Below are 1052497 nucleotides of genomic sequence, written 5' to 3' on the forward strand. Positions count from 1 at the left end.
ATGAAATAAGTAAATATTTGGTATGTCACATAAAATGTGCTATGGAGAAAAATCAAGCAGGAAAGTGAAAAAAGATGAAGGGACAAAGTGAGAGGAGCACTATGTTCCATAGTTGACCAAGACGGACTTCATCCAGGATATTTTTGGAGTTAGATCAAAACAGGATGGTTTAAACCCAGACTGTGGAATGAGGAGTAGAAAAAAAAAGCCTGTTAGATGCAAAAGAGAAGCACGAAGACACAAGAGAGTAGCATAAAAAGAGGACGTGGGTGGAGAGAGAGAACCTGAGAGAGAACTTTTCAGGTTCTGCCTAACATTCCAGTATACTTCTGATAAATCCTTTTTCTAAAATCCTTCTGATACATTTTAAACTGAATCAGTTACTGTCACTCCAAACCAAAGAATCCTAACTCATAGACATATTAAGTAAGATAACTTGTAAATTCAAGGCTTGATCGATGTGGGAGATGTTGGTTACCTCAGAAAATTAGAGCTCGATGCTTCTGACGCCAAGAGTACAGACTTGATAGCAGAGTAGAATTAATTTTTCTGTTTCCTAGCATTCCAGAAATAAAATGTGCAAGAAATTTCAATTTTTCTGGTTTTTTTTCAAGTTTTTATTCATATCTAGTTAGTTAACATATATGGTAAAATTGGTTTCAAGTGTAGAATTTAGTGATTTTTCACTTCCATATGACACCCAGGGCTCTTCCGTTTTCTTTTAATCAAATTAACTCTGATTCTGCACTGGCATTGTGGAAAATTCAAATGGAAGCATTATATTTCACCTCTATTTCTGTTCTCCCACCACTCTCTCCATCCTGGAGTCACAAAAGAATTAGGGAAGCTGTCTAGACCCCTGGGAAAAGGCTCTCTAATCTCCAAGTCGCTATTGTTCAATCCTGCTTTAAACTTTCTCTTAAAGTCCCTGGCTCTCTGCTTCTCGCCAAGAGGAGAGCACAGAAATCTGTGCTGAGGCTAACGGATGCTTTGCTTCGCAGGGTGCAGTCCTCCCTTCTGAAGTTGTGGCACCTTCCTGGAAAAGGAAAAATCTTGAAGCAGGCTCAAGTATCCGCTCAGGTAATCACGGGACTTGCAAATCATTCACTTTCTCTCACTTTATTCTCAGAACAATTCTATTCTCTTCTGGCCTTCAACACACCCCCATGCATAATATTTTTATTTAGCTTAGGCTTTTAGAATAGACTATAACATTAAGTGACTTCCATTTCCAATTCAGCTTTCCACCTTGCAAAAACTCCCCAAAGATTTTTTTGGCTTTTCTTTTTGTAGTATAATATACATAACATAAAATTTTCCATTGTAACCATTTTTAAGTGTACATTTCTCTGGCATTAAGTACATTTACAGTGTTGTGTACCCTAAAGGTTTAATGAGAGTCTGGCGATCTGACTAAAATGGGGAAGGATGAAAATACAGAAATAAATACTATATTTGAAACACTGTTTTTTGGTGTATTTGTTGAATAAATGGGGAAAGTTCCACAATTGGGAATTTTGAGCAGCAGAGAGGCATCATTAGTATAGTAAGCTTTAAGGTGCAAGAGGATGATGAGGAGAAAGGGTGGCTGTAAGGAAACTTGGGGAAACAATGAAGCCAAACTTTATCTGTCCCACAATACTCCTAATACCGTTTAATGTATCTGAAACAGAAGTAAAATGAAGACTTTTTCTCCACTCTGCCTTGTGTCAGGATCAGAACAATGTTCCTGAATTTTGATGGGGGTATAAATAACTTCCAGAGAGAAAGTCTCAAATCGAAAGTAAAGTTTAATTTCATGAATTGCAATGATGCCTTTCGATATGTAAGCAATGGGTTACTAAGGGATGCAACCCACAGAAGAGTTAGTATTAAAAATCTTTTTAAGTATTACAAATCTTAAGACTTATTAAGAATTACAGCGGGGGTAGTAGGGGGTGGCGTGTACAGGAATGCATGAAAATAAGCTCAAGTGATTTAGCATTGGCTGGGCTTAGAAGTTTCTTTTGGGAATTTGAAGAACTCGTATCCGTTTATTCATTCTGAAATATTTAGTTAAACGCCTACTCTGTGTAAGACGCTGGGGATACAGCAGTGAAGAGGGAGTTTCCTTTCTTTAAAGAGCTTACATTTGGGTGTATTGGAATTCTGAATCGTGAATCCAAGGGCACGATAAATCGAATGAAGCAGTGAACTGAGGGAGCCATGATTCTTCACAAACCGCAGCAAAATCAGTATTTTAAGTTTTCTATTTTTGGAAGCTGGGTGCTCTTTAGTTCTGGAAGGGGGGTGGGCAGGTGGGATGTAAAGAGATTGCCCGCCAACTATATACGCAGACTTCGTGTTTGGCTTCAGCAGTTTAGGACTGGAACTCCAAATTACACCTGCAGCATCGAACTAACCCGACCTAGGAGGCAGATAGGATTCCAGGAGAAAAACTACTCCATCAGAACCCTCAGAAGGTACAGCCATCTCAGCCTACAGCAGAAGGCCATGAACTACAATTCCCACACGCCCTTGCGACAGCCCCTCCCGCCAGCTCTACTTCGAAGTATGGGAAAGATGGAGGGACGTCGGGCGCACTCCTGTTGCGTCATTAGAGTGCGACTCCAGATACAAATAGGTCTGGGCTACTAAAGTATGGCAGCTGCTGAGGCGGCGGTGGTATCATCGTCATCTTTGGAAACAGACACAGCCCTGGTCCCTGAAACTGCAGGAACGGCCGCAGCAACGGCCGCCGCCTCACCAGCGACGGCTGCAGTGGCGGCCGTCGCGGCCGCTGCCAGAACCGGATCCGAAGCCAGGGTCTCCAAGGCCGCTTTGGCTACTAAGCTGCTGTCCCTGAGCGGCGTGTTCGCCGTGCACAAGCCCAAAGGGCCCACTTCAGCCGAGCTGCTGAATCGGCTGAAGGAGAAGCTGTTAGCAGGTACTGCAGCCCGGGTGGGGACCAGGCTGAGGCGGTCGCCGCGAGAGCCAATGGGCTTTTTTTGCGCGCTTGTGGCTCGAGAAGCAAAAGGAGGGGAAAGGGAGGATGGCCACTGAATTAGCTCTGAACAGAAATCTGGGGCATCTCGGGCTTGGACTTGCCCTGACGTGAACTCCTGTAGCCTAGTTGGCCGTTGTCGTTCTCAAGGGAAGAACAAAAAACAAAACACAAAATCCCCACACGTACACAAACAAACCTCTTCCCTTGGGCAGACAAACTAATATTCTGTAATCTGATCGCCCAGGAGCCTTTTGTTTGGCTCAGGTTGATAAACCCCTCTTGGAGGAAGCACTGGCTCTCTACCCCCAGAGTTGCATTCTTAAAATAGTTTGGAGATACAGGTGTTACTCATTTAACCAAGACTTTAATGCAGTGATTTTCACATAGTGGACATAAGAATTATTTAGAGTCCCTTGTACACATGCAGATTCCCGACCCCTGCCCTCCCAGAGATTGTGATTTTGAGGTTCTGGGGTATTTTTTAGGAAACCATTTTTAAACTGTTCCTCCACGTGATTCTGGTGTTAAGTGGCCTTTGGACCACATTTTGAGGAACACTAAATATAATTTGAGAGCATTCTTTTTTGTTTGTTTCTTCATGTACACTGGGAGAATATTAGAAAAGCCTGGAGGATCCCTCAGTTCGTCAGCCCAGTAGATTATTTCGGACAGTGGCATCAAGGAACCGTAGATTTATTGGTCACCTACAATAGCCAGATCTAGCCTATAGAGACGGGAAGATGAAAGATCCTGTCTTTTCTCTTAACTGAGCTCATAGCATAGAAATTTCTGCAGACTTTGGTGATAAAACTATTTGCTACATATTCAGGGCTCTCCTGAATTTGGCCCTGGCCTGTCTTTCCATTAAAAAACAGTCCAGGAACTTTTCTTCTCCACCTCCCCCTCCTCCTTCTTCTTTTTAAGATTTATTTATTTTAGGGGCGCCTGGGTGGCTCAGTTCGTTAAGCGACTGCCTTTGGCTCAGGTCATGTTCCTGGAGTCCTGGGATCGAGTCCCACGTCGGGCTCCCTGCTCAGCGGGGAGTCTGCTTCTCCCTCTCACCCTCCCCCCTCTCATGCTCTCTCTCTCTATCTCATTCTCTCTCAAATAAATAAATAAAATCTTTAAAAAAAAAGATTTATTTATTTTAGAGTGAGAGAGAGAGAGAGTACAAGCAGGGGGAAGAGGCAGAAGGAGAGGGAGAGACTCTCAAGCAGACTACCCCCGCTGAGCATGGCTTTCTTCTAGAAGCCTCTCACTCAGATGCAGATATTCTCATTACTCCATTTCTGTGTTGCTTTGACTGGTCTAGTCTATATTTTATGTTAGCTAGACCAGGCTACCTGGGAAGGTTCTAAAAGATACGAATTTCAAGGCAGCACATTCTGATGCCAGCCAGGTTTGACACCCACTGATTTATGCCACTGTTAATGGTCATAGCCTCTATTAACAATTCTGGCCTTTCCCTTTATTGATTCATGCTATACTAAAATCCTTGCTCTTCTTTGTCTATCTGAATCCTCAGGGCCCAAAATATCAGAATTTTATAGCCAGAAAAGACCTTAAGAGATACTCTTCCATAAATGTTACCAATAGGATGAACCAAATTCCAATATAGTAGAGGTGGTATGTCTTCGAACTTGAAAGAGGTAAATTTGGACACAAAGGGAAGAAGCAGGTTTGTGGGCCTTCATACTCCAAGGAGTGTCAAGTTGAAAAATACAGAGTTCTCCAAAAGTTTTCTATAAATTTATAGATGAGAGGTCCATAATGAATTACCAGTGAAGGGTGAAATGTTTGAAGCCTGGGCCTGTCCTTATGGTTGCATTCTTAAAAATAGTTTGGAGAAAGCAGGCCCTTCCACGCACGGTGATATAATCAGAGAGTGGCATGAGGACTGTGTTCCAGACAGATGGTGTTCTGTAATTACGTGGTCAGGCCAGGCAACACAGCACATCCTTTTGGCCATCTATTCTGGCTTCTCCATTATTGCTCTGCTTCCTTTCTCTGTCCTCTCTTTTCATTTCTTTTGCTCTATTTTTAATCTTCTCCGTGTCAGTGGTTATAAGGGAAGTTTGATGGGTTTGGGAGTTGTAGATCAATACAGCTGTTCTTTCCTTTCTCATTTGAAGTTCAGTAGCCAATATTCTGTCAATGTATTGATATATATAACAATAATAATGATAGTAATAACAATAACTTATTGAGTGCCATGTAGTTTCCAAAGCACTTTCAGATAACATTATTTCAATTTATCTTTACAATAGGAAGATGAGATGGCCCAGATTGGCATTTTCTTTTTTTAAATCTAAATGCTTCAGAGTTTAAGAGGCAACTTAACTGTTACCTACTTCCCACATAACCTTTTGTTAAGATTAACTTCTTGAAGGTATTGAGGGTTTTGATTTGGAGAGAAGGGCAACAAAAATAGATAATTTGGGAAATTAGTGTTCTTAGAGGTAGCCTTTTGAAAGGTACGCTGGACATTAGGTAGCTGGGGGTACCAGCAAAGAATACCAGGAAACGAGAGAATTAGAAATGAAATCGAGAACTTTTAAAACTAGTTGCCTATATAAAAACTAACTTCTTTTCATCATTCTCTAACAGCCCACTACTCCTAGGAATTTACTAGGTTTTTCAGGGTTAGCCTGGATATTTGCTCACGTTTAAAAAAATTTTTTTTTCCCCTTAGAAAATGAATTCCACTTTCTACACAACTAATTTTGGAATACTGTTTCTTTGTAATTTAGGGAGTATCTGTATATTTTTAAGTCTGTTCTCTGCTAATAATGTTATCTTAGTCTGTTAAATTTGTACAGTCCTTTTTGTTTTGAGTACTCCATCCACCCTCCCCCCACATTTATGTAGATCTTACTTCATTTGTCTTGCTAATTGCCATTTTTCATCCAATTACTCTCATAGAAGCTGGAATGCCTTCTCCAGAATGGACCAAAAGGAAAAAGCAGACTTTGAAAATTGGACATGGAGGGACGCTAGACAGTGCAGCCCGAGGAGTTCTGGGTAAGAGATATGAATGGAAGTTTGATGTAACTACCACATATTATAGAAAGAAATACTGATTGAGAGCAGATAAAGCCATGCCATTTTCAGTCTTTTGGAGTATTTCAGATCTACTGGATTTATAACGCCATCTTCAAAAGAAGCCCTTAAATGGTACAAGGTATACAAAGCTATTAGAAATAGCCACTTTTTTGTGTGGATGGGGCTTTGAGACAGGATTTGTATCTGTGAAGAAAAGAGTTAACGTAGCAGGCCTGAAATTGCTATGTTTAGAAAGGCCTGCTTGCAAGGCTTGCCCTTGGCAGGTATCTGGGGGAACTTGGATTTGAGAATGTTCCCACCCTTCCATATCTGATAAGGGTGGTTTGCAGTGCCTCGTCTGTTGGTGTGAACAGTGTGGTGTATGCCGAACACCTGCTTTCCTTTTGGAGTCTGGAATTTTGTCCTACCACTTGGGCAGGTGTGTCTGGGTAACCATCCTCACCCCCCCTCCCCCAATTAAGAACTTTGGGCACCGAGTTTCTAATAGGCTTCCCTGAGTAGGAACACTGCACATGCTTTTTACATGTTGGAGAAAGGAGCATGCTCTAGTGTCCCCTGTCCTAGGAGGAAGAGAGAATAAGGAAACCTATGTGTGGTTTTCTCCAGTGTCTTTTTCCCTTTATGATGCTACTATGTAACGTTACTATGTCACTGTAGTGAGTCTTAGCCATGTATGAATCTTCCAACGTGGAGTGTCGTGTTGGGGATTCCTGACAAAGTATTTGGCTCTCTTTTTTTTTGCCTGTCTCAGATTTCATCTCTGAGATCAGCTCTTTTGAGAAAGTGAAGCTTATGGTTCCTGAGAGGAAGTCACACTTTCTCTTGGAGGTACAGTGAGCATTATTGCTTGTGGAGGCGGATTGGTATAATTGACTGACAGGAGAAAAATCACTTATCCCTTTTTATTCTTTTTTTTTTTTTTTTTTAATGCCTCTGGTAGAGGTTCTAAAGTTTACAGACTGCTGAAGTGTGTATCCACATACTTTACAAATGTTTTAGATGTTTAAATTGTTTTACAAACTTTTTGTATAATTCTGTCCATAGTCGCAGAAATACATATGTTGGGATTCGTGTCCCCATATCCTAGAAACATAGTTCTGTAGGACAATACTTACTTTTTTACGTGGTCTGGTGTTTTGTACTTAATTCTGTTTCATTTTTTTTTAAGTGTTGATAATCCACTAATGATTTTGTCATGCATTAATGGGTTGTGGTTCACGGTTTATAAAATACTGTGCTACAGTGTCCAGTCCATTTTATTGGAGCTAAAAAATTAGTTACAAAGAACAAACCTGATCTAAGCTGTCCAAAGGAAATGAATGATTATTTAGAAGAAAAGGATAAAGTTGGTGAAGAAAATTCTGTTTTTCAAGGAAGTTAGAAACAATGTATGATTGTGCACTTCCAAAAATTAGTTTTTAATTCATTTGGAAAAATAGCTTTACTGAGGGTTTAAATAGATTTATTATTATTATTTTTTAAGATTTTTTTTTTTTTTTTTTTTTTTTTATTTGAGAGAGAGAGAGAGCATAAGAGGGGGTAGGGTCAGAGGGAGAAGTAGACTCCCCGCCGAGCAGGGAGCCCGATGCCGGACTCCATCCCGGGACTCCGGGATCATGACCTGAGCTGAAGGCAGTCGCTTAACCAACTGAGCCACCTAGGTGCCGGAGGGTTTAAATAGATTTAAAAAAACACAAGGAAATCCCTTTTCCTGAGTTAGAGAACTTGAATAGGTAAATTCTGACCACTTAAAGTTACTGTTTCTTACCATAACTAATGATAATCATTTAATGAGCAGCGTACTATGTGTAAAGTCTTCAGCTTAGGGCATACATAAATTAAATACTTTAATCCTCTTGTAAACCTATAAGGTAGGTGTTATTATTCCTCATTTTAGAGAAGAAGAAATGAAGACCCCGAGAGAGAGTGCACTGTCATGGTTTGTGGCAGAGTCAGAATTTTGAGCCAGATCTGCTCAGTTCCAGAGCTTCTGCCCTAAGCTGTTATGGCAAATACTTGGGCCTCCTGCCCTCCTGCCACCCCCATTGCAGGGTTACCTAGCAGTTATAGCATTCTTTGTGACTGGTCCTCAAAGTGGCGTCACAGTTTTTATTAGTTCAGTGCTCCTGGAGTTGAAGCCTATTCATTGTAACCATTCTGTTCTACTGTTTTCCACGGCACAGCACCAAGAATATGAGAAGAGATAGGATAAGGTCTGCTGTTTATTTATGAATAGACGAATTGTATTCATTTCTGGTGGTTTTTACTCACTGGTATGCAGAAAATAGTGATATTCAAGGCAGTGAATAAATAAGTTTATTTTTTACCCTACAGCTAAGGGATCTTGTTGAAATTTCCATTTTAGTATTATGAAAGGCTGGCATTTGGCTAAGATTTGTATGAGTGGAAGAAATTGCATTGGAAATAATTTCCTATTTGGAGGCTTAATTTATATTTGATCACCCAGGAACTTTTATGGTGATATAATCTGTGCATATGTCACATTTATTAATTTGTTTTCTAATACCTATAGTTCCCAAGGAGGAATAAGGTAAAAAAAATGTAGGTATTTAGTCACAGAATAAAGGGTATTCATTGTTTAAATTAGTAGTTCTGGAGACTTAGAAGTTGATTTTTGTTGTATGGTGGAATAAACACTGGGTTCTAATCATCATGAGTTTGTGAACCTAGCAGCTTTACTAAGTACACACAGCCTGGGAAAAATCTATACCCTCTCTGAATTTCCATTTGTTTATCTCTTGAAAGGGGTAAGTAACATCTACCATAACTTTCAGTAGATTTATTGAAATATCAGATGAAATATCTATAACCTACAGATGTATGCTCTACTCTGTCAAGTGCTTTATAGAGGTCTTTTTTTTTTTTTTAAACAAAACTGGACCTGTATGAAAAAATATACTTTTACTTTCAACATGTAGACTGTTTTTGCTGGAACTTTTTTCCTTTGTAATATTAATGGTACAGATTTAAGAATTTAGTTGACAATTTAAGGTGTAATCTGAAATTTGGGTTTATAATTCTATTAACCTATATTATATATAATATATATGACATAGAATTCTATAAAGAGGACTTGTAAGATTCTTAAAAATCCTATGGTAAGTAGAATAATGGCCCCCTAAATATGCCTATGTCATAACCTCCAGAATCTATGAAGGTTCTATCACAATCTGTGTTAGGTTCTATCACAAGAAGAAATTAAGGTTGCTAATGAGCTGCCTTTAAGATAAAGAGATTATCTTGGAATATCCAGGTAGACCCAGTGTAATCACAAGGGTCTTTAAAAGTGGAAGAGAGAGATGTGGCATTGGAAGTAGTGGTTGGAGTGTTGTGTTTGCCGGCTTTGAATGAGGGAGTCACTGAGCCAAGGAAGGTCAGCAGCCTCTAGAAGCTAGAAAAGGCAAGGAACCTCCCATAGAAAGACTCTAGAGAGATTCTTCCATAGGGCCTTTAGAAAAGACTGCAGCCATGTAGACACCCTGATCTTTAGCTTAGTAAAACTACTTTCAGACTTCTGATCTCCAGAACTGTAAGATAATGTTTGTTGTTTTAAACTACTAAGTTGGTAATTTGTTGCAGCAGGATTAGGAAACGAATACACCCATTTATTATAAATCACCTGAAATGGAATCTCAGTTTCTGTCACTTCAAAAATTATTATTTTGGGGGGCGCCTGGGTGGCTCAGTAGGTTAAGTGTCTGCCTTCAGCTCAGGTCATGATCCCAGGGTCCTGGGAACAAGTCCCACGGCGGGCTCCTTGCTCAGCAGGGAGCCTGCTTCTCCCTGTGCCTGCCACTCACCCTGCTTGTGCTCTCTCTCTCTCTCTGACAAATAAATAAATAAGATCTTCAAAAAAATTATTTTTTTAACTTTAGAGGTTATAAAATTACTGAAAAATTTTAGAAAATATAAAAAAATAAAGTTAAAAATGATCTATTTTCCACCTTCAGCAATAGTCACTGACATTTTTGCTATATTTTCTCCTAGCTTTATATCTCCGCAAAATTTTTAAAGTAAGCTGTTTTATTGTATGTACATTTGTATTCTTTTTTTTTTTTTTTTACTTAACATCATAACATAATCATTTTTATGTTAAAGAACTCTCGGTAAACATTTTTCTTTTTTTAACTTTATTGAAGAATAATTGACAGATATAATTGTGTATATTTAAAGTATTGAAATCATATCAGGTATATTCTCCACCACAGTAGTATGAAACTAAGAAATCAATTACAGTAGGAAAGCTAGAAAACTCACAAATATGTAGAAGTTAACACACTTTGAACAGCCAATGAGAAAGGGAAAATCAGAGAATGTCTTGAAACAAGTGAAAATAGAAACACAACATACCAAAACTTATGGGATGCAGGAAAAGCAGTTCCAAGAGGGAAATAAACATTATTTTTAAGGGTGACATAATGTTCTGTCCTATCAGTTGTATCAAATACAATTATTTAACCATTTCCCTATTTGAGATCATTGATCTTAGTAGAGTTTTGTTAGTAGGACTGATTTTGTGAGGAACATCTTTATGAATAAAACTCTTTTTGGTTTTGGATTATTAAGATAGATTTCTAGAAGTGGAAAGATACAGGTCTTTTAAGATGGTTGCAAGGGTGTTAGAGAATTAGGTAAATGGCAATAGAAACTTCCAACTGCAAAAGCTTTGGAATTACGTGTGTCATATCCTTGCCTGTTCTGAAGTGGCTTTCATCATTTAAAAAAGTCTATCTTTATGATTTGAGAATAGAATACTGGGACATTTGGATAGGTTTGGAGATAGTGGATTTTTTTACAGGGAGACATTTGAGCACAGAAAATTTGGGAGATGGAGAAAGAAAGTAGTCACTGTGAGAGTGCTTGGCAAACCCTGTTATTCATTCATTCTCCCAATTCTTCCCACTTTTCAAACTGTTGTGTCTCTGTTCATGCCTTTCTTTTCAGACAAACTGCTCATCTCTGTCTTCTTTAGTATTAGAAATCCTACTGACCTTTCCAGATTTGGCTGAAATGCTCTCTCCTACATGGGTAGCCTGTCCACCTTTGCTCTTTTATGTTGCTAGTGTAAAATTTCATTCTATTCTAACATTAACTCACTAAGGGCTGAAACCAGGTCTTACTTATTTCTGTGCCTGTGTAATAAGTACTGAATAAAATGTTCAATGATTGAATGAGAAGAAGCTGAGTAAAAATTCTGTCTAGTAAACTGTCCCTTGAATGAAAAGCCACTGGTTGGTTGGGCCTCAACTCCAGATAATCTTTCTACATACCACTTTTGTAGTAGTCTTCCTAGAATCCTGCTTTCACTGATCACCTAACTTCAGTGGGCCTTGGTTTTCTTGGATATAAAATGAGAAGATTAAGCTGGATAACTTTAAAATGCCTTCTTGTTTCAAATTCTATCATTCTGGATCACTGACCTAGCAGTGAAATCAGTGTTTCAACCATGATAAAGTCAAACATGTCAGCCTCTCTAAGACACCTGCACTCTGGTTGATAAACCCACTGTGCTCATTCTTGCATCTGAGTATTTGTGCAGTTTGTTCCTTTTTTAGAACATGCTTCTCTCTTCTCTGTATGTTCAAATTCTAAACATCCTATCTCAAGCTCTGTTTGAAATGCTTGAATGAGCATTATCTGGCCTCTAGCAATTTAGAGTACTCCCTTCTTTGACCTCCTACAGCAATTATTCTGTGTTCATTTTGACTCTTACCCATATACTATCTTATTGCTATTTAGCATTATTCACTCATTAATTCATGCACCATTTTTTTGAGCACTTGCCATTTCCCTTATCTGTATTTTATTTTCCCCATGAGGTTATAAACTCTTTCAAAGTCAGGAAATGTTCTGTTCATTAAAAGTATTGTTCTTGGGACTGTGTACATAGTAGCTGTTCCAGAAATATTGACTGGGGATTCTTGAATGCAACAAAACTGAGTTGAATCTTTGTTATTATTATATAAAGTTTTTTTTCCTGGACAGTAGCAGCTATCATTTGAAAAGTATGTTGCTCATCCTAGGATACTGAAGGCAGACAGTTGTTTTTATCTTAGTCTTTGAACTAATATGACTCTATCATAGAAGCTTGTGGGGGTTTGGGATGACTTAATGTGGGGGTTGAGATTTTGAGCTGGGTTTCGAAGGATGGATTTTGAACACTAGGGAGTTGGTACTATAGGCATTGGGCCCCTATTGAGGATTGTGGGGCTTTGTAGTGTGCTGTGCAGGTAATCAGAAATGGTTATAAAATGGTATGAATCGAAAGGGAAAGGGATCGAATGTAGAACAGTCAGGTTAGTAGTGGTTTAGGCTAATTTAGGCTTATGGCAGTGGGAAGAAAGCCTAGATGAGTAAGGTGACAGAAGGATAAAAAGGAAGGGGGTCTACTGTTAGACTGGTCTGAATTTTGACTCCACCATATACTAGTTGTTAGATGCTGGGCAAAGTTCTTAGTCTCTGTATGTCTCAGTTTCCTCATCTATAAAATAGGGATAATTATATTATTTTTTAGGGTTGTTATAAGGATTAAATGAGCTAATGAATGGAAAGCATTTAGAGTGGAATTTGATACATGGTAAACTCGATGAATGGTATCTGCTATAAATATTCATGATAATTCTTTTAGCTGGTCAGTCATTTCTTCTTGTTTTTTCTTGTAATTCTGAATTGTGGTGTTTATACTGTGTTCTTTTATGAAATCGTATCCATTGATGAGAAATACTTCAATTCTTATAAAAATTTGCTTTCTGTTAAGTGAAGAAATGATTGTAAACTCTCATTCTCTTCCGGTGAAATGTATTGTCATAAGGATAAAAAATGTTTGAAGTTGAAGAGATAGGCGGGGCATTGTTGTACTTAATATGTGGTCTATGTGAACATACGTTCCCCAAGCTCTCATTTTACCTTGTATTCTTCTTTGTGTTTGGTTGATCTGTTATGCTTCTGTTTTCTTGATTGTATACTGCTGGACACTAATCATTTTTAAATGGTTCATTAGTTATGATGATGGTTTTTGTTTTGTTTGATAATGAACTTTATCAAAAGGCTTTATCATACTGTGGTTAAATTGTACCGTGTATTTTTCACTGATCCATATATAAAATTCCAGTTAGTCCTCTGAGATTGTTCTAGAACTTTTCATTATGTAATTGTCTGGGTTGAGGTTTCTATCATGTTTAACACTTTGAGAGAAAAAAAAAAAAAAACAAGTGTCCCTCCCATCCTCTCTTCAGAATTTCTAAGTTGCATGACAGGTTCAACTGATTGGAGTAATAGGAACCCTCTAGTTATGCTAAATATATGTTCTTTCCAACTTTATGTTACTTGTGCCAGGAAATTTGACCAAAATATATAGATATTTCAAAAATCTAGTTTTCATAATAGAGTGTCATAATATTTCTTTCTTTGATTTATAGTGGTTGGAATTGGAAGGGGAACAAAAATGTTGACCAGTATGTTATCAGGGTCCAAGGTAAGAACACTGGAATACTTCTCTTCTTCTTTTCTCTTGAATGTTTTTCTTAGTGACCTATGTTCTGGATTTTAATCAATTAAAAAATTGTGTACATTGCATTTACAGGTGTTATTCCTGAGTATTAATTGCATTTGTCGTGATAGCTGAGATTCAAAATATTGAGACTATAAATTGGAAATTCTTCAACAAATTGATTTATAGAAGCAAAAACTCTGCAGTGCTTATCATTTTAAAAATTATCTTTTTATATATTTCTTAGATGAACTAGAACTTACAGATCATAAATTCTATTGGCAGATTTTTTTAAACCTTGGAATTTTTATAGAAACAATGCCATTAAAAAAAAAAGAAACAATACCATTTTATAACCCATACACTTTTCAGCAAAAGACCTGCTATGTTCACTGGTTACAAAATGTTTACTAAAGACAAGTGAGGCTTCTTTAGGGATGATAAGTTACGTCATTCATCTGTGAGAGTAACCTTGCCTGAATCAAAAAGCACTTTTTAAGGCACTTGAGGAGAGAGAGGAAGGTTTATGCAGGGGCAGGGAGAGCTGTGGATAGCTTCAGGCAGTCAGTGAGAACCCTCCTGCAAAACAGCAGGGTAGAAGGAGCATTGAAACAGAGGTCAGTGTGTCAAAGGGGTTAACCTCTGTGGGCCTGCCAGTTTTTCCTTAGGAAGAATGATTCGATCCCCTCTAGGATCTCTTGCAGCTCTAAGAGAGACAATCATATCTGAATTCTAATTGGCAGTGAGGTGCTGGTTATAATATTTGTGGCTAGGGACCAGTGAAAATGCCTATGCAGGAGGTAGAGAAGAATTTCAGCAAGTTCCTGGACTAACTTTATTTATTTATTTAATGTTATGTTAATCATCATACATTACATAATTAGTTTTTTTTTTTTTAAAGATTTTATTTATTTATTTGACACAGAGAGACACAGCGAGAGAGGGAACACAAGCAGGGGGAGTGGGAGAAGGAGAAGCAGGCTTCCCACGGAGCAGGGAGCCTGATGCGGGGCTCGATCCCAGGACCCTGGGACCATGACCTGAGCCGAAGGCAGATGCCTAACGACTGAGCCACCCAGGCGCCCCACATCATTAGTTTTTGATGTGGTGTTCCATGATTCATTGTTTGCGTATAACACCCAGTGCTCCATGCAGAACGTGCCCTCTTTAATCCCATCACCAGGCTAACCCATCCCGCCACCCCCCTCCCCTCTAGAACCCTCAGTTTGTTTCTCAGAGTCCATCGTCTCTCATGGTTTGCCTCCCGCTCCGATTTCCCCCCCTTCATTTTACCCTTTCTACTATCTTCTTTTTTTTTTTTTAACATATAATGTCATTTGTTTCATAGGTACAGGTCTGTGATTCAACAGTCTTATACAATTCACAGCACTCACCATAGCACATACCCTCCCCAATGTCTATCACCCAGCCACCCCATCCCTCCCACCCCCCACCACTCCAGCAACCCTCAGTTTGTTTCCTGAGATTGAGAATTCCTTATATCAGTGAGGTCATATGATACATGTTTTTCTCTGATTGACTTATTTCGCTCAGCATAATTAAAACCCTTCCTCTAAGTGGGATATGAATAGTTGGTCAAGTGAACTTGTCTGAATTGTTTCTTAAAATGTATATATGGTCAAAGACCATTTAAAAAAAACTTCCAGCTTATTGCAGACTAATGACTTTTGTAAAATATAATTTAAATGCTATGGCAACATCAGATTGCTAACAAGTTTCTAAACACCCTCATTTTCTGAGCTTATCTCATCACGGGTGCTGGCTCATGGAGCGCACTTTGAGTGGCAATGATCTGAGTACACTTTTCTTAAAATAAAAAGCCCCCGAGAACATACTGTCTTTGACATCCCATTTTAGTTATCAATTGGAATAGAAACCTTTATCTTTCAGTTGGAAAGGATCTTAAAACCTTAGATAAATGGAAAAATTTCAGTGTGTCTTGCTGCGTAATCTTTAAAATGTTGGTGTTGAAAAATCACAGAATACAAGAATTGTGTTAGAATGGCAGGGTTTGACGTGTTTTGCTAAATTTGTACATTGTGCTTAAGTACTTACACATGGAGTTTAGAGTTTTTCTTTGATACAGGGTTTTGCCATTTGCTTAATATTTGTTTCTTCTTAATATTTGTTACTTCTTCCAAAGTATAGACAGTGGTTACATTGATGCAGAATTATGGATGATTTTTATTTTCTTTTTTCACATTATTTAGTATTTTCTAAAATCTTGACAATGAACAAATCACTCTTATAATAATAACCAACAAGATATGTTTGCATTAAGGATTTGTTCTTTTACTCCAAGATAAAAGATGTGACATTCATTGGAATATTCATTATTCACCTCTCCCCTCCTCCCAAAACCACAAATACACCACTCTATTGAAAGGTTTTACATATAAATCCCAGGCATATTTCCAGAAATATGACCGGAAATGTAAATACATCATTGGCTGTAGTTTAAGCTTTATTTATCACGAACCATTTTGGTATTCAGCTCGGAAAGCTGAATGTCATACAGTGAAATCACTGATCCTCGGATGACTGTATCCTAAATAGAAAATCCCAGGTGCATCTTATTACAGAAACCTAGTTCTTGGATGCTTCACATTTCAAAAATAGGCATTTTTATCTTGTTAGCCATTTGTTTTTTTTACACTTTTAATTTTAGATTATCTGTTTAAAAAATTAAGTCATTTAAATTTAACTGGAATATTACATTTTTATCAAAAGTAGTTAAAAATTGTTAATGAATTTTTAAAAATAGATTTTGTCTTTAGCACTGGAAGGAATCTTAGAGATTGCTTCCAAAAATTTTTTGACCAAGACCCCTAGTGAGAAATTAATTTTACATTGTGACCCTATATACACATACACATATAAAAACCAGAAATTTCAGGGGCGCCTGAGTGGTTCAGTTGGTTAAGCTTTCGGCTCAGGTCACGATCTCAGGGTCCTGGGATTGAGCCCTGGGTGGGACTCCCTGCTCAGCGGGGAGCCTGCTTCTCCCTCTCCCTCTGCCCCTCCCCAGTTTGTGCGGGCGCTTGGTCTCTCTCTCTCTCTCTCAAATAAATAAATAAAATCTTAAAAAAAACAAAAAGCAAAAATTTTGTCAAAGAGCCTTAACCCTATGTACAATGTACTCTTGATATTTTTCCTTCTACTTAATGAAAAAAAATTGGTGCCTGCAGCCTCCAAACTAGGCACGGACCTACCAGACCTACCATTGGACCTAATGTTTACTCCTTCTCCACTTTCTACTTTTACAGATGAATTTTATTTACATCACAATGCCACTAGAAAAATTCGTCTTACAGTATGTGTAGGGTAGAGTTACCTCAAGGGTAGAATTATTTTGTTCTTGGATGGCAGATATTCAGTGTTCCCATTACAGCCATATCACAGTGCATCCCTCCCTCACCATCCGGTCCTGATTAGAGACATTGCTAATTGAACATGGCCTAACACTCTTTCCTGCTGAATCAAGAAACATCCTTAGAATTCATTTCAACATAATGCCACTTCATACAGCCACTACCAATTAATGGGTGGAGTGCTGACCTTTTTAATAAAATCTTTATGCCATCAGATGATTTGGTTCCATTCTTTGAAGACCAGAGACCATTTAAACGACCCAACTCCTTTCTTGCATTCCTTCTGATTCAGATCAGTGTGTGATCTAAGAGTCCCGCTCTGTGTTCTTCACCGCTTCTTCTCCTATCTTATAGTACTCTTTGCTTTGCCAGTGATCATGTTTCTTTTGAGCCATTTTTTTTTCACTGCATGTTCTTTTGAGTTACATTTATAATGTGTATAAAAAGCATCTAGGTTTTCTATATAATGCCTTAAGTACAGAAGTTGATCGATAAATCCTATTAAGAATTGACCCTTGAAAAATGCAGAAGTTAAGGGTACTAACCCCCTACACAGTCAAAAATCACCATATAACTTTGGCTCCCTAAAAATTTAACTTACTAATAGCCTGTTGTTTATCGTAAACATTACTGATATCATATATAGTCAATTAACACATACTTTGTATGTTATTTGAATTTTATACTGTATTCTTAAAGTAAGCTAGAGAAAAGAAAGTGGTATTTAAGAAAATCATAAAGAAAACATGCACTTACAGTACTGTACTATAAAAAATTACATATAAGTGGGCCCACACAGTTCAAACCCATGTTATTCAAGTATCAGTAATACTACTATTCCCAAGTGTTTTGTGTATCCCCAGATCTCTCTGCTGAGTTCCAGGCCTATTGGATCTCTCTAACTACATGTTCCATAGACACTGGCATTTATATTATCTAGGCAAGTTCTGTTGGAAACCTTGAGTACAGTTAATTTCATTCCTTTTTCCTATCTATTTTTTCGGTAGCCTAGGCAAAACATGGCACTCATCAGAAACAGGAAGCATCACCTGCCAGTTCTTTAGGGAGAAACAGTTTCTCTGGGCGTTAAAGTGAGAAAGAAATTTCTTAGTGTGAGGGATATTGCATGACAGACAGTGGTTCTCAAAAATAGTTTTATAACAGATATAGAAGTGGATCTATATAAAATATAACTTAGGTAAGATAATTCTGAGAGAAGTTAGGCTAATGTGTCCCTTTGGCCTAACTTGGTCTAAATACCTAGAAGAAGGCAGTGGTTGCATGGTCCCTCTACCAGCTTCCCTAAATTATACTTTCTTTGAGCCAATCACTAAGCAGATGTACTTAGAAGTAACAAACTTTGATGAGATTTTGTAGTACTACCTTTATTAGCCTCCTATATTGCTGATTAAAGTCAGTTACTTATATGTGCTTTAGAAACCACATGAGCAGATGGAAGGGTTGATGTCTTATGAAATCACTGATGCCATATAAAGACTAAGTAGCATTTTCCAAATGTAAGGCCACTCCCCTATCTCTGTGGAGATAAACCGAAGTGGTACCTATAGGCAAAGCCAGCATTTCTTCAGAAAGCAGCTTTGTATCCCTCCAACGATTGACCAAATATTATTGTTGGGGTATCCAAACTTTTCCACCCTGGATGTGTTCAAAAGACAGTAACCTTCCCCCAACTGTACAGTAGCATTTTGAGAGTAACCAGTCAATGGCAACTCTGAAGTGTGACTTGCATATTGCTCCTGTGAAATATAAGCCAACTCTCCAGGACTTGTGCATTTCTGTTGTTTTCTCCAGAGGCTAGGCCAGTTTGTACCTTGTCTTTACGCTCTATTAATATTCATACATTTCATAAGTACTATATTGAAAATTTGAAGGGCTTACACTTATGATCTGTAAAGAGCTATTCCTTTTTTAATGAAGACATTTGAAGTCACATGTTCTTGGTTTGGTAGGTTTTTAAAAAAATGTTCTTCCTCATCGTAAATAATATTCCTTTGTTTGTGAAACTTTGATCACAAGCTTTCAAACCAAACCTCGGAAAAAGCAGTTGCCTAGTTGAGATGGAAATGATTATGTATCCTTTCTGTAATATAAAAATATTTTCCTTTCTCCTGAAGAGCACAGAAGCCAATTTGCTCTTAAAGCTGTCTAGCTAGTATCTTGCTGTGGGGTTCAGGGAACTTGAAGATGAGTCGAGAGTAGAGTGGTACTAGTAGCAGAGAGAAGCCATGAATCCCAAAGAGCACACAGTTCACTGGAAACTTCTTTAAGAATTCCATAGGCCCTCCATTTGTTTTGTTGTAGTCAAATTATTTTGTAATGAATACCTTAATAGAATTCAGAATTACCAAGTGTGCATGCTGTCTCTGTGTAGAATTTAGGGCAGTAAACAGAAATGCTTTAGACCCCATAGGATAAAATGGTGGTGTGTGTATACACATTCCCATGTCTTTTTTCTTCTAACCCATATCTTCCTGGTGGTGAGGTTTTGTTTCTCTTGGAGGCTTACCTCTCTGGGCGGATTTTTCTAAGTAGCTTGTGGACCATTTTTTTTTTAAAGATTTTTATTTATTTATTTGACAGAGAGAGTGAGAGAGGGAACACAAGCAGGGGGAGTGGGAGAGGGAGAAGCAGGCTTTCCGCTGAGCAGGGAGCCCGATGCGGGGCTCAATCCCAGGACCCTCGGATCATGACCTGAGCTGAAGGCAGATGCTCAACGACTGAGCCACCCAGGCACCCCGCCTGTGGACCATTGACTAGAATTAAAAGATTATTATCATTAGATGCCAAGACAAGGGAGAGCTAGAAAACAGCTATGATTTAGATCAGCAATTCACAAAATATGGTCCAGGGACTTCTGAGGCTTTTTCAGGGGTCTGTTGAAGTCAAAACTGTTTTCATAGCTTTGTAGTCTGATGAGCATATTGTGGAGTTTTTCAGAGGTTACCTGATTGATAGCATGGCTTTGATAGTTAATGGAATGTGTGCATGTATATCGGTGTTTTAAACATTTTTGTGTTTTAATTTCTAACACAATAAGTATCAACAGATAGAACTCATATGGAAAAAAAATTGTGCTAAGATTTCTAAATAACTTTCAAGTGTATATAGGGGTTTAAAACCACAATGTTTGAGAATTGCTGATTTAGGTATTATTTCCCTTAAAAAAAAATCCAGCATGTATCCAGATTTCAGCATAAGCACAGAACCTGGAAGGATTTGAAACTTGGCAGATACAATCTGGATGTCCCAAACTATGGTGAAATGCGAAGAATTGCACAGATAAGAACTTCTCCAGCATGTATATAATTCTATCAACTTTTTATTAAGTGGCTACCATGTTTCCATTTAGTAAGAAACACAATAGAACAGCAATGCAAAATCCAAGCTAGCAGTTTGTAATTGGAGAAGATAAGGATCAATATATATCTATCTTTGTATTTCTCACAAGCAGCTAGGAAAATAAGATGCACATTCACAGTCCTTAAGAAACATGATTGAATGAAAGCACACACTAATGAATGAGTGAATACATGATGTGGGTTTGATATAGGCCTTCATTCTTATATAAGAGACTTGTATTGAGCACCTACTCTTAGCTTTGCTGCCAGCTAGGTGATTGGAAGTTGAGATGAATTAATAGGGTGGCTTGGAAAGATGAACAGTGGGTAGGGTTTGATTCTTAGAAAAGAGAGGAAGCTCAAGGCTAGGGAGGTAGCATGTGCAAGAACCCCTGGAGTCCAGAGTGGAGAATGAACATTGCATACTTGGAAAGCATGTTCCAAGATTAAAAGATTCCTGGTTAAAACTTGTTACATAGGATAGTGCAGACATTTTCAAGGCATAGTATATACATGATTGCATGGTTTTTCTCATGCAACAAGATAGATGATTAAGGCAAAAATCAGAGTGTTTTCTTGCTTTACTGTTGCTTATGGGAACTCACTATAACCACTGTTACTGTAAATCATTCTGTATCTTTTTTTTTTTTTAAATAATAATGATGATAGTATTGTTCAGTGTTGCTTACCATGGCCAAGTATTGTTGTTCTCGGCTCTGCCCTCCTGAGGTACTATTATCATCTCCATCTTAAGATAAGGATAACAAGGCTCCAGCAGGAAAGACTGCCTTAACCTACTTTACTCATGTGATGGAGTCAGGATTCAAACCTTTGAGTCCACACTCTTCCCATTCACCCTGCTGTATGTACTTCTCTCCATGGTACGCTTAATCCAGGTGGATTGTTCCAAAATATGCAAGCAGGAGTGGAGCATCTCGGGTGATGAAACTGAATGTTTAGTTACAAGAAACTAATTTTTATCGATACTAATGGAATTTTAATAGTTAACATACAGTGTTTTATTAGTTTTGGATGTACAGTATAGTGATTCAGCAATTCTGTATGTTACTTAGTGCTCATCACAACAAGTGTACTCTTTAAACCCCATCACCCGTTTCCCCCATCCCCCCACCCACCTCCCCTCTGGTTACCTTCAGTTTATTCTCTCTAGTTAAGGGTTTGTTTCTTGGTTTGTCTCTTTTTTCCTTTGTTCATTTGTTTTGTTTTCTTAAATTCCACATATGAGTGAAATCATATGGTATTTGTCTTTCTCTGACAATACTAGTGAAATTTTTAAAAGTTAATTCAAATACATTGGAACATTTCCTCCTGTATTCCATTGTTTTTTTGTTTGTTTGTTTTTTTAAAGATTTTATTTATTTATTTGACACAGAGAGACACAGCGAGAGAGGGAACACAAGCAGGGGGAGTGGGACAGGGAGAAGCAGGCTTCCCAAGGAGCAGGGAGCCCCATGCGGGGCTTGATCCCAGGACCCTGGGATCATGACCTGAGCCGAAGGCAGACGCTTAACGACTGAGCCACCCAGGCGCCCCTGTATTCCATTGTTTTAAAAAATTACTTTGAGGGGCGCCTGGGTGGCTCAGTTGGTTGAGTGTCCAACTCTTAATTTCGGCTGAGGTCATGATTTCAGGGTCCTGAGATCGAGCCCCATGTTGGGCTCTGCGCTCAGTGCGGAACCTGCTGGAGAGTCTCTCCCTCTCCCTTTTTTTCCTCCCCCTGCTCGTTCTCTCTCTAAAAATAAATAAATCATAAAAAAATTATTTTGAGCTATATAATAGAAGATGATTTCATCAGTGGGCACTTAAGCTGGTATAAAATGCTTGTTTATGGGAATATGAAGTTTTAATATTTTCCTCATTTTTGTCTCTGGTTCCTTCACTAGCGTAATAAACTCGTCATTAATAAACTTACATTTCTGCAAAGTACTTTGAGCTTCCTCTTTAAAAAAATGTCCACATAACTACAGATTATTTTCAGTGGGAATTATATTCCTTGCATTTTTCTCACTGCTTCATGTGATGTTCCAAGTAAAACTTGAATTTGACCAAAAGAGAGCAGTGTAAAGAATATGTAATACAGGGGCACCTGGGTGTCTTAGTCAGTTGAGCGTCAGACTCTTGATTTCAGGCTAGGTCATGATCTCAGGGTCCTGAGATTGAGCTCCGCGTCAAGATCTGCACTCAGCAGTGGGGAGTGTGCTTCTCTCTCTCTGCCCCTCTCCCCGCTTGTGTGCTCTCTCTCTCAAAAAAATAAATAAATCTTAAAAAAAAAAAATGCAATATAAGTGTGCCCTGAGGTGAGAAGTAAAATAGTCCTCAGTTAACTATGCATGCTCTAATTCTTCACTTATGAATAAATGATCAGTTCTTAAAAGTGACTTTTCTCCTTTCAGAGAACTCAAGAAGTAGCTATTTCTCTATTAAGAAAACACATGTAATATTAAGTACAGTACCTCCACTTTACTAGTTTGGTCCACTTTCTACATATTTAGCTTTTGTTTAAATATCTAATTAAGTTACTGAGATTAGTCTTAGTATTTCATGTAAGAAGTAGTAAACTGATTTTATTTTTAAATTAATTTTAATTGTATGTGTGGTAAAATTGTTGAGTCTTGTGATTGCCAGGTAGGAATTTATTGTACCATTCTCTCTACTCATATTTGAAATTTTTCCTTCAGAGTCAAAACTGCCTAGTATAAAACTGGTTTTAGAAATATGTTTGTAATAACTGTGTTTATAAGCCATAATTGTCAATAAAATCAGGCTTTTCTTTGTCATGTTGGCTTGTGTGGGAAGTTTGTGAATGCTCCTCAGTTTACACAAGTGCTTCCCACATATCAAAAATTAACAAAACAGCTGCAGTCTCTTATTTTTGCCTTTATTTTGTGTCAAGTTGGTAGCATTAGTGAAATTGTGTATAAAACTTTAAGACATACGTAACAGTTTTTTTCTTTACCTTATGGCCTATTTTTCTCCCTTGCTTCTCTTCCTCTAGAGGTATATTGCCATTGGAGAACTGGGGAAAGCTACTGACACGCTAGATTCTACTGGGAAAGTAACAGAAGAAAAACCTTACGGTATGATGTTCATCTAATGTAGTTGTCTTTTTTAACATGTAGAGAAAGTTTCTGTGAATTCAGAATTTTAAAATAAATCTCTCACTGGATATTACCAGTGATTATTACAGTTCTTAGTACATTTCCTTGGGTTAATAGGATTGAAAGTTGTTAATCACATTTTTACTTATTTGGTATGAGTTTGTTAATAAAGATTTATCAAAATTGCCTCTTTTCCTGTGATCAATTTTTTTAATGTTCAGAGTTCTTCCAGATAATTCTCTTGCCAAAAAAAACATTTATAGCTAAGAATTAGGGATTTTACCTGTGTCTTGTCATTGTTTATTGACTTATTTTTTTACAGCTACTTCTTAGCTTTTGAAATGTAGCGGGTTTAGTGCTTTACACCTAATCATGTTCCTCTGCTTTTGGAGTATGTAAAAAAAATGTGACAGAGGGAAAACTATTTCTCTGGAAGTAAAACAGAACTCACGGGGGCCTACCTTAATTTTTGTACCATTCCTTCTTTTACTACTTTAAGTAAGGATAGATAAGTGAAATGGTTTCCTAGCAATTCTCAGGGTACAGTGCTCTTCCCAATACAGCAGTTGCCATTCTGTACAGTTGGCTCACCTACATATTTATGTCATCAATTGTGAATTGTTTGTAGGCTTTCTGGTTGTTGTTGTTTTGTTGTTGTTGCTTGTTTTGTTTTTGCCTGTGTTTAATGTTACCTCTTTTTATTTTTTAATTTTTTAATTTTTTATTATGTTAATCACCATACATTACATCATTAGTTTTTGATGTAGTGCTCCATGATTCATTGTTTGCGTATAACACCCAGTGCTCCATGCAGAACGTGCCCTCTTTAATACCCATCACCAGGCTAACCCATCCCCCCACCCCCCTCCCCTCTAGAACCCTCAGTTTGTTTTTCAGAGTCCATTGTCTCTCATAATGTTACCTCTTTTTAATTTAGCCAGTCCAGCATCTGGCTTTCCTATGTTTTTGTGTTGAGTGTCCTGAATATATATTACATACCAACCTTCTTCTTGGTCATAGTAGCCTCACTTGTCTTGTTAACATTTATATGTAACATAGTATCTTACTTGATTAATCAAGCAACATAATCAAAAGATAAATCATTGATTTGAGTTTAAAAAAAATAGGTGTTGAATTATCTTTGAAATTATTGTCATTAGGAAATAATGGCAGACCCTCACTTAATAGAAACCCAACTATAATTTTCAGCAGAAAGCTTTTAAGGGATTAAAGAGGCATAGGACAATAGAAGGATGTCAGAGATTTCCAGAGTATGCTAAAGTATATGCCAGCACCTATATAATCAGAAGAATGGTGAGGAAGTAAAATTGATAAGACTGCTCGATGGGATGGGGTGGTGAGGGAGAGGACACTGTCAAACCTGACCCTAGGTTCCTAGGTTTTAAAGTTGGTTACGTGATGGTGCAATTCATTGAGTAGGGGATACTAGAAGAAGACCAAGGTGATGAAAATACAGTTGACCCTTGAACAGCACAAGTTTGTCTTGTGTGGGTCCACTTATACATGGAGTTTTAAAATAAATACAATGGAGTACTGTAAATATGTTTTCCTTATGTTTTTTTTTTTTTAAAGATTTTATTTAGAGAGAGAGTGTGTGCTTGTGAGCAGGGGGAGGAGAGGAAGGAGAGAGAGAATCTCAAGCAGACTCTGTGCTGAGTGCAGAGCCCCACACAGGGCTCAATCTCATGACTCTGAGATCATGACCTGAGGCGAAATCAAGAGTCAGTCGCTTAACCGACCTAGCCTCCCAGGTGCCCCTTCCTTATGATTTTCTTAGTAACATCTTTTTTCTAGCTTACTTTACTCTAAGAATGTAGAGTAATATATGTATAATATATATAACATATATATTATATATATAATGTAGAGTATATATATAATATACAAAATATGTGTTAATCAGCTGTTTATGTTACTGGCAAGGCTTTCGGTCAACAGCAGGCTATTAGTAGTTAAATTTTGGGGGAGTCAAGAGTTATACATGGATTTTTGACTTCATGGGGGTTCCGTGCCCCTTAACCCCTGTGTTGTTCAAGAGTCAACTGTACTTAAGTATTCCCTTCCTTCCTGCCCTTAAGCATCTTGGAATTTTAAAAAACTCTACTTTGCATTGTGCAATTTGTAACATTACTTACTTACTTTAAAGGAAACTTAGTTTGTTAAAATCATCTCATTATATGTTGAAATAAGTCATGGAGAAACCAAGTAACTTTCTTCAGGCCGGAAAGGGAGACTTCCTATAGTTTACTGAATAGTATTTATAGTCCCAGAAAATGAAAGCTCAGAGAATTTTGCTTATTGACATGAGTTTTCTGTGTGATTTTAGTAAATTAGCGGATGTTTGTCATCGATTTAAGCTGCTATAGCAGGTACCAAAGGGAAGATAAATAAGTATGAGACCTAACCTGTGTCCTTAAGGAGCTTCTGTCTAATGAAGAAGTAGGACCTATGTTCTCAACCCTCTGAGACCCAATACTGAGACCTGTAACCAATATTTTATAATGCCTTCCTCACTGTCTTGAACTAAAATTCAGAGATATTCTCCCCTACCTACATGTTAGAAAAAAAGTCAATATAATACAATAAACAGAATATGAAGAATAAATAAAAGTAATTTATAATAAAATAGGTATGTTGCTATGTAAATTCACAGCTGTTACTGCACTAAAAGTTGTAATGAACTAGTCAGATGTTGACACAAATATGAATGCCACAAGTATAAAGGCAGACTGATACAGGTATGTTGTGTTAATGACTCAGTATTGGAAAATTCAGTATATGAAAAACAGTACAAAAAATACTTTGTGTTTCAGTGGAAAATGGACTTAGATTCTAGCCTCAGGTGATTATAAACAGGCTTTCATCCACATGAATATCTGGCAGACATCCAGAAGTTAGGTGGTACACAGAACACTTGATCATGCTGTCCCATCCTGCATATTGTAGGACATCCAGCAACTGGGAAATGCTGCTGATGCTGCTACCCCACCCAGTCACTGTAACAGTAAAAAAATGCAGTTCTCAATTGACCTGTTGTGGACAACTGACATATGGGTAAGGCAGTAAGGCAGGATGCAGTAAATGGCAAATGGATGCTTTTCAGTCATTTTTGTTCTATCTAGACAAACTCTTATTTTTAGCTATTGTTTCAGATACCTGAAAGCTCAGAAGAATAAGAAAATGAGTCTGGCTCAGTAGACTCAAAGCTCAAACCATATTAATAGGACCCTTACTTTTATTCTGTTTCATGGCACCTTCTTTTATTTCTAAATGGCTTTTGACCATTTATAAGTACACATTTGCATGTTAATCCCTAAGCTATGGGGCTGAGACCATGTCGCTTTCGGTCCTCACTATATTCTTGATGTCTAGGACAATGTGTGGCATATAGAATAAAGCATGGCCTGTGAATAAATAAGGCAGGCAATAAATAAGCATGTCAGAGATGACTGCAGCTAAGTCACACAAAAGGCAAAGCATCTTCCTACCTTCTGCTGCTCTTTTCTTGTCCACGTCTAGGTATTAAGTCTCAGGCACAGTTGCTGGCATCTCTGCGGACACTTGGCTTCATTGTGCTCATCTGCTCTTCGCTGAGCTCAGGACATGAGTGCCGTGGCATCCCAGGCTGTCCTAGATGTGGGCCAAGTTTCTGGGAAGGCCTCACTGCTTCTGTGATAAGAATAGGTTCTCTCTTTTTTGTGGCTTTTTTATTGGGAGGCAAGAAATGTAAAAGGAAGGTGGTATCTCGTGCTAATCCTCTTTTCTAAACACTGCAACCCCCCGGTCCCAAGATAAGATGTTACCAAGGTCTTCTCGAGTGAATGTAGCTAATGTATCTAATGGGAGTGGCTCTTTGCGCTTTGGCTGCCCACACTTCCTGGAGGAAGCTGACAAGTTGAATTGGGTCTCGAATTATGACTTAAACAAATAGGGCACACACTCTAGTAGGCCTGCTGTGTACCTGGGTATCAGTCATCTTATGGTGCCTTTCATTTGTATTTAAACCTTTTTATTATAAAGTGTTACACAAATAAAAGTGAGTGAAACTTAAATTTACAGCTCAGTGAACTATCACAAAGCAAACCTCCCTGCAGCTACCAGTCTAGTCAAGAAATAGAAGATTCCTAGAGACATCTCTCAAGCCCCATCCCATATATAACAGTCTTCTGTTGATACACATTTGGGTCGACCCCAGTTTGAGGCTTTATGAATAAAGCTGCTATGTGTATTTTGTACCTGTTTTTTGGTAGACACATGTACTCATTTCTCTTGGATATACCCCCAGGTGGAATTGCTGGGTCATAGGGTAATCCTGCTGTACTGGGAATTGTCAACAGTTTTCAAAGTAATTGTATAACTTTGCATTTTCACCACCAGTAAATGAGTTCCCCTTGTTTGGACAACACATGGTATTAACAATGTTTTTAATGTTGGCCATTCTGATAAGTGTGTAGTGGTATTTCGTTGTGATTTTCATTTGATTACTAATGAAATTCAGCATTTTATCATATGTGCTTTGGCTTCTTAGCCATATTCTTTTTTGTATTGTCCAGGTCTCTTGCCTCTTCTTTTGTTTTAGTTTTTGTTTTTTTTTTTCTTTCTGTATTGAGTTGCCTTTTTCTGGGGGGGGAGGTAGATCAGTGTTTATTAAATATTGCACAATAAGCACAAACTACAAGAAACACTGAAAATTGAAACGTTAATATTTTAAGTCTTTTGTTCATTGGATGTCATTTTTTTTAATTTGGTTGATTTTTATTAATACATTTAATTTTATTTTTTAAAAATTTTATTATGTTATGTTAATCACCATACATTACATCATTAGTTTTTGATGTAGTGTTCCATGATTCATTGTTTGCATATAACACCCAGTGCTCCATTCAGTATGTGCCCTCTTTAATACCCATCACCAGGCTAACCCCTCTCCCCACTCCTCTCCCCTCTAGAACCCTCAGTTTGTTTCTCAGAGTCCATAGTCTGTCATGGTTCATCTCCCCCTCCGATTCCCCTCCCTTCATTTTGCCCTTCCTACTATCTTCTTTTTTTTAACATATAATGTATTATTTGTTTCAGAGGTACAGGTCTGTGATCCAACAGTCTTACACAATTCACAGCGCTCACCATAGCACATACCCTCCCCAGTATCTCTCACCCAGCCACCCCATCCCTCCCACCCCCCACCACTCCAGCATTGAGTTGCCTTTTAAAAAATAGTGACTTGTAAGAGATCTTTGTATACTCTGGATATATGCTCTTTTGTTATATGTCTTATGGATATTTTCTCCTACTCTGTGGCTTATCTTTTACCTCTCTTAATTGTGTCTTGGAAAACAGAAGTTTTTAGTTTTAACTTAGTCCACTTTATCAAGTCATTTCCTTTCTGATTAGCCCAGTCATTTTGGTGCCCAGTTAAAAAAAAAATTCCTACCCCAAAAGTATGAAGATATTTTCCTATATTCCAGAAGTTTTATTGCTTTGCCTTTCACATTACACCTACAATCCACCTCTTTTTTTTTTTTTTCCCCTATATGGATATCCTTTATGGCCCAGCCCTTCTCCCTGCTACATTGCCTCCTTAGTCACATCAAGCACCTTATAGACATGGGTTTGTTTGGAATCTGTTTTGTCACATTGGTCTGTCTGTTCTTGTGGTAACACCAAACTATCTTAGTTCCTATAGTTTTAGAATAGATCTTGATATGTGAAAGAGCAAGCCTTTCTCTTTTTTTAAAAGATTTTTTCTATAGGTTTTTTTATAGCTTTCTTATCAGAGTAAGGAAGTTGCTTTCTGTACCTAATTTACTGTTTTTTGTTTGTTTGCTTGTTTTAAATAAGCTTTATCCTCAACGTGTGGCCTGAACTCATGACCCTGAGATCAAGAGTCGCGTGCTCTACTGACTAAGCCAGCCAGGCACTCCAACTGTTGTATTTTTTAAAAAAAATCATGAGCAGACATTGAATTTCATCAAATACTTTTTCTTTATCTGTTGATTTTTCTCCTTACTCAAATATTAAACTAACTTTTACATTTCTAGAGTAAGCCCAAATTGATCACGGTATGTTATCCTTTATATAAATTGTTGGAATTAGTTTGCCAAGATTTAGTTTAGGATTTTTGCATCTTTGTCTCTGAGTAAAGATTACCTTCTATTTTTCCTTCCTGTTAATGCCCTTGACTGGTTTTGATACCAAAGTTATGTGGACTTCATAAAATGGGTTGGGGACTATTCGCTTTCTTTTTTTTTATTCCCTAGAATTTGCGTAGATTGGCATTATTTCTTTTTTCTAACGTTTAGTAGAATTTATTGGTAGACATCTGGAGTTTTCTTTGTTAGGAAGGTTTTTAATTATGGATTGGCCTTCTTTATTAAATGTCAAACAATGTTTTTTATTTCTTGTGTCATTCCAGATAATTTTTACCCTAGGAATTTGTTCATCTAAACTTATTAGTATAAAGTTGTTTATACTATTCCTTTATGACCTTTCTTTTTATTTTGAAATAATATCAAACCTATTTTTGTAGTTTTAAGTATGTAGATCTTTCACTTCTTTTGTATACGAAATCCCTAAGTCCTTAATATTTTTTGATGCTATTATGAATTGAATTTTAAAAATTTCAGTTTCTGATAATTCATTCTTAGTATAGAGAAATTGAGTTAATTTTTAAGTATTGGTCTTATGTCTTTTAGCCTTGCTAAACTCACTAATTCGAGTCGTTTTTGTGTAGATTCCTTGTTAGGGGGTATCTAAAGGGGACAGTTTTCTAGGTCTACATTAGCCCTACTCCTCAGATGTGGCTTCTCTGAGGTCTCAGTCAAATGCCCTGGGTATTCAGCCAAGTTTCTTCATTCTGGATGGTTGTAAGAGCCCACCTTGTAAGAGCTGTGGTAGTAGTTCTTTGATTAATTTTGTGGCAACTCCCTGTATTATGTGCCTGTTGGAATGTAGCCAGTCTCCAGTGGACCCCTGTAGACATCTCTTTGTCTGTGTGGTTCTCTCAAATTCCAGCTGCTGCTTCTTCCCCAAGCTCTGATTTTTATTCAGTGAAATTGTTACCAGTTGGTGGATTATAAAATACCTTGGCTCTTGTCTTCTTGAAGGAAAGAATTTGAGAGACTTGAGAGAGAATTAAAGCAGCAAAGGTTTTATTTAGCAAAGGGGAAGTACACTCCAGAAATGTTGCAAAACAGGTTGCTCTATGAGAGATGGGGTGGTCTCTGGGTGGAGACTGGGTGGTGCCTGGCAGTTTCCTATCTACCATCCTCCTTTCTCCCCTCCTGCTCATGTCTATCTATCTCCCTACTCTAGCAAGATCATAGTGCTTTTTTGGGATTCCCGTCCTTGCACCATGGTTCAGAAAGCATCTCCAAGTGAAAGCAAGTGATCCTCAGAAAGGCCTTCCCTGTTTCTTTCCCTTCTCTTAGAGATTACAGCCTTTGCTGTCTGTTGTCTTATGTTTGGAAACAGTTGTGTACTATATATTTTTTCCAATTAAACAGCTGCTTATAGTGGTAATGCTTGTCTAGTACCATTTACTCTACCATGGTTGAATATTGCTTTTAACTCCATAGTTCAGTTAAGTACCAGCTATCACGATATAAGTAGAGTCGACAAATTTTAAGCAAATAATAATGTGTGACATGATCTTGAATATATTAATTTTATGAGAATGACTTTTTACAATCAATTTCAAATTAATACTGGCACATTGATGATTTATTAGTCCCTAAACGAAGAATAATTACCCAAGTCCTATGACATTTTTATCATACCCATCTTCTTTTATCAAATTTACTTTTTTTGGATAGTTATTGGCTATAACTGCTTTGGAGATTTTATTCTCCATTTCTTTTTAAATCCTTTGTAGGTAGAGTCTGTATTCTTTTTTTTTTTTTTAAGATTTATTTATTTATTTGAGAGAGAAAACACAAATGGCGGGAGGGCCACAGGGAGAGAGAGGATCTCAAGCAAACTCTGCACTGAGCATGGAGCCTGATATGAGGCTTGATATCACAACTGTGAGATCACGACCTGAGTTGAGACCAAGAGTCGGACACTTAACTGACTGCGCCACCCAGGTGTGCCTTGAGTCTTTATTCTTATTATTAATTATTATTTGGGTTGGACTAATACCACATTTTAGATATAGCCAGCATGCTTCACTACATACTCATGTAGTGAATATAATAATCATATGATAAAAAATAATCATGTTTTATTCTATTCTATTCTATTCACTTTTATTGTAAAACAACTTGCTGCATAGGTTTTCTGTCCAGTGATCCAAACATCAGATTGGCCTAGGTGACTTTTAAATGCCCTTTGACCTTGACATTCTATCATTCCTCAGCTAATTCAGCAGAAATGTCTTGAGTCCCACTGTAATTGTGTATATTACATAAGAACTGCCTTTGTCTTTAAGAAGCTTGGAGTTTCATTGGTAAGATAATATCTGCATACATATAGTAGGTAACAGTTAAAAATTGTGTATGATTAATTGCAGAATGAACAGCACAAACCAGAAATGCCTGAGATGTTAAGTCAGAGAAAGAGACACTGGCAGAAGTAGAATGACAAAGAGCACATCTTGTCATCTTGTGTTGGGGAGTGTCAGGAAAAGAGAGCCACTGAAGCAGGAAAAGGAGTATACATTGTCAGGAATGTTAGTAAAGAGACCAGCCTAGCAGAAGTAGAAAGCCGTTTGGTCTTGTTTTGAAAATGTATTGCTAAGTTATGAAGTATTGCAGTGTTCTCAGCAATGACAGTTCTTTTTTTTTTTCATTTTTAAAAAGTATCAAATTTATAAACTGCTGCTGTGGGACTGAATTACACTGGTCAATATCCCCATGATTTCCTGGCATCCTTTTTTTTTTATTATGTTATGTTAATCACCATACATTACATCATTAGTTTTTGATGTAGTGTTCCATGATTCATTGTTTGCGTATAACACCCAGGGCTCCATGCAGTACCTGCCCTCTTTAATACCCATCACCAGGCTAACCTATCCCCCCACCCCCCTCCCCTCTAGAACCCTCAGTTTGTTTCTCAGAGTCCATAGTCTATCATGGTTCATCTCCCCCTCCGATTTCCCCCCCTTCATTTTTCCCTTCCTGCTATCTTCTTTTTTTTTTTTAACATATAATGTATTATTTGTTTCAGAGATACAGGTCTGTGATTCAACAGTCTTACACAATTCACAGCGCTCACCATAGCACATACCCTCCCCAGTGTCTATCACCCAGTCACCCCATCCCTCCCACCTCCCACCACTCCAGCAACCCTCAGTTTGTTTCCTGGAATTAAGAATTCCTCATATCAGTGAGGTCATATGAGCAATGACATTTCTTTAGCAGTGGTCAGCTTGATGGTAGCATTGGCTGTCTAGATTTGGAAGTTTTGCATCACTAAGGTGCCACCAGTAATTGTTTTAATGTTGCAGTAGAATGAAAATTTTTCATGAAAAATCTCATCATATCATGAGCTATATCTGTTTGAAAAACAGTATGAAGAGAATACCCATCTGAGGTCTGTCTTTATGGACCACTAGATGTTGGAGAAATTCTGAGTCCTGTAGATCTTCTCTGTTTGAGTCTAGTAGATTCTAGTCTTTTGTTTGTGTTTAACTTGAGGATCCAGGTTACACTGAGGTTAAGACTCTTGTGTTGATATTGAAACCTGAATACAGTATTCCATGCTGTCTTTTAATCTCTATTCAAGTGTTACAACAATAATTCAAAGCACATTAGTTTTTTAAAATATTTTTTAATAAAACCAATGTAGCATGTATGTATTAGAATAAAAAGTTAACTAAATTTCCTACAAAGTGAAAAAGAAGCACTATGGGGCATCTGGGTGGCTCAGTCCATTAAGCATCTGCTCTCAGGTCATGATGTCAGGGCACTCTGCTCAGCAGGGAGTCTGCCTCTCCCTCTCCCTCTGATCCTCCTCCCAGCTTGTGCTGTCTGTCTCGAATAAATAAATAAAATCTTAAAAAAAAAAAAAGCACTGTAATTTCTTTCCATTGACTGTGACCTAAACAAGTTAGAGAATATTTCTGTAATTATTGAATATGAAATATATATAGTCATCTATAAATACCCAAATATTGAATTCCAGTGTGTTACAGTTTTCACTTGCTAAAATTATAGAACTATACATTAATATTATAGTAATAATATTTTAGAGTTAATAATATAGTTAATATAGTTAATAATAATCTGTTGGAAAGAGTATTAAACAAAAGCTGAAAACATGACTAACAGACACTGAAAGCTTTATGTCTTCATTCAAATTTTCTAAAATCATTATTTAAAAAATGCTTAGTAATCATGGTATCCTTGCTATGTATATTCCTTTTTTGCACTGGCTTATTTTTAAACTGAGACTCCTGGGAGTGTTTGTTTAAAAGAACAGAGAAATTCTAAGAGCAGTGAAGGGATGGAAGGAGAGAAGTAAATACAACTTTACTTGGGGACAGAATTGAATGTGAATGTGTCAGTTTTATGCCATACCACAGAACAGTTTTGTAATCTAGCAGGTGAAGTTTTTAATGTGCTTAATACTTAATAATCTTTAATACTGCATTAAGTTGTTTATAGTATTTGATGCCTGGAGAAACTTGAGCAACTTACGGATATTTTTCTTTTCTTTTCTTTTCTTTTTTAGATGTTATTTTTAAGTAATCTCTATACCCAAGGTGGGGCTTGAACTCAACCCCAAGATCAAGAGTCACACACTCTACCAACTGAACTAGCCAGGCGCCCCCCTCTTTTAAGAATTTTTTAAATTAAATATTTTAATTGATTTATTTTTTAATTGAAGTATAGTTGACAGTCAATATTACATTAGTTTCAGGTGGATAACAGATATTCAGTGCTTACCATCTGTCACCGTACAAAGTTACCACAATATTACTGACTGTATTCTCCTATGCTGTACTTTTCATTCTCATAATTTATTTATTTTACAGCTGGAAGCTTGTACCTCTTAATCCCCCTCACCTATTTTGCCCATCACCACTTATCATGGTGAGCACTAGGTAATGCATATTGTCAGATCACTATGTTATACACCTGAAACTAATAATAACATTGTATGCCAATTATACTTAAATTTTAAAAAAAAGAACTGGGGCGCCTGAGTGGCTCAGGTCATGATCCCGGGGTCCTGGGATTGAGCCCCGTATCAGGCTCCCTGCTCTGCGGAAAGCCTGCTTCTCCCTCTCCCACTCCCCTGCTTGTGTTCCTGCTCTCGCTACCCCTGTCTCTGTCAAATAAATAAATAAAATCCTAAAAAAAAAGTTAAAAAAAAAAACCCTTATATTTCTCTACTTACTTTCCAATCTCCTCATTTTTGGATACTGCAGTACTATTTCTATAGCTAATGCAACATTTTTCTCAGGTCTTTTAAAGGCTGTAGTAAGAACCAACTGAATGTATATAAGATGACTGGATCAGTTTTGGAGAAAATTTGGAGAAAAATTGAAGCAAAAGAAATTTAGTCTTAGTATTACACAATATAAGACTTTCTCCCCCTTTTATCTCATTAATGTGTATTTTATCATCTCAGCAAGGTAGAATTTGGCATACAAATATGTTTTGTTAGAAAAATTTTTAATTGAATTTTTGGAACTTTCAATGCTGTGAAAACAGCACGTGTACTTCTGTGGTTGTTTTAGTGTTACATTTTTTTAATTCATTTTTGACAGATAAAATAACACAAGAAGATATTGAAGGCATTCTACAGAAATTTACTGGGAATATAATGCAGGTACCTCCCCTGTAAGTTCAATTATTGAATTTGAATAAATGTTTAATTTTTATTTTTAAGTGTTTAACATCACTTTAATGAGAAAAAAAGGGGGCTTCCTTTTATGTATGGTGAAGCACATTTTAATCTGACATAACATATGATCAAGTAAAGGTGAGCCAGATTGAGACAGGTTGCAGAGCTTCCAACAGTCTCTGAGGTAGTGTAATGTGGTTTCCTCTGTCTCTGGATGTTGCCACAGCCTGACATCTATGCTATTCCAGTGTTGATCGGTTTTTCTGATTCCATCTGTTTACCTCAGAGCAGTTCTGGAGTGCAGAGATGTCAGTTGTCCCGGAATTGCTCTGAAGGGACCAGTCCAGGCTAGTATTGGTGTCAGAGCTGTGATTCATAGTCCAGTTGGTACTTTTTTTCAGGGGTGGGGACCATTTTTTTAGGCCTAGAATCTTATGCTTCACAATTCTCTGCAACAAATGAAACAGATGAGAGTTATAAATTATTAAAAGTATAAGAATATTGAGTACCACTTAACCATATTTTTTGGGCACATTACCATTTCAAGCAAATTGCTTTTTATTTAAAAAAATGGCTGAATCGTTACATGTCAGAAGTTACTGACAGTTCTTTTAGAGTTTAGTATTTATTTATTTACTTATTTTAAGTAGGCTCCATGCCCAGCATGGAGCCCAATGTGGGGCTTGAACTTCCGACCCTGAGATCAAGACCTGAGCTGAGATCAAGAGTCGGACACTTAATTGACTGAGCCAGCCAGGCATCCCTAGAATTTAGTATTTATGTTTTACTTTAAAATTTTGATTTTTTTTTTCCAGGAACACTGAAATATCTATAGGGAAATGTGTCTTCATAATTTTGCCTCAAATGAAAGTTTTAAAAAATTTTGCAGGATATGAATAAATGTTATTTTTTGATCATTATTGTTAAAATAAATTACACATTTGTATCCATTTATAAGAGCAGTTTTAGAAATTTTTTCTGTTGATTATTCCAAGGATTTTGTGGTCTAATAAAATTTTATCCCACAAAGCTTAAGATCTGTTAAGTAGATTTGCATTTTAGAAATATTTTGTTAACTTTTATGTGAAAATGAATATTATTGTAATGGAAGTTGTTTCAAGGAAATATAGTGGAGACCACTGTGACCAGAGGCCTTGTGCCCTTAACCCAGAACCAGGACCAGTGAACACATGAATACACTTTAACCATCTCCAGAGGGAAGGTTAAAGTGTAAAATTGACAATATTGTTCACTGGGTAGCAGATTGAGCTTTAGCTTCAAAGGTATTTAGGAACTCCATCCCTGGTACCATCATGGAGTAGATTAGAAGAAAAAAGTAGTTCATGTTTTAGAAAGATTCAATTTAAGGGCTGCTGGTCCTCCTTTCTTTCCATGATGTAATCTGAAGTTATTGTGTCTCATTCTTTCTTAATCTTTTCTCTCTCCTTCACTCCCTCTCTCCCTCTCTTATCTTGCAAGCTATTCTGCATTAAAGAAAGATGGACAGAGACTTTCAACCTTGATGAAGAGAGGTGAAGTGGTAGAAGCAAAACCTGCCAGGCCCGTTACCGTATACAGTCTCTCCCTTCAAAAATTCCAGCCACCATTTTTCACATTAGGTAAGGTGGAAAAATTTGAAATCATTTGTAGTTACATGTACCTTTATTCCGCATTTGGCTACTTTTGGGTAGTTTAATGGATCCCTAGTATATTGGAGATGTTTAAAATTTGAATTTAAGTAAGGTTAGGATTTATTAATACTTTTTTGATAACACATTTAATGAAAATACTGATAGCTACATGGAAGTTCGGAAATACTTTTCTAAATAGACTGAGTTTTTTATATATCATATTATCTTCTAAAGTTGGAAGTAACATACCTTTGATTTCTAATGGCAAAGAGTAGATAAGGGGTATATACTTTCAAAATTTATATTTTGTGTTTTATTATCTTAGGGTTGCTTGTTTTCCCCCTTTTTGGCTAGTACCTGGTAGTTTACATTCAGTTTTAAAATTTAAATTAATTTGTCCTTTTAAAACAAAGTATTTTTAGTCTTTGGACAAGAAATTCTAATAGCAGAGTGATTATTTCTCCCCTTTCTATGTTACCTGCAAGTTACTGCCAAAGATCCTGACAATATGGAAATAATGGGTAAGGCAAAAATGTATTCTTGGACATGCGGTAAATTTTAATTCAGTTTATTAATTTGAATTTATCTACAAATCTATATTTGAAATAAATTTAAAAACTAAAAAGTTTGTGTTTATGGTTTGGAAATTTTATGATCTCCTAGTTGCAGAAAGTAGTAGCTGAAGTCATGAACATATATACGAGCTGTGAAGAATCAAAAACTTAGTTCTTCTAAATTCTCAGGCTTCCTTAAACTGATCCTGCTCTTAATTTCACAGTGCCTACTAGATAGGATTCCCTTTAGAAATAATTTCCTAAAATTTTTTTCCCCTAACTTCTGTTGCTTTGACATACTATTTAATGTATATAAAGCTCCTATAGAATGTGGTTTTTGTACAGTTAAAAAGTGAAGTCACATCTTTCCTTTAGTGTCCTGACTCTAAAATGTTTGATGAATAATGAGAAAAACAAACTAAAAAGTGCTTCATTCCATGAAAATGCAGCAGCTGGGTTGGCACAGTTGATACTATCTATGAAAGGAAGAGAAACTTGAATTATTCCGATTGCATTTAAGTTGTAAATACTTATTTTGTTCACTTGGAGGTTGTAACAGGCCGAAAGAGCTATGTTTTCACCAAAGTCAAATATAGTGCAAGAATGTTAATATACCTGCTTTGATCCCAGTGCTCATTTTTTTATCTCAGCAGTGGCCCCCAGCCTTGAGCTGATGGGGAAAAAAAAAGAATTAAAATCCCCAAGTAGTGAGTTTTGGTTAATTCCCTCAACTTTTTTTTTGTATGATAAGACTATAAACAGCAGGAATGTAGTCCTTTTGTGTTCAGGATATCTTGTGGATGAATAAAAATAATCCAGAGTCTTGCTCTTAACCAATAAACATGTAAGATACTGTGTTAAGATGTTTAGATATGCGTTCACTCTGGAACATTGTGTAATTTTAGTTATTTTATGATTTCTTTAGGAATATTTCCAAGAGAACATTTAAATAGACTGAGCTCTCCATGTAGTATATTTGCCCAAACATAATTACTGTCCCTGATAAGGGGTTTTTGTTTGATGTATTTTTTGAGTGTATAAATCTGAAATCTCTTAAAAATCTACAGCTCCTGATAGCAAAGCTGAGATATCCAACTATTTAAAACCAATTAAGTGAACAAGGTGTACAAATCTGAAAAGATTTTTTAAATGTACAACTCATAATAGCAAAGCTGAGATTTCTAACTATTTAAAACCTATTAAATGAACAAGGCTGAAGTATTAATGTTGGTGTGACTTGCCAGTTAATTTAAAATGTGTTCATGAATTTCTGCTGTTTGCTTTCTCCACACTCTGACTTTTCAATCTCACAAACACATATGCTGTTGGATGAATAATTTATGTTTTAGCGCATAAATATTTTATCACTTGATTGTTTGCATAGTGCATTTTTACATTTGTTTAGGGGCATCATTTCTATGTAAAGTGGATTTCATAGGAGGTTAGCAATTTACCATGTCACTGTTAACATTCCAGATGTTGAATGTGGAGGAGGTTTTTATATAAGAAGCTTGGTCAGTGACATTGGCAAAGGTAAGCATAAAGATGAATTAGGAATTATCATTTAGAGAGTAATATTCTTTTTTGATGGGAAGAGGGAATTTTCTATTTTTCATATCTCTGACTGCTGGCCTTAGGGAACTGTACTCTTGCTGCCTTCAGCTTCAGAAGCATTGAAGGTTTATAGCATACAATAATCAGCATCAGCAGCTGCCGTGAAATGCTTATAACAGGAGAGAAAGAGGAGCAGGAAATGAAGATGGGAATAATCAATGTAAGAACCAACATTATTTCAGATATAAAATATTTTAACTCAAAGGGATAAGATAAAAAGATTTATCCTTCTAAAAGTTACTTTCATTGATATAAGTAAAAAAAATTTTTTTTTAAACTGGAAGCCACAGTCTTACAAACAGCTAGAAAGTTGTTGGCAGCTCTGGCACTGGACAGGTCAGATTACCTCATCTGCAGATGAGAGGAATAGTTACCTCATGGGCTTGCTTCATGGCTAAATAAGAAAAGTATGTGCCGGTTCCTCGTAGACTTTAAAGCAGTTTATGAGGTGAGTTACTAAATATTATTTTGCTTCTTCATCATTTCTTAATCTCAAGGCTCTTGGTTCTTAGATTGGACTATTATAGTTTTACATTTGGGGTAGTTTGGAGAGGTTTGAATCAAGATCTTCTGTCATTTGAACATGATCATGACTATGAAATAATGAATCATTTGTGCTGTGGATTTTCTTTTCCCCTTTTGTTGCTATAGAACTCTCTTCCTGTGCCAATGTCCTAGAACTGACCCGAACCAAACAGGGACCATTTACGCTAGAAGAGCATGCCCTTCCTGAAGACAGATGGACGATTGATGACATTGCACAGTCTCTGGAACATTGCTCATCTCTTCTCCCAGCAGAGTTGGCACTTAAAAAATCCAAACCTGAGGAGTCTAATGAACAAGTTTTGAGCTGTGAATATATAACTCTAAGTGAGACAAAGGGAGAAGATGATGTAATTAAGACATCTTAAGATTGGTTTGGGATTGTCATCATTTCTTGGTTGACATTTGAATCCTGTGTACAGAATGACAAGCTACGTGCAAAAGACAAACAACTATTTCTTTTTTTTTCCGCATGATTTGTGTGTGTGTGTGTGTGTGTGTGTGTGTGTGTGTGAAGAAAAATGTCCATCATTTACAGTTTCTATGGTGTACAATTTATCTGCTCTACATTATAAATAGCCTTGCAGTTAGTTGTTCAGTTCTTTGCCTTACTATGAAATGTTCTTTTAGGATGTTATTATGTTGTTAGATTGGATTCAGGAAAATCAAATCTTCTGATTTTGATCTTTCTTCAAAGTCTTTTCCTTGAAAAAGTTGAACACATTTTCTAATCAAAGAATAAAGAAACACGAGCTACATGTTTCTTTGATGTCACAAATGTGAATGTAAATTAGTATTACTTTGACTTTATTTTGGCTTCCTAGTGGCTCTGTTGTATTGAAATTCTTTATGTTCGAAAAGGCCATTATTTAACTCATGTTTTGAAGTTTACAATTATTAAGAACATTTATTTGATGAGGCTGTACAACTCTGGTGATAGGTATGTTTGTTTAGATCTCGGAAACTAATAAACTTTTATAATAAATATTTGTAAATAAATTACTGCTGCTACCACTAACAGAATGTGAATAGAGGACTGAATATTTAATTAGATTCACCTCCACCATGAGGGCAAAGGACAGCTCTGTGGCTTATATTTTGGCAGCTATGTGAACTTTTCCTGATGATTTCATCAACACAGTCAGCCACCCTGTACCAAGTTATTAAATAGCGTAATTTTTAAAAAGTAAGCTAAAGAATGTATCTTCAATTTAGAATTCCTTCTCTCCATTTTTTAGTATTTGTACCTCTACAGGGCATTAATCCCCATGACATTGTGGGTTTGTTTGTTTTGATTCTGGTTTTTTTTAGTTTACTGTTTCAAATTCTCTTTATAGATGTTGAGATAGCTGCCCTGCGTTTCTAGTTAATCTCTTCTGCTCTAAATATTTTAAAAGTTATTCTCAAACGTTTTCTTTTTTCTTTTTCTTTTTAAAGATCACTTTTATTTATCTGAGAGGGAGAGAGAGAGCACAAGCACAAGACGGGGGAGGCAGAGGGAGAAGCAGACTCCCTGCTGAGCAGGGAGCCCGATGCAGTGTGGGGCTCGATCCCAGGACCCCGGGACCACGACCTGATCCGAAGGTAGAAGCTCAACCAGCTGAGCCACCCAGGCGCCCCTCAAACGTTTTCATTCAAATAGCTTACCGAAAGTTCCAGGTCCCTTTTTAACATTATTTTGAAAATGTAGTCACGTTACAAAATGGCAAATTTCATATATAATGAGTGCTTCATATTTTTATGGGAAAGCAATGTATTATGTGGCCAATCTTTAGAAATGTCCAAATCCTGCTTTACTGATTCAGATCAGTATAGTTTCTAAAGGAAGAATAGTTGAAAATTTCATAAATAGGGGTTTCTAGGTTTTTATGGATTGCTTTTCTTTTAAAAGTAGTTGTCTCAACCTCTAACTCAAAAATTTAAACATGTAAACTAATGTGATTTGGTTTGTAGTTAACCTAATATAAATTCAATATAAAAAGTTATATGCTTCAGTAGAGCATTTTTATCATATTGACAACATATTTATTTATTTATTTTTATTTATTTATTTTTTAAGTAGGCTCCATGCCCAGCATGGAGCCGAACGCGGGGCTTGAACTCACGACCCTGAGATCAAGACCTGAGCTGAGGTCGAGAGTCGGACACTTCACTGACTGAGCCGCCCAGGTACCCCTCAGCAACGTATTTTAAATGAAAATATTAAAACTAATTCTAAGTATGACACACAAAACTATAAGGAAAAGAGTTTGCTATCTTGATACAGTAACATAACATACCAAACACATAAAGTTATAAGTTGAAAGTTTACAATTTTACTTATTCATATCTCGGTTCGTATCAGCCGGAAGTGGCGGTGGCTGTCTCTGTCTCCTGGAACCGCCCGGCTTCTAGTATGTCTTCCTGCACTGCCCGATAAGATCCAAATAGAGGAAAATTCCGGGGCATTTGTGCCCTCTTTCTCAACTTAAAAATTGACATGTATAATTTGCTAATGGAGAAGAGTAGAGATTGTATCTTTTTTTATATTGAAAATAACTGAAGGAAATTTTGCCAAATGGAAAAATGACCCATAATCCTCACCATCCTGATACAGTGACCTCAGAGCTTTAATTGTATGTTCCGGTTTTCCCGCTTTTTTGTTGACATGATTACAGTCTTGACACCTAGATTTTCTAATTGACTGTTTTTTCATTTCATGATGTCAAACTCTATTTTGTATTTAGTTTTGGTAGTTATTTTAATCATATTATTTCATATTCAGTTTATTTAAGCCAATTCCTTATTGCTGAACACTTCAGTTATTTTCAGTTTTATTAGGATCAGTTCCTGGGGGTGGGATTATTAAATGGAATAATAAGAACAGTTTTATGGCTCTTAATATGTTTGCCTTATTACTTTCCCAAAGAGTTACAACATTTTACATTGGCACCATTTGAGTTCATTAAGTTTACAGCTTTGGGTGGGGGTTTTATATGTTGTTGCAATTTAGTAAGTATAAGAGTTCAAAATTGCTCTTATTTGCTTTTGTGTGACTTTTTCGTATACTTTGTTCATTTATAGAAATAAATGTCTTAATGGTTTCTTTATACATTTGTATGAGTTATTTATGTAGTTAGTATTTGGTAGAAGTATTTTCATGGCCTGTTGTGTTTTTAATTTTCATTTCATTTTTGCTACATTTGCAAATTAATTTTAGTAACTATTCCCCTTTTATAGTTGTCAGATTTATGAATATGAATAGTTAAAATTTTTTAACTTTAAAATATTCTTAACTGTCATAAATAGCTGAAACTGATCAGGATGCTCTGAAAGGTTCAAGACTCATCGATAAAACAAATTCGTTTTCTTCCAAGAGTCTAGTATTTAAGTACCAAATGTTTTGTTTTTTTCATTATGTAGTTCTAGGCCTAAAGTTTAATCATATGATAAAGTTGTTTTGCTTGTAAGAAAAAGAACTTCCTGAAAATGTGTCAACCTGGAACATACCAAATTACTTAAGTTTTACCGTTTAGGTTTTTTTATTTCTGAAAAATATTTTTGTCTTAAAAGTCATCAAGAGTGGTCCTAGGATTATTTTACTTATGATTTTAGAATTCACGAGCATTAAAATAATACAGATTTTCTCTCTGCTAATTCAAAATTATAAAATTTGAATAAGGGCTAAACTCACATTTTCCTATACTGACTGGATCTTTTCTTCTTAAATACTTGAATTAATACAGGCTACTAATCCATCATCAGAAATGATTAATTTTGTAAAATAAAATAAAGAATGCTTTATATCAAGTCTTCAGTACATTTTATACTCCTGACCAGTTTGAAATTTGTATCAGACTTACAGTGGGCACTTAGAGGTTCATTTCGATAATGAGTTTTATTTTAAAGGAAGAAAGTAATTTACCTTCTGTCATTATGTATATAATAGAGAAAATGTAATTCAAAAAGCACTCTAAAATGTTGAAAAATTTAAATAGAGGAATATAATAGAAAGTTTATGTATTGAAATCATTATGATGGCCTTGTAGTCAAATCTGTAGAACACTTGTCTTAAAACTATTTCTTTACATTATGTGCGGGCAGCCCTAGTCTGGCCTAATCATTAAGTACCATTTGTTAAACACTTACTATGTGGCGTTTGAATCAGGAATGCCTTCATATTTTCAATTTGAATTAAATTCTATGAACAGGAATATTTCAGATTGCTGTTGTAAATGGTGATACCAGCAGGAAACTTGAGGTCAGAAATAACTATTTTCTTCTTATCCATAACTCTTAAAGTATAATATGTTAAGATCATTTTTGTCTCTACTATTAATCAGCTTTTTGATCCAGGCAAATCACTTCAATCTTTTGGGGCCTCAGTTTTCTTATCTTTGAAACAAAGGGGCGGACTAGTCTAAGAACTTTCCCAGCTCTGAAATAGTAGGCTTCTGAGTACAAAATAAATGTGTATTTATTCTGGTCAGAAACTTATACCTTGTAACCTGAATTTTCATGTTGTTCATCAAATTCTCATCCTTCGTCTCTTTGAATATTGCATCTCTTCCATCCAGTTGTTGTATTAGATTACATCTTATCTTCTCATTTTGTTTTATGTGTCTAATTACTCTTTCATATTTTCTCTCTATCCCTCTGTGCTGTAGCTTGGGGATTTCCTTGAATCTTTTCCAGATAATGAATTCCTTCTGCTATTTTAGTTTACTGTTTACCTATATATTCATTTTAATGCTTATTGTGTTTTTAGAAAAGTTCTAGAATATCACCTTTTTTTCAAAATCCCTCATGTGTGTTGTCTTGTTCTTTCATCAGATTTTAATTTAAATATACATATATATTTAAATATAGTTTCAATATGCATTTTTTTACTTTTACTGGTAATATCTATACAGAAAACTGCATATACCATAAATGTATAGCCTGATGAATTTTCACAAAGCAAACACATATGTAACCAGCAACCAAATCAAGAAACAGGACATTACTAGTCTACCAAAAGCCCTCCAAAGTTCTCTTCCAGTCACTAGCCACTGACCTTCACCCTGCCACCAAGGGTAATCACTTCTAACATAGATTATTAATTTGCTTTCATGCTTTATATAAGTTGAAGTGTGCAATATATACTCTTTGATGTCTGACTTCTTTTGCTCAAAACTACATTTATGAGATTCTGCCACCTTGTAGCCTATGGTTGTAAGTTACTCATTCTCATTATTGTTTAGTATCCCATTGTGTGAATATACCACCCTTTATTGATTCTACTGAATGATGGACACTTGATTAGCTTTCAGCTTTGGGTGTTTTTTTTTTTTTTTTTTTTTTTTAGTATTACATTATATTTCACTCATTCTATCTCATTTTTGGCTTGTTCTAACTCTTTTAAAAATGTCTTAGTGTTTGCTGTAGGATTTATGATATACATCTTCAATTTATTGCAAATTACCTTCATTGTATCACCTCATGTATTATGTAGAAACTTTATAATAGTATATTTCCATTTCCTATCTCCTATCTTTTGTGCTTTTTTCATATAACTTACTTTAACATATGATATAAACCCTATAATATATTGGGCTTTTGTTGTTGTTCTTTGTTTTTACTTTATTACTTTAAACCATGGTTCAGCAAATTTTTCTGTAAAAAACACAATTGTAAATACTTTAGAGTTGGCAGGTATATGGTTTCTCTTGCAGCTACTCACTTTTGCCACTATAACATGAAAGCAACCGTAGACAATACATATAAGTGAATGGATGTGGTTACGTTCCAATAAAATACATTTACCCTCATGCTGTAGCTTGCTGACCCCTGCTTTAGACTGACAGTTATCTTTAAGAGATTAAAAATTGTAACAAAAAAAATCTTTCATATTTCTCTATATCCTAGCGTTCTTCATTTTTCTTATATAAAACCAAATATTTACTGCTATCATACTTCTTCCTCCTGAGTAACTTCCTTTAGTATCTCTTCTATTTTTTTAAAGACTTTATTTATTTATTGAGAGAGAGAGAGCGCCTGAACAGAGGGAGGGGCCAAGGGAGAGGGAGAAAGAATCCCAAGCAGATTCCCCACTGAGTGTGGAGCCCAATGCAAGACTCAATCTCAGGACCCTGAGATCATGACCCTAGCTGAAATCAAGAGTCGGACACTTAAAAGACTGAGCCACCCAGACGCCCCTAATATCTCTTTTAGCACAGGTCTGACAGCAATGAATTCTCTCGGCTTTTGTCTGAAAAATGTTTATTTCACCTGCATTTTTGAAAGCTATTTTTGCTGGATATATAAATCTGGGTTGGTTAACCATTTTTTTTCATTCAGCACTTTAATGATGTCATTTAATTATCTTCTGACTTGTGTAGTTTCTCTGGCTGACTACAAGGTTTTATTCTTTGGTGTTTAGCAGTTTGACTCTGATGTGTCTAGGTGTGTTTTTCTGCGTATTTACCTTTTGGGCCTCTGAATTTCTTGCATTTTCAGTTTGTTTTCTTTCATCAGTTTTTTTTTTTTTTTTAAGATTTTATTTATTTATTTGACACAGAGAGAGAGAGAGAGCACAAGCGGGGGAGTAGCAGGCAGGCAGAGGGAGAGGGAGAAGCAGGCTCTCCACCGAGCAGGGAGCCCAATGCGGGGCTCGATCCCAGGACCCTGGGATCATGACCCGAGCCAAAGGCAGCCGCTTAACCGACTGAGCCACTCAGGCACCCTTCTTTCATCAGTTTTGGAAAATTCTCAGCCATTATCTTTTCAAATATTTATTCTACTCCATGCTCTCTTTTTTTCTCCTGGGACTCAAATTATTATATTCAACCATTTGGTATTGGCACACAGGTATTGGATGCTCTGCTCTTTCTTTAAATTTATATTTCAGTTTGGGTAATTCCTAATGACCTATTTTTAAGTTCACAGATTGTTTCCTCAGTCCAGTGTGCTGATAGACCTGTTAAAGAAATTCTTCATCACTGGTATGTTTTTAATTCTAGCATTTCGATTTAATTCTTTTTTTCTGGTTTTTGTCTGTCTACTGAAATGCCCTATCCGTTCATGTATGTTGTCTACCTTTCCACTAGGTCCATTAACATATTAAAGTTACTTTAGAATCTTTGATAGTTCTAACATCTGGGCCATATCTAGTTCTGTTGATTGCTTTGTCACATAGTCTTTCCTTCCTTGTGTATGTGTGTTTCATATTTCTTGATTGAATGCCAAATATTGTGCATAACACAGACTGAGCCACATAGTATTTATCTCTGGAAATGGGCACACATCTGCTCTCTAGCTGCTAGTGTGGGGCGTTGAGGCACTCTAGTCAGTAGTTGAGATAGGTTTGGGTTTGTTGTTAATCTTACTATCCACATACTAGCCTTCTAATTGCCGCTGCTACTTTGTCTAGTGGATGCGTGGATTATGGAAGGATTTTTCTCAGTTTTTCCCTACAGGCTCACATTTCAACAAGTCCTTCCTACCTATGCTACAGAAGGAAACTGACCCACGCTTTTTCACCGCGCACCCCCCGCAGGGGGAAACTGCTGTTGCTTGTTACTCGGTGGACTTCAAGGAAGTGGTTCTTGGTTTCTCACTCCAGCCTCACAGTCTTAGGCCTTGTGCTCCTGGACTTCGGGGGTGGAGTTTTTCAGCAGTTCTGCCCCTTCACCAGTGGTAGCAGATCTCTGCTTTGTATTAGTGCAGGATCCTGAGCCAAGTTCATTGTTGACCCTTCCTGTAGAGGCAGGCAGCTTTTACTTCTGCCCTCCCCTCAAACGCAATGGATCTTTGTCTGGGCCTCTTCTCTCCCCCCAGAGTTTATGGCTTTTGCTTCACGTGAGGGAAGGGGTCATGTAGGGGGTGGGTTTCATGCCTTTGTGCCACCCACAGGGTCTCTCTCAGGTCTCTGCCCTGCCCCCAGTCTTGCTTATATATGGAGACGCATGGTAAAGAACTAGGAAGTGACTTCCTTTGTGTCAGGGACTCCCTATATTCCTAAGCTGTCACTCTTGGCCTTCAAGAATTTATTACAATTTCAGTTGTTTTTATCCTAACCTGCTTTTTTGATGACTGCCTCTTCTCTACTATGCCAAGAGTGAAGCAATTCATGTTTCCCATCTCTTGTCAGAGGAGCTTGTCACCCATTTGAATTCATTTTACCTCTCAGATGGGTTCAAAAAGTTATCCAGCTTTTTCTCACTCTTAGGGTGGGATTGACATTCTTTTGAAGTTATCTGTGTCCTAAGTGCAAGCAGAACCTTAAATGATGCTTTTATATTTTTCCCAGCATATGTAGTTGCAAGGGTTTTGAGGCTATTTTGTTCCCTGTTTTTGCTAGAAACAGAACTCCCCATATCTAAAGAATAGTGAGGGAAATGTATCTGAGCTGCAATACTCTAACGTTATAGTTAATCTTATATGCTTAGAAAATATTCTGTCGATCCATTGACTCATGGCAAGGCATTTAATAAATTAGCATTCACGTGTAGAGGGTGCTTTGAAATTATTTGACTTTGGATTCTTCCATTGTAGGTGAGAAAATTAGGGCATAGAAAAGTAACTTTTCCCAACTCCAAATTAATGACTTAGTAAGAACAGAACTTAGAGGCCAGATATCTTAATTCATTAATAATCTTTTGGCTCTTGGAATTGGCCATATGATCTAAAGGTGACGAATAGGTATTTTGCTTTATATAATTTAAATACGTCACTTGTCAAATATGAGTACCTTTACATGGGGAAACAGTGTATAGCATACAGAAGAAGTCTTGAAGACATAATCTAGGCCTTTAAAAAGCTTTCACTTAATTACTCTGCTTACTGACTACATACAAAAAGATAAGTATGGTACAAGACAATACATGAGTATCAGTGAGTGGTATTGCCAAAAAGTGCTAGTGATGTTTAATGGAGCAATAATTAATTCTGCAAACATCTGTTAAGCTCCTAATGAGAACAGAGGAGGGAGAACACAGGATGTCCAGTGATCAGGATAGGTGCATAGAGGATGAGAACCTTAAACAATAGATAATTTTCAAAGAGTTAAGAAAGGTGAGGAATTCGGGGAGGAGAGTAGTTCCAGCAAAGGGGGCAGTGTACAAGGCATATGCAGTGAGCAAAGAGTCTGGTGGAGAGGAGCATTTGCGTGAAGATGTGGTTGGCATTACATCGTTTGGAACCTTGAAAGCCAGAAATGAGTAAAGCTTCAGAGGAGGGACTGGTTTATATGGAAGCTTTATTTTAAGGAGATTAATCTGGCCGTGATGTGTGGCAAGAACTGAAGAGGTTGAAACAGGAGGCAGAGAGCCCGATTAGAACTGAGTCTGGTGCACTGATCCAGGAGTGAGATAATAAAAATCTCCAAACCAGAGTATCATCAGATAATGGATATTTGAGTGAACGGTTTAAAGGAAAATTGACATTATTCAATTTATTTATTAGATACTTGAGGGCCAGGGAATTAGAGGGCAAAATGATTAGCAATAGCCATCAAGTAGTTTATCTAAAGGGAATGAATCTGAATTTTTGTATAAGAGTGGTATTTTCTTGGGAGTTGAGTAATTGGTATAATTGCCTATGCTAACAACAACCGTTGTGCCTTGTTCCTTTTTAATCAGCCATGAGCTCCTCTGTGAGCAAACAGCCTCCTGGAAGGAGCCATGCCTTCTCACTTCTCTCCAGTGTCTGGCACGTAGTAGGTTTGTTGAATTTCATCTATAGTTAAGGATTCGCAATAATTATGTGAAATATTTAATCATGCTCATGGTTGCAGGTTTTTCAAACTCTACTGCTTTTCACCAACTCTTAACTTTAGGCAAGTTAATTAGCTTTTCTGAACCCCAGTTTCCTCATCTGTGAAGTGGGGATGTTAATAGCGTCTACTTCATAGAATTGTGAAGTCTAAATTAGGCCATTCAGGTAAAGTGTTTAGCATGATTTAGAACTTAATAAACAGAAACAAATGCCATATACCTGATTTCTATGTAAGAGAAGGATAAACCTGAAATTCTCATGGCTTATGAATTCAAAGTATACATTCCAAAAAATGCTTTGTAAGATACTGTTTTGATAGGAAGAATTGAGCTGAAACAAAGAACTTCCAACAGTACAGATGATTAAATGGTGCAATAGGCTATTGATGCAAGTAGAAAAAGTCTTTGGAGAATGTAGATGTTTACCTTTTGTATATTAAGTGTATATCAAATCTATATATTTACACATACACACACAAACACACGTGCCATTCAAGTTAGTAAACCTTTTGCATTTGTATCATCTTATTGGACCCTCCAGCAATCCTGGGAAGTAGGAAGGATCAGTTTTTACTTGTCATTTAGGTGAAGAACTTGAAGTGGCGCTGAGGGTGAAGTGACTTGCCAAGAGTTGCATACCCAGCGTGGCAGAGCTGGGTCTCTGTACTCTTCTGGTTCCAAAATACTGTTTATATTACATCTGGAGAAAAGTGATCTGAAGCACAGATGTTTAGTGGGAGGAATGAAACACATGCTGTAATGCCAAAAAATAACTGGGCATGAAAGCAGAAAACAAGACATTTGTTTCCGTTATAATGTGACAGAAAATAAGGCTCTTGTGGTTTGGGATTGAGCATTCAGAGAAGAAATGGGGAGCAGTTTGATTTGGGTGACACTGCTCTTGGAGTGCTGCATCTGGTTCTGGGCTACTCATTACCAGGCTTATGGAAACCAGCTGGATGAGGTTCAAAGCAAAGCTCCAAAATGATTAAGAGGTTGATGGCATTGATTAATAAGGAAAGATTAAAAGAATTAAATATGTATAGCTCAGCTAAGTAAAGACTAAGGAAAAACAAGCTAAATGTATACAAATATCTGAAATGTGTAAACATTAAAAAGGAAGATTAATTACTTAGCGTGATACAGGAGTATAATATGCAGTAATAGGATGAAAATTTAAGCTGAGTATAAAGAAAAATTGCTTGATAGTCGATTAAGGCAATCTGTGGCACAGCCTTTCTCTAGAGAAGCAATAGAAATCTCAAGCCTTATGACTTCTGAAACTTTCCTGGAAACTGGGAATTAGATGATGTGAGAATATTATTATTCATTTGGTCAGGTGTAATAATAGTGTTGTGGTTATACAAGAACATGTCGCTTTGTAGAATTATTCTGAAATATAAAGGTAGAATCACATGATGTAAGAGATATGCTTAAAAATACTACAGCAAAGAAAAGAGGAGGGAAGAAAGAACATGAAGGAAGGAAGAGAGGGAGGGGAAAAAAAAGATTAAAGGAAAAGAGTTGAAGCAAGCGTGTCAAAGTGCTGATAGTGTTGAATCTAAAGGAAGGCAACGTGTGAGCTCATTTTACTTTTTTTCTTTGCTTTTATGTATGTTTGAAAACTTTCATAATAAAAAAAAAATTATATTTTCCTGAACAAAACTCAGTAGCATATTAATCCCTGGCCTCCCTGAATAGAAAAGCCTTCCTGCCACACAGGCAGACTTCTGGTTTACCAGGACCTGCAATGTAGGGATAAATGCCTCTATTCACCATCTTGCTCTGGCATTGGAGATTGAGCTGCGCTGAAGGACTCTGCAACTGTAAATAGAAATCCAAGAAAATTATTCTACTTGTAGGTCTCTAGTGGTAACTTCAGGAGGTAGAATTTCTAAGGCACAAGAACAGAGAGTAGGATTGTTGAACCATTAACAACTGACCTCTCTGGTCCCTTGTTCATGGAAAATACTGGCCATTGAGCAGAGGTCTAGGTGCCTTGGAATGGACAAATCTTGTTCTCTTCAGTGAAGAAACCCTTTTCCCTTTTGTTGGTTGAGTTTGAAAAATAAGAAGAGGGGTAATTCAAAAAATGAAAGATTTCAAAACCTAGCAATCATCTATGAAGCTGAAGCATAAAAAAAAAAAAAAATTTTTTTTTAAACCATCTTCTCTCCCGTAGCTTCTCCAGGCAGATCTGAATGTTTAGGGCAGGGAATTTAGGAAGCTCTTGGAATGTATGCCCTCACTCTGCTCTTTTGTTTATAGAGGAATATAAATATTTTATCTGAATTTCACTAGTAGCAATCAAGCATGAACATAGACCTGGCATTTGAGGACCTGTCATGTCTGAATTTTTCCAGAGTGCACAACTAGGCCAGCCCATGGCAGTTGGAATGAGGCTGATCCCAGCTCAGCCTAAAGATGGACTCTGTAACCACTGGGGCTGTCTGAAAATGGTGGACATGTTTGGTTGAGTCCATCCCATGACCAGACATCCTTTCTCTATCCCAGGGTCACTGTCTGGCCCTTATCATGTCTTAACGGGGCCATTGCAGTTGCCATAATTGGACTTCCTTACCTCCAGTCTCTTCCTTACACTTTTATCCTCCACCTTCCTATCCAGAGTGGCTGTTCTGAAACACAGCTGATTGTGTCGCTGCTCTGTTTAAACTCTTAGCACTTATAGGATAAAGTATGACAAGGACCATATTTTAGTTTTTACTATTTGCCTGGTGCTTCACACCTTGCCTGGCATGTAGACATTCTTTAATGAAGATCTGATCCAATGCACGCAACCTCAATGCCTCTCCTCTCCCAGTTGCTTCTCTGTGCCTTTGTACTTAATCTCTGCCCAGAAGGTGGCTATTTCCCTTGTCCACCCAGCAATTTTAAGACTCAACCTAAAGTTTATAATAATGAAGTCTTTTGATGGCCCGGTCAGAATGAATCCATCCTCATCTTGGTTGTCATAGCACCTCATACATACGTTCATTACCATACTTAGCACCCCATTTAATCATACCCACTTTCCCCACCAGAACTGTGGGCCCTTTGAGGGCAAATACTATGTTTTCGTCTCTATTTCCCCACTGCCTGGTACATTCTAGGCTCTCATTATCATCAGATAAACCTTGGGAGCTGTGGTGTTCCAAGGATGGGAAGATGATGGGCACTCAACCAATTTGAGGGACTAAAGTAAGGGGCATTTATTCAGCACATATTTACTGACTGTTTACTTTTTATCCAGGCTGCTTTCCTGTCTGTAGTTCAAGGAGAGCATGATACACAGAACCAGAGATCTAGCTGACCTCTAAGTTAACCTTGAGCCTATTGCTGGTCCTTGAATGAAGAAATATTTCCCCCTCCTCCCCATTTCTGTGTCTTAGGGACAGAAGGATGATTAACGATGAGCAGTGATACATGCTCGAGATATTTATTCCACTACCCTAAGCTGCCTCTCCTCTCAACTTTATGAATTTATGAAAGAAACAAGATGATATGTAAAAGTCCTTATCCTAATTGGTGGTAGCATTGTTTATTTGTTTCCTTTTTAAGGAGGAGGTGGAATTGGATTGTTTGTTTGGTTTATTCCTCAATAAGAGGCATCTTAATAAAACTAGTCTGGACATCTGTCCCATTTTCAAAAATTACAAGTTTTGATCATTGCTAAATTGTACAGATCCCAATCTGTCTGCTCTGCATACATTTGCATTTATAAAAGCAGAAACAGACTAAAAGTCCTTCTAATGCAGTTCCCTAAATGCATGAAGTATTAGATTGTTTGCCCCCATTGGTTCATGCATTGCTAAGGGCTTAAAAGGATCATTGATTTGAATTATTTAATGTGTACAGCAAGTTGAGTTTTTTTTTTTTTTTAAAGAAGCGTTAGGGACATTGCTTTAGTTTTTTAATGTTAAATCTCATTTTTCTTCGAAAATAAGAAGTTAAAGCTGTATTCACATAAGCTCCCAAAGTGCCAGCTTTTCATTGTGTTTTTAAACCATCTAGGAAATGTTTGATTCTAATGAACATTTCTGCTGGAAATTGGACTGAAACTGCTGGGCTGAAAATATAGTTCTAACTCCATGTTATTTTAATGTTGTATTATTTTTCCTTTTCTGGAGCTGATGCAGATGAAATAAAAGAGGGAGAGATCCTGTGTCTAATAAAAAGCTCCCCCTGGATTTTGTTGTTTTAAAATTCTAAGCTGGTTTTGACTTAAATTCAGCCAGCAGAGACCTGCACTTTCAATGCTGAACATTTTTACTGTGTAATTGAAGTTTTAGTTCCTACTGTTTGGGGTGGTTTACTCTTTCCCTGTGGGAAGGCAGTGGTGGTGTCGGCACAACTCGGGATGGTTACATCTGGGGGAAGGGATTTATTTTAGTTTGTGTTACGTTGGGAAAGCTTGCCAGAAATGGAGCCTTGTTTGTGATGTCTAGTGCGGCTCCCTCACAACCAGAGGGTGTTATTTCACCCATCTGTCAGGACATCACACAGATAAGAAAAATGGAAGTCCATCCACGTAAGGCAGTCCGGTGATGTGAAACGTTGAGGTGGAGAGATCAATAGGGTGACCATATAACTTACCATCTAAACCCAGGGAGTGAGAGGGGACCGCTAAATAATTAAGAGACATCACTTGATCTACAGTAGTTTGGAAACTGGGACCATCCAGGGCAAACCCGATGCCACTGTCGCCCGAACTGGGAAGCTTGCCACTCCCATTAAATTAAGGTCTCGTTTACCGTGATATACAGCACATTCTTCTGGGATTTCTGGGGGTTTGGGTAAGTCATTGATGCAGCTCTGCATCAGGGAGTGATTCGGTAGGAATTCTAACACATCAGGCAATACAATACTTCCTGGATTTGTAGCAGGTGAGAGACATGTTAGGGCAGAAGACAAAGCATCTGGGACTTAACAATAGGTGTAAACATAGTCTAATAAACCCGCTACAGCTGATGGTAAATTATTATTGGGTAACCATCTTTCTTAATAAATCAGATGCACTTAGTATGGAGGAGGGCACAGAAATTGACTGCCTCCTGGGAGAGCTGGGATTTGGGTTGCCTATGGCTTTGATTCCAGAATCAGAAACATTAGCCAAGGATGTCAGCAAATGAAATATATTTTCACTGTTATATGCCACGAGATGCAGCCACTGTCCTATTTTCACTTACAGTAATTCCTTCTGAATTCATATACCTTAAAATAGCTGCAGCTCCTCAAATCTGTAAGAATGGTATGTGCTGCTTGCCACAAGTTCCTTTTTCCTGAAGGTTTCTAAGGTCTTTCAAGAACACAATTCAACTCAGCAAATATTCGGGGGACCTAATGTGTGTAAGTCACTGCATAAGGTGCTTCTCAAATGCAAAGGGGAGAATGACCCCTGCCCTCAAGGTACTTTTCTATAATACAAGGAAATAAAGTGAATAAATAAAAGCATGGTACTACATAGCAGGTACCATTAAAAATGAACATACATTAAAGCCAGGTGTAGGAATAAAGATACCTATAACATTAGTCTATAATAATTAACTGCATGTTTGAAATACCTTATAATTTAAAAACATCTTGGGGGTGCCTGGCTGGCTCATTTGGAAGAGCACAGGACTCTTGATCTGGGGCTCATGAGTTTGAGCCCCATGTTGGGTATAGAGACTACTCAAAAAAAAAAAAAAATCTCAAAAGGGATCTATGTCTATATAGTACCATGAAGATTTAGAGAACTGGGAGATCACATCTGGTTACAAGGATCTGTGATGACTTTCCCCTTTCTGCCACTTTCCCTGTAACTTGGCTTTCTTAAAACCTGTCTTACGAAAAGAGACTTCTTTCTCACACACCTATTCAATCATAGGCAGCCAAACACACATTCTTTGGGGCCCCCAGGACATTCCCTGTTGTTTTGTCCTTAACAGCCTTTGATGTCCTCTGCCTTTCTCTCTTAACCTTGCCTGTGTCACGTGCATTGTGTTTTGGCGCTTGGCTCCGGGAGACCTTCCTCCTCACTCCATCACTTGCCAGGAGGATATGGGGATATGCCCACTGCTCATCTTTCCTTTGCACAACTCAGTCCAAGCCACACACGCCTCTTGACTCCTGCAATGGGTTCCTTTCTCTCTCTTGTGCAAATCTGCTCTCCGCACAACTGGCAGAGAGGAGACTGGAGGAGAAACAGGTGTGAAAATGTAGAGGAGCGCAAGACTGTTGTGCATAAGCTGGTTTGAGAAGTGTTAGAAGTGTTAGATATCCATGAGTTGGCAGTCAGATGAGTCTCAAGGGAGTGATGGGGGCTGAAGAGCTGAGATTCTGGTGTATGACAGGTGTTTAAAACCATGGGGTAGGATCAGGTTGTCAGTCTTGGGAGCGCATAGATGGAGAGGCTCAACCGCTTCTGAGTCCTTAGTCATTCCAAGTCAGTCCGATGCAGTAGGAGGAAAGCCCATGGACAATGGAATCCTGAGACTGGAGGGTAAAGTTCTTCAAGGGGGGACTGGTCACCACTGCTGTGGGAACTAGTAAGACCAGACAGAGAGGTGGTTGTTGGACCTGGAGAACTTGAGTTTGTTAGCAATCTTGAAAACCCCTTAAAATTATATGCAAGATTTGTTGGGTGTGTGCAAGAGAGACCAGAAAACCAACAAGTCCTTACTGAGCAGTTCCTACTTGCCTGGCACTGTATTACTCCCATTGAAGTTTCACAGAAACCCTCTGAGTTCAGTACCATCGTCCCCAGCTTACAGATGACGACACTGAGGCCCAGAAATTAAGTAGTTGGCCTAAGGTTACACCAGCTGATTAGTGCAGAGCTGGGATTTGTACCCAGGGAGCCTGACTCCAGAGCCCACGCTCTTAATTACTAGACCGACACAGAAGACAATGGCAGAGTGTACGCATGCCTCTGGACTGGAGAATTAGGATTTGTTCACATGGGAGTAAAAGTGAAAGCTGTCAGAGCAGGTGAAATCAGAAAGTAAGAGTGAGGAAAACACCCCCCCCACCCCAGCAGAAGTAGTGAACTTTTCACTGGCTGGGGGTTAAACCTTAAAATTATATACAAACAGAGACAGGTTTCTTAGACTCTTAAAAACTCACCTCCCCTTTGATGAGCACAAGACTTAATATCCTCCCTTGAATATTATTTATAATCCAAGTCATATTAAAGATTGTGACTGAAATCAAGGAAAGGGGACAAAGTCCTGCTTTGGTTTCAAATTCTATGTCCATTCCCAGATTCTGACATGTATCTATACACAGACTGAAAACACACACACACGAGTGTCTCTGATGTGACCGGTGGGAGGAGAAAGTCAAACAGAATGAGCCATTAAAGAGAGAGGCAATCAGAGATGGAGAGAGACGAATGGGGAACAGGGATAGGACTTTGTCAGCAAAGCACCAGAGGTGAGATGTCTTATCCGAGGAGAGAGTGGCCACACTGTTGGAGGCGGCAGGAGCGATTCCTTTGGGGGCTGCTAAGCCCATGCTCCCCTTACTACCACCACCAGGGCATATGCAGCACTGTCAGGAAAAGAGTATTGTGACAAGCAGAAAACTTGGTGGGGGAAGCACATTTTCCATCCTCTAACGGATGATAGAACAACAACAAACCTCAACCCCCAAATCCATTTTCTTGCTTTCCCGAGAGAACTGATCATTAGAATTGCAGGTAACCTTGAGGAAGGAAGGGAAAAAGCTCCCCTGAAGCCAGGCTCATTTTCAGCTGTCAGCGGAAAGATACAGTTCTGCACTAGGCTCCGCCAAACCTCTCAGGCTTGGCCCGTAGTTGTTTTCCAACTCCTTTCTGTTACCTTTGTAATCCAAACATTTTTCGATCCATGGTTTTCTGCTGTGTCAGCACTGATCAAGCTAAGTGCAAGAGTTTGCACCATCAGGATGCCACAATTACTCACTGTGCCCCTGTCTGTGCAGGTGGGGAATGTGCACGGCTACTGTAGACATTGGACCAGTGGGGGGCTTTTGGAGGGATGTGATAATAGCCGCATTAAGTTGATCTGGCCTTAAACTAATGGGCAAAAAGAGGCATCTGACCCTCTACTTGTAAGGGATAGTAACAATATAATAAATCACCTTTTTTCTGTGTCAGTTTCCCACCTTGCCCTAATTTCATAGATGAAATCACATGTGTAGAGCCGACTTTGCAATTTAGCTCTGAAGTCCAGAGTGGCTACACGGGAGAGCACCATGCCTTTTTATATACTCGTTTCCCTGATGTGTTAAATCACCCAGAAAGCTGGAGGGAAATGCTCCCCTGCCTGAGCAAGTTCAAGAAGGGTGCCATCTGAAGGATATTCCAACATTTTACAGTTGAAAGGATGTGGAAGATCTAGGGGTATTATTAATAATAACTATTACCATCTTTTATTTTTAAGCTCAGATACAGGAAGTTGCATTAATTACACTCCTCAGTTCGTGGCACATTTGTACTGTTATGTTTTCCAGTCCCTGCTCTGCTTTCATATATTTACTCCTCATGCCTGCTCTCTCACTGACTGTTCCCCTTGCTACCCTGTCTCCCCACAGGTAATTGTTCTAATGCACACGTATTTAGTTATTTGCATGCATTCTTACAAACTGTGCCAACCTGTATGATCAATCTATATAATAGCATTGCACTATAGATCTTTCTCTTTCTTTCTTCACTCAGCTAGGTTTTTGAGATTTATCCTTGTTGCTCTGTGTATTTCTAATCTGTTGTTTCTACTTGCTGCAGAATGTTCCATGATTTTTCTTTCTTCACTGGGTGCTTATGACATGCCGGGTTTAGTATGCAGCGCTTTAGGTGCATTATCTCATTTGATCTTACCAACAACCCAGGAGCAGGGGAGCAGGGTACTATAGTTTTGGCAGTAATCCCAAACTGAGTGAAACGAGTCAGAATGACAACAGGGGATTCAACAGAGTGATATACGGATGTGCCAGTAGCCAGGCAGTCTTCGCTCAGCATACTCAGGCTGTGCTGGTGGCTTCTTGCAGGTCTTTAAACACTGCTGATCTCAGCTCAATGGTAGTTCTTTTCTTCCCTCAGGCAGTCATGTTGCTTTGAGTCAAACAGCAAATGATTCTTTGGAATCACCTAGTACCCAAAGACAAAGGAGCTACAAGGCGCTGGGCATCTATGTCCATTCTCTCTGAAGAGACATTTTATGGAAGGCTTCAGTGCCTCTTGAACATTGTATGCTCAGCCCAGGCCCAAGCTTCGTGGTTCCAACAGGACATCAGAGGAACTCTGAGCTTCAGAGCAGGATCCACGTCTTCAGTGGCCTAGGTGGGATGGAGAGACGCTGGGATTGTCAGTGAGCGCTGCCCACCCAAGTCTGCACCAGAGGCTGGAAGCTCTGACTGTGGATCACGACTGTGCAAAACTTGATTCCTCTTCGTGCAGAATATAAACCCCTGTGTGGATATAGCTCAAGCGCTGGACTTTGTGTCTCTATTCCTGCATGAATCTGGTAGAATAAATGTGCTCTTGTTCTTAAAACTTTCTGTCAACAATTGCACTCATAGCACTATATCCGGGGAAACTTCCAAATCATACTGCATGAAAATGCTCCAAAACCCAACATAGGGAGATTTTTTTTTTTCCATGTGTGACAAGAGAGCTTGCTTCAGTGTTGATATTCTTCAGAGAATTATTTGATTATGTTTTCTCAGATCTTATATTTTGTTTCTCAAGCCTTCATTTCTATCTATTCATTTTGGAAGTAGTACATTTAAGTAAGATTTTCAGCAATTGAGTATCTTCAAAATATTCTCTGGTTCCTTTCTTATTCTTGCAAAAATATATTCAGTACAGCTGATACTGTGTTTTTTCAAGTTACTCATTTTTCTAACTTGGAATTTAGAGCCACAGATCTAATTTTTATTGACCAGTCTTCACTTCTTGTCATCAAGCTTCTGGTCTCCTATTACCTTGTAGGTCTATTGGCTATTCTAATAAAGCGCTTCTAACAGTTTCTTTTTCTAATATGTCTTATCTTTTGATGACTTGCCAATTACAACAGACTGTTAACTGTTTTGATCTTCTATAATATTCCACACTGCATGCTGACTACTCCTCTCTTCCTGAAAGTAGTAAAATCATGTAGTACCCAACCAACATGGACATAGCAAAAATTAGGAGGAAAGAGGCCCCACTGGACCTGAGCAATGGATGGAGACTGGACCTAGTCTCCAAAAGGTCCTGAGGTGAAATAGACCGAGTTGTGAGTGTGAAGCATAGAGGAGCAATGGGAAAGACATGGCCTGCTGAAGCTTGAGCCACACTGGGGTGGAGAAGGCTTCCTGTAGGAAGCAGCCTCTGAACTGCTAGCTGATGGAGAAACTCTAGGTCTGCTCTTCTGGCTCTCTGGGGCAGCTTTCCCACATCCATTCATTGACATTGCAGTTTGACCCCCTTCAGGGACCCACAGATGTCAGATCCTCTTTGCAGAGCAGTTATACCAACATGGAAACAGGATCCTAGGAAAGGGCTGTCACCATCACCTACTCAGAGACTGGTTCACTGGAAGGACCCATGGGCCACTCAGTCCATCCTGACCATTTTTATGAGAAGGCCTTCTGACTCCAGGGGCCCATGGATGTTTCCATCTTTGCCAGGTCTACTTTTCTCTTTCCCTTTCTTAGAATCAGAGTTTGGACCACACAGTGTACTAGAAAGTCATCCTATCCTTACAAGGCAAGACACAGGGGCCTTTCCTAGCAGGAGGGAGAGGGAGAGGGCAGATGAAAGTTCATCTTCTTCCTGCAGCAGATAGACTCTCTGACACCTGGAAGGATTTGACACCCCTTCTGGCAACCAGCTTAACAGGAAAGGCATAAATACCTTCCTCATTGCCTCCTCCTGTCCATCTGTCCGTCCGTCCGTCCATCCCTCCCTTCCTTCTCTCCCTTTTTCTGGGCTCTGTACCTTCAGGACCTATTTTAATTATGCTATGATTTCTGTCTCTCCCTCTTCTCTGTTGGAAATGGAAAGACATGGAAATCACTTACCTTTTACTGAGTGAAGTAAAAGCTAAATATTGATCATAAAAATGAAAGCATAAGTTAGGTAGGATACTAGCAGCAATGAAAAGATACTTAAAAACTGACAGGGGGAAAAAGGGAAAAAGAAAAAAGAACAAAACAACCTAGACAACCTATTTTTAGAAAAGCAACATCAGAGAAAATAGATATTGTTTCTACTCATGTATATTTCTATGGAATAAAATTTATAGAGAGATGTTTTATGATCATTTCTGAGTAATCAGAGCTGTGAGTACAATTAAGAGGAGATTCAAAGAAGTGTAAAACCATGGCAGATGCTGAGCCCCCCTGGAGTGGTTGCCCAGCTCCTCCAAACTATGAAGAGTTTTTGGTTCAACTTTAATATAATGAAGATATTATGAAGACAGAATGGGGGGAAGAGCAGGCAAGCAGTTCACTGGCAGAACACTCGTGATTTCTTCCCATTCACTCCCCCAAATCACAACTGTCTTAGATAAAAAAGAACAAAACCACTCTGTTAAAGAGAAGCTTGGTGCTATAAAAAGTTTAAAATGTGCTCCTGAACCATCTCCACCATTCTAAATCCTTCCCAGTGTTGTATAGCAAAAGATCCCAATCCTAAGAAACATTAAATCAAATTTCTGTAATGGAAAATATAAAATATTAAAGTGCATTATGAAGTGACTGACAGTAATTAAATCAAAACTGCTGCAGGAATATGCCAACAGACCAGTGAGGCAGACATCAAGTCCAGGAATAGACTCAAATGCATAAGGTAATTTAATGTAAAATAAAGGTAACATGGCGAACCAGTGGGGGAAAATTGTTCATGCCATAATTGGTATTGAGATAACTGGTTGGTCACTGGGAAAGAAATAAGCTTATGCCCTACCTAAGTGCTTATACTAAATAGAGACGGATATAAGATTTCTATGTATGCTAAATATACTGAAAAATTTTTTTTAGAATATCTGCTGGACCCAACCATGCCACTAATCAAATAAAGATGCAGAACTGTAAAACAGACCCACTTTTCCAAAGCATATTTATTTTTTAAATAATTTTATTTTTAATAAATTCTGCATTGACTCTCTGAAGGAGCATTACCATGGGACTTGGCTTATCAAATGATGAACTCAACCTTCCCACTCAGTGTAGAAGCCTTTTATATTTAAAAAATAAGTGGACTAGTCCTTTTGGCTCCATGAAAACTAAGCCTTACGTAAAGCATCAGGTGGAGGTAGTACTTTGCATAGGGGAACACAGTTAAGGTTGAACGAATTCTGACATCCATTAACACAAAGTAAAATTAGTAGAGTACACCTGTTTAGAGACTTTTATGATTAAACTGTTTACTGAACCAACAAATGTGGTTTATATTGGGAATTTTGATTTTGATAAAGATGAACTATTTTATTCAACAGGCTGGTTTTAGTTTTTTAAAAAAATACGTACACAAACACATTTTCAAATTATATTAAAATTCAGTCCCAAATGTCAGGACACAAAACTATATCCTAACACCAGCCATATGTGTAACATTTGTACTTTCGTGTTTCAAAAATTACTAGTTAGGGGGCACCTGGCTGGCTCAGTTGGTAGAGCATGTGACACCTGATCTCAGGGTTGTGACTTCAAGCCCCATGTTGGGTGTAGAGATTACTTAAAAATAAAATCTTTTAAAAAATTACTAATAATAGTTTGATAATGATTTCTTGGATATGAGACCAAAAGCCCAGGTGACAAAAGAAAAAAGAAGACAGATTGGACTTCGTGAGAATTTAAAAGTTTTGTGCATCAAAGAGACTATCAACAAGTGAAAAAGTCGACTCACAGAGTGAGAGAAGATGTTTGCAAGTCATGTATCCAATAAGGGATTAACAACCAGAATATATAGAGAATTCCTAAAAGTCAACAACAAAAAAACAACCCAATTCAAAGATGAGTAAAGGAGTGAATAGACATTTCTCCAAAGAAGACACACACATGGCCAGTAAGCACAGGAAAAGGGAAAAGCAGATCAAAACTACAATGAGGTACCATCTCATACCCAGTAGGATGGATACTATAAGAAAAAGAAAAAACAGGAAATAACAAGTGTTGGTGAGGATGTGGAGCAATTGGATCTCTTGTTCACTATTGGTGGGAATGTAAAACAGTAGAGCTGCTGTGGAAAAGAATATGGTAGTTTCCAGCAAAATTGAGAATAGAATTACCATATGCATCTGCACACCCACATTCACAGCAGCATTATTCACAATAGCTGAAACGTGGAAGCCATCCAGGGGTCCATCGGCAGATAAGTAGATGAACGAAATGTTGTACATATAACAGAATACTATTTAACCTTAGAAAGTAAGAAAACGCTGACATTTACTACCACATGACTGAAGCTTGAGGACATAAGCCAGTGAAATAAGCCAGTCACAAAAGACAAATACTGTATGATTCTACTTACTTGAGGAACTTAGCATAGTCAAAATCAGAGACAGAAAGTAGAACCGTGGTTGCCAGGGACGGGGAGCAGGAGGGGAGAATGGGGAGTTATTATTTATCAGGTACAGAGTTTCAGTTTTACAGATGAGAGCCTTCTAGAGATGGGTGGTGGTGATGATTGCACAAGATGAATGTACTCATGGCCACTGGAAAGTGGTTAAGTACATTTTATGCAATGTGTATCTTACTACAGTAAAAATAATGGAGAAAATTACTAATAAGAAAAATATCAACAGTTCCACAATCAGTCATCCCAATTACCTGAGGGAAGAATAACATGGTTAAAGACTCAAAGTGGCCTACTGAAATATATACAAAAGGACAGAATAAAGGGAATAGTCAATAAATAAGGACTTTGGGGTACAGGCAAGATGAAGGCTAGGAAATGAATAAAGCAAAGGATAAGACTAACACACAAAAACCCCATAAATTAATAGTTGACATTCACTGAGCTCTTATGAAGCACCTGGCCTAAGCACTTTACATATATTCACTCATTTAATCCTCCCAGCAACCTCTGAGGTAAGCACTATTTTTTTTTTTTTTTTGAGGAGTACAAATTAATTCAGTAGATTAAGCAGAAAAGACTATGCAGAGTGGGAAGAACAAGTATGAAAGCAAAAAAATATATAGCGGAATGTGACCATATAGGAAAAGCTGAATCTTGTTTCCTCTTCTGTTTTTGGCACAGGATGAAGGAAGGGTTCAAGTTGTACTTATTTCTATTCTGTTTTAATTTTCTCTCTTCTTTTTTACCACTGTCCATTCTCTGTTTGCTTATTTGCTCAATCCCAGAATACATGTATAGTGGTATCAGAATGTTAACCTGTATTCTCATGGGAAACAACTTTATTAACTACCGTCCAGTGCTTCTATATAGTTCTTGTAGTCCTTAGTCTTATAGTCTCTACTCATTATCTAAGTTTTGTAGGCGAATTTTCCCCCATTCCCTTTAATGAAATTGTGTCATATATCTGTAACACAGTTTTTTTTTTTTATTTTTAAAAATAACTTTGTACCCCTCTCCCCATTTCTCCTCCTCCCACCCCCAGACCCTATGGTCATCCCATTTTACAGATGAGGAACAGACCCAGAGAGGCTGAGAAACTGGCCCAATTTCATCGCTAACATGTGGTGGAGGTGGGATCTGAACCTAAGCATTGATCTGGAGTCCACGTTCTCCGTCGCTGCCCTAAGTGAATACAGGTGCTGTCAATATTGACAGGTGGGCCACAAATCTGACTCTGTTTTCCAATAGCGAAAGAGAAAGTGTGATCAGACCTTACTTTAAAAAGAAAATCCCAAGGCAGAGAAATAGAGCGTCAGGATGAACATCTCTGCTCGTGTGTATTCATGTATAATAAAACTGGACTCGTTTTCCAGGTGGCCCATGCATTTATGCTCTAATGTCTTACCGAACAAAAATAGCTAGAGTTAAGGTGTGGTTTCTAGGCCCTCCAGTTAGGACAGAGTTTCTTTGCTTTTTTACAGTAAGTTTTCTTTTTTAGAACAGTTTTAGAGCTACAGAAAAATTGAGTAAACAGTACAGAGAGTTCCCATATACCCCACACCAATGTCCGCCATTATTAGCTTCTTACACGAGTGTGGTACGTTTGTTATAATTAATGAACCAATACTGATACATTATTATTAACTAAAGCGCATCCCTTACTCAGGTTTCCTTAGTTTTTACCAACGTCATTTTCTGCTCCAGGAAGCCACAGGACACCACGTTACTTTTGGTTTTCATGTCCCTTCGGCTCCTCTTGGCTAGGACTGGGTTTTAATCTGCTCTCTGCAGAGTCTGAGGACGTTAGCACTTTCCTTGAGGCATTACAGCTCAATATTTTCAAGCGCTTGTACAAACAGCCTAATGTGATGATGGCTCATAACAGTGTTTCAAGGTAGTAAACAGCTCTGTTTTCTGTGCCAACCCAAAGAACTGCTGCTTGCTCTCCTACCAGATGACTAATTGGGTGCACGGGAGCAGTCTTCCAGGTAAAGCATATATCATGGGATTTCTTAAGCTGCAGCCTCATATGCAATAATTGTCCAATTACGAGACTTATGTTCACAGTTCAGCCACTCTGTGTTCACTAACTGTATCTCCAACTTTGAAAAGTAGGGCTTCAATCACTCAGAAAATTTAACATGACTATAATATTTTTCACCATCAATTTCGCCTCCATCAACTCTTTCCTCTTTGCCTATTTGCCTATAAACGTGCTCAGGATTCTCCCAGGCTTTAAAAAGTGAAGAAAACAGTTTCTTACAGTCTAGTTACTGTCTGATTCCCTGATTCCGTTCGCTGCTGGAATTCTCGAAGGTTTGGACTCTGTCATTATTTCTACTTCTTCCTCATCCTTTTATTCCTTAATCCAGGATAATCAGGGCCCGTTCATTGCTATTTAAAACATCTCTCTGAGGGTGGCCAAGTACAGTGACCTTTTCTCAGTTCTTAGGCTTTTGGGGTGTTTGACTGTGTTGGTGATTCCCTCCTTTAAAGTGTCTCTCGGAGCACCTGGGTGGCTCAGTTGGTTAAACGTCTGACTCCTGGTTTCGGCTCAGGTCATGATCTGAGGGTCGTGAGATGGAGCCCTGCATCAGGCTCTGCGCTTAGCGCATGGTGGGGAGGGGAGTCCACTTGAGATTCTCTCTCTTTCTCCCTCAGCCCCTCCCACCACTTGCACGTGCATTCTCTCTCAGGTAAATAAATAAATAAATGAAATCTTAAAAAAAAAAATAAAGTGCTTCTCACTTGGCTTTTATGATATAAAATAATGCTTTCCCTCTCCAACCATTTCATTATCTTTTTAGCTTTCCTCCTTCCTCCCCTCCCCTTAAATGTCATTGTTTCCCAGAATCTGCTTCACCTCTGACTTCTCGAAGCTATCTTGTCTACACTGGTCTCTATTACATTATTATATCTGTGTCAGTCCCTCTGGTCCTTCTCTTAAGCCCCACCCTCCTATTTCCAAATGTCCCTAGACATTTCCCCTTGAATATCTCTCCAATGTGTTTAACCTGCTAAAATCTAATATATAATGTCTCCCATCAAATCGGTTCTTCTTAAGCTCTTCCTGTTTCCTGTTTGTACTACCACACTTCTTCCAGGAGCTCAGACTTGAAACCTTGACGTTTTTCACCACAACTTCTCTCTGGTCCCCCTAATCAATCAGCACATGCTATCAATCATTCCTTCACAATATCATTCTATAGGTCCTTCCTATTATCATTTTATCATTCATTCATTATCATTCATTCATTCATTCAGCAAATGTTTGTCCAATGCTTACTGCATATGCCATTCTACCAGCACAGTTTTGTTTTGTTTTGTTTTCCTGTCTGATCCCTGCCGATTAATTTAAAGGTGAGCCAGGTATATATTCAGAATATTCTATTCCGATTTTGTCATCTCCATGCTTGCAAACATTTATGGCTGCCCTTTGCCTACTGCAAAATACAGGGTACTCTGTAGGGCCCTAAGGGTTCCATGGCGTTCCTTAAAGACACCAAAGTATGTGAGCGTAACGGGAGGAAGCCCTACAGCCCAACGAGCTTGGCTACCATTTCATAATAATTTTTTTTTAAACTAAAACAAGTTTTAAATTTTTAAAAAAATTTTAAAAGCTAAAAACAAGTTTTTAAAAGTACTGTTTCAGGCTTAGCCTTACACTTAATGCCCTCTTCAATCAAACCTTAAATGATTCTCCAGCCTAATATGCTACTAGCCAGCTACAGGGAGTCCACTTTTTAACCAGACTGTCAGAAAGTGGAAATCAAGTACACCAGCTCTCCATGTCTCTGCTCACACCATTACCTCTTTCCGCAAAAGGTAGAATTTTCCCATGGACTCATCTTCTTATGTCGATTTCTATAACCAACTTTTAAAAGCTAGTTCATATTCCAAAAAGAGCTTTCCTGGGCGCCTGGGTGGCTCAGTTGGTTAAGCGACTGCCTTTGGCTCAGGTCATGATCCTGGAGTTCTGGGATCGAGTCCCGCATCGGGCTCCTTGCTTAGCAGGGGGTCTGCTTCTCCCTCTGATCCTCCCCCCTCTCATGTGCTCTCTCTCTCTCATTCTCTCTCTCAAATAAATAAATAAATAAAATCTTTAAAAAAAAAAAAGAGCTTTCCTTTTTCCTGAAAGTCTATGAACTTGGTTGCACGAATCTTTCAGGATCTTATTACAATATTTGCTTGATTTTGTTATTTGTATTCATGCCTTATATGCCCTGAAGGAGTTTTAGACTCCTTGAAGGCAATGAGGATGTTCTAAACAACTTTCCATTTGCCACAGTAGCTAACATAGTACCTTATCTATAGAAAGCAATGGATAGGCATGTGTGGAATAGCTGGGCAAATATGTTTTCCTAGGGTCTTGCCCTGAAAGAGTCTGTATGAGTTCCTGTCAAAAAGAGGAAAAAAAATTGCACAGTTTTTTGTAAATATCCATGTAAAAGGATCAAGAGAAAAAAAAAAGGAGGGGGCGCCTCGGTGGCTCAGTCGTTAAGTGTTTGCCTTCGGCTCAGGTCATGATCCCAGGGTCCTGGGATCGAGCCCTGCATCGGGCTCCCTGTTCAGCGGGAAGCCTGCTTCTCCCTCTCCCACTCCCCCTGCTTGTGTTCCCTCTCTCACTGTGTCTCTCTGTCAAATAAATAAAATCTTTAAAAAAAGAGAGAAAAGAAAAGGAGGAACCAGGAAAAGGAAGGGCAAATAAGAATAATACATAGAAGGACGCTTGTGTGGCTCAGTCTGTTAACTGTCTGACACTTGGCTTCAGCTCAGGTCATGATCTCAGGGTCATGAGATTGGGGCTCAACATGGAGTCTGCTTGAAATTCTCTCTCCTTCTACCTCTGCCCCTCCCGCTCATGTTCTCTCTCTCTGAAATAAATAAATCTTAAAAAAGAAAAAGAAAAAAGAATAATACGTAGACAAAGCATACTTTCTTACTTACTCAGTATGACCCAAGAAGGTAAAAAAGGTAAGTGATAATCTTTCTTCACTTGGCATTTAGTTCACTTTCTTTGCACCTTAGTTTTGATGAAGTCACAAAAGAGACGTGAACTTGTTAACGCTTCTAGTAGCCCTGGAGATAGAAGGGCTGCCATATTCATTGTATAAATGGGGAAATTCAGATCATCAATGACTTAAACAGGATACATGACATAGAAATACAGTATAAACTGTGAGGTGCTAGTTACAGGATTCTGATTCCCGGCTTGTGACTCTTCACGTTTTGTCACTCTCCCCAAACTTACGATCTTTTTTTGTGTATAGGAAGGTCATTTTTATTCCCCACCGTCCTTAGTATTATAATAGCTGCTTTAAAGCCCCCTTTATACACTCAGAAACATCAAGTTAGTGTTCTTTGAGCACTTACTGAGTGTGTATCATTATATACACACACAGCTCCCACTTTAATACAGAAAATCCACTGTGCCAATATTCTCAGCAGATGCCACCAAGAACCCAGCTGAAGCAGGTGGCATGAAGAGCTAAGCACTGTCATGCCAATCTTGAGTCCTCGGGGGATGCAAATGATTCTTTTAATCACTCTTTGCTGGCTTGTCTCTTTTGCTAATGGAGGAGTGACTACTGCATCCGTTTTATATCCATGTAGTGTTGTGCTGTTAACATCACTTGGCTTTTTCCAAGCAGAACTTGTAGCTAATGACAAGCTATTGCTGAGAAAATGAATATTTTTCTGAATTCGGTTCTGCATGGGAACAGCTGACCGATTTCCACTGCTGTAATGTGACTCTCTTGCTCTTGGTTGATTTTGAGTAATCGCTTCCCTTCTGTAGAAAAAAGATTCTATTTGAAGTCCATTGAGAGATTTGGTTCAACAAACTGGACTACAGGTCTCAGAAAAAAGTCTCTTTTGAACCTTCCAATAATAGATTTTCTCTTCTGTTATTTCTGGAACACTTTATCCTTCACAGTCAAGCATGTACATAGTTTTGTTGTTCGCTGTGTTCTGTGTTTGCCATTATGACCCACTTTTTCAACGTGAAGAACAGATAGAATAAAATTCCTTTTTTATTTCTAATTAATTGTTTGAGTTCCACTTTCCCTCATCAGTAGGAAGTCCAGTATCTTCTTGAGAACTTCCTTTTCCCAATCTGGGAGACTGAGTACGTGGTCTGTAAGGTGTCAGTCTTATATCTAAATATCAGGGAGAGAAAGATTGGAACCATGGTCATCTGCATAAGATGTCACTTTCAAAAACTGGTCCTGGGTAGATCTGTGGACCTTGTCAAGCCAGCTTCTTGCTCAGGCTGCAATTATGTCCCATTTAACTTACTCCTTACAGGGGAAGAATGAAGGGGGGGGAATCGGAGGGGGAGACGAACCATGACAGACTATGGACTCTGAAAAACAAACTGAGGGTTCTAGAGGGGAGGGCGGTGGGAGGATGGGTTAGCCTGGTGATGGGTATTGAGGAGGGCACGTTCTGCATGGAGCACTGGGTGTTATGCACAAACACTGAATCATGGAACACTACATTTAAACTAATGATGCAATGTATGGTGATTAACATAACAATAAAAATTTTAAAAATAAATAAATAAATAACTTACTCCTTACAGCAAGTGTGATAGTGAAATATTTAAATATTGGTAAAGCATGGACATCAAACAATTAGTACTAATTCTAGCTATAAACATCTGGTAGACATATAGAGCGTCCCAGCTGACTGTTGGTCCTGGGAAACAATCCTTTTGAGTTTCTGTGCCCATGGTCAGCCCTGTTCCCACAAAGTCCCCGCACAGTGTGGAAGTGGCTGTACTAGAGGAGTTTCCAGCCTAGACCACATGCTTCTCCAGAGCTAGCCCCCCTCCGGAGCTGTGGATTATTGGCTTACATTTCTTTTTTTTTTTTTTTTAAAGATTTTATTTATTTATTAGAGAGAGATAGAGAGAGAGAGCACAAGAGGGGGGAGCGGGAGAGGGAGAAGCAGGGAGCCTGATGCGGGACTCGATCCGAGACTCCAGGATCATGACCTGAGCCGAAGGCAGTCGCTTAACCAACTGAGCCACCCAGGCGCCCTATTGGCTTACATTTCTTGACACCTTCTTTCTTCAGTGGATGTTATTTCAGGGATATTTTTACTTTTATTAACTACAGGGATGATTTAGAATCTTGGGGAGCAGAGGTGGAGTTCCTTTCCTTCCAGAAGTCCCCTGTATTCATTTCCTAGGGCTGCTATAACAAAGTACTACAAACTGGGGGGCTTAAAACAATTGACACGTATTCTCTCACAGTTCTGGAAGCTGGAAGTCCAAAATCAATGTGTTGGCAGGGCCACGCTCTCTCTGAAATCAGTAGAGAGGAATCCTTCCCAGCCTCTTCCTAGCTTCTGGTGGTTGTGGCCAAGCTTGGAAGTCATTGGATTGCAACACTTTGGTCTCAGCCTCCACCATCTCCCCTTCTGTGTCCGTGTCTTTGTGTCTTATAAGGACACCAGTTATATTTGATTGAAGGCCCACCCTACTCCACTCTGACCTCATCTTAACTAATTATATCTGCAATGACCCTATTTCCAGATAAAGTCACATTCTGAGGTCCTGGGAGTTAGGACTTCAATGTATCTTTTGGAGGGACACAGTGTACCCCCAAAACAGCTCCTATACTTGCTTACAAATAAGTACACCTCCCCTTCCCAAAGTTCTGCACAGCTGGAGGCAACTCTTTAACAAGAGGCAAAGTACCATGTTACTAATAGGTCCCCACTTGCCTACATTTTTGTAAGCTACAGAACCACCCAGGAAACTCATTAACAAGACAAAAAAAAAAAAAAAAAGTCTTCTCCAAGGAGACTTTGTGTTACTGCCTATACAGGATTTCTCTTGGGAGAAAACAAACTAAAGCCTATCATATTAGATTTGGTTGACCAAAGAAATTAGCTACATGAAGGCAAGAACTTTGTACTCCCATGTCATATGGGAGCTTTTCTGTTCCAAAAGAATCAAGGGAAATTGTCACAACTCTTGTTTTTAATTAAGAAAATTAAGATTTAGAGAAGTGAAGTGGCTGTCCAGTTTACTCAAATGGTAAGTGACAGAACTGTGATTAAGAATCTTAACATCTACATAGCTCTGACTACCAGACCAAGCTGAATTCCATCCATCTTTCAAGACTCAGCTGTAGACCCACAACTTTGAAGACAGTATTTTTTTCCTTCCACTGATGGACCATTAATCTGGGAAAGTGAGATTAGAATGAGATCATACAAGGCTTGAATGAGAGCCAGAGGAGTTTAAATCTTATTTATCAGGCAGCAAAGACTTTTTTAAAAAGAAAAATGGCACAATCAGGATTGAACTTTTGGAAGATTAATCTGTAAGGTATATTCAAGGATGATAGAGGAGAATTGGGGACCCAGCAGGAAACCAGTAGGAAAGTCCAGGAGAGGATACAGCATGAGACAAGAACATTGGCAGAAGGCAAAGATGGTTCCAAGGTTTGAGCCTTTAGAAGATAGCACTTCTTTAAAAATAGGGGACACAAAAGGGGCTCATCTGGGAGGAAGGGTGAATTCAGCACTAGAAATACAGAGCGTGACACCCTGGTTAGGTGTTCTAAAGATGTCCCATTTATGCTATATGCCTTTTAAAATGAGAGGATTGAGTTTCTAAGTTTGGTCATTCTTTAAAATGCAAAGCTGGTAGCATGTGTCCTATGGCGCATATACTCTTGTCAGATCTCTCTTGTGTTGGGATCTCTCCACTCATTGAGTTCACCAATTTTCAGGAGCTGGGGATTCAGAAATGACTGATAGCATCCTGGGTTTCAAAATAATTATAGACCATCTCCTGGCATGAGGGCAATGACAGATAAAACAGGAAGTGATGGAGATGGAGAGAAGGTGGTGGGACAAGGAGATCCAGAAGGCTTTCAGCGAGGCATCTGTGAACTAGATTGTAAAGGAGGACTCAGAGTTGTGTTGGAGGAGAAATGAGTGAGGGTTTTCCCCAGTCAGGTCACAGCAAGAGCAAAAGCAGAGAGGGAAAGGATATGGATGCCTGGGTAATTGTAAGTGGGCCCACAAGTGTTCAGCACAGGGGATAGGGAGGAGGTGGAAAGGCCATTTCACAATGAGAAAAAAACAAAACAAAACTGCTCTAGTCAGAGTGAGGAAGTGGGAGACCAGGAAGGAGGAGCGGGGATCAAAAATAGAATTTCAATCTTAGAGAATATGAAGTTTTCAGGCTTGTAGGAACCATCAGAGACCATTCTGCACCAGCCACCTCAATTTATGGATAAATAAATAAAGCCCAGAAAGCTTCGATGGCTTGCTCAAGGTCACACAGATAAGCTAGGACTTAAGCTCCCAGATCAATGTCCTGGCTCCTGTCTCCTCAGTGAAGACTCAGAAAGGGAAAGTGGCTGCTCAAACCCAGACACAGCAATGCCAAGGCTTTGGATTCTTACGCCAGCACTCCTTCCTCCACCCCAGAGATCACCGCTGTGGACTCTGCCCCTCCAAACTTCATACATTGACACCAAATCCCCAAAGCGATGGTATTTGGAGGTGGGGCACTCAGGAGGTGATTAGGACCTGGGGGAAGGGCCCTCGTGAGTGGATTAGCACCCTTACCGAGCACTCCTCAAACTCCCTTGCCCCTTCCGTCACATAAGGACACAGGGAGAAGACACTCTTCCATGAACCAGGAAGTAGGCTCTCGTCAGGCGCCGAATTTGCAGGTACCTTGATCTTAAGGCTTTTGAGCCTCCAGAACGGCGAGGAATAAATTTCTTTTGTTTATAAGCCATCTAGTCTAGGTATCATTGTAACAGCTGGAACAGACTAACACAATCACAGAGGTGAGGCGGCTGTGAGAAGCCACGAGAGCCATGCTGTCATCATGGCAGTGATGTGACTGACAGGAGGCCAAGATAAAGGTGGTGAAAAGTGAAGAGTTTGACCCACTGTGAGCCAGGGTGTGGGAAACATGATTAGCAGGGATGCTGGAAGACTTCCAAGGCACCAGCAGCGGAAAAGGCCAGGACCCAGGGTCTAGAATCATCCAAGAGGATGAGGTGTTCCAGAGGCAGAAGAGAGTGGGGGCTGGATGGAACACGCTGACGATGAGGACTCACTCTCCAAGAGCAGTTGTTACTGCAAAACAGAGGTGGAAGCAGAGCCTGAGGGGGTGGCGAAAGTGCGTTCCCCTAGGGTCCCCTCTTCCCCTACAGGGGTTTTGACAAAGTGGTCATGGACAGGAATTAGAAATCACAGTGATGGAAAAAGTGAATTCCTCAGGACATAGAGTATGAGATTAGAAGTTCTACCTAGGGTAGTGTGAGGGAAGGTGCTGTTGAGCCAAAAAGGAAGGAGAATGTGGGTGGCAGGGACAGGAGATGGGGGTTTGAGGGCAGGTTGGTGATTTTCTAATGTACAGTTGAGGGAGCAGAATTTGGGGAGCCCCTGGAGGCCTGTGCTTATGGCCAGTGAGACATGATTAAGCACCTATTATAGGCCAGGCACTGGGCTAAGTGCCTGGGATGCCTGTCTGCCAACCCTTACCCGATCCCTCTGAGGTAAGTAGAGTTGTCCTCATTTTATTTTGTTCTTTTATTTATTTTTATTTTTTATTATCTTTTTTTTTTTAGAGAGAGAGGGTGTGTGTGCACACACGTGCAAGCAGGGTAGGGGGCAGATAGATAGGGACAGAGAGAATCTTAAGCAGGCTCCACACCCAGCACAGAGCCCAACTCGGCTCAGTGTCCCGACCCTGAGAGCATGACCTGAGCCAAAATCAAGAGTCAGATGCTCAACTGACTGAGCCAACTAGGTGCCCCTGTCCTCATTTTATTTTATTTTTATTTTTTAAGTTTTTATTCAAATTCCAGTTAGTTAACACCAAGTGAGTTGTCCTCGTTTTATAGATGAGGAAATTGGGGCACAGAAAGTTAAGTGACATACCCAAGGTCATGTAGCTGATGAGTGGTAAAGGCAGAATTTGAAGTCCATCTGGCTCCAGAGTCCAACTATGCCTTACATCCTCCACAAAAGGGGACAGCAGCATAAGAGGAACTGGGGTAAGGGCCCCTTCCAGCCCTGAAGTTATGGTAGGGTGTGGTTTCTGTAAAACTCATTCTCTTAGAAAAAGGTATCTTGAAAAAGATAATGTGGGTTTGCATCCCGTCTCTGCCACTAGGAGCTTAGTGACTTAGGATAAATTACTTAACCTTACTGAGCTGACCTTTGCTTTTTATAGAGATGCTATAATGAAAGTAATAATCAAGGTACCAATTTTAGCAGAGCATCCAGGGTGTTCCTATTAAAACATAAATCATATCCTGTCATCGCTCGGCTCAAACCCATCCAATAGCTTCTGAATTTATGGTAAAAACTGGTCTTTACAGTGGCCTGCAAGACCCTAGACCATCTGGTCTTTGAACTCACCTGCTGTTCCTGGCTCCGTCCCTCCCTAGCTCCAGTGACAATCAGGTCTCCTGCTGTTCCTTGAAGACACCAGGCACACCTGCACCCCAGATATCTTAGTTCACTCCCTCACTCCCCTAATTTGTTAATCAAAACTCTCCGTGAGGGCTTCTTTCTCCCTTACGTAAAATTGTTCTATTCTGCTTCTCCACTGCCCCAGTTATCTGTTGCTGTGTAACAAATCTCCCCCAAAACTTAGTGGGCTAAAACATCAACAAACATTTTATTTCTCATAGTCCCTGAGGGTCAGGAATTCTGCAAGGGCTCAGCTGGAAGGTTCTGGCTTCTGGATCTCTCTCATCTGGTCATAGTCAGATGGTGGCTAGAACTGGAAGAATGAAGGTTTCAAGAAGCTGGGGCTGGCCGGGTCTCTCTTTCTCTCTTCACAGTCTCAGGTCCCTGCAGGTGAACTCTCCATGTGGGCTCATTTGAACTACCTTACAGCCTGGGGGCCTCAGGGCAGTGGACTGTTAATATGGTGGCTGAGGCTTCACAGGTGAACATTCCAGCAAGTGAGGTGGGAGCTGCATCTCATACAAGCCACATATTCTCTTGGTTGAAGTCACAAAACTATCCCATTTCAAGGGAAGGAAACAAAGAACCCACCTCTTAATTGGAGAAAGGTCAAAGCCAAATTGTAACAAGAGCCCATGGGATGGGAGATATTGTTGCCACCATATACGAGCAATTCAACCTGCCGTACCTCCTTCACTTCTTCCTCACCTCACGTGCCACTCACCTGACATTTCTTTTCTTTTCTTTTCTTTTTTAAGACTTTATTTATTTATTTCTTAGAGAGAGTGCATGCATGAGCAGGGGGAGGGGCAGAGGGGGAGGGACAGAAGGAGGGAGAGGGACAGGTAGACTGTGCTTGAGTGCAGAGCCCGACACAGGGCTGCTTCATCCCATGACCCTGAGATCATAGTCTGAGCTGAAACAAAGAGTTGGACGCTTAACCTACCGAGCCACTGACATTTATTTTCTATGTTGTCTGTCTTCCTGCACTAAAATGTCAGCCTGATTTGTTCACTGCTGTGTTCCTAGGGCCTAGAACAGAGTCTGGCACACGGTATTCAATAAGTACTTGTCAAATGAATGAATTATGTCTTTTAATCCTAACTGTAGGTCTCGAAGTTAGATATTAATATAACCATCTTACAGATGAGGAAAGCGAGGCCCAGGAGGGTTTGGTAACTTATGCGGGATCCTCAGCTGCAGAGTGGAAGAGCTGGGATTTTGATGTGTGTCTTGCCTTTTCCACTATTCCAGGCTGCTCACGATCAGCAGCCCCTCTCTGGACTCCCCTCTGCTCGGTACTTCCAGCCCTGCCCAGAGATACACACTACCCCGCGCAGACCACAGTTCAATTTTGCCCCTAAGCCGAGAGCAAAGCAATTACACTTTAAATCCCCTTACGGCAGATATTTCTGAGCATGTTCAGGGGTAACCAGCACATTTGGCGTTCAGATTTTATTTCTGATTTGCTGGGAAAAGGCAATTAAATGAAAGGTTATGCAGCTTTTTTAAATGGCCAACTCAAACTTTTGGCTTATTTTTTGCCCTGCTGTCTTTATAGGCATTTTACCAATATTTATCACTACCTCCCTCAGGGAGCCCTCAGATCTGTGATATTTGAAATAACAAAGCCTCTCCGTTGTGGGCCCTTTAAAAGGTTCGCGGTAAAACTGCACCATTAACATTCACAGTTCCTCATTTATGAGGCCGGATTGCACTTATTTCCATATTCCTCACTGTTTTGCCAATGAGGATTTCATATGATAGTGTTTGAAGGCTAAAGACTTCAAAGCAAATTCTTTACCATCTTTATCTTGAAAAATATTCAATATTTGTATAATTAAAGTGAAGTCTTCCTAGAGAAAATGACAATTCAAATAATCTTAAATGTACCTCCAAGAAAGAAGCTGTCAAAATGACATTTAGCTGTATGGTCACATTCTCCAAGACGGCTGCTTCTCCTCCTGATTTCTTGTAATCTTTGAAGGTTATGTCACGGCTGACTTCAGATCACTTTTTAAATTATTACGGTCTCCCTTCAGTGTGAGTTCTGAGGGTGAGGGGCTCTGTCTTCCCTTTGCTCCACATTTTTAAATAAATAGCTGTTAAGAGCCACCAGAAAACATTTAAAAATGTTTTAAAACAGAAGCCAAAACAACAAAATCTTCCTTGACCCAGGTTTTGCCCCTAGTTACTATCCTATTACTCTTTTCCCCTGTACCAAAGCTTTTCAGTAAATTCACGTACCTGTCTTCATTTTCTCATCTCCTAAATACATGGCAAGGATTTGACAGTGACCTCCAAGCTCATTAGCAATTAATCTAAGGGAATTTCTAGAGTTCTTTTTTTAATTGACTGCCCCCCTGTCTGCCTCTCGGGTTTTCACTTCACACTCCTCACTTGGCGCCCTACTCAGTGTTCAAGCATCCCTTCATCTATGATGTCTTCAGAGTAGCTCAAGAGTTGGTATCATAATCCATACATCCTTGTGCCTTGGGCTGGCGGGGACATTCAGGAAGAAGAGGAGGAAGCTGGAAGGAGCTCAGGCGAGGGCTGGGGAACTGGATCCATCTTGGGGGGAGGAGTCCCAGCTTTAAACTTGGTGTTCAGAGGGCCTTGGAGAACCTGACCTGGGCCAAAACTAATTCTTGGGGTCCAGTCCAGTGGTCAGTAGGGATTTCCAGACAGTGCCTCTACTCAATGAAAATTCACCAAGTGTCAATTCTGTGTTACGCATTGTGCTAGGCGTGGGAGATGCTAAGGTCCTTAAGTTGCTCGCTGGGGAAGCAGACAGACAGAAAAGTAAACCCACAAGTATGAAAAGAAGAGTATAATTCAGCAATGGTGTTCATATCAATGGTCATAGAAACAAATGTCATTGTCTTTATTTCATCAATGCTCTTTCGAGAGTTTGATATGGGACGTAGTATATTGGAGAAGCATGATAGTGATTGCTTCTCACAATCAGGCACATGAATAAATAAATAAGATGCTTTGGTATTTTTATAAATAGCTGTTAAGAGCCACCAGAAAACCTGGAAACTCTTAAAGCTTTGCCATGCTACTTCCTCTAGAATCTTGCATTTTACACATTCTTTCCCCACGCAAACACCTGTTTTCTTCATTGCTTAGTCTGTTTAAACCTCACATCCCTCCACCATCTCTTATTTAGTCCCATCCATTAATTCTCCTGTCCCAAATGAAACAAAAATGACAGACTGCCTAACCAAGGAGAGTAGATTTTCAACAGGCAGTATTTCACAAGTAGGAGGAAAGAGTCAAGACAGGTATGATAAACAAAATAAGCTAATAATGTTGTAGTGTAACAACTTTCAGCCATACATTCCAAAAAAATTTAAGACCTTAAGAGACATGTCTGCCATGGAAGAAATAAAAACTTTAAGAGACGATGTAGAAAATAACAGGAAGAGTGAATTTTTCAACTTATGGTATGTGGTCAAAGCTTGCTCATTGCCAAATTCATCATCATAAATGCTTTCTATTATTTAAAGCATAGGTTTTAGGTTTAGTTAGACCTGATCCAAATCCCGATGCTGCCACTTGCTGAATGACCTTCAATGACCTTGCCTCTCAGCATCTGTTTTTCTATAGGTAAGGTGGAATACTGATGGCTTGCAGTGAGGAATAAACGTACGGAAAATGTCAAGAATAGCATCTGGTATTGGAGTAGGTACTTGACAAGTCGTAGCTGCAAGTGAAGATTTATTTAAGAGTTCTAGTTTTGTCCTACAACTATTCATTGAATTTTTAAAAAAGGAATACATAGATTTTCTCAGCTATTCAAGAGCTTTGAAATGATAGAAATGTGTCATACCTGTCTTCATCTAAGAAAGTCATCTTTGTTCACTTATTTTGACTTGCTGTGAGTGTTTCGGGCAATTTTTAATTAAGCCCTCACAGATTTTATACCATTAGTTATGTGGTAAGCCAATTATTTGTGAAAATAATATTCTTGCTTCCTTTGGGGGAATTTCCTCCACAGAAATATACAGCATCCAATTTGATGTGCTACAATTTCAGATATTGAAAAAGGACTTTAATTTGAGACGGGGTCCGTTTGGATTATTGAGATTCTACGACCTGAAACTGCTCTGTTAGTTCTGTTTTTCTGGCTTCTGGGAGAGGAGGAGATATGAATTCAATTAGCACCTTGGTGTTTTCTTTATCCCTCATTTCAGTATGGGAGATGCTTCATATGCACAGTGGTGTCAGGTTACATCAAAAGAGGGGGAAACAGTTTCTTGATTTTTAATTTGCTACCAAAAAGGAAAGGCACCCATTTTGTTCCGCTCTAATTAGTATGGGAGCTGGTGCATGACTTTGAGGGCAGGCAGATGCTTCAAAGGCGGTGTAACCAAGATCTTTATTAATTTCCGTGCAGGGTTTTCGCTTCTGCCGCGTCTAGGCCAAAGGTAACAGCCAGGAAGACGAGCAATGCAGAGTGCTAACCAACCTAAAGCAGGTGTTATCAAGAACAAGTCACGGTGGTGAGAAAATGGCATGTTCACAGTCTCCCACTTCCTTCTCCATCAGAAACACAACGTTCATTATTTTATTTAGGGATTCGAAAAATTATTTTAAAGTCAGTAACAAGTCTAATTATAAAGACATTTGCTGTGAAGGTGCTGGGATTAAGGCCAGTTTGCCACGCCCTCTTTCGGAGAAAGCCAGAATGGAATCATGCAGAATGTTCACTCTGCCACCAAGTCCTGCTTTTCTAATGAGGAAACAGAGGCCCATGTGGCAAACTAAGGATTAAACGACTAGTTAGCGCTCTGGTCCTTTCATTAAGCACTGAAATCTTGATCCAGTAATAGATTCGTCCGGTAAAAGGAGCTTCCTTAACTAACTGGTTCTCACTCACGTTCTTCAAAGGGCCTCTGCGGTCCTCTACACACCTCCAGAGGGGACTTCGCCTCCACTGCTGAGAGACCAAAGCCTAACCTGTTACAAGTGACATTCTGCAGCTCATGTCCCAGAAACACTAGCATGCCTGAGCTCCAGCAAGGCTGCCTGGGTGGTCAATCCATTTAATTCAGTGAGCACTTCGTTCTAGTTAGCTGAGCATCTACTTTGTGGCAGGCACTGTGGAGGTTCATAGATGAGAGAAACACTGAGACCCTACCCTAGCCTATAAAAACATCATGTAGGGAAATGTTTAAAATGTAGGTAAGCTCCGGGGCTTCCTTTAGGCTAGATGTCAAACTGAAATGCCTGCAGAGGCCCAGCTGACAACATAAATGAGTGATTTTGGCTGGATGTGAAACAATTTGGGTTTGGGGGGGGTGCAGTGCTGTGGGCTGTTTCCAGCTGGAGAGTGCACTCCTGTTTTAAAGGGACAGCCAATTGTGTTCCCATGCAGAAATGCAGGGCCAGTCTGGCCAATACTGAAGATTTCTCAGGAAAAGCCAGAAAGCTCAGTTTTTGGGTAAAATCCCTCAAAAGGACTGTGCAGGCCAAATGGACCCAGCCCAGTTTGCTGTCTCCCACTTAGCCATGTGCAGAGCGGTCCCAGAGAGCAGGGCGCAGTGCCCTTCAGAATCATTCTTTTTCATCCTCTGCCACAGCTTTCCTCGTCCTTTCTTCTCCCCCAGCCCCCTCTGGCCCAGGCTCGGGTTCAGCAGATGTTCCAGAGGAACACAGGGCATCGGTCATGGGCTCAGTATAAACAACCTTGAGCAACACTACTCTGGGGTAAGCACCTCACTGTAGACTTGCAATTTTTTTAAAAAGGCGATATTTATGATTTTCTTCTTTCAGGGGAGAGCTGTATCCATTTGATAAGCACTTGGAGGCTGACATGGGTTAGCGCTGTATGAAGATACACAGTAGAGAACTCCATTCTGCAGTGAGTGAAAACAGCATCAAATGCCATGTGAAAGTCACTGCCAGAAACATTACATTAGTGTTAAAACTGGGTTAAAAAATTCTAAAGGGACCAGTAGGCCAACCATTAAAAGACCTGCGTGTGACCCCTCTATCTTTCTCTCCTCTCTTTTTTTAAAGATTTTATTTAATTAAGGGTGCTTGGGTGGCTCAGATGGTTAAACATCTGCCTTAGGCTCAGGTGATCTCCTGGTCCTGGGATTGAGCTCCAGGAGCCCCACGTCTGGCTCCTGGCTCAGCAGGGAGCCTGCTTTTCTCTCTCCCTCTGCCCCTCCCCCCGACTCATGCTCACTCTGTCTCAAATGAATAAATAAAATCTTTCTTTTTTTAAAGATTTTATTTATTCATTTGACAGAGAAAGAAAGAGAGCAAAAGTAGGGGGAGCGGCAAGGAGAGGGCAGGGGAGAAGCAGGCTCCCCGCTGAGCAAGGAGCCATGCAGGGCTGGGGCTTGATCCCAGGACTCAAATGACTGAGCCACCCAGGCACCCCTTCTCTCCTTCTCTTAAAGAGATAATGTGAATATCAGAACAATAAATGCAGACAGACAGTGCCTTACCATATTTAAAACACTGCCTATGATGTAGGCGTCAGGAGCTGAAGGTTAAGAATGTCAGCCGAGGGGAGCACATGAGGAGTTAATGAGAGATGGGTAACAGAAGGAATGAATGGGATCCGAGGAGAAGGTTCGAGTTACCCCCAAGGAGAGTCTAGAAAAGGGAAGGAACAGACCATCAGAGGACTGGCATGTGTTTTGGAAGAGATGACCCTGGAATGCAAAATAGGAAAGTCAAAAGTCAATAGGGGATGATGGACAACAATGAGGTGGGAAAGGATCCGGGGTTATGCTATAGATATATGTAAACATGCACAGTGTTATACTGGAAAATGGCTAACCACTGGCCCTCCTGGGGTGGGGGAAAGCCTTGATTTGTAGCATTTGCTTATCATGCGATATAAATACTCCCACAGTGACTAGTTTCAAGCTATCGACGTGAAGGCGTTGAAAGCAGAGCCGGGAAGGGATGTGCACGGTTGGGCCCCCGCAAGGTGGAAGGTAAGGAAGGGGACATAACGAGGTCCAAGGAAACTCAAGATCCAGGGGTGCCTCAGCTATGAGGGGTAGCGACGTCTAAAGAGTGGCTCGAGGAGTGATGGCAGAGGTCCTGAAGCCGGAGAGGTGCACACAGAGATTAGAAGGAGCCCTCCAGCTAGGAGGGCGACTGTGGAGAAGGGGCTGGAGGATAGAGTTTATGATCAAGGTCCTGAAGCCATGGAGGGCAGTGTGACATTGGCTCAAGGTCAGTAATAAAAGTCACGGGATGTTATGCTCCATCGTCCATTGCCAGTTATTGAGCATCTTCTATGGGCATGATGCTGTGTGGACTCTAAAGACAGATAAGACAACATTCCTATCCATTTAGTAGGGAGATGAGGCCTGGACACACGAAATACAGTGTCATGTGACTGGTACATGTGAGGGACGCTATAGATTAAAAGATGAGGCTCTTAATATTAATAATAGATAGCACTTATTTGAGCCCTTACAATGTCCCCAGCATTGTTAGGTACTTTACCTGCATTCCTTTTAATCTTCAGAACAATACATTTAATAGACGAAGAAATGGAATTAGAAATTTTAAATAACTTATCCAAGTTCACACATCTGGCAAGTGGCAGAGTCAGGCTTGAAACCCACATCTTTCTGGTGCCAAAAAGCCTGTCCCCCAACCACTGTGTGTACTAGCCCCCCTCCCCCTTAAAGACAAGGCTCTGATGGAGATGAAGGAGAGTGTAATAGGAGATTTGGAGTTTCTTTTTAAAAAATTACTCAGCTTGCATATTCCTAAAGAGTCAATTCATGTTAAGAAATAATTTCCCTTGTGCTCACATGTGACATGTATTTTTAGGATCTGCTGTTAGCAAGTGTATTTTTGTGTGATTGAGTGGGAGAGTGGGAAAGTTTTGCAGAGCTGTTTAAACCAGAATGCAGGGGGCACAGCAGAGACTTCAAAATCTCTGTCATCTAACGTCTTGGAAAAACCACAAAGAGACGTGTTCTCAATTTATTATTCTATGTACATCCCCAGATGAATGACTAGTTAAAGGTATTGTTAAAGCATTTTAAATGACCCACTTCCAGCAGCGAACAAAATCACTTACTGTGCCAAGCCAACTGGCGTTTCTGAGATTATAAAACCACAAAGTGAGGAAAACGTTAAAACTGCTAAAGAAAAATGATACACAATAATGGAGAAGGATAAAAACTGAGCTTTATTGTCTGCATAGGCAGATGGCTGACCACTAGGTGGGCCTCAGTGTAATGTCCAGGGTAATTGGCTGCTGGGGTTTTTCTGGCGAGGAAGCTTCAGACTTCAGCTTGGTACACAAAATCCTGGCGCATTTCTTTCCTATGCCCTGCTCCCTGCCTTCTCCTCATGACTAGATCTGACAGTTGATCCCAGCAGGCAATTGAAAACAGAAAGTTACCTTTATCTTAAAATGCTATTCTGGAAATAACGACATGAAAGGTAATTAAGGACCGGATTTCCTATCCACCATTCTCTTCTGCATGTACAATTACCCGCAGATATAAAATTGCCTGCTTTGATAATTATACCCTCCAAATGAGGGGCAAGTGGCTAATTATGCCCACATGTGGCCGATTGCACTCTCCATTAGCCAATTATGTGCACGATTATTTGTGCACATAAATAATTGTACTCATGGAAAATAGCCGACCTCCTTTCAAATGCTCCTGCTTTGAGTGGCTGATGGAGCGACTGTCACACTGGAAATGTGTGTGAAAGAGTTGGGAGTGAAAGAGTATCAGATACCAGGAAACGCACAAGGGACCAGAGCTTGCGGGTAACGCTGAAGCAAATGGCAGTGGGAGTCCAGGAGAGCAGGAAGGACCACAGGACGGAAGGGTGAGCCTGTGGGTGAGGAAGGTGCTTCCGACGTTGGCTGAGTGGCTCACGTGTGGTGACCTTGAGCAAGTCATTAACCTTCCCCCCTTCCTACTGGTTCTGCATACACAATGAGGATGATAATAATGCCCAAGTCCCAGCTCTATTGTAGGATGGATCCGACAATTCAAAAGGATTTGCAGTCTACTTCGGATAAAAGCACTACGTAATATGAGGCATTACGATGTGGATCAGCACGTTTCCAGTTGCCAAGGAAAGGTAATGACCCTCCTTAGCAAACCAGGACCTCTGGCTTGGAGGGAAAGGAGGTGTGATAAGGACAGGAAGCTTGATCCCCCAGGGCACTGATGAGACACCAGAGAATGACGTAGTCATACAGAATTCATTCATTCATTCATTCATTCATTCCTTCAACAGACAAGAGTCAGCCTTTCACATGGAGCTGCTCTGATTAGTAAATGAGGGGAACTTTTACTTCACGCCTAGGAAATCTGGCATGGGTTTTCGCAGTTTGATTGGCAGGCAAACTCAATGCCAATGAATGCTGTGAGGTAGGGTCACTTTTAACAACGCAAGAACTGCGGTTTTCATGCCAATACTAACAAGCAGTAGATGTCACAGGGTAAGGCCAAGAAACAAGATAGCAGCTTTGCTACCTGCCTGTGCTCCCATCTTCCCTTTCACACACAGTAGGAGGAAGTATTCTGCCTCATGGGGGGAAGGAAAAAGATTCCCAGAGGCAAAAATGCTAAGTTAGTTTTGAAAGAAGAGGTGTTTGCCAGATAGGTGGGACATAGGGGGATGTGGTCATATTGTAGGAAACCAAGGTATAAAATTGCCTGGTCTAGGGTTAAATGTGTGGACTCTGAAACCAGACTCTGCCTGGGTTTGAATCCTGACTGTGTGATTTGAGCAACTTACTTAACCTCTCTGTGTTTCTGTTCACTCTTATAAGATGGGGATTATAATAGACTATGTCATAAAGTTCTGCAAGGGTCCAATTAATACATATATAAATAGAAGTATTTAGAGCAATGACTAACACAGAAGAAGCACTATCTGGCATCATTTTAATTACTAGACTAAAAATAGACCAAAAAGTCCATCCAAGAAAAGCAATACTAGTGGTTCTCAATCTTTAGTATGTCTAAAAATCACATGCATAACTGAGCAAATAAAGCAAATTCCTGGGTTCCATCCTCAGAGATTCTCACTCACTAGGTTGGGCTAGAACCCAGGATATCTTCACTTCAAACAAACATCTCCCGAATCCCACCCCATGTGATTCTGATGCAGGTGATCTGCAGACCAGGCTTTGAGAAATAGAATCACACAGAAGTGGCTCTGACCACATCCCATTTCTTACCTGGCATATCTAACATGTGAGAAGGAGATTCTAAGGCCTTGTGTTGAAGGTCTTTTTCTGGGATTTCTGCTTACAAGAGCCTCTTCAGGAACAGGCAGTGAGAACCCAGAATGGCAATAACAAGTCTCCTCCAAAGCAGAACTGTGTCTGCGCTGTATGGTCAGATGGGCACACCGGCAGCTTCCTCCTCTAACTCTTCTGTGTTTTCAGGAGACGGGATTTAAAAAAAAAAAATTAGTATTTTTATTATGAGATGAATCTCATGTCTCTAATTCTATAAATAAGGAAACCAAAGCATAAACATCTGCACTTAGGGGCACAAGTTACCAAAGCCAGATTGCTCCCATCTCCGGGTGATTCCCAGCAGTGGGAATGAAGGTGGACTTGCCCACAGTGCAAAATATTGACCTGTGGCTGGAGGCTCTGCATTTGCCAGAAAGAACTCGTTCTGCCTGCGGTGCGTCAATGCTTAAGGTAAGCGGTTCTTCAGAATGCTGGTTTTGAAAGCCTGGCTTCCCTAAATAGGAACATTCTAATGGTAGCAAAAATGAAAACGTCTTCTGAGTTGAAAAGGGACCCGCGGCGAAATGCTTATCACACACTCCTCCCCCTGGGCGATGAGCAGATGGCTGGCTGGCCTCCACCCCCAGAGGCCAAATGCTGAAGCAATCGTAGACAAGATACCAGGCATACGGGACACTTTTCAGAAATATGTTGTTGGCATAAAAAGAAATAATTGATTCATGATAATAAAAATGTTGTACTTATTTTTTTTAAAGAATTTAAAAAAAAATTTTTTTTAAAGATTTTATTTATTTATTTGACAGAGAGAGACACAGCGAGAGAGGGAACACAAGCAGGGGGAGTAGGAGAGGGAGAAGCAGGCTCCCCGCAGAGCAGGGAGCCTGATGCGGGACTCAATCCCAGGACCCCGGGACCATGACCTGAGCCGAAGCCAGTCGCTCAACCAACTGAGCCACCCAGGCGCCCAAAAATGTTGTACTTAAATACTATACCCCAAAAAGAAATTTGCTCTCCCCATATCTACATATTGAATCTTCATGAAGACACGTTCCCCTAAAAACCCACTCGTGCCAGAATGTGTGTTATACTTTGTGATGTATTCACACAGATCTCATAGACCCGGTCAGGAATCACAGATAGTAAAGGTCATCTGCTCCCTGCCTAAAGCCTGAACCCTCTGCATTTCATCCCTAAGAACAGCCTCTCCCCTCTGCTGGAGGGTGGATTTAGCGGCCCGCTGTCCTCAGCCCTGCTCTAGCTGACATTTTCATCCCCGGCTTCCAGATGAAAACATCGGAGGCATGCTTATCTGGAAAGAGCCAGTCAGGCCAGAGGGAGGGACTGAATCTAACAAGATGATATGTGATAAGGATAATCGTGAAGCCGAACTCCAGACAGGAGGAATCGAGTAGCACATTTTTGAGAACAGTGGAGATGAACTCTGGTGGCTGGACACTTCTCTGTCTCTCTGTCTGCCAGAGAAGCCCATTCCATCTGGATGGCTCAAACTGTTGGAAAGTTCTTCTCCACATGGTGCTCATGTACCTTCAATCCATTCCTGCGGTGGTGGGGGGCTTGCTCGCCCCAGCTTCCCCTATCTCTCCCTTATGTGTTCCCCTTCTGCCTTACCCCCCTCCTCCTGACTAACGAGTGCCAGCCACCCCGGGGCCTTTTCTCTGGTCCTTAATGGACCAAACCCATTCCTGCCTCCAAGTCCTTACACCTGCTGTCCCACCTCTTCCAAAGCTGCCTCCTTCCCATCCTTCAGGACTCAGCCCAGATGTCTCCTCGCCCAGGGTCAAGTGAGGCCCCCCCTTCCTCTCACTCTCTGTACCCTGTTAACTCCCTTCTAGCACTCACCAACATTTATATTTGCTTAAAAATGTAGCTATTTGTACACTCTCTCTCCTGTCCCCCTCGTTCACTGCAAGTCTTCATAAGCTGGTAATTTGGGCGCCTGGGTGGCTCAGTTGGTTAAACGACTGCCTTCGGCTCAGGTCATGATCCTGGAGTCCCAGGATCGAGTCCCGCATCGGGCTCCCTGCTCAGCAGGGAGTCTGCTTCTCCCTCTGACCCTCCCCCCTCTCATGTGCTCTCTCTCTCTCTCTTGTTCTCTCTCTCTCAAATAAAAAAAAAAATCTTTAACATAAGCTGGTAATTTAAACTCAGTTCATAGATATCAGACCTGTTACTCTAGATAATTATATATCATTTATGGTCCATCCTGTGTTGATAAGTTTATTTTAATTGTATTAGGTATGAAGAGAGCAAGGGTATTTGTTCACTTGTTCTTACCTAGGGATCTATCTAAAAAAGATTTAAAGTAGACATTTTGAGGGCCAAATATGTGTGATGACAAGGCGATCTTCTGTTCCTAGATATCTAGCCCTTCCAGCTCACTGTCCCGGCCTGGGCATGTCAGGCCTCGGGTCCCCTTCAGACCATGTGGTCTCTGGAGCTGTGGCTCTCCATGGTTGGCAGTGGCACCTGAGTCGGCCACAGGGATGGGATGCTGGTTGCACGGGACCGGGTCAGTCCTGACCTGGTCAGCGGGCCGGAGCTGTCGGGAGCCGAGGAGGTGGGTAGCTGCTGCTGTGAACTCCCTTCTCCCGAGACTGCCAAATGGCCATCAGACAGTGTTAATGACTTTTGATTTAGGTTTGAACAGAGCAGTCCCTTGGGCCATTTACTGTGCTGTATCATCCTTTCTGGAAAGTGCTCTCTAAGTAACTGCCCAGCAGACTGAGGAAATAAAATGCTCACAGAGGGGGAAAGAAAAAAACAAAACACAGAAAGCCTGACTTTTCGTAACACGGTGTTTAGGTCTAGAACTGGATCATGAAAGGGGCTTAAATTTTCTGTAATCATTGCAGAGAACACTCATTTATCCCCTCCCTACCCCTCACACCTGCCTGCCTCTGTCTCTCCATCACACACACACACACACACACACACACACACACACACACACACACAGTCATTGCCAATAGTAATAGAGTTGCTTCTTTACCTCTTGGAAAGAAACCTCATTTTGATGAAGACCGTGCTGACTAGCCTGTCTCGTAATTGTGGAGACAATGCTTTATGCCGATATCTTTGCACAGCTGAAGGGCCTGGTGGAAGCTGTCTTCTAAACAAAATAAGATAGAAAGATTCCTGCCAAGGGTTGGCAAAACTGCAGTCTTCTCTCCTCTCCCCAATGCTCACAGCTTCGGGCGGGGGGCGGGGTGGGGTGGTGACGAGCACGCGTGGGCAGGGTCCCCTGAAGGGAAGATGGGGGAAGAAATATATGTGGAAGTCAGGCTGGCTGACAGAAAGAATCTACCCCCGCTTTGGTAACTGCTCTGAAATAACTTGGCAGAAGTTTATAAAGACCTATTGCAGGGACTAGAGGAAGCCCTTAAGGCTGAGACATTTATCCCTACACAGACTCTTGAGAAGGTACCTTGCACAGTGGTCCGTATTCTTACTCTGACAATGCTAAAGAGAAGGACTGCAGGTCATGTCTCTCCTCCCACGATTATGACAGAAGGTGACATCTTCTGAGGGTTCACCATGTGCCAAGGGCTGATCGAAGCGCTTTACTGTATAATCACATCTAGTCCTCACAGTTATCAGAAGGGAGTGGGTATGGAGCAAAAACCAATAAGGGTGTCCAGGAATTGCTACCCTCTCTGGGCCCCTGTAAACATAGTAATTGTGTTTTCTTCTCCAAATGCTATGCATTGCTTCTATTGCTGAGGTATTCACTGTAGAAAGAAGACATAATAGTAATGATGTAAAAGGGTGCTGGTCAAGACAGCATCCAACTGCGGTGCTCACTGAAGGCTGAACCCAAAACTCCAGCTTCTCGATCATCCCAGGATGAAGATCGCTTGGTTCAAGGACAAGCCAGGTAAATGGCTACTCTTCCTTATGTAAATGAGCAGCCTTCCAGAAAAGTGTGAAGAGATCTTTGTATTTTCTGGGGTTCAAAAATCTGCCTCACTCTTTGGGTAAAGGGTGGTGGGTAAAGGTCACCCAGATAAGGGAGCCCAGTACATCTGGTTCTGTAAGGTAGCAGACACTGAAATGAGATCCACACTTGGAGCCCATATGCCCCTGGCTCTGTGCATGAACTGCAAGAGCTAATCACGAACAGCTGTAACTTTGGAACAAGTGAAACATCCTTGGCTAAGGTTGGCCCCAACAGAGAGGGCTCTCATCCTGTAGAAACCCATTGCATGTGTGCTTTCCTCTAGGCTGGAAAAGGCATGAGCAGACGAGTAAAAAGGCATCATGAAAGGGACTGTGACCTCTTGTGGAAATGGCGGTCTAGGTAGCCTCCGTTTCCATTTGGCATTGGAAGAAAAAGGACCCATCTTTGTGCTCAGGAAAGCCTAAAAGGTCTTGGGAGAAGGAAGCCTTGCAGAGGAATGGACTGCACTTTCTGGGGTGTTGACGAGGGAGAGAGGAAGGGCGAGTGCTGCTTCAGGCAGTCATTCAGGAACCTGGCTGATAGCTCATCTGCCATTTTTAACATTTGGTTTCCAAGGTTATTCCGGTCATTGAAGTCTCTACTCCAGTACACGTGAAAGAGGATGGCTTGGAGGAGCGCAGATGGGAATTTTTATGGGCCAGACATGAAATGTGCATATACCATTTCTGATCATACCTAACTAGAACGGGGGCTGAGAAATAGAGCCCCAGGAAGCAGCTTTTGTGGATAGCTAGCAGTTTCTGCCACCTAAGACAAGGGGGATCCAAAGCAATTAATTAGAAAAATATAATAAAAAATGGTGATGGCTCACATTTATTCAAAACTGACTATATACCAGGTAGCTCTCTAAGTGTTTGCATGGATCAACTCATTTAACCCTGACAACGGCCCCGTGAAGTCAGTGCTGTTATCATCCCCATTTTATAGATAAGGAAACTGAAGTCCGGAGGGGGTTGAGTAGAGAAGTGGTCATAATTGTGCCCTCAGGCTTTGAGCAGTTCCCACAAGTATCACCTGGCATCTGATGTGAGAAATGCTCAAACAAGGTGGGAACAAGGAGCAGAAGGGCACTGAGACTCAGTTGCCCGGTTGGGGATGGATGGATGAATGGGTTGGTCTTGAAGTTTGATAGAGAAGCTGATGCTTGACAACTTTTGTGGAGCCTTGAAGGGTAAGAGGGACATCACTGGAGAAACTGGTGGGTATGGCAGGCAGGAGGCAGAGGAAACCATACCACCCCCACAGAGACATGGGAGATACCATAGCATGTTTAGGGTCTTAAAGGATAATTCTTTTAAAGGTAAAATCATGGCCTCATGCAAATATGAAATGAACACATGTCAAGATTTTTTAAATTTATTAATTAATGAGGGAACCAGTAAGATGTTACAACTAGTTCAAAGGAGAACTCAAAGAACCACACAGGAGGCAATGAGGAATGCCGAAGTGAGCTTACAAGTAGATGCAAAACGGGTTTATCCACAGAGTGAGAATCAGCTATATTCCACTAGACATGATTCCGGTGCATTTCCATGCATCATTATCAATTTTATAAAACAGGCAGAGTTGTAAAAGAGCTCAATGACAATGAGAGGCATGACTAACCCACAGGGTGTGCTAGACAAGATGCCCCCGATTTATTTTTTTTTCTCATTTCAAAGTCTTTCACAGTTTTTTTCTGATAGGGACTATCAGTGATTCCGTGTGGCAGGAGGCGAGACTGTAAAGACAGTGGAGCCCAATTTTAAGGGGTAATAAAAGTCATGCAAAGGCATATGGACACCATCCTGTTGGTCAGTAAGTCTCACACTATTAATAGAGTGGATGAGACACCTGTCGAGCTTGTTCTCATGCAATTCTCAGGCCCAGCTCCTAAAGGGTCTGATACACTAGGTTTCAGGTGAAGCCTGATAATGTACAGGTGTAGAAAAAGCCACCCAGGTGATTCTAATGCACTTTGAGAAACATTCATGGAACTAGTAGAGAGCCATTGAAGGTTTCTAAGCAGGGTAGAAACCTGAAGACATCTATGTTGGAGCAGAGGAAATTTGATTAGGAGGAAGAGAAACTTGATGGTCCTAAAAGACTGCAAAGCAATAGCAAGAACAATTCACATTTGAGTGCTGATGGTGGCGCCTGAATGTATAAGGCACGTGGCATGTTTTAGATATGAGAGCAGACTGAACTAAATCAGTGTCAAGGGGAAGAAAGGAGGGAGCAGAATTAAGAGAGATTTTCACTACAGCCTGACAACTCCACCTCCTCCCAAATTCAGACCCAATGCTGCACCCGTGGATATGCGTCCAGCCTCTTCCTGGGCCCACAGGGACTGGCCTAGGCGCCAGATAGATAGGGAGACTTCCCACCAGTATAAAGTCTGGACTTTAGAACCCTCTGGATGTGATTCATGCTTTCTAATAATAATGGAGATCTGGGCCATAAAAAGAATCCAAGTTCCTCAACTCATATAGCCGCTCATCATTTGGATGGGGTAAAACACTGTCACTATTTTTAGTCATCCGTGAAATGAACATTCTGGGGAAATACAGTGAGTTGATGCACCACCCTTGAGCAGGGGGCAAAATGAATGCTCAGCAGGGATACTTGGTATTTTAAGAGGATGGCAAAGGGAAGAATAGTGGGGGTGGGGCAAAAACTGAAATAGATTTCCCCCAATCATCTATTACAATAGAAGATAATTAAATTATAATCTTAATTGAGTATGCATTCGTGGGTCCCCTATTATTTGAATTGCCTCCCAACTGTTCATGTACAAATATGATACTTTGAACCGAAGCTATTTTAATAAAACATCCATTTTCAGAAGCTGTAATAGGTTCTCCCAGGTCAGATTTGATAAGCTATAAAGAATAAATGCCAACTCATATTTTTCTGTGGTAATGGGAAATAAAGAGAAATGAGTGGTTCAAACCAGTAGTTTAATTTTAGACAAGAGTTTGACTCCTCTCCTGTCCTTTCACCGAAGCTGTTACCAAGTAACCAAGCTGGTTGGCTTGAGTCTCCCTGTTCAGCGTTCACCCTTCCTCCCCCCGACCCTCTGTGCAGACACTTTTCATCTGTTAAATGAAAGAGTGGTTGTATAAGGGGCTATCCTGAGCTAGGATTCCTGAGGCCTACGTTCTGATTCTCTCTTGACTGCTAAATCTGTGAATGACCTTCAGCAAGACGCCTAAGGTCTGTGTAGGACCGCAGGCTTGTCATCTCAAAGGTGGAGTTGATGATCCCGTCTCTTTCTTGAGCTCACACTGAGAAAAAGATTACATGACAGCAGTTATTGGAGAGCCTCATGGAAAGATGTCTTATAAATATTATAATTAATGTTATCATGAAGTATTGCTTTAGTGCAGATCTCCCAAGTATAAATATCAGTGGAGTAAGAAGTCAGTTTTCCCCGAAGCAAAACTGAAATTTGAAAATGCAAGTTAGAGGAGCTTATTTTGCGATGGATGATTCCAGAGGTTCTGCAACACATGTGATTTTTTTCCTACATGGACTATTGATGACAAATTTTGACTTAAAATTTCTTGTTTCTAGGTCTGTCCAGAACCTTAATAATAAAGCCCCATGGGAGGGTTCTAAAATATTTCATATAACAGTTTTCCTGACCACTGCATTTTCCAGAGAGTATCAGTTTATACAAAAGCTCAGCACCACTATGTGTTTGTCAGTTGATTAGAAGAAAATATACATTAATTATTATAAATGAGAACATTAATTTATTATATGTAATAAACATTTACAGATATATACACAGTATCATCCTTCGGCTAGTTTAGAGGTTAGAAGAAACTAGTGCAATGTATTGCAGTGGACAGAGGACAGGACTAGGAGTCAGGACACCTGGGTTCCTAGGAAGCACTTAATAAGGCTGCATGGTACAGCTTAGGGCTATTCCAACAGTGGACCAGCCTGGCATCATGGGTACCTGCCCAAGGAGCTTGTTAGAAATACAAAATCTTGGGTCTGACCCTAAATCTATTGAATCAGAATCCCTGAGTGTGGGCTGTAAAATCTGTATTTTAGCAGGCTCCTGTGGCATTCTGATGTACAGTAGAGTTTGAGAAGTACTGTGTAGTTGATCCTGACTTAGACTTACCAGGGATGTGACCTTGAATAGTTACATAATCTCACTGAGTTCGATTTTTCTCATATTTAAAATCTGCTCAAAAATGTCTACATTATAGGTTTGATTAGAGGATTAAACAAGAGGTTGATGTCTGGTCTAAGGCTGACATTTAATAGATGGTAGTTTCCTTGCTTCTCTGCTCTTCTGTAGACTAGCTGGTTAGGTGTGAGCAAATAATGAAGCTGTTCTCTGTTTAGTTTCTTCATTTGTAAAATGAGGGAGACATCCATTATATTCTGTTCACGAGGTGGTTACAAAAATCATTTGAAATTATGTGTATGACAGCTCTTTGTACACTTTACTTTTTTTTTAAGACTTTATTTATTTATTTGACAGAGAGAGACACAGCGAGAGAGGGAACACAAGCAGGGGGAGTGGGAGAGGGAGAAGCAGGCCTCCCACGGAGCACGGAGCCCGATGTGGGGCTCGATCCCAAGACCCTGGGATCATGACCTGAGCTGAAGGCAGACGCTTAACGACTGAGCCACCCAGGCGCCCCTCTTTGTACACTTTAAAAGGATTAGACACATCTAAGAGATTAATGGGCCTGGGTTGGTGATTTTTAAGCTCAAGAGGGTAATAAGATTGACCCTGTTTTGTGTCCACATAGAAACTCTAAAGAATATGCACATTTGCAACAGAGGTGTCATCCAGGGAAGGTGATCTGTTCATCCAAACTAGTCCCCACAGATTGGGCTTCCAGTGGTATGCTGGAGCTGGCTCATACCAGCTCATGAGGGCCAACTGTTAAACCTTCAGGAATCTTGTAAATTGGTTGTTTAAACCAGTCACTGTTTAAAATTAAGTTATATAAATGAACTTGTAATAATATTAAATAAATTTAAAACAAAGGTAATAATTATTCCACACTCTTCCCTTCATAATTATTTTACCACCTATACCTTGAGTTTATTCACGTTGCTTGTATACATATGCAACAATACTTCATAATGTATGCTATCTCCTCACTCCAGAGAGACTGACACTGGGCCAGTAGCTTGAAATTGGCCATGGTGGAAGTGTATTTGCACCATGGAGATAGGCCAATGCTACAAATCCAGGTTGTTGGTTTTTTCTTTTTTTCTTTTTCTGGAGAGCTGTCAAAAATTTACCAACACACCCACTGGTCTTACCTTTGTTAATTTACCACAGCTCAAGTTCTGACTCCAGCCTTAGAAACTGAGATTTGTCAGCATGCTGAGAATAGAACCATTTCTATGGGAAGGACTCATTACCCAGGCTCAGACTGATGATATATATGCAATCAGAATATCCATTTATTAATTTACAGCAAGGAGAGTTGCCATAGGACATACCCCAGGGAAGGCAAGAAGAGCTAGTTACACATTTTCAATGTTTAATGACTTTAGACCAAGATGCCGTAGAACATCCTTCTCCACAACAGGGACACCGGTTGACTTAAGGGAGGGACAAGCTGAGTCCTTGGGCAGGGTCATTCTCTCCTTTGGACTTTAGATGGATGGGCACTATCCACTTTGCCCAGGGACTCTCCTTCCTTGACATGATTATAGTTGACTTTGCCTTTCTGCCCTTACTGACGAATTCATCCTTTCTTAACACATGGCAATGATTCCAGTCAGATCATAGTCAACACCTGGCAGCTATTTTTCAATCTTCAAGGCACTGTCTTTCAAAGACAAGTCAGGGACCATATGCATCAGGATCATTTGAATGTGTCTTAAAAATGCAGATACTCAGGCCTTCCCTACAGCGGCTACATCAGAATCTCTGCCAGCGGGGCCTAAGAATCTGTACTGTCAACAAGCTACTAGGCGATCTCTATACACACTACAAGTGTGACAACCACTCCTTGAAGTTTCTTTGCACATTTCCACTCAATACATAAAAATGCTAATTTCTGAATTTTACTCCCAAGACACTTGTAGCTTCAAGTTCCTGGGGGCACCACATTGCAGTCCCCCATGCCACTCCTCCCACATCCGTCATGAGAGAGACTGCCCCAGACAGTGTGGCTATATTAATACAAACTCACCCCCATTCAGGAAAACTAAGTTCTAATCCTGACTTCCGGCCAGTAGCCACCTTTCCAGTCCCTTTCATTAAGGCGCACCCATTATTATTACCTCCTGATGGCAGAGTGAGCAGTGCAGGAATGGAATTTGTTCTATGTGAAATCTAAATGGATACAGGTGGAGGTGCATGGGTTTTGCTATCATCTCTAAGAAGCAAAAGGAATAAACTTTGGTGAGTAGCACATGATCAGAATCATTCTAGCTCAGTGGTTCTTAACCAGGAGTGAATTGGACTCCAGGCAACAGTGGCAATGTTTGGAGACACTTTTGGGTGTCACAGCTGGGGTTGGGGGTGGGTGAGGGCCTGCTACTGTCATCTAGTAGGTGGAGACCAGGGATGCTGATAAACATCCTACAAAGCACCGAACGGTCCCCCTAACAAAAAATTATCCAGCCCCGGATGTCAATAGCTCTAAAGTTGAAAAATCCTGCTCAAGCTTCCTTTTCTCTTTTACATTCTAGTCAATTGTTGTCCTTTCAGCTTTAGGATTCATCCAACAGCTTCTTGCCCCTGCAGTTTCTGGAGAAGTTTTAAAGGGCTGAATCATTTTAATGTCACAAGAAAAAAATAAATTCACAGTAAAGGATGGGTCATTTTGTTTAATGCTGTTTTGCCTTTCACCTAGCAGGAGCTCAATAAATATTTTTTTTAATTAAATGGATGAATAAATTAAAACATTACTTTCACATGTGTTTTAATAAATAACAGGAAGATGGCTTCATATACATATATAACTTGTCCTGGTATTTGAGTGCATCATCAAATGCAGGCTACATGCTTTTCCCCTTTGAATGAATCCATAATAATGCTCTTTAAAAAAGAAAGCAAAGTGGCTGTGATTTCCTGAGAGTGTAATGCGATTAAAAGCCAGCCCTGAATCCAACCCCCTAGATCTATTTAAGGAATTCAAAGAATGTCAGAAAGGCATGTGGCTTAAGGTTAATGTGTAAAATTCACAGAAACTTGAAAAATCACTATGACTAAAAAGAAAGGATGAGCACTCTGCATGTCTTTAAATTAGAATGACAGCCAAAGCCAGTTAATTATAAAAACAGCTAATTTAACAAGTTTTTAAATTTCCCTCCTGCCCCACCTCACATTTAATCAATATGCCTTAAAGAGAAATAATGAAGAAAGGGGAGCTCTGAACCAAATTTGCTTGATTGTACACACCCAGGTCAAACACTGGGTTTTCTATCTGCAACTTGGGTGCGTCCGTAGTTCACTTAGTCAGGAAGAAATGCAAAGAGAGGAAGAGCTCTAACCCCAGAGTCAGACTTAGTTACAGAGCCTGACAACAGCAGTGAGTGATCTGGGAACTAGAGCAAGACGGTAAAGGAAGAGCTAAAGGAACCTCATCATTGTCACACTATAAAATCATGGACTCCTGGAAGTTGACAGCCGATGTGATTAGAAATTTAGAAATACAGTTTTTTTAGTTTTCATCTGAAAAAACAGATGGCCAGAGAGGCTAAATAATTTGTTCAAGAACACAGCACACAGACCACCCTAGAATATAAACCCCTTAGCAGAGCATGCCAGGCCTTTGATCTCCCCAGTCAGAATTAACTAGTATTTTCCAGGGTCTCATGCCTGCCTCTCTTTAGCACATTTGCTAGTCTGACTAGTTTGGGAGTTGTTTCAGTATCTATCCCTTCTATTGTACCATCATCTCCCCATTCCTCTTCATTTCACAATGCCTTGGACTCAATATATGTTGGTTAAATCAAACTGAGTTGAGCCCAGCTCTGCTGATCAGTCTGGTGCACCGGGAACTGGGATAGCATGTGATTTGTCTTATTTTTTCTTTCTTTTTTTTTGCTCATTTGCTTTTTCCACATGCAGACTTTCTACAAATGTTATTAAAGTCTGATACAATGCTACATCTGGACTCTTGTGATTAGATTTCTCAAATATAGCTTGGTAATCTCTACACATCAAGTTGTTTTGAATTTTTTTTTCATTCATTAATTTTTAAAGTAATCTCTACACCCACCATGGGGCTTGAACTCATGACCCAAAGATCAAGAGTTGGATGCTCCATGCACTAAGCCAGCCAAGTGTCCCTGTTTTGAATTTTAAAATATAATTGGGTGAAGCTTGGGGGTAGATAAGACCCCCAAATGTATTTTTGTTAATTTTTAATTTTTTTCTTTTGTTCTTTTTAAATAACTTTCTTCTTATTATAATTATAATCCCTGTTCATTATAGAAACCTGAGAAAATAGTAGATAAAGAAAGAAATAAGATAAAAATTACCCATAATTGTACCAGACATTTTTTTTAAGCCCTAGGTAAATGTTAGGAATACAGTATAGCCTCAAAGGTTAAAGTTTGGGGGAGCATAATTGACTTAAGAAATTATCTAGGCTGGACAATTCTTGCTGGGGTAATTTTACAGATGACATTATTGAGAGAATAAGTGACTAGCCCATCTCAGATAGCGAGGACGGGGCTTAGGAGGATATTGGAACTGAGATTTCTAGTTTCCAAGGATAGTCAAAGGGGAAGTGCTAGAAACCTAACAATATCCCTCCGGATGGACATTTATTCTATTACCTCAATAAGCCACATGGTAAGTCATAAGGGGCATTTCATACTTCTAATCTGTCTCTACTGTATTTAGAATCTGATAATACCACTATTAGAATCCATCTCTTTAAGAATAAAAGGAACCGAGGAACTAAAGAGAGGGTTGCAATAATCCATTAATTATATCCGTTAAGCTTCAGTTACAGCTAATAAGGAAGATCACATGATCACGATGCGTGCTTGTTCTGAACAATAAAGAACATGAGGAAAGATACGATTCAGGACAGAAATGTCCTTCAGCGCTATGTAGGTAGTGGCAATCAAAGTCATTAAAATAAATGATTGAGGTATTTTTAGTTAACAAAAGAATTCATTGCTTACCGATCAGGAAGTGTATTATTAAGATAGTGCCGTTCAGCCTGTTGGAAGAAAATGTTTCTTCATGCTTCTCTCTTTAGCCTAATTCTTATCCTGTCACATTTCAGGCAAAAAAAAAAAAAAAGACAAGATTGAAAATGATGGCCCTATTTTATTTGCTTCAAAAGAAACAGGCTGTTGCATTGTGTTTGGAACAGTTTACTCTTGGCCTTGACATGTGAAAGGAAGACCATGTAATTGACTAGGCTGTCTCTGGGGAGGCAGCAAATATAGTGTTAAGACAACAGGCGTGAAAACAATGACTGTTTGATAAAAGTAAATAATTTCTGCAGCGAACATGTTCCCAACATATTTTCTTTGATACTGATTTGCTTAATAGGACAATAACAGAACCGTAAGTAACTTGTGGGCATTGCCTTTCTGATATTTTTCTTTTGCATTCTTGAATTTATAATGACTCACATTTGTATTACCTTTGGGTTATACTGAGGACCTGTAACTTTTATTAAAATCTGGAGCCTCCAATACCTGACATATATCTTTATTTCTTTGAAATCTTAGGATTGAACTAGAACATTCTTGTGAACATTGATAGATTAAAATAGGAGTTTTTGTCAACTGAAGACATGAATGGCAGACCACCATACGGGATTAAAAAACAGGTGTTGGGGGGGTTGGGGAGAGGAGGGGGGAAAAACCCTTAAGTAATTCACCCATGATAAGAGTATATAAGGGTGGAAGTTGGAAATCAGGAAGAGAGCATTTTTGGAGAGGGGTGTTGGTTTGCTATGAATGAACCCTGCCCCTCCCCCAGTGGAGATAGCCTAGGGGAGGTCTGTCTATCCCTTTATGCGTGGTTAGAAAGGGCCCTCCACAAAACCACTTCAAGAACCTGCTATGGGAAAACTGTTGCCTGGGGGGCATAGTCCTCAGGACCCTGACTCTCAGCTAAACGGGGAGAGACAGTTGGGCTGGCTGCTTTGATGGTGGAGTCAAGATTACCCGCACTGGACAGCCTTGTGGGGGTCACCGTAAGTCTTGTCTGAGAGATGCCCCTGGAAGAAAGAACACAGAACTACTGAGAAGATGGGGGTCGCTTTGGAGCTGAAGAGAAGTAACCAACCAATTGGGACCCATTCATCCTGCGGAGAGAATGACACGGCAAGATTCCCAGTGATGGGGGTTGGGCATGTCTCTATAAATGACAACCCTCTGCCCCATAAACACCCCAAAAGCAGTCAGTTTTAAACACATGCTGAGTCTTAGAAAACTCATATACTAAATCACCACCAGGATATCTGGCAAGTAAGAACTTCCCCGCTCCCCTTATCTCTCCTTCCTCCTTGTCCTCTAACCCTGGGGACCCCAGCAAGATGAGCGGGAGAGGAGCAGAACCCCTGGGCGGGAAACCAGACCAGAAGTTTGCCCCCCTTCTGCAATTGCAGGTTCTCCCTTGCCACTGGCCCGAGCTGGGGGATGGAAGGAAATGTTCCTTTTAAATTGAGAATATAATGTTATTTCATTTAAAAGCATTTATATATTGGGACTGGATATTTTAATTATTAAACCAAGACTGTGTTTGGTAGCTTAAAGTGATAAGAAGACTTCTTTTTATTACCTAAGAGCATCCAGAAAAGTCGGGGGCCTGCCTGAGTGTTCATGCAGTGACAGGGGAAGAATGAGGTCCTAGGGCAGATTTTATGAGGGTAACCAGAGCTGTTATGGACTTGTTTAATGTAGTGCTTCCATATGCAGGTTTGTGTACCATTGGTTGTGCAAGGGGGAGAAAAAAGGGCTGTCTTATATTTTTCCCATTCCTTTTTAGAGAGGAGAGCTCTGCAAGGGTAAAAGCCCAATTCAAAACCCGATGGGTTTATTTGCATATTCAAGTCTAAGACAAATCACGTAAGAACTGAATTATGGCATTCATTATTTCAAGTGACAAGCTGTGTTGTTTTTTTTTTTTTTTTCCTTCTAATTTAACAAATTAATTTTCCTTGGAACCTTTTGGTTCACGAAAAGATGACAGCATTGAAGATTAAAGTATGTGGTTCTTCCCAAGATGTTCTCAGCCCCGCAAAGAACTCTGTGCATATTCAGGCTTCCTTCCTCTCCCGTAACCTGTATTTCTTGATATTCTCTTTACATTCTGGAAGATTTTTTTAAAAGAAAAAATCTTCTGTGGCTGAAGGACATTTCAAAGAATAGAGGATACAGTTTTAAATCAAAGGAAGTTTCATGATATGACTTCAGTAGCTCATTTGACTTACAGTGCATCCTTTCCTCATGAAAGTGTTAAATAGTTCTGCACAGTGAGGCTGGTAATCTTTCTGCAAAATACAGGGTTGTTTTCTTTTTTTCCTGCCCTACAGAATGTATATTTCAAAATATGAATATCAACAGTTAGAAAATAGTATGTTATATATATAATATATATATAATATGTATGTATTTTTTTTTACTACTTTTTCAAGGTCCTTGAAAACCTATAGTCATGAATATTTTCTCTCCTCAGTATTTTTCCCCTCCCAGAAATTTTGAAGTTTCTTTGCATGACAAATGTCTTTTTAAAAATTATTATTATTATTATTTTATAGACATGAAAGAGGGTGCTATATCCCCAACCAGGTATAGGAAATTCTGAAGCCCCCTATTTTTTACTTTGTTTTGCAAAGAGGCCCTTCTCTTTAAGAAAAGTAATTTGTTATTCACAGTTTCCTTGTCCTCATATTATCAAGGGAAAAATTGTAGAAATTTTAAAGAAAGCTCTAGGCAATGTTTTCATCCCTGAATCTTTGGGGAGTTATAAAAACAAACAGATTACTGAACCTACAAGAGAAACAATTGTGAAGTCATTACTTTTAAGCATAAGCAAAATCTCCTCCTGGATCATTAAGTTATAGAAGAATAGAGAGATTGCATTTTGAGATTCTGATAAAGCTAGGTAACTTGTAAGTCAAACAAGTAAAATTTTACAATTCAGAAATATTGACAAAAGTTGAGTATAATATACTTCTCACATTCCAAACATAAAGCTTCCTTCACTGAGCTAATAGAGGTACCGCCACAGTAGATATTTAAGAAAAAATAAATAGAATGAGTCAACAATTTAAGACTAAGGTGTTTTTTATTCATTCTCATTCACATAAAATTTTTAAATCATCATAAGAACTTTGAAAGAAGGAGGGGGCAGAGAAATCACCCACTTTCCTTCTCCCCAACTGTCTCCTTCAAATGTTTGCCTTTTCCTCCGATTGAGGCACCCCAAAGAGGGAAGTCTGGGCAGCTCAGTACTGATCAGACCAAAACCACTGATCCTCCAGCTTCCTCAGCTCCAACCTGTTCTCAGCCCTTGACTTTTGGCTTTGTTTTGGTTCAAGTCCTATGACATGATTTGGCTTATCAGACTGAACAGCTTAATGCTCCTCCTTCCCTCGTAATTGGTCTAGCCCTATGGTGGGCCCAGATCATTCAGAAAACATAGCCATTCACAAGGACCTTGGTAAATTTCCTTCCAATGTTTTTCCAATATCTTTTTCTCCTTCATAGAGTAGTACACCCACGCACGTATTTAAATATCTTGTGTTTTTCTTTAAATTACTTTTTAAACATTTTATGTCGTGTCTGTAATTGTCACTTTTAAGAAAATAAAATACTCTCCAATTGATATATAATAATTTATTTGGTCATTCTGCCACAGTAGTAGACATCTGTTTTTCTTCCTGCTCAGCATCATTCTTTTCTTTCAGGAAATGAATGCCACTCGCCCTTTGTGTGGGATCTGGATGAGACTGCTGATCACAGTGTTTTCATTCTGCATTTTATCTCAGCAAGGGGCAAGCAGATGACCCAAGCCAGGCCAGTTAGATATGACCTCCATATCATCTGCTTAGAGAGTCTTAAGCATGGTGTCACCCCGCTCAAAGTTTGGTTGATAAGCAGAAGGTGACTGAAGCTGGGTCATTCTAACACAGTACCCCAAAGAAAGACTATCCATGTGACCATTATATGAAAGTCCCTGGAGTTACCCTGGTTCCCATCCTTCCTGATGTCATTGATTTGAAGAACTACCCAATCTTTCCAGTGTTCTCTTTTGCTAGAGACAGTCAAAATTGCCATCTGTTCTTTGCAACTAAGGAACTCTAAATGATAGACTTGTTGCTAGACATTTTGGTTATTTTTATTGTTTTGGATACTTCTGTGATAAACATCTTTGTGTGCTTGTGTGTGTATAATGGCTTTTTATATATTTTAAATAATTTCCCAGAAGCATAATTACTTAGTCAAAGGATATGAACATTTTTCTGATTCTTAATATAAATTGCTCAAATGTTTTAAAGAGGATTATGTGAATTTACATTTTCTATATTACAGAAGGCATTTATACTAAAAAATACTACAAAAATCTGCCTCTCCGTTCCGAAGGACCTTGTAATAGATGCTGTGTTGAATGTACTTGATATAGGAACAGAGTGCTTTCAGTTTAGCTTTAAAATAATTTCACTGGGCTGTTCATAAGATCTTATGGAGTTACGGCGAAACAGGCATATTAACATAGGTTAATTTGCACCAGACCTAGGCTAGTAAAGAGATTGTGTATTCAACAGTCTTAAATCTGTAATAAAAAGCTGATACTCAGTGGATATTGAATAAACACGTTGCTAGTGTGTTTGCATTATTCCATGAAATCCTCAAAATGACCCTACTGTTATCCCTATCTTATAGGGAAGGAAAAGAAGACTTCGAGAACTTGATTAACTTTCCCAAAGGCTGTACTGGGACTAGAACCCAAATCCACGTGCCCCTTAACCCTCATTGTAAAACTATATCCTAGTCATCTGTTCCTACAGAACTTGGGGTCAGAAAGCCAAGTTGGACTCCTGACTCCACCACATAGTAATTGGATAACCTTGGAAAATCCACTTAATTTCCTTGAAAATTAGTTTTCTAATCTATAAAACTAAAATAATAATACCTACTCTACCTGCCTCATAGGACTTTGTGAAACACGTAGAGATAATGTGGGAAAGTGCTATACAAATGTAAAGTATTAGCATGATGACTTAGAGTTAGTGAACCCCATGGGTAAATACCCCTGACCTCTGTAAGAGGTCATAAAGAACACTGGGGCCTTCGGATACCCATTCCTCTCTTTCTGCCTTGAGTTCTGTCTGAGGCATTTGAGATACACACACAAGCCCAACAGATGAGCATGAAATATATCAGCTGGATTGGGAATGTGGTTTAAGTGTGTGGCCACAATGGGCTTCCTAATACTTCATGACTGAATAAGGAGATCAGAGTTACCCACCCCTCGCTGACCGAGCTGGACCCTTCACGTCTCTCCCATAGGGCAATCTTTTAGTGCCTGACAGTGGAGGAAAAAGTTGGCTGAAGACAGGCTACTCCAAAACACAAGCATGAATGGTGCTGAGCCCACATGGTCAGGGCCTCCTTCCTAAGTAAACAATCACATCATTTGTCCTAGACAGAGGTACTGCGGTGGCATGGAGAAAAGGTCACAAGACTCCCACGGTTTACTTTTCTGAGAATCTTTATGGGAATATGGAAATATGAGGTTCGAGAGAGTAAAGTTTCCCTAAGCAGTGAAGAAGCTCTATTGGTAACAGGAAAACAAGGACCACAGGGAGTCATCCTTCAACTCTACTGCCTCCCACTTGGCTGAACTGAAGGGAGTCATCTGTGGCCGCTACATACAGTTTTGTCAACTTTGTAATTCCACACCCACTCTTTAATTTCTCACCATGTGGCCATAAAACTCCCTCCATATTATTCATTTAAAAAATAAAATGTGTTTCCTCTCCTATAAAATACAGCTCATTGTCAGCACTCTTGCATTGTTTGCTGTCTGATGTAACCCTTTCCCACCACTTGGGCTGCGTGCTCTCTGTGTCTCTGTGGGTTCTCTCCAGGTCCAAGTGTGTGCCAGCCCCATTTGGGCAGCAGAAGCCCCATGGAAGGGCACCGGGAGATGAGAGCTAATTGGAGTTTTGTGATTAGCTGTCCTGGATGCCTGGTCCTGTCAATAGTGCTCAATAAAGCCACAAGACCAAACATTCCCTTCTGCATACTGATTGCTGAGTTGGATTTCTCTGTGCAGAAGCACTTTCCAGGCAATTTTAGAAAATTAGTCTTGGTTCTTAAGTGGTTAAAATCCAAGTCTGGAGAATTATTAATTATGGCTGAGAGTCTGCTATGATATTTTTGTCTTAAAACCTTTCCCCAGTTTCTTAGATCCCCGAACCTTATATCTGATTAACTATCTCGTTCCAGGCTCCAAGAGTGATAAGTGCATATTCTACCAGACTTAGAGGATAGGACTTTTAAATGTCTTTCTCCTTGTCCCCTTTTCCTTATTGCCTCCCTGCTAGTCCAGGCCCTTATTCTTCATCTATGCTATTATGATGACCATGAAGGAGGTTTTCTGGGGCTACCCTAGTTCCTGTCCATCCAGAGTTCTGTTGGTCAGTTCTTTCTTCAGTCCAGTGAACTGCCTTGTCACTATATTTCTATTTTGACATAAGTTGGCCAGAGTCTCCTTGTAACCAAAGGACTAATAAAACACCAGCTTGCAATGATCTGTGTTGGTTTCAAACTTCTCCAGTATTTCCTGTCTAATCCACCTACTGATTTTTAGTAGTTTCTTCCTTTTATTGGGTAATTATCTATTTGCGTGCACATCTTATCTCCTCAAACAGGATGTGGTCTTCTTAAGGGTGTTGGACCATGTTCTCTCCATCTGTAGATGCCTTATAGCACCTAGTGGTGCCTTTCACAAAGAAAGTCCACCATAGATATTGATTGATTAATTACTCCATTTTCTTCTTCTTTATCTCCAGCTCCTCCTTAGTCATATCAATCATCTTCATGGGGGTACCAGAGGAAGCACTTTGCTTTACCTGCAGCTATGGGGTTCTATCCCCACAGTAGCTATAAGAGGACCCAGAGAGGCAAATATAACCCTGCCCTGGTATCACATCCTCGGCCTTCTGGGGCCCATGGCAAATAGCAGAATGTAGGGGCTTACCGCTTGATCAGCTGCTCTCCATGGGGACTAAGTCCCTAAAGTAAAGGGGCCTGATTAGAGAAAATCATTATTTTATTAAATAGTACCAGTATAAATACTGAGTATTCTGGTGTGTGTTTTTGATAAACACATCTTTGTGTGTGAGAAAAAGAAGAGTAAAAACTAGATTATCATTATTATTATTATGTATGAGTTGTAACACATTAATGTATTATTCAGAACTCTTTGATTGCAAATGACGGACACTCAATTCAAACCAACCTGAGTCAAAAAGGAAAGTATATTGGCTTATGTAATCTTATCACAAACGTGTCAGGGTCGGTGGACTCTCAGGGACAAAGGAATGGGATATGAGGATTAATCCAGTGTGAGTCAACTGCCCATCCCAGAGGTGGTAGTGGTGATACGGAGTCTTAGTAGAGGAAGGGTGTGTGTTAGGGAGGGGGGAGTGCTGAGCAGATAAAGATAAGGGCCAAAAACCATTTTAAAAATGGTTTCCTTTGATGTCTTCCTAAATTTTGCAAATGCTTTCAACCAACAGGGGAAAGAACATGGAGACTACACTAGTGGGTGCTCTTCTTGTATCATGAGCCCCATGCCTGCCTTGAAGAGCTTCCTCATGCCTGTACCCGAGGCTGAAGGTGCCCTGTGAAAAGCTTCTACAAGGCTGCTCCCAAGCTGGGCTCCTCAAGTGGTTCTGTTCCTTCCCTGATGCTCCACACCGGTGATCTCCCTCCTCTCCTGACCTCTGGGACTGACGGCTTGTTTGCATGGACTGCCTAGATTTTATTTATTTATTTGAGAGAGTGCACCTGCACACATGAGTGGGGGGAGGGGCAGAGGGAGAAGCAGACTCGCCCCTGAGCAGGGAGCCAGATGTGGGCCTTGATCCCAGGACCCTGAGATCATGACCCAAGCCAAAGGCAGGTGCTTAATGCTTAACTGGGGCTGAGCCACCCAGGTGCCCCGTTGCTTTTGTTTTCATTCTGGATGACAAAGCCTTCAGATTATCCTAAACCTGATAAACTGTAGCCTACTGTAGCCAATTGGAGGAGAGGCCAGTTTCCCCCTCCTCCAACTGGGCCATGCTCCTTCACCCTAGCTTAGGTCAAGCACTCCTGGAAAAAGAAAAGGCATGGTTCACGATAGACTTTCTAGAAATGGGTTGTTTTTGACATGTTGTGAAATTTATTCACACTTTGGAACCAAAGCATTTTCCCACTGAAAGCAACACCAACCAGGCTGCCCCTGGAATGTAAGGAGGCCCAAATATGGGATATTCTGGAGAGCTGTATTTGGGGCATTTAACATATTCTCCAAGAGATTTGCTTAGGGCACAGCGCTGAAATTACCACCACTACGTCTGTCATGTCCATGGAGTTGATCTCACGGAATGCAGCCTCAGAAGAGAAGCCAGCTCTTTGGTGTGGCCAGCCTTCCTTCCCTCAGAAGTCAGCTGTGTTTTCTTTTCTTTTTTTTTTTTTTATTCTTATGTTAATCCCCATACATTACATCATTAGTTTTAGATGAAGTGTTCATGACTCATTGTTTGTGCATAACACCCAGTGCTCCATGCAGAATGTGCCCTCCTCAATACCCACCACCAGGCTAACCCATCCTCCCACCCCCCTCCCCTCTAGAACCCTCAGTTTGTTTTTCAGAATCCATCGTCTCTCATGGTTCGTCTACCCCTCCGATTTCCCCCGCTTCATTCTTCCCCTCCTGCTACCTTCTTCTTCTTCTTCTTCTTCTTTTTTTAAACATATAATGTATTATTTGCTTCAGAGGTACAGGTCTGTGATTCAACAGTCGTACACAATTCACAGCGCTCACCATAGCACATACCCTCCCCAATGTCTATCACCCAGCCACCCCATCCCTCCCACCCACCCCCACTCCAGCAACCCTCAGTTTGTTTCCTGCGATTAAGAATTCCTCATATCAGTGAGATCATATGATACATGTCTTTCTCTGTTTGACTTATTTCATTCAACATAATACCCTCCGGTTCCATCCACGTCGTTGCAAATGGCAAGATCTCATTCCTTTTGATGGCTGCATAATATTCCATTGTATATATATACCACATCTTCTTTATCCATTCGTCTATCGATGGACATCTTGGCGCTTTCCACAGTTTGGCTATTGTGGACATTGCTGCTATAAACATCGGGGTGCACGTTCAGCTGTGTTTTCTGCTGATTCTCCCCAGGAAAGGCAGTGCCTGAATCCTCACACCATCACCAGGCGTAGTAAGTACTCCTGACAGTCCCAGAAAGCATCCAGCGCTGGAGCCCCAAAGCTTGCGATAGATTATGAGAGAGAAATGAGAAAGTGGAGTTCTTCAGGTAAACCTTTCTTTTTACAAGTCCCCTAATTTTACTGCATAATTATTTTGAATCCACGGATAATTTGTACAATTGTCCTATAAGTCATTCACACACAATTCCCTCTCATGCCACACTTGCCTTTGTTAATACATACCTATTAATGAGAGCTGGGCTTCTCAAGTGCAAATGCTTTATAGATCTTACGGCTCTCAGCTTACATATAAAGGGATACTGAGCACTACAGTACCAAGATCTTTTATTTACGTATGTAAAGAATTCACTGGATTGGCTGAAATAAACTCATCTGTCAGTTTCTGTACACACTTGTAACAAAGAAGTCATTAGCTAAGGAAAAAAAAATACAATCCGTGCAATTAAAAAAACAGACCGACTTTGCCCAACACAAAAATAAGACAAAAGAAACTGCGTGAAAGACAGTATTTCTTTAATCAGGTCATTGAGAGTCTATTACAAAGTATTTTTTTCTTTACGGCGAGCACTCTCTTGACTCAAGTGAGCAGTGATGAGCTCTTTGGCCTTTTGTGTCTACATAGGACGGGGGCATTGCCATAAAACTCTCACCTGGCACAAGTACTGAGAAAGCGCTCAGGCTTGCTTCTCAAAGCACTCCAGATTGCGCTTTAGTCCTTCAGTGAACGAAAGGGAGTTAAAAAAAAAAAAAAAAATCCCTCTGTTAGAACACCTCCTCCATTTTAGGGGAAGTCATTCTGCCAGGATTCTATCTGGTAGTTACCTTTTCCAGTTCATTTAAAGCTGTCCAAGACCCCAAAACTGCTAATTTTTCTCTCATTTGTGATCAGTTTAAGCACGGGGAATTACATATCAACTTCTTGCCCTTCGGGAGATACTCAGCCTTATTGCGAAGACATCCTAGGGAAGGAACTTAGATTTTTGCAGAATCTGTATCCTCCCTGCTGTCACTCAAGTCCATTCAATTGTTCATTCTGTCCACAGACTCTGGGAAACTGGCGTGAGGAAGGTGCAGCACCCTCCTCCATTCTCCGTGTGGGAGAAAAAGCATGTGTGGCCAGGCTGACCTTACAAAGGCACATTAACGCTCGATGACAATGAGGACCTTCTCTAGGTCATTCCTCTTAAGACAAACTACACACATGCGCACACACTCACACAACATCACTGCAAAGCAACTGCGATTGCAGTTTGTGTGCTGAAGACTCTGTGCCCCTAGACTGTTTTATCCAACTTCTGCTCCCGACAGTGGATGCGGAAGACTTAGGTTGGAAAAGTGCATTAGCTTTTGATTAAAGGTTGGAGGAGGGCCAGCTAAATTTTTAAATCTGAATGAGCTTGCTGACTCAGACTCCTTAGCAGCGTAATGGACAGACAGTCCTCAAAGCTTTCATTAAAAGGGTTTCTGGTAACTGATGTCTAGAGAAATGAGTTGAAATATAACTCCCTGAACGACTCTGCTTTCATCTGAAACGGAATATGTAATCTCAGAGAATCCAACTGGTCTCTTGAAATTTTCAGGTAAAATTAAATTGCAAGAAGCTCGAGCATAAATATTTTGAAGAAAAGAAACCTCCAGCAGCTTTGGGACTAAATCATTTTATCCTTTAGCATCCTGTATTTAATTCTGTTTATTGCATTTTAAGCACTGCTGTAATCACCAATCTGCTGATAATAAAGTCTGGAATGGTTTGTGGGAGGTTCTCAGGATGTATCAGAGACGGATTTGATTTGAGTTTTATTTTTAATTTTGGGTCCTCTCTGAACTCTGCCTTCTCATTTTTCTCTTTTTCTCCTTAGTGGTAGGAACAAACTGTATCTTTGCAGAAATCTCCCAGGAAGCCTGGCTATAAAAAGGCCACAGAAACTACCCTGACCTCGGAGGCAGTCTCGTTAGGACCAATCACTCTCAACCTTTAGGCTGTGGCCCAAGATATGCCCACTGTCCTTTCGCAACGACCCTAGAGGTGAAGGTGCTCTCTCTCCTGTTTCTCATGAAAGGATGTAAATTATAGATTTTAGTTTCCTTTCCCAGTCCAGTAATACCTTGTGCAACGTATGAGATTGTATGAGCCCCTCCGGAAGGGGGCAGCAACAATAGCTACTTTAAAACAATGGGTGCCGTCTTTGCAGTCAACTCTGGGTCGAATGCTTCATGTGTAACTTGTCTTGCCAATGAGATTGTGAGCTCCTTAAGGCAGGAATTCTATCTTTTATTCCTCCCAGATCTCCCCAGCCATTCCCATGCCACAAGATTCCAACAATCAGTTGCCAAGCCATTTGAATTCTTTTTTTGACATGTGTAGTAGACCCCTTTTAGAGTGTCTGCCTCGTTCTCAAAGACCACTGTCCTCTCTTGAAATCAGCCCCAGCAGCCATATTTGTGCGATATGACTCTTTCAGGGATAGTAGCTGAACAGAATGGTGATAGACAATTGCCACTAGCTGGACCAATCATATTCTCTTTATCTCTTTCTCTACCTCTCTCTCTGGAATTTCAAATTGAGATTCAGAAACAGCCATTTTAGTCTCTGCGTGTGGCTAGAACTGTAATGTATGAATTCAGGCTGTAGGGATGCAATATTCTACCAAGTGAAGAGAGACTCAGAGGAAGCCAGCCTGAACAGAGAATGGAAGAGCAGAGAAAAGCAGACATGAATTTAGAGAAGCCTGACACCTCTCTAGTTAGATTCCAGTCAGTTCAGAGGCCCAGATGCATTCCTATCCAGGAGCATCATGACCCATCTTTTGTAAATCCATAATAAACCCCTTCCTACCCTTTTGCTAGCTTAAGTTCTTTTGCTCTTGAAACCAAAAGAGTTCTAAGTGATATAAAATGGCTGTCATACAGAAAGTAAAATGATGGTTGCCAGAGGCTGTGGGGTGGGGGTCATGGGAGTTGTTTAATGGGTTAGTTTCTGTTTTTCAAGTTGAAAAAGTTTTGGAGATTGGCTTTACACTAATGTGAATGTTCTTAACACTACTGAACTATATGCTTAAATATGCTTAAGATGGTAAAATTGATGTGGTATGTATTTTACCACAATTTTAAAAAGAAAAAAGAAACAAAAAGTATCTGTTACGGTAGACTTCCTATAGTTCCACTGCCCTATTCAGGTTCCATTGCCCCAGGTGTAGACAACTGTAGTTACCAAACTGGTCTTCCCACTTCCATCTCCTTGGAAGTTGGTCCCCAACTACCAAGCAATCTGCCTTGCATACATGGAGCCATTCATATTACTAGCATACAAACCTTTCTGTAGCATACAAACTTTCATGCCACCCACTGAATTCAGGATCAAGTACCACTCCCCAGCCTGGTATACAGAACCTAATAAACCTTTCCAACCTTCTGATCTACTGATTCCCAAAAGGAAGAAGACCCTGAAGAAGACCCTAGCCAGATTGTTCTACCTCATCCCCAGAAGGGTACTTACTAATGCTATTCTCCTACTTTGGATAACTTCCTTTTGCTCACCATATCTCATCTCTCTTTCAAAGTCCAGTTCTAGGTCCACCTCTCCCAAGGAATATTTTCTGACCACTCTAGTTCTCTAGAGACATTTATTATTTGAATTACACTTGTTGATATTTAAATATACACAGTTTCCTATGCAACTCTTTCTTATTTTGCTAGTTTACAAATTGCTTGATGATAGGGACCGGGTCTTATATTCTTTGATTTTTTTTCCCCCTAAATTGCCTACTAAGATACTATACTCTGAGGAGGCTCTTATTAATGCTTGTTGAATGAAATCAGAAACAAGGAGGGGTTGCTTCATCAGCTTGCCTCTTCAAGACAAACCCTTGCGGAGAAGTAACAGAAACATATATTGAACACTTAGTATTTGCCAGCTACCATGCCAAGTGTTTCACATGGACTATATACCTCATTTAATCACCCCAACAGCCCTATTAAGTAGATAGGACTATTACCCTCATTTTACAGATGAGGAAATTCAGGTACATACAGTTAAATAACTGGCCCAAGGTCATCTTGACAACAGGAGGTAGAGTCATAATTTTGAGCTATCTCTATTTGGCTCCCAAACCTTTGTGTTTTCTATTGTTTATCACCACACATTCCCTACTCTATTGATACTGCTGGCTTTCTTGCCTGGTTTTCCTGTGAATTCTAACTTCCCCAAGGGCAGGAATCTTGTCTTAATATGTGGTAGAGGCTCACTAAATATCTATTAAAGAAAGGGAAGACAAGCTGTCTTTCTGTCTCAAAAAGGAAGGAAGGAAAAAAGGAGGGAGGGAGGGTGGGTGGGTGGGAGAGCTAGAAGAGACTTTGGGGCGGAGCTTGTCCCGCTCCAGAGCTTGGCACGGTTCAATCCTGCAGGGGGCTTGGCTAGAAAACACTGGCTCCTCTTTTGGAACCACTTTCCCAATGCCATTGATCCCTTTCCTCTGGGGAGTTATTTAGTCACGTGTTCACTGTGTGGAGGAGAGTTGATGATGAACATTCTCTTGCTCCAGTCTCTTCTGGCCAGTGTTCCTTGGCTCCCAGCCTGCTCCTTGCTTGTTTTGAACAAATAGTACATAACCTTCTTTTCTGTCTGGTAAATGCTGAACTCTGGCCTCTCTTAGCCATTAGGTCTCTAGATAAAAAAAAAAAAATATGGGCCTCCCTGCCCAGCTCTACCTATTTTGTACCCCTGCCTGGTTATGCATGGGGAACTACAGAATATTAGGTGGTGACATAGGTTTAAGGTTGGATAGACAGATAACCCCTAACTACAGTTCTTGAAATTATACTATTGGGGATTATTTCTTTGTGTTAAAGAGTTTCCTCCTTCTCCTTTCCCACTGCCACCCTCCCCACCCCCATATCTCAGTTTCCTACCTATAAAATAGAGATATTAGGGTTGTTGTAGTAAATGAGTTAACACATGTATGTGCTTAGCACAGTACCCAACCCCATGAATAGTAGCTATTGTTGTTGTAATTATTATTAGTAGTAGCAATAGTATTAAGATGGATGATAACCTGGGAAAAGTAGCTCATTAAGCCAGGATTAGTCACGAACTACCTCAAGGGAATTAGTTTACTAGCATTTTTATGCTACTTCCCAAAAGAAAGGTTCATTGAGATGAGAAACATGTAGAGATAACTCCCTACAGATTTGGAGTCTGGAAATGAGGAATGCTGTGTATTCAGGTGCAGTGTGAGAAGATAGGAGGGAACTGGGGCAGGACACGGTAGTGTTTAGTGAAAACTCTTTGGTTTGCCAGGAACAGAAAGCTGACTCAAACTAGTTTAAGCTATAAGAGAACTTCTCAGAAGGGTACTGGGTAACTGCAGGGACCAGGAAGCAGGGTCCCCCGCCCCACCTCCGTTCAGTCCCAATTTTCCTGAATTCTACAAGGCTTTAAATTTTTTTTTTATTTTTTAAAGATTTTCTTTTTATTTATTTGAGAGAGAAGAGCGAGCGAGCACACACACATACACACACACACAAGCAGGGGTGGATGGAGGAGGGGCAGAGGAAGAGGGATAAGCAGACCCTTGGCTGAGCAGGGAGCCTGACAGGGGCTCCATCCCAGGACCTCAATCCCAGGAGCCTGGGATCATGACCTGAGCCAAAGGCAGACACTTAACCAACTGAGCCACCCAGGCGCCCCTGAATTCTACAAGGCTTTATTCTCTCTTTCTACAAACAGATTTTCTCTCCATGGTGGTGATAGTAACTGACATTATCTCTTAGGTCTCTTTTCAGCTCTGTAACCAAAACTGCAAAGCTTCTTCCCCTCCAGCTTCAAATTTTTAAGAGAATCCCAGGGCAGAGCGTGTATTAGCTAGGCCTGGGTTACATGTCTACCCCTGGTCTTCAAGTCGAGAATCAGAAGTAGCATTGGTCTCTGCACAAAACTCACAAGAATGGAGCAAAGTAGAAACTAGTCAAACAGAAAACAACAGATGTCCACTGATTTTATAGTATATGGGTCTGAGAAAATAGACATCCTGAGACTAGATGGCCTGAACATTTTCTTCCAGCTAAAATTTTTCCATTCTCTTTGTGAGGAGTTTCCATGGAGAGGCTAGCTTCATGGGATAGAGTTAGCAAGAGAACAGCCCATGCTGTTTCTCACTGGAGTACATCCTTATTGCTACTTCAGTCCAGTCCTTCCCACGGCTCACACGTTAGTCCATACTCTTGTGGCTTATGGGCTTTTTCTTTTTTCTTTACGTGCTGCTCATATTCCCTTCCCTAAAAGCTACTCTATTAAGAGGGAGATTAGCCAAGTGGGCTGGTTTGATTATGTGCTGATTTAACTCGTAATCAAAGACCTGGAAAAGAAAATGTCAGACACATTTTAATAGCTCAGGATATAAAACACAGAGTACAAAGCAAACTGCAGGCTTTCTCGTCGCTGGAACTGTGATTCTACTGGAGCAGGCAAGGAAAGAACATAGTGAAGAATAATATTTAACATCAATTGTGGCAATGTCCAGTTTTTGTTTGGGAAGACCATGGCAGTGGGGGATGGAAGGGGATGACATTAAGTCTTCAGAACAGTGAATGTATGCTTAGTGCTAAGGTTAAATGATGAGAAAAAACAAATGAAATACAGTTTCATTGGCTATCTGCTTAGGCCTAGCATGAACTGTATCTGTTGCGGTGCTATTAATTTGGAAACATCAGACATTGTTCTTCCCTACTTGGTAAGGACCTGACTGAGATGGAGAGAAACAATCATGCTTTTGCAGTTTACAAAGCACTTTCCTATAAAATATACCATTTTAGGGCGCCTGGGTGGCTCAGTTGGTTAAGTATCTGCCTTCAGCTCAGGTCATGATCCCAGGGTCCTGGGACCGAGTCCTGCATCGGGCTCCCTGCTCAGTGGGGGGCCTGCTTCTCCCTCTCCCTCTGCCTGCCGCTCTGCCTACTTGTGCTCTCTCTCTCTGTCAAATAAATAAATAAATTCTTTTAAAAAAATAAAATAAAATGTACCATTTTAATCCAACTAGGCTGGGGGAAGTAAAGTTATTCCCATTTCACAGAGTGAGAAACTTGGGCTGGAGCCCAGAAACTTGGGCGGGAGCCCAGAAACTTGGCTGATGAGTTTGAAAAGTTGAGCATCAGTGGTTTTTAATTTTAGGGCACAGAAACACCTAGCGAGCTTCTAAAATGCATGTTCCTGGTTCTCTACAGCCAGCATCTGGTTGAGTCAGTTTGAGGAAGGGCCCTGGAAACTGAATTTCTATCACACACCTCAGGGGATTTTGAACTATGTATATTTATGAAACACTGTCCTCCGCCCTATCCAGGGGGCTATGTGAGAAACTAAAGCACACAAACTGTGTGACCACATCATTTATCCTTTCTGAGCCTTGGTTTCCTCATCTGAAAAATGAATGATGATCATAAAAATAGCTAGGAGCCACACCAAGTGGTTTCCATATGCTGCCTCCATGAACCCTTTCGATAAGCCTAGGAGGGTGGTTCTATTGTTGTTCCCATGTTACAGGACTCAGACGCAAACCATTTCTAACCTCTCCATCTTTGCATAACTGCCAGGAAGAACAGAAGCAATAGGAAGTATCTAGCACATACTCCTGACGTCAAATAAACGGCAGCATCTGTTTTTTTTTTTTTTTTAAGATTTTATTTATTCATTTGAGACACAGAGATACAGAGAGAGAGAGAGAAAGCATGAGCAGGGAGAGAGGCAGAGGGAGAGGGAGAAGCAGGCTCCCCGCCGAGCAGGGAGCCTGATGCAGGGCTCGATCCCAGAACCCTGGGATCATGACCTGAGCCGAAGGCAGACGCTTAACCATCTGAGCCACCCAGGCGCCCTAAATGGCAGCATCTGTTATAACTAACTGCTAAGACTGACAATATGGACAATACAGCCACCATCAAGATGCAGGGCCTGAACCAGATCATCTTCAAGGCCCCTTCCAGCTCTACCATGCTGTGATTTCAGCACATCAAGTTTTCTCTACTTAAAGGGGTTCCTACAAAGAGTGTGGCAGTAACTTAACTGAACTATAATGAGTGATCCAATTCTTCCTTTATTGAAATTCATTGATTTTTTTTTTTTTTTAAGAGTGAGCCTATGCAAAGACTAGACAGATTAGGAGAAAAATGAGAAGAACTGTTGTGCTTTGTAGGGTTATGGATGATTTTTTGGCTTAAGCAGTTTACTTTTACATATTTTTTTTAAAAAGATTTTTATTTTTTTATTTCAGAGTGAGAGAGAGAGAGAGAGAGTGAGTGAGAGAGAGAGCACAAGCCAGTGGGGAGAGGGAGAAGCACACTCCTTACTGAGCAGGGAGCCTGATGCAGGGCTCCATCCCAAGACCCTGGGATCATGACCTGAGCTGAAGGCAGATACTTAACCAACTGAGCCACCCAGGCGCCCCTACTTTTACATATGTTAATGTAGTTTCTATAAGAAATAAAAATTTGGAAGAAAAGCAGGATATCCAATTTGTCTTGTGCTGCCAATTTACTGTATATTTCCTAAATGTATTTTTTATCACAGTCAGCAACTGAAAGTTCTCTATTAAAAAATAATCAAAAAAAGAAAGGTATCAAGTATCAGCAAAGAAAGACTTCAGAGCTGATGGACCTAAATCTAGTTTACATGCTCATTAGCCTTGGCTTATCTCAAAATATTAGAAGTAAAATATGATCCAATCTGTATTTCCTGCACAATGTTATGTTCTCTAAATAGAAAGTTCTCGGAACAATATGTATCATCACTGAAACACTTCCTTCAGTTCTTGGGCATTAAATGTAATCTTCTGTTCCTGCCCCATATCATTGAACAGTACTTTCAACTTCATTGCAAAAGCAACTACTAGAGCCTAATGCTGTACTTTTTACATTGGACATAAAGCATAAACATTTACAGTTATGAACCTAAGTTTACCTTGCCTTGGAAATAAGAGTTGTTGATGAAAGAGGAAATCCCTTAGATCCTGTGACCTTACCTGCAAGTATAAGAAAACAATCTATTTCATTTAATGCACTCTTCAGAGAAAGTACTCTGTATTTTCATTTGCTCCTTAATTATCCTTTAGCTTTAACAGAGTGAACTTGTAAATTGATATTTTGAGTTCAGAGAACATGGTCACTGTAGCAATGAGGGCAAGAGTCCATGTCCCAACGTCCTAGATGACACTGGCGTGCACTAGAGAACGTGGGTTTGAAGATGAGGCAGCACAGTGGAGTGGGGAACAGCATGGACCACACGGATTCACTAATCTAGGGGGAGAGATGATGGTGGTTTACACTTGGATGCCAGCAGCAGAGGAGATAAGAGGTGCGTTATGGATATGTCTGGCTGATTCACTCTTATATTCCCTATGCCTAGGTATAGAGCTTGGCACATAGTCGGGCCTCAATAAATATTTCTTGAGTGAATAAATGAGGGGAATTTGGGTAAATTTTCTTTTTTTTTTTTTAAGATTTTATTTATTTATTTTTAAAGATTTTTATTTATTTATTTGACAGAGAGATAGAGGGAGAGCACAAGTAGGCAGAGAGGCAGGCAGAGGGAGAGGGAGAAGCAGGCTCCCCGCTGAGCAGGGAGCTGGACGTGGGGCTCCATCCCAGGACCCTGGGATCATGACCTGAGCCGAAGGCAGACGCTTAACCGACTGAGCCACCCAGGCACCCCTTTTTTAAAGATTTTATTTATCTGACAGAGAGAGACACAGTGAGTGAGAGAGGGAACACAAGCAGGGGGAGTGGGAGAGGGAGAAGCAGGCTTCCCGCCCAGCAGGGAGCCCGATGTGGGGCTCGATCCCAGGACCGGGGGATCACGACCCGAGCCGAAGGCAGACGCTTAACGACTGAGCCACCCAGGTGCCCCAAATTTGGGTAAATTTTCTAAGGCTCGGTTTTCTCTCCTCTGCAATGGGGGTGGGGGGATGGAGATACTGACAGTATCTCTCTCTGAGGGTTATTGGAGGGATTAAATGAGATAATTTCCATAAAGTGCTTAGCACAGTCACGGAAACATAATATAATGGTGAGATGTGTTTATGAAACACATAAATATAAAACGTTTTGCGAAGAGTTTATCTTTGGAGAGATGGGGGGTAGACTTTCACTCTTCACTTTTTTTTTATTTTTTATTTTATTTATTTATTTATTTTTTTAAGATTTTATTTATTTATTTGAGAGAGAGAGAGAGCATGAGAGAGGGGATGTCAGAGGGAGAAGCAGACTCCCTGCCGAGCAGGGAGCCCGATGCGGGATTCGATCCCGGGACTCCAGGATCATGACCTGAGCCGAAGGCAGTCGCCCAACCAACTGAGCCACCCAGGTGCCCCATCTTCACTTTTTTTTTAGAGCGGGGAGGGGCAGAGGCTCCACTCCCAACTTGGAGCCTGACGCAGGGCTCCATCTTACCACCCTGAGATCATGACCTGAGCCGAAATCGAGAGTCAGATGCTTAACCAACTGAGCCACCCAGGTGCCCCTTATTCTTCGTTTTATACTCTAAAAGTAAAGAAAAGAATGTTGGAAGTGTGAGTCATTTTTTTACTTCCTTTTTGTGCTTTTCACTACTTTTTGAAATTTTTCTCTAATGAACTTGCGGAGTGAAGACAGAAATTAAAGGATAAGATCGCTCAGAATTTTAGGATTTTATAAAGCATCGGCAATGTGAGACTTTTTTCTGCTCTTTCAGCATGGCCCATTTCTCTGACTCTATGAATGTGGGTATTATGCTTATCATCCTCCTCTCCCCGTCTCTTTTAGGTTCAGAGTAAAGTGAGCATTGATATTACAAAACAAGAACAACAACCTAGTTCATCCCCGAGGTCCGGAGCCTCTTATTCCTTCAAAAGAATAAACACATCTATTTAGTGGTTAAGAGTCCCTTGAGCTGAAACCATTCATCAGAGTAACTATACTCCATCTGTCTGAGGTATAAAGAAATGGGGCTCCTTGTTGGGATTTACAAATTGTGTATCCAAAGAAGGGATCTGATGCTTTTTAAGTGGGGGCACCAAAAGGTAAAAGATGTGCAGTTGGAAGCATAGGGAAGGGCAGAGGTCACCAGGAGATTTGACTGTTAAGGCTAACCTTAGCGTCACCTCAAGAAATAACTATACTAGGATGAGCTCTAAGATGCCAGCTCTTTAGCATGTCTCCTCCTGCCAAACACGGAGAGGTCCTCCTTCTTCAATTTCTCTGGTTCTGCTAGTCCTCAGCACCTCCTTCGTTTGCCTTTCTAGTGCTGGTGTGCTTTTACCTAAGGTTTGCTCCCTGCTCACATTCAGCTGTTGTTGCTAAGATCAAGCGTTCAGTTGTTCTCAACCCTGGCTATACATTAGGAAACTCCTGGGGAACTTAAAAAAAAAAAAAAAAGGGTGCCTGGGCCCTATTCAAGACCTGTTAATTTTAAATCTCTTCTTGATGGATCCTGGGCATTGCTTTTTTATTTTTATTTTTTCCCTTAAACTTTCCAGGTGATTCTAATGCACAGCCTGCATTGAAAACCACACAGAGAATTAAAGCTCAAGGAGAGACACTTCCCAGGGAAAATTTACTTTTCTTAGAAATCTAGGAGACCAGGAAACTGTTAACGCACAAAGGCATGTAATAACACTATTCGCAATAACAACAATAATAGTAATGATGTTATTAATATTGATAGCTATTATTCATTGAGCTATAAGTGTGTTAATTTAATTCTCAACAACTCTATGAGGTAGTTACTACTATTAATATGTCCATTTTACAGATGAGCAATCCAAGGTGCCAATAATTTGCCAAGCAAGGGAGTGCTCAAGCTGGGATTCAAGCCCAGGCAGTCTAGCTTAGTGCCCACAGTCTTCATGACCACACTCTACTGCCCACTTGCACTGTTGAAATCACAGAGGGGATGGTATTGCAGACACAGTGCTAGCATTCTATCTCCTCCTTCCTAGGTAAATCCATTCATGTTCCAGAGGACTATACTTTAAAAGCAGGATATGGATAATATATGCAACTTCTCTGATATAATTTGAACTAACCAAGAGACTCCATCCTGTTTTTATAGCAATGTAAATTATTAACCAGCCTTCTGTGATTCCATTTGGAATCACAACTGATTGGCATCAGTTACTATCATAAGTTTTCTATAAATTGCTCATCAATCAGTATGTGATATAAGATAAAGCAGTAAGAGTTTTCCTCCAAAGAGTGGTCTTTCTGTTTGTGACAAATTATTCTTGGCAATATAATTAGCCAGTGGGGTTATTGAAACAGATGGGAAATGTTTCTTCCAAAATTTGAGAACTGAAATGATTCTTATTCTATCTTGTGATAAATGCCAATTAAAATAGTTTTCCTTTCACAGGAAAAATTAAGAAAAAAATAGTTTAAGGAAATATTAACACTGATTGCCAGGGGAAATTTGTTTCTGCAGTAAAACAAGCAAAACAAATCAAATCCCTTAAAATTAGGAACAGACTGTCTTCTGAAGTGAAGTTCACATCTGGAGATTTTTATAAAATTCATTGGAAAAGTTCCGGTTATCTCTATTTTTAACATAACAAAAAGATTCTTGTTTGTTGAATTTGATCTAAAATGTTACTTTTAAGGCAAGTCCTGACACAGCTTGTACATGGTTGGAAAATGTTCTCTGTGTGGACAAAGAGGCAAAGATCTTAGCTATTCAGGCCAAAGTGGACTGTTCATCAGCTGGATACTCAAATAGTCTTTCTAAATTATATCTAATGCCTATCACCAGCGGTGTGAGCAACAAGCAAAGAGCGACAGTAAGTAGCAAATTTAAAGAACTGTGTTTATTAATACTCTTCAAATACATGCATTTACAGGATGCTACTTATATTAGGCAGTTTGGCAAAGATGTTGTTTAACTATGGTATAGATTTTTAGAAATACTAGTTAGAATGTATTTAAAAGGACCCTGGTGGGGCTGTTCAGTCAGTGAAGCATCCTACTCTTGGTTTCAGCTCAGGTCATGATCTCATGGGTCATGAGCTCGAGCCCTCCATTGGGCTTTGTACTCAGCATGGTGTCTGCTTGAGATTCTCTCTCTCCCTCTGCCTCTCCCCCCACTAAATAAAATAAATAAATAAAATCTTAAAAAAAAAAAAGAAAGAAAGAAAATGACCCTGGAATGACTAAATACTCACCTGTGTAAATTCAAAGTTCAAAAAATTGAAATGTCATCCTAAGCACAAGATATTTTTTGGTCATATAGGAGTTTTCATGCTAAATTTTGATTTTTTAAAAATCCATGAAAAATCTGTTATTTCACAAGTAAATTGCCTTTTTTCTCTTCATCTTGTTCTCTTTGTTACAGTTGCTATTTATAATTTTTCTTCCTCATAATTTCAACCTTCTCATAAATTGAGCTCTACCTTTTTTGCCCCTTCTCTACCCAGTAGTCTCACTATCTCTTCTGCACAAATTTTCAACTTGAATTACTGCTCTCGATTGCTTAATTCTTTCTATATTTCCTAATTCAAATTCCCAAAAGTGAGAATTTGATTGCCCTAGTTCATTCCTGTTTGATTAGAGCTTTTTGCACCAAGTCACCTTGCAAAATTGTGGTGAGCCTAAGGTTTGGCTGCCCCCAGACTGGCATATGCCTCTGTGCTAATAATCTGTGGCAGAAGAGAGCAGAATCATGTGTACAAAACATGGCTGCCTAAATAGGCTTTATCAGTGGAGGATATGGAAAGGATAATTTTCCTCAGAAGGAGTTACGGGCTTATCTCTCATAATTATGTAGTGCAGATGGTAAAGGGGTAGTGGATTATTCAGAATCCATAATCACAGAAATCTGTAAGTACTTAGACATTTTACTTAGGCATGTAGATGAACATACCAAAGGTAGAAATTTACCTTGAAATTCTATTATTTTATACACAAATAATGAATCATTGAACACTACATCAAAAACTAATGATGTACTATACAGTGGCTAACTGAACATAATGAAAAAATAAATGAAATCAGAATTTTAAAAATCTCAAATAAAATAAAATAGATAACTCCTAAAGACAAAAAAAAAAAAAAGAAATTCTATGATTCTAATGCATCTCAGAAAGAAATAATTTAAACAATATACCGTGGGTATTGAATTAGGTCTAACTCTTTGGAAAATATGTAGACACCATCACAAATAGTTCAAAGAATACAGCTGAAAGAACAGTGGTAATCAATAATAAGAAACTAGCCTGGTTTGTCAAAAATACTGTGATAAATTTTTGTTCGTTTTTACAAAATGCACATTCTAATTTTGAATGGCATGTTCCATGTACCTTCTTCATCTCAAAAATGAGTCAGATAAACAATAATTTAGACAAGGTCAGATAAAATAATTATAGCCAATGGAGCAATCTAAAACCCAGGGGTGAATGAGTTTTTAGTTGGGGTAAAAAGAATAGAAATCTGATAAGAGCTATAAAATAATACACGTTAAAGACAAGGATAATTGGACATTTTAATTTATATTTTCTAATAATTCAGGACTAAAAGGACACGTGATAAAATGAAAAAGCAGAAAAAATTTAAACTAGTAAAAAAGAGTCTTGTCTTTTTAACTTAACAATTAACTTTAGAAACTTAAATCATAGGATAATTGCTACAGATCGTTTAAGATGATTCAGAAAGATTAGGTATTCATATGAATGAGGATAGCAGTTGCAGCAACAGACTTGGAATAAAAATAATGAGCACTAGGAAGTCCTGAGGCTTTAGGGCATATACTGATCATAAGCCAGGGGAAATGTTCCCACCTGATAAAACATTGTAGACCCGCCAGAACTGTTGGGCATCTACAAACCTTGTGAGCATGTAGGAGGTTAGCACTGGCTTCTTTGGTGGTTTCCCTTGAGTTACTGCACCCTCAATGGCATCATACCACAATATTGCTTCTTTGCTGTTTATTCATACATATTTTTGGTGTCTGGCTAGCTCAGAATTGCCCATATTTTTTCCCTTTTAATGAGGTTGATTTTTTTCTTATTTTGAGTGATCATTTCCAGTTTCACCCTTTCCAGTTTTTCTCTAATAAGTTTTCATTTTGACTAGTCTGCATGTTTAAAAGAAGATCAGTTGAGCCAAGAAGCTGTCAGTAATGATATTATTATTTATGAGAAGAGTCTTGGGGTGATCTTAGCGATAGACATTTCCCTAAGCATCCTCCTAGCCATTAAAAATAGTCAGGGCTGTTGCTGATGATTCCTGCCAGACTTGGGTTTGGGGAGGGTGCTTCCTAGTGAAGACCTAACCTTTCATTCTAATTCTCCCCTTAAATTCATTCATCGTGTAGTCAGAGATGCCAAAGTCCCATTGTAGCCCAATCTCCACTTGGAAGTATGTAGCTATCCTCTATAATTGACTTGAGGTACATGTCAAATCTTTCATCCAGGAGCTACTCTGTCTAAAATCTCCCCATCAGTATTTAATTCCTTTGTGTTTGTTCCTTCATTGGCCTTCTTTGAAAAATAAAAACATTTCTTCCGTGGACATTATATTCTACTAAATCACTAAAGGGTGTTAGGACTTCTAAGATTCATTTTCCTTTGAACAGGCCAGGTAGTAGTCAAGGAATATTCATATTAGGTGTGTGCTGTGTGTGTCCTGGGGTGGGGGGCAGGTTGTTGGGGATGGCAATGGAGGTGATATATCTTTATACTTTTCTTACATTCCTCATCGATCAAAACTATTCTCAGGAAATAGGTACAGTCATTCATGTTAAGATGTTAATGACTGGTACAAACTAAGTGTGTTAGCTCTTTAAAAACATTTGCAATATAACAAATCCTTAAATTAAAGGACAAAACCACTGAGTTCCAAGTTTTCCCCAGAGTGCGGTAGTAGTGTGTTTTGTTCTCTGGTCGCCGTGGTCCCCCCACACGTTGGTCACTAACCCCATCTGACATAAGGCAATGGGCTGTGAAGTTGCTGCCACCTGGGAAAAATGTGATGGGCATCAAGATGCAGAGGAATTACTAAGCTTGCTCTGTGGCTCTCTAGGATCACATGGCCCCTCTGGGTCCTACACCAGGGTTCTCCAGGAAGAAATAAAAGCAGGCACCATCAAGTAGAGCTTCACAGTTTTAAAAAATAACTTTAACATTTTACATCATTTGGCATTTTAATCCTCCCAACAGCATTCAAGGAGGGCCAATATTTTTTGCTATTTTACAAATGAAGGAACTGAGGGTGAGTGAGGCATATACTGTTTAGTTGTGGAGATTGGGTCTCCTGGCTGAGTTCTGTTCTCTTGGCACTGTCTTGTGCTACCTTCCTAAACTGAAGGACTATGTCCAGTGAGAAAAAACATGGCCATAAAATATTTAAAAAATGTCTGCTATCAAGTGGTTTAGGTAATTTAATAAACAAAATTCTTGCACATGCTTTCTTGTTGTGAATAAAACATTTTCTCTGTTTTTGGAAGAGCCAGTTTTCCTAGAAAAATAATATGTCCTCTTCATGTGCAAAAAGACTTTCAGACTGCATTCTAATTTAAAAAAATGGAAAACTTGGGGGTCTTGCTTAAAATCAGCAATGTTCATGTTGACTTTTTTTCATTTAATTTAAAATTTCACATCAGCTTTGCAGAGGGACATGGGTGAGGGACTTACAATAAGAAGAATTGTAAGGCTGGTTTTAATTTACTTGTGTACATTTTCAAAATTACTGTGCCTGGAGTCTTCCAAGACTGATGTTTTTAATAAATAGAATGTCGTGTTATCAGAATTTGTGGGGCCTGGCTATCATTTGTCAGATATTTTTCTTTTTCTATATATGTGCTGTTTTGCAGTTCTTCTTTGTCTCTGAGCTCTATTCAGGGAAACCTCGCTGCATCCTGATGCTTCGTTTCTCCTGATTAGAAGGTCCATAATTCTCTTTCATGCTCTTTTCCTTGTAAACATAAACATATTTTCCTGTGTCAGGACCGCAAGCAGCTTTCTAAAAGCTAGTATGTTGTTCTTATGAATTGTTTATTTTGCTCGGGAGCTTTTGTTTTTTAAGTACTTCCTGTTTCTCTTACTGTGCCTGCTTTCTCTTCAAACAGAGGGAACATGAAACAAACCTCAGCTTCACCAAAGGTTTACAGAGATTCTACCTGTTATATCTGTACGTGGGCGATGCCTTAGGAGTGTGATTGTAGCAGCTGGATTTTTTTCACAACTAAAAGAATCCTTTCTGTTACTCAAAATCACAAGTACCTCCCTGTGTTCAATGACACTACTTTCCAGGGTAGGACCCCGTTTAAAGTTGGCTTGTCTGAATGTAAGATGCATGATGCAGCGTAGTGGAGTGATTACTAATATTAGAGTCATCTTGAGAAATTAGAATTACCTATTAAGGAAAAAATTATGACTTCTGAAAATAAAAGAGTGTGATACTTTCTTTTTTGTTATCTGATTCAAATTGGACTTTTGTTCATTTTTATTGATAGAATTGTATTTTTATTGTTTTTAAAGATTTTTATTTATTTATTGAGAGAGAGAGAGAATGATAGAGAGGGAGCATGAGAGGGAGGAGGTCAGAGGGAGAAGCAGACTCCCTGCTGAGCAGGGAGCCCAATGCGGGACTCGATCCTGGGACTCCAGGATCATGACCTGAGCCAAAGGCAGTTGCTTAACCAACTGAGCCACCCAGGCACCGCATCAGAATTGTATTTTTAAAAAGAGTTTTGTTCTTCCTTCTCATGAAGGAAGGTGACAGCAAATGATTGCCTGGGTGTAGAAGAGAGAAAAGGTCTCTCACCTTTTTAATCTTCTGGGTGTCCTCATTCCTTTCAACATTACCCCAGTGAGGAGAGGATAGGGAAGCCTTGTAGGTGTCTTGCAATAGGTTGGAAAGTTCCAAATTTAGGCATCCCTTCTTGACACATTTTGTCAGGCATTGGGCCATGCCTTTTCTTCCTTTATTTTCTTTTTTCTTACATCCTCCTCCTGTTTGGTAAATCAAATTCTTACATCTCCATTTTCAAGAGGAATTTTGCTGCTGGTTTGGCTTGTCTAATTGCATTTTTTTTCGAAGTATGCCTATTTTCTTTTTGGCTTTTCTCTCCATACTCAGGCAGGAAATTTAGTCAAAAAGTTAACGGGTATTAATTGATAATTTTTATGTTGCAGACTCTGAGCTGAGCTTTCAATATATGCCGTTAGCTCTGCCAGTTAACTTGCGCTTGGTTCCAGGTTCCAGGTTTCAGGTTCAAGGTTCATTCTTTGGCTGTCTGTCCTTTGTTCAGTTTAGTTTTGCCTCTGCTGTCACTAACTTGTGTGACATTGGGCAAGTTACTTTGCAGAGCTTTTGAAGGCCTTTCTGGAACTAAGAATGGATGATAAATTAGCCTGAACATGTCTCCCATTAGCCTGAATTATGAGGTATAGGACAAAGAAAACGGCATTGCATTCCAGAAGAGCTAGGATTTTAGACTTAGCTCTGCCACTGTGTGAATTTGGATAAGATACTTCAATTTTCTGGGTCCCAGCATCTCATTTGTAAAATGGACTAGATCCATCTTCAAAATAATGAGACTTTCTTATAGCTCTGACTGTTTCTTTATGTTTTTGTATTTTTTATTTGTGTGTTGTATCAAACTTAAATCTCTTTCAATTCAATTCCATGAATTCAATCCATGGATTAGAATGAATTCTGTTCCTAAGAGTAGTTCTTGATGAACGTTAAATATCAAAGTTTGTATAGTGCTTTACCATTTATTGTGTGCTTTCATATTGTCTGTTTGGACCTTCATGTGAGCTTGGAAATGGACATTGATGGGTAGTTTGATTTTCCCATCTTATAGGTGGGAAAACTGAGGCATAGAGGTTAATGGGTCATGTAAGAGTAATCTATATATAGGAGGCAGAATTAGAAATCAAACCCAAGTTTTTGTCTTAGGCCATATGCCACCTTTTACATTTTTTATGAACCCACATTTTAAATTAATTTATTATTATTTTTTTAGAAGTAAATTTTAATTTTCAATCAAAGAGTACTAAAAGCCTTATAATAAAATGCTGCATCTTCTGCCCCTATTCCCTATTTCCTAAGACAAAGCAGCTTTCAACTCTTCAGTGTAGTATGATTATACTGGTAGTTCTAGATTGATCAGTGTTGGACATGCAATTACTTCTTATTAAGTAATTAAGGATTTAACCCCACCCATCTTTACCCTTCTACCATTTTTAAAATGTAGACATATTATAAATTTTTGGTAAATCAATAGTGTTTATATAGTAAATATTGTTTACTGATAAACCATCTTGTACAAGTTTCCTTTTTTTCTTAGTCAATGATTGCTTCATTTTGTTCATTTACTTGGTTTTCTGTGTGCTTATTCCATTTTCCTCCCAAATACTCCAAGAACTGTCACATATTATTAGTATTTTTCTTTTCCACAAAGCTCAAACAGTTCTAAGCACACATATCTATTATTTTCCTAGTTATACTTCCCTCTCCAGCTCTGTTCCAGGTTGGACTGGTTGCTCTGTTGGTTTGAGGCACAGCTGTCTGTCATTCTAGGATATCTTTTTACAATTCTTTTATGTTTAGTCTCTTCTCTCTTTACCATTCTCCAGGAATTTTCTATAGAAGGGTACCCTACAAGGTAAGTTTTACAAATGTTTGTGTGTCTGAAAATGTCTTTATCCTCATACTTGATCGATAGCTTGGCTGGGTATAAAATTCTAGGTTGACAATAATTTCCCTTCTGTCTCTACTTACTTTAGCCTCTAATTTTGCTGTTGAGAATTTCAATGCTATATATAATTTCAATCTAATACATTCCATTTGCCTTTACCCCCTTTTTTTTCCATTTGTGAATCTTTAAATTCAATGTTTTAGGCTATAGTGGGTCTTTCATATGCAGGCTCAGTTCATTTCTGGGAAATCTTATGTTGAAGTTGATACAAACAAATTTTGTTTTCTCCTACATAGGAGTTGTGCTTTAATGTACTATCACATTAATAAACGTACTATATTATAATTCTTAATTTAAGATAGAGTCTATTATGCATAATCATTAGTGAATCTTTTTTTCCCCTAGTTTTTCCCTCTTTGATAAGAGGAGAAACTTTGTCTTTTTATTCTAATTTCTAGGAGATTTCCTAGACTTTATTTTCTAAACTTTCTTTTCTTGTATTTTAATTTTGGCTACCCTATTTTCATTTTTTATTTTTTGTTCTCTGAATGTCCTTTGTTTATTAAAGAGTATCCAGTTCTTTTTTTTTTTTTTTAAGATTTTATTTATTTATTTGAGATAGAGAGAGGGAGAGAGAGAGAGCATGAGTTGGGGCAGGGGCAGAGGGAAAGGGAGAAGCAGGCTCCCCACTGAGCAGGGGTCGACCCCAGGAACCCCGAGATCATGACCTGAGCCAAAGGCAGATGCCCAATCATCTGAGCCACCTAGGTGCCCCTCAAGGTCTTTTTTTATGATTGCATAAATATTCCCTTGTCACTTGACTGTGTTTCCTCTAATTTCCTTTTCTGTTTTTTTTGGTTTCTTTTATATCTAATGATGAATCCTTACTGTTTGTATTTAAAAGAGAGTCATGAAACAAAAAAGATTGGGTGAGACTTACTGACTCAGCAGGCTTCACTATGGGGTGAGCTGGAGGTTGGCTTACCATTTGGCTTGGAGACCCCCAATTGACAATATATTTTCTCTTGGACTACTCAATTTCTGCAGATAAGTATCCTTCAATTTTCTGCCTGGGGGTTATTCGGTTGGCTGCAGGTATTCTGGGAACAGGTAGGAAAAGGTGGTAGGGAAATCCCCAATTCAATATATAGATTTTTACCTAATTTCCCCATTTTCAGCTGTGTACCTCACTCCCACTCCTTCCTTCCATTATGGCTGGTGCTCTAAGTCTGGAGCCTCTGGGATTCAATTTCTTAAGAGATTTAACCTCCTGTCAAGGTTGGGTCTGGGGTCATCTTTGGCTGATTGGGGTGAGGATGGGGACCATGGGCCCTTATATTTCCCTCAACTATTCTCCCTGTTTTCATCCTTGAGCCCTACCTCTACTTTTTATGGTACCTCTTACCTCTGAGTCCTGGGCTCTTCAGGCTTTTTTCTTACTGTTATTCATCTCTGTAGGCATAAATGCACTGACACTTTCAAGTGCATTGACACCTCTTATCAACTAATTGGTTCTTTTCTCATTTTCTCATTTTCTTTGTTTTTGTGAGTTTATATCTTTAAAATTAATTTTTAATTAAAAATAAAATTTTTAATTTAAAATTAAAAAAAAAATCTTTCCTGTCAAGTTGGTAGAGTTTGGAGCAGAGGTAAATGCTCATACTTAGTCTACTATGTTTAACAGGAAGTCCTAGCCCATATTTTTATTGAATTAAATTTCATGAAAGACAAATTTCTGCAACTGACTACTAGCAATAATGTTTTTTGGGGTAATAAGTCTGAATATTTAGGATGAAAGTTGAAGTATGTTCATTTTATTTCCCAGTTTTAAAAAAATGTAATAGGGCGCGTGGGTGGCTCAGTCGTTAAGTGTCTGCCTTCGGCACAGGTCATGATCCCAGGGTCCTGGGATTGAGCCCCACATTGGGCTCCCTGCTCAGCGGGGAATCTGCTTCTCCCTCTGCCTCTGCCTGCCCCTCTGCCTACTTGTGCATGCTCTATCTCTCTGTCAAATAAATAAAATCTTAAAAAAAAAAAATGTAATAGCCCTGCATTTTGAATTTAGAATCTTTGGAATTATTTCCTTGGATTTACTTATAACAATATGTTTGAAATGTGTTAAGTAGAAAAATTGGCAGGATCAGAGTGTATGTGTGTTTTTGCAAGTGTGACAGCAAGAGAAACTGATAGAATCCAAGAGAAAAGCAGAGTGTTAGGTTTTGGTGGGGAGAAGTTTGGTATTTCAGCACATAGCCACATGAATATTTTTAATACCATCAATAGTTTTTTAATGAGTACCTAAAGTTGATTTTTTCTTTACTGTCTAGTACCACAGACCATCCATGCTCTATCAATGTCTTAAAAAAACTGTCCCAAGGGGCACCTGGGTGGCCCGGTTGTTAAGCATCTGCCTTCGGCTCAGGTCATGGTCCCAGGGTCCTGGGATTGAGTCCCACATCGGACTCCCTGCTCGGCGGGAAGCCTGCTTCTCCCTCTCCCACTCCCCCTGCTTGTGTTCCCTCTCTCGCTGTGTCTCTCTCTGTCAAACAAATAAATAAATCTTTAAAAAAAAAATACTGTCCCAATTATACTAAGGATTCCTTTGAACGAATGCACTTCTGGCTCTTGTGGCCAGGCTATCTGCAGCTCTCATTATCTTGGCTGCTTTCAGAAGCCTCACATGAGCCAAATGGTGAACAATAGAGATCATTCTTCAGTCAAGCAACTGAGAAGGGGCTGCTTTGGTTCATTAGTCCAAATAGGATCTTTAACTTTTTGAGTTGCAATCAAAAGATCAGTGGAACTGTCATTTCTCTTGTTCTTATAAAATCATTTGAATTTCCTTCAATTTGGCAATGTGAAGTCTTAGTTTCTTGCCCATCATTTTATAGTACCATTGTTAGGTGGTATGAATGGAAATGAAACACATTCCCCAAATATCTAAAGGTCCTGATATAAGGCTAATTGTGGAGAAAACAAATACGTTTTTCTTATCTCTTCCCCTTGGAGAAATTGTAATAGGTGATTCCAATCTTAATAGTTTCATCCTACTTCAGTAAAACTGATTTTCCCTCCACTACCTCTTTGGAGTAAATTTTCACCTTTCTGATGGATTTATGACTGCTATTACCAATACTATGAATTATTATAGTGTCGGATAGCACTACTAGGATGCTGACCCTACTTTTTTAGAAAAAAGAGATAACCATGTTGGAGCTTTAAAATTTCTTGATCATAGAAGACACTGAAACATTAGTCCAGATTCTAGGCAAGCTTTATCATTGACTTTTTGTGTGACTGTTGTAAATCACTTAAGTTTTCTGTGTCTACATTTGTAAAATATGTGACCCTTAACTGTATAAGGAACTCCCCATCTACTGAGCCTAATAAGTAATAGATAAGCTTATCCAGGGGTGAACCTCATGTTTTATTCATCTTTGTTTTCTCTTCCTTAAGTTCATTAATAGTTACTCAGTAAATGTTGACTAAAAGAGTATATGAAAGAAAAAAAAATAGGATATAGGGCAAGTGGTAATCCTGTGAGATCCTCATGAGAGTAATTTTATATTGATTTAGCATATTCAGCTTGATTCTAAAGGCAAAGTTGAGAGGAAGACTGTGGGGTTGCATGTTCTTCAGTGTAACGTGAAGTACTGAACTGATTATAGTGGTTACGAGATTAAAAGATACATATTTTTAATGGGCAAATCCTTTGCTCGAATATAGGCTACAGTCAGTATGTGGCTGAGCAGTGATCTTTCTTGTTAGAGGGGCTCCAGTGTACCCTTTGAATTACCTTCACACTCACTGACTGTTTTAAGAGCTTGGCTACCTTCCACATTTCTGAAAGCAACTGTACATTAGATGTGAGAAAGATGTGGCTCACTTTAAACTTTGGCTGGCATGAGAGAAGAATGGAGAAGGCAGTAGAAATTGTTATGTATGGCCACTACTAGAAAGTGTTCTGGATTTTATAGTCATGGAAATTAAAAGGTGTGATCCAGAACATATCGTCTTTTAATTGTACCCCCCCCCCCCCGCCCCGAATGTTCTCTTCCTCTTCTTCCTTCATCCCAAGTAGTCTCTAAGGAACATCCTGATATAGAAAAGACGTGAAAGGAAGAAGGGGCTGTCCTCATTTTCAGGTTTGAGGATGACATTTCTAGTACTGATATTATGAGAAGGCAGCAGAAATTGTTCATGTATGGACAGTACTAGAAAGTGTTCTGGATTTTATAGTTATGGAAATTAAAAGGTGTGATCCAGAACAATATCGTCCTTTTGTTTTTTTTTCCCCCCCCAGAATGTTCTCCTCCTCTTCTTCCTTCATCCCAAGTAGTCTCTAAGGAACATCCTGATATAGAAAAGATGTGAAAGGAAGAAGGGGCTGTCCTCATTTTCAGGTTTGAGGATGACATTTCTAGTACTGATATTATGGGGGAATTGTGATTTGTTTGTTATATTAATGAAAATCATATTTTTCTTTTTTTCCCCTTTTCCTTTCAAAGGAGCCACCTCTTTCTGGACCTTTGTTTTCCCTCCTTAAGTCACTGCTGAGGTATTTGCAAACCAAGCCAACACTTACATTTTATTCAACAAAGTAGAACAAAGCAACTGCTAATAGAAATAGCCTGGTAACTAGTGGAAAAAGACACAGGACTGACGGAAGTCACAGGACTTGTGTTTAAAGTTCTGTTCATTACTTACCCCCAACCTGCCATTGACAAATCTTTCAACATTTGAGTCTCTCTATCCTCATCTGCAAAATGGGGTTAATGGAGGATTTCATGGGCAAAGTGGGGATAAAAGAGATTAAAAGAGATGACGTGGGTACATTATGCCCCAAATAAACATGAGTTGAATCTTAATAATATGACTGTGTGATTACAACTAAAACTTTTTCTCCTTTTGCTGTCAGAAATGCCTTCGGTAGATTTCAAATTCTTTTTCATACTGTCTGCTCTTCTTTGGTGGGGATCCCATTACATTGCTTGTAACTCGAGTATACGTGGCTGCAATTTGTGTTCGGTTTCCTTTCTCAAGGGTTGAAATAGGCTTTTTAGAGAAGGCACAGAAGTACAAAGCAAAAATTTCAGCACATGCCATCAAATCTCGGAAAGTCATCTAAAGGAGGAAAGATTGCAGCTGAGAAAGGAAAACGGCTCTTTTCTGGGCATCATTTCTGCTCTTCTGAAAAAAAGCCCAGATGTTGCAATATTTTTCAAGGCAGAATATTGTCCCAGATGGAGGAGGAAACACTGACAAGCAGAAAAGGGAGAGATACCTGGGGTTCCGAGGCAGCACCGGGAAGGGGTGGCGCGCCCCAGGCTCAGAACCTCGTAGCTCTTTGTTGGGGGCGGCGGAGTCATCATTTCCGCGGAAGAAATGGCTCCCCCTGGAGAAGTCCCTCCTCTGCCACGGCTCCGCGACCCTCGCGGCCCCTAACCCCCGCCCCTCCCAGTTCTTGCGGACCCCACAACGTGTCGGACTGCGGTGCCTTTAAGACTTTTGCCTGCTGCACATGCTCAGCTCTTTGTGTGTTGTTGGAGTTTTTCTAAGAAAAAAAGAAGAAATAGGCAGGAGGACGGGGCGGAGGAAGGGGAAACGCGGGGGGGAAAAGCGCCGCACTTTTGCAGCTGTAGACGGCCGACGGGAAAGGCTTCTTTTTTGCTGAAGCTGCGAGGCCGGCCGGGTCAGCTCTCGTTGGTGGGGCTCAGGGGGCGCGCGGAGCGAGTGGGGCCGCGTCCCCCCCGCGCGCCGAGGGGAAGGGCACCGTGGGTACGCGGGCCACACCTGGGGGGCCAGTCTCCCCTCCGCTCGCGGGCCGGGCCGGGAGGGCGCGCGCGGGGGAGACCCCGGTCCCTGTCAGGGCGGGGCGAGACCACGGCGCTGGGCCTGTGGGGGGGGAGCGTGGGCAACGCGCGAGTGGGGGCAGGCGGCCCAACACACCGCGGGCTCCAGCTGCAGCCCCTGTTGCCCGGCTGACGGCACGGGAGAGAAGATGGCTGCTGGGGGGCCGCCGGCCGCCTGCCGGGCCGTGCGGGGCTGAACCCCGCTTCCCGAATTCCCCTCCCGCGTTGGGCGCGCCCACCTCGGGGCTCCCGCGGGCCCCCGCCCTCCCTGGCGCGCGGGGCTGGAGCCGAGGCAGTTGGCGCGAGCCGCGGGCGAGGCGGGGCCGCGCGCGGGGTCCCCTCCCCCTCCCGCAAGTCCCCTCCGGAGCGCTCCGCGCCGCCCGCGCCGCCCGCTCTCCGCCTCCGGCCCGGCCCGGGGCGCCGCGGCGGGGGGCTCGGCTCGCTGGGGACGAGGTCGAGGGACCGGGAGGCGATGCCCGAGTGCGACTGGAGGGAGCCGAACGGAGGCGACGGCGACCGGGATCTGTCCTTCCTGACCGGGGAGCGGGACTGGGGCAGGCGCCAGTGAGGAGGAGGAGGAGAAGCGGCGGCGGCGGCGAGGTTTTCTCCGGCCGAATACCGCCCCCCCGGAGCATCGCTGTCCGCGCGCGCGAGCGCAGCCCGGCTGGGCAGGGGCGCCGGAGAAGATGGAGCCGGGGGGCCGGGCCCGCATTGGCCCCCCGCAGCCGGCGGCCCGCGGGCTGTGCAGGGCTCGGCCGGCGGGCGGCGGCGGCGGGGGCGGCGGCCGTGGCGCCTCCTCCTGGCTGCTGTACGGGAACAGCTGGCTGCTCTGCTATGGCTTCCTCTACCTGGCCCTCTACGCGCAGGTGTCCCAGTCCAAGCCGTGCGAGAGGACCGGCTCCTGCTTCTCTGGCCGCTGTGTCAACTCCACCTGCCTCTGCGACCCGGGCTGGGTGGGGGACCAGTGCCAGCACTGCCAGGGCAGGTTCAAGTAAGTGTCTTCGCCGGACCGCGCACCTCAGCCCTGCCCCGCACCCGTCGCGCCCCCTCCCATCCTCCGCCCCCCCCCCGCCCTCACCCGCCCTCAACGCGGCCTCGGGTCTCCGGGGCTGGGAGCCGCCCGCAGCGCGCCACCCCCCCGTCCCCCCCCCGCCCTGCAGCCCCGGCGCGGGGAGCACTCGGCCCCGCGCGGAGCCGGGACCGCCGGGCACGCGAAGCCGTCGCGATGGTCCAGGTGTGCGCAGCGGCTTCTGGTCCCCCGCTCTTGAGCATTTCCATACTCAGTTACGGTGCCAAACACCCTTTTTGTTAGGTCATTCTTTTTTAATCAAAAATTATGCAAGTAACTCAGGAAATACTGGAACATCGCAAAACATTCAAACAACGTAGAAGTGTAAAGGTTAAAAGTTACGGTCTACCAGTACCTCCTTCTACTCCCATCCTACGCCTCTCTCTAGAGGTAACCGCTGCGAACATTTTAGTTTATTTAGTATTATAATAGTGATCCTAAAAGTTTATGATGGGTTTACTCTGTGCCAAACCCTGTTAAGCGCCCGGCGTGGATTATCTCATTTGTTCCTCACAACTCTGTGAGTTACTAGGCTTATTACGCTGGATTTACAGAGAGAACTCGAGGCAATGAATTTAAGTCATTTGCCCAAGATTACACAGTACTAAGGGCTGAGTTGTTATTCCAAATCAGCTAGCTTAACTCTAGAATGTTTACTTTTAGCCAATATACTATATTGAATTTCCTAGGACAGTTTTAATTGAGAATACAAGAGTAACTTTGGGTAATGTAAAATGATGAAATATCTGGACTTTTTAATGCGGTGAAGATAATGGATTTTTCGAACTGTTTATTTCACTGTCATTTGTCGTGTGAGAGCATCACTTTGGTTTTTCTCTGAAGCTCAAGGCCCTGAGGAGTTTTCTTTACAACAGTAAATTTTAGATACTCTCCCCCTATTGGCTGATATTTATTACATTCCTGCCTGATATGAGAAGAAATGGGTGAGTTGAGGGGAGCAGCAAGTAAGATAGTTGAGGTAGCCATCTGGCAACTTGCAGGTAACAGTCATTAAGTAAGTCAACTTCTTAGATTTCTAGATAGTTACTGTGAAATTTGCTGGCTGTTTTGTGGCTCTGAAATTACACTACGTAGATTACTGATAGTTATTGTCAGGATGATAGCAAAATCTAAGTGAAACGTCTCAGGCTCTAAGGCAAAGGTAGGAAGTATGGTTCACCTTATTAATGGATTATAGGAAAATGTCTGGGGAGTTTTAAATACAGCATATTTTCCTTTTATTTTTTTTTTAACTGTTGCCAGTTTAAACCATATCCCTTAAAAGTCATTGTGAAACTGGTTTTTTTAAAGGGTACTTTTTTGTTTTAGGTAGATCCTACTATTTAAATTAGTTTACAGCAGGTTTTTGGAAGTGAAATCTTACAATGAAGCTTCATGAAATTCATTTGTAGCAATAGATTGAAATGTTTTCTCGCTTCCTACTGTCACAAATTAGTATAATACTGTAGTTTCTTTGGATACTTTTTTTTTAATTTGAAAGAGGTGCTAATTAAAAGTCTTAAAAACTGTTTCAAGATAAGGAAAGATACCTTACTGAATTGTGCTTGTTAGTAGCCGTTTTTACTTAAGTGTTTTGCAACTTTGGCTATGCCAGTTGCAGCCAGCTTTTTTATCAAGCAAGAATTTTGACCATATAAACTGGCAGCCAACAATGAATAAAGCTGCATCACTTTTTTTTTACATCTTTCTATAAATAGGAAGATAACCCAATATATATGTGATTTAGGGATTTTGGCCTTTTTGTGGGTGGATTTGCTCCATTTATCTAAAGAGGACAGAGATTGCTATGGTCCTGAGAAGCTCCTATCTACATTTTATAGTAGTGGAACTTGTTAATCAGCTACATCAGCAGCCTGTAACCTCACTAGCAGATGTTGTCTCAGTAGGAAAGATCACAGATCAAGTTAAACTAACTTAAATAACATAGGGAGATGGTGTTCATAAGCATAATACATTAGTGAGTAAAAGAGGAATAGCTTTTTTTTTTTTTTAAAGATTTTATTTATTTATTTGACAGAGAGAGAGAGACAGCGAGAGGGAACACAACCAGGGGCAGAGGGCGAAGGAGAAGCAGGCTTCCCACTGAGCAGGGAGCCTGATGTGGGGCTTGATCCCAGGACTCTGGGATCATGACCAGAGCCAAATGCAGACACTTAACGACTGAGCCACCCAGGTGCCCCGAGGAGTAGCTTCTTAAATATAGTTAAAAAACAGTTAATCCTGAATTAATCATTGAATATAAATCATTTACTTGGAAACTGTTATTTCCTATGATTCATTGTACTCTATTGGTAAGTACTTTTTCATTTCACTATGGAATACAAGCTATTAATTGGAGTAAATATAACTGGTACTACTCTGTGTTTTATGTATACTCTAATGGGTAAAACGTGGTATTTAATGTTAAAGGGAAGAATCAATTTAGAAGAAAAGAATTCTTCCTGGTAAAGTATATGCTAAGCTAAAAAAGGTTTATTTGAAGATGGTGGCTTGTTTTATTCAGCAGTTGAAGTAATAACATGGTGGGAAAGACTAACTGGAAATTCTCACTTCATTAATTATCTTGAAAATCTTTTACTAAGCTAAAGAATAGCAACCTAGCAAACAGATATCAAAAATGATCAATCTTGGTAAGCAGGTGTCAAAATTAATTGGCTGGTTCCATGGTAACTTAGTTTTTTTTCTACTGTGGGGATTTCACTAGGGAATAAGAGAATTCTTCAAATGGTTCTTTAGAATGGAAGATTGATGGTGGGCGGGGGGGGAATGCAGAAGCAAATATGGTACCAAAGTGGTACTTTAGTTCTCTTAGCACTGATTCCAGCCTTCAGTTTCTATTTGAAAAGAATAAAACACTTAGAATTATAAACCATTTCTCACATAGGTAAAAATGAATACTTATCTTTGGCTAAAACTAGGCTGAAAGATTTGGGATTGAGAATCAGAAAGGACAGTGCCAATACGAAATATAATAATTAAGGATATAATATATGCTAATTTGAATTCTATTTACTTGCATTAGGCTAGTATAACATTAGGCTAGAAAACATTTTACTACAAACTTTATTTAAATGAATGACATTTTCTTTTAGAAACTAGTTCTTTAGATTATTTCCGTAGAGTAGTTGAGATATATATTTATATGAATTTATATTTTGTGTTCAGACTTGGACATTTTCTTGCTAATGTGACTTAGGAACCTATGACTTCTTATTTGTAAGCAAAATAAACTAAATTAATGCTCTGAGATTGGAAAATATCTCATATTGTGAATAATTTCTAAATGTAAGTTTATTAAGACATTTATTGAATATTTTTCTAAAATCATTTTTACATCTTATTATATGTTTAATGTATATAGATTTTTTTTTTAACTTCTTAGGTTAGTCAAATGTGGGTACCAAAATTCTCACATTTGTAAAAGAAGTATTCTATTTCTGGTGACAGCAAAATGAGGATATAATAATCAGGAATTTTATTGCTATTTTAAACAGAAAGGGGCAGGGTTAAATATGTAAATATGTTTCCTTAGCTACTAGTAAAAAAGCACACATTATTAGGAATCCTTTCTATTAACAGTAGAAAAACTGTCAGTAACTATAAAGTTGCATTGAATCTTCCTGACCTAAAGTCTGTCTTTCTTTGATTTAATTTTTCAATGATTTTACCCATAAGTTTTTTTTTAAGTTTTTATTTAAATTCCAGTTCATTAACATACAGTGTAATATTAGTTTCAGGTATACAATATAGTGATTCAGCACTTCCATACAACACCTCGTGCTCATTGCAATAAGTGCACTGCTTAATCCCCATCACCTATTTAACCCACCCCCTTCTGGTAACAGTCTTCTTTATTTTATTTTAATTAATTTTTTTTTTTTTAGAGAGAGAGAGAGAAAGTACATAGGGGGGCAGAGGGAGAGGGGGAGAGATAATTTTTTTTCGGAAGGTTTTATTTATTTGAGAGAGAGCGAGCATGAATGAGTGGCTATGGGGGTGGGTGGGGAGGGGCAGAGGGAGAGGTTCAAGCAGACTCCCTGCTGAGCAGGGAGCCTGACGCTGGGCTCCATCCTAGGACCCCAGGATCATGACCCAAGCAGAAGGCAGATGCTTAGTCAACTGAGCCACCCAGGCACCCCAAAATAGAGAATCTTAAGCAGGCTCCATGCCCAGTGAGGAGCCCATCTTGGGGCTTGATCTCATGATCCTGAGATCTTGACCTGAGCCGAAATCAAGAGTCTGCTGCTTAACTCACTGAGCCATCCAGGTGCCGCAATCTTCTTTATTTTAAAATAGGATTATAATATGTAATTTATATCCATGGGTTCTTTTTATATTATTAAAACATAATCACACAGTAGAAATTTAAAATTAGAGTATTTCTTTTTTTTTTTTTTAAAGATTTTATTTATTTGTCAGAGAGAGAGAGAGCATGAGTAGGGGGAGTGGCAGGCAGAGGGAGAAGCAGGCTCCCCACTGAGCAGGGAGTCCGATGAGGGGCTCGATCCCAGGACCCTGGGATCATGACCTGAGCCGAAGGCAGGCGCTTAACCAGCTGAGCCGCCCAGGCATCCCCAAATTAGAGTATTTCTAAGATCTTAAATTGATAAAGTAAGTTACTTTTAGTAGCATGGTTTTCAAAGATGTTATTTATTTGAGAGAGAGAGAATGAGCATGAGCAGGGGGAGGGGCAGAGGGAGAGGGAGAGGGACAAGCAGACTCCCCGCTGAGCATGGAGCCCATCCTGGGGCTTGAGATCCTGAGATCATGACCTGAGCTGAAATCAGACACTTAACTGAGCCACCCAAGCGCCCCAGTAGCATGGTTTTCAAGACCACCTATCCTTTAGCAGATTTGACTCTGCTCCTCCTTTTTTTCTGTACTGGTCTTTTAGGTTCTTGAAAGTGTCACATTTCTTTTGATTTTCGGGCATTTCATACATGCTGTACTTCCCTAAACCCTCTTTCCTATCTGGTCTTTTGCCTGACTGATTACTAAACATCTTTCAAATCTTTGCTTATACTAGTACCTAAAGGAGGCTTTTTTGACTTGTCGACTATGTTACCCCTTGTTATGTACTCTTACAGCACTTTTTTCCTTTTTAGTACTTTCAAAAGGAATTACTCAATCATTTTTTTTCATTATTTTTAAGACCTTTATTGAGGTATTGTTGACATGCAATAAACTAAATTTAAAACATTTTATCATACATATACACCTCTGAAACTATCACCACAATCAAGATCATAAAAATATCTATCACACCCAAAAGTTCCATGTGTCCCTTTATAATTCCTCCCTTTCCTTCCTGCTCCTCTTCCTGTCCCTAGGCAAATACGAGCTGCTTTCTGTCACTATAGATTTGTTGGATTTTCTAGAATTTTATTTAAGTGGAATCATATTCTGTGTACTCTTTTTTGTCTGGCTTTATTCACACAGTTTATTCATTTTGAGATTCATTAATGATGTATCATGAGTTTATTCCTTTTAATTACTGCACAGTATCCCTGTGTATGGATATACCACAATTTGTTTTTCACCCAGTGATTGATATTTGGGTTGTTTCCAATTTTTGGCTATTCTTTGTGAAGTTGGTATGAACTTTTATACGGAGGTCTTTATATGGACATATGCTTTTATTTATCTTGGGTAAATATGGAAGAATGGAATGGCTGGATCACATAGCGGATATATGTTTACCTTTTCAACAAACTGACAAACTGTTTTCCACAGTGGTTGTATTATTTACATTTCCACCAGCTGTGTATGAATGTTCTAGTTAATTCACATTCTCACCAACACTTGGTACATTCAGTCTTTAATTTTGGCAGTTCTAAGTGGTATGTAGTAGTATCTTGTGGTTTTAATTTGCATTTCTCTAATGATTAATGATGTTGAGCATCTTGTCATGTGCTTATTTGCCATCTGTTTTTCTTCTTGGTGAGGTATCTGCTCAGAACTTTTGCACATTAAAAAAATTTTTTTTTCTTTCTTGTTATTGGTTTTTATGAGTTCTTTACATGTGTGGATACCAGTTCCTTTTTAGATATATCATTTGCAAATCTTTTTTCCCAGGCTGGGGCTTGTCTTTTCATTCTCTGAACAGTGTTTTCAAAGAACACATGTTTTAAATTTGATGAAATCCAGTTTATCTTTTTTTTTTTTTTATGAATTTTTCTTTTGGTGTTAGATCTAGGAAACCTTGGCCTAAGTCATAATTTCTCTTCAATTTTTTTCTAGAAGTTTTGTAGTTTTAGATTTTACATTTAGGTTTATAGTCCATTTTGAGTTAATTTCTGCATATGTGAGAGGTATGGATCTCAATTCTTTTTCTTTTGCATATAGAAATTCAACTGTTCAGGGCCCTTTTAAAAAGACTATCTATCCTTGGGGTGCCTGGGTGGCTCAGTTGGTTAAGCGTCTGACTCTTGATTTTGGCTCAGGTCATGATCTCCGGGTCCTGGGATTGAGCCCCACACTGGGCTCTACACTCAGCATGGAATCTGCTTGGGATTCTCTCTCTCCCTCTCCCTCTGCTCTTCTCCCTGCTTGCGCACTCTCTAAAATAAATACAATCTTTTTTTTTTTTTTTAAAGATTTTATTATTTGACAGAGAGAGAGATAGCGAGAGCAGGAACACAAGCAGGGGGAGTGGGAGAGGGAGAAGCAGGCTTCCTGCCGAACAGGGAGCCTGATGTGGGACTCGATCCCAGGACCCTGGGATCATGACCTGAGCTGAAGGCAGACGCTTAATGACTGAGCCACCCAGGTGCCCTAAAATAAATAAAATCTTAAAAAAAATAAAATAAAAAGACTGTTCTTTCTCTGAGAAGTCACTTTGTATCTTTGCCAAAACCAGTTGTTCATGTATTTGTGAGTGTATTTCCAAACTCTGTTCTGTTCCATTGATCTCTTTGTCTATTTGTACATCAAGACAATAATGTTTTGATTATTATAGCTTTATAAGTCTTAAAGTCAGCAAGTAGTAATTCCTTTAATTTTGTTCTTTTTAAAATTTTTCTGGCTATTTGAGGTTCTTTGCATTTCCGTATGAATTTCAGAATCAGCTTGCCAATTTCTACAAAAAAGCCTGCTGGCATTTTACTTGGGATTGTGTTGAAGCTATGGATGAATTTGGGGGACAGTTGATGCCTTATTAACACTGAGTTTTCTGACTCATGAACATGATATATCTCCTTTTATTTAGGTCTTTTTTAATCTCTCAGCAGTATTTTAAAATTTTCTGTGAACAGATTTTATAATGCTTGTCAGATTTTTCCTAAATATTTCACATTTTCTGATGCTGTTGTAAATTATATATTTTTAATTTTAATTTCTGATTGTTGCTATTATATGGAAATACAACTGTTTTTATTAATCTTGTGTCTTTCAGTCTTGCTAAACTCATTAGTTGTAGATTTCTGTAAATTTCTTACGATTTCTTTTGAATAGATGATTATGTTGTTTGCAAATAAAAATACCTTTACTCCTTTCTTTGCAATCTGGATGCCTTTTCTTTTTCTTGCCTTATTTCACTGGCTGGAACGTCCATTGTGGTGATCTATACATGTGATGACAGTGGTCAATTATATGCTATTCATGATTTAGGGGATAGTATTTATATATCTTTAAGCCAAAATGATGTTATCTGTAAGTTTTTTGTAAATCCCTTTTATTACAGTGAGGATGCTTCCTTTCTATTCCTAGTTTGGTAGGAGTTTTTATTGGAGATGGATATTGGATTGTGTTTTTGCATGTGTTGAGATCATCATATCATTGTTCTGATTATTCACTGATATGAATTCTGTAGCATAGTTTTTAAATGTTAAACCAACATATTACATTCCTGAGATGAAGACCATCTGAAATGATATATTTTCTTTCTTTATATATTATTTGGATTTGGTTTATTAAAATTTTGCTTAGAATTTTTGTATATATGTTCATGAAGGATATTGGCCTGTACTTTTCATATAATATCTTTGTGCAGTTTTAGAATCAGGGTAAGGCCAGCCTCATAGAATGAGTTGGGACCTTCCTGTTTAGTTTGCTGGAAGAGTTTGTGTAGAATTGGCATTATTTCTTCATTATGTGTTTGGTAGAATTCACCAGTGAAGCCCTTGAGGCCTGGAATTTTCTTTAGCTCCAAGTTCAGTTTATTTAATATAAATTCATTTGATTTAGCATGTTTAACTACAAAAGTTCAATCTATATACTATATATAGAATTTGTTAAAATTTATTGGCCAGAATATTGTCCATCTTGGTAAACATTCCTTGTGCATGTGAAAAGAACGTGTGTGATGGGTGGAATGGTCTATAAATTTCAGTTAGGTCAAGTCGATTCATAGTTTTGTTCGTTTTCTAAAACACTTTCTGATTTGTTCGTTTTCTAAAACCTTTCTGATTTTCTTTGTACTATCAGTTACTGAGAGAGAGGTATTAAAATCTTCAATTATAATTTTGCATTTATCTATTTCTCCCTGCAGTCTTAGCTGTTTTGCTTCATGTATTTTGAAGCTCTGTTATTAGGTGTGTGAAATTTTATATCCTCTTGATAAATTGGCCCCTTTTTTCATTATGAGATGACTATAGAAGATCCTGTTTTCATTCATGTCTTTGTACCTTTGTTGAAAATCAATTGGATATGTCTACCTCTATATTTGTTTCTTGATTCTGTTCTATTCCTTTGATCCATGTGTCCTTTTGAAAGTCTCTTTTTTGACTATTGTAGCTTTGTAGTAAGTCTTGAAATTAGATAGTGAGATTCCTATAACTCTATTTTTATTTTTGAAAATTCATTTAGTTATTCTAATCCATTTGCTTTTCCACATTTTATGATCAATTTGTCAGTTCAAAAAAAAAAAATCCTCGTGGGATTTTGTTGACTAGAGATTGTTTTGGGAAGAACTGACATCTAAACAATACGGACTCCTCCAGTCTATCAACATGTTTTTTTCTTCATTTATTTAGGTTTTCATGGATTTCATGCATAAGTGTTTTGTAGATATATATATGGATCCTACATATATTTTGTTAGATTTATACAAAACTAAATAGTTTATGTTCTTTGATGCTATTGTAATTGATATTATTTCTTTTAATTTCAATTTCTATTTTTTCATCTTTATTTTGTGGAAATACAATTGATTTTTGTATATTGACTTTGTATCCTGCCTGCAATGTTGCTAAACTCACTTAGTTTCAGTAGCTTTTCTTATAGATTCCTTGGGATTTTCTGCATAGACAATTACGTTATCTGTGCATGGAGACAGTTATACTTCTTCTTTTGCAATTATATGACCTTTATTTTTCTTCTTCTTGTATAGTACTGGCTAGGACCTTTAGCTTGATGTTAAATAAGAAAATAAGAGTGGATATCATTGCCTTGTTTCCAATTTTAGCTGGAAACATTCAGTTTTTAAGCATTAAGTATTTTGCTAGCTGCAGGCCTTTTTGGTAAATTCCCTTTATTAGGTTAAGGACATTCCTTACTGTTCCTTATTTTGAGAGTTTATCATGTATGGATGTTAAATTTTGTATCTTTTTTTCTGTATCTGTTGAGAGGACCATTTGGTTTTTCTTTTTTTAGTTTGCTGATATTGGTGAATTAAATTGATTTTCAAATGTTTAATCAGCCTTACATTCATGGGATAAACCCCACTTGGTCATAATATATTATACTTTTTATATATTGGTCTATTTTTTTTGCTATTATTTTGTTGAGGATTTTTGCTTCTGTGTTCTCAAAAGATACTACTTTGTAATTTTCTTTTCTTGTAATGGCTTTGGTTTTCTTATCATTATAACACTAGCCCTATAAAATGAGTTAGAAAGTGCCCCCTCTTCTGTTTTCTGGAAGAATTTATGTAGAATTGGTATTACTTTTTTTCATCAATGTCAGTAAAATTCATCAGTGATGCCAACTGGGCCTGGCATTTTCTTTGTGGAAAGACTTGCAACTATGAATTCAATTTTTAAAGTAGATATAAGGACATTCATTTCCTTGATTTCTTTTTGAGTGTGTTTTGGTAGATTGTCTTAGAGAGATTGGTCCATTTCATTTAAATTTTTAAATTTGTGAGCATAACATTGTGTATAATATTCCCTTATTATCCTTTTAAAGTCTGTGGAGTCTTTTTTTTTTTTTTTTTAAAGAGTTTATTTATTTGACATAGAGACAGCAAGAGAGGGAACACAAGCAGGGGGAGTGGGAAAGGAGAAGCAGGCTTCCTGCTGAGCAGAGAGCCTGATGCGGGGCTCGATCCCAGGACCCTGAGATCATGACCCGAGCTGAAGGCAGTCGCTTAACCAACTGAGCCACCCAGGTGCCCCAAGTCTGTGAAGTCTTAGAAGAATGTAGTAGGAAGGGAAAAATGAAGGGGGGGAATCGGAGGGGGAGACGAACCATGAGAGACTATGGACTTGAGAAACAGACTAAGGGTTCTAGAAGGGAGGGGGTGGGGGATGGGTTAGCCTGGTGTTGGGTATTAGAGAGGGCACGTATTGAATGGAGCACTGGGTGTTATACGCAAACAATGAATCATGGAACACTACATCAAAAACTAATGATGTAATGTATGGTGATTAAAATAACATAATAAAATAAAATAAAAAAAAAAGAACAGTAAAGTCTGTGGAGTCTTTAGTAATATTTCTTCCATTTCTGATATTGGTAGCTTACATTTTCTTCTTTCTTGCTTAGTCTGGCTAGATATTTATTGATGTTATTGATCTTTTCCAAGAATATGTTTGGTTTCATTGATTCCTGCTATTTTTTCTTTTGTTGTTGTTTTCAGTTTCATTGATTGCTGCTTCCTTTGGTTTTAATTTTCTTTTCTTATTCTAATTTCTTAAGATGAAAAGTTCACATCATTAATTTGAGATGTTTCTTTCTAATTAAAGTGTTTTAATGTTATATATGTTCTAAGCACTGCTTTAGCTGCATCTCACATATTGGTATGTACTTTCATTTTTATTCAGTTCAGTATACCTTGTAATTTTCCTTTAGGCATTCTCTTTGGCTTATGTAGAACAATTTTGTTTAACTTTAAAATATTTGGGGATTTACCACAGATTTTTCTGTTATTTATTCCTGAAGTCCATTATGTTCAAAGAATATATCTTGTATGATTTCAGTTCTTATAAATTTGTTAAGACTTGTTTCTGGAAAAAATATGGTGCATTGTAGTGAATATTAGCATTTGCAATTGAAAATTATGTACTTCTGTTGAGTGGAAGGTTATAGAAATCTCAATTAAGTCATGTGGGTTGTTGTAATTGTTCAGATATTCTTTATCCGTACAATATTCTGTCTAGTTGTGTTGATTACTATGAGAGGAATGTTGAAGTCTCTCACTGTAACTATGGATTTGTCCGTCTCCTTCACTTTTTTTTTATTTTTTATTCTTTCTTTCTTTCTTTTTTTCCGTCTCATTCACCTGTCAGTTTTGCTTATGTTTCAAAGGTTTTTTGGTGGGTGCATATACAATTAGAACTGCTATGTTTTTTGGTGAACTGACCCATTCATCTTAATATCATTTCCTTCCTCTTTTTTTTGGTAATTGTTTCTGCTTTAAAGTCTTCCTTGATATTAATAGCTACTCTAATATATATATATATACACACATACACATTCATATATATTTCAATCCAATCTAATCTCTTTTTATTGGTTTATTGAGACTATTTACATTTAATGTATTTGGATATATTTTGGCATTCTATTTTAATTTGCTATTGGCCCTTTGGGTATATTTCTTTTTTTTAAAGTTTAAATTCAATTAGCCAACATATAATACATCATTAGTTTTTGATGTAATTTTCAGTGATTCATTAGTTGCATATAACACCCAGTGTTCATCACATCACGTGCCCTCCTTAATGCTCATCACCCAGGTACCCCATCCCCCCACCCACCTCCCTTTCCACAATCCTGTTTGTTTCCCTGAGTCAAGAGTCTCTCATGGTTTGTCTTCCTGTTCAGTTTTCCCTCCCTTCCCCTGTTGTCCTCTACACTATTCCTTATATTCCACATGAGTGAAACCATATTATAATTCTTTCTCTGATTGAGTTATTTTGGATATATGTCTTTGTATTATTTTTTAGTGGTTATGCTAGTATGCTAGTGATTACAATATGCATACCTAACTTTCTGTAATCTATTCAGTGTTAATATTTTTTTTTTCAGGTAAAATTAAATTTTAGAACTGTATTTGTCCATTTATCCATCTCCACTGACCTTTGCTATAATTGTCATATATATCACATCTACTTGTATGGCAAACCCCATTAGATAAAATTACAAATTTTGCTTTTTTATTTATTTATTTATTTATTTATTTATTTATTTATTTGACACAGAGAGAGGCAGCGAGAGGGAGCACAAGCAGGGGGAATGGGGGAGGGAGAAGCAGGGAGCCCGATGTGGGGCTTGATCCCAGGACCCTGGGATCATGACCTGAGCCAAAGGCAGACGCTTAATGACTGAGCCACCCAGGTGCCCCTAAATTTTGCTTTCAACAATATACATATTTTAAAGAACTTATGAGGAGAAAAATTGTCTTTTATATTTTGTCAGATATGTACTCTTTCTTTTGCTCTTTGCTTATCCCTAGATAGAAATTTCCTTCTAGGGTCATTTCCCTTTAGTGTGAACCCCCCCTTTTTTGGTCCATTTCTTTTCAAATATGACTGTTGCTGATGTATTTTCTTAAAATTTTTTTTGGCCTAACAATACCTTTATTTTGCCTTGTGTAGTGAGGGATATTTTTTACAGGTACAGAATCCTAGGTTTTCAATTCTTTTCTTTCAGCATTTTAAACAGGTTGCTCAATTTTTTTCTGGCCTTTCATGGTTTCTGATGCGAAGTCTACAGTCATTCTAATTGTTTTTCTCCTATATATAATGTCATTTTTCTCTACCTGCTTTCAAGATTTTTCTACATTTTTTGTTTTAAGCAGTTTGAATTATGATGTATCTGGATGTAGGTTTCTTTAAATCTACCATGGGTAGTAGGGTTTGCTGAGCTTTTTGAATTTATATTTATGTCTTTCACCAAAATGGGATTTTTAAAAAAAACATTATTTCTTTTAATATATTTGTCTGCAGTAATCTTTTTTGTTTCTTCTGGGACTTCAGTGACACTAATGTTAGGTTTTTGATTTAGCTCCACAGGTTCTTGAAGTTCTAATCTTTTTTCTTTCTTTTTTTAATCTTTTCTCTTTCTTCAGATTGTATTATTTCTTTTGAACTATCATTAACTTCACTGACTGTTGCCTCTGTCATCTCCATTCTGCTTTTGAACCTATCCATTTTAAAATTTAAGATCTATTTTTCATTCTTAACCTTTCCATTTTGTTCTTTTTGATGATTTTTCTTTCTTTGCTGAGAACTTCTCTCTTCATTTCATTTTATTGTCTTTATCTTTGTCTCATGGAGTCTAGTTTTAATAGTTAATGTCTGTCTGATGATGCAAATTTTTGGATCTTCTTCTTCTTTTTTTTTTTTTTTAAAGATTTTATTTATTTATTTGAGACAGAGAGAGAGAGCACATTCGAGAGGGGGGAGGGTCAGAGGGAGAAGTAGGCTCCCCGCCGAGCAGGGAGCCCGATGCGGGACTCGATCCCGGGACTCCAGGATCATGACCTGAGCCGAAGGCAGTCGCTTAACCAACTGAGCCACTCAGGCGCCCAAATTTTTGGATCTTCTTAGGATTGACATCCATTGATTATCTTTTCTCTTGAGAATTGTGTATATTTTCCTAGTTCTTTGTATGTTGAGTGATTTTTGGATTTATTCTGGACATTATGAAGGTTATCTTGCATAGGTTATGGGTCTTGTTATGTTCTGGGGAATGTTGATTTATTGATCTGTCTATTTGTTTGTTTATTTTTATTTAGTAAGGAACAAACCGGTTAGGTTCAAGTAGCAAATTGAACTCTGTCTGCTTTCTGAGGGCAGTGGTTCTAATCTCAGTTCTGTTTTCAAAGCCTTTGGATCTGAATGCACACATGACACTCCGGGATTATTCTGAGACTTGTGCAGTGTTTTAAGTTTCAGTTAAGTTCTCAAAGGCTTCATTAAGCTGCTTTTGGGTCTGTTCCTCATATTAGCTGCTCAGATTGAGTCTGAGTCTTATGTGGGTTCATACACAGAATTAGGGTATTTCCATCTTCAGCTTTCTGTTACTTGGGACACCTTGCATACTCTGATATGCAGGGAATACTTTTTCCCAGCCATTCTTGCTGGAAAGACAGAATTTTTCCTTTAAGAGTCCATCTGTACATGTATGTGTTGCTGTCATTCTCAAGGTTTGCCATCCTTTTCATTTCTGTGGCCGTTGTTTTAGTAAAGTCCTGAATTTTTCTCTACTGGGTTGTTGCAGTGGCTCTTTATTTCTCTGCTTCTAATTTTCCCCTTGCTATTCTTGTCTTTACTGCTACCAAAATTTTCTTCCTAGAACACAAATTTGATCATCTCTTCTTTGCCTGAGAGCTAGAGTATTTAAAGCAGCAACTCTAAGTTTTCTGATGAATCTATTGTCATTCAAATTCTTGTTCTCTAGCTAATGTGTCATTTTCCTCTGGCTTTCTTTTTTTTCTTTTAAATTTTCAGGAATTTGATAATGATATATATGGGTATGGAATTCTTTGAGTTTATCTTATTTGCTCTGCTTCTTGTTCTGTAGGTTTATATCTTTTTCAGAATTTGTAAATTTTCTGTTATCATTTTTTCAGTTCCACACTCTTCCTTCTTTCCCATGACTCCAAAGAGACAAATGTTAGATCTTTGTTACTGACTTCTATGTCACTAAAGCCCTATTCAGTCTGTTTTCTTTCTATTCAGGTTGGATAACTTTTATTTATCTACCTTTATGTTCACTGATTCTTTCCTCTATTATCTCCATTCTGCCGTTGGGCCCATCTTATGAGTTGATATAAAAAGTTTCATTTATCATATTTTCTGTTTCATTCTTTTTTTTTTTTTTTTTAAAGATTTTATTTATTTATTTGAGACAGAATGAGAGAGAGAGAGCACATGAGAGGGGGGAGGGTCAGAGGGAGAAGCAGGCTCCCCGCCGAGCAGGGAGCCCGATGCGGGACTCGATCCAGGGACTCCAGGATCATGACCTGAGCCGAAAGCAGTCGCTTAACCAACTGAGCCACCCAGGCGCCCTTCTGTTTCATTCTTTATGTCTTCTGTTTCTTTGCTTGAAACTTTTATTTTTATATTTGTTCGGAAAGTATCTGCAGTTGCTTGTTGTACTATTTTTCTGATAGCTGCTTTAAGATTCTTGACAGATAATTCAGCATCTTTACCATATCAGTGATGGTAACTTCTGATTATCTTTTTTCATCTGTGTTGAGATTTTCTTGTTTCTTGGTATGGCAAGTAATTTTGGATTATATCCTGGATATTTTGAGTATTGTGCATGAGATTATGGTTCCTGTTTAAAAATTCTGTTTTAGGAGGTAATCAACTTGTTTTGGTTCAGCATATATGATCTTCACATTTTTTTTTATATAGCAGCTTTATTGAGTTGTAACTTATATACCATAATATTCACCACTTTAAATGGCTTAGTTGTTTTTAGGATATTCAGAGAGTGGTGCAAACATCATCATATCTAATTTTAGAACTTTTTTTTATCACCCCACAAAGAAACCCCATTTCCATCAGCACTCACTCTGTATTTCCCCCACCCAACAATTCCACTGGTCTAGGTAGCCACTAATTTACTTTCTGTCTCTGTGAACTTGCCTCTTGTGGACATGTTATATAAATGGAATCATATAATGATTCCAGTCTTTTGTCATGAGCTTCTTTCACTTAGTATGTTTTCAAGTTTCATTCATGTACCGTGTGTCCATTCCTTTTTATTGCCAAATAATATTCCATTGTATGGATATTCTACATTTTGTTAATTCACTCATCAGTTGTTGGACATTTGAGTTGTTTCTACCCTAGGCTATTATGAATAATGCTGCCATGAATTTTTGTGTACCGGAGTTTTGGGTGGACTTATGTTTTCATTTCTCTTGGTATATACAGAGGAGTGTGCTGGTCCATTTCTGTGCTGAGATTTGAATGCCAGTTTAGTTTCTTTCTTTTTTTTTTTTTAAAGATTTTATTTATTTATTTGACAGAGAGAGGCACAGTGAGAGAGGGAACACAAGCAGGGGGAGTGGGAGAGGGAAAAGCAGGCTTCACGCGGAGCAGGGAGCCCGATGTAGGGCTCGATCCCAGGACCCTGGGATCATGACCTGAGCCAAAGGCAGACATTTAACGACTGAGCCACCCAGGCGCCCCGCCAGTTTAGTTTCCAAAGGCTTGGTTGGACCATTCTGCTCTGCCCTGTTTGCTGCTCAGAGACCATTCTGAAATGCAGATGATATTCCATACCATAGTTAAATTCCAAAACTTTTTGCTTTGTTGATTGAGATCTATTTTACATCTGGGCTGTCTGAGGGTGTACACAGGACTTCATACATGGATTTGAAGGATCTCCTTTTAAATCATCATCTTCTTTGTAATCCATTTCCATTCTCTAGTTAGGAGGATGAGGGGTGCTGACTGTTGTCATTTGCTTAGTGCAGGGCACAGATGGTCCACCCCAGGATCTCTGCATCTGCTGCAACCCCAGTGATGAGGGGCAGGGGTCTTGCCTCCTTGCTGGTATTTATGTAGTACAGGGCAGAGATCACTGAAGGAATCCCACCTCCACTTTCTCTCCCAGTGGGGAGGGGAAGGTATTTATTATTTTTATAGGTAAAATGTAAGCTTTTTTTTTTTAAAAGCGCTGTGTAAATTAGAAACTCTCAAGTTGATTCTGTGTCTCATAAAAGAATAGAAACTGTAAGAGTATTTTCCATGTTTTAATATATTAAGTTTAATGTCAGGCTTCATTTGTACTTTTTTGACAATATAATTATGCTAATGATGAATTTTTTCAAGAAAATAGAATTTATTCTAACTATTTTGTATAAGAATAATATTAATGGCATTTAAATTAGCATTTCAAACTTAAATTATGAGTTTAGAGGAAAAGAAAAGTAGTATAATGTGGTAGAAAACCTTTTAGATATATTGGTTTTTTTATTGCTGATGAAAATGCTAGGAGGCAGATATTGTTATTCTCATTTTATAGTGGTAAGAGAAAATGAAAGACCTAAAGTCATTATTTATGCAAAGTCTCATAGATATTAAGTGGCAGGTGAATTTGCCAAATCATGTCTGTCTGGTTCTTTATTCATATCAAGCCATCTTTTTCTCTTCAGGAAGTTTTTCCTTAATTATAAACTCATAATCTTCTGGATTTCCAGATACCATAGGGGTTACTTAAGATCATGAGTAGTGCCAAATTAATATGTGTTTGAAATCTGGTTCTGCCAATGTGCCATGAACTTTACATGGATTTGTTTTGCTTCTTTACTGAACACTTGATAAATGTTATCTCATTGCATTTTTCAAATCTTATGAAATAAATAGTATTGTTATAACTTTTTACACACAAGGAAGCTGAGGCTGAGGGAGGTTGAGTTACATACCCATTAAGGGACCAAGCTGAGATTCTTGTAGCTTTTCTAAAGTTTTGCCTATTTCCTTCAGTTTCTTGGTCATGTCTTTTTCCTTCTTCAGTGAAAAGAGGCTATGTTATAAGAGTTCTTACTTGTTCTTTATAAGGTTAATATGAATGGGTGCATTTTATAGTAGAGATGCCAAAAGAAAAGTCTAAGCTTTTCAAACAGTTCTCTATGATGTAATGATATTTTATTTGTCTCCAAGTTTCTTGAGTATTTGAATGTATATTATAATAGGAGTTGTAGATGACTGGTTCCCAGATGGGCTGTGAGTGGTTGGTGAATCCTCAAGTTTGTATACAAAATATTATTTATATGAATTTTTATAGGCAGGGGGTGGTTAGCTTTTACAAGATTCTCAAAAGTGATCTCAGACCTCAAAATGGTAAGAATCACTGTATTATAGGAAAGAAAGTCGAATAATGTACCTATACATTGTATAGGTACAGCTTAAAAAGTTATTTTTTCAAGACATGGAATGATCTCAAAAGTAGTTTTTAAATTTATTTTTTAAAAAAGCTTAGGAAGATTATACAACAAAGATAAAAAATTCTTCCTGTTTTTATTTGCTCAAATAATCCAAACATTTACAACTATATTATACATAGAAACATATAGATACAATGTATATTTATAAATGTTTATATACATACATATACCTGACATATTTCTATAAATATATATCAGAGTGATGGGGAGTGTTCCATCTCTATGTATGTATCATCACTTTACATACTTACATTTATTTGCTATTTGTATATTGTCTTTTCTGTCTCTATAACCATGTTGTCCACTCTGGAAGTTACTAGCCACGTATAGCTATTAAAATTAGTTAAAGTTAAATTTTAAAGGTTCAGTTCCTTTGTTGCACTGGCCATATTTCAAGTGCTTGATAGCCACATATGCTAAGTGGCTCCCATATTGAACAGTGAATATATAGAACTTTTCTATCATTGGAGGAACTCCTGGACAGCACTGTCCTGAAATGCAAGGTCCAGGAGGGCAAAGACAGTTTTTTTACTGTGTTTTTTTCCACTTTTTATACTAACAGCTTTATTGAGATATAATTTACATACCATAAATTTCACCAGTTTAAAGTACATGATTTAATGGTTTTAAAAATATAATTACAGTTGTGAAATTATAACCATAATTTTAAAACATTTTGTTATTCCATAAAATAAACTTTGTACCCACCAGCAGTCACTTTCTATTCTCTTCCCTACTCTCCAGCATGAGATTGCCACTAATCTTCTCTCTGGAGACCTTTTAAAGTTCACTGTTCTATCTCCCATGCCAGGAATATTGCCATATTCAATAAATATTTTTGAATCAGTGAATGACTCTGTGTATATATTTTTTCTGTAGTCTACTTAGGGAGAAAGTCAAACTATATAAATAAATTTTTATCTGTGACTTCAATAATTTCTAGGGTATTTTATATAGGGTAGTATAAAATCAAACTAATCTTACACTATAGATATATAAAAATTAACTTTCATAATGATGTTTCTGAGGTTTTTAACCATCCTGAGTTATGAAAGCACATTAACTCATTGTGTTTCCAGAAACTTAGTAATATAGGAGGTGTGGTAAGCATAATTTTTTTTTTTGCATTTTTTTTGTTATATTAATAACCATACATTACATCATTAGTTCTTTTTTTTTTTTTTTAATTTTTATTTATTTATTTGACAGAAAGACAGGGAGGGAACAGAAGCAGGGGGAGTGGGAGAGGGAGAAGCAGGCTCCTGGCCGAGCAGGGAGCCTGATGTGGGGCTCGATCCCAGGACCCTAGGACTGTGACCTGAGCTGAAGGCAGACGTTTAATGACTGAGCCACCTAGGCGCCCCGACATCATTAGTTCTTGATGCAGTGTTCCATGATTCATTGTTTGCGTATAACATCCAGTGCTCCATGCAATATGTGCCCTCTTTAATACCTATCACCAGGCTAACCCATCCCTCCACCCCCCTCCCCTCTAGAACCCTCAGTTTGTTTCTCAGAGTCCATAGTCTCTCATGGTTCTTCTCCCCTCTCCGATTTCCCCCGCTTCATTCTTCCCTTCCTGCTATCTTTTTCTTTTTTCTTTTTTTTAAACATAAAATGTATTATTTGTTTCAGAGATGCAGGTCTGTGATTCAACAGTCTTATGCAATTCACAGCGCTCACCATAACACATACCCTCCCCAATGTCTATCACCCAGCCACCCCATCCCTCCCACCCCGCACCACTCCAGCAACCCTCAGTTTGTTTCCTGGAATTAAGAATTCCTCATATCAGTGAGGTCATATGATACATGTCTTTCTCTGATTGGCTTATTTCGCTCAGCATAACAGCCTCCAGTTCCATCCATGTTGTTGCAAATGGCAAGATTTCATTCCTTTTGATGTCTGCATAATATTCCATTGTATATATATACCACATCTTCTTTATCCATTCATCTGTCGATGGACATCTTGGCTCTTTCCGTAGTTTGGCTATTGTGGACATTGCTGCTATAAACATCGGGGTGCACGTACCTCTTCGGATCCCTACATTTGTATCTTTGGGGTAAATACCCATTAGTGCAATTGCTGGATGGTACGGTAGCTCTATTTTCAACTTTTTGAAGAACCTCCATACTGTTTTGCAGAGTGACTGCATCAGCTTGCATTCCCACCAACAGTGTAGGAGGGTTCCCCTTTCTCCGCATCCCCGCCAACATCTGTCGTTTCCTGATTTGTTAATTTTAGCCATTCTGACTGGTGTGAGGTGGTATCTCATTGAGGTTTTGATTTGGATTTCCCTGATGCCGAGCGATTTTGAGCACTTTTTCATATGTCTTTTGGCCATTTGGATGTCTTCTTTGGAAAAATGTCTGTTCCTGTTTTCTGCCCATTTGTTGATTGGATCATTTGTTCTTTGGGTGTTGAGTTTAGTAAGTTCTTTATAGATTTTGGATACTAGCCCTTTATCTGATATGTCATTTGCAGATATCTTCTCCCTTCCCTTTTGGTTTTGTTGACTGTTTCTTTTGCTGTGCAGAAGCTTTTTATCTTGATGAAGTCCCAATAGTTCATTTTTGGCCTTGCTTCCCTTGCCTTTGGCGATGTTTCTAGGACTAAGTTGCTGCGGCTGAGGTCGAAGAGGTTGCTGCCTGTGTTCTCCTTTAGGATTTTGATGGACTCCTGTGTCACATTGAGGTCATTCAACCATTTTGAGTCTATTTTTGTGTGTGGTGTAAGGAAATGGTCCAGTTTCATTTTTCTGCATGTGGCTGTCCAATTTTCCCAACACCATTTGTTAAAGAGACTGTCTTTTTTCCATTGGACATTCTTTCCTGCTTTGTCAAAGATGAGTTGACCATAGAGTTGAGGGTCCATTTCTGGGCTCTCTAGTCTGTTCCACTGATCTATGTGTCTGTCTTTGTGCCAGTACCATACTGTCTTGTGATGATTACAGCTATGTAACAGAGCTTGAGTTCTGGAATTGTGATGCCACCAGCTTTGCTTTTCTTTTTCAACATTCCTCTGGCTATTCGGGGTCTTTTCTGGTTCCATACAAATTTTAGGATTATTTGTTCCATTTCTTTGAAAAAAGTTGATGGTATTTTGATGGGGATTGCATTGAATGTGTAGATTGCTCTAGGTAGCATTGACATCTTCACAATATTTGTTCTTCCAATCCATGAGCATGGAACGTTTTTCCATTTCTTTGTGTCTTCCTCAGTTTCTTTCATGAGTATTTTATAGTTTTCTGAGTACAGATCCTTTGCCTCTTTGGTTAGATTTATTCCTAGGTATCTTACGGGTTTGGGTGCAATTGTAAATGGGATTGACTCCTTAATTTCTCTTTCTTCTGTCTTGTTGTTGGTCTATAGGAATGCCACTGATTTCTGTGCATTGATTTTATATCCTGCCACTTTACTGAATTCCTGTATGAGTTCTAGCAGTTTTGGGGTGAAGTTTTTGGGTTTTCCACATAAAGTATCATATCACCTGCAAAGAGTGAGAGTTTGACTTCTTCTTTGCCAATTTAGATGCCTTTGATTTCTTTTTGTTGTCTGATTGCTGTGGCTAGGACTTCTAATACTATGTTGAATAGCAGTGGTGATAGTGGACATCCCTGCTGCGTTCCTGACCTTAGGCAGAAAGCTCTCAGTTTTTCCCCATTGAGAATGATATTTGCTGTGGGTTTTTCATAGATGGCTTTTATGATATTGAGGTATGTACCTTCTATCCCTATACTCTGAAGAGTTTTGATCAAGAAAGGATGCTGTACTTTGTCAGATGCTTTTTCTGCATTTATTGAGAGGATCATATGATTCTTGTTCTTTCTTTTGTTAATGTATTGTATCACGTTGATTGATTTGCGGATGTTGAACCAACCTTGCAGCCCAGGGTTAAATCCCACTTGGTCGTGGTGAATAATCCTTTAATGTACTGTTGGATCCTATTGGCTAGTATTTTGGTGAGAATTTTTGCATCCATGTTCATCAGGGATATTGGTCTGTAATTCTCCTTTTTGATGGGGTCTTTGTCTGGTTTTGGGATCAAGGTAATGGTGGCCTCATAAAATGAGTTTGGAAGTTTTCCTTCCATTTCTATTTTTTGCAACAGTTTCAAAAGAATAGGTATTAATTCTTCTTGAATGTTTGGTAGAATTCCCCTGGGAAGGCATCTGGCCCTGGGCTTTTGTTTGTTGGGAGATTTTTGATGACTGCTTCAATTTCCTTAGTGGTTATAGGTCTGTTCAGGTTTTCTATTTCTTCCTGGTTTAGTTTTGGTAGGTTTTTTTTTTTTTTTTAAAGATTTTATTTATTTGAGAGAGAGAATGAGAGAGAGCAAGCACATGAGAGGGGGGAGGGTCAGAGGGAGAAGCAGACTCCCTGCCGAGCAGGGAGCCCGATGCGGAACTCAATCCAGGGACTTCACGATCATGACCTGAGCCAAAGGCAGTCACTTAACCAACTGAGCCACCCAGGCTCCCCAGTTTTGGTAGTTTATACATCTCTAGGAATGCATCCATTTCTTCCAGATTATCTAATTTGCTGGCATATAGTTGCTCATAATATGTTCTTATAACTGTTTTTATTTCTTTGGTGTTGGTTGTGATTTCTCCTCTTTCAGGATTTTCTCTTTGTCTCTGAGACTCGTAAGTTTTACTATTAGATGTCGGGTTGTTGACCTGTTTTTATTTTATTTTTTTGGGTCATTTCTCTTTTGTTTTTGATAAGTCTGGCCAGGGATTTATCAATGTTGTTAAGTCTTTCAAAGAACCAGTTCCTAGTTTCGTTGATCTGTTCTACTGTTCTTTTGGTTTCTATTTCATTGATTTCTGCTCTGATCTTTATTATTTATCTTCTCCTGCTGTGTTTAGGCTTTATTTGCTATTCTTTCTCCAGCTGCTTTATGTGTAGGGTTAGGTTGTGTATTTGAGATCTTTCTTGTTTCTTTTTTTTTTTTTTTTAAAGATTTTTATGTGTATTTTTTGACAGAGAGAGACAGTGAGAGAGGGAACACAAGCTGGGGGAGTGGGAGAAGGAGAAGCAGGCTTCCCCACTGAGCAAGGAGCCCGATGCGGGGCTCGATCCCAGGACCCTGGGATCATGACCTGAGCCGAAGGCAGACGCTAAACGGCTGAGCCACCCAGGCGCCCCTAGACCTTTCTTGTTTCTTGAGAAAGGTTTGTATTGCTATATACTTTCCTCTTAGGACTGCCTTTGCTGCATCCCAAATATTTTGAACAGTTGTGTTTTCATTTTCATTTTGTTTCCACGAGTTTTTTTTAATTATTCTTTAATTTCCTGGTTGACCCATTCATTCTTTAGTAGGATGCTCTTTAGCCTCCATGTATTTGAGTTCTTTCCGACTTTCTTCTTTTGATTGAGTTCTAGTTTCAAAGCATTGTGGTCTGAAAATATGCAGGGAGTGATCCCAGTCTTTTGGTACTGGTTGAGACCTGATTTGTGACCCAGGATGTGATCTGTTCTGGAGAATGTTCCATGGGCACTAGAGAAGAATGTGTATTCTGTTGCTTTGGGATAGAATGTTCTGAATATCTCTGTGAAGTCCATTTGGTCCAGTGTGTCATTTAAAGTATTTATTTCCTTGTTGATCTTTTATTTAGATGATCTGTCCATTTTAGTGAGAGGGCTGTTAAAGTCCCCCACTATTATTGTATTGCTGTTGATGTGTTTCTTTGCTTTTGTTATTAATTGGCTGCTCCCATGTTAGGGGCATAGATTTTTACAATTGTTAGATCTTCTTGTGGGATAGACCCTTTAAGTAGGATATAGTGTCCTTCCTCATCTCTAATTATAGTCTTTGGTTTAAAATCTAATTTGTCTGATATAAGGATTCCCACCCCAGTTTTCTTTTAATGTCCATTAGCATGGTAAATGGTTTTCCACCCTCTCACTTTAAATCTGGAGGTGTCTTTGCATCTAAAATGAGTCTCTTGCAGACAGCATATCGAATTGACTTGTTTTTTTCCAGTCTGATACCCTGTGTCTTTTGATTGGGGCATTTAGCCCATTTACATTCAGGGTAACTGTTGAAAGATATGAATTTAGCGCCATTGTATTGCCTGTAAGGTGACTGTTACTGTATATTGTCTGTGTTCCTTTCTGGTCTATGTTACTTTTAGGCTCTCTCTTTGCTTAGAGGACCCCTTTCAATATTTCTTGTAGGGCTGGTTTCGTGTTTGCAAATTCCTTTAGTTTTTGTTTGTCCTGGAAGCTTTTCATCTCTCCTTCTATTTTCAATGACCGCCTAGCTGGATATAGTATTCTTGGCTGCATATTTTTCTCATTTAGTGCTCTGAAGATATCCTGCCAGTCCTTTCTGGCCTGCCAGGTCTCTGTGGATAGGTCTGTTGCCAATCTAATGTTTCTACCATTGTAGGTTACATATCTCTTCTCCTGAGCTGCTTTCAGGATTTTCTCTGTCTCTGAGACTTGTAAGTTTTACTATTAGATATCGGGTTGTTGACCTATTTTTATTGATTTTGAGAGGGATTCTCTGTGCCTCCTGGATTTTGATGCCTGTTTCCTTCCCCAAATTAGGGAAGTTCTCTCATATAATTTGGTCCAATATACCTTCTGCCCCTCTCTCTCTTTCTTCTTCTTCTGGGATCCCAATTATTCTAATATTGTTTCATTTTATGGTATCACTTATCTTTCAAATTCTGCCCTTGTGATCCAGTAGTTGTTTATCTCTCTTTTTCTTAGCTTCTTTATTTTGCATCATTTGGTCTTCTGTATCACTAAATCTCTCTTCTGCCTCATTTATCCTAGCAGTTAGAGCCTCTCCATTTTTGATTGCACCTCATTAGTAACCTTTTTGATTTCAACTTGGTTAGATTTTAGTTCTTTTATTCTCCAGAAAAGATTTCTCTAATATCTTCCAAGCTTTTTTCAAGCCCAGCTAGTATCTTTAAAATCGTCATTCTGAACTCTAGTTCCGACATCTTACTAATGTCCATATTGATTCGGTCCCTGGTAGTCGGTACTGCCTCTTGTTCTTTTTTTTGAGGTCATTTTTTCCATCTTGTCATTTTATCCAGAGGAGAGTAGATGAATGAGAGAACAAAATGCTAACAGAGTAACAACGTCCCCAGAAAAATATACACTAAACAAATCGGCAGAGACCTGAAACCGGGGGAAAAGAAAGGGATAGAAAGAAAAGAGAGAGAGAAAAAAAGAAAAGATAAAAACAAACAAACAAAAAAACAATATGATCAAATATGATCAGGCTGGTGCATAGATCAGTGCCACACACTAGATTTTGGGCATATTTTGGTCTGTTAGAAGAAAATGCCTCCCAAAATTTTAAAGAAAGAAAAACTTATATATATACAAAAATAAGGGTTAATACGATGAAGGGATGGAATATGACTGTAAAGATGAAAATTATAAAAGATTTTATAAAAGGAATTGATAAGTTGGTTGAAAAAAGAAAGAAGAGGTTTTAAAAAAAAAGGAGAGAATGTGATCAGGCAGGAGACTAGAACAAAGCCATACAGTAGAGATTTAGGGTATATTTTGGTCTGTTAGAAAAAACTGTATTCCAAAATTTTAAGGATAGAACAACTTATATATAAATATGAAAAATAAGGTTAACTACTATGAAGGGATAGAATATAACTCTAAAAATAAAAAAATAAAAATGATTTTATAAAAAAGGGATTGATAAGATGTAGGTTGAAAAAGGGACAAAGAAAAATTAAAAAAAAAAAATTAAAAAAAAATTAAGTTTGAAAGACTAATGAATCATGGGAAAGAAGCCATGAATTCCATGTGCAGTATTCCCCTAGCGCTGGAGTTCTGCCCTTCTCATTGATCGGTAAACTTGGTCTTGGCTGGCTGTTCTTGCTGATCTTCTGGGGTAGGGGCCTGTTGCCGTGGTTCTTAAATGTCTTTGCTGGAGGTGGAATTGGCCCGCCCTTGCTGGGTTCGGGCTGAGTAATCTGCTTGGGTTTGCTCTCCGTAGCTTTTGTTCCTTGCAAGCTTTCCATACAGCTCTGGAGGACAAGAGTGAAATAGCGGCCTCCCAATCTCCACCCCAGAGGAGCCGAGAACTCGAGGCCCCACTTCCCAGAGAAAAGCAGTCAATCACTCCCCATCTCCCTGGTCTCTGGCCGGCACTCCGGGCTCACCCGGCCTGTGACCCAGCGTTTCTATCTCAGGCACACGACCCCGTGTGGAGTCTCCAAACCCAGCAGATCCCTGCAGTGCGCACCTGCGCTGCTCCTCCCGGGGGAGGAAGGTGAGTCTCCCCAGATCTGCCGCTTGTTGGGTCCCTGCTGGAAGAGCAGTGGCCCGACTGTGCCGCGGTTTACAGTTTAGGGCAACCCTGAGCTGAGAGCCCGTGCCTCGGCTCTGTCTCTGTAGCCGGCTTCCCTGCTTTGATACCTGGGAGCTCTGCCGCACTCAGGCACCCCCGGTCTTTCGTTGACCAGGACGGTCCTGAGACCACACTGTCCCGCGGGTTCCACTCCTGCTTAGCCACTGGGTCGACGTCCCTCAGCGGAGCAGACTTCTAAAAGTTCCGATTTTGTGCTCCGCGGTTCTATCACTTGCCAGAAGTGGCAGATGGAGGCCCCCTCCCCCACCGTCTATCTTCTCGAATATCGCCTCGGATTCATTTTTCCGCACGTCCTACCTTCCAGAAAGTGGTCGCTTTTCTGTTCAGAGAGTTGCTGCTATTCTTTTCTTCCATTTCCTGTTGAGTTCGTAGGTGTTCAGAATGGTTTGATCCCTATCTAGTTGAATTCCTGCGACCAGACCTAATTTAGTTCTCCTACTCCTCTGCCATCTTGCTTCTCCTTGGTAAGCCTAATTTTAAGATGATCCTCTTGACCTTTGCCCCCTGGTGTTACTGTCCTAGTTATGTTATGTTATATGGCTAAAGGGAGATTATTTGAATAAGCTTAATCAAGTCACATGAGCCCTTTAAAAGCAATTTTCTCAGGTTGCTAGTAAAAGGGGAAGTCGAAGATTTGAGGCACAAAGAGAATTTGACATACCATTGCTGGTTTGAAGATGAAGGGAACCACGTGGAAAGGACTGGAGAGTGTCCTCTGGAGCTGAGAGCATCCCTTGACCAATAGTGGTCAAGGAAATGGGAATCTCAGTGTTATAACCTCAAGGAACTGAATTCTGTCAACAAGCTGAATGAGTTTAGAAGTGGATTCTTTTCAAAGATTCCAGAGAAGAATCTAGCTTAGCTAATACTCATCTGAGTCCACAGGGACTTCTGACCTATTGAACTGTGAAATAATAAATGTATGTTGTTAAAAGCTTCTAGGTTTGTGGCAATTTTTTAACATAGCAATAAAAAGAAACAAATTCAGGAACATATTTAGCAACATATCATTGAAAAGTATTCTTCTTGAGTTTTAGTTAATCATTTTGTTTAGTTAACCAGAAAATTAAATTAAATTACTTCCTTAAGCATGGTGGTGAATTGAGTTTTGTTATTTTTAACAACTGTAATAATGCAGGATGATTTGTGAGTTTAGTTTTTTATCATGCTTTGTGAACTTCCCTCTCTTTCCTCTCTTTGGTCTACCATGAGTGATGGTAATTAATACTCTGAATGGTTGGCATAAGTTTAGTAATTAATATTTGGGTCCTTGAAAATAAGATGCTCTTAAATTTTAGCTGTCTGATCCATTTGGCCCTATTTGACCCATAGGATAATATTCATACTGTTCATTTCATTCTGAAATACTACTTGAGCCAAAGGTAACTATTTTACCTTTAAGACAGCTGAGCCATATTCCACCAAAAAGTGAATAGGAAAAATACAGACAGCTTAAAGTTTAAAAATGATTAGTAGATGTGAAGTCAGTTTAGCCAGAAGGGAAAAGGTTGTCCTTATCGTTAGATAGTAGATGAATTTGAGAAGAATGATACTGTGTGGAAGAGCCTGTATGACTAAAAAAATGCTTGAGTTGCTTGGGTTGTATAGTCATCTCAGTGACTTAAGGCAGTGCTGAGGAAAAATGCTTAATGGGCTAGAATCCTCAGATTTGGGATTATAATTGTTAGAATTTTAGAGTTCAGAATTAGTTGAGAAATAGGCCTGGAAGTCAGATAGCTAGCTGTTAAAATATCAGGTTTATTGGTGCTAATATGGAGAATATGATTTTTTTTTTTAATTTAAAGATTGATTTATTTGAGAGAGAGCACGTGTGCACATGGCGGGGGAGGGGCAGAGGGAGAGAAAGTCTTAAGCAGACTCTGCACTGAGTGTGAAGCCTGACAGAGGGCTTGATCTCACAATCCTGAGGTCGTGACCTGAGCCAAAACCAAGAGTTGGATGCTTAACTGACTGAGCCACCCAGGCACCCCTGGAGAACATGACTTTCATGTGTGGCCATAATGGGCTATCTAATATTTCACTTCAGAATTAAATTTACGTGCAGGCAGCGGTAAGCAACTGCTGGTCCATATTTCTGGGCAGGGCCCTTATGTTGCATGGAAGAAAGTAGGCATAATGCATTCTCTCAGCCTAGAGTTGGCCCAGCCTTCAGTACCTCAGATTTTTCTCCTTACCTTACCAATCAGAAGCCACCCCTTCTCTACTGAGGAAGAAAGAAGGAGTGAGATATGGGCAGAGAGGCCAAGAGTGTCACTCTAATTAAAATCCCTCCCCATGGAAATATTAGGAGTGAATAATATATTCTGTCTTACAATCAGTAAAAAATGAATGAGTACAACTGAATCAGATCTTTTTAAAATGAAGTATCTTGCCTGGTAACTTAATTTCTTCCTCCTATGTCTGTAGCTTCCTTGCTGAGTATGAAGTCAACTTGACATTAGGCATATTTAACATGGCCAGAAATCTTGAAGTGAATGCCTAATTATAATACGTGGCCAAGAATCTGATGTTCAAATATTTGAGTGGCCAAGAATCTGATGTTCAAATATTTGAGTGAAAGACTTCTGAGTACCCTGCCATCAATTCCAATATAACTTATCCATAGATAAGTTGATACACAGCAGCTAAAAGGTTAAAATGCTCAAACCTTTTTTGATACTGATCTTAGTAACATCCATCCTGAAGGCACTGTTTGGTCTTGGCAATTATTTGAAGCCTGGTTGAGATTCGGAAGGATTTGCAATGGAAATACAGTATTTTAAAGGATCATAGAAAAAGGTTTTATTTGCTGGAGGAGAAATGGTAATAGTCTTCCAGTGGCATTCTACCAGTAGTGAATTATATTTCACCCCAAATCATGCAAAGGGTGTGGTATAAATAGCTCAGTCCTCTTCTACTAGATGTGAGAGCTGACTAAACATACTATTTGTTACCACTGAGGCCAGTCTATAGAGGAATTTTTGTTAGTGTGTGCTGGGGCCAGTCAACTCCTATAGTCAGCTTGGTTAGTGTACGTACATGGGGTAATACCTATTTGGCTAAGATATGACTTGTACAAATCAATGTTCTCTAAAGTGGGATGGTACCCAAGATGACTTACTGGAGTGTGGGAAGAAAATATTAGGACTTCTAGTAGTGTTGTTTTTAATTTTGATTTTAAAAATTTATACTTTATAGTGCACAATATTTAATTTAATTTAAATTTTTTAAGTAGGCTCTATGCCCACCCAGCATGGAGCCTAATGTGCTTGAACTCACGACACTGAGATCAAGAACTGAGCTGAAATCAAGAGCCAGACACTTAACTGACTGAGCCACCCAGGTGCTCCTAGTGCACAATATTTTAAATAGTACATGTTTATTTACGTGTAAATATACACATATTTGAATTATGTAATAAAGACTTTTACTGACAAGGGAGCATGTAATTAAGGTTTAAAGACTACTGCTCTAGCAGGTGAGGTCACCTAAATTTTTATTAGGAGTCAGATGGATGGAGAATGCACACTTAGAAGTGGAGGATGTTGGGCGCCTGGGTGGCTCAGTCGTTAAGCGTCTGCCTTCGGCTCAGGTCATGATCCTGGGGTCCTGGGATCGAGTCCCACATTGGGCTTCCCGCTCTGCGGGGGGCCTGCTTCTCCCTCTCCCACTCCCCCTGCTTGTGTCCCTGCTCTCGCTATGTCTCTCTCTGTTAAATAAATAAAATCTTTAAAAAAAAAAAAAAAAGAAGTGGAGGATGCACAGTGCACTGTGAAGGAAACAAGAAGATATGCAAGCTCAACAGTGTAATACAATAATGTATCACTGTGCAGAAAGGAGAAAGAAAAGTTAATACCAATGAATATAATCTAGAGGTACTCTTTATTTCGTTTAAATGTATGAACTGTTAAATAATATTTTAATTAAAAACACTCTTTTAGGGGCACCTGGGTGTCTCAGTTGGTTAAGTGGCTGCCTTCGGCTCCGGTCATGATCCCGGTGTCCTGGGATCGAGTCCCACATCGGGCTCCCTGCTCGGTGGAGAGCTTGCTTCTCCCTCTCCCTCTGCCTATCGCTCTGCCTACTTGTGCTCTGTCAAATAAATAAATAAAATCTTTAAAAAAAATAAATAAAAACACTCTTCTAAAAAAGACTTGCATATGAGGATGGCTTGCAAGGGTGACTGCATAAAGATCCCCAAGTGGATTCAACTATTCCTTGAGTGGTTATTGTCAGCACTAAAACCATATTTTTTGATGAACAGGATTTATTGTCTCAGAGACTTTGTAGCATTAAAACTACTGATTTTTTCTTTTTCTTTTTTTTTTAAACTACTGATTTTTTCTTATTTTTGTGATGTTTTAATCAAATTTTGTATTCATAGACAGGATAGAGAACTATACTTCAATTGATTTAATTTTAGTTTTGCTTAATGTTTGTGCTGGTTTTCTTGCACTTAATAGTTTGCTGTTCCTGTATTTTAAACAGCCCAGCATGTTTATTTGATCAGGGACTCTAGATTGGGCAGTTTTAGCCAAATAAGACATTTGAAGGCATATGGGCATGTGACAGGCATCTGGACAGGGATTGGCAAACTTTTTCTGTAAAAGGCCAGATAATAGATATTTCAGACTTTGCAGGCCAGATGGTTTCTGTTGCCACTGTTCAACTGTGCTCTTGTAGTGTGTTAGCAATCTTAGACATGTATAAACAAATGGATGTAGTGGAATTCCAGTAAATCTTCATTTACACAAACAGGCAATGGGCCAGTAGTTTGTGGAGCTCTGATCTAGATTAACATGTCAATATGGCGCTCAAATCAAGAACAGGAGTGCCACAATAAAAAATACATTAGTTGTTTGAAACTTAGAATACATTGTAGAAACAACATTAGAAGTGGCACGTTCAGTGTCTGTTTCCATGGGGACAGTTTCTGCTGACCTCTGCAAATGGGCCATACTTTGTTTCTTTGCATGTTTGGTAATTTTTTGTTGATTATTGTAATGTGGTAAGTCTAGAAATTAGAGTCTTCTCTCTCTTCAGAGTTTGTTTTTCTTTTGCATATGTGGGTTATAGTTCATGATTTTTCTAAGCTACTTTTGTAATATCTGTATTCTTTGTTGCAGATGGTCTCTAAAGTCTCTGTTCTTTTAGCTTGTGGTCAGCTAGTGTTTTGACATAGATTTCCTTGAATGCCTGGAGCCAAGGAAAAAATAAATAACTCTCCTAGTCTTTGCAGATTGATTCTTTTGGGACACTCCTTCAGTGCATAGCTAGGTTGTTTATGACTCTGCCTTAGCCTTCATTTCCTTTTTGCTTTCAGTCTAAAAGTTAGCCAGAGGTGAAAATGTAGAGTCTCCTCAGGTCTTTTCTGAGAATGTAGTCTTCCCCTGAGGATGCATGTGGCTTCCCCAATTCCCCTGTATGGGCTCACATACTGGATAGTTTTTTAGTACCCCAATTCTTCAAAGAATCTCTCCCCAGATTTCCTCTCAGGCTCTTGGTATGTCTGTTGTTTGCTTCCACTATAACCTTTTGCCTCATGCAGCAGGGTTGTTTGTATTTGCCTTTCAGAGTTTTTAAGGAATGCCTTCTGTATGACTGCTTTTTTGCTCTGAAGGGGTTTCATGCTAGGCATGGGATGATTTTCATACTATATCAGCAAATGATTTCATGAATTAAATGTAAAAATTTTAGGTAGATTTTAGTTGCTCAAAGGGTTAATGCAGTTAAATTTATGGTTCCTTTCTTGAACCAATCCGAGTAACCATTAAATCTATTTTCTCCAATTCTCATCATTAGACATTCCTCATTGATTCACTGAATGAGTTGTAGTCCCCCAACATAGGAATGCTATTTCATGAGCCTCCAAGTCTTTATACATTACCTCAGTCAGCAATACTGTTACATATATTCCTTTTATAAAGTGCTAGATTAAATTTGATTATATTTTGTTTAGGATTTTCATGTGAAGGATATTTGTGTTTTTCATTTCTTCTGTTGGTTTCATCAAGTTGTACTATTTAAAGAAGTATTCCTTTCATCTAAAATATCAATTTTTTTGATAGGAAGTTGTTCTTAATGTCTTACTCTTTCTGTAGCATCAGTAGTGAGGTTTCTCTTTTCCTTTTTGATAATGGCAATTAATTTTTTTTATTGATAAGTTTTGCTAGAGAAATCTTAATTTTGTTAGTCTTCATTAAGCCAGCTTTTAATTTGTTGATTTCCTTTACTGTATGACTTTTCTATTTAAGAGTTTTCTATTCTTTTTTTTTTTTTAAGATTTATTTATTTGAGAGAGAGAGAGCACATGCACCAGTGTGGGGAGGAGCAGAGGGAAAGGGAGAGAATCCCAGGGAGACTCCTTGCTGAGCACAGAACCCAATGCAGACCTCAATCTCACAACCCTGAGATCATGACCTGAGCTGAAACCAAGAGTGGGATGGTCAACTGACTGAGCCACTGAGGCTTCCCAAGAGATTTCTGTTCTTTATTATTCCCTTCCATATACTTTCTTTTGATTTATCTCACTATTCTTTTTCTAGCTTCTTGAGCTATAACCTTGGATAATTGATTTTCGGTTTTCTAATATACACATCAAGAGCTAAAATTTCTCTCTAAATACTGGCTTAGCAGGGTTCTCAAGTGCATCTACCCAGATGGCACCCTCCTAGGTATTAGGGTTTTACTTCCTTTTAGGGGCACTATCTTTAGCACTGAAGTTTTGTCACGACTGTGAATTAAACTTTTTCTATAATTCTGCTCCTTTCCACAATCTGATCCTGGGCCGTTTTTCAGCTTGATCCTCCCTCTGGATTCAGGAGTAGAAATTCTGTTTAAATGTTATAGAGTCCCTTGACTTTTACACTGTATCTAAAATTGGTCGTTGGTGAACTGGGTCTTACAGGATGTTGGGAAAACCTGCTCATGAGCAGGTATCTCATAGAGGCGCTCTGCTGCAGTTTTCTTCCTTGGTGTATATTGTGACTTTTTATAGCAATGAACTCATTCTACAGTCCTTATAATTACCCTTGCTACTGTACTTCTCAAATATTAGAGCTCTTGCATTAGACTGTTGTCCGTGCATAACCTTCTACTGGAATGCCATCGCAGCTCACAAGTGGAAGTCTTAGTCATTGTGATGCTGTAGCATGTCAGGAGTTATTACCACTCTGTCTACCATCTGCCTGGTGAGTGATCCAACTCTAGAATCCTGTTCCGAAGATACGCTTCCTGCTGGTAAGTGTTAGTTTGGTCATCCTCCCCTCCACCACCCTGAAGCAGAAGTATCTGCTTTCACACTGAGAATTGAGCACATGTAGTATACTTGGGAGATGCAGGGACGCTGACAGAGAAGTACACAGAAGTAGCCAGCAAGAAATATGTTACCAAGTCTGCTACCACAGGGGGCGACCAGAGCTTAATCCCACAAGGAAGTACTGGGCGGAAAATGCACGGCAGTATTATTCCAACAAAGAGATAAGGAAGCTTGGGGTATTTACACTCTTACCAAATCATTCATTGGCTAGGGGCTACCTCTGGGAGGATGTTGATTTATAAGCACTTTCAGCTCATCCCATGCAGAGGAAGTGGAGTTCAACAGCCAGAGGGGAGTCCTCCAGCAGTGATGCAGGTGCTTGCCTGGAGAAGTCAGGCTGAGTGTATGGAAATAGTAAGGCGATCTGAGAGGATATAGGGGTAGGTGGTACAAAAACACCTTTGGCTACTTCAAAAGATATGTCTCTTTTCAACTATGCAACATAATGCCAGATTACTTTATGAAGTTGTACTGATTTATTCCTATGACAACTCTCTTTTCCACATCTTTGCCAGTATTTGATATAATTCTTTTTAATTTTCATCATTTTTTTGTGTGCATAGTGGTGATATGTTATTGTGATTTCATTTTGCATATCCTTGATTATTATTGATCGACTTGGGTCCAGTCAGAAAAGAGAATCACCGTAGTTTTAGCAGGAAAAGTTTAAAGAACTTTTGACTGTAACAGGGATTGGAAGAATGAGAAATTGGCTAGTAAGAAGTAAAGGGCTCTCCAAACAATGTTGAAATAGTGGGTATGAGGAGCAGCCATTACTACCCTTACGGTTGAGATAGAACACTTACGTATAAGCCGCCACCTCCTGGCCTGAAATCCAGACCTTGTTGGGAGGGCATGGCTGTGGCTCACTGAAAGGTACCATTGATGTCATGCTGCACTGGTAGAAATTGCTTGGTATCTGCCCTTTGGCAATGGCCGTGCTCATCTTAGTGAAAGATGGGAAATGCTGTTCATGGGGCGGGGTCTCACTGAAGGCACCATGCTGCAAAATTGCCTGAGGGGAGGTGCTGGGAGAAGCTGGTGGTGGCCGGGTTGCTGGCCATCACATTCCATAGGAGCTAGTCCTGGAGAAGCCAAGCTGCAGGAGATTGCTAAGTACGCTGGAACCAGGAAGCCAAACTCCTCTCCTGTAGTCTCTTTAGTGCACTCTCTTGACAAAGCATGACCGCTTTAACATCATGCCATCTGACAAAGAAAAAATATTTAAAGGGCCCAGATCCATTTTCACAGAGTAGGCAAACTGTGGATTTTGAAGTGACAGGCAATGGATAATTGGCACAGTCTACCTTTTGATTATTCAGCTTTTTTTTTCTTTCTAAACATGTGAATTCCCCAGCAACCAAACAACACTGTATTTCTTTCTAAGAAGATATACATCTTCCTACTGAAGTTCTCACCCTTTGTCCAAAATGAGGAAGTACACAGTTTGAAGAGTCATTATATCTATGATTGGTTGTATTAATTACTCTTCATATTCAGTCATAGTCATACTGAATATGTCATTATCTAAAGTCTAAATTGTAAAGTTAACTTACAACAACTTGTATGTAAAGTAAAAATGAGGAGAAAAGATATAAACATAACAAGCAAATAGAAACTATGCAAAACTGTTATGATCTTTGTTTCTGTAAATGTGTTACAAGATGATAATTGGTATCTAAGGTTTTGTTCTTCCACCCCCTATTTTTATTTCCCCTGCTCTCAGCTAGAATCTCAGGTTGTTGGACTTTCACCTGGTGGAGTGACCCAAATCCAGTGGGCTGAGTTCTCAGTCATCCTACTTTGGTTGGAAAATTTTTATGGGTCTATCTTCTGGATCTCTTATCCTGTTTTAGCTGTGTTTAAATGTGCTGTAAACCTGTGCCTCAAATTCTTAATTTTGATTATGGTAGTTTTCAGTATTAGTATGTCTATTATTTTTTTCAAATATCTCTTTTTACAGTTTTCATTTAACTGCCAAAATTTTAAATCTTGTCTTTTGTGTTTTTGAGCTTAGTAATTTATTTTATAGGACACGTCTGACAATTTATGTAATTGAAGTATCTTCAGGTTTCTTCCTGTTGTCTTTTGGTTCTTACTTTGTTGTCTTGCATCTTCATATGTCTTAGTATCTTTAATCATGTTAGACACTTTACTTGAAAAATTATTGGTAGAAATAATTTGAGGCCTAGAATAATGTTATCTTTCTTTAGAGAGTATTTTTGTATCTTCTGTTAGGAGCTTTGGATACTGGCAGTTCCAGTATCACCTTAAGCCAATTGTAAGTTTTGAGGTTTTCTGCCATCCAGTTGACTCATAGCTAGGCTGCAGTCCACATAGGGATGGTTTACTTCTGGTACCCCCTTACCCTAATAACAGGTCACTGTGTCTGAATTCAGAGGGCCATATTGTTTGAGCCCCTACCTTTCATGGGCCATTGACTTCAACTTTTCTCTCCCTCCCTCTATCAGGCTGCCAAAAGCACTCAGTTTTTTGATATTGTCTTCTTAATAGGCAAGTCTCTCCAGAGCAAAAGCAGCTCTGAATGCCTGCCTCTTAAAGAATTTGCAACTTCTGGGTCTTGGGTTGGTAGATCTTACCATTCTGTTACTTGTAAGATGCTTTTAAGATTTTAAAAATTTTCCTTAGCTTTTTTTTTTTTTAAAGATTTTATTTATTTATTTGACAGAGAGAGACACAGTGAGACTGGGAACACAAGCAGGGGGAGTGGGAGAGGGAGAAGCAGGTTTCCCACGGAGCAGGGAGCCGGATGTGGGGTTCGATCCCAGGACCCTGGGATCATGACCTGAGCCGAAGGCAGACGCTTAACGACTGAGCTACCCAGGCGCCCCTTTCTTTAGCTTTTTAAAGTTGTTTTCAGTGCAGAATTTGTCTAAATTACCTTATCTATTATTGTTGGAAGGGAAAAATCAGGACACGTTATTTAACTTGTTCTTTAAATTGTGCCTCAGTTTTCTCATCTGTAATATGGATTAATAATTACTTACTACTTTGTAAGGTTTTTGAGATTTTTTAAAAAAGATTTTATTTATTTATTTGAGAGAGAGAGGGAGAGAGTGAGCATGATCAGCGAGAACGGCAGAGGGAGAAGCAGATTCTTCACTGAGCAGGGAGCCCTATGTGGGCCTCGATCCCAGCACTCTGGGATCATGACCTGAGCCGAAGGCAGACACCTAACCGACTGCACCACTCAGGTGCCCTGGTTTTTGAGATTTTGAAGTGAGGTAACACATGTGCTTACAGTAGATCCTGATGCATAGAAAATGCTCAATTTATTATTACACTAATTTGAGAGTATTGGAATTTGTCTGTTCTTAAAAAACTTTCCCAAGCATGAATTAGCCTCTCTATTGCCTAAAATAATCTGCAGGGTTTATGAAAAGGCTTATAAATAACATTCTTATTGACTGACATTTCTGTCACCCATGATTTAGATAAATGAAATGCTTTTTTCCTAGAGTGCTTAAGACTAGTCTATACTATAAGGAAAATTTAATTTATCTAGAACAAATAATGACCTTGCGATCTATGTGTGTATGTGTATATTATGTATAATATATGTGTTTGTGTATATGTGAATACATAAAGACTGATAAGCCCTTGCGTGTGTGTGTGTTTGCATGTGTGGACATATATATATATATATATATATATATATATATATATATATATACACACACACACTTATATATATTATATATAAAGGCTAAATGGGAATATATCTTAATTACCTAAAATATGTTTTTTTGTGGCAAAAAACAATTGAGCTGGAGCTAAGGAGAACAAAATGAAGTAGATTTGAGATTTTGTTAAATATTTTTAAATTCTAAAAACTGAAATTTTCTAATTGTCTTTTTTAATGTTTTAAATGGAAGATAATTATAAAACCTTTGATTTATCCTATTTTTAAAATTGATTGAGTTCTTGGACTAGGTATAAAGTAGATAAGAGAAAATGATAATAAAACAGGTAGCCGAACTCAGTCAAATCTGTTGACAGCTACCTCAGCAGTCCTGGTTTGTGAAAAACAAACACAGTGATGTAATGGGACCGATGGGGACTATAGGTGTAGTGAACATAGCATAATGTACATACTTCGTAAATCACCGAGTTGTACACCTGAAACTAATGTAACATTATGTGTTAACTCAAACTAAAATAAGTAAATAGATAATTTATTACTTGAGAATAAATAACATGAGAACTAAAAAAAGCTAAGACCAAACCCAAAAGCAAGTATAGCTAACGCTGTAACTTTGAAAGTGGTATGTACATACATTATTTCTCTATTTCATTGATCTGCATCTTTTAAAGTGCATTTGACCTTCCTTTTGCCTCCATCTTATTTTTGTACAGAGGCAATTTAACTTCATCTATTTTTGCATTAAACATAAAACCCATCAGTACAATGTTCAGTCTTTCTGTGTGATTTTTTCACTGTGCAAAGTGGAACAGTTAAAATATGTCAAGGTTTAGAGAAATCCAAAATAAATTCTTTTGAGATGTAGAGAGATATATGGCAGTTTGAAAACTTTCCTAATTTGTAAATAAATTCTCCCTATTGGAAAATGCTACATTCCATTCCTTTGATTAAATGTCTTTTTATTTTTTATTTTTTAAAGATTTTATTTATTTATTTATTTATTTGAGAGAGAGAATGAGATAGAGCGAGAGCATGAGAGAGGGGAGGGTCAGAGGGAGAAGCAGACTCCCCACCGAGCAGGGAGCCCGATGCGGGACTCGATCCCAGGACTCCAGGATCATGACCTGAGCCGAAGGCAGTCGCTTAACCAACTGAGCCACCCAGGCGCCCTGATTAAATGTCTTTTTAATTTTCTCATGCTACTGTATGTTTTAAAGTTACTTTAAGGTAATTGTTTTCATGATTTTGTTTTCTAGGTTAACAGAACCTTCTGGATATTTAACAGATGGTCCAATTAACTATAAATATAAAACTAAATGCACATGGCTAATTGAAGGCTAGTAAGTATATAATTTGGATTAAATTATTTTATTCTGAAATGATAAAGAAGATGATCATACCAGTGTTAAAGCATTAAAGTATAATTTTAGAGGTATATAGCTTATTCAGTTGCTTATAGTTTATTCAGTTATTATTCATAATATTTTAAAGTGAGATTTACAACTTTTAGATATCACATTTAATGTAAATTATAGTACCCCCTTAACTTGAGATAATTGTTACATATATTTTATTTTTGCATTACGTTAGTGTGGCAGTAAATCAACTAGGCATTTTTGGCTTGCTTTAAACATCTTGTTATGGAATTTGAAAATGCCATAGAAAGTTTAAAAATATTCCATGCTGAATTATGCCATTGGTTCATACTCTTCAGCATTTTAGTTTTAAGGGTGTTATAAAAAGAACATTTTGTAGGAGAGAGTTAATTATCCTTTTAGGAGTATTTTTCAGTAATTAGGGCTTGAGATTGAATTGATCTATTTAAACATACTGTGAATAGATCATAAATGAATTGATATAAGTTATTTTTAAACCATTTTATGATTTTTTTTTTTAAAGATTTTATTTATTTATTTGACAGAGAGAGACACAGCGAGAGAGAGAACACAAGCAGGGGGAGTGGGAGAGGGAGAAGCAGGCTTCCTGCCGAACAGGGAGCCCGATGCGGGGCTCGATCCCAGGACCCTGGGATCATGACCTGAGCCGAAGGCAGACGCTTAACGACTGAGTCACCCAGGCGCCCCCCATTTTATGATTTTTAAAAAGTGTATTTGGAAAATGTTTTTTTTGTGTGGGGGTTATTTAGAAAGTTTTTTAGAACTTAAAAGTTATTAATTCTCTGTACACTTATGGTCTCAATTTGTTTTTTTGTGTGTGTTTATTGTTTTTTAAGTAATCTCTGTGCCCAGTGTGGGGCTTGAACTCATGATCCTGAGCTCCATGCTCCACTGACTGAGCCAGCCAGGCGCCCCCCCCTTTTTTCATTTTGTTTATTTATTAATAATATATACTATTGAGACCTTTTGATTAAAATTTCAAGACCATATTAGGGCCTTTAGTTAATAAACGTTTTGTAGAAATAAGAGTTGTTACTTTTTGAGTTTGAATTTTAAAAATCAGCTTTATTCGAGTATAATATGCATACAATAAAATGCATATTAAGTGTACAGTTCAACATGGCTTTAATAATGTATACAATCTGTGTAATGTCCACCTTAATCAAAACATAGAACATTTACTGCTGACTAAATTTTTAGAAAATGGTGATTTATATATACAGTCTGTTAATAGATTTTGAAGTTGTATGTCGTTTTTACAATTCATTTATTTATTTTTAAAGTTTTATTTATTTAAGTAATCTCTATACCCACATGGGGCTCGAACTCACAACCCTGAGATCAAGAGTCGCATGCTCTTCTGATTGAGCCAGTGAGGCATCCCTCATTTTTACAATTTAGAGAAGACTCTTTATCAGTCTTTTACACTGGTAACTTAAGAATGTATAGAAAATTTTCTATAAATAGGTTTTTAATATAGTGTTCCTAAAATTTTTCAGACTGTGCTTTGAATGTTATATATTAATTTAAACATATTTTAATATTTTTTTCAGTCCAAATGCAGTGTTAAGATTAAGATTCAATCATTTTGCAACAGAATGTAGCTGGGATCATATGTATGTTTATGATGGAGATTCAATATATGCACCTTTAATAGCGGTTCTTAGGTGAGTAATTGCATTTAATTGGTGAACTTACAGTCAGTTGTAGAAGAGTAACTGTGATTTATTATTTTTAAATATATACTGCTCTGTGCTTTAAAATAAATTTAGCAGAGATATTGATTGCTTAATTTCTAAGATGGTTATAATACAATGTTGCATACTGTGACTGTCAACTTTAGTGTATTTATAATAGTGTAAATTTTGATTTAGTAAAGATAAGTAAGTATTCTTTCAAAAAGGTAGATTTCTTGATAAGTATCCTTTCTTTCCGCATATAGTTTATTCTTTTAAAGTGATTTGAATATGTTTTCAGAGCTACCTATTGGATAGATTAATGTGAGTTCTAGGTGACAAGGAAATAATAGACATATGTATATGTCTTTTATAGTTGTCTTTTTATTTTGGTGAAATGATAAAATTTCCAATTCTGTAAAAAAAGGTTACGTTATACTTTATGTAATGGTTTAATAACAAATGTGTTTCTTTCAGTTCTCAAAATTTGGGAGTTTTGGTTGTTTCAAAATATCTACTGTTAGTAGACTTATTTTTAAAATTACAGCATTTTCACTATCAATTTAAAAATCTTTTTTATGTATGTAATGCAAATTATTATAAAATGTTTTATGAATAGGAGAAAATATATCAGACATAGGAAATATTAGGATCATGTAATGTTGATTTTATGTACAATTTAACTAAGATGATTGTTGACCAGAGTTACTGATTAAATTTTCCTTGTATTTCTTATTTCCATAATACTGCTTACATGTTCTGTCATTGTTAAAAATTTGAATAAAGATAAAAGCTTATTGTTACCTTCAAATTTTAAAAATTTTCTTTTTTCTTTTTACTATTTGTGTTGCAAATATTCTGTTTATCAGGGATGTAAACTATTATTTTTTTAGATAGGCATGTAAGGACTTGTATTTCTGAATGAATATTTCACAGTGACTCTTTAGGATCTTAGACACAGTCTATAATATTGCTGTTGCTCTATATAATTCTAGAATTTGATTTTTGAGTTGTTTGAAAATTATTTAAAGGATTGCTACAAATGGCCCTTTATCCAAGGACAATAGAAAATGGAAGAGAGTCTTATGAATAATTATATTGTAAGATAATTCATTGTGATAATTAACTAAGATTCTGAGTTCATACATTAATTTTTAGCAATTTAGATTTTACTCAGCTATCATTATTATATTTTTATGACACTATTGACCATCATTTAGATGTGTGTCTTTCCATTTGTTTTCTTCATAGTTGTAATGACTGCGTTAACAGTGATCCATTAACACTCTTACCAATGCTTTCTTGATATACTAAAGGAAACTTTTGTAAGATAATTAGTAGGATGGGATTTCGTATATGACTGTGAAGCTGGAACCACTGACTTTTCATAAGCAAGTGTTCCTATTAGCTGTCTTGAAGGAGATGGAAAGATGTTTATTGAGTATCAGTTTGATGCTAATCAGTGTACTAGGCAGTTTAAATGTCATCTAATTCTCACAAGGATCTTGTGGAAGAAGTGCTGTTATCCCCATTTTATAGCTGAGAAAATTGAGACTCAGAGAAATTGTTTTACTTCTAATGGATGGTGGAGCCAGGATTAGGAAGTGATAGTCTCCTGACTTAAAAGCCTACAATACTACGAATTCAGAATCTAAGTGTTTGAGTGATTCCAGTTTTATAAATATACATTATTTAACAAACATGTGATAACTTCCTCAGTTCCAGAGACCATCATAAGCCTGGAGGATATAGTAAGGAATAAGATACAGGCATTGCAATGAATTCACACACCAGCTACCTAGAGTTGGGCCAAACTTCATAGGTGGAGTGCACAGCCCTCCATAGGACTGCTCTTAGTTCAGACACCAGCTGCAAGTTCAGAGGTCCTCAGGCCCCACCCACACTTCTACCAGCTGGCTGCAGATTTAGGGGTGCCCATCTCCCCTTCAGGTTCAATAATTCACTAGAATGACTCATAGAACTCAGGCAAGCACTATACTTATGTTTATAGTTTTATGATAAAGGATAAAAATCAGGACCTGCCAAGTGAAGAGACATATAGAATGAGGCCTGGGAGGATCACAAAGAACTTCTTTGTCCTTGGGATGCGTTTCGTTCCCAGCACACCAGTGTGTATCATCATCCAGGAAGCTTACCTGAGCTACAAGTGTCCAGAGTTTTTGTTGGGGTTCCATTATATAGGCATGATTGAATCATTGGCCACAAGGTTGAACTGTCTCTAGTCCTCCTCCTCTCTCTGGAAGTTGGATTGGTTTCTTGTGGCTCAAAGCCTCAACCCTTTAATTGCATGTTGGTCTTTCTGGTGTGGCCAGCTCCCATCCTGAGTCACCTCATTAGCATAAGCAATCAGAGTTCCCCATGAGTAACGGAGACACTCCTGTCACTTGGGAAATTCCAAGGATTTGGAGGCTATATCAGTACACAGCAGTTAGGCACCGGTGGCAGCATCTACACAGATTTTTTTTACCCAGCACAATATTCTAATTAGGTTATGAAAAGAGTGCTGTATGATTTTAGAAGAACTAATTCTTCATGGTGAATTTCAGCATGGGCAGAAGCCTAATAGGCAAAGTATGGGGGCCAGATGGGACATTCTTGATAGAGAAAAACATATGTACAAAGGCATAGACACATTAAAGAACATTATGTTTTGGGCTAATATAAGTACTTACAGGTAATTGGATCATAGGAAATGTGAAGGGATTGGTAGGAGCCAGATTACCCAATAAACAGTAATCAGTACATCTACTGAAGCTTATTATGTGCCAGGCAGTATGCAAGAGTTCTTTATATACATTAACTCATTTAATCTTCACAGTAACCCTTTAGTTAGGGATTATATTATTGCCATGGAGTTTTTAAATTCTCCATTCATAAATGGAGAATTGAGGCACAAAGAGATTCAGTGAGTAGTTCAAAGTTGCCTAGCTAGTAAGTAATATAGTCAGAATAATAACTCTGGTTTTATAATCCCTTAATCATTAGTATTACTTTCTTATATACCACACTAAGGAAATTGGACTTTATTCTATAGGCAAGACTTTAGAATGTGGAGAATGGATTGTAATAGAGAAGTGTTATTTTTTTATTGTGTGCTGGACATCATGTTTGTAAAATCACATGTAGTAATAATTTGAGTCCTAGAAAGATAATATATTCCTATAGAGAGTGCCTGGAAACGCTAACAATCCAGTCAACTGAATTTAGATACTGAGGTGATTCATGTCCAAGCTGCAGTGCAATCTTCTGGAGGGTTGATCTTTTACTAGTTCACTTTTACTCATAGTCTTTGGGGCCCCAGGTCAAAGCAAGTACCCTGGGTTCCACTTTTTGTTTTCCTAGCTCTGTAAAACAACCCAGTTTCTCAGCCCTTCAGACCTCACCTCCAACTTTGAAATCAGCAAATGCCCATAAGGAGAAATAGACCAAGTTCCTGGGCTCACCATCTTCTTAGTTCTCCAGTACCTTCAAACTGATTTTTTTTTTTTTAATGTAATTTGTCATTTTTCTAGTTGACTTCAGTGGAAGGGTTAGTTGGTCCAAATTGCTTGATGTGGAAACCCTCTCTTTTAAAGTTCATTTTTAAAAATAAACATTTTAATTAAATTTCTCTTATTTATTTTTTAAATAAATTATTCTTTTAAAAAAACCTAAAAATAACCAGTAAACATATCTGTTCTTTGTTTCAGAGAGATTAATTATATCTATTATAAAGACCTGGGAATATTATTTTTAACAATGTACTTACTTCAATGTAATCTCACTATAGTGAAAAATATATGTAACTAAGACTGGTATTATAGAATTAGAATTCTTTTGACAGTCCCCTTTTAAAATTTTTTGTTCTTTCACAAACATAGGCTAGTAGATGCAGTAATAATTAGAAAAGCATTAAGGTTCGATTACTTTTTAATTTGTTTGCTTTGAGAATGTTTGTAAAGTAAATTATTTGATTATTATAGTTCATTTTGTTCTGTCAAGTATGGTTTGAGTGAGAGAGTTCAGTTCCTGGTGATGCCTACACATAAATTTAACATTGCCTAAAGGATGGACTATTTCGAGTAATATAATTTGTTGTCAGCAACTTCTTTTCTCATATTGCATGTTTTCACAGATTTGGAGAGGGTAGTATGGTATAAGTAAAGGAAGATATGTAATTTTTCCTCATGCATAAGGAAATTGAAAAAGGGAAAAGTACCAGTTACTAACTGGTTACTGACTCAGAACTCTTGCACATTTATATCTGCCCCCTCCCACCGTTAGTTTTGTGTGAATATGAGCTTAAATGTCTTTTGGAATATTACTATAATTTGTATAAGTGTGCAAAATTTGAAAGAAATAGAAATAGTATATATTTTTAGATGACCTAAAATACCTAGATTAGTGTCCTGGAAGTGTACAGGTTTAACTAGAATTGTCACTGTAGTCACTTTGCTGGTGTGGAGTGTTCTCCTTTTAGCTTCATCAGAATTTGCAACCCGAGGGAGATAGCAAGGGTCTAAGATGGCTTTACGAGATGGTTTACACATGAGTTAGAGACCACCCTATAGTAATTATAACAGGATGGATCACAGGATAAAGGGAGAAATGGACACTGCAGTCCAAACGGTGTGAAGGAAGAAAAGGAGGGTGGTGGCACAAGAATGCACGTTCGCCCATTGGCAGCAGTAGGAGGGCTAATTGGGTGAAAAATGGAGAGGTGCTTGTTTTAGACTTATCCTTCCTCTAGTTGCTTATTCCGTTATAGATATTTAGTGATTCTGACAGGAATATTTTTGAGTAAATTTTAATGTGATTAACAGTCATATACATATTAATATATATTACATTCAATTTTGCTCTCTTACAGTGGTTTGATAGTCCCTGAAATCAGGGGAAATGAAACTGTGCCTGAAGTCGTCACGACGTCTGGCTATGCACTGTTACATTTTTTTAGTGATGCTGCATATAATCTAACTGGTTTCAACATTTTTTATTCGTAAGTATTTTTTTTTTTAAATTTGTATTATAATGATTCTTATAACTTCAAATAATTGTTTTTATAAATGCCTTCTATATGAGGAGCAGGCTAGTGTGTTAAATTTCAAAATTATAGGATCTTTTCCTAGGTGACACAAAATCTTAATCATATGCCTCAAAGTACTGTTTGAGCTTGTATTCAAAGTCTCAGGACATTATGGTAGCAAGTTTAGTTGACAATTAATTATGAAATTTAAAATTGTTGGTAAATGATTAAAGAAACAAGTACAAAGTAGAGAAACTGGTAGCAGCAGGGGTGTGGGATTTGAGGGAGTCTTCATCTGTGTCTGTACTTGAAGGTATTTAACTCCTAATTTGAAGATGGGTATGTGAACTAAGTTTGTACAGTCTCTCTGCTTTCCAGAGACTGAACTGGATGCTCTATGTACGTTATGTTCTTGACTTTCTTTACAATTCTGTCAAATGGGTATTTTTCCCATTTTACATAGGAGGAAATTGAGGCTAAAGGTAAGGTAAGTGGATATACCACTGTCTCCTCTAAAATAAGAAAAATCATTTTAATTAAGGATATATTATGTGTCTGACACTTTATATAAATTTTTATGGCTGGAAGTCTCCCTTCCAGTGAAGTGAAGGAGCCAGAGATGCTTTCAGATGCTTTCGCAGAAATGGCCACAGAGGAACTCGATACACTTCTCTTCTTCCTTTTCTTCAGGAATGTATGATACAACCAGAGAACTTTCCACCATGAATAAAATATTCTAAATATCTTCAGACTATTAGAATTTAAAATCAGCAAGTTGTTACAGGATTTATCTCAAGTATGTATGCAAGGAAGAATAAATATATAGTAGAATATAATTGGTTAAAGGGCTTTAAAATAAAATTTGGTAAACATCCTTTCTCTTCCGTGACAGTGTGTAGGTGATAGCGTGCTATGTAAATATTATTATATGACCAGGTTAAGTCTTGGCTTTTCATGTAGTTTCAGGTCTTCATGAATTTAATTATTTTCTGTAAAATGTACATTCAAAACATTTGAGTACTTAATTCTTTACAAAACATTGTGTTTGGAACTGTATAGATCCTGCAAATGTTGAGTGTGTAGTCCTCAGAAGTTTGGAGCCTTGGTAGCAAAGTAAACTCACTGAATGAATGAAGGTTAATTGCAAATAAATATTAACTGAATTGCATTAGGGATAAAAGGGTACAGAGTAAAGAATTGAAGTCACACTGTGAAATTGTGTTTAACAGAGCGTATCAAACACAACATAAAAGTGATAAAGTTTACAAAATATCAACCAAAATTCTTTTTTAATTACTTTGAATTTGAATCTATATGGATTATATTTTACAGAATCAATTCTTGTCCTAACAATTGCTCTGGTCATGGGAAGTGTACAACTAGTATTTCTGTTCCAAGTCAAGTGTACTGTGAATGTGATAAATACTGGAAGGGTGAAGCTTGTGATATTCCTTACTGTAAAGCCAACTGCGGCAGTCCGGATCATGGTTACTGCGATCTCACCGGAGAAAAATTGTGTGTCTGCAATGACAGTTGGCAAGGTAAGCTTGTGTGGTGTGATGGCTTTTGAAACATCGATTCATATATCTAATGAGATTAAAAGAAATCCTACATCCATTTGTTTTGTTACAGTTTGCACATCCAAATCCCATGTATTTTATTTTTAGAATTTTCAGATGAACGATCAACTTCTTGGTAAGTTTGTTTCTTCCCAACTAGAGTTGGTAAAGATGTTGTCTACACCCTGTTTTGAGAATCGAGTGAAGTTTATATATGGCAGTCTTTTTAAATTGTGGGTTTGTGATCAGTATGATCTTCTGCAATTTTTTGTTGAATCCTGAAAGATTTGATGACTTGACTGAATTTAACGCAGGTTGCTTTCCAATCTGACTTGTAATGGCTAATAGTATACTGCAAAAATGCTGGTCTTCATGGTACTGCAGGATGTTAAACTTATGTCTTAGGAAAGACTGACCTCTTGTGGCTATTTTTAAAAGAACATTTTTTAAAAGTATTTAAAAGAAGATTTCGTTAAGGATTAGTATTAAGGATTTCAGCTGCTTATTGCAAAAGTAAGATTCCTGGGGACGAATTTCTAAACAGTTTTTATAAGTATCTGTGATTAAATATTAATTTTAGACTACATTGAACAGTTTTAGCTTACTTAAATATTTGGCTCTAAAATCATAAATTTTGTCATTGTGGAATTAAATGAAGAGGAACATCTAGTTATCCATATACTTACCTATCCAGCGCTTACTTTGTGCTAATTGTATTTACATGTTGAGAGGTTGCTTTGTGGGCATGCTAGTCCTGTTGACTGAGGTAGCGTTGACTCAAGAAGTAGGTAATCCGAAGTCACACGGTCACATGTTGTTGTACAGGAGATAGCAGCAGTAGATCCTGTCAGACCTAAGTAAAAACCAAAGAGAACGTGCTCCTTATATGGTTGTAGTCATCATTCTTTAGATGACTTTAAAAAAAAAGTCACTAAGTATGCTGAGTACTTGTTTAGAGGAATTATTTTAGGCTTTGTATAAATTATGCCCATCTTAAACCCATGTTATCTCATTAAAAAAATTAGTTACTCTAACACAGAATACCAGTGATTTCTTATTGAACTGAATTTGATTACCTATTATGATTATGACAGAGACAGATTTCTCTGTGTTCTTTAATTATAGGGGCATGTATTTTATCAAGTGGCTATTTTAATAGTTTGTGACCTTTCTTCTCCTAAAAAGTACCTCAATGCACCTTTTTTTTTTTTTCATTTTAGTCCTTAGACTAAAATAATGTTTTTTTCTATGGAGAGAATGGTACATCAGGAATATATTTAAATTTATTTAAATTAAGGCCTGAGAAATAGAAGTATAGCTCACACACACAGTGTTTTTCAAAGTGGTCTTCAACTGCTCTCAGTCTCCATCTCATTTCAACAGTCTTGAAAGCAAAGGAATACATTTGTATGCTATTCTCTATGAACATCTCTGTCCTTTTTTATTCTTTACTTTTTTTTTTTTTTTACTAGTTCTTTAAAATGCTTTATTTTCTGGGAGTTTATAATATCTGACTCAAATATTATCTTTCATTTTTTTAGCTTTTGTTGGCCTTTCACATTTTATTAATCTTGTCAGTAGTGCCTCAAGTCAAAGAAAATTGCTGACTCTTACATATGTCTATAAGCAATTGGAAACGGGGTAGCAAATACTGGGTATGTTCACTTTTAAAGCAAAGTGATAATATGCATAGTTCCATATATATACTCACAGAAACATGTATATATTTTTATACATACCTTTTTTATAAATATAAAATGTTGTATGGAAATCAGACACATTTTTATACCACTATTCTTTTTTTTTTTTAAATTTTATTCTTGTGTTAATCCCCATACATTACATCATTAGTTTTAGATGAAGTGTTCCATGATTCATTGTTTGTGCACAACACCCAGTGCTCCATGCAGAATGTGCCCTTCTCAATACCCACCACCAGGCTAACCCATCCTCCCACCCCCCTCCCCTCTAGAACCCTCAGTTTGTTTTTCAGAGTCTATCGTCTCTCATGGTTCGTCTACCCCTCCGATTTCCCCCGCTTCATTCTTCCCCTCCCACTACCTTCTTCTTCTTCTTTTTTTTTTTTTCTTAACATATATTGCATTATTTGTTTCAGAGGTACAGATCTGAGATTCAACAGTCTTGCACAATTCACAGCACTTACCAGAGCACACACTCTCCCCAGTGTCCATCACCCAGTCACCCCATCCCTCCCACCCCACCCCCCACTCCAACAACACTCAGTTTGTTTCCTGCGATTAAGAATTCCTCATATCAGTGAGATCATATGATACATGTCTTTCTCTGTTTGACTTATTTCACTCAACATAATACCCTCCAATTCCATCCACGTCGTTGCAAATGGCAAGATCTCATTCCTTTTGATGGCTGCATAATATTCCACTGTATATATATACCACATCTTCTTTATCCATTCATCTGTCGATGGACATCTTGGCTCTTTCCACAGTTTGGCTATTGTGGACATTGCTGCTATAAATATCGGGGTGCACGTAGCCCTTCGGATCCCTACTTTTGTATCTTTGGGGTAAATACCCAGTAGTGCAATTGCTGGATCATATGGTAGCTCTATTTTCAACTTTTTGAGGAACCTCCATACAGTTTTCCAGAGTGGCTGCACCAGCTTGCATTCCCACCAACAGTGGAGGAGGGTTCCCCTTTCTCCGCATCCCCGCCAACATCTGTTGTTTCCTGACTTGTTAATTTTAGCCATTCTGACTGGTGTGAGGTGGTATCTCATTGAGGTTTTGATTTGGATTTCCCTGATGCTGAGCGATATTGAGCACTTTTTCATGTGTCTGTTGGCCATTTGGATGTCTTCTTTGGAAAAATATCTGTTCATGTCTTCTGCCCATTTCTTGATTGGATTCTTTGTTCTTTGGGTGTTGAGTTTGATGAGTTCTTTATAGATTTTGGATACTAGCCCTTTATCTGATATGTCATTTGCAAATATCTTCTCCCATTCTGTCGGTTGTCTTTTGGTTTTGTTGACTGTTTCCTTTGCTTTGCAAAAGCTTTTTATCTTGATGAAGTCCCAATAGTTCATTTTTGCCCTTGCTTCCCTTGCCTTTGGCGATGTTTCTAGGAAGAAGTTGCTTCGGCTGAAGTCAAAGAGGTTGCTGCCTGTGTTCTCCTTTAGGATTTGGATGGACTCCTGTCTCACATTGAGGTCTTTCAACCATTTGGAGTCTATTTTTGTGTGTGGTGTAAGGAAATGGTCCAGTTTCATTCTTCTGCATGTGGCTATCCAATTTTCCCAACACCATTTGTTGAAGAGACTGTCTTTGTTCCATTGGACATTCTTTCCTGCTTTGTCGAAGATTAGTTGACCATAGAGTTGAGGGTCCATTTCTGGGCTCTCTATTCTGTTCCATTGATCTATGTGTCTGTTTTTGTGCCAGTACCATGCTGTCTTGATGATGACAGCTTTGTAATAGAGCTTGAAGTCCGGAATTGTGATGCCGCCAGCTTTGCTTTTCTTTTTCAACATCCCTCTGGCTATTCGGGGTCTTTTCTGGTTCCATACAAATTTTAGGATGATTTGTTCCATTTCTTTGAAAAAAGTTGGTGGTATTTTGATGGGGATTGCATTGAATGTGTAGATTGCTCTAGGTAGCATTGACATCTTCACAATGTTTGTTCTTCCAGTCCATGAGCATGGAACATTTTTCCATTTCTTTGTGTCTTCCTCAATTTCTTTCATGAGTATTTTATAGTTTTCTGAGTACAGATCCTTTGTCTCTTTGGTTAGATTTATTCCTAGGTATCTTATGGTTTTGGGTGCAATTGTAAATGGGATCGACTCCTTAATTTCTCTTTCTTCTGTCTTGTTGTTGGTGTATAGGAATGCCACTGACTTCTGTGCATTGATTTTATATCCTGCCACTTTACTGAATTCCTGTATGAGTTCTAGCAGTTTTGGGATGGAGTCTTTTGGGTTTTCCACATAAAGTATCATATCATCTGCAAAGAGTGAGAGTTTGACTTCTTCTTTGCCAATTTTATACCACTATTCTTAATAGTTAAAGAATTGATCTCTGAACTGATGTGAATGTTTTGAGGGTAGAGTGGTTGGTGGAAGTGATATTGTGCTGCTTTCCTGACAGATGGTGTGCAGTTTGGTTTCTTTGAGCTTCAGACCTGATCCTTGATTCTGTATTTAAGGAAGTGTAGCTTAAAGTAGCTGGAGTTATTACCAGAAGTTTTAGGGGGAAAATGATGTTTCTATTTAGATACGTAGAATGGGGAGGGATCATTGAGGGGAAAATGAGAAAGAGAAACTTGTTTCTAGGGCATCTGGGGAATGATCAAAGAACTTGAGATATTTAAAAATGAAAGCCAAGGAGGCAATCTGTGAGATTCAAAATCTGGCAGGTTTTTGTAATGTGTTATTTGGAATTGGATTCTTTGGGTTAAAAATAACAGATTATTGCTCCCTCCATTATATTTTATTCTTTTATGTTGGTTTATTTTACTTACTTTGTTTGGTTCTATGCTAGTATAAAAAAAAAAATAAGTGTTGCTTTCTAGAAACTGAGATTTTATTAAAGAGGACAAATGCGGAGGGGAAGCCCAGCTTTATGTTAAGTTTTGGATTCCCTTCCTAACATTTCTGTAATGCTTGTCCCACCAAGTCTCCATGTCTCCTTTTCTAATTTAGTTTTTTATGGGCACCTCCGAAGACTGTTGCTCACCCATCACCATACTTTTTCCTCCCTTAACTTTCTCTTCTTTCTTCCTTAATCATCTGCTATCATCTTTTTATACTATTTGAGGAATTTTTCCAAATTACACAGGAGTTTGTTTTAATGGTAGATGGTACCATCAATGTCAACTGTCTCCCCTTTTGAAAGCACTTAGAAAACCCAAAAGCTGAAATAGTAAAGAATAAAGAAAATACAAAGTAGCATGTTGAAAAGCACACAAGTTCGTTGTATAATGTGTTATTTTGTCATAATGTATGGTTGTCAAAGATGACATATACATATTAGATTATTTAAAGCATAGGGGCCTCTGTGGGCTCATCTGCTTCTGTGATGATTTTCACTTAATAAAATTATTTAAGTTCTAATAAGTCACAGGAGGGGAAAAGGCAACTTTAAAAAGCAGTTTTCTTTTTAAGATGGCTTCCAAACATTGAGACAGATGAGGAATTTTTAAAAGACATCAAAATCATGATATAACAAATTGAGTTTATGTTCATATGTAGAGACTGCAGTAGAACATTAATTTTCAAAGCAGTCTCCAAGTTGTAGTGTTTCTCCCCTCCCCCCAGGCCATCAATTCCCTAATTAGAGTGGTTCCAGGTTTCTGTCTTTTACATAAATTAAACAAAATCTGAATCACTGGAAGTCTTTGATTATAAGCAGAAACAGTTCTGGCTTACTTGAGCAGAAAGAGCACTTATTGGAAAGTATGGCAGAGACAGTTGTTTCCCAGAGTTCATTCTTCCCTTGTTTTTAGCGCATGGCCTTCCAGCTACGTACCACATTTCTCAGCCTTCCTTGCAGCTAGTATGGCTGTTGTACTAAACTCACGTTCACAGGACATGAGTGGAAGTGCTGTGTGGAACTTTTAGATCATTGAGATCTTTCCAAATGGTGGTAGATGGCAATAACTTTAGTAACCAGTATTACTTGCCCATTTGCCTCTAGAATGTTTCATTAGGGAGAAATTAACTTTCAGCTTATTTAAGCAACTTAGTTTTGATTCTCCTAACCTGTACCCTAACAAAATACAGAAGGATCCCCAGTAGCTCTGAAGAGAGATGAAAGGCTGGGAGAACCTTGGTTGGAAAGGGTCAGGTACAACAGAAAGATAGGTGAGTAGGTTCACAGCTACCTGAAAGCCACAGGAGTGTTTGATTAGGATATTCATGTCACCCCACTGGACGCTGGGATCACACACTGGCATCCATACTGTGCATACTACATGCTTCAGGCATGGCTGGAAAGAATTCTGAATGATTCCTACATCTTTGTATCACTTGTGGGGATTCAAAGTCCTTAGTAGCATCTGTTTGGCTGAGGTCTTACTCATACCTTGCCGCCTAGAGATATATAAATAATTTAACTTTTCTGATTTATGTAGTGGGAAGGGATCCTGTTTCTGAACAGAATTCACACAAGAGAGATTTTCCCAAACAGGAAGGGGGTTGAAATAATTGGAGTCTCTCAAACAAATATAAAATCCCAATAAAATATTTAAAAATATAGATTGTTGCTTTAATGGACAAAGAATGGGCTAAGTAGTTCTCTTATGTCTACTCAGAAAAACTTTGCAATGTAGAATAGATGGTGGGAGTAGACAGGTTAAAAAAATAAACCCGTAGGTTTTAGTGTCTGATTTTTTTTTCTTAATCCATTACACAAGACTTTTTCCCCTATTTTATAGAGACGAAAACTAAGTCACTGTCTTTATATACAAGACCATTACTTAACCATTTAAAAATTGTTCCTGTGATGTTCCTTTCCTATTCCAGAATGTCCTGCCTAATCCTATTGTTTAATCCTTTTAAATGTCTTCAAGATATTCTTTATGTTTTCAGTATTTCAGTTCAGTTCAGACATGATTCTCAAGGATTGGAGTTTGTTGTTCTAAGCCTTTAAATTATTGATTAAAAGATAATATCTAAATATATAAATTGGAGAATTTGATAGTTTTATATAGTAGGCTCTGATTCTTTATTTAAACTCATACTTTATTTGAACTTATTTCAGTTTCTTTCATGCCTCTTTGTCCCTTACTATTTCACGGCCTTTCTTATTTCTGAATAAGAATCCTGGAATACCTTACCCCATTAATATTCTAAGACCAGGTCAGATCCTCTTGTTTTATGCTTTTATAGGACTCTACCTTTTTAATCTATAGCATTTATCACATTTATGTATGTGTGATTTTTAATTTTCTTTCCTACTGGAGTATAAGCTTCATGAAGTGAAGAATGATTATGTTTTGATCATCTTTGTGTCCCCAGTACATATTATAGTGCTTGACATGTAGTAGGCATTCAGGTTTTCTGTTGTTGCTGAATGAATTATTATTATTATTATCTTTAATTTAAATTTTACTTAGTTAACATACAGTGCAGTATTGGTTTCTGGAGTTGAATAAATGAATTAGATGTGTATTAGTTTGCTGGTTTAATGATATATAGACATTCAAGTATATATGTTTTGGAAGATGAGTACTATAGCAAGTTATGTTATATACTTAATTTATAAAAAATAATTTTAAATATTGAGAAAAACAACTGAATTTGAGCATGTGGTTCTTGGATTCTTTGTTTTGTAGTTATTGCAATCCTTTGGTTTTAGATTTTAACATTTGCCAGTAGGTGGCAGTATTGACTACCAGAACATACACTTAACCTCTATGACTTCAAGTTGTAAAAACTTGATAATTTTGTTTGTTTTAGAAAAATATAAAATGTTTTAATTTTTTTTTATTTGTTAAAGATTTTATTTATTTGACAGAGAGAGATACAGCGAGATAGGGAACACAAGCAGCGGGAGCGGGAGAGGGAGAAGCAGGCTCCCCGCTGAGCAGGGAGCCCTATGCGGGGCTCGATCCCAGGACCCTGGGATCACGACCTGAGCCGAAGGCAGACGCTTAACGACTGAGCCACCCAGGTGCCCCTAAAATGTTTTAATTTAAACTCATGAATATTTTATCCTGAAGTGTGTTTTTTTCCCTGGGTTAGTCATATAACATACTAGGACATGCTTAGTTACTTTAGTGTGTAACTGCACATCAGAGTGTAGGTTGCACCTTGAAGAAATTCACTGGATAGACTACATTTTCTCTATCTAACTATAATGACAGGTAATATACTAAATTGAATTCTTTTCTTTTAGTTCATCCTTCCCACTAGTAAAATCAGCAGATCTGACTTTTTGCAAGTCAATAAAATTAAGTTTTTATTCTTAACCTACTTGAATAATTGACTGTTTAAAGGTAGCATTGAAAATGTATATATATATATATATACACACACACACACATACATAAATATAACAAGATTTATTAACGAATTCATTCATGTAACAAAATTTTTTGAGCATCTACCAAGTGCTAGTCACTATTCTATGCCTTTCGGATACATCGTGGAACGAAGAAGTCAAGGATCCTTGTGTAGCTTACTTACATTCAAGCTGGGAGAGACAGGTCATAGACAATAAACATAATATACATGTTATAAGTATAGTATATTAGAAAGGGATAAGTGCTATGGAAAAATAGAGCTGGGAAAGACGGATAGATCTGGGGATGGGAGTTACAATTTAAAATAGAGTGGTCAGCTTAGGCCTTATTGAGAAGGTGACATTTGTGCAAGGACTTGGTACAAATGAGGGAATTAGCTATATAGTAACTTAGGGGAAGAATATTTCAGGCAGTTGGAACAGTCAGTACAAAGGCCCTAAGGTAGAAACATGCCCATTGTGTTTGAGGACCAGCCAAAAGGCCAGTGTGCCTGGAATTGAATTAGTGATGGGAGATTAGTCAGTTATGAGCTCAGAGAAGTTATAGAACAGGGGAGAGGATTGGGGACATGGGGTTAAGGGGTTGTTGGAGCAGTGGAGGTATGTGAAGAATGGAGCCAGATCAGCTAAGCCTTAGCATTGGGGACCATTGTAAGGATTTTTGACTTTTACCCTAAGTGAAATGGGGAGCCATTGAAAAATTTTGAGAAGATTGATATAATCTGACTTAGTTTTAAGGTTCCTGTTGGCTTCTAATTGAGAAGACTGGAAGCATAGTACCAGTGAAGAGGTTACTGCTATAATTTTAATCCAGATGAGAGGTGATAGAGTGTGGGCAGGCAGTGGAGGGGAAAAGAATGGCTTGAGTGATAAATGGAACTTTTAAGCAGGGTTAGTAAGATTTGCTGATGCATCGGATATGGAAGGGGGTGAGATAAAGAAAAGAGTCAAAATGACTTTAAGATATTTTTAGACCACAGAGTAAGATGGAGTTGTTATCAACTGATAAGAAGAAGAGTTTAGGAGGAAAATTAGTTTGATTTTGGTATGTGAAGTTTGAGATGTCTTTTAGACATCTAGGAGGAGATGTTGAAGAGACAGTTGGGGCTTAGTGGAGGAGGTCTGTACTGTAGCTATAAATTTGGGCCTTAAAAATATTAAATTGGAAACTATTGATGGCACTTAAAGCCATGAAATCAGATGAGATCACCAGGAAAGTGAGTGTAGAGAGAAAATAGAACAGACTGAGCTGTGAGTCACAACACAATTCACGGGATATTGTGCTAGACATACAAGTTCCTTCTTTATAGAAGCTTACCTGATGTTGAAATATTTACAAGCACTTATATTAGTGTCTCTGACTTAGATAAGTAGAATAAACAAATCCCGCTCTCAATCCTAGCTAACTCTTAAAATATTGTCAAAACAGCTGTGAACATTTAATTTTAGTATATGTGCTGCCAAAGCAAGCACAGCTGTGAATATTTAAAACACACTAAAATTCATGCCTGGCCTTTGGAGTTTAATGGGCCTAGAAAATGTTTAGAATACTTTGGATACTGAAACAAAATCAGATTTTTCAATGATGTTAGAAGATGACTCTTACACTCTTGTACCTTGTTTTGCCTTTTATTTGGAGAACTTCAGATTCAGTATACATACTAAGTCATAAAATTATTTCTGGAATGATTACAATAAGTCACATACACCTCTCTTAAAATCTCCCTTCTCAGCATATTTCCCCCTTTTCTATTAGCAATCCAACTTCTTTTTGGGAAATTGACTTTCACTTAGTGAGAGTAGTCTTGATGGGATGATAAATCCAGATACCTGCCTATTCTAAACTTGATTTTTTAGCGTCATTTTGAAATTCTCTGAATTTCTCCAATAATTCCCATTTTTTCCTTAAGGTAGCCAAAATTAGTTTCTGTGGCTTACAACCAAAGAAATCTAGCTGATACACTATACCAGAGATACTATTAGAAGGCATGTGTGTGTGTGTGTGTGTATGTGTTATATATTTCTGTTATTAGATTTAATTAAAATACCAAAAATGATATTTACAATATAGGGATATTGACAGAAATTTGGCTTAACAGTCTGCATTTGGTACAGTTGAAAGTTAGCATTTATTTAGTGTTTTTAATTGAGAACTGAAAAAAGAAAATAAATATAATTTGGCCCTTTAAATCTATACCACATTAGGAGTAAAATATTTTTTTCATGATGACTTAGATTAAATATGAATTAAAAGTATGAGCTAAAACTATATCAGGAAGTCCAAAATTCTAGAGAAAGATTAATTTTTCCCCTGGAAATTCCTTACTTGACTGGATAACTTTTTGGTTTCTTTTCTTGCTTTAAATGATACAGAGAGTATCAGAGTATCAGAGGTAGTTCTTGTTTTTAGAAATTAAAGCCTGCTGTTAAGTTATTAATCAGTAAGGAACAATTCATGTCCCTCGTTGTTGGGGGAGATCAGATTTTACTGCTGGGTTTTCCTTTCTGCATCTTTGTACATAGCAATTACAGGTTTTCTAGTAACATGGAAAATTTGTATATAAATCTATTCATAATTTTGGGACCTTTGGGGAATTTCTGTTTCACTCATTGGAAGACTTTAAATTTTTATCTTTCTTTATATGGAAGCAAAGTTATTTTATAAATTTTATTTGTGTAAAACAAATATATATATATATTTTTAAAGATTTTATTTATTTATTTATGAGAGACAGAGAGAGAGACAGAGGCAGAGGGAGAAGCAGGCTCCCCGCGGAGCAGGGAGCCCGATGTGGGACTCGATCCCAGGACCCTGGGATCATGACCTGAGCCGAAGGCAGACGCTTAACCGACTGAGCCACCCAGGCGTCCCAACAAATATATTTTTTAATATTGATTTCCATTATAAAATCAGGGATAGATTCCTTTAGAAAAAGTTTTCCAGTGCAAAATAATTAGAATACTTTGGAAAGGAAGCAATGTAGTTTAGTAGTCTGGAATTACTTTGGAAGAACTTAAAAAAGTTTGCAGTTCTTTCTTTCTTCTAGGTTTTATCTTTGCAGTTTTTTCTCAATTTGATTTCCCTGCGATTAGAGGAACTTTTTTTTGGAGAGAGAGTGGGGTTGAGGTGGGGAGGGCAGAGGGAGAATCTCAAGCAGACTCCCTGCCCGGTGTGGAGCCTGATGCAGGGCTAATCTTGAGACCCTGATTTCATGACCTTAGATCATGGTCTGAGCCAAAATCAAGAGTTGGATGCCTAACCAAGTGAGCCATCCAGGTGCCCCTGGGATTATAGAAATTTTTTACTTGTAATTTTCCTTTTTTCTTTGACATATATATTTGTAATATCTCATGACACTAGGCTTTATTAACATAGATTGGCTCAAGTATACTTAGTTTTCTTATATATGAAATGAGGGGATTGACTCAATAATAAGAATAGGATTACTATAAGGGAGCTTTTGTTTTACTATTGATTATTAAGTATAATTTCATTTTATCTTCTCAGAATCGTGTGCTCTTCTAGGGATAATCTGAAGCTTGAAGAAGTAACTTGTCCAAGGTTTCATATCTAATAAGTCGGAAAGCTAGGCTTACTTCACAGCTCATACTTTTAATCTTTTATAGCTCTAAGGTTATTTCCATTCATTCATTAAGTATATAGTGAGGCCACTCATATAGGGGTTGTATGCCATGTTAGGAATTTTTCATTTTGTTTGAAGTGTGATGGGAAACCATTGAAAGATTTTGAGTAGGAGAATGATAGGAGTGAATTTATATTTTTAATCACTCTGGTTGCGTTGTGGAGAGTTGAATGTGATGAGAAGGGAACCAGAATGGAAATAAGGAAACCAGTTTGGAGACTGTTGTTCCAGATAGTCCAGGTGAGTGCATGGTGGCTTGGACTAGGGTGGTGGTTGTAAAGGAAGGAATTGGTGGTTGGTGTCTAATAGAAAGTGACCAAATTTAAAGATGTTTATAACTGGTAAGGTGCAGACACTCAGACTCCAGCCAGTCAAAGTGGATGCTGGCCTTGGGACTGGAGCAAGATCCTGGGTGGGCCGTGCTGTGCCAGGCATCACCCCTTTAGTTGTTGACTGGAGAGGTTTGGATTATCTCAGGAAGGGGCCAGGGGAACTGGGAGGGAAGGCCAGGTACTTGAGACAGCACCTACTTACATGGAAACCTTTCCATATTTTAATAATCAGAGAGGCTGTATGCTTGCATACCTAATGAATGTCTGTCCAGGATTTGTTGATGGATTGGTTATGGAGTGTGGGGGAGAGATAGAACTCAGGAATAGCCCCATGGTCTGTGCCGTGAGCAGTGAAGTGAATGGAAGTGCCATTTACTGAGATGGTAAACACTGGTGAGGGAGCAGATTTGAAAGGGAAGAGTTAAGATTTTAGTTTTGGACATGTTAAGTTTGAGATGATTATTAGACATCCAAGTGGAGATGTCATGTAGGTAGTTTGTCTTTGAATCTGGAATTCAAGAGGGATTGTGGGGCTGGAGATACACATTTGGGAGGGATCAGAGTATAATTCTACTCTCTGTGATTGTAGAATAGCCTTTTTTCCTCAAAAATCTCTCAGCAGCCTTTACTAATGCCTAAAGTTACAGCATTAGAAATTCATTTATGCTCTTTGGATTATTAAACGACACATAACCTGTGGAAAAGGAAGCATATTAAATCTTTATGAAATCCCCACAGTAATGTGAATTAGTTTATTACATCCTTTTCAAGACAGCTGAGGTCTGCATACCTTGAGGAGTTTCCCATATTGATAGAGAGATGTTATGCAGGGAGAGTTAATGCAGAGATGTTGCGTAAGGGGAATGGAAATGGTAGATAGAGGATTTTTCATGGATATACTTTTTTTATTTTATTTTATTTTTTTTAAATATTTTATTTATTTATTTGAGAGAGAGAATGAGATAGAGAGAGAGAGCATGAGAGGGGGGAGGGTCAGAGGGAGAAGCAGACTCCCCGCAGAGCAGGGAGTGGATATACTTTTATAAAAAGGGAATCTTCGGGTGCCTAGGTGACTCCGTTAGTTAAGGATCTGACTCTTGATTTCAGCTCAGGTCATGATCTCAGGGTCATGAGACTGAGTCCTGCCCAGAGTGCAGCCTGTTTAATTTTCTCTCTCTTCCTCTTCCCCTCCCCCACCCTCAAAAAAAAAAATAAGGGAGTCTTGGAGGGCCTTGAATGTAGATATCAATATTAGATTTTTAATGGATGGTGAAGCCTCCTTAAACTTTTAAGCCATATTCATAAATCAATTTCATTCTATTTATAAACTTACTCATTTAGAACAAAATAAAGACAATCTATAGAGTTTGGCTATAGACCATTCCTTCTAATAATTCTAGAGGTTAGTATAAGATACAGTAGCAACAAAGATAAGAAGAATTTTGACTGCTGTTTTGTGTAGAAAATCAGGTATTTTAGATTACTGAGTAAAATTTAAAAAACCTCTAGAATCCTGTTTTTCTGTATTAATAACAATATGTAAATAAATTAATAGATGTAGTTATAAGTGTTAGTTTCTTGATGTCTTAAAACAATACACATTTATTAATCTTTTTCCATTCTGAGATAAGAAGTGGGAAGTCTGTTTCACTGGGCTAAAATTTCAGGGCTTGCGGGGTCACACTCCTTCTGGAGGCTCTAGGAAAATATCTGTATCCTTGACTTCCAGCTCCTAGAGCTGCAGTTCCTAGGACTTTTCCCTTCCTCCATCTTCAAAGCTTACAGCACAGCTAACTTCAGTGGTCATATTGCTTTCTTCTTCTGTAATCAGATCTCCCTCTCTTGTAAGGACACTTGTAATTATATTTACGGCCTGCCTGGATAATCCAGGATAAACTTCCCAGCTCGATTCCTAATTTAGTCATACCTTCAAAGTTCCTTTTGCCAGATAAGGTAACATTACACAGGTTCCAGTATTTAGGACCTAGATTTCTTGGGGTGGGAGGGCATTATTTAGCCTACCACAAACCTGCTCAATAATAGCTGGGTATTACTTGACTGCTCCTGACTCTGTGCCTTTAGGTGGTAGACTCTTTTTAAGTTTTTATTTAGAAAGTTTTAAATTTATGGAAAAGTTGCAAGAATAAGAATAGTGCAAAGAATATCCAAGTGCCCTTTACCCAGCTTCACCTGTTGTTAACATTTTACCCTATTTGCTTTATTATTCCTGACTTACATGATTTAAAATAAATCTACATTTCCTTTTTAAGAAAACAAGATACAAACATTCATACCAATGGATATATTACTTATATATAACATCCATATGATCTCATTTCTCTTCAGTTTAATTAGAAATTGGTGAACTTTGCAGGCCATATGATCTATGTTGCAAGTATTCAACTCTACTAGTATAAAAGCAGTCAGAGATGATACTTAAATGAATGAACATGCTGTGTTCTAATAAAATTTTGTTTACAAAAACAGATAGTGGGCTGGAGTTTGCTCATGGGTTGTTGTTTGCCAACCTGAATTAAATGAATTCTAAGTGATTTAGAATTGGAATTAAAAAAATTTTTTTGACAACAGTATGTTTAAATTTCTTCAGTTACCAAGGAAAAGTTTTCAGAGTCTTTTCACTCAGAAATAGTAACATTTTCTGTATCTGATTTAAAGATTATGTCATTATCAAAGAAATAATCTAGAATGCTACCTAGTTTGTACCTGAAAAATACACTCATAGCATGTAAGCATTGAAAAGGACTTTGAAGATAAATAAATGAATGCATGGGTGAGTGAACAAATAAATAAATGGAAACTGTATAGGTTAATGTTTCTCACATCGGGGTCTGTTTGGAAGTTTTCAAATTTTGTGATTCAAGATAATCTAAAACTTTTTTTTTTTAAAAAGACATTCTTTAATTTTAATTATGTTATGTTAATCACCATACATTACATCATTAGTTTTTGATGTAGTGTTCCATGATTCATTGTTTGCATATAACACCCAGTGCTCCATTCAATACGTGCCTTCTTTAATACCCATCACCAGGCTAACCCATCTTCCCACCCCTCTCCCCTCTAGAACCCTCAGTTTGTTTCTCAGAGTCCATCGTCTCTCATGGTTCGTCTCCCCCTCTGATTTCCCCCCTTCATTTTTCCCTTCCTACTATCTTTTTTTTTTTTTAACATATAATGTATTATTTGTTTCAGAGGTACAGATCTGAGATTCAACAGTCTTGCACAATTCACAGCGCTCCATAGCACATACCCTCCCCAATGTCTATCACCCAGTCACCCCATCCCTCCCACCCCACCCCCCACTCTAGCAACCCTCAGTTTGTTTCCTGAGATTAAGAATTCCTCATATCAGTGAGGTCATATGATACATGTCTTTCTCTGATTGACTTATTTCGCTCAGCATAATACCTTCCATTTCCATCCACGTCATTGCAAATGGCAAGATTTCATTTCTTTTGATGGCTGCATAATATTCCATTGTATATATATACCACATCTTCTTTATCCATTCATCTGTCGATGGACATCTTGGCTCTTTCCGTAGTTTGGCTATTGTGGACATTGCTGCTATAAACATTGGGGTGCATGTACCCCTTCGGATCCCTACATTTGTATCTTTGGGGTAAATACCCAGTAGTGCAATTGCTGGATTGTACGGTAGCTCTATTTTCAACTTTTTGAAGAACCTCCATACTGTTTTGCAGAGTGGCTGTACCAGCTTGTATTCCCACCAACATCTGTCATTTCCTGACTTGTTAATTTTAGCCATTCTGACTGGTATGAGGTGGTATCTCATTGAGGTTTTGATTTGGATTTCCTTGATGCCGAGCGATGTTGAGCACTTTTTCATGTGTCTGTTGGCCATTTGGATGTCTTCTTCGGAAAAATGTCTGTTCATGTCTTCTGCCCGTTTCTTGATTGGATTATTTGTTCTTTGGGTGTTGAGTTTGATAAGTTCTTTTAGATTTTGGATACTAGCCCTTTATCTGATATGTCATTTGCAAATATCTTCTCTCATTCTGTTGTCTTTTGGTTTTGTTGAATTTTCTTTTGCTGTGCAAAAGCTTATCTTGATGAAGTCCCAATAGTTCATTTTTGCCCTTGCTTCCCTTGCCTTTGGTGATGTGTCTAGGAAGAAGTTGCTGTGGCTGAGGTTGAAGAGGTTGCTGCCTGTGTTCTTTAGGATTTAGGATTTTGGATTTTGGGATTTTGATGGACTCCTGTGTCACATTGAGGTCTTTCAACCATTTTGAGTCTATTTTTGTGTGTGGTGTAAGGAAATGGTCCAGTTTCATTCTTCTGCATGTGGCTGTCCAATTTTCCCAACACCATTTGTTGAAGAGACTCTTCTTTGCATTGGACATTCTTTCCTGCTTTGTCAAAGATTAGTTGACCATAGAGGGAGGGTCCATTTCTGGGCTCTCTATTCTGTTCCATTGATCTATGTGCCTGTTTTTGTGCCAGTACCATACTGTCTTGATGATGACAGCTTTGTAATAGAGCTTGAAGTCTGGAATTGTGATGCTGTCAGCTTTGCTTTTCTTTTTCAACATTCCTCTGGCTATTCGGGGTCTTTTCTGGTTCCATACAAATTTTAGGATGATTTGTTCCATTTCTTTGAAAAAAGTTGGTGGTATTTTGATGGGGATTGCATTGAATGTGTAGATTGCTCTAGGTAGCATTGACATCTTCACAATATTTGTTCTTCCAGTCCATGAGCATGGAACGTTTTTCCATTTCTTTGTGTCTTCCTCAATTTCTTTCATGAATATTTTATAGTTTTCTGAGTACAGATTCTTTGCCTCTTTGGTTAGATTTATTCCTAGGTATCTTATGGTTTTGGGTGCAATTGTAAATGGGATCGACTCCTTAATTTCTCTTTCTTCTGTCTTGTTGTTGGTGTATAGGAATACAACTGATTTCTGTGCATTGATTTTATATCCTGCCACTTTACTGAATTCCTGTATGAGTTCTAGCAGTTTTGGGGTGGAGTTTTTTGGGTTTTCCACGTAAAGTATCATATCATCTGCAAAGAGTGAGAGTTTGACTTCTTCTTTGCTGATTTAGATGCCTTTGATTTCTTTTTGTTGTCTGATTGCTGTGGCTAGGACTTCTAGTACTGTGTTGAATAGCAGTGGTGATAGTGGACATCCCTGCCATGTTCCTGAATTCTTAATCTCAGGAAACAAACTGAGGGTTGCTCGAGTGGTGGGGGGGTGGGAGGGATGTGGTGGCTGGGTGAAAGACATTGGGGAGGGTATGTGCTATGGTGAGCGCTGTGAATTGTGTAAGACTGTTGAATCACAGACCTGTACCTCTGAAACAAATAATACATTATATGTTAAAAAAAAAAAAAGAAGATAGTAAGAAGGGAAAAATGAAGGGGGGAAATCGGAGGGGGAGACGAACCATGAGAGACTATGGACTCTGAGAAACAAACTGAGGGTTCTAGAGGGGAGAGGAATTGGGGGATGGGTTAGCCTGGTGATGGGTATTAAAGAGGGCACGTACTGCATGGAGCACTGGGTGTTATATGCAAACAATGAATCATGGAACACTATGTCAGAAACTAATGATGTAATGTATGGTGATTAACATAACATAATAAAATTAAAAAAAGAAAAAGAAAGAAAGAACAAGAACCATATGATCCTCTCAATAGATGCAGAAAAAGCATTTGACAAAGGATAGTATCCCTTCTTGATCAAAACTCTTCAGAGTATAGGGATAGAGGGTACATACCTCAATATCATAAAAGCCATCTATGAAAAACCCACAGTGAATATCATTCTCAATGGGGAAGAACCGAGAGCTTTCCCCCTAAGGTAAAACTTTTTGATATTAACAAATTTAAGCCGAGTGATTGATCTCATAGTTGAGTCAAATGTCACTTGATTACAATGTCAGCATTCCTGTTGACTATCAATTTGGGACCAAATAATATCGCTTATTATAGGCTAAAAAGAATATTACTGAGGTGTTCTGATGCTTTTGTGACAAGTGAAGTTCAAATGATAATATGGCATATATTATGAATTTAAAACATTTATTAAAGGTAAAGGAGAGAAAAATGATGGGAGAATTATGTCAAGATAATACAGGTATGCTAAAGTTATGTTAAAAAGGTACTATAGTAATAACATTTTCAACTTGGGACCAGTGATTTACTTTGAGCAAAAGAATGTCACCATTATATTAAGTAAACATTAATTTTATTGGTTTTATAAGTTTGTTCATATACAATTTATAAATTTTTGTTCATTTTTTATTTATAAAAGAACTTCAAACATAAGGAATTTATATCTAGTTTTGTTTGAGTGTATTTTAGTTTCCTCAGAATTAAAATAATTTATGAACCTTAAGTTTTGTGAAAATATATTTCCTTTAGGAGCATTCCTTCAATTAGTTAAGTTTGAGAAACCTGATCTAGGCTAGTCTCCTACATTTTACAGGTGAGGAAACCAAGTCTCATGAGCAACATGAATGATGGGTGGGTAAAGGCAGTATTTTAATTTTTTAAATTTTTAAATTTTATTTTTATTTTTAAAGATTTCATTTATTTATTTGACAGAGAGATACACAGCAAGAGAGGGAACACAAGCAGAGGGAGTGGGAGAGGGAGAAGCAGGCTTCCCACTGAGCTGGAAGCCTGATGTGGGGCTCGATCCCAGGACCCTGGGTCCATGACCTGAGCCGAAGGCAGATGTTTAATGACTGAGCCACCCAGGTGCCCCAAGGCAGTGTTTTTAACTTAAAGTTATTAAAGTTATCCTGCACTTATTAATACTTTTTATTTTATTATGCATAATAATTATTTCTGTTTGAGGATAATAAGCCTCCCTATTAATGCCAATTTTGGTTTTTGTTAATAATAATGATACTAAGAAAAATATAATTTTTATTTTTATATTTGTTTAATAGTTTATAAATGCTTTCATTTCCACTGTCTTTTAAAAAATTATAACCTTTAGGGTATCGATTATTATTTCTGTTTTATAGATGAAGGATTGATGACAGGAGAGGTAAACATACTTGCCCAAGGTCCCACTTGTTATCAGTGGCCAAACCAGGATTTGAGTACATTGATTTGCAGTCTAATATTCTAGTAGCATTCTAGTAGCATACTAAAGTAAATATGAAATCTTATATTATTTAAATGATTCTTTCAGGCTGTGGTATTTATGTCTGATTGGGTATATGAATTTTTCCCCCTGTAGGCATTATATTTGCTCTTAGAATTTTTCCTGTAAGTTATATTTCAGACCATTTGTTATGTATATTGCATTTATTAATATCATGAGCATTGAATTCTTAAATTCTCTTAATCCATATATTCTATTTCTAAAATAAGGTCTTTGTTTAATGCATTGTATTTGATTTTTTTTTAATAGGTCCTGATTGTTCTTTGAATGTTCCTTCTACTGAGTCTTACTGGATTCTGCCAAATGTTAAACCCTTCAGTCCTTCTGTAGGTCGGGCTTCCCATAAAGCAGTTTTACATGGGAAATTTATGTGGGTGATTGGTGGATATACTTTTAACTACAGTTCTTTCCAAATGGTCCTGAAGTAAGTTTTTTTTTCAAATGTTCATAATCTATTGGATTATTTTGGTAATAAGACTATATTAAATGTCTTATTTTATTGCTGTCCAAATTTATAAATGGTTATATCAGTGATAGTATCTACTTACTACATGGGACTGATTTGAGAATATATGAACTCAGTATATCCATAGTTAATTTTTGTCATTATGTATCTAGGTTTGATTTGTAGAAATTTTATTACCTCTCTAGAGAGTGCGTTTTGGAAATTCTTAGTATGAAAATACTAACTTCAAAAAAGTAGGGGGCCATGCCTGTATTAGACATAAAAATCCTGCCACCTTTTATTTTTTAGGATGAAGTGTAATTGCTTATATAAAAATACTTTCAGTTTGTTTCGTAAGTTTTAATTTACCTGAGCTTTTACTTTACAAGCTTTTGGGAACACAGGCCAATATTATAAAATAAATCATTCATTTGACGTTGGCACAATAGAGATTATCCTCTGCATGATTGGATGATAGAGAAATCACATGGGTGGCAGCTTTATCTGACTTTTTTTCAGCTGCTGATTGTATTTTATCAACCATCTATTAACAGAATAAAAGAGGAACTAGGAAGAGTAATTTGATTATCAGTGTTGTTTTCAATATAATATAACTGGTATAACTTGGGCTCAACCAATCAGAACTGACCTTGTTAGTATTCATTGTAACATTTTGTATATTGCATGTAGGCTCCTTGCAAAATGCAATATACATATAATTTTTTAAATATATATTTTTGCTTTTCTCCCAAATATTGCATGGGTCATACATACACTAAAAATTTGTTGGTTGCTTATCTGAAATTCAGATTTAACTGAGCATCCTATATTTTAACTGCAACTGAAGATATTAACCTTGTTAATTTGGAGAATATAAAAAAGTCTGTGTTTAAGAGGATAAGCAAAAGAACCAGGTTGCAGACAAAAGTTAAACTGAGTCAAATGAGAAATATGTAAGTTTAAAACTATTTAAGCTTTAAAACTATGATTGAATATGATTGGAATTAAAGTCTAAAATAAATTCTGGAGAGGAAGAAAAGGAAGAGTTATAGGTAAATATTTAAGTGAAGAATTAGAATTATGCATCATAATATATGAAGGATAAAATATTCTAGAAAGAATTGAAGGAGAGTTGGTGGGATTAAATGAGTTTTTATGATATAAAAAGAACCTGAAGAAATAATAAGATTTAAATGTGGAATCAAGAGGGAAATTTACCTCTAGAACTCTCAGACAGAGGTGAGGGGGGTAGGGGGATGGGTTAGCCTGGTGATGGGTATTAAAGAGGGCATGTTCTGCATGGAGCACTGGGTGTTATATGCAAACAATGAATCATGGAACACTACATCAGAAACTAATGATGTAATGTATGGTGATTAACATAACATAATAAAATTTAAAAAAAGAAGCAAATTTACTATGATTAATGAAAAGTCTATGAAAATAAAGTAAAACTTTGAATTAAATTGTGGTATTTGCAAAGTAGAGTTGTGAAGACGGAGTATAGTGTCAGGGAAACATGGGAATTTAAAAAATTTGTGTTCTGTATAAGTTTAATTGCATATTTAAAATTAAGTGGTGAATATCTTGATACTTTCTTAAACTTATATATTTCTCATTTGACTCAGTTTAACTTTTGTCTGCAACCTGGTTCTTTTGCTTATAGTGTTTAGTTTTGTAGTAAGCCTCGAGATGTCAGATTAGAAGTAACCTGGTTGCTGTTTTCACAGGTTAGAGAGTTTTTTTTATTATTCTGAATGTAGTTCAATTGTAGGTAGGTAAGGATATTTACTAGTTTTTAGAAGTGATGTCAGTCATTAGTCAATTTATCTTCTATAGAATTTAATTGAGGTGTAGATGTTACATTTTTTAAATCTTCTGCATCTTTAAGGAAGATTTTATTTATTTGAGAGAGAGAAAGAGAGCACAATCAAGGGGAGGGGCAGAGGGAGAAGCAGACTCCCTGCTGAGCAGGGAGCCCAGTGTGGAACTTGATCCTGGGACTCCGGGATCATGACCTGAGCTGAAGGCAGATGCTTATCCGACTGAGCCACCCGGGTGCCCCCAGATGTTACATTTTTTTTTTTTTTTTTTATAATTTTTTTTTTTTTTTTTTTATTTGAGACAGAGAGAATGAGAGACAGAGAGCATGAGAGGGAGGAGGGTCAGAGGGAGAAGCAGACTCCCCGCCGAACAGGGAGCCCGATGTGGGACTTGATCCCGGGACTCCAGGATCATGACCTGAGCCGAAGGCAGTCGCTTAACCAACTGAGCCACCCAGGCACCCCAGATGTTACATTTTAAGACAAAATTATTCAGTAAGATATAAAAGTTCTGTATTAGTGTATTAAATTAGAATATTTGGCAGAACATGTATATTGACATTAGTGAGAATTAACATGTATTTATGGGCATAGCAAACTGTTTTGAATATTTACTCTATGCTTGATACTTGGGATATATCAGTGGACATAATAAATGTCCCTATCTTTATGGAGTTAGTGAGGAAAGACAGGCAATTAGAAAAGCATAATTACCATAATAAATAAGTACATCATAAGTAAATTATATATATGCACATATATAGAGATAGATGCCAAGATAGGATAAGCAAATCACAGAGTGCAAAGAGGAGAGTTATAAATGTAGTGGTCAACGTAGGCATCACGTAAAAGGTGATAACTGAACAAACTTAAAGGAGATTAAGCATTGGCAGTGCAGTTATCTGGAGGCAGGGAAAAGAGCCAGACAAAAGCCTTAATGTGGGAGCTACTTGGAGAGTTCAGGCAGCAGCAAGGAAGGCCCTGTGACTTTCGTGGAATACATGAGAGGGAAGCATGAAATTGTTGGGATAGTGGTGGAGAGACATCATGTAGGGTGTTGTAGATCTTTTGACAGTCATGGGAATTTTTGAGCGTGCTTTGACTTAAATTTTAAAGGAGTCACTACTTTGTTAAGAATATACTGGGATTGGGAGGAAGAGTAGAAACAGGGCTTGAGTTAGGATGAGATCATCAAGGGAATGAATTCTAGGTGGAGAAGAGGACCAGGAACTGAGCCTGAGGCACCATATCACTAGGAGGTCAGGGGAAAAGATGAGAAACCAGCAGAAGAGGCTGAAAAGGAGTGGCCAGTGAGGTAGGAAAGCCAAGAGTGTGGTGTCTTTAAAGGTAAGGGAAGAGAGTATATGAGGAGGAAGGTTTGATTAGCAGTGTCAAATGCTAATGATTAACCAGGTCAAGGAAAATGAGGACTGAGAAGTGGCCAGGGATTTAGCATGAGGAAGTTGATTTTAACAAAAACAGTTTTGCTGGAGCAGTGTTTTTAAAAGCTTGTTTGGAGTTAGTTGAGAGAGTGGAGAGGTGCAGGGAGGGGCAAGGAAGAAAGAGGGTAGTAAAGAAATGGGGTGATAGCTTGGAGGGGTAGTAGTGAGGTCAAGAGAAATTTTTCTTTTTTCTTTTTTTTTATAAGTGGGGAAAAATAACACCATGTTTTTATGCCGATGGGAATTAATCTAGTAAGACCAGAAAGTGGTGATGTAGGAAAGAGATGGGAGAATTGCTAGAATGTTGTGGGATCTAGTGCACCAGGAACACAACTATAGTTTATTGATAGATGGGAGAACTGCTAGAATGTTGTGGGATCTAGTGCACCAGGAACACAACTATAGTTTATTCTGTCTTACCAACTGCCAAGTAGGGGCCTAGGACCTAGATGCTAAGAATGGTTTTGCATTTTTAATGGGCTGTAGGAAAGAACCGAAGAAGAATATATGAGACCAATGTGGTACACAAAGCCTAAAATATTTACTGTCTGGCCCTTTACAGAAATAGTTTGCTGGGCCCTAATTTATGGTAACTTGGTGGAAAGCAGTGTGTTGGGTGCAGATATGGTAGGTAGATGTAGGTATGATTTTGTGGAAGTTATGTTCTGGTTGATGATATTTCCTCATTTATGTCATACACATGTATTTTATAACTCCAAGGTAGGAAATAACTTAAACACAATACTGTAGACAATTTTTGGTAGCCCTTTCTTTCTCTTTCTCTCTCTCTCTTTTTTTTTTTTGTGAAGGGAGTTCTCTTTCCTTTCTTGATCCCACAACATTACCTTTCTTGAAGAAAGAGAAGAGGGGAAATAATTGATAATGAGCTTCTTAAACAATGTTCTAGCCAATTCTTAGCTGGGTGTTACCCTTTTTATGTTTTGGCACATTGAAGAACTTTGAGTGTAGAGTATGATGGTGGAGTTCTGTTGGATAAGCATTGGAGATTCATAGTTTGGAACTTCTGTTTTCATATATGTATTTTTAGAACAAATACAAATTTTCTTTTTTTATCCTGTAATCCAATATGTACTTATTTTTTTATTATGTTAATCACCATACATTACATCATTAGCTTTTGATGTAGTGTTTCATGATTCATTGTTTGTGTACTTCATTTTTACAGAAGCTTCTGTCTTACTAGATTCATTTTATTTCAAAAAGTGATCTGTGAATGAGTTATATTTGGCATAGGAAATGCATACTTAATTTATATAATGCTAAGCTTAGTCTCTGTAAAAGAATAAAAATAAATGCATAAAGCAAATGGCTGTTGTAAAAATGGAAAGAATTTTCATCTATTTTGAAAAGAAAAAGCTGGCTTTTAAAAAAAATGAAAAATGCAGACTGACTCACTTATTGTTTAGGCTAATCAGTTGGTTGAAATTGTTAAAGGTAATTGCACAAATTAATTCCAGTAATAAATAGCCTAGTCAAGTTAATGTATATTACACATTTAGGTGATTGAATTATAATTTAGAGTAGGTATGTCTTGAATGAGTCTATTAAAAATTTCTAATATGGTACATGAAATTATGAGTTTATTAGTTATAATTGTTTTTGAATTTAATGAATACTTGAATACAAGTGAGGAAAGCATATGCAAATTAAAAAACCAAAAGTGAATCTTAGCTTATAATTATAAGTATTTTTCTTTTATTTTGCTTTTAGTTACAATTTGGAAAGCAGTATATGGAATGTAGGAAGTCTATCAAGAGGTCCTCTCCAGAGATATGGACACTCTCTTGCTTTATATCAGGTATGGATCATGCTTTTTAAATTCTAATCATTGTTTTTTTGTTTGCTTTTGGAGTTTACCTTTGAGAAAAAAAATACTAAATCTCAGTTTTATTTCAAATATTTAATGAGAATAGATCATAGATCACAATTACTTGACATGTCACAAACTCATATAGTATTTTAGTAAAAAAATAGATTTTAGTACAATTCTCCATTGAACATGAGAAGAAATGAAGATTGAATTTTTGACCATGGCTTTATACCTAGTCATCAGGTTAATCACTTTTTTTTAAAGATTTTATTTATTTATTTGAAAGAGAGAGAGTGAGCTAGAGAGCAGGGGGAGGGGTAGAGGGAGAGGGAGAAGCAGACTCCCCTTCTGAGCAGGGAACCCATTGTGGGGCTCGATCCCAGGGATCCTGGGATCATGACAGAGCTGAAGGCAGTCGCTTAACCCACTGAGCCACCCAGGCTTTTAAAAAAATTGTAGTAAAGTACACATAACATAAAATTTACCATTTTAGCCACTTTTTAAATGTAGTTTCAGTGACATTAAGTATATTCAAATTGTACAAACATTACCACCATTATTTCCAGACCTTTTTTCATCTTGCAAAAATGACACTCTATACCCCATTAAACAGTAACTCCCCATCTCCTTCCCCAGCCACTGGCAACCACCATTCTACTTTCTGTCTCTGTAATTTGACTACTCCATGTACCTCATATAAGTGGAATCATATAGTATTTGTCTTTTGACTGGCTTATTTCACTTAGCATAATGCCCTCAAGGTTCATCCATGTAGTATATGCTAGAATATCCTTCCTTTTTAAACCTGAATAATATTCCATTGTATGGACATATTGCATTCTGTTTATCTATTCATCTGTTGATAGACCCTTGGGGTGCTTTCACCTTTTTGACTCTTATGAATGATGCTGTTGTGAACATGGGTGTGAAACTACCTATTTAAGTCCCTGCTTTAAATTTTTTGGGTAGATAGCTAGAAGAGGAGTTGCAGGACTACATCATAATTCTGTTTTTAATTTTTTGAGGAATTGCCATATTGTTTTCCATAGCAGCTACACCATTTTACATTTTCACCAGCAGTGCACAGGGTTCTAATTCCTCCACATCCTTGTCAACACTTGTTATTTTGTTTTTGTTTTTGTTTTTTATAATATTCACCTTGTGTGAAGTGGTATCTCACTGTGGTTTTGATTTGCATTTCTTTAATGTTGAACATCTTTTCAGGTGCTTATTGGCTATTTGTATGCCTCCTCTAAAGAAATGTATATTCAAATCTTTCGCCCATTTTAAAAATCAAGTTGTTTGTTTCTTTGTTGTTGAGTTGTTAGGGTTCTTTATATATTCTGGATATTAACCCCTTATCAGATATGATTTGCAAATATTTTCTCCCATTCTGTGGGCTGTCTTTTCACTCTGTTGATATGTTCTTTGATGCACAAAAGTTTTTAATTTTGGCATAGTCCAGTTTATCTATTTTTTTCTTTTGTTCTGTGGGCTTTTGGTGTCATATCCAAGAAGTCATTGCTAATCCAATGTTATGAAGATTTTTCCCTATGTTTTCTTTTAAAAGTTTTAAAGTTTTAGTTTTGATATTTAGATCTTTAATCCATTTTGAGTTAATTTTTTTGTTTATGGTGTAGGGTAAGTGTTCACTTTCATTTTTTTGCATGTAGCTATTTTGTTTTCCCAGCACCATTTGTTGAAAAGACTGTCTTTTCCTCATTGGATGGTCTTGGTGCCCTTGTTGAAAATCATTTTACCATATGTGTGAGGATTTACATCTGGGCTCTCTATTCTTTTGATCTGTGTCTGTGTACCAGTACCAGGATGACACAATTTCGATTATTGTAGTTTTATAGTAAGTTTTGAAATGAAGTGTGAGACTTCCAGCTTTGATCTTATTTTTCAAGTTTGTTTTGCCTACTCAGGGTCACTTAAGATTCCTTCTGTTTCTCCAGAAATGTCATTGAGATTTTGATAGGGATTGCATTGTACTCAGTTACTCTTGTGTAATTCATGAATTTAGTATGATTGAAATGATAGACTACTTAACTCGTTTTTATTTTGAATCAACAAAGATTCATGTATTTTGTGGTTTGTGACTAGACCCTTCAAATAAAAACTTATGTATTTTCTGTGCTTATTTAAGAAAATTTGGAAAATACAGGAGTGATGTAAAGAATAAACTTCAACTCTTTTTTTTCTATGCAGATGCATGTTTTAAAGATAAAATAAAAACCTCTCTAAGTATATATGTTTGTGTGTATATAAATTCTTTCTTTTAATTTTGGTTTTTAGTTTTAGTGTTTTGATTTATTGTATTTTTTTGGTAACAGCTTTTGAGATGTAATTGATATACCATACAGTTCACTCATCTAGAGTGTGCATTTGGAATGGCTTTTAATTTATTCACAGTTGTGCAACAATCTTTTGCAGATTTGCATAAAATCGCAGAGTTGTATAATCAATTTTAGAACGTTTTCGTTACCTCACAAAGAAACTTGTACCCTTTATTACTCCAAACCTCCTCATCCTCCCAGCTTTAAGCAATCATGAATTTATTTCCTGTCTCTATAGCTTTGTCTGTTCTGGACATTTCATATAAATGAAATTATTTACTATATGGTTTGTGACTAGCATGTTGTAGCATGTATTGATATTTCGTTTTTATGGCTAAATAATATTCTGTTATGGATACATTACATTTGCTTTATCCGTTTATCATTTGATGGGCATTTGGGTTGTTTTCACCTTTTGGCTATTATGATAATGCTGCTGTGAACATTCATGTGTAAGTTTTTGTGTGGACATATGCTTATGTTTCTCTTGGGTATATATATAAGTAGGATTGAAATTGCTGGGTCAAATGGTAACTCTATATTTAAATTTTGAGGAACTGCCAGACTGTTTTCCAGAATGGCTGCATCATTTTCCATTTCTACAGCTATATACGAAGGTCCAGTTATTCTACATCCTTGCCAACACTGGTTATTTGATATCATTTTGATTATAGCCATCCCTAGTGAAGTGGTATCACATTTTGTTTTGATTTGCATTTCCCTGTTGACTAATGATGTGAGTCATCTTTTCATGTGCTTATTCCTATTTGTATTTTCTTTGGAGAAATGTCCATTCTAGTCCTCTTCCCATTTTTAATTTTTTAATTTATTTTTATTTTATTTTATATTTTTTAAAGATTTTATTTATTTGAGAGGGAGAGCACGAGTGGTGGGGAGGGGAGGAGCAGATGGAGAGGAAGAAGCAGACTCCCCGCTGAGCAGAGAGCCTGAGGGGGTTGAGGGGGGCTGGATCCCAGGGTCTTGGGATCGAGACTGAAGGCAGCAGCTTCACTGACTGAACCACCCAGGTACTCCTTCTCATTTTTCAATTGGGTTATTTGTCTTGTTATTATTGAGAAGTAAGAGTTATTTATATATTCTAGATACAAGTCCCTTATCAGATACATGATTTGTAAATATTTTTTCCCATTCTGTGCGCTTTCTTGATAGTATCTTTTGAAGCACAAGTTTTTTAATTTTGATGAAATCCAATTTATTGTTCTTTTTCTTTTGTTGCTTGTGTTTTGGTGTCATATTTAAGACTCCATTGCCAAATCTAGTGTTAGGAAGGTTTACCTCATGTTTCTTTCAAGAGTTTTATAGTTTGGCTCTTACCTTTAGGTCTTTGGTCCATTTTGAGTTAAGTTTTGTACATGGTATGCAGTAACGGTTCAAGTTCATTCTTTTGCATGTTGACTACCTAGTTCTCTTTATACCTTTTGTTGAAGAGGCTATTCTTTCCCCCCTGAGTGGTCCTGGCACTCTTCAGTTGGCCCTAGATGTGTGGATTTATTTCTGGACTCTCAGTTCTATTGATTTATATGCCTGACTTTATGCCTGTAGCATATTGTCTTGATTACTTTTCCTTTATAGTAAGTTTTGAAATCGAATAGTGTGAGTCTTCTAATTATATTCTTTTTCAAGATTGTTTGGATATTCTGGGTCCCTTGCAATTCCATGTAAATCTTGGAACCAACTTGTCAATTTCTACAAAGAAACCCTCCAAGAGATTGCATTGAATCTGTAGATCAATTTGGAGACTGTTGCCATCTTAACTATATTAAGTCCTTTGACCCATGAACATGGGATGTCTTTCTATTCATTTAGATCCTTTAAAATTTCTTTCAACAATGCTTTGTGGCTTTCAGAGTTAAAGTTTGTAATTTCTTTTTGTTAAATTTATTTCTAAGTATTATTTCCTTTTTGATGCTTTTGTGAATGAAATTCTTTACTTAGTTTCATTTTTGGGTTGTTCATTTTAAGTGTATAGAAATATAATAGATTTTTTGTACATCGATTTTGTATTCTGCAATGTTACTGAATTCATTTATCTGCTCTATTTTTTTTTTTTTTTCCTTAGGATTGTCTATGTACAACTTCATATAATCTATGGATAGAAATATATTACTTCTTTTCCAGTCTGGATGCCTTTATTCAGTTTTTGCTTTTTTGCTTTGGCCAAAACCTCCAATACAATGTTGAATATAAGTGGTAAAAGTGGGCATCTTTGTCTTGTTCCTAGTGGGAAAGCATCAAACTTTCACCATTAAGTGTAGTATTAGGTCTGTGTTTTTCTTAGGTGCTCTTTATTTGGTTGATGGAATTCCTTTCTATTCTTAGGGTAGTAATGATGTATGTCATTTATGTATTATTCATTTCAATCATATGTAATTGAAATTATTTGTATAATTTATAAGTGCTATAAAATATCTGCCTATAGCCATGAAAAATGGTAATAAAAATACACTCCACATAGTGTACCAGTGTGGTCTACCTTTTTGGTGGACAGTGCTTGAAGAAAACAGTGAATGAGAATAGCACAAAGCAGTACACATAGATGGTAAAATTTAAGTGTAAGAAGTAGGGACTCAACAACTAAGATAATTAAAAATATAGTCAATTTAACTATATTAATTTGGTGTTTTAAATAAAGTATCTTAATGCAACTTTTTGAAAGCACGAATATTTTCCCCTTGTAAGTAAAAGCATTAATTCCCATTCCCATATAACTTTCTATAAATAAAAACTATGCCTTATGCATGTTGTGAGTGATTACTAAAGTTTAATGTTTAAACTGAGCCTTTATTTTTAATTATATTGCTAAGATACAACTCTTTTGCCTATTAATATGTGTTTTTTAATTTACAGGAAAACATCTTTATGTATGGAGGCAGAATTGAAACAAATGATGGCAATGTCACAGACGAATTATGGGTTTTTAACATACATAGTCAGTCATGGAGTACCAAAACTCCTACTGTTCTTGGACATGGTCAGCAGTATGCTGTGGAGGGACATTCAGCACACATTATGGAGCTGGATAGTAGAGATGTTGTCATGATCATAATATTTGGATATTCTGCAATATATGGTTATACAAGCAGCATACAGGAATACCATATCTGTGAGTTACTTTGAAAATGTAACTATATACTCTTTTATTAGTTGAAAATATCTTTACCTTTAATAAAATCTTCATATGAATTTAGTCAAATGGTGAGTTATTTGAATCAGAATTATGAGCTAAGAATTAATACTTTTTAATATAAACCTTTTGATTTTGTGTTAGGTTTTGTCCTTTAATATTTATCTTCTTAGCTAAAAGTGGGGAAATGTTACATACCAGTTACACATTTTTCAAGAATTGAGAATATTTATAAATATGAGAAATTCCAACAGATGGTGCTATTTCTTTGGATTTTACTTATGAACCAAGAACTAAAACTAACCTAGTCTCTTTACTATGCATTCCATGATTTCAGGATTTTTATTTTTCAGGGTTCTGTTTCTAATCTTACTGTAAGAACTCTATATATGTATGATTCTTTTAAAGTAAGTTTCCTGAAGATAGTCTGTTGGCTTTATAAGAAATTATTATCTGGTGGGTGAAGGTGACTGAGACAATCTACATATGACTTTTTGTACTGTACTCTTCAATACTCTTCTTTGTTTTTCTGGTACTTTATTATTATTTTTTTGAATTCTTTATGATATTTTCAAACACAAGATTTTAAAAAAATTTGTCTACACAAACCATATGGTCCCTATTTAGATTGAAGACCATATTTCATTTCTGGCTCTGGCCAGTATTATGAACTCAAGTTTTTGGCTCCTTTGTGTAGAGATGGCTGTATCCAACTGTTTAGAGTCCTTGTCTGGTCTTAATGAGGAATCTCACTTGCAGAGCAACAAGAGCGTCCTTGATGTGCTCAGAAGACTCCCTTTCTAAAAATACTCCTCTCTTCCCCCTGCAGTCCTTTCAAGTGATCCGTTTTCTTTTCAAAATCCCCACTGCAGCTGAGTGGAAGGTGGGATATGTATCCTTCTTACTTCTTATTGCCATTTTACAGTATTTCCATTCCTTCCTCCTTTAAAGCACTCACCTTTGACTCTTACATCATCAGACTGTGTCATCTGTTACTTCTTCACTCTTCTGTTACTCCTCAGATCACATTACATTACAATACATTACAAAACAATATATTAGCCAAATATTTTTCTGATTTCACTATCCACTTAAATAGTTCTTTTAATACTTGGACTCTCATATTTTTTTTTTTTTAATCTCTCTTCAGGGATCTTGTTTTCCATCCTATTTGAGTCCCTCTCTCCCACTGTCATACTCTTGACTGTGTACCTCAATGAATCCCATAATTTCCATTTTAGATATCTTACTCTTTGAGTGCCACTGATCTTTCCAACTTACTCCTTCTAGGACCCCAACTCTGACAATTCTCCAGCCTTACTAGAGCTGTGAGTCCATTGGGCCTCCTATCCGTTTTTCACTGTCCCTCTCTTATCTGTACTTCTAACCTTACCCAGCTTGAAGCTCATAAGCACCAGTCTTTCCTCCAACTCTCCCAAGTTGACCATTTCATACCCTTTCCTCTCTTCAAACCTCTAGCACTTCCTTCTCCATGATTACTCTCAGCTGATGACCTTACTTCTTATTTTACTAGGAAAGTAGAAAAAATCTAAAGAGAACTCCTGCTGATGGGAACATTTTGGAGTGTAATGGTTAATTAGCCGTGCTGTATTGAATAAACTGCTATGTACACACATTATTGGTGTAACAGACTCATGGTGGCGTTGAAGCAAATGTGGCTGTCATTGCATTTTTTTAGACAGGCCCAAGGTTGTTTAAGCAACAGTTAGAAATGTTCTATGTAGAAAGGTGGTTTTGTTTTTTGATTTTGTTATTAATTTTTGGTTTTATTATGGTGTTCAGGGAATGTTGTAGGTATTATTTCTACTTTTTGTAATTTACTGAGATTTTCTTTGTGGGCCAATTTTCATATTTTATAGACCCTTGGAAAGGAGATGAATCTTGTTATATCAAGGTATGGCATTTGAGATATATATATGTGTGTGTGTGTGTATATATACATATATATATGTATATATACACACATCTAGCAAATCTACTTTGTTGGTTTATTCTTTCCTTTTTTTTTTTGTACTTTATCTGTCATGCTCCGAAAATTGAGTTAAAGTCTAAAAATTTTAGTTTATTTTTGCCTTTTTCTCCTTGTTTATACTTTATGAAAGTTGCTGTTATGGATATTCATAACAGTTGTATCTTTTAATATTATAAATTGCTTTGCTTGCTTAATGTTTTTGACTTGATTTCTACCTTGTCTGATATTTAATATTTTGGCTCTTGCTTTTTGTGGGAAAGGGTTTGGTATTTTCCTGGTATACTTTTGCCCTTCTCTTCATTGTTAACCTTTCAGAATCACTTTGTTTTAAATGTATCTCTTGTGTATAAGAAGGAATTGGATTTTGCTTCATGATTCCATCTGGTTTTTGTACACTTTGTGTCACTCTGTTGTCTTCTTGTTTTTAATTATGGCTCTTCTTATGTTTAGGGAGAGAAGGCCATTTTTTTGTGTGAAGGAGCACGGTAGTTTTTGAGATCTGCTACTGTTAGGCTTCTTCCACACTCCTGTTTCTCATCTTCTTTTCTGCATTCTTGTGGCTTTTTCTATGTGACTCTCTTGGTTTCGCCTGCTTTTTGCATATTCGCACCTTATTTGGAGTTTGTAGTTTTTGAAAAAATTCCTAGTTTCTCTGAATATTTAATTTTCTTTTTCCTTTACATTACCTTCATGTTTTCCTTACTGTTTTATATGTCTTCTCTGAAGAAAATGGGAAGATGCAGAATTAAACTATCACCAAACTTTTAATTGAACCAGAGGTTTTGACTTTCGAAGTTTTTAAAAAAATGAAGTCTAAAGTTAACCAGTACTTTTACTCTGATCAACCTCGAATTTACAGGCTACTGTTTCCCCTGCTTTAATTCATCTTGTTTTGTTTTAAGTACATTTGACCGTCTTATCAATATTTTGTACTAAGCATCACAGTCTTTTCTGTAAAGGGCCAGATAGTAACTATTTTAAGCTTTGTGGGCCATGTGGTCTTTATCATAACTAGTCAACTCTGCTGGTATAGCATGAAAGCAGCCATGGATAATGCACACACAATGAGCATGGCTTTGTTCCAGATTGGGCTCCCTTGGGTCTTAGATTGCCTGCTCTGGAGAGAATGTGTGCTTCTGGGGGCCTAGCAACCTTAGTCTCAAATTAAAATTTTGGTATGTGGTTTTTTGGGACCTTATATGTAGGGTGAATTCATGCCTACAGTGGCATGATGTCTAGTCTTTGACCAAAAGTTTCCAAAGGAAGCACTTTTTTCCTTTCACATAGGGCCAAGGCTGAAATAGACATTTTCTGTCTGCCTCTGCAGAGCAGATTAAAACAAAACAAAACAAAAACAAAAACATTTTTCATTGAGGGTATAACCCTGACTTTATGTAGAAGCTCTCTGATTCAGTGCTTAATGGGCTCAGCTTCAGTATTGGCCATTAAAACCGAATTCCTAGGTTACCTGGTTGGTGCATGTCTTCCCTACTCTGCCTCCCAACTGAATAGAGTTTACAGTTCATAGAATACATTACTCTTTTCATATTTCCCTTTACTGAACAGTAGTTCCATTCAGTTATGAGACATGGTATTGATGATGCTTTCCAGGGATAGCTAGGAAGGCTCATCAGATTTATTCTAATCTGTGAAGGTAAATGTTGATATAGATTGTTAACTGATAAATTCATTGGCTGGTAGGTTTTTGTTTTCATTTCAAATAATTTGATTATATAATTTAAATTGTAGTTTTGGTAAAATTTTAACTATTAGAGTTCTTTTGGTTTATTCTATAACAAAAATACAGTTTATTTATTAAAGACTTTTTAAAAAAGATTTTATTTATTTGACAGAGAGAGACACAGTGAGAGAGGGAACACAAGCAGGGGGAGTGAGAGAGGGAGAATCAGGCTCTGCACTGAGCAGAGAGCCCAATGTGGGGCTCGATCCCAGGACCGGGGGATCATGACCTGAGCCGAAGGCAGACGCTTAATGGCTGAGCCACCCAGGCACCCCCCAAAATACAATTTATAAATAAATTTATCCACAGGGTATTTTTGGTTTTACTTTTGTCTTATTAATTGTACTACTTTTTAGGCCCACTTATGAATGTGGTATAAGATAGATATGGGATGAATACATAGTTTATGAATTTTATAAAAATACTAGATGACTTTTGAGCAGTTTTCAAATTCTGTGAATTAAGTACAAAGTAAAACTCATCAATTTTTCTGTAAAATTATATCATAATAATAATAAAATTAACTTATTACTATTTATTCCTGTGCATTTTGAATTCACTGCTTATTGAAAGTATGTGGTATCAAAAAATAATCAAAGTACTTTTCACTTTGAAAAGTAATTACAAATAAAAGAATACAAAAACAATGGGTAGACATAAAGATGTTAGAATAATTAAGTTCTATATATCATAGAAAAGTGCTTCTTTAGGGGATGATATTATATTAAGTAGGGCTGCTTTGAACATAAGTAATGGGATAATTTATCATCTTAGTTATAAGTGAATACTTATTTCCACAGAGAGAGTATTTATTTATTTATTTATTTAGTCCTATTCTTGGTGGGAATTACTACACTGTGACGTCGGTTTTGCCTCTTTTTTCCTCACTGATTTTAATGGTATCAGGTACCCAAATGTAGGTTGGTTTTACTTTTACCATCCTTACGTGTTTAAAGCTTCTAGACAACTAAGGAAAAAAAAAAGTTTTTGTATTAAAGAAGGGACTATCTCTTTAACCAGCATTGTGGTGAGGGTAACTGAAAAGTAAGCTGACATTAAGCAGAGAAATTAATGAAAACAGGATATTTTGCTAGATAAAAATTTACTCAGAAACATATGCTAAGGATATTGATCTCATCATTATGTAGAAATTTTAAAAACAGAAAAAACTCCCAATTAACATACTTCAAAATGACCCTTATTCAACTTCTAATAATATTGCAAATCATTACAAGGTATTTCTGGTTCTGCATTTAGTACAATGACGCTTTTTTGAGATTTTTGTAATATAATTAAGAACAAAGTGACCATTTAAGTAACTTATCTTTAATTATTTTAATTGGAGAATTATAGATTACCATTAAAAAAATCTAAGATACTAGAGAATATTTTTTAACTGCTGAGATTGTAGATATTGTCATTGCTATTTTATGAGTTTTAGAGTTTTGTTGAGCTAAGAAGTACCTCCAAGCACTGGGTTGACTTTGTAGCTTATATGAGCACATTTTGGTTCTACTTGGTTTCAGACATATGCGGTAATGTATATCAGCAAATGATGAATCAGGTATTTTCCTTTACCTTTGCAGAACTTATTTTGAGCAGGGCGATACAGATAATAAAAAATAAATATAATATGTATGCATGCTATATGATGTGTTAGAAGATAGTAAGTTTTATAAAAATAGAGCCAACATAAGGGGATTGAAGTGCTGAGGGTGGGAGGTGGTTACAAAATAGGAAGGAGAGGGTAGATCTCACTGAAAAGATGAGTTTTGAGCAAAGAGTTGAAGGACATGAAGGAGTTTGCTATGTGGATTTCTGGGGGAAGAGACTTCTCTGAAAGTGGGAGCAACTGTGTCAAGGCAAGAACATGCCGAACATGTTCAAGGAACAGTAAGGAGTCTGGAGAAGAGAGGATGGAAAGTAAAAATGAATAGATGAGGCTAGAGAAGTAATAAGGAAGTAAGATTATTGGGTTTTTGCATGGCTTTTATTTATTTATTTATATTACTGAGTTAAATGGAGAGACATTGCAAAATTTTGAGCAGAGCAATGACATAATTTTTAAATGCATCATTTTGTCTGTGTTGAAAATAAACTCTCGAAAGGAAAGAACAGAAGCAGGGAGGCTAGTTAGGGAGTTGTTACAGTAATCTGGACAGTGAGGTTGGTAATAATTGGGGATGATAAGATTTAGTCAATTTCTCATCAACGTCTATATGTTTTTTTTAAATTTTATTTTATTATGTTATGTTAATCACCATACATTACATCATTAGTTTTTGATGTAGTATTTCATGATTCATTGTTTGCATATAAAACCCAGTGCTCCATTCAATACGTGCCCTCTTTAATACCCATCACCAGGCTAACCCATCCCCCCACCGCCCTTCCCTCTAGAATGTTTTTAAAGTAGAACCAATAGTATTTGCTGAGGGTTTGGATGTAGAATCTGCGATGAAAGAGAGGACTCAAGGATGGATGTAGAATCTGGGATAAAAGAGAGGAGTCAAGGATGATTTCAAGGTTTTTGGTCTGAGCAGTTGGAAAGATGAAGTTGTCATACTGAACGTAGAAGATTCTGAAACAGGTTTGAAGTGAAGGTGGTTTGAAGATCAGGAGTTTAGTTTGGATATCTTATATGTGAGATATCCATTAGACATTAAAGTAGACTGGAGAGATATCTGGGCTGGAGATGTAAATTTGGGAACTCTTAGAATGTGGAAGGCACTTAAAGCCATGAGACTGGATCAGATCGCTAAGGAAATGAGTGTAGATAAAAAGTAAAGTGTTGGGCCCCATGGTATTCCATAAGAAGGAGAAGGAGATGAGCAAGGAAGAGTAGTGTTGTGAACTAGAAGCCAAGTGAAGAAAAATTATTAAATAGAAAAGTAATCAATTGTGTGAAATGCTGCTCTGCTGATGGCTCAAGGCAAATGATTTTTTTAAAAAAATTTTTTTAGAGAGAGAGAGCGAGAGCACACGCACAAATACACATGCACATGAATGGGGGGGATGGGCAGAGGGGGAGGGAATGAGAGAATCTTAAGCAGGCCTCACACCAAGCGTGAGCCTGTCTTGGGGCTCAATCTCACGATCCTGATATCATGACCTGAGCTGAAGTCAAGATGCTTAACTGACTGAGCCACCTCAAGGAAAATAATTTCTAAGGATTGGCCATTGAATTTAGTACTGTGCAGGGGATTGGTGATCTTGGCAAGAACACTTTTTGTGTAGTGGGGTAGGGTGGTAAAAGCCTGACTGGATTGGATTTAGAAGGGAGGGAGAGTGGAATTGGAAACAATGGGCAAGAAAAATTCTTTCAAGAAAGTTTGCTTGTAACGGCAGCAAAGAAGGTAGTTGCAGTTGGCAGGAAATACAGGGTCTTTCTAAACTTGGGTTTTCCCAGAAGCAGACCATTAAACAAGGATTCAGGTGAAAGAATTTTATTTGGGAAAACGCAGGTAATGCTATTCGAGGAGTTGAGAAGTAATGCCAGCATGAGAAGGCGGCCACGAAAAGATCGACTGATAAAAGCCAACGACCACGGGAGTGATGGAGCTTAATGGGCCAGGCTTCAAATTAACACTTCATCTTTGAAATTTCCTTCTTTAACTTTTAATCTTCTTGTGAGTTGATGAATGGTGTGGGCTATGTCTCCAAAATCAATCCATTCTTTAGCTGAAGATATGTTTCATTCATTGTGGCATGATTTATAGGAAAATGTGTATAGATGTATAAGAACAGAATACCTGAGGGGCGCCTGGGTGACTCAGTTGTTTGGTGTCTGCCTTCAGCTCAGGTCATGATCCCAGGGTCCTGGGATTGAGCCCCACGTCGGGCTCCATGCTTGGCGGGAAGCCTGCTTCTCCCTCCCCCACTCCCCCTGCTGTGTTCCCTCTCTCGCTGTGTCTTTCTCTGTCAAAACATAAATAAAAATCTTAAAAAAAAAAAAAAAAAAAGAACAGAATACTTGAGAAAATAGCTTATGTGGGACACACACAGGTAAGTCTGGCAGGGAATTTTTCAAGAGTGTGCCCCAGAGTACAACTTCTACAAGTGCTGTATGGCTGTCAGGTGCTTAGGAGTGACAGTAATCAACGAGCTTCATGTGCAGAATTATTGGAACAATCAGGAAAATGCATAATGAAGAGATCAGCTTGCAGTAAAGGCTCCCTAACCTTTTGTTTAATTAACAAAGTCAAGGTGGCCTTCATAATTGTATAATGGTGAAAAGACTCTTGTTAATCCAGAGCTATATTTGCTGCATTTTTCATTTTTTGGAAGTGGTTTAATTTTCCTCCAAATTCCTTTATCTCTTTGCTTATAAATGAATATGACACATATACTGCTTTATATAGGTATTCTTCTTGTACTTACACGCTTCTAAGAAGTTAATTTTGGAGCAGGAATCCTGCAGTATGCCTCTCTGAATGTGTACTTTCTAGTAAAGTGCTATGTATCAAATGCTTGATAAATACCTGGATGAATGCATAGGGTTTTGAGCACATATTCTTTAAAAGTTGAATCTATGTTTCCTTAGTGTTGTTTATTAAAGTACATTAGACAAGTTTTAAAAATTGTACACTGTACCTATTATTCTCTTTCTAGTGGTGACTCAAAAAGTATTGCACTTGATATTCTCCATGTGTCTCTCCAGATCCACACTTCACCATTTCTGCCTTGTTCCTGTGCCCTCTAGCTTTCATTGGGGGCACCCACAGTAGATCAGAGGGTGGAAAGGAGTGAGGCTGAGGTGTTTTATTTCCCCACTCCCTCCGTGCTGGGTCATCTTGGGTTAGGGTTGTCCTACGGAAGGCTGGACTGCCAGGTGTCTTTATCCATACAGCTACTCTCTAAGAGTTCTGGAAACCATTCCCTCCTCTTTTTTCAGGCTAAAGGATAAGAAAGACTTCCTGCTGTGTTATAGTTCCAGGATATTGCCCTGGTGATAGTTTTATTAATAGTCTTTTTATTAGACTCCTTGTAATTACACATTTTTAGTATATCATCTGTTTCCTCTCAAGACCCAATTGCAGCTACTCTTGGTTCTTTAGAGATTCAAATGTAACTGTTTCTCTAAATGATCCTTTATATGTATTAGGTATTAGGATCCTGGAGGGTGGGAGAAAGAAGTGTTTTATAAGAGGACTTCATCATTTTAGTAGAGAAAAATAAACCTTTTGGAATAGCATGGAGCTAGGTCTTTTGGTCCATTTCTTTTACTGTTATTCTTGAGTTAAAATTTTAATGCTATGTGGTCCTTTGTAGCATTTTATTTTCTCTTAATGTTAAAGGTTGTTATATTTATCTAACATTTTTAAGAGCGTTAGCTATTCTAGTTTTTTCAATAAGCAGCACTCTTATGTGCCTACATATTGCCTTCTATTTATTTTAATTTTTTTTTTAAAGATTATTTGGGAGAGGGAGAGAGCACACGAGTGTGCTAGTGGGGGGAGGGGAGGCGCAGAGGGAGAGGGACAAGCAGACTCTGTACTGAGTGCAGAGCCCGACGAGGGGCTCAATCTCAGGATCCTGAGATCATGATCTGAGCTGAAACCAAGAGTTGGATGCTCAACCGATTGAGCACCCAGGCACCCCAACTTTAAATTTATTTTTTAAAAATAACCACTTGTTGGTTTATTATTATGTCTACTCAATCTCAACTTTATTTGGTTATTATGTCATCAGTGTAGAAGTAATCATGTCTTACTAGCAAAAGCACCCCCAAAAGTATATTTCATAAGAGGATATTTATGAAAAAATGTAACCATTTATTGTAGCCCTTTGAGTTTTCTCTTTATAATCATATTCATTAAAAGAATTGTTGGGGGCGCCTGGGTGCCTCAGTTGTTAAGCGTCTGCCTTCAGCTCAGGTCATGATCCCAGGGTCCTGGGATCAAGCCCCACATTGGGCTTCCTGCTCTGCAGGAAGCTTGCTTCTCCCTCTCCCACTCCTCCTGCTTGTGTTCCCTCTCTCACTGTGTCTCTCTCTGTTAAATAAATAAATAAAATCTTAAAAAAAAAATTGTTGGATTCTTTAAAAAAGTTTTCTGCCTCTCGACAATTCTAAAATCTAGAATTTCTTATGGATTTTTTTTTTTTTAAGATTTTATTTGTTTATTTGACAGAGAGACAGCGAGAGAGGGAACACAGGCAGGGGGAGTGTGAGAGGGAGAAGCAGGCTTCCTGCTGAGCAGGGAGCCCGATGCGGGACTCGATCCCAGGATCCTGGGATCATGACCTGAACTGAAGGCAGACTCTTAATGACTGAGCCACCCAGGCGCCCCATGGATTTGTTTTTTAAAGTAGCTTTTTATACATGTGTGCTTATATTGCATATTTTATTTACTTGGTTTTGAGTTTTATAAAAAAGAAATAATATACAGTTTTCTGAGGTTTTCTTCTATTTCATTCACCACTATATTACTAAGATTCATCTGTGTTATGTATTACTGTACTTAACTCCTTTGTATTACTGTGTTTCATTATATGACTCTACCACAATTCCTTTATCCATTCTCCTGTTCATGAGCCTTTGGGTTGGGTACTTGGTTAAATTCACACAGCAGCAATTTTGAGACATCTTGATAAAAATATGTATATTTATTATATTGCCAAACTGTCCTTCAAGTGTCAAGGTTATAGAAAAAACAGTTTGAACATGGAAAAACTCAGGTAATTCTGTGTATTTGTCCCCTTACCTGAGAAATCTAGTAGAGTAAAAACGTGCAGACTTTTTCGTAGAGGTCTAGATAGTAAATAACTTAGGCTTTGTAGGCCACACAGTCGTATTGTCATTACTCAGTTCTGCTGTTGAGTCTGTACACAAGCAGTGATATAGAATACATAAATGAATGAGTATGGCTGTGTTCCAGTAAAACCTGATTTACAGAAACAGTTGGTGGGCTGGACTTAGCCTGTGGACTGTAATTTGTCAACCCCTCTCCTAGAGAATAAGTGTCATCTAACAGAGATGAATGGGAACGCTTTAGGTAAAAGACTGGTAGAGGACATGTATTTAGTTTTAGAGTAAGACTAAAACAAGGGTAGAGATGTCAGTAGACAACTAGTATGCAGATAGTATGTGTTCCTTCTAAGTAGGAAGAATGCAGCTAAAAATGGGAGAAGGGTGAGAGAAAAAGAAAAGCAGAAAAAGAGCCTGGATTCTTGCATAGGTAATTGATAGGAGTCAAAGGATGCCATTTAACTCTTTATACCGTAAAGGTCAATTGATCCCAATTTTAGTTTTTGAGCAGGCCTAACATTCTGTGAAGACTGTTATTTCGTAAATCTCATTCTTTCTTAGAAGTCTTTCAAAGAACAAAGAGAACATTTTTTTACTTAAAAAATATAGAATAAAATATTCTGTCTGCAATTATAGATGCATCTATTGGATGATTTTATTTTATTTTATTTTATTTTTTTTAAAGATTTTATTTATTTATTTGTGAGAGAGAATGAGAGACAGAGAGCACGAGAGGGAGGAGGGTCAGAGGGAGAAGCAGACTCCCTGCCGAGCAGGGAGCCCGATGCGGGACTCGATCCTGGGACTCCAGGATCATGACCTGAGCCGAAGGCAGTCGCTTAACCGACTGAGCCACCCAGGCGCCCTATTGGATGATTTTAGAAATCTAAGATACACTGTAGGATCTTAGTGTTTTTTTATTATGTTTTAAAACATGTTGCTATTTCATCTTCCTAGAAATTAATTCATTGCTCATCAGTTATTACCAACCAATGCTAAAAAAATTAAAATAACAAGAAAACAAGTTACTTAGGAGGGTGATACCAGAATGAAATATATGGTCACTTTCCATTTTCTTATTGCAGTGCCCAAAGTATTTTATTACATTTAAAGAAGGCGTAGAAGAAGACTGGGGGCACCCTCATTGTAGCCTGCTTTTAGCTTTTATTGAACACAGTAACTGGATTCAATGAGGTAGCAGGGGTTGTGATCCTAATGCCAGAGAAAGTAGAATTCAGGACACTGAAACATTGTACAAGTCAAGAATACCTTATTGTATTAAAAACCACAGTTCACCATGAAGATGATCTAAACAACACAATCAAGCAATGTTAAGAATATATATCAACACAAACCTGGATGGTTTATGGATGAAGTACCTATGGACTTCTTAAGTATGCATGGAAAACTCACAAAAAGTGAGTAGATTATATATATATATATATATATATATATATTTAAAGATTTTATTTATTTATTTGAGAGAGAGAGACAGAGAGAGAGCATGAGAGGGGAGAGGGTCGGGAGGGTCAGAGGGAGAAGCAGACTCCCTGCCAAGCAGGGAGCCCCATGGGGGACTCGATCCAGGGACTCCAGGATCATGACCTGAGCCGAAGGCAGTCGCTTAACCAACTGAGCCACTCAGGCGCCCGTGAGTAGATTATATATTAGGGTATAAAGAAAACATCAGTAGATTCCCCCAAAATGGAGATATTAAATAAAACCTTTAGGGTAGATACAAGCTTAAGTTACAAAATAGCTAAAAAATAATGACAGTAAAAGCAATACATATAAGAATCTATCAGATAAGCTTAAAGCACTTTATCAGAAGAATATAGCATTAAATAACTATATTAATATGAATGAAAATAGATGAACCACATTCCCAACTCAAAAAGCAAGAAATAGAACAAACTACACACACACAGAAGTGCTAGGAAGCAAATAATAAAAATAACATCTGAAATTACTGATGTAAGAACAGAAAGACAATCAACTTAATAGATTATATTTCTGTTTTTTAAAAATATTAAAATAGATAAGCCTCTAGCTAGCTCATTTAATCAAGAAATAAGGGAGGAACTACAAATATACAAAATAAGATGATAAGGGGAGAATAATATTGGGAAAGAGGAAATTTTTTAAAAATGAGACTACTTTGTACATCTATGCAAATAAGTTTGAAAATTTAGAAGAAATGGATAATTTCTTAGAAAATAACAGTTTTCTAAAATTGAACCCAGTAGAGATAGAAAGTTTATATAGATAAGTTTCCATAGAACAAAATAGAGAAAGCACCAGGCCTAGGTGATGTTATAGGTTAACTTTAACAATGCTTGTAAATTCTTTTAGAGAATAAAAATGGAAGGAAAACTTACAAATTTATTTTCGAAAGCAAGTATAACATTGCCACCTACAGTTATCTCAGAAATAGGAGATTATAGACCTGTATGATTCAAAATGAGTTAACATGCTTTCCCTTAAATATCACCACAAAAATCTTAAATAAAATGAACAAACTTCAACACACACCATGATCAAGTAGGATATAACTAGGATTCCAAGGATTGATTCAATATTAAGAAATATATTAATAAAATTCACTATGTTTGTAGGTCTAGGGAAACCATGCTAAAAAGCCCATTCCTAATTAAAACTCTTGAAAAATTGAAATGGATGTTTGAACACAATAAATCTATCTATCTATGTCAATCCAAAAGCCAGCGTCTTATATGGGGAATCAGGCATTTGTGTGAAGCTTAGGATCAAAACAAAGATGCCCACAATCTCCATTACTACTTAACATTTTTCTGAAGGTAGTAGAGGAAACAATTAGAGGAATAGGACTTTGATAAGGGAACTTAAACTATTTGCAGGTGATAGAGAATTCCTGGAAAACCTTACACAATAATAGGGCTAATTGAAACAACAAAACAATAAAAGAACTCAGCAAGGTAACAGGTTGTAAAATTAATATGCAAAAAGGACGCCTGGGTGGTGCAGGTGCAGTTCAACGTCCAACTCTTGGTTTTGGTTCAAGTAGTGATCTCAGTGAGATTGAGCCCCATGTTGGGCTCTGCTCAGCGGGAGTCTGCCTAAAAGACTCTCTGCCCCCCACCCCATAAATCTTTAAAAAATTAACATGCAAAAATCAATATCCTTCCTTTATACACTAGGCAATTAGAAGATAAAAGGAGGAGAAAAACACATTTAGAATAGCTACAGTGAAGCTAAATCACTTAGGTATAAATGGAACAAGAAATGTTCAAATCTTTTTAAAGAAAACTATAAACCATTCCTGAAAGTCACAAATGTAGGGACAAAAAACCCCACCTAAATATATAACAAAAATACATATCAATTCCATTTCAAGGAATTTATGCTTCAGTTTTATTTCCAGAGATATAAAAACACTTTTTTTTTTTTTTGGTATGGACAGAGTTATTCACTGTAACATTATTTAGAAACTACTTCAATTGCAAACATAAGGGAGAGGTGGATAAAGCATGGTATATCCATATTAGTGGAGTACTATGCAGTTGTAGAAAGAGTGAAGAACTCTTTGAAATCACATGGAGTGGTTTCCAGGATATATTAAGTGACCAAGTACAAAATAGCATATATAACATACTACTTTTTGTATAAGAAAGTAGGGGAAATCAGAAAATACTCTTATGTCTGCTTATATGAGCAAAAATGAACACTGGAAGGATAAACTGGAAGATAGTGATGTTGGCTACTTATAAAAGATGGTGGAGAATGGTGTGGAAAGGACAGAAAATGAAAGTGTATTTGCCTTAAGTAGTTTTGACTTTTAGAAGCATATTGATGATCTACGTATAAAATAATCAACAAGGAAAGCAAGAAAACTCTAGAACAATGCAAATGGAAACAAATGAACTCAACCATGTTTCAAATGAATAACACAAATCACACTGAAGAGGAAAAAAATAACCCACATGCTTTTTTAATACAGTATATGGTTACATGTCCTCAGTCTAGGCGTGGATGTGGGGAAGAACTGCAAACAATTTTTTTAAGTTTGTTTTTTGAAGGTTTTGGTGAAGCAATTCTACATTATTTTGGGTGTATTTGCAGATTGGAAAAATGGTAAATGTGTTGTTGGGAGCTAAAATTCTCAACGTGGAAGATGGGAGATGCAAATATGAAATGGGGAAGGCAAGGAAGAACCCTGCCTGATGGATTGGAGTTGGAGGGATCAATGTGAGCTTGTGATTAGGTAGGTAGGTAGTAGGTAGACAGACATAAATAGGCAGGCAAGCCCATAGTTACAAGTGTAGATTCTTCTGAAAGGGCCTAGAAGCTAAGACACCCCAGTAGTAGTGAGCACAATGATCACCCATATTGCCAGATCTAATTTTTAATAACATTCCCAAGAAAAGAAAACAGAGCTCCTTGGAGAAGTGGCTGATTCTAGGGCTATAGCAGGAAAAGTAAGGATGAACCTGGTATATCTTGTTATATCAAATTAAGGAAGTGTTCAAGAAAATGACGGGTTCTGTTAAAAGCACAGAGGAATCAGCTTGAAGGGGGTTCCTTTGGTAAAATCTAGGATACTGTAAGCATCAGAATAATTTAGGAAAGTAATAAATTATAAACTTGCAACAACAGGAATCGTGAGCTTATACTGATAATGGACAGACTGACAGACAAATGGGGGGGGAATTTCTTTCTTTCTTTTATTATGTTGGTCACCATACAGCAGGGAAAACTGCACAGAATGCTGACTGACATTGCTGGAGTTGCGAAAAAAATCATCATTTTGCAATAATTGTAGTAAAAAATGGTTTGGGAACGAATCATCAATAGGTGTTAAATCTACAGGGTGGGAACAAATTTTTGATGAGATGTGCATGGTATTTAAGTGTCTTTCTCACAGATTGTTTATAGGGTGCACAGAAAAATAGTACCTTTTCTGAGTGATCAAAATTCACATCACAAACCATGGGAAATTACATTGTGTGCCTCTGGATATGATAGCTGCTGAGAGAAATATCACTGAGAGCAGGGTTTGGCAAACTGTCTATACAGGTTAAGACAGTAAATATTGTGGGCTTTGTAGATTATACAGTCTCTGTTTCATCTACTCAATTCTGTCATTGAAATGTGAAAGCAAGCCATAGATAATATGTAAATGAATAAATATGCCTATGTACCAATAAATATTTACTTACAAAAATGAGCCACTGGCTAGATTTGGTCTATGGGACACAGGTTTCCTACCCACTATTCTGAGTGGGACTGCAAAGCTAAATCTAATTGTTAAGCAGTATCATACAAACCTCAAATGAGGAACTTTTCGTTCAAGAAGGCCAAGAGCTTTATTCTTCCAAAATGTCAGTGTTGGGGCGCTTGGGTGGCTCAGTCAGTTAAGCCTCCAACTCTTGATTTTGGCCCAGGTCATGATCTCAGAGTCCTGGGATTGAGCCCCATGTGGGGCTCCTCATTGAGTGGGGAGTTGGCTGGAGATTCCCTCTCCCTCCCTGCAGCCCCTCCGCCCCTGTGCCCCTCTCCTTCTCTCTAAAATAAATAAATCTTAAAAAAAAAGTCAATGTCATGGGAAACAAAGACTGAAAAATTGTTTCAGATTAAAGGAATTTTAGAAACTCAGTGAAGGGCTTGACATTTATTATTAAAAGAGTTTCAGGCCATTATTGCTATAGGCTCACAATTCTAGTATCTAAAGACTTAGTTACCTTGTCCTTTTATTGGGTCAGTGGTCATTTAATAAGTTCAACTTTGCCTTCATCCTAGGAATTGACAAAAAATGTTAAGAGTAAACCATTGACAATAGAAAAAAGAGATGGAGAATGGATAGATTAAAAGATATTTGATAGACATGTCAGAATATTGGACAACTGTAATGTATGGATCTCATTTAGATCCTGATGAAACAAACTTAAAAAAAAGCTTATAAAATAATTAGAAATTTGAACACTGACTGGAAACTTCCTGATATTAGATAATTATTAATTGCCTGGTTTGCTCTTGTTTTTGCTTTTTTTTTGAGAATTGCTGTGCAGACCTCTAGGGTTTTGGAGCAAAGCTATAGTCTCTTCTACAGATAACTTTTTGAGAAAGTTCCTGTTTTGCTAGACTTGCTGCCTATTATATGAGTATAATTATTTTTTCCCTTGGCTGGATGACTTTCAGTTGTTAATACTTATCCCAAAAATGTTTGGTAGAAATTGGCAAAACCATCTGGGTTTGGGATTTTCTTTGTGGCAAGGTTTTAAAAGTATGGGTTCAATTAATCTCATAGTTATAAGAGAGTTTTTCTCTCTTCTTGTCAGAGTTGGCATTTGATTATTTTTTCTGAATTTGTCTGTTTTATTTAAATTTTCAAGTGTATTGACCTAAGTTCTTCATAATATGCTGTTAGTGAGGTTTAGAATATTTTATAGCTATGCTCCCCTTAAGTTCCTAATATTGGTTTATTTGGACCTTATTGTCTTGAGCAGATTGTCCAGAAGATTATAAGTATTAATACTTTTCAAAGTACCAACTTTGGAAGTTACTGATTTTTTTGTATGTTCATTTGTCTATTCTTATTTTTATTATTCCCTCCTTTTAATATATTTTGATTTGTTAAGCTTTTTCCCTTTCTTTATGTTGGTATTCATTGTCTTTCCGGTTTTTTAAAAATGTTTTTAAAAAATATATGCATTTCTTCTTTATAGTATCTTTTTAAAAGATATTTTAAATTTGGATAAACTATATAATTTATTAATTTTTATAGTGTGTGGGTTTTGTATTCTGAGAGATCTTTGTCAAGGCCACAAAGGTTTTCTCTTACATTTTCTACTAGCTGTTTTATAGTTTTGGCTCTTATCCTCAGATCTATCATCTATTTGAGTTAATTTTCATATATGGTATGAAGTAAGGGCTGAGGTTTTGTTTGTTTGTTTAATAAATATCCAAATTTTCCAGTAACATTTGTTGAAAAGATTTTCCTTTCCCCATTGAACTACCTTGGTAAATGTGTTGAAATGTCAGTTGACCATATGAGTTAATGTTTGGACTCTATTTTGATCCACTTACGTATATTATGTTTACTCTACAACCACACTTCATTGATTACTGTAGCTTTATAACTGAGGTAGTGTAAGTCCTGTGTTATTTTTTCTATTTTCAAAAAATTTTGGACTATTCTATGTACTTCACATTACCATATAAAATTTAGAATCAGCTGTCGATTTCTTAAAAAAAAAAGCTTGTAGGAATTTTAATTGAGGTCTAATTACATATACAAAAGCGAATATTGAGTCTTTAATATTGATTCTCCTAACTCATGGACATGGTATATTTCAGCATTTATTTAGGTCTTCTTTAAATTTTTCAACAGTGTTTTCTAGTTTCTAGTGTACTGGCATTGCACATAGTTTGCTAAATTTATACCTAAATATTTAAAATTTTTGTTATTGTAAATGGTGTTTTGCAGCTATTTGTGCAGTGTAATGATTGTCATGTTTGCCTGTAAATGGCACTTAATTTCAATTTACAATTGTTGATTACAGTATATAGGAAAGCAATTGATTTTTCATATTGAACTGGTATCCTGCAACTTTGCTAAGCACACTTACTAATTCTTACAGCTTTTTGGTAGAGTCATTATTTTCTACATAGATGATCATGTGTTAAAACCATGATAATAAATTTTGTTTACTTCTTCCTTTTCAATCTGCATGCCTTTGACTTATTTCTTTGTATTATTGCAGTGGCAGTATCTCTGGAACAGTACTGAGTAGGAGTAGTGAAAGCAGCTATTTCTGCTTTTTTTTCCCTGTTTTAGGAGGGAATGTTCCAGTCTTTTAATTATTATGTTAGTGGTACGTTTTCTAGATGCTTCTTATGTGGTCAAGGAAATCCACTTTTATTCCTAGTTTGCCAAGAGTCTTTTTCATCAATGATGTTAAATTTTGTCAAATAATTTTTATGCATCTATTGAGAAGATCATTTGTTCTTTATTTTTTATTTCTTTTTTTTTTTAAAGATTATTTATTTATTTATTTGACCGAGAGAGACAGAGCAAGAGAGGGAACACAAGCAGAGGGAGTGGGAGAGGGAGAAGCAAGCTTCCCGCGGAGCAGGGAGCCCGATGCAGGGCTCAATCCCAGGACCCTGGGATCATGACCTGAGCTGAAGGCAGACGCTTAACAACTGAGCCACCCAGGCACCCCTGTTTTTTTATTTCTTAATGTGATGAATGACATTGATTTTCAGATGTTAAATAACTTTTGCTTTGTTGGGTAAATCCCATTGGTCATAATGTATTTTCTTTTTCATATATTGCTGGAATTGATTTGCTAAAATGTTAAGGATTTTTATGTTTATGTTCATAAGAGATACTGGACTAGAGTTTTCCGTTTTTATAGTCTGTCTGGTTTTGCAATCTGGTAAAGTGATTTGGGGAATGTTTTACTCTATACTATCTTCTGTAAGAATTTGTGTAGAATTGGTATTATTTTTCTCTTAAATTTTTGATGGAGCTCACCAGTGAAACTGTCTGATTCATGAACTTTCTTTGTCAGAAAGATTTTGACTATTGCATTTATTTTCTTTAATAAATGTTAGAGATATTCAAATTACCCATTTCTTTGTAAATGAGCTCTGGTAGTTTGTGTTTGAAGTTTGCCCATATCATTTAAAGGTGTTAAATTTATTGGCAAAGTCATTAATTATATTCTCTTATTTTTTTTAATGTTTGTAAAATGTGTAGTGATATCTCTCTTTTATCTGATATGAATTATTTGTGTCCTGTCTTGTCAGTTTGACTAGAGATTAATAGTTTAAACAAATTTATTGATCTTTTCAAATAACTAGCTTTTGTTTCCCATTTTCTATTTTTATTGATTAGTGCTCTATTTGTCACATTTCTTTCCTTATTTGGGTTTTATTTGCTCTGTTTAATTTCTTAAGGTGGGAGAATAGATCACTGAATTGATTGAAACTGTTTCCTTCTTTTTAAAAATATGTGTTTATTACTATAAATTTCTTTCTAAGCCAGTAGTTCTCAAACTTTAATATACATAAGAATCATCTGGATGGTTGTTAAAATAGATTGCTGTGTCCTAAACCCCTGATTTTCTTATTCATTATGTGAGTATTGATGCCAGGAAACTTCCATTCTTAAAAAGTTTCTAGGTAATGCCATTTGCTACTGTCTAGGAACCATCCTTGAGAATGATTGCTTAAGCTCTGCTTAAGCTGTCCCCTGCATATTTTGAAATGTATTTTTGTTTCCATTTAATTCAAAATATTTTCTAATTTTCTTTGTGATTTTTTTTCGCTGGCTCCTAGGTTGTTTATTAGTATTGAGTTTAATCCAAATAGATGAAGATTTTTCAGATATCTTTCTTGTCATTATTTCTTGTTTCATTTAGTTATTGTCAGAGACTATATTTTGCTATTAAAATTTTTGTGAGTCTTCTGACTGAGAATATAGTCTATCTTGGTGAATGTTAAGTGTCAGTTAAAAAGGATGTGTCTTCTGGTGCAGTTGGTTGGATGCCAAATGCATGATGATGGATGGAGTTGTTCAAGTCTTATATATCCTTACTGGTATTTTGTTTAGTGTTTTCCTTAGTTTCCTTAGTTACTGAAAGACTAATGTAGAAACCTCCATTTATGGTTGTGGATTTAAGTATTTAATTTTTTTGGTTCTATCAGTTTTTGCTTCATACATTTAGATGTTTTGTTATTAGGTATTTATACAATTAGAATTTCCAGGTCCCTGAAATAAATTGTCTGCCTTCATTCCAGGTTATCTTCTGTTACCATTTCTCTTATCATCTGTTTGAACGGCTTCTTTAACATATCTTTTAGAGTAGGTCTGCTGGATATGGATTATCCTGGTTTATCTAAATCCGAGAATCTTTATTTCACAGTCATCCCTGGAGGATGGTTTTGCTTGTCATGGAGTTCTGAGTTAGTTATTTTTTGGCATTTTAAAAAAGTGTTGGGCACTTCTGGCCTTCATGGTTTCTTAGGATGAAAATCACAGTCATTCAAACTTGTAATTTGTTGTTTTTCTCTAACCACTTCTGAGATGTTTTGTTCATCTTTAGTTTTCAGCAGCTTGATTGTGATGTGTTTAGGTGTAGATTTCTTTCCGTTTATCCTGTTTGTGATTTCTTCAGCTTCTTGAATCTGTAGGACCAAATTTGTTAACTATACTTTTTGTTTTATTTTTGTTGAGGTTGCTCTAGGGGTTACAATATACATTTTCAATTTATCAGATTCTACCTTTACATAATGTTCTACCACTTCACATATAGTGTTAGAACCTCTGAACTTCCTACATTTCTCCTCTTTTCCTTTGTGCAAATATTATGTCTCATATGTTATGAACACCATCATAAATTGTTATGATTTTTGTTTTAGAAAGTAAGTTATCATTTTTAGGGAGACAAAAAAGGAGAAATTATGTCTTTTATATTTACCTACATATCAACCTTTCCTGCATCCTCCATTCATCTGTATAAATCCAAGTTCTATCTGGTGTTTACTGTTACTTTCATTCAGCTTGAAGAAATTCTTTGTCATCTCTTGTAGGGCAAATCTGGAGTAGTACATAATCTCTGTTTTATTTATTTATTTATTTATTGTCTGAAAAAGTTTTGTTTCATTATTGGAAAATATTTTGTTGGGTATAGAATTCTACCTTGATAGTTACTCTTTTTTTTTGGTAGAGAATTCTTGGTTGACAGTTTTTTTCCCCCTTCTGAGTAGTTTAAGAATGTGAGACTTTATTGTCTTCTGACTTACATTCTTTCTGATAAGAAGTTAGTTCTAATTCTTATTTTTGTTCTTCAGCTTGTACATCTTTATTACTTCATGTTGTTCCTTGGTGTGGGTTTCTTTTCTTTTCTTTTCTTTCTTTCTTTCTTTCTTTCTTTCTTTCTTTCTTTCTTTCTTTCTTTCTTTCTTTCTTTCTTTCTTTCTTTCCTTTCTTTCCTTCCTTCCTTCCTTCCTTCCTCCTTTCCTCTCCTCTTCTCTCCTCTCCTCTCCTCTCCCCTCCCCTCCCCTCTCCTCCTCTTCTCTTCCTTTCCTTTCCTTTCCTTTCCTTTTTCCTTTCCTTTCCTTTCCTTTCCTTTCCTCTTTCCTTTCCTTTTTCCTTTCCTTTCCTTTCCTTCCCTTCCCTTCCCTTCCCTTCCCTCCTTTCCTTTCCTTTTTCCTTTCCTTTCCTTTCCTTTCCTTTTTCCTTTCCTTTCCTTTTTCCTTTCCTTTCCTTTTTCCTTTCCTTTCCTTTTTCCTTTCCTTTCCTTTCCTTTCCTTTCCTTTTTCCTTTCCTTTCTCCTTTCCTTTTTCCTTTCCTTTTTCCTTTCCTTTTTCCTTTCCTTTTTCCTTTCCTTTCCTTTTTCCTTTCCTTTTTCCTTTCCTTTTTCCTTTCCTTTTTCCTTTCCTTTTTCCTTTCCTTTTTCCTTTCCTTTTTCCTTTCCTTTTTCCTTTCCTTTCCTTTCCTTTCCTTTCCTTTCCTTTCCTTTCCTTTCCTTTCCTTTCCTTTCCTTCCTTTCCTTGCTTGTATTTCATTGATCTTCTTGTTTTTGTGAATTTATACATTTCTGTGAATTTGAGAATTATTTCTTCAAACATTATTTCTGTCCACTTATCACTACATCATTTCTGGAACTGTTATCACACTAGATTAGAGTGCTTTAATATTTTTCTACAGGTCCCAGGTTCATTGTTTTTCAGGACTTTTTGTTTGTTTGTTTGTTTGTGTTGCTTCATTTTGGATAGCTTTTATTTCCATATCTTAAGTTCACTGTTCTTTTCTCCTAAAGTGTCTAAATTGTGTTAATTCTACTCAGTGTATTTTACATTCAGATATTATAGTTTCCATTTCCAGGAGTTCTGTTTGTGTCTTTTTTATCTTTCATTTCTCTCTTATCATGTTCATGTTTTCTTCAACATTATTGAACGTATTTGAACATATTTGTGATAGCTTTTGAGACATTATTTTCAACTACTTTTATCTTCTGTGCTATTTCTGGGTCACCTTCTGTTGACTGATTTTTCTTCTTGTTGTGGGTTATATTTCCTTTGCCCTCTATGTTTGTTAATTTTTTAAAAAAGTATTTATTTATTCATGAGAGACAGAGAGGCAAAAATAATAAAAATATGAGAATGTGAATCATAATTAATTTTACATTTTGAGTTTATCACCTGTATCTGAACAAGATTGTTTCCTTAATTTTTCATCTGAAACTACCATACCACCTGTGGGTTCTTTAATTGAACTGCTAGTGACTAACCCTTGAGAAATACTGCTGTAGTGTTTAAGAATACAGCCTTTGGTGTTAGACCTGTATCGTAGGTCTTATACTTTTAATTTTTTTTTTAATGTTTGATAAGTAGTTAAGTGAAATATTGCATTTCATGATGAACTGCCCATTACTTGTAAGTGAATATATATTTTTAATTGAACTTTTTATTTTGAGATCATGTCGATTCACATACACTTGTAAGAAATAACAGAGTGATCCTGTGTACACTTTATGAAGTTTTCCCAAATGGTATTCTTGCAAAAATATATTACAATATTGCAACCTGGATGTTGACACTGGTGCAATTCACCGATCTTATTCAGGTTTCCTCATTTTCATTTGTATTTGTGTGTGCATGTGCGTGTATTGTGTACTTGTGTATGTGTTTAGTTCTGTGCAGTTTTATTGCATATTGTTTCATGTATCCACCACCACAGTCAAGATATAGAATAGTTATATCACCACACGACTCCTTCACATTGCCCGTTTAAACCACACCTTCCACTCTCACTCCCCTCCCGTCTCTCACCCTTCATAATCATTGATCTGTCCTCCATTTCTAGAATTCTGTTATTTCAAGAATGTTATAAAAGTGAACCATTTACATTTAAGTTAATTTTGATATATTAGTGCCTTGGTCTGTTATTTTATTATTTATTTCTTCTCTGTTTCCTATTTCTTGTGCCTCTTTCTCTCTTTACTTGTTTCTACTGGGTTACTTGGGAACAATTTTTAGAATTCCATCTTGATTTACTTAATAGTATTCTTGAATGTATCTCTGTATAATTTTCTTAGTGGTTGTTCTACATATCGACTGGGGTACCTGGGTGGCTCAGTTGGTTAAGCATCCAACTCTTGATCTCAGCTCAGGGCTTAATCTCAGGGTCATGAGTTCAAGCCCCACATTGGGCTCCACACTGGGCATGTAGTCTACTTAAAAAATGTGTGTGTGTATATATGTATATATATATATATGTATGCATACACATATTTATATTTATGTGTGTGTGACTTATCACAGTCTACTAGTATCAGCATTTTACCACTTCAGGTGAAGTGTGGCAACCTTGCTTTCATTTACATCCCCTTACCTTTTCCACTTTTAAATATCATTGCTTTCAGTATTAGATGATGTTATAATTTTTTCCTTCATCAGATATGATTTATAGACCTCACAGAGGAGAAGGATAGTCTATTGTATGTAATCATATTTCTGCTGTGTTGTTCTTTCCTGAATGTCTGAGATTCCTTCTTCTTCTTTTTTTTTTTTGAGAGAGGTGCATGAGTGGGGGGATGGGAGGGGCTGAGGGAGAGGGAGAGAGAGAATCCCAAGCATGGGGCTCAATCTTATGATCCTGAGATCATGACCTGAGCTGAGATCAAGAGTTAACCAACTGAGCCACCAAGGTGGCCCCTGAGATTCCTTCTTTAATTATTTCATTTCTGTTTAAATATTTTCCTTTAACCATTCTTTAAGGAGAGGGTCACATTTGAAAATTTTTTAGTTTTCTTTCTTTTCATCTAAGAGTCCTTTTTTCCATTTGATTCCTAAGGGATAGTTTTGCTAGAACAGAATTCATGCCTGACAGTTCTTGTTTTTCAGCACTTGAAAAATGTGCTACTTCCTTCAGGCTTTTATAGTTTCAGGTGAGAAATCCACAGTTATTCAGAATGATGTTGCCCTATAACTAATGTGCCATTTCTCTCTGGCTGCTTTCCAGATCTTTTTTTCTTTGTGTTTAGTTAATTATAAGTTTTCTTATGATGTATCATGGTGTGGATTTCTTTGAATTTATCTGATTTGGATTTCTCTAAGGTTCATGAATCCGTAAGTTCGTGTCTTGTACAAATTTGGATGTTTTTAGTCATTGTTTCTTCAAATACTCTTTCATTTCCATTCTCCTTTTCTTCTTTTGGGATTTTAATGATATGAATGTTGAATCAACTGTTATTGTCCCAAAGCTTTCTGAGATTCTGTTGACTTTTTTTTCAGGCTGTTTTCTCTATTATACAGATTGGGCACATTTTATTGATCTGTCCTCAAATTTACTGATTTTGTCTTCTGTCAGCTCCACTCTATTATTGAGTCTGTATATATAGTTTTTGCTTATTATTGCATTTTTCCCCCTAAATTTCTTTGTTTCTTTCTTTTTTTGCTGAGATTTGTTATTTCAAAAGAACTTGCAATTGCTTGTTGAAATGTTTTTATCATGGCTACTTAAAAATGCTTGTCAGGTAGTATCAGCATCTCAGTGTTACTGTCACTTGATTGTTTTTTTTTCATTCAGTTGTGATTTTACTGGTTCTCAGTATGACAAGTGATTTTTTGTTTTTAATTGTAACCTGGACATTTGGCTATTGTATTGGGAGTCTTTGGGTCCCATTTAAATCTGTTTTAGCAGGCAGTCCCTGTTTAGGTTTATTCTTCAAGTCTTGTGGGATCTCTCCTTCCAGTCTCGATCTGGTGAGGAACAGGAACTCTTTCCCTGTCTGCTTATTTTAAACAGTGTTTGCTGGGTCCCTCTTGCTGATGCTGCTAGGATCACCTGGGTTGTCCATAGGACTCCTGTTCAGTTTTGAGGAGGAATAAGGCTACCTGCGTTGCCTTTTCATTGCTTGGTTGAGCAGTTGAGAAATGTTGGGTTTGCACAGCCTTCTTCTGTTGGAGGTTAAGGAGACACCCATTCTCTAGTCCTGGAGTCTGTAACCAGTCTGCCTTTACACTTTTCAGATTTGTCTCTTGCACTATTTCCAGAGTCTGTTGTTGTACTTAGTGGGGAGGAGAGGAAGAAACGAGTCTATACCATTTTGTTCCACTTATCAACTTCTAAACTTTTAATGTGGTACTAACTCTAGTTTTTAGTTTTTCTAACTCTAGATTTCATCAGCTGTAAAGAAGAATATGCAATAGTAAACCTGTCAAAGGGTTATTATTAAATGAAATAATGAGGTGCTTCTTGAGACATAGTATATGTTCTATTAGATAATGATGCTACAGCTTATTGCAAAGTTGTTTATTGCATTATTGTTTTTAGGAACAAATTGAAACCCAAATGAGTCACGATGTAGAGTTATTTAAATAAGTTATGTGTCATTAATAGAATGGAACTTAGGTGTTGAAAAATAATAAGTGGGTCATGGAAGAATGCCCCAGTTGTTTTAAGTGAAAAAATAGCTGTAAAATAACATGATTTTTTGGTACGAGTATTTATAGGTATAGATGCAGATGTTTGTAATTTAAATGTATTTTGTATATGTGTAATAAAATATTTAGAACAATATTCTGAAAATAGTCTGAACATAACAAATTGTGAAAAATACCTCTAGATAGTGGGTTGGGAGAGAAGGTAATATTCACTTTTACATTAAAGACCTCCTTTATTTTTTTGGTAAGAAGCATGTTCATCTTTATTAAAAAGAGAATAAATAAAAATATGAAAACTGTCAATTGGGCTATATGAGTAGAACTTTAATAAGTGGTTAAAGAGTATTAATCAAATTATTTCTGATAAGTTATTATTAATGTCATTTTTTAGAAATTACCTCTAAAATGTAATACTCATTAGTTACAAGTGTGCTTTGAAATTTCTTCACATATGTTTAGTTTTATCAAAATAAAATTGGCTTAGTGACTCCTTTTGATACTTCTATATTTAATGACCATTGAAGTATCACTTTCTTCACTACTTTAGAATTATGTAAAAGTGAACAATTTTTAAGATCACTTTTATTTTCTGTTACTTGACTTGAGTATTTTCAGTTGAGCTGCCTACTATGCTAAAGTTTAGATGACTAGTTAGAGGGAAGATGGAGGTGTGGTTTGGGTGGATACCTAAAGACCAATGACAGATTTCTATATAGTTACTCTTTATAATCTAAATTTTCTAAGGCAAGGATCTGTGTTTTGTTCATCTGCATATTCTTAAAAGCATGTCTTGCATATGATTGATGGTCATATCAATTTGAGTTTGCAGTAAGAAATGAGTCCCTTTTAGATATACCAAGCAGAATGGGATTTAATATAGGGAGTTAGTTACAAGAGTATTAGAGACAACAAAATGAGGGGATCACCCAGAAACCTGGAAGCTGCTACACACTAAGGCTGAAGCCCAAGACCACATTTGTCACTGAGCTACTCTAGGTGCCGCTGCTGTCACTGAGCAGGCACTAACCTGCTGCTGTTGCTGTGTGGTCATCGCTGCTCTTATCCACTGTAGTCCCCTGCATGGTCCTGCTGCTAGAGATGAAGGTAGAACGTCTTCATTACTCTCACCTTCTAATCTCTCACCAGTACTCCCCTTGGTGGAACCTATTAGTTGATATAGCTGTCAAGGAAGTCCTGAAAATTCAGTGTTTAGGTTTTCATTCTTCTCTGTAGAAGGGAAAGTGAGGCTTATAACCAAGAGTTGAAGGACCAGCATGGGCTAAAAATTGCTAAGGATGGGGATCATATCTTTTTTAATCTTTGCTGTATCAGTAACTAATTCAGAGCTTGTCACATAGTAGGCTTTCTTTAAACTATTTGTTAAGTCTTTTTCTCAGGGCTATTTACAAATACAGAAATTTATGTGAGAATAAAGTTTTCCTTTTTCTGTTGCACATCCAAAAATTTGGCATTTTCAATATTTCAGAGTTTAATCGACAGAAAGACCAGTCTTACTCAACTTCAATCTCTAACATCTAACATAGTAACTAGCATGTATTTAATAATTGTTTTTTGATTAAATGAATATTAATTATACTTAATTTACTCATAAAATGTGCTGTTAGAATTTACTTATTGGTAGTTTGGTGATATATTAGTTATATTTTTAAATACTCTTTGAAGTTCATGATTTATCTTCTTTCTCTTACAGCATCAAACACTTGGCTTGTTCCAGAAACTAAAGGAGCTATTGTTCAAGGTGGATATGGCCATACCAGTGTGTATGATGAAATAACAAAGTCCATTTATGTTCATGGAGGCTATAAAGCATTACCAGGCAATAAATATGGATTGGTAGATGATCTTTATAAGTATGAAGTTAACACTAAGACTTGGTGAGTAGATTGGGTAAAAGTATGATGAGAAACTTTGTCACAGTTATATTTTATGTTCGTATAATAGTGGTATTTATTAAATATTTTCAGGGAAGCATTCTTGTCCTTTTCCCCTGTTTATTTCAACTAATTCTCTTGTACAGCAAAGGCACAAAATAACACATTTTCTATGTATTCATTATCACTGTAAGTGATTGACTTTAAAATGTTTTCTGATTACATAGATATACTATTCTGTATGCATTACTTGTAAGTGCTGATCTCATGTTCAATTCAGATGAGCAAATTTGCTTACCAATGTAACTTTGAGCTTTGATATTTTCTGCTCTGTGATTTTTTCTTTGCATTCATATTTTAATGTCATTTGTAAATTTTAAAAGCATTTCTTCAGTTTCATCATCTAATTTCCTATGAAATGCAAAGCTTGTGCATTTAGGTATTTTTTATTTTGTTGATTTTTATTGTTGTTATAAACAGTGTTACATTGTACATCTTGTACTGATTTTCTCATGCAGATATGTGAGAGTTTTTGTAGGGCATATAGTTAAAAGTGAAATTGTTGTGTCTGAGGATATTTGTATCCTCAACTTTACTACGTGTTGCCCAATTGCACTCCAAGTCACTGTGGTAATGTATACTTCCACCAGGTAGATGTGAATGTCCCTGTTTCTTCATATTACCACCAACATTTGGTAATTGTGAGGCTATTTTCCTCTTGTACTTGCAATGGATTTCCTTGGTATCTTAATGATATTTATTGTGCATATCCAGATCACTATTGTGACTAGGCATCTTTTTATGTGTTCATTTGCCACTTGTGTTTCCTATTTAGTAAATTGCCTATTTATAACCATAATGTTCTCTTTTATGTTTGAAATATCATTAATTTTTCACTTATTTTTTTCTATATGTATGCGTTTTAAAATAGAATTTTTTTTAATAGAATTTTTGTTGTACTCAAATATTTACCTTTGTAAAACCTGGGCAATGATTCTGTTGTTGTTTTAAGACATTACACATTCTTTTAAACTCTTATCATGAAATTACTTTATGCATTTGAATAAAATACAGTTTTTCACCAAATTCTGATTTGTTCTACCCCCTTCACTTTCAAACATACATTCTAATTTTTATTTTATTTGAAAAAGAAAGATGGATTAAAAAAATATAAGACATTTCCTTTGGATGATTTGGTAATTTTTATTTTGTCTAATCAATTCATTATTATTCTTTATATTTTTATAAATATTAAAACCAGTATATCACTTTTTTCTTTTATATAATTTATGCATTGCATTTTATTTTCTATTTTAACATTTCTAACTTTTCCTCTTTTTTTGTTCTGATAGCAAGAGGAACTGTGATTTAGTGATTAAGGCACTGTAAATCTGCTTAACATATTTTTGAGATGTGAATGGATAAGAGAACTATGGGTATTATTTGAATGAATTCAAAATAAGAGTTACTTGTTGCTCACCACTTGACTGGGATTTGCTCAGATTTTAACACGTTTCCCTTCCTGAAAATTTCCCATAGTGAACTTTTGCGTAGAAGAATGTAATTATCAATCTTGGCAATTTTAGTATATGTGCAAATAACATTGGATACTTATCCCTTAGAATTTATTAAAATAATTTGCAAATTATTTTTAGTACCTTATTAGAAATATATTATAGATGCATGTGATACTTTACTGTTTTATTGGTTTCTGTGTTTTTAAAAAATATCAGTAAAATTATTAGTGAGTACTAAAATATTTTTCTATTACTCTTAAAGTTTTGATACTTCTTGTTAGCCTAATTTTAAAGTTTGCTATCCTATAGCAATTAAAGTATGTATAAGGTTTATTTGTCAAATGTGATGTAATTTAAAAATGTCACTAATATATATCCATTATACAGATTGATTTTAAGTTTTTACCACCTCAGAACCGGCTTTATTTTTTAGTAGATACAGTTTAGTAGATGGGCTACTTCGTTGAAGATTAGTAAATGTGTGTTTGGAGGAATTTTTTTTCATTGGCATAATGGATTATCTTGGAATATTATTTCCACTGAGAAAAATTAGGAATTACATCTTTTTAGGCATCTGAGAACTACTAAAGCAGTGAGAATCTGTGGGTCAATATCTAGGATAGGTGGAATGTCAAGGAAGGTAAAATTGGCATTTTGTGAAACTATTTTCCTTTAGAGGATAATAAATCCTGAAAGCTGTTTAAGAGCTTTTGTCAATTGGGGCGCCTGTCAGTTGGGGCTCAGTCATTAAGCGTCTGCCTTCGGCTCAGGTCATGATCCCAGGGTCCTGGGATGGAGCCCCACATCCGGCTCCCTGCTCGGTGAGAAGCCTGCTTCTTCTTATCCTGCTCCCCCTGCTTGTGTTCCCTCTCTCGCTGTGTCTCTCTCTGTCATATAAATAAATAAAATCTTAAAAAAAAAAAAAGCTTTTGTCAATTAATACGGAGGACCTAAATTGGATTTCCAAGTGTGCTAACGAAGATAGACTTTGCTACACACTTAAGGATTTGGTTTACTCCCTGAAGTTCTAAGCCTACTAGTGTGGATAAGTCCACTTTGAATCATTGGATTATGGTGATCTGCCCATAGACTAAGTAGCTGGCAGAATAAAAGTAAATACTCTCTTGAGGAAGGTAATATCACATAGAGCCTCAAATTATTTCTTCAGAAAACATATGCAATATCTGATACAAAATAAAACAATGATAAGTCTTAGAAAAAGACAAGGTATGAAAAAGCAGCCATTAGAAGCATAGCTATAGGATAGTGGTGTTTTCAGACAGAAACTTTAAAATAAAAGGTAGAAAATATTAGGAGACAAGTGGAAACTTTTACTAAAGAATCAAATGGAAATTATAGAAATGAACAATACATTAAATGAATTAAGAATTCCTTAGATGGGTTTAACAACCAGTTAGACACAGCTGAGGAGGGATTAATGAAATGGATGATCATACTGTATGGTGACTAACAGCATAATAAACTTAAAAAAAATAAAATGCAAAAAAAAAAAAAAAGAAATATCATGGTAAAACTAATGAAAATCCAAACATGAAGAGAAAAATTTAAAAGCAGCCAAAGGGAAAAAAGTCATACTCTCTTTAAAGGAAAAACATTAAGACTGACAATGATTCTTTTTCTTTTCTTTTCTTTTCTTTTCTTTTCTTTCTTTCTCTTTCTTTTTTTTTTTAAGATTTTATTTATTTGACAGAGACACAGCCGAGAGAGGGAACACAAGCAGGGGGAGTGGGAGAGGGAGAAGCAAGCTCTCTGCTGAGCAGAGAGCCCGATGCAGGGCTAGATCCCAGGATCCCCAGGATCATGACCTGAGCCAAAGGCAGATGCCTAACGACTGAGCCACCCAGGCGCCCTCTCTTTCTTCTTGCTTTTATTTATTTATTTGGGGGAGAGAGAGAGCATGAGCTGGGGAAGGGACAGAGGGAGAGGGAGAAGCAGACTTCCCTGCAGCACCCCGGGATCGTGACCTGAGCCAAAGGCAGATGCTTAACTGACTGAGCTACTAGACTAACAACTGATTTCTTAACTGAAAAAAATGAAATCTAGAAAACAGTGTCTTCAAATTGCTGAAAGGAAATAGTCATCAACCTAAAATTTTGCACTTAGTGAAATATCTTTAAAAAATGAAAGCAAAATAAGGATATTTTTCAGAGAAACAAGAATTAAAAGAATTTGACAAGAGCAGACCTCCAATAAAGGAGATACTAAATAAAGGAAATGCTATTAAAGTAAAAGAAAAATGTTCCCAGATACCGGAAGGAATAGAGAACGTAAGGGTAAATTTAAGTAATTATTTATTATTTTAAACTATAAAAGTAATAGAGGCTTAAATGGATAAAAAACTTGAATGCATGATAATATCAGCTCATAAGTCAAGAAGAAGGGTAAATGATGTTCAAAATACTAAGGTTTTTGTTACATGTGGGAATTAATAAGAGAGCTAATTCATAGTAAACATTAATAACTAAGGATTTAATTGTAATCATTAGGCAACAAAAATAAAAATAGAACTTCGTATCTAACAAGCTAATAGAAAGGAAAATAAGAATACTACGTAATGGATTTGGAAGAAGACAAGAAAAGAATGGAAAAGGACAAAGTCTAGTTGGGATACATATAAAGGAAGTAGGAAATGTATTTAACTCCAGATATGTCAATAATTACTCTAAATGTAAGGGAATAAATATTCTAAATTACACTAAATGTAAGAGACTAAATATTTCAATCAAAAGCTAAGGATTTTTTGGACTTGGTATAAAGCAAAACCATGTGCTGCTTAGAAGAGGTACAAAAGTCTAAAAATATTTGGAAAAACAGAAAGTAAAAGAATGGAAAAAAGATACACAATTGCTAAACAAAAGAAAGTTGGTATAGCTTTACTAATACCAGACATGTAAGAATTTAAGTCAGGTATCTACCTGGAAGATATAACAGTGAATTTATATGTACCTTATAATATGTGTTAAATAAAGCAAAAAAATGACAGAATAAAAGGGGACAAATTATATTGGGATGTTTTTAATCCAATTGTCTTGGGATCTGATAGCATAAGGAGACAAAAAGCAAAAACCAGAAAAGATATGAATGATTTCAGCAGCATAATTAATAATTTTGTGTTCTTTGGTATTTGAGAGCATATTATCTTATGACTGCAGAATATACACTGTTTTCAAGTACATTTGGAACATTTTCCAAAATTTACTATATGCTGTGTTTTAATGCAAGTCTCAACAAATTTTTTTTTTTTTTAGATTTTTTTTATTTAGTTATTTGAGAGAGAGAGAATGAGAGAGAGAGCACGAGAGGGAAGAGGGTCAGAGGGAGAAGCAGACTCCCTGCTCAGCAGGGAGCCTGACGTGGGACTCGATCCCGGGACTCCAGGATCATGACCTGAGCCGAAGGCAGTTGCTTAACCAACTGAGCCACCCAGGCGCCCTCAACAAATTTTTTAAAAAGGTTCAAATTATACAAAATAATTGAGCACAATGAAATGAACATAGAAGTAACTAGAAAAACCCTAAGATGTCTGGAACTAATAAATTTCTTAAAACTAATTGGTCAAAGAAATTATATTAAAAATTAGAAAATATTTTGTACTGAATGATGACAGATCAGAATGTGTATGATGCCACCAAGGGACAGTTATAACTTTAAGTGCATTTATTAGAAAAGATTTTTATTTTTATTTTATTTTATTTTTTTTTAAAGATTTTATTTATTTGACAGAGAGAGACCCAGCGAGAGAGGGAATACAAGCAGGGGGAGTGGGAGAGGGAGAAGCAGGCTTCCCACTGAGCAGGAAGCCAGATGCGGGGCTCGATCCCAGGACCCTGGGATCATGACCTGAGCTGAAGGCAGATGCTTAATGACTGAGCCACCCAGGCGCCCCTAGAAAAGATTTTTAAAAAGCCTGAGAATCAGTGGTATAAACATAACCTCAAGAAATTAGAAAAAGGATAGCAGATTAGTCCCAAAAGTAGAAAATGTAAAGATAGGAAAAAGGAAGAGAATATGAGATAACATAAATTAACAAAATACAAGAGAAACATGATAAAGATGATCCATATAGTTACCAAAAATCAACAAAGTTGGTTGTTTGGAAAACGGTAACTTTTTTAAAAGCAGTACAATTTATGTTACCATAGGAACATTAACACCTATGGAGTAAATGCAATGGCATGTATACAGGAATTTTACACAGAAAATTATAAAACCTTATTTAAGTGAGAAATAAATAAGATAAATGGAAGTTACATTATGATAATTGTAATAAAAATTGAATAGTATATAGATGTCTATTTTTTTTTTAAGATTTTATTTATTTATTTGAGAGAGAGCATGCGTGCGTGCACTTGCATGAGCTGGGGCCGGGCGGGGTGGGGCGGGGATGTGAGGAGCAAAGGGAGAGGGAGAGAGACAAGCAGACTCCTTGCTGAGTGGGGAGCTGGATGCAGGGCTTGATCCCAGGACTCCAAGATCATGATGTGAGCCAAAGGCAGACGCTTAACTGCCTGAGCCACCCAGGCACCCCTGTAGAGATGTCTATTTTGCTCAAATTGATCTGTAAATTTAATGTAATCCCAAACAAAATGATAGCAAGTATTTTTTAAAAGTTAACATGCATATTCCAAAATTTATATGAAAATGCAAATGACAACCATAGCTGAAACAAAGTTTAAGAAGAACAAAGCTAGAGGACTTCTCTACCAGATCTCATGATTTTGAAGCTATCGTAATTAAGTGTTGTTGCAAAGATAGGGAAGTAGACCAATGTGGCAAATAGGAGTTCCATAGGCAGACCTACACATTTGTGGGCATTTAATTTATGACAAAGTTGAACTACAGAACTGTTTTTATGATAAATTATTGTGGGCCAGTAAGATATACAATTGAAAAAAATGAATATTGGGCCCTGCTTCACGCCATACACAAAAATTAGTTTCAGATCAATTGTGGATCCAAATATGGAAGGTAAAATAGTAAGTATTGTACAAGATGACACAGGCAAATATCTTTATATCATTGGTAAAGAAAGACTTCTAAGGTAAATTTAAATACTTTTTTTTTAAGATTTTATTTATTTATTTGACAGAGAGAGCACAAGCAGGGGGAGGTGCAGAGGCAGAGGGAGAAGCAAGCTCCCCACTGAGCAGGGAGCCCGATGCAGGCCTCAATCCCAGGACCCTGGGATCATGACCTGAGTGAAGGCAGCCACTTAACTGACTGAGCCACCCAAGCGCCCCTTAAATACTTATTATTTAAATACTATTAATAAATGAGAAGTGATACACTGAACTATATATGTTTAAAAATATCTAAAAATCAGAAGGTGAAAAGGCAAGCTGCGTTGGGGGAGGTATTTCCAACACAGGAAGCCAACAAAGGTCTCTCTCATCCTGAAAATATAGGGAAGCACTACAAATCAATAAGAAAATGTCAGATAACTCAATAGAAAATGTGTAAGAATCTTGAACAGGTACTTCACAAAAATTGATATTTGGGTGGCCAAAATACATATTAAAATGTGCTCAACTTTATTAGTCCCTAGGACAATTTAAATTAAGACAACATTGACATACCACCACCACACATCCACTGAAATGGCTAAAATTTACCAGACTGCTAATATCAAATGTGTATAAACTGGTTTGAATTACTCTGAAAAAATCTTTTGACAGTTTCTGCTAAATATGAATACACTCGCACTCAGAATGTATGAATCCTTTGAAATAGTTATTCTAGTTATATATCCAACAAATGCATATATTGTGCACTGTAGTCATATAGAATAGTATTCATGACAGCTTATTTATAATAATCAATAATTGGAAACAGGTGAAATATCTGTCATCGGTTCAAATGGATAAGTTATATGTTCTTACAATGGAATGCTATGCAATAATGAAAATGAAAGAATCATCTCTGTATGCATCCATGCAGTTGTATCTCACCAAAATAATGTTGACCAAAAGAAGTCAGACACAAGAATATAGTATGATTCCACTTAAATGAAGTTAACACTAAGAAAAATTAATCTATGGTCTTAGAAGTTGTAACTGGGATTGTCTTAGTCTAAGAAGAATTAAGTAGTGATTGGGATGAGCAACAGGGAAGCTTCTGGAGTGGTTACACATATATGTTCACTTTGTGATAACTCATTGAACTTATACCCTTAAAATATGTATACTTTTTGGTATGTATGTTGCAGGTCATAAAAGTTTATTTAAAAATAGAAATCTGTATTTGATTTGACTTCATAGGTTTAATATTATATGCTTATGGTTTATAATAACTGGAATAATAAAAAAGGGTCAATTTAAAAAAAAAATATTTATTTATTTGTCAGAGAGAGAGAGAGCCCAAGCAGGGGGAATGGCAAGCAGAGGGAGAAGCAGGCTCCCCGCCGAGTAAGGAGCCTGATGTGGGACTTGATCCTAGGGCCCTGGGATCACGACCTGAGTCAAGGCTGACATTTAACCGACTGAGCCACCCAGGAGTCCCGAGAGGGTCAATTTTTAATATATAGTTACCAAAATACATTTTTTTTTTGCCATTGTTAGAAGAGGATTGAGACATAAAAGTTCTGATACACCCAAAACCATGGCTGCTACCCCACTACTTCAGGACTAGTTGAGTCTGCTTTCTTTACATTAAGAATAAAGGAGAACAAACATCCTGTATTTATAGGAATTCTCATTTCTCAGAAATGATTCCTTTTATGTTGTTGGAATGTACTATTCATTGGCATCATCATTTAAAAGATTTAAAACTTTGCTGTAATGATTTTGGGTACTAGGGCCATTGTGGTCTTGATTTCTTAGCCTTGTTAGATACGGTATCTCATAACATTCTTTGCACATACATATTTGTAGAACTTACGGGAGGAGGCTTTTCTGTGGTAGTGGAAACCTCAGATTTTCTAGACATCTTGTTGAGGTCATTTCCTCTACTGCTGTGTTCTTTTAACCTGTGAAAAAGCCCAATAAGTTTTAACACATAAGGAACATATTAAACATTATTATTTACAACTTACAGCTGTAATGATCAACTAAGTAATTTTTTTTTCATTTTTTTCAAGTGGAAGAAAACAGATTTCAGCTATAATTCTAGAAATATTAAAAGGTTACGTATAAGTCTAATGATAATGCTTCTGTGGTACTATATTAATTCTGTACTTTAAAAAAATCTTTGAAATTACGTTTACCTAAAATGTGTTTTTATAGTGATGCTACGTCTGATTGCCTAAAATGAGTTATTTTACATTCTTAAATTTGATATAATGTGAGTTATTTTTACATTGAAGGATTCAAAACTATTTTATTAAATTATTGAGTTTTTGTGATTTCTCTAAAATTTTAGCTGTCAGGTTTTGGAAGGTGATACAGGACAATTTTATAAATGTTATTAGTTAACTTTTAGTGAATATTGATGAACATGACATTCATGGTGTTCATCCTTGCTTATTTCTCTTCATGATGAGTATCTGAAATCTTTTCAACAAAATTGTTGACTCTGTATCAAGTACTGTGTTGGGAATAATTTTAAGATATTCTCAGTAAGGAAGACAGATAGTTTAAAATTTTATGGTTCATGTATATTTGGGAAGTAATAGAAATACACATATATATGTATAAAGAAATAGTATAGCAGATTTATTAAAATGAACAAAATACATAGGCAAAAAGATTTTTGTCTTTATAAACATCATAATATGTTATGGGATTTGGAATTTCCTTTTAAGGTAATTTTGAGATGTGTAGTACTTACTTTTTTCTAGTGCTCTTTTATAAACTGGGAAATATTGCATATGGTATCTGAAAGCATACGTTTATAGTTTTACAATAATAATGAAGTAAATACCTTCTCTACCTGAGCTACGTAAGAGGACATTACAGTACCCCCATCATGTGTGACTCCATGATGGCATTCCCTTCATTATCCCTGAAAGAGATAAGCATTATTCTTAATATTGTGTTAATTATTTCCTTGCTTTCCATTTTTTTTTATATGTATTTGCAAGCAAATCACTCATTTAGTTTGTCTGTTTCTGAATTTTGCATCTATTGTTAAACATTGTATGCTTTCCTTAGAGATCTTTTTTAAAATCAAATTTATGTGTTAGAGATATATTTTAATGGGGGGAGGTAGATAATAAAAATGGAAATAAATAAAATGTATTTAAATGGTAATAAGTTCTATGGAGGAAACAGAAAGAATGGAAAGAGGATGAGTTTTAGGTTGCTGCATTTAAATAGGGTAGTGAGAGAAGACATCACGAGGACCATATGTGAGGAAAGACCTGAAAGAGGTTAGAGAGGGATCCATGCCAGAATCTGAGGGGCAAGTGGAAAGGTAGTGCAAAAACCTTGAAATGGGAATATGCTTATCATTTGGAATAGCAAGGTGGCCAGTATAGCTGGAGTAAAGGGTCTTAGAGTGGGTTGGGTGAAATGGTGGAAAATGACCTTAAAGTGGTATTTGGGAACACTGTCACATAGTCATTGAGCTCAGTATAAGGATTTTGACTTTAATACCAATATGGGAAGCCATTGGAGGGTTTTGAATAGAGATGTGAGATGTTCTGCCTTAGGTTTTTACGGGATCACTTTGGCTGCTGTGTTGTGATTATGATGCAAGAGCAGAAGCAAGAACACCATTTAGGAGGTTATTGTAGTAATCTAAGAAACAGATGATAGCATCTGGGACCAAGGAGGCAATGTGTAAATGATGATAATTGGTTGGATTCTGAATATATTTTGAAGGTAGAGCCAAGAGAGATTGCATAGACTAAGGGATTGGAAATAGATTGGAAGAGAGAACAAGTGAAAGAGGAATTAGGTTTTTGGCCTGAAGACCTGAAAGTATGGAGTCGGCATTAATGGAGATGATGAATTTTGTGAGAGGACTAAGTTCGGTGTAGAGGAAGATTAGAAGCTCAGTGTTAGATATATTTAATTTGAGATAGAGACTACACATCCTAGTGGATATGTTAAACAGGTGGCTAGATATCGGAGTTTGGGCATCTGGACACTAATTTCCTGGCCAGAGAAGTAAGGATAAATAATCAGAAAAGGAGACAGAATGAGCAGTTAATGACTCAGCAGGAAAACCAGGGAAGTATATATATGTTCTAGAAGCCAAGAGTGTGTTGCAAAGGAGGGAGAAAGTTTGTCACCCATCAGAAGCTGCTGATGGGTGAAGAAATATAAGAATTGAGAAATGTGCATGGGATCAGGCAAACTGGAGTTTTTTGGTGATGTAAGTTCCACTGGAGTGGTAGAATGAAATTCTGATTAGCATGGATTCTAGGCAGGATGGAAGAGGATTTGGAGAAAAGTACTGGTAAATTTTCTGCGGAGTTTCATTTAAAGGGAGAGAGAGAAATAGGGTAATGGTGGGTAAAGGAGGTGGGGACAAAAGAGTTTTTTTTTTTTTTTAAGTTTGGAGAAATATTTGTTTTTTGGCTTATAGGGAAGATCAATAAGACATAAAACAAACAAACAAACAAACAAAACAACCCAATTATGCCAGAGGGAAGAATTTGCTAGAGGGAAGTACTTAGAACAAGTAGCTGTGGGATCCAGTGAACACAAATAGTGAGGATAGCTTTTAGGAGCATAGACATTTTATCATAGGAATAGGAGAAAAGGCAGGTTATATGAATATGGTTGCAAGCAAATGGGTAGAGGTGGCGAGAACTTGTGAAGATTTTGATTCTTTTTTATTCTTAATGAAATAGTGAAGATATCAGTTGGGAGAGAATGGGGGATATTTAGGAGGGTGGAGGGATGGGCAAAATGGATGAGGGGAAGTGGGAAATACAGGCTTTCTGTTATGGAGTGTATAAGTCTATGGAAATAAAAAGTACAGCATAGGGAATATAGTCAATGGTATTGTAATAGTGTTGTTCAGTGACAAATGGTAGCTACACTTGTGGTGAGCATAGCATAAGGTATAGAGCTGTTGAATCACTGTGTTACACACCTGAAACGAATGTAATGTTTTGTGTTAATTATACTAAAAAAAAAGAATTGGGGATATTTATTAGAGGTTTGAGGTTTGAGGAGAGAAGATGAAGTATGAAATGATCATTTAGGAGGAAAGTAGGGAAGTATGGTAGAATTGCTGGCAGAGTTGTAGTCTTGTGTGAGAGATATGTAATGTGTGAAAATAGATCATTTTTATATTTTCTTTTCTGTGGATTGTATTTGGAATGTACCAAGTTTTGCTATTATGAACAATTATAGTATATATGTTCTTGTTTAGTCTTCTCTTGTTTCATATACAGGTTTCTCTAAGCTATTTCCTTAGTATTATAAATGCTTGGTCATAGGCAATGTCATGCTCAATTTTACCCAACTATACTTCAACATCATTTTACTAATTTATACTCTTACCAGTCGTGAGTGGGAGTTTCCAGTTCTCTACAATTTCTCCAAAATGTGTTTGAGTTTTAAAATAAATTTTGTCAAAATGATGGGTATGAAATGGTGTCCCCATTTGGTTTTCATTTGCATTTCCCTGATTACTAATGAGGTGGAACATCTTTTCATGTTTATTGTCTGTATATTTCTTCTTCTTGTTTTGTCATATTGGTTTTTTTGTGTATCCTTCTTTTTGATATTAATCCTTTGTTAGTTTTATACTTTGCAAACCTGCTCTCTCCCAGATTGTGGATTTTCATTCTGCTCTTTGTATAATGTTGTTTAATGAACAGAACTTTTTAATTTAAATATAGAAATGATCAATCTTTTATGGGTTATATTTTGTGTTTTGCATAAATAATACTTCCCTACCTCAATATTTTCTATATTTCCTACCATCATTTTATAGTTTTGCCCCTCACATTCGGTTTTAATCCAACTGGGTAGGGATCCATTTTTTTTTTTTTTTTTTGATGTGGATATCTATTTGTCCCAGACCATTCCTTTAATTGTCTGTAATACTAATAAATATTTGTTAGAATTATTGCTAGGTGTTTGGTATTTTTTATACTTTTCTAAATGCTATCTCTATTAGTTTTTGAAGGGTGAGATAACAAATTATCACAAATTTATCCTCTCACAATTCTGTAGGCTAGATGTCAGAATGGAAATCAAGGTGTCAGCTGGGCCATACTTTCTCTAAAGGCTCTGGGGAAAAATCCTCTTACCTTTTCTAGCATCTGGTAACTCTGGGCAATCGTGGGTGTTCTTTGGTTGTAACTGCATTCATCCACTCTAATCTCTGCCTCTGTCTTCCCATTGCCTTCTTCCTGTGTGTGTGTGTGTGTGTGTGTGTTTTCTAATGGCCTTCTTATAAAGACATCAATCACTGGACTTAGGGCCCACTCTAATCTGGTGAGACCTCATTTTACTTAGCTAATTAAGTCTGCAAACACTATTTCCAAATAAGGTCTCATTCTGAGGTCGAGGTAGACACGAGTTTTGGGAGATGCTATTCAACCAGTATATTATCTTTTTATTTCTTTTTGGGCTGATATATGGAGATGCAGTTTTTTATATTACTTTTATGTCTAACAACTTGCTGTATTTTAATAACTTATGTGTAGATATTTTTCAGTTTTTTATAATAGATGATCAGATTATATGCAAATAATGGTAGTTTTGTTTCTTCCTTTCTGGGTCTTACAGCTTTTAATTTTTCTTACCTTATCATTTCAGCAACAACCTCCAGTTCAGTGTTGAATAGAAGTTAACAGGCATCCATTATTAGTTCTGAGCTTTAATGAAATGTTTTTGGTGTTTCTCCAGTAAGAATGATGTTCACTGTGGGTTTTGTAGATGTTGTTAAGAGCCTTTTTTTTCCTGGTTTGCTAAGGGTTTATATCATGAATGAATGGATTTTATCAAAGGTATTTTGGGGGGGATGATTATCTGATTTTTCTACTAAATAATTTACTGTGGGTAATTATTTTAATTATGTTATTATTAACCTAATTTGGGTTGAGTCAAATTTGGTCAATATGTATTATTTTTTGGCTTGCTAACATTTTGATAAGCATTTTTGCACTGATATCAGTAGATTTGCATGTGGTTTTCTTGCATATTCTTGTCAGCTGTCTGGTGGTAAGGTTATGTGGGGTGCATAAAATGGGTTGGGGACTATTCCTTTTCATACTTTGGAACAGTATGTGTAAGACTGGGAGTATTTTTTCCTGAATATTTTATGGTGATAACCTTCAAATCAAGTGTTAGAAAACAACTTTATGTTTAGAATTTAGGTACTAAGTCCAACATATGTAATGGTTATAAACCTATTTAGATGCTGTAATTAATTCTTAAGTTTTGATGAGATATATTTTTAGGAATTTATCCAAGAAATCAATGTCTTCTGTTGAATTGTTATAGAGGTGTTCATTATGTTCACTTAGAATCTTTAATATCAGCAGCATTTGTAGTTATGTTCCCTTTTAATTATTTTTAAGCACTATCTGCAACTATCTACTTAATAACCATCTATTATCTATAATTTATTATTTTTTTCTCAACTAAGAGTGAGTTGTTGACATGATGCCCTTTAAATCTAAATATTTTTATATGTGTTTACTAAAAAACAAGGACATTCTCTCCCATAACCACAATGTAGGTATCAAATTTAGGAAATAACATTAATAGAATTTATAATCTAATCTACACATTTTATTTATCTTTCCCAATGGTCCTATTATCTTTTATTAAAAAGATAACACTTTTTTTATTGCTGAATTTGATTTCTTAATCAATTTTGCATGTATGTTCACATGTGAAATTGCCTGTGGTTTTCCCTTCTTACACTATCCTGCTTAGGTTTTGATATTTTTTTCCTTGCCAGGTTTGGATATCCTTTCCCGATCCAGGATTATATCTAAAATCATACATGCATTTAGTGGTCATGCCTTTTTAGTCTTTTTAAATCTGGGACAACTTCAGTCTTTCTCTTGAAGAGTGTACCCAATCTGGGATGTTTCCTTGTGATTAGATTCAGGTTTTTAATTTTTGGTAGAATACCAAAATGTTTCCTTCTATGTTTTTTTTTAAACAATTTTTATTGACGTAAAATTCATATAACAATATTCTCCATTTTAGCCTTTTTTAAAGTATATAATTCAGTGGTTTTAGTATATTTATGTTTTACAACCATCATTACTAATTCCAGAATATTTCCATCACCCCAAAAGAAATCATATACCTCCCTAAACACTCTTCCTCCATCTCCTAGAAACCACTAATCTACTTTCTGTCTCTAGATTTGCCTATTTTTGATATTCATATAAAAGGAATATACAATATATGGCCTTTTGTGTCTGGTTTCTTTCACTTAGCATAATATTTTCAGACTTCATCCACACTGTGGTATGTTTTAATACTTCATTCTTTTTATAGCTGAATAATATTTCACTGTATGAATATACCACATATTGCTTATCCACTCATGAGTTGATGGGACATTTGGGTTGTTTTCATGTTAGGATATCATGAATGAGGCTGCTATGAACATTCCTGTAGAGGTTAACTTTTATATATTGGTTAAAGTGGTGGTTAAAATGGTTCCAGTTTTCTCAACTGTAAAGACACAGTTTTTCTTTTAAACACCTGTGGAGAGATACTTTTAGACTATGTAAGTATTCTGTTTCTTATTTTTACCTAATAGTTTTTTATTTTTTTTAATTAATTAATTTTTTTTAAAGATTTTATTTATTTATTTGACAGAGTGAGACACAGCAAGAGAAGGAACACAAGCAGGGGGAGGGGGAGAGGGAGAAGGAGGCTTCCCGCTGAGCAGGGAGCCTGATGCGGGGCTCTATTCCCAGGACTCTGAGATCATGACCTGAGCCTAAGGCAGACGCTTAATGACTGAGCCACCCAGGCGCCCCTACCTAATAGTTTTAACATCCACTGATCATTCTTGTGAGAACGTTATTAACGATGGTTACTGAATGGTGATATTTAATTTTATTATTCCTTCTAAATCACCCTGAATTTTTCTTTATTTTGTTAAATGTTTTATAATGAATTACCATTTTTCTTTATTTTGCTGCTCAAAGTGTCCCACATTTGGCCACTGTGAGCTCCTTTCAGCCAGGCTACTGTGTTCTTTAGATGTGTCCTTATTGTCTTTGTGCACTCCTCCACTTTCTGGCACACATACAAAAAAAATTCCTTTCACATCTTGTTCTTTCCCTGCTGGAATAAGTAGTTTTCCCAAGGAACCCACATTCCTTTTAGTGGAGAATAGCGTTTAAAAACCAAGATTAGGGCACTAGGTTTGTTTATTGCTTTTTTGATGTTTACAGATCCTCTCAGAAGATAGAGCCAGAAAATATGCAAACACACATCTATATCTATTTATAGAGACAGGTATATATCTCTGCCTCTATATATCTGTTGGTCGCCTAAACCCTGTCTGTCTAAACTGCATAATGATGCAGTACAACATCACAGGATTTATTCTAGCCTTCCTCTCTTCCACATTTGTAAACGCCTTCTGACAGTGAGAAACCTGGATCAAAAGATATCTTTGATTCTTTCATTGGAGTTTTGTAATTTTTGTTACATAGATCTTATACATATTTTGTTAGATTTATGCCTATTTTATTTTTTGGTGCTAATATAAATGGCGTGTGTCTTTAATTTGAAGTATTCATTATTCATTGCTGGTATATAAGAAAGCAATTGACTTTAGTTTATTTTTTTTCAAGATTTTATTTATTTATTTGAGAGAGAGAATGAGATAGAGAGAGCATGAGAGGGGGGAGGGGCAGAGGGAGAAGCAGACTCCCCGCTGAGCAGGGAGCCCGATGCGGGACTCGATCCCAGGACTCCGGGATCATGACTTGAGCCGAAGGCAGTCGCTTAACCGAGCCACCCAGGCGCCCTGACTTTAGTTTATTAACCTTGTATTCCTCACCTTGCTATAATCACTTAGTTCCAGGGATTTTCTGGTTGATTCTTTGGGATTTTCTCCATAGACAATCATGTCATCTGTGAGCAAATACAGTTTTATTTATTCCTTTCCATTTTGTGCATCTTTTATTTCCTTTCCTTATCTTACTGCATTGGTTAGAACTTCCAGTATAATGTTGAATAGGGGTGGTTAGAGAATGCTTTTTGCCTTATTCTTTTTCTTAGAAAGAAAACATCTAATTTCTAACTGTTATGTCTGATATATGTGTGTGTGTGTGTGTGCGTGTATGTTTTTTTTTTTTTTTTTTTTTTTGGGTAGATTTTCTTTATCCAACTGAGGAAGTTCCCATCTATTCCTAGTTTGCTGAGAGTTTTTATCATGAATAGATGCTGGATTTTATCAAGTGATTTTTCTGTATCTGTTGATATGATCATATGATTATTCTTTATCCTATTGATGTGATAGATTACATCACTTGACCTTCAAATGTTTAATCAGCCTTGCATACTTGGATAAATCTTATCTGCTTAATCATTAGATTAAAAATATTTTTAACTTAAATTTCTCTCTAGTAACTGAATATTTTTTCCTTGATCCATATATTTCCTTTACTATTTACTAGATAGTGTTTATTTTGTAAAAAGAGATCATAGACCACTAGAATTTAAAAGGGAAATGTGCTATATTTTGTTTAAAAACATTCAACTTGATTTCCGCCCCCTTCATTCTTCCTCTCCAATCGGAGGGGGAGACGAACCATGAGAGACGATGGACTCTGAAAAACAAACTGAGGGTTCTAGAGGGGAGGGGGGTGGGAGGATGGGTTAGCCTGGTGATGGGTATTAAAGAGCGCATGTTCTGCATGGAGCATGGGGTGTTATACACAAACAATGAATCATGGAACACTACATCAAAAACTAATGATGTAATGTATGGTGATGAACATAACAATAAAAAATTAAAAAAACCCATTCAACTTGAAAGTGCTCTATATTTGACAGTGATATAATTTTGTATATATGCTGCTGAAGTGAGCACAACAGTTGTATAATTTTGAATCTATAGATTTCTTTTGAAACCAGAAAGGCTTAGGAAAGAATGAGAGTCAAATTTTAGATTAAGCCATCTGTAGTAGTTTATTACAAAAGCCCAATATTCTTTCTTTTACAGCCTTATTGAGATGTAATTCATATACCATAAAATTCACCCATTTAAAGTACACTATTCAATGTTTTTTAGTGTAATTCACTGAATTGTCCAGTCATCACCACAAATTTAGAACCATTTTATTCCCACAAAAGGAAACCCTATACTTATTAGTAGTCACTCCTCATTTCCCCTCAAACCCACAAAGCTCTAGGTAAGCTCTATTCTACTTTCTGTCTCTATAGATTTTTCTTCTGGATTTATAAATGAATGATACAATATGTGTTTTTTTTTTTTTTTAAATAGTGGGCTTCTTTAAGCATAAGTGAGAGCATGATTTCATATTGTAGAATGTATCAGCAGTATATTTCTTTTTTTTGTTAAAATATATTCCATTGTATGGATAAACCACATTTTATTTATCCACTTGTCAGCTGATGGAAATTGGGATGTTTCTACTTTTTAGCTATTGCTAATAATACTTCTATGAACATTTGTGTACACATTTTTGTGTAGAAGTTTGTTTTCATTGCTCTTGGGTATATATCTAGGAGTGAATTTGCCAGCCTAGAGTTACTCTACATTTAAATTTTTAAGGAGGGGCGCCTGGGTGGCTCAGTCGTTAGGCGTCCGCCTTTGGCTCAGGTCATGATCCCAGGGTACTGGGATCGAGCCCCGCATGGAGCCCGCATGGAGCCCCGCATGGAGCCCCGCATGGAGCCCCGCATCGAGCCCCGCATCAGGCTCCCTGCTCCGCGGGAAGCCTGCTTCTCTCTCTGCCACTCCCCCTGCTTGTTTTCCTGTTCTCACTATCTCTCTCTCTGTGTCAAATAAATAAATAAAATCTTTTTTTTTTTTTAAGATTTTATTTATTTATTTGAGACAGAATGAGAGAGAGAGAGCACGCACATGAGAGGGGGGAGGGTCCGAGGGAGAAGCAGACTCCCCGCCGAGCAGGGAGCCCGATGCGGGACTCGATCCCGGGACTCCAGGGTCATGACCTGAGCCGAAGGCAGTCGCTTAACCAACTGAGCCACCCAGGCGCCCATAAATAAAATCTTAAACCAAAAAAAAAATTTTTTTTAAGGAATAGCCGGACTGTTTTCCAAAGTGGCCACACCGTTTTACATTTCCACCAGCAGTGAATGAGGATTCTAATTTCTCCATATCCTTGCCAAGACTTATTATTGTCAAACATTTTGATTACAGCTACCCTAGTGGGTATGAAATGGTATCTTCATTATAGTTTTGATTTGCGTTGTTAAAATGGCTGTTCAGATTAACCATCTTTTCATGTGCTTATTGGCCATTTATATAGCTGCCTTGGAGAAATGTCTATTAGGATCCTTTGCCCATTATTTAATTTGATTTTTGTCTGTTTTTTATTGAGTTAGGAGGTCTTTATATATTCTAGGTGTAAGTCCCTTTATCAATTATATGAGTTGCAAATATTTCTCCCATTATGTTTGTTATTTTTCACTTAGTTTATAGTGTTCTTTGAAGCTCAGAATTTTTAAATTTTGATGACATCCAATTTGTTATATATTTTGTCACTTATGCTTTTGGTGTTAGATAATATCTAAGAATCTGTTGCCTAACCCCATGCCAGGAATATTTACTTCTGTATTTTCTTCTATGAGTTTTATATTTTTAGCTCTTAAATTTAGGCCTTTTATCCATTCTGAGTTAATTTTTATCTATATTGTGAGAGAGGAGTTCTTTTTTCTTTTTTCATGTAGATATCCACTTGTCCTAGAAACTTGTTGGAAAGAGTATTCTTTCCTTTACTTGAATTTATAATTCTTTGAATTGGCTATTATGGTCCCTTGAATTTCCATATGAAGTTTAAGATCAGCCTGTCAATTTCAAAATGAAACAAAACTCCAGGTGGGATTTTTATGGGGAATGAGTTGAATTTATAGATCAAATTATAGAGTATGGCCATCTTTTTTTTTTTTTTAAGATTTTATTTATTTATTTGAGAGAGAGAGAATGAGAGACAGAGAGCACGAGAGGGAAGAGGGCAGAGGGAGAAGCAGACCCCCTGCTGAGCAGGGAGCGCAATGTGGGACTCGATCCCGGGACTCCAGGATCATGACCTGAGCCGAAGGCAGTCGCTTAACCAACTGAGCCACCCAGGTGCCCCGAGTATGGCCATCTTAACAGTATTTTGTTTTCCAATCCATGAAAATGGGCTGTCTTTCCATTTAGTTAGGCCATCTTTAATTTCTTTCCTTAATATTTTTTTAAATTTTTACAGTATAAGTTTTATACTTGCTTTGCTAAATTTATTCCAAAATATTTTATTCTTTTTGATACTATTGTCAATTGATTTTTAAATTATTTTTATCTTAGGATTTTGCATTGGTAGGTATAGAAGTTGGTAGGTATAGAAGCTCAACTGATTTTTCTATATTGTTCTTTTACCCCATAGACTTGCTAAACTCATTATTTTATTTTATTTTTTTAAAATTTTATTATGTTATGTTAGTCACCATACAATACATCATTAGTTTTATTTTTTAAAGATTTTATTTATTTATTTGAGAGAGAGAATGAGAGAGAGCATGAGAGGGAAGAGGGTCAGAGGGAGAAGCAGACTCCCCACTGAGCAGGGAGCCCGATGCGGGACTCGATCCCGGGACTCCAGGATCACGACCTGAGCCGAAGGCAGGCGCTTAACCAACTGAGCCACCCAGGCGCCCTACATCATTAGTTTTTGATGTAGTGATCCATGATCCATTGTTTTCATATAACACCCAGTGTTCCATGCAGTACATGCCCTCCTTAATACCCATCACCGGGCTAACCAATCCCCTCTCCTCCCTCCCCTCTAAAACCCTGTTGGTTTCTCAGGTCCATAGTCTCTCATGGTTCATCTCTCCCTCCAATTACCCCCGCTTATTTTTCCCTTCCTTCTCCTAATGTCCTCCATGTTATTCCTTATGTTGCACAAATAAGTGAAACCATATGATAATTGACTTTCTCTGCTTGACTTATTTCACTTAGCATAATCTCCTCCAGTCCCATCCATGTTGATGTAAAAGTTGGGTATTCATCTTTTCTGATGGCTGAGTAATATTCCATTGTATATATGGACCACATCTTCTTTATCCATTCATCTGTTGAAGGGCATCTCAGCTCTTTCCACAGTTTGGCTATTGCGGACATTGCTGCTATGAACATTGGGGTGCATATGGCCCTTCTTTTCACTACATCTGTGTCTTTGGGGTAAATACCCAGTAGTGCAATTGCTGGGTCATAGGGTAGCTCTATTTGTAAATTTTTGAGGAACCTCCACACTCTTTTCCAAAGTGGCTGTACCAACTTGCATTCCCACCAACAGTGTAAGAGGGTTCCCCTCTCTCCACAACCTCTCCAACATTTGTTGTTTCTTTCCCTGTCCATTTTTGCCATTCTAACTGGTGTAAGGTGGTATCTCAGTATGGTTTTGATTTGGATTTCCCTGATGGCTAATGATGATGAACATTTTTTCATGTGTCTGTTAGCCATTTGTATGTTTTTTTCAGAGAAGTGTCTGTTCATCTCTTCTGCCCACTTTTTGACTTGACTATTTGTCAGATTGGTAGTCATGTGCCTTCTTTCATTCTTGATTTTATTTTTTAAAAGATTTTGTTTATTTATTTGAGATAGAGGAAGCAAGAGAGAGCGAGCAACGAGCTGGCGGGAGGAGCAGGGGGAGTGGGAGAAGCAGACTCCCTGATGAACAGAGAGCCTGACCTGGGCTCAATCCCGGGATCCGAGATCATGACCTGAGCCAAAGGCAGATACTTAGCTGAGCCACCCAGGCACCCCTCATTCTTGATTTTAATAATTTGAGTTTTCTGTCTCCTTTTATTCTTGTTCACTATACCTAAGGGTTTGTCAATTTTTTTTTTTTTTTTTTGTCTTTTAAAAGAAAGAACTTTTGGCTTCATTGATTCTATTGTTTTTCCAGTCTATTTTATATTATATTATTTCCTGTTCTAATCTTTTTTATCTTAAAATTCTTTTTGTTATAGGTTTGGTTTCCCTTTTGTCCAGTCCCTTTTGGTTGAAGTTTAAGTAATTGAATTCTCATTTTTTCTTCAAATACATATGTCTGCAAATGTAGATTTCCCTCTAAAGTATTGCTTTTGGTGTATTCCATGTTTCATTCATCTCAAAGTATTTTCTAAAATGCTTGGATTTTTTTTCTTTTTTCTTTGACCCATTTATTATTTTGGAGTTTTTGTTTCATTTCCACATATATGTGATTTTCTCAAATAACTTCCTTTTTGTTTTAATTATTTTAATTCCAGTATGGTTAACATTCAGTGTTATTCAGGTTACAGTATAGTGATTCAGCAATTCCATACATCACCTGTGCCCATCATGACAAGTGCACTCCTTAATTCCCATCATCTAGTTAATCCATCCCTTCACACCTTCCCCTCTGGTAACCAACAGTTTCTTCTCTATATAGTTAAGAGTCTGTTTCTTGGTTTGTTTCTTTCTCTCTCTCTCTTTCTCTTTTTTTCCTGTGCTTGTTTTGTTTCTTAAATTCCACATATGAGTGGAATCATATGGTATTTGTCTTTCTCTGACTTATTTCACTTAGCATTATACTCTGTAGCTCCATTAATGTCATTGCAAATGGCAAGATTTCATTCTTTTTTATGGCTGAATAATATTCCATTGTGTACATATACCACATCTTTATCTATTCATCTATTGGTAGACACTTGGGCTGCTTCCATAATTTGGCTATTGTATCCTAAATAATTTCTGTTATTTATTTTTAATATAATTCCACTGTGGTCAGAGAGCATACTTTGTATGATTTTAACACTTTTAAATTTACTTAGGCTTATTTTATGACCTAGCATTTGGTCAGTCCTAGAGAATGTTACATGTACACCTGCAAAGAATGTGTATATTGGTGTTGTTGGCTACAGTGTTCTCCATATGTCTGTAAATTCTAGTTGGTTTGTGGTATTATTCAGGTATTCTATTTCTTTGTTTATCATATAGTTCAATCCACTTTTGAAAGTGAACATTGAAGTGTGCTACTATTACTGATTTATCTATTTCTTGTATTCTGTGCATTTTGCCTCATTTTGGGGGGGTTCTGTTGTAAAGTCATATATGTTTATAATTACCATATCTTCTTGATGGACTGATCCTTTTATCACTGTGAAATGTTACTATTGAAGTCTGGGAACATTTTTGTTTTAATGTCTATTTTGTTTGATGTTATTATAGCCATTCCAGCTTTCTTATGTTTATTGTCTGCATAATATCTTTTTAAAAACTCTTTTCTTAATATAGTCGTACCTTTCCATCTAAAATAAGTCTCCTAGAGAGAGCGTATAGTTGGTACCCTTCTTTTTTTTTATCCTGTCTCACAGTCTCTGCCCTTTATTTGTATATTTAATAGCTTTAATTTAATGTTATTTTTGATATAGTTGAATTTGTCTGCCATTTTACTCCTTTTTAAATATCTCATTTGTTATTGTAGATAATGCTTTTTGTTACTCTTTTTTATTGCTTTTTGCATTAAGTAAATATTTTCTAGTGTAACATTTTAATGCTTTAATAGTTTTTAAAAAAATACAGTCATTTTAGTTACTTCTTTAGTGTTGGTTCTAGGGCTTATCATCTATATCTTAACTTACTAGAATATACTTCACTTACCCTAACTTCACTCCAGTGAAATATAAAAATGTTACTCTTATAGAACTCTATTCCCTTTTTCATCTTTTTTTGCACTATTATAATCATATATAATATCTGTATTTGTTGCAAGTTCAAAAATATATTATTATACTAACAATATAATTTTGTCTCTCAAAGAGACAGAGAGAAGAGAAAATATATATTCGTATGTAAATTTGTTATTGAATATTTTTGCGTGCTTCTTTTTCATTTGTTCCTGTTGATTTGCATTACTATTTGGCATCTTACATCAACAGAATTTTGCTTTCATCTGTTACTTTGTGTTGTTATTGTCAAATATATCGCATTTCTATATGTTATCGGTCCAACAATACAATTATATATGTGTTGTTTTATAATAATTGTTTTTCAAATTTATTAGGAAAAGAAAGGAGAAGAAATATGCATTCATACTTTGTTTTATAATTACATAATTGCCTTTTCTAGCACTCTGGTTTGAAATAACTAATCTAAGACTGAAGAACTTCCTTTAATATCTTATAAAGCAGATCTTCCACCAACAAATTTATTAATTTTTATTCATCTGGTAATGTCTTTATCTTGTTTATTTGACATTTTTGACTTGGTTGACATTTTTTTCCAGATTTCTTGAGGTTTAATTGACAGATAAAAATTGTGTATATTTAAGGTATATATGTGATATTTTGATACACATACACATTGGGAAATGATTACCATTGTCAAACTAGTTAACATGTTCATCATCTTATATAGTTCCCATTTTTTTTTGGTGTGTATGGTGAGAATACTTATGATATGCTATCTTAGCAAATTTCAAGTGTAGTAACCATGCTTTACACTAGATCTCCAGAGCTTATTTATCCTGCATAACTGAAATTTTTATGCTTTGACCTACATCTCACCTTTTCGCCCATTCTCAGCCCTTGCAAACCACCATTTTACTTTCTGCTTTTTTGAGTTTGACTTTTTTAGATTCCACATATAAGTGAGATCATGCAGTATTTGTCTTTCTGTGTCTGGCTTATTTCCCTTAGCATAATATTCTCCAGATTCATCTATGTTGTTGTAAATGGCAGGATTTCTTCCTTTTAAAAAGCTGAATAAATGAGATAAATATTTAAATACATAAATATTTATATTGCATTTTCTTTATTCATTCATCTATTGATGGACACTTAAGTTGTTTCCATATCTTGGCTACTATGAATAATGCTTCAGTGAAGGTGAAAGTAAAGATATATTTTTGAGATACTGATTTCATTTCCTTTGGCCATATACCCAGAAGTGGGATTGCTGAATAGTATGATTGCTCTTGGTAGTTCTATTTTTAATTTTTTGAGTAGGCTCTATACTATTTTCCAAATTGATTGTACCAATTTACTTTCCCACCAGTAGTGTACAAGAATTCCTTTTACTCCACATCTTCAGCAACACTTCTTATTTCTTATCTTTTCTATTATAGACATTCTAACAGGTATGAGGTGATATCTCATTTTGTTTTTATTTGCATTTCCCTGATGATTAGGGATGTTGAGCACTTTTTCATTTACCTGATGATAATCTGTGTGTCTTCTTTGGAAAAATATCTATTCATATCATCTGTCCATTGTTTAATTGGATTGTTCCTTTTTTTATTGAGTTTTGCGAGTTTTTATATATTTTGGATATTATATTTTCTCCATTCTGCAAAGCTAGGTCCAGTACTGAGGGCCTCCCATTTTTTCCCCTTGGACAGCGCCTGAAGTGTTCAGGGTTATGCATCTTCTACCAATGCAACAGAGTTGACCCAGCTATCTATGTGTGCTCATGAACCATCTGCAGAAGCTCAAGTGTGCTATGTGGGGGAGGGATTTATGGATTGCTGGGGGCATATTTGTGCTATTTGGGGTATGTCTGCAGGTGATGTATCCTATGAAGTTCATGGGTGGGACTTTTGGTAGAGTTCATGAGATGGTTAGTAGAAATGTTGAGTCTTTGTTGAGTTCTGTGCCCCAGTTGCTGTGAACACCCTTTTTTCTTCCTCTGCCAATCTTATCTTTCTGGGTGGGGTAAGAAAGAAGTGGTCCTCTTGGGCATAATCCTACTTGGCTGTGGAAGCCAGATACGCACTATGTTCTCACTTCCCCCATGGGAGTAATTGTAGGTCGAAGGGGTTTCTCTTGGGATTGAGTGGTGTTGCCTTGGGGGAGAGGTGATGTGGTAATATGATATTGTTCTTCTTACCCTCCTAGAGCCTCCTATTCTTGGAATTTTTGCTTGAAGTGGTCCTGGGACTTCTGGGCTCCCCTAAAAGTACTCTTACCTCTCCATAGTTGATAAAATCTGTTTATGTGGGAGGATGAGGTCAGAAAACTCTTATTCCATCATCATATGTCACTCCCTGTATTTTGACATTTTTTTTTCATTCATCATGTTGTATATGTCATTTCACTGCATTTTGACCTTTATTGTTTCTAATGTGAAGTCAGCTGTTTGTCCTATTGGGGTTCTCTTGTATGCAAAAAAATCTTCCTCTTGCTGCTTTTAAGATTTTCTCTTTCTCCGTGGTCTTCAATGTTTTTACTATTTTATGTCTGAATGTGGTTCTTTCTGTGTTTTTTCCTCCTTGGAGTTCATTGAGCTATTTGGATGTGTATATTAATGTTTTTCTCAAATTCAGGAAGTTGTCAGACATTATTTCTTGAAAATTTTTTACCGCTTTCCCCTCTGCACTAGTATTCTCAGTAAATGTATGTTGTTGCGGTTAGTGGTGTTCTACATTTCTTATGGGCTTTGTTCATTTTCTTCTCTTATTCTTCAGATAGAGGAATCTCTATTTTTCTATCTTCTACTTCATTGATTTTTTTCTTCTGCTTGCTGAAATTTACTATTAGACTTCTGTCATAAACTTAAAAATTTCAACTCTTATACTTTTGAATTCTAGATTTTCTTTTTCTTGGTAATTTCTGTATCTTTTGTTTTATATTTGATAAGACATTGTTATATTTTCCTTTACTTCTTTAAATCTGTTTTCTTTAAGACTGAACATTTATAATAGCTGCTTTGAAGTCTTTTTTGCTTCATCTGTCATCTGGAGTCTCTCTAAGGCAATTCTTTTGCCTGCTTTTTTTCCCCTGTGTATAGGTTACTCTTTCCTGTTTCGTTGCCTGCCATAATTTCCCCTGAGCACTGGACATTTTAGATAACATACTATAGCAACTCTGGATCCCGGTTTTTCCTCCTTTTCTGGAACTGTTGTAATTTTATTTATTTAGTGACTTTGCTGAACTGTTTTAGTGAAGTTGCTCTCTTCCTCCAGTGGATCCTTTGATGTTGTTCCTCAAAGGAAGCAGCCTGGGGATGCACAAAATCGTCCCTGGATGATGGTAATTTTAGCAGGGTTCTCTGACTTTTTCCTCTGACCTCTCTGGTAAGCTATCTGACTCTGCATTACAACCACATGCTAGCCACCACTACTCTGCATTACAATGCTCTGGGGCATAAATTGCTCCTTAGTCTGTTTGAATTCAATTTCAACCCTTTTTCATGGGTAGTCTTTGAGGCCAGTCTTAGAGATTCTGACCCTAGTAGGGCTCTTATTAGCTGTCTTTTTCCCTGCTTTTCTCTGGTGAACTCTGTGTTCTATGTTTTAGCTGATTGTTCTTACGGAGTTGCCACCTTACAACTTAATTGCTTACAATGGAAACCTCCATAGTTTTTGAGAGTGCCCTTAGGCATGAAGTTTCCCACCTTTTGTTACAAATAAACTCAGTTCCCTTGGGAGATCTGTGGTGCTCTCTTTTTCTTAGCCTGCCTCTCCCGTGTGGGGTGGGGTGAGACTCTGTGCCACTACTTTGGAATTGTAGGTGGGGTTAGTAGTCTGTTCCTCCTGGAGTGATACCACTGTGTTCTGTGCAGGCAGTAGATGGGGACGGTGGCCTTTGCTCTTCTCAGCTTGCATAGAACTTCTGTCCTATGACTGATATGGGGTGAAGATTTGTTGGCCCTCAGCCTGCTAGGCCTGAGCGTATAGCTTATACCCTATGAATGGGGGGCTAGGTAGAGGATGAACATTCAGACCTCTCATGCTTTCTCCTGGAATAGAGCTTTTGTCACCCAGAACTGGGGGCCATGAGAAGTATTGGCCGTCTGCTGTTCCTGGTTAGGTGTCAGTGGCCTGGACTAGGAGCTGAGGAATGAAGGAGCTCTCTGTTCTTAGCTTTACCCACCGGGGGCTAAACTTCCTCCATGCTGAACTGGTTGTGTGTGTGTGGTTGGGGAGGATGCTGATATGGGGAAGGATGGGACTAAACAATGTGTTAAATATCATGGACTGCTGCTGTTCTTACTGAAATTCAGTAGACATCCTTGAGTAAATATTTACTTGTTGCTCTCACTAAATTTTTCTGAGAACTTAAATGTCTTTTTTTTTTTTTTTTTGGTAATTTTTACCAATTATAGTTCTCTCCCTATAGAGTTTGTGGAACTCCTTATCTTGCTATTTCGGAAGTCAGCTCCATATTCTTTAAGCATAATTGCTATAGGTTTTTGAGATATATACTATATATACCTTACTCACTATACTATATGTACTGGGTTTACATTCTGATTCTTTTTTAGTAGTAGTGCTTTATTTAGGAATACTTAAGAAGTATTGATTCATATTGATTCATATTGAGTAATGCAGTTTATTATTTATTAGTACATTAAGGTGAAATATAATTGTGAGCATATATTTATAGTACTTTCAGTTAAACTTCAATTAATTAAAAACATTTATATTAATTTGGTGTTTCTCAAAAATGCAGTGTGATTTTACACAATATGGATCTATCTCAAAAATAATCTTGAGCAAAAGAATGTACATACAAATGAATATGATTCTGTTTTATAAAGTACACCGACAACAATACAAATAAAACAAATAATCCTAAAATTGGTATGGAACCACAAAAGAATCAGAACAGTGGTAATCTTTTTAAAAAAAATCTCAGTACTGTTTACTTAGTTGTGTTCATCTTGTGAAAATTTATTGAATTTTAGACTTATGTGCATTTTTATGTATGTTATATTTAAATAAAAACTTAGTGTATTATGAGATCCATATGAATTATTAGTTTTAACTGAATACAATTCAGAGTAAATTTATTATATTCAACTTTCTATTTACTTTTGTATTTAAAACCGATGGTACTTTGGTCCTCTAGTTTTAAGGACACATGTTTCCTACTTATAAAAGTTCAAAATATAAATTATTATAAAACCATGAACAATTATGTTTAATATTGTGCTTCCTCAAAATATTTTAAGATACTGTGAATCTCAAAATATTTTAAAAATACTGAAATTTAGAGGCCATTTATGAGTTGTTAAAAAAAATAAAGCATGTTATTTTCATAGTTCAAAGGAAAATTCTATATGCAAGTTAGACCCTTTATATAATATATATAAAATCAGGGAGGTCTCTTTATCCTTTGTAATACATTTTTAAATTTTATCCTGTAGGACTATTTTGAAAGAAAGTGGGTTTGCCAGATACCTTCATTCAGCTGTTCTTATCAATGGAGCTATGCTTATTTTTGGAGGAAATACCCATAATGACACTTCCTTGAGTAACGGTGCAAAATGTTTTTCTGCCGATTTCCTGGCATATGACATAGGTATGTATCTGTTAGGATTGTACAAAGTAGAGGAAATTATCAGAAATTTGTCATGTAGAGGTTCTCAAATACATTAATTGACAGCATGTGTATATGTCATTTTAGAGATAAATTCAGTGACAGATTATGAATGGAATTTTAATTTCAGCACACTAGTAGTATAGGGCCAGGAGAACGGACATTCTAGGTTCGAGCATCCCTTTTGAAGGCTTTTGTACATTGTATCCGTATGTGAGCACTTTATCAGTCTGTTGTGTTGCCATATTAGTTTTGACATATGGAGCACTGTTAAATTACGTAAATTACAAATAGGAATGCAAGCATTTTAGTATTAGTGGGTATGAGCAAAGATGCATTTAAATTAAACATACAGATATAGTTACTTGGTGTAGGAAGATGATAGAAGTAAAGAAAGGAGTATAGAGACAGTAGAGCTAAAGATGTAAGATGTGGGGACAAAATGGAAACCCAGAACATATCTAGGAATGGAAGTAACTGAATAAGAGTATTTTCCAGAGAACCAGAAATACAGTGCACTTACCCAGTTTGCTTAATTTTAATTACGCTATCTGTAGTCCTACCAATTTCTAAATATTAAATGAATGTATTTTTTGGGAAAAGTTTTCAATTAGCAATAACCGCGCCTCGGATAAACCTCATTGGCTACGATACTGTCACTGCACAAAGCTAAATGAAAGTATTTTTTGAAATACTAAATTTAGCTACCCAGTGGACCTTTATAGTGAAAATATTTCTTCTTTTTTTTTTTTTTTTAAAGATTTTATTTATTTGAGACAGAGAGAATGAGAGAGAGAGAGCACATGAGAGGGGGGAGGGTTAGAGGGAGAAGCAGGCTCCCTGCCGAGCAGGGAGCCCGATGCGGGACTCGATCCAGGGACTCGATCCAGGGACTCCAGGATCACGACCTGAGCCGAAAGCAGTCGCTTAACCAACTGAGCCATCCAGGCGCCCGAAAATATTTCTTCTCTTTGTGTCATTTTATAGATGAAGCCTACTTGATATTTAAAATATATTTAACTGTAGTTGAGAGTACTTTTAATTGATCGTGTAAAGTAATATGCCAATTTTAAGCTATTATGAAACTTCCTGATAAATTAAAAGAAACCAGAGAATAACACATTTAATGGATTTAAGAGGTATACTTTTGCTCTTAAACATCATAAAGGCACATACTTTGAAAAATTATTTCAAGTGGTGGCATATAAAGAAAATTATGCCTATTAATAAGAACTTTGGTTTTTATACTGTTACACATTTGGAAGGAAATTCCTAGTGATAACATTAAGCATACTTTTGGAGTCTAAACTGTGAGTATCTGTCTGTGATTAATCATTAAAAAGAATCCACTGCCTTTAGGATTTTTAGATACTAAATAGTTAAATCTTTGCCTTTTTGGACTAATAATTTGAAGTGATAACTCATTATCAAAATTGGATTGTCTTGGCTTATAAATTAGTGCTGAGATCCTGAAAAATGAGTTAAATGACGTACTGAATCTAGGCTCCTTTTTATGATTGTCATTGCCAGGCTGGGGGCTGTCAACATACTTTTTTGGCTGTGGTGATGAGACAGTAAGCTTACTTCTCTGGAGGTAGAATGAAGGAATTTTGTTTTGTTTTGTTTTTCTTTTATGAATAAAAATCCTAGAAAAGTATAGAATTTGTTGTTATTGTTAAAAATCTATGAAGTGAGATTTTGAACTTTTTCAGAAGATTCTTCAAGGAGTTTCCATCTACTCTCTATACTTTAATGAAGAAGTTAATGTTGAGCTATTTCGTAGCTAACATATTGGGAAATTATTTTTATTCCTTCCATATTGTTCAAGATTATTATATTTTAGAGTTTATGTATCAAAAAAGCTTACCTACATGAAAACTATTAGAGGTATTAGTTTGAGTGAGAGAGAGATCAGATTATCATTATTCTAATTACTATTTGTTAATTGTTTCTAAGGATTAGATAGTATGCTAAGGGCTTTTTACACATATCTTAACCTCTCTAATAGTTTTGTAACAAGGTGTTAATAGACTCGTTTCCAGAATTTTAAGCCCCAAACCATGCAGCATTCCTGGTACATCTAGCTTTTGTGACTCCTAAAACTTGTAGTAGTCTTTCCACTTGAGTACCACATGCTGCTGTTTGGTTGGGTCCATTTTATGTTCTTAATTTTGCAACAAATTATCAGACACTTAGGTTTCATAATGTTTCTTAATGCTGTGGAAAGATAGAAGCAAATATCAGTGTCATTTTTCAAGCAAATTGTTCAGGTGGGAGAAAGAATAACATTTTGAACAGTTTTATACTTTAACATAACATTAACAATTAACAACAAAACATTAACAATATTAACAAAAACGTAAAGCAACCATGTGATTCAACATAGGATAAAAGTATTCTGTTTTATGTCATTTGATTATTTTTGTGCAGTTCCCAATAAAGCTCTCCCCCCAAATCTGTTTTTATTCTCTTGAGTTTGTGGCATCAAATGTTGGAATATTTTCCTGGGAAAAGTATTTTTATATTTCAGAAAATGTCTTCCAAAATAATTGTTTTCCTTATGGAGTATATTTTTTGGGAATAAAATACAACCATTACATAATGAACCAACTGGAAAATAGGTCTGAAAAAAAGGTCATCTTGCTAATTTTTCTCTTTAGTACATTACCCTTGGACTTTTATGGCATATTTAACTTGAGTGCACCTGAGGAGTTAGCTTTGTGTTTTATGATGTTTAAATAAATAGGAATATTTGTGTCAATACTAATTTCTTATTGCTCTAAAAAGTATTTTTAAGTATTTCAATCTTATTGCCATAGTAAATTTTACATAGTAAATATTGTTAATCTTTGAGGATATAACCTTGCCTTCACAGTTCTCATTGTTATATTATAGATGATAGATGTGGAAGGCACATGCCAGTGATTTTTTAACATGGCTGTACCTTGGCAACCTCTTTGAAGGTTGTAGGAAAAAAAACTTAGGTCTTTATAAACTGATTCTCTTAGATTAGGCACTGAGCATCTATATTTTAAAAAAGAAACTCAAGTGCTATTGGTAATAGACCCAGGGCTGGTGAATGAGACTGAATCAACTATAACATATAGAATGATATTACTTAATGCTCTTGTCTGTAAATCTAGCTTGAAATCAGATAACTTTGTTATTTTTTTTTGTTATTGTTAGTGGTATTATTATTGCTTTCAGAAAGTCACCATGACACCTTATTCAAGTTTAAAATGATCTTTGTGGTAAAGATAACCTTCTGCTAAAGATGTAATGGAATAACATGCCTTGTGTTCATCTCATGTTATTACACATTTATACTTTGAAACTATTTGGTTGTGCAAAGTACACATTGTCATAAAAGTTAGTTTTCTAGCGTTAGAAGGAAAAAAGGTATCAGGTTGGTTGTTTTTCATATCTCTAAAGTGTCACTAGGTAGTTTGAGGATTTCAACATTTACAAATGAGAGATTGTCATGAACTGAAACATACCTTAAGATTGAACTGAATTTGGAGACAATATTTCAGAATCATCTAATTAAGAGCTATTATAAGAATTTTTGGTAGGCCTAACATAGAATTATGAGGCTTTTAATTACAAATGGTAGTCGTTATTCTCCAGTAAGAAAATTTGCCCAATGGTTAAGGGGATGTATAGAATTCTGAACAAACTGTTTAGGGGGATGTATAGAATTCCGAACAAGATGAAGGACAACTCGTAGATACAGTGATCATATATTTTTTTCTTCAAAAAGATAGTAGTAACATGAAAATGTGATTTCATGGGTTAGAGTAGGGAGTAGGATTTATATTAGAAATACATCTTGCAGAAAGCAGATATATTGAAACTGAAGCTGAAACTTCAAATCAGATCAAAATAATAATTTTTTAAAATTTTTATTTTTTTTCAAGATTTACTTATTTGAGAGAGAGAGAGTACTCAAGCAGGAGGAAGAGCAAAGGAAGAGAATCTCAAGCAGACCCCCCTCCCCCGAGCGTGGAGCCCCACATGAGGCTCGACCCCAGGACCCAGAGATCATGACCTGAGTCGAAATCAAGAGTTGGATACTTAACCAACTGAGCCACCCAGGCACCCGTATTTTATTTTTTTTAAGTGAGCTCTACCTCCAATGTGGAGTTTGAACTCATAACCCCGAGATCAGGAGGTGTGCTCTACCAAGTGAGCAAGCCAGGTGCTCTAATAATAACAGTTTTTAAAATAAATTTCTTGAACATGACAGTTTTACTTACGATGTTAATTTCTTGGTAGGTGATTATTTAAAAACAAACTCAGTAAACAAAGCTTAAAAGTAATTTCATATTTTGAGAAGTATTATTATTTTATTTATTTTATTTTTTTATTTTTTACTTTTTTTTTATTCTTATGTTAATCCCCATACATTACATCATTGAGAAGTATTATTATTTTAATTGGTAATGTGTAATAATATATATAGTTAACCACACAGTTAAAACACAGTGAAGTCATAGTTCACTATACCATTAAAAAATCACTTGACTAGTTATGAAGCATAGCATGCATGTTTTGTACACCCCCATAGAGTGTGTGTGTGTGTGTGTACAATGGATACAATTTTATAAGGTATGTAATTTCATTAAAAATCATATTTAAATTAAAACATCTAATTATTTAATTTTTTGAACACTCCAGCAAAATTATAAAAATTCCAACCTACTTGCTCTTCATGTTTATAATTATTTTCGTTTTCTGGAGGTTATTTTATTCCTTTCCTTGTTAATCAATATTTCTCTATGCCCTTTGTTAAATTCTTAGGGTTCTTCCCTGGTGAAAGCAGCACCCCTTGTCTGGTCACCTGAAAGAATCTGTTTGTTTCTGTTTGTCATCAGAAAAACTCTTAAAATTATTCACACATTTTTTCACTGCATTTAGCCAGCTACTGTTTCTAGCTTTACTCTATTTTTTGCTCAAGGGGTTCTTTCTATAATATACCATTATATAGAAGAAATAGGAGCTTCTTTTTAAAAAAGAGGCCAATAAGTAAAGGAAAAAGTGACCTTTCATTTTGAGAAAAGAGAGAACTAGCATTTGTCTAATGTTTCCTGTGGTGCTTGGCACTTAACACGTGCTTTGTGATATAATGCCTCATAACCTCTAATAACACCTAACTAGTATGTATTATTACATTCATTTATAGGGAAAGAAACTGATTTAGCATGGTTAAACCCGAAGTCACATAGGTCATAAGATGGTATATTTAAAATTTGAACCCAAGCCTAAGTTCAGATTTTTTTTTTTTGATTCTACCACTATGCTATGATAATGATTTTTTCCCTGATTTAACAGGAGAATACTTGAATGATCTTTAATTGGGGAAAGGGCATATAATATTTGTTAATGTAGCAAGCCACTCAAGAAAATTAGCTTTATTAGTAGATTTAGAGTTAATCAGATTTTTAAGGTATCTTTGAATTTTATTGTGCCTCCCCTCTCCCACAAATTAATCAGAAAATACTGGTCTCAAGATAGAAAATCAAGGAGAAAGAATAATGAACAATAAATCTCTCTTTCTCTTAACAAATCTATGAGCATTTTGAGAGATTGTTTTGAATGCAAAAATTGCTTAATACAGATCTTGTAATAAAATGTAAAACTGAAAGAAAAATTTTCTTTCTTTCTTTCTTTTTTTTAAAGATTGTATTTATTTATTCATGAGAGACAGAAAGAGAGAGAGAGAGGCAGAGGGAGAAGCAGGCTCCCAAGGAGCAGAGAGCCCAATGCAGGACTCGATCCCAGGACCCTGGGATCATGACCTGAGCCGAAGGCAGACGCTTAACCATCTGAGCCACCCAGGCGCCCCAGAAAGAAAAATTTTCAAATGTCTTAACAAAACCCCAGGGGAAGAAGGCAGGGAAAGGCAGTCATAAATATAGAATCAAAAATTTAAAATAAATTGTTAGCAAATAGAACTCGACAGTGTTTCAAAAATATAATAAACTATGACCAAGTAGGAGTTATTCTAGGAACTCATGTATGATTCATTATCAAGGAATCTATAAATATCATTTTTACATCAAGACTATGTACAGAAGCCAACAGGAAATATCATTGTATGTTAAAACTATAAAATCATTTCAATTAAGATTGAGAGTCGAATAGTGAGTGATACACACTTTTCCTGGCAGAGAGTAAGAAACTAAATAAATATTCATTGAGTGAATATCGGGACAAAATCCTGAGTGGAGCTGTGGTTAGATAACCTAGGAAAAGTGTGCACCTTTTTACACTATTAGGAGAAGGTTTGACCTAGTGGGGGATAAACCCAGTGAAGCACCATCACTTAAGGGGCAGGTAGAAAAACATTTTGGCAACATCCAGAAATTTGGTTTTCTTTTACAAAATATACAAATCATTAATAGAAGTTTTTCTTTATATCCATCTAGTTTTGAGTCATATATATACGATCTGTGTGTTCTTTCTAGTAATATGAATACTGACTGACTTTTGAACTTGCATTTCAAGTAGATTATTAAAAGGATCTTTAAAATTTGTCCTTAAAGTTGCACAGATACATATTTTCATGAAAAATATGAATATTTATAGAAAAATTAGCCAATGAGTATGCATTTTCTACCTGCACTATTTTATGCATCATTGATAAAATAAACCAGTCTCTAAATTTCAGCATAAGTTCTTACTGTAATTATGTGGCCCTTCATAGGGAGATAGTTCTGGCAGCACAGTATTCTGACTGTTGAAATTTGGGTTTGGGATAATGGTAACTCTAATTTCTTGATCCTATGTGTATTGAGTGTACGGTTTGTAAATTAATATTTAGTACCTTGCAGTGTAAGTGTTTTTTAAAATGTGTATTTCAGAGAGTATATTTTAGTTTGGTCATTAGTCCTGTGTGGTTTTTCTATTGTCATGGAATGGTATTTTTGTCAGTTTTCTTGATGTCAGTAGGCCATGTGGGTTTTGCTCTCATTTGTGTAGCCTTGAACTGTTTGTTAAGTGATAATGACTTGAGTGCTCTGGAAATACATTGTCTTCTTGGCAAAAAATACAATTATAGATTGTAGTCAGATTAATAATATAACAGACTTTGTAATGTAATAATGGGAATAGACTATATGTAAATAAATTATATTAATTTAATATTGAGCTTTAAGGCATTTGATAACTTCTACGTGTTATAGGAAAACCAATCTGTGTTTTACAATGAATCATGATCAAGAATGTGAAAATTCAGCTACAGAATTTATCTAGCCCAACCTTCTGTTTTATAGTTATTGAAGAAATTGGAAGGGATAAATAGAAAGCCTATTTGTTTTTATTTTTTTTATTTTTTTAAAGATTTTATTTGTTTATTTGAGAGAGAGAGAATGAGAGACAGAGCACAAGAGGGAAGAGGGCAGAGGGAGAAGCAGACCCCCTGCTGAGCAGGGAGCGCAATGTGGGACTCGATCCCGGGATTCCAGGATCATGACCTGAGCCGAAGGCAGTCGCTTAACCAACTGAGCCACCCAGGCGCCCTAGAAAGCCTATTTGTAACAACCACTCTTATCTTTTTCTCTTCTAGTTCTGTTGAAAAATCCTGGCATGTTGGGCAAATATCAGCAAGCATCAAAAAGTGTTTATATCTGCAAAAGTTGCTTACCTCCACAAGCTTTTCATAAGCTTGCAAGTTAAATTCTGTTCTTCCTAAACAATTTTTTTTTTAATTTTATTGATTTATTTGAGAGAGAGAGAGAGCATGAGAGTGGGGAGGGGCAGAGGGAGAAGGAGAGGCAGACTCCCCACTGAGCAGGGAGCCCCACACGGGGCTTAATCCCAGGACCCTGGGATCATGACCTGAGCCAAAGGCAAATGCTTAACCAACTGAGCCACCCAGGCATCCTGTTTTCTAAGCAATTTTATGAATGAAAACAATTTGCCAGCAATTTTAAGAAACTGCAGAGGAAACTCACATTTATTGTACTGTATCAGTCAGTACAGGTTAGATTATACTGTGGCAACAAACAATCCTGCCACAGTCCGAGTTCTCTGGAAAGCAAATTCTGAGACAGAGTTTAGTGTTTGGGGTACAAATTGGGTCATTGGGATTAATAGCTGTGATCAGGAGGTAGAAGAAGCAGGATTGGGCAGAGGGAAAAGTCAAGTAGACTTTAATAGCTGCAGCCAATCCCAAGGGAACTCTAGCTGAAATGTCCATCAGAATTATTCTTTGTTAGGATGAAACAGCCAGGCCTTGATTAGTCATTGTATGAGAGTCACTCCTAGGAGGGTAGGAACTTGGGTGAGGAAGCTCTGTGTATGTAGTTAAAGCAGTCTCCACAGGGGCTGGTAGCTGAACGATGTTAGGTGACAGCAAGCCTAGCAGCAGCGGCAACAGGTTCTTCCTGAAGGTGTATTTAGGCAGTGCATGTCCATGTTCATCACAATTCATTCTTTGAACTACTCAGTCCACTTCAAATACATTTGTCAAGAGCTCCTCTAGGATTCCAGTGACCCATTCTTCCTGGGGAAAACCTAGATTATTCCTTTGGCTTCTACAGCTGGTCTCAGGGCTACAACTGATATTCATTATGTCCCCCCCCCCCCCATTATTCTTTCTAAATATCCCTTACTCTCAGTTGGAACCTCTCCTGATCTCTGTGGTAGCATGACCCAGACCATTACCTGGTAGCATGACCCAGACCCTTACCCTTAGGTATTTGAACCCCTGGTCATCATGTACCTCCTGCTCTGGGTATTGAACTTGCCCATTTACCATTACCCTTGGCAACAGGATACCAAGGGACACCTAAGTGGATCATATGTGTACCAAACATATTCCCCTGCCCTTATTTTGTAACAGCAGTCCTACCTCCCTTTGATGGTCAGGGCCAATTATCCCTGCCAAGATGGTGACTCCTCTTTTGCCTGCTTGCTGGTACCTTGACAGAAGGAGCCTGAAGTGCCTAAGTGGTAGCTATTCCCTACCCTGGGAACTAAGCTAACTCTACGTTATAGTTCAGTGGGACATTGCTATGGCCCGCCAGAGTATTTCCCCTTTGGGGAATAAGATCTCTAATCCTGCAGAGCCCAGATTTCTGGGATAAGAAGCACAAATTACTCAACTGTATCACTGAAAGTGAGGCCACTAAGAGTGGCTTTTATTCCTTGGTACCTGGACTTTTATATTCTTCCTACTGGGGACAGACCACCATTTAAAAGTTGCTAAATTCCAAGGTGTATCCTGCATCCTGGTGTTTCATTTGTGCCTATCGAAAGGTTTATCACATTGTGTGTTACAGGATCCAGTGGATCCCATGGTTATGGGCTCATTCCTGTACTTCATTTGCTGTAGTGTGTCTTCTGATTACATAGGATCCTGTGCTGCTTGATCAAACACTTCATAATTTCTAAGGCAGTCATACTGGTTAAGACCCTGTGGTTGGGAAAATCAAACTGATACTCAGAGTACGTATCTATTCTTGTCCTAATGAATTGTTGGTCAAATTAGAGTGGAAGGGGCCCAGTTGTAGTCAGCTTGCCACTAAGTGTATATTTGGTGGCCTTGGGGGATAGTTTTATCAAGGGACCAGAGTTGATATCTTGCTGACAGGCTGGACAATTGCCAGTAACAGTAGCTAGAGCAGCTTTGTTCAGAGGAGCCCCGCTACTGCATTCGTAGATGACTTCCATCTCTCTATCGTGGCTAGTGTGTTCATATTCTCATTGTGCTAGCACTGGGGTGTCCTTTAATAGAGACTAACTGATATTAGCTGTTTTAGTCATTTGTTTGCTTGTTGTTTACTGTCTCTTCCATGTTAGATGCACTCTGATGCCTTTAATTTGTGTCACAGAGATCTTTATATTTTGTGCTCATTCCAATATATCCATCCACGTGTCTCTACCCCAGGCCCCTTGTTTCTGATCGTCCAATATTTCTGTTTAGCTGTAAGATGACAGATGCTGGTGCAACAGTGTTGGGTAACCTGGGGTCTGAGCTACCTGTTCACGTAGATTGCTTGTGTATTATGTGATCTTGCTCATGCTTGATCTTGGGTGCCACTTCCATTTTATGTTCTTACGATTCTTGGTAACAGAACCAGCTCATGATATAAAACTCTGAACACATGGTCAGTTTTTAATCCAGGGTCTCTCTCTCTGCCAGGGCCCGATAACATGGCAGGAATAGAGTATAAAATTTTCCACTGCAGATGGGATGGCCTTTGACATGTGTATGGGGTCGGCACTGGGATTCTTTCACTGGGACTTTCTGTATATTTCATGTGCTACTTTTTCCCACAGTGCCACCAACAATAGCTATAATTCTACTGGGTCATGCAGCCCTAACTGCAGAGCTGCTTACAAGTGTAACCTGAACCTATAGCAGAGCTATTCCCTACCCTGGCATGTACTCCCAGCTGGCAGCCTTTCATGTTGTTCAGTATGTGGGCTGGAGCAGTATTCCCAGAACTGAAATAAGCTACCTTCAGAATCCAAAGAGACCTACTGGATGGTTTGCCTTCTGCTTTTCATGGGCGTTGCAAGATGTAATAATTGGTCTTTCAATTCAGATGAGCTGTCTGAGAATGTTCTTGACCACTGGATCCCTAAATATTTTACTAGTATGAAATCTGAATCTTTGTAGGTTTTATCTTCCACCCTTTGAACCATATATGTCTTAACAAGACCTCCATCTCATAAGCCATTCTTACTCATCTGGCCACAGTTAGAATGATGGCATTAATGTAGTGGAACAATGTAATGTTCTACAAGATGTCCAATGGGACTAAATGTGTCCTATGTTATGACAAAAGGAGGGAGAGTTAATATGATCCTGAGGCAAAATTGTGAATGTATACTATTTTCTATTCCGTATGAAAGCAAAATGTTTTTGATCCTCTTTTCTGAAAGGGTTAGCAAAAAACACATTTGCCAAAAATGGTCATGTTACTCTGCTTTAACAAAGATAGCATTTTGTATAGTGACTGCAATTTGAGCTACTATTTGGTAGTAGGCTCTTGTCATCCTCCAGGCTTTGTTTAGTTTGCAGGACCCAGACTGGTGATTTAAAAGGAGATTTGATGGGGTCCATCATCCCTGTATTCTTTAGATTCTTTAGGGTAATACTAATTCCTGCCACCCACACCCTCTGGAATGCAACATTTGTTTAAAATTTAATATATTATCCAGGGGGTCGTTGTTTCAGAAGTTTCCACTTCATCTTTTCTACTGTGATAGCCAAGGACCCAATGTCAGTGTTGTGCCATTTGCCAGAAACATCCAGAGCATGACCACTGCATAGGTCTGCCGACCCAGTGGCTCATTTTGAACAGGACGTTGGCCAGGATGTCATTAATTACCTCATTGCCATATATCCCTCCTATAAAGAGAGACCATGATGACACTTTATATCTGTGGGTGTCAGTGCTAACTCAGACCTGTGTCCAACTGTACTTGAAATGTTTTTGCTGCTTTTTCCCCTAGGTTAGAGTTATGCAATTAAATGACCATGGGTGACTTTGATAAAGAAATAGGGGAATTATTACCATGTATACTTACTGTGGTATTGCAGGGTCATTCTTCCAAGGCATCAGAATTTTAAATATATCAAATATGGACTTCAGAAATGGCTCAATTCTAGAAATTGAGCAATAAATTGTGACTTTTTATTGCAGCATCTACCATCAGCCTCCTGATCATCTGTTCTTGATTTCTCCTGATGATGTAAGTTAGGTAGTAGTGCTCTTGTTGGCTGCCTGTTTTGCTTCTAGGTGTGCTGTGGTCTGTTAAACATCTCTATAGTTTTTAATAGGCTAGTCTCCTTGACTGACCCTCCAGGCTTGCTGCATATTCTAAATCTTGCCCACTACTTGGATTGGATTCCGATGGTTAAGTGTCACCAGTTGGGCTGTATTGTCCTGTTGTCTCCATCATTGAGCTCGTTCTGTTACGATTTCTCCTTCCATCAGCTTTGGCCTGTGGAGGAGAGCCAGCACATTCTTATTGATTCTAGTGCCCCTTCTCTATCCCGTTCTTCATGGCTTTGGTAAATGGCATACCCTCTGGCCCTTTTCACAGATATAATGAATGACCTGGTAGGTTTTCTGGTAGTCTAGTATATCCACTCCAGACTGCCCGTATTTCTAGACTTTTTACCCTTGCCTTTATTCTTTGCTATGGCTGTTCTAACATTTTGACTTTACTTAGCATGGAATGTATTTTTATGTTTCTAGGTGTCTTCTTTTTCTTTTTTAGCTTTATTGAGGTATAACTGGCAAATAAAATTATAAGATGTATGACATGTAGGGGTGCCTGGGTGGCTCAGTCATTAAGCATCTGCCTTCGGCTCAGGTCATGATCCCAGGGTCCTGGGATCGAGTCCCACATCGGGCTCCCTGCTCAGCAGGAAGCCTGCTTCTCCCTCTCCCACTCCCCCTGCTTGTGTTCCCTCTCTCACTGGGTCTCTCTCTGTCAAATAAATAAATAAAATCTTAAAAAAAAAAAGATCTATAACATGTACATTGTGATGATTTGGTATATGTATACATTGTGATAGGATTCCCCCAGTATAGTTAATGCATCCATAAGATCACATATATTTCCTTTTTTTAATTTGATGTTCTTTCTAGATTAAGTTCTACTCATTCAGCAAATTTCAGTTATATAATACTGTGTTATCAACTACAGTAACCATGTTATACATTAAATCCTCATACCTGGTTCATTTTATAACTGAAAGTTTGTATCCTTTTGCCAACCTCTCCTTATTTCCCCTATTCTCCGTCCCTGGCAAACATTTTTTTAACTGTTTCTATTGAGCTTGACTTTTTTTTTTTTTTTTAGATTCCACATATAAAGACAAATACTGTGTAGTATTTATCTTTCTTTATCTGACTTACTTCACTTAGTGTAATACCCCCAAGTCCATCCATGTTTTCTTAAATGGCAGGATTTCTTTCTTACGGCTGAATAATATTCCATTGTGTATGTATATGTATACACACACACGTATATATACATATATAAATATATATAATACATATACATATATTTGTATATATGTCACATCTTTATCCATTCATCCATTGACGAATACTTTGTTTCCATATCTTGGCTTCTGTGAATAATGCTGCAGTGAACATGGGAGTGCAGATATCTCTTTGATATCCTGTTTTCATTTTCTTTGGGTATATACCCAGAAGTGGGATTGCTGGATCCTATATGGTAGTTTGCTTTTTAATATTTTGAGGAACCTTCCTGTTTGAGGGACAGTGACTGAACCAATTTACATCCCCACCAACAGTGCACAGGGTTCCCTTTTCTTCATGTCCTTACCAACACATAATATCTCTTTTCTTTTTGATGTTAGCCACATGTGTGAGGTGATAGCTTATTGTGGTTTTGATTTGCTTTTCCCTGATAACTAGTGATATTGAACACCTTTTTTGTTTTATTTATTTATTTATTTATTTATTTGACACAGAGAGAGAGAGAGAGAGAGAGAGAGTGCACAAGGAGGGAGTCCTTGCTAAGCAGAGAGACTAATGCGGGACTTGATCCCAGGACCCTGGGATCATGACCTGAGTTCAAAGCAGACACTTAACCGACTGAGCCTCCCAGGCACCCCTGAATACCTTTTCTTGTACTTGTTGTCCATTTGGATGTCTTCTTCAGAAAAATACCTCTTCATTTCCTCTATCCATTTTTTATTTTTTATTTTTTTTTAAGATTTTTTATTTATTTATTCGAGAGAGAGAATGAGAGAGAGAGAGCACATGAGAGGGGGGAGGGTCAGAGGGAGAAGCAGACCCCCTGCCGAGCAAGGAGCCCGATATGGGACTCGATCCCCAGACTCCAGGATCATGACCTGAGCCAAAGGCAGTCGCTTAACCAACTGAGCCACCCAGGCGCCCTCCTCTATCCATTTTTTAATTGGATTATTTTTTTGTTTTGTTTTTGCTGTTGAGTTGTGTCAATTCTTTACATTTTTGTATATTAAACCCCTATCAGATATATGATTTGCAGATATTTTCTACCATTCTGTAGGTTGCCTTTTCATTTTGTTGATTGTTCCCTTTGCTGTAAATAGGAGTCATTTTAATAGTGAGCTCACACCATCTCCTGGGGTCCTTGTTAGGGCATAAATTCTGCATCTTGGGAGAGTGCTTTTAAGTCATTAAACTCTCCCTAATCCAATATAAGGTTCTGGTGCCACTTGGATCAATCTCCCCTTATTATCTAGTACAATGTGTACTTCCCCAACTTCTGCCAATATTTGCTCTCTAGGTCTTACAGTATCCCAGGACCCTGGAATCATGACTTGAGCTGAAGGCAGATGCTTAACCAACTGAGCCACCCAGGCGCCCTATTTATTTTATTTTTTTAAAAGATCTTACTTATTTGAGAGTGAGAGAGAGAGTGGGGGGAGGGGCAGAGGGTGAGAATTTCAAGCAGACTCCTCGCTGAGTGCAAAGCAGGGCTCGATCCCACAATCCGAAGATCACGGCCTGAGCCGAGATCAAGAGTTGGACACGTAGTCAACTGAGCCACCCAGGCATTCCTCATTATCTTTTTTCTAGAGCTCAGTGGGGTTAAGCAGTAGATATGCAATTCTAGTGTACTGGTAGTTACTATTATCAAACATCTGATACTTCACACCTGCTAGAATAGTCCCTTTCTTTGGCATACATTCCTAATTTACCACTGGTATAAGTTTTAATAGTTGATGACATCTTGTGCCAGGGGCTTTCTTTGTTATACCTACCACCAATGATAGGTTCTTCATTGCTAGCTTAGTAGTATATGATTCAGCTCACAAACTCCATCTTATTTCCTGCTTTTCTTGTATCACTCCTGGTACCAGCTATCATAGTTTGGGTTCTCATGGAAGTAGACTCTGAGATAGAGTTTAGTGTTTATGATGTTCATTGAGAGTACCCTTAAGATCAATGCCTTTGGAAGAGGTAGGGGGAGAAAGCAGGATTTGACAAAAGGAAAAGTTGAGTTGTGATGCTGGGTAGATAACCTTAGTCAACCACACAAGGATCTCTGGAGGTAAAATGGTTGGTATGTTGGGACGAAGTGACAGGACCTTTAAAACCCCACGTTGATCAGCAATTGCATGTGGGTCATCCTTAAAAAGTTGTGGCCTTGGTGAAGTGGCCCAAAGATACTGAGGAACTTGCTGAAGTAGTTTGCAGCTGATGATTGCTCACCGACACCTCTCCCAGCAACAGAGACAAAAGTTCCTTCCTTGAATGAGGTCTGGGCAGCACATATCCATGTCCACTGTAAATCTCCAAGTTTCAGGGGATTAAGACCAATTATGGTTAATTTCTCACTCATGCTACATGTCTAATGTTGGAGGCAAGGCAGATTAGCTTATTGTCATCACTTAGGGACCCAAGATGAATTGAATTGTCTTTCATTGGTAATTCAGTGGTTCCATCTAGAAATAGAAGTGTCACTTTAACTTGCATTTTGTTGGCAGAAACAAGTCATATTGGGGGCGCCTGGGTGGCTCAGATGGTTAAGTGTCTGCTTTCAGCTCAGACATGATCCCAGGTTTCTGGGATCGAGCCCCGCATCAGTCTCCCTGCTTGGCGGGGAGCCTGCTTCTCCCTCTCCCTCTGCTGTTCCCTCTGCTTGTGCTCTCTCGCCCTGTCAAATAAATAAATAAAGTCTTTAAAAAAAAAAAAAAAGAAACAAGTCATATTATCACATCCAACTTCTAGGAAGTGTGGGAGTTTAATTTTACCATGGGCTTGAAGGAAGAGAACTGGAATATCTGTTAAATAACACCAATATATATAACAAATGTTGTTTGTAATTCTTTGTAAACTCTTAGTATAATTGAAGGTAATGTCTTGCAGATAGTAGTAAAGCCTTCACCTCCTACAACCACATATGTTAAAAGGCAACCAGCTTCTACAAGTAGAATTGTGTTGTATTATTATTGGTCTGAATTAATCATTCTCATGTATAATTAAAATATTAATAGTGTACTGTACTGTTTCTCTGCAGGGACTTGTGTACTTTAAAATATATATATACATATATATTTTTACTTTCATGACATTACTGTTTATGTTGAAAAGGGTATTTTGGTAACATAGTGAGGCAGTATAATGTAGTAATTAAGAAGATCTGGTTCTGAATGTGGACTCCACCATTTAATGACCTTAAGGAAGTGATCAAACCTCTAAATACTGTTTCCTTATCTATAACACCGTAACGAAAATATTTACTCCCCAAAGTTGTTTTCAGAATTAAATACTACATAACATTGATAAGCAATTAACATATTGTTTTTACTGGGTAAAAGGTTATGACAACTTATCTTAGGAAATTTTACCCATTTAAAAAGACTGTGAGGCTTTATGTATCCTTCAGTTAATCTTATATAATATAGTAATTTAAAAAAACATTTAACTTTTAGAAGCAACTATGTGCTTTCCTTTTTTTTTGGAGGGAGACTCCCATAGCACTCTTTATATATCTCTCTTAATACTTATCACATTCTATTGTTATTCCTTCAGGGCAGGAATTCAGTCTCATTCAGTTTTATATCCATAATGTTGTTGTGTCATTGGATCTTCATTACATCTAATTTGAATTACTTAAATAGTGATGTCCTTTTTCCTCAGTCTTATCTAAATCTGTTAACCCAAATTTCACATATTTTTTCCTCTTCTTAGTTAAGAGCAGTTGATGAATTCTCAGTCTTCCTTTCTTTAGATTAAAACACCCAAGTTAATTAATGTTTTAGTCTTGGTTCTATTTTTCAAGATTCACTATTATGAAAAAAAAATGTTTTGGAGAACATTCAGAAGACAACTCCCTGATCTTTAGCATTGTTACTAAATTGACATGTTCAGTTTTTATTTTTTTTAAGATTTTATTTATTTATTTGAGAGAGAGAGAGTGTGGGAGCGAGCACAAGCAGAGGGAGCAGCAGAGGGAGATGGAGAAGCAGGTTCCCCACTGAGCAAGGAGCCTGATGCAGGACTCGATCCCAGGACTCTGGGATCATGACCTGATCCAAAGGCAGACACTTAACCGACTGAGCCACCCAGGCGCTCCTGAGATGTTCAGTTTTTAAATGTGCAAACAGCTATTACCTTAATAGGAATAAACTCAATGGATAAATTTGGAAACTCCATGCTTTTGAGTTTATGAGACTTGCTTACTTATGTTAGCTGTGTGATTTGATCAGTAGATATGTGGTCTGATCAGTTAAATCCCACTATTTCACTGTATGGATGACACACTCCCAGTATTCTTTCCATTTCTCTCATGTGCTTTTATTTATTTATTTATTTATTTATTTATTTATTTATTTAGAGTTTTCAAGTATTTCTGAAAATGGGGTGTGCTTGTGGGCCTGAAACAGAAAGTTTGATTAAAAACCTATACAATTAGCTATTAAATCCCTAAATCCCCTTCTTCAACTTGTGCTGGAAGACAGAGGTTTACTCTCTGTGGATGTTGATCCAGGTACCTGAGCATGGTTGAGGGTGTCAGTACAATTTTGGAAACAGTGGGCTTAGGTGAAAGTATACATACTTATGAATGAAACCTCTAGCTTTTTTCTTCTACTTAGGTCCAGAATACTGTTACCCAGGTTTATAGCTTCTAGGCAGGAGATTGGAGGATTTACTTCAAAGAATCTGACCGGCCCAAGAGAAGGAGTGTGCAAAAACTAATATTTGGAGGTCTTCAACTAAAATGGTCCCAACTGATCAAAATCCCCACACTGCCATATAGTATATATGAAAGTTATTAAGAGAATAAATCTTAAGAATTTTTATAACAAGGAAAAAAACCATTTTTTTTTCTTTTTTTCCTTTTGGTGTTAAGTAAACTGTGTTTAATCTTTCACTAAATATATATGTGTGTGTGTGTGTATATACATATATATATATACATATATATGTCAAGTCATGTTGTACACCTTAAACTTATACAGTGTTGTATATCAGTTATATTTCAAAAAACAAAGTATTCCAACAGTCAACAACATGTCTTGGCCAAGCACAGAATTTCTAAAATTTCTAAACAGTTTTGTTGTTCTTCAGTCTTAAATTTGAAAGGGCAGCTAGTTATCATAGACATTCACAAAAAGCCACTAAATCTGATGAAAATATCAAACAAATAGGAAAAAATAAGAAATCAAAGGAAATTGAGGTAATACTGGAAGAAGATTATAACTTCAATCTTTATGGACAGAAGATGTTACATTTATGAAGTAAAAATGTGACTTTTAAAAAATAGATCATTCAGAAAACAAAAAAATGGGGCTTTTGAAATTAAAATTAAGATAACAAATTAATAGATTTTAAGATATAATGAACAATATGTTCCAAAAGTATTATGAACAAAGGACAGATGTAAAATAGGATAAAAGGTATGAAATTTAGATGATTATTCCAGAAAATTTGCTGTCTGAGTAATAGGAGTGGCCAAAAAAAAGAACAGAAAATTTTAGGTGAGGAAGAAATTATCAAATGAATAATTCAAGAAAAATATCTGGGCTTGAAGTATATGAATTTTCAGAATAAAAGATTTCACTAAGCCCCAGAAGAGACTCGTAGCAAAATCCATCATGAAAAGTGGAGATAGAAAGAAGACCCTAAGAGCTTATATGTAGAGAAAAGAAATAGGATAGGACCTTGCAAAAGCAAAACCAGGAGCCAGAAGATTGCAGAGTAATACCTTCAATATCTGAAAATGTTTTCAAAGTTAGAGTTCTAAGCCCAATCAAATAATCATATAAAGTGGAATAGTCACTTTCAGAATTGCAACCTCTCAAAAATCTACTTCTAATGTACACTCTCTCTGGCAGCTGTAGAATTATGTCTCCTACTGATATATTTGATTACATAAACAAATACAAATTGATAAAAATTAAAATCCAAGAAATAGAGTAAATAATAGGAGATGTGCAGAGAATCCTTAGGATGCTGCAGCAGGTCTAGAGACAAGTTTGTATTGAAGAAGAAAGATGGAGTTTTAGTAGGGATGTCTTCAAGAAGTAAATGAAACTGCTGGATATATTGATATGTTAGAAAATACTGCAAAAAGGTGTATACATTTGGTAAAGAGTCAGGGATGAATTAACAGCTGCTCTGTAGAAACCTAAGCAAAAAAAAAAAAAAAATGATTTGCCGGGAAAATAAAAATTTGTTCAAGGATAAAAAGAATTATAATATGCTATGTGGCTCATCTGCATATAGAATAATATATAGTAAATACTGCATATTGGCCTGAACAAAATTATAAGTACATGAGGATGGAAGGAAGGGAAGTTGTGTGTGTATGTCTGCATAAGAGTTAAATCTTCATCTTTTATTATTTATTTATTTATTTTAAAAAAAGGCACCCCAAATCTTCATCTTTTAAAGAGAAAGTCAGAGATATTATCTGAACCTAAGAACTAAGTATGCCATTTAGAATAAGGAGATAAATACAAAAACAAGCTTCTTCTAGTTTTTTATTTTAGAATTCAAAGTGCTTACCTCTGTGATTCAGGAGTAAGCATTGGGATGATAGGGAGCAGGAGAGTTTTTTTGTGATAAATCTTGTGGGATAATTTGACTTCTAAACTTTGCACATACATATCTTTGGTTAAAAACAAGCAAAGTAAGAATATACCAAAGCAGTACAGAAACCAAGTGAGGCACAAATTCGTGGGTCAGGCATAAATATTAAAATAATGGTCCTGGGAAGATTTGTATATGGTAATACACAGAAAGATCTGGGAAATACTATATATGGGAAAAATTAAATTAGATCCCTGGAATAGATGCAAAAATAAGTTCCAAATGGATTGAAGATCAAAATGGTTAAAGCCATCCTTTAGAAGAATATTGGAGATTATCTTTAAAATCTTGAGTTAAGAATAAAAAGAATAAGTCATGAAGAAAATGATAAGTTTGATCAGGTTTCTGTACAAACTTTTGTAAAATAATACTCCATAAACTACATGAAAAGGCAAATCACAGCATAGGAGAATATGTGTTAATGCATATAATTAGCAAAGGATTGATATTTAGGACATTTAATAAAAATTTCTTAAAATTATCAAAAAACTCAAATTCTGGGGGCACCTGGCTGGTTCAGTCAGAAGAGCACTTGGGATTGTAAGTTCGAGCCCCACATTGGGTGTAGTGATTACTTAAAAATAAAATCTTTGGGGCGCCTGGGTGGCTCAGTCCTTAAGCGTCTGCCTTCAGCTCAAGTCATGATCCCAGGGTCCTGGGATCGAGCCCCACATTGGGCTCCTTGCTCAGCGGGAAGCTTGCTTCTCCCTCTCCCACTCCCCCTGCTTGTGTTCCCTCTCTTGCTGTCTCTCTCTCTGTCAAAAAATAAATAAAATCTTTAAAAAAAATAAAATAAAAAAAATAAAATCTTTGTTAAAAAAGACAAAAAACAAAAATCAAAAAATGGGCAAGGTTACCAGTAACTAGAAAAAAACAAAACAAAACAACATTCATCAGATTGGTAAAAATTTAAAAGTCTGAGAGAGCTACATAATGGAGAGGATGCGAAATAAGAGCCGTCATGCATGGCTAGTGTGAATTTAAGTCAGTGCAACTACTTCGGGGAGCAAATTGGTGAAATCTAGTAAAATTGAACTGTGTCTTTCATTAAACCTAGTAATTTTCCTTTTAGAAATCCACCTGGAGAAACTCTCAAAACTTGCAAAAGATGTGTGTAACAGTGAACAAACCAACATGACTTGTGTTAGGAAAAACCTTAAAAAAGTCTAAATGACCTTTAAAAGGATAGATGTGTTTTGGTAAAATCATAATATGGAATGCTGTAACATGATTAAAATGAAAACATAGCACCACATATGTGAATAAGTCTAAATGGGTTGTTTAATAGACATTTCTCCAAAGAAGATACATAAATGGCCAATAAGGACACAAAAAGATGCTCAACATGACAAATCATTTGGAAAATGCAGATCAAAACCACATTGAGATACTACTTCACATCCATTAGGATGGATATTATCAGGAAATAGAAAATAACAAGTGTAAGTAAGGATGTAGAGAAACTGGAACCCTTGTGCACTCCTTGATGGAATCAAGTAAAATGGTACAGCTGTAATGGAAAAGAGTATGGATGTTCCTCAAAAATTTAAACAATACTTAACCATATAATCCAGGAATTCCACTTCGGGTATATACCCAAAAGAATTGAAAGCAGGTACAAGAATAGATATTTGTGTCCCCATGTTCATAGCAGCATTATTCACATTAGCCAAAATTAGAAGCAACCCAGGTGTCCATTGATGGATGAATTAGTAAACAAAATGGGGTATATATGTACAATGGAATATTGTTCAGGCTTAAAAAGGGTGGAATTCTGACACATGGTACAACATGGATGAGCCTTAAAGACTTGGTAAGGGAAATAAGTCAAAGACTAAAGGACTAATAATGTGATTTCATTCATCCGAGGTACTTAAAATAGTCAAATTTATAGACAGAAAAGTAAAATGGTGATTGGCAGGGGCTGGGAGAGAGGGGAATGGGGAATTATTGTTTAACAGGTACAGAATTTCAGTTTTGCAAAATAAGAAAGTGCTGAGATGGATGGTTGTGATGTTTCCAAAACGTGAATGTACTTAATGTCATTGAACTGCACACATAAAAATGGTTAAAATGAAGAGAACAAAAAGCAAAAACTAATGGGTTGAAATTAAACAAGTTTCAGAGGGATCCATATTGTATAATATAATAAACATTTGTATTAATACAAAGCTTTCCCGCCTACAAAAATTACTATATATGTATCATATATATAGAAACATTGATAAGCAAATACAGAATAGTAGTTGCATCCAAAGAAGGAAGAACTAAAGAAGCTTGAATTGGAATGGGAGTACACAGGGAGCCTAAGTTACATCTGTAATAAGTTATTTCTTTAAAAAATCTGTAGTAAACATGGTCAAGTACTAGGTTTGACAGATCTGGTTAGTGGTACATAGGTGTTTGTAATGCCATTTTTGAGGCTGTTCTGTGCGCTGAAAAAATTTCATCATTTACCAAAAGAAATTGGCTTATGGAGTTAGAAAAATCTTCAGGAAGCCAAATTTTTAGTTAATGCTTGTCTTTATTCTTAGCTCTCTTTTTTTCCAACTCCTTAGTTTTTCTGAGCATTTCTATGGTTCTCATTTGGAAAATCTGCTTTCCTTCTGCCTGGTTTGTGTTGGATGCTGGGCCAAATTACTTACCTTTTAGTCCTAGGTTAGCTCAGATTGTTGGGTCACTTTCTTTTCTGGACTCCAGATTGCCCCCAAATGATCTTAAAGATTCTTCTTTGGAGATTTTTGTAACAAATTGTTATCTGGCAGTCTTACTCTTTCATCTGACTTTTTTCTGTTTCATTTCTTTGAAGCATATTCAGGTTTCTAATTCTGTTGTTGGAATACTACAAACAACACAGTTTGTAAATCACTGGCCCTGTGTGTGTGTGTGTTTGTGTGTGTTGGGGTTGGGTGGAATGATTGAAATCTATCTGCCCTAACTTATTTACTGTCTCTAACATTTCCATCTCTTTCTTTTTCAAAGCCTGTGTCTTTTACAGGTCACCCTTTCTCTCCACATGGGAGTAATCTCTCAGAGTCTGCTACACATATACTTTTAAGTATCAAATATTTATAAACATAATTTATAGAAAAACAAAGGTAATCAAATGAGCCCTAAGCAAATTGCTTAACTTCTCCTAGATCTAATTTTTCATTTTCTTTCTTTTTTTTTTTTTTTAAGATTTTACTTATTTATTTGACAGAGAGAGAGGGAGGGAGACAGAGACAGAGAGAGCACAAGCAGGGGGTGCAGCAGAGGGAGAGAGAGAAGCAGGCTCCCCGCTGAGCAGGGAGCCCGATGTGGGGCTCGAACCCAGAACCCTGGGATCATGACCTATGCCAAAGGCAGACACTTAACGACTGAGCCACCAGGTGCCTCTAATTTTTCATTTTCAACATATGGTAATACCTGCTCAATCAACTTCATTGGATTCTTACAAAGACCATTTTAGATTATGTAGATGAATGCACTTTGGAAGCTTTATAGTACTATACACATGTAAACATGTAAAACTGTAACATGTAAAATTGACCAGACTGTTAATCTTATGTATAGCCCTCTTTCATAGTATTTCCCAAAATGTGATATTCAGAGCATTGGCTCTTAGAAATGTTAATGTGAAAAGTATGACATGAAAAGTGCTTCTGCGGATAAAATATTGGGAGCACTGGGTTAGATATAGTTAGGCTTCTATACATCTGTACTCTCTCTTTTGAGAGTATTTAGTAGGCAGATATATTTTGTGAACTAAGGAGAGAGATAGGAATAACCTCTTTTGGGGGGATTTGTGTTCTTTGGAATAGACTTTAGGAGATACAATTCAAGATGTATTTTATTGCTGTTTTCTAATTTCATTTTCTAAACTATGATTTTGGTTTTTGTAATTTCTTTGATCTTCATTAGTAATGATATTGAATTAAAACCAAATTGTTATTTTATTACTATCATTATAATTACATAAATGGGAAAACAGTAATTTATTACAACTTTAACTTGTACAACTAACTGTATTTTAGATTATTTTCTTGTTCCCAAAGGGCTTCTAAACTACCTAAAAATAAAATTTGTTTTTAAAATCTTGTTACTTCCCTGTGTTTTTATTAAATACCACTGCCTTCTTTAGATACGGCATGTTTAAGAAGATGAAATTTAAAACACTGTCCTGAGAATGTCCCTAGTTACTGAAAATTGAATCACTTGTCATCTCAAAATCTATGTTAGTATACGTGTCAATTTCGAGGCTAGGTTATATTGAAATGATACACGGTTTTCTTTTCTTTTCTTATGTTAATCACCATACATTACATCATTAGTTTTTGATGTAGTGTTCCATGATTCGTTGTTTGCGTGTAACACCCAGTGCTCCATTCAATACGTACCCTCTTTAATACCCAGTTTTCTATTACCATTTTTCTTTCCATATTTTTTACATAGCTCATGAATTATTTAGGTTTTTTATTTTTTCTAGATTTTTGCAATTGAAGTCCATTCTCTTTTACATAAAATGAACTCTATTATTTTGAAGTGTCAGATCATTAAAATGATTTAAATATTTTATTTCAGTGATTCTATTTTTAGGCATTATTTCACTGAATATTAAATATTCCATTTAATTTCATAAGCATGCATGTAAAATTTGGTTTAGTAATTTAATTTTCTAACAGGTTTGCCCAGTATTGGCGTTCATGCAATTTACTATATGAGCCTTGATTTATTTAATAAAGATACTTATTTAATAAAAATAATAAAGATATGAGCCTTGATTTATTTAATAAAGATATGTTGGAATTATCCTCCAACATAAACTATACACCTATATATTTTTTTCATTTTCATTATTCTCATATACTTACATTTATTTGTGGGAATTTTATGCAGAAGTTATTTTTATTTTAGGAATGATGCCAGTTGAGGGGCGCCTGGGTGGTTCAGTTGTTAAGCGTCTGCCTTCGGCTCAGGTCATGATCCCAGGGTCCTGGGATCGAGCCCCTCATTGGGCTCTCTGCTCCATGGGGAGCCTGCTTCTCCCTCTCCCACTCCCCCTGCTTGTGTTCCCTCTCTTGCTGTGTCTCTCTCTGTCAAATAAATACATAAAATCTTAAAAAAAAAAAAAGAATGATGCCAGTTGAGTAATGATACTAAATTGTAGGTCATGGCAAGTTAATGAAAGACTTCCTAATTTTAATGTATCTTTAATTTGACCAAAGATGGTTTTATAGTATTTGTCTTAATTTGTTTTATTTCATTTTTTGTTGCTGTTCTCTTTTTTCTAGCTTGTGATGAATGGAAAATATTACCGAAACCAAATCTTCATAGAGATGTCAACAGATTTGGACACTCTGCGGTTGTTATTAATGGGTAAAAAACGTACATTTGTCAGTCATCCTATCCACATATTCTGTTACTCTTTTTGAAAATTATCATTTGTACTTAATGGCATTGGGTATACCTAGTCTACCGTGGAATACATTTTGGTTCGTTAACCATATCCTTCATTCTTTTGTGTTCAAATATATTTAAGAGAAAGAGGAGCAGTCAGAGTGCTGAGATAAAACTAAAATACTTAAAAAAAAATCATTCTTTTCTTTTCTTTTTGTAGAGATCTGCTTTCTTTTCTTTTTGTAGAGATCAGACAATGAATGACTTCTTTAAAAAAGATCAAACTGAAATGATAGATAGGCTAGCCCATATTTCTATCAAGGAGAACAAGGAAAGTGAGAAGAATTAGATTCTCATTTTAGTTCTGTCATTAACCATGTGATTTTTGACAATCCCTTAACCTCTCGACTTTAATATCTTTATATCCCTTGGGATTTTGGATGGAATGATCATTAAGTTACCTTGTTCCTTTAAGTTAGTATCATTTTTCTATTTTTTTTAAAGATTTTATTTATTTATTAAAGAGAGAGAAAGTGAGAGAGAGAGAGATCATGAGAAGGGGGGAGAGGTAGAGGGAGAAGCAGACTCCCCGCTGAGCAGGGAGCCTGAAGTGGGACTCGAACCCAGCACCCTGGGTTCATGACCTGAGCCAAAGGCAGATGCTTAACTGACTGAACCACCCAAGCGCCCTCATTTTTCTATTTCTATAGCAAATTTTGGTAATGTGGCAGGAAACAATAGCTCATTCATTAGCTTTAAATTTATAATTCATAATGACATTTTTATAAGTTTATTTTATCACCACTTTATTCTAATTATGTAAAAATTCTTCAAAGTGATACACAAAGCAGGTAGAAGTTAACCACAATGAAACTGTAATTGATATCAGTTAGCTTTCAAAACAGTATAAATGAAATTCAGAGTTTATACATAAAACCTCTAGGCTTCTTTGTTGCAATACTGTGTTGGTTGACTTTCTCTTTTTAAATAATAAAAGATAATATTGAAACATTTTCTGATCTTTTCCACTTATTAATAATATTGTTAGAAATAAAAACTATGCTCTTTTAGGGCATGTCAGACTTCTTTGGCACTGGTAATTGAATTAATTTAACAAATTTCTGGACTTTTCTTTCCAAATTGAAGTTTTGAAGATATTTTTGATATTTTACTCTTGATTTATTTCATAAGAGGATAGTAAAATACTGAAACACAGACTATCTAATATCTATATTCATTGTCAATATTCAGAAATTGTAATTCTAGATAGCTGTTCTAAAGTGTATCTTCTTATCCATGTACAGGTACTTTCTATTTCTAAAAAATTGTTTACTAACTTGATAAAATGTATTTAAACTTATTTTTAAAGCTAATATGTTAGGCTTTTCTTAATATTGTTTCTTTAAGATTCTTGTTTTTTTTTTTTTTAATAGGTCCATGTATATATTTGGAGGATTTTCTAGTGTGCTCCTTAATGATATCCTTGTTTACAAGCCTCCAAATTGCAAGGCTTTCAGAGATGAAGAACTTTGTAAGAATGCTGGTCCAGGAATAAAATGTATTTGGAATAAAAATCACTGTGAATCTTGGGAATCTGGGCATACTAATAATATCCTTAGAGCAAAGTGCCCTCCTAAAACAGGTAGTTTTTCTTTTTTTCTCCCTCTCTGGCATAAAGCTTCTGTACCTGGCTAGAAGTAGTAATACATTTTGCTTTTAAGATTTACCTTAGTATAGCCTTTAGAAATTAAAAATTCATAATCCTCTAATTAGGAATTCTAATGTTTGAACTTAGCAGTGATTAATAATTTACCATTTTTATTAGCTATTTTTTGTTTTCTCTTTTTAATTCTATATGTAATATTATGCATATTAATATTTTGTGTGTAATATAGTCATATACATATATAGATATATATGAACTATTTTCCTATATAAGAAAAAATGCTTTAAAGTATACTCTAAGAAATACTGTGTTTCTAAGAAATACAATGAAATAATTTATTCTGCATTTGGTAGATTTTTCTTTCTTTAATATTGCCAAGCGAACCTCAGAGTTAAAAGATTTTCTAGAATTTTGATGACTAATGTTTTAGTTTAATACTTATTATGAAGTATTGAGTAAGTAAACCAAACATGAAAAATTGCTAGTAAATATTTATTTATGAGTGAATGATTTGGATAAAAATTCTTCAATTTTCTTTAAATGGGTGGGGGTTTTATGCATTTTTGTACGCTACAATTAACGATGTATTTTCAAGTTTTGCTAGTCTATGATAACTTCAGATGTCTCTAAATATCTTTATGAAGAATGATAACCAATGAGTATTTGTTTTAATGTTTCTTTTAGATGTGCAGTAATGCTTTTTTTTTAGTAAAAAACTATAAGTCTTCCCCCCCCCCCACCATACTGGATAAATTTTAAATGGCAGTAGGTTGCTGGTAGATTGAATAAGTAAAATGAGAGTAGAAGGTGTCTCAAAACCTGCAAACACAATGCCAATTCAATATGAAGTTAACTTCATATTGAAGATGTTGTTTTGATATTGTTTGTCGTATTTATGGTGTAAAAAGTCTCAGTGATTCTTAAACAGATGTTAAAAATGTGTGAACTAAGAAGCGTGACGTTGCCTTTCTCACCCCGACACGTTCATGCCCCCCCCCCCCGCCCCCCGGTACCGCAGCTGCTCCTGATGACGGATGTTACAGATACGCGGACTGTGCCAGCTGTGCTGCCAATAGCAATGGGTGCCAGTGGTGTGATGACAAGAAATGCATCTCCGCAACCAGCAACTGCAGCGTGGTGAGTATCCGTGGGCCATCGGTGCTGTGGTCCGATCATTAGCTTACCATCTCGTGCCCTTGTACAGAGAGCACTTTACACATCGAGACACTTAGAAGATACGGAGGGAGTCCCTCCCTGTGTTGTAAGTTCTCTCCAGTTTCTTGCTCAGCTTCCTCAGTCTAGATTCCAGTAACTTTTACTTCCTCCCATGTCCTTTAAAAATGACTGTAACTGTGAATGTAGTCTTCTGGGCTGATAGACACATTATATAGATAAGCATCAGAATGGTTTCCATGGGGTTCTGGTCAGACATGCACATGCACGGTAGTGGTGTGGCCTGATGTTTTGTTTACATGCTTTGTGTGTAAGTTTAACCTGAGGTTGGCAGTGGCAGTTTCCCTTTATCTCTGTCCATCAGTGGTTCTCAACCAGAGGCAGTTTTGTGCCTCAAGGGACATTTGGCAACGTGTGTCGACCTTTCTGGTCGTCACAACTATGGGGCTGCTCCTGGCATCTAGAAGAGGCCAGGGATGCTGTTAGCATTGCGTAATGCATTAAGGGTCCCACAAAAAACAAGTGTCTGCCTCAAAATGTCAAGTGTTAAGTTTGAGAGACCTTATTCTAGGTAGACAATTAAAAGAAATTACAAATTAATATTTATGGTAGATGAAAATGGATTAAGAGCAGCAAAATTAACCTTTTAAGTGGGTAGTATCAAAATATCCCATGTTTTCAAGATGTCAACAATTTGAAAAAAATTTCAGAAAGCATTAGTAAGTATAGCATTAAAAGGATTAAAAACTGTAGTAGGACCAAACATTCTCTTACTGAGCAATAGCTTAAGCAACTAAATGATGTGCTTACATATTTTCAACTAAATGTAACATACATTATTTCTTTTTTTGAATTTGTATTAATCACCGAAAGTACTTGTTTTTTAAGATTACTATGTGGAGGTAAAAGGTAAAGAAAAGGGAGTTTGAAAACGAAGTAAAAAATTTTTATTGTATCAAAAATTTTCTTCGGTAAACAGTCATATTTCAAAATATTTGTTTTATGGTTCTGCACTAAAATAATACTCAAAACTTAAAATGGAGGAAATTTTTCAGTTATTGACTCATCAGATTGAAACCTTTGCTTTCATACATATTGTGTTGGTATATACTTTCTGGCGATATAAGTTGCTTTAATAACAGATATACTTTAATTTTATATGAGTTTTAACATTAATAGGACATGACTCTGCTTTAAAAATTTGAATTACTTTTTTTATATTTGCATTAATATTTATCTAATGGGGGTTATTTTAATGAATAATGTGGAAATAGGAGTTAAGTAAAATAAAGCATGGGAATAAGGGAGTAAAATGAATAGTGTTATTAAATAACAATTATAAGTAGATTGTGTTTAAAGCTTTGTTGGATAACCCTGAGTTTAGACATTGTGTTTAGACATTTATACTAAATGAAAATATGCGTACCTCAAAAATTGTGTTATGTAAATTGCTATCAAGGATTCATTTTATAAAGTGACCTTATACTCTATATTTTATTTTTTATAATGATGTGTTAATAAGGAAGGCACTGGGTGAGATGGTGTAAGTGAGCAGATGGTACTCACTTGTAATTTAGACTTTGATGTAATGTCTTTTAGATGGTTTCATCAGAATGTCTGGTGATTAAGCTCAACTAAACGCTAATGGTTACAGAAAGGTCTGTGAGATTTTAGTGTAAATGATGTCCATTGATACCCTATTTTGTTATTTAGTCGAATTTACTCCAAGTTGCATATTTTGTGTTCTAACAGCTCAAATAACCTGCTTACTTACCTGGTTCATTAGGCCAAAAAATATCAGCCATGTTTCGGAATAACAGTCAGCTTTCTTTCATCATTGATCCCTGTGTGGGATTGAAATATAATTTCATCTATTGTACTGATTCAGTGTCAATAAACGACTTTACTGTTTGTAATGAAGAGCAGTGGAGTTATTTGGATGGCGACTCTAATGACGTCATTGTTAGTCTAAAGACTGGCATTAAAACTGTTCTTCTTTCTTTTATCCTAACAAGTTGTTTAGCCATTCTCCTGTCATTTTTACGGGTTATTCTATTTATCAGATGATTCAAGTAAATTTATTCCTTTTCAGTTAGCTGACGAATGTTTGGAGTATACTCTATTACATAGAGTAATGCTAAGATTTATATTCTATATGAAGACAGAAAGCTACAAATTAGAAAAAGTAACAATAAGTAAAAATGTTCTGAATGAAAATGTGGTGATTGAATAAGAGTCACAAAGTAATTGAGATTTAAAAAATGTATCTTTTCTGATTTTTTTAGGGTGAATAAAGACAAACATTAGTATCTATCTACTTTTTATCTGTTACCTTATAGTATATGTAAGTTGCTCTAAAGAAATAAACATCTTTGGAATTGAGGTGATTGCAAAGTATTTTATGTGGGAAAGTATAGTAGTTTATAAAAAAATAAAAAATACAGTAGTTTATAAAAAAATATTTAAATTATCTAAGAGGTTAAAAGTTGCTTCAACCATTTTTATATGTGGGATAGGTGTAACTAAATTTTAACTGTTAACTTTATTGACTGAAAACAAATATTTAACTCCCTTAATTAAAGCCTGAGTTAAGCATTTGTATCTATAGAGAAAAAAGAAGATTGAAGTGGGGCTAAGCGTTCAGCATTAAGTTCTTTTTTTTTATCTCAAGAGTCATGGAAAGAATTGAGCCAAAAATTTTTATCATAGATATTGATGACATCATATGAAATATCTGAACCTTGATGTATATAAGGAACTCCCACCAAAGTTCCTATGTTGCCTATTTTTTTCCTTTTTTTTTTTGACCTTTAATCTTTAATCTCTTAAGACTGGAATTTAGTTGGCATATGGTTATGTTGTATGGTAGGATTGATCAAAGTCTGACTTCTGTGGCTTCTTTGCAACCACCATAAAGGAAATGGGACAAATACAGGAGAAATGTCAATTAACCAAAATGATTATTTAGTGTCTGTGGAAATAAAATTAGAGTTATCACGAAAATAATTTATCTTTTTAGATTGTATTTGATTTTGATAAAGTATCTCTTTACTTTTTACTACTTACCATTTCTACTTCATTTCTAGGGGTTTGCAAGATCGTTTTATTAGGACTAGAATTCTTTCATGTGATCATGAAGAGAAATGACTCTACATTGGCTTTATTTGTTGAGTTGGAAGCCTATTATCAGATTCAATAGAAAAGATCTTCATTAGATGGTTTCTGTTTCAAATTGCCGAATTTGTACATTCTTTCCAATAAACACATATTGTAGTTCCAACAACTACAGTTTAAAGAAATGAGTAAAAGAGATTCTGATTCAGTAGAACTGGATTTGGGGTTAGAAATCTGAACTTTAAAATTCATCTGGTGATTTATATATACAATGTAGTTTAAGAATTATTGCTATACAAAGGTAAAAAATAACATGCTTTATCTTTTAACTTTCTAGTCTGTGAAAAACTACACCAAATGTCATGTGAGAAATGAGCAGATTTGTAACAAACTTACCAGCTGTAAAAGCTGTTCACTAAACTTGAATTGCCAGTGGGATCAGCGACAACAAGAATGCCAGGCTTTACCAGGTAAAGATTTCAATTTGGTAAATGAATTTTATAGTCCACAGATGAATACCGTTATAGTAAAGAGCATTTAGTAAGAACATTCCAGTTTATAAAATTAAATCAGTAGCAAATAAACAATAATATTGGAGTAATAATAGCATTGTTTCTATAAGAAAATTTGTATGTTTGCTTCCAATTCTTTTAAGATGTTCAGGATTTCTTGTATTTATTATACTAGTGATTATATCTTAAAAACAGAAAATAATAAGCACTCAGACTAATATCCAGATTTAATGAATGTTAACATTTCAACCTATTTGTTTTGTTTTTAAGTGCCCTTTATCTTTGAAATTCTGGGAACTATTTTTTACTGACTACTTTTTTATTATAAATTACAATCTTTGTAATAAGTTTTATATGATTTAATGAGAATCTAAGTTATGTAAACCAGAGAAAAGCCCATTTTGAAAAGCAATTTCAATTTATTTTTTACATATAATACTCTTCTTAGTAGACTCTAAGTACTCTTCCTTTTAAATATAAAAGGTAAAATCAGAAAATAGAAGAATAATGTAGGTATTTAACCAGTTCCATCTTCTTGTCATACAGGTAAACTGAGTCATACACTGGTAAAGCAACTTGCTCAAAGCTGCATGGCTTGTAAAATGGCAGATGTAACTACTAACTGGGTGTTCAGTTTTTGCCTTTGTCTATCCAGTGGTTTTGTTTGTTTTGTTACATTTTTTCAAAGAAAAGTTTCTGTGCCTGTGTAATTCTAAAAAGTCCTTGGAAATCCCATCAAAGGATTTATGTCATGCTTAGAAGTTCATGTAATAAAATAAAAATTAGAATGCCCTTAAAATACCATTCAGATTTTAGAATATTTAAATTTTGGGTTTTGTTTATATACTGACCTTTAAAAATTTTAAACAGTGATCTGTGCATGTGTGTTAACTTTGAAAAAATTAGAGAATATTAATGCAGTTCTAGATTTTGAGAAGCAATAGTGAGATGACACTAAACTTGAAAGTAATATTGATATCTAAATGTTAAATTCTAAAATCAACATGTAGATCAGTAAAAATACAAAGTTGTTTTAAAAATTTTGGACCAAAGGGCCCCTGGTGGTGCAGTCGGTTAAGTGTCATGATCTCAGGGTCGTGAGATAGAGCCCCATGTAGGCTCAGCTCTGGGCATGGAGCCTGCTTAGGATTCTCTCTCTCCCTCTCCCTCTACCCCTCTTACCCCATGTACACACACACACACTCTCTCTGTCAAATAAATAAATGTTTTTAAAAAAATCTTGGACCAAAATAAGCTTTGACTGAAGGAATATATATATTTAAAGGATGATTGCTACAATAAGAAGGGAATTTGATTGCCAGTGGAAGTTTGGAAAAATAAGTGAAGTCACGTTTGGTAGTACCCATCTACTCATTGCCCAGGAAAGAATGTTAGTTTGGTATGAGGGCTCCACTTGGCCAGGCTATTTTGGAGAATAATAAATACCATACAGTAAATACAATAAAAATTACATTATAAACTAATTCCCCTTGTTCTATGTTCATATTTACTAAGCAGCAATTTGGGTATATGTAGTTTGTTTTCCACTCAGCTTGTCTTGAGGAAGTGAATGCTCCAGATGGAGGACCCTGTCTATCCAGAGTTGTGCTTTTCCATGAACATTTGTGAATTGCATCTTTTCATTGATCTCATATAAACTTGGCAATTTGAATTTATCTCACTAAACTCATTTTAAAAATTTACTGCTCCCCATTTAACTCTGAAGCTTGAGTTGATGGTCAGTATTACAAAGCCTAAACCATCAAAACATTCGGGTCAGTGGTATACTTTAGCCCCAAAGACCCATGCATTTGTTTTCATTTGTGTGATTTGTCAACCAGGTGTTTTTGTCTCATAAAAAAATGAGACAGGCAAAAGTAATCTAAATCCTTCCTTGATTCAGTAAGGTCACAAAAGCCATAATTAAACAAAACTTTCGCCTTGTTTCCTTAAAGTGATTAGGTACTTTGGATTCCAGAAGACAAGGAAGATTGCTATAGGGATAGCCTGAAAAAGAACATAAAGTTGTTTTAAACAATCTTATTAAATGATAATTATACTTTATTGAGGTATTACTATGTTCTAGGTACTATTCATAGTACCCAATTCAGTAGGGCAGCAGTTATTAAAGAACAGGAGTCCCATGCTCATGGACTCTTTCAGAGGGTCCATGAGGTCAAAACTAGTAATACTAAGATATTATTTGCTTTTTAAATTCTGATTCTCTCATGGGTTTACTATGGAGTTTTCCAAAGTCTACATAATATATGATTCCAATAGATTGGAGACATATATGAGACTACAGTTGTCTTATATTAAACCAACATTAAAGAGAGTTGCAAAAATGCAAAATAATGTTACACTTTTCACTATTTTTTTCTGTTTTGAAGACTATAATTCTTTTAAAATAAAATCTGCTTTTAATTTTAAGTTGTAATGTTTTCCCCCAAACATTTTATTATGAAAATTTTCAAATGTACAGAAAACTGGAAAGAATCCTAGAGAGGACACCCACCCAATACCCTCACCCAGATTCTACACTGAACATTTTGCTCTGCTTTATCCCTGATCTATCCATCCCCCTATTCATTCATCAGTCTGTCTTAATTTTTTGATGCCAGTGGCCTGATTTGAATTGTCAGCTTCTCTTTCTCAGGGAGAGAATTTGATGACATGTCTCATTTGGGCCTGTATATAGCATAAAGGGGCAAGACACCCCAAAAGCTAGAAGAGTGTGTTTGTAATGAATTTTTAAATTATAATTTTAAGTGAATAAATAAATATATTTTTAAATGGTCAGTTTTAATTTTTAATATGGTCAAAGCCAATAGATAAAAAATGCATAAAGAAAAGATTTGTGAGGTCCTCAATAATTTTTAAGAAATAAAAAGATCTCAAGACCAAAATGTTTGAGAATTGCAGCTTTAGAACATTTCCAGAAATTTTGCACTACTGCATCTAAAGCCAAAGGTCGGGGCAAAAGGCACCGATACATTTAATGGGTATGGACACTAAAATGTAGTTAGACTTTATAGAACAGTGTATTAATGAAGCACTGCCTTATTAACTAGTACATACTAGAGCATAACTTTATAATGTATTTATAAATGTGTGTTTTAGAAAATAGGCACTTTTTTAAAGATCAACTTGTATTCTAAGGATAAACCACTGTTATTGAATAGTATGCTTAAATGTTAGAAAGACTTGAATACCTGTATAAAAATAAACATTAGAAAGCAAAAATTATAGCTTCTTTATTAAACATAAAAGAAATGAGACTTCTCTCCCCACAGTAATAATTAAAGAATCAAAGAACCCAGCTTATATCAAAATAGTGCACCTGGGCTATGGAAATTAGATACGGAAAGGAGGAATAACTTTGAAATTGCTTTGGTTATGTGCAGGTTATTTTCCTTTTAAGTGATCTTGTATAATATAAATTGGACCCGGAGACATAAATATAGTATTGATTTTATTAGTTGAGATACCATATGCCAAGACACTAGAAAACCTAGCAGATAGTCAATACATTTTAACAGATTTTATAGCCATAGCTTATATTATGCTTAAGAATTAAAGAAAAAATTAGGATCTTCTGTTTTTATTCTTCACCAAACTATTAGATAAATTTTATTTAGTAAATTGTATTGATATCCTTAGAATTTTTATCATTGAAAGTTATTTAAACAAATACAGACATTGTATTTAGAATTCTAAAATAACTGAAAAATACACATGCCTTTTGGTAATCTAAAAATAAGATATAATTTTTTTTTATTAGCTCATCTTTGTGGAGAAGGATGGAATCATATTGGTGATGCTTGTCTTAGAATCAATTCCAGTAGAGAAAGCTATGACAATGCAAAACTTTATTGCTATAATCTCAGTGGAAATCTTGCTTCATTAACAACCTCAAAAGAAGTAGAATTTGTTCTGGATGAAATACAGAAGTATACACAACAGGTAACACCTCTACTTGTTTATATCATGGAAATATGCCGAAAGTCCTATAATCATTAGTAGGGTTCATTCTTTTTGTTTTTAAATAAATTATTTTTACTAAATCTTGGAAGTAAAGTGGAACTGACTTCAAAAGTCAATTGGCACGAATTAATCTGTATATGTATTTGGGAATAAGATTTTCTAAATTACTCATCTTGTGTTTTGCATAGTGAACCACTATATTTCTTACCAAGAAATCATTTCATATGAATAAATACACTTAAAATACATGTGTATAAAATTTAAAAATTTGCTTTTTTTAAAGATTTTATTTATTTATTTGTCAGAGAGAGAGAGAGCATGAGCAGGGAGAGTGACAGGTAGAGCAGGCAGAGGAGAAGCAGGCTCGCCCCTGAGCAAGGAGCCCAATGCGGGACTCGATCCCAGGACTCTGGGATCATGACCTGAGCCGAAGGCAGATGTTTAACAACAGCCACCCAGGTGTCCCAAGAATTTGTTTTGAAGTGTAATGACTTCGTAACTTGAGATGTCCCTTATAATTAAAACACTAGAGGGACAGCTGGTTGGCTCAGTCAGTTGGGCGTCTGACTCTTGGTTTCAGCTCAGGTCATGATCTCATGGGTCCTGGGATCAAGCCTCTCTTGGTCTCTGTGCTGAAGACAGAGCCTGCTTGGGATTCTCTCCCTTTCCCTCTGTTCCTCCCCCTACTCAGGTTCTCTCTTTCTCTCTCTCAAATAAATAAATAATAAAAATAATTAAAACACTAGACCAACACATTGGTTACATTTGCATATATGTGTTTTTTGTGAGTGTGTGTGTCTGTTGTGAGTTGGGTTTTTGAATTATGTTACTTTTTTTAGGTGTAGATTTGCTTGAAATAATATACTAAGGGTTAGCAGAAATAAAACCAATTTTTAAAGTATGTAGAAGCTATTGGAACATACAGCACTTGGAAACTGTTTCACTATTCAGGGGGTTTTATGGAAAGTATTTCCATAAAAAAATGGAATATTTCTTTGAAAACTGGGTGATAGATATTAAGGAGGGCATGTGTGGTGATGAGCATTGGCGGTTACAGGCAACTAATGAATTGTTGAACACTACATCAAAAATAATGATATACTATCTGTTGGCTAATTGAACATAATAAAAAATGAAAGCTATCAAAATATTATTTTATAAGACATTTCTAAGGAATTTACAGTATTTTCTACTGTTGAATTGTTAAAATACAGTCAACTCTTAAGAGTAGATTATGTAAGGAAGTTTGAAAATAATTTACTAAACCTAGTTTTGAAATACTTTATTTAGTTCATGTACTTACTTGAAATGTACTAATATAAACTGTCGTAGCATCATAGCAGATTTTTGTATTTTGTTTCAAAAATAAAATTAGAACTCATATTAGATCAGGTGATAAGACTAAACAATAATAAATGCCTCAAATCTGTAGTTTGTACTAGATTTGGCCTTATGTTTAAGATAAAAACACAACACACACATAGACACCCTATGGTCAATAATGCACAAAGTAGCATAATTTCTATACAAATAATATAGGTGTATCTATAATTCAGCTGTTACTTTGAAAACTCTATTAGGCCAGATCTCAGCGGCTTTATTTTGACTTTCAGTTATGATTTTTATTTGGACAAATAGTGTATTGGTACTTCAAAACTCCACTTCAAAAGAGACAATTTTGGCTTGAAAATATTTTAGAGAAAATATTACCAATTACTTGCTATAGAAATACTTAAGTAATGTTTTCTTGGTATAGCTGATTTTAAAGCATGAGGACTGTATCATCAAAGTGATGGAGAGCATGCAATTGGGCATACTACTTATCTTTAAAACTTAATAGCAAGTTAATCTCTCCAGCTCTATATTCTTCATCTGTAACAGGGATAATAATCATAGCTACCTTGTAGGTTTATTGTGAGAAAAAACAAGATAATGCATATAAAGAATATAATTTTTATTTTTGAGTGTTTACAGTAATTATTATTGTTTACATTTTAAGGTTGTCATTTTTGTATCAGTTTTCTTACTGCTGCTATTACTACTATTTCCAGGAATCATTATTTAGAATTCTTAGGTAACTAGATGAATTTATTTGATGAATAGTTAATACTGATATTAATTGTGGAAAAATATTTGCCCCAGACTACTATTTTAATTTTTCCATGGTGAATGAGAAATCCTCCCTGCTGCTCCCCTCCTCCTGCCCTCCGCTGACTGCCCCGGGTAGTTGTACTAGAACCTTTTATCTCTTAAGATCATTCCTGATTTTTGATGAAGAATAGGATACTGATTTTACTTTTATTACTAACAGAGGAATATGCATCTGGTGTTTAAAAAGTGATATAAGAACAGTTTTTATAAATGTTAAAAAAATTAGGGGGACTTATGCACACTCCCTTTTGAAAATTGTTTTTTTTTCTTAATTAAACTAGTTCTTTTTTAAAATTTTTTTAATTATGTTATGTTAATCACCATACATTACATCATTAGTTTTAGATGAAGTGTTCCATGATTCATTGTTTGCATATAACACCCAGTGCTCCATTCAGTATGTGCCCTCTTTAATACCCATCACCAGGCTAACCCATCCCCCCCACCCCTCTCCCCTCTAGAACCCTCACCTAGCTAACTTTTGTAGGACTTTGAGTTGGCCGGCACATGAAGATATTTGCAGGGAGGCAATAGAAGCATCTATGGTTTTTTTTCTTTGTCTTGTTTGACAGCTACTAGCCTGATGGCTGGAAGGCAAGATGTATGTCATTTCATGTAGGAGAGACACCAATTGATTTTTTCAAAAATATTTTAGAAAAATGTGAGAAGATATATTTGTAAAGTTTTATTTTTAATTACATGGTTATTATAAAACATAAATTAATCTTATATTCTTGTGATGCCAGGGGCTTCATTTCTTCATTTATAAAATTGGGAAACAGTTACCAATGAGCATTTAAAGATTAGTTCTGTTGAATATGTATCACTTATGAAGTATTATTATTGGTAGGTCCACACACTTTGAGCTTTAGGAAGTACTAGTATTTGGCATTACAGCTCTCTTGCTTTTTTCCTTGTTCAAAATATAGTATTTTTAGTTTTTACACTATAATCTTGAAATGTGCTATTTTAGAAGTTGTGTATTTCAAGGTTTCTTGTGTTCCTCATTTTTTCTTGCTTGTTATTATAGATCATAAAGATTGGACTAACAGTTATTTTGGATGTGTGAGGAAATTAGATTTGAGAGTTGGTGGACTAGCATGTCCTAGGAAAGAAAAATGTTTTATTTCATTAGAAAGCTGAGCTTTAGCAAAATTTCAAAGGTAGGAGCTTCTGCAAGGTGACATTCCATTAAGCATACCTTTATGTAAAATGAATTATATCCCAAGTCATTCCAGTTGTATACACTTAAGATAACCCTTCCTTGGCAAATAAAGACAGGCAAATTCAGGCAATTTAAAGAGATATCCTGGGTCAAATAATCATTTACTTATCGGAAATGGCTAATGAAATGTTGTAATGATTTATGGTGTCCTGCAGTAAATTTTCATAATACAGTAATTTGTCTTTGATTTTCAACTGCCTGTCCAGTTCATTTACTGGGTAATAGTTACTTTAAATGTTTTATCAATGGCTTCATTTTTCTGTTTCTCTCCTCTTCCTCTCAGATCCTTATCATGATGAGTTAGGGAGTAATATTTCATTTTAAATGACTTGTCTTTGCTATAGATAGTCGGAAATGTAGGCAGAGTCACTGTAATGTGAAGCAGTCATTGATCTGGAATATCTATGTTGGATTGACTCCTGCTGTTATTATCAAGAACTATAAAAATGTTATAATTTTTTGTTTTCAAAATATCTTTCAGAATAATGTATGAAATATATGGTGATTGCAAGACAAAGCAGCATGTGTATTTTTATTTATTTATTTATTTATTTATTTTTATTTTTTTATTTTATTTTTTTTTTAAAGATTTTATTTATTTATTTGACAGAGACAGAGACAGCGAGAGCAGGAACACAAGCAGGGGCAGAGGGAGAGGGAGAAGCAGGCTTCCTGCTGAGCCGGGAGCCCGATGCGGGACTCGATCCCAGGACCCTGGGATCATGACCTGAGCTGAAGGCAGTCGCTTAACCGACTGAGCCACCCACGCGCCCAGCATGTGTATTTTTATAATTAGAAACATTTATTAAGTACTATCTCTGTCTCAGGAATTGGATGGTGCAAAATAACCATATCTGTTCTAATGAACTTTGGTTCACAAAATTTATTGACTACCTACTATCTGTACAGTATTTTACTAAGTGATATGAGATCTGTCATAATGAATATTCATAGGGTATTTTAATTGTATTTAAGAAATATTTGTTGAATGTTTACTATGAAATTTATTGTAGTTTTACACCTTGCAAATTTCTAGGTCTATAGCTATCTTTAGAAGCTCGGTAGGACTATTTGTATAACATACTTAGAATAAACACTGGATATATCTATCTTATATCTGTATGTTAAACACTCAAATAGAGAGACATATTTTTCTCTCTCCTGATAGTCCACAATGTAAAAAAGGTGATGTGGAGTTTTGAAATCACCTCGCGTTATAATATTATTAACTTAGTAACTTAGAAAATAAATATATTATGTATATTAAGGCAGAAGTGTTTAAGAATCATGTCAGCAAGATGACAGGATGGAAATTTCCAGCTCTTGTTCCCTCACGGAAACATCGGTTTGAACAACCATTCATATACAAAAATATCTTTGCAAGAGCTAGGTAATCTATGTAAGAGATTATAGCACTTGGGAGAAGTGCAAAAATAAGAAAGGACAGTTTTACATTACCTGCATCATCCCTCGCTCAAGCCCATGCAGGGCAGTGAAGCATGGTGAGAGATATCTCTGCAAAGGGGAAGGAGAGTGAAATGAGCACCTGACTTTGCTGTTGACCCCAGCTCCAGGGCTTCTCTAGTGAACCCCGGTGCCCAATTGGTTCCTGCTGACCCAGACACCAGGCATGCTCCAGACTGATGACATGGCCTCACACTCTAGGCTGGCCTCCTGTGGCCCTAGGTTCCAGGAGACCTAAGGTCCATGACCTTCCCAGTATACTCTAGTACTGGTTCCTGTGGACCCAAGACCAGGCTCACCCCTGGAAATTCAAGCTTCAGGCCCTTCCCTGCATACCCAACCTTCAGGCTTACCCCCGTGCTCCCAGGTACCAGGCCCATCCTTCATGGACTCAGAACCAGGCCTGCCTCCATGGATCTGGTCACCAGGCCTACCCTAGAGACCCTGGCACCAGGCTAGCCCCCACAGACTCTGGACCAGGTCCATACCCATGAGTCCAGGTGCCAGGCTCACCCCAGCACTAAGCTGGCATCCATGGATTCAGGATCGAAAATTATCCCAGTGCCAGGTTAACCTCCATGTTTCCTTCAGTCTGTCCCAAGAAATTCAGGCTCCATATTGGCCCTTGTGGACCCAGCTGCAGGCCTGCCACCATGGACGCAGGTTCTAGGCTTGGCCTCATGGACCTAGTTACCATGCCTACTTCAATGGACCCTTGTACCAGGTGGCCCCTGTGCACCCAGGATCCAGGTCTGTACCTACATAAACAGATTCTGGACCCACTCCCACAAATCCAGGCAGTTGGCCTGCTCATGTGGACACAATCTCCAGACCTACTGCAATGGTCCTAAGCTCCAGGCTTGTCCCTGTGAATCCAGGTACCAGGCAGGTCCCTGTGGACCCAGACTCTAGACCTGATCACCCACTGACCTAGCCACCAGGCTAGCCTAGCTGAGTACTCCAGCAGTAAACCCGCCTGTGGATTCTACTACATAGCCCTCTAGAATTTCTGGATAAGCTGAATGATGAAGAGTTTCCTTACTGAAGTCCATCTATAAAGATTGAAAGAAGTAGTTACTTTTTCAAATGAGACACCAATACAAAGCCACAGGGATCACAAAAAATCAGGGAAATATGACACTACCAGAGCAACAGGGTAAAATATCAGTAACTGACCCTAAATAATGGAAAACTAAAAACTGTCTGACAATTCAAAATAATCATCTAAAAGAAGCTTAGTGAGCTAAAAGAGATATAGATAGACAACTAAATTATATTAGGAAAATAATACGTGAACAAAATGAGAAATTTAACAAAGACATAGAAATCATAAAAAAGAACCAAACAGAATTATAGAGCTAAAGAGCACTGTGACTGAACTAAAAAAATTCATACGGCACTTCAATAGCAGACATTGTCAAGCAGAAGAAAAGAATCAATGAGCTCAAAGACAAGTCATTTGAAATTATCCAGTCAGAAGTGGAAAAAGAAAAAAAGAATGAAAAAAAAGTGAAGAAAGTCTATGGGACTTATGATAGACCATCAGATGCATCCATACCTGGATTATGGGACTGCCAGGAGGCATAGAGAAAGCAAAAAGGGGTAGAAAGCTCTTTAAAGAAATAATATCAGGAAACTTCTCAAATCTGAAACTTCTCAAATGAACATCCAGATCCATGAGACCCCAAATAGATTAAAAACATCAAGAGACCTTCACCAAGATTATACATTATAACAGAGAGCCCAGAAACAAATCCATGCTTTTATGGTCAATTGATCATCAACAGAGGTGCCAAGAACACACAATGGGGAAAGGACAGTCTCTTCCGTAAATGGTGCTGGGAAAACTGGATATCTTCATGCAGAAGAATGAAAGTAGACCCTTATCTCATACCATATATAAAATCTGAAAATGGATTAAAGACACAAGTGGAAGAACTGAAACGGTAAAAATTCTAGAAGAAAACATGGAGAAAAGGCTTCTTGACAGTGGTCAGGGCAATGATTTTTTGGAAATGACCCTGAGAGTACAGGCAAGGAGCAAAAATAGACAAATGGCATTGCATCAAGCTAATAAGCTTCTGCACAGCAAAGAAGGCAATCAGCACAGTAAAGAGACAACCTGTGGAGTGGGAGGAAATGTTTATAAACCATACGTCTGGTAATGAGTTAATGTCCAAAATATATAAGAACTCAAATAACTCAATAGCAAAGAAAACCCACTGAAGAAATGGGCAAAGGATACGAATAGACATTTTTCCACAGAGAATATATAGATCGCCAACAGGCATATGGTAAAAAGCTGGACATCACTAATCATCAGGGAAATACAAATCAAAATCAAAGTGACACATCATCTCACACCTGTTAGAATGGCTGTTAACAAAAAGAAAATAGGTAAGTTGGCAAAGATGTGGAGAAAAAGGAACCCTTGTACACTGTTGGTGGGAATGCAAATTGGTATAGTCAATTTGAAAAACAGTATGGGGGTTCCTCAAAAAATTAAAAGTAGAACTACCAAGTGATCCAGCAATCCCATGTCTGGGTATATATCCAAAGGGAATGTAAACAGGGTATCAATGAGATATCTGCACTCCCATATTCATTGCAGCATTATTCACAATAGCCAAAGTATGGAAACAGCCTGTGTTCATCGATGGGCAGATGGATAAAGAAAATGAAATGTGATATGTGATATTATATATATGTATGTGTGATATATATGTGAGATAGATAGATAGATAATGGCATATTACGTAGCCTTACAAAAGTGGAAAATCTTGCCATTTGCAACAACATGTATAAACCTGGAGGACATTATGCTAGGTGAAATAAGCCAGATACAGAAAGACAAATACTGACGATTGTACTTATATGTGAAATCTAAAAAAGTCAAACTCATAAAAGCGGAAAGTAGAATGGTGGTTGCCGGGTGCAGGGGATGAGGGAAATGTAAGGATATAGGTCAAAAGGTACAAAGTTTCAGTTATACAGGATAAATAAGCTCTGGATATTTATAACTTCATTTTGTAGAAGAGGAAACTGAGGTTCACAAGGGCTAAATAACTGACCCCAATTATGTAGGATGAGTGCAAAAATCTATGTTTGAAAAATAGTGTTCTTTTCTACATCATTCTCCAAAATGTACTGGAAATGTTAATTATCCTTAGTACAGGAAGTCATTAGAAAGGCAATTCTATATATCTTTAAATGTAATTTTTAATGATAATGAGCTATTTGCTAAGGAATATGACTTTTTATATCTAACTTTTTTTAATGCTCCGTTTGCTATTGTTTACAGAAAGTATCACCGTGGGTAGGCTTGCGCAAGATCAATATATCCTACTGGGGATGGGAAGACATGTCTCCTTTTACAAACACAACACTGCAGTGGCTTCCTGGTGAACCGAATGATTCTGGGTTCTGTGCATATCTGGAAAAGGCTGCAGTGGCAGGCCTAAAAGCTAATCCTTGTACATCTATGGCAGATGGCCTTGTCTGTGAAAAACCTGTTGGTAAGTAGTAAACTAGTATTTCTTTAAAAATATTATGTTTCCAACTCCTCTTCTTACCACCCCCTTCGCTTGTGACAGTCTGTGTGCCTGAGGTAAGTTTCACCATCTTTTTATGATGTTGATTCCCTGATAATTTTAGTAAGTTTTATCTTTATCCACATTCCCCACTTACTATTAGTGACCTTAGGGTTAACTTGTGAAAATACCAAAATTTTATTATTTTATGCAATCTTTATTTCTTGGTTGAATCTATTCTTAATTTTGTTAACATCTTTTACTTTTATAATAATAGTGTTTGGAAGAAAGATTTGCTTTTAAGATTAACAACTAATTTAGAATCATTTTCATCTTATAGATCTATTTCATTTGGCAAGTAAGAAGAAACTATTCTGTTATATCTTTTTTTTGCCTAATATGTCATTTTGTGGTGATTGACTTTTATTATTTTTTATATTGGCCATAATATTCAAACCCAAAACCTGTACTAATTATGTTGTAATTTTTTTATTTGGTTTTATTAGCCCGTATAAAATGTTAGACATGGACATTGTTTTTTTAAGTTTTTATTTTAATTCCAGTTAATGAACGTACAGTGTAATATTAGTTTCCGGTGTATAGGATAGTGTCTCAACATTTCCATACAACACCCGGTGCTCATCACAACAAGTGCACTCCTTAATCCCCATCATCTATTTCACCCATCCCCCCCAGCCCCTCCCCTCTGGTCACCATCAGTTTGTTCTCTATAGTTGAAAGTCTGGTTTTTCATTTGTCTCTCTCTCTCTTTTGCCTTTGCTCATTTGTTTTGTTTCTTAAATTCCACATATGAGTGAAATCATATGGTATTTGTCTTAAAATGGATTTTTTTAAGTGATAAAGGAATATTGAATTATTTTCTCTTTTTAAACATTTTTATTTTTGTGAAATATACATAATATAAAATTTACCATTTTCACCATTTTTAAATGTGAAGTTCAGTGTTATTAAGTGCATCTACATTATTGTGCATTAATCAACACCATGTATCTCCAGAACTTTCTCATCTTCCCAAACTCTATACCCATTAAACAATAACTCTCCATACCTCCCTCCCCCAATCCCTGACAACCACCTTCTACTTTCTGTGTCTATGAGTTTGACTAATCCAATTACCTCATATAGATGGAATCATAAGGTGTATGAACTTTTATGGCTGGCTTGTTTCCCTTAACATAATGTCTTCAAGGTTCATCCATATTGTAGCATATGTTAGAATTTTCTTCCATTTTTAGCCTGAATAATTTTCCATTGTATGTACATCCAACATTTTGTTTATACATTCATCCATCAATGTACACCTGAGTTGCTTTTACTTATTGGCTGTTGTGAGTAATGATGTTATGAACATGGGTTTGCAAATATCTTTTCCAGTTCCAGTTTCACATCTTCTGGGTATATAGGCAGAAGTGGAATTGCTGTATCATATGGTAATACTATGTTTAATTTTTGAGGAATTGCCATACTGTTTGCCATAGAGGTTGTACCATTTTACATTTCTACCAGCAATGAACAAAGGTTCACATCATTGCTAGCATTTAAAAAAAAATATTTATTTAAAGGGTGTGATATTCTATTTCATGTAAAGATTTTATAGTTATAGTTTTATTTTTATTGTTTGTTTATATCAGAGACATGTTAACTGACAGGGCATTTGTTTTGATAAGGTATGGAATGTTTATGGAAAACATTTTAGTGGGAAAGTAAATAATGATTGTGTAATATTTAGCCAAAGATAGAAAACTAGGTCATGGGCTACATTTCTAAGTTTTTAAATTATGTAACTTTATGTACTTTGTAAAGGATTAAAATTTTCCTAAGAAGTATAATTTTCAAATTTAATAGTAAATTTAAGAAGTGTTAACATCTCATCTTCATTTTCGTTTACCTTATCACGTAGTTTTTGCTATAATTTTTATCCCACACTTGGCTTATTTGAAACATTCCCTAAACCACGAAACAAATGAAACCCGTATATCTGTGTTAAAATACAGTTAACAAATAAAATAATTATATTTGTTGATTTATTCCAGTTAGTCCAAATCAAAACGCAAGGCCATGCAAAAAGCCCTGTTCACTGCGGACATCCTGCTCCAACTGTACCAGCAATGGCATGGAGTGTATGTGGTGCAGTAGTAGGAGACGATGCGTTGACTCGAACGCGTACATAATCTCTTTCCCATATGGACAGTGTCTGGAGTGGCAAACTGCCACTTGCTCTCGTAAGTATTTTCTAGAGTGCCTTTTCATTTAAGGCAACATAAATCAATTTCCTGTGATGGAAGGAGGAATGAAACATTTGAAAATGTTTTTAAAAGATGGGAAAAAGTGTTGCAGCTAGTTTTAAAACCTTTTAATGGTATAAGCCCCAGATTTATACCGTTTTGCCACGTTTTTGCTCTCCCCGACTCTGAGTGTACTTTGCAGATAGTTGAACACTTCACGAAAGTGCTTATTATTGCAAAGATCGCATATTGCTTTGTTGTGCTTCTTTAGTGTCCTTTAATCTAGCACAGTTTCCATGTCTTACACAACGGATATTTTTAAAGAATCAACACCATTTGTTTTGTAAGTGTCCCAATTTGGGTCTAATTCTTTCCTCATGATTAGATTCAAATTAAGCATTTTTTGGCAAGAATATCAGTCGCATCATGGTGGTGTATCTACTGCAAAGGCAGGATGCGGTCTTGGAATCACATGGAGAGTCATGTCAGCAGGGCGGTACTGGGCTTGCTGTGGGTTGTACTTCAGGAGAAGATCTTACTCCTCGCTGGTCTCGTGTTTTGTAAGGACTGGAGGACGAAGATGCACCTGGCTAAGTGTGTGATACTGGGTACCGTGTGGTTATGAGAGTGGACTTTCTTGCAAAGGCAAATTTCATCAGGACGCTCCTGCCAAGGGAATTGCATAACACTGCTGATGGCACCTGGTGTCCTTGTAGGAACGTGAAGCCACATGCAGGGTTTTTCTGCTTGGGAAAATGTAGAAGCTGCTGGCCTCAGCTAGCTTTGTGCTAGCAGAAAATATGGTTTATCATTCCACGATCTACCCTTTGACACTGGGGCTCATCAAAAAATGCCTTTCCAACAGGGACATGAAGTAATTGGTCTGCTCAGATTTATAATAAGAAGGTAGGAACGATTATTTACTTCCATTGCTCCCACCACCTGCTTTTCAGTGTTGAATTGATTCATTCATGCCACACTAATTGGGGCCTCTCCCTCCTGTGACTGATCCAGATTTTACGTCCTTTTCTTTTCTTTTCTTTTCTTTTTAAGTTGAAAATAGAGCTACCAGACTTTACGTCCTTTTTGGGACATATGGGGAGTATACTCTGCATGTGCCCGGGGTCACCATTCCACAACCACAGTTAGCTGCAGAATCACCTTAGATAAGTTGGAGTTCAAGTGTATGTTCATCCAGAAATCCTTTATTTATACAAAGCAAAACATCTATTCACTTGCTAATTCCAAACAGGCACAGATGAAATGAGAGGAATATTTTGTTCCTCTTCAGTTCCCCACTGCCCAACGCCTTTATGTCTAGGAAGCTCACTATGACAGAAGCACCAGGAATCCTTAGGTTTGTTTAGTTTTATTTTTCTTCCCAATACTTTTACCTGCAATAAGCTGGGTTCGCAATGAGCAAATCCAATTAACAGGTGCCAGGTCCGGTCCCAGAGGGACTGAGGTGACAGTGTAGTGAAAGGAGACAAAATAGCAGCCTCTTGAAGTCCCGTCTGGGTTAAGCTCAGGAATGTGTTGTAGTTGAAGAGTGTTCAATGGGATAGGGAAGGGACAGTTTTAATCTTTCTAAGGGAATACTCGTCAGGGGATCTTGTCATCCCAAGTCTAGTTGTTTTCTCCTAACAATTGCTCTAAGTTATACACTATTATGCCTTCTCTCACCTGATCTTTGCAACTCTTGTAGGTCCAGTTCAGATTTTTGCATCAGTCCACTGGCTTTCTCCTGTTCCTTTCCGTCCTGCAAGCAGGCACTTGCAGGTTTCCTGGGAGTTTGGGCCATAACGCAGCTTGTTTCTGCAACTTTTTAAAGTTCCTTCTGGACTTTCTTTCAGCCTGTTGGCTTCCTTACATTCCTTCCCTAGGAGCAGCCACTGACAACATGACTATGATGATGTATGGATAAGTATCCTAGCAGCAACATGCATTGTCTGCCCATCCATTCTTCCTTCCGTCCTTCCTCTGAGCTCTCTTGTTTCTACTCTAAGAGGAAGGAAGAGCTGCTTCTTTTAAGAGGAGCTTCCTAAGTCTGAGATACCTTTTGGTGGTGAACCTACTATTTTGAGGCTTGCCCCTGGGATCTTGTGGCCCACAGACAACATGGCCACCCAGTTATAAGCTCTTCTTGCTCGGATGAGTGATCTCCTCATTTAGAGGTAGCCAGCTGCTTAAGACAGTGCAGGTGGAGACTCACTGGCCTTTCCAGAGCTTACATCACTCCCAAAGATAGCCCAATAGTCTACCAACCCAGCCAAACCTGTATTTGCTCCGGCACCACTGTTGCATGAAGAGCTGAGACAAAACAGTAAGTGCCACAATGTAGGGTAGAACTTCTAGGTTGTGGCTGTTGGATATATTTGTTTCCCCAGGCTCTTGGCATCAAGTGGAGAGGTGTTCCTGGGATGGGCATGGCTGGGTATATTAGGCATTGAGTTCCTTGTTGCTACCCTTTTTTAGGAATTTTGATAGGGAATGGGGATGGACCTCATTCAGTGCATGGCACTGGGGTTGTTGCTGACATAAAATGGTCTTACTCCCACAGAAAACATCTTATTAGGAGTCAGCTGCCCAGAGGAGCTGCATACCAGTGCTGGAGACTTGCGGGGAGCTGAGAGACAGTACTCAGGCTCTCCTGCCTTCATAATCATGTTTGTCTTTCCACAATCATTAATGTTTGGTGAAAGAAACCAGACACAAAAGATTACATACTGTGTGACTCCATTTAGGTAAAGTTCAAAAATAGGCAAAACTAAGCTCTCTTGTTTAGGAATGAATATTTAGGTAAAACTGTAGAGTAAGGCAAAAATTAATGTAAATGACAGATAGTGGGTACTGCTGGGAGAAGATTGGTGTGCTGAGTAGGAGAGGGGTACAAGGGGGGCAGTGTTCCACCTACAGGCTGGGTGCAGGCACAGAGCATTTCTGGACAATAATTTATTAATCTCACATTTTTCTTTATGGACTTCTCTGTGTGTGTTATAGGATAAAAGGGTAAAAGGTAGGGAAAAAGAAGCTTGTAAAGTCTCCAAGCTCTTAGATGCTTAAGAACTTCTTCTTTTTTTCTTTTAAATATTTTATTTATTTATTTGCTAGAGACACAGCGAGAGCAGGAACACAAGCAGGGGGAATGGGAGAGGGAGAAGCAGGCTTCCTGCTGAGCAGGGAGCCCGATGTGGGGCTCGATCCCAGGACCCTGGGATCATGACCTAAGCCGAAGGCAGATGCTCAATGACTGAGCCACCCAGGTGCCCCAAGATTTGCTTAAGAACTTTCTAAAAATTGTTTAGAGTTAAATCTAAGTTGTCTTCACTACTCACAAATCTTTATTGTATTCCGTATCTTCCATCTCATTTATTCACCTTTTGGAGAATAGTCTTCAGTAATTCTTTCAAATAAATCAGTGGATAGTAAACTTTTTGAGTTTTTGTATGTCTAAAGTGTACGGTTTTATGTTCACGTAATTGATAAAGTGGCTGGATGTGGGAGTTCTAAGTTATTCTTTCCTCAGACCCTGTAGTGTTTGGTGTTGTGAGTGAGAATTCTCATGTGAATTTGATTTTCATTCCTCTGTGGGGCATCTTCTTAAAAAAATTCTTTAAGAAGTAAAAGATTTTAAGTTTTTTTTCCTCTTTATCCTTGGCATTCCAAATTCTGTAACTCATTTTAATTCAATTTTCCAGTAATTGAGTTGGATTTTCAAAATGGATTCTCATTGGCTCTTTGAATCTGAAGAGTAGTTTCTTTCTTTACCTGCTAAAAATGGTCTTTAATGCTTAGATTGTTTTCTTCTATTTACTCTTTTTTAGAAATCTTAAAATAGTGGTTGGAATTTCTAAATAAATCTCAGTATGTCATAAATTCACTTGTATTTTCCATCTCTTAGTTAAAATTCAGATGTTTTTTCTTCTTTATGGTTGTTTATTTGGAGATTTTTATCTGTTTTAAATTGATGTTTTTGATAACCTTGTTTTTGCACTATAAAAACTAGCTGCATTTTTTGAGAAGGTATATGAAACATGATTAAACACTGGTATGAAGTGCATCTTCACCACTGATGAACTAAATTATGATACGTGTGGCTGGTAGGGCTGTCTGCTAGGGGTGCGTACATCAGTTGTTAAGTTCTGCCTTTATGTCTTTTGTTTTTAACTCTTCTTTTTTGTTTTCTTGATTTTGATTTCTTGAGAGTTTTGTTTTCTACTTCAACCATTTGTTCTTGAGCATTTAGTCTAGTCTGCTGGATTTTTCTTTTCTGTGGGTCTTTTCTTTGACTGTTTATGTCTGTTGTCATATTTACCTTCTCGGTGGCTATCTATAGCTCATTTGTCCTGATGATGTCCAATAACAGTTATTTTTATTCCACAGCCTTTAAATTATATGCCCTTTGCATTCTAGTGGGAAAGAGGGCCATTGAACTTCTCTTCAAGGAGACCTCGTATTTTCTGGAAGTAGTATTTACCTGGTGGTGATCCACTCCTTGTGAGAAACAAACTCTTTCTCGGTTATGTCATTCTTCCCCGTTTTTAACCAACAGGCTTTTAATGAGCAGTAAGGAAATGCCAGGAAATAAAATAAGGACTGGGAATAAAGGTGGCATCCTTGATCAAAATCCGAGTGCTAAAAGTAGCTGAGTTTTACTGTTTCAAAGATGTCAACTTTTGGGCAATATTTTTGTCATACTTTTGCTTTTAACTATATCATGTTAGCATTAATTATTCATAATGGATTTACATGATCATTTCTACTACATGTATCTGGTCCTTCACTAAACATTTAACAGTAGTAAGTCTTTAAAAACATTCTTAGAGTTATACATAAAACTGTATTAGAAATGGTATACATTTTATGCTGCTTTAAAAAGTTATTTAGTGATCATTTGAGGTTTCCTAGTAAATGGAACTTGAAGGAAACTTTTCTTTGCTAATGAGAAACAAATATGGATTATATAATATTCCCCATTTTTTTAGTTGTAATATTGTGATATTAGTACTTAAAATTTACAAATTGAAGAAAAGAAAAATATCTTAAGACAAATTTTACCTAATATTTTCTGAGAAAGCTTTGTTAGTGACTGCAATTATTAATAATTGACATATTTTTACTTAAAACATTGGTTATTCTCTTTGTGAAAATGGACTTCAAAAGGATAACTTAATGCAATAATAGAAGGTTTAGTTCTTAATATATAAAAGTTCAAATAAAAATGTGATGTAATTAAATTGCTACAGTGAAAATGGAATAATAGGAAATATGAGAATATGGTACGTATCTTACAAATCTACAGGTTTATGTACATGCTTGATTTTTTCTTGGCAATTAGGGAAGGTAATCTTTTTAAAATTGATTAAAATTTATTTTTTAGAGCAGTTTTAGGTTCACAGCAATTTTGAGAGGAAGGTGCAGAGAGTTCTGTATCTCCTCTGCCCCCACAGATGCACAGCTTCCCCCACTGTCAACATCCCACTCCCGACTGGTACATTTGCTACAGTGGATGAACCTACACTGACACATCATCATTGCTCAAAGTCCATAGTTTACATTAGGGTTCACTCCTGGTGTGATACATTCTGTAGGGCTTGACAAATATATAATGGCATGCAGCCATCATTATGGTTTCATTCACACCAGTTTCACTGCCTAAAAATCCTCTGAGCTCCCACTATTCATCCTTCTTTCTTTCCTAACTCCGGGCAATCACTAATATTTTTACTGTCTATACAGTTTTTCCTTTTCCAGAATGTCATGTAGTTGGAATCATATAGTATGTAGCTTCTCAGATTGGCTTCTTTCACGTAGTAATATGCATCTAAGTTTCCTTCATGTCTTTTCACGGCTTGGTAACTTATTTATTTTTAGAGCTGAATAATATCCCATTGTCTTGTACCACAATTTATCTGTTCACCTAATAAAATCTTGTTGCTTTTGGCAAGTTTTGGGAATTATGAATAAAGCTTCAGTAAACATCTGTGTGCGGGTTTTTGTGCGGACAATAAATTTTTAGTTCATTTGGGTAAATATCATGGAATGTTGTTGCTGGAATGTATGGTAAAAGTATGTTTAGTTTTGTAAGAAACCACCAAACTGTCTTTCAGAGTGGCTGTATTTTGCATTCCCACCAGCAATGAATGTTTCTGTTACTTTGCATTCTACACACTCACTGGCATTTGGTGTTGTCATTGTTTGGGATTTTGGCCATTTTAATAGGGGTATCTTATTGTTGTTTTAGTTTGTAGTTCTCTAGTGGTGTGGTGTGGAGCATCTTTTCATACTTGGCTGTGTATATCTTCTTTGGTGAGCTATCTGCTTAGGTCTTTTGCCCATTTTTAAAATTGGGTTGTTTGTTTTCTTATTACTGAGTTTTAAGAGTTTTTTGTGTATTTTAGATAACAGTCCTTTATCAGGTGTGTCTCTTCTAAATATTTTCTTACAGTGTCTTTGCAGAGCAGAAATTTTAAATTTGAATTTAAATTTTAATGAAGTTTAGTTTATCATTTTTTTTTCTTTCATGGGATTGTGCCTTTGGTGTCAGAACTGAAACATCATCACCCCAAACTCAAGGTCATCTAGATCTTATATGCTAACTTCTGGGAGTTTTATAGTTTGCCTACAGTGCTCATCTGTTCATGAACGTTACATTAGAACCTTTAGCACATTAATCATAGTTGTTTTAAATTCCTGGTCTGATAATTCTGATATTGCTGCCATGTCTGATCCGATGCCTGTTCTGTCTTTTCACATTGTGTTTTTTGCCCTTTGGTATGCCTTGTAATTTTTTTCCAGATAGCCAGATATGATTTACAGGTAAAAGAGACTGCAGTTAGTAGGCCTTTAGTAATGTAGTGGTAGGGTGTGGAAGGAGCAGAAGCGTTCTGTAACTAACTGATTAAGTCTCAGTCTTTTAGTGAGCTTGTGCTTCTTGCTGTGAGCTTCACTAGTGCTTCTCAGTGTTTTCCCCCCTCTCGGGTACAGGATGGTACAGGAGGGCCCACTGGATTAGTCTATTTCTTCCCGTGTCCATGGAAGACCAGGGCAGGCTAGGGCTGGGTATTTCCCTTTTACAGGTCAGGTGAGCTCTGATAAAACCTCAGCAGCTTAGGCTCTGTTAAATAGTGTTTCCAGGACTTGTTAAGAAGAATGGAATATTCTGGCATGGTTTTTGTCTTCCCCTGCTGGAAGCAAAAGAAGGTTTTTCTTTGATGTTCACTGTGAAGACCTTGTAGAGCTCCTGGAGGTAAAACAAAAGTGTGGGAGTGCCCCCTGTGACTGGGTCCTTCTGGGAATTTTAACTCTCAGAGTTGTCCACACTGAGCTTCTAGCAATTAATCAGCTCTGGTTCAGGGTCTCTTCCCCAGACACTGGCTCCTGCAGAAGTTTCAAGTTTGGTATATTACGATTCTCCACATACTTCTATCTGTCTCTCCAGTCTCGCAGGCAATGATTTGCTCTGTGACCTCGCTTCTCTGATAGATCTAAGAAGAGTTGTTGACTTTTCATTTTGTGTTGCTTCTTACTTTTTGGTAGGATGGAGTGGTAACTTCTGAATTCCTGACATGCTGGATCAGAAACCAGAAGGCTCTAATAATCATCTGATGACATAATTTCTTACAGATTGATTTTTCAAATTCTTACACATTTCAAAAACCATATTGAATGTTTTACGACTTAATTTTTCAAAAAGCCAAAAATAAAGAAAATATAAATGATTGCTCTAATTACTTGTGATTTATACATAGTCTCTCTGCTATTTATAACTTAGGTAAAATAGCATAGCCTACAAAAGCTTTCCTGTATTATTGTCTAAAAAAACATTAGAATCTGTCAGGTTTTGAATCATTATTAAATACTAAAGGATAAATTTTCTGTTAATCTTTCAGCAATGCCTGTTGCTTTCCACTCTTGAGCAAAAGGAAAACCAACATTACTTTATGTAATAGTTTCATATGTAAAATAAAATCTGAGAATAAGATGTTGCTCTGAACATGACATTTTGTAACTTGTTATTAAAGCCTAAAACCAAATAGATAAATAGAACTAGAAGGTTAATAGTTTGTCATTCTGCCAGTGCAGGAAACCCAGCGTTCTTTCATCTAAAATTTCCTTAGTTGTTTGGAAAGCATTAGCAGGAATGCTGTACTTGAGAATAGTTTAGACTTACTTTGTATGTAATGCTTCTTCAAGACATTTTTTGGTTATATTTCCTTAAAAAGATAGTCCTAAAATAAAATTTACTTTCCTAGGAGATTTCCGTAGACTATAATTATAAAACTAGATTTATTCTGGGTGAGACCTAGTAAAGACCTACTTCAAATCATCACATGATTGTAAATAATTGGAATGTCAAGATAACATACCTAATTTGATATTTTCCATTATTTCCTATTGATTTTGTAGCAACCCTGTACACTTTTGAAGACAGTTAGAATAACCCACTCAACAATACTGTGGGGAAGCTACAATCATATATGTAAGAGAACTGTTTCAAAGCACGAAGGCTAGCTAATAAGGGGTATGGTAATATATGAAATGTTCAGTTGTCTAAGGATCTTTTAATGCTGCTGAAAAAATATAAATTCCAAAAGGAAGTATGTTCATGTCAATGAATTATTTGTCTATGGAAATAACATTAGTCAGTTGTATTCAATGATTCAGAGTGTTCTTCCTTTTTAATTATTATTAAGGAAATATAGGAGACAGTACTCATTTTCCACCTTCTTATATCCAATCTCTGAAATACTCAGCATGCAAAAAATTCTTCATAACAAGTCTTATTGTAATTGATGAATTCTTTAATCCGATGCTCTATTATGCCTGCACAGTTCACTATACTGAGTTCTTGATGTTCACTGAGATTATGCCGTTCTTGTTGGCAGCAATTTGAGGAACATTTCTGTTTCCAGTAATATTGAAACACTAAGTGACAATTAAGTTATTACCACCATAACAATGAAATTTGGTCTGCCAGAAATTACAGTTTCTTCCCCTCTAGGTTTTTACTAGCACCATCTCATTATTGTGCATCCCAACAAGCTAGATCATTCTTGATGTCTCATACCACTGTCACTACCTTCTATGGATAAACAATTTCCAAGACAAAGAGTGCCTTTTCTAGCAAAATATCAGTAAAAGTAATTAAAGAAAATCTCAGTCCAGTATAGGATACTCTGCGAATTAAAAGTTTAAAACATCACATAGCAACTATAGTGAATATAATGCAAACTATAATATGTTCACCCTTGAAAAAGCCATCACAGTATTTATAGGCTTTGTTGAAGCTCATAGATTGTACATCAATTAAACAAAACATTGAGCTTCAGCCTGTGAGTCTTGGAGGGATATTCTGCAGCCCTGAAAGTCAGACAGAGCCTTTGCTGGTTGCCTGGCTGACATCGCTATCTGGTGCCCAGGTTCCCATTCAGTTTGGCTCTTTGGTGAGATTGACTCATCACATGATAGCCAAATGCTCATATCCTGGACCCTTGGGAAGAGCATTGTCAGTGAAAGGCAGCATGCATGGGGCTCAGCTGTCTCAGAATGGGCAGGCAGCAATTACACTGGACATCCACAGGCAGGGGCAGAGTTTTTCTTTACAGGCCCTCACTAGGCACAAGAACAGCTAACATGGCTCTACATCATGGACAAGGGTAAATGTGATCTGTAGGCCCCAGATCAGCTTCCAAAAGGTCCTAAAAACAGGTAAAGTTCTCAGGAACCTTTAAGTGCTGACTTCATTTTTCTCCATGTCATGGTTACCACACCTTTTTTCACCTTTAAGTCAGTCCATTTATCTCCTCTTTGCTCATGATATATGTTTTATTTCCTTTAAGTAATTGCTGTCTGTTAGATATTATTACAAAAACTGTTTACATTAACTACAGACAACTTTTTACAGTCTTTTTTTCAGATCGTATTTATTTTTCCATTAGCTTAGAATTCCATTTAAATTTAAAGTCATATAACATATTTGTTAATGTTCCTGTAATGCAGCTCAAAATTGTTCTGGACTGAGAACCTGTGGACATTGTTTGGAACAACCTGGATGTGGCTGGTGCAATGATCCTAGTAATACGGGAAGAGGACACTGCATTGAAGGATCTTCACGGGGACCAATGAAGCTTGTTGGGATGCACAATAATGAGATGGTTCTTGATGCCAGTCTTTGTCCTAAAGAAAAGAACTATGAATGGTCCTTTATCCAGTGTCCAGGTAATAAAAACATGATGAAAATAATTTCAGTTTGAAAACCGAGAATGAGTTGTTCTTTCTTATAATAAATATTTAGAAAAAAATAATGAGATTAAAATTTCACAGATGAAAAAATATTCTTCCCTATATCCATCTCTATTATGCAGATGGCATTCTGTTTGGAATCATTAAATATAGGCTAACCATATGCATGGTATACAATTATTATATTTGGCTTCTTATGAATTGCTAAGAGGAAAAATACTGGGTTCATGCCAATTTTCTACCTTGTACTATAGTCTTTCATTGTTCATAGTATTATAATACCTTAGAATTCAAGGCAATTCAGAAGATCCAGTCAAACTTCATGCTAAGTGTGGGAATGTTTTAAATGATATTTGTGATGGAATCAGCGGGCCTCATTTTGAATACCATTAAATTTTGAAGGTCAATAGTTTTTAGGGTTTTTTTTTTTTTTTCATAGGCAGTCTGTTCTTATACTGAATAAAACCAATCTCCTGGAAAAATTAACTTATTCAATATATTTTTATTGAGTGCCTACTATGTGCCAAAGAGTGTTTCAAGTGTTAGAGACACAACAATTAACAAATTAGACTAAAATCACTGCATTCATGAAGCCTGTATTCTAACTGAAATTAACAAAATTAATTATATACACATACATATATGAAGTTACATGTTGTTGAATAAAGTGCTGTTAAATAAAGTAAGGAAGGGGGATAAGGCTTGCAATTTAAAAAGGGTAGTGAGAGAAGAGTTCACTGAGAAGTAGCAATAAACAATTTATGTAGATGAGGGAGTGAGTCATAGGGATATCTGGGGGAAGTATTCTAGAACAGAAAACAGTCTGACACAAGGACTTGGGTAAAAGAGTTTATTTTTTTAATCTTTTAATTTTTTTTGAAGATTTTATTTATTTATTTGAGAGAGAAAGAGATTGAGAGAGAGAGAGCCCAAGAAGGGGGGAGGGTCAGAGGGAGAAGCAGACCCTCTGCTGAGCAGGGAGCCTGATGTGGGACTCGATCCCGGGACTCCGGGATCATGACCTGGAAAGAGTTTATTTGGGAGGCGAACCCAGGAGGCACAACTGAAGGAACAGAGAGTTTCAAAGAAGGGAGAAAAACCAATAATATTATTAAGCTCGCTACTGTACTTGGAAATTTGGACTCACACCCACTAGGGACCTATGAAGAACCATGTAAAATGCTTTTCAGAATTGACCCCCTGAGGGACTGGGAGGGTGGGGCACTTATCTGTAGGTTCTCTTTGGTTGAGTGATACCTTTGCAGGTATTGTACTTCTGAGCTGTGCCAGCATGTATGATCAATAGCTTGCCCTGGCACTAGCGAAAATTCTGGGGCTGAAAAGTAGAGACACTGCAGAACTTGCTTTAGGTGAGTCACCGAGAGTGTGCCGTCCTGAAACTGGATGGATCGTGGGAATGTGGCACAGAGTGCAATGATACCTGCTACATAAACTCTGAAATATATGAAAAGTGAAAATGAACAAACTATGGGTTTGTACAACAACATGATTGAATCTTAAATTTTTTCGCTTAGTGAAAGAAACCAGACCCAAAGGCTACATGTTGTATTATTCAGTTTATAAAATGATCTAGAACAGGCAGAGCTGTGGGGATGGAAAACAGATCAGTTATTTGCCAGGAGTAACAAAGGTAGGGATTGATCTCAAGGGAGCCTCACAACGGAATGTTTTGTGTTATGGAACTGTTCTTTATGATACTGTGTTAGGTTGATACATAACTCCATGCATTTGTCAAAACCCATATTGTATATCACAAAGAACCAACTTGCCTGAATGCAAATTAAAAAGAAAAGGCAACTAGAATACCAGGGGATCCCAGGGTGTAAAGTAAGCTGTGACAAGTAAATTTAACTATATTACAAATGCCATAATGTCATAAAAAATAAAAAAAGAAGAGCTGATCTAAGTAGCATTGGAAAACAGTTTGGATACTGTAAAGCTAAGAAAAAAAACTGTATACAAGATTGTATTCTGGTTAGTAAATTTGTTTATCACGTGGTGTAAGTTAACATTTCTAACAATACTTTATGTGTTTACTAGGTTTGGACAAATAAATTGTGTTTAATTTAAGCCAGGTTTTCCACTGTCAGAGAAAGATGCTAAAAATAAGCAAGGACTGAAGACTACAAAGAATCCTGTGGTGTTGGGTTAGGGTCTGAGATAATAGTGTGAATTCATGTTTATTTTAATATATATACCAAGAAGTAAATATAGATATGTGTGTATACATAGGTTAGTACATATACATGAATTTCCTAGTTCTGTTTGTCAAGAGGGTCTAGAAGCCATGACATCCCAGTAGGAATGAGCACATCTAGTGCCTGCATCTTGGTTTCTAAATACTGTTTTCCAGTGAAAGGAACCAGGGTGCCATGGAGAAATGGTTAATTTTAGCGCTGGGACAGGGAGAAAACACAATGAGCCTGGAGCATTGTTTGTTGTAAGAAGGAACTTTTAAAAAAAAGAGGATGGGATCATGATCATGCCAAAGGGACACAGCACCAACCTAAAAGAGTTCTCAATGGATAAAATATGAGCAAAAGATAATGATCATATTGCATTATGACTCAAAACCCTAAATAATATCCTGATTCTATACTGATTAAATGATTTAATAAATAATAAATGGGTGAGAATGAACAAAAATTCCTTACAGAAAAATTCTAAATAATAAATGTAGAATGAATGAGGGAAATAAAAAAAAAATCACTCTTAGAACCCGACCGTAACAATTGCTATAAGAATAATCCACTTAATATTGAAATTGGGGAATGAAACTTTAAGGAAAAGCAGGGTACTTGTGTAGCTTTAAAGCTTCTGGTCAGTAATCATTTCTTTTCTTTTTTTCAATGTTCCAAGTTTTTATTTAAATTCTAGTTAGCTAACATACATTGTAATACTTGTTTTGGGAACAGAATTTAGTGATTCATCATCAACACACAGCACCCAGTGCTCATCACAAGTGCCCTCCTTTATACCAATCACCCATTTAGCCCATTCCCCTGCCCACTTCCCTTCCAGCAACCCTCAGCTTGTTCTCTATAGTTAAGAGTTTCTTTTATGGTTTGCCTCCTTCTCTCTTTTTTTCCCTTCCCATATGTTTATCTGTTTTGTTTCTTAAATTCCACGTATGACTGAAGTCATATGGTATTTGTCTTTCTCTGACAGGCTTATTTCCCTTAGCTTAATACACTCTAGCTCCATCCATGTTGTTGCAAATGGCAAGATTTCATTCTTTTTGATGGCTGAGTAATATTCCTGTGTGTGTGTGTGTGTGTGTGTGTGTGTGTACCACATCTTCTTTAGCCATTCATCAGTTGATGGACATTTGGGCTCTTTCCACAATTTGGCTATTGCTGATAATGCTACTATAAACAACAGAGTGCATGTGCCCCTTCGAATCAGTATTTTTGTATCCTTTGGATAAATACCTAGTAGTGCAATTACTAGGTCATAGGGTAGCTCTATTTTAACTTTTTGAGGAACCTCCATACTGTTTTCCAGAGTGGTTGTATCAGTTTACATTCCCACCAACAGTGTAAGAGGGTTCCCCTTTCTCCTCATCCTCGCCAAAATCTGTTGTTTCCTGTTTTGTTAATTTTGGCCATTCTGACTGGTATGAAGTGGTATCTCATTGTAGTTTTAATTGGTATTTCCCTGATGCTGAGTGATATTGAGCATCTTTTCATATGTCTTCTTTGGAAAAATACCTATTCATGTCTTCTGCCCATTTCTTAACTGGTTTATTTGTTTTTTGGGTTTTGAATTTGATAAGTTCTTTATGAATTTTGGATACTAACACTTTATCAGATGTCATTTGCAAATATCTTTCTCCATTCCAAAGGTTGCCTTTTAGTTTTGTTGATTGTTTTTTTTTGCTGTGCAGAAGCTTTTTATCTTGAAGTCCCAATAGTTCATTTTGCTTTTGTTTCCCTTTCTTGTGGAGACGTGTCTAGTGTGAAGTTGCTATGGCTGATGTCAAATAGATTACTGCCTGTGTTCTCCTCTATGGTTCTGATGGTTTCCTGTCTCACATTTAGGTCTTTCATCCATTTTGAATTTATTTTTGTGTATGCCAAGAGAAAGTGGTCTAGTTTTATTCTTCTGCATGTTGCTGTCTAGTTTTCCCAAAACCATTTGTTGAAGAGGCTGTCTCTTTTCTATTGTATATTCTTCCCAGCTTTGTTGAAGATTAGTTGACCATATAGTTGTGGGTCCATTTCTAGGTTTTCTATTCTGTTCCATTGATCTAAGTGTCTGTTTCTGTGCCAGTACCATACTGTCTTGATCACTATAGCTTTGTAATGTACCTTGAAGTCTGGAACTGTGATGCCTCCAGCTTTGGTTTTCTTTTTCAAGATTGCTTGGGCTATTTGGGGTCTTTTGTAATTCCATACAAATTTTAGTATTGTTCGTTGTAGCTCTGTGAAAAATGCTATTGGTATTTTGATAGAGATTGCATTAAATGTGTAGATTGCTTTGGGAAGTATAGACATTTTAATAATATTTGTTCTGCACCATCTTTCTGTACATTCATTTGGTATCCTGTAATTTTATTGAATTCATGTATCAGTTCTAGCAAATTTTTTTGGTGGGGTCTTTTGGGTTTTCTAAATAGGGTATCATCTTGTCTGTGAATAGTGTGAGTTTGACTTCCTTGCCAATCTGGATGCCTTTTACTTCTTTGTTGTCTGATTGCTGAGGCTAAGACTTCCAGTACTGTGTTAAATAACAATGGTGAGAGTGGAAGTCCCCTGTCTTGTTCCTGACTGTAGAGGAAAAGCTCTCAGTTGTTCCCCATTGAGAACGATATTAGCTGTGGGTCTTTTGTATATGGCCTTTGTGATGTGGACTTCTCTCTTCTGTTTTATCTTGGTGAGCACTTGCTAACCACAAACTCTTACAGTGGGATGGGAGCATATGAGATTGCTTCCATGGTTTCTTTTTTTCTTCTTGTCAGTTTATGATGAAGTTGTACTTTTTGGATAATTTTTTTTCTCTTCTTGTACTTTTTTTGGAGGATGTTTTGGGAGACATAGTCCTAGGCAGCCTTCATTGTTTTCAGTTATCAAAAAGTTCTACAGTGTTTCCTCATGCTGGAACAAATGGGATTTTAAAGACATGATTTTCTAATAATTTGCTATTTTATTATTATTATTTTTTAAAGATTTATTTATGAGAGAGAGAGAGGAGCATGCGTGTATGGAATGGGGGGTGGGGTTGAGGAAGGGGAAGAGAGAATCTTAAGCAGACTCTGTGCTGAGCGTAGAGCCTGACATGGGGCTCAATCCCACAACCCTGGGATCATGACCTGAGCCAAAACCAAGAGTTGGACGCTTAACTGACTGTACCACCCAGATGCCCCTAATTTGCTATTTTACAGAAATACAATTTATTTTCCTATATTATCCCTGTACTATGTGACCTGGTGACATCTTTTGTTCATCCTGGTACTTTTCTTATAGATGCCTTAGGATTTTCTTAAAGTTGCTTTTCAATAAACATAGCATTATTTTTTCCTTTCCAAATCATGCATGTTGTTTTTGTTCTTTCCTTATTGCGCTGTCTAGACCCACAGTGCAACATGGGATTGAATTAGTGAGTGTTAAATGGAAAGTATTTAACCTTTAACCTGTAAGTATAATGTTAACGGTTGATTTTTCATAAATGTCCTTACAGACTGAAGAACTTCCCTTCTTGTTCCTAGTTAGTTGAGGTTGTTTTTTTGTTTGTTTGTTTTAAATCATGACCAGATGTGTAATTCTCCCAAAGACATGCATCTGTTGAGCTGATTGTATAATTATTTTTTGTTTTAGTTAATATCATTAATTCATATTGATTGATTTTCAAATGCCAAACCAATCTTGCATTTTGTGATATACACTTACGGTGTGTTATCCTTTTACTATATTGCTGGGTTCAATTTGTTTAAATCTTGTTAAGTATTTTTTCATTTATATTAATGAGAATTTATGCCTGTAGTTTTCTTAGTGTCTGGTTTGGTATCAGTCTCGAGAGTTGAGAAATACTTTTTCCTCTTCCACTTTCTGGGAGAGTTTATGTAAAACTGGCATTATTTCTTAAATATTTGTTGGAATTTACCTATGAAGACATCTAGCCTGGAGTTTTCTTTGGGAGAGGAATTTTAACTACAAATTTTTTTTTTTTTTTTTTTTTAAGTAGGTATGAGGCTATTCAGGTTCACTAACTTTTCTTGAGGGAGTTTAGCAGTTTGTGTCTTTCGAGGATTTATTTCATTTAAGATTTTTTTTTTTAAAGATTTTATTTATTTATTCATTAGAGACAGAGGGAGAAGCAGGCTCCCAAGGAGCAGGGAGCCTGATGCGGGACTCAATCCCAGGACCCTGAGATCATGACCTGAGCTGAAGGCAGATGCTTAACCATCTGAGCCACCCAGGCGCCCCATTTAAGATGTTATTGACAGAAAGGTGTTCATAATAATTGCTATTATCCTTTTACTCTAAGGATCTTTAGTGATAACCTCTCTTTAATTCTAAATATTGATAATTTGTGTTTTCCCTCTTGATCAGTCTATCCTGAGGTTTGTCAGTTTTCATTGATCCTATAAATAGCTTTTTGTTGTATTGATTTTCCTCTAATGTCCATTTGATATTTCATTAATTTCTGCTCTTAAGTTTTCCTTCTTTTTGCTTGTGTATAGTTTACTTTGTTTTCTTCTAGTTATATAAATTTGAAACTTAAATAATTGAGTTGATAACTTTTTTCTAATATAAGCCTTTGATGTTATTAATTTTCCTCTAGAAACTACTACTCAGTAGTGGTTTTGTGATACTCTCTTTCCATATTTTTACTTTAAGCTACCTATGTTGTATTTAAAGTATGTTTTTTATACACAACACATTGTTAGACTCTTTCTTTTTAATACAATTTGATAGTGTCTGCCATTAAATTAATGTGTTTGGGTCTTTTAAATTAAATGTTTTATCAATATGGTTGACTTAAATTTCCATCTGGTTGCTTGTTTTCTCTTTTTCCCACCTGTTCTTTGTATCTGTTTACCTCTTTTTCTGCCTTCCTTTGAATTAACTGAACATATTTTATACCTCATTTTATTTATTGGTCTGTTGACTATATTACCTTCTTTTTATGCTTGCTCTTAGATTTCTATTCATCTTTAACTTGTCACAATCTACATTTAAGTGATATTATAACTTCACAGTAGTGTAAGAGCCTTATTACTTTTAAATATGTTATAAGTCACATAGTATACTTTTATTACTTTTGCTTTAAATGGTAAGTTATCTTTTAAATAGGTTTTTAAAATAAAAAAAGAAACTTTATCATCAAGCAGAAATGGAATAACCGTGAGTAGGGTGACCAGCTATCCTGGAATGTGTCCAGGACTGAGGGCTTTCTTGAGATGTGGGACTTTCAGTACAAACACCAGGATAGTCCTGGGCAAACTGGGATGACTGGTTACTCTAAAAATGACCCAGTTTAACTGCTTCTACTTGAAACAATTAAGAAATGGGACAAAATGGATGAAGAACACTTCTTAAGACATTGGACAGGCAGCAAAAGTTAATGATCCCTCAGAAATAGGAAAGAAATCAGGTGAGCCTTAGTGCTGAAAGAAAGTTTGCATGGGGGGGGTGGTTAGGGGACACAAATAGAATCTGGTTACCCTGAGTTGGAGAGATGGAACTGGGAATCTGGGGAGGGGAGGCCAAGGTGGCTAGCTGTTCAAAGGAGAGAGACTTGAGCAGAGAGAATTTGTGGAAACTGCAGAGGAGTATCCTCTGAATAGTCAGCTAAAAAATAAGTGCAACACTGTAGAAAATTTGAGTTCTGCAGGAAGGATTACTTGAGTGGAATAAAAGGAATAGTCACCAAAAAAAAAAAAAAAAAAAAAAGTCACCAAATAGCACACAGGACTGGGAATTGCCTGGGCATTATTCACTGGACAACAGGTAGATAGAAGGATTTTATTTTACTTAATATGGCAAATTAGCACTAGACTAAATGCTGTAATGGTCCTGTGTAACATGGCCAGAAGGATCAAACTATCTTCAATTACTTAGCTGAATTCCAGAACAAAGCTAAAGAATGTTTACAGGAATACAAAAAGTTTCCAGCACCCAAAATGTAATATTTGAAATTTACTGTGTCTGGCTTCCAATAAAAAAATATTAGCATGTATGCAGAGAACAGGAAAACCTTGACCTCTACTGAAAAAGAAAAACCAATCAATAGAAACCAACCTAGAAATTAAATAGATGTGAAGAGTAGACAAGGATATTGAAACAATGATTTAAAGGTATTTCATATATTAAAAACTAAACTTTTGAGCATGTTAAGTAGAGTCACAGAAAACAAAACAAAACAAGCAGAATTTATAGAGATGAAAAATATTCTGAGATGAAAAGTGAATGGGATTAATATCAGATTAGACATTGTAAAAGTAAAGATTGGTATACTCAAAGACAAACAATAGGAAGTACCCAAATGAAGCACAGAAGGAAGAATAACTGAAGCAAAATGAGCAGCACATCAACGAGCTGTGGGGCATGAGGCCTGGATAATCTGAATGAGGGGAGAGAGAAAGGGCTTAGAAAAATAGGAAAAAACAATGGCAAAATTTTTCTAAATTTGATAAATCCTGTAAATCCAAAGAGGCAAGAATGTCAATAAATGTTAAGCACAAGAAACATGAGGAAATCTATATCAATGCCCATAATAATAAAATTGCCTAAAGCCAGTGATAAAAAGATAAAAGCAGCCCAGAGAAATAAGACTCAGTATGTACAGAGGAACAAAAATAAGTCTGATACCAGATTTCTCATCAGAAAAAATAAAAGTCAGAAAACAGTGGAGCAACAGAAATGTAGCATCTTTAAAATAGTAAAAGAAAAAAGTTAACTTGGAATACTTTACTTAATGATATAGCTTAAAAAAAATAAGGGTCAAATACTCTTTCAAAGTCACAAAAACTCTAAAATTCATTACCAGTGGACCTGCTGTGTAAGAAGTGTTAAGAAATATTAAGTCCTTCATTCAGAAGGATAAGTTCCAGATGTAAATCTGCTCTATACAAAGGAATGAAGAACAAAAGACATGGTAGCCCTGTGCGTAAAGACTTTTTTCTCTAAAACTTCCATATCTTTAAAAAAGGCAATCAGTGTTTTAAGGCAAAAATGACAACAGTGTATTCGGAGTTTAATTTTTATGTGGAAGCAAACTATGTCAATAATAGCTCAAAGTCCGAGGGAAGAATAATGGAAGTATACTGTTGTAAGATTTTTTTTTTTTTACAATATGTGCAGTGGTATATCACTTGAACTTAGACTTAATTTGTAGATGTATATTCTAAACTCTCAAACAACTACTAAAATAACACAGTCATAGCCAAGAAAGTAGATAAAGTAATCCAAAAGAAGGCAAGGTAAGGGAAAAAGAGCCATACAGAACAGATGGGACAAATAGTTAACTAATGGCAAAATGATAAATTTAACGTCAGCTATTTCAATAATCATGCTAAATGTAAATTATCTAATCACCCCAGTAAAAAGGCTGAGATTTTCATATTAGCTAAAAAAGCAAGAACCAACTATACACTACCTCTAAGAAACCCATTTAAAATACAAAGACACACATATTTTAAAAGTGAAAGCATGGAAGTAGATATACTATGCTAACACAAGTCAAGAGAGAGCTGAATTGGTGACATTAATATCAGATATATAGATTTTAGAGCAAAAAATATTACATAGAATAAAGAGGATCACTTCATGAAGATAATTAGGTGAATTCATCAAGAGGACATAACATTCCTAAACATTTCTACTTAGTAATAGACTTCCAAAATAGGTGAGGGTTCAACAGTGTATGACAAGGCTTCTCTCTTGATTCTAGAGATATTGTAGGTTACTTTCTACTTTGAGAGAAGTAGCTGCCACCACATCAGTTCATTTTTCTCTCACTGCTTTATTTTGGAGAGTGTATTAGTTTTCTTTTTTTTTTTTTTTAAAGATTTTATTTATTTATTTGAGAGAGAGAGAATGAGAGAGAGCACATGCGAGGGGGGAGGGTCAGAGGGAGAAGCAGACTCCCTGCCGAGCAGGGAGCCCGATGCGGGACTCGATCCAGGGGCTCCAGGATCATGACCTGAGCCGAAGGCAGTCGCTTAACCAACTGAGCCACCCAGGCGCCCGAGTGTATTAGTTTTCTATTGCAGCATAACACATTACCACAAACTTAGAGGCCTAAATAATACACAATTATAGCTCATAGTTCTGTATGTCAGATGTTGGATGTGGCCTGGTTGGCTTCAGCTCCTAAAGTATGGTCACATTCTTTCCCACATGTCCCCCTCCATCTCTAAAACTAGCAACATCATCTCAAGGGCTCAAATGGAATCTCTCACTTTGAATTTCTTACTTCCAGTAAAGACCAGTTCCTTTTAAGGGATCTTCTGATTGGGTTCAATCAGGATGAGTTTCCTTTCTTAAAGTCAACTATGCCATGTAATATAACCTAATCACCAGATTAAGGTGATGACTGTTCTATCATATGTACAGGTCCCTACCACACTCAAGAAGAGGCCATTAGTATTTGATTGAAAAACGGAGTACTGTAACTTAGTTTCATTGACATCCAAAGATTAACCACCATACCATACAATTTACCCATTTAAAGTATGTAACTCAATGAGTTTTTAGTATATTCAGGGTTATGCAACCATCAGCACAATAAATTTAAAAGAAATTTTATCATCCCCAGAAGAAACCTTATACTTATTAGCAGTCACTGACTGTTAAGCCTGCACCTACCCTTGTCAGCTGTAGGCAAAGATTAATCTTTATACCTCTATGGATTTACGTATTCTGGACATTTTAAATAAATTGAATCATACAGTTGTAGTCTGTTGAGACTGGTTTCTTTCACAGTCCATAATGTTTTCAAGGTTTATCCATGTTGCAGCGTGTTTTATTTCTTTATATTACCAGGTAATATTCAATTTTATGGATATACCACATTTTGTTTATCCAGTTATCACTTGATGGACATTTGGGTGTTCACAATTTGGGGCCTTTTGAATAATGCTTCTATAAACATTCATGTAAGAATTTATGTGTGGACCTATTTTCATTGCTTTTGGAATGGTGTGTCTTTACTAGATACAATTACTTTGGGTCGAACAGCGATTACATCAGACCTTTTGAAGAACTGCCAAACTGTTTCAGAGCTGCTGCGTTATTTTGCATTCCCATTGACAGTTCACAAGGGGTTCTAATGACTCTAGATCTTTGCCAACACCGCTTAGTTCATGTCATTTTGATTATAATTATCCTGGTGGGTGTGAAGTGGTATCTCATTGCAGTTTTGATATGCAGTTTCTTAGTAGGTATGATGTTGAGCATCTTTTCATATGCCTATTTGCTGTTTCCATTCTTCTTCAGAGAAATGTCCATAATATTCTTTGCCCATTGTTTAATTGGGGTATTTGTCTTTTTATTATTGAACTGTAAGAGTTTTTTATATACTGTAAATACAAGTCCTTTACCAAAGACTGATTTGCAAATATATTTTCCACTCTGTGGATCGTCCTTTCATTTTCTTGATAGTATCCTTTGTTGCACAAAAATTTTAATTTTTGATGATGGCCGTTCTATTTTTTCTTTTTTCTTTTTGCATTTGGTGTCATATCTGGGAAACCATGCATGATATAAGATCCCAAAGATTTATTCCTATGTTTTCTTCTAAAAATTTAATAGTTTTAGCTATTACATTTAGGTTTTTGATCTATTTTGAGTTAATATTTGTGTGTGATATGAGATACGGATCAAACTTAATTCTTGAATATGTGTTTATCCAGGTGTCCTAGCACCATTTGTTGAAAGACTATTTTTTCCCTTTGAATTTATTTTTTATTTTATATATTTTATTTTTCATCTTTTAAAATTGTGTTTTAGTCATTTGTGTATTTTCCATTTCTCTCCTTTTTATGTTCATGTTTTATTCTATATTCTTGAACATATAAAGCTTATTTATTTATTTATAGAGAGAGTAAGAGACTGGGGGTAAGGGCAAAAGGAGAGGGAGAGAGAATCTTAAACAGGCTCCATGCCCAGTGCAGAGCTGATGTGGGGCTTGATCTCAAGGCCCTGAGATCATGACCTGAGCTGAAATGGAAAGTTGGACACTTACCTGACTGAGCTACTCAGGCACCCCAATAAAGCATACTTTTAATAGCTGTTTTAAAAATCATTCTCTGCTCATTCCATCGTGTGCAATGTTTTCTGGTTTGTTTGTTCTGTTGATTTTTTTGTTTGTTTCTTTTACTGATTATGGAGCAGATGTTCCAGCTTGGTTATTTTTTTTGTGGTATTCTAGACATTGTGGATTTTTGCAGTTTTATTATATAATTTTGTTCTGTTTCTTTTAGTGTGTTGTACTTTATTCTGGCATGCAGTTATGTTATTTAGAATCTGTATGATTTCAAGAATTGTTTTTAAGGTTTTTTTTTTTAAGGTCCTGTACATAGCAGTCCTAAGTTCAGTGCTAATTTATTTCCACTGCTAAGTCAGTGTCTTTCTGTGGTCTCTATAGAGTGCTCTTTGTATTATGAGGTCTCTCCACTCTAGTGGGAATACAAAGTATTCCAGTCCTATGTGAGCTACTGGCATTATTTGACTTACTGTTTATGGTGGTATTTTCTCTAGCTTCATGGAGTTTCACACTCTGTGTTCAATCATTATTCAGCCAAAGATTTAAGAAAACTCCTCAGCAGATAGATATGTGTAGTTCTCTTTTCTCTCATGTTTTGCCCCCAAATTCTAGCCACCATGGCCTCCCCAATCTTTGATCTTCGTTTTCTGAACTAAATGAACTCTCTGGCCTTTGTTTGGGTTTGCCTCCCTAGGTTGCTTCCTTAAATCTGTCTCCAGGTAGCAAGCCAGGGGAGTCATAGGCGTATGTTTCCATTTTTCTCATATGCCATTCTTGAGCTGCCTGTTATTTGAAAGTAGTTGTTTCATATATTCTGTTCCATGTTTTTGTTGTTTACAAGTGGAAGTCAGTTCTAAGAGTGGTTAATGCCTCATGGGCAGAAGTGAAAGTCTTCTGTCTGTTTTTATTTACAATAATCAATCTCTTGTAAACAACATATAGGTCTTGCTTTTTTTTTTTTTTTAATCCAGTCTGACAATCTCTGCCTTTTATCAGAGTGTTTAGACAATTTAGATTTAATATAATATTGGTATAATTGAATTTTAGTCCTTCCATCATGGTATTTGTTTTTAAAATTTCCTTTATTTTTTCTTCTGTTGTTGGTCCTTCCTTTTGCCTTTTTTGGATTAATTGAGTGTTTTGAAAGTCCATTTTTATCACTTTTATTGGATTTTTAGCTATACTTCTTTTGTGTTTTTTTTAGTGACTGCTGTAGTGATTGTAATAGTCATCTTTATCTTATCACAGTCTACCTTGAATCAATATTATACTACTTCATGTATAAGGTAAGAATATTACGATAGTGTAATTCCATTTGCTCTTTTTCTGTCCTTTGTGTAAATATTGCCATATATTTTACTTCTGTATATGTTATTAACCACACAATGCATTATTATGCTTTAAACAGATGATTTTCTTATAAAGAAATCATGATTAAAAAAATCCTTTTACTAACCCATGTAGTGTTCATTTCTGTGATCTTCATTTTTTCCTATAGATCTGAATTTACTTCTGCTATATTTCTTTAGCTTGATGACTTTATTTAACATTTATAAATACTGTTTCTCAATTGTGGCTATAAATTATGTTTGCTTTCATATACCTGAAAAATGTTTTTATTGTATAATTGCATGTCTTTATATTTGAAGGATATTTTTATTGGAAATAATATTCTAAGTTGACAGATACACTTTTTTCCCAATAATTTGAAGATGTAATTTCCTTTTCATCTGGCTTCCACTGCTTCTCTTAAGAATTCCTTTATCAGTTTTATTGTTTCTTTTTTGAAAGTAGTATTTTTTTAAATCTCCTTCTGGCTTTTTAAAATAGATTTTCTCTTAGTATTTGAATATCAGCAATTTTAATATGATGTACCTAAGGATCAGTTTTATTTTTTATTGTGATTGTGAATTATATGGTTTATTTACTCTGTAGCTTGATTTTTTTCATCATTTTTGTAAAGTTTTCTGCCATTATCTCTTCAAGTATTGCATCTGTCCCATCATGTCACTCTTATATTTCTAGGAGTTTGCTTTACTTATATTAGGCTTTTTCACTATGTCCATAATTTTTCTTACTGTTCTTTGTATTTTATATTGTAGCATCTCCTTTGATCTGTATTTCAATGCACTGATTCTTTCTCTAGATGTTTCCAGTTTTTTGTTAAACTTTTGTTTAAATTATTTGTTACTATTTAACATAGTACTCCAAGCTCACAGTATTAAAGCAGTTTTATTCATGATTTTGCATCATCTCTTTTCTTGTTGAATTCTGCTAGGCAGTTCTTCTGTCAGTCTCTTTTGGTTTATTTATTTATTTTTAATTTTTTTTTTCATTTTATTTAGCATCATTTCTTTTAAATTTTTTATTGTTATGTTAATCACCATACATTACATCATTAGTTTTAGATGTAGTGTTCCATGATTCATTGTTTGTGCATAACACCCAGTGCTCCATACAGAACGTGCCCTCTTTGATACCCATCACCAGGCTAACCCATCCTCCCACCCCCTCCCCTCTAGAACCCTCAGTTTGTTTTTCAGAGTCCATCGTCTCTCATGGTTCATCTCCCCCTCCGATTTCCCCCTTTCATTCTTCCCCTCCTGCTATCTTCTTCTTCTTCTTTTTTTCCCTTAACATATATTGCATTATTTGTTTCAGAGGTACAGATCTGTGATTCAACAGTCTTGCACAATTCACAGCGCTTACCAGAGCACATACTCTCCCCAGTGTCTATCACCCAGTCACCCCATCCCTCCCACCCCAACCCCACTCCAGCAACCCTCAGTTTGTTTCCTGAGATTAAGAATTCCTCATATCAGTAAGGTCATATGACACATGTCTTTCTCTGTTTGACTTATTTTGCTCAGCATAATACCCTCCAGTTCCATCCACGTCGTTGCAAGTGGCAAGATCTCATTCCTTTTGATGGCTGCATAATATTCCATTGTATATATATACCACTTCTTCTTTATCCATTCATCTGTTGATGGACATCTTGGCTCTTTCCATAGTTTGGCTATTGTGGACATTGCTGCTATAAACATCGGGGTGCACATACCCCTTCGGATCCCTACTTTTGTATCTTTGGGGTAAATACCCAGTAGTGCAATTGCTGGATCGTATGGTAGCTCTATTTTCAACTTTTTGAGGAACCTCCATACAGTTTTCCAGAGTGGCTGCACCAGCTTGCATTCCCACTAACAGTGTAGGAGGCTTCCCCTTTCTCCGCATCCCCGCCAACATCTGTCGTTTCCTGACTTATTAATTTTAGCCATTCTGACTGGTGTGAGGTGGTATCTCATTGAGGTTTTGATTTGGATTTCTCTGATAATTTTTTTTTTTAATTTGACTACAGTTATCTGGCTCCTTGACTTGCTTTGGCTGGTCTCAAAATGTTTCCCTCACATGTATAGTAGTTTGAGCTGGCTGGTTGGTCTAGGGGTCCTCTGCTATGGATGACTTTTTTCTGCTCTCCTATCATCCTCCAGTTTTACAGACTGTGCTCTATACATGATATTCTTAGAATCTAAGAAGAGAGCAGAGTATGTATGCCTCTTGAGGCCTAAGCTTGGAATTTGTATATCATCACTTCTTCGTTCTATTGGTTTGAGAAAGTCTTGATGCCAATCCATGTTCAAAGAGTGGGAAAGATCCCACTTTTTTGGTGAGAGCAAGGATAAAATAATGTTATGAAGTTTGCACATACAGATATGGGAAGAATTTGTGACAATTATTTTTCAGCTCATCTACTTAGTTTTAATTTTTTTGTATGTTTGTTTATTGATATATAACTCATATGGCATAAAATCCACCATGTTAAAGTATACAATTCAATGGTTTGTAGTATAATCAGTAGGTGTGTAACTATCACCAAAATATAGTTCCAGAATCATTTAATTACCCCAAAACAAAACCCCATATCCTTTAATAGTCACTTCCTATTCTTCCTTCTCTTGGAACCCAAAAACCACTAATATACTTTATTTCTCTATGAATTTGTTTATTCTGGACATTTAAATGCAGTCATACAATATGTGGGCTTTTGTGTCTGGATTCTTTCCCTAAGCATAATTTTTTAAGGTTCGTTAATATTGTAGCATATACTGTTGGTCCTTTGCTTCTTTTTATGGCTGAATAATAGTCATGCATACCACATGTTTATACATTCATCAGTTGATGGATCTTTGGCTTATTTCCACGCTTTTGCTATTATGAATAATGCTGGTGTGAACATTTTCACATATACATGTTTTAATTTTTTTGGTATATATGTAGGAGAGGAATTTTTAGTCATATGGTAAATCTGTACTTAAACTTTTAAGGAATTACCAGGCTGTTTTCTAGAGATACTGTACCGTTTTTTTTTTTACAGTACCACCAACAATATTTGAGGGTACTATTTATTCTGTCCTCACCAAAACTAGTTTTTATCCATTATTTTGATTATTACTATCCAAGTGGATATTAAGTGGTAGCTCATTGTGGGTTTGATTTGCATTTCCCTTATGACTAATGATGCCCTTTTCATGTGCTTATTAGCCACTCATAAATCTTCTTTGGAAAATGCCTACTCAAATCCTTTGCCCATTTTCATTTTTTAAATTATAGTAATTTAAGTGTTACTTATGTATTATGGATAATAGATCCTCATCAGAGATATGATTCTTAAATATTTTCTTCTATTCTGTGAGATGTCTTTTCACTTTCTTGATGCTTTTTTTTTTTTTTTTTGAGGAACAGAGGTTTTTTATTTTGATGATGTCCAATATATCTGTTTTTTTTTCTATTGGTTGCTTTTGCTTTTGGTGTCATGTCTAAGAAACTATTGTCTAATTCAAAATCATGAAGGTTTACACTTATATTTTCTTCTAACATTTTTATAATTTAGCTCTTACATTTAGATCTTTGATCCATTTGGAGTTATTTTTTTATATATGGTATGAGGTACAGGTCCAAATTTGATCTTTCACATGTTGATATCAAGTTGTCCCAACACCATTTGTTGAGAAGACTATTCTTTCCCTTTTTAATAGTTTTGGTACCCTTGTTGAAAATCAGTTAACTATAGATGTATGGGATTATTTCTGAACCTAATGCTATTTTATTGATCTGTATGTCTCTCCTTATGCTAATACTACACTGGGTTGATTGTTGTAACTTTGTAGTAGATCTTGAAATTGGGAAGTTTCAGCAATACCCTAACTTTTTCTTTTTTCAGGATTGTTTTGGCTAGTTGGGATTCTTTGTTACTTCTTATGAATTTTAGAATATGCTTCTCTGTTCCTATAAAAAAGTCTTTTGGAATTTAATAGATACTGCATTTAATTCGCAGATCAGTTGGGATGAATTGCTATCTTAAGTCTGAAAATCTGTGAATAGAAGAAGTCTTTCAACTAATTTGTTTCAACAATGTTTTGTAGTTTTCAAAGTACAAGTCTTAACGTTTCTTTGGTTGAATATACTCCCAAATATTTTATTCTTTCTAATGCTATTGTTGATGGAGTTGTTTTCCTTTTTTTTTTTTAATTATGTTCAATTAGTCAACATTTTCTTCATTTTATTTTCAAATTGTTCTTTGTAAGTATATAGAAAGTCAGTGAAACTGATTTCTCTATAATTGATCTTTTATTCTACAATATTATCAAACTCATTTATTAGCTCAAATAATTTTTTTTGTGGATTCCATAGTTTTCTATATGTAAGATCATCATGTCACCTGCAAATTGATTTAGTTTTAAACATTCTTTTAAAAATCTGGATGCCTTTCATTTCTTTTTCTGCCTAATTGCCCTATCCAGAACCTCCAGGACATGTTTGTCTTCTTCCTGATTTTAAAAGGAAAGCTTGCAATCTTTTGCCATTAAATATGATGTTAGTTTTGTATGTTTCATATGCCCTTTATCAGGTAGAGGCAATTCCCTTTTCTTCCTAGTTTGTTGAGTATTTTCCAAGTACTGAGAAGATCATGTTGTTTTTTCCCCCTCTTTCTCTATCTACTTGATTGTTTTATATGTGTTTAAGCAATCTTGAATTCCTGGGATAAATTCTGCTTTGTCACGATATATAATCCTTTTCCTATGCTAGTGGATTCAGTTTGCTACTATTTTTTTGAGGATTTTACACCTATAAACCTAAGTGATATTGGACTGTCATCTTTTTTTCTTTTTTTTAGATTTTATTTATTTATTTGACAGAGAGAGACAGCGAGAGAGGGAACACAAGCAGGGGGAGTCAGAGAGGGAGAAGCAGGCTCCCTGCTGAGCAGAGAACCCGATGCGGGGCTCAATCCCAGGACCCTGGGATCATGACCTGAGCCAAAGTCAGATATTTAACGACTGAGCCACCCAGGTGCCCCAGGACTGTCATCTTTTTTTGTGATGACTTTGTTTTTTGCAGTCTAGAGTTGTGGTCTAACAGAATGAGTTAGGAAATTTTCCCTTTGCTTCTCTATTGTGGAAATCTTCTGAAATAATTAGTGTTGATTATTCCTTAACCATTTCATAGAATTCATGAATAAAGCCAGCTGATCTTGGGCCATATTTTGCTGGTAATTTGTTGATTGTTAACTCTATTTATTTATTTGTTTGTTTGTTTGTTTATATTGAAGTGTAGTTGGCGTACAATGTTACATTAACTTCAAGTGCACAATATCGTGACTTAACAACTCTTGACATTATGCTGTGTTTTCCAGAAGCGTGGCTACCATTTATCACCATACAATGCTGCCGTTGTACCATTGACTATATTTTCTGTGCTGCACCTTTCATCCCCTTGACTTATTCATTCCCTAACTGGAACCCCATACCTCAATCTCTTTATTGTTAGACTTTATTCATATTTCCTGTTTCTTCTTTAGTCAGTTTGATTGTATCATTCCAAGAATTTGTTAATTTTATCTGAGTTATCTAACTTGTTGGGATACAGTTGTTCGTAATGTTTTTTTATAATTCTTCTCTCCTACCTTTTGTCAGTAGTATGTCTCCTCTTCCATTCCCAATTTTAATGCCTTGTGTCTTTTCTCTCTTATTTCTTGGTCAGTCTACCTGAAGTTTTGTCAGTTTTGTTGATCATTACAAGGAACAAACTTTTGGCTTTATTGATTTTCTTTATTGTTGTCTTTTTTTATTGAAGATTTTATTGATTTATTTGAGAGAGAGAGAGAGAGAAAGAGAGAGTGAGCACGAGTTGGGGAAGGGGCAGAGGGAGAAGGTGAGGGAGAAACACACTCCCTGCTGAGCAGGGAGCCTGATGTGGGGCTCCATCCCAGGACCCCGGGATCATGACCTGAGCCAAAAGCAGACACTTAATGGACTGAACCACCTCGGCTCCCCTTTTGTTTTCTTACTCTGTATTTCATTTATTTCCCCTCTAATCTTTATGATTTCCTTTCTTTTGCTTGCTTTGGGTTTAGATTGTGTTTATTTTTTACTTTGTTACGGTGAAAATTTAGGTTGATTTGAGGCTTTTTTTCTTTTTTAAGGTAGGCTTTTATAGCTATAAATTTCTTTTTGAGCAGTGTTTTTGCAGCATCCTTTAGGTTTGGGTATGCTATGTTTTCATTTTCATTCACCTGAAAGTAATTTTTAATTTCCCTATGTTTTGATCTTTGACCCATTGGTTATTTAAGAATGTGTTACTTAATTTCCACATATTCATGATTTTCTTAGACTTTATTCTGTAATTGATTTTCAATTTCATTTTATTGTGTTCAGAGAACATACTTTAAATGACTTCAGTTCTTTTATTATGTTTTATTTTTTTAAAGAATGTATTTATTTATATTAGAGAGAGAAAAGGGGAGGAGAGGCAGAGGGAGAAAGAGAGAATCCCAAGCTGACTCCACACTGAGCATGGAGCCTGACTGGGGGCTTGTTCCTATAAAAAAGTTCCTATAAAAAAGCTGAAACCAGGGGTTGGTCGCTTAACCATCTGAGCCACCCAGGTATCCTGACTACAGTTCTTTTAAATTTTTTGAGGTCTGTTTTATGACCTAGTATGTAGTGTATTGTGGAGAATGTTTTAGATGCTCTTTAGACGAATGTATATTCTGCTGCTGTTGTGTGGATTCTTCTATTTATGTTTGTTTGGTCTAGTTGATTTATACTGTTCAAGTCTTCTCTTCCCTGCTAATCTTCTTTCTAGTTGTTATATTCATTGTTGAAAGTATTAAAGCCTCCAACTATTACTGTTGAATTGTGTATTTTAATTTCTGTCAGTGTTTCTTCATGCATTTTGAGGATCTGTTAGTAGGTGCATGTATATTTACACTTTGTATGTGTTCTTCATGGATTGTCCTTTATTGTTACAAAAGGTCCCTCTTTATCTCTAGTAAAATTTTTAGAAGTCTATCTGAAATTTGTAGAGCTATTGCAACTCTTATGGTTGCTGTTTGTATATCTTTTTTCATTCACTTACTTTCAATATATTTGCATCTTTAGGTGTGTCTCCTATACAAAGTACATAATTAGATCTTAATTTTAATTCAGTCTGTCAATCTCTGCCTTTTGATTGAATTGTTTACTACATTCACATTTAATGTTATTATTTATATAATTGGGTTTATGTGTGCTACTGTATTTTTACCCCTATATGTCTCATGACTTTTTTGTTCCTTTGCTTCTTATTTATTTATTGGTAAGTGAATATTTTCTAATGTAGCATTTAAATTTATTTAATGATTTTCCACTATATTTTTGAGTTATTTCCTTAGTGATTGCTCCAGTGTTTGCCATATACAACTTAGCCTATTAACATGTGCTTCAGATTCATAATAACTTAATTTCAATGAGATAAAATAATGTTACTCATATAGGTCTATTCCTTTTCTTTTTTAGAATTGTTATATTGATTACTTCTATATATGTTGCAAACCCAACAATACATTTTTACAGTTAATACTTTATAATATTTTGTCTTTTAAAGAATCTGAGAGAAGGAAGGAGGGCGAGTATATATTTATAGCTTTCATTGTATTAATTTTTATATTTACCAGTTATGGTTTTTTCATTCATTCCTGTGCATTCAAGTTACCATCTGTTAATACCATGTCATGTCTGTTGCCCAATACGGATTTTGTTCCACCCACTTCCTTGGTGCTGTTATTGGGAAATATATTTTTATGTTATAAGCCCAACAATATCATTATATATATCTTTTAAACTATAATTTAAAAATTAGGTAACAGAAGAAAGGAGAAAAAACATATCCTTTTATTGTTTTTTGTAATGGCATAATTACAGTTACCAGTGCTCTTCATCGTATTGTGTGGAATTGAATTACTATTTGGGGTCATGTAGTTTCCCACTGAAGAACTTCCTATAGTATTCCTTATAAGGTAAATCTTATAGCAACAAATCCTGTCAATTTTTGTTTATCTCTGAATGTCTTTATAAATTCATTTAAACTTTTTGAAAGTAGCTTTTCTGTATATGAAATTTTTGGTTGACAGTTTTTCTTTGACAACTTTAGATATATTATCCAGTGCCTACTGGCCTCCACTGCTCCTGATTAAAGGTCATTTGTTAATCTTATTGGGCTTCTTTGTAAGTGAGAAGTCATATTTTCTCTTGCTGCTTTCAAGATTTTCTCCTTGTTTTTGATTTTTATCTTTTTTATTATACTGTGTCGGTCAATCTCTTCATGTTTTTTGTACTTAAAGTTATGCTTCTTGAATGTGTAGATAACATTTTTATCAAATTAGGGAAGTTTTCAGAATTATTTCTTCAAGTAAATTTTAGCCTCCTCTCTCTCTCTCATCCTTTCAACACTCCCATTACATGTTGGCTTGAGTACTTGATGGTTTCCCACATTTATCTGAGGTTTTGTTCACTTTTCTCCATTCTTTTTTCTCTCTGTATGGACATAGTTTCTATTGACCTATTAATTCTTTCTTCTGCCAGTATTAATCTACTGTTGAGTCCCTCTAGTGTATTTTTTATTTTAGTTATTAAATTATTCTACTCATTAATTTTCATTCACTTTTTAAAAATTTGTTTTTACGATTGTTCTCTATTTGGTCTGATATTGTCATACCTACTTTTACTTCTTTAAGCATAGTTTTATTTTTTCTGTCTTTAATTATTTTTAATATTTTCATTGTCTTCTAATTGTCCTGTGAGTCCAGCTCTTGGTCTATCAATTCTCATTTTTATTATCTCTCTCTTTCTTCTGAGTCTTCTTTTTGATGCTTTGTAAATTTTCTTTTTGAGGTTTAACTCTGTAAGTGTTTTTGTTTGTTTGCTTGCCCCCCACCTTCCTACAAGTCAGAGGTTTGCAAAGCAAGGCCTGAAGGCTGGACCTGGTCCCTTGCCTATATTTGTAGATTAAGTTTTACTGGAATGCGGATATGCTCAACTGTTCATGTATTGTGTATGGTTGCTTTTGCCCTATAATGCACTATAATATAGGCAGAGGTGAATAATTGTGGTAGAAATTATATCATCAGCAAAGCCTAAAATACTTACCATCTAGCCCTTTACAGAAAAAAAATTTTTTTTCTCAGCGTATATTCTGTGTTGTATTTGTATGATCTGAGTTTTTAGAAGTATTTCAAGGGGCCATTTACATCTGATTTTGCAAGGTGTGTGTGAGGTTTTTCTTGATTACAGAACAGATTTTACGTTAATGTTTGATGTTTCTCTACCATGTGGACAATGTGAATTTCACCCAACATATATGTCTGGCATAGGCTATAAGTTCTCACAAGTGACTTTTTTCTTTCATACACCTACCACAGTGTCCTTAAGGTTCTTTTCAGCTACTTTGGGCTTGTGATGTGCTTTAGTACCTTTTTTCTCCCCCACAGGTAGGGGCTGCAATTGAAGGCTTCAGGCATTATAAATATGGTTCAGTTTAGCTCTCTTCCTTGAGGATGCCAGAGATCATATCACCTGGCCATGCTGGGTTTTCAAACCCATGTCTCTTTATTCTTGCTTGTTTATCCTATGTATAGTGAAATTCTGTTACTACCTCAAAATTCTCTTTAACATTCTTGTTTTGAATCCCAGTTCTGATTTTTAGCATCTGATAATCCCTTTTGTTTTAAGATAGGGTATGTGTTAAAAAATGTTTTGAGTAAATTTTCTGTATATACTTTTTTTGAGTTTTATTGAGGAAGTTAAGCAGATATTTTTAAATGTTTTACATCTGTTTTAGAGAGCACATATTTTTCAAAACTATGTACTTTATTTGCATATCAAATGCTAAGTTTTCCATAATGCTTGCTTGCTTTTTCTTTCTTTCTTTCTTTCTTTCTTTCTTTCTTTCTTTCTTTCTTTCTTTCTTTCTTTCTTTCTTTCTTTCTTTCTTTTTTTCTTTCTTTCTCTTTCTTTTCTTTCTTTCTTTCTTTCTTTCTTTCTTTCTTTCTTTCTTTCTTTCTTTCTTTCTTTCTTTCTTTCTTTCTTTCTTCTTTCTTTCCTTTTTTTTTTTTTTTTTTAATCTGTTTGTGTATCCAGAGATAAAGAACCATCTGGGCTGGTTTTAAAATTTAGACAAAACAGTATGGATAGCTTCTCTTTAGCTTTATTCATGTTCCTCAGCCAGGTTGTTATTAGAACCTTTCAAGTAACAATGTATCCTGCAAGAACTGTTAGATGCAAGCTTCTATTAACTCATTGCTCCAGCACCCTGATGCTAGTAGGAATAAAACATAATCATAGGCTTATTGTGTATCCTTTTCTTGTCTGTGTTTGCTACAGCCATTATGCCTGGGTTCCACTTTCTGTAACATACTTTCTCTTTTGCCATTATTACCATGCTAGTTACAAGCTATGACAGTGACCACCCCCCTCTTCTTTTTTCCCTTGGAAATTCTGTCTGCAGTTAGGTCTAAATTGTACCAGCTTTTTGTGTGGTATATTCATTACCCCAAACATTTGAAATTCCTGTATCACACTTTCCATGAGCTGTATGGCATCATGCCAATAATATGCTTCATGATTGCCCTATGGCTCAGAACTGCCTTCTGAACTTCTCATTTTCAGGAAGAGACAGTGAGTGGAATTACACCAGGGATCCTCTTTTAATTTCCAGAGATATTGTAGTTTACTACTTTCTTTAATTTGTGTCATTGTCACCATACCCAAATTCCTGTAGTTGCTGGCAAGTTTCCTTCTTATTTTAGTGGTGAGCTAACGGGAGGATGTTAGATGTGATTGCTTCTTATTCAGAAGTTAAAGCATTTGTTTTTATGATGAAAATATATCGCCAGGAGGTTCATAAAATACATATAGTAACCCATTTGTTATTTTAACTTTTTCAGGTAATGCTTTACATGTAGTGGGCACTCAATAAATTTTGTTTTTACCTGACTGAATTAATTAGTGGTGTCACATAATAAAATTTCTATGAAACAGTAACTTACACTTTTAAACAAGTGTTAAAAAATTAAAGTTCTTAACATTATTATTTCTTATTATGGAAGCAATATGAATTTATTATAGAAAATTGATGATGCAAAAAATCTTACTAAACTAAGATAACCTATATTAACTTTTCCATAGGCATACTTAAACATTTTGTTTTTTTAAACTTTGTTATTTTTATTTTTTATTTAGATTCAATTAATTAACATATAATGTATTATTTGTTTCAGGAGTACAGGTCTGTGATTCATTAGTCTTATATAATACCCAGTGCTCATTACAACACATACCCTCCCCAATGTCCATCACCCAGTAAACCCATCCCCCACGCCCTCCCCTCCAGTAACCCTCAGTTTGTTTCCTAAGATTAAGAGTCTCTTATGGTTTGTCTCCTTATTTTTATTTTTTTAAATTAATTTGTTTATTTTAGAGAGAGAGAGAGAGAGCCCTTGAGAGAGCGAACAGGGGGAGGGGTAAAGGGTGAGGGAGGGAGAGGGAGAGAAGGAGACTCCCGCTGAGCATGGAGCCTGATGCTGGGCTAGATCTCAGGATTTTGAGATCATGTCCTGAGCTGAAATCAAGTCAGTAGGATGTTTAACCAACTGAGCCACCAAGGCATCCCATACTTACACATTTTAAAACAAAATTGTCATTCTAAATGTAATGTTTTGTATCTTGATTTCACTTAAATTATTGTGAACATGTTTCCTTGTTCTAAATTTCCTCATTGTTTCATAATGTAATATAAAATGTGAAAACTATGTTATAATTTTCCTCAGTTTTATAAAGAGGATGATGGAGATTATTTAGCATTTTCCCATGATGACTTTATGTTATTTCTATACTGTCTTACAGTAGAGTTATGGCTCTGAAAATTTCTATAAGGTATAGGTGTTTAGTTTTTACTGTTCTTGCCTGTGTATTTCTTTACCCTTTGATGTTAGCTCTTGTGGATGAACCTATGTTACTCTCTTAGGATTTCCCTCTCACTTTCAAATTTTCTACATACAAGAGGTATGGTATTTAATGTCTGTCTTTTGATTCGTACTTTCTGATTTTGTGTTTGTTTCTGCCATTGATTAGCTGTTTTACTTTGGGTGGTTGCTTAACCCAGGCTTCCTTATCTTAGAAATGGTCCCCGGTGTAGTGCCTTCCATATAGAATCATTGTGAGGATTAAATGATATAATTTAGGTATACCACCTGATATACTATCTGGCAATAGAGTGGTATTTATATATTCTAAGACTGATACAAAATGTACTCTGACCAATCAGAAGAGATGCTGGCCACAAACAATTGAAATTGACTGAATATTGGCTTCCCTGGCTAAAGTAAGAGAAAGCTCAATTAAATGCTATCTTAGTTGTAATAGTGATGAAAATGATTATGAGGGTGGCAATGATGATGGTGTTTGGGCAAGCAGTTATGAAACTAAGTCATTATGCTCCAAATAGGACGAAAGGCATGAGCTTTCATATATGAACTTTATCTCTCATCTGAAATGCTCCTGTAAAATTATTACCAGAACTTATTAAATCTTATATTACACATAAAACACATAAAAAAGTCTCATGCTTTAAATGTGATTCTGTTTAGTTCACATTCAAATAGAATTTTGATTAAGCTTTGAAGCTTTTCTTATCCAAAGAAAATAAGACGATAATTTGCTTTTATGCAAATTAACTTAAAAGTGCTATTTCTGTTAATCATACATGGAGCTTTTTGAAGGACCTGTAGCCACACAGTTTTCTATATTTATTGATCCTTTGTTATTGTGTGTAAATATAATTAAGATGCATTTTAACATTCTTTACCAAAGCTATATTATTCATTCTTGTGTTTGTATAACTTCTAGACATAATATTCACTTGAATCTTTAAGGAACGTGCTAAGTATTACTATTTGGGGCACCAGGGTGGTTCAGTCACTTAAGTGTCTGACTCTTGATTTTATCTCGGGTCATGATGTCAAGGTCGTGAGATGGGGCCCCTTATTGGGCTCCGTGCTGGGCATGGAGCCTGCTTAAGATTCTCTCTTTCCCTCTCCCTCTGCCCCTCACCCCTGCTCATGTGCACTCTCTCTCTCCCACTCCCTCTCAAAAAAAATAAGTATTCCCTTTTTAGCTATAACTGTTATGTTTTACTTTATCTCTTTCCCCTATATTTTATAGAACATATGGCAAAATTTCAACACAATTTATTATATATATTGTCCTGCATTAATATTTTGAGCCACATATATTTTACATAAAAAAATAAAACTTGGGAAATGTCCTTTGGACTTTGCTACCATTCAAATTTGTAAAATAAATTATTTGTCTTGATAGCTATTATACTTGCTATGGTTTTGTAGGTATTTATCATATTTTTTACTCATTTCTTTAGCTTGCCAGTGTAATGGACATAGCACTTGCATCAATAATAACGTGTGTGAACAGTGTAAAAATCTTACCACAGGAAAGCAGTGTCAAGACTGCATGCCAGGTTATTACGGGGATCCAACTAATGGAGGACAGTGCACAGGTAAGTATTTTTTCTTTTACTTTGGTGTATTTTTACCACAGAAAAGAAAATTGAGAAAGATACAACTCTTGTGGAAAATATATTTTATAAAAGAAAATTTTTTCCATTAGGTTTTTTTTTTTAAGATTTTATTTATTTGACAGAGAGAGCATGAGCGGGGAGAGGATCAGAGGGAGAGGGAGAAGCAGGCTCACTGTTGAGCAGGGAGCCTGATGCGGGGCTCGATCCCAGGATCCTGGGATCCTGACCTGAGCTGAAGGCAGATGCTTAACCGACTGAGCCACCCAGGCGTCCTCCATTAAGTTTCAGTATTTTTAGAAGGTAGTATTTATTCATTAGGGGAGATATGAACTATAACAATTCTCTGATATACTTTAAAAAGTTTTTTTCTTATTTCAAAATGAATACATGGAAAATTAGCAAATGCAGATACATTAAAAATCGCCTATAGTCTCACTATTCAAAAAATTCACTGCTGATTGTTTTTTAATAATAATGTTAATTGTTTTGACTTTAGATATAAGAAATAATTAATGGTTTTGTGTATGCCTTACATCAGATAAGCTTTTTTGGGTTTGGAATCAATCCTGGGCTGAAATCCTCCCGCCACTGTTCACGTGTGTGACCATAACCACTCAACTTCTCAGTGCCGCATTGTTCTCATATGTAAAAGGGAGATGATGAAGATCAAATGAGATCATATATATAGGGGCACACATAAGGGAATTGAAGTACATTAAAAGAGCATTTAAAGTGCTATTCTCATCACATTTTTTTGTTCACTAAACTCGACTTTTCTCTATCTTCCTCTCTATCCTCCTGCTTTTTTCTCTTACTTTTTAGAGAATTTTTAGGTTTTCCTTTTTTTATTAATATTTTTTATTATGTTATAAACTTCCTTTTAAATTGTAATTTTATAGTAATCCTTTTTTATCTCTAGGTTGGTCCTTGTCCCTATGTTTTAATCTTCTATTTCTACTTGGAGGTTGCCCATACAGCACCCACAGAAAAGCCTCTATTGTTGGTTAGGAAAAGATGAAGACTATTAAACAGGGAGCTGGCCCAGGGCCTGGCCTATCAAAGAATGTTAACACTGCTTACATAATGTGAATAATGCTGCTGTGAACTTTACTGTACAAATCTTTGTTTGAATACTGGTTTTCAGTTCTTTTGTGCATAAACTAGGAGAGGGATTGTGGTAATTCTACGTTTAACTTTTTGAGGAATTGCCAAATTGTTCAAGTTCTTTTCCATAGTGGCTGCCTCATTCTACATTCCCACCAGAAACGTAGAGGATTCCAATTTCTCCACATCCTTGCCAACACTTGCTATATTCCATTTTTAAAAAATTTTAATCATCCTAGTGGATATGAAATGATATCCCATTGTGGTTTTGATTTGCATTTCCCTAATGACTAGTGATGTTAACTGTCTTTTCATGTGGTTGTTGGCCATTGTATATTTTCTTTGGAAAATATCTGTTGAAGTCCTTTGCCCATTTTAGAACAATTTATTATTTTTTTAATTGTGGTGGTAAAATATACATAACATAAAATTTACTATTTTTACCATGTTTTTGTGTATAGCACAAAGGCATTAAGTACATTTACTTTGTTGTGAAATCATCATTACCATCCATCTCCAGAACTCTTCTCATCTTGCAAAACTGAAACTCTGTACCCATTAAATAATAATTCTCCATTACCCTTACTCCAGCTCCTGACAACCACCGTTTTATTTTCTGTCACTATGAATATGATTTCTCTAGATAGCCTGAAATATGTGGAATTGTACAGTATTTGTCCTTTAATGACTGGCTTATTTCTCTTAGTGTAATTGTCTTCAAGTTTCTTTCATGTTGTAACATGTGTCAGGTCCTTCCTTTTAAAGGCCAAATAATATTTGTTGTATGTGTATGTTATTGTATGTGTATATGCATACACATACATTATCCATTCATCCATTAATGGACCCCTGAGTTGCTTCCAACTATTGGTATTGTGAGTAATGCTGCGATGAACATGGGCGTGCTATATTTGTTCAGGTTCCTGTGTCTTTTCATGTGTTTATTGGCCATTTGTAGATCTTTGGAGAAATGTCTATTAAGTCCTTTGCCCATTTTTTATTTGGGTTGTTTGATGTTGTCATTGAACTGTAAGGGTTCTTTATATATTCCAGATACGAAGCCCTTATCAGATATATATTTTGCAAATATTTTCTCCCATTCTGTAGGTTACCTTTTCACTTTCTTTATAGTGTCCTTTGAAACACAAAAGTTTCCAATTCTGATGAAGTCGTTTATTTATTTATTTTTTTGTTGCTTGTGTTTTTGGTGCATATCTAAGAATCCACTGCCAAATGCAATGTCATGAGGATTACCAAAGTATTAATTTTTTGCCAATATAGTCAAAAGGAACATTTGAATAACTATCTTAGCTACAAAGTGTTTTAAATTAGAATGGTAAGTTTTATCACTCCAATAGGCATAAGTGCTTTTAGAAATATGTTCCCCTTTGGGGATGATACTTCTCTGCTAGGTTTAAAACTAAGTTCAGTTATTCCATATTCATTTTTGTTGCTGACATTACACATCTGGCAAGCTGAGGCATAATGCAATGGAAAATTAAAGGGGATGAAAGATAAATGCTTATCTTATTCACTACTGCACATTCTCTGGTAGTTTATGGAGCTTTAAATAATTCCTTATAGTTTCCTTGTTTCCTAAAGTTGGCAAGATATTATTTTGCTGTCTCTGACTTCTCTATGGTGATGTAATATATGAAAGTCATTTTTATTTCTTTTTTCTTTTTTTTTTTTAAGATTTCATTTATTTATTTATTTGAGAGAGAGAGAGAGAAACAGCATGAGAGGGGAGAGGGTCAGAGGGAGAAGCAGGCTCCCCGCTGAGCCGGGAGCCCGATGTGGGACTCGATCCCAGGACTCCGGGACCATGACCTGAGCCGAAGGCAGTCGCTTAACCAACTGAGCCACCCAGGCGCCCCATTTTTATTTCTTAGGGCCACATTAGCTATCTAACTAAATCAACAGTATGTCACATTTGGTGAATTATTTTTAATGCAGCTGTGGCTAAAATCAATTTATAAAAAATGAGAAGTATAAATTTACTGCTGTTTCTTTATTTTTAGTTCACCTTATTGAGAAAAGTTCATTTTTCATTAGTATATGCATTTATTAAAATTCAAAGTCTGTTGATAGTAAGGGAAAGAAGGAAATAGATTTATATTAGAATGGTGAGGCTTTAGAGGTCCTGCAGATTCAGAGATTATTTTTTAAATTCAGTCTACTAAAGTCAATTTAACATTGTTGCCGATATTAATAAATGTACTTGTAGATTTTCCTCAGATTGTTTTTAGACTATGGCATATTCATAGCTATTCTTTTATTACAATTAACTATTAAAAGTGGGTTATTAGTAACTGTCGGGGGTGCCTGGGTCACTCAGTCAGTTAAGCAACTGACCCTTGATTTCGGCTCAGGTCATGACCTCAGGGTGGTGAGACTGAGCCCTGTGTCGGGCTCTGCACTCATCACGGAGTCTGCTTGAGATTCTCTCTCTCTCCCTCTCCCTCTGACCGTTCCCCTGCTCTCTCTCTCCCTCTCTCTCTCTCAAATAAATAAATAAATAAATACCTGTCAGAATGGCTAAAATTAACAACACACGTAACCACAGATGTTGGCAAGGATGCCAAGAAAGGGGAACTCTCTTACGTTGTTGCTGGGTACGCAAACTGGTGCAGCCACTCTGGAAAACAGCATGTAAGTTCCTCAGAAAGTTAAAAATAGAACTATCCTATGATCCAGCAATGACACTACTAGGTATTTACCCAAAGGATACAAAAATACTGAATTGAGGGGGCACAGGCGCCCTGATGTTTATAGCAACGTTATCAACAATAGCCAAACTATGGAAAGAGCTCAAGTGTCTTCAACTGATGGAAATGGATAAAGATGATGTGATAGATGTATATAGGCAATGGAATATTATTCAGCCATAAAAAAGAATGAAATCTTGCCATATGCAAGGATGTGGATGGAGCTGGATTGTATTATGCTAAGTGAAATAAGTCACCCAGAGAATGACAAATTCCATATGATTTCACTCATATGTGGAATTTAAGAAATGAAACAGATGTACATAGAGAAAAAAAGAAAAGAGAGAGGGAAATTCCCATAAAGAGACTCTTAACTATAGAGAACAAACTGAGGGTTGCTATAGGGGAGATGGGTGGGCGGATAGGTTAAATGGGTGATGGGTATTAAGGAGGGCACTTGTGATGAGCATTGGGTATTATATTTGAGTGATGAATCAATAATTCTACTCCTGAAACTAATATTATACTCTATATTAACTAACTGGAGTTTAAATAAAAACTTGGAACAAAAACTTTTTAAAAAGCGGTTTATTATTAAAATTATTTTATTTCTCATTGATGTCCAAAAAGATTCTTTGATACAAATTTGCCCTGGAGCTGCTATCTATCTATTAATTATCTATCTTTCTATCTATCATCTATCATCTATCAATCATCTTTGTAGCTATGGAAGAATATAACATTGTAAACAGCTTGGGCTTTGGAATCATATTGCTTGGGTCCATATCCAGGCAATGCCACTGTCACCTTGGGTAATTTTTTAACCTCTTATTGTCTCAGTTTCCTCACTTAAAAATTATGTGACTAATTTAATTTATTGTGAGGCTTAAATGAGGTACTTTACATAAGAAACAATATGTGTTTCTGGCAAATGTTAACTCTAGAATGCTATTATTGCCATTATTGCTATTATTTTTATTATTACAATTTGTAACATCAGTAGACTTAAGTATGTTAATAAAAATGTATGATTTAGACTTTGTAACAGTATTGTTTTTGTCATATAATATCCAGTTTGACTTATAAATTTTAGTAAAAGAAAATAAGTGAAACTTTCATTGACTAGAACGTCTCACTCAACAGTCTATACACTGCATTACTTTGCAATGATGGATTATCCTTGAATTCACAAACAATTATTGAGTGCTAACTATATGCAAAAGACTGTGCTAGGGCTTGATTTCTCTACATTGTAAGGGTGCTATAATGGCGTTATGAAGAGGTTGAATGATAGAACCAGGGACAAATAGATTAATCCTGATGGAACGATCTGGGTAGGCCCTTTGGAGTTGAGTTCAATTTATAAGTTACAATTTTATAAGATTATCATTAATTGCATGCTTTATATTATACCTTGTTCTAAATGTAAGACAACTAAGCTATAATGCTATTAATCCCCAAAATGTTCATATTGATTAGTTCAAAAACTGAATTCAGCGACTTTATTATTTAAAAATATTCTCCTTTCACCCCATCTTAGTTAATGATAATACCAGTTAAGCTCCCATGATTCTTCTTCTTAATCTCAGGAAACAAACTGAGGTTTGCTGGAGTGGGGGGGGTGCGAGGGATGGGGTGGCTGGGTGATAGACACTGGGGAGGGTATGTGCTATGGTGAGTGCTGTGAATTGTTTGAGACTGATGAATCACAGACCTGTACCTCTGAAACAAATAATACATTATATGTTAAAAAAAAGAAGAAGAAGAACATAGCAGGAAGGGAAAAATGAAGGGGGGAAAATCGGAGGGGGAGACGAACCATGAGAGACTGTGGACTCTGAGAAACAAACTGAGGGTTCTAGAGGGGAGTGGGGTGGGGGAATGGGAATGGGCTAGCCTGGTGATGGGTATTAAAGAGAGCACGTACTGCGTGGAGCCCTGGGTGTTATACGCAAACAATGAATCATGGAACACTACATCAAAAACTAATGATGTGATATATGGTGATTAACATAATATAATAAAATAAAAAAAAAGCAAAGAAAAAGCTCCCATGATTCTTCTCTTCTTTTGCTGTTGGATGTTACAGGTTAGCTGAAATGGAATAGCTTCTTATTAAATATTTGTTGAATGAATGAATGAATACCCTCCCTACAATCTCTATACCCTCCATACAGTGTCTCCATTTGTTATCTACCTTTTTATTCCCTTTATAGGAAGAGAAATAATTAATGTTTTCTTGAGATATGGAGCTGTTTACTTGACATATTGCTAACAACATCCCTTCTACTCAAAATGGAAAAAACAAAACCCTTAACACATAGGGAAAAAGAGAACACCTCAAAGTTGTTAAACATAATGTTGTTATTGACTTACAAGTCAAAAACATAAACATGTATTTTATTTATTTTTTTAGGTGTATAAATGTTTAATCTTTTCAAAATCGAAAAGGTCTATTTAATTTTTTTTGTTTTGACATAATTTAATACAGAAGAGTTGCAAGTAAATTCACAGAGTTCCTTCAAGTCTCCTCTCTGTCTTGCTGTTTCAGTTAAACATTGCAGACTTGATGGGCCTTTATCCCTTAAATACTTTAGTGATATTTTCTAAAAACTATGAATTTTCTTAATTACATTACAGTTACAGAAATCAGGAAATGAACCTTGGTGCATATTGTTACTAAATATAGACCTTATTTAGATTTTACTAATTGTCCCAGTGTTGTTCTTTAGAGAAAAGAAAATCCAAGATGACTGGTTGCATTCATTTTTATGTCTCTTTAGCCTTCTTGAATCTGGAACATTTCTTGAGTCTTTTTTTTTAATAAGTGACATTGACATTGTTTAGGATTATAGTCCTTTTTTTGTGTGTGTGTATAGCATGTGCTTTGTATGAAATATGTCTTTGTTTGACATTTCTTCATGATTATATTCTGATTGCATACTTTTGGCAGGAATATCACTGAAGTTATGCTAAATTCTTCTCACCATATCATGAGCCACATGCTATCATCCTTCCATTAATGGTAATGTTCAATAGGGGCATTTGGATGAAGTATTGTCTGCCAGATTTCTTCACTCTAAAGTTACTATATTATCCTTTAATGAAAAAAATATCTTTTAGGAGATACTTTGAGACTGTGAGTATTACATTAGTTCTTAAACTTTTACCTACTAATTTTATGATTTTTACCAAATGGTGATTTTCTATCATTCTTTCTATACTAATTATTTTGGCTTTCTTTTACAATGAAAAGCTTTTTCTTCTCTAGTTTGTGTTATCTTATTTATGTATTTATTAATGTATCTGTGTATCTGTCTATTTTTGTATCATCTGTCTTTCCATCCATTTTTCATATATCTACTTATATACTCTTTATCATTCTTTGAGCATTTTCTTGTATTTTTGCCACCATCTTGTACTTTTCCCTGCCCAGACTGGAAGCTGGCATTTCTTAAGCAGCCTTGGTTCCTTTAGTGGGCTCTTTGCTACAAAGACAATTTTATTTCTAGATCATCTCAACAGACAGAACTGGAGAATACAGTGTGCACACATGCTTACTTGTCTACCCATAAACACATATATTCTTATACATGTACATAACTACACACATTGATACACATTTCTACATTTACCTATATTTTACACTAAAATCCATGAGTTTAGGGGCATCTGGGTGGCTCAGTCAGTTACGAGTCCAACTTTTGGTTTCGGCTCAGGTCATGATCTCGGGGTAGTGAAATTAAGCCCCACCTTGGGCTCTGTGCTCAGCTCAGAATCTGCTTGGGATACTTTCCACCTCCCTCTCTCTCCCCCTCTGCTCTTCCCCATGTTTGCACTCTTTCTCCAAAATAAAATAAATAAAATCTTAAAAAAAAAAAACCCCATGAGTTTACACTAATACCTCATTTTCTGTCCCTTACTACAGGGTTCATTCTGTTCTTCCTATTGTCCAAATTTTTAAGCTGACTTTCATTATCCACAATATATATTTTTAAATTTCCTCAATCTTAAAATGCACAGAAAGTAGTTTTGGAATTGCTAAACCATACCTCTGTGAAAAGGAAGTCTACTAATGAGAGTTTAACATTTATTTATTTATTTTGTCTTCAGTATGAGGACATATAGTCTGTAATTGTGTTTCAGAAGTACTTGTGTTCATTCTTTTTCCCTCCTCAGTGTGGTTGTTAGTCATTTGAGTAGGGGCCATTCATTTATTTCTGTGTTTAGTCAGCTTTAGGGCCACCTGCACCCCACCAGTATTGTTGATGTAATTTTCTTTTTTGAATACGTGAAATATTAACACGGTCCTCAAAGTCGTGAATGTACAAAAAGTCAATTTCCCCCTATTCTTTTCATGACATTCTCACTCATGCCCTGTAAGTAACCTATCTCAAACCAGTCTCTGGTTTATTCTCCCTATGTTATTTTTAAAATTAAATATGCAGAAACATGCATATTTTCTCAATTTTTTACACAAAGGCTAACATGTTCTGTTGTACTGTTTTTTTTTGTCATTTAATAATATAACTTGGAAATCATTCCACATTACAGAGATCTTCCTCATTGTTTTTATACCTACCTAGTACTACATTATGAGGATATACTATAGCTTATTCAACTATTCTCCAATGATGAATATTTAGGTGAATTCCAATAATTTCAAATATCAGTAGTGGTGTAGTGGAAACTTTTGTGTGCATATATATATCTGTACTGTAAGGGGTGTATCTTCAAGATAAATTCCAAGAATGGAGCATGTGGGGTTAAGAGATAAACACATACATTGTATTGCTAGTAATGATTGTACCAGTCTGTACTCCTACTAGCAGTGTATGAGAGAGTATCTGTTTCCATATAGCTTTGTGAACAGAAAATATTTTTATACTTTTTAACTTTTGTCTGATAGATGAACATTTTAATTTTTAGTTCTCTTATGTGTGAAATTAATCTTATCTTCATACATTTAAGGAGCATTTTTATGTTTTATGTGAATTGTCTGTTTTTTGCTCAATTTTCTGTTGAGATATTTTTATCCTCTTAATTTAATGAGAGTTCTTTACTTATTAGGATTATTATCCATCTGTTGAACAGTTTTCTCCAATATGTGTCCTTTGGCATTGCTTATGGTGATTTTTTGTTTGTTTGTTTTTGCCATGTTGAAGTCTTTATATTTTAATCTCATCAAAATTATCACTCTCGAGTTAGAGTTAGAATACTTTTTCTTACATCCAAGTTATCCAAGTTACCTATGAAATTCCTCTGTTACTTGTGTGGTTTTACTTTTTTACACTTAGATCACTAAGCTTTTGGAGTTTAATTTTGTGTATGGTGTGAGGTATAGATCTAAATTTACCTTTTTCACCAGTTGTCCTATTGACATTTATTTTAAAATATTCATTTTGATCCCTGATTTAATATACAAGCTTTTTATATTCTAAAGTTTCATATGTATTTGGTTCTATTTATGGATTTTCTGTTCTACTCTACTGATCTGTTTGTCTCTTGATGTGCCAGTATCTCAGTGTTTTTATTGTAGAGGACTTATAAATGTTTTAATGTCTAGTAGGCTGGTTCTTTTTTTTTTTAAGCTTTTCTTTTTTAGTGTTTTCCTGGCTTTTCTTGCATGTTTATCTTTTTATATGATGACTGTTATCAATTTATCAAATCCCATATAAAAGTTGGTATTTTTTTTTTCATTTCTTTGAAATTGTTCCTCTGTCAAATGGGTATAATATGTGTGGCAAAAGATTAAAGAAGTAATGTGCATGAAAATACTTCAGGGCGCCTGGGTGGCTCAGTTGGTTAAATGACTGCCTTCGGCTCAGGTCATAATCCTGGAGTCCCTGGATCGAGTCCCGCATCGTGCTCCCTGCTCAGCAGGGAGTCTGCTTCTCCCTCTGACCCTCCCCCCTCTCATGTGCTCTCTCTCATTCTCTCTCTCTCAAATAAATAAATAAAATCTTTAAAAAAAATACTTCAGAAATAGTACAGTCATATAGATATAAAATATTGTTATTGTTATTATGTTACAAAATATGTTTTATATTTTTAACATAATACTCAACATTTTTTCAGATTCTTTGATTCATCATCTAATATCTATTCAAAGCAATCTTTTAAAGTAACCTCATTGAAAACAATGCAGATTCATTTTGGTACAATAAAAATTCAGTCAGTTGGAATTTAAGAATTTGAACTTGAAGCAAGTAGTAATCTTTGTGAATAGCTTCTAGTAATGTGTCATTCTTAAATGTCTCATTTATAGCCCAGGACCTTAATATTTTGTTCTATTTTTTTAGATGAATGAAAACCAGACTAAATAAAGTATAAGAGGTCAATTTTAAAGGGTTTAAATACTTTTTTAAAGATTTTATTTATTTGAGAGACAGAGAGAGTGAGAGAGAGAGCGCAAGAGGGGGTAGGGTTACAGGGAGAAGCAGACTCCCCGCCGAACAGGGAGCCCGATGTGGGACTCGATCCCGGGACTCCGGGATCATGACCTGAGCCGAAGGCCGTCGCTTAACCAACTGAGCCACCCAGGCACCCTTAAATACTTTTAATGGTAGTTATTAGCAGCAGTCAAGAAATCTACCCAGCTAGAGTAAGAAAATAAAATATGACTAAAGGTTTATTCTTTAATCAAAGATAATGAAACAAGATTAAAATTACTCTTTTATAAAAGTAAACACAGAATATTAAGAATACAATTCTAGAAGTTGAGTTAAAATTTATTTTGGTGAAATTTTTAATATTTGAATGTTTTTGCTTAACCCTGTTCTGTTAGGAAAAAAAAAAACTAACTTGTTTTAAATATGGTTTCAGTTTTTAAAATTAAATCAGAATGGAAAACTGACAAATTATGTGATTCCAGGGTTTGTGATTGTAGATCAGGGATTGGCATGCTTTTTTTCCTTTAAAGGGTTAAATAGTAAATTGTGTTTTTTGTGGGCCACTTATGGTTGCTGCCCCTGCCTCATCTGCCTCCTTCCCTCCTTTATTTCCACCTTTACCTCCTTCTCTTTCTTCACAATCCTTTAAAAATGTAAAAACCATTCTTAGCTTATGGGTTGTACAAAAATAGGAAATGGGCCAGGTTTGGACCCAGGGATATAGTTAGAATAGATGGTTAGAGTTTCTTCTTTCAATTTTTGAATATGTTGGACAGCTTTGGAATATAAAATATAAATATTACAGCCCTCTTGTCACTTTATGACTTTCTAACTTTTACTGAAATCCTTGAAACAGTGCCATTTGCTTGAAGGTTCCAGTTACTTAAGTTCTAGATTCTTATTTGCCACTTTTTTTTTTTAAGATTTATTTATTTATTTGAGAGAGAGAGTACACAAGCAGGGAGAGGCGTGGAGGGGCAGAGGGAGAGGGAGAGAGAATCCTCAAGTAGACTCCCCGCTGAGCACGGAGTCTGTTGAAGGGGCTCCATCCCACGACCCTGAGATCATGACCTGAGTTGAAATCAAGAGTTGGACGCTCAACCGACTGAGCCACCCAGGCGCTCCTTGTTTGCCATCTTAATTACAGTTCTAGAGCAGTGCCTTACACCCCAGACCATTTAGTAAATACTGGATCTATGGCTGAGTAACTGAGTTTTACTAGTCACTCTTTATTTAGGCAAGTACAGGTGTCAAATATCCTGACTAAAAGTAATCTCTGTATGTCCGATTGATGGCCCATTTTTAATTACGAGAACTATCACTTTTTCAGTAGAAAAAAAAATCACAGTCTCTCAACAACAGGTCCATAGCAATAGTTGTAATTTTTGCATTTTTAATGAGAAAATTCAGATTGGTAAGATATTGTTGGTATCAACATTTCATGTTTATATAAAAAAGAAACAGCTGTATTCAGTTTTCCCTTTTCATAAACCACACATTGATGAAAATTTGGGCTTAGAGTTGTAAATAAAAATGTAAGTTTGAAGAATAGAATTTTAGATCAGCTATTTGAACATTTGCCTTTGGTCAGAATTCTTACTCCTTTGAAATATAATGTATAGCAGATCTACTAAATATTAAATATAATATGCTAGAAGTATACAAAGCATATTAAATCGACATGATTTCCTAACCTCCAGAAATTATTGTTATAGGTATTCAACAGATAGCAAGGATGTAGCAATGAAAGGGACTTTGGCACATAAACTGACGTAGAAACAAATGCTACCAATCATGACTACTTTTTGGTTTCATGTTTCTAGGTATATTCTTCATGTACAACTTGTTAGAATAACCCTTATAGCATCTTTTTTTTGTTTCCTATCCTTATTGTTCAGTCTTGGTTATAAGTTGATATTGCAACTTTATACTGTAGGGGAACAGAAATAACATGTGACCACATAGTGTCCCTTTAGTGTATGTCTAGGCTATAAAATCATCATCATATAAAATTTGCCAAACAAGAGGCCACTGTATGATGATTTCATAGGTGCTTATTCAGCATAAAAAGATGACCTCAAATGCTGACAACAGAATAATTTCAACACTGTCATGAAGTATAAATTTTAAACAATTGAATTTAAAATACATTTGTGTCATTTTAGCTTGAAGTATAGAACCACAAGGGAATTCTTTCAAAATGAGCTCACATTAAAAGGTATTTTAACACAATTTTTTTTTGTCTCAGGAATTATTAAAGCTACTATACAATGATAATTCTTTTAAGGAACTCTGCAAACATAACTCTTATTCAGTTCTGTCATAAAGGGTAAATAAAAGGTTTATCTAAGTTTTAAAATATTAATGTGCATCATTATTTTTAGTAAAGTTCTGAATATAAGACAAACTAATATGAACCTCTGCAAGTTAATATTAAGATATCATGGTATATTCATTTACTATTTATGAAATTACATGTTATCAATATATCTTAGGGTCCCATAATTGCTTGCTGTTCATTTATTTTATTCCTTGCAATACTATCCCTTGTCATTCATTTCTGCAATTCTCGCATCGTGGGTTTCTATAGTTAATTCTACAAACTTAAAGGAAAATTATGCTGATTTATTTAAATATTCTTTAGGAAGAAAAAAAGTCATACTTTTATGTGGAAATTTCTTCTAGCCAAAAAACCATGTTGTTAAGAATCTACCTAGTACCAAAACGTACTTCATATGTGTATGTAGGGGTGTGTGTATTTACTTTATATTAATCATCTATATTTTTCAAAGCAAAAAATCATAAACAATTAGCAAGATACTTAGTGTTCTAGAATATTTTATATTTTGATTAAAACCAGTGACTCACTAATTTTTATATATGTATGTAAATCAAGGAAAAGCCACATTGTTTCCTTTATATCAGAGAGTGGTTTAACTAGCTGGAGGCTGCAGGGACACAGTTCTCACTGAAGGTTTTGAAAGGGCTAGCAGCATGGTTGGCCTGGTCTCTTTAGATTGTCTCAGGATTGTAAAATGCATTGTGCCTAGAAATACCGATGGTAGAAAGATCAGATATGTCACTGTGTTAGTAAGAGAAGGTGAATGATGATGCTATGCCACCAATTACAGTGGTTACCACGTGAAAAGGAGGGGTCAGATATAGGAGAGATTGTGCATGCTGAAATAGAACCTACCAATTGTTGGGATGTTGGATACAATAAGTATGGAGTTTGTGTCCCAAATAATTGGAATGCTACTCTTTAACAAGGAGTGCAGAGTAAGAAAATGAAATGAGTTCATCTGAACCAAATTGACTATGTGTAACTATTATGCCCTGGAATGTTTCCGTTAATATTCTGGAATATTAAAACTGAGAATGATCTCAGAAGCCTAATAAGATGATTTGAGGGCATAAAGAGGCATGCTTTTTTACATGATATATAATTATATTTTTATTTTTGTTGGCAGTGTAATAGTAGTAGGAGTAATAGCTGTATTTATTAAGTGCTTGATATGTGTTAGATATTTAAAAATACACGATCTCATTTAATCTTCACGTCAGTACTAAGAGCGAAGTATTATTATTTTTGTTTTTTTTTTTTTTTTTTTTTTTTTTTTTTTTTGCAGATGAATAAACTAAAGCAGAGAAGTTAAATAAATTGCCCAAGGTGGCTGGGTGATTATATATGTACATTTTGAATCTAAGCTGTTTGACTCCAAAACCCTTGTGCTCTTTGAAATCATTTCATTAAATAGATGTACCAAATGAGAAATGGAAAGGAGCCCAAAGAAGAATGCGATAATACTTGGATCCATACTAAACTTCAGGATACCCCAAAGACTTTGAAGAGTTTCACAAAATTTTTAAATAAGTGAATTTACTTCCCTTTAATAAAAAATAACTTATGTGGTAACTCTAGTTTATGGATGGCCAGGGGAAAATACACAGTATAAAAATAAAACCCTGAATGAAATGTGATGTATGTTTGTGATGGAGAATATTCAGTATCATTTTCATTTTGACTTACAGCTTGTACATGCAGTGGCCATGCAAATATTTGTCACATGCACACAGGAAAATGTTTCTGCACAACTAAAGGAATCAAAGGTGATCAATGCCAATTGTAAGTAAAAATGACTTTTTAGAACTTTTGTGGGTTGAACTTTTGCTGTAAACTAATTATTACAGGCTTTGCTTTTTAAGTTTAGTGTTGTGCTAGCTAAGCAACCAATATTATTTTAAACTAGGTTTACTTGCATTTTATCAATTCTCATAAAAAATTAAGCCTTTTAAAAATGGCAGTTTTGTGGAGGCTTTAACAGAACCCATAGAATATGTTTGTCTTTGGCATCTCTCTAAAAAAAGAAACATTCTTAATTTTTTTGGAAAACACATACATTAAATTTTTATTTTATTTTTATGATTATCCTCCATAGCTTGTTAAATAATAAATCATATGTTTCTTGCCCTTCTTTTGAATCTGTCATTATTATTTTATAACTGTAGTTATTTAAGCCTTTCAAGTGGTTTCTTATTTTTCTCTGTTTCACTAGACATGAACCCACTCTTTTTTTTTTTTTTAAAGATTTTATTTATTTATTTGACAGAGAGAGACACAGCGAGAGAGGGAACACAAGCAGGGGGAGTGGGAGAGGGAGAAGCAGGCTCCCCGCAGAGCAGGGAGCCCGATGTGGGACTCGATCTCAGGACCCTGGGATCATGACCTGAGCCGAAGGCAGTCGCTCAACCGACTGAGCCACCAGGCGCCCAGACATGAACCCACTCTTGTTACTCAGCTTTCAATAGTTTTATGATTGATTTTTGTCTTTTTATAATTTGTTATTCTCAAGATTTACCCTCCCCCTCAAAAAAATTAACCCCAAAACGCAGTTGTCTCATGGTATCTAAACATTATTTTTTTCTAATTTATATAGATATATATAATATTATATAATATTAAATATGTAATATTATATAATATTATAATGTAATTATATAATATTACATTAGGTATAAATGTACTGTATTTGATACAAATCCATCAACTCTAACTATAATAACTGTAAAATTATGAAAAATTGATAAAGGATTCTCTAAAACTTTTATTTCCAAATAAGTCTGTTAATCTTGGAAAATGATCATTTTGTTTCTTTTTATTTAAGACAAATATATTATTTGCTGTAGAATTATTTTAAACATTTAAAGTTAGATGATCATGTCTTTGACTAGCCACTGAGGTGTCATAGGTTTATGACTTCAGAGAAGGTGAACAGAACCATTTTTTATTCCTTCTCCAATAGTCTCTAAACTTAAAAAGGAGGTGAAAGGATAAAGATCTTAGGGAAATTCCTATTAATGAAGGCTATTTTGGTCTCAATACCAATGCATTAAAATCAGAGTTCTGTGTTCTAAGACAGAGATACTACTAATATTTTGATGAATACAAAATTCATAAGTAGGGCCACCTTCTTGGGTGTGTGCCTAGAAGGGCATCATGCTTGGTTTAATGCACTGCTATCACCATCTTGAAATTCTTAATAAATTTTTAACAAGAGCCTTACATTTTATTTGTACTGCTTCTTGCCTCCCTCTCCCCTACCACGAATTATGTATCAGGTTCTGGTCATAAACAAGAAATATTTAATTTTTGTTCTAAGATTCCATTATTTCATCAATGAAAACTGACAACTTTAATTTGTACTATATTTTTGCTTAAGTGATATAACCATCTATAATAATTATCTCTAATGTGATGTGGTACTTTTGTGAGATACTTTTATTTCTAGATAAGTGAGAGCAGTATTTTAGTTCATTGAAATCATGCAATTATACACTTAGAAATACAGAGTAACAGGGTTTGGCGTATGTATGAAATAGTAGAAAAATAAATTATATAGTTCTGAATGAGGAAAGTACATTTTGCTGTAGTTCTTATTTATGATTTTTGTAAGCAAGGGAAAAATTGGAATACTAATTTGTACAGTATTTTGTAGATAGCCTTTCTAGATAGAATTGTATTCATTATTTTTTCTTTGTTTTATTTATTTGGCTTTTGAGTGCAGGGCAAGGAAATTAGGATCATCATTCTTAAAGCAATTATTTTCTACAGTGTGCTTATACTGAAAAAAAAACCATTCTTGTTAGGAAGCACAGCTAGTCATTCAAATCACTAAATAATTATTAAGTGAGTACTTGTACTATTTTTTTTATTATTATGTTATGTTAATCACCATACATTACATCATTAGTTTTTGATGTAGAGTTCCATGATTGATTGTTTGTGTATAACACCCAGTCCTCCATGCAGAACGTGCCCTCTTTAATACCCATCACCACGCTAACCCATCCTCCCACCCCCCTCCCCTCTAGAACCCTCAGTTTGTTTTTCAGAGTCCATCGTCTCTCATGGTTCATCTCCCCCTCCGATTTCCCTCCCTTCATTCTTCCCCACCTGCTTTTTCTTTTTTAAATTTTTTTTTTTAACATATAATGTCTTATTTGTTTCAGAGGTACAGATCTGTGATTCAATAGTCTTGCACAATTCAGAGCGCTCACCATAGCACATACCCTCCTCAGTATCTATCACCCAGCCACCCCATCCCTCCCACCGCCCCCACCCCACTCCAGCAACCCTCAGTTTGTTTCCTGAGATTAAGAATTCCTCATATCAGTGAGGTCATATGATACATGTCCTTCTCTGATTGACTTATTTCGCTCAGCATAACACCCTCCAGTTCTGTCCACGTCATTGCAAATGGCAAGATTTCATTCCTTTTGATGGCTACATAATATTCCTGTGTATATATATACCACTTCTTCTTTATCCATTCATCTGTTGATGGACATCTTGGCTCTTTCCACAGTTTGACTATTGTGGACATTGCTGCTATAAACATCGGGGTGCACGTACCCGTTCGGATCCCTACCTTTGTATCTTTGGGGTAAATACCCAGTAGTGTAATTGCTGGATCGTATGGTAGCTCTATTTTCAACTTTTTGAGGAAGCTCCATACTGTTTTGCAGAGTGGCTGCACCAGCTTGCATTCCCACCAACAGTGTAGGAGGGTTCCCCTTTCTCTGCATCCCCGCCAATATCTGTCATTTCCTGACTTGTTAATTTTAGCCATTCTGACTGGTGTGAGGTGATATCTCATTGAGGTTTTGATTTGGATTTCCCTGATGCCGAGCGATATTGAGCACTTTTTCATGTGTCTGTTGGCCATTTGGATGTCTTCTTTGGAAAAATGTCTGTTCATGTCTTCTGCCCATTTCTTGATTGGATCATTTGTTCTTTGGGTGTTGAGTTTAAGAAATTCTTTATAGATTTTGGATACTAGCCCTTTATCTGATATGTCATTTGCAAATACCTTCTCCCATTCTGTCGGTTGTCTTTTGGTTTTGTTGACTGTTTCTTTTGCTGTGCAAAAGCTTTTTATCTCGATGAAGTCCCAATAGTTCATTTTTGCCCTTGCTTCCCTTGCCTTTGGCGATGTTTCTAGGAAGAAGTTGCTGCGGCTGAGGTTGAAGAGGTTGCTGCCTGTGTTCTCCTTTAGGATTTTGATGAACTCCTGTCTCACATTTAGGTCTTTCAACCATTTCGCATCTAGTTTTGTGTGTGGTATTCCCCCAGCGCTGGAGTTCTGCCAGTCTCATTGATCGGTAAACTTGGTCTTGGCTGGCTGTTCTTGCTGATCTTCTGGGGGAGGGGCCTGTTGCATGGTTCTCAGATGTCTTTGCTGGAGGCAATTGCCCCGCCCTTGCCGGGTTGGGCTGTCATCTGCTCAGGTTTGCTCTCAGGAGCTTTTGTTCCCTGCAAGCTTTCGGTACAGCTTTGGAGGACGAGAGTGAAAATGGCGGCCTCCCAGTCTCCGCCCTGGAGGAGCTGAGAACTCGGGGCCCCACTCCTCAGTGAGCCCCCGGAGAAAAGCAGTCAATCACTCCCGTCTCCCCGGTCTCCGGCCGCACTCTGTGCTCACCCGGCCTGTGACCGAGCATTTCTGTCTCTGGCACATGACCCCATGTGGAGTCTCCAAACCCAGCAGATCCCTGCGGTGCGCTCCCGTGCCGCTCCTCTCGGGGGAAGAAGGGGAGTCTCCCTGGATCTGCCGCTTGTTGGGTCCCTGCTGGAAGAGCAGTGGCCCGACTGTGCCATGGATCACAGTTTATGGCAACCCCGAGCTGAGAGCCCGCTCCTCAGCTCCGTCTCTGCAGCCCCCTTTCCCGCTCCGATACCTGGGAGCTCTGCCGCACTCAGGCACCCCTGGTCTTTCTCTGACCCTGAGGGTCCTGTGACCACATGGTCCCAGTGAGGGTTTCACCCCCCACTCAGACACTGGAGCGACGTCCCTCAGTGGAGCCGACTTCTGAAAGTTCCGATTTTGTGCTCCACTGCTCTATCATTTGCCAGAAGTGGCCCATGGAGGCCCCCTCCCCCGCCATCTATCCTCCCAAATATCACCTTGGATTCACTTCTCCACATGTCCTATCTTCCAGAAAGTGGTTGCTTTTCTGTTCAGAAAGTTGTTGCTATTCTTTTCTTTGATCTCCTGTTGAGTTTGTAGGTGTTCAGAATGGTTTGATCCCTATCCAGCTGAATTCCTGGGACCAGATGAAATTTAGGTCTCCTACTCCTCTGCCATCTTGCTCTGAGTGCTTGTACTATTAATGAAAATGAATATCACATAGTTTTTGCTGGAAGTATCTTTCAGGCTAACAGTGGAGACACTAGCCAAAATATAATATACTAATTTCCTGTATCAGTGATTTGAAATGCTTGGGAACCTTTCCGTCTTCACAGGTCAATTTTTGTTTGACTTTAAATATATAGTTGTACATCACATCTTGTGTATTTTTCATAACCTTCTCAAACTAAAATTAGTTCTCTTCCTATATGCTATTTTTTCCTTGCATTATCTGTGCACTCGCCTGTATCCTTTGCTAGAATGAAATTCTTTGGGGACCATGTCATCAGTACCACAATGTAAGTGTTCAATAAGTTTATAATGGTTTCGAATGAAGAAAATATTGACAGAGTACTGAAGAGGGCAGGGTTAATTTACCTTGGAGGGATCAAGAAAGTTTGAGAAGAGGATACTTAAGCTGGAATGTGAAGGAGGAGGTAAAATTTTCTGGGTGGAGAATATAGTAAATAGAAGGAGAAACTGTATCAGTAGAACAAGGGAGTGAAAATGAAAAGGGTTATAGCATTTCAGGCTTTTGCTCAAGGACATAGAGAGCTGGCAAGAGCATTGCTCCCACCTTTACAATGAAAGAAACAAGAGCTGGACAAACTGCAAATCCATGAGTTTTCTGGAAATCATTGGAGAATTGAGATTACAGGGTAAACAAATAGCCAAAAATCTAAAGGGAAACAAGAGCTTTCAGGGAGAGATGAGACAGGAACCCTGGCTTACCTGGAGTGAAACCAACTGGAAACGTGGAAGACTTGAGCGAGGTAGTTGATAGATTTCTGCTCAAGTGTGGACAGTCCATAGAGTGTGGAGCTCCTGGGGGCCCCAGGAATTGGGGGGTCCACACCCTTTCTAGAGTTTTTTTTTTCCCATGCACCCCACCAATTGCCCAAGGAAGAAAATGGAGACCATTTTAAGAATGCATTTCCTGTGGTGTAAGCTGGGAGAGGGGAGGAGCAGACACAGTGAACAGGGCTTCAGTAACAGGGCCAAAATGTTCATTCAAAGGGGTACTGCATTATTTATCTTGCCAGGGTTCTGGCTCTGACCTAAACCACAGCTGGAACTCAGAAATGGTCACTTAAAACATGATTTAATGGAGATATGAACTATACTATAAATATGTAATGAGTGAGGTGGTATTCTCTGTGAAACTTGTTTACTTTTGAGGAGCAACGTGCAAACTTCAAACAAAACACAGTATATTATTTTTGTAAAATTTATCAGTTTTACAATGTGAAGGTAACACATATTTGCATTCTGTGAAATACAGGGTCTCTCACTCCTTTTCAATTTAATAGTGTAAGGAAGGTCGGTAGTTACCTTTTTTTTCTTCAGCCTTCTAACAACCCTTGTGATAGAAACTAGTGTTCTTCAGTGGGAGATAATTTATTTTAATAAAATAAAAATAGGTAAAAGAAGTTTTGATAAAACGTTGTGGCAGATACTTATGATGTATCTTGCTAACTCCCTTGGCTGTCATAGTTTCACTAAAGCTATAGTGGACAGTTTCCTGTACTTTCCAGTATTCCACATGAAGTATGAGAATCTTTGTTCCTCTTTTAGTTCCAGAGGTACATATTTCTGCCCAGTATAACCAGGAAGGGTAAGATAGTTTATGCCAAAGTGGGTCATCCTGAACCAATGAAGGGTGAGAGTTTGTCCTACATTTCCCACTGTGTCACAGTGCTTCCTGAGATAACTACCCTTGTCAAGCACCCCCATCCTATCTTGAAATCTGCTACTGAGGTAATTCCAACTCAGGCAGTTGCTACTGAAAGTGGCTCTTGTTAACAGACCTTCAGCAGGGGATGTTATAGTTAGATGACTTATCAGGTGGCAGTAAACACTATAATGCTAATGGTAAGTGGAATAGTGGTTATCCTGGTGTGCTATAGTATAATTATTGAGAATATTAACTGTGTTTGATAGGATGAAGTATAGGTTGGAGGAGAAGTGCTAGTTTGTGCAGCAGCTTTAGAACTTGAAAGTCGTTGGGGGGGGGTGGTAACTATGATTGTGGACTTGGCTGGTTTTTGTTAACTGCCATAAAGCCTTAAAGAAGGACCTTCCATCGACTCAGGGCATGCTGTGAACATCACATGGTCTTCATGACAGCATTTGAAGACCTTTACCTTCTACAGCTAGAGAGCAGAGTACGTTGAAAATTATGCCCAGGATTTAATCATAAGTTTGGCTGGCTGCAAATGAAACTCAAAGATCAGCTGTGACAGTTCCCCCAGGTCAGAGTCACTGCCTGATGGGAAGGCATGAGAGATTGAGGCATACAGTGGGGACACTTATAAGTGTGATCTCAGAGCCCCGAATCCTAGATTCATTCCCTTGAAGACTCCTGGGTAGAAGTGGTAGTCTTCTGTCATTTGATAGAGTAAAGCAGCTTCCCATCCCCTGGCAACAATGCAAAGATTGCACCTGATGTTCATGTTTCATAAAAAGATGTTTGTCCTCCTCCAGAGTGCACCCTGCCTCCATTTATTGTCTCCATATCCGTAACAAGTGTCAGGTCTCAGTGTAGCATGACTGGGAGGACACAGTCTCTGCTGTAGATAGGTAAGAGATAGCTTATCACTGAAAACGTTGCAGGGTCTGAGAAATACGCTGAGGCAGGAATCAGCAGTGTATATATGAGAGTGGACCTTGAGGGTTTTGGATCAGGGAGCATGAAATCTAAGACTGGAGAAGGGAGAATTTATTGATATGGTATCACTCTCCTATGATCCAGGATTTCATGTCTTAGTGATATACCTGTAGTTGCTGATGACTTTTTAAAATGTGGGCATGCTGATTGCCTCTAGTAAATAGGTGGGGAGATGCTGGAACTGTCTTGAGGAAATTTTGAGCATTGGAGTCAGAAAACTCAGGAAGCTGGATGTATTGGTACACATGTATTACATAATATCCATAGACCATTAATTGATTCTATTTTCTTGGAGGTTTTCCAGAACACTTTCTTCATTAAGACAATAAAGAGTACAATTGTAAGGGGAGCTCTGGAGTCTTTGAAACTCAGTGGTGGCTGTTGTCTATAGGCCATGGTAGACAAGAGAAAATATTACCAGTTAGCTGGGCTCCCTAGTGTCAATGGGTATGTTAGGATTCCAGAATAGTAAAGGACAAGTGGTTGCACCTAACTCTTAATTACTTTAACAGTTAGCAAGACCAGTTGGCTAACAGGGTGTGTTGGTTGGCAGGAATTTGTGGTAATGCCTTAGTGAGTTCTGACAGCCAAGTAAATTATTGTTTGACTTATATTGCCAGCAAAAAATCATGAACCAGTAAGCAGAAGGTTGATGTCAGCTGTCCCAGTGGAAAATTGTGAATCTTCACTCTTATGATTCCAATCTGAATCTCTGGGTCCCAGCACCCATCAAATAAAGTTGAAGAAGCACCCCTACCATCTCATCGATAGACACAATAAATATTCCTCCACTGTTTCTTCAATGGGACCTCAAGTTATTTAGTAGATAATTGGTCATGGGAAAAGGAACACAGATACTTCTGAAGGGCTTTGGATAAGGTATTTGGACTGATATTAATCACCAAAATATCATTAATTTATTTGCTTAAAAAATCTTTTCAATATTGCTACTATGTATCTTAAGAAGTTGTGTTAATATTTCTGAAGACACCATTGACAAATTTTAACTGCAAATGAAGAAAAAAAAGGAAAACAAACAAAAAACATGTTTCCAGATTGGCCCTTATTAGACCTTTTCTAATCTACTTCTAATTACCAGGAAATATCTGAATTCCAACAAGTCAGTAAAGTGTTCTTCTGTCTTGTACACAGTAAATGTGAAGGTCAAAGTATTTTGGTTGGGCAGAAGAAAACATTATTAGGTCAATGATTCTCAATGGGGATGGAATAATGTTCTCTAGAACTTTATGGTTTTTCATCATTAATTATCTTGAAAATTAGGGAGTGCTCCTGGCATTTAGAGATGAAGAGTCATAGCCCCTTTGTAAAAATGGGAACTTATGGGGACTAGGTAATAAATGGAATTTTGGTATAAATCTGTTTAATTGATTATATTGGGTCTGCAGACTCACTCTGTGGTAATTTTCCCTGTCTCTGAGTGCATAATTGGAATGAATATATGTAGTCTCTTGTGGACCCTCATATTAGCTTTTTGACCTGTGAGAAGTGAGCCATTAAGGTAGAAAGGGCCAAGTGGAAGAGGTCTCTGAAACTCCTTTCATTCACTCTGAGCCCAGTCAAGATGGTAAGTCAGAAACTGGAGATCTTATGCCAAGACAAATAACAGGCTGTTGAAATGGAGAAAATGAGGAAGTATTATATTTCAAATATGAGCTGGATCTTTGAGTGGTTAAAATATGGACAGGATTATGATGAAATGTCACAGAAAATATATTTTCTGTCTTGAAGCCCCACCACATGTCAAGGCATTCATTCAGTTTCTGATATTTAAAAAGACTTTGGAAACTATGTCATTTCATAGATTTTAGGAAATAGATGACAGATTGGAAAAAGATACCGTAATATTAGAGCCAATAGAATTGGATTGTAGGCTTCTGGGAGCATGTTAAGAGTCCCATGTTGCAAAACAATAGGCAACCCCCAAGTAAATAATTTTAATATGTAATTTCTACCACAAAGATTTTGTATTGTAGTGCTACAGATTTAAAAAAATTGTATATGGTGTATTTTCAAGTCACATATAGTTGCATTTCTAGAAAGTTCAGTGTTTGTTGTAAACATGCAAAGCTACTCTGTGTTTACACGTAAAATGGAGTTAAGTTCTAGGCTCAAATAATTACGAACAAAAACCTGTTCATTTGCCATGTTGTTCAAAAGTTACGTGGGTTTTGGATCAATTATTTTTGTTGTTTTGTGGAGTTGCCTTGTGCACTCAGGATGTCTACTATCCTTGGCATCCTTTTTAGCCCTTTTAGTAAGTTCCATTAGAAATCCATAATTATTGGGGCACCTGGGTGGCTCAGTAGGTTAAGTGTCTGCTTTCGGCTCAGGTCATGATCCCGGGGTCCTGGGATCGAGTCCCACATCAGGCTCCTTGCTCAGCTGGGAGGCTGCTTCTCCCTCTGCCTGCCACTCCCCCTGCTTGTGTGCTCTCTCTCTCTGTGTCAAGTAAATAAATCTACAAAATCTTAAAGAAATCCATAATTATGGAGATAACTAATTGGTACACTTAACATTTATCTCCATTGAGAACCACTTACCTCATCAGTTTGTGTTTTTCTTTAGCCAAAGAACTTTTGTTGTTTCATTAATTGCACATAAGATCTTAGAGCAATTTACTGACTTCTTGAGAAAGTTATATATATTGATAGTATTGTTAGATATTATGTTGGTAGATTAATAAAAATTGATGGGTTGATCTAGAATCATATTTTACTTTTTTCCCACAATAAATTGAAGATTAAATTTCTCAAAGACATTTGGAATTATAAAATAATTATATGAGATATGGGTCACTAAGCAGGATCTTTTAATTCAGTAAATTCATAATTGAATATCCTTTTCTCTTCCTTATAACCTTTTTTCTTTACTGATTATGGCTTTTTCATAGCTACTTACATTAGGCTCAAGACACTGGTTTTCAAAATTAGTGTGAAAAAAGTCTCTAGAAATATGGTGACTTAAATTCTAGCTTGGGGACCAAAGTTTTTGCTTTCTTACAAGTATTCTAGGTGACTGTGAAATAATAGTCCTTGATGTACTTTGGGAAATACTGCCGTAGGGAGATAGTCTTCCTGAGTATTTTTTTTTCCTCCCCAGTTTACCCTTAGGCCAGCAATATCTAAGATTATTACCCATTTTTCCATTTTTTTCTATTTTGTTGTATCTAGTCTTTTTTTTTTTTTTTTGATGGGAAGGAGGCAGAGGATGATGTCAATGCCTTTTCCATTTTAGGAAGATCAAACTTGTGCCTTCTTTTCTAGACTAGTTTCTGGCACATAGCAGGGGCTTTATAAAACAAATATCTGAGGATTTTTATTTTTCCCAATTTCTATTGTCATTTTTAAAAGTCTTCTATATTGGGAATGAGGAAATATAGTACCTGTTTCATCCCTGTGCCCTAATCTACATTAAGTTATTATACGAAAAATACAAAGGAATCATTTGCTGTACAACCTGTCTTTTTATACTCTATCTAATTTGCATATAGATTATCAGCTTCATAAACACAATTGGATAAACAGCTGGTGAATACAGTCTTCAAATACTAACGCTAAATATTGTTAAAATTTTCTAGCTCATTTTTGTCCACTGTAGTCACAACTACAGATAGTCCTAATGGTTTATTTGTGCTGATGAGCCAAGAAAGAAGGTATTTGAGGAACACCAATGCTTGCTTTATTTCAAAAACATTTATTCAGTGAGATACCATAAAGCCATAAATCTCAACATATCAGTTGAGCAAGCAGGTTACTAATTCACTTTAAGCTTGCCTCATGTGAAAACAAATTTAATACTATCTACCTCCAACTCTCCAGGAAGGTGCTCTCCTGGTAAGAAGTCCAACTTGAGTAAAAAATACCCCCCATGTCAAGAAAATGTGTGGGTTCTTTTGGAGTATGTCTTCCTGCATTTAAAACTTTTGGATTTTTAGGGACATACTTCCAAATCTATTAGCTTTGAAATAAGTCTTTCTAAGCCCCAGAACTGTACTGGATTGTATTTCATTTAGTTATCAATTGTGAAAACTTTCTGAACACAACTAGGCTATGTTTTCCAGTTACTATTGGTTAGGTTGGAGGTCATGTACTTGCGTTCTGACCAGTGAACATTAAGTAATGTCCATCACTCCAGGCCTGGTCCCTAAAAAGCTCTGTGCCTCACATCCTCTTTGCCCCCATTCAGTAGTGCAGTAGAAAGGAGGATGAGGACCTGAAAGATTGTGGAGCTCAGGAACAGCTCAGTCCTGCAAGACTGCATGGAGCAAGACGTCTTCCCCAACTCCACCTCTCTACACTGGACTGTGCCTTAAGCAATAATCAGACATTTATTGTGTAAAAGTACTGAGTTTTAGGTTTTTTTTTTACAGGAGTTAGCATACCCTTCCATGAGTAATTACTCTTCCTTTGGCACCTTGCTTGGCATCCTTAATTAAAGCACTTTCATTTGAATTACCTTAAATGAAAGGTATTGATTAAGTGTGTCTTCTGGTATTAGTTTAGTGAATTGTCTGTGGGGTGTTTGGGTCAATTTGTTCTTTTATCCACATTCATCTCTTAAAGCCTTTGCATACTTTCCATCTCTTTTATTAGAGCTATTCTCATTGGAGGCTGTCTCTTAGGAGACTAGTATAGTCCTTGATCTCCAGTTTGGTTATTACATTGATATAAGGCAATAGCAAAGTTAAGTGGTTTTAATTCTAGATGGTAAGAATAGGTCTCAACACATTGTACAGATGTGCATATTGTACAGAATTGTACAGATGTTAGTATCAAATAAGTGCACAGTAAGGAACAAAGCATCAAATTAATGTGTAGAATATACTAATTATAAGTTGGAAACAATTACAGAAAGAAACAGACTTAAATACCAAAGAAAGAAAATGTACTTTAAACTTTCAATTTGTTAAATTCTTCTATATTTATTATTAAAAATTATCTTAAAATATCAGAGGATGAAATAGTCTAGTATGTTCCAACTTAACCTTCTGTGAAAAAATAAAGTATAGTAAATTTCAACATTTTAATGTAGAACATAGATCTGGTATATGTGTAGATGTTTTATCAAAATATGGACACATTTCAAATGCATGTGCATTTTAAGATGAATTACTGCTATACAGCGCTATGCCAGTTTGATTCATTTCTGGTGGCCCCAGTGCAGCACTCTTACTTCTAGGAAGAAAGATAGATGATTGAAAATATTCCAGTGTAATCTGTTTCTCGAATCATTATCTTTTTGTCTTGCTTTGACATTTGCAGGTGCAAACATAATATCCTCTATTTTTTATGTTTTTACTCTTTTTCATTGCTGTCATTACTGTCATCATCATAGTTAACATATATTGAACTCTACCAAATGCCTATCTCTGGGCTAGGTACTCGTATTTAATTCCTACAATAATTTTGTATAGTAGGTAGTATTATTATCCCCATTTTACTCTTAAGGACATGGAAACTTATAAAAGTTAGTTTGTCCAAGGTCACAGTTTAATTAGTGTTAGAGCAGAACTTCCATCTAAGTTTCTATAAGTAAAAAACCAGTGTTCTTTACTTACTGTGTACCCATCATTTCTTTATTTTTTAAAAAGATGTTATTTATTTATTTTAGAGAGAGAAAGTGCATATGTGCATGCACATGTGTGTTGGGGGAGGGGCAGAGAGCGAGGAGCTCAAGCAGATGCCCTGCTGAGCATGGAGCCCAGCACGGAGTGTGATGCCATGACCCTGAGATCACGACCTTAGCCAAAATCAAGAGTTGGTTGCTTAATCAACTGAGCCACCCAGGCGCCACCCCCCATCTTTTCTTTATTAAGGTTACTTGGCAAATGAGAATTGAGGCACTATTTCTGGATTTGTTGGAAAATATATGAATAGTTTTTGTGAGCTATTAAATCCCAGTTTTAATATAAAATATTTAGTAATTACTAAAATTAAGTATCCTTTAGATACCAAAAATTATTAATACTGTTCTTTTTCCTAGGGTAAGAATTACATAATGTAGAGATTGATATTATTTTTCAGAGACTTGTGCTCTAACTATACTAAGTTTCAGATTAATCACTCTTCAAGTTTATATATTTTTAAAGTGAAATACTTTCTAATTTATCAGTAATTTCAATCTTTATTTTATTTTAATCCATTATTTTTACTTTTTTTCTTAATTTTAAAGATACGGAATTACTATTTTTTAATCTTTTCATTGACTTGTTTTGTCAATCTGGATTTTTTATTTTAATTTTTAAAAAAATTTTTTTATTCTTATGTTAATCCCCATACATTACATCATTAGTTTTAGATGTAGTGTTCCATGATTCATTGTTTGTGCATAACACCCAGTGCTCCATGCAGAATGTGCCCTCCTCAATACCCATCACCAGACTAACCCATCCTCCCACCCCCCTCCCCTCTAGAACCCTCAGTTTGTTTTTCAGAGTCCATCGTCTCTCATGGATCATCTACCCCTCCAATTTCCCCCCCTTCATTCTTCCCCTCCTGCTACCTTTTTCTTCTTCTTTTTTTTTTCTTAACCTATATTGCATTATTTGTTTCAGAGGTACAGATCTGAGATTCAACAGTCTTGCACAATTCACAGCGCTTACCAGACACATACCCTCCCCAGTATCTATTACACAGTCACCCCCTCCCTCCCACCCCACCCCCCACTCCAGCAACCCTCAGTTTGTTTCCTGAGATTAAGAATTCCTCATATCAGTGAGGTCATATGATACATGTCTTTCTCTGTTTGAGTTATTTTGCTCAACATAATACCCTCCAGTTCCATCCACGTCGTTGCAAATGGCAAGATCTCATTCCTTTTGATGGCTGCATAATATTCCATTGTATATATATATACCACATCTTCTTTATCCATTCATCTGTCGATGGACATCTTGGCTCTTTCCACAGTTTGGCTATTGTGGACATTGCTGCTATAAACATCGGGGTGCACGTACCCTTTTGGATCCCTACTTTTGTATCTTTGGGGTAGATACCCAGTAGTGCAATTGCTGGGTTGTAGGGTAGCTCTATTTTCAACTTTTTGAGGAGCCTCCATACTGTTTTCCAGAGTGGCTGCACCAGCTTGCATTCCCACCAACAGTGTAGGAGGGTTACCCTTTCTCTGCATCCCTGCCAACATCTGTCATTTCCTGACTTGTTAATTTTAGCCATTCTGACTGGTGTGAGGTGGTATCTCATTGAGGTTTTGATTTGGATTTCCCTGATGCTGAGCGATGATGAGCACTTTTTCATGTGTCTGTTGGCCATTTGGATGTCTTCTTTGGAAAAATGTCTGTTCATGTCTTCTGCCCACTTCTTGATTGGATCATTTGTTCTTTCGGTGTTGAGTTTGATAAGTTCTTTATAGATTTTGGATACTAGCCCTTTATCTGATATGTCATTTGCAAATATCTTCTCCTATTCTGTCGGTTGTCTTTTGGTTTTGTTGACTGTTTCCTTTGCTTTGCAAAAGCTTTTTATCTTGATGAAGTCCCAATAGTTCATTTTTGCCCTTGCTTCCCTTGCCTTTGGCGATGTTTCTAGGAAGAAGTTGCTTCGGCTGAGGTCAAAGGGGTTGCTGCCTGTGTTCTCCTTTAGGATTTTGATGGACTCCTGTGTCACATTGAGGTCTTTCAACCATTTTGAATCTATTTTTGTGTGTGGTGTAAGGAAATGGTCCAGTTTCATTCTTCTGCATGTGGCTATCCAATTTTCCCAACACCATTTGTTGAAGAGACTGTCTTTGTTCCATTGGACATTCTTTCCTGCTTTGTCAAAGATTAGTTGACCATAGAGTTGAAGGTCCATTTCTGGGTTCTCTATTCTGTTCCATTGATCTATGTGCCTGTTTTTGTGCCAGTACCATACTGTCTTGATGATGACAGCTTTGTAATAGAGCTGGAAGTCCAGAAATGTGATGCCGCCAGCTTTGCTTTTCTTTTTCAACATTTCTCTGGCTATTCGGGGTCTTTTCTGGTTCCATACGAATTTTAGGATGATTTCTTCCATTTCTTTGAAAAAAGTGGATGGTATTTTGATGGGGATTGCATTGAATGTGTAGATTGCTCTAGGTAGCATTGACATCTTCACAATATTTGTTCTTCCAATCCATGAGCATGGAACGTTTTTCCATTTCTTTGTGTCTTCCTCAATTTCTTTCATGAGTATTTGATAGTTTTCTGAGTACAGATCCTTTGTGTCTTTGGTTAGATTTATTCCTAGGTATCTTATGGTTTTGGGTGCAATTGTAAATGGGATTGACTCCTTAATTTCTCTTTCTTCTGTCTTGTTGTTGGTGTATAGGAATGCCACTGACTTCTGTGCATTGATTTTATATCCTGCCACTTTACTGAATTCCTGTATGAGTTCTAGCAGTTTTGGGGTGGAGTCTTTGGGGTTTTCCACATAAAGTATCATATCATCTGCAAAGAGTGAGAGTTTGACTTCTTCTTTGCCAATTTGGATGCCTTTGATTTCTTTTTGTTGTCTGATTGCTGTGGCTAGGACTTCCAATACTATGTTGAATAGCAGTGGTCATAGTGGACATCCCTGCCGTGTTCCTGACCTTAGGGGGAAAGCTCTCAGTTTTTCCCCATTGAGAATGATATTTGCTGTTGGTTTTTCATAGATGGCTTTTATGATATTGAGGTATGTACCCTCTATGCCTATACTCTGAAGAGTTTTGATCAAGAAAGGATGCTGTACTTTGTCAAAAGCTTTTTCTGCATCTCTTGAGAGGATCATATGATTCTTGTTCTTTCTTTTGTTAATGTATTGTATCACGTTGATTGATTTGCAGATGTTGAACCAACCTTGCAGCCCAGGGATATATCTCACTTGGTCGTGATGAATAATCCTTTTAATGTACTGTTGGATCCTATTGGCTAGTATTTTGTTGAGAATTTTTGCATCCATGTTCATCAGGGATATTGGTCTGTAATTCTCCTTTTTGATGGGGTCTTTGTCTGGTTTTGGGATCAAGGTAATGGTGGCCTCATAAAATGAGTTTGGAAGATTTCCTTCCATTTCAATTTTTTGGAACAGTTTCAGAAGAATAGGTATTAATTCTTCTTGAAATGTTTGGTAGAATTCCCCTGGGAAGCCATCTGGCCCTGGGCTTTTGTTTGTTGGGAGATTTTTGATGACTGCTTCAATTTCCTTAGTGGTTATAGGTCTGTTCAGGTTTTCTGTTTCTTCCTGGTTCAGTTTTGGTAGTTGATACAACTCTAGGAATGCATCCATTTCTTCCAGGTTATCTAATTTGCTGGCATAGAGTTGCTCATAATATGTTCTTATAATTGTTTGTATTTCTTTGGTGTTGGTTGTGATCTCTCCTCTTTCATTCATGATTTTGTTGATTTGGGTCATTTTTCTTTTCTTTTTGATGAGTCTGTCCAGGGGTTTATCAATCTAGTTAATTCTTTAAAAGAACCAGCTCCTGGTTTCGTTGATCTGTTCTACTGTTCTTTTAGTTTCTATTTCATTGATTTCTGCTCTGATCTTTATTATTTCTCTTCTCCTGCTGGGTTTAGCTTTATTTGCTGTTCTTTCTCCAGCTCCTTTAGGTGTACGGTTAGGTTGTGTATTTGAGACCTTTCTTATTTCTTGAGAAAGGCTTGTATTGCTATATACTTTCCTCTTGGGACTGCCTTTGCTGCATCCCAAAGATTTTGAACAGTTGTGTTTTCATTTTCATTGGTTTCCATGAATTTTTTTAATTCTTCTTTAATTTCTTCGTTGACCCGTTCATTCTTTAGTAGGATGCTCTTTAGCCTCCATGTATTTGAGTTCTTTCCAACTTTCCTCTTGTAATTGAGTTCTAGTTTCAAAGCATTATGGTCTGAAAATAGGCAGGGAATGATCCCAATCTTTTGATAGTGGTTGAGACCTGATTTGTGACCTAGGATGTGATCTGTTCTGGAGAATGTTCCATGGGCGCTAGAGAAGAATGTGTATTCTGTTGCTTTGGGATGGAATGTTCTGAATATATCTGTGAAGTCCATTTGGTCCAGTGTGTTATTTAAAGTCTTTATTTCCTTGTTGATCTTTTGCTTAGAAGATCTGTCCATTTCAGTGAGGGGGGTGTTAAAGTCCCCCACTATTATTGTATTGTTGTCAATGTGTTCTTTGCTTTTGTTATTTATTGCCTTATATAATTGGCTGCTCCCATGTTAGGGGCATAGATATTTACAATTGTTAGATCTTCTTGTTGGCTAGACCCTTTAAGTATGATATAGTGTCCTTCCTCATCTCTTATTACACTCTTTGGTTTAAAATCTAATTTGTCTGAAATAAGGATTGTCACCCCAGCTTTTTTTGGTGTCCATTAGGATGGTAAATTGTTTTTCACCCCTTCACTTTCAATCTGGGGTGTCTTTGGGTCTACATGAAATAGTTTTACACAATGTGTTCAGTATCTGTCTACAGTTTTTGTATTCTGTATATGGAATTCCATAAGCTGTTTTTCCCTGTGATAGAATATGCTAATTTTCTCCTTTGATTTCTGATAGTAGACCTCCTTTATCTCTCTTCTTTTCATCCTTTAATCCTTTATAATCGCATATCTTTTTAAAACATTTTCATTAGACATATAAAAGATTCTTCTTTCACAGACTTTCAGTATGTCATGACAACCACACGTTCTAGGAAACAACAAATGTTGGTTAGGATGTGGAGAAAGGGGAACCCTCTTACACTGTTGGTAGGAATGCAAGTTGATACAGCCACTCTGGAAAACAGTATGGAGGCTCCTCAGAAGGTTAAAAATAGAGCTACCCTATGACCCAGCAATTGCACTACTGGGTATTTACCCCAAAGATACAGATGTAGTGAAAAGAAGGGGCACATGCACCCCGATGTTTATAGGAGCATTGTCCACAATAGCCAAACTATGGAAGGAGCCTAGATGTTCATCGACAGATGAATGGATAAAGAAGATGTGGTTCATATATACAATGGAATATTATTCAGCCATCAGAAAGGATGAATACCCAACACTTGCATGGACATGGATGGAACTGTAGGGGATTATGCTAAGTGAAATAAGTCAATCATAGAAAGACAATTATCATATGGTTTCACTCATATGTGGAACATAAATAAGAGCACAGAGGAGATTAGGAGAAGGAAGGGAAAACTAAAAGGGTGGGGGGGAATCAGATGGGTAGACGAATCATGAGAGACTACGGACTCCAGGAAACATCTGAGGGTTTCACCTTGGTTTACATTTTTTTTTTCTTTCCAATTTGATTTTCAGACATGACAATGCTAAAATGTTTGTTGTGGTCAGTTTTAATAGATAAGGCCCAAATTCTAAGTATCCATTTCTGTCTTGTGTAAAAAAAAAGTCATGCTATAGAGGAAAATAAAAGCTAAAGTATTTAATAAAAAAAAAATCCTTTCATTCATTTTGGAAAATGGTACCTTTGTTAATCCCCTGTGAGACTATTTATTATATTCTGATTGTGTCTGAATAGTCAAAGAAAGTGTGATTTCTCAGTTTAAATTTATTTTTCCTGGCACAGTTTTTATTCTGTAAGACTTGTACCTTCAGGAAGAGGATGTTGTTTCTCATGGGGAAGGGAAGAGGCTAGTGGACAGAGAAGGGTGAAGGGTGTTATTTCCTTGAATGTAGAGTGGTGTGTAATTTATACTTAAGGACATCTCCTAGAACAGCTAGTTTAGCAGCTTAGTTTTGTTAATTATAGAGAGCATGATGTGTTTTCATCTGGTCCATTCTGTCAAGTCCTATGTATTCCTTAGGGATATGGGGGAATTGGCCCTGGCTTAGGTGAGGTACACAAGTGACATGTGTCATTTCTCTCCTAAGAGGGTAGAGATGACAGGCTTCTTTCAGATAATCACTGTTGAGGGCTGGGGCACAGGAGCCTTTGGTGTTCCCCTCAATTTAGTTGGTGGGTGGCAAATTTGATGGAAAAGCGAGAAGGAACTAGTTTTTTAAAGCTATGATGTAGTCCCTATGTGATTAAGCCTTTGTTGGCCTTTTAAATACAGAAGAAACTTACATTAAGAACCTGGTATCCAGGAGTCTTTGATTTTATGAAGTCTGGAAACATGATGACCAGTTGTCAGTATTTTGGTCATATTCCATGAGTGTCCCCTCAGTCCTCTTGGCAGAGGAGTTTGAACATGACCCCAAAGAAATCGTCCTCTGAGGAGGTAGTAGTCAAGGCTATAACATCCACACCATTTAAAAAAGCATTTGGTAGCAAAAGAGAGCACCCTATTGGGGGTATTTCTTAAACAATGAGATGTTAACTTATGAAAAGTTTTGTTTTTTTGTTTCTGTTTTGTTTACAGTGTCTGTGACTCTGCTACATTGTGTAAATAGTACCCTGTAAAGAATGTGCTTCACAGATAAACTATGCTAGAATCCCCACTGCTGGTGTATTGTCCTTTTCTTGTCCAAATCAGCAAGGTGTTCCTAGACTTGGGCAATAGGGAGTGTCTCAACATCGAACATTTTTAAAACATGCTTCCTAGCATTTGTTTATCTTCTTTGGGGTTCCTTAGTAGCAAATCCCAAGCACTCACCTTTTCCAGTAGTATTAATGTTCTAAGAGGGGCCATACATTATATTAAAATCAGATTGGTTCTCCATGGGAAGGCTGTTTTTTTTATTATTATGTTATGTTAATCACCATACATTACATCATTAGTTTTTGATGTAGTGTTCCATGATTCATTGTTGGCATATAGCACCCAGTGCTCCATGCAGAACATGCCCTTCTTAATACCCGTCACCAGGCTAACCCATCCCCCCACCCCCTTCCCCTCTAGAACCCTCAGTTTGTTTCTCAGAGTCCATAGACTCTCATGGTTTGTCTCCCCTCTGATTTCCCCCCCCTTCATTCTTCCCCTCCTGCTATCTTCTTCTTTTTTTTTTTTAAACATATAATGTATTATTTGTTTCAGAGGTACAGGTCTGAGATTCATCAGTCTTACACAATTCACAGCTCTCACCATAGCACATACCCTCCCCAACGCCTATCACCCAGCCACCCCATCCCTCCCACCCCCCACCACTCCAGCAACCCTCTGTTTGTTTCCTGAGATTAAGAATCCCTCATATCAGTGAGATCATATGATACATGTCTTTCTCTGATTGACTTATTTTGCGTAGCATAATACCCTCTAGTTCCATCCACGTCGTTGCAAACGGCAAGATTTCTTTTTTTTTTTTTTTTTTTTTTTGATGGCTGAGTAATATTCTGTTGTATATATATACACCACATCTTCGTATTCCATTCATCTGTTGATGGACATCTTGGCTCTTTCCATAGTATGGCTATTGTGGACATTGCTGCTATAAACCTTGGGGTGCACGTACCCCTTTGGATCACTACATTTGTATGTTTAGGGTAAATACCCAGTAGTGCAATTGCTGAGTTGTATGGTAGCTCTGTTTTCCACTTTTTGAGGAACCTCCATATTGTTTTCCAGAGTGGCTGCACCAGCTTGCATTCCCACCAACAGTGTAGGAGGGTTCCCGTTTCTCTGCATCCTTGCCAGCATCTGTCATTTCCTGACTTGTTAATTTTAGCCATTCTGACTGGTGTGAGGTGGTATCTCATTGAGGTTTTGATTTGGGTTTCCCTGATGCCAAACGATGTTGAGCACTTTTTCATGTGTCTGTTGGCCATTTGGATGTCTTCTTTGGAAAAATGTCTGTTCATGTCTTCTGCCCATTTCTTGATTGGATTATTCTTTGGGTGTTGAGTTTGATAAGTTCTTTATAACTTTATAGATATAAGTTCTTTATAGCCCTTTATCTGATATGTCATTTGCAAATACCTTCTCCCATTCTGTTGTCTTTTGGTTTTGTTGACTGTTTCTTTTGCTGTGCAAAAGCTTTTTATCTTGATGAAGTCCCGATAGTTCATTTTTGCCCTTGCTTCCCTTGCCTTTGGCAATGTTTCTAGGAAGAAGTTGCTGCCGCTGAGGTCGAAGAGGTTGCTACCTGTGTTCTTCTCTAGGATGCTTATGAGCATCTGGTGTTATTAGTGTTCTGGATTTTGCCTGTTCAAAATTGTGTGTAGTCGTTACACACAAAAGTTGATACACACAAAATTGTGTGTATCTCATTATTTTCGTTTGAATGGCCCTGATGACATATGATGTACAGCATCTTTTTGTGTGCTTATTTGCTATACCTTATTTGTATATATTCTTTGGTGTGGAGTCTTGGCCCATTTTTTAATTGGGTTGTTTGTTTTCTTATTGTTGAGTTTTAACAGTTTTTCATGTATTTCAGATAACAGCCCTTTATCAGATATATCTTTTGCAAATATTTTCTTCTAGTCTGAGGCTATAGTGTTTTGTGTCATGTTTTTCACCCAACATGTTTTGATATTCATCTAAGTTTTTGCATCCATATAGTTGTAATTTGATCCTTTTCAATGATGCAGAGTATTTCGTTGCACTATTATACCCCCCTTCATTTGTTCATTCTCCTATGTCTCATTTGATCTTAGTTTTGTTTTTGTTTTACATGAAATCTAATGCACTTATTGTTATTCTCATGTATATCTCCTGATTCACAACTGTGTACATTTTTGATGGGTATGTATTCAGTATCTATATTTTCAATTTCAGAGGATTAATTGTTTTGTAAAATTGTTACATCAAATTATATTCTTTCCGGGGCTGTAAAAGTTTTCTTAATGTCTATACACTTGGCAATACATGGTATTAAGACATTTTAGTTTTAAGGATTCTGATGTTGCAAGTTGAATTTGGATTTTCTTAAGAACTAAAGTTCTCAAATATCCATTTGTTTAATCTTTAAAAGATTTCATATGTTTAACACCAATTTTTTCTCTTTTATGAAATTGTGCTCTTTCAAATTTCTTGTGATTTTTTTTTCTACTGGATTCTTAATCATTTGTAATAATGTTTTATACATTCTGGATGCATGTCTTTTGTTGGTGATATGTGTGGTAAATACCACTATGTGGTTTGGATTTACACATTGTTTTGTATATCTTTGATGAAGAGAAGTTCTTAATTTAATTTTATTTTTTAAAATTTTTTTTTAAAGATTTTTATTTTTATTTTATTTTTATTTATTTGCGAGAGAGAGAATGAGAGACAGAGAGCATGAGAGGGAGGAGGGTCAGAGGGAGAAGCAGACTCCCTGCCGAGCAGGGAGCCTGATGTGGGACTCGATCCCGGGACTTCAGGATCATGACCTGAGCCGAAGGCAGTCGCTTAACCAACTGAGCCACCCAAGTGCCCCTAAGTCTGTGTCTTGCTAGAAGATTTGATCTAGAGAGTTTCTCCCTTTCTGGCTGCCTTTGAAGAATTAAGTGGAGCTGAAGGCATCCTCTGGGAGCTGAGGGCAGCCTCCAGCCAATAATAAGTAAGAAACCAAGGCCTTTAGTTCTATAGTCACAAAGATATAAATTCTGCCAGCAACCTGAGGGAGCTCAGAAGCAGCCCAACCCCAGTCAAGCCTCTGATGAGAACCCAACCCCAGCTGACACCTTGATTACAGCTATACAGCAGACCCCAGGTCCAGCCAATGCCTTGATTGTATCCTACCTCATCTCAGAATCAGAGAGCCCAACTTTGCCCTATGTTCAGACTCCTGACCCACAAAAACTGTGAGTTAATATATATGTGTTGATTAAAGTTGCTAAGCTTTTGTGATTTGTTACTTAGCAGTAGATAACTAGTGCAAATATATCCAATTGATCTTTTATTTTATTTAGTTGAATTATATATTTGTGTATTAAATATATAATACATACCTTACATGCTTTTAGGGTTTTCAAACTATGAAGGGCATCTCAATCCTTGATAGAAAAAATATACTTTCCTGAATGGGCAAAATAATTTTAACAATGCAAATTAAGGCTTTTCTAAAAACAGACTATTGGGTGCCTGGGTGGCTCAGTTGGTTAAGCAGCTGCCTTCGGCTCAGGTCATAATCCTGGAGTCCTAGGATCGAGTCCCACATCGGGCTCCCTGCTCAGTGGGGGGTCTGCTTCTCCCTCTGACCCTCTTCCCTCTCGTGCTCTCTGTCTCTCATTCTCTCTCTCTCAAATAAATAAATAAAATCTTTAAAAAAATAAATAAAAACAGACTATTTAAAAAGAAATTTTACTTATGTGTTACTTAACACAGTGGTTTGTTACCAAACAAAACAGCTTGGGGCACCCGAGGGTGGTTGAGTTGGTTAAACATCCAACTCTTGATTTCAGCTCAAGTCATGACCTCCGGGTTGTGGGATCGAGCCCTGTGTTGGGTTCCATGCTCAGCACAGAGACTGCCAGCACAGAGGCTCCCTCTGCTCCTCCTCCCACTTGTGCTCTCTGTCTCTCAAATAAATAAATAAATAATCTTTAAAATAATAGAAAGTAAAACATACCTTAAAACATTTTTTCTTAATCTGATTATTTCACATTCGTATATGTACAATTTTAGTAAGAAAGAATTTAGAATTTTCTTTGTAATATTGCTCTCTCCTTTTGTTGAAAATAGTTGTGAGGTAACTCCATTCTGATATTTTAATTTCATTTATGTATGAGGTCTACAATGAAATTGATAGGTTATGATAATCTTGATTCCCAATCACATTATTATATAGGTTACATGAAAATCTATGATGGCTGTGCCAAACATTTCAATATATCAACTGATTATATTTGTAATTTGCATAAATGGTTTTATCAATTGATTTTGATATGTGGGAAATGAGATGGGAAGGTCATTCATTTGCATAGCACAGCATTAGGTATAGGTGATACACTTATACATATATTTATAAAGTTTTACACATATACATTTTTATATTTACTTTAGATTTCATTTATTTCATCCCTTGTAATGAATATATTTTTCCATGGGTGGTGACTCTGCTATTTGAATGCAAGATTTTGGATTTTGATTAGAGATATGATAAGTAGACCTGAATTCTTTCTTTTTTTTCTTCTCTTTTTTCTTTTTTGAGTGAATTAGACATGAGGCAAATTTGTCTTATAGGATATGACATATTTATAAGAAGAAAAGATTTATTATTCTTCTCTGGTCTCTATCTTTACTATGATGATTACCAATTCCCATACTTCCTCTCCATTTACCAGTGAGTTCTTAAAATTGTACTTTTAGTAAGAGCTCTTCCTTCTCCACCATTTATTTATTATTGGTGATAATAAATGAATTCCTGTTTTCTCCAATAATTTATAAATCACTGTTATACTTACTCACTTAGCACTCATCTTGTTCCAGATTTGGCCAGTGGGAGCTACTTAAAGCTCACTTGTATTTTTGTGACATATACCCATCATTTTGTGAATACTTCCTTACTTTCTCATATAAGAAGATGTTCCAGGCTCATCTTATACCTGTCCTGCCTCAGATCAGCCATTTAAAAAATATTTTTAGGGCGCCTGGGTAGCTCAGATGGTTGGGTGTCTGCCTTTGGCTCAGGTTGTGATTCCAGGGTCCTAGGATCGAGTCCTGCGTCGGGAATCCCTGCTCAGCGGGGAGCCTGCTTCTCCGTCTGCCTCTCTCTGTCTGTCTCTTATGAATAAATAAAATCTTTTAAAAAAAATAAAAAAAATATTTTTATAGAACTCTGATTCCTTGTAATGAAGAATTATATTAGAGGCTAATATCTTGGTGCTAACTACGCTCTTTGCTGTCTTAACTTAGTGGACTGTTCAGTGAACAGAACTAGGAAATATTTATATGTACAAATAAGTACATATATACATGTACATGTGTACATATGCATGCATATACACACATATACATATTTTAGAAAACATTACTTCATACCCAGACTTCCAATTCCAGTGTATCCCTCTAAGGTTCTTTTGGACCTTTTCCAGTTTAATATCTGTAATGTCTCTTCTTCCTCAGTGAGAACACTGGCTTCCAATGACTTTAATACATTCTTTATTTGCTCAATTCTGTAATATAAGAAATACTTTCAGAATTGCTTTGTCTATATCACTTTAATAAGCAAACCTAAAAAGATTTCAAAGTTTGACTCCTCCACCTTACTCTGCTCAGGCTTGAGGATATATAGTCAGATACTGCGTTAAGAAGTTATTTGGAATGGTCCCTCTTCTTTTTTCTTTCTTCCCTTCCTCCCTTCCTTCCTTTTCTGTTCCTCCTCACCTCTCCCCTCCTACTCCCCTCCCTCCCTTCCTTCTTTTCCCTTCAGGATGGCTAAATAGTATTCATTTGAAATTCATTAGATTCATTTCTTTTAGTTTTTGTTTTAAGGTTTTTTTTCCCTCTTTCTCATTCTTATTGGTTTAATATGTATATATTTTGGAATATGTTGAACATTGACATTCTTTCAAAAGACAAAAGTACTTAAAAATATACTCAGAGAGATTAGTTCCCATCTCCTCCTTTCTCCTCCAGTAGGTAACTGACTTCATTGTTTTCTTGTTTATCCTTCCTGTGATTCATATCTCTATATATCTATATATATGTTTTATATACATGCATATGTTTCTTACATATATATATACATATATATATACACACACATATACACATACATTCACTCTTTTCCTTCTTACACAAAAGGTAACATATCAGAGATATGTATCTATATTAAGTCATAAAGATCTTCATTATCTTTTTTGTTTGGTTTTATTTACAGATGTATGATATGCCATTGTGTTTATGTACTGTAGTTTATTTAACAAATCTTGTGTGCATGGACATTTAGATAGTTTACAATATTTTGTAATTATAAATGATGCTGCAGTAAATAAACTTGTGCTCATATATTTTCATATTGCTGGTGGTTTACTTCCAAGTTCCTATAAGTGGGATTGTTGGGTTGAAGAATAAATGCTCACGTAGATTTGTTAGATACTGCTAAATTTTCCTCCATAGGGATTTTCTCATTTTGTATTCCCACCAGCTCATAATTGTATAGGAGCACTGTTTGCCCAGTCTCATAAGCAGAGCATATTGCAATAATTTTGAAATTTTGACAATCTGATGAGGGAGAAGTGGCATCTTAGTATAGATTTAGCTCATATTTCCCTGTTTAAAAGTGAAGTTGAACATCTTTTCATATATTTAAGACCACTGTTATATAATTTTTTGTGAATTGTCTATGGCTTTTGCCAGTTTTTCTATGGAATTGTCCTTCCCTTATTATTAAAGAGTTCTTTATAAATTAAGGATTTTAGCCCTTTTAGCTCACATATTTTGTCAGTGTTCTCACAACTTGTCCTATCTTTTGATTTTACTAATGGCATTTCTTTTTACCATGCCTTTCAATATACCCATGTTATCATGCAATTTTTTCTTCTAATTGTTTAAAATTCTATTTTGTATGCTAGGATGTCTGATTCATTTAGAGTTTTTTGTATGTGTATGGTGTGAGGACTGGATCTGATTTTATATTTTTCCAAATGGCTATCCAGTTGTCTGAATACCATTTGTGAAAAAGACTTTACCTTGATCATTTAAAATACCACTTTTATCATATGATATGCTAGATTTTTAGTATATCATAGTTGAGCCTGTTTCTTGAATTGCTCTTCTGTACCTTTGGTCTTTCTATCAAAGCACTGATACTACACTATTTTAATTGTATAGACCTTGAAGATATTTTAATATCTTTTAAGTCTAGTTCCCCTCAAAGCTCTTCCTTTTCATTGTTTTTTTTTTAAATTAAATTTTTAATTTTAATTTCAGTATAGTTAACATACATTGTTATATTAGTTGCAGGTATACAATATAGTGATTCAACAATTCTGTACATTACTTAAGTGCTCATCATGATAAGTGCACTCTTTAATCACCATCACCTATTTCAGCCATCCCCCTACATTCCTCCCCTCTGGTAACCTTCAGTTTGTTCTCTGTAGTTAAAAGAGTTTATTTCTTGGTTTTTCTTTTTCCTTTGCTTGTTTGTTTTGTTTCTTAAATTCCACATCATATGATATTTTTTTTTCTGAGTTATTTCACTTAGCATTATACTTTATAGGTCTATACATGTTGTTGAAAATGGTAAGATATCATTCTTTATGACTGAATAATATTCCATTGTGTATACATACCATATCTTCCTTATACATTCATATATCAATGACTGCTTGGGCTATTATATGTTTACTTCTGCATGTGAACATTAAGATCAACTTTTCTAACTCCTTTAAAGCTTATTGGAATTTTTATTTGGTAAAATTGAAAATTACCTTTCAAATTAACTGCCGTCCTGATGATGTTGAGATGTCCCAATGAAAAATAAGGAATGTATTTGCATATATTTATGCCTACTTTTGTGTTTTGCAGGCTGAGTTTTATGCCTAACGTTTCATTATATTTCCTTTGGAACTATTTATTTCCTTAGTTATTTGCAGGCACTAATGATTTTTTAGATGATAGCTGAAATTAAATTACTAAAAATTGATGTTTAAACTCTGCTCATAACTATACATTTTGAAAATACTTTTAATACATTCAAAATTGTCTCAATACTTATTAATATAAAGATCTTTAGACAACATATTCTAATTTGCTTTTTTGAGTTTGAAAATTTAAAAGAGAATATAATTTTATATTGGACACCTTCAAGAACTCTATAAAGCCTCTCAGCTTAATTCTTTTTTTTTTTTAAGTAAGGTTTTATTTATTTATTTATTTTAGAGAGAGTGAGAGAGTGTGTGCAAGCACTTGAGCACATGAGCAAGGGGAGGTGTGGGGGGGAGGGAGAATCTGAAGCAGACTCCGAGCTGAGCACAGAGCCCGTCATGGGGCTCCATCTCACTACCCCAAGATTATGACCTGAGCTGAAACCAAGAGTCAGCCACTTAACCGCCCAGGTGCCCCTCAGCTTAGTTCTTAACAAGGTGGTATTAATTCCTTATTTCCATTAAATTTCTGGGCTTGAGTAATGAAACGTAGCAAAAATTACTTCCTAAACAAAAGCATATAATTTCATCCTCCTGAGATAATTTGTAGCTTGGAGAAAATAAAATTTTAACCATGGCCTCTTAAAAATTATATTTTGTTGAAGGTAGCATATTACAATAACTTCTATTCCAATATGATATTAAATAATTTGAATAAGCATAATATTATCAACCAGAATAAATACTGTATAACTTCCATATGGGGATATAGGTTTGTATCCAGAGCTCTTAAAGTCAACATATAGATTAATCAAAAAGTACTTGAAATCCTTAACATTTGTCAAAGTCACTTTAGATGGCTATGGTACTTTGAAAGCCATTTATTTAGACAAATATGATATGCAGGGAATATCATGCATAACAAGGTAGGCACTATTATTTTGAATATTTTCCTATTCTAAAAGTAGTACTGAGGGGCACCTGCATGGCTCAATCAGTTAAATATCTGCCTTTAACTCAGGTCATGATCCCAGGGTCCTGAGATTGAGCCCCAGTTTGGACTCCCTGCTTGTGCTCTCTCTCAAATAAATAAATAAACTCTTTAAAAAAAAAAATAAAAGTAGTATTGAGATATCCATTTGGCACAAGTCATATTTTTTGTGACAGAAAAAGGAATTATAATAGTATTGTGAATCAGTCCTTCAGTATATGTATATATTTGGTACAAAGTGATGGGATTTATGGAGGTGAGCTTAAATGAAGGAACAAAATATAGAAATAGTAGAGAACCTGAAGTGCTTAACCTAGCAATAATGAGTATGATCATTTTCTACAGCTAGAAAACTATATATCACACATTTTGAAAGTCCATTTGGGGAAGTTATAGGAAACTAACCCCCAAAGTTTCATTGTTTCACAGAGAATAAAGTTAGTGGTATAATTGAATATTATATTTCAACTTTAATTTTGCAGTTAGTGTGGAAAAAGATTTACTCTTCAACTCATGAATAAAAACACTAGCAATACATGGCTCAAAAATGCATTCAGAATGTAACCTGATTATAGCTTATTATTTTCAACTGTCTGGCCTTTTATTAATTAAAATATATATATATAAATTATTCCTCTGTTCTGATTAATGCTATTAAAACTAAAGACATTTTGGAAGGTCTTTCTCATCTTTTAAACTTTTACATATACTTTAAATATTAAGTCACTTTATGCAGTTAGCCTTGTGTATATCATTTTATAATAATTTATTTTGGAGGGTGTTCCAGTGAAAAAGCATTATGCGAAATCAAGCTGTATCTCTCTTAGGCACTAATTCTCATTTTAATTGAATTCTGGAGACAGATATAAAAATGTGAACTTCAGAAATTTTGAGAACATTTATGATCTTCTCCCAGTGCTATAATTAACCATAATTTTGAAGAATTTAATTTAACTTAGAATTCATGATTTGGAATGCTCTTATGTTCTTCCATTTTTTATAATCTGCTTACATAAATTCAGAGTTTGAGCTACTGAATTTAGAGCTGGACCATTCAGAAAAAACTTTTCTTTATTACACAATTGGGGAGATCTTTTTTAAAATATAAAATCATTGTGTAGAAACTGGGGAAAAATATATTTCAAAGAATACCAGAAGTAAGAAAATGATGTAGATTTATAAATTCCCCAACTTTTCTTCCTTCACCTAGAAGTATCTCTATATCTTTATCAAGACTTTCAATTTCTTTTCATAATATTAAGGAAGAATATATATGACCAAATTCCTAGTCTTACCCCATCTGCCTTGTGACATTCCCCTTTATCATCTTGTGTGTGTGACTGTTTGTCTTCACTGTTTCTTCTCTCTACTCATGCTCAAATATTGGCTTTCTACATTAATTATTTTGAAGATTTGTTTTTAAAAATTTGATTAATGATATAGTTTTTAAGATGTTTTAATGTAGACTTTAATTATTGTTTTGCTTGAAGAAAAAATATGAAGGTTTTGAATTTTGTTGCTCAGTAGTAAATGAGTTTTTTATTTCTACAGATGCGACTCTGAAAATCGCTATGTTGGTAATCCACTTAGAGGAACATGTTATTGTAAGTACTTTTGCTTTTTCATTTTAAATAGTTTATATTTTTAGTCTTAGGTGATTTTGCAGATAATAAAATTCATCTTGCATGCTGATGTTGTCATTCATATGTTACCATTTCTATTTCTTAAATCTTATAATACAATTCCATATATGTTGCTAAGAAAGGCAGTCTTTTGTTGTATTTTAAAAATTATATTTGGTGCATTTTTTTCTACTCTTGAAGAGTGACATAGAAATAGATCTTATTCTGGACATGGAAACAAAAATAGGACTTGAATAATCTCAGCTGGATTTAATATGATCTTTTCATTTTGATTAAATTTTGAATGAATAGAATTTTGTGATAGATTTTTGCAGGGGGCAATTTTGGTCATCACTAAAAAGCTGTGTTGATTTTTTACTGAAAGATACTTTCACTGGGTAGTGATCATACACTAGATGTATGTTTAACCTTTTAAGAGACAATTTTCAAATGGTTATATCATTTTACATTCCCACCAGGAGTGTATGAGTTTCAGTTCTTCAAATCTCTCAGTATTTCATATGGTTAGTCTTTTTAATTTTAGCTGTCCTAATAGGTGTGTAATGGTATCTAATGTTTTTATTTACATTTCTCTAATGAGAAATGATGTTAAATATTTGTTCACATGATTATTTGCTCTCTATTTTTTTTTATTTGATGAAGTGTGTTTAAATCTGTTGTCCACTTTTAAAAATTGGATTGTTTTCATTATTGAGTTTTCAGAGTACTTTATGTATTACAGATACAAATATTTTAGGTGACATATGATTTGTAAATATTTTTTTTTTTAGTTTGTGACTTACCTTTTCACTCTATTAGGAGTATTTTTTTTTGAAGAGGAGTTTTTAATTAAGATGAAGTGCAATTTATCAATCTGTTCTTTTGAGAAATCTTAGCCTAACCTAAGATCACAAAGATTTTCCCATTTTTTTAGAAGTTTTCTATTTTTATGTTTTCTATTTAAGAATGAAGTTGATTTTGAGTTAATATTTGTATATATTTCAAGAGATGGATCAATTTTTTTCTCCATATGGGTATCCAAATGTTCTAGCACAGTTTGTTTAAAGATTTTCTTTTAACCAATGAATTGCTTTTACACCTTTGTTGAAAATCAGTTGCCCATTTATAAGAGTGTAAAGGCTGGGACATCTGGGTGGCTCAGTTGGTTAAGTGCCTGACTCTTGGTTTAGGCTCAGGTCATGATCTCATGGTCGTGAGATTGAGCCCTATATCAGGCTCTGCGCTCAGCGTGGAGTCTGCTTGTCCCTCCCCCACCACCCTCCACTTGTTCTCTCTTTCTCAAATAAATAAAATCTTAAAAAAAAAAAAAGACTGTAAAGGCTATTTCTGGAATCTCTATTATGTTCTGTTAATTAATTTGCCTACTTTTATACCAAAATAGCACTGTTACAACCACTGTAGTTTCATAATAAGTCTTGGAATTATGTAGCATTTATTCTCCAATTTCATTCTTTTACAAACTTGTTTTGGCTTTGGGTTCCATTTCTTTTGTGTTTACATATGAATTTTAGAACCAGCTTGTCAGTTTTTACCAAAACACATTCTCGGATTTGGATTGAGATTGTGTTTAATTTATAGAACAATTTGGGGGGAATTGATATCTTAACCATAGTGAGTCTTCTGACCCATGAATATATATCTCTTTTTTAACTTAATTATTTTAAAATTTATTCTCAACAATATTTGGTATTTTTCACTATGTAGGTCTTTCACAGTTTTTGTCAGATTTATTCCTACATATTTTATATTTTTGTTGCTGGTGTAAATAGTATCTTTTATTATTTAATTTTTAATTGTGTCTGTATAATTTAATTATACATATATATAAATATAATTTAATTGTGTCTGTATAGTAAAACTACAGTTGATTTTTATGTTGATTTTCTATCCTTCAGCTTCATTAAATTTAGTTATTAGTTGCAGTACCTTTTTTTTTTGTAGATTCCATTATATTTTTAATGCAGACAATAATGTGTTTTGCAATTATGGAATTTGATTTTTTTTCTTTCTTCTAATGATGCCTTTTATTTCTTTTTCTTGTCTAATTGCATTGGCTACTACCTCTGGTACCATGTGAAAAGATGTGATAAGCATGGAAATGTTCTACTGTTGTTGTTGATTTTAGAGGGAAAACATTCAGTCTTTCACTATTAAGTATGATGTAGGTTTTTCCTAGATGCCTTTATCAAGTTGAAGAAATTCTCTTCTAGTCCTATTAGAATGGGTGTTTGTGTATGTCATATAGTTTTTCTGTATCAATTAAGATGATCACAAGGTGTTTCTATTTTACTTTTTTAGTATAGCAATTTTAGTTTTTAAATGTAATGAATGCTACAACATGTGGATATACCACTTTTTTTGTTGTTCATCAGTAGATGAACATTTGGATTCTTTCTAGCCTTTGGCTGTTATGAAAAATGCTGATGTGAACATTTGTATGGTCTTTGTATAGACATATGATTCCATTTCCTTTGGGTAGATTCCTAGAAGTAGAATTGCTGGGTCGTATGATAAATGTATGTTGAACTTTTTAAGTAACTGCCAAATGATTTTACAATATGGCTGTGCCATTTTACATTCCTACTAGAAATTTATAGATTTCAATAATTCTACATCCTCACCAACACTTAATATTGTCTGTCTTTTTGATTGTAGCTATTCTAGAGTATGTGTAGTAGTAGCTTGTGGTCTTAATTTGTATTTTTCTTATGAATGATAATGTTGAGCTCAATTTCATGTCCTGCACATGTTTTGTTAGTTATGTAAAATACTAAATTTCCTGATACTTTTGTTGCTATTTAAATAGTATCTTTTTAAATTACATTTTCTACTTATGTTTGATATATAAAAATTAAATTCATTTAAGTACATTAATCTGATATTCATAAACCTTAATGAACTCTCTTATTAGGTCTAATTATTTATAGATATGTTTGGTTTTTAAATACAATTAATTTATATTACATACAAATAAAAACGGTTTTATTCCCTTCTATCCAGTTTTTTTGTTGGGAGTTTTTTGATTACAGATTCAGTTTTTTGCATAATCACTCTGCTCAGATTTTCTATTTCTCCTTGATTCCATTTTGGAAGGTTATGTGTTTCTGGGAATTGATGTCTTCTAGGTTGTCCAATTTGTTTGTATATAATTTTTCTTAATATTCATAATCCTTTGTATTTCTGTGGTATTGATTATTTCTCCTCTTTAATTTCTTTTTTTATTTATGAACCCTCTCTTTTTCTTGATGAGTCTTGCTAAAGGTTTATCAATTTTGTTTATCTTTTCAAAGAACCAGCTCCTAATTTCATTCTTTCCTGTTGTTCTTTTAGTCTTTATTTCATTTGTTTCTGCTCTAATCTTTTTATTTCCTTCCTTCTACTGGCTTTAGCTTTGTTTGTTCTTTTTCTAGCTCCTTTGGTATAAGGTTAGGTCACTTATCTGAGATTTTTCTTGCTTCTTGAGGTAGGCTTGTATTGCTATAAACTTCCCTCTTAGAACAGCTTTTGTTACATCCCAAGGTTTTGGATTATTGTGTTTTTCTTTTCATTTGTCTTCATGTATTTTTTAATTTCCTCTTTGATTTCTTGGTTGACCCACTCATTGTTTAGTAGCATTATTTGGTCTCCATGTATTTCTGTTCTTTCCAGATTTTATCTTGTGATTAATTTCTAGTTTCATACTCTTGTGTTTGGAAAGATGCATGATATGATTTCAATCTTTTTGAGTTTATTGAGACTTGTTTTGTGGTCTAACACGATCTATTCTGGATAATATTCCATGTACATTTGAAAAGAATGTGTATTCTACTGTTGTTGGATGGAATGTTCTGAATATATCTGTTAGGTTGATCTGATCTAATGAATCATTCAAAGCCACTGTTTCCTTACTGATTTTTTGTCTGGATGATCTATCCATTGATGTAAGTTGGGTGTTACAGTCCTCTACTATTATTGTATTATTGTTAATTTCTTCCTTTATATCTGTTAATAGTTGCTTTATATATTTAAATCCTCCCATGTTGGGTACATAGATATTTACAATTGGTATATACTCTTTTTGGATTGTTCTATGATTGTGTAGTGTCCTTCTTTGTCTCTTGTTACAGTCTTTGTTTTAAAGTCTATTTTGTTCAATATAGGTCTGTTCTGTTCAATATAAGTATTGTTACCTCCCCACCACCAAAATTAACCCAAGGAGGTCCACAACAAGATACATAAAATGACAAAAAGATTTAAAAGCAACAGAGAAAAACAGCTACATACAAGGAAGAACCCATAAGGCTATTAGCTGATTTTTCAGCAGTGACTTTAAAGGCCAGAAGGGAGTAGTGTGATATATTCTAAATATTGAAAGGGAAAAAAGCTGCAAACAAGAATGCTTTACCTATCAGGGCTATCATTCAGAATTGAAGGAGAGATAAAGAGTTACCCAAACAAAACACAAAAACAAAAAACCAAAAAAGAGTTTCTCAAAGAAAAGCTAAAGGAGTTCATCACCAGTAAACTAGCCTTACAAAAAAGATTAAAGGAAATTTTTTGAGTGTAAAGAAAAGGCCATAATTTGGAGTAAGAAAATTATGAAAGAAAAAATTTCACAGGTAAATACAAACATATAATAAAAGTAGTAGATCAATAACTTACAATACCAGTATGAATGTTAAAGCACAGAAGCTGAAAAATCAATTATGTTCACAAAAATCAGCCAAGGAATTCATAAAATTAAAAAAAAATGTGAAGTATGACACCATATACATAAAACATGGGGAGGGGAGTAAAAATGTAGCATTTTTAGAATGGGTTCAAACTAAAGTGACCATCAATTTACTATAGACTGCTATATGCACAAGATGTTATATATGAACTTAATGATAACCACAAATCAAAAACCTATAACAGATACACAGGAAATAAAGAGAAAGGAATCCAAGTGTAACACTAAATACACTATCAAATCACAAGGGAAGAGAGTAAGAGAAGAAAGGAATAGAGAAGAACACAAAAACAACTGTAAAACGAGTAACACATTGGCAATAAGTACATTATCTATCAATAATTACTTTAAATAGAAATGGACTAAATGCTCCAATCAAGACATAGGGTGACTAAATGGATAAAAAAGCCAAGCCCATTTATATGTTGCCTATAAGAGACTTCAGACCTAAAGACACATGAAGATTGAATGTAAAGGGATGTAAAAACATTTACTATCAAAATGTAAGCAAAAGAATGCTGGGGTAACAATACTTATATCTTTCTAGTTTTTTTAGCCCCATACTGGGATGGTTGGGATCTCTATTTAAGTACTGAGTCAAAGTGATGGTATTAGACACCACCATCAAGTAGAGAGTTTGCTGTAACTTATAGAATATTTCCTTTATCAAGTTAAAAAATTATTATCTACATTAGTCTGCTACAAAATTTCATCATGAATGACTTTTTCCTTTACCTTGTTAAGTGTGAAGTTGTATTAATAGGTTTTCTAGGGGCGCCTGGGTGGCTCAGTCCTTAAGCGTCTGCCTTTGGCTCAGGTCATGATCTTAGCATCCTCGGATCGAGCCCTGCATCGGGCTCCCTGCTCCCTCTCCCACTCCCCCTGCTTGTGTTCCTCTCTCGCTGTGTCTCTCTCTGTCAAATAAATAAGTAAAATCTTTAAAGAAAAAAAACTTAAAAAAATGGGTTTTCTAATGTTAAGTATCTTTTAATTCTAGGGTAAACCAAACCTGGGCATGGCACATTATTATTTGGGACAGTGCTAACTGTTGCTTGTTTATATTATATTTAGGATTATTTTCAGTATGAATGAATGCAAACTATACTTTTACATTTTTTCTCATGAAATGACCTTTGACTGTAATGTTTTAGTTTTTCTTTTCTACTTTCATACTGCGTAACTATGGTGATGGCTTTTAAAAATAAGTTTGAGAAGATTGAAGACCTCTTTTAAAATAGGAATAGTTAAAAAATAGTAAGTGAACTTCAAAGATTAGCTAAATACAAACAAAATTTTGGGGTCTTGTGCTTTTTTATTGGTAGTTCTCTCTCTCTCTCTCTTTGCCATATTATAACATGGCCTTTGGGTTTATTCATCCTTTCCACTGATTTTGTTTTCTAGTTCATCAATTTTAGGATTTGTCTTTAGTAATTTCTTTCTCTTATATACTTTTAATTGTTATTGTTTCTTATTAACATTATTTTCTACATAGTTCTTAGCAGATACTGATGCTCAATGTTTAGATTATAATTGATTAGGGGTTATAAAACTGTGATATTTTAATTCCTTATTTCTTGACTAGAAAACTTCTGTAAAAATAAATTTCCTCTCATCAGATATTTGGTTACTCATACAGTTTATATAGGAAAGGCATGATAAATGTGATATTAGTTGTTTTTATTTGCCAGATTTCAAAGTAAAGAATTATTTGCTCAATATCTCTCAAACATGACAAGATTTCTTTTTATCATAAACTTATGGACTCATACATATTTATTATGTTTAAATTCTTTTGCAATTATTAACCTTACTGATGCTCAAATTGTCTGTTTTTTATGTCTCATAAATTATCTTTATTCTCTAACTTTCCCACATTAATTTTGTTTTTCTTCTTTTAAACAATCTGGATTTTGGGGGGGGAATATTTTTGTGTGATTTTAAAAATTAGAAATTCCTCTTTGATCCTTTTTTAATCTTTAGCTTTTATTGTGTCCCAAAGGAGTAACTAGTTACAATTATGGGTGTGTCTAAGTTATATTCTACTTTTTAAAAAAAATAAGAAATATACTACTATTTAAATCTTTTATATTTAAGACTAAGATAACTTTCCTTCTAGATCAGTGCTGTCCAATATAAATATAATGTGAACCACATACGTAATTTTAAATTTTCTACTAACTACATTAAAAAACTTAAAGGAAACAGGTAAAATTAATTTTAATAGTCTATTTTATTTTACTCAACATAGCTGAAATTTCAGTTTAATATGTAACAGGATAAAAATCATCAATGAGATATCTTTTTCTTAGTTTTTTTTTTTTTAACTAAGTCCGAAATACAATTTGTATTCTAACCTTGTAGCAATCTCAATTCAAATCAGCCACATTTCAATAGCCACAGGTGTATAGCTGCTACCGTATTGGGAGAGCTCACCTCTAGGTTATATATAGGACTCCCACTCTCTTAAAAATGTGAAAGGAATAGTCGTAAAGCACTAGATGGCAGCCTTGTCGTTTGTTATGAGACCTTTAAAACAATAGCATTTGAAAGCAATGGTGTTTTAAAAACAAAAAGGTCAGTAGTTCTTGTAATAGTGTTAATGGAAACTATTCTGATTTTAAAGATTCAAGTGAAATGCAGGCGCACACTGTAGTTTAAAGCAATTGAGTGCAGTGTGGTGTTAACTTAATTGAAAGTAATATAGCAGCAGTTGTATCCTATAGACCGTCTTCGTAATTTTTTAAAGTTCAGTTTAAAACCAAAACCTTAATGTATTGGAAAGTGGTCATTCCTTAACTGGAACAAAAAATAAAGTTCCTAGCAGTGATTTGTCCTTTGGTCCTTGTAAACATTGAATTTCTCAATTTATTTTGGCAAATATGAAAAATAGTTGTCACAGTAGTATAGTTTCTTTTTTTTCTTAAATGCTTTCTTTTTAATTATAACAGTTATAACAAAGAAAATTTTAAACACAAAATGAAAGACTGGACTATGAAATGTTATATAGATAATATGTTTCAGAGTACAGAAAGTCACTACCTACAGTCATCAACTTTATGCTACTACTGCATTAATTATTTAAGGACATGTAATGTCCAAACTACTAGTTATTATTGTTTTAGTATATTTCCAAGTAATCTAACATATTTTGGCTTATTTTACCTTTTATTCTTGAAAATTACTGTTTTTATTTTGAATTTCTTCTATTGCCATTTAGAGTTCAGGATACAATTTTGTGATGATAATAATACACTGTCTCCTTTAAGAGTAAGGAATTTAATTACTACTTTTATATTCAGTGCTCACTTCTACCAATCATCACATCTTACATTAGTTTATATTACTAAAAAAAAAAAATCCATTCATCCTACTATAAACTCTTTAGTTATTATTGATATATTTAATGTTTATTACTGTTTATGTTTTGGACTGAAAGATTTTTTTATGCATATTATTTAAGGATTTGAATTTTTCTTTTGTTTGATATATGAGATAATATTTCTAATAAATGTTATTATAGCTGTAAGTTACAAAAATCAATCTCAATTTAATTACTTAAAATGTTATGTCATACAAAGCAATGAAAGAAATTAAAATTTAAATTAACCTTGTACTTAGTGTAATTATTCTATGTTTTGTTCTAAAATGGGAATACCCATTTTAAGCTAAGTATACTATATTTTGTTAGTATTTTCTATGACTTTTTAACCATTTAGTATAAATAGCTATTTGAACAGAATCTGGCTGGTCCATCTGCAAATAGAGAAGTGACCCTGATGAACAAAGAGAATCTAAATTCTTTTGTTTCCAAGATTGAAGACATGTTGGATTGAGGATTATCTGACAAAACATAAATTAACCATATGGTTGGCATTTTAGCTTATTCTTTGATTCATCAGTATTTTTCTTAAATTTCCTTAAGCTTATAAACCAGTATTTTTAGATGTTTATTTCAGAATTATTAACATTTTAGCATATTTTAAAATAAAGGGCAATATAGCACAATTATGAAAAAGTTAAAAATAGCTGATAAAAATTACTATTGGGGACACCAGGTTGTCTCAGTCAGTTAAGTGTCTGCCTTCAGGTCAGGTTATCATCCCAGGGTCCTGGGATCGAGTAATGCATCGGACTCCTTGCTCAGCGGGGAGCTGCTTCTCCCTCTGCCTGCTGCTCCCCCTGCTTGTGCTCTCTCTCCCTCTTTCTCTCTTTGACAAATAAATAAATAAAATATTTTTTAAAAATTAAAAAAATTGTTATCAAATTAATCTAGAAGAGAGATGAAAAATTTCTTTGGCAAAATATTTTATAATGAAAGTGTTGTTATTCTGGTTATATAAATAATACATACTCATTGTAAAAATAAATAAGGTAAAGCATAAGGAAGAACTAAAAATGCCTGAAAACCTCCCACCAGGGCTCCCAAGTGGAGTTGTGCCCTCTGCAAAGGTGCCTAGCTGCAGGAGAGAGTGGGCACTGATATCCTGTACTTACTTTTTTTACAAGCCACATAACCTGGTGTGGGGTTGTATGTATCTGTTGTGAGCAAGGGTTAATAATAGTTCCTTATTTGTATAAAGATGAATGGGCAAATGAAGGCACTGCATGCTTTTCTAAATAAATCATGTCCTGAGATGGATTTTACATAAAAACTTATATATAATATTCTCATTGTGAACAACTTTTTTTCTCACTGATATCTAGCTCATTATTAAGCATGATTTATTAAATAAAACATAGTTTTTGTCCAATTTGGAAAACAACCACCTGACTGTAAAATATGGTAATACCAGTTAACATTTTTTGAGCATTTACTGTTCCAGGCTAGTCTAAGCTTTTTATATTTATTAGCTTATTTAATTCTCAAATGAGAAGGGTACACTAATTATCAACATTTTTTGTTTGAGGGAATAGAGGCAGGGAGAGTTTAGTTAATTTTCATAAAATCACATGGCTAGGAAATGACAAAGCCAGTTTCAATCCAGCATTCTGGGTGTATAGCCAGACCCATACTCTTGACTATGGGTAATAAAACTAGAGCAACAAAAATTAGTAATATATTTATCCCAAGTGTTTTTATATGAATAAAATAGAAACATCATGTTGAAAGAAATAAAAAAAGGCTCTAAACATTTAAAAATTCAAACCATTTTCTTAAATAAGTAGTCTTCATATGAAAATATCATATTTAACCAAAACTGATATATAACTTTTATGGAATTCCAATTAGAATTTCATTCAGTTCAGTCTTTTGAAATGTATACATTAGAATAGATTACCTTAAAATTTATTTTAAATAATATACTCTTAGACTATTCAGTAAAATTATGAAAAGGAAAAATAGTGAGAAAAATAGTGAGAAAATAGTGAGAAATTCCCACCTGATAGATTCCAGACATAGTATAACTTTATACTGATTCCCATACTGACATAGGAATCAATGAACAAAGTAGTGTCCTAGTGTCCTAGTAGATTCCTAAATATTTGGTAATTTATATGGCAGTCGTTTTATTTTTGTAAAAGTTCTTAATGACTTTAATCTGTTTCTTTAAAAATATATTAAACTTCACCTTAGATTATGGCTTTTGCACTTACTATATTTCTGCCTTAAATACTATGTCTCTAGCTATTATTCCACTCCCACCTAAAATGGACTCTTTCAGGTATCACAATAATTTTTTCCCCCATCCTAACACCTACATAGTATGAAATTATCTCACTTGTTTATTTGTTTATATAAATGTGGGTTTTCTTTATTCACTAGAGTAAAAGTTTATGAGCCCAGGACCTTCTCTTGTTGGAACCCATACTTAGAAAAGTGTGTGTCTTTTAGGCAGGCTTTAACTAATACATAGTGGTAGTACACATACAAATTATCAACAAATAAGTGAATATGCATATATTGTGGCTGTATGTGGAAGTATTTTTATTGGTGGGTGTTTGATGAAAACTATTTAGAGATCATGTTATACGTAATCAAGTAAAAGTTGCTTTATATTTATTTTTAAATTTATTTTCATTAAGTAGTACAATTCACCATTGGACAACTTTAAGCATCAGCCATTCATTTAAATAAAAATGAGTCTCAAGGTTTGTTTTTTCACTTAGTCTATAGAACATTTGTTTCAAATAAAATCTACGTAGATTCCCATATGTCATTGCAGAGTAATGACATAGTCTAGCTACTTGGAGATACTATGAATTAAAGGAAGGTGGCTTCTGAAGAAGTCATGGCATATTATATGGAGACCCCTAAATTAGAATCAGTGATGTGTAGGCATTGGGAATCATCATCAATCTTCTTTTTTTTTTTTCTCTAAATTAACACATAATGCATTATTTGTTTCAGGGGTACTCTCAATCTTCTTTTATTCATTGATGAAAAAAGTAAGAACCAACGAGTTTAAGTGTATATCCTAGGCCACAGAATCAGTCATTTTCAGAGTTTGATTAATAATTAAATTTCTGTGTTTTTTCTCTGAAATTATATCTAGCAAATGTTCAACTTTCAAATTTTATCTTTGGAATTATTCTAAATGTTCCAAGCTCAATAGAATATTTTAATTAATAATTGTAAGCATGGATAATGCTGTTCAGCAAGCAATGAAAAACTAGTATCTATTGAATATTTATTATGTAGAAAACAATTTAACATTAATTATTTCTTTTAATACTCACAAGAGTGGCAGCTTTTTTCTCCTTAAGTTACTTACTGAAGAGTTACACTGTTAGAGCTTCGAGAGAATGTCAGTTATTGGAATTGACTCACTTTTGTTTATTCATTGAACATGTATTTATTGACTAACTACTTTGTTGGACTCTGGGGATATTACTGTGAACAAAATGGGTTCTGCTCCATTGATGCTTATTAACTAGCAGGGAAAATAGATATTATACCTGTTATATAATTACCTAGATATATAATTGTCATAAGAACTCTGAATGAGAATTATAGATGCCTTGGGAATATATTATAAGAGAAACTGACCTAATCTGTGGGATAGGGAGTAGGAATGGGTCAGGCAAGAGAAGAGGGAGCTTTGATGTGCAGATGACTTGATAGTGGAGTGGTGTGGATGTGAGAATGGAGGGCAATCAGAGGGGCAGAATGCACAAAAGTTGTCTGTGGCTGGAAAGACCATGGCATGTGGGAAACACATAGAACCAGGTGAAGAGAGGCAAGAGATGAGGTGTGTGAGATTTGCAGGATCCAAAGCATGCAGTGCTTTATAGAACATGAGAGGATTTTGGCCTTTATTGTAACAAAATGGGAGCCACTGAAGGGTGTTCTGAGGAGACTAAAATGTTAAATTTTAATTTTAAAATAATCGGTCTGCTTGCAATGTGTCAAACAGCTTGGTGAGGGCAAGAGAACATGAAAGAAAGCATTTTAGTTCATTTTCTGAGACCTATTTCTGGAGCTACATGTAAAAATGTGAAACAGTAAGACTTATATTCACACAAATTCTGTCATTTACTAAACTGATGTCTAAGTTGGCAAACATGTATTTATACAAATGCTATTGTTTAAGACATATTTCGAATCCTTAATATTTTTGTCCATCTATGTGCATCCTTTTCTGACCCCTCAGGATGGCTGAATATATGTGTCTGATATTTTCCTCCTAAACATCTTTGCTCCAAGCATTTTCATCACGTAAACTAATTGGCTGTAAGTCAATTTTGCCGTAAAAGATAAAACCACAAAAAATTAAAGAGGGTCATTCATTAAGAAGGACATAATGAAACATGAAAATGTTTAACAAAATTAAAAATTCTTTATTGTGAAATACAAAATATTTGAATACATTTAAAATGTGTGAGGATTCATGGCAATACTGTACAAATAACTGATTTTATTTTGATGGTTGTACCTAAGAACTTGTTTTCAAAATCTTATATTCATTCTATTATACATTTTTTTCTTGCTTGTTGATTTGTTTCCTCATTTAGCATCATATTTTTTCTTTTTTTGCTAAAATTTTTTCCTTCATTAGGAGGGATATCAGTTTCCAAATACTAGTATGCAACAGGGCTTTGTATTGAGTTGTGAAAGCATTCTGCACTGTTATTTGTTCTTGCCATCTTGTCATGCGTCCATTGATAGATAGACTTTCCAAAGTTCTGCGGGAAATGTGGATTCAGAACTCTGTGCCACTGTGTGGACCATTACGAGGGCTAAGATTTATATAGTATAAAAATGGGAGCACTGTATCAATGGAGAAATCAAACAGGTGATGAAACCAAAAATCTGTCAAACCAAACTCACCAGTTATTTTTTATCTTTTATGGCAAAATTGCCTTATGGCCAATTATTTGTGCAACAAATATGCTTGTGGCAAAGATGATTATAGTGAAACTACATAGAACCAAATATATATGATCATGAACTCATATATTTATTAACAAATATGTAATTGTATATAAATACACATGAGAATCTGTTTGATTTTGAATTTTTTTAGAATTCATTCAGAGCCAATATAGTAAATAAGAAAAGTGAAATAACATTTATTGAATGTCTTTATTTTATGACAGTTTTCTCTAAGCCAAATACACACTGCCACAATTATGTTTAACCCACATAGTAATCCAGTGAGATAGGCAGTTTTATCCCCACTGTGTCATCGAATGTCACTGAGGTTAGTTAACCTATGTAACATAACCCAGTTGGTGAATGGGAGTCTACAATTGTGATCTCCTTAAATATTGTGGGTAATGCTCAATTAAAAGTGAAATACAGTATTAATGGTGAAAAAGCAAATCATAAAGCCTCAGTTCCTTTCTCAAAATATTCAAATTAAAAATTTCTGAGACAATTCAAATTTATATAATAATCATTCTGGTTCCCAAATGAGCTGAAATTTGTATGAACAGTATCATTGATATATCATATACAAATCAAGATCAATTTCATTTGTCATCCTGATGTTTGCCTTCTTGCATCTCAAATATATAGATATTTCCAACATATATTTTGATGATTTTTATCACTGATTATTATTTTCTTAGAAAGTACATTATTGCATGTAGCTTTTGTTGAAAGACTACAACAGATACTCATTATTTGCTTTCATCACCTCGCATATATAATGTCCTCAGAAACTTTCTTTATAGTCCAAGTTCTGTTTCAAAGAGTCTTTTGTTGTAGCATTTACATTTTTAATCATCATTTCCAATTAATCATTAGTTTGGTGTAATATCTGACCTCTTTAAATATTTTGTACATGTTAAAGTCTTCACTTGATATTTTGTTTGCATAAACTTCTTTTATGGTGCTGTGTTTTATTCATTTTATTCAAACTTAATTTTGTATATAACACGTTATTCATTGTAGTAAATAGCAGCCACTTTTTTTCTTCCATGACTGCTAGTCCAGTACTGACCGAACTACCCAAAAAAATCTGCTGCTGCACGTTGCAACTCAACCCTTGGTCTGCTGTAGTCATAGAAGACTAACAAGAGAGACTGATTATTTTACATGTTTTTTTTGGCCTATATCTAAGAAGTAAGTGAATTAGAAATGAGATATGCCATTTTTTTGACAGAAATATAACTATATAAATCTACTTAATGCATAGTGTAAATCATTTGAAAAATGTGTTAAAGATCAAGGATCAAAAGAAAAAAGTCTTCTGAGCACCCCTTTTAAAAATCTTTTTTGACCCAATTATGGAAGTGATGCATGTTCATTCTAGAACAGAGACAAAAAGACAAATTAAAATTGCTGATAATTCTTCTACCTAGGGAAAACTGTTGCTTACATTGTATTAGACATTTCCGCAGTCATTTACTTATGAACCGACACTGTGGTGGGCTGAATAATGCCCTCTTTCCCCCAAAGATGTACACATCCTAATCCCTAAAAGTTGTGAATATATTACCTTAAATGGCAAAAGGGAATTTGCAGATATGATTAAATTGACAGTTTTTGAGATGGGGAGATTGTCCTTGTAGATCCAATATAATCCCAAGTGTTCTTATGAAAGGGGGCCAAGGGAGATTTGACTACAGCAGTGGGAGATGTGATCATGGAAACAAGAGGTCGGAAAGAGGACGAGGCCGTGAGCCCAGGAATGAGCAATCTTTAGAAGCTGGAAAAGGCAAGGAAATGAATTCTCTTTGAGTGCCCCCAGAAGAAACCATACCTAACACCTTCCTTTTACTTTGTAAGGTTCATTTGGACTTCATCAGACTTCCAGAACTGTGAGAATAGATTCATGTTGTTTAAGCCACTGAGTTTGTGGTCAATGGTTACAACAGCAGTAGGAAACTAATATATCACAAAGGAAATATTTCTCAAAATTATTCTTTAATTATTGCTATTATTATTTTTTATTCTTTAATTTATCCTTAATATCTTTATGTATGCCATTATTTTGTTCTCTTGTAACTATCAGTGTACTATAGTTTTAAGATAATTTTATTCATCATTTTTTTCATATTGGCGGTTTTAAAAAATTAAATTAAATTTAGCTCATTTTATTTTTAACATGAAATCTACCCTCTTAAAAATATTTTAGGTGTACAACACCTACCTACTACTGGTAATTTTTATAGGGACTGTGCTGTAGAACAAATCTCTAGAACTTATTTATTTTGCATAATTGACACTTTATGTCTCTTATTTAGTTATCCTCTGCTAACCCCCCACCCCTGTCCCTGGCAACCACCATGCTACTCTCTGATTTATAAGTTTAACTATTTTAGAGACCTTACACAAGTAGAATCATGGACTATTTATCCTTCTGTGACTGGTTTATTTCACTTAAGTCCATCAGTTTTACTTCTGAGTATTTATCCAAAAGAATTAAAATCAGGATCTCAAAGAGATAATAGCATGCCAATGTTCATTGCAGCACTATTCAAAATAGCCAATATGTGAAAACAGCTTAAATGTCCATTGACCGATGAATGGAAATCTTGCAATATGTGTCATGGATGAAACTGGAGGACATATATGCAGCTTTTTAAACAGTTCTTTTAAAATTTTCAGTGTGAAATAATTACAGACTTACATATATTTACAAATATTTCTTTGTGACCTTGACCTTGGAAAGTGTTGGACAGATATTTATAGTATAGCCCCCACTTTGGATTTGTCTGATGTTTTTTCATGGTTAAATTCAGGTTGTACATTTTTAGTAAGAATAGCGCAGAAGTGATGTGTGTCTTTCTCAGTGTATACTATCGGGAAGCATATGATACCAATTTTTTCCACCACTGACGTTATTATCTTTGATCAGCTGTTACTCTGTGGTAGGTGCCACTTTGTTCACTCTAAAGTTACTGTTTCTTTTTTTTTTTTTTTTAAGATTTTATTTATTTGACAGAGAGAGACACAGCGAGAGAGGGAACACAAGCAGGGGAGTGGGAGAGGGAGAAGCAGGCTTCCCGTGGAGCAGGGAGCCCGATGAGGGGCTCGATCCCAGGACCCCGGGATTGTGACCTGAGCCGAAGGCAGACGCTTAACGACTGAGCCACCCAGGCGCCTGTTACTGTTTCTTTTTATATTTAATGAGTATTTTAGAGGAAATTCTTTGAGATTGTGTAAATATCCTATTTATCATTCATACTGTCACCCACTATTTTTAATATACATTGATAATTCTTACCTGAAAGAGTTATTAATGTACTTGCCAAATGGTGATTTTCTATTCTGTTATTTCTTCTGCATTTGTTAACTATAATGAAGAGTTGTTCCTTTCCCCTCATTTATTTGTTTATTCAGTTATTTATATCAGTATTGCCTCATGGGTATATATTTTATAGCTTATAATAAGTTACTATCTTTATCTATTTTATAACTGGAACTGCTCTAGATTTGGCTATTAGGAATACCCTCAAATAGGCTTGTTCTTCTTTTTGGCATGACTCCATCATTTTCTGAGTATTTTCTTATTTTCTTGTACTACAAGATATTTCAGACTTACCTTGTACTTTTCCTGCCTTTGCTCTGGAATCAACCATTATTCCAGGAAGCCATGGTTTCTGATAATTGGAGAATGGTATTTAGAAACCAACATACGGGAGCTAAGTATGCTCATTTGGTTCTGGGGTGTTGTTCTTTCTTTCTTTCCTTTTTTTAAAAAAATATTTTAAAATTAAATCACCAAGTATATTCTTCCTCCTCCTTCTTCCTCGTCTTCTTCTTCCTCCTCCTCATCCCCTTCTTCAACTCTACTATCTTTTTTTTAAATGCTTTTATTTAAATTCCAGTTAGTTAACACACAGTGTACAATATAGTGATTCAACACTTCCATAGAACACCTGGTGTTCATCCCAACAAATGCACTCCTTAATCTCCCATCACCTGTGTAACCCATCCCCCCATCCATCTCCCCTCTGGTAACTATCAGTTTGTTCTCTGTAGTTAAGAGTCTATTTCTTGGTTTGCCTCTCTTTTTTTTTCCCCTTTGGTTGTTTGTTTTGTTTCTTAAATTCCACATATGAGTGAAATCATATGGTATTTTTCTTTCTCTGACTTATTTAGCTTAGCATAATACTCTAGAGTATTATGGAATTTCACTATCTTGTTGTAACTGAAATTTACTGTATCCTGAAACCTAGCTGTCCCCTAAAGGAAGAGTTGACTGTTTTTTCTCTCCTAATGTTGACACCTTAGAATCTAGACATGGGAATAGCATCTGCCTTGGTCCCTTTGACATTGACAAATAATTGCTTTTCTATAACTGTTCAAAAATTTCATCTCCTCTGAAGCATTATTCCACCTTCCTTGTTCTGCCTTTCATGGAAATCCTGTGCACTCCATTTAAAATTTTATCCACTTTCTACTTTTTCACTTGCCTCATTGTCTTTCTGTTATTATCCCTCTTGACATGAGCCTTAGTTTCAATTTCCACACATACTTTAATTATGCATTAATTTTTTGTTTTCAACTTTTAAAAGGACTTATAGGACTCAAATGCTCTATACTCCCAGGACAGCTTTATTATAAGCAAAAAGTATGGATTTAAAAGAGTCTGGAGGGGTGCCTGGGTGGCTCAATGGTTAAGTGTCTACTTTCGGCTCAAGTCATGATCCCATGGTCCTGGGATTGAGCCACATATGGGGTTCCCTGGTCTATGGGGAGCCTATTTCTCCCTCTCCCTCTGCCTTCTGCTTCCTCTGCTTGTGCTCTCTCTCTCTCTCTCTCAGACAAATAAAGAAATAAAATATTTTTAAAAAATCTTAAAAGAGTCTGGGGATTTCAGATATTAGGGCTAACTGTGTAGTTGTTATTAATGCAATGTGGGTTTTTTTTTTTTTTTTTTTGGTGGAGAGATAAGCATAATCACCAAAGGAGTACAGTAGCCCCAAAGTAAGAATTGTAGATGCTTATATATATATTTTTTAAGATTTTACTTTTAAGTAATTTCTATATCCAGTTTGGGGCTTGAACTCACAACCCTGAGATCAGAGAGTTGCATGTGCCACTGACTGAGCCAGCCAGGCACCCTGGTGCTTATATTTTTATATTATATCTGACTATATACTAAACTTGTTTATTATTTTAGTTGTTTTATATTTCTTGGTAAACGATCTGATTTTAGACACAAAAAGATAACTTTGTTTTCTTCTTTTATTCTAAGTTGAAATCTGTCATCTATTCACTGCCAGACCTTTTTTTTAAAATTTTTTTATTATGTTAATCCCCATACATTACATCATTAGTTTTAGATGTAGTGTTCCATGATTCATTGTTTGTGCATAACACCCAGTGCTCCATGCAGAACATGCCCTCCTCAATACCCATCACCAGGCTAACCCATCCTCCCACCCCCCTCCCCTCTAGAACCCTCAGTTTGTTTTTCAGAGTCCATCGTCTCTCATGGTTCGTCTACCCCTCCAATTTCCCCCCTTCAAACTTCCCCTCCCGCTATGTTTTTTTTTTTCTTAACCTATATTGCATTATTTGTTTCAGAGGTACAGAACTGAGATTCAACAGTCATGCACAATTCATAGCGCTCACCGTAGCACATACCATCCCCAATGTCTATCACCCAGCCACCCCATCCCTCCCACCCCACCCCCACTCCAGCAACCCTCAGTTTGTTTCCTGAGATTAAGAATTCCTCATATCAGTGAGGTCATATGATACATGTCTTTCTCTGTTTGACTTATTTCGCTCAGCATAATACCCTCCAGTTCCATCCACGTCGTTGCAAATGGCAAGATCTCATTCCTTCTGATGGCTGCATAGTATTCCATTGTATATATATACAACATCTTCTTTATCCATTCATCTGTTGATGGACATCTTGGCTCTTTCCACAGTTTGGCGATTGTGGACATTGCTGCTATAAACATCGGGGTGCACGTACCCTTTTGGATCCCTACTTTTATATCTTTGGGGTAAATACCCAGTAGTGCAATTGCTGGATTGTAGGGTAGCTCTACTTTCAACTTTTTGAGGAACCTCCATACTGTTTTCCAGAGTGGCTGCACCAACTTGCATTCCCACCAACAGTGTAGGAGGGTTCCCCTTTCTCTGCATCCCTGCCAATATCTGTCATTTCCTGACTTGTTAATTTTAGCCATTCTGACTGGTGTGAAGTGGTATCTCATTGATGTTTTGATTTGGATTTCCCTGATGCTGAGCGATGTTGAGCACTTTTTCATGTGTCTGTTGGCCATTTGGATGTCTTCTTTGGAAAAATGTCTGTTCATGTCTTCTGCCCATTTCTTGATTGGATTCTTTGTTCTTTGGGTGTTGAGTTTGATAAGTTCTTTATAGATTTTGGATACTAGCCCTTTATCTGATATGTCATTTGCAAATATCTTCTCCCATTCTGTCTGTTGTCTTTTGGTTTTGTTGACTGTTTCCTTTGCTTTGCAAAAGCTTTTTATCTTGATGAAGTCCCAATAGTTCATTTTTGCCCTTGCTTCCCTTGCTTTTAGCGATGTTTCTAGGAAGAAGTTGTTGTGGCTGAGGTCGAAGAGGTTGCTGCCTGTGTTCTCCTTTAGGATTTTGATGGACTCCTGTGTCACATTGAGGTCTTTCAACCATTTTGAGTCTATTTTTGTGTGTGGTGTAAGGAAATGGTCCAGTTTCATTCTTCTGCATGTGGCTGTCCAATTTTCCCAACACCATTTGTTGAAGAGACTGTCTTTTTTTCCATTGGACATTCTTTCCTGCTTTGTCAAAGATTAGTTGACCATAGAGTTGAAGGTCCATTTCTGGGCTCTCTATTCTGTTCCATTGATCTATGTGCCTGTGTTTGTGCCAGTACCATACTGTCTTGATGATGACAGCTTTGTAATAGAACTTGAAGTCCGGAATTGTGATGCCGCCGGCTTTGCTTTTCTTTTTCAACATTCCTCTGGCTATTCGGGGTCTTTTCTGGTTCCATACAAATTTTAGGATGATTTGTTCCATTTCTTTGAAAAAGTGGATGGTATTTTGATGGGGATTGCATTGAATGTGTAGATTGCTCTAGGTAGCATTGACATCTTCACAATATTTGTTCTTCCAATCCATGAACATGGAACGTTTTTCCATTTCTTTGTGTCTTCCTCAATTTCTTTCATGAGTATTTGATAGTTTTCTGAGAACAGATCCTTTGTGTCTTTGGTTAGATTTATTCCTAGGTATCTTACGGTTTTGGGTGCAATTGTAAATGGGATTGATTCCCTAATTTCTCTTTCTTCTGTCTTGTTGTTGGTATATAGGAATGCCACTGACTTCTGTGCATTAATTTTATATCCTGCCACTTGACTGAATTCCTGTATTAGTTCTAGCAGTTTTGGGGTGGAGTCTTTTGGGTTTTCCACATAAAGATGATTCATATCATCTGCAAGGAGTGAGAGTTTGACTTCTTCTTTGCCGATTTGGATGCCTTTGATTTCTTTTTGTTGTCTGATTGCTGTGGCTAGGACTTCTAATACTATGTTGAATAACAGTGGTGATAGTGGACATCCCTGCCGCGTTCCTGACCTTAGGGGGAAAGCTCTCAGTTTTTCCCCATTGAGAATGATATTTGCTGTAGGTTTTTCATAGATGGCTTTTATGATATTGAGGTATGTACCCTCTATGCCTATACTCTGAAGAGTTTTGATCAAGAAAGGATGCTGTACTTTGTCAAATGCTTTTTCTGCATCTATTGAGAGAATCATGATTCTTGTTCTTTCTTTTGTTAATATATTGTATCACGTTGATTGATTTGCAGATGTTGAACCAACCTTGCAGCCCAGGGATAAATCCCACTTGGTCATGATGAATAATCCTTTTAATGTACTGTTGGATCCTATTGGCTAGCATTTTGTTGAGAATTTTTGCATCCATGTTCATCAGGGATATTGGTCTGTAATTCTCCTTTTTGATGGGGTCTTTGTCTGGTTTTGGGATCAAGGTAATGGTGGCCTCCTAAAACGAGTTTGGAAGTTTTCCTTCCATTTCTATTTTTTGGAACAGTTTCAGAAGAATAGGTATTAACTCTTCTTTAAATGTTTGGTAGAATTCCCCTGGGAAGGCATCTGGCCCTGGGCTTTTGTTTGTTGGGAGATTTTTGATGACTGCTTCAATTTCCTTAGTGGTTATAGGTCTGTTCAGGTTTTCTGTTTCTTCCTAGTTCAGTTTTGGTAGTTGATACATCTCTAGGAATGCATCCATTTCTTCCAGGTTATCTAATTTGCTGGCATAGAGTTGCTCATATTATGTTCTTATAATTGTTTGTATTTCTGTGGTGTTGGTTGTGATCTCTCCTCTTTCATTCATGATTTTGTTGATTTGGGTCATTTCTCTTTTCTTTTTGATGAGTCTGTCCAGGGGTTTATCAATCTTGTTAATTCTTTCAAGGAACCAGCTCCTAGTTTCATTGATCTGTTCTACTGTTCTTTTAGTTTCTATTTCATTGATTTCTGCTCTGATCTTTTTATTTCTCTTCTCCTGCTGGGTTTAGGCTTTATTTGCTATTCTTTCTCCAGCTCCTTTAGGTAGGGTTAGGTTGTGTATTTGAGACCTTTCTTGTTTCTTGAGAAAGGCTTGTATTGCTATATACTTTCCTCTTAGGACTGCCTTTGCTGCATCCCAAAGATTTTGAACAGTTGTGTTTTCATTTTCATTGGTTTCCCTGAATTTTTTAAATTCTTCTTTAAGTTCCTGGTTGACCCATTCATTCTTTAGTAGGATGCTCTTTAGCCTCCATGTATTTGAGTTCTTTCCGACTTTCCTCTTGTGATTGAGTTCTAGTTTCAAAGCATTGTGGTCTGAAAATAGGCAGGGAATGATCCCAATCTTTTGGTACTGGTTGAGACCTGATTTATGGCCTAGGATGTGATCGATTCTGAAGAATGTTCCATGGGCACTAGAGAAGAATGTGTATTCTGTTACTTTGGGATGGAATGTTCTGAATACGTCTGTGAAGTCCATTTGGTCCAGTGTGTCATTTAAAGTCTTTATTTCCTTGTTGATCCTTTGCTTAGACAATCTGTCCATTTCAGTGAGGGGGGTGTTAAAGTCCCCCACTATTATTGTATTGTTGTCAATGTGTTTCTTCGCTTTTGTTATTAATTGCCTTATATGATTGGCTGCTCCCGTGTTAGGGGCATAGATATTTACAATTGTTAGATCTTCTTGTTGGATAGACCCTTTAGGTAGGATATAGTGTCCATCCTCATCTCTTATTACAGTCTTTGGTTTAAAATCTAATTTGTCTGATATAAGGATTGCCACCCCAGCTTTTTTTGTTGTCCATTAGCATGGTAAATGGTTTTCCACCCCCTCACTTTCAATCTGGGGGTGTCTTTGGGTCTAAAATGAGTCTCTTGCAGACAGCATATCGATGGGTCTTGTTTTTTAATCCAATCTGATAGCCTGTGTCTTTTGATTGGGGTATTTAGCCCTTTTACATTCAGGGTAACTATTGAAAGATAGGAATTTAGTGCCATTGTATTGCCTGTAAGGTGACTGTTTCTGTATATTGTCTGTGTTCCTTTCTGGTGTATGTTGCTTTTAGGGTCTCTCTTTGCTTAGAGGACCCCTTTCATGATTTCTTGTAGGGCTGGTTTCGTGTTTGCAAATTCCTTTAGTTTTTGTTTGTCCTGGAAGCTCTTTATCTCTCCTTCTATTTTCAATGACAGCCTAGCTGGATATAGTATTCTTGGCTGCATATTTTTCTCATTTAGTGCTCTGAATATATCATGCCAGTCCTTTCTACCAGACCTTTTTTTTTTATGCTGTTTCCTTATTTGTATTTTTCTCTTAGTTGTAGAATGTGATGAATAATTTTTTTTCAGCAGAGTATATAGATCATGTCCTTCTAGGACATTTGCTTACCTGAAATTTATCACTATGTTGTTTTTCTGTGTAGACAGCATGGCTGAGTATACATATTCCATAAATATTGCTCCAGTTCCTTTTCTTTTGATATATATTGTTACTTAAGAACAGTCGTCATCTTGCTTCATCTTCCTTTGTAAATAACTCATTTGCCCATGTGAATGTATGTGTGCATGTCCCCACATGCCTGTACACAGGAACATGCTCAGATGTCAGTATATTTTTTAAATAACAGCTTTATTGGGATATAATTCATATACTTCAAATCTCACTCTTTTTAAAGTGTACAATTCAGTGTCTTTTAGTATATCTGGAAAGTTGTGTGACCACCACCATAATCTAATTTTAGAACATTTTCATCACTCCTAAGAGAAACCAGTACATATATAACAGTCAATCCTCATTCTTTCTTCCCCCAAACCCTAACAATCTTCTTTCTGTCTCTATGGATTTGTCTACTCTGATATATATATAAATGATATTGTGGCATGTATGGTCTTTTGTGACTGACTTCTTTTATTTATCATGTTTCAAGAGTCATTCATGTTATACTGAGTATCAGTACTTCATTCCTTTTAATGGCAAAATAATATTCCAATGTGTGGGCATATTGCATTTTTTTTTTACCATTTACCAACTGATGGACATTTGGGTTGTTTTTACTTTTGGGCTATTATGAATAATGATGGATTCTTTTTATTTTTTATACAAGGTATTTCAGTATTTAGGTTTCAGTCTTCAACAGATCTTTTCTATCATATAACATATATGTATATAATATGTATATATCATATGTACTTTTTCAATTTGTTATGATGTCTTCTTTAACAACATTAGTCATGCATATATTGAACATTTCTATGCCTATTACTCCTCTTGAGTGATGTTCATCTCTGTTCTATTCTGGGAAGCTTTTTCAGATTTGACCTACATGGCACTGATTCAGTCTTATATTGTTTTAATTATTTAATTTTCTGATTCTGTTATTATGTTTAATTTTACCATTATTTTATTACATTTTGTTTCTGTATTTTTTTACAATTTTAGTTTATTTAGCTCCTTTTTATTGTGGTCTTCAGTGTTATTATCTCATCTTTCATCTTTAATTTTGTGGCATTTTTTAGATTTTCCTTTTCCTTTGATGCATACCAAATAGATATTTTTAAATGATTAGACAGTTTACTCATGTTAAATTATTATATATACTATATATAATAAGATATATACTCTATGTTCACAAATAGATATTTTTCTTTCTCATTATTCAAGTCAAACTAACAAGATAAAAGTTGTCAACTTTTTTTCTCTTTGTTTTCACTTTTTAAAATCTATACAATTAGGGGCACCTGGGTGGCTCAGTCAGTTAAGTGACTGCCTTCAGCTCAGGTCATGATCCCGGGTTCCTAGGATAGAGTCCTGCATCGGGCTCCCTGCTCAGTGGGGAGCCTGCTTCTCCCTCTGACTACCACTCCCCCTGCTTGTGCTCTCTCTCTCTCTGTCAAATAAATAAATGAAAAATAAATTAATTAACCACATTTCAAGTGCCCAATAGTTAATATGGATAGTGGCTCGTACATTGGATGGACACTGCAGGTCTTTTTTTTTTTTTCTATTTTATTATGTTATGTTAATCACTGTACATTACATCATTAGTTTTTGATGTAGTGTTCCATGATTCATTGTTTGCGTATAACACCCAGTGCTCCATGCAATACATGCCCTCCTTAATACCCATCACCAGGCTAATGCATCCCCCCCACCCCCCTCCCCTCTAGAACCCTCAGTATGTTTCTCAGAGTCCACAGTCTCTCATGGTTCATCTCCCTGTCCGATTTCCCCCCCTTCATTTTTCCCTTCCCACTATCTTCTTCTTCTCTTTTTTAAACATATAATGTATTATTTGTTTCAGAGGTACAGGTCTGTGATTCAACCGTCTTACACAATTCACAGTGCTCTGTGACACTGGGGGTCTTAATGCTTTTAAAAACAATCTATACAATTAGAATTTGCAGCCAGAATTATGAACAGTTTCATATTCAGATTAAGTTCTACCATGTTCATACAAAAAGTGAAAGAACTGTAAAGAAGAGTGACTATTTTTTACATCTGTTTTACCCATATTTGTAGGCTTCATTTTTAGGTACAGTTGTGAAATTAATTGCAAACTTCTAATTTTCCCCGAATTATCAGAGATTGCTGATTGTTAGCCAAAATATTTAAGAGTTGGTTGTATCATTTACAGTTGTTCCAAACTTCAGGGCTCAGTCTGTAAAATCAGAGGATTCATTTATATAGGGTTTATGGTTTCTTCAAGTTGTGACATATATCCCTTTGGTATTTTTCTATTCACAAAGTTTTCAAATAATTGTTTCTAGCCAGTAATATATTTAAACATACAGTGTACAGTTTACACTTTTTAAATTATGAAAATTTAAAATACGCTGAAAAGTATAGTGCATGTACTTTTATATATATTATATATCCTTTTGTAGTATATATAATATCATTTGAAAGTTGTGTATGTTACTGAGGTTTAGTAAAACTTAACACTTTGCTGTATTTCCTGCAGCAGTGCAGTCTCCAACTCTGCCCACCTTAGTGCAAGATGAACATGGTTTACAGGGCTCCACCCAACATAAAGTCTCAGCAGCAGGATTTTCCTAGTACTTTTTTTTTTTTTTTTGGTATGAACTTGTTTCCAGATTGTAGCTGCTCTAGCACTGGGGTGGGGATACATAGGAAGCAAAACAACCAACAAACAAAAACTTCACAAACCTAGGGAATGAACCACTGGGCCATCCCTTCAGTTCCGAGCTCATTGCCTTTTACCTACTCAAGGACGTGCACTGTTGGTGTGACTGCAAACTAGTGTAGCCAATGTGGAAAACAGTATGGAGGTACCTCAAAATATAAAAATTGAACTACCATATGATCCAGTAATTCTGCTTCTGGGTATTTACCCAAAGAATATGAAAGCACTAATTCAAAAAGATATATGCATCCCTATATTTATTGCAGCATTATTTACAATAGCCATCCATTGATAGATGGATGGATAAAACTGTGGTATATGTGCACAATGGCATATTATGTGCACATATACCATAAAAAGGAATGAAATCTTGTCATTTGCAACAACATGGATGGATCTGGAGAGTATCATACTAAGTGAAATAAGTCAGCAAAAGAAAGACAAATACCATATAATTTCACTTGTGTGGAATTTGAGAAATAAAACAAATGAGCAAAGGAAAAATAAAGAGACAAACTAAAAAAAAAAAAAAAGGAGACAAACCAAGAAACAGACTCTTAACTATAGAGAACCAACAGACTGATTGTTACCAGTCGGGGGGTGGTGGGGGTTGGAATAAGTATAATGGATTAAGAGTATGCTTAGCTTGATGAGCACTGAGTCATGTATAGAGCTGTTGAATTACTATATTGTACACCTGAAACTAACACTGTATGTTAAGTATAATGGAATGTAAAAGAAGTAGTTTTCTCACCTCTCTTGATCACACTTATTCCTCCTGCTACTTTGTCGTTACTCCTTAGTTATGGATAATGCAATAAACTGAATTGACTAGTCAAACAGGACTTTCCGTTGTATACCATAAGGAAGTGGTTCATTAAAATAGTACAAATCTTATTTTCAAATTACATATATTTGCATAAACTTGATACTTATTTTACATTTTAATGTTTTATGTCCTGTACTGTATTTACCTAAGAAGTTCGGAGTGAGTTTCAGCATTGAGATACATGTTTTTAGTGCCAGGTAATTATTCATTTGTGACCCTCCTAAAAATATACCAACATGATGTTTGAAACTGGTGTGGGGAGAAATAGATCATATCCAGGTTAAGTGGAAAATTGCACAGTTGGCTTCTGGAGGACTTTGATTCTAAGCAGCTTTAAAAGAAATCATTTTGTTAGGACCACAAACTTTCTTCAGTTTTTAGTAATTAACATTCACTGACAGGTACTCTTATTAGTCACTTGAATTGAGTAATACTCCTAGTAATTCTGTTCCACAGGATTCAGACTTATTTTTTTAGCCCAAGTGACATTAGGATTGGTCATTAGCATATATAATGATACGTTGTGCTGATCTTGTACTTCCAAATCTAATAAATAAAAAGAATAGTAAAATCAAAGTTGAATAACCAGCCAAGAATTTGATGGGACATGATCGTGGCACAGGCCTAGAGTCCGTAAAGGCAGAAGAATGTCTGCAGGCTTGGGGCACTGCGGCCTCTGCTCATAGCTGTGAGGTGTCACAGCTTGTTACCAGTCCTTACCTCCTGGACTTGTTACCAGTCCTTACCTCCTGACTTCTTTTTTTTTTTTTAAAGATTTTATTTATTTATTTGACAGAGAGAGACACAGCGAGAGAGGGAACACAAGCAGGGGGAGTGGGAGAGGGAGAAGCAGGCCTCCCGCGGAGCAGGGAGCCCGATGTGGGGCTCGATCCCAGGACCCTGGGATCATGACCTGAGCCGAAGGCAGACGCTTAACGACTGAGCCACCCAGGCGCCCCAACCTCCTGACTTCTTAATACTTCGTTTCATGCTAGGAAAAAGTAAATAGAATTATGCAGACAGATTCTTGAAACTAGTTTTGAAGTGCTTACATTTCCTCAGTCATATTTTTCCTTAATTTTGAATAGGTACAACCTTTCCTCTGTTTTGCAGTCTTACCTCTGAACCCCTGCCAGCTGGAACTGACCACGGTGATCACTACTCTCTTTTTTAAACAACATATTTACCCAACTCCCATGACACTAAATTCTGGTTTTATTCCTATCTCATAGGTTGCTATCTCCATCTCCTGAGGATCTGATTATTTACATTGGTATGCCTCAGGGCTTATCCCTTGCACCTCTTCTCTGTTTATAGTTGGTGATTTCCTGGCTTCAGGGTTTCAAATCTCATCTAAAATGTTGATGATTTGCAAATTGTTATCTACTAAAGAAGCTCTTAAGCTCCATTCAACGTATCACTTGGAAATTCAATAAGTGACTCAATCTTTGCTTCTTCAAAACTAGGCTCCTAATGTTTCCTCCGATTCCCCCAAAATAAAACCTAGTCTTCTTACTCATCTCAGTTAATGCTGACATTTTGTGTGGTCTTGGGTCAAAAAAGCTTAACCTTTCTTTCTTTCCAATGTTACATCCAGTTATTCAGCTAATCCTGTGTGTTGAATCTACCAAGTATATTCCAAGTATCTGACCTCTTCTCGTAACCTCCACTGTTAGTACCCTCGCCACCATCACCTGGGCCTATTTCTTGCAACATCGTTTTTTACACGATTCATAGTTAAGACTTACTCTTTTTTTGAGAGTTTTATATTTGTTTCTTCTGCCTGGATTACATTTTCTTCAGTAAACTCCATGGCTTATATTCCTACTATCTTTCATCTTTAAATGTTCTGTCTCAAAATTTCAACCACACTCCTACCCTGACAGCAGTTTCCCTCCTTTTCACTGGTTTATTATTCTCCAAAACACTTATTGTCATCTGTTATTCCATATACTTAAGTTATTTATTTATTTCTAATGTCCATCCAGTAGGATATAATGCATGAGGAGAGAAATTTTTATTATTTATTGTTGTGTCTCCAATGCCTAAAACATACTGGCCTATTGATTTAACCTCTGCAGTTTCTGGTAGTCAGATGAAAATCGGAAATATGACCAATTGCATAATTCTCATTATCTCATATAAATTCTGAGAAAGATGAAATGTTGTCTTACACTAAATTATATGAGAAATATAGAAGGTGGATCTTATAAAGTATATGTAGTAAGCAACATAAAGAATGATGCCTTGATAATTTTAACAATAATTTCAGTGCTATTATTCCTATCTTTACTTTTTATTTTAATAGTGTTTAATGGCTGAGGGCATAACATGAAAGGTATGTACCCGAAAAACAGAAGTCATCTCTATTTAAAATAATTTGAAATGTTTTTGTAAAGGTGGCAGTTTAACATTAATGAGTAATTCTTCACTCTTGTATACCATATGAAGCTACTCATGATATATAACACTCAAATGTTTCACCTTGGTTTCAACATTATACATGAACAAAATTAAAAATTATTTACCCTGATTTCTTTTTGTCAGTTGTTAGTGAATTACTTCTGTAGAATGATGTTTATCACAGAGTCATTTTAAAATTGCTAAAGGTAAAAATTACCACAATAATAAAGGAACAAAGAAATGCATTATAGTATGTGATGAAACATTTATATATTTATTAAAGTTCAGGTTTTCAAGGAATTTTGGTTTTTTGAAAGTAGGGTACCAAAATGTCTGCCTGTCTATTTTTCTATCTACAGAATTTTAGCTGGAATCAAATGCACCAAAATGTTGCCTGTATTTTTCTCTAGTTGTGAGGTTATGGATGACTTTTTAGTTTCTTTTTACTTTTGTGTAGTTTCCAGAATATCTATTCTGTTTGTAGAACTTTTGTAATGACAACAGAAGTAATAAGTACAATTTTTAAAGAATTAGGACTTCTTCCATATCTGTATTTTGCTTTTTGTTGCTTGATGAGAAAGATATATATTTTGCCAGTCTTAAATGGGCCACTAATAATTAATTATAATTATTTTTAATACTCATATACAATATGTTTTCACCTAACTTTTGTTTATCAGTTTGTGAAAGTACATATCAGGATTGTATTTTTTTCCCTCCCCACAGACAGCCTTTTGATTGACTATCAGTTTACCTTCAGCTTATTACAGGAAGATGATCGCCATCATACTGCCATAAACTTCATAGCGAACCCAGAACAGGTGAGAAGATAATTTAACTTTTATAATATAATTATATTAATATCATGGGATACAATTTTTTTGTCATTTTTTATTGTAATTTTAACTGCTTCTCAGAATTACCACACTCTAGGGCTTTTGAAGAAAGACTAATCCTGTTAATTTTTTCTTTTCATAAAACTTATGTATCCTTGTGATTCAGGGAGTTTGTGTGTTTGATATTTCCGATTCTGCCAACAGTCCTACAACTTAAATTATGTATTTGAATTATTTTTTCAGTCTCTTGACACTGTTTGTGCTTATAATTATGCTCTCAAACTGGGGGTAGCCTTATTTGAAAATAAAAACCATAAATTCAAAACATGCTATATTAAATATGTTCTTTTTCTTATACATTGTTATACAGTAGTAGATTTTTCACTGTCTTTTTTTAAAACCACTGGTTTATCTAAGTTAGATGCCTGCTGGCTTCTTTTTAAATCATTTTTATTGAGATATAATTGACATATTACATTGTATAAGTTTAAAGTATATATAACAAGTTGCTTTGATACATTTATATATTGCAATATTATTACTATGGTAGCATCAGCCAACACCTCTATTATGTCACATAATTATCATTTCTTTTTTGTGGTGGGAATAATTAAAATCTAGTCTCTTAGCAAATTTGAAGTATATAATACAGAATTGTTGTCTATGGTAACTATGCTGTGCATTTGATCTCTGGGACTTATTTATCTACTCATTGCAAGTTTTTATCCTTAAACAACATCTCCCCAATTCCTTCCAGCCTCCAGCCCCAAGGGCTTTTATGAGTTTGGCTTTTCTAGATTCTACATATAAATGATATCATTACAAGTATTTGTCTTTCTTTGACTTATCTCATTTAGCATCATGGAATACTTGTTTCTTTAAGCAATTTACTGCATCAGTGATATAATTGTAAAACTCTATGAAGTTTAAAATGTATGAAAGATTAATTATAAGTCATCACAGGGAAAGGCTCAAAGTTTCTTTGGAAATAACACACATATATTCCTATCCATCTGAGACTTTATAAAGTTAAAAAGTCAAGGGAATGGAAATACCAACCGTACAGTTTATTTGGGTGGAATTTTAGTTCTATTGAAACTGAAAATAACTCTTTCAAAGTGAAGATGTTAAAAGAAATGAAGATGGTAATGTCTTTTTTGTTTATTGTGGTTAGAACACTTAATATGAGATCTACTCTCTTCACACATAGTTTTTAGGAGTATAATACAGTTTTATGAATTATAGGCACTGTGTTGTACAGAAGTAGACCTGATTCTTCTTGCATAGCTGAACCTTTATATCTTTTGAATAGTACCTCCTCATTACCCCACTCCCACCTCCACCCCCACCTCTGGCAATTACCAGTCTTTTCTCTGTATCTATGAGATCAGGGTTTTGTTTTGTTTAGATTACACAGATAAGTGAAATCATACAATAATTTGTCTTTCTCTGTCTGACCTATTTCACTTAGCATACTGCTCTCAAGATCTCTTCATGTTGTTGCAAGTAGCAAGATTTTCTTCTTTTTTATGGCAGAATACTATTCCATTGTATAAGCATACCACTATTTCTTTGTGTTTCATCCAGTGATGGACACTTATATTGCTTCCATATCTTGGGTATTGTATATTGTAATGAGCATGGAGTACATATATCTTTTTGAGGCAGTATTTTCATTTTCATTGGACAGATACCCAACAGTAGAATTGTTGGATCATATGGGAGTTTTATTTTTAAACTTTTCCTAAATTTCCATATTCTTTTCCACACTGTCTGCACTAATTTACCTTTCCACCAATAGTACATAAGGGTCTCCTTTTTTTCACATCCTCACCAACACTTGTTATTTCTTGTCTTTTGGGCAATAGCCATTCTAACCCATATGAGGTGATATCTCATTATGGTTTTGATTTGCATTTCCTGATGAATAATGATGTTGAGTACCTTTTCTTGGCCATCAGTATGTTTTCATTAGAATAAGTCACAGGAATAAAAGATCCAACAGTACCTTTTCTTGGCCATCAGTATGTTTTCATTAGAATAAGTCACAGGAATAAAAGATCCAACAGAGGGAACATAGTCAGTGATCTTGTAATAGCATTGTACGGTGACAGAGGAAGCTGCACTTGTGAGTACAGTGTATAGAGGTGTTGAATCACTATGTTACACACCTAAAGCTAATGTAACATTGTTTGTCAAACTATACTCAAAATTTTTTTTTAAAGTCTATTCACTCCTTTGTCCATTCCTTATTTTTATTTTTTTTAACTTTTTTCAAGTTTTAATTTAAATTCTGATTAGTTAACAAACAGTATAGTGTTAGTTTCAGGTGTAGAATTTAGTGATTCAGCACTTACATACAACACCCAGTGCTCGTCACAAGTGCCCTCCTAAGTACCCATCACCTATTTACTCCATTCCTCAGCCCACCTCCCCTCTAACAAACCTGTTTGTTCTCTATAGGTGAGTCAATTTTCTGCTTTGCCTCTCTCTCTTCCTGCCCCCACCCCCCAACCACATGTTCATCTGTTCTGTTTCTTAAATTCCACATGTGAGTGAAATCATGTGGTATTTTTCTTTCTCTGACTTATTTCGCTTAATATAATAATCTCTAGCTCCATCCACGTCATGGCAAATGGCAAGATTTCATTCTCTTTTATGGTTGAGTAATAATTCCATTGTGTATATATATGTACCACAACTTTTTTTTAATTTTAATTCTAGTATAGTTAACATCAAACATAACTGTTTTTTTTTATTATGTTATGTTAATCACCATACATTACATCATTAGTTTTTGATGTAGTGTTCTACGATTCATTGTTTGCATATAACACCCAGTGCTCCATGAAGTGCGTGCCCTCTTTAAATTTTTTTTTTTTTTTAAGATTTTATTTATTTGCGAGAGAGAGAATGAGAGACAGAGAGCATGAGAGGGAGGAGGGTCAGAGGGAGAAGCAGACTCCCTGCTGAGCAGGGAGCCCGATGCGGGACTCGATCCCGGGACTCCGGGATCATGACCTGAGCCGAAGGCAGTTGCCTAACCAACTGAGCCACCCAGGTGCCCCTTGCATGCCCTCTTTAATACCCATCACCAGGCTAACCCATCCTCCCACCCCCTCCCCTCTAGAACCCTCAGTTTGTTTCTCAGAGTCCATAGTCTCTCATGGTTTGTCTCCCCCTCCGATTTCCCCCCCTTGTACCACAACTTCTTTGTCATTCATCAATTGATGGACATTTGGGCTCTTTCAATTATTTGGCTGTTGTTGATAATGCTGTTATAAACATTGGGGTGCATGTGCCCCTTCAAATCACTATTTTTGTATCCTTTGGGTAAATACCTGGTAGTGCAATTGCTGGGTTGTAGGGTAGCTCTATTTTTAACTTTCTGAGGCACCTGCATACTGTTTTCCAGAGTGGCTGCACCAATTTCCATTACCGCTAACAGTGTAAAAGTATTTCCTTTCTCCGCATTCTTGCGAACATCTGTTGTTTCCTGTATTGTTAATTTTAGCAATTCTGACAGATATAAGGTGATATCTCTAGTTTTGATTTGTGTTTCACTGATGATGAGTGATACTGAACATCTTTTCATGTGTCTATTAGCTATCTATATGTCTTTTTTGGAAAAATATCTATTCATGTCTTCTCATTTCGTGACTGGATTATTTGCTTTTTGGGTGTTGAGTTTGATAAGTTTGTTATGGATTTTAGATACTAACACTTTATCAGAGATGTCATTTGCAAATGTTTTCTCCCATGCAGTAAGTTGCTTTTAGTTCTGTTGATTGTTTCCTCTGCTATGCAGAAGCTTTTTATCTTTTTTTTTATTAGCAACATTCACTTTTATTTTTTATTTATTAACATATAATGTATTATTTATTTCAGGGGTACAGGTCTGTGATTCATCAGTATTACACAATTCACAGCGCTCACCATAGTACATACCCTCCCCAATGTCCATCACACAGCCACCCCATCCCTCCCACCCCCCTCCACTTCAACAACCCTCAGTTGATTTCCTGAGATTAAAAGTCTCTTATGGTTTGTGTCCCTCTCTGGTTTCATCTTGTTTCATTTTCCCCTCGCTTCCCCTATGACCCTCTCTCTTGTTTCTTGAATTCCTTATATCAGTGAGATCATATGATACTTGTCTTTCTCTGATTGCCTTATTTCCCTTAGCCTAATACCCTCTAGTTCCATCCAAGTCATTGCAAATGGCAAGATTTCATTTTTTTGATGGCTGCATAGTATTCCATTGTATATATATACCACATCTTCTTTATGCATTCATCTGTTGATAGACATCTAGGCTCTTTCCATAGTTTAGCTATTGTGGACATTGCTGCTATAAACACTGGGGTGCACGTACCCCTTCGGATCACTACATTTGTATCTTTAGGGTAAATACCCAGTAGTGCAATTGCTGGGTTGGAGGGTAGCTCTATTTTCAACTTTTTTTTTTAAAGATGTTTATTTATTTGACAGAGAGAGATATAGCGAGAGAGGGAACACAAGCAAGGGGAGTGGAGAGGGAGAAGCAGGCCTCCTGCCGAGCAGGGAGCCCGATGCGGGGCTCGATCCCAGGACCCTGAGATCATGACCTGAGCTGAAGGCTCAGGCCCAATGACTGAGCCACCCAGGCGCCCCTATTTTCAACTTTTTGAGGAACCTCCATACTGTTTTCCAGAGTGGCTGCACCAACTTACATTCCCACCAACAGTGTAGGAGGGTTACCCTTTCTCTGCATACTCACCAACATCTGTCATTTCCTGACTTGTTAATTTTAGCCATTCTGACTGGTGTGAGGTGGTATCTCACTGAGGTTTTGATTTGGATTTCCCTGATGCCGAGTGATGTTGAGCACTTTTTCATGTCTTTTGACCATTTGGATGTTTTCTTTGCAGAAATGTCTGTTCATGTCTTCTGCCCATTTCTTGATTGGATTCTTTGTTCTTTGGGTGTTGAGCTTGATAAGTTCTTTACAGATTTTGGATACTAGCCCTTTATCTGATATGTCACTTGCAAATATCTTCTCCCATTCATCGGGTATCTTTTGGTTTTGTTGACTGTTTCCTTTGCTGTGCAAAAGCTTTTTATCTTGATGAAGTCCCAATAGTTCATTTTGCCCTTGCTTCCCTTGCCCTTGGCGATGTTTCTAGGAAGAAGTTGGGGCAGCTGAGGTCAAAGAGGTTGCTGCCTGTGTTCTCCTCAAGGATTTTGTTGGGTTCCTATCTCACATTTAGGTCATTCGTCCATTTTGAGTCTATTTTTGTGTGTGGTGTAAGGAAATGGTCCAGTTTCATTCTTCTGCATGTGGCTGTCCAATTTTCCCAACACCATTTGTTGAAGAGACTGTCTTTTTTCCATTAGACATTCTTTTCCTGGTTTGTCGAAGATTAGTTGACCATAGTGTTGAGGGTCCATTTCTGGGCTCTCTATTCTGTTCCATTGGTCTAAGGGTCTGTTTTTGTGCCAGTACCATACTGTCTTGATGATGACAGCTTTGTAATAGAGCTATATTAAATATTCAATAATATTTCAATATTCCTCTGGCTATTTGGGGTCTTTTCTGGTTCCATACAATTGTAGGATTATTTGTTCCATTTTGTTGAAAAAACTCAGTATTTTGATAGGGATTGCATTAAATGTGTAGATTGCTCTAGGTAGCATAGACATTTTCACAATATATTTTCTTCTAATCCATGAGCATGGAACATTTTTCCATTTCTTTGTGCCTTCCTGAATTTCTTTCATGAGTATTCTATAGTTTTCTGAGTACAAATTCTTTGCCTCTTTGGTTAAATTTATTCCTAGGTATCTTATAGTTTTGGGTACAATTGTAAATGGGATTGACTCCCTAATTTCTCTTTCTTCTGTCTTACTGTTGGTGTATAGAAATGCCACTGATTTCTGTGTATTGATTTTATCTCCTGCCACGTTACTGAATTCCTGTAGGAGTTCTAACAATTTTCAGGTGGAGTCTTTTGGGTTTTCCACATAAAGTATATCATCTGCAAAAAATGAGAGTTTCACTTCTTCTTTGCTGATTCAGATGTCTTTTATTTCTTTTTGTTGTCCGATTTCTGAGGCTAGGACTTCTAATACTACCTTGAATAGCAGTGGTGATAGTGGACATCCCTGCCGTGTTCCTGACCTTAGGGGGAAAGCTCTCAGTGTTTCCCCATTGAGAATGATATTCACTGTGGGTTTTTCATAGATGGCTTTTATGATATTGAGATATGTACCCTCTATCCCTCTGAAGAATTTTAATCAAGAAAGGATGCTGTACTTTGTCAAATGCTTTTTCTACATCTATTGAGAGGATCATATGGTTCTTGTTCTTTCTTTTATTAATGTATTGTATCACATTGATTGATTTGCTGATGTTAAACCAACCTTGCAGCCCAGGAATAAATCCCACTTGGTCGTGATGAATAATCCTTTTAATGTACTGTTGGATCCTATTGGCTCATATTTTGGTGAGAATTTAGGCATCCATGTTCATTAGGGATATTGGTCTGTAGTTCTCCTTTTTGATGGAGTCTTTGTCTGGTTTTGGGATCAAGGTAATGCTGGCCTCATAAAATGACTTTGGAAGTTTTCCTTCCGTTTCTATTTTTTGGAACAGTTTCAGAAGAATAGGTATTAATTCTTCTTTAAATGTTTGTTAGAATTCCCCTGGGAAGGCATCTGGCCCTGGGCTTTTGTTTATTGGGAGATTTTTGATTACAGCTTCAATTTCCTTGCTGATTATGGGTCTGTTCAGGTTTTCTATTTCTTCCTAGTTCAGTTTTGGTAGTTTATACTTCTCTAGAAATGCATCCATTTCTTCCAGATTGTCTAATTTGCTGGCATATAGTTGCTCATAATATGTTCTTATAAGTGTTTGTATTTCTTTGGTGTTGGTTGAGATCCCTCCTCTTTCATTCATGATCTTATTTATTTGGGTCGCTTCTCTTTTCTTTTTGATAAGTCTGGCCAGGGGTTAAGCAATCTTATTAATTCTTTTAAAGAACGAGCTCCTAGTTTTGTTGATCTGTTCTACTATTCTCTTGGTATCTATTTCACTGATTTCTGCTCTGATCTTTATTATTTCTCTTCTCCTGCTGGGTTTAGGCTTTATTTGCTGTTCTTTCTCAGCTCCTTTAGGTGTAGGGTTAGGTTGTGTATTTGAGACCTTTCTTGTTTCTTGAGAAAGGCTTGTATTGCTATATACTTTCCTCTTAGGACTGCCTTTAGTGCGTCCCAAAGATTTTGAACAGTTGTGTTTTCATTTTCATTGGTTTCCATGAATTTTTTAAAATTCTTCTCTAATTTCCTGGTTTTGACCTATTCATTTTTTAGTAGGATGCTCTTTAGCCTCCATGTATTTGAGTTCTTTCCAACTTTCCTCTTGTGATTGAGCTCTAGTTTCAAAGCATTGTGGTCTGAAAATATGCAGGGAATGATCCCAGTCTTTTGGTACCAGTTGAGACCTGATTTGTGACCCAGGATGTGATCTATTCTGGAGAATGTTCCATGTGCACTAGAGAAGAATGTGTATTTGGTTGCTTTGGGATGGAATGTGCTGAATATATCTGTGAAGTCCATTTGGTCCAGTGTGTCATTTGAAGCCTTTATTTTCCTTTTGATCTTTTGCTTAGATGATCTGTCCATTTCAGTGAGGGGGGTGTTAAAGTCCCGTGCTATTATTATTATTGTTGATGTGTGTCTTTGCTTTTCTTATTAATTGGCTTATATAATTGGCTGCTCCCATATTAGGCGCATAGATATTTACAATTGTTAGATCTTCTTGTAGGATAGACCTTTTATATAGGATGTAATGTCCCTCCTCGTCTCTTATTTTAATCCTTGGTTTAAAATCTAATTTTTCTGGGCGCCTGTTTGGCTCAGTACGTTAAGCATTTGCCTTCAGCTCAGGTCATGATCCCAGGGTCTTGGGATCGAGTCCTGCACTGGGCTCCCTGCTCTGCGGGGAGCCTGCTTTTCCCTATGCCTCTCTCTTTCTTTCTCTCTCATGAATAAATAAAAAATAAAAAAAATAAAATCTAATTTTTCTAATATAAGGATTGCCACCCCAGCTTTCTTTTGATGTCTATTAGCATGGTAAATGGTTTTCCACCCCCTCACTTTAAATCTGGAGGTGTCTTTGGGTCTAAAATGAGTCTCTTGCAGACAGCGTATCGATGGGTCTTATTTTTTTATCCAATCTGATACCCTGTGTCTTTTGATTGGGGCATTTAGCCCATTTATATTCAGGGTAACTATTGAAGGATATGAATTTACTGCCATTGTATTGCCTGTATGTTGACTGTTACTGTATATTGTCTCTGTTCCTTTCTGGTCTATGTTACCTTTAGGCTCTTTCTTTGCTTAGAGGACTCCTTTCAATATTTCTTGTAGGGCTGGCTTGGTGTTTGCAGATTCTTTTAGTTTTTGTTTGTCCTGGAAGCTTTTTATCTCTCCTATTTTCAATGACAGCCTAGCTGCATATAGTATTCTTGGCTGCATATTTTTCTCATTTAGTGCTCTGAATATATCATGCCAGACCTTTCTGGCCTGCCGAAGTCTCTGTGGATAGGTCTGTTGCCAATCTAATGTTTCTACCATTATAGGTTACATATCTCTTGTCCTGAACTGCTTTCAGGATTTTCTCTTTGTCTCTGAGACTTGTGAGTTTTACTATTAGATGTTGGGGTGTTGACCTATTTTTATTGATTTTGAGGGGTGTTCTATGTGTCTCCTGGATTTTGATGCCTGTTTCCTTCCCCAAATTAGGGAAGTTCTCTGGTATAATTCACTCCAATATACCTTCTGCCCCCCTCTCTCTTTCTTCTTCTTTTGGGATTCCAACTATTCTAATGTTTCACTTTATGGTATCACTTATCTCTTGAATTCTGCCCTCATGATCCAGTAATTGTTTATCTCTCTTTCTCTCAGCTTCTTTATTCTCCATCATTTGGTCTTCTATATCACTAATTCTTTCTTCTGTCTCATTTATCCTAGCAGTTAGAGCCTCCATTTTTGATTACACCTCATTAATAGCCTTTTGATTTTGACTTGGTTAGATTTTAGTTCTTTTATTTCTCCAGAAAGGGATTCTCTAGTATCTTCTATGCTTTTTTCAAGCCCAGCTAATATCTTTATAATTGTCATTCTGAACTCTAGTTCTGACATCTTACTGATATCTGTATTGATTAGGTCCCTGGCAGTTGGTACTGCCTCTTGTTCTTTTTTTTTTTTTGAGGTGAGTTTTTCTGTCTTGTCATTTTGTCCAGAGGAGAATAGATGAATGAGAGAACAAAATGCCAAAATGGTGACAATGATCCCAGAAAAATATACACTAAACAAATCAGAAGGGACCCAAAACCAGGGGGAAATGAAAGGGGAAAAAAAAAAAGAATATGATCAGGCTGGTGAATAGAACAGAGCCACACATTGGATTTTGGGTGTATTTTGGTCTGTTAGAAGAAATTGCCTCCCAAAATTAAAAAAAAATATATATATATACACAAAAATAGGGGTAAATATGATGAAGGGATGGAATATGACTGTAAAGATGAAAATTAAAAAAGGATTTCAAAAAAGGAATTGATAAGATGTTGGTTGAAAAAGGAAAGAAGAAAAATTCAACTAAAAAAAAGAAAAAGAAAAAATAAAGAGAATTTAAGAAATTAACTTTGAAAGATTAAAGCATCATGGGAAAAAAGCCATGAATTTTATGTGCTGTACTCCCCTAGCATTGGGGTTTTGCCATTCTCACTGATCGGTAAACTTGATCTTGGTGGGCTGTTCTTGCTGATCTTCTGGGGGAGGGGCCTCTTGCAGTGATTCTCAAGTGTCTTTGCCTGAGGTGGAATTGCACTGCCCTTGCCAGGGGCCAGGCTAAGTAATCTGCTCGGGTTTGCTCTCGGTAGCTTTTGTTCCCTGCAAGTTTCCGTGCAGCTTTAGAGGACAAGAATGAAAATGGCGGCCTCCCAATCTCTGGTCCCATAGGAGTCGAGAGCTCAGGGCACCACTCTTCAGTGAGCCCCACGAGAAAAGCAGTCAGTCACTCCCATCTCCCTGGTCTCCAGCTGCACTCTGTGCTCACCGGGCCTGTGAACACACGTTTCTATCTCTGGCACATGATCCCGTCTGGAGTCTCCAAACCCAGCAGATTCCTGCTGTGCGCTTCTGCTCTGCTCCTCCCGGAGGAGGAAGGGGAGTCTCCCCGGATCTGCCACTTGCTGGGTCCCTGCTCGAGGAGCAGTGGCCCAACTGTGCCACGGATCATGGTTTATGGCAATCCCGAGGTGAGAGCTCACTCCTCATCTCCGTCTTTGCAGCTTTCTTCCCTGCTCTGATGCTTGGGAGTTCTGCCCCCCTCAGGCACCCCTGGTCTTTCTGTGACCCCGAGGGTCCTGCGACTACACTGTCCCAGCAAGGGTTCCCTCAGCAGCCATGAGCAGAGCAGACTTCTGAAAGTTCTGATTTTGTGCTCTGCTGCTCTGTCTTGCTGGTAGACAGCTGATGGAGGCTCCCTCCCCCCGAGGTCTATCTTCCTGAATATCACCTCGGATTCTCTTCTCTGTACATCCTACCCTCCAGGAAGTGGTCGCTTTTCTGTTCATAGAATTGCTGCTATTCTTTTCTTTGATCTCCTGTTGAGTTTGTAGGTGTTCTGAATGGTTTGATAACTATCTAGCTGAATTACAGGGACCAGACGAAATTTAGGTCTCCTACTCTTCTGCCATCTTGCTCCTCTCCTCCAGAAGGTTTTTGTCTTGATAAAGTCCTGATAGTTTATTTTTGCTTTTGTTTCCCTTGCCTTCAGAGATATATCTAGTATGAGGTTGCTATGGTCGATGTCAAATAGGTTACTGCCTGTGTTCTTCTCTAGGATTTCGATGGATTTCTGTCTTACATTTAGGTCTTTCATCCATTTTGAATATATTTTTGTGTTTGGTGTGAGAAAGTGGTCCAGTTTCATTCTTCTGCATATTGCTATGCATTTACCCCAACATCATTTGTTGAAGACTATTTTTTCCATTGGATCTTCTTTCATGCTTTGTTGAAGATTAGTTGACTATTTAGTTGTGGGTCTATTTCTGGGTTTTCTATTCTGTTCCATTGATAAAAGTGTCTGTTTTTTTTTTTAAGATTTTATTTATTTATTTGACACAGAGAGAGAGACACAGCGAGAGAGGGAACAAAAGCAGGGGCAGAGGGGGAGGGAGAAGCAGGCTTCCCGCAGAGGTGGGAGCCCGATGTGGGGCTTGATCCCAGGATCCTGGGATCATGACCTGAGCTGAAGGCAGATGCTTAACCATTTGAGCCACCCTAAGTGTCTGTTTTTGTGCCAGTACCATACTGTTTTGATCATTATACCTTTGTAGTATAGCTTGAAGTCCAGAATTAGGATGCCTCCAGCTTTGCTTTTCTTTTTCAAGATTGCTTTGGCTATTTGAGGGTCTTTTGTGGTTCTGTACAAAATTTAGGATTGTTTGTTGTACCTCTATGAAAAATGCTGTTTGTATTTTGATAAGGATTGCATTAAATGTGTACATTGCTTTGCGTATTTTAACAGTATTTTTTCTTCTAATCAATGAGCATGGGATGTTTTACCAGTTCTTTGTGTCCTCTTAAGTTTCTTTCATAAGTGCTCTGTAGTTTTCAGAGTACAGATCTTTTACCTCTTTCGTTAGGTCTATTCTCAGTATCTTATGATTTTTGTGGTGCAGTAGTCAATGGGATTGATTCCTTGATTCCTTGATTTCTCTTTCATTTTTGATTTTATTTATTTGGGCTCTTTTCTTTTTTTTTTAAAAGATTTTATTTATTTGATTGACAGAGAGAGACACAGCGAGAGAGGGAACACCAGCAGGGGGAGTGGGGGAGGGAGAAGCAGGCCCCCCGCGGAGCAGGGAGCCCGATGTGGGACTCGATCCCAGGACCCTGGGATCATGACCTGAGCCAAAAGCAGACGCTTAACGACTGAGCCACCCAGGCACCCGGGCTCTTTTTCTTTTCTTTTTCTTTTTGATAAATCTCGCTAGGGGTTTATCAACTTTATTAATTTTTTTCAATGAACCAGCTCCTGGTTTCATTGATATGTTCTATTGGTTTTTAGTTTCTTTTTTTAAAATTTTTATTGTTATGTTAATCACCATACATTACATCATTAGTTTTAGATGTAGTGTTCCATGATTCATTGTTTGTGCATAACACCCAGTGCTCCATGCAGAATGTACCCTCTTTAATACCCATCACCAGGCTAACCCATCCTCCCACCCCCCTCCCCTCTAGAACCCTCAGTTTGTTTTTCAGAGTCCATCATCTCTCATGGTTTGTCTCCCCCTGCAATTCCCCCCCTTCATTCTTCCCCTCCTGCTATCTTTTTTTTTCTTAACATACATTGCATTATTTGTTTCAGAGGTACAGATCTGTGATTCAACAGTCATGCACAATTCACAGTGCTTACCAGAGCACATAACCTTCCCAGTGTCTATCACCTAGTCACCCCATCCTCTGACCCCACCCCCCACTCCAGTAACCCTCAGTTTGTTTCCTGAGATTAAGAATTCCTCATATCAGTGAGGTCATATGATACATGTCTTTCTCTGTTTGACTTATTTCGCTCAGCATAATACCCTCCAGTTCCATCCATGTCGTTGCAAATGGCAAGATCTCATTCCTTTTGATGGCTGCATAATATTCCATTGTATATATATACCACATCTTCCTTATCCATTCATCTGTCGATGGACATCTTGGCTCTTTCCACAGTTTGGCGATTGTGGACATTGCTGCTATAAACATTGGGGTGCACGTACCCCTTCGGATCCCTACATTTGTATCTTTGGGGTAAATACCCAGTAGTGCAATTGCTGGATTGTAGAGTAGCTCTATTTTCAACTTTTTGAGGAACCTCCATACTGTTTTGCAGAGTGGCTGCACCAGCTTGCATTCCCACCAACAGTATCGGAGGGTTCCCCTTTCTCCGCATCCCCGCCAACATCCGTCATTTCTTGACTTGTGAATTTTAGCCATTCTGACTGGTGTGAGGTGGTATCTCATTGAGGTTTTGATTTGGATTTCCCTGATGCTGAGTGATGTTGAGCACTTTTTCATGTGTCTGTTGTCCATTTGGATGTCTTCTTTGGAAAAATATCTGTTCATGTCTTCTGCCCATTTCTTGATTGGATTCTTTGTTCTTTGCGTGTTGAGTTTGATAAGTTCTTTATAGATTTTAGACCATTTGCAAATATCTTCTCCCATTCTCTCAGTTGTCTTTTGGTTTTGTTGACTGTTTCTTTTGCTGTGCAAAAGCTTTTTATCTTGATGAAGTCCCAATAGTTCATTTTGCCCTTGCCTCCCTTGCCTTTGGCGATGTGTCTAGGAAGAATTTGCTGTGGCTGAGGTCGAAGAGGTTGCTGCCTGTGTTCTCCTTTAGGATTTGGATGGACTCCTGTATCACATTTAGGTCTTTCAACCATTTTGAGTCTATTTTTGTGTGTGGTGTAAGGAAATGGTCCAGTTTCATTCTTCTGCATGTGGCTGTTCAATTTTCCCAACACCACTTGTTGAAGAGACTGTCTTTGTTCCATTGTGGATTCTTTCCTGCTTTGTTGGAGATTAGTTGGCCATAGAATTGAGGGTCCATTTCTGGGCTCTCTATTCTGTTCCACTGATCTATGTGCCTGTGTTTGTGCCAGTACCATACTGTCTTGATGATGACAGCTTTGTAGTAGAGCTGGAAGTCTGGAATTGTGATGCCACCAGCTTAGCTTTTCTTTTTCAACATTCCTCTGTCTGTTCGGGGTCTTTTTTGGTTTCATACAAATTTAGGATTGTTTGTTCCATTTCTTTGAAAAAAGTGGATGGTATTTTGATGGGGATTGCATTGAATGTGTAGATTGCTCTAGGTAGCATTGATATTTTCACAATATTTGTTCTTCCAATCCATGAGCATGGAACGTTTTTCCATTTCTTTGTGTCTTCCTCAATTTCTGTCATGAGTATTTTATAGTTTTCTGAGTACAGATCCTTTGCCTCTTTGGTTAGATTGATTCCTAGGTATCTTAAGGTTTTGGGTGCAATTGTAAATGGGATTGACTCCTTAATTTCTCTTTCTTCTGTCTTGTTGTTGGTGTATAGGAATACTACTGATTTCTGTGCATTGATTTTATATCCTGCCACTTGACTGAATTCCTGTATGAGTTCTAGCAGTTTTGGGGTGGAGTGTTTTCGGTTTTCCACATAAAGTGTCATATCATCTGCAAGGAGTGAGAGTTTGACTTCTTCTTTGCCAATTTGGATGACTTTGATTTCTTTTTGTTGTCTGATTGCTGTGGCTAGGACTTCTAATACTGTGTCGAATAGCAGTGGTGATAGTGGACATCCCTGCCACGTTCCTGACTGTAGGGGGGAAGCTCTCAGTTTTTGTCCATTGAGAATGATATTCACTGTACGTTTTTCATATATGGCTTTTATGATATTGAAGTATGTACCCTCTATGCCTATACTCTGAAGAGTTTTGATCAAGAAAGGATGCTGTTTTGTCAAATGCTTTTTCTGCATCTATTGTTAGAATCATATGATTCTTGTTCTTTCTTTTGTTAATGCATTGTATCACGTTGATTGATTTGCAGATGTTGAACCAACCTTGCAGCCCAGGGATAAATCCCACTTGGTTGTGGTAAATAATCCTTTTAATGTACTGTTGGATCCTATTGGCTAGTATTTTGGTGAGAATTTTTGAATCCATGTTCATCAGGGATATTGGTCTGTAATTCTCCTTTTTGATGGGGTCTTTGTCTGGTTTTGGGATTAAGGTAATGGTGGCCTCATAAAATGAGTTTGGAAGTTTTCCTCCCATTTCTGTTTTTTGGAACAGTTTCAGAAGAATAGGTATTAATTTTTCTTTAAGTGTTTATTAGAATTCCCCTGGGAAGGCATCTGGCCCTTGGCTTTTGTTTTTTGGGAGATTTTTGATGACTGCTTCAATTTCCTTAGTGGTTATAGGTCTGTTCAGGTTTTCTATTTCTTCCTGGTTCAGTTTTGGCAGTTGATACATCTCTAGGAATGCATCCATTTCTTCCAGGTTATCTAATTTGGTGGCATAGAGTTGCTCATAATACATTCTTATAATTGTCTGTATTTCTGTGGTGTTGGTTGTGATCTCTTCTCTTTCATTCATGATTTTGTTGATTTGGGTCATTTCTCTTTTGTTTTTGATAAGTCTGTCCAGGATTTATCAATGTTGTTAATTCTTTCAAGATACCAGCTCCTAGTTTAGTTGATCTGTTCTACTGTTCTTCTAGTTTCTATTTCATTGATTTCTGCTCTGATCTTTTTATTTCTCTTCTCCTGCTGGGTTTAGGCTTTATTTGCTGTTCTTTCTCCAGCTCCTTTAGGTGTAGGGTTAGGTTGTGTATTTGAGACCTTTCTTGTTTCTTGAGAAAGGCTTGTTTTGCTATATACTTTCCTCTTGGGACTGCCTTTGCTGCATCCCAAAGATTTTGAACAGTTGTGTTTTCATTTTCATTGGTTTCCATGAATTTTTTAAATTCTTCTTTAAGTTCCTGGTTGACCTATTCATTCTTTAGTAGGATGCTCTTTAGCCTCCATGTATTTGAGTTCTTTCCAACTTTCCTCTTGTGATTGAGTTCTACTTTCAAAGAATTGTTGTTTGAAAATAGGCAGGGAATGATCCCAATCTTTTGGTAGTGGTTGAGACCTGATTTGTGACCTAGGATGCGATCGATTCTGGAGAATGTTCCATGGGCACTAGAGAAGAATGTGTATTCCTTTGCTTTGGGATGGAATGTTCTGAATACGTCTGTGAAGTCCATTTGGTCCAGTGTGTCATTTAAAGTCTTTATTTCCTTGTTGATCTTTTGCTTAGACAATCTGTCCATTTCAGTGAGGGGGGGTGTTAAAGTCCCCCAGTATTATTGTATTGTTGTCAATGTGTTTCTTCGCTTTTGTTATTAATTGCCTTATATAATTGGCTGCTCCCATGTTAGGGGCATAGATATTTACATTTGTTACATCTTCTTGTTGGATAGACCCTTTAAGTAGGATATAGTGTCCTTCCTCATCTCTTATTACAGTCTTTGGTTTAAAATCTGATTTGTCTTATATATGGATTGCCACCCCAGGTTTTTTTGGTGTCCATTAGTATGGTAAATGGTTTTCCACCCTCTCACTTTCAATCTGGGGGTGGCTTTGCGTCTAAAATGAGTCTCTTGGGGCTCCTGGGTGGCTCAGTTGGTTAAGCGACTGCCTTCGGCTCAGGTCATGATCCTGGAGTCCCTGGATCGAGTCCCGCATCGGGCTCCCTGCTCGGCAGGAAGCCTGCTTCTCCCTCGACCCTCCCCGCTCTCATGTGCTCTCTGTCTCTCTCATTCTCTCTGTCTCAAATAAATAAATAAAATCTTTAAAAAAATAAAATAAAATAAAATAAAATGAGTCTCTTGCAGACAGCATATCGATGGGTCTTGTTTTTTAATCCAATCTGATAGCCTGTGTCTTTTGATTGGGGCATTTAGCCCATTTACATTCAGGGTAACTATTGAAAGGTAGGAATTTAGTGCCACTGTATTGCCTGTAAGGTGACTGTTACTGTACATTGTCTGTGTTCCTTTCTGGTCTATGTTGCTTTTAAGGTCTCTCTTTGCTTAGAGGACCCCTTTCAAGATTTCTTGTGGGGCTGGTTTCATGGTTGCAAATTCCTCTAGTTTTTGTTTGTCCTGGAAGCTTTTCATCTCTCCTTCTATTTTCAATGGTAGCCTAGCTGGATATAGTATTCTTGGCTGCATATTTTTCTCATTTAGTGCTCTGAAGATATCCTGCCAGTCCTTTCTGGCTTGCCAGGTCTCTGTGGATAGGTCTGTTGCCATTCTAATGTTTCTACCGTTGTAGGTTTCATATCTCTTCTCCCGAGCTGCTTTCAGGATTTTTTCTTTGTCTCTGAGACTCTTAAATTTTACTATTAGATGTCAGGGTGTTGTCCTATTTTTATTGATTTTGAGAGGCGTTCTATTTTTTTAAAAATTTAAATTCAATTAATTCATATATAGTGTATAATTTGTTTTAGAGGTAGAAGTCAGTGATTCATCAGTCTCATATAATATCCAGGGCTCATTACATGCCCTCCTTAATGCCCATAACCCAGTTACCCCATCCCCCACCCCCTTCCACTGTAGCAACCCTCAGTTTGTTTCCCCTGATGAAGAGTCTCTTGGTTTGTCTCCCTCTCTGCTTTTATCTTGTTTTATTTTTCCCTCCCTTCCTCCCATGATCGTCTGTTTTGTTTCTTCAATTCCACATATGAATGAGATAGTATGGTAATTGTCTTTCTCTGATTGATATATTTCACTTAGCATTATATCCTCTAGTTCCATCTTCCTTGTTGCAACTGTCAAGATTTCTTTTTTTTTTTTTGACAGTTGAGTGATGTTCCATTGTGTATATCTATACCATATCTTCTTTATCCATTAATCTGTTGATGGACATCTGGGATCTTTCCATAGTTTGGCTTTTTTGGACATTGCTACTATAAACATTGGGGTGCAGGTGCCCCTTTGGATCACTACATTTGTATCTTTGGGGTAAATACCCAGTAGTGCAATTGCTGGGTTGTAGTGTAGCTCTATTTTCAACTTTTTGAGGAGCCTCCATACTGTTTTCCAGAGTGGCTGCACCAGCTTACATTCCCACCAACAGTGTAAGAGGGTTTCCCTTTCTCTTCATCCTCCCCAACATCTGTCACTTAATGAGTGGTTAACTTTAGCCATTCTGACTGGTGTGTGGTGGTATGTCACTGTGGTTTTGATTTGTATTTCCCTGATGCCAAGTGATGTTGAACATTTTTTCATGTGTGTGTTAGCCATTTGTATGTCTTCTTTGGAGAAATATCTGTTCATGTCTTCTCCCCATTTCTTGATTGGATTATTTGTTCTTTGGGTGTTGAGTTTGATAAATTCTTTATAGATATTAGATACCAGCCCTTTATCGGATATGTCATTTGCAAATATCTTCTCCCATTCTGTCGGTTGTCTTTTGGTTTTGTTGACTGTTTCCTTTGCTTTGCAAAAGCTTTTTATCTTGATGAAATCCAATAGTTCATTTTCATCCAGATATTAGCTAATAGGATCTAATAATACTTTAAAAGGATTATTCACCATGACCGAGTGGGATATATTCCTGAGTTACAAGAGTGATTGAACATCCTCAAATTAATCAATGCGATACTTTACATTAATAAAAGAAAGGACAAGAACCATATGATCTTCTCAATAGATGCATACAAAGTATTTGACAAAGTACGCATCCTTTCTTGATTAAAACTCCTCAAAGTGTAAGGATAGAGGGAACATATCTCAATATCATAAAAGCCATATACAAAGGCTCACAGTGAATATCATTCTCAATGGGGAAAAACTGGGAGCTTTTCCCTTGAGGTCAGGAACGTGAGAGGGATGTCCACTCTCACCACTGTTGTTCAATATAGTACTAGAAGTCCTAGGCTCAGCAGTCAGACAACAGAAAGAAATAAAGTCATCTGAATTGACAAGGAAGAAGTCAAACTCTCACTTTTTGCAGATGACATGGTACTCTATGTGGAAAACCCAAAAGACTCCACCCCAAAATTGCTAGAACTCATAGAGGAATTCAGCAAAGTGGCAGGAGATAAAATCAATGCACAGAAATCAGTTGCATTTCTATACACTAACAACGAGACAGAACAAAGAGAAATTAAGGAGTCGATCCCATTTATAATTGTACCCAAAACCATAAGATACCTAGGAATAAATCTAACCAAAAAGGCAAAGTATCCATACTCTGAAAACTATAGAACATTCATGAAAGAAATTGATAAAGACTCAAAGAAATGGAAAAACGTTCCATGCTCATGGATTGGAAGAACAAATATTGTGAAAATGTCTATGCTACCTAGAGCAATCTATACATTCAATGCAATCCCTATCAAAATACCATCAACTTTTTTAACAGAGCTGTAACAAATAATCTTAAAATTTGTGTGAAACCAGAAAAGACCCCAAATAGCCAAAGGAATGGTGAAAAAGAAAACCAAAGCTGGTGGCATCACAATTCCATATTTCAAGCTCTATTACAAAGCTGTAATTGTCAAGACAGTATGGTACGGGCACAAAAACAGATCCTTAGATTAATGGAACAGAATAGAGAACCCAGAAATGGACCCTCAACACTGTGGTCACTAATCTTTGACAAAACAGGAAAGAATGTCCAATGAAAAAAAGACAGTCTCTTCAACAAATGGTGTTGGGAAAATTGGATAGCCACATGCAGAAGAATGAAACTGGACCATTTCCTTACACCACACACAAAAATAGACTCAAAATGGTTGAAAGACCTTAATGTGACACAGGAGTCCATCAAAATCCTAAAGGAGAACACAGGCAGCAACCTCTTCGACCTCAGCCACAGCAACTTCTTCCTAGACATGTCTCCTACACAGTCTCTTTAATTTACTTAGTGTTCTGTTATATGTTTGCATCCCCCCAGAGTCATAGGTTAAATCCTAATGCTCAGTGTGATGGTATTTAGAGATGGGAGATTTGCAAGATAATTATGTCGTGAGAGTGGAGCCCTCATTAATGGGATTAAAAGAGGCCCTTGAGAGTTCCCTCACCTCCTTTTGCCATGTGAGGACACAGCAAGAAGAGGCTTGTCCATTAAGTAGGAAGTTGACCTCAACAGATACCAACTTTTTCAGCTCCTTTATCTTGGAAATCCCAGCCTCCAATTATGTGAGAAGTAAAATTCTGCTCTTTATAGCCACTCCCCCTGCCCTAGTCTATGGTGTTTTCTTATAGCAGTCCTAGTGGACTAAGAAAATAAGGATCCAATTTCATTCTTTTTATGTAGATATCCAGTTTTCCCAACATCATTTTTTGAAGAGACTATCCTTTCCTCATTGTGTGTTCTTGGCATCCTTATTGAAGATTACTTAACCATATATGTGTGGTTTTATTTCTGGGCTCTCTATTTATTTTGCTGGACCATATGCCTATCTTTATGCAAGTACCCTATTTTTAATTACTATGACTTTGTAATGTATTTTGAAATCAAACAGTGTAATACCTCCAGCTTTGTTCTTTCTCAGGATTGTTTTGGCTTTTTGAGGCCTTATATGATTCTATATGTATTTTAAGATAATTTTTTTTATTTCTGTAAAAAATGCCACTAGGAATTTGATGAGATAATATTGAATTTATAGATTTCTTTAAGTAACATGGACATTTAAACAGTATTAAGTTTCCCAATCTGAGAACACAGGGTATCTTTTCATTATTTGTGTCTTCTTTCTTTTATCATTGTTGTATAATTTTCAATGTATATCTTTCATCTCCTTGGTTAAGTTTATTGGTATTTTCTTCTTTTTGATACTATTATAAATGGGATTGTTTTCTTTTCTTTTCTTTTTTTTTTTTTAAGATTTTTATTTATTTATTAGATAGAGACAGCAAGAGAGGTAATACAAGCAGGGGGAGTGAGAGAGGGAGAAGCAGTCTTCCCGTGGAGCAGGGAGCCCAATGTGGGGCTCGATCCCAGGACCCTGGGATCATGACCTGAGCCGAAGGCAGACGCTTAACGACTGAACCACCCAGGCGCCCCTGGGATTGTTTTCTTAACATTCTTTTAACATAATTTACTGTTAGTGTATAGAAATAAAATTGATTTTTTAATGTTCATTTTGTATCCTGAAGCTTCACTGAATTTATTAGTTCTAACAGGCTTTGTGTGTGTGTGTGTGTGTGTGTGTGTATGTGTGAACACAGTGTTCAGGTTTTTCTACATATAAGATTATGTCATCTGCAAATACATATTAATATACATCTTCCTTTTTGACTTGGATGCCTTTATTTCTCTTACTTTATTGTTTTTGCTACGATCTCCAATACTTTGGTAAATAGAAGTGAGAGTTGGCATCCTTATCTTATTCCTGATCATAGAGGAAAGGCTTTGAATATTTCTATATTGAATATGATGTTTACTTGTCAATTATGGCCCTTAATTTATTGGGGTACATTCCTTTTGTAGCTCATTTGTTGAGAGTTTTTATCGTGAAGGGTGATTAATTTTGCCAAATGCCTTTTCTGTATCGAGATGCTTATGATTTTTATTCTTCATTCTTTAAATGTAGTGTATCATATTAGTTGATTTATGTATGTTGATATCTTTTCATCCCCAGGATAAATCTTACTTTATCATGGTGAATGATCCTTTTAACGTACTGTTGAATTCAATTTGCTAGTATTTGTTGAGGATTTTTGCAACTGTATTCATCAGTGTTATTGGCCTAGAGTTTTTATTTCTTGTACAGTCATTGTCTGGCTTTGGTATCAGATTATTTCTGGCCTCATAGAATGAGTTGGGAAGTATTCCCTTCTCTGTAGTTTTTAGAAAGAATTTGAGAAGGATTGATATTAATTCTTTAAATGCTTGCTAGAATTAACCAGTGAAACCATTTGTTTTTGATTTTTTCTTTGTTGGGAGGTTTCTGATTACTGAAACTCCATGCATGTTATTGGTCTGTTCATATTTTCTATTTCTTCATGATTGTGTCTTGGTAATTTGTATAATTTTAAGAATTATTGATTTCGCTCAACATCGCTCGGCATCAGGGAAATCCAAATCAAAACCTCAATTAGATACCATCTCACACCAGTCAAAATGGCTAAAATTAACAAGTCAGGAAATGACAGATATTGGCGGGGATGCAGAGAAAGGGGAACCCTCCCTACACTGTTGGTAGGAATGCAAGCTGGTGCAGCCACTCTGGAAAAGAGTATGGAGGTTCCTCAAAAAGTTGAAAATAGAGCTACCCTACAATCCAGCAATTGCACTACTGGGTATTTACCCCAAAGATACAAATGTAGTGATCTGAAGGGGTACGTGCACCCCAATGTTTATAGCAGCAATGTCCACAATAGCCAAAGTGTCGAAAGAGCCTTGATGTCCATCAACAGATGAATGGATAAAGAAGATGTGGTATATATATACAATGGAATATTATGCAGCCATCAAAAGGAATGAAATCTTGCCATTTGCAACAACGTGCATGGAACTGGAGGTGTTATGTTGAGCGAAATAAGTCAATCAGAGAAGGACATGTATCATATGACCTCACTGATACGAGGAATTCTTAATCTCAGGAAACAAACTGAGGGTTGCCGGAGTGGTGGGGGGTGGGAGGGATGGGGTGGCTGGGTGATAGACATTGGGGAGGGTATGTGCTGTGGTGAGCACTGTGAATTGTGTAAGACTGTTGAATCACAGACCTGTACCTCTGAAACAAATAATACATTATATGTTAAAAAAAAAAAAGTAGATAGTAGGAAGGGTAAAATGAAGGGGGGAAATCGGAGGGGGAGACGAACCATGAGAGACTATGGACTCTGAGAAACAAACTGAGGGTTCTAGAGGGGAGGGGGTGAGAGGATGGGTTAGCCTGGTGATGGGTATTAAAGCACTGGGTGTTATACACAAACAATGAATCATGGAACACTACATCAAAAACTAATGATGTAATGTATGGTGATTAACATAACATAATAAAATTTAAAAAAAGAATTCCTGATTTTGTTTAAGTTATCCAGTTTGTTCATATATAATTAGTCTTATTAGTCTCTCTCAATCCTTTTTTTTCTGTAGCATAGATTGTAATGTTTCATTTATGATTTTACATTTTAAGTCTTCTCTCTTGTCTTAGTCTTGCTAAAGGTTGTGTTGATTTTGATTACTTTTTAAAAAAACAACTCGTATTTTCTTGAGTTTTCTCATTTTGTACTCTTATTTATCTCTGCATTAATCTTTAATATTTACTTTTTGGTAGCTTCGAACATAGTTTGTTCTGTTTTGAATTGAGGTGTAAAGTGAGGTTGTTTAGTTCAGAACTCTGTTTTTTTTTAAGATTTTATTTATTTATTTTTTTCAGACAGAGAGCATGGCAGGGGGGAAGGAGGAGCAGAGGGAGAGGGAGGAGCATACTGCCTGCTGAGCAGGGAGCCCAACGTGGGGCTGGATCCCTGGACCCTGGGATCATGACCTGAGCAGAAGGCAGACGTTTAACTGACTGAGCCACCCAGGCACCCTTGAGAGCTCTCTTCTTTTTTAATATAGGCATTTGTTAGTTTTAATTTTCTCTTTGTACCGGTTTTGTTGTATCCCATTAGTTTTGGTATATATTTTTTTCTTTTTATTTTGTCTCAAGATATTTTCTGATTTCCCCTTTGATTTCTTTTTTGATCCATTATTTCAGAAATGTGTTGTTAAATTTCTACATATTTTTTAACTTTCAAATTTTCCTCCTGCTATTGATTCCTAGTTTCATTCCATTGTGGTCAGAAAAGATAACTTATATGTTTTCAGTCTTCTTAAATTTGTTAAGACTTGTTTTGTGTCCTAACATATGATATATTTTGGAGTCTATCCCACACACATATGAACAGAATGTGGATTCTGATGCTGTTATGTGGAATTTTGTTTCTATGTGTGTTAAGCACATGTGTTTTGTAGTGTTGTTCAAGTCTGTGTTTTCCTTATTGATTTTCTCTTTGAATATTTTACCCATTGTTGAAAGTGGGGTATTGAAGTCCCTTACTATTATTCTTTTCCTTCTGTTCTTCCCTTCAGTTGTGTCAATGTTTGTTTCTATATTTAGGTGCTCTCATGGTGGGTACATATACATTTATCATGGGTATATCTTCCTGATTAATTGATCCACTTATCATTATATAATGTCCTTGTTTGTCTCTTGTTAAAGATTTTGATTTAAAGACTATTTTGTCTCATATAAGTGTAGCTACCTGTTCCTTCTTTTGTTTCTTATTTTCATGGAATATCTTTTTCAGTACCTTCACTTTTAGTCTAAAGTATCCTTAAATCTGAAATGAGTCTCTTAGATAGGATATTGTTGGGTGTTGTTATTGTTGTTTTCTTAATCCAGTTGTCCACTCTATGTATTTTGATTGGGGGTTTAATGGATTTATATTTAAAGTAATTATTGATAGGAGAGGACTTACTATTGCCATTTTGTTAATTGTTGTCTGTCTTATATTTTTTTTTGTTCCTCTTTTCTCCCTTGCTTTTATTGTGCTTTATTGATTTTTTTGTAGTGATATGCTTTGATTTCTTGCTCTTCTTCTTTTATCTTCTATATGTATTTTCTTTGTAGTTATCATGAGATTTACATACAATATGTTATAGTTACAGCAGTCTTTTTTAAGCTAAGAAAACAACTTCAATGATATACCAAAAGTCTATACTTTTACCTTTGTCTCCCCCTCACTCTGTCATTGATGTAACAGTTTAGCTTTTTTTTTTTTTTTTTTTTTATGTAAAGCAGATCTAGTCGTGATGAGTTTCCTCAGCTTCTGTTTGTCTGGGAAAGTCTTTATGTCTCAATTTTTTAAAGAACAGTTTTACCAGGAATTGTATTCCTGGTCAGTATATTTTTTCTTTCAAAACTTTTAATGTGTCATCTCAGTCTCTTATGACCTTCAAAATTTCTGCTGAGAAATCCACTCCATAACCTTATAGGGCTCACTTGTATGTGATAAGTCACTTTGCTATTGGTGCTTTCAAAATTCTATCTTTGACTTATAACAATTTGATTTGATTTCTTTGGGTTCGTCTTCCTTCTGTTTTCTTCAGCTTCATAAATCTAGATTGCCTATACTTCTCAGATTTGGGACATTTTAGGCCATTATTTCCTTAAATAAGATTTCTGCCCCTTTCTTTCTCTTCTCTTACTGGGACTTTCATTATACACACACACATGCACACACACATATGTTTTTCTTGAAGCATTCCTTAAGTCCCCTAGTCTTTCTTCACTTTTTTCTTTCTCTTTTCTTTTGGCTTTCTTACTGTGTAAATTCAGATGATTTGCCTTTGAGTTCACTGGTTCTTTCTTCTGCTTGGTCAGGTTTGTTGTTGAGACTCTATATTGATTTTTTTTTTTTCACTTGCGTTATTGTATTCTTCTGTGGTTCTTGTTCATATATTGTTTTCTTGATTTCATTTACTTATCTTTCAGTGGTCTCTTATTACTCCCTTACTTCTTTAATATAATTATTTTGAGTTACTTGCCAGGCAATTCTAGAGCTCCATTTATTTAGGGTTAGTTACTGCAGATTTATTTTGTTTCTGTGGTTGTGTCATAGTTCTCTAATCCTTCACTTCCCTTGTAGCTTTGCATTGGTGTCTGTGCATTTGAAGAAACAACTACTTCTCCTAGTCTTTATGGATCAGCTTCAAAGGGAAAGATATTCATCAACCAGCCTCGCTAGAGATACTGGGAGCATCTGAAAATTTTTCTATGAATTATTATGTTCAACTCTTCCTTCCTTCCTAGGTTTGCATGTCTTCTCTGAATTTCAGAGAGTCATTTTGGGTATAGTGAGTTGTCTACATTTTCTCCTTGGGATGTGCACAGAAAATCCAGAGTGTTGAATGCACACCCCATTCTTTCTCCCTTCTGAAGGAGAAGTCTCAGGGTCCCAATGTTTGGGAGCCATGACAGCAGCAGTAAGACACCCACTTATTTTCTTTATTTTTAGCTGTTGTCTGATGTCTGAAGTATGTTTGTTCTGTTAGTGCTCTGGGTGGGTGAAACAGAAACAGATCCTTTGTGCAGTGCAATGAAAGGCCAGGGATGTTGGATATATGCTACACTCTCCCTTTTCCCTGAGGGAGAAGTCATAAGCTGAGATGATCTCTGCAATGCTGAGTGCTGCCCTGGGGCAAGGTCTGAAATGGATAAAGTGAAATTGCACTTTTTACCCATTATAATGTGGCTATTGTTGGTTTTGTATTAATCTTTGGTACTGCAACTTTTTAACTGGATTTTGATTTTCTCATAAAGGTATTTTGGTTCATATAACATTGTTAAAACAGTATTTTTATGGAGGATAAGGTTTGGCACTTCCTATTTCACCATCTTGCTGATGTCACTCCCTTTTGCTCTATTTTTTATTATATATTAATCTACCTTATAATCCATATCATATATTTTAATAGATTGACTACTGAGGTCTAGACAAGAAACATCATGGAAATATCTCCTAGTTCTGAGTTAGGGTGAGGAAAAGGAAACATTTTTAATTTAATTTAATTATGTATATTAGTCCCCATACAGTACATCATTAGTTTTTGTTGTAGTGTTCCATGATTCATTGTTTTAATATAACACCCAGTGCTCCATGCAGTACGGGCCCTCCTTAATACCCATCACCGGGCTAACCCATCTCCCCCCGCCCCCTCCTCTAAAACCCTCAATTTGTTTCTCAGAGTCCATAGTCTCTCATGGTTCATCTCTCCCTCCGATTTCCCCCTTTCATTTTTCCCTTTCTTCTTCTAATGTCCTCCATGCTATTCCTTATGTTCCACAAATAAGTGAAACCATATGATAATTGATTTTCTCTGCTTGACTTATTTCGCTTAGCATAATTTCCTCCAGTCTCATCCATGTTGATGTAAAAGTTGAGTATTCATCCTTTCTGATGGCTGAGTAATATTCCATTGTATATATGGACCATATCTTCTTAACCATTCATCTGTTGAAGGGCATCTCAGTTCTTTCCACAGTTTGCCTATTGCAGACATTGCTGCTATGAACATTGGGGTGCATATGGCCCTTCTTTTCACTATATCTGTGTCTGTGGGGTAAATACCCAATAGTGTAATTGCTGGGTCATAGGGTAGCTCCATTTTTAATTTTTTCAGGCACCTCCACACTGTTTTCCAAAGTGGCTGTACCAACTTGCATTCCCACCAACAGTGTAAGAGGGTTCCCCTTTCTCCACAACCTCTCCAACATTTGTTGTTTCTTGCCTTGTCAATTTTTGCCATTCTTACTGCTGTAACGTGGTATCTCAATGTGGTTTTGATTTGAATTTCCCTGATGGCTAATGATGATGAACATTTTTTCATGTGTCTTTTAGCCATTTGTATGTCTTATTCGAGTAAGTGTCTATTCGTGTCTTCTGCCCATTTTTTGACTTGATTATTTGTTTTTTGGATGTTGAGTTTGAGAAGTTCTTTATAGATCTTGAATACCAGCCCTTTATCTGTAGTGTCATTTGCAAATATCTTCTCCCATTCTGTGGGTTGCGTCTTTGTTTTGTTGACTGTTTCCTTTGCTGTGCAGATGCTTTTTATCTTGATGAAGTCCCAAAAGTTCATTTTTGCTTTTGTTTCACTAGACTTTGGACATGTATCTTGAAAGAAGTTGCTGTGGCTCATGTCAAAGAGGTTACTGCCTATGTTCTTTAAGATTTTGATGGATTCCTTTCTCACATTGAGGTCTTTCATCCATTTTGAGTTTATCTTTGTGTATGGTATTAGAGAATCGTCAAGTTTCATTCTTCTGTATATAGCTGTCCAATTTTCCCAGCACCATTTTTTGAAGAGACTGTCTTTTCTCCATTGCATATTTTTTCCTGCTTTGTTGAAGATTATTTGACCATAGAGTTGAGGGTCCATATCTGGGCTCTCTATTCTGTTCCATTGGTCTATATGTCTGTTTTTGTGCCAGTACCATGCTGTCTTGGTGATCACTGCTTTGTAATATAGCTTGAAATCGGGCAATGTGATACCCCCAGCTTTGTTTTTCTTTCTCAACATTTCCTTGGTGATTCGGGATCTTTTCTGATTCCATACAAATTTTAGGATTGTTTGTTCCAGCACTTTGAAAAATGTTATTGGAATTTTGATCGGGATGGCATTGAAGGTATAGATTGCTCTGGGTAGCATAGACATTTTAACAATGTTTATTCTTCCGATCCATGGGCATGGAATGTTTTTCCATCTTTTTGTGTCTTTTTCAGTTTCTTTCATGAGTGCTCTGTAGTTCCTAGAGTATAGATCCTTTACCTCTTTGGTTAGATTTATTCTGAGGTATCTTATAGTTTTTGGTGCTATTGTAAATGGAATTGATTCTCTAATTTCTGTTTCTACAGTTGCGTTGTTAGTGTATAAAAAAGCAACTGATTTCTCTGCATTGATTTTGTATCCTGCCACATTACTGAATTGCTGTATGAGTTCTAGTAACTTGGGGGTGGAGTCTTTTGGGTTTTCCACATAAAGTATCATGTCATCTGCGAAAAGAGAAAGTGTGACTTTTTCTTTGCCCATTTGAATACCTTTTATTTCTTTTTGTTGTCTGATTGTTGTTGCTAGGACTTCTAGTACTATGTTGAACAATAGTCGTGAGAGTGGGCCTCCTTGGCATGTTCCTGATCTTAAGGGAAAGGCTCTCAGCTTTTCCCCATTGAGGATGATATTCACTGTGGGTTTTTCATAGATGGATTTTATGAACTTGAGGAATGTTCCCTCTATCCTTATACTCTGAAGAGTTTTAATCAGGAAAGGATGCTGTATTTTGTCAAATGCTTTTTCTGCGTCAATTGAGAGAACCATATGGTTCTTCTTTCTCCTCTTATTAATGTGTTCTATCACACTGATTGATTTGTGAATGTTGAACCACCCTTGCATCCCGGGGATAAATCCCACTTGGTCCTGGTGAATGATCCTTTTAATGTATTGTTGGATCCTATTAGCTAGGATTTTGTTGAAGATTTTGGAATCGATATTCATCAGGATATCGGTCTGAAATTCTCCTTTTTGATGGTTTGGGGATTAAGGTAATGCTGGTCTCATAGAATGAGTCTGGAAGCTTTCCTTCTGTTTCTGTTTTTTGAAACAGCTTCAGTAGAATAGGTATTATTTCTTCATTGAATGTTTAGTAGAATTCCCCAGGGAATCCTTCAGGCCCTGGACTCTTGTTTTTTGGGAGCTTTTTGGTCACTGCTTCAATCTCATTACTGGTTATTGGCCTATTCAGGTTGTCAATTTCTTCCTGTTTCAGCCTTGGGAGTTTATAGGTTTCCCGGAAAGCATCCATTTCTTCCAGGTTGCTCAGTTTATTGGCATATAGTTGTTGATAATAATTTCTAATAATTGTTTCTATTTCCTTGGTGGTAGTCATGATCTCTCCCCTTTCATTCATAATTTTATTAATTTGGGTCCTTTCTCTTTTCTTTTGGATAAGTCTGGGAAGTGGTTTATCGATCGTATTAATTCTTTCAAAGAACCAGCTTCTAGTTTCGTTGAATTGATCCACTGTGTTTCTGGTTTCTAATTCATTGATCTCTGCTCTAATCTTAATTACTTCTCTTCTAATGCATGGCTTAGGCATCTTTTGTTGCTTTTTCTGTATTCTCTAAGGTGTAGAGTTAGTCAGTGAATTTGGGACTTTTCTCTTTTTTTGAGTGAGGCTTGGATGGCTATGTATTTCCCCCTTAGGATTGCCTTTGCTGTATCCTATAGGTTTTGGACCGATGTGTTTTCATTCTCGTTGGTTTCCATGAATTGTTTAAGTTCTTCTTTGATTTCCTGGTTGACCCAAACATTCTTGAACAGAATGGTCTTTAACTTCCAACTGTTTGAATTTCTTCCAAATTTTTTCTTGTGATTGAGTTCCAGTTTTAAAGCATTATGGTCTGAGAATATGCAGGGAATAATCTCAGTCTTTTGGTATCAGTTGAGACTTGATCTGTGACCCAGTATTTGGTCTATTCTGGAGAAAGTTCCGTGTGTGTTCGAGAAGAATGAGTATTCTGTTGTTTTAGGGTAGAATGTTCTGTATATATCTATGAGGTCCATCTGGTCCAGTGTGTCATTCAAAGCTCTTGTTTCTTTGTTGATTTTCTGCTTTGATGATCTGTCTATTGCTGAGAATGGAGTATTGAGGTCTCCTACAATTAACGTATTGTTATCAATATGACTCTTTATTTTGGTTAACAGTTGGATTATGTAGATGGCTGCTCCCTTGTTGGGGGTGTAGATATTTACAGTTGTTAGATCTTCTTGTTGGATAGACCCTTTAAGAATGATATAGTGTCCTTCTGTGTCTCTAACTACAGTCTTTAGTTTAAAATCTAATTTGTTTGATATAAGAATTGCTACCCCAGCTTTCTTTTGAGGTCTGCCAGCATGGAAGATGGATCTCCATCCCTTCACTTTCAGTCTGGATGTATCTTTAGGTTCAAAATGAGTCTCTTGTAGGCAGCATATGGATGGGTCCTGTCTTTTTTATCCAATCTGCAACCCTGGGCCGGCTTAGTTGTCACATAGTCTTTCAATTTTTGCCGGTCTTGGAAGCTCTGCATCTCTCCATCCATTCTAAATGACAACCTTGCTGGATAAAGTATTCTTGGCTCTGTGTTCTTCTGGCTTAGTACCTTGAATATGTCTTGCTAGGCCTTTATGGCTTGCCAGGTGTCTGTGGATAGGTCTGGTGTTATTCTGATGTTCCTCCCTCTGTACGTAAGGAATCTCTTCCCCCTAAATCCCCTGAAGATGGTTTCCTTGGTTCTAAGATTTGTGAGTTTTACTATTACATGCTGGGGTGTTGGCCTGTTTTCCTTGATCTTGGGAGGGGTCCTGTCTGCCTCTAGGACTGGAATGTTTGTTTCATTCCCCAGATTAGGGAAATTCTCAGCTACGATTTGCTCAAATATATCTTCTAGTCCTGTCTCTCTCTCCACCCCCCCCCCAGGATTTCCAATATTTCTGTCATTGAAACGTTTCATGGTGTCACTTATTTCTCTGATTCTATTTTCATGGATTCTGAGTTGTTTTTCCCTAGCCTCCTCTTTTCCCTTTTTGCCTATTAATTGGTCTTCGAGGTTACTAATTCATTCTTCTGACTCGCTTACCCTAGCTGTTAGATTATCTAGATTAGATTGGATCTCATTGATAGCATTTTTAAATTCTGCCAATTCAGCTTTCATTTCTGCCCTTAGAGACTCTATGTTGCCATTAATTGATTTCTCCATTCTAGCTATTGTCTTCATAATTGCTAGCCTGAATTCCATCTCCGATATCTTGGTTGTATCTGAATCCATTTGTAAATCTGTGGCAAAAGTCATAGTCTCTGAGTCTTTCCTATTTTGGGGGTTCTTCCTCCTAGTCATTCTGTTGAGGGGTGTTTGAGGGAATGTATAGAGTCCAAATTATTGACCACAAACCAAGCATGATGCACCTGTTTTCTAGGGACCTTAGGATTGCTGGCCTCTTGTTTTCCCATCCTGTCTTCTGGGGGAGGGGCCTGCAGTGCTGTTACTCAGGCAACCCTGTTTGGGCAGAGTTGTCCTGCCCCCTGTGGCGGAGGATGGGCTCAGTGGAAATCGTTTTTTGGGGGCTTTTGTTCTCTGGCGGCTCTCCCTGTCAGAGCCATGTCTCTTCCCAGAGTCAGAGCAGAAGAGACCGTTTCCAACCCTCTGCCTCAGAGCAGAGAGATTGCAGTCTGTTCTTCAGTGAGCTCTCCAGGACACACTATCTCCGTTTCTGTCTGTGGTGCTATAAACAGCAGGGTCCTGGGTTGTGCGCCCGTCAGCAGCGCTCCCAGTCCTCACCTCCAGGTGGGGGCATGTCTCTGCCCTTTATGCTTCTAAAACCTCCAGCTGCCCCCAGTTTGCACGTGCGGCCCTGCCACTCTGGGTTTCCCTCCAGGGGGCTGCCCTAAAGTCCCTTCCCCACCGCTACCGGTCTGTGAGTCTGTGCCAAGTCCCCAGTGCAGGAGGCTGTCACTTGCAGGTGGTGTAGGATCCCCATAGCCAGGCTCCCTCCCGCTGCCATTTATCCTCCCATATCTGCCCATGGAATCACGTCTCCCCGCTTCGTACCTCAAAACCAACCACCTGCAATTTTCTGTTTGTAGAGATCCAGATCTATCTTCTTACATCTCAGGCTGATTTTTGGGTGTTCAGAGTGGTTTGGTAGATATCCAGCTCAATTCTGGGGACCGTTTCAAATAGGGTCGGTAATCCTCTTCCATCTTCCACGGCCACACACACACATTTTCTTTGGAAGTGTAGGATGCTAAACTATCATGAGAGGTGCCACTGAGAATGCTTGTAACAACATTATATCTAGTTATATAAATATAATTTATAACTAAAATAAATTCAACTTGGAACAGTTACTGAAATTAATATAGATTAGTGATCAGGGCTTCCTACTTATCCTACATAAAAAAAATAATAAATAAGTACCTTAATTATTTATACATTTCCTACATTTTGACAGTAGATTTAATTCTAACCCATTTTTACCTGAGAGTTCTAGTTTATGTATCATATATATATATTTTTTCAATACAGATATGTTTGTATAATAATACTATATGCACCTAAGAAGAAATCTTTCAACAAAACAATAATCTCACATTGCTATAAAATTACTTTGGACTAACCTAAACCTGTATCATTTAACTGTTAACTACAGGTAAGCAAAGAGAATCAAAATACAAATAATGAATTACAGCAGCCTCTGGTTTACATACAGAAGGCTGGATTATAGTAGGGAGGATAAATGGGAACTTTAAACCAGCTTTGAATTTATCACCTATATGTTTTCATTAAAAAAATATAACTGACATCTACACCTAGTTGAATATTGACAAAATGTATAGAGTCTGTGAAATATAGCATGGGCATAATTAAAACACAAAACATTATTTAGTGTAATTTGATTTTTTAACCCGAATATTTTCTTTCTTGGTAGTCAAACAAAAATTTGGATATTTCGATTAATGCATCAAACAACTTTAATCTCAACATTACATGGTCAGTTGGTTCAACAGGTAAGAGGATTTTGTTGTCGCGTGTCTTTCACATGTTTGTTTATGGAATGTGTTCTCACATGGCCTTTTATTGTTAATTCAAATATTGAAATTTTAAAAAAATGTCATTGTGCTGATTCAGGTAAAAATAATAAGTAGCATTGTTAATAAAGTTTCATTCCTTTGTCAACTTTGTCCCTTATTCAATTAAAATTAGATGCATAACAAATACTGTACACCACATAATTTTTTAAAATGGTAGTGTTATGTATTGCTATGATTTTAATTAAGATATTACTTCTTTAATGACTAGGGACTGAGATTTCAGTTATTTGATTCACTATTGAAGCTATAAATTTAATTATTAACCTTAATATTGATAGAAAACAATGAAATTTTGTGCATGCTGATAAATTAACATGTTTTCTATTACTTTCAAGCTTAGAAATATACTATTCCCTTTGTCAGCTTCAGTGCTGAGAGAAGGTTGGAAAAAACCCCTATACTTAATATGTCTTCCGTAATAAGGTTTTTAAGTTGAAGTTTTTGACTTTTAAAAAATGTAACCAAGATTAAAGTAAACTATGTTGGATTATGAAAAAGTGTGCTCACATTTTTGTATTTACATCTTAGGAAATTCTGTTGGTTTTTATTTTCTATATCAAAGATATACTTTTGCGTAAAAGTGTTGGAATCTTCTTTAAAGAAAATATGTGGATTCTTAGACATCCATATTTGATTTCTGAAATTCAAGTCATTATGCCATTTTAATATGTAGAATCGGGGACATGTAGAATTCAAGAATGATGAGGTCTTTGCAGTTCTAGAACCTATATTCCATGTGTTAAAAAATGAGAAGTTTGGGCAACTATATAGTTTGTTACTATGGTGCCAAACATATAGTAAAATCTTGGCATTTTGAGCTTCATTAATTAAGAATTCATGATGGAATACTGGGTTGGCTCAGTTGGTAGAATATTTATTTTTTGATCTTAGGGTTGTAAGTTTGATTCCCATGTTGGGTGTAGAGATTACTTAAAAATAAAATCATTTTAAAGAAAGGAATTCATGAAAACTTGTACTATTAATTTGAATTTTACTTTGTCACAATAAATTGACTCTAGAAGATTTTTAAAATTTGTTAACAAAAATAAATAAAACCTTTGTAATTAGTTTAGAATGGTGATTTTTTTTTTAATGGAAGAAATTGCTTGTAACTTTTAGATTCCCATAACCCTAAATCTCAGAAATTTTGATTTATCAGGTTAGGAGATGGGGTCAGGAAGTCTGCCTTTTAAAACAGCATCCCATGTAATTTTGGAATAGGTGATGAGTTAGAAATTAATTCAGTTGCTCAGTGTACTAATTCTAAATATTTTTACTGTTTTTTAAGGTGGAAGGCTTAGTAAGATTGTTGGAAATGTTTTGTTCCAGTTGGTCAATTTCAGTAAATATTTATTGAGTATGCAATATGTGTTTAACTAATTAAACATTTAATTAGTTAAACCTTTCAATTTATTCAAAGTAGTGATGGTTCAATTTGTGGTTAAGACAAATAAATTGATTCCTTTTCCATTTTTTAATTGGATTGAGACATGTGAAATATGTCCTGATTTGTTTTGAGAGGCTCTGTGGAGTAGTAAATAGAAGGAACTCAGTGTTTGGAGCTAATATATACCTGAGTTCCAAAGTGGAATTTACTATTCAGTAGCTATAAACTTAAGGCAAGTGTTTTAATCTTTCTGAGGGTCAGGTTTCAATTTGAAAAATATAGATGGAATACCTCTGGGATAAAACTGTTACTAGAAAAGAATATAAAATCTCTACACCAGTGACTAGTACATAGCACTTAATCAGTGGTATCATTTAAGATTTATTTATTTATTTATTATTTATTTGAGAGAGAGAATGAGAGAGAGAGAGCATGAGAGGGGGGAGGGTCAGAGGGAGAAGCAGGCTTCCCACTGAGCAGGGAGCCCGATGCAGGATTCGATCCTGGGACTCCAGGATCATGACCTGAGCCGAAGGCAGTCGCTTAACCAACTGAGCCATCCAGGCGCCCCGAGTGGTATCATTTAAAAAAAATAATTTTTATACTATTTCCATTAATTTTAATGTGAATTTTATTTCTCCTTTGTTACTCTAAATAGTGAACAAGTTTATTTTGATAATTATGTTTTTATACGTACAGTTCTAAAAATTAAGTAAATATAATATATATTTTTAAGTTCAAAAAGATCCTTTTTTCCTAATAGGAGTTTTAAAAATTTGTTATTATTATTTACATTTTAGCTGGAACAGTATCCGGGGAGGAGACTCCTATAGTTTCCAAAACTAATATAAAGGAATACAGAGATAGTTTTTCCTATGAAAAATTTAACTTTAGAAGCAATCCTAACATCACATTCTATGTGTACGTCAGCAACTTTTCCTGGCCTATTAAAATACAGGTAAGTGTTAATAGTGTTTAACATAATGACCATTGAGTATTTTCTTAACAAAAACCATGCTGTTTTTGTTTGAAGTAATGATATGGATAAGATTTCTATGTTTTGAACAACATGAAACGTATTGATCCTTGATAAAAAGGGTACATTGAATGTCTAATGATGAATGTGTTGTTTATTTTTTGACTGTTCAAAATCTATTGGTTTAATGTTAATTACAGTTTTCTTTTTGGGTAAGAATGGAGTGCCAGAGGGGCAATATTATTTCGCCTAGTTTATACTCTGACTGAGAAGACTAGGAGAACAGAATCCAAGTTCAGAAGGTTTATCTATGTGGTCTTGAAGTTTAAGATCCAGCATAGATAGAAGATAGGTCAAAAGTAGATGGCTTTCTCCTTTGTGATATTAGCTCAAAGGGAGGGCTTTAGCCTGATTAAAGTACAGGTGGTAAGTTTGAGGCCTGGTATCCAGGAAAGGGGTGAAAACTGGTTATTTCTTGGGACTGGGCTTTGCACTGGACAGCAGATCTTCTCAGTCTCTATGCCCAGGTTTTGACTCCTCTCATAGTTATGAGAGCCATGGAAAAATGTGCTTGAGTATTCCCCCGGGACTCCAAAGGATGACACAACCAGATTCCAGGTTTAAAATATCACAGCTGCCCCCTGATCCAGGCAGCATGTTTCTCCCTTTCTCCTTTAATTTTCCTTTTTTCCGGCAAAATCTAGTGGAGGGGGACACACTTGCTGCTTTAACACTTCATTTCCCTATGGCCCAACAGTGAAAACTGTCAGTCACACAGCCAACAGATTATCTGTCCTACATTCAGTTTGTGAAACTCGATTGACTTGTATTTCTAGTTTAGTGGTCCTCGAAGTGTGGTCCCCTGATCACGAGCAGCAATGATAATGAATGTCTTTATTAAAAATGTTCATACTAATGATATTGAATCAATCAAAAAATGTAATTTTTTAATGAAATTATATTCTAAGAAATGCATCAAAACTTCAGATAACCAGATTGTTTGGGTTTTCTGATCAACTGTATACTTCATCTGAGGGTTAGATACTCTGTTCTTACAGCTTTACTTGAAATTATTTGCTTTGTTTAGAATCTCATTTTTCTTTTATTATATATTGAACATAATTTAAACTTCATTAAAAATTTAGGGTAAGCAGTACTTAACAGTTCTTTAAGACCCACTACCTCTCACTGTTGATTTCTTTGTGCTACATATAGATGTTGTATATTTCTTTCCTTTTTTTATTAAAGTATATTTCGTTTTTTATTGTGTTTAGTGATAGGCTGCTAAAGGCTTTAGATTTACTACTAGGAAACATTTAGGATGTTCTTTCTATCTTGAATTAGTCAGGGTTTGTGTTCTTAATTTATGCTTTTATGAAAGAAAAGCCTGTATGTTGTAATGTTGGCATTTGTTCATATATTCATTCTTTTATGACTGATTATTTGATTAGATTGAATTCAAATTAGTTTATGGAAATCTCCTATGTACCAAGCCCTGTGCTAGGTCATTATGTTTTAAAATCTTTAAGGGGTGCCTGGGTGGCTGTCAGTTAAGTGTCTGCCTTCGGCTTGGGTCATGATTTCTGGGTCCTGGGATCGAGCCCCGTGTCAGGCTTCCTTCTCAGTGGGGAGTCTTCTCCCTCTCCCTCCATCTCATTCTCTCTCTCTCTCTCTCTCCTGCTCTCAAATAAATAAATAAAATCTTTAAAAAAAATCTTTAAAAAGTGTACAGATTATTCTTTCCCCTTTCATATTAATGACAGCTTATGATCTATGACTAGAAATTATTTAATTTCTATGTGATTTGTGGGAAGATAGTGATTTTTAAAAATCATATATTTATGGGAAAATTATTTTTATTTGTAAGGCTAATTCAGCATCTAAATTAAGGAAGTTAATTAACTAAGAAATATAATCACTACTCAGTAATGAGAATTATTTTGATATTTTTATTTCTTCATTGTATAGTGATTGATTTAGATGCTATTATGGTCAGAAGATGCTGGAAATATTTTGACCTTGAGGATGTTGGATGCATCATTTTATTTTCTAGGATTTATACAGAAATATGAATCAGATTTCACTTGGTATATTCAAATTATGATTAAAGGCAACAAAAGGGTTCATCTATTGATCATATTAAGTAGTGATTAAAATTGATATAATTGCTACATTTTAAGTTTTTTCATGTCCTTCATGTGTGGTTATCTAATTATTTATTTTTAAGCAAATTACATCATTACTATAGAATGTTAATGAATATTTAATGGTTAAAAATTAAATTTTAAATTGAATTTTCTTTTGAGAACATACTAGCAATATGTTCTAGAAGCCACACCAGAATTTGTGTAATAAAGTTGAAATATTCTACTCTCCCCAAATAATAAAATTTAGAAAGTAACTGATGGTTAAGATAGGTAGAGCCTAATTCCTACTTTTTGATTAAAATAATTATATTAGTTCTGAGAAATATGTTATATTAAAGCACATGAGTATGTGTGTTTGTTTATAGGATTGTAAAATAACTTTACTATTTTAGATTTATTTGCTAATAGAATTGAAATACCCTGATTTTTTAATGCTTTTGAATGCTTAATCAACCTTGTTATACAGGGGTAAGCTCCAGTTGGTCATTTGTATTAGTTTTTTATGTATTGTTGGATTTGATTTGTTAAAATTTTGTTAAGAATTTCTATACCTATGCTTATGAGAGGTATTAGTCTATAGTCTTCTATTTGTTGTAATCTTGTTTGACTTTGTATCATGGTACTGCTGGCCTTATAAAATGAATTGGAAAACATTTCCTTTTAATTTTCTGAAAGATTTGTGTGGAATTGATATTATTTTTTCTTAAATTTGTGGTAGAATTCAACATTGAATGTATTTGGACTTCCAGGTTTCTTTGTGGGAAGGTTTCAACTAAAATTTCAATGTCTTTAATAAGATTTAGAGGTTTGTGTTTTCTATTTCTTCTTGAATGAGTTCTATCAGTTTGTGTTTCACAGTTATATTTCTTCCATTTGATTTAACTTGTAGAATTTACTGGCAAAAGATTATTAATAATATTTACATGTTATCCAGTAGATATCATCACTCTTATTTCTGATATTCATAATTTATTTCTCCTTTCTTTCTCTCTCTTTTTTTCCTTGATCAGCTGGAGAGTTATCAGTTTCATTAATTTTTCTTTGAGAAACAAATGGTTCATTCATTTTCTCTATTTTTTCCATTTCATTAATTTCTTCTCTTTATTCCCTTTCTTTTGCTTACTTCGACATTAATTTGCTCTTCTTTTTCTGGTTTCTTAAGGTGAATACTTTCCAATTTCCTTTTTGATTTCCTCCATTGTCAGTTGAGTATTTAGAAGTGGCATATTTTATTTACAGCGCTTTGGAAAATGTCTAAAAATGTTTCTGTAATGTATTTCTAATTTAACTTTATCGTCACAAAAAATATTTTGAATGATTTAAATTCCTTAAATTTAGTGAGACTTATTTTATGACCCAGTGTGTTTTGCAGAATAATGACTCCACAGAAGTCCTGGTGCCCGTGAATATATTATCTTACATGAAAAAGGGGAGTGTGAACATGTGATTAAGTTTAGGGTGTTAAGATGCTTATCCAGGATTGCTAAGTAGACTCAACCTAATTAGCTGGGTCTTAAAGTAGCGTTTGCTGCCTGAAGTCAGGGTTAGAGAGAGATGTGCATACAGAAGAAGAGTTAGAGAGAAGCAAATTGCTAGCTTTGAATATGGGAGAAAGGGGCATCTAGAAGCTGGAAAAGTGGAGGAAACAGATTCTTCTTTAGAGCCTCTAAAAAAAAAAACAAAAAAAACACAGCCCTGCCAATACCTTGATTTTAGTCCATTGAAACCTCTATCAGACTGCTCACAACAGAACTGTAGGAGTAAATATGTCAGATTTCTAACATACAGAACTGTGATAGTAAATTTGTGTTGTTATTTAAGCCACTAAGGTCATGGTAGTTGGTTGCCACAGCAATAGAAAATGAATAAATCTGGTGTTTTAGTACATTGGGCTATCATAACAAAATAACACTGACTGGGTAGCTTATAAACAATAGAACTTTTTGCTCACCATTGTAGAGGCTGGAAAATCACTATCAAGGCACCAGCATAGTCAGGTATCCTCTTTCTCATTCATAAAGTAGCACCTTCTCACTGTATCCTCACATGGTGGAAGAGGATAGGGAACTCTGTGGGACCTTTTTTGTAGTAGCACTAATCCCTTTCATGAGGGATCCACCCTTGTGACCTATTCACCTCCCAAGGGTTTTGCCTATTAATACCGTTGCCTTTAGGAGTTAGCATTTCAGCATATGAATTTGGGGGCAGGGGCATAAACATTCAGACCATAGCACCCAGTATATGATCTATTTTGGTAAATGTTCCTTGGACACTTGCAAAAAAAGGTACATTTTGCTGTCATTGGGTGGAGTGTTCTACAAATGTGAATTAGGTCAAGTTGGTTGATGGTTTTTTACGTCTTCTAATGTTCTCATTGATATTCTTTCAATTTGAGAAATGAGTGTTGAAATCTATAACTGTAATTGTGAATTAGTTTATTTGTTCTTGTAGTTCTTTCAGTTTTTACTTCATGTATTTTGTAACTCTTTAATTAAATACATAAATGTTTAGGGTTTTTATGTCTTCTTGATGAATTGATGACTTGACTTTATCATTAGGAAATCACTTTCTGTATTCCTGGTAATATTCTTTGCTCTTACTTTTCCAGATATTATTATAGCCTCTCCAGCTTACTGTTTATTATAGCTAGAACACTATATAATTTTTTTATGTTTCAAGTTTTTATTTAAATTCTAGTTAGTAATAGTGTAATATTGGTTTCAGGAGTAGAATTTAATGATTCATCACTTACATATAACACACAGTGCTCATCACAACAAGTGCCCTCCTTAATACCCATCACCCATTTATTTAGACTATCTCCCTAGCCACCTTCCCTCCATCAACTCTGTTCTCTATAGAGTCTTTATGGTTTGCCTCCCTCTCTTTTTTTTCCTTTCCCATATGATAATCTGTTTTGTTTCTTAAATTCCACATATGAGTAATATCATATGGTGTTTGTCTTTCTCTGATTGACTTACTTCGCTTAGCCTAATCCACTCTAACTCCATCCACATCATTGCAAATGGTAAGATTTCATTCTTTTTTAAGACTGAGTGATATTCCATTGCATATATATACACCACATCTTCTTTATCCATTCATCAGTTGATGGACATTTGGGCTCTTTCCATTCTTTGGCTGTTGTTGATAATGCTGCTATAAATGTCTGGATGCATGTGCCCCTTCGAATCAGTATTTTTGTATCCTTTGAGTAAATACCTGGTAGTGCAATTACTGAGTCATAGGGCTGCTCTATTTTTAACTTTCTGAGAAGCATCCATACTATTTTTCAGAGTGGTTGGACCAGTTTGCATTCCCACCAATAGCGTAAGAGGGTTCCCTATTCTCTTCATCCTTGCCAAAATCTGTTGTTTCCTGTATTGCTAATTTTAGCTGTTCTGACAGGTGTGAGGTGGTATCTTATAGTTTTGACTTGTATTTCACTGATGATGAGTGATACTGAGCATATTTTCATGTGCCTGTTAGCCATCTGTATGTCTTTTTTTGAAAAATATCTATTCATGTCTTCTGCTCAATTCTTAACTGGATTATTTGTTTTTTGGGTGTTGAGTTAGATAAGTTCTTTATGGATTTTGGATACTAACCCTTTATCAGAGATGTCATTTGCAAATATCGTCTCCCATGCAGTAGGTTGCCTTTTAGTTTTGTTGATTGTTTCCTTTGCTGTGCAGAAGTTTTTATTTTGATAAAGTCCTGATAGTTTATTTTTGCTTTTGTTTCCCTTGCCTCCAGAGACATATCTAGTAAGAAGTTGCTATGGCTGATGTCAAAGAGGTTACTGCTTGTGTTCTTCTCTAGGATTTTGACAGATTTCTGTCTCACACTTAGGTCTTCCATCCATTTTGAATTTATTTTTGTGTGTGGTGTGAGAAAATGGTCCAGTTGCATTCTTCTGCATGTTGCTATCCAGTTTCCCCAACATCATTTGTTGAAGACTGTCTTTTTTCCATCGGATATTCTTTCCTGCTTTTGAAGATTAGTTGACCATATAGGTATGGGTTCATTTCTGGGTTTTCTCTTCTGTTCCATTGATCTAAGGATCTGTTTTTGTGCCTGTACCATACTGTCTTGATCATTAGAGCTTTGTAGTACAGCTTGAAGTCCGTAATTGTGATGCCTCCAGCTTTGCTTTTTTTTTTTTTTTTAAGATTACTTTGTTTATTTGGGGTCTTTTGTGGTTCTGTACAAATTTTAGGATTGTTTGTTGTAGCTCTGTGAAAAAGGCTGTTCATATTTCATTTTTTTTTTGTTTTTAAGATTATTTATTTATTTGAGACAGAGAGAGAGAGAACAAGCAGAGGGAGTGACAGGCAGAGGGATAGGGAGAAGCAGGAGCCTGATGCAGGGCTCAATCCCAGGACCCTGGGATTCTGACCTGAGCTGAAGGCAGATGCTTAACTGACTGAGCCACCCAGCCACCCAGGCACCCATGCTGTTTGTATTTTGATAGGGGTTGCATTAAATGTGTAGATTGCTTTGGGTAGTATAGACATTTTAACAATATTTGTTCTTCTAGTCCATGAGCATGGAATGTTTTTCCATTTCTTTGTGTCTTATTTAATTTCTTTCATAAGTGTTCTCTAGTTTTCAGAGTACAGATCTTTTACTTCTTTGGTCAGGTTTATTCCTAGGTATCTTATGGTTTTTGTGGTGCAATAGTCAATGGAATCAATTCCTTGATTTCTCTTTCTGCTCTTCATTGTTGGTGTATAGAAATACAACAGATTTCTGTATGTTCATTTTGTATCCTGAGAGTTTACTGAATTCTTGTATCAGTTTTAGCAATTTTTTGGTGGAGTCTTCTGGGTTTTTTACAGAGTATCGTGTCGTCTGTGAATAGTGAAAGTTTGACTTCTTCCTTGCTTATTTGGATGCCTCATTTCTTTTTGTTGTCTGATTGCTGAGGCTAAGACTTACAGTACTATGTTAAATAACAAAGATGAGTTATATAAGACTGATGAATCACAGACCTGTACCCTGGAAACAAATAATACATTATATGTTAATTAATTGAATTTAAATTAAAAAAATAACAATGGTGAGACTGCACAATAAACCTGTCTTGTTCCTGACTGTAGAGGAAAAGCTCTCAGTTATTCCCTATTGAGGATATTAGCTGTAGGTCTGTTGTATATAGCCCCAATGATGTTGAGATATGTTCCCTTTATCCCTACTTTGTTGACAGTTTTTATCAAGAATTGATGTACTTTTTCAAATACTTTCTTTGCATCTATGAGAAGATCATATGGTTTTTATCCTTTCTTTTATTAATGTGTATCACACTGATTGATTTACAGACATTGAACCACACTTGCAGCCCTGGAATAAATCCTACTTGATTGTGTTGTATGATTCTTTTAATGTACTGTTGGATTTGTTTTGCTAGTATTTTGTTGAGAATTTCTGCATCCATGTTCATCAGGGATATTGGCCTGTAATTCTCCTTTTTAAGTAGGGTCTTTGGTTTTGGAATCCAGGTAATGATGGCCTCATAGAATGAGTTTGAAGCTTTTCTTCCATTTCTATTTTTTGGAGCAGTTTGAGAAGAGTAGGTATTAACTCTTATTTAAATATTTGGTAGAATTCCTTTGGGAAGCCATCTGGCCCTGGACTTTTGTTTGTTGGGAGGTTTTTTTTTTTTTTTTTTTATTGATTCAATTTTGTTGCTGGTTATCTGTCAAATTTTCTATTCTTCCTGTTTCAGTTTTGGTAGTTTATATCTCTCTAGGAATTTATGCATTTCTTCCAGATTGCCCAATTTGCTGGCATATAATTTTTCATAATATTCTCTTACAATTGTTTGTATTTCTGTGGTGTTGGTTGTGATCTCTCCTCTCTCATTCATGATTTTATTTATATGGGCCCTTTCTGTCTCTTTTTGAAAGTCTGGCTAGGGTTTTATCAATTTTAGTAATTCATTCAAAGAATGAGCTTTTAGTTTCACTTATCTGTTCTACTGTTTTTTATTGTTTCCATTTTGTTTATTTCTGCTCTGATCTTTATTATTTCCCTTCTTTTGCTGCATTTAAGCTTTATTTGCTGTTCCTTTTTTAGCTTCTTTAGGTGTAAGATTAGGTTATATATTTGAGATTTTTCTTGTTTCTTGAAGTAGGCCTGTATTGCTATATTCTTCCCTCTTAGGACTGCTTTTGCTGCATCCCAGAGGTTTTGGTCCATCATATTTTTATTTTCATTTGTTTCCATGTATTTTTTTAAATTTATTCTTTAATTTCCTGGTTAACCCATTCATTGTTTAGTAGGATGTTCTTTAACCTCCATGTATTTGTGGTCTTTTCAAATTTTTTCTTGTGTTTGACTTCCAAGTTTCAAAGCATTGTGGTCAGAAAATGTGCATGGTATGATCTCAATCTTTTTGTATTTGTTAAGGCCTAATTTGTGACCCAGTATGTGATGTATTCTGGAGAATGTCCATGTGTACTCAAAAAGAATGGGTATTCTGCTGTTTTAGGATGAAATGTTCTGAATATTTCTGTTAAGACCATCTGGTACAGTGTGTCATTCCAAGCCCTTGTTTCCTTGTTGATTTTCTGCTTAAATGATCTGTTCATTGCTGTAAGTGTTAAAGTCCCCTACTATTATTGTATTATGATAAATGAGTTTTTTTGTGTTTGTTTTTAATTGATTTATATATTTGGATGCTCCCAAGTGGGTACATAAATATTTACAATTGTTAGATCTTCTTGTTGGATAGATTCCTTTATTATGATATATTGCTCTTCTTCATCTCTTGTTACAGTCTTTGTTTTAAAATCTAGTTGTCTGATATAAGTATGACTACTCTGGCTTTTTTTAATGTCCATTAGCATGATAAATTGTTCTCCATCCTCTCTCTTTCAATCTGCAGGTGTCTTTAGGTTTAAAATGAGTCTCCTGTAGGCAGCATATAGATGGGTCTTGTTTTTTTCCATTCTGATACCCTATATCTTTTGATTGGAGCATTTAGTCCATTTACATTCAGAGTAATTATTGACAGATACAAATTTGGTGCCCTTGTATTACCTGTTAAGTTGTTGCTTCTGGAGATTTTCTCTGTTCCTTTTTAGTCTTTGTTGATTTTGGCCTTTCTTTCCCACTCAAAGAGTCCCCTTTAATATTTCTTTCAGGGCTAGTTTAGTGGTCATGAACTCTGTTAGTTTTTATTTGTCTGGGAAATTCTTTGTCTTTTCTTCTACTCTGAATGACAGCTTTGCTGGATAAAGTATCCTTGCTTGCATATTTTTCCCATTCAGCACATTGCATATATCATGCCACTCTCTTCTGGCCTGCCAAGTTTCTGTGGAGAGATCTGTTGCTAACTTGCTTTGTCTTCCCTTGTTAAGTGAGGGATTTCTTTTCTTTTCTTTTTTTTTTTTTTAAGATTTTATTTATTTATTTGACAGAGAGAGACACAGAGAGAGAGGGAACACAAGCAGGGGAGTGGGAGAGGGAGAATCAGGCCTCCCACCGAGCAGGGAGCCTGATGCGGGGCTCGGTCCCAGCACCCTGGGATCATGATCTGAGCCCAAGGCAGACACTTAACGACTTAGCCACCCAGGTGCCCCAAAGTGAGGGATTTCTTTTCCCTTGCTGCTTTTGGAATTTTTTTCCTTATCTCTGTTTTGCAAATTTTACTGTGATGTGTCTTGATGTTGGCCTGCTTTTTTTGAGTTTGATGGGCATTGTCTGTGCCTCCTGGATTTAGATGTCTGTTTTTTCCCCCAGATTAGGGATATTTTCAGCTATAATTTGCTCAAATAAACCTTCTGCCCTCTTTTCCCTTTCTTCTTCTTCTGGGACTCCTATGATGCAAATGTAATTACACTTTATGGAGTCTCTCAGTTCCCTAAGTCTACCTTTGTGATCCAATATTTTTCTTTCCCTCTTTTTTTCAGCTTCATTATGTTCCATTTTTATCTTCTTATTTTATCACTTATTTGTTCCTCTGCTTCTTCCACCCTTGTGGTCATTACATCCAGTCATTTTTGCATGTCTGTTATAGCATTTTTTATTTAAGCCTGAACTAGTTTTTAGGTCTTTTATTATCTCTGTGGTAAGAGACTCCCTGGTGTCTTCCATGCTTTTCTCAAGCGCAGCTAGGATCCTTCTGATTGTTGTTAAAATTCTGGATGAGGCATATTACTTACATCTCTTTCAATTAGATCTGTGTGACCTTTTTTTGTTCTTTCTTTTGGGATGAATTCCTCCATCTTGGCATTTGTCTAGGTTTCTGTCTTTTGTTGTAAGAAAAGCCTATGTTGTTTCCTGCTCCCTCTGGGGAGAGTCTCACTGAACTGGGACCGGTGCTGATATGTCTCAGAAGGGCAGTCAGACAAATGCACAGGAGCTAGTAGTTTAGAGTAAAGAGTAGCAAAAGGCCATAATCAGGTTAGCTGCCCTCAGCAGGTGTCTCTACCCCTAGGCTAGTGAATGGGACAGGGTAATGGTGCTTCCTTGTCTCTTTTGTCTCCTGAGAGGCAGTGCCACCTCTCCCAAATGCATTCCAAGAAGGGGAACCGTCTCTCCCAGTCTGATCCAGGTGATCCTCAGACCATGCTTTCTGCTCCCATGTCTTTACCCTCTTTCTCCACCGGGGCTGCACTACACCCACTGGGCTTAACATCACCTACAGCACGGGCTTCTATAACATCTGGTTGTAGAAACTCATGATAATCAGCCCCTTTCATTTTCCTAGTCAATGGTTTTGGGAAAATGTTTTTCTGTGCAATCCCCTGTGTGTTGCTCTCTCTCTCTCCCTCTCTTTACTCTGTCCATGATCAAGGCTCCCTCCCCTCCACAGCAACCCTGATACTTTTCCCCCCAAATCATGTATCTGCACTTCCTTCTTTCCATGATGTGGCCTCTTTTCTCACTCTACTTGTGCAGTGTGTTCTCTCAGTCTTCAGATCAATTTCTTGGGTGTTTAGACTTACTTGATATTTATCTAGCTGTGTTCTAGGGATGAGGCAAGCATAGGGTCCCCCTACTACTCCACCATCATGACTCCCTCTCTAGAAAGCTCTAGAATGCTGTATCATTTTTCATCCTTTTACTTTAATCTATTTTCGCTTTTATATTTAAAGTGGGTTTCTTTTAGGCGGCATGTAGTTTATCCAATCTTAAACCATGTGCAGGTGATACACATATATTTATTTCTTTGGGTTTAAATCTTACTATTTGTTTACTATTTTTTCATTTCTTCCTTTTCTGTCTTTTTTAAATTATTTTTTATGATTTCATTTTATTTTCTCTGTTGGCTTATTAGCTACAATTCCTGTTGTGTTATTTTAGTCATTATTTTATAGTTTATTATATTCCTCTTAAACTTTTTATTGTCTACTTTCAGGTAATATTGCATCACACTTTTTTTTATATCTTAACCCTAAAACAATATACTTTCATTTTCATCCTGCTGGGCATTAAGCCATTGCTGAATATGTTTTACTGCTTCTTATATTAGAAAATCCACACTATACTGTTACTATTTTTGACATAGTCATATTTAAATATATTAAAAAGCAATAATCTATCTTACCTTTGTATTTACTCTTTTCAGTATTCATCTTTCCTTTTTTCTTTTTCTAGGTCCAGATTTCTATCTAGTATCATTTTCTGACTGTGTAAGGAACTTAGGCATTTAACACTCTAGCGTAGATCTGCTGGGAATGAAGTATATCAGTCTGTATTCTGAAAACATTTTTATTTTACTTTTTAGGAGGTTGAAGAATTCTAAATAGTAGCTTTTTTCTTTCTTTAGTTTAAAGATGTTTCTCCATTATCTTTTGGTCTGCAGTGTTCCTAGTGAGAAATCTGCTTTTAATCTTATGGTTTGTATGTAATGGGTCTTTTTCCTCTTTCTGCAATTTAAAATTTTTAACTTTTTCACTAGTTTTGACCAATTTGATTATGGTTATGTAGGTTTGATTTTCTTCCTGTTTCTTGTGCATGGGTTTTACTAATTTATAAAATTATAGTTTTCAACACATTTGGAAAACTTATTTCTCAATTTTTTCCCCCACTCCTTTCTTCTACTTTGGGAATTGCAATTGTACATATATCAGACTGCCTGAAATTGTTCCTTGGCTCACCAATGCTCTGTTTTTTTGTTTTTTATTTAGTCTTTTTTTTTTCTCTTTGTGTTTCATTTTGGATATTTTCTTTTCCTATATCTTTAAATTCACTAATCTTTTTTCTATAGTGTCCAATTTGATATTAATCCCATCTGGTGTATATTTCACTGCAGACATTATATTTTTTAATCTCTAGAATTTTGATAAGGTTTTTTAGAAAATATCTTCCATGTCTTTACTTAACATGCTCATTTTTTTTCTGACTTATTTAATATATGGAATACAGTTATTATAACTATAATCTTCTGTAAATTGTCTACAAATTTGATCATTTGTGTCATTTCTGAATTTCTTTTTTCTTGTTTTATTTTGCTGCTCCTTATGGGTCATATTTTGATTAGATAGCAAACATTCTGAATTTTACCTTTTTGGGTGCTAGGTATTTATCAATTTTAATAAATAAGTTTTAGCTTTATTCTGGGATGGAGTTTTTCTTGGAAAAAAAATTGATCTTTTCAAGGCTTATTTTTGTGTTTTGTTAGGCAGGAACAAAGCAGCATTTAGTCTGGGGCTAATCTTTTCATTGCTGAGGCATTGTTCTGGGTACTGTACTCTATGATGCATGAATTATAAAGTTTTCTACTCTGACTCTTGGGACCATGACATATTCCCAACTCTGTGTGGCTTTTGAGAATTTTTTTCTCTGCTTCTTTCAATTGACTTTTCCCTCCGCCTTGGATAGTTTCTTTACCAGTAAGTAGTATTCACCTGAAGACTCACAGGGACCCTCAGCAAATCTATGTAGCAATCTGGGAAGTCCTCTCTTCTCCAGTATACTGTCTTATAAACTTTAGCCACGTTGGCCTCTACAGATGTCAGTTTCATCTCCTCAACTCCAGAAAATTTCTGTGATACACATGTGTTCACTCTCCTTTTGATACAGCCTCAAAATCACAGTAATCTCTGACATTTAAGTGCTCACCTCATTTTTTTCTCCACTCAGGAACCATTGTCCTACATTGCTTGATATCCAATTTCTGAAAACAAGTGTTTCATTTATTTTATCTGTTTTACTAGTTGTTTTGGCAGGAGAATAAATTTGTTTCCTCCATTTTGGGAGGAAGTAGGGATCCTACATGTAATTTTGAGTCTAAATAGTAAATCGAATAAATATGCTAGCCATAGGTTTGCTCACTAAATGAGTGAACCACATATATAGTTATTATATATTTGTGGTTTTATGTTTTTACTTGTAATATGTTTTATTTAGTAGGTTAGATTTAAGCTTCCAAGTAATTTGTGGGTAAATGGTAGTCAGGTTGTAGACATATGTCTATGTATTTTAGATTTCATAAGCACATACTGTTGTGGATTCCAAGCTGCAAGTTATGAGAGAATTTATAGTCCATAGATGAAATTGTTCATAAATATTTACAAACTACACTCTATGGAAGCAGTTATTTTGAAAAGTGACTGAAATAAAAAAGTACAAAAACCTAATTCCTATTGAAAAATATCCATCAAACCAGGAGATACCAAGAAACATCCAAAAATAAATGTCACTGTTTTCTTTTCACAAAATTTTATCCAGGGTATTTCTAACAAGGAAACATGTTGTTTTTAAGATAAATTAACACTTAACTTTTATGATCATTTTTACCTAATTTATTTTAACACTTGTTTCAGTGGAGTTGCTACACCAGGGAGAAGACATTGTGAATGTAGTTGAAAGAAAGTGCTTCAGGTTACATTAGCCTTTCTATTTGTAATTTAATTCTTTGTATTCTTACATGCTATAGTATAAAAGATGTATAAAGAATTTAATATTTAAATATTTGTTGTTTGCATAACAAAATACCTTTTTATTATGTCCTTTTGGTAAGCCAAACATTTCACATTGATTTTATGTGAATTAATATCAATAGTATTTTCATAATTTTATGTGGTACTTCATTTTTTTCTATCATGATTCTTTTGAGCAATTTCAGTTGTAATGTTTCTATATATATTTGAATAGATTGAACAGATGAATTTAAAAGGTATTATTTGAATGAGGAGAAGATTTCCCAATATGCAGGAAAGCAGAAAAATACTTCATTTGGCTTGATCCAAATTGGGTCTCATCTTGTTATTAATAAGATGAAACTTACTAGCATGATAATAGAACTTTGTACATTTCTACAAATAGTAAACAAAATAAAAAGACATAGTAATAGTTGTTGCTTACTTAGGATCTTCTGTATTTTGTCAAAGACTAATATAAAGTAGTGCTTCTTACAGAAATGGCAGATACTGAACATTTTTATAAAATTTTATCTACACTTTCAAGCAATTATTAAGTTTCAATCATATGCAGGAAATTTTGCTAGCATATAAAATAGAATACAAAGTAGTCTCTATCCTCATGTAGTTCACAAAATATATTAAGCATTTTTTTGTTGTAAATAAAGAAATCCAACTTTAAATTAGGTAGGCTTAGAAAATGGGGCATCCAGAGGAAATGCCTCTGGAGACTTCAAGAACCCAATTACACCTTCTCTGACCATCTTGCCTACAGCTGCATCCCTTAACATCCGTTCATGATAAAAACTCTCAACAAAGGTTTAGAAAGAACATACCTCCACATAATAAAGGCCACATATGAAAAACCCACAGCTAACATCATCCTTAATGGAGAAGAACTGAGAGCTTTTCCCCTAAGGTCAGGAACAAGCAAGAATGTCCACTCTTATCACTTTTAATTCAACATAGTACTGGAAGTCCTAGCCACAGCAATTAGACAACAAAAAGAAATAAAAGGCATTCACATTGGCAAAGAAGAAGTAAAACTTTATGTGCAGATGACATGATACTATATAAAATTTCATCCCTTGAGAATCTTTATACTGTGCTATATAAATAATTATTGAATTAACTGAGTTTCAAAATGTATGTTGACTGTATTGTATTCTATTTAAGTTGCATTTATAGCATCCAAATTTAGCAATCCCAGAGAGAAAAAGGAAAGGACTCTTAATGTCTTTATATAGAGTCTCAGGGACATATTTTGGTTTTGTTTAGGTCATAAAATGTTCTCTGAGCCATTTGCTGTCACTGATACAGATGTGAAAGTTATTTGTGACTTGGAAAGTTCTAGATTATATGTCCATCTCTGTGATTGTTACGGAGGTGATATTGAAGCAAAAATGTTCTTAGAATTATAGTAAAGCAAGATTTTGAAGTATAAGTAGGAGTTCAGCGATGGAACATGATACATGAGGGGGAATTCTAGATAAGAAGAATGGATTTTCAAAGTTATGATTAAATAATTTTCATCAGGGAGGAAACTGATTTTTAATAGTCGGAAAATAGGTTGTATGATAGAAAAGCATAGGGTGCGGGATTATACAAGTGTGGCTGAAAATAGAGAGGAAATGTGGCTGGAACAATTTTCTTGGAACAAAATGATGAAGTATTTGTAGACTTAATAATGAAATATGCATTTTATTTTTTTAGAAGATTGATTTATTTATTATAGAGTGAGAAAGAGAAAGTGCCCACAAGTGGGGGGGAGGGGCACAGGGAGAGAGACTCTCAAGCAGACTCCATACTAAGCACAGAGCCTGATGCAGGACTTGATGTCACCACCCTGAGATTATAACCTGAGCTGAAACCCTGAAACCAAGAGTTGGATGCTTAACCAACTGAGCCATCCAGGGGTCCCTGAAATGTGCATTTTAGAAAGAAAATTCTGGGGGCGCCTGGGTGGCTCAGTCATTAAGCATCTGCCTTCGGCTCAGGTCACGATCCCAAAGTCCTGGGACTGAGCCCCACATCGGTCTCCCTGCTCAGCGGGAAGCCTGCTTCTCCCTCTCCCCCTCCCCCTGCTTGTGTTCCTGCTCTGTCTGTCTGTCAAATAAATAAATAAGATCTAAAAAAAAAAAGGAAAGAAAATTCTGACAATCATGTGGTTGAAGGGTTGGACTAGAGAGAATTTTTCTGAAAATTAAATCTAAGTTGTGTGTGTGTTTTTTTTAATATGACATTTAAAAAAGGAATTTTGTATATTCTGAATTGACAGCCAAAATAATAAGACTATCTCAAGACCAATATTGACATATCCCAAAGGAGGATGTTCCTACTTAAGAAATTTCCTGTTATTTTGCACACAATTTGATAGATCTGTCAAAATAATCAGAAGCATTTCAAAATGTCCAAGCAAAGAGAGGAAATTTTTTTCTAGGAGTATTTCTGAGTTAAAATGTCTGTTTTTCAAAAGAGAATAAAACCAAGAAACAGACTCTTAACTATAGAGAACAAACTGATGTTTATCAGAGGGGAGGTGGGTGGGGGTGGGTGAAATAGGTGATGGGGATTAAGGAGGGCACTTTTTGTGATGAGCACCAGGTGTTGTACAGAAGTGTTGAATCAATAAATTCTACACCTAAAACTAATATTAACACTGTATGTTAACTAACTGGAATCTAAATAAAATTTAAAGTTTAATAAATAATCAAATGTCTCTTTTTCCTTCATTCAAGTCAATAAATGATAATTGTATGCTTAGTATGGTGAGGCACTATACTACATATTAGGAGGAAATATATAATTGCTCTCCACACTGTCAATTTGTAATTTATAATTTATTTCTCATTCTACCTCAGTCTGATTTCTACCCATATTGCTCCTTTGAAACTACTAAAGCATAGGTCATAGACAACTTACACTGACTTTTCAGTTTCTTGCTTCAGTCTTTTTTTTTTTTTTTTAAAGATTTTATTTATTTATTTGAGACAGAGAGAATACACATGAGAGGGGGGAGGGTCAGAGGCAGAAGCAGGCTCCCTGCCGAGCAGGGAGCCCGATGCGGGACTCGATCCCGGGACTCCAGGATCATGACCTGAGCCGAAGGCAGTCGCTTAACGACTGAGCCACCCAGGCGCCCCTACATCATTAGTTTTAGATGTAGTGTTCCATGTTTCATTGTTTGTGCATAACACCCAGTGCTCCATGCAGAATGTGCCCTCCTCAATACCCACCACCAGGCTAACCCATCCTCCCACCCCCCTTCCCTCTAGAACCCTGTTTGTTTTTCAGAGTCCATCGTCTCTCATGGTTCGTCTACCCCTCCGATTTCCCCCACTTCATTCTTCCCCTCCCACTACCTTCTTCTTACTCTTTTTTTTTTTTAAAGATTTTATTTATTTATTTGAGAGAGAGAATGAGATAGAGCATGAGAGGGGGGAGGGTCAGAGGGAGAAGCAGACTCCCTGCTGAGCAGGGAGCCCGATGCGGGACTCGATCCCGGGACTCCAGGATCATGACCTGAGCCAAAGGCAGTCGCTTGACCAACTGAGCCACCCAGGCGCCCTTCTTTTTTTTTTTCTTAACATATATTGCATTATTTGTTTCAGAGGTACAGATCTGAGATTCAACAGTCTTGCACAATTCACAGCACTTACCAGAACACATACCCTCCCCAGTGTCTATCACCCAGTCACCCCATCCCTCCCACCCCACCCCCCACTCCAGCAACCCTCAGTTTGTTTCCTGAGATTAAGAATTCCTCATATCAGTGAGGTCATATGATACATGTCTTTCTCTGTTTGACTTATTTCGCTCAGCATAATACCCTCCAGTTCCATCCACGTCGTTGCAAATGGCAAGATCTCATTCCTTTTGATGGCTGCATAATATTCCATTGTATATATATACCACATCTTCTTTATCCATTCATCTGTTGATGGACATCTTGGCTCTTCTTTGTATTATTTCTTAAAACATGTGAATCTATAATTATGTCAGTAAAATTTTCAATTAAAAATTTTTCTGCATAAAGTGGTAAAAACCATTATCTGTAAATGGTCAAGGAGTTGATGTTTCAAAGAGGGCAAAACTGAAACAAATGTTAAGTATCTATTAGGATTTTGGTCCACTTTTCTATGAATAAGAGTTAGTGGTATTTTATACCACAATTTGCTGTACTTTTTTGCCATGAGTATATATGAGCTGAACATAATTCCATGCCAGAGAAAGGTCTCAGTTACAAATGCATTTACCTGGTATGAAGATCCTATTGTACACTGGAATGTGAATTCTGAAGGGATATGGACAGTATCCAAATAGCAGCTGCTACTCATGGTGCTAGGGAGATGAAAATTGGTTCACAAATCCAATCTTCTTCTTCCCTCCGAGAAGAGACACTGGCAGATGCTCTAAGCTTTCAATTGTATCTCCTTAAAGGCTGTGTCCTATAAGTAAGGTCACAGCAGATAGCCTCAAATTACTTCATTCTCTGATTTGATCAAGGTGATCAGTCCTTCTTTACTTTCCTGAAAAATAGAAGAACCTTTCTGGAAGAAACTAACATCCACTGCATCTGCCATTTTTGATACATGGTGTCAAGTAAAGGATTAAAAATTCCCAGTCATTAGGAGAAATGGGAATAAAGATCAAATCCAAGAGGAAAAAGAAAAGACTACAGAAAAAGATCCCAATAATAAACAAGATTTTATCAGTTTTAAAATATCTGTGATTAATATCTTCAGGAAAAAGTTTAACTAAAATGAAAATTTCATTAAAGAAATATAATCTATAATAAGAATCAAATGGAAAAAAAGGATTAAAAATAAAATCAGCAGAATTAGTTTCTCCATATATGGGTTTTACAAATTAGACCAGAGGAAGAGAGAAATTAGAATGTAGTTGTGGTAGTTTGCGTTATTGTCCAAGATTCTTCACCTTTTCTGGTAATCACACCTTTTTTATTTTGTGTGGTTTTACAGTTTCTTGCATTAAATTTGTAGAGTGTATTTTCTCATCCTTGGCTTTGGGTTTAGACAATTGTCCTGCTTTTGTTAATTAACGAAGCTGAGGTAGGGTATATGAGTTTTAAGCCTAGAACTTAAGATGACTTGCATCATTTCTACTTGCTCTCCTCCCATCTCTGTGAGAAGTTCATGGTTAGACCAGCCTAATTGTCCCAGTGCTCACAGGTGACTTCTCAACAGAAACCATTAGCTAGGAGAAAATGAATGACATCTTAATGCACTGAAGGCAAATATCTGCCAGCAATAAACAACAGAAATATTCTCCAATTCAAGCTCAAAAAAAGGTATTTTCAGTCAAAATCTGAAGGATTTTACTCACAGTAGATTGGTGCCAAAAGAAGTACCACATGGAGGACCTTAGGCCAAAGGAAAATGATCTCAGATATAAGCATATAAAAATGATAGTGAAGAATAGCAGAATAGGCAAATTTAAATGAATACTGAATATAAAAAATAGCTCAGGGCGCCTGGGTGGCTCAGTCAGTTAAGCGGCCGACTCTTGGTTTCAGCTCAGGTCATGATCTCAGGGTCCTGGGATGGAGCTCTGCATCAGGCTCCATGCTCAGTGGGGAGTCTGCTTGAGGATTCTCTCCCTTTCTCTCTCTGCCCCTCCCCCTGCTCTCTCTCTCTTTCAAATAAATAAATCTTTAAAAAAATAAATAAAAAATAGCTCATGAAGTTTAAAATATGTGTAGAACAAAAAATACATGACAACAATAATGTAAAGAGCAATGGAGTAAATAGAGCTAATGTAGTCTTAGTACCAATATCAGTGAAATTGTAAAAGGTAGCAAATCTTAAGAGTCTTTAATTTTTATGATTTCTAAGGTAAATCTGAAGAAGAATAAAGGATAGAATGAACTAACAAGTTGATCAAGGAGTTAAATTGACTAATAAAAATATTTCATGAGCTCACAAGAAAGTATAAAAAAGAAAAAGAGGTACATAACAGAGGTCGTTCAAATAATTGTAAATAGTAAGATCATAAGTCTAAACTCAACTATATTAGTAATCACATTAAATTTCAATGGATAATGTACACCAACTAAACACCTAAAACTGTCATACAGGATTAAAAAAAACTGCTTAAAAGAGACATACTTTAAATATAATGATTCAGAGATGCCTGGGTTGCTCAGTCAGTTAAACGTCTGCCTTCTGCTCGGGTCATGAGCCCAGGGTCCGGGGATCGAGCCCCCATCGGGCTCCCTGCTCATCAGAGAGCCTGCTTCTCCTTCTCCCTCTGCCACTCCCCCCTGCTTGTGCTCGCTCTCTCTTTCTCTGTCAAATAAATAAAATCTTTAAAAAAACTACAATGATTCAAATGGTTGAAAGTAAAAGTATGCCAAAAATATTCTGTATAAACCTAATGAAAAGAAAGCTAAAATTTATAGCAAGATGCATTATTAGAGCTAAAGAGGGATGCTTTGTAATGCTAAAGAGGTAGTAGATCCACTAGATCTGAAGATGACACGATCCTGAATCTGTATGTGTCCAATGCTTAGCTTCACATTACTGTGGAAACAATACTGATCCACAATCCAATGGACTAATAATTACGTAGGACTCCATGAATTGATGAGAAAATTCAAAGTATGGAGTTATTTGTAGGGGAATACTGTGGTATTATTTTTAATATTCTGTTTTCTAATAGATATTTGATGAAGACTTTTTGTTTTTTGATCTACAGAAATTAATTTTCTTGACTTAGTAGTGGCTTAATAACAGTGGGCTTTAGATTTGCTGATGAGCCTACAAGGAGAGTGTATTTATGTTGATTAACAGTTCTTGCTGTGAAAACACCATGAAATCAACTCTTTGGGGACCAAGAATACTTTTTGGAGATTATTTATGATTTGAAAGGAGATGATTGGGGAAGATTCTACAAAACTTGGAAATAGGCAAAAGTGGTTATTGTCTAACTTATCAGTATTATGCTAGGTGTTGTATAGTGGATTCCCGAAGGGGTTATCTGATTCTCTAGAGTGTATAACTTTGATTGATTTGCTATTATTCGGAATAATGTATAGTTTTTAAATGATTGATATTTATACCTCTAAAAGATCCAATAGAGATGTAAATGAGTTTTGTCTTATAATAGCACTGCAAAAGATTTCTTGTCCAACAGTAGTTGAATGAATTTACTCCAATAGAAATACAAAGGATTTCATCCTAGTAGACAATATAGCCCCTACAGTTTTATTGATGTAAGGGTAACACAAATTTCATATTTAAATTAGTATTATATTCAGGTGTTCTTGTAGCCACTATAAATGCTTCTTTCCATTTAATTTTCTCTTAACATGAATACTTCTCTTTCTGCAATTCCACTTCCTGCATTGTTTGGACTATCCTTAATACCTTGCTATTTCTCTCTTTAATGACTTAAAGATGTCTATGAAGTCTACGGCATTTGCCTGTGTGTGTGTGTGTGTGTGTGTGTAGACAAATTCATTGTAGAAATTTTACCCCATTCTTAACTATTATTAGTTAATAGAATAAAAGAAATAAAGTATCTTAGTATCATAACCCTAAGATAAAAGAAGATCTACACAGCACAATAACATAATTGTGTGTGTATGTCTGTGTGTACATATACATGTGAGAGAGAGAACACAGCATATAATGACAGAATTGACATACTTCTGAAGTACATATGGAACGTTTAATACAAACTAATAAAAGGCAATTTCCTGGACCAGTCCTTGGAAGGATTCCTATTTCAAGTAAGATTTAAGTTTGGGTAAATATATAGCAACCTTTTTCTCCCACTGAACACAACCAAAAATATCTGGGCCGAATGTGTGAGTTAGCCATTTGGAGTCTCTGAAAAGTAATTATCAATAGGTAGAGTAAAGAAGAATGTTAGAATTTAAAGACCACTGAACTGGTGAGATTACCATTTCCTGCCCCTCCCTCCCCTCACCCCGGAATTCACTGACCTGAACTCAAGACAACCCAGCCCCGAAAGTGAGCACTGTGGTGCAGAGAAAATGAGTTGCAGAAGAACCCTCTACTTTTGGCCTAAAGTGCAAAAAAGGGAACTTCTAAAGGTCAGGAACAGTAGGGAAAAGCCACCATTTTTTTTCTAATCAAGGGACTGACCTTTTCTTTTCTTTTCTTTTCTTTTTAAAGATTTTATTTATTTATTTGAGACAGAGAGAATGAGAGACAGAGAGCATGAGAGGGAGGAGGGTCAGAGGGAGAAGCAGACTCCCTGCCAAGCAGGGAGCCCGATGCGGGACTCGATCCCGGGACTCCAGGATCATGACCTGAGCCGAAGGCAGTCGCTTAATCAACTGAGCCACCCAGGCGCCCGTCAAGGGACTGACCTTTTCAATCATTTTCAGATTTAAAGGAAGGGATATACAGGGTGTGTACATTAGGGACTGGGAATCTTGTGGGCCATCTTACAGTTCTGCTTAATACACTATCTTTGGGTAGTTTCACAAATTAAAAAGATAATACATGTCATACAAAATGTATAATAAGTGCTTAGTGTTAGCTATAATTAATATTATTTAACTGAAAAGCTCTTGATTGTCATTAAAAGCAATCATCTGAAACTGAAAAGGCCTTCAAATATGAAGAAGTTGTAATTTCTTGCTAGATTATAGACTGTATATTTTATTAATAAGATGTCTACTCAGATTTAAATATTGAAATTAATGCCACATCATTCTGATTCTTATTACTGATTCTTTCTGAAACTTCCTCTCTTCTCTCCCTTAAGAATTTTTTAAAGATTTCATTTATTTAGTTGAGAGAGAGAGAGAGAGAGAGCATGAGTTGGGGGAGAAAAGGAGGGAGAGGGACAGGCAGACTCTGTGCTGAGTGTGGAGCCCAACGCCGGGCTCCATCCTACAACCCTGATCTCATGACCTGAGTGGAAATCAAGAGTCAGATGCCCAACTGACTGAGCCACCCAGGTGCCCCCAAAGTTTTTGTTTTATATTTGATATTCTTTCATTTTACTCTAATGTGTCTAGTTGTGAGATTTTTAGTCATTCATTTTTTTTTTTTAATTCAAGGAAATGTATCTCCATTGTGTTTCAAATACTTCTTCCAGTCCATTTTCCTTTGCCATTATGAGATTCTTGATAATAATGTTAATAATGTTAATATTAATATCAGATCACATTTCTATTTCTCTCTCCCACATTTCTTAGCTTTTCTTTTAAATTTTCTATTTTTTCTCTCTCTGCCTCCTCTATCTGGTCTTCCAGTATGCTAATTTGTTCTACTCATATATCCATCTATTCTACATTTTATTTCATCTATTTTATTTCTAAATGTTATTTATTTACTTATTCATTTATAATTGAAGTATAGTTGACATTCAGTATCATATTAGTTTTAGGTGTACTACATAGTGATTTGACATTTATATACCTTGTGAAATGCTCAGCCTAAGTGGAGTTTTCTCATTCTCTTTTCACATTGCTGATAATTTCTCTTATATGTTTAAAATATACTCTTGAAGATATTTTGAAATTCTTGGGCTAATTTTTGGGCCTAGGACTATTGGCTCTTCTGAAAAGTACTGCATATGGAGGATGGCCAGGGCCAAATGACTCCAGTGGAAGGGATGTTGGAAAATATCTAAGATGGAAATCTTCAGGTCACTAGAAAACTTATTTCTAAATTCATACCTAAACCCAGGCCTTTTTTAGAAATATATATATATATAGTCTATGATCTATTCACAAAAACCTGCTTGATATTATTGTACTATAAGCATATAGAAGATATCAGTTCTGGTTGCCTCATAGTAATAGGAACATTAACAAACTGGGATACATCCAGAAAAGGTAAACTATAGATGGAAATTATATCATATGAAGAAGATTTAATGAATTGTAACTTTTACATGGAATAGAATTTCTATGGAACCCTAGAAAGTAGAACTAAAATCAGTCAGTTAGATGTTATAGAGAACTGTAAAGCAATTTAAGGCAAAATTTCTAATGAATAGAGTTGTCCAAAAGAATGGCTTGCCAGGCTTAATAGTAAGCATTCCACTTCCAAAACTGAGTAAAGGCTTTATTATAGTCATAATATTGTAGAGAAGATATATGTGGCTTTCTGACTATCTCTAATACTGTAAGATTCAATAATCTTATAATTACACTATAAGATTTTACTTTTTTTTTAAAGATTTATTTATTTATTTGAGAGAGAGAGACAGAGAGCACAAGCAGGGGGAGAGGGAGAAGCAGACTCCCCGCTGAGCTGGGAGCCTGACATGGGGCTCGATCCCAGGACCCTGGGATCATGACCTGAGCTGAAGGCAGACACTTAACCATCTGAGCCAGCCAGGTGCCCCAAGATTTTACTTTTAAAATTTTAAATAGATGAGGAAATTTTTATACTACTTAATTATTAGAATGTTTGTAGTAATTGATATATGTTTGATTTATGAAAAGTTTCTTTTTGGGGGATTAAACTTAAATGATAAAAACAGTGAAAATAATTTTAAAATGTTCTCATATGATTAGAAAATGAGATAAGTTAGACTTACATTTCAACTTATCACACAGGGCATTCTTTTCTGACCAAACCATTTTATGTCCTCTTTTCTGGCTGTCATTTCATTCCATTAGTACTTTAGGAACAATGGTGGACAGAACGACGGACGTTATTCTGGAGGTAGCAGTACCTTGTTTGCAAACAAAAAGAGAATTGGATTGTTTTGTTTTGTTTTTTCAGCTTTCTCCTCAACCTTATTGAGATATAATTGACATATAACTGTGTAAATTTAAGGTGTACTATATAATGTTTTGATACATGTATGTATTGAAAAATGTTTACCAAGGGCGCCTGGGTGGCTCAGTTGGTTAAGTGACTGCCTTCGGCTCAGGTCATGATCCCGGAGTCCCGGGATCGAGTCCCGCATCGGGCTCCCTGCTCAGCAGGGAGCCTGCTTCTCCCTCTGACCCTACCCCCTCTCATGTGCTCTCTGTCTCTCTCATTCTCTCTATCTCAAATAAATAAATAAAATCTTAAAAAAAAAAAAAGTTAAAAAAAAAAAAAGAAAAATGTTTACCAAAATAAAGTTAGTTAACACATTCTTTACCTCAGATAATTAACCATTTTATTGTTGTTGTTAAGTGAGAATATTAACTACTCTCATGCAACTTTTACATCTGAAACATTTGTTCAAAACTGAATGCTTTAGCTGACAGCCAGGGCTCCTGCAAATCAAAGAAAAAGCTTCTATACTGCAAAAGAAACCATCAACAAGATAAAGAGGGAACCTACATATTGGGAGAACATATTTGCAAATCATTTATCTGATAAGGAGTTAATAGCCAAAATATATCAAGAACTCATACAACTCAGTAGTAAAAACAAAAAAACATAACCCCAAACCACTAGTTCAGAGGAACTGAATAGATAATTTTCCAAAGAAGACTAACAAATAGCCAATAGGTATATGAAAGGTACTCAGTGCCACTCATCATTAGGGAAATGCAAATCAAAACCATAATGAGATGTCAACTCACACCTGTTAGAATAGCTATTATCAAAAAGATAAGAGAGAACAAATGCTGGCAAGGATGTATTGTTGGTGGGAATGTAAATTAATAAAGCTATCGTGTACAATAGTATGGAAGTTCCTCAGAAATTTAAAATAAAACTATCATATGACTCAGCAGTTTCTTTTCTGAATGTATATCTGAAGAGAGAGCTGCATCGTCATGTTCATTGCAGCATCATTTATAGTAGCCAAAACATGGAAACAACCTAGCGTCCATCAACAGATTAATGGATGAAGAAAATGTGGTATACCTTCAATAATAATGTGTATTTTATTTCAAGTTGTATCAAATGTTTTTGTTTTTTACCTATCTCCTGTCTTTTTCCTCAATAATCCCATTAAATTTCAAAAACTTTAAAAAATTATTTTATTCTATAAAATATTTTAGATGAATTATATGACAAACAAGCAGTCCTTGTGGTGTGAAGACTGCATGTGGGTAAAGATAGTGATAATTGCTAAGTTAAAGGGCAAATTATGACTTCTCATTTTGAAAGCATTGTTACCGCCAAAATCCACTGGCTCGGTGACTTTTTTTTAATGTTTATGAAAGTGTTTGAGGAATGAAACATCTTTGTTTAGTATTTTTATTTTACTTTTTTGTAAGTATTGTACAATTTTTTTCTTTTACTTCCTGTTTCTGAGTTATATGTATTGTAAAAGTTTAATTCTTTCAGCATCATAAATCTTATACTTACTAGTGGAATTCTAGAAATCAAGAAAATGAATATTTCTCCTTCAGATCGTTTACCAGAGTAGGAAATTTTGAGTAGGTGACTGCTTATATACAATTATTCAGACTTTAATTTGGCCATTGAGAGCCTTTGCCTTTTTAATATATTATTTGATCAATTTATATATTTAAGAAGGCTGTTTCAATTTAATGTAAATCATTCTAGTGTTAAATTTTTTTTCATTGTCTTCAAAATTTTATACATCACCAACCACTTTGACATTCAAATATCCTTAAAAATTCTGTAACTTTGATATATATGGCAGCAGTGTTATATGATAAATACGTCAATAATCTATTAATTAAATATGAAAAATTTTTTTTTTTGGAATGCTAGTAATCATGCTACTGAGTTGATTTGCATCAGTTCCTAAAGTGAGATTTTATTTTGGTAACACTTATTCTTTATGACTTTTAATGCCATGCAATTGAATCTTGATAATAAAAAAAGGGAAAAAATTACTACTATAACTGCAATGCTAATAACTTGAAAAACAAAAAGGGTGCATTGAGCTTAAGTACTTTGTATTCTCCTACAATAATACATCACCACTTAAATTAAATTAAATTAAATTGAATCTAAATTACCTGTTTCTAGTAAATGGGATTTGGTAATTTACTATTAAGTCAATCTGCAAACTGATGTCATAATTTAGATTTGATTTTTTTTTTATGAGAATGATGCTAGGAATCATTCGTCAATTTGCAATTCTAATTTCCATAGTAGACTAGGTACATCCCCTCACTAATAATGGTTAACTTACACAGAACAAAACAGAAAAGAACAGAATCCTAATGCTGATGTCTGCAAATTTTTATCACAAGTGTATTAGCAGTTTTGAACACAGAAGATGAGTCATTTGAGCACAAAATAAGGTTGGAAAGCTACTGGATATGTAGATTTTAAAGTAAAAGAGGAAGTTTTATCTTATGTGTGTAGTTTGAAAAGTGTTATCGTACAAATGTGCTGATATAGATTCCCTTATGTAATTTTTTTCTCAGATTATCCCAAAGGATTTATTGTTTTTTTCTCCTCTTTCTGTTATTGTTGTTTTGTTATTGCTGTTTTCCAAATTTTTATAAGCTTGAGAAATTTATCATATATATTTTCAAATGTTTTCCTTTCTATTTTTTTATTTTTTTTAAAGATTTTATTTATTTATTTGAAAGAGAGAGACATAGCGAGAGCAGGAACACAAGCAGGGGGAGTGGAGAGGGAGAAGCAGGCTTCCCACAGAGCAGGGAGCCCGATGTGGGACTCGATCCCAGGACCCTGGGATCATGACCTGAGCCGAAGGCAGACGCTTAACGACTGAGCCACCCAGGCGCCCTATGTTTTCCTTTTTAAAAAGATTTTATTTATTTCTTTGACAGAGACACAGCGAGAGAGGGAACACAAGCAGGGGGAATGGGAGAGGGAGAAGCAGGCTTCCCACAGAGCAGGGAGCCTGATGTGGGGCTTGATCCCAGGACCCCAGGGATCATGACCTGAGCCAAAGGCAGACGCTTAATGACTGTGCCACCCAGGCTCCCCTGTTTTCCTTTTTTTAAAGCTTCAATTCTTTTGTCATTAAACCTAAGTTGGCATAAGTTCAAGAAGTGGTATCGGAAATTGTTAATTTTATTCATTCCTTAACTAATATATCAGTTATTCTAATCAGAAATTATAAATGTGAGGAATATATATAATCATACTTAAGAAACATTCTTATAGAGACAAATGGAAAAATTTATGATAGCTGCAAAATAAGATTGGTTGTGGTAGGTATGGATGTTCTAGAGTTCAAAGAAGGAAGATATATTAAGTTGACCAGAGCTCAATTCTACGACCCTGAGATAGTGACCTGAGCTGAAATCAAGAGTTGACTACTCAACTAACTGAGCCACTCCGGCACCCCTACACACACAATTAAATTTATTCATTTTAAGTGTACAGTTTTATGAATTCTGGCAGTCATACACAATCACATAATCTCCACTACAATCAAGATTAAAAGTTTCATCAACCAAAAAGTTTCTTTGCATACCATTGCTATTAATCATCTCTCACTGACCCCAGGCCCTAGTAGAAAACTGATCTTCTTTCTATCATTATAGATTTGCCTTTCTGTAATTTTTATATAATGGAATTATATAGTATGTATTTGCTTTAAAATATATATTTGAGATTACTCAAGTTGATGTCTCGTAAACATTTGATTCTTTTTTATTATTGAGTATATTCCATGGAATGGATATATAATAATTTGTTTATTCATTCACTAGTTGATGAATTATGTGGCTCTGTCTAGTTTGGGGCAATTTTTAATTAAACCACTCTAAATGTTCACATACAGGTTTTTTTGTGGGTATACTTTCTCATGGTATCTATGTGTAGGACAACTAGGTCATATAGTAATTGATGTTTACTTTTGTAAGAAACTGCCACATTATTTACTGAAATGATTGTACAATTTTGCATTTCCATTAGTAAAGTATTAGCATTCTAGTTGCACTCATCTTCAATGGTACTTGATATTGTCAATTTTGTTGTTTTGATTTTGGCTATTCTAAGATATGTGAATGGTAATTTGTTGTTTTTAATTTGATTTTTTCCCTAAAGAATAATGGTGTTAACCATCTTTTCGTGTGTTTAGTTTGCATTCATATATTTTCTTTGGAGAAGTGTCTGTTCTAATCTTTGCCCAGGATTTTATTGTTTTGAGAGTTCTTTATATATTCTGGATACAAGTCCTTTTAAGATGTGTGTTGCAGTATTTTCTCCCAGATTGTTTCTTGTTTTTTCATTCTGTTAACACTCTTTCAAAGAACAGATGTTTTTAATTTTAATCAAGTCCAATTTATTAGCTTCTCTTTTTTAATGAACCATGTTTTTAATGTTGTATTTAAGAAATCCTGGCCTAAACCAGGTAACAAAGATTTTTTTCTCCTGAGATTTTATAATTTTTAAAATAATTTTATGTTTTACATTAAGGCCTATAAATCAGTTTGAATTTTTTTATATGTTTCAATGTATGAGCTGATAGTTACTCTTTGCATTTGGTTGTGTAATAGTTTCATCACCATTTATTAAACAAGAGCATCCTTTCTTCATTGAATTGACTTCGAACCTTTGTCAAAAATCAGTTGGTTCTGTTTGTTTACATTGGTTTCTAGACTCTCTGTTATGCTCCATTCAGATATGTGTCTATCTTTTCATCAGTTCACATTGCCTTGGTTACAATAGCTTTTTTGTAAGTCTTGAATCAGATAGTGTGACTCAGTTTTGTTCTCTTTTCAAAAATCGTTTGGCTATTCTGTTTTCTTTGCCTTTCCACATAAATACTAGAATCTCCTTTTTAAATTTCTACAAGAAATCCTTCTGGGATTTTGATTACAGTTACATTGAATTTATAGGTCCCAGTCTGTGGAAAATTGTCATCATAATTCTATTAAGCCTTGTAATTCATGACTACAGTGTATCTATTTATCTAGGTCTAATTTGATTTCTGTTGTTAGTGTTTTGTAGTATTCAGCATGTGTTTTGCACATATGTTATCAAACATAATTAATTTCATAGTTTTTTGATACTATTATAAATTGTATTTTTTTCACTTCTGTTTTCAGTCATTTATTGTTAGTATATAGAAATACAATCGAATTTTGTAACTTTGTATTCTGCAACATTACTAAATTCATTTATTATTTATATTAGATTTGGGGATTACAAATCATGCTGTCTGAAAATACAGTTTTATTTCTTCCTTTCCAATTCTTTCTAAATTTTTTCTTGTTTTATTGCACTGGTGTAAGAGCTTCAGTGTGGTATTGAGAAGTTTTGAAAGCAGACATTCTTGCCTTGTTGCCAGTCTTAAAGGGAAAGCATTCCATTCTCCACCATTAATTATTATGTTAGCTAAAGGTTTTTCAAGAAGTTCTTTAGAGAAGTTTTCTTGTATATTATTTTACAGATAGTTTTTTTTTAATCAGTAACTGATATTGAATTCTTTCAGATACTTTTTCTGCATCTGTAGGATGATTTTTTGGTAATTTCACTTTTAGTCTTTAGGTTTGGTAAATTACATTGATTAATTTTGAATGTTGAACCAGTTTTGCATTTCTGGGATAAAACACAGTTAGTATTGATTTATTATCCCTTTTATATATTGCTGGGTTCAATTTGCTAATATTTATTGAGATTTTATTCTGCTTTTATATTAACGAAAGATATGTGTGCCTAGATATTTTTTTTCTTATAATGCCTTTGTCTGGTTTTCTTATCAGGCTAGTGCTGATCTCACAAAATAAGTGTTAATAAAGGTGTTAATTCCTTTTCTGTGTTCTAAAAGAGGATGTGTAGATGTGATACTACTTTTACTTAAATATTTAGAATTCTCCAGTGAAGTCATATGCCTAGAGTTGATTATTTTGTTGTTTTGGTTGTGTTGTTTCAAGGTTTTAAATGAGAAATCTAATGTGCTTGATAGTTATTTAGGTTACCTATTTTTTCTTAAGAGAGCTATATTATGTTGTGTATTGCAGTGAAGTTTTCCCTTTAATCAAGGATGTTGAATTTGTGGGCATTAGTTTATTTGAAAAATTATCTTATTATCCTTTCCATTTCTGTAGGTCTATAGTAATGCCCCCTCTTTCATTCCTGATATTGGTTATTTGTGACTTCTCTCTTTTTTACTTGATCTGACTAGAGACTTACTAACTTCGTTGGTCTTTTAAAAGAATCAGCTTCTAGAAATGTATATTTCTAGATATATAAATATATATTTTTTTCATATATAATATGTAATAGTCCTCTATCTGATGAAAGCCATCTTAAAAACATGTACAAATATCAATATGAACTCATGGTTAGCTTAATATAGATACAAATGATTATATGCATAGAAATATTTATAGATATGTGTTTATGCACAGATTAGTAAACATACATATATTTCCTTGTTCTGTAAGCCCAGAAGGCCTAGAAACAATGACAACATAGTATGAACAAGCAAACCCACTGCCTAGGGTTTGGTTTCTAATACCATTCTCCAGTAAAGAAACTACTTGGAGGAAATGGTTGATTCAAGGACTAGGGTAGCAAATTCCCAAACTGATCCTAGAGTATTTTATAGTGCCAGAAAGTAAGAAAGTGTTAAAACAAAAATCAAAACACAATTATGGGAATATTTCAAAAGGACACAAGAACCAAATGAAGGAACTCCCAATGGCTACACCTGGAACAGTTTCAGCAACAAAGTAAGGTAATACTGGATCATTCTGCAAAGTATAAAATAGGTATACATGATACTGTACTGATATAAATAAATAATTAAATAAATAAATGGGCAAATTTCACGTTTCCAAGTAGTTTATGTAGATAACATGTGCCAAAGAAGATAGCCTATAATTTCCCACCTCTTAAATTTGTATGAGAAGAGCTTCCGAAGAATACAATATGGGAAAGTAGTAAAAAGAGTAATTTTACAGAGAGAAACCAAAACCTTGACAAACACTGTTTCAGCCAGGTCAACAAGGTTAACATCAACAGAAATAAGTCACATTGATAATCTATACCTTTGGTATGAAGTGATAAAAATTGCACTTAATCTCTGTGGTCTTCCTTTCAAAACCCCATAACTTCAGCCTAATCATAAGAAAAACACTTTACAAATGCTGCTTGATGTGCATTTTACCAAATACCTTCCTATTACTCCTCAAAACTGTGAAAATAATATAAAACAAAGAAAGTTTGAGAAATTGTCATAGCCAAGAGGACCTACAGAGACATAATGGCTAAATGTTATTTGGTATCCTGGATGGAATCCTGGAATACAAAAAGGACATCTGAATACATTATGAACTTTGGTTAATCATGATGTATCTGTATTGGTCAGGAGAGTGTAGAATTGTGAAAAGGGGAATTACAGAAACATTTTCAGTTTTAAAAAGAACATTTTGGGGACCCCTGGGTGGCTCAGTCAGTTAAGCGTCTGCCTTCAGCTTAAGTCATGATCCCAGTGTCCTGGGATCGAGTCCCGCATCGGGCTCCTTGCTCAGCGGGGAGCCTGCTTCTCCCTCTGCCTGCCACTCCCCCTGCTTGTGCTTGTTCTCTCTCGCTCTCTCTCTGACAAATAAATAAAAAAATCTTAAGAAAAAAAAAAAAGAACATTTTGTCACCTAGGTGAGCAATGACCAGAGGGTTCTGAGATGAAGACAGGGAAACCAGTTAAGTTTTTGCAGTAAACCCGGAGGAAAGTTATGAGGAAAGTTAAGCAATTTTTTGCTCTAAAAAGAATTAACCCATTAAATTTTTTAAACAATATTCAAGAATTTATAATCAGAAATTTGTGAAATATTTATGCAGAATTGGCTGGTATATTCATTCCACATGTTTTTTACCCAGAAATAGGTTTTATTCTTTTAAAAATCATTCATTTTCCATTTAGCTCTATATTTTAAAATATTTATTTATCAGGAATGATACATGTTACTACATTATTAAGCATCATGTTAATTATCTATAGGAAGTTTCTGCTTATCTGGAATAGATTATCATGGTTGATTTTATCCAGTCATAACTAACTTAAGCCCCAGTTTGCTTTTATTTATTTAAAAAATTGGATAAATAAATCCCCAAGATCTTGAATTGCTTGCCTGAAACATTTCTTGTCTCTGACATATCAATAACTGACTAATGTCCATTATGTAAGTATGCTTTTATGTCATCATTTTGAAAGACTATGATCTAAACAGTGGTTTGAAGAACTTTTCCTTTACTTTCAGTTTGTTAGATGAACTTGATAATTTCAGCACATCCCTTTATATTTTCATTTTGTTTATCTCATATTATATCAGAGTTTATTTATGGCAGGCTGACATTTTGCACAAACACACCAATTTGTCCTTCAAATTAACATTTTTTTCTCTCTTACAAATTCTGACATTTTGTGGTAAATAGCAAGCTATTAATCTACTTCCCTATCCAAAGGCATTTAATGCAGCTTTCTTCATCAAATCATAAACTCAAAATGTTGATCATTGGATTATTAATTATTATTAATTAACAAAAAATATAGATCTTAAATTCAGGTTTTAGATTTTAGATACGTTTTCAATATGAATTTGCATGTAAGATCAAATGGTCAAAATATATTATCACTGTTGCCATGGTTTCAGCTAACTTAATCTTTTAGCATGTCACTTAATTGTTTGGATTTTTAAAAACATGCAGGAAATTAGGATATTATGAAATTTTACCATTTTACCATAATTGGCCTCTTGCTTTTGATTAATTTTCTTTGAATAATTACTGGATAACTTGAATAGCGTCATTATAGAAAAGGGAATTTCAGTGGTGCGTTTATGCTGGCTAAAATTTAAAACTAACTTTAAATGCACCTTGAGTAAACTTCTCATATTTTTCATGGGAAAGACCACAGAACTAAAATGGAATATATTGATTATCTGTAAAGGGCCATGTTCTAGCAATGACATCAGCCAATAGAAATCTTTCCAATTAGACCATTATGGATTTTAGGGTTAGAAATGTTCTATATCCTCAGGAGATATACTCTCAGGGACACTACAAAGTTATGGCGTTGTTGTTGTTATTGATTTGACTCACTGTTTTCTACATAAAATTGGCTAAATGATCATTTTTTTTAAAGCAGTCTCATTTGTTTTTTTTTCAGTGGCTTAGAAAATAATATTTCAGGTAATGCCACCTATTTTAGAGGAGAAGATTGCAGCCGATGCAATTCACCTACTGAAAGAAATTTCTAGAAGCCAATAAGGTTAAAAAGGTTCATTGTTGAAATTAAGAAGCTGAGGTAAAAATACATATTAAGAAATCATTTCTGATATCCTGACTTCAAAATATTGTAGCTAAAATTGTAAATGTAGATCTTATAAAATTTGCTTTGACTAAAAATAAACAAAAACATTTTTTATACAAGGAACACACTTTCTATAACTTCTGAACTCCATAATAAATATAAATTTTATAAGGAAAAATAATATATTATGATCTGTAATTAGCAGATAATTATGGTCTATGATTTATGAAAGAAATTCAAATAAATAAAAAATTTGAAAATGTTTTTCAGAATAACATCTATACCTACTTCCCCTCATGGCTCTTAAGGATATATAAAGTCCTAAGAATACTCTCATGCTAAATTTTACTATTCACTATATTCATTTATTCAGCAAACTTTTATTAAATGCTTACTATGTACCAAATGCTGTTCTAGGTATTGGAACAGTGCTCTGAACAATTTGAACAAGGCTACTGTTCTCGTGAAGCTTACATTTTAGTGGACAAAGACATTTTAACTAATGATCAACCAATAAAATAAGGTAGTTTCAGATTGAAGTATAAAAAAAATATCACATAAGAGTATAGAATAAGGGAGATAGCACCTTACTTTAGAGAGTGTTTTAGAAAAGTGTGTAATTGGAGGTGAGATCTGGATAACAAGGAGTCAGCCAGCCATGTGAAGACCAATGCTCAGCGTCACTGAAAATGGTCCTCCCTCTGTGTATTCTTATTCCCTTCCCTGTGGGCTTTCCAGTTTCATTGGTAAGGGCCTGGAGCTGCTGGATTCTATTCTAAATAGAGAAAAAGTGAGGACAGCCAGATACCTTAACCCTAATGCTATGTTTCATATTTTTCTGCTACCCCTACCTTTCCTCCTGTCTCTTCTCAGCACTTCTGCACTTTTAGACACCAAGGAGTGATTTCTTGTCTTACATATGTTAATATAGAAAATATACTTTTTTTTTTAAAGATTTTATTTATTTATTTGAGAGAGAGAATGAGATAGAGCATGAGAGGGGGGAGGGTCAGAGGGAGAAGCAGACTCCCTGCTGAGCAGGGAGCCCGATGCGGGACTCGATCCCGGGACTCCAGGATCACGACCTGAGCCGAAGGCAGTCGCTTAACCAACTGAGCCACCCAGGCGCCCCGAAAATATAATACTTTTTAAAATTATAGTTGACACACAATGTTACCAAAAAATAGGATAATGGTTTTCCCCCCATTAGCAATTACCAAGTTCTAACACACTGTATAATTTATTATGACTTTTTGTCTGCCATCACCACCACCATTAGGAATTTTGATGTTACTTTTCCCTAATACACCTAAGAACTTGATACGGTATTCAAAATGTAGTAGATATGAAGTGAAATATTTGATGGATGAATAAGTCGGCACTTTATATAAGGGAATTTGCTTGAATTAGTGTCTCCTGGGCCTTGTTCACCAATGATACCGAGTCATCCTTGGATCTGCCTTCCATTTCTAGAATCAGTCCAATCTGATTATTAAGCCTGTGGCTAGAATGAACTGTCTGGCGTTTTCCAGGGCTGTCTCCTGTGGACTTCTTCCAGATGACTATCTACTCAGATGGATAAACATTTTGAAAGATTTTCACAACACTTTGTAGTGCTGACTTTCCTTTTGAACAAACAAAATGGACTGCTTTTCAACTTGAGGCTCAAGCATCCAGATGATATGCTGAGTACGGAGATTGCTTATGCCAAGTCTGCATTTAATCTTGAGCACATTTATACTAACGGATAGTTACTTTAGGGCATTACTTCTATTTTTAAGGCAGTTTGTATTTCAGATATAGTTTCTGACAGACCTCCCCCATCAGTTTTTATCCCATCATTATGCTCCTCATTGTGAAAGGTAGTAGAGTATTCTCTGTAACAAAATTTGGTCAAGGTCTGCAAAGAGTACTTCATGTTCAAGCATCACATTGCAACTTAATTTGTTAAGAACTGCAGCTATCACTGTAACAAATTAGAAAGTGTGTTAATTTAGAAAGTCTAGGTGTCTCATCACCCCGTGGTGGTGGACTCCTAGACTATCCTCTACATACAATCTACAGTCAAAATATCATTCATATCTCTAATGAAAACTTTTTTTCTTTTATAATAATAGGTATAGTTAGATAATATTCTTGAAGTTTTAAAATGTTTTAATGCTTTCGTTCATGGTTATAACTTGCAGACCTTTCTTTTAACTACCACTTTACTTATTCAGATATTCTTTGGGAAAAAGTAGAAAATTGTAGATATTTTCATGTGTCAGTGTTTGCTTACTTGTCTCAAAACATGATTTTTGTTCCAAGGTACTTAGTTATATGGACCCAGAAAGGGCAAGATCTGTTTCTAACATACTCTCATGGATAGTCACTTGGGGAGAAAATTCATTTGTGTTTTCTCCATTTAAAAAGATATTTTTCCTTAAATCTTTTAAGACATTTTCACCTATAACCAATCTCCTACAGCAATTATCTTTCCTCAGTCTCTGTATAAGTGCTTTGTAATTCTTCAAATGGTTAGAAGCTTTTTTGAAATTAATGTCACTATATTTAAGCTATCATGTATATGCCAAAAATTTAACCATCTTCTTACCTGACTATAATTCTTTATTTTATGTAAGAAATACTGATATTTCTTATCTAGAATGTCATTTAAATTCCTTAGTGTTATTTCTTTGCACTGAAAGCTGGATTATTGTAAGGCTCATCTCTTTTGTTTTCCTTTACTCATGGATTTTATCTTCCTCTACATTTTGTCCAGTGTCTAAAATTTTTTTTGTCATATACTTTGTATAGTTTTCTAGCTGTTTAAGGGAGGGGATATCTCTCATCCCTGTTAGTCTACTTGTACTGGAATTGGAAATTCAATTCCATGTTTTTGGATCATTTTTATAAAAGATTATTAAAGGAAAAAGAGATTTCAATACCTTAATGGTTTAACTTCAGCTGTCTGGGAAAATTCACTTATGTTGACCATCTCCTTTATACATGATGTAAAAGTATAATAATATTCATTATATTATACTTATTATATGCCAGGTATTATGGCAGGAATTTTTATTAATTCAGTTGATCTTTCCTCTAGCATTATGAAGTGTAGGTACTTTTATTATTACTTTTCACATATGGGACAACTGAGACACAGATAAGTTAAATAGTTTTCCAAAATATTTACACCTCTTAAATGAAAAGGTGATTTCAAAATCAGAAATTCTCTATTCAGATATTACATTATTGACTAATTTACTACATAGCACTTCCTGAAGAACTGTGTTACAGTATAATCTCTCTGTTAGCAGAAATGTAGAACAACTTTAGCTTATTGACTAGTTTCATCTCTCAAAATTCATTTCTTATTAACATGAAATTGTAAAATGAGATGACTTATTTTTTGAGTAGAGTATAACAAAAAAAATTGTATGCATGCATGCAGCTTCTTTAGACAAAGATATGTAGGAAAAAACAAATCCTCTGTTTAATAGAGTAGAATTTTTTTTTTTGGCTAACAAGCAATTATTAGTTGTATTAATAGAAAATGTGATCATTATTAAATGAAAAACTCATTTACATGTTTTAGTTAGGCACATTTAATGTCATAGGATTGTACATGAAACTTCACATACATTCTTGAAGTAATTTTGTAATAGTCTTTTAAAACCATTTAATGTAATAGCCTATATAAAAGTCATCATTGTTGGTTGTTGACTTTATTGGGTGTTCTAGAGGATGTTTTGATTTCAGGACATATTATTTATAATATAGTGATCCAAATCTTTTGATGATATAAAAATATTGTATTTACAAATGCCATGAAACATCACCACAAATATTGGAAAAGAACATATATTAAGTTTCAAACTTTCCTTTATTTTGATTTTTCAGATTGCATTCTCACAACACAATACAATCATGGATCTTGTGCAGTTTTTTGTCACCTTCTTCAGGTAATTTGCTTTTACTGACTTTGAATTTATTAAACCTATATTCTGATAATGTTCTATCAACCTGTTAGGTAATTTATCAGATCTCTAACCTTAAAATATCAATGATGTGTCTTGAATTGTTTTATATGCTTAAATATATACCACAGAGCAGAGGAAACATACTTGAAATGTACTTGTCAAGATTATTTTGGTATTGTACTATTTAACTGCTAATGGAGTCAGTGGAAAGAAGATGATAACTTTGTGTTCCTGTTACATGAGTAATTAAGGCCTGCTTTAGTTAATGAAATTAGCAGTATATTCACTATATGGATTAGGTATATCTTCTAGAGTTAAATCAGTTCAATTATTTTTTAGGAAATTATCACATTTAGCACAATGTACTAAAAATCTGTAGGGAATGTATTTATTGTCCTCAGGGAGGTTCTAATCTGGAAATACTAAATATGACTTTGAATAGAACACCATTCCCTAGAAAATTAGTTATCTGAGGTATTAATAGTAAGTTAATAAAAAAGTTTCCATAATTAAACAAGTTAGGAAAATAGGGATCTTTTAGTTTGCTTATAACTGATATTATTTCTACTACTGATGTTACAGGAAGGTTTTTTTTTCCCCCTTAGAGTTTTAATGTGCTAATTTTTGATGAATCTTTCTAAAAGAGAGGGTAGAGTTTGTAACATTTCTCAAAACATGAAAACTCTTTTCAGGGAACATCTATTATTATTTCCATGGGATGTAAATAAAGAAACACTGGATTGGGAGAAGAAGTGAGTCAGTGATAGGATATCTGTGTTATGGCGTCTTAGATCATCTGGGTAGGAAGGGATGTTATTTTTGTTTGTTTTTTTTTTGGAATTGCTGAAAAGTTTACTTTGGAGCTTTAAGCTGCACTTTGAAAACAATGATGTGGGCTATGCTGACCTAAGGAGAGACCCAGCTCCCCCCACCAACATACACACACATCCACACCATGGCAGAGCAGGACCAAGCCAGGTCAGGCCAGTTGCCCATGCAGGGTGAGACAGGACCCTGCTTGATGTAACTGCAGAGGCAGCCTTCATCACTGTCTGTAGGGCCAGGCTGCATTGGGGGATAGCACTGGAGCTCCTCCTGACCTCAGAGTTCTGCTCACCCCCCAGTGCAAAGGTACTCTTGTGGGTTGGCTGAGAACACTGGGGGTCACCCACAGCAAGTCATCGCCCTGTGGCAGCCAGTCAGCTCCACTGGTTCTCAACCCTAAGGCCACCCACAACCTCGCTGTCTCCTGCAGAACCTGCCCGGCCAAGCCTACTGGGTGTGACCCTCAGTACACCAGTGACCTTTAGGACAGGCTCCCTCCAAACGTGAGTCCAAGTGCATGCAAGGCCTCAGCTAAGGTTGCCTCTCCCTCACGCTGTGCTGACAACTGCAGACCCAGCTCCAGCCATCAACCCCCACAGTCTGGGAGAGGGCCTGTTGCAGGCATCCTGGCCCCTGCATGCCTAGAGGCTGCTAGGGGTGTGCTCCCCGACCAGCAGATTTTCAGAGTGGATTGAAAACCCCCAGCAGAGAAACAGGCCCTGCAGACAGGCTGGGGGCTCTACCAGGTGCCCCCACCTCTGGGAGGGCATGTCGCTGGGCACCACAAGTGGGTCCTTGGCATTCTGACTCCTTTAGTGGCCTTGCTGAAGTGGCAGAAATGTACAGAAAAGCCAAATCCGTCACCATCTTCCTTAAGAAAATTTCCAGAGGTGGCCCTCAAGAGGCAGGTAGTAGGGGCTCCGGTCCTGAGGGCCAAGGGTCTGACCACGACACCCGTGCCTGCCCAGGGTTGCCCTCGGCTTGGAAACATTCAGAAGACCATCCCAGCAACTCTGCACATCCTGGCACCTGAGACACACAAGGAAAAGAAAAGTTCCCTCCAAGGGCGCATTTGGCCCAACCTGAGCCCCCTCTTGTGGAGGGCTGTGAAGCCCCACGATGTTTCCCCTTCCTCCCCACCCCCCCTGCTGAGCGCCGACAGGCAGACCCGGTCCACAGGGGCTCCCTCGCCTCTCCCCGCCTTGGTGCTCGCCCTCCCACCTGGTCTGGCTGTCCCCTGCCCAACACAGCAGGGTCACAGAGGGGCTGGGGCGGTCGCGCTGCCCAGGGACAGAAGGATGTTATTTTTGTTAATATGATTATTGCATGTACAGGTTGTCCTGGTCCACTGGGTGCCTTCATGCAAATTAGACAAATGTGTATCCTCCTTTTGGCAGATATAGCCCTATATCATGGCACACAGCTTTACAGTATGAATTTTGACCTCCACTCACCAAGTTGGCTGGGTTACTTTATACTAAGTGAAGAAATCTGTACAGCCCAATCCTTGACATAGATGATATGCCAAGCACTTTCTTAAATGTTATCTTGTCCAGACACCCATACAATACTTGAATTCCTATTACCTTCCTCACAGGGGTCAGCACACATTTTCTGTAAAGGGCCATATAGGAAATATTTCAGGATTTGTGGGCTATACCATCTCTGTTGCATGGACACAAACCAGCTGCCATAACGGTAGAGCAGAAAGAGCCAATAAGGAAACATATGGGTGTGGCTCTGTTCCAATAAACCTTTATTACAGAAACAGCTGGTGGGCTGAGTCCTGCCTGTGGACATAATTTGCCCAACCCCTCATCTAGCTTATGCCCGAATGCCTTTAATGACGAAATCGCGCCATCTCCTGAGATAGCATTTTCTATCTTCAGATAACTAATTGTTCTTTGTAATTGAGATGAAATCTGTCTCCCCAAAACATCACTTCTCATTCATCCATATGGTCCAACCCAGAGCAAATCTCATCTCTCATCTCTATTTATAGCCCTTCAGTTTTCTAAATTCTTTTTTCCAATTTACATATTCCCTGTCTCTTTATCCTCTTCTGTTGTTGAAACCTTTGTCATGTTGGTGACTTTGCTCTGAAAACAGTCATGTTTGTCTATGTCCCTTTAAAAGTTGTGATTTCCAGAATTTAATGCTACAATTTATCACTAACATGTGTGCATACTTTAAATTTGTTCCTTAAAAATGAAATGAGGAAACATCTTAAATATATTTAATGTTTTATGACTTTGTATTTCTGAGTATAAAGAGATTTTAGGGCTACATATTAGGTTCCAGTATGTTTTTGGAACGTATTAGAAGTTACAATCTAACAAGAATTATTAAAGCATCAAAATAAAACTGTTTTTCTTGATGGAGAAGGTGTGGATGGAAATATACTGAAAAGTTCAACTCTGCATAAAAATTCACAAAGTTGAATATATATGTAAATTATTAAATGTTTAGGGTTTTATTTTAAGCTTTTGAATTTGTATGCATATTAAAGTTCAGTAGCTTTTTTTATTAAGTAAAAGAAAGCTAGTGTTAATGTGTCCCATGTCTTAGAGATGATCCTATTTATTATGTTGTCATCATGGACAAAGTGAAATAAAATATTCTACCTGTTGTGTGAGATAAAATATATTTGATGTGTTTTTTTGTCATTTAAATTTCTTTCAGTAGTGAAATGTAAATTAGTTTAAAAATTATCTCATTGTTAGAAAAAACATGGTTAGAATATTTTAAAAGTTTTTTTTTTTTTTTTAATAAAGCCACTGCTAAATTTTAAAAGAGAGTTTTAGACAGGTCAGCATTTATGGACATCCTTCAATCAAGCCCCTATTACTGCTATTGCTGTTTCTAACTGAGACACTGATGTAGCAGAGGTGAATGTGTCAGCTTTTCAGTTTAGCCATGATTCCATGGAGGCTGATTCACAAACTCTGGAAGTTTTTACCTCTATATTGGGCATAGTTCTGGGGTAAACATGATTGGGCAAGTATAAGGAAGATCACTTATAGGCATAGCCTGGCTCTGATCTTAGCTTTCTATATATCATAAGTAGCTCATAGTTAGTAGGTGAAAATCTCAGTCCTTTCATTTAAGAATTAAAGGATTTTGTTGTTGTGAGAGTCTGTAGTATAACATAGTAAATGATTAGAAAATTGGAAGGGAATTATTTTAAAAATAAATGTTTTTGTCTGGTATGTAAAATGGAAAAGTAAGTCTAAGTGAATCTGAAAAGTTAAGCCTGGTAAATTAAATGGAGATATAGTAGGGACCACTGTCCTTGCACCTTATAGAATTTTAATGGTGGTATGTATTTTCACTATCCCACTGGGATGACAGTGCTTTTAATTTACCATCTTAACCCGATGGAGGGTAGTTTTAGAGGTTGTCACTTGGTCTTTCCCACTGTGAAAAATCTTACCCCACAGGCCAGGGACACAATGTAGAGGTTACTCTAACCACTTGTACATAAATTCTAATTATATACTTAAGAACTGGGGAAATTATCACTGCTTGGATCTATAGACACAGTTGGTCCACAGTGAGCCAAAATTTAGCAAAAATTTGTTACATGACTCCTGAAGACACCCCAAATCTAACAAGGGGCCATTATGACATTTTAGTCCTTGAGTATCTGTATCATCTCTCATCCAGTGTCTAATATTAATTGAAATATCTACTTATTCCTCTTGTACTGTATATATAACCATGTATATGCCTGTATGTGTGTGTGTGTGGGTGTATATATATATATATATATAGCCCCAAATATACACAAATATGGACAGGGATCATACAAAGGTCCCCTTGAAGATCATTTTACATACTTTTCAAGATGTTTCAAGATGTCCTTTCTTCTGTGGATCCAGCCACCTGTTCAGTCAATGGGGTTCTGGATCTGTAAATTAGCTCATCTGGGAACTGGACAGAGGGTTATGATTTTTCTATTGGGACAAAAATTCTCAGTGTGTTGTTTCCACATTCTTACTTAAAATAAAACCAAATGTTAAATAGTACCATTGTTGGCTGCCCACCTATTTGACCCCTGAGGATGCCATGCATTATTAATCATCTTCACGGCTCTTTGTGGGCAAATACCCTTGTCAGCTCCAACAATCTTATTGTTCATTATGGTAATTGTGGGCCCTGGATTTTGTCAGTTAAGCCCTTACACCTGGCATCTTTTACTTAGGGGTCCCTTACTTAATGTCTTCCCCTATAACTGCCTCTCCTCTTGTCAGCTCTGGTCTGCAGAAGAATGCCACCACTAAACCTCTTAGTGAAGCTGATGCCCCTCTCATCAGCATATTCCTTCTCTAGTGGCCTTGGTGAATGATGTGTCCCATGGGACATAATCTACTGGTATAGTTCTTTTGGCCTTACAAAGTATACCCATTCTAGCACATTCCCTTTGTCGGCTTTAAAAAAAAATTTTTTATCGTTATGTTAATCACCATACATTACATCATTAGTTTTTGATGTAGTGTTCCATGATTCATTGTTTGTGTATAACACCCCATTGTCCATGCAGAACATGCCCTCTTTAATACCCATCACCAGGCTAACCCATCCTCCCACCCACCTCCCCTCTAGAACCCTCAGTTTGTTTTTCAGAGTCCATCATCTCTCATGGTTCGTTTCCCCCTCCGATTTCCCCCCTTCATTTTTCCCCTCCTGCTATCTTCTTTTTTTTTTTTTTCCTTAACATATATTGCATTATTTGTTTCAGAGGTACAGATCTGTGATTCAACAGTCTTGCACAATTCACAGCGCTCACCATAGCACATACCCTCCCCAGTGTCTATCACCCAGCCACCCCATCCCTCCCACCCCACCCCCCACTCCAGCAACCCTCAGTGTGTTTCTTGAGATTAAGAATTCCTCATATCAGTGAGGTCATATGATACATGTCTTTCTCTGATTGACTTATTTCATTCAGCCTAACACCCTCCAGTTCCATCCACGTCATTGCAAATGGCAAGATCTCATTCCTTTTGATGGCTGCATAATATTCCATTGTATATATATACCACATCTTCTTTATCCATTCATCTGTCGATGGACATCTTGGCTATTTCCACACTTTGGCTATTGTGGACATTGCTGCTATAAACATTGGGGTGCACGTACCCCTTCAGATCCCTACATTTGTATCTTTGGGGTAAATACCCAGTAGTATAATTGCTGGATTGTAGGGTAGCTCTATTTTCAACTTTTTGAGGAACCTCCATACTGTTTTCCAGAGTGGCTGCACCAGCTTGCATTCCCACCAACAGTGTAGGAGGGTTCCCCTTTCTCCGCATCCCCACCAACATCTGTCGTTTCCTGATTTGTTAATTTTAGCCATTCTGACTGGTGTGAGGTGGTATCTCATTGAGGTTTTGATTTGGATTTCCCTGATGCCAAACGATGTTGAGCACTTTTTCATGTGTCTGTTGGCCATTTGGATGTCTTCTTTGGAAAAATGTCTGTTCCTGTCTTCTGCCCATTTCTTGATTGGATTCTTTGTTCTTTGCGTGTTGAGTTTGATAAGTTCTTTACAGATTTTGGACCATTTGCAAATATCTTCTCCCATTCTGTCGGTTGTCTTTTGGTTTTGTTGACTGTTTCTTTTGCTGTGCAAAAGCTTTTTATCTTGATGAAGTCCCAATAGTTCATTTTTGCCCTTGCTTCCCTTGCCTTTGGTGATGTGTCTAGGAAGAAGTTGCCGTGGCTGAGGTAAAAGAGGTTGCTGCCTGTGTTCTCCTTTAGGATTTTGATGGACTCCTGTGTCACATTGAGGTCTTTCAACCATTTTGAGTCTATTTTTGTGTGTGGTGTAAGGAAATGGTCCAGTTTCATTCTTCTACATGTGGCTGTCCAGTTTTCCCAACACCATTTGTTGAAGAGACTGTCTTTTTTCCATTGGACATTCTTTCATGCTTTGTCGAAGATTAGTTGACCATAGAGTTGAGGGTCCATTTCTGGGCTCTCTATTCTGTTCCATTGATCTATGTGTCTGTTTTTGTGCCAGTACCATACTGTCTTGATGATGACAGCTTTGTAATAGAGCTGGAGGTCTGGAATTGTGATGCCGCCAGCTTAGCTTTTCTTTTTCAACATTCCTCTGGCTATGCGGGGTCTTTTCTGGTTCCATACAAATTTTAGGATTATTTGTTCCATTTCTTTGAAAAAAGTTGATGGTATTTTGATGGGGATTGGATTGAATGTGTAGATTGCTCTAGGTAGCATTGACATCTTCACAATATTTGTTCTTCCAATCCATGAGCATGGAACGTTTTTCCGTTTCTTTGTGTCTTCCTCAGTTTCTTTCATGAGTATTTTATAGTTTTCTGAGTACAAATCCTTTGCCTCTTTGGTTAGATTGATTCCTAGGTATCTTATGGTTTTGGGTGCAATTGTAAATGGGATTGACTCCTTAATTTCTCTTTCTTCTGTCTTGTTGTTGGTGTATAGGAATGCCACTGATTTCTGTGCATTGATTTTATATCCTGCCACTTAACTGAATTCCTGTATGAGTTCTAGCAGTTTTGGGGTGGAGTCTTTTGGGTTTTCCACATAAAGTATTATATCATCTGCAAAGAGTGAGAGTTTGAGTTCTTCTTTGCCGATTTGGATGCCTTTGATTTCTTTTTGTTGTCTGATTGCTGTGGCTAGGACTTCTAATACTATGTTGAATAGCAATGGTGATAGTGGACATCCCGGCCACGTTCCTGACCTTAGGGAGAAAGCTCTCAGTTTTTCCCCATTGAGAATGATATTTGCTGTTGGTTTTTCATAGATGGCTTTTATGATATTGAGGTATGTGCCCTCTATCCCTATACTCTGAAGAGTTTTGATCAAGAAAGGATGCTGTACTTTGTCAAATGCTTTTTCTACATCTATTGAGAGGATCATATGATTCTTGTTCTTTCTTTTGTTAATGTATTGTATCACGTTGATTGATTTGCGGATGTTGAACCAACCTTGCAGCCCAGGGATAAATCCCACTTGGTCGTGGTGAATAATCCTTTTAATGTACTGTTGGATCCTATTGGCTAGTATTTTGGTGAGAATTTTTGCATCCATGTTCATCAGGGATATTGGTCTGTAATTCTCCTTTTTGATGGGGTCTTTGTCTGGTTTTGGGATCAAGGTAATGGTGGCCTCCTAAAACAAGTTTGGAAGTTTTCCTTCCATTTCTATTTTTTGGAACAATTTCAGAATAGGTATTAATTCTTCTTTAAATGTTTGGTAGAATTCCCCTGGGAAGGCATCTGGCCCTGGGCTTTTGTTTGTTGGGAGATTTTTGATGACTGCTTCAATTTCCTTAGTGGTTATAGGTCTGTTCAGGTTTTCTATTTCTTCCTGGTTCAGTGTTGGTAGTTAATACATCTCTAGGAATGCATCCATTTCTTCCAGGTTATCTAATTTGCTGGCATAGAGTTGCTCATAATATGTTCTTATAATTGTTTGTATTTCTGTGGTGTTGGTTGTGATCTCTCCTCTTTCATTCATGATTTTGTTGATTTGGGTCATTTCTCTTCTCTTTTTGATGAGTCTGGCCAGGGGTTTATGAATGTTGTTAATTCTTTCAAAGAACCAGCTCCTAGTTTCATTGATTTGTTCTACTGTTCTTTTGGTTTCTATTTCATTGATTTCTGCTCTGATCTTTATTATTTCTCTTCTCCTGCTGGGTTTAGGCTTTATTTGCTGTTCTTTCTCCAGCTCCTTTAGGTGTAGGGTTAGGTTGTGTATTTGAGACCTTTCTTGTTTCTTGAGAAAGGCTTGTATTGCTACATACTTTCCTCTTAGGACTGCCTTTGCTTCATCCCAAAGATTTTGAACAGTTCATTTTCATTGGTTTCCATGAATTTTTTAAATTCTTCTTTAATTTCCTGGTTGACCCATTCATTCTTTAGTAGGATGCTCTTTAGCCTCCATGTATTTGAGTTCTTTCCAACTTTCCTCTTGTGATTGAGTTCTAGTTTCAAAGCACTGTGGTCTGAAAATATGCAGGGAATGATCCCAATCTTTTGGTACTGTTTGAGACCTGATTTATGACCTAGGATGTGATCGATTCTGGAGAATGTTTCATGGGCACTAGAGAAAAATGTGTATTCCCTTGCTTTGGGACGGAATGTTCTGAATATGTGAAGTCCATTTGGCCCAGTGTGTCACTTAAAGTCTTTATTTCCTTGTTGATCTTTTGCTTAGATGATCTGTCCATTTCAGTGAGGGGGGTGTTAAAGTCCCCCACTATTATTGTATTGTTGTCAATGTGTTTCTTCGCTTTTGTTATTAATTGCCTTATATGATTGGCTGCTCCCATGTTAGGGGCATAGATATTTACAATTGTTAGATCTTCTTGTTGGCTAGACCCTTTAAGTAGGATATAGTGTCCTTCCTCATCTCTTATTACAGTCTTTGGTTTAAAATCTGATTTGTCTGATATAAGGATTGCCATCCCAGCTTTCTTTTGGTGTCCATTAGCATGGTAAATGGTTTTCCACCCCCTCACTTTCAATCTGGGGGTGTCTTTGGGTCTAAAATGAGTCTCTTGCAGACAGCATATTGATGGGTCTTGTTTTTTAATCCAATCTGATAGCCTGTGTGCATTTAGCCCATTTACATTCAGGGTAACTATTGAAAGATAGGAATTTAGTGCCATTGTATTGCCTGTAAGGTGACTGTTACTGTATATTGTCTGTGCTCCTTTCTGGTCTATGTTGTTTTTAGGCTCTCTCTTTGCTTAGAGGACCCCTGTCAATATTTCTTGTAGGGCTGGTTTCGTGTTTGCAAATTCCTTTAGTTTTTGTTTGTCCTGGAAGCTTTTTATCTCTCCTTCTGTTTTCAATGACAGCTTAGGTGGATATAGTATTCTTGGCTGCATATTTTTCTCATTTAGTGCTCTGAAGATATCCTGCCAGTCCTTTCTGGCCTGCCAGGTCTCTGTGGATAGGTCTGTTGCCAATCTAATGTTTCTACCCTTGTAGGTTACGTATCTCTTCTCCCGAGCTGCTTTCAGGATTTTCTCTTTGTCTCTGATACTCGTAAGTTTTACTATTAGATGTCAGGGTGTTGACCTATTTTACTGATTTTGAGAGGGGTTCTCTGTGCCTCCTGGATTTTGATGCCTGTTTCCTTCCCCAAATTAGGGAAGTTCTCTGCTATAATTTGCTCCAATATACCTTCTGCTCCTCTCTCTCTTTCTTCTTCTTCTGGGATCCCAATTATTCTAATGTTGTTTCATCTTATGGTGTCGTTTATGTCTCGAATTCTGCGCTCGTGATCCAGTAGTTGTTTATCTCTCTTTTTCTCAGTTTCTTTATTTTCCATCATTTGGTCTTCTATATCACTGATTCTCTCTTCTGCCTCATTTATCCTAGCAGTTAGAGCCCCATTTTTTTATTGCACCTCATTAATAGCCTTTTTGATTTCAACTTGGTTAGATTTTAGTTCTTTTATTTCTCCAGAAAGGGTTTCTCTAATAACTTCCATGCTTTTTTCAAGCCCAGCTAGTATCTTTAAAGTGTTGATTCTGAACTCTAGATCTGACATCGTACTAATGTCCGTATTGAGTAGGTCCCTGGCAGTCGGTATTACCTCTTGTTCTTTTTGTTGAGGTGATTTTTTTCTGTCTAATCATTTTGTCCGGAGTAGAATAGATGAATGAGAGAACAAAATGCTAACAGGGTAACAGCATTCCCAGAAAATATACTCTAAACAAATCAGAAAAGACCTGAAACCGGGGAAAAGAAAGGGAAAGAGAGAAAAAAGAAAAAGGAAAAAAAAAAAGAAAAAGATAAAAACAAACAAAAACAGAACAAAACAAAACAAAAAAAAGCAGAATATGATCAAATATGATCAGGCTGGTGCATAGATTAGTGCCACACACTAGATTTTGGGTGTATTTTGGTCTGTTAGAAGAAAGTGCCTCCCAAAATTTTAAAGAAAGAAAAACTTATATATGTACAAAAATAAGGGTTGATATGATGAAGGAATGGAATAAGACTGTAAAGATGAAAATTATAAAAAATTTTATAAAAGGAAGTGATAATAAGTTGTTTGAAAAAAGAGAGAAGAGGATTTAAAAAAAAAAGGGAGAGAATATGATCCAGCAGGAGAGTAGAACAAAACCATACACTAGAGATTTAGGGTATATTTTGATCTGTTAGAAGAAACTATCTCAAAATTTTAAAGAGAGAACAACTGATATATATATGCCAAAATAAGGGTAACTACTATGAAGGGATAGAATATGACTCTAAATATGAAAAATAAAAATGTTCTTTAAAAAAGGGATTGATAAGACGTTGGTTGAAAAAGGGAAAAAGAAAAATTCAAAAAAAATAAAAAAGGACAGTTAAAAAAACATTAACTTTGAAAGACTAAAGAATCATTGTAAAAAAGCCATGGATTCTATGTGCAGTATTCCCCTAGCGCTGGAGTTCTGCTGTTCTCATTGATGGGTAAACTTGGTCTTGGCTGGCTGTTCTCGCTGATCTTCTGGGGGAGGGGACTTTTGCCATGGTTCCCAAATGTCTTTGCCGGAGGCAGAATTGCCCCACCCTTTCCTGGTCCGGGCTAAGTAATCTGCTTGGGTTTGCTCTCGGGAGCTTTTGTTCCCTGCAAGCTTTCTGTTCAGCTTTGGAGGCCGAGAGTGAAAATGGTGGCCTCCCAATCTTGGCTCCAGAGGAGCCGAGAACTCGGGGCCCTGCTTCTCAGTGAGCCCCCAGAGAAAAGCAGTCACTCCCCTCTCCCTGGTCTCCAGCCTCACTCCGTGCTCACCCGGCCTGTGACCAAGCGTTTCTATCTCTGGCACCCGACCCCGTGTGGAGTCTCCAAACCCAGCAGATCCCTGTGGTGTGCTCCCATGCCGCTCTTCCCGGGGGAGGAAGAGGAGTTTCCCCAGATCTGCCTCTTGTTGGGTCCCTGCTGGAGGAGCAGTGGCCCGACTGTTCCGCGGATCACAGTTTATGGCAACCCCGAGTTGAGAGCCTGCTCCTCGGCTCTGTCTCTGCAGCCGGCTTCCCTGCTCCAATACCTGGGAGCTCTGCCGCACTCAGGCACCCCCGGTCTTTCTGTGACGCCGAGGGTCCTGAGACCACACTGTCCCACGAGGGTTCCACCCCCCAATTAGGCACTGGAGCGACGTCCCTCAGTGGAGCAGACTTCTAAAAGTTCCGATTTTGTGCTCCGTTGCTCTATCACTTGCCAGAAGTGGCTGATGGAGGCCCCCTCCCCTGCCGTCTATCCTCCTGAATATCGCCTCAGATTCACTTCTCTGCACGTCCTACCTTCCAGAAAGTGGTCACTTTTCTGTTCAGAGAGTTGTTGCTATTCTTTTCTTCGATCTCTTGTTGAGTTTGTAGGTGTTCTGAATGGTTTGATCCCTATCCAGCTGAATTCCTGAGACCAGACGAAATCCAGGTCTCCTACTCCTCCGCTATCTTGTTCCGCCCCCCCCCCCCCCCGTTGGCTTCTTTATTCCTTTTCCTTCCATCTGCTTGGGCAACTCAGGCATTTCCATTACTCTTTCAATTGGCCATTGCTTTTTCCAGGCTTCTATAAATCACTTCAGCAGCAAGTTTTCCTCATCCCATCCTCAGGAGTCCTCAGTAGGGCATTATCTCTCCTGTGGTCCTGAGAATATGCACCAAAATTCATGAATTCTTGCTTATTCATTCTTACCTGCCATCCTTTTTGATCAGACACCACCAAAATCCAATTCCTGTCGTACTCCCCTGGTTCCTGACAGTACCTTCTAGCTTATTCTTACAGCTCTTTCAAGTATATAATATCTTCCCTTTCTTATGAGGCCAAGATTATGCTGTCATTAAGCCGTAGTTATGGGGTGGCTGGGTGGCTCAGTTGGTTAAGCATCCAACTTTATTTCCGCTCAGGTCATGATCTTAGGGCCGTGAGATCGGGCCCCACTTGGCTTGCTGTGCTCAGCGTGGAGTCTGCTTGTCCCTCTACCTCTGCTCCTCCCTCTACTCATGCACGTTCTGTGTCTCTCTCTCTCTGTCAAATAAATAAATACACAAAATATTAAAAAAGATTCAGGCTCTTTCACTGAACCTGAGATTTCAGTGCACTCCTCAAGCCAAATCACTCATCAGAGCAGTTCTGCATCTCCCAAGATCAGGCCTACTTTGCCATCACTGCCATGCTCAGTCATTGACTAGAAACAACCCTTGGGAAGTGTGGCATTCACATGAACACAGCGATGAATTTCAGAGTGCAGTAGTTGGTGCCCTTGATTAATTGTGCTCTCTGTAGTCAGTGATCAGTGAGGCAGATTTTAATGGTTGGCATAATAGATTTGTCTGTTGCTTGAAGTTTTGATAGAACTGCCCTATAAAACCACATGAAGGCAACCCTCTCAGATGCCCTTCCTCCTTGGGAGCTTTGTACTATCACTTAGCTATCACTCAATAAACCTTGCTCTGCTGCCCACCAAATAAATAAATAAATAAATAAATAAATAAATAAATAAAACCATATGAATTTGGTAAGGCTTTTTAATTTGTTTTTGCATGATTTGATTTTTTTGTGGGTAGATTTTCCAATTTCTCATGAAATTTCATTAATATTTACATCTCAGATTTTCTATTTTTTTCTTGACATAGGTGACAATTTTCTAGGAACTGTCTATCTTATCTTATTTTTAAAATTTATTGCCATATATTTTCCAATATTAATATTCTAGAATTTTCTCTTATATTAAAATTATGTCTCCTTTTTCATCATGAATTTTGCCCCTTTTCCTATTTCATTTTTTTTTTTTGATAAGCTATGTAAGAGCTTTGACAGTATTGGGAGTCCTTTTAAAAACCAGGTTTCATGGCTTCATTCCATTGTTTTATTGTTTTCTAATTCATTATTTTCAGGTTTTACTTTACTTTTTTTGATTTGCTCTATTATTTTCCAAATTTTTGATTAAAAAATATAATCAGGCTTATTAATTTCTCATTATATGGCTCTAATATATGTATTTAGGGCTACCAATTAAAAAAAATTCTTCTTCAGCTGAATTCCCTAGAGTTTAATATTTAGCACTTTATCATCCTGGAAGTCAAAATATTTTCTAATTCCTTTTATGATTTCTCCATGAATTATTTAGAAGTCTATTTTTGAATTTCTAAATGTGTAGGATTTCTTCAATGTGTCTTTTTATTGGCTTTTTTTAGTCAGTAAAAGATCTTTATGATATTTTGGCATTGTTGAATTTTTTTCTGTTTTCAAATATATGATCAACATTTATAAATGTTCCACTTACTTGATAAGAATAGAGTTTCTTAGATCATTGGATTCAGGATTTTATAGATGGCCCGTTAGATAAAACCTGTTAGTTCTTTCTGTATGTTCTTCTTCAGTGTTTATGTTCCATCTACATATTATTGAGTGAGACTTATTACCATGTCACTCTGTTACTTATGCATTTGTCAACTTTGTCTTTTTATTTTTTCATTTAATATTATGGCTTTAAGTGCAAATAAGAATTATTAAATTTTTCTTATGAATTACTGTTTTTCCTTGAACTTTTTTATTATGATAAAACACATAAAACTTGCCATCTTAACCATTTTTAAGTGAACAGTTCAGTGATATTAAGTACATTTGTATTATCATATAACCATCACCACTATCCATCTCCAGAACTTTTTATCTTGCAAAACTGAAACTCTGTGCCATTAAATAATAATTTCCCATCTCCTTTCCCTCAACCCTTGAAAATTACCATTTAGCCTTCTGTCTCTGTAATTTTTTTTTTTTTAAGATTTTTTATTTATTTATTTGAGAGAGAGAATGAGAGACAGAGAGCATGAGAGGGAGGAAGGTCAGAGGGAGAAGCAGACTCCCTGCCGAGCAGAGAGCCCGATGCGGGACTCGATCCCGGGACTCCAGGATCATGACCTGAGCCGAAGGCAGTCGCTTAACCAACTGAGCCACCCAGGCGCCCCCTCTGTAATTTTGAGTACTCTAGTATGTTATATAAATGGTGTCATATAGTATTTTTCCTTTTGTGACTGGCTTATTTCTCTTAGCATGATGTTCTCAAGATTCATCCCTACTCTAACATGTATTAGAATTTCCCTCCTTTCCAAAGCTGAATAATATTCCATTGTATGTAAGTACCACATTTCCTTTATCCATTTATCTGTTGATAGACACTTGAGTTATTTTTATTTATTTATTTATTTATTTATTTATTTATTTATTTATTTATTTATTTATTATTTATTTTGATGTAGTATTCCATGATTCATTGTTTGCATATAACATCCAGTGCTCCATTCAATACGTGCCCTCTTTAATACCCATCACCAGACTAACCCATTCCCCCACCTCCCTCCCCTCTAGAACCCTCAATTTGTTTCTCAGAGTCCACAGTCTCTCATGGTTTGTCTCCCCCTCCAATTTCCCCCCCTTCACTTTTCCCTTCCTACTACCTTCTTTTTTTTTTTTAACGTATAATGTATTATTTGTTTCAGAGGTACAGGTCTGTGATTAATCAGTCTTACACAATTCACAGTGCTCACCATAGCACATACCCTCCCCAATGTCTATCACCCAGCCACCCCATCCCTCCCACCCCTCACCACTCCAGCAAACCTCAGTTTGTTTCCTGAGATTAAGAATTCCTCATCTTTTAGCTGTTGTGAATGATGCTGCTATGAACATGAATGTACAAATATGTATTCAAGACTTCACTTTCTGTTCCTTTCTGTATATACCCAGAAGTGGTATCCTGGGTATATGGCAGTTCTGTTTTTAATTTTTTGAGGAACTTTCATAATATTTTCCACAGCAGTTGTACCATTTTACATTCTCACCAACAGTGCACAGAGGTTCCAGTTTTTCCATATCCTCATCTACATTTGTAGTTTTTTTGTTCTTGATACTAGCCATCCTAATGAGTGTGAGGTAGTATCTTATTGTGGTTTTGACTTATTTTTCCCTAATTAGTGATGTTTAGCATCTTTTCATGTGCTTATTTGCCAATTGCATATCTTCTTTGTAGAAATGTCTATTCAAATCTTTTGCCCAGTTTTGAATCAGGTTCTTCATTTTTTGTTGTTGAGTGGTAAGAGCTCTTTATATATCCTAGATATTAATCCCTGATTTTCAATTATTTTCTCCCACTAAGTATCTTGCTTTCACTCTAATTAATGACAGTGTCCTTTCATGAATAGAAGTTTTTAATTTTTATGAAGTCCATTTTGTCTGTTTTTTCTGTTGTTGCCTGTGCCTTTGGTGTCATATCCAAGAAATCATTGCCAAATCAATGTCTTAAAGCTTTTGGCCTATATTTTCTTCTAAGGGTTCTATCATTTTAGCTATTGTGTTTAGGTTGTGGATCCATTTTTTTGGTATGATATTGGGTAAGTGTCTAACTTTATTCTTTTGCATTTGGATATCCAGTTTTCCCAGCACCATTTGTTGAAAAGACTTTCCCCTCCTTATTGAATGGTATTGGCACCCTTGTCACAAGTCATTTGACTTAATATGTGAAGGTTTATTTCTGGGCTTTTTATTCTATTCCATTGGTTCTATATGTCTGTCTTTATGCCAGTACCACACTGTTTTAATTATTATAGCTTTATACTAAGTTTTGAAATCAGGAAGTATGATTCCTCCAACTTTGTCCTTTTTCAAGATTTTATTTTATTTTATTTTATTTTATTTTATTTTATTTATTTGCTCTTTAGGGTCCTTGAGGTTCTGTATGAATTTTAGGATGAATTTTTCTATTTTTAAAAAAAACCCCAAAACAAAAAAAACCATTATTGGGATTTTGATAGGGTTTGTATTATATGTATAGATTGCTTTGGATAATGTCAACAGTATAATGGTATTAAGTCTGCAAATCCATGAACATGAGATGTCTTTCTATTATTTGTCTTTAATTTATTTTCCTCAATATTTTGTACTTTCTAATGTACAGGTCTTTCAGCTCCTTGGTTAAGTGAATTCCCAAGTATTTTATCCTTTTTGATGCTATTGTTAATGGAGGTATTTAGTTAATTTCTTTTTAGATTGTTTATTGTTAGTATATAGAAATGTAGCTGGTTTTTGTGTTAACTTTGTATCCTGCTACTTTGCTGAATTCGTTTATTAATTCTAAGTTTTTTTGTGTGTGGAGTTTTTAGAGTTTTCTATATATATGTGCATTTCATTTGCAAACAGATATAATTTTACTTCTTTTCCAGTTTGGATGCCTTTTATTTCTTTTTCTTGTCAATTGTTCTACCTAGGACTTTTACTACTGATAGTCTAATATGTGGCTTGATCTCATTACCCTGAGATCATGACCTGAGCTGAAATCAAGAGTCGGATGCTTAACCAACTGAGCCACCCAGGCACCCCTCTTGTTTCTGATTTTATTTTTATTTTTTTTAAATTTTTATTTATTTTTGAGAGAGAGAGAGAGAGAGTGCATAAGCAGAGGGAGGGGCAGAGGAAGAAGCAGACTCCCCACTGAGCAGGGAGCCCAGTGCATGACTCAATCCTAGGACCCTGGGATCATGACCTGAGCCAAAGGCAGATGCTTAACCAACTGAGCCACCCAGGTTCTCCTGTTTCTGATTCTAGATGAAAAGCTTTTAGTCTTTCACCATTGAGTATGATGTAGAAGCTGCAGCAAATTATCCAGAAGATCTAGCTAAGATAATTTAACAAAGGTGGCTACACTAAACAACAGATTTTCAATGTAGGTGAAACAGCCTTATTTGGATGAAGATGCACTCTAGGACCTCCACAACTGGAAAGGAGAAGTCAATCAGTGCCTGGCTTCAAAGATTCAAAAGAAAGGCTGAGTCTCTTGTTAAGGCTAATGCAGCCAATGACTTTAAGTTGAAGCCAGTACTTATTTACCATAGGGCTTCCAGTTCCAGGCAACAATGAGAAAACATACATCTCTTTTTATCTCCCACTGATTTCAACTATGAAACTTGGATAAAATGAGTGGGTAGCTATCTGATAATTCTGAAAAGTAAGTATCAGTAGGGAAATCAGGGAAGACCAAAACTCAAAGTGCCACAGAACCTTTTGGGAATTTACCAATATTTTCCTCTGGTATCCCCTGATTTGAAACTTAATGCAGGCTGTAACCTGAGAATGACTACTGAGGTCTAGACAAGAAACATCATGGAAATATCCCCTAGTTCTGAGTTAGGGCGAGGAAAAGGAAACTTTTTTTAAAAATTTAATTTAATTTTATTATGTTATGTTAGTCCCCATACATTACATCATTAGTTTTTGATGTAGTGTTCCATGATTCATAGTTTTCATATAACAACCCAGTGCTCCATGCAATACGTACCCTCCTTAATACCCATCACCAGGCTAACCCATCCCCCCACCCCCTCCCCTCTAAAACCCTCAGTTTGTTTCTCAAGTTCATAGTCTCTCATGGTTCATCTCCCCCTTTGATTTCCACCCCCTTCATTTTTCCTTTCTTCTCCTAATGTCCTCCATGCTATTCCTTATGTACCACAAATAAATGAAACCATATGATAATTGACTTTCTCTGCTTGACTTATTTCACTTAGCGTAATCTCCTCCAGTCCCATCCATGTTGATGTAAAAGTTGGGTATTCATCCTTTCTGATGGCTGAGTAATATTCCATTGTATATATGGACCACATCTTCTTTATCCATTCATCTGTTGAAGGGCATCTCGGCTCTTTCCACAGTTTGGCTATTGCGGACATTGCTGCTATGAACATTGGGGTGTATATGGCCCTTCAGAAAAGGAAACTCTTAAAGCTGAGAGTGAGCAGTAGAGAGCCTCCCCATTTTTTCTCTCTTTCCCTAATTCACTCACCCCCCAATCCTCAAGCAGTCCTGCAGCAGTAATATGGCTGGAATGAGAAGTTGCAAGAGCCAAATCTCCAAGGGAGGGGAATCTTCCTTTATGTACAGTGGAGCAGTGGTTACAAGAGAGCCAAGACAAACACCATTGCTTTTTCCTTTTCTCTGTCTTCCCAGCACAGAACATGGCACAATCATGGAAGTGGGCAGTTTCTGGCCAGAGGATGAAAAGTGGAGCCCAGGGAACCAGAAAGGATCTGGGAAGTAACAGAGAAAAAGCTATCCCATAAAGTTGTTTATGAACTTCTGGGGTCACTCTTGAGCTGCACAAGTGAGGATCTGATCCTAATTAGCATACCAAAGCATCTGAGACCTGAGCTAATGGTTAGGACTCTGCCCAGACCCCAGCCTGAACCTGAAGGTCAACACTCAAATAGTACTGAAAAAGTTTTGGGTGAATTGTAACCACAGCCTACAGATGGCTAAAACAAAATTTTGGTATGGGGAGTATCAGCATTCTCTATAGAATATAAACAAGACAATGGTCCCTCAGGAAAGTTGATGTAGCAGGAGAGAATTCTGGAGTAAAGGGAGCAGTAGAGAGGGCTGGGATGGAAGTGGACCATTCTTAAGTTTTGTTAGCAAAGTCCACGACTGTCAATGTTTATCGCTTTATGAAAAAACTTTTCATAAAGTTTTGGTGCTGTATCTTTTGACCATGCACATGGGAGAAAAATAACATTTGACTCCTAACTCATGCTAAACATAAAAATAAATTCCAGGAGGAAAGGAAAGACAAGGAAATATCTAGAAGATGATATAGGAATTCTTCTTCATAGCTTTAGAATAGGGAAAATTACACACAAAGCACTACAATAAAATTAAACCACAGTAAACTAAAAATTTTTGTCATCAGAAGATATCCTTAGTATTACAAAAGTCAGGCTACATAGTGGTATAAAATATTTATAACCTGCATAAAGGAGAAAGATCTTATATTCACAATTCATATAAATCAGTGAAAACAGTCTGAAACTGTAACCCTTCCCTGCAAAAATGGCGAGAGACTTGGAAAGGCATGTCACAAAAGAGGAGATCTAAGTGACTAACAAAACATAAAAATGTGCTCAATTTAATTTTTATCAGGGAATGCAAATTAAAACCACAATATAATACAACTTAGCATATATCCATCATAGTGGCTAAAAATTAAAAAAAACAACAAATGTTGGAGAGGATGTGGATGTCTCAAAACTTCTGATAGTCTAGAAACTGGAGTGACAACTTTGAAAACACTTCGACATTATATTCTAAAGTTGAATTGACACATATTCTGTGATCCAACAATTCCATTCCACCAAAAGCCATGTAAAAATAGTTAGAGCAGCATGTTTTATGTAGTGAAAGCCTTAGAATATCCCAAATACTCAAAAATAATGGAATAGAGAATATAGCCATATAATGGAAAAAAAGGGGTAATGAAAAAGAACAAATGAATCCTACAAGAACAATATAGAAGTCACTCACAAACATAGTGTTGAACAAAAGAAGCCAGAAACACAAGACTAAATACTGTAGGGTTTCATTTGTATGAAGTTCAGAAATATGCAGAACCAAACTATGGTGTTAAAAATCAACATGATAGCTACACTTATGAGGAGGAAGGAATGGGTAAATTGCTTTTTCCTTATTGGGGTGTTAGTTACATGGATATATTATCTTTGTGATAATTCATTGAGCTGTATGCTTGTGATTTCTCTGTGTTATGTATTGATGTTCTGGGAAAGGTTTTTAAAAAGCATTTCCTACTTTAAAATATTAAGAAAATTTTATAATTAAAACATTTATTCTAACTACATTTCAAAAAGGTATGCCTTAAATAAAAATTGAGTGTAGAAAGGAGCATCGTATACATTGATCTTTATCATTTTTGTTGCAAATTTGGAAGACTAAGGTATTATCTAGGAGATTATTTATAACAGGAGGAGTTAACCAGGAAGATGTTCCATACTAGATGTTGTTTGTCCTGTTAATATCTTGCCAGGGAGGCTTGAGAGCACTCTACTTTCTGTAAAATATTTCAAGGAAGGATTGAAGAGTTATCAAAGATGCTTTGTAGATTTTTAAATGTGTTAGCAGTTTGGGGGAGGTTTATTTGTTTTTTTTCCTATGAATTTTACATAAATGATACCTGAAATTGGTTTTATGGATTATTTTTAACTCCTTACATATGGCTATACAGTGATTTTATTTGGGTGGAATTGATCCCTCACTAGCTTTAGGAGTGGGTTAAAGCCAGTTAGTCCATAACCTTCAATAGCCAAGTGCTAGGTGAAGAGTGGGCATGTGTGATGGTATGTAATGTGAGTCCTGGAATTCCTGCATCCATTTTGTTCCTAAGAGGAAAACAAGCCTGAGGATAGAGTTGATGCACAGCCGAGTATATGCTTCAGAGAATCAGAGAACAATGTAGCTAGGGCGCTGAGTCCAAACCTGGGAGTTATTCTTCCTTTTGGCTTTGGGGAGTGTCTTAGTCTGCTTGGGCTGTCATTCCACAGACTGAATGGCTTTAACAACAGAAATTTTTTAATCTTACAGTCCTGCAGGCTAGGGAATCCAAGATTTGAGTGCTAACATTGTTGGTTTCTGGTGTGAGAATTCTTGATTTGCAGATGGCTGCCTTTTTGCTGTGTGTTCACATCATCTTTCCTCAGTGCATGTACATGGAGAGAGAGTACAAGCTCTCTGAAGTCTCTTTTTATAAGGACACTAATTCTGTTGGCTCAGGGTTCCACCTTTATGACCTCATTTAACCTTAATTACAACCCTACATCCCAATTTTCAAATATAATTGCATTTGGGCTTAAGGTTTCAACATACAAATTTTGAGGAACATAATTCATCCATTGCATTCTGCCTCTGGCCTCCCATAATCATGTCCTTTTTTCCATGCAATGTGCATTCATTCTATCTCAACAATCTCAAACGCCTTAACTCATTCCAACATCAACGCTAAAGTTTCAAGTCTCATCTAAACACCATCTGGATCAGATATGGGTGAGATTTAGGATACAATTTATCCTGAGGCAACATTTTTCCCTACCTGTGAACTGTGAAACGAGAGGACTTGTATGATTCCAAAATACCATGGTGGTGCAGGCATAGGATAGATATTTTCAATTCATAAGGGGGATATCTGAAGAAGAAAGAGGTAATGTCCCAAGCAAGTCTAAAACCTAGCAAGCAAATTCCATCATATCTTAAAGATTTGAAAATGATCCTCTTTGGTTCAGTGCCCTACCTCCAGGTCCACTGGGGTGGCAGCATCACCACACAGCTCTACAGAGTGACTCTGCCCTTTCAGCATGGCGAGGTGGCCCTGACCTTGCAGCACTGTGCTGCAGCTTTGTCCCCAAAACACTGGGTGATGGCATCTTAGTCCCCCCAAACATAGGTAGAACCAGTCTTGCCCTGATGATCTCTGACTTAACTTCAGGGTCACTCCCTTTTCTTAAAGATAAAGCATGTTCCTAACTGAATAGTTCTATGATCCCATCCCATAGAATCCAAGAAGCCTGATAGCCTTTTTTTTTCATTTTGTCTTGCTTTCTCTGTGCCCTGTAGTTTAAACTCTCAGTGTCTCTGCTGGTATAATCCTGTCTCTATTCCTGGTTCTCTGGAGATGGCTGATTAAGTCGCTGCATCATACCCATGATGTCCTCTTTATAAATCATTGTTCAGCCACACCCTTTGTGTTATCTTCAGAACATGATTTCTCAGCTTTTGCGATATGGTTTGGCTGAGAATTTTCCAAACCTCCAGGTTCTGTTTCCTTTTTTCTAAAAAATTCCTTCTTCAACTCATCTCTCCTCTTGCATTTAACTATAAGCAGGAATGAGGTCCAAAGCTACATCTTCAATACTTTGCTTAGAAATATTCTCGGCTAAATTTACAGTTTTATAGCTTGCAAGTTCTACCTTCCACAAAACACTAGAACACAATTCAGCCAAGTTCTTTGCCATTTTATAACAGGGATAGCCACAGGGCACCTGGGTGGCTCAGTTGGTTGAGTGTCTGACTCTTGATTTTGGCTCAGGTCATGATTTCAAGGTCCTGGGATTCAGCCCCATCTGGGGCTCTGTGCTCAGTGGGGAGTCTGCTGGAGATTCTCTCTCTTTCTCTATCTTCTCTCTCCCTCTACCCGCCCCACCCTGCTCATGTGCATTCTCTTGCACTTTCTCTTTCTCTTAAACAAATAAATCTTAAAAAAAAAACCACAAAAAACAACAGGGATGGCCTTTCTTCCAGTTTCCATTAACCTGTTTCTCATTTCCATCTGAGACTTCATCAGAATGGTTTTTAACATCCATATGTATATCAACATTCTGTTTGTGATTATTTATGCATTATCTAAAAAGATAGAGACTTTCTCTCTAGCTGTTCTCGATTTTTTCTGTGCTCTCACCAGAATTGCCTTTAATATCCCTGTTTCTTCAGTCTCTTCACAGCAATCTAGTCTTTCCTTAGCTCCTCAAAATTCCCCCAGGCTCTACTCATTACTCAGTTCCAAAGCTGTTTCCACATTTATAGGTTTTTGTTACAGCAGCACCTACATCACGGTACTGAAATCTGCCTCTGTTCATGCTGCCATAACAAAATACAACAGACTAGTGGCTTAAACAACAAATTCATTATCTCACTATTCTGGAGGCTGGAAAATCCAAGATCAGGGTGCTGGCATGGTTGGTTTCTGATGTAGGCTCCTGCTTAGCTTGCAGATGGCCGCTTTCTTGCTGGGTGCTCACATGGCCTTTCCTCAGTTTGTGCTCACTGGAAGAAGAGAGGGAGGGAGGGAAGGGAAGAGAGAAAGAATAGGAAAGAAGGAAGGAAGGAAGGAAGGAAAAGAAAGGAAGGAAGGAAGAAGGAAGAAAGAAAGAAAAAGAAAGGAAGGAAGAAAAATAGAGAGCCCTCTGGGATCTCTTCTTCTTTTTTTTTTTTTTTTTTTAAGATTTTATTTATTTATATGACAGAGAGAGACAGCGAGAACAGGAACACAAGCAGGGGGAGTGGGAGAGGGAGAAGCAGGCTTCCCGCGGAGCAGGGAGCCCGATGTGGGACTCGATCCCAGGACCCTGGGATCATGACCTGAGCTGAAGGCAGACGCTCAACGACTGAGCCACCCAGGCGCCCTGGGATCTCTTCTTATAGAACACTAATCCTGTAGGATCAGGGTCCCCCCCTTATGACCTCATTTAACCTGATTACCTCCTAAATTACCTATCTCTAAATATAGTCACATTGGATGTTGGGCTTCTGCATAGGAATTTTGGGGGAATACAATTTATTTCATAGCAGGGAGTATGAAATCCATTTAGCCCCAATATTGTTTATGCCATTTTGTGATAGATTTCTCTCTTGCCTTTGAAATCATTTTAATTGACAGTGCATCCTAAGGTATAGTTAACTCTTGCTTTAACAATCCTCAAAAAAAGTGTACCAATTTATGGCAATGAACATAGTGCTTTTCCACTTTTACCCACTAGGCTTTGTTGATTTTTCATCATTGCCAACCTAATAACTGAAACAAACTTTTTTTTAAATATGCAGTTTTTATTGCATTCTAAGTTGGCAATTTATTTTGTTAATATTTTAGTTGGTAAGAAGAAAGACATCCCTAAGTGTTAGGAAGGTATTTTTAAAACCCTTGAAAGATACAAAAACAATGGATCATGGATCACCACATCAAAAACTAATGTATTGTATGGTGACTAACATAACATAATAAAATTTAAAAGAGTTCAAAAAAAAAAAAAAGATACTTTCTGGGATAGCAATTATTAGGAGGTAAATTACTTTTTAAAATAATACGTTTCTATATTTCAATACAGTTCCCTAGTTTGTAACATTCTTCAGTGAAATAAAATATTAATATGCCCAAACCATCTTTTAAAATATGTATTTAAGCCTTGAATTTTATGATCAATTAACCTCAAATTGCTATAAAATAGTGACAATATTATCTCTTTTTGCATTTGGCCAACTAGATTACCACCAGAGGATATTTCTTTGTCACTAGAAACCTGCTTTACAATATAACCTTATACCACAGTGTGTTACTTTTATTGAATTCTTTTTAATTTTCGCTAAATGAGAATACCTAATGAGTTCCATGGTTTTTCACATTAAGAGTCCTTTCCATAATGACCATTTTATGAAGGTTAAAATCAAATTATTGAAATATCTCTCCCTAAGTTCCTATGCTTTCCTTTTTTTATCCCTGTAGCTCATGTACTTGATTTTTTTTTACATTTATTTTCTGTTCTTTTCTATTTCCATTAGGAGGATTTTACTAAAGGGTGTTGAACCTTTCAGATCTTCTGTCATTATTATACAGCAGACTTTATTAAAAAATTAAAGCCTGATTATTCCTGCATGCCCCCCCACCCATATCTGTACCAATGAGCAATAGGAGCTTTTGTATAATATGATATAAAAAAATGAAAGAAAGCAGTGAAACTAGTTTTTCTCTGACAAAAGTGCCACATAGTGGATTAAAGTATGCTAATGCTTGATGTTGCCTATTAAGACCTTTGACTTAAGAAATATGTTAGGGAAAAGCTTATTAAACAGATAACCCAGAAATCTTAGTCACTTTATTGAATAACAGTTTATTTCTCACTCTACATCCATTGGGCGTAATGGGAACCAGTGGAAAGACAGGGTGGCGTGCAGACACTGCTTTGCAGGATTGTCAGTAGGAACTGGGATTTTCTGATAGTCACAGAAGGATGAGTTTTCAACAGTGCTGGGTAAATTTGTCAGGTGTTTTTAGTTTTTTGCTGTTTAATAAAGCAAGTGTTCTTAATAAACTTGTTTTGTTTTATGTAGACTTTAAAAGAAGAACTGTAACTTTTATTTGCAGTTTGGCTTATTAGAAATCAAAAGCATTTATAAACATTACCTTGATATAAAGATAAAATTGTCAAATAGGACATCTAATGTCAGAAACAATTAATACATTTTTAAATCAGTTAAAGAACCAGTTCCATTCATTTAACAAAGCTTAATGACAACAACTGTATGCCAGGAACTGAGATAATATTTTACTGGGTTTTTAATATTTATTGGAGATTATTAAAATTTTATTAGAAGAATATTTAAACTATTTATTGATTTTGCCTATTTGTTTACATCATCATGGTTTCTCTTTACTTTTACTGATAACCTAATATGAATTAACATAGAGAGCATTTGCTGCAAACCCCTAAAGTATGTATCTCCTCTTCACAAAAAGGTGAAATTATAAACGAAATTTTATACTGGCATTCTGCACCACTATAAAGATGACACTTTTTACTCGAGTCATGAAATTTAGATCACAAAGAATTTAGATTCCTCATGGAGAAATTAAACCAGTCTTCACCATCGTGAACTGAATCGCTATCACATAACTATTTTGGGGGATATACTGTGAATTACAGATTATTAAATAAAAATGTATTTTGGTGCTTAAGCTGTATTTAATTATCAAATGTAAATGAATTTTGATGTGTGTAGTATCGTCTATTATTGCACATACCTGAAAGAAACATTTGGTAAGGTTTGTTGTTGGATTCAGTACAGGGATTTTAAAGTTGAATGTGTTTTTACATTTTACCTGAAAAGTAATGGTAAATCAAAGAAGTTAGGAGAAAGGGAGGACTTGCAATTTAAGACTTTTGTCACTTAAGTGACTTACTGAAATTCTCCATGACTCAGCTCTCTTATCTTTTAAATTAAGTACATAACAGTATACATGGTAAATCATGTGTGATTGTGGTAATTAAATAATGTGGGTAAAACACATAACATAGTGCTGGGTACATATTACTGGATGGATGTTAGGTTTTTTTAATCATTATGAATGTTTTTCATGAGTTCTGATTGGGCACAGTAGATTGGAGGTGATATATCTCTTATGTTAAAATACTTTAGTATATTGATAGGACTGAAATTCAGATAAGTGGATCCTTGGTCTTTATCTGAAGTATTAATTCCTAGTACCATATTTGAACAGTTAAAATTTTAATCTGGAATATAACAAGGGAAGTGTACCCAAGTGATAATAATTCAGACTGGAGCAGGGTTTCAAGCCATGATTGGCATATTGAGCTGGGAAAATCTTTGTTACCCGCAGGGGGCTGGGCTTCTGTATTGAAAGGTATTTACCAGCATCCCACCAGATGTCCACCAAATGGTGAAACCAGACTACCGAATACTTTGGAGCACAAAACTCTCCTGGTTGAGAACCAGTGAACTAGGGGGAATCATGTAAGCTTTTTAAAATATATAAAAAGCTTTAGCATATAGAAGAGGAATTGACTGATTCACTGTAAACCAGAAGACAGAAGGAAGCATTGATTGATAAGTTTAGAAAGAGCTTAATAGAAGAACATTGTTATAGATTGAGCTAGCTAAAAATAGAATGTAGAATGCAGTGACTAGTGAGTCAGCATCTTCTCAGCTTAGACGAGTGATCAGAGGCAGGATCACAGAGTTGTGCTGGATATTTCTTTCCTGGGAGGGTGTCTGAAATCTCTTAGATCACCTTTAATGATAAGATGCTCTCATTTTGGAAGGTATAATGATATAGTTTGGGAAATCATTCCAATTGAGGTTATAGTTGAGGCCATGAGGATAACTGAGCTCATTCTCTCTGAGCGCAAGAGAAGGTAACAGCATGGTGTGAACTGGGTTTTAGGGAAGGTCCATAATTTAAAAGAGGGAACCTGGAATGCAGCGTACCTCATTGACCCTATAGTGTGTCAGGAAGGATGAAGGGAAACCAAGAAAGTCAAGGAATTTCTTTGAAAAAAATTAATAAAATTGATAACCCCCCTAGCGAGTCTTATCAAAAAGAAAAGAGGAAGTAACCAAATAAATAAAATCACAAATGACAGAGGAGAAATAACAACCAACATCACAGATACAAACAATTATGAGAGAATATTATGAAAAACTGTATGCTAACAAACTGAACAACCTGGAAGAAATGGATTATTCCTAGATGATATAAATTTTCAAAACTGAAATAGAAAGAAATAGAAAACTTGAACAGACCAATAACCAGCAAAGAAATTGAATCAGTAATAAAAAATCTTCCAACAATCAAAAGTCCAGGGGCAGATGGCTTCACAGGCAAATTTAACCAGACATTTAAAAAAGAGTTAATACTTAGTCTTCTCAAACTATTCCAAGAAATAGAAAAGGAAAATTTCGATTCATTCTATGAGGCCAGCATTACCCTGATACCAAAACCACCCAAAGACACCACAAAAAAAGAGAACTATAAGCCAGTATCTCTGATGAACATGGATGCCAAAATTCTCAATAAAATACTAACAAACCAAATCCAAAAAGTACATTTAAAGAATCATTCACCATGATCGAGTGGGATTTACTCCTGGGCTGAAGATGTGGTTCAGTACTTGCAAATCAATCAGTGTGATACACCACATTAATAAAAGAAAGGATAAGAACCCTATGATCTTTTCTGGGGCGGCTGGGTGGCTCAGTCGTTAAGCATCTGCCTTCATCTCAGGTCATGATCCCAGGGTCCTGGGATCGAGCCCCGCATCCGGCTCCCTGCTCAGCGGGAAGCCTGCTTCTCCCTCTCCCACTACCCCTGCTTGTGTTCCCTCTCTCGCTGTGTCTCTCTCTGTCAAATAAATAAAATCTTAAAAAAAAAAACCCTTTAAAAAAAAGAGAATAATCCTTTCAATAGATGCAGAAAAAGCATTTGACTAAGTACAGCATCCATTCATGATAAAAACCCTCAACAAAGTAGGGATAGAGGGAACATACCTCGACATCACAAAGGCTGTATCTGAAAAACCCATAGTTAATATCATGCTCAGTGGGAAAAACTGAGAGCTTTGCCTCCACAGTCAGCAACAAAACAAGGATGTTCACTCTCACCATTGTTATTTAATATAGTACTGGAAGTCCTAGCCACAGCAATCAGACAACAAAAAGAAATAAAAAACATCCAAATCAACAAGGAAGAAGTCAGACTTCCACTATTTGCAGATGACATGATATTCTATATAGAAAACCCTAAAGATGCCACCAAAAAACTTCTAGAACTGATATTCAATAAAGTTATAGGATGCAAAAACAACATACAGAAATCTGTTGCATTTCTATACATCAAAATAAAGCACAGAAAGAGAAATCAAGGAATCCATCCCATTGTTCCAAAACTATAAGATACCTAGGAATAAACCTAACCAAAGAGGTAATAAACCTCTACTCTGAAAACTGTAAAACATTTATGAAAGAAATTGAAGATGATACAAAAACGGAAAAACATTCCATGCTCATGGATTGGAAGAACAAATATTGTTAAAGTATCTGTATTACCCAAAGCAATCTACACATTTAATGCAATTCCTATCAAAATACCAACAGCATTTTTCATAGAGCTACAACAAACTGTCCTAAAATTTGCATGGAACCACAAAAGACCTCAAATAGCCAAAGCAACCTTGAAAAAGAAAAGCACAGCTGGAGGCATCACAATTCCAGACTTCAAGTTGTATTGCAAAGTGTAGTATATGGCATAAAAATAAACTCCTGGATCAATAGAATGGAATAGAAAACCCAGAAATGAACCCACCACTATATGGTCAGTTAATCTTTGACAAAACAGGAAAGAATATCCGAAGGAAAAAAGGTCTCTTTCAGTTATATATGGTTTATTTTTTAATATTTAATAAAATTTTCATTTTCTTTTTTTTTTTTTTTAAATTTTTTTATTCTTATGTTAATCCCCTTACATTACAACATTAGTTTTAGATGAAGTGTTCCATGATTCATTGTTTGTGCACAACACCCAGTGCTCCATGCAGAATGTGCCCTCCTAAATACCCACCACCAGGCTAACCCATCCTCCCACCCCCCTCCCCTCTAGAACCCTGTTTGTTTTTCAGAGTCCATCGTCTCTCATGGTTCGTCTACCCCTCCGATTTCCCCCGCTTCATTCTTCCCCTCCTGCTACCTTCTTCTTCTTCTTCTTCTTTTTTTTTTTTCTTAACATATATTGCATTATTTGTTTCAGAGGTACAGATCTGAGATTCAACAGTCTTGCACAATTCACAGCGCTTACCAGAGCACATACACTCCCCAGTGTCTATCACCCAGTCACCCCATCCCTCCCACCCCACCCCCCACTCCAACAACACTCAGTTTGTTTCCTGCGATTAAGAATTCCTCATATCAGTGAGATCATATGATACATGTCTTTCTCTGTTTGACTTATTTCACTCAACATAATACCCTCCAGTTCCATCCACGTTGTTGCAAATGGCAATATCTCATTCCTTTTGATGGCTGCATAATATTCCATTGTATATATATACCACATCTTCTTTATCCATTCATCTGTCGATGGACATCTTGGCTCTTTCCACAGTTTGGCTATTGTGGACATTGCTGCTATAAACATCGGGGTGCACGTACCCCTTCGGATCCCTACTTTTGTATCTTTGGGGTAAATACCCAGTAGTGCAATTGCTGGATCATATGGTAGCTCTATTTTCAACTTTTTGAGGAACCTCCATAAAGTTTTCCAGAGTGGCTGCACCAGTTTGCATTCCCACCAACAGTGTAGGAGGGTTCCCCTTTCTCCGCATCCCCGCCAACATCTGTCGTTTCCTGACTTGTTAATTTTAGCCATTCTGACTGGTGTGAGGTGATACCTCATTGAGGTTTTGATTTGGATTTCCCTGATGCCGAGCGATATTGAGCACTTTTTCATGTGTCTGTTGGCCATTTGGATGTCTTCTTTGGAAAAATGTCTGTTCATGTCTTCTGCCCATTTCTTTTTTTTTTTTTTTTTTTTTTTTTTTTTTTAATTTTTTTATTCTTATGTTAATCCCCTTACATTACAACATTAGTTTTAGATGAAGTGTTCCATGATTCATTGTTTGTGCACAACACCCAGTGCTCCATGCAGAATGTGCCCTCCTAAATACCCACCACCAGGCTAACCCATCCTCCCACCCCCCTCCCCTCTAGAACCCTGTTTGTTTTTCAGAGTCCATCGTCTCTCATGGTTCGTCTACCCCTCCGATTTCCCCCGCTTCATTCTTCCCCTCCTGCTACCTTCTTCTTCTTCTTCTTCTTTTTTTTTTTTCTTAACATATATTGCATTATTTGTTTCAGAGGTACAGATCTGAGATTCAACAGTCTTGCACAATTCACTGCCCATTTCTTAATTGGATTCTTTGTTCTTTGGGTGTTGAGTTTGATGAGTTCTTTATAGATTTTGGATACTAGCCCTTTATCTGATATGTCATTTGCAAATATCTTCTCCCATTCTGTCGGTTGTCTTTTGGTTTTCTTAACTGTTTCCTTTGCTTTGCAAAAGCTTTTTATCTTGATGAAGTCCCAATAGTTCATTTTTGCCCTTGCTTCCCTTGCCTTTGGCGATGTTTCTAGGAAGAAGTTGCTTCGGCTGAGGTCAAAGAGGTTGTTGCCTGTGTTCTCCTTTAGGATTTTGATGGACTCCTGTCTCACATTGAGGTCTTTCAGCCATTTGGAGTCTATTTTTGTGTGTGGTGTAAGGAAGTGGTCCAGTTTCATTCTTCTGCATGTGTCTATCCAATTTTCCCAACACCATTTGTTGAAGAGACTGTCTTTGTTCCATTGGACATTCTTTCCTGCTTTGTCAAAGATTAGTTGACCATAGAGTTGAGGGTCCATTTCTGGGCTCTCTATTCTGTTCCATTGATCTATGTGTCTGTTTTTGTGCCAGTACCATGCTGTCTTGATGATGACAGCTTTGTAATAGAGCTTGAAGTCCGGAATTGTGATGCCACCGGCTTTGCTTTTCTTTTTCAATATTCCTCTGGCTATGCGGGGTCTTTTCTGGTTCCATACAAATTTTAGGATTATTTGTTCCATTTCTTTGAAAAAAGTGGATGGTATTTTGATGGGGATTGCATTGAATGTGTAGATTGCTCTAGGTAGCATTGACATCTTCACAATATTTGTTCTTCCAATCCATGAGCATGGAACGTTTTTCCATTTCTTTGTGTCTTCCTCAATTTCTTTCATGAGTATTTTATAGTTTTCTGAGTAAAGATCCTTTGTCTCTTTGGTTAGATTTATTCCTAGGTATCTTATGGTTTTGGGTGCAATTGTAAATGGGATCGACTCCTTAATTTCTCTTTCTTCTGTCTTGTTGTTGGTGTATAGGAATGCCACTGACTTCTGTGCATTGATTTTATATCCTGCCACTTTACTGAATTCCTGTATGAGTTCTAGCAGTTTTGGGGTGGAGTCTTTTGGGTTTTCCACATAAAGTATCATATCATCTGCAAAGAGTGAGAGTTTGACTTCTTCTTTGCCAATTTGGATGCCTTTGATTTCTTTTTGTTGTCTGATTGCTGTGGCTAGGACTTCCAATACTATGTTGAATAGCAGTGGTGATAGTGGACATCCCTGCCGCGTTCCTGACCTTAGGGGGAAAGCTCTCAGTTTTTCCCCATTGAGAATAATATTTGCTGTAGGTTTTTCATAGATGGCTTTTATGATATTGAGGTATGTACCCTCTATCCCTATACTCTGAAGAGTTTTGATCAAGAAAGGATGCTGTACTTTGTCAAAAGCTTTTTCTGCATCTATTGAGAGGATCATATGATTCTTGTTCTTTCCTTTGTTAATGTACTGTATCACATTGATTGATTTGCGGATGTTGAACCAACCTTGCAGCCCAGGGATAAATCCCACTTGGTCATGGTGAATAATCCTTTTAATGTACTGTTGGATCCTATTGGCTAGTATTTTGGTGAGAATTTTTGCATCCATGTTCATCAGGGATATTGGTCTGTAATTCTCCTTTTTGATGGGGTCTTTGTCTGGTTTGGGGATCAAGGTAATGCTGGCCTCATAAAATGAGTTTCGAAGTTTTCCTTCCGTTTCGATTTTTTGGAACAGTTTCAGAAGAATAGGTATTAATTCTTCTTGAAATGTTTGGTAGAATTCCCCTGGGAAGCCATCTGGCCCTGGGCTTTTGTTTTTTGGGAGATTTTTGATGACTGCTTCAATTTCCTTAGTGGTTATAGGTCTGTTCAGGTTTTCTATTTCATCCTGGTTCAGTTTTGGTAGTTGATACATCTCTAGGAATGCATCCATCTCTTCCAGGTTATCTAATTTGCTGGCATAGAGTTGCTCATAATATGTTCTTATAATTGTTTGTATTTCTTTGGTGTTGGTTGTGATCTCTCCTCTTTCATTCATGATTTTGTTGATTTGGGTCATTTCTCTTCTCTTTTTGATAAGTCTGGCCAGGGGTTTATCAATCTTGTTAATTCTTTCAAAGAACCAGCTCCTAGTTTCGTTGATCTGTTCTACTGTTCTTTTAGTTTCTATTTCATTGATTTCTGCTCTGATCTTTATGATTTCTCTTCTCCTGCTGGGTTTAGGCTTTATTTGCTGTTCTTTCTCCAGCTCCTTTAGGTGTAGGGTTAGGTTGTGTACTTGAGACCTTTCTTGTTTCTTGAGAAAGGCTTGTATTGCTATATACTTTCCTCTTAGGACTGCCTTTGCTGCATCCCAAAGATTTTGAACAGTTGTGTTTTCATTTTCATTGGTTTCCATGTATTTTTTTAATTCTTCTTTAATTTCCTGGTTGACCCATTCATTCTTCAGTAGGATGCTCTTTAGCCTCCATGTATTTGAGTTCTTTCCGACTTTCCTCTTGGGATTGAGTTCTAGTTTCAAAGCATTGTGGTCTGAAAATAGGCAGGGAATGATCCCAATCTTTTGGTACCGGTTGAGACCTGATTTATGACCTAGGATGTGATCGATTCTGGAGAATGTTCCATGGGCACTAGAGAAGAATGTGTATTCCGTTGCTTTGGGGTGGAATGTTCTGAATATGTCTGTGAAGTCCATTTGGTCCAGTGTGTCATTTAAAGTCTTTATTTCCTTGTTGATCTTTTGCTTAGATGATCTGTCCATTTCAGTGAGGGGGATGTTAAAGTCCCCCACTATTATTGTATTGTTGTTGATGTGTTTCTTTGCTTTTGTTATTAATTGCCTTATATAATTGGCTGCTCCCATGTTAGGGGCATAGATATTTACAATTGTTAGATCTTCTTGTTGGATAGATCCTTTAAGTATGATATAGTGTCCTTCCTCATCTCTTATTACAGTCTTTGGTTTAAAATCTAATTTGTCTGATATAAGGATTGCCACCCCAGCTTTCTTTTGGTGTCCATTAGCATGGTAAATGGTTTTCCACCCCCTCACTTTCAATCTGGGGGTGTCTTTGGGTCTAAAATGAGTCTCTTGCAGACAGCATATCGATGGATCTTGTTTTTTAATCCAGTCTGTTAGCCTGTGTCTTTTGATTGGGGCATTTAGCCCATTTACATTCAAGGTAACTATTGAAAGATAGGAATTTAGTGCCATTGTATTGCCTGTAAGGTGACTGTTACCGTATATTGTCTGTGTTCCTTTCTGGTCTATGTTGCTTTTAGGGTCTCTCTTTGCTTAGAGGACCCCTTTCAAGATTTCCTGTAGGGCTGGTTTTGTGTTTGCAAACTCCTTTAGTTTTTGTTTGTCCTGGAAGCTTTTTATCTCTCCTTCAATTTTCAATGACAGCCTAGCTGGATAGAGTATTCTTGGCTGCATATTTTTCTCATTTAGTGCTCTGAATATATCCTGCCAGTCCTTTCTGGCCTGCCAGGTCTCTGTGGATAGGTCTGTTGCCAATCTAATGTTTCTACCATTGTAGGTTACATATCTCTTCTCCCGAGCTGCTTTCAGGATTTTCTCTTTGTCTCTGAGACTCGTAAGTTTTACTATTAGATGTCGGGGAGTTGACCTATTTTTATTGATTTTGAGAGGGGTTCTCTGTGCTTCCTGGATTTTCATGCCTGTTTCTTTCCCCAAATTAGGGAAGTTCTCTGCTATAATTTGCTCCATTATACCTTCTGCCCCTCTCTCTCTTTCTTCTTCTTCTGGGATCCCAATTATTCTAATGTTGTTTCGTCTTATGGTATCGCTTATCTCTCGAATTCTGCCCTCATGATCCAGTAGTTGTTTATCTCTCTTTTTCTCAGCTTCTTTATTTTCCAGCATTTCATCTTCTATATTACTGATTCTCTCTTCTGCCTCATTTATTCTAGCAGTTAGCGCCCCCAATTTTGATTGCACCTCATTAATAGCCTTTTTGATTTCTACTTGGTTGGATTTTAGCTCTTTTACTTCTCCAGAAAGAGTTTCTCTAATAACTTCCATATTTTTTTCAAGCCCAGCTAGTATCTTTAAAGTGATGATTCTGAACTCTAGATCTGACATCGTACTAATGTCCGTATTGAGTAGGTCCCTGGCAGTCGGTACTGCCTCTTGTTCTTTTTGTTGAGGTGATTTTTTCCGTCTCGTCATTTTGTGCAGAGGAGAATAGATTAATGAGAGAACAAAATGCTAGCAGAGTAACCACGTCCCCAGAAAATATACTCTAAACAAATCAGAAAAGACCTGAAGCAGTGGGATAAGAAGGGGAAAGAGAGAAAAAAGAAAAAGAAAAAAAAAGAAAAAGATAAAGATAAAAACAAAAACAAACAAAACAAAACAACAACAACAAAAGAAAAACCAGAATGTGATCAAATATGATCTATATGGTATATAGATCAGTGCCACACACTAGATTTGGGGTGTGTTTTGGTCTTTTAGAAGAAAGTGTCTCCCAAAATTTTAAAGAAAGAAAAAGATATATGTACAAAAATAAGGGTTGATATGATGAAGGGATAGAAAATGACTGTAAAAATGGAAATTATAAAAAATTTTATAAAAGGAATTGATAAGAAGTTGTTTGAAAAAGAAAGAAGAAGATTTAAAAAAAGAAAAAAGAAAAAGAAAAAAAAAGGGAGAGGATGTGATCAGGCAGGGGAATAGAAAAACACCATATACTAGAGATTTAGGGTATATTTTAATCTGTTAGAAGAAACTATCTCAAAATTTTAAAGAGAGAACAACTTATATATATAAGCCAAAAATATGGGTAACTACTATGAAGGGATAGAATATGACTCTAAAAATGAAAAATAAAAATGTTTTTTTTTTAAAAAAAGGGATTGATAAGATGTTGTTTGAAAAAGGGAAAAAGAAAAATTCAAAAAGAAATAAAAAGACAAAAAGACAGTTAAAAAAAAAATTAACTTTAAAAGACTAAGGAATCATGGTAAAAAAGCCGTGAATTCTATGTGCAGTATTCCCCTAGCGCTGGAGTTCTGCCGTTCTCATTGATCGGTAAACTTGGTCTTGGCTGGCTGTTCTCGCTGATCTTCTGGGGAGGGGCCTGTTGCCGTGGTTTTCAAATGTCTCTGCCGGAGGCGGAATTGCCCCGCCCTTGCCCCCTCTCGGCTAAGTCATCTGCTCGGGTTTGCTCTCCGGGGCTTTTGTTCCCTGCGAGCTTTCCGTACAGCTTTGGAGGCGGAGCGTGAAAATGGCGGCCTCCCAATCTCCGCCCCGGAGGAGCCGAGAACTCGGGCCTGCTCCTCAGTGAGCCCCCAGAGAAAAGCCGTCAGTCACTCCCGTCTCCCCGGTCTCCGGCTGCACTCCATGCTCAACCGGCCTGTGACCGCGCGTTTCTATCTCTGGCACCCCACCCGGTCTGGAGTCTCCAAACCCAGCAGATCCCTGCGGTGCCCTCCCGCGCGGCTCCTCCCGGGGGAGGAAGGTGAGTCTCCCCGGATCTGCCGCTTGTTGGGTCCCTGCTGGAGGAGCAGTGGCCCGGCTGTGCCGCGGATCACGGTTTATGGCCACCCCGAGCTGAGAGCCCGCGCCTGGGCTCCGCCTCTGCAGCCGGCTTCCCTGCTCCGATACCTGGGAGCTCGGCCACACTCAGGCACCCCCGGTCCTTCTGTGACCCCGAGGGTCCTGAGACCACACTGTCCCGGAGGGTTCCACCCCCCGCTTAGCCACCAGAGTGACGTCCCTCGGCGGAGCAGACTTTTAAAAGTTCCGATTTTGTGCTCCGCGGCTCTATCACTTGCCAGAAGCGGCCGACGGAGGCCCCTCCCCCGCCGTCTATCCTCCCGAATATCGCCTCGGATTCACTTCTCCGCACGTCCTACCTTCCAGAAAGTGGTCGCTTTTCTGTTCAGAAAGTTGTTGCTCTTCTTTTCTTTGATCTCCTGTTGGGTTTGTAGGTGTTCAGAATGGTTTGATCCCTATCCAGCTGAATTCCTGAGAGGAGACGAAATCCAGGTCTCCTACTCCTCCGCCATCTTGCTCCGCCCCCGGAAAAAAGGTCTCTTTAACAAATGGTGCTGGGAAAAGTGGACAGCAACATGGGGAGGAATGAAACTGAACCACTTTCATACAGAAACACAAAAGTAAATTCAAAATGGAATACAGACCTAAATGTGAGACAGGAAACCATCAAAATCCTAGAGGACAACGCAGGCAGTAACCTCTTTGACATTGGCCATAGCAATTTTTACTAGATATGTCTCCCGAGGCAAGGGAAACAAAAGTAAAAATAAACTACTGGGATTTCATCAAAATAAAAAGCTTCTGCACAGCGAAGGAAATAGTCAAAAACCTACTGCATAGGAGAAGATATTTGCAAATGATATATCTGATAAAGGGCTAGTATCCAAAATATATAAAGATCTAATAAGGTGGCGCCTGGGTGGCTCAGTCGTTAAGCGTCTGCCTTCGGCTCAGGTCACGATCCCAGGGTCCTGGGATCGAGCCCCACATTGGGCGCCCTGCTCGGCGGGAAGCCTGCATCTCCCTCACCCACTCCCCCTGCTTGTGTTCCCTCTCTCACTGTGTCTCTCTCTGTCAAATAAAAAAACCAAAATCTTAAAAAAAAAAAAAAAAGATCTAATACAACTCAACATCCAAACAACAAATAATTGAATTAAAAAATGGGCAGAAGGCGTGAATGGATATTTTTCCAAAGAAGATATACAGGTGGCCAACAGATACATGAAAAGTTACTCAACAGCACTCATCATCAGGGAAATACAAATCAAAACTACAATGAGATATCACCTTACACCAAAGAGATTGGCTAAAATTAACAACACAAGAAACAAGTGTTGGTGAAGGTGTGGAGAAATGGGAACTCTCTTACACTGTTGCTGGGAATGCAAAGTGGTACAAACGCTGTGGAAAACAGTACGGAGGTTCCTCAGAAAGTTAAAAAATAGAACTACCCTATGAACAAGCAATTGCACTACTAGGTATTTACCCAAAGAATATGAAAATATTAATTTGAAGGGGTACATGAACTGATGTTTACAGCAATATTGTCTACAATAGCCAAATTATGGAAAGAGCCCAAATGTCCATTGATTGATGAATGGATAAAGAGGATGTGGTATATGTATGTATAGATACATACATACAAAATATAATGGAATATTACTTAGCAATAAAAAAGAATGAAATCTTGCCATTTGCAATGATGTGGATGGAGCTAGAAAGTATTATGCTAAAGGTAATAATCAGAGAATGACAAATACCATATGATTTCATTCATATGTGGAATTTAAGAAACAAAACAAATAATCATAGGGAAAAAAAGAGAGAGGCAAATCCAAGAACGGACTCTTAACAATAGAGAACAAACTATGGTGACCAGAGGAGAGGTGGGCGGAGGGGGAGAAGGGTTAAATAGGTGATGGGGATTAAGGAGTGCACTTGCTAGGATGAGCACTAGGTGTTGTATATAAGTATTGAATTAATAAATTGTACACCTGAAAGTAATACTACACTATATGTTAACTAACCAAAATTTATTTTTTTTATTTATTTTTTTTAAAGATTTTATTTATTTATTTGAGAGAGAGAATGAGAGAGAGAGAGCACATGAGAGGGGGGAGGGTCAGAGGGAGAAGCAGACTCCCTGCTGAGCAGGGAGCCCGATGCGGGACTCGATCCGGGGACTCCAGGATCATGACCTGAGCCGAAGGCCATCGTTCAACCAACTGAGCCACCCAGGCGCCCCTAACCAGAATTTAAATAAAAATTTTTAAAAAAGGAAATAAAGTATTAAAATTTTAAAGAATGGATGACTAGTATTGTCAATTGAAAAGTGAAAGTCTGTTAATAGAGAAAAGACCAGTTTATTTAATATGTAGAAAGTCAGGGTGAGAAAAGTATCCTCTAAAATGCTGAATGTTTTATAAACATTGATCTTTATTAATACTAACAACTTTATGAGTATATAAGCCAGATGCTACATTGTGAGGAGTTAAATAGGACTAGGTTATGAGGAAATTGACATGAAGTTGCCTGCATTGATTATATGCTTGATAAACTAGAGGGAGGAATAGGGTCAATAAAATAAGGTTGTTGTTTTTATTTTTCAGGAGATATGGGACTTGGGCACTTTTGGAAATCTAAATTAAGATGAAATAAAAAAAAATATTAGGGGGAGATAATTATTAAAAAACAAAAGGCACCTTACTGGTTAAAAAGGTTAGGATCATAGGCTTTCTTGTTTTTTTTATCCACTTTATTTGATACTGGATAACAGATTAGGGAATGCAAATGGAAATACAACTATTGTGAGATTACGTGCAAGATCAGAGTTCCTAACAGTTGGGGAGGAGAGAGTTTGAGGCTTACATCGCTGGAATTGAATTTTGACTCTACCATTTATTCCCTTTGTGACTATCAGCAATTTATTTTGAACTTTTTGAGCATTGGATTTTTCTTTTTTATTCCGTCTGGGAGTGTTCTTATAAAACCAAAACCATGCACCAATGTGAAGGAAGTATTTAGCACATTATCTGAAATGTGTTCAGCACTCATTGGATAGGTGCTAGAATTGCCATTGTCATCATCACCGAAGGATATTCTAAGATCTTCTCTTCTAGTGAGACAAGGAGAAAAAGTATATTAAAGAATCAACAAGAGTAGAAAGTGCTAAAATTTGCACAGCTTATGAGTGAATAGATGAAAGAATACAGGGATTATCAGTTAAGGATGAAGACCAGGTTTTTTGTAGTGACCAGTGACTAATGAATTTGCTCATGTCTGGGTCTTTTCATAGCATAATGTTTGACCACAGAGCAAAGGGAGAGAAAACAGTGATACATGGTTGGAACCAATTAATCGGATTCATGTGATTCTGTTATTTTGAGATTTGTTAGTCTCAAATCACTACTAACAAAGTATCCTGGATTTTTATAGCTTATTGCATATTTTACCTAATATGTATAGACCATATGTATAAACACTGTAACTGAATTATTTCTTAGTGTAAACATGAGTGTATACCAGGTTTTCTCAGCTTCAACATGACTGGTATGTTGGACTGGATAATTCTTTGTCACTGGGGACAGTCCTATGCACTGCAGAATGTTTAGCAGCATCCCTGGCTCTCCTCATCTGATGAAAGTTGCACCCCTATCAATGTTGTGATAATCGCACATGCCTTCAGACATTGCCAAATGTGCCCTGGGGGAGTGGGGAACAAAACTGTCTTCAGTTGAGAACCACTGGAATATTCTCGTATCTAAAATAGTTGCTAATACAGATAAAATGAATAAACCTGTGTGAAATTTAAATTTATAAAATTGCCAGCTTTTATGTCTCAGTAGCAATTCTAAATAGATTTCTGTTGCTGTGTAAGACCAACAGAGCTGTAAGTTTACATTCTTTCTGACAAGGAAAATCTTAAAGATAGGCTATACTGTATAACAAGAATATAAATAATTATTCTACCTGTATACTTTGTTTTTACTTGAGGACATTTTAAACACTGCTAATTTATCCATTTTTGCTTTAATTATTTACCAAGGTGGAGTGGTTAGTTCTATATATTTTAGATTCTATAAATATTCTTGAATATTTCATTACATATTTCCAATGTGTTAAGCAAAAATTGTGTTTTATTTTCCAGTTGTTTTTTATCCTTATTGCTGGTAGCTGCAGTGGTGTGGAAGATCAAACAAACATGCTGGGCTTCTCGGCGGAGAGAGGTATCAGTAATATTACTTAATCTTTTGTTTAAAGATCTGAGTAAACATGAATCTGTATTGCTTAATTAACATGTGCCACTCATGTACAGAGTTTCAAATCAGCTTTACTTATTAAGATTGAACAAATCGATCTAGAATTTTTAAGCTTTAGAGCAAACTTTACTACTGTCATTTTAAGTCAGTATCTGTAGAAACATTGGTTAATTGCAATGTTAATTTGCAAACAGTTACTTTAAATAGTGTTAGAATTCATATTGAATATATGTATTAATACTGTTGATTAAGTGATTTGCAATCTCTTTAGGTAGTTATAAAAACTATTTTTATAAGTATCTCTGTTGTAATTTAAAAGAAAATTCTCACTGATAAATATTTATTTTTGGTTTTTATTGCCTAGATTTTTTTAAGTAATTAAATCTTTACCATTTCATGATTATCTGATAATTCAAGTATGTTTGAAGTGCATCTCAATTTGATACATTTCTGTGTCAGAATTAATCATTTATGTTTCCTCTAATCCTAAAATTGATAAAAACAGTAGTACTCTTGCAGAATAATTAAGGATATAAATAGTTTCTTAACTTTGTAGATATTAGTTAATTGAAAGGAACAAAGCAATATAATAATCTGGGAATAAAAATGTACAATAGATTTATTGTTCTATACTTATATAATAAAAAAGCAAGTTTCTGTTTTTATTAATATTATAGTCTATGAGTATTAATATTAGCATGCTGTTATTAGCATTATTACTCTTCTATTTGCTGATGCATTTCCCAGTATATTTTTATATATATAATTTTGTGCAACAATATAAAGCAGTAGTATAATTGCTTACCATCTTTTTTTCCACATAGAAAATATTATATTTGAAGATTTAAAACTAACCCAGAGTATTCTAAGTTATATAATTAGTGAATGAGAATGAGTTCTTCTTAATTATTCTTCAGTTTTCAAACATTCATTAAAACTCAGTGCTGCCTATAATATGTTTGCAAACTTGACAGCCCTCCCCTAGAAAGAAATAATTCATCTTGATCATCTCTGTCTCTCTGATTTTCAGTATATGGCCAAGGCAATATCAATGAGAATATACTTGGTATGACCCTATGATAAAAGTACTCCGATTAAAAAAAATCTTATTAAATATAAATACATAAATATTTGGCAAGAAGTGGAATTCTATGTGGAGATAAGCAGTCTTCTACACATGTTAAACCATCTGTTAGATGAAATTATGGATTCAGGAAAGTAAAAACAATCAGTAGGCAGGCACTGGGAAGACCTTCCATAATGGCATAGGCCAAATGACAATTTATGCTTCTAATCATTGGAAAAGAAGTTAAGATCAATCAGGGAGCCTGGGTTCTGACCTCAATATGACTAACACTGTTTAAATATCTGGTTTCTAAAGTTTATAAAATGAAACTATGTGGGTGTAGCACTGTGAAAAGATCAGTGTATGACTACGTCATTAACTAATTTCTGAAAATGTGTAAGTGTCCTAATTGAATTTCCTTCCCTCTAAAGAGAAGGGATTTGGGCGCCTGGGTGGCTCAGTTGGTTAAGCGACTGCCTTCGGCTCAGGTCATGATCCTGGAGTCCCGGGATCGAGTCCCGCATCGGGCTCCCTGCTCGGCAGGGAGTCTGCTTCTCCCTCTGACCCTCCCCCCTCTCATGTACTCTCTCTCTCACTCTCTCTCTCTCAAATAAATAAATAAAATCTTTAAAAAAAATAAAGAGAAGGGATTGTACTATATAACTAATTCCTCAAGCTCTAGGAATATTTATATATAATAACTAAAGTTTAGAAATAGTGTTGAATATTTGAGAAAACTAATGTGAATAGTTCATTTACCTATAAAACTTTCATACTTCTCAAGATGAGAAATTGCTTTTGGTTAGGATTATATCAATTCAAGGAAATAATGTTGTTTTGCATATTAGAAGTTCTGACAAGCTGATATTAAACTTTAACTTTTAAAATACAAATTTAATTTATCTTTTTATTGGAAGTCAAAATCTTTCAAAATATGTGTTGCACATGGACAGAACAAGGGAGAAATAGGAAGGGAGAACTAGATTAGGACCACTGGGCCATTTCTAATCTGTGCTCCTAAATATTACCATGTCCTCTTGATATTCCCTCAATACAATGCCCCTCTTTCTAGAGCTCATCTAGGTAGTGAGTCTTATAATAATGATTGAATTTAATTTGCTACCTCTACTGAAGTACAAAATTTATCTTATTGAGAGGTCATATGATGTTTATAATATCATGTTAAAAATATTGTGAGGTGTTTTCTCAAATATAATTTTACTAATCTTTTGGATACAGAATTCTAAATGTTTGGAAACCATTCATATGTGGATGCCCAAGTAAAGATGCCATTTTGATGACTCACAGATCTGTTATTAGATAATAATTTTATATTATTAGAAGATTGTCATTTTGGTCTTAAAGACCCAAAGACTTTTATCTACTATTATATTAGTTGTAGGTAATATAATAACTCCATTTATAGACTTTATTTGGATGGAGGTTAAAATGTGTTTTTATTTGATCCTCCCTTTATTTAGTTTTAACTATTAGGTTAACACAAATATTACCAAAAGGGAAAGATCCCAGTATGTTTTCTTTATGTGATATGTCACTTTCTCTAACATTAAGACATCAACTATTGTAAGCCTCAGAGGACCCCTATGATTAGTACAATGGCAATTTATTTGTAACCTTAAATGAAAATTATTTAAAGGATTCTCCCTTCTTAATATTTTTGTGATTTTGTTAGAGGAATTGTACTATTTGCTTTTCTAAATATTAGGACTGGGTTAAAATGAAAAAAAAATCTTTGGGTTTTTAAAATATATTGTTTAATTCAGCCAGGGATGTTGCTTTTTTAAAAAGAAACTATTTCAAGCTTTGGTTTCTATATTGTTTTTGTGGTATAATTTTAGTAACAGAAGCCTATTATTGATGTAACACTTTTTGAATAACACTCCTGACAATTCAGGGGCTCTTAAAAACACAAAAACACAACTACAAAGGATTTTCATTTTAATATACCTCTTCATATAGGAACTTCACATTCATTTCTATGATAACCCTATTAAGAATATGAACATTTTATTGTGGATGAGGTGCTGTGCTAATGAATGGAAACAATTGATCAGTGAAAATATTTTTAATACACTAGAAGGATGAGTTTTTTTTTAATAGTTTGTGCTTATTACAGAGGTATTAAAACATTTAATTTCAATGTTATATTCAATTTTAGATAAATAGTCATTACATTACAAAAATACTTGTTAGGAGCAAGTATATGTTAAAAGAAGTCTCTTGAAATATTGTCATGCTTAATAATCTTCATTTTTAAACTGAAATTTGAGTTTTTAGTAAGTACCATAAGGCACAAACCCATCAAAATATTTTAATTACTGCTTGCATTGAATATATTTAATCTTATATTTGACTAAGGTAAGTGAAAATATCCTGCATATCTTAATAGTTACAAGAATTTATTTATTTTTTTGGTTGAAAACATTTTTTCCCACATTTTGAGTAGTTTAATTATAGTTTGCCTCAGTGAAAATCCAACATCAGGGGTGCCTTAGTGGCTCAGTTGGTTAAGGATCCAACACTTGAATCTGGCTCAGGTCATGATCTCAGGGTCATGAGATCCAGCCTGGGGTTGAGCCCTGACTTAGGCTCCTCACCGGGTGCAGAGCCTGCTTAAGATTCTCTCTCTCCTTCTCCCTCTGTTTCTCCCTGCCTCAGTACCTCCCACTACTTGTGCAGGAGTGCACATACTTTTCTCTCTCTTTAAAAAAGAAAAGTCTGGGTGGCTCAGTTGGTTAAGCACCCAACTCTTGATTTTGGCTCAGGTTATGATCTCAAGGTCCTGGGATTGAGCCTGTGTTGGGCTCTGTGGTCAACAGGGAGTCTACTTGCCTCCCTCTTTCTGCCCCCCCCATTTGCGTATGCACACATGTGTGCGCACACTTGCGCTTTCTCTCTAAAATAAATAAATCTTTTAAAAAAATCTAACTGCAAAATCCATATAATAATAGATTCCATTGGCAAATGTGAGGTTATTTATTTTTTTAAGAAAATATTTATTTATTTATATATTTGAGAGAGCAATCATGGTCGGGGTGGGGCAGGACGAGCCAAGGGAGAGAGAGAATCTCAAGCAGACTCCCCACTGAGTGCCAAGCTGGAGTGGGGCTCCACCCAGGGCTCAACCTAATGACCCTGATGTCATGACCTGAGCCAAATCCAAGAGTCAGTGGCTTAACTGACTGAGCCACGCAGGGCCCCTAAGGTTATTTCTAATCAACTTCTTGTTACCAGTGGGTTTATGTGTTTGAATGATTATTGCATTTCCTATATCAGCAACTTTTCCTTCTTTAATTCTCTTAAACTTGCAGTCTTTAAAAGTTTAAAAAATATATTAATATGGAGCTTTACCACATTATTTGCTTCTTTCATAATCATGTATGCTTTTCTAATGCTTAAAAATCAATAAAAACAACATTGCCTGAGATAAGACAATGTCCATTGAGCGACTGACCTTGTGTTTATGATCCGCTCCTTTCATGCACATTTCATAATCATACTGCATGAAACCTAAATTTGAATTTAGCGTTATCAGCCTGAAAGTTGAGTTAAAAATAAACTAAAACCCAGAGATAGGATTCTAGTAGCTCTGAGTAGCAAACTCTTCTAGAGGCAAATACATTGCTTTTCCATCTATATTTAATTGTTTTATGGGCATAAAAATAGAAGAAGTAATAATATCATTAAGTTATACTTTACTGAGGTCATGTCATGGGTAAATAATTGATAGAATATTCTCTGAGGATATTCTAAATTTGTGGTAAATGGGTTCTTACTATTAATGCAGTGTCACAGTGTTTTATGAAATGAGTTGCTCTACCTCCTTACACACCCAGCTTATTTAGAGAGAAAGGAGTGAGCACAGTGAAGAGAATAATGAGAAAATGTTATTTTGGGTGGAGAAATTAAACTTAATTATATACTATATATGCAACTTCTTATAGAATTTCTTAGTATTTTAAGAATCTATTTTATATAATGTTTAAACATTTTAATAGCTAGATAAAGATTTCCATAAAACATGTTCTTTTGTCAAAACAAGATTTTTTTAAACCATAAATAATGCACTCAAATCTCTCTCTTTGCATTTAATGGTCTTAGTGTTAATTTATTTTTTCTTATCATTTTCTCTTATTGGATTTCAAAATGTAATGATTCCCTTGCTTTAATTTTTTTCACTTTATCCTGTAAGACTACAAATTACAGATGTTCATCATGCCTATTTATATTATCATAGATTTAAAGATTTTATTTATTTATTTGACAGAGAGACAGAGAGCACAAGCAGGGGGAGCGGCAGGCAGAGGCAGAGGGAGAAGCAGGCTCCCCACTGAGCAGGGAGCCCGACCCGGGGCTTGATCCCAGGACCCCGGGATCATGACCTGAGCCGAAGGCAGACGCTTAACCATCTGAGCCACCCAGGCACCCCTATTATCATAGATTTAAAAATTAGCCTAAATCTACTTAAAAATGACTTGAATTGAGAAGTCAGATATGTATGGGGGCATATGATTTGAAAGTTAACTGATTCTTGCCTTCTATACCTGTTGCCAAAATCTTGTTGTAGATATAGTGCTTTCATTTTGTTCAATTTAGTAAAGATGTATTAATCTCTTGCAATATTCCAGACAGATTGATAAATACTGCAGGTTTAAAGAAAAAGACACAGATCCTTTTTTTTTTTTGGAAATTCATAATTTTAGCAATTTCAATAAGATACACACACATACATGTACACAATCTCTAAGGAACACTTCAATTTACTTTGTTGTGGTGTCATCCATAGGGGGAGATATAGTATATTAAGAAGTTTTCTGGAAGCGGGATTAGTAATGGAAGTAAATGTAAACTGTTGCATAACTGTACATAGAGTTAATTTCTAAAAAAAAATAAGATAAAAACTTTTAGCATTGTTTGTACTATACATTTATTAATACAATTATAAAAATTGCCTAAAATTATAATATTTATTATTTGTTATCTTTAATTTAGACCCAATTTTTATATAGCTTAATAAATGGCCCAGAGTATTGAATTTCTGTCAATAAATTTTAATCCGATTCAACATAATATGTTACATATTTGGTACATACACACATGTATCTCCTTATATATGTCTCCAATGTATATGTGTTTTTATACTAAAAAATTCATTGCTTTAAAATCCCAATTTAACTGAACATCCTGTATTTTCATTTGCTCTGTCTGGCAACCCTGTTTCCAATACAAATGCTCACTCTGGAGCTGAGGGGTAGCTTCAGTGCTACAAAATCCACATGGACTGAGAGAGAGACAAAGGACCAATTCTCCAAAGTTAAATGTTGATTTGTTTTCAAAACAAGGGGGAGTTACACTGGACAAACAAAAAATAGAAAATGTTTGCTTTGCATATTGCTTATTAAAATTAAAAGAAAAACTCTTTGACGTAACAACTATATTTATAGGAATATAAAACATAAGCCTGCCTACTTTTTCAAAATATATTCATACAAAGATACTTATAGAGGGTTTTTTGTAGATCAACAAGTTTATGTCATTCAAAAAGCTTCTTGAAATAAGTATATTTTCTTATAATGGGATATTATGTAACTGGAAACTAAGAATATGGTAGATAGGTATGTGTAAAATGAAACATTATTCCTTCATTCAACAAATATTTAATGAACAATTAGTATTGTTCCAAGCACATTTTTAAAGGAATATAGCAGCAAACAAACAGGAATCATAGTTCTCGAAAACTACAGGTCTTATAAATATGTTATTAACTGGGAAATGCTGATATGTAGTATTATAATGTTTCCATTTGTGTAAATCACACACATAAACACCCACACATGCATTGTATTCATGGAGATTTTGAGAGAATTGCCAAGATTATCTCTGGTTGTGGGATTGGTATTTGGTAAAAAAGAATGATTATGTTATTTCTTTTTTTTTTTTTTTTAAGATTTTATTTATTTATTTGAGAGAGGGAGAATGAGAGACAGCGAGTACATGAGAGGGGGGAGGGTCAGAGGGAGAAGCAGACTCCCCGCTGAGCAGGGAGCCCGATGCGGGACTCGATCAAGGAACTCCAGGATCATGACCTGAGCCAAAGGCAGCCGCTCAACCAACTGAGCCACCCAGGCGCCCGATTATGTTATTTCATAATTGTAACACAAACAACCAAATTTCAGGAAAGTAGAGGGCACAATCTAACATTTTGGAGTTGGGTATTTAACAAAAATAGTATTTCATCCTCACTCTAGAAGGTATATATTATTTCCCTTTTAGCTATATAAGGAATTTGAGGGGAGTTGTGTGCAATGATCAAAGCTCATAAGTAGTAAATGAAAGAGCAATGATTTTTAATTAAGTTTGTCAGATTCCAAAACTCAAGCTCTCTGAACCATACAAAGAACATTAAGATAGCCTGAGTTTGAACAGGTTTGATTTACTGCTTATAGTCATAGTTGACCACTTATAATAGCCTATAAATCTGTTGTGGGGGAATATGCTGTATTTCAGCTAATATTATGGTAACTCAATCATTATTTGATATACTACTTAGAAGGAAAATACAGTGACAATTAAACTATCCCATAGTACTCTCACCACTAAGAATATTTATTTTATACTTACTGAAACAGCTCTTATAGACTTACTTAGATAGAGATTTTATTATATATCATTCACCTAATATACATCAAAAGGAAAGTAGAAGCAGTAAATTGGTAAGATATTGCTAAAACTTATTCACATTCATAGTCCAATTTTTTATAAATCATTTTTGATTCAGGTAAAAATGTTTTGTATCACATAGTATCATTGACCAGAAGAATTTAATTTGTGTCTGTGCAGGGCATGGCATATATATCATAAATGCCCTCTGGGCCAGTTGTGGTTGTGTGATTTCACTGATTATAAGACACATTATGGGAAAACAAGGGACGCCTGGGTGGCTCAGTAGTTAAGTGTCTGCCTTCGTCTCAGGTCATGATCCCAGGGTCCTGGGATCGAGTCCCACATCGGGCTCCTTGCTTGACAGGAAGCCTGCTTCTCCCTCTGCAACTCCCCCTGCTTGTGTTCCCTCTCTCGCTGTCTCTCTCTCTCTCTCTCTCTGTCAAATAAATGAATAAAATCTTTAAAAAAAAAAGATGGGAAAACAAAATGTCTTAGAATCAAAATATGGTAGGGCTTACTTTATAAGGTTTTTAGTACTAAGTGAGTTAATGCACACTAAGTGCTCACCTCTGCCTTTTCCTTACCAGACTTCAACAAATCTTAGCTGTTATTTTTGTTGATATGTAATATAAATAATGATTAACATTATATTATTCGTTAATATTAGTAACAGCAACTCCTGTATATCTTGGATTCTTCTGCTCCATGTATACTCTAACACAGTTGTTTTCAATTCAGTAGACCCTTTAGAATCACCTGTTGATCTTTAAAAAAATTATATTTATATATCCTTGAGCGCCACGCCACTGTTCTACCCCCACCAGACCTATAAATCAGAATTCTGTGAGGTTCAGCTGTATGAGTCTGTTTTTATTTTTTTTAATTTTTTAAAAAGATTTTATTTATTTACTTGACAGAGAGAGAGATAGTGAGGCAGGAACACAAGCAGAGGGAGTGGGAGACGGAGAAGCAGGCTTCCTGCAGAGCAGGGAGCCCGACAAGGGGCTCAATCCCAGGACCCTGGGATCATGACCTGAGCCAAAGGCAGACGTTTAATGACTGAGCCACCCAGGCACCCCATGAGTCTATTTTTAAAGCCCACAATCGATTCTAATGTACACCATTGACATTGAAACTTTATTTTGGCTTTTACTCTTAGAGAGATGGAAAACCACTGAAGGGTTTTCAATAGAGGAGGTAAGTGATTTGAGTTAAAAAAGATATGATTTTTAAACTGATAATTCTGCTGCTGTGTTGAGACTAGACTAAGATAGACAACTGTGGACATAGGGAGACTAGTAAGGAGGTTACTCCTCTAACTGGTGAGAGAGAATGATTGCTCAAATCAAAAGGTGGCAGTGGATATCGGAAGAAATGATCAGATTATAGATATGTTTTGAAGATAACAAAATTGGATGGATGGGGAGGTGTGAGAAAGTATTAAACCAATCATGACTTCAAAAGAGTATAAACCAAGCATGACTTAAGGTTTTGCCTGAATAACTATAAAGATAAAATTGCCATCAACTGAAATGGAGTTGATTGCAAGTAAAATTGGTTTGGGGGAAGGAGTTCAATTTTTACATGTTAAGTTTGAGATATCTATTGGACATCCAATTAGATAAGTCAAAGAAGCAGGAGTTGGCTCTGGGATAAGGAAAAAGATTTGAGCAGGAGAGGTAAATTTGGAGTCTCAATACATCAATGGTATTTAAAGGCATGGGCCTGGTGATATCCCCAAAAGAGGAGGATTAAGCCCTAAGGCATTCATACTTAATATAATGGGTTGAATATGTCCCCTCCCAAAGCCATATGTTGAGGCCCTAAACCCCAATGTTATGGTATCTGGAACTGAGGCCTTTAGGAGGTCTTTAGGCTTATGTGATGTTGATATTCTCATGATGGAATTAGTGCCCTTTACAAAGAGGAACAGGGAAAGAATGCTTTCTCTCTGACAGTACACAAAGAAGAGGTCATGTGAGCACACAATGAGATGGAAGCTGTCTGAAAACCAGGAAGATGGCCGTCTCCAACAACCAAATCTGCCAGCACCTTGATCTTGGACTTCCTAGCCTTTAGAACTGTGAGAAACAAATGTCTCCTATTTAAGTCATTCAGTTTATGGTATTTTGTTATAGGAGCCTAAGCTAAGACATTCAAGATATCAGAGAGAAGACAAAATCAGCAAAGAATACTATGAAGTTGGAGAAATGCTAAGTGAATGTGGACTCCTGGAAGCTGAGGAAACATTGTAGAAGAGAAAAGCATTTTCAACTGTCTCAGAGGCTGCTGATGGGCAAAGCAAAATTGTAACTGAAAATTGATCCTTGGATTTAACCATTTGGAAGTCATTTGTGACCCTGGCAAGAACAATTTTAATGGATCAATAGCTATGAAAGCTCAATTGAAGTGTGATTAAAAGAGACCAGGAGGCAATGACTTCTGGAGTACCAGTAAGAGGAGCTCCACGGACTTACAACCATAGCTGACAAACAATAACTGGTGAAAATTATTTTTAAAACAAATAAACATCCATTTTAAATCTCTGGAATCTGTCTTAAGTGCATACAGTAAATAAAAAACCAATTATTCAAGAAAATCTAAATCTTAGTTAAAAAAAAAAAAAAGGCCTGTGGCATTTGAGCCATGACCTGCTCTCTTCTTCTCCCCTCTCAGTTCAGTATAACCAGCATTTCTTATCTCCCACCCGACCCTTGCCCAGTTATATATTGCAGAGGTTCTATTTCGGTAAAAGCAACTGAGATCTAAGACTCTCTTCCTTCACCAAGCCTTGTCTTGTAGGTCAGAGTTCTTCCTCAGGGAGAATAGGCTGAGAATTCCAGGGTCCCAATTGCCCTCATCACACTTTGCTCAAGGGGTGGAGATTTCATGCCAATAAAGACAATCTGAAAATATAAGAGGCTACCATGCTTGTCTGGGACCTTCCTTATGAAATAAGGGAGTCATTTGAGAGAGATATGGGCCACTCTCTCCATCAGCTCTGGAGCTGTGGCACAGAAATTTTTTCCAGGGGAATAACTTTGTTTAAAACAAACTACAGAGAAGTTCAACCCTAATGGCTTCCTTGAAAAAGATGGACATTGTGGTAGTAAGCAATGCAGAAGAGGCTGATAGCTCCACCATAAATCAGCTAGAGGTTTACCAGAAAGATCCAGTGATAGAGAAAGTTAAGATCTCTCCTGGGTTTATAAAAAATGTCAAACACTGGTCTCAAATATTACCCTACAATGGACCCCAAATTAATTGAATCCGATTAGGAAGCAATTTAAACATCAGAGCATTATCAAAAACAGTAATCAGTTCTCAGTTCACGGAGGCTAACAGCTGGGTGTGATACCAAAGGAGGCAGGGGGCTTAATAGAAAGATCTTGGATAGACAGAAAGAGAGCCCTGATAAAACCAGTTATCCCACACGACCATGCACATGGCCAAAGCTGCACCCTCTGAGGAACAACATCACAGGCTGCACTGCAGAGAAAACAGACTTTACTAAAATAGCCCCACCAAGTCACTAAACAAATAGGCATGTAAAAACAAAACTTGGGGGGGGGGGCGGAAAGAGAATCACTACACAGAATTGTTGTAATCTATTACCTAAAATGTCAGTGTTTTTCAACAAAAAATTATGGGACATGCCAAAAACGGGTATTGTGGCTCATAGGACAAATAGCAGCAGGCAACAGAACATGCTTGTCAGAGGGCTCAGCTGTCAGAATTAACTGACCAAGACTTCAGAGCAGCTGTTGTAAACATGTCCACAGAACTAAAGGAAACCATGATTGAGGTAGGATAGAAATATCTCATAAAACAGATAATATCAATAAAGATAAAATTATAAAAAAGGAGAAGCTAATGGAAAATCAGGAATTGAGAAGTACAAAACCATGATAAAAATTTTACTAGAAAGACTCAATGAGAGATTTGAACTTGCAGAAGAAGGAATTTATGAGCTTGAAAACGGATCAGTAGAGGTTATGAAACAAGAACAGAGAGAAAAAAGAATGAAGGAAAATGAACAAAGCCTAAGAGAAATACAGAATACCAGGAAGTGCACCAATATATGCATAAGAAGAGTACCACAAGGAAAAAAAAAAAAAAAGAGTACCACAAGGAAAGAAGAAAGAGAGGAGCAGAAAAAAATATTTGAAGAAAGGCTGGCTTAAATTTAAAAATACATAGAGATGGATGAAAATGAAAACACAATATACCAGAACTCATGGGATGAAGCTACAGCAGTGCTCAGTGGGAAATAAATAACTGTGCATGCCAGTATTTAAAAGGAAAAATATCTTCAATCAGTAGCCTATTTTTTTACATTTTTATTTAAATTCCAGTTAGTTAACATACAGTGTAATATTAGTTTCAGGTGTACAATATAGTGATTGAACACTAGCATACAACACCTGGTACTCATCACAAGTGTACTCCTTAATCCCCATCACCTATTTCACCCATCCCTCTACCCACTACCACTCTGGTCACCATCAGTGTGTTCTCTAGAGTCAAGAGTCTGTGTCTTGGTTTGCCTCTCTCTCTCTCTTTCTTCCCCTTTGCTTGTTTGTTTTGTTTCTTAAATTCCACATATGAGTGAAATCATATGGTATTTGTCTTTCTCCGACTGTTATTTTGCTTAGCATAATACTCTCTAGTTCCATCCTAACCTTTCACCTTAAGAAACTTGGAAAAGAACAAATTAAATCTACAGGAAACAGAAAAGGAAGGAAATAATAAAGATTAGAGAAGAAATTAATGAAACAGAACAGGAAAACAACAGAGAAAACCAATGAAAATAAAAGTTGGTTCTTTGAAAAGATCAATAAATTAACAAAATAGATTGACCAAGAATAAAAGAGAGAAGACTCAAATTACTAAAATCAATAATAAGAGATGTTATTACTGAAATTCCAGAAATAAGTATTCTAAGGGTACATTATGAACATCAGTATGCCAACAAACCGAAAAATTTAGATGAAATGGAAAATTCCTAGAAAGGCATAAAACTGCAAACACTGATTCAAGAAGAAATAGAAAGTCTGAATAGATCTATAAAAAGCAAAAAGATTACGTTAGAAATTTTAAAACTTCCACTAGATGCATCAACAACCTGTCGGCAACAAGCACAAGTAATTGAATAAATAAATAGATGGAGGAGAATTGATGTTCTCACATGCAGAAACATTCCAAATAATTGGTGTAGATATTTTGCCCTTAGGAAAGTAGAGCATAACTTCATACTCCTTAATGTGAGCTGAACATAGTGACTTCCTTGAGTCGCAGCTGTACTAGAAATAATGCTAAATTGGACTTGACACATACTGTCATTATCTAGAACTTACCTGGCATTCTTGTCACATGGTACATTGTGTTTATTTTTTGAAGTTTTTTTATATCAATATAATCTTAGTTTAATTTGGTTTATTGCCATTTACTGAAATGATTCATATACTTTAACTGTGATATTTAGGTGAACAACTATTGGAGTATGTTGAATGAACATGGTATTAGATTCACTGATGAATCTAATATTGAAATGTTAGTCATTTTAGTGTATTAATTATTCTGAGTCTAAATTCCACTGTTGTATTATAACCAATACTTTGAACAAGGACAGACAATCAAAGGATTTTTTTTTTATTCCCACAGACCATTCAAACTCATTTTGCTCAGCCAATTTGTTCCTGTTCCTTGAGTAGCTAGAGACAGGCATGATTTTTTTTTCCTCCTTTCTTTTCTAGACACATGTTTTTCCATTTCCTGGATAATTTGATATAACAAAATTTTATTCTAATGGTGGAAGAGCTTTTTATTTTTATTTATTTTTTTAAGAGGGGAAGCCCCTCTTTTTTTTTTTTTTTAAAGATTTTATTTATTTATTTGAGAGAGAGAGAATGAGAGAGTGCATGAGAGGGAGGAGGGTCAGAGGGAGAAGCAGACTCCCTGCCGAGCAGGGAGCCCGATGCAGGACTCGATCCTGGGACTCCAGGATCATGACCTGAGCCGAAGGCAGTTGCTTAACCAACTGAGCCACCCAGGTGCCCGGAAGAGCTTTTTAGAAGTCATTCTCTCTATTGGAAGTAAACATGGGCAGATTGCTATCAAATTAAGCATCAATTTTGTTCTTTTTACTTTTTGCATTTTGTCTTAAAATCTACTTTTATAGGTGATATATTTGTGTTTCAGAATTTAAAATGTGCATCCACGTTACCTAGTCACACACTTCTTCCCTCCTCAGAATCAATGTAATCAGGTTTTGTGTGTGTATGTTTGTGTATATTTTTTTGAAGTTATTTGATACATATACCAGTCAATGTGAGCATTCTTTTTCCACATTACTTACTCTAATGGTAGCATGTTATATACACCCTGTTTGGTAGATTTTTACATAACTTTTAAGGTCTAATAAATCCTTGACTTCTAAATTATTACTAACTTAAAAGTAATATTTTTCATCTATTAATGAGCAGTCAAGATGTATAAATTAATACTTTCATGATACATCACATTTTGACTATTTTTTTTTAAAGATTTTATTTATTTATTTGACAAAGAGAGACACAGCGAGAGAGGGAACACAAGCAGGGGGAGTGGGAGAGGGAGAAGCAGGCTTCCCGCTGAGCAGGGAGCCCGATGCGGGGCTCGATTCCAGGACCCTGGGACCATGACCTGAGCTGAAGGCAGCCGCTTAACGACTGAGCCACCCAGGTGCCCCACATTTTGACTATTTTTTAATCTTTTTTTTCCTGTTCTATTTATTTCTACAGTGGAGTCATACACTTAGAATATTCTTTCAAAGAGATTTTTTAAAGAGTTCCAGGATACCAGTCTAGCTATGTAATTCTGAGAAATAATTCTTAAAACTACATTCCAATGGAGTACTTCTCAAAAACTCATGGCTCTTGTTCAAATGTATAATAGTTGTATAAGAAAAATTATTTCAGTAAGAAATTTAAGGCACAGTAAGCTAAATCATAACCTTAGAGAGTTAAATTAAAAAATTGGCCAATTACTTTAGAACTTGTTGTAAATTGTTTGAAATATGAACAAATGGAAAATAATAATAAAATTTGGCTTTTGCCACATTTTCCTTCATTAAATTAAAAGAACCAATTATATATAAATAACCGGTTTTTCTGTTGTATGGAAAGACTTTCTAAGTGTATAGTCGTTACATCATGCAATTATAAATTTGTACCATTATCACCGTGTGAAAGAATGGTACACACTTATTGCACTCAAGTACTGGTCTTCAGTCTAGTACATTTAGAGCAACTTGTGTTTATTTACCTTGGACCAAATTCCTTGCTTAGGAAGTTGACTTACAATGATTTTGAAACCCAAACTCTCCACCTGCTAATAATTTTAAATATATCCAAATTTAAAATCTACACACAGTATTTTCAAGTAAAATATGTAAGATTATAATTAAAAATCCAGAAGTCATCATTTATTTGGACAGTTTCCCTTTCACGATGTGTAATTATTACTGTCTGTCAATTTTTTCTACTGGTATAAAATCATATTTTTCTTAAAAATACCAAGTTATTCAGCATTATTTACAATAGCTAAAATATGGAAGCAAACCAAGTGTCCATTGATAGATGAATGGATATAGATGTGGTGTGTGTGTATGTATGTATGTATATGTATATAAACACACACATAATTTACATATATATTTGTTTATAATGGAGTATTACTCAGCCACAAAAAGGATGAAATCTTGCCATTTGAAACAACATGGATGGAGTTAAAGAGTATAATGCTAAGTGAAATAAGTCAGTCAGAGAAAGGCAAATACCATATGATTTCACTCATATGAGGAATTTAAGAAACAAAACAACCAAAGAAAAAAAGAGACAAATAACCCAGATTCTTAAATATAGAGAACGAACTGATGGTTGCCAAAAATGAGGTGGATGGGGGGAAAGGGTAAAATAGGTGAAGGGGATAAAGAGTGCACTTATCGTGATGAACACAGTCATGTATTGAATTGTTGAATCACTGTATTGTATACCTGAAGCTAATATAACACTATCCTTAATCATACTGGAATTTTAAAAAATAAAACTGAATGCCAAGTTATTTCTGTAAAAGAACATCAATTTCAATAAAGTGTAGGTCAACAAGATCCTACTTAGTCTATTTTGAAGTACCTCACTAAAAATATTAACTTCTTATTTCTTCTTAATACATCCTGAAGTTCTGACATTGTGGACTTCAATGAGGTTTATAATTGGAATACTGACTTTGACTTTCAAAAACCGTTCATAATTGTTTAAACAATTCTATATAAGGCTCATAATTAAATCATAATGAGAGATATACACCGTTCTCAGAAGCTGGTTGCATATTATATCATCGATATAAAACATTTATCTCAAATAGATATAGACAATGTATTATTGCTTTCAGAATAGTTATTTGCCTAACACAAGAACTAACATTAATTAAGCAGTAAATCAGTTTTGCTTCCTTTAGATAATTAGTAATTTACATATAACCTTTGGCTATTCTTTTATCTTAGGGTACTGATACAAATTGCATAAAATTATTTTTTATATAGAAAATGCTTTAAAATGTACCATCTAATTAAAATGCACTATTATTTTCGGGTAGTTGTGTTCTAAATGATACTATAGAGACTACTATGGATATTTAAGGAGTCTGAATGGACTGTATAAGGAAGCTAAATTATAACATTTATGGATGATGCAGGTCATTTTATCAATTAGTGTGAACAAGTGAAAAATGCCAAAGTATTTAGAGTATTGCATTTTTTATATATCCTGTACTAGAAATTATACTATTTTTTACCATAAGAGCCTATTTCATATCAAGGTATACATTAAAAGCATAAGTTCATAAAATACACTAGATAAGTAGGTAAGGCTGATTGTGAATGCAGGAATCCTACCCAGGGGCTCTAACATAGACCTCTGGAGGCTTCCCAAGAAGTGAGGGCATCAATACATTAATAACCAATTATCACACACTAGTTTGTGAACCAAACCCCAGTTATAAATTAAGTGTTGGAGAAGACATGGTAAATGGTGTTTTAAATTGCCTGTCAGATAGGTCATGCAAAATGCATTTGCCCAGAGCACCTTATTTGCTTAACATATTGCTTAGCAACTATCCAGTATTGGGTAAATAATTCTGTTGTCTTTCATTTTAAAACTTTGAAAATTTCATAGGTTTTTATTGAGTGTAGAATCTTGTGGTGGCTAGAAACTTAAGTGGCTGGATGATGATTGTTCAGAATATTAATATCTTGGATCATAGCTTTTTAATCTTAATATTTTACAAATTAAAATTAATAAATGTTTTAGACTGCTCTCCTGTTTTTTCTTTAGTTTGTATGGTAAAGTGGATTACTCTGTTTTAATATATCACTGAGATGTATTGGGGTAATTTTTTTTCCAGAAGAAAACATCTCATTTTGTTTTAGAGATTAATTCATAATTAGGGTTTGCCTAACTAAATTTGTTTTCCATTTAATTTTGATGGATCTGTTTTATCAAGAAAAATATAAACTAACTGAAAGTATATATCAGATGAACCAGTCAGGGATGCCTTACATGCCAGTAACCTATTAAAAGGTCAAAAAATTTTTTTTTTTTTAAAGGTCAAAAATTTTTAAGATTCATTTCACTTTGATGTCTCTGTTGATAGTTTTAGTCTATTTTTAATTTAAAAGTATAATCATATACTGATTCAAATTCTGTGTTAAGATATAACTTTAGATCAATGTAGGAACATATTTTTTCCTTATTTTGTTAAGACTTACTCATTTTTTATATCTCTTAATTAGCAAATTACCTACTTATTAGTGAAAAAACTAGAAGGTATTTTAATAACAGTAAGCTTAATTAGGATGGTGAAAACCAAATGAATTCTCCAGAAAGTTCTTGCAAGGAGAATAATGCATACATAATAAGTAACAATCACAATGTCTATGATTCCTTTTTGTTTAACCTTTATAAAATCTTTATCGTCTTGCTAACTGATGAGTGAAATATTTGGTGGTGGCTTGAGTACTATCATCTTTTATCTAGTTGTTACTCTACTTAATATGCCTCATTATTGTGCCTAGAATTACTTTTTATTTTTCTTAAGATAAATGTTTGATTTCAAATGAAGGTGACTTTGATGCTCAAAGCTGGCAGTTAACGATAACAGTGAAATAACTTTTTATGTGTGTGGTACACAGACTCACGTCTGGCAGAGGTTATTGTCATACATAGTAAGTGGCTGGCATATTTTGTGCAGGCTATTAAATCTTGGTGATATGTGTTATTTCAGCTACAAGAAAAAGGATATTATGGTAAGTCCTTCTCAATATTAAAGTTTATAAGAAATGAAACAAATTCTAATTGGCTTCACCTTTTTTTTTTTTTAATGCCAAAAATTTAATATTGAAAGTGAACTTAATAATCTGAGTACAGGAGCATTAAACAAAATAAACCATATCCATTGAAGGTTGGATATCCAGTTACTAAAGTCATGTTCTAGCTTTTTAATGTATTAAAGATTTTAAATTCCATAAATATCATTTTGGTAACAATATTTTCAGTTAGTATGGACCATAAAGACATATTGATCATATCTACAAGGTATTACCCTAAATTTCTTTGCCAGAATTTAAATCTTAAATATAAAGCCCTCAGCAAGTTCTCAATGTTTGGTCAAAACTCAGATTTTATCTTAGCAAGAATATGATGTGGTGAGTAAAAAGCAAATGTAGGCTCTTTTGAACAATATTTTTAAATTGATTTTATAGTACAAGTTTTTATTTTAATTAAATTTAATTTTGGGATAAGCAATACATTCACATAGTTTAAAAATTAGAACAAAATAGACTTCTGAGGAAGATGGCAGAGTAGGAGGACCCTAACCTCACCTTATCCCATGGGTACAACTAGATAACACTCACATTAGTGCAAATAACCCAGAATACATCTCAAAGACTGGCAGAACAAACTCCACAACGAAATGTACAGAAGAGGCTGCACAGAGGAGGTTATGAAATAGGGCAGAGAGGGGTAGGTAGCTAAACCCCTGTGGTACTCTCCACTGGAGGGAGGGAGCCTCTGGCATGGAGAGGGTTGAGAAACAGACAATCACACTGGGAGCTGGCATGGGAAAGACAAAGACCCATAGCATTTGGCTTTGAAAATCAGAGGGGCTGAATTTCCTGAGTTTTTACAACCAGGGTGCCTTAAAGCCAGGAACTTTAAAACTCAGCAGGCTCAGCTCTGGGAGAGCCCAGAGAGTGATAGGAAGTTGAGTCTTTACCCTAAAGAGACAGCACAACAAACAGCCTGCAGAAATACAGCTTGAAAGGCAGTTTGAAAGGTGCCAGGGACATACTGGGGGGAAAGTTAGTTACAAATCTCAGAATTCCCTGAGCGACTTCTGCAGGAACAAAGGAGCTGGCAGGCACCATTTCCCTCCTCTGCCCCCCAGCATAATCATATAGCCACCTGCTGGAATCAGTGCTTTCACTGCTTAACTTGCTTACACTGGGCTCTGTCCCCTGCAGCCAGGTCAGCCTCAGTCCCAGTGCTGCGGGTACTCTCCCCCAGAAGGCCCCGCAAAACTTCCCAATACTGAGTCTTCTGACCTCTTTCAGAGGACACATGCACCTTGTTAAAACTGCACTACCTACACTTTGTGGAGCAGCCCCAGCTGGACAAATCTGTCTTGAGGGCAGTTGCACGTCCCTTGTGGAAGAGGATCAGTGCCACCTTGTTAAAAGTGTGTCCCCCACCCACTACTTTCAAGAGACATAACTGACTTTCTTAAGACACATAAACAGATGCATGATAGGCAAAATGAGGAGATAGAGGAGTATGTCCCAAATGAAAGAATAGGACAATATTACGGCAAGAGACATAAGCAAAATGGAGACAAGTAGTATGCCTGGCAGAGAATCTAAAGTAATGATCATAAAGATACTCAATGGACTTGAGAAAAGAGTGGAGGACATCAGTGAGACCCTTAACACATAAAAGAACCAATCAGACATGAAGAATACAATAATTGAAATTAAAAATACACTTGGTAGAATAAATAGCAGGCTAGAAGAAGCAGAGGAATGAGTGCATAACCTGAAAGAAAGAGTAATGAAAGCTGAGCAAGTGAGAGAAAAAAATATGCCAAATGAAAACAGACTTAAAGAACTCAGTGACTCCATCAAACACAATAACATTTGCATTATAGGGATCACAGAAGAAGAGAGGGAAAGAGGGGCAGAAAATTAATTTGAAGAAATAATAGCCAAAAACTTTCCTAATCTGGAGGAAGAAGCAGAAATCCAGAAGGTACCAATCCCCCAACAAAATCAACCCAAGGAGCCCCATGCTAAGACACATAGCAATTAAAATGGCAAAAATTAGTGATAAAGAAAAAAGTTTAAAAGGAGCAAGAGAAAAGAAGACAGTTACATAGAATGGAATCCCCATAAGGCTATCAGCCGATTTTTCAGCAGATACTTTGAAGGCCAGAGGGAGTGGCACTATATATTCAAAGCACTGAAAAGGAAAAATCTCCAGCCAAGAATACTCTATTTAGCAAGGCTATCATTCAGAATAGAAAGAGAGATAAAGAGTTTCCCAGACAAATGGAAAATAAAGGAGTTCATGACCACTAAACCAGTCCTACAAGAAATATTAAAGGGGACTCTTTGAGTGGAAAGGAAAGACCATAAATGAGAGTATGAAAAATAGAGAAAACAAAAGCAGTAAAAATAAGTAAATCTGTAAAAATCAGTCAAGGGACTCACAAAATAAAAGGATGTGAAATATGACAGCATATATCTAAAACATGGGGTGGGAGGAAAGGAGTAAAGAATGGATTCAAACTTATGTGACCATCAACTTTATGTAGACTGCTACCTGAAGATGTTATATACTAATCAAATAGTAATCACAAATCAAAAACCAGTAATGGATATGAAAAGAATAAAGAGAAAGGAATCCAAGTATATCACTAAAGAAAGCCAGCAAACCATGAAAGAGAGCAAGAGAAGAAAAGATCAGAGAAAAACTACAAAAATAACCTCAAAACAAATAACAAAATGGTAATAAATATGTATCTCTTAGTAATTACCCTGAATATAAATGAACTAAATGCTGCAATCAAAAGACATTAGGTGACAGAGTGGATAATAAAACAAGACCCATCTATGTGTTGTCTAAAAGAGAGAGACTCATTTCAGATTTCAAAATGCCTGCAGATTGAAAGCAAGAGGATGGAGAAATATTTATCATGCAAATGGATGTCAAAAGAAAGCCAAGGTGGCAATACTTATATTGGACAAAGTAGACTATTTTTTAAAGATTTTATTTATTTATTTGAAAGAGAGAGAGAGCATAAGCATGGGGAGTGGCAGAGGGAGAGGGAGAAGCGGGCTCCCTTCTGAGCAGGGAGCCCAATGTGGGGCTCCATCCCAGGACCATGACTGGAGCTGAAGGCAGACGCTTAACCACCTGAGCCACCCAGCTGCCCTAACAAAGTAGACTTAAAAACAAAAACTGTTGGGGCACCCGGGTGGCTCAGTTGGTTAAGCATCTGACTCTTGATTTCAGCTCAGGTCTTAATCTCAGGGTCATGAATTCAAGCTCCACGTTGGGCTCCACACTGGGCATGGAGCCTACTTAAAAAAACAAAAAAACTGTTACAAGAGATAAAGAAGGACACTATATAATAATAAAGGTGACAATTCATCATAAAGATATAACAATTCTAAATATTTATGAGCCCATCATGGGAGCACCCAAATATATAAAATGATTAATAACAAACATAAAGGAGCTAATTAATAGTGATACAATAATAGTAGGGGATTTTAACACCCCTCTTATATCAATGGATCATCCAACAGATCATCCAAAAAGAAAGTCAACAAGGAAACAATGGCTTTGAATGACACACTGGACCAGATGGACTTAACAGATATATTCAGAACATTCCATCTTAAAACAGTAGAATACACATTCTCTTCAAGTACACATGGAACATTCTTCAGAATGGATCACATAATAGGCCACAAAACAAGTCTCAACAAATTCCAAAAGACCTAAATCATACCATACATCTATTCTGACCATACATTATGAAACTAGAAATCAACCACAAGAAAAAATTTAGAAAGAGCACAAATACATGGAGGTTAAATAACATGCTACTAAAAAATGAATGAGTCAATGAGGAAATCAAAGGAGAAATAAAAAAATACACAGAAACAAATGAAAATGAAAACACAATGGTCCAAAATCTTTGGAATGCAGCAAAAGCAGTTCTAAAATGGAAGTTTGTAGCAATACAGGTCTACCTCAAGATGCAAGAAAAATGTCAAATAAACAACCTAAACTTATATCTAAAGGAACTGGAAAAATAAGAACAAACAAAACCCCAAACCAGCAGAAGGAAGGAATAAGCTTTATTATTATAAAGATTACAGAAATAAATGATACAGAAACTAAAACAAAACAAACAGTAGAACAGATCAATGAAACCAGGAGCTGGTTCTTTGAAAAGATAACAAAATGGATAAAACTCTAGCCAAACTTATCAAAAAAAAAAAAAAAAGGAGAGGACTTAAATAAACAAAATCACAAACGAGAGGAGAAATAACAACCAATACCACAGTAATACAAACAATTGTAAGAGAATATTATGAAAAATTATATGACAACAAATTGGACAACCTAGAAAAAGACAAATTTCTAGAAACATGTAACTTCACAAAATTGAATCAGTATGAAACAGAACATTTGCACACACTGATTACCAAAAATAAAATAGAATCAGTAATAAAAAAAATTTTTTCCAAACAATCAAAGTCCAGAATCATATGGCTTCCCAGGTGAATTTTGCCAATCATTTAAAAAAAAGAGTCAATACCTATTCTTCTCAAAGTACTCCAAAAAGATAGAAAAGGAAGAAAAACTTCCAAATTCATTCTATGAGGCCAGCATTACTCTGATACCAAAACCAGAAAAAGACACCACAAAAAGAGAACTATAGGCCAATATCTCTGATGAACATAGATGCAAAAATCTTCAACAAAATACTAGCAAACTAAATCTAACAATACATTAAAAAAAATCATTCACCATGATCAAGTGGGATTTATTTCTGGGATGCAAGGGGGAGGTTCAGTATTCGAAAATCAATCAACATGATACATCACATCAAAAAGAGAATAAAAACCATATGATCATTTCAATAGATGCAGAAAAAGCATTTGACAAAGTACCATATCCATTCATGATAAAAACCCTCAATAAAGTAGGTGTAAAGGAAACATACCTTAAAAATAAAGACCATATATGAAAAATCCACAGCTAATATCATTCTCAATGGGGACATACTGAGAGCTCTTCCCCTAAGATCAGGAACAAGATAAGGATGTCCACTCTTACCATTTACATAGTACTGGAAGTCCTAGCCACAGCAATCAGATAACAAAAAGAAAAAGCATCCAAATTGGCAAGGAAGTAGTAAAACTTTCACTGTTTGCAGATGACATGATATTCTATATAGAAAACCCTAAAGACTCAAACAAAAAACTACTAGAACTGATAAACTCAGTTAAGTTGCAGGGTACAAAATCATTGCAAATAAAATCTGTTGCATTCCTGTACACTAATATTGAAGCAGCAAAAGAGAAAGTAAGAAAACGATCCCATTTACAATTGCACCAAAAAGAATAAAATACCTAGGAATAAACTTAACCTAGGAGGTTAAAGACCTGTACTCTGAAAACTATAAAACTTTGGTGAAAGAAATTAGAGATAACACAAAGAAACAGAGAGACATTCCTTGCTCATCGATTGGAAGAACAAATATTGTTAAAATGTCTCTTCTACCCAAAGCAATCTACACATTTAATGCAATCCCTATCAAAATACCAACAGCATTTTTCACAGAACTAGAACAAGCAATCCTAAAATTTGTGTGGAACCATAAAAGACCCCGAATAGTTAAGGCAATCTTGAAAGAGAACAACAAAACCAGAGGTATCACGATTCCAGAGTTCAAGTTATATTACAAAGCTGTAGTAATCAAAACAGTACGGTGCTGGCACAAAAGCAGACACATAGATCAAAGGATAGAATAGAAAATCCAGAAATAAACCCACAATTATATGGTCCATTACTCTTCAACAAAGCAGGAAAGACTATCAATGAGGAAAAGACAGTCTCTTTAATAAATGGTGGGAAAGCTGGACAGCAAAATGCCAAAGAATGAAACTAGACCACTTTCTTACACTATACACAAAAATAAAATTCAAAATGGATTAAAGACCCAAATGTGAGACCTGAAACCATAAAAATCCTAGATGAGAGCACAAGCATTAGAATCTCTAACATCAGCTATAGTAACATTATTCTAGATAGGTCTCCTGAGGCAAAGGGAAATAAAAAGCAAATAAATAAATACTGTTGGGACTACATCAAAATAAAAGCTTCTGCTCAATGAAGGAAATAACAAAACTAAAAGACAACCTACTGCATGGGAGAAGATATTTGCAAATGACATACCTGATAAATGATTAGTCTCCAAAATAAACAAAGATCTGATATAACTCAAAACCCAAAAAACAAATAATCCATTTATAAAATGGGCAGAAGTCATAAACAGACATTTCTCCAAAGAAGACATACAGATGGCCAGCAGGCACATGAAAAGATGCTCAGCATCACTGATCATCAGGGAAATGCAAATCGAAACCACAATGAGATACCACTTCACACCTGTCAGAATGGCTAAAAATCAAAAACACAAGAGACAACAAGGATATGGAGAAAATGGAACCCTCATGCACTGTTGGTGGGAAAGCAAACTAGTCCAGCCACTGTGGCAGTTTGGAAATTCCTCAAAAAGTTAAAAATAGAACTACCCTATGGTCCACCAGTTGCACTTCTGGGCATTTACCCCCCAAATATAAAAATACTAATTCAAAGGGATACATGCACCACTGTGTTTATTGCATCATTATTTAAATAGCCAAAGTGTAGAAGCAGCCTAATTGTCCATTGATAAATGAATAGATAAAGAAAATGTGGTATATATATACAATGGAATATTATTCAGCTACAAAAAAAAGAGTGAAATCTTGGCCATTTGCAATAACATGGATGGAACTGAGAAGTATCATGCTAAATGAAATAAGTCAAAGACTAATACCATAAAATTTCAGTCATATGTGGAATTTAAGAAAAAACAGATGAACGAAGGAAAAGAAAGAGAGAGAGAGAAACCAAGAAACAGACTCTTAACTATAGAGAACAAACTGATGGTTAGCAGATGGGAGATGGGTGCGGGGATGGGTGAAAAAGGTGAAGGGGATTGAGTACAGTTACCGGGAGCACTGAATAATGTATAGCATTATTGAATCACTATATTATACACATGAAACTAATATAACACTATATGTTATCTATACTGGAATTAAAAAACTTAAAAAAAAAGTGGAAACTAGTCCTTCAGCACACCAGTAGGGTAGGTTATTACTCAAACATAGGAGCTGCACAAATGTCATTCTTATATCCTAATAGCAAAATTAAAGTCAAGGTTATACATCACTCTTGTCATTTAAGAACATAACTTGAATATCTTTGCATTGCAGGTCTTCTTTATTACCTTTTTTACAGGTACATAATATTTCATAGCATGATTGTAGCCTGGTTTTATTTAACTCCTATAAACGGACACTTGGTATGTTTTTCCTGTCTTTGAAACTTTGTGCATAGGTCATTTTTTATGCATTGCAGGTAAAACTACAATATAAATTCCAAATGAGATTGCTGGCTTAATGGTAATCACATTGGTAATTTTTATAGCTTTTACCAGAAAGTACAGTTTTAGCACTGTGTTTTCCAACCAACTGGATGAAGAGTATGTTGTCAGACTGGATTTTTGCCAATTGAGAATTGAAAAATGGTATTTCAGAATGGTTCTAATTTGTACTTCTTGAATAAGGTCAAGAATATTTTCTCATGTTTAAGGGCCATTTGTTTTTCTTTTTCTGCAAACTGTTCATGTTCTCTGCCCATGTTTCTATTAGATTATTCATTTTTTTATTATTTCTAGAAACTCTTTATACATAAGGAGATTAGCCTTTTTCTCTGGTATGAGTTCGAATTTTTTTCTCAGCTTGTTATTGGTTCTTTACCTACTTTTTTAAAATATGAAGATGGTATTCATATTTAATGTCAAATTTTTCAAACTTCTCTTTTTGGCTTCCAGAATTTGAGTCATAGATTATAAAGGAGTTTTCCCTGTTTTCTTCAAGAAATGTTATGGCTTTTTTTTTTTTTACATTTTGTTTAGACTTGTACTTTGGTAACACCCCAATGACCCATATATCCAGATATTCACACCCTTGTGTAAGCCCTTCGTATACTGACTCTAGACTGGGGCTCTGACTGCTTCAACTATTCAGTTATGTTTGGAGTGGTGCATTGTCAGTTTGACACCTAGTCCTTAATTCAGTGAGCATTTCTTTTATCTTGGAAGCTTACCAATTAAACATTCCTTGGTACCCAACCACCATGTAATAAGGCCGCCCCAGTTGAGAGGCCCATTTCAATGAGAATCGGCACCAGCAGACAGTAGCCTCAACTGAGGTCCCAGTCGGGTCTCCAGATGAGAAAGGGTATCCAGGTGCTGGACCTTTCATCCCACCTGGGTTCTCAGTTGAGCCTCCAGTTGACTGCAGTCATCCCAACACACCAACTGACCAAGCAGGGCAGAACTTTCTACTTAACATACAGAATTGTGAGAGATAATGCATTGTTGCTTTAGGCCAACAAACTGTTTCACCTCAAATCTTAGTGGCTTAACATAACAAAAATCATGTTTGCTTATAATCTGGGCAGGGCTCAGAAAAGAGAGAGAGAGATAGCAGGGAGTTAGCATATCTCTCCCCCAGGTGGCATCAAGGGAGGCAGCTACAAGGTGGGCTGGAGAATCCTCTTGAAAGAAGACTTAATGACAGAATGGCCATTGGCTAAGGACTCAGCGGGGGATATTGGCTAAGGGCTTCATGGCTGCTAGTTTTCCTGATATATGGTAGCTGAGTTTTGAGAGGGAGGAAGTGGCTGCTGCAGTTTCTCTTAAAGGCTAAGCCTATTATTTCCACAGCATCACCTCCACTGTATTATGTGGGCAGAAGCAGTCATAGGATCAGCTCAGATTCAAGGGTATTAAGAAATAGATTGTCCCATCTCTTTGTGGAAGAAGTCATAAAGAATTTTTGAATATCTTTAATCCATCACATATTTAAATATTTGATCCAACTTTATCTTTTCCCTGATGGCTATCAGGTTATCCCATCACCATTTCTTGGTAAATTCTTCTTTCTTTCAGTATTTTGAGATGTTCTCATTACCACATTCTAAATTCTTATAATTTCTGTGCTGTTTGCTTTCATAGGTCTGTCTGTCCATGTACCACTACCACTTGTTATAAATATTATATATTACAAATAATATATTTTCTCTCTGGTACACTGGCTACTTCTCATTTTTGTTTTCATAATTTTATTGTGTATTCTTACAAAATTATCTTTATAAATAAATTTTATAATCAGTTTGTCACATTCGGGAGAAAAAAAGACTATTGGTCTAAATACTGAGATTGAATTAAAATTATAAATTAATTTAGGTAGAACTGGTACCTTTATGATTTTCAGTCTTCCTAATCAAGAATATAGTATGTCTTACCATCTACTTTTGTGTCTTTAAGTAATGTTTTAAATCTTTTTTCAAATAGGTTTTGTATATTTTCCTTTAAGTTTATAAATAGACACATGTATACAGAGACATGCACATAAATAAAGATTTATTTATATTTACTAATTTAACATGCTGTATGCTGTACTGAATTCTCTTATTGTTTGTAATAGTATTTCAGTTCATATTTATGGGTTTTCCAGGAATACAGTCACATTAACTAAAAATAAATTTATTTCTTCTTTTTCTAATATTTATACTTCAGATTTATTTCTTTTGTCTAATTATGCTGGCTAATATCTACAATACAATGTTATTAGTGGTAGTGGTAATGGTGGACATCCTTGTCTTGTTTCTGACTTTGGTGGAAATGTCTTTAGTGATTTCCCATTAAGTAAAATGCTTTGGGGCTTACGGCTTGATTGATTATCTATCCATGAAATCATATTAACTTATATTTTCATTGTATTGAATGTTTTTCCTAAGAGTTTATGTTGAATTTGTATTAAAACCTTTTTATTATCTGTGGAAATACATCATTTTCTTCTTAAATCAAGCAATATATTATATAGTAATAACATATTTTCTAGTATTTAACCATCCCTATAATCTTGTAATAAATACCCATGATCATGATCAATTATTATTTTAATGTGTTGCTGGAATCTGTTTGCTTATTTAATTTAGAACATTGCATCAATATCTAGAGTGAAATTAATCTATAGTGTTCTTTTTGTGTGTGTAATCTTTCTCAGCCTTTAGTATTTATATGCTACTCACTTCACAAATAAGATTTGGAAGTATTCCTTCTAGTTCTCCCCCCTTAAACCATCTAAATATCATTGGAATTTCTGTTACTTAATGGTTTGGTAGGATTCTTTGTGAAAATGACTGGATTGTGCTTTTTGGGGAGCTAACTCTGACAATTTCTTAACTACTTCTGTGGAAATTGTCGGTATAGACTTTTATCTTTGAGAATTATCTAGATTATTAAAATTATTTGCATACTATGATAAATATATAGAAACTCATAAAGAATTTGTTCTTTTACCAAAGTGAAATTAAGCTAGAGCTAAATAGCAGGAATATAAATAGGAATTTCTATATATTTAGAAACTAAGGAATCCGTTCTAAGTAACCCAGGGTCCTAGATAACATTATAATAGAAATAAAGAGTATTTTGGATTGAATGATAAATAAAATGCAAATATTAAAATTTTGTGACATGCAGTAACACAATGCTTACCAAAAAAGTGGTAGTTTTGGGGCGCCTGGGTGGCTCAGTTGGTTAAGCGACTGCCTTCGGCTCAGGTCATGATCCTGGAGTCCCGGGATTGAGTCCCGCATCGGGCTCCCTGCTCGGCAGGGAGTCTGCTTCTCCCTCTGACCCTCCCGACCCTACCCCCCCTCATGCTCTCTCTCTCTCAGTCTCTCTCTCACAAATAAATAAAAATCTAAAAAAAAAAAGTGGTAGTTTTAAATGCTTACATCAGAAAAGATAAAAGCCTGAAATCAGTGATATAACTATCCATATCAAAAGCTAGGAAAAGGACAAAATTAAATCCAAGTAAAGTGGATGGAATGAAATTAAAAAAATAATGGATGTAATGGAATAATAATAAAGAGAAAAGCAGGAATTAATGAAATAGAAAATAAAATATAATAAGGAGATCAATGAATCCCTAAGTAGATTCTTTGAAAAAATTAATCAAATTGATAAACTCCAAGGAAGACCAATCTATGAGTCCTCAGGGTCTTCATATATGTTGTTCTCTCCACCAGAAATGCTGACCTTACTCTGTTTTTTATTTTTTTCATCTGTCAATACTAACTCATTTCTCAGATCATGGTTCAAATGTCACTTTCTTAATGAAGATATACCTCACCCTCCCACATGAATTTAGTGTCCTGTTGAATTCATTCATTTAGTAAATTTGGGTTTCATTTTAAGTAAGCAAGGAAGTTATTAGATTTTATGCAGGAATTACGTTATATGATTTATACTTTTAAAAGATTGCTCTGTACTCCCCAACGTGATCTACAGATTCAATCTATAACAGAATCCCAGCTGACTTGTGGAAGAAATTGGAAAACTGATCTTAAAATTCACATGAAAATGCAAAGGACCCAAAATAGCCAAAGTAGTCTTGAAAAGAACAAGTTTGAGGACACACACTGGCTGATTTCAAAATTTACTGGTAAGCTACGGTAATCAAAATCATGTGGTAATATCATAATGATATAGACCCAGATAGATCAGTGAAATAAAACTGAGAGTTGAGAAATAAACTCTTACATATATGGTCAGTTGGTTTTTGACAAAGGTGCCTAGACAGTTGAGTTGTGGAAAATGTCTTTCAACAAGTTGTGCTGGGACAGCTGGATTTCTAGATGCAAGAGTGTAAATTTGGGTCCTCATAATACAAAAATCTAAAAATGCATCTTAGACATTAATGTAAGGGCTAAAACCATAAAACTCTTTGAAGAAAACATAGGAATGGATTTAATTACCTTGGGTTAGGCAATGATTTTTTAGGTATGTCACCAAAAGCTCAAGCAATAAAAGAAAAAAGTAATAAATTGGACTCCATCAGAATGAAAAATTTTTGTACTTCAAAGGACACTATCAAGAAAGTGAAAAGGCAACCCACAGAATGGAAGAAAATTTTGTAAATCACGTATTTCATCAGAATCTAGTGTCCAGAATATATAAAGAACCTTTACAACTTAATAATAAGACAAATAATTTAGAAATAGGCAAAGTATTTGACTACACATTTCTCCTAAGAATATATATGAATGACCACTGAGCACTTTAAAAGATGCTCACCATCTTTGTCATTAGGGAAATGCAAGTCAAAATCACAATGAGACTGGGAGCAGGGCATGGAATTTATTGCTAAATGGGTATCGGGCCTCTGTTGGGGTGGTGAGACATATTGGAAATAGATAGTGATAAATGTCACACAACATTGTGAATATAATTAATGCCATTAAATTGTATGCTTAAAATAGTTAAGATGGCAAGTTTTGGTGTGTATATATCTTTTCACAATGAAAAAATAGTAAACATACATACTATGAGATACCATTTCATATCCACTGGGATGGTACAATAAAAAAGACAGACAATAATAAGTATTGACAAGGATGTGGAAAAATTGGAGGTCTCATGCATTGTTGATGGGAGTTTAAAGTGGTGGAGCTATTTTGGAAAAAATTTTGTTACTTTCTCAAAATGTTAATCATAGAGTCACCACATGACCCTGCAATTCCATTTCTAGGTATCTGCCCAAGGGAAATGAGAAAAACTGTCCACACAAAGATGTGTGTGTAGTGTTTATAGCAGCATTATTCATAATAGCCAAAAAGATGGAAATGGTCCAATTATCCATCTACTGGTTAAGGAAAAAACAAAATGTAAATGAATGAAGGCAGACACAGAGTATCAATATTGTAAGATTATGTTTACATGAAATGTGCAGAAAAGGCAAATATATAGGACTACCTAGGGCTGGATGGGGGAATGAAGATTGACAGCAAGTAGGCAAAAGATTGCTTTTGGCATGATGGAAATATTCATTAGATGGTGTGATGATGGTTGCACACTTCAAATATACTAAAATTCACTGGACTCTATATTATGGTGAGTTTTATGGTATATATATTATATTGCAGTAAAATTGTTAAAATAAAAGAAAACTAGATAGCTCTGGCTACTGTGTGGATAGTAGAGGTAGGGAGACCAATTTAGAGGCTAGGGTGGTAGTCCCCGAAGAGATGGCAGTGATTTGAACAGTAGATGGTATTGAAGATGGAGAGACAGAGGTAAATTTAGGGTTTGTTTTAGAGGTAGAGTATATAGTACTTGAAGATTGCATATGATGTGTGAAGAAAAGAGAAAGACTGGGTCTCACTATATGACTCCTGGTTTTGTCTTCAATAACTGGGTATATGGTGGTAGCACAACCTGAGACGATAAGAACAAGGACAAAAAAAAGTGCTGGGAGGGGAGTTAGGCAGCAATCCAAAACACTAATTGGTCTTAAGTTTGAGATGTCTATTAGCTGGACATAAAGTCAGTTGGATATACAAGTCTGGATTTCCAGAGAGGTCTAGACTGAATATATAAGTTTGCAAACTCTTGCCATAAAAACCATACTTAAGACCTAAGTCTTAAGTATGAATGTTAAATGTTTGCCAGGAATTGTTTTAAGGGTAGAGGTCACAATGTCTTTGGGGACCTCACAATTCAGTAAGAAAGTATACTCAAAGAAGTGGTTATATGCAAACTGTGCTAAATTTCACCACTAGGAGGGTAGGTGGTTAGAAATAGGCCTAACCACGTGTGATGATGGGCACTTGGGTGTTATATGCAACTGATGAATTGTTGAACACTACATCAAAAACTAATCATGTATTATATGTTGGCTAAATGAACATAAAAAAAAACCCCAAAGAATAAATCCAAAAAATAAAAAATAATAAAATACATGCTATTTAGGCATTGGAAAAAAAAAAAAGAAAGAGAAAAAACTAGGCCTGATCAAATAGGAACCATTTGAGCTATCAAGGAGTACACATTTGTTTAATGGAGAAATTGGTTAGGATGTTATTCAGTGTCAATATGGGTGGAGAAAACACTGTGGGAAAATCTGGAAGATATGAAAGTACCCATTGTTTACAAAATACTGAATAATCCAATGTGGATGTGTAAGTTGAAAGATGAAGCAAAAAAAAGGGGGGGGGCCATTTGTGTCTGATTATAGGAGAAATTATGACAGGCAAGAAAAAAAAATGGAAACAGACAACTGGATAAATTATATAAAGCAGTGTATTCTTTTAGAAGTGGTTATCTCAATTATTCCTTACTAAATCATGATGCCTTTTCTCCTACTTTTGATAAACTATAGCCTCCATATATGTATATAACATCCATATATACATGAAGTATTAGTATACCATGCTTTTACATTTTTCCAAAAAAAGCTTATAGTTGCCAATATTATTCCACTGAAATATTTTTTTTCAAATTTACATTGCCTGTTTTTATGAACTTACATCAAGAGACTGTATTTGGTATATCATTAACTATTAAGAGTATTTCAGTATAAATCTACCTTCTCAATCTTTTATATTTTTTCTGCAACCTATGTTGAACATTTAGCTAAAATTCCTTGCTAAATGCATTATATCATTTTCTTCTATCTCAATTACATTTAAATTCTATGTTCTTTGGACACCAAATATTTTTTTAGTTGATTTTTGTCTGAAGATTCCCAGTAGCCCTAGAAACTCCCTGGCCAATGTGCACATCAAAGCCAGTTGAAGTTTCTCAACCCTGTTCTTGACATAATTTTTCTACTCATAGCAGGATGCTAAAACAAAAATTTCTTTCTCTTTCTTCTTTGCTTATGCATTTTAGACATAGCCTGTTTTCTTTGTAAATACTTAGAAGTATCTCTTAAATAAAATTACTAAGTAAGCAGATATAAATCATTTTGAAATGCTATAACTTGTGGACTTAAGGTAATATTTCAAAACAATATACAGCACTGTAGGTCTGATGCTTAATTTTAAAGACAAAAATTTAGTGTAACTCATAGATACCATTTAAAAATAGAATTTTAGTAAATATTGATACTTTTTTCCTTGAACCTACTAAACTCATTGTTTAAAAGGAAAAATTTTAAATACTCTATCTCAAGAATTTATAAATCATACTATTTTAAAACATCATATTTTGGAGATTTAGGTAGAGTATATAACATATATTCATCTTTTTCCACTTAATGTTGAGTTTTAGAAAATGTATATTATTAATGGGCCATGCACTTTCAAGTCATTTTGTTTACTAAGCTAGAACTGAGATCTGAGCAATTATGTGTGTAGTAGAACCTTTAAAACCAGAATGCATTGCATTAGAGAATGCTCATGTTCATTTGCAGTGAAGTAGAGAATAGTGTAAGTAAGAATTTTGTCCTAACTAGGATTAAGTTGAGAAGCAAACTCTGTGTACATTGTTGCATTTATTATTATAAATAATAATCTGAAGGTTTAACGTTTACATCTGGAGCGTTTTCCAACATGCTTCATAATGTGTTTTACTCTCTTCATTGTTAACCACAGAACCATTTTCAGTTCCTCTTAGTGTTTTTTCAAGTGTTAGAACCTTTTCACTTTTTGCATGTTAATGAAATCTCATTGCCACAACTATATTTTTGCAAACATCCTAGATTTAGAATTCAGGTAGACTTAAAACAATTATAAGTGATTTCCTTACATTTCTAGTACTTTCCATGTAGGGGATTTTTGCAGATGATTAGACCATTAATATTGAGTGCTAAGGAGTTATGACTCTATCATTTCAGCTGATAGTAAAGTGAACAGTAGTAGTCATGGGAAATGACGAAGAAAATAATAAAAAAGTGCATATCTCTATGGGTTGTGATGATGGATACTGGGAAAAATGAATAATTTAAGATAAAATTAGTCCATGACTATAACATAAAAGTAAAATATACTTAAAAATTATCAACACATTTATTATCTATAAAGCATAAACTAAAATCTAATGATGTCAAGGAATTATGTGCAATGATTATTAGTTGTATAAAGCTGGAGGAATATTTAAATGATCTATTTTAAATCAATTACTCTTTTAGCAATAATCTTGGACAAACAGTCCTCACCATCTTTCAAAAGGGCTACCTAGATCATTATGGGGATTATCATATTTATTCACAGTCTTTCATCATTATACCCTTGCTTTGTCATTGGATTCTCATTTGCTTAATGAAGAAAACACTTTGAATTGTCATAGGGACTATATTTCAATATTTGGCCCTTTGAAAGTAATTGTGTAAGAGCTCCAGACCTCACACAGCTGTTCTTAAATTCTTATTTTATAAAGACCACTTTCAAGTGCTTTCAGAAAGACAAATGAAGTTTCCTTTTCCCCTTTATTATTTGAGTGTTTAGGATAAGAGATTTCCTGGACCCAGTTAATCTATACACACTTGTGACTATCTTTTTGGCAATATTTTTTGACAAAGATTTAACAGCTCTCATTAATTTTGATTTTAACTTTGAGTGACATTGTTTTGAATTAAATTTGCTTATGTAACACATAATTCCCCTCCCCCAAAGTCTTTTGAATCAAAAGTGTCAGAGTGGGTATTGATGAAGGATGAGCCTGTTAACCTTCCAGTAGGAAGGTCAGGAGTCCACGGTCAGTAATAGTCAGCCAACATCCATTTGGCAACAGGCCATCTTCTTTGCTGCTTTTATCATTTTCTTTGTGAAGCTAAATTATAGCTGACACAGCTCAGCTTACTCTAGGGCTGTGAAATTCCCAGTATAGAATATACTGTAGCAAAATAAATGAATTCATTGTTGTGCTAGGTAAATTGAAAGTATTGACTCTAGCAGCCTGAAGAATAAATTTGAATTGTAAAGAGTCTGATTGTTAAATGAATACAATCATTTACTGCCATAGGCCACAAAAATTAAAAAGGTCTAAGTGCTTCTTTTAGAGATGCAGAGACTAATTTTACATGAATGTGTATCCTAACAAGATTGGGAGGCTTATTCTGGCACATGAATTGTACTTTTGTTCATTGCGTGCGACACGCTTGCATCTTCAGTTTCACCCTGTTTTTATCATGATCTTAAGTTCTTTGCTTTAGCACTTTGCTTTCTTTGTGTGCTTTAACCTTGTCTTATTATTGTTTCCTTTGGTAGATATTTAGTATTTTGTTTATGCTTTCCATTATTGTGTTCTAAATTCATTGCTTATCTAGTCAGTAAGCAAATAAAAAAGAGAAAGGGGGAGTGGAGTGGGAGAAGAAGAATATTTGTGAACAATAATAAAAATCTACTGCAGTACATTTCCCACACGTACAAACTTCCCTTCTTTTTATTTATGAAATTCACTCACTGCCTAGCTACCTCCTCCAGGAAGAAACTCAGAAGTCCCCTCTAATTGTTTAATAACCTTGAAGTAAAAATGCAAGTTATCTAGCTCTCTCTCCTTCCACATTCAATATTCAGTGGTGAGATGGGACAGGATAACCGGAATAAACCCTTTCACTGGAAAGGACAGAAAGCATACGGCAGTCCCTGAACACAGCATTTCTAAACTGTTATTGGTCAAGTGTGTACCATCCCACTTCCTATGACTAGGATATCTGTGCCTAGGTTTTCTGGGAGCAGTTCCCCAGCTTGTTGTGCACATCTCTTGGCTCTGTGCTCTGGGAAATCCTTGTTTTCATTATTTTGCTTGGTCATATCTAAAGAGAGTATGCAGAATCTACTTTCTTGAGAGTCTGAGTGTTGAATCTGAAACTATGAAGGATTTGAAGTCGCTATACTTGCACAAACATACATATATGTGTGTGTGTATGTCTATGTATATCCCTCCCCACACACGCACACACACACTGATTCAGAGACAGACTGTCACACAGCAGCTATATCATGTCCCTATGCATCATTTTTTCCACAGGGTGACACAGTGAAAACGAGGTATATTCTGCATATGCAGTGGGGTTTGTACCACAAGAGAAATTATGAATCTTGGAGCTTCCACAGAGCAGCTCGCACATGTGACCTTGCCCTCCAGATATGGAGAGAGGGCCCTTTGCTCTGGATTGTAAATGAAGATCTCTGAGGGAGATAATCCTAAATCTTCTTGGAGGTCTCTGTCTTGAACGGATAAGATTCGTTTAGTGTTCAGTCACCCTTTAATCAAGGTTGCCAGTAATATTTTTTTTTTTCCCAAAAGCCTTGACTGTGCAGAAACATGAAAATATTCAAGGAGCACTATCTCCTGACACTGAAAAGTTTTCTCAACTTGTCTCCCTCCTGGAAGGTTGGGATTCCAAAGATAGTCCTCTTTTTCTAACTACTTTCTTTAAATGTAATTCATAAACTATACATTTCACCCATTTAAAGTGTGCAGTTCAGTGGTGTTTATATACTCACAAAATTGTGCAACCATCATTATAATTCTAGCACATTTTTATCACCCCCCAAGACCCCATATTCATTAGCAGTCACTCCCCATTTTTCTCACTCCTTTCTCACACCATGCTCTAGGCAATCACCCGTACCATCTGTCTCTATGGGTTTACCCATTCTGGACATTTCATGTAAATGAAATCATACCTTATGTGGTCCTTGTGATGGGTGTCTTTCACTTGGTGTAGTGTTTTCAGCATTCATCTAGTGGCATGTATCAGTACTTCATTCCTATTTATTGTTGAGTCTTTTGGTCTTTTCATTTCTCCAGCAGTCATAGTCACTTTTTTTTTTAAAGATTTTATTTATTTATTTGAGAGAGAGAATGAGATAGAGAGAGCATGAGAAGGGGGAGGGTCAGAGGGAGAAGCAGACTCCCCGCCGAGCAGGGAGCCCAATGCAGGACTCAATCCCGGGACTCCAGGATCACGACCTGAGCCGAAGGCAGTGGCTTAACCAACTGAGCCACCCAGGCGCCCCCATAGTCACTTTTCATCCAGAATGGTGGTACTTGTGATAGCACAAAGTCCTCAAAAACATTTGTTTTCATTGTTACTACAGTCTGTGTATTTGATTACAGTCATGGGCCTACTCACAATTCTATACAGGAAATACCAGTGTCTGTCAGTCTTTTTTTTTTTTTTTTTTTTAAGTTATTTATAAGAGAGAGAGAGAAAAACGAGCACAGAGGGAGAGGGAGAAGCAGACACCCACTGAGCAAGGAGCCCGATGCAGGACTTGATTCAGGGACCCTGCGATCATGACTTGAGCCGAAGGCAATACTTAACTGACTGAGCCACCCAGGCGCCCCTCTCTCTATCTTTCTATCTATCTAATTACATGTATTTCTTTGAGATTATCAGTCTCCTTTGGTATGTTTTTGATCTGTCTTACCTTAGGCATTTTGTCCAAGTGAATGGATTTACTAAGGACTAACTTATCCAACCAGAGACTGTAATAAAGGCATGCCATGTCACTGAATTTCTGACATTTCTATTCTTTCTTTCATCTCTTCCTGAAAACAAGACAGTTTTTTCCCGAGCTCAATTTTATATTATATTAACTTCTTATTTTTAGCAGTAATAACGAATTCACATTAGTAATATTGTCCTTTGAAAATTGGTTGTCCATGACCACACATTGATTTTACACGAAACAGTTTGTTATCATTAAAAGGTTACAGATTTACCAATTGTTTTCATACTGCATGACAAGGGTTCCTTGTGTCTAGCCTCCAGTAATAAACTCTTACCTACCTCCTACCCTTTAAGTTAGCGCCACATATTTTAGTTTGATGTAACAGTACCCACTTCTATGTACCACTTTTTTTTATTATCTTTTTTTTTTAATAGTAACAACTCTCAAATCATAGTAGCTAACAAAAGCCACTCAATGTTATATGATGACATGGCGGTTAGCTGTGGTCCTACTTCACGCAGCAGATTGAGTGTGAGTCTATCCCACATTCTTCTCATCCTGAGTCTCTGATGGCAGGAGTACCCGCATACGTGAGAGGACATGCTTCCTTGGGCAGATGGTGGTAGTACCAGAGATGTCAAGCCAAACCATGCAAGTGCATTTAAAGCTCTGTCAGGACACTGCATATATCATGGCACCACACATTTCACTGGCCAAAGCAAGCAACATGATCAAGGCCCAAATTAACAGAAGAGGAAGATTACTTCCAGGGCACACGAGGGGAGGAGTGGGTGATGAGTATTTATGATCAAAAATTCTAAGTTCTATAGAAAGAAATAATGATCCTTTTTCCTTTGTGTCAATTAGCAACTCTCAGTTTTTAAGAAAACGAATTAAATGATTAGTGTCCATCAACTGATGAATGGTTAAAGGAGATGTGGTATGTATACACAATGGGATATTACTCAGCCATAAAAAAGAATGGAATCTTTTCCATTTGCAATGACATGGATGGAGCTAAAGAGTATTATACTAGGTGAAATAAGTCAGAGAAAGACAAATACCATATGATTTCACTCATATGTGGAATTTAAGAAACAAAACAAACAAGCAAAGGTTGAGGAGGGGGAAGAGAGGCAAACCGAGAAACAGACAAAACAGACTCTTTTAACTATAGAGAACAAACTGATGGTTACCAGAGGGGAGGTGGCTGGGGCAATGAGTTAAATAGGTAATGGGGTTAAGGAGTACACTTAGTGTGATGAGCACTGGGTGATGTATCTAAATAGCTTTTTCATGGTTTCAGAATATTCTATGTGGTTTATTAATACATTTGATAGTCTTATAAGAAAAATAATTCCTTTTCTATCATGGAATTAAAGGCTTATTTCAAATATGGGCTGATACCTTGATGATTAAACACTGAAAATGACTAGATTATTGGGAATCTGAAAACTCAGTATTGAAATTTTGGCTTCTAAACACAAAATGATTTTATTTTATAAATAGTTTATCCGAATCCCGTAGAAACATTAGCTCAAAATGCCATTTTTAATTAATTAATTAATTAATTTTTTTTTTTTAAGATTTATTTACTTATTTGAGAGAGCGAGAATGAGAGAGAGCATGAGAGGGGTTAGGGTCAGAGGGAGAAGCAGACCCCCCGCTGAGCAGGGAGCCCGATGCGGGACTCGATCCCGGGACTCCAGGATCATGACCTGAGCCAAAGGCAGTTGCTCAACCAACTGAGCCACCCAGGCGCCCTAATTAATTAATTTTTTAAAAAGATTTTATTTATTTATTTGACAGAGAAAGACACAGTGAGAGAGGGAACACAGGCAGGGGGAGTGAGAGAGGGAGAAGCAGGCTTCGCGCAGAGTAAGGAGCCCGATGCGGGGCTCAATCCCAGGACCCTGGGATCATGACCTGAGCCGAAGGCAGACGCTTAACGACTGAGCCACCCAGGCACCCCATTAATTTGTTTATTTAGTAAGATTTTATTTTTTTAACTAATCTCTACACCCAGTGTGGCACTTGAACTCACAACCCTGAGATCGAGAGTTGCATGCTCTACTGACTGAGCCAGCCAGGCAACCAGGTGCCTTTATTTATTTATTTAATTTTATTCATTCATTTATTTCAGTTAGTTAACATACAGTGTAACAGTTCCGGATGTACAATATAGTGATTCAACACTTCCATATAACACCTGGTGCTCATCACTACAAGTGTACTCCTTAATCCCCATCACCTATTTCAGCCATCCATATGCCATTTTAAAATATTACAAATATTTGGATGTGTGCTAGCCCATATATTTCTTTGAGCAAAGAGTTTGATTTGGGGACACAAAATTAATCTGAATTTTATTTTTATTCTAGAAGGCTTCTCATAAAATCAAGTGATTCTAAACTTGATTTCAACAGATTTCTAACATTTATTTTAGTCTCCTATCTGTATGCACTAAGATACTAAACCATGTATCAATTTTCTAATTTTAAAAGTTTTTCCTTTTTATTAAAAAGTGACATATCATTCAAGTAAAATTTGAAAGTAACACAAAACAAATCATCATAATCACATCATCTTATCACAAATGTCCACTTACATACACATCTAATATGTTGTTAGGATCATTGTATATGTGGAAATTTATATTATTTTTTAAATCAACATCATATAATAAACATTTCCAACACATCTGTATTTTAATGATAGAGTTTTCACAATCATATCTAAGATTTACATGGAAACAAAATTAGTGTTGGCACTTTTTAAAATCATTCTGATATTATTGTTAAATGGGTAATTTTGTCCTACAAAAGAAATATTTTGGGGGCGCCTGTGTGGCACATTGGTTAAATATCTGACTCTTGGTTTTGGCTCAGGTCATGATCTCAGGGTTGTGAGACCCCACATTGGGCTCCATGCTCAATGTGGAGTCTGCTTGAGATTATCTCTCCCTCTCCCTCTTCCTCTCCCACTCATGCTCTCTCTCTCTCTCAAATAAATAAATGAATCTTTAAAAAAATTTTTGCTTATACTTATTATTGTTATCTTGTTTTATAGTGAAGATTTAATTGATTGTCTTACCTCTTCTCCATGTATTATGTGATTATTTTGTTTAAAAAATATATATATTTGGGGCACCTGGGTGGCTCAGTCATTAAGCGTCTGCCTTCAGCTCAGGTCATGATCCCACGGTCCTAGGATCGAGCCCCGCATTGGGCTCCCTGCTCAGCGGGAAGCCTGCTTCTCCCTCTCCCACTCCCCCTGCTTGTGTTCCCTCTCTCACTGTCTCTCTCTGTCAAATAAATAAATAAAATCTTTAAAAAATAAAAAAATATATATATATACTTTCCATGCTGCTACAAATGGCAAGATTCATTCTTCTTTAGGGCTGAATAATATCCCATAGTATAAATATAACATATCTTCTTTATCCATTTATCTATTGATGGATCCTTAGGTTACTTCCTTATCTTAGCTACTATAAATAATGCTGTAGTAAACATAGAGGTGCATAGATCTTTTTGAGATAGTGTTTTTTTTCCCCTTTGGAAAAATGTCTATTCAGGTTCTCTGCCCATTTTTTAATTGGATTGTTTGGTTTTTTGGTGTTAAGTTGGTTCTTTATATAATTTGAATATTAACCCCTTATCAGATATATCATTTGCATATATCTTCTCCCATTCACTCTCCCGTGTCTTACATGGATGAACCTGGAGGGTATTATGCTAAGTGAAATAAGTCAGAGAGAAAAAGACAAGTACTATGTGATTTCACTTATACATGGAATCTAAAACAAAAGAAAATAAACAAACCAAAAACCCAGACTCTTAAATACAGTGAACAGACTGGTGGTTGCTGGAGGGGAAGTGAGTGGGGGAGGGAACAGGCAAAGTACATGAAGAAGATTAAGAGGTACAAATTTCCAGTTATAAATAAGTCATGGAGATGAAAGGTATAGCATAAGGAATATAGTCAATAATATTGTAATAACATTGTATGGTGACAGATGGTAACTACACTTACTGTGGTTAACACTGAGTAATGTATAGAATTGTTGAATCAATATGTTGTACACCTGAAACCAATATAACATTGTATGTCAATTATATTTCAATAATGAATTAAAAAAACTGTTAGCAGCCAAATATCACACATAAAATATGGAGTTCTTATAGAGTATTTATAAATAGTTCAAATCAAGGGAATTAATTGCCCTTTATTTGCATAAAATAAAGTACATTTGACTGCTAAAATTTATATATATATATATAAAATTTAATCTATTTAAATGACCCAGGAGAGATGGGGTTTCATACCTTGCTATGAAATAAACTCTAAAAAGTATAATTTAGTCAATAAGATTCCAGATATCTTTGTTTTTAATCTATTTATATCAGCTGTAACATCATTCGTATTTACTTTTACTGGTTCTAAAGGAATAAAACTATACTTTTATATAACTATGAATGATTTATAATTATTTCTGGAAGAGGAAGAATCACTTAACCCATCCTTGATATCTGAAAGCAATAAATGCTTCAAGATTCTAAATACTATTATATATATATCATATATGAATTATATATTATAAATAAGATATTACCTAATATTTCTTATCCCCCTTAAATGTTACATATTATATAATTGATATATTTTTGTTATATACATTTTAAACTGAATTTTACCAGATTTTAGGGTCTTTTTTCCCCCTCTGGGGAAATTTCACCTTTACTTCAATAAACTTGCTTAAGGACTCTGAAGTTTTGAATTAGATGAAGAGGCTTGTGTAATGTGAATCCGTATGGCCTTAATTTACATTTCCTCACCAGGGACTCTAGAATAAGAAAGTAATTCTTCAATAACCCTATTTCCCTGAAATCCTCCAGGTCTTAGAAATTACATGTTATCCTTCTTGGGTCGTCTCCCCTTTTCAAGTCTCCAGTCTTGGGTGCTCAGTAATTCTTTCTTTGATTTTTCTTTTTAACTCTTTTCTTTATTAGTTCTTTATTGGGTCAGCTTTCTGTTTAGGTATAATCTGTATATAAAACAGGAAACAAATTGGAAGCTTATAGCTTGTTCACAGAATGAACACTCCTGTGTAACCACATTCCATCTACAACCATGGAAGGAAATGAAGTGCCACAGAAGGTCCACTCAGCTCCCTCCCAGTCACAGTCTTTTGCAAAACAACTATTCTGATTTTTAAACTAAAACCATCTATGGTTATTCTGGGTGTTTGAAATTTTTTTCCCTTTCTTTCTTTATTCCTTCCATCTTTTTTTTCTTTTTTAACTTTAAAAGGAGTCAAATATGAGATGCTGATAATATAATCTATATAATACTCATTTTTAAGTGGAAAACATCAAGTATAAATGAAATATGTAGTGTTCCATGGTTCATTGTTTGCGTATAACACCCAGTGCTCCATGCAATACGTGCCCTCTTTAATACCCATCACCAGGCTAACCCATCCCCCCACCCCCCTCCCCTCTAGAACCCTCAGTTTGTTTCTCAGAGTCCATAGTCTCTCATGGTTCATCTCCCCCACCGATTCCCCCCTTCATTTCTCCCTTCCTACTATCTTCTTTTTATGGTGATTAACATAACATAATGAAATAAAATTTTAAAAAAAGAAAAAAAATTAAAAAAAAAATCAAGGCCATGAAAGACAAAGGAAAACTGACAAGTAATTCCAGATTAAAAGAAAAAAAAACAACGGCTAAATGCAACATGTCATTCTGAATTGGATCCTAGAGCAGAAAATAACATTCTTTTCTTCTTCTACTGTAAATGACAATAACTAGTAAGACAATTTGAGAAATTTGAATAAGATATATTACTTTTATACTGTATTGATGATCATATAAATGATTATATATAAAATCCATTGATTTTAATAATTTTACAGGGCTTATATGAGATAACGTCCTTGTTTTAGGAAATAAATACTGAAGCATTTAGTGGTGAAGAGACATTATGTCTGCAACTAATTCTCAATTGGTTCATAAAAAGAATAACAAGCATGTGTACAGGTAGAAAAAAAAGTATAAATGAAATATGTTTTTACTTTGTCTGAATATAGACCTCCATGAGATATGTAATATTACATTTTATCTAGTCGAAATAGCTATTAAAAGCTGCTGTACTTTCATTTCGTATTTCATTCATTTTTTAATTTAAATTGTTATTTGGCTAATATGTTAAGAAAATTGTTAAGGCAATAGTTAAGAACTCAATTTTTATGCAAAAAGAAATAAACAGTTTTTTTTCCTTGAGTATTTATATATTACACTCCCACTTATTTTATTACGTAGGTAGAGCTATTTTTTCTTTAAGACTCAAATGATAACATTTGATTCATTTCAATCTTTTTAGACATGAAAATAGCAAATGTTACAATTTGCTCTCATTTTGAAAGGTTATAATTAATTATGATAAAGTACTAAAGATTGATAATTAGAATTTGAAGTCAAAATGTCAGTATATTTATTATAAACCTACTTGAATGGGCTGAGAATTTTACTAATATATGACAATCACCAATCATAAATACCCCAACACAATTCTAAAGATAACACTGTCTTTAAGTTATCTTTCAGTTTTTTCTCTCTGTGATCTTGTAAGTAGAAAACAGGTATGAGTTGTAATAAGTGCAATTAGTAACACTGGAAATATTTTATATGTCTGTTGTGTTTGTATTTGGAAATGAGTCACACCTGAATTGCCTCGTTATTCTTATTTGAGTCAATAGGCATAGATTACCATTTAAATATATGTCCACATACTCTTTTCAACTCATGCTAAACACAATGACATTCATAGATAAATAAAGTTAGTAACGAGTGGAAAGGAAGATCTTTATGCTGGTGGGGTAATATAAAGGAGTAGAAGCAGTAGTCATGTTCAGTGAGTGGGCAGATTTACCTGACTTAAATTGAAGATGTTTTTGCAAGCTGGTTTGGTTGGAATTGGGTAAAAGAGCTAGGACAGTACTGGAGACCTGTGAATGTCAGATGAATTGAGAAACAAAATCGTATGTGAAAAGTTACTTTGTCAAGCTTTAAGGTAATATGAAATTATTAGTTATTAATAACCCATTTTTTAAATAATATCAGTTTAAAATATTATTTCTAATATTTAACATTTGAAATAAAGCTCAGAGATCAATCATTCTTTGTTTATAGGATCACACTATTGGTATCTTAAATTCAAGTTAAATATGTTACACATCATAGCTGATATATAATGTTACATTTATTTTTTATTTATCTATTTAGTTGACAACAAATATGAACCAACAACAGCAAAAATTTTTTAAAAAAGAACCAGTGAGCCACCTGGGTGGCTCAGTCGTTAAGCGTCTGCCTTCGGCTCAGGTCATGATCCCAGGGTCCTGGGATCGAGCCCCGCATCGGGCTCCCTGCTCAGCGGGAAGCTTGCTTCTCCTTCTCCAACTCCCCCTGCTTGTGTTCCCTCTCTCACTGTGTCTCTCTCTGTCAAATAAATAAAAAATCTTAAAAAAATAAAAAAATAAAAAAATAAAGAGCCAGTATCCTTTTCAACCCTAAATCAGTTTAATTTAGCTTACATGATCTATTTAAATTATTTATTTAAGCTAAATTAAATTGTATAATTAAATTGATTTAAGAGTGAAATATTGGGTTAATATGTTAATATATTTATATGATGTGTCTTAGAACTTATGCAATTCACTAGCTTTATTGAGAGCCTTAAGTAATTTTGGTAAAACAAGAAAAATAAGAATTCCATCTTTTCTAAATTGAGGAAAAATTTTCCAGCAAACACGGAGGAAAAATATGGTCTTTTAAAATAATTTAATAATCTGTCCTTTGGGGTAAATGTACTCAAAATGTTTTATTAAAGGATAGATCATTAAATTATTTTAAAAGTAAGATCAGGGACGCTAGGTGGCTCAGTCAGTTAAGTGTCTGACTCTTGATTTCAGCTCGGGTCACGATCTCAGGGTCATGGGATCGAGTCTTGCATTTGGTTCCATGTTGTGTGCAGAGTCTGCTTGAGATTCTCTCCCTCTGCCCCTCCCTTTCCCACTGCATGTGTGCTCCATCCCTCTCTCTTCCTCAAAGAAGGAAGGAAGGAAGGAAGGAAGGAAGGAAGGAAGGAAGGAAGGAAGGAAGGAAGGAAAGAAAAGAAAAGTAAGATCATATTTTTCCTCTATGTTTGCTGGATAATTAAGCTACTGAATCACAGAAGTCTTACAACACAAATATTATTCAAATATAAATTTCAAAATTAGTTAAATAGTAATAAAGCCATAGTTATAAAAATTCCTCTTTGAGTGGTTTAAAAATTAGGTGATGTGATGCAATGTACAGTAATTTTTCTCTTTATGCCCACCTGTCTATTTTATGACATAATTTTGGAAAAAGATATTTTAGTTTTACTAAATACCTACCTATCATGTGAATTAAAATAGTCATTAAATACAAGTGTAGTTTAATTGTTTAAATTTTATAATAAAATATTAAATATTTTGAGAACATGATCTGAAACATTTATGCAAGTTCTTTTTTTAAATTTTTATTTAAATTCCAGTAGTTAACATTTATTATAATATTAATTTCAGGTGTACAATTTAGTGATTCAACAATTATGTAGAACTCCCAGTGCTCATCACAAGCGCAAGTTCTTTAAACAAAAATCAACATTATTGTCCGATTTCTGTATTGGGAAGAAGTGTATTCATATAACTGAACTTGCAGCCTAAGTGGTGTATACATTACATTCAGCCTGTAAACATGTTTTGTTGGCCTAAACAGGGTTTTAAAAATTAAACTTTACATAAAAATTTAAATTTCCAGTTTCTATGACAAAAATGTAATAGCAATAAACTTAATCCAAAATGACAAATTAACTAGAGATGAATAATGCCCATTCTACTTAAACAGACTGCACAGTATTATTGTTCACTCCTGGCCTTGTCCCTTTTAGTATTCACTGGAAATTTAAAAAGATATTTGGAGCTCTTTTTCTTCCTCGCATATGTCCCTCCTCTCTAGAATGGAGTCTTACAGTTGCCAACTATGCTAGACTCAGAACTTAGAGTGTTTACTCCTAAGTCAGCTCTCATTTAGGATGTCCTTTTGCTTCATAGATTACAATATGCTGATAGACAGAAAACCAGGGCAAATGTTGGCATATTTCATTTGTTTCTCTCTCTCTCTTTTTTTTTTTTTAGGAATAACAGTGCTATTCCTACTCTTTCCCAATATCCAGAAGCAATTCTTTCATATATTCTATCCATTTTTTCAAATTGTTTCTGGCAGAAGCATGAATCTGTTCTCTCTTAATCAAAAGCAGATGTGGAAATCTTAATTTATTTATTTTTAAAATGTTTGTATTTCCAATTTGATTTCTAAATGATTCAAAGATATTTCTCCTAAACTGTGAACTTTGTGTAGAAAGAGTCTAGGTAATAAAGAATTCTAAAATTTTGAACTATTATAAAATATGAACATTTTTACATGAAGTAATGTGGATGCTATGTTAGGAGATGGCTAAGTATGCATGAAAACTATTCACCAAATATGATATGTATATTTAGTGCCATTTTATGCAATTTTATAAGCATACATACATTTAAATGTTTATTTACCACAGTTACTATCTCTTTATAATGTCTGGGCTCACAGAGATTGTCTAAGTCCAGCATTGCTATCATGTTTTTTATTCATCAGAAAACATAGCTCTTATCCCTGGAAATAAACAGAGTTGTTGGTTTCTTTCTCCATTTGATGGTAGTATTTGCCTTACTTATAAATAATGTGCTAGGTCTTGATGATGGATTAGGCTTACCTCTACAGGGATATACAAATATAACTACTAATAATAGGAACACTCTGTAGCTGCAGTTAGAGAAAGAATTATTTAATGATACACCTTTATGAAGAATAAAAACATTTATTCTTATCTTTATATTTCAAACAACTTTTATGGTAGAACAGTGAATAATTAAATAAGATGTCCTTTAATATGTATTATATATATATATATATATATATATACATACACTTACACACACATACATAAATACACACACACACAGAAATACACAGGCAAAATATCAGTGGCTCTCACTCATCAAAATATTTAATCCTTTTATATTATGGTAACTATTTCTAAATTAGTTTTATCTTAATTTCTATAGACTATAACTCAGTTTTCTTAAATAAAAATTTGTTATGATTTCTACTATACTAGCTAGCAAGAAATTTACATACATAATGGTTTGAACAAAAAAAGGGAGAAAAAGAAGTTAACTGAGGATATTTTTATCTGAGTTTATCATATGCCCATGTGTTGAAGTCCAAGATTCACTCTTTGACATTGACTGTTCTGGAATAAATTGAAGTGTATTAGAGATGATTTTGATTGTCATTTTGCAAATGTACGATGTTGTATTTTTCAGAAATATTTTTTTGCACAGACCCTTTAATTGAGAGGCAAAAGTTCAGGTAGCAGTTATATAGATTAGGCTTTCATATTTGATTCTAGGAATGTACATTTTCAGCATGGTACTCAGCATTAAATGCACAGCTGCCAAAACTGTTTAATGGGAACTGCATGCTTAATTTAGTACTACACTGAAAACATATCCCTTCCTGTTCAATATATCAATCAAAAAAATTCATTAAGAAGTGTTCTTACCTACTTTTCATTTTCAAGGTACAGCAAAAGACTGTTACATCCCATTAAAAATGAATGTTTAAGTAACGAATTTCAGAAATAAAATATTGACTTTTTGAAGTGCTTTTGGGAAAATTTAATTTATGAAAAAGAAAACTCCTGGAATATGGTTGTAGCATTTCAAGCTTTTTTTTTTCTGTGCTTGCAATTATTATGCAAATATTATTACTGTTTCAAAAGACCTTTGTCATGAATTGCTTTGTAATAGAGCAAAGCTACTGAACACTATTTTTCAAATAGATGTGTCTATGACAGCATTAATACATAAGACCTAAGATAAATTGCTGGTGGTAAGATACTAAACAAATGCACCCACCTTTTTTTTCCCTAAAGTGCCAGAATTAAAGATGTTTATCCAAATATTTTAAATTAATTTATTTTTATATTTTCTAGCTATGCCTGTGGTAGTAAATATGAAACAACGATTGCATTCAGCTTTCTTCTTTATCTGTCACTAAGACGGTGTCATAATGTTTAGAGATAGGCTCTCTGTCAGCATTCGTTACAGTTCAGTGATGCATGACAAAGTGTGAGGGACATTGTCTTCCCACACTGCTAAATGTATTAATACAGTAATGATATTTCCCAGTGACTTCTTACTCAAGGTCAAAATAATGAGATTCATCTGTATTTTGCAACAATTTGTTTATTAATCTATAGGTTTTCCATCTTAGCCTATTTCCTCAAGTTTATTAGGTACTTCCTAAATTTTGAGGCAAATATATGTTACAACTTAAAGAAGGGCTTGTCATTTTTAACCTCTAATTTTGTTTTAAATGATCAACTATGAATTCTCAATTTATCTTTTAAAATAAATAAGCAGCGCTCTCATTTGTTCGTTTTGTTGCTATCTATGAAGAGATAACTTGAGGCAGAATTCTAGATTTCTCTATTGAAATTCTCTTCCTTTTTATGGTTTTAATAAATATAAAAATTATTTTATAAAGTAATAATTGCTGAATTATAGCCAGGTATTCACTCTGTTCATTCAGTAATCCTCCCTTATTCATATAATGCTTTAAAGTTTGCAACTTGTCTTCACAGGTAATATTTATTTTCATCCTGATAGCAATTCTATGTGGTAGATATTTCAGAAAATATTACCCCCATTTTACAGATGAGGAAGTTGAGTTTAAGGATGTTAGAACCCGAAGTTCACGCACTTTAAACTTAAAGTTAGGCTTTTTGACTCCAATTTTACTATCTTTCCTTCTATTCCATTCTTATTTGTTTATATTTATTGAAAATCTGAAGATTGCATTGGTATAAATATTACCATGTGCTTTTATAAAATAACAAAGTTACTACTGCAATTAAATATTCACTGCTTCTGGATTAATCTTTCTTAACCATCACTTTCAGTGATGTCACGTTTTACTTAAAAAAACTTCAGTCGCTCATTGCCAACCCTTTTCCGTCTTCATATATCCATATAACCATTTTCCAAGAGAAACATTTACTCAGGTAAGAGATGTCATTGTTTGTAGATTTTCATTTACTGTAGTTGGTCTCATTTCACTGAGTAGATTACATATTGATTACAAATGTTTGCATGGGATAATTTCATTTTACTGGTTTAATAGGAACCCAGTGTATGCTATTGGCTTATTAGGAGCTATCTTTCCAATTCCAATTTACCTATATGTCATAAATGACTTTTAATTTTTCCCCATAGTATATTTAGACATTTTGAGGACTCAATTTACATTGAAATTTACACTATCCAATGGTATCTTTCAAAGCAGGCTCTGTAAATCTTTTAAATTCTGTATTATTAACAATGTTATATGCGTCAATTAACTTCCATTACTTATAACTACCCTTCTGCAATGAAGAGTTTTAAAGAGTAAAATATATCATTCAGATATCTGAACTCTGCTGTTCAAAAGTATTCAAGATCAGTAGAAGTAGTACCCGCAGGTAATCTGAAAAGCAGATCTGAACTGTAAAGTTCTATGTCAGAATTTTCATTTTGAAAACTCCCTTTAGGTCAAATAATAAGGATCATGAACACTATGTACTCATGTAGATACTTTTGGACAAAAGTTTATTATAATCATATACTGTAGTAGCCCAATATGTGACAATGGATTCACAGTTATTGCTAAAAGCATGCATTCAAATTTTCAGCCATTTTAATTATGATGTATGGACAGTAACTAGATTTTTTTATTAAAGGTCTATAAAGTAAAAATGTATAACATATCAAAATATATATTATAGTTACTAAATAGAATTTCCATTGCTGGAAGTTTGAAGTTATTTTGCTTTTGTGAGAACCTAAGTTCTTAAAAGGATTAGGTTCAGGAAGAATGCCCACAGGTTAAAACTAAACTTACTTTAGTTTTTCTCAGCTTTCACTTTCAAAAGAATATGATTTGAACTTTTTTTTTTTTTTTTTTTTTTTTTTAAAGATTTTATTTATTTATTAAGAGAGAGAGAATGAGACAGAGCACATGAGAGGGGGGAGGGTCAGAGGGAGAAGCAGACTCCCTGCCGAGCAGGGAGCCCGATGTGGGACTCGATCCCGGGACTCCAGGATCATGACCTGAGCCGAAGGCAGTCGCTTAACCAACTGAGCCACCCAGGCGCCCCTGATTTGAACTTTTGATTGGCAGTAATGAGTTCCTCAATAGTTTAAAATCTCAGTAAACAAGATTGAAAAATTGCTTTAAGCTTTTTGGTAAGAGTTACTAGGGATTTAAATTTTTAATTGTTTGGATAATGTAAGTTTACTGATTATGTATAAGTACAAATAAGTACTTCTGTTAATATAAAATACTTTATAGCTAATATATATATATATAGATTCTTTTTTCTTTTTTGTTTTTTTTTTAATTCCAGTATAATTAACATATAGTGTTATATTAGTTTCAGGTGTATGGTATAGTGATTCAATAATTTTATACATTACTCAGTGCTCATCACTATAAGTGTAAGTCCTTTTACCTTTTTGCCCATTACCCCCCCTCCCACTTTCCCTCTGGTAACCAATAGTTTGTTCTCTATATTTAAGAGTCTATTTTTTTTGTCTCTTTTCATTTTTCAATTGTTTGATGAAATCTTGTAGTATTTATCTTTCTCTGACTTATTTCACTTAGCATTATATCCTTTAGGCCCATCCATGTTGTTGCTAATGGCAAGGTTTCATTCTTTTTTATGGCTGAGTAATATTTCATTATATATAAATATATACATATATATGTGTATATATATATACACACCATATCTTTTTTATCCATTCATCTATCAGTGGACACTTGGGCTGCTTCCATATTTTGGCTATTGTAAATAATGTTGCAGTAAACATAAGGGTGCATATATATTTTCAAATTCATATTCTTTGGATGCTCAATAGTGGAATTACTGGATCATATGATAATTCTACTTTTAATTTTTTGAGGACCCTCCATACTGTTTTCAACAGTGGCTGCACCAGTTTGCATTCCCCCCAACAGTGCAAAAGGGGTCCTTTTTTCCCCCATTCTCATCAGCACTTGTTGTTTCTTGTGTTTTTTTATTTTAGCCATTCTGACAGGTGTGAGGTGGTATCTCACAGTTTTGATTTGCATTTCACTAATGATGAGTGATGTTGAGCATCTTTTCATGTGGCTGTTGGCCATTTGTATGTCTTCTTTGGAGAAATGTCTGTTCATGTCTTCTGCCCATTTTTAATTGGATTATTTGTTTTTTGACTGTTGAGTTGTATATATATTTCAGATATTCATCCTTTTTTGGATATATCATTTGCAAATATCTTTTCCCATGAAGCAGGGTGCCTCTTAGTTTTGTTGACTGTTTACTTCACTGTGCAGAGCAGAGCTTTTATTTTGATGTAGTCCCAATAGTTTTTTGTTGTTGTTTTTGCTTTTATTTCCCTTGCCTCAGGAGACATATCTAGAAAAATGTTGCTACAGCTGATGTCAGAAAAATTACTGCCTGTGTTCTCTTCTAGGATTCTTATGGTTTCAGGTCTTACATTTAGATATTTGATCCATTTTGAATTTATTTTTGTATATGGTATAAGAAAGTGGTCCAGTTTCATTCTTTTGCATGTTGGTGTCCAGTTTTCCCAACACCATTTGTTGAAGAGACTGTCTTTTTCTCATTGATATTCTTTCCTGCTTTGTCAAAGATTAATTGACCATATAATTGTAGGTTTTCTTTCTGTTCCCTTGATCAGTGTGTCTATTTTTATGCTAGTACCATACTGTTTTGATTATTGCAGCTTTGTAGTGTATCTTGAAATCTGGAATTGTGATATTTTCGTCTTTGTTCTTCTTTTTCAAGATTGTTTTTTCTATCTGGGGCCTTTCATGATTAGATATATTTAAATATAGAAATTAAGTTAAAATATTATTTTAATGTTATTAAAATAGACTATCAATAATTTATATGTATTATGTTTGGTGAAAATTCTGAATTTTTTTAAAAAGGCATATGATTTTAATAAGATTGTAGAGGCATCACTGTATCAGAATTATATAGTTTTCTCCACAAGCATCACTGCTTCCTTAGTTTCCTTGTACCATGTTGGTATGATGTGGAGCTCAGAGTTTCTGACAGTAGACTAGCCAGAATGTGTCTTGTAGAAAGTGCTGTTTCAGATCACAGTGAAATCCAAAGAAAGAAACTCTTCTCTGACCTGTCGGGAGTTACATCCCCAAGTTATTTTATCCCAACTTCTGAGTTGAGGTAATATAGCTATAATTATAAATTAAGAGTGTTTAATTTAGAGTTTTAGAAAAATGACTGATTAAATCTTTGTGTTGTGAATCACTGTTTTATAATCATCAAAAAAATTGTGTCAGTCCTTTAGGAACTCACATTTTAAAAGAGAGAAGATTATTTCCTATGTTTACAAGTATACACAGATATATTTTATTATGCCTTGTAAGCACAAGAATGATTGTTTTGTTTACTTTCTCCTGTTCATTTTTTGGCACATTGCCTAAAAACAGGGAAATGAGCAATGTGGGGTGGGTTAGGGAAAAAAGCAAGATTCAAAAAAGCAATTTGAATCTCAAATTTTGGCATCTATTATACAAGGCAGAAAGGAACCTATCTGATAGTCATATATTTGGTTACACTGAGCAGAGGTGGATGATGAAAGATCTGGGGCCTATAGTGCCTACAAAAGTGGTTGAAGGAGTATAAGTTCCCCTTAAGAGAACCATGGTTTCCTCTGTCTCTGCTTCTGGGACAAGAGGACATGCATATGCTGATCTTGATGAGGTGTTAGAAGTCTAATCAGGTGGACATAAGATAATTGACGAAAGTAATAAAATTGTTTACCATTTATTATGCTGGGTTCTGTGCTAAGTGCCCTCTAAAAAATCTTTTTCATTTTTTTTTTTTTTTTTTTTTACAACTTGTGAGGTAGACAAAATCATTACCCTCACTTTGTAAATCAAGCTTGTAGAGGTTATGTAACTACCCAAGATGGCACAGCTAGTAGTGGAGAAACCAGAATGCAAACCCAGGGTGTCATTATTCTAGAAAATATGCTCTTAACTACCACTTTCTTGGTGCATTCTGTGGCCTTTCCAAACTTGCAATAAAACCAAATTTGAGTGGTAAGTAGAATAAATTTAATAAACAACTGAAAGCAATTGAATTCTATGAAAATTGTTTTATATTATAGAATCTGTATGACTACAAAAGACTTCCATTTTCTCTTGTTGGCTTTATTTCTATAGAAATGATGATCCAAAACTTCATCAAGAACTGTTCATTTTTTTTCTGAGGACTCCACAAAGTAATAGTTATAACTGTTTATAATTTTTATAAGTAAATTAATTTTGGTTATGATTAATCTTTAATAGACTTTATAGACTTTAATAGAATAACTTGGCTGCTCAAACATCTATGTTCAAATCTTGGTCATGTTATTAAATTTCTGTATGCCTCAGTTTTCTTATCTGTGAGTTAAGGAAAATAACAGTACGTGCATCATGGAATTGTTGTGAACAATAAATAAATTGCTACATGTGAAGTCCTTAGAACAGTTGTTGCCTTGTCTAAGCACTTAGGTTATTTAATTAGCAATTATTATAAAAGAGGATTGCATGTCAAAATTATGGAATTCAAGGTTAATTCTTTTTAACAAAGTTCAACTAAGTATCATTGATTTTTATTATATATGTAAGTAATATTCAAAATGACAGAATGAAAACTATTTCTATTGTCAGATTTTGAGTTAATGAGATTACCATGAAAAGCAAATAACAAATATAATAATTTACCTTTGTTTTACATTTTCAAATATATAGATGATATATTATACAAATGTAGAGTTTCAAGATACAAATCCTCTCCAAACAACACAGTAGTTTTCAAAGGACTTATTTTATTATATACTTCATGATACAATGAAATAATGAAAGAGAGCTTAATACGGTGGAACTGATTGGATTGGACATTTGTATACCTCTGTGGGTATTTTTTAATTGTCCATGAGATTGAGTTGTTAAATAAGCAGATTAATATGAGTAACACATAAAGAAAGAAAATAATAAGAACATTGGAAAAATAACGTTATTTCTAATTATAGGTAGAACTTTTGGGCTTATAAAATATGTTCATTTCATTGGGAGAGAAATTTTTACTTATATCAGGTTATTTAGATTCTATTTCATATACTACTTGTTAGATATTTTCAAGATAAAACATTTACAGTTAAACAGAAGTAGACATATTAGAAAGTATAAACTGATAGATGACTACTATTAGGATTATATAGTTCAATAGATTTAGCTTACATCTTAATAAGTATACTCATGAAGGATTTTAGTCTACTGTCTTTCAAGTGTTTCTCATTATTCTAATGTAAACACTTTTGTAATGGGGCAAGAAGTATATTTATAACATCTTTTTTATTGATTTCAAAAAATACAATTTAAATAGTTAAATAGTGTGAAGTATTTAATTAAATACCATCAGTTATCATCTAATGCATATAGACAGAGTTTTTGGTTAATATTAGCTTGATTAATATTATTTGAATCATATCTTATAATTTAGGATATTTTATAATTTATCCAAAAACTAGGGCCTATGGTATAGGGACTTCCATTCACAAGATAAGTTAATCAGATCAGCCTTTCCACTGGATTTTAAAACACTTGATATAATTTTTACAATTTCCTAAAAGCATCAGTGAGCCCAGTTGAAAAATAGATAGTAATGACAAGACAAAAAACTAGGGGAAAGGAGAATTGAGAAGTAAGAAGAGTATTGCAGAAGTTTTGCTTTGTTGACATTTAGGTTGTTGACCTCAGAGTGTAAGGGAGAACAAGGAAAAGCCCTACCCAGCACTGGGAATTTGATAGAAAATGCTTACCATACTAAAGTGGAACCTCAAAGAGATGCACATTCAGGGTGTGAATTGGATTTCAATCTGCAACACTCCCATTTTGTAGCCACAAGCTGTTCCTTAATTACCTGCAAGATCCAAAAATATCTTGAACCTTTAGTTTAGTTAAAAGTAGCTTCTGGCAGAAGAAGGAAATCTCTGAAGGAGCACATGTTATCCAACTCCAAAGAATTTCCCAACATATTTTTTTTAAAGGCAAATAAACAGTATACAACCAAAAGTTACCAAACACATGGGAAATAAAGTACCATGAGCAAGAACCACAAGAAATGGTACATAAGTAGAACAGACCTGAAGATTTTATTTATTTATTTAGTTAGTTTCAAGTTTTTATTTAAATTCTAGTTAGTTAACATGTAGTGTAATATTGGTTTCAGGAGTAGAAATTAGTGAGTCATCATTTACATATAACACCCAGTGCTCATCACAACAAGTGCCCTCCTTAATACCCATCACCCATTTAGCCCATCCCCCACCCACCTTCCCTCCATCAACCCTCTGTTCTCTATAGTTAAGAGTCTTTTATGGTTTGCCTCCATTTTCCCCCCTTCTCCTGTGTTCATCTGTTGTTTCTTAAATTCCACATATGAGTGAAATCATATGATATTTGTCTTTCTCTGACTTGTTTTACTTAGCATAATACATTCTAGCTCCATTTTGATGATTGAGTAATATTACATTGTGTGTGTGTGTATATATATGACATTTTTCCAAAGACATACTGGCTAACAGACACATAATAGACATGTATATATATCCTACATCTTCTTTATTCATTTCTTTATCCATTCATCAGTTGATGGACATTTGGGCTCTTTCCATAATTTGGTATTGGAGATAATGCTGCTATAAACATCGAGGTGCATGTGTCCCTTCAAATCAGTATTTTTGTATCCTCTGGATAGATATCTAGTAGTGCAATTGCTGAGTCATAAGGTAGTTCTATTTTTAACTTTTTGAGGAACCTCCATACTGTCTTCTGGAGTGACTGCCCCAGTTTGCATTCCCACCAACAGTGTAAGGGATTCTCCTTTCTACATCCTCGCCAACAGCTTTGTTTTCTGTGTTGTTAATTTAACCACTCAGACAAGTGTGAGGTGGTAGCTTGTAGTTTTGATTTGTATTTCCGTGATGATGAGTATCTTTTCATGTGTCTGTTAGCCAGTATGTCTTTGGGAAAATGTATATTCATGTCTTCTGCTCATTTCTTAACTGTATTATTCGTTTTGGGGGTGTTGAATTTGATAAGTTTTTTATAGATTTTGGATACTAACCATTTATCAGATTATGTCATTTGCAAATATCTTCTCCCATTCCATAGTTTGCCTTTTAGTTTTGTTGATTGTTTCCTTTATTGTGCAGAAACTTTTTTTTTTTTTTAAGATTTTGTATTTATTTATTTGACAGAGAGAGAGCACAAGCAGGGGGAGCGGCAGGCAGAGGGAGAGGGAGAAGCAGGCTCCCTGCTGAGCAGAGAACCCGACATGGGGCTTGATCCCAGGACCCTAGGATCATGACCCGAGCCGAAGGCAGATGCCTAACCGACTGAGCCACCCAGGCGCCCCTGTGCAGAAGTTTTTTTATCTTGATGAAGTCCCAATAGTTCATGTTCCCCTTGCCTCAGGAGAAGTATCTAGTAAGAAGTTGCTTCAGCTGATGTCAAAGAGTTTACTGCCTGTGTTCTCCTCTATGATTTTGATGGTTTCCTGTCTCACATTTAGGTCTTTCATCCGTTTTGAATTGATTTTTGTGTACAGTGTAAGAAAGTGGTCCAGTCTACCCAAATGAGAAATTTGTGTTGTTTCTCATTTGGGTAGATTGTAAATAGAGCTCTTATAAACATCTTTGCATAGGTTTTTGTATGAATGTAAGTTTTCATTTCTTTAGTGTAAATGCCTAGAAGTAAGATTACTAGATCATATGGTAAGTGTATGCTTTATATAGTTAGTAGTTGTTGAGATACACCCACATACTACATTTTTAGGCATATTAGACCTTCTCCCTTCTATCCCTTTTATTTTCCCTGATGTTTACAGCCTTTAGAATTTCAATTGATGAATAATCTGTTGGTGTCAAACTCTCTTAGTTCTTAAGGATGTCTACTTTGTTTTTGTTTTATAAAGATATTTTCACTGGGGGTATAGAGTTTTAATTTTAAATTAATTTATTTTTCAGTTTTACAAGATCTATTTGGTTATATTTCAAATCTGCTATGTTATTACTTTTTATAGTTTTCAGTTATTTCTAGATTTTTTTCAAACTCCTTTTTATTTCTTTCAGTATAGTAAGTGTGGATATCTTGTAGTATGTATATAGTATGTAGGGTAGGTTGGAGTGGAGATAACTTTCTGCAGGCTCAATTGTAAGTGGTTATTTTAAAAGGTGCCTTGGAAAAAACAAAGTGGAAGCTCGGGATGGTTATTCTAAGCTCAGGTCCTTGTCTGAGTGTCTAGACTTTAGGTGTGAGCAGGGTTGTTATACTGTAAAATGCCCAGGCAGCTATTAAAAATAGTTGTTTTTCTCATCACCAGATAAATGGAAATGGAAGGAATTCAGTAAGATCATGGGTTTCATGAGATTGATCTATGTGATATTTTAGTTTTAGTGGACATTGCATTTAATGAGAAAAATAGTAATATATTTGAAACAGTACATTTTTGTTCTTCAAGCCAAATGCCTTCTGTAGCCTCATATACTGATGATTTGGAATGTAGCTAGAAGTTGTGTAGATAATTTGAAAATAAAGGAACTGTCAGTGCAAATTTTTGAGCTGAGAGAAATTTGGGATTGCCTGAATTTTTTGTTTTGGCAATTTAAAAAATATATATAATAAATCACAAAGAAACAAATAATCATTCATATTCCCACCACCCTGAATGAAATGAAGCATATTTTCTTGTAGTTTTGTTCCCTTTTTTAAATGAAGAAAAATCACTATTGTTGCTAAAAAAATATTTTACATGTTTATTGAAAATATTCTTAAAAAGAAAAGTGTAAGAATGACAGAAAAAAGAAACCAAAATATCTCTGTCTAGAACTCATCATCCATAACATTTTGGAAATAACTTTCTATATATATATTGAGAGAGAAAAATGCAGGATGAAAGGAAGGAAGGCCAACAGGTAGGAATAAAGATTTATGGTAAATGTAGGTGCCACTTTTATGAAAAGAATTTTATTTCATTTGACTTTAATTCAGTAGAAGAAATGACAACTAAAGTTAAACCAAAATAATTCTTGAATGTCAAAAATTTTATTACCAAAGGAAGTATTAATTCCTAAAATATTCCTCTAGGATTAAAATAAGAAATTGTGAAAAATATTGAGAATTTAGAATCAAGTGGATTTTTAAACTGAATGATTTTAGCTTTAGAGAATTTTTTGATAACATGCTTTGATAAAAGAGAATATTAGTGCTTTCATCTGCATTGTACATCTCCCCTCCCCCACCCTCCCAATTTTGTTAATTGTATATTTCTTAGATTGTCCTAATTTGTAAGATTCACTTTCTGTTCTATGAATTCCTAGGGTTGGTTAGTATTAGTTACATATTTGATGGATATGATACGCACTACCAATTTTTTACCACAGCTAACTCTTATATTTTGATTTATCTCTTCATTGACTGGGTTTTATTGTCAAGTAGTTTTTTTGTTTGATTTTTTATTTTAGGAAACTTTCATGAGAGCTCCATTTTCCAAACATAAAGTTCTAAAATTTTTTGTGTTCCAGCACCTTTAGAGTATCAGTCAGTTAGGCCCAAAGAAGTACCTAACAGTTCTATTTATGAAGTGGTTAGAGTCAAACGGTTCAACAAGTATTTGTAGCCTGATGATTTACTAGTTATTTTAAAAATGCACACAAATTAAGAGAAAAAATAATATTTTATTTCATTCTTAAATAACGTTCATCATCTACTAATAAGATGTAAGACACTACACAGCTTCTCAAATCTTGGAATCAGATTATGCTATAAACATTTACTGTCACATATTTATTTTCATGTGGTTCTTGCTTTTTGTTATAGCAACTGCTGAAAATTCAGTCTCACAAAAATGTGACATTATCTAAAGGAAAGTAGCACATTTTGTTGAAATTGGTGTCTACTTCAAGCAATAATCTATGCAATGTGCCTATAAGTAATATCACTATATATACATTTAGTGTTTGATGAAAGTTTTACCTATTGCATTAATATTATAACAATCATCATTTACTCTATATTTGTGGTATTTTCCTATTTGTGTACCAAAATTGAGCCTGGGAGGATAATTGCTATGTTCCTGACTGAGTTCCCAGGACTCCATTCTTGCTTCTGAGAGCAGCTTAATCAAGGACAATGCTGAAGGAGAGATGGGTGACCCTGTATGTTTATATATTTTCTACCTCAATGAACAATCTCTTTTCTCTCCAGAGGAAACTTCAGCACCCTTAAATCAAAGCCCTCAAGCAACCCCACCTTTCCCCTTTATTAGTATAAATATTATGCTCAACTGTGCATCCTTACTCAACTGATCCCCACACCTTCTCTCTCACCTCCTGAATTTGCCCCAGTCTACCTTGCAGAGCAAATATCGAATTAATTATAATTCTTACCACTTGGTATGTGTCCTCACCATCTGAGGCTGGTACTGACTTAAAACAAGATATCCAGTAGTAATAAACCTTTCTTACATAGGTTGGATATATATCATCATTTATACAGACACATGCACACACATACTAGTTTTGTTAAGAATATGTTAATTATAACTAAAGAAAACTCTTAAACATGATGACATATATAACCTATAAATTGTGGGATGAATAGTTTGTATTCCTGTGTCAATTGTTATAGAGTGGGGAAAAAGGATTAAGAATAATTACATTTTATAAATTGCTCGGTAGCCAAAGCAGCGTAGGTTCATTTGAAACATCAGCTGTCCTGGTAATTATCATACTTAGAGTTAACAGTAATTTGGCTCAAATAATTTATTTTTGGTCTCTATATTGCTTAAGCATCTGTTCATGAATTAGTTTTTGTAATGTTTCATATGTTCTGGTTCATGTTTGGCATTTTTGGTTCTGCTACAAAAATGAGATAAAACCATAGATTTTCTAAGTAGTCCTTGGACAATATTTAATATGTTCTCTTAGACAGGAAGCAAATTAAGTTATTTTAAGTTGTTCTTCATAGATTTTTTTCATCTTATTCATATTGGATATTAGTAATGAACTTGCAAATCAGTTTCTCAGAGTACACAAACTAAATTCATTCTGATATAAAAGAAAAATAAACAATTTGTCCAGAGGAAGGTATTCTATTACTGATTTATGGATAGATAAAATATAAAATATATTTTATCTAAATCAATTTATGACATTGTTTTGGTCTTACATATGAATAAGATGGAATCGATCATCTAACACCTGTGTAAGAGTCATTTCCTCATACAGAAATCATCAGTAAATACGGTATACTCTCGATTAGCCACTCTTAAAAATCTTTGGCATATATGTATTTCCAAATAGTGAGGTTTAACATATTTCTGCCCCCATATAAACTCCATATTTCATGCTTTGATGATAGAAATAAAATTAGGCAGGTAAGTGAGTAAATTTTTTAAAGTATTTTTTGAATGAAGTGAAATTCACAAAACAAAATTAAACATTTTAAAGTAAACAATTCAATGTCATTTAGAGCATTTACAGTGATGTGCAACCACCACCTATATCTAGTTCCAAAACTTTTTCATCACCACAAAATAAAATGCTATATCCATTAAGCAGCTGTCCCCCATACTCCTCTCCCCTTGCTAGATACCTGGCAATGACCAAGCTAAGTTGTCTCTATGGATGTACCTATTATGAATATTTCATATAAATGGGACCACACATTTTTGCATCTGGCTTCTTTGATTTCACACAATATGTTAAAGTTTATTCATGTTATAGCATGTATCATTACTTCATTGTATGTATATACCACAACTTGTTTGTCCATTAATGGATATTTGGACTGTTTCTACCTTTTGGGTATTGTATTGTATCTATCTATAAATCATAGTGCTCCTATGAACATTAGTGTGTGTGTATGTATTTGTTTGAGTACCAGTTTTCAATTATTTGGGGTATATTCCTAGGAGTAGAATTTTGGATTAATATAGTTTATTCTTTGTTTAACTTTTTGAGGAACCACCAACATGTATTCCATAGTCCAAAATGAACCATTTTATATCCCTACCAGCAATGTATAAGGGTTCCAGTTTCTGCACATTTTTGCCATTTGCTATTTTCTACTTTTTAAAAATTATAACTATCCTTGTAGGTGTGAAGTGGTATCTCATTGTGATTTGGATTTGCATCCCTAATGACTAAAATTTTTGAGCATCTTTTGATGAGCATTTTGGCCATTTTTTTGTTGTTGTAATATATTCAGTATAGTAGACCCTTAATATATATATTATATATTATTTGCAAATATTTTCTCCCATATATTGTCTTTTCACTTTCTTGAAAATCTTGTTTGAGGCACAAAAGTTTTAAATTTTGATGAAATCTAATTTGCATGTTTTTTTTTCTTTTGTTGTTTGTGTTTTTGGTGTCATATCTGAGAATTTAGTGCCAAATCCAAGGTTATGACGTTTTACTCCTATGTTTTCTTCTAAGTGTTTTATGGTCTTAGCTCTTACAGTCAAGTCATTGATTCACTTTGAGTTAATTTCTGTATAAAGTGTGAAGTAGGGTTCTGACTTCTTTTTCTTTTTTTTAAATCCAGTTGCCATAGTACCATTTCTTGAAAACATATCTTTTTCCCTCATTGAATGGTTCTGGTCCCCAAATCAATTGGCCATAGACATGTGGGTTTATCTCTGAACTCTCATTTCTATTCCATTGGTTAATATGTTTATCTTTACAAATATTTTAAGGCTAAATAAAATAGGAATTGTGAATTATCCACACATTTAAAAAATTATTTGCTTGTAATTTTTAATTAAGTCACAATTATGTAGATACTGTGTTGTAGGCACTCTGTTAGGCAGAAGGAGCATAAAGTTGAATACACACTACCCCTATTCTCAAGAACGAGTTTAATGTTTAGTGTGGAGCCAACATAAGTAAATCAACAATTTAATTTTAGTCTGGTAAGGACTAGTATTTAGATGGGCACATGATGCTATAGGAATGTAGGGACATAATGAGTATTCACCTACATTCATTCAGCAGGTAATTAGTCTAAATTAATCATAGAACCCTATTCCCCTTGCCAGGGATTTTTCTTTTTCAATGATGGGTTGCTAAGTCGCTTTAAGCTAAGAGATAAGCAGTATGATATATTGGTTAAGAGAGGCCCCAGTAAAGTTTACTAAGGGATTTGTGAAGGGAAATTTTATCACTCTTAAGAGAAAGTCACAAGAAGTTGATCTCTTTCCATTGGAAATTAATGAGGAAAAAATATATTCCCCAAATGTTACCAGCAGTCTTCCATGAAGCCACAGTGGAGACTACAGAGCAGAGAGTCAAAACTGAACTGAGTCCTTGATGGCATGATTGAACCACTGCCTTAACCAACCCTGAAGACTCACCCATCTTTATGTGAATTCATAAATTTTCTTACTATTTATGGCAGTCTGAACATGGAGTTATGTTTCTTGAAGGTGAAATATCCATATATTGGGGAGCATAGTGCCAGAGGTATATATAAGTGTGATTAAGGTTCAGATACAGCTTCCCAAAAACAGTGGTATTTGAATTGAATGTTAAAGACTTAGTAAGTTAGCTAAGCAAAAAAGGAGGATGGTATTGCAAGAAGGAACATGAAATGTGAATTACAAAGTAGAAAACATGAGCCCTGATAATAAATAATTTACAATATAATTAGGATAATAGAATATAGATGTAAAAAGGCAATACATACTCTCATATGTATTATGTTTCTTAGTTTTCACATCAACACTGTTAAGGTAAATGAGTAGGGGCTCCTGGGTGGCTCAGTCGGTTAAGCATCAGACTCTTGTTTTCAGCTCAAATCATGATCTCAGGGTTGTGAGATTGAGCCTTGTGTCCAGCTCCTTGTAGGGTGTGGAGCCTGCTTAAGATTCTTTCTCTCCCTTCTCCCTATGCTCCTCCCCACCCCTGCTCTTGCACGTTCCGTCTCTCTCTTTAAAAAAAAAAAGAAGAAGAAGAAGGTAAATGAGTGTAAAAGAATAGATAGGAGAGACACTCAGGAATGCCAGACCTCAACAGTAGCACAATTAAGTAAACAAATAATTGTTGAGGCCACATTTGCTTATACCACTTACCTGAGGAGTTTTCAAAGCGTAAAAGTTATAATCAGGAGATCATGATATGTTCTAGTTAATGTCTGCCTATAATAGTTTGTTAAATCTGTGACATACAGTGCTGTTACCAAATCCAAGATGGTGATACCTTCTAATATGATCAAGACTGCATTTTGAAGGGAGGAGACCACCTAGTGGACATTTTCAGTGGGGGTTTCTAGGACTGAGCATGGGTAGTGATATCCTGACAAAATGGCAGTCTAGTCTGCTTAGCAAGAGGGAAGAATATCTTCAACTATTTTGTGGGAACTTTGTTAATTCCAATGGAAATGCTTATTTCCCCATGACATTTTCATTGTGATTTAATTTCCCAAAAAGAGTGGGATCAGTGAAAGAATCCCCTGCTGACAAAATTGCTACTTGTGTCTGACATTAATTTTTATTAATATAAATTAATGAAGTTGAATTTTATTTCTTAGGGTTTTTTGAGTCTTGATTCTGATAAAGCAGTATGATATATTGGTTAAGACTGCATACTCTGAGATTAAGAATTCCTCATATCAGTGAGGTCATATGATACATGTCTTTCTCTGACTGACTTATTTCGCTCAGCATAACACTCTCCAGTTCCATCCATGTCATTGCAAATGGCAAGATAGCAGGAGGGGAAGAATGAAGGGGGGGAAATCGGAGGGGGAGATGAACCATGAGAGACAATGGACTCTGAAAAACAAACTGAGGGTTCTAGAGGGAAGTGGGGTGGGAGAATGGGTTAGCCTGGTGATGGGTATTAAGGAGGGCACGTATTGCAATGAGCACTGGGTGTTATACACAAATAATGAATCATGGAACACTACATCAAAAACTAATGATGTAATGTATGGTGATTAACATAACATAATTAAAAAAAAAAGAGTGCATACTCTGGGGGCACCTGGGTGGCTCAGTTGGTTAAGTATCTGCCTTTGGCTCAGGTCATGATTTCAGGGTTCTGGGATGGAGTCCCATGTTGGGCTCCCTGCTCAGCAGGGAGTCTGCTTCTCCCTCTCCCTCTCCTTCTGCCCCTCTCCCCTGCTCGTGCTCTCTCTTTCTCTCTCTCTCTCCAATAAATAAATAAATAAATAAATAAATAAATAAATAAATAAATAAAATCCTTAAAAAAAAAAAAAAAGACTACATACTCTTGAGCCAGACTGACTATTGGGTTCAGATACCAACTTAGTGACATAGTAGCTATATAATCGAGAGTTACTTAAGTTCTCTGCCTGTTTCCTCATCTGTAATGAAGGGATAATAATTATAGAACCTTTCTTATTTAGTTGTTATGAGAATTAAATGTTATCCATGTTTAGTGTACTGGAATAGTATTTGGCATAAAATCGGTAGTCAATAAATTTTATTCTAATAGCTATTTTATTAATGTTCAGTTATTATGGTACTAATTCCTTCTAAGTCATCGATAAAAACAACTTCCCAGGTCTATGAGACTGAGGGCCAGAAGTTGCGCTGTACTGGGGAAGCCAAGTTATCCCTATTAAAGGATACGCTTCAGCAAATAGCCAGTGTCCTTGGGCTACATCATTTTCATCCATGACATGTGTAGTATCATTGTTTCCCATGACAGAATAAATGAGTAGCCATCTGATACTGGCAATGGACCTCTGGAGTGAGAATGATTTTCCCAGTGTCACAGAGCAAGTAATTTTTGGGCTTCTGGCCTGAATCCTAGTCACCTGACTCCATAATCCTGTGATCATTTCATTGTCTAATGAAAATATAAAATTTTCTAGCCCTCCTGCTTCTTTTGTTCTCATATTAATAGGATTTATTTAAGCAAATACAGTTAAATGTTCCCCAAAGTGGTTAAAAGCAACATATTTCCTGCAAAATCATACCCCTTGTTATGTGGCTGCATCTCATTTTAGAGCAAGTTCAGTTAAAAGATAATGCAGCAAGATCTTCTAGAAAATAGCACTTAGGTAATGGTGCATATTTATTCTTTAAACATTAGTTTCCTTAAGAACAAATTTTGATTTCTCTCATTAAAATATGAATCATGCATTATATAATTATTTTTTAAAGATTTATTTATTCTAGAGAGAGAGTGCACATGAGTGGGGGGAGGGGTAGAGGGAGAGAATCTTCAAGCAGACTCCCAACTGAGCATGGAGCCAGATGTGGGGCTTGATCCCATGACCCATGAAATCATGACCTGAGCTGAAACCAAGAGTCAGATGATTGACTGAGCCATCCAGGTGCCCCATGTATTATGTAATTGCATCACAAAACTATGGTAAACACATCTTAATTTTTCATAGGATACACATATAATTTATATGATTTAGATTATTTGCATTTAGAGTGCAGGCTTAGTGCTGCAATGGAGAAATAAACCAAGATGGTCGACAAGTGTTTGTCTACCATAGTATCCCAGGGCTGGGGAGTGGCTCAGGGCAGGCAGGCAACTCTGTTCCACAAGTCCACAAATGAACTGAGGTTCATTTTTATTCTCTGCTGTGCTCTAGGATGTTGTCCTTATTTACATGCCAGAGCTGGCTCTCAAGTACTACATCCTTATATTCCAGCCCATGTGACCATGAGAAATGAGAAATCAGAACTTTTTCAGATTCATTTTTAAAGAGTATGTATGGTAATTGCCTTCATCACTCTGTTCACATTCCACTGTTCAAAATTTAAATTACTAGCTGCAGAAGATTATGGGAAATATGGTCTTTAACTATGTGGCCTTGTACTTGTATAAAATTCACTGTTACCAATGAACAGTGTTAAATAAACCCACATGGATAAGTGACTTTTAGGGAGTAGGTGAAGGTAAGGAGATCATATGGGTGAGTAATCATCCAGTTATATGAATGTGAAGTAATAAATGATCCTATCAGGCTTGTGAGGTTGGAAGTGAGTCAGATTGTGTGAATCCAATACTGTGGAAGAAGCACAATATCTTTATGACTAGGATAGAAAGAAAAGAAAAAGATTAATGCTTGATTATTTTTTATTATCTTCAGGGAATAAGCAAGTTGGCTATAAGTAAGAACTCCTTATCTATTATATTCAAAGTAAAACTAGAGACAGAAGTAGGATGTTTCTTTCTTTAAATAAGTGTTTTATAATTTTTAAAGAATCTATTTGGCTCAGGACATCAACTGTCTCTCTCTTATTTTACTCAGATATGTAGCCAATTTTATTTATCTGAGCAAGCTACCTAATTTTACATGTTGTGATATTTTGGTATTCCTTTAGAGTTCTCAGAAATCATTAATATAAAGAGAATATGCATCTGGTGATGGAATATACTCCATTATTTATTTGTTATTTACCATACTGGAAAATTCTAGTAGGTAGAAAATAGTGAGATTATCACATATACACACAATTTTTTGATAAGCCACAATACATGAATAATATAAAGCCAAGTTTTAAAATCCTCAGTCAATATTATAAATACAAATCCTAAGCCCTTAAGCTAAAATTTCACAAGACAGTCTTCTTGTCCATTATTCATTACAAAAATGCACATATCCCTAATGGGAAAACCACTTCTATCATGAAATACAGAAGATGTGTGAGTCCTGGTTCTGTCTATGCTAATGTAAGTATTTTTATCACTACAGGTTTGTAGGTTTGGTTGTTTTGGGATTCATCTGTGACGGTTTCTTTCTGTGTGTTTGAATTTGATGTATAGATGTATGCTATGAGGACACAAGCTTATTCTTTTCTTTTGTAGGACTTCAGAGTCATTTCAAAGGCATGAGTTGAAATGTTTTAGTAGCATCCCGATAGCCATGGGTTTTAAGATATTTTTTCAAGTTTTTTTTATTATTATGTTAATCACCATACATTACATCATTAGTTTTTGATGTAGAGTTCCATGATTCATTGTTTGTGTATAACACCCAGTGCTCCATGCAGAACGTGCCCTCTTTAGTACCCATCACCAGGCTAACCCATCCCCCACCCCCTCCCCTCTAGAACCCTCAGTTTGTTTTTCAGAGTCCGTCGTCTCTCATGTTCCTCTCCCCCTCCAATTTCCCCCCCTTCATTCTTCCCCTCCTGCTATCTTTTTCTTTCTTTTTTTTTTTTTTAACTTATAATATATTATTTGTTTCAGAGGTACAGATGGGTGATTCAACAGTCTTGCACAATTAACAGTGCTCACCATAGCACATACCCTCCCCAATGTCTGTCACCCAGCCACCCCATCCCTCCCACCCCCACCACTCCAGCAACCCTCAGTTTGTTTCCTGGGATTAAGAATTCCTCATATCAGTGAGGTCATCTGATACATATCTTTCTCTGGTTGACTTATTTCGCTCAGCATAACACCCTCCAGTTCCATCCACGTCATTGCAAACGGCAAGATTTCATTCCTTTTGATGGCTGCATAATATTCCATTGTATATATATACCACATCTTCTTTATCCATTCATCTGTTGGTGAATGTCAATGGCTCTTTCCACAGTTTGGCTATTGTGGACATTGCTGGATAGCCATGGGTTTTAATTCAAAAATAAGTGTAGGCAATAATACTAACACATGCCTACTTGCATTTGTTTCCAATTGTTTCCAAGAAGAATAGAATGAATAGTAGTTTATTAGCACTGACTCCCCATGATACCCTATTGAGTGTGTGACATGTGCATTTTAAAAGTTGTAAATACTGCAAGCATAACCTAATAACGCCTTTTTTTTTTAACTCATTAGCAGTTTCAGCAACAAGTCCTTTATACCTTAGAAATAATCAAAGATAGAGATTCTAAAGTAATTTGACACTACTGAAGCCTTAGAAAGTGGGTCTTTTCAAATTTCCCATGGTAAGTATGAGGAAAGGTCTATATTTGGTATTAGCTGTGAGTAAAGAGTTTTTAATTTATAAAATAAATTTACCTTTATTATCTTTATTTTTTATTATCCTCAAATCTGTCATCATTCCTATAATAGAGAAAAGAGGGAGAAAAGCAAGTGTTATATGTAATATCCTCTAATGAAATATTAATACCACGATCTGAAAATTAAAATTAGTACCTATGAGAAAAGTCAGCTAAACTAATTTTAACCATTAAAACATTTTAAATCACTTCCGATTTTGATATATACAACACACCATGATTATTATGCACTTTTATTATCTTTGGCAGATTATCCTTACCATTTTCTATGTCACTACAATGAAATGGATTTTCCATTTCATGCTACACAGTAGCAATTCATTAGTGTCTATAATGGCACTTGAATTCAATCAACCATATTAAACACTGACCTAGTTTCAGAATGGTTCAAAGAATAGTGATACATATATTTGGATTTTGATAGTCTTAGATTCTGGTAAAAGGTAACATATTTAAGCATTGATAAAATTCATACTGGAACAATGAGTTTAATTGGCCGCCAGACAGTAAGCAAATAAGATGTCAAAAATCTGTGTAATTTAGTAATCCATTAAGCCTAATGTAGCTGCATATGCCAAAGGATTTGACAAAATTGTATTTTAGATAATCATTGTCATCCTTTACTATTTGAATAAAATTTAGAAAAAAATGCTTAATCTGAAAGATTTTAAATTATATATATATTTTTACTACACGGAAGTAAATATGCTCAAGTATTTAAAAAGTAGATGCAATTTATTAGTTCCAGAGGAATAAGCTACAGAGTAGGAATAAATATTTTCAACGCATAAACCTGGCAAATGATTCATACTCATAAAAACCAGTTTTACAAATCAATAAAAGAAGATAGATAAACCAGTAGAAAAAAGGGTAAAGATTTGAACAGACACTCCATAAAAGAAGATATCCAAATACCCAATAAGCATATGTAAAAATTTTCAGTTTCATTAGTCATTAGAAAAATGTAAAATAAAACTACAGTGAGATAACATTATATCACTATCAAATGGCTAAAATGAAAAAGAGCCAATTCTAAGTGTTGTCAAAAATGTGTAGCAATTGAAACTCATTCAATGCCATAAAGAGTGTAAGTTGATACAACTCCTTTAGATAACTGTTTGGCAATGTCTATTAAAGCAAAGCATATGCATACCTTATGACTGATACATTCTGTTCCTAGGTACCTGATAGGAATGCATATATCAGTTCACTAAATCACATGCAAGAATGTTCATAATAGCATTATTAGTAGTAGCCAGAACCTGGTATACTCAAATGCTCATCAACAGATGGAATTTTTTAAAAGTTAATAATGGTATATACCCTCAGTGTCACACATAGGAAAGAAAATGAGTGAACTTCTACAATTGCATGTAACAATATAGATGAATCTCACAAGCATAATGACTACCAAAGGGGAAGAAAAAGACCAGAAACATAAGAATAAATACTGTCTGACTCAGTTTATTTAAAGTTTAAAAACATGCAAAACTAACCAGTATGTTGTTTCAGGTTAGTACTTACCCATGTGATGGGTAGTATTTACTGGGAATAGTATAAGGACACCTTCTAGGGTGCTGCTGATAATAGGATTTCTTATTGTGGATCCTCTTTATACAGATATATCTAATTTTTGAAAGACAATTGAGCTATCAACTTATGATTTATAGACTTATGTGTGTTTTCTACTTCAATAAAATTTTAAAAATATATTTGGTGTCTGAGAACCAAACTGAGGGGTTCTAGAAGGGAGGGGGTTAGGGGCATGGGTTAGCCTGGTGATGGGTATTAAAGAGGGCACGTACTGAATGGAGCACTGGGTGTTATATGCAAACAACGAATCATGGAACACTACATCAAAAACTAATGATGTATGGTGATTAACATAATAAAATATGTATATATATGTGTGTGTGTGTGTGTGTGTGTGTGTATTTGGTGTGGGCAGGTGAATAGCAGAAGGGACCCAATCATAACAAGTAGACCGGTCCTAGAAGCCTCTTTGTCATCTAGGGTCTAAGACTCTCCTCCCTCATGCTAGAGACATGGAGGCAGCCTAGAGACACCAACAGAGGGATCTCACCATGTCCTTATCCCACAGCGGTAGCCTAGGGCAGGCCTGGGAAATCCCTTCTACCTCCTCAGGTAATCCTAGCAGTTACTAGCTAACTGGGAGGCCCAGAAGCACCAAATATATAGACCAAAATAAGCCTGCTAAGACTCTGAAAAACTACTAGTAGAACCACAGCCCACAAAAGTATGCCAAGATCTGAGTACTAAAACTAAACAGAGTTAATGTCTGCTACAATAAGATATTTAATAGAATCCAGAGTCTTCTTTCATAATAGAACAAATGTCTAGCATGCAATAAAAAAAAAACAACACCCTTCTTATCAAGAACCAAGCAAATCACAATGTATATGTGAAAAGATAATCAACTGATGCCAACATAGATGAATGAGATACTGGAATTTTCAAATAAGGATTTTAAAGCAGCCATCATAAAAATTTTCAACAATGAAATACAAATTCTCTTTAAAAATTAAAAGAGTAGGAAAGCTCAGCAAAAAAAAATAGAAATTATAAAAAACCAGTATACCAAAACAATCGTATTTCTGTACACTAAGAATGAATAATCTGTAACTGAAATTAAATGTAATTCCACTTACAAGAGCATAAAATAGAATAAAATGGGAACAAATTTAACAAGTAATTTTAAGACTTGTACACTGGCAACTACAAAATGTAGTTGAAAGAAATTAAAGAAGCCCTAAATAAAGAGAAAGATACCTCATGTTTATGAATTAGAAGACTTTCTATTGTTAAGATGGCAATACTCCCCAGTTGGTATGTAGATTTCATGGAATTCCTATCAAAATCATAGCTGCCTTCCTTGCAGATGTTAAAAACCTGGTCCAAAATTCATATGGAAATGCAAGAGATCCATGATTGCAAAACCACTCTTGAAAAGCACAGAGCTAGAGGACTCACACTTTCTGATTTCAAAATTTATTGTAAAGCTATAGCAATAAAGACAATGTGGTTCTGGCACAAAAGTAGAAATATAGATTAGTGGAATATAATTGAGAATCCAGAATAAACCTTAACATTTATGGCTAATTGGTTTCTGCTAAGGGTGCCAAGACAATTCAGTGTAGGAAAGAATAGTCTTTTTAATAAATGGTGCTGGGATAACTTGCTGCACACATGCAAAATTATGAGGTTGATCACTCTACCTCACACCGTGTACAAAAATTAACTCAAAATAGCTTTGCGCAGTGACAGTATCATAGCCAATGAGGTTTATCCAAGGCGCGATTATTGCTAATTCAAAATAAAGCATACACCTAAATATAAAACTAAAACTATAAAATTCTTAGAAGAAAACATAGGGGTAGATATTCATGACATTGGATTAGGTGGCTCAAAAATCACAACAACAGAAGAAAAATTCTTAAATTGGACCTCATGAAATGAAAAACTTTTATACTTCGAGAGACACCATAAAAAAAGTAAAAAGACAGCCTGCAGAATGGGAGAAAATATTTGCAAATCTGATATTCTGTATCAAGATAGGGACTTGTACTCAAAATATGGAGAATTCATTCAACTTAATATAATAAACAAAATCAATTTAAGTACAGAAAATAAGCAAATAAATTGAACTGATATTTTTTCCAAAGAAAATAAATAAATGGCTAATAAGTACATGAAAAGTTACTTAACATCATTAGTGGTTAGGAAAATGCAAATCAAAACCAGAGTGAGATACCACTTGACATCCACAAGTATACCTTTAATCTGAAAGACAGACAGTAACAAGTGTTGGTGAGGATGTGAAGCAGTTGAACTTCCATACACTGCTGTGGGAATGTAAAATTGGGAAACCTCTTTGGAAAATAGTTTGGCTGCACCTCAAAAGTTAAACATAGAATTACCATGTGACCAAGCAATTTCACTCTTATGTATATACCCAGGAGAAATTTAAAAATAGGCCCATACAAAACTTGTTTGAAATATTCATAGCAATATTATTTGCAATAGCCAAGAAATGGAAACAACCCAAATGTCTATCGACTGATGAATGAAAAACAAAATGTGGTACATACATACAATGGAATACTACTTGGTAATTAAAAAGAATGAAGTATTAATACATGCTATAACATGGATGAACCTTGAAAGCATTATGCTAAGTGAAAGAAGTCAGACACAGAAGGCCACATAATGTATGATTCCGTTTATATGAAATGTCCAAATAGTCAAATCCATAGAGACAGAAAATAGTGGTTTTCAGAGACTAGGGACACAGGAAATGGGGAGTGACTGCTAATCAGTATGGGGCATTTTTTGGAGGTGATGAAAACATTCTGGAATTAGATAGCAATGATAATTGTAAAACTCTGTGAATAAATTAAAAACCACTAATTTTGACTCCTTAAGAGGATGAATGTTTTTTATATGTATTTATATATTAGAAAAACTGTATTTAAGAAAAAAGAAAAAATTATAAAACCTAAAAATTCAGTAACAGAAATTTTTAAAAATCCTTGCTGTATGGACTCCATAGTAGAGTGGAGATGACAGAATAGGATCATTGAACTTGAGGACAGAACAATGGAATTCACTCAGCAGACAAAATGGACTAAAATAATGAACAGAACACCAGGGACCTGTGGGATAAGAACTTTAGAGCCAACATTCCTGTCATCTGAGTCTCAGAAGTGGTGGAGAAAGAGAGTGGGGCTGAAATGGTATTTGAAGAAATAATGGCTAAGAACTTACTAATCTTGGCAAAGGACACAAACCTACAGATCCAGGAAGCTGATTGAACCCCAGCAGGATATACCCAAAATTATTCCCACCAAGAAACATCATAATTAAATTAATAAAATAAAGACAAAGAAAATTGCAATCAGAGAGAGATACTGTGCTACATATACAACACCAGTTTTTATGTCAGTGAATTTCTCTTCTGAAATCATGGAAGCCTGAAAGGAGCAGCACAATATTTTTTAAATGAGGAAAGAAAAGAGCTTTCAACTGTGAGTTCTATATTTGGAGGAACTATCTATCCTTAAGGAATGAAGGGGAAACAAAACATTCTCAGATGAAAGAAAACTGAAAGCATCTATGTCCTACAGACCTACCTTTAAGAGTTATGAAATGGAAATTCTTCAAACTGAAAGGAAATGATAAAGGCAAGAAATTTGGGGCATCAAGAAGAAGGATCAATAAGAAGAATAGAAATATAGGTATGTACCATAGACTATCCTCTTACTCATGAGATTTATAAATCTTTGATGATTGAAAAGAAACATAATGCAGTCTGATACTCAATACAATGATATGTATTTTTTAAAGATTATTTATTTATTTATTTATTTATTTATTTATTTATTTGAGAGATAGAGCAAGAGAGACAGAGCAAGAGAGCACAAGCAGGGGGAGTGGCAGAAGGAGGGGGAGAAGCAGATTCCCTGCAGAGCAGGGAGACCCACAATGGGGCTCTATCCCAGGACCCTGAGATCATGACCTGAGCCAAAGGCAGATGCTTAACTGACTGCACCACCCAAGTATCCCTCAATACAATGATATTTTTTCTTTTCTTTTTTTATTATTATGTTCAATTAGCCAGCATATAGTGCATCATTAGTTTTTGATGTAGTGCTCAACGATTCATTAGTTGCATATAACACCCAGTGCTCATCACCAAAGTGGGGAAGGTAGAGGTCAAAATTGGAAGTGAGGTTCCACATGTCACTGTAAGTGGTAAAATGTAGATTCCAGTGGACTATTTTAAGTCACATGTGCATGTAATAATACCCAGAGCTATCACCATGAAGACTATACAAACAGATATACTCAAAACATGATAAATAAATCAAGCCAGATTCCTTAAATCTGTTCACATAACTTAAAGGAAAGTAAGAAAAGAGAAAGAGAGGAAAGAAAACCAATGAAAACAAAGAAAATAAGTACAAAAATGCAGACTTAAATGCTAACATATTAATAATTAATATAAATAAACTTTGATTAAGGAGAGAGATTAAAGGACAGAGATTGGCAGAGTGGATAAAACAACAAAACTATCTGCTACCTACAAGAAAAACAACTTCAAATTCATCTACATAGGTAGGTTGAAAGTAAAAGGATGGAAATATATATATCATGCAAATATTAAAAACAGTAGTATATTAATATCTGATAAAATAGACTTGAAAGCAAAGAAAATTACTAGAGACAAAGAAGGACATTATATAATGATAAAAGGATCAATCCACCAGGAAGACATAATAATCCTGAGTGTGTATGTACTGAACAACAGATCTTCAAATTACATGAAGCAAAACCTGATAGAACTAAAAGGAAAAATAACAAAATCAATGGTTATACTTGGGTCTTGTACATGCCCCTTACCCCAGGAACTGATAGAGCTACTAGACTAAAAATCACCAAGGGTATAGAAGGTTTGAATAACACCATCAATTTACAAGATGAAGTTAACATGTTAAGAATATTCTACCCAACAACAACAGAATACACATATTTTTCAAGTGCCCATGGGACATTAACTAAGATAGAAATTCTGCTAGGCCATAAAGATAACTTAACAAATTTAAGAGAAAGCATACAGAATGTGTATTCAGACCATAATGAAATCAAATTAGAAATCAATAACAGAAAGAAAACAAGAAAAAATTTTTTAAACATTTGAAATTACACAACAAACTTCTAAATAACCCATTAGTCTCAAAGAAAATTTCTTTTTAAATTTTAGAACTGAAGGAAACTGGAGGAAAACAGAAACACAGCATATCAAAATATTTGGGATGTAGCTAAAGCAGTGCTGAGAGGGAAATTTATAGCACTAAATGCTTATGTTAGAAAGAAGGGTCTCAAATCAATAATCTAAGTTCCTACATAAAGAAACTAGAAAAGAAAGAGTTAAAAATAAACACAAATCAGGCAGAAAGAAGCAAACAATAAAGATTAAAACAGAAATCCAGGAAGCTTGACATAGGAAAACAAGAGAGGATCAGTGAAACTTAAAGCTAGTTCTTAAAAAAATCAGTGGAATTTGTAAATCTCTAGAATTTAATTTGAAAGAGAGAATCTAGGAAAAATAGGGAGAAGACACAAATGGTATCAGATATGAAGTTATTACTACAGATTCTGCAGCTATTTAGGGAATACAATGGACAGCTTTATGCCCATAAATTTAACAACTACGATGAAATGGAACAATTCCTCAAAAATAACAAATTACTGAAACTCAACCAAGATGGAAGAGATAATCCATGGGGCGCCTGGGTGGCTCAGTCATTAAGCGTCTGCCTTTGGCCCAGGTCATGGTCCCAGGGTCCTGGAATTGAGCCCTGCGCTGGGCTCCCTGCTCAGCGGGAAGCCTGCTTCTCCCTCTCTCACTCCCTCTGCTTGTGTTCCTGCTCTCGCTGTCTCTCTCTCTGTCAAATAAATACATAAAATCTTTAAAAAAAGATGAAATAGATAATCCAAATGGTCCTATAACCATTAAAGAAATCAAATTTATAATTTTATTTTACTTTTTAATTTTTTAAAGATGTTATTTATTTTAAAGAGAGAGAGACAGCAGGAGTGTGAGGGGCAGAGGGAGAGGGAGAGAGAGAGAATCTCAAACACATTCCATGCTGAGTAGGGAGCCTGACGAGGGGCTCGATCCCAGAACCCTGGGATCATGAGCTGAAACCAAGAGTCAGATGCTTAACCAACTGCACCACCCAGGCACCCCAAATTTATAATTTTAAATCATTCTTTAAAATTAATTTCTAGGTGCAATTGGTTTCAATGCTGAATTCAAGCAAACATTTAAAGAAGAATTAACAGAACTTTTACATAAATTCTTTTCAAATACAGAAAAGAAAGGAGCACTTCCTAGCTCATTTTAGTTTGTTATTACTCTCATACCTAAAACCAGACAAAGATATTACAAAAAAAAATTACAGTCCCATACCTCTCGTGAACTTAGAAAGAAAAATCTATAATAAAATATTAGAAAACTGAATTCATCAGTATAAAAATAATTATGCACCATGACCAACTGTGATTTATTACAGATCTACAATGCTGGTTCATCATTTGGAAATCAGTGTAATCTGCCATTTGAACCTATAAAGAAAAAATATATATTCATATGATGGAAAAAAGCATTTCACAAAATCCAACACCCATTCATGATTAAAAAAACAAAAACAACTATCAGCAGTTTGGGAATAAAGGGGAATTTCCTGAGCCTAATAAAGAGCGTCTACAAAAAAACAAAAACAAAACCATGGTTAACATCATACTTAGTGGTGAAAGACTGAATGCTTTCCCTGTAAGATCAAGAACAAGGTAAGGATTTCCATTTTCAACACTTTAGGTTTGGTTATTTTCCCATAGACCTTAGAATTTAATTTGAACTACTTTCTTCACTGACTTCCCCTCTGTAGTTTCGGCATTGACATTATTTAAAGCGTACTCACATACAATGAAATATGATGAAATGTGAAAAGTGTGCTTTAGAAGGGTAGAAACAAAATGCAGTTACAGTTGATCCTTGAACAATGCGGAGATTAGGGGCACTGACCCCCTGCACAGTTGAAGATCAGTGTATATCTTTGATGCCCCAAAACTTAACTACTAATCGCCTACTGTTGACTGGAAGCCTTATCAATAACACAAATAGTCAACACGTATTTTGTGTTTTATATATTACACACTCTATTCTTACAAGTAAGCTATAGAAAAGAAAATGTTATTAAGTAAATCATAAGGAAGAGAAAACATATTGGTAGTACAGTACTGTATTTATTGAAAAAAAATCTGCAAATACATGGACCTGCATAAGTCAAACCTGTATTGTTCAAGGGTCAACTGTACTTACAACCACTGTTATTTTACATTGTTCTAGAAGATGTACCAAAGTTACTATATAAGAAACATATGTATTAAAATGCAATAGAATCTACTGAAAAGTTAGCAGAAACAATAAGATAATTCATTATTGTGAATAATTACAAAATGAATATAAAAGCTTTTTTTTTGCCCATGTAAAATTGCCGCCTGTTTTTGAAATCTGATTTTAACTTGATCATATAATCATTTGATGAACTGTGTATTATCTTCTGAGTTGGAATTTAAGAGGCTAGAATTTACTTATTTTGGAAACTTGTCAACTGAATTGAGAGCCCAGAAATAACCCATGTTACATAGGGTCAACTAAGCTTTGACAAGGACACCAAACACTCAATGTGGAAAGAATGGCCTCTCTAATAAATGATGTTGGAAAAATTGATATCCACATGAAAAAGAATGAAATTTGACCCCTATCTTACAACACTCACAAAAATTTGCTCAAAATGAATTTAAGACTTGAATATATAAAACTCCCACGAGCAGGGGTGCCTGGGTGGCTCAGTCATTGGGCGTCTGCCTTTGGCTCATGTCATGATCCCAGGGTCCTCGGATTGAGCCCCGCATTAGGATCCCTGCTCCGTGGGAAGCCTGCTTCTCCCTCTCCCACTCCCCCTGCTTGTGTTCCCTCTCTCACTGTGTCTCTCTCTGTCAAATAAATAAATAAAATCGTAAAACAAAAAAAAGACAACTCCTACAAGTAAACATAAGGGAAAAGCTCCTTGACATTGGTCTTGACAATGAATTTTTTGATATGGCACCTAAAACACAAGCAACAAAATGAAAAGTGAGAGTACATCAAAGTAAAATGTTTCTGCACAGCAAAGGAAACAACAAAATGAAAAGGCAATCTACAGAATAGGAAGAAATATTTTCAAACCATCTCTCTGTTATGGGGTAAATATCTAAGATATATAAGAAAATCTTATAACTCAATACCAAAAAAAAATCTGATTAAAATATGGGCAAAGGTCCTGAATAAATATATTTCAAAAGAAGACATCCAAATAGCCAACAGGTACATGAAAACGTGTCACCATCACTAATCACCAGGAAAATACAAATCCAAACCACAATAAGATACCACCTCACACCTGTTAGGATGGGTAACAGAAAGACAAGTGAAAACAAGTGTTGGCAAGGTGGTGGAGAAATGGAAATCCTTGTATTCTGTTGGTGAGAATGTAGAATGGTGCAGCCACTTTGGAAAACAGTATGGACTTTCCTCAAAAAATTAAAAATAGAACTACCATATGATTCAGCAATCCCATTTCTGGGTATATATCTGAAAGAAATGAAATCTATCTCAAAGAGATATCTGCACCCTCATGTTCATTATAGCATTTTTCACAGTAGCCAAGATACGGAGAAGCCCAATATTCACCAATGGATGAATCATTTAAGAAAACGTGGTATATACATAAAATGAAATATTCAGCTTTAAAAAAAGAAGGAAATCCTGCCATTTGCAACAACACGAATGTAACTAAAGGACATTATGCTAAGTGAAATAAGCCAATTACAGAATGACAAATATTTCGTGATTCCACTTAGATGCGGTATCTAAAATAATCAAACTCTTAGAAGCAAAGAATAGAATGATGGATGCCAGAAGCTTGGAGGAGGAAAAAAGGGTATTGTTTTTCAAAGAGTATAAAATTTCTCTTATGCAAGATAAATAATTTCTAGAGATGTGCTCTACAACATAGTATCTACATTTTTAAATGTGATATTGTACACTTTAAAATATGTTAAGAGGATTGGTCTGGATGGATCTAAAGGTAAGTATTCTTACCAACACACACACACACACACACACACAAGTAAATTACTAGAGATGCTGGATATATTTAACACCTTGGTTGTGGTGATGGTATTGTGGGTATATGCCTATGTCCAAACTCACCAAGATGTATACATTAAATGTGTGTACTTTCTTTGTGTATCAATTATAACTCAATACAACTAAAAACCTAAAAAAATGTAAAAAAGTACATTAATATAATACTAAAAGGTTTCAAAATCAGTGAGTTTTGCAAGGACAAAGGATACAAAGCCAATACATAAAAGCATGGGTATTTCTACATACTGTCAACGAACAGTGAGAAATTGAAATAAATAAGAGTGACATTTACAATATCTCCAAAAAACATGAAATATTTAAGTAAAGTTTTTTTTTTTTTAAAGATTTTATTTATTTATTTGACAGAGAGAGACACAGCGAGAGAGGGAACACAAGCAGGGGGAGCAGGAGAGGGAGAAGCAGACTCCCCACTGAGCAGGGAGCCCGATGCGGGGCTCGATCCCAGGACCCTGGGATCACGACCTGAGCCGAAGGCAGACGCTTAACGACTGAGCCACCCAGGCGCCCCTTTTTAAGTAAAGTTTAACAAAATATGTGCTGAAGACTATGAAACACTGATGAAAGAAATCAAAGAAGACCTAACTAAATGGAGAAATATACTTTTTCTCATGGCTTGGAAAAATCAATATTGTTAAGATTGCAGTAGTCCTCAAATTGATCTATAAATTTAACATAATCCTGATAAAAATTCCAGTATATTTTTAATATAAATCAATAAGCTGATTTTAAAAATTATACGAAATGCAAAGGAATTACAGTTACCTAAACAAATTTGAGAAAGAACCAAGTTGGAGGATTCACAACACTTGGTTTCAAGGCTTATTCTGAAGTGATTTTTCTTTTTTTTTTAAATTTTTTAATTTAAATTCAATTTAGTTACATATAGTGTCTTTATAGTGTATTACTAGTTTCAGGGGTAGAAGTTAGTGATTCATCAGTTGCATATAACCCCCAGTGCTTATTACATCAAGTGCCCTCCTTAATGCACGTTACCCAATTACCCCATTCCCCGCCCACTTCCCCTCTAGCAACCCTCAGTTTCCTATAGTTAAGAGTTTCTTATGGTTTGCCTCCCTCTCTGTTTTTATCTTATTTTATTTTTCCTTCCCTTCCCCTCTGTTCATCTGTCTTTCTTAAATTCCACATATGAGTGAAAGAAGTGATTGTTCTTAACAGGGGACTGTTTTGCTCCCTTGGGAACATTTGGCAATGGTCTGGGGACATTTTGGCTTTCATAACCTGGAGGCTGCTAGTGGCATTGAGTGGATAGAGGCTAGAGATGCTGGTAAATATTTACAATGCACAGTTTACCCCCAAACAAAGAATTATCCAGCCCAAAATATCAATAATGGTAAGGTTGAGAAATCCTCTAAAACTATGTGATGAGCACTGGGTGTTATACGCGTGCAACTGATAAATTATTGAACACTACATCTGAAACTAATGATGTACTATATGTTTGCCAATTGAATTTGAACAAAAAAATTTTTAAAAAAGGGAAAAAACTATAGTAATCAAGACAATGCAGCATTGGTGAGAAGGTAAATGTGTAGATTAATGGAACAAAAGCATACCAACATATATAGTCAATCAGTTTCAGCCAAAATCAAAACGTATTTCAATAGAGAATGTTTAGATCCTTTCTTTATCAAATGCTGTTGGAACAACTGGATATCAATATGCAAAAAAATAAATAAACCTCAACTCATACTTCACATTAATATGCAAAAATTAACTCAAAATAGATTATAAAATCAAATTTAAAACCTAAGATCATTAAATATCTAAAAGAAAACATGGAAAAATCATTGTGATCCTCGTTAGGCAAAGATTTTTTAGATATATCAAAATTGTGACCTATGGAAGGAAACACTGGTAAATTGGACTTACTAAATGAATCTGAAAAACAAACCATAGACTGGGAGAAAATAGTTGCAAAGCTCATATCTGACCAAGAACTTAGTTGTAAAATGTATGAAGAATTCTCAAAACACAACAAAATAAACAATACAATTTTTAAAATATGCAAAAGATTTGAACATACTTTTCAACAAAGAAGAATCATGAATGCCCAATAAGCACTTGAAAAGATTTTCACTCTCATTAGTCTTAGCATAAATTAAAACAGCAATATGGTACTACTCCTACTACTATTACTGTAATACCAGGACTACACACACACACACTAAAAAACAAAAAGAAAACACAGTAGCAGAGAAGGATGCGTAACAACTGAACTCTCAAATACTGTTTTGTCATATAGTCACTTTGGAAAAACAGGCAGATTTTTATATAGTTGAACAGATACACACCATATATCATAACAATCCCATTCCTTCATATTTACCCAAAAGAAATAAGAACTTACGTGCACACAGAAGTCATATATGAACATTTATAATGGCTTTATTAATAAACATGAAAACCTGGAAGTAATTCCAAGGTTTATCACTTGGTAAATGAACAAAGTGTGGTATATCCACATAATGGAATGCTACCTGGCACTGAGAAAAAACAAAATTACTGAGAGAACAACATGGATGAATCTCAAAGGCATTATGCTGAGTGAAAGAAGTGAAACTCAATAAATTCAAAACGTCCTATTTGATTCCATTTGTATGAAATTTAAAAAACACAAAATTATAGGGGGAAAAATGGATCAGTGGTTAACAAGGGCTCATCATAGGAGGAGGAATTAGCTTAAAAAGGGCCAGAAGAGAATATTTTGATATGATGGAGTTGTTTTATTTCTTGATTATAGTGGTTGTCACACAATTTTATAACAAAACTCATAAAACTATAATTTAAAAGGTGAATCTTACATTATGGAAGTTATACTTCAGAACACCTGACTTCAAAATTTTTTAAAAAAAAACTAGATGCAATGTCTTCTGTTTAATAAAAATAAATATATGCTTGCTCCTATTTTCAACTACGTATGTATGTACATATGGATTTTCTTCATGTATTTCAACTCAAACGTGTCATAACAGTGAAAGCAGAAGCATATATGAGAATTTGATCATCCTCTATTAAGCTAGATATTAAAGAGATTTGCAAACATATAAAATAATGCCACTCTTCTCACAAAGTTTTAGTTCTTTTAAATATTTTTCTTTGTAAAAATGCATTGTTGCTGTTCTAAAAATGTGGTAAGTTTTGATAGCAATAATTTACAAAAACAAAAGCTCTTTGGGATCCACAACATCTTTTAAGAGGGAAAAGAGTCTTGACACCAAAAAGTTTGAAAAGACCAATGACTTGCAAGGAAACTGGTGTCTGAATGACCAGGAGGAGCAGAGCTGCTCTGGAAGTTATTGATTAATAACATTAGGGGGGCGCCTGGGTGGCTCAGTTGGTTAGGCGACTGCCTTCGGCTCAGGTCATGACCCTGGAGTCCTGGGATTGAGTCCCACATCAGGCTCCCTGCTCGGCGGGGAGTCTGCTTCTCCCTCTGACCCTCCCCCCTCTCATGTACTCTATCTCTCTCTCATTCTCGCTCTCTCACATAAATAAATAAATAAATCTTTAAAAAAAATTTAAAAAATAACATTAGGATTGTTTTGTGATACAGAAATAAATTCCTTTGTTCTTTATAATCAGTCTGTTGTTGGATTCCTTTGTGACAAAAACCAACCACACCTTAACTAAATATAATAAGAATGAGTCACCCACTACATGAAACACTGCTACATTCTCACATTTAATTTCCACAATAATATTATATATAGGCATTTAATTTATTTTTTAAAAGATTATTTATTTATTTGTTTGTTTGAGAGAGAGAGCTGGGGGAGGAGCAGAGGGAGAGAGACAAGCCCACTCAGCGCTGGGCTTGGAGCCTGTCGTGAGGCTCAGTCCCACAACTCTGAGATCATGACCTGAGCCCAAACCAAGAGTCAGACACTTAATTGACTGAGCCATCCAGGCACCCGATATGCAGGCATTTTATATTCATTTCTACACATGAAGAAAGTGAGTCTCAGAGAGGAACTAACTTCCCCAAGGTCATACAGCTAATAAGTTTCTTATTCAGATCTTATTCCAAAACCTAAATATTTTGATCATATAGTATACAGACATGGAGGCAGACAGAACTGGATTCATATTCTTGTTTAATCATTTACCACTGTTAAGATTTGATAGCTATTAAATGGAAATTTGGATAGTACCTATTTCACAGTGCTGTGAGAATTTTAAAAAATGAGTAAATGTAAAATTTAGTCTGAGATATATACTAAATAAATGTTAACTGTTATTACATCTCAGTGCCTCTCTTCATCTGGTAGCAGGGGGTTTCATGGTGCTTTGAAAACTATATGTAAAGTGCTCAGAGCAACATATTTGGCATGTTATTAACAAAAAGTAAGTGTTAGCTATAATTATTATTCCTGCATTTGTTGTTTGAGGAAAACTCCTTTGTTCTAGTAGGCTTATTCTTAAAATCATTTCAAGTATCTTGTATTTCATATAAAATTTCTGGTGAAGCGCTCACAGCTCTGAACTAGTAATTTACAAGACAGAATCGGATATTACCACTTCTGACATTATTTCTCAGTTGAATTTAGAGAATATATGGTCCGGGACATTATCTGAGATATCAAGACTTTGCCTCATCACTCAAGCCTAATGGACAGGCTGAATAGTTTTTTTCTTTTAAGAGACTGAAATGCACTTAGCAAGATTTTCATCACTTACTGTGTTTTTCTGTGTTGAACAATAGGAGGGTATATATCCAGCTTGTCTAGTCCATACACACTTACATGAGATTTTATAGCATAAATGAAAAACTATGTAGGATACTTCTCTATTTAAACTCATTACTTGCTCATGAGAGAAAAAAAAAAAGACATTCTTTCAATTTAAATACACTGTCCCTCTTGAAGAAAGTCATCAAAAACATAAAACTGAAAATTTTCCTCTCTCCCTTCCTCTTCATCCAATACAGTTCCCACCTCATTCCTAATGGTTTCCACTTTTATTAGTTTCATATGTATCCTTCCAGAGATTTCCCTTTTAAATGCAGATACAAGCACCACAGAATTTGCTAAGAATTTTGGCATTTAACCAAACTGGGTTCTTGCCGTAAACATTAAGATGAAAAGATCTGCGTCATATCATGTGGATCCATAGTATGCCTGCTGGGAGACTTGACAACAGCGGACACTAGAAACATACTCTGAATGTTTATCTAGTGGTTTTATTTCTTCTTTTTGTCTCTGGCAGTGATTTAGGGTGGAATTTGCCTGGAGTTGTTATTGAACTCTTCTTAAAGCCCTACCCATTTCCTGCCACCCCAACCCAATTGTGTTTTAAGTAGAAAGCTGAAACGTGAAGATGGTGAAGATGAACACGGACATGTTTTAGTCCTTGGCATCTCAAGGCAAAATTGGTACTTGAAATCAAATCTCTGCCTTCAGATCCCATAGTCTTTGTCTATACTATGCTCCAGTCCATTCTATCCTTGTTTTTGCAGATTTTTAAAATTTGCATTATATATGCACTTAAGCCGAGGAAATATCAGAAGTTATGGGAGATTTATATAAAAAAGATGATCTTTATTGAAAAGGGCTTAAAGTTATACTGATTTTAAGAAGTAGGTGTAATTCTTGGGGTGCCTGGGTGGTTCAGTCATTAAGCGTCTGCCTTTGGCTCAGGTCGTGATCCTTGGGTCCTGGGATCGAGCCCCGCATCGGGCTACCTACTCAGCGGGAAGCCTGCTTCTCCCTCTCCCACTCCCCCAGCTTGTGTTCCCTCTCTCGCTGTGTCTCTGTCAAATAAATAAAATCTTAAAAAAAAAAAAAAAAAAGAAGTAGCTGTAATTCTTTTCTAATGTTCCTTTATTTTCTTCTCATCTTCCTTTAAAATGATACTTTGGTATTTTGTAATAATGGTTGCTGTTGCATGAAAGTTAGTGTCCATCAGGTCTGTGTTGGATCCTTTATTAGTTGGATAATGTAGTAATGCTAATTTTAGTAACCAAAGGAATTTATTTCTCTCTCATGGGCCAGTTTAATGTATCTATTCCTGCCAATAAGCTACTTTCTCCCGTGGAGTGAGTCAAGGAACCCTTTCCCTTTCATCTGTGGCCCCCTCATTCCCGAGGTATTCCAGTGCACAGAATGGTAAATAGACTGCAGGAGGCACACTTACTTCTTAAAAACCATGGCCTTGAAGTTATACACATACACATCTGATGCATCCCTTTAGGATGAAATTGTAATAAACTACCTTAAAAGAGTAATTTTATCCATTGCCGGATAACAAGTCATCTCTGGCACAGACTCTTTCCGGGTAGTTTATCACTTTAGGTATTGTCTCACTGTGTGGCCTGTAATTTTGTACATGAGCAGCATGTTGTGAAATTTTGTTTTAATTCAGTAAAGTGACAAAATAACAAGCACCACACTTGGTGTCGAGTATTTGTGTATAAGTGCTCACAGTCAGTGCAGAGTATTTCTAGAATGAGGATCAGGTCTGTGTTTGCCTCTAGTCTCTACTTGTCTTTAGGTGTGTGACCTTGGGAAAATCATTTAATCTCTCGGAGCCTGTGTTTCCTCATCCATAAATTGAGGAGGTCTTACGATCTCCAAAGGTCTTTTCAATGTTAAAATTCTGTGAAATTAGAGCTATGTAAATTTTTAAAGTTTGTAGTGTCATTTTTTCCACTTGTTTATTTGTTGCTTACATTTTAATGAAATATAATTTCATCATCATTTTAAGGCAATAGTCCTCACTGAAAGAGTAAAAAATTGTTATTTATATTTATTCATGCCTAGTTAAATTTAACAGCAACATGAAATAAATGATTACCTGTTTGGATATAATTTCATAATAAGGCCTCTGAAGGTCGTTTGAAATACTGCACTAATTAATGTTTTATTTCCAGCCTTCCTTAATTATTCTAGCCAGATGGTCCTTTATTTATGTTATTGCTAGAGGTTTCCAGCTGAGGTTGTTTGATTGTTGAAGAAAAATATGTGATGGCACCATAAGATAACTGTAATTGAATTGTTAGGTATGTTAGAGCATTTGAGCCTTCTGTCCCTGTTTTATCCACATCTGGGAAATAAGTTTGTTAACAAAGCACTTTGACACCTCATCTGATGCTTGAGTGAAATTCTGAACTGTGTGGAAGGAATTCAAATGGGAAAATGACACTGCATTTTATTGTAAAAGGAGACACTTTGCAAATTTCTCTCTGTGCAAAATTCATTTCGTGAATGATTAAAAAAAAACTTTAAAATAAGTATACTTTTAAGGACATGATCTGTTTTCCAATGTCCTAATAACTTCGGGAATAAGCTGTTCTATTAAGGTCAAATTTAAAATTTGTGCAGATTAGCCACTATTTAGGAAGCAGTTAAATGGAATTTTTATGGCATAGAACTTCAAAAGTCTAAATGAATTATCAGCTGAATAGATAGTCCAATAAAAGAAACAGACTTAAAGTGGAAAATAAAAGTGATAAAGTGATAGTAAATTAGAGAATAGAACTAAAAGCTCCATTGTTATGAAGAACAACAGTAGACCTGAATTATCTATGTTTCTTTAGAAAGTATCTCTTCTTCTTTCACTTGTGAGTTTTAGAATTACTAAATAAATTAACAGCATTTGAGCTGGAAGCTTCTATCAGCCAAGTTAGGTAGGAAGCCTTATTAACATGGCCGTTGGCAACTTAACACTGGACAATTTTCTTCCAAGCGAACGTGATTTCATTATTATAGTACTTAAGCTGTGCACATGCAGAATAAATCAGTTCAATGACCTTCTTCCCAATATGTTCAAAGACTTTGAAACCTTAGCATATGCAGAGCTGATGCAACTGGACATTATTGTCCAAACATTTTGTGATTTAGTCTATATGCTCTTTGTTTGTTTCTTAGAGGCTTTGTCTTGTCTTTGCTTATCATGATGTATATGTAAATAAAATTTTATTGATAAGAAGATTATTTTCTTTAAATCATGTTACTGCATGAATGTAATATGCTTAATAGATATTTATTATTAATAATTAAAGAGGTAACAAGTCTGGGAGATAATTTGATACTTAATGAAATGAGCAAAGCAAAACAAATAAGTGACTCCCAACAGAATGTACCTACATACACACACATGTATATTCATTTGAATAGAAAAATTGACCATGTGGATTTAGAAAAAATTTTTAAGGAATCAAAGAGGAAGGTATAAGAGGATTGTATTGTTGTTTTGTCTTCTTTTTATATTTTTCTATCATTTTGCTTGCTTTTGGCAATAAATATTCAACTGCATCCTTAAGTTAGCCATCTTTTTTTTTTTTTTTGACGGGGAGAGAGAGAGAGGGAGAGAGAGAGCACAAGCAGGGGAAGTGGCAGGCAGAGGCAGAGGGAGAAGCAGGCTCTCTGCAGAGCAGGGGAAGCCTGATGCGGAACTCGATCCCAGGACCCCGGGATCATGACCTGAGCCAAAGGCAGTCGTTTAACCAACTGAGCCACCCAGGCGCCCTTAAGTTAGCCATCTTAAAAGCACTGAATGATGCCTCATAAAAGAAATAGCTTAATAGAGTGTTGTTTGTGTGTTTTTCTTTATTAACTTGTCCCCATTTCTGCCATTATTTAATTGACTTTCAATCTGAATAATTTCTCTCTGCAGTAGGCTTTTTGGACCAATTGCTGAAGTAAATCTCTGAATTTATATAGCCCTGAACATATTTTAATTTGATCTTGTGGAACATATACTAAGAACATCCACATGGGCATCATTAAGTGTACTTAGTTCTGGGCAGAATGAGAGTCAGTTCGAGTGTTTTTTGGCTTGCCATGGAAAAACACATAATGATGCCCTTACTTCAGCTATTGGCCACCACCTAGTTTATAAACTAGGGGAAGATCAATGTTCCCAAAGTTGGCATGAATTAAAAGAAAAGTTATGTTTGAAAAGACAACTGAGGTTTTTGTGAAAGTCAAAGAGATTATGAGAAATTAGATGGGAGACCTTTATATAAGTATCTTGCTAGGAATTATTAAATGTGCTTCTATTCAGATTCATAAAATGATTAAATAGTACCTTTGACCAATTTGCTTTGATTATTTGCTTTGAAGTTGACTTTTCTAGTTCTCATCATTTACCAATGGTTGGTTCATGCTGAATTATCCCCCTTTTATATGGCAACAGTATATAAATACTGTATATGGAACTTAACATTGGCCCACGAAATGATATAGTAATACACACTAGAATAAACTCTTTAGTTATCTCCCATTGTAATTATGAAGACTACTGCAGTTTTCTTGTTTAAAGGCTCTATAAAATAAGTTATAGGGGGTGCCTGGGTGGCTCAGTGTTTAAGCATCTGCCTTCAGCTCAGGTCATGATCCCAGAGTCCTGGGATGGAGCCCCGCCTCAGGCTCCCTCGCTGAGGCAATACTAAATATCGTAGTAACTGCCTCTTCCTCTCCTTCTGCCTGCCACTGTATACATTCTCTCTCTCTCTCTCTCTACCAAATAAATAAAATCTTAAAAAAAATAAGTTATAGGAATTTATTTTTTCTATGCACTTAGGGCCATCTTGTTAACAAATGTGGTCGTAGATTTTAATAAATTTATGCAACATAGTAGAATCCTAAATAATTGTTAATAAAGAATTATTCTTTGCAGTTTTAGCCTTTCATATAATTTTGCACATTTTCATAGCTTTAAAGAGCATTTCTCTATCCAGAAGTACCTACCTGATCACTGTTTGTTTGTTTGTTTTACCTTTAGACTAATACAGTCTAAGGGGAGTTGGAACTTTTTCTGTTTTGTATTTTTCTCATACATTTGAGATGGTAAAATCATTCATCATTTTCAATTGCTAGAAAAGAATTCACTGAATGTGATATGAGTGAAAAGCCAGATGCATAGAAAACCCCTTCACTGACCAATAATAATAGGTACTGATATACATTTTGTCTGTAGCACCTCAGTAACATATGCTTTCCTAGTGATTTGTGAAATATACCTGTCCAGTGCAAGTGAACATGGACAGAGGGCTTGCAGAAGAGAGAAAACATTTAGGAGAACCAGAATAATGGAAACATGTATATAGCCATTCCTGTTAATTGATGATAAAATGTCATGGATTTTTTTAAGGACAAAACCTTAATGAAGGAGTATACTCAGACTCAGATAGTCTCAAAGCATCTCAATAGAATCAGAGCATACTATTCTGCATACATCTTATTTTTAAGAGACGTAGGGCACCTAAAGATTACATATTTGCTTGTAATGGTTACATTGTCATATAATAACTGACTATGACATTATGTGGTATTAAGCTTAAAAACCACTAGATAAGAAATTTTTGCTAGTTGTCTAAATTTTATTTTGATAAAGATGGACCTTTTTCTGAGTTTGTCTTATTTTCTAAATCATTATTGGTCATTTATTATAGATGAATTATTGGAAGTCTATAGTGCATGTAGATTTCCTTTCAGTTTAGTAAAGTGGGAAGTCTATTATTACCAATTTAAATATTGTAGTTTCTAGTTAAAAATTAGGCAGAGCTTTTGTATTAGTCACTTTTTAAGTAATAGTTTATATTTGTCACTGCATAAAATAATTATAACACTAAAACTGTAAACACTAAATCAATAGGCAATCTAATAAATGCCAGCAATTGAAAAAACACATTTGGCTCATAAATAAAACCCTTCAGATTTATGACATTGTGTTTAAAAGCTTTCACATGCTTTTATTTTTGAGCTCTGATACGTGCATTTTCAAAAATTTACTGGCTGTTTACAAATATGTTTTTATATATGTGGCTATGCATGTGTAAGTAGCCATCTGAAATTATTGTGTTCATTTATTTTGTCCGTTAGTCCCTCCTCATGTCTTTCAGTATGAAATCCACGCTCATCAACATCAAATAAAAGGCACTGAGTGATGTGATCATAGTTTTCTCCCCCAGGCTTATCTTTCAATATGTCTTTCTGCCCCAGATTCTTACAAAGCCACACTGGCTTTGCCCTGAATCCACCATGATTTTTCTTTTCCAAATCTGTTAGCAATCTTTGACCCCATGTTTAAGATGTTCGCTAACTCCTTCATTACTCAAAACTGTCCACCATTCTCAAACAATAACAGCAATATCCTTCCAATGGACTTTCAGCTGTCAGGTTACCATTGTCCTCTGGAGGGTCTTCCCAGGCAATCAGCCCTCACTCTGAGCTAAGCGTTTCACCTTTGTCCCTTTATAGCAGCCTGCATTTACCCCCATTGTGGGACTTGCCATACTGTCACAGAGTTACCTGCTTACTCATCTCTCCCTCCCAATACTCTAAGCTCCTTATTTGCAGAAATGATGTCTTCTTTAATCTTTATATCTTCAAAACAATACAGCACAATGCCCTGACACATAGCAGGCACTCAATAAATGCTTGTTTATCAAACAAAATCATTCATGAGGTCCACCTATTAATGCAATCTTAAATTGCCTGTGATTACATCTTTTTATATGCAACGTTTCTGGGTTTAGATAATGTATCTTGAATACTAATATTAAATATGATCATTTCTGGTTTCTCTTGTGGGACAATGAAATAGCCCTCCCTAGTTGTCTCTGAAAATGTGTTTATCCTCAGAATTGAATGCAGTGTAAGCAGGCTAATAACGTTCTTTTTAATTATTGACATTTTGGCAAAACAGGGAATGTTTTCCAGTTATTTGCACATGGGAGAGATTGGCATTGCTGTTGTAGATAGAATGAAAATTTGTGAATTTCTAACAAGTCTCTTCTTCCTGCTGTTATTCTCCTTTCTCCTTGACTAGTTTAAAATGTTACCTGGAAAACTGTTTATTTAACTATTTTTACTTGCATTTTCCTTTTTTTTTTTTTGGAATGAAATTTTTAATTCCTTCAAGTAAGAGACTGTTCAATGTATCTCTTAGCATGATGCTTTATGTGTAGTTGGTATTCATTGTTAGCTGAGTATGATAATTACTGACAGGAAATAGAAAAATTTTCGTTATTGCTTCAAACAGATGTGGTAGATTTAAGAAGACTACAAATTCTTTGGTCTCACTCCAAAGAAAGGTGACGTTATATTCCCTTCTCTTGGATCTGGGTGGACTCTATGCTGGCTTCCTCTACTTGTATACTGTGTATGTGACACTATGCTAACACTGCCTTGAAAATTGGCAGCGCTCACTTCTTGTCTCCCAGAACACTTGCTCTAGAATATTTGCTCAGGGTAAGCCAGCAGGTCTGCCTCCTTTGAGACCACCAAGTCGTGAAAAGCTCAAAGCATGTGGATAGAAGAATTGGGAGGGTGGGGAGGAAGAGACAGAGAGAGAGGAAGAGAGGAACGAGGGAAGGGAGGGAGCGAGTTAGAGAGGCACTAAGAAGCATCGAGATACCAGATATGTGACTGAAGAAACCATTTGGAAGTGGACATTCCAGTCCCATTACCCACAGCTGACACATGAATCAGAGATGATCTTCCAAAATTCCTGACTCACAAAATTATGAATCAAGTGTTAGTATAATTTGTTAAGCTACAATGGATTATCAGAACAAAGAGTGATAGCTTTATACAAGACCTAGAAGCTTGACATAGTTTAATCTCTACCTCATGAATAAGTATGAAAGTATATTATCAAGGCCATTATTTTATTTGAAAGCTGTTAAGGGAAATGTCTTTATTATACAACTTAAAGAAGAGTGCATCATGACTTGTACCTTTCTCATTCTTGACAACCACCACATGTTGCCAGGTTTCTTTTTATACTTCTTATTAATGAATAAATTATTTAATTTTTGCTTTTTTCTTTAAATATTGGCACAAAGAAAGTCTGAGGTACTCTAAATAATAGAATTTTAGGGGATAAAGTGTCACCCAAGATGATTATCTCATTCTGTAGTAACTGCCTCTTCTGAATTTTGTAAACACTTTCTTTGATTTGCTTGTTATTATTTTGAGGTTTCATTTTACACCTTTAGGGCAAACCCAACCCACTTAGGTGGCAACAAGTAAAGGGAGAGAAATTAAAGTAGCAAACTGCTGGAAATTGCTAGTAATCCAAATCAACTTGAGCTCTTTCCATATATTAATGCTTAAAACTTCACATGATGATGGACTGTGAATTAATGAAAACACGTTTATTGTCATAGTGATTGTGTCAGTAGAAGGAATAAGAACATTTTGAGCTGTTAGACTTGCTACATTTTCTTTTATTTTTAACTAAAGTCCTTCACCTTATGATTTTATCCTTTGTCTACTGTAAAATTCCTCCCCCAATTCCTCCTTAGACCATTCACTAAGGGGGAAGTAAGCTTGATCATATGTACTGGTACTGCTAAATAGTCCTTATTTGCACATAGGTTTTCTCATTATGATGTTATTAGCATCAGTCGACTTTGTGACCAGAAGAACAGAGAATAGCACCTCCACTGTTTGGTATTAGCCAGGCCTCCTGCTGTACTTGTTGATCTCCAACAGTGCTCTTGGTTCCTCTCACCTTTGTCCTTCCAAGAATTTAATTCAGTGATTTTCAACTCCATGCCATTTTAACAAATATTTTGCAGTGTTCCTTTTATTAACATAGAATGAAACTTATTACCAATATAACTTAAATAAATACATGATTTTAAAAAGGAGTAAGATGTCCTAATGTAAAAGAGGCAAAGGAAAGTGATCTATGAAAACTAATGTATATTTTAATATCCAAATATTTGTATATATTTGTGCTTTAAGATATAATGAAGTAGTCAGATGCTTTCATTAATTCAGAGAATTACCACAAATATGACAGCTACAGACGCTAACAAACAGGTCTGTCATATTGGTGACTCATCCATAAGAGCAGCATAGCAGTGTAGTCCCGTGATTTTTCTGAAAGTGTGAACGACTCATGGTGATGTTAGGAACAAAGCAAAGAATAGTATTCTCTTAAAATACATGATGGTTGCATCCCTTAAACAGACATTGTTAATAAAAACTGTGCAGAACATACTTAGTGTTTATGTAACAATGTAGTTAGGTGTTGGGCTTAAATAGTTACAAACAGATGAATGCCTGATAAGGCTTTTGAACGTCATGCAGGAATCATGACAGTTTGTGATGTGGGAAGTGTCTTGTGCATTGAAGGACCTTTAGAGTCTTTTGCTTCTCCTATTAAATGTTGGCCCAGCCATTTCTCTCATTCAATATAACAGTTCTCGTAACGACACACACTTGGCAGTTTTCTGTAATGCCCCTTCAAGATGGCACTTCCACCAAGTATGAACTTCTGCTTCCAACACTCTCTTTTCTCTTTCATCCTGTGTGTTTATACCCCAGAATCTTGCTGATGGTACATGCCTCCTGAATTCTCTGGGTTAACACATAATAATTTCTCCTGACTAAACATAATATGAAATGTTACCAAACTTACGTGATAATGTAACTTTTTTTATGACATCTCTTACTTAAATAAATTCTATATACATAAATCTTGACATCTAAATTTCATACTTCTAATGCTCTATCGTTTAACTAATGTTACTCATTATAGCCTATACTTCTTAATTTATTTTCTTAGTAGATGCATGTATACATATACACACATGCACACATATATATTCATTTTTGTCATAACCCCATTAGAGCAAGATCATATTTTATGGGAAAGACGAGGATGGGTAAGATGGTTTTGAAGTCTTCAGTATAAGGTGAGTCACTGAAGTGCAGGAGATTAAGATGGAGCAGCCAGGGAAGCAAATTAGGACATCACTGTATCACATGCCAAGGAAAGGACATTGTAGGAATGCTTTGAGAAGACAAAATAAGGACTGAGAAGGGCTCAGAGAAAGAAACGGGCAAGTTGACAAAGCAACCTTGGCTAAGGCAGTTTTGTTGGAGAGGTGGGGATGGAAGCCAGATTAGAGAAGTAAGATGTGAGAAAGTAAAGGGAATAAGTATAGACAAGTATATTTCAAATACTTTTTTTTTCTCTGCAAAGGAGCAGTTATGGCTGTAGTTGGGTAGATATGGTGGTGGCTTGGGGACATGGATTATGTTTTTGTATGTACATGTGTAAGGGCATGTATAAGTTTGTGTGCGTGTGTGTACATTAATGGAGTTATCTTAAAGAGGTTTAAATGCTAGTAGAAATAGGCAATGGAGAGTAGATTAAAGGTTTAGGGAAAGGAGAATAATCAATAGATTTAGATTCATGGGAAGGCAGGAGAGGAACAATATTGTTATCAATTTATATTGTGCTCTCCTACTAGCCCTTAAAAGAAGAAGCTATGGCATTTCTTTGTATGTTCAGCACATAAATTATTACCTAGGGAAACTAGGATCTTCTATATTCTTTCTGAAGAAGAGGAGGAACTGTAGCCTCCTAAAAGTGTTAATTTACCTCAGAACTTGAATTCCAAGATCCTGTACCGATATTTTCATTATACCCCACCTTCAAAAATTGTCAAACTTATGTTCCTTATATATTTTATCTATAGAAACCTTTTAAATGATCTATTTCAGACATTAAATAATGTTTTTAATAATTTTGAATTAGCATTAAGTATATAATTTTAGTGCTCTTCTAGCATGCACTAAATTTTAAAAAGTAATAAATGTGAGAAATGAATTAAATCAATATGGTTAAATTTAATAAAATACAAATTTAAGAACCTACATTATTTCTAGAGTAATATCTGTAAGATAGGTGACAAAGACTTCTTCATATATATACAGGCTCCACTAGTAAGTGGAAGATGATTATGTGCAGACAGCTTTTGTTTTCTTGGTCCTGTAACTCACCTGTTCTTTTTTATTGATTGATCCGATTTCGGGAGACTCAAGTCTGTTTACATTAGATTAGACTGTATACCAGCCACATGGTTTTCTGTCATACTAAAATTTCAAATTCAATAAATGATCAGAAGTAATCTAGATTCTATAATAATAAATCATAATATAGTTCATGGGGCTTGGCTAGGTGGCTCAATTAAAATGAAATTTCACCTAATTATATTGGTGGGAGTGGGATGTTATTTGGTGCAAGTGTCTTGTGTAGTCTTTGATCAGTTGCATGCAGCTTTATTGTGATTCTCTGAAGTGTATTGAATAATTACATACTGTTAGAAATACTTTATATTTTTAGGATTTTCAGTAAAAAATCAGTATTTGGGAATACCTTCTACTTTATGACTTTAGATGCTATCCCTCATAATAGAGTTTCAAAACATCAGAAATAGTTACTTTTTAAATGATAGGAATAGATAAATTCCAACTACCTAATCTTTCCAAGGGTAGAATTATTGACTTGATGGTAAATTGATCCTCATGTATCGTAAAAAAGGATGCTCCAAATAAGATAAATCATTTTACTGAAAATCTTATTTATTTAAGAGAAAAAGAAAACAGTTGATGTATCCCTGACATTAGCTGCTGAAAATCAGATTACTTTGTGTTAACATTTAAAGTAAATAAGGTTAAACATGGGAAATGTTAAGTGAAGTAATATATACTATCTCTTCTGAAAAGTGATTCAAATTTTTATTATAATATAAACTAAAATTTAGTGTAATTTTTTAAACTGGTTGTCTCTTTGTTGCCTTTTAGTATATGTCAGGGTCTGTGCCAAGTGCTTTCCATACATTATCTAATTTAATTTACACAACAACCCTATAAACTATTATTATTTCTATTTTACCAATGAGTAAACAAAGGTTCAGAGAGTTTACATAACTTAATTTGGTCATAAGCTAATAACTAGACAAAACAGGATTTTTTTTTTTTTTTGAGAGAGAGAGAGAGAAAAAGAGAAACAGCATGAGAGGGGATAGGGTCAGAAGGAGAAGCAGGCTCCCCGCCGAGCCAGGAGCCCGATATGGGACTCGATCCCAGGACTCCGGGATCATGACCTGAGCCAAAGGCAGTCGCTTAACCAACTGAGCCACCCAGGCCCCCCAGACAAAATAGGATTTAAATCTGGGTTAGTCTGACTTGGATGCCAATGTTAACCACTCTGATGTGCTGTCTATATAATCTTGGCAATTTGTAACATTTTACTTATACTTTAAGTATAATATTTATATATGCATAATATAATTGGCTATATTTGTTTATATTTTAAATGCATTAAAAGAATATTTATGTAGTACCTATTATTATTTTTTTAAAGATTTTATTTGTTTATTTGACAGAGACACAGGAGAGAGGGAACACAAGCAGGGGGAGTGGGAGAGGGAGAAGCAGGCTTCCCGCGGAGCAGGGAGCCCAATGCGGGGCTCAATCCCAGGACCCTGGGACCATGACCTGAGTCGAAGGCAGACGCTTAACAGTCATTAAGGGCCACCCAGGCGCCCCTATGTAGTACCTATTATTATGCCTAGAACAGCACTAGGCATTATGAGTTTCAAAATGTATAACAAGCTATCTACTCTCAAGGGATATTCAATCTAGCTAGAAAAGGGTGCTACATATAAATAAAGCAGTTAGTGATGGTATAGTTCTAATTGTATTGTATATATTATTATGTAATGGTATAATATGCAAAAAATATTTTTGCTAGAGTTGGTAAGTCCTAAGAGAGTTCAATGTCATATGTCTTCAGGAGAGCTTTTTGGAGGAGGTAAGAACTAAGCATTTAATGGATATAAAATACTTGAATTGATTTGGATACACAAAGTGGACTTGCTGATATACATCTACTTTAGAATTAAGGTTCTTCTTAAACTGAATAAGACCAAGCATTTTCTGGTTCTGAAGGTACTTATAACACAATGGCCCCATATATTTCTCTGATGCAGCCATGGCAGTTTATTTAGAATCCTGGCACATATCTTGGCTAATTGACAATCTCTCTGCTTGGTCCATACCATTTCCCTACCACTCCTGCCTTACCTGAGTTTCATTCTGGAGGATCTGGTCTACCATATTCCCATCTAAAGGCAGCCTTCTTACCATAGCACTCTTCCCTGGTTTCTATTCTCATTGAGCATAACTTCCTGGTCCCTTTACCAACGTTCTCCACTGAAGGGATGACCAGGTACTTGACAGCTCCAGGGTCTAACTGCCCCAGCACTTGCTGACTCCTTATGCTAATCTAGAGCAAGCCTCACAGTCAGTAACATGCTGGTCTCCATGACCAAGAAAAACATCCTGCACTTGTGTTTTAGTAGCAGGGACAATGGCATGGCAAAGAAAACCAGTGAATCATCACACCATTTAAAATCCCAAATATCGGGGCACCTGGGTGGCTCAGTCGGTTAAGTATCTGCCTTCAGCTCAGGTCATTGATCCCGAGGTCCAGGGATCCAGCACTGTATCATTGGGCTCCCTGCTCAGTGAGGAGCCTGCTTCTCCCTCTCCCTCTGCTGCTCCCTCTGCTTATACTCTCTCTTTCTCTCTCAAATAAATAAATAAAATCTTTTTAAAAAAAGCCCAAATGTCATTTTTCTTGCTGTGCCTATATTAGGTATGAGCAATTATAATTTATGAGGCTAGTATGTAGATTTTGGATAATTTCTATTTCTAATTTTCTGCATATATATATATACACACAAATATTTTTGCTCAAGATAGTCATTATTTTGCTTATTAATTTTTTATGTCCTGTCATCATGTATAAATAGCATACAGCTTTGAAACAATTTAATGTTTTCTAGTAAAAAAAATTCAGACATAAAATAGTTGTGCATTTTTCAAGTTAATCTGTTTTTATCTTCAAGGTTTACAATCACTTTCCAATATATGAAAATTACCATATGAATAATTTGACATAAAATTTTGTTCTCTTCACATTTCAGGGTTTATTTCTAGATGTAGAAAAAGATGTGTTTTTTTTTTTCTCCTTTCTACTCCTGGAATTAGAATCCAAACCATTTGCAGATATTTTACTGCTTCTTTTTTTATTTACCTCACTATAATTGTATCCAGTGGTGAAGTCTACAGGATCAAGGTTACCTTGCTCTATGTCAAGCTACTCCACTTCTTCACTGTTTCTGCATTTTAAAATATATACTATTAGATACTAAATTCTGAGTTTTTGTTCATTTAATTTTAAAGTCATGGCTGAATTGGTTCAGTTTAGGAACATTATCCCAGGAATGTTCTGTGTACTTGGTCATCTGACTACTGATTCTGAAGACCAGATGGGAAAACATCTGATGGTTTCTTGTTAGTGCAGAGGATGCAGCGATAGAAACAATACGTTTGTTTTGGTGGCCAGCATTAAAAGAATAGTTATCAAGAAGCTAAAGACTGCTGATGTGGATGGAGGGACAGGAGTTGGGAAGAGGAATTGAGGCATTATTTCTATTAGAAACATATTACAGAGTCATGGGTTATTAAAATTGTGAAGATACTTAAAGATCCTTTAGTAAAATCTAATTTTCCTAGGGGAAACTGAGGCATAGAGAAAATAGGTGACCTGCTCAAAGCACCTAACCAGTTAGTAATTAACCAAGACTAGAACTCCATCTCATTACTCTCAGACAGTACTTTTTGGCCTCAAAAAACACACACACACAAACATACCTTTGTGTTTATATACACCAACTTTTGGGGGAAAATATACAAGAAACTCTTAACATTGTTACCTTTGGAGAAAAAGATGAGTTCATTCTGTACTCTGTTTTTTACAACTTTATATAAAATATATGTGTTTATAATTTTAAATGAATAAATTAAACTTCAGTACATATAACTAGGATTCAACATTTTTAGATTGTTGAATCTTAGATTCAACATTTTTATTTCTCACTTTGAGGTTTGATTGGAAATACTGAATCCAATTCTGTTGCACTATTTGACTATTCTCTGAACGTTAGATACCCTTTGAGGAACTCAAGGAAACAATGTTGTTCTGTAGAGCAGTAATTCATGTCCAGGTAGATTTTCAATGTGAAATTAGCAATATTATTTTGAAAAATAATTATCTGTACTTTGAGTATTACATATAATTATTACATTATTTGTGTATTATATTAAGATTATTATTTGTGTATTAGTATTTATATGTTATAATTATATATAATTATATATGTACTATATAATTATGTATAATACCTTGCCTTTGGTGGTGTCATGTTTCCTTGATTTTTTTATGTTCTTTCCAGTCTTGTGTTGCTTTCTTTGCATTTGCAGAAATAGTCACCTCCTCTGGTCTTTAGTATCTGGTTTCCAGAGAGAAACATCTTTACCAGTCAGTCCAGCCAGGGATTCTGATGCTTTCTCAGGCCCTTCTTATGGATGTCCTCCTTGTACATTTCCTGTTCCCTCTTGGGGGTGGGGCAGAGAAGAATTCTTAAACTTAAGATTGTGTGTTTCCTCTTGATACTACAAAATCAGGTTAGGGGCTGAGAGCCTCCTGTTTGCTTTCCTTAGCGTGGTGCCCTGAAATACTCAAAATGGGTACTTTCTTCTAATCCAGCACAGTTGGGCCACTGTCTATCTGCAAAGATACGAATTTGCTGCCAGTGGGTACACACACAAGGGCTGACCATGTGATGGTGTGTGGGTGAGGCACATGAGCTTCTGGTGGTGTCTATGGGCCAGCGGGGAAGGCCCACAGATGAGGCATGCCTGGTGGCTCATGGGCAGGTTTCCTGATGCAATCTGTGAAATCTTTAGTAGGATCTGCATCCTTTTTATGAATTGTGAGTCCTGGCTGCTGTGTTCCCAGCTCTCTCAGCCCCTCAGTTTTATAGATCACCTCAGCATTTTAAGTATGGTGAGCAAGAAGAAGGCCTCTTAAGTAGCATCCTGTCCAGCTGGAGAAGCTGGGCACTGTCTACATATTCAATGTCATGGTTAATTTATAAAATTTATATTCAATTCACTTTGAACCAAATTTTAATCAGTTTGTTGTTGCTTTTTTGTTGTTTTTACTTTGTATTTGGATTATTCATGGCTTCCTTAAATCTCATTACTCTGGCTTATTGAAAGTTGTGCTGGTTGCTTTGGAAAGCTGTCTTTCTACAATTCCACAACTCTATCATTCTTCGATTAAAATATATCTCAAACTTATTATTTGGAACTACCTTCAAAAATAATTGGTAAATCACATAAAGAACCAACCTCACTGCTTATAGCTATTCTCTATATTTTTCCCTGAAAAGATAAAGATATCTGAGCTATCCAATATGGTAGCCACTAGTCACATATGGCTACTTAATTTATACTTAATTAAAATTAAATAGAATTAAAAATCTAGTTCCTTAGTCACACTAGCCTTATGTCAGGTGCTCAATAGCCACATGTTATTAGAAGCTATTGTATTAAACAGGGCAAATATAGATTATTTCCATCATCATAGCAAGTTCTATTGGATAACACTTAGATTGACCATCTACCTTCCTCTCAGGTCTTGTCACCAGAGCTTTTAAATATCTGCAGTATTCACATCCAGTTTTAAAGGGTAAAAATATTTATCAACACTAAAGATATTGCAGGAATTTTGCTGTAGGCTCTAAAGGAAAGTTCATTGTTCAAAAGTATTTTGAGCAATATCTTAAATACATGCAGCTCAGGGACTATAGATGAATACTTTGAGTGTTTCACTGTGTATATTTTGGTAGGTGTGCTGGCTGTAATCTTTATGCTCCTTCAGGTCCACTCTTCATCCCTTTCTATCCCACTCTCTGCCCAGGAGCTGACCTATATGTACCATGCCAATGGACTCCTTTGCCCCCTTTTTTCCAGTAGGTTTCATGTGAAGTATGAGATCACAGTATTTATGTCACCAGTTCCCACCTTGCAAGGTTCTGTAGGCTGACGTATCCTGCATCCCAAGCCATATCTGCCACCTACTGTTGTATAATAAACAATCCCAAATTCTAATGGCTTAAGACAACAATTTATTTATTTTCCACAATTCTGTGGATTTTCTGGATTCTCTCTGGGGAGTTCCTCTTTTCCATGTTGTGTTGGCTGGGATCACTTATGGGAGGTCATCTAGAGCTGGAACATGTCTGGCATTTCAGCTGGAGTGGCTAGAACAGCTGGGAGTGGTTGGTCTTCTCTTTCAAGCAAGGTAGTCAGGTGCCTTTACATGATGGATTGATGGATCAGACATTCAAGAGGTTGAAAACAGAAGTTTTTAGACCTCTTAAGGCCAAGGCCAGGAACTAGTACAACATTACATCCATTGCATCTTATTAGTCAAAGCAAGTTATGGAATCAGCCCAGTTTCAAGGGACAGAGGGGAAACTCTGGATTGGAGAAGCAGCATAGCATACACAGAGATGGGAAGAGTGTCCACCAGTCATAGACCTTTCAAGGGACTCTTTACAAAGGCTCTCTTTGTTTCCCAATAACCACTTGTTCCCTTTATCCCTCCAAGCCCAGGGGTGTGTGGCTCCTCAGTTCTTACTAATCCCAAGATACTAAATGATACCTTGTGAATTTCTTAAACATGTCCACCTCTTGATCAATATTCCGTTTTATTTTCCCCTAGCTTCCTTTTATAAACTTTACTCAGGTGACCCAATTAGAGAGTTCTTTTTCCTGCATGATCCTGTTTCAGCACATTTATTAAATGTTAGTTATACTACTTACACCTGGATTTGTTTATAACATTCTATTAATTTTATTTTTTAGCAATTAGAGGTATTTAGGAATTTCCTCTACCCAATTTGCTTTACATTTAATTTTTATTATTTTTTATATAAAGATTTAATCTTGAGAATGAATATTAAGTTTAATGAGGTATTCTTCAGACTTCTCACATCTCACAATTTGGTAATATCTACAATCTTTAGTGACAGAACTGACAATTTCTAATTGCATGACTCAGTTCTGTGTTGAGTTTCAATGGCAGTACATTAAAATGTCTACTTTTTTCTAGGATTACATAAATCTTTTACTTTTGTGTCTTAAGCAATTCTAAAGCATTTCACTTTAACCTACTAGATTGTCTGTGTTCTATAGAATTCATTCCCTTCACTATTTCCATCAATATTTCTTTTTTTTTTTTTTAAGATTTTATTTATTTATTTGACAGAGAGAGAGATAGCGAGAGCAGGAGCACAAGCAGGGGGAGTGGGAGAGCGAGAAGCAGGTTTCCTGCCGAGCAGGGAGCCTGATGTGGGACTTGATCCCAGGACCCTGGGATCATGACCTGAGCCGAAGGCAGACGCTTAACGACTGAGCCACCCAGACGCCCTCCATCAATATTTCTTTTGTTTCTGTTCTTACTTAATTGATTTCTGTTTGAACAATTGAAGTTTAAAACAGGTGATCACATGACCACTCAGGCTTTTAAGAATCCAGGAGTTTTAAAACTAAATTTCAATGTTTCCTTCAGACATACTGATTTCTAGGTATTAATTTTGTTAGAGTTTTTTGAACTAGCTTCCTATTCAAAAAGGAAGAAGGCTATCCCCTTCTGAATTTACATAAAAAGGATTTTCAAATGATTACTTTATAAATATTTGATGTCATATTACAGTCCTTTAAAATTTGTTTTTGATTCTGATTAAAGAAAATAAAGTCTTTAGCATCCTTAAATAAATTGGACCACTACCCTGAGACTTAAGGAAGCATTTGCACTAAACTATTTAAAGATATTTATGTCATGTCTTTGAAAGTCTGAATTTTTATTTCTTTTTTGTACTTCTGGTAGAATGTAAGAGTAGTCTGGAGAATATATGATGTTTATAAATGGGGATGTAGCAGATACACACCAGAATTTGAGTGTATCTAGATATAGGAATACTAGATTTCTTTATTGTGATCATATCACTATGGTATTTCATTGCAGCTATAAGAAATTTTTATGACTTACCATAAGGTAAATGCTAACTTTGCAACATGTATCACTTTTGTAACTGACATTTTGTGTTCAGGTTCATTGTGTTCCTGACATATTCCCATCATTTCCTTTCATGAGAGAATCTCTTCCTTGTGAACCACAGTGACTTTTTTATTGACATGATACAAGTGCAGAAGCTTTCCAGTAAAGCATCACTTTATAACAATAGGCCAGACACATTCTGCCAAGCACTAAATCATCTCTGTGGTCACTGGAGCACAAAAATATTTCAGTGATACACCAGGTAAAATTGATATTCGAGTAGGGAAATTTTGATTAAATGCTCTTTCTTCTGCAGCTTTGGTAAAATTTCAGGTATTTAATTTCCATATATAATTATGTTTCCAAACTCCATATATACATTGTTATGCTTTTCAACTGAATTCCCAGCTGAATATAAAAACTGAGAACAAGAAGAGGTGTTATTACTTAGAGGTGTTTTTAACAGTTCTCCAATTTCATAACTTGTCATTTCCTTTTTCTTTAACTTAGAAATATATTATACTCCTGGAAGTTTTCATATTTGCTATATGCAAAAAATAATTTGAGAGGAATTATGCTAATACAGTAGTTAAAACCTCGGATTCTGAAGCCAGACAGCCTGGGTTTTTAATCTCAGTTCTGACCCTTACTTGCTTTCTAACTTTGTGCCTATTACTTTCCCTCTCTATAGTTCAGTTCCTTCATCTTTAAAAATGGGAATAATAGGATAATACCTCATAGGATTGTTATGAGGATTAAGAGTTAATATATGTGAAGTGCTTAAAATTGTGGATGTCATATGGTAAACTTGATGTGTTTGCTACCATTATTGCTATTGAAAAAAGTGAAAACACATTTGCTTCAATCAATGAACATAATTAGTTTTATCCATTGTTGTTAATTTATTTCAATTTCCCTACAGTGAAAAAGAATGCAATGGATTCCTTTGCCATCATTTGATATTTTTAGTTGTATTTTTCATGTTTATATATGAAATGTCCCATGCTGTTTCACAATATGGTAGATATTGGGAATTTAATAATAATTTGTTTGAGTAATGTTTCCACTCACAGAGACTTTACACCATCCTAACCAGGGAAAGCAAATTATTGTCTTAACTAATAATAAGCAAGTAGTCTCTTTAAAATCACCCCATTCTGTGGGTGTCATAGATATATTACTCTTTAAGCATGTTAATAGTTATTTTTCTGTTTCTCATCTTATGAGAGATTAAGTCCTTGCAAAGATATATTTCTTTAAGAGGGAGAGGAAGACAGTGCCCTTGCATTTCTTGAGTGAGGCAAAGAGGTATAGTAAAATGAGCAATGGAGTAGAAGGCAGAACACCCAAGTTTTGGCCCTGGCTCTGCCATTAGCAGCTGTATGATCCTGAGTTGACCTCTTACTTTTGTGACTCATAGTTTCTTTACTAGCTAACTCTGTGATTATTGTAAGAATCAAATATGAGGATTAGTCAAAACATTTTGGATACCAAAAATATCAAATAGCAAGCAATAGAATATTGCAAATAGAAAGCAATATTATTGTGAATTTTTTTTAAAGATTTTATTTATTTATTTGACAGAGAGATAGAAAGAGAACAAGCAGGCAGAGAGGCAGGCAGTGGGTGCTCCCCACCGAGCAGGGAGCCCAATGCAGGGCTCGATCCCAGGACCCTGGGATCATGACCCGAGCCGAAGGCAGCAGCTTAACCGACTGAGCCACCCAGGCGCCCCTATTGTTAACTTTAATTAGAAGCAACTCTACCCTTACCATCATGAAGAGGTTAAGGATTAAACTGATTTTTAATATGCATTATGTAGAAGTGAGGTTAGGGAGGCCTGCAGACCATGCTGATGTTCATGCTTTGGGAGAGGGACAGTAATTATTTCCAGCCAATTCTTAGAGTGGGACAGCAATTCTCAGAACTGTGTAATGGTAAAGCACAGGCTGTATTTGGCAGAAGTGATAGTTTCTTAATCCCCGCTAGAGGGCAAATTAATGGTGTCTAAAAGATGATTTAGAAGCCTTATTTTTGCCCAAAAGCTTTTGAGAAATAGCCTATCAAATGTTTTTCTAAGGATTATTAATACATGACAAAATTAACAGACTTCAATCATTTATCCTTTTCATCCTTATTCATCATGGTAGAGATGTTAATGGCTCTAGATAATAGCCAAAAAGAAAGAAAGAAAAAATAATGGAGAGACTAGGTGTTTATAATATGAAACAGTTACCAACTAGCTGAGTGCTGTATAAGAAAAAGGAAAATATTTACATTATTTTGACAAGTATTTATTGTGCTACACATTTGATAGAGTTACAAAGATGATCCTTGTCCTCAAGAGCTTTCTGGTCTACTTGAGGAGCTAGGTACCAAGAAAAATATCTAAACTACTCCTTCCCAAGCTAACTAAAAGAGAGCCATTGTTTTCCTCATCAGGATGTTGGGTAAAGACAAAGATGAGAGCATGGGTAGGTGAGTGTGGGGAGGGGACAACACAGAAAACCACTGACTCAATTAGGGAGAGAGAGAGCGATTGGGACAGTGGTCCTTTGGAGCAAAAGGTTTAAAGAAAATTGTTTATGAAATTTGTTTTTAAGTAATATAACCCTTTCTTCTTATCCCAAAGAAACTGTCACTGAACTTTTATATTTTACTGTAAGTTTTTTGACTTGGATTTGTGGGTACTTGAAGTTATTTTTGGATGTGATATTATGCTGAGAGTAGCCATAAGGTAAGAGGACAAGATGGCCCAATAAATGTCACATACAGATTTCTTTTAAAAAATACGTAAACAATGCCACCAGATTTTTACATAATGTTAACTTTAACTACAAGTCAATGATTGACAGATTTATAAACAATATAATTGAATGACATATACTGTTCTTATTATGATAAAAACTACTACCATGTATGAGTGTGACGGCCAGGAATTACTCTAGGTGTTTTTATGTCATCTGATGTTAACAGTAACTTGAAACATAGTAAATGTTGATATCCTCATTTTATTTATTTATTTTTTAAATTGGGACTTCATCATGATATCCTCATTTTAAAGATGAGAAAAAGGAGGTGCAGTGGTTAAGTGATATGCCCCAGATCACAACCCAGAAAGTTTCAGAGCTCAAATTTCATGTGAAGTTGACTCCAAAAGCCTATTCTTTTTCCAGCTTACTCTGTTCCTTTGGGAAGAATACAACTTATTTTAGGAATTACTGGTAGAAGCATCTCCCATTAATTCTATATTTGTAATCTCATAAATCAAACCTTAAATTACAGCACTTTAGAATATGGTATATAAAAAAGTGGAACATATTTGGACTGGAACAAAGAAAATGATTAAGAGGATAAAAATAACCCAGAGCAATAATACAATTTAAGCAAACTTAAGCTGAACATTGAGATGTTAAGAATATAAACATCTTAGATTTTCAAAGCAATAACCTTTCTTATTGGAGACTTCATTTTATGTAAGGCCTTGATTACTAAAAAAAAACAAGAACAAAAATAATCATTTGTTATTATTATCCCCAACTTATTGAATTAGTTATTTGGCCAATTTTTGTACTTGTTAAATTATTTTTAATCCAGTGTTCCTATCTCATTTTGTGGTGGGGGCGGGGAGAAGAAAGAAAAAGAGAAGAAATCCCTTTCTAGACCTTCAACGTGTTGAAGTTTTGTGTTCATAGTAAATTAAGTAGTCTTACTTGTTCTGTTTATGATGCTTTAGTATCTTTTTCGACCATTCACACCGCATCTTGTTTCAGCAACTTTGTTTATTGCCAAATCCTGCCACTTCTCACTTTACTTCACTCTCATTTTCAATTGATATTTTATTTTCTGATTTGGAGACAACAGTGACTATGATCTTCTTACTGACTGAAAGGTGCCCCAGACATTTGCATTAACTGTTTCCTAGTGTTGAATAAAGCATATAAATACTGAAATATTATGGGACATTCTAATGGAGTTACCTAGCAGGTATTTGGGATGATACAAGAGAAGTCAGAGTTTAGGATGCTCATTTGAAACAATAGTTTCAAACTTGAGTGATATAACGGACTATCTTTAAAGGAAGTAAAAAAGAAATCTCACCAACCTTGTGGTGGATTTAGATTTATTTTTTATTCTTACTTCTATGGTTATAAACATTAAATTAGATATAATAAATTGCTACCCTTATAAAGTTATGAAAACAAAACTAAAATGTCTTTAAAATTTTAAACAAAATGAATACCCCAAATTAAAAATTCTGATGAAGAAATTGAAAACTTTCTATACTCTTCAGCTCTGTTACTATCTGTCCATTCCTCAGGATTTGAATACAATGCTATCTCTTCCAAGAAGTCTTTCTTTCTTTCTTTTTAATTTAAGTATAGTTGACATACAATATTATATTAGTTTCAGGTACAAGAAGGCTTTCTTAATCATTCTGAATATAATAAGCGATACCACTTCCCTAAGCCCCTATAAAAATCACACATCTTTCTCTTATGGTACTTACCAAATAGCATGTTAATTATACTGCAATAAAAAATTTTTAATAAAATATTTTATTAAAATGTTATTAATGCATAACCTCATTTTATTTTTATATACATTTGTGTAGATTAGTATCTTCTACATAAGTATTTGTTGAATAAATAACTTGAGTTATATTATAAGGCTATGTGTCTGTGTAAGCATTTGTATATATGTTTGTATTGTTTTTATCATTCAGCCAATACTTTTGGAGATCTGATTGGGTCAAATGATGCAGATGATCTACTCTGACTTCAAAATCCAATCAAACTTGGAAATTAAAATATGTTAACATTTGGCATGAACCAAAGACAATGCAATGTTCATAAGTTTCAGACTGAAAGTCTTATTTTGTGTCCTAAGCCTATTATTTATTTGCTTAAGCCAAACAAACTGTTTAAGAGATTCTATCTTGCCTTATGTTCTTGTTCCTCTGGAAATACACAGTAATGAAGGTACTTTTAACAGATGTTCCTCTAGACATATTAACTTCCAATGTTCACTGTTCATTTTATTCACTACAGCTATTTTTATTACAGTAAATGAGAATGGGAAAATGCAGAAGGTCAAAGGATTTCTATTCCAGTACCCACTGTGGTTATACACCTAGCTAGATGTCATTAATAATGCTCTACTAGCTCACACTTATTGATTGCTCACTATGTGCCAGTCAGCCTTGTAAGTGCTTTACATATATTACTCAATTTAATTCTCATAAAAACCTTATGAAATATGTTATTGTTATCACCATCTTATAGATGAAGAAACTCTGGCACAGAGAGGTTAAATAACTTGCCCAAGGTTAAAAAGCTAGCAAGCTGATACAGTGAGTCAGGATCCTGGTATCCTAAGCTATCTGTCTCCAGAGCCAGCACCTCTGGCAATGTTCTAAGCAAGGAAGGAAATTCTAAATCATACGTAGTTGTTCCTAAATAACATGGGTCAAAATTTTGCAAATCAGTCTTTCAGAAAAGAAAATGTAATAGCCATTTCAGTGATTGTTAACCAATAACAACAAGTTCACAGAGCATTTAATTAATTTCCTAAAGATAATTCTTAACTTAGATGAAATTTACTCTGGCATGTGAAGCCATCCACAGTGACAATAAGGGAAGGTTGTTGTGATGTGCTGATATTACAAAAGCTAAAGAAAGCAAGTTTTCCAAGTAATCATGGCTGGAACCCAAAACTGAAAGATATTGTACATTTTGTTAGGGTAGAACACAGTTAATCTATTAAAGAGATAGTAAAAAATATTTCTGTAGAAGTATATATTTATTGAGCAATAGCTTGGCTTAATCATTTATGCAAATTTCAGTAGAATTATTTATCAGTTAACTAACCCTACTTTTTTTTGGTAACTTAACTTTGCAGACAAGGATGATATGGTAGGTTAATTATATATGATCTGGAGTGAGTAATGGAGAGCTCTGTCTCTATCTTTATCTCTATCTCATCTGTATTCATACCTGTTTATAATTCAATAAGCATGAAGATGAGAACACAACCCTGAATGTTCTAACTTACAATGTGCCAGTTTATATCATGTCAAATATATATATATATATTTTTAAAGGTTTTATTTATTTATTTATTTGACAGAGAAAGACACAGAGAGAGAGGGAACACGAGCAGGGGGAGTGGGAGAGGGAGAAGCAGGATTCCTGCTGAGCAGGTAGCCCAATGTGGGGCTCGATCCCAGGACCCTGGGATCATGACCTGAGCCGAAGGCAGATGTTTAATGACTGAGCCACCCAGGCACCCTCAAATATATTTTTAAAAAGAAAGGTGTTATGATGTGTCAATGTTGGTCCATCAGTTGTAACAAATGTACCACTCTGGTAGGGATATTGATAATGGAAGAGGCTATGTATATGTGGGGACTGAGAGTATGTGGGAAATCTCTGTACCATCCCCTCAACTTTTCTATGAACCTTTAGGCTCTAAAATACAAAGTATTCGAAAAAAGGCAAAATAAACCCACGCTTTTATAGTCACTTACTCTATGATAAAGGAAGCAAGAATATATAATGGGAGAAGAGTCTCTTCAACAAATGGTATTGGGAAAACAGGGCAGCTACATGCATAAGAATGAAACTGGACCACTTTCTTACATTATACACAAAAATAAACTAAAAATGTATTAAAGACCTAAATGTGAGACCTGAAACCATAAAATTCCCAGTAGAAAACCAGCAGTAATCTCTTTCACATCAGCCATAGAAGGATTTTTTCTAGGTATCTCCTTTGGCAAGAGAAATAAAAGCAAAATTAAACTCTTGGGGCTATACCAAATAAAAGCTTTTGCACAGTGAAGAAAACCATCAACAAAACAAAAGACAATCTACTGAACGGAAGAAGAAATTCACAAATGAAGTATCTGATAAAGGATTAGTATCCGAAATATATAAAGAACATATACAACTCAACACCAAAAAAACCCAAATAATTGAATTTAAAAATGGGCAGAGGCCAACAGACACATGAAAAGATGCTCAACATCAAAGAAATGCAAATAAAAACCACAATGAGATGTCACCTCACACCTATCAGAATGGCTATAATCAAAAACACAAGAAATAACAAGTGTTGGTGAGGATGTCAAGAAAAAGAAACCCTCAAAAAAAAAAAAAAAGGAAAAGGAACCTTCATGCACTCTTGGTGGGGATGCAAGCTGGCACAGTCACTGTAGAAAACAGTGTGGAGTTTCCTAAAAATTAAAAATAGAAATACCATATGATCTAATTCCACTACTGGATAGTTACTCAAAGAAAATGCAAACGCTAATTCAAAAAGATGTATGTACGCCTATGTTTATTGCAGCATTATTTACAGTATCCAAGGTATGGAAGCCAAGTGTCCAAGCATAGATGAATGGATAGAGAAGAGGTTGTGTACACACAAGCATACACGGGAATATTACTCACCCATAAAAAAGGATGGAATCTTGCCATTTGCAACTACATGGTTGGACCTAGAGGGTATTATGCTAAGTGAATAGGTCAATCAGAGAAAAACAAATACCATATGATTTCACTCATATGTGGAATTTAAGAAAAAAATCAAGGAAGAAAGAGACAAACAAAGAAACAGATTCTTAAATATAGAGAACAAACTGGTGGTTGCCATTGGGGATGTGGGTGGGGGGATGGGTGAAATAGGTACAGAGAATTAAGGGTATATTTATCATGATGAACACTGAATAGTGTTTAGAATTGTTGAATCATTATATTCTATACCTGAAACTAATAGAACATTGTATATTAATTATACTTGAATAAAAATAATACATTTGACCCTGAACAACATGAATTTGAATTGGGTGGGTCCACTTATATGCAGATTTTTTTTTACAGTACAGTACTATAAATGTATTTTCTCTTCCTTATGATTTTTTTTTTAAAGATTTTATTTATTTATTTGACAGAGAGAGAGATAGCGAGAGCAGGAACACAAGCAGGGGGAGTGAGAGAGGGAGAAGCAGGCTTCCTGCTGAGCAGGGAGCCTGATGTGGGACTCGATCCCAGGACCCTGGGATCATGACCCGAGCCAAAGACAGACACTTAATGACTGAGCCACCCAGGCGCCCTCTTCCTTATGATTTTAGTAACAGTTTTCTCTAAATTAGTTCATTGTAAGAATACAGTGTATATACAAAAAAACATACAAAAATATGTATTAATCAACTATTTATGTTATTTATTAGGCTTCCTGTCAGCATCAGTCTTTTAGTTTGTTAGTAGTTGGGGGAGTCAAAAGCTGTGCATGGATTTTTGACTGTGCGGGAGATTGGCACCCCTAATCCCTACGTTGTTCAAGGGTCAACTGTAGTACTCCAGGCAGCCACCACTAACTGATTAGAGATAGCACAGGATAGCAAACCTGTTTGCCATCCCTGACCCAGAATGCAGCTCCATTGGACTCCTTTCCACTCCATGCTGTAACTATGTGGTTGGCTTCTATATTCAATATATATATATATTTTTACATTTTTTAAATTCTATTATGTTATGTTAATCATCATACATTACATCATTAGTTTTTGATGTAGTGTTCCATGATTCATTGTTTTTGTGTAACACCCAGTACTCCATGCTGAACGTGCCCTCTTTAATACCCATCACCAGGCTAACCCATCCTCCCACCCACCTCCCCTCTAGAACCCTCAGTTTGTTTCTCAGAGTCCATAGTCTCTCATGGTTTGTCTTCCCCTCCGATTCCCCCCCTTCATTTTTCCTATATTGTAATCTCTTAGGAAGGAGGGATTTTTTTTTATTACTTATGCTTGGCAGAAAAATGTTGAATAAAATTAAATTAATGGAATCTTTTTTTTTTTAAAGCAAACATAAGTCAAGGGGAAAGGACATACAGAAGAGAGAGAAGGAATTAATATAAGGGACAACCGTGGGGAAATAAGGGGAAAGGAAAAGGGTAGATAAGCCAAGTGGGATATTAAGTAACTTTTACCAACAGCTGAATGGACATACCCACTGACATCCATGTCAGATATATGTAAATACTGAACTCATTTCCAGGTTCCTGTTTTTTCTGGTGGTCTATGACCAATATTTCAGTTACAGAAAGTAGAAACAAAGATAAATGAACCATTTAGTTCCTGTTATGTACCTTTTCTTTGGTACTTATTCCACTGCGGCCCGTTACTTGCTTTTGTATCTGGCTGCCTTACTAGCATATGTAAGCATCCGTGAGAATTGATCATGCTCTATTTATTTTCATTTTCTCAATACCCAGCATAGTGTCTTACATGTAGCAGGCATTTGGATAATATCTGTTGAATAAATACGTGTATGCCTAAGTAGATAAAGGACCACCAATATGCATAATTTAATCTCATGGCATAAATGTTATGAATGTAAGTGTAGGGGATCCCAGGAATTTAGGGGCTGGTCAAGATAAAGACACGATCACAAGGTGGTAGCAGCACACACAGGCTTTATTTGGGTACTACTTTGACAAGTTTGCATGCAGGGAGAAGTCCCTCAAGATAGGAGACTGTCTAAAAACTACCACATGGGGGCCACTACCAGAAGGGGAAGAAGACCAGGAAACTCCCAGGGGATAAGGGGGAAAAAGAGGGAGGCTATATGTCTAGGTGGTATTGCTCAGCAGCACCTAGGGGAGTCTCTGGGTCAGAAAGCTCCAAAGGGCATCAGTGGCTTAGGGTCTTTATGGCCTGGGGTTTATCACTAGCTCGGGGCTAGCAGATGTGTGGCACAGTTTCATGTGGTATACAAAACAGGCAGGCTCCAACTGACTAAAAATCTGCTTGTTTGGGCTATGTTTAAACCAATTGGATGGGTAGGAATTTGAGTTTGGAACTGGTGGGCCTTTGAGCTTATGGGTCTTGGCCTGCTGTGAAGAAATAAACAACCAGGTACTAATATACAGAAAGAGTCTTTGGCTCATTTAGGTAACAATAAGTAGCCATGATATAAAATATAATAAGGGAGGTGGGCAGGGAATGAGTGAAACAGATAAAGGGGATTAAGAGGTACTCCATAATCAATAGATAACAGTAGAAGAGAGACAGGGTAAACAGAGTAAACACTCCCTCCTGCCCAAGAATGGGAGGAATTGAAGCTAAGCAGCTGGTCCACTCTGTAAGCATTCTGAAAACTACAGTGACTGCGAGGGTGAGGAATCCTGGTTGGCTGTTTCTCCCTAGTACCTAGATAGACTCTCAGGAAGGTACCTCCTTCCTGTATACTCCTTGGCTATATCTGAAATAGGGGTTGTAGATTATCCCTTGGGGCTATAAAGGTTTTTCTTCTTACTTCCTGTTCAAAAAAAGTTGGAACCTAACTGTAATTTTAAGGCTTGAACAGTAATATTTTTTTATTACAGGTTTGTGGTTCCTTTGGCAGTACAACTCTCTCAGAAACTCATGGGGCTTCTTCTCTATTTGATTACAGTGAGTTCCATGTACCAGTAACCCTGCCCACAGTTTTTTTTAGAGGATGTAATTCTCAGATCTGCTACATGGCCTTTTTTCTTTCCCTGTGCCTCACTCTTCTGGACTTAATGGGGGTTGCATTGAGACTATCTGACTTTTGTAAAAAGGCAAAGCTTTCCATCTGATATTTGCTCTGAGTTATTTTATCCAGCTGAAATGTTTTAGGGTGCATCACCTCAAGCTAAAATTTGTCTGAGGTATCATAATCAACTCAACAATTTTAAAAATGGGCATAAGACTCTACCTTTAATGTGATCTTTGACGCAAGATTAAATTTTAATGAGCATTTATCACTCAGAGTCCTTCTCAGCTGTATTTTTTACCTTTAAGGTCTATAGCAGTTAGTTTTCCAATATTGCAAGGCCTCAAATTTTTGGACGTTCTATTCCATTTTATGTCTCTTTGCAAACTAATTCTTTCCTGATTAAAGGTGTTTTCTTAATATCTTGCCAAATGCAAGTCAACATATTCTACTAATGCTGTTTTCCAATTTCTTCCTGTAATGCTTAAAGTTTAGTAGGTACATGATTTATTGCCCAAGTTATCAAAGACAGTATTTAACCAAATGTTTTTCCACCAGATACCATGGATTGCTACCTGTTCAACTTCCAATATCAGTTTTCTGATCACCTGACTACTAATCAATGCCACATAGTTTAGGTTTTTGTTACAGCGGTGCCCTACCCCTGCTACCAATTTCTGAATTAATCAAGATAGGCTTTGTAATGCTTTGATAATAAATAAACCTTGAAATCTCGAGCTTTATGTAGCAAAGGCTTATTTCTCAAACCTGTAACATGTCTAAAAGTAATCAGCAAGGGATCTCTCTTCTACATTGTCACTCAGAGACCTAGGCTAACAGATCAACCTCACTGGTCAATCAAAACAGTTGTAACAAGTGTATGGAGAATTTACATCTTTGCTTTGGCCCAGAATAGATGTCAATTGCACTCACAGCTCATAAGGCAGAATTAGTCACATGGCCTGCCTAATTGCAAGATGTCTAGGAAATATAAGGAATCATATGAAATATTTGGTAAGCATTGCCATTTCTCCTACAAAGAAAAATTATTCAATATATAAAATTATGAAAAATATAGATAAATTAAAGGATCCACGTATTTGCCAAATTTGTAGTTTCAGAGCTACTAGGAATTGGTCTCTGTAACCTTGGAATGTATTTTCAGATAAATAAAACTAAGTCTCTTTCAGTGGGTTAATAATACCCTTATTAAGCTCTCTAAGGAATGATATGGGCAAAAATTATAGAGTAGGTCAAGAAAGAGATGTGTTCAAAATAGTAGCTCTGTATATAAAATGTAAATTGTAGGAAACAAGTGGTGTTTGAAGTGTATCCTTCGAAAGGCAGTCATGTAAATGCCATACTCTCCAACAGGCAGATCCTTTGTTGGACTAGAGCGACCACTTGTCTGAGCGAATATAGCACTTTTGTGTGTGTTTCAGAAGAAATGATTTACACTTATAGTATATCCAGATTTGAAGTCAAATGTGGTTCTCTGACTCAGTTTCAGTCTATGAATGATGAGCCTTTGTACATTATAAAAATTTACATTACATACCTCTTTCCAGACATGTAATGAAATTCTACAAGTACTAGGATTATGATGAAGCTACCTTTCTCACATATGAAATTGCAGTATTTAATATATAGCTTTGAATGTCAATTAATAGGATTATTAAAGAAACTAGATTTGTTTGGTCCTTTATGCCATTTGTTAGTTATAGGCTGAGACCTAAAGTTAACATTAAAATGTATACAAAATAAATATTGGAAAAACTATAATATTATGTTATTCATTGAAGTATCATGCTAAGGATTTTTATGTGCATTATCACATTTATTTCTCATAATCTGAGATAGTAAAATGATGGCAATAAGGTTCAGCAACTGATCCAAGGTCACACAAGTAGCAGGACTGATATCCAAACTAAGCAGTCTGACCCAAAGCACCACATTCTCAGTTACTGCTGTACACCGCCCCTCTCTGTGTGGTAGGAGGTACTGCATCATTGAATTGAACCATCTTGAGAGTTTGTGTTGGTAGATTTCAATTCAATGGTTACCATGTCATAGTTGGCTAAGGGGAATTTTTCAGGTTGCATAAATCTTTTTCCTACTCTTTCCACCTACCCTCCTGTCACCCATTCAATATGTTTACTAGGTGAATGTACCTTTAAAAAATACTTTGTTATTTTAACACATCTCTCCAACCACCACCCCTTTGAGAACCATTGCTCTAGTTTGTATTAGTAACTCTTTTTTTCCGTGTAAGGGTAAAGGTGACGTTTAAAAGAAATATAGGTATTTCTAATCTCAGGAAGGCTTACCATAAATTGGTCCTTAGATGTAATATAATAGTTAAGACAAAGTGTGATCAGACAAAGTGTGAACTTTGTATGCAACCTTTCATTGTTGCAATATTTTTTAGAGAGTCTACGACTCTGTGTCTTACACTGGTTCTTACTCCAGCTGTGAGAGTAAAAGTCTCTTGGGCATTGCTTTCTGTTCTCTTTGATAGCTAGATGGATAAATTAAATATAGGACTAGCTGCACAACTTAATCACTGTGTAAATGTAGGCAAGTTACTTTTTGATTCTGTGTCTCTGCTTCTTAATGTGTTAAATAGAAAAATAATAATGTGTGCTTCATATGTTGTTGTAAGAATCAAGAGTTACTTGCAAACTGCTTAGAAATGTACCTATTACATAGTAAGCACTCAATGTATAATAATAGATATAGTGGTGAAAATTATTATTATGTAAGACGAGCTAGCTAATTCACTACCTTTATGTTTTTATGCCTCTGCTAGTGGAAATCTCCCACCAACAGAACAAAACAGTTGGCAGCTTTAAGACTTCTAAGTCACACTGTTTCTTAAAAGAATCTATAAAATAGGAACTCCGTTTTTCTTAAATATCACATCGGAGGCACTATTAGAATAGAGTTTAAAAGTACAGAATCTGGAATGAGATTGCTCAGATTTGAATCCTTACTCTGCCTTTTACTAACTATGTAATCTTTCACAAGTTATATATCCTCTTAGGAGATAATTTCCTCTTCTATAAAATAATGAATGAAGGAGCAATCATAGTTCTTTTCTCCTAGGGTTATAATTAGGTACAGAGGAGCATCACTTAAAGTGTTTATAAAATAAATGAACAAAATTTTAAACATACTTTATGAACACATATATTACTCCATGTTAAAATATTTTTTCTATTGGGGGTGCCTGGGTGGTACAGTTGGTTAAGCATCCAACTTGATTTTGGCTCAGGTTGTGATCTCAGGGTCATGAGATCAAGTGCCACGTGGGGCTCTGCACTCAGCACAGAGTATGCTTGGGATTCTCTCTCCCTCTCCTTCTTCCCCTCCCGCTCGTGTTAATGCTTTCTCTCTCTCTCTCTCTCTGTAAAAATAAATAAATCTGAAGCATATATATTTTTTTCTATTATTTCATGGAATTCTGACCAACAAACAGTGGTGCAAATACTAAACTTTAGATTTGACTCTGAGCTAGAAGACAAAGCAAAAAGAAAGACACTGTCACTTATATAATTATTATTATGAAAAGAATGAAACTTTTCCTTCCCTCAAATTTATTGTCACTTAACCTCTCTGAGACTTAACTTCATTATGTATAAGGAAATTATTATTTCTAACACCTGTACCTACAGTTTCTGGGAAGATCCTCTGACAATGAATATGAATGTGCTTTCTATATTGAAAAGAATCTTACAAGGAAGCAAGATATATGGGAGAAAAATAGAGCTAGCAGTTTTCGCATGCCTAATATATTAAACACTTTTTGGTATATTTACTCATTTAACTTCACAATAACCCCACTAATAAGATCACTTACCAATACAAATACTTGACTAAGATTACGTAATGAATAAGTGATAATGCTACAAAATTCAACTCAGATTTACCTCTAATATCCAGAGAGTACAAATAATTCAAATTCAGATGAATCACAGAGAATTGTATAAACTAGTAACCAAATTCCTAGGTTGAAATTTGATTAAGCAGCAATATTCTGTAAAGACTTACTATAGATTTCAAAAACACTGATAAAACATATAACATAAGAATAGCATATAAATAAGTCCTGTCCAAGAAAATTTTCATTGGACACTCTGTATCTTAACTTAGCCCAATTAGATTCTGAGAGAGTTAAGTGATATTTGATACACACTTTTTGCCTAATAATGTGTTAAAAGCTATTCTAAGAATAATATCAATACACTCCTCATGATAGTTGTTTCCATATTTATATATTATTGCTAATCTATATTAATAATTATACTATAGTTAAACTGAGTGAAAAGTTTTTTTTAGAAACCTAGTAATTGCTGTAAAACATTTTTATTGGTTAAAAAGGGTTTTAATTTAAACTTCCTACTGCTTGGCAATATATTGTTTCTTTAATATATTTTACAAAATATTTATGTACTTAGTAAGATATTTCTAAGAAAATAATTTATCTTGGGCCCTCCAAAATCAGTGCATTTTAAAAGTGTGCTATAATTTGAATATGAAGCATAGCAGGGACTATTTTTCTGTTTTTCTAGTGAGTCACTGTGAGGATTTTGTGTTGTCTATGTGTGTGTATAATGTTACTGCAAGTAAACATTTTTTAAAAATTATAGCTTTTGTTTTCATTTTTCCCAAACAAATTTATATCTCTAAAGTTAATTTTTAATCTTTAGGCCAGAGTATTTATAATAAATAATATCACTTGTCTTCATTCAAATAGAATTGAGTGTTGGTCATAAGAATGAATAATTTAAAATATGAGCCTCTGAGTAAAACTTCCCTAAGAAAAACTCCTCTATGTACTATATCAGTGACCTTCGGTTAATTATCTAACCTCACTGAATCTTCGTTTTCTCATCTATAGAAATGGGAATGTCAGTATGTTCATTCCAGAGTTGTTGGATGAACTGGATACTCTAAGTATCAGTGTCTAGCATGTAATGGCATTTGAATTATAGTCTTCCTCATTTTTTCTCAGTAATTTAATTGATTTGTCACTTCTATTGCAGAGTACTGTATATTCTACAATATTTTTTTACAATAATTTTCAAAACATGAGAAATGGATAGCTATCAATCAATAGGACTAATGACTTGAAATGTGTCAGTGATTTCCAGTCTTGAATTCATGGTGGGTACTGGTTCATGGCTACATTTTCACTCTATAACTAGAAAAATAAGGACAATTTTAAGTTTTTCATAAAGCTAAATGAATCCCATTGAAATCTTACATTCTTTCCAATTGTGTTGTGATTAAGGTATCTTATATTAAATTTTGGTAAAAATAGTGATATTTGGGGGTTTTAAAAAAATATCCTTTATAGCAAAAGAAAGAAGTTGGAACTCTTATATCAGTGACCCAAACTTCTTTTAAACTTTATTTTAAATATCAACTCTGCTGCTCATTACCTATGTGATTTAGGGCAAGCTATTCAACCTCTCTCATGCATTGTTTTCTCATCTGTAGAATAGGAATACCAATAGTAATTATCTCATGGGTCTTTATTAAAATAAAATTAGATAATACATCAAGCCTCGTAGAACAGCACTGGAACATAATAAGCATTCCACAACAAGATAAAGTTACTGTCATTATCACTGGTCTGAATCCAAATTGTGGGGAACCCTGCATTTAGATCATTTGTCTTATGTCAAGATCACTTTTGAAATAAAGAAAGTTTATGTTGGTAGATGATATAATACCTGTAAGTCAGAGATAGTCTTTGTAGACATATGAGATTGTTATTGTAGTGAAAGTATTTTACAAAATATCCCTATTTTCTGCAGTAAATTAAATACCATCATTGAACACCACCCATAATTATTTTATTATTTTTAAAGACCTGTCTTTATTTCTATATTAGATTAGGTTTTGATGCTTTTATTCAGCCCAAGAAAACAATTTTTGGCTGTATTATATTTTGCATTTAATTACCAAATTTTCCTCCCTTGGTTTCTCAACATTTCTTAGAGCAAAGCTTTTCTATATACCAATTGCACAATTCTGAAGGTCTACATAGTTTTATTACAAATAAAAATAAATAATTGTGAAATATGAAGCATAATTTTTCTTTTTTTTCACATTGAGTTACTTTATATAATTTATTTCTTGAAGTTTAGGGAAATTAGGATGGTGTTTGTTATTTACTGTTTCTGTTATTCTTATAAGTCATCACAAGGAGAAAAACAATAATTAGGTAATTTTTTTTTAAAAAAGCTTAGCATTTCCTTTAATTTGCATAGTATTTATTCTGTTTTCTCAGAAGAAAGTGTTACTGTGTTAATTTTGAGTTATTAATGCCATACCACACCATAGGAAAAAAACCTACAACCACATGTTTGAATGGATGAAGTTAAAGAATTTCCTTTTGAGGAAAAATACAGTCCTGCAAATGGTTCCTTTGAAGCAAAGACACTGCTCCCTTACAGGCTTTGTTTTAGAACATCCTGGTCTGACTGTTTCTTGAGATATCTCAATTTAGAACCTCAGTTACATTTTCCTAAAAATGAAAGCTTTGCCCTTTGTCCTTATAAGAGAATGGGAGGGTTTGGGAGGAACTGCAAGCATCCTCATTAATCTGTATTCCTGCAGCAATAACAAAATTCTGTTCCTGGGATGTAAGGTCTAGATGGCAGGGATTCTACCTTTTTTTTTTTTTTAAAGATTTTATTTATTTATTTGACAGAGTGAGAGCAACAGAGAGAGGGTGAGAGAGTGAGCACAAGCAGGGGGAGGGGCAGAGGGAGAGCAGGCCCCCCACTGAGCAGGGAGCCCCACGCGGGGCTGGATCCCAGGACCCTGAGATCATGACCTGAGCTGAAGGCAGACGCTTAACCAACTGAGCCACTCAGGTGCCCCTACCTTTTCTTTTTAATTATTTATTTATTTATTTGAGAGGGAGAGAGAGAGTGTGAGCAGGGGGAAGGGCAGAAGGAGAGAGAGAATTTCAAGGGGATTCCACGCTGAGCACAGAGCCTGATGCGGGGCTCAGTCTCACAACCCTAAGATCATGACCTTGCTGAAACAAGAGTCAGTTGCTCAACCCACTGAGCCACCCTGTCGCCCTGGGACTTTACCTTGTTTACCTTTCATCCCTAATACCTAGTATGATGCTTGCTTGACAGATCAGTAGGTGCTCAGTGAGTATTTATAAAATGAATACATGTTAAGCCAACTGACCAAAGCAGCACATATCAAATATGAGATTAATTGTGAAGTTACTTGCAAGTGAGTCATTTAATACCACATTCACACTCATGGGCTTGATATCCAAATTATCTTCTGGTTTTCACTGGACCTATTACAGAACTGAGAGGAAATCTGACTACTACATTTGGAACAAAACTTGGCCAAGCATCTTAACTGAATGATGAATATAAAATTCTAAACTTCACTAATGAAGCCTTTTTGATTCATGATATTCTGAGACTCTTCCCTAGAGTGGTATAAAATAATATATTTTAAGTTCCTAATTCCTGAACAATTAAAGAAACCACGATTCTCCTCAACTACAGTAAAACCAAGTTTTGGCTATTAACAGTTGGTTGAGGTCTTGTTAATAATATGCGGAGCTGATAGGTGTCTGATGGGACCTCATTGCTTTAGGGATCCCATTGAAACCAGAACTGTTCTTCCATTATGAGACTCCTGAAGCAGAAGTTCAGGAGTAATTGTCAGTAAGCAAGACAGTGCAATAGCTTGTGGAATAAAATGCCATATGGTGTTGGCAGTGTACAAAGTTGCAGTCAAGAGCCATGAACCCTAAGCACATGTTGTACTAGATACGTTACAGGTGAAGGCCATTCTATTACCCTTATGAATCAATGGGTCCTAGAGGGCTTTACTTGACATCAGATGTTAGATTTTTAAAGCACTTTCAAAAAATAGCTTCATAAGAGATTTGTAGAATGGATTTGATAGTTATGAAACAAAATAATAGTTGCAGGAAAGGTGGATATTTTAGAAAATAATATTTGACTCATTGTTCATTCTGTGTATGCCTAATGCTTAGGCCACTGTCATTTGACCATAGATATAATCAATGAGTAAAGCAGAGTCTTTGTTTTTCCATAGCCTCTTTTATATGCAATGTACCTCTTTAAATATAGGCATTATTGCTTCCAAGCTGCCATATCCTTTAAAAGGCACTTAGCGAAACCATTGAAATTTGATACATTTATGTACTGAGGAGTAATTTCTGTGGAAAATTCTTTCCTAACTTAGTTGTATTTTTTTATAAGTAATAAAGTAAAAAGGGAAGGTTTTATTCAAATAAGGGTATATCACCAACCTTTGTTTTTATGAAAGATAGCAATACTTTCGTGACTTATTTAAGTAGCAGAGAGGTAACTTCTTATTTCAAAATGTTTTTACACCTATTTCTTTTTAAATATCCTATTACAGGCAAAAGTGAAACTGGACTTAAATTCAGGTTATTACCAATACTCTAATAGCTATAAATGCATCACTATTTCATGTGAGTGAACATTGGCTGAGATTTAGCAAAGCTGTTGGACTAGAAAAATCTATTTATCCAATGGCTGGTTTATAGCTTTTCAATAGAACATTGAAATACAACATTTTTACATTTTTTATTAACTTCAGTATCCTTTGTCTGAACCAAATTACTCTCAAGTCTAAATGTAAAATAAATACAAGAAAAAATTGCTATTTTTGGTGGGGAGGATGGAAAGAAAGGGCCAGAGCCTTGCCAGCTTTTATACTCCCATTTCCCCAGCCCCATATCTCTGCCACCAAAGTAAAATTCAGAAAAGGATACTTGAATGGAAAATATAACATGTAGATTAGATGACTATCGATATTTCTGATAATCTAACTATAAATCCTAAACTAATCATAATACTGGTTTCTGATCTGCCTCTTTTTTCCACTTGCCATTTTTCTTTCCTAGATAACACTTTCCTATTTCTCACTTCCACCCTGTCATCATCCCCAATCCCACAGTATGCATGCACACGCGTGCGCGTCCACACACACACACACACACACGACACCACTCAGTCATCCTATGGTGGCCAAAGATCAGGTTGAAAGTAAAATTTTAAAGTAGCTGAAGAAGATGCATTTTCTATCACTACTCTATCTTCTCTCAGTAATCTCTCCTTAATTGAACTTGGCCCCTGCTTTTTTTTCTGGATGTGTAGCATTCAGCTCTCCATTGCTCTCCATTGAAGTCAACCTATCCTAAGCTAAGGTTCATTCTCTCAAAGCCCTGATAAATGACATGCATCTGTTAAAAAGATAGCATCTTAATTAGTAATATACAATGAATTTATTTAGTTTCTTCTTCCTCATCATATTTAACACCCTAATAGTTATATTCAGTTGTGTAATACAAAGAATTAAGTTTTATGGAACTCTCATAGTAGGATTGATTAAATATTTTTATGAATATCATACAGTTGAGTGACCACTTAGTAATGATAATGTCTTAGATTTGTATAGTGCTTATAATCTAAATTCTTGAAATATATCAGCTGAGTGTTTCCCAAAATATGGAAACCAGACCACCACTGATGTGGAATATGATTTTAAGTAGTGGCCAACACAGTTTTATGTGATACATAAACACCTGGAATTAAACAATACCGAATTTTATGTTCATTTGTAAGTTACTGTTTTATCTTTTGAAATCCCAAGCAAAAAGCCTCATTTTGGTGCTAGTTTTATTTTGAAATAAATTTGCTTAGTAAAAAGGTGAGCAGATTTAAGTTAAAAGTCTAGGTATGAGAGACTATGGACTCTGAAAAACAAACTGAGGGTTCTAGAGGGGAGGGGGGTGGGAGGATGGGTTAGCCTGGTGATGGGTGTTGAGGAGGGCACGTTCTCCATGGAGCACTGGGTGTTTATACGCAAACAATGAATCATGGAACACTACATCTAAAACTAATGATGTAATGTATGGTGATTAACATAACATAATAAAAAAATATTTTCTAAAAAAAAAAGTCTAGGTAAATAATAGCACAAGTGGTATTAGGGAAAGACAAAATTTATAAAGGCAGTTCTGGAATTATTTGAATTTGGGAAACTCCATTAACTCATTTGCTCTTCATAAAAAACTCCTGGGTGGGTAGTGTAGCTATTCTATATCCATTTTTCAGCTAAAGAAACCAAAGTGGAAAGGTAGGCTTAGTGACTTGCCATGTCCACACAACAGCAAACCTGAACCCTCACTTCTGATAGTGTCAAATGCTGGTTATTCTATAGATCAGAGTATAAAACCAGACTTGTCTTATGATTGGTTATGTTTGTAAACATGTATGCATTTATTATAATAAATTACTTAGAGATATATACATAGATATATACAAAGATCAAAATGTATTATTATGAAGGTTTGTTTTGAATATATAAAATTAATTATATAGAGACTGTGTGTGTTCTAAAATTGTGGAACTAATTTGGATAAAGTTATTAGGGAGGAAATATTAAACAGATACCTTGCTTAAAGTAAAATGCAATAAAAAAGTAAAACCCATTTTTTGTAGTGAGACTCCTTGAAACCTACTCTCTTACCAAATTTCAAGTATACAATATATTATTATTAACTATAGTCACCATAGCTGAGAAGACAAAGCCTCTCTTTGACCATGTCATTGCTACTATCCTGTACTTGTCTGTCCTTTTTGTTGTAAATTAAAACAGATGAAAGCTGTCGAGCCAAGTCAATGATGGAGGCTAATTTAATGTGATATAACTGATGAACTCCAAATTGTCCCACTTTTCCTTTTTGAGACACACGGAGTAGAGCTTAAACTTTCAGACAGAGTATTTTGATTTATGCTCTTTGTCACATTGATGTTGAACAACTCATTGTAGTGAGAGAGAAACAGGAATTAACTCTTTTTATGGATACTTCCATAGTTTCTGTATATTTGGCAGTATAACAGTCAGAGAAATGGACCCAGCTTAAATATACTATCAGAGTAACCCTCAAAAAAAAGCAAAGAAGAGAAGTGTTACCCAAGATAGAAGGGAGGGGGGATGAAGAGGTTACCAACTTAATGCTAAAGCAATTAATTAAATGCTATGAAAACAATCAATTATTGTTAAAGGAAAAAAATGAAGTAAAAAAAAGTCCAAGTAAAATATTGGGCTTGTATCACCATGAATTTCATAAATTTTAGTGAATTTGAATGCCCTTGTAACAGCATACATGCCAAAATTTACAAGAGGAGAAATCTATATAGGCATCTCAGCATGATTAATCTTCCCAGCATATGGCAGGCAGATAGAGTTCAGTAGAATTGGAAAGGTGCTATAGTTGTTTCTAAGTATCCAGAAGAAACATAAGAAGGCAAAAAAGAGCGACTATCCAGAAATTATCATTACAGCAATATTCTGTTCAGTGTTTTTTCCAGGGGTTATGTCAAAAAGACCATCAACAGTGCACATCCACAGAACAGTGCTTTGTGCTTGCACAATCTGTGTAGGATAGCTAACAGAGAGGAACAAGAAAAAAAAATCAAGACTTCTTTAAACAATATCCCCATACCTTTTACTATTTGGCAGCAGTGTTAGGGACTACATTAAGGTTGCTAATCATTAAATTTGGCAGTTCGTGAATTGAGAGAGTGGAGCTTTTCTGTAATCATTGATCAAACAGTGGCAGTCTCATGATAGACTGAGGTACACTAAGAAAGTGACAAGTTAAAAATAAAATTTCAACCAAAAAGCCCAAAGCAGAAACATCACACAGCTGCCCAATGTGAATAGAATTGCAAGTCCAAACCATAGTCTCATTTGTGCAGTATCTGCTTTCTTTTTAATTTTTGTTTGTTTGTATTTTGTTTTTGTTTTCTTTTGTTTTGTCTTGTTAATGAAGAATTATAATGGTCCTAAATCACATGGGCAACAAGAAGAGTTCTTTTGGACCATCCAGTGCTGTTGATGGGCTGAGAAGTACATCTTGTAAGTAGTAGTCAGCTACACCTACTGAAATTTTAGTTTCCTGTTAGTGAAAAATTATTATCAGAAGAAGAGAGCCAAGTCCTTCCTATTAAACTTCTAAGTTATCAGGAGTATAGAAACAGTTTGGTGCCAAGAAAACTAAAGGGCCAATAAAAATAAAGAGAATTATGGAGTAAATTCTTAAGAAATGGAAACCTCTTGCCGAACTCAGTTCAAAAATACTGGTGCATGAACTCTGTCAAGCAGATATATTAAAAATAGTGTTGTTGATACCAGGTCAGGACAATATCAAGAAGAATAAAAAGCACTGTGATCAAGTCAAACAGTCTGTTAAAGGACAGAGACAAAAATCAGGAGCAGAATATTTCTGCTGCATTTGAACACTCTTACTGTTTGGGAGTTTTCCCTTTCTTTAGCACTTGTAACTTCATGCAGTCTTGGTTATTTAATGACCTTTGTGATTAATCCTTCTTATTATTTGTCCACTATCCAACTTCTGAATATTGGTGTTTATTGTATTTATAGAAGAGAGTCATATGGTCATCACAGTAGATACAGAAAATTCAACATCATTCATGACTAAAAGAATAATTTTAGCAAACTAGAAATACAAAGAAATTTTCTTTAACTGATTAAAAATTATAGAAGTCCAACATAGAGCAAACATGGAACTCAGTGGAGAAATGTACAAAGCACACCTTTTAAAATTATAAACAGGGAAAGGATACCCTCCTTCTCCACTTCTATTTAAAATTGTGCTGTTGCCTTTAGCCAGTGCAGTTAGTCAAGAAAAGAGTAAAAATTATACTAAGATCACAAATAAATATACTTTTCATTATTTATAGATTATATAATTATCTACATAGAAAATATAAATGAATACATTAAAAAATTATTGTATATATTAAAAAATTAGCAAGTAACCAGAAGTACATACACTAAATACACAAAAGAAAAATTTATATAAAAAGCAACAAATAGCGATTGTGATTTTTAAAAAATTATTTATAGTAGCAATAAAAATATAAGCTATTTAGGAAGAATTTTAACAGATGTGCAAATTTTTTTATGTAGATAAATGTAAAGTTATAAAATAATGAACTTGTATAAAGCTGTATTGAGAGATTTTAATGAAGATCCAACTAAATGGAGAGAAATTTCTTCATGGATAGGAGGATTCCATGTAGTGAAGTTACCAATTCTACTCACACTGATCTGTAGATTTAATGAAATTTTCATTGAAAATGATTTCTATAGAAGATGAAAGATAATGTTAAAATTTACATAGAAGAGCAAGTATCTATGTCAGTGCAAATCACTGGGGATGAAATAAATTATAGCCTCACACAACAACATGGATGAATGTTAGAAACATAAGCTTACGTGAAAAAAGCAAGTTGTAAAGTATTATTCATAGCTAGAGGACATTTTTATAAACATCAGAAAGAGCCAAAACTATTTATAGTAGTGATTACCTTTAGAGTGGGGAAGCAGGGGAATGAAATAGGAAAAGAGCACATAGGTGGATGAAAGTTTTAGTAATGGTCTAGTTCTTGAGTTGGGTGATGGGCTCATAGGTGTTCATTATATTATGCTTTTAACCTAATGGGGTATGTGTAATGTACACATTAACTTATAAAAATAGGTCAACGCATACTTTAAAATAATTGATATTAAATAAATAAATAAAAGACGGAAGCAGCCCAAGTGTTTATCGACAGATGAATAGACAAGGAAGATTTAGTATATATATACAGTGGAATATTATTCAGCCAAAGAAAAGAATGAACTCTTGCCGTTTGTAACAACACGGATGGGGCTAGAGAGTATAATGCTAAGCGAAATAAGTCAGAGAAAGACAAATATATGATTTCACTCATATGTGGAATTTAAGAAACAAAACAATCAAAGGGGAAAAAAAAGAGCGAGAGAGACAGCCAAGAAACAGACTCTTAACTAAAGAGAACAAACTGTTGGTTACCAGAGGGAAGATGGGTGGGGGGATAGGTGAAATAGGGGATGGCGATTAAAGAGTGCACTTGTCTTGATGAACACTGTGTAATGCACAGAATATTTGAATCACTACATTGTACACCTGAAAGTAATATAACACTGTTAACTATACTGGAGTTAAAATAAAAAATTTAATAAAATTAAGATAAACAAAGAAAGAAAACCAAGATACTCTAGAAAAAAAGATGAAAAAGTTTGAGGGAATTGCCTTTCCAGATACCAAAATTCACTGTGGTGCTTGCTTAAAGGTACGTCACTTACGGAATTGAATAGAAAGTCCAGAAATAGACCCCACATGAATGTATGGAAAAAAAAGTGAATTTGATGTATGGCTTGATTTGCATATTGGTGGGGAAAGAATATAATATTTAATAAATGATGGTGGGACAGTTGATTATCCATATGGAGAAAAGGAAATAGGAGTCCAGTTTGTTCATGTACAAAGATTAATCTCAGATGGGTTAAAGGTAATCAAATTTCATTTAAAGTAAAAAGCCAAAACTTTCATTTGAAAAATTATAGGACAATATTTTAGCAAAGTTGAAGATACATATCATGAATTCGTGGGTGAATATCCTAAAGAAACTTGCACATGTGCACTAGGAGATATGTATAAAATTTTTCTTGGCAGTATTACTTGTGATAGCAAAAACTAGAACTAACAGGTGTCCATTTATAAATAAATTATGCTAGATTCATATATGAGACAGTATGAGTAAAAATGAGAATTACCTACATGGAGAGGCATCAACATCAATAGTCCTCAAAAACATAACACAGGTATCCCCCACTTTTTGAAAGTTCACATTGTGCCACTTTGCTTCTATGGAAGAACTTACAGTAATACCTGTTTTTGCAAACCAAAAGAAATCTGAAGAGGATTTGCACTTTTATGAAAAAAAGGTGAAACTCAAAAATAGCACTCAGTGTTTTGCAGCCATTCCTTGTAGGGTCAGCACACACTCTGAGGCTGGAGAGTAGTCCCGCTTCTTCCCACGGAAGTACATTCAACTCCTTCCCTGGGAACGACGCTCAGCATCTCAGCATCAGGCTGCCGGAGTTCTGAACTGTGTTGGTGAGCATCTGGGCTTTATCTCCATTTATTTTGTGCATCTGTTAGCAAGATGCCTCTTAAGGTATCAGAAAAGCCTTAAGAGAGGTTATTTTGGGGTCTGGGAACACTAAAAATTTTTTTTCCCATTTAAATTAATGGTAATTGCTTCTTTGCTTTAAGGCCATTTTGGCTTATGAAAGGCTTCATAGGAACAGTCTACTTTCAGATAGTGGGGGAACCTGTAGTTTGCAGGAAGAGAAAACTGCAGGCTATGTACAGCATGGAAAGAATGAAAACAGCTATATCTAAGTGTTTTATTATTTAGCAATACACACATATGTGGGAAACTATTTAAAATAAAGAGAATAATTAATTCAATATTCAGGATATGGTATCATCTGAAAGGATAGAGATATCATCTGGAAAGGAACATAGGAGCCTCAAAGATACTGACCATTTTCTTCCTTAAGCAATTTTAAGTACATGGATGATCATTATGGAACTGCTGGTTTTCTAGGGCTGCTTCAGCAAATTACCACAAACTGAATAACTTAAAAACACAAATTTATTGTCTTACAGTTCTAGAGGCTGTAAGTCCAAGATCAAGATATTGGCAGGGCTGCTTCCTTTGAAGGCTGTGAGGGAGAGTCTGTTCATGCCTCTCTCCTGGCTTCTGGTGGTGTGCTGGCTATCTGTGACTTCCCGTGGCTTGCAGACGCATCACGCTGATCTCTGCCTTCATCCTCACACGGCCTTTTCCCTTTGTCTCTGCCTCTTTGCTTTACATACTTTTCTTTTCTTTTTTTTTTTTTTAAGGACACCAGTCATATTGGATTAAGGGCCCAGACTACTCCAGTGTGACCTCATCTTAACCACTTACATCCGGAACCACCCTATTTCCAAATAAGGTCACATTCTGAGGCCCTGAGGGTAGGACTTCAACTTATTTTTTTGGTTGGTGGGGGCTTGATTCAAGCCATAACAATGATTATTCTTCAAGTTATACACATGAGTTATATATACTATTTTAAGAAACATTTCATAATTTAATTTTTAAGAAAAATATTAGCCAGGATAAATTTTTAAGCAATTATAACTTATAAACAATAAAGTTTTTGTGTCTTGCACTAAAAACTTTAAATTAAAAAACAAAAGCTACCATACCTAGATTCCCCATCTCCTATAGAACACTTTGTGATATGGGTTTCAAAGGCTTGCCTACCTGGCTAACTTCATTTCCACTGCTTTCCCATATGTTCTAAGGAAAGCAAAATGTTGACTGTTCCATGGTATTTTATTTTATTTCATTTTATTTTATCATTTTATCTTATTCCTTGCCTTACATTTCTTATTCTAGTCTTTCTGCTTAATATACTCTCATTTTTCTTCTCTCTCTCTTTACCCTCCTTCCTTCTCCCCTTAACCCTCCTCTCTTTGATAACCCTAGTTATCGCCTTCTTTTTCAAAACTCGTCTGGAAGACTTCGTAGCCCACCATTCACTTACTCCTAGTATGAGTTAAATGACCCTTCTCTTTTACTCCCATAGCTGGTATGGATTTCTCTTTCATGGCATATTTAAACTATGTGTTCTGAAGACAGTCATGTCTCTTTTCTCACTGCCTAGCACAATCCCCAGAATCTGGTCTGTAATCAATAAATGCTTGTTGAACTAAACCAATCACCCCTAAATATATGCATTTATGTTTCCCTTGTTCTTCACTATGACCTTGACTATCAGACTATCTGTTTCCCTCTGAATCCTAAGAACTGAAAAACTAAGTCTGTACACTTCTATTTCTCAAGCATAAGTACACTTTATAGTCATTCAAATACTAATAGATATTTTTATTTTTAGTATAACAAGTAGAAATTTTCTTCACTTCCCAGAAAACAGGATTGGTTAAAATCATAAGGTTTTGATAAAAATAATAAAGGGTTGGGCGCCTGGGTGGCTCAGTTGGTTAAGCGACTGCCTTCGGCTCAGGTCATGATCCTGGAGTCCCGGGATCAAGTCCCGCATCGAGTCCCGCATCGGGCTCCCTGCTCAGCGGGGAGTCTGCTTCTCCCTCTGACCCTCCTCCCTCTCATGCTCTCTGTCTCTCATTCTCTCTCTCTCAAATAAAAAAAAATAATAATAAAGGGAAGGAATATGTTACATATTACTTCTCAGACCAGTGCTATCTTTTCATTTTGTTGAATTTATTGAATTTTATCCCAAGCTTTATTTTACTCTAAATCTGTCCTTCACCACAGGCTAGCTCCTTGCTTTGGTTAATATTTAACATTTTAAATATTTTATATCACATTACGTTGGTTAGTGAAATGTGTGCACACTTTAAGATTTCTGTCACACTTTAAGGAAGAGCTTAAAAACACCTGTAGAGTAAAATACATTCACTCTTCTATTCTTGTAAATTACCTAGTCAGGTCACAGGGATTATGACAGAAAAGAGTCTGTGTGTGCATTCTCTTAGATTTCTTTCTGAATAATTTTGACAACTTTTCCCAGGCGGGAAAAAATTAGTTTGAGTAATAATGCAGTTTATTGACAGACATGGTCATACTGAGGATCAATCAGTGCAGAATGTTAACTTTCCACACCTCATCTTAATGTACTTGTATCACTCCAGGCTCAGGCCTTCTGCCACTTAGCTATTGTATTAATTTTCTATGAATACTGTAACAAATTACCACAATTCTACTGAAAACGATACACATTTATCCCCGTACAATTCTGGAGGCCAAAATTCTGAAATCCACTTTACTGTGCCAGAATCAAGGTGTCAGGGCATACCCCCTCCAAGGAATCTGGGAGAAAAGCCCTTTTCTTGCCTTTTCTAGCTTTTAAAGCTACATTCTTTACATTCCTCGGCTCCTGGCCCCTTTCTTCCATCTTCAAAGCCTGCAGTGTCTCCTCTTGCTTTAGAAGTTTCCTTGCCTTCACTTCTATAATCAAACCTTTCTCTGCTTCCCTCTTATAAGAACACTGTGATTAGATTTAGGGTACCAAAATTGTCTTCACATTGTAGGCCCAGTTCAAAATCCTGACATAGAAACATTAAGTGAAGACATCTGATTTGTTTCCCTCCAAAGTTTGTCATAGTATTCCTAATCCTAATCTAATCTAATTTTGAAAGCTGAAGAGTTAAATATGCCAATTTAAAATCAGTCATAGTACCATGCAGTTTTGGATCAATGGAACTTGAATTATCTAGATCATTTCTTTTGAGAATAACTACACACAATCAGATCTTTAAAATTGTCCTCTGAGCTATTTCAGTGGCCTCTGAAATAGATAACTACTTCTCTAATTCCAACACCAACAATTATATTTCCATTTAATGAAAGATTCTTCTAATTCTGTATTTGCTTATGTTCCCAGTAACTCCTTGTAAGTTTCCTAAATTTTATTAAGAGTATATATAGTCCCTGGGCACCTGGGTGGCTGAGTTGGTTGAGCCTCCGACTCTTGATCTCAGCTCAGGTCACGATCTCAGGGTCCTGAGATTGAGGCCTGGCCCAGGCTCTGTGCTGGGCATGGAGCTTGCCTAAGATTCTCTCCCTCTCCTTCTGCCCCTCCCCTCATTCTCTCTCTCTCTCCCTCTCTCTCTCAAAAAAAAAAGTATATATAGTACCAGTTAAGATAAATAATTGACTATTGACTATTATTTATCTTAATTGTAATTATTTACATACAGGATTTCTCCCAGAATTTATTTCATTAGTACTTTTATCTCAGGCAAGTATTAATCCTTGCCACCACTTTTATCCTGTAGTATTGTGTAATATATATTATAAATAATAAGCACAAATACACCAGCTTTTGAAAATACCAAAAGTTGTTACTCTATTACTTTATTGGCTTTGTTTTTCAAATCATACATTCTTACGGTAACAGTTTCAACAATTCAGAGGCTTCAAAAGAATGATGAATATTCTCCTTTCTTTGTTATAGAAACTTCTATAGAAAAGTTGGAAAAAATATAAATTTAAATGAATTAAAATTCATGTTCTGAAAATAAAACTTTCTTGTATTTCCTCCCAGGCATAAAGATATAGGTATAGATGATATAGATGTATAAGTGAGATCATACTTAACAGTGATCTTTTTTCTTTTGTACTTCATGCAAAATATGAGATTAGTTATATTGGTCTTCCCCCATTCCTTCATCCCCAAACCGAAAGGAAGCATTTCAAATCTTATTTTATCATATATAATTTTACATATGATTTTTGTATATTTGTGTATATATATTATTCCTGATTTTTCATGTAATTATATCCTTGACATTTTCCAATCTCATTAAAAATTCTTTGAAAACATAATTTAATGGTCATATAATATTTTACCTTTTTGGTATTCCAGTTTATTTAACCAAATTGTCTCCAATTTTTCATTATTATAAGTTATACGTTGGCAGGAATTTGTAAATGTTGCTCTTTGACAGGAATTTGAAAATCTTGCTCTTGTCTCTGATTATTTCATTAATAGGGAGTCATGAAGTGGAATTACAGAGTCAAAGGATATGTGCACTTTTGATGTTCTTGGTATCTATTAGCAAATAACTTTCCAAAAAAGCCAACCAATTATATTCTTTTAATATAATTACTGAAGTTCTTCATTAATCTTTGTTAGTTAAAAATATTCCTTGATGGTTTCTTGTTATCAATTTTTATCTTATTAATCTCTTCCTTTCAAATTATTTTAGTTTGAATATATATTAAAATTAAGATATATTTTTATTACATTTATATATAATTATATTATGTTATATATAATTATATATATTATAATTATATTATATATTATATTATATATAATAAAATTGGGATCAAATTCATCATTCATCCTGCTGTACTAATATTGGGGAAAGACAAAACATTTGGGAGGATAAATATGATTTCTAAAGATGGCAGGAATTACAGGGTGAAACTGAGAACACTCTACCAATTTGCTGAGGGTTCTCTAGCTTCTAATTTTGTGTAGATCAGAGTTGTCAATACTGCAATAGAGAGACAAAGAGAATAGAAGTATATCTCTTAACTAGACTTGTTTTTGTGCCCTTTTAGCAAATTCTAGATATGCTTTGTGTGACGTACTGTTCCCTAAGGAAATTGGAGCCTGGCATCACAAGGTTCTTGTGATGACACAATTATTTTCAAAGTATAATATTCCTCAAAGGAATTATTGCTTTAATAAAAGGATGTCAATAGATAATAATAAAAATGCATTTGAAAATTCATAAACTCTTTTTCACTTTTTTCAATACTCTTTATCTGAAAGGGTTAAGAGATCTTTTTATAGAAAGAAGACATCATTTCCAGTGACATTATACTCGTTCTTCCTCTCTTTTTGTTTGCACTAAAGAAAATCTTGCCAAATTTGATACGTTATTCTCTGAAGGTATATTTGCATCATTTCCAATTAAATGTTTTAAGTCAGCAGTATATGGTATATTATCATAAATGTTATTGTAAGTTCAAGATGAAATGTTAGGAAGAGAATTGCTAACGGGCAGCATTTAAACTCTTACTGGCTCTGTATTTTCTAATGTCTGTGGTATATATTACTTAGACCCGATGAGTTTACAGTAGCTTCTAACTTGAATTAATATATGGTGTTGGTCTCTCTTTTTTTATTTTGAGGTCGATACATTTAAATTGGAATAACATTTGCTTATTCATCTCACTTTTTTTGAAGCAAGTAGGCAGTGATTTGGGAAAATAAATTATAATTTTTTCCTTGGGATTCTTAGAAAGGAAACATGCATGTGTTTTGTTGAAAACTATGCATTCAGTGGATTGCGTAATAATTTATGCTATGTTTTTTTACTTTTATTACTGATAAAAACTCTTCTCTAGAGGAGTTGTTTGAAAAGTAGCAGAGACCAATTAAATTTTCAGGTGTATTTTAATAGTATTTTTAAAAATTCATTTACTCTCTAATAATCTATATATTTTTTTGACTCTTGACCCACTTGGCCTTCAAACTGTTGATGTATATAAGGTGATTTCTTAATTAACAAAGCCTAAAACATCCAGATCAGTGGTAGAATTCTTTTGACATTTGTTGGCATGTGATACACTTGGATACCATGCTTGTCCAACTACTATATACTGCAGTGTCTGTTGAACAAAGCTTATGTCATGAAATGATTGATGCAAATGTAGTTATGTTTTGCAAATCTTGGTATCACAAACTTTATGTGTGTTTAAAGGGCAAACCAGTGTGTTTAAAGGGCAAAAACTTATTTCCTGTGGTTAAATGTAACTAAAAAGGAATAGAAAAGGCAGGGTGATTTATGGATTTCAGAGTTGACATAGTTTAAGTGATTCCAAGAGAAAGAAAGCAGGAAAGAGAAACATGTATAGTGTTTGACAAATGCAAAGGAATGATATGCAGGAATTTGTAGTATAAAAAAGAGAAATAAAGGGCTCTGTTTATTCTTATAAAACATAATTGTGAAATGAAAGATTTATTCATACCCAGATCATTGTTTAATTCTCCTAATATGGTTCATCCAATTCAGCGATTCCTTTAAGTATCAGCTTTGCCTCACAGACTTCTTGAAGCCTTTCGTACCAGTCCAGTCCATGGAGATACTGTCTTTTTCTGAGATCCTAGCATTTGTTTATGCCACTAACTTAACAAGTGATCACACATTTACATTTCTGATTTGTTTTATCATTAAAATCTTCTATTGTAAGTTAACATTTCATTATTTAAATCTCAATCTCTCAAGGATAATATAAATCTGGAAGACAAGCACTCTGTCCTATTTCTTGCTAGTCTCTAAAACCTTAGCGAAGTATCTTGCATTGTGCAGGACTCTAAGTTTTTTAATGATTGAGTATAATATATACCACTTTTCACCAAAGGAAGTCACTCACCCAGTATTAAGAGAAAAGATAAAATACCACTGAAAGCATTCAAAGACTTGGGTGAAATTTAGAAGCTTTAAAACATGTAGATCATCAGTAAGTTATTTTGGTCATGGTATAGATCTGAGATGGAAGATTGGTGTTTGTGAGCCAAGACAGTATTAATAAAAGGGGGTCGTAAATGGGAAAGGAGTACATGAATGGGATTTTTACATTTTAGAGATGGTGGTTCTAATGAGTACTGAACTTGAATTAATTCCAAAATATATCCCTTGAGCTGAAAGTGTGTGTAGTCATAATTGTCTGGCCTGTGATAAAATGTCTTTGTCCCAAGACAGGTTACGAAACTGGCACTGTATCAAGATAGAGTAATTGTAGGAGAATAGAAACTGTCTGGACATCTGCTAAAAGGCACATTTCACAGAAAGCTGAAGATACGATCAATTCTTGAGTTGTTTTGTTGACAGCTTCAACTCTGAGAAGGGAGACAGAATAGTGAAAGAAGCTACCAACCATGTTGGGGGTGTAGAAGTCCTAAGGAAAAGAAAATTGACCATGTTATTTTAGTATAGCAGTAAGGAAAATGAATATAGGAGGTAGGCATATATGTATTACACATTTTAGCAAGATAGATTTCAAAATGTTTAAAGAAAAGCTATGTTCAATCAAATGGAAAGAGCTGCTAAAATAAGGTCTCCTAATTAACATTTATTTATTCATTTACTTATTAAGTAAAAGCAATGGTGTTAGAAGGTCCAGAGCTGCCAGTCAGTTAAGACTTCAAAACTGAACTGTTTTCCTTTTTTGTTAGGATAACTTGGCTGATACAGCAAGGATAGTCTACAAATAAGATCAGCAAGGGAGTTAATAATGTCAGATGTTCTTTTGTTTTTTGGTTTTTGTGGGTTTTTTTTTAAAGATTTTATTTATTTATTTGACAGAGAGAGACACAGCGAGAGAGAGAACACAAGCAGGGGGAGTGGGAGAGGGAGAAGCAGGCTTCCTGCCGAGCAGGGAGCCCGATGTGGGGCTCGATCCCAGGACACTGGGATCATGACCTGAGCCAAAGGCAGACGCTTCACGACTGAGCCACCCAGGTGCCCCTCAGATGTTCTTTTGAAGAAGATAGAGAAATGAACACTTGGGTAACAATATAGTTATTATTGGTGCTTTCTAGGGGGTAGGGACCAATTATTAGCACTCTCTTCTCTGAATTCTAAGCAAATGTGAGCTGAACAATTAAATGGCTTTGGGTATATAAACCTAATGAGTTTGCAAATTCTGAACCTCAAATTTAGTCACCTGCCATGGATAATACTAGACTAGGGCACGGTTTGCCTCGTGGGGATCTTCCCAGATAAAAAGTTATGAGATGAAGGATCAGAGTATAATTCACATCATCTGTAGGCAGATTAGCCTCTAAGAGGAAGAGAGGCAGACCTAAGTTGAACATACCCTCATTCATCAATAGAATAAGTCACTCCACCTGCAATGGTCAACCTTGGGAGTGGTTATATACCCTGGGAAATAAATCAGCAACTTGTCAGGATAACTCTGTGCCCACCTTCAGGAGGAAAGGTGCCAATTCCAATCACTGCTTCTCTGGGTGTTCTCCTGGCACCCATGGTGGTCAGTTTTGATTTCATAGCCAGAAAGCTCTGAAATGGGTTGGAACAGTACATATATCAAATCAACTTCCATGACACTCATGGAAATTTATCTGCAATCTATTCTCAAATCATGTCTAACTAGTTATATGATCACATTAAATAACTCATTAAATACTAAATGCTAAAATAAATGCTAATTGCATTAAATACTACATATGCATAGAGATACATCAATAATAAAATTTCAACAAGGTAGAAATGCCCTAAATTGAATAGTCACCTGGCTTTATCAAATTTCGGGGAGAAATTATTAAAGTTTAAAAGATTTTATTTGCTTTCAAGTTGAAATCATAATTCCAAAGTAACATTATTTTGCCTTTGTGAGTTAAAAATTCTTCAAATAAATTCCAGAAACTATCCTTCAATATTACTTATTCTATGTAGTCTTTGCCAGAAGCATTCTCCATTCACATGTAGAGGTGGGATTGTCTGTTTCTCACTGGGATGCCTGAAGGTTCTTTCAGTTGTATCAGTTCAGTAGCAAGTCTTTCATAGGCCTTATTTTTAAAGAATACAAATCCTTACTAACACACAGAACATTTTCAAAGCACTGGCCCCACAATTACCAAATTTAGAAAATAGGCCAATCTTTAGCCTCTACTGGAATTACCTCAAGCAAATTGTGTTGCCCAGGGATGCCTGGATGGCTTAGTCGGTTAAGCGTCTGCTTTCAGCTCAGGTCATGATCCTGGGGTCCTGGGATGGAGCCCCACATCAGGCTCCTTGCTCAGTGGGGAGCCTGTTTCTCCCTCTGCCTCTGCTGCTCCCCCTGCTTGTGCTCTCTCTCTCTGTCGAATAAATAAATAAAATCTTTAAAAAATTGTATTGCCCAAACCTAGGACTTAGTGTTGTCAAAAACCATAGCAGAAACTCAGTGGTATCTGAATTAAAAGAGTTTCTGCAAATTGTCCAAAATCCATGACCTCCAAGTTTAAGTATGAGAAATCTCTAAGCAAAATGTTGATTTTGGTCTTATGCATACTTACCCCTTAGACAGTGTTGCCTTCTTGCAAAGTTTAGAAATTTGTAATGGTATCAGCCCCAAGCACCTTATTCAAATGCCTTTTTTCCCCCAGACTGTCTATTCAAAAACCTCTTTGTCTCCATTCACCTCAATACCAAATTGAGAGTGCCAAAGTTTTGGCAGGTAGCACTCACGCTAAGCAGGCACGAACAGGCATGTTCATCCTACTTCACTGTGGCTGTTGCCAGAGCACGTCATTATGGCATTGCTCCTGAGGAAAACCTTTTCTCTCATATGTTATTAGAGACAACCTGAGACCACATGGTGAAGAGTGACCTTGAGCGTGTATTCATACCACATGATTCTAAGATTCATCCATAGGTTCTTCCTTGGTCCTAAATTAATTCTTTAATTCAACAAATATTTAGTGAACATCTGCAAGGTACCAAATACTTTTTGATGCTGAGTTTTGTTTTTGTTTTTGTTTTTTTTAAAGATTTTATTAATTTGACAGAGAGAGACATAGCGAGAGAGGGAACACAAGCAGGGGGAGTGGGAGAGGGAGAAGCAGGCTTCCTGCCAAGCAGGGAGCCGGATGCAGGGCTCGATCCCAGGACCCTGGGATCATGACTTGAGCTGAAGGCAGATGCTTAACAACTGAGCCCCCCAGGTGCCCCTGATGCTGAGATTTTAACATAGATAAAACCTTATTATACTCTCAGTGGGGAGACCCTCTGTAAACAAATAATAAGCAAAGACATAGCATGACAGATGGTAGAGAATGCTATGGAGAAAAAACAAGCCCAGGGGGTAGTGGCTCTATGTGCGTGTGTGCGCGTGTATGTGTGTGCGTGTGTGCGCGTGCGTGCATGCGTGCATGTGCGTGTGTGCGCACGCACGCGTGTGTGTATATGTATGTGCGTGTGTGCGCGTGTATGTGTGTGTGCGTGTGCGTGCATGTGTATGTGCGTGTGCGCGTGCGCGCGTGTGTATATGTATGTGCGTGTGTGTGTGTGTATGTGTGTGTACGTGCATGTGTGTGTGCGTGTACGTGTGTGTGTGTGTGTGTGTGTGTGTGGCAGTGACTGACATTTTAAGTGAAATGGTTAGGAAAGAAGTATAGAACAGAATTCCAGGCAAAGTAACTAGTGCTGGCTCCCTCGGCCTAACACTAACCATTTAAAGCTCACCTAGGTTCAATAGTATGTACATGGGACTTCTTTGTAGTGTAATAACAGCAAATATCCTTCTGCCCACCAATTTCTAAAGGCTTTTCTTGTCCATACAGTTAAATCATTGCCTCAGCTTACCTGCTTAGGAAGAGGCACACTGAATAATTAGTTGCACCTGAAGGCTTTGGCCCTAGCTGAGGCCCAATGATCTGCGTCTTTGTTTCTTAGGTTCTCTCAATACTTCTTCTGCCCTTAAGGAAGCAGAGTGACTTATTTAATTTGTAAAGGAAGGTGAAATAAAGAGCATCATTAATAAAGATATGATGTCCTTTATCTTCACTTTCTATTTTTCAAATTGTTCAGAATCCCAAGTAGGTGAGAAAGGACTACTTTTGGAAACCTTATCAGAGACCCCACCAGCTGAATAGATTCATTCTCAAATGCTAGGTAAGTGTCCACTTTTAGAGAAAGAGCTCCTAAAAAGGTAATAAGGGGGGCGCCTGGGTGGCTCAGTTGGTTAAGCGACCGCCTTCGGCTCCCGGCTGAGCAGGGAGCCCGCTTCTCCCTCTGACCCTCCTCCCTCTCATGCTCTCTGTCTCTCATTCTCTCTCTCGCAAATAAATAGAATCTTAAAAAAAAAAAAAAAAGGTAATAAGGGTTCATTTCTTTTCCCTGATCAATTTAAAATTTTCATCAACCAGGAAATAAATAGCTTGATTATAAAATTGAGAGATTTATGGACAAATTGGTAGAAGGAAATACTGTAGTAGAATAAAGGGAATCTGTATGTTATAGAATATATTTGGTGAGAGTTAAAATATATTTGGTATAGGGAGAACAATTATATGGTTATGTAGACTTCATTGGTAGGAATATACCATAAGCCAATAAATTCAGGAAGACATGTACCAGTTGATAGGTGAAGCAGGTAAGATACACAGGAAGAAATAATCAAGTTCTTGGGAACATTCTTGGACCATAAGATGGTAATTCCAGCCAAGAAAGCTGTTTAGTCATCCTTAATGAGGAACTGGCTAAGACTGAAGTAGGCAAGGACCTATCTCAGTTGCCCCACTTTTGGGACCCATTCCTCATATGATATGTATACAAAGTATGAAAATTAGGATTCAACAACATATGATCCAAAAAGCTGTACTTTAGGGGAAGGTCTAGGGAGGATATGTTTTGGATAAATTTTTACAGTGGGCAGAGGATGATTTCACACAGTTTGAAAATAAAAGAGAGTATATACCAGCTGTGGATATTTGGATATGGCCCATGAAAATAAACCTGATATTTCTAAATCCATACACTTTATCTGTTCTATCTTTTGACATCACTATAAGGAGGAAACCCTACAACATAAAAAGCAAAAGTCATTCTCTTGATGGCTTTTATGATTTACCTTGTGTTACTATCAAGTAAGGCAACTCACTGTTTTGATAGTCCTCTTCATCAAATCTTGCTGACCTGGTCAGAGAGAGTGGAGTAGAGGCTCAACACAGGTGATATTATGGGGATAACTGTTAGTTATGTTAGTTGGAAGTTCAAAATATCAAAGTCAATTCTGCACTCAAGGGAAAATAGGTTAAAAACAATAACAACACTAACACATGAAAAATTAAATACAATGTAAAGTTCTGAATTTAGATTAAAAAGCTCAGTTGTAGAAATGTTAAGTAGGAACACTTATTTTGATCAAAGTTCATGTGAGAAAGACCTGGAATTGTTGATTGGGTCCAACAGCAGAGTAGTTGTAAAAATAAAAAATAAAACTATTTTAAAGTGCATGTGAATGTGGAATACATTAAGAGAAATACTTATACCATATTCTACACTAGTCAGATCACTTCTAAAATATGTGTTCACTTTACATTTTAAGAGGAACATTGAAAAATGAAATGCTGAAAACCATGTTAAATGAGAAACAATTTTGTCCTTTTTATGAAACTATGAGTAAACTCCTTGAGGACAGGACTATATTTCATATCTCTTAAATGGCAGTGTCTGGCCTTTTTCCCAGAGCATTGCCATAAATGTTTGTTGCATGAATAATGAATGCAAAGTTTAAGATATTGGAATTGTTTAATTTGAACATATAAGAAAAGTTTCAAATAATATATATTTAAAGGAATTTTAAGGGGATTAAAAGTATCCTATTTAACTTTAATGATCCAAAAAGATCCCAAGAATTTAAGTTTTTGTTCAGTATAATGAATTCTGTGTTATAAACCTTTTGGGGAAAAAAACTGCCTTGATAAAAAGTGATTCTTTTGTTAGATCTGAGGATGCTAGATGACCATTTGTCAGAAAATTCAGAGCACTGGGGAACATTGGACTAGGTAACCTCTAGGATTCCTTCCAACTCTGAGAATGAGTTATTTCAGTGAGTCTGCTATGACCACTGATTTTTCTTACAATTTGATTTTTATGGTTTAACATACCATTCCAAGTACATAAGAAAGGCAATTTATATCAGTCATGAGAAATCTATGCTGCATCTAACTGCCCTTGACATTTAAAAATTCAAATGATTGAAATTAGTTTTAAAAATATTTATACCCTATCTCCTTTCACAAAAGATTAAAAACAAATAACTGCATATTAATCTATCATACTGATTAGTCCATGAACAATGTAGGTATCTTTCAATAGACTTTAGAAAATTGTAATTAGCAGTTGTCTTATTTCACAAAGAAACATTTTACAGAAAAACCATTTTTACAGTTTCTCAATATTGAACCAAAATGGCTCCATTTGCTAATAGCAAAATAATCACATTTTCCTTAAAGGGAAAAAAATATTTTTATAGTATCGATTAAGAGGAAAATGTCAGTGTTTGAGTCATTTATGTCTCCAGGAAGATTTAAGTACCTCTTCTAGGTCTTTAAAATTATTGTCACAAACTACTTAAATGTTTGACATGAACTTCTTATACACTAAATGTAAAAGCTAACTGGATTATGTTGCATTTAGAATTTCTTAACCTAAAAGCTGGCATATTGTGGTTCAAAAATGAATCTTGAGCTTTGTATTGATTCCCAGAATCAGGGAGAAAAAAAAATACTTCTTTAGTAAATTAATTCTTAAGAGGGGGGAAATGCTACTGAAGGATTGATCTGAGCTTTATTGTAACAAGAGCCTCCAGTCATAAATTATCGGCACACAGGCAGGAGTCGATGTGTCGTTTCTATTGTAATCAGCTGCTTTTATATTTCCACTTGTCAAGGTTGACTTGATCATATTGTGCATGTCTGGTATGTCAAAGGCATTCATTTGCTCTTCTTGAAAGCAGGACAAGTATTTCTCTGACAACTTAGACCCCTAACTTGAGGAAGTAATGTATTCCACAATATGACTGTGAGGGTATTCTATGGCGGGAGCATTTTTTTTCTAGTGCATGTTTCAAAATTTGAAATTATCCAGTTTCCCATTTTCACTCTTTGAGGAGTAATATGTATTAAATATCCATTCTGGGGATCCAGCTTTTAAATGACCTTTTCAGTACTCATCCTTTTGCTCATTTTGATTTGCTCAGATAAATTACAACCACCTGGCCTTTTGTATTAAAGAAGGTTACATACAAAATTGACCTTTTGATACTTACTGGGAGAGCTAGGTTCATTGTATTTGAGATTAACTGCTGTTGCTGTTTTCTTGGTTATGTCTTAAATAACTTTATATGAGGATGGTAAGGCCTATTTTTTTGCCTATTTGTTTTGAGCTACTTCTAACACCATAAGAATGGACTCTGAACAATATAAAAAGAAATTATGTTTTAAAAAATAATAAATATGATTTCCTTAGATCATATGGTGTCTGATGATTTATATATGTTACTGCAATTTCTCTTAACCTTGATAAAGGCAAAATTATCCTTTGACCGTTCAGCTCCTTGCCACGTTGCTTAATAAGACTCAGCCGTCTGTTTCTTGAGTACTTTAAGCTCAGACTTGACTCCAGAACTTTGCAGGTGCTGTTCCCTCTGCCTGAAATGACCTTTTCTGGTTTCCTTTGTTCCATTCACTTAATATTCTACTTCTTCCCCTACATGTTCTTGGCCTCCGCGTAGTTAGGGTGGGCCATGCGACTATTTATGGTCCGTGATGTATGTCACTTGTCTGAGGCACTGTAAAGTCCATACAGGATCTACTAGTCTTTCTGCCTTTACATTCAAGAAATCCTTGGGTTGTGATGCAGAACCTCAAGACTGAAGCAGTCTCTATTACTGGGTTACCAGATGGGAAGTTACCTAGATCTGTAGAAGATTTTGTGTGAAAAAGAAATAGACTTTTCTAAACTACTGAGATTTTGGGTATGCATGCATATCCTGAGTATTCAAGGTTTTAGGTTAAATGATGACATTTCTTAGGACACCTTCTGTAATCACCCTACTTAAAGCACTTTCTCCCTCTGCTTTCCCTTTCTCCCAATCATTATATGTTTTCTGCAGTGATTTTCTGGTAATATTTTATTTAAGTATATGTTGAACAAACAAGACTTCTATATGCTGTTAGTAATGACTTTTAAGTGCCTAGAGTAATCTTTAAAATTGGCTATCAGCATTTTATTTTTGACTTTAGTTTTAATGTCAAGAAGTGCAAACAAACCAAAACAAAATACTGCCTTGCAAAGGTCCATTGTATTTCCTATTGATCACTGGAAAGGATGGTCTGATATCAAGCAATAGCTGAGTTTTTAACTCTTCTACAGAAAACCATTCTGTATGATTTCTTTCATTCAGAAGTGAGGTCATCTTTGGCAAAGTCTAAATCAATGATGCCATCTATGTCACGAAGAATGGATTAAGAATCCAAATTTTAGAATTTCCTGAAGTAACCTTCAAAATTCTGCAATATTTTTACGTATCTTTAAGTTTTTGCCCACTAAGAAATAGGTAAGGCTTTGTTACTTTTAAATCCAGGCTACATAAGTACTTCATCCATAATCAGAATATTACCCAGTTGTCTGCCTCCAGTCTCCTGGTAGATGGTCTAGAAGAGTCCCTGATACGGTTTTTTAATATCATATAAAAGCTTGCTGAATAGAATCAAAAGAGGCACTTTTTATATATCTATTCCTAGAAAAGTGTCTGGTACACAGTAGGAGCTGAGTAAAAATTCTTTTTCAATGAATGAATGATCACAGCCAAAGTTATTCACTAAGTAGATGAGGATATGAATGAACTCTCTATCAAATGGTTCTAAGAATGACCTTTTACAAAGGAAGAAAGGAAGGAAGGAAAGAAGGAAGGAAGGGAGGGAGGGAGGAGGGAAAAGAAAGAAAGGGGAATGGAGGGGAGGGGAAGGGAAGGAAAGAAAAAAAATTCTGATCAGAATTTTAGTTTAAACTCTTTAAGATTCATCTTTTAGAATGCCAAATAAAAAAGAACTTCAGAATCTGCTTTTGTGCCTTAATGAAATTTCTTGACAAGGCAGGAAGACTTTACTGAGAATTATTTTCTTATTGCTGATGCATGAAGAGATGACAGACAGTCATACTTCTTTTTTTTATTTTATTTTATTACATTATGATAATCACCACACATTACATCATTAGTTTTTGATGCAGTGTTCCATGATTCATTTTTGCATATAACACCCAGTGTGCCATTCAATATGTGTCCTCTTTAATACCATCACCAGGCTAACCCATCCCCCCACCCCCATACCCTCTAGAACCCTCAATTTGTTTCCCAGAGTCCATAGTCTCTCATGGTTTGTCTCACCATCCAATTTCCCCCCATTCATTTTTCCCTTCCTACTTTTTTTTTAACATATAATGTATTATTTGTTTCGGAGGTACAGGCCTATGATTCATCAGTCTTACACAATTCACAGTGCTAACCGTAGCACATACCCTCCCCAATGTCTATCACCAAGCCACCCATACCTCCCACCCGCACCACTCCAGCAACCCTCAGTTTGTTTCCTGAGATTAAGAATTCCTCATATCAATGAGATCATATGATACATGTCTTTCTCTGATTGACTTATTTTGCTCAGCATAATACCCTCCAGTTCTATCCATGTTGTTGCAAACGGCAAGATTTTGGAATTTTTGATGGCTGCATAATATTCCATTGTAGATATATACCACGTCTTCTTTATCCATTCATCTGTTGATGGACATCCTGGCTTTTTCCATAGTTTGGCTATTGTGGACATTACTGCTATACATATTGGGGTGCACATACCCCTTCAGATCGCTACATTTGTATCTTTGGGGTAGTGAAATTGCTGGGTTGTATGGTAGCTCTATTTTCAACTTTTTGAGGAACCTCCATACTGTTTTCCAGAATGGCTGCATCAGCTTGCATTCCCACCAGTGGTGTAGGAGGGTTCCCCTTTTTCTGCATCCCCGCCAACATCTGTTGTTTCCTGACTTGTTAATTTTAGCCATTCTGACTGGCATGATGTGATATCTCATTGAGGTTTTGATTTGTATTTCCCTGATGCCGGGCAATGTTGAGCACTTTTTCATATGTCTGTTGGCCATTTGGATGTCTTCTTTGGAAAAATGTCTGTTCATGTCTTCTGCCCATTTCTTGATTGGATTCTTTGTTCCTTGGGTGTTGAGTCTGATAAGTTCTTTATAGATTTTGGATACTAGCCCTTTATCTGATATGTCATTTGCAAATACCTTCTCCCATTCTGTCGGTTCTCTTTTGTTTTTGTTGACTGTTTCCTTTGCTGTGCAAAAGCTTTTTATCTTGATGAAGTCCCAATAGTTCATTTTTGCCCTTACTTCCCTTGCCTATGGCGATGTTCCTAGGAAGAAGTTGCTGTGGCTAAGTTCGAAGAGGTTGCTGCCTGTGTTCTCCTCTAGGATTTTGATGGACTCCTGTCTCACATTTAGGTCTTTCATCCATTTTGAGTCTATTTATGTGTGTGGTGTGAGGAAATGGTCCAGTTTCATTCTTCTGCATGTGGCTGTCCAATTTTCCCAACACCATTTGTTGAAGAGACTGTCTTTTTTCCATTAGATGTTCTTTCCTGACCATAGAATTGAGGGTCCATTTCTGGTCTCTTTTTTCTGTTCCATTGATCTATGTGTCTGTTTTTGTGCCAGTACCATACTGTCTTGATGATTACAGCTTTGTAATAGAGCTTGAAGTCCGGAATTGTGATGCCACCAGCTTTGCTTTTCTTTTTCAACATTCCTCTATCTATTCGGGGTCTTTTCTGGTTCCATACAAATTTTAGGATTATTTCTTCCAATTCTTTGAAAAAAGTGGATGGTATTTTGATAGGGACTGCTTTAAATGTGTAGATTGCTCTAGGTAGCATTGACATCTTCACAATATTTATTCTTCCAATCCATGAGCATAGAACGTTTTTCCATTTCTTTGTGTCTTCCTCAATTTCTTTCATGAGTATTTGATAGTTTTCTGAGTACAGATCCTTTGCCTCTTTGGTTAGATTTATTCCTAGGTATCTTAAGGTTTTGGGTGCAATTGTAAATGGGATTGACTCCCTAATTTCTCTTTCTTCTGTCTTATTGTTGGTGTATAGAAATGCCGCTGATTTCTGTGCATTGATTTTATCTCCTGCCACTTGACTGAATTCCTGTATGAGTTCTAGAAATTTTGAGGTGGAGTCTTTTGGGTTTTTCACATAAAGTATCATATCATCTGCAAAGAGTGAGAGTTTGACTTCTTCTTTGCCGATTTGGATGCCCTTGATTTCTTTTTGTTGTCTGATTGCTGTGGCTAGGACTTCTAATACTATGTTGAATAGCAGTTGTGATAGTGGACATCCCTGCCATGTTCCTGACGTTAGGGGGAAAGCTCTCAGTTTTTCCCCATTGAGAATGATATTCGCTGTGGGTTTTTTATAGATGGCTTTTATGATATTGAGGGATGTACCCTCTATCCCTACACTCTGAAGAGTTTTAATCAAGAAAGGATGCTGTACTTTGTCAAATGCTTTTTCTGCATCTATTGAGAAGATCATATGGTTCTTGTTCTTCTTTTATTAATGTATTGTATCACATTGATTGATTTGCGGATGTTGAACCAACCTTGCAGCCCAGGAATAAATCCCACTTGGTCGTGGTGAATAATCCTTTTAATGTACTGCTGAATCCTATTGGCTAGTATTTTGGTGAGAATTTTTCCATCCATGTTCATCAGAGATATTGGTCCATAATTCTCCTTTTTGATGGGGTCTTTGTCTGGTTTTGGGATCAAGGTAATGCTGGCCTCATAAAATGAGTTTGGAAGTTTTCCTTCCATTTCTATTTTTTGGAACAGTTTCAGAAGAATAGGTTTTAATTCTTCTTTAAATGTTTGGTAGAATTCCCCTGGGAAGCCTTCTGGCCCTGGGCTCTTGCTTGTTGGGAGATTTTTGATGACTGCTTCAATTTCCTTACTGGCTATGGGTCTGTTCAGGTTTTCTAGTTCTTCCTGGTTCAGTTTTGGTAGTTTATACGTCTCTACGAATGCATCCATTTCTTCCAGATTGTCTAATTTGCTGGCATAGAGTTGCTCATAATATGTTCTTAGAATTGTTTGTATTTCTTTGGTGTTGGTTGTGATCTCTCCTCTTTCATTCATGATTTTATTTATTTGGGTCCTTTCTCTTTTCTTTCTGATAAGTCTGGCCAGGGGTTTATCAATCTTGTTAATTCTTTCAAAGAACCAGTACCTAGTTTCGTTGATCTGTTCTACTGTTCTTTTGGTTTCTATTTCATTGATTTCTGCTCTGATCTTTATTATTTCTCTTCTCCTGCTGGGTTTAGGCTTTATTTGCTGTTCTTTCTCCAGCTCCTTTAGGTGTAGGGTTAGGTTGTGTATTTGAGACCTTTCTTGTTTCTTGAGAAAGGCTTGTATTGCTATATACTTGCCTCTTAGGACTGCTTTTGCTGCATCCCAAAGATTTTGAACAGTTGTGTTTTCGTTTTCATTGGTTTCCATGAATTTTTTAAATTCTTCTTTAATTTCCTGCTTGACCCATTCATTCTTTAGTAGGATGCTCTTTAGCCTCCATGTATTTGAGTTCTTTCCAACTTTCCTCTTGTGATTGAGTTCTAGTTCCAAAGCATTGTGGTCTGAAAATAGGCAGGGAATGATCCCAATGTTTTGGTACTGTTTGAGACCTGATTTATGACCCAGAATGTGATCAATTCTGGAGAATGTTCCATGGGCACTAGAGAAGAATGTGTATTCTGTTGCTTTTGGATGGAATATTCTGAATATATCTGTGAAGTCCATCTGGTCCAGTGTGTCATTAAAAGTCTTTATTTCCTTGTTGATCTTTTGCTTAGATGATCTGTCCATTTCAGTGAGGGGGGTGTTAAAGTCCCCCACTATTATTGTATTGTTGTCGATGTGTTTCTTTGCTTTTGTTATTAATTGGCTTATATAATTGGCTGCTCCCATGTTAGGGCCATAGATATTCATAATTGTTAGATCTTCTTGTTGGAAAGGCCCTTTAAATATGATATAGTGCCCTTCCTCATCTCTTATTACAGTCTTTGGTTTAAAATCTAGTTTGTCTGATAAAAGGATTGCCACCCCAGCTTTCTTTTGATGTCCATTAGCATGATAAATGGTTTTCTACCCCCTTACTTTCAATCTGGGGGTGTCTTTGGGTCTAAAATGAGTCTCTTGCAGACAGCATATCGATGGGTCTTGTTTTTTTATCCATTCTGATACCCTGTGTCTTTTGATTGGGGCTTTTAGCCCATTTACATTCAGGGTAACTATTGAAAGATATGAATTTAGTGCCATTATATTGCTTGTAAGGTGACTGTTACTGTATATTGTCTGTGTTCCTTTCTGGTCTATGTTGCATTTAGGCTCTCTCTTTGCTAAGGGACCCCTTTCAATATTTCTTGTAGGGCTGTTTTTGTGTTTGCAAATTCTTTTAGTTTCTGTTTGTCCTGGAAGCTTCTTATCTCTCCTTCTATTTTCAATGACAGCCTAGGTGGATATAGCATTCTTGGCTGCATATTTTTCTCATTTAGTGCTCTGAATATATCATGCCAGTCCTTTCTGGCCTGCCAGGTCTCTGTGGATAGGTCTGTTGCCAATCTAATGTTTCTACCATTGTAGGTTACATATCTCTTGTCCTGAACTGCTTTCAGGATTTTCTCTTTGTCTCTGAGACTTGTAATTTTTACTATTAAATGCCGGGGTGTTGACCTAATTTTATTGATTTTGAGGGGGGTTCTCTGTGCCTCCAGGATTTTTTTTTTTAAAGATTTTTTAAATTTATTTATTTGAGACAGAGAGAATGAGAGAGAGAGAGCACATGAGAGGGGGGAGGGTCAGAGGCAGAAGCGGGCTCCCTGCCGAGCAGGGAGCCTGATGTGGGACTCGATCCAGGGACTCCAGGATCATGACCTGAGCCGAAGGCAGTCGCTTAACCAACTGAGCCACCCAGGCGCCCAATACTTATCTAGCTGAATTCCTGTGACCAGACGGAATTTAGGTCTCCTATTCCTCTGCCATCTTGCCCCTCCCCCCGTGTCATACTTCATTTTTCATTGGTTAATTAAATAAAATATGTCGCTCACTATAAGATAAAAAGAAATATACAAAGGCATATCATCTGCATTATCTAAGTGTTGATTTTCTTTTGATAAAGTGTTGACAAGATAGAATTCTTTATTCATGTAGTCAACAGGCACACACAGTTGATGAAAACCAGGAATTGGCTATGCTGGGACATGTTAGTATTTCACTTAGACTATAGAGAAATGATAAAGCTACCAATTCTATCCTAACTTACTTCAAAATGTTAAAAGAAATGTTAGCAAATATTAGCAGTTTCTGGAGTGGATATGATAATTGGTTAGAAATATTATTTCAGTTTTCTTTGTTTTCTCCACACCAATACCAGCTTGATTTTTCTTAACAGAATGGTTCTCCCAAGATCTATCCAATGATACAAAGCTTAACTGATTTGATGAGCAACCTTGTGGGTGCTTTAAGATATAACTTTTGTAGTAAGGAAAAAAATCAAATTTTGGTAAAGGTCCAACCCTTTTAGGTTAAACCTACTTTCCATGCAGTCTTACAGTGATTGATATATAGAGACTGTTGTCAGGTGCTCTTTCCATTTTCCTGGCTTCAAACTTCAATTGGGAAGAATTGTGCCATGTAAGAAGTACAGTTTTGGCTCCGATGATGTTAAATTAAGAATGCATAACCATGAATACATAAGGGTAAGGAAGATCTGTCATACTGTCTTTTCTTTGACGTTGCCTAAATTAACCTAAACCAAGACAGTCCATACTTAAATGCCCCTACTTGTAAAAGTGAGATATATTTTCTTTAACTCCTGTTAGTAGAGAGCTTTTAAGACCTTATTATATGCAAATGATAGTGATACTATCAGGCCATACAGTTGGGGCCACTGTGCTCTTGATAATATGGACTATTTTTAGAGTTCCATGAGAGTTATACTACATGGAAGCTATCTAAAATCAGTATGTGAGGGGGCACCTGGGTGGCTCAGTCAGTTAAGTGTCCGACTCTTGATTTCAGTGCAGGTCATGATCCCAGGGTTGTGAGATCAAGCCCCGCATTGGGCTCTGTGCTGGGTGCGGAGCCTGCTTAAGATTCTCTCTCTCTGCCCCTCCCCCCTCAAAAAACAAAATAAAATAAAGTAAAATATAGTAAGTATGTAAGGCTGATATGGAGACAAAATCATGCAGTCTAGAATATAAATGATTTTGCGCATACAACCTCATAAACACCAAAGTTTAAGAACCACTAAGCTAGATGAAGAAATAAAAGGAAACTTTAGAAATAGATGTTTGAGCTTTTGAACCCATTCTGCTTTTAAGAAATATATCAAAGTTCTTATCTAACAAATAGGGATGTGCAGAGAATTCTAAAGTAGTCTTGCTTGCTTTCATTATTCTGTTTTATTTTTAAGCATTAATATATGTTGAGAGAGATGTCTGTTGAAAGAATTTAAGAAAATAGTGGAGTTACATTCTGGTTCTGGATGAGGGGCAATTAGCTTCTAAAGAAAGTAGTAAGTTAAATTATTGAATCCATTGAAATTGCAAAGAAAAAACTTTTTTGAAGAAAAGTGTCATCTATTAGTGCATAGATTTTCTGGTACTCACCTGTGTATCGTTTGGAGGTCTGTTGTCTACAGATTGAGGAATTTGTGGCCTAGAGGATCTCTAAGTTCCTTTTCAGGTCTAAGAATCTATGAAGACTATGCCTTAGTCGTACCAGTTATATGCACAGTGTTATCAAAATGACAACAAAGACTTTTATTTGTTGGCATTATTTAATCCTTATCTTGGCCTTTTATGTATGAGTTTTAGCTGTCATTTAAGTGTAAGTTATGACGCATTTACTCTGAATTATCGTAGGTATAATTATGCATATTCACATATACACTTACACGCAGACATCGACATGCATATATATAAACGTGTATATTTATAAGCCAATATAACCTATTAGCATTGTAGAGGAAATATTGAACTTTATATTTGGGAACACTTAGAAACATTTTCCATTTTTGTTCTCTTCTTCCTCTGTCTGGTCACAGGTTTGATGATAGTAAAGGTAGATTTTATTTTTGTCACCTTATTACTCAAACAACTCTGTGTACCTGAACAATCTACCTGAAAAATCTGCTATGGCCACTTGACAACTGAGGACATTTTGCCTAAAATAATGAAGAAAATCTGAGTAAACTTAAGGTTTAGTGGGATCTTCTGAATGATGAAATCCCTTCTGGATGGTCACTGAAGTTTATTTTGCAAGTTAATACAAATTTGCAAAAATACCAATTCAAAAATCACTGGAAATGAACACTTTCAGTAAACTAGGTGAATACCTGTTAAGAAGCTCTTGGAAAATTTTTATTTTTAAATAAACAACTATTTCAAAAGTAACATAGTCCCAATAGGTCAAAGATTGCAGAAGCCTAGAGAAAAGTAATTAAAGTAATCTGAACAAAGATGTTATGCCAGGTCACTCCCATAAAATGCTAATACCAGTTTCAAACCAGAAGACTGGGAAGCCAAAGATTCCCAGCATTCTGAATAAGAGTTTGAGACTTGTGCCTTGCAGATTCAGTTTGATAAAATGCTAGAATATCATACTTTCTTAATTTCAGGATACGAAAAGTTATTTGCCACTTCTTATTACTTTCTTGCACCATTCTAATACCAAAATAACAAAATTGATTGTTCACTTCTATTGCTCTATGTTAACTGTGTTTGTGTCATAACAGAAATACTCTTTTTCATGCAATGTTGCTTAATCTCTAATTCAAACACTTTGTTCATTTTAGTATGTAAGTTCAAGAGTAATGACTAAATCATTTTGATTGTTCCTTTTATGCCTTTCCAAAATCTTAGGAATGTAATACTATTAAAAATACGAATGCATTATGATGAATTTATGGCAGGTTTTTTTTCATAATTTTTGCAGTATTGCAATAAGGTTAATGAAAAGCAACATGAAACCTGACATTGATTTGTTGGGTCCACAAAATTGCCCTATTCTAAAAAAATAAATATCTATTTAGTTTGGAGGATGAAACTTCTAGAATATCAGGGGACACATACTTTTAAAGGTTTAATCTTAATTAAAATTAGTTTTATCATAACTTGCCTTCTCACATTTGGATGATACAGATTTTTATATTTTAAGTCACTCATTAATTGTTCATTCCTCAAATACTACTGACTACCAACTAGCACTGTAGGTAATAAAAAACAAATAAAAATAGATTTTTTTTCCTTAAGGAAGATTTCAGAAAAGCCTGAAGATATAAAGAGATAGTACCATACTAATTAGTAAATAATTCAAAGGTGAGATGATCACTTCAAACTTGGGGTGGGGTAGAAGGACCTTTGGAAGTGGGGGAGAAGGATGGATAGAACCTAGACATAGGAGGAAGGAGACATGAAGACAATTGGGGACAGTTAGTTACTGTTCTGTTCTGTGTATGTGTGTTTAAGGATTATTATCCTAAAATCTATTAGAGAGTTGTATGCTTTTTGCTGGGAAGGTGGTTAGCATGAACTTTGAAGAATGATACAGTATTTGAAGTAGTAGTATTGAGTGGAAAATTATCATATATACATTTGATAGAATCAATGATTATTCCTGGTTGCCATATTTAAACCAGGATTTTCATATTATTTTTAATTTCATGGTTTGTTTTGTAAGGCATTTTGAGTAATAAAATAGTTATTATAGACAACAAACATGACATTAAGAACATCTCTTTTAATTTTTAAATTTTCTTCACAACAGTGTTTATGGCAGCATGATTATAATCTATTGTGTTATGGACAATTTGTTCTTTTGGCTTTATCTTTATGCTGAATAATTGGCAATAGCAGATTAGTTATAAAACAGATCATCTGTTTTATGGCTTCTTATTGCTGTACAAAATGTTAAACTTCATTTTATATAAAAGTCACAATCACAAAATTAATTAAATTTCAAAAGTTCTTAAGAAAGTACTTTGTATTTCCCCCTAATTTGTAGGTTTGAGGTTTTATCATTCTTGTCACAAATAGCAGAAAGCATTTCCAAGTCTAATTTCATTTTACCACAATCATGACATTTTCCAACCATCTCATAAATTTGCAACATTTGTTAAAAGGGAGAGTAGTGGAGCAAAATGTGTCACTAGTGCTGAAGAAAATGGGCCTGTGGTAATTAGTGTGCCACCTTCAAAGACAAAATTAGTGCTTGAAATTTAACATAATAATTGTACCAATGAACAGTTACTGAGTGCTCACCATGCGCCAGTGTCTGTGTTGAGCTGTCCAAGGGCATTATCTCTTCAGCGCCTCATCCCTTATGATATTATTGTTATTCCCATTTTATGGAGAGAAATAATAAGTGTTAGAAAGGTCTGAGTAATTTGATTATGGTCTACGAGTTTGTAGATGGAGTAGCTGGGATTTAAAACGAGTCCTCTGAGGTATAAGTGTAGGTATTAATATCCCAACTATATAAATGAGAAAAATTGAGGCTTAGAGAGGTCTAAATAATTTGGTTAAGCTCAAACAGCTAATAACTGAAAAAACTGGTCCTTTTCATTCCAGCGTCTGGCTATATTGCCTATCAGATAAACTTTGACAAAATTTAACTCACAAGCATGTCATTTACATCTTCTTTGTTCTGACACAGAGGGGACTAAATTCAGGAAGGAATGCATACAGATGTTACCTGGGAAGAGGGGGGACAATTGGTAAGGATATGGCTGAGAGCCAGAAATTAGTAGCAAAGGGAATCTCACTTTATTCCACTTTATTATTTTAGGGCCATCATATTAAAGCAAGAGTGTTTCAGGACGTTTTCTGAGTTTCAGTCAGAATATTTGCATTCATTTTCTAAAGTCAGAAACTCAGTGTGTCAGCCAGAGTCCTCGAACTAGTCCTCTACTAAGTGGCCCGGAGTTAATTTGCTTGGCTAAATCCCTATTTGTATTGTTTACTGTACACTACCTTGTGCCCTAATTATTTTTACATTACCATGTCTCATTTTACGAACTATAGTGTTATGGTCTTGGGCAAGAACAGTGTTTTTCTTCTGATTTGCAAACAGTACTGTGGTAGGCATTCGATTCTTTTTTTTTTTTTTTAAAGATTTTATTTATTTATTTGAGAGAGAGAGAATGAGAGAGAGAGAACACCTGAGAGGGGATAGGGTCAGAGGATGAAGCAGACTCCCTGCCGAGCAGGAAGCCCGATGCGGGACTCGATCCAGGGACTCCAGGATCATGACCTGAGCCGAAGGCAGTTGCTTAACCAACTGAGCCACCCAGGCACCCGGCATTCGATTCTTAAAAAGTGATGGAAATTCAAACCTCAGAAGACAGATTGGAATGTTTAAAAATACCTGTATATTTTTTTAAATGAACAAAAGTATTAGATACTCACTGATTTTTCTTTATTACAAGTGTTGGGTGTCACAATAATACATTATAGTCCAGAGAAATTTATTCTTTATCAATTTGGAATATTTATAGACATATTACAATTTGTGGTATTGAATATTCATGTTTTATATTTTGTAGACCTTTTACTTTTAGATCTAGGGAAAAGGTAAGATAAGGAAACAGAAGCTGTTCTTTTTGTGAAAAATCACTTAACTATAGAGAACAAACTGAGGGTTGCTGGAGGGGGAGGTGCGTGGGGGATGGGCTAAATCGGTGATGGGGCCCTTGTGATGAGCACTGGGTGTTATATGTAAGTGATGAGTCACTAAATTGTACTCCTGAAACCAATACTACACTATATGTTAACTTACTTGAATTTAAATAAAAATGTGGAAGAAAAAAATCTCTTAATTATATGAGATGCCATTTGTAATTTGTGGAGAACTAGTACAAATGAAGAAAAAAAATTTTTTTTTGAGGGAGGGAGAGAGAGAGGGGTGGGGAGGGGCAGAGGGAGAGGGAGAGAGAAAATCTTAAGCAGGCTCCACACCTAGCATGGAGCCCAATGCTGGGCTCGATCTCACAACCCTGAGATCATGACCTGAGCCAAAACCAAGAGTTGGATGCTTAACCAACTGAGCCACCCAGGCTCCCCCAGATGAAGAAACTTTTTAATATAAAAGTTAGAAAATTGTGTTTAAACCCAAACTGGAATTTACAATTTTCTCATGGTAATTTGTAAATTACCATAGAAAAGGTAGTTTGTATATTTGTATGTGTGTGTCTGTGTCTATGTGTGCGTCTGTGTGTATATTTTTATCTGAGAGACAAAGAGCATTGTGTCTTCTACACTTAGTATCCCTTGGCATTTGAAGTAACATTATGTTTGCATTTTGTATAGACAAAATGTTCAGATCTATTGGCCACTCCTAAGAGAGGCACAAACAAGATTCTATTTTCTAGCAGCTCGTAATATAATTTTGAGGTTATATTAAGTGAATAATTTGGGTAGTTTATATCATTTACTTTTTACTTTGAATATATTTTTAGTGTGTCTTCATTGCTTCTAAATATACATATAATTTAAGGACTTAAACTATTACTCAGTAATAATTGTATTATTTCTATCCCATCCATATTGGCATGTGAATGTTCTCTTTTTAATAATGACAAAGCAAGACCTTAAATTATATTTTAGATGCTCATTTCATGAACACTGTCACTGCTGTGTTACAAGTGTTAAAACAAAAATGTTAAATAATAAACTACCATCAGGTATTGGCTTTTGTTCCTTCATCATCTAAGAAGAAATTTTATGAATGATGCATCACAGCGCGACATACATTTACATTCAAATACCAGTTGTTAACGTTTTAAGTTAATGCCAGTGAATCTTTAAAAATCTCTGTGAATAATGAAGCTATTCATTGTGTTCAAGGATTTTGCCTTTTTCAATGATAGGAATTTCTTCTCATTTGAAAGAGTATTTAATTGCATCGCTCATCCACTTTTAATATTTAATAATAATTTTATTAGCTGTGTAGAATGAGAAGGGCAAGATTTGCAATATCTACTGCTGGTCATCAATTTTTTCTTATCATGACTTAATGAATATTATAATTACAAGGGAAGGCAGAAATATAAATTAGATTGGTAGTTGGCTGGGACTTGCTAGTTTATTGCTTTTAGCTTGAGCAAAGCCCAGAGTAGGCACAAGGAAAAAGAAACAAATATCTGGGGGTGCTGTAGAAGCCCTGGCACAAAATTTTTGCAACCTTCTAATCATTCTTCATTTAAAATAATGAACACAGGCGGTTTGAATCAAGTTGCAAACACTGTCAGTAACAATTCCTGCTGTTTCCACAGCAGTTGATGGGATCTTGACGACTTCCAAAACTTAGTCTTGGCAGGTGTATTTTTCTTTAATCTTTATCAATGCATTTTGAGACTTTTAATTATCTTTTCTTTAACAGGCTTACTGGTATTAACTTTCAGCTGCGACAAAAGCTGCATTACTTTGAGTGGGAACACTTGGCATTAACGATCGTCACAGTAGCGCCTTTTACCGAAGTAGCACCTCCCACCTTAGGTTTTCAAGATGCTTTTGAGGATGTTTCATTAGGTCTGTGGATAGAGGTCAGGGGAAAAGTTCTTTGCAGGTACCATGCGTTCAAAGCCTCTGTGGATTTATGACCCAGGCCATGGGGAAAAAACAATTTTCATTTTAGTGATCTAGCTATAGATATGTGTATCCGATGATTCCTAAGTTTTGAGTACCATTTGTTCAAAATGGAACCAGATCTTGATGAATTTCATGTGTTCTTTAAATCTATTTTAAACAAATCATTTTTAACCCCTTCCAGCAACTGCTTCGAGAAAGACAGCAGATGGCCAGCCGTCCGTTTGCTTCTGTTGATGTTGCACTGGAAGTAGGAGCTGAACAAACAGAGTTTCTGCGAGGGCCATTAGAGGTAGGAACTGTGGTGCCGAAAGGACCACTGTGATTTGCATGTTTATATTGCTTTTCTAATCTGCATCTGCTTGTGCAGCCAAATAAAGTCTGATTATGTAGAGTTGACAAGATTCAGCTACATATGTGATGCCACTTCCAAGGCACATAGTTTTAATAGTGTGACATGAGCTGTAACAAAAGCCACTGGAGAATCTATTAGTCGAGGCAAGAGTGACAGACTGCTCACCTGGCAGCCTGGAGCTGACAGATAGGAGCTGAAGGAATTTAAGATACAGGTATGATGGAAAAAACAAAGCACCTGTATTTAGTCCTTGGAGTGCCCAACACCTTTTAGTTAACAATTAACTTTTATCTTTATTAACGAAGTTGACTATAACAGGTGGGTGGAGATGAGTTGCATTTTAATTACATTGTTTCATTTTTGAATGTTGAGAATTATAGAATATTGTGAATATTTTTATTTGTGGTAATGGATATATTAGTATATTTTATTGCACATGCAGAAATAGAGTATGGCGAAGGAGAAATCATTATATGCAAGTAAATGTGGTAATGGATTCCTGAAATAACGCCTGGAATGGTTTCTGAAAATAATAACCCACAGAGAGGAAAAATCCACAGATTGTGATTAACAACTAATCAAAGCATTTTAAGGCATAGTAATTTAGTTGTATGCTTATTATTTTTTATTTCTATTTCATGGATGGTAAGACGTTTAAATAGGAAGATTAAGAAACACTGTAGAGTTGAAAATTGTTTTCCCTTTTTTAAAAAATGCCCTTATGTGACTAATTTCGTGTTGCTATTTTCAAATCTTGCTTTTCTTCAAGGAAAGCAAGGAATATAAAAATAGACTCCTCCGAAAACCTAGGTACAAATAGAATTGATTCTGTCTCTAGCATTTTGGTTATTTTGGAAAAAAAATTAAACAACTGAATCAGGCCTTGTAGATGCTATCCAAAGAGCCAGTTTTTAAAGGACATTTCTCTGAATCTTTGTGTACTTGAATTTTTACTATTCTAGATCACATGTTGCCATGGAAGCTTAGAACATTAGGAAATTTTATGTATAGATTCCATTACTCGGGGAGAAATTAGAAGACAGAATGATTAAATGGAGTTTACAGGAAGTGCTCTGATTTCATGTTGGCCATTTGCCTCACATCACTTTAGTACAAAATCTTTAACAAATAGGAAACCTACAGTATTTGAATGCAAATTCTTTTTCTCCTCATCTGTTAAAATCATCAAAAACTGCGAAAACACAAGTCACAGGAGAGAAATGAATGTAAACGATGCATACATAGTCCACAGGGAAAAGGGACCAATCAAAGAACTAGAAAACTCACAAACGTAAGGAGCGGATGTAACTCACATACATATGCACCTCCACAGTGTGTCAGTTGCTGCTTATTAGTGTTCAAGAATGTATTGTTAGGTGTGTGTGTTCCTAATCATTCCATTTCTTTATTTCTTCCAAATTTTATTTCCTTCTTTATCATTATCATTTTTTAACATTAAATTTTATTTTGTAGAGTTTAAAGATTTCTACCTCTACTTATTTTTGTTCATGTTGGCCTACTAGTCCTTTTATTCCTTTACTTCCAACTTCTCTGTATCCTTTTGTTTTCTACCTATCCCTTGTAGAAATGACTATTCACTTTATTCTCCTATTCTGTAGTCTGTCTTTTGATTAATTGCCTGAATCTATCTACATTGACAATAATTACTGTACTCCCAAGGATTATTTTAGCTACTCCATTGTGTGTGCAGGTGTTTGTGCGTGTGTGTGTGTGTGTGTGTGTGTCTGTGTGTTTGTGTTGTTCTTGTTGTTGTTACTACCCTTCTTTTTGGTTCTTTTTCCCTGTTTCTCTTGGATAAATTGATTTCCTTCTACTAAACAGAGTTACATATTCTATTTCTCTGTTTCTGATGGTTACGCATTACTTACCAAGGTTCATAGTGATGGTTATTTTCTCTATCACTTTCTAAAAACTTATTGATACACATTCCTACCCTGACTGTCTCAAACAAAATTAATATTTTAGTATGCTCTCAACTCCCTCTGTTCCTCTTACCCTATGTTAATACTGCTTGGAAATTTTAATCGAGATATTATGGGTGTACTTTTTTTATTATGGCATATTTAAGTAACAATGAATTATCTTTACCCTTCTTTACTCTTTATATCTAGTTGCTTAATCATGCATTTCTTTCATTTTTCACTATAGTAAGTCCTCCAAGATACTTTTCAAAGAGAAATTTTATGTGGCATGTTCTTTGAGACCTCAAATGCCTATGAATATATTTATTTTGTACTCACATCTAATAACAGTTTAATTAGATAAAAAATTCAAAGTTTTCTTCAAAACTTCAAAGGTTTTAATTACTCCCTTGTCTCAAGTCTGATGTCAGTTTTATTCTTTGTCCTTTGTAAATGATCTCCATTTCGGTTTTATAATCTTTCAGAATGTTCTCATTTCTCAGTGTTCTTAAATTTCTCTCTGATATGTATACATTATCTCATATTTGGCACTCTGTACCCCCTTTAAATCTGCAGCCCTATAACTTTGTATAATTCTGGATAATCTTGGATTACTATTTCTTTTAATATTTCTTACTGTATTCTATCTTGGAATTCCCATTAAATACTCTTGATACTTCTTCTGTCATCTATATTTCTTAACTTGTCTCTCGTTATTTGTACTCTTTCATCTCTTCCTGATGCGTCTGGGAACATTCCTCAACCTGCCATTCCAGTATACTGATTTTTTTCTTAGAGTGTATATCCTTTCTGTTATTTAACCTATTCACTGACTTCATATCAACAATGATATATTTGTTTTCAATAGCTGCAATTGTTTTCATAACTTCTTGTGGGTGCTTCATATTTCAAATACCCTCCCTGATCTTTCTGAAGCCATTCTTATTTATTTATTTATTTATTTATTTATTTATTTATTTAAGATTTTATTTATTTATTTGACAGAGAGACCGCGAGAGCAGGAACACAAGCAGGGGGAGTGGGAGAGCGAGAAGCAGGCTTCCCACTGAGCAGGGAGCCCGATGCGGGGCTCGATCCCAGGACCCTGGGATCATGACCTGAGCTGAAGGCAGACGCTTAGTGACTGAGCCACCCAGGTGCTCTCGAAGCCATTCATATTTAATTTAAATACTGTTATGGGCTTTCCTTTATATTTGACTTCCTCTGGTATAGATCATCCCATTTTTCTACTTCTTTCATGGTGCCTACACTCTTCAGAGGTCTCCCTTCTTTTTTTCTCTGTACACATACTTTATTTCAGTTACTAAGATCCACTTAGGAAGAGAGATAAAACCTTAACTCTTAATTGTACTCTTTCAAGAAATTTAGTGGTTGGGGGGTGAGGAACTTGCCTGTAATGTATAATCTGGGTTCAGTCACCACTGCTCATTTGTCATGGATGTCCCTTTTACTAGCAAAAACTTTAAAGTACTTCCTTCTGAAGTATTTTTCCTATCAGATGGTAGCCTCTCTCTGATGCAATTGGAGGTCCGCAGTTGAGGTGGGGAGAAGTGAATGCTTAGGGGTTGTCTAGGGCCCCGTACATCTGTGGCTCTGGGATTCCACACCCCAGCTGAGCTCTAAGCTACTCTATCATTAGTTTGCAGCCTTGGCCTGACACTGGGCTGTTTCTGCTGTGTTCCCTCCCCCAGCAGGTGGGGTAGGCATCACCCATCCAGACAGTGTGGACTCTGGCCTTCTCCTAATGCAGGCCACCATTTACTTCCTAAAGAGGCCTAACCACTTTCTATCTTTCCAACTGTTTCTTCAAGATTTTGTATGAATTGCTGAGTGTGTTCTGACAATCAGCAACATTCTTATATCTTATATTTTATCGCTATGTTTGAACTCAGGGGAGTAGACAAATAAGTCATTTTGGTTTATCATTTGTTGGCCGCAGGACCATGTGTGCAAGTGCTTTGTATCCTTTAAAGCCTTCTATTAATGTTGGTGGTCTTGTTATTTTTCTCATTTTATTGCTTAGTTGTATAAGTAATTGGGATGCCTCTACTTCTTTTGTACCACTTGTTTTTAGTGAAATGTCAAAGAAGAAAAATATCTACCTGCATACTTTCCTTTAGCAAGCTCTTTTTATGTGAAAATCAAGTTCTACTTATTAATGTATAGTATTATGTGGTTTTTTTGGAAACAGCTTTAAGAAAATGTACCATACAATTCACCCGATTAAATTGTACAGCTTGGTGTGTTTTAGGACATACAGAGTTGTGTAACCATCACCAAAATCAATTTTAGAACATTTTCATCATCCCCAAGACAAACCCCATACCACTTAGCGTTACTTCCCCTCTATCCCCTAGCACTCTTCCTCAGCCCTAGGTATTTAATCTACTTTTTGTCCTTATAGATTTCCCTAATCTATGTTTTCTTTTCATTTCATGTAAATGGACTCATGTAGTATGTGCATTTTCGGACTAGTGTCTTTCCCGTAGCATAATATTTTTAAGGTTCATTCATGTTGTGGCATGTGATCAGTACTTCTTTCCTTCTTATTGCCAAATACTATTCTATTGTATGGATAGAGCACATTTTGTTTATACATTTATCTGTTGATAGATATCTGACTTTTTTCCACATTTTAGATATTCTGAAAAATGCTCTTATGAATGTTTGTGTACAAGTGTCATTTCTTGGCCTTGTAATTAAGAATGGAAATGCTGGGTCATATGATAATTTTTTTATTATTTATTGAAAAGAATTTCTTTCCCCAATGAATGATCTTGGGACCTTTGTAGAAAATCAATTGACCATAGATGTAGGGATTTATTTCTGGACACTCAATACTATTCCATTATTTGATAGGTCTATCATGTGACAGTACCACACTGTCTTGATTATTGTAGTTTGTAGTAAGTTTTGGAATTGGAAAATATGAGTCTTCCAACTTTGTTCTTTTTGAAGATTGTTTTGGTTCTTCTGGGTCTCTTGAATTTCCACATTAATTTTAGGATAAGTTTGTCAATTGTTACAGTGAAGCCCACTAGTATTTCGATAGGACTTGTATTGAATCTGTAGATAATTTGGGGGAATATGTAATATTTTAACATTTACTTTATTAAGGTAGCAATTTCATTAATTGAGTACCTTCATGCTCCATGCCTAAGATCCTAAATTCAAAAATAGATTTCATCCCTCTTGGTAAATAATTATGATTTCTGATATTTGAAATTCCCTATAGCTACATATGTCTAACCATTTCAAATAAATCTGCAACATAGATTTAAAAAAATACAAGCTGAAAATATTGTTGTTTAGTAGATTGTTTTAGAGCTTAAATTGTTTATTTCTTCCTGTAAAATTAAACATCAGAAGTAAATCTGAGCAGCTGCTAGTATCTTCCTTTGACATACTTTAGAAAATAAGAGCAGTAGTAGAATGTTTAAAATTTTATTTTCTTTTCTCCTTTGCTAAGCATTTTGTGATAATTACTATTAAGTGGGAGTTATCTATCTGAAATGTATACACATACATACACATATATATGTGAGATTTGTTTTCCATTTTTACAGTACTGGGAACTGGTCCAAGTCTCTCTTTTTTTAAATGCGTAACAGTACAATGTGGCTTATTGATTTGCTTACACAGTGAATTCCGAAGTTTAGGCTCTGAAATCGCATTAAGGATTTTATTTAAACCTAAAAATCAAAGTAATTTTAAAGTTCCTCTGCTGGGTTTTTCTTAAAATTCAGTGTTTAACTTCAACACAAAGCCATAGGTTAGCTGGCTATTACTGTTCTGTAAATATTTTTTGAGTGTTCATAATGTAGTAAGTTAAGAAATGGATTTCTTTTAAATTAAATTTGACTCATGTGCCACTGAGTTCCACATCTGTACAGTCAGGGGAAAATGTAAGGTACAATATGAAATAATTACTTTTGATACATCTACGGGTAATTGTGTGGTACTAAACACCAAATTGCCTATTCTATGAAGTAGATGTGTTCCTGAAAATTTTTACATATATATTAATTACATTTTTTAACCAGGGAGGAGTGTTGAAACTTTATAGGACCTTTGTGTAAAGCCCTAGGTGTAAAACCATTTGTGACTGAAAACATATATATGTAGTATGAATAATCACACTCTAAATTATCTGTTAGCAAGTATAAATCATTATATTTTGTTATAGTGACAAATTAAAATACATTATTAAAATTTAATAAATGCACTTAGAATGTGAATTTATATACCAACACAATGTATTAGTTAGTTTTAAACTTATCTTAAAAAGAGGATTATTTTTACAGTAATAGTGTGGCCTATAGTATATATGTGTCGTTTTTCTCCCCCCCAGCAATAACATGAAAATTTATGGTAATTGTTCAGTGGATTTTTATGGAATACTTCCCATATGTCGGGCACTGTTCTCAGTACTTGAAAAACATCAGAGAATACAACAAAAAACTCTATCCTCATGTTTATAGTATAGCAGGGGAAAGGAAATTATTTAATATGTTAGGAGGTGGTAAGAGCAATGGAAAAAGAAAAAATAAAGCAAGATAAGGATTTTGGGAATGCTTCGTTGGAAGTGGAGGAGAGTGTGAAGTATTGAATAGGGTGGCAGTCAGGGTGACCTCATTTAGAAGGTGAGATTTGAGTAAGTCTTGAAACAGGGGAAGGAGGTAAGCAGGCAGGAGATTCCCAGGGAAAAAAGTGTTCCAGGCTAAGGGAATAGCTGGAACAGAAGCCCTAAGTTGGGGCATTCCTATCAAGTTCATGGAACAGGAAGCATGGGGTGGGAGTAGGCAGATGATAATAGGGCCTCCTAGACCTTTGTGAAGACTTTGACATTCAATTCTGAGTGAAGAGAAGGGCCAATTACAGGGTTTTACTGGAGGACTGACATAATTTGATGGTTTTTAAAAGGATCATTCTGCCTTTTGATTTGAGAATAGTTTGAAGAGAAATATTTTCATATAGTTCTCTGAGAAATAGACACCGTGAAGGAGAATATGTTCATCTGGGATTGAAGAATATGCTGGTAGCAAAGTAGAGCCATGAAAAAGGAAATGGAAGGCCACCAATACCACCAACACTTAATCTCCTTGGGAATCACACATCAGACTATGGACACCTGAGGCAATAGGGCCAGATCATTTATTCCTCAGCTCCTTTCAGTTACTGGTTGAGGGCTACTTCCTAAGAGGCCAGAGAAAGCCCTCAGGCAAAGAAATGCAGACTCTAGCATTGGCAGTCAGCAGGAAAACGGACATGGTAACTGAGGGATATTGGAAATCAATGGGAGAGAATTGGGAGAGAATAGAAGGAGAAGGACTTGTTAGCAGACTACTGTAGGAATCCAGGTCACAGATAATGGTGGCAAGACCAGCTGAAGTGATAGGAAATGATCACATTCTGGACTATATTTTTAAGGTTCCTATGAGTATAATATTCTCATTTTGAAAGTTTTTCCAGTGACATTGTTTGTAAAGTCTAAATAGAAAGATAAAAAAAAATGATTTTTCAGTTCTACTTCAAGATGGAAATGTAGAAAGATCCTGAACTAACCTCCTCCCACAGACACACTGAATCTACAGCTATATATGGAACAACTTCCTCTAAAAAAAACCCTAAAAATTGGTGGAGCAACCCCTTCACATCAAGTAAATGAGAGGGATACTGCATTGAAGCAGGTAGGAAAAGGTGAGACATTGTCTTGCCATAAACCCCACCCAGCACAGCAACTCACACTCAGGAGGAAACTCAAAACCCAGAGCTTCTCCCTAAGGAATAAAGGGTTTGTACCTCACATCAGGCATACCAACTTTTAAGACCATTACCTGGGAAATGATCCCCCAAAACATCTGACTTTGAAGACCAGTGGGACTGTGCCTGAGGGGCAGGCTTCTGGTTTGGCATACTTAAAAGGGGCCCCAGAGGTGTTCTCAGGTAATGTGGGCTGGTGGACACAATCTTTGCGCTCTCCCTCTTCTTTGCTCCAGCTTGCTGGTATCTTCTGGAATAGAGTTTATACCCTTGTCTGGTACCCTGATTTTTGCAGCTGCTGCCAAGGGACACCTCTTCATTGCTTGGCTCTGGTAACCAGCAGGGCTTATGCTCAGGTCCCACAGGACTGTAACCAAAGGAAAAAGACTTAACTAGCTAGCACCCGCAGGGCACAGAAAGAGTCAACAAACTCAGGAGCTCAATCTTTCTGTGAAAGAGGCCTATTAGTCTTAGCTAATCATAGCTGCAGCCTGAGGGCCAGGCTTTTCTAAAGGCTGACTGCAAATCATATATGTATCTGATAAGGGGTTATTACTCAACATACATATGAAGAACTCATACAATTCATCAACAACAAAGCAATCAGATTAAAAAATGGCAGAGGATCTGAATAGACATTTCTAGAGGTGACACAGTTGACCAATGAAAAAATGCTCAGTTATCAAAAAGACAAGAAATAGTAAGTGTTGGCAAGGATGTGGAGAAACAGGATTTCTTATGCACTGTTGGTGGGAATGTAAATTGGTGTAGCCCTTGTGGAAAACTGTATGGAGTTTCCTTAAAAAAATTAAAAATAGAACTATAATATGATCCAATAATTCTACCTCTGGGTATTTATCCGAAGAAAATGAAAACACTAATTTGAAAAGATATCTGCGCCCCCATATTTATTGCAGAAATAGCCAAGATATGGCAACAACATAAGTGTCCATGGATAGATGAATAGATAAAGAAGATATGATATATATACTGATATGTATGTGTGTACATATATACATACATATACATATATACCCCCTATATATATATACATATATTTCCCATATTTATATACTCTTCAGCTATAAAAAAGAATGAAATCTTGCCATTTGCAACAGTATGGATGGACCTTGACGGCATTATGGTAGATGAAATAAGTCAAACAGAGAAAGACAAATACCATATGATCTCACTTATATGTGGAATCTAAACAAAAAAAAAAAAAAGAAAAAGTGAGCTTATAGACACAGAGAATAGATTGATGATTGCCAGAGGCAAGGGTGGGGGGCTGTGCAAAATGTGTGAAGGGAATCAAAGGTATAAACTTCTAGTTATAAAATAAATAATCATGGGGCTATAATGTACAGTATGGTGACTATGGTTAATAATACTGAATTGTATGTTTGAAAGTTGCTAAGAGAATAAATCTTAAAAGTTCTCATCACAAGAAAAAATTCTATAACTATGTATGGTGACAGATGTTAATTAGACTTATTGTGGTGATCATTTTGCAATATATACAAATATCGAATCATTATGTTGGCTCATTATGTTGTACACTTGAAACGAATATAGTTTTGTTTGTCAATTATACCTCAAAAAATTCAGAAAAAGAAAATTATTTTCTCTTTTTAAATGGCACTATAATAGCTCTAGAACTTCTTTTTTTTTTTTTTTTTTTAGCTCTAGAACTTCTGATGCTGTTGTATTTATTCATTGAGATACATAATAGGTGCATTCTGTCTTAGTATAGTCTCTCAAACAACAAAATATGTGCTTTTCTTCAGTAACTGATAGAAACCATGAGAAATGGAAGCAAAAACATCTATTGCCCCTTAAGTGACTGACTGGGTTTGTTAGATCTGGGGTCACACTATGACCACAGCATACAATTGGATCACAAACAAGTGAATGTATAGGCCTTTGGCTGAAATGATGATGTTAAAAATGTACATTCCCTAATCATGTTTTTTTGTTTTTGTTTTTGTTTTTTTGCTGGGAGTATAAACTTGTATGAATCCTTAAGTATCATTGATGGTTTTTGCTGAGATACTATTCTTTGTTTCTATTTTTATTTCTAATTATTTTTTAACAAATTATTTTTACCATTACTTATAACACTGAACAAAACCACTTACTGTCCAACAGTAAAGGATTTGTTAATTCACTTTATGTTACACAATAGTATATACATTGTGATCTAATTTTGATAAACATGGAAAAGAGTAAATTCTTAATAATAGTTCTATCTAGATGGGTGGTATATAGGGGCTACTCTTCTTGCATAGCTGTACTGTCCTTTCTGTGATGCCATGCACTGCTTTTTTTTTTTTTAACAAATAATTAATAAAAGTATCAATCTAATGGAAGTATAAAATGTTAGCTATTTTTTCCCAATTTCTAGACTCTTATATTCACTCCGCACATATTTGGGTTTGAAATTTTTCCGGTTATTTAAAATGAATATTTCTGGTAATCATTTCTATTTTAGGGGGGAAAAACCTTATTTATATTATACATATTCTGGGCTGCTCTGTTACCTCTTAACCCACTGTAATTTATCTACATTTCAATTTTTGATAATGTAGATGACAATTGGGTATGTTCTACAAGATTAGCACTTAGGTGTTCATCAAGCATGCACTAGAGAGAGCTTTCCAGACAGTAGAAATGAGGATTCATGTGCCAAGGTAAAGAGCCTGAACTTGATTTTCCTAGGTCATGGGAACAACTGAAATGTTTATACTGAGTTTAAGATAGTATTTTTCAACATTCATTTACATACACTATCTCAGCCTCATTTGAGCTTTACATTAATCTTAGAAAAAAGACACAGCAATCTCTTTTGTTCTGTTTTACCACTGAGCAAACTGAGGCTCTGTGAACTTAAGACCTTTGTTCAAGATCACAGATTCATTCACCAGTAAGGCAAGGACCACGGTCTGAATCTCAGATTGGCCCAGAAGTTTCTCGCTTACACTACACCATTCTTTAAACACGCCGATTTTAGTTCAAACTGAGAATACATCTTAGGCACTAACGTATCAGTGGAGTATTTTCTTGTAAAGCTGTCTGTGAACATGGAGTTACTTGAAGTTTATGTAGTATTCTTTGATTCCAGGTGCTCAAATAGACATGAAGAACTGAGACAGTTCAGCCTAGTACTGTGTAGAAACCTCTTGTCCAAGGTGACAGGCACATTGTCCAGGCCAGACAAAATGAGCAGCTGTATGCTAAGAGCTTGCTGGCTTCGTCGCAGGAGTGGCGTGAGCTGCCGGGCACAGCTGTGGCCCCCCAGCACTTCATTCCTGTTTGCCATCTTCATGGACCACAGTTCCTGTGGTTGGTTTCAGTGGCTTATTTACTCTTCCCTGGGTTTCAAATTTTTCAAAGTGTTACAGCCATCTTGTGATATTTGAATTTTAATGATTTTATTAACATTTACCATTAATTTTTTAATTATGTAAATAATAAACCCTTACCATAGAAAAAACAGTGCAGAAATAATCGAAGTTAAAACTAAAAATCTTCCATAATCCCACCACCCATAAATATTCACTGCCAGAACTTTTATTTCCTTCCAGTAACATTTTCCTTTTGCACATACATATTTTTACAAAATTGAAAGTATATTCTATATTTGATTTTACATTCTGTTTTTCTCACTTAGTGTTAATAAGAACATTTTCTTTTACATCTAGGTTTGATTTTAAAATGTCATGTTAATTATTTTGTAGTATAACATAATTTATTTCCCTATTTTATTTTCAATTAGCTTGATTCCAATTTCATACTATTATAAATAAGATATAATTAATTTTTGTATGTAACTTGTGATCCTAATCTATAAAAGATAAACTATTAGATCAAAAATTATAATCTTTTGTGGATCTTGAGATATACTGCTTATTTACTTCCCCAAATACTTCTATTCATACTACCTTTAGTAAAGCATGAGAATTTCGGTTTTCCAGCATCCTTGTCAAAAATGATTTTTTAAAAGATTTATTTATTTATTTATTTGAGAGAGAGCAGAGGGCAGAGGGAGAGGGAGAGAGAAATTTAAGCAGACTATGCCTGAGCATGGGGCCAAGATGAGGCTCAATCTCACCACCCTGAGGTCATGACCTGAGCCGAAGCCAAGAGTCGGACACTTAACGGACTATGCCACCCAGGTGTCCCTCAAAATGATTTTAAAAGCATTTTAAAAACAGTGTTGCTAATTTTGATACATGAAATTTTGTCTCTTCTTAATCAGATTTCTCATTACTAGTGAAACTGAGTATTTTAATATTGTCTTTGACAATGTGTTTCTCCTCATTCATTTCATTGACCACTATTCCCTTGTCCTTTATTTTAATAGCATTTATTATGTAATCTGTTTACACAAGATGTTATACATCAATTAAAGAAAATTTGAAAATATTAGAACAGCTTTCAGTTTTTTCTTCATTTTTGTTTTGGAACATTCTTTGTTTCTTATTTATAAATCAAATATATAAAATGTATATTTTCTGTTATAAATATTTTTCCTTCTGGATATTGCTATTAAATTTTTATATTTTATTTTTTTCTATTAATCAGACTGTCTTAGTAATATTTTCACACATTACCCTTGCTTTCTGTTTACCCTGAATTTTCTATTATTTTCCCCTCTTTGCTGGCCTTCTTTTGAATTGAAGATTTTTTTTAAAAAAAATCAATGTTTCTCAATTTTTCCCTCAAATTCCCTCAATTTTTTTCCTCAATGAATTTGTATATTATACACTCTTGCTCTTCTTCTAGTAATTACTCTTAAAAGTTTACCAAGCATAGTTTAAGTCTGAAATTAGTGAACATTTCTACTTCTTTGCAAACAATGTAAGAACCTAAAACAATTTGAATCTTATAGGACATAGTTCTCTTCTTTATAGCTCTGAGTTGTGCTACTAGTTGAATTAAACATTATTATTGCTGTTGCTTTACATAATCAATATGTGGGTTTTTTTAAGATTTTATTTATTTATTTGAGAGAGACAGAGAGAGCATGAGTCGGGGGGGAGGGGCAAAGGGAGAGGGAGAAGCAGACTCCTGGCTGAGCAGGGAGCCTGACTTGAGCTCTATCCCAGGACCCTGAGATCATGACCTGAGCCAAAGGCAGACACTTAAACCACTGAGCCACCCAGGGACTTCTATCAGTATGTGTTTAAATTTACTTACATATTTACTATTTCTTTTCTCACTGTTTTTCTTTGCATTCAGAGCTTTCTTCCAGAATGTTTCCTTTGTCCCATGACTTATCATTAGAAATTCCTTTACCATATGTCTTTTGATAATAAACTAATTTAGCTTGTTGCTTACAGCTCCCCTTTTCAGTTTTACCAGTGACTTGGAACATCCTTTCATTGCTTACAATCTAGGAAATGTTTTAAAATATACTTTATCAAGCATCTAGTTATTTTGCGAAGGGAGGGACATACTTGCACGCTTCATTTATTTGAAAATTGTTCTCGCATTTGGCTTCTAGTGTCACAACTGAGAAATCTTCTAACAGAATAATTGCTGTTCCTTTGCAGCTAATCTAGTCTTTCTTTCCAATGGCTTCTGTCTCTGGTGTTCTGCAGTTTTACCATGATTTTTCTAAGCATGAATTTGTTTGTATTTATATTGCTTGGCCTATTTTGTGCTTCTATGTCTGAGGATTCAAGTCTTTGTTTACTTCTAAAAATTCGCACTTATTATCCCTTTGATGTTCTTACACCCCATTTTCTCTGTTCTCCTTCTGAGATTCTGATTATATGCATATTGAACCTTCTCATCCTGTCTTCAAAATTTCTTAACCTTTCAGGTATATTTTCTATCACCTTCTCTCTCTGTGTTTCTTCTGACTTATTTCCTCACAGTCTTATTCCAATTCACTAATTTTTGTTGAATAGTATATAATCTGCTTTTTACCCTATTCACTGAATTACTGTCAACACTTTTTTTTTTCATTTTTAAAAGTTCTATTTTGTTCTTTTTCAAATCTGCTTAGCAGTTTTTGAAAGTCTCTTTCCTTGTTGGTTTTTATTATTTCATGTCATTCCAAACATAGCTATTTTTATTTTATATTTGATCATTCCAATATCTGAAATCCTTGGAAATCTAAGTCTATTGCTTATTTCTGTTGGATCTCATTTGTTGTGGCATATATCCTTGTGTATTTGGTGAGCTTTGTGAGCTCCTATTTCTTTGATCTTAATCTGTTGTTTTTCTATTGGCCTAAATAAAGAATGCTTTCCTCCAAAAAGGATTGCTTCTTCCAGAAACCAAGGGCCTGCCATAATTCTTTAACCACTTATTCGAGGGTCCCTGGCATAGTGCAGGAATCTCAAGCTCAGCTTTCTTATCTTTTGGGTTACTTATATTGGCTTTTGTCCTAAGGGCTGTTCTGCTTTATTGTTTGCTTGCTGTTTTCTACTCCCCTCTCCAGTTTTGGCTGGTTGCCTTGGAGCATTCCCTTACTGCCTGTGATGTCAGGATTGCATTAAAAAGCATTAAGAATTTGGTTATTTTAGTGGGAGGATCCTACTGACAATTGCGGTTTGTCTTCCATAGCAGCTCTATTTTACTGGGCAGAGGTTCTTTTGGGACTGCTGTTTCTCTCCCTGGCATTGTCTTGCTAGTTTCATCAACACCATTTCTAGAATCCAGTTCTGGCAACCTCTGATGGGAGAGGTCTCACTACTTGTTTGTGGGCTGGTCGTATAGAAGCAATCAAGCCATCAATCCCTATTGACATTCTTGTACTTCTTTTTTTTTTCCCCCCCAGGGGCCCCTAGTATTTTATTTATTATTTATTTATTTATTTATTTATTTATTTATTTATTTATTTATTTATTATGTTATGTTATGTTATGTTAATCACCATACATTACATCATTAGTTTTTGATGTAGTGATGTTGACCTTCTTGTACTTCTTAAGGCTCAGGAACAGGGAGAACTCTCAGCACCAATTCTGCTTTTTTTTAGCCTCCTGGGGCCAGACAGTCCAAGGATATTCTTTTAGGGACTATATTTACTTTCCTCTTGGTATTTATAGATCTCTCCAGACCAAACCAATGTAAAATCCTTACCTTGATGCTAGTTTCTATGAACTTGCTCAGTCCAAAGAGGTCACCATGAGGCACAAGTTCCCTCAGCCAGAACTTATACAGGACACAAGCCCTATTTGCACATAGCTACCCATAGGCCCCAGGAGACATTTGCCTTAAAGATGGAGATGATTTTCAGTTCGTAATAGAGAGAAGGAAACTGTTAAGGTCACATCTTCTCATATTCCTCATAATAAATGTTTTAGAGAATAAAGAATTTCTTATTTTAAGAAAAATATTTAGAATGAATAGGAGATTTTTATAGGCACACTTTTGGTTCTTGAAGTATGGAAAGATCTGGATTCCCAGTTGCATTTTCAAATTTTCTTTATCTTTATTTTAAAATTATAAAAGACCTTTCATCACCAAGACCACTTAGCAGACAATATTTTCAAAAAATTTTTTAGGAATATAAAATTTGGAATTATAATGGCATATCATAAATTTCATGAATGAATGGAGCATGAATTAAGAATTAAAGCTGATTCCTCAGAATTAACATGATATGAATAGAACCTAGCAACATGGTATGAATATATATGTAAATTATTGGAATCTCCGTGGTCCTAAATTAATGTAATCAGAAGTCATAATACATTTAAGCATGAAAAAAGTCATTTGTTTCTAATTTTTAATAAATAGCTTTTTAATGTCATAGGTAAGCTACATATAAGTAAAATACTGCTAGCATATTTCATACAGAATTCAGTGAGTTCAAAGCTAAATGTATACATTTATATTTCTCATATATTTTCAAAATTAAAATTTTTTAAAAGGAAGTTTTCATTGAGATATTAAAACCTTATGGTTGTCTTACCTCAATCATTTAAAATGATTATTAACTATGACGAGCAGAATATAAAGATAAAAATGAACAACAAAAAGATAAACCCATTTTCACTTCTCATTGGCTGATATGATAAACAGAAAAATGGGCAAATGCAAAGTCTTATAACCCTGACCACCCATATTTATACTGGCTATCATTCAGCAGAACATTACACTACTTAAGGGTATGGTCATATCACAGTTGAAGCAATGCTAGCATAAATTATTTATATAGCAGTCTTACAAGTAAGAAGTGGCTATGTAAAGTAAGGCTGTAATATAATTTATTGGAAAGTTATAAAAGTTCAGTTTAGCAATTCTTGGGGACAGTGTTCCAGCTCTGAGTAAAAAAAAAACTGAATTTGAATTGTGTAGGACTGTTGAATCACAGACCTGTACCTCTGAAAAAAATAATACATTATATGTTAAAAAAAAAAAAGAAGAAGATAGTAGGAAGGGAAAAATGAAGGGGGGAAATCGGAGGGGGAGACGAACCATGAGAGACGATGGACTCTGAAAAACAAACTGAGGGTTCTAGAGGGGAGGGGGGTGGGAGGATGGGTTAGCCTGGTGGTGGGTATTGAGGAGGGCACGTTCTGCATGGAGCACTGGGTGTTATACGCAAACAATGAATCATGGAACACTACATCAAAAATAATGATGTATAGTGATTAACATAACATAATAAAAAAAAAAGCAAACACTGAATTTCCAACCCAATCCCCATCCTTCACCTACTCTCAGATAAAACATAATGTATTGGACCCATCAAAAACAACAACAACAAAAAAACCTGTGCTCATCAGATTGGGCAGATCACACATGCTGCAACCAAGAACATTCCACAAACTGTGGAACACAGTAGGGTGTTTCTGAGTACTGTCAAACATTTTTAATACTCATTTTTATATGCGTGTTAAACTATTCATGTTTGATACATTAACATAAAACTAATATTAATATCTTAATACTGGTTGCTCATAACAACAACAAAAAGCTTATTATAGTGTTTTTGTCTCCCTATTCTAAATTTTTAGATTGCTTTGAAGCACTTTTTGTGTGTCTAGTAGTCTGCAATAGTTATTTTCTGATTATTGTTTAAATATTTTATTAGGATGTAGTTCTCTATGACAGCTGCTATTACATTAAATTTATGTTTCTGTTTAATATATTTTTTGCTTACATTTCATGTAAAATCAGTTACTAATTTAACCTTTATTTCTTCTGCCTTTCCATTGATAGATAATCTGATGAGGTTTATATCCTTAAGGGAATAACTGACTGTAAGAATTCTATAAAATGCTGTTAAATCAGATGGAAATCTTATAAAGTGAAATCTCAGATATTAGAAGTGTAGTGCTAGATATTATTTATGTAGAATCAAAGAAACTAATAATGTTATACTTTGGCTCAGTAAATAATTTTATATTTTGCTTTCTTAAAAAATAAAATAGCAACTAGATAAAAATTTAGGGTATTTAATCTTAAAATTTACCCCATATCTTAATATACATTTTCCTTTTACACAGAGTCATAGTTCTATGCTATTCATACTAAAAGCCTTTGTTCATATTTATACCTTATAATTTCACTCATGTTTATTGTAAGCCCCTTTTAATTTTTGGTTCATGAAGAAAGGCTCTGCATTAACCATTCATGGCATATAAAAATAGGCAGACTAAATATCATATAGGTAAACTGTATGTGCAATTTTTCATGAAGAAAAAGTCATGATTTTTAATGCCTTTCTTATCTCCTACATGTCTTAGAAAACAAAAGCAAAATTAACCCAATTTCATTTATCCATATTTCATAATGGAAAATCTATCTTAAAAAGAAAATCTCTATACTATGAAAAATTGGTTCAACAAATGTTTACCAAACTTACTATGTGCAAAGCAGTTGAGAAGATGGATATAGACATTGTCTCTATCTTCCAGAAACTTGCAGACTAAGAGGAAAGATACGGCACGTAAAAATACCTCTAATAAAAAATGTAGTGTGATTAATGCTAAAAGAAAAACAAACACAAAGAAGAGGGAAAAAAAGAATTTAAAAACTCAGGGTATTGATGAATGTTTTATGAGAGATTATAACAGGAGATGTTGGCCTTTAAAAGTAGATAAAATGTCAAGAGAGCTAGGAGTAGTGTTGGTATGGAAAGAGTAAAGAGACATGCCAAGCTGAAGGAGCAATATGAGCAAAAGGGAGAGACAGAAAAGAGTGGTGTGTGTGTGAAACAGTAAGAAGGCAGGATTGGTGAGCTGGGGAAGGAATTGTGGAAATCAAGATAGAAGATATAGACGATATTATGAAAGTCGATTTTATTGAGATGACAGGATCACATAGAAGATTTTTTGAGCAGAACAATTTTATGATTGACTTTAGACAAATGATACTAGCAGCATTTTGTAGCATCCGTTGTTTTGAAGAACAATTGGGAAGAAGAAACATGGGCAAGTTAAGTCCTGAACTAGTGACTGTCAAAAGGTAAAGAAGTAAATATATTGAAATTGTGAAGAAGCAGAATTTATAGAACTAAATAACGGATTCAATACAGAGATGGAGACTGAGGCAAAAGGGAGGGTCAGAATGCTAGGTATTCTTCATACATACCTGACGTCATAGGAGTGAGAAGGGAAAGGAGAATCAAAGACAGAATTTAGGAAAATTGCTATAATTAAAATGTTGGAGGCACATTGAACAAAAGATATTATGAGCCCACATTGGGCTCCCTGCTCAGCAGGGGGCCTGCTTCTCCCTCTCCCTCTGCCTGCCGCTCCCCCTGCCTGTTCTGCTCTCTCTCCGTCAAATAAATAAATAAAATCTTTTAAAAAAAAAAGAAAGAAAAAAATGGTGAGTAAAGATTAAAGAGAATTTGAGCAGTTTCACCTGATAGGAGTTTACCTTTGATGGTGATCTTTTGTGTGTGTGGCAATATTAGAAGGAAGGTCACCTGCAGAGAGTAAGCTATGAGTATAAGTTTGAGGCTTAAGAATTATTATTATTTTTTTAAAGATTTATTTATTTGAGAGAGAGAATGAGAGAGAGCAGGGTCAGAGGGAGAAGCAGACTCCCTGCTGAGCAGGGAGCCCAATGCGGGACTCGATCCCGGGACTCCAGGATCATGACCTGAGCCGAAGGCAGTCGCTTAACCAACTGAGCCACCCAGGCACCCCCAAGGCTTAATTAAGAATTATAGAAGAGATGTAGAACACTGGTGGGAGAGGCTTGATAACAGGTTAAGACAGAAAACTGGGAGTTATCCAAGATTTCTCCTTCTACTCTGTTCTTCATTTTCTATCATTGAGCAATGCCAGTTGTATAGCCAAAATATGTTTTAAATCCCTCACTTCATCCCACTACTACTGCTATAATTTCAAGCCTTCAAGACCTTTTTCCTGAGTGTACTCTATTACTCTCCTTACTGGTCTCCCTGCCTTTCTCTACCTTCTTCTTCCAGGCTTTTTTCCACATTGCTACCAAAGTGATCTTTCTAGGGTACAAATCTGCTCATATCACCCTGCTCAAAATTCCCCAAGGGTTCCTCATCTCTTACAGTAAAAATTCAAATTTGTCTGCATAATGTACCATAACCTACAGCAATCTAGTCCCTTCCTTCCTATCTGGTCATTTCTTGCTATCTCCCCCTAACAACCTGATCCCCTCCCAACATCCCTTGCCTCTATTCTTGTTTCTGTCATTTCCTCGTCCTGGAAGAACTTGCATATTTGGTAGAATTTGCCTAATCCTTCTAGGATGAAGAAGAAGAAAAGTAGAAGAAGGAAGAGGAGGAGGAGAAGAAGAAAGGAGGAGGAAGAGAAGGAGAAGAAAAGCACAAATAAAGGAAGAATTGAATGAAATACATTATCTTAAGGTGTCTAAAAGGATTGCTGAGCAGCAGGAAAAACCCAAAGGAAATTAGCATGCAGTAAGAATAATGACTTTGTCTTACAATGACCTTAAAGCTAGACTCAGAAGTGAGGAAGGCAGAGAGTAGGGTTTACTCAGGGTTAGATACTGGCAAAGTGAATAAAGATAGAGAATCAAGTTTATGAGAGATTCTGGGATTTTAGTATGAGAAACCCTTTTAAATAAGCTGGAGGTGGGAGTGAAAAGGTTGATGGTGAAGGCAAAAGTCTGTGTCTGGCAATATGGATAGCTCAAGGGATAGAGAATTGAGATTAACTGGTTAATTAATTCATTATTTTTTTGTTAATCTAACCTTTCCTGTGTATCTTCTATATGTCAAGCTTGGAGAATATGGAAATGAATATAGGGGCACGGTCCCTACTCTTGTGAATAACAATTTATTTAGGAAGGTGGGGGGGGAATTCATTGTTTAAGATCTTAAAGAGATTTGAGGTATAAAGTAGTTGGAACTGCCTGATTTTGCCTTAGTCAGTCATTATTCTCAATCAAATAGATCTCCGTTCTGATTACTCAGTTTTGCAACTTCCTTCTTTTACTTTAATGCACAGAAACACACAAATGACATCCCACACTTAAGGGAAAAAAAATCACTTTGTTTAGAAAAGATGGTGATTTTGAGTAAACAGGCAAAATCTTTTGGTAACCACAATGGAAAGTGTTGTCCCACCAGTGTTTTGTATACATACACATATTTTGTATATGCATATTTTTGTCCTGGGGGAAAAGTAAATGTAAATTGTTCTGTACTCTGTGTGAATAAATACTGAGTATTACTAAACCTACATACTTCTAAAAATATGTTTTTTCAAGCAGTTTTAGGTTCACAGCAAAATTCAGAGGAAGGTGCAGAGATTTCCCATATGCCTACCCACTACCCCCACACAGGCTCTGTATAAGTTTTTTGCTTATAGTTTCATGTTATAATATTCACTTCAAAATTATATTATTTTTCAGGTATGTAATATATATGTCACCCTTGAATCTCTCTTTGAAGTGATATGTTATGACTTCTGTGTATATGCTTTGGGGAATTTTTAGAAAGTACATTTACAAAATAGAATAATTTTGTCTTACATAAACTGAATTTCAAGCAGTTCCATGTAACTTTTAATGAAGTACTTTTAATAAAGTACATTAAATTTTGATGGCCTCGTTCAACAAAATAAATAATTTAAATTTGTGAAAATGTACAATGCACAATATGAGGCACTCCAGACATCGGAAAAATGTTTTTGCTACAGTTAGTGCTCTAGAATGTCCTAGAATCTGCTGTGGAGGATGACATGAATTACCTCACTCTTTCGTTATTTAATTACCCCTCCTGCTGCTGCTGTTCCTTCTTCCTCTTTCAGACTGGTTCTCTTACCCCACACTCCCCTGCATCATACTAACTGGTGTGTATAAGATGGCAGACCTGAGGCACCATAAGATCCCAGAACACTGTTGAATCATCAAAGAAAGCTTACTTTTGGTATAATTAGTTGTAAAACTATTTTATTATGGTTACACATTTATACATAATCACTCCCTCCACCATAATATTTGATTAAGTAAATACCTCCAGTCTCCCCCTGTATTGAATGAAGTATGTGTATGTACATAAATGCACATGCACAGTTTTCGTCAACTACTGAGAGAAAATGTGATTGACATATTATTTCATTATTTTCCTATGTATTATTGAATTGTCAAGGCAATATAGTTGTCATAACACCCGTTATTACTTTTTTTTTAAGAGAGGGAGGGAGGGGCACAAGGAGAGGGAGAGAGAATCCGAAGCAAGCTCCACACCCAGTGCAGAGCCCGATGTGGGGTTCCATCTTACAACCCTGAGATCATGACCTCAGCCGAAACCAAGAGTCCAACACCCAACCAAATGAGCCATCCAACCTCCCCTGTTACTACTTTTAAAATAATGTTAGTTTCTTCCTCTGATTAGAAAATTAAAAATTCTAATTTTGGAAACTTTGGAAGATACAGGAAAAGCCTCATCCATACTCCATCAGCTCTAACAAATGTATACAGTCACATAGGGACCACCTCCATCTAGATGTAGAATGTTTCCACCACTGCAGAAAGTTCCCTCATGCCCTTCTGCAGTCAGTCCCATCCATCTACCCCAAAGCCCTGGCAACCTCTCATTTGATTTATGTTGTTGTGGTTTTGTTTTTTCCAGAAAGTCATATAAATGGAAACCTGTACAGTGTAGCCTTTGATATCTGGCTTCTTTCACTTGACATGATGCTTTCCAGATCTATCCATGTCATTATAGGTCTCAGTAGTTTGTCCTATTGCTGAGTAACATTCCATTGTATGGATGCACTACAATTGACTTATCCAATCACCAGGGTATGGATATTTGGATTAGTTCCCATATGGAGCTATTGTGAATAAAGCTGACATTAACATTTGCATACAGATCTATCTATCTGTGGAAATACATTTTTATTTTTCTTGGGCAAATATCTATCAGTAAGATTGCTGGGTCATATGGTAAAAATATGTTTACATTTAATAATTTTCCAAAGTTGCTGTACCATTTGTATTCCTGTCAGCAATATATGAAAGTTCCCATTGTTCTGCATCCTCATCAGCACCAGGTATTGATATTTTGTATTTTGTTTTGGCATTCTAATAGGTGTGTGGTGGTATATCATTGTTGTATTTGGTTTTGAGGAGACCTGAATTTCTTTCAATATAGATGGGGCCTGCCTACCCATTTATAGGTGTGCATACCTTAAATGTTTACTTTTCCATAGACATATGCATAGACATCAACTGAGGGATATTCTGAAATAAAAGGCAGGGAACAGGGAATATCTAATATGTGCCTATAAAACAAGAATTCAGGAAGTAACTTTGAGAAAAATATAAAATAGTTCTAATTTTCTAGCTTCCTACAAGACCCTCTTCAGTGAAATAACTCTATTAACTACAAAATAAAATATTAATATCAAAGATTAATTTTTAACTTTTATAATAAAAAAATTAAGCATACATAGACATAGAAAAATGAATCATATCATCTAGCCTTAGCAAGTGGTGACTCATGGCCAATCTTGTTTCATCTCTATCCCCACTTCCCCCTAACTCCACCAGTGATTATTTTGAAGCCAAATCCCAGGCATCAAAGATTAAATTTTAATTGAACCTCAGAGTTCTTGATTTATCATATTAGCATTTGAAAATAACTATTTAAAAATGTTTAAATTTTTAAAATTAATTTCTAGTATTTATCTCTTAGGTATTACTAGTTTTCTGGTTTGACCTATTTATATGTAAAGTATTTTCTAGGTATATTATTCCAGGCATTTATCCAATAATAATGGGAATTCATCACACCTGAATAGAAATAAAAACTCATTAAGTGAGATTGTTTTGTTTTATTGGTATATCCTATATGTAGTTTCTTTAGTAGCATTGTATAGACATCAAATTAAAACAACTACAAATTTTGCTTATTAAAGGTGTTACTTAAGTTAACAATAGAGGTCATTTGATCTATTTTCTATATATTATATTATATTTTTAAAATTACACATTGAGTATAATATATAGGATACTTTCTTAATTCTTATTACAGTACTGATCTAGTTTTTGTCACTGGGTAGCTCAACTGAAGTACATAACCAGTTTTAATTAAGAATAAAAAAGAAAAAAAAACTTCACATCGTTAGAAATTCTGATTTTTCCCACTCTAACAAAAAAGACCATGAGCAGTGTGAGATTAGTCAGATGTGAGGAATGATAAGCAACCATGTTAGGGACCACCTATGACTAACTACAATAATTGGGGAAGTAACCTTGACATTTTTCAGTCCAAGTATGAGTATCTATAGTTTATTATATCCCAGACAGTATCCATTACCAAATATGTAGGGCTAAATTAACTTTAATGTTGCTCTCTTCACAAGATATTCCATAGCTAGCAATAAAATTAACATAATGCTGTTAAAATAAGAATTTCAATTATAAGGCAGATGAGACTGTGAAAAACATGACAGCCTTAGTGAGCAGTAGGAGTTGGTATTCACTTTGATAAGGAACGTCGTTCTCATAGATAGAAAGGAAAGAAAATACAGCCTACAGCCTGTTCTTATTGTATCATGTCATCCTCTATTGATAACGGCTTTGGGTTCATATTCATTTTTATTCATTTTCCCAGACTGGTACTAGAATTATGATCCTGTGAATCTTTCAGTTGCAGCTAGAATGCCTTCAATTTCTGTAGTGCTTCATCCTTCCAAATAGTTGAAAGCGTTTTCTCTTCTTTGTTCTTAGCACATCTTTGTTAAGAATGGAAGAGAACCCCAAGGTAGTGGTCTCTTCTTGCAGGTGGGAAAACTGGATCAGTAACTCAGTGCTAACATTGGAAATAGATTCAAATTACGTGAAAGATCACCCAGTGCTAATCAGGGGCCTGATTTGAACCAAGACATGTCATGAATATGACTCAAGTACAGTATCATTGTTTGTGTTGTATTACATATACCCTTGTTTTTGACTTTACAGTGGTAGAGAGAGAAGGAACTAGTGCATGTCTCTGGTGGGAATAGTAAAATCAGAAGAGAAAAAGGCTGCCATGATGGCTATTTATTTTATCTGTTTACTGATAGCTGGCCCCTAAGCATGGAACCACTCCTACACTGGCTGTCTTACTAGCTTTGTTGGCCAAACCTGTGAATCATGTACAGTACAGTGTTATCATGGTTCTCCTGGTGTGGTTTAATGCAGAATCCCATGCCTAGGGCAGCTGCGTGGAAGCAGTTATCTATCCTGAAGCTTCAAGGCTGTTTTATACAATTAAGGAAAGCAGGGAATCCTGCTCGTCTGATTTATAATCCATTTGTTTAGTGTTAGTCATCAGCTATACCATTTTTGCCTCTCTGTTGTAAATTGTTAGGGACTGTAGTTTTTCTTGTTCACTTTAAAATTTTCACATTTCATGTGCAAATGCAGATTTTTCTTTGCATAAAGAATAAACCTATATGATAATTTTGGCTATTTTCAGAGGTCTGGAACTCTTTTCTGCTTCTGAAAAAGCCTAAAGACTATTTTGGTTTTAATTCATCCTATATATCACCACTATTTATTCACCACTTATATAATTAATATAAACATTTTTTTCTCAGTTTCCTTATATTTCTTGTGGAGCATTTTCATCCATATTGCTTGCTCTAGAGCATGACCAGTTTTCATAGTCTTTACTACAATATGCTGTAAAATACTCATAATGTTTGTGCTGTCTCCTCTCATATTTACTTAATCTATCATCACAGGGAGTATGGCTGATGCCTTTAAGTGAACCAATCAATTATACAGCATTATGTTTAGCTTCCACAAGCAGAAATTTCATTTTCTCCCCTAAGAACCTTAATTCTGGAAATGAGCATTCCATACAGATTCAGAATGTTCATTTATTAAATGCAAATTTATTTTAGCTTACATAATACATATTTAAATGATAGACTTATAGTGTAACAATAAAATGTATAAGGTGATTTATTAGCATCTATGATGATTTTAAATATAATAAAAAGTGAAACTGATTTGAATTACAAATATTGCAGAAAATTTTTCAAGATGAATCACAGAGCTCAAGTGCAAAGTTGATGTTCTTAAATTAATCAGTTAGTTAATATGTTGTCTAACAAACTAAAATATAACACCATATTAGTGGAGAAACTTTGCTAAACAGATCTTATGCTTTTTAAATATAAGACCATAGTGAATTTCAGCCATATTCTTACAATCATTTCATATGTTTTTTTATCCTATCCATTTTATTTTCTTTCCTCCTTTATCACTAGAAACAATGACCCAACAATTCCAAAGTAAGGAAAACTCACTATTTTTCTTCTTGTTCATTTCTTTTTGTCCTGTTAATTGTACTTAGAAACACCGCATTATCATTTACTGGGTTTCTTTTGTGTATAGCCTTGAGGTAGTATCTGAATCTACAGATTAATATATAAATTTTAAAATTAATAAAAATTAGTCTTCATGGGGTGCCTGGGTGGCTCAGTCGTTAAGCATCTGCCTTCGGCTCAGGTCATGATCCCGGGGTCCTGGGATCGAGCCCCGCATTGGGCTCCCTGCTCAGCGGGAAGCCTGCTTCTCCCTCTCCCACTCCCCCTGCTTGTGGTCCCTCTCTTGCTGTGTCTCTGTCAAATAAATAAATAAAGTCTTGAAAAAAATTTAGTCTTCATACTCTTTGAGTAAAAAAGCAGAGTATAATAACAATGAAAGACATAAACAGTAGCTATGTTGAACAAATAATTATGTTTTTTAGATCTAATATCACCTTTAAACTTGTAATTAATATTATCGCTCTTAGAATATGTTTAAAACTGATATTTTAAAAATGTTATTTCAGCTCTCATGCATTCCTTTTGGTGGTTCATCAAATTATTAATCAGGTTTAGACCTTAGTAATATGTACATCTCTCGGATGAATGTTATTTCAGAATTTCAGAATATTTATTCAGAATGTTATCTCAGAAAGAGAAATAAAGAGGAATGAAATCAAGACCAAAATATAGTCATTTTACCTCTAACATTAAGAACATTAAGTTTGAAGTCAGAAAACTTAATTTCAGTTTTAGTTCTACTTTTTACATATGTGTATGTGACCTTCAGAAAGTAATTTAAACATTTCTGAGCTTCAGGTTCCTCATCTATAAAATAGAGGCTAGAAATACCTTTTATGCCTATCATTTAGCGTTCTTTTGGATCAAATAAGGTTTGTTGCATTTAGATCACATACTCAACATTGCTATCTAAACATACAGTATTCTTGGGGCTCCTGGGTAGCTCAGTTGTTAAGCGTCTGCCTTTGGCTCAGGTCATGATCCCAGGTTCCCGGGATCAAGCCCTGCATCGGGCTACCTGATCAATGGGAAGCCTGCTTCTCCCTCTCCCACTCCCCCTGCTTGTGTTTCCTCTCTCGCTGTGTCTCTCTCTGTCAAATAAATAAATAAAATCTTAAAATAAGTAAATAAATAAATAAACATACAGTGTTCTAGCAGATTTACTGTTCAACATTTTCATTTATACATTTTTAATAATGATTTATTGATTATCCTCAGTGTGCAAGGAACACTGCCAGACACTAGGGAAATAAAAGTGGGTAATATAATACCCAACCACCTGAAATTCTAGTGGGGAAAACATATGAATACATAATAAAATATTTTAATTTCAGTCATTGACTTTAATTGACTTGTTGGTTGAGTGTTTTCCAGGTACAAATAATTATTTTATTGGCAAGAGATATCATAAATGTTTAAAAGAAAGATCAAAAAGGAAATAGAATTATTAATTAATAAAGCTGACCTTATAAGAAATATTAAAAATTTTCCATGGCCTCAAAATTTAAAAGATAAACTGAAAAATGTGAAAATATTTGCAGTTTATATCATGGACAAAGGGTTGATATACTTAGAATATGAAGATCTTTTAAAATTAGAAACAAAAAACCAACAACTCTATAAAAAAATGGACAAGAGTTATAAATGGTTCACAGGAAAAGAAATGCAAAGGACATAGGATATGGGACTATATGTTCAAATTTACTCTTATTAAAAAATGTTATTAAAATGAACTAACATTGCCATTGCTTGTCAATGTGATTGTAAAAAATCTGAAAGCTTGACAACATACTTGTGGTAGGTAGAATATTGACTCCCAAAGGTGTCTATATCCTAATCCCCAGAACTTCACATGGCAAAAGGGACTTTGTAGATATGATTAAATTGAGGATGATGAGATGTGAAGATGATTCTGGATTATCCAGATAGGCTTAATGTAATTACAAAGATCCTTACCTTATCAGTGAAAGAGGAGGCAGGAGAGTCAGTCAGAAGAGACATGATGAGGAAAAGAGAAATCAGAGATGAGATTGCTGGCTTTGAAGACAGAAGGGGGCCACAAGCTGAGGAATATGGGCAAGCCTCTAGAAGATGGAAAAGGCAAGGAAACAGATTCTCCCCTAGAGCCTCTGAAAGGAAGAGTCCTGCTGACATCTTGATTTTAGCCCAGTGAGACCTATTTTTTGACTTCTGATTTCTAGAACCATAAGATAACAAATTTGTATTGTTTAAATCTATTAAATTTGTGGTAAGTTGTTACCATATCAATAGCTAACTAATACCATTCTCTAAGAGGAAGGTTGTGAACAAACGGGCACTTCCGTATCTTGTTGGGAATGAAAATCGTACAGTGAGTGGCGTTGGAGGAGAATTTTACTGTATTTACATATATACTTACCTTAGATCCCACAAACCTTCTCTGCCACTGTCAAAAATCTGAAAGATATGCAGAAGGCTATTGTAGCACTATTTGTAATAACAAAAAGGACTGGTAACAGCCCAAATATCCATCAATAGTGGACTGGTTGAATTAAGTGTGATACAACATTATACTATTCAGTTATTAAAAATAGTATTTCTGTATTTTGCTATGAAATGATCTCAAGCATTCTTGTTAAGTGAAAGTGTCAAGGTGAAACAAAAGTATGTTTGTATCTGACTATTTAGCTAATAAGGGGATAATATAAATATAAATAAATACACATGTTTTCTTTTAAAAATTAAAGGGTGTGTGTGTATTTGGTGGTTATTGATAGGTTATCAGTAGGTTATTGACTCCCTGAAAAGGGAATAGCATGAAGGGAAAAAGGATGGATGGTATACCCAAGTGTACTTTATTTTGTAGATTTAGCCCTGGAACCATACAAATGCCTTAAAATTATAAAACAGAATTAAATAAAATTGAGAAAGAGCACAATCTACCCCCCCATATACCTCTCCCCATTAACCTAAATAGAGATTGAGTGAGCGGCAAAACCAGAGAGAACCTATTTCAAGTGATTTTTTAATACACAGTATTTGACTATATATATCCTTAATGGGATATATCCTTATGACAAAAAAGAACAAAGAAATCAATTTAGGGGTGCTTGGCTGGCTTGGTCAGAAGAGCATAAGACTCTTGGTCTCAGGGTTGTGAGTTCAAGCCCCATGTTGAGTGTAGAGATTACTTAAATAAATAAAACTTAAAAAAAGAAATCAATTTTTATTAATTGTATTTTCAGATAGAATATATAATATATTTAAATTGTACTGTAGCATAAAAGTAATTATCACTATCATTAGGTATCAAGATTTTCAATGTAAGAGAAAAGAGATACAAAAACTCAAAGAAGTTAAGTAAAACAACTTAATTTGAATTGGTAACATCACTGTGAATTTATGGTATATTTTTTCTCTTTAAAAAAATTCTCAGTAGGGAGGGCACATTGATATTTTACACAGATCCCCCTGTAAAGATGTGTTGCCCTGCTTCTGGGCATGCTGTTGGCTATTTTCAGATGTCAGCCTGTTCGGGGATTACCATAACAGAAGAGAGCTGCCTTCCCCAAGATCATGACCATTCCCAGGGCAACCAGTATGTAGTGCCCAACTAGATTACTGAAAGATCATTCTAGCTCCATATCTCTACATGGGTCTGTATCACAGTTTAACCCTTTTCCTTTGTCCAGTGAGGGTTCTTTTCTTTCCCTTCTTTTTTTTTTTTAAGTTCATAAGAACTCCATCTCCCAGGGAGTCTGCTTCTTTGGGAATAAATCTATGATACTGAGCTATGTTACCTAAAATTTCCTAGGACAGTGACCAACCCAGTAGCAGTAAATACCTCTTATGTTTAGAATGAGATCTCTACATACCATTCCCCAGCAGGCATCCTTAGAGAAATATCTGATTACAGATCTGTGACAGGCAAAAACAAGGAAGCCATCAAAGGCTTTTGTGGACATGTTAGAAGAACTCAGGAGCCAATTTGAAGACATTCTCATAGTTCAAAGATAGTACAATTTGAACAATTAACAAAACTCATGTTAACAAAAGTTATTACTACTAATTGAAACACATCAGAAATGTTAAAAGTCATGAATTTGTAAGGATAAAAAATCATCATATATGGAGAATGCTAGTAAATAATTATTCTGAAAAATGATAAATAAAGGGAAATAATCAAGTATTTAGCCTACTTTTCTAATAAAAACTGTATAAAAACTCTTAGTAAACTAAGAATAGAAAGGAACTTCCTTAACTTGATGAAGAATATCTGCAAAAAAACCTATAACTAACATCATGCTTAATAGTGAGAAACTTGAAGCATTCCCACTAAGATCAAGTACAAGGTAAGGATGTCCCCTTATCACCAATCCTTTCAGCATTGTACTGGGAGTTGTAGCTAATGCAGTATGACAAGAAAAGGAAATAAAAGGTATATAGATTAGGAAGGAAGAAATGAAACTCTCTTTATTTACACATGACATGGTTGTCTATGTAGAAAATCCAAAAGAGGGGTGCCTGGGTAGTTCAGTCAGTTGAGCATCCAACTCTGATTTTGGCTCAGGTCATGATCTCAGGGTCATGAGATTGAACCCTATATCAGGCTCCATGCTGGGTGTGTGGAGCCTGCTTGGGATTCCCTCTCTCCCTCTCCTTCTGCCCCTCCTCCACCCTGTTCATGCTCTTCCTCTCTCTCTCTCACACAGAAAAAATAATAAATATATAAAATTAAAAAACAAGAAATCCAAAACAATCAACAAAAATACTTCTGAAATAATACACAATTATAGCAGGATTTAAAGATACAAGGTTAATATGCAAAAATCAGTTGCTTTCCTATATGCCAGCCAAGAACAAGTGGAATCTGAAATTAAAGATACAATAGCATTTATACTACAACCCTCAAAGTGAAATACTTAGGTATAAATCTAACAAAATATGTATAAGATCTACAATGACAAAAACTACAAAACTCTGAGGAACAAAATAAAAAAAGAATTAAATATATGGACGGATATTCTGTGTCCATGGATAAGAAGAATCAATATGTCAAGATGTCAGTTTTCCCCAACCTAATCTATAGATTCAAATCAATCCCAATCAAAATTCTAGGAGGTTATTTTATGGATATTGACAGACTGATTCTGAAGCTTGTGTGGAGAGGCAAAAGACCCGGAATAGCCAACAGAATATTGAAGAATAAAGTTGGAGGCCTGACATTACACAGTTTCAAGACTTACTACAAATCTACAGTAACCAAGACAGTGTGTTTGAGCAAAAGAATAGACAGTTATATCAATAGAATGTAATAGAGTCCAGAAATAGATCCACATGAATATAGTCAATTGATCTTTAACAAAGGAGCAAAGGTAATGCAAAGAAGTGAAGATAGTCTTTTCAATAAATGGTGCTGGAACAACTGGACATCCACATGCAAAAAAAGTGAATCAAGGCATAAAGGATATTTGTGAGAACAATTTAGTGAGAGTGAGCAAAAACCAGTGAGAATCACTGCTTTAAATGTTAGCATAGCAAAGTTCTAATCAGTAAGGTTCTGATTAGTGTGTTTTGTTTCATACTAAAAGTAAAGATAATGATTTTTAAGGTGTTTTATAATATAATCAGTAATATTTGAGTAAATAGAATTTTCTAATTGTGAACATATGAAATCATTCTGATAAAAATTTAAAGAAATAAAAATGTGAATGTTAGTCATAATAAATGTAAATATATATGATATTTTTCCATTTACCCATTACGTATGATTTATTCTATTAATGCTTCTCACAAACACTGCTCCCTACCCTACCCTTTTTACAAAAAAAAAAAAGGCTAAATTTATACTAATTATGTTTGCAGTTTGGTTTTCATTGGTTTTTTTTCAATATTTATTTATTTATTTGAAAGAGAGAAAGCAGGGGGAGGGACAGAGGGAGAAGGAGAAAGAGAATTCTCAAGCAGACTCCCTGCTGAGCATGGAGCCCCATGCAGGGCTCTATCCCAGGACCCTGAGATCATGACCTGAACCAAAATCAAGTCAGACACTTAACCAACTGAGCCACCCAGGCACCCCATATTGGTTTTGATTTTGATTTTACAAATACTCTGAGAAACAAACAGGATTTTAGAGGGGAGGGGGGAGGGGGGATTGTTAGCCCAGTGATGGGTATTAAGGAGGGCACGTACTGCATGGAGCACTGGGTGTTATACGAAAACAATGGATCGTGGATCACCACATCAAAAACTAATAATGTATTGTATGGTGACTAACATAACATAATAAAAAAAAAGCAAAAAGAGCTTCTAGAGTAACTTAACATACCAAAAAAAAAAAAAAAAGTCAATGTTCTGCCATATGATGTCACAAGAGAACTGTGTAGTGGCAACAACATAAAAGTTTATATTTACTAAACAAAAAAACCACACCAAATACTAAATTTTTGGAGGAAAGAAGCTTACTTTTATATTTTGCTCTAGTATATGTAGTATTATCTCATAGATGTTTTTAATTTTTTTTTTAAGATTTTATTTATTTTGAGAGAGAGCGAGCACAGGCAGGGGGAGGGGCAAAGGGAGAAGGAGAAGCAGACTCCCACTGAGCAGGGAGCCTGACGTGGGGCTCGATCCCAGGACCCTAAGACCATGACCTGGGCCAAAGGCAGACACTTAACGACTGAGCCACCCAGGCACCACACATAGATGTTTTTTATAATTACATGACATTTCCTCTTTCTAAAATGCAGTTGAATTTTAAAATAAAATAATTCCAAGCTATTTGTCAACACTCCTAAATAATGTCTAGAAGACTTTAAAATATTGAATAAAAATAATTTGCAATTTAATTATATTACTTTTTAGGGCATATCATTTTCTGTTATCCTATTATCCTTGATTTAAAAAAGATAAATACAAATGTTGTATTATCATTAGTGTAATGAAGACATTGAATTTTAAACACCTTTCTTTTGAAACAAAACATGTATTTAATATATATAACATTACAGTTTCTTATTAGCTATTGATAAAGGAAATGCATGTTTTATATACTAGATAAAAGATAACAAAAACAGAAGATAGCTGAAATTTTTTGCTCTACTTGTCTGAAAAGTTATCAAGTAGTAAGTAATGGCAGTAGAGCATGAAAATGACCAGTATGAGAATAAATTGGACAAGGTATAGTTTGTTGTATTTTTAACTACAGAAGGCTGGTCAATAGCTGTACTCAATTTGCTGTTGTTTCCCCCCTGGAAAGCTCAGTTTGTTAGCTTTAGGATAGGCTCAGTCAATGGATTCTTTTTTACTAAGAGAAATGATCCATGGGAGGTCCCCTAAGGAGTAAAGTCATGAGAAAGCACAGGCAGCCTTTCATGCCATACAGCACAACTAGGGAAGTTAAGACTCTGACCTATTTGAGAGAGAGTTTCAACGACCGGGTGTTTGGAGCTCTTTAAAAAAAAAAAAAAAAAAAAAATCAATTCACATTATCAAAAGAAAGCTGAAAATGATAGCAAAAGGCTGTTTTTATTAGAAAAGCTTTTATTATAATAATACATTATTTGAAGTGCTTGAAATGGACCTCAAATAATACTAAAATACATATTAAAGAAGACAATAATTGCACTTTTTTAGTTTGCCTCTTTGTAGTTACCTTTTGCCGTCTCCTAGTAGAACAATTTGAGGGGTGGGGAAGACACACAGACTTGGGTGAGATAAGCAGAAACATGCATTCATTAATAGTATGTGACTTGACTTAGAAAAAAGGATGCGGCACCTGGTGAGCTTTATCTATCTATATATTTATATATGTGTGTATATTGATAAGACACAAATACCATAAATAATTTATCATGTTAAATACTGCTGACAATTAAATTCTCCATTTGCACAAATAAGACTGAAGAGCAATGTCCTTTTTGAAAGTATTGTTGCTGTTGTTGTTATTATTATTATTATTTTCTCTCCTATTTCCAAAAAAGAATTGAAGTGTCTAAGAATGAAAGGGATAGACAAAATAAAAACAAAGTTGTTGTTGTTGTTGTTGCTGCTCCTGCTTCTGCTGCTGGGTTTTGTTTTTGTAGTTTTTTGGGGTTGATTTGTTTGTTCTTAGAAAAGAGTGGTATAGTATAATAAACTTTGGAGTTAGACAGGCTTGGGTATAAATCCTAGCTTTTTTCTCTTATGTCCGTCTTGGATAGGTTAATTCAGTTCTTTGAACTTTGCTTCCTGAAACTGAAACAGGCACAGTAGTGACTACCTCAGGATTGTTGTGAGGATTAAATGAGCTAAAATTGGTAAAATACCTAGCAGAATATCTGGAACAAAGTGCAGGCTTTGTTAATGAACGTGTCTTTCCTTCTGGTTTTCCCTTCCCTAAGGAGATGGAGATTTCAAGGGAGCTTGCCCAAAAGGGCTCTTTTCTCCCTCTCCCATCAAAGCACTATCTTTTAAGTATGTAAGAACCCAGTAATGAAGGAGTATCCAAGCTTTATATGAAGAAATCAGAAGCACTCATTTATTCATCAAACTGTTTTTGAGCACCTACTCTGTGTAAGAAACCTGGCTGTGAACTGTGGAGGATAGGAGAAGCAGTTGAAGTGCCCCAACCCCAGCAAGAAGGACTTTTGCTTTTCAGAAAACAATTTAAAAACAGGGTGGGGGGTACTGAGTGGCTCAGTTGATTAGGCCTCCGGCTCTTGGTTTCAGCTCAGGCCATGATGTCATGGGTCTTGGGATGGAGCCCTGCATCAGGCTCCATGCTCAGTGGGGAGTTAGCTTGATTCTCTCCATCTGCCCCTCCTGCCACTTGTACTCTCTCTCTCTCTCTCTAATAAATAAATAAATCTTTAAAAAAAAACCCTCAATTTTCTTTTTCTCTCCTGTTTTTTTTTTTTGTTGTTGTTTTTAAAGATTTTATTTTTTAGAGAGCGAGCGAGAGAGAAACAGCATGAGAGGTGAGAGGGTCAGAGGGAGAAGCAGGCTCCCTGCTGAGCCGGGAGCCCAATGTGGGACTCGATCCCGGGACCCTGGGATCATGACCTGAGCCAAAGGCAGACGCTTAACCATCTGAGCCACCCAGGCGCCCTTTCTCTCCTGTTTTAAAAACCCTTAGTAGATATGTCATTAGATCTGAGAGTTGTATTCAACCTGGCTCAGACTGCAGTGATGACTTCTTCAAAAAGCCTGCCTAGTCTTTTGGCAGATTTGCTAGGATTTGTATGACTTCATCCATGAGGATTGAAAATATGTAGATGAGACAGAGTAATTGAATGCAGAAAATCTAGTACTTCCTAAGTAATAATGAAAGTTCAAGATTAAGGATTCATTGATAGAATAGTCAATGTGAAAAAAAATGACATCAATGTGAAAACAAATGACACAGTGGTATAGAACTCAAAATCTGAAAAAAAAAAAAAAGGATTTGTAAGTTTTATTTTTAAGGATCAACTTGGGGGACTGAAACTTACTATTTAATTTCTCTTGATTATAACATGAGTTGGGGAAAGCCTTCAACTCCTGCTCATGTCAAGTTCAAAGATCAGTCCAAGGTGTAAGTCAAGGGTCCTCTCAGGTGTTTTTTGAGCACAGGTCTGACCCTGGGCATGCACATTGCCCTCCAGATTCCCCTGTGAGCTCTGGAGCCTTCACAGCAATCCTCCCGAGAATCTTCCTCAGCCTCCTCATACTCAGGCTTTTGGGTCGGTCTGCTGTTTGCCTCATCCTTTATTCCTTGCTCCAGGAAGCAATGGGTAGCATATATCTTTAAATGTTTCCATCAGATGTCACCCAGAAAGCCACTCCACCTTAAGGGGGCAAAATAAAGGTCGGTCTCTGTGCTAGTCCCTTAGGGAATCATCTGACCAGTTTTTGAGAACAAGGTCTATGTTGCTTTTCCTGGCACCAGGAACACAGGCCATTGTCCACAAGGCTAGGGACTGGGCGATGCTAGGCAGGTAAGCAAAAACCACACAATGCCTCTTACCAAAATTCAGTGGCCTCTTTCTTTATTAAGCACTCCTTGATTGACATGGTTGTTTGATTAGATTCTAGAGTTTCAAAAAAGTTGACTCCGTCAGTTTTTTTTTTTTTTAAAGATTTTATTTATTTATTTGACAGAGAGACATAGTGAGAGCAGGAACACAAGCAGGGGGAGTGGGAGAGGGAGAAGCAGGCTTCCCGCGGAGCAGGGAGCCCGATGTGGGACTCGATCCCAGGACCCTGGGATCATGACCTGAGCCGAAGGCAGACGCTTAACGACTGAGCCACCCAGGCGCCCGACTCCGTCAGTTTTTATCAGCTAATTCTTGCTGGAGAGACCATTTCTTACAAGAGACCAATTCTTGGAGCTCCTTATTATGCTAATTCCATGATGTCATTTCTGTTGCAAGTACTTTGGAGAATAGTAGTAAATCAAAAGACACACAAACCAGCAATTCTACTCCTTGTTATTTACCCTAGAACAGTGATTCTCAACTGGGGCAATTCTGCCTCTTCAGTAACATTTGGGAATGTCTGGAGGCATTTTTGATTTTCACAGCAGTCGGCGTACCCTGGCATCTACTGAGTAAAAGCCATGGATGCTGCTAAACGTCCTGCAGCACACAGAATAGTCCCCTCCCCACCTACATCAAAGAATGATCTAGAAAAATTTACCAAAGGTTGAGAAACCCTAATTTAGAGAAATGAGTACTCATATGCACAACCAGAATGCCCATAACCGCCTTGTTTATAATAGCTCTAAATAGGAAATTATTCAAACAACCTAAATAGCTATCAACAATGGAATAGATACATTCTTAAACATTTGGTAGACTATTTCATAGCAATGAAAATGAATGAACTATAAAAGTTATATAAAGAAAAGCAAGAAAATGTTTTCCCTAGATATTAAGATAGGGGTCACTTGGAAAAGGGGGAGTACTTAAGATTGGGAAAGGACACGAGGTCTGGGATTCTGGCAATGTTCTATTTCTTGAACTGGGTTGTGTTTACACCAGTGTTCAGTTTTTAAAAACTATACATTAATATTTTATCAATTTCATGTATATTTTATTATAAAATAGACAAAAGCTGTCAGTAACTACAATCTTTCTTCTATTACACTCCCTATTCTGATAGATCATGTTATTTTTTCTAATTGAGTTATAACTTATATACAATATTATATTACCTACAGGTATACAACAGAGTGACTTGACATCTGTATACATTGTGAAATGATCACCACAATAAATCTACTTATATCTATCACCATACAAAGTTAATATAATATTATCGACTATATTCCCCAGTTGTACATTATATTTCCATGACTTATTTATTTTATAAATGGAAGTTTGTACTTCTTGATCCCATTCACCCTTTTGCCCCTACAAAACCGCTCCATCTGGCAACCACCAATCTGTTCTCTTTCTTTATGAGTCTGGGTTTTGTTTTATTTTGCTTATTTTGTTTGTTTGTTTTTCAGAGAGAAATATAAGAGAAATCCAGTGGTATTAGTCTTCCTCTGACTTATTTCATAGCATCATACTCTCTAGGTTTAGATCTATCTATGTTGTCACAAATGGCAAGATTTCATTCTTTTTTATGATTGAGTAGTATTCCATCATATATATGTGTGTGTGTGTGTGTGTATACATATATATATGTATATATACAGTTTTTTAAAAACTGAACTTATGTAACACTTATGATGGATATAAATAGAGAGGGGGGGCACCTGGTGGCACTTAAGCATCTGCCTTCGGCTTAGGTCATGATCCCAGGGTCCTGGGATCGAGCCCCATGTGAGCCCCACCTCATAGGGCTCCCTGCCCATCGGGGAGCCTGCTTCTCCTTCTCCCTGCCACTCCTCCTGCTTGTGCTCTCTCTTTCTGTCTCTGTCAAATAAATAAATAAAATCTTTAAAAAAAAATAGAGAGGGGCACCTGGGTGGCTCAGTCGTTAAGCATCTGCCTTCGGCTCAGGTCATGATCCCAGGGTCCTGAGATCGAGCCCTGCATTGGGCTCCCTGTTCCATGGGAGGCCTGCTTCTCCCTCTCCCACTCCCCATGCTTGTGTTCCTGTTCTCTGTGTGTCTCTGTCTGTCAAATAAATAAATAAAATCTTTAAAAAAAAATAAAAAAATAGAGAAGGAGGGAGTGAGAGAGATAATCATTTATTCATTTATCCATCAATGGTCCCTTGAGTTGTTTCCATATCTTGGTTATTGTAAATAATGCTACATTGAGCATGGAGGTACATATATCGTTCTTTGTTTTTTTTTGTTTGTTTGTTTGTTTTTTTGATATAGAGAGAGTAACACACACAGGTGGAGGAGCAGAGGGGGAAGCAGAGGGAGAGGGAGAGACTCTCAAGCAGCTTCCATGCTGAGCTCAGAGCTTGATGCAGGGCCTGACCCCATGATCCTGAGATCATGACCTGAGCCAAAACCAAGAGTCAGATGCTTAACCTACTGAGCCACTCAGGCGCCCCTATATAGATATTTTTGATTTATTATTTTTGTTTTATTCAGATAGATACCCATTAGTAGAATTGCTGGATCATATGGCAGTTCTATTTTAATTTTTTTGAGGAAACTTAATACTGTTTTCCATACTGGCTGCACAAATTTATATTCTCACTAATGGTGCACGATTCCTTTTTTTCCATATTCTCACCAACACTTTTATTTTATTTTGTTCTGTTTGTAATAGCCATTCTGACAGGCATATGGTGATATCTCATTTTGGTTTTGATTCACATTTCCCTGGTGATTAGTGTTGTTGAACATCTGTCCATGTGCCTGTTGGCCAATTGTATATCTGCTTTGGAAAAAAATATCTCTTCAGAGCCTCTGTCCATTTTTAATTTGGATTGTTGGCTTTTTTGTTATTGAGTTGTAGGAGTTCCTTATATATTTTGGATATGAACCCCCATGTTGGATATATGATTTCCATATATGATTTATCTTCTCTCATTCAGTGGATGGCCTTTTCATTTTGTTGATCATTTCCTTCACTGTACAGAAGCTTTTTAGTTTGATGTAGTCCCTATGCTTATTTTTGTTTTTGTTTCCCTTGCCTTTGAAGTCAGATCTAAAAAGAAAACTTTGCTAAGACCATTGTCAAGGAACTTACTACTTATGTTTTCTTCTAGGATTTTCGTGGTTTTAGGCCTTACATTCAAGGCTTCAACCCATTTTGAGTTAATTTTTGTATATAGTGTAAAATGGTGTCCAGTTTCATTCTTTTGTATTTTTTCCAGTTTCCTTCTTTTGTATGTACCTGTCCAGTTTTCCAAACACTATTTATTGAAAATAATGTGTTTTCCTCATTGTATATTCTTGGCCCCTTTGACATAAATTAACTGATGATATATGAGTGGATTTATTTCTGGATTCTTTATTCTGCTCCATTGATCTGTATGTCTGTTTTTATGACAATACCATACTGTTTTGATTACTATAACTTTATAATATAGTTTGAAGCCAGGGAGTGTGATACCTCCAGCTTTGTTCTTTTTTCTCAAGATTGTTTTGGCTGTTCAGGGTCTTTTGTGGTTTTATATAAATTTTAGAATTATTTGTTTTAGTTCTGTGAAAAAAGCCATTGGAATTTTGATAGGGATTTCATTGAATCGGTAGATTGCTTTGGGTAATATGGATATTTTAACAATATTAATTCTTCTAATCCATTAGCATGCAATATCTTTCCATTTATTTGTGTCATCTTCAGTTTCTTTTATTAATGTCATAGTTTTCAGTGTACAGATCTTTCACCTCTTTGGCTAAATTTATTCCTAGGTACTTTTCTCTTGATGTGATTGTAAATCAGATTGTTTTCTTGATTTCTCTTTCTGATAGTTCATTATTAGTGTATATAAACATAACAGATTTTTATATATTAATTTTGTAACCTGAAACTTTACTGAATTTATTAGTTCTCGCGATTTTTTGGTAGAATGTTTATGATTTTGTATTTATAGTATCTTGCCATCTACAAAAAGGGACAGTTTTACTTCTTCTTTTCGAATTTGGATATCTTTTTATTTTTTTCTTGGCTAATTGCTCTGGCTAGGACTTCAGATATTATGTTGGAATAAAAGTGGTGAAAGTGTGCATCCTTGTCTTATTCCTGATCTTAGAGGAAAAGCTTACAGCTTTTCACTGTTGACTATGATATCAGCGTTGGTTTGTCATATATGGTTTTATTATGTTGAGGTACATTCCTTCTATACCCACTTTGTTGTTGTTTTAAATCATAAATGTATGTTGAACTTTGTCAAATGCTTTTTCTGCATCTATTGAGGTGATAATATAATTTTTATATTTCATTTTGTTAACGTGTTGTATAAGGTAGATTGATTTGAAGATGTTGAATTATCCTTGCATCCCTGGAATAAATCCCCTTGACTATGGTGTATAATGTATTGTTGAATTCAGTTACTAATATTTTGTTGAGGATTTTTGCATGTATGTTCATCAAGGATATTAGCCTGTAGTTTGTTTTTTGTTTTGTTTTGTTTTTTATGGTGTCCTTGTCTATTTCTGGCATCAGGGAAATGCTGGCCTTGTAAAATGAGTTTGGAAGCGTTCCCTTCTCTTCAATTTTTTGGAAGGGATTGCAAAGGCTAGGTATTAAATCTTTTTGAATGTCTGATAGAATTCACCAGTGAAGCCATCTGGTCCTGGACTTCCATTTGTTGGGAGGTTTTTGATTACTGATTCAATTTTTTTACTAGTAAGTAATCTGTTCAGATTTTTTTTTTCTTTTCATGATTTAGTCTTGGAAGATTAAAAGTTCCTAGGAATTTATCCATTTTTTTTCTAGGTTGTCCAAATTGTTAGTGTATAAAATTGTTCACAGTATTCTCTTATAATCTTGTATTTTTGTGGTATCAGTTGTAATTTCTCTTTCATTTCTGATTTTATTTGGGCCCTCTTTTTTTTGGTGACACTAGCTAAAGGTTTGTCAATTTTGTTTATCTTCTCAAACAACTTTTAGTTGTTTTAGTTTTAGTTTCACTGATCTTTTATATCATCTTTTTAGTCTCTATTTAATTTGTTTCCACTTGATCTTTATTATTTCCTTTCTTCTACTAACTTTGAGCTTTGTTCTTCTTTTTTCTAGTTCCTTTAGGTGTAAAGTGTTTATTTGATATTTCTCTTGTTTCTTGAGGTAGGCCCAAATTGCTATGAAGCTTGCTCTTAGAACCACATTTGCTGCATTCCATAGATTTTGGTATGTTGTGTTTGTCTTTTCATTTGTCTCTAGGTATTTTTTAATTTTTCCTTTGATTTTTTGTGACCCTAGAGTTGTACAGTAACATGTTATTTGTCATTATTTTGGGGGTTTTTTCTTGTAATTGTTTTCTAGTTTCATCCTGGTGTGGTCAGAAAAGATGTTTGATGTGATTTCAGTCTTCTTAAATTTGTTGAGAATTGTTTTGTAATCTAACATGTGATCTGTCCTGGAGAATGTTTCATGTGTGCTTAAGAAGAATGTGAATTTTCTTTCGGGGCTGGAATGGTCTACACATATCTACTAAGTCCATCTGGTCTAATGTATTACTTAAGGCCAATGTTTTCTTATTGATTTTCTGTCTCGATGATTTATCCATTGATGTGAGGTGTTGAAGTCCCCTACTCTTATTATAGTGCTATTAATGTCTCCCTTTAGGTCTGTTAATATTTTTTGTTGTTGTTGTGGTGGTGGTGGTGGTGGTGGTTTTTAAATATAATTTGGTACTCCTATGTTGGGTGCGTATATATTTATAAATATATCCTTTTGCTGGATTGACCCCATTATCATTACATAGTGCCCCTCTTTTGTCTTTTCTTAAAGTGTTTGTTTTAAACTATATTTTATTGATATGAATATAGTGACACCAGCTTTATTTTTGTTTCCATTTGCATGGAATAGCTTTTTCATCCCTTCACTTTCAGTCTGTGTGTGTTCTTACTTCTGAAGTGAGTCTCTTATATGCAGTAAAAAGATGTGTCTTGTTTTTCTTTTTTTTTTTTTATCCATTCAGCCACTCTGTGTCTTTTGATTGGAGAAATTATACCCTTTACATTTAAGGAAATTATTGATTGGAATATACTTATTGACATTTTGTTGATGGTTTTCTGGCTGTTTCTGTAGTTTCTCTCTGTTTCTTTCTTCTTCTTCTCTCTCTCTTCCGTGTAGTTTGATGGCTTTCTCTATTGTTATGTTTAGATTCCTTAATCATTTTCTTCTGTATTTACTATAAGTTTTTGCTTTGTGTTACATATAACATCCTATGTATATAACAGTCTATTTTAAATTGGTAACAACTTAAATTTGAATCTATTCCAAACCCCCCTCACATTTTGTTTTTGATATCATAATTTACATCTTTTAATTTATGTATTCCTTAACTAATTTTTATAGTTTTAGTAAATTTTAATACTTTTGTCTTTTAACCTTTATAGTGAGTTATAAGTGATCAATCCACTACCTTTACAATAAATTTACCTTTTTCAGTGAGATTTTTACTTTTTGTTTTCCTGTTATTAATTAGTGCCATTTCTTTACAGCTTACAGATATACCTTTACTATTCTTGTAAGATTGGTTTACTAGTGATGAGCTCCTTTAGCTTTTACTTGTCTAGAAAACTCTTTCTTCTCTTTAATTCTGAATGATAACCTTGCTGGGTAGAGTATGCTTGTTTCAAAGTCTTTTCCTTTCAGTACTTTGAATCATGACACTCTGTTCTGGCCTGCAAATTGTCTTCTGAGAAATCTGTTGATAGCCTTATGGGGTTTCCCTTATATATAACGATTTGTTTTCCTTTTGCTGCTTTTAAGATTCTCTAACTTTTGACATTTTAATTATAATGTGTCTTGGTGTGGATCTCTGGGTTCATATTATTTGGAGCTTTCTGGGCTTCCTGGACTTGGATGTCTGTTTCCTTCCCTGGATTGGGAAAATTTTCAGCTATTATTTCTTCAAATAAGCCATCTGCCCCTTTCTCTCTTTTCTCCATCTAGAACCTCTGTAACATGAATGTTATTCTACTTGTTCCATAGGTTCTGTGAGTATCTTCATTTAAAAAAAAAATTTTTTTTTTTGCTGCTTTGTCCAAGTAAGTTCCATTGCTTTGTCTTCCAGCTTGCTGATCTGTTCTTCTTCTTCATCTAGTCTACTGAATATTTTTCACTCCAGTTATTGTATTCTTCAGTTTTGTGACTTCTGTTTCCCATATTTTCTCTCTTTGTTGAAGTTTTTACTATATTCATACATTCTTCTCCTGAGTTCAGTGAGCATCTTTATGACCATGACATTGAATTCTTTATTAGGTAGATTACTTATCTCAATATAATTAAGGTCATCTTGTGAGATTTTATCTTATTCTTTTATTTGGAAAATACTTCTCCATTTCCTCATTTTGCTGGACTCTGAATTTGTTTCTATGTATTAGGTGAAACAGCTACCTCTCAGTCTTGAAGGGGTGGCCTTGTGTAGGTGATGAACCTTGTTGTTCAACCTTCTTCTAGTTCTTGGTTGTCTCTCAAACCTTCATGATTGTCTAAATTGCTTGATTTATTCTTGATATGTCCTCGTTGTCAAGGGTGTACCAAGACTTGTCAGTGTTCCACAGGAAGGAATCTCATTTACGTTCTAGTTTCAGGCTGATTGGAAGCCAGACACTCAAGCAGCAGCTTTTAAAGTATGTAAATATATACAGTCCTGTGGGGCTGCAATTGTAATCCCTGCTGGCCTGCAGACCAGGAGATCTGGGGATGTCTTCTGGGTGACAGTTGCAAAATTCTGGGCTCTAGATGAGTGTATAAGCCCCCTTTTGCTAGGTCTCATCAAGCTGTGGTAAGGCCAGTGGGGTGTTTAAGGCTGGTGTCTCTCTGTTTATGTTCTTTGTGAGCATCTTCTTGGCCTCTAGATGGGTGGGAAACATGAAGCCTGTCCCTCAGGCTGAAGATCCAGGCTAAGTAAATAGGCCTATTTTCACAGGAAGACTGGTTGTGTTTCATCTGTTGTCTGTGCAGTGCCCTGGGGTAGTAGTCTGCCAAGAACTTTCTTTCTAATTGTTACATTCCTGTGAAGCTCAAGAACCCCAGCCCCTTAGCCACCAGGCCCAGGTGATCAAGGGACAACCCCTGTGTGGATTGTGAGCATTCACTGGTTTTAGCTAGGCAGCTGGAATATATAAGGTGTGGGGCCCACTCAGCACTACAGAAAGGCAGCAGGGGAAAATGTCTTGACTCTGGGCATCCATGGGCTTCAATAATGCAGGGGGAGAGTGTCTTGTCATTGTGTGGTGCTAGCTTTAAGCTAGGAATAGGAGGATGCCATGACTGCTCATGCTAGGAGGGAGTGGGGGAATGTCAAAACCATCCACACTAGCCAATTTCATCTAGAAAGCAAGAGAACACTGAGACCATTGGTGCTTGCCAGCCCCAGTGAGGAGTAGGGGAGTGCTGCAGCTGCCTACACTGTCCAGCTTCAGGAAGGCAGTGGGATGGTGCCATGACCTCTCATACCCACATGTCTTAGCAAGGCAGTGAGAGGGTGTCCTGTCTGAGCCTATCCACTATGCTAGCAGGGTAGGCAGAGAGTTATAAAAGGTGTCCTTCACCACTTCCAACTCCAGGGAGAGATTCAACTGTCCCCTGCCTCCCCTGCATATTCTTTTAAATTAGCAAATAAATCTCCTTAGATAGTCTAGGTATTTTGGGGGCTTGCCTCTCCAGTGCAGATCCCAGGGGTTGGGGTCCCTGTTGTGGGGCACCCACCCCTCACTCCTCTGGGAGAAGTAGGGGACTGGCGAGATGCAGAGGAGTGGAAGGAAATGGCGAGATTACGTCTTTGCCTCTCCTACCTGTCCTGATGTGGTTTTTTTTTATCCTTTGTTGTGGAGAAGTCATTCATCTAGTTTCAGATCTTTTTCGGAAGAAATTGATCCATATGTAGCTGAGATTTGGTGTGTCTGTGGGAGGAGGTGCATTCAGGATCTTCCTACCCTGCCATCTTGTAGAAATCTTTATAGGCTCATAATTTTCAAATTGTATTTGAAATATTTTTACCCACTTTTGTTTAAATTATTGAAATAGTCCTCAACTTAAGTAAAAATTAGGTCTGTAGAAACACTAATGCTTAAATTATAAAGGGATTGTATTAAAATTTGCTCTTTACTTCTTTTTATGGCATTTGTATAATATTGGATAACATTTCAGGTAGATAGTGAAAGTTTAAATAACTTATACAGGTTATTACAAAAATTATAATATATAACTTATATATTATAATATATATATTATAAAATTATAATATATAATTTACATATTATAATATATATATTATAAAATTATAATATATAATTTATATAATTTATAACCAATAAATATAATGTATTCAAATTCTTACCAATCAAGGTTTTTTTGGTTTTGTTTTGTGGGTATGTTTTAATCATATTACTGTATGCAGTTTGTATCAAAGGTTAAGATTTATCCATGAATTAATGTATTTATTCATTATTCAAGAATCCTTATTGAACAATTATCATAGACCTGCCATTATGGTAAGGTTGCATATGCAAAGATGAATAAAATTCAGGTTTTACCCTTTAGGCACTCATAGTCTATTGAGAGAGAGACAGACACTTGACTGTGTGACATAACAATGAAGAGAGATGTACATATTCTCCAGGAACAGAGAGAAAGAAGAAACTAATTATGATCATAGGAGAAGTGGAGTAATTGTTCCAATGAGAGCAAGATTATTTCAAAATTGTTTCAATATTTGAGCAAGAGCTTAGGGGAAATAAAGGTAAGAGTTCCCTTGACAAGAGAGGGCATTCCAGGAAGGTAGTAAAGTGGGAGCATGGTATAGTTGGCCTAGCTGCAAAAGGACTCCAAGAAAAATGGTGAGAGGCAGAAAAGGGAGTAGTGGAGGGTCACAAGGAGTCTTACTCCTGTAAGCAGTGGGAAGCTGGAGAAGATATTAAAGCACAATAAATTTGAATTCTCGATAAATCCTTCTGGTGGTATTATGGGGAATAAATTGAAAGAAAAAGACTGAAGGCAGAGAAAGATATTAGGAGTCTATCAGTTGATGAGAAAAGAAATGCAAGTAAAGTAAGGCTATTTATTCATTCCGTCAACAAATATTTGATTTCCAACTATATGCCAGGCACTGTTCTAAGCACTAGTAATTAAGCACTGAAAAAAACAGACAAAATTCCTGTACTTGTGAATTTTATATCCCAGGCAGGAAAGGATTCAGGGACTCTTTTCCCAACCTTACCTAGTTGTTTATCCAGGACAAAGGTGATTTCTAGGTAAACCTTTGATTCATGTTGTATTTTTAATAAATTAAGAAAATGTGTTCATGTGTGTGGAGTATGAGTATACATAGATGGATGGATGGATAGATAATATATGCATGCACACACACACATATATGTAAGTATGTATATTTTTTAAACCTTCCTTAGCATGAAGATACTTTTAGAAAAAATATTGAATTATATAGCATTCATCTTCAAAAATCAAAAGATACAGAAGAGGATATAGTAAAATGAGAATTAAACCATTCTCTCACCTTGATCCCCTACCCACCTATTCATCTTCCTAGAGGTAACCAGTATTTTCAGGATTTTTGTGTTTCTTTACAGAAATATTTCATATCGGTGCTAATATCAATGTTCTTTTCTTTTTTTTTTTTAAAGATTTTATTTATTTATTTGAGAGAGAGAATGAGAGAGAGAGAGAGAGAGCACACGAAAGGGGGAAGGGTCAGAGGGAGAAGCAGACTCCCTGCCGAGCAGGGAGCCCGATGCGGGACTCGATCCTGGGACTCCAGGATCATGACCTGAGCCAAAGGCAGTCGCTTAACCAACTGAGCCACCCAGGTGCTCAATGTTCTTTTCTTTATAGATGCAGTGCTCTTCACTTTGCGAGACAATTACGTATTAGCACTTATGGATAACTACTTTTTAAATGGCTGATAGTGTTCCCAAACTCCATAATTTATTTAACTATTCCCTCATTGATGTACTTTTCCCAACATTTAGCTATTTCAAACCATGTTGCAGTAAATATTCTTGTCAGATCTTCTTATTAACCTTCCTTTGCCCCCTCTCTCTAAAGCTCTTATCCTCTAATATACTATGTATTTTCCTTACTTGTTTCATTTGCAATTCCTACACCCACCCTGCACTAGCATATTAACTCCAAAAGGCAAAGAGTTTTCTCAGGTTTGTTCCCTGATATAATCCTAGCTCCTAGAGTAAATATTCAGTGAATATTTATTGAATGAATGGATTTGCACATGTATAACTATATGTAGGGAAAAAAACAGTAGAAGTAAAATTTCTAGGTCAAGAGGAACATTCATTTATAATTTTGAAAGAGATTGCCAAGTTGGTCTTTATACAGCAGGATATCTCAGCCTCAGCACTGTTGACATTTTGTGCCTGATAATTCTTTCTTTGGAGGACTGTGCATTGTACGCTGTTTAGCAGCATCTCTGGCCTCTAACCACCAGATGCTACTAGATATGACAACCAAAAATTGTTTCCAGACATTGCAAATGTCCTTGGTTAAAAAAATACTGCTGTAGTGTCTTATACTATCTTAGACTCCCACCAACAGTTATGACAATGACTGTTTCTTACAGTCTTGCCAATGCCCTAAACATTTTGCTCTTTGAAATCTGATGGTGAAAACTAGTACCTCATAGTTTAAGCTGCCATATGAATTCACATTTTAATAAAAATTTGATATAATGAATCCCTGGCATTGTGCACTGCAGTGATGAAGGTAAGTTAGACTTTACATTGTAGAAAGAAAGAGAGGGAATATATGAAATCTAGAATCATTTGGGGAAAAATGTTTATGTGCCCTTGTTTCTCTTTATTAAAATATCTAAGTTTTACAAATCCTCTCTTATCTTCAGACTGTTATGACTTCATGGACTGAATCTTGTCTAGAATTATATAAATTGGCCTTAATTAATGAACAAAATTTGTAGTTAAAAGACTTGGATTTGAGTGCAGGTTTCCTAATTACTAGTTGTGTTACCTTGGGGAGGTCACATAAACTCTGAGCTGCAATTTACTCATATGAAAATTGTAGATAATAACATTTGCTCTCTACATCACTGAGTTATTATGAGAATTATTATTATTTTTTAGATTGTGAAGCTTTTCACAATTGCAAGGGCTTAGGATAATTATTATGAAGGCTTTATGACCCACTGCTTTATCTTATGACTCATAGTGTCCCGAGAGTTTATCACTTCTCAGTGCTTCAGTAATCCCTTCTAACTGTTCTCACTCATTTATTTATTAAACACAGACATTTTGTACCTTACCATACCTTTACTCCAGCTCTGTAGTCTTAAATCATTATAGTACAATTTTCCTCATAACTGAGCAAGTCCCAGACAGACTCATCATTCATTGATTCATTCAGTGAACATTAAATAAGCCCCATTATCTCCCCTCCCCCCAGCTGACTTTCCTTTTGAACAGCTCCATTTTTGTCAATGCTGTTATTAATCTAGTCTTAAGGGTAGGAGCTTTGGAGTATTCTACCTTGCTTGTGCTCCTTGTTTTATTGATCCTGCTTGCCATTACCAGACTTATTATGATAGAGTACCACCTTTTTCAGTTCCCTCCCACTGGTTTTTAAGCTTATGAGAGCTGCCTGTTGGCTACCACATCAAATACAAGTTATTTTTTACTAGCACTCGTTATTACTCTCACCCGTTCAATCTCATAACTACTTTCCCTTTCATTGCACCAGGCCCATTCCTGCACCTACACTTTTGTTCATAATCTTCTCCTTTATCTGTTCTTTCACCTACCAACCAGCACTATCTTTCAACGTCTCTATCATTCCCATTACTCCATATTCTTCTTTTCTTGATAGTTCACCCTACTCTGGTCTTTTTATCATTTAATTCTTATTCTTCTTGGCCAGTTTCACTTAGTGTATCATAGAGGATCTCAATCCTGGCTGCACATCAGAATCACTTTATAAGAGTTTTGTTTGTTATCTTGGTACATAATCCCAGGGCCACCCTCCAAAGACTTTAATTATGAGTGGAGCTTAGTCATTGTAGTTTTGACACTAAGTGGCTTGAACATTCTTGTGGATATTGTAATTATTTAATTTTTCTCTTCCCAACCAAGAAGTGTAAGTGGTGGTAAGAGTGCTAAAGGTACATGGTCAATAATTGATTGTTTGATCAGTAGTTTGAATACCAAAATGTTTCTTATTCACTTTCTGCAAAGCCTATGATTTGCCTCCTACCTCTTCCAATTTCTGGCTCTGTGACTTAAATAAATTGCTTGCTTGCTTTTAGCCTCATGTATCTCCATATGTAAAATGACAATAATAACATCTATGTTTCTGAGTGTTATGAGAACATGGTATGTGCATATAAATCATCCATCATAGCTAATAGTTGATAAATAGTGAACACTTTTATTAGTATTAACATTATAGGGCACCTGGGTGGCTCAGTAGGTTAAGCATCGGCCTTCAGCTCGGATCATGATCCGGGGGTTCTGGGGTCAAGCTCCATGTCCGGCTCTCTGCTCAGTGGGGAGTCTGCTTCTCCTCCTCCCTCTTCATTTTGCATTATGCTATAGTGCCAGTAATTAAAAATTTGTATTATAGCTTTAACATTAGGGTTGACTTTTTTTTAAAGATATGTTTACAATAAACTGGAGAACTGTAATGCCCTTTTGTGGAAGGATTTTGAAGTAATAGAATTATTAAAGCTATTAATCGCATTTAAGAAAGAAAGAAAGAAAGAAAGAAAGAAAGAAAGAAAGAAAGAAAGAAAGAAAGAAAGAAAGAAAGAAAGAAAGAAAGAAAGAAAGAAAGAAAGAAAGAAAAAGAAAGAAAGAAAGAAAGAAAGAAAGAAAGGGAAGGAAGGAAGGAGAAAGAAAGGACTCTTTTGTTCAGTTAGTCTTGATTGTCTATGAATTTGAGTTATTCACACCTGGTTTCATATTTCAGATGTATCACCTGATAGTTGGTTGATTTAGTTCATATTACCTAACTTATCTGAGCTCAGTTTCCTCATCAATAAAATAAAAATAAGTAATAGCAGCCTCATAGGGTGGTTTTTAGGATTTAATGCGAACATATATAGAAAGGATTTCCTGTGCCTAGTACATTTTATAAGCACTTTTTAAGTAGTAACTGTTATTACTCTTATTTTTACTACTAAACACAGTGTCTTGGGTTCTAGATTTGTTTGCATGCGTGTCTTAGAACAATATGGAAGAGTCAAACAGCTATTTCCCAGGAATAGATTGACTTGGAAGCTAATGAAGCTTAAGCCTAAAGGCCCTTCATAATGGCCCTTTGACCATAAAGGCCCTTTGCAGGATGCTTGCAAAGACTGTTATTTAATACTGTATTATTAATTTTATATTCTTTGTCTTAATGAGGGTTTCAATAACTCCAAAGCTTTGGGTTCCACAAAACGTGGATCTAGATTGTACTGCCCTGGAAGTTCTTTTTTTTTTTTAACTGAAAAATCAAAGGTAAATCTGTATAAGGAGGTCTAAAAATTTATGCCATCTAATGAACACATTGATAGCAGTATTTGTATTAAATTACTATTTTAAGCCCAAATCCCATCAATTCGTAAAATCTTCAAAATAATGCTGCAGGTAAAAATGGCATATTAGAAGCAATGAAGATCAGAGGTCACTAGAGCATGGCAGTAAAATTCTAAAGATAAGTAATCAATGTATGAAATTGTCTCATTTTTTATCCTCAATATTTTCTAAGCTGTTTTTCATAAAGAAAGGTTTTAGTTTTAACAGATCAGTGAGAAAGTTAACTGATTAAACTTACTTAAAATAAATATCAGTCCTCTTTAAGTTAAAGTATGTCAGAAGCATATTGAGGCATAGATCTTCCAACAAATTAGCAATTAAATGTCTATTACTCACACATACAATAATTGAAGCTGAGAAAATTATGTATTTGAAGTCAATAAAACGAACCCTGGCATTGTAAAAATAAGCTGCAATCTTACAGAAAATAGATTCCTATTTAAAACAGTTAGTTTCCAAAATTTGAGAAAAAAAAATACTTAGAGTTTTTCTGGTGACATTAGTGAGTTTGAATAAAGCATTAATAAAACCACTGAAAACGCCTTGGAATTTATATTGTTAATCTTGGTCTTTTAAAGAATTTATTGATGGATTTTCATAATATACCTACATGCTCAGTAGGTGTGAAATATGAAAAATATAATGTAAAGCAGTTAAGAAAAATATTCTTGATTTACAAGTCAGGTGTTTTAAAAATATGTGCTCTACCTTTAAAAAGTATATATCTACTTCAAGTAAATAAAGTGTATTAAAAATGTTGTACCTAAGAAACAAAAATTAAAAAAAAACATTTTGATCTTATGGAACAAATGATATTAACTTTTTAGGAAGCTAGATCTTACAGGAATTCAAGTACATTTACTAACAGAAAAGATCCATTATTTATCAGATATGTTACTTTAGCACTATGGTAAGAAACATCATCCCCATTTTACAGAGAAAGAAATATAAGAATAACCAGGATTAAATAATTTTCCCAAAGTGATTGATGCAACCAAGACAAGCATTCACAGGCTCCTTGCTTACAGTCTGTCTCTTAATCTTGTTAGCTCACATCATCTCTCAGCATTTTTAGAAAATGCCTTTTTTTGTTGTTATGTTTTCAGCAGACTGTGAATCTAATATACCAGCTTTACTCTTTTCTATGCTTTCTTTTCTTGAGTATATTTTCAGGAGTGAAATCAGTTCTAGTTTCCTGTCTCTTCCAAATAGTTAAAAACATATAAGATCATAGATGTAGTAAATCAGTTTAGAAGCTCGATGACTTGATTGGGATGTTCATTTTTACTGTAATAGCCTAATCTGAAATGTTATCTGAAATGCTTACTCCTTCACAGTTTTTTTCTATGCTACAAAAATTGTTCATAACAAGAACAATCTTGGGGAAAAAATAAGAAGAGATGTTTCAGACAGCTTAATGGGGCTGCCACTGTACTAGATAACCATTGTTTAGAGGAGTCTTGGATTAGCTGAAGGCTAGTATAGACTGAACATATTGAGCAATGTCTTAAGTTGCACTTTAAAAGTCAGGATAGACAGTTCTCAAAAGAAATGAAAGCTCCTTTGACCATTATAGGTGTTCTGTGGCTAAGATGAAGTGCCGTACTAACAGAACAGAGCTTGCAATTTGTAGAATTGGATTCCAAGGTGAAAAAGAAGGTTAACAATTTTTTGTAAAATTTTTCTTTCCTAAGAACAGAAATCCCAAGATTATAGGATACAATATTCACAAAACCATTTTATACTGTGCTTATTAGTAGGAGTTAGAGAAAATACCATATTGCTCAATATTTTGGCAACTAATTTTAAAAGTCTTCCTAACCACGTCTAACTGAATTGCTCTCTTACAAAAATTTGAACCTTATTAAATATCTAACTCATTGATATGGTCCATTTGAAGAAGCAATTTATTAGTCTAATGGTTAACACCTGTTAGTTGAAGCTGAAAAATGAAAAGATTTTAATTGAAAGCAAATGCAGTAAATTCTGGTTCTTTTTTTCTGGTTTCATAAAAGATTCACACACACACACACACACACACACACACAATCCCCTTTCCCCTGGACGATTTTAGTACATTTTCCCTGTGAGTTAAAAGCCATAAGTATCCCCACAGATATTTTTTTGCAAGTGAAATTGCTTTTCATTTGGCAAAAACTAAACCTATGATTCAGAGCAGCTTAGAGCACTCAAGGCCAAAGAGTACATCTTGCTTGCTTTGACTGACATTTTTGCAGGCTAAATCAGACCTGCATGATTCAGCTGCATTGAGATTCATTATGCTGTGAGAGGGGAGGTTTGGGGGTGGTGTAAAAGAGCATAAAGGGAAATCGTTTTGGAAATTATGGCTAGTGACTGAGGTAAAAATCATCCACAACCAATAGGCAGTTTCAATTGGTATTTGATTGGGAAGGCAATGTTTTCCTGCTACCCCCTTTATACAAAGAGCTAACAAAGAACATTGAGGAAGAGTTAGTAAAGAAAATTATTGAGAGGTGCCTGGGTAGCTCAGTTGGTTAAGTGTCTGCCTTTGGCTCAGGTCATGATCCTGGGGTCCTGGGATCGAGCCCCTCATTGGGCTCTCTGCTCAGTGGGGAGTCTGCTTCTCCCTCTCCCTCTGCCCCTCCTCCTATGCTCTCTCTCTCACTCACTTTATCTCTCAAATAAATAAAATCTTTTAAAAAAAGGAAAGAAAATTTTTGAGGGGAAGCAGGAAAAGGGATTATCCTTTGCTATGGGAAATGAATTCAAGGTAAGGAGCAAGAGAGTGGAGTAAATGGCTTTTTTTCTCAGCTCATGCATTAAAAGTAAATCAAGTTCATATTTTGTGTAAAAGGAAAAGTGGAGAGAAATCCATCGTCAGAAACATTTACCCTAAACATCCATCATTAATAATTTATTCCTTTTAGATTTCTTCATTATGTTTGTCCATCAGTTCCTTTTAAATTTCCGATGCCCAGGAGTTAAAATCTTCCTACATCAGGTACTTCCTTATCCAGCCTTAGTAGAAGGAGAACACAAGAAAATTGATTTAGGAAGTTGGGGCATCAGGAGAGAAGAATGTTTACAAAGGATTATTGTAGCCAACACTCCATTTTTGCTTAATATTTGGTTTATCCTCTCTCAGTATTGATATATAACCCAGTCATAACAGATTTTATTCAAGACCAAGTATATAATATATGGTGCAAAATGAATATACAGAGCGTTTTGTTCAAATATTGTCAAGAATTTCAAGATGGAGAATCTCAAGAATTTCAGCACAGTGTTTAACCAAGTGTGGGGCACCGCTAACCACAGGGCCCTGTGCAGCTGCCCAGACCACAAGCCCGTGAACTCAGTCCTCAGTTTATTCATTATAGTAGAAATGGTGAACTCTAAGCTTAGAAACATTTCATTAAAGATATTCAAATACTTTGACTTGTGAATTCTCAACACCAATACCAAAATTTTGAAACCAAATTCTTTTCAAGTTAATGTGGGGGTGTAGAAATCACTAAATTTAACTTTTTAAATTCTATATGAGTGATCAATCTTATCTGCCCATCTATCTTTCCTTATTTGTCTGACCTTCTTTTGGAATGTATAGGATTCATGAGTTCCCACCTTATTATTTCAGGTTTGGACCCTGCGCCCTTACCCTTAAACCTGAGATTCTAAAGCGTGGTCTCCATTTACTCTTCCTAACTCATGAGCCATCCAAGTGCATAAAATCAAGGATTGCTCCCTAGAGTCTCCCCAAATAAGCACTCATCTAGAACAACCAGCCATTTTTCCAGCCCCAGGTTTGAGGTTGGAATGTGTATGGATGATACCTGGCTATGCCAAATCCTGAAGTAGATTAATGAAAGCTAGGGATGATTTAGGGTAAGGTTCTCTAAAATCCCAGATAATAGGGAAATTAGGCCTACAAGAGTCTTGGTCTTGGAAGCCATAAAAAGTACCCTTAGGGAGTGTTTGGCTGGCCCAGTCAGTAGAGCATGCACCTCTTGATCCCGGGGTCATGAGTTCAAGCCCCACTTTGGGTGTAGAAATTACTAAATAAATAAATAAATAGATAGATGTCATCTCTTGGTAGAATAGGTTTCACATTCCTATCCAAATTTGAGTTAACTGCTATCTAAGCCAATATTCCTTTCCTTTCTAGTACGTTTCCAAAAATAGGATGCTTTTTAATTCTTCTATTAAGTTCTGTCTCTTCATCTTTTGTTGACACATCACTATAATTAATATTACATTAATTCCACCACTAACAGAATGCCCCAGGATTTTTATTTTATTTTATTTTTCAAGATCAGGTATCACTGATAACACTTCTGACTTTTTAATCTTTTATTCAATTGTGTTTAGAGTAAATGAGTTCATTCTTTTGATGTGAGGCTTTTTTTTCTTCTCCCAGCCCCATCTCACAGGCATCAACAAAAGTTAAATGAAATAATGGCATTTTTATGATGTTGACTAATAGTCATAAGACATTAGCTGAGAAATGAATAGCATTGAGGTTTTGAATAATCTGTTGTTAATTTTTAATGTTGTAACTTAGAAAATAATTATAAATCCTCTTTTTGATCAGAGTTGACCATTAAAACTCTTTTTTAGTAATATATGTTGAGTAAGTATGTCTAATGCAATTCTAGGTACGTACTTCTAAAATATTTGTCTCTAAATTTTCTCTTCTAAAATATACAACCATAGCTTGTCAATTTATTAGCAAGTGAATGTGAGTAGTTTAGTTAAAAAATGTTGACTCATCTTTGCAATACTTTACTGGGTTTTTAAAAATAGTATGATTATTTTGTCTTTTTAAAAGAAAACGCTTATATAAAATAGTACTCTTTTTTTATTCTATGTATTGTATGCAAAGTGTTCCACTATCAATAGATTACTTTGACTTTAGGAAACAGAATTAACAGTATTTTCTCTTCAGTCAGAAAATGTTTACCCACTAAGTATCATTTTATAGTGTTGGATTATTCTTCTGAAAGGAAGCTTTTAAAGATTTTATAGGCTTCCAGTTATAATCCAATATAACACAATAAACATGAAGCCAAGGCTCTGTAACAAAATATGAAAAGTTATGATGTTTGAACTTAAAAAGACAAATGTAGTATGTAGACTTCAAAATATGTACAAAATCTGGAAGAATCAGTACAATAATTTGTTTGAGGCAGTGTTTAAGAGAGAAGAGAAAGTGAATCTCCAGAAAAGTCAAATACTGTTTTATTGAAGGAACTTTAGTATGCTGGAGGTAACATTTAAACAGTGTTAATAGGCTTTATGCTTTCTTGATGTCATAGCCAATTAGTCTGTGATCTAGTCAGTTACCAAGCTTAATCATGAATGCAAGATAACACATCTTTAAAATAAATGAGATAGTTCAAGAGTAAGTAGTATGTTATCTAGAAAGTAAGTTCAGTACCAAAATCAGATATGAGGACCTTACTTCAAAGTAGATCTTTGCTTCCAATTATATGAGGCGTATGTTAATCCTGACATGGCGTGTCTGTAGCTAGATGTTATATATTACTACACAAGTACCATTTGTCCTCCCTGGAAAAATATGAACTGGTAAAGGGTAAGGAAGCTTTCATAATTATATGCAGTTGCTAAATAATCTTACCTTTTTGATAAAAATATCTTTGAATTCTTTAACAGTCCTTTTGTCAAGGGGTGGGGGTCTGGGTTTCCTCTTCTTGAATCTGGGTATGTTCTGTGACTGTTGGACCAACAGAATATAGGGAAAGTGAAGCTTTCTAGTTTTAAGGTTTATGCTTTAAGAGTCTGGAAGCTTCCACATTCTGTGTCTTGGAATATTCACTCTTGAAACCAAGCTGTCATGCTATAAGGTAGCTTATACATCCCAATGTATGGAAAGGGCCGTGTAGAAAGGTACAAAAGCCTCTGCTGACAGCACATGCTGAGCTGACAGCTAAATGCCAGCACTACGTTGCTAGGCATATGGGTGAGTCATCTTGAAAGAGATCCTTAGAGATAAGCTACCCCCTCCAAGCCCTGCACAAATTACAGATTCGATTGCACCAGGGAATTCTGGGATTGGCTCCTATATTTGCAGCAGTTAAGTATCATAAGAATGCATGAGAAGAAAGAGCCAAGGTATGATAGAGGACTGGAGGAGACAGAGTATGTCTTTGGCTTTCTTTCATCTTTTATTTAGACATTTCCCCCAATATCTCTTTAGATTGGGAAACAGGATAATATCCCTTTTCACAAAGGCAAAAGAAATGTGTTATCCTTAGCCTTTAGAATCTTTGGTGATGTTAAGCTTGTGCACATGCATGTACACTAAGTATTCAAAACAGGTCTTGCCCACATCAAGAACAATGCTAAATCCATAATTATTGGAGTGTGCCAATGGATAGTTAGGATAATTAGGGTACTGTTGTGTTTTTTTTAAATTAGAACAGCTTCTCTAAGTAGAGGTTTCTTTTTTTCAGTTACATATTCCTAAAGATGTGAAACCATTTGTCATGCCATTCAATCATTATCTTTTTTTTTTTCCTAAGAAGATGTAGTCAATGAATACATCAACCTATAATGCTACTTGGTTTGCAACCCAGTTCTTTGACGAATTGAAAAGAGCTTTCCTTTTCTTTTGTTTTTAAGTTTTTATTTAAATTCCAGTTAGTTAACATACAGTATAATAGTATTAATTTCAGGTGTACAATATAGTTATTCAACACTTCATACATCACCTGGTGCTCATCACAAGTGCCCTCCTTAATACCCATCACCTATTTAACCCATTCCCCACTCACATTCAATCATTATCTTAATCCAAACCTCCCAAAGGGCTCATCAGAACCTCCTAGTAAAATTCAAACTCCTTAGTCTGGCATTGCATCTGAAATCAAGTACCATTTACACTTTTCAATCTTGTCTCCCTCTGTGATTCCAGGCCAAACCTCTGTACTTAACCATATTTAAGCTGGATGTGTCTCTCAGCCTTGACTTTTTCTTACTCTCCTGAAAGTCTTACTTACCCCTAAAGACCAACTTCAAACTTTTGTGAAACCACTCTCAGTCAAAGCAGCTGGTATTCCTTTCCCCATCTCCCATACTTCTATGTAGCACTGGTAGAACATATGGACTTCTTTGTTTTATATTTCTTTCTAGCCACATCACACCTCTCTCAAAAGCCTGTGATGTTCTGAAAGGCTGTTAACAAGTCTTAGGCTTCTGTGCAATTTTCTGTGGAGCCTAGCAATACATTGAACAAAGTAGTTGAATTTGTCCATTGATTAAATATTCATTCTTAACGAAGGTACCAGACTAGATGCTGTTTACATTACAGATAAGAAAGGATTACATTACTCCTTTTTCTTTTACCATCAAATAGAAATGACTGTAAGATTCTAGTCCTTTTCATCTCTGATCACTTTTGCCAGAAACTTCTCAGGTGTACCTACCAGAAAAAGCAAAAGCAAAGCAAAACAAAACAAAAAACCCATTATCACAATGCAGAAGAACAACTCTCTAGGAATGTTATAAAAATTAAGTAGGTTTGAAAATGTGGTATGTTTCTCCTATTGAGATCAGAGCACTTGTAGATATGGAGAGAAAATTTACTCCATAGTGTTAAGGTCACGTTTTGCAAACTGGAAATTTTATTAAGAACAAAATTTAAACATTTCCAAACAGCTTAGTTATCCTCTGGATTTTGTTCAAATAAGATTTGACCTGCAGTCATTCAGTTGTCTGTGTTTTTATTACATTATAACTGGAGTTTACCTGTAAGATTTTTCTCTCTAGGAGAAACCTGTTCTAATCAGTGGTTCTCAAATTATAGTTGTTTCACATTCACCAGGGAAAGCCTTGTTAAAAGGAAGATTCTCAGGCCCAGTCCCCTCTGACACTTTGAATTAGCAAATCTCAGTAAGGTCCTGAATTCTTCAGTTTAATAAGCACTCCTATCAGGTCTCTTGAGTCTCTAACCATTGTTAGAGTCTCTAATCACTGAGAACTAATACTCTAAATGACACTTTTTTGTTTTCTGTAACTTTTGCTGAAATGGCAAGAGTATAAAAGAGAAAGATTGGGGATGGTGAATCAACAAGACTCCAAATGTCCTAATCTGAGCTACTCAGTCAATACTGGTGGGATTGTCTTCTGTGACCCATCTTATAAAAAAAGTAATTAAGGATTTGTCCACTGTAACCTTAAGTGAGCAGAGCAACTGGGAAATGCCCTATCCCAGCAGGCGTTAGTGTCAGAGCAGAAACCCCGAAACAGGTAGTTACCTAGGAAACCTAAGGAATAAAACCAACAACAACAGCATTTTAGAAAAGTACCAATCTCTCACAGCTACTTCCACCATTATCTTCACAGTTTGATAGAGACTACCAAAAACCCAGGTCCTGGTAGGAATCAGCACTGAGGAAGAGCTTTATGAATATGTGGATCACTTTTGTTTATGTCAACAGTACCATAAAACTCCAAGACAACTCTCAGGAGACCTTAAGAGGCTAACAGCTTAAATATGACTTCACTCGCAAATATCATTAAGCAAATAACTTACCACAGCAGTATGGAATGGGTACAAGGGGTAATGAGCATATGTGCGTAATAGAGACATAGGAAAACTTTAGAGCACATGAATTGTTTTATTACTTAGGATCTTGAATTATAACTGCCAGAGGAAACATTATAGACATCACTGACCTTTTTTTATTTCATATATATGTATATCAAAGGAACTAGCTAGAGACAACATAAAGGAACTATTATTTTCAGACTTGACCTACCAGCTTAAAATTGACAATGCTTGCCTCATTTAAAGAAATGTGAGAACCAGCACTTTCACATCACATTCCCTATGACACAGATACAGATTTTTGAAAGACATGGTAGAGGAAGTTTGAAGATTTGAATTGCCACATGAAGAAAAATGTTTCTAATGCATTTTCAGAAGTCTATGTGATTAAGAAAATGTCCATTTGATTGAATTAAAACTCAGAACAAATAAGCATGAACATTGATTAATAATACATACTGAAAGTTTTAACAATGAAATCTGTTGATGTCTGCACCTTATTTTGAAATGTTTCAGAAGAAATGGATTGATAAATGGACAAATGGATAGATCCATTTGATAAAGCTGTGATAAAGCAAATAAAGCAAAAAGTTAAGATTTGTAGAATTGGACTGCAAATATATGGTGGTTACTACACAATTCCTCCAACTTTTCTGCATGTTTGAATATTTTCATAATGAATTGTTGGGAAAAGCATTTATCAGTAGAAAAGGGAAACAATCCTTTTTCTTGTGGGAAAGGCAGTCAACCTACCGATTTGAACACAAGATTTATAGTCAGACAGATCAAGAGTAGAATCCCTATTTTTACACATAGTGTCTGTGTGGCCCTGGCCATGTTAAATTAATCACTAAAGTCTCATTTTATCATCTATAACAGGAGTGTAATAATACTTATCATCTACTGTATGTGTAAGAATTAAATATATGCCAAGACAATATATGTGTCTGACAACCAGTAAATAGTCAAAGAGCAGAAGCTACTGTTTTTTTAATTGTTGCTAGTTTTTATATCTGCTATTAACTGTATAACAAAATAATTTATACATCTTAATTTCCTTTAGAACACTTTCTAAATTCAAAAGATTAATTTCAGTATAGGAATTGTGACTTTAATGTTATGTAAAGAAATGTAAAGTTCTTGCTAAGTAAATAATATAATTTCTATAATTCCAAATTCAGCAATAATCCTGTAAGATTAAGGAAAATTAATTGACATTAATTCCATGGCATCTGATGTATTTCAACATTAATTTTACCAAATTTAAATTTAACTCTATTAACAAGAGAGGGGATACCCAGTATAAATTTCTAGCCAATATATTTTCAACAAAACAATTCATTCATTCAAAAAAAAAAAAGTCCTGTGTTAGATGTTGGGGAGGAAAATGGAGCTTAATACAAGGCCCTCATCCAAAAAAGTATTTCGTTATGGTTAGGGAGAAATATCTAGCCCTTGGGGAAAAAGAACAATGCATGAGTTAAAAATATAAGGCATATAACAAAGAAATATGATTAAGAACCAAATGAATAATATAAATAATATGTGCTGAGAGATCAAAAAAGGGAAAAATTCATAATGGCCTTGAAGTAAAAGTTTTGGGGATTCCGTGCCTATTTAAACCCTTTGGAATATGAAAGAAACTTATTGAGAACATGTGGTTTTGATGGGAGGCAAAATGCAATTGAATAGATAGTATTGTTCAGGCAGGCCTTTCCTTGAGAATTATAAACAAGAGGGAAGAACAAGAACAGAATATTTAACAACAATCACAAGATTAGTAACTGAATATTATATACTTCCTCCATTTCAATAAGTATTTATTTAGAATCTAGTTCATGTAAAGAACTGGAATGGTGGCTGGGGGCTCATATGAATGAGATTTAGCCCTAACTCCAAGGAGTTTATAAGTGACAATAAGTAGAAGTATCTATTAAATGCCAAGTGTAGGTCAGGCTAGTTGAAGCTTATAGTCTATAAGAACTAAGAAAAAATAATCTGTGATATATGAAGGATAAAATAGCAAACACCATAAAAGATACCAGATAAAATGCTAGGCTAACTCAGAGAAAAGTTTTCTTAAAATTGACATAGGGAGATACTCATGCAGGAGGTTAACAGTTAGTTGGTCTTTGAAGAGGAACGAATAGAATATAGACAGATGCCGTGAAAGAGTAAGGAAAAGAAGAGGAGTGAACTAAGTCCCAGAAGTAAAGCATATTCATGAAATAAAGTATGTGGTTCTTTCTGGAAACTGTATGGAGAGAAGGGTGGTTGAAAGGGAGGGAGACCGCCAAGGCCTTCAATACCAAGCTAAGTTTTGAACTTTATTTTGTTGGCAATAGGGAGCTATTAAGGGATTATGTGCTGAGGAATGAAATGTTCAGAAATTATTTGTTTTTACTCTGGTAGCTTGTATAAGATGAATTGGAAGAAGAAAAGTCTAAGTGCAAAATGACCATAAGGCAATGAGAGCCTGAATGTAGGGACATAGAAAGAGCTATCTTAGAGGATAAAAGGACATAACTTTATAACTAATTCAACTTTAAGAGCACAGGGACAGCAGAGTGTACCAAAGTGGGATGTGGTGGGAGACTAACATGGTTGCAATTGCCAATAATTGGTCATAATAAAAACCCTATCCATTTTTAGTCAGTTTTATTGTTGTTCTCAATTCTCTACAGACAATGCCCTCTTAATTGTCTGCACCCAGAGCAGATTGCTCCCACTGCCTCCCATCTTTGTATACCACAGCATGGGATGGAAGCAATTAAAGAACTTTCTCAGATCTAAGCTTAACACCTGGGGTTTTGAGGATTCTTTTAATAGAAATAGAAATTAGGAAGATAAAAGAGCACATTTGAGAGTGAGTTTAATTTCATACATGTTAAATATGAGTTACTGGTAGAACAGCCAAATAATTACATCAGCATTGGAAATGCAAAAGTGGATGTAGCTCCACTGAGAAGTTAGGGTAAAGATCTAAGCTGGGGTGTCATCTGCTGAGAGGTATCAACTAAGACTAGTGGAATGCCTAAGCTTAGAGGGCTACAATATTTATAATTGAGTATCTACAATATCAGCTATGTATTTGGTCTCTAAGTCATAAGGATCTTAAGCCAAATAATACTCAGAATATGTACCATCACGGATGTCTGCCAGAAATCTCCATCTTGATTTGTCTTTCTTTAAGCTCCTGCCAATATTACAGTTGAGATTATTGATACTTGAAAGCAAAGTGTAAGAAGAATTTAAACAGATTCCTTTTATTTTTTTAAAAATAATATCACTGCAACTTAATTGTTTATACTAAATAAATTCAAATATCAGAAAATAGTTTAGATTGAGTACATTAGGACTTAACTTCCTAAAGAAATATACTCATGATTTACAGAGTAATGTTCTACTTTGGCATTCCTTCAGGGTTGGTACAATACAGAAAGAAAATGTCAAAGTAGTCATAAAACTAGCATTAAATACATTGTCTTTTATACACACGATAGGTCTTTTTTGTAACTGAGATCCTGGAAAACAGTTATCTTTTTCCCAAGAATTTTTATGCTTTCTTCTGTCTGGCAGTGAAGATCCCTTTTGATCTTGGTTACTAGGAATTTCAGAACTATATTTAACAATCAAGTACATTAACCATCTTACCTTAAAATCTTAGGAGAATGATAGCCCTACTTTACCTATTTGGGTATCGATTTCTCTTTTAGGCTTTATTATTAAATGGTATACCTGTGAGTTTTATCATTAGTTATTTCAAATATATTAGGGAATAAGTCAGGTTATAAATAACATGCAATAATAATTAGTGGTTGAAAGTGTGATGCTAGATGATATTTTAAAAAATTTTTGGTTGTGTAGGTAGCCAAAAAGGAAGAGCCAAAAAGAATAGCACAGTATATTGGAAAAAAAAAAAAAAAAAAAAAAAGAGCACCATCCCTATGATCTGAGTAACAACAACTGCCATTTTTTACACATACATAGTTCTAGGTACTTTATGTAATTATATATAGTAACCATAATAACACCATATTATAGGGAATAAAATTGAGACTCAGAGAGCCACTGATTTTCTCTAGTAGTGAAGCTGGAAACTAAACAAAGATCTCATCAACTTCTAGAGGATGTATTTTGTCCACTCATTAAGGCTCTATCCTTAGAACATATGCCCTAAATATGTCACTTATTAGCTATTTTTTCTTGGCCTATAAAGGACATTTCAAGTCTAATCCTCTATGATTTTAGAATGAAATTGAGATAGTAATGAACACAATATAAAGTATAAAAATTTTACCATTTACAATAACATCAAAACTATTAAATACCTAGGAATAAATATCACACAAGAAGTGTGTAAGGCCTCTACACTGAAAACTAAAAATATTATTGAGAGAACCGAAGATGTCATAGTAAATGGACTGATATACCATATTCAAGAATCAGAAGACTTGGTATTACTATGATGTCATTTCTCCCCAAACTGAAAATAGATTCAGTGTATTTCCAATAAAAATTCCAGAGACATTTTTTTGTAGAAATTGACAAACTGATTCTAAAATATTTATGGAAATCAAAAGGCAAAGAATATCCAAAGAAGAAAACTTTATGCTACCAGATATCAAGACCTATTATAAAGCTGTATTAACTAAGAGAGTTGGAATTGGTGCAAGGATAGACAAAGAGACCAGATAGTGGATAGTGTAGTATGATACATGACAAAAGTGACATTGCATTACAGTAGAAAAAGAATGGTCTTTTCAATATATCATGCTGGATCAATTGGATATCCATATAAGAAAAAAAAATTATTGGAATTCCCATCTCACAAAAATCAAAATCAGATGGACTGCAGATCTACAATGTAAAAATAAAACAGTTTTTAAAGAAAAACAAAATAGCTTCATGACTTGGAGATATTTCATGATTTCTTATACATGCCATAAAAGTAGTAGCCATAATGGAAAATTTGGTATACTAAACTATATTAAGAACCTCTTTCATCCAACGATACTGTTAAGAGAGTGAAAATATAACCCATATAATGGGACAAGGTATTTCCTACAAAAATATCTTTAAAAAGGACTCATTCTTCATTATATATTAAGAACTCCTCCAAATTAATAAGAAAAGATGCTATCAACTCAGTAGAAAAAAAGAGCAAAACATTTGAGCAGGCACTTCATAAGAGGATATCCAAATGGCTAATAAACTTATGTAAAGGTGCTCAACTTCATTAGTCATTGGACAAATGCAAATTAAAACCCCAGTGCAACACCATTACATATCCACACAAATGGCTAGAATTAAACAAAGGCATCACCAAATCTTGGCTAGGATATGAAAACAACCATAACTGTCATACATTTCTTTGGGAGTGTAAATTGGTACAACCATTTGGAAAAATGGGTCATACATTTTAAAGATAAACATATACATATGTTTATGTCAGATACAAGCCCAACAGGACCAAATATAGGTGTTCATAAAAAACACATGTAAAAAATTGTTCATGGCAGTACCATTCATGATAACCAAATGTCTATCAAAATTAAAATAGATAATCTTGACTTTTTAATCATATATTGACCGTATACACGTGGGTTTATTTCTGGGCTCTCCATTGTATTCCATTGCTCTATATGCCTGTTTTTATGCCAATACCATACTGTTTTGATTACTATAGCTTTAAAATACAGTTTGAAGTCAGGAAGTGTGGTGCCTCAACTTTGCCATTTATCAAGATTGTTTTCAGTACTTAAGTAAGATCTTTTGTGATTCCATATGTATTTAAGGATTGTTTTTTTCTGTTTCTGTGAGAAATGCCATTGGAATTTGCATAGGGATTGCATTCCATCTGTAGATTACTTTGGGTAGTATGGACATTTTAATAATATTAATTCTTCTAATCCATGAGCATGGGCTATCTTTCCATTTATTTGTGTCATCTTCAGGATCTATATCTTACTGTTTTCAGTGTGCAGATCATCATAACCCTCCTTGGTTAAACTTATTCCTAAATATTTTATTCTTTTTGACATAATTATAAATGGATTGTTAAAGAATAGTCTTTTCCACAAATAATATTGGAAAAACTGGACAGCCACATGCAAAAGAATGGAACTGGACCCCTATCTTACACCTTACACAAAATCAATTCAAAGTAGACTAAAAACTTGAATATAAGACCTGAGGCCATAAAACTCCTAGAAGAAAACATAGGGGGTAAGCTCCTTAGCATTAGTTTTGGGAATTTTTTTTTTTTATTTGACACCAAAGCAAAGGCAAAAAAGCAAAAATAAACTAAGTGGGACTACATCAAAATAAAAAGCTTCTGCACAGTGAAAGAAACCATCAACAAAATGAAAAGAGCCTATGAAATGGGAGAAAATGTTTGCAAATCATATATCTGATAAGTAAGGTTTTATATATAACTAATATACATAAAGAATTTATATTAAATATATATAAGGAACTCACAGAACTCAACATCAAAATAACCTCCCCTCCTCGCCTCCAAAAAAACTATCTGGTTAAAAATTGGAAAGAGGAACTGAATAAACATCTTTCCAAGGAAGACAGGTGCCAACAGGTACCTGAAAGGGTACTCAACATCACTAATCCTCAGGGAAATGCAAATCAAAACCATAATGAGATATCACCTCACTCCAGTTAACATGGCTATCATCAAAAAGACAAGAGATAAGTCTTGGCAAGGATGTGGACAAAAGGGAATCTTTGTGTACTGGTGGTAGGAATGTAAACTGGTGCAGCCACTTTGGAAAACAGTATGGAGGTTTCTCAAAAAATTAAAAGTACAACTACTATATGATCCAGTAATCCCAATCCTGGATCCAAAGGAAAAGAAAACATTAACTTGAAAAGATATATGCACCACGACCACCATCGCCTCCCCTCCCAGCTCAGTGCAGCATTACTTACAATAGCCGAGATATGGAAATAACTACGTGTCCTTCAATGAATGAATGCATAAAGAAGATGTGAAATATTATATTATATTATGTTATATTATATTATATTATATTATATTATATTATATTATATTATATTATGTTATATGAAATATTTTCAACAATGAGAAAGGAAACCCTGCCATTTGAGACAGCATGATGAACCTTGAGGGTATTATGATAAGTCAGAAAGAGAAAGACAATACTACATGCTATCATTATGTGTGGAATCAAAAAAATAAAATAAAGTAAAATAAAACTCATAGAAACTAAAAAAGTGGTTACCAAGGGCTAGGGGGTAAGGGAAATAGGGAGAAATTGGTAGCAAAGTCCTAACTTTCATCTATAAGATAAATAAGTTCTGAGGACCTAATGTAAAACATGGTGATTATAGTTGATAACACTGTACTCTATAACTGAAACTTGCTAAGTGTTTTGTAGAACTCTCTCTCACACACACAAATATTAGAATAGATAAGTTTTGGTATATTCACAAAATGGAATACCAGCATGAACAAGTCACAACTAGATGCAACCATATGGATGAACCTTACAAACATAATGTTGAGCAAAAGAAGCCAGATACTAAAAGAGTATCACACTTATAAAAGTTCAGTAACAGGCAGAACTCATCTATGACAGTACAAGTCAGCATAATGGTTATCCTTGTGGGGGAAGAAGGCAATGACTGGAAGAGGGAATAAGACAAAATTCTGAGATGCTGGAAATGTTTTGTTTTGTTTTTTATTAGTATGCTTAATCATCACACAAGTCTGTTCACATCATGAAAATTAATCATGGTATATATTTAAGAGTTTTTGTAGTTTTCTATCTGTATGTTACATTTCAGTAACAACACTTTCCCCTCAAAAAAAAGTAAGTCGTTTTCCACTGGTTCAAATCTAGGTTGGGTAGTTATGGTTAGCTGATAGCAACTCTTTTTATCCACATTTTTTTATTCTGTTCCCTTTCTGCCCTAAATGCCAATTCCATGGATCCATGGATATATTTAGATAACATGAAATAATTGTACCAAACAAGGATTCATGAACCCAAAAAAGGGCCAAAGAAAGAGTTAATATCACCATGGTTCTGAAAATGGAAGGGCTGCAAGTGTCTGAGTTTAAGTGCCTTCATACTGATTTAACACATAGAAAGTGGTATATGAGGAAGATATACGCCATAGAGCCTAAATGTAATGTCTCCACTTAATGGCTTATTTAACCAGACTTCTCAGAGAATTTTAGTAGATCCATCAAAGGATGTTTTCAAGCACCCATATTAAATTTTGGATCAAAGGAATAAACCAGGGGAAATTACTACTCCTTTAGTTTCAATTAACATTATTTTACCCCTAATATTGACTATTCTTCCAGTTCAAAGAAGAATGGTGAAAAGAAAAAATGTTGATATATCACATTTTACTATTTTGTTAATTATTGAGGTCACCTGACAGCATCTGATTCTACTCATCTGTTTATTACATCTGATTCCACTTACATGCCTATAGACCATTTGTAAAATGACTGTGCTCATCCTGTAGAATGACCCTTCAGAGCTTGGGAAAGAGCAAAGGGCTGTGAAGTTGAAACCAAGAGTCTTAGTCCTGATTCCATGGGTCACTCTATAGGTCTTTAGGGAAAATCATTTTCCTCTCTGATCTTCATATTTTCATTCTATAATTAAACAATAACCTTGGCAATGAAATATTCTTAAATGGTGACTTTTAACATAACAGTAGTCATAAAAAATATGACTATAACTACATAAAGAGTTTCAAGGATGTTGCTATTGGGGCAAATCTTTTTGTGACACATTAGTTTTAAATTGACAGGCTAGTGATGATAAGTTCTGGAGAGTGCCAGCATGTTAACTGAGCAAATATATTTGTTGGGGTAGTTTTATTAATCAGTATACATGACTTGTCCTTTTATAATAAAAGTTTCCAAATCTTAAATACTGCACTTGAGGATACAAAAAATGCTTTGTGGTTTGCTTGGAATTGTTCATCATGGATTCATATTTCTCCTAACAGTAAAAAGTGAAAGTAATGGCTCTGTAGAGGTGATAGTGAATTGTTCGCCTGTCAGTAATGAATAGGATGGAAAATTAGAGGCCCTGGATTCCTTTTGCCAGTAGGAGACTTAATACACACAAATGCACAGACACACACACACACATGTGCAAGTGTGTGTGGATGGCATGTAATAAAGACAGAGATAAATGCATTTAAAGTTCTAAATTAGAATGATAGAGATATGAAGCTCAGTTGTGATCTAATTAAAAGAGTTCAGATTTAGGGACAGAGGTAGAGGTTCAAGTTCCATAGACTTACTAGCTTAGTACCCATGAACATATTATTTAACCTCTATTCACCTCAGCAGTCTCATTTCAAAAAAATAGGACAATAATTCCTAAGTTTGTTCTGATTATTAAATATAATAATAAATGTTAAAATATGTATAAATTTCAAAGAACCTACAAATGAAAGATATTAAGACAACCTTTGAGTTATCTTTGGGTTTTAACATTCACATACAATTTTATTTCAGCTCATAGAGCAGTTACTCTTCCTCTAGTTATTATAAGTGAATCACTTACAGGTGACAGGTGGTAAGCAGGATTTCCTTAGGTCAGATAGTATCAAGAGAGAAGTATGAAGTGATTTAGAGTCAGAACTGTGTTAAAGACCTAGCTTTGTCACTTATTTGCCTTGTGAGCTAGAGCAAGAAATTAACTTCCCTGAATCTCAGTTTCCTTTTCTGTAAAATCAGAAAAGGATACTTTATGCAGTTGTGTGGAACTTATAGGAGATTATATAATCACACACCACCTATTAGCTATTAGGATTGTTAAGATTTTTATTTGTGCCAGGCATAGTCCTAGATGATGGGGATACAATTAGGGAAAGACGTGAGCCCTGCCTTCAAATCCATAGATCACTGTGGAAGAAATATCATATGAAGAGATTATGTCAACACAGTGTGATAAGTCCTGTGATAAAGGTATGCCCAAGGTTCATGAAACAGTAGAATTAGACAAGACTTCTTACAGGAGATGGTCCTAAACTCAGAACTGACAAATGAGTAAGATATATGTTAGTTGCAAGGTGGGTTCTGGATTAGTTTCCTGTGACTTCCATGACAAATTACCACAAACTGGGTGACTTAAAACAATTGAAATGTATTACCTGCCAGTTCTGGAAGCTTGAAGAATTGGTTCCTTCTGGAGGCTCTGAAAGAGAAACCATTTCATTCCTTTTACCCAGCTTCCAGTGGTTGCCAGGAATCTTTGTGTTCCTGGACTTACAGCTGCATTACTCCAATTTCTGCCGTGGCCTTCACATGGCCTTCTGACAAAGATACCAGTCACTGGATTTAAAAAAAAATTTTTTTTATTAACATATAATGTATTATTTGTTTCAGGGGTACAGGTCTGTGATTCATCAGTCTTATACAATTCACAGTGCTCACCATAGTACATACCCTCCCCAATGTCCATCACCCAGCCATCCCATCCCTCACACCCCCCTCCACTCCAGCATCCCTTAGTTTGTTTATTCTTACTAATTCTTTACCCATTCACCTGTTGATGGACATCTAGGCTCTTTCCGTAGTTTGGCTATTGTGGACATTGCTGCTATAAACATTGGGATGCACATGCCCTTTTAGATCACTATATTTGTATCTTCGGAGTAAATACCCAGTAGTGCAATTGCTGGGTCGTATGGTAGCTCTATTTTCAACTTTTTGAGGAACCTCCATACTGTTTTCCAGAGTGGCTGCACCAGCTTGCATTCCCACCAACAGTGTAGGAGGTTTCCCCTTTCTCCGCATCCTTGCTAACATCCATTGTTTCCTGCCTTGTCAATTTTAGCCATTCTGACTTATGTGAGGTGTTGTCTCATTGAGGTTTTGATTTGTTTTTCCCTGATGCTGGGTGATGTTGAGCACTCTTTCATGTGTCTGTTGTCCATTTGGATGTCTTCTTTGAAAAAATGTCTGTTCATGTCTTCTGCCCATTTCTTGATTGGATTATTTGTTCTCTGGGTGTTGAGTTTGATAAGTTCTTTATAGATTTTGGATACTAGCCCTTTATCTGATATGTCATTTGCAAATAGCTTCTCCCATTCTGTCAGTTGTCTTTTGGTTTTGTTGACTGTTTCCTTTACTGTGCAAAAGCTTTTTATCTTGATGAAGTCCCAATAGTTCATTTTTGCCCTTACTTCCCTTGCCTTTGGCGATGTTTCTAGGAAGAAGTTGCTGCAGCTGAGGTCAAAGAAGTTGCTGCCTGTGTTCTCTAGGATTTTGATGGATTCCTCTCTCACACTTAGGTCTTTCATCCATTTTGAGTCTATTTTTGTGTGGTGTGAGGAAATGGTCCAGTTTCATTCTTCAACATGTGGCTGTCCAATTTTCCCAACACCATTTGTTGAAGAGACTGTCTTTTTTCCATTGGACATTCTTCCCTGCTTTGCCAAAGATTAGTTGACTATAGAGTTGAAGGTCCATTTCTGGGCTCTCTATTCGGTTCCATTGATCTATGTGTCTGTTTTTGTGCCAGTACCATACTGTCTTGATGATGACAGCTTTGTAATAGAGCTGGAAGTCCAGAATTGTGATGCCGCCAGCTTTGCTTTTCTTTTTCAACATTCCTCTGGCTATTCGGGGTCTCTTCTGGTTCCATAGAATTTTTAGGATTATTTGTTCCATTTCTTTGAAAAAACTCGACGGTATTTTGATAGAGATTGCATTAAATGTGTAGATTGCTCTGGGTTGCATAGACATTTTCACGGTATTTGTTCTTCCAATCCATGAGCATGGAAAGTTTTTCCATTTCTTTGTGTCTTCCTCAATTTCTTTCATGAGTATTTGATAGTTTTCTGAGTACAGATCCTTTGCCTCTTTGGTTAGATTGATTCCTAGGTATCTTATGGTTTTGGGTGCAATTGTAAATGGGATCGACTCCTTAATTTCTCTTTCTTCTGTCTTGTTGTTGGTGTATAAGAATAGCACTGATTTCTGTGCATTGATTTTATATCCTGCTACTTTACTGAATTCCTGTATGAGTTCTAGCAGTTTTGGGGTGGAGTGTTTTGGGTTTTCCACATAAAGTGTCTTATCATCTGCAAAGAGTGAGAGTTTGACTTCTTCTTTGCTGATTCAGATGCCTTTGATTTCTTTTTGTTGTCTGCTGTGGCTAGGACTTCTAGTACTATGTTGAATAGCAGTGGTGATGGTGGACATCCCTGCCATGTTCCCACCTTAGGGGGAAAGCTCTCAGTTTTCCCCCATTGAGAATGATATTTGCTGTGGGTTTTTCATAGATGGCTTTTATGATGTTGAGGTATGTACCCTCTATCCCTATGCTCTGAAGCGTTTTGATCAAGAAAGGATGCTGTACTTTGTCAAATGCTTTTTCTGCATCTATTGAGCGGATCATATGGTTCTTATTCTTTCTTTTATTAATGTATTGTATCACATTGATTGATTTGCAGATGTTGAACCAAACTTGCAGCCGAGGAATAAATCCCACTTGGTCATGGTGAATAATCCTTTTAATGTACTGTTGGATCCTATTGGCTAGCATTTTGGTGAGAATTTTTGCATCCATGTTCATGAGGGATATTGGCCTGTAGTTCTCCTTTTTGATAGGGTCTTTGTCTGGTTTTGGGATCAAGGTAATGTTGGCCTCGTAAAATGAGTTTGGACGTTTTCTTTCCATTTCTATTTTTTTGGAACAGTTTCAGAAGAATAGGTATTAATTCTTCTTTAAATGTTTGGTAGAATTCCCCTGGGAAACCATCTGGCCCTGGGCTCTTGCTTGTTGGGAGATTTTTTGATTACTGCTTCAATTTCCTTGCTGGTTATGGGTCTGTTCAGGTTTTCTATTTCTTCCTGGCTCAGTTTTGGTAGTTTATACGTCTCTAGAAATGCATCCATTTCTTCCAGATTGTCTAATTTGCTGGCATAGAGTTGCTCATAATATGTTCTTATAATTGTTTGTATTTCTTTGGTGTTGGTTGTGATCTCTCCTCTTTCATTCATGATTTTATTTATTTGGGTCCTTTCTCTTTTCTTTCTGACAAGTCTGGCCAGGGATTTATCAATCTTGTTAATTCTTTCAAAGAATCAGCTCCTAGTTTCATTGATCTGTTCTACTCTTCTTTTGGTTTCTATTTCATTGATTTCTGCTCTGATCTTTATTATTTCTCTTCTCCTGCTGGGTTTAGGCTTTATTTGCTGTTCTTTCTCCAGCTCCTTTAGGTATAGGGTTAGGTTGTGTATTTGAGACCTTTCTTGTTTCTTGAGAAAGGCTTGTATTGCTATATACTTTTCTCTTAGGACCGCCTTTGCTGCGTCTGAAAGATTTTAAACAGTTGTGTTTTCATTTTCGTTTGTTTCCATGAATTTCTTAAATTCTTCTTTAATTTCCTGATTGACCCATTCATTCTTTAGTAGGATGCTCTTTAGCCTTCATGTATTCGAGTTCTTTCTGACTTTCCTCTTGTGATTGAGTTCTAGTTTCAAAGCGTTGTGGTCCAAAAATATGCAGGGAATGATCCCAATCTTTTGGTACCAGTTAAGACCTGATTGGTGACCCAGGATGTGATCTCTTCTGTTGAATGTTCCATGGACACTAGAGAAGAATGTATATTCTGTTGCTTTGGGATGGAATGTTCTGAATATATCTGTGAAGTCCATCTGGTCCAGTGTGTCATTTAAAGTCTTTATTTCCTTGTTGATCTTTTGCTTAGATGATCTGTCCATTTCAGTGAGGGGGGGTGTTAAAGTCCCCTACTATTATTGTATTGTTGTCAGTGTGTTTCTTTGCTTTTGTTATTAATTGGCTTATAGAATTGGCTGCTCCCATGTTAGGGACATAGATATTCACAATTGTTAGATCTTCTTGTTGGATAGACCCTTTAAGTAGGATATAGTATCCCTCCTCATCTCTTATTATAGTCTTTGGTTTATAATCTAATTTGTATGATATAAGGATTCCCACCCCAGTTTTCTTTTAGTGTCCATTAGCATGGTAAGTGGTTTTCCACCCTCTCACTTTAAATCTGGAGGTGTCTTGGGCAGATTTGTACCCTAGAAAGATCACTTTGGTAGCAATGTGGAAAAAAGCCTGGAAGAAGAAGGTAGAGAAAGGCAGGGAGACCAGTAAGGAGAGTAATAGAGTACACTCAGGAAAAAGGTCTTGAAGGCTTGAAATTATAGCAGTAGTAGTGGGATGAAGTGAGGGATTTAAAACATATTTTGGCTATACAACTGGCATTGCTCAATGATAGAAAATGAAGAACAGAGTAGAAGGAGAAATCTTGGATAACTCCCAGTTTTCTGTCTTAACCTGTTATCAAGCCTCTCCCACCAGTGTTCTACATCTCTTCTATAATTCTTAAGCCTTGGGGGTGCCTGGGTGGCTCAGTTGGTTAAGCGACTGCCTTCGGCTCAGGTCATGATCCTGGAGTCTCTGGATCGAGTCCCGCATCGGGCTCCCTGCTCGGCAGGGAGTCTGCTTCTCCCTCTGATCCTCCCTCCTCTCATGTGCTCTCTCTCATTCTCTCTCTCTCAAATAAATAAATAAAATCTTTAAAAATAAATAAATAAATAAATAAATAAATAAATAAATAAATAAATCTGGAGGTGTCTTTGCATCTAAAATGAGTCTCTCGCAGACAGCATATTGAATTGACTTGTTTTTTTTTTTTATCTAGTCTGATACCCTGTGTCTTTTGATTGGGGCATTTAGCCCATTTACATTCAGGGTAACTATTTAAAGGTATGAATTTAGTGCCATTGTATTGCCTGTAAGTGACTGTTACTGTATATTGTCTGTGTTCCTTCCTGGTCTATGTTGTTTTTAGGCTCTCTCTTTGCTTAGAGGACCCCTTTCAATATTTCTTGTAGGGCTGGTTTCGTGTTTGCAAATTCTTTTAGTTTTTGTTTGTCCTGGAAGCTTTTGATCTCTCCTTCTATTTTCAATGACAGCCTAGCTGGATATAGCATTCTTGGCTGCATATTTTTCTTGTTTAGTGCTCTGAATATATCATTCCAGTCCTTTCTGGCCTGCCAGGTCTCTGTGGATAGGTCTGCTGCCAATCTAATGTTTCTACCATTGTAGGTTACATACTTCTTGTCCTAAGCTGCTTTTAGGATTTTCTGTTTGTTTCTGAGACTTATGAGTTTTATTATTAGATGTCAGGGTGTTGACCTATTTTTATTGATTTTGAGAGTTGTTCTCCATGCCTCCTGGATTTTGATGCCTGTTTCCTTCCTCAAATTAGGGAAGTTCTCTGCTATAATTTCCTCCAATATACCTTCTGCCCCCCTCTCTCTTTCTTCTCCTTCTAGGATCCCAATTATTCTAATATTGTTTCATTTTATGGTATCACCTATCTCTCAAATTCTGCCATCTAGATCCAGTAGTTGTTTATCTCTCTTTTTCTCAGCTTCTTTATTCTCCATCATTTGGTCTTCTATATCACTAATTCTCTCTTCTGTCTCATTTATCCTAGCAGTTAGTGCCTCCATTTTTGATTGCACCTCATTAATAGACTTTTTGATTTTGACTTGGTTAGATTTTAATTCTTTTATTTCTCCAGAAAGGGATTCTCTAGTATATTCTATGCTTTTTTCAAGCCCAGCTAGTATCTTTATAATCGTCTTTCTGAACTCTAGTTCTGACATCTTACTGATGTCTGTATTGATTAGGTCCCTGGTAGTTGGTACTGCCTCTTGTTCTTTATTTTTTTGAGGTGAGTTTTTCTGTCTTGTCATTTTATCCAGAGGAGAATAGATGAATGAGAGAACAAAATGCTAAAAGGGTCACAACAACCCTAGAAAAATATACACTAAACAAATCAGAAGAGACCTGAAACTGGAGGGAAAAGAAAGGAAAAAAAAAAAAAAAAAAAGAATATGATCAGGCTGGTGAATAGAACAGAGCCACACACTAGATTTGGGTTGTATTTTGGTCTGTTAGAAGAAATGCCTTCCAAAATTTTAAAGAAAGAAAAACTTATATATATAAGGGTAAATACAATGAAGGGACGGAATATGACTGTACAGATGAAAATTAAAAAAGATTTTAAAAAAGGAATTGATAAGAAGTTGGTTGAAAAGGAATGAAAAAAATAAAAATAAATTTAAAAAAGAGAGAAGGTGATCAGGTGGGAGACTAGGACAAAGTCATACACTAGATTTAGGGTATATTTTGGTCAGTTAGAAGAAACTGTATCCCAAAATTTTAATGAAAGAAAAAAAATATATGTATATATATATACACACACACACACACACAATAAGGTTAAATACAATGAAGGGATAGAATATGACTGTAAAAATGAAAATAAAATAAGATTTTAAATATTTTTATTTATTTATTTGACAGAGAGAGACACAGCGAGTGAGGGAACACAAGCAGGGGGAGTGGGAGAGGGAGAAGCCAGCTTCCTGCTGAGCAGGGAGCTAGATACCAGGCTCGATCCCAGGATCCTGGGATTATGACCTGAGCTGAAGGCAGATACTTAACCAACTGAGCCACCCAGGCGCCCCTAAAAAATATTTTAAAAAAGGAATTGATAAGATGTTGGTTGAAAAAGGAAAGAAGAGATATTCAACTAAAAAGATAGAAAAAAAATAAAGAAAATTAAAAAAATTAACTTTGAAAGACTAAAGAATCATGGGGAAAAAGCCATGAATTCTATGTGCTGTATTTCCCCAGCACTGGAGTTTTGCCTTTCTCATTGATCGGTAAACTTGGTCTTGGCTGAATGTTCTTGCTGATCTTCTGAAGGAGGGGTCTGTTGCAGTGATTATCAAATGTCTTTGCCTGAGGTGGAATTGCACTATCCTTGCCGGGGGCCAGGCTAAGTAATCTGCTTGGGTTTGCTCTCAGTAGCTTTTGTTCCCTAAAAGCTTTTCGTACAGCTTTGGAGGACGAAAGTGAAAATGGCGACCTTCCAACCTCTGGTCCTGGAGGAGCAGAGAACTTGGAGACCGACTCCTCAGTGAGCCCCCAGAGAAAAGCCGTCACTCATTCCTGTCTCCCTGGTCTTCGGCTGCACTTCGTGCTCACCTGGCCTGTGACTGAGCTTTTCCATCTCTGGCACATGTCCCCATTTGGAGTCTCCAAACCCAGCAGATTCCTGTGGCAGACTCCCACGCCATTCCTCCTGGGGGAGAAAGGGGAATCTCCCCGATCTGCCACTTGTTGGGTTCCTGCTGGAAGAGCAGTGGCCTGACCATGCTGTGGATCATGGTTTATGGCAACCCTGAGCTGAGAGCCCACTCCTCGGCTCGTCTTTGCAGCTGGCTTTCCGTCTCCAATACCTGGGAGCTTTGCCACCCTCAGGCACCCCCAGTCTTTATATGACCCCTAGGGTCCTGAGATGACACTGTTTCAGCGAGGGTTCCACCCCCTGCTTAGCCACTGGAGTGATGTCCCTCAGTGGAGCAGGCTTTACTTGCTGGTAGCCGCTGATGGAGGCTCCTTCCCCCCAGGTCTATCTTCCCAAATATCGCCTCAGATTCACTTCTCCACACGTCCTACCTTCCAGAAAGTGGTTGCTTTTCTGTTCAGAGTTGCTATTCTTTTTTTTTTTTTTTTTTTTTTTTGATCTCCTGTTGAGTTTGTAGGTGTTCTGAATGGTTTGATTGATCTAGCTGAATTCCTGGGACCAGACGAAATTTAGGTCTCCTACTGCTCTGCCATCTTGCTTCTCCTCCCAGTCATTGGATTTAATAAGGCCCACATCTTAATCCAGTATATCTCCTCTTAACTAATTATATCTGTAAAGACCCTCTTTCCAAGAAAGGTCACATTCTGAGTTTTTGGGAGGACATGAATTTGGTGGGACACTATTCAACCCAGTACAATTACCCTATGGTCCCCTGAAATTCACATCATCCTGTGTGAAAAATACATTCACCCCATCTCAACATCCCCAAAAGTCTTAACTCATTCCAGCATTAACTTTAAATCCAAGTTCTTATCTAAATATCAACTTGAAAAGTTTCAAATCTCAGCATGTAAATCAGGTATAGGTGGGCATGATCTATCTTAGAGCAAAATTCCTCTATCTGTGGATTTGTGAAACTGGAAAACAGGTTATCTAATTCCAGAATACAATGGTGGGACAGGGATAAGATAGATATTCCCATTCTGAAAGGAAGAAAATGGAAAGAATAAATGGATCATTGGTCCAAGCAAATCTAAAACCCAGAAAAGCAAGTTCTATTAGATTTTAAGGCCTGAGAATAATCACTGGCTCACTGCTCTATCATGGGGATCCATGGTGGCCCCTTCTGGCTTCTGCATCTGTGGCTCTGCCCTCAGAGTCATTCTTCATTTCCTCCCACCTCAGTACATTTCCATCCAACCTGTGGCAGTGTTTCTGTTGGTACAAATTTCTCAAAAATCTTGTTGGTCTCATGTACAATATAAGGAGTTCACCCCCTCACACAAGAGGGTCTCCACACATCTTTCTTAGATTACCCCATCAATCCCATCTCTGGTGGCTTCTGCTGAGGTTGGTTGATTGGCTCCACAAGTCGGATATCTAATTTCTTCAACAAAATGTGGTCTAGCTGTAACATTTGTGCTTTCTACATAGTCTGGTTCCTCTTTGTTTATCACAGTTTTTGCCCTAATCTATTTCTTTCTTCTCACTCTTTACTATAAGCAGCATGAAGAAAACAGGCATAACTTCTACACTTTGCCTTTCTTCCATTTTTTTAATTTTCCCTATTTTCATCTGAGACCTCACTAGAAACACCTTTAGCGTTAAGATTTTTTTTATTATGTTCAGTTAGCCAACATATAGTACATCATTAGTTTTTGATGTAGTGTTCAATGATTCATTAGATGTGTATAACACCCAGTGCTCAACACAACATGTGCCCTCCTTAATACCCATCACCCTGTTACCCCATCCCCCACCCCTCTCCCTTCTGTAACCCTCAGTTTGTTTCCCAGAGTCCAGAGTCTCTCATGGTTTGTCTCCCTCTCTGATTTCTTCCCATTCAGTTTTCCCTCCCTTCCCCTAGGGTCCTCTGCATGATTCCTTATGTTCCACATATGAGTGAAACCATACGATAATTGTCTTTCTCTGCGTGACTTATTTCACTTAGCATAATCCCCTCCAGTTCTATCCATGTCGATGCAAATGGTAGGTATTCATCCTTTCTGATGGCTGAGTAATATTCCATTGTATATATGAACCACATCTTCTTTATCCATTCATCTGTTGAAGGACATCTTGGCTCCTTCCACAGTTTGGCTATTATGGACATGTAGCAACATTCTGTTAAGGACAATATATGTTATTCTCTAAGGCAATAGAAGTTTCCTCTACAGCTCCCTTCAGTTCTTTCTGAGCTCTCATGGGAATCACTTTTAGTACCCATCTTTCTACCAACAGTCTTTTCAAGGAAATCTAGTCTCTATCAAGTGCCTCAAAATTCTTCCAACTTCTACCCATTACCCAGTACCAAAATCATTTGCAGATTTTTAGGTGTATGTTACAGAAGCACTTCACTTCCTGGTGCCAAAATCTGTATCGGTTTCCTAGGGCTGCCATTAACAAATTACCATAGACTGGATGGTTTAAAACAAAAGAAATTTAACCTCTCTTTATCACAGTTCTGGAAGCCAGAAGTCCAAAATTAAGGTGCTGGCAGGACCGGGCTCACTGTCAAGGCTCTAGAGAAGGATCCTTCCCTGCTTCTCTCCTAGCTTCTGGTGGTTTCCAATAATCCTCACCATTTCTTGATTTGTAGCTTTATCAATCCCATCTCTGCCTTTGCCATCACATGAATTTCTTTCTTTCCTGTGTGTCTTCATATGGCCTTTAAGGACACTGTTCATTGGATTTAGAGCCCATCCTAATCCATTATGAACTCATTTTAACTAATTGCATCTGCAAAGACCCTCTTCCCAAATAAGGTCACATTCTGAGGTTCTTGGTGGACATGAATTTTGGAGAGACACTATTCATCTCATTACAGGTTCTTATAGATCCCTGAGTCTCCTTCAGCTCTCTTATGGTTGACCATGCTAATATTAAGTTGCTATGGTGACAGTTTATTCATCTGACCTACTGTCTGCATCCTAATCCCCTGTTTCTTTTCCAACTGTGTTTCTTAAATGTTAAACCTTTAAACTAACAGATGCACTGATGGCAGTATCTTGAGAAATCTGAACGTTATGTTTATCTGGAGGTGGGAATTTTGCCAAGGTGAGGTCAGGAACAGTGAAACATTGTTTTTAATTCATTGGATTAATATGTCTGCTACTTACTGTGGTTAAGTAATAATCTTTGTTTTTGTTCATAATTAATTACTTGTTCAAGTTGAAAATATCAAGGGTTTTTTAACTGATTCTATGAATTGATATTTAAAACATGATCTGCCATGGCTACCCAGCCTAGAATTTGTTACTTTAACATATCAATCAATGGCAAAGTCAATGTGTAAGCTGCTAGTGATTTTGAAAGTGTCTTTGTATTCAGTAGTCTTGTACCTTGTTTGTAATTGAAGGTCATTCTTTAAGAAAATAATGATATCTAAGACTATGAATTCATTGTACTTCCTAAGCTCTTGAGAGTAGAGATTTACAGCATCAATATATAGTGAGCTTTACCCATTCAGGCTACCAAGACTGATGCTTATAGCTTTAATTATTTTCACATGATGCAGCTAATTCCAAGAATGTTATTCTTTACTTACTTGGCTCTTAGAAAACATATGTCTATTTTATCATTTGATGCCTATTTAACAATACCCTTCTTTTTGTTTTAGGGAAGCCCCTTTTTTCACCAAAACACTTGTTAGGTTTTTGTCTTATCTTCATAGCAATCCATGTACTAGGGATATTATATTAGAAATTATATCTCATACTAGTTATAAACTGGAATGTTGTTTCTTGAAGTTCGTGATGAACATGTGCTCCAATCACCTGTTTTATAGGGGTATTGTAGGCTAAAGCCATTCCCCACCACCTCCAAATATTTGCATCCTAATCCCAGAAACCCGTGAATGTGATTTTATTTGGGAAAAGAGCCTTTCACACGTGATTAGGTTCAGGATCTTGGGAGGGGAGATTATCCAGGGTTATCCTTGTGGACTCTGAATGTGATCTCCAGTGTCTGAATAGAAAAGAAGGAAAGAAAAGGGAGATTTGACACCAGAAGAGGAAAAAACAATGAGACCCTAAAGGCAGAAATTGGAGAAAGGCAGACACAAACTGAGGGATGTCAGAAGCTGAAAGAGGCAAGGAGTGTATTTGCCTGTAACGTCCCTAGCCTTGCCCACACCTTGACTTCAGCCCAGGAAAACTGATTTTGGACTTCCGGTCTCCATAACTGTGAGAGAATAAATTTCTGTTGTGTTAAGTCATCAAATTTGGGTAATTTGTTACAGCCACCTCAGGAAACTAATACAGGTATATAACATTTTCCCTTGGGAGATACGAGATACACCATACCCCATCAAAAACAGGATTACTTACTAGATTTATTTATAGTAATTATGTTTCTTAGTAGTTCTATGGAGTAAGCTCATCTTGTGAGTTGATACTGAATTTTGAGTAACGTATCTTCCTTTGACTTTAGGTGTAATACCTGATCTAGCTGTCAGAATCAACTCTGAACTTTCCTATAGAATTGTTTCTTAAACTGGGAGACTATTTCAGTGATGTCTTCTAAAAAGAGGCACATCTTTCCCTACCTGAATAGTATGTTTCAGATTTCCTCCTTCTGTAAACATTCATATTCCTTTATAAAGTCTCAAGTTCTGTTCAGTTTTCATTTCACACTATAATTACAAATTAAACCAAAGCTTCCTTCCTTTATGGGTGCAAAATTGATGGTACAACTAATTGTTCTCTCAAATGGCTAATTATATTTCTAGTTGCCTACTTGAAGGTCTAATTAGCCAACTGCATCTGCTTATGTGGGGGCAAGAAGATAATTGGCATTCTCAAGCAGGTAATTAGAAAAGCAATTAGTATTGCCCACAACTAATACAAGAATGAAAACTGTACCCACCAAGATGGTACCAGTGTCTACTGGGCAGAAAACCAGTCTCCGGAAAGTGATAGGAGACTTTCTACATCTGGCAATATCTTAACGAGAAGCAGTAAAACCAACCAGGAACTGGCTCTTCCTGATCTATAAGCCACCTTGACCCAGGGCTGCCAGAGTCTTTCCTCCTCTGGCAAAGGGCTGCCTTTGGGGCAATTTTCCTATTGCCAATAATAACTTGTCAAAAACAACTTGCACCTGCACTTCTAAGCACATCAGGAGCACTATGATCTTCAAAGTTCTTTGATTTGTGGAACTAATATATTGTGAAATCAATCTGGGGTAGTGATTTTTGATGATGTTGTGTTATCAGCATCTTCTTTTCACGTGTTGTAATATAAAGGGTCCTATGAGGAACATCATTTGGTTTTGGTTGTTTTTCCACTGTACCTGACCAGCTCTTGACTTAACAGAACTTCAGTCAAAAGTTTCAGCAAATTCACCTTGAGCAGAAAGCTTCCTGTGGTTAACAGGTTTTATTGTTGAAATCCCTGCAGGTTTTATGCCCCATTAAGCTTCTGATTGTGCTCTTTGTTCTTTGTTAACCAAATGTAAACTCCTGATTCCATGTTAATGAGAAGGGGTAGAAATAGGGAAATTTGTTTTCTCTGACAGCAAAGTCAAAAATTTAGTTCTCAGGTAACAAGAAAATAAAACTTGAGAGTTTGGTGCTCTAAATACCTGAAAATATTAAATCTGCTGTCAAGAAAAATGAAGAATGAAAAAGCCTGAGTCACTACCCGTCCTGACACATTTCAAAATGGGTGTACTCAGCACAAATTATAGCGCGCTCGCTGGTGATCACAGTGCTTCGGAGCTGCTCCCACAGCACCCAGCAAGGGTACTTGAAAGCGCCCAGTGGTGTGGGTTGTGGCCTGGAAGAGCTAAGGAGGTTAAGGTCAAGGTTATTCCAAAAATAGAACAAGTATGCCGGAAAAACTAATGATTTAACTGTGAAAAATGCCCTTGTCTTTTTTTCTTTTTCCTATTTTTAAAGTTATTTGCCCTACCCTCTATTTTCCCGTCACTCCTCTTGTCGGTCTCAGCCATTTACTTTAGTCAGGACCTCCTGCCTAGTGCACCAGGGCAAAATGTCTAGGACTGGGGAAAAAATTTACCTTGAAGTAAAAGTCAAAACAAATGGAAATCTGCTATTACGGTTGAACAATTTAAACACTGCAGCACAGGTGAGTATTAAAATCTGGAAAAGAATATCCAAAATAAATACACAACCAGGAGGTTATTTTTTAAATCAGCAATGATGGAGGGGTAATACAGAAGAGAGGTTAGAGGCATTAATTACACAACAGATAAAGAAGAAGCAGACCTTGCTTAAAATGTAGTGTAAGACAGTCTTGTTAACTATCTGTTCTTAAACAGTGGCAAAACAATAGCTCAATTAAACGTATATTCAGCCAGAGATACGTTATTTCAAATTGGCGCCAGGGTGGAAAGAGGGAGGGAAAATGAAATATTCTGCCTCATTTAGCTGTAAAAACTTGTAACTTGACTTTTTTTAACTGAATATGTTGCTTCAGAGAGACCTAACCTGGATATGTATTTTGAAGTTCTGTGCTTAAGGTAGTATTTCATTTACTTTTCTAGCTATAGTCTCTTTCTCCTATCTTCTACATTATTTTAATAAGCTTAAAGTGGAAAAAAATTAAAAGACACCTATTTTCTTTACTCTGTTTCTCACCTCATATATATTTCAGGCATCGTGTAGAAACTTCATTAGTATTAAAGGAAGGAATGTTCAGGGGTTTTCAAATGGACACATTTTCTCTTACTCTGGCCATCCCCCAACAGAACACAGTCTCAGCATGATTTATGTGAAGCAACCCAAAGGAGTCAAAGACATCAGTGAAAGCTAAGAATCTGTTAGGTAATTACTAGTAACCATGGTAATTTTAGGGAAGCTGAAGTGTGACATGTTCCTGTCTGAGTGCCTTTACACTTCCTGTTGCCTCTTCCTGGAAATCCTTCCCCACCCCCAAAGATCCACACAGTACACTCCTTCACCTGCTTCAAATTTTGCTCAGTTGTCACCTTTTCAGTGAGGCCTTGCCAAGTCTGCCTACTTAAAATTGTATTTTCCCTTTCTTTAAGCCCACACACTCCTAGTCACCTACCCTCCCTGCTTTAATTTTCTCTATAACACTCATCATCATCTTCCATGTGCTTTTTTCTCATTTCATTTGTGAAAGATATCATTTATACAGGAGAGTGTTTAAAACATATGTAAGTTTAGAGAAAACACCTGGATAAACAAACACCTATGTATCTACCATCCAGGTTAAGAAATAAGAAGCTCCCACGTGTTCTCCCTGGAGGTAGCCACTCTCCTGACTTTTTTTGATAATCATTCCCTTGAATTTCTTCATTATATGTATGCATACAGTACTAATAATACATAATTTACTTATTAGTTATAGTTAAAACAATAGATTAAGATACCTGGCATTCTTTGTACAGATGAATTTTTAGACCTATTCCAGAGCATCCCCAGGGCCATCCTTAGCCCAACCAACTTAGCTCTTTCTTCACCACTTTTCTTGGTTTTATGTATTTCACCCCAACTTTCCACCCCCTCCCAGATTTTATTCCCTAGTTTAGTGTTCATTTCAACCTCTGATATTTACCCTTGCTAGATTTTCACATTCTTTCCCAATTCCCTTAACAGGACAGTGTTCGCTTTTGACTTAAGTCAGAATCAACTGACCAAAATAATGTAATTTTACTGAAAATAAAAAATTCACCCCTCAGATATTGGGCACATGACATGTAATTTCTTTCATTTCTTTCATGCCTGAAACAAACTTAAATGGTTATAGAGTTTCTGATATCTGTTACCCATTCTAATAGCAGGAAAGCTCAGGCTTGTCTTGATCGCCAAACTTCTCTTTGTTCTCTGGCCCGATCTTCAGAGTGACTTTGCTCTGTTTAGGCGTATCGCATGTACAAACCACAATTTCCATTCTGATTGATCCCAAGGATTCTAGCAAACATCCTCCTTCACAGATGATCTCATTTTGTTTTGATAATGTGCCCAATCATTTCGTATACAATCAAAATGTGTAATCAGAGGTGATGCAAATGAAACTTTATCATTATTGGGACCTCTGCCTGTTTGCAAGTGTCCTTCCTCTTCATCTGGTTGAAGTTAGCCATTATTCTCTTCATAGTGTTTTCAGTTGAACAATGTCCACCTTTCTATTGTACACTCTAGAGTCTAGAGAACAGTGCTCACTTTCTTTTAATGTTGTTAGAATTAGGTATACCATTCATCCATAATCTGGGTTCTACAATAGCAGCAATCACTGTGTCACTGTCCCCTGAAACGAATTCGTAGATTCTGCAATCACTACACTATCAACATAAATTAGGTGTAGCATCTAAATCTTTGATGGAGAATATTGCCATTTTACTTATCCAAAGCAGTCTGCAGTAAGTGTAACAGTTTATATCTAAATTTACTTTGCTTGAGGCATTTATCAGTGTTCTGCCTTCTCGCTCCATTGGCTGCATTTTACTGGAAACAAAAGTTGTGGAGCAATAGATTATCCATACATAGTCTAGGAGTTCCCTTGGTAAAGGAGAAATATGGAAAATTCTATAAGAAAAAAATGTAATGTTTTCATTTAGTTTTCTTCTTTATTAGCTTCAGTATTTTTTGCATTTCTTTCTACATTTAAGAAACAGATTTTTAAGTGATGGTTGAGATTATTTTACCCTCTGCTCGATAAATTGAAGTTTAAATAGACTAAAACACACACAGAACAGTACTTCAAAAAATATAACTGAAGTATCTTTTTTCAGTTTGAGAAACTTACTTTATATGAAAATCATTCTTTCTAGAGATAGTATCTATTTTCTGTAGCAGATTAATCCAGTTCTTTGAAAGATTTATTACTGTCAAACATTTACAAATAAGAAGAATGCAATTATATAAATGATTGTATCCATATAAATACTAAAATTTTAAGGAGATACTTTAAAGTAGAGGCTTAAACACTTTTTCACCATTACCACAAAATAATAATTTGACCATTTTCAAGGGTTCTGCATTGATTTGTTCATGAAAAGGAGGTCTTGGTGAGTCTTCAATGAAAATAAAATGTAGTTTATAAAAAGAACAATTCTATGGTTATGTATAATCTGTACTCCACTACTTTTTTGTCATAAGGTTATGTTGGAGGAAATATCTTCTTTTATATGTTTGTCTCTAGTTCAGTCATGTAATAAAGTTATCCTGCATTTGAAGAGTTTTATTTAGTCTATCATCATAGAAATTTATGGTAGGTTGCCAATTTGGCAAAGATTGTAAGTTCAAGTATGCTGATTATTTGTATCTATGTTAAAGTGACCTCAACACTTTCAAACACATATTGATATAATAGTAGCTCATTATCTATATTCTGTTAGACCACAATAAAGATAATACTACTACCATTGATTTTATAAAATAACTTTGAATAAGCTGAAAGCTTAATTTATTTTAGTACAAGATGCTTCAGGACTACTTTTTAAAATTAAATATGGAAAATAGCAAATGGGAGATAACTATAAAGATGCCAATCATAAATAGATCAATCAGTTATTGGAAATTCATTCATCAAATATTTATTCACTACCTACTACGTGCCACTATGTCCTGCACCAGTAGAAAGTGAAATAAGTTTTAAAAATAAAATTAGCAATGGTGGAAATGAGGAATGACTGCTAACAGGTATGTGTTTTGGGAGGGACATGGTAAAAAAGTCCTAAATTTAGATTGTAATGATGAGTGCACAACTTTGAATATACTAAAAACCACTGAACTGTGCACATGCACTTTAAAAGAGTGGATTTTATGATATGTGAATTATATCTCAATAAAGCTATTTAGGAAAAAAAAGCTTTATTGATGGAAGACAAGACAAAATCGTAATGAGATTCATTATAATACTGGCTTAGGGCCAGAGTTGACCAACTAGGCAAGTGCATACAGTTTATGAGGCAGTCCTGCAGAAGGTGGGCCACTTGAATTTGGTAGTAGTGTTCGCTCTCCCCTGGATGTGCAAGAAAACTCAGGCCCTGTGGCACTTTATGCTTAAAAAAAAAAAAAAAGAACAATAAAAATTCACATAAAGTTTACACGTCAGAACTTTTTTTCTTGCGCCATTTGAGAGTAAGTTGCCACCTAAAATCCCTCCAATACTTCAGTGTCTATTTCCTGAAAATAAGAACATTTTCCTGCACAACTACAGTGTAGGTGTCAGTACAGGGGAACTCCCATCACCACATTAGCGCCATCCAGCCCTCTGAACCCATTCAGGTTTCGTCAGTTGTCTCAGTCCCGTATAGCAAAATTATTGCAAGAGAATCGAGTCTAGAATCATGCGTTGTGTCTGGTCTTTATCAGTCTAAAATAGTTTCTCAGTCTTTCCTTGACTTTTATGAGCTTGACACTTTTGAAGAATTATTTTATAGTGGATTTTCAGATGTCCCTCAATTGGGATTTTCTCACGTTTCCTCATGATTACATTCAGGTAGTGTAATCTTTAGCAGCGATATTACAGAAGGGATCCTGTGTTCTTCTCATTGCATCCTATCAAGATGTGCACAATTTCAATTTGTTCCATTACTGATGATGTTCACTTTAATTATTAAGGTGGTATCTCCCGGGCTTCTCCAATATACCATTATTCTTTTCCTTTTTATAATTAATAAGTATTTTATGGAAAGTACTCTGAAACTCTGTACATTTCACATTATCCATCAGACCGTCTATTTGTTATTTAATTATTTTTGTAACACAGTTTCCTATTTCATTCCTTAATAATAATCCATTACTACTATGATGTTGATGCTCAAATTGCCTGAGATCTGGGCATTCAGAGACTCTTTAGGATGGCTTCTGTGTCCTTCTGATGAGTCTCCATATTCTTTGAGGACTCCCTTGCTTTCTGGCACAAGCTGTTCTGGTCTCATCTTATTCTTTCTCTGCCCCAGTCATTGCTCCATGAAGTCCTCATGCCTTGTGGTAGAGAATGGTATGTGGAAGTTAAGATCTGGCATTAGACATGCCTTGCTGTGGAGGTGTTGCTGCTATCAGACCTCTGGGTGGACAGAGCTAGAAAATATATGTACATGTATATACATTTACAGGTATCTTCTTTTCTCTCTATATTGAAAACCATGAGTTTGTACTAATAGCTATAATTCCAATTCAGTATCATAGGGTTTAATTCTCTTTACATATTTATAACTCCTTTCTCTAACCAGGTGAAGAACTTGTCTTCCATTATCCTTAATATATTTACTTTTTAAAAAATAACAATCCATTTTATATAACCAGCTTTCCATCTTAGTGGCTGTTCCCTCCCCGGTGCATAATCCCTTGTCCCCCAGATCAGACCCTAGCACCCCATGCCGGGCTGGTCCCTGCCCCGCATGGATGCCTTCTTCACCCTGCTAAGGCTCTCATTGTATTCTGACCACTCTTAAATCTGGATTCCCTCCTCACTCTGTCTGTGTACCAGGACTCCAAGTCCATGACCTCCCTCCCTGCCCACCCCCCCATGCATACACTTCTCAACCCACTCAGCACCTAAATCCCCATGCTTGGCCATACCCTCCCCTCCCTTCTGGGGTACTGACATCACATAGCTAGGCTGTCTCTCTGTGGAGATGCCTGCATCACTCTGCTTGGGACAGCTCAGGCCATGCTGACTTGTGGATAGCTGCCTCACCACACTCAGGTTCCCACTCCACATCTGCCCTCCTTCACAGGTGCCTCCTCACCACAGGGACTCTGACAGCCTGTTCTAGCACACTGTGACTTCCCTTTTCCCCCTGGTATGGGCACTTCCCATTCTCTACCCCACCTAACGGCTTTAGGACTGAATTGTTCAGAAAGGACTGAATTGCTCACATTATATTTTTAACTTGACATGTCTTTCTTACCTGTTAGACTGAGTCTGTAGGGGAAGGGACCACACTTTTTACATCTTTTAATTCTCTGCTCTTAACAAAGTATCTGACACATAGAGGTAGGAACTCAATAAATGCTTGTTAAATCAACCTTATCCAAGTTGAAAGCTGAGAATTTATATAATTCCAGGTTTTAGCTATTATCAGTGATCTTGGCAAAATCTTCTGACCATTATTATAGAGAGGAAGGTGAGTCTTAAACAGCTTTGCCAGTTGTCCTTCAAAGGGTATTTCTGGAAAAGTACAACAAAATGAACTTGTTTTTTTTCACAAGGGTTGAAACTTCTATGTACAATTTGCTGATAACATGAACCAAATCTATTGATTTATTTTGAAATCATACATTTAATAACAAGAATGTTAATTAGATACACAACTTTGTTCTTATTTCATAGGAAAAAAGTTATCAGTGGTCAAAATTATGCCTATTTCTTTCATTTTCATAATACAGATAAGTGGATTAGCTTCTATATATGCTCAATCTTATAGCTAATCCAAAAACATAGCACACTGAAAGAAAATTGAAATAAATGACATAAGAATAATAAAAACTGACATTTTATTCTTTTAGTCTTATTTCAATATTGACTTCTAGTTTCCTGTTATTAGCAGGAACAAGCTTTTATTTGTATCATTCCTGAGAAATTTGTTCATTCATTCATTTATTCTCACAAAAATGTAACACTTTTCCCTTTCTTCTGTGATCTCTCTTTTGACCTGTTGTACACTTGGAATACTTATCAGGCAAGTGTGGCTCTTTATAGGCTCCAGGAGGCTCACGGGGGCAGGAGGTGGGGGTGGTGGGGATGCAGACACACTTGGCCACTATGTGCCTTGCCAGTTGCTAGTCTGACACTGAGGACAGTAGAGTGAACAAAACAAGCAAAACGTCCCTGCATCATGAAACTTACATTCTAGCAGAAGACACATTAAAAAATGAGTGTGAATGTGTATGTGTGTATGCAATATCAGTTAGAGAGTGATAAGTCTTATAGACAATAAATTAATAAAACAAAAGAGTGGGGTTTGGAGTATTCATTGTAGGATAGGAAGATGGGTTGCAACTTAAAATGGGGAAGTTCAGAAAGCTCTATTAAGATGGCACTCAAGCAAAGACCTGGCCGTGAGGGAGCCAGCCTTGTGAGTAGTCTGGGGTGACATTGTTGCAGGCAGAAGAAAGAGCAAATGCCAATTCTCTTCAGTCAATGCTACAAATATTTCCATTTATAAAGTCAATTTTTCCAGGTCATCATCCACTTCTCCGCCTCATTCTCTGCCTTCCTCCACATCACCAACCTTGTTTCTGGAATCCGTTCCATCTCCTTTCCCAGTTTAGTTATTCCCGTTGATATTCCTGCCATCTCTCACTGATCACAAGGGATGTCTAACTCTTGGCTTGAGATCTCTCTGCCTCCCACCTTTTGCTGCCCATCTTCCTTACACAGCTGACTGTGTTCTCTCACTCAGAAGCCCAGCCATGTGGTTTTCACTCATCATACCAAAATATGGACGTGTACGACCATATGTTATCTCTAAAATACCGTAAGAGGATCTGATTATCTTCTGGAATGGAACACCAGCAGCACATTGACACCTCCCAGCTTTTACTCATTCTGGAATATGTTCTTCCAGTTTCACACTGTTGAAAACTCACTCATAATTAAAACCTCAGTTCCAGTGCCACCCTCTTCCTGAAATGTTTCCCGACTTACCCGGTGGGGATGAAGTTCAGGCATACCTCGTTTTCCTGTGCTTTGCAGATACTGCGTTTCTTACAAAGTAAAGTTTTGTGGCGTCAAAATCTACAGGCACCATTTTTCCAACGGCATTTGCTCATTTGTGTCTCTGTCACATTGTGATAATTCTCACAATATTTCAAACTTTTTCATTGTATGATGGTCATCTATGATCCATGATATTTGATGTTACCATTATCATTGTATTGAGGTGCCTTGAACTGCATGCAAATAAGATGGTGAACTTGATAAACATGTGTTCTGACTGCTCCATCGACTGGCTGCTCCCCATCTCTCTCCCTCTCCCTGGACATCTCTGTTCCCTGAGACACAACAATACTGAAAGCAGGCCAATTAATAACCCTACAGTGGCCTCTAAGTGTTCAAGTAAAAGGAAGAGTACATGTCTGTCACTTTAAATCAAAAGCAAGAAATGATTAAGCCTAGTAAAGAAAGCCTGTCAAAAGAGATGGGCCAAAAGCAAGGCCTCTTGTGTGAAACAGTTAGCGAAGTTGTGAATGAAAAGGAAAAGTTCTTGTAGGAAATTAAAAGTGCTGCTCCAGTGAACACATAAATAATGAGAAAAACAACCTTATTGCTGATACTATGGAAGTGTTAGTGGTCTGGATAGAAGATCAAACCAGCCCCAACATTCTGTTAAGCCAAAGTTGAGTTGAAAGCAAGGCCCTAACACTCTCCAATTTTATGAAGGCTCGGAGAGGTAAGGAAGCTGTAGAAGAAAAGTTTGAAGCTAGCAGAGGTTGGTTCATGTGGCTCAAGGAAAGAAGCTATCTCCGTAACATAATAATGCAAGGTGAAGCACCAAGTGCTGATGTAGAAGCTGCAGCAAGTTCTCCAGAAGATCTAGCTAAGATAATGAATGAAGGTGGCTACACTAAACAACAGCTTTTCTATGTAGATGAAATAGCCTTATATTGGAAGAAGATGCCATAGAGGAGAAGTCAATGCCTGGCCTCAAGCTTCAAAAGACAGGTTGACTTTCTTGTTAGGAGCTAACAGCGCTGGTGACTTTAAGTTAAGATTAATGCTCATTTACCATTTTGAAAATCCTAGAGCCCTTAAGAATTAGGCTAAATGTACTCTGTGCTCTATAAATGGAACAACAAAGCCCATATCTGTTTACAACATGGTTTACTGAGTTTTTGTTTTATTTTTTTTGTTTGTTTGTTTGTTTACTAAGTATTTTAAACCTACTGTTGAAACCTACTGCTCAGGAAAAAAGATACCTTCAAAATATTATGTTCATTGGGGCACCTGGGTGGCTCAGTCAGTTAAGCATCTGCCTTTGGCTCAGGTCATGGTCCCAGGGTCCTGGAATTGAGCCCCACTTGGGGCTCCCTGCTCAGCAGGGAGTCGCTTCTGCCCCTCTCTCTGCCTCACACCCCGCCCCCGCTTGTGTTCTCTCACACGTGTGCTCTCTATCTCAAATAAATAAAATCTTAAAAAATATATATATATATTATTGTTCATTGACAGTGTACCTGGTCACCCAAGAGCTCTGATGGAGATGTACAATGAGATTAATGTTGTTTTCATGTCTACTAACACAACATCCGGTGGTATTAGCCCATGGATAAAGGAATAGTTTTGACTTTCAAGTTTTATTATTTAAGAAATACATTTTGTAAGGCTATAGCTGCCATAGATAGCCACTCTTCTGATAAATCTGGGCAAAGTCGATTGAGAACCTTCTGGAAAGGATTCACCATTCTAGATGCCATTAAGAACATTTGTGATTCATGGGAAGAGGTCAAAATATCAACATTAATAAATGTTTAGAAAAAGTTGATTCAAACCGTCATGGATGACGTTAAGGGGTTGAAAACTTCAGTGGAGGAAGTAACCGCAGATGTAGCAGAAATAGAAAGAGAACTAGAATTAGAAGTGGAGCATGAAAATGGGACTGAATTGCTGCAATCTCATGATAAAACTTTAATGGATGAGGAGTTGTTTCTTAGGGATGAGCAAAGAAAGTGGTTTCTTGAGATAGAATCTACCCCTGATGAAGATACTGTGAAGATTGTTGAAATGACAACAAAAGATTTAGAATATTACATAAACTTAGTTGATAAAGCAGCTGCAGGGTTTGAGAGGATTGACTCCAATTTTGAAACAAGTTCTATACTGTGAGTAAAATGCTATCAACCAGCATCACAAAGTACAGAGAAATCCTTCTTGAAAGTACAGAGCCAATCAATGTGGCAAACTTCAGTCTTATTTTAAGAAATTACCACAGACATCCCAACCTTCAATAACCACGACATACCATCTACATCAAGGCCAGACCCTCGACCAGCAAAGAGATTATGACTTGCTGAAGACTCAGATGATGGTTAGCATTTTTTAGTAATAATTAGTATTTTTAATTAATATATGTACCTTATTTTATAGGTATAATGCTATTGCATACTTAATAGGTTTCAATATACTACAAACATAACTTTATATGTGCTGGAAAAAATTTATTTGATTCACTTTAGTATGATACTCACTTTTTTTTTTTTTTTTTTGCCATATTCACTTTAGTATGATGATCTGGAAATAAACCCACAATATCCCTGAGGTATGCCTGTACTTACCTGGCTTCAATTTTATTTAAATATCTCTCTACCCACTGGATATTAAGCTTTCTTTAAGTTAGAGATTCTGTCTTATCCATCTTTACATTCATACTACCTATCTGTTGGCTTTGCACAAAACATGTGATTAATACATATTTGTTGAATTTAATATCAATACAATTGATATCACTTGTAAAGCAGTAATCCTGCTATAATGCATCTAGCAATAATACGAATTAGAATAACTTGAATTCAAACATCAAATGATTGGCAAGTGACTATTGTCCTCTATCTGATCCCTTTACTCAAAGTTCCCCGGGAAGGAGAGTGGGAACACGGAATCTAAGATGATGCTACACAGGGAAAATTTAGGATAATCCTATCTCAGGAAGCAGGGAGGTGGGGAGTAGGTCCTCAGTACTCTGCCAATCCAGTCTCTCTGCATCAGGCCAATAAAATGTGTATCAACTAACCAGGAGCTTTCTGGAATCACTGCTGCTATCCTGGAAGTCCCAATGTCCCCATCAATTTTTTTAGCTAGCGCTATTACCACTAGGTGGCACCAAACTTCATCCCAGAGTAGGAGGAGTTTGGATCTAATAGACACTGAATTTCCTGTTGCACAAGCTCATCTCTGTCACTTAATCAGTTAGTCATTTAAATCTTGTAACAACACAACCTCATATTGTACACAGCTCAGTTTTTTGAACACTGTCTTGGTCCATTTGAGCAGCTATAACAGAATACCACAGACTGGGCGGCTTATCAACAACAGAAATTTATTTCTTACAGTTTTGATATCTGGTGAGTCCAAGATCAAGGCACAGGTTGATTCCACCTGTGGCGAGGGCCCACTTCCTGGTTCATAGACAGTCATTTACTCACATGGCAGAAGGGGCAAGAGAGATCTCTGGGGTCTCTTTTATAAAGTCATTAATCCTCTTCATGAGGGCTCCACCCCTCACCTCCTAAAACTTAATATCACTTTGGGAGTTAGGATTTCAACATATGAATTTGGAGGGGGACACATACATTCAAACTATAGCAGACATGCCTGATTGCATTAGGCAAGGTTCTACTGTACCATTTTTTAAGATCAGATACCGTACCAGCCAGGTTACATGCTTTATCTCTAATCCTTATAGTAACCTATAAGGTTAGGTACTGATATTTTTATTCTGTTGTTAAAGAATCAGATGCTAAGAGAAGAAAAGTCCCTGTCCTAAGATTGTACAGCTAAGTACGTGCTTTTAGACCTAAGTAAGAATTAAAGACTGTCCGACTCCCCTGCCATACTCTTCATAATTTCACTGGTAAAGGAAGGAAGGAAATTGGGGGAGGTAGGGGGAAAAGTGGAGAGAGAAAGAGAAGGGAGAGAAAGACATTTTTGAAACAAAGAAGAAAAATAATGATAAATGTTGCCATCTCTGTTTCCTTAGCCCCAGAGGTCTGATTCTGCCCAGGAAAGAGAAGCTTCCAACTTTGTCCTTTATCTCTGTTCCTTCCCTGCTCACCTCTCACACCAAAGACTCCCGCTATGGCTCTCAAGGACTGAATGTATTTCTCGAGTGTTGAAGCCCTAACTCCTTGTGTGATGGTATTAGTAGATGTGACCTTTGGGGGTTAATTAGGTTCAGATGAGGTCATGAGGTTGAAGTCCTCATGGTGGGATTATTGCCTGTAGAAGAAGAAATCAGAGATCAGAGAGCCCCAGCCCTCTCTACCCCTCCATGTAGGACATTGCAAGAAGGCAGCCTCCTAGAAGCCAGGAAGAGAGTTCTCACCAGAGCCCAACTATGCTGGCATGCTGATCTCAGACTTCCCAACCTCCAGAGCTGTGATAAATAAATGTCTGTTGTTTGAACCATCTAATCTGTGGTATTTTGTTATAGCAGCTGAACTAAGACAATGACTTTTTAGTTTTCTTTAATTATGAAAGTGAAAGGCCTTTTGCTGACCCATACTTGCCTCAGAGGCAAGTTCACATCCCCATTTTCCAGCTCTTGATCAAGATGGCAGACTTTTTGTCTTTCTGGTCATTGTCTGCACCCAAACCTGAGGATTTCCCATCTATCTAGTCTTACTCTAGTCTTTCTTTCTAGTAAGGAAGGGTAAGCCCTTTCTCTCTTGTTTTAATGCTCTGAGTTTTCCATTAGTTAATGGCTCAGACTTCTGGTAATGGTGGTCTAGTTAATTCTTGTCTGACTTTAAATGATTGCCTGTTTTGACCTTGAGGAAATACATATCCTTTAGGGACTACAGTCTTTATGGCAACTTAGAAAACCTTAAGATGAGGTAGAGTGCTTTGCCATGGAGAGAACAAATGAGGGAGAACAAGAATAAAGGCCAGTAAGAGAAAGAGAGAATAAAACTTGGATGCAGAAGGTTCTGAAATTTCAGTGAATTATTATATGTCCAATTGTGTTTAATAAATCATTCTGCCCTTTATTTGCAATAAGAGTATTGGAATAGTATTATATTTGAAATGCAAATTATGTAGTTAACCATTGTTCACTTTCTAAACTCTTAAATTATTTTATTTGTGGATGGAGGATCTTCTTCTTGGACTATATTAGTTAAGAACCAAGATGACCTCTACCCACATAGCTCTGAGTTTACATCAATGTGACCACTTTTCAGTTGCCTTCATTAATATGACTTTATTCTGAAGACATGACTTTACCATTCCAAGAAGCTCTTGCCCAGAAAGATAAAATTGGCGAATAATATTCTTGTTCCTTTCAGGAACTTTTTGAAAATCCATTTAAAGGAATATTAAACTACTCAACTTTCAATAAATAGCATCAGATGATTGCTTAATCTCCAAGATTCACTTTGAACCCTTCCCCCGTGTGTCCACCAATTCTAAATTATTATATAGTAATCCTTAGGCAACCCCAGTCAAACCTCCCCTGGAGGACCTGCCTGAAACCAGAACTTCCACCTTCAATTCCACCCTAAGGAAACCTCTTAAATACCCCACCTTGCTCTCCCTGTTCTGGGAGGTTTCTAAAAGTGTGTTAAGGAAGTGGTCTCTCTTGTGGTGGTAAGCAGTGAACTCAACTTTGTCTTATGAACAGGCTTTTAAAAAGCCAATTTTGTCGCTATTTTAGGGGAGTCGCCATTCGACATGGAAGTGATAGAAGCCATTCCTCTCAGGCTTATGAAATGAAACTAAAAGTCTAATTCTGTCCAGGAAAGAGAAGTCTCTCATCCTTATCCTATAGAATCTATAAATACATCATACTTTTCCTTGAAAAAAATATACTAATTGTCAAAAGTTTATAATAGTAGGCACAGGAAGAAAAAAAAGAATTAATCATGATTGTTAGAGAAAACTTAGTGGAAAAAAATACAAAATCATTATAAAAACAATTCATATGAAGTTATATTTTGAGATTATATTATTTTCTCTCTGGCATTCATACACCTGAAATTCATTTTAAAGTATGTTGGTGAACAATTCTCATTCTCCAGAAGTACATTTTTAAAAAAAGCAGTATTTCATAATAGCAGTATAAAATGAAAATAATTGACTATCTCTTGCCTTGTGGGACTTGGCTTTTAATCTAAACAGAGATGAAAATAATGACATTCATCTATATGAGACATTGGTAGACTTAAGAGAAACTAAGTCACAAGCCTATAAGACTAGTTCATAGATCAACAAATCAGAAAATTGGTAAAACTTTTCTAAAGCTCTATCCAGGGACTCCTTACCCCTTTGCAATTTGTTACCTGTTTATGCATCTTTTTAGGAAGGGCTCATCTCTCATTAAATGTTTGGCAAAAAGAATGTATAAAATTAGAATTTACAAGAGCTTACAACTATTTTGTCATTTTTGATTTAACAATTTTTTTAAGACTTGTGCAAAAATTACTCCTGATTTTAGTTTTTGTTGTAGTTCTCTAAAATGCTACTGCTCTCAGGACATAAATGCCATACAGCCAGTGGTAGAAATGCTGTCATGTAACCATTAAGACTGCACTAAAAGGCAAAATGTTGCAGCTAAAAGTATTTTTAATGACTTGAAATTGCTTGGAGTGCTTTCTAGAAGTAAAAAGATGCTGATTTATTTACCTAGTATACTTACCTAAATTAATTTGGCAGGATTACTTGGGTCCTAATCCTCTTACAATGAAATTTATATGTTAATATTTTTAAATGGTGCATCATTTTTCCCCCGAAGGATCCAATATATTGCAATGACATGAATCTACCAACAGTTATTAAAGAAAGAAGTAAATTAACCCATTGTTGAAATATGAGCAAGGACTACATTTTTTACACAGATTACATTTATGGTTTTCTGTGATCTTGCAGATAAAACATCACTATATAAACTGTTAATAAGAATAAATAGAATTACATTCTATTTTTAGATTCCCCTCATGTATAATTTCCACTTAGAAATATGGAAGGGGCTTTACTCTGGCATGATTTCTTTTTGCCACAGGTTTTTCTTTCTTTTTTTAAATTTTAAGTGAATGGCTTTTTTATATATCTTTTTGATTAAGCACAATCTTTACTACAGATTGAATCCCAAGAAGATTTCTGTATAGACCATTTTTTCCATGTATTTTTCCTCTTCTATGGAAATAATAACCATAATTATTTACATATAAATAGACTCTTCCAAAAGTAAAGTCAGAACAGGTATACTTTGTTATATACATATTCACTTATTCCTTTTACATTTTATCTTGTATTTTTCTTTAGTTATGGACATCCCCTTGGTACTTAGGGTTGTGGCCTTGCCAATAGGTACAAATATAATGAGTGTATGAACTAGGAAATACATTTTTTATATAATTAACAATTGATGTGCATTTTAATTGAATGTGTCAGGTTTGTATAGCTGAAATTCAGTTTGTTTTTACTACATGCCAGGTACTGTGGTGAGCATGTACTATGGACTGAACATTTGTGCCCACCCTCATCCATTCATATGTTGGAGCCCTAATCCCTGTTTGTGATGATATTTGAAGGTGGGGCCTTTGGGAGGTAATTAGGTCATGAGGGTGGAGTGTCCTTAAGAGATAGGGGAGAGGTGAGCTTTCTGGGCTGTTCGAAGACACAGCCAGAAGCTGGCCACCTGCAAACCAGGAAGAGGGTCCTTACCCACAGTCTGACCATGTTGGCACCCTGATATAAGACTTCCAGCCTCCAGAGATTTTGTGAGAAATAAATTGTTTAGGCCATTCAGTTGATGGTATTCTGTTGTAGGAGCCTGAAATGACTAAAATGGCATGTTGGATAGTCATCTTTGTAATTCTTATAGGAGCCATTGCTATCATGACTTTAGGAAAGAACAGAATGAAGGTTAGAACATTAAATGGCTTGTCCAAGACTCACAGCAACTAAAAAGGGGTCCAGAACCTGAATCCAGGTTTGCCTACTACTCCCTACATGGCTCTTACCGACTTTATGCACTGTCTTTCAAACTAACCTGTCTTGATTGTGCATTTTACTAACATCTCCCCAAGACATGCAAAATGCTTGAATTCATGCATGCTACAAACGTCAAAGGCACAGGAACCCGAAAATGAAAACCACAATTTTTTTAGTGCATTTGATATTATGTAGTAGAGGTGGTTTCCTCCCTCCTACATATGCCCCCAGTGGGAAACGTACTAAAATTATAGGAGAGTCAACTTGAAAATATTATTTAATATGCAAAGAATTTATTTTCTACAACTCCTTGGGAACATATCTCAGTTCATGTTAAAGAAGGTTAATGTAACCATAGGTTAGTTTATAGGTTAGTCTATCAAAGTATAGGTTAAATCTAAAGAATAATTTGCAAGCTGCATGTTTATATGTGGGTTGGGTGGATGAAGATGGATTTCAGTGCAGTATGCATCTTAGGAAAACAAGGAGGTATTTTTTTTGAGGGGGTACGCATTCACACTCAAAGATTCCCCATCTTCCTGCTAAGGGTGGAAAAGGATGTTCCTTTGTTATTCAGCCCAACAACCCACTGTGGTCTTATCTACAGTCCTTTTAGTCCTTAGTCCCTTGACTATGGGAAACTCTACCAGTCCCAGAAGAGGGCATCTAAAGTCATATTTGGATGCTTTACTCTCCTGTGAAAGCAACTTGTAGTGGGGTTTCAAGATAACACATTTTTTTTTAACAGTGTCTTTACGTCTTGAAGTTATCTACTTCCACGGGTCCGTTTTCTGTTCACCATTTCCGATTCTGTGAGGTGATTTTCATAAATGCATAAAACAATGGTTAGATAATCTGCAACTTCATACCACTCATGTTTTAGCTGTTCTAAATCAAACATTTACGACTCACTATTTTTCCCATCTATTTCACTCCACTGCAGCATCACCTATTTACCTCTGCTTTGCTAGAGGTGTGTTGAGAGATTATCAGGGAGTTTAGTAATACATATTCTGATAGAACCAAAAGGCAACTTTAACTTGACAGGATGCTCGTTTCTTCGGCAGCAGGAGGATGCGTGTATGTTACAAGCAGCCTGTGGCTTGAAGACATAGCTGGCATGTTTGTCAGTTAGGGACTTTTAAAGACCTAGATTCTAAAAATCAACCCAATAATAACCTTATATTGTGTAAGAAAACTCTACAGTAGAATGGATTTTCACATTCAGAAATTATGTGCATTTTCCCAGCATGATATCTACTTACCTAACACTTTATGCCACATAAAACAATAGATTATCCAGTGTGATCTAAAACCATCCGAAACATTTAAAAGTTTTATAGTACAGTATTTTAAAGTTTACTAACCATTATATAAAATTAATAAGGTAGTTTATGCAGTTTCTTGCTTTACTGATTGTGGGTAATAACCTGTAGATGGGAATATAGTAGAATGATGTGACTAACTGCCTTTAAAAGAAACTTATTTAAACTTGAATAATTTATTTTGGGTTTCTCGGATTCCTTTCACTTCGGAAGTCTTAGAGAGGAACGGTCAGATATTGAGTTGCTTTATTCTCTGAAAATTTTGTGGAGAATTTCTTTAAGGGAAGATGTTGATTTTAATGCATAATTTTTTTAGACAGACTATTGAAGTTGAAATTTCATTTCAAGAGGCAGTCAACTTTGTTTTAACTCTATATTTTTAGTATCCAAAATTACTGAACCAGATTTTGCTTTAATTAATAACTATAGGATGTGAGGCAGTTCCAGTGCTGCTTTTCCTATTAACTTGCAATTTCCTGTAGGAAATTAATAAAATGAAAGAGGGGGGTGGCCAGCAAGAACAAATACATGCTACAATTGCAAGTTACTAAAATTCATCAGAATACATTAAGCTGCACAGTTGTGTGTGTGTGTGTGTGTTTTTTAATTCCATAGAGTTTCTTAATTCTTAAGGCGAATTTGACAAAGAAACAGGGCCATTCAAAAGTGGTCAACTTTAATATAAAGGACATTATTAATTTAAGATATAAAACTTTACTAAACAATGTAGCTTAATGTTTAAGAAAACAGATTCTAGAAGCAGACTGCCTAAGTTTGACTTCTGCTTCTGCCGTTTACTAGAGATGGTAATGTGGGCAATTTACCTAAATTTTTATATCTCTTTTTTGTTTAAAAAAGGGACCATAGTAACACCTGTCTCATAGGGTTGATGTGAAGCTTGAATGAGCTAATCTGTATGGTATCTTGTACACAGTATATGGTACATTTGACTGCACTTAGCACTTTTTCTTCAATATTAAATTTTTTAAAAAATCTTTTAATTTAGCTCTCTCTTCCTACAACTACTAGAGCCAAATTTTTAGAAGAGAACTTTAAGTTTTTAAGATAGTCCCAAAGTTTGTTTCGCTTTTCTATGTCTTTCACTGTTAACTTGCCTAGTTTTTAATTGATTTACCCAGGAATCCATAGGGGGTCCATAGTTGTGCATACATAACTTTTAAGTCAGTATTATGGGTACCAAATTCCAAGTGTCTGATAATTTTTTCCAGTAAAAGAATTCCTCTAGCTGAGATTCCAGAAATTCTTGAAAAAAAATTGGAAGAATATTGCCAATTGACTAGAATACACAAAGAAACACAGCAGCTGGGTCCTTTAATTACTAGTGTTTAGATCTGCAATTCAATCACATTGGTAAGAGCAGCAGGCTTTTCCGAGTGTGGTTGCCTTTTCATAGTTATGCTTGTGCTCATTCTACAATCAATATGTATTGCAATTTAAATAAAAACGTAATAAAATGTAGAATTAAGAGGTATTGTTTATCTAGTTAATAGCATTAACAAATCTTAATTTTGGCTTCATCTGAACTGCATGTAAATGCCTAGTCAGTGACATACCTGAAATAACTTCTTGTTCTTTTTTATTATGTGCTTATGTGCTCATCTGAGCATGTCTTGTTACTAGGATTGCCTTATAAAAGTTGCTTTTAGTTTCCCAAGTTAATTAAAGGTTTCTCTTACATTTACAGGCTCCCTAGTTTTGAGAGTTTCTTTTCTGGGAGGGGGGACGTTGGAGGAGTTGTACCTTTTATCATTCCATCTTACATGATTTATCTTTGCTTTGTGAATTATTAAACTATTACTTTTTATGAAGTAATAATGAGTAATTGAAACAAATGTTAATAAGATGACTGAAATATACATGCTAACACATTCATCTGTTGTTTTTTTTTCTTCCTAACACTGGCTTAAGTGGATTACACTTGAGAAGGACATTATTTGAAAAATGTTGCTAATTTGCTGTTTTCATGTTGGTAATGACATTCACAAAATTTTCAAAATGATGTCTTTTTCAGTGTAGCACATTTAAACTGGTGCTAGGAAGAAATTTTTCCTTTTTAGTGTAAGTAAATAGAATTCCTTAGTACGGACATTTCATAATCTATTTATCAGTTTATGGATTTTTGTTTTGTTTCCAGTTTGAAGCTATTATGTATAAAGCTTCTGTGACCATTTGTATACAGATCTTTTTGTAGACACAATTTTTCATTTCTCTTGGTTAAATACCTAAGAGTGATGCTCTACTGGTAGATTATATAATACATATTTAATTTCCTGAGAAACTGCCAGGTGCCTTTTGAAGAACAGATGTTTTTAATTTTGATGATGTGCAATTTACTTTTTTCTTCTGATGGATCATACTTTTGATACCAAAGTAAGAAATCTTTGTCTAACTCAAGGTCACAAAGATTTTCTCATGTTTCCTTCTAGAAATTGCATGATTTAGCTCTTATATGTGGATCTGTTTACACTCTGAGGTTTTGTTCTGTTGGGTTTTGTTTTGTTTTTCCTTCAAACCATGTGAGGTAAGGGTGTAAATTTTGTTGTTGTTGTTTTTCATATGGATACATAATCATTCCAGCACTTTCCTTGCCCCCACTTTATTACCTTGGTTGCTTCATTGCAAATCAATTGACTATATATGTGTGGTTCAATGTATTGATTTTGTTTATATATGTGTTTATCTTTATGCCAGTGCTATAAGGTCTTGATTATTGTGGCTTTATAGTAAGTCTTAGAATAAAGTAGAATGCATCCTACAATCTGTGCTTCTTTTTCAAATTTGTTTTGGCTATTCTAGGTCTTTTGCATTCCCATATAAATTTTAGAATCAACTTTTCATTTTCTCAAAAAACCCACCCAAACCAGCTGGGATTATGATTGGAATTGGGTTGAATCTATGGATTAATATGGAGAGAATTGACAACAGTCCTGTGTCTTCTAATCTGTAAGCAGGGTAATATATTTTCATTTGTTTAAGTTTTCTTTAACTTCTCGCAGCAATGTTTCATAGTGAAGTATTTTGTTAAATTTGAACTTATTTCATTTTTTGATGCTGTTATAAATGATACTTTTTCATTTTCCTTCCCAATTGTTTGTGGCCATTGAATGCTGAAATACAGTTAATTTTTGCATGTTGAAATTTTACCTTGTGGTCTTACTAAACTCAAGTTATCAATTTCAATAGAATTTTTGAAGATTCCTTAGGATTTTCTATGTAGAAAGTCATCATTTGCAAATAAATAGTTTGACTTCTTCCTTTCTCATCTGTATGCCTACTATTTCTTTTACTTGCCTTATTGCTTTGGCTAGAACTTATTTATTTTTTTTATTAACATATAATGCATTATTTGTTTCAGGGGTACAGGTTTAATACACCATTGAATTGAAATGTTGGCAGGCAATATCTTTGCTTTATCTCAGATATTAGGAAAAAAAATTCAGTCTTTTACCAACCATTAAGTGTGATGTTAAATTTAAGATTTTCTGAAATGTTCTTTATTAGGTTTAGGAAATCTCCTTTGCTGAGAATTTTTGTCTGGATTATGCTGACTTTTGACAATGGTTTTCTGAATTTTTAAGATAATCTTATGGTTTTGCTTTTTTAGATTGTTCATATGGTAAATTAAGTTGATTGGTTTTCTAATCTCAAACTGACATTGCCTTTTTGGGATTGATTTCACTTAGTTATGACTCACTATCTTTTTTATATATGGCTAAATTCAATTTTCTATTTTAAAGGGTTTTGGGTTTTTTCTCTTTTTTTGCCTCTATGTTCAGTAGGTATATTGGTCTTTAATTTTGATTATTTATCAAGACTTTGTGCAACTTTGATATCAGAGTAATGCTGGCTTTTTAAAAAATGGGTGAGGACATGTTCCCTCCTCATCTATTTTATGGAAGACTTTGTATAGAATTGGTATTATATCATCCTCAAATGTTTGTTAAAAATTACCAAGTAAAGCCATCTGGTCCCTGGGGATGTTTTGTGGGATAGTTTTAACTAATTCTTTAATAAATTGGATTTCTTTAATAGATTATAGGAATGTTCAGGTTATATAATTCTTCTTGAGTGAGTTTTGATAGTTTGTATTTTTCCAGGAATTTGTCATTTCATCTAAGTTGTCAAATTAATTGGCATTCCTTTTTTATCTTTTTAATGTTCTCTTATTATTTTCTTGATGTCTGTAGAATCTATTGTGATGTCTTCTCTCATTCCTGTTATATGTCTTCTCTTTTCCTTGATCAGTCTGGCTACAGATTTATCAAATTTATTGGTATTTTCCAAGAAACAACTTTTGGTTTTATGGATTTTCCTTTCATTTTTCTGTTTTGTATGTTATGGATATTTGTATCTTTACTATTTCTTCCTATCTGTTTGGGTTTACTATTTATTTCCTAATATCCTAATAGCGAAGCTTGGCTCACTGATTTGAGACCTTTCTTCTTCTTAGTATAAACATCTGAAAGTATACATTTCCCCCTAAACTCTCCTTTGGCTATATTGCACAAATTTTGTTAGGTTGTATTTTCATTTTCATTCAATTCAAAACATTTTCTAATTTTCCGTGTGAATTCCTCCTTGAATTTTGTGTTATTAATAAATAAGTTGTTTAATTTTCAGGTATTTGGGGATTTTTCAGATATCTTTCTGTGATTTATTTCTAGTTTAATATTGTGGTCAGGGAATATTTTTGTATGATTTCTATCCTCTTAAATTTGTTGATGTATCTTTATGGCTCAGAATATGACCTATCTTGGTGAATGATCCATATACACTTGAATAGATTGTATATTTTGTTCTTGTGTGGAGTTTTAGAATTGTCAATTAGGTTAACTTCACCAATAATATTAGTCAAGTCTCCTACATTCTTAATTCTGTAGTCTTATGGGTTTGTCCTTAGTTCCTGTTCTTTCTGAGAGAGAAGTGTTAAAATGTCCAATTATTATTATGGTCTTGTCTATTTCTCCTTTAAATTGTCAGTTTTTACTTCCTGTATTTTGAAATTGTTATTAAGCCTGTACACATTTAGGGTCATTATGTTATCTTGATGAACTGATTTTTTTTTTATCATGATATAATGCTCTTCCTTGTTCCTGGTAATATTTTTTGGTCTGAGATTTATTCTTTCTGCTATTAATATAGCCAACCCAGCTTTCTTTGAACTAGTGGTGCATGGAATATCTTTTTTCATCTTTTTACTTTTAATCCTTCTGTGTTTATATTTAAAATGAGTCTGTTGTAGACAGCTATAATTAGTTATTGCTTTTTTTAATCCAATATGATTCTACCTTTTAATTCGTTTATTTAGACCACGTATGTTTAATATAATTATCAATATGGTTAGGTTAAAATCTATTATCTTCTTATTTGTTTACAAGGTCCTTTTTTAGGTCTTGCTCTACCAATACATTCTCATACGTATTTCATAACATTTCTTTTCTCCTACTCTACATGTAGCCATTATAAGTTTATTCTAATTCCTTCAGTGGGCCATATTTTCACAGCCTCCCAATATTTCCACAAGCTATTCTCTCTGCCTGATGTATCCTGCCTTTTCTTCCCGTTTCTCAACCTTATTTAATTAATTCTTGCTCATCCTTCAGACTGCAGCAAAGACTGTATCCCTCTAAGAAGCTTTTCTTTTATTTCAAGCCTGGGGTAAGTGCATTTCCCTATCTTTGCTTGACTACCCTAGAGTTTGTTATATTAGCATTGGTTGTCTAATTTAAGCTCTGTATAGGAGTATGCTGGAGTGAATGAGAATGTCTTCTTCTTCAAAAAGAGAACCCATTAACCAGATTGCCATGAGAGTCTGCCAGTCTGTCACACTCTTGGAATCTCATTTTGGAGTACTTCTGTAGAGCTCTTTTGCCCATCCTGCCTGATATCATCTCAGCTGAAGTAATAAAAGAGTCCCCTAACATCTCTGCAGGGATGTCTTTTCCTTATGTATAATCTGTTTAACTACAGTGTAGTTAGGCATTTTTATATCACTATTTTTTAGAGCACCAAAGGAAGTTTCTTTTAGATAATTTCTATTTTTATCAAAATAAAAAATCATGTGTATATGTCTAGAAAACTGAAGCTGAGTCACCGAAAATCCATTGCTGTTGTTTTTCACTAATAATGGTCTGAATTGGTTCACTGGCAGAGTACCAAAATCTGATTTTATGCTATTGCAATAGGATAGCTGCTGGTTGTACTTGGTACCCTTATGAAACAGCATTCTTTTTGTATTAGATTATTATGAAACATTTAAATAACCTTTTCTAGATTGATTTTTAAAATTTCTACAACAGAATCCATCACCATTAATACATCAAGATAGCAGCAATTGTAAAATGGTACTAAATAATAGATGGATGTCTAAGGAACAATATGTAGGGTTTTTTTTTAATCCCTACAGGACAAATTATGGTAATAAGTAGTGATGAGAATATGGTTTCTCTATTAATAGAAAACATAATTGTAGCAGATATTTTCAAGTATATTTTTTCTTACTCCCTTAATTAACTTTAATCAGACATTCTTAGAACATCTTGTACCTGTAAAAAGTATTCTTTGACAACCAACTGCAATCTGAAAAGGAGAATCTTATAGGAGTTATTTATATTTTCATGTGACCCATAACGGTGAATCTCATTTTCATTATGCTGGTGGTAGGAAGCTTAAGTTATGTTTTGTTTTATGTAAAGAGTAGAAAATTAGATCCTATTTAAAAAAACCTGAATAAAATAGGTCAAAACCCAGTTTATTCTCTGAACAGCACATAAATATAAGATCAAGTAACTGACTGATCTAATTCAGCCTTCTAAATATTCCTATACCTTAGTTTAGGGAGCAAACACGAAAGTATAATTAGTGAACAGTTAATTTTAAAAATTCTACTTGAGTCATCATAATATCAGCCATAGTGGGGAAAATATTGTGATGTTGATTTGGCCAGCAGTGGTAACTTACCTCCCCCAAAATCTGTTTTTTGGTTTTTTTTAATTAAAAATTTTTTTCTAAAGGGATTTTTTAGAACTTGCTATTGGCAGAAGATCAGAATGTGGTAGTGGTTCCCTTTTTAATTATATCTACATAGACTCATTTTAACCATTTTAGTTATCTTAAAATACCCAAAAGATCTTATTAAAATCAAAATACAGGTTTAATCTTTAAAAATAAGTTGCTATTTTGCAGGAAGCATTCCAGGTATGTGCACATATGTGATAGTGAGCTACTAGCCATGTTGAGATTCAAGTGTTAAAAAGAGCAATTGGCTAACTAGACTAGGCAGTCGGATTATTTTCTTATTTCAGCATGATTGTGTATAGTGTTGTTTCAAATGCCCTTGAAGTTAGTACAGAGCCTTAACCCTCAGAACTCAGAAATAGTTTTAGCCAAGAGCTAAGGCAGAAAGAAGAGGGGGGTGCAGCTTCGGTGTGGTTGTAAGACAAAAATATTTTCATTTTTACAATGCCTATATAAATGTCCAGCTTAGTCAAAAATCACACAAGAATTAGTCATGAGACCTGGGTGTGAGATCTAGCTCTTACACGTAGTAGGTATAAAATCAGAGACAAGCTATCCAGCCTCTGTGTGCCTAAGTTTTTTTATCTATTAAAAATTCCTATCCTTCCTAAATCCCATAATCATGCTGCAAAAATCATTTTCAAATGCAAAGCATGGTACATATATTAATTACAACTCCCATACACGATCAGATTAGGAAAAAAAAATATGAGAAGCACATTTCCAAAATTACCCACCTACATAATTTTGGTATGAATAGGCAGTAGCCATTAAACAAACTAACAAACACCAAAATATCGGTCCCATGGTAGTATGAAATCCACAATCTATTTCTATACTTCTTTCAGGCTTATCTTAACCTCACTTCATTGAATATAATAAAGACTCATGAGCTAAGACTGGGGGATGAGAACCTCCTCCTAAATTGTGAGAACCCTGTATTATAGAAAAGTATACTTTTATTACTTGAAAGTAGTAAAATTACTCTGTTCATGTATTTTTATTTTAGGTGTCTAAAAATAAAGTTGCTATTGAATTACCTCACCACACATCCAGACACTCATTGGTATGTGTGTATGACATGTGTGTATATATAGAATAGAATACCCTGAATTCATGATTTTTTAATTGTGTTTTCTTTAGTGCTTTTCTTAAATTACAGATTATATGAAGCTTGGTAAATATCCAAAAGACTTAGTAATCTAGTTGCAAAACAGCCTACTATCTTCAGGTCAATATTAGTGGGTATCTTTAAGTGGAGAATGACTTCAAAACAGAGATTTTTTTCTTTAACTTATCTTTTCTCTTTGTCCCCTTATCAGGCAGTATTTAACAAAGCAAAAATGTGTGTATACGTGTATGTGCCAAGAATAAGTGAACATAATGGGAGAAGCCTCTAGACCCACATTTATTTCAGAAAGGCTAGAAAATGAGAAAGTAGCACTCTGAATAGATGTACATTTTATCTTCTCAGTGATTTCCTGCCTTATAATTCTTTCAAAAATCATATTTCAATCTCAAACTGCTGGGTAAGAGCAGAATAAATAGGAAGACAAGCTGATTCCATGAACCTTCACCACTGTCCCACATGCAGTATGGGACTAATTATATTCTCTGGGAACACTCTCTAGAAACAGGTTCAGTGAATTACAATCTTGGGGTTAACCAAGACAATTTTAAGCAAAGAGAAACCCCTCTTCAATGTGACAATGGGAAACAAGAAACATTCTTGTTATCACTATAATTCATTGAGCACAAACTTTAATCACTTCACATCTAGCTCTACCTGCCAAATTACTTGGATTCTTTGTGCCTGTGGTCACACAACCTGATCTGCCAATTGCAGTTTCTCACAGTCTGATACTTTGTTCTTCAAGGGAACCCTGGCTACATTGTACCACTAGGTTCTTTTGACTGTTGCCTGACATGAGTGCTGCTAAACAATGGGAAATTCATTCAAATAGTGGCTTAAGAATCAGATGTATTATATCATTCATTTATTCATCCATTCATTCAACACTTAGTGAGCATCTTCTGTGTGCCAGACACTAGGGCATGTATTGTAAGAATTTTTATTTGAGATCTGAAAAAATCAAGTGCATAGAAACAGATAGTAGAGTCGTAGTTACACCAGGTGGGGAGGTGGAGAAAATGGGGAGATTATGGTCAAAGGGTAAAAAACTGTAGTTATGCAGAATGAATAAGTTGAGAGATCTACTATATAGGATGATGACTATTGTATGACTATAGTATGATGACTATACTGTATTGAATATGAAATTTTCTAAGAGAGTCAATTTCAGATGCTCTCATCACATAAACCAAAAAAAAAGAAAGGTCATTATGTGTGGAAATGATACCTTAATTACCTTGATGGTAGTAATCATTTCACTATGTATATATACATCAACTCATCATATTGTACACCTTAAATACACAGAAGTTTTATTTTTAAAACAAAACAAATAAACATTTCACATCCAGGCATTTCTGGCTGTAAGGTGTGTTCTCTTTCATCTATATTATATACACTCATGTGAAGAGTAGAGGGAAGAAAATGAGCATCTTCAATCTATAGTATCTCTCCCAACTCTTTTCTTGGCAATTAGAATAGAATCATGTCTAGAGTTACATGTGGGTTATAGCCAGTATTCCCCAAATCTTATTTTCCTATTAATATCGAATGGAAACTCTTTTTCCTTTACCTAACTTTTCCTTTTCCTACTACATTTTGGATAATTTGCAAGGAAATTGATTCTCTAAACACAAATCCCAGGACAGATTGGAAATGAAGAGCTCATAGTCCCCTTGCCCTTTGGGAACACCCGTGTCTTCATTTGCATGTTTACTCGTACTCTAAGGACATCTTCTTTAAAGCCAAGAATTTAAACTCTACCTCCCGGTCTAACTTAAATAACCAAAATTATAAGGTTTTCTTTGACTCTTTGAATTGAGGAGTAAATATGATTATCCCGGATCATTACTATTTTTTAAAATTTCAGAAAAAATTATAAAATTATTTATGAGGCAATAAAAAACATGATTTAGTTTCCTAGTGTGGATTTCATGAGACTAAATTATCTGAGGGCACCTGAAAGATCATCATTTGTTTATCTAACCAATATTTATTGAGCACTAAGTATAAAATATAGTGCTAGGGCTCAGGCAAAAATGAATGAGATACAGCCCTTGACCTCAAAGTTACTTACAGTCTAATAAAGATAGACACCTACACATAGGGTAGAAGAGTATGAAAGAGGAGTGAGCTGCATGTGTACCCACTGATAAATATTGAAGAGTAACTGTGTTGAGGTAGACCTTTCTACCTTTTTTGTTTAACTAGAAAAATAAAACCCCTTCTTATATAAGAAGGAAAAGAAAAAAAAGAAACTGTCAAGATGTTTCATGGGTTGAATTAGCACTTAGCATTAAATGTCTAAGCTAAATGGCTCATAAAAAGTGTTTTTTGTTGTTGTTTTATTTTGTTTTTGATTGGGAGATACTTATCCCTGTGACATAGGCTTCTTCTCTAACTACAAAATTTTAGTATATGGTTTATATTTTATGTTGCATTGTTTTCTGTTTTAATGTTCAGTTATACAAACTTGAAGTCATGGCTCCAACAGAGAGTTCTAGATGTCATTAGCTAATGTTTTATCATCAGGGAGAGTCTATTTTACAACAAAATTCCAAAACAAAACTTTTCCTCCATTACGCAGTGTCCATTCTCCACTCCCTCCTCTTTTTGCTGCTCCATTAGTCTGTGCAAATTGCCTTTCATTTTATTACTTTCCAGGGCTTTTAAGTGCTTGTTTAGAAACAAATTTTCTTAAATCCAAGTTGAGGTCCAGGATTTATTTGATTCTTTTTTTTTTTTTTTTTTTTGATAATCAGCCAATCCTTTACTCATTAGTTTCAGTTTCTGTGAATAAGAACTACAGACATGTTGCTGCGGAAGCTTTATGGAAGAAATGTCCATTTGGTCCATGAAGCCACATTGTAAGCAAGTTTATTATGTTCCTAAACTAGTTTCAGGTTAAGCAACAGTTGGAACTTATTTGCTTTATTGTGTTATTTAGGATGTAAATATGATCTGGCATTATATTGATGACTGAACACCTTGTGTTTTTTAATACTTTTATTATAATTATTTTATTTTGTATTATATTTTCCTATCAGTCCAGCAGTCAGCCAAGTAATATAATACAGTTCCATTTTAGTTAAACTGTTGTTAAAAAAAAAAAAAGCATTATGGCCTGGAAACTATGCATTTGCTATGCCCTCCATAACAGGTTTTTACATTTCTAACATTTTAAAAGCCAATATTATTATATTATGTTTCTTTCTTTCCAGCCACTTAAACTGTTCTTTCCTTATATTACCAAGAATTTCCTGGTTGGCAAATGCAGTAGATGCTTTCTAGTCTTTGACTTACTTGACATGGTATAGCATGTTAGTTAATAGATTAATAATAATTAAGCTCTTTTAATAGACACTAATTCAACAATAGATATTAAGGACCACACTTGTGTCAGATACTGGGCTAGTTACTGGGAAGAGCTTTTCGTCCAGCAAAGGATTTGAAGACAACAGCAATTGCAGAAAACAACACTCTCTTCAAATTTCATGACTTCATTCAATCCTAATTTTTATCTCTTTTCAGACCTCTCCATCACATCATTTGCTGGATGCACTTCCTGTATGTAAACATTGTTGTTACTCAGGCTTCCTTCCCAGCCCCCTTTTTGCTCTACCTGTTTTCTAAAGGTGATCTTTTCTCCTTATCAGACATTGACCACCTTCTATTTGCTTGTGATCCCAGTTCTCTTGATCTGCAAACCCAATAGCCAACAACTTGCTAGACATCTCCACCTGAGGGTCCTTGTGGCAACTCAGACTCACATTCAAAATTGACCTCATCAGCTTTAATATCTTTTCTTCAGACCTTTCTCCCCCTCTCCACTCATGCTCTTTTTCTTAGTTAATAGTATCACTGTCCACCTAGAATATTTTCACTACTGTTTCCTATGAGGACAGAGACCTTTTCTGACCAGGTCTGTATCTCTAGTTCTTTTTTTTTTTTTTTAAGATTTTATTTATTTATTTGTCAGAGAGAGAACACAAGCAGGGGGAGAAGCAGGCTCCCCGCTGAGCAAGGAGCCCGATGTGGGACTCGATCCCAGGACCCTGGGATCATGACCTGAGCCGAAGGCAGCCGCTTAACCAACTGAGCCACCCAGGCGTCCCAAGTATCTCTAGTTCTTAATAAATCCAGGTGTTCAAAACATGTGCTGAGTAAATTAAGAGGTTTTCTTGACTCTTCTGTCTCCCTCACCACTAATAAATTTATTTAAGTAATTCTTTAGTTCTGAAAACTATACCACCATCTTTCTAAAATTCATCCCTTGTCATCATCTTCACAACATTTTACCTAGTTCCAGCCCCTTCTTGTATAGTTCTAAAACACTGTTTTTGTCTCTCTGTCTCTATCTTTGCTTCTCAATAGCACCCACACCCATGTCCTTTATATGCCAAATCAAATTTTATTTTATAAAATACCGAGCCCTGATGCAGTTGCTTGAGGTGTGCAGACTCTGCCACCCCAAGTCACCGGCCCTTGCCACTAAACACTGACCATCACCTCATCTCAAAAACAACTCTCTTTCTCCTCTTCTTCCATTTATAAGGTAGAGTTCTCTTTCCAGGAAATACATTTCTTAAAATCCTAGCCTCTAGGTAAAATGGATGGGTAGTACTAGCTCGGGGAGGTGGCGGTGAGGTTGTTTACCAGGAGATGAAATCAGAAGGTGCTCTAATAGTGCTCTGTTACTATAGCCCTAATCCACATGTGCAAATGGCCCCCAGAACATGGCCCAATAGAGGCCACTCTCTTGTTACCATTTATGTAAATCCCTTTTTAAGTATGGGTAAGCTGTAATTCTTTCTCTGATCCTAATACTCTGAAAATCACTGTGGCTTTAACAATGACAGAAATTCTATAAATTATCAAGTAAATGTCATCTTCAGCCCATCAAATTCACTCTAGTACTGATTAGTACATTTTTGTTACCATAAAATATCTTGATTGTGTGCATCTCCACCTTTCCACAGTGTTCACTGCAGGGAGTCCCATTACCCGAGTGCCCCAGAACTATCATGCGTCCTTCATCCGGATCCAGAAAGGAGATAGAGCCATCTTTTGGAAAAATCACCGAGTGTTTTTTGCTAAACATGTCAAGGCCTTGGATTTTCATGAGTTAACAACTGACTTCTGAAAGTTTGGGTTTTCTCTGACAATGGCAGATAAGCCAGAATCACAGCCACTTGCTGCAGTCTGTCAGAGGCTAAGTGCTGTTGTTCCCATGTTTCTTCTTTCCAGTGTCATCTTATTTGTCTTTAGAGCTCCTCCTCCAGAGCCTCATCTGAGAGGCAGTGCAGGGTTGTAGTAGGGAGCGTGTGCTCAGCAGTTAAACTGTTCTGGCTCTACCCAGTAATATTTTTGTCATCCCTGTCTCACCTCTCTGTGCCCCAGTCTCCTCATTTTCTAAGTGGAGGATAAAAGCATTTACCTCATTGGTAGTCATAAAGATTAAATACGTTATACATGCCATGTGCTTAGAAAAGTATCTAGCATATAGTAACCTTTCTATATGTTTGGCAATATTAACCTATACCCATGCCTAAAATCGTCCTTAGCTTTCACCCCCACCCCTTGCCCAATCATGGCTTCAGTTACCTAAAACATATTTAAAGTTTTAAATCCTTGGCCTACAAATGTCACAGAAGTCTTTTTGATGTCTGTCCATACTCTGCCTTTCCAGCTCTGTCTCCCACCTTTTCCCTATTTATGACCCCTGTGTTTTAATCATATCATGCTTTATACCAAGCTCTCTCAGGCCTCACACATGCTAATATAAATTAAGACCCAGCTCTCAAGCCAAATGCTACCTTGTCAGGGAAGGTCCCTGGCCCTAGCCCTTAGTCTTGAACGGCCGGACAAGCTGTGCAAGCTTGTAGTGCATTGTATCACGACCGTTTCTTTAAGTATCTTTCGTGCCGTGAAAGACTTCCCACCTGGTGAGCTCATTGCTCAGTCTCTAGCACACAAATGCTGTTCAATAAGTTTGCTGAACAAGTGAGTGCTGTGCACAGAAATTAGTATATGTGGACATGAGGTTTTAACTTTTATTGATTTAACTTTTGGTTTGTTGTTAAACATCTTGAAGCCTTTTACAAGGTTGAACTAACATGAAATATACACATCTCCTAAAAACTAGCTTCTTGGATGGCTGTTGCCTGGGAGATACCATAGATGATCATGTTAGCCATGATTGTGGCCCCACCGCATTTTCAGAAATGGATCAACCAATATACTATCCCATTTTTTTCAGATCTGTTTGTCTCTGAATTTCTCTCAAGTTGCTGGACACTGGCATCCTCTATTCAGGTATCATACATCATGGAGCTCTACTTTATCAAAGTGAACATACCCACAGGCAGATTCATTTGTGAAACTGGGTGGAGGTGGGCATCGTGTCTGCCTCACTCTCGTGCCATGTGATGGGACATGGACATGCCCAAAGTCAGAGCTCCAGAAGACAATGTCCCTGCCTTAGAGCAACCCCCAAAGTCTGCAGATCTGATAACATGACTCCTACTCATTGATTTACTGAAGGTAAACAGCTAAACCCATGAGGGAAGAAATAAAGTATTGCAGCTCAGGCTGCCAATTGTAGAGGCTTATACCCCTGTGAACTGTTTCAGGATAGAAAACTTGTAACATGGGCCTGTGCTCTGGGATTTCAGAATTTAAAATATGCTTGATTAGTGCCTACAGTTAATGTGTTATCTGAGCACACGCACACCAGTTCAGCAAAGAATGCTGGCAGGCCCCAAGCTGTCCCAGACACTGTGTTTCCTGTTGGGTTGCATCAGTCTGAAGCCTTCTGAGGTCCGAGGCAGGGTATTGGTTGATGTTATTGTTGATGATTATCCAAAGGAATGACCACATCATGAACAGATTGCACAACGTGGTGTGGGTTTCACTTTTCTTATGGACAAAAGAATTCTGACAACATCCTAACAGCTGTACCAAACTGCTGCCTAGGATAGATATTAAATCGGAGAAGGGATGAGAACTCCCTTGTCAACAGAATGGCTTCCATGTGCCACATGTTGGCATAGGTAAGAGATGACATAAGAACAAAGACAGTTGTCTAATCCTGACACGAGGGAACTACCCTGGATTCAGTGAGCATGAAGGTGGTCAAACATGAAACCCAGACCAGCCATAAGCAGTGGTCACAGTGAAATCATGACTACAGAATGTTCCCATGGGGCTGCCTCTGCCGCAGTCCCCCCAGAGCTGACTCTCACTCAGCACCCAGGAGAAGTGGGCCGTGGAGAACTGCAGCAGCCCAAACGAGGTAGAGGGCAGAGATGTTCACAGAGGCCCTAACACATGCGGAATGGAATGAATACTTCAAGAAACACTAAGCCTGGCGCGAGGCTCGGAAGAGCAGACTGTGTGCAGCTGTTAAGGCTGTGTGGAAAGGCGCTGTGGAAAATGGAAATCAAGGAAATAAAGCGGAGATTCTTCAAGGCTTGTCAATTATTTTACTCTAAAGGACATTTCAATTGCAATGAAAGGTCTGAATAGATGGGTAGCTACAGTTCCAGTGTTTGCTCACCCTGTGGCATAGCGTGGTGGTAGTTGTCTATGTATTTTTGTTGTTGTTTGCTTTCCAACTTCTCAGGGTTTTATTAATGTTTTCCGTCTCTGCATTCTTTGGGCGAGCTCAATTGTTAGTCATTGTATTTACGTCCTTAAATTTTACTACTATTTCACAAGTCTGTTTGTGGGGGGAGTTATTTGCTAATCTAACCTTCACAGTCGTCTATTAAATGGCTGCTAAGCTTCACCTCAGTCCAGTCTGGGCGAGTAGTGAAATGCGTACGCACTCATCAGCTTCTATAGAAGACGTCTGTGACTTTCTGCATAAATTTAAAAGAGTATTACTGAATTCTTGTTTTAAAAACATATGATGTCATATTGTTGGCTTTCTCCAAATTCCTAATGTTATTAGTGACAGCATGTTTAGGGGAGAGGAGCTTGTATTAAAAAGAGAGTTCTAACTTCTGACATGGGCTGTATTTTATAATCATCCTTTCTTCAGTCTTCCTATCTGGAGAATTTTCCTCCATAAATATCACATGAGGACCAGAAGCAAAAGGTGATGATTTATAAAGTATTTTGAGCACAAGAGTGAAATGCCACATAACATTTGAGGGGGAAAAAATGGAAGGAAATACCAAACCTACAGCAAGATGATACTTTGTCCCTACACATTTTCCCTACTCTAGGAAAAAAAGGAACATTTTTGGCAAACCCTAGTTGAGGGTATCAGACTGGTGGGGCAGCATGTGAAGAGACTAGCTCCCGCCTGGGTGAGGGTTTAACAGGAACCAGCAGAAAGAGAGGTGGTCACAGTGAGACACACAGGTGGATAGAGAGGAATTTTAGGAAAGTTTGTGTTATATAATCAAGTTTATATTGATTTCCACGTTTGCAGTCTCTTCTTCAGGAGATTTCAGTGAGCTCCCTTTTTAAAAATTAAAAAAAAAAAATGTAGGAAGTGAAGTACTGCTGCTTGCATTGAGAACCCAGCAGCCCAGGGCTCCCTGGTATATATTATGCCTTTTCCTGAGCTAGCATATTCTTTCAAGCTAAAAAAAGATGTCCTTTCCCAAGACCCTATATCTTATGGCACAAGAAATTCCCTTCGGGAATGCAGGGACAGGGAATATTTTTTTCTCTTTCTGGTTCTGGGGACTCTCCAAGAGCTAAAGCAGAAAAACAGTCAACACTAGATGGCCCTAGAAGATATACTGTTAATAGTTTAGCCTCTTGTCCGATTACCCTGGGAATAGTTCCGTAGGCATTTCCCAACATACAGTGATGCCACCTCAGCCCCAGTGTTTTTTGAACTTTCCACGACTAATGCTCCATAATTTTAGTTACATGATAGGAATTCATCTTGGTCTGGGTAAAACCCTTAACATAAGGGCTGACCCTATTTTACAGCTAGTGCAATAAGTGTTCGCTTCTACTACTTAATGAGTGGACCTGCGATAAGATAATCCATTGTTACTGCAAAATTCTCCTGCCCTAACTCTGAGAAAGGCCGGCAGCATATGCGTAGTGCCTGGTGCATTGCAGCCTCTCAATAAATATGGGGTGTGTGGATGTACAAATGAACAAAGAAAAGGGTTTTGGGGGGGTTTTTTTTTGGTTTTTTTTGTTTGTTTGTTTTAGCAAAAGTGAATTTATCTGGCCAAGTGACCTAAGAATGTACAGAGATAGAGTTACAGCCTAAATAAATTCTTGTTTGCTCCTTATGCTGTTGGAAGTGGTGGAGGTAAGATTTGAGGGGTCTCTTCATTAGGAATTCAGCAAGACCAGCCTTCTCATTATATGGAGTAGCACACTGAGTAATAAGAAATCTGGAGTGGCTACAGTATCTTGCACAGAGGCTATGCTCAATAAACATTTATTGAATGACTGTCTTGTTACCAAGACTTTGCAGCGATAAGCTTTAGAGGTTTTAGTCTGACCATCTGCTTGAGTGGGATCAGTTGTGATGATGATAGTTCAAATTGGGTTTGTCCTCACAAATTCCTAAACTCCAAGTAAGATAGATGCAGACCCTCTGTCAGAAAATATTGCAGTATCTGGAAATCTATTGCTTTTCAAATGAATGGCACAGAGGTGGGACTATTTTACACTGATGGTTTCAGATGGAACCAGGAGCCCTTGGGCACATACTGAAGAAGCTTCCAAAATGGAACTTTTCCTTTTGGAGCACCTCCACCAAGCTTCCTGGTCATTTTCATGGAAAACAAATCGCCTCTGGCCAGTCGTGCTAAAATGGCTTCTTGAGAGCTCTTCAGATGTCAGCTAATTTCTGTCCATCAGTCCTCACTGCCTGAGTGACTTTTCTCTAATTCATATGAAAAATATGCAGACGGAAAACTGTAAAACACAGTTCAGGGCATGCCTTCTTATTCCATGGCTGTGAACTCACACTTAGCCACATACTCTGTCTACTGCTCCCTTCCATGCTGTATCCCTGCAGATTTCCTACATGCATGTTTTGTGGAAAATATCAAGAAAAGCCATTTTCTTGAATAAATACCCTCACCTTTCCCTTGTTCACTAAGAAACACACCCAGATTGGTTGTTTGTTGATGTTTGCTTACTTGTTTCCCTTTTCTTACTGTGGTTCCACAGCCCATGGGAGGTTTCCCTAAGGGCCATTACTAACTGCTTGCTGTTGGAGAGACAGTGTGATGACAAAGGATGCTTATTTTTGATCCTCTCCCTTCCCAGCGCCTCTCGTCCTCCTTCCTTTTATGTGTCTCCCTTCACCTCTCAATATTGCATCTTTCATATTTACGGTAGTGTACAGAATTGTTAGAGGAGAGACAACGTGAGATCTACATTTTTTTCAACAGATTAGATTTGTCAGTATTCTTTAATAAATAGGAACAAATACCTCATAGATGAGTACAAGTGGATGGGCCTGATACAGCCCAGAGATCACCTGATATCATAAGAAAATTCCTCCAGTGGGAAGAGCCTTGGGTTGGGGTAGAGTGGGTGTGGAAAGCAGATCAGTGGGGAAGGTGTGCATCTGTACTATGAAGAGTCCAGGAGGCATTGCTCACACTTTCCCTTCTTGCACCCTCCAGCATAATGTGGCAACTTTCTGTCCCCCAAGTCTTAACTCTCAAAGTCCCAGTTGTGTCATATGTCAAGTATGGATGGTAAATACTCCTCTAACCACCCCCATGGAGTAGCTATAAGAGTCAAGTGAGATTTTAAAGAGCTTTTTTAACCATTAGGTACTTGAAAAAAAAGGGTTATTAGTAGAGATTGTTATCCAAAGAGACAATTTAAAATTACTGTAACACCAAGAAAAATAATATGATTAAATTCTCTGACAAGGGATAATTTCATCTTATTCAAATAGTCTTTTTCTGAGGTGATCTCAAAAAATATAGAGCTTTTACAGAGATTAACAGGTCCTAACTTTGCTTATTTGAGGCAAATAAAGGGGAAAAAGCTGAAGTCGTGGAAAACTTGAGGGCTGTGTTTGCTAGAATTGGAGAAATTAGTTTATGTTTTCAAAAATGTTTAGATTCGGGGCGCCTGGGTGGCTCAGTCATTAAGCGTCTGCCTTCGGCTCTGGTCATGATCCCAGGGTACTGGGATCGAGCCCCGCATCGGGCTCTCTGCTCAGCGGAAAGCCTGCTTCTCCCTCTCCCACTCCCCCTGCTTGTGTTCCCTCTCTCGCTGTGTCTCTCTCTGTCAAATAAATAAATAAAATTTTTAAAAAATGTTTAGATTCATGGAAAAGGGGCATGGTCCTTTTGAAAATAAAACTAGTCAGAGAGCTGTCTCGGTGCCAATGTAAAATAGAGAATTTTCTCACAACTAGTCGGTGCTGATGGCTTCTGTGGGGTGAGCTCATCTTGGTGAGGAGCAGCCAACAGCCTATTGCCTCCACCAACACAGTTGGGAAGGTTGACTCCTATCACCAGGAACCAGAAGACAGTGCTAAAGGAGGGACAGAAGTTTGGACATTCTTTCTACATTTCTTCATAATTTGACATTCTTTCTATTCTCGTCTCATTCCTTCAAATCTCATAGAAGCTCTGGGTTTTCAGCCTTGGACTTTAAATGGTCATATGTCTCCTGTGGCATCTCAGAACTTCTAGATGAGATGGAGATAATTGGGAAAGAGCCAGACATTAGAATCATGACAGGCCTGGGTTCGAGTACTGATGCTTCCACTTATATTGCACAAGCAAGGGAAGCTCTGGGTACTCAAAAAATGGCCGCCATAATCATGTATACCTCTTCTAAACCCAGAGCCAACTATCTATTCTTTGACTCTCCTTACTTATGCTGTCCTTGTTTGCTTCAAATCCATGCCTCTGAAACTCGTCTCTGACTGACCCCTGGCTGCCCCTGCCCCAGCTCTGACAGTAACATGAGTTATCTTTGATCTTTGATCTTTGTCTATGGTTGCAAGATGCAGTTAAGTAGCAAGGTAATTCCCTTTTAAATCGAAAATGACCATCACAGGTATTTTCATGATGTGGTATTTCATTTTTGTGCATTTAAAAAAAATTCTTTCAGGACATATAAGAAAGGAGAAAAAAGGGAAATTGAAATAGCAAACTAAGAATTTATGGTGTTCGAGTATAAGTAGGCAAGTTAAAGGTACCTCTATTTAAGAAGAAAAAAGCTAAATAATATAGCTGCCATTTACTGAATGCTTACCTTATGCCACACAATATACCAAGTACTTATGAATAAGTTATCTGGTTTACTCATTGCTAAAAACCCCTGAGTTACTGGCACTATTATTATTCCCTTTGTACAGCTGAAGACACTTGAGCCTAACATCACATGGTCTGTAGTGGTAGAGCAAGGATTCAAACTCAGTTTTGCTTTTCATAGTACAATATACCTGCCTGCAAGAAGGTCCTCAAAGTCTGTGTCACATCAGAACCACATATAACGCTGAATGTTCTATCATAAATTAGACTGTTTAAGCTGAGCTATAAGAATAAGTTATTTTTATAGTAAAAATGTACGGTAAGTTTGGGGCACCTGGGCGGCTCAGTCAGTTAAGCGTCCAACTCTTGATTTTGGCTCAGGTCACGACCTCAGGGCGATGAGATTGAGCCCCACATTGGGCTCCAGGCTCAGTGGGGAGTCTGCTCGAGATTCTCTGTCTCCCTCTCCCTCTGCCTCTCTCTGCCGCTCTCTAAAATAAACAAATAAATTTTTTGTTTTTTAAGATTCCATCCATTTATTTGACAGAGAGAGACACAGCGAGAGAGGGAACACAAGCAGAGGGAGGGGGAGAGGGAGAAGCAGGCCTCCCGCCGAGCAGAGAGCCCGATGCGGGGCTCGATCCCAGGACCCCGGGATCATGACCTGAGCCGAAGACAGACGCTTAATGACTGAGCCACCCAGGTGCCCCAAACAAATAAATATTTTAATAAAATATATAAGTTAAACAGATCATTAAAGAATAACAAAACAGGGGTGCCTGGGTGGCCCAGTCAGCTCAGGTCATGATCCCGGGGTCCTGGGATCGGATCAAGTCCCGCATCGGGCTCTCTGCTCTGCGGGGCGCCTGCTTTTCCCTCTCCCCCTGCTCTCCTCTCTCTCTCTCTCTCCGTCAAATAAATAAAATCTTAAAAAAAAAATAACAAAACAAAATAACAATACTAGCATTTGCTGAACACTTGCCCTATGTCAGGCAGCCTCTGTCCTACTGTACCCTTGCTCTGAAGTCTCAGTGTATTGTCTTTTAAAGCTGTAGTGGGAAGCTCTGCCTCATTGGCAGCAGTGACCTACCCTTCACCACTTGGGTTTAATACCTGGCTGATTCTCGGTGAAGAAATGCAAGGAAGCAAATATTTCTTAGAAAACGATTCTTCATGCCTGTACCCGGTGCAACTGCTGGAGCATGTCACTTGTCCACCATAATGGACGTGCCTATAACTGACCTCTTTTCTCTCTAGAGTAAAATCAGTGGTTCTCAGGGGTCAGCTGTCTATCGCATCCTTCAGAACACTCAGTACCGCTTGTTTTGTGACCTAATTGCCCACTTCTCCCTTGCCCCTCACAGTCTTCCACTTTGCCTCCAGGAACTCACAGTGTCATTAGGCAAAACCCTGTATTTTCAGCCTCTTCAGCCAATTAGAATGTTTTGTTTACCTTGTTGCTCGAGTTCAAGCCTGGCTGTCCCCCAAGGAAACGATTTCCCCTTCAGATCTCTCAGGGGGTTTCCCGTAGCCCTTCCCCCACTAGACCTGAAAGCAGGGCACATGCTTCTCTACCTTTTTGGAAGTTATGCCATCACCACCTCCAAATACTGGGTTTCATACAGCCTGTTCTCTGACCCCTACCCTCTGTAGTTCCAGCTCACTTACTCTATTAACCTCTACTTCTAAGAGTCTTTGATCTCCACTGGGACCCCCAATCCATAAACCTGAGCACTTTCTTAGTTGTGAACATTCCTTCCCTCATCATTGTACTCTTCTCTTCACCCTACTTTACAGTTCCTTCTATACACTGAATGACCTGGCCTCTCTCCCTTGCTCGTATCTCCTCTCAGACTTCCTCTAGCCTTGGTCAAACTTAATTTGCCCAGTTCTCTGTCAACTCCAGTCCTGTTCCCAAGCAGCAAAAAGAGGCTGGAAGAAACCCACAACAAAACTTTTTGTATTTTAACCTTATGACCACCACTTTGACAAATCCTACGTTGCCTGGGTCCATTTCTTGGTCTTTTTGCTGGTGCTTGAATGCACCGTTTCCACTCCTCCCTGGGGACCTTTTCCTTTAATGCTACTTCTCCTTGGCTTCTAGCTCTTCACATGGCTTCACCCCCCATTGCCCCCACTTCATTCAGATCATGCTTACATTTCAGTTCCTCTGAGAGGCCTTCCCTGATCACCCTCTTTAATGTATTCCTCATCACTCTTGGTCTCCCTTAACCTGCTCTAATCATTTATTTTTCTATGATGTTATGTTAAATATTTATTTGTTTTTTAATCATCCTCTTCCCTTCTGTAAAGGGAAAGATCCTGTCTGTCTTGTTCACTGTTCTTTGCTTAGTACCTGCAACAGTCCTATTCAAAGTATGTGCTTAAAAAGTATCTGTAGGATGAATGAGTTATTTTTGCCCAGTATTTTAAATTCTAAAAGAACATGGTCATGCTCTTGAAAGTTCTTGTTGCATTCCTGCTTAGTTCTCTGCTAATCAGGACCAGACCAGAATATCCACTTCTTTATCCTTTTAGCCTAAGAAATGAAACTGTCAATTGCTTAAGTTATATAATACCATTAATTTCTACTTGCTTTGAACAGAATGAGACTGCCAGCAGCCATATATCTAGTGTTAGGTTTGGAATCCGTATTAGGAAACATCATCCTAGTTTTTCCTCTAACTGGATGTCTGCACTGTGGTACTACAGTTACGTTACCTCATACCCCACCCTAGTTCCTTCTATCAGGCATCCATCCTTAAGGTGAGGCATTCTACCCTGGTATGTATCTTCTTGCCCTGCTGTGAGAGGACACAATCTTTAGAGAAAAGTATTGATGGAAATGGTCCCCCCAAAGGGTTTAGTTTATTTGTAGCAGTAGATTTCACAACCACATAAGGCTTAATCATGTTCTGGGTTCAAAAAATCTGTAATCTTGCTAATACTTAGAGCATATATTAGTATTTAGCACAATGTTCAGTAACTGCTCTTTAGTTCACCCACTCCTTCTGCCCAAGAGAGTCTCAATACATAATTAGTGCTCAAGGAATAAGAGTTGCTATTCTTCTTCTTACTATTATTATTGTTAGAGAAAAGTCATATAAATTTGTAGCTTACTGAAAGCATATGACTTAGCAGGCAAAAAAAAAAAAAGAAGAAGAAGAAGAAATCGGTATTTTTCTCTACCATTCCTTTTGACACCTTATAAAACCTCAGTGATATTAATTAATTTCCCATCTTCTACTGTGCCTGCATGCAAAATAAGGATGACCTCTTTCTCTGGAAGCTTCATGACTTAACAAAAAATAAGATACATTGAGTCATTTGAAAACTAATAGTGAAGAGTAAGCAATGCTTGCTCAGTTCTTTAGACTATTGACCTAGCCGTGGAGTTAGTACTGAGATAATAATTTTTGCCCTTTTCTGAGGGGAAAAATAACCATCAGAGTTCACTAGCCAAGATAGGAAAAATTAAAAGGAAAGCCATGGTCCTGAAGAGCAAGCATTCTTATTATGGAAAGATTAGTGACGGCAATAACAGGAGCTTGACAAAACACCATGAAAAACAAAAGTGTACATGCCTAACAAACTTACCTATATCATAACATATTGTATATGGATCTGGCCAAAGTCACTTTCTCAGCTAATAAGGACATTTTTTGTTAGAACCATGAATACTGTGGTAGGGCTGGGAGTACTGCCCAGGGCCCCCTTCAGGATAGAGCTTGTTATTCTCACAGCTCACAGCTATGGGTCCCTCTCCAGGAATTGCCCTCTGCTGAAAGAAGCTGCCTCACCAATACGATGCCCCCTCCCTGTATCCATGGGGGTGTTTGAGGTCTCGGTCTCTTGCCTGCGTTGGATATAACTCTGAAGGACCACCCCCACTCATCACAAATTAACTTCTCCCTCTGCACATCTCCACTTCCAACACCCCACACAGATGTTCCTGAGGGTACTTCCCAAAAAACTTCCTACACATAAATCTCGGAGTCTCGGAATCTGTTTCCTAGGAAATCTGACATACAACATATACTATGTCTACAGTCTAAGGAATAGTTATTATGAGCATTTCCAATTTTATGAATGTCATCAATTTTATGATGATCACAAAACTCCCATAACTAAGTGAACTTCCCCATTGACATTTGCCATGCTATGTGATATGGGGCTTATTTCTCAAATGAAAGTAGCTTGAATGACCCTAAAATAGGGGAAATGCCCTGAAGGATTGGTATTAGTCACAGTTTCAGTATTATACTTCATGACCATTTCCAAAACAGCAGAAAAAGATGGCAACCAATCAATACTCTCTGTTAAAGGTCAGATTGTGACCAGGGAGACTATGTTTCCCACGGCTGCCATAACAAATTACCAAAAAAGTGGTGCCTTAAAACGACAGAAACTTATCCTCCCACAGTTCTGGGGGCCAGAAGTCTGAAATGAAGGTTTTGGTAGGTTTGGCTTCTTCAGGACGCCCTGAAGGAGAACCTGTTCCAAGACGCTCTCCTGCTTCTAGTGGCTGCCGGCAAACCCGCCTCTGATCTCCACATGAAGCTTTCACCTCTGCCTGGTCTCCTCTTCTAAAAGGCCATCAGGCCCACCTTAATCCAGCATGACCTCCCCTTAACGAATTACATCTGCAAAGGCCCTATTTTCAGATATGGTCACATTTTGAGGTTCTGGGTAGGCATGACCTTTTGGGGGGATACTGTTCAACCTGCTACAGAGACCATGTGAGGAAACAAACCAGACTTCCTTCCCTGTGGGCACTTTTATTTGTGCTATGAATCTTTTAATTAACCTGCTGTCCTTTTTAAAGAAAACACAGTGAGCCAGATGTGTGCAGTGGGCCACGCCCAATGACAGAAGGCTCCTCAAAAGTTTAATCAATCAGATAATTAGTAGGACCAAGAGGGAGCAGCATGAGTGAAACCAGAGGAAGGATCATTACACAGACTCTGACCATTAATTTTTAGTCATACTGAAAAAGGAGCTTTGGGAAAAAAAAAAAAAGATTCGGAGAGAGATTTTATTCACTGCCGCATACTTCATTTTTTAAAGCAAGCTCTGATGAGGTATTTGAGTTCACACAATCAAATCATTTACAGGAAAGGCCAAGAGGAATGCTATACAAATATATTCAGTTCGGTCATGTAAGGAGTCTACATGTCTCAGGTCCTAGGCAGGGCAGCAAGCCTGCCCCATGGATTCCAGAGACCCTGAGAATGACCAGGGTGACTGAGTGACTAAAAGCATCCTCTGCCTACTGTTCACTTTCATTTTTCCCCTCTCAGCCCTTTTGATTATAAAATTAAGGATATTTAATCTAGCAAATAATGGTGAGAGAGCTGATGGGCAAAGAGGCTTCCCAGGCCACACAGAGACACATAAAAGCACACTTAGGAACCTATCCGTCCATAAGAGTTTTCTTTTTGCTGTATAAGCCAAAAGGTTTCAGTGGAATATTTATCTTTTTAATAGCTTCCCCCCACCCCCGAACTTTCTACCACTTGCACTGATCAATTATCATCTTCCCTGCAAACTTGGAGCTTCATTCCAACTTTAATGTACAGACACTGCAGTAACAGTTCCACTTTGGAACCAAGTCCGAGCGAATGAAAGTGCCCAGGAGGGAAAGATGAGAAAAGATCTGGACACATTACCCTCCCTTTTGGCCATGAATCACCAGAAAAAAGGTACAGGGGGGTATTAATGTGGAACAGATAACATAGCTGGTATTCAGGTGGATTTGACTTTAAAAATTGTGTTTGCAAATGATTTGACCTAATATAAAAATATAAACACCTGTTTTTTTGCCGGACACTATGCTAAATACCTTACTCATATGTTGTCCTTTATCATCCTCAGAGTGACTTTGCAGGATTAGTGTTATAAATTCTATTCTCCATATCAACAGCATGAGGCATAGTAAAGTTAAATGATTTGCCTAAGATCCCATAAGATTTGAATCCAAGTCTGCTTTACATGCAGTAAAGGCACTTGGGCCTGAGGAATATATCTAGACTTTATAATAAACTTACTCCCAAACCTTATGCCAAAATTATTGAGCTACCCTGCCCACAGACTTCAAGGGACCTAAGAAGATTGTTATAGACTGTCAAGAAGATGTCCAGGGTCTAGTGGTATAGAAATGCATCGAGGCTTTGAATAATGCTGACAGGTCATGACACACAGATAGCAACAGGGTATAGGTATTGGGGAGGATGAGAAAACTCCTTGAGAAGAAGGTCACTTCAGTGTTTGCATCACTGATGAGCTTTACAGAAAAGGGGTTGTGTTAGCCAGGGGCAGCCATGCAGTCTTCAGGTTGCCTTATATAGAGACATATAAGCAAAAAGGAAGTTGGCGTGGGTGGCTTTTTAGGAAAAAAAGAAAAAAAAGAAGAAAAGAAACCCCTGGAGCTGTAGCTACAATGTGTATATTCATGCATACGTCTGCAACTCCATGTATCTCCAGCATATTGTGAAAGCTGATATTCAAAATGGTGATAATGGGACAGCAAGACAATGTTAAATTATGTTTAGTCTATTCTAGTCCAGTTGAAAAGAAGGGAAATGGATATTTATTTTGAGATTTCATACTTACTAAAAGAAAAATACCCTAAAATAGCAAAGTCTTGGTCCTTACAGAGTTAATGTTCAGCTTTCTGGGAAAACTGTCAGCCATAATGGCTCTTTGTCTAAGGAATCCAGGTAAGTTTTACGTATCGTAATTGCATACATGTTTTCGTAACAAGTCAAATAAGCTCTCCCATTCAGAATTTTGTCCATGCTTTTGTTACTTATAATAGGCTGTGAATGGTTTAATAATCATAGTAGAAAGTCATTTATTATGCTGGATCTATTAACATTTGATTCTTCATTAAGAATATTGTCTTGTCTGCACTTTTATTCTTTCTGCTGACAGTTAATTTTCAGTGCTTCTTGATTTAGTTTTATGATTGAAGTTTCAGGAATAAATGTTTTAATTTAATGTTCACTTGGTATAACAGATTTGACCAATAGTTTAATAAAAGAGCACTGCGAGTTCCTGATAGGGAAAGGTTTGCTGCTATCCATTTGGGATGATTTGCACCATGTCTTTTTTTTTTTTTTTTTTTTCAGAAATTCCTCACTTTATTTTTTTTAATTTTTTTTATTCTTATGTTAATCCCCATACATTACATCATTAGTTTTAGATGTAGTGTTCCATGATTCATTGTTTGTGCATAACACCCAGTGCTCCATGCAGAACGTGCCCTCCTCAATACCCACCACCAGGCCAACCCATCCTCCCCCCCTCCCCCCCAGAACCCTCATTTTGTTTTTCAGAGTCCATCGTCTCTCATGGTTCGTCTACCCCTCCGATTTCCCCCGCTTCATTCTTCTCCTCCTGCTACCTTCTTCTTCTTTTTTTTTCTTAACATATATTGCATTATTTGTTTCAGAGGTACAGATCTGAGATTCAACCATCTTGCACAATTCACAGCGCTTACCAGAGCACATACCCTCCCCAGTGTCTATCGATTTGCACCATGTCTTAATGAAGGTCACACAGACCCACTATGTGCTGCCCTTGTCAGGTCCCATCTGAGCATCCAAGCATGACTTTCTAGGCAAGTAGTGATGATCTCAGTCATCCCAGCCAGGAAGTGTGCTGAGGGACTGATGAGGGAGCAGTTTCACAGAGGGTCCCAGTGTTTCTATCTGGTCTCTTCTCATCCCTGACTCCTGAACATTTCCTAGGCTCTATCCTCAGTGAACTTCTAGCAATTTCCAAAACAAGCTTTGTGCCTTTTACTTCTGTGTTCATGCTTTTCCTTCTGCTAGAAATCTCCATCCTTCCTCATTCTCCTAATGAACTCCTAGTCATCCCTCCTAGGTGCCAGAGAAAGTCTACTCTGTGTAACACATAATGCTGTCAGTCAGATTAGACACCTTGATCAAAGCAGGGGAAAATAGGCAGATTTTCAGTGGCAGTGTTGATGTGACATGATAGGAAATTTGGCATTGAGGTCAGATTTTCTCCACTCTATAAGCCGTCAATAAAATTCTCTCCTGGAGATTGAGTTCCTTAATAAATCTGTTTCAAACTATTAACAGAGATTTAAAAAAATATTTTCTCTGCCCTAAGATATATAGATACAGATACAGAAAGAGAGAGAGAGAGAGAGAAATTTTGTTAATCCTCATAACAACACTATGAGGAAGGTATATAGTTATTTCCATTTTCTAGATGAGAAACTTGAGGCACAGAGAGGTTGTGATTTGACCAATGTCACATTTAGATGGATGAGAGAGTAGGACCTTGAACTAGGCAGGGGTTGCTAAAGGTTGTTCTCTTAACCACATTACACTTCCCTTCAGTGGTTATGATAGGAAAAATGATTTACTGCTAGTTATTATTTTTTAAAGATCTTATTTATTTATTTGAGAGAGAGAGAGCGGGAGCGAGAGCGCATGGGGGGAGGGACAGAGGGAGAGAATCTCAAGCAGACTTTGTGCTGAGCATGGAGCCTGGTGAGGGCCTCGATCCCATGACCCTGAGACCATGACCATGGCAGAAATCAAGAGTCAGATGCTTAAACGACTGAGCCCCTCAGGTGCCCCAACTCCTACTTGTTGAGAGAAAGTAGAGTGAGGAGGTCTTGGAGTGGCCTAGGATGACCTGGGATGGGTTCTTGCAGATGAGTTTTGCGCCAGATCTTGCAGAAATGGTAGATGTTGGCCAGTAGTGCGGGTGGATAGAGTGGCCTGAACAGAAGCACAGGGCCGGGCTTAAGCAAGACAGGAAGTCAGTTGATTCGGCAGGCACATCTGTCTATCACACTTAATACTTTTTGAGGTCAAAAAGGATGGTCCCAGTTTTGAAATAAATATATGAAGTGCAGTGGATAGGTTGCTTTTTGCACTAGAGAAAAGTGCAGTTTGGCAACTGTTTAATAAATAATCTATTTCAAATTTTAAAAAATACTGTCAGGAATCAACTTTTAAAGATAATATGTTCAAAGTCACCTCCTATTAGCATTCATATTTATTGACCAACTCAGGGCGAAGCATGATTATCTAATATCTCCAAAGGAGATAATACCCTCATTTTCTGGGAGCTAACTACATGTTTAAAAATCAGTAGTAAAGGGGTGCCTGGGTGGCTCAGTTGGTTAAGCATCTACCTTCAGCTCAGGTCATGATCTCAGGGTCCTGGGATCAAGCCCCACATCAGGCTCCCTGCTCAGCGGGGAGTCTGCTTCTCCCTCTCCCTCTGCCTCTGCCCTTCTCCCCTGCTCGTGCTTTCTCTCTCGATCTTTCTCAAATAAATAAAAAAAATAAAATAAAAAAATCAGTAGTAAAACTGCTGCGATCACAAGCAGCCTCTTCACTCCCCAAGTCAGTCCCACACAATTAAAGTAACTGAAAATCTCAGTTAAACCGGATATTATACTATAGATATAAACCTGTGTGTGTGTGTGTGTGTGTGTGTGTGTGTGTGTAGTGAGAAATTTTGAACAGAGATCAAACATGGAGGCATTTCAACAAAGGAAAAAATATTTGGTACAATATGAAAATTAAGCTTACAATTGGAATACCTTTGGAATCTCAAGAGCAGCATACTGATTCTGTGAATATTATGTTTTATTCCTTTACCCATTCCCACATGTAATACTTTATTCTCTTTGAGTTTGCTTCTAATGCAGTTTAACCCTGGTTTTGACAGTGTCCATCAACTTAATTTCTTTTATTAATATGAATTCTTCTCTTAGTGAGTAAAGCTAGCTAATGTGTTTTTTCCTTTATCATTTCATGCAGAGCAAATAGTAAATTAGGAAGGAATATGATTTTCACTTTCATTTTTCCCAAGTGTAAACAATGAAATCAGAGAATCTGTGCTGGAGATCTGGAGTCTTGGTATTTGTTGATCCTATGGAATCAATGCCCTTGATTAGCTGTAAGCCAAGCCATTAGGCTGACTTAATTCTATGCTCAGTAAATTAATTCTATTTTCCTAATGTGACTAAAAACTAAATTTCATATCAATATAAACACTCATTAAACTGCAAATACCCAGGTGTGCAAGCTGTTGAAAAGACTCATTTTTATTTATAGATGGATTTTGATAAGAATAGCATTAAAAGTAGTTTAGTAGGGAAATGTTAGAGTGATTAATGTGCAGTTGTTTGCATTTTTAATATTTCACTCATATATCAGATTAGTATTTGTGCATACTGTCAGACTTTATTCTGTCCTTGTCAAAACACTTATTACTGCTGACAGGTATAACATATCCACATTAATCCTTAATTCCTTGATTCAATTTTCTAATTGTTTTTTTGGCATGCGATGATGGCCATTTAGTCTTATGTGATGTGTTCATCATATGGTATGATAATGTGCTTTAAAAATTAGACGTGTCATTTAAAGTAACTGAACAAGAAAAAAATGACTAAAGATTGGAAATTTCAAATTTCACTGTACTTAGATATTGGTATGTTACACATACTGGAGCTTGTCCATAAATCATAGTCACAGAATGTTAAAGGGACCCTAAAAATCATACAACCTATTTGTTCATTTTTCAGTTGGGGAAATTGACTTAGCAACATACCCAGTATCACACAAATACATGGTAGCAGAGTTGGTCCAAGAACTCAAATGTTCTGAACCCTGAGTCCCTGCCTCAGGAATGAGGCAGGTGCATGCATATGACTTTTAAAGTGATATCTTAAGTTCATTCCTACATTAATAGCCAGGCTGAAAGAATGAGATATTCTTAGTCTTCTTAAGCTGTATTTCTAGCAGTATCCTAAGGTGGTTAAAAACCAAGATACTAGAATCAGACAGATCTGAGTTTCAGTCTGTCCCTGGATCTGCCCCTCCCTCACTGTGTCACCCTGAGAATATTATCTGACCTTTCTGAATTTTAATTTCTTCGTCTTATAGAAAATAATGTAATAATGCATGTAAAATGCTTAGCATAGCACTTGAAACCTAGTTAAGTACTCAACAAATGTTAGTTAATATTATTTTTCAATGTTTTATGATCCCCTTAGTATCCATAATTTGGAGAAACTGAGTCATGCCTACCATGTGACAATTTCATTTATTCTTTAATTCACTCACTTATCATGTGAAAAATATACTCTCTTAGATGATATAGGTAAAGCAAAGGGGAATCCAACATGGTATCTGGCTTGGTGGAGCAGAAATCTAACAGAGACATATGACATACACATCAATAGCTAGAGTAAAAGACTGGGAGACGTAAGTCCCCAAAGGTGGCATAGGGATCATGCTTAGGCATTTCAAAGAGAGAGATGAGTGCAGGGACAAGAGGGATGAATAAGAAACTGGGCCTGTCCTCAAAGAGATTGTTCAGTGGATGATAGGGTATTTGTGAGTGTCATTCAAGGTGAAAAATGAGGAGGACCCTAAAAGGTACAATTAAAGAACTAAAGGGAGAGAGACTCAATACCTCAGACCAAGGAAGGATTCATGGATGAGTTGGATTTGGGGCTGAATGATTTTAGAAAAATTAGAGGCCTATAGGAAGGATCTCCTAGACAGTAGGGATATTATGAGTGAAGACAGCACACATTCCGGAAACCCTGGGCACTGCTGTTGAATAGTGAACACTTACATTGACTAAAACACAGAGCTTGTGCAGAATACAAGATGAGAAAAGATGACATTTGACAAGAGCATGGCAATCTTGAAATGCCATTTTGGACTTCACATTACAAAGATCACAAAGTGCCAGCCATCGACCATTTTGGCCCATAGATGTCTTCTTTTGACAGCAACAATTTTGAGATCTAATGTCTTTAAAGAGATCTTATACTTTCCAGTTCACTGTAGTACCCACTACTTTTTGTTGTCTTATTCTAGAAGTTAAGACAGTCTTCTTACCTACTATAGGCATTATGCATAATGGTTAGGCATACAAGCTCAGAAGATAGGTTACACTGTTCCAAACCATGGCTTTGTCATCTATTATGTCTACAACTCTAATTATGTTAAACTCTCTGAGCTTCAGTGTCATTATCTGTAAAATGGGAATAGTTCCTAGCTCATGGAGTAAGGTTAAACTCACGTAAGCATGTAGCACAGCACAAGGCATATTGTGAGCATTGAAGAAATGTTAGCTATTATTAAATTACCCACCTGGGCCTTGAAGGAATTTGAGTTTGCAAACTTACTTTGAAAATAGTGAATGTTTTTGAGAAAGGAAACATCTTTTATTATTATTATTATTATTATTATTATTATTATTATTTTTAATCTTCTGAGGCCTAGTCCAAGGACATCAAATAATTCTGTTAAATCCTCAGCTGCTGGGGTGAGGGTTTTCAGTGATGGGGCTTCAGTGTGATTTCTGGAAGTGAATCACTCACTCATTTACTCTTTGAGCGGGCCAATGGAGGAAGGAACAAGTATGTAGCCCACTTTGCCCATTGGTATCTTCCAAGCATCCCGTGATTCTTGCAGTAGCATTTTCCTAAGCTATGTCAAATGGTGGCTTCACTTTCGGAGTATTTCTTTTTCAGTCATTATAAATTTTAGGAACTGTCCTTATGATTCCAGAAGCTTCTCTGGTAACTTGCTTGTCTTTAACAGCTGATAAATGGAAAGAGGTCACACAGAATTTTTGCCTCTAAAAACAAGAACTTGAAAGTATGAGTACAATAGTTTCAAAAACACTAGAGTGAACAAAACAAGTCTTTTTCACTCTAAAAGTGCTGTGTGCTTAATAAACAAGGACTACTAATTATATAACTGTCAATGATATTTTCTGGCACGGTCTAACACCAGCTTCTTGCAGTACAACAAATATGAAACTGCCTGGAAGTAAATCACAGTCTCTAAGTGCTATGGGCAAACAAACCCATGCCTTATCTCTTTCAAAGGCAGCCATGGAAAATGCATGATAAATTGCACAGTTCAGTGAACATGTTATGTCATTGTGAAATGATTTTGATTCATGGTTATGTATCTATTGCTAAACAACTGGCAAACCTCAAGGTATCAGAAATATCATTCATGGGGTTTTGCTGTTTTCTGCTGCAAAAATCAAGTGCTATAAAGTGGTTTTTTTTCCCTTTTTTATTTAAAATTCTTTATTGAAAGTGAGATTTCCTACAAATTCTTTGGAAATAATTTTTTAAATTATGTGAATTATTGCCAGAAAAGTCAAAGAGCTGTGCTAGTCATTAATATTTTTAACAAAATGAATTAATTCATATTTTTGCTAATATCCTTTTATTAAAATTTTATAGCCAAAATAGAAAAAGTTATAAGCCAGTTTGATTTTAAAACAGAATTATAAGCTCTTTTCATATAGTTTATCAATATAAAGAAATTTCTGAATGTTTTCTGTAAAATAGCAGCAGAATTAAGAGTAAGGAATTATTGAGGACGCTTTCACAGAAGTGGCTTTTATACAAGCATAATTCCTTTTCCATGGTCAAGATATTTTACTACACTCTTCATCTGTTGCTGATTCTCTGATGTTAAATAATTAAGTCATTTTCCACCCAAAATTTACAGTTCTTTTTTTACTAATTTTTCTCTCAGTTGGTGCTTTTGGCATTAGCATTTGATGTTTAAAACCTTATCTTCCAGTGTTAAAAACAGCAGAAAGGTAGCCTGACAACACAGTCAACTGATGTACTCTCAGATTGTTTCCTGTTTTTCTATATCCCCTAAACCAAGAACCACTGTTTCTCAACTATTTTTTGTTGTTGTTTTGTTTTATTTTGTTGTAATCATAAACTTATTTTCTCCTCATTTTTGTAATCAAGTATTTTAACATGAATTTGGATATTTTGAATAGTTCCAAGTATTGCATTGAGAGCTTGAAAACAAAACAACAAAGAAAACCTTGCCTGATGGTAGAGAGGAGAAGTATTTCTTAAGTATATTAAAGAGGATTTTAATATTTCTGATATATCACCATTATCTTAGCCTGAATTCATTTTATTTTCTCTTAGTATATTTTACCCAATTGACCTTTACATATACTTTGCATTTATTAAATTAGAATAAATTTCAGAAGCCTAGAAATATGGTTCAAAACATTCATAGTATTTTTCTGTTAGCCTTGGAATATGACAAGCCTATTCTCTAAATATTTACATCATTGGAGAATATCTATGTACTTATGCTGATTTTGACTTAACATTTTCAAAAATAAGTCTGTTAAATTAAATGTAAGCTTGAAAGTGTAAAACCGTAGATCATGTAACTTGATGCAAGTATTGCAACATGGCTTACAGCATATTCCTGGAAGAATTTTATGCCCTTTACTTCTGCCATCATGGCCACTTTCACCTTTATATTGAAAACTCCCGAAATGTATCTGTATGAGGAAAATTTTTAAACATGAGATTTATGTTGCTATAAAGGAGAAATCCTTTATAATCATATAAAACTGTTGTCACCAGAAATTTCAGTCTAAGTTTTACATGAAAGGGGACATATTTTATCTTTAATGCCTCGTTAAACTTTCTGGAAACGGCAGTATTCTAAAATATTCTTGGTGAATGACTGCATATGTCTGTATTTCTTCTGAAAAGTTCAAATATGATCAACAAAAAACCCTGAACAAATCATTTGTTCTAATAATTAAACCAGTGGCATTTTTTTCTTCTATTTTGTCTTCATGCATAGATGTTGCTTTGACATGTCAGCCATGTCTCACTTGCAGTTTTTTCAGTGAGGTAGCCAAAATCACCTTTCCTATGCTAAAATGATATCCTCACTGTTTCAGAGGTGACATTGTATTTACACCTAAATTCCTTGTGCATGTTTGGGTCCACACGTGTGTGCATAGAATGTGTGTGTTTGCACACCTGTGTGCTTGCACATGTATTTATGTACATGTGTGTGGGTGCATGTTTGTTTGTATATGCACGCATATGATAAACTACATTGTGTGGTTAAGAGAATGGACTCAGGAGGCAGCCTGCCTGAGTATAAATCTCAGCCCTGCTCCTTCCTAGTTATATACATTTAAATAGGTAATTTTAACTTTGCTTCAGTGTTCTCACTGTAAGATTTAAATGAGTTAATATATGTAAAGAATTTTGAATATCTAATTCATAGTATAGTACTTAATACAATACTAGCTATTACTACTGTAATTATTATCATATTTTCATTTACTCTATTCCTAAGGTCATATTGTTTATACAAGTGTCTTAGTTGGTGATTATGACATACGTATTTCACTGAAGTGATATTGAAGATATGCTAACAAAATATTTTGGGTTGTGATCACTTAATTAGATAAACTGTATTGGGTAGTACATCATTGCTGGCAGGAAACAATTATGAGAAAGCAACAAAAGTTGCATAACTTTGTGGCGCACAGACTACCCATCAAATATAGTGACATGTATTCATTTATGAATACCTACTGCACATCTCTTTTGTGCCAGGATTTGGTGTTAAAATGAAACATGGCACCATACAATCCAGCAGTCATACACTTTGATATTTACTCCAAGGATTTGAGAACTTCTATCCACACAAAAACTTACTTGCTAAAAAGGGAACAGCATGAAGGGAACAACGGTGGATGGTAAACCTCTCTAAGTGTACTTTATTTTTTAGATCTGACCCTGAAGCCATATCAAAGTCTTAAAATTATAAAGCAATATTAAATAAAAATGGAAAGGGGAACAATCCCTCAAAACAATCAACCTCTGAATTCACAAACTTACCTAAATTGGGATGGAATCAGTGGCAAAACCACACAGAGAGGACTTATTTCAAGTGATTTTATTTTATTTTATTTTCCAAGTGATTTTAAACATGAAGTATTTAAACATGCAGTATATTCTTAGTAGGATCCTTAAGACAAAAAATCCCCAAAACTACAAAGAAATCAATTTTAATTAATTCTATTGTCACATATAATATAAAAAACTATATTTAAATTGTATTTTATGCTATAATAAAAGTAATTATCAGTATTACTAGGTATCAAGATTTTCAATCTAAGAGAAAAGAGATACAAAAACTCAAAGAAGTAGTAAAGGGGTGCCTGGGTGGCTCAGTTGGTTAAGCATCTACCTTCAGCTCAGGTCATGATCTCAGGGTCCTGGGATCGAGCCCCACATCAGGCTCCCTGCTCAGCGGGGAGTCTGCTTCTCCCTCTCCCTCTGCCTCTGCCCTTCTCCCCTGCTCGTGCTTTCTCTCTCGATCTTTCTCAAATAAATAAAAAATATAAAATAAAAAAATCAGTAGTAAAACTGCTGCGATCACAAGCAGAGAGCCACATTTTCCAAGGTCATGACCCTTCCCAAGGGCAATGATATGTAAGAACTGATCTTTGAGGGAGTATAAAGGCCAGGCCCTCTTGGCCCAACTTGATTGTTGAAAGATTATTCTGGCTCTAGGTCTCCTCTTGGCCCTGCATCTCAGTTCAGCCCTTTCCCTCTGTCTAATGAGGCTTCCTTCTTTTTCCTTCTACATTTTTTTTTGACCATAAGAACCTCTCCTTGCTAACTCTATCTCCCACGGAGTCTGCTTCTTTGGAAATCCAGTTTATGACACTGAGCTCTGTTGCCTAAAACTTCCTAGAAAAATGGCCAGCCCAGTAGCAATACCTCTTATGTCTGGAATTAATACCACTTCCCAGCAAGCTTCTTTAGAGAAATGTCTGATTATAGGTCTGGGACAGGCAAAAGACAAGGAAGCTATCAAAGGCTTTTGTGGTCATGTCAGCACTCAGGAGCCAATTTGAAGATATTCTCATTGTTCAAAGATAGTACAATTTGAACAATTAATAAAACTAAAAACAAAATTATAACAGCTATCAATTGAAACACATCAGAAATATTAAAAGTTATAAATTTATAATGATAATATGAATTTTCATGTTTGGAGAATGCTAGCAAATAGTTATTTTGAAAATTGATAAATAAAAGGAAATCAAGTATTTAGCCTACTTTTCCTATAAAAGCTGTATAAAAACTCTCAGTAAACTAAGAATAGAGGGGAACCTCCTTAACTTGATGAAGAATATCTGCAAAAATCTTACAGCTAACATCATGCTTAATGGTGAGAAACTTGAAGCATTCCCACTAAAATCAAGTACAAGGTAAGGATGTCCCCTTCTCACCACTCCTTTTCAACACTGTACTGGAAGTTGTAGCTAATGCATTATGACAAGAAAAAGAAATAAAAGGTATACAGATTGGGATGCAAGAAATGAAACTATCTTTATTCACACATGACATGATTTTCTATGTAGAAAAATCCAAAAGAATCAACCAAAATACTCCTGGAATGATAAGCAATTATAGCAAGGTTGCAAGATACAAGGTTAAAATACAAGTCCGTTTCTTTCCTACATACCAGCAATGAACAAGTAGAATTTAAAATTAAAGATATAATAGTATTTATACTACTACTCCTCAAAATGAAATACTTAGGTATAAATCTAACAAATATGTACAAGATCTGCATGAGAAAAACTACAAAACTCTGATGAATAAAATAAAAAAGAACTAAATAAAGATATTCTGTGTTCATGAATATGAATAATCAATATTGTCAAGATGTCAGTTCTTCCCAACCTGATCTATAGATTCAAAGCAGTCCCAATCAAAATACCAGCAGGTTATTTTATGAATATCTATGAACTGACTCTAAATTTTATATGGAGAGGCAAAAGACCCAGAACAGCCAACACAGTATTGAAGTCGGGAGGCCAGACCCTACCCAACTTCAAGACTTACTATAAACCTACAGTAATCATGACAGTGTAGTATTGGTGAAAGAATAGACAATTAGATCAATGGAACAGAATAAAGTGCAGAAATAGATCCACATAAATATAGTCAACTGATCCTTGTCAGAGGATCAAATGCAATGCAATGAAGTAAAGATAGACTTTTTAAGAAACAGTTCTGGAACAATAGGACATCCAATGCAAAAAAATGAATCTAGATAGATACCTTATACCTTTCACAAAAATTAACTCAAAATGGATCATAGACCTAAATGTAAACTGCAAAACTATAAAAGTCCTAGACGATAACCTGGAAGAAAACCTGGATGACCTGGCATTTGGCAATGAATTTTGGATGCAACACCAAAAGCACAATCTGTGAAAGAAATAATTACTAAGCTGGAATTCATCAAAATCAAAAACTTCTGCTCTTCAGAAGACAATATCAAGAGAATGGGAAGACAAACCACAAAGTGGGAGAAAATATTTGCAAGAGAGACATCTGATAAAAAACTGCTTTCCAGAATACACAAAGAACTCTTAAATCTCAACAATAAGAAACAAGAAAATTAAAAGTGGGCCAAAGACCTTAACAGATACCTCACCAAAGGAGACATGCAGAATAGCAAATAAGCGTATGAAAAGATGCTTCATATCACATATCATCAGAGGAAGTTCAAATTAAAACAGCAACAAGATGCCACTGCACACCTATTAGAATGGCCCAAATCTGGAACACTGACACCATCAAATGCTGGTGAAGAGGCAGAGCAAGAGGAGCTCTTATTCATTGCTGGTGGTAATGCAAAATGGTACAGCCACTTTGGAAGACAGTTGATGGTTTCTTAAAGAACTAAACGTGCTTCTACTATATGATCCAGCAGTCACACTCCTTGATATTTACCCAGTAGAGTTGAAAACTTATATTCACACAAAAGCCTCCACATGTATGTTTATAGTAGCTTTGTTTATTTTATTTATTTATATTTTTAAAGAAAACGCATGCAAGTAGTGGGGAGGGGCAGAGAGAGAGAGAGAATCTTAAGCAGGGTCCATGCCCAGTGTGGGACCCGATGTGGGGCTCAATCGTATGACCCTGAGATCATGACCTGAGCCAAAGTCAAGAGTTGGACACTTCACTGACTGAGCCACCCAGGTATTCCATATAGTAGCTTTATTTTTAATTGTGGAAATTTGGAAGCATCCAGGATGTCCTTCAGAAGGTGAATGGATAAATAAACTGTGGTACATCCAGACAATGGAGTGTTATTCAGCACTAAAAAGGAATGATAAGACGTGGAGGAACCTTAAGTGCATATTTATTACTAAGTGAAAGAAGTCAACGTGAAAACGCTAAACTCTATGATTCCAACTATATGACATTCTGGGAAAGGCAAAACTATAGAGCCAGTAAGAAGATCAGTGGTTGCCAGGGTTTGGGGTAGTGAGGAAGGGATGAATAGGTGGAGCACAGAGGATTTTTAGGCAGTGAATATACTTTGTATGATACTATGATGGTGGATATGTGTCATTTACATTTGTCCAAACCCATAGTCTATAACACAAGAGTGAACCCTAATGTAAACTATGGACCTCTGATGAGTATGATGTGTCACTGAAGGTTCATCACTTGTAACAAATATACCTCTCAGGTGGGGGCAATTGATGATGTGGGAGGCTATGCATATGTTAGGGCAAAGTGTGTAGGGGAAATCTTGTACCTCCCTCTCACTTTTACTGTGAACCTAGAACTGCTCTAAAAAATAAAGTCTACATCACATGCATGTGATGTAATGAGCACTGGGTATTATATAAGACTGATGAATCACAAACCTGTACCTCTGAAACCAATAATACATTATATGTGAATTAAAAAAATAATCCTATAACAATTATTAAAAAAATAAAGTCTAAAAATTTTAAAAAATAAAGTCTATTAAAGAAATAAAACAAGCTAAAAATAGAACAGAGTACTTTTCAAAAATATGTGCCAATTTTTAACTCCCCAAGGAAAAAAAAATGTCTTCTAAATGTTAATGACCACCACTACAAAAACACTATATTACTATGAGAAAATGTTCAATTGAACTATTAAAAAATGAGACATTGTGTGTCCCCATACACCTAGGAGTGTACAGTTTAGCTGACTGAAGCATGGGTAGGAGAAAAGTAAAATAGCAATGTCCTGTCAATTATGTGAATTTAAAATTGGGTTTTCTTTTTCAGGGAGCACCCAAACCCATAGCCATTGAACCATGTGCCGGGAACAGAGCTGCTGTTCTGACTGTTTTCCTTTGTCTACCACGAGGATCATCAGGTGCCCCTCCTCCTGGACAGTCAGGTAAGATGAATGTGGAGCCATCAGCAGTTAAGCAAAACATACAGACTAAACAGAAGAAATAAACAATACTACCAAGCAGCACAGTGAGGATATTTACATGGTTCTACTGTGAAGCATGGTAGAATTTATTAGAATGCAAACTTTTACCAAAATATCTAGAAATCTGCATTGCTATAAATTCAGATTTGCCAGTGTTTCTCTTAAAACTACATGTTAAATATGTATGTATGTTTGTGTAATATACGTGTGTATGTATATTCAAACACACCCCAATTTGTTGTAACTACAGTGAGAAATCTCACTAGCATGGCAAGTTTTTGACCCTTTCGGGATGCTTATTTTTTCCCAGTATGTGTGTCATATGGGATGCCAAAATTATAAATGTGATTAGAAGTTTGCTTCATAATTATGGAACCAAATTAAGGAGTTTATTTGCACGTTTGGAATGTGTAATATGTCAGAGGATGATAGCTTGATGCCACCATCTCAGTATATTTAATATATGCTCTTGTTATCAGACCAGACAGCTGGAGCTCATGGGCCAGGGAATCCTCCCCCTCAGATGGCACAACCAACATTTGCCTCTGATTCTCCTTTTCCTACATGAACATCATATTTTGAATTTGGGGGTAACTGTATGTGTCCTATTAGAGGTCTTCTCATTGCTGTGATGTTGTCCACATTGTACACACACACAATGTTGAGTATAACTTGTAATTAAATCACAAACCATGCTTATTTCTCTCTTTTTACATATTCCATTCCATTTACTTACAATGTGTAATTTTTCCATCTCCGATTATTTGCTCTATCCAACTCTTCTGAAATGGATGCTTTTTGAGGGTAAGGGTAATTTCAAATCTGTCTTTCTTTTCAATTCCCCTTAAGCAAAATGTGCCAGAGATCTGGCAAGTTCTCAATAACAGTAGTTGATACTGAACTCACCACCCTGATTATTTTATCTTTTCTTGGTTCCCTAGCTAGCTTTGACGTTGCTCCTCACTTTCTTGATTTGTATCCATCCTGACACAAAAATGGAAGCTACATTACTTTATACCCTATAAATTTTAGATATACATGTAACAAGAGTTTTTCCCATATGGAGACAGAGGGTTTCCATCACTTAAAAATGATTTGTCATTTATGGTACCTGATGATATCTTGTTGCAGGAATTTCTACACAAAGTTTATTTGTAGATGTTTATTCAAAGAAATAAACATTCTCTACTTTCTCATATGTTGAGTGAATGAATGCCTTGCTCTTCTTTCAGAACCACCAAGGTAAATATAAATGGGATGCAGCAAGTAGAATAGTTTGGCACAGGTCAGATAAGATGGATAATTATAGGTACTGTGCCCAGCTAATGGAAGTATTGTTTTAGGGCTGGGATGATTTCCAAAACAAACACTTCACTAATGAAAACAAGTCTGTATGATATACACCAAGGTTCTTCTAGATCCTTGACAAGATGACGTACAGATGGGCAGAGTGAAGGCAACTGCCAATACTCTGTCCCTTTAACCTCTGAAATCTTTTTGACTGATTTGAAAGAACCAAGTAGCAGTGTGGACAATTACCTCAGCTGTGTTCGATTGCAGATGCATTATGATGACTAACGATAATGCTATCTTAGATGTGCATAGTGCTTTACTCTTTACAAAGTGTTTTCTTATTTTTCACATTTGATTCTCATGACAAGCCTGTGCAATCAGTATTATAAAACTCACTTTGTAAATGAGGGAATTGAGGCATAGAAATCTCTATGGAGATTTCTCAACACTCAAACACTCAAGGAATAATTAGGAAACTACTAGAGTATAGAGAAAAAAAAAATACTGATAGCTAACATGCCAGGTAATTTTTCCTGATGATTATTAGCAGAGAGCTTATTTGTCTATAATCCATAGCCCATGTCTTCACAAAGCCCAACATTTGGGGGAGTCCTGAAAATGTCTATAGAGTTGATAAAGGTAGACAAAACCTTGAGTTAACTTACCATACTTTTTCAGAGCCTGTAGATTGAACTATGTTGAATATGTGTGTGCATAATTCAGGATGAGCTTGTTCTTTGTTTTTTAAAAAAAACTAATAAATGTTTTCTAGGTATTTTTCTAGGATTAAGAATAGTCTTTGAGTCTACTTCAAAATACAATATTATCTGCTGTCTGCAGTCTACTTTGAAATGCATCAGAAACATTGTATTGATGTATGGATAGTAGGATGGGGTGGATGGACAGATATATTATAAAGCAAGTAAAGTAATGTTAATGGTAGAATCTAGGTGGTGGGAATACCATCGTTAAAATTCTTTCCGCTTTGCTGCATGTTTGAAATTTTTATAGTAAGATGTTGGGAAATAAAAAACAAACAAACAAACAAAAACCTCCTGACTTCACTGCAACCAAACAAAAAATAAATTTAAAAAAACAGGTACTGTTTGTAGAGAGAAATTTTCTAATGTTCACGTCTCAGTTTTCCCTGAATAAGGCAAATACTGACACCAACGTACAAATTAAACAACTTATTTTTTTACTCTTCATCAGGATACTTGGTATGTATACAGCCAATTAAAACTTAACATAGTACCATCCACTGCTTGAGAAGAAATGCATTCCAGTGATCACTCGAGAACCATATTGGCTCTTGGAAAGGAAATTTTGACATTGGTTATCTCATTTCTAGAGTTTGGTTTATCTCATATCTTTGCAAGAAGTCCATATATGTGCCTGTGCTTATCCCAGTGCCCTACACACAGAAAGCAGTTCAAAAACACTTTTCATGATGATGGTGATAGAGAAGGAGCTTCATGGATCGACTCCTGACCCCATCCCTACTATGGGATGAACATGGTGCTGGGAGCCTTCTCCTGGCCCTTGAGCGACTTATGCTCCAGATATTAGCATACCTATTCAATGACTAATAAGTCTTATTTATTAGATTAAAAGTTCTCTTGCAGTCCTTAGCCCAGTCCCAATATTTTTTACAAGGCCCTTTTTTGAAATGTAGCTTTCCAAATGTTCAGTGATGCTTTTCCTAAGGCACTCTTCATTACCATGAATAAAAGCCCTGAAGACAAGGATAAGTCTGGGGATAAAAAGAAGGTGGAAGCATCTGAGGAGCATGGTGGTCTCTCTGAAACTGAATGTCAGCACTGACAAATAAATGATTCACAGATACACAAGTGCTAGTTTTTTAGCCATCTCTTTTGAGCAGCAGCTAGTAATTTTTTTAATTTAAAATATGACATTGTCTTTGGAGTTTATTTTCTTTCCACCAGAAAGTGTTTTAGGAATTCTTAGCAAGTAATAAGGGTCTAAAATGTGTGAAGTCCTTTCCATGGCTTTCATCTTAACAGAGGTCAAAAGAAAAACTGCAGATTCATCCATCAGATTACCCCATGCACTAATCTTTTTTTTTTTTTTTTTTTAATGTAATGCATTTAGGTGTTTGTGAGAAATTCTTCCTCTTGGTGGCTTAGAAGAGTAAAAGCAAAAGATATTAAATAGGTTTTTTGGCATTCCTGAAGCTGGACTAATTAGATTCCCAGCTCTCCCACCCCGTAAACCTGTTGCTTCATTACTCTATCCTTTGTGAGAAACTCCTGCCAACCATGCCAGACTGTTCGGGTTAATGTGGGATTTCTGCTGTTGACATTTGTACACTCTACACCACTTTCTCTACTGACCTCAAAATGGTTGAAAGACTGACATTCCCATGAAAACAGGGCCCATCAAGTAATTGCTGCATGACACTAAACAACCAGGCATGTCTCCAATCACCTTGGATGGCAAGGTCCTCAAGCGTTTCAGAGTCACATTAAGATGAAATGTGGACAAAGTAAATAGAGCTCTTCAAAAGCCTAAATTGAAAATGATAATGATTGCTGTAACTCTGTGATGGAAGATTACGGATTTCGTAGTTTATGGATTCTCACTAATAAGAAGCAAATTAAGTCTTCCCACTGGATTAAAAATCCCAGGGACCCAGATGTCCACAGCCAAAAAAGGAGCTATGTGCTTCGACTAAAAGTAGGATTTTGCCCTGATCTTGCCGCACATTTGATTGAGTCTAACATTACCAAAAAGAATACTGTAGAAAGTCTAAGGTTTTGAATCTTTTTTTCTTTAGGCTTGGAAGTTTTGGCAGGATGACCAGATTATTTTGAAAAATCTATAATATTGTGTAATGTTTAAAATGATAGTCTACTCACAGTGTCATGGATAATGATGACACAAAAGAGACCTTGGTTTAATTAAATGAAAAAGAGGTGGGAGAAAGGGAACTAGTAATTCTGAGCATTGTATCGGGTGCTTTCCATACAGTCATTGGTTTAACCTTCTTAATGATTCTGGAAAGTAGCTATTACTATCCCACAGCACCAGTGAAAAGTAGGTCTTTGCAGTCCCAGAGATAGATTGGGTCTGCAGGTTCTCAGTGTGGGACTCTTTTCCTCTGAAGCCAGTTTTTAAAGCTAATTCACATTTTCCAGAAGCTTCTGAGTTTTCCTGTCCCTTAGGACTCTATTTTCCTTCCATAACTTTGCCACTGTATCTTCACACTTGTTGAAAAACACCTGTTGATCTAATCTTAGCACTCTCTCTGTTAGAGGTGGCTGGAAAAAGAAATTAAACTACTGAACCATATCAAGGCTTCGTTATCAAAAATCTGGCATGGTAGTTACTTTTAACCTCAAATCCAAATATTATTTACATGCACCATATGTATCTTCATAAAGAAGAAACAAGGAAGGGGCATTTCATGGCAAAATAAACTATAAAATTAGGCAGAGAACCCAGGTAACAACCAAGAACAAATACCTGAGATTATTGTTAATAAATATGACTCTGTCAAAAACACACCTACTATTAAAAAGGCCCACAGATCAATAGTAGGAAATAATTTTATCCTCTATCCAAAATATTGTTATATAGTTATTGTGAATCTTCTCGTACTACCTTTATTAATTTGAGAAATATTTAAATGCGTCTGCTACATGCCAGGCACTGTATGTACGGTAGTGAAAAAAACAGCAAGTTCCTGTCCCTATAGGGGTTACAGCCTATGTGGAGATAAACACAAAATAAATAGTCACACAAATAAACCCATAATGACAAATTGTGTTAGGTGCTATGGACATAGAGTAGACAGTGCTTAAAGAGAGAGTTATACAGTTACTAAGCTTAATATCATTCTAAGGGAGTAACAAAATGACAGTCATTCAAATGCCCTTTCCTCCGTTCTCACTTGCCACCATGTCTCCGTCCTGCTTGACAGTTGAATAGTCCCCACCTCGCCTCTCCAGCTTCTGGAAACTCTCCCCTCTGGTGTGCCTTGATCTACCTCAGGCACCTACTTAGAGATGATGGACGTAGAGCACCTCCCCTCTGTTCTTGGTCTCCCTCATCTGCCTGGAATCCTTTAGCCAACCTCTCATCCTTCTCCACCCAGTCCCTCGAGGGTCGTGCCCTCTCCAGTCACAGGGGAGCTGACTCCTAACTCTGGATCTCCAGCCAACCCTGCTCACCTATTAAGCACCAGCATCACAACCTGGATTTGCTGCTCTTTAAGCATAATGTCACTCTTCCTTGACTCTCTCCCTGTTACCACCGCCTACTTCCCTACTGTTTTTGTACAGTTCATTTCAGAGTGGCTCAAGTTTGAAATCCTGGAGTTGCTTGTCTTCTCTCTTTCTCCCATTTTACATGCAAATAATCACAGAGCTCTGTAGATTTTACCCCTTTGGCAGATAGAGCAGACATCTTGTTTTTGCCGTTCTTCCTGTCTCCAGTTTTCATCTGGGCACTGGCCGCTGTCACTGGACTTCTGCCAAAAGAGAGCACAATTCTAATCATCTCATTCTCTTCCTCATAAGCCTTTGCTGGCACTTTATTGCTTATTGAAGTGAGTCCAGACATTTAGTCTGGAGTGTGAGGTCCTCCTCAACCTCTCTTCAGCATTCTTTCGGGTTTGGCGTCAACCCACAGAATCCTTGCCAACGCCCACCTGCAGAGCACCACAAACGAGCCCACCCTTGGGCAGTTATTTTAACCTTTTGGACCCTCAGTTCTCTCATCTATAAAATAAGGAAGGTGACCACATGGTATATTTTTATGATGGCTGCCAGGCCTGTAATTCCACATGTATGTTTCTTCCTATGATTCCATGAGTGTACGTGTGTTGTTTGGCATATACACTGTTGTTCCTCATGCTTGAGATGTGCTCTCCCTCTTAGCTGCCTGTTCCCAAAGCCCAGTTCAAAAGCCAGTTCCTTTTCCATGAAGCCTTCAGTTTCTTCCATATAAACATGACCTCACTCTCCTTGAAGTCCCATAGGATTTACTGGTTCAATTCTTTACCACCTCCTAAAATGTATCAGAGTCACTGTGTACTTTCCTTAACTTTCTTCCCAGGTAGTAAGCTCTTGGAGGGCAGTGGCTGGGTCTTATTTTGTCTTTGAATCCCCAGCTGCTAACAAGGTTTTGGTACTTAGTAGTTGCTTGATAAATACTTAATTGATGAATAAAATTAATTATCCTTAAATGATAGAACTTCCTCACCAAAAAATATGTAGAAAGAACGTGTGTGTATATATATATTTATATATATATATATATATAAAATACAAATGCACAATTTACTAGTTATAATTTTACTTCAGGCCCATAATCTCTGATAGACTGGATTTTGTGTATTTATGATTCGTGTAGGATTCACGTTACCTATCTTGAGGACTAAAATCAAGCTCAACATTGTACCTTTGATGAAAAATATTAATACTTAGGTTGCTTAGATTTAAGGTTCAAGGAAAATCAGAATATTAGGGGAATATGACACAAACAATAAGGCACTTTATATTTCCAATGTAGCATGTACTAAACCTATCATAAACTTATTTTATTTTTATGATTTGAACATTGATTCCTTTTTTGGATAATAATTTTTACAAAACCATGTTATTTCAGTTTCAAAGAGCACAACTAGGTTCCACCCTTTATGACAAGAAAAATAATTTTGAATCTTATGGAATAAGATATTACATATTAATTAAGATATATAAGATACAACATATTAGTTATAGTCAGGACAGATAACTTCACAAAATACTTTTGGCAAATAAAAAGTATCAATTGCTGTTGTATTTATTATTAACACATATCATTTGTTGTGACTCTGCTCTATGTTCATTACCATTCTTTGAATTATCATATAATATAATAAATATATATATATAATATGACCTTTCTTTCACAGATGAGAAAAATAAACTCCTGGAGGTTAAGTCACTTTCCTGTAATCACAGAGTAAATAAGTTATTGAGCCAGAATTTAAAACCAGAAAATCTCACACTATAATGCTCTATCCAAATCCTTTTTCCCCCCCATGACGATAGCAGAGAGTGGGGTTGGTTATGGTCAAAGGCCATTAGCTATATGCTTTGAGGGATAGTGCAAGCTTTTTCTTTCCCTGCCCAGTGTCTCTGTGAAGTGACATGGCCATGGTCCTCCCATTTGAGATTTTAATTTTTATCTTGTGCCATTAATTGAGAGAAATTGATTAGTGTGCAAAAGGAACAAAGAAGAAAATAAGAACAAGAAACATGAAGAATAGTGAACATGGCTAATTAAACATGCTGTAGAAGTGAGTGAAACAGCCTGGAAGTTAACTCAAATACTCTCAAGATAGAGCAATTAGAAACAAACTCACATGGAAAGTCAGAATTTATGGACATGAAAAATGAGACCCCCATCGGTTCTCGGCCTTTTGGCTAAGATCAAGTGAAAAATGAGACCCCCAGCACCGAAAGCATGGCCAACACATTTTCTTTTCTTTTCTCCCCACCTACCACTCTGTTCAGGTATTTCTAGAATTGACTGGTAAATAATCACTGTGGTCAAAGAGAAAAATAGGAAAAAGTAAGCAAATCAACAAATCAACTTACAAAGCCAGAGGGGAAAATCAAAATTTGTCTGGAGTAAGTAAGCTGCCTTCAAAGCAACAAAACAACAAAATACGAATTTTGCAGGTATGAATAAAATTTAAAGCCTAAGTCAGCCTGCTAGTATTTCCTATGCTGGCTGACACCATGGTCTCTATATAAAACTTCCAATTAGTAAGATGTTTCACTTTTAATTGGCCATGAATTAAGTAGTCCTGCTTTACATACATTTAGGGGAATTTGGCAGAAGGCCACCTGCCTTTAACAAAGATAGATGGGTAATCCTGAATGTCAGAGAATTTTAGAAGTTTTGGAGCTTTAGAAATGGACTTAGAAACCATCTACTTCTATCCTGCCTATTGAAAAAGAAAGGAAGGAAGGAAGGAAGGAAGGAAGGAAGGAAGGAAGGAAGGAAGGAAGGAAGGAAGGAAGGAAGGAAGGAAGGAAGGAAGGGAGGAAGAAAGGAAAAGAGAAAAAAAGAAGCCTGGAGACCCAGAGATAGGGAGAGATTTGTGAAGCTTGTAGCTCAGTGGGAACTAGAACCAAGGTCTCTGGATCTCTCGTGGAAGGAGGGAATTTAACCCGACCTCATGTTTACTATGCCATGTTGTAAAGTCTGATAAGAAAAGACCACAATAATAATCCCCTTTTGCCAGAAGGCAGGACTGCGTACCTTTTACCAGGGCCCAGAAATGGCAGACAGATATGAATTCCCTAGATCCAAAAAGGAAAATTAAATGGCTTGAGAAAATATGTCTCCTTACCAGCAAACTGATAAACTGCTAAGAAAATGTGGGTCGAGGGCCCTGGGAATTTCTTCTTTGCACATAAACATTTTTCTGGTGACCACTCCAAAGGGCCAGTCGTTCCTTAGCAAATTCATTTGGAAGGAGTATATTCAAGTTTTGATTAAAAATTCCATGTTATACTGATAGCTGATTTAATCTCCTATCATTTACTATAAAATGGTGCCACAAGACCTACCAAAGGCATCTTTGAGTGTGACTTCCCCTTCATTCTTAATGAACAGCCCAGTGGAGGAGCCAGAACTAATGGTAGTAGTGTTGTAACTCTAAAAAAGGTAAACATTGATTATAACAACATTAACCACTTAAGGCCAGAATCATCTTTCTTCAAGGACTTGTAGGGAAAGAGTTAATGGTCCTCTGCAAAGTGAATAAGTTGCCTCCTTTTATCCACAGTATTACTTGCCGATGAGCATAGCCCATGTAAGTTGGGTCTACATCCATAACTGATGGGCAGCAAGTTCAGGGTGGTCATGCAGATAAAACATTGGCAAAACTTAAGAAAGAGCTCATCCTCTTCTTTAAGAGCATGACTCCAAAGAAGTAGTTTGAGGAGTTCTACTTGACGCCTGGAGTTATCATTTAGAAGCCTTGGAGGAATAAATGAATTCTTGCCCCATGAACCTGCTGACGTAATTTGAACAGAACGTTGAAGGCCCTAAAAGTCTGGATGCAGTGACCATACATTCAGTTCCATTTATTCAACAAACCAGGCAAGGATCATCAAATCAATAACATGACTGTGCCATCTGCTTTCTCCTTGCTCACCATCATAATGAAAAATGACTCCTTAAGTCTTCTGCAAGGCAATTAGCTCTGAATGTAGAGCTGTAATGGAGAGAGGCTGAATCACATTTGTATTCAAAACTTTACTGGTAAAATGGAAAGGAAACTGTTGTCCATATTAATAGATACATAAAATGTATAAATGGGGTAATTCAGTATTACTCTATTTATGCATAATATTATACAATTGCAGAAACACAGAGATAGGAAGGGCACTGAAATGACATCTGGCTCATCCAATGGCTTGCAGCAACAGCTGTTGACCCTGTCCAGAATCATCTTGGACAGACAGACTGTTTCTAAAGACTTTCCCAAAAGGCATGCCCATAACTTCTGGGACTAATTCGTTCTGTTATTTAGCAGTCTTCACTGCAATTTGATCCTATTTTCTTTTGTTCTCTCTCTCTCTCTCTCTCTTTTTTTTTTTTTTTTTTTTTTGTTCTCATCCCTCCAGAAATAGAGAACAGCTGATCGTGTTCCTTATAATAATCCATCACATGGTAGAAGGCAGTTTTGAGATCACATCCCAGGTCAGGTTCAACACACTGCTCCCAGTCCTCTATCCGTGCCTTGTAAAGCCTATGTCTTCCAGCTTGGGTCACCTCGTGGCTCTCAGAATGTCCTTCAACCTTCCCAAAGGTCATTGGCTTGAGAATTGTGGAATAGAAAGAGATTCTAGAGATGGTTCTGTCCCTTTGTTCAAAAGATGAGGAAACTGAAGTTCACCTGAACAGACTTCCTTAGTGCCCATCGTTCTAGAGCCCAGGTGGCTCTCTCTGGCTTTAGTTTCATTGTGCCTTAGTGCTAACATCTCTTTTAAAACCAGCTGCCTTGCCTTGCTGGTTACTTTCCCTGCGCAGTTCAGTAGGACCTCTCTGTCCCTTCCTGATCCTTTCTGCCATTCTGCATCTTGCATTTATACCTACTGTTTTTCTTGCACAAGAAGAGGGAGCAGTTCATTTCAGTTAGTTTCTCTGATGTTTCAAGGTCATTTTTGAAGTTTAATCCCATTATTCTAAGCTCCATTCTCATGCCCTATGCCCATTTGTGTTATCTACAAATATGAGATTTTAGGGAGATATGAAATACTTCACATTGCTGGATGCTAAAGTGATTTTAAAAATACACTTTGATGTTATAGATACACCACACCCCTGTCCTGAGCATGTACTAGTCCTTCTGCCTGAACTATCCTCCAACACACACCAACACCCACACCTCCCCTTCCAATAAGAGAATGTCATTTCAAGGGTCACCTCCTCTGTGAAACCTGTTTCCATCCTCAGTCCACTCCTTTGTTTTTTATTTATTACTATAACATTTTTATTACAGTGTCTCTATTTTACCCAGACAAGCTAAGGGCAGGGGTTTTCCCCTTATTTATCACTATATCTCCAGGGGCTAAGTGGTGCCTAGAACATAATAGAAACTCAGTACATGTGCTTAATTATTTTACTCCTTTCTCTTATTCATTTGTCCTTATTGGTGCTAACTTCCCAGAGTCCACCTCTTAAGCTCACTGCAAATTTTTAACTGCATTTTCTCATGTACTTGTTATAGACGCCTTACTATAAATTAATTCTATATGTTTCTCGTTTTAAAAAATGAAAAAAAAAAAACCCTCCCTAATCTCTGGCCTAAAATTTGGTTTTTGAAATAGGATCAAAAACTTTACTGAGGTTCAATCACCTGTTTCTTCATTGCTGACTAGGGCTATTGTTTCAGCCCCTTCTAAAGGGCTATTTGTCTAAAGTCATGTTAGTCATTTTGCAATATGTGGTCTTTTCCCCTACATTTAACAAGTTTCTTTGGGTCTTTGAGTATTTTTTTTCATATATAAAAATCTTACTTTGATGATTTGGTCATTCATAAGACCATTGTTTAACCGTATCTAAGACCTTTTTTCTTTTCTTAAAAATGAATGTTTCCTAGGCTTCTCTTCGTTCTGGGTGCTTTAAGCAGGATCAGAGTCCCTACTCCTTTTCTTGGTGGCCTAGGAGTAAGTCACCAGACCCTGCTTCTGCTGCTTGACCATCCTTTTACAGTCTGCTCTGATTCTTGCTTGGCTACGTGGCCTCTATATCCTTTGTTGTGGGTTTTTAGATCACAGCTGTTCTTCAAGACTGAGATTTTTCAAACACTTTGAGTCTCTCTATTTTTATATTTGTTACTAGCCTTTTCTCTTATATGTTAAAACAAGTCAATCTTTTTAAACCTGTCTTACGCTTGCTGCATTACAGATTATGTTCTATTTCCCTTTATATCTCCAGGGGTCACTTTAGTCTTTGCATTAATGTTTTTCACTTTCCCCAACACTTCAAAATCATCCTTGTTTCCTAGTCTCCTTAGGTGACTGAAAGTCTTGTCAGGACACTCCAGAGTCCCATTTTAGCTTTTTGTACACCTCTTTTCTGTCCATCTGAGCTTTACCTCAACTTCCTTTTTCCTCTGCTTTACAAGTATTTCTAAGATTACAAGTATTCTCACCTATCATGTGGTGAGAATTAGAAAGTATGACAACACATTGCTCATGAAAATGCAAACTGGTACAGCCCCCTTGGAGGGGAATTTGGCAATAAATATCTAACAAAACTACACTTGCACTCTTTTGACCCAGCAATCCCATTCATAGGAATATACCCTAAAATATACTTCCAGTATTATGACAATACATGGGCATTCATTTCAGCATTGTTTTTAATCACATAATATTGGGAACAACTTAAATGAGAATACATAGGAAAGTAATAAAAATAAATTATAGTACATCCACAAATAGAGTACAATGCATCTGTGAAAAAAAAAAGATGAGAAAGATCTCTATAAACTGATATGAAATTATTTCCAGGATATGTTATTAAGTGAGAAACATAAGTGCAAAATACTATCTAGAGTATGCTATCTTTCATATAAGAAATAAGGAAATTTTAAAAAATATACAGATATCTACTCAATTTTTCAGATTACAAGAAACATAAAACAAAAACTAATGAGATTATTTACCTACAGGGAGTGGGATGGAAATGGAATATGAAAATGGAGGCATAGGAGAGGGGGTATAGGAATGAGGGATGAGGGGGGAGTGACACTTCTTTGAGTACCTTTTTATATATTGCTAGAAACATTGTAGTGTTTCACATACCCAATAAATGAACAAAGAAAATCAAGATATGGGGAACCCAAAATGGAAGACAAAACATAAAAAATGAACCTAAATGTATTCCAAGTGAATAACATACCTGCACAGAGGGAATAGGAAAGAAAAGAACAGCCTAAGTAAGTTGACAAAATAATATTTTGACCGTGTGCTATAAGGCTAAAGCAAACAGAACCATATGCAAACATTACAGTATAGTTAGTGCATTTGCTTCTTTGGAAATGGTGGTGGGGGGCGTGGGTTTGCAATGCTGACACTAGGTCTATCCTAGTGTTAAACAGGTTAAATACATTATGGATCATGAGAATTGGGTTTCTCACTATCAGAGAAAAAAAGATACATCTAGGGGGATAGTGAGAAGAGTAGAATGAGTTCTATGGTACTGGATTGGAATGAGAAGCATCAGCAAGAGCTTATTCACATATATGTAGATATATATAGAAATGCAGATGTGTGTGTGTGGGTTAGAGTACATATGTATGTTTCTTCACTGTGTCCCCTGAGAGGGCCTGGAAGCAGGATAACCTCAGTAGCAATGAACACTCTTAGTTCACATCTCTGGGTCTCCTAACAACAGTCTACAATAAAAGGAACCAGAGCTTTCCAGAGAAATGGTTGACTCCAAGGCCAGGAAAGGAAAATGCAAGATGAGCTTGGGACAGCTTATGGTTTCAGTGTTCAAAAGTTAAATGTTCAAAAAGTTATGAAGACATGTTGGAAAGAAATAGAAGCCCACTTGAAGGAACAACCATCTGCCAAACCTGGAACAACGAACAACAGAATAAATACATATACCACTGGATTATGACTCAAAGAATAAATTAAATGCCCATGAGTCCATACTAACATACGTAAAAAATTGAATAAGTTAATAAGTGGCAGAGAAAGGCCGGCTCTTCCTTACAGTAGAATTCTAGTTAATGGATATGTAAAGAATAAGAAAGATACAAAAGTCATCTTAGACAAATACCACAGTGGTAATTACTGCAGGCAAGAACAACTGATGGAGTCTAAAATTAATGGGAGAAAATATAATGTAAAACAGCACATTCGCAAAGTCTCAAAAGTATCTTCCCACAAGACATTTATTAATTACAAAGGGGGAAATAGTAAGTTTATAGTAGAAAAATGTAGCAGACATGACCTTATCCAAATGATCAGGGTTATAATACCATCAGTAATAAAACATGAAGAAATCGTACACCCCCTGATATGTTGCCCTAAAAGACCAAAACATCACTTCTGTTCTTGTAAATGCATAAGACTAATGTAATTATGAGGAAAGATCAGAACAAATCCAAACTGAGGAAGAGTCTATAAAACAAACTGACAAAACTCTTCAAAAGTGTCAAGGTTATGAAAGACAAAGAAGGAGTGAAGAATTAACACTAATTAGAGGCTAATGACGTCTGCATGCAATCAGATCCTGAATTAAATCCTGGAGCAGAAATAAAACATTAGTGGGAAAGGTAGTGAAATTCAAATAAAGCCTATAGATGACTCAATAATACTATATCAGTGTTCATTTTCTGGTTCTGATAATTATACTGTGATTGTATAAAATAGTATCAGTGGAAGCCAGGTAAAGGGCAAATCAGAACTCTGTACTCCTTTGTAACTTTTCTGTAAGTCTAAAATTATTTTAACGTGAAAAGTTAGTAAAATGTATTTTTCAGGACTCTTCTGCACATGGGTCATATTCCAGAAGTTAACCCATAGACATGCCACTCATTCAAGTTGGAATATCTGTCCTTGTGACTTTCAGTTTGGGGCTCAAATTTTGAAAGTACTGTTTTCCCTGTCCGTGGTCTCTCCCAATCAGCAACCACGTGGGTTTTCTGTGTCTCAGTTTCAGCTGCTCAGGGGAACGGTTGCCACAGTCTTTGAAGTTATTCCTCAGAATTTCCAAAGTGAATCTTTATGTAACACGTAGTTTATATTAAGGCATACCATCCCAAACATGCCTCCAAATTTGGTGAAAAAATATCTAGCCATTATTATGTGATATGTTAACATATAAATAAAAACATATCTTAACTTATAATAACTAAATAACAACATTAGATATAACCACAACTTACTGAGCACCTGCCATGTATAGTCACTATCCCAGGTGCTTTATGTATATGAAACCATTTAATTTTCTGACTATAACCCATGGGTGGAATTATCTCTATTTTACAGCTAAAGTAACCATGCTTCAGAAAGATTATTTTACTTGACAAAATGTTTTACTTGCTGAAGATTTTAGAGCAAGCAAGTTGTAGAGCTGGTTTTAAAGCCTGGTCTATGTGCCTCGTATGCTGAGCTTATTGTTGAAGTCTCTGAGGCCACATCTGCCAGGCCACTTGTTCACATATTAAAGGCGTTGAAAAAGAGCAAATATTACAAATGCCTCGATGCTATCCTCTTGAATTTCTTCCTTGATTCTTGAGCTACATGTTCATTTTTATTTTGTTCATTAGAATGCTATAGTTTGTGGATTTTTTTTCCTAATTCTGTTTTCCATCTTTAAATCATATTTAATGGGTAAATCAGAAAGTGTAGGACTTCTAATGCAACATGGAAAGCAAGACCAATAAAAGCTTAAAACAAGATGACACACATTTACTGAATTATTTGTATGTTTTATCATATTTTTTTGAGAGAAAGAGAGTGGAGGAGGGGCAAAGGGAGAGAGAGAGAATCTTAAGCAGACTCCACCCCCAGCACAGAGCCTGACATGGGGCTCGATTTCATGACCCTGAGATCATAACCTGAGCTGAAATCAAGAGTCAGACACTTAACCGACTGAGCCACCCAGGGACCCTATTTTACCATATTTTTTGTTAAAGTTTTGAAAATGTTTAAAGAAATTAGTCATCCCATGAAAAGGCTAAGCTCTTTTTATTAAAAATATTCTTAAATTATTTTGACCTGGACATGTTGTGCTGAACAGTTTCAGAGGGGAGGGGAAGACTCCTAATGCAAATATCATTTCTTATTGATTTTTCTCAATTTAGAAAATATATTCAGTAGGCTGTGCAAATGTCTGAAATGAGCAAAGATATACACACACAAATACACACAAACACAAACACAAACATAAAATTTATTGGGTATTTACTATGAGTCCATTGCTATAATAATATTTTTTGTATTTTCTCATTTAATATTGTAATAATCCTATAAGTGGATCCTACTATTTTTATTTAGCAGGCAAGGAAAACTGAGGTTCAAAAACTTGTAATAACTGATAGACTCAGGATTTCACCCCCCTTTTTTTTCCTGACTCTAAAGTGTATGCCATTAGTTCCTATACTCTAATGTTTCCCCAGTAGGAAAATATTAAAAACAGCATGGAAAAGTATGAAGGAAAAAAGGCACTTACATGAAATATGTTAAGCTTACATCTAATTTGCTCTATTTTGTGATTTGGAAAGAGAAAAAAGGAGAGCAAAAAGAAAGAAGGGATTTTAAAGAGTGATTCAGAGATCAAACATTATTTTATCTTTTGTCCCAGAGCACTTCAGATTCAAACCCAAGTCTTCGCTGCTGCTGATGCGCATCCATCTCTGTCTTGTAATTGGTAAATTTACATCATATGTGTCACCAGCAGCTTAAGAAAGGCATAGATGTCAGTTTTGGAAATCCTGGGAATTTCAGGCTTGCTCAGACTAACTGGTCCAATCGATAAAATGCTAATGAAAAAATAAATCCAAACCTTTACCATAGTAACTGAGTTCTGACCACAAAGATTAATGTAACTGCCTTTCTGGAATCCCTATATTTTCACACCATAAAAATATATAAATATAAATATTAGTATAATTTTACATAACAATTTAGTTACATATATGGTTAGTGTAATGAGTGGTTTAGGGATATATCTACTCGAATAAGTATATTTAACCTTCCAAGGTAACAGCCTTGAAGGGGGCAGCAACCAGTTCAATATGTATATATATCTATATTTATATATTTATAGATATTTCCTTTTAAAAATAAAAACATATCTATTTAAAAAATTATTACTATGTTAAACTGGTAATGTAAAGATCACCAGAAGTCCTAATTACAAATGTTAGCTGTTTAATAAAACTAAATTCCACTGTTACATTTTCTTAGAACCACAGTATTCCATGTGTCACCTGTTGGCTTTTAAGTCATCTTGGTAACACATGTAGGAATTTCAAGCAACCAACTAACTGCTTAAGCATTAGTGTCTCTCTAAAGTCATATAATCAGAGAAAGCTCCCATTTGTTTACACTGTCTTTAGAAGCAGAAGAATGGTACGGGACAAGGTCAAAGCCTGCTTCCTGGAAGCTGAAGCCTGCTAGGCTGTCTAGGGTTCCTGGTATGTTTTTTGCTCTCTGCACCAGCCCTCTTTCCTCTCTTTCAATCTCAGGATCATTAGCATAACAGGATCAGACAACTGGAGTTCCTCTTGTTCAGCCCCCTGTCTTGTGCAGCCTCCATCTCATATTTTTAAACATATCCACAGAATGAGACTACACAGATTCTCACTGTAATAATTTCCAGATCTTAATTTCCTTTTAGTATTTGGAATGTTGCCACTGCATGATTGATTTTTATACAAACATACTAGAGCTTATACATTGAATTGGTTGCTGCCCCCTTCAAGGCTGTTACCTTGGAAGGTTAAATATACTTACATGAGTAGATATATCCCTAAACCACTCATTACACTAAACATTATCTGTCTGCCTCCCTAACTAGACTGTGAGCTCCATGCTAGTAAGGACCATCTTTATCACAGTGTCCTCCGTGTCCAGCGTGGTGCTTGACACAACAGACCAGTACTTAGCTGAGTGAACGAATGCACGAATTCATATATTCTATCCCTGTAATTTTATACATATGAAAACAGAAGCCCTAAAGAAGGCATATAGTTTGCCCCAGGTCATACAGCTGATTATCAGCAGGACAAGCAGGTGACCCCAGGTCTTCTATCTCCCAGGCCAATTGGTTTCACATGGTACTGACATTGCTCAAAAGAAGTTTTGGCTTCTTCTTTCTAATTGCTCTCAAAACCCACAGTATATTCTCTTGAATATACTTGGTGGCAAATCTTTATTCTCTTGAGCGGTAACTTTGATGTTTGGAATCATCCTAATGTTACCAGGAGCCTCTGTGATCGGGCCTTAAACCACCTTTCTCCACTACTACTACCTGTAGATCCTTCCCTCACAGAAAGAGGATACTCACTGTTTGTCATGCACAGCCTGATGTGCCCTCTGCCAAGAATGTCCATCTTCTTTCACTCCTCAAATGTCCGAATTCTACTCCTCTTGGTTCACGTTCTTTCCAAAACAAGGATTTGAGCTGTCGTGGGAGAGGGAGGAAGGAGGTGAGCGCTGATTGAGCTAATGTTTTCATATTTCTTGTATCATTTTATCTCACTAAATGGAAGCCAGAACATGTACAGAAACTAGAAAGGAGGAAAAGCCAATGAGTGTCACAATCTATATAATGCATTACAAAGATCTCTGAAGGTATATGTAAAAGGATACTCTAGCCTCTTTTCAGCCTGAAGAATTTAAGGCCCCATATGGGAAAATTATCAGTCAGGCTTCAGAGCAATTTGCCTAAAAATATGCATTGGGATGATTTGACTCTGTTTATATTTCTAGTAACCAGGACTTTAGATATATTTATATTTTTTTCTTTTTACTTAAGGAGCATCATTTTTTTTTTTTTTTTTTTTTTAAAGATTTTATTTATTTATTTATTGGAGAGCAAGCGAGAGAGAAACAGCATGAGAGAGGAGAGGGTCAGAGGGAGAAGCAGTCTCCCCGCCGAGCAGGGAGCCCGATGCGGGACTCGATCCCGGGACTCCAGGATCATGACCTGAGCCGAAGGCAGTCGCTTAACCGACTGAGCCACCCAGGCGCCCCAGGAGCATCATTTTTTAATGAAGTTCTGTATTTTGCTTTTCCACTGAATGTTATATAATGAGTATTTCTCTGTGTCATTAAAAATTCTTCAGAAACATAATTTTAATGACTGCATAATATTGCATTTTATAGATGTGTCATAAACTTAATTATTCTCCTCTTCTTGCCTATTTATGTTGTTTCCTGGCTTCTTCTTCCATTTTTTTTTTTTTGGTGTTGTAAATAATGCTGCGATAAAGATTCTTATGTAAAACTTTTGTCCACATCTCTGATAATTTTTTTTAGGATACAATACTAGTTCTGAAACAGGTAAGACTGAACCTTTTTTTTTTTTTTTAAGGTTTTCAATACATGTTAAGTTGCTTTTCAGGAACATTTTACCAATTTATATTTAGTCAACTGAGGCATTTTGAACATCATGAAAAGACCATTGTAGTAAATTATGGCCACATTCCCCCCCTCATGAAAATACCCATGGGACATAGGGAGACAGTCGGATTTCATAATAAAGGGATTAATTGCAATTGACTAGTGACAAATCTCTGCACTCGGCCTACCAGAAGCATCCGCAGAGGCCTAGTAGAGGAAAAGTATAGTAGAAAACGTCTGAAATTAAGACAAGAACATCCATTAGCATATGGAGAAGCTGGTAGTAAGGTTGCCAATATATAGCTGGTACATTTGGTAGGACGTACTTTGTTATTTACAGCCCGCCTGTATCCCGAAAGCATTTGAGGTGAGCACTGGTCATCTGAGACTGTTGCTGATGCGGTGTTTGTTCTCTGAGCTCCCAAACCTGCATAACTGAGTAACCAGACCCCAAAGCAGAGACTATTATCCCTGTGTTCAGTGGGGCCTAACCAATCCATCTCTACTTGATCACTGATAATATCATGAATATCTTTATACATCAATCAAGCTTTTTATGAAAGACAGTAAAACATTAAAATGGTTAAAAACATAGACTGTGGAGCCAGACTGCCTAAGGTCTAATTCCTAGCTCTATCATTTAATAGCTGTGTGATCCTGGGCAGGTTACTCAATATATCTGTGCCTTAATTTTCTCATCTATAAATTGAGGATACTCACAGTCCTTTCCTTTAGGATTGTCATGAAGAGTAAATAGGTTAATACGTGTAATGTGCTAGGAACTTACTACTTAGCAAGTGTCCACAGTAAGTGCTACATAAAAATCTCCTATTATTTCAAATTGCTGTGAATTAACTTCAACACATGAGCTAATGTCATCTAATAAAAATATTTCAAAGCACTTACTTAGGGGCGCCTGGGTGGCTCAGTTGGTTAAGCATCTGCCTTTGGCTCAGGTCATGATTCCGGAGTCCTGGGAGTCCCGGGATCGAGCCATGTGTAGGGCTCCCCACTCAGCAGGGCTCCCTGCTCAGCAGGGAGTCTGCTTCTCCCTCTGCCCTTCACACTTATGCGCGCACTCTCTCTCAAATAATAAAATCTTAAAAAAAAAATAAAACACTTGCTTAGACTCTGTGGATAAAAGGAAAACATTATTTTTAAGTAGGTTCCCAAGAATATTCTGGGTCTGTCTTTGAAAAGTTTTTCTATGGTAACTCTACTAAGTAAATTTTTATCTCTCAGAAATATTGAAAGCAGTATCCTATACTAAAGATAAAGACCATTAGCATTATCACCTCAACTGATACTTTTCTCTCCAACATGAAATTATATACTTTATCATCAGACATTTAAAAAATTTAGCCCTCTATCTTGTCTAAGGTAAAGAATTCCCTATAGTACCACTTGAAAACCGTAGCGCTTTCCCATAATTTCACAACCCAAATATATAACAATGGCAATGAAAATAAAAGGTTTATTTCCATGGGGCGCCTGGGTGGCTCAGGTGGTTAAGCATCTGCCTTCCTCAGGTCATGATCCCAGGGTCCTGGGATCGAGCCCCGCTTCGGGCTCCCTGCTTAAGTGGGGAGCCTGCTTCTCCCTTTCCCTCTGCCATTCTCTCCACTTGTGCTCTCTAGCTTTATCTCTCTGTCAAATAAATAAAGTCTTTAAAAAAAATAAATAAAAGGTTTATTTCCTTTCAGAACATTTTTTATCCATACCCTTTCTCCTAGATTCAACTGCACAAATCTCACTAAGGTTATACATGTGTGTTTAGAATTTGACAGGCCCAGCCCTGGAAAGATTTGGTCAGACTATATGTGTGTATATATATATATACTTCCAACCATGAACTGTTTTAAATCTAATTCCACTGAGTGATCCTGATGAACAAGTGAACTAAATGAAAAAAGCATCCAAGTAAAGGGACTGTTCAGAGAACCAGGAACTGCTTGACCAGCAGAAATTAGCCCATGGACTTAAGAATATATCAACTGCAGGCCATCATGGATAATTGAAAGTCATAATCTTCCAAAGGGCTTTAATTGACTATTTGGAAATCTGTATGAAAATAAACTGAGTCAACTAAATAAAAATAAACACAGCTCAACTAAACAGTATAAATCTTCAAAAGAAGAACCCTAATTAAAAAGATATATTGCACTTCCTACACTTTGCCATTCTGGTTGTTTTCAATATTATGCCACTGGGAAAATACAACTGTTTCTAATCAAATAATTTAAACTCCCATGCTGGGACTTAAGGGTGGGTTTTCCCATTTTTCTCTTCCTACTTGTTTTGGGGATAAAGCAGTGCAAATTATTCAGACACCAATCAGATTTATCATCCTGTGCCTTTTGATGACATCCATCTGTTTATCTAAGAAGCCATTAAAGACTTATTGAGTTACAGCCCTATGGAGAAAATTGGGTTATCATCTATGGTTAAATCCAATTCTTGCATCTGCCATCTTTTCAGCTTATGTGGTATATTCTGAAATTACCCTGACTTGCAGACCTGCACTACAAGAACACATTTGCTTCATAGCCTTTTTATGGCATTTCTAGAGAATTTCTAATGCATGAGCAATTTGTGGTTCAGGAAAATGTTGACAGAACGATGTCAGAGCTTTCTCTTGTTAAAAGTTCAAAAGCCTAATAGGGACTGTGCCAGCTTAAAAGTCTTATTCAAATGTGGGTGCTGTTCAGTTCTGAGGTTTGTATTTAGAAGAGCCTATTCAAAGGAAAATTTGACTCTAAGTCACAAAGGTAGAATTGTGTTAATCAGAAGATAAAGATAAATTAATATCAAGTCAAAATTCAAATGAACATAAAAAAGTGAGAGCTCATCACAAATGGTGTTAGATAAATAACAGCAGGTAAATTGATAAGACACAAAGGACCCAATCTTCCTAGGGAATGACTAGGTAGGAGTTCAGTGCTTATCTCACCAGTCAAGCAGCTTAAGCAATACTAAAAGTCACGTTTTCTGAGCTGGCTGAAGAGGCAGTGGACTGTGTGGAGAAAACTAATTGAAATAAAGTGAATATTTGCCGTTTCCTGGAGATACTGTTATATCCTGACTGCAGGAGCTCCAGAGAAAGAGCAACTGTGAATCAGGCAGATGCTTCAGCTTGCCAGTTTTTCTAGCATTTGTCAGAGAAATAATGAAGAATCCACGAGGAAAACATTTCCTTGATTTGTTTATGTAAATCAGGCCAGATTTCTGGGAAACCTTGATTTTCCAGGAATCTTCGAAGATTACAGCATAGCTGCTCTTCCTTAAAATCTAGCTGTACCATTTATCGGCCATTTAAGGAGATCCTTCCAATCATATTTCACTGTGTCCTTTCATTGTTTTCCTCATTATAAGATAAGTACCCTGAAATGGGAGACAATAGCAGTGCAACAGCTAAGCATGATCAGTTGAGACCTACACCCCGAGTATGGCTGGTTTCGGAAAGCTCTTGCTTTGTCTCCCTACCTGTTTGCTTGTCTGTGACCTTCATACAATACTGATCATGCTGTCAGCACAGAAACCGTTTTTATAAGTCACTAGTGATGCCACAATGAGAGAAAGCTGTCGCCAAGACAAGGATGACCGGGAACCAAGACTTAGACGCCAGGGTAGCAAATAGGAGGCAGAAGAGTCTTCGGGAGTATTTCATATCCCACTAAATTCATACAAAAGGTGAATTTGGGGACAACCAAAAAAGCTCCTGTTTAGAGTGAGAAATTGTATACTTTATGACTTAAGAGCTGTGGCCTTTCTCTCATCACAAACCTACTCCACCCATAAAATACTTCCCCTAACTTGCTCAGGTCTGAAATTCTATGACTTAATGTAGTTTCTGGTTGGGGAAAGGAAGGAGTGAGGGGGGCCCTTTGAGCCAGGAGAAAACACTTTGTTGCTCCAAAGCCTTAGTCTGGGATCTACTCCACTGATTATCTATTAGTAAAATATACTGGCAACTTTTCATTCATTTATTCAAAGACTAGTTTCTGAACACCTACAGACTATTTCATAATATTAATTAATTTTAGTGTTCAGGTAGGAAAAATGATACTGCGAATTCTTTAAGAAGGTTTTCAGTAGTTCCATTGATTAATCAGTTAAGGATGTCAACCCAGATACAAATAACTGCTGGAATGGCTAAAAGAAAGTTTCTGAATATTTAGTGGGAATTGTTGGAAGCAGTAGGTCTGGGAGAACCAAAATGAGAGCACACAATAATGCCCAAATGTAGTACCACCATTCTCCTCTCTTGTATCTTTCCCATCCCCTAATCTCCTACACAGCTCACCATGCTTCTCAATCTGGGAGCAGGTGTGATTGCTGTCTCTCTGACAACCTGCTGGAGAAGATCTGTTGCCTTTTTGCCTGTCAGTGACATCCCCCTCCACATCTTATCTTTACCCTATGGCTTCTAAGAATGCAGAGTCCTCAGCCAGAGATGCCTTGTACTTGCTGGACTGAGGTCTTCGACCTTGAAGATTACCTCCCTGATTGACCTACCTTTCAACTGAAGTTTCCATTCTCACACTGACCAGTACTAATTGAAGCAGATGGCATCACCTATCAGCAATCAGGTCTCTGCCTGATTTTAGGTTGCCCTCCATTACTGACTTAAGACATAAAGATGTTTACCTTTACAGGTGTTTCTTAAGAGTCAATTTCTCAAGTGGGCACTATTAAAGAAGGAAATTACTGTAATACTAATTAATGCACAAACTTTAAGAATGGAAAATTTCAGTAATTACTTTCTTGAAGGAGACTATAATTTCCTTGAGCAGACAGTAAATAAATATATAAAACTTCCATTTCTACAAAAGAAAAATGAGAAAAAAATTTCCTAAATGTTATGGACTGAGTTATGTTCTCCCAAATTCATAAGATGCAGCTTTAACCCCTAGTGTGACTGTATTTAGAGATAGGGCCTTTAAAGAGGTAATTAAGGTTAAATGAGGTCATAGGGTGGGGCCTTAATGCTATAGGACTGGTGTCCTTATAAGAAGAGAAGAGATGCCAGGAAGGTACACACACAGAGGAAAGACCATATGAGGACAGGGTGAGAAGGCAGCCATGTGCAAGCTAAGAAGAGAGGGAGGCCTCAGGAGAAACCAAACCTGCCAACACCTTGATCTTGGATTTCTAGTCTCCAGAACTGTGTTCTGTTGTATAAGCTACTCAGTCAGTAATATTTTGTTATGGCAACCCTAGCAGACTAATACACTAAAAGTTCAATAGAGTCAGCAGAACTTGAGATCTTCATGATGGGCAGGACTTTGGTAAGTAATATAGAAGGAGAAGGTCAATCTAAACCAAGGGACTCACGAGCAAAGAAGAGTCAGAAGTCAGAGTGATGTGGAACTGAAGGGTTGCTAAGGCAGATGGAAGATGGTAGGTGGGCCCTCACTCCCCAGATGAATTTAAATTTGATCTGGTGGGAATTGGAAAAAAAGAACAGAGAGTGATCTTAAAATGAAGAGTTTTAAGAAAATTAGTTTTGCTGCAGTTTATACAAACTCAGTTGTACAAAATTAAGACTAAAAGTTGAAGACCAATTAGGAAAAAATTACAGTAATCCAAGCATGTAAGGGCCCAGATAGGGGTAGAAAAGGAGAGTATCTGATAAATTTGAAAGTTATTGCAAAGTAGGAATTGATAGAACTTGGTGACAAAATTGAATTATGTTGACTGATAAATCATTTATTCTTTTGTGCATCTCAGCATTATACATCTCTACTAGTAAACTCATTAAAGATATTTTTATGTTAATAGCAAAGTTCTTAACATAAGTTAATTTGAGAACTTTTATTCAGTTGAATAAAGTTGTTGAGCTGTTGGAATTACCCTGAAGATCTTAGTAAGCAAAGAATCATTTAAAATTATGTAATCTATATAAATAAAACACTCAGACAACTGAAATTTACTGCCATTACCCAATTTGGGGAGGAAGAAGGCAGATAGCACTTGGGATTAGGTAATCCTGAGGGACAGATTGAGGAACCAGTTCAGGGCCAATTTTTCTAAGAATAGTCAAGAAGGGGATTTTGAAAGAAATCCCTCTATACCAAGATATCAGTCCTTGAGACAAACATGGAATTGATGTAAATATCCAAGGATCTAAGTAAAGTTCAATCATTTATAATTACTATAATTATATTCCTAATGTGTATTGAGTACCTGCTATGTGCTAAGAGTTTTGCATAGTTTGTTTTATTTATATGCATTGAGCACTTAACTAGGTATTAGTTCAGACATGGTCCCTGCCCTTGTGGGGCTTACAGTCGGGTGTGGGTGATAGGCATCAACAAATTACTGCACAAGTACATACCTGATTAAAAATTGTGATGGCCTCCCTGAGTAGATGACATAGCGTGGAAACTTTGCAGGATGACCAGGAATTAGCCAGGCAAAGACTGGAAAAAAGAGATTTGGGGCAGAAGTGAGGCCAGTGATTCACAGGAAGCCAGAGGACTGGCTGTTGGCATTCCAAAGATGCGGCAGCATGGGTTGAGATCTAGTCATCAAGAGACTTGAATTCATTTGCAGAGAGTATATCTCAGTCCAGGGTTTAGATAAAACCAACCATTAAAGACCAGGGGCTTCTTAGTGCAACATTCAGTCATAGGGACATTGAAAGGCAAAGTAGAAAACAAAATACTGGGAATCTTGGATACACAAAGTGAACTGGAACGGAGGTAAGTATAAGCTGGTGAACCGGGTCCCCATATTACCCAGCCCAGAACCTACAGGCCTGAACTAAGTAGAAAGGGTAGTGTGGTTTAGTGGTCAGTACATCAGAATTATAGTCAGATACCTGTGGATCACTTCCTAGGTGTTTTATCCTGGGAAGTCATTTAGTCTTTCAGATTTAGTTTTTCATTCTGTAAAATGGGGATAATACTATCTATTTCTTAGAAACAGTGTAAGGCTTAAAAGAGATAATGTCCATAACATGCTTAATTCAGTGCCTGACAGACGATATATGCTCTTCCTTCCTTCACATGTCACCAATATTTTTGCTATTCTTTTTGGCTCATATTATTTGGTTAATAACATGAACATACCTATAAAAATGCATGAACTTTATAACTGATGTTTTCTTTGTTATTCAGAAGCTTGTATGACTCTTCCACTTTTTAAGAATTTTATTTTTTAATTTTAATTACAGTATAGTTAACATACAGTGTTATGTTAGTTTCAGGTGTACAAGATAGTGATTTAACAATTCTATAGATTGCTCAGTGTGCATCATGATAAATATACTCTTTAATCCCCACCACCTATTTCACCCATCCCCCCACCCACTTCCCCTCAGTTTGGTAACCATCAGTTTATTCTCTATAGTTAAGAATCTGTTTCTTGGTTTGTACCATCAGTTTGTTCTCTATAGTTAAGTGTCTGTTTCTTGGTTTATCTCTCTTTTTTTTCCCTTTGTTCCCTTGTTTTGTTTCTTAAATTCCACATATGAGTGAAATAATATAGTATTTGTCTTTCTCTGACTGACTTATTTCACTTAACATTATACTCTAGAATTCCATCCATGTTGTGTTCAAATGGCAAGATTTCATTATTTTTTTTATGGCTAAATAATATTCCATTGTATATATACCACACTTTCCTTATCCATTCATCTATCAATGGACAAATGGGTTGTTTCCATAATTTGGCTATTATAAATAATGCTGCAATAAACATGGGGAACATATATCCTTTCAAATTAGTGTTTTTTGTATTCTTTGTGAAAGTATCCTGTAGGGCAATTACTGGATCGCATGGTAGTCCTATTTTTAAATTTTTGAGGAATCTCCATACTGTTTTCCACAGTGGCTGCACCAGTTTGCATTCCCACCAACAGTGCATGAAGGTTCCTTTTTCTCCACATCCTCGCCAACACTTGTTGTTTCTTGTGTTTTTTATTTTAGCCATTCCGACAGCTATGAGGTGATACATCATAGTAGTTTCGATTTTCATTTCTCTGATGATGAATGATGTTGAGCATCTCTTCATGTGCCTGTTGGCCATCTGGATGTCTTCTTTGGAGAAATGTCTATTCATGTCTTCTGCCCATTTTTAATTGGATTATTTTTTGGCTGTTGAATTGTATAAGTTGTTTATATATTTTGGATACTAACCCTTTATTGGATATGTCATTTGCAAATATCTTCTCCCACTTAGTTGGTTGTCTTTTAGTTTTATTGATTATTTCCTTCACTGTGCAGAAGCTTTTTATGTTGATGTAGTTTCAATAGTTTATTTTTACTTTTATTTCCCTTGCCTCAGGAGACATATCTAGAAAAATGTTGCTACAATGTCAGAGAAATTACTCCCTGTGCTCTCTTCTAGGATTTTTATGGCTTCGGGTCTCACATTTAGGTCTTTAATCCATTTTGGTTTATTTTTGTGTATGGGGTAAGAAAGTGGTCCAGTTTCATTCTTGTGTAGGTTGCTGTCCAGTTTTCCCAACACCATTTGTTGAAGAGACTTGTCTTTTTCCCACTGCATATTCTTGCCTCTCTTGTCGAAGATTGATTAACCATATAATCATAGGTTTGTTTCTGGACTTTCTATCCTGTTCTGTTGATCTATGTGCTTATTTTTGGGCCCGTACCATACTGTTTTGATTACTACAGCTTTGTAGTATAATTTGAAATCTGGAATTGTGATATCTCCAGCTTTTTCTTTTTCAGTTCCATACAAACTTTAGGATCATTTGTTCTAGTTCCATGAGAAACACCGTTGGTATTTTGATAGGGATTGCGTTAAATCTATAGTTTGCTTTGGGCAGGATGGACATTTGAACAATATTTGTTCTTCCAATCCATGAGCATGGAATATCTTTCCATTTGTTTGTGTCATCTCCAATTTCTTTCATCAGTGTTTTATATCTTTATGGTACAGGTCTTTCACCTCCTTGATTAAGTTTATTCCTAGGTATTTTATTATTTTTGGTGCAATTGTAGATGGGATTGCTTTCTTAATTTCTCTTTCTGGTGCTTCATTATTAGTGTATAGAAATGCAATGGATTTCTGTACACTGATTTTGTAACTTGCAACCTTACTGAATTCATTTATCAGTTCTCGTAGTTTCTTGGTGGAGTCTTTAGGGTTTTCTGTATAGAGTATCATGTCATCTGCAAACAGTGAAAGTTACTTCTTCCTTACCAATTTGGATGTCTTTTATACCTTTTTCTTCTCTGATTGCTGTGGCTAGGACTTCTAGCACTATTTTGAATAAAAGTGGTGAGAGTGGACATCCTTGTTTTTTTTCCTGATCTTAGGGGGAAACCTCTCAGTTTTTCCCCAATGAGTATTATGTTAGCTCTAAGTTCTTTATATATACCCTTTTTTATGTTGAGCTATGTTCCCTCTGAACCTATTTTGTTGAGTTGTTGAGGGTTTTTATCATGAATGGATGTTGTACTTTGTCAAATGCTTTTTCTGCATCTTTTGAAATGATCATATATTTTTATCCTTTCTCTTATGGATGTGATGTATCACATTGATTGATTTGCAAATATTGAACCACCCTTGCATCCCAGGAATAAGTCTCACTTGATCACGATGAATGATTTTTTTAATGTGTTGTTGGATTCTGTTTGTTAATATTTTGCTGAGGATTTTTGTGTCTATGTTCATCAGAGCTATTGGCCTGTAATTCTCTTTGTTCATAGTGTCTTTGGTATCAGGGTTTGGTATCAGGGTAATGCATGCCTCATACAATGAATTTGGAAGTTTTTCTTCCTCTTCTATTTTTTGGAATGGTTTGAGAAGAATGGGTATTAACTGTTCTTTAAATATTTTGTAGAATTCACCTGTGAAGCCATCTGATCCTGGTCTTTTGTTTGTTGAGAGGTTTTTTTGTTTGTTTGCTTGCTTTTGTTTTTTTTTTGTTTGTTTGTTTTTTGGTTGTTGTTTTTTTTAATCGCTGATTCAATTTCATTGCTGGTAATTGGTCTGTTCAAATTTTCTATTTCCTCCAGATTCAGTTTTGTGAGGTGTATGTTTCTAGGAATTTATCCATTTCTTCCAGGTTGTCCAACTTGTTGGCATATAATTTTTCATAATATTCTCTTCTACCTTTGTATTTCTGTAGTATCAGTTGTTATTTCTCTTATTTCATTTCTGATTATGTTTATTTGAGTCCTCTCTTTTTTTGAGGAGTCTGGCTAAAGGTTTACCAATTTTGTTGACCTTTTCAAAGAACCAGCTCCTGGTTTCATTGATCTGCTCTAATGTTTTTTTAGTTTCTATTTCATTTATTTCTGCTGTAATCTTTATTATTTATTTCTTCTATTGGTTTTGGGTTTTATTTGTTCTTCTTTTTCTAGCTTCCTTGGATGTAAGGTTAGGTTGTTTGAGATTTTTTTTTTTTCTTCTTGAGGTAGTACTATATTGCTGTAAACTTCCCTCTTAGAACAGTATTTGTTGTATCCCAAAGATTTTGGACCATTGTGTTTTCATTTGTCTCCATGTACTTTTTTATTTCCTCTTTGATTTCTTGGTTGACACATTCATTGTTTAGTAGCATATTATTTATCTTCCATGTATTTGTGCTCTTTCCAGATTTTTTCTTGTGGTTGATTTCTAGTTTCATAGTGTTGTGCCCAGAAAAGATGCATGGTATGACTTTGATCTTTTTGAATTTGTTAAGATTTGCTCTGTGGCCTAATTATGTGATCTATTCTGGAGAATGTTCCTTTTGCACTGGAATGTGTAGTCTGCTATTTTAGGATGAAATGTTCTGAATATATCTGTTAAATACATTTGGCCCAATGTGCATTCAAAGCCACTGTTCCCTTGTTGATTTTCTGTTTGGATGGTCTGTTCATTGATGTAAGTGTGATGTCAAAGTCCCCTACTATTATTGTATTACTAATAATTGCTTCCTTTGTGTTTATTATTAACTGCTTTGAGTATTTGGGTGCTCCCATGTTGTGTGCATAAATATTTATAATCATTATATCTTCTTGTTGGATTGTCCCTCTTATGATTATGTAGTGTCCTTCTTTGTCTCTTGTTACAATCTTTGTTTTAAAGTCCATTTTGTCCAACGTAAGTATTGCTACCCCAGTGTTCTTTTCATATCCATTTGCATGATAAATGCTCCTTCATCCCTTCACTTTCAATCTGCATGTGTCTTTAGGTCTGAAATGAGTCTCTTGTAGACAGCATATAGACGGATCTTGTTTATTTTATCCATTCTGTCACCCTGTGTCTTTTGATTGGAGCATTTAGTCCATTTACATTCAAAGTAATTATTGATAGATATGTATTTATTGCCATTTTGTTACTTATTTTATGGTTGTTTTTGTAGTTTTTCACCATTCCTTTCTTCTCTTGCTCTCTTTTCTCATGATTAGTTGGCTTTCTTTAGTGATATATTTGCATTCCTTTCTGTTTATTTTTTGCATATCTATCACTGGTCTTAGATTTGTGGTTACCATTCAGTTTATATATAACATTTTCTGTATATAACAGTGTGTATTAAGTTGATGGTTGCTTAAGTTTGAACCCATTCTTTACTCCTCTCCTCCTCACATTTTAGGTATATGGTGTCACACTTTATATTCTTTTATTTTTATAGTCTCTTGACTGATTTTGACAGGTATAATTATTTTTACTGCTTTTGTGCTTCCTATTTTCCTTACTCTTCCTTATGGTCTTTCCTTTCCACTCAAAGAGTCCCGTTTAATATTTCTTGTAGGGCTAGTTTAGTGGTCATGAATTCCTTTAACTTTTGTTTGTCTGGGAAACTCTATCTCTCCTTCTATTCTGAATGATAGTCTTGCTGGACAGAGTATTCCTGGCTGCAGATTTTTTCTTTTCAGCACTTTGACTATATCACACCACTCCCTTCTGGCCTGCAAAGTTTCTGCTAAGAAATCAGCTGATAGCCTTATGGGGTTTCCCTTGTATATAACTGCTTTCTTTTCTCTTTCTGATTTTAAAATTCTTTATCACAACTTTTTGCTATCTTAATTAGTATATGTCTTGGGTGTGGAATTCCTTAGGTTGATTTTGTTGGTGGATCTCTGTACCTGCTGGATCTGGATTTCTGTTTCTTTTCCCAGATTTGGGAAGTTTTCGGCTATAATTTCTTCAAATAATTTTTTGCTCCCCCCCCTTTTTTTTTCTCTTTTCCTACTGGGATCCCTATAATGTGAATGTTATTACACTTGATGGAGTTGCTGAATTCCCTAAGTCTGTTCTCATTTTGCATAATTTTTTCTCTCACCTGCTCAGCTTTATTACTTTCCATTATTCTGTCCTCCAGGTCGGTAATTTGTTCTTCTGCTTCATCTAACCTAGTATTTATTCCAGCTAGTGTATTTTTAATTTCATTTATTGTGTTCCTCATCTTTGATTGGTTCTTTTCTTTTATCACTGTTAAGGGTCTTGCTGATGTCCTCCACTCTTTTCTCAAATTAGTGAGTATCTTTATGACCATTACTCTGAATTCTCTATCAGGCATATTACTTAAGTCTGTTTCATTTAGGTCTCTTGCTGTGATTTTGTCCTGTTCTTTCATTTGGGACATATTCCTCTGTCTCCTCAGTTCCTCTAACTCTCTGTGTCTGTTTCTATGTGTTGGGAAAGATAGCTATATCTCCTGCACTTGAAAGTAATGGCCTTATGAAGAAGAGGTCCTGTAGCGCCCTGCTGTACAGTATCCCCTATTCACTAGAATCTGGTGCTCCACGGATGTCTGCTGTGTGTGTTGTGTGCACTCTGCTGTTGTGGCTGAACTGCTTTTTCCTTCAGTCCAGTTGTCTGCAGTGGCTCTCTTTGCCTGTTGTGGGCAGGGTTTGGTCCCTGTGGTGTTAATGGGCCTGTCTAGGGGATGCCTTGGGCTTGAGTTGAGTCAGACTGGGTGTTTGTAAGAGATGCAGTAGCACCAAACTTCAGAGTGCTTTCCCTGCATTGTCCCCTGAGAAGCTTTTGTTGGTGGGCAAGGCCTGCAGTCAGACTGCTTGTCTCCTCTAGCCCACTGCTGGGGCCTCTGTCTGACTGGTGTGTGTGGTTATCTTTCCCTCTCTCCAAGGCAGGAGTCACTTTGGAGTGGTGCTGGCCACTGGAGGGGCTGCTTGTACACTGTCCAGCTACCCTGTATGGGCTCTGGATAAAAGAGTATTAGAGAGGGTGGATCCACCGAAACACAGCACAGGGCATGGTGCAGTGGGGAAGCAGGGCTAGCAAGCTTTGTATGCCTCAGTCCTCTGTGGGAGGGGCCCTGCAGCACCTGGACTGAGGCAAGCTGTCTGGATGGATTGGTAGAAGGACAGCACAGGGAGCAGGGCAGCAGTGCTGGCAAGCTAGGTAACGCGTCCTGCAGGTGGCTATGTGTTTGTGCTGTGCAGCAGAGCACAGAAATGGTGACTGCCAGTTCCTTTGTTCCCAGAGGAGTTCTCCAGCAATTTCCGTCCCTCTGATAAATAACGGTCCTTCCCTTATGCCTCAAGCGCCTTTCATACCACTGCTTCCATGCTGTATCTTTGGGGGCTGTTTGTTGTGCTGTCTAAGGATGGGGACTCAGGTTCCTCTCGCCTCCCAGCTCTCCCAGAGCCACACCTGCTGATTATTTAAAACTCCAGGTTTTGAGTACTGCTGGTTGTAAGAACTCATGAAATTAGGCCCTTCTGGTTTTTCAAAGACAAATGTTATGGGGCTTCATCTTCCCTGTGGGGGCTTCCAGGTGTGGAGGTCTGTTTCTCTCCCCTTTCCATGCCCACAGTGTCCCTCCCCCCTGCAGACAGTCCTGTGAGTCCCTTTGGTGCCCAACCATGTCTCCACCCTTCCTACCCTCTTCAATGTGGCCTCTTCTGTACATTTAGTTGTGGAGTTTATTCTGCCAGTCATTGGGTTCTTTTCTGGGTTATTTATACTGATGTGAGTGTTATCTTGTTGTATCCGTGGTATGAGGTGAGACTAGGGTCTTCCTACTCTGCCATCTTCCCCTCTTTTCCATTTTTTTCTTGATTTGTAATCATGTTTCATACTTTGAGGCTCTTTGAAATGAAATCTCCAGATTGGGGGAGGGTCAAGGGATTAGTATGTAAATTTACTCATTTAGAGATAGAATTCAGCCTGTGCTCAATTAAGACTGTATGAATGAATGATTGCTGTATAATTACAGAGATTTGACAGTGATAAGCATAGTTAATTAGTTGTGAAGATAGTATATATTAAAAAATAATTTTAAAGCATTTTTTTGTAACTTGTGTTCTTAAGTGATTAGTCAACTGAATTCTAACCTCTTGCTCTCTGAATATTCTCTTAGCTATAAGCCTACCATGTTTTAATTAGGGAACTGTTCTGACAGTTCCGGGAAAGGAAACATTTTTTCTGTTTAAAACATTCCTAGCATTTCAGCTACACAATTTATCTAGAATAATATTCCCTTTAAAAGGAATAGTAGACAATTAGAAGCACAGCACTGTAAATTTTCTGCCTTATGGATCCAAGCCAAGAACCATACAACTTTTGTGCTTTATAAGCAATTGCAAACTAAAATGAGTAACTGGTATATTGTAATAGAGCTGCTTTGAGCTGCTATTACCATAGAATACTTTTCCGGCTTTCTTAGAAGCATGAGAACAGAACTGAGAAGAAGGCATTTATCTGATTGAAGCTAGAATGTTGCTTGCATTGTACTTCACTTTAGGCAGAATGGTAGTCATTTTATTTGCTATTAATATGAATAAAGAGATCACTTCTTTTCAGAATGTAGCCTGCAAAAAAGATCTGTAGCCAATACACATGGCTAGAAATGAAGCTGCCTGTATAGACTTAAACATCCCTGAGTTTGGTCAGACCCTAGAAACTGTTCTGAAAATCACAGTGCAAAGACTGTACACTTGTTCAAATCAACAATGTCTGTGGGGGAGTTACCAAAACCTCCCCTGAGCTCTTCCTTCAGAATATGGGAATGCAGGTTGGGCCAATCCAAATAGTCCCTATTCATGTTAACAGTTTTATCAGGATTAGGTTAGTGATAAGCCAGTAAGGTACACGGGTGTTTGGGTATTTCCTTTATGATAATACCTGGATGAAATTATTTTATTTGGACTTAAAATAAATATGGACTTAAAAATAAAAAATCCTTTGGAAATAAAAGCATTGCTTGAGTATATTTAAATCCTGCTAAATATAAATAGTAAATGAAATGTACACAGTTAACTTTATATATTGCAGCCAACCACATATCGATACAAATGCTATGTTGGTTCAAAGTCTTAGGGACTTGGCAATATTTTTTCTTGGGCAAGTAGATTTCACCATTTTATTCATTTACTCAAAAGTATTTACTGAGTATAGGCAAAATCCTAAGCACTGTGTTAGGTACTAGGTATACAGCACTAAGTAAAATGAACACCAATTCCCAGCCTTTCAGATACTTACAGTCTACTCTGGGAGACAGAGAGGAATCACATGGTGCCACAGGATCCTTTCTTCAAGTGAAATCTTTGGAGGAACACTAACGGATAAAAGTCGAACAGCTCTGGTAGAAGTGGAACAGGGCAAGAACCCCGCCGTTCCCCTCTTCCTCACTGCCTTCTTGGCAAAGCTCTTTAGGGCTCTGTGGACTTAGTCTGAAAATCATTTTAATCATTTACATGCGATCAAATGTACAGAAAGAAGGGGAGCCTCTGCTCTGCAGGACATCATCCTGGCTAAATCTACTTCAGATGGTGTTGGCCAGCGTCACCACACTAGCCACATACCATGGACACAGAACTTCCTTCTACCCAGCCTAATGCTCTTTGCAATGAGAAATACAACATATTTATTGCCATGGGTTAGGCAGGAAAGAGTGCCATTATAAGACTCTTCTCCCGGGAAATAGACAACTATAGAAACTATAATTATATGAAAGACATAGATATGTAGAACTGATGAGAAACCTCAGTATACCTATACACACATGCATGTGTACACACACTCACACTCACACTCACACTCACACTCACACTCATGTTAGCCAAATGCTTTGAACCTGCCGAAGAGGTCTAACTTGCAGAGTATCAGGTAATTAGATCAGTGTGTCTCCATTTGGGCCAGATTAATCTGGGGCAGGGAACATGGTACCCTACAAGCCATTCTCTTTTGCTTTTTCTCTGTCCAAGAGGGACGTGGAGATGTGCTTCATTTATACTGAGAGTCAGATCCTATTCAACATTAGGCTACGGCTCTGTAGTCTCTAGATTCTCCACTCTCTGATGCATACTGTGTGTGCTCTGTTAACACCCATCCCATTTAATAGTGGTGCCCCTCCTCTTGGGTATACATGAATAGTGCAAGTAGCTCCTTGGCCTAGCAGCAACATGGTCTGTACATGTAGAAAAATTTCCCTTCTAACTCCTCAAATATTAATTGTTTGAATGAAGGATTGAAAGATTCCAGTTGTGAGAATGAGAGAACATGAAAATGTGGAGTTTTAGGCATAAAAATAATATAAGAAAGAGAAAAATTATAAATGGCTATCATATATGTTACATATTCTGTGCCAGATATTATTCAAAAGGCTTATATACATGCGTTCACATACTCACTTAAACATTACAGCAGCCCCATGGGATAAGCCCCACACTTACTGCTGAAATTTATAGATGGGAAAGCCACGGTAAAGCACCTCACACAAGATCACGCAGAGTCAGGATTTGAACCCAGACAGTCTGGCTGCCAAGTCAGTGCTCTTTGCATAACCCTGTGCAGTCACGGTGCTAGGAAGGCCTTCTGCTGAACATGCTGGTAGAGGGCAGATTTCTTTCAGCAAAAAAGTGGGTGTGAGCTCTGTGAGGCTATATAATAAGGTATTTTTTTTTTAAAGATTTTATTTGAGAGAGAGAGAATGAGAGAGAGCAAGCACATGAGAGGGGGGAGGGTCAGGGGGAGAAGCAGACTCCCTGCCGAGCAGGGAGCCCGATGTGGGACTCGATCCAGGGACTCCAGGATCATGACCTGAGCCGAAGGCAGTCGCTTAACCAACTGAGCCACCCAGGCGCCTGAGGTTATATAATAAGGTAAAGAGAATTGAGAGGAAGGGAATTAAGGACTTTGAAAGGAATAGAGAACAGGTTAACTGGACCCTGACTATGATGACTAGAACTGAACATAAAAATAATAGTTACTGGGGTGCCTGAGTGGCTCAGTCGCTAAGCGTCTGCCTTTGGCTCAGGTGATGATCCCAGGGTCCTGGGATCGAGCCCCGCATCGGGCTCCGCACTCAGCGGGAAACCTGCTTCTCCCTCTCCCACTCCCCCCTGCTTGTGTTTCCTCTCTCACTGTCTCTCTCTCTGTAAATAAATAAAATCTTAAAAAAAAAATAATAGTTACTTAGCTACTTTAAATCCTTTTCTGGAAACAGTAGATAAATTCTAAATAAAAAATTGTTACCACGAGGTGTTTTTTTTGTTTTGTTTTGGTTTGGTTTTTTTGAGAGAAATACTAGAGATTCTGGTCCTGTTGTGGTTCAAGTGGCTGCAAGCAGAGCATCTTCAACCTGAAACTGAGGTTGTGCTCACTGATGGGCATCCGTAAGGTGGGGAGTCAAGCAGAGGCTGTGGATGATGGGTGGCAACTCATTGAAAGAATAGTGCAGAGAATCCTGAGGTCACAATGGAGCAATAAACACTGAATTCAGGAGCCAGGCACATTTTTCAGAAACTAGAAATCAAACTTCACCAGATGGTAAAAACCAGCACGGCAGAGATGATGCCAACAAGTGTCTGGAACTGAGGCAAAGCCTGCCTCAGACAGGAGGCAGCGTATATGCTGGACCTGGAGCCAACTTATTTCAGGATCGTCTTCTTGCTCAAGCCTTCAAGTAGGGTGCTTTACCTAGACTGGCTGCCACTGGCAGCCCAGGAGGTAGATCTGTAGCCCACCCTGAAAAGCTCCCTTTTCGAAGGACCCAGGGATGGGAGACACCCGCTTCAACCTGAGCCTGGCCATGGGAATCGGTGGTGTGAGGAGAAACACGAGGAATCTCGGGCTCTGGCCTGAGAAGACCTGTGATAATTAAAATGGCCATGGGCCTGGAAGGACCCAGAAGCCTGTGATTAATGTGGTAAAACACCTTGGCCAGCTGTGTCCCCGTCCCTAGCCTAACTCGCATTGAATTTTCATCCTGCTTCTCCGGTGCTCTGGAGTGTGGTCAAGCGCTTTGCTCTCTGAAGTGTTTACTATGCACAGTACTGAAAGGCTGCCTTACAAGAGAGAGGGAAGCACTTAATCACAAGACAAGGTGTTTTGTTTTGTTTTTCTCCCTTGAGAAAAAAGAACAAGTTTTGGATGGGCAATTGTGAGGCGTTTCCTACTTCGATATTCTTGGAGTCTCTGAATGGCCTGGCGCCCCTAGAGCATTACTCGGAGTTGCGGGGGCGCCCCACCCACGTGTTTGTGGGGCTGCACGGGGCGTGTGCCCTCAGGGGGCGTGTGCCCTCAGGGCCCGCCCTATCTTGTCAGGGGCTGCGGGCTCCCTCGACCAAGGGCTTTCTGAGCTGGGCACTGAGGGCGACGCCTGGCTGGAGTGAGGCTTGGGCTCTCCCATCTCTGAGCATTCCCTGCGGCCTGCCCTGCTCACTTCTCCGCTGTGGATGGAGTGTTTTCTCGCCAGGGCCGCCACTGGCTCAGGTACTGCGTCTGGGCCAACGCAGGTCCACGCCGGAGTTCACGGATCGGCGCACAGAGCAGGAGCTGCGTGTCAGCCCGCGCTCACACTTGCCCGGGGGCTCTCGTACACGGCGGGCACACGCATTCGCAGCGCCCCGGGGACTGCCTGTCTCCGCCCGGACGCCATTGCACCGAGGCTGTACCCTAACTCAGCAGCTTTCTCCCCCAAATCTTTCTTTCCTGTGTTCTCTCTGTGTGCCAAACGCAAGTGTTCAAGTCCTCCTCAAGCTCCGTCAACCTCTGCATGTAGTCAGACAGGAGTGTTGATCGCACCCCTGATTTCTGAGACTATTTCTGTAGTTGACAAACCCAGGTACCCGGTTATGCCATCACTCGCTCTAGGTTGGTATAAATGGGGGAACTGATCTTACACAGTTTGAGTATTTTGGCCTCAAGTGCGTGCTCCCTCCCCAGGTCTGTGTGCTCTGAATCCCATGGCTTTTCCCCAGCTTTGCACGGGGCGCTCAGCAGTGGCTCCATGGCCTCCACGTGGCCTCCCTGCCTCCTGATGAGGTCCAATTCACACCTCTCTGCAGGCAGCCCTCACTCTCTTCCCAGACTCGTTTTCTAGCACTCAGGCCCCGTCTCCAACCCCACCAGACTGAGACCGGCACAGCCGAGGTCCCAGGTACAAATGGTACCTGGGAGATGCTGCAGGCTCAGCGCCCGCCATTCACAAGGTGTTGTCTCTGGGGAAGCGATTTAGGGGGTGGGGAAGGTGAGTCTCCAAGAGGCCTTGAATGAAGATAGAACTGAGCAAAGAAGCAGGTACATTGGAATGCATGCAGGGTGCCCAGACTAGCTGGATGTTTGGTGAGCATGGGGATGAAACCAGCCATCAGGTTCTCTCCTTTCAGGGCTGCTGGGGCAATGTTGACTCCCTGACCAAATCAGTGGCCTTAAAAACACCACTCAGGCTCTGACATCCAACATTCAATTTTCTTGGTTTCCGGCAGGCACCCTGTATGTTCGTACTTCTATGCCTTCACCCATGATATGCCTTCAGCCACTAAGGCATTTTGTCACCTGGAAAAATCCTGTCACTCTCCAGGGTCACACATTACTGTCACCTCCTCTGTGAAGCCTTCCAGAGTCCTCTTAGGCACTCTTTGCCAGTTTTGTCACAGAGAGGTAGAGAGAAAGTTTTGGCGAGGAAGGGGTCAGAGTTGGGGTGAGAAGCAGAGCAGGGAATGGAATAGCGTCTATTCCGCACTGGCCCTTGGGCGTTTGCTCATCATCCTGCTAATAGCACTAACCACTCTGAGTGTTGGCTGGCTTTATAATTAACCAGATGTCTACAAATACCTCAACCCTTGCCAGATAGAGAGCCGTTAGTGTTTCCTGCCTCCCAGTGGGCGGCTAGTTACTTCTGGCAGTCCCCAGATGAATGAACCATGGTTATCATGTGACTTCAGTGTTGTTTGAACCCTCTGACTCCAGCTGTCCCTTGTCCTTGTCCCCTGCCCGTGAAGTCTTTAGATGCCTTCCAGTGCTGTGGCCTATCATGGGGAACAGATGCCAGGAGCTTCCAAGGCTGCAGCCTCTTGATAATCCCAAACTCCTATATTCTAAGGCAAAAGACCTGAGCTCACTCTGTGGAAGTGGTGGGAATGTTCTCTCTGGTTCCTGGACACTTTTCTTCAGGCCCTTTGAAATGTACAAGCACCGCTTTACCCCTCCCACACTGGGGACTCACATCCAGGCCACAAGCCCTAGAGGAAAAGTAGATGTCATTTCTTTCTGCACTTCTCACTCCATCTCAGACACACTCCTCAACAAAACTCTCTTCTAGAGAATTCTAGAGAATTCTCACGCATATGAGTGAGTGAGTTTTAGCTGTTAAGAGTCAGCAGGGCAATTATATCTTTAAGTCTAAGCCCAACAGAAATGGGTATATATGTATACCAAAGGACATAAATAGGAATGTTCATAGCAGCATAATTATAATAGTGAGGCGCTGAGAACAAGCCGAACAGCCATCATCAGGAGGGTGGATAAAGTGTAGCATATTGACACAAGGACTAGTATACAACAATAGAATAAACTATTTGTACATGCTGCATTGCAGATGAATCTCACTTATGTAAGGTTGAGCAAAAGAAGCCAGCCACAAGAGAATACTTATTATATGATTCCACTAATATAAAGTTGGGTTTTTTTTGTTTTTTTGTGTGTGTTTTTTAAAAAAGATTTATTTATTTGAGAGAGCGAGCACAGAGAGAGGGGAGGGGCAGAAGGAAAGGAAGAGAGAGACTCTCAAGCAGACTCTCTGCTGAGCACAGAGCCAGATGTGGGGCTCAATCTCACGACCCTGAGATCATGGCCTGAGCCGAAATCAAATATCAGATGCTTAACCAATGAAGCCACCCAGGTGGTGATAAAGTTTTGTTTTGTTTTGTTTTGTTTTAATAACAACTAACCAGTGGTGATTAGATTCAATTTGGTAGTTACCTCTGGAGAGGAGAGAGCAGAAGGAATCTTCTCGGATTTGGGTATAGAGAGAACTATGACTCTGCAGATGAATGTTCTAAGTTTGGGCCTTCTGCTGGGGTAAGGGTCTCAGCCCTGTTCGGAAATAGCTTGCATCCTTCAGCTCTTCTTGTACTCTTCGCTCAGCCTGTGGTGAGGCATTTGAGGTCAGTGTGGGGAATGACATTTTTCAGTAGCTTCATGTCCACTCTGTTCATAGAAAGGAACCTGGTAGTTGATTCTGTAAATATAATTCTAGGAAAAACAATATGCACTCAGATATGTGCTCTGATAGCAGCAATTCTAGAGCCAAGGAAAAAGGGAACCAGCCATCATAAACAAGCAAAAGAAAATAGCACTTTCCATCTGGACCTTACCTTTGCAGGGCTGTTGTAGCCATCATCATTCCAAAACAGATTTGAAACTGTATTTTACCTCATTGCTCTTTATATCTGGCCCAATATTTCTTTTGATAATCCATGCTCTGAAGCACTTATAAACAGAATCCTGGCCTATTTTCAAGGATGGGAGATATGACACACCAATTAACTATAGAAAGGTTTGAGTTTAGGACGGTCTTATTTCACAATGCAGAGTGTGTAAGCCATTTCTCCATAGAGCCAGCTACGGCAAATTCCAATAACAGAATCACATTGCTCCCACAGTGGATCCCTGGCTGTCAGTAGATTCTCTGCAAACCACACAACAACAACAAAAAGCAGTAAGCCGCTTCTTCCTAATTATGGTGCTCTCTAAATATCTAATTATCATTGAGAACAAATTGCATGTTGCAGAGATAATATTATGGGGAATCGTTCATCTGTTGGGCTTCTGCTTTTGAATTCCTGAGTCGGTGCAGCAGCTGCTGGAGCAAAAAATGTTTCCACCTGGACACTTTGTTATGATTTCATATTTAAATGCAAAAACTGCTGAAGAGGGCCTCTATTTGATGGACTTGGCTTCCTCGGGCATTTTGTACATAGATGTGCGTCACATGTACAGCTTTTCTAGGCTTCCCAGGTAGCTGGGAATATTGAATAATTGAACATTTAGAGGAACAGGAATACATGGGAGCAATGGGAATAGAGTAATACCAATAAGGGGACAGTAGAATCAACTTCTCTAATTATTCTGTGCACAAAGGTCTGCGGCTCTTTATGACATTCCTCAGTAACTACATGGGATTTTCTTAATAAATGCTGATCCAAAAAGTACACATTCCCAAAGATTACCTGATAATTACACCTACTGTAATATGCTTAAAGCTAATTAACATTCAGTCTTCACTTTAGAGAATAGAAATTACCAGGTACTTATCCTATAATTACATCTTTGTGCACTCACTATTGTAATCCGTGGCATTAACTATATAATTAAATGATGAACAGTGACTGTATAGTAGAGAGTACTTATGTAAAATTTGTGCCTTATCCAAAAAAATAAAAAATAAACAGACTCAAAGAATCACGTCTCATTTTAAATTCCATGTTCTCATGGAGAGTGTATAGTATGTCAAGAATTAATAATAATATTGTTAGCTCCTTGGAAGTGGGACAAGGATGATACTGGCCCATTGTCAGGAAGATGTCCACAGCAGTTCATTTCACTGCTAAGGATGAGTTGCACCAAGCAATTCTCACTGTTTTTTTTCTAGGTGCACATTAAATACAAATATGTAGAAATTGTCTTACTAAATATGACCTGTCTCTAAGCAATTAATTCCAGTAGTTTTGTGTCAGATGCTTTGTGTAAGAATTCCTTTAAAAAGTAATGTTTTTATCTGATTTTAAATGCTAATATACATTATTATAGAAAGTTTTTAAAATATTGAAAAAATACACAGAAGAAAATAGAAATCACTTACAATACCATATCAATGTTAACTTTTTATTTTTCCAGTCTCTTTTCTGGAAGAATCTTTCCTTTCTCTCTCCTTCTCCCTCCATATATATAATATATATTAAATATTATAACCTGGTTTTTTAAAGCAGTGTATTATGACCATTCTAATGAAGTATTATTTCTCATCATATTGACCATGATCCCATAATATTCTATAATACTGACAGTCCTGAAATAATTTAACCATTTTAATGGACATTTGGGTTATTTCCAGTTTTTCATCATTAATCATTACTTTCCTCATCAATATGTAAGTGTTCTCTAAACATTGTGTTTCCATGAAAGCATACTCTACACCATCCATTCTAAATAATTGCCTTGGGACAAACTCAGTGCCTGAGTCTGCCTCTGGATTCACATCATCCTGGAGCCATGGTATGTCACATCCAACACTATATGGACTGGCAGAGGTCAACTTAATGAACAAATGATCCGCCCAGTGAAACCAAAAGACTTCATAGTGTACAGGACAAATGCAAGTTCAAATAGAGAACAGTAGTGACAAGATTGTCATCCCATAGCAGTAGCATAGACACATCAAACTAAAAAAATCCACAAGAAGTTGATATCATATTTACATAGCAAGCAGTAATCCAGGTTCCAGTAAGTATCATCAGACACTTGCGGCACCTTGGTGGCTCAGTCGGTTGAATGTACAACTCTTTTTTTTTTTTTTAAGATTTTTTTTTATTAATTTATTTGAAAGAGAGAATGAGATAGAGAGAGAGAGAGCATGAGACAGGGGAGGGTCCAAGGGAGAAGCAGACTCCCCGCTGAGCAGGGAGCCTGATGCAGGACTCGATCCTGGGACTCCAGGATCACAACCTGAGCCGAAGGCAGCCGCTTAACCAACTGAGCCACCCAGGCGCCCCTGTACAACTCTTGATTTTAGCTCAGGTCATGATCCAGGGTCCTGGAATTGAGCCCCATGTCAGGCTCCATGCTAAGCATGGAGTCTGCTTGTCTCTCTCCCTCTCCCTCTACCCCTCCCCTATTCATAGTCTTTCTCTCTCTCAAATAAAATGTTAAAACATATATATGTCATCAGGCACCCTAAATTAGTGTTGTTGGGTCGAAAAGTATTGTTTGTGTGTATTGTATTTAACTTGCAAATTTGTTTTAAATTTGTTTGGGGGTATAGTTTAAGACCTATAATTATAAAGAGTTACTATGTAATTCATATTTTCACACGTTTAAGTAACATAGTAAAAATAATTTAACATGGGGGATTCTGTAAGAGGTTTTCTTTTAATGTGAATCCATACATTTTCTCAGTTTGGGTTGTACTGTTCTCATAGCCACTTCTTTATGCAAAGCCTTAGAATAAATGACTTCCTTAGGGAAATTTCCTAGACATAAAATTACTGTCAAATGTTGTAAACATTCGAAGGCTTTTGATGTTGCTGTCAAATGTGAGTACAAATTCTTCAGGTTACTTTTTCTCCCTTTAGTTTCACCTTTATTTTTAATATTTTCCACAGTAGTCCATTCATTTGAGTTTGCCAAATATTTATTGAGTGCTTACTTCACAGAGACATCATGCTTGCCATTGGACCTTCAAAGATGGAAAGGACTAGTCTCTGCCCTGAAGGAGCCCACCCGCTAATAGGAAGGCAATGACATAAGACAGCAGTTCTCAAATGTTTGTTTTCACTTTTAAAAATGATTGAGGACCCAAAGAGCTTTTTTTTTTATGGGTTATATTATGGCTATTTACTATACTAGAAAATGGATAAATTTGTCAATGCCTTAATTCTTATTTTCACTTTGAAGCTTATATTTTATCACTAGTCATACATCCTGTCCCTTGTTTTTCCTTAAAATAACAGCCTTATGTGGTTCATCTTTGAGAAAATGTCTGCCATATACTCAAGTCTGAATAACTGTAATTTGGCAGTCCTTTGTTTAAGAAAAAAATGGCATTCATTTAAAAAAAAAAAGTGCAGCTAGTTCAGCGGGCAATTCAAACAGTCATGTGAGTGCTTTCCTTGAGACACCTGTCACATGCTGGTCCACAGCAGGAGGGCTTCTGTGTGCTTCCCATATCATCACACAAAATATTTAAAAGACATGTCTATGACAGTCAAGACTTAATGGATTAAAACATTCTTAGGGTGAAACTGGTATTATTTTTGGATGGGAGTATGTGGCAGATGAAGAATATCTATCTAGCTGCTCCTGACCTTGGGTGCCACTGCCTAGATTCATGCTGAAACTCCCACCTTTTTATCCACCATACACATTTGCACCATGATACAGCAAAAAAGGGCAAATAATGCCTGCTGTGATTTTGGCAAATGATGGCTTAATATTATGAAAATTGTTTTGGCCTCATGAGCCCCCTGAAAGAGCCTCAAGGGCCCCCCCCCCCCCCGCCGGGGGGTGTGCGGAGCATACTTTGAGAAACACAGTTATGGAGTAGGGTTATTCTGTGCTGGGTGCATGCTCCCTGGGCTGTGACAGCACAAGAAAAGGAGGGCCTGAGTCTGCAGGGAAATCAGGGAAGGGTTGATCAAGTTGAGCTCAAGAACAGGGAACTGGCTGAAGGAGATATTACTAAAAACAAAAAGTCTGGGATCCCACATTTGCCTCCCACTGCTGCTTCATCTCTTATCCTCTTCACATTAAACTTCTCTGAAGAGTTTACTATACACCCTGACTTGTTCCGGGCCAGGTTCCCTGAGATTCCTGTTCCCTCACACCTGGCTCTCTCGCCACCAACATAATTTATCTAGTGAACTCCTGTTCCCTTAGGTCTTAGCTCAATCATCTCTTCCTCAGGGAACCTTCTTCTCCGGCCTCCCTAATTGAATCTGTTCCTCTTACTCTGTGATCTCATTACACCACTTATTTGCCTGCATATTTGTTGCAGTTGTAACTCAACATTCATTTTTTGTAATTCTTTGATTAATATCTGACTGCCTCATGAGCCTGCTCACTCCATTAGGGCGGGAACCACGCATGTTCTCTCTGGCTATCGTAACCTAGCTCTTTCCTGGCAGATAATCAGCAAGCCCTACAGGTTCTTACCTCTCTACCTTTGTTCGTAATTCTGCCATGTGGAATTCCTTTCTTCCTTGTCATCAGATAGCTAAATAATACCTGTCTTTTAGATTAGACTACAGTGGCATCTCCTCTATGTGGTCTTCACAGCAGAAGTGCTCTTCAAGTCCTCCAGTATGGTACTTATTACCTTCTACAATAATTACTATGCATTTTTTTCTCTCTCTTTATTAATTAGTGTAAGTAGCCACCAGTCACTGTAAAGATAAATAAAAGTTTAATTTTCACTCACATCCAGTTCAATGGGCTGACCGAAGCAGTTCTCCATCCAACAACTTGGGGTTTCCTTCATCTTATCATGCTGTTTTCCTAGCATATGGCTTTTTCCACATACCTTACTTCAATGAATGGCATATACTGTCACAGGGCATGGACATGCCTCAGTCTCTTAAATGTCCTAGCCCAGAAATGGCATGTTACTTCTACTAGAACTAGTAATCTGACCGTCCTAAATGGATAGGACAATGGAGTAGAGTCTTCCCATATGCCAGGAAAGTGCATAGTATCAGATATGAGAGAAAACTAGTCATCTCCACCAAGCCACAAACTCCTCAAAGAGAACAAGATCTAAGTCTGAGTCACCTTTACAAAACATGGATGTATTTGATATTTCATAGGTTTGACAATTAATACAAATTACTGGTTCAATAAATAATTGATGATTTCAGAAGACAAAAATGAAGAGGGAGACAAAAACCAGCAAGAAGCAGAGTGGCAGATATGGGATAAAACTAGCAGACATTTCTTTCATAACCCAACACTATTCGTTTCCAGCCCTGACACACATTTGGGCATTGCAAACTAATCTGGTCAACGACCTGAGTCCCTCTCCCTACCACATAAAGTCAGCTTTTGATGAAACATTGTGGCTTCCTGTGCCATGATGATATAAATGAAAATGTTCAGAATAACATTTATGTGCTGGATAAGGGGCTTTATATATGCCGCCATACGGTGATTCTTTCAACAATTCTGCAATGTAGTCATTCCTATCTCAGAGCTGAAGTGTCTTGTTCTAGACCACACAGCTCACAATTAACTGCCTCGGGAGGTGGGCTCAGATGTGTCTGACTCTAAAACCTGCATACTTAACCACAATATCACACTGCAGAGGTTATTAAACAGCTGAGTATTTATCAACCTCGAGAATGAGTATATATAAGTAGTAGAATTAATCAACCATTGTAATCCCCATGACCTAACTTGGATAATAGACTCTGAGGGATCACTTGTAGAGTTTTGCCAAGACTGTAGGCACATTCTAAAGAATCTAAGTGTCTGTATTTAAGTAAGTGACATATTCTAAAGCCAAGGTGATATTCTCACAATTGGTCAGGATTGTTTGGGATAATATGTTTCTGGTGTGTGTTGAGGGCAGGGGGTTTCCAGAGGAGACAATGGCCCTAAAACGTCTTGTCTTTTTTCCCTCTGATATATACACCCAACTGTGTTTGCAGAAGTAAGACTAGCTTTTGGCTTTCTGCTTGGCTTAATGTACAGTCAAAACAGTGGATCATGAAGGTGTTCATCACAGGAAGGCCAGAGAAGCCCTCTCAGTCCTTCTATCACTGTTTCTCACCCCTATCGCCATGGGTTGTGGCCATAAAAACACACCACGAAGAGTGGTAGTCTGTGTAGTGTGAAGAATGTGGAACCCATGAAGTACAGACTGGGAAGTTGAGGGATTCCATTTTTCACCAGCTATAATACAGTTAATTTTTAAAGCTATTTATTGAACACAAAGACATCTGATTGAGCACTTGGTAGTATGAATCTTTCTCTGTCATCCTCATTCACCACCTATTTTCATGGTATCTTTGTTAAAATTTGCAGTAATGGTACTGTATAAAGGGCCTTTATGTGACTCACAGTACCTATAAGATTTTTTTCTCAGATCATCTTTTGAAAGTTGCTGTTTCTTGTTACTTCACATTATTTTTTTTCCAAGTGCACTAGGTTTACATGCTACAGGAAAAGATTATTTAAAGAAAGGTACACTTTTTATTTTCTTTAATACTTGTGTTATGATATGTTTGATAGTTCATGAAGGACACTGTCAGGTTTGGAGAAGGAGCCAGTAAACTTTAGGTGCTAAGAAATATAGCCCCATAATATGCCTACTCATATGCAGAGATATTTTATCAGCTTAATGGTACCTTTTAGTATCTGACACCTTTAGTTTACAGATTTGCTCAATGGCCTATTTGCCTCTGTGTCAAATTAGTGTTGAAGGAGGTTTCTGATGAGAATATTCAGTTTGGATGTTAGATTTATGGTTGTCAACTTGGAGACAGGTTTATCTCAGATGGCACTCTTTACTGCTGATGCCAACTGGGAGCTCATGAAATGCCAGAGAAACTCTTGTTTGGCTTTAAAGTTGTAAATCAAGGTGTGTGGGCATGAGGGCACCTCCAGCCATGGCGTTAATAGGTGTTTTCTTTGGTAAAATGTGTTCTTTTTTTTTTTTAATTTTATTTATTTATTTGAGAGACAGAATGAGACAGAGAGAGAGAACATGAGAGGGGGGAGAATCAGAGGGAGAAGCAGACTCCCTGCCGAGCAGGGAGCCCGATGCGGGACTCGATCCCGGGACTCCAGGATCATGACCTGAGCCGAAGGCAGTCGCTTAACCAACTGAGCCACCCAGGCGCCCCGGTAAAATGTGTTCTATCTTCCCTGGGGTAAAAATGAAAAAAACAAAATCATATGTTCATCGTATTTTAAACATATTCTTTTAATGGTAAATGAAATCTTGCATTATGTGAAATAGCACCATTATTATATTAAAAATATGGGTGGCCAAGGAAGAGAATTGGGATAAGGACATTTATGGAAGGGGAAATTCAGGTCATGAAGCAAAGAATGTAAGGTGTAGTGTCCCAGAAGCCAGGGCAAGTGGGAAGTCCAGCTGTTATCTTTAAACTGCCTGAGCCTGTGAACTTCATCCAAGAGCAGAATTGGGACTCGGCTTGAGGGCTTTGTCTTTCTCTTTTGAAATGCAGAGTTTGGCAAATAAATGAAAGGATACATAACTATTTTCATGCAGAATCTTTCCTGTGGACAATATATCAAATTAAATTGTACATAGAACTATGCCATGTTTGGAGCAAATGACTTAGTTTCAAAGTGAATTATCATGGATCTCCTATCAGTTACTACTCTATCCATGGATCCATTGTTAGATATTTATTCCTCAATTTCTTCTGTTTCAAATGCATCTTCTCCAAATACTATAACTCACTTGGTTCCTTGTAGAGAATTTTTGTCCTCAAAATGGACAGGAACTTTCAAATATCATAAAAAATGATAACTTCACTTTTCTTTTATTTTGGCAATTAGGTGATCTGGATGAGATTCATTTAACTTGGCCAAGTAAGCAAGTAAAAATTTGTTTTTTCTTAGTAAAACATACTGTTGTGTTACATTGATCAGATAATTTTATGTATTCTAAATGTGCTACAGTTTAAATGGGACTTAATTATTCCTCATTATTAATTCAGCTCATCAACTTATTACAAAGATGTGGTACGGATGCTCACATATTTACTGACTGAATGATAGAGGCAGGGTAGGGAAAACAGCCCCATCCTTATGTGGGTGACAGCAAAACTTGTGAACCAAGACTCATGTGGATGTGAAGAGGGATGTGTCTACTGAGTCTGCTGAAATACAATTTTTTCTTCTCTCAGAAGCATATTTCTTAAATTTCAAGACATGGTAGTTTTCATTAAAGCAAAATTTTATGGTTTTTTTTTTTTTAAGAAACCTGCTAGACCATGCTAACACATGAAGGGTGTAGGGTGAAGTTTCACATAAGGGATCATTTACCCAATAAAAAGAAATTTACAGTTTCCAAACGTATGATGTAGAAATTTGCAAATTTCGCCTCATACTATTTACATCTAGTAATACATTTTCTGTCCTATTTAGCCACCAGAAATTTCAATTTGTTACAGAAGCCATTAAAAACTTTTATGTGACTCAGAGTCATTCTAAGTAATACTGCTTTTCTTACTGCCTTATAGTAAGAATAGTGGATTCTATACTAGCAATGTTTCATGCTGATAATATATATCTTGTCAGACTAAGAACTCTTTGAAAGCAGGCGTAGCAAGTATATCATTTAAACTATACTGTGTGCTTACTTGGGGAGGAAGCAGATAGAGACTACAGAGGACTCAAAGCCCCCTCAAGCCACCCATACTAATAAGTCATAGTACTGCATATTATACAACGGATTTGAAGTCTGATAGAAATCTTTCATGATCAGGGAGTATTTAGATAGAGGAAATTCAGATGACAGGGAAAGAAGAGGGATTGAGTTGTTTCATAAGCCTGCTTATGCCCTTGTGCTTGTAACTGTAACTCTAATTATATTTGTACTATATTATAATTAAGTGATCTAATTAAATATTCCTTATACTGATAAAATGTTCACTCAAAAATGGTTTCTATTAAAATTGCTTTAGAAACACTTAATCAAGACAAGTTGCTTTAAAAAAAATGCTGTTGGATATGTGGACATGTATGTCATGGAAACCCAGAGAGCAAAGGGTTTCAAGAAGAATATGCTCAATTGTGTCAAATGCCTCAATAATAGAAGAATAAAGAATATGGAAAGACTTGGATTTGTCAACTCAGGAGCCATTGCTGACCATGCGATTTAGAGTTTCATTATATGGGTGAAAGCAAAAGCTGAATTTGAAGATGATAAGCATAAGATGGAGGGAGAAGGGCATAGGACACGGAGACTGATTACGGGGATCATTCAGCAGCCAGGTTGAGTGGGGGAAAAAGAAGGTACAGAGAAAATGACAGTCTACAGCTGGGAAGGAGTTCATTAAAGGGTTGGTGCTGAAGAGAAGAGCAAGCTTTTGGCTTTGCAAACTATGTGCCTTTTAGCAATATATTTAACTCCTTGAGCAAATACCTGTTTTTTCTATAAAACTGAAATAATTATCCCTAATTAAAAGATTGCTGGGTAGGGGTGCCTGGGTGTCTTGGTCGGTTAAGCATTTGCCTTTGGCTCAGGTCACGATCCCAGCGTCCTGAGATTGAGCCCCAAGTGGGGCTCCCTACTCAGTGGGGAGTCTGCTTCTCCCTTTCCCTCTGCCCCTCCCCCCATTTACATGCTCTCTCTCTCTCTCTCTCTCACTCTCACACTCTCTCCTTCAAATAAAAAAAAAAAAGATGGCTGGGTGGATAAATTAAATGTGTATTATGTATATTATATAGCAGAATTTTTTTCTTCTTCTTTATATTTCAACTTTCTTCTAGGAAGGGTGAGTCCTGTCCAATTGGAAGACTGTGTTCTGCTGAGCGTATTGATGGATTAGCATAAGCACTTTGGGAACAGGCCTGAGGAAAGCTGAGTTGCTCTGCATTTAGAGCACAGAGCCTTGGCTGCTCCCACAGGAGATTCAAGGCAGGGGCTGGGCAGCTGGGAAGGGAGTGAGAAGGGAAAGCCAGCCATAGGACAGGCAGCTGACATGGTTTGAAATGTGACTCCTTCCTTAGGAACCCCTTCCAAAAATAATATTTGTAATGTCTATTGGACTCACAGATGCTCAATGTGGATATTTTTGTGGTGTTAACCAAATAAAGACCTTTGTTTCATACCTGGGTCAACAGGACAAAGGAAAATTTCTCAAGGAAGCCAGAATTCAAGGAAACTCAAAAGACCACTATAACCCCATATTCAAGAATGAACAAAAAATCTTTGGAAGGACTTTATATTTCCACAGGATGAGCAAAGAGGCAAGAGGACTAGAGGGAACTTCCAACAAGACTTTAGGGGACAAGGAAGCCCTGAGCTGACTCCTTTGTTACATATAAAACCTAGTGCCTTGAACAAAATTGATACAGAATCAGTGATGCTAATTAGCATAACCTTTGAAGATGCACAGAAGGAATTCTAGATGGCCCACTGTCCAGAGTAGTTGGAGGAGCGGGACTGAGATGATGGCTGGATTTCTCTACTTTATAGACAATGAAATTAATGACTGGAACAGCACTTTAGCATCATGTTGCTTTTCCTTAATTTTGCTGTTCTTTGGGAAGTCACACTGAGCTTTGTTCAGGACCTTGCTGGCCTTGTCACTGTTTTTCCAGTAAGCTGTACTTTAGTCTCACCTCCACAAAAATCTGAGAGATTTGAAATTGGCTACAGACAGGTGCAATAGATGTAAAGTAGTAGTACCAAGGGAATTTTTATTCCTTTTCTAAAATTACAAAGCATTTACCAGGCCTCTGCAAAATGCTGGAATTGTAATATAAATGTTCTGGCAATCTCTAAAATACCCAAGGAAAATTAGTTTTTGAAGTAGCTACCGAGATATTGACCATTGTTGCATTGTTATAATGGCTAAGAATATGTTCTTATAAAAGAAATATTTATCCTATTTGTTAAAGTTAACAGCAAATTTGTGGCTGTCTATGATGCTACCACATAACACTCCTGGACAGTGAGAGTGGCAATATGATTTCTTTTAAAATCCACCACAAATATCTACCTCCTTCTGTTTACACAAAGGCAACCATAATGACTTTTGCTTCTGGCAGACTGAAATAACATGTGGGGCCTGTGTAGAAACACTTGGAGCCTACAAAATGAGCTTTTAGTTTATCCCCTGGTAGTTAATTACTATACCTCTAGGTCAATTAGATGGCTCCTAATCACTCGGTTGTAACTGTGGTTTCACTCACAAGCTGTGTGTGGTAATTCTAGTTTACCTGTTTTCTTAAGTAAAACTCAAATTGCCATGTGCATGAGATCCAAAATAATGATCAAAACTGAAGTATGCCAAAGTGGGATCCATAATTAAAACAATTTCATCAAAAGCTTCTTATTTTGAGTTGCTGTTATACTGTTAATGTTCTCTCGGTTCCTCCAAAGATCATTTCTAGAAAAATAAAATAAAATAGAAGGAGCATTTGCACCTTCATTACTTTAGCACAAATGATTAGAGATTTGCATGACCTGAAATTAAACAAGAGGCACTGAGTCCAAGGTGGTTGTGTGTATTCAAGGAACAATGCCACATTGGTCCCCTAGGGATACAGCTGAATCACCTAGAGGTATTTGTTGTAATTCAGTATTTCTCTAGTGCAATACAGTCCCAGCTGCTAAAATGTTACTGCTCCAGCAGCATATTGCACACAGTCTATGCTCATCCTGCTGCTCTAATATGAATGCACTATTTCCAACTCTGGGACATACCAGCAAGAGTTTATGGTTCCTTCCTTCTCCTTTTGGCCTATGACTTCTCTATTTGAGAAATGCCTAGTGAAACATCTCCTGCCTGCCTCTGCCACCCCACTCCCACCCCAAGAAACCACTACCCCTGCTTTGTGCATTCAACGGACACACAATGAACATCTAATAATACCAGACATTGCCAAATATCAGGCAGATAGAAGGTGAATAAGACCTAGACTCTGCTCAAAAATGTTAATGTTCTATGAAGGAGACAGACATTTAGACAAGTAACTACAATAAAGTATTATAAGGACTCTTAATTGAGATGCCCACAAAGTGACACAGACAAGAAGAAGAAACACCTAATTGTATCCAAGGGTGATGTACAGAAGAGTAATCATAGAGGCCTTCATGAAGGAGCTGGTGCTTAAACTGGGTCTAGAAAGATGTGAGAAAGTTGGCAAGTAGATCAAATAGGAAGTGAAGATGTTACCGGACAGAGGAAAGAACATCAATTAAAGGCAAAAAGGTTGGCTTCATGTTTGCTAACTTGACCAACCAGGTGGGTGAGGATGTCATAAACCAAGAAAAGAAATATAGAAGGAGAAAACGGAGTGCATGTAGGAGCCCAGTTCATTTTCTCTATATTGTTGTCATCATCACTGTCATCTTCACCATCATTGAACCATATTTCCCTAATTCATTCCCCTAACACATTAATGGATTGATAAAAAAAAAAAAAGCCATATTGCCCATTCTGTGTGGAACCAGTGGTTTGTTGTCTTCCTAATATATAACATATACTTGTTGATTATTGTTTGCCTGTACTGTACTTTTAAATTATAAAGTAACTCATAACCCCAAGTTGGAAAGCTTAAATTGACCAATAACCGCAAAATAACTTCGGAAAGCTATTTTAAAGGTACTCCCTAAAACATGTTAGATCCACATGGTTTTATAGGAAAATTGTTTTAAAAGTTCAAGAAATAAGTAATTCCAATGCTAATTAAATAAACTATTTCAGAGCATAGAGAAATAAGTTAACTTTTTCTGAAGCAAGTATAACCATAATGCAAAACATGACAGGGAAGACAAAGTAAAAGGATACCTTGACAAAATGGTTATACGGTTTATTTAAGATGATAAAGATATAAAAATATCTACTAAAAGTCTGGAAAAATAATAATGAATATAATAATGGAAAAGGAATTATTCTTCTAGATATTAAAACATAGAGCTGTAGAATTAAAACAATATCGGGCTTAGACTGAATACAAAAATCAGTAGAATAAAGAATACAGAAATAGTCACAAATATATAAGGTAATTTCGTGCAATAATAAATAAAGAATATCAAATAAGTGGTGGAAGGATGAATTTTCAACAATAGTATCAAGACAGTTGGCTACATACGATTCAAAAAATACACATTCAAGCATCACTCCTTCCATGAAAATAAGTTCCAGTGGGTAAAATAACATACTATAAAAAGATGCACATAACTAAATTAAAATGTAAGTAAACATTTTTACAAATCTAATTGGGAGGGCCCATAAAGAAAAAGATTGATGGGTGTGACGGCAGTATTGACACATAAATTCTATAACCAAACCCACCATGAAAAACTAAAATGCACTGGCAAACTTTAGGACATTTATTACAGAGTCAATATTCTTAACATAAAGAGTCCCAATCAGTTAATTTTTAAAAATAAATATGCCAATAGGAAACTAGGCAAAGAAAGTAACAGGCAACTGACATGCATGCATACATACTGATGAAAGAAATAGGAAAAGCCTGTAAGAATATTAAAATATATTCAACTTTGCTTACAATTTAAAAATGTAAGTTGTGACTATTAGAAATGATCACTTATGACCTATTAGATATGCAAAGAAGAAACAACTTCATAATATCCAGTGTTGGCAGTGTGCAAAGAAAGGAGCATGCTCGTGCATTGTTGGAGGGATAGTCTGGCAATATTTATCAAAATGCCGAATGTATTTTATCAATCTCTCGTAAGAATTAGATATTTGAGTGAGTATTCAAAGGTAGATTCAAGGCTAGTGATTTCAGCACTGAACTGTTGGGGTTGATATTGCAGCAAAGCTGACTAATAAACTATTTTAACAAGTATGACAATTTTCATTGACATGGAAAGATCTTTGCAATGTGTTGTTGAATGAAAAAAAGCGAGCAATAAAACAGAATGTATAATATGAAACTTTTTATGTAAAAACTTGTCTGTAAATATATCTCCATATAGGTATATGTATTAAAGAAAAGTCTGGAAGGTATATAAAAATTGTTGATGGCAAATGTCTTGAGAGGTAGAACTTAGGAAAATTTTTAGGTTTGTTTTTGTATTTTCCTGTATTTTTTTAATCAAACAAATCATTTTTGTAAAAAGAAAATAATATTTTTACATTATTGATGATTTGAAAAAACCCCAAAAGCCACATAGAACATCATAAAATAATCCCATTTGGAGAATTCTACCCCTCCCCCCAAAAAAAGTATATATCTGTCTTCTCATAAAAATTTGATTGTAAAGACAAACTAGTTAAGGCACTCCCATAGAAAATCAAAGTGCAGAGATTTGCTTTCAGGATTTCAAGAATTATTATAAAGCTATAGTAATTAAGACAATGTGGTATTGGCACAATGCAGGTATGTAAACCAATAAAAAGAGAAGTTGAGAGTCTACTCATATCCAGAAACTTGATTTGTGACAAAGTTGGCATTGTGGACAAGTCGGAAAGGAATGGATTTTCCAATAAGTGGTATTGAAAAATTGGTTGTCCATATTAAAAAAAAATGAAATTGGACACCTACCTCACATCGTAGCTCAAAATTAATACCACGTCTTAAAATCTTTAATATAAAAGGTAATATAAGTCATTTAGAAGACATTCTACAGAAGATTTTAATGAATTTGGAAGAGAGGAATTCCTTCATATAAAGTTCAAACCTTGAAAAAAATTGATTAATTCAACTACATTAGAGAACTTCTGTTTGTTGAAAGATGTCATTAAAAAATGAAAATATAAACTACCAAACAGGAGATATTTTAAAAACCTGTAACTGGCTGGGCGCCTGGGTGGCTCAGTTGATTAAGCGACTGCCTTCGGCTCAGGTCATGATCCTGGAGTCCCTGGATCGAGTCCTGCATTGGGCTCCCTGCTCGGCAGGGAGTCTGCTTCTCCCTCTGACCCTCCCCCTTCTCATGCTCTCTCTCTCTCTCATTCTCTCTCTCAAATAAATAAATAAAATCTTAAAAAAAAAAAACCCTGTAACTGGCAAATAATAATATTTGGTGATTTTTGAGTGCTTACGATGTGCCAGATACCGTATGCAGCACTTTACATATATGAATGACTTTTATTTTCACAACTACCCTGTGAGACAAGTAGTATCGTCCCCACATCTAGATAGTACCGAGGCACAGAGAAGTCAGGAAACTTACTCAAGTCCCCACTGTAAGTGGTAGAGCTGGAATTTGAACCCAGGCAGACTGGCTCCAAAGTCTGTTCTTTTAACCACTTCCCTTCTGCATCATACTGCTTTAGCTATATTAAATAAAGGAAGATAATCCAAAATTTATAAAGAACACCTACAAATCAATAACAAAAAGACAACTCAATGAAAGTAGGACAAAAGATTTAACAGTTACTTCACAGAAGAGGAAATATTAATGGTCGATAAACCTATCAATAGTGCTCAATTTCACTAACAATCAGTGAAATGCAAATTAGAGCTACAAAGGAGTACAATTGCACAACCTGACTGATGAGGACTGGGAAGTTTGCCAGTATAAATAATGGCAGGGAAAGAGAGAGAGAGAGAGAGCAGGGGGAGGAGCAGAGGAAGAGGGAGAGAGAGAATCTCCAGCAGACGCCGCATTGAATGCAGAGCCTGACCAGGGGCTCCATCCCAGGACCCTGAGACCATGCCCCAAGCCAAAATCAAGAGTGGGACATTTAACGACTGAACCACCCAGGCGCCCCCTACTATGTAAAGTTTTTGTGAAAAAAAAATCTTTTCTCTTTCTAAGCCGCATTTTTCTTTGTTTGACACAACAGTTTATCTAACATGGACACCTGGAATAGTCCCACTAAAAATAGAAGCAGATATTTTTCAATTTATAAAATATGCATAGAGTTTATTAAATGGCTTGTAAAATATAAAATTAGTCTTTAAGAATAGATGGAAAAATTGAGCCTCATTCAAGTCTATGTTAATTAAAAAGATGTTACAGATTTGAGTGAAAAAATTATTTAACATGTTCTTTGGAGTTTATTTAAGAAGAATTTTTATATCAACTGGGAGGGGATGACAAACCAAAATGCTAACTTAGTCAATTACAGGTGTAGGGGAGGAAAATTTTTCCTTTCTTCCCTTCTAGGTTCTTTGGCTGGTCTAATAATTAAATTGACATAAAACAGATTACAGGAGAAAAACAAATTTAATTTCACACATACAGGAACTCATAAAAATATGAGACTCGAAGGACCAAAGCAGGCAGCTTTTGCATCTTTTAGAAAAAGAAACAATAAATTTGTGAAGAATTGACAAGACAAAATTTGGGCTTGGGGTAGCAAATTAATGAAGAAGTAACAAGATTTGTTTACACAGCCTTCTCGGCTCTAAATTCCCTATCTACCCTCCAGGTGTAGGGAGGGTACTGGCACGTGGAGAATATATTTCCTGCTTTCCAGGGAACGAAGGAGAGTCAGAGTGTCCTTCTTGTTCTGGCTGTTTCTTAAGTAACTTTAATTCAAAATAATCAATATGTCAAAGTGGCATATTTTGGGGCAGCCTGGCTTAAATCCCATCACAGGTTTTTAGGCTGTGGTGTTTTTTTTTTTTTCATTATTTAATCTGGTGTCTCATTTCTCACTGTTCTTATATGATACTTATCTTAAAATATTGAATCAGCAAGGGAAGTGTCAGAAGATTACAGCTCAGTTCATCTCAAACCACTGCTTACTTTATACTGACCTGCAAAACAGTCTTAGTGATGTTATAAAAAGGCCAGAGAGGAAAAGAATTAAAAAAAAAAAAAAAAACCTCAAAGCCTCCCTCCAAAAAAACCTGCTTTTCTAGAAAGGTTCCTAACATCAGTGCTAAAAATCATCATGCTTTGAACCATCATTTTTGACTAGGTAGTAGTAATAGAGAGAATGCCCCTTGATCCCTCAGTGCAGTCCTACAGAATTAAGTCCTGGAGGCAGCTTCTGCCCAGTTTGTTTGAGATATTGATCTGGGAAAGATCCCAATGCTGTCAGCAGCGTAGGGGCCCAAAGTATAATAATAGGGTAAATTATGTTTTCTTTTCCACATCTGCACGCCGAGATTGTTTTGGAGATCTTTCGACTTAACTCATTAAAATCAAGTTGTACCAGCCTTTGTTTTAATAAGATTGTAATCTCCAGGTCTATCCTTCTCATCAATGACTTTACACTGTTAATTGCTTTCTTGTCCTCCATTAAACTGTGGTTGCAATTGCTTCATCTTAACAGGCGCTTTGTGCTTTGTATTCTGCCCCATGCTCTGCAGACACACTTAGTAACATCATCTTCCTAAAGAACAAAATTACCTATTATCCCTTTAATCTTGATGCACTTTTTAATGTATATTTGGTTCCTAGCTAGTGTCCAATCAGGAAGCGACATGTTATCTTCTCTTAAAAAATGTTTTTTTAAAAGCAACATAGTATGGATGACCAGAATTTATTTCTAGATAGAACTCACACAGTGCATTCATTTATTGTTTTATAGGACCAATTAAAAAGACAAAGGGGTCTATTCTCCCCCTGATACACAAGAGTGACTTCCATTAACATTAATGGAAGGCAAACACTTGCATGGAGATGAGTGGAATCATCATATTAGAAAGTGGGAAAAAAAAAAGCAGAATCTGGAATGAATGTCTCCATGTATTTCACTAGAAAAGCTACACAAAAAGCAAACAGCTTAATTCACAAATGTGTTTTTCCCCTACACTTTCTGCTTGTTTGTATATTAAAGACAATCAGTGAATAATTTTGAGGCAGTTCCTTCCTTCACAAATCAATCAGATGTGAATTTGTTATTTTAACACAAATCGCACAACTTGCAGGAGGAATTCAGTAATGAAAAGCAGTTGGGGGACTTGACAGGTTTTAGCTGAAGTGGAGTCCTGTGAGACCTGCTTTTGGAGGCAGAGGTGAAAGTAGAAATTGGTTACCTGAAGAACTCTGTACACAGAAGCTTAATTTTCAAGGGAAACAGGCTGTCCATGTCAAGCGTATCTTGTGACACATCTTGCCTGAAACCTGTCAAAATCTGGGAACTGATTATGACTTCAGTGGAGCCTCTGAATCTCTGATCCTCTTGGCCTTCAAACATATAAGCAGTCTGCTGAGTGACAGCCCTCTCTTTGGTATCCCTCCGTCTGTCCTCAGCTTCCCTAGCCCGGACTTTCATTTACTACACAAACCAGGCTCAGCACTATTTCTCTGCCTCCGATCTGTCCCTTCCCATGCCTGCTTAGCACTGTCTCTGGAATGTTGTTACTGTTCATACTGACCTGGAAAATGCTTCTGAGATGTTTCCTACTTTAATTGCTTCCTTTCTTAACTATGACAAATTCCCTGCTTCAGAGCATTACCTGCAAATTTCTCTGGAGCCAAGAGATTCAACTTTTTAGCCAGAGTTCCTTTTCTTAGCTTAAAATGTGACTGTATCCCTGTCCTCCACTTCTCACCTTTAATATCCTCCCTTTTGTCTTGGGATCCAGTTCCACCTGATCCGCTCTGGTCAGAATTCCCTAAAGAATCATCTTTATATTCTTCTCACAGCAAAACCCTGTTTTTTCCGTACTTGGTATTCCGACGTGGTTTGTGTAATGCATCCAGTAGAACCTGGGGCAGGGGAAGTGGGAGTGGCAAGAAGGAAGTCTCGTAAGCATTTCATTTTAACTTCACATCTTAAAAATGCTTTCATTCTCCCTAACATTCCTCGGTGTGATCGTTCAGGTCCTCGGAGAAAGTGACGCCAAGATGAGATTAGATGTGCAAGGTCTTTGTTGGGGGAAATGCCTGTGAAGGATACATGGAAGAAGCAGGAGTAGGTAAGGAGAGCCTCACGTCAGGATGTATCCGTGGAAGGACACCTGTTGGCGGGGTGGCGAAGAAGAATGACTTGGTAGGCGTGGCACCATTCTAAGTTTTGGACAGCCAGTGGGAAGGTCCTGAAGCCAGTCACCTGTTAGAGAAGTCATGTATCAGGCAGGAATGGGGCTGCCCAAGTGCTCCCACCATGCTCAGCAATGGCTGGGAACCACCCGGAAGAAGCCTGGCCTCAGTGTACATGGCGTTGGACCCAGAGGGATGGCAGCAGATCTGATACCTTTTTAGTCCACCGCACCCAGCTATTTGTTTTCCCACTTGCAGTGTGGCTGTTGCCATGAGAGAGGATATCAGCACACTATCAGGACAGCTCTGCTCCTGCCAGCCATTCTTCCAATGCCAACTACTACCTTTTTGGGAATTATTATGGGATCACTGATGGACACTGTAGATTTTTTTCCTTGAAATTGATGAGAACCATATATCAGTTAAATTAGCTCCAAGGCTATGCTGTAGCCAAGGCTGAAAATCCATTTCCTCTTCCCTATTCCAGATTATGTACAGCTAGGCTTCCAAGAGAGCACATAGCAGGTTGTAGAGATCAAACACAATTAAGATACTTTGACACTAGACCAACAGGAATATGCCCTAAGTTTGCATATAAACCCATTATCATTTTCAAGTTCCTGGGGAAAAATTTAAGTCCAAATATTTAATTACTCCACAAATCTAAGTCCAAAGAAAATAAAGTCCTCAATCTTAGGTCCTCTTGTCCTAGTGAATTAATTTTTTTTTAAGTCCAAAGGTTATTTTCTTCAGTTTTCTTAATGTTGCTCAGTGGCAACTGGTGGAGTTCTTTTTTTTTTTAATTTAATTTTATTATGTTATGTTAATCACAATACATTACATCATTAGTTTTTGATGTAGTGTTCCATGATTCCTTGTTTGTGTATAACACCCAGTGCTCCATTCAATACGTACCTTCTTTAATACCCATCAACGGGCTAACCCATCCCCCCACCCCCTGCCCTCTAGAACCCTGTTTGTTTCTCAGAGTCCATCGTCTCTCATGGTTCGTCTCCCCTTCTGATTCCCCCTCTTCATTTTTCCCTTCCTACTATCTTCTTTTTTTTTTGTTTAAACATATAATGTATTATTTGTTTCAGAGGTACAGGTCTGTGATTCAATAGTCTTACACAATTCACAGCGCTCACCATAGCACATACCCTCCCCAGTGTCTATCACCCAGCCACCCCATCCCTCCCACCCCTCACCACTCCAGCAAACCTGTTTGTTTCCTGAGATTAAGAGGAGTTAGGGTTTCTTTAGCAGATTCATCCTGGACTACCCATCACTGGAGTGGATGTAGTTCCTTCAGTACTTCATAAATTACAGTCTAATTTCCAAAGAGTCCAAAAAAGTTCATAGGAACCTCAAAATCCTTACAACCCCGGCCTCACACTTACCCAAACTAGAAAAGGAGCTGGTCCCCAGCCCCTAAAGTAATTACCAGTACTCAGGGTTACCAAAACCAGAGCAGAGGTTCAGTGGTGAGTGAGTGAAGGAAGGTAGATGGAGAAAATCTTGGTTTTAGTCTTCCAAGGATGCCAGTCAATCTATGCCTGATGCCCAGAATCCATGACCTGTGAGTATAAATTCTACTGGGAAAAACCTCCCATGAGAGGTTAATTAGACCCTATATATTTATATCTGTGGGGAAAAATCCATCTGTGTAAATGTTCCACTCCAGTAAATGTTCTCAACCTTTTCAAAACACTTATCCTGAGGCCAAGAACTATGTCTGTCATGTGCACCATGGAATCCCTGGCATCCAGCACCTTGCCTAACATATAGAAGGGGCTTGATAAATCATTGTAATAAAAATAGAATTTAATAGAAATTAATTCCTTCTGTCATTCAAGCTTCTATATTGTCTTAGTTGAAGAATTGCCTGGTTACAAGGTGACCTGTTAAAAAATCTGTTAAAATTTATAACAATGTGTTGCAGGATTTTCTAAATACTGTGCAACAAAAAGAAAAACAGAAATAAATTAGGCTCAGAGACCAGTATGACTGTGGCCATCATCCATAACCTCTGATTTCAAGTTTTTATGTTCATCAGGATAGCCACACTATTTCATTGATTGACTTTATGACAAATATTTGCTGTTATAACTATAGCTGTTAAAAAAGTTATAAACATAACATATTTATACTAATAAAGTAATGCATTTAACAATGTACGATTTTTTAAAGCTAGGTTTCTACAAAGTTTGAAATCTACTGGTTCAGCAGTAGTAAAATTGGCTTTGAGCCTGAGAGTTTTACCTGGATTCAGATTCCTTTTGGCCTTAATATAGTTAGGACTCAGGTAATTCTTTTGTAAAATGAGAGTGATTATACACATCTCAAAGTTTGTTGGGAGGTTGAGAGAGTTAAATAAGACATTCTGAAAAGTTCTGGCACCGAGTAGGCTGTCTGTGTGCCATTATACAGAGCAATCACAGTGGACTACATTACACAGGACAGCAAACAAAATAGGCATTATTATGTTTCGATTAATTTTATTTTCAATATTTGGAGATCTTTAAGATGTTTTAAATAACTTCAATCATAACTGGGTAAAACAGTTCTCATCATTAAAATAAGAACTTTCTTACAAATTGTCAAATGACTTTGTTCATACCTGTGTCCCAGCACATGCTTCCCACTATAGTTAGTGCCTTGAGGATATGGATTGTGTCCTAGTCTCCATCTTGGGGGCCATACAGTTGAACAGAGTATATTCTGAATAAATACCTTTTTTGTTTTTAACTCAGGAAACACATATATAGAACATATGTGCCAGTCTTTGTTGTAAATGCTTTGTAAATATCAACCCACTTAATCCGCAGAATCCTCTGGGGTGGCTGCTATTATTACCTCCATATTACAGATGGGGAATCTAGGCTTCGGGGCTTAAAGTCACACAGCTGAGTAAGCAGGGGAGCCCAGAACTGGAGCCCAGTGGCCTGAAAGTCCACGCTCTTGATCCCGCAGTCGGGTGTCCCCGCTCCATGAAAATGATGATCACATCACCGAAAAGGGAGTTGCAGTAGCAGGCTGATTGAATTAGTAATAATTTAGTGCTAGAATTTGTATTATAGTTTCCATAGTAACCTTAATTCTTCCCGCTTGGTGTGTGTACATTATAAAAGAAGCATTCATAGCTGAAAGTATGGTGTTGATCTGCAGGACCATTTCATCCATTAGCACTATGAGCGCAGTGCCTTGGGCCTATGAAAATGTGGAAGAAATGAAACAAAAATCTTATTCTAAAATAAGGAAACTACAAAATTGAAATTAAGAAATATCAATAAAATGTAATATGATGTCAACTTTATTGTTAAATTTAGTATTCATAAATATTTCCGTGTACTTGCAAACAACCCGTAGGCTTAATTTGCTCACTTCATTAGAATTCCTAAGCAGGATCATTACTGAATAATCATAACCAATCATAGGTTACACAAGATACTCATAGTAAATATTTTAAAAATAAAAATTATGAAAAACTTTTCAAATATTTTATAATAAAAATTATATTTCATGTGAGTACATTTTACTGTGCTTGATATAACATGTAGAGGGGTCTATGAGGATCTTCAAGTGGTCTTTTTATGACTCACTTCATTTCAGCTCTTGACAAACTACCCAGCAAGCTGCCTGCTTCTCTGTACACAGGTAACCATCCTGAACGAGGCAAAGAAGAAGGTGTACAATTTTATTGTTTTATAAGTAACCAATTTTTAATAGTATTTTTCCTATACATTACCATACAAATACTTGAATTTTTCCCCCTCCATTTTCTGACTTTGTAGTTCTGAGAATATTTCCTACAAGAAGCAGCAGAGAATGGCATTATAAGGAAAAAGGGAAAGTGCTTGGCGGAGGGGGGAGGTACTGGGAATGACTGATGAACTCTCCCCACCCCATTAATAATCTCCCAGAGGACGATGGCACATCTGGGGCCCAGAAAACTCCCATGCTATAAATATGTATCCCAGAGCCCTGGGCCTATTTGCATTAGTTTAAATGTCCCATGACTCCCTGTAAGCACCTAGCACAGTTCTGAGCATGTAGGGAGACTCCTTAGCTTCCTAATGCTGCTATAACAAATTACCACAGATGAGGTGACGTACAACTGTATTATCTTACAGTTGTGGAAGTCAGAAGTCTAATATGGGTCAGAAGGGGCGCATTCTTTCAGCAGGGTCTAGGGGAGAATCTGTTTCCTTGCCTTCTCTAGCTTCTAGAAGTTTTGGCATTACTCAGCGTATGGCCTCCTGCCTCCATCTTCAAAGCCAGCAATATCTGCTGGAGTATTTCTCACTTTCCATCACTCGGGCCAACTCTTCTGCCTTCCTCTTCCACTTGGCAGGAACTTTGTGATGGTGTTGGGCCACCCAGATAATCCAGGATTGTCTCCCCTTTGCCTTCAAGTTCAGTCACATCTGTAAAGTCCCTTTTGCCATTTAAGATAGATTCCAGGGATTAGGACGTGGGCGTGGGCATCTTTGGTGAGGGGACATTATTCTGCCCACCACAGAAGCCCTTGGCAAACTCTAAGTGAGCAGATGCTGCGGGGGCACCTGGGCACATACTAGTCTTCTGCTTTGAGTGACTCTCAGAGGCTTGTCCGGTTTCTCTTGCTGTTTTCCTGCTATGACTTCCCTAATGCACTTTAATTCCACCTATGAAGTGACTACTGCCTCCCATCCCACTCATTACCTTCCCCTTAAACCTAATGATAGGGAGTGGTATGATCCACTATCTTCCTTTTATTCTCTCGGTAATAATACTCTGTGTGAGAGAGATCCCTGAGGGGAGGGGGAGCCGTGTTCCGCAGATTCGAGAGTCAGATGTCCACAGATCCATATGGGGATTCTTCTTCCCCATATTTATCTCACAGGTTTGCACTACTTTATATTAAGAACATTTTTTGTTGCTGTTTAGAAAATTGCCACATGGGAGGAATCCTTTCAAGACACTGTGGAATTGATAATGCACGCAGCTAATGGCAAACTTGTTCTCTGCTTCTCCCTGCCCTGGCCCCCGCTCCCCTTCTTCCTCCTTCTCTGTCAGCTCCAGGTATCAGAGGCAGGCGCCCAGGAACCCTGGCCGCATCACATCTGCCACTTGGCTGTGGTATCCTCAGCAAATGCCTCATTTCCTTAGATATAACATGTGAATAACAGCTTTTCCACTTCCTACCACACTCAGGAGCTAATGTTTCATCTTTGTCTTTATTTAAACACATCTGATTTCTAAAATAGCCATCAGGCTGCCGAAGACTAACACCTGCAGGGTAAAGGCCAAACGCTTCAGCATAGAGGTTCTTCAGACTCTGATCCCACTGGAAATTTCCAGCTTCAACTCCCATTGCTTCCACTGCACACAACTTTCCCACAAAGCCCATCTGCTTGTCATGCCCCAGTGTGCCAAAGAGAGGACATGGCTTAAAGTTCTCTCTCTTTCTCTGTGGATTTTGTTTTTTGGTTTTTTTGTTTGTTGGTTTTTCATTTCAGTAGATAGGAAAAAGGGATGGGGGTGGGGAGAGCAAGTGTTAATCATTGCTAGAAGGATTTTCTAAAATATTACAATGTTTATCTTGCTTTGAAAAAAGAGAAGAGTGAATGTGTTTAAATTTAGATAAAATGTATGTTTCAGTTTCCAACGTACAGCTAATCAGAGCTAACTGTGTGGTGGTGAGTGATTCCTGGCCAGAAAGCTGTTTTAAGCATTATTAAATTTTATCTGCCCTAAATAAAGTAGATGGTAGAGCCAAGGATAACTGAGCTCCTGCTTCGCTCAGTGGGCATTTGGAGTAAGTAAATAAATGGAAAGTCAGCTTCTACTTGGGATCTTGCAACCTGACTTGGGGAGGAGTGGGCATGGAGACCGTGAGAAGTCTCACCTCTAGGCAGGGCTTGGTATTCCTGAAGGATACTTCTTATTCAGCTGATGCCTTAGCACCACTTACCTGGAGAAAAGCAACCACAGACAATTCAAGGAGGGCCAGTGACGTCACATCCTCCACAGGTCACTTTCATATGGAGGAAGAATGCCTAAACCACAAAAATATTCTACAGGGGGATCAGGGTCTTGAGAACAGAGGAAAGGGGTTATTACTACATTGTCGGCCTCATTCTTGGTCCCTATACCATTTACACGGACCTCTTTTACTTTTAAGAGCCATGTTAAGGGTGCTCAATTTGATTGTTCTGGGTGGCTGAAATTTTGACAGGTTGTTTTCTACAGCAGCCATCTCTGTCTCCAGGATCCGTGCCATGCCCTTTCATACCTCGAGAACTTCCTACGTGCTCTTCCAGTAAAACTACCCTCTTACCCTCCTCACTTGCACACCAGGCAGTTCCTGCCCATTGCCAGTACTCAGCATCATATCTAATGAAGCCCTTCCTAATGACCAGCACAGCCCGACACACACAGCAAAGAAAGGTCATTAATTAATATTGTATGCTAACCTTTAATATTTTATACAGGCTGTATGCGTGTATGACAGAATTTTCCTGCAGATTTTTCATCGAAACATTTTGTTCATCAGGCTATGCTGGCCACCATAGAGATCAAGTTAACTAACTTTAGAGCTTGTGTTTTAGGGACATTTAAACATATATCATGGGGCAGGGAGCAAGAGAGGGAGGGAGAATGAAAAGAAACCAGAATTGTCATCTGAAAATAATCATGGCTCCTTGTCTTGCTTGTCAGTGAGTTTTTCCTTTAAGATACTAAGTAACAGCAAATCTTCCATGAAAATGCTGACTTACAGTTTCTTTTTGCTACACAGTTCACAGGTTGTTTTCATATTAATTCTCTCACTTGGTCTTGGCAACAGCCCTGTGCAATACCCATTTTAGATGGTGAATTGGGGGCACCTGGGTGACTCAGTCGGTTAAGCATCCAGTTCTTGATTTTGGCTCAGGTCATGATCACAGGGTTGTGAGACTGAGCCCCGCATCAGGGGCTTAAGATTCTCTCTCTCTCTCCTTCTGCCCCTCCTCCCGCGCACATGCTCTCTAAATCAAGCAATCAATCAATAAAATCTTAAAAAAAAAATAGATGGTGAAATGGAGACTCAGCAAGGACAATTGGCTTATCCAAAGTAGTGGAGCCCATGAGTGGCAGTCTGGAGAGGAAGGGATGGTCATCCTGTGCCCGTCCTTCAATAAGCCCTTGCGGACAGCTGCTATGGGCCAGGAACTAATGAGGGCACCAGGGAAACGCGGGTAAAAGAGATCGAGTTCCTCCCCTCCAGGTGCTGCCACCTTGCTTTTCCCACACACCACCCTGTGTTCCTCCCTCTTACTCCTCATTTGAGTGCTTTTATTTCAGTAACTGTTCCCTGCTCAGCTGGGAAGTTTGGAGCCTGGAAATTCATAATTTGTGATTCATTTCCTATGTCTGCATATCTTAATAGAGCTCTGTATGATGTGCTCCCTTGATGTACTGTTTTTCCGACCACCACACCATGTGCTAACATCAACTATTCAATGATTTAACCCCATGCTTCTGACATAAGGAGCTTTCCATCCCCTGGGGTGACATGAAGAACTTGGTGGGAGGAACTACAGAGACAGAGGCACCCCATCTCTGATAATGAAGACATGGAATGGCAGCTAAGTAAGGGGGCATCTGGGGAAATATTACCAACAAATATGGTAAACACTATTTATTATTGGGGAAGCTCATACAAATAAGGAAAATTTAACATCAGTACAAAAAGGGGCAAAATATATAAATAATCGATAAAGAGACTAACGACTAATAAAAAATATGAAAAACCTACAGTCTAACTAATAAAAAGATATTAAAATGATAATCCTTACCTGCAAATTAGCAAAAAATTAAACATATAAGTATATATGATGAAATAGGCAGAGGGAGAGGTACAGCAGAAGTCTTTCCATAAAATAAACTGGGACTATGTATCAAGAGCTTTAAAATGGTTCATATGCCTGCATTTAGTAATTTCACTTCTAAAAAGAATCTACTTGAGGGAAACAATCAGAAATTTGGTCAGATAATCAAAAGCAGAGAAAAGTCAACCCAATATAATAGTGGAAAATTAAGAATTTAAATAAACAACAGTAAAAAAATGTACAGAAATTAGATAGCTGCGTGTTATATCATAATAATGCAAAGAATATTTCATGACATGGAGAAATGTCAGGTTGTCAAATGTCCGGGTTTGTTCACCTAAAATCTTGGAAGAAGGTAGTTGTTCTCATACTGTGGCAGCAGTGAGGAAGGGGGGGTCTGCAAGGCAGGGAGGGAACCCTGGGCTGAGGGCCGGCTGCCCCAGCTACAGCCACTGACTCACCGTGGGGCCTGGGCAGAGTCACCAGACTCCCCAGTTCCCCAATTCCTGCTGGTGCCCGCTGCTTCTGCCTCAGCAAGAGAACTGCGAGACGGCGTGCATTAAAACGGCCTTGTTGGGGAGGCAGTGGGCTCCTCTTAGCACAGAGAGAAAAAATTATTAGTGGGATAGAGAATAAACTGTGAAAGTACTTTACAAACGAAATTGCAGTATAAGTAGTATTTATTTATTTATTTTTTAAGATTTTATTTATTTATTTGATAGAGAGAGACACAGCGAGAGAGGGAACACAAGCAGGGGGCAGTGGGAGAGGGAGAAGCAGACTTCTCGCAGAGCAGGGAGCCCCATGCGGGGCTCGATCCCAGGACCCTGGGATCAATACCTGAGCCGAAGGCAGGCGCCCCGCAGTATAAGTAATATTTAAACTGATTCCTAATTTTTGTATTTCCCACATCTAGAACATTCATCCCCCCAGTTGTCATCAGTACCTTGAACACGATCCTAATTGCCTAATTACACGATGACCTGCACAAACAGTCCTGAATCTTTTGATCACCCCCACTGCAGCCTCACGGGAGCCCTGCGGGATGGCCCTGGGGTTAAGAATCCTCGCTCAGGGGTCAGGACACCGGCCCCAGTCTCAGTTTTGTCGCATACTGGTGGCAAACCTCAGCCAAGGTGCCTCCCTGCTGTAAAGCCACAGTTCCCTCAACTCCCGATGACGGGGACAGCAGGCTCACTGAGGCAGTGGGGGGATTAAATGAAATGATCCGGGTAAAGGGCTTGGCCAAAGCAACACCTGGCACAGAGTCAACAATGACCGGTCAGGTTTATTATTACTACCGCCCCCAAGTCCCAGACAGCTTTCAGCTCCCAGTTACTGAACGGACAGTGCGCCTGCCCCACCCGCACACCCCCACGCTCCCAACACAGTCTGGTGAAGGAGGCCTGCAGCAGCCTCCAGAGCCCAAGACCATGTCAGCCAGTGCAGAAAACACAGAGGATGTCACAGAACTGGAGGAAAACCCTTATGGATGTCCACACTGCTCATGGGTACCCGCAAACTGCGATCCCCAAACCCTGGGCCCCTATTCTGAGGTGGGGTTTGAGTATGAGCGCTAACTGGGAATGGTGAGCATTTGAAAACCCTTCCTGCTGTGTCGGGGGGAACAGGATCTGCACGGAGAGGAAGAAATCCAGTTTGGTCCATAAAAGCCGTGGAAGGGACGGAATTCCGAGGTAGTCTGACCAAAGAGCAGGGACTTGGGGGCCCCACAAAGGCCACAAGCGAGTCAAAGCAGATGGAAATATGTTTGTATCCCCTGTGCACCCACCTAGAGTGGTCATGCTGTCAGTGAGCGAGCGAGCGAGCAAGTGAGGGGCACAGCCTCGAGGGGTGTCACTGATTTCGGTGGGAAGGCCAGTCCTGGGCCTTTTCCTTCCTGTCCGTTCACGCCCTTCAGCTTCTCTGTGCACCTACTTGGTCCTTTTCCACACTGGTGGTCATGTAATCCTCACCCTTTCTTCCTGTTGACCCGTGGAGACCCTTTCCATTTTAGAAATACCTTTCCTCTCCTTATTTTGCAAATGTTAAGCTGTGAGATAGAGAGATAATTATGGGCTTTGGAGTCAGCAGAGGATTCACACCTCAGCTCTGCCACTTCCTTCGATTTCATTGAGCCTCCATTTCTTTATTTGTAACATAAATATAAAAATTACTGTGTCCCACCCCACTGTTGTGAGAATTCATTGAAAAAAAAAAGTGTTTATGGAGAAACTCGCATAGAGTTGGCAATTAGTAAATACTTTCTTTCCCTTTAGTGGAAAAATATTTAAATGCAAATATTGCATTTTATACATTTGCGATGTTTACCGACAAACATTGTGCTTGTGGTTTTATGAGTATCTAATCAAATATGCTTGTAAGTGTTTTGATGATTAAAAATATTTGACAGTTACAACCAGGTCAAGTGCTAAGGAAATAACGATAAATAAGAAAAAATTCTTGCCAGCTGGAGCTTTCATTCTAGTTGGGAAAGACAGCAGATAATTAACATGGATATAAATAATGCATAGACAAATATTTTTATAGAAAAATAAGATATCCATATTTGCTTAGTTTGCATGACTTTTTAAGTGGAGATTTTGCCCATTGATTGATTGATGATCTTAGCTGGTGATGAGGGCATGTGAATGAAATCCCACACATTGAGGTTATCAGGTCCTACAGAGATTAGAGTGAGGAGGTAGATTTTGAGCTGAGAAGGATCACGTGCTGATGTCTAAGTAAACGCATTCTATAAATTGTGACACCTCCGAAAACCAAGTCAGCTGGCTTTCCTAGGCCAGCAAATTGCTGGTGACCCTAGAGAATTGTGTGAGGCCACAATTTAATTGCACAAGCTTTAAGAGATCTGCAGTCTTTTATCCCATTAATTCAACCTGCAACTTTGTTCTCCCGTCCTTTTGAATATGCAATTCTCATTGATTTCAATGGGAGTTAGAGACACAGAGAAAGGGAAGAATTGGGCCAATTATCTGTTCAAAGCAGAGCATCACTTAAAGTACAGTCTTAAAATGTTTGCAGGCACATTAGTGAGTCAGTTCCTTCTCCCTCGTTGGTCCAGAAGGCTTTCCAGTTTGAATGGACCCTTTTAAAGGGTGGTCTCCTTCCTTAAAATCTCAGTGTCAAACTCATGCACCGGTAATTTGAAGTGACTGCTGGGAGGCAATGACCTCACATTTTAGTCTCGATTTTACTGCTGAATTGTTTTAGATTTAAGCTGTAGCCTAATCATAATTACCAATCCCAAATAACATTATAAAATAATTCCTACAATGCCTATTGGGCTCTGACCAGTGCTGCATACAGCAAGTCGGCACAGCCTCGGCCCTCAAGAGACCTTTTGTCTGAAATAGTCTCAGTCCACTGGTCATACGCTAGCCTAGAGCAAAGAGGAAAAATGGTTGCAAATATAACATTCAAAGCAACTGAACTTGCACAGACGGTGAGCACAGCATTGTGATCTCAGCTCTCCCTCACCTTATGGACTATGTGTTGCAGCATTTGGCTGCACTGTACATTTCTGTAAAGCAAATCTATTTTTCTACTGATTTCCATTCTGTAATTCCATGTTATGAGACCTCCTGAGAGTCTTATTTGAAAACTCCTGTGGTGGAGAGATCTAGGTGATATGGACTGCCAGACACGCCAGCTCCACAACCAGTCTACGTCTTTGAGGACTGCTCAATGCAGGATAGGTTACAGCCCTGGGAGCTCAGGATCGTCTCTTTGCTGGGAGCTCTTTCTCTGACCCAGAGAGGTATTTCTCTCTGGATGTTTCTCCTTCCACACTTTGAGACATCCTGCCTTCATGCTGCAACACCCTTCTGTCCCTCTGGCTAGGTATTTATAATGCTTTGTAGGACCAGGCTCCGAAGGGGTCTCCAGCAGTAATTGTCTCTAGGTGTGGCACAGAAATTGAGTTCAAAGTTTGCAATACAAGTGAAGAGGGTGCTGTGCACAACCACACAGGTTATGTAGTCCACCCTGTCTGTGGCAAAGCCGTCACCTTACAGTATGGTAATTGCAGGAATATTGTAGGGGCTTTAGGATGCACTCCAATTCTGCCTTCAAGCTTAGGAGCTATGAGACCTTGGGAAATCTCAGGGATGCTTCTTCTTCAGGAAGGTGAGGCCATACTATCCACCTTCTAGAGCACTTGTGGACTAGCTATGAGAAAGTATGCAAGAAGTCTGCTCAGTATGTAGTGGTTTTCTGTTTGGTGTGTTTTGTTTTCAATGAGAAGGGTTATTGAAATGTATTATAGATTTTCTGTGGAGTAAAAAGTCCATATGTGATTAATATTTTAAAGAAAAAAACTCTTATTTTTCTCAAATGCTATTTCATAGGGAAGAAAGACCCTGTGAAGTGGCTCACCAAATAGTTTTGATAATCATATTTTGTTCATAATAATGCATTTTAAATGAAAATTCGCTGCAGACCTTGATTACTATTTCAGGTTTGCTCAGTGGTTACTCACCTGGTATTCTCCCTGTAAACAAGGAACAGCAAAATAAGTGGGGGCAACAAAAATCATTGCTATTATATTTATTACAAACAAGTATTCTTTGGTTGATTGACTTTTCTTATATGAAATCCTATTTCTAATAATTGTTAAAATAGTAAATAATAAGTTCCAGAAATAATAATTACTATCATTTTAAAATCTTTTTAAAAATGTTTCTTGCATTGCATAAAATGAAGAATCTGAGATTCGAGGGAAACGTGTCCTAGCTGACAGCCATTTATTTTCCAGCATCTTCTCCTTGCCTTCTGAGTAGTTCTACAGATAACACAGAGTGCTAGCGACATTCCTTGTGTAATATACAGTTACGAAACTCTTCGGAAAAGTTTAAATAATTTAAAGAGAATTACCTCAATAAATTTTAAGAAATAACTAGATTTAAAAAAATTAACAAATGAGTATTTCCATTGTAGAGGTGTAGTGGGGTTAGGGGTTTGAGGAACCACTTTAGCCTTAGCTGAGAAAACAACAATAAACAATATAACCATCAGGGGTTATGTAATGGAGGCTTCAGGTGCTCAAGAAGTTCAGGAGAGAAATTTTAGCGAAGTCCGTGGTAAGTAACCAGAAGAGCTCGGTCTTCGGCTGGGTCTTGAGGGATAGAGGAACAGGATTTGGAGAGGCAGAGGAAATGTGTTCCTTATGGGTTTTATACCTCTCATCTGCAGTAGGAATCTGCGAATTCCTTCGCAATCTGAATGGATGAGATATTTCCTGGTAATTAGCAAACATAAGAACCTGACTGTGAGCCCTTACTCAGTGACGAGTAAGTGCTTGGCCCTTACTCAGCAGGAGAACTTCACAGCAGTGCCCCCATGAGAAGAGGAAATAGGAGGCCCACCCTGCCAGGTGGCATCCAGCATTGCCCTGAATTTTTGCATGTGGATCTTCAAAAGATAAGGGGTCAACAGATTGTGTTTATGCAGATGAGACATTGAGATTCTTCTTGGGACAAGTAAATAGTAAACAAGGGAACCTGAAAGTTAGCTAAATTGGAAAGCTGGCTGAAATGCTAAATAGAACATATTTGATAAGAAATGATGGGTTCATTCAGCCTGGAGGAAGTGCAGCAGAATGGAGAATGTGTTCTAATACAGCTCTACTCATTATGATCTCAGCTCGAAGTTCTCCAGTGATAGGTACAGGAGGCATTCTGAAAGCTTTCCCCATGTCTAATTATTTCCTGTTAAGTCTGTCATCAAAAAGTGGAAACATTTAAAAATCCAGTGAATTTTGTCTCTTTTCCATGAGATAAAATGAGGCTGCGGGTATTGGAGTTCTGGGCTAGACGAGGGATATAGATACAGAGGCAGAGATGTACAGCTGAAACTTACGGTTGCCCTGAGAGTCTGCTCACCTGCCCATGTCCCTCAGTATCTTCTCAACTCAGGGCACCCCCATCCCTTCCTGACTCCCCTCAAACCCAGTCCCACTGCTGACAATTCTTCTCACACTGTTTCCTGGCACTCCATGCCCACGTTAGATTAGATTCATGGGAATTCTGTTAATTTCTAGGTCTTTTGTATTACAAGCGGGGATAGCTTGTCCTTGGCTTTGATGACTATGGTGGTTTTCAAGTATATCCACAAACTTTTTGATACTCTTCCCTTCAACAGGTAGAGCCTAAATCTCCTATCCCTGGGGATGGTCTGGACTCAGTGACTCCCTTCTAACAAACGGAGTAATACAAAGTTACAGGGTCCAACTTTCAATGCTGGGTTATGAAGGGTACTTCAGCTTTCCCTCACTCTTCCTCTTGGATCACTTGCTGTGAGAAATGACAGCTGCCATCCTGAGGATGCTTGCCATGAAGAGGCCTATGTGGTAAGAAATGGAGGCCTCTGGTCAGGAGCCAGGAAACAACTGAGGCCTTTTCCTGATTGCCACATGCATGAGCTTTGAGTGGGTCCTCCAGCCCCAGTCAGGCCTTCAGGCGATTGTCCCCATGGCCAACATCGTAGTTGCAATCTCAGCAGAGGCCTTGAGCTCAGCTCAGCTACTTCAAAATTTTGACTCAGAAACTGTGAGCTAATAAATACTTGTTGTCTTGAGCATATAACTTTGGGGGTAATTTGTTAATAGTAATGATACCTAATACAGTGACCTAACAGAGTAATGTGCTATCCCAACACAAAAAAAATCTCACAAAGAATTAGGTGAAAATTCCTCATTTTTTGATAGGCCTTGAAAAGGAAGAATCAGCTTTGGTCCACCACTAAGATTTTTCACATCTTAGCCAAAGGAACACACCTACAACAGTGATTCTCAGCAGGGGCAATACTACCCTGTAAAACTTTTTCAGAAATTTGCAGAACATTCTGGGTTTTCATCATGACTGGGGCCACTTTACAGGCAGTTAGTGGGCAAGGTGCAGCAGTCTTAGATGCCCTTGTGGGGCACGGGACAGGACCACACAGTGTAGAGGGCCCCGCCGGCCACTCATGAAGGGAAAGATAAAAAACCTGTTTAAAGCTGTCTGAACTTAGAATTTTTGTTTCACATTAAACTCATTTTTAATGCTTTTAATATATACTGAATTTTCCAGAAATATCAACTGTGTAAGTTGATAGATTATACCTTTTTCTTAGAACCTTTCTAGAGTTGTTCAAAACCACCTCAATGGCAACAGTGATCCTCACATATTAAGTTACCAATAAGACACTCACATCGGTCTGCATTTATACCTGAAGAATTCCTGGTGACTCTACAGATAGGTAAAAAGTATCTGACTACTCATAATATAGCCATAGGCAAGCATTACATATGGAGAACCATTGCTCTTGATCATAACAGATGTGTTGAGAGGCAGTTTGGCAGAGTAGGGTTCAAATCCTGATTCTACCATTTGCTGTGAGTTAGTGACTTTTCACTTTTTTTTTTTTTTTAAGATTTTATTTATTTATTCATGAGAGACAGAGAGAGAGGCAGAGGGAGAAGCAGGCTCCCAAGGAGCAGGGAACCCAATGTGGGACTCGATCCCAGGACCCTGGGATCATGACCTGAGCCGAAGGCAGACGCTTAACCATCTGAGCCACCCAGGCGCCCTTTTCACTTTTTTCAGGGTTAAGTTTTCCCCTCTCTGTAATAAGGTAATAATAACTACATTGCAGATTTTTGGAAGGGCTAGAGTTAATGTTTTAAAGTGTTCGCGGTGGGGCACCTGGGTGGCTCAGCTGGTTAAGCGCCTGCCTTCGGCTCGGGTCACGATCCCAGGGTCCTGGGATGGAGTCCCGCACCGGGCTCCCCACTCTATGGGGAGCCTGCTTCTCCCTCTGCCCCTCCCCCTGCTTTCTCTCTCTCTCTGTCAAATAAATAAATAAAAATCCTTAAAAAAACTAAAGAGTTCAGGGTAGTACCGGGCCCATTGTGGGTGTGTAATAATGACAGATATCATGGTAAGTAATAGTACATGTTTTGATCCATTCTGTAATGGCAAATCAGTGTGCTTATTCCTCCCAGGTGTGCTAGATAGGATGCCAGCTTGATTCTGAAACCTAACAATAGTCATGATTTAAAATAATAACAGAGAAACCCAATGAGATGCAAGGTATTATTTAGCTTAAGAGTAGAGACAGAGCTTCTTCAGTCAGTTGTGAGAGTGGAAGTACATGTTAAAATTATTCGGAAGCCAAGGGATCTCCAGTTTTTTCAATATGGATTAGCATTTTCAGTTATATTTTTGATGCAGAGAGTAACAGTTCCCCATGCCCCAAAGGTTATAAAAAGCTACAATAAAACACAGTGAATCTGAGATTTGCACTTCCTACAGAGTGACCACAGACTCCACCGTCCACACCCTCCTCTCCCTGCAGAGACAACGACTGGGTTACATTTGTTGAGAATCGGTGTGTTTGGGTGTGTGCTGTTTTCTCATCTCTCCTCTGTGCTCATGAGTGGGTAGAACCTCCCTCTGACTCTAGCACACATGTGGAGGTATGCCAAAATGTGTCCTGTCCTCAACTCAGTCATTGCTACTGCTCATGGAGCTCAAGCCAACAAAAGCCAAATATCTCAAGCCCTCCAAAGAAATGGGAAAAGCCAGACTGTGGGCAAGAGGGGGTCATATTAAGACTATAATTCTGAGACACTCAACTGTCCCCTGCTGGGGAGTAATCTGTTTGTTTATCTGCCTTGTGTCTGCAAGGGGGACAAGAACCCAGCTCGCCAGGTCTGGCAGGAGATTCATTTGCTAGAGATCCCATGGGGAACACTTAGAAGGGGCCAAGCAGCCCCAAAGTGCATGGAATGGATGTAAGCAGTCCTTTAAAGTGACCTTGCATTATTAACCAAAATCTGGATTAATTTTCACTGTGCTTTAAAAAAAATCTCCTTCATAACCTCAGATGGAAGCATTAATAAAAGAAGGAAGCCTTCTAGTCAGTATCATAAAAAGAAGTCATATAAACTCAATTATTTTATGGATAGGGGTACTAAAATTGCAAAAAAAAAGTTTTAAGAGAAAAAATGAATATGTTAGGAATAGAGAGAGCACAATGGGGGGGTGGGCTAAGGGGACAGAGGGAGAGGGAGAAGCAGGCTCCCTGCTGAGCAGAGAGCCAATGCTGGGCTCCATCCATCTGAGGACCCTGGGATGATGACCTGAGCAGAAGGCAGATGCATACCGACTGAGCCAGCCAGGTGCCCCTCAATATGTTTTAAGTTAAGGTTCTTTTGTTCTTTTCCCTCCTCCTCCCATGTTTCCAGGTTTCACTGGACTGCAGTTTGAGAATACATTCCTCATTTACCTTTATGTTTTCCTTCATGGTTAGAGAGCATCAGGTAGCAGGTGCCTCATGAGTATACCTGGCATTGATACCAGAAGAAATAGAAGGTGAATAATCTTCACACAGTGGCTGATTTCCTAAAAAGTGGTGTCAATATAAAATATTGGTGAATTCCCTGATTTTGAAATGGAATTACCTTAAATTTAGTAACCTTTTTACAACTCTGTGTTTTCAAACATCTAAAATTAAAACAGATGAACTGAACATTGTGGAAATTTAGGGTCAACCAAAACTTTCTGTGTTTCAAACCTACGAGTGAAAATGTTTCTCAAACACTAGTCGGCTTCCCTACCCCAGTGACGTTGACTCACCTAGCGCAGTAGGCGCAGGTTTGCTCCGCTGATGAGGCGGCTGCCAGCCCCGTTATCCAGGGCTACCAGTCAAGACGGTGCTGAACAAGGGCCTGAAACATCTCTGAACCCAGCCCCACGTGCTCACAAAAATCTTGGCACTAAGATTTGCTTGAAATGAAAAAATTCTGTGGATATACATAAGCAGTTAAGCATTGCCTGTCTCTGGGAAAATATTTTTATTTTAATCCTTATTTTTTAGAGAAACACCGTAATTTGTCAACTTGGATTTGTATGTTTTACTAAGGAACCAGAATTGGAAGTGGTTTGTCTGTCTGCAATCACTTAGCTAAAATTGAATTTAATATAAGGGGCGCCAGGGTGGTGCAGTTGGTTGAGCGGTGACTGTTGATTTTGGCTCAGGTCTTGATCTCAGGGTGGTGAGATTTAGCCGCTGTGTTGGGCTCTGCGCTCAGCATGGAGTCTGCTTAAGTTTCTCTCTCCCTCTTCCTCTGCCCCTTCCCCCAAGTGCTCTCTCTCTCTCTAAAATAAATAAATAAATCTTTTAAATTTAATGTTAAAAATTTCTGAAGATAAATAGCCAATCAAAATTAAGTATACTTTAAAATAACATGGCCCCTTTACATATAAATAATCTAGATAATATTCTTTTTTTTTAAGATTTTATTTATTCATTTTGACAGAGACAGACACAGCGAGAAAGGGAACACAAGCAGGGGGAGTGGGAGAGGGAGAAGCAGGCTTCCCCCCGAACAGGGAGCCCAATGCGGGGCTCGATCCCAGGACCCTGGGATCATGACCTGAGCCGAAGGCAGATGCTTAACCAACTGAGCCACCCAGGCACCCCAATAATATTCTTTTTTTTTTTTTAGGATTTATTTATTTATTTTAGAGAACGTGAGAGAGCAGTGTTGGGGGCAGGGGAAGCAGAGGGAGAGGTAGAGAAAGAATCTGACTGACCACCCAGGCACTCCGATAATATTCTTTCTTAATAGTAAGGATTACCTCTAGCAAAAAAATACTCCTTTCCATGCTGGCATATGTGGTAATTTAAGAACAGATTTTAAAATTTAAAAATTAATAAGAAAATAAGAAGTAAGGCAATATCTTTCATATAAATAAAAACATATAGAAAAGAATTGTAAGTTAAGAGAAGAAATTAGATTTACTTCTATAGACACAAAGACCTAAAAGAGCGAAACTAATTTAGTATTTTTAGCACAAGGAAAATACAACTCATGTGTAGTTAGTGGGCACTTGGGTTATTTTCTTCCTATCCTTAAGATATTCGTGTTTCTTTGCCCCGCAGTAAAGGGAGAATCTGAATCATTTTCATAATTTAGTGTAATGTGTGAATTACAAAGAGCTATTCAATTTTTTGTTAAGATCATTCTGTAGGCACTTACAGTCTTTTTTGTCCAGAGCCTTTATTTAAGGATTAAAATCCTTGTAATGATGATGAAGTGGTCCCATGATTTAAATTATGTAAATTATTATATGCACATCTTCATGCAACCCAGCAATTGATGTATATGTATTCATACATACATATACCCACATATATTATATGTATGTGGTAGATGAAAAATTAGAATTACATTTCATTCAAAAGTGATTAATAAAGTTTAAACATTTGCTATGAATACTATGATTGCTGTTGCCTGCAGCAACTTCTTTTGTATTTTCTTAATAATACCAAAATTTAAATAAAAAAAAAAACAATTGGAGTGCCTGAGTGGCTCAGTCATTTGAACGTCCTGCTCTTGATTTTGGCTCAGGTCATGATCTCAGGGTCATGGGATCCAGCAGCAGCCCTGCATCAGGCTCCGCTCTGCAGGGAGTCTGCTTCTCTCCCTCTCTCTCCCTTTGTGCCTTCCACTGCTTGTGCATGAGTGCTCTCTCTCTTTCTCTAAAAATAAAAAAAAATTTAAAAATAATAAGAAGAAAAAATTAAAAAATAAAGTAATAGGAGACCACATAGGAACATCTTATTATGGTCTAAGTAGGGAAGGCTCTTCCAAGTAGCACATAAACATAGGAGTCATAAAGATGATCTGTAACTTGAACTACATATGAAAGCAAGTTTTGATGCTAAGAGAAAAAATAAAACAAAGTAAAAAGACAAATAGCAAAATTAGAGAAATATTTGCAACACAGGAGACTGCTGTTGAATGTTTCTTTATCCAAACCTTTTCACAGTGATACAAATTTATAAATGTATTTGACAGTATTTCATTGACTTGTCAAAAACATCAATGCACAGTGGAGGTGTCAGGAACAGTTTGAGTGCTATTTTCTTGCTATTGCTTAAAAATCTAAATTCTGCAGTAAGTGTTTCATGTTATGATTCAGCATCATCTCTGAGCTCAAACTGTAGTCTCAAACTTCAGCGACAAGAAGCAGCAGGGTTAGCAGGAACTGAAGTTATTTAAACACCAAATTAGTCTTTAAATAATTCTAACTTTTCAGTGTTTTCCAATGGAGAAATTGAAATGATCCCCCTTCACTACTCTGCCTTCCTCCCTCCAGACAGTTTGAGATACTGAATTGTTCTTTCCCCATGTGTTAAACCAGGAAATTTCTAAGATTCCTTCCAGCTCTAAAATTCCCTGGTTCTCTGAATATCCCCATTATTATCATGACATCTCATTTTGCTGAAAGAAGGTTAAATCGGTAGTCTCTTATCTTACATCCATCTTTGTGAGAAAGAGTAAAGAAAACCGAATTCAGTTTCTTCATGATTAATGCATTTGTCAAATTCTTTCCAAGTAGCAAATTAATTTATTGTGTTTTTTCATGAATGCAAATTAAAGCTGTTCAAACTATTGTAAAACTTAGCAGTCCTTTTTCATAAATTAAAGCTAACTGATTTAATGTTAATGAAAGGAACTATATTCAAATACAAATTTTAATAACTTGGGTGGAAAGAAAATCTTAGACTTCATAAGCCTTTCCTTACATAAAATTCATGTAACTTGAACAGAAAGTCATTAAAAAGTAATTTTCTGTATTGAAGTCTGTATTAATTACCTTGAATGAAACTCTGAAAAGTTCCTTAATAAATGTCTGGTCCTATGTGTCCCTGAGAAGGAGAATTGTCTATTGATTAGTTAATTATCCCAAATGAAGGGCCCCAAATTCAGTTTCTCATGATCACTGTCTTACCTTTTTCCTTGTTTGAAATTCTCAACAAAACCAGAAGTAAAATAGTTGTTTTTTTTTTGTTTGTTTTTTGTTTTTTTTTTTTTAGTAAGGGAGTATTTTGCTTCTTCTGTTCATATGGATAACACAAAGAGTACCAGTATAAATGTAATAGAGTATTTTGCAATTTGTTGGCTCTTAGTACTTAATCTAATACTCCATACGTGTGTATGTGTGTGTGTGTGTGTGTGTATGTAAAGCATCTTTATTGGAAGGATCAGATTTTAAGAATGACTTTAGAAATATGTCCTGTAAGCTTGATTCTTTCATACTTGTAACAATGTCTAAATTCGCTTCAAAAGGATTATGAGAAACAAAGGTCATTACCAAACTCACTGAATCCTTGTGTTCTTCAACATAACTATCCAGAGAACCCCATTTTGTAGAAAACTTCTCTGAAGAACATGAGAAAATCAAAATCAGTATTTTCTTTGCATTTCTCTTGTAACTGCGTTTGTGCTTGATTTTCACTCAGTTCAGCAAGGAGAAATTTCAACTTCTGTATTGACTAATAAACCCTTATAGGGGTTAATTTATGCTCACATTTTTAAAAAGGAAAATTTTGTTAATGCCAAGTGTGATTACATATATTTCATACTAAGATTTAGGAATTTTTTGTATAATAATAAAAGTACCTTTTTTTAATATTAAAGTTTGCAACATTTACTGAATTCAAAAGGCAGTGCCAGATTAGATTCAATGTTCACTAATTCTAGGGTTAATCATTTAAATTGAGAAAGAAAAATCTAAAATGTAAATCTTTGACACATTCTATCTGATTTTTACATTACACTAAAGTTATTATAATCGATAAAACAATGAGATTAAAGCTGAAATACATCCAAAATCCTTTTGGCTCATCATCTAGGAACCAGAGAAGTACCAAGTATGAAGGAGTCCGCACTTGAGTAGGTCAGACCATCAATTATTCTACCCTGCTTGCAATAGTCGTCCCTGTTGTGTTTTACTTTAAGAGAAAATGAACTCACAGAGAAGCATCATAGGCTTCCTGTGATGAACACATGTAATATTTTCACCCACCTTTTAAGTGTATCTTGGCTGCCTTACCATCTTTCAAAATGTCAGCAGTGATTAGACTACATTATGGGATAATTAATATGAACTTTTATCTCAAAGCTAATTTTGAGTTAATACTAGAACAAAACACATGTCAATATATTAAAGATGGAAAGTGGAACAGACTGCTTTTGTATATAAAAATATATTTTTTTCTCTTTTCAAATGTCAGTCTAACATAAATGTTTGAGAAAGGTTAAATAATCTGTGAAAGAGCATCTTGTGAAGTTTGTGGTATAGTTCCTAAAGTCCTTTCACAGAATATGGTATAGATCCTTTTGTATTAAAATATTGGTCATTTTAAGAAGTTACAGAAGTATCTCCCCATGTACCTGGATTCAGGAGATGTAGCTGTGGTTGATTAACTATGTCCAATTTACACTTTAATACCAGTGCTCCATATTTTAAAATTATCTTCAGGAGGCATCCTGCACCCTGTTTCCTTCTTCTAAACCCGTCTTTTCCCAAATTAGCTAAAATGACTGAATAATTTATTTCATCCCACAGTAGTTCTAGAGATATATTAGACTTTTCCCCTAAGGTGCTTCTGCATGTTTAATTGCACATCTAAATATAGGTCATGTTCAGGATTGGAGTGTATCAACTCTGCATGTTTGATCATAAAGTTCAAGACATGATCTAGATATGCCATGGAGGCCACCATAGCTGAATACCAATCTGAACAGCTCAACGCAACAACCAGGCAATTCCACTACCTACAATTTAATTGTTGCTTTTATTTGAATTAAAATTAAATTTTGGGTATAATTGGTTTAGCTCCTGATTCAGCTGGGTCAGTTCTGGCCATACAAGTAGTTTCTGTAAAAAAAAAAAAAAAAAGCCATATTTTATCTCAGGCAGCTCACCCAATATTTTTTACAGATAGCACTGTTTATAATCCCCTTCAAAGAAGGCTCTATGTATGCAGCTGGGAGTAATGCTGATGAACTTTGGACATCTAGTCCCTGAGCTTTGGGATCTGCTATTTTGTACACTGACTTTCCATCCTTTGCAGATTCTCCTAGCTTTCTGCAAATAGTGGGTAGCCCTTTGGCATTGTGGCTTATTGACTCAAGGTCAGTACTTTTAGCTCTACCTTCTCTTCTCTCAATTAGTACTTGACCAAAGAAATAAAAACAGCTGGTTGGCCATTTGCACCTCTGGAAAGTGAAAGGGGAATGAAATATAATTCATTAAAATCTGCACTTATTCATAGGGCACATGTGTTTGTTCTGATTATTGCAATCCTTGTTTGTCAAAATGTGTTTAAAAGGTAGACTTTTACAAAAATAAAAAATAAAAATTGTAAAAGCAAGGGAGACTCATTGTACTTAATTATAAATAAGTCACTTATAGTTTGCCTTTCAATATCTCCTTTACATCATTTAAGGGCAAGTCTTAAGTACCTTTGTAAATAAAAATTTTAATCTGCATTCTCCAGCTTTAATAAGTGAGGGTTTGGAGTAAGGAATATAAAACCAAATCTGATTTTGTATATATACTTGTGTGTGTGTGTGAACATTTTTAAATTTTTTATTATTGAAGTGTAGTTGACATGCAAAATTATGTTAGTTTCATGTGTACAAAATAGTGATTTGATGATTCTGTACATTACTCAGTGCTCACCACAGAGGGTGCAGCTACCATCTGTCACTATACATCACTGCAGTATTATTTACTATATTCTCTATGCTGTCTTGTTCATCCTCGTGTCCTATTTATTTTATAACTGGAAGATTGTACCTCTTAATCCCCTTCATCTATTTTACACCTCCCCTGGCAACCACCAGTTTGTTCTCTGTCTTTATGAGTCCATTTCTGGTATTTGTTTATTTTGTTTTTTAGATTCCACATGTAAGTGAAATCATACGGTATTTGTCTTTGCCTGACTTATTTCAACTTAATGTATCACCGCTGAGGTCCATCCGTGTTGTCACAAGTGGCAAGATCTCATTCTTTTTTTATGGCTGAGTAACATTCCATTATATTCCAATATTTCAGCATATAGTTTCATATCATCTTTATCCATTCACTTATCAATGGATACTTAGGTTGTTTCCATATCTTAGGTATTGTAAATAATACTGCAATAAACATAGGGGTGCTTATATCTTTTGGGGTTAGTGTTTTCTTCTCCTCTGGATAAACACCTCAGAATTGGGATTGCTGGATCATATGGTATTTCTATTTTTAATTTTTTAAGGAATCTTCATACTGTTTTCCATAGTAGCTGCACCAATTTACATTCCTACTGACAGTGCACAAGGGTTCCCTTTTCTCCACATCCTGGCCAACATCTGTTGTTTTTTGTCTTTTTGATACTAACATTCTGACTGGTGTGAGGTGCTATCTCACTGTGGTTTTTGGTTTGCGTTTGTCTGATAATGAGTGATTTGAGTGTCTTCTCATGTGTCTGCTGGCTATCTGTATGTCTTCCTTGGAAAAATGTCTATTCATATACTTTGCCCATTTTTTAATCAGATTATGTTTCTGTTGTTGTTGGTTTTGGTGTTGAACTGTGTAAGTTCTTTATGTATTTTGGATATTAGCCCTGTATCAGATATATCATTTGCAAACATCTTCTCCCATTCAGTAGGTTACCTTTTTGTTTTGTTGGTAGTTTCCTTTGCTGTGCAAAACCTTTTCATTTTGGTGTAGTCCCAATAGTTGATTTTTGTTTTTGTTCCCCTTGCCTGAGAAGACATATCCATAGGTATGTTACAAAGGCCAATGTCCAAGCGATTACTGCCTATGTTTTCTTTTAGGAGTTTTGTGGTTTCAGGTCTCAACGTTTAGATCTTTAATCCATTTTGAGTTTATTTTTGTGTATGGTATAAGAAAGTGCTCCACTTTCATTTTTTGCATGTAGCTGTTGAGTTTTCCCAACACCATTTATTAAAGAGACTGTCTCTTCCCATTGTATATTCTCCTGCCCTTTGTCATAGATTAATTGACCATATACGCATGGGTTTATTTCTGGGCTCTCTATCCTGTTCCATTGATCTATGTGTCTTGAAACATATATTTTTAAAAACCTGATAGTACCATACTTCTGCTGTACTTCTATACTTTCTTAGATTTAATTCCTCTAAAATATAAGTTTCTTTTCTTTATTAAAAAAAATATTTTCCTCTAATTATGGGAACTCATCAACTATTGGGCTGAAAGTCAGCGGCAGCTGGGTGGTGAACTGGCCCCTTGCCCAGACCTCAGAGTAAGACTAATTTGAAAACCCTTTACAGAATGCAGCCCAGAGCCTGCTGCTCAGAAGAGCCTGCTCTAATCAACCATTGATCATAAGAGATTTCCTTTATTGACCTGAAAGCAAGTTTTTTCATCTTCCTGCCAGCTAAGGCACTTACTGAAAGTAGGTAGATAAAATCCAAAGTGAATATGCCTAATAAAGAAGGCAAAGTCTTCCATCTCTCCCACAAATGACATTCTGATTCTCTCTCCAGTGGGCCCTCTATAATGACACGTATGAATAAGAATTTCTGTCTCCATCCATCTCTTAACCCCTTTCATTGCCACCCTGTGAAGAAGCTATGATTAGCAAGATACCCCTTCTATAAATACATTTGGAAATTTAGGAAACTATGGTCATTTAGGAAACTATAGTCAGGGATTGTAGAACAATGTATGGGAATTTTTGTGTCTGCAGATACCTTGGAATGAATGCAGGGCCATATTTATCCCCGTGGATATAACATCAGAAAGTTCCAGATCATTCTGAAGTCTGCTCCCTCTATGATTTTCCTGCTTGTAGAGTTTGAAAGGTTCCCACTAGTGCTGACTCTCTGTGACACTTCTTAATTTACAGTAGCTCATAGGACACTTTGATTGTTTCCAAAGGCAAAGTGGGGCAAAATGATCCTTTTTTCACTCAGAAGGGTCAGCATTTATGGGACATGCTCGGTCAGATTCTCAAAATTGCTTTAGCGAATGAAGGTTTCTTTTATACTATTTTCTGTTAGATTAAAGGAGGTCATTTAAACAAACTACTTCCCCAAAGCCCCTGTTTTAAATTACTGGAGAGAATGTGTACTATCTGGGGTCTTGGATCACTTAGCAAACATCAGAGGAATGGTTTGGAGTCTGTTTTGGGAAATACACTGTCCAACTATACTGCCTTTTCCTTCAACAAAGGAGATTTATCAAGGATCAATTTGGTTACAGACACATCTGTTTTTGTTAAAATGCCTTTGGCCATTAAGTTATCTGTAATAACTTTTGGTAAGGTCTAAGCAATTTATAATAATATTAATGGAAAAATCATGATTCTGTATAGCATTTTTCTCTTCCATTTTATCTAAATGGCTAGCAGTGAGGATTTGCATAATTTTATCTTGCTTTTTTTCCCTCCCATTTTTGCTATGATCTAAGAGTTTTAAGTGGAAGGCATAAATTGACTGCTATGAACTTAGGGGAGCAGAAACATCACCTTGGACAATACTAAACTTCATTTTTTTTATTCTTATGTTAATCCCCATACACTACATCATTAGTTTTAGATGAAGTGTTCCATGATTCATTGTTTGTGCCTAACACCCAGTGCTCCATGCAGAATGTGCCCTCCTCAATACCCACCACCAGGCTAACCCATCCTCCCACCCCCCTCCCTTCTAGAACCCTGTTTGTTTTTCAGAGTCCATCGTCTCTCATGGTTCGTCTACCCCTCCGATTTCCCCCGCTTCATTCTTCCCCTCCCGCTACCTTCTTCTTCTTCTTCTTCTTTTTTTTCTTAACATATATTGCATTATTTGCTAAACTTCATTTTTTTAAGTTGATAGCTTGTCTTTTAATAGTCAACATGGTCTATATGCACTACGTGGTATTTTAAGCTTGAGTCTGTCTACTGTACTCTCATGTATTCTTATATAAATGCTGTGGAAAACAGTGATTCACAACACACCAACACTGTTTAACCTTGACTGAAAATTATAATCTAGTTTCTTATAAATAGGTATCAGAGCTCAAAAAAATTATTTGTGTTTTTGTGTTGGCTCTAACTTTGCACAAATCTCCGGAGAGAGATCAGAACTTGAAAGGTGAACTGATTTTTCCTTTTGGGAAGTGGTTCTTTCGGCAACTGAAAGAAGCTTATGATGGGACTTACAGAGTTGATTTAAAATACTCAGTCTCTCCAAAGACATTTAGGGAGAGCTGAATTGCTAATGCTTTGCTGCCAAGCGAGTGTTGCAGCTGTTTCAATTTTTCATCAATATTGTACACGCAGCCGCAGATATTAAAACCTGTTTATAGACCATGTTGACCAAGATACGGAGCCAGATGCTCACTAGTGTTGCTCTCACTCTCTGGGCATAAGCATGTTCAGGCCTTAAGCGGAGCACAATGGCCCCAGGCAGGAGATTCTCCCCTAGGTCACCTTCTTGGACAAGAGACTATTTATAGGTACCCTGGTGCTGTGGTGGTCCCTCCCTGCCCTGCACTATTCCCATGCTCCACTCGCTGTCTTCTTTGCATGTAAGTACAGGAATAGAGAAAATAAGGAGACCAGCCTCTATTTCTGAATATCTTTAAGATAAAATAACACTGAGACCTCTAATCAGAATTCACTTCCTTAGCAGCACACAGAATCATGATACCGCATTTAATCCTCATTCAAGTAGTATTTATTGACTACCTATTTTAGACTAAGCATTGGGATAGAAAGGTGAATAAAAACACAGCTCTTACATTTAAAGTGCTCCCGGTCTTGTGGGTAGGCAGAGTTAAAATACAAAATTCTATTGTAACATAAAGAGTTAGAAAATTAATTTTTTTAAGGAAAAAACTATTCGGTTGTCCAGACATTGCTAGACATAAGGTTAATCCCAGACTGATCTTGGACACCGTCCATCCTCCTTACTTCTCGGATATGAAACTTGGAGTCAGTTCTTGATTAGTGTTATCGGCATCATGGAAACCACATCCACCAGTAAGTACAAACCATATCTACTGTTACCGGTGTGGTTCTCACTCTGGTAGAAGTATGTCCAGGCTTTCATAAGTCCTTAAGCAGCAAGAACAAATGCACGTCTCTAGCAAGGAAGTCCTTGGACCCAGCCAGTCCCCTGACTTCGCAGTCATGCTTGTCGTGGCCTGCTCTGCGGCCCCTTGAGAGCGTGTACAAGAGAGGAGGCCCACTGGTATCTGGGTCCTTGCTGCAGGCCTGCTGAAGAAAGGCATCTGTAGTCATAAATCTGTAGAGCCAGAGAGACCTTAGGAACCACCTACTCCAACTTCCTTCCAAGAGACATCTCTCAAGGGACATTCTGAATTTCAGATCAGGAAAAGCTTGGAAGCCACACACTCAGCTGGCTTATAGTTGTCATGGAATTTGGTGGCTATTTGTTACAAACAGAAACAGGATCCACAGGTTAGAACCAGCCCCTGACTAGTCTTCTTACAGAGTCTGTGGACAGTCTTGCTTTTGCCTTTCTCCTACCTCTCTGGGTGGTCTGTCTTCTCACGGGCTCCCCTCCACCATTGCCCTCTCCTTATCTCCTTCTTATCTCCTTCTTACTCTGTTCTTTCTACCAAGGGCAGCCGCATCCACCCCGCTGGCAGAGATTGCCGGCTCTCCACCCAACATTTGCACATCCCTCCTTTAGTGGAGAGCTGTTTCTGCAGAGTAGTACTTGCTAATGGCATGGGGCAGAGTGTCATGAGCTTTTCTACCCTCTCATCTCCACCTGCCACCTAGATGTCAATGCTCAAGGCACCCGTGGAAACCCAGCTGAAGATGGCAGAACCACCATCAGCCAGGTCCCTGAGTAACTACATAGGACGGGCACTGCACTCACTCTCTCCTCTTTCCCCCACACATGTCCTGACACCAGTCAGCACACTCATCTTGGACTCTACATGGTGAGAAATAAACTAACATGTTGAGCTACTGAGATGTCAGGCTTTAACTATTATAACAGCTAGTGTTACTTAACTTATACTTACAAAGCCTTCAGATTCCATCCATGCAAAACACCCTGGGTATCTCTGGGCTAGACTTTATTCCTGAGTTTCCCACCCACATATCCAGCTAGACAGCTCCATTAAGATGTCCGACAGGTCATTGAACTCGGTACGTCTAGAACTGAACAAATGATCCACCACCTTCCTTGGCTGTTCTGTTCCTCCTTCATATACCAGTGAATAGCATTTGTATGCACTTGGCCACTCAAGCCAGCAAGCTGGGAGTCGTTCTAGATTTCTCCGTTTTTCATTTCCCACATTAATCTCTCCTAAAATATCTGTCCTGTTCATCATTTTTCTCTCTCTTTATCACCATGTTCTTATCTGGTTATAATTATCTTAGCCTTACCCCGAACTCCCATCCGTCTGAGCTACCACTAGGAGTGTCTCTTTGAAATAAAGATCTGGCGATGCCTCCCTGCTCCTTAAAATCATCCCGTGGCTCTTTCTGGCTTGCAGATGAAACATCTATTTCCAGGTTTGGCACCTGGGGTTGTCTCATGGACTCCCTTCTGTTTCCCTCTCTCCCTTCTTTCTCACTCTTCTCCTGTTCCCACCTATGCTCCACCCAGAGCAAATGTCCAGAAGTCTCAAATGCCCTTACCCTCCGTGCTGGTGAAGTGTTAGTTCCTTTCCACCCAGAACATGCTGCGCTGCTCAGCCCAGGCCTCGTCTGAGTAGTCCTTTCTCATCTTTCAAACCTCAGCTCAGAAATCACCTCCCCTGGGAATCTTTGACCTCCACACCCACCCCAGAGGTCTCCCCTCTACATTTTTTCCCCTTATGCCTTGGGCCTACTTCATAGAATTTGTCCCCGTGTGGTTATTAGCAAATCTAGGAGCGCTTGTATTGTTGCCCTAGCTTCATGCTATTTGATAGTGACTTTTTTTTTTAAGATTTTATTTATTTATTTATTTGACAGAGAGAGAGCAAGAGAGCACAAACAGGGGGAGTTGCAGAGGGAGAAGCAGACTCCCCGCTGAGCAGGGAGCCCGATGTGGGGCTCGATCCCAGGACCCTGGGACCATGACCTGAGCCGAAGGCAGACACTTAACCGACTGAGCCTCCCAGGCGCCCCGATAACGACTCTTTGACAACAACCCACCTCAACCATGCCAGCTGTATATGCCCTCAACACATTTTTTTGATTGAACCTGTGCTGTCTCCTACTCCTATCTGCATAAATGGGTAGAATAATGCACATCAAGTGCTGAGGGCAATGTCTGGCATATAGGAAGCTTCCAGTCAATGTTAACAGAATAGAGCTTTTTAAAAAAATATTACTGTTATTGTTTTTATTACCATCAGTATTAATTAATGCCTTTGGCCTTAACTGATTTCACACTTCTACCAATTTTTTAATTTGGCTTTTTTCCCCCCATTTGGCTCAAAATCATGTGCTACTCATTTGTACAAAAGTAGCAATTTCCTTCTAATGGTATAAAGTGAGCAGAGTTCAAGTCAAAGGATCTGAAGGCTTGGGCTCAGATCCCACCCCTAGCACCAACTGTGTGAGCCTGAACTACGCACTTCATTACTCTGTGCCTCATTTGGGCCATTAGTGAAGCGGGGATAGAAAGAACTTCCTGACCCACTCCAGCACAATTGTCTTGAGAAACAACCTAGATTATCAATGGGAAAGCATTTTTTTAACTCTAAAAAGTGGAAAAAAGTTACTTATTAGTAGTATTTCCAATAATACAAGCACTATTAATATAAACAGTGCTTCCTCTGTTGAATGTTGCCTTTCCTCTATTTGCCATTACCACTTTCAATTATTTTCCTATTCTGTAATGAGTGGCAACACACATAAGTCATCTGTATCTCTATGAGCAAGTTCTCAATTTGGTTATCCAAGGCATCAAAATATTTCTGGTTTGAGGACTGAACACTGTACCACCTCACTGACAATGTTGTTCTAAACTGATGCTGTCCTCGAGTCTTTGAATTCACCTTCCTAGCCAATTTTGTTCCTTATTTGGCATTCCACACAGTAGGCACACCAGCTGTTGGATAAATGAATGAATGCTATTAAAGGATAGAAGCAAAGTTTTGAGTGTCCTGTGTTTTGTCAACTGCTCCCTACTTGACTTCAAACTTCTCATTTGGTAATGACGATGATGGTGATGATGATGGTGATGATGATTGACGTTTTTGAGCACTTAGGTGCCAGGTGCTTTCCTAAGCCCTTCACATTTAAGCTTCACAATAGCTTGGTCAAATGAATGCAAGAACCTGGCCCACTATAAAGGAAGCTCCATGGAATATAGACTCTCTTATCTTGTCTGTCTTACACTGCTACATTCTTAGGGACTCAGGGCAGTGCCTGGCATATATGGTAGGCACTCAGGAAATAATAGTTGAGTGAAGTGATCTGCTCTTCAGACACTTTCTTGATACTTAGGACTTTGGAGTTTTCTGTACATTTGTAATTTGATTGTGATTTCTTACTAGTAGTGGTAGTAACTGATTGTTTTATTATTAAAATTATTAATTAGCTTTATAAAATACTTATAGTTTATAAATACTTTCATTTAATTTAAAGCAACCAATGACATTTTACTACTAGAAATGCTAAAATACAATGTCTCTACCTAATGGAAAATAAAATATTGCCATTATTACAATATTGCCATAGTTTGATTTTTCCAGTGAATGATCAGCAAGCACTTTAATTAATTTAAAGATGATTGGGGCTTAAAATAATTATCATATATCAGATTCCTTTAATTGAAGGAAGACAATACCAGGAAATATTTCCCCAGGTGGCTTAGGATGAGGGAATTCTCAATTGGAAATTTACTTAACAATGTGGAAGGGTAGCTGCAAGGCTGCTTCTGGTAATGTTGGTGGCTCTAAAAAAATATATCAAAATATTTTAAATGAATTAGTAAAATCTTTTGCTATGTAATTAAAATCAGAACTGGTAAGATCCAGAGTGCCTGGGTGGCTCAGTAGGTTAAGCGTCTGTCTTCCGCTGAGGTCACGCTCCCAGCGTCCTGGGATCGAGCCCCACATCAGGCTCCCTGCTCAGCAGGGAGTCTGCTTCTCCCTCTTCTTCTGTGTGCTCTCACTCTCTCTCTCTCAAATAAATAAATCTAAAAAAAAATTAAAAAAAAAAAAGAACTGCTAAGATCCAAAAGAAGCTTTACATGTTAAAAAAGCATGAGGATTTGCATGATACAATGACTTGAGACAGTAATGACCATTACTTACTCAGCATATCCTAACCAATCAGAGAATAGTCCATATACAATTTAGGGAACACGTGGGAATGCTACAGAAGTTGGCATCTGTGGTGCTAGAGTAGGATTAAATTTCATGAAACTTCAATGAAATTTTAAAATATTATGATGTGTTAAAGACCGAACCAAATTGTATAAGCAGAATACAGTTATAATTTGTACTTAAACACTGACATCTGCAGTTGTCATTGGTTCTTAGTAGGTGAAGGGAAATGTTTCTTTAAACTCTCAGACAAATATGACTAGTCCATTTGTCATTCCAGTGTTTTCAGTACTTGAAGTATTTCAATTTTGGTTCATCAGTGTAACCTTTGGAGTTTTGCCTAATAATGACTTCAGTTGCACTGGCCTTCCAACGGATAAATTAAAATGGAAATGCATATTTTCTAATTATGTATCCAGCCCTAGTTGCATATTGGCAAGGGCGGCCACACTGAATGTTAAATTAAGTCTGCACAATAGCTAGAGTCTAGGTAACATCAGTTTCCCAAAGTCACTTTCTTAATCACGTGAAGGATAGCCAGGACTCTGATCAGTAGTATGTGGCTATATACAATCAGAAGGAAAACATTTAAACATCCCAGCATGGTATTTCCATTTAAATCTGATTACAGTGAAATAAAACTGTAGCCATTAAAGGTTTAGAAGAACTACAAATACAAGCTGTAAAAGAAGACAGATAGTAAATGAGGTAGTAAAACATTTCAGCAGGGCAAACAGTTTACAGCACTCATTCAAGTCGTCCTAAAGCAGACTGTGTAATTCACCGCAGACCCTGCACTGTTCCCTGAGCTCCACTTAAACCTGCAATTAACCTTTCACGCCTAATGAAGCTGTTTTCCTAGAAAATTAAAATATATAGTGGTGCCTGCTTTTACACAGACTTGGGAGGAGAGCATTTCAAAATGAATGACTTTTCTGAGGCTTTGTTCAAATGTAAAACGGAAGTGCTATGTTTGTATATAAAGTGAGGATGTTCTTTCCAAGGCAATTTCACTTAATGTGCAGTATTTTATTACTGTACTTATTAATTGTTCTGCATAATTGTAAAAAAACACACATCAGTAATTTTATGATTACACTGTGACCACTGGAGTCTACTAACACCACTTCGCTTTAGTAAAACTAGAGTTTTCCTGAAGATAACTCAGTTCCTAATGTTTCTCCTTGGTGGTTTTCATTGCAAATTTAATGGTTTAAAAAGATATATTTACCATGTAAATATGTAGCCCTTAGTCATTTCTATTGCTTTCTTTTTAGGGCATGTCTGCATGTGTTTATTGAGAAACAAAGTTCTTAATTTTAGGAAGAAATGCTGGGGGGTTTTTTCCCCAAGAATCTGGGTAAAGGTCTGATTTTGGTGTATCTTCTACTTATTTCCTAAATATCTGTGGTAGCTCTTGGCATCCAAACCAGTAACTACTAAATTGTGCCCGTGTTCTGAAGGAAATCTGCGTGGTCCCAAAGTAGTCCGCTTCCTTCCCAGCTTGCCCAGCTCTGAGTGGTCCAGAACAGCCACGAGTGACGTTCCACATTAGCGAGGGCTAGTTTGCAACACCACAAGGCCACGGCAAATGGAATAGGGAACAGAAGAGGGTACTTTCTTTCTTACGAGGTTTATAATCCATATTTAAATAATCTAAATGTCATAGTGTCTGGTATTTAAAAACTAAAAGTGCAAGAAGGTAAAGCTTATAATAAATATTTAAACCCCAGCATTTTTATTGAATGTACCGGCATATTTTGATGTAAATTCTGCTAGCCTGCAGCATCTGTGCATCATCTTGACATGGTAAATGAAATTCCTTTAGACCACCAGTCTAAAATAATGAATTGTTCCCCTGGTTAATTGTATTGCTTTGATAACAAGGAACTATGCTAGGCCTAGAGAACACAATAAGTGGATTTCATCAGATGATTTGTGTGATGTTTTGAAAAATGATCTTCTAGAGTGATGGAACTCAAACCACAAGCCGCGTGTACCACTGCATGGCGTCCTATTGGCAGGAAGTGCTTCCTCTATGGCCCGGGGAGTGTGGGGTCAGCACCAGAAAACCTCTACCCAGGGGACAAATTTCCCAGGGAAATCTAAACAAGGAGGAAGTGTTTGCCTCAAAGGGCAACATGGATAAATTATTTTTAAGTTGTTTTTATTTAATTGATGCATTTTAAAAAAACAACCCAGGAAAGATCTCAAGCTACCTTTATCTCTTCATCACCAGTGTGAAAGTAAACCAAGAACAATGAAATAACAAGCAAGGCTATTCAGAACTTGCTTCAGCAAGGGAGCCACCTGCCATTGCTGGCTTACGTTTCAGCAGACACTTAAAAATAGTCAAATATGTGGGATATAGTGGAAAAAAGAGAAGGCTTTAAGTATGGACCAACTGGAAGCTATTGGCACAGGAAAGCTAGAGTCAGGTTAACTAGAAATGGGGCATCCTATATGATTGGTTAGGGGTGCATATTTGCCTTTCCCTGGTTGGTCCTAAGTTGGAAGCTGGGACAAAAATTAGGGAAGTTGTCAGTTATTAATCAAGTTGGGTAGGTGGGACCCATTGTTACGGAGGTAATTGTTTGACTTCCTGGTTTGTTACTAGAGATAGCAGTCTGACTTCCCACAAACCGGACATGGCAGACTGGCTTCCTAGTCTGGTTATTGCAGATATAGGGGCTGGTTTCCTGAGCAGGTGGCTGCATCTGTGGGATGGAGTTATGTTGTTATCTGGCTATTGCCTATTTATATAGTCAGTCTCTCCCGTCAACATACACATGTTACATGCAGGGAAAGGGGAGTAATATTGGTTTTCTTAAAGAGCTACTGTCCACTTTCCTTTTTTATCAATTAAGATTCCCTACAATAAAGTATACTGAAGGGCAAGGATAGAAACTACTTTGATTTCTCAATCTTGCTCTCTTTTTTTTTTTTTTAAGATTTTATTTATTTATTTGACAGAGAGAATGAGAGAGAGAGCGCATGAGAGGGGGGAGGGTCAGAGGGAGAAGCAGACCCCCCGCCGAGCAGGGAGCCTGATGCGGGACTCGATCCCGGGACTCCAGGATCATGACCTGAGCCGAAGGCAGTCGCTTAACCGACTGAGCCACCCAGGCGCCCCAATCTTGCTCTCTTTTTTAAAGAGTCTTCCACACACTAGACACTTTGGGAAGTCTGGGACCTGCTTCCTCTTATTTATTCTTCTGTCCAGGACTTCTTGTAGGTTGAATGAGGACCTAGCAATTTCTGGGTTGTTGTGGTAGAATTCTCCATATAGCACAATATAAAGAAATGCAATAATAGTAATAAAAACTTATACCCAACAATTTGACATATACACACATGCAGTTATGATCATTATGCTGTTCATAATTAAATTACAAGATTATAAAAAAAAGTAACTCATGGGGTGCCACAAGCTGTCTAGTAGTATAAAGGACCCAAGCTTAAATCTAAGCGAAAACATCATTTGGCCCCTCCAGAGAATGAGAGTGGGCACGTGGCCCTTGGAGCGTCCTCTGGGAGGACACGTGGGGGACACTAAACATCACTGCCTGCAGGAATCCAAGGTTCCCACATACGTGTGGCCATTTATGCAGAATCTGTAAATGTAGTTGGTAGCTCCATTTCCATAGGAAAGAACAAAAATTTGTCAAATTAAAAATAAGCATGATAATGCGATTTTATTTGTAAATTAAGGACTGAAGTCTGGCTTATAGATTTACTATTTTCAACGGAATGTGTTTCCAAGCTAACAAATCATTAGCAAACCCAGGATATTTGTGAGACACTACTTTAATTAGGCCTCGGAATTCCAATACCCTGAAATACAAAGGTACGTTGGCAGTTTCAGATTAGATGCAATTGCTTGTTTGGGCAACTCAAATGGTTTGCTCCTCTCCTGACATTATAGCTTCTGTAAGGGAAACAACATTTGTAGCCAATGTAAATGCAAAAGTATTGTTTTTCAGAGCTCCTTTGGACTGGGTCATGCAGTAGTTTAATGAATAACATGATTTCATATTTAGAAGCTGTGACCATTGCAATTAGTGGAAGTGGTCTCTGTCTACATTAAAGGAGACGTATATTCTTTGTCATATTTGGCTGTCTCTGGATAAGAGGGTGCCAGGAATGAAATAACAGAAGGTTGTGAATTATGACAGAAGGATGCCAAGAGATCTGGGGAAACTTTAGGTCTGCCTGTACTGAATTTTTTGTTAGCACAACAGGGGCCTGTTAGTCTTTTTTTAAAAAAACATGTGCTTCAGCTCCCTCCCTTGAAGAAATAACAAAGTAACAATTTCCTACAGCAGAATAATGGTTGAAACATCTATGTGGGACACTTCAGAAGTTCATATGTGCTCTTCAGAGGTCAAGAAAGCAATATTTATTTAAACTTTGAACCTTTGAACTTGTGTTATCTCTAAGCAATTCAGAATAATTATTCAACATCCTAAAAGAGCAGGTTATTTAACAGCAACCCTTAAAAGGTAAATATCTAAGATTATCAGCCTAGCCAGTGATTACTATAACTTTTTAATCCTTTCCCTCCCTAGCATCGTTAATTTCTCCTTCTCCACAAATACCTTCTCTTCTGTTCTCACATGTACATAAAACTCCTTTTTCCTTTAAAAATTATATGTACTCAGATGATCCTATGTATTCACATATATCTCATCTGACCTGTTGCTTCCCCTGTATACCAGCTCACTTACCTCTTTCCAGTGCCAAATAGCTTGAACATGGGATTTATTTGTGTTGTCACATTTCCTCTCACCCCATTCCCTACTTAACTTTCTGACTTCCTTCCTCAGTTAGGTATAGAAATGACTCAAAGATCATCCAGATCTCCTTTGAGGAACTCTAATGGGCTCTGCACCCAGCCTCACTGCTGGCCCATTTGGTACTCTCCGCAGACTCCTTGAACCCTGACGTCCCTTGACTTCTACAATACTGCACCAGGCTTGTTGACCCTCTTCTTAACACTGTTTCCCTCCGTTGACATTTCTTTCTGTTCATAAACCTCTGGAGTTCTGTTCTTGCCAGGTCATATTTGAGGCTTACCTAGAAAAAATTGACCTACAGAAGTAAAATAACTCAATGGCATCTTGCATAGCTTAAGATCCAAAAGTGAGCCCTTCTTCTAAGAGCAGCATATTGAGGAGATGTCTGTAGGGCTCAGGGCTTGGTTCAGCTCAACCCAGGGTCAAGTCTCCAAGACCCGGGAGATGGGAAAGTGAACCAAAAGTCCTTTAGTCACCTCCTTAAAGCAAGCAGGCTGGTCTCTTGGTTTAGTATGGTGACTTGGCACATTTTGTTTTACTCAAGAATTATATGAGACTCAGGGTGCCGGGGTGGCTCCATCGTTAAATGTCTGCCTTCGGCTCAGGGCATGATCCCGGGGTCCTGGGATCGAGCCCCGCATCAGGCTCCCTGCTCAGCAGGAGGCCTGCTTCTCCCTCTACCACTCCCCCCTGCTTGTGTTCCCTCTCTTGCTGTGTCTCTCTCTGTCAAATAAATAAATAAAATCTTAAAAAAAAAAAGAATTATATGAGACTCAACAGAAACTAAAATGCTTCATGTATAACTACGATAAACCAGAGTATCTGGCTGGACCATTGCTTCTACAAATTTAGGAACGTCTTTACCATCCATGAACATTTTACCAAATGTTCTTGTCAATCAATAGACAAAATGATGTAACAAAACAGTATTCTTTAAATTACCTATGATAGCTAGAGATCCACTTTTGTGCTAATAGTCTGCTGATAATACTCAAGGTTTTTTTCTTATGTTTAAGAAATATCAAGCTGTCTTTTTTCCATGTCTGCTTGTGCATAACACAACTCTGCACCTGGGTGTTTTCTTACTTCTTAAAAACACTTGAAAAAAAAGAGAATGAAAAGACAGGCCACAGATTTGGAGAAGATACTTGCAAAACACATATCTGATAAAGGACTGGTATATAAAATGTAAATGAAATCTCTTAAAACTCAACAATAAGAAAACAAACAGTTCAATTAAAAGTGGGCAAAAGATCTGAACAGATACCTTACCAAAAAAAATATACATCTGACAAATAAGCATATGAAAAAGATGCTTTTATTATGGAATTGCAGATGAAAACAACCATGAGATTTAGTTACATACCTATTAGAATGGCTAAAATCCCACACACCAACACCACCAAATGCTGACAAAGATGCAGTACAATGAATGAGGAACTCTCATTCATTGCTGGTGGGAATGCAAAATAGCACAGCTTCCACGGAAGATAGTTGGGTAGTTTCTTTCAAAAAGCTAAAACCAGGTTTACCATGTGGTCCAATGATCATGTTCCCAGGTATTTGTGAATTGGAAACTTACATCTACATAAAAACTTGCACATAGATATTTATAGCTGCCTTATTTATAATTGCCAAAAATTGGAAGTAGTCAAGCTACCTTCAATAGGGGAATGGATAAACAAACTGTGGTACATCCATACAATGGAATATTATTCCAAAAAGAAATGAGCCATTGAACCAAAAAAGATATGATGGAACTTAAAGGCATATTGTTAAGTGAAATAAGACCATCTGAAAAGGCTAGGTACAATGATTCCAACTATATGACTCCAACTATATGCCGTTCTGGAAAAGGCAAAACTATCGAGACTTTTAATAAAGATCAGTGATTACTGGAGGCTCAGGGGAAGGGGAGGGATAAATTGGTAAAGCACAGGGGATTTTTAAGGCAGTGAGACTTCTCTGTGTGATACTCTAATGTTGAATATATGACATTATACATTTGTCCAAACCCTTAGAATGTACAATACAAAGAGAGAATCCTAATGTAAACTATGGACTTTGGTTGGTAATCGTGTATCGATGTTGGCTCAATTTTTCTTTAAACCTAAAACTGCTCAAAATTTCTAGAAAAATCTTAATACAACGGCTTTTTGTTCTACACACACAAAAATAATGCTAACGCTGAAAATTCTGTGTACAGCTAGAACAAACTTGTGTTCAGACATGGGAACTAAGGTGTGGGGTCATAACCACAGCTGGTTGTGATGTTTTTGTCACACACTGAATTTGATCATCCAAAGTCAGAGTCAGTTAACTGCTAGGTCCTTGTTCTTCTTCATGTGTGACATTCATATGTCTCAGTTGTAGAAACATTTTAAGTAAAGGGCAAACTACATGATAACTTCCAATAAACAGCTAAATGTTTGATGACTAAATATAAAACAATAAAAAGTAGGGTGCCAAGACACCACTGTCACTGTCCTGGAGATGTCTCACCAAATATTTGAATGATTTTCTCCTCTTCTTGCAGGCCTTGCAATTGCCAGTGCCCTAATAGATATTTCACAACAGAAGCCTTCAGATAGTAAAGACAAGACTTCAGGAGTCCGAAATCGAAAACACCACCTCTCAACACGTCAAGGAACTTGTGTCTGAGAAACAGAAACTGCTCCTGCATATTCTGAAGTGTTTTGATTTTGTAAATGGCTTCCATTAAGGCTGGTCTATGGCCTCAGTTTTTATGGAGGCAAATCTCTGTGTGGTCCCAGGGCTCAAGTACGGTTCCCTCCAAAAGGGCAATGACCCGAGTGGCCAGAGAATGTTCGTGACTTTTATGAAAGTAACAGTATTGATGGTCACGGGCAATAAAGTCAGTTTTTACGACTCTCTTAGGCTTATCATAGATAACATTAAATTACGCTGGAAAAGATGTATATTGTTTCTTAATGCAGATGAAAATATGTAATTCATATAAACCAAACTGTTTATATCCCAAGACTTTAAAGAAAGACATTTTATAATGCCTGGATGATGAGAATTGTACAGTTTTTGCCTCATAAGCAAACTTAAATCACTTGTATATGAACAGGAAATGAACAAATTGCAATGGCTTTAAATGTTGTTTTATCTCACTGTAAATGTAAAAGCAAGATTTGGGTTTAGTGGGATGTAGGGTAGTATATTTAAATATTCCACATGACCATATCATGTCCACACTCAGTTTGGGAATGTGACTATTTTCCACCTAACTGGAATGCAGACCGAAATGAGTCCATTTGGATGGATGGTATGTGCAACTTCACAGGAGGTTTATTAGAATTCTGAGTGAAAAGGACATTCCTGTCATCCTTGCCAACTGCCTAACTCATTATCAGAGCTGATAGAGCATGGAAAAACCTGTCCAGCAATCAGTTTTTCCCCTCCTTCCAAAAACCCTCCAATACCAAACCTGAAGAGAGCTGAAATGGTCATTTTACTGTGTGTAAGGTTCAGCTCTACTGTGGTAGTTTTTTTAATTGCCTCGGAATCATTGGATCAGACCTAAATGATCCATCTGCATTTCTGTAAAAACAGATCATCTTCTGTTGGCCTTCCTCTCCTAGCTGCTAGATTTTTATCTACCTTTTACAAATATCATGAAAAGTATTTTAGAGGTGACACCTCCCAAGTTTTAATATGATCCAGGTTCCTTCTTGCCAACTATCCACTTAGAATACAAGTAGAGAAGAGCTGGCAAGGGTCTATAGTATTCTTATTTCTAAGCTGAACACGTTGATGTCACAAGAGTAAGTCTTCAGTTTAAAAAATAAGTTGATCGTCGCCTACACTGAGCATATTCTTAACAATTCACAAATCCGAATCATGGCAGAAAGGAGAAATGATCTAAAAGAGCTTTCACATTGGGACATAGAATCCTATGTGGCCTCATTTTGACAACAGTTCCCTAGAACTCAGTAGCATTAACAGATCTTGTTTGAAACTCTTTTCTTCCCTTCAGGGTGACTACAGGATATATGTAGAAAGCAGTGACAGAGACATCCAGAGCTGCCTCATACAATACAGCTTCGTTCACTATGAAAGTCATTTAAATATAATTGATGTTTAGTACTATCTATGTACTTTTCATGTTCTTTGGATTTCTGGAAGGTAATGACACTTTACTGTTTACAGCTAATGCATAGTTCCTTGCATGCTATGATCGTGCCGTAGCGGAATATGACCCTATTGTGATATTCAATGTTATTTCATGATGCCATTTATACATAGTCAGCTTCATTTGATGAGGATTGAATGTAATATATAACAGGAATGATCATACAATAGGTAGTTGCATCATATATAAGATTGCTAGGTTGCATTGAGCCATGACTATCATTGTTTTGATAATTAGGCACTTGTTAACTATAGTATACATTCCTTATGTTGGCATGATCATTTTGCTATTTTCTATGCATTAAAAATAAGACTAATTCTTAGAATAATTTTATCTATAGCCTGTGGGTTTTTTGGGAGAGGGGGCGGGAGTGGAGCTGGTTGTTTTTGCCTCCCTGTGATATTTTACCTCTCAAAAAAAAAAAAAAAAGTGAGCAAAGGTTGTAAATGTCTCCTAAAAACAATCAAGTAATTTTATTAGCTTCTTTTTGGACACTTTAAATGTTGATTTTTCTCCTGGAGAAATAAATTGACAAAACCAGTGACTACAAAAATATAATCATTTAAAAATAAAATGATTGCCCTATTTGTTTTAATTGTCTAACATTTGTCATGAGAGAAGCCTTATATAACAAAAACACAAAAGCCTACAGAGTTATAGGAAGTCCATTTCAGCCATCCTTTTGGAGAGGCCAAGCAAACAGTATTACTCTGAAAAAATTGCCAAGCTTCATCCACCTCAAATCCCGCTGGGTTCCTAACACTTGAAAATTTGAATTTTAGAGAATTGCAGGACGTCATGCAATGTGAAGTTAAAGTCATACTACATCTTTCTGAGCCAAATATTGCTAACTCGGTGACTGATTATGCTTGGTAACTATTATCTTCTCAACTTATCAAAGCTTTTTACTGGCAATAAAATTCTTCACCCTCGGGTGAAGTGGATTGAAAAGACCTTAGGGATTATCACTTTGAATCTGTGTCACATTCTTTTTGTCCCCATATCCCAAACACTTTAAATTTAGATGCTCCTTTTTTTAATTAACTTTTTAAAATCAATCCACAAAAATATGCAGATACTCTTCCAGAAGTATACAGTTAAATGACTGATTCTCTTGAAAACTTTATCTTAATGGAATTGTGTACCTTTCAGTTTAGGATAACTTTGAAAAGTCCTTTAGATTTTAGGATTTCTTATTCTTCCAAGAATGAAAAGTTTTTGTTAAATAGAATGGAGTTTTAAAAAATACCTGAGGGGGGCTCCTGGGTGGCTCAGTTGGTTAGGCGTCTGACCCTTGGTTTCAGCTCAGGTCATGATCTCAGGGTCGTGAGATTGAGCCTTTGTCCAGCTCCATGCTCAGTGCGGATTCTGCTTGAGGTTCTCTCTCCCTCTGCCCCTCTCGTTCGTGCTCTCTCTGAAATAAATAAATAAATTTAAAAATTTACCTACGGACAATATTTGGGCAACTAGAGAATTCTGTTGAAAGAGATACACATACTTACAGATCAATTTAATAAATTTTAAGAGGATTGGGATTTTCATAATTGCTTTTAAGTGGAAATTTATTTTAGTGATATACATAGAAGGAGAGAGTATGCTACATACTATTGTGTTATGCTCAGCAGGAAAACCTCAACTAGGACATATTTCAGTGTGGAATCAATTCTTGCTGTACTCCCCAAGATCTCATTTTGGAGGGGTTCTGTCGGACAGAAGTCACTGTATGGCTATTGTCCTGCTGCAGAGTCATTTGGAGTGTAGACCAGCGGACAGGCCTGAGAACAGATGCTGGAACCAGCTTCGAGCTTTGTGGTGCTAGGCAAGTTTTGACCTCTAGACGCGTCCAGACTTTGCATCTGTGAGGGGAGGGTGGCGCCCACCTTGCAGAGCTGCTGTGAGCCCAGAAGGTAATAAACATAAAGCAGGTCCTCCATGCAGTGTAGCTGGTCTTGACTATCCTGGGGCTACCGGGCCACTCTTTTTCTACCAACAGTTTTATGAATCCATCTATTAATTTTTCATCCATAGCTGAAGGTCAAGTAGGTTTTTGCAGGTAAAAGTTTCATGACAATCTTTAGTTCCTATATTTCTAGGATATAGAGATTTCTAAAAATCTACTTTGATGGTCGAGTCATTAGAAGCTTTGACTCTTCCAAATATATACAGCTTTAGTAGACTATTTTTTAAATGACTGCTTGATGACCTTTAGACAAGAACATTAATTGTCACTTTCACATTCAAATTAGTCCAGAAGAAACCAGTCCTTACATTTGGTCGGCATTCACTGTACATCTTTTTGTCATTAAACATAAAACTATGACTTGAGGAGTGTTTTATATAAAAGGTTTTCAAAAATTAAAATTGATCAAATGAATGAATTCTCCCACATACACTTAAGAACAAGTCAAATTCCAAAACCCATTTGCCATTTTACTAGAGTGAGTTTGGAACATACTTGATCATAAGAACTCCCCGGGTTTGTACAGATTCCTACTCTTGCCTCTAGAGATTAAGATTCAGAAGGACTGGATTAGACCCTGAAGATGAATATGTTCAAATAAGCACCTCAGTGATTCTTACCATTAGGCAAATGAGGGAGACACTGTGCTGGGCCAAAGAGCTGCCTTTATCTACAGTTAGAAGAATTTCTTTAAATAACAAAGTTATCGCTCTAATTCAAAATGCTTTAAATGATTTTCCAGTGAATATAAGCCATTGGGTTAGTGTTGTAGCAATCTTTTCACCATAGTATACCTTTAACAGAGTAGTTTTATCAAATTTCTAAAATTAAGACTTATAACCATATCCATATATACGTACACAGGTGTGAATGCCAATGTTAGGACAGATTGTGTAAAGGTTCCAACCTGCTTTAAAAAGTCCACATTTTCTGCTACAGTGTGCTATGAATTAGGAGTTTACTGAAATAAAAACACTTTATCTTCCAGCCCCCACTGCTAAATATAGTTTTGTTTTGTTTTGTTTCTACCCTTCCAAAATCACACGGGAAAAGCACTCAACACCTGAAAAAGCCCCTCTGCCATCAAAGACTTGTTTGTAACATTTGTGTTATTGAATTCCACATGCAAAACACATTTTTCTCTCTTTCTCTCTTCACCTGATTTTCACTGGCCTTTTCTACACGTTTTCTCTGAATGGCATGCTGAACACTTGGAATGTTCCTGAGGATGGAAGCAAAACCCCCAAGAGCCTGAGTGGCCAGGATTCCAGCTCGAACTGAGGGTCTCGGCCCCAGCCCTGTGTGCTGTGTTTACAAACATTGTTCTTGCAGTCCTACCTTCTGAGACTGGTACAGCCAGGGCCTAGCTGAGCAGTTTTCTAAGAAGTCTGCTTGTTCTTTGGCAGGCTTTGGGTTTCGTCGCCCTGTGGCCATCTGGGTCCCCGCTTTACATTAGTGCCACTGCTCTGCTGGGTCTCAGAACGGAATTACTGAAAAGGAGCTACCAAGGAGGATCCAAACATCTCTCCTCTCTGCAGCCCCCACACGAGGACCAAGCACCCATGACCGTTCTTGGGCTCGGGGTCTTGGGCCTAACCCTGATTTAGGCCCCCACCTGCGCCCTACGGGATGGAATGGTGCTCTCCTTCCTGGTAGCCTTCCACCACACCTCCCAGAGCTCAGGCCAGGGAAGAGGCTGAGATCAGGAGGCCCACTCCACCCTGATAAACATGCCCAGCCTGGCTGGCATCTCCCAGAAGCTTTAGAAGAGAGGGAGGAGATTTGATATGGACCCTGCTGAAGATGTCCCCAAAGTGGGTAGAGCACCAAGTGGATCCTGGAGCCCCTTTCTTTTACAACAAAAAGCAGCAGGTTCTCTGAGCATCTGAGCCTCGCACATGCTCTTCTTCAGCTTTTTGATGGTGAGTCAGTGGCTATCAGGAGATTTGAAGATTTCAGCTCGAAACTGATCCTTCTCTGTCCTGACCAAGTTTCCTTGCAGGAGTCACCTGTGAGCGGCTGAAGAGAGGGGTGGACACTCCTTCAGTGCTAACCCACAGCCCTTTCTCCCTCTCCAAGATTGAACGGGTTTCTCTGCTTGTTTAGCAATATGGTGGCTACCATAGCTAGAGCAGCCAAGATTTTGTTGAGCTTTACTTTCTCCAGCCCTACAAATGAAAAGAGCAACTATTATTATTTTTCTTTCCAACTAGGATGAGCTTTTGTAAACTGCACCACCCCCCACCCGCCTGCCCCCTGAGTCTGACCTGCCTGCTTCCCACCCTTACTCCAGAAAATAGTTCTGCCCCATACAAGGATTAGTTTAGGAGCAGTCCTAATTGAGCACAAAACCAAACCCCTCCAAGAGTGCTGCAGAAACGCTGTCTTCTGCTAACCATCAAAAGGTTTCACTGCTTTTATTTTTGGCAGAAGTGAAATTTTCACTCAGGCAAGATAGCTGTTTAAGCATAAGCTTCTTTAAACGGGTCTGTGTATGGTCAGATAGGAGATCCCGCTCCCGAAAATCCACCTAGGACAATAGCATTAGTGAGCAAATTTTTGTTAACAGTTCTTTGTGCGTCTATAGCCCCAGCTGCCGAAAGATATCTCAAATGTTGTGCTTTCCAGTTTTGAGTTATCTTAGAGAGTCCTGTGTGGGGACACCCTTGAGTTTTAATGTAAACTCAAACCACAACTTATTTTATTTATTTATTTATTTATTTATTTATTTATTTATTTATTTATTTATTTTTACTGCCTTGGGCCAGTTGTCTTAACCATTTCTAAGTAACCTGGGATAAAAATGCTTGCCTACCTCATCTAGGTTTTGTGATGGGTTTTTGTTGTTGAAGTGGATCAGAGTTAAATGTGTTCAACTTTTACTGTGAAAAGGCTCAGGTTAAATTCAGTACATCACAAGCAACGATTTTCCCTTGAGGTTTTTCTGGTAACACTAAAGCACACATATGTGCCAAAGTTCCCAAATAATCAAATTGCAGTGGAAACCAATGATATATGTTACCTGGTGATTCAGATTTGTGCTTTTCAGGATTTTTTTTTACAAGGTCTATCATATATTTCAAATATTATCTTCCTCAACTTTAAGTGGTAATTTTGCAGCAAATACTAACAGATTGTGTTAGATTTTCTTTCCCATTATCACACATCCTTCCTGACCCTTCATTGACTAGTCAGCTCCTTTCCTCCCAGCAGTAAAAGAACATCTCAGACCTCTCAATGCTTAAAAAATAAAGAAATAACCTAAAATAGGTCTTGCACATCTTTGTTCCCTCGTGATGATCCACACAGGCAGCAGTGGTCTTTTCCTTCAGATCAGCTTGTTTGAAATACGATGGCACTTAAAAGGAAGGCCGGCTGGAAGGACACCAATAAAATACCAGCTCAGCTTAAAACAATTTGATTTCAACCCAAAATGGGATTACCTTGCAACACAAATAGATAATGGCAAGCAGGATATTCTACTTATCAAGACTCTTCCCTGATCCAGTCAGAACTCCGGGTTTATCAGAAGCTTGTTGCCTCATGGGGGTGGAAGAATATGGTCTCCCAGACATTTATGTGCAGATGGACCCATTGGAAGAAGGAACCAAATCTAGGTATGCAGTGTCCACTCCTTGCTGATTTCCCAAGTAACAGCTCCAATTTGACCTTCGAATGCAAAAATGCAATGAGTGTTGGCTGTTAAGGGAAACGGCCTTTCAGTGAGGGAAAACTATCCAATAGCATCACCTTATTTCTCAGTCCTTACATTTGGTCGGCATTTCTTATTTCTACGATGAGCTCTACGAACTAGAAATTTGTAAAGACATATAAGGATGTGTTGTTCGTGCTTTTACCCATAACGTGCAATGTTTTAGTGACAAGATTTTCCTTTTCTAAACCATATCCAGAGGATGGTTGTGAGGTAGACCTTTTATGAGTAATTCTTATTTTGGCAGTATATATAAACCACTTACATTTTGCACATCAGTGGATGGTGAATTATTTTGTCCTGAAGTGGAATGTCCAAAGAAAGAATATACTTTCATCAAAACCCCTTGGGAAAAAAAACAACAACAACAATTTTCCTCCTCTATCAAAATGTTATAACCATGTTTATATCCTTCCATACTCCATGAATACAATTAATGATAGCCTTCTCCCTCTCCTTCTTCCCATTCTCCTTCTTCTGTTCCCTGCCCCTCCTCCTCCTGCTGCTGAGGCATCTTCTTCTTTCTGGTCTTTCTCCTCTTCTTCTTGTGCAAATTAATTTGTATAGATATTCTCTTTTGTTCTGATTTTTTTTGTATAGATATTCTTAATGTAGTCTTGATAATTGCCCTTATAATTTACTCTCTAAGGGGTTATTTACAATATTTGCAAAAATTATGGCAATATCAGGTTTATGATCTTGATGGAGTATAGGACAAAGAATAATGATTAATAACTCCCACAGAGTTTGAGACCTATTACGACTGTTGGTATAAAGTCTAATTCCACTCATAATACAAGTCACTTCGTGTCACTAAAAGTGAAGCGCAAATTTCCAAAATTGGGTCTTAACCGCATTAATATCAAGCCCAAATGGCAGCCCCGTTTGGGTGTTTTGTGCTTTACGTTATATGAACCTGTCTGTCTAAATTATACATGAACCAAAAATATCCAAGGGAACGGAGGTAGATGAGTCAATTTTGTCAACTTTTTCTTTCAAAGTCTGTTGAGGACATGTGATCTGGGGTTAAAGTGGAGGCCTGGAAAACTAGAATAAAACCAAGATCCTATCCTTAGCTGAATGACCAAGCCTCACCATGCTTTATTTATCCCATGTAGGGAAATGAGGACTCTGCTTCCTTCCTTCCAGGGTGCTTGTGAGAACTACACTGAGAGTTTTCAGAACCTCAGATCCAGTCCCATACATACCACTGTCATTATCAGAAGGCCGTGCACATGGCATTGTGTATAAGCCTTGGGTAATACTCTACACTGTGATAGCACTTGATTTCCTAGCACTGTTGCCATGGGCTATTATGCTGTGTTTTCTAGATTTTAAAGGTGGAGGGATACATCATATTTCATTGGCCTGCCGAAGCTATTGTAACTGTTGTATCAGTATACAAAGGAATGAATGAACAGGGTACCATCTCATGGTTTGAATTCCCATTTGTAGCTGCATTTTCTGAAGTTCAATACTTTGGTGCTTTCTGTTCCAGCGTTAAATGATAAAGTTACTCATCCGTATAGAAGTATCTGAAGTTTTATCAGGTAATTACATAAATGAAATATTTTACACAAAGCATTAAAATTTGTATCAGAAAGAACAGCTCACATTATTCCTCAATCAATATTGGCATATGTAAAACACTTTTAACGCTCTCAACAAAATAATAAAATAAAACATGCTCCTCTCTTCCTGTCATTATCTATATATTTTTCTTTTAGATAAACAATCTACAGTGTGTTTACTGAAGCATGAATTGATATTCCCCAATAGTGTTTGCAAATGGAGTTTTATTCCAGCAGCTACACGAAATGAGTCCACAGTGCAGGGCAGGCAGGCCCCTCTGGAACCTGAGATTATTTGTTCTCTCACTGTTCTAAAGGTAATTAAGGAGCATTGCATGTTTCTCAATTAATGATTTCTCATTCAACTGGGGATCTTTGATGCTAATTTGTTTTAATCAGGGCAGAGGCTGCTCAAAAACTCTCAACAATTCAGTGAAGAGGAACTAGGAATTTTTAATCAAGTGGAAGAGATTTAAATGCTATGAGGGACACATCCATCATGCACTTTCAATTCTTGTTCATTTAACTATGTTCTTTTACGTTTTATAAACCAATGTGAGAATTATTAAATAGAGTTTATTGTATTACATATCACTATTTTCCTTATGTATTTGTGCGCATGTATAATGGATGTCTCCCATTGAAAGCCTACTTATATACAACTTTCATTTCTCTCCCTGTCTAGAATGTATTTATACATCTATTTTACACTCTTATTTATTATATGTACGTGTAAATGTAGAATATGGATATGTAAGGGTATATTCACATATCTGTACCCAAAGAATAATGGAAGATATGTTATGAATGAGCATTAGGTTTAAGACATTCTTTCACCTCTTGGACAACTGTCCCGAGTGGCCATTCATAACCTGAGCTGCTAATCAAATTGCATCATGCACATGAAACATTTAAAATCTTTGTGGCCGTTGCACCTAAAAGAGGCAAGACAGTATGATTAGACCTCAGTTTGTGGAAAAGATGACTTCACCAGGTGACTATCTCCTATGAAAGTAAATGCTCAAAGTAGTGAAGTCAGAATCCTGCTTTTTTCCAATGATCAGTTTCTGATCATCTCATTCTGATGACTTTAAATCAAGTCTACTTTGCAGGAATGTCAATCATGTGAAAATGAGGTTTGCTTGGTTTTTCTCCTTCCTCTGACTGACTATAGAAAAAAAAAAAAGAATCTCGAGAAATGCTCGAGAGGCCTAACTAGTTAAATACTTATTGGTTCACTGTATTGAAATAGGTGGGAAAATGAACTTTTATTTTTATTTTTTTGAAACTAGTGGTTCTCAAACTTTAGAATAAATCAGAATCACCTGGAGGGCTTATTAAACTGGATTCCTGGGGCCCACTCCTAGAACTTCTGATTCAGTAGGTCTGGAATGGGGCTTGAGAATTTTCGTTTCTAAGAAGTTTTCAGGTAATGTTGAGGCGGGGGCTGTTGTCCCCACTTGGAGAACTCTGGAGAACAAATCAGAATGAGGTGGCCATGGTTTGAATGCAACACTGAGCGATGACTCTGCATATTTCATAAATTCCGGTGTATTTTTCACATGTTCTCTGCCAGGAAGCAAGCAGGCCTTGTGTGTCTCTGAAGTGGCCTCTGGGTGAATTTTTGGACCAGTTGGGCAGGCGCTAAGCACTGCACTTTGATGACATTCATGCCTACATTTTAATTCACGGAGATACCCTGGAGGTTTGCTGGAGTTACAAACATCTGAAAACAAACTTTTGAATGGAAATAACTATCTAGTACACCTGTGCTAATGGGAGATGCCAGATGCCAAACCAGCTTGTGCAAAGATCGACCAGGAGGCCATGCGTTCCAACGCTGCCGATAATAAGAATGATCTGGGGCTCTGTCGGGCACCTGGGTTTTCTTTGTTTGTTTGTTTTTTTAAGATTTTATTTATTTATTTGAGAGGGAGAGGATGAGAGACAGAGAGCATGAGATGGGGGAGGGTCAGAGGGAGAAGCAGACTCCCCGCCGAGCAGGGAGCCCGATGCGGGACTCGATCCCGGGACTCCGGGATCATGACCTGAGCCGAAGGCAGTCGCTTAACCAACTGAGCCACCCAGGCGCCCAGGGCACCTGGGTTTTTAATAAGGGCTCCAATTAACCCAACAGACAAGTTTGGGGAACTCTACTTAAAGACCCAGTTCCTTTCCCTTACAACTATTCTTCATAAAATTGCCTAGATAGAGCTTTGGAGAGCAGCCCATTCACAAAGCCTCTGTCTAGGGCACCCCATGCACAGGCTGATCTCGTTGGCTTAGCTTTCCCTGACACGGGGCATGACTGTGTTGGTAGGCAGTGAATTAGCCCACGTGTCTCTCAGTTGTATAATTACCACCCATAGTATGATCAGTTCAATTGTGTTTTTTTTCATTCTGTCAATGCCTTTTCTTTCTTTCTTTCTTTCTTTCTTTCTTTCTTTCTTTCTTTCTTTCTTTCTTTCTTTCTTTCTTTCTTTCTTTCTTTTTTTTTTTTTTTTTTGACTCCTGTATCATAAGGCAGTTTGGGGGTAAGGGGACTAGGTTCTCATGTTTAAGTATGAATGGTTATTTAATTTCATTTACACCTGCTCTTATCATTAAGTAATGGGCACAGAATTAAATGCCTGAAGATGATCCTGTTTTGAAATCTATCTTCTGCAAGTTCAAATAGTTAATATCACCTACTATGTACCAGACACTATGCACGTTATTTAATCCTTCTACAACCGATAAGGAATATTAGAATCCCTGTTTTACAGATGAGAAAACAGGCTTACAGATGAACCTGACTGAGCTCAAGTGGCAGATGTGGGAGAGAACATGGCACAGCGCGCTGCTCCCCCGAACCTGCCCATGACTAATGCACAACCTTCAGACAATGGCAGGAAGAATGATGTCAGAAATTCCCATGATCTTTCCCTTACCATACTACCTGATGACAGAAACATTTCTAACTGAAGGGACATAGCCCCTACTCTTTGTGTGTGTGTGTGTGTGTGTGTGATATATTCTATTTTTTTTATTCTTATGTTAATCTTCATACACTACATCATTAGTTTTAGATGAAGTGTTCCATGATTCATTGTTTGTGCATAACACCCAGTGCTCCATGCAGAATGTGCCCTCCTCAATACCCACCACCAGGCTAACCCATCCTCCCAACCCCCCTCCCCTCTAGAACCCTGTTTGTTTTTCAGAGTCCATCATCTCTCATGGTTCGTCTACCCCTCCGATTTCCCCTGCTTCATTCTTCTCCTCCCGCTACCTTCTTCTTCTTCTTTTTTTTTTCTTAACATATATTGCATTATTTGTTTCAGAGGTACAGATCTGAGATTCAACAGTCTTGCACAATTCACAGCGCTTACCAGAGCACATACCCTCCCCAGTGTCTATCACCCAGTCACCCCATCCCTCCCACCCCACCCCCCCACTCCAACAACACTCAGTTTGTTTCCTGCGATTAAGAATTCCTCATATCAGTGAGATCATATGATACATGTCTTTCTCTGTTTGACTTATTTCGCTCAACATAATACCCTCCAGTTCCATCCACGTCGTTGCAAATGGCAAGATCTCATTCCTTTTGATGGCTGCATAATATTCCATTGTATATATATACCACATCTTCTTTATCCATTCATCTGTCGATGGACATCTTGGCTCTTTCCACAGTTTGGCTATTGTGGATATTGCTGCTATAAACATCGGGGTGCACGTACCCCTTCGGATCCCTACTTTTGTATCTTTGGGGTAAATATCCAGTAGTGCAATTGCTGGATCATATGGTAGCTCTATTTTCAACTTTTTGAGGAACCTCCATACAGTTTTCCAGAGTGACATAGCCCCTATTCTAATGAGCAATTGAATCTTTTGGAGTTATCATGGTGCTCCCATGTAAAGGAAAGGAGCTCTGCTCCCCCCCTGCTCCAAGCGATCTCAGACTTTCCGATGCTCACGACCCGCTGTGCCCGTGAGTCAGCCCAGTTAATCACACAATCGTCCTGCGCGTTCATGGGCTGGCTTCAGACCTAATCATGTCATATCATTGGGTCACAGAAGTGCTCGTGATCTAATCGAAAGTGACTTTGCAATTACAAGTTACATCTTGATGTGATCATATTATCAGTATTCCACTTTGCTGGGACTTAAAAATCTCCAGACTGAAGTTGGAATGCTTGTCTAAGCTCAGTGCAAAAAGTCATGAAAGAGGTGGTCAGGGCCCTCGCGGTGACTGGCTTGCTTACATTACTACTTAGTTTGGAGAGTGTTATGCACACCACCCTCCCCTACTCACTCTGTGCCCGTTACAGAGCCATCCTCCTGTGCTGGATTCTGCCTTGCACCCTTGCTTACCAAGATCGGTCCGGGATTCTAAGTTCTCGAAAAATAAAGCACAGGTTATCATGGGTGCTCCAGATTTGCATCGGCTCAAATCACATTACAGGTTGCAATGAAGGGCCCTCAAATCTTTTCCTGGCCCTATAGTGCTGCTTCCATAAGTACATTCTAAGTTGGGAAGTCTTTTTTTTACCCAGGTCCCACAGTAACAGAAAGCAACACACTGAAGCATGTCCGTGGGACTAGTCAGGTTCCTTCTGTTTTTCTGTCTCAGTTTTCTCATCTGTCTGGTGAAGGCCCATCTTGGGACGTGCTGGCTGGTTCTCTCTGAATTCCTCCCGGTAACAATGCTACTGTGCTTACCTGGATTGCCGTGCCTTAGATTTTCATGAAATCAGCCCTAAGAAGGCTGTGTTAGAACCCATCAGGTGACCTCAACTTCACAAGAAACATGTCCTTAAAATGGCACACAAATCTTCATAGGCATTTACAAGGTCAAAGTTTTCATTTGGTGATTTTGGATTGCTTTGATTACACTTTGGATTGGCAAAACAGCATATTGAGAGAAATGGGTATGTAGCCTTCTTGCCCATTTCCTTAGTCTTTTATTTTATTTTATTTTTTTTTAAGATTTTTATTTATTTGACAGAGAGAGACACAGCGAGAGCAGGAACACAAGCAGGGGGAGTGGGAGAGGGAGAAGCAGGCTTCCCGCCAAGCAGGGAGCCCGATGCGGGGCTCGATCCCAGGACCCTGGGACCATGACCTGAGCCGAAGGCAGACGCTTAACGACTGAGCCACCCAGGCGCCCCTCCTTAGTCTTTTCTAACAGAGATCCTTTGAACTATACATTCTTCAGATATTCTTTATTCCCCACCACCAAAACACTAAATTCTTTTTTTTTTAAAGATTTATTTATTTATTTATTTGAGAGAGAGAATGAGATAGAGAGCATGAGAGGGGGGAAGGTCAGAGGGAGAAGCAGACTCCCCGCTGAGCAGGGAGCCTGATGCGGGACTCGATCCTGGGACTCCAGGATCATGACCTGAGCCGAAGGCAGTCGCTTAACCAACTGAGCCACCCAGGCACCCCAAAACACTAAATTCTTGTTTTATTCCTTGGTGAAGCTTAATTTCTACCCAAAGGACAGTGTATTGTGACTCCATTGTTCCGGCTGTGTGTAGAAACTTCACTGCCTCTAAAGGGACCTTATGAAATACATTCTTTCTACTCAGGAGAGAAAATGAGATGTAGAGAATTAATAAATTATTCGGGCATCGAAAGATTCTATATAAAGAACTGCTAGTTAACAGAAACAGGAAAGTTCATGTTTTTTAGTCTCCTAAAAAGATCTTTGGAAATGTTTTTGCGGCAGCCAGCTTTCAGAAAGAACATCACAATTATTTTATGGTTGTATCAAAGGGGAACGATCATTCTTCATTCAGGGCCAAAACAAACGGAAAGTCTCCATCCAGCGTGGCCCTAAGAGTTTAGAAAGAAACCAACACTAGGTAACTAGCTGGAGTGTTTATATGCAACATGCAGATCTATGACCTAGATACATCTCTAAAAATTAATTTAACAGCGCTGCACTGGGCCCGGCTAATACTCTAACAAGTTTTTTTTTTTCTTTGCTTTTCTTTAATGATGAGCATAAACCCTGAGGGCATTGTATTTGATAGAAGTGACAGCTCTGCAAGATGCAGCGTCCTCTAAGAGTGAGTGTGCTGACTCAGAAAATAGAGGGACAGGGCTGGGTGGGAGGGAAGTTGTCAGACAAATCAGTAACCTTCTAGATTAAAAGTTATGTAGCTAATCAGTGCTACAGGCATACTTTATCCATATCCCAAAGGAGGGGGTGATTTCCTTAGGATTTATTTCTTAAAAGAAAAATCAGTATAGAATTTAAAAACTGCATTATGAAATGTCCCAGGTCCTTCTCCTTCGGTTGTTGGACATATTTTGAATTCCATTATCATCTGAATAAAGGAGTTTATTTTTCCCTTCTTTCTTTCTCCCTTCCCACCCGCCAGACTCAAGGAGATCCATCGTGTTCCTGAAACCACACAGGACATTGAAATCTTTGTCTTTCAAATATGCTTAGAAATAAAATCGCAGATGTTTGTGTTACTTCTAAGATATTGCATAATTAAGTCTGATATCAATGAGGGAGTTGAAACAATTCAGCAAGAAAAACAGGTATTTATATCTATTTGCCTGGGATTTTTCTTTAAAGTAGCTTAAGTCACATGCAGGATTAATTAATCTGGTAGCTGATCGCTGTGATGTACGGAGCCCAGGGAGCCCTGGCTGATTTGGAAAGTGTGTGCCTGAGACGTGCTCGCGCCCAGATGGAATAGCATACTGAGAAGGACATGCATGGAGAAGCGAGAGCAGCACTTTTAGATATTTCAGATAAAAGGGGAAGTGAGACTCAAATGATTAGCAGCTCAGGGTTGGCATCAGAATCCCAATTATTACAGGGAGGATTTACCCCACTTAGGTATCATTATGCTTCAAGAGAATTTTGAGTTTGTGGCTTATAAAGATGATTAAGTGTTCTTGCGACTCTGTTACAAACTCAGGAATGAGAACAGTGGACTCCCTTACCATATAGTCAACTCTGCATGGAGATGCCCAGCTGTGCTAAGGTGCCACGTGGTGGCTTCAGACCACCATTTAAAGTTGCTCCTTGCTATGAGGAATTGGGGGGCCTGAGTCTCCTTCTGGTGGTTGCCTCTGGACTCCAGTTCTCTGGGCTTTGTCTGTGTTGTGTTGGTTTCTGTTTGTTTTCCATCCGTTGGATGTATTCAACTACAAATAATGGACAACCTGAAACCAGTGGATTAAACCATAAGGAGTTCATATTTCATTTAACAAGAAAATCTGTCAGTACGAGTCTTAGGGTTTTGATGGCTCAAAGATGGTCCTCTCCTCCCCATCCTCAATGGATAAGCTTTTATCCTCAAGTGTGTCCCTTGGTCATAAGATAGCTGCCACAGCTCAGGATCTCACCTCCTCATGGGGCATTGAATAAAGCAGGAACAATTCCTTATGATTCTCTTATCTTTCATCAGGAAGGAAATCTTCCTCAGAAGCCTACCCTCCCTCTTAGCTTTCTCTGGCTAAGACTGGGTCACATGATTACTCTGAACGAATCCCTGGCAAGGGGCAATGGAATTGCTGTCATTGGTTTAGACCCTCTCCACTCCAGGTGTGATCCAAGGGGAAGCACATCCATACCTTTTGGGACCTTGTTAGGATTGCAGGGTCTCAGACCCACCCAGACCTACTGAGTCTGAATCTTCATTGAACAAGAGACCCACTAGTGATCAGAGGACCTGAAATTGTGAGAAGCCCCAACGTGAGACTAATGACAATTCATCCACTGGGGCTGGGCATGTTGCAGTTTAGGAAAATTAGGATTATGCTAGCAAGAAAGGTGGGAATGGCTTTTGGGTAGGCAACCATCAGTGTCTACCACAATCTTGTATTCCCTCATTGCTTAGACAGGGATTGTCACTTATTTTGGTGACTATTATGTTCTCTCCAAAAAGCTCTGCAAATTTCTGCCTGCTAACCTTACATGCTACCCCCAGGGAATGGTTTTGGCCCACTTGAGTTGGCCCTACCTCTCTACTTTGTCTTCTGGTCCTTGGATCATGTCAATATTCTCCTTGAGTGCTGAGGCAAGGGGTATATGTGTCATCCCACTTACCTTCGGCAAGATCACTTCCTGAGTAGGGTCCAAGCTCAAAGTGGTCCTCTGTTATGGTAGGCTGAATGGCTCCCAAAGGTATCCAGGTCCTAATCCCTGAAACCTGTACATATTATCTTATATGATAAAAGAGACTTGGTGGATTTGATTAAGGTAAGGATCTTGAGATGGGAAGATGATCTGGATTATCCAGTTGGACCCTAACTGTGATTGTAAATGTCCTGATAAGAGTAAGGCAGGGCGAGCATTGACTTCAGAGAAAGGAGACATGGCAGCAGAAGCAAGGAGAGGAGGGATGCATCTACACACTATGGAATGGCACCAGCCACAGAGCTGAGAGAGGCAAGGAACAGGTCCTCCCCCGGAGCTTCCAGAAGGAATCAGCATTGCCAGTGACTTCATTTTAGCCCTAGAAGACTCATTTTGGACTTCTGGCCTCTGGAGCTATAAAAAAATTCATGTCTGCTGTCTTAGGCCACTAGGTTTTTGGTAGTTTTTTCTAGCAGCCACAGGAAGTGAATACACCCATCTCACAGCCCCTGGCGTTCCGTGAGTCACAACTTTAAATCCAGACATGTTATCTTTTCATTGTTTTAATATAGATTACAGATGGAATTACAGATTAATTTATAAAACACACTCAAATACTGTTGAACTAAGACCCTAGTTGGGTTAGGATAAGAAATTAGACCCTTAGAAGCCTAGAGAGGTAATTTCCTGCCCATGATAGTTTCAGGTCCTTGGTCACCATCATCATCTTGTCCCCAGCAACAGGGTGACAGGAGGGAGGGAGGGAGGGAGGGCCTGAGATTCACCCTGCCCCTCTCCCCCACACCCCCAACACATGCACAGCTTGGCAGCTCATAGAGCAGGAAAAAAAGCACCATTAGAAAACTAACTTCACATAGCTTTTGCAGATTCCATTCTATAGTGAGCCCAGTCGATTGCCCTTCTCTCCACCAAAACCATTTGACAGAACAATAAAGACAGAGAAAGGTCAAAATCTAAGGCTGTGAGGAGACTAAACATGCCACTGAAATGACTAAAAGGTGGTCACTCATAGCCGTGAAGATGCATGAGATGGATCTGGAAAAGACTTAGAGGGGACAGGGAGGTCTCCTGCAAAGCAGGCACCCGATGGGCAAAGGCCACAGCTCAGGCCTGTGGGGGTGGCTGCAATCCTGCAGATGGTGGGGCCTGACCTCCAGCAGGGAGAAAGAGCCGCTCCTGGCGTTGGTACGTCTGTGCTGAGGGAGGCTTTTAAATATGCTCTTTGGCCAGTGTTCATCTCAAGCCATTGGGATGGAGATGGATGAGGGTCTGAAGCGAGGCAGACTAATGTGAAGAATCATTGTTTTCACTGCGGGAAGGAGGGGGAAGAGGCTGTCACAATCCTGCAAGCACAGCTTTTTCTCAGAAATGAGCTCTCAGCCCCAAAGTCCGTCTGCTCCTAAACTCCGTGTACTGCTAAATGGTGCTAATAATGCATGGTCCACCCTGGCCACCGTTCCACCGCCTGTGAGTCATGAGGCTCTGCAGCCATCTTGCCCACCACCGGTTCTGCCAGGCACAGAGCCTCACCGACCCCCCACCCCACCCCTCCCTAGTCCTGACTCCTCTGTTTGGAAAGAGACAGCTTACTTTTTAGTGCTGCCTCCCTTGCAGCCATGGCTGAGCCTTATGGTATAAGTTTTCGTCAGTAGAAAGGGTTCATATGTGAAGTTTATTGGGTAGGTTTCTGTGTTTGTTGTTTTTTGGACTTTGTCCTTGAAATTCCTCTGTGAATATCATCTTACTGGGGCATCTCCCTAAATAAAACAGTTCATCAAGAAAAGCAGACCTTGGCTCTTGGCTTCCAAAGAAAGAAGAATTGAGTGAAATACAAAAAGAAATAAAATACATTAGCATTCACTTCTGGATTTTGAGATTCCTATGGCTCAAGGCCTAGCACTCAATAGGTTTGACAGAATATTTCTGTCCTCAGCCATCCCAAGCCACAGAGAGGGGCCATGATCAATGCCTATGTGGAAGACAGGGAGAACCTGTAGAAGAAGAGAGTTAGATACGGAGTTGAAGCCTTTGCCCTTCTAGATTAAAGCCAATGGTGTTCAGGAGCGCATGTTCACACATGTGGAAGGTCTTGGCTTCTGGCAGCTGCCTGTGGGTCATGCAAGTCCAAGGCCAATGGAAGACCAGCTGCTGCCTCAGCAGATACCAGTGGGGATAGATGCTGATGGTCAGAGCAAAACAGGGTAGTGGCCACCACCAGAGAGGCCAGCATGGACAGAAGGTGGCAGGGGAAATCTTACCCATTGACAAGGAGGTACATCCACCCATCATTCTACCCCACAAAAGTGTAGCCATGGCATGAGGGACTAAAATGACTGGACGCCCTAAGAGAAAATTCGAGTAGCTGCATTTCCTTAACTTGCCTAAAATTTGACCATAGTTGGAATGGAAGCTTGAGGAAAAAAAATTGGTTGAATTAGAAGGGAATAGTTACCCATTTTATACATGTGTGGATATGGCTTATGAAGTAATATACCCGATATGCTAAATTTATTACACTTACAATGAATTTAAAAGTTACCTTAAGCTCCAGATTTCCACTCCCTATTGGAAGAGAATTTGGTTGGAGGCATTTCATCGGCCTTTGCTTCCTTCTCTGTCTTTCCCAGGAGAGCTGATCTGCACAGATGACAGCTTCCTCTGAGTGGTTTCATTCACCCTGTGAATTCACTGAATGCAGTTTATGCATTCCTAAAAATATTCATGATACAAGCAAATAGCCACCCAAATGGGACTAACATTTATTAAGTACTTGTTATGATGCCATTGTTCCTGAAACATGATGAATAGTACCTTATTCCATTCAGTCCCACCAATTACCTGTGATGTGGCTGCCATTATTCTCCAGTTACAGAGGAGGAAGAAGAGCTCTGGTGACCTACCCAAGGATGTGTGACTTATACAAATACACTCGGAAGCACACTGAATTAAGATCCACAGAAGGTGAAAGTGTTAGAAGGCAAGAAATGGCAGCTGAGAACAAATTTAAGGCTTGAGCATCATTTTCCCTCTGCCTCAGTTTCCTTCTGAAAATACAGCCCTAAAAGTGCTTTGGCAAAGGTGGACAGCTTGTGAAAAAAAGGCATGTGGGTCACAACCCTGGAGGGAGCAGGGGACACGACAATTGGTCGCAGACCACCATTCTCTCTGGGACAGAGAAGAGGGTCCAGGTGCCTTTTTCCCTGGCATTGGCAGCATCCTTGTGCAGATCCTGGTGATGAGCCCGACCTGGCTCACCTGACCGGTGCCCTTGACGCATGGACAGGTAGTGTAGCACAGAGACCAACCATGTAGGCTCTGGAGCTCCAGCAGCTTGGGTCCATATCCTGGATGGGTCCTGGGCAAGTCATTTGACCTCTCTGTGCCTCAGCTTCTTCATCTGCAAAGCAGAGATAACAGCACCATCTACTTCAAGGCAGCGTGCAGATGAGTGAGTGCATAACCTGCGTTAAGATAGTTAGGACAGCACCTGGCACGTGGTTAGTGCTGTGAAGACATTGGCGGTTATTATTAAGTGGTCTTGGGATCAGCTGACAGGATTCACTAGCTCAGGAGCTGGGAAAGTCTCCCCAAGGAGCTGGTTCAGAATCTAACTCACAAACTGGTATCCTTGTTCCTCTGCAATGTCTAGTTGTGTAAGAAGGCTTCTTGCATTAAGTGGGACCTCTAATGCATCCTTGTTTTACATCTTTGGAAATTGGCAATGGCAAGACTCGTTTGCTCTGACATAGCCTGTAAGATAATTACCCAACAGGCTGCAGAGAACTGAGGCATTTTCTGGGCAATCAATCTGACTTCCAGCCTAATAGAATCAAGCATGGAAAATAATACCATCTACTTGAAGGAAGAAAGGGGGCAGCCAAGGCGGTGGAGATCCAACTATGGACAGCCCCTGATCGCCCACTCATTCTCCTGACATGTCTGTGTGAGGTATCTCTGTCCTCTTTGTATAAGCAAGAAAAGAAACCCCGGAGGAGCTAAGTTACTCCCAAAGGCCAGGGGCTAATGGGTGGAGCAGGATTCACACTCAGGATGGCCTGATGGCAAATCCTTGGGCCTTTCCCCCACCCCACCGGCTTTATCCTTTGTTTTTAAAAAAAAAAAATTTTTTTTTTAAGTCTTTCTTGGTGCTGCCTTTCAGGGAGATACTGTCCTCAGCCACTCTATATACTTCACTGCTGGTTCTTACCTTCTTCCACTCAGGACAGCAACTCCTTCTGTTTGGTGGTACTCGAGCCCCTCCCATTAGCCAGGCTCTCTCCTCAGCTCCCTCCCCGGTGAGCTGCTTCAGCAAAAGCTAAGAAAGTCACTCCCAACAGTGAATGTGAGGGGGTGAAATCTTAGACCCCCGGGGACATTAGCTACACTTCAACCCAGCGGACTGCCTCTCCAGAGACTGGGATTCAGTCTGGTAGATGATGGTTGAAAAAATAAATTCAAAATGAGGCATCATCAGTAAATACTGGGTTCTAGACCACTGAACAGTCTGATTAAATGGAGGTCACATGGAAAATCCTAAGCCCACGAGTCGCCGATAGTAAGATCTCATATAACCACGACTTCCAACACAGAACCTAGAAATCCATGAAGTGTCCTTTGCAAGCGAAAGAGCCAGGCATGTCCCAAGGGACTCTGGCTGCCTTCTACCCTACCCACATCAGTAATGAGGTGGGGAGGTGTTGGCTCTAGAGAAATCTTTTGGTGCGGGACTGTTTTTCATCATCTCCTCAAATGACTCTGCCCTCACCCCAGTGGACATCATTTGCACACACAGGTGTTCTCCTCAAGGTGCCAGCAGCTAGCTCTGTGACTGTGGATCAGTTACTTTTGCTGAGCAAGTAGCTGTGTGATTAGGGATCAGTTACCTCTCCTCCTATGTTCTCTGCAAGATGAGAGTACTGGGGCCAGCTGGGGCTGGTCCCAGTTCCTGCACACTGTTCTCTAATTACAGTAAAGTGGGTTTAGCCCCAATGTCTTCTTCCATTCTGGTTGCTATAACAGAATGCCATAAACTGGGTGTCTTAGAAACAATAGAAATTTATTTCTTATAGTTCTGGAAGCTGGTAAGTCCAAGATCATGGCACCAGTGGATTCAGTATTTGGTGAGGGTCTGCTTCCTAGATTGTCATCTTTTTACTGTGTCTTCACATGGCAGAAGGGACTAGCTAGCTATCTGGAGTCTCTTTGATAAGGATACTAATGCCAATCACAAGGGCTTCACCCTCATGACCTAACCGTCTCCCAAAGGCCCCACCTCCTAACACCATCACCTTTTGGGTTAGGATTTCAACATAAGAATTTGGGGGGGATGCAAACATTCAGACCATAGCACCCGACAAGGAGAAATTGTGGCTATAGCCCCAAATAAATGCAATCTGTCCAAAGTATTCATTAGAGCCAGGGCTGCTTAGGAGAAAGCTCACAGTCCATTTCTGTGTCTTTTCTGTGATCTCCCCTCCCTGGGGCATCCTAAGAAGGAAAGCTGAAATTTATTGAATAGCTTCTATGCTCCAGACCCTTTTTACGCCCATGTCAGTCTCTGGAAAGTCTTATTATTGCACTCATGCTGCGAGGTGAGTATCAGGGAAGCTCCTTGGGTTGCTTTCACCCAGGATTGCCCCGTGTGGGTCCCATGTGCTCAGGCTCTTTCTTCATTGATTCTATACCCACTCCTCCTCACTTCCCTTCCCTGTCTGCTGAAATGTTGTTGGTCTTTGAGGTCCCCTGAAAAACCTCCACAAATGCATTTCTTGACCACCTCCCCATGACCAGTGCTTTGGTTTTTGGGTCTGTGTGCCTCTGTGATTGGATCTGACCTTGTACTACAACACCTAGCTGTGTCCACATTCATCTCCCCCAAAGATCTTGGAGGGGTTCCCAGAACTCAGCTGAAGCCACCTTTCTCCACAGAGAGCAGGAGTCACAGTTAAGGACCGGTCAGAGCCAAGCTGGCTGATTCAAACTCCAGCACCGCCATTTCCTAGCCATGGGACAGGGGGCAGGCCCCTTAACCTTCTGTAACTCTTTGTCATATTAGGATACAAAATCAGTAGGTAATGGTCTCTCCAATGGTGTGTGTGATGATGTTATGAGATAATGTCAGTAATATATAAGCTTCAGTAACGATTATCATCATCTGTCAGCAAGCAGCTTTCATCCAGCTGCTCAGTTAGCTGGGATCAGGTGCCCAGCACAGTGCCTGGCACATAGTGGGCACGCCAATATCGTTTTGCATGAACGATGGAGTGACCTGGGGTACCCAAAATAAGAACTCTAAGAGACTAGGATCAGGGTGTATGCAAGGATATACACATTTCCCCCTTTCTTTAGTTCCAATCTGATTCTAACTTGGCTTGAGGAATTCCTACAACGCAGTTCTGTTGACCAGGATGCCATGTAAATTACTACTTTGCTCCATGCCGTATTGGATTCAAAGGCGTTCTGAACATCTACTAATCCCTTCACCCATTCGTGCATGGCATGTTCACTGAGTTTCTACTATGTGCCAAGTCCAAGGCACTGAGGATATAGTAGTGAACACAATAGACAAAAATCACTTCACTTACAAAGCTGACATTCTAGTAGGAGGAGACGGACAATAAATATAAGTAACTAAATAATGTAGTGTAATAGTAGGTGCTAGGAGCTATAGAGAAAAACAAAGGGAGGTGTGGAGAGGGCTGTTGACTGAGAGGATGGCATTTAAGCAAAGATCCCCCCAAAAAGTAAGGAAGCAAGGCTTGCCTAAATCTGAAAGAAGAATGTTCCAGGAAGAGGAGCACCCAGCCCAAAGGCCCTACAGTAACAGTGTGCCTGGCTTGCTGGCCGAGGACAGTTCATATGGAATCCAGTGAATAAGGCAAGAGAGTAAGAGAGGCCACATCAGGAAAAGCTGAGTGGGTCCGTGGTACTTTAACTCTGACTCTGAGTGACATGGAACTGTTGGAAGGTCTTGAACCTAACAGTGATTCAATATGACTTGCTTTTCACTGTATCTGTGATATTTATCAACTCTTGTAAAACAGTTGGCCTCAAAAACTACCATTAAAAGTATCAGGTAGAGGGACGCCTGGGTGGCTCAGTCAGTTGAGTGTCTGCCTTCAGCTCAGGTCATGATCTCAGGGTCCTGGGATCAAGCCCCGCATTGGGATCCCTGCTCAGTGGGGAGCCTGCTTCTCCCTCTGCCTGCCATCCCCCTGCCTGTACTCTCTCTCTGACAAATAAATTTAAAATATCTTTTTAAAAGTTTTTTTTAAAAAGTATCAGGTAGAGTAAAAATACCAAACATATACAGAAAAGAATTGTGTAGAAATAATATTATTGTAACCTAACTCAAGGGGTTTGCTGCTTGGGGTGCATCAAATTGAACACGACCCAAAAAACAAGTAAGGAGACAAGGAGATAGCTCCCAAAGTGCTCTCTCCCATGGGGTTAGTAGAGGAAGCTCTTATTCAGTGTACTAGGGGGCGGGGGTAGGGAGCTGGCATAGACACTTTGGGTTCAATTGCGCGTGCCCAGTGTGTCAACATGCTAGAGCATATGTACATTCAAAAAATGGTGGAAAAGTCCTCCCATAGGAAGAAATCTTAGTATAATAATGAGCTATAGGTAACTTCAGGACAACCCAGGGGGTTTCTGCACAGGTCCTCAGCTTTAATCCAACTCAAACTGGTTCACATAAGGGTTATCAGGTGAGACACACCTAGCAAGGGGCCACCAGGGAAACACCTAATTGGGCATCTCCTTGGCTGGAACTATTGGTTCTGCAAAACAAAACACATTTCTTCCCTGCTTCTATCTCTTCCCTCTTATTTGAGGGAATAGCTTTCAGCCCTCTTATTTGAGTAACTTTCCCATTGCATCCTAGCTAACTAACACTATTAGTACCAATTTTCTTTTACAACCCTGCACTCCTTTAATTTAAAAATACTTGTTTCATATACACAGATCCAGAGAACTCAAAATTTGCAGCAAATATTATATCACCATTGCCTATTATCTCAAAGGTTTGATACTTTATTGAAGTGTAGCATACATATATAAAAGCACAGAAATCATAAGGATATAGCTTGATGAAATTTCTCAGAGCGAGTATCCTCTTTAACCAGAACTAGATGGAGAACCACATTCCAGCATCCCCCAAGCTTGCCTTGTGGCTTCTTCCTGTTGCTACTCTGCCCCCTACCCAAGGGTAGTTTCTTTCTTGACTTCCACCACCATAGACTACCTTGGTCTCACTTCAAACTTTGTCTAGGCGGAGGACGAGGTATGTTCTCTCTTGTGTCTTCTTCTGCTCAGAGATGTTGGTGAGATTCATCCGTGTGTAGGAGTGGTTGTAGTTGCTTAGTTCTTCCTGCTGTGTCATTGTGTGGATGGACCATGATGCATTTCTCTATTCTGTTGCTCATGGCTCATTCAGACTCTTCCAAATAGTCCTGCTATGACCATTCTCACAGATGCTCTCTGGGGAACATATGTCCATATTTTGAAGTGACATCATAAGGTACACTGTCCGCTTCGGTAGTGAAGTATGTTTTAAGGGAATTACTCTGGCCTGTTGGGTCAAGAACAGACTCAAAGATGTCAAAAATGGACACAAAGAAACCAGTGAGAAGGCTTAGAGGATGGCCTGGGAGGTATGAGTGTTGCTTGGACCGGGACAGAAGCAGTCTGGATGGTGAAAGCTGGTTGAGGTCTGCATGTATTTTGAAGATCCCTCCTTAGAGAGCTGTGATCTTGCTGATGTTTGGTAGCCCAACATTGTCTAGTGACCTCAGCAGAGGTGCCATCTCAGGAGGGCACAGAAAATCATTTCATGGTGTCACCTTGTTGGCCCTCTGGGGTTTAATGCCTTGTGCAAGCCCCGCTCCTTGACATGGTAGCCACAGTAACTACTACTACCATCATTGGGGCCAAACAGGAAATCTCAGCAAGCTCTAGATGGCCAGTGATAGAAGATAAAGCAATAGTAGACGGTAGCTTTTTAAGTGGTTTTCTTCTGAGAGAGCTTGCTGCCCTTGGTCACGTGACTGCCATTAAAAGTTACCCAGATTTGCTTATAAGATTCTTCCTTCATGTCTCAAAGGAACCAACTTACAACTTGGTCCATGGATAGCTTGTTTTCCAAAAGCTTTTTAAGCAACCGGAAATTCACTGTTGTCTAAGATGCCTGGCCCTTTACAAGACTCCAGTGAGTGTCCTCCAGCACACTTCCTCCTTCACACAGACGAACATTTCACTTTGCTGTCTCTACGGTTGAGCCTCCAATGCTATTTGTGCTCCCCACAGGAATTCAAGTCTGTAGGCATCCAGGATGAAACATGGGGAACAATCTCTCTTGAGCTCCCCCATCTGCACCCTGCTTCCTTGGTTCCTTTGGTTCATTTCCACCCCTTCTGAGTTTTATGAGAAAGATTCCCCCCTCTTTGCAGATCATTATTTTCACATAACTTTCTGGGTTCTCCTGAATTGTTTGAGAGCTTAGACTGTGTTTGATTTTGTTCAACTTTCTCTCTTTTTTTATATTGACAGAACTCTGGGAGCTTCTCTTTCACATAGTAGAAGACCTCTTTTTCTTCCAAGGAAACAGGTTTACACACACCTGCTTAACTCAATCAATAAGCAAATAGATTATCAAGTATCCTTCAAATAAACAGCCTATACTGCTTGACTGCCAGTGTGAGTGACATCTTTGAGCTAAATCTGATAAAGACTGGAATAACTGATTCCTATGTGGGTTTTGTTGTTGTTGTTGTTGTTGTTTCTTGAGATAAGATGAAACTTGAGTCTTCAGACAACCCTGTCATTGATTTTTAGTCTTTTATCCTCTACAAAAGAAGCTCCCTTGTTCCAGCTTCAGCAAAATAGCAAACAGCTTTTGCTTCTTTTTAGAGTGTCCTGCCTTCTCTCCCTTTCTCACCTCCCTTGGATTAGCAGGTCCTACAGTCCGTGGTGACACAGGATGGGTAAGGAAAGGCCTCTGGATGGGCCTCATCCACCGAGCCCCTTGTCACCTGTTAGAACACAGTTGGGGGGTGGGGGCTAGGCAGCAGGTGGGTGAGAAAGCACATGGTTTCTGCCAAGAACAAGCTTACTGGGAAAGGCTGCTGAAAAGCAACGAAGAGTGGCATTTGGTGAGATTTAAACATGTATATAAGATGCACCAAAAGATGGGGGAAATAGTCAATTATTAAAGACCAATGACATGAGCTCACAGCACACCCAATGCAACTGTTGGAAGAAGAGCCTGAGGGGTTACCCTGCAAATGTCTGCTTCTGATAAGCCACCCTTTTTCCCGGACCTTCCTGGGCTTCTGGCTGACCCCCTTGAGAAAGAGGAGCTAATTATTCTACTGGACTCTCCAGTGCCTCCAAACCAGCCAGCCAGGAAGCCTGCTGTCACCGTCCCCTTCCACCAGCGTCATCCATTGTTCAGATGACTGCTGGGAACTCACTAAGGAGTCAGGATTGTACCAAGAGTTGTAGAGAGGAGGAAACCAAGGCTTTAAGTTTTTTATGATGTAATGTCTGCAGCGCAGTGTGATAAAGCACTGTGAGGAAGTAATCAGGGCCAACACGTGAGTTCTTCTGCTCACCAGACACAGGTTTATGTGCATTACGTCATCTGGTGCCTTCGACAGCCTGGATGCGGAAGGCAGTGTTACACTCATATCATAGATGTGAAAACTGAGGTGTCGAATCTTAAGGAACTGCTCAAGGTTGCAGCTTTATCTGCAGGAGTCCAGAGCCGAAGCTCTCATCAAGGCAAAGCCAGAGGGAACAGGACGGGTTTTGGAGGGCACCCCGGTAGCTTTCCAGCCTACTTTCCCAGAGCGAAGATCCAGGTCTGAAGGAGAAGCAGGGTTAAGTTTATCTGGGGAGGAGGAAAGTCCTTTCAAACCAAAGGAACAGCATTGCCCATGGGCCCAAGACTGGTCTGGGGTTTGGCTGGTCTGATGCCAGTGCCCCCCACCTTGGGGGTCATGACTGAGGTGCAGGGCAGAGAGGGCCAGAATCAGATGCCTGTGAATCCCATTGTTTGCTATTGTCCAAGCCTGGCTTCCAACAGCACCCCCTCTGCTCAGAAATGTCCCAATTTGGATGATAAATCTCATGGTCAGCCCGGGGACAGGAAGAAGGACTGTGAGGAGCTTCTTACTAAAGAACAAGCCCTTCCTTCTCAAATTGCTCATATCAGTGAGATCATATGATACTTGTCTTTCTCTGATTGACTTACTTCGCTTAGCATAATACCCTCTAGTTCCATCCACGTCACTGCAAATGGCAAGATTTCATTTCTTTCAATGGCTGCATAATATTCCATTGTATATATAGACCACATCTTCTTTATCCATTCATCTGTTGATGGACATCTAGGCTCTTTCCATAGTTTGACTATTGTGGACATTGCTGCTATAAACATTGGGTGCATGTGTCCCTTCGGATCACTACATTTGTATATTTGGGGTAAATACCCAGTAGTGCAATTGCTGGGTCATAGGATAGCTCTATTTTCAACTTTTTGAGGAACCTCCATACTGTTTTCCAGAGTGGCTGCACCAGCTTGCATTCCCACCAACAGTGTAGGAGGGTTCCCCTTTCTCTGCATCCTTGCCAACATTTGTCTTTTCCTGACTTGTTAATTTTAGCCATTCTGACTAGTGTGAGGTGGTATCTCACTGAGGTTTTGATTTGCATTTCCCTGATGCCAAGTGACGTTGAGCACTTTTTCATGTGTCTGTTGGCCATTTGGAAGACAGAGGATCATATGGGAAGGGAGGGAAAAATGAAACAAGATGAAACCAGAGAGGAAGACAAACCATAAGAGACTCTTAATCTCAGGAAACAAATTGAGAGTTGCTGGAGTGGAGGGGGCGTGGGAGGGATGGGGTGGCTGGGTGATGGACACTGGGGAGGGTATGTGCTATGGTGAGCGTTGTGAATTGTGTAAGATTGATGAATCACAGACCTGTACCCCTGAAACAAATAATACATTATATGTTAATAAAACAAATAAAATAAAATAAAATAATAAAAGATATATAGAAAAGAAAGAAAAAGAAATACATTAAGTTTGGAAATATGTTGGGGGGTGCTAGGGAAAAAAAAAAAAAGAACAAGCCCTTCCTCCTGCAAGTGCTGGGGCCTGCAGGGTTTATAAGGAAGGCTCTGACTCTAGCTGAAAGTGTGGCCAAGGTTATCCTGATGGCATGGGGGAGGGGTCGGAGAAGGAAAGAATGGAGGACCCAACAGATCAGGAGCCCAGTCCCGGGGTCGGGGATATGAGCCTGAGCACAGGCAATGGTGCAACAATGACAGGAAGGGGCAGACTACCCACCAGCGGTGCCCAGGAGCTTAAACTCTGGAGCTTTTCAGCGGAAGAGGAAGGTGGGTGGGCCACCCCTAAGGCACAGAGAGAGCACGAGGACGGGGAAGTCTGGATTTCCAAACTCTTGAACTTGGGTGCCGCCGAGGGGCTTCCTACAGGGGCAAGGAAATGTGGGACAGTCAAAGGGAACAGTGCAAGACTTGGAAGGTAGATTCGGGAGCGGGCTAAGGAGAGACTGACATTCAAAATGGAAGGAACACTTGCACCAAGGACGTGGGATGTGGGGGCAGGAACGGAGGCCAGGGCAGGGCCCGAGGGGACAGGAGCAGCCGTGAGCACAGGGAAATGCTGAGCTAGCAGAGAGAGGTCTGTGGGCCAAGGGCTGGGCGCCCCTGGAAGAGAGTGGTGGGCGGCAGGTGCAGGGAGGGACCTGGAAGCAGTGGATGGAAGCTTTTTTTGCGGCCCTAAAAGGACTGAGGCTGGAGAAGTTGGAGCCTGGGATCCACAGGCTGGGTCCCTGAAGCCTGAGGGCTCACCAGGCCTCTTCACCCCCCTGTGCCCCGGGGTATTGATGACCTCACCCCAACTCCTTCTCTCACAATTTCTCACAACCCACAGAGAACCAAACAGCAAATCCTGTTCTGCCACCCCAGATGCCCCCAATCCGGCCATCCTCAGGCCCTCCACTGTCACCCGCCACCACCTCGTTGGCCCTGCTGCTCTCCTGGGGCGGCCCTCCGGTCTCCACTCCATGCCCAGGCTGGACCTTTGCACGTGTAAGTGACACCATGTCACTCTGGCCCAAAGCCATCTGATGCTCCCCAGACACCTTAACATCTAACGTGCCTGCTGAGCTTTAAGGCCGCAGCTCTGATGTCCTCCCTGCCACCCCCCCCCCGCCCCACTCTCTAGCCAACTGTTCCCTGAAACCCTCCCTGCCACTGGGGTCTCAGGCCTCTCTCTGTGTCCCTCCGCCTGGAGCCATCTGCCCCAGAGATGCACCTGCCCCACTTGCCCCATTCAGTGTCTGCTCACATGTCACCTCCCCTGCCTTCCCTGACCACCCACCTAAAGTGAACCCCCCACATCTCCCTCTTTCTCTGCCCTTATCCTGCTTTTTCTCCATAGCAGTGATAACTTCCCATTATATTTTTTTTCTATTTTTCTGATGTAATTTATACACAGTGAGACCCACTCCTTTTAATGTACAGTTCTCTGAGTGTTGACAAACATAGGCAGGCCTATGGTCGCAATCAAGATACAGAAGAGTTCCATCACACCCCAAAATTCGCTCACGCCCCCTTGGAGTTAACCCCTCCCCACCTCTTCCCTAGCACCCACCGATCTGTTTTCTGTCCTCATAGATTTGCCTTTTCCAGACCATCACATAAATGGAATCATCTAGCATGTGGCTTCTTTCACTTAGCATAATGTGTGTGGGATCCATTCATGGTGTTGAATATCATAGTTCAATCCTTTTGACTGATGCCTAACATTCTATTGTGTGGATAGACCATGGTTTGTTTATCCATTCCTGCTTGAGACCATTTGGATTGTTTTTAGTTTGGGGTGAATGTGACTGATTACAGCTGCTATAATCACTTGTGATCAAGTTTTTGTGTACAAGTAAGTTCTCATTTAGAGGGTAAAAACTAGGAGCGGGGTGGTTGAGTCATATGATATGTGTATGTTCAACTTTGTAAGAATCTGGCAAGCCCTTTTCCAGAGAGGTCGTTCCATTTTACATTCCTACCAACAATGCACAAGGGACGTGGTGGTCTATGAGACGGAATATGCAAACAGCGGCCAGACGGAGATGACAAAGAGCTCCCACCCACCACCTCTGCCCCAAATGGTCCGGACCTGGTCAGTGGGAGTACAGTTCCCTCTAATTTCTGCCCCCCTTCTAACTCAGGACCCCCTAAGAAAGCCAAATATGCTCTGCTACCAATCCCAAGGGATGCCCCACTTCCGGTTAGGTGTCCCCAGCTTCTCCGGGCCAGTAGCCTCCAGGCAGGGCCCACGGGAAGCCTTCTGCCTCGTCCACTATAAAGCTGTCCCCCTCTGCCTGCCTTTGAGTCTCTGCCAAACCAGTGACATGGCTGACTCCTTGCTGCTACAAGCTCTGAATCAACAGCCTCCATTGGTGGTCTTCATGTTCGTTTCCAGGTTTGTATATTCACTGTGTTCTTCCAACAGAATAGGGTCTCTACGCCCCTCGGGAGCCCCCATACCTGCGATGATGCTAATAGATGCTCCAGAAATGTTTATCGGCCAACTACAGGAAACTGCAGCCCTCAGTGTGAGCCCTTGGCCCATTTCCTTCTAGTCAGGCAAAATCTACAGCCCAGGCAGTTGCCGGGCGGTGGGGCCTGGGGATCTGGCATGTCCCCTGGCCTCTGCTGGGGGAGGAGGACCAACCCGTCCTCCTCTCCCCACCCACCCGCCTCCTGGTTCCCTGCTCCCCTGCCCCATGTGAGCAACTTCCCTCTCCTACGGGGAGAGGGTCAGGGGATTGGGGCCAGCTCAGGGGGCTGCAGGGTGAAAGCTTTGCGGTTCTTCTCAAGATCTTGTTTGTTGTGGAAGAACATGGAGCACAGGAAAAAAAAAGCCAACAGGAGTAGACTCTTTCAGAAGCAGCCAGAATCTTCTCTACTTTTAGAAACTGCCTCATAAGTAGGGAGACCTGTTAGACTAAATATCATGCTGTCCCAAATGGTGCCAATTTTGGAAGCTCCTCAGGCTATGCCTTCTCCCAGGGAAAAGGGATTTAGAAACCTTTGGTCTGAGGTGGCTCTGAGTGCATGTCAGCTCAAGGGCTTTCAAAAGGCCCTTCTGAAAGTCAAGCTTCAGAGATTGGACCTGTAATAGCAAAAAAGCCGATGCCTTAGACCTGGATGAAGTGGGGGTTCAGCTGTGGTCTCCCCAGAGCTTGAGCCCAGGAATCCTGATGGGGGACCCCCGGGCCCTAGAGGTGCCCACTCTAAATCAAACAGTAAAAACAAACAACAGAATACAACTTTCAACATCTGCGTCTCCCTTTGTGAGGGGGCTTTATTTTGTCACTGCGATGTCAGATTTATTTTCTTAAAAAAATGTCTGATTGGGGCTTCATCAGCAGTTGTTAAGAATACCTCCTTTTCACCCCAGACTGAATATTTAATGATCTGCAAACAAAGATTTGAAGATGCAACTTAACAGGGCTCTGATCCTTTTGTAATATGATCCATTTAACCCTCTCTGTTCAAAACCCAGCGAATGAGTTAAGCAGGTGCCATAGGGAAAGAGCGAGAGTCCACCCCCACCCTGAGGTTTGTCCCATGAGATAGCTCGAAGAGATCTGAGTGGCAAGCAGACGCAGGATGTCTATGGAATAGGCTTTGGATTTGGGCTCTCCCATGCCCAGCAGTGGGTGATGCAGCAAATCTTCACATTTCCCCCATCACAACCATAGGGCGACTCACAGTTTGGGCTCCATTGGGCAGCACTGGACGGTTATTACAGACACACAAAAACAGGTTGAAATTGCAAAAGAATTGGACAGAATCACAATGTCTGAAGCAACTACACCTGTTGCCTAAGACTTCTGGTTGTGTTTTGGTGGAAAGAGTTTTTTATACGGCTTGTTTCCTTCCTATTTGGTTAATTTACTATTTCATTAACTTTGTTATCTGGCAACTCTATATGTAGGATATACTCCATCCAAGTTTATTTCCGGAGGAGAAATAAAGACAGTTAAGTTATTGACAATGAATGAATGAATGAATGAACGAATGAATGAATTGACAGACACTGAGTTCCTGGCATGCGCCGTGTTAGGCTAGGGGCCCGCATTTTCTCTTTTTATCTGCCCAGCAAAGACTTCCTGTGAAGCATCTTCACAGACCGGGAAACGGGCTCACTCAGGATCACCAAGGGGCCAGGATGGAGTCCGACCCCAGCTGAGAGGGCACCCGGGGCCAGTGAGCTCCTGGACATGGTAGGACTAGAGAGCTCATCATGACAGGCAGTGCGGGCTGTTCTCCCCTCGTCCGGCCCTCGGGGGAAGGAGCTCTTGCTCAGCTGGCCACCTGCCGAGCCACAGACAAAGCCCTGCAGACCTGAGGGGAGAGGCGCTTGCCGAGGAAGGGATCCTGTACCATCTTTCCCTCCATCTGAGGTTTTCCCCTGGAGCTTCGCGGATGATATTCTGAGCCCTGACATCTTCCATCTCTTGCATCGGTAATGACCAGCCTCCCAGTCCTCTGCTGTTTCTGCACCGCGTTTCCCTGACCCAGCACTTTTTCCTCGGTGCATTATTTACCCCTGGATTTTCAAATTCCCCGTGGATGACAATCAGACAGCGAGCTCCCCACACTTGGCAAGTTTTTTGAGTTTTAATAAAAAATCATGTTTATTCCTGTAAAGACTTTTTTTTTTCTTTCCCCACGAATTCTCCTAACAAATGCAGTTTTTACTCGACTCAGTCTTTTTCTTGAGTTGGGTTTCTTAAAGCTGACTCTGTCCCCAGGTTCTTTCGGCTCTCATGAGCCTGGAGGCTGCTCTGTGGCTCTGGTTTTGACAGTCCCTGAGCTGGCGGAAGACTTGCATTAACCCCCTTCTGGTTTTCAGTCTTCGTGTGTCCAGAGGGATTTAAAACATCTGCGGTAAATGGGAAGAGAAAGAAGAAATGGTCCCCCTGCCTGCATGATCGCTGCCCGGGGCCCAGGCATTCTCATTTCAAGGCATTTGAACCTCAGGTGTGGTTTATACGACAAAGCCAGGGCACCCTGTGTTGCATTCAGCAGCTGTGGACACCCAGGCCAGCTGCAGTGTCTAGAGCCCCCAGTTCTGTCCCAGGGCTCCCTGGGCAAGGGGCCACCCCCACAGCTGCTACCACATGCAGGGAAGATGAAGTTCAAAGAGAAGCCGTGGCCCCTGCCACCAGCCCTTCCCCTGCCCAAGCCACGGTGAATAGCTGGAGGCGGTGTCTTCCTTCTCTCCCTTGCTGTCAGGGAGGTGGCGGGGGGGAAGGGACAATTAAGAGGCAGCAAGCAGGGGCAAGGATCCTGGAATGCCCACCGGTGGCTGAAGATTCACCAGGTCCGGGGACTGTGACGCAGGCGGGAGCTGTGGAGGCCACTTCCAGAACAGCCCATAATCCCGTTGTCATAATAGTGAGCTGGAGTAAGAAATAAGCATCAGAAACCCTGGAATGGGAGGTACTGGGTCAGACTGGGTTAGGAGCCCAGGCATTGCTGGAGTCATCCCCCAGCTGAAATTCCAGTTCCGCTCGCACTAACCTGTGACCATAGGGATGTTTCTTAACCTCTCTGAGCCTCAGTTTCACCCTTTGTACAAAGGAGACAGTGCCTACTGCTCGGGTCTGTCCCAAGGAACATATGAAATAATGCATATTGCTGGTTAGCGCGGAGACTGGTAAATGGCAGCTCCCTGCGTGTCTGCTTATTACTTTTTATCACTATTACTCATTTCCAGGCATGCTGGTCAAAAGTTACTGGGTGAGAGCTGAGACGGCAATCGAGAGCCCTGACTCCGGGCTGAGCTGGCTCTGTATCCTTAGACAAATTACTGATCTCTCTAGGCCTCGGTTGGCTCTTCTAAAATGGGGTGTGCCCATAATGCTTACATCACAGGACTGCAGCAAAGATAATATCACGGGATGCCGTGCGTGTTCCCTGTTGGCTCGCAGGGTGGCTCTTTAATGACCATGATGAGGTGTGAGTCCCCAAGCAGGCTAGGAATTATAAGTGGATGTGAACCCTGATGTTTCCCTGTGCACATATAGTGCGCCCTCTTCCCTTAGCTGGGGAGAGTGAAGACTTTCAAAAGGGACCAAAACGACTACCCCAACCTCTGCCCCCAAGGTTTCGAAAGCCAATTTTACGCAGTGACTGGGCCCAGAGTTGGGGCTGGTATGGAAATCACAGGGCACAGGTGTACATTTGGATTGAACGTGAGAAAGAACTTTCTAAAATGAAATTTCATCTTTTAGAGAAGAAAATATATTCACATCATTCAAAAATCAAAAGGAAACCTTAAGTCCACACAGAAACCTGCACACAGACATTTATAGTAGGTTTATTCATAATTGCCAAAACTTAGAAGCAGTAAAGATGTCCGTTAGTAGGTGAATGGACAAATACACTGTGATCCATCCAGACGATGGATTATTTGTCGGCACTAAAAAGAAATGAGCTATCAAGCCATGAAAAGACACAAAGGAACCTTAAATGCATATTACTAGGTGAAAGAAGCCAATCTGAAAAGGCTAAATAGTATGTGATTATAACTCTAAGACATTCTGGAAAAGGCTAAATTATAAAGACCGTAAAAAGATCGATGGTTGCTAGGGGGTGGGGTGGAGAGGGATGAATGGGCAGAGCACAGAAGTTTTTTTGGGCAGTGAAACTGTATGTTACTTTAATGGTGGACACATGTCATTATAACATTTGTCCAAACTCATAGGATGCACAAAACCTCTAGAATGAACCCTAAGGTGAACTACGGACTCTGAGTGATGATGATGTGTCCATGTAGGTTCATGAATTGTAACACATGTTCCACTCTGGTAGGGGACGTTGGTGGTGGGGAAGCCAAGTGTGTGTGGGGCCAGAGGGTATATGGAAAATCTCAATATCTTCTTCTCAGTTCCTGTGAACCTAAAACAACTCTAACAAAGTCTTTTTTTTAATCAAAAACATTCAAGGAGGGATATACAGACAAATTTTGCTCACACCCATTCTTCTCTATCACATCCCACCTGCCACATTCACTTTTATTAATTTTAATTTAATTTTATTAATTTATTGAGAATTCATGCACTCTTTCTTCATACAAATCCGATCAAATACAAATATGTTCTTTTCCTCCTTTTTTACACAAAATGTATCATACCTTATACACTGTTGCATACAATGTATGGTTTGCTTTTTCTTCTTAAAATATGTCCTGGAGATGTCTCCATGTCAGGGCAGGTTCTTGATTTTATGTGAGTGTGTGGTAGATCCACTGTGCAAATGGACCATTGCTTATTTATATCCTACTGATGTACTCTTTTGCCATTTCCAGGCTTTTATGACTACAAACAATGCTTCCTTGACCAACTTTGGCTGTATTTATGTGAGTTTGGATATGTTTGGGGGTAAAGGAAGGATATAGACCCAGAAGTGGGATTGTTGAGTCATACATTAAATTTGCAATTTTGGTAGATGATGCCAGATTGTCCTGCACAGGGATGGTACCATTTTGCACTCCCAATGAGAATGCTCATTTTGCTACAGGTTTCCCAACTGTTATCAAGGTTTTGGGGTTTTGCTGATCTCTCAGGGAATCCATGGTATCTCTAGCAAGATTTTAATTTCTCTTTCTTTTATGCATGAGGTTGAGCATCTTCTCATTGATATAAAGGTATTTGTATTTCTTTTTCAGTGAACAAAATGTTATGCATTTTGCCCATTTTCCAGTTGAGTGGTTGTTTTTTTACTTCCAGAAGTTGCTGTTATATTAAAAAAGATACGCCCTCTCTCACCAGAGCAGGAGGGAGGAGAGCTGCCCATCAGCAGAAGTGTTGGCAAGGATGCAGTAGGGCCAAGGGCTGGATGGGCAGATGTTGCTAGTAAGAACAGCCTTGTTAATACCACTGCCCATGTGTCAAAGCTAAGCTCAGATCTGACCTTCGCCAAGAAGCTTTCCCGGGTCTGCCCTGTTAGAATTCTCCCCGCCTATCACCAGGGCCCAGCTCCGTGGGCATCAGAGTCTGCCTTATGTTGTTGAGTGGTCATAAGGTGGAAGAGAAAGAGTGTTGGTGGGGGGAGGGGAGCTATGTAATCTACACCCCACCTTAGTCATGTCCCTCCCCAGTCTGGGCTTCTGTGTGCACATCTGGATGATGGAAGAATTAGACCAGATTATTGGCTGGCAGAACACCTGGGAGCCTTTTAACACTACACCTGCCTGGTCCCCACCTCAGACTCGACAGGCTCAGAAGGAGGAGCAGCCTGTGTATTTTGAAGATTTTATTTATTTATTTGACAGAGAGAGAGAGAACCCAGCAGGAGGAGCAGAAGACAGAGACAGAGGGAGAAGCAGACTCCCTGCTGAGCGGGGTGCCCGCCGAGGGTCTCGATCCCAGGACCCTGGGATCATGACCTGAGCCAAAGGCAAACGCTTAACTGACTGAGTCACCAAGGTGCCCCAGCCTGTGTATTTTGATGTGTGTCCTTTGGTTGAGACCAACTGGCGAAAATGATGACCGTCAGGGTCCCTCTGCATCCAGATGCTTGGCCAGGGCATGTCTCCGGTTTGAGCCCAAAACTCCCCGGAGCTTGCTTCTTCTTCCCAGAGGTGGGCATATTCCTCATCAACACGTAGTAGGCACTCAGGAAATGTCGGTGGAATGCAACAAATGAAGTTATCTTCTTAAGTCTCATTTTCTTATTCCTGCTGCCTCTGAAAATACATTGGTGGGAGAGAACAATACTGTAACCTCTAAACTGTGTGGATTTGATCCATTTATAAAACAAAGTTAATCTAACCCGAGTTAATCACCCTGAAACTATTAGCCATTTGGAATCTCTCTCCAATGGGATGAGAGGTCATGTATTTGTAACCTGTGGGTTTTATGAATAATTGTTTCCTCTCCCATGCTGAGTTTGTGTTTTCTTGATGAAAAATCCATGAAATTTTTTTTCCCCACCTGATCCGAGGCTACTCCACATCTGGGGACATCTCAGGGCCGGCTTTAATAACTCTGGCTTCTCTGACCTTTACATCTCTGCTTTCATACTTGTGCCCCTACTAGAAAAATCCAGTAGAAAAATCCAGAGTGTGTGTCCAGCCAATGGCCTCTGGGGGAGCCTGGCCTGTGGGCTCACTGCATTTTCTCATGCTTTCACATTTTAAATGCTCCTAAACAAACAGCCGGCACCACTGGTCATTAGAGGGCCGAGGACACAGAGCAAGTACGCCAGCCCAATTACTGGGGCGCGTCCAGCAGGCTTTCCTCTGCAGGTCAGGGCCCATGGCACTTCAAGTGTAATTGGTGCTCTGGCAGCCTGAGAATTTGTTTCAGGCTTAATTGGCCTGAGGCTGGTACATGGACCCCAGCTTTGTCCCCTAAAGCGATGCACGTGGCACTGTATTCAGGGAGGCGGTGAAGAGCTTCAGCAAGGCCCTTCGCGTGCGGAATAAAGCCTCCGTGCTTGCCACACCGGCGGCAGGTGGCAGAGACAGCCTGCTCCCCACGCAGCTCACCCCGGGCTTGCTGGGGACCGTGGCGGGCGGTGTAAATGAGATGACAAAGAGCGCATTTCTTTTTAATTCTCAGTTCCAGCCAAATGCTTTCCTGTGTGATGTTTTCCTCCCATAAATCAGCCTGGAGAATAAAGAATGTGTACAAACAAACCTCTCTTACCAGTCAGCCTTTATTTGTGCTGCTTTATCGTAAAATAAAGAGCTGCGTTTTTCCCACCCCATGGCCCATGAGTGGGTGTAAGGAGCGCCGGATGGGAAAACAGATGACAGGCTGGAACCCTGGCTCTGCCCTGGTGTACCATGTGACTTCTAGCCTTAGTTTACCCACGGGTAAAATGGGAATAATACTATCTATCCTGTCTATGTCACTGGTAATTATATAAATGGAGTGGGGGCAATCTTTGCAAAGTACCAAGTCATCCAAATGCATAGTGTTATTAATTTTGCTATTTGAACTGGGTGTTTTCTTTCCTTTAGATCTCCTGTGGTGGGCTATTTTTCATCTGTCACAGAAAGTTTCATCAGAGCCTATGTCTCTGGAAGCAGAAGTGAAGCCCACCTTGCTCATCTGTCACCATTTGTCACATCTCCTAAAGAAGATCTCTCTGCAGATCATGTGCCAATTTGTTGGGGGCAACTATCCATCAAGGTGGAACCTCGATTATCCATCTTCAGACTGGCAGGTGCTGCCGACAGAAGGCAGACACTTCCCGGAGGGGTAAGAAATGACAAAAACAGCCCCTCTGAGAGGTAGCCACAGCATGCTGTGGTTCGTGATGCATGCATTCGGGGAAGAAATTCCAAAGAGCCGAGGTGTGTCTCAGACTATTGCCCCCCAACACCCCAACCTTGTTCCGTGTATCTCTTGCCCAAATCTTAACACCCAAGAAGGAAGCCATGACCTCAGGAGACTCTGGTCCTCCCTCCAGATATCTTAAATGTCGACATTATAATTGCTATTCAGTTCACAGAATTGATGGAGAGCTCAGGTGAGGCTTTTGTGACCACTCAGACTTCAAGGAATAAGATGTTCCTTGTGTAGTGAATATTTGAGTGTGCACTCTGCTCTGGAAGGACAATGGTGAACAAGCCAGACAGAGCCTTTCTTCCAGGGATCCAGTAGTCCAGAGGGAGGACAAGATGACAGGTAACAGGCAATCACTGCATAATGTGACATGGAGATGAACAGGGAGTCTTAGGAACATTGGAGGAAGCAACTAATCCAGACGGGGACATTCAGGGAAGCTGATGAAATGTTAACCAGGGCTGGGTGGCAAGGCTGTGGAGGTAGGTGAGGGTTCAAGGCAAAGGACGAGCAGGTGTAAGGCCCAAAGTGAAGGCAAAGTGTGCTGCATTAAGCAGTGCTTCCCAAACTGTGGTCTGGACCAGCACCATGAGCATCACCTAGGAACTTGTTAGAAATACAAATTTGGGGGGCCTTGTGGCAAGCCTACAGAATCTAAAACCCTGTGGGCAGGGCCCAGGAGTCTGTGTAAATAAGCCCTTGGATGATTCTGATGCACATCGTACTCTGAGAACCAATGTGTTAGAAGAATAGGAAAGCATTTAGCCTGGAGGTCAGCCCAACTGAGCATCCTTCTTTCTAGAAGAAACATTACCACTATCTTTGCCACTGTGATGGGGCTCCTCCTTGCACCCCACACTCCCATAGAGTCTCAAGCTGCTGCCCTTCCCTGCCATGGTTAACCTATGGCCTTTTATTCTCCGCTCTTGATGGGGTGGTACTCAACCTTCTCACCTCCACATTCCTCATACCCCAAAGAACTGCAGAGGGAAATAGACACATCCACAATTATATTCAGAGATTTCATCAGCCCTCTCTCAATAACTGAAAGGAAAAGAGAAAAAGAAAGTCAATATGGATATAAAAGACTCAACCTAACTGGCATTTGTAGAACATTCTACCTCAAAATAGAAAAATACACACTCTTTTCAAGTATGCATGGAAAATTACCAAGATAGATTATATTTTGGTTATGAATAGTCTCAATAAATGTAAAAGGATTCAAGACACACAAAGTATTTCTATGACCACAGTGGAATTAAGTTAGAAATCAATTACAGAAAGATATCTGGAAAATGCCCAAATTATGAAAACTAAATAATACACATCTACATATCATATGGTCAAAGAAAAGATCAAAAGGGTAATTAGAAAATATTTTGAACTGAATGAGAAAGAAAACACAATGTATCAAAATTTGTGGAATGCAGCTAACACAGTATAAATAGGGATATTTTTAGCACTAAACACCATATACAAAAAGAAGAAAGCCTAAATTAAATGAGCTGTTTCCAACTTAAGAAAAGGAAAGCAACCAACCAAAAATAAGCAAAAGGAATAAAATAATAAAGATCAGAATGGGAATAAATGAAGTAGGAAACAAATAATAAAGACAATGAAACCAAAATGTAGTTCTCTAAGAACATCAGTAAAATCAATAAACCTTTAGTTAGACTAATCAGGAAGAGAGAGAAAGACACACACACACGCACACACACACACACACCCCCAATATCAGGAGTGAGAGAGAGGACTTTATCACATACCTGTGATTCTATAGATATCACAACAAAAATTATGGTACACCATGAAAAATTTATGCCAACAAATGTAACATCTTGGACGAAAAAACAAATTCCATGCAAGATGAAAGCTATTAAAGCTCACTCAAGAAGAAATAGGTGAATGGATAAAGAAGATGTGGTGTATATATACAATGGAATATTACTCAGCCATCAAAAAAATGAAATCTTACCATTTGCAACAACATGGATGGAACTAGAGGGTAGTATGCTAAGCAAAATAAGTCAATCAGAGAAAGACAATTATATGATCTCAATCATATGTGGGATTTAAGAAATAAAACAGAGGATCATAGGAGAAGGGAGGGAAAAATAAAAAAAGGTGAAATCAGAGGGGGAGAAAAACCATAAGAGACTCCTAACTATTGGAAACAAACAGGGTTGCTGGAGGGGAGGCGGGTGGAGGGGTGGAGTAACTGGGTGATGGGCATTAAGGAGGGCACATGATGTAATGAGTACTGGGTGTTATATGCAACTGGTGAATCCCTAAATTCTACCTCTGAAATTAAAAATACACCATATATATTAATTGAATAATTAATAAAATAATAAAACTGATATAATACACTATATATTAATTAATTGAATTTCAATAAAATAAAAATAAATAAAATAAAATTTCTTAAAAAAGGAGAAATAAGTAGCCTGAATAACCCTATAGCTTTAAATTGAGTTTATTTAAATTTTAAATTAACCTAAAACCTTTCCTTAAAAAACAAGCAAACAAACAAACAAATAATAAAACTCCAGACCCAGATGGCTTCATAGGTGAATTATACCCAAACATTTAAGGAACAAATGATATCAATTCTACCCAAACTCTTTCAGACAATAGAAGAGGAAGGAATATTTCCCATATCGTTCTAGACTGGGATTACTTCGATACTGAATCTAGACAAAGACATTGCAGTGAAACTACAGACCAATATCCCTCATGAACACATATGTAAAAATTCTTAACAAAATTTTAGCATATAGAATTAAACAATGTATCAAAAGAACCATGCATCATAACAAGTGGGGCTTATACTAGGAATACAAGATTGGTTTACCATTTGAAAATCAATCAGTTTAATTCATATAAACAAACTAAAAAAAAAAAAAAGCACAGGTATATAATCTTCTCAATAGATGAAAAAAAATTTGACAAAGTCCAGTATTTATTCTTCATAAAAGATATAAGCAAACTCGGAAGAGAAAGGCATCTATAGAAAACATAAAGTTAACATCATACTAAATGGTGGCTGACTGATTGGTTTGTGCTTAACATCTGGACAAGGCAAAGATGTCTCCTTTCATCACAACTATTCAATACTGGGAGATCCTAGCCAGTGCAATAATGCAAGAAAAAGCTATCCAGATTAGACATAAAGAAGTTGAACTCTATTTACAGCCAGCATGATTGTCTGCAAAAGACATCTACCCAAACAAAAACCTACAAGAATAAGTGAGTATAGTAAGGTTGCAGGAGGCAACATCAATATAAAAAGTCAATTATATTTTTAATTACTAGAAGCAAACAATTGAGAATTAAAACAAAAATACCATTTATGATGACATCAAAAATATGAAACTTAGGGATTAATCTAACAAAGAGATGTGCAAGACATGTGAAATCCTAAAGAAATCCTAAATAAATGGAAAGAGATATTTTGTTAAAAGATAAGAAAATTCAATATTGTTAAAATGTCAATTATCCCCAAATTAAAATATGGATTCAATATGATGTGGAATACACATACAATAGATTATTATGCAGCCTTAGAAAGGAAGGGAATTCTGACACCTCTTACAATGTGGATGAGCCTCAAGGACATTATGCCAAATGGAATAAGCCAGTCATTAAAGGACAAATGCTGTGTGATTCCATTTACATGAGGTCCCTAGAATGGGAACAGATTAAAGTGGAACGGTGGTTGCCAGGATCTGGGGGAGGTGGAAGATGGGAAGTTACTATTGAATAGATACAGCAATTCAGTTTTATAAGATGAAAAAGTTCTGGATATGCATCGAGGTGATATTTGCACAACACTGTGAATGTACATAATCCCACTAAACAGTAAACATAAAAATGGTTAAAATAGTAAACTTAATGTGAGATCATAATTTTTAAAAATGGCACAAGAAAACTTTTGGAGGTGATACGTATGTTCATTATCTTGATTATGGTGATGGTTTCACGGGTGTATACAAATGTCATAACATCAGATTTTACACTTTAAACATGGACAATTTGTTTTATGTCAATTATACCTTGATAAAGCTGTTTAGAACATTTAACCAAGGGAATTGAATGGTATAAAGACTGGGATTCTTGTGAAGTCTGCCTGGATGCTTTTTAAGTGTTTGAATATGTTATCTTTTTTAAAAAATTAATTCATTAACTTTTTTGGGGGAGAGAGGGAATGTATTGGGGGGTAGAGGCAGAGAGAGAGGGAAAGAGAATCTCAAGCAGACTCCCCTCTGAGCACAGAGCCTGATTCAAGGCTTGATCTTAAGACCCTGAGATCATGACCTGAGCTGAAATCAAGAATCGGATGCTTAATCTACTGAGCAACCCAGGCGCCCCGGAAACATTATCTTAAAGTTCACCTAGAAGAGTAAAGAGATAGGCATAACCCTTCCTACCTTGTTTCTACTGCCTTGTATTCCTGTCTTCCCCTTTCCTACAAAAATAAGCCCAACACCTTTATCAAGGAGCATATTAGACATTCATTTGTTTGTCTTTCTCCTACATTTGAGATCCTGCCACAGGCCATGCACCAATCATGTCAGGTGGTGGAAGAGCACCCAGTCTGGGGCATCTGGTTCCCAGTCCATGGGAGGACAATTGGTAAGCCGTCATGCAAGGGATATACAAGGAAACGGGGAGAACTTTCAGGCCATGTACGACTGTTTGTGGTGATATTTTAGTTGAAGCTTGAGACATGTATACACGTTAAAGGGTAAGAGGTGAGGGAAGGGCTTTCCAGAGACATGGATGTAAGCATGAAGGTGGGACAACACAAAGGGGTTTGTGGAGAGGCTCTCTGTTGCTTTTCTCGGGTTGCATGACAAAGTGCCACACGTGGATTGGCTTAAACCAGAAATTTAAACTAGAACACAAGCCTCACAGTTCTGGGAGCTAGAAGGCTGAAATCAAGGTATCAGCAAGGTTGTACGCCCTTTGAAGTCTCCAGGGAATGTTCCTTCCTTGCCCAGTTGAGCTTCTGGTGGTTGCCAGAAATCCTTGGTGTTCCTTGGCTTGGGACAGCACAGCTCTGGTTTCTGGCCCCATCTTCACATGACTGTCTTTCCTTGGTATGTATCTTGTGTCTCACCATGGCCTTCTTATAAGGACACCAGTCATTGGATTGGGACCCACTCTAATCCAGTATGACTTCATCTTAACTAATTATATCTACAAAGACCCTATTTCCAAATAAGGTCACATTCTGAGGTTCTGGTAGAAACAGACCTTGGAGGAACATTATTCCACCGAGTCCAGGCTCTGTGAAGGATGCATCAGAAAAATGGGAGTATAGTCAACATAGCTGGAATTTTAATTTAGTGTTAGATCATGCAGATCCATGAACAAAGTTTGGAATATTCTAAAGGCAATGGGTTACCTTTTCATGTTTCTGAACAGGGGACAGAAGGGGTCAGATCATTGCCTTTAGAAACTATGTGGTATCCACATAGTAGATAATTTCAGAGGAAAGAGACTGCACAAAGCACCCCTAATCTGGGGCTTTATAATTGTCCTCCTTACATGCAAGGAGGCAGAGCCCACAGGTAGGGGCTGGAGCATGACAGGATTATGAGGAAGGGTGCTGGTGGGATACCTGGCTAGATGTGGGAGAGTAAAGGAAAAAAGAATTGAAGGTGAACCCCGGGTTTCCAGCGTGAAAGAAGGAAACTTTTACTGAAGGAATTACAGAACCCTACGAAGGAGTAGTGATGACATTAATCAACAGAGATGGCAGACAGAAGGAGCAGCTAGCTATTTTAGGGCTGTAGCCTCAGGGTGGCAGTCCAATTTGGTTGCAAAAATTGAATCCAACCATGAGTCTTGTGGAACAAATTTAGATAAACAGTTTTGGAAATGTTGGGGACAATGGTACTCCTGAATGCCAGTCATGGCTTTTCTGTGGCACCAAGCCGGGATTCCCTCAAGCAGCTGGAAAGAGGGGGCTGGAGCTCAGGAGAGACACTAAAACTGCAAATGAGTATTTGGGAATCAGTTCTGTAACAGGGATAACTTGGTTCACCTGGGTGGGGACTTGGATGCTTCTGCTCAATGGAGGAAGGAAGCTGTCTCTTCCTATGGTTTCTCTTTCCCTCAAATTTTGTTGGCTGGGGTTAGGCTGCAAACCTATTCCAGAAGCAGTCAGTAGCAAGGGGGGATGGGATTAGCATGACTGTTTTGGACCAGTCATCTGGGGCTGGGGGGATGGGGCACGGAATAAATATCTGGAAGTCACCCAATCCTCTCAGAGTGTGTAAGTGTTAATGGGGCTTATGGGTCTCCAGGACAAGGGACAGCCTTCTCCACTCTGATCTCAATACACAACCATTTTTAGTATATCTGGTTTGAGGAAGGCTGTCCTACAGATGCCGTAAAAGAAGAGTCTTCAGATAAAGGCTGAGCAGGAACCGCCAGAGAGATAGGAGGAGAGCAGGTGCCCAAGGCAGCAGGCCAAGAGGAGTTTTAAGGAGGTGAACATGTTCTCTAAACACTGTTTTAACCTTCCTCCAAAAGGGAGTTTGCTGTTGGCCTCAGGGAATAAACACCCACCTTTTGAAAAGCCCTCTTCTCTTTCCCACGGCCACGCCCTGCCTATGCCCCGTCTGTTCCTCTTCCACAGATCCCACACACCATGAGCTCCCACTCCATGCATCGTCAAGACACGCCTGGTCCATTGCTCACGGACCCCGGTGGCCCAGTTGCAATGCGCAGGCTCATTTGTTTGCTCACCAAGGTGTCTTGTTTGAGAAACCCAGAGGGGGTTCACGTGGGGACAGTGGATCGGTGCATGCGCTTCTAAGAGGTGTGGTGTCTGCTGCCTACAGATACACACACTGCATTGTTGCTAGCTAGAGTTTTCTCCCAGTGAGATGGAGATTAATTACAGGAAGTAAGCAAAGAATCCCATTCATGAGTTTGGGGCCATGCAGTGGTGAAGACAGAGACAAATAAGGAGTGTCTACCCCCGCGGTGCCTGTCAGAGGAGGATTCCAGCAGATGGGCTTTAAATGCATGTACTTCAGAGAATTGATTCTTCCTCCATGGCAGGAAAAGATTTCTAAGGAGGATATCTGGGTACAGAACAAAAATATCCACCATCTGCATTTCAAAATCAAATGGACAATGGCTCAGGGATTGAAAGAGGAGTTTGAATCACTATCTCAGGTTTGGAGGTGGGCTCATCAGTCAAAGCAACAACTGTTACTGATGTGCAGCTTTTATACACTTGGTACTGAAGTATAGTCAAGAGACCTCAACTCCTTTGAATTCTCTGCAGCCCATTAAGCTACTCCCGGTGAGTGGGAACTGGTGACCTTGAAAAGGGAAAACGATGTGGATAATAAAAACCTGCGCTGACCTTGTCAAAGGTGGGATGCTGGGACATTGATGTGAAACTGTCTTTCTGAGAGAGCTTTGTCTCCGACTGTGGATGTGTATCGACAGAGCCTCCTCCTTTCCAAGGCCTGTGTCTCTGAAAATTGTTGGGAATCTGGCATGTGCGGCTCCTGTTCTCTCTGGCTCCTACAGCAAGATGATGGCAGGGCCAAGGGGCTGAGCGCATCTCCTGCTCCCACCCCTGGCCTGGGGCGGAGCTCCAATGAGCCACACAGGCCAAGTCCAGGCCTCTGGTCCTTGGAAAGGCAGATCCAGCAGTCATCTGGGGAGATAGGCTCCTGTAGTAAGAGTCGGTGGGGTCAGGGATAGAATAAGGGTGGGTGTGGAGTGGGTGGGAAAGGGGAACCCACATAGGTTTTAACATAGCTTCTCCCTATTAAATCTTAAATTTTGCATCTGGTTTGTTTGTCACTGTTTCCTCAGACTCAGAATAATAGCTTATTGCATGAACATTCTTGCATCTCTCCCCAGAGTCTTTCTTTCTTTCTTTCTCTTTCTTTCTTTCTTTTTTCTTTCTTCTTTCTTTCTTTCTTCTTTCTTTCTTTCTTTCTTTCTTTCTTTCTTTCTTTCTTTCTTTCTTTCTTTCTTTCTCTTTCTTTTTCTTTCTTTCTTTCAAGATTTATTTATTTGAGAGAGAGAGCATGAGTGGGAGGGGCAAGCGGAGAGGGAGAGAAAGAATCTCAAGCAGACTCCATGCTGAGTGCAGAGCCCAACTCAAGGCTTAATCCCACAACCCTGAGATGAAGACCTGAGCCAAAACCAAGAGTTGGACACTCAACCGACTATGCCCCCCCAGGCACCCCTAAAGCCTTTCTGTAGAGTAGTTTTTCTTAAACTTTAGTGCTCATTCATGGGCCTCATTGCTGATCTATTGGATTGGAATCTGCGAGTGGGGTTGGGATGGACTAAAACCTGAACTTCTATAAGCTCCATGCTCTACAAGCTGGTCTGCACTGTATAGGATCTTAAAAGGGCCTTTGCTTCTGGAATTCAAACATAATGAGACACCTGGGAGCCAAGACCTTCACAGAGTCCTGCAAAGCACAGCATCTTGTTCTTGGTTTTGATCTGTCTCATCTGTAAACTAGTCTGTCATTATTTACTCATCAAAACAGACAGGAGGAAGTGAGGCATTAGACAATCTCTCTGTCTTGTACTGTGAATTAGCTCTTGCATATTCTATTTTTGACTACATTTGAAATTAATCAAAGACAGAATGTCCTGTCTGATTATAGAAGCCTTCTTGAATGCAAGCCCTAACATGCAACGTTGACTCCAAACAGGGCTGCGCTTGGGCCAGCTCACACAGACTAATGGACATCATCTACCAGAACATCACTGACTCCAGACTGGCCAGCCACATCTGTTGGGAAGGTACAAAATCTTACTTTTGAATTCAAGGAAATGTGAGAGAATAAAAGGTACCAGAACAAGGCTACACCATCACTGGAGCCAGGGCTCAAAGCTCAACCAGGTGTGTCCGTACAAGATGCCACACTGGGAGGGCCAATGTGACCTTCTGTTCTATACCGTAGAGTCTTCTGGGCACCCCCTCCCCAAGCCTTCTGCCTACAATGGTCTCCTCCTCTGCTCCTACCCACAATTATCTTTTTGTTTATCCTGTTGATCAGCAACATCAGCCAACAAGTATTTCCTGAACATTTATGGGCCTACCCTTGTGCCTGTTACTGAGAAGCCTGCAAAGGCGTTTGAAGGTCTGTCCCCGAAGAAATTAGGGGGGGAAGGGGAGGAGGCTAAAACAAAGCAAAAACTTGTGAATAAATTCATGAACAGCAAAGTGAAAAATTGGCAGCAACCAGAAGTTTCCATTCTCCCGGATCTCCAGGATCTAGGGGTGCTGGAGGCCTCTGAATTAGGTCCTTGCTGCTCTGTGACCCTCCAGGTAGCTGAACCTTCCTCCCGACACTGCAGCCTCTCTGCGTTGCAATGCCTGATCTTGCCCTTCTCCCCTGCTCATGCTTCTGCGGATGCCATAGGGAGGACACCATTGTGGGCTGCTCATCTTTACTGTGCTCGGCAGTTTGCAGCAGATGCCTGACCGCAACAAGCGATGGTGGATAGAAGGTGAGCAGATGGACTTGAACTTGAAGAACGGGCAGGACTCTAGTCAGGGGAGAGCTGAGATTCCATCAGGGGTGCAGCATACACAGAACACCTGAAAAACACTTAACTAAGGGCCCTGGGAAGTCAGCCTCCTGAAGCTGGAAGTGCCAGGAGGGGGAGCAAAGGGGAATGAGGTTGGAGGGGAAAGGGAAATGCAGGTGAGCTTGGACCTGGCTGAGTAGGTCAGAGACTTTGTAATTATGTTCTTCCAAAGAGCCCCTCAGCACTACAGAAGAGTTCCAGGAGCTCTGTAAATAATTTAAATTTAATTTTCCAAATTACATATTTTAAGCAGTAATACAATTACATCGGCACACACAAATTTGGTTTACGCTAAATTTTAACACGTTGTCGACCTTCAGTGGGTTAACTTGTGCTAACCCGATCAATTCTCCAAATAAAACTCTGACCATAGCTGTTTAATTGAAGACTATTCTGAGATTGCAGCATGTGCTATGAAGCTGCAAATGGTGTCAGTTTTACTGATATGAATCAAGATTGTCTCCATTTTATGCAACTTAAATCAAATACAGTAGTAAATTACACGCTGGGGCTGATAGAAGATTGCCGTTTTCTTCCATAAACCCAGATTTCAAATTTTTATGTTCGTCAAAGCAGCCTCATTATTCTCATTGACTGACTTCATTGTATTCACAAATGTTTAATCATTTGGACTTATGAAATAAATTTATATTAATGTCACAGTGTACTTAAGCAGAAAGGAAGACCCTAACATTTTTGAAATCTTATTGGGCTGAAGCTAAGAAGCAATGGGAAACACCCAACCTGCCTTCCAAAACCCAAACTGAGTATCTGGAAAGAAGTGGTGATGTCAAAATTCCTTTGGGGTAAACGATTTCTTTGCTTTGGGAAAGACACCCAACTGAAGCCTTTAATTATGGAAATATAAAGACAAGACCCTTTTCTGAAATAGAGACATTTGAGCTTCCAGCTGAGCTGTAAGAAGCTCCAAACTACAGAGGGAGTGGGGAGGGGAGTTTAGCTGGGGTTGGGGGACACAGGCAAAGACACTTCTGATTGAATTGTGTCTCCCAAAAACGATATGCAGGATTCATAAGCTACAGTAATTCAGAACTGACCTAATTTGGAGATAGAAGGTAATTAAGGTAAGATGAGGTTATTAGGGTGGGCCCTAATCCAGTATGACTCGTGTCCTTATAATAAAGGGAAATATGGACCCAGAGACCGACATGCACATAAGGACAAGGCCACGTGAAGATATTATGTCACCAAAAGCCAAGGAACTCCCAGAAGCTAGGAGGGAGGCCTGGAGCAGATCCTTCTTTAGAGCCTTCTGAGAAAGCATGACCCTGTGACACCTTGACCTGAGACTTCTAGCCTCAGAAATGAGAGAGTAAATTTATGTTTGGCTTGTGGTACTTACTGCCCTGGCCCTGGGACACTAATATAGTAGACTAGGGCTGCTTTCAGGGAAAATGATGGAGGTGTCATGGCGTCTGCTGTTCACCCAATCCTGTACTCCCCCTCCCTCCCAGTAACAGTTGAGCCCCGGTGGCTAAAAACATGGAGCCAGTCAGACCTGAGGGAGAGTTCTGACTAACTTAGCCCAAGGCTCACGCTTCGGGGACCAATTCTGTCACAGACTGGGATTCTACAGGAAGCTCTTCAGAAAAGGAATTCTGATATTATACAGAATTCTTGCGGTAGACCATAGGAAAATTTTGAGCTTCAGGGAGGCCAAACAAACGATGTAATTAAAATTAGGAATTAATTTTACCTGTTTCCTTTTTACTCTTTGCAAGTTGCTGCTGGAAAATTTCGAATTACATACGGGCTTGCAGCGCAGCTGTCAGCGTGTTTCTGTCGGAAATCACTGCCTCAGCGTCGCGATCACAGGTGCTAACACTTTCATTTTATAGGTTAGGACAGCCGGGCTCTGAGAGGTTAATAAATGACTCAAGGTCATGTGGGCAGTAATTGAAGGAGCTGGGATTTGACCCCAGGTCTTTCTGGCTCTACACACTGTACACGTGACTATTTCGTTTTGCTGGCTCCCAAATTTATGGCTCACTGAGTGTATTTTGATTCTCACAAGAGATTAAAGCCCACCCCTGGGCTAATGGAGGAGGAGGGGGTGTTTGAGTATTTCACACAGCAGCATGGCATATCTTTGGTGTCATCATTCCTCGGACCCGCTGAGGCTGGGAACCCTTGCTTTCGGGTTCAACCATTGAGCCCCAGCCTCGGAGGTTTCCGTAGCCCTGCCCAACTCAGGAATGGGCTGGCTTCTTCAGTGTCTTTGTCTAGAAGCAGGGCATACAGTCTCCCTCTACACAGGTTTGTTGGTTGATAAAGGAGGAAGCCAAGGAATTTCGCTTTGATATATTCTCGGAAGTACGGCAGAGGTCAGAATGACAACTGTCCTATGCAGACCAAACGACCGGGGCCAGGGACACACTCAGACTTGTGAATCCCATCAACACCTTCCAACCTGTCACTCGGATCTTTCAGTCTTTAATATAAGGCATTTTCCTCTCCCTGATGGCTAGAAGAGCAATATTACAGATAGGGGGCAGGGGGGGCGGGGGTTGGGGTCTGACAGGAAATTAGCAATTTACCTTGGGAGGCTGGGCAGGGGGAGGGGAGAGAGAACCCAAGTGTCACGTGGAATTCATGAGCATTTTCTAGACATGTTTTCGAGAGTACCTTCATTTCGAGAAAAGGCAAGAACAAAGCAGCCTTTGAAGACAGAGCTTTTATTGCTCGTCTCAGAAAACTATCCAAACGCAGTGGGATTGTACAAGTGTCACAAAAGAAATTAGGTTTCTCTTTCTCCCTGCAAGAACAAATGTTTATAAGTGTGTCATTTGCTAGGTCTCATGGTAAGGAACATAAATAAACGATTTTGCTTTGCTTTCCACCGAGGGCAAAAATGAGTGACAACTGTGAGCATGTGGGTTTTGGGGGTTGGGCCCTGGGGGCTGGAAGTAACTTATAGGAGAAGATGAGAAAAAAAGAAAAAGAAAAAAAGAAAAAAAAAAAAAAAAAAGCTCTCGCTTTCCCTTGTGTCTGCCTGGCTAAAAACCCAGTTAAAATTTTCCTGCCTGTTTGTGGGGCCACTGACATCGGGTTCCACGTCCTTGAACTTTGGCTGCTGTCCTGGTCCCTGAAAAACGACATGAGATTTCTAAATGGGCCTCCGTGTTAATCAGGACCCCGCGGGATGGAGCTGTACAGATTGCTAGGGGCTCTGATCCAGTATGTTCATTCATTTATCTTGCTTTTCCCCCGACATGTCTGCTGTCGGCTGCAGAGCTAAATACTGAGGCATTCTGAGGTGGTTAACTTCTGCTGAGGCCGAGAAAATAGCTTTCACAGCCCCTTATCACCAAGTCAATCTACCTGGTAAACCCCAGAAACTAAAATAATATGTTTTCGAAAATTCTCCTCTGGTGTTTGTCGGCCCCAAGAAGTTATTTTTTTCAACTTAGTTTAATTCCTCTCTCTCTCTCTCATTTTTTTTATTTTTGCAAATTGAGTTTTTATTTCCCCTGTTCATTATTCAAAACTCCTTTAGAGGCAAAGTTCATAAGGGCCTTCTGTGGATTTTCTGGGTTTTTTAACCCAATGCTGCCCTGTCCCTGACTCACCTCTGATCTTGTATGCTGAGAGGGAAACAGCTAAGGCAGGTGTACCTGGAGCTGCCTCTGGAGGGTGCTTTGGGTTAACTCCCTGACCCCAGGGACCTGTCACCTGGGCAGCCTGTGCCCTTGAGTTCGCAGGGGAGAGGTGGCAGCAGTGACGACAAAATCAGATCTTCAGAAGCTTGCCTGGCGTGGACTGGGAGCTAGGACGGTGTAGGGGGCTGGGGGAGATGCCGTGGCCTCAGTCGGAGCTGTCCAGTTGAAAAGTAGTGCAAACCACATAGGAAACTGCAGTTGAGCCTTAAATGACGCAGGAGTCAGGGGCACTGACCCCCCGCACAGTCGAAAATTTTTGTATAATTTTTTTTAAAGATTTTATTTATTTATTTGACAGAGAGAGAGACAGCGAGAGAGGGAACGCAAGCAGGGGGAGTGGGAGAGGGAGAAGCAGGCTTCCCCCCGAGCAGGGAGCCCGATGCGGGGCTCGATCCCAAGACCCTGAGATCATGACCTGAGCCGAAGGCAGTCGCTTAACCAACTGAGCCACCCAGGTGCCCCTATGTATAATTTTTGACTCCCCCCAGAGTTAACTACTAATAGCCCTCTACTGCTAGGGAAACCTTACTGAAAACATAAACAGTTGATGAATACATATTTTGTATGTTTCATGTATTCTAATACTGTATTCTTACAGTAAAACAAGCTAGAGGGAAGAAAATGTTATTAAGAAATCATAAGGAAAAGGGGCGCCTGGGTGGCGCAGTCGTTAAGCGTCTGCCTTCAGCTCAGGTCATGATCCCAGGGTCCTGGGATGGAGCCCCACATCAGGCTCCCTGCTCGGAGGGGAGTCTGCTTCTCTATCTCCCACTCCCCCTGCTTGTGTTCCTCTCTCGCTGTGTCTCTCTCTGTCAGATAAATAAATAAAATCTTAAAAAAAAAAAGAAATCATAAGGAAGAGAAAATATGTGGACAGTACTGGACGGGTGAAATTCAAACCATTTTGTCCAAAGATTAACTGTATAAAAGTTTTAGTAGCTACATGAAACACGGTGAAAAAGAAATAGGTGAAATTATGTTTAATAATGTATTTTATTTGGGTCAAGATGTTAAAAATATTATTCCTACATGAAATAAATATGAACAAATTACTAATGAGCTACTTCATGGTCTTTTTTTAGGACTAAGGCTGCGCTTTCCAGTGGATTCCATACTTAGAGTACATGGCACATTTCAAGCGCTCAATGGCCCCGTATCTCTCTCTGGTGGCTACCGTGTCAGGCGACGCAGGTCTAAGTACTACTGGCTGGGAAGAGCCATGTGACAGTTGAATGAGGACTGTCCTGAGTCCTCGTGGGAGGTAGACACCATGTCCCTGGACAGAATTACTAGGAAAAATTAATAGGGTGCCGGTGGCTGGGGACTGGAATTGCCAGGGAGGGTTCCCGGGGGTGGCAGGACACCGCCAAGTGTTACACACATGTCACCAAGGACAGAGGAACCCGTAAACCGGGTGGGGAGCATCGGCATCTCCCGAGGCAGAGAAACTGAGGCAGGACACTCCCTTTCTCTCCCCCATACTTCCTTCCTTAAGTCAACTTCCCAGCAGACCAGGGAGACAGGGTGAGAGGGCGGCCTATCCACTTAGGGTGATGCAGAGGGCCTGGTCCACACGGCAGCAGCCCTCGGAGACGCCGCCCTCAGGCCGCACAGCAAAGCAGGGCACGTGGGGACCTCCATGTCAGCTGTCCTGGCTTTGTCACTTAGTGGCTGGGGCTTCGGGCAAATGGTTGAGACTCTGAGTCAGTGCGCCTGGTCTGGAAGATGAAAAGAACGGTAGCACCTACCTCATAGGGCAGTTGACAGCATTAAGTGGCTGCTTCGGCCCACGCCTGGCAGGCACCCTAGCTCTTCTGTGTTGTGCAGAGGTGTGATTGGGACCTGGCATGGGTTGTGACAAGCAGTGCTAGCAGGTACAATGTGCATCTGGTCACAGGTCATGATTCGCAAGACCTGAATGAAGGAGAGGAGGAGGAGGAGGGTACCGGCAGCTCTCTTGCTTCCTGTTGGTTGTTTGCATGGAAAGTTCCCACTGGTACGTGCGGCTGAGGCATGGCTTTCTTCCTTTCAGTCTCACGCATTTTTCTGCCCATACCACGTTTCTGATGGCTTCAGTTCTGATCAGGCAGTCTCTTGGTCACACTGCCCTCTTCAAAATCGATAGCCAAGCTGGAGGAAATGCATTTCCTTTTTGGGGGGAAGGGGACAGGAGTGTTGGAGTTCATCATGTTATAATCAACATACAGGTGTGTGTATGTGTGCGTGTGTGTATGTGACTGTGTGTGTCTGTGTGTATGTCCCTCAAACAGGAGCCTAACCCAAGGGGTCATATTTTTCACAGTACTTACATTTCATCTGTGTTTCTTTGAGTGAATTTTCCACTCATCTGTGTGGCCTATAATTGCATTGCAAGCTTGATCTGGCCTCCGTGTCTCCATCTGCAACAGCATCTGCCTGCAGCCTGTGGGCAAGAGGAGGATTGGGACAGATCCCCTTTCTCTCTGAATGCTCCTTTCCGTAGCTTGGTCCCTGCTCCCAGGATTATGGCCCCATGTCCATGAGGCAGGCTTGGTGAAACCCTTCAAAGCCAGAGCCCACATCCATAGGGACGGAGGCCACGGAGGCCCTTTATCACTCCATTGCCAAGTCCCTATCATCTTCATTGTCTCCACCATTTATTAAGTTTTGACTATGTGCCAAGCAGCCACATGCATTTTCTCTAACCCCCTAATAGTTGTACAGGGTGGGGATGGTTATTCCCTTTTCCTCCATCTCTGACTGTGGGAATGACCACCATTACCCTCCAGGGCTGCTTGCTTCTATGCCTGGGAGTTACACTTATCCTGAGAGAAATAAGCTTTGTTAAAACCCAGTTCTGTAGGGGAATTGACTGCTTTCATGCTTTTATCTGATCGGGGCACTATAACTTTGACTGCAAAGTCAGGCAGGGACTGCTCAGTTCAAATACTTATCTGTAACAGCATGTCGAAATGCTCTTTCACTGGGGACTCTCTAAAGACAGCCAACAAATTAGCTGGGAACAAGTGAAACCCTAGTGTGGAGGAAAAACGCTACATGCACCATAGTCAACTAGGATATTTACTACAACTACTGATCTCAATGTGTCTCCTCATCCTGCTCCTTGTCCTCCTCGTGATTAGTAAGTACAAGTAGTGCTCACAGTAATGGGAACAGTAGTGGTAGTAATACTTTGTGAGCTTCTGGTTAATTTCCAGTTCTTTCTCACTAAAGAGCTAGCAACTTTCCAACAGAAATGGTTAAAAAGAGAAGAGACGTCATGAAGACTGATGGCTTGCCAAGGCACTGTGCCCATTCTCAGGCTTGGTGTGCATGCCACTCTGTCCTTACGTTCTCCCACCTGGTTCTCAGAGTTTACCTCATTGTCCTAGGATCTTTCAGTCTCTGCTTTGGGACTTGCTTAAATTTAAGCACAGACTTCACCAATTCCATTGCACAAAAGACAGTGTTTTCCTCCAAAATGCCTGCATGTCTCATTACCCCAGGCATGGCTTCTCCCTCTCTAGGCTTGATGCACAAACTGACCTCGGGTTGGGTTTGTAGACTTTCTCTCCTGCCTGATGCCGTGATTGGTGGGGCATGTGGAACAGCTTTTAGGGTTTAAACTGAAAAACAATCTCTCACTGGACAAAAACATGAAGACTGTGTGTGGCACTCTTCCACATTTTTCCTCCTTGGTATCGAAGCCCAGGGAAGCCTTCTCCCCTTAACACTTCATGCTTGTTTGCATATCACAGTGGCCAGTGTGAGTGGAGGAGTGAGCACCTGGTCTCCTGTGGCCACCTGTTTGCTTTGCAGCTGCGCTGAACCATGCTCTGATCATGGGTGAGGCATGGAAAGAGCTGGAGCGGGAGGAAAGGAATTGGTACAAAGGGTGCTTGACCAAGAGCTCACAACCAAGAGAAATGAATCTGGACAAACACAGAAGACACCATTCCTTCGAGAGCTGAGTTTTCCTAAGCACCAGAGTAAGCACTGCAGGTGACATTTTCCAAGACCTGAGCAAGGGGGAAAGCGCTGTTGACCGGACAGTAAAACGGGGAGGGGTGGGGTAAGGACTGGACCTGGAGTGGAGGGTAGGCTTTGATAGAGGGGAGTGGGAAGGGCAGTCAGAGGAAAGGGATAAGCAGAGAATGGAAATCTTCAGTGATATGACCCACTCGAAAGAGACCACCAGCCTGGCTAGAAAAAGGGCTTCACACTGGGGACAAGTAAGAAAAATGGAAAGAAAGAGCAGTGCCCACCAAATTCTAGGACTGTGCTGTCCACTGTGGTAGTCAGTGGCCATATGTGGCTATTTACATTTAAGTCCAAATTAACTTAAATTAAGTAAATTAAAATGTTAGTTCCTTGCTTGCGCTAGTCACATTGCTAATGCTCAACAGTCACACAAGTCTAGCAGCTGCTGTATTGGCCAGTGATGTTACAGAACATCTCCATCACTGCAGAAAGTTCAAATGGACATCCCACGATGTTGAGCGTAACCTCACACGGACATTTTTCATGAGAGCACTGGGGAACCATTTACGGTTCTTAAGCAGGTTAGGCGAGGGTAAAATAGCTTAATTTTTTAAAATAAATGTGTGTTGAAGATCTTATTTAACTCATTAATTAATGGGGGAACCAGTAAGATATTACAAGCAGTTTGGTAATGGGAATTTTTTTAATTGAAGTGAAATTCACATCACATAAACTTAACCGTTAAAGTGAGTAGCTTAATTTCTAGTTGTGGTCGAGAAATTGTTTTTTAAAAATACGAATCTCATGGCCATGTGCAGGATGTCCCGGCCGGGGCAAGAGATGGGAGAAGGGGAGGCCAGTTTGGAGGTGTGGGCAGGGCACTGGGTCTGAGCAGCTGAGGCTGGTCGCAGGAAAGCAGGAGTGGGGAAAGGCGGGCGAAGAAAAGGCAGCAGCTTGTACAGGAAGAGCCGGTCAGGCTCACCGACTGGAGAGAGGAGTGAGTGCGAATTAACAGTCAAAATTCCTGCACGGGTATTCGTAAGAGGAAGAAGAGAAAAGCTTCTCTAGAGAAGGCAGCCGATCTGAGCAGAAGCTGTGGAAGGTGGGGACGGGGGGTCAGGGCTCTTCGGAGGGCACACTGGAAGAAGCTGGTGTGGAGCAACCTGGGAGAATTACTAGAGGGAGGAGCTAGGTGTGGGGGTGAGGTTCCCAGGACCTGAGAAAGGGTGAAATCTAGGGCGCAAGTGAGGGTTTTTTGTTTAATCAACCTTTTTTTAAATAAAAAAGCTATGAATGACCATGGTAAAAATTCGGAGAATGAAAAGGTCTTTCTCCCACCCTTGCCAGAGGCAACTGTTGATGCCAGTTCTTTATGTAGCCTTCTAGAAATACAGAATTGCATAGGCAACTATGTGTGTGTCCGGGGTGCCTCTATCAGTCCGACCCCCTTTTTTATTTATACAGTTGAGAGCACACACTGTTTTCTTATTGTTGTGGTGTTTTGTTTTGTTTTGTTTTGTTTTCATTTTACAGATAAGGTTTGGAGATCATTTTCTATCAATACATAGAGAGCCATCTAATTATTTTTAATGGCTGCATTTTCTTTAATGTGCTATAATTTTTTACCAACCCCCAATTCACAGGCACTTAGGTTATTTCTGGTCTTTTGTTATTACACACAGCATTGCAGAGCATATCTTACACTAGTATTTTTTTCCTTTCTTGTTGTGATAAAATATTTATAATGTAAAATTGACCATTTTAACCATTTTTAAGTGTGCAGTTCAGTGGCAAGAAGCACATTCACATGTTTATGCAAACATCATCACCAACCATCTCCAGAATTTTTTCATCTTGCAAAACTGAACCTCTGTACCCATTAAACATTTCCCACTCCCTACTTCAGCCCCCCCCCCAACCCTCTTCCAACCACCATTCTACTTTCGGTCTCTATGAATTTAACTACTTTAGGTGCCTCATATAAATGGAATCATATGGTATTTGTCTGGTTTATTTCACTTAACATAATGTCCCCAAGGCTCATTCATGTTGTACCATAGGTCCCGATTTCCTTCCTTTTTAAGGCTCAATAATATTCCATTGTATGTTTATACCATATTTTGTTTATCCATTCATCCATCGATGAACATTTGTGCTGTTTCCACCTCTTGGCCGTTGTGAATAATGCTGCTATAAACATGGCTGTATAAACATCTGTCTGAGTGCTTGGTTTCCAGTCTTTGGGGGAATACCTAGAAGTAGAGTTACTGGTTCACTCAGTAATTCTATGGTTAGTTGTTTTGAGGAACTTCCATACTATTTTCCACAGTGACTGTATTATTTTACCTTCCCACCAGCCATGCACAAGGGTTCCAGTTTCTCCATATCCTCATTAACACTTACTATTTTCTGCTTTATGTTTTATTTTAGTTTTAGTTGTTTTGTTTTTTTTTTTAATTATAGCCATCCTAATGGAAGTGAAGTGGTATCTTATTGTTCTTTTGATTTGCATTTCCCTAATGATTTGTGATGTGGAGCATCTTTTCATGTGCTAATTAGCCATCTGTATATCTTCTTTGGATTAGTATCTGTTCAAGGCCTTTGCCCATTTTTAAAGTAGGTTGTTTGTATACTAACATTTTATACATATTTCTAATATAAATTCCTATCTGTAGATTTGCCAGGTTAAAGACTGGGTGCATTTGAATTTTTACACCTATTGCCAAGTTGCCCTCAAAAGAGGCAATATAGATTGCTTGTGATGGTGTAATGTGTGCATTTCTAAAATTTTATATGAGTAAACTTATACAACCTGTAATCTTGATTTTTTGTCTTCTTTTGATCAGCATAATCATTTTGAGATTCATCTATGTTTTTGTGTATATCAGTAGTTTATTCTTTTTTATTAATGGTAGTATTGGATATATGGATATACCCCAATTTGATGGACATTTGGTTAATTTCTAGGTTTTGGCTATTACAAAAGAAGTTGCTATAAACATTAATTTATAGGTCTTTATGGAAGCACATGCTTCCATTTCTCTTGGGTAAATACCTAGGAATGGAATGACTGATTATATGGTATCTATATTCTTAAATTTTAAAGAAACTGTAAACTATTCTCCAAAGTGGTTGTGCCATTTTACATCCCCAAGAGCAGCATGAGAGTTCTGGTTGCTCCACATCCTGGCCAATACTTGCTTTGGTCAGGCTTTGTAATTTTAATCATTACCAATTGGTGTACATTGGTATATATCAATGTGGTTTTAATTTATATTTCCCTAATGACTAATGGTGTTGCGCATCTTTCTGGGAGCTTACTTGCCATGTGTCTATATTCTCTGATGAAGTAGCTTGTTTTCATTATTACAGTAAAGTTGTAAGTGTTCTTTTTTTTAAAAAGATTTTATTTATTTATTTATTTGACAGAGAGAGAGAGCAAAAGCAGGAACACAGACAGGGGGAGTGGGAGAGGGAGAAGCAGGCTTCCCACGGAGCAGGGAGTTCAATGCGGGGCTCGATCCCAGGACCCTCTGGGATCATGACCTGAGCCAAAGGCAGACGCTTAACGACTGAGCCACCCAGGCGCCCCAAGTTTTAAGTGTTCTTTATATAATCTATCCACAAGTCCTTTCTAGAATATATGTTTTACAAATATTTTCTCCCATACTGTGCCTTGCATTGTTGATTTTGTAATAATGCCTTTTAAAGTCACCTTAGATTTGATGGAGCCCAATTTATTGATTTTCTTCCTTTTGTAGTTTTTGTTTCTTGTGTCCTATTTAAGAAATCTTTGCAAAATCCAAGATGGCTTAGATTTTTTTCTATTTTTTCTTCTAAAAGTTTTATAGTTTTAACATTTGCCTTTAGGTTTATGATTCATTTTAAATAAATTTGGGGGTATGGTATGAGGTAAGGGTTAAGGTCCTTCTTTTCTTTAATCAGGTTTTCTTCTTTAGTTTTATTCAGTTATTTATTTATTAGCTATCCAGCTCATCTGACAGCATTTGTTTAAAAGATTATGCCTTCTGCATTACCTTGGAAACTTTGTCAAAGTCAAAAAGACTTAAGTAAATCTATTTCCGGACTCTTCTATTACATTGACCTATATGTCTTTCTTGCACAAATACCATAAGCTCTGATTGCTGTAACCTTATAATAATTCTTGAAATCATTTGATGTGAGCCTTCCAACTTTGTTCTTCTTATTCAAATTTGTTTTGGCTTTTCTAGGTACTTTACTTTTCCATATAAATTTTAGAATCAGCTTGTTAATTTTGGACAAAAAAAAAAAAGCTGCTGAGATTTTGATTAGGATTGCATTAAACCTATAGATCAATTTGAGGTGAATTGAAAAGTTGCCTTTCCAAGCTCATTTCCTTAACTCAAAAAGGAGAAAAACAGTTTTGAAGCCAGAAATTGTGAGATGAAGAGCTGACTTGGCTTCTCATCTTCGTTTTTGAAAGATGTTTTTGCTGGCTTTAGAATTCTAGGTTAAGAGCTACTCACTCCCCCACCCTCCTGCCACCCAGGACTTGAATGATGTCAATCCACTTTTTTCTGGCTTGCATTACTTCTGACAAACAATTTCCTGTCATCCTTATCTCTATTCCCTTTGTTTGGTTTTAAGATTTTTTCCAAACTTATTTTAAGCAACCTGATAAATATATACATGTATATATATGTGTATATATATAAAATATTTATATTTCTTGTGCTTGAGGTTCCTTGACTTCTTGGCTCTGTGGGTTTATAGTTTTCATCAAATTTGGAAAAAAAATTGGCTATGTTTTTCAAATATTTTATCTGCTGCCTCCTCCCCACCCAGACAACTTGATGTTGTCCCACAGATCATTGTTTTCTGTTCTGTTATTTTTAGTCTTTTTCTCTCTATGTGCTTCATTTTGAGTATTTTCTATTTCTCTGTCTTCAAGTTTACAATCTTTTCTTTGCCTTGTCTTACCTGCTGTTAGTACCATCCAATGTATTTTCCATCTCATTGTCTTTTCCATCTTACAAGCTTGATTTGAGTCTTTTTTTTCTCCATATATTCCATGTCTCTCCTTCTTATGGAATATAGTTATAACTGTTTTAATAAATATCTTTGCCTATTAATTCTATTATCAGTGTCATTCCTAAGTTTGTTTCTATTACTAATTTTTCTCTTTTTTATGAGTTGTTCCTTCCTGGCTTTTAACATGCCTGGTAATTTTTGACTGGTTGCCAGACATTGTGAATTATATATCTGGTGTTGGATATTTTGTCTCCTCCCACAGCGGTTCTAGCCTTCACCTTGTATGGCACCTATCATGCTTGTTTGATGGCCATGGATATCTCTGCTGCTATGCCAGGGGCTCCCAGGTAGCATCAACAGGTATGTCATGTTCATGCTGAGTCTCCAGCAACCAGCAGAATACCTCCTATATTGCTGGTACTCAGCAGGTTTGCCAAATGGACAAATACATGAATCAATCAATGAGTGGATGAAAATAACAATACTCAGATGCCCTTGTGTTTCAGTTATCCACTGTTATGTAACAAATTACCCCCAAACTTAGCAGCTTGAAACAACCACCATTTGATTATATCTCAGTTCTGGGGGTTGAGTGGCTTCAACTTGGAAGTTTTTTGCTGGCCTCACTTCGGTCTCTCAGGTAGTGATAGTAAAATGGGACTGAATTTGTCGGAAGACCGACTGGAATGCTGGGAGGGTTGGGTGCCTCTCCCTCTCTGTGTAGTCTCTGAGTCTCTTTCTAGTTAGTCTTTCCCTGTGTCCTCTCCAGGAGGGTAGCCAGACTCTGTGCTTGGTGGCTCAGCCTCCCCCCAAACATACATTCCAGGAGGAAAGAATCTGAGGCTGCCAGTCCTCTTAAAGGCTAGGTTCAGAAATTGTGCAGTGTCCCCACATCAGGTTCCACACTTAGTGTGGAGTCTGCTTGGGACTCTTTCTCTCTCCCTCTGTCCCTCCCCTCACTATGCACTCTCTCTCTCTCTAAATAATAAATAAATAAATAAATAAATAAATAAATAAATAAACAAACAAACAAATAAATAAATAAATAAAAGAAATGGCCCAGTGTCACTTCCATGGTCTTCCACTGATTAAGTACAGGACCAGCCCTGATTCAGGATAGGAGAACTGAACTCTACTTTTCAATGCAGCACTTTGAATTCACCTACTTTATGAAGAGGTTCTGATATCTAGTGTTTTTTTTTCTCTAAAGGACTTGTCTGATTTAGATTCAGCTGCAACTTCAGTGGGAAGGCCAGGAGAGCCTCTGGTCTCAAGCCTCTCTCCCTTGGGACCCTTACCTGTTGGAGGAATATCCTCAGGAATAGCTTCCAATCTAGACACAGAGTGTCCAGGTCAACATACCAAACTAGTACTGATGTTATCTAGTATCCTAAATGGCGTGCAGGTTTATTACAAACCCTGGACCATGAGCAGCTTGCATTCTACCACTCATTGTAGTTGTTATTTTCATGCCAACATTTTTAGAATTCCTACTATTTGAAATGAATGTCTTTCTTCTTTGACCTTATATTTGACTTGTGAACTTGCCTTAAATCTGGAATATTTCTCTTTTTTTTTTTTTTTTTGCCAGAAATGTCCTTCTTTTTCTTGACTAGTGTTTGCTTCTTAAATTTTAATGTGATTTTTATAGTTGACCAGCAATTATTTTTTAAAGTGGTAAATTTAGGTATTCTAGGATCAGAAGGGTCTTGGAAAAAGTCCTTCCCTAGCTCTTAGCCAAATCTTAATTCAGGGAAAAGTAAAACCCCAATAAAAACTTCAGTAGGTTTTCCTCTAACGTAATAATGACCAGAGCACAGGGATAAAAGCCACGAAACTCTGTTTTCCTAGCACCTCCTACCACAGGCATTTAAGGATTTGAGTCATGCTTGTCAGAGCTGATGTTAAACAGAGGCTTGACAACCTCCAGGAGTTTTGATTCTTTGGTTTCATTTCCTAATTGGCTGCCCCTGAAGATCACAGTCCCCTCAGCCCCAGATGTTATGATGATCCTGACCCATTGCCTTTCTCTCTGAGGTCACCAGAAGTTCAACAGAACTGACTAGAAAAATCACACATTTCCAAGTTTTAGATTCCACAGCAGACATTCTTATGAAGAGCTGGACTTCTCAAGTTGTATTTGTCTACCTGGAACTTCTGACTCCATGCTTCAGCAATGGAAATGCATATTTGTTTTCCATTAGAAGGGGGGAGGAAGTTCCTTGCTCACATGCACAGATTTATACACCATCAGTCAAGCCCTCTTCCCTGGAGATTATCTGATGAATAAATTAGCTTTCTATAAATATATGTTGCAAGCACTCTTATACCATGCAGAGCCATTATTATAATTCATCAAAGCAAATATATAAATGGGGCGGCTGTATCAAAGGCGGAAGAATTAGGACAAAAGGATTTACCCATATGTCTGGGCAGATCCTTGCCTTCAATTTGACACCCACAGTATTTGAATCTTTCCAGTGTCCTTGGAAACATAGCAGCCCCATACCTGGCCACCTTTCCACTCTCCTGACCTTTTGTTTGAGATAGAACACATTGCATATGATGTCTGATATTTTCTGCTAGATAATGCTTTGGGCTATTTTTTAAACAAAGCACTTAAGCTGATAAGAGTCATATTTTTCCCATCTGTATTTCCAACATATTGCCAGAGGTTCTGAGCAATAGATATGTTTTTGAGTAAATAGAATACTAAATCAAGCCAATGGATCATAAGTTTAAGGCAATGAGACTCTCTCATCACCATCCAATAAAAAAGGTCACTAGACAGTGAGAAAGAAATGGAATGGTGGGAGATAGAAAGTTTTAATAATGCAGTCATCAGAAAGATCAGTCGAGCTTTTCTTCCTTTTCCTGGACCTGAGAAGATAAAGTCCTCCTCAGAGCACAGGAAACATGCCCGTTTCCATCCCAAATGGCATGTGGTTCTGGGGGATCGATCACAGCAGTCCCTGCTCTTATCTCCTGAAAATTCATCAAATTTGTCTCTCCTGGCCTTGGGGCTTCAATCATTGCCCTGAGGAGGTTCAGGGAGGCGCTCAGTTATTGGCCTTTTGTGCACTTAAAAAGAGAGAGAGAGAAGCTGCTGAATCTTTCCCAGGCAGGCCAAGCTTTCTGTCAGCTTTGAAACCTTTCCTTCTAGGTGACCTCTTGCCAATGGTCGAGGCAGAAGCAGAACAAAGTGAAAAGGGGTGCCCACACCTTTGGTGGCTGCTTAGGTGAAAAGTTGTGTACAGATGGTAGGAGGCTGGAAAACCTTCTCACCTCTCTCCCATCCAAGCCCACGTTGAAGGGTAGTGTGTGCATTTAGACTTATAGAAAGAGCAGGAGGGGCAACTGGTTGCTGGAGCATGTACAGAGAAAGCTGAAAGCTAGTGTTCTGTACTAGGCCTTTCTCTTTCTCTCTGGTGCCATTGTCACCCCACCTCGCAAGGCTGAGATTCTGAACTTGACCTTGTTGTCTCAGAACGATTGACAAAATTAGAGTGATTTTTAAAAAAATTTTAATAAATTCAGCAGCAGTGCCAAGTGATGTTGATTGTGAATTACCTCTTGCAGCACAGATACCGCTGTTAGAGAGTTCTGGTGATCAAATAAACATATCCCTTTTTCCGCTAATAGTTCCAAGCTCTATGGTGGCTCAATGCCTCGTGCAGTTTATGCAGTCAGTTCGAGAAGCAATAGGCCATAATACAGTATCTTGGGAAGTTATCTTCTGTCTTCGGTTTAACTGGCATCTGTTACTCTTCTAAATTTTTTCAAACTTTTTTTTTCCCTGTCTCTCCTACTGCTTCTAAGCTTTATGTGATGTTTTATTTAATATGGCATGCAAGATATTGGTCTTCAGTCCAAATTGCAATTTCACATCAAAACTGATTCTCCTGACAGTTGGATGTGGATGGTCCATCTCTGAAGTTTACATGCTGTCCTGGATCTTGAGGGAAAAATGAACAGCTCACCTACCCTGAGACTTTGTCCACAATAAAAAAAGATCCTCCCCCAGCCCCCCTCCCCCGCAACCAGTGTGATATAATTTACTAGTCTCCTTCAAGTGCTTTGGTGCAATAAGGGATTGTGTTAAAATACTGCAGACATTTTCCCAAGAAACAGGCACATCAGCACTTTAAATTTATATTGGCCTGCATCCCTAACATTAGTAAGAATCTGAGGGTTACTGAGGCAATTACCTGTGAATTTTTGAGTTCCTCTTTCACTAGATCTGGGTGCGGCCTAGCCTCCCATCTCTTTGTGAAAAGTGCAATCTGATCACAAGCTTTTACAGACCAGTCTTATTAATGACAGTTGGGCCAAAGTCACCCAAAGAAAAATTTTAAACTCATGTGCTGGATTTCTTTTTTGCTCTAGCAGCCTAAACAATGTGTTCTGAAATGGTTGACTATGAAAAAAGATTACAATTTTTGCAATATATTAATAATTGTTTTTAAGGTTGAAATGAACAGAAATGCCCCAATTCTTTACAGAACATAGGGTGGCATTCAACTCTCTTTAAAGTCTGACCCCAATTAGCCTTCCTGTTTTATCTCCCACAGCTTTCCTGTTCGTTTGTTAATTTATTCAGTCTGTGCAACCAATATTCACTGAGTATCTTCCACGTGCCAGACACTGTGCTGGGTGCTGAATAAAACTTCCCCTTTTCTCTACCGATCTGAATCCTGCCATCCGTCAAGGTCAAGGAACATTTCCACTTCTTTTCATACCTTCTCAGATGCTCCTGGGCCACAGGGATCTCTCCTGACTCCCCTGCATTCCCTTTATCGTTCATTTTGTACAGGCTCTCTCGTTCCTCAAGCAATTCTTTCAGGTTTCTGTGTCCTGAATCGCCAATGGGTTTGTGACCTCCTTGAAGGCTGGGATTGCTTCTCTGTGTTTCTCTCCAGGCCCTGCAGTCCCAGTAAGTGTTCAGCATGAGTGAGCAAGTGGTCATAGAATCCCACTGCCTTGCCTCCCCTGATCCCTGCATCCTTCCCTGATGTTCCTGCAAGCACACGGCTGCTCAGAAGCTCAGTACTCACTGTTTCCACTGTCTGGAATTTTCTGCCCTCATTATCTGCATGTCTTCCTCCCTTACTTCCTTTAGATCCCTGGTCAGGATCACTTCCTCAGGAAGGACGTCCCTGATTACTTTGTGTGAAATAACACTGCCCCCCACTTGGTCTCCTTCTTCTTTATCATTAACCGCTGAACATATTATTTACTTATTGGTCTGTCTGTTACCTCTCACTAGAGTATAAGCTCCTTGGCTTAGTGGAGTTTGCCTCTTTTGATCACTGCTATAACTTGAGTGTCCAGAATAGGGTCTGGTTCCTTGGAGGTGCTCAGATATTTGTGGAGCTCATGAATAGGAAAGTGTATTGGGGGGGGCAGATTTGCTTCAGGGTGGGTCCTTCCTATAGGATTTGTGTAGCACCCATGGCAGTTGTCAGTGGCCACCTCCAGGGGTCAACTTCAGGTGGACTTGAACTAGCCAAGATTCACATCATGAGCTCTGGGGTCTGCTACCCTGCCAGAGTCCTAGACCTCTACCTGTGCGTCCTCTGGCAAGTTAACCTCCCTTATCCTCAATCTCTTTACCTGTGAAAGGAAAATCTTTACCACTGTAAAGAAGAAATAAGACAATATAGGAGATGTGCTAGCACAGTACCTGGCACCCGGGAAATGCTCAGCCAATATAGGTTATTACTGAAGTGGGTGGGATGGCTCTCATTACGTGTTCACCACTAGAAAGGCAGTTTGATAAGAAGTTAGTTTTGGCTTTGCAAATGTTTGTTGTTTAGGAATTTTTGAGAATGTGGATGTCAGCAATTGTTACTGAACTGAATGGGAGTAGGGCCTTCAATGACAGGTCTACAGGGTGGTAGTTGCCTGAATAAGAAGCATCAGCCCCATGAACTTGGCTGTGCCCTTCACTCAGGTCCATCCTTATGATTGCTTCCCCAAACGCCAGGTTCCAGGTGAGGGTGGTGGTTCTGGGTTTGCCATCGGTTGGTGCTGGTTTGGCACACAGAGAATGGAAGAGAACAAGGACGAAAATGAGAGAGAATGCCAATATCGAAAGCTAGATGAATTTCAAGGTAACTTTGAGTTGAATTTTGGGGCGTCCTCTCCTGAGCTGTTTGAACTGCACAGTTTGACTTTATTTTTTGTGCTTTTCATGCTTTCGTGTAAAGCAAGGGAAGGACATATGAGCTTCTAGTGTTTCGTCGTGACAGCTTTCTGTCTTACTCCCATGGTAAATGTACGTGTATTTCCTGAAACCTCCCTTAACATGGTTTATTGTAACCTGCCAACACATCCAGGGCCTTTGGTTTAGTGGCTTCCACTCGTGCAGGCCAGACACTTGGCAATCAGCAGCACTATGGCCAGCACGGAACTCACTCAGGGCCCGCCTGCCCACCCATCCCAGGCAGCGTGTACCTCTCTCTGCACAGTGCATACTTCTCTCATTACCTAAGTTTAGCATTTGATTAATTCTCATTAACTCTAAGAAGGGATGTGAATTCTTTTTCTATCACTTATCATTAGGATGCCTAGAAGTAATTTACCTTCAGTGATCCCAAATATTCTTCAAAGACTCATTTGACCTTGGGAAGAAGAGTCGTTTTCATAGGCAATTTGACAGTAGATTTGAAAAATCACCTCTGCGCATTCTAACAGGCACTGCCTTTGGGGAAAGCCAAGAAAAGTTGAGAAATGATGTGTAGACTCTCTTCAATCATGTTTTCTCAAAAGGCATATCCGATCTTGAAGTGATGGAGCCTGGGGGAGATCAAGTTAAAAAAAACAACAACAACAACAACACAGAAAAAACAAAAAGAAAGGCTAAAGGCATTTTGTGTCCCTGATCAAGTTGAGACATACTGGTCAGGCTTTTTTCCTATCATGCTATTACTATTACCTGACATTACATTTCTTACCAGATGTGTAAATAAAAATGAAGAAAACAGTTACCTTCCCATTGTCTTCAACCATCTCACTTCTTGACAGGACTTACCCTGCTTTCTTGAAAATGGCTCATAAGCTAGGGCCACAGCCTTCAGGAGAGGGGACAGGGGATTGGTCAAGGGGCTCTGTCAGTAGCCTCTGTGTCCCCGGCTCGGGTTGACTACATGGGGACCTCCTTGTGAGTTTCCATATTTCAGACCACCTGATGAGGGAAGAGCATGGCATGATCAAAGGGTGTGAGGAATGTAACATTGGCAAGGGTTAAGACGGCAGGCTTTGTATTTGGGTTCAAATCCAGATCCTTCCATGTACAAGTGGTTAGTTTTCCGTGACTCAGTTTCTGCAACTTCATAATGGAAATAACGATGCCTTCTCAGGAGTGAGGGGGCCCAGAATGAGGTCATTTGGGTCAAGGGCCTAAACAAGGGCCTGACCCTGTACAGTGTGGACCTTACTACTGTTGTGCATCCTGGTGGTTATAATAGATCAAGTCTCTGCATCTGGGAGAGCAGGATTCCTGGAAGTAGGGCTTGGGGGACTCTTAAGGCATAGAATTTAAAGACACATGCATTGTTTTGCTTCTACTATTCTCATTTCTATGCCCAAACCAAAGTTTGGGTTGTGATTTTGAGGACTAAATATACTGACTTTTTTTTTTAAAGATTTTATCCATTTATTTATTAGCGAGTGAGCGAGAGAGAAACAGCATGAGAGGGGAGAGGGTCAGAGGGAGAAGCAGGCTCCCCGCTGAGCCAGGAGCCCGATGTGGGACTCGAGCCCAGGACTCTGGGATCATGACCTGAGCCGAAGGCAGTCGCTTAACCAACTGAGCCACCCAGGCGCCCAATATGCTTACTTTTGTTGCTTTGCCTCCTTTTAAGTTCTCCTCCTCCGAAACCACGTTTCCATGTGCTAATTGTATTTTTAGTAATACACAAGAAAATAACTACATAGCAACTAGATGAAAATGAAATTCACATTTGTCTCACCTAAAATGATCTTGTCTCACCTTTGGATCACAAGGCACCTTAATAAGAACACTGCCCTGAGAGCCCAGTGGGAAAGTGAGTTTCTGAGGAAGGAATGGTCTGTTTGAGACAGAACCATGACCAAAGGCCCCTGCAACACTGTGGGCCTGGGCCCTTTGGTTTTGCTCCCCTGTTAGTCAGCCCCTACCCCAGGACTCCAGAAGGACAGACTCAGAGGAGCCGTTTTCTGTCAGTGACAAGAGAGGGTGTCTCAGACAGCTGTCTCTGAACGATTAATCTTCAAAATGAGATCTTAGTCACCAAACATGTGTTCTCAAGAGCAAGGCCCTATTCTCATCATCCAGAGCTGCTATTAGACAGAAATAATATATACTTTTTCCATTCATAATTATCTCCTCTTTTTTATATTAATATATTTTATTTTATTTTTAAAATTTTCTTATTGTTATGTTAATCACCATACATTACATCATTAGTTTTTGATGTCTTAATGCAGTTTCCATGATTATGATGTATGTTGTAACTGTTGACTTCTCACTGTTGGAATTGTTAACATATTGTGAAAATATGCACAAAATCATTCTTTCCAAGCTGACTTTTGCTGTTAAAATTAGAAAGACCAATATGAGTTTGAACAGCATGATAGGAAGAGTAGATGATCAATTCTTAAGCTTGGAAGTGCAATTGCCTCTCTAGAGCCAAGATTTCTTGCTTCCGCATCTTATTTCTTCTTCTGCTTATTATAATAAAGACAATAAAGTAAAGTGAAAAGGGGTGGTGGAGGAGAGGGAATAATGGAATATTTTAGTATAAAATGATTTTGATTTAAATATTTTTCTATTTGTTTTAACAGATAGATTTAGCTATTAGAAAACTTGACACAAATAAAATGCATCTGGTTTTCCATGTCAAGAGTTTGAAGTGAATTTTTGGTTCTAGTATTTCTGGATTTGCTGCTCATCCAGAAGAGAGAGAAAAGTATTGAAAATTAAAAGGAAAAATCCCGAAATATACATAGTTTTTAAAACAATTGTCTCTAAAATTAAGCCCATATCTATTGAACTGTCAAAGACCAAACCCGTCTGTTCAGATCTGAAACTTGGCAATGGTGTCTCCCAAGAGATCAATGATTCCTTTGATTTTTAATAACAATTAAGATTTTTGTTTGAATAATCATAACTGGATGGAAAATACTTTCTTGCTCCATTAGAAAAATAACAACTTTCTGCTCTTTCTCCCATCCCCTTGGAGAATCTCGATGGTTTCCTGCCCAGGATTGGTTTTCTTTCTGCCGCTGTTCCATGGGCATTTTGTTCCATGAAACCATTAAGGAAACAGGTCAGTCATTCATGGAAGTTGCAGTTAGATGTTTCCAGCTCTTCAATCAGGAGACATTTAGAACCCACAAGTCCCAGAACTGAGGTCGAAAAGCCACTCCCCACTCCCGTCTCCTCACCAAGACAATTCATGTCATTTTTCTCTGACCCTAAGGAGATACTCCCTGACTCTGGGTGACAACCATGCCATCTTCCCTGCAGGGGCTCCAGCTTTTGCCCGAGAGCACCTTGTCCTGGGAAGCCTGCGTTGGTGAACCCCCAAAGATTGTTTTGAAATGTCAACACTTCCTTTGTTTTGAATTGTAAGCAGAGATCAGCAGAGCTGTCTGTCCCTCTGGCCTCAAAGGGGTATTTTAAAACTTGAGTATTTTACTCATACCCAGCACTAATGAGAACTAGAGGATGATAGGAAGAGAGGAAGTTCCCAGAAGCACATATTATAAAAAATTAATGTCATCCCAAAGCAGACCACCCAGACAGAAAACATGTCTCCTATACAAATGAGGGATGGGGGAAATACTTCTAATTAAACTTTCAGTCCTCCATCCAGATCAGTGGTAAAGCAGTGAGATTTTTTTTTTTCTTGGATGTTTGGTTTCACTGTGGATATTTTGCAAAGATAACATGAGGTTTTGCTTAACACCAAAATCTTCATTAATATTTATTTCTACAGAATCTGGGTTCAGGGCCTGGAGCTCTCTGTAGGAAAAAGAGCTACCCAAATCCCCTCTGCAACATTCTCCTTGGGTGACTTTTTAAATTGTACTTAAGAGTTTATTATTCAAATGTTTAAGGAAACATAGCTTCAAAGTTAGAATAACCTGGTTATAGATCTCTGTTTCTGTATTTCATGAGAAATCTCTGGAATTTAGGCCTTTACAGGAGTTATGGTGTAAGTGAAGGTCTGGAACATTCTTGAGAGAGCCCTAGTCAGGTTTGTCCCAAGTTTGATGCGTAGGTCACCTTTACTTAAGTCTTGGTGGGACATTGTTCAACTTTGCATATATGGTTTTACTTGACCATTCCAATGGATTACTTGGATTTCAAATAGATAAGCTCAAAGATGGGGTTTTAAACATGCAGAACAGGAGAGCAGGAAGTCCATATGGCATGGAATAAAGACACACACACTTCTGAAAACTTAAAAGGCTGTCATCTGCTAAGCCTGCCTGTAATAGCCACTCTCAAAGATAATTGCCACCCATGTGTCCTTGATGAAAAGTGCATCATGCTGCCCAGGAAATTGGCTTAAACTGCAACAAGAAAGATTTTGATTAGCTGAGGCAGAACTTCCTGCCTGAGCCACCCTGGATTATGAGAGAGAGGAGCTGGGGGAGACCCTGAGATGGGCTTGTGTGTCCTCAGCCTTCCACCCCTTCTCCTTCTCTTTGGACCTTGAACTTCTCCCTGAGATGTAGAGGAGGCAGGTTGTTACTGTCTCCAGCACAGTTGGACATGTGGGAGCATGAATTTTAAGAAGCTTAGCTTGTCTCCTCTCTTCGCTTGTGTGCAACTAGGATGGATTCTGGTAAAATCAACCTACAAATGATGACTGAGACCTGCTCCGTGTTGCTGGGTACTGTTCTAGGGGCTGGGTGGCTGCCCTCAGCAGCGTATCATCTGACCAAGGGAGCCAGCCATGGGCACCCAGCAACCTCACTCCATAGGCAGAATGGCAGGAAAGTGAGGGATGGGAAAGGGCAGGCAGGGAAAGATTTCACCTGCAGGGGAAGGCACCTTCAAAGCTGGGTAGGCAGGGGACCGAGGGGAAGCTAGGGCAGTGCGATGGTGGGTGAACCCCCAGACTCAAATTCAATGAATTCCCAGTCCATGCCTGCAAGAGTGGGGACTGGGGTCAGGAAAAGTCAGAGAGGGAAGCAGCCCGGGTATGAGAGCTTACTCCATCCTGAGCATGGTGGGACATGCCACTGGCTTGCAGGCCCATCGTGGGGGGCATTGCCAGGGAAACCAGTGATCTGTATTCCATTCACAGGTAAAAGCTTTTGATTCTTAAGTCTTTTCTTGAATCTCGTAGAACAGTTAGGTTAAGAACATCTTGTCGCTGATGGGTTTACCACTTGTGTACACAATTAATGTGCCACGAACCCTATTCTAGAATGCCTTAAACATACGGGCAGACTGACCAAATGCTGGTGACTTTTGTTGATGCCTTAGAGTCCATGTCTACGGGGGTACTTCTGACCCTACAGAACCTTCATCCTGGGAGCAGGGCCATCTGCTCCAGCAGCTCACAGTGGCCCCAGAGGGGCAGCAGGGGGCAGGAGGGAGCGGCTAGCACCTGCACTTGGAGTCTGGAGCAGGCCCCTCTTGTGAGCCACACAGGCTTCTCCTGCTGAATGTTCTTTGGTGCCTGCCCATGTCTTGCATGGTGGGGGGTGCCGGGGCAGCCTTGGGGTCCGCCGCTCCCCGGCCCCACTTCCTGCCAGAGCCACACACACATGCCCAGGCAAAGAGTGAGGATGGGGCACGGGCAGCCTCCCGCCAGCTGGACAACAGGATCCGGGGCCCCATACCCTCCTTGGTCGCTTTGTCCAGCCTGGGGGCTGTTTAATGCCCTTGAGCTGCCTAATTTGTGCTCCTGCTTCAGAGACCAGAGTATTAGAAAGAATTGTAAACACTCCTTTCTGTGGGTTCTGGGTTATTTTGCCTATTTGGGGTAATAATTCTCATTATGCTTTGTAGTCCTTTTTAATAAAAATGACATTCCTCTTATCTCTAAAGGTTGAAATCTCATCCTAATGTATGACCCGCACTATCCTTGGAGAGTTATAAAAATTAGATTATATAACCTCACATTTCCCACTAATGAACATGGTGATGCTTCGGCCCAATGAGAGGGAGACAAGAGATGGGGATTTATGTTTTAATAATCTTGCTTAGATTGGTGTGTGTGGCTGTGGGCAGCAGGCCGCCAATAGGCGCAGCAGGGCAATATTTGTATGGCAGTAAATCTCTCTTGGGTGAGGGCTTCTTACACGGTACCAGGGGACGGTTGTGGCTGTGGCTCAGCGTATGAAATTGCTCTGAAAATAAGACTCTTCCTATCACCTAGAAGAATGCTACTTGCTGCTGCTCTTCTCTGGGTCTCAATGTATAGATGCTGTTCTGGGCGCCAGTGCATTTTGTCACTTATTCCTCATGACCTTCCCATGAGGTAGGCACTGGGCGTGTCCCTGTTTCATACTGTGACCTTCCTATGAGCAGAAACCATGTTTTCATTCCAGTATCCCCACGGCCTGGGGCAGTTTCTTATTGCAGGATAAGAAATGAGATGGCCAATGTAATGTGTCAACTTGGTTAAGACATAGTCCTCAGATATTTTTTTTTTTTAAGATTTTATTTATTTATTTTGACAGAGAGAGACACAGTAAGAGAGGGAACACAAGCAGGGGGAGTGGGAGAGGGAGAAGCAGGCTTCCCGCGGAGCAGGGAGCCCGATGCGGGGCTCGATCCTAGGACCCCGGGATCATGACCTGAGCCGAAGGCAGACGCTTAACGACTGAGCCACCCAGGTGCCCCAGTCCTCAGATATTTGATCAAACATGATTCTAGATGTTTCTGTGAAGGTGTTTTTTGGATGAAATTAACATTTATATTGGTAGACGTTGAGTAGAGCAGATTACCCTCCATAACGTGGGTGGGCCTCGTCCAATCTGTTGAAGGTCTCAACAGAAAAAGACTAGCTTTTTCCTAAACAAAGTGAATTCTGTCCGCCAACTGCCTTTGGGCTGGATCTGCAACTCTTCCCTTCCTGACTTAATCTCTGCAACCATGTGAGCCAATTCTTTAAAATAAATCTATTTCTCTGTGTCTCTATCATCTGTTTCTCTCTCTCTCTATCTATATCTATCTATCATCTATCTATCTATCTATCTATCTATCTATCTATCATCTATCTATCATCTATCTATCATCTATCCATCCATCCCGATAGAGAGAGCTAGCCAGGTATATTTCTCTCTATCTTTATCTCTATAGTTCTTGTAGGGTATGTTTCTCTGAATAACCCTAATTAATCCAACACCTAATATATTTTCAAATATGAACCATATGAGAACACCTAGGGAGTTTAAAAAAATACTGGTTCAGGTCCCATAACCAGATATTCTAATTTAATTGGTCAGGGTATAGATAATAAATCAGTTTTTTTTTTTTTTTTAAGATTTTATTTATTTATTTGACAGAGACATACCGAGAGAGGAAACACAAGCAGGGGAGTGGGAAAGGGAGAAGCAGGCTTCCCGCCAAGCAGGGAGCTGGATGCAGGGCTTGATCCCAGGACCCTGGGAACATGACCTGAGCTGAAGGCAGACGCTTAATGACTAAGCCACCCAGGCGCCCCTAAATCAGTATTTTTTAAAAGCTCCCTAGGTAGCCATCAGAGAAATGTAAACAAAAACCACAGTGAGATACCTCATATTCAATAGGATGGCTATAATCAAAAAGACAGATAATAATAAGTTTTGCCAAAGATGTAGAGAAATTGGAATCCTCAACTATTGTTGGTGGGAACGTAAAAATATGCAGCCACCTTGGAAAACAGCCTGAAAGTTCCTAAAATGTTAAATGCAGAATTACCACATGACCTAGCAATTCTAGTCCTAGGTATAAATTTAAAAAAAAAATGAAAACGTACGTTCACATAAAAACTTGTACATGAGTGTTCACGACAGCATTATACACCATCACCAAAAAATGAAAACAACACAAACTACCATCAGCTGCTAAATGGATCAATAAAATGGGGTGTATCCATACAATGGACTATTATTTAGCAATAAAAAGGAATGAAGTTGATACATGCTACAACATGGATGACCTCCGGAAACATGTTAAGTGCAAGAAGGCATACACAAACGATTCATGTCAAAAGAATCCTTTTATGTAACATGCCCAGATGAGGAAAATCCATAGAGACAAAGAGTAGATTCATGGTGGCCTAGGACTGGGGAGAGACTGGGGAGAGACTGCTAAGAGATATGGGGTTTCTTTTCAGAGTTATGAAAATGTTCTAAAATTAATTTTGGTGATGGCTATGCAACTCTGAATATACCAAAACTCATTGAACTGTACACTTTAAATGGGTGACTTATATAGAATGTAAGTTATATCTCAATAAAGCCATTTTTAAAAAAAAGTTCCCCAGGCAATTCTTCTGTGGCCTAGATTTGAAAAGCACTTGCCCTAGTGTGGTCCATGGAGTGGCCGCACTGGCCTCCCCTGGAGTTCGTTAGAAATGCAGATGTTCAGCAACCCCCTGCCAAAAGTTTGCATTTTAACAAGAGCACCAGGCGCTTCCTGGGCAAGTTCAAGTTTGAGCAGCAGCTACTCTAACAGACCTTCCCAGGCCTCTCGAGTCACCCATTGCTTCTGTCCACCCTGAGAGCCTCATCCTGCAGTTTCCTGGATGTCTTGGGAAGCTTCTCCAAGAGAAGTCACTGGACCAGCTTTCCGAGAGTGTGATTTGCTGGAAATGTCTATGTGTATTAGGGCCATTTTCATTTATAAAACGTGATAACCCTTGCACCAGTTTTCACATCCTAAGAGGATGAACAGTGAGGGGGCAAATGGGGAGCACCGAGAAGGCCCTGGGAGGGCTCTGCCTGCTCTCTGCTTCTGGAGTCTGGCCGTCATGCTTGGATTTGGAGGCAGCTCTTCCCCGGGGCTCTCTGAGGGTGAGGGGCACTGGTGCGGCAGCTGCTAAATCCTCCATTCATCCAGGTGAGTCCTTCAGGAGCAGGAACCACACCTGATGCTCCCACCTGGCCCCGGAGCCCCGTCCTCAGCAGATGGCCCGTGACCGTGACCATGACCGTGACCGGTCCAGTGCTGAGAGTGATAGCTGCACTTACAGAGGGTGTTTCCTCTGTGCCGGCCCGGGGCCGAGCCATCCCCTGAGTTGTCCCACTGGCTCCTCACCTCAGCCCCAGGAGCTGGAACGAGTACCCCCTTCAGATCCACGTGGCAGTGGAGGCAACCAGAAGCTGAGAAGTAACTTGGCCAGTGGCATTCAGCTAATACCTGGCAGGGCCAGGATTCAAATCCCGTCTGTCTGACTCCAGTGGATGGGTGGATATCAGACTAATTTGGTGGATTTGGGTTACTTGGTGTCTGGTGTGTGTGTGTGGGGGGGGAGGGGGTGGCATGATGATGGGGTGAAGCCCCATGGGGCTAGCTGTCCACAGGGGCATTCCAGAGGGCTGGGAAGCTGAGGCTCGTTCCCAGGGGAGGTTGGCCAACCCCACCCTCCTTACCCCGCTCCCCAACAAGTGTTTGCTGGGGACAAACGAGGAACCTGGTTGAGGTTTCCACCTGCACATCAGGGCTATACCTGTTCACTACCTCTTCCTGTCACTCCTGCCTGACCCAGCCCGCTGCCTGCCTTGGATCCTAAATAGGTTGCCAGTTCAATTCCATTCCATTCCAATTCTTTTTGGTAATCCCTTTTGTTGGAACACTGAGCCCCTGATCTGAGAGACCAGCGGCAACAGATGGCACTTCAGAAGAGCACCTGCAAATTGCAAACCTCTTTCTTGATCCTCTGATTGTTAGTAGCACTTTCCCATTCTAATAATTGCAGGAAAAGTGCCCGTGAATGAGTGACTGGGGATGTCCCTGGTTCTCAAGCCTCCACTTAGCAAAGACAAGCCGCAGGCCCTCTGCCCAAGGTTTTGATCTGATCTGAGTCTGCGGCAGGGAGTTGAGTCTGAGCCAGCTGTACCAGCACATCTGGGAAGCCTGTCCACCTCTCCTCTGGGCATCCTGTCCATATCCTCCTCCATTTCCAACCCTAAGTACTCCATTTCCCGAAGACCACAGACCAGCACAAGAGCTGGTTTGGTGCGTCTTAGAGAGGCTCTCGGGTCCCGAAGTCCACCCAGTTGGAGGAAAAGTGGCCTCCAGACCCTGGAGCGGTGCGCACACCAGCAGGGCCCGGCTCCCCTGTCTTGTCCAGGGCCACAGGTGATACCCATCCTGCTTGCGCTCAGCCCGGCCCTGCTCTCCGCCACGCAGCTGCATTTGTCCACCTCCTTACTTCGCTTCTCACTGACCGTACCAAATAGCTGTTGCTGTGTTACAGATCACCCCACGCTTGGTGGCTGAAAACAACCACCGTTTACATGGGTCACAGTTCCAGGGCATGGTCATTTGGGCTGGTCTCAGCTGGATGGTTCTTCCTGTCTTGGCTGGGCTCGTGCCTGCAGTGAGCCACTTGGCCAGCTGAGGCCTCCGACGACACGAGGGGCTCTGCTCACGTGACCTCTCCTCTGCCAGCAGCCCAGCTGAGCTTGTCCGCACCGCCGTGGCTGGGTTCAGAGAGAGCGTGGAAGTTTCGAGGCCTCTTGAAACCTGGACTCGGAACAGGTTGCCCTGACAGATCACTCCCACTGTGCTCTGTTGGGCCAAGCGTGTTCCGAGGCCAGTCCTGATTCGGAGTGGAGAGCTAGATGACGTTGCTTAGAGGAGGGGCGGCAAAGTCTCCTTCCAAAGGGAATATGGAGAGGGAGGTGTGGAAAATTGGGGCCGTTTCTGTAATCAATCTACCCCATCAGGCCCCGTCCCTATGCTGGGCCCGTCCTTAGCCTTCAAAGCTCAGAACTGTTACAACTCTTACGACCTCTGCCTGCCCACCAAAGACAGAATTTTACACTCACCCTCTGGCTCAGTCCGCCTCAAGATGCCACTGACCGTACCAGGGCTCCCTTTGCTACACTCAGCCCGGCCCTGCTGCATTGATATGGCCCAGGTGGAGCGGGAAAAAAGCAGTGCACCCGAACGGTACCGATTTAATATGCTGGTCTCTTTAAGAATATCTCTAAGTTTAAAACAAAGCAAATACAAAACACCCAAGGGAGGGGAATCTAGAACCACAAAATTGAATAGTAAAATATTAGGGTGTCTGGGTTAGGATGTCACATTCACCACTGCTTAGCCGTGCATACGCTGCTTCGCCTCTCCTGCCTCAGTGTGGGGACAGGAATCGTGTCTAGCTCCTGGGCTTGCTTTGAGGACTACACGAGTTTATGTTGTAAATTGCTTGGGACAGTTCAGGACATGCAGCACATGCTCCCATGGGAGCTAAGGTTAGGTGTCAGGAGGGCAGTTGTGAGGGAAAGCTGTTCAAAGGAGGCAGTGTCCTCAGAAATCCTCAAATCTTGTGGTAATTATTTCAACTGATTGTGGTGATGGATTCACCAATGAACACACAAACCGGCCCAATGGGATCTCCTCCTGAAGGAGGATCAGAGGCTTCCTGAAATGTACCCCATGTGGCCAGCCCCTCTGCTCCATACCTCAAGCTGGTGTGCTGAGATCAGGAGAAGGAGTCCTGTGCTACTTGCCCATCCTTGTGGACTATGTGGTTCTACTCTGGCCCAGCTACCATCTCCCTCATGTGCCCCAGGTCCAGCACGAAGGCTCTCAGAGGGAGGCTCAGCAGGGTCTGTCCTTAAGTCCTTGAATGTGGTGCAGATTCTGAAGATCAGGGATTGGAGGTTGAGATGTCATTTATTCAGCCCACCACCCACTCTGCTCCAGCTGCACTGGCCATCCTTCTGTTTCTTGAGCACACCACTGCCAAGCTTTGGACCTGGATACACGTTGTTCTGCTCATCTGGAACGTTCTTCCTCCAGATCTTCTTGTCACTCTGGTCTTGGCTTAAATATCACCTCCTCAGGGAAGTCATACAAGCTAAAGTAGCTCCCTAATTTCTCTACCACCACACCTTATTTTAAGATCCCACATAGTACTTATCACAGTCTTATTTCTTTTTTGTTGTTGTTGTTTATTCATGTATCTGATTGTGTTCCCTACCTGTTCTTTGCCCCATTGGAACATTAGTTCCAAGATTTCAAAAACCTTATCTTTTTCATCACTGTATTCCCGGTACCTAAAACTTAATTGGCACACTACGTGCTCAATAGATCTATTTTGGGTAGGTAGATAGATTGATGGATGGATGAGTGGATGGATTGGTGGATGGATGGATGTGTGGGTGAATGGATGAATGGATGATCCAGAATGATTTTTAGTAGGGCAGTGATAGGTTATTGTTTTTGAAACCAGGTACAGGATGAGAGGTTGCAGCTTTTCTTATTTAAAAGATCACTCTGCAATGCTGTGATCAGTTTTATTCCCACATAATATAACTTGTCTCTAGGAATTTGTTTGGTTTCAAAGTTTTCATGGCCTATTCCACAAGAGTAATGTATAACCTTCTTATTTCTAAAATGCGCAAAAAACCATAACCATAGCTTCATTTGCTAGGATCACTGTTGCCACCTTCCTGGCTGGGTTTTCATTTTAATGGGAATGCACGTGGACAGAAAAAGACTTTTCTAGAGCTATCATCTAAATTCCTCCTGGACAACAGGGAGAGGATGGAAGGTTCAGCTCATTTTTTCTTGGAGTATCTGAAATGCAAGGGGGAGATAGATCATTGTATTACTGATATTGCTGGGCTTCCTATGAAAGAAATTTCTTTTTTAAAAAAAGCTATGAGTTTTGTTGTGGATATCTTTGGGTTAATTTTGTTTGAGGCCTATGAAAGAAATTTCTTTGGACTATGGTAGGACCATTTCTAGGGGAGAGTTCTCCACATTACTGTTAACCAGCCTCCTTTTACTGTCTACCATCTTAGAACTTAAAAGGTGGATTGGAAATGCTTATTTTCTTCTCATTTTAATCCTTGCTGTAGCTGAGCCAGAGCTTATCAAGAGGTTAAGAGTCAGAGAAGGTATCAACCAAACACCTTCACCCTTGATGGTTGCCCTGTTCCTAGTACAGAACTGTCTAGGACTATTTCTGACATTTGAAAGTTGCTTCTGTCATCACTTAGCAATAACTGGGGATGACCTAAAACCAGTTTTCTCTGCCATGTTTCCCAAAAAACTGCATCCCCTCATTTTGTACCTGCTTTCACAAAGGCTTTCCAGTAGCCCAGAAAACAAGAACAAGCAAACAAACAAAACACAACAAGTGTGCCAAGTTTCCATGATAACAACTGAAGTAAAAATCAGAAGTGGCTACCAGGATCTCATTAAAATGTAAAAGCTTATCAAATTTTTCTCATTCTCTCAAAGAACTTCGGTGAAATTAACCCCCATGGGAAGGCTGAATTTGGCAGTCAGATCCGGTCACGAGAGAGCTCCCTAGGGTGTAGTTAACTGATGTGAACCTGTTGCCAGGGTTGTATTGACCCAGATCCTGAATGATACCTGGGAGGCTTGTTCATAGCTTTAAAAACCAAAGTCCAATTATTGCTTCACAATTGGTGAGAGCCAAGTAATTAGTGCCTATTGTGCAAATTGGTCAAAAACCTTAAGTTCTATGGATGCCCAGGTAAGATTTCTAGTTGCTAGACCTCAGCAAGGTCTATAGCCTCCAATTCTTTCTAACTTACCTTTACCAACCTCACAGGTATGGTCCATCTTACTGTTTCTCTCATTCTTTCTTAACAGAAGGAGATTTTTGGGGGGTGCCTGAGGGGCTCAGTGGGTTAAGCATCTGTCTTCAGCTCAGGTCATGATCCCAGGTTCTGGGATTGAGCCCTGCATCTGGTTCTCTGCTCAGCTGGGAGTCTGCTTCTCCCTTTCCCTCTGCCCCCTCTCTGCTCATGCTGTCTCTCTCTCTCTCCCAAATAAATAAATAAAATCTTAAAAAAAAAAAGGGAATATTTTTCTTCTTTTACTTTTTATTATGAAATATTTTATACTTTCATGAGAGGATGTGAACATGTATATATAGTTTAAAGAATAATAATGAAAACCACCTGAGTACTACCACCACCCAGGTTAGGAAACTTCCCTGTGCCTCAGTGTGTCTCTCCCTGTTTGCAGCCCTCTTTCTTTCCTTTTATTACCTATGTTTATTTTGAACCTTTACATCAATGAAATCATTATATATAATATGATATGATACGATATGATATTATATGATATGATACGATGTAAATTATTCTGGGACTTGCTTCTTTCAGTTAGAATGGATTTTGAGATTCATTCATGTAGTTGTAGCTCTTCTATTGTCACCAATGTATAGTCTTCCACTGTTTAAATACACTACAACTTATTTATTCATTCCACTCTCAAAGGGCTTTGGGTTATTCCCAGCTTTTATGGCTTTGTTTTGCTGAAGGAATGATGCCACTATGACTCTTCTTTTACATGTCTCTTGACAGACATGTACAAGAGTTTCTCTAAGAGGGACATCTGGCTGGTTCAGTTAGTAGAACATGTGACTCTTGATCTTGGGGTTGTAAGTTCAAGCCCCACGTTGGGTGTAGAGATTATTTAAAAAAAAAAAAAACCAACAACTTTTTTTTAAAGAGTTTCTCTAAGGGCGGCACTGTCCAATTGAAATATAAGATCACAAATGAAAGCCCCATATCTAATTTGAAATTTCTTAGCAGCCATATTAAAAAAAGCAAAAAGATGAAATTAATCTTAATAATTAACCCAATATTTCCAAAATATTATCATTTTGATATGTAGCTAAATAAAAATTCCTAATGAGATATTTCACATTGTTTTCCCCCCATACTTTGTCTTTGAAATCTGGTGAGTAGTAAATCATAATTACAGCACATCTCAATTCAGACTAACCACGGTCATGGCTCAACTGTCCCATGAGTGACTTGTGGCTAGTGGTTACTGACTTAGACAGCATTGCCTTAGGATGTACCCATTAAGTAAATCCAACTATTTCCTATCTACAGAAGATATGTTTTAGATTCAAAGATATAAAAAGATTGAAAGTAAATGGAAAAAAGATCTCATGCAAATACCAGTGACAACAGAACATGGGTTGCTATACTAATATCAGACAAAGGTGACTTTAAAACACATAAAAATGTTACTAGTAATAAAGAGGCACATTTCATAATATAGAAAAGTCAACCCAACAAAGATGATTGATTGATTTTATTAGACCATGCCGAAATATTTTCCAAAATATTTATATTACTTCCACTGATATGTGTTGTCCAGATGGACTCCATCCTCGGGAAGACTTGTATTGTCATACTTTCACATATTTGGCTACCTGCTGGGCTGTAGTGGTATTTCCCCAGGGTTTTAATGTGAAGTTCCCTGATTACTAGTGAACTTAATCATCTTCTCATATGGTTATGGGCGATTGCTCTGAAAGGTTTTTTCCCCCATATTTTTCTATTGGATTTCTTGTCTTTTTATTATCTATTTGTAGGAATCTTTTTTATATTCTGTGTACTATTTCTTTTGACAGTTATATTTGATGCAAATATCTTCTATTCTGTGACTTCTTTTATTACTCTCTGAATGGGATATTTTAGTATTTATTTATTTTAAAAAAATTTTATTGTTATGTTAATCCCCATACATTACATCATTAGTTTTAGATGTAGTGTTCCATGATTCATTGTTTGTACATAACACCCAGTGCTCCATGCAGAACGTGCCCTCTTTAATACCCATCACCAGGCTAACCCATCTTCCCACCCCCCTCCCTTCTAGAGCTCTCAGTTTGTTTTTCAGAGTCCATTGTCCCTCATGTCTCTCATTGTCTACCCCTCCGATTTCCCCCCTTCATTCTTGCCCTCCTGCTATCTTCTTCTTTTTTTTTTTTCTTAGCATATATTGCATTATTTGTTTCAGAGGTACAGATCTGAGATTCAACAGTCTTGCACAATTCACAGCGCTTACCAGAGCACATACCCTCCCCAGTGTCTATCACCCAGCCACCCCATCCCTCCCAACCCACACTGCACTCCAGCAACCCTGTTTGTTTCCTGAGATTAAGAATTCCTCATATCAGTGAGGTCATATGATACATGTCTTTCTCTGTTTGACTTATTTCGCTCAGCATAATACCCTCCAGTTCCATCCACGTTTTTGCAAAAGGCAAGATCTCATTCCTTTTGATGGCTGCATAATATTCCATTGTATATATATACCACCTCTTCTTTATCCATTCATCTGTTGATGGACATCTTGGCTCTTTCCACAGTTTGGCTATTGTGGACATTGCTGCTATAAACATCGGGGTGCACATACCCTTTCAGATCCCTACTTTTGTATCTTTGGGGTAAATACCCAGTAGTGCAATTGCTGGATCATATGGTATCTCTATTTTCAACTTTTTGAGGAACCTCCATACTGTTTTCCAGAGTGGCTGCACCAGCTTGCATTCCCACCAACAGTGGAGGAGGGTTCCCCTTTCTCTGCATTCCTGCCAACATCTGTCGTTTCCTGACTTGTTAATTTTAGCCATTCTGGCTGGTGTGAGGTGGTATCTCATTGAGGTTTTGATTTGAATTTCCCTGATGCCGAGCGATGTTGAGCACTTTTTCACGCGTCTGTTGTCCATTTCGATGTCTTCTTTGGAAAATTGTCTATTCATATCTTCTGCCCATTTCTTGATTGGATTTTTTGTTCTTTGGGTGTTGAGTTTGATAAGTTCTTTATAGATTTTGGATACTAGCCCTTTATCTGATATGTCATTTGCAAATATCTTCTCCCATTCTGCCGGTTCTCTTTGGGTTTTGTTGACTGTTTCTTTTGCTGTACAAAAGCTTTTTAGCTTGATGAAGTCCCAGTAGTTCATTTTTGCCCTTCCTTCCCTTGCCTTTGGCGATGTTTCTAGGAAGAAGTTGCTGCAGCTGAGGTCAAAGAGGTTGCTGCCTGTGTTCTCCTTTAGGATTTTGATGGACTCCTGTCTCACATTGAGGTCTTTCAACCATTTGGAGTCTATTTTTGTGTGTGGTGTAAGGAAATGGTCCAGTTTCATTCTTCTGCATGTGGTTATCCAATTTTCCCAACACCATTTGTTGAAGAGACTGTCTTTTTTCCATTGGACATTCTTTCCTGCTTTGTCGAAGATGAGTTGACCATAGAGTTGAGGGTCCATTCCTGGGCTCTCTATTCTGTTCCATTGATCTATGTGTCTGTTTTTGTGCCAGTACCATACTGTCTTGATGATGACAGCTTTGTAATAGAGCTGGAAGTCTGGAATTGTGATGCCGCCAGCTTTGCTTTTCTTTTTCAACATTCCTCTGGCTATGCGGGGTCTTTTCTGGTTCCATACAAATTTAGGATTATTTGTTCTATTTCTTTGAAAAAAGTGGATGGTATTTTGATGAGGATTGCATTGAATGTGTAGATTGCTCTAGGTAGTATTGACATCTTCACAATATTTGTTCTTCCAATCCATGAGCATGGAACGTTTTTCCATTTCTTTGTGTCTTCCTCAATTTATTTCATGAATATTTTATACTTTTCTGAGTACAGTTTCTTTGCCTCTTTGGTTAGATTGATTCCTAGGTATCTTATGGTTTTGGGTGCAATTGTAAATGGGATTGACTCCTTAATTTCTCTTTCTTCTGTCTTGTTGTTGGTGTATAGGAATGCCACTGACTTCTGTGCATTGATTTTATATCCTGCCACTTGATTGAATTCCTGTATGAGTTCTAGCAGTTTTGGGGTGGAGTCTTTGGGGTTTTCCACATAAAGTATCATATCATCTGCAAAGAGTGAGAGTTTGACTTCTTCTTTGCCGATTTGGATGCCTTTGATTTCTTTTTGTTGTCTGATTGCTGTGGCTAGGACTTCCAGTACGATGTTGAATAGCAGTGGTGATAGTGGACATCCCTGCCGCATTCCTGACCTTAGGGGGAAAGCTCTCAGTTTTTCCCCATTGAGAATGATATTCGCTGTAGGTTTTTCATAGATGGCTCTTATGATATTGATTTATGTACCCTCTATGCCTATACTCTGAAGAGTTTTGATCAAGAAAGGATGCTGTACTTTGTCAAATGCTTTTTCTGCATCTATTGAGAGGATCATATGATTCTTGTTCTTTCTTTTGTTAATGTATTGTATCACGTTGATTGATTTGCGGGTGTTGAAACAACCTTGCAGCCCAGGGATAAATCCCACTTGGTTGTGGTGAATAATTCTTTTAATGTACTGTTGGATCCTATTGGCTAGTATTTTGGTGAGAATTTTTGCATCCATGTTCATCAGGGATATTGGTCTGTAATTCTCCTTTTTGATGGGGTCTTTGTCTGGTTTTGGGATCAAGGTAATGGTGGCCTCATACAATGAGTTTGGAAGTTTTCCTTCCATTTCTATTTTTTGGAACAGTTTCAGAAGAATAGGTATTAATTCTTCTTTAAATGTTTGGTAGAATTCCCCTGGGAAGGCATCTGGCCCTGGGCTTTTGTTTGTTGGGAGATTTTTGATGACTGCTTCAATTTCCTTAGTGGTTATAGGTCTGTTCAGGTTTTCTATTTCTTCCTGGTTCAGTTTTGGTAGTTGATACATCTCTAGGAATGCATCCATTTCTTCCAGGTTATCTAATTTGCTGGCATAGAGTTGCTCATAATATGTTTTTATAATTGTTTGTATTTCTGTGGTGTTGGTTGTGATCTCTCCTCTTTCATTCATGATTTTGTTGATTTGGGTCATTTCTCTTTTCTTTTTGATAAGTCTGGACAGGGGTTTATTGATCTTGTTAATTCTTTCAAAGAACCAGCTCCTAGTTTCGTTGATCTGTTCTACTGTTCTTTTAGTTTCTATTTCATTGATTTCTGCTCTGATCTTTATTATTTCTCTTCTCCTGCTGGGTTTAGGCTTTATTTGCTGTTCTTTCTCCAGCTCCTTTAGAAAGTGTAGGGTTAGGTTGTGTACTTGAGACCTTTCTTGTTTCTTGAGAAAGGCTTGTATTGCTATATACTTTCCTCTTAGGACTGCCTTTGCTGCATCCCAAAGATTTTGAATAGTTGTGTTTTCATTTTCATTGGTTTCCATGAATTTTTAAAATTCTTCTTTAATTTCCTGGTTGACCCATTCATTCTTTAGTAGGATGCTCTTTAGCCTCCATGTATTTGAGTTCTTTCCGACATTCCTCTTGTGATTGAGTTCTAGTTTCAAAGCATTGTGGTCTGAAAATAGGCAGGGAATGATCCCAGTCTTTTGGTACCGGTTGAGACCTGATTTATGACCTAGGATGTGATCTCTTCTGGAGAATGTTCCATGGGCACTAGAGAAGAATGTGTATTCAGTTGCTTTGGGGTGGAATGTTCTGAATATGTCTGTGAAGTCCATTTGGTCCAGTGTGTCATTTAAAGCCTTTATTTCCTTGTTGATCTTTTGCTTAGACGATCTGTCCATTTCAGTGAGGGGGGTGCTAAAGTCCCCCACTATTATTGTATTGTTGTCAATATGTTTCTTTGCTTTTGTTATTAATTGCCTTATATAATTGGCTGCTCCCATGTTAGGGGCATAGATATTTACAATTGTTAGATCTTCTTGTTGGATAGACCCTTTAGGTAGGATATAGTGTCCTTCCTCATCTCTTATTACAGTCTTTGGTTTAACATCTAATTTGTCTGATATAAGGATTGCCACCCCAGCTTTTTTTGGTGTCCATTAGCATGGTAAATGGTTTTCCACCCCCTCACTTTCAATCTGAGGGTGTCTTTGGGTCTAAAATGAGTCTCTTGCAGACAGCATATCGATGGGTCTTGTTTTTTAATCCAATCTGATAGCCTGTGTCTTTTGATCGGGGCATTTAGCCCATTTACATTCAGGGTAACTATTGAAAGATAGGAATTTAGTGCCACTGTATTGCCTGTAAGGTGACTGTTACTGTATATTGTCTGTGTTCCTTTCTGGTCTATGTTGCTTTTAGGGTCTCTCTTTGCTTAGAGGTCCCCTTTCAAGATTTCTTGTAAGGCTGGTTTCATGTTTGCAAATTCCTTTAGTTTTTGTTTGTCCTGGAAGCTTTTCATCTCTCCTTCTATATTCAATGATAGCCTAGCTGGATATAGTATTCTTGGCTGCATATTTTTCTCATTTAGTGTTCTGAATATATCCTGCCAGTCCTTTCTGGCCTGCCAGGTCTCTGTGGATAGGTCTGTTGCCAATCTAATGTTTCTACCATTGTAGGTTACATATCTCTTCTCCCGAGCTGCTCTCAGGATTTTCTCTTTGTCTCTGAGACTCGTAAGTTTTACTATTAGATGTCGGGGTATTGACCTATTTTTATTGATTTTGAGAGGGGTTCTCTGTGCTTCCTGGATTTTGATGCCTGTTTCCTTCCCCAAATTAGGGAAGTTCTCTGCTATAATTTGCTCCATTATACCTTCTGCCCCTCTCTCTCTTTCTTCTTCTTCTGGGATCCCAATTATTCTAATGTTGTTTTGTCTTATGGTATCGCTTATCTCTCGAATTCTGCCCTCGTGATCCAGCAGTTGTTTATCTCTCTTTTTCTCAGCTTCTTTATTTTCCATCATTTGGTCTTCTATATCACTGATTCTCTCTTCTGCCTCATTTATCCTAGCAGTTAGCGCCCCCATATTTCATTGCACCTCATTAATAGCCTTTTTGATTTCGACTTGGTTAGATTTTAGTTCTTTTACTTCTCCAGAAAGGGTTTCTCTAATAACTTCCATGCTTTTTTCAAGCCCAGCTAGTATCTTTAAAGTCATGATTCTGAACTCTAGATCTGACATCGGACTAATGTCCATATTGAGTAGGTCCCTGGCAGTCGGTACCACCTTTTGTTCTTTTGGTTGAGGTGATATTTTCCATCTTGTCATTTTGTCCAGAGGAGAATAGATGAATGAGAGAACAAAATGATAACAGGGTAACAACATCCCCAGAAAATATACTCTAAACAAATCAGAAAAGACCTGAAGCAGTGGGAAAAGAAAGGGAAAGAGAGGGGAAAAAAAAAAAAAAGAAAGAAAAAGATAAAGATAAAAACAAACAAAAAAAACAGAATATGATCAAATATGATCAGGCTTGTATATAGATCAGTGCCACACACTAGATTTTGGGTGTATTTTGGTCTGTTAGAAGAGAGTGACTCCCAAATTTTTAAAGAAAGAAAAACTTATATATGTACAAAAATAAGGGTTGATATGATGAAGGGATGGAATATGACTGTAAAGATGGTAATTATAAAAAGTTTTATAAAAGGAATTGATAAGAAGTTGTTTGAAAAAAGAAAGAAGAGGATTAAAAAAAAAGAAAGAAAAAGGAGAGAATGTGATCAGGCAAGGGAGTAGAAAAAAAACATACACTAGGGATTTAGGGTATATTTTGATCTGTTAGAAGAAAGTACCTCAAAATTTTAAAGAGAGAACAACTTATATGTATATATGCCAAAAATACAGGTAACTACTATGAAGGGATAGAATATGACTCTAAAAATGAAAAATAAAAATGTTTTTTAAAAAAGGGATTGATAAGATGTTGGTTGAAAAAGGGAAAAAGAAAAATTAAAAAAAAAAAAAGACAGTTAAAAAAAATTAACTTTGAAATACTACAGAATCATGGTAAAAAAGCCATGGATTCTATATGCAGTATTCCCTTAGCGCTGGGGTTCTGCCGTTCTCATTGATCGGTAAACTTGGTCTTGGCTGGCTGTTGTCGCTGATCTTCTGGGGGAGGGGCCTGTTGCCGTGGTTTCCAAATGTCTTTGCCGGAGGCGGAATTGTTCCGCCCTTGCCCAGTCTGGGCTAAGTAATCTGCTTGGGTTTGCTTTCAGGAGCTTTTGTTACCTGCAAGCTTTCCGTACAGCTTTGGAGGTGGAGAGTGAAAATGGCGGCCTCCCAATCTCTGCCCTGGAGGAGCCGAGAACTCGGGGCCCTGCTCCTCAGTGAGCCCCCAGAGAAAACCAGTCAGTCACTCTGGGCTCCCTGGTCTCCGGCTGTACTCTGTGCTCACCCAGCCTGTGACCGCTTGTTTCTATCTCCGGCACATGACCCGGTGTGGAGTCTCCAAACCCAGCAGATCCCTGCAGTGCACTCCCACGCCGCTCCTCCCGGGGGAAGAAGGTGAGTCTCCCCAGATCTGCCACTTGTTGGGTCCCTGCTGGAGGAGCAGTGGCCCGACTGTGCCACGGATCACGGTTTATGGCAACCCTGAGCTGAGAGCCCGCGCCTCGGCTCCCTCTCCGCAGCCGGCTTCCCTGCTCCGATACCTGGGAGCTCTGCCTCACTCAGGCACCTGTGGTCTTTCTGTGACCCTGAGGGTCCTGAGACCACACTGTCCCACAAGGCTTCCACCCCCCGCTTAGCCACTGGAGTGATGTCCCTCAGCGGAGCCAACTTCTAAAAGTTCCGATTTTGTGCTCCGCGGTTCTATCACTTGCCAGAAGCGGCCGACGGAGGCCCCTCCCCCGCCATCTATCCTCCCGAATATCGCCTCGGATTCACTTCTCCGCACATCCTACCTTCCAGAAAGTGGTCGCTTTTCTGTTCAGAGAGTTGTTGCTATTCTTTTCTTCGATCTCCTGTTGAGTTTGTAGGTGTTCAGAATGGTATGATCCCTATCCAGCTGAATTCCTGAGACCAGATGAAATCCAGGTCTCCTACTCCTCTGCCATCTTGCTCCACCCCCTTTAGTATTTATTTTTTAAGAGAGGAGGAGAGGGAGTGGGGAGGGCCAGACCAGGAGGGAGAGAGAGAGAATCTTAAGCAGGCTCCACTCGCAGCGTGGAACCCAACTCAGGACTTGATCTCACAACCCTGAGATCATGACCTAAGCTGAAATCAAAATTTGGACACTTAACTGAGTCACCCAGTGCCCCAAGGAATCTTTTAATAAATTAAGAAATTTAATTTATTTTAAATTTAATTATGGAGATAGAACTCCTATACCATACAATTCACCCGTTTATAGTGTACAATTCAATGATTCTTAGTATATTGACAAAGTTATACAAATATCACAATCACTTGTAAAACATTTTTATCACCCCCAAAAGAAATGCTATACCCATTGGTAATCACTCCCTATTCCTCCAGAGATAATTCTTAATTAACCATTACACTTTTGACATAAATCATCTGGAAATTGCTTATCAATCACTGGGTCTCAGGATGGGTCCCAGGATGACCCAAAGTGATGAAAGATGATGTTGGCGAGGTCAGCAAGTGTCTGACTGTGAAGAAGCTTGAATGACTTAGAAAATCAGATTTTATCCTAAAAGCACTGAGGAACCACTGAAATATTTTAAACAGAGAAATAATTCCATAATATTTCATCAATTTTTCACTCTAATCTTAGTTATTTCTTTCCTTCTGTTTGCTATAGGCTTATTTGGCTCTTCTTTATCCAGTGCCTTAAGTAGAAGATTATTGGTTTGAGGTCTTTCTCCTTTTTAAAATATAGGCATTTATAGCTGTAAAATGTCCTCTAAGCACTGCTTTAGCTGAATCCCATAGCTTTTGGTTTGCTGTGTTTTTCATTTTCATTTATTTTAGAGTGTTTTCTAATTTCTCTTGTGATCTCTTCCAATTTAAATATATTAGGAAGAGAACATGCTTTGTATGATAACAATTATTTGAAATTTTTGACACTGGCCTTACAGCTAATTCTAGCCATATACATTGAATTATATACTTCAATGTACAAATAGGGACAATTTTGTTTGGGATAAATGCTAAACTGGAGACATGTTAAAACAAACAGTTTCTAGGTACTGTCCTAGAAACCAGAATTTATGTCATCTTATTAATGGCTTGTATGTGGTGATGTTTTTAAATGTTTGCTGTGTATTTGGAAAGAATAAGTATTATGCATTTGTCTGGCACAATGTTCTATATACGGCCATTAGACCAGACTTGTTGATCATAGTCAAATTCTCTTTATTCTTGCTGAATTTTTGCCCGTTTAATCTCTCAGTTGCTGAAAGATATGTTGAAATATTCCAAATTGTTAGAAATATCTATCTATCTTTATAATTTGTCAATATTTGTATAATATTGTGAAGATATGATGCATACACACTTAAAACAAGTATCACTCTTGTGTGTTTTACTTTTATCATTTTAAAGATCTTAGTCTCAAGTAATGTTTTTGTCTCACAATCTATTTTATCACTAATACAACTGTATCAGCTTTCTTTTAGTAGAAAGTTAGTTAGAATTTAACCCTCCAGGCATCATCATCATCATCATCATCATCATCATCATCATCTCATCATCATCATCATATCATCATCATCATCTCATCATCATCATCTCATCATCTCATCATCATCATCTCATCATCATCATCATCATCTCATCATCATCATCATCATATCATCATCATCATCATCATCATCATCATCATCATCATCATCATCTCATCAACACCACTTTGGACAATCAATGTTTCAATTTAAACCAATTCTTTCCTTTATTCCTCCTTTAATCTCAGACATTCCATGTGGAGCCCCTTTTGCTCTGCCTCAAGTACATCCTGCAGAATTTCCTTTATTGAGGGTCTATATTTAGAAAACTCAATTTTTGTTCATCTGAAAGTGACTTTCCCTTGTTCTTGAAAGCTGTAGTCACTAAGTATAAAATTCTAGGTTGACAGTACTTTTTCTCTCAGCACATTACAGATGCCATATTATTGCCTTCTAGTTTCCATCCATTGCTATTGAGAAATTAGCTATTGATTTTTTGAAGGTGGTTTGTCTCTTTTCTGGCTTTTTTTTTTTTTAACTTTTTAATGTACCATGGTATGAATGGTTGCATCCCCTCAAAATTGATATATTGAAATCCTAGTGCCTGGTGTGAGGGTATTAGGAGGTGAGTCTTTGGGAGATGCTTAGGTCATAAGGTGGAGCCCTCATGAATGGGACTAGTACCATTATAAGAGACCCCAGAGAGCTTGCTTGCTCCTTCTGCCATGTGAGGATACAAGGAAAAATCTGCAACCTGGAAGAGAACCCTTCCCCAACCATGCTGGCACTCTGATCTCAGATTTTCAGCCTCCAGGACTGTGAGAAATACATTTCAGTTTGTGATATTTTGTTATAGCAAACCAAATGAATTAAGACAACAAGGAAAATTTCTAAGAATACAAAATGGTATAATGAACCCTCATGTACTCTGGCTTTTTAAATATTTACTCTTCCTCTTTGGTGTATTAAAGTTTAATATCTGTGCATTTCTTTTTATATATTTTTGGGGAAGATTCATTAGGATTGGTTTCTTTTGCCTCTTCAATTATTACATTTGCCCCATTCCCTCTATATTTGAATTCTACAACTTCACGTTGACCCAGATTTCTCAAACTCAGTACTCTTGCCACAATTCTCCGTTGTGCAGGGCTGTCCAAAATGTTGTAGGCTCTTCAGCAGCATCCCTGGCCTCTATCTGTTAGATGACAGTAACTCATACACCCTATCCTCTGCCAGTTGTGACAACAGAAAAGATCTCCAGACATTGCCAGATGTCCCCTGGAGGCAAAACTGTCCCTGGTTGAGACCTGCTGGTTTAAACATATATTGAACCTTTTTATCTATCTTCTCTGTTTCTTAACGTCTTGTTCTTATATTTCAGATCTTTGTTATTTCTGGACTGTCATTTGAATCATTTCTTCACTACCTCTCTCTTCAGCTGTATCTTCTTAGTCATCTTTATAGTTTCTGTGTCTCTGCTTATATTCCAACTTATTTTTAATCTCTATAAATATAATAATTTTACCTTCTGTCTCTGATAATTTCCGTATCTGAAGTCATTGTTACTGATTTTTTTGTCTTTGCCAATTCTTACTTTTGTTCCCTCACTTCCTTGTGTGCTCAGCAAACAAGTGGCTCATTTTCCTTGGAACTTTCTCTGAGGGAATTCTTTATCTGTGGGATGAAAGTGAATTTCTCCAGGGAGGATTTCATTTAGCTTCTGCTAGATGCCTGGGATGGCTGCTAATCTAGGACCACTTAAATTGTTGGTTTGAAGGTTTTCAGACTCTAGGCCATAAGGATTCTGGCTGCTGAAATCCTGAGTGAGGGCCAGCTTGTGAGCATAGATTCTCAAGGGCTCTTTTCCTCTTGCCCTCTGTTCCAAGATTCTAGAGAGATAACATTTCCAGTAGTCTCATTGTTGGTAAGGAGGTAGTGGAGTTATTTTAATTCACCTTTACACTTAAAGTTAACTCATGGGATGTGGTTTTATTAATTAGGGTCTTCTAGTCCATGCCCTTCCTCCCAGGTGGACCCTGCTCTTTGTCTTTGGTGCCTGCAAAGCAGTGAAAATCTAAGCTCAATATACCTGATTTTGCAAATGCGCCCAGGGTGATAGCTATTTGGTTTGCTCCTTAACTTTTAGGTATACACCTTTACTTTGTTTTTGTTTTTACCTTCATGCTCTTTCTCTTGCCAGTTCATCAATGAACTTTAGAAGGTGTTTACATTTTTTTTTTTTTTGCCAGCACTTTTAGCTATTTTCAGTAGGAAAATTGGTCAAGATACCCAGTTTGTTATTTTGCTGGCAATAATTATTGAGTTATCTTTTTTTCTTTCCCTAGTTACAGATCAATTAGTTTACTGGGCACACCATTTAAAATTATACCTGTTCTATCCAGAGTACGCAACTAGCCTGAATTTTTTAGGTCAGTGTTTTACAAGAGTTGCAGATGGAGAAACAAACCAGGAGCACTATTAGATTGCTGTTTACAGACCTTTGCTTTGCCTTTGACTCTCTGGTTGGAACCAATTATGGAGCGACATGTGTGAACTTAATGTAGTCCCCAGTTATTGAGGCTTGCCCAGAACATGCACTGGGATACCACTGAGCAAATCACTGTGTCAGCACAAATGGGTACTGGGCTGATCGGTTAACAATTTTCAGCATCAAGGAAACACTTTCTGGCATCCACATCTTTTTTAACTTGTTCCTCAGTGATTGGATGCCACTTTTGAATGAGCTCGAAGCGTGCCCACCTGCAATGAAGAATTGAAAATTATGCCAGGGACTTAGTTTGCTCTAACAGTCTGGGAATGGCCAGTAACAACAATAATAATGATCATAATGGGCATGAGGATGATGACAGTGGTATTTACTCTGTGCCATTCACCATACCCATGACTTACCTAGAATAATCAATCCAGATGATCTCATCTAATTCATCTCATGATCAACTCGCCCTGCTGTTTAATTATTGCCAGAATCAAAACTGATTAAGAACTCTTGTATAGCTCATAAACCACCTCAGCAGCTCACCTTGTTCACTCATCTTGGCATTAACTTTGGTAACTAGCTCATACAGGTGGGATGATCAGCATTGCATTCCCTGGATCTTTCAATGGTGCATTTTTATGGATGAGGTATGTGTTTGGCTTTCCTACCGCAAAAACGTTCTAAGATAAAATTATTACAATAATGCCCTATGATGTGGAGCTTGGAGGCACCAATCCCTATACGTCTGTACTTGATGTTTCAGGATATGCTCCATGGAAAATCTTTCATCACCTCTGAGTGGGGATGGAGTGACCTCCTCTTTTGTGTTCAGAACCTTGATATCTGGCCCCTCCATTCTCTTACACCAGTAATTTTCAAAACTTTTTGTGAAATAATCTCAAACTGACCAAAACGTCTGACAAGCACATTGCAAATAATTTTTTTTGTCCTCATGGACTTGAGAGTGAGCTGCTGATGTGATACCTCATCACCCCCAGATATTTTTTGGTGTATTTCCTGCACATAAGAACATGCTTCCACGTGATTACATTGACATTGATTACAATCCAACCAGAAAACCAGGAAGTTAGCATTGCTTATCATGACCCTCTAATCCTCATCCTTGATTCCAATTTCATGAATCATCTTTTATAACAAAAAGATACAGTTCAGGATCACATGTTACATTTTTGTTGTTCTATCTTTTGGTGTCTTTTCTCTTAGTCTTTCCTAAACTTTTATGACCATGACATTTTATAAAATCAAAAGTCAGGTATTTTGTAGAAGGTGTCTTAATTGGGGGTTTGTCTGATGTTTCCTCATGATTAGGAGGCTGTGCATCTTTGGCAGGAATGTCACAGAAGTGCCACGGGTTCTTCTATCCTTCCTATCAGATGGCACCCCAACACGGAGTCATCCCATTTCTGATGATGTTAACTTTAACTGTTGGATTAAGGAGGTATCTGTCAAGCTTCTTCACAGTAATGTTACTTTCTTGCCCATTTAAATTAATAAGTATGTTATGGGAGGTTCTTTGAGACCATGTAAACACCCCAGTCCTCATCAAACATTCAATTCATTCCTTTAGCCATATTAATATTGACCCATGGTTTCCTATTTTATTCCAATTTATATATTTTGATATTCAAAATTTCCCAGGTGTGACCAATAATTTCCTCTTCATTTGCCATGTCTCCATCATTCTTTGAGTATTTCCTTGCTTTTTGACACAAGATAGTCCAGGCTTATTTTATCCATAGTCCTAGAATCAGCTATTCATCTAAGGAGCCCTGCTTTTTTTTTAGTGGAGAATGGGTGTTTAAAACCAAGAGCTGGCTAGGGTGTGTGTTCACTGCCATTGGGATGTCAGTGTTCCCAGGCTGGTGGATGGACAGAGCAAGGGATTATATGTATGCACAGATACACACCACTTACACCTATATTTATCTCAGTGTCTATATATTGAAAATCATGACCTTACACAATACTTTCAATTCTAATTCAATACCACAAAGCTCATTCTAATTTTCTCCTTTTTCCTATTTGTAATTCTAACAGTAAGAAACGTGACTCCTATTATCCTTAATACACCAAATAATTTGACCAGTAAACTATAGGTAAACAGTCTCCTTTCACTGCTACCCACTGTACCCCCCAGCATGGCCTCCCTCCTTATCCCACTAATGCTTCTGCACCCTTGTCATGGGGCCCTGCCACATGAAAGTCCTCTAGTGGGGCTGTCCTACTCATTCTGCTTAGGCTCTGACCCTCAATGCAGACTGATCTCCTGAGCAGAAGCCCTCCCCATGGGCTCTGCTTCCCCAGGCGAGGGGCTGCACCCCCGCACCTCACTTATATTAAAGTTTATTCCTGTGCCTTCCTCGCCTCTCTTGAGCACTGGATCCCATGTTGGGCCACCTATGCACATGACTGGGGCGCTAAAGCCTGTGCTTGGTGAACTTTCTTTCCCCCTGGGCATCCAACACCAGGCACAAAGCCACACCCCAGCATACTCCAGAGACCAACTTACTTTTGTTGGTCTCTGGCACCTTGCCCATGTCCTGGGCCACTGTGGCTCTCCCCACCTCACTGGTGTGGTTACTGACCTTGCTCAGTCCCATCTACATCTTTTACACTAAATTGTAGGGGAAGATGAACAAGAATTTTAAAACTTTTATAGCCACAGATTCCTTTCTTCAAATGAAATTTTACATGGACCATCAATATATAAAACATATTCACAGAGGGGGGAAAGATGGCGGAGGAGGAGGGGACACTATTTCAACTGGTCCCCAGAATTGAGCTGGATAACTACCAGACCACTCTGAGCACCCACGAAACCAGCCTGAGATGTAAGAAGATCTGGATCTCTACAAACAGAATATCGCAGGCAGTTGGTTTTGAGGTACGAAGCGGAGAGCCGTGATCCTGCAGGCAGATATCGAAGGATAAACGGCAATGGGAGGGTGCCTGGCCATGGGAATCTGCACCGCTGGTGAGCAACAGCCTCGCGTGCTGGGGACGGGGCACAGACTCGCAGACCGGTAGCATCAGGAAAGGACTTTAGGGCAGCCCCCAGGGTGGAAACCCAGAGCAGCGGGGTCGTGCCTGCAAACTGCATCCCCCGGGGCGGAAACCCGGAGTGGCGGGGTCACGCACGCACGAACTGGGAGCCGCTGGCAGTTTTAGAAGCACAAAGGGCAGAGACGTGCCCCAATCTGGAGGCAGGACAGGGCACTGTGGAGGGGCGCACAACCCAGGTCGCGGCAATTTATAGCAGCACGGACAGAAACAGGGACGGTGTGGCCTGGAGAGCTCACTGAAGAACAGACTGTGATCTCTCTGCTCTGAGGCAGAGGGTTGGAAACAGTCTCTTCTGCTCTGACTCGCGGAAGAGACGCAGAAAGCCACCAGGGAAAGCCGCCAGAGAACAAAAGCCCCGAAAACTGATTCTAACTGAGCCCATCCCCCGCCACAGGGGGGCAGGGCAACTCCGCCCAAACAGGGTTGCCTGAGTAACAGCGTGGCAGGCCCCTTCCACAGAAGACAGGCTGGGAAAACAAGAGGCCAGCAACCCTAAGGTCCCAAGAAAACAGGTGCATCTTGCTTGGGTTCCGGTCAATAATTTGGACTCTATACATTCCCTCAAACACCCATCAACAGAATGACTAGGAGGAGGAGCCCCCAAAACAGAAAAGACGCAGAGATTATGACTTATGCTGCAGATTTACAAATGGATGCAGATATAACCAAGATGTCAGAGATGGAATTCAGGCTAGCAATTGTGAAGACAATGGCTAGAATGGAGAAAGCAATTAATGGCAACATAGAGTTTCTAAGGGCAGAAATAAAAGGTGATTTGGCAGAACTTAAAAATGCTATCAATGAGATCCAATCAAATCTAGATAATTTAACAGCTAGGGTAACTGAGGCAGAAGAGAGAATAAGTGACCTGGAAGACAATATAATAGATAAAAAGGGAAAAGAGGAGGCCAGGGAAAAACAACTCAGAATCCATGAAAATAGAATCAGAAAATAAGTGACACCATGAAGCATTCCAATGTCAGAATAATTGGAATCCCGGAGGGAGTGGAGAGAGAGAGAGGACTAGAAGATGTATTTGAGCAAATCATAGCTGAGAACTTCCCTAATCTAGGGAATGAAACAAACATTCCAGTCCTAGAGGCAGAGAGGACCCCTCCCAAGATCAAGAAAAACAGGCCAACACCCCGGCATGTAATAGTAAAACTTGCAAATCTTAGAACCAAGGAAGCCATCTTAGGGCAGTTAGGGGGAAGAGATTCCTTACGTACAGAGGGAGGAACATCAGAATAACATCAGACCTACCCACAGAGACCTGGCAAGCCAGAATGGCCTGGCAAGACATATTCAGGGTACTAAATGAGAAGAACATGCAGCCAAGAATACTTTATCTGGCAAGGCTTTCATTTAGAATGGATGGAGAGATGCAGAGCTTCCACGACTGGCAGAAACTGAAAGATTATGTGACCGCTAAGCCGGCCCTGCAAGAAATATTAAGGGGGGGGTTCTATAAAAGGAGAAAGACCCCGAGAGTGATCTACAACAGAAATTTACAGGGACAATCTATAAAAACAACGTCTTCACAGGCAACATGATGACAATTAATTCATATCTTTCAATAATCACTCTCAACGTGAATGGCCTAAATGTTCCCACAAAATGGCACAGAGTTGCAGATTGGATAAAAAGACAGGACCCATCCATATGCTGCCTACAAGAGACTCATTTTGAACCTAAAGATACATCCAGACTGAAAGTGAAGGGATGGAGATCCATCTTCCATGCCAGTGGACCTTAAAAGAAAGGTGGGATAGCAATTCTTATATCAGACAAGTTAGATTTTAAACTGAAGTCTGTAATAAGAGACATAGAAGGACACTATATCATTCTTAAAGGGTCTATCCAACAAGAAGATCTAACAATTGTAAATATCTCTGCCCCCAACATGGGAGCAGCCATCTACATAAGCCAACTGTTAACCAAAATGAAGAGTCATTTGATAACAATACGTTAATTGTAGGAGACCTCAATACTCCACTCTCAGCAATGGACAGATCATCTAAGCAGAAAATCAACAAGGAAACAAGAGCTTTGAATGATACATTGGACCAGATGGACCTCATAGATATTTACAGAACATTCCACCCTAAAACAACAGAATGCTCATTCTTCTCGAGCGCACATGGAACTTTCTCCAGAATAGACCACATACTGGGTCACAAATCAGGTCTCAACCAATACCAAAAGATTGAGATTATTCCCTGCATATTCTCAGACCACAATGCTCTAAAACTGGAACTCAATCACAAGAAAAAATTTGGCAGAAATTCAAACACTTGGAAGCTAAAGACCACTCTGCTCAAGAATGTTTGGGTCAACCAAGGAATCAAAGAAGAACTTAAACAATTCATGGAAATCAATGAGAATGAAAACACATCGGTCCAAAACCTATGGGATACTGCAAAGGTGGTCCTAAGGGGGAAATACATAGCCATCCAAGCCTCACTCAAAAAAATAGAAAAATCCCGAATTCACCAACTAACTCTACACCTTAAAGAACTAGAGAAAAAGCAACAAATGACGCCTAAGGCACGCATTAGAAGAGAAATAATTAAAATTAGAGCAGAAATCAATGAATTAGAAACCAGAAACACAGTAGATCAGATCAACGAAACTAGAAGTTGGTTCTTTGAAAGAATTAATAAGATTGATAAACCACTGGCCAGACTTATCCAAAAGAAAAGAGAAAGGACCGAAATTAATAAAATTATGAATGAAAGGGGAGAGATCACGACTAACACCAAGGAAATAGAAACAATTATTAGAAATTCTTTTCAACAACTATATGCCAATAAACTGAGCAATCTGGATGAAATGGAGGCCTTCCTGGAAACCTATAAGTTGCCAAGACTGAAACAGGAAGAAATTGACAACCTGAATAGGCCAATAACCAGTAACGAGATTGAAGCAGTGATCAAAAACCTCCCAAAAAACAAGAGTCCAGGGCCTGATGGATTCCCTGGGGAATTCTACCAAACATTCAAAGAAGAAATAATACCTATTCTACTGAAGCTGTTTCAAAAAATAGAAACAGAAGGAAAACTTCCAAACTCATTCTATGAGGCCAGCATTACCTTAATCCCCAAACCAGGCAAAGACCCCATCAAAAAGGAGAATTTCAGACCGATATCCCTGATGAATATGGATTCCAAAATCCTCAACCAAATCCTAGCTAATAGGATCCAACAATACATTAAAAGGATCATCCACCACGACCAAGTGGGATTTATCCCCAGGATGCAAGGGTGGTTCAACATTCGCAAATCAATCAATGTGCTAGAACACATTAATAAGAGGAGGGAGAAGAGCCACATGGTCCTCTCATTGATGCAGAAAAAGCATTTGACAAAATACAACATCCTTTCCTGATTAAAACTCTTCAGAGTATAGGGATAGAGGGAACATTCCTCAAGTTCATAAAATCCATCTATGAAAAACCCACAGCGAATATCCTCCTCAATGGGGAAAAGCTGAGAGCCTTTCCCTTAAGATCAGGAACACATCAAGGATGCCACTCTCACCACTATTGTTCAACATAGTACTAGAAGTCCTAGCAACAGCAATCAGACAACAAAAAGAAATAAAAGGCATCCAAATCGGCAAAGAAGAAGTCAAACTCTCTTTTTTCACAGACGACATGATACTTTATGTGGAAAACCCAAAAGACTCCACCCCCAAATTACTAGAACTCATCCAGCAATTCAGTAATGTGGCAGGATACAAAATCAATGCACAGAAATCCGTTGCTTTCTTATACACTAACAACGCAACTGTAGAAAGAGAAATTCGAGAAATGATTCCATTTATAATAGCACCAAAAACCATAAGATACCTCAGAATAAACCTAACCAAAGAGGTAAAGGATCTATGCTCTAGGAACTACAAAACACTCATGAAAGAAATTGAAGAAGACACAAGAAGATGGAAAAATATTCCATGCTCATGGATCGGAAGAATAAACATTGTTAAAATGTCTATGCTACCCAGAGCAATCTATACCTCCAATGTCATCCCGATCAAAATTCCACAGACATTTTTCAAAGTGCTGGAACAAACAATCCTAAAATTTGTATGGAATCAGAAAAGACCCCGAATCGCCAAGGAAATGTTGAAAAAGAAAAACAAAGCTGGGGGCATCACGTTGCCCAATTTCAAGCTATATTACAAAGCTGTGATCACCAAGACAGCATGGTACTGGCGCAAAAACAGACATATAGACCAATGGAACAGAATAGAAAACCCGGATATGGACCCTCGTCTCTATGGTCAAATAATCTTTGACAAAGCAGGAAAAAACATGCAATGGAAAAAAGACAGTCTCTTCAATAAATGGTGCTGGGAAAATTGGACAGCCACATGCAGAAGAATGAAACTCGACCATTCTCTAACACCATTCACAAAGATAAACTCAAAGTGGATGAAAGACCTCAATGTGAGACAGGAATCCATCAAAATCCTAGAGGAGAACATAGGCGGTAACCTCTTTGACATTGGCCACAGGAACTTCTTTCAAGATACATCTCCAAAAGCTAGTGAAACAAAAGCAAAAATGAACTTTTGGGACTTCATCAAGATAAAAAGCTTCTGCACAGCAAAGGAAACAGTCAACAAAACAAAGAGGCAACCCCCAGAATGGGAGAAGATATTTGCAAATGACACTACAGATAAAGGGCTGGTATCCAAGATCTATAAAGAACTTCTCAAACTCAACACCCAAAAAACAAATAATAAGTCAAAAAGTGGGCAGAAGAGATGAACAGACACTTCTCTGAAGAAGACATACAAATGGCTAACAGACACATGAAAAAATGTTCATCATCATTAGCCATCAGGGAAATCCAAATCAAAACCACACTGAGATACCACCTTACACCAGTTAGAATGGCAAAAATGGACAGGGAAAGAAACAACAAATGTTGGAGAGGTTGTGGAGAAAGGGGAACCCTCTTACACTGTTGGTGGGAATGCAAGTTGGTACAGCCACTTTGGAAAACAGCGTGGAGGTTCCTCAAAAATTTAAAAATAGAGCTACCCTATGACCCAGCAATTGCAGTCCTGGGTATTTACCCCAAAGACACAGATGTAGTGAAAAGAAGGGCCATATGCACCCCAATGTTCTTAGTAGCAATGTCCGCAATAGCCAAACTGTGGAAAGAGCCGAGATGCCCTTCAACGGATGAATGGATAAAGAAGATGTGGTCCATATATACAATGGAATATTACTCAGCCATCAGAAAAGATGAATACCCAACTTTTATATCCACATGGATGGGACTGGAGGAGATTATGCTAAGTGAAATAAGTCAAGCAGAGAAAGTCAATTATCATATGGTTTCACTTATTTGTGGAACATAAGGAATAACATGGAGGACATTAGGAGAAGGAAGGGAAAAATGCGGGGGAGATTGGAGGGAGAGATGAACCATGAGAGACTATGGACTCTGAGAAACAAACAGGGTTTTAGAGGGGAGGGGGGAGGGGGGATTGGTTAGCCCAGTGATGGGTATTAAGGAGGGCACGTACTGCATGGAGCCCTGCGTGTTATACGAAAACAATGGATCGTGGATCACCATATCAAAAACCAATGATGTATTGTATGGTGACTAACATAACATAAAATTAAAAAATAAATAAATAAATTAATTAATTAATTAAAACATATTCACATGAAATTTTTATATATTTATGTAATTGTTTTAGCTTAAATGTAAAACATGTTTTTTATTAATACATGAAAACAATGAGATTATTAAAAAATTTTAAACTTTTTGAGATCACTTTAGATTTGTAGAAGAATCACAAAGATAGTATATAGAGAAGTATACCTATCACTTAGTTATTCCATTAACATCTTATATAAATATGAAAAATTCCTCAAAACTATGAAATTAATATTCTCACCATACAATTAGTTGAACTGTAGACTTGATTTAGATGTCTCCAGGTTTTCCACTAATGTCCTTTTTCTGCTCCAGGATCCAGAGGACCACATTGCAGTTGGTCATCTTATCTTCCCAGTCAGTGAGGTTGTTTTCATGAATCCAAAACTAAAATTAGTAGTTCTGGGGGAGAGTTGAAGACATATGGGGGAGAGTTGAAGACAAACCTAATTTGTGTTCATGTGGATTTAAGAGTGTCTTGAATCACATGGATAAGTGGGTACAATTGGAAATATTTGCTTCTTCCATGGCTTACCTGGTCTTCACAGGACACTTCAGTTAAACCTGTATGGCAGGACTTCATGGCTAGGAATCCAGAGAACACATCAACTCAGCAGCATGACTCACCAATTCAGTAGTTTCCAAAATGTTAGAACTTGTTATACAACACATTTGTTTATAGGTAGTTTAATTATATATTTATGATATTTAAAATACTTTAAGAGTAAAATTTAAAATAAATATTTGCTGGACTCCAGAGGCAACCTTCAGGACGTTGGGGTCTGGCCACCATTGCTCATGATACCCTAAAATTTAGATTAACTCAGACATTGGTGAGGAAAGGTCCTGGACCTAATGCAAGGCCTACTAGAATTGCGTTTTCTCAACAGTGTTTTGGGGTAATGCCTTTGGGCTGTGTCTGTGTCTATGTTTAGAAATGATTACATTGATACGTAAATGATCACAATGATATTGATGAGGACATTGACCACTGTTGCATCACAGAGGGCCATCTGTATGAAGGACTCCGGAGCAAATGCTTTCTTATGGTAGTTTCAGGAATGGTGGTGCTCCTGTGTTTCTTTAGATCTCATGAGTGCTATCAGTCAGTGACATTGTAATTAGTACTCCTTTCTTTACTATTGCCCGCTTTAGGGCCCAGATGAGAGACTGACAAGGACTTGGGTGGCATGCGTGCTACATCTCCATCTTTGTTTCCTGTTGCCTCTTCTGTTCTCACCGACTTCAAATTTTTATCTAACTAAATTGTATGTAAGCTGCCAAGGTTCCTTGTAGAACCAAGCAAGCATGAAGTGAATAAAGAAGGAAGGAAGACGGTAGATTGATAAGTAGGATAGAAAAGTGGCCAACAGAGAATTCAGCAACTCCTGCAGGCATGTGCCAGGGTGGGGTGTCTATCTACTTAGGGCCTTTTTTTCAAAAGTTATTCAGTGAGTCATGTTGGTAACAAAGTCTTACCCTCCTAGGGTGTCTTTATCATAGCCAGTAAGGTAATAGGTTAATACATATTTTTAAAGTAGAGTTTGATGTTCTTTTCATTGTATAAACTAATTGCTCAACATTGAACATTTAAAATTTTTATTAAAGGAGAGAGAAATCATGAATGTGAAGAACTCCACAGAAGATTCTGCCCCTCAAAAAAGAACCATTGTTAGTTAATGTTATGCCCTTCACTCTTGGAGACTTCCAGAGCTGATCAACCCAACAGAGGCTCCGCAGTTGAGAGTCACACAGAGTCTCGTTCTGAGAAAGGTGGATCTACCTGAGTCTTACTGGGTGCACCTAGTCTCCAAAGACTAAAGATTTTGATCTGCCTAGGATGTGTCCTGGGTGTGTACCAGGGCCTCTGCCTCCACCTCAGCCCGCTTTGCCTGCCTGCTGCTTGCCCCGCCCCCACCCCCTTCAGATGTTTCCTGGTCAGGACACTGATTTCTGAAAAGGTGATGCCCATAGAAGCAGCCCTCTGGTGACAGGGTAGGAGAGCCTGGCTCCTGAAGTCACACTGTGTTGGGATCCCAGCTCTGCCACTTGCTGTTTGTGTGACCACAGGATAACATGCCCTTTCTAGGCCAGTCTGTAAAGTGAGGCTCCCTACACCAACCTCTGATTCTCCTCTTATTTAGAGCAAATGTCTCTAGAAGCGCTTAGCTGCATTCTTGGTGCACAGTGCGCAAGAAAAATTAGCTTTTCACTCTTGTTTTCACCATTTCAAGTGGAATCAGTGGCCATTTTAGCAGAGTCCACAGGGGGTGAATTCTTACCACTAGGGCCTAGGTTTTGTGTGACCTCAGCTAGAGAGAGGTAACTGTCACATCACCATCTTACCCTGGAATCTGGGCAGTAGGCCATCTCGGCTCCCCTCTCTTTGCAAATATGTTTCCTTGGAGCTATATGCAGGTTACAACCTCATTATTTTTGTTTCCATGTTGGCACTATTTTGTCTGCAAGTTACTTCTCAGTTTTGCCTCTTGTGTGGGTAAAGATTGAAGACAACTTAATGAAGTAAAGACCAGATGACACCTGTCTTGCCAAGAATAAGGGAAATGACCTTATTTGTAAAGAACACAGAAAGCAGCATTTGCCAGCTGGGGTTTGGTTCTTACACTGTTCTTGGCAAACCCAGACAAGCTTTCAGATGGGCACCTGAGGGGCAAGGATCCCGTGGCCCTGGTCGTGAGGTCTGAGACTTATCGGTGAAGAACTCCACAGAAGATTCTTGGGACTCATGGCTTCGCAATGACATAGGCAATGGTTAAGGAGAAAGAAACGTTTCCTAGGCAAGTGATCCAGTGTAATAAGGTATTGGGTGGTCATAGGAAATGCCTTGTGCATTTTCTGTCAGATTGTGTAGCCCCTCCCTGGACTTTGGCTTTCTGGATACTCTTCATCATTCTTGCATTTAGACAGCCTTCCTGTCCTTGCAGGAGGGGTGACTCCAAGCAGGGGCAGGTTTTGAGAAGTGCCTGAATGGTCCAGCTCTGTGGTAAATTAGCGTAACTGGCAGGACCCATCTGTCCAGTTTACACTGTGTAACTGATGCTGCCCTATCTTTTGTTGTTAAATTCTTAAGATGGTTCGAGTCTTAACCATGTCATCACGGTAGAGAGGAAAACACAAGAGCTTTGGAGTCTCCCGTCCCCAAAATGCTCACTGAGGTGTGAGATGCATTTATTAGCCTCATCTGGAAAATGAGGGAAATAATCCTGCCTTCCTCGTGGGCTGTCCTGAGCCGTAGGTACCTAAAGTGCTGGCCTAGTGTCTGGCATGTGGTGGGTGCTGCACGAGGGTAGTTGAGATCCTTATGGAGGTACTTGATCTCAGTGAGCCTTTTCTCTCAAGTGGGCAGGGCAACAGTAAGCACCTCGCAGGGCTGGAGACAAGTGTTTTCCATCCCTGGCACTCAGGTCCCTCTCAGCCACACTCAGGGACTGGTTGTCTGCATTGCCTTTTAGAGGAATCACCAGCCACTCTATTTTTGCAGCACGGCTGCACACCTGGTCCCGTTGCTGGAAGCTTCTTTGAGCCTCTACTTCTACCCTCTGCCCCTTTGCTCAGTGTCCCCAAGCCAGGGATTTTCAAACATGTTGTTAACATGACAGCATTTCCCCCGGAGCCACTATATAAATGAGAACAGGGAGTATAGAGTAGGTGGGTCACAGGATGAGGGACTTTGCCTCCGCATTGACTCCGGGACTCACACCGAAATCTCCAGTGCTCCAGGGAGCTGTTTGAAAGCCACTGCCCTGGGCACCTGAGACTACCTCCCAAAGGGGTCTCCTGGCTTTGCCCCGAGTGCCCCCCGCATGCTGCTGTCACTGGAGAAATCTTCCGTGGCCGCTGGCTGTGTTCTTCACCTGCCGAAATGTGTTCAGTTGCTGCCCGTTGCCTGCCTAATGGAATGCACGTCTCAGCTTGGCTTTGTTGGCCATGTGACTCTGGGCAAGTCACTTGCTCTCTGTGTCCTAGTCTCTGTATTGTTAGTTCACAGACTGTCCCCATACACAGAGGGCAAGGAGAGCCCAAGGAAGACAGAGGCTACTCCAGATACTCCAGATGGGTTAGGTAGGTGGCACACATCCGGGGCTTACCTTGCGGAGCTAAAAGGTGACTGTACCTCCACAACCAGCCTGCCAGATCTTAAAAGTTTAAATAGAGGTCTTCACTGGGTTCGGACCACATATTGTCCAGCTGGTCTCAACACTACATCACCATCTCAAGGCTTGGGAAGCTTCTGGGAATGAGGAAGGCAGGCGGAATACACATTCCAATGACAGGGGAGGGAGTGCGACCCTCCACTTGCCGGGGTCCAGCTCATGGGTCAACCAACCGTCATGCCTTTTCCATGACTTGGCCCAACACACATCTGTAAAATGGGGTTGTGGTGAGTCAAATCCCATTGTGCATGTTAACTCCTCAGCTTGGTGCCTGGCACATTATAAATAAGTGTTCAGGGAATCTTAAATGGTGATATATTTGTTATTTATATACATACCATGCTTTTCTTATTCGATCATAAACAATCTAGAAAATTTACAATCTAGTGCTTAATATGGAGACCTGACACATGAGTATTTGCTCAGTAGGAATTTTGACTCCTGTATAGCTTTGTGGAATTGTGGCTTAGGGCTTCTAGATCATTATTTCTCAACGTGTGGACTGGACACCACTTCTCTTAGAATAATCCTGAATGTATGCAGATGCCTGGACCTGATTTCAGACCTACTGAACCAATGTCTCTGGGGGCAGGGCCCAGGGCCCAGCATTTCAACATAATCTTCTATGCATGCCCTGCAGACAACCCCAGATGTGGTTGCTAAATCCTTGCCTCTGGTTCTATTCTAGGCTCCCAGGACTTGTCTCAGCCTTGAGACAGTAATCCTTTTGTTCCATTTCTATCAATCTATCTGCATCAATATTTAATTTCGAAAGCCTCCCCTGCCCTGTGCTGTCACAATCAGTCCCATGCCAGAAATATTGACTGCAACCCAAAAAAACTCTTGCAAAGTTATTTGTCCTCTGGTTTCAGTCAAGATGTCATTTTGGGGACATCAGGTCCTTTTAAGTGTCCAGGTCCCACTGTGTAACAGTTCACTAAGAACAACAAAGGCTCATAATTTTTCATCCATTTATCTTCATGGTGAAGGCTTATTTTGGTTCCACGGAGGCAACTGATTAATTACTTAATGTTCTTTTGTATTTTTACCAACATTAGGCCAAATCTACGTTGTAGAACAAGCCATCCATACAGTATGTGTCATAATTGCTGTTTTGCAATTTCACACCAGCAAAAATTTATTAAAACTTCACGACTCATTAATAGTAAGTGATCATAATCACTTAATAGAAAAGGAAACTGTGCTAATGATGGTAGCCTTGATTAACGTATTTGACCTTAAGTCATGAAGTCAAGTGAAATTAATATCACTCAATGTTGAACATAAGGTTTTTTACAGTGCACATCATTTCAATTATCATAAAAGGCAAATAAACTAGTTTTGAGTTTGACTAGATTTGAAAGCCTTTTAACGCTTCACAACAAATTAAGGGAGCGTTAATGAACTCCTATACAATGACAATTAAGTGACAAAATGTGAGTAGATGCAGAAATGGCTCTTTTCTATCAAGTGCTGGAAGAATGTTGTCCAACTGGCTCGGTGAATGTGCAGACACTTCCCTGGGTGGCAGCCTGTCTCCCAACAGTTTAGTATGTAGGAGGGAGAGACTCAGCTGTCCTTTGAAGATTTTGCTCTTTCCTAACCAGACAAAGTGGGGGGGGAGGTCTATGAGGCATTATAACCCAGAAGAATTTTAATCCTATTTGTATAACTAGCTGTCTCTTTGGATGCCACAGACTCTGGTCTGTGCCCCGCATGCAGATGTGATGGAACGTTCTCCTTAGAGGGAATGAGGTCTCTCCTGTCCCTCCCTGTGAAGTTTGCACCCTTCAGAGCCTAGGTAGAAGGGAGAAAGAAAGGTCCATATACTTCCATGGGGGCAGGGATTATATTTCTTTGTCTCCCGAAGATTGTGTCCATCACATGGCAGGCGTCTGGTGAATTTGTGAAGGGGGAAGGGACTGAGCCTCGGGGACACTCAGTTCACCCATTCTTTCAGAATAGGTCACAAGATCCCCACTACGCACCAGCTCTGGATCCCAGCGCCACATTCCGTTCCCACAGTCAGTGCCACCGTCAGTTTTTACGCTCATTCTATTCATGGCAGCGGCTGATTCCAACATAGGAAGCTGAGAGCAACCCCCTGAGCTAGGTTCTATTATTTACACCCTTTGACAGTTGGGGAAATGGAGGTTTGGAGAGGTCAAGAAACTTTGTCCCTAGAGTTTCTACTCTTCACCACCCAATGGGGATACAAGGGGAGTCTGTCCTCCCTTTTGGGGGCATATAAAGCCTTGCTGGGCTGGGGGAGGCTCATGCACATAAGTCTAAGCAACAGTGCGAGGTCACATATGAGCAGAGGAGTGAGTGAGATGAGCTGGAAAGCTGCAGGTGCCCCAAGGATGAGAACCCGCTGTGAGCGGGAGTGACTTGGAAAGGCTTGCCAGAGGGGAACTGCGGGTGGGTACATGGTAGCAGTGGGTGAGAGGTCTGCTTGTTTGTGCAGGGAGGAAGTAGGACAGAAAGTTGGGAGGCAGCGTGGAGTCAGAGCCTGGTGACAGTGAAGTTCGGGACAATAGTCTGGAGAAGGAGAAGCTGGAGGCTGGAGGCAGGTGACAGACCATGGGGGAAGGCAGAGGAACAGAGGGGAAGGGTAGATGCGAGGGAAGTTAAAGCCCTGCTGGCTCGTGGGATACGGACAAGGGAAGAGAAGGACGAGTCCTGTGAATGCTGGAGTTGAGGCTGGTGATGGGGCTTGCAGGCATCCCACACTTAACGAGAGACTGCTGGCTCTTTTCCACTCCACCCCCTTGGAACCTCTGCACCCTTGTGGGCCCTCTTCTGCAAAGGGGCCCAGCCTGGGGGTTCTGCTTGTCCATCTTTCACTTCCGGGCACCGACGAGCCCTATCAGTTCTGCCTCCCAAACCTTCCACTTGTCTCCCCACAGTATGAGCACCCCAGAGCCCGCTGCACCCTCCCTTGCATGGGCCGCGTCCCAGCCCTAATCGTTCCTTCTGCCTCTTTGCCGGCCATGTGCTAGAGGGTGTCCACCTGCCCGTGGTGTCAACAGGGTCCCTACTCCTCTTCAGCCTCCCATGTCTCTCCCCAGTCCCTCTACGCTAGCCCGCTGGACCAAGTTTTCTTTCCAATGCACCATCACCTCCCTTCCCACCTCAGGCCTTAACACCACTGTTCCCCTCCCTTCCCCCGAGGTGCTCTCTCCCCACTGCTGGTGCTTTCTTAAGGTTTAGGCTTTACATCTGAGGATGACTGCTGGGAGACACTTCCTCTGGTCGCTCAGATTAAAGCCTCTTCCCAGTCCAGTTCATCATGGCACCCCACTGTTTCCACAGTACTAGCACCTTACGTTTCTTTAGTCCTTTGCTATGTGCCTGCACTGTAAGCTCCTCACCTGAACTAGCTCACAGATTCCTCAAAGTCACCCGGTGAGCTCGGTGTCCTTACCTTATTTTACAGATGAGGAGACTGAGAGCTCGTCACCCGAGGAGCACAACTTGTCACTGTCGCGTTTTATGTGTTTACCTTCATAAATGCTCTCCGGTTACTGTGCAAGCTCAGTGAGCCTTCCCAGGCATGGGACCTGTGTGCCACATACAAGGGCAAAATCTGCTGTCAGAACTCATTAAAATGTCGCCAGCGATGATCGCCTAAGGGACAATTCTGTTTCACTGTCAGTAAATCCCAAATTAAGAAAAAAATCCAGACACATACTTTAGTTCTTCACATTACAAGAGGATTACCAATTTAAAACCCAGGTTTCCTTAAAGATCTAATCCCTCTGTGGCCTTGAAAACAGGGGGTGATTTGCAGGAAGTCTCTTCTGGAGCCCTGTGGGTTTCAGGAGAGCGCTGAGGTTAGAGACGCAGACCCTCCGGTCCGGCTGTCCGGGTTCGGATTCCGGGGCCCTCCCTTCTGATCTGTGGGGCTTTGCCAAGTTATTTAACCTCTGAGTCTTTTTCCTCACCTACCAAATCAGGAGAGCGACACCTGCCTCAGAGGCTGGGGTGAAGCCTCGCAGCGATGCTCAGCGTTACAGCGAGGAATGAGGGGCCCGGGGGAAGCACAGATTTTCTACTGGAAATGAGAAAAGGCAAGAAGCAAGCAGGGACCAAATTAGAAATGGACTCGATGGTGGGGGGCTGTGGGAAGATCTGGAGGCCCCAGGTGGCGCCTGGGTGAGCTGGGCTTGGCCGGCTCGGCACCAGTTCCGTGGGTGGGGCGAAGCTGAGTGCGGGGCTCCCTGCGGGGTGGGCAAGGCCCGCTCACCCAGCACCTAGAGGTCCCCGGTCCACCAGAGGGCAGCACTGGCATCTCCCTCGTTGCTCCTGTCCCCTCACATTGGTTTGCTACCTGGAAGCCTGTTCTTGTCCAGCGAGGAAGCCACCATCCCATGTCTGTGCTCCCTTTATTGCCACCAGGGCTGAGGCTCACAGGCAAGGGAACAGCACATAGCAAGGTCACTTGGCAGCCTGGTGCTGAGAGTCTGAGGTGGGCTAGCCCTTAAGCACGGAAGGGGTTATCCAAAGAACACTTAATACGTGTAAAAAAATGCCTGGAAAACCTCGGTGGAATAGCAGGAGAGAGTCTATAGTTGTGCTCTGCAAAAGCGGATAGTCAGTTAAAATAGTTTGCAGTTCCTGGATGAGTGGAAAGATGCCAGAAAAGGGCAAAAAGGAAGCTGAAGGAGAAAGTCACATCATGGGGGTATGGGGGTGCTGGAGTGAGGGCTGTAGGGGCTCCCCTGCCACTGACCAAATGAAAGCCTTTCCGGGTCTCGTCCTTCTGCATCCATAAAATGGGGAGAATCAACTAGCCCCCCACCCCCCTCCAGTGGCGGAATCAAAGGGGGACGTGTGTGAAGGTGTTCTGCAAACCAAGATAACTTCTAAGTTAAGGAGATGCTGAGTACCCGACGGATCTTTCAGGGACAGAAACATCTTGGAAGAACAAAAACAAACAAGCTTCGTATCAAGAGTGTGGTCGCTTTCCTGTTCTGAAGCTGGGTACTCGTGGACAATGCATGGCGTCAGGGATTCATGTTCCGTGGACCGAGAGGGGAAGAAAACGTGCACGAGAACCACGTCTGGTAGGAATGACCTTCTTATTGCCCGTTGTACATTTTCTGTTCCATTTGGGTACAATGTTCTGAAGACCCCTTCCTGAAGCTGGAATGAAATCCTTGCAAACTAAGGAATGGGGCCCACGTTCCATCACAAGTAGATGCCCCAGTCTGAGCTAAGACCGTGACAACTGCTTTCAGGCCTGCCAAGGCCTGCCTCCGCCGTAGGCTCTCTTTCCCGTCTCCATGTTTTCTAGGTGGGGGCAGAGTGGGAGAGGGCACAATTTAGGGCAAGGCTGGTAATAGGGACTAAGTGATTTCACGGAGCCAGCCCCCCTGCCAGGGAGATCTGGCTCCTCTCCCCCGGCACCGCCCCTGGGCGAGAGCGCCCATTGTCTGCTGTCCTGGTCCAAAAACAATAGCAGCCCAGGGAGTGACTGCAAGGGATCTGAATAGGGTGAGTTGGCACTCCCGAAGTTGGAGCCGGGCCAAGCACTTCCAAAGTTGTACAAGAACAGGCCAGCTATGTTTTTCTGGGCACAGTCTGTGGGTAAATTAGATCTTTAAAACACTTAGGCAGGCTTTTGTCACTTGGTGTTAACTATGTGCCTTGCAACTACTTTAATTGGTTTCGTGTCTAGAATGAGGGACTGAAATGGAAGTGCGACTCTCAGGGGAGCAGTCCTGGCACTCAGATGGCTTGTCATGTTTCTTTTTTAATCTGTTGTTCTTTTCCTTAAGGTGAGGGAGGTAATCTAATTATCTTTTGGAAGAAAAGCTCATGTTGCAATATGTTGGTCTGGGCTGCTCTCCTGTAACATGGCCCCAAGTGTGGGTGGAGGGAAATGAAATGGGGATGTGGGGTGTACCTGTGAGCTTTCCCGCTCAAAAGCCAGGAGACATTCCCCCTACAAGGCATGAGGGAGAGAAGAGTTTAAATGGGCACTGGCATTAGAAAACTGAATCCGAGTCCCACTCTACCTCCCTTGGCTGTGTGACTTTGCGCTAGTCCCTTGCTGTCTCTGAGCCTGTCTCTTCAGTTGCAAAACTAGATTGATTCCATCTCGGAGTGGTTGTGAGGCCGGAATGGAATCACATGCCCAGAGCCATCCTGGTGTTTGGGGGGAGGGGCACATGGGGAGCACTCAATAACCAATGGCATTTATTATTGAGACATTATTATCATGAGCCTCCTGTGGGCACTGTCCATTGACCAATCCTTGACAGTCCTGTCACCAAGAGAGCCGACCCAGCCTCCCTTTGGTGTAGAGCTGTTTCCCTGTCCATGTAGAGCTAACTCACCCAGAGTCACTGACCACAAAGTAAGGAATTATTAAAAACCCTCCAGGGCACACCATAGGCACAGTGCCTGGAAGGTGCCTCTTCCCCAGATTGCAGCAATTCATCCTGAAAGAGGTTCTGTGGGGTAGACACTCACTGCTTCTTGGGCTGTTTGGAGATTTGCTGAAGGAGGAAATTCTGGTCCTGGGAGTGCTCTGAGCCAGGGCTGTACCTGCCTCTTTCCTCCAAAGAGCAAGGACCAAACCTTGACTGGGTTCCAGCAGCTACATAGTTTGTCCTTCCTAGCTTTTATTCTTTAATAAACAACTGGTAAAAATGATACACAAACATGGCAAAAACTATATTTAGGTAGAATCTAACCATCCATCTATCCATCATGTATTTATCCATCCATCCATCCATCCATCCATCCATCCATCCATCCATCCATCCACCCATCCATCCATCCACCCATCCACCCACCCATCCCTTTATTATCTATCATCTACCTATTATCTATCTATCTATCATCTATCTATCTATCTATCTATCTATCTATCTATCTATCATCCAACATTTATCAACTATCTAACCTATGTTTCTAATATGGATACAAGTAGGACCATATTTTTTTTGTTCTGTACTTGGCCTTTTCACTTAATATACCATAGACCACTTCTAGTTTCAGTGGGTATATATCTACTTTTTACAAATAGTGGCACAATATTCCCTTGTCTAGATGCACCATGAGCTCTTTAACCAACTGGCTTTTGATGGACATTCAGGTTGTGGCAAGGACTTCCCTATTACAAATTATTCTGCAATGGAAATCCTTTTGCAGAGACCTTGGCACATGGTGTGAGAAGGCAGGGTAAATTCTTTGCAGTGGAATTGTTGGCTCAAAGGGGATATGGATTTTAAATTATGATCACATTGTCAAATGGTCTTCTAAAAAAGATCATCCCTATTTATATACCCACTCAAGGTATTCTCAGGCCAAATGCTCCCCTTACATTTTACTTATTTATTTTTACAGATTTTACTTAGTTATCTGACAGAGAGAGACACAGAAGAGAGGGAACACAAGCAGGGGGAGTGGGAGAGGGAGAAGCGCGTTTCCCCGCAGAGCAGGGAGCCCGATGCGGGGCTCGATCCCAGGACCCTGGGATCATGACCTGAGCCGAAGGCAGATGCTTAACGACTGAGCCACCCAGGTGCCCCTCCCCTTACCTTTTAAACTGGTGAATTCTTTGCCTAGCAGCCTGGATGGGGAAATCTTCATGAAGATAAAAGCAGGCTGTGCGACCAGGAATGCCAATATATGTGACTTTTACGGATACTCTGCTCATATCTCTCACAACGCTGTGTTTTTGTTTATGCTTTATTTATATCATCCAACACAAGCAGCCTTGTATCTTATTCCTGTCACAGTTTTTATTCACTTTCTTGGCATTTCTCTCGGGGTTTTATTAGTTGTTTCTTGTTCCAGCTCCTAAAATTTATATCACTTGCATCCTGGGGATTTGGTTGTACTGAGAAGGTGATGAGAATCCTAACGGACTGGGGCAGGAAGCCCGATGTCCCCAGGGCACCGTTCCCTCCCCATTTCTGCAATGATTCAGGGAACCTCAGAGTCCTGCCCTTCCCCAGGGGCCTGCCCCACGTGCGGACATGAGGTGCTTCACGTCCCTGAGAATGAACGTGGGGGTTTCTGCTCAGGCAGCTGGAGAAACCCAAAGCCAGGAGAGAAGTTGGAATCTGGGGTTTTGTTACACCTCTAAAACACCAGGCCCAGATCCAAATGCTCACAAACTTTTTTTTTTTTTTAAAGATTTTATTTATTTATTTGAGAGAGAGAATGAGACAGAGAGAGAGAGCATGAGAAGGGGGAGGGTCAGAGGGAGAAGCAGACTCCCCGCTGAGCAGACAGCCCGATGTGGGACTCGATCCCGGGACTCCAGGATCATGACCTGAGCCGAAGGCAGTCGCCCAACTAACTGAGCCACCCAGGCGCCCTGCTCACAAACTTTTTATCCAAACCGTGGAGCCCTCTAGAAATCATTCTAAACTTGCTCATTGGAAAGTGGGTCCAGGAGACAAGGGAGTAGGAAAACCCAGTTGAATGAAAAAAAAAAAAATATCACAAAACTGTCCTGCAGAGACCCTCCAGTGAAACACAGGCTTCTGTCCTATACGAGGCAAGGTCTTCTTGCTATGTAGTGGGCTGCAAGTTGTAGACTGAAGCAAACAATGCTGGTGATGTTAATTACTGTGTTTTGTGCTCTAATATTTTGTCTTAAAAACTCCTGGTGCTGATAAGGTGCCAGGGACTATAACCTCCCCCAGGGAAGCCGGGAAGTCCTATTTTGAGCAACCATGATCATGATGTTAATGCCCAGGGATCAAATCCAGCCTCATGCAGTGTAAAGTAACTTTTCCTTGCCAGGCACTGAGCTACAGCCTGGAAATTGGGAAAAGGACGTATTCCGTCTTTACTTTTTATCCAAATACTATTTATAAGTTTACACAAATAATTCAACACATTTATGATAGTGTCTAAAGCATTCACCAGTCCTATCCTCTAATTACAGAATTGTATGTTGAAGACATAAAATAAATATCTGGTGTGGCCCTCCACAGACCCTGCTTCCTTTTGGCATGTGTATGTGAGCTATTCGGTTGGATTTAAACCAGTGGCTCTCAATCAGGGTGATTTTGCTGCCCCTTCACAGGGGCTGACAGCGTCTTGGCGGGTGGGACAGGTGCTGCTAAACATCCCACAACGGACAGGACCAGACACCATCCCTTCCCACCCCCAAGACAAAAGAATCATCTAGAAGCATCTAGAAGCATCAACTACATTCAGTCTTCAGGAATCTTATCTCCTCTGCTGTCAGAAAGCCCCCGTATCTTGATACTGGGGATCTCCATGCGTTCACAGATTTCAAGATCATTTTCCAATGAATTAAGATAAAAGAAAAAGACACCACGATTGGGCGCCTGAGTGGCTCAGTCGTTGAGCGTCTGCCTTCGGCTCAGGTCATGATCCCAGGGTCCTGGGATCGAGTCCCACATCGGGCTCCCTGCTCGGCAGGAAGCCCGCTTCTCCCTCTCCCACTCCCCCTGCCTGTGTTCCTGCTCTCGCTCTCTCTGTCAAATAAATGAATAAAATCTTTTAAAAAAAAAAAAAAAGACACCACGATTGTAGGTTTGTTTTTTTAAAAAAGAAAACAATGTTTATTAGGGTATTCTGGGGTGGAGGATGGCTGAACAGACTACATACGTACATTCTATAATGCTTGAGCAATATGTTAACAGAAAATTCAAACATCACAAAACCACTTCCAAAGTCCAAAGAGCAAAACTTGTACTTCTATATGTAGGTGTTCTTCCACGGGTGTTGGTGGTGTGAGGAAGCCATGTGGGGATGGCCCAGGAGAATGCACAGGTGCCGCAGGAAAGCAGATACACACGGCGATGAGATACATGTATTATCTTGTACAAGTGGGAAACTCAGGAAACACACAGTGTCAAATGGAGACCAGGAGGGAAGTCGCTCATCTGGATCCTCTCCTAACTGGAGGCTTCCATGAAGCTCACTACACCCCTCACCCCAGCTCTGATGAGGCTGGGTGTCTGACCCCCTCTCCCAGGAGAGAAGTCTAAAACCATCCTAAAAACCAGAATCTTTATTCTATTCAACCTGAATGGTTAACCTACATGAAACAGAAGGAACAGAAGCGGAGACATACCCTCGGGTTAAGAGTAAAAATGCAACACCATCTAAAAGAATACAACCCCAAAGCCCACATCCGGAATCTCATATAGCTTCTCCGCAGGAGGCGGATTAAACAAAAGAA

General features: G+C 37.2%; 2 protein-coding genes, 4 long non-coding RNA genes and 2 pseudogenes across 9 annotated transcripts; 4 read left to right on the forward strand and 4 right to left on the reverse strand.

Moving 5' to 3' along the window:
• The first annotated feature begins 2592 nt into the window (after positions 1-2592).
• On the forward strand, positions 2593-40567 carry TRUB1 (TruB pseudouridine synthase family member 1). 2 transcript variants are annotated; one of them, XM_045878920.2, is made up of 9 exons: positions 2593-2926; positions 5909-6007; positions 13489-13544; positions 23327-23408; positions 35164-35236; positions 36720-36859; positions 37357-37392; positions 38902-38958; positions 39691-40567. In XM_045878920.2, exons 1-9 carry the CDS (start codon positions 2641-2643, stop codon positions 39948-39950), a joined length of 1089 nt encoding a protein of 362 aa, XP_045734876.1. In that variant the 5' UTR covers positions 2593-2640; the 3' UTR covers positions 39951-40567. The 2 variants fall into 2 exon arrangements, with proteins under 2 accessions (XP_045734876.1, XP_045734877.1); XM_045878921.2 differs by lacking the exon at positions 37357-37392 and having other exon boundaries at positions 2594-2926.
• A 40020-nt stretch (positions 40568-80587) lies between these two features.
• Positions 80588-102618, forward strand: LOC123846878 (uncharacterized). Of its 2 annotated transcripts, XR_006791385.2 has the most exons (4): positions 80588-83391; positions 84814-84973; positions 86902-88418; positions 101363-102618. It is a non-coding gene; the product is annotated as an uncharacterized LOC123846878 (long non-coding RNA). The 2 variants fall into 2 exon arrangements; XR_006791384.2 differs by having other exon boundaries at positions 80588-84973.
• A 30114-nt stretch (positions 102619-132732) lies between these two features.
• On the forward strand, positions 132733-937143 carry ATRNL1 (attractin like 1). 2 transcript variants are annotated; one of them, XM_064595308.1, is made up of 29 exons: positions 132733-133417; positions 172186-172269; positions 173880-173993; positions 178873-179001; positions 180361-180569; positions 199979-200153; positions 205171-205258; positions 210478-210733; positions 238383-238566; positions 267294-267448; positions 292323-292407; positions 293862-294070; positions 295113-295231; positions 298719-298851; positions 302675-302856; positions 311019-311232; positions 313302-313490; positions 323496-323714; positions 350721-350858; positions 365116-365209; positions 395355-395407; positions 425148-425242; positions 457868-457946; positions 460218-460375; positions 498411-498472; positions 539046-539124; positions 696933-697040; positions 836116-836230; positions 934977-937143. In XM_064595308.1, exons 1-29 carry the CDS (start codon positions 133113-133115, stop codon positions 935099-935101), a joined length of 4155 nt encoding a protein of 1384 aa, XP_064451378.1. In that variant the 5' UTR covers positions 132733-133112; the 3' UTR covers positions 935102-937143. The 2 variants fall into 2 exon arrangements, with proteins under 2 accessions (XP_064451378.1, XP_064451379.1); XM_064595309.1 differs by lacking the exons at positions 696933-697040; positions 836116-836230; positions 934977-937143 and adding an exon at positions 549046-552729.
• Positions 268021-268137, reverse strand: LOC123847314 (U4 spliceosomal RNA; annotated as a pseudogene).
• LOC123847164 (U4 spliceosomal RNA) lies at positions 611161-611278 on the forward strand (annotated as a pseudogene).
• Positions 937144-968576: 31433 nt separating the features above from the next.
• LOC135364661 (uncharacterized) lies at positions 968577-969701 on the reverse strand. The gene is made up of 3 exons (XR_010412102.1): positions 969584-969701; positions 969363-969462; positions 968577-968942 (listed from the first exon to the last, which is right to left on the reverse strand). It is a non-coding gene; the product is annotated as an uncharacterized LOC135364661 (long non-coding RNA).
• A 2605-nt stretch (positions 969702-972306) lies between these two features.
• Positions 972307-985821, reverse strand: LOC123846881 (uncharacterized). The gene is made up of 3 exons (XR_006791386.3): positions 985670-985821; positions 975316-975405; positions 972307-972752 (listed from the first exon to the last, which is right to left on the reverse strand). It is a non-coding gene; the product is annotated as an uncharacterized LOC123846881 (long non-coding RNA).
• Positions 985822-1038388: 52567 nt separating this feature from the next.
• On the reverse strand, positions 1038389-1046006 carry LOC135364662 (uncharacterized). The gene is made up of 3 exons (XR_010412103.1): positions 1045742-1046006; positions 1042249-1042523; positions 1038389-1038724 (listed from the first exon to the last, which is right to left on the reverse strand). It is a non-coding gene; the product is annotated as an uncharacterized LOC135364662 (long non-coding RNA).
• Between the last annotated feature and the right edge of the window lie 6491 nt (positions 1046007-1052497).

Source organism: Mirounga angustirostris, unplaced genomic scaffold (assembly GCF_029215605.1).
Source record: "Mirounga angustirostris isolate CCGP_5_RB_7025 unplaced genomic scaffold, mMirAng1.0.hap1 SCAF_6, whole genome shotgun sequence".
NCBI lineage: Eukaryota > Metazoa > Chordata > Mammalia > Carnivora > Phocidae > Mirounga > Mirounga angustirostris.

Excerpts from the sequence above, each read along its gene's own strand:
- TRUB1 (XM_045878920.2), top strand. The coding sequence starts at position 2,641 with ATGGCAGCTGCTGAGGCGGCGGTGGTATCATCGTCATCTTTGGAAACA. Across the intron at positions 36,860-37,356 it reads GCCACCATTTTTCACATTAG|TTACTGCCAAAGATCCTGAC; the intron begins GTAAGGTGGAAA and ends GTTACCTGCAAG. Across the intron at positions 37,393-38,901 it reads TGACAATATGGAAATAATGG|ATGTTGAATGTGGAGGAGGT; the intron begins GTAAGGCAAAAA and ends TTAACATTCCAG.
- ATRNL1 (XM_064595308.1), top strand. The coding sequence starts at position 133,113 with ATGGAGCCGGGGGGCCGGGCCCGCATTGGCCCCCCGCAGCCGGCGGCC. Across the intron at positions 425,243-457,867 it reads TCATAGCGAACCCAGAACAG|TCAAACAAAAATTTGGATAT; the intron begins GTGAGAAGATAA and ends CTTTCTTGGTAG. Across the intron at positions 697,041-836,115 it reads TTCTGCGAGGGCCATTAGAG|GGAGCACCCAAACCCATAGC; the intron begins GTAGGAACTGTG and ends TTTCTTTTTCAG.